At 40.3% G+C, this 1,153,433-nt stretch overlaps 8 protein-coding genes, 1 long non-coding RNA gene, 3 other non-coding genes and 1 pseudogene across 61 annotated transcripts; 8 read left to right on the top strand and 5 right to left on the bottom strand.

Annotated features, from left to right (window-relative positions):
* Positions 1 to 9,594: 9,594 nt before the first annotated feature.
* LOC702116 (large ribosomal subunit protein eL6 pseudogene) lies at positions 9,595 to 10,537 on the top strand (annotated as a pseudogene).
* Positions 10,538 to 36,640: 26,103 nt separating this feature from the next.
* Positions 36,641 to 160,220, bottom strand: USP46 (ubiquitin specific peptidase 46). Of its 8 annotated transcripts, XR_013417143.1 has the most exons (12): positions 159,427 to 160,220; positions 159,104 to 159,219; positions 157,232 to 157,509; positions 131,830 to 131,910; positions 128,729 to 128,942; positions 126,790 to 127,019; positions 105,054 to 105,130; positions 95,135 to 95,218; positions 92,414 to 92,611; positions 91,083 to 91,180; positions 88,935 to 89,013; positions 85,986 to 88,042 (listed from the first exon to the last, which is right to left on the bottom strand). XR_013417143.1 is itself a non-coding variant. In XM_028848003.2 (11 exons), exons 3-11 carry the CDS (start codon positions 157,244 to 157,246, stop codon positions 87,941 to 87,943), a joined length of 1,080 nt encoding a protein of 359 aa, XP_028703836.1. In that variant the 5' UTR covers positions 157,247 to 157,509; positions 159,104 to 159,219; positions 159,427 to 160,220; the 3' UTR covers positions 84,468 to 87,940.
* Positions 160,221 to 160,281: 61 nt separating this feature from the next.
* On the top strand, positions 160,282 to 165,188 carry LOC144340800 (uncharacterized). The gene is made up of 2 exons (XR_013417212.1): positions 160,282 to 161,138; positions 161,595 to 165,188. It is a non-coding gene; the product is annotated as an uncharacterized LOC144340800 (long non-coding RNA).
* Positions 165,189 to 205,621: 40,433 nt separating this feature from the next.
* Positions 205,622 to 214,210, top strand: LOC114678346 (uncharacterized). The gene is made up of 5 exons (XM_078002581.1): positions 205,622 to 205,670; positions 206,521 to 206,615; positions 212,180 to 212,598; positions 212,894 to 213,032; positions 213,561 to 214,210. The coding sequence occupies exons 1-5, from the start codon at positions 205,622 to 205,624 to the stop codon at positions 213,651 to 213,653; spliced, it is 795 nt and encodes a 264-aa protein (XP_077858707.1). The 3' UTR covers positions 213,654 to 214,210.
* Positions 213,314 to 213,435, top strand: LOC114678582 (small nucleolar RNA SNORA26). Its single transcript, XR_003730016.2, has one exon. It is a non-coding gene; the product is annotated as a small nucleolar RNA SNORA26 (small nucleolar RNA).
* A 24,184-nt stretch (positions 214,211 to 238,394) lies between the features above and the next one.
* Positions 238,395 to 246,882, bottom strand: ERVMER34-1 (endogenous retrovirus group MER34 member 1, envelope). Of its 3 annotated transcripts, none has more exons than XR_013417211.1 (3): positions 246,474 to 246,882; positions 245,806 to 245,945; positions 238,395 to 240,824 (listed from the first exon to the last, which is right to left on the bottom strand). XR_013417211.1 is itself a non-coding variant. In XM_078001955.1 (3 exons), the coding sequence occupies exon 3, from the start codon at positions 240,388 to 240,390 to the stop codon at positions 238,699 to 238,701; it is 1,692 nt and encodes a 563-aa protein (XP_077858081.1). In that variant the 5' UTR covers positions 240,391 to 240,824; positions 245,596 to 245,945; positions 246,474 to 246,882; the 3' UTR covers positions 238,395 to 238,698. The 3 variants fall into 3 exon arrangements, 2 of the variants coding, with proteins under 2 accessions (XP_077858081.1, XP_002804163.2); XM_078001955.1 differs by having other exon boundaries at positions 245,596 to 245,945; XM_002804117.4 differs by having other exon boundaries at positions 246,230 to 246,501.
* On the top strand, positions 243,007 to 243,130 carry LOC114678583 (small nucleolar RNA SNORA26). Its single transcript, XR_003730017.2, has one exon. It is a non-coding gene; the product is annotated as a small nucleolar RNA SNORA26 (small nucleolar RNA).
* Positions 246,883 to 359,143: 112,261 nt separating the features above from the next.
* Positions 359,144 to 363,586, top strand: RASL11B (RAS like family 11 member B). Its single transcript, XM_015138712.3, has 4 exons — positions 359,144 to 359,414; positions 360,030 to 360,086; positions 361,237 to 361,313; positions 362,100 to 363,586. Exons 1-4 carry the CDS (start codon positions 359,273 to 359,275, stop codon positions 362,568 to 362,570), a joined length of 747 nt encoding a protein of 248 aa, XP_014994198.1. The 5' UTR covers positions 359,144 to 359,272; the 3' UTR covers positions 362,571 to 363,586.
* A 5,702-nt stretch (positions 363,587 to 369,288) lies between these two features.
* On the bottom strand, positions 369,289 to 867,578 carry SCFD2 (sec1 family domain containing 2). Of its 6 annotated transcripts, XM_078001950.1 has the most exons (10): positions 866,615 to 867,578; positions 853,377 to 853,545; positions 802,437 to 802,564; positions 757,740 to 757,915; positions 646,671 to 646,920; positions 610,020 to 610,052; positions 411,980 to 412,125; positions 397,938 to 398,072; positions 382,372 to 382,491; positions 369,289 to 370,721 (listed from the first exon to the last, which is right to left on the bottom strand). In XM_078001950.1, the coding sequence occupies exons 1-10, from the start codon at positions 867,450 to 867,452 to the stop codon at positions 370,629 to 370,631; spliced, it is 2,088 nt and encodes a 695-aa protein (XP_077858076.1). In that variant the 5' UTR covers positions 867,453 to 867,578; the 3' UTR covers positions 369,289 to 370,628. The 6 variants fall into 6 exon arrangements, with proteins under 6 accessions (XP_077858076.1, XP_077858077.1, XP_001091758.3 ...); XM_078001951.1 differs by lacking the exon at positions 382,372 to 382,491; XM_001091758.5 differs by lacking the exon at positions 610,020 to 610,052.
* On the bottom strand, positions 750,476 to 750,582 carry LOC114678644 (U6 spliceosomal RNA). The gene has a single exon (XR_003730059.1). It is a non-coding gene; the product is annotated as a U6 spliceosomal RNA (small nuclear RNA).
* An 8,795-nt stretch (positions 867,579 to 876,373) lies between the features above and the next one.
* FIP1L1 (factor interacting with PAPOLA and CPSF1) lies at positions 876,374 to 949,800 on the top strand. Of its 32 annotated transcripts, XM_015138697.3 has the most exons (19): positions 876,374 to 876,658; positions 877,800 to 877,844; positions 877,952 to 877,991; positions 883,803 to 883,860; positions 885,302 to 885,405; positions 891,323 to 891,387; positions 892,038 to 892,145; positions 892,518 to 892,648; positions 892,938 to 893,006; positions 901,546 to 901,655; positions 910,165 to 910,272; positions 921,122 to 921,215; positions 923,244 to 923,400; positions 935,715 to 935,741; positions 937,779 to 937,833; positions 939,136 to 939,191; positions 942,860 to 943,073; positions 948,823 to 948,960; positions 949,481 to 949,800. In XM_015138697.3, the coding sequence occupies exons 1-19, from the start codon at positions 876,574 to 876,576 to the stop codon at positions 949,626 to 949,628; spliced, it is 1,812 nt and encodes a 603-aa protein (XP_014994183.1). In that variant the 5' UTR covers positions 876,374 to 876,573; the 3' UTR covers positions 949,629 to 949,800. The 32 variants fall into 32 exon arrangements, with proteins under 32 accessions (XP_014994183.1, XP_001090115.1, XP_077858055.1 ...); XM_001090115.5 differs by lacking the exon at positions 877,800 to 877,844; XM_078001929.1 differs by lacking the exon at positions 892,938 to 893,006 and having other exon boundaries at positions 901,552 to 901,655.
* Positions 949,801 to 950,435: 635 nt separating this feature from the next.
* Positions 950,436 to 1,146,012, bottom strand: LNX1 (ligand of numb-protein X 1). 5 transcript variants are annotated; one of them, XM_078001925.1, is made up of 13 exons: positions 1,145,566 to 1,146,012; positions 1,083,346 to 1,083,473; positions 1,078,590 to 1,078,751; positions 1,065,477 to 1,065,942; positions 1,005,892 to 1,006,133; positions 1,005,231 to 1,005,383; positions 996,264 to 996,466; positions 993,654 to 994,025; positions 972,499 to 972,630; positions 969,345 to 969,522; positions 967,258 to 967,486; positions 951,572 to 951,730; positions 950,436 to 951,183 (listed from the first exon to the last, which is right to left on the bottom strand). In XM_078001925.1, the coding sequence occupies exons 4-13, from the start codon at positions 1,065,854 to 1,065,856 to the stop codon at positions 951,048 to 951,050; spliced, it is 2,184 nt and encodes a 727-aa protein (XP_077858051.1). In that variant the 5' UTR covers positions 1,065,857 to 1,065,942; positions 1,078,590 to 1,078,751; positions 1,083,346 to 1,083,473; positions 1,145,566 to 1,146,012; the 3' UTR covers positions 950,436 to 951,047. The 5 variants fall into 5 exon arrangements, with proteins under 5 accessions (XP_077858051.1, XP_014994178.3, XP_077858052.1 ...); XM_015138692.3 differs by lacking the exon at positions 1,078,590 to 1,078,751; XM_078001926.1 differs by lacking the exon at positions 1,145,566 to 1,146,012 and having other exon boundaries at positions 1,078,590 to 1,078,737; positions 1,083,346 to 1,083,467.
* Positions 1,067,353 to 1,068,355, top strand: LOC700916 (COMM domain-containing protein 5). Its single transcript, XM_078001949.1, is given in 5 exon segments — positions 1,067,353 to 1,067,760; positions 1,067,762 to 1,067,803; positions 1,067,806 to 1,067,887; positions 1,067,890 to 1,067,966; positions 1,067,968 to 1,068,355. Coding segments are annotated over 5 exon segments (834 nt in total). The 5' UTR covers positions 1,067,353 to 1,067,430; the 3' UTR covers positions 1,068,271 to 1,068,355.
* Positions 1,146,013 to 1,153,433: the final 7,421 nt, after the last annotated feature.

Genomic DNA, 1,153,433 nt, shown 5'->3' with positions numbered 1-1,153,433 from the left:
CTCCTGGAAAATTAGATTTCCACTCAAGGGAAAAAGTCTGCATGCATTTCCTCAGCCGTAATTTACTTCTTTAAAAAAGATGGTATTAGACAAAATAATTAGACTTTAAAAAGAAAAACAAAATATGCTATGATGAAATAGAAAGAACTATCCAAAAATTTCTTTGAAGACCTTGTTCTTCCATAAGTGAGTTATGTAGCTTTGTGTGACCTGCCCTCTACCCAACTTTTCTGGGTCACAGATTCCTCGTTTGTGAAATGAAGGAGTTGAGTCTGATGATTTCTATCAGCCCTCCCTGCCCTAACACTAAGTTGTGTTTCATATTCTCTATTTAAAGAACCTGAAAAGGATGTGATAAAGTTTTAAAAAGAGTTTCGTCAAATATGCTTTGAAAAGGAAAGTTGGTGCTTAAAGGGGTTCACTTCACCAAAGTGACATTTTATGCCTCTGAGCACCTGCTCTCAGCTGATTTCATTTTGGTACTTTTTCTCTCTCTGTATACAACTCTTCCAAATGCCAGTTCCTCTATTAACATCAGCCTCGATTCAGAATACCACCCACCCTCCTGTACTGTCTCAGGAGCTCCAAATAGAATGTTACTAAAGGGACAATTGGTTTTTGTCTATTCTCAGAGATAGAGAAACGGATGAAGGCAATCATCAAAGCCTCAGCTCCCTTCCTTGAGCCCTGGAACATGCACCAGTTTTACTGGGAGCAAGGCTCTGGCTCAGCAGCCTAACCAGGATGTCTCCATTGAGAACCATTTATACAGGTTCACTGGCCTGAGCAAAATTGAGGGTTCACTGTTCAATTTCAACAGAAACCAAAAACAAACAAAAATAGAGCCCTCTAGAAAGCAAGTTGAAATGACCATAGCTTCAGTTCTATAATACAGGGCATAATTGTTTTCACGTGCTTTTCATGTGCCCTGTGCTACTACAGGTATGAATCACTGAGCCCTGCCAGGACTCCTTATAAAAATACACAACCTATGGGAAATTGAAGGATTTGAAATTGACAAGGCCCCCTCACCTGGGAATCTTGTCAAAATGCAGATTCTGATTCAGAGGGTCTACAGCGTGTCACAACCTCCTGTAGCTCTGACAAGCTCATGGTGCTGCTGGAGCTGCCGAGCCACAGTCCATACTGAGTAGAAGAGTATAGAGCCTTTCAGATTCATTCTGGATTCTGCATCTATCTCATAACTAATGGATCTAGTCTCTGGTATTCTATTAACCAAGACATCCTCTGATCAACAATCCTGCATCTGCAATATTCTGGTCATTGACTTGAGTCTGCATTTTCAGGTGCTAGTAGTATTCTAAAAACAGTGATTAGAGTTTAGAGGTTATAAGTTTGGTTTCATGTCCTATCTTCACCACTCATTTCCAGTGTATGACCTTGGGCAGAATAGTTAATAATCTGTGCCTCAGTCTCTTAGTTTCTTCATCTCTGCGGTCTCTAGAATTCAACAGAGCCATCACCTTGAGACAGGGCTTCAGTTTCCTCATCTGCACAATAGACCCATCTCAACGAGATGTTAAGAGAATTAAATAAGATAATGGGCCAGCACATAATTGATATTTGTTCAGTGTTATCTAAGACAATTTATATTATTTTCTTGTTTCACTACCCCAGGTATTTTAGTGCACTATAATATTTTGGTAGAAAATATGTGTAGAGCCTGTAATCCCAGCACTTTATGAGGCTGAGGCAGGAGGATTGCATGAGCCCAGGCTGGAGTTCCAGACAAGCCTGGGCAACAAAGTGAGGCCCTATCTCTACAAAAAATAAAATAAAATATCCAGGCATGGTGGCATGCACGTGTAGTCTCCGCTACTCATAAGGCTGAGGCAGGAGGACCCCTTGAGCTCAGGAGTTTGAGGTTGCAGTGAGCTATGATTGCACCACTGTACTCCAGACTGGATGACAGAGAGAGACCTTGAAAAAAAAAAAAGAAAGAAGGAAGGAAGGGAGAGAGAGAGAGAGAGAAAGAGAGAGAGAGAGAGAGAGAGAAGGAAGGAAGGAAGGAAGGAAGGAAGGAAGGAAGGAAGGAAGGAAGGAAGGAAGGAAGGAAGGAAGGAAGGAAGAAAGGAAGGAAGGAAGGAAGGAAGGAAGGAAGGAAGGAAGGAAGGAAGGAAGGAAGGGGAAGGAAGGAAGGAAGGAAGGAAGGAAGGAAGGAAGGAAGAAAGAAAGAAAGGAAGGAAGGAAGGAAGGAAGGAAGGAAGAAAGGAAGGAAGGAAGGAAAGAAAGAGAAGCAGGAAGGGAGGGAGGGAGAGGAAGGAAGGAAGGAAGGAAGGAAGGAAGGAAGGAAAGAAAGAAAGAGAAGCAGGAAGGGAGGGAGGGAGGGAGAGGAAGGAAGGAAAGAAAGAAAGAGAAGCAGGAAGGGAGGGAGGGAGGGAGAGGAAGGAAGGAAGAAAGGAAGGAAGGAAGGAAGGGAGGGAGGAAGGGAGGGAAGGAGTTCCAAGATGGCCAAATAGGAACAGCTCTGGTCTGCAGATCTCAGCATGATTGATGCAGAAGGTGATTTCTGCATTTCCAACTGAGGTATCTGGTTCTTCTCACTAGGACTGGTTGGACAGTGTGTGCAGCCCATGGAGGGCAAGCTGAAGTGGGGCAGGGCGTCACTCACCCAGGAAGCACAAGGGGTCAGGGGATTTCCCTTTCCTAGCCAAGGGAAGCCATGACTGACTACCTGGAAAAATGAGACATTCCCACCCAAATACTGTGCTTTTCACAAGGTCTTAGCAACTGGCAGACAAGGTGATTCTCTCCCGTGTGTGGCTCAGTGGCTCCCAAGCCCACAGAGGCTTGCTGACTGCTAGCGCAGTAGTCTGAGATTGATCTGCAAGAAGGCAGATTGCCTGGGGGAGGGGCGTCCACCGTTGCTGGGGCTTGAGTAGGTAAACAAAGCAGCTGGGAAGTTCAAACTGGGTTGTGGCCACCACAGCTCAACAAGGCCTACTGCCTGTAGACTCCACCTCTGTGGGCAGGGCATAGTTGAACAAAAGGCAGCAGAAACTTGTACAGACTTAAACATCCCTGTCTGACAGCTCTGAAGAGAGCAGTGGTTCTCCCAGCATGGAGTTTGAGCTCTGAGAATGGACAGACAGCCTCCTCAAGTGGGTCCCTGACCACCATGTAGCCTAACTGGGAGACATCTCCCAGTAGGGGCCGACAGACTCCTCATATAGGCGACTGCACCTCTGGGACAAAGCTTCCAGAGGAAAGATAAGGCAGCAATATTTGCTGTTCTGCAATATTTGCTGTTCTGCAATATTTGCTGTTCTGCAGCCTCCGCTGGTGATACCCAGGCAAACAGGGTCTGGAGTGGAACTCCAGCAAACTCCAACAGACCTACAGCTGAGGGACCTGACTGTTATAAGGAAAATTAACAAACAGAAAGGAATAGCATCAACATCAACAAAAAAGACATCCACACCAAAACCCCATCTGTAGGTCACCAACATCAAAGACCAAAGGTAGATAAAACCACAAAGATGGAGAGAAACCAGAACAGAAAAGCTGAAAATTCAAAAAATCAGTGCATCTCTTCACCTCCAAAGGGTCACAGCTCTTCACCAGCAATGGAAGAAACCTGGATGGAGGATGGCTTTCACAAGTTGACAAAAGCAGGCTTCAGTAGGTTGGTAATAACAAACTTCTCCAAGCTAAAGGATGATGTTCGAACCCATCACAAGGAAGCTAAAAACCTTGAAAAAGGTTAGAAGAAAGAATAACTAGAATAAACTGTGTAGAGAAGACCTTAAATGACCTGATGGAGCTGAAAACCACAGCACGAGAACTTCGTGATGCATGCACAAGCTTCAACAGCCAATTCAATGAAGTGGAAGAAAGGGTAACAGTGATTGAAGATCAAATTAATGAAATAAAGTGAGAAAACAAAGTTAGAGAAGAAAGAATAAAAAGAAATGAACAAAACCTCCAATAAATATGGGATGATGTGAAAAGACCAAATTTACGTTTGATTGGGGTAACTGAAAGTAATGGGCAGAATGGAACCAAGTTGGAAAACACTCTTCAGGATGTCATCCAGGAAAACTTCCCCAATCTAGCAAGGAGGCCAACATTCAAATTCAGGAAATACAGAGAATGCCACAAAGATACTCCTCGAGAAGAGCAACCCCAAGACACATAATTGTCAGATTCACCAAGGTTGAAATTAAGGAAAAAGTGTTAAGGGCAGCCAGAGAGAAAGGTCGAGGTACTCACAAAGGGAAGTTCTTCAGACTAACAGCGGATCTCTCAGCAGAAATCCTACAAACCAGAAGAGATTGGGGGCCAATATTCAACATTCTTAAAGAAAAGAATTTTTCACCCAGAATTTCATATTTAGCCAAACTAAGCTTCATAAGTGAAGGAGAAAAAATCCTTTACAGAGAAGCAAATGCTGAGAGATTTTGTCACCACCAGGTCTGCCTTACAAGAACTCCTGAAAGAAGCACTAAACATGGAAAGAAACAACCGGTACCAGCCACTGCAAAAACAGGCAAAATTGTAAAGACCATCAACACTATTAAGAAACTGCATTGGCCAGGCACGGTGGCTCGTGCCTGTAATCTCAGCACTTTGGGAGGCTGAGGAAGGTGGATCACAACGTCAGGAGATTGAGACAATCCTGGCTAACACGATGAAATCCCATCTCTACTAAAAATACAAAACATTAGCCGAGCGTGGTGACCAGTGCCTGTAGTCCGAGCTACTGGGGAAGCTGAGGCAGGAGAATGGCGTGAACCTGGGAGGCAGAACTTGCAGTGAGCTGAGATCATGCTACTGCACTCTAGCCTGGGCGACAGAGCGAGACTCCATCAAAAAAAAAAAGAAGAAAGAAACTGCATCAATTAAAAGGCAAAATAACCAGTGAACATCATAATGACAGGATCAAATTCACATATAACAATATTAACCTTAAATGTAAATGGGCTATGTGTCCCAATTAAAAGACACAGACCTGCAAATTGGATAAAGATTCAAGACCCATCAGTGTGCTGTAATCAGGAGACCTGTCTCACATGCAAAGACTCAGATAGGCTCAAAAAAAAGGGATGGAGGAAGATCTACCAAGCAAATGGAAAGCAAAAAAAAAAAGCAGGGTTTGCAATCCTAGTCTCTGAAAAACTGACTTTAAACAAACAGAGATCAAAAGAGACAAAGAATATCATTACATAATGGTAAAGGGATCAATTCAACAAGAAGAGCTAACTATCCTAAATATATATGCATCCAATACAGGAGCACCCAGATTCATAAAGCAAGTCCTTAGAGACCTACAAAGAGAATTAGACTCCCACACAATAATAATGGGAGACTTTAACACCCCACTGTTTGTATTAGACAGACCAAGACAGAAGGTTAACAAGGATATCCAAGACCTGAACTCAGCTCTGCAACAAGCAGACATAATAGACATTTACAGAACTCTCCACCCCAAATCAACAGAATATACATTCTTCTCAGCACCAAATCACACTTATTGTAAAATTGACCACATAATTGGAAGTAAAGCACTCTTCAGAAGATGTGAAAGAACAGAAATCACAACAAACTTTCTCTCAGACCACAGTGCAATCAAATTAGAACTCAGGATTAAGAAACTCATTCAAAACTGCTCAACTACATGGAAACTGAACAACTTGCTCCTGAATAAATAATGAAATGATGGCAGAAATAAAGATGTTCTTTGAAACCAATGAGAATGAAGACATAACATACCAGAATCTCTGAGACACATTTAAACCAGAGTGTAGAGGGAAATTTATAGTACTAAGTGCCCACAAGAGAAAGCAGGAAAGATCCAAAATTGACACCCTAACATCACAACTAAAAGAACTAGAGAAGCAAGAGCAAACACATTCAAAAGCTAGCAGAAGGCAAGAAATAACTAAGATCAGAGCAGAACTGAAAGAGAGAGGCAAAAAACCCTTCCAAAAATCAATGAATCCAGGAGATAGTTTTTTGAAAAGATCACCAAAATTGATAGACTGCTAGCAAGACTATTAAAGAAGAAAAGATAGAACAATCAAATAGACGCAATAAAAAATGGTAAAGGGGATATTACCACCGACCCCACAGAAATACAAACTACCATCAGAGAATAGTATAAACACCTCTATGCAAATAAACTAGAAAATCTAGAAGAAATGGATAAATTCCTGGACACATACACCCTCCCAAGACTAAACCAGGGAAAAGTTCAATCTCTGAATAGACTAACAACAGGCTCTGATGAGGCAATAATTCATAGCCTACCAACCAAAAAAGTCCAGGACCAGATGGATTCACAGCCGAATTCTACCAGAGGTACAAAGAGGGGCTGGTACCATTCCTTCTGAAATTATTCCAATCAATAGAAAAAGAACGAATCCTCCCTAACTCATTTTATGAGGCCAACATCATCCTGATACAAAAGCCTGACAGAGACACAATAAAAGAGAATTTTAGACCAATATCCCTGATGAACATCAATGCGAAAATCCTAAATAAAAAAATGGCAAACTGAATCCAGCAGCACCTCAAAAAGCTTATTCACCACAATCAAGTGGACTTCATCCCTGGGATGCAAGGCTGGTTCAACATATGCAAATCAATAAATGTAATCCATCATATAAACAGAACATATGACAAAAACCACATGATTATCTCAATAGATGCAGAAAAGGCCTTTGACAAAATTCAACAGCCCTTCATGCTAAAAACTCTCAATAAATTCGGTATTGATGCAACATATCTCAAAATAATAACAGCTATTTATGGTACATCAGCCAATATTATACTGAATGGGCAAAAACTGGAAGTATTCCCTTTGAAAACCAGCACAAGACACGGATGCCCTCTCGCACCACTCCTATTCAACATATTGTTTGGAAAAGGGCTAATATCCAGAACCTACAAAGAACTCAAACAAATTTAGAAGAAATAAACAAACAACTCCATCGAAAAGTGGGCAAAGGATATGAACAGATACTTCTCAAAAGAAGACATCTATGCAGCCAACAGACACATTAAAAAATGCTCATCATCACTGGTCATCAGAGAAATGCAAATCAAAACCACAATGAGATACCATCTCATGCCAGTTAGAATGGCAATCATTAAAAAATCAGGAAACAACAGATGCTAGAGAGGATGTAGAGACACAGGAACGCTTTTACACTGTTGGTGGGAGTGTAAACTAGTTTGACCATTGTGCAAGACAGTGTGGCGATTCCTCAAGGATCTAGAACTAGAAATACCATTTGACCCAGTAATCCCATTACTGGGTATATACCCAAAGAATTATAAATCATGCTACAATAAAGACACATGTACACGTATGCTTATTGTGGTACTATTCACAATAGCAAAGACTTGTAACCATCCCAACTGTCCATCAGTGACAGACTGGATTAAGAAAATGTGGCACATATACACCACGGAATACTATGCAGCCATAAAAAAGGGTGAGTTCATATTTTTTGCAAGGACGTGGATGAAGCTGAAAACTATCATCCTGAGCAAACTAGAAAACCAAACACCGTATGTTCTCACTCATAGGTAGGAATTGAACAATGAGATCACTTGGACACAGGGTGGGGAACATCACACATCAGGGCCTGTTGGGGAGTGGGGGGCTAGGGGAAGGATAGCATTAGGAGAAATACCTAATGTAAATGATCAGTTGATGGGGGCAGCAAATCAACATGGCACATGTATACCTATGTATCAAGCCTGCACATTATGCACATGTACCCTAGAACTTAAAGTAAAAGAGAAAAGAAAGAAAGAAAGAAAGAAAGAAAGAAAGAAAGAAAGAAAGAAAGAAAGAAAGAAAGAAAGAGAGAGAGAGAGAAAGAAAGAAAGAGAGAGAGAGAGAAAGAGAGAAAGAAAGAAAGAGAGAAAGAGAGAGAAACAAAGAAGGAAGGAAGGAAGGAAGGAAGGAAGGAAGGAAGGAAGGAAGGAAGGAAGGAAGGAAGGAAGGAAGGAAGGAAAGAAAATAGATATACATTCATTACTCAGATTAGTAAACCTTGGCTCCTAATATGACAACATTCCCTGAGTTTACCTAATGTTTGCACCTAGTTAAAATAGGAACCTGCTGAAAAAGATCATTAAGAAGGAATCAGTGGTCGGAGCTGGAGGCAGAAAGAGTGTGATGGGCTAAATTGCGTCCCCCCCTATCCCCGCCAAAATGTATATGTTAAAACCCTAACTCCCAAGACCTCAGAGTGTAACCATATTTGGAGATGAGGTCTTTAAAAAGTGATTCTGTTAAAATGATCTTTAGTGTAGGGCCCTAATCCAACAGGACTGGTGTCCTTGTAAGAGAAAAAGATACCAGGGGTGTGTGTGCACAGAGGCCATGTGAGGACAAAGCAGCAAGAATGTGGCCATGCACAAGCTGAGGAAAGAAGCCTCAGAAGAAACCAACCCTGCTGATACCTAGATCTTAGACTTCCAGGCTCCAGAAGTGTGAGAAAATAAATTGCCACTGTTTAAGCCACCCATTCTGTGGTAATTTGCTGTGGCAGCCCTAGCAGTGAAATACAGGAGAAAAAAGAAACCCTGAAGCAAGAGGATCTTTTTTCATGCATAAACCTTATTCCACAAATATGCTAACATTTTCCAGGAGAGCTTCCATTGCACATCATTTTTATTATGCTCAATAAAATTATTTAATTCACAGCTAAAAGTGCCATTTTCATACTTTCATATGAATAACTTTTTATAAATCAGGGGTGGAGGAAGCCCTTGTTGGGCTGCTGTATGAATTTTAATTCATTCTCTGGTCTTCTTTCCTGTAGCTGACAGGAAGACTTGCACATGAAGTTTGGGGCAGCCACACTTGGGATCAGCCCTTATCTGGCAGGCCTGAGGAACTAGGCAGTGGTAGGCAGAATAACAGCCCCCACCCCCACCCACCACCAGAGATTTCTACATCCTACTGCTTGGAACCTGTGAATATGGTCCACAGGACCTTGCAGATGTGACTGAATTAAGGATCTTGTGGCGGAGAGATTGTCCTGGATTTTCCAGGGAGGCCCAATGTAATCACAAAGGTACTTGTGAGAGTAAAACAGGGGAATCAGAGTGAGTAGTAGGAAATGTAATGATGGAAGCAAGAAGTAGGAATGGTGCGAAGAAGGCACCACGAGCCACAGAACGCTAGCAGCTTCCACAGACTGAGAAAGGCAAGGAAACAAATTCTTTCCTGAAGCCTCCGGAAAGGACAGAGCCCCACTGAAACCTTCATTTTAGACTTCTGACCTGTGTTGTTTTAAGTCTAAATTTGTGGCAGTTTGTTACAGCAGCCATAAGAAATGAGCGCACTGAATATTCTGGTTTCCAGGCAGTAGGCTGTGATGGGCTTCTCAATTTAATGCAGATTTAGGGTTTGATGCATTGTTTTTGTTTTTGTTTTTGTTTCTGTTTTTGTTTTTGAGACAAGATCTCACTCTGCCATCCTGGTGGTGGATAATACAATAATGCAATACCACATGTTGTACTATTATTCTTTACATTGTACAGAAATGCTTCATATACTCTAGTATAAAAAGTATGTTTTACAATAATGTTTTAAAAATAAAAAAATTGTTGCTCTTTCCCATCTTGCAAGATGGCGGGTGAAAAAGTTGAGAAGCCAAATACTAAAGAGAAGAAACCCGAAGCCAAGAAGGCTGATGCTGGTGGCAAGGTGGAAAAGGGTAACCTCAAGGCTAAGAAGCCCAAGAAGGGGAAGCCCCATTGCAGCCGCAACCCTGTCCTTGTCAGAGGAATTGGCAGGTATTCCCGATCTGCCATGTATTCCAGAAAGGCCATGTACAAGGGGAAGCACTCAGCCGCTAAATGCGAGGTTGAAAAGAAAAAGAAGGAGAAGGTTCTTGCAACTCTTACACAACCAGTTGGTGGTGACAAGAACGGCGGTACCCGGGTGGTTAAACTTCGCAAAATGCCTAGATATTATCCTACTGAAGATGTGCCTCGAAGGTGTTGAGCCACGGCAAAAAACCCTTCAGTCAGCATGTGAGAAAACTGCGAGCCAGCATTACCCCAGGACCATTCTGATCATCCTCACTGGACGCCACAGGGGCAAGAGGGTGGTTTTCCTGAAGCAGCTGGCTAGTGGCTTGTTACTTGTGACTGGACCTCTGGTCCTCAATCGAGTTCCTCTACGAAGAACACACCAGAAATTTGTCATTGCCACCTCAACCAAAATAGATATCAGCAATGTCAAAATCCCAAAACATCTTACTGATGCTTACTTCAAGAAGAAGCAGCTGCGGAAGCCCAGACACCAAGAAGGTGAGATCTTCGACACAGAAAAAGAGAAATACGAGATTACAGAGCAGCGCAAGATTGATCAGAAAGCTGTGGACTCACAAATTCTACCAAAAATCAAAGCTGTTCCTCAGCTCCAGGGCTACCTGCGATCTGTGTTTGTCCTGACGAATGGAATTTATCCTCACAAATTGGTGTTCTAAATGTCTTAAGAACCTCATTAAATAGCTAAGTACAAAAAAAAAAAAACCATAAAAAATAAAAAATAAAAAAACTGTTAAGAATTTTAAGACAAAGAAATCTATGAATTGGCTCAAGTCCCAGGTCTATGAAAGAAGCAAGAACAAAACTCAGTCTTCTGATGCATGTAGATTACAATTGTTATGGACAATTCTTCCCTAAATATGCCTAGATCAATATTAACCCATCAAATGAGGATTCCTAAGATTTGCAGAATACTCAGTGCACATAACCTTAATTCTGAAGATGCAAGGGCTTTGTATAACGGACCTGAAAATCACTCTTGTTTTTTAGGGTTAATGTATCTTAAAAATGATAATACATATAAAGTGCTAAAAGTGGTTCCTAGTACAAAATAAAGATTCAATAATTATTAATTGTTATTATTGACCTAGAGCTAAAGAATCATTTCAGAAAGTTTAAATTTCAGGGTGTTTAACGGAGTCGATGTTTTACACCTTTTAACACTTTTATGTTGAGAACTGGATAGGGACTATGGTTTTTCTGAAATAGGAAATTAATAAAAAGAGAAATCTAAATTCACAGCTATTGGAAGATTTGGCTGTGGTTATGAAGATTTCAAATGGTAGAATCTGGAAATCATTAGGTTTCAAGTGTTCAACTGTCAGAGGCTCTGGTGTATTTAACCTTCCACGTGCCTCCAGTCTCTTTTTGCACTTGAATATTCAGGGATTCTATTGCCCTCAAGTTCCTTCCCAAACTGAGATGTCTCTTGGGATCTTTTCACATTAGGGGTCTTTATCCTTTCACTCAACTACCCTGAGCCAGGGGTCTGCATAGTCTTGTTGATATTAACTTGGACAAGACAGAGTTGGACAAGAAAATCTGTTCCCCAACCGGGGCCTCCAGCACCTACCCCCTTACTTCTTAACCATAAAAATCCTAGAGGAAAACCTAGGTAATACCATTCAGGACATAGGCATGGGCAAAGACTTCATGTCTAAAACACCAAAAGCAACGGCAGCAAAAGCCAAAATTGACAAATGGGATCTCATTAAACTAAAGAGCTTCTGCACAGCAAAAGAAACTACCATCAGAGTGAACAGGCAACCTACAGAATGGGAGAACATTTTTGCAATCTACTCATCTGACAAAGGGCTAATATCCAGAACCTACAAAGAACTCCAACAAATTTACAAGAAAAAAACAAACAACCCCATCAAAAAGTGGGCAAAGTATATGAACAGACATTTCTCAAAAGAAGACATTCATACAGCCAACAGACACATGAAAAAATGCTCATCATCACTGGCCATCAGAGAAATGCAAATCAAAACCACAATGAGATACCATCTCACACCAGTTAGAATGGCGATCATTAAAAAGTCAGGAAACAACAGGTGCTGGAGAGGATGTGGAGAAATAGGAACACTTTTACACTGTTGGTGGGATTGTAAACTAGTTCAACCATTATGGAAAACAGTATGGCGATTCCTCAAGGATCTAGAACTAGATGTACCATATGACCCAGCCATCCCATTACTGGGTATACACTCAAAGGATTATAAATTATGCTGCTATAAAGACACATGCACACGTATGTTTATTGCAGCACTATTCACAATAGCAAAGACTTGGAATCAACCCAAATGTCCATCAGTGACAGATTGGATTAAGAAAATGTGGCACATATACACCATGGAATACTATGCAGCCATCAAAAAGAATGAGTTTGTGTCCTTTGTAGGGACATGGTTGCAGCTGGAAACCATCATTCTTAGCAAACTATCACAAGAACAGAAAACCAAACACCGCATGTTCTCACTCATAGGTGGGAACTGAACAATGAGATCACTTGGACTCAGGAAGGGGAACATCACAAACCGGGGCCTATCATGGGGAGAGGGGAGGGGGGAGGGATTGCATTGGGAGTTATACCTGATGTAAATGACGAGTTGATGGGTGCAGCACACCAACATGGCACAAGTATACATATGTAACAAACCTGCACGTTATGCACATGTACCCTACAACTTAAAGTATAATAATAATAAATAAATTAAAAAAAAAAAAAACTCCATCCTTATTTGGTTTCTCAGATGCCAAGAGAGCAAGCTAACCTGGGGTAAGAACAAAGACTCTGAAGTACGACAAATCTGGGTCCAAGTCCTGAATCTGCCATAGGCTAACAGCATGACCTTTGCTGAGTTACTTACTCTCTCTAAACTTCTATTTCCGTATCCATACAAAGAGCCTAATATCAATTTCATAACAATTCATGACAATTTCATTGTCATGAGCATCAAATCATATAATGCACGAGAAAGTATTTAGCACTAACAGGCAAATACTAAACACTCAATAAAATGTTAACTATTTCTATACTCTCTTACTTTCTATCCAGACCCTGCAACACCTCTGTTAGTTTCACTGCCTGGTTCCCCCTTCTCTACCTGCACCCTTAATGTTAGAGTTCCTTTTCTACCCCCACTTTGCACATCTGCCCAAGGGGACCTCACCCAGTCTCAGGACTTTCACTGCCACCTACTATGCACAAAACTCTGGGTGACAGCACCCAGAGCTATCTGTCGAACCCTGATCTTTTATCCAAGCTCTAGATTTGCATTTGCAATTATCTATTTATTGTGTCACCTTAGATACCCTATAGTTGCCCAAACAGAACCCACCATCATCCTCCTCTAACCCATTTCATTTCCTGTCTTCTCAAGCACACTTAATGGGGTCTCCCAGGGTAGAAATTGTGAAGACATTTACAACCCCTCATGCCCACTCACCAAGCCCTGGGATTAAAAAATGTCTCCTGACTCCAATGCTGTCCCAATTCCTCCACCCTGCCACTGCCTTGGTTCTGGTCTTCCTTATCACACACTAGATGAAGGAAATAGCCTTCTATTTGTGACCTGTCAGCCCTCACACAGTAACTCGCCCATATCCATTCATCCTCTAGTCCCCCACCCAAATCATCTTCTTCAATACATGCCAAGGACTACAAAGATACTCTGAATGTGGGGAAAAGGGAACATCTTAACAAATATTTCACAGTGAAATATAGGGGGCATAAACATTAAGTTGAAGAAACAATCAAAAAAGACACCCGGTGATATTATTATTATTTAACATGGTTCTAGTTTTTATTTTTTTTACCATATTATTCAACTACCACCCTGATAGAACTAGTTGCTCTGACTTCTGGGGCCCCACTATGTCTTCATTACACATTTGCTTTAGCCTTTAACATATGCGGTAATTCATCTGCCTTTCTCTGTTTAGCCTACATCATTTGCATCTTTTTACACCCAGAATCTGGTATCATGCCTAACACATAGTCAAAGCTTGCTAACCAGTAGAAAACAGTCTAATGATTGACTTTTCACGCTTCCCATTAGAAACTAAGAAAACTGACATTTTTCTTGAAATTGCAAAATGGTAGCATAAGTTTTGTTTTGAGATGAGGTTTTGCTCTTGTTGCCCAGGCTGGAGTGCAATGGCATGATCTCGGCTCACTGCAACCTCCACCTCTTGGGTTCAAGTGATTTTCCTGTCTCAGCCTCTGGAGTAGCTGGGATTACAGGCATGTGCCACTACGCCTGACTAATTTTGTATTTTTAGTAGAGACAGGGTTTCTCCATGTTGGTCAGGCTGGTCTCAAACTCCCAACCTCAGGTGATCCGCCAGCCTCAGCCTCCCAAAGTGCTGGAATTACGGGTGTGAGCTACCATACCCAACCAGTTTTTTGTTTTGTTTTGTTTTGTTTAATCAAAGTATTTTCCCTTCTTGAGAATTCAGGGTTTTTTATTTTGTCTTTATTTTGATCTCTTTTTCCCCTTCTAACATTAAGTCTAGGCCCCAGGAATAGAAGGCAGATTCCAGCTATAACTTTGAGTTTCAAACTAGACTTTTTATTAAAGTAATAGGAAGAAAGTCTCGAAGGAACCAGAGCTTGGAGGATTGACCGTGGAGTTATCACAGAAGGAGATACTTGAGGGAAGTTCCTGCCTCACTAGAAGGGGAAACCCTTTCCAGTGCTAAGAGGGAATCTGTTTTTCTCCTTTGCACACTCTAAACTTCAGCATTATCAGTGATCATGGAACATAGAAGCTTATGATATCAGGCTTCATCCTAACTAAATTCATAAAAGAGCAGTGTAGAAAGCACAATGTCACTTGTTTTATAACTGATACACCCATTTAACAAGGAAATGAGACACAAGATTAAGAATGCCACCTCTGGAGTCAACAGCAAGTGTGACAGGGGCCACATGACTCGGTCAGATTTTTTATTTAGTCCTTTAGCGCAAACCTAAGAATGTTCCCTCAAACCTATAGAGTCTTGATCCTCTGTTCTCTTTGTACATGTAAGATCCTTAGATTAGCACATGGAACATAGGAAGAGATCTAGAAATATCAGCCATACAAGCTGAGAGCCGAATCACATATGAACTCCCATTCACGACTGCCACAAAAAGAATAAAATACCTAGGAATACTGCTAACAAGGGAAGTGAAGGACCTCTTCAAGGAGAACTACAAACCATGGCTCAGAGAAATCAGAGATGACACAAACAAATAGAAAAACATTCCATGTTCATGGATAGGAAGAATCAATATGGTGAAAATGACCATACTGCCCAAAGCAATTTTTAGATTCAATGCTACTCCCATAAATTACCACTGACATTCTTCACAGAATATGAGAAAACCATTTTGAAATTTATATGGAACCAAAATAGAGCCTGAATAGCCAAGGCAATCCTAAGCAAAAAGACAAAGCTGGAGGCATCATGCTACCTGACTTCATACTATACTATAGGGCTACAGTAACCAAAACAGCATGGTACTGGTACAAAAACAGACACATACACCAATGGAACATAATAGAGAACCCAGAAATAAGACGACACACCTACAACCATCTGATCTTCAACAAACCTGACAAAAACAAGCAATGGGAAAAGGATTCCCTATTAAATAAATGGTGCTGGAAGAACTGGCTAGCCATATGCAGAAAATTGAAACTGTACCCCTTCCTTACACTATATGCAAAAATCAACTCAAGATGGATTGAAGATTTAAATGTAAAACCCAAAACTATAAAAACCCTATAAGAAAACCTAGGCAACACCATTTAGAACATAGGCACAGGCAAAGATTTCATGATGAAGACATCAAAAGCAACTGCAACAAAACAAAAATTGACAAATGGAATCTAATTAAACTAAAGAGCTTCTGCACAGCAAAAGAAACTATCAACAGAGTGAACAGACAACCCACAGAATGGGAAAAAAATGTTGCAATCTATGCATCTGACAAAGATCTAATATCCAGCATCTATAAGGGACTTAAACAAATTTACAAGAAAAAAACAAACAACCCCATTAAAAAGTGGGCAAAGCACATGAACAGACACTTCTCAAAAGAAGACAAAGATACATGCAGTCAACAAACATATGAAGAAAAGCTGAACATCACTGATCATTAGAGAAATGCAAATCAAAATCGCAATCATACATCATCTCACACCAGTGAGAATGGCTATTACTAAAAAGTCAAAAAATAGTAGATACTGGTGAGGTTGTGGAGAAAAAGAAACACTTATGCACTGTTGATGGGAGTGTAAATCAGTTCAGTCATTGTGTAAGAGAGTGTGGTGATTCCTCAAAGACCTAAAAACAGAACTAACATTCAACCTAGCAATCCCATTACTGGGTATATACCCAAAGGAATATAAATCATTCTATTATAAAGACACATGCACACATACTATTCACAACAGCAGAGACATGGAATCAACCTAAATGCTCATCAATGATAGACTAGATAAAGAAAATGTGGTACATATGCACCATGGAATATTATGCAGCCATAAAAAGGAATGAGATCATGTCCTTTGCAGGGACATGGATGGAGCTGGAAGCCGTTATCCTCAGCAAACTCATGCAGTAACAGAAAACCAAATACCGCATGTTTTCACTTGTAAGTGGGAGCTAAATGATGAGAATACATGGACACATGAGGGGAACAACACACACTGGGGCCTCTTGGAGGGTGGGGGTGAGAGGAGGGAGAGGATCAGGAAGAATAGCTAATGGATACTGGGCTTAATACCTAGGTGATGGGATGATTGGGCCAGGAGATGACCTAAAGTTGTGGACACCTGGTCCTTGTCCCCAATGTGCTTCCTGAAGGTTGAACTAGAGTTCTGCTGCTCTTAGGCAATGTGTTATTTCTCTTTGGGCAATCTGTGGAAGCCAAATCATTAGTTGCTATTTGCTTGGTAAACATCTTGGCAAATAAGATTAAAAGCCAGGATTTCTGTTGGCTCACTGAGTCCTCCTAATGGGCCAGTCTCAGGCTATCTTACTCTGAAGTATCCTCCACTCCTCAAAATCACAGATGAATGCTTCTGGCAAAAGTGGCATCTTGTTTATTTTCACAGAAGCTGCCATGTATGCATCAAACCCATTTTGCCTTCTGCCTGGGCACACACCTAACCTTGTCTCCCAGCTTCCTTTGCAGTTAGGCCACGTGACATGCATTAGCCAATGTCATTGGCGTGGAAGCGATGTGCACCCTTCCTGGTCTTGCTGATAAAGTCCCCCCACAGGCAACCCTCCGTGCTCTACAGGGACTTTGGAAGCCGCATGCCGAAGACATCAGAGCCACAGGTGAAAGAAATCTGGGTCTTCGCATATTACTTGGGTGAGGCATCCGCTCATCAGCAATGCCCATTATGAATTTCATGTGAGGAAAAACAAACTTCTATCACATTTGAACAATTACACATTCTTGAGTTTGTCTGTTACAAGTTCTAGGATTACCTTAACAAATACATCTGTCTCAATCATCATGAACCTATCATTCCTATGGCAGTGCCTGGTACACAATAAGAATTCATGTCTGTAGAAACTCTAGATTTTACTAGAAATCAGAGCCTGGTGTTTAAACAGAGTAAGAGTAATCATTGGCATGCAGGAGACAGACTCTGGAACTCTGCAGAAGACTTTAGTTATCTACATTTCTGAAAGATGAGGATGCCACCAGGAGAGGAAATATTAGATATTTTTTCCCAATTTCAGTTCTCCTCAGATTTCATCAGTCTGATCATCCAGACTGAGAATTATCTGAAGTTATTTCATTCAGAGACAATAGAAACTGGGGCATTTAAGTATGCAGAGAGCAATTACATTCTGAGAAGAAACCTCTGAATAGCACAATCACTGACAGCTATTTAAAGAGAATAGAAGATTGAGACTACATAGGTGGGGAAAAGATCTTAGGTTTGACTTAAAGGGCTGAATAAAAATCCTAAAGCACACTTATGGCTCCAGAGCTGGTGCCTTCCGGGGGTGTGAGGCCTGAACAGTTGGAGAACTGGCAGTAGTAACTAGAAAAGGATAGTATTTTGACAGATGCCTGAGGTTACATTCCAAATTCCTTCCACCTTACCCCACTTCTCATTCCCCAAATCATTATTCTCAAGGGAGGAGTCACAGTATATCAAATTTGCCACTGAGGCCATTAAGAGGTGTGTGTTGTTATACATCACCAGAAAGCATTTCCTTATTTCTCAAGGTCTTTTTTGATTAAAGAAGCAAAATCATACCAGCTCTTCCCAAACTCATCTTTCACTCTCCATTAAAGAGAAGAGCAAGACTATCAAGTAAGGCAAGCAGCAACCTACAAAATGCAATCTTGGACCACGTGAGCAAGAAGATGAACAATGGACAAGAGAATGGCATTGCAGGTGAAAATTGGAGGTAGTATATATATATGGGACAGAAAAAGCCTTGAAATCTACAACCCTCATTGACCCCTCATAAGGGGTTATACTCAAAGCACTTCACCAAGCTTCTGCTCCGTAAGCATAAATGGCCATGCCCTGCACCATGCGACCCCACCCCAGGCTATCACTAATTGAACCAGAGGTGGACACCCAACCCAAAGGCAGCCAATTTAGAATTGCCCAATAGCCTCCGAGATAGCCTGGTAAGAAATCTTTGTCATACACAAATAATGATGATAAAGGCATCAAATTATCTTTTTCTGGAATAGAAAATGAAGATGAAATACAGATATGATATAAAATGAAAATATGGGGAGATTCTCAGGAATACAAAGAAGAGATGGAGAGAATCCATCTTCATTAGCAAGAGAGAAAGAAACAAAAACAGAAAAGGCAGACAAGATTCTGAAGAATAATGAAAGGTCAAGAGAAAGCAGAAATTGTTATAGTAAGCAGAAGTTGTGAGGAGGCAGAAGTCCAAATATACGTTAAGTAGAGCACAAGGGAGATGTTTAGAACAGGTTCAAGATAAAGGCAAAAATGAGGTGGGCTCCATAATGCGAGACGTCTTGAAGATCAACAAATTCCAGCTTCTTGTATAAGCAGGGAGACAGGAGAGAGGGCTGACAGCAAGATCATCAGTCTCCAGGACATTTAACTGGACACTGAATGACCTTCTGCATGGGATGATTTATTCCGGGCTCTCTGGTGCTCTGCTGTCCTGTGGGTCTTGCTTTTCTTTGGACGTTATGTGGCTTTCCCCAGTTCCCAGGAGGCCTGGCAACAAGCTTGAGATTCCTGTTTTCTTTAGTCCCACAAATATGCTAGCAAACTGTCCCCTACTTTTGCTTGAAGTAACACAGGTAAGTGTATTCCTTGCTACCAAGCAGTGGGATATATTATTTGTACAGTGTGGATGTATGTGTTTGTCCAGTGTGTTGTATGCTGGGAGGATGAGGTGAGAGGCCAAACGCAGAGGGCAGAATTGCCTTGATAAGTTGGGAGGACACGGAGGTGATAAGGTAGGGAAGTCTGGGAATGGGAGTAATAGGAGTGAGCAAACTAATTTAGGCTTCTTCACGTATGTCTGGCACCTGGTCTGTGGCTTCCTGAGTCCATCAGATTCCCTTTCTCTTAAATATACTGCATATCAAGAGAAAAGGGTACATGTCCCTTCTATGGACATTCCTAATCTATTGTTATATTTATTCAGAAGGTCATCTCATCTTCCTCTAAAGAATGTGTTATAGACCTGGAGTGGTGGCGCATCCTTGTAATCCCAGTACTGTGCGAGGCTGAGGCAGGAGGTGTACTTGAGCCCAGGAGTTCATGATCAGCCTAGGCAACATAGTGGGACTCAGTTTCTACAAAAAAAAATACAAAAATTAGCCATGTGTGGTGGTGCATAGCTGTATTCCCAGCTACTCAGGAGGCTGAGGCAGATGATCACTTGAGCCTAAAAGGTTGAGACTACTGTGAGCTATGATCGCACCACTGCACTCCAGCCCGGGCAACTCTAGAAGAACCCCATCTTAAAACAAGAACAACAACAAATGCTTTATAGAGTGTACTGGTCAGGACTCTTGGTCAAAAGGGGAAAAAACTCAATTTGGACTAGCCTAAGCTAACACCCTCCTCTTTTTCTCGCCTGTCTCTCTCTCTTTCTCTCTCTCTCTCTGTGTGTGTGTGTGTGTGTGTGTGTGTGTGTGTGTGTGTGTGTCTGTCTGTCTTTGAGACGGGGTCTCCAGGTTGGAGTGCAGTGGTGCGATCACAGCTCACTACAACCTCCAAGTCCTGGACTCAAGCGATCCTCCCACCTCAGCCTCCCCCAAGAGCAGCATGGACCACAGGCCTGTTCCAACATGCCTAGCCCCTCCTCCTGAGTTTGCTCCTCCTGGCTTTTCCGGCACCTTCTCACAGCCTTGCTCTCTCCTTGAGGCTGAATCCTGAGAGTACAGATCCTGTGTTCACATCCTCGCAGCTTCACCTGCCTGTGTCCACACTCTTAGAGCAATTGCTATGACCAGAAGGGGACGGTCAGCTCCAATTTGAATCAAATGTTGAACTTTTGGCAAGAGATATGGGGCAGACTGAGCAAACCCACTAAAGGAGTTGTTGGGGTCCCCCACACTCACACTTCTCATCTGCTGCCAGAGCCGTTATTGCCCTCAGTGTCTCAGATTTGGCCAGCACTTAGACTGCGACTGCACAGGGACACTTCCCCTGTAGACCTGCTGCTCCCCTTTATCCCAGTAGGAGGCAGCATTGCCCCTCCTTGCCCTGCGCCTCGCCCGGCTGTTTGATTCCAGGCTTCCAGCTCAGCTAGGAAAAGGGTCCATTAAAAAGATTTTATCTTCGGAAAACCTTATCACCCCTCAAATGTCAAGACTTTCGGAAATTAATCTAGAGTTTTCTCCTTTTCAGACCTCAAGTTTTAAAACAGAATCGTAAAATCCTAGAGCCAGGAGGAGCCTCTGGAGTCCTGTCACATCCAGCCCTCTGTTTTAAAGATGAATAGATCGACCTAGGCAGAGACTCAATCACATATTCTAACATTTGGTACCAGATTGCGAAGTCATTGGAACCAAGCATAAAAAGCTATCGGGAGAGATAAAAGATCTGAAGGAAAGGTTGCTTATCAATTTCTGGAAAGCTGGACTAAACTTTTAATGGGAAAACAATTTATTAAAAAATACCCAAGTAACCTTTAAGAATAAACACTTGCAAATGATTTGAACAAGCACTGTGCAATCGAAATACATGTGAGTCACAAATGCAAGTCATAGGTGGAATTTTACAGTGGCTACTAGAAATTTTTAAAAAGGTAAAGAGAAAAGGTGAAATTTAAAAAACAAGTTAAGTAATACTTCAATAATATTTAACCTATATATTAAATATACTATTATTTCACCATGTAGTCAGTAAAGACTCCTGTGAATAAGATATTTTGCCAGTGGCTACCGTGTTGGACGTTGCAGAATTGAACAACAGGTTCATACAGAACCTTGTAGAGTCCTCAGGACAAGCTGCAGACATTTGAGCTCAACTAGGGCATTCTGGGGAAATGTATTATACCAACAGAATATAAGGGGCTGATATATTTTATCAAAAAGAGCTTCCTGTTTGAAAAAATATATACTTTTAACTCCATCTCCTTTCCTCAGATAAGCTCCAGAAGGATGCATGATTATTGCATCATTATTATTCTTAAACAATGAACTAAAGTGGACCAGTCAAGTGAATGCCAATGGGAGTTTGATGGAAGAGGCTGTCCTGTTCTCGCCTAGAGTGACCTCACAATCTGTGGCCCAGGAGGATTTTATAAGATATCAGCATGCCTGCCGAGAACAAATGAATAGTTTTTTCCTTAGTGCTAAAAACACCAGAGGCAATTTTCACATACCCACCCTTCGTTTTTACAGGATGTGGTGGGGGAGTCAGGCTGTAATCACAGTGTGTTAACTGAGGATAAAATAGAGAGCATCAGCCAGATTGCTCTTCTTGAAAACAACAGCCAAAAAAGAAAAACAGCTTTCAGGATTTTGAGTTGCTTCATATGCTCAGGAGAGGGTGGCAATTTCAAGCCCAGCATCAAGAAGAAGGACAAAGTTGAGCCCAACTGGGCACCAGCAAGGAGTGGGTGCACCCATCCCTGCCTCCACGCTCCTTCCTCCACAGTAAAAATGAGGGCTCCCATCATTTTGGGGTAGTGGGTGTTTCACAGTCTGTTCTCCTCAGCAGCTTTGAAATTCTGAGTTCTGAATTCTGGTATTGTAGCCTGGCACAGAGTTGCAGGGACAAGGTTTGTTCACACCCTAATCTCCTACCCCAGCCTGCTGTCTTCCTGACTGTGCCACTATCTGAAGTCGAGGGTTTCTCACTAAACACTGAGCAGAGCTGCAGGCAGACCTTGACCTTGCCTCATATGTCCAAGTGAAATAAGCAACCACCTTAAAAAAGAAGCCAAGTTTTCCCTTTGTTGATGGATTCCTCCTTCTATGGAAGTATCTGTGATAAGGATACTGTCACTCTGAACCACTGAGTCTTTTGTTCCAAAAATACTGATTGACAGTCATTGATCACTTATTACCGAGTCCCTATAGTAACTCATTTAAAGCTCTGCAAAATAATAGTCCTTTCACAGCTGGTTGTGGTGGCTCACGCCTGTAATCCCAGCACTTTGGGAGGCTGAAGTGGGCAGATCACTTGAGGTCAAGAGTTCAAGATCAACCTGGTCAACATGGCGAAACCTCTCTCTACTAAAAATACAAAAATTAGCTGGGCTTTGTGGTGGGTGCCTGTAATCCCAGCTACTCCAGAGGCTGAGGCACAAGAATTGCTTGAACCTGGGAGGCAGAAGTTGCAGTGCGCTGAGATCACACCACTGCACTCCAGCCTGGGCAACAAGAGCAAAACTCCATCTCAAAAAATAATAATAATAATAAAGAAAAATAAATTAGCCAGTTGTGGTGGCTCACACCTGTAGTCCCAGCTACTCAGGAGGCTGAGGCAGGAGAGTTGCTTGAGCCCAGGAGGCAGAGGTTGTAGTGAGCTGAGATTGTGCCATTGCAATCCAGCACAGGCAACAAAGAGAGATTCTGTCTAATAATAATAATAATAGTAATAGTCCCTCCAAACTATCCTAAGTCCTTTGTATACTGTATTAGAGTCCTAGGTCCTAGGTCCACCATAACAGAGTAACACAGACTGGGTGGCTTCAACAACAGAAATTGTATTTTTTCGCAGTTCTGGAGGCCAGGCGTCCAAGATTTAGGTGTCAACAGTTTTGGTTTATTCTGAAGCTGTGAAGGAGACCCTGTCCTACACCCCTCTCCCAGCTTCTGGGGGTTTGCTGGCAATCTTTGGTATTCCTTGGCTTGTAGATGCAACACCCTAGTCTCTACATTTGTCTTCACATGGCATTTTCCCTTCGTATGTCTGTATCCAAATCTCTCCTTTTCAAAAGGGCACTGGTCTTGCTGGATTAGGGTACACACTAGTGACTTCATTTTAAGTTGATTACTTCTGTGAAGACATAAGATCACCTTCTGAGGTCTTGGAGGTTAGGACTTCAGTGTAGGGGGACACAGTTCAAACCATAACACACATATTAACTCATTTATCTTTCCAACAGCCCTTCAAGGCAGCTTCCTGGATAATTTATCCCATTTGCATAAATTTATCCCATTTGCAGAAGAGGGCACCTGGGACACAGAGAAAGTAAAAGACTTGCCATGGTCACTGCATTAGTCAGTTTTCATGCTGCTGATAACGACATACCTGAGACTGGGTAATTTATAAAGAAAAAGAGGTTTACTGGACTCACAGTTCCACCTGGCTGGGGAGGCCTCACAATCATGGCAGAAGGTGAAAGGCACTTCTTACACAGTGGCAGCAAGAGAGAAAACTTGTGCAGGGAAACTCTCCTTTATGAAACCATCAGATCTTGTGAGACTTATTCACTATCGTGAGAACAGCACAGGAGAGATCTGCCCCATGATTCAATTACCTCCCACCAGGTCCCTCCCGAGACACGTGGGAATGGTGTGAACTATGATTCAAGATAAGATTTGGGTGAGGACACATCCAAACCATAGCAGTCACCAAGCTGGCAGTTAGTGGAGTCCCACAGGGTGTCTAGTTTGAGTGAGTCTGCTGTACAACCCCATAAGTATTGTTATTACTGTCTCAGACTTATGCCTGAGGAAACCAAGATATACAGTTCACAAAACCCACCAGTATTGCACAGTGAGTCATTGGCGGAGCTGGAGTTTGAACCCACTGCTGTTCGGCTTCAGCACCTGAGCTGGTAATCACTAAACTATGTGATTTCTCTTACATAAAAATGTCTTCCCAGAATTCAGGAAAGGCTAATTTGCCACTCCACACTTTCCAAGGACTGCACAATTCTTTGGTGGTGTTGGTTATGCATCACAGTCACCGTTGGAAGGGACTGGGGTTGGTCACTGGCATGGGGCAGCAGGGTGAGTTATCAGGAAATGGCAAAAGGACCCAGGGGGTCTGCAAGTGCTTGAGCCCCCACCCCTAGCACTGCCCTTAACCACCTCAGGCTCTGCCAGGGAACCAGGAAGAGGATAGGCAAATAGGAGGGCAATTCTGGGCTGCTTTGGGTAAAATAAAAAGGGGACAGGAAATGAAAGGATTCAGACTGTTGAAAGAAGGGACTCAACAGATCCTGCCTCATCCTTTCTTCGTAACTGGAAGGAAGTGGGTCTTACTGTTGCATGAGGAAATGGGGGAGCCCAGCTCCTGAGCATTCAGGCCAATCTTGGTTTGATTCATACTGTAATGATTTCTCTCTAATGTAGAGACACAAAAGCTGAGAGTTGAGAACTATGTCTCATGAAGGTCACAACTGGGGTCCACACCTACCCTCCTCAGGATTAGCTGTTCAATTCCTCCTGGAATTTTGGGAGAAATCCATTGAATCCCACCCCCCACTCCCTGTTACTAGTTGCTGGTGGTGGTTAAGAGAGCTTGCGTTGTTTTATTTTTTCACTTAGTTTGAGTCCTGTACACTCATTAAGTTATATCATTATCTTTCATTTCATTGAATCTAAACTATCTTCTCCCCATTTGCCCAATTTAATGAATTTCCTCAATTTTGTTCTCACTAATTAAACATCATACTCAGTATCTAAAATAAATCCACTTTTTTTTACACCCGTAGTGTAAAAGCTCCCTGAGGGTAGTGATTTCATCTTTTGTTTACTTCTATATCCTGAGCACCTAGCAATATTGATAATGAAGGAATGGCTATGTGTAATTTTTTTCTACCATTTTATATACATGGTAACTTGCTATACATACTGTTCTGCATATGCGTCTGCATATCTACTTATCAATATATCATGGAGATTGTCAACATTTAGTGGGTCAACAGGCAGGGGACAGGACTTTTACATTTATTAAAATTACCTGCTTAGAGTTCCAAGCAGAATAAAAGCAATTCTCCATCCATGCATGCATAGACTAATCCCAGGAAGTAGCCGTCACCCAGCATGAATTAAATTTGCTGTGCAAGGCATGCCTAGTATGCAATAGAGCTCTCTCACTTTTTTGTTGTTTTTAATCTACATGACCGACACCATAGCCACTGTTTCTTAGGACACACCATTCATGATACAGCTACATTTTAAAATATCTATTTCACTCCATGGAATCCTTTTATCTTGCAATCACACTAAACATGGGTGCCTTACACTTGATAGGTATTCAAGTGTGGGGAAGTGGTGTGAATGAAAAGTTAAGATATACTAAACCATAAAGTATATTAACTTTTTTTCCAAGTTAAGGTAGAAAAAGGGAGGAAATCAATACATTTTAATTTCTTTAAATGAGGTAAACTTTGAATAACCATGGAATTTAACCCAATAAACTATTGCAAAATCATTTTGGTGACTTGTGCCTGGTGCCTGCCCATCCATCTACTTCATGACTTAGCACCAAGTTTTTTGTCTGAATTTGAGGGTGTACCACTTCTGTAAGAAACAGCAAATGTAAGAGTGTCATCCCCAGATTGCAATGTCAAAGTTCTCATTTATGGCCTGCCGACAAAAACATTGTAGTATGAAAAGAGGAGCATAGGCAGAATGATTGGAGTTTCAAAATTTGAACAATGTGAGATAAATGGGTGATCAGGGGTCAAAAGGGCTATTTATAAGGATTACTCTTCTCCTAGACTTTAATTCTCCAGAACACTTATATCACCCAGTGGAAGTATCTTGCCTGTGAGTTTTTGTTTATTCTCTATCTCCTCCCACTGTAAAGTATGTTCCATGAGAGCAGAAACTTCATCTTTGTTCACTACTATATATCTAGTTGCTGACATATGGTACATGCTTATTATGTATTTGTTGAATAAATGAATACACAAGAGAAGGACGAAGGTGACTTTTGGCTTCATCCCATTCCTATTGCTTAGGGGTCATTCATTTTAAGAACACTTCTGGAAATTACCAAAGAAAGTTTTTTCATACAAACAAGTAGGAGTGAAGCAGGTTCACTGTGCACTGATTACCAATTTATCTGAGTACAGTGAGACAGAACACCCACACACAAGTTACATGAAACAGGTTTATTACTTACAGATAAGCAGCAATGGATAACAGAAGTCAAGGCTTCATCCTGAGCTGGTCTCCCAAGGCTCACAAAGCTGCTTGGGGAACACAGAGTCTCCAAGGCACATGCCGCACTTGCACTGCATCTGAGGGACCTGGAAAAGCAGTCTACCCTGGGCTTTACGCCCAGGGCCAAAGCACTGAAGGACATCCTATTTCTAGGGTGAGCTGGAACAGAGCCCAGGCTGTTCTGACCAGTCCCCTACTATCTCACGACATTACATTCCTAGCATATTCTACAGTTATTCTTAAGAATTACAAGTAAGAAAGTAGGGAGAATTGGGTCAGTCCAAGGCCACCTGAAGAACTGTCCTACAGGAGTCATTGAGAAGGGAGTGGCCATCTGGGGTTCAGTGGAAAATTTTCTCTTAAAATGTAGCTACAGCCTGGGGTCCGTGGAGCTTGACTTTAATCTCACCAGTAATCTTTAGTTTTCCACTAACACTCTTTCCAAATTCCTTCTGCCCACCACCCCATTCCAAAGCCACACCCACAATTTCAGGCTTCCATCGACTCTCCCAGGTACCTACGTCTGGTTAGTTATCAATTACTGATCGAAATATTACTTCAGAGTTAATGCCTTAAAATAAATACAGTATAATGGGAAATATATATCTGGTCTTTATCCCCAATTAGTGACCAACAGTTCTGAAACCCTTGGAATTCCCAGAGTGATAGGAGTGTTTTGGTATGTTGATGGTGATGACTCATGGCTGGGGGGCCCTAGATAGCTTCAGGATGGAGGCTGGTCACCCAAAAGACCAAGGCATGATTAGAGGGTTGGAACTTTTAGCCCACCTCAACCTGCAGGACTAACAGCTAATGACTTAATTAATCATACCTTCATAAACATCCCCTAACAATAGGGTTCAGGAAGCTTCCAGGCTGATGAACACATAAAGGTACTGGGAGGGTGGCATGCTAGAAAAAGGAATGGGAGCTCCGTGTACCCCTCCTTGTCCCTATACCTTGCCCTATGCATCTCTTTCATTTGGCTATGAGAATAAACCAGTAAAAGTGCTAAAGTGTGCTCTTGAGTTCTGTGAGCCATTCTAGCAAATTATCAAACCTGAGGAGGTAGCAGATATGTGGCTGGTTGGTCAAAAGCACAGGAGGCCTGGGACTGAAGACCAGCATCTGAAATAGGAAGGACTGAGTCCTTCACCTGTGGGGCCTGCACAGGTAGAGTCAGAATTGGATGGAATCGAACACTCAGCTGGTGTCCAGAGAATCAGAAAATAGGTTGTTGGTGTGGAAAACCCCCATACCTTTTGGGTCAGAAGTGTTGTGAGGAGGCACAGCTCAATAATAAACATTTATTATCTCCTCATTTATGTGAGAAAGAAATTTGGGAGCAGCTTATCTGGTTGGTTCTGGATTGGAGTCTTGCCAAGAAGTTGTAATCAAGATGTTGTCCTGGGCTGCAGTCATCTGAAGATTTGACTGGGCCTGGAAGATTTACATCTAAAGTGACTCACTCACATGACTGTCCAGTGGTCACAGGTGTAGGCAGGAGGCCTTGTTTCACCAGTTGGGCCTCTCCAGGGCGCTGCTCAGTCCATGACAGCTGGCCTCCTGCCCAGCAAGTGCCAAGAGAGCAAAGTAAAAGCTGTAATGTGTTTTATTCCTAGCCTCCTAAGTCACAGCCTGTCATTTTTACAATGTCCTATTGGTTACCCAAGTCAGCCCAACTGATTATAGAAGTGAATTACACAAGAACATGAAGACCAGGAGGCGAGGCTCTTCAAGGGCCATCTTGGAGGCTCCCAAACCACAGGGCTCAAATACATTTTTCAAATAAATGAACAAAGTATTTAGTCAACTCCAAGTCCTCTGTACTCAGTCCATTTGGATCTAACACGAGAGTTTAGGCTTCTGACAACATACAACGTTTTACTGGCTTTAGCATTTTCACTCTGGAAGACCTCAGACAAGTGATCTACTTTCATTGTGCCTCAAGTCTTAAAACAAGAACTGCGCTGATAAGCAACTTCAGCAAAGTCTCAGGATACAAAATTAATGTGCAAAAATCACAAGCATTCTTATACACCAGTAACAGACAAACAGAGAGCCAAATCAGGAATGAACTTCCATTCACAATTGCTTCAAAGAGAATCAAATACCTAGGAATTCAACTTACAAGGGATGTAAAGGACCTCTTCAAGGAGAACTACAAACCACTGCTCAGTGAAATCAAAGAGGACACAAACAAATGGAAGAACATACCATGCTCATGGATAGGAAGAATCAATATCGTGAAAATGGCCATACTGCCCAAGGTAATTTATAGATTCAATGCCATCCCCATCAAGCTACCAATGAGTTTCTTCACAGAATTGGAAAAAACTGCTTTAAAGTTCATATGGAATCAAAAAAGAGCACGCATCTCCAAGACAATCCTAAGTCAAAAGAACAAAGCTGGAGGCATCACGCTACCTGACTTCAAACTATACTACAAGGCTACAGTAACCAAAACAGCATGGTACTGGTACCAAAACAGAGATATAGACCAATGGAACAGAACAGAGCTCTCAGAAATAATACCACACATCTACAGCCATTTGATCTTTGACAAACCTGAGAGAAACAAGAAATGGGGAAAGGATTCCCTATTTAATAAATGGTGCTGGGAAAATTGGCTAGCCATAAGTAGAAAGCTGAAACTGGATCCTTTCCTTACTCCTTATACGAAAATTAATTCAAGATGGATTAGAGACTTAAATGTTAGACCTAATACCATAAAAACCCTAGAGGAAAACCTAGGTAGTACCATTCAGGACATAGGCATGGGCAAAGACTTCATGTCTAAAACACCAAAAGCAACGGCAGCAAAAGCCAAAATTGACAAATGGGATCTCATTAAATTAAAGAGCTTCTGCACAGCAAAAGAAACTACCATCAGAGTGAACAGGCAACCTACAGAATGGGAGAACATTTTTGCAATCTACTCATCTGACAAAGGGCTAATATCCAGAACCTACAAAGAACTCAAACAAATTTACAAGAAAAAAACAAACAACCCCATCAAAAAGTGGGCAAAGGATATGAACAGACATTTCTCAAAAGAAGACATTCATACAGCCAACAGACACATGAAAAAATGCTCAGCATCACTGGCCATCAGAGAAATGCAAATCAAAACCACAATGAGATACCATCTCACACCAGTTAGAATGGCGATCATTGAAAAGTCAGGAAACAACAGGTGCTGGAGAGGATGTGGAGAAATAGGAACACTTTTACACTGTTGGTGGGATTGTAAACTAGTTCAACCATTATGGAAAACAGTATGGCGATTCCTCAAGGATCTAGAACTAGATGTACCATATGACCCAGCCATCCCATTACTGGGGATATACCCAAAGGATTATAAATTATGCTGCTATAAAGACACATGCACACGTATGTTTATTGCAGCACTATTCACAATAGCAAAGACTTGGAATCAACCCAAAGGTCCATCAGTGACAGATTGGATTAAGAAAATGTGGCACATATACACCATGGAATACTATGCAGCCATCAAAAAGGATGAGTTTGCGTCCTTTGTAGGGACATGGATGCAGCTGGAAACCATCATTCTTAGCAAACTATCACAAGAACAGAAAACCAAACACCTCATGTTCTCACTCATAGGTGGGAACTGAACAATGAGATCACTTGGACTCAGGAAGGGGAACATCACACACAGGGGCCTATCATGGGGAGGGGGGAGGGGGGAGGGATTGCATTGGGAGTTATACCTGATGTAAATTATGAGTTGATGGGTGCAGCACACCAACATGGCACAAGTATACATATGTAACAAACCTGCACGTTATGCACATGTACCCTACAACTTAAAGTATAATAATAATAAATAAATAAATAAATAAATAAATAAATAAATAAATAAACAAGAACTGCAAGATCACCATGAAATTAAATAATTTTAGTGCCATGGAGAATCTTCATTAATGAAACCCTCCCACAGGATTGGCCCCATGCAAAATCATGAAGCTAAGGTAGCTTGCTTTTTCTAACGCATCTCCACAAATCTCCCCAATTTCTCCCACCCCTGCTCCCCGACCCTACACATGCAATATTCAGTTTAATGGACAGAGGCACGTATTTTGCAGGATTGGCTTCCACATGCCTTGAAAAAGTACCAGTTGGATATAGTAATTGTGTATACATGCATGTTTCAGTAAACTCAATAAGGCCAATTTTTCCTGTAGCTTTAAAACATGTCACTGAATCTCAGTTGAATACCTGATGAAAATGGCTTACAAACAGAAGTTGAAATGTATGAAAATCCTGAACACTGGAAACGTTTGTTGTAGAGAGATCATCAAGGAGTGAGATCTCACTGAGGGGCAGCAGATTCCTACTGCTCATCTCAGGCTCACCTGAAGGGTACATGAATTGAGTGGAAGGATGGATAGAGTTTGCTTGTTTGATCATTTAACACTTATTTTCCAAGCACCTCCTTTGTGCCAGGCACTGTTCTAGGTGTTAATCTACACTCACTTGGGGTTTTTGCTGAAATATCATCATTTCAAGAAAGCCTAGCCTGACTGCCATGTTTTAAATTGCAGTTTTAATTGCATCCTTCCCAATCCCTTATGCTGCTCTATATTTTCTTGTTTCATAACATGTGTTATGTTTTACTACATACTATGATTTCCTTCTCTATTGCCTTTTGTTGTCTTTCTCCCCCCCATCCAACTCCATGCCGGAATTTCAGCTCCAGAATGGCAGGAATCTCAATCTATTTTATTCATTGATACAGTACATGACTCATAATAGGAATTGAATTGAACACCCAGCTGGTGTCCAGAGAATCAGAAAATAGATGATTGGTGTGGAAAACCTCCATACCTTTGGGGTCAGAAGTGTTGTAAGGAGACACAATACAGCTCAACAATAAACATTTATTATCTCATCATTTCTGTGAGAAGGGAAGTTGGGAGCAGCTTTTCTGGTTGGTTGGTTGGTTGATATTGAACAGTTGGTGAATGAACTGATGAGTGCTGGCAGCATGAGAGTGAATTAAACATATCAAATTATCTGTCTTCTACAAATTCATTCATTCATTCATTCTCTCTCTCGATCTCTCTCTCCATGCGTATAGTTGCCATTCACTGGGTTAAGTCCAGCTCTGATGCTATCACATTGTTCTGACCTGCAAATATCATTTCCTACAAATGCCCCAGGCAATCTGTGGCTTCTTTACAGAGCAGTCTAAATGCCCTTGCTACAAAACCTAGATCCCTAGTGCACTGCATATTCTAATTTTCCATTTGTTTTTATGAAAATAAAGTTTGCCTTTCAAATGTAAATGCTCCAGGGCCCCCGTCTTGCTTCCTGAACTCTCTGCACAGCAGTACCTCTGGGTTTAGGGAAGAAAACAGATTTATTTTTACTTTCATATTGGTCTAACAAGGTTACAAAGCTATTACACACTTTTGTCAATAAAGTTAAGATTACCACCACCCCCCTTTCCAAACTATGAAAAAGACAAAACTCATTACTCTCCAAAAGCCACATAAAAGCAAAAACATTCCACTGACAGTTTAATAAAAAACAGGACATACCAAACAGGAAACATACAGAGAATGACAACTGGGATTAAGCAAGGGGGCTGGAGAGGACAGATTAAAGATTCTCAGTGAACACAATCAACAACAGGAATGTTTAAGGGACGGTTTCATTAAAGTGCATGAAAATGGTAACTGACTTCAGTAATATCTAAAGCCTTTCAACACGGATAATGGCATTAGTGTATGAGATACAGAATAGACATCAGGAACTATTTTTCCAGATAGAAGACAAAATGAGAACAAAAAGCCTTATATGTCAACACCCACTGGGTACAAAAACAGTGAAATGAAAACAGAATGTGAATAGAAGAGAAACATTGCTGAAACCAGCAATTAAGAGCTGTCTCAGGAATTTAAAGGAGTGTTTTGGTGGGAGGCATGGAGCAGGAAGGGACACAAAAAAATCTTTGTGGCTTTGTTTCTTTTGCTGAGGGATGAAAGGCCAGTCGTGGTTGGTCTTGCGAAGTAGGGAAAGAATTGTCAAACCTGCTTTTCAAGGGCTGAGCTGTTTAACAAGTTAGCCACTAGCCACATATGTGATTGAAAATTAAACGGAAATCAATTTTTTTATTATACTTTAAGTTCAAGGGTACATGTGCACAATGTGAAGGTTTGTTACATATGTATACATGTGCCATGTTGGTGTGCTGCACCCATTAACTCATCATTTACATTAGGTATATCTCCTAATGCTATGCCTCCCCCATCCTCCACCCACAACAGGCCCCAGTGTGTGATGTTCCCCTTCCTACGTCCAAGTGTTCTCATTGTTCAATTCCCACCTATGAGTGAGAACACGCGGTGTTTGGTTTTTTGTCCTTGCGATAGTTCACTCAGAATTATGGCTTCCAGCTTCATCCATGTCCCTACAAAGGACATGAACTCATCCTTTTTATGGCTGCATAGTATTCCATGGTGTATATGTGCCACATTTTCTTAATCCAGTCTATCATTGATGGCCATTTGGGTTGGTTCCAAGTCTTTGTTATTGTGAATAGTGCCGCAATAAACACACATGTGCATGTGTCTTTATAGCAGCATGATTTATAATCCTTTGAAATGAAATAAAGTGTAAAATTCAGTTTCTCAATCACATCAGTCACATTTCAAGTGCTCGGTAGCCACACATGACACACTGGACAGCACAGGGCCAGAACACTTGTTTCATCATTGCAGAAAGTCCTCCAGGACAGCATGCTCTAGGAGAATGGCAGGTAGGAAAGCAAGTCTTGGTCAGTATTGACTCCAGCTTTACCTGTGATTCTCTTACCCCCTAAAGAGCTGCAGACTCCTAATGTTAGAGTCTGCAAGGACCGTGCAACTGAAGTCAAAATTCTCATCACCCTTGAGGCTTCCCCCTCCACACACACAAATGAGGTTCAGAGCAGTTAGAATAAGGCATTTATTAAACATATCTTCATAAAGGTGCCAGAGATACTAAGGTGAATAAAACACAGACTAAAACCTCCAGGTGCTTGCACCTTTCAGCCAGTAGGGTAGACATGAAAGAGACTAATGACGTCAAGATGGTCAATACGAAAATAGAGATGCATATGAGGCACTGTAGCATACTGGATTTTCAAAAAAAAAAAAAAATGGCCATGGCAAAATTTCCATTTTCACATGCTTTTCTAGATGCTTCCCTCTCCATCAAGAGTGGGAATCTATTTCTTCTCCTTTTCCAGCTAGGGAGCCTCATGACTGCTTGGCCCTATACAGTAGAACAGAAGTGATGCTATGTGACTTCTGAGACTAGGTCATATAAAAGACACACCTTCCTCCTGGCTTGCTCTCTCTCTCTCTCTGTCTGCCATGTGAAGTGCACACCTTTGTAGCCCTCAGCCACCCAGTAAAAAGTCTATACTTTGAAGTTGTAATGCTAGAAAGATCATGTGGGAAAACAACAGAAATACAGAGAGAGATGCCCAAGGAGCCCCAGCTGTTCCATGCTCCAGAGGTTTGGCCCTTCCCAGCATCAGCCAAGCAAGTGAACATCCTCTCAAATGATTCCAGCCCAGGCTTTAAGTCTTCCAGGTGAGGTCCTGTTAACACTCAAGGATGGCTGGAGTGCAGGCAGGTATAGTAGAGGTAGGAGCTTCATTTATTCATTCTCATTCCTTTATCCAATAAATAAATATATTGAACCCCATTGTGCCAGGCACGTGGCTTGTGCATCAGTTAAGACTGCTTTTGACTGAAAACAGCTGCACTCCCAAAAAAGTGGTTTAAATGCTAAGGACAAGTTGTTTATTTAATTAGAAAATCAGAGGGGAGCAGACTCAGGAATATGTTGCTGTTTCCATCTAGCCTCTTGCTATCTTTCTCCTTCACTAACCTCAGAATGTTGGCTTTTTATCTGAATGCCTCATGGTCACAAGATGGCTGTAATAGCTCCAGGTATCACACCCTCCCAAGCTTCTCATGCCACATCCAAAAGGAGGAAGAAGAAGAACACCAAAGTTTCCTCTTGTGCGCTCTCCACTTTTATCAGAGAGAAAAACATTTATCTGAAGTTTCCACCAGCCAACTTCCCCTTATGTCAAATCAACCAGGAGCAAATCACACAGCCATCCTAGCACAGGGTAGATGAAACAGGGAGGGTGCTGGGAAAGTGAGTATCTGGCCTTTTCAGCTTCTATAGTGGAAAACAGACGAGGGAAAGGGGGATTGGAAAAATTAGGGGGAAGACAACCAGGAGGGCCTGCTACAGAGAGGCTCACCAAAGCAGTTGGGACATAATCCTGCCTTCAGAATGCCAGGGTAGGAAACATCCAATTATGCAATGCACAACCATGGAAAAGTATAGAAAGGCTGCAAGCAGCACACTTGCGATGTGGCACAATGGGAGGCAGAAGAGAGGAAAGGAAAGGAGATGGGAGTGACAGTTATCCACTGGTGGCAATACCTTTGCAACAGGCACTCCCTACACACACACACACACACACACACACAAACACACACACATCACACAATTACCATTTAATTCAATAAGAACAATAGGATGTATTAGAAAACTCTGCTGCCCTGTGGAGAGAGGTTGGGTGGGACCAGGTCAGAGGCAGAAGAAAGACTAGATTTTTCTCTTTTTTTGAGACAGAGTCTCACTCTGTCACCAGGCTGGAGTGCGGTGGCACAATCTTAGCTCACTGCAACCTCTGCCTCCCAGGTTCAAGACATTCTCCTGCCTCAGCCTCCCGAGTAGTTGGGACTACAGGCGTGCACTACCACACCCAGCTAGTTTTTGTATTTTTACTAGAGAGGGGGTTTACCATGGGGTTGCTGTAACAAAGTATCATTAACTGGGTGACTTTTAGGCAACAGACATTTATTTCTCACAGTTCTGGAGACTGGGAAGTCCAAGATCAAGGCATCAGCAGATTTGGTGCTTAGTGAGGGCCCTGTTTCTGTGTTCTCACGTGGTGGAAGGAGTGAGTGGTCTCTGTCTGGGTCTTTTATGAGGGTATTAATCCCACCCAAGAGGGTTCTTCTGCCCTTGTGGTTTAATCAATGCCCAAAGGCCTTGCTTCCTCATACCATCACCTTGGCAGTTAAGATTTCAATGTACAAATTTGGGGAGACACATTCAGTCTATAACAATATAATCTACAGAAACATTAAAAATACCCTCCCTGAAATTCCTTTAAATTCAAATGCTTTATTTAATCAGAGAAATAGAATAGAGGAGGAGAGGCAGAAATCAATTTCTTCAGATTAAAAAAGCTTTGAGCCGGGCGCAGTGGCTCAAGTCTGTAATCCCAGCACTTTGGGAGGCCAAGGCGGGCGGATCACGAGGTCAGGAGATCAAGACCATCCTAACTAACATGGTGAAATCCCATCTCTACTAAAAATACAAAAAAAATTAGCCGGGTGTGGTGGCGGGCACCTGTAGTCCCAGATACTGGGAAGGCTGAGGCAGGAGAATGGCGTGAACCCAGGAGGTGGAGCTTGCAGTGAGCCGAGATCGCGCCACTGCACTCCAGCCTGGGCCACAGAGCAAGACTCCATCTCAAAAATAAATAAATAAATAAATAAAGCTTTGCAGAGCATTAAGAGGGAACAAAGGAACTTACTAACACAAAGATAAGTGACAGTGGCAGACAATCCCCCAACCCTGACTCTCACACAAACAGTACACCCTTTCCCCATGCAGGAGGGGAAATGCTACTAATTTTTCACTGAACAATTTTCTCTTCTCCAGTCCAGGCTGGACTTAATGGATAGAAAATATTCAAACAAGAAATGACTCTGAGATATTGTAAAATAATAATTAAACCACATACACAATTACTCTAGCTGAAAAGGTCTCTAAGCATTTTTCTGTGGATAAGAAACGCACATGTTTACCTGGGGGCTTCTGTGTGTTCATAGGTTATGGAGAGTGTGATTAAACTGGAAGGTAGGCGAAATGTAAAAGTAAACTGGATTGTTCTACTAAGTTATTTTTTTGTTGAAAAATGAATCTACTACTAGGTCTTGCTTTTGTCTCAAATAAGTGTTCAACCAGGAGATCTGAAGCTTCCACAGGATAAAAAAGGAAAATACGAACATGCTATGCACATGGATTTTGAAAGGAGTTTGTGTATAGGTCATTAGTTGAGGCAGGGGAAGAGAGATGGAAGATTATATCTGAGATACTTACATCACTCTTTGGGCTTCTCTTCATCACTGAGTTACCCCAGCCAAGTGTAACCCTGGATAAACTGAGGAGACCTCCAGGTACAGTGACAGTGGGGCCTGAAAAAGACAAGCAAATGAGTGTTTATTCAATTGCCTGAGTTGCTTGGCACTGTGCAGAGGCCTGATGGATCCATACTCTACTCTTCCTGAGAACTCCGTGCCCCTGGAACCAGTTACCCAGTCCCAGCAGGGGCATGGTGCATATGAGAGTGACATGTTTGGTCATAAAATAGGAGACAGAAGAGTGACAATGAAACTGCTTCCTCCTACTGTCCCACAACCCAAATCCCCCCACCCCTCTCTAATATAAGCATTGATGGTTAATTTTATGTGTCAACTTGGCTAGGCCATGGTACCCAGATATTTGGTCAAACATTATTCTAGATGTATCTGTGAAGGTACTTTTTAGATGATATTAACATTTGAATCAACAGACTTTGAGTAAAGCAGTGTATCAGTCCATTGTCACACTACTATTAGGTTAGCATAAAATTAATTACCTTTAATTATTAATTTTAATGGACAAAAAACGCGATTACTTTTGCACCATCCTAATATAAAGATACTACCAGATACTGGATAATATAAATTACCCAGGAATTTATATTATATTAAAGGAAAGAGGTTTAATTGACTCACAGTTCCACATGGTTGGGGCAGCCTCAGGAAACTTACAATAATGGCAGAAGGCAAAGGGGAAGCAAACACCTTCTTTACAAGGTGACAGGAGAGAGAGTGAGCACGGGGGGAAAGCCCTTATAAAATTATCAGATCAAATGAGAACTCACCCACTGTCATGAGAACTGCATGGGGGAAACTGCCTCCATGAGCCAATCACTCACCTCCCTCCCTCAACATGTGGGGATTACAATTTGAGATAAGATTTGAGTGGGGCCACAGAGCCAAACCATATCAAGCAGATTATGCTTCCTAGTGTGGGTGTGGGTATGCCTCATCCAATCAGTGGAGGCATTAACAGAATAAAGTCTGACCTTCTCAAGAACAAGCAGGAATTCTGCCAGCACATGGCCTCAGGACCGTGACTCTTCCCTAGGTCTCCAGCCTGCCCGCCCACTCCGCAGATTCTGAACTTGCCAATCTTCACTATTGCTTGAGACAATGCCTTAATCTCTCTCCTCTCTCTCTTTCTCTCTCTCTGTACACACACACACACACAGGCACCCACACACATTCCGCTGGTTCTGTTTCCTTGGAGAACCCTGACTAATACACATACACACACACACACACACAGACACACACGCACACAGGCACCCACACGCACTCCTCCAAGGCATCAAATTCTTACTATTTAATTCAAAAAGACAAACTTGGGGTTTCTTAGATGTATCATCCACGGGTTTGACTGTGACTATCCTAATAGTCATGTTTCATCATTCATGACAAAGAATCCCTATTTCACAGTTTGCCTGTGATGATTAAACCAACCCCTCCATCCCCCACCACAGGAGGAAGTACTCCTTCCCATAGTGCCTGGGAGTGTTGGCTGTTGACCGCTCTCAGCAGAGTCTCTCACCAGAAACTGTCCTTGGCTGAAGAGAATTATCTCAGCCAAGGTCACACACCCTCCCTGAGGCAATCCCACACAAGGCTGGAATGATGTGTGGTAAAGGGGTGGGGTTACAGTTTACCCACTTTGCCTCAATTTGCGATAAATCTGAAAGGTCCTCCAGCCCCAGATCTCCCCTTGGAATCAGTTGTGGCCTTTGTTACATTGTGCCTTGGTTCAGCTTCTCTTTCTGCCCAAACTCGCTTCACTTACCACTGCCCTCAGCCACCACACTTGCTGATATTGAGACCACTCTCCACTATACCTCCTACATGCAAATCTCTGCCTCAGAGTCACTTCCAGAATCCCTGTGCTGTGGGTCCAGCCCACTTCCAAGCAGCCTTCTCACCATTAGTGGTATCCCATACGTAAGGATTTGCCAAGATCTCAGGCAGTGCCAATGGCTTGCTGTGTCAATTGCATACCCCCATATGGATAAAACCAAGAAGGTTATTGTGGGCAGCACTGTCCTTAGACCTGTGCCTTATAGAGGGCCCTGTACCTTGGAGTGCCTTATAGAGGGCCCTGTACCTTGGAGTGCCTTCATCAAAATTTTCTTTTTTTTTTCTTAGATGGAGTCTCACTCTTGTCACCCAGGCTGGAGTGCAGTGGCGTGATCTCGGCTCACTGCAACCTCTGCCTCCCGGGTTCAAGCAATTCTCTTGTCTCAGCCTCTCGAGTAGCTGGGATTATAGATGCCCACCACCACACCCGGCTAATTTTTGAACTTTTAGTAGAGATGGGGTTTTGCCATGTTGGCCAGGATGGTCTCGAACTCCTGACCTCAGGTGATCCACCCACCTCAGCCTCCTAAAGTGCTGGGATTATAGGCATGAGCCACCATGCCCAGCTGCCTTCATCAAAATTTTCTAAGTCCCCTTCTGATGCCCGAGGGCAGTCAGGGCCAGCAGTACCATCCAGGTGGGCCAACTCCTTCCTTGAGGTGGCTGCACCTGTATCTTCCAAGGGTATTCTAGCTACTAGGCCACATGATTAGGCTAATGGCAATTTTTACAGGATGCCTAACAAACATGATCTTATTTGTCTTCTGCTCTGAATAAAAAGTGAAAATATAGATTTTTGTTAGTATTAGGTTGGTGCAAAAGTAATCGCGATTTTTGCCATTACTTTGCATGGCCTGTAAGACTTAGACGTGGTCTCTGGGCACTCCCACTTTTCCCCTGCCACCACTTTGGCCAGGCTGTATTTTCTTCCTTTGGCTCTCAGCTTACAAGTAATCTTCTCTGTGAAGGCTTGCATACTCCACCCTAGCCCACTAATTCTCCTGCCACATGTCATACCATACCCCCAGCCCTGTGGAAATAATTCAATGATGCTTCATGTACTTCTACAGCATGTTGTATAAACCAATTTAACCAATTTGAAAGTATTGGCCAGGCATGGTGGCTCACGCCTATAATCCCAGTGCTTTGGGAGGTTGAGGTGGGAGCATTGCCTGAAGCATGGGTAACAAAAAAATTAAAAAGTTAGCTGGCCATGATCATGCATGGCTGTAATCCCAGGTACTTGGGAGGCTGAGGTAAGAAGATGCTTTGAGCCCAGGACTTGGAGACTATAGTGAGCCATCATCACACCACTGGACTCCAGCCTGGGTGACAGAGAGACAGAGACAGAAAGAGAAGAAGGAAAGAAAGAAAAAAGAAAGAGAGAGAGAAAGAGGAAAGAAGAAAGGAAGGAAAGAAGGAAGGAAGGAAGGAAGGAAGGAAGGAAGGAAGGAAGGAAGGAAGGAAGGAAGGAAGGAAGGAAGGAAGGAAGGGAAGGAAGGGAGAAAGGGAGGGAGGGAGGGAGGGAGGGAAGGAAAGAAGGAAGGAAGGAAGGAAGGAAGGAAGGAAGGAAGGAAGGAAGGAAGGAAGAAAGGAAAGAGGGAAGGAAGGAAAGAAGGAAAGGAGAAAGGGAGGGAGGGAAGGAAGGAAGGAAGGAAAGAGGGAAGGAAGAAAGGAAAGAAGGAAGAAAGAGAGAGAGAAAGAGAAGAAAAGAAAGAAAAAAAAAGAAAGAAAGAAAGAAAAAGAAAGAAAGAAAGAAAGAAAGAAAAGAAACAAAGAAAGGAAAGAAAGAAAGAAAGAGAAAAAAAAGAGAAAGCAAGAAAAAGAAAGAAAAGAAAGAAAGAAAACAAACCGATCAATGTGTGTTATTGTGAAGTGCTTATGTACATGTATGTTTCCCCTCTAGACTGGGAACCCCTTGAGGAGGGAAAGGTTTTCTTTGTTGTTGTATCACCAACACCTAGCACAATGCCTGGTACATGATAGGTACTCAATATATGTTCTGAGTATGTACAGAACTAAAAATACCTTATTTGTGTACACAATTCTTTGTCCTATCCATTTTTAATAAAGACATAAAGTTCTGCTTTGCTGGGCCATTTTGTAGCAAGACAAAATGTGCTACTGTACATATTGTACTGTTTAGATATTTGAGAAACATCAGACAGGAGTCTCCTCATGCTTTCAGAAGAAAATATATGTGCTTTATGCTTCCACATAGTCAATGTATAGTGCACAGGGTGTGCCCTGAGTTGAGCTGAATCACATCATTGCTTCAGTGAGAGCACTCTGAAGTTCCAAAACATGATTCCTAGAGAGTGCAAATCACCCTTGCTCCTTCATGGGAACTTCTGTGGCAAAACAGATATCTAAGTAATACTCCCCCTGGGGCAGGAAAGCTTTAGAAGTCAACACTTACAATGAAATTTTTTTCTTTTTAAAATCAACCTCCATCATCTCTTTAATCTTCTTTAGGGATCTAATGGATTGTAGGGTTAGAAGTCAAAACCCACGACAGAAGGTACCCAAGAGGTGTCTTCATCAGCTGTAATGGAAACAGAAATGTGTACGCTAATAGTAACAGACACAGCAGAGCAACATCAGTTAAAATAGAAGCACAGCTTACTGGAATTTTGTTGAGGTACCCCCAAGGCCAGACACTAAATCTGCAGAAGCGGAGTCCTGATGAAGATTCCATGGCAACCATCACTAGGGGAGATGGGCATAGTAAGAGCAAAGACTAACTGCCCTATTCCGTTTTAGAACTGTCCATTGAAAGAGTGAGCCAAATGCATGTTCCCCTTAGCCAGTGTGAGTTTACATTTTGTTTACATTTTGTCAGCCTGACTATTGTATCTTTATTTTTTTATTTTTTTGAGATGGGGTTTTGCTTTTCTTGCCCAGGCTGGAGTGCAATGGTGCAATCTCGGCTCACTGTAACCTCAGCCTCCCAAGTTGAAGCGATTCTCCTGCCTCAGCCTCCCGTGTAACTGGGATTACAGGCACGTGCCACCATGCCCAGCTAATGTTTTGTATTTTTAGTATAGATGGGGTTTCACCATGTTGGCCAGGCTGATCTCGAACTCCTGACCTCGGGTGATCTGCCCACCTTGGCCTCCCAAAGTGCTGGGATTACAGGTGCGAGCCACCACACCTGGCCTATTGTATCTTTATAAGTCCTCATAAATTAGTTTGGGAACAAAATGAGGAATAATGGAAATGGAGAGCACAGGGCTGTTGACTGGTGGGCTTCTCTGGTATGATATCGAGCTAGAGATCAATAATTGTTTGTATGATAGAGCTTGATACCACTAATTCTTTTCTCCTTGACTGATAGGTTTTGCCAGAGAGAAATACTCCAATTTCTGCCTGGGATAAAGATGGCTGTAAAGCCTCTTTTCTGTTTTCATGTGTTTTCAGAACCTAGTGGAGAAAGGAATTAGGAAAGAGGGCATTAACTATTCGGTTGGTGTCCTCCTGTGATTTTGCCTTTGGTTGTTCCTTTATTGTACACTGATGGTGGGAATGAAGTGGTCGACTGAGGTAAGTGAATGTTTTCAACCTGCCAGAATTAACTGTAAATCTTCCCATTGATGTCAGAGAGGGGTGGGTACCTATAAGTGATTGCATGAGCGAGAATATCTAGTGGCCATATGACATGGAGAAACACTCAACTGAACTTTCTCTATTGGAAGCAAGGCTGTTCTTCAGTTTACCTGCAATTTCTTGGGCCATATTAACCTAGTGGGGTTTTTTTTTTTTTTTTTAAATCATACTTTAAGTTCTAGGGTACATGTGCACAACATGCAGGTTTGTTACATATGTATACGTGTGCCATGTTGGTGTGCTGCACCCATTAACTCATCATTTACATTAGGTATATCTCCTAATGCTATCCCTTCCCCACTCCCCCACCCCATGACAGGTCCCGGTGTGTGATATTCCCCACTCTGTGTCCAAGTGTTCTCATTGTTCAATTCCCACCTTTGAGTGAGAACATGTGGTATTTGGTTTTCTGTTCTTGCAATAGTTTGCTGAGAATGATGGTTTCCAGCTGCATCCATGTCTCTACAAAGGACATGGACTCATCCTTTCTTATGGCTGCATAGTATTCCATGGTGTATATGTGCCAAATTTCTTAATCCAGTCTGTCACTGATGGACATTTGGGTTGGTTCCAAGTCTTTGCTATTGTGAATAGTGCCGCAATAAACATGCGTGTGCATGTGTCTTTATAGTAGCATGATTTATAATCCTTTGGGTATATACCCAGCAATGGGATGGCTGGGTCAAATGGTATTTCTAGTTTTAGATCCTTGAGGAATCACCACACTGTCTTCCACAATGGTTGAACTAGTTTACAGTCCCACCAACAGTATAAAAGTATTCCTATTTCTCCACATCCTCTCCAGCACCTGCTGTTTCCTGACTTCTTAATGATCGCCATTCTAACTGGTGTGAGATGGTATCTCATTGTGGTTTTGATTTGCATTTCTCTGATGGCCAGTGATGATGAGCATTTTTTCATATGTCTGTTGGCTGTATGAATGTCTTCTTTTGAGAAGTCTATTCATATCCTTTGCCCACTTTTTGATGGGGTTGATTTTTTTCTTGTAAATTTGTTTAAGTTCTTTGTAGAATCTGGATACTAGCCCTTTGTCAGATGTATAGATTGTAAAAATTTTCTCCCATTCTGTGGGTTGCCTGTTCACTCTGATGGTAGTTTCTTTTGCTGTGCAGAAGCTCTTTAGTTTAATTAGATTCCATTTGTCCATTTTGGCTTTTGTTGCCGTTGCTTTTGGTGTTTTAGTCATGAAGTCCTTGCCCATGCCTATGTCCTGAATGGTATTACCTATTAACCTAGTGTTTTTCTAGGACACTTAAAGAAGTCATCACTGAAAGGTCCAGAAAAGAGCCAGACTCTGTGTCTGCCATTGAGGCCCTAATCCACCTTCACTCGCTAGGGACTCCACATCTTTGAAACCACTGTTAGAGAGGTGTGGGTACATGCCAGGACAGTATGAGTTCACTTCCTTGAAAGGGCTCCTCCAGATTTCAGTACATGCTAGGGTCCTGCTGGTAGATGCCTTGTCTCCTTCTCTGTGACTGTCATCTCCAGAGTCCTCCCAGAGTCCTTCCCAGTGATGGCCCTCCAGGTTCAAACCCAAAAAGATTGGAGAAACTGGAGGATTTGGGGAGGCTGCCTATTTTATTCGAGGCCCTCTCTTTTCTACATACCAAGGATACAACAGGGAAGAAAATAGGAAAATTCCTTGTTTACACGGAGCTTACATTCTCATGGGAATGAAATTTAAAGGCAGCAAGACCAATTTTAGGAAAAACTTATCCACTCATTCTAACTGTAAGCGAAAGATGACACGTGATGCATTTAGGCTTCTAAATCTTAGGAAACACAAGGTCTTTATAAACTCAAAAAGAGTGAAGACAATGGCCATCCAGGAGCAGAGTGGCAGGCTGGTGAGTGGACAATGAGTCAATAAGGATCCCTGACTCCCAGTGGGTCCCTGGCCCATCCACAGAGGAGCTGGCAATCTCACATTCTCATTTCTATTGTCTGCATTTTTCTCTGTTGGGCATAGAAACACATCAGTGTGCTGAGCACACTGCCCAGGGACAAATGCTGATATTACAGCTGCTGGAGTCAACACCTGTTGTGGGAAGTCAGGGACCCTGAACAGAGGGACCGGCTGAAGCCATGGCAGAAGAACCTCAATTGTGAAGATTTCATGGACATTATTAGTTCCCCAAATTAATACTTTTATAATTTATTATGCCTGTCTTTACTGCAATCTCTGAACATAAATTGTGAAGATTTCATGGACACTTATCACTTCCCCAATCAATATCCTTGTGATTTCCTATGTCTGTCTTTACTTTAATCTCTTAATCCCATCATCTTCATAAGCTGAGGATGTATGTCAACTCAGGACCCTGTGATGATTGTGTTAACTGCACAAATTGTTTGTAGAGAATGTGTGTTTGAACAATATGAAATCTGGGCACCTTAACAACAGGGTAACAGTGATTTTCAGGGAACAAGGGAGATAACCTTAAAGTCTGGCTGCCTGTGGGCCGGGTGGAACAGAGCCATATTTCTCTTCTTTCAAAAGCAAATAGGAGAACTATCACTGAGTTTTCTCAGCAAGGAACATCCCTGAGAAAGAGAATGCGTTCCTAAGGGGAGGCCTCTGAATTGGCTGCTTTGGCAACGTCTGTCTTTTATGGTTGTAGATAAGGGATGAAATAAACCCAGGTCTCCCGTAGCACTCCCAGGCCTATTAGGATGAGGAAATTCCCACCTAATAAATTTTGGTCAGACCAGTTGTCTGCTCTCAAACCCTGTCCCCTGATAAGATGTTATCAATGACAATGCATGCCCAAAACTTCATTAGTAATTTTAATTCCACTCCAGTCCTGCGATCTCACCCTGCCTCCATTTGCTTTGTGATATTTTATTACCTTGTGAAGCATGTGATCTCTGTGACCCACACCCGATTCGTACACTCCCTCCCCTTTTGAAAATCACTAATAAAAATTTGCTGGTTTAGCGGCTTGGGGGGCATCACAGAACCTGCCGACATGTGATGTCTCCCCTGGACACCCAGCTTTAAAATTTCTCTCTTTTGTACTCTTTCCCTTTATTTCTCAGACCAGCCGACACTTAGGGAAAATAGAAAAGGACCCATGTTGAATACCAGGGGTGGGTTTCCCCCAATAAACACCTCTTCTTTCTACCCTTTTTTGTTCAAGGCTGTGAAGATAAATATAATGTAAAAGCCATTGGAGCCCCCAAAACACTTTAAGTCTTGAGAAAGATGTGACTCTGATCTGAGTCAAATGTGGTTACAACATCTGTTCTCAGATTATAGATTAACTGACCAGATGATAGAAAACTCATGACTATTACATCCTCTGTAAAAAAAAAAAAAAAAAAAAAAAAAAAAAAAAAAAAGTGAAATAGTTAAATGTACCCTTTCTAAATAGAAAAACTGCCTATAAGCAATTAAATTGCTGTAACTATGCAACAACCTTGGCTGAATAATGTTGTAATCCTGCTAAAAAACCCCTCTGGCTCTGCCAATATAAATAAATAAAACCTTAACTTTCCTATTTGTGAATCCTTACTCTATTCCTTTGGAGTTGATGTTTCTGGGTGGTCCATCCTCACACTTTGCACTTGAATAAATTTTCTTTAAATTTGATGCTGACCATTTTGATTATTTTTAAGTTGACAATACTGACAGCATATCTGTATTTCCAGAAACATCTTTCTTATCTGAAACTTTATTTCCCCAGGACACTTGGATTCACACTCTAGATAAAATTTCTCAAGCAAATTTTATCTAGAGTAAAACTATTGGGAAAATTGAGGTCTCCCTTTAATATTTAGGGGATTAAAGACTTCAGTTGTCTTAATGTAGAACACAGGTTTAGGTAGGAATGGCAATGGGCATTTGTTGATTTTGGGTCATCCAGTATCCATAATAGGTCCTGTTTTCATTTTTATTTTTTGGAAATCCACGCTCACCTATTCTTATGTCATGTGGTTCAGATGCACACCAGCCCTCCCGCTGCTCCCAAGACATCACCCCATGAAGCACAGAGATGAAGAAGCATGTGACTAAAGCCAAGTGGCTCATTCAAACTCCTCACCACAGTGATTAGTCTGAGGTAGCAATATTAGTTCTAAGCAGAGCTAGTGAAATGCAATGAGACCTTTTGTGGAAATGCCAGAAGAGAAGCAGGTGCTCCTTGATGAACTTGAACCTCAGATATTGGAAGACCTAGGACTACAGCCATCTTTTAACCAGTTGGGCACTTGAGCTAAAATTGAGGAAAGACAGCTGAAAGACAGAGAGAGAGAAAAGGAAACATAAGTGATACAAAAGAAAAGAGGGAAGATAGATTGGATCTTGGTGCCATTATTTGAGCCCTGAATCAAATTGTACTTGAAACTGGATATAGAGCTCAAGTTTTCATCCAGATGAATCAATAATCTCCCACTTTCACTTAAACTAGCTTGCAATACATTTACTGTCATAAAGAAGAAGCCTAGTTGATAAGTTAGTGAGAAAGCAGAGAAGGGACGCCTCACTGATGTGACTTGAATGAAAACAGTCCCAGGACCAGCAGACTTGATTAGAGAGATGTGCAAACAAAAGATCTTCTTGGTCCTCCTCCCAGAACTTAGGACTGCTGAGAGCTTGGGAAGAGGATGCCACTGTTTCTGTCAGGTAATACAGTGCCTATGTGTTTATAAATCTGGGGAGGGCAAGTGATTTGAGTGATTGCAATTAGGAACTAATGAACTGCCTAATAAAGTAGATTTCCTAGATCTCTCAGACCCCAGAAAGGAAAGTGATTCTCATAAAGTTCTACCATTTGGATTCACCAAAAAAATTCTGCAGCAAGAAAAAGAACCCAGTTCTTGCATGCTAAACCCAGAAACTCTTCTTAATCTGAAATATAAAGTAAACCACCATAATGCCGCAGAGATTCAGCGGGCTCATGCTATATTTCCACTCTTTAAATTTCACGCTATGACAAACCCCTTTCGGTTGTTTAGAGGTTGCTGCAGTGATTTTGATAGCTGAGATTCCTGACCCGCAGTTTTGTCTACCTCCCAAAACCTTGTTTTCATGGAGTGGGCAGGTTTCATTTTGTGTTTTTCTTCAATTCCAAATTTGAGCCTGGTGCCTAAAATAGATATGCTGCCCTTTGCTGCTGATCACAGTGACCTTCTAAAGGGTTTAGCCAAGAGAATAATCCCTGTTCATATGAAATACCCCTACTGCGAAAGCTTAACTTAAACCACATTCCACAAATCACACCCCTCCCCCCAGGAAAAACCTCCATCCTAAAGAGATGATTGCACTTTTTGTTTTCCAAATAGAGCTCCAGCCCCTGTAAATTGTATCAGGGATTCTCCATGGGATAACGAGATTTGGGAATAGGATTAATACCAGAGCATGTATCCCCAAAGTTTCAAAGAATTACTATTTTTTAAATCCTGTTTTTCATTTTGTTAGAAAGTGAAGTTAAAGTGACAGCAGATTATTTGTTGGCCTGTTTGCTAGTTAAAACAGTATGGAGCAAGAATTTCATCTCTGGTCAGCTTTTAAAAAAAAAACTATTCTCTACCCAACTGATGTACTCTTGAATTCTAGAATGTGATTGCTATTTGGTCTGGGCAAAAAAGTAAAATAAAAGAAAACAAAATAAAACTAGGTATATATTGTCATCTGCTCAATTAGGTATGCTCACAAATAACCCCACTCTCAGTGGCATCACAGAAGACAACTGTATTTCTTGCTCCTGTAAAGTTCATCTGACTGTTGGGGAGGCAGCCGAGGGGGCTGCCTTCTAGCTGAGCCTTGGGGTTACATAGAACTTCTGCATCTGATCAGCAGAAGAGGGAAGAAGGTAGAGCAAGGAGGAGCATATGGGAGGATTTAGGTGCAGGCTGGAAGAAGCGAGCATCACTTATACCCCTCTGACCAGAACTCAGTGAGGAGTCCCTACTAACTGCAAGGGAGGCTGGGAAATGCAATCTTCCTCTGTTCCCAGGAAGAAACAGACATGGGTTTCGTGAGCCTCCCCCTGTTCTCTGTCACCTCTGCTATGCCCATCACTCTAAGTCAGCATGCTGGCTTCTCTTTCTTCTGGATCTTCTCTGTTATCCACATCAAAATTATAATATTTGCATAATACTTTGCAGTTTTTAAAGCTTTTGCATGTCCATTATTTCAATTAATCCTCACAACCACTCTGAGAGATAGTAATCATTAATCTCCACTTTAAAGATGAGCAAACAGAAGCAGGAGTAAATGAACAGCAGAGCTCAGTCTTGAACCCAAGTCTTACTGCTCTGCTCTTCCAGGGAGGTGGTGTAGTGAGGTGGCCAAGGGAAGTGGCTCTGGTCCCAGATTGTTTGGTGTGAAACCCCAGCCCTGCCACTGGTTGACCACACAATCTGGGGCATGTTGTTAAGAAGACCCATCCCTGGGGACCTAGCCTGAGGTGGCCTTTGAACTGGATATTCACATGCACTTTAACTATTTCATTTCAACACCATGAAAAATCTCTAAGTATACCAACTCTACACCAGGTTTCTGTGGACTGTATAATTTACAAAGACATTTTCTCATTTGATCCTTGCCCCACATTCACCCCATGAGGGAGGCATGGAAGATATTATTCCCCATCTCTAAGGCTAAAGAAACTGAGTTCTCAATTAAATGATCTTTCCAAGGCTATATGGCTATTAAATAGTAGGGTCTACACTAGAAGGTGCTAGCATATGAAGTGTTACTGCCTTTCTTAGTATGGAGTCTCCCAGAAGCAGACCTGAGACAAGGACTTGAGGGCAAGTAGTTAATTTTAGAGGCAATCCCAGGAAGTGAAGAAATAAGAGAAGAAAGGGAAGGAAGGCAGTGAAGCATGCATTATTGAGCAGGTGACTCCTGTGGGCAACTGAGGCTCATCCTGCAGGGGAACTCTGGGAGATGGTGTAAGACATGCCCCTTGAGGATATTTATCCTCCAGCCCCATCTCTGCTCTCACTGGCTGAGACCTCCTCCCAGGAGTATTCCCTCCCTGGCCCATTCATGCTCCCTCTAGCCAGGCTGAGAGCAATCCTTTGTGTGGAGAATCCCCAGGACTTGCAGTAGGTGACTCTGACATGTGCCTGAATGGTGAGGGTGACAGGGATGTTATTGGGCACCAATGCCTCTGCCAGGTTCCTGTTTCTGAACAGAGACCCCCATCATGCCCCTTCCTTTACCTCTACCCTGTTCCTACTGCCTTCTCTACAGTGAGGCTCTTAGTAGAGATTGTGACTTTCCCAAGGGCTGCAAAGCATCCTGAGTGGGAAGGAATTCAAATTCTACATACCTAATAATGGAGTATAGATTAAATATTGAATCCAGGCCATTTCCTCGGGTAAATCAGCTTAACCTATTGGAGACTATTTCCCCACCTGTAAAATAGGGATAATACAGATTGTAATGGGTTGGTAGGAGGATTAAAAAAAAAAAAAAAAAAAAACTGAAGTGTAAGCCCCATGACAGCAGGAACCATGCAGGTCTCAATCATCAATGTATTCTCACCACTTAACACAGTGCTTAAGACATATAAATGAGTGAAGATGGCCGAATAGGAAAAGCTCCAGTCTCCAACTCCCAGCGCGAGCGACACAGAAGACCAGTGATTTCTGCATTTTCAACTGAGGTACTGGGTTCATCTCACTAGGGAGTGCCGGACAATCGGTGCTGGTCCACTGCTGCAGCCCGACCAGCGAGAGCTGAAGCAGGGCGAGGCATCGCTCACCTGGGAAGCACAAGGGGAAAGGGAATCCCTTTTCCTAGCCAGGGGAACTGAGACACACAACACCTGGAAAATCGGGTAACTCCCACCCCAATACTGCGCTTTAAGCAAACAGGCACACCTGGAGTTAATATCCCACACCTGGCCGGGAGGGTCCCATGCCCATGGAGCCTCCCTCATTGCTAGCACAGCAGTCTGCGATATCGCAGCAAGGCAGCACCGAGGCTGAGGGAGTGGGGTCCGCCATTGCTGAGGCTTAAGTAGGTAAACAAAGCAGCTGGGAAGCTCGAACTGGGTGGAGCTCACAGCAGCTCAAGGAAACCTGCCTGTCTCTGTAGACTCCACCTCTGGGGACAGGGCACAGATAACAACAAAAGCAGCAGAAACCTCTGCAGACGCAAAGGACTCTGTCTGACAGCTTTGAAGAGAGCAGTGGATCTCCCAACATGGAGGTTGAGATCTGAGAAGGGACAGACTCCCTGCTCAGGTGGGTCCCTGACCCCTGAGTAGCCTAACTGGGAGACATCCCCCACTAGGGGCAGTCTGACATCCCACACCTCACAGGCTGGAGTACACCCCTGAGAGATTTTGTCACCACTAGGCCTGCCTTACAAGAGACCCTGAAGGAAGCATTCAACATGGAAAGGAACTACCGGTACCAGCCATTGCAAAAACATGCCAAAATGTAAAGACCATAGAGGCTAGGAAGAAACTGCATCAACCAATGAGCAAAATAATCAGTTAATATCATAATGGCAGGATCAAGTTCACACATAACAATATTAACCTTAAATGTAAATGGACTAAATGCTCCAATTAAAAGACATAGACTGGCAAACTGGATAAAGAATCAAGACCCATCAATCTGCTGTATTTAGGAGACCCATCTCACACGCAGAGACATACATAGGCTCAAAATAAAGGGATGGAGGAAGATTTACCAAGCAAATGGAGAACAAAAGAAAGCAGCGGTTGCAATACTAGTCTCTGATAAAATAGACTTTAAACCATCAAAGATCAAAAGAGACAAAGAAGGCCATTACATAATGGTAAAGGGATCAATTCAACAGGAAGAACTAACTATCCTAAATATATATGCACCCAATACAGGAGCACCCAGATTCATAAAGCAAGTCCTTAGAGACTTACAAAGAGACTTAGACTCCCATACAATAATAATGGGAGACTTCAACACCCCACTGTCAACATTAGACAGATCAACGAGACAGAAAGTTAACAAGGATATCCAGGAATTGAACTCATCTCTGCAGCAAGCAGACCTAATAGACATCTATAGAACTCTCCACCCCAAATCAACAGAATATACATTCTTCTCAGCACCACATTGCACTTATTCCAAAATTGACCATATGATTGGAAGTAAAGCACTCCTCAGCAAATGTACAAGAACAGAAATTATAACAAACTGTCTCTCAGACCACAGTGCAATCAAACTAGAACTCAGGACTAAGAAACTCAATCAAAACCGTTAAACTACAAGGAAACTGAACAACCTGCTCCTGAATGACTACTGGGTACACAACGAAATGAAGGCAGAAATAAAGATGTTCTTTGAAACCAATGAGAACAAAGATACAACATACCAGAATCTCTGGGACACATTTAAAGCAGTGTGTAGAGGGAAATTTATAGCACTAAATGCCCACAAGAGAAAGCAGGAAAGATCTAAAATTGACACTCTAACATCACAATTAAAAGAACTAGAGAAGCAAGAGCAAACACATTCGACAGTTAGCAGGAGGCAAGAAATAACTAAGATCAGAGCAGAACTGAAGGAGATAGAGACACAAAAAACCCTCCAAAAAATCAACGAATCCAGGAGTTGGTTTTTTGAAAAGATCAACAAAATTGACAGACCGCTAGCAAGACTAATAAAGAAGAAAAGAGAGAAGAATCAAATAGATGCAATAAAAAATGATAAAGGGGATATCACCACCGACCCCACAGAAATACAAACTACCATCAGAGAATACTATAAACACCTCTACGCAAATAAACTAGAAAAGCTAGAAGAAATGGATAATTTCCTGGACACTTACACTCTTCCAAGACTAAACCAGGAAGAAGATGAATCCCTGAATAGACCAATAGCAGGCTCTGAAATGGAGGCAATAATTAATAGCCTACCAACCAAAAAAACTCCAGGACCAGATGGATTCACAGCTGAATTCTACCAGAGGTACAAGGAGGAGCTGGTACCATTCCTTCTGAAACTATTCCAATCAATTGAAAAAGAGGGAATCCTTCCTAACTCATTTTATGAGGCCAACATCATCCTGATACCAAAGCGTGGCAGAGACACAACAAAAAAAGAGAATTTTAGACCAATATCCCTGATGAACATCGATGCAAAAATCCTCAATAAAATACTGGCAAAACGGATTCAGCAGCTCATCAAAAAGCTTATCCACCATGATCAAGTGGGCTTCATCCCTGGGATGCAAGGCTGGTTCAACATTCACAAATCAATAAACATAATCCAGCATATAAACAGAACCAAAGACAAGAACCACATGATTATCTCAATAGATGCAGAAAAGGCTTTTGACAAAATTCAACAGCTCTTCATGCTAAAAACGCTCAATAAATTCAGTATTGATGGAACATATCTCAAAATAATAAGAGCTATTTTTGACAAACCCACAGCCAATATCATACTGAATGGGCAAAAACTGGAAAAATTCCCTTTGAAAACTGGCACAAGACAGGGATGCCCTCTCTCACCACTCCTATTCAACAAAGTGTTGGAAGTTCTGGCTAGGGCACTTAGGCAAGAGAAAGAAATCAAGGGTATTCAGTTAGGAAAAGAAGAAGTCAAATTGTCCCTGTTTGCAGATGACATGATTGTATATTTAGAAAACCCCATTGTCTCAGCACAAAATCTCCTTAAGCTGTTAAGCAACTTCAGCAAAGTCTCAGGATACAAAATTAATGTGCAAAAATCACAAGCATTCTTATACACCAGTAACAGACAAACACAGAGCCAAATCATGAATGAACTTCCATTCACAATTGCTTCAAAGAGAATAAAATACCTAGCAATCCAACTTACAAGGGATGTAAAGGACCTCTTCAAGGAGAACTACAAACCACTGCTCAGTGAAATCAAAGAGGACACAAACAAATGGAAGAACATACCATGCTCATGGATAGGAAGAATCAATATTGTGAAAATGGCCATACTGCCCAAGGTTATTTACAGATTCAATGCCATCCCCATCAAGCTACCAATGACTTTCTTCACAGAATTGGAAAGAACTGCTTTAAAGTTCATATGGAACCAAAAAAGAGCCCGCATCTCCAAGACAATCCTAAGTCAAAAGAACAAAGCTGGAGGCATCACACTACCTGACTTCAAACTATACTACAAGGCTACAGTAACCAAAACAGCATGGTACTGGTACCAAAACAGACATATAGACCAATGGAACAGGACAGAGTCCTCAGAAATAATACCACACATCTACAGCCATCTGATCTTTGACAAACCTGAGAAAAACAAGAAATGGGGAAAGGATTCCCTATTTAATAAATGGTGCTGGGAAAATTGGCTAGCCATAAGTAGAAAGCTGAAACTGGATCCTTTCCTTACTTCTTATACGAAAATTAATTCAAGATGGATTAGAGACTTAAATGTTAGACCTAATACCATAAAAACCCTAGAGGAAAACCTAGGTAGTACCATTCAGGACATAGGCATGGGCAAAGCCTTCATGTCTAAAACACCAAAAGCAACGGCAGCAAAAGCCAAAATTGACAAATGGGATCTCATTAAAGTAAAAAGCTTCTGCACAGCAAAAGAAACTACCATCAGAGTGAACAGGCAACCTACAGAATGGGAGAACATTTTTGCAATCTACTCATCTGACAAAGGGCTAATATCCAGAACCTACAAAGAACTCAAATAAATTTACAAGAAAAAACAAACAACCCCATCAAAAAGTGGGCAAATGATATGAACAGACATTTCTCAAAAGAAGACATTCATACAGCCAACAGACGCATGAAAAAATGCTCATCATCACTGGCCATCAGAGAAATGCAAATCAAAACCACAATGAGATATCATCTCACACCAGTTAGAATGGCAATCATTAAAAAGTCAGGAAACAGCAGGTGCTGGAGAGGATGTGGAGAAATAGGAACACTTTTACACTGTTGGTGGGATTGTAAACTAGTTCAACCATTATGGAAAACAGTATGGCGATTCCTCAAGGATCTAGAACTAGATGTACCATATGACCCAGCCATCCCATTACTGGGGATATACCCATAGGATTATAAATCATGCTGCTATAAAGACACATGCACACGTATGTTTATTGCAGCACTATTCACAATAGCAAAGACTTGGAATCAACCCAAATGTCCATCAGTGACAGATTGGATTAAGAAAATGTGGCACATATACACCATGGAATACTATGCAGCCATAAAAAAGGATGAGTTTGTGTCCTTTGTAGGGACATGGATGCAGGTGGAAACCATCATTCTTAGCAAACTATCACAAGAACAGAAAACCAAACACCGCATGTTCTCACTCATAGGTGGGAACTGAACAATGAGATCACTTGGACTCGGGAAGGGGGACATCACACACCGGGGCCTATTATGGGGAGAGGGGAGGGGGGAGGGATTGCATTGGGAGTTATACCTGATGTAAATGACGAGTAGTTGGGTGCTGACGAGTTGATGGGTGCAGCACAGCAACATGGCACCAGTATACGTATGTAACAAACCTGCACGTTATGCACAAGTACCCTAGAACTTAGAGTATAATAATAAAAAATAAAATAAAATAAAATAAAAAAATAAAAAAAGACATATAAATGAGTGAATGAGTGAGCAAAAGAAAGGAAGGGAGGGAGATAGGACAGACTGAGAATATGAAATTGTCTAGCACAGTACCTAGCCCATTGAAGGCGCTCACAAAGTGTTGATTCTCATCCTGCCTTCTGTTTTCTTGGCCTGCTGATATACAACATTATGATAGCTGAATCAGGGAGAAAATGGAAACTTTAAGCAACACTAAATATTGTTTTATTTCTCATGGAAACCATGAGGTACAGAGCTAGAAAAGCATTTCCCCAAAAAATGGGCTCCATGTCTCTACCCCTTGCAGCCTCTGAAGCATCACATGTCCCTGCCCTCTCTCCTTGCCCTGCCTCCATCCTGGTGTTCCTTCTCTGACTGGTAGTTTACCCGCCCAGGACTGTTAAGTGCAAAGTGCAGGGGAAGCCAAAAGCTCTACTTTTCTTGCTGCTTTTGCACCTTTCTCCTTAACATCCTGCCTGCCATGCACCACCTCTACCTGGTCTCCTTCTCTCCCAACCTCCACCATACCCCAGCTGTGTGCCCAGGGGAGAATACAGACTCCTCTACCCATCTTGGGTTTCAGTGAATGTTACTGTGAATGCCTAAAACCTAAATATCATCAACCTTAAAGCCAGGAATCTCCACGCTTTTTTTTTTCTTTTTTTACAAAACACGTTCTGCTTATTGATAGCCACAAAGCAATGCTGAGACACCACAGGGCAAATTCACTCATTCCACCATTATTAAGCAACTGTTATGTACCAGACAGTATGCTTGGCTCTGGGGACATAGTGGTGAATAAGTGGTGATCAAAGGAGCCTGTCACTCCTCTTCTGGAACCTGAAGTCTAGTAGGCATGGGAGAGAGTAAATAACTAATCACCAAATAAATGTATTATTACAAAGTCATATGCAATGTGAAGGAAATGTACAAAGTCTTATGGGAGCCTGTTATAGGAACATGCTACTTCATCTGTGAAGTTTCACTAGGTGTCCTCATAGTCTGTTTAGGTCCATAATAAATGCCACAGACCAAATGGCTTATAAACAACAGAAGTATATTTCTTACAGTTCCAGAGACTGGGAAGTTCAAGATCAAGACACCAGTAGATTCATGTATGGGGAGGGCCTGCTTTCTAGTTCGCAGACAGCACTTCTCACTAAGTCCTTACATGGCAGAAGAGGCAAGGCTCCCTTGGGCCTTGTTTATACCAGCACTAACCCCATTTATGAGGGTTCCACTCTCATGATTCAATTGCCTCCCAAGGACCCCACTTCCTAATAACATTACATTGGCAATTTGGAATCAACATACGAATTTTCAGGGAACACAAACTTTCAGACCATAGCACTGAGAAAGTGGCATTTTGGTGTGTAGATGCTAGGGGAGAAGATGTGAGAATGAAAAGGGAACTGCCTGGTAAAAACCCTTGAGAGAAAAAGGAACCACACAGATGCAAAGACCCTAAAGCCCAGTGTGGCTAACACACAGTAAATAGTCTAGAAGGAGTGGGACTCTGGATGAAGCCTGAGAATTTCAATGATTTTCCTAAAGTCACACAGCCAGTTCACTGGGAACTAGACTAGATCTTGAGGGAGATTATGCAGAGCATTGTAGTCGAAGTCATTTATTACAGTGTTTATTGAGCACCTGCTGTGTGCCACATTGCTTCAGGCACTGACATAGAGGAAAGAAGAAAACAAGGCCTCATCTCTCAAGGAGTTTGGATTTTGTCCAAGGAGCCCTAGGGGCCCCACCGAAAGAGAAAACACAATCAGACTTGTATTGTCAAGAGACTGTGCTGCACAGCGGTGCAGTGAATGGGATGGGGGACCATTTCAGAGACCACTGCAGCTGTCAGAGAGAGAACAAATGGTGGCTTGGACCCAAGAGAGGCAGAGGGGACAGAAAGAAGTGGATGAATTCAAGAGATATTTAGAAGGTAATGTATATAGAACTTGGTGATGTCAGGATGAGAATGATGAAGGCATCACAGGTGCTAGGATTTGAATGTGTCACCTCCAGAATCCAAGCGTTGCCAATATGACAGTATTAAGAGGTGGGGCCTTTAAGAGCTGATTCATGAGGGGTTCCTCCCTCATGAATGGGATTAAGACTCAAAAATCTGCATGCTCTCCCTTTCAGTGTGTGAGGAAATCATGTTCCTCCCCACTGGAGAATGCAGCAACAAGGTACCATCTTGAAAGCAGAGTGCAGCCTTCACCAGACACCAAACCTGCTGGCACCTTGATCTTGGAATTCCCAGCCTCCAGAACTGTGAGAAAATTAATTCTCGTTCTTTATAAATTACCCAGCCTGTAGGATTTTGTTACATCAGCAGGAAAAGACTCAGGCAGTAAGTAACTCCCTGATTTCTGAAGATGTGGAATGCCTTCTGAGTCATCTAAAAATGATTAGTTTATGTGCAATGCAGTTTAAATATTTGGATTCCTTGAAAGCATAGACATTGGTGTATGACATGGTAGCTAACTAGAACTTGTCCTTTTCCCAAATGCATTTAGTTCAGGGTAAACAAAAGATGTATGGGGGAGGTGAGTGTTTGTTCTGGCAGAAGTAGAATGTCTAGATTTGCCTCTAATTTCTTTAGTTTTGATTTATCTTAGATGTTCAGAGTATCCTTTATATCATGAAGGTTATATTGGCTTCCCAGGGCTGCCATGACAAACTACCACAAACCTGGCAGCTTCAAGCAACCGAAATGTATTCTCTCCCAGCTCTGGAAGCCAGAAGTCCAAAATCAAGGTGTTGGCAGGGTTGGCTCCTTCTGCGGGCTCTGCAGGAGAAGCCGCTCCGTGCCACTCTCCTGGCTTCTGGTGGTTGCCAGCCCCTCTTGTCATTCCTTGGCTTGTAGACATAACACTCTAATCTCTACCTGGTTTCACTGGCTTTCCTTCTGTGTCTCTCTGTGTCTGTTTCTCCCTTTCTGTCTCTTAGAAAGAAACCAGTCGTTAGATTTAGGATTCACCCTAAACACAGAATGATCTCATCTTGAGATCCTTAACTTTGTTGTACCCGCTAACACCCTATTTCTAAGTGAGTGCACCTTCCCACGTATCAGGGGTTAGGACTTGGATATATTGTTTTGGGGGATTCAATTCAACTCACTACAAGGGTATAACCACCTATATATTAGAAAATATAATTGCAGACTTAGGGAGAGAGATTTCCGGGTTTTAAAGATGTGCATAGAAATATATTTGCTTCCTCTTTGTTGCCAAATGTTAATTACTATGGTCTTTTTTTTTTTTTCTTCCTGAAATGCCTTAGAGCAGAGCAGTGGTTTCAGTAGTTACATTCCAAAGTTTATGTATAAACACAGGAAACAAAGGATTTGTTCCATTGTGCATGGCCTTGGAGATATTTACAAATTCTTTCAAGCTGGGACTAATTGTTTAGTTTAAAAGCTGATGATTTATTTGCCCAAGAGTCAGAAAATAGCCAGAGATTGAAGAACAGCTGTGGATGAATTAATTTTATCCTCATCACATGAATAAGAGCTGGAAATGTGCCAGGAGTAAAAGTGAATAAATGAATTGAAAATCCTGGGCATGTACATTAGACTGAAATTGATCATTTTGAATCTATTCTCCATTGCAAAGAATAGTAATGGAAGCTTAAAATATTAAGCATTTACTTTGTGCTTGCCAACTACTTTTCAAAGTATTTATTATATCATTTGCTCCTCTCAACAACCCTATGCCAATTATCACCTCCATATTACAGAAGAGAATATTGAGGCACCAAGAGGTTAAATAACTTGTCCAAGGTCACAAAGCCACTAAGAAAGGACAGGCCAGGATATAAACTCAGGCAGACCATCAGAGCACCTACTTTTCATCAGTAAGCTATTTTTTTTTTTTTTTTTTTTTTGAGACAGAGTCTAGCTCTGTCACCCAGGCTGGAGTGCAGTGGCTGGATCTCAGCTCACTGCAAGCTCCGCCTCCCAGGTTCACGGCATTCTCCTGCCTCAGCCTCCCGAGTAGTTGGGACTACAGGCGCACGCCACCTTGCCTGGCTAGATTTGTTTTGTATTTTTAGTAGAGATGGGGTTTCACCATGTTAGCCAGGATGGTCTCAATCTCCTGACCTCAAGATCCACCCGTCTCGGCCTCCCTCCCAGAGTGCTGGGATTACAGGCTTCAGCCAGCACGCCCGGCCAATTTTTTTTATTATACTTTAAGTTCTAGAGTACATGTGCACAACGTGCAGATTTGTTACATATGTATACGTGTGCCATGTTGGTGTGCTGCACCCATCAACTCGTCAGCACCCATCAACGCGTCATTTACATCAGGTATAACTCCCAGTGCCATCCCTCCCCACTAGCCCCTCCCCACAATAGGCCCTGGAGTGTGATGTTCCCCTTCCCATGCCCAAGGGATCTCATTGTTCAATTCCCACCTATGAGTGAAAACATGCAGTGTTTGGTTTTCTGTTCTTGCAATCATTTGCTGAGAATGATGGTTTTCAGCTGCATCCATGTAGCTGGAAAGGACACGAACTCATCCTTATTTATGGCTGCATTGTATTCCATGGTGTATATGTGCTACATTTTCTTAATCCAGTCTGTCACTGATGGACATTTGGGTTGATTCCAAGTCTTTGCTATTGTGAATAGTGCCGCAATAAACATACGTGTACATGTGTCTTTATAGCAGCATGATTTATAATCCTTTGGGTATATACCCGGTAATGGGATGGCTGGGTCAAATGGTATTTCTAGTTCTAGATCCTTGAAGAATCACCATACTGTTTTCCACAATAGTTGAACTACTTTACCATCCCACCAACAGTGTAAAAGTGTTCCTATTTCTTCACATCCTCTCCAGCACCTGCTGTTTCCTGACTTTTTAATGATCGCCATTCTAACTGGTGTGAGATGGTGTCTCATTGTGGTTTTGATTTGCACTTCTCTGATGGCCAGTGATGATGAGCATTTTTTCATGCATCTGTTGGCTGTATGAATGTCTTCTTTTGAGAAATGTCTGTTCATATTCTTGGCCCATTTTTTGATGGGGTTGTTTGTTTTTTTCTTGTAAATTTGTTTGAGTTCTTTGTAGGTTCTGGATATTAGCCCTTTGTCAGATGAGTAGATTGCAAAAATTGTCTCCCATTCTGTAGGTTGCCTGTTCACTCTGATGGTAGTTTCTTTTGCTGTGCAGAAGCTCTTTAGTTTCATTAGATCCCATTTGTCAATTTTGGCTTTTGTTGCCATTCCTTTTGGTGTTTCAGACGTGAAGTCTTTGTCCATGTCTATGTCCTGAATGGTATTACCTAGGTATTCTTCTAGGGTTTTTATGGTATTAGGTCTAACATTTAAGTCTCTAATCCATCTTGAATTAATTTTCGTATAAGAAGTAAGGAAAGGATCCAGTTTCAGCTTTCTACTTATGGCTAGCCAATTTTCCCAGCACCATTTATTCAATAGGGAATCCTTTCCCCATTTCTTGTTTCTCTCAGGTTTGTCAAAGATCAGATGGCTGTAGATGTGTGGTATTATTTCTGAGAGCTCTGTTCTGTTCCATTGGTCTATAACTCTCTTTTGGTACCAGTACCATGCTGTTTTGGTTACTGTAGCCTTGTAGTATAGTTTGAAGACAGGTAGCATGATGCCTCCAGCTTTGTTCTTTTGACTTAGGATTGTCTTGGCAATGCAGGCTCTTTTTTGGTTCCATGTGAACTCTAAAGCCGTTTTTTCCAATTCTGTGAAGAAAGTCATTGGTAGGCTTGCTGGGGATGGCATTGAATCTATAAATTACCTTGGGCAGTATGGCCATTTTCACAATATTGATTCTTCCTATCCATGAGCATGGTATGTTTTTCCATTTGCTTGAGTCCTCTTTTATTTCACTGAGCAGTGGTTTGTAGTTCTCCTTAAAGAGGTCCTTTACATCCCTTGTAAGTTGGATTGCTAGGTATTTTATTCTCTTTGAAGCTATTGCGAATGGGAGTTCATTCATGATTTGGCTCTCTGTCTGTTACTGGTGTATAAGAATGCTTGTGATTTTTGCACATTGATTTTGTATCCTGAGACTTTGCTGAAGTTGCTTATCAGCTTAAGGAGATTTTGGGCTGAGATGATGGGGTTTTCTAAATATACAATCATGTCATCTGCAAACAGGGACAATTTGACTTCTTCTTTTCCTAACTGAATACCCTTGATTTCTTTCTCTTGCCTGATTGCTCTAGCCAGAACTTCCAACACTATGCTGAATAGGAGTGGTGAGAGAGGGCATCCCTGTCTTGTGTCAGTTTTCAAAGGGAATTTTTCCAGTTTTTGCCCATTCAGTATGATATTGACTGTGGGTTTGTCATAAATAGCTCCTATTATTTTGAGATATGTTCCATCAATACCAAATTTATTGAGCGTTTTTAGCATGAAGGGCTGTTGAATTTTGTCAAAAGCCTTTTCTGCATCTATTGAGATAATCATGTGGTTTGTCTTTGGTTCTGTTTATATGCTGGATTACGTTTATTGATTTGCATATATTGACCCAGCCTTGCATCCCAGGGATGAAGCCCACTTGATCATGGTGGATAAGCTTTTTGATGTGCTGCTGAATCCGGTTTGCCAGTATTTTATTGAGGATTTTTGCACTGATGTTCATCAGGGATAGTGGTTTAAAATTCTCTTTTTTTGTTGTGTCTCTGCCAGGCTTTGGTATCAGGATGATGTTGGCCTCATAAAATGAGTTAGGGAGGATTCCCTCTTTTTCAATTGATTGGAATAGTTTCAGAAGGAATGGTATCAGCTCCATCTTGTACCTCTGGTAGAATTCAGCTGTGAATCTGTCTGGTCCTGGAGTCTTTTTGGTTGGTAGGCTATTAATTATTGCCTCCATTTCAGAGCCTACTATTGGTCTATTCAGGGATTCAACTTCTTCCTGGTTTAGTCTTGGAAGAGTGTTAAGTATCCAGGAAATTATCCATTTCTTCTAGGTTTTCTAGTTTATTTGCGTAGAGGTGTTTATAGTATTCTCTGATGGTAGTTTGTATTTCTGTGGGGCCGGTGGTGATATCCCCTTTATCATTTTTTATTGCGTCTATTTGATTCTTCTCTCTTTTCTTCTTTATTAGTCTTGCTAGCGGTCTATCAATTTTCTTGATCTTTTCAAAAAACCAGCTCCTGGATTCATTGATTTTTTGGAGGGTTTTTTGTGTCTCTATCTCCTTCAGTTCTGCTCTGATCTTAGTTACTTCTTGCCTTCTGCTAGCTTTTGAATGTGTTTGCTCTTGCTCCTCTAGTTCTTTTAATTGTGATGCTAGGGTGTCAATTTTAGATCTTTCCAGCTTTCTCTTGTGGTCATTTATTGCTATAAATTTCCCTCTACACACTGCTTTAAATAAGGTGTCCCAGAGATTCTGGTATATCTTTGTCCTCACTCGTTTCAAAGAACATCTTTATTTCTGCCTTCATTTCTTTATGTACCCAGTAGTCATTCAGGAGCAGGTTGTTCAGTTTCCATGTAGTTGAGTGGTTTTGATTGAGTTTCTTAGTCCTGAGTTCTAGTTTGATTGCACTGTGGTCTGAGAGACAGTTTGTTATAATTTCTGTTCTTTTACATTTGCTGAGGAGTGCTTTACTTCCAATCATATGGTCAATTTTGGAATAAGTGCGATGTGGTGCTGAGAAGAATGTATATTCTGTTGATTTGGGGTGGAGAGTTCTGTAGATGTCTATTAGGTCCACTTGGTGCAGAGTTGAGTTCAATTCCTGGATATCCTTGTTAACTTTCTGTCTCGTTGATCTGTCTAATGTTGACAGTGGGGTGTTGAAGTCTCCCATTATTATTGTATGGGAGTCTAAGTCTCTTTGTAAGTCTCTAAGGACTTGCTTTATGAATCTGGGTGCTCCCGTATTGCGTGCATATATATTTATTTAGCTATTCCTGATGAATTGATCCCTTTACCATTATGTAATGGTCTTCTTTGTCTCTTTTGATCCTTGATGGTTTAAAGTCTGTTTTGTCAGAGACTAGGACTGCAACCCCTGCTTTTGTTTGTTCTCCATTGGCTTGGTAGATCTTCCTCCATCCCTTTATTTTGAGCCTATGTATGTCTCTGCGTGTGAGATGGGTCTCCTGAATACAGCAAACTGATGGGTCTTGACTCTTAAACCAGTTTGCCAGTCTGTGTCTTTTAATTGGGCCATTTAGTCCATTTACATTTAAGGTTAATATTGTTATGTGTGAACTCAATCCTGTCATTGTGATATTAGCTGGTTATTTTGCTCATTAGTTGATGCAGTTTCTTCCTAGCATCGATCATCTTTACATTTTGGCATGTTTTTGCAATGGCTGGTACCGGTTGTTCCTTTCCATGTTTAGTGCTTCCTTCAGAGTCTCTTGTAGGGCAGGCCTGGTGGTGACAAAATCTCTCAGCATTTGCTTGTCTGTAAAGGATTTTATTTCTCCTTCATTTATGAAACTTAGTTTGGCTGGATATGAAATTCTGGGTTTAAAATTCTTTTCTTTAAGAATGTTGAATATTGGCCCCCTCTCTCTTCTGGCTTGGAGAGTTTCTGCCGAGTAATCTGCTGTTAGTCTGATGGGCTTCCATTTGTGGGTAACTAGACCTTTCTCTCTGGCTGCCCTTAACATTTTTTCCTTTATTTCAACTTTGGTGAATCTGACAATTATGTGTCTTGGAGTTGCTCTTCTCGAGGAGTATCTTTGTGGCGTTCTCTGTATTTCCTGAATTCGAATGTTGGCCTGCCTTAATAGGTTGGGGAAGTTCTCCTGGATGATATCCTGAAGAGTGTTTTCCAACTTGGTTCCATTTTCCCCCTCACTTTCAGGCACACCAATCAGACGTAGATTTGGTCTTTTCACATAGTTCCATATTTCTTGGAGGCTTTGTTCATTTCTTTTTCCTCTCTTTTCTCTAGTCTTCTCTTCTCACTTCATTTCATTCATTTGATCTTCAATCTTTGATACTCTTTCTTCCAGTTGATCGAGTCGATTACTGAAGCTTGTGCATTTGTCACGTAATTCTTGTGTCATGGTTTTTACCTCTACCAGTTCTTTTATGTCCTTCTCTGCATTGATTATTCTAGTTATCCATTCTTCCACTCTTTTTTCAAGATTTTTAGTTTCTTTGCGCTGGGTACGTAGTTCCTCCATTAGCTCTGAGAAGTTTGATCGACCAAAGCCTTCTTCTCTCAACTCATCAAAGTCATTCTCCGTCTGCCTTTGATCAGTTGCTGGTGATGAGCTGCATTCCTTTGGAGGGGGTGATGCGCTGTGATATTTTGAATTTCCAGCTTCTCTGGCCTGCTTTTTCCCCATCTTTGTGGTTTTATCTGCCTTTGGTCTTTGATGATGGTGACATACTGATGGGGTTTCGGTGTGGGTATCCTTTCTGTTTGTTAGTTTTCGTTCTAACACTCAGGACCCTCAGTTGCATATCTGTTGGAGTTTGCTTGATGTCCACTCCAGACCCTGTTTGCCTGGGTATCAACAGCGGTGGCTGCGGAAGATAGAATATTGCTGAACAGCGAGTGTTGCTGTCTGATTCTTGCTCTGGAAACTTCGTTTCAGAGGTGTGAGGTGTCAGTCTGCACCTAGTGGGGTATGTCTCCCAGTTAGGTTACTCAAGGGTCAGGGACCCACTTGAGCAGGCAGTCTGTCCGTTCTCAGATCTCAACCTCCATGCTGGGTGACCCACTGCTCTCTTCAAAGCTGTCAGACAGGGGTATTAACATCTGCTGAGGTTTCTGCTGCTTTTTGTTAGCTATGCCCTGTCCCCAGAGGTGGAGTCTATAGAGGCAGGCAGGCCTCCTTGAGCTGCAGTGGGCTCCACCCAGTTCGGGCTTCCAGGTGGCCATGTTTACCTACTTAAGCCTCAGCAATGGCGGGTGCCCCTCCCCCAGCCCCACTGCTACCTTGCAGTTAGATCTCAGACTGCTGTGCTAGCAATGAGGGAGGCTCCGTGCACGTGGGACCCTCCGGGCCAGGTGTGGGTTATAATCTCTGGGTTGCTGTTTGCTAATACCCTTGGTAAAGCGCAGTAGTAGGTTGGGAGTTACCCGATTTTCCAGGTGTTGTGTGTCTCAGTTTCCCTTGGCTAGGCAAAGGGATTACCTTCCCCCTTGCACTTCCCAGGTGAGGCGATGCCTCGCCCTGCTTCAGCTCTCACTGGTTGGGCTGCACCAGCTGACCAGCACCAATTGTCCGGCACTCCCCAGTGAGATGAACCTGGCACCTCAGTTGAAAATGCAGAAATCACTCACCTTCTGCGTTGCTCGTGCTGGGAGCTGGAGGCCGGAGCTGTTCCTATTCGGCCATCTTGCTCAGGATCTAGTAAGCTATTTTTAATGCCATCTTTGTTCAAAAACTAGATATAATATATATAAAATAGAGTTTTTCTGATAAAGGCAAAAAAATGAGGAAAATTCTGCCAACCACTACCAAGTACTTACACTTTTATTCAGCTTTCATCTTCCTGCCTTCCCAAAATGATTTGATTGTTTACAACATGTCTTTCTCCAAAAAATGAGAGGTGAAAATATAGGAAAGTAGAGTGATAGTTACCTGAGGCTGGGAAGAGTTGGCAGGGAAGGGGGAGGTATGGTTAATGGGTACTAAAATATAGAAAGAATAAGATCTAGTATTTGATAGCACAACAGGGTGACTATTGTCAATCATAATTTAATTGTACATTTTAAAACAATGTAAAAAGTACAATTGGATTGTTTGTAACACAAAGGATAAACGCTTGAGGTGATGAATGCCTCATTTACCCTTGTGTAATTATTATGCATCATATGCCTATATCAAAATATCTCATAACCCATAAATATATACACCTACTTACTATGTGCCCACAAACTTTTTTTATTAAAAAAAAAGAAAAAAATACATGTTTCTCAGGGTAGGCAATCTCTACTGGCCAATGTATAAAAGACTCTGGGCATTAGGACAAGGTCACATAAAGGATCTTTAAAGGATCTTCTCCAAGATTAACAGTAAGAATATTCAAACTGTGGATTTTGTAAAAGGAAGGGAAGGGGAGGGGAGGGGAGGAGAAGGGAGGGGAGGGGACTGTAAGGAAAAGAAAGGGATGGAGAAGAAATCTGCAGATTAAGAGACTTAAAAAATTAGCCAGACATGGTGGCATGTACCTGTAGTCCTAGGCTGCTTGGGAGGCTGAGGTGGGAGGATCACCTGAGCCTGGGAGGTCGAGGCTGCAGTGAGCTGTGATTGTGCTACTGCACTCGAGCTTGGGCAACAGAGACCCTGTCTCAAAAAATAATAACAACAATTTTTCAATGGTTAAACAAACCATAGTGCTCAACAACGTACACTGGGTAATAAAACTATTTTTAAAAATACAAGACAATTATAGCTATAAAAGTCAGGAGAGTGGTTACTTCTGATTAGAACAGGGCAGGTGGAGGGGCTACTAGGGTATTTGCCAACATTCTGTTTCTTGTCTTGGGTGGTGTTACAAAAGTGCACAACTCACAACATCCCATTAAATTATTCATTGGTTTTGTGTGGTGTTCTGCGTGTCTTATTTTACATCAAATGTATGTTTGCATTTTTAATAGTAACTTAATGTCAAAGTAATTTAATACAAATTAGGTAATTTGTATTATTTATAAATATAGAGGTAAACACCAGAAGTGGCCAAAACAGGCAAGGGTGGTTATTTCTGGGGTATTGCATAGATTATGGATAATGAACTCCTATTTTGCATTGTAAATCTTTTGGTGCCAGATGTATGTACCATGTTGATAAAAAATGACTTTTAAAATAAATTGTCCCAGACCAGGGAAGACTAAGGAGACATGATGAAAAAATGCAGTGTAGTAACCTGGATTGGATCTTCAGACTGAGAGAGAACATCAGTGGAAAACTAGTCAAATCTGAATAAAGTCTGAAGTTGTATTAGTCCGTTCTCACGCTGCTGATAAAGACATACCCGAAACTGGGTAATTATGAAATATAGAGGTTTAATTGACTCACAGTTCTACATGGCTGGGGAGGCTGCCACAGTCATGGCAGAAGGCAAAGAGGAGCAAGTCACATCCTCCATGGTGACAGGGAAGAAAGACAATGAGAGAGCCAAGCGAAAAGGGAAACCCCTTACAAAATCATCAGGTCTCATGAGACTTATTCACTACCACGAGAACAGTATGGGGGAAATTGCTCCCATGATTCCATTATCTCCCACCAGATCCCCTCACAATACATGGGAATTATGGGAGCTACAATTCAAGACAAGATTTGAGTGGGGACACCACCAAACCATATCAGAAGTTTAGTTAAAAATAATGTACCAATGTTGGTTTCCTAGTTTTGACAAATGTATCAAGGTAATGTAAGATATTAAAATTAGGGGAAGCTATGTGAAGAAAATGCAGGAACTCTCTGTAACTTCTCTGCAAACCTAAGTTATTCTAAAATTCAAAATGTATGTTTGCCCTTCTGCCATGTGAGGACACATAAAAGGCGCCATCTATGAGGAATCAGCCCTCACCAGACATGGAATCTGCTGGCACCTTGATCTAGGACTTCTCAATCTCTAGAATTGCATCTTTGTAAACATCTTCACCCCATGATACCCCCACACTGCTTCATCTCATAAAGCAACAGTAACACAAGGCTCTTCTGGGAAACAGACTTATGGTGATGATTTCGAATGGAATTTGAGAAGACCTATTAGGAATAATTGCTTATGATTTCCCCAAGAATTCTAAATGGAATTATTTAACCAGATTATCTAGCTTTATAAATATGAATACACTTACTTTTTATACCTAAGGTGCCAAAAATATTTCAAATAAAAACATAAAAAATATTTTTAAGTTATTTTTATGAGCTGCCTTTTAGATTGTCTTATTACAAAATTTTAGACACACACGTGCACACACACACACACACACACGACAACCAACTAAACCTGTCACATGGGAGATGGGTGAGTCATACATCTGAGTATGTCAAGTACTAGAATGGCTTACTCTGACTTTGGAGTAGTCCAAAAGCTGTAGGGGGGTAAAAGAAAAATTTTTTAGCAAAAATTCACCTTGCAGTTAGTTCCATTTCAAGGTAATGGCAATTTCTTACTCTATCTCTGTTTTGTAGCTGAACTCCTGGAACGTATGGGCCAACCAACTGGAAGCAGAACAGAGTGAGGAAAAAGTTTTAAAGGAGAGAGTCTGACCTGCTCAAGGAACTGAACAAAGCCCAGTGCAGCCAGAACTCAGTGCAAGGAAGAAGCATAGCAGGATAGAAACAGGGATTGGAGTGTGTAGGACCTTAATATGGAACAGCTGACTCCATGAGACGCGGCTGAAGGATGATATGCCCGATGGGAGCACAGTCTGACCCACTGGGTTCAAAGGTCCTTCTGCTCCTGATGTGATAACCTGAGAGGGACCCTACCAAACATGCATCACCTGGATTTACTCATGAGGAAATCTCAGACAAACCCAAATGGGGGAGTGTAGTATAAATTACTGGTCTGTACTCTTCAATGTCACAAAAGACAAAGAAAGCCTGAGATTAAAGAAGGCTGAAGACACATGACAACCAAGTATCTGCCCAGGATTGGATTCTGGAAGAAAATAACTTTTTAGATAGGACATTTTGGGGACACTTGGTAAAATTTGAACTTGGACTGTATAGTAGATAATAGTATTGAATCAGTGTCAAATTTACTGATCATTGTAACTGTGGTTATGGAAGAAAATGTCCTTGTTAAAGGATACAGACTAAAGTACTCAGGAGCAAAGGGTTATGATGTCTCCACCATACTCGTAAATGAATCAGCAACAATAATGTAATAACAGTAATTGTAATAATCAAAATATGCATATATAGAGATAAAACAAATTATTAAAATTGGTAAATCTAGATGAAGGATAGATAGTTGCTTGCTGTCTAGTCTTGCAACTTTTCTGTAGTTTTACAATTTTTCAAAATAAAAAGACAAAAGAAAGCCCTCAGGTTGCTGTGCCATGAATGGATTGAGGAAGCAAGACAGTATGGTGGCGTGGACTAGGGGGTTGGCAATAGACATGAAGCGATACCTCTGTAATTGATGTATACATTGGAGGTGAAGGAATTAACCTGGAGGAATGAAGGAAAGGAGGTGTTTTATTTATACTTGCCATCATCACAAATCTACCTGGTCAGTTTTGTTTTTTTTTTTTTTAATTGGTCTATCAATATAATATCTTTCAAGGTATGACAATAATCATTAAAATCACTATAAGCATAAATGTAAATAAGTATCATCATTCATGTGACTATCACAAACACCACACCAATAACTTATTTCCATTGATATAGTAAATGCTCATGGGTGAGCTGGAACCGTGCCAGAGTCTGGGATTTGGTAGGTGTTAAGGCCATCATCTATGTTCTGGGAGTTCAACTATGAAACAGAGATAGAGTAAGAAATTGCCATTACCTTGAAATGGAAGTAACTGAAAGGTGAAAAATTTGATCAGGTCATAATTTTTCATTCAATAGATGAGAAACTATGTTACTGTTCCTGGTGCTGGTGGTGTTGCTGGTGCTGCTGGTGCTGGTGGTGTTGCTGGTGCTGCTGGTGCTGGGGGTGTTGCTGGTGGTGCTGGTGGTGATGAAAGCGTCCTGCTGGCTCTGACACAGTCAGGCTGCAGAATTCCTGCTCTAGGCATAGTCTGGGTTTGGAATTCACATTCTACTCCTGCTGCACTTTGCCTCCCTCAGTATTTCAGCAGAAACCCACCCTCAGGCTAGAGTGAGTTTATTAATCATTGACGCAGGGATTGTCTGACAGATGAAGAAGATCATTCAAGAGACTTTCAAGTCAAAGCAAGGGGGTGATATAATCCCTTCACTAAGGATTTTGAAATGGTAGCTTCTTATATTCTCTTCTCAAGTCCTAGCCTTCAACTTTCAGATTTCCATGTTTTATCTCAAGAATAGCAGAATAAATTTTGTGGCATTTACAATTTATGTCATATGACTTTGGCAATAATTTCAAGAAAACCCAAATCAAGGAAAAACATTTCAGCAAAAAGACAAGTTTCACAATTAGACCAGTTGGAAATTCTAGACCCTGTTGAAAGGGCAACAGTGGAAAAACAACATTATCAACTTTCAAGCTTCTCTTGGGCCCGGAATACTCAAGAGGAAAGAATTTCAAACACCAGATGAGGACAGACATCAAGCCTATTACACTGTCTTCCAGTAATCTTAAAATTATATCTCAAATTACTATACTTAGATGATGGTTCCAGGCCCTGTGTTCATTAAACAAATGTGAAACTAAAAAAATCTCTTTTGGCATTCATAAAACCAAGTAGTTCTAGGGTTCAGTGTTAGCTCTTGGTCCAAAAGATTTAATGAGTTCCTCTAATTTCCCCAAGCACTTTCTCAGGACGAATTCAACACTTGCACATGGATACAGCTAAGCCTTCCAAGCCTACTGGTGTAAGTCCTTCCTGCCCTATAGGGAAAATTTTTAAGTTTAAAAATGCTGTTTACATGTGTGCAAAGATATTCACTCCAAGGTTTTTGTTGCTGTTGTTGTTGTTTGTGGGTTTTGTTTTCATTTTTGTTTTGAGACAAGGTCTCACCTGTCACTCTGTTGCCCAGGCTGGAGTGCAGTGGCTCAATCATGGCTAATTGCAGCCTCAACCTCCCCGGGCTCAAGTGATCCTCCTACCCCAGCCTCCTGAGTAGCAGAGCATGCACCATCACACCTGGCTAATTTTTATATTTTTTTGTAGAGATGGGGTTTCGCCATGTTGCCCAGGCTGGTCTTGAACTCTTGAGCTCAAGTGATCTACCCCCCTTGGCCTCCCAAAGTGCTGGAATTATACACATGAGCCAGCTTGCTTGGCCTTGCAAGGTTCTATGTATATATAAAAGTAGCTATGGTATATCTATATTATGGAATTATATGCAGTAATTTTTTTTGAGATGGAGTCTCACTCTGTCTCCCAGGCTGGACTGCAGTGGCATGATCCTGGCTCACTGCAACCTCTACCTCCCAGGTTCCAGTGATTCTCCCACCTCAGCCTCCTGAGTAGCTGGGATTACAGGCGCATGCCACAATGCTCATCTAATTTTTTGTATTTTTAGTAGAGATGGGGTTTCACCCTGTTGGCCAGGCTGGTCTTGAACTCCTGACCTCAAGTGATCTGCCCACCTTGGCCTCCCAAAGTGCTGGAATTACAGGCATGAGCCACTGCACCTGGCCCAGTAATTTATTTTAAATGAAGTCACTCTAGTATAGAAAAATCTTTAAGACTATTAAGTTGAAAGAAAGAGCAAGTTGCAGAATAAAACTTAATAATCTTTGTTTTAAAAATTAAAACTAAAAACATATTTATATATCTATGTGCAAATATACATGTGTTAATGCAAAAATGGGTCTGTAAGGGCCTACCACAAACTTTCATTAGTAGTTATCTTTGGGGAAAAAAATGGAACTGGAATAAAGGGGAACTATCGGTTTTCACTCTATTTAACTGGATATTTTTGGTGAATTTTTAAATATGATCATGATTTGTGTGTCAAAATTACTGCATATAATTTCATAATATAGATGTATCATTATTTATTTAAAGAACATTTAGGTCTTTTTGATATTATGTGCAACTTTGCAGTGACTATCTTCACACATATGTAAACAGCACTTTTAACACTTTTCTACATAGAGCAGGAAGGTCTTACACTAGTAGGCTCAGAGGCTTAGCTATCCACATGCAAGTGTTGAATGAGTCAAGTAACGTTATTTTTTTAAATGCATATAGAAGTCAAAATACAAAAATAATAAGAAAAAAAGCCTTGTGAAGATTCTTTTTTATTATGTTTTCCTACCTGTGGACAATAAGCATTTAGTACTTTCATCTTTTAAATAATACAAACATGTTTTAACAAAACCAAACATGTGATCTGACTGGAACTAGGGAAACTCAAGAATGTTTCTGTATAAGAAGTTTCCTGAATGGCTCAGGTAAGAGGTTGCCAAATTGCTATGATTTGGAGCCGTTGGTGTTGCCCAGGCCATCTTCAGTGGATGAGCAGGGGCAGAGAAGGCTGCCCTCACCATGGGCCCACGGACTTTGGGCTCTGAAGAGGTTCTAATAGCTGTGAATCTGGACCTCTGTGAGCACCCACTGCCCCTCTCTGAGTGGGTCCCTGGCACACATGTGAGGAAGGCTTGTGTCAGACAAGACCCTCTGTCCTTCAAGAAGTGCAGAAACGGCACTTGTGAATAAAATGCTGACTTCGTTGGACACCAGCAGCATAATTGGCTCCCGGGGGCAAAATTTGTCCCAAAGCTAGGAATAGAAAAAGTTTGCTCGAAGAACAAGAAGTATGACTTGATGATATCAGCTCTTTCTGCCCTCTCTTTCATTGGCTGACAAAAACAGCATCCATCTATGTGCAAGAGCCCAATCTGCAGGGTTCGTTGCCCTAAAAGAAAAGAAGATATTAGAGCTATTTTTGGAACCAGGCCACAGCAGACACTGTATATGATCCAAAGAGGTGATCATACCTTCAAAGAGTAGAGGAATTAAGCTAAATGGTGTTAGCGCAGTCTCATTTTGTTTCTTAAATTATTGCAGGTAACTTATACTTATTCCTATTTTAAACATGTGCTTCAGTGGAGTGGTTCTTCTATGTTCAGCTAGCTCAGGCCTAATAATGAGTTAATAATAACAAAATAACAGCTAAGACTTTCTAACCACTTACATTCCACCACTGAATGTACGGAATGCACTGAACATAGGCACAGGCATTTTGTTATGTGTTTGACACACTTTATCTCATTTAATCCTCACAACAACACTTAGACATAGGTACTGTTATTATTTCCCATTTTACAGATGAGGAAACTGAGTTTCATACAGTTGGTAAGTGGCTGAGCCAACATTCAAATGTGTGTTATTTTTACTTCAAAGACTGTGCTCTTAACTGCTGTGTTATTGGGGAAAGCTCTATTCTTTCAGATGAACAAAAGCTTGCTTCTAAACCACCTCATCATTTGTACCTGAAATTTGCATCAGGTAGCCTGGGTGGTCACCACAACAAAGGGTTCCAAAAGGACTCTCAGAAAGCTCTTTTAAATCCTGGCCTCAGTGTTCTCATCCCTAGATGGGAATGATAATGAGAGAGAGAACCTATCTCACAGGGTTGTTGGGAGAACCCAATGATCATGTAAAGTACTCAGCTTATTACTCATCGCAGAGTAATTGCTTAATAAATGTGTGAGAAAAATAAATAATATTTGCAAAAGCACACAAGTAAACATATTGGCTGGATTAGCTTGCTACTATAGCTAGAAAACACCTAGCAGAAAGCAGCATCTAAGTCATGGGACACTTCCCATTCTGTAAGTTTTGATAAGGCAGAAGAAAAAAATCTGGATCACAGCCCCCAGGGATCTCAGTGTGTGTTGGGGGCACAGGGAGCACAGAATGTCCAAATAGAGCAGCTTGCTATCATGTCTTCCTAAAGGGAAGGGGATGCCAAAAACAGTTCAGCTCCCGGACTGAAGAAGTCGTGAGAAAGAAGTCCACCTACTTCACGATTTTACTCAGTGCTGACTCGAACCCACCCCTTTATGCCATGGGATGGAGGGGAAAGAAGGGAGGTGGGAATGCTAGGTCCCAGGCAGAACAAGCAGCCACTTTACCCTTTTTTCCATCCTCCTACCAACCACAGTGCTAATTTAATGAAATTTAGTTAAAATGAGTTCAGCACCACTCCAAAGGGGAAAATAAGCCAAGAGAGGGCAGCGGGAAAGGCTGAAAAACGTTTGGGGTGAGGAAATAAAGGAGGCCTTACTTCTTCAATACCAGATTACTGGTTTTCAAACTATGTTCTATGGAACCCTGCTTCAGGGGTTCCACAAATGTTTTCATTAAAGTTTCACTTTTAAAATATAACTTGGCTTAATAACCAACAGATATATTCAACTGTGTTATAAATCAAATTTGAACTCTTTGGTGACTCTAACTGAGGTAATCTGAGAGGTTAACTTATTTTAATGAAAAATCTTAAAAATAAAAGTTTCCCCACTATTTTGATTTTATTGAAAAGATCTTGGAGATTGCAAGGCAGCTGTTTAAAAAACAAAATGAAACACAATATGCAACCATGTATCAGTGCAAACTTGAATTTTCATAATTCCATGTGAGTGAAATAAAAGTTCAGATGTAAATTGGGTGCTGAGACCAATAAAAGAATACTATTGTCACTGACAATCCTTAATTTCAAAATTTCATGTTCCTCAGATAGTTGCACTGTTCTCATTCTAAAAATAATTTATAAAAGGAATGTATACTAATAAAATGCCATATAAAACACCATATATATACAAGTGGTCAACAGATATATGAAAAGATGCTTAACATCACTAAGCATCAGACAAATGCAAGTCAAAATCACAATGAAACATCACTTCATGCCTGTCAGGGTGGTTATTTTCAAAAAGTTGAAAGATAATTGTTGGTAAGGATGTGGAGAAAAGAATCTGCTATGGTTTGAACCTGTCCCCGAAAAAGCATGTGTTAGTAACTTAACCCCCAATGCATCAGTGTTGGGAGGTAAGGCCTAATGGAAGGTGTTTAGGTTATGAGGGCTACACCCTCATGAATAGATTAATGCAGATAATAAAGTGCTTGAGGCCGTGATTTTGACCTCTTGTTCCCTCTCGCTTGCACTCTCTTCCCCTTCCACCTTCCACTGTGGGATGGCACAGCACTAAAGCCCAGGCCCAGAGGTGGGCCCCTTGATCTTGGACCTCTCATTACTTCAGAACTGTAAGAAGTGAATCTCTGTTCTTTACAGCTTACCCAGTCTCAGCTATTTTGTTACAAGCAGCACAAAATGGACTAAGACAGACACCTTATATACTGCTGGGGGGAAGGTAAAGTGGTACAGTCATTACACAGAAAAAAGAATGGAGGTTCCTCAAAAAATTAAAAACAGAAATACCATATGATCCAGCAGTCCCACTTCTGGGTATATATCCAAAGTATATAAACTCGGTAACTCTCAAGACATATCTGCATTACCACTTCACTGCAGCATTATTTACCGTAGCCAAGATGCAAAGCATCCTAAGTGCCCATTGACAGATGAATGGATAAATACATGTCATTCACACACACACACACACACACACACACACACACACACACACACACACATATATATATATATAACGAAATATTATTCAGCCTTCAAAAAGGAAGAAATCCTGTCATTTGCAAGAATATGAATGAACCTGGAGGACATTATGCTAAGTGAAGTAAGCCAGACATAGAAAGGCAAATACTGCATGATATCACTTATATGTGGAATCTAAAAAACTGGAACTCATAAAAACAGAGTAGAACGGTGGTTAATAGGGCTAGAGAAGGGGAAAATGAGGAGGTATTAGTCAAAGGTTACAAATTTCAGTTTAAGGTGAGTAAATTCTTAAAATCTAATATATAGCATGGTGACATAGTTAATAATAATGGATTATATGCATGAAATTTGCTGAGATCTCAAATGTTCTCATCACACATACACAAGAGTATTTGCTAATTAACTGTAGTCGTCTCACAATGTGCACATATGCCAAACCATCCTGTTGTACACTTTAAATATATACAATATTTATTTGCCTATCATACCTCAATAAAGCTGAGGAAAAATATGCCATATACACACAATTAGGTTCTACATTAGATTTTATTTTTCAAAAAGGTTGTGCTACTGAAACAAGAGCTTGAAAACAGCGCTAGATCATTTGGGTGATGGACTGGAGAGGGTGAAATTCTATATATAAGACCCTTTGGTTTCTGCTCTACCTCCTGATTGCTAAGACCAGCTCTTTCTCTTTCCTTGCCCCAACCCCTGCAGTTCAGGCCTCCACATGCTTCTTTGAGCAGGCACCAGGGAGAGCTGGAGATTTCAAGAGCTACAATTGAGCTTGCACTCCCTTCCTCCTGCAAGCGCCCACCACACAGAATAGTGACTCTGCTTCTACTCTGGGACAACGGTCACCAGTCCCTCCTTTTTTACTTTAGGTAAAACCAACTTGAAAAGTGATGCAAGCAAGTATTGATAAGATCTCAGGGCTTCTATTTCCTGTATTTTAAATCTATTTTAAAATACATTCTATTTCCTTATCTTGACTTTGAACTGTTTTCCAGGAACTGTCTTTCCACTCTAGCATTCTTTGATTTAATGCATTGATCAGTAAAATCTTCTAATGACATGCCACAAGAGAAAACATCAACAGGAAAGGGGCAAGACAAACAGAAACTTTGAGTCTGGCCCCATCCTTTTGGGAAAATTTCAGAAAAGTAAGGGTAGACGGAAAAGTGAAAACCTAGAAGGCGTGTAAAACAGCTGTGAGAGGTAGAAGTTGTCACTTTTGCATATGTATATTCATAGAACTATATTCTATAATCTATATTAGTTATAAAGTGCTATTGTTTCATTACAATTTTCCAAATAAATGTGGTTACTTCCTTATACTGTAGCTTCAGTCTCATTATTTTTTATATGATTTAGCCATTGTAAAAGTTAAGGACATTTCAACAATTAAATCTCTGCATCACAAAAAATGTTTTTGCATTTATGCTAATGATTATGTTACTTCAAGTTAGAGGATGACAAAATACATGGAAAATCCCTTAGAGTTGGTTGTCAATCTAAACCACATCAACACTTCATACATTTGTCCTTTATGGGTTTAGAGATCCTGAATAGTTGAGGGCCTGTTCATTTGATAACTTTCCAGTACCATCTGAAAATTCCAGCAGTCTGAAACAAGATTGGCTATAATTAACTGTTGAAGCTGAGTCGTGGGTTCACAGAGGTTCAGTATTCTATTCTCTCTACTTCTGTACATGTTTTAAATTCCCCATGATAAAGTTTTAAAAAGAAACTATATCTATTTTAAATCTATTTTAAAATACATTCTATCAGGAAGATTTCTTTAAATTTTAGTGTGACAGAAGTCACTCACTCACCAGCCATGCCTAAGAAGAATGCATTAAATCTCTGCTTCCTTCAGCTCTGCTTCGCCATTTTTCTCTCTTGAATATTCTCCTTACACTTCCATCACTCACTTATTCACAACACTTGTTCTCAGAATGTCACTATAGACTTTTTATTTTTTTGAGACAGGGTCTTGCTCTGTCACCCAGGCTGGAGTGCAGTGGCACAATCATGGCTCACTGCAACCTCTACCTCTCCAGGCTCAGGTGATCCTTCCACCTCAGCCTTCCAAGTAGCTGGAACTTCAGGTGCATGCCAAGAAGTCTGGCTAATTTTTCTAATTTTTGTAGAGATGGGGGTTTCACCATGTTGCCCAGCCTGGTCTCAAACTCATGGGCTTAAGCAATCTGCCTGCCTTGGCCTCCCAAAGTACTGGGATTACAGGTGTTAGCCACCATGCCCGGCCGACTTTCTGTCCAATACTCCATTCCTCCATATACGCAAATGGAGAAAAAAATCCTGTACCTAATGTAATTAAAGTTCTATTATGTAGCTTAGAGTCTGGGGTCAGCAGACATAATTACAAATAAATGCTTCTAGCAAAAATAATGAAAGCTTCAAAATGCAAAACTATTTTCCAGAAATTCTAAAACAGTAAATGAGTTCCTATCCCACATCACTTTTTCTAAAACGATAAATGAGTCCCTATCCCATATCACTTTTGAGAGGCCTCACAGTTTTTGCCTACAAAAATCAATAGCTTGCAAAAAATTGTAACCAAAACTTGAATAGCAGAAACAAAACAGGATATTTGTTCTCAGGTAGGGGAGGACTATAAGGATTAAAATTATGCTTTGCCACTTTAGTTGGCTTGCCATGGGGCTCTTTTCCTGTACCTCCCAAAATCAGAAAGTGGCTCTCAGATCTTTTATTTAAACGCTTACATTGATTTCTCCATTTTCTTTCTTTTCTTCTTCTGTTCTTCTGTGAAAAGAAAAGAAATTTTCAGGACCTTCCCTATTTATTATGCCGAGGTCAAAAGTTAAGCCGTGGAAACTGAGCCACAGTTGTTTTTCTTCTCTGGTGAATGACTGTTGCTTCTTGATCTTTGTGTTGAGATGTTATATATTAACCAGACTCCCTAATCTTTATTCAAACTTAGGCTACATGAGATAAAGACCCTCATGATTTGTACCTCTTTACAATGAGATGTTAAGCAATCCTTTGGAGTGTAATCAACAGTAGCCAATCAAATCTTATATCTCTGTGTTAGCCTTTGTATGGAGAATGTTGTGATTCTGTTCTACACCTATTTTTGCCTATATAAACAATCTTCACTTATCCCCACACTGGGAGCACCAATAATCATTCTCTGGTGTCCGGGTGTGCCTTGACAGCTACCCTCAATCTTTGCACTTAAACTATTTTAATTGGATCCTGACTCTTTTAAATTATTTCAGGTTGACCTTTCCTTTCCTGCTTTATAACATTAAAAAGCTAAATAGGAATAAGAATCACTTCTCCTCTCTTTTTAGATTTCTCCACATTAGCCCCACATCTCCTTGCCACACATTTGTTTTAACTGGACAACCCTTTCTAGGCACCAGCTTCAGAGAGGGACAGGACACTGTCTTCATGGAGAATGTCTTCTTCTCCCTTTTCATGATCTCTTGTTCCATTGCCCTGTCTTGCAGAAAGGTAAGGGCTTAACTTCAGCCTTGGTTTGGATTCAAGATCACTGTTGTCACATTTGGGATTTTTTTTTTTTTTTAAACAAAACACATAGACAAGTAATGTAAGTAAAGTAAGAGCAAGACTTGCACAACAGCTCTTTTGAGGACAATCAGGAGGTGTTAGTGGGCCCTTCAAACTAGAGGGCACCGGACCCTGTCCCTGCATCTTCAGTCATCTCTACTGCCACCTGCCCTATCCACACCAGGATCATCCCTCCCCACCCCAGCCCTATGATTCTGGAAAGCTCTTGAGCACATATAACAGGATCCAGACAGAACTTGGAATTTCTGTTGGAGCAAATTGGAATTCCTGAAATTGACTGAACCCTCCATACAGAGGGAGCTCAGTCCCCATCTCCTCTGTTTCAGGCCTTGCCTCAAATAGTGGTTCTGACCCCTCAGGAAAACAAGGGTTCGAGACACAGACACACCTGAGCCCGAGGGACTCTAAGGGGAGGTGTGAAGGTGCCAGGAACTATGAACAATGAGCAAAGCATGTCAGTCTTACCAGGCCATGCCCACCATCACACTACATGCTTTCCAGCATTTCTATTCATGACAAACCTGCTTTGACCTTGTTTTACAGGTTAGGAAAAACTGAAGTCCAGATTTCTCCAGTTACTTGTAAGAAGCCTCCTTTGGTGTCTGGGCCAACACCACCAACTCCGTGGGCAGGAGGAGTTGCTGCAGATCAATGAGGCGCCAGCATACCAGTAGCCATCCTATTTGTGTGTATGATGCTCCTTTCCCCCTTGCCCTCATGAGAACAGCAGACCTCAGGAAATGACTTCTCAGTCTAGCACTCTCCAGTCAGACCACTAGGAACACAACTGTGGTTGAACAAATGCTCAGTGCACTGAGAGACCACACACTCTGGGGGACTGTGGGGCATCTCGTAAGCGGCTGTCAGAAAGAACTCTGAGGATGGAGACCTTGCTTAGGTCATTCATGGGAGTGTTCCGCGGATAGGGGTGTGCTTTGTATTGGGTGCTGTCAGGAAGTGGGGGAGATGATCTGATTGAGATCGCAGTAAATCTCATGTAGCACAGATGAAAGCACAGCTAAAATGGGAACTGGTGATGAGGAGAGAGGGGGATGTTTGTGATTTCGTGGTTTATACAGTGACCTTGTGTTTGTCTATGCTGGGATGAAATTATGAAGTGGTCTTGTTTTTCGTCTCACTTCATCACAGTCACGGCATGACCTTGTCTAAGGCTGGTGTTCTGTGCGATTTACATCAAACAAGAAACACCACAGCCCAGCGATGAGCGCCAGGATGGCTCCGGACAACATCAGAGGGCGGCTGTCTCAGGCTAGCCCCTGGCTGTCAGGGGATGCTTGTTTTTCTCACGTCTTCAGCGTCGTATTTCATGCCTAGGAAATGTTAGGAAATGTTGTGGGGAATAAATGAAACAGTAGAGCCTATTTCCCAGAACTATTTATGACTTAAGTAGCTAATATTATATACTTTCCACTGTGTTGCCAATTGGTCTCTCCCCCTTGGGGACTGCTGGGGAAAATGGCCCCCTCCACCAACTACCACTCATTAGCATCCTACCCCAATACTATGTCCAACATCTGAGTTAGGCAAACCAGGAAGCAAAGGCTAGGACTGAACTAGGATCTCATGCCTCCTGATCCTTTGCTTTCCCATACGCTAGGGGGATTGCATCGGCTGGTGACCAACCCACACTGGAACCTGAACGCCATTGAATTGAATCTAAAATTCCATGGGAGAGCGAGGTCAGGGAAGCAACAGAGAGGGCAGAGAATGTGTAGGTTTCCTGTCAGCGAGGGACAAAGTGGGGTTTACCTGGGTCCCAGCTAACCTTGCAAAGCACACACACACGCACACACACACACGTGTTGGGCAGGTGTTGCGGCAAGACCCAAGGCTAGAAGCTAAGCAGTACTAGGAGCCTTAACCTTATTCCCCTCCTCTTACTCCCGAGACTCACAGCCCCTTATTCTTCTACATCGTGTATACATTTCCATCTGAGGGGAGGCTGTATGGTGAATTCATTCTTCATAAACCTTCACAGACTCCTCAGATGACATAATCAGTTAAAAGACCAAGTCAATCATTAGCCATGCAGGCAGAGAGTTTTCTCTCCATTCTACAGCCTTCACCCTTCTGCTGAAGTCTCATACATCTGTGAAAGGAAAAGAACATCTCGGGACCCCAAACTCACTATACCAAAGAAAAAAGTTAAGCTTGGAAGCTGAGTCACAGAAAACTGTCTTTCCTTTTGTTCCTAAACAGATAGCAAAAAGAGGCCATGTCTCCCCAGGTGGCCTCCTGCAATATGGGACAAGAGGAGAATAGAAATCATCCCCACTGCCCACCTTGAGATAAATGCATATTTGACTTTTCTATTGTTTATCTTTTGTAAAGTGCAGTTTTACTGAGTAGGAGACATACATAATTTACTGTTCCTCTACCTATTCCTTTCCACACGCAGCATGTGAATTCAGATTCAGCGAGTGTGAATTAAAGCCTCCTAAGAATATGACCATACTCTCCCTCTTTTTTTTTTCTTTCCTCTTTCCTCCTCCTGCCTACTTTTCCCCTTTAAATACTGAAGCCCTCAGACTCCTCTTTGTAAAAAGTAGGGGCCATAGATCATACTGTGGCTTTCGTCTCTTTTCCCTGGTGTATCTTCAACTTTGGCAAAATAACCTGTACATTAATTGAGACTTGGCTCAGTCCTTTTCTTTGGTTTACATGTCGAAGCTGGCACATATGACATACTTAGCCTAGCAATTTATACTTAATATTTCTTCTCCGGGCTTTGGGGTAGCACAGATAGAACAATATACCGAAGCCATTTCTCTTCAAAGAGTTTTCAAACAATTTATTTCACAGGAGAGGTGGAGGTCAGTCTTCTTCACACAAGTGTTATAACCCATTAAAAAATTATCTTTCTAATCTCCTCAGAGTGGAAAACAGGTAATTCTCAACCTGGAGACAAGCTCTAAAGTACAGAGATATCACCTGCTGCAGGAGACGTGAAGGCTCACTCTTAAAGTTTTCTCGCATTTATTTTCCATTTTCTTAGCATGGAATGTTCTTTCCAGCAAGGTCCATTAAGAGAGAGTGAAATATGAATACAGCTGTATTGGATTCCTGAGGAGGACTTGATCAAATACATAGAAATGGTGGCTTCAATGATCAAATTATTTTGCTTCTAGCCAAGTCGGATACAAGTCTCCGTTTTCTTTTCAAAGCTCCCTTATGCTGAGAGGAAGTAAGAACAGAATCAGACTGCAATCTAAACACAAGTGCCTGAACTCCTTTTCCATGAAGAGTTTCTGTAGAACTCCACACTGCCTTAAGCACGACCTCACTCTTTCTCTCACTCTTGGGAGAGAACAAAGTGAAAGATGCATCCGTGTAATTGACAACCTGAGTACGACCCCACCAAGGTTAATACATAGTTTATTATAATCATGTGGGAATTAAGCACACAATTAGAAGTCTTTTCTACACAATCTAACATCATTTCTGACTCTGTTATCTCATAGCCAAAATGAAGTTACTTTTCCTTTGTAAGCTCCTAATGTCTTTCGTTCAAATCACTTTAAAACATAAAGGAACCTTAAAAAGCAAACACAGGTTGATGCACCAATAAACCACTTATGTCCTATCTTATTTCGGTAAGTCTACATAGGCTCTAATTATCTGGTCATAATGTAAACAGATTGTTTAGAAATAACAGATACTTGATTCATAAAGCCCACTGTTGAGGCTTTCATGATACTGGCTCTTTTAACATGAGAAGAGGCAAAACGTGATTCATTGCTGCAACATAACCGATTTATACTTTGTTTTTCAAAATGTGTTGTCCCTGAGCTGGAAGGCAGGCTGGGAAGAGCGTGGGGCTCCCAGGAAAAAGGATGGGGTGGCTTCATCCAACAGTGCCACCTGCACCACCGGTGAGGCTGGGGCTGAATACCAAACTGTGCTGATTTGCAAGGAGTTTCCCCAACAAGTATTATTTCCACAACTTAATTTTAAATTTCTTTCTCACCCAGACTTTTCTGAGACAAAAAATGAGTCTGTAAGAGGGACCCAATCTGTGTCACCTTTTTATCCGCCAGCTCCTGTCACAATGCCTAGAATGTAATAGTTGCCAAACAAATGCCTAATTAAAAATCTCTCCACTTGGGGCATCTTCACAAAAAGTCTACATGGGCTATCTTTAGTACTAACCCCACAACCAAAATTTTCCCTCAGTAAAAGAAAAATGACTGATATGGTTTGGCTGTGTCTCCACCCAAATCTCATGTTGAATTGTAATCCCCAGTGTTGGAGGCGGGGCCTGGTGGGAGATGATTGAATCATAGGTGATTTAGCACCATCCCGCTAGTACTGCCTTGTGACTGAGTTCTCACGAGATCTGGCTGTTTAAAAGTGTGTAACTCCAGCCGAGCAAGGTGGCTCATGCCTGTAATCCCAGCACTTTGGGAGGCTGAGGCACCTGAATTCAGGAGTTCCAGACCAGCTTGGCCAATGTGGGGAAACTTTGTCTCTACTGAAAACACAAAAATTACCCGGGTATAGTGGCACATGCCTGTAGTCCCACCTACTTAGGAGGCTGAGACAGGAGAATCGCTTGAACTTGGGAGGCCGAGGTTGCAGTGAGCTGAGATCACAACACTGCACTCCAGCCTGGGTGACAGTGAGACTCCATCTTAAAAAAAAAATAAGAAAGAAAAGTGTGTAATCCCTCCCGCTTTGTTCTTTTCCTCTTGCTCCTGCCACATAAGATGGGCTTGCTTTCCCTTTGCTTTCTGCTGTGATTTTAAGTTTCCTGAGGCCTCCCCCAAAACAGAAGCCTGTACAGCCCATAGAACCATGAGTCAATTAAACCTCTTTTCTTCGTAAATGACCCAGTCTCAGGTATGTCTTTATAGCACTGCCAGAATGGACAAATACAATGACTTAGCAAATATTTTTATCTTCATGTAAATATAAGGCAATGGAAATGGAATGCTTCATTTTTTTTCAGTAAAGGTATTTTAAGTATCAATACAAAGAGAGGAAAGGAAATTTGAAGAAATGGGAAAATACGTTCTCTAGAATTTGTGTCACCTTGGTAGTGACAGGCCTATCCTATAAATCCCACTGACAAAGTGAGGCCTAGGAAAGAAAAACACATTCCCAAGAAGATCTTCTCTTCCTCTGGCCTTCATGGCAGACAGATGTGACTTTCCCAACAGTCTCTGTTTCAGCTCAGTCAGGTTCAACTGCACTGCCCTGAGAAGATGGACAGCAGTTGGGAGACTCAACACTTACTGGCACATTCCCTGCTCTTGGTCTGTGAGGTTTTATTCCCATAAATGGACCCAAGCATGTATTCAGATGACAATCTGTCCACCCACAGATGCCCTGAGTGACTGATGCGGAAAAGCAGCCCTACCCGTGATTACTGTAGGCTTCCCTGTGGCCACATGGCATGGACCTGTGCCTGCCCCCCTTTTGGGGCAGGGAGTGGTGTGAACTCACCTGAGGATTTCTGAAGCTGGGGGTTCCCCGTGGCTCAGAAACAGGCCCAGAAGTCAGCTGGCTATCAGGACACCAGGGACCAACCACACTCCTACTCCTTTCTAGAAACCAGATGCTGTAGGCTGCCTCCTTATTTGGGGAATGGATCTTTCATTTCATAACTGGTTAAGGGGATTTTATATGCAAAGTCCCCAAAAAGAAATTCACTGTGATGCCTAGTTAACTATCCCTAACTTCTTTTCACTGATATTCTCAATTTGCTATTCTCCAGATACTGTTCCCTGAATTAAATTCTGTTGATCTTTCTCACTCAAAAAAGTGATGAGTTATCTCCAGAACATTGATTTTTATCAACCTTGAGAGTAACGCTGCCTTTATATATTATAGTGACCAGAATGTTCTGTACATTTCCACTGCTTCAAAATTAAGTTTGTAATAATTACTTGGACATAAGACCTGCCACTGACTCACGCTTTATAAAAATGATTTTAAGTCCATGTGTGTAGCATTACCCGGATATAATTCTCTAGAAAGAGAATTTCCATTTTATTCATTTATTTAATTTTTGCAAACAATTTTAGAGGCAGGGTGTTAAACTGATTAAAATTTCACAAGATTGACATTATTGCTTAAAGTGCTTGAATTGGTTACATTTTTAAAAATTAAGGTACAGATTATTTTAAATAAAAACTACAATATTTTTAGCAACAAAATAATAGGAATGCCACACAAATACAGTAACTATTTTGGTTACACAGAAATGGAAGCCAAAAATAAATTAATGTAATACTGGAAAACAGAAATTTAATTAGGCAGAAAAGTAAGAAATAATTTTCCCTGACCCATGCCATTTACATGAGTTCATTACAATAGTGCTGATAAATGCCTTGACCATATAATAGCAAACAAGGGCAAAACATTTAGTGCACAATATTTTAATACACATGAATATACAAAGTTGATCAAAATGCAATGTTGAAAGATAAAATCCATCTGTAATAAAGCTACACTCCAATACCTAAAATAAGCCCTAAGCTCCAGTTAGAACATAGATCATTATTCGGCATGCCCATGAAATTAAGGGTATCCATGAAAATAATTGCATAGGGACCATTGCTGACATTTTTTCCCCATTTTATCTTAAATCCAAAATATACCAGGCCATAAAACCAAATATGACTGACTTCCTATTCAAACTAATGCCCTGCTTGTGTTGTGCCTCAGTCTCTTCAGACCAGTCCACTTCCTATGACCATAGAAGGGAAAATGCACCAACACAATAGGACTGGATGCCAGCATTTTACCAACATTTACTTTTAAACACATGATTTTTTAGCATTTTTTATGCCATAACCTAGAGGCTAAACTAGTAAGTAACCAATAAAGCAAATGTTCCTTCTGTTTTTTTTTAAGTGTAAAACACTGTAACTTATTTTATAACACCCAGCAGTTAAAAGAAATACAGCAGGCCTACTCACTTCTGCAGATGACACAGGAAATCCTTGGCCGTTGGAGGGAATACTGAGGAGCCTTTGGGCTATTGCTGACCTCAGAATGGTCTCACATCTCCCACACCATTTCCTGTTTTACACTATGAATGAGGGATGTAAACTAAAAGTGTTTGCATGTTACCGTCTTTACATAAAGAGACATGATTGGGAAAAACTTGTAGCTGCCTAGTGTTTGTTTCATTTATTGAGGAGGAAGAGTGAAAAAATTAGCAGATAGCTCTAAATTTTAAAAAGCTGATGGAGTGTTGCTGGAGAAGTGTGTTTTGGTCTTTTTCCAATCTTCTTTTTCTGCACCACACAATTGTTTTAATGTCTTTGCAATATTTTCTTAGACTTACCCTTTTTCGTTCCAAAAATCTATCCATGAATGCTGAATTTTAACTGACTCTTTCTATTAAAAGGAATTACTTTGATTAAATCACTGGGAAAAACATTTTGCACAACCAAATAGAAAAGAAATATCCTGAACTTATGACTGAGCATTTAAACATTACTTCTACAGGCTTCCAATTGAAATATTTTTTCTAATAAATTAGCTTCAACAGTTGTTTCAAAGATAATTTTAATAGCTTTTCTTATGAATCAGTTCCAATATATTAGAGGCCAACCATCATTTTCTTAAAACTTTGTAACTTGCAGTCAAATATATGGATTCTATGTAGTACAAACATTTTCCTACATTAATCACCTTCAGTCGGAAACTGCCTCTCCTTAAAAGGAGACAAAGACTCACCTTCCAGGTAGTGATTACTGCATAAGTTTCATGGAGAGAAAAACAATGCTTATAAATGTGAAATTGCCTCTAAACAAGGCAAGGTACATTTCCATCACTGTATAAAACAATAACATGAAGATCACCCTGTTTTGTCTTCTCCAGTGAAAAGTAAAACATTTCACTTCAAGCATAAACAAATGAAATGTTGGCATGCTTACTTAAGTTCTGAGCAATAAACAGTTCAAGATATTTCAAAGATAAGAAATCCAGTTTTCATCTAGATAAAGTGCTATCCTCTTCATTGTTGCAAAATGGCCACTAACATTTTCCATTTCAATTTTAGTTCACATTATGCCCAAAGTTTGCATGTTCATTAGCGGATGCATTAGGTAACAAAAATATGTTCACAGTTTATTATAGTGTATGGAAGTTACATGACTTCCAAAGGAAGCCAAGATCTAAGACTCAAAAACCAGCTCAACGGCAAAACACCAAACGACCCTTTTAATTAAAGGTACCAATATTCAAATGCTCTAATAAATACATATATAACAAAAGTGAAAAAAGTAACTATAGTGAGATGAGGTTCTTCCAAAAAAATTCTGTCTTGTCAAGCATTTTAGGAGTCTGAGCCAAAGAAACAGCGCCATTTTGTTCATTCCTCCCCCTGCCCACGGACACTTCCTTTGAGCCACCTTCATACCCAGCTAACTCTGGTATTCCCTCTAGGGAAGGTTCTGTATCAGCCCTGGGACTCGCCAGTGCCTCAGTAAACAGACGGACTATATTAAAAAGTTAAGTTGTACAATGTGCTGATGGCTGGAAAGATGCAGTACCTTTGTTATTCCTGATAAGGAACAATGCCGTGCTGACTAGCTAAGGTGAGGTTTGCCAGCCCTGCAGTCACTGACTGTGACACATCAGCAGGATTGGAAAGATACCTTGAAAAGCTTAGCAGTGTCGGATACAGGATAAATACAATTCACAGGGCCTCACAAAAGTGTCACTGAAAATAAACAACATAGAGTTATTTTCCTGAAACTTGGGTTTTGGTAGAAATGTACGAAAATAACTTTTCATTGTCCACAAAAACTTCCCCCTCTTGGCTTTGCCTGCCCTGAGCCTTCTTAGCCCCTGGAATTCTAATGGCTAGGTCAGCACAGCCTAGTGCCAATGCCAGCCAACACCAGCCACCGCGGACAGCTTCTCTTCACCCTGTTTCATGTGAAGGATGATTTTAGTATTGAGGTTACTCACTTTTCAACATTTTCACTTGCACAAACTTAAAGCTACAGTTGCACCCCTAAAAGGTGAATATCTACCCAATTCTTCTGTCCTTTTATCAGAAAAGAGGCAGAGAAGCTGAAAATGGGTAGCAATGCTTCCAGGGACAAGTTAAAGGAATGCACTGTAAGAAGATCCTGGAAGCCACAGAAGTTTAGCAAACACCTAAAATAGACCATAGACATTCATAGGAAATGTCATTCTAATACAGCCAGACATAATGAATGGCATAGCTTTCACCCAGTCCTAAAATTAGCAACTGTTATTCATACAAATCAGACTACAATCTGATTGCAGTTAACTCTACGTCAGACTGAAATAAAACCAAGAGTAGTGCTGCATGTAAAAACACAAAAGGAGAGAGTCTAACTCGGCCAGACCATTGAGACTCAGAGTGATACCATTAGTGGGCCACTGGGGAAGAAGAAAGACTGCAGAGAAACCAGGTAATAGTGCTTTGAACATTTTCCCCCACTTGACTCAGTTCCACAGTTCTTTAAGTTACTCTCTTGACTGATAGAATAAAATATATCCAGATTCTGAATTTTTTGATATATCTGATGTCAGGCCATAGAATTCTTCAATAGCTTGAGCATCTATTTTCTGCAATAAAGGAGAAAGAAAACAATACAATTATATAATATGATTCCTGGGGAAAGGAGATAAAAACTAATGGAATATATATTAAAATGCAAGGAGGACAATTTGTTATGAAATCATGATTAGGAACTTTCAATAGCAAATGGAGAATTCCACAGACTTGGCTGAAGGACATCATCACAGAAATTGTACATCTCTGGGAAAGTAGGCAACGCCTTCATGCATTAGCAACCCTGTGTGGGCACTCATTGAAGAACAAGACAAGACATCTCCCAGATGGTAAACTGATGGGTCCTGGAAATAGCCTTAAGTCTTTCCGGCCACCAGAGTTTAGTGTTATTCCACTTTTAGTGTTATTCCACTAAAACTGCTACCCTAGTGGGTTAAAATAGATCATGTCTTTGAGTGTAGAATTCATTCCAGCTAGTATTCTTTTATAACAAAGTCAATACATAGAATGTATTGGTGTAATATAAAGATTTCCAGATCCAACAGACTGAAAAAAATAAACAATAATCGATACAAGAAAAATTTGTTATAATAAAATAATTTTAATAGAACTTTGAAGTCTATTGTTTGCCCTGTATCAGAGGGGGCTTTAGTCATGATAGAAACAAGACTTATACTTAAGTATGATTTACGGTGGCACAGATAGAGAGACCCCGTGTCTATGGCTGAACCGTAGAGAACACTTGTCGGTAAGTCCGTGATCACACCCCTTCTCCCTTTCCATGGAGCATGGGGATTCGCAGAATTTGGTTTTGAATAGAAATTTAAGTTGTTTTCAAATTACATTATGGGGAAAGAGGCCTATTTTAGAAAACATCTATACGTATACGTTCCCTGAAATACTATTGATGCTCTATGACTACTGGAGAATAATCTGCAAACCAACCTCTACAATGTCATCATCAAATAAAAGCCAGAAGCCGTGACTTTTCACGATAGTGATATAATGCCCACGATTAGGACCACTGGAAAAGAACAATTAAAAGAAAGTCAGCAAGTTAACATTTATCTCTTTATAAAACTCTACTTAGCTCTTTATACGCAGTGATTCTCTGGGAAACAAACTATGTCATCAGCATAAAGAACTTGGAATACAGCTGATGTCTATGTTCACAACACTAAGCTGGACACGGGAATACAAAAGTGGACAGAAGAGATGTCTTCTGAGGACTCATAATCCAGCAGCAAAAACAGACACTCAAATTCAGTAAATATTAACAAAAAATTACTCTCTACCTATTCTGTGCCAGGCCCTATTCTATCTGTCAGGGGAAGAAGCAGTGAACAAAACAAAGACCTCACTTACTTAGGACTTGGGGTAGGGGCCAGATTGGCAATATACAAACTAAAGTTATAAATGTATGTCAAGCGGTGAGAAGTGTCACGGAGAAGGATGAAGCAGGGTAATGGGATATGAGTGATGGGAGGAGGTAATGTTTGATGGAAAGTGAAGGGAGGCCACTTTGATAATGTGAGCAGAAGGAAATTTCCCTGAAGGAAATGGCAGGGGTAGGGGTAGGGGTGGGGTTGGGGTCAGGGCATGGGGAGAAGCCATGTGACTCTGGGATGGAAGTTTCAGAAATAGGGAATAGCAAGTGCAAACACCTGGGGTGAGTGAGTAGCACTTGGTGTCTTCAGGAACAGCAGAGAGGCCAAAGGAGGCCAGAGCAGCAGAGTGAGCGAGGAGGGGAAGACCGGAGGGGGCTGAGGGGCAGGTGTAGGAATCGCAAGTAAGATTTTAGGCTTTGCTTCGAGCAAGCCAGGAAGAAATGGGAATTTTGAGGAGTTGCATGATCTGTGTTTTAGAAAGACATTAACAAACCAATAAGCATAGTAACAAGTGTTAAAAAGCCATATACTATGCTATACGGAAAAAAGCAGAAAGGACAACTAAGCAGCTGTCACTATGTAGTTAGGTTAGATTTGCACGAGTGAGGAGATTTTAATCCTAAACCTAAAACTGTTTTTTAACGCACTGTTAAAGTTGAAAAAGCCAAACTTTCCCCTTTGTTTACCCTCTTTCAACACAAGATGATGCCAATGATCTGTTCCTGCCCTTTCTCCAGCCTCCTCCAGCTACTGTCTCCCTTTCCCTCTGAGCTCCAGCCCATCGGGCTCCTCTCACACGCCACCCCCTTCACATTACGGGCCTTTGCATTGCTGTAAACTCTGCCAGAGATAATCCTCCCCCAACTGCATTCTTTTTAGCCCTCAGCTCAAATGTCACCTCCCCAGATAAATCTCTGCTGACCACCTCACCTGAAGAGGTATTTCCCATCACTCACTCATCTCCCTGTTTATTCCTGATAGCACTGATCAAAATCAAATTATCTTGCAATGGTTTGTTTTTGGAGGTAGCAGGGCAGTGTGTTTACTTGTTCATTATCAGTCTTTCCAGATAGATTATAAATTTTGTGAGGGCAGGGCCCCTGTGCTGTGTGTCTTTTCGTTACTCTATCTTCAGATCCTGGCATGGAACCCAGAAAATATGAGCTTAAAAAAAAACTTGCAGCAGAAATCAATGCATGAGGCTATGCACCTGTTGCAACTGTGGGCCTGCCTTCCTGGCATGGAAGGGAAGGCAGGCCCAGCTCCCTAACCTCAAAGCTTTCCAGTGCTACCTGGAAGCCACCCAATCCACATGCATAGGCCAACCCTGCTCCACACAGGAGAACAATGCTACTTCTGTGGGGAGGAGTTTGAAGAATCCTAGTTAGTGGCATGCATGACTTGGCACCAACTGATTTCTGCTACCAGGGCTCTTCTGACCTTGTGCTCACAGTACAGAAACTGACCTTAGAGAACCCAGCCTCCCGCTGGACGTCCAGTTCCCTCACCTGGGTCTCTGCCAGTCCTCCCAAGGATTTGAATTGGGCACCCACAGAGACCCACACTGAAAGTCCTGTGTACCCTGTGCAAGGGGCCCTCCTGTTCACACCACCCCTGCCACCCACTTTAGCCACAATGCCCACCAGGTCCCAGGCTCTGCCTGCCTTAAGACCTTCCTGAACCCTGCACCAATGTGAGGCCTCACCCAGTGCTCAAGGCTAGGTTCCAGGTCACTGAAACACTGTGTTCTTCAAAAGAATAACAGCTCTTCTTCAGGGAGAACACCACAAAACTGGCATATAACTAGCAAATAAATACCATTTTACTGAGAATACAAGAAAACATCCAGTGACTTAAAGTTAATACGTGCAGGATAAAATATGGGGTGCTTCACATGTAAAGTTACAGTTTCTGATGCCATCTACCCTAGTACACAATTAAAAATGTATCAGTCTATTCCTGTGCATGGCAATGGTAGTCTCCTGGTAATGGTGTGTTCACCATAATCCGATTTTAGCAGATGGCGGAGAAAGACTCTTACTCTGTGACACGCCCCAATCTAAAACCTACGAGGGCGGGGGAAAGCTGTGCCTACTCCCAAGACAGAACATACACCTGTCCCAGCTGAGCAAAGAATAACAAACAGGTAAATTTTCAATATATTTTTCTTCCCTTATACCAAATTATGGAATAAAAAATATCTGCTCACACTTTGGGAGGCCGAGGCGGGCGGATCACAAGGTCAGGAGATCGAGACCACGGTGAAACCCCGTCTCTACTAAAAATACAAAAAATTAGCCAGCGCGGTGGCAGGCGCCTGTAGTCCCAGCTACTCGGGAGGCTGAGGCAGGAGAATGGCCTGAACCCAGGAGACGGAGCTTGCAGTGAGCCGAGATCGTGCCACTGCACTCCAGCCTGGGGGACAGAGCGAGACTCTGTCTCAAAAAAAAAAAAAAAAAAAAAAAAAATCTGCTCAAAGGATTTCGGCAAAATGCTTTGCCTTTCCATATCTAGAGGCCTTCTCTCTCTTATCTTTTTTTCTGATTATATACTTATTACAGAATGTTGGGGAAAGAATAAAAATAACAAAGAATATTTTTGAGAATATATTTTTAATCACTCAAAGTGCCAAAAAAATACTAAACTTGATCCACTGCTTCCAGTCTTTATTTACACATCTTAAAATACTTTTGAGATCATACTATAAATGCAACTTGGCTTTTTAAAAATTAAAATAATAGCATAGACATTTCTCCATGTTATTTCAAATTCCTCATAACCATCATTTCCATGCAAAGGAGATTTATTAAGTGATTTCTCTCATGATAGAACACTTAGATTTTCATTATTGGAATGCTCTTTATTTTATGTGTCTGCAGGCATGTTTACATATTTTTTGTGATGATCAGTAAGAGTTTGGAAGATATCCCAAAAGTACTGAGTGCCACGGCCCAGGAAAGGTGCAGCTGGATATACTTCAGCGAAGGGGCAACCCTTACACTTACCCTGTATGTCTGCTTCCAGTCTTGCCCTTACCTGCCACAGTGAACGACCACAGCAACCAGGTCATACATGCGGTCCAAGTTCACCGCATCACTAGAGGTGTTGAAGAGCCGGAGTTCCAGAGGGAAGACCACACGGTAAGACAGCTTGGTGTATCTGTGCAGCTGCTCCATGTACTTGAACCGCTTTAGGTGCAGGGCCAAGATCATGGGCAGCTTTTTTACCCTCATCCTAAGAAACCATGAAATAGAAAATCAGTTGTACCCAACACCTGTTAGGGGAAGAGAATACACTGTCACCTGCCCAAACAGAATACGAGGAAGTTCTATCCAACTTCAAACCAGCAAACAACCAAACAGTTTGCAAGGATAAAAGTATGTTGGCTTATATAGAGCTGATTTAACCTACATTCCTGGCTCCCAGAAGCATCCCAGCAGGAGAAATGTACAACGGTGTGTGTCTATTTGTTGAAAGGAGATGTTTCAGAATTTTTGTACAAATAAAAATAGGTTGTGCAATTGTTCTCCACCACTGCCCTGTGCCTTCCAGAGAGAAATGATACTTGGACAGTCTACCCCCTCAGATGATGGAGAGGTGGGTTGAGAGCTTTTGAGAACAGGAAGATGGGAGGAGGACAAGGTAGACGGTGCCGACTGCTGGACTTACAGGTTCCGAGGACTGGCAGGAGATGGATGCTTCTGACACACACTCTTGGGCACTGGGACACCAAGCGTGCCAGGCTCACTCTCATTCCGACCCTTGTGATCTTGGGCAAGTCACTTCCCTTCTCTAGCTCTCAGTTTCCTCATTTATAAAATGCAGGGGTTGGTTTAGGGCTACATTTTGCAAACTGGGTGCATGAGAGCACTGGAGATGTTAACAGATGTGATGTTTCTGTGGCTAAGTTTGGACGATGCTACTTTCTGCTTTGAAGATCCTAAGTGTACATTACCACACTGAAGATTTTGAGAAATCCTGCAGTAAAGGAATTGTTCTGTTGTTTGATGTTGGACTTCCCAAACTTATATAAACATAGAAAGGTTTTTTACTAGGTGATCGTTCACCTAGTAACTGATCATTCCTCAGTAAAAAGTCACAAAAAAAAAGTAAAAAGTCACCTAGTAACTGATCATTCCTCAGTAAAAAGTCACAAAGATAACAGTTTATGCAGAGTATACTGCTAGAATAACGGGTCTTCCAGTTATCTTCCAGGCCCCCATTCCATGAATGTACTGAATTAAGTGTAAATGCCGTTTAGTTTGCATACATTTTTAATGCATAGTATGTGAAAAGGACAAATTTTAAAAGAATAGTTTTAAGGAATCTATTAAGGAAAAGCCCTGTTCATACAAATAAGCAAGTAAAACAACACTAGAGAAATAAGAATTATGGGGAACCCCATATTTTACAGGAACACATGACATTGTAATGTATAAACTCCCCAGGGCTGAACGAAAAACATCTTAATGCCACAAAGGAAGACCCAAGGCCAGTCTTAGGCAGACTGCGGTTATAAGGATGGGGGGCAGACGTGAGTGACCTTCTTTACTAACAAAAGATATCTACCTACCTCCTTGAGGCCTGCCTGCTACAGTGACTAACCATCTGTAAGTTTTGCAGCAAAGAAAAGTGTACATGTTTGGAGTGAACGCCTGGGAAGGCTGGGCAGAGAAATGATCTCAACCTCAGGTCTAAACCCCTGAGGGTTTTAGACAGCAGTACTGAGCATCTGCCAGCTGCCTTGAATACTCCAGACCACTGACGATAGATTTAACTCACGGAAGCCTTTGCAGGATGACTGAAATGGCAACTTTCCTGGCTTGTAGGAGCAGATTAATGGGGAACAACTGGTTATTCCAGATTTTCCAAGAGCTGTAACTGTCTGGTGTGCAGAAAAGATGGTGCAATAACTTACTTTCTTATCACCTGTTCTTTTTCTTTTTTTTTTTTTTTTTTTGATACGGAGTCTCACTCTGTCACTCAGGCTGCAGTGCAGTGGTGCGATCTCAGCTCACTGCAACCTCTGCCTCCTGGGTTCAAGTGATTCTCCTGCCTCAGCCTCCCGAGTAGCTAGGACGATAGGCGCCCATCACCACACCCACCTAATTTTTGTATTTTTAGTAGAGACGGGGTTTCGCCATGTTGACCAGGCTGGTCTCAAACTCCTGACCTCAAATGATTGGCCTTCCTCGGCCTCCCAAAATGCTGGGATTATGGGTGTGAGCCACTGCGCCCAGCCTCTAATCACCTATGCTTATAACTGATGTGTTAATAATTTCCTCATGCGTCCTTATGAAATGATATATATTTTTTAAACTTCTGTCTCTAAATAAGAGGTCCCAATGTTTAAGCAATACAAACAAAAATAATATTGGGTGTCTACTATGTGTTATATACTCTGCTAAGTATTTATATAATTTACCTTTAATCTCAAGAGAATAGTGATTACATTTAATCATTACTTGTTTATCTAGCATAGTATCTGGCACATGGCAGGGCTCAACAAATATTTGCTGAATGACTGAATGAATAAACAAATAAGTAAACAATCGGACAGACAACTCTCCAAGTTGTCCTCTCCAAGGTCAGCGTTCTTATCCCAGTTTCACTGGTGAGGAGGGTAATTGACTTCCCCAAGGTTCCACGGCTACAAGCCCAGGAAGCTGAGATTGATTCAAAGCCAACCCTACTGGGCCCCACAGTCTGGAACCTTCTCACCACACAAAGATAACCCTGAGCTAAATCTTTACCTACCTTTTCTGGGCTTCTTGTTTGCTGCAGCATGTTTCACAATAATATTTTTGTTCACTACACAGTGTTTCTGTGTTGCTGAAGTCTCTGTAGAGGAAAATATTTTCATCTTTAAAAAATGTCCAAATCTACTTGGTATATCATGTTTTAAATCCCTCAATTAACCTGTAGGGTAATTTTTAAATAAAAATGGGAGAAGTAATAAAAAAAAAAACCCTACTTAAAACTAGGATGGAAGAGAAACTACAGGATAAATAAAAAGAAGACTGGGTGCCATTATGATGGTAGACATGTTCTTTACATCAAATCATGAATTTACCATGAGAGATTCAAATATAGTTTTATTTATGGGATATATAAAGGCAGATACAAATTAGGGTTTCCAACTGGATTCAGAAAAAAACCTCATGATTTAATGGTGAATACCTATAAGCTAGAAACTAAAATCATAATAGAAAAATGCTGTTGAGTAAAAGCTCACCATAAACACTAAAACTTAGGTCGAAAAAGGAAATCAGGTAATATGCAAGGTGACATTATTGTGTAGTTAATGAAAAACAGTATTTCTCTGGTAGTCCATATTTTCAAAGAGCACGAAAGTAAAGATAATGAAATTTAAACCATATACAAAACTGCCCTCTTACTGAACTAAAGAAATCCTGAATTAATCAAATGACCACCTCCTACCAACCATTGCTCCCCACTGCTCCCCTGCCAGAGGATATGAACTTTTGCCTGCCCCCTTTGGAGAACAAAAGCCACTGTGTTTGTCATATGTGTATCTGCCTTATCTTGAGGTTCTACTCTGCTACTTATGGTTTTTATTTTTTAAATGTCATGGTTTTTCATTCTTTTCCAGCCATCGAGATTCTACTTAACATTTCTGTGGTACTGCTTCAAGGGCTGAAAAGAACATCTGGACTAACACCCTACAGTTTTGAAAAATTCTGGGACATTTCCTTGTTCACAGAGTGTCCTAGCACCACAATGACCAGATTTTATTAAACATAAAATGTTATTTAAAATGTGTTAGGTGATTCTACCACTTACACAGAACACATCAAAAGAAAACACGGATTCTTTCATTCATTAAGTCCCCAAATGTTTCCTGCCAGTCCTCTGGGCTAGATTCTGGGGATCCACAGAGAATAACTGCCCTCATACGGTTCACACTTCAACAGAGATGCGTGCAAATGAACCACTGACAACATGAAACGATCAGTGCAGCTTCAATAAAAAGTATTACATGATTCCCCTGCTGAAACCCTCCAGCAGTTTCCACTGCACTTATCCACCCTGCCTCCTCTCTGCTTCAGTCACACTGGCCCTGGGATATCCTCCTCTTACCTTAGGGTGTTTGCAGGTGCTATTTTCTCAGCACTGAGAGCTTCCTCCCAGAAGCTTCCATGGCTGGCTAACATGGTTGTTCAGCACTCAGCCTAAACATCCCCTCTTTGGAGAAAACTTCTCTGGCCACTTTGTCCAAGCCTATCCAGCCCCTATCACATTGCCGTCTTATTTCTTCCCAGCATCTGAAACCAATCTTCTGTTCATTTGATTACTTGCTTCCCCTCTATGTGGGCAGTGCGCTTGTCATTCCTATATCCCCAGCACGACACACAATGGAACGCATTAATATTTGTTGGTTGAATGAATGAACCAACAAAGACAGAAGCAGGTGTAAAATCCAGGAGAAAGCACAGAGAAAGAGGGAAAGTGTGCCAGGTGAACAAGCAAATAAGAGTCAATGACTCCAGAGAGAGAACACTGCAGTGCAGAGGCCTGGAGGTAGGGAATAGCAGCAGCGGTGTATTAGTCTGTTCTCATGCTGCTAACAAAGACACATCTGAGACTGGGTAATTTATAAAGAAAAAGAGGTTTAACGAACTCACAGTTTCACATAGCTGGGGAGGCCTCACAATCACGGCAGAAGGCAAAGGAGGAGCACAGTCATGTCTTACCTGGCAGCAGGCAAGAGAGAGCATGTGCAGGGGAACTCCCATTTATAAAACCATCAGATCTTGTGAGACTCATTCACTACCACGAGAACAGTATGGGAAAAACTGCTCCCATGATTCAATTATCTCTGCCTGGCCCCTCCTTTAACACGTGGGAATTATTACAATTCAATGAGATTTGGGTGCAGACACAGCCAAATCATATCAGGCAGCAAGTCACACAGCCTGGAATACGCCACCAAGACACCAGCATGAACACTAACCAACAGTCTCAACAAAGAAAAGACATAATCAGGTAGTGCTTTTTGGAAATTCCACTTTTGACAGCATGGTAGAGGGGGGATTGGAGAGGGCTAAAAGGCAAGAAAGCCATTAGAGTGCAAATGTACTAAACTTTCAGATTTCAAGTACGTGGTATATAAAACAAACTCATACTTAGCTGGTTGAATACTTCAATTGAGTAAGTGCTGTGGAATCTTGTTTTGGCTGCATGGGATTGACTGGAGTGGAACCAGGGAGCCAGAGGCAGGGAGGTGAGTATGGGCGTTATGGAGCTTCATATCCTCCCAATGTCTACTGTGGACAAGCTGTACTACCAAGCTAAAGGGTCACAATAGCCAAAGAAAGGCCAGCAACAAACAGGGAATCATTCATTCCTACTCATTCTTATTTTTTCCAAAAAGTTATTTGATTTGTACACCCAGACAGGTGGAAATATAGCAGAAGTTAATACCTAATGTAAAGACCCATTTTACAAAGAAGGTCGCTGACAGAGTAATGCTCTTAGGGCATCCATGAGTTGAGAATTAGAAAATGAAGGTAAATTAGAAGAAGGGAAGGACCCCAGCAGTAAATGCTGAGGCAGAGCAGCTGTCAGTTAATGCTCTATACCTGTTAGAACAAAAATGGGCAACAGTGGTGTAGGAAACTCTTCAATGAGAAAGACAGAGGGGCACTTGCTCTCTCCCACACTTGGGATAAATTATCAAAGCATAGAGCAGAGGTTGTGAGAAAAACACAAAATTCTTTGTATTGCTTTAAAAAGAGGCAGAGCAGCAATAAAATATTACTTAAAAATACACTTTGGGGCTTGATATAGTTTGGATCTGTGTCACCACCCAAATCTCATATTCAACTGTAGTCCCCGATGTTGGAGGTAGGACCTGGTAGAAGGTAACTGGATCATGGGGGCAGAATTCTCATGAACGGTTTAGCACCATCCTCCCAGTGATGTCCTCGCCATACATCGTGGTTGAGTTCTTGCGAGATCTGGCCATTTAAAAGTGTTTAGCCCCTCCTCCAACCCCTGGCTTCTGTTCCAGTTGTGTGATGTGTCTGTTCCCCCTTCACCTTCTGCCATAATTGTAAATTTCCTGAGGCTTCCCCAGAAGCCAAGCAGATGCCAACACCATGCAGAACGATGAGCCAATTAAACCTCTTTTCTTTATAAATTACCCAGTCTCAGGTATTTATTTATAGCAACGTGGGAATGGACTAATATAGGGCTGCTCCAAAAGTAGTGAGTTATCTCAATTGATGGTTCACAGTCAGTTATAGATCAAACTCCTTGTTCTACTTTTTCCTCCATTCTCAGGAAGGAAGGAAGGAGGGAAGGAGAGAAAGAAAAGAAAGAAAATACACTTTGGGAACAAATCTAATAAGAAATGCATGCTTTTACAAAAAAGGCACTAAAGCCTTATGCAAGTATTTTAAAACTTAAAAAATGGAGAAAGACTCTTTTTGGGGAAGGCTATCATTTATTGTAAACACAGCTATCGTGTCCAAGTTAATGTCTATCTTTGATATATTTTCAATTAAAATCTTTTTCACTCATCACAATAATTTAAAATCGATATTAAAAATCCTTAAGTAACACTTCCTGATAATTTCCATGTCATGATCACACAGAAATACTACCATGAGAAACACAGTAGGATATACTGACGAGGCTGCTCCTATGGCTGGCCATGGGGGTCTGGCACTGCCAGGCCCTCCTAGCCTCCCAGGAACCGAGATGAATACATCTAACCCATTTTCCCTGGCTCACCAGTTGGGAAGTTTTATTCTGGAATCTAGTGCAGTGATTCTCCTCCTGCTCGCCTGGCTGCTCATTAGAATCATCTGGGGAGCTTTAAACACAATCCCAATGCCCAATCCCACACCCCTCCACCCCTGACTCTCCCTCTATTCAATTACATCAGAATCTCTCCAGGTGGAACCCAGGCATTATTGTTCTTAAATCTTCCAATGTGCTGCCAAAATGCCAATGTAAAGGCAGAGAGTCATTACTCCAATGCTTCCCAATAACCTGGGGATATTGTCGGCACTGGGAGAATGGGAATTTAAAATGAGAGGAAGATAGAGGAAAGGGAAGGTGGTTTTAGAGCACTGAGCATTTGGAGGAGAAAGAGGAGATTCTGGGAAGGAGTCATGGGGAGGGTCTAAGGCACTCAAGTAGAAGACTAAAATAACCAAAAAGGTCATGCAAGGATAATTAAGATAAACTTCACATAGTTTAAGTTTTTGCCTGAGGTCAGTCCTGAACTTTTCACAAGGAAAAAACATCTTTCTTTCTCAGTATTCTCCTATGACACAAATGGCTTACTCTGCCTAAGACACAGTACTGAGGTTTGAAGTATTAGAATTATAGCTCAGCTACCACACAAACTTAATGGTTTCTCCAGATCTATATCCTGAATTTAAACACTATTTATATCATTTCTCTGGAACAAAAGTTCAGTGAAAATACATTATAATTCACCACCTAAAAACTTTCTGGAAGAAGGTGCCAGAGATCTTACATTCAAACCCCACCATTTTAGCTTAATTTTTTATTTTTTAAAGTTATCGAAATGAAAGAAACATATCAGAAGAGAAATGCAGACATAACATTAGAGAAGAAAATTCATAATTCTAGTTTAAAAAACAAATCCTCAAAAATGCAATCCAAATTAAACCATGAAAGGGGCCAAACAAGAGCCCACCCTTCCTTCTCTTTTGTCTCAGAGACAGAGAAAGCTAACGACTCCACTGGCATAATTTGCTCCCTGCATCTTTCTCCCGCAGGTCCTTCTCCCATCACGGAACTCTGAGTGGTGAGTGGCAACACCTGGCAGGCTTCTCTTTCTGCTGTAGAGGTGACATCTCACACGCATGTTAGGGCAGGTATAGCCGAGTTGGTCAAGGTCTAGTTTAGGTGTGATGTAAAACAAGGGAGTGGGAGGCACTTCAGAGATATCAGCCTGCACAGTGCAATAAGACAGAGTCGAATGTTTAAAAGGCATTCAGAGTCTACTTTATATTCACCCACCCTAGCCTGAACATTTCCAAGTGCCTCTAGCCTGACTTCACCAGGTATGAATAACCAATATACACATTTCTCCAGGAAAAAAAATTATGGAAACCTAAACTTCAGTTCTATTTCTTATAACAAGGTTTCCCAAAGGTTGAAATTATCACCAGTCACTTAACACTTCACCTGGCTGATCTCAAATCTACAGCCACTGCCACCTGCCCTTTTTGAACAGTTCAAGTAATTCCTGGAAAAGAGGGAATGTAGCCAACCTCCCTAACTCCAAATTCTCACCAAGGAGGAGAATGGGCATATAATGGCCTTCTCCCATTCCCTCATCAAAAACTAATGGTGGTACACCCTTAACGTTTTCCACGACCTGTGATCATAAAACCTTAGGAAATAAAAAATGGCTTCTTTTCACCGGAACATTAGGAACTGATAATTGTTTGGCTCTGTGTCCCCACCCAAATCCTATGTTGAATTATAATTCCTAATGTTGGGGGAGGGACCTGGTGGGAGGTGATTTGATCACAGGGGTGGATTTCCCCTTACTGTTCTTGTGATAGTAAGTTCTCACAAAATCTGGCTGTTTAAAAGTATGTAGCACTTCTCCCTTCACTCTCTCTCTCCTGCCACCATATGAAGATTATGCATTTCCTCTTCACCTTCTGCCACAATTATAAGTTTCCTCCTGTATAGCCTGTGTAATTGTGAGCCAATTAAACCTTTATTCTCCATAAATTTCCCAGTCTCCAGTATGTCTTTACTGCAGTGTGAGAACAGACTAATATAGAAAATTGGTACCAAGAGTGGAACATTGCTATAAAGATACCTGAAAATGTAGAAGCAACTTTGGTACTGGGTAACGGGGCAGAGGTTGGAACAGTTTGGAGGGCTCAGAAGAAGACAGGAAGATGTGGGAAAGTTTGGAACTTCCTAGAGACTTGAATAGTTGTGACCAAAATGCTGATAGTGACATGGACAGTGAATTCCAGGCTGAGGAAGTAACAGATGGAAATAAGGAAGTTATTGGGAATTGAAGTAAAAACAAATCCTCAAAAATGCAATCCAAATTAAACCATGAAAGGGGCCAAGCAAGAGCCCACCCTTCCTTCTCTTGCTATGCTTTAGCAGAGAGATTTGTAGCATTGTGCCCCTGCTCGAGAGATCTCTGGGACTTTGAATTTGAAAGACATGATTTAGGGTATCTGGTGGAAGAAATTTCTAAGTAGCAGAGTGTTTAAGATGTGTTCTTGCTGCTTCTAAGTCTATGCTCGTTTGCATAAACAAAGATATGACCTGAAACTAGAACTTATATTTAAAAGGGAAGCAGAGTATAAAAGTTTGGAAAATTTGCAGCCCAACCATGTGGTAGAAAAGAACAATCCATTTTTAGGGAGGAATTCAAGGCTGTAGAAATTTGCATAAGTAAAGAAGAGCCAAATGTTAATAGCCAAGACAATGGGAAAATGCCTCCAGGAAATTTCAGAGACCTTTACAGCAGCCCCTCTCATCACAGGCTTGGAGGCCTAACAGGTGTGAGAAACACACTCACCCATCCAAACCCAAAGAATGGACTTAGAGTCACAAAGAACAGTGGAAACAAGACTTTTAACGGTGGTCTTGCAAGATCGGATGTCTGGTAGGCAGGCACACCAGGGGCAAGTACAGCAGCTAATTTCAGTAGCTAATTTATCTCCTAGCACACAAGTCCCTCCCCCAGTTCCTCAATGGTTGAATACTATGGGGTTACAATCTTCCCGGACATTGCCTAAGTTTCATTATTCCCTGATAAGGTCATACCCCAGTCCCCTTCCCTGCTTAAGTTTCAATTTCCCAATAACAAAACTTTCTTCCCTTTTATGTGCTGACCCCTCCTCTATATCCTGTTCACTTACAGTGACTTTCTAGGTGCCATGAGCTGTGCAGTTTGTCACAACCGCAGGCTGGCTGACAGTACTTAGATTTACGATGCCTTGAAAACAAAACATTTAAAATGTTTTCTCACAGAGGGAAAAATGGTTTCACGGGTCAGGCCTAGGGCCTCCACTGCACCATGCAGCCTTAGGACATGGCAGCCTACACCCCAGCCACTCCAGCTCCAGCTATGGCTAAAAGGCACCAAGGTGCAGTTTGGGTTGTTGCTTCAGAGCATGCAAGCCCTAAGTCTTGGCAGCTTCCATGCGGTGTTGGGCCTGTGGGTGTGCAGAAAGCAAAAGCTAAAGTTTGGAAGCCTCCACCTAGATTTCAGAGAATGTATGGAAATGTCTGGCTGTCTAGACAGAAGTCTGCTGCAGGGGCGGAGCCCTCATGGAGAACCTCTACTAGGGCAGTGCAGAGGGGAAATATGGGGTTGAAGCCCCCACACAGAGTCCCCACTGGGGCACTGCCTAGTGGAGCTGTGAGAAAAGGGCCACTGCCCTTCAGACCCCAGAATGGTAGATCCACCAACAGCCCACCCTGTGCACCTGGAAAAGCTACAGGCACTCAATTCCCGCCTGTGAAAGCACCTGCAAGGGCTCCTCCAAAGCCACAGGGGTGAAGCTGCTTGAGGCCTTGGGAGCCCACCCCTTGTGTCAGTGTGCCCTGGTGTGAGACATGGAGTCAAAGGAGATTATTTTGGCACTTTAAGATTTAATGACTGCCCTGCTGGGTCTCAGACCTGCATGGGGCCTGTAGCCCCTTTGTTTAGGTCAATTTCTCCCTTTTGGAATGGGAGCACTTACTCAATGCCTATACCTCCCATTGTATCTTGGAAGTAGCTAGCTTGTTTTTTATTTTACAGGCTCATAGGTAGAAGGAACTTGCTTTGTCTCTGATGAGACTTTGGCCTTGGACTTTTGAGTTAATGCTGGAATGAGTTAAGACTTTGGGGGACTGCTGGGAAGACATGATTGGTTTTGAAATGTGAGAAGGACATGAGATTTGGGAGGGAACAGGGGCGGAATAATATGGTTTGGCTCTGTGTCCCCACCCAAATCTCATATTGAATTGTAATCTCCAATGTTGGGGGAGGTACCTGGTAGGAAGTGACTGGATCATGAGGGCAGATTTCCCCCTTGCTGTTCTCAAGATAGTCAGTGAGTTCTCATGAGATCTGGGGGTTTAAAAGTGTGTAGCACTTCCCCCTTTGCTCTCTCTCTGTCCTGTGGCTGCTTCCCCTTCACTTCCACCATGATTGTAAGTTTCCTGAGACCTCCCTAGCCAGGCCTCCTATACAGCCTGCAGAACTGTGAGTCAATCAAACCTCTTTTCTCCATAAATTACCCAGTCTCAGGTATGTCTTTATAGCAGTCTGAGAATGGACTAATACAGAAACTCATGCTGTAAACAGAAACATTCAGAAGAAAAAAGAGGCCATCATGGCCTATAAAACTCTTTGCAAACAAAGAAATTACAAACTTGTCCTAGACACCTGGACACAAGCAGAAAAGCCAAACCGATAAGAAGCACTCAGGTAACTATCAGTGCCAGGGTGGGGAACTCTCAGAGCCCTGGGAAATGGGAACGCAATCAGCCCCCAGCTCACACAATACATTACACCCAGATGAACCAAGAAGCTCTTCCAAGCTGTTGTTGGTGCCTTTTCCCTGAAAGATGGCTTTCTAACTGCAACCACCACAGCCAAATCCCTTTAATCTATTCTTCTAAAAGGTTCCAAGTAACCTGAGCTCCTGAAATAAAGGTTCTGTCATCTGGCCCTTACTCATAAAAATTATGATACTATAACAATGTCTCTGACACCCTGCTGGAACACCCCAAGCCTTGGGGAGGCCCATGCTGACCACCTGGTCTACACAGGCACCTCCACTACCAGCCACTCTTCAGACTTGTTTTATTTCCTTCAAAGCAATGATCACTGTCTATGCATTCCCACTAGAATGTAAGTGCTGTGAAAACACAGGCCTTGTCAGGTTCACTCCTCTATCCCCAGTGTCTACAACACAACCAGGCAAATTATAAGCACTCATGGCCTCCTGTTGAAAGGAAGAAAGGCAGAAGGGAGTGAGGGGCTCAAAGGGAATTACGTCTTTACAACAACTCTGAGCACATTTTCAATGCACAAGTCAATAAAAATGTCTACAGTAAACCTGGGCAAACATTACTGTTACACTCAGGGCTCCTTATCTTCTCTTCACTCTCATGAGAAAGAATTTCTTTCCATGGATGATCTCCATAGAATGCTTAAAAGATGGAGGAACAGGCAACTCCCTCATTAGTTCTCAGCCCAAAGTGCATAATATTTAAAATAATAAAATAGATTATCTTACAAAAAGAGTAATCGTAGGCATCTATAGCCTCTATTAACTTAATTGTATGAGAGAGAGAGACTGTGTATGTGTGTGTGTGTGTGTGTGTGTATGTGTGTGTGTGTGTGTAAGAAAGAGCAACACTGATTGATGAAGGCCAAAGCCTACATCTGCATTAAAGAGTAACATTTTATTTTTAAATTTAACAACCAATTACTTCTATTTTATGCTCTTTTTTCTCAGTGGGACTCTTCTCCAGACCACATAATCTCTCTTGGGAAAGGAGAGATAGAAAATAATACGATCATATTGGTTTAAGAGGAGGGAAGATTATGTCCTGAAGAAATACAGGATTTTCTCTCCCACTTAGCTACAAGCCTGATCAAAAGCTCACACTGCCTCAGAGTTCATAAGGTTACCTTAGACAGTGGGTAATGGATGTATTCTGCTCCACATCAACAGAAAGGTCAAGAAAATCTTCATCTTTGCTACTAACCTGAAACAAAAACAGGAAAAAATACATTAGGCATGAAATGTGTAGTAGATAACACTTTGAATATGTATAGGTAATCACTGACTGCAATAAAAACCATAACTGCAGTTAAAGTCCTGCATGGACATGTATACTCATTGGCACCCAATTACCACAAAAGCAACCCAATCTAGAGAAAATCCCAAATTCTCAATTTAACCTCATCCCTATCCCAGTTTTGACTCACAGCTTTTAATAGTTAAAACTCAACCAGATTTCTCTCCCTCTCCATTCATTTCTCCCATTGTTTCAAAGTAGGGAGTATTAAATATCCATATAGCCCAGATTGCAGAGTGATAAAAAATGGAAATGGAAAAAGGACAAGAGACTTACAAAATCTATCACCCAGATGACCATCCCTTGTTGAGCTGTTTCCACTTTTTGCCAGTCCCTTGAAATCACTCCCTTTCTCCCTTGCCCCATCATTCAAACCGTGTGGTGGGCCAGGGAGCCTGACAGGCAATGGGCTGCAGAATCACACTGACCACACATAAAGCTGTTCTTTGGCCAGGAAGTGGTCATCACATGCAGAGCCCTGTGCTGTCCATGACAATGACCAGACCTGGGGCTGGCCTGGAGCCTGGGCTCACACAGGCCCGCCATACTGTGGGCAGTTCTCAGCGGAGCTGGTTCAGTGGCCCCAGCTGTCTCTCAGCCTTCAACAGCTCACCCCACACTAATTCTGGATCTCATATATCTCAAAGCTCACTGAGTAAGTGCTTACTTTCCACTAATTCACTGACAACCCTGGGGTTTTACTACCTTGTTCCCGGAGTAGCAGGATCAGTTGGCAACAACCTTCAGGTGCTCAGTCAATTAGCAGCAAAATGAAAACAACATTCCTTTTAAAGTGTGACAACTACCCTATGACCCAAAATTCCAGAAGTTATCTGAAGAAATATTCAGAGATGTGGATGCTCTCTTTTATACTTTCAGAGGCACACACGGGAGCCAGGCATGGTGGCTCACGCCTGCAATCACGGCACTTTGGGAGGCTGAGGCAGGTGGATCACTTGAGGTCAGGAGTTCAAGACCATCCTGGCCAACATGGTGAAACCCCGTCTCTACTTAAAACACAAAAAATTAGCCAGGCATGGCAGCACGTGCCTGTAACCCTAGCTATTTGGGAGGATGAGGCAGGATAATTGCTTGAACCCGTGAGGCGGAGGTTGCAGTGAGCTGAAATTGCGCCACTGACTCCAGCTTGGGTGACAGAGTGAGACCCTGTCTCAAAAAAAAAAAAAAAAAGTACACACGGGAATGGATACTGAGACACAAGAATGGGTATCGCCCAGATCTGTATCCTGTCTCTGCCACTTATAAAGTCGATAGCTTCAGGCTAGTTACTCAGCCTCTGTTTCCTCATCTGTAAAGTGGGGACAGCAAGAGTGTCTATCTCATAAAACTGTTGTAAGGAGGAAATAAGATAGTACATGTGAAGTGCTTTAAAAAGTAAGGACTCAATAAATTAGGAAGCAGTAAAAAATTTTAAGTGGCCTAAAATGGTCAAAAAGTTGGGAATGGCTTTCTACATTGTGGTTATCATATGAAATGAAAAAGTAGGTTATACAACTATATATAATTTAATTCCAATTTTGTATTTAAAAAAAAAGGCATCTTTATACTTACACACATGCATCCCCTCCCTTGGCATTCTCTACCATCCTGTTTTAATTTTTTAATGCCATTTATTTCTGCCATGATAGAACGCATTAGTAGCCCCAAATCCTCACCATTGCCTCTATTGGCTTCTTTGTCATATGGCTTCACAGATACTCTCATCAAGAGGTGATTATGTTTTGCCACCCTTGAGTCTGAGTGCGACCATGTGACTTGCCTTGGCCAGTGGGATGCTAGAAGGCAAGTTACCAGCAGAAGCCAGAACAAGCATTTGTGAAACTGCTCTCTTGCATCACCATAAGAAGGATAATCCCAGGCTAGCCTGCTGCTCCCAGAAAGAGGAGAGATCCATGGAGGAAAGCTGTCCTAACTAAGGCAATCCAGCCAAGCCCAATCTAGAGTAAAACCCCTAATGATCTTGCAGACATGTGAGTGGGCTACCTGAACTACAAATACACAAGTTCAGCCGAGTCCAGCCTAGACCAGTCGACCACAAGCCAACCCACCATTGCATGAGTTATAATAATAAATGATAGTTTAAGGCTCAGAGTTTTGGGGTGGTTTGTGACAAAGCAATAGATTACTGATACAACTACTTATCCTTTTATATGTTTTACTTTTATATGTTTACTGTCCATCTCCCCCTCACTAAAATGAAAGTTCAAAAGACTGGCTTCCATAGTAACTAAGATCCTAGCACACCAATACTCTCCAGAAAACTAGAAACTATAAACTCACATAACCAAAAACTAAAAGCAGCTACCTGAAGGCACTGGAGAGTGAACACAAGCAAGCACATGGGGAGTCCACACTTGGAGAAGGATAGCCGTACACAACAAGTTCATGGTTTCATGGCCTTTAGCTGGGGGTGCTGAGGGGGAAACGCAGTCTTCCCGGTCTGCAAGCCGGAAGACTAAATCTGGGAAACCATGCCCACTGGAAAAAAAGGAAAGAGGGTATCTCCAACCCTGCCCACATGTGGCTGGCCCCTGATCCACCCATGCATGGAATACACACAAAGCAACTTGGCTATTAACAAAATGGCTGCCACCCAAAATTCAAGCTGTCACCCAAGAAACATAGTGAATAGTTTGGATCCAACCAAGATAAGTGCCTGTTAAACCTAAAGAAACTCAATATGCATTAAAGAAAATTAACAGAATCTGGCTGGGCGTAGTGACTCACACCTGTAATCCCAGCACTTTGGGAGGTGGAGGCAGGTGGATCACTAGGTCAGGAGTTCGAGGCCAGCCTGGCCAACACAGTGAAACCCCGTCTCTACTAAAAATACAAAAATTAGCTGGGCATGGTGACAGGCACCTGTAATCCTAGCTACTTGGGAGGCTGAGGCAAGGGAATCGCTTGAACCCGGGAGGTGGAGGTTGCAGTGAGCTGAGATCTTACCACTGCACTCTAGCCTGGGCGACAGAGCAAGACTCCATCTCAAAAAAAAAAAAAAGAAATCTAACAGAATCCAGTGTCTCTGCCATTTAACATTCTCAATGTTCTGAATAAGATCCAAAGTTACAATATGTGACAAATGACTTACCTAAGACATACTTCTTTTTTTTTTTTTTCAAATAATAACTGATTTTATTCATTTGGCACAAACAAGAATAAAGTGTTTACAATTCAAAATGAGGCAAAAAATACCCATAGGCAATTACTCCATCTTTTATTTCAGCATCATTACCAGTAACTGCTTTACTGAGCAATTCACCTGATTAGAATGGCAAACGCACAACTTTAAAGTTGATTGAATGGCAGTAGAATGTGATGTACCTGCTTGATACTTTTCTTTTTTTTTTTTTTAATTTATTTATTATTATTATACTTTAAGTTGTAGGGTACATGTGCATAACGTGCAGGTTTGTTACATATGTATACTTGTGCCATGGTGGTGTGCTGCACCCATCAACTCGTCATTTACATCAGATATAACTCCCAATGGAATCCCTCCCCCCTCCCCGCTCCCCATGATAGGCCCCTGTGTGTGATGTTCCCCTTCCTCAGTCCAAGTGATCTCATTGTTCAGTTCCCACCTATGAGTGAGAACATGCGGTGTTTGGTTTTCTGTTCTTGTGATAGTTTGCTAAGAATGATGGTTTCCAGCTGCATCCATGTCCCTACAAAGGACACAAACTCATCCGTTTTGATGGCTGCATAGTATTCCACGGTGTATATGTGCCACATTTTCTTAATCCAATCTGTCACTGATGGACATTTGGGTTGATTCCAAGTCTTTGCTATTGTGAATAGTGCTGCAATAAACATACGTGTGCATGTGTCTTTATAGCAGCATAATTTATAATCCTTTGGGTATATCCCCAGTAATGGGATGGCTGGGTCATATGGTACATCTAGTTCTAGATCCTTGAGGAATCGCCATACTGTTTTCCATAATGGTTGAACTAGTTTACAATCCCACCAACAGTGTAAAAGTGTTCCTATCTCTCCACATCCTCTCCAGCACCTGTTGTTTCCTGACTTTTTAATGATCACCATTCTAACTGGTGTGAGATGGTATCTCATTGTGGTTTTGATTTGCATTTCTCTGATGGCCAGTGATGATGAGCATTTTTTCATGTGTCTGTTGGCTGTATGAATGTCTTCTTTTGAGAAATGTCTGTTCATATCCTTGGCCCACTTTTTGATGTGGTTGTTTGTTTTTTTCTTGTAAATTTGTTGGAGTTCTTTGTAGGTTCTGGATATTAGCCCTTTGTCAGATGAGTAGATTGCAAAAATTTTCTCCCATTCTGTAGGTTGCCTGTTCACTCTGATGGTAGTTTCTTTTGCTGTGCAGAAGCTCTTTCGTTTAATGAGATCCCATTTGTCAATTTTGGCTTTTGCTGCCATTGCTTTTGGTGTTTTAGACATGAAGTCTTTGCCCATGCCTATGTCCTGAATGGTACTACCTAGGTTTTCCTCTAGGATTTTTATGGTATTAGGTCTAACATTTAAGTCTCTAATCCATCTTGAATTAATTTTCGTATAAGGAGTAAGGAAAGGATCCAGTTTCAGCTTTCTACTTATGGCTAGCCAATTTTCCCAGCACCATTTATTCAATAGGGAATCCTTTCCCCATTTCTTGTTTCTCTCAGGTTTGTCAAAGATCAGATGGCTGTAGATGTGTGGTATTATTTCTGAGGACTCTGTTCTGTTCCATTGGTCTGTATCTCTGTTTTGGTACCAGTACCATGCTGTTTTGGTTACTGTAGCCTTGTAGTATAGTTTGAAGTCAGGTAGCGTGATGCCTCCAGCTTTGTTCTTTTGACTTAGGATTGTCTTGGAGATGCGGGCTCTTTTTTGGTTCCATATGAACTTTAAAGCAGTTTTTTCCAATTCTGTGAAGAAACTCATTGGTAGCTTGATGGGATGGCATTGAATCTATAAATTACCTTGGGCAGTATGGCCATTTTCACGATATTGATTCTTCCTATCCATGAGCATGGTATGTTCTTCCATTTGTTTGTGTCCTCTTTGATTTCACTGAGCAGTGGTTTGTAGTTCTCCTTGAAGAGGTCCTTTACATCCCTTGTAAGTTGGATTCCTAGGTATTTTATTCTCTTTGAAGCAATTGTGAATGGAAGTTCATTCCTGATTTGGCTCTCTGTTTGTCTGTTACTGGTGTATAAGAATGCTTGTGATTTTTGCACATTAATTTTGTATCCTGAGACTTTGCTGAAGTTGCTTATCAGCTTAAGGAGATTTTGGGCTGAGATGATGGGGTTTTCTAAATATACAATCATGTCATCTGCAAACAGGGACAGTTTGACTTCTTCTTTTCCTAACTGAATACCCTTGATTTCTTTCTCTTGCCTGATTGCCCTAGCCAGAACTTCCAACACTATGTTGAATAGGAGTGGTGAGAGAGGGCATCCCTGTCTTGTGCCAGTTTTCAAAGGGAATTTTTCCAGTTTTTGCCCATTCAGTATGATATTGGCTGTGGGTTTGTCATAAATAGCTCTTATTATTTTGAGGTACGTTCCATCAATACCGAATTTATTGAGCGTTTTTAGCATGAAGGGCTGTTGAATTGTGTCAAAAGCCTTTTCTGCATCTATTGAGATAATCATGTGGTTCTTGTCTTTGGTTCTGTTTATATGCTGGATTATGTTTATTGATTTGCGAATGTTGAACCAGCCTTGCATCCCAGGGATGAAGCCCACTTGATCATGGTGGATAAGCTTTTTAATGTGTTGCTGAATCCGGTTTGCCAGTATTTTATTGAGGATTTTTACATCGATGTTCATCAGGGATATTGGTCTAAAATTCTCTTTTTTTGTTGTGTCTCTGCCAGGCTTTGGTATCAGGATGATGTTGGCCTCATAAAATGAGTTAGGGAGGATTCCCTCTTTTTCTATTGATTGGAATCGTTTCAGAAGGAATGGTACCAACTCCTCCTTGTATCTCTGGTAGAATTCAGCTGTGAATCCATCTGGTCCTGGACTTTTTTTGGTTGGTAGGCTATTAATTATTGCCTCAATTTCAGAGCCTGCTATTAGTCTATTCAGGGATTCAACTTCTTCCTGGTTTAGTCTTGGAAGAGTGTAAGTGTCCAGGAAATTATCCATTTCTTCTAGATTTTCCAGTTTATTTGCGTAGAGGTGTTTATAGTATTCTCTGATGGTAGTTTGTATTTCTGTGGGGTCGGTGGTGATATCCCCTTTATCATTTTTAATTGCGTCGAGTTGATTCTTCTCTCTTTTCTTCTTTATTAGTCTTGCTAGTGGTCTGTCAATTTTGTTGATCTTTTCAAAAAACCAACTCCTGGATTCATTGATTTTTTGGAGAGTTTTTTGTGTCTCTATCTCCTTCAGTTCTGCTCTGATCTTAGTTATTTCTAGCCTTCTGCTAGCTTTCGAATGTGTTTGCTCTTGCTTCTCTAGTTCTTTTAATTGCGATGTTAGAGTGTCAATTTTAGATCTTTCCTGCTTTCTCTTGTGGGCATTTAGTGCTATAAATTTCCCTCTACACACTGCTTTAAATGTGTCCCAGAGATTCTGGTATGTTGTATCTTTGTTCTCATTGGTTTCAAAGAACATCTTTATTTCTGCCTTCATTTCGTTATGTACCCAGTAGTCATTCAGGAGCAGGTTGTTCAGTTTCCATGTAGTTGAGCGGTTTTGATTGAGTTTCTTAGTCCTGAGTTCTAGTTTGATTGCACTGTGGTCTGAGAGACAGTTTGTTATAATTTCTGTTCTTGTACATTTGCTGAGGAGTGCTTTACTTCCAATTACGTGGTCGATTTTGGAGTAAGTACGATGTGGTGCTGAGAAGAATGTATATTCTGTTGATTTGGGGTGGAGACTTCTATAGATGTCTATTAGGTCTGCTTGCTGCAGAGTTGAGTTCAATTCCTGGATATCCTTGTTAACTTTCTGTCTCGTTGATCTGTCTAATGTTGACAGTGGAGTGTTGAAGTCTCCCATTATTATTGTATGGGAGTCTAAGTCTCTTTGTAAGTCTCTAAGGACTTGCTTTATGAATCTGGGTGCTCCTGTATTGGGTGCATATATATTTAGGATAGTTAGCTCTTCTTGTTGAATTGATCCCTTTACCATTATGTAATGGCCTTCTTTGTCTCTTTTGATCTTTGATGGTTTAAAGTCTGTTTTATCAGAGACTAGTATTGCAACCCCCGTTTTTTTTTTGTTCTCCATTTGCTTGGTAAATCTTCCTCCATCCCTTTATTTTGAGCCTATGTATGTCTCTGCGTGTGAGATGGGTCTCCTGAATACAGCAGACTGATGGGTCTTGACTCTTTATCCAGTTTGCCAGTCTGTGTCTTTTAATTGGAGCATTTAGTCCATTTACATTTAAGGTTAAGATTGTTATGTGTGAACTTGATCCTGCCATTATGATATTAACTGGTTATTTTGCTCGTTAGTTGATGCAGTTTCTTCCTAGCCTCGATGGTCTTTACATTTTGGCATGTTTTTGCAATGGCTGGTACTGGTTGTTCCTTTCCATGTTTAGTGCTTCCTTCAGGGTCTCTTGTAAGGCAGGCCTAGTGGTGACAAAATCTCTAAGCATTTGCTTATCTGTAAAGGATTTTATTTCTCCTTCACTTATGAAACTTAGTTTGGCTGGATATGAAATTCTGGGTTTAAAATTCTTTTCTTTAAGAATGTTGAATATTGGCCCCCACTCTCTTCTGGCTTGGAGAGTTTCTGCCGAGTAATCTGCTGTTAGTCTGATGGGCTTCCCTTTGTGGGTAACCCGACCTTTCTCTCTGGCTGCCCTTAAGATTTTTTCCTTCATTTCAACTTTGGTGAATCTGACAATTATGTGTCTTGGAGTTGCTCTTCTCGAGGAGTATCTTTGTGGCATTCTCTGTATTTCCTGGATTTGAATGTTGGCCTGCCCTACTAGGTTGGGGAAGTTCTCCTGGATGATATCCTGAAGAGTGTTTTCCAACTTGGTTCCATTTTCCCCCTCACTTTCAGGCACCCCAATCAGACGTAGATTTGGTCTTTTTACATAATCCCATACTTCTTGCAGGCTTTGTTCATTTCTTTTTCTTCTTTGTTCTTTTGGTTTCTCTTCTCGCTTCATTTCATTCATTTGATCCTCAATCACAGATACTCTTTCTTCCAGTTGATCGAGTCGGTTACTGAAGCTTGTGCATTTGTCACGTATTTCTCGTGTCATGGTTTTCATCTCTTTCATTTCGTTATGACCTTCTCTGCATTAATTACTCTAGCCATCAATTCTTCCACTTTTTTTTCAAGATTTTTAGTTTCTTTGCGCTGGGTACATAATTCCTCCTTTAGCTCTGAGAAATTTGATGGACTGAAGCCTTCTTCTCTCATCTCGTCAAAGTCATTCTCCGTCCAGCTTTGATCCCTTGCTGGCGATGAGCTGCGCTCCTTTGCCGGGGGAGATGCGCTCTTATTTTTTGAATTTCCAGCTTTTCTGCCCTGCTTTTTCCCCATCTTTGTGGTTTTATCTGCCTCTGGTCTTTGATGATGGTGACGTACTGATGGGGTTTTGGTGTAGGTGTCCTTCCTGTTTGATAGTTTTCCTTCTAACAGTCAGGACCCTCAGCTGTAGGTCTGTTGGAGATTGCTTGAGGTCCACTACAGATCCTGTTTGCCTGGGTATCAGCAGCAGAGGCTGCAGAAGATAGAATATTTCTGAACAGCGAGTGTACCTGTCTCATTCTTGCTTTGGAAGCTTCCTCTCAGGGGTGTACTCCACCCTGTGAGGTGTGGGGTGTCAGACTGCCCCTAGTGGGGGATGTCTCCCAGTTAGGCTACTCAGGGGTCAGGGACCCACTTGAGCAGGGAGTCTGTCCCTTCTCAGATCTCAACCTCCGTGTTGGGAGATCCACTGCTCTCTTCAAAGCTGTCAGACAGAGTCGTTTGCGTCTGCAGAGGTTTCGGCTGTGTTTGTTATTGCCCTGTCCCCAGAGGTGGAGTCTACAGAGACAGGCAGGTTTCCTTGAGCTGCTGTGAGCTCCACCCAGCTCGAGCTTCCCAGCAGCTTTGTTTACCTACTTAAGCCTCAGCAATGGCGGGCGCCCCTCCCCCAGCCTCACTGCTGCCTTGCCGGTAGATCACAGACTGCTGTGCTAGCAATGAGGGAGGCTCCGTGGGTGTGGGACCCTCCCGGCCAGGTGTGGGATATGATCTCCTGGTGTGCCTGTTTGCTTAAAGCGCAGTATTGGGGTGGGAGTTACCCGATTTTCCAGGTGTTGTGTGTCTCAGTTCCCCTGGCTAGGAAAAGGGATTCCCTTCCCCCTTGCGCTTCCCAGGTGAGGCAATGCCTCGCCCTGCTTCAGCTCTCGCTGGTCGGGCTGCAGCAGCTGACCAGCACCGATCGTCGGGCACTCCCCAGTGAGATGAACCCAGTACCTCAGTTGAAAATGCAGAAATCACTGGTCTTCTGTGTCGCTCGCGCTGGGAGTTGGAGACTGGAGCTGTTCCTATTGGGCCATCTTGCTCCGCCCCCCCAAGACATTCTTAAAAGAAAAAAAACTGAGACCAATCCTGGGATGACCCAGATGTTGGAATTAGCAGATAAGAATTTTAAAGAGGCCATTATAACTATCATCAATAAAATAAAATATACTCGCAATGGATCAAAAAACGTGAAACTCCAGTAGAGAAATAGAAACAATAAAAAAGAATCAAATAGAAATTCCGGAACTGAAAAACACAATACATTGAATGAATTTAACAGCAAAGTGGAGGTGACAGAGGAAAAAACAAGTGAGTATGAAGACAGATCAATGGAAATCACCCAATGAGGACTAAAGAAAAAAGACTGAAGTAAAAATTAACAGATACTTAGGAATCTTTTAGCTAATACTGTACATATAATCAGAGTCCTAAAAGGGGAGAAAAGGGAGAACAGGGCAGTAGAACTGAGAAAATAAAGGCTGAATATTTCCCAAATTTGGTGAAAGACATCCATTAATAGACTCAAGACATTCAACCAACACCAAGCAGGATAAATACAAAGAAGGTCAGCCAAGGTGCCTCACAGGCAAACTGTTGAAAACCAGAAATAAAAAGCAAATCTGAAACATCTAGACCAAAAAAAAAAAGATAAGAGGATGGTTCAATTGGCAGCTAACCTCTCATCAGAAACTATGGAGGCCAGAAGACAGTGAAACATCTTTCATGTGCTGAAAGAAAAAAGTGATCAGCCTGGATTTCTTATGTGCCATAAACAGATCATTCAAGAATGAAGGCAAAATGAAGAGAATTCATTGATATAACAGACCTGCATCACAAGGAAGGTGAAAGGAAATTCTTTAAGCCAAAGAGAAATGACACCAGTTTGAAATCCAGATCCTTGAGTATAAAATGCATCAATAATGATAAATATTTGTGCAAATAAAAAAGACTTTTTCTCGTTTAATTTTTGTGTAATATTCACACCTCTTTAAAGGAAAACGCATAACACTGTCCTGTGGGATTTATATTCTACATAAATGTAATACATATAACAACTACAGCATAAAGAACAAGGTAGGGTGGGAGCAGAGGGAATATACACCTATATATTTATATGCTTTCTAGATTTCAGGTGAAATAGTATCATTATCTGTAAGGATACTGTGAAAAGTGAAGAATGTCTATTGTAATCTCTAGCAAAATCACTAAAAATACACACAGGCATGCGAAAATATACTCAGAAAAGATCAAGAGGAAAATTAAAAGAAAATACAGAAGAGGAACAGAAGAACAAAAAATAGAGGAAATAATAGAAAACAAAATCCAACTATACCAGTAATTACCATAAACATTAATGGACTAATAATTACAAATAAGAGACAAATATTGAATGAAGGATTTTTTTTAAGACAATACCAATTTGTATGCCATCCACAAGAGGTAAACTTTATATATAAAGACACAGATTGAAAGTAAATGGTTGGAAAATGACATACTATGCAAAGAGTTAGCATAAGTTTGTAGAGGGCTAATATCAAATAAAATAGATTTTAAGATAAAGTTATTAAGAGAAATAAGAGAGGACATTTCCTAATGATAAGAATATCAACTTATCAGAAAAACACAACAATCGAATATGGAGAGTCCCCACCACAGAGTCTCAAAAACACATGAAGCTGGAACACTGTTTCACCAGTAAAAGGGAATAAACTCCTGATACATGCCACAACACCACTGAATCTCAAAAATGTTATGTAAGTGAAGGAAGTCATACATAAAAGACCACATATTGTATGATTCCATTTACATGAAACATCCAGAAAAGGCACAACTCTAAAGACAAAAAGTAGACTAGTAGTGACCTCAAACGGAACAGGAATTAACTGCCAGATATGAGGGATCTTACTGGTGTGATGAAAATTTTCTAAAACTAGGTTATAGTACTGGTTATACAACTCAGCAAATTACTTAAAGAAAAAAAAATCACTAACTAGATAGGTTTTATGGCATGTAAATTATACCTCACCAAAGTTGTTTTTAAAAAGTCAAAAAATTCATAAAACAAAAATTGACAGAATTAAAAGGAGAAATAGGACAATCCCACAAAAATATTTTAATGCTCCTTTCTCAGCAACTGACAGAAAAGCTAGCAGGAAAGTCAACAAAGACATAAAGGATCTGAATAACTTTATCAACCAACATATCTAACGATTATAGAATGCTGCACCCAACAACTGCCAAATATTCTTTTCAACTCAGTAGTTCTCAACAGGGGAAATTTGGCTTCCAGGAGACATCTGACAATGTCCGGAAACATTTTTCAATGTTGTATCTTGGGAGGTGCTACTGACATTTAGCAGGTAGAAGCCAGAGATGCTGCTTAATATCCTATAATGCACAGGGCTATCCCCAACAACAAAGAATTATCTGATCCAAAAATGTCAATAGTTCTAACACTAAGAGATCCTGTTTTCTTTTTCTTTCTTTTTTTTTTTTTTTTTTTTTTTTTGAGACAGAGTCTCACTTTGTCACCCAGGCTGGAGTGCAGTGGCGTAATCTTGGCTCACTGCAACCTCCGCCTCCCGAGTTCAAGTGATTTTTGTGCCTCAGCCTCCCAAGTAGCTGGAATTACAGGCGTGCGCCATGACACCCGTCTAATTTTTGTATTTTTAGTAGAGACAGGTTTCACCACGTTGGCTAGGCTGGTCTCAAACTCCCAACCTCAGGTGATCCGCCCACCTCAGCCTCCCAAAGTGCTGGGATTATAGGCGTGAGCCACCACGCCTGGCTGAGAGATCCTGTTTTCAAGGGCAGATGGTACATTTACCAGGACAGACCATGTGGAAGGACACAAGACATATCTCAATAAATTTAAAACTGAAATCATACAGAATACATTCCCTAACCACAACAAAATTAGAAATAAATACCATTAGGATATATAAGAAAATCCCAAATATTTGGAAATTAAACAGCATACTTCTAATTAGTGTACGGATCAAATAAAAAAGATCACAGGAGAAATCAGAAAATATTTTCAACTAATGCCAAAGAAAACATACCATCAAAATTTGTAGCATGCAGCTAAACCAGGGCTTACAGGGAAATTTATAGCTTTGTATTTGTATGTTAGTAAACAAAAGAAAAGGGACCATTTTTCTACTTTAACTGCTATATCCTTAGTACCTAAAATAATTCCCAGCATTTAACAGGAAATAAATATTTACTAAATAAATAATAGCTGAACAGAAGACTGAACAAATGGAAATATATCTAAATGACAGCAGTGGCATCCGAGTGGCAGAATTATGAGTTTTTATTAATTTCTGTTTCTAATTTTTAAAAATAATCCACAATATTTTCCTTAATTGGCAGAACATTTTTCTTAACCTAAATGGCCCTTCTCTGAAATAAGAAGATTATAGCCAACTGAAACCATAAATAAATTAGATAGCTAGGATCTCATTCTACTTAAGCTCTTAAACGAAGAAGGGAATAAAAACAAAAACATTTTGTCCTGTTGGATGCAAATCTTTTTCTGAACTTAATGGTTTTGGAGAGAGGGAGAAATGGAACAAATGTAATTCATTAACTGAAAAAAGTTTCTCTCAATTCCAAATGCAAACTGCTACTGGAATGAGAGTGTGTGAAAGTGCTGCGCAGAGGAATCACCCCTGCGGGGCCATCAAAACATGGCGCTAAGCCTTTCCGTTTGGATTTTTCTCTCTCCTTGCTCTAGATTGACACAGTCAAAAGCAATTAATGAACAAATAATGTGGGTTTTTTCTGGGGGGGCGGGGGGGGCGGAGGAAGGGTGTTGGTTTGGGGGTTCTGTGGGTTTTTTGTTGTTGTTGTTGTTGGGTTTTTTTGCTTCTCTCTCTTCCAAGAAAGCTGCCAGAAAAGAAAACCATTTTCTTCCCACACACAAGGATCTCATTCTGGTCTAACTGAAAATACAGCTTGTCTCCAAGGAAACATCTATCACTAAGAGACTCCAATACTCTTAGCAAGTGCAAGCTATATCTTATTCTCCTTTCTTCTCCCTCAATTTTGAGCATGGAAGTCTCTCAAAAACTCTTAGTTTAAAAGCATATAAGAGACCTCTCACTTAATATTCTTTTTAAAGTAATTAACTGCAAATCAATTAATAAAATTGATTACATATAGGGTATACATATAAATCACGAGCTTTGCTAAGTTCTTAAGAAATTAAAATCATATTCAGGCCAGGCGCAGAAGTAGCTCATGCCTATAATCCCAGTGCTTTGGAGGGCTACGGTGGGAGAATCACTTAAGGCCAGGAGTTCAAGACCAGCCTGGGCAACATAGTGAGGCCCAGACTACAAAAACGCCTGTAATCCCAGCACTTTGGGAGGCCACGGCGGGCAGATCACCTGAGGTCGGGAGTTTAAGACCAGTCTGGCCAACATGGTGAAACCCCGTCTCTACTAAAAAATACAAAAATTAACCAGGCGTGGTGGCAGGCACCTATAATTCCAGCTATTTGGGAGGCTGAGGCAGCAGAAGTGCTTGAACCCGGGAAGGGGAGGTTGCAGTGAGCCAAGATCACGTCACTACACTCCAGCCTGGGTGACAGAGTGAGACTCCATCTCAAAAAAAAATCTTATTGATCACCACCACTGTATTCCAGCCTGGGCAACAGAGGGAGACCCTAACTCTAAATAAATAAATAAAGTCAGCTTCTAAATCCCCATATTCTTTTCTTGAGCTTAGTAGAAAAGGTGATGAGGTGGCAGTTCTGCGCTGTTCAATCATGAGCCGAAACTGTGCTGGCTTTAAAAGGTACCCAGTGGTGGGCTTGGGAAAAGTGCAACTACAGCCAATTTGAATGAATCTCTGGGACTCAGAATCTCCACTGACTATCACACCTCCCTCCATTACCCAGCCCTACTCCTATCTGCAAAAGCCTCAGAAGCTCTACTAATCAATTTGAACCTCTGCAAACAAAGCAATGAGGAGCTGTAAAATTGGTACTTAATAAAGCAGTTCTTAAAACAACCTTTTGGCTCCAGTAGCAGATACAAATGTGTTAAAGCCACTGAGAAGCATGGGAAAACCAGAGATTTGTAGAGCAAAAGCTCAGCTTAAATGGAAAGAGGGAAAATTAAAATAAACAGTGGCAAAATTAAGCTCCAACTGGGCTAACAAATCTTATGAACCAAACAAAAGAATAACCAAGGGAACATGCAAGGCTACAGTGGAATATCCAAGCCCCAATTCTGAAGTGCCTTTATCAAGGTTATCCAGAAAAGTCAGCAATGAATTACCCCTTAAAATAGTCTCTCCAAGTCTATTGCAGAATGAAACTGTTTGTCTCCACAAATCCCTCAGTTGACATTTGCACTGCAAGCATAAGCAACATTTACAAAGGGTGAGACCCAGGAAAAAAAAAGAAAAAGAAAATCATTGTTTTCTGAAAGCATGAAGGCTGGCAAAAAGGTTTTCCACAATTGAAGGAACTAGCAGCTGAGGCAGCGACAATGGCAAGGTACCCCCAGGGGCTAATTTGCTGCTCAGGATCTAGTGCCATTTAATCCCACAGTTAGACTTCACAAACATGGGTCTTGGCAATTCTGACTGAAGCACCATCTAAAGGCTGTCTGCCCTAGGCAAAGGATGTTACTCAAAAGAGGCACCCTGTTTCTCATCCAGGTGAAGGAAATCTTTCCCATTAGGTCTTCTTGCACACCAAGTACTCAACATTTTATAGTAACAGAAAAAGCCTGCAAGCTATGTGTTTTCTTAGAAAGTACAGGGCTTTCTAACAATTAGAGCTTTCTAAAAATGGAATGCAACGCCTTGGGAGATTGATTCCCTGCCTCTGGACTGGGTCCATCAGATGCTGTTGACCAACTGGCTAGGATATCATAGAAGGGACTCAGCACTGGCAGAAAAAAAAAGATTAAATGACTGCTAGGATCCCATCCAGTTGAAGGAGCTAAGAAAATGGAGGTGATTATCCAAGTAACTCCAGAGAAAAAACACTCTTGCCTGAAATCATCTTATCATTTCAGGAGGAAGAAAAGTAGGTTTTACAGATTGCCCCATTTTCCAGAAAGACATACCGGCACACTCGCATCTACTTCTACAAAACAAGTATAAACAGTTGGAATCCATTATAACAAATACTACAGTATCATCCAAAAATTTCGAAGGCATTTTTGGGCACAGGTTTCCCACTCGTGATAACCCTCCAGGAGATAACAAGCTAGGTAAAAGCTTTTGCAATATAAATACTTGACAATGCAATATTTGCATTTATTGGGATCAGCTGACCTTTTCATAAGGGAAAAAAAAAAAAAACTACACATGTGTCTGAGTCCATCTTCTGAGTCTTCCTGAAAATCCACACTGAGTAAAGATGGATTTAGCAACAGTGTTACTGTAGAGTCTGGTACAGGTTCTCTGGCTACAAATGTAGGAACTGAAGCCCCCTTGTTCTGGTTCCCATATCATAAACTCATGCAGTACTCTGTTCTTCTTCACGGCATCTTGCAATTATAATTACTTAACTAATTACTCATTTTGTCATTAAAGACTGTGTCCATGCTGGAAGTTCCAGAAAGGCAGGGCTCTCACTGTACCCTCAAGTGCCTCAGGCTTTTACATAGCAAATGTGGAAAGAAAAAAAAAAAACCCACATATTTACTGAATAAAAGAATACTGTACAAAGCCACTAGATTAGCAAAAGTGAAGATATCTGAGAAGAGCAGGGATAGATGATGTAGAGAAATGAAAGCACTCACTCATATACTGAGTGTGTAAAGTGGTATAACCATTTTGGGAATTTGACACTTTCTAATGATGTTAATGAAAAGCATACAATATGACCTAACACATTTACTTGATGTGCATATCCTAAAGAAACTGGGTTCATGTGCACTACAGTATATGTATTAAAATGTTCATAGCTGCATTGTTCATATTGCCCCAAACTGGCAACAGCCAAATACCCATCAACAGTAAAATGAATTGGTAAACTGTGGCATATTCATGCAATAGAATACCATACATCAATAAAAATGAATAAACTAAAGCATCATGCAACAACACAAATGAATCTTACAAGGGACACTGAGCAAAAGGCAAAACACAAATGATACATATTTATGATATGTATCAAAATGTCAAAAACAAGCCAAACTGAACTATATATTTCAGATATGCAAAAATAGGTCATCAGTTCTATCAAACATTCAAAGAGATAAAAACTTATAGAAGCTCTTCCAAAGAAAAGAGAGAACCAATTTCACAAGAATGTTGATAGCAAAACCAGACAAGTACAGTGGAGAAAGGAAAAGTTCAAGCCAATCTCACTAATAAACATAGTGGCAAAAAATCCTAAAAATTTTAGATCTCACAATCCAACCATGTATATAAAAGATAAAGCCCCAATTCAGTTTCTCACAAAAATACAAAGTGGGGTCAACATTAGAAACTCTATTAATGTGGCCACACGCTGTGGCTCATGTATGTAATCCCAGCACTTTGTGAGGCTGAGGTGGGCAGATCACCTGAGGTCAGGTGTTCAAGACCAGCCTGACCAACATGGTAAAACCTCATCTCTACTAAAATTACAAAAATTAGCTGGGTGTGGTGGCATGCACCTGTAATCCTGGCTACTCCAGAGGCTGAGACAGGAGAATTGCTTGAACCTGGGAGGCAGAGGTTGCAGTGAGCCAAGACCGTGCCACTACACTCCAGCCTGTGTGACAGAGGAAGACTCTGTCTCACACACATACAAAACAAAACAAAACAAAAAAAAAACAAAACTCTACTAATGCAACTAACTTACCACCACTTTAGAAACATTTGGCACTACCTAGGAAATCTGAAGATGCACATGCCCTATGGCCAGCAATTCTGCTCCCAAAAGGATATCCCAGAGAGAATTTTGCCCATGTGGGCCAGCAGATAGTTTGTAGCAGCACTGTCTACAAGCCAAAACTAGACACACCATATAGAAGAATAGAAAAACAAACTGCAGTATATTCCTACAATGGTATACTATAAAATAACAATGAATGAACCACGCTACAAAGAAATGGCCAATTCTCAAAAATATTAATATAATCTTTAATGATAATAGCAAGTTTAGAATACATGTATATGATTTCATCTATATAAAAGCCATAAACATGCAGAACTAAGTAAATGTCTAGAAATACACATGCATATGTATGTAAAACTACAAAGAAAAGATAGCATTGACACACAAAATGGAAGACAATGGTTATTTCCTGGGCAAAGGATGAGATTGAGAGGAAAATTAAATTGCAAAGAAGTACACAGAGGGTTTCAAAGTTATTGCTAATGTTCCATTTTTTATAGGTGTATATGCCTATGGATTTTTTTAACTATTCTTTAAAATGTATACGTAGCCTATATATAAACATACACTATACACACATACACTTCTTTATAAACATGATGTATTTCCTAATTTAAAAAATAATTTCAATACTTACCAGTCTAGACCAGGCTTTACTATGAATCATTTCTCAATTCTAGCTCATGAAATAAATCAAAATATTTTCCCATAACATATAGTTTTCTTCTTCAAGAAACATGACATTTTCATTTATTTATTCACTCAACTATTTATTGAGTAATTATTATATGTCAACTACTCCTTGGGCACCAGAGAGAGAAACAAAACTGGCACTATCCCTGTCCTCATCAATCTTACAGTTTAGATGCTGCATACAAAATACATATAGATAAATACATAAATACAACAAAGTGCTATCACAGAAAAGTAGACTATTGTAAGATTATACAAGGTGACTTCATTAAGTTGGAAATTCAGAGAAGGCCTCTCTTGGGATTTAACACAAGTTGAAACCTGAAGAGGTTTTAGTCAAGCAATAGGGGCAGGTGGTGTGCATTCCAGACAGAAAGTGGCATGTGCAAAGGACCTGAAGCAGGAAGGGGTTTAAAACGCTTGAGAAGCTACACTAAAGCTACAGTAAGAAACAGAATAGCAAAGATGACCCTGTAGAGACAGACAGAGCCAGATTATGTAAGAATTTGTAGGCAGTGGTATTTTCAGTGAGACTGCAGGCCACTACTATACTTTAGGTAGGAGAGTAACATGGAGGAAGGCCAGAGGAAAAAACAGAGAATCCAGTAGGAGTTACTACAGTAGTTTAGTTGAGACTGCCAGCCAAGAGTTGACGGGTGCCTGAGCCAGGATGGTAGCAGGGAGGAAGAAAAGTATATTAAGGGAGATACAGCAGACAGGGAGTGGCAACAGAATAGATGTAAGAGGTGAGGTAAGGATGGTGTGAAGGAGTACACCCTTATTAAATGACAAATATTGAAAATCTGTCAATTGTCATATTTACAATATAGCCCTAGTTTTGATGTTTAAAAGTATACAAAATTATTCTGAAAATAAGCTGACTATCAAAAGGAATAAAAAACTATAATGGATTAAAACACACGAAATATATTAAAATTCATGAATTCATCACAAAATGGTAATACAAAAGACAGAGGGAGATAAAGTATATTAAAGGCTCTAACATTGTTGGAAAAGTGGGAAAAAAAATGAAAGAGGTCAAGGATGCATGTTGTAATCGCCAGAGTAACCTCTAAATGAATTTGGAAATGTAATATATTAAATGCCAAAAAATGAAAAATATTTCATTGACCCAAAAGAAGAGAGAAAAATGAATATAAAATAGATCAATTAAATAAAAACAAAGAGTAGGGGCCAGGTGCGGTGGCTCACGCCTGTAATCCCAGCACTTTGGGAGGCCAAGGCAGGGGATTACCTGAGGTCAGGAGTTCAAAACCAGCCTGGCCAACATGGTGAAATCCCGTCTCTACTAAAAATACAAGAGTTAGCCGGGCATGGTGGCGGGCACCTGTAATCCCAGCTACTCAGGAGGCTTAGGTAGGAGAATCACTTGAACCCGGGAGGCAGAGGTTGGAGTGAGCTGAGATCAAGCCACTGTACTCCAGCCTGGGCGACAGAGCGAGACTGTCTCAAAAAAATTTTTTTAATAAAATAAAAATAAAAACAAAGAGTAGGGTGGTAGAAACATACTGCCATTTTACCATACATGTTAAAGTACACCACAAGGATGTTTCCAGAATGTGGGAAATGCTATAGGACAAACACCCTGATTTCTTCAAAAAACAAATTGCAAGGAAAAAAGGGTGGGCGGGGGAAGGTTGCAGGTGAGGATCAGGATTGGCCAAAGTGTTACCAATCACTGATCCTGAACGATACACACATGGGAAACACCACACTACTGCCTCTACTTTTGTATTCATTTGAACTTTACTGGAATATAAAGTAGAAAGGAAGAGAGGGAAAATGGGAGGGAAGGAAGAAGAGAGAGAGACAGAGATGGTGGCAGGGAGGGAAGATCTCTGGATACTTATTGGCATATTTATATGCAGAAAATGTTTTGGCAGGATATATTTTTAAATGTTCAAGTGGTTATCTCTGGGCTAATTTTTAGAATGTTACAAATTCATCATCTCTAGGTGGGAAGATGACTGGTAACTTTTAGTCTCTTCTTGTTTAGCTATGTTTTCTAATTGCTTCTACAACGGGTAAAACAGAATGCTTGACTCAAAAATTGTTTAAAAGGATGGAAGAAAGACTGCCAAAACCCAAAAAGCTTCTCCCAACATAGATGTTGATGTGTAAATCTACATTTCTTAAACATTTCTGGGTTACAGCTCACAATGGACTGAATGTCTGTGTCCTCCCAAAATTCATCTGTTGAAACCCTCATCTCTAATGGGATGGTATTTGGAGATGGGCCTCTGAGAGGCAAACAGGTCATGAGGGTGGAGCCCTCATGATAAGATTTGTACCCTTATAAAAGGAGACCCGAGAGAGCTTGCTTTCTCTATCTCCACCAAGTGAGGACACAGCCAGAAGGCAGCTGTCTGCAAGGCAGAAAGAAGGTCCTCACCAAGAACGTGACCCTGCTAGCACCTTCATCTGGGACTTCCAGCCTCCGGAACTGTGAGAAATGATTTTCTGTTGTTTAAGCAATCCATGAAGGATTGCGTTGTAGGCAGACCAGACTAAGACACAGGCTCTTTGCAGAATCTGACAAAAGCTACTAACTCTCTTTCCAGAAAAATGCACAATCTTATAGAATTTTTCATACAATGTCAAGAAACTTTGAGATCCCTAATGAACCTATAGACTTTCTATGCTGTCAGTAGTAGCTAGAATAAAAAATTATAGCTGACATTTATTGTCCACTTGCCATGTGCCAAGCATGGCTCTAGGTGTCAACTCATTTAATCCTCCCACCAACCCTCCAAGATGGGCATTCTCATCATCCCCATTTTATAGATGAGGAAACTGAGGACAGAGAAGATTAATAATTTGCACAGGGTCCGCTAGTTATTAAGCAGAAAAGCTATCATACAAACTTGGGCAGCCTGGCTCCAGAGCTCAGCTCTTAAGTAGCAAAATATGAGGCCACCCACAGAGTTGAAGTTAAACATGCCAAGCAAATATGACATCCTGAATCATGCTCTGGAGAACATATCTTCAAATTCAATTAACATTAAGTACCTACCATGTGTCAGACCCATCCAAACACATAAGCTCATCCAACCCTCAAAACAGTGCTGTAAGTAACTCGCCCCAAATACGCAGTTAACTGCTATAAAAACAGGAGTCTAGCCTGTCTTCTGACTCCAAGTTCAACATACCACAGCTGATTGCCTCTAAATTGGGGTGATGGTCCTGTTCCACATTACACATGACCTCCCAATGACCAAAATCTTTGTAAGGTAACTGGTTGACATCCAATTCAATAGGTTAAATCTGTAGACCCCAAAATTTGCCCATGGTGTAAAGCAATTCAGCATTTGAGGAGATTTTTCTTCATTACTCAGCTTTGGCCTGCTGAGACATCCTGGATGGATATGTGCTTCCAAAAGTTTGCACTTGAGTTTCATATGCAAAAATAGGATCATTTACATACACTGCAGATAATTGCTAAATGCTATAATACCACATTGCAATCACATGCAACATAGCCTACATAAATATGAACACGCGAGTTACATGAGAGCTCCCCTAGTACTTACAGTTTCACAGTTCAAGCATCGAGTTTCATTGGTAAGCGTTCCCTGAAAAATCTCATGGACCCAGGTGAGTTCTGGTTTATTATTTTCTGCAGGTTCGTTCATGTTGCCATTTTTTAATTTTCCATTTTGTTTTTCCTGTTTCTTCTCCTCCTGCAGGATGTCCGCAATAGTGTTCAGCAAATAATTTAAAAATTCATGAGCATCCTGCTGCATGTAGTTATCAAAGAGATCTGGAAAGCAGAAGGTGGTTATTTCAGTCTCTGGTTCTTGAAAAGCAAATGGATGTAGTTAGTGTTACATGCCATACTTAATTTTTTTTTTTTTTTTTTTTTTTTTTTTTAAGAGACGGAGTCTTGCTCTGTCGCCAGACTGGAGTGTAGTGGTACGATCTCAGTTCACTGAAACCTCTGCCTCCCAGGTTCAAGAGATCCTACTGCCTCAGCCTCCTGAGTAGCTGGGGCTACAGGTGCGTGCCACCATGCCCAGCTAATTTTTGTATTTTTAGCAGAGACCAGGTTCACCATGTTGATCAGGATGTTCTCGATCTCTTGACCTCATGATCTGCCCACCTCGGCCTCCCAAAGTGCGGGGATTACAGGCGTGAGCCACCTTGCCCAGAGCCCATACTTCAATTTTTATACTGAAAGGGTGAACAGGTATGGAATATAAACATACTCATCTCTACCAAGCAGCTTCAATGAGTAAGTTTCCAAAGAATTTTTTTAATTCATTTCCATTTTCCACCACGTACCAAAAACAAAATTTCCCGTATCTGCCTAAAGTCATCACATTTATATAAAACTACCAAAAGTTCTATTTGTTCTACAAAAGAACAGAAGTTACTAGATAAGTTCCCTGATAAAATATGAATTTTTAATATGATGTAACTACCAATGATCAATTAAGTATTCATTGGGTAATTTATTCAGAACAACTAGGGTGTCTTCCCAAAGATCATATCAAACCCTGGACCAGCCTGGAAGCAGCCTAGATGAAACACAGAAGGGAGATGAGGGATATGTGTGAGCATGCATCTATCTGATAGTGTTCTGAAACCAAATACAAATGATTCCAGAAGCCTCCTGCTGCTCCCCGCCATAAGGACAAACAATCAAAAGATGAATGCAGCTGTGAACCTTCATTATTACTCACGTTCACAACTTGACAGAGTGCTCTGTTTCCTTCTCCACTCAAATTAGTTTTATTCTGGTATGTATAAACTGTAACTTCAAAACATAGCAATCAAATTAAAAGAGATTTTATAAAACAAATACCTGATTAACCATGCACATCTGATGAAGGAAGGCTGACTCTAAGATAAATAGTAATTGCCATAACAAATATCTTTATAGTCATAAAAACTGCCAATACAAAACTTCTGGAATACGCACCTAGTTTCTACTACCTACTCCCCAAAAGAAGAAGATAGAAAAATCAGGACTTCTAAACATCATATAAAGCAATCAATTTGATATCCTTCAATTACCTTAGGCAAATGAAAATCAGAGGTATATTTAAAACAGTAGAGGCTCTGATTAGATAATAGGCACTTATGTTAGTCACCTATGACAAGTGTATAAGACAGTACTATTTTATTCAATTATTACATCAACCAATTTAGGCCAATGAGTATCCCACTCAGAAGGCTGCCTGGGACACTTTTCTCTCTTACAATGATACTGCCCAGAATGGAGAAAATAAAAAGGTCATTCTAAATTGGAATAATAAACGTGCATTTTTAAGCATGTTTCTAACCCAGTTTTGTTTTATGTTTACTGGGCAGAGAAGAAATGTTGTTTCTTAAAAAATGACACCGAGTAGTTAACCATGCTTATTTTCCCTTTTCGAAAAAATCTCAGCTCTTCCTTTTGAGGAGATAGAGAACCATCAATTCTCCTTATTTCAGAGGCTTAAACACATTATACTGCTTACTACTCACCATTCTCTTTTCTCAGCCTTGAAATGAACTTCTTTGGTGGGATGACGCCAACCTTCTTCTTCTGCGTGGCAATGCTGTGGAAAAGGTCCGCCAGGCACGTCAGCAAGTTTTCCTTCTTCTTTTGCTGGGCCTTGTATGCCAACACATTCTCCCGGAATGGACGGCAGAAGTACAACGCCTGAAGCACGGAGTTACAGTAGCATGTGTTTCCAAACTGCCAAGGGACAACAGGGATGGTTCAAGTCATTGCCTGGGGATGAGCCACCTCTGGAATAAGTAGTGAGGGTGAGAAGGTCCCCACTCCATGAACTGGCCTGGATGTCCCTGTATTGGAGTCTAGTTCACCATATCAGAAAACTAGTTAACTACTGTAAATACCAGTGACCATCTGATCCACAGAGAAATGAAGAAAAATGCACATCATTCTGGTGCTTCTCTAGCCCATCAAAGTCTCGAGAATGATAACAAGCACTCTGCCTCAATAAAGAGTCTAATGAGGCCTGCTGGTGCTTAAAAAAAAGAGAGAGAGAAGAGAAAAAAATCTACATAATGCAGAGACTCAGGAAAGCAGCTGGCTAAATAAAAGATGCACATTGCAATACATCAAAACTCCTACGACAGGGAAAATAAAAATCTGAATAAAAAAGAAATCCAGTAATTAGGAACCACTTGCTCGGGTGAAACAGCCTAAACTGAACGGGGGCTGGTTTTCGTTTTTCAATATTCCAGGGCTCCTGCCCACTGGCTCAGACCACATTTCCTCACTTAACCCCAAGCAACACAGGCAAAAATATGCTGCCTCATGTCACTCTCCCAGCTTCCCACCCTCTGGACTTCTAAATGGCCCTTGATCTTGCCTCTGCCAAGGCAGCAATTGTGCCAATACCATACTACCCAAGTTCCTAGCCTGCAATCACATTAGGGCCCACCCAGTAACATTTTATACCTCTCACAAAGCATGGATACTGAGATTATTATTAAAGAGGGAAAACATCTCACTGATTTTCAACTGACTATAAGACCACCTCTGTAGAAGAACACAGCTGAGACTATCACTTTAGAATTTTTTGTGCACAATAAAATTTAAAGAAAAAAATTCTAAGGAAATAACTAACAAGATTAATAACAGATTACAAAATGCTATGTAGGATTGAAATAGAACATGAACACCTTCTCAAAACTGGTTGTTGGCTTGTGTGTCGTTTAGCCAAGAGCGAGACAGATGCTCTGCCATACTTAACATGACATTTCTACGTATGCTAAGATAGAAGGCTTCCTATTTTTATATTTTAATCTACTTTGACACAATTATGTAACAGGAGACAAACCTCTTTGTACAGAGACGCTGGAACTTTCATAAATTACCATTCAAAGGGAACATAAATGAAGCTATTAATAAACACAGATCCCACAATCCTTACACAAACTAGGAAATGGCCTTAATTCTTTCTTTCTTTCTTTCTTTCTTTTTTTTTTTTTCCCTTTCCACAATCTGCATTTGTTATTTTTCTTAGCCAGGGCAGAATTCCCATGCCTTGAATAACTTACTTCACAGGGCTAAGCAGAGGCTTGTGCACAATGGCTAAAAGGTTTGTTTTAAAATTTTAAGTCAGCATTTCACCAACACAATGCCCTATATTCCAGGACTTAGCTTTCCTCCTTCCATTCTTTTCTCTTCTACTCAGTATCTCACCTTTCCCCAGACACCCTTCAGTAACACTTGGCCCCAATTCAGTGGATAACTCCTGGGAAGGGAAAGGAACTAACATTTACCGAGCGTCCACAGTATGTCTCAGCTTCATGTCAGGGTTTTAAATAGGCGCTCTCATTTACCCTTCATTATCACCCAAAGGGTAGAAGCCATTATGACCCCCATTTTACAGATGGGGAAATGGAGGCTCAGAAAAAGCAAGTAATTGCCCAAGATCACACAAGCTAGGGAGTAGCACAGGCAGAATTCAAACCGAAGTCTGTATTACATTAAAGCCAATGTTCTTCCTATTATGTCATGGGCAGCATTTACTTGCAGAGAATATTTCCAGCTTTCCCAGTGGAAATTACTACTTACCACACCTGGGCACTGACAGACTATGTTCAGCATAATTATTCAGAGAACCAATTGTTTATGAGTTAGTATTTGATGTCACTTAACACCTATATCACAGAGAAAAAGGATCAAGTGAGGAAGAAAGCTCATGAGGATGGAGGCACACGACCTCTACCGTGTTACTACTCCATTATCATCAACCTACCAAGGAAGCAGAGCTGCTGGGTCCAGCCTTCTACAAAGGAGGTTACTGCTGAGCACAAAAAAAATGAGGCCAGGAATTCTGAGATAAAATGGTTCCAGTTTTCCCTCCCAACCTGTCCTGCTTCAGGTACACCACCAACTTACACTGTTAAAGAAAGACACTGGCAATGTGCTGGTAACGTTTTTAAAACGCTGGTTGTACTGATGCAAACTTAAAGAAAGACTGGCTGAACAGTTCATCCAGAGGACACAGGGAGAACATATAAGAGCAGATTTGGGGCCTGGTGCGGTGGCTCACGCCTGTAATCCCCGCACTTTGGGAGGCCAAAGCGGGTGGATCACCTGAGGTCCGGAGCTCGAGACCAGCCTGGCCAACATGGCAAAACCCCGTCTCTACTAAAAAATCAGCCGGGCATGGTAGCGCACGCCTGTAATCCCAGCTACTCGGGAGGCTGAGGTAGGAGGTGGAGGTTGCAGTGAGCTGAGATTGCGCCACTGCACTCCAACCTGGGTGACAGAGCAAGACTCTGTCTCAAAACAAAACAAAAAAAAAGCAGATTTGGCTACAAACACTAATGAAGTTATTATGAAAGTTATGTATGCAAAGGAAATTCCTTAAAGCATGGGGGGGAAATGTAAATTTGACCCAAAATGCAATAATTAAATGTTTTTTGCTGGGACAACTCATACTTTCAAAAATAGGTTAAGTTGCCTCCTCCCCAACGTTGGCATTCTACTAAGGAGCATGACCAATCATTTAAAAATTGGCAGTGATAAAAATGCACTTAGAGTAGAGTTGCTTCATATACCCTAAAACATTTGATGAAAATAAAACATTTTACATACTTACATTGACCAATCCGAAATAGTGTTCATTGATTGGAAACTGCTCTGGACCAATGTCTTTTTCCAGAGCAGAGGCATTGGTGCCCTAAAAGAGAAAAATAGCAAAAGTTCTGTTGCATGTAAAATAGATGAAAAGTAAAATCATACTTAGAAGAGTCTACTATTGAGACAAGCATCTCCCCCAGTCAATATGGTATTTGGTGATGTTTGCACTGAAGGAAAATGTGTCAGAAGTAAAGCAGAAGAGCAGTTAATAATGTCAGCCTTATTCTTCTCCTCATTGAACTTATTCATCCCCTCAAACCTACTCTACTTGACTTCAATTTTCTTCCAATTAGAAAAGAAAGTTTAAGATAGGAAAATGAACAAACAATCGCCAAGAACTTCTGAATAAGGAACATGGGCATTTCAAACAGCCACAGCAGCTTTTGTAATATTTGATGGCATACAGAATCATATTACCACTATCAAAGTCAATGTCTTCATTTTAATAAAGATTTACTGAGCACCCACTAAGCCAGACACTGTTCTCTACGTCTGGGCATGGATAACAGAACAGTGAACTAAACGCATGATGCCTGCTCTCATGGAGTTCGCACTTTAGCAGATGAAGACAGACTGAAAGGAAAAGTGTGTTGTAGAGTTTATTTAAAAATAATAGTGCAGGGGCTAGGTGCAGTGTCTCATGCCTGTCAAATCCTAGCACTTTGGGAGGCCGAGGCGAACGGATCACTTGAGGTCAGGAGTTCGAAACCAGCCCAGTCAACATGGTAAAATCGCATCTCTAGTAAAAATACAAAAATTAGCCAGGTGTGGTGGCAGGCATCTGTAATCCCAGCTACTCAGGAGGCTGAGACATAAGAACTGCTTGAACCCAAAGGCTGGAGGTTGCAGTGAGCCAAGATTGTGCCACTGCACTCCAGCCTGGGTACAGAATGAGACTCCATTGGAAGGGAAGGAGAAGGGGAATGGGAAGGGGAAGGGAGATGGATGGAGGGAGGGAGGGAGGGAGGGAGGGAGGGAGGGAGGAAGGAAGGAAGGAAGGAAGGAAGGAAGGAAGGAAGGAAGGAAGGAAGGAAAATACTGCAATGGAGAAAAATAAAGTAGGAAATGGCGATGGGGAAGACAAGGAGTAAGGATGGGGGAGAGGCATGCAGGCTGTAGAGGGTGGAGAGCAGCACCTTTATTTTTTTATTTCATTTTTTGAGACAGGTTGTTACTCTATCACCCAGGCTGCAGTGCAGTGGATTATGGCTTACTATAACCTCAAATTCCTGGGCTCAAGTGATCCTCCTACCTCAGCCTCCCAAGTAGCTGGGACTACATGTGCACACCACCATGACCAGCTAATTTTTTTTATTTTTGGTAGAGACACGGTCTCATTATGTTGTCCAGGCTGGTCTCAAACTCTTGGCTTCAAGCAGTCCTCCCACCTCATCCTCCCAAAGTGCTGAGATTATAGGTGTGAGCCACGACGCCCAGCCTGCACCTTTAAATAGAGTGGTCAGGGAAGGCCTTACTGAGAAGGCAAATGTCCAAAGAATATTGTAAATAGTGAAGAAATACAAGTTAAAACCTAACCTTTCCCAAATGCATCAAATTGGTAAGCCACATGACAATCCGACATGATAACAGCTACTGGGTACACTTTCTATGTGCCACGGACTGTGCTATTTATGCTCACAACAATCCTGTGAGGTAAGTACTATTACCATCCCCATTGCACGGACAAGGAACTTAAGACTCAGAAGCATTTAAGAATCCACCTAAGGTCCATTGTAAGTGGTAGAGCTAGGACTTGAACCCAAGAGGCAGACTTGAGAGTCCACAATCATAAGCAAATGCTGTACAGAGCAATTCTAATATTAAACCTTTTGTTGAGTCCCATTAAGGGTCAGTTACTGGCAAATGATTATCATCACTCCATAAGACCTGAATGAGTCTTCTAGGATTAGGAAAAATGACCCAAGTTCAGTACAATATGGTAAGTAGTTTGGGAAGCAGGTAAAATAAGACTCCATTTGTACCATGGACTCTATCATCATTCTAGAGAAGGCTCTGTCTACCTTCGCAGGCCATCATGGAAGACTAACAGCTCACAGAAACTCAAGACTTGAGAGACAGGTATTTTTAAATGAATAAGAAAAAAGTTTTGGCTGGACATGGTGGCCCACACCTGTAATTCCAGCACTTTGGGAGGCCAAGGTGGGCGGATCCCTTGAGCCCCAGTGGTTCGAGACCAGCCTGGGCAACATGGTGAAACCCTGTCTCTGCAAAAGATACAAAATTTAGCGGGACGTGGTGGCACAAACCTGTAGTTTCAGCTACTCAAGAGGCTGAGGTGGAAGGATCATCTGAGCCTGGGGAGGTAGAGGCTACAGTGAGCTGTGATGGCACCATTGCATTCCAGCCTGGGCAACAGAGTGATACCCTGCCTCAAAAAAGAAGAAAGAAAAGAAAAGAAGGAAAGGAAAGGGAAAGAAAGGGGAAAGGAAAAAGGAAAGGAAAAAGAAAAGGAAAAAGAAAACGAAAGAAGGAAGGAAGGAAGTTTCATCTTTAAAAATTGATCTGCTGTTACTATTTATTCTGGACTCACAACTGGCATCTCCTGTCACAGAAAGAAATGACCAAAACATAAGTGAGAACCAGTCAAAATGGCCACTTGTCCCTAAGTAAACACAAAATGCAAAATGACCCTCCTCAGACCACAGAACTACAGCAGAAATGGCACACAGCCTCCCCTCATCATAACATCCTTCAAATTCCACTTGTTTCCTAGGTCCTTAATATTGTTCCACCAAACTAATAACTCCCTTTACCTGTCATCTGAGACTTAGAGTTCAAGGATCATTTGTGTCTAGGATAGTTTCCATGTTTTTTCATTAGTCACTGCCTTCACAATAATGTGACACTATATACAAGGCTGAATTTTTGAAATAACACATCAAATTACGGTAGGACTTTATGGTATAGACAAAAATCACTAAAAATTTTCAATAAAGTTATATCTCAAGCATAAATCAATGTAAATAATGCATATTAAATATACCCCCATAGCCATTTTTCAAGCAAAATTAGGATATATGGCTTAGAGCCCAGGAGGAGTATCAGATATAAAAGTATAGCACATGGAGACAGATACCATTAAATCTTTCTTTATGAGGTAGGAACATATTCAAGTTAATCCATGATTTTTGCTATTTGGAAATTCTTAGGTTCGGTTTGCTTTTTCTACCTATCTTAATATTTTCCCATTTTGGGAGGCGGCAACCTGGAGGTGGAGGTCATGACTCATATAAAGGATGGCAACCCAGGGGCCAGTGTTCAAGAGAAATACGCTGGAGACAGAGGCCTGGCCCACTCAGGCAGGAAGCTGGGTGTACCACAGCACAGCACAGCACAGCACAGCACAGCACAGCACAGCACAGCAAAAAATCAAAGTGAGCTCTCTGTGCCTTCAGTGAAACCTTGCTCTACTCTGAGGTCAGCACTTCCTCACCACCCCTCAGGTTGAGCTTGCTTGGGTCTGGAAGGGTCATGAGGAGAAGTTTGCTGGGCCCTGATCCTTGGCGCTGCTTCTAGACCATGATACCCTCACCCTCTTGTAAAAACACTTCCCTTTCTTTTTTTTTCTCTTTTTTTCTTTTGAGACGCAGTCTTGCTCTGTCCCCAGGCTGAAGTGCACTGGCTTGACCTTAGCTCACTGCAACCTCCACCCCCCGGGTTCAAACAATTCTCCTGGGGCGGGCGCAGTGGCTCACGCCTGTAATCCCAGAGCTTTGGGATGCCAAGGTGGGCAGACTGCCTGAGATCAGGAGTTTGAGACCAGCTGGCCAACATGATGAAACCCTGTCTCTACTAAAAATGCAAAAATTGACCAGGTGTGGTGGTGGGCACCTATAATCCCAGCTACTCGGGAGGCTGAGGCAGGAGAATCACTTGAACCCAGGAGGCAGAGGTTGCAGTGAGCCGAGATCGTGCCATTGCACTCCGGCCTGGGCGACAAGAGCAAGACTTCGTCTCAAAAAACAAAAAACAAACAAACAAAAAAAATTCTCCTGCCTCAGCCTCCTGAGTAGCTGGGATTACAGGCACCCGCCACCATGCCCAGCTAATTTTTGTATTTTTACTAGAGATGGGGTTTCACCATGCTGGCCAGGCTGGTCTCAAACTCCTGACCTCAAGTGATCCACCTGCCTCGGCCTCCCAAAGTGCTAGAATTACAGGTGTGAGCCACTGTGCCCAGTCAAAACATCTCCCTTTCTGAGGTCTATAACTTCCACTACTGTGAAGCTCCCTCCTTGCCCCTCTTCTTGGCTGACCCAAGCTCGTGGAAGACCTACACTTATACTACAACTCTTACCATCCCAGGTGATTTCAACACCCATGTGGATGGATGAACCATCCCACACATGCTCTCGCAGCAACTTGATGTCCTATTTTTCAATTGTCTTATTTCACTCCACTTTTTAAAATTCCATTCCACTTCAGCTACCCCTCCCATAGACACCCTGGATCTGGTCATCACCCTGAAATCCTCAAATGCAGCTGCCCACAATCTACCCAAACTCAGCTGTCAGCTGGCTGCTTCTACTTCTTTTTTTTTTTTTTTTTTTTTTTTGCCTCCTTATACCCTCCAGGCAATGTTACCACTGGCTTCTTTTAAGCCCACAGTCCTAGCCACACCTACATCTCTCCAGAACCTCTAGTCCTCTACTTTCTCATTCAGCTTTGAGTCTGTGGATAACGAATCCAGCTGCTCTTCTAAATAGCCCTCACCCTGCCCTTTGGCCATACATCTGGTAAGAAAGCCAAGCCAGTGTAAACCAAACATTTTCCTCTCTGAACATACACCCAGACAAATGTGCAATGCTAGAGGGAAAAAAGTCAAACAACCAAGCTGACTAGATTCACTGGAATGCCCCCATTTCAAGTGGCCCACAACAGGTCCCACATTCCAGGGTTTCTCCAGTGCATTCACTTTCCACTCCACAGTGCTCATTTCCAACGGTCCCCAAGCTCCTCAAAACTTTGCCATCCCCTTGACCTTTCTCACTGGCCTTCCACTCAACAGAAAAAAGCAAAACAAAACATTAACTGTTAGACAGGGACTCCCCCAACTTCCTACATGCCTCTTTCTTGCTAATGACAGAGAGGAAGAAAATGATCAGATCCTTCCCATCAGCATTTAAACATGCTCCAGCTCCCATATCAAAAATATACATACCCACACTGCCCCAAACATCACCTCCAGTTATCAGCTCCTCCTCACTTCCCCCTCAGAGCTAAACTTTCTTAAACAACTGTTTATTCTGAAACATTTATGGATGAATCAGATGATTTCTGAGATGGGTCTCAAACAATCTGGTGGTGAGGTTGGGGAGAAGTGGGGGTTCAGGGGATAAAGCTATGTTGTTGAAGTTGAGTGATGGGTGTGTGGGGGCTCACTGTGCTTTCTGTTTATTTTTCACATATATGTATATAGGCAAAATAGTAGCCCCCTTAACCTCCATAACTAGAGAATACATGACCTGACATGGCAAAAGGAAATTCAGGCTGTAGATGGAATTAATTTGCTAACCCAGTGACCTTACAATAGGGAGACCTACGTATTCTCCAGGTAGGCCCAATGGGATCAATCATAAGGGTCCTTCCAAGTGAGAGACAAAAGCAGAAGAGATCAGAGTGAGGCAATGTGTGAGGTCTCCGCTCGCCCTCACTGGCTTTGAAGATGGAGGAAGAGGCCAGAGACCAGCAAGGCAGGCAGCCTTTGGAAAACAGGAAAGCCAAGAAAATGGGTCTCCTTTCAGCCTCCCGGAAGAGCACAGTCTGGCACCACCTTGATTTTAGCCCGGTGAGACCCATTTCAGACTTCTGACCTCCAGAACTGTAAGATCAAAAATGTATATTGTTTAAGACACTAAGTTGGCCAGGCGTGGTGGCTCACGCCCGTAATCCTAGCACTCTGGAGTCCAAGGCGGGCGAATCACAAGGTCAGCAGTTCAAGATCAGCCTGGCCAATATGGTGAAACCCCATCTCTAGTGAAAATACAAAAATTAGCCGGGCGTGGCAGCAGGCACCTGTAGTCCCAGCTACTCAGGAGGCTGAGGCAGGAGAATTACTTGAACCTGGGAGGCAGAGGTTGCAGTGAGCCGAGATGGTGCCACTGCACTCCAGCCTGGGCAACAGAACAAGACTCTATCTCAAAAAAAAAAAAAGACACTAAGTTAATGGTAATTTGTTACAGCAGTAATAGTAAATTAATACAAAATGTCTCAGGCGTTCCATAATAAAATCATTTTTTTCTTTTTTATGAGACAGGGTCTCACTCTATTGTCCAGACTGCAATGCACTGGTGTGATCTCGGCTCACTGCAGCCTTGACCTCCCAGGCTGAAGCGATCCTCCCACCTCAGCCTTTCAAGTAGCTGGGGCTACAGGTGCATACCCCCACACCCAGATAATTTTTGTATTTTCTGTAGAGACAGTTTTGCCATGTTGCCCAGGCTGGTCTCAAACTCCTGGGCCCAAGCGATCTGCCTACTTTGGCCTTCCAAAGTGCTGGGATAACAGGTATGAGCCACCGCACCCAGCCTCCTAATAAAATCTTAAGACTTGTCTCTACTTCCTCATCTCCAAATCACTCCTCAAAAAGCCCCTTCTGGGCTCTACCCTCACTTCATCACTGTTGAGTTTCAAATGTGGCAAACTCCATGGCACTTTTAGGTGGCTGACTTTTTCCAGGGGCTGTCTGGGGCCCTCCACCCTCTCCTGGGCCCAGGCAGGAACCACTCACATGGCTTTAATCAGCTGCTATGTGCCAACCATTTCCAACTCTTTCTCAGCAGCCCGAAAACCTCACTTGTGAGCTCCAGGCTGAATGAGTACTGGCAGGTCCACTTATTTGTCTCACAGGATCTCAAAATCAATTTACCTAAAACTAGATTTTTCACTTATCTGGTGTTTCCCTGCTCAGAAAAGGACAATATCCTCCTCTTCTTGGCTCATGCCAGAAACCTACGGGTCATGCCGACATCGTCCTCTGCACTCTTCGCCCATCCATCACTGTCCTATTGCCTCACCCTCATTAAATCTCTCGATCCCATGTGCTTCTCTTTTACTCTACTGCCACCAGCTAGGTCAGACTACCAGATCTCTCATCTGAATTACAACCACATGCTGAATGGCCTCTACCGCCCATCTTACCTACCTCTAACCCCACCATCAACGCTGCAAAAAGTGCTCTTGTAAAATATGACTCTGCTTAAAATCCTCCAGTGACCTTCACTGCTGTCTCCAACCTCATCTCCTGCCCCCATCCCCTGTCCCAATGGCCCTCCTGTTCTTTGGTACCTCAAATGCCCCTGCTTACTATCTGAGTACTCCTCCTTCCCTGCTTCTTCAGACGCCTGTGTCCCAGCATCCTGCAAGGCCAGCTTAAAGATCAGCTCCCAGGAGTATTCTACACTGGCACCCCTAAGTTAAGTCAGCCTCTGTGACAGAGAGAATACTGCCCCTCCCAAAGTTGTCCAGGCCCTAATCCCTAGAACCCATGATGATGTTACCTTATGTGGCAAAAGGCACTTTGCACACATGATTAAATAATTAAGAACCTAGAGATGGGGAGATTATCCTAGATTATCCAGGAGACCCAGTGTAATTACAAGTGACTTCAAGAGAGGGAGGCAGGAGGGTCAGAGTCAGTGAGGAGACTGACAACAGATGTAGAGGTCAGACGGAGAGACTGAAGATGCCATGCTGCTGGCCTTGAAGAGGGACGAAGGAACCATGAGCCAAGGGATGCAGGCAGCCTCTACAAAGTAGAAAAGGCAAGGAAATAGACTCTCCCCTAGAGCCTCTGGAAGGTGTACAGCCCTGCTGCACCTGGATTTTAAGGCTTGTGACCTCCAGAACTGTAAGATAATATATTTGTGTCTTTTTAACCTACTAAGTTTTCGGTAATTTTTACAGCAGCAACAGGAAAGTAATACACCCCTCCCCAAGCTCCACTTCCCACTCATAGCATCCTGTATGTCTCCCTTGTATATTCCAGTTATTATTTATATAATTATTAACATCTGTCCAATGCCCTAAATTATATATATAATTATATATATTATATATATTATATTATAATATATATATAGTCATATATATATAATTATATATATATAATTTTGTGTGAATATATATAGATATTGCTCATGGGAGCAAAGAACGTGTCTGACCTGCCCAATGCTGCGATCTCAGTGGCTGGCACATAGTAGTCCCACAATACCTGCTGCATGAACTGATGGCTGGATGAATGCATGCATGGACAGGGATGGGTAGGGCTGCCTGGGTAGTTTCCATGTGCATGATAATTTGGAAACATATGTTTGTGCACTCCCTATGTACTGTTCAGTGAGGCATAAGCAGTACCCTTCATCACTTCCCCATTCTCCCTTCCCTTTTATAGACACATACTCTAAGAATTGGTTTCCATGGATACAGAATGTCACTGATATTGACATTTGGAACCAAACTCTTACTTCACATGCTAGCATTTTTCATTGGTAACATGAATTTTTGTGCATCCTTAACAGACTTAGGGCTTAAATATGTTAAATGTAAATGTTTGCATGATAAAAGAACACAGACATGATGGGGAATGTTTCATGAGATGATGATGATAATTGCTTAAAGATAAATTAAGCAGTAGTATCAAAGTTTTAAATGACCACAACCTTCAACCCTGCAATTCGACTTTTTTTATTCTACTATATTTTCATACAGGTAGAAAAAGAGACAAAGGCTGTAAAAAGACTCAAATAATATAAGTGTGGCTTAAACAAGATGGAAATTTATTTTTCTCTCATGTAAGTATGCAAGAAGACGCAGCGTGGGCCTGATATAGCAGCTCTGCAGTGTTGAGGACTCAGGGTCCTTTTACCTTGTTGCGCTGTCATCCTGAAGAGCCAGTTTCTATCTTTGGAACCAATATGGCTACTCTAGCTCATACCATCAAATGACCTCTGCCAGGGGGAAGCAGAAAAAAAATGGGAAAGGACTGATCCTCTTCTTTCAAAGATGCTCCTGGAAGCTGCACAAGTTACTTTTGCTCACAATCCTGCTAGCCAGAATCTAATCTAGTCATACGGCCACACCTAGCTGCAAGGGAGCTTGGTAAAGGTGGTCTTTACCTGGGCAGCCATGACCAGGTAAAATGTCTCTAGAAATGAAAAATGCATTTTTTTTTTTTGAGACAGCTTCTTACTCTGTCGCCCAGGCTGGAGTGCAGTGGTGCCAACAGGGTTCGCTGCAGCCTCAACCTCTCAGGCTCAAGTGATCCTCCTACCTCAACCCCAAGAGTAGCTGGTACTACAGGCATGTGCTACTACCATGCCTGGCTTTTTTTTTTGTAGAGTCAGGGTCTTGCCATGTTGTCCAGGCTGGTCTCGAAATTCCTGGGCTCAAACAATCCTTTCCCCTTGACCTCCTAAAGTGCTGGGATTACTGGTGTGAGCCATTGTGCCTGGCTGAAAAATGGATACTGAGGGGACAATCAGCAGTCATATCCCTGCAGCAAGATTTGTATCAGGAAAAAAGAAAAAGAAAAAAGAAAGTAACTTGAACTGGTTAAGTAATTATAGTAATTCATATGATGGAATACCATGTAGCTAATTTAAAAAGTAAAGTTACCCTACAGGTACTGCTATGAACATTTGCCTAAGATACAATGATAAGTAAAAACATGTTACAGAGTAACAACGTGTTGTATAGGACAAAACTGTAAATGTGGTTCATTCCATCAACAGACACTGAGCCCTGCGGTGTGCCTGGCTCTATTCTACATCTGAGGGACACGAGGTGAACAAAGCAGACCAGGCCACTGTATTCAACATCTACATTTTAATGGAAATTTCTGAAAGAACACTTGAGAGATTATAACAGTGGTCCCCAGCATCAGGGAGTAGGCCTAGAAGAAGAGGAGGTTAAGAACGGGCTTTTCTTATTATCTTTTTAACTCTTTGAATTTGCACTATGAGCATATATTATTTTTTATTAAAATTTTAGGTCAGGCTCATGGCTGTAATCCCAGCAGTTTGGGAGGCCAAGACAAGTGGATCACCTGAGGTTGGGAGTTCAAGACCAGCCTGATCAACATGGAGAAACTCCGTCTCTACTTTAAAAAAAAACACAAAATTAGCCAGGCGTGGTGGCGCATGACTGTAGTCCCAGCTACTCAGGAGGCTGAGGTAGGAGAATTGCTTGAACCCGGGAGACAGAGGTTGCAATGAGCCAAGATCGCACCATTGCACTCCAGCCTGGGCAACAAGAGCAAAACTCCATCTTAAAAAAAAAAAAAAAATTAACAAATTTTTAAAAATGTAGTAAAAGTTTAGTAAATGAATGCCCTGCAGACCAGTTGCCTAAGGCCCTTGGCAAATACCTCAGAGTTGTATTTGGCCATTTTTTTTTTCACCACTATGAAATGCCTCTGATTTCAGTCACTTTACCTCTTTGTGGCCTTAGTTTCCTGGCTGAGAGGTTGGGCTGCTGATATCCAGTCTGACTATTCCTCAGGGCAGCAGAGAGAATGAAGCAAAAACTGGGAATGTTATCAGCACTGTATAAATCGTAAAGTATGTTACAAATCCAAGAGACTGCACTTCTATTGCTAGCACCCTGCACAAGACACAAAAGGCAATGAGGGGCACTGAAAAATAATTGCTATATGACCAGATGGTGAACAAAGTACCTATCTAGTGGGCTAAATCACAGGGTCTGGAAGCATAAGAAACATAGGGTTCTTATTTCCATCAGTAAAAAATGTGGTAACCTTTGAAAAACAATGCAGCCAACTTTATTAAAAATAGCATCTGAGCTGGGACAAGTTCCAACAAGACTATCATCTTAGCTCCTCAAAGCACCTCTGAAAGCAATTCTATGACTACCAAGGGGTGCTACTAAAACACAAACAACAATAACAAAATCCCAGGAAGGATGATTCATAAATGCATAAGATGGAAAAAGAAAGAAATGTTTTGAAGCAATTTACAAGGAAAACAAGTTAGAATTTCTTCCTCGGTTGGGGGTTAAAGGATGAAGATGGCCTTGCCCAGAAGGAGGAAATAATGAAAACAATGGCATTAAAAGGTCTGGAAAAACCAATGAGAACTCTGTCGAAATATGGAAGAGCCTAAAACAAAAACACAGGGACCAGGAAGGGTCCCTGGAGAAGAGCCAGACCATGCCACAGATTAAAAAATGAAGGCCCAGAGAAGCAAACGTACTTGCCCAAGATCTTTCCAAGGCAGCTCATTTATCTGCATCCTAGGACATGCAGCCTTTCTTTCAAGTTTCTACAAGGAAGGGACACAAGAAAGGCCAAAGATAACATGTAAGGATTTCTAAGTACATAGAGAATAAGTCATTAATTATACACCATAAATTAAAGTAGATGACAGGAGAGGTGAACATTGCTGCTAAAACCACATTTGTAGATCTATGGTTCAAAAGGCTACTCTACTTATCAACTATACTTTCAAAGTACAAAGCACATAAAGGACCTATTTTCAAAAGGACTAGTGTTCCCAGAAATCTGATGACAAAGATCATTCCTATAGTCTTATGGAGAAAGTGAAGCAAAAATGAAGTGACTCAGCCCAAGATCTCAGGATAAGTCAGAAGTCACCCGACAGAATTCAAGTGTGATCACAGAGGAATTATGGCCACTGATGCCTCTGATGTAATTAATAATAATAGAGAACTCATAAATAGCATAGACTGTGTACAGTCACATTCTAGGGATTTTACCTGTATTTCATTCATTTTAATCCTCATAAAAACTCTGAGGCAGATGCTGCTACTGGCCTTATTTTAAAGATAAGAAAACTAAGAGGGCAGGGAACTATTCAAGTTCACACAGGTGCTAAGTACTGGAATTGGGTTTGAACTTGAACAATCTGGCTCCAGTGTGTGTACCCCCAACTACTACATAATATGGACTCTCAGGGAGGCAGAGTCTCCTTGGAACCACAGAACTGAAAGAACTGAAGAAACCGAAGAGGTCACGAAGTTGTCAGGAGAACCCCCTTCCTTCTGAAGCACCCCTTGAAATTTTCCAGAATGAGAACACACAAGTCCTTTTCCATGAAATCTCTACAGAGTACTGGCAACCCGTTTAGAGGAAACATAAAATTGAGATTGGGAGTCAGGGGAGACATGAGATGTAGTCAAGAGGAAAGCAGATTTTTTTTCAAAATCATTTCAAAGACTGTGGACCTTTTATCTAGCCAAATAATAAAAACAAATAATGTCAACTTTTAAAAAGCTAAAAGAGAAAACCATATCAAAAAGCGAATTTGAATTCTAGGGAGTAAACCATTTTACACCTAATAATGAAATAATGTACAATCTTCTCTACTAAATACTTAGATAGATACTGACAATAACATAACGAAAACAATGGAAAAGGGAGAGAAAGTGCATATGTAGAACAAAATGTGTTAATATATTAATATAGCTTATCTCTTGGTAACATAGCTTATCTCTTGGATTACTGCAGGGAGAGGGGTGGGGAAGGAGAGAACTGGCAATGAATTAAATTGAGGAAAGAAATTGTTTATTTTAATCCAAAGAAAGTTGCAGAATATCTGTTATGCCTTTAAAAGATACAAACCCACAGACCAGCCAGGAGCACTATCCATCTCCTCCTCTAGCTGCCTCTCCTCATCATTTGTTTCAACGTCACTCTTCAAAGCTACCTTCCCTGACCCTTCCCACTCATAGAATCCTGTCTGTTCCTCCACAGCCCTTAGAACAATCTGTAACAACATAATTGTAATTATTTAACAACTGTCTTCCCACTAGACCACAGGTCTGCAACTAACAGCCCATGGGCAGATTATGCCAACTGTTGTCATAAATAAAGTTTTACTGCAACACAGCCATGATCATTCATTTACTTATGGCAACTGTTTTCACAATATTAACAGCAGAATTGCGTAGCTGTGATACAGACACTACGACCCACAAAGCCTAAAACATTTACTCTCCAGACATTTACAGAAAAGCTTACCAACCCCTGTACTAGGCCATAAACTTTATAAGGGCAGCAATTAGGTATGATTCATTTGCCAGCACCTAGTAGAATGTCTGGTGTATAGAAGGCACTTGATAAATTTGCTCATTGAATAAACTTGGGAAGCAGGGGGAACGTTAGCAGTAGGTGCCACTCATTCAGACAACTTCACATCTACATATTCGTTCAATCTTGCTTGCTAACCCAAGGCAGATTACTCTTAATATCCCCATTCTACACATGAAAAAAATGTACGGAACCTGCCCAAGCTCACTCAGCCAGTAAGAGCAGATCTGGGATTCAAACCTACGTCAATTCCATTCCTGAGTCTGAGCTCTGGACCACAAGTCAGGAGAGAAGATATTCTCATTCACATTTTCAGTAATTCTTTAGCTACAGATGTAAGGCTTGGGCAGACAGCCAGAACTGTCTCTGAGTATGTCCACTTTGACTGCTGGCTGTCACACATTACCTAACCACCGGGCACTTACCCAGAGTGGCTACGAATGCCTGACCTGTTTAGTTAGCAACATGTCACCACTGAGCCCCTGTCCCACTGAGCAATACTGAATGTGACTCTCTCTGCCAAATAAATCATTGATGGGAACTCATTATCCCCATGTCATAGCTGAAGGAAATGAGGTTAACTAACTTGCCAAGGTCAAATGTTAGCATAAGGCAGAGGTAAGTGGTGAATCTATGATCTTAACACCATTTTTCTACAACACTGGTTCCTGTTTCAACAGCCCATTCCTCTCCAGGCTTTAACAGGGAAAGCAATCATGAACAAGAAGGCAGTCAAGGGGCATTTTCATTCCACAGCATGACAGCGTGTCACTTCTATGTCTTATATCAGGGGTCCCCAAGCCCCAGGGACAGTTCTGTGACCTGTTAGGAACCAGGCAGCACAGCAGGCAAGCAGGCATTATCACCTGAGCTGTACCTCCTGTCGGATCAGCAATAGCGTTAAGATTCTCACAGGAGAGTGAACCCTATTGTGAACTGCGCAGCAGAGGGATCTAGGTTGCGTACTCCTTCTGAGAGTCTAATGCCTGATAATCTGAGGTGGAACGTTCATCCCAAAACCATCCCCAGCCCTGCCCAGGTTTGTGGAAAAGTTATCTTCCACAAAACTTGTCCCTGGTGCCAAAAAGTTTGGGGACCGCTATCTTACATGATACTGAATTAAAAAAAAACTCTGAAAAAAACCTTGGGGCAGGCGCAGTGGCTCACGCCTGTAATCCCAGCACTCTGGGAGGCCAAGGTGGGCGGATCACAAGGTCAGGAGTTTGAGATCAGCCTAACCAATATGATGACACCCCGTTTCTACTAAAAATACAAAAAATTAGCCGGGCGTGGTGGCATGCACCTATAAGCCAAGCTACTAAGGAGGCGGAGGCAGGAGAATCGCTTGAACCCAGGAGGCGGAGGTTGCAGTGAACTGACATCATGCCATTGCACTCCAGCCTGGGGGACAGAGAGGGTCTCCATCTCAAAACAAAAACAAAAATTAGCCAGACATGGTAGCATGTACCTGTAATCCCAGCCACTCGGGAGGCTGAGGCAGGAGAATCGCTTGAACCCGGGAGGCAGAAGTTGCAGTAAGCCGAGATCACACCACTCCAGCCTGGGAGGCGGAGAGAGACTACATCTCAAAAACAAACAAACAAAAACAAACAAACAAAAACCTCAACATGACTCCATTTAATAATTGTACACAGAGGCCAAAACATCTGCCACTGAAGAAAGCTGACCCTGGGATACTTGACTACATGACCATCCCAAGTCATTCTAGCAAGAACTGTTAAAAAATATCTAGAAAGAAGCTTTGGCTGGCAAAACAATTCTCCATATATTTAGAAATAACACAATGAAGTCCTTATGCAAAACTAAAACTTCAAGTCAAAAGCAGAACAAAGAATCTTGAGACCATGTCTGTTTTCTAGCTGCAGGTGGAAGACAAGGAAATAGCCACTCATGCCACTGAACTCAGTGAGCTAGAAGCAAGCATCTCATTTTCAATTCAATCTTTCTACAAAGCCACCAAGATGCTGCCTGAATTATCGTGTCCCTTAAGCTCCTACTTTACACAGAAATACACTTCCCATCTCTTCCCAGAAAGGCAGAGAGAAGGCTGGGGTCCTTGCAAAATCCCAGGTCAAAGAGGCCTTGATATGGTTTGGCTCTGTGTCTCCACCAAATCTCATCTAGAATTGTAATTCCCACAATTCTAGGGGCCTGGTGGGAGGTGACTGGATCATTGGGGTGGTCTTTCCCCTTGCTGTTCTCATGATAGTTCTCACAAGATCCAGTTGTTTGAAAGTATGTGGCACTTTCCCTTTCCCTCTCTCTTGCTCTCTCCTGCTCCACCATGGTAAGATGTGCCTGCTTCCCCTACAACTTCTGTCATGATTTTAAGTTTCCTGAAGCCTCCCAGTCATGCTTCCTGTTAAGCCTTTGGAACTGTGAGTCAATTAAACCTCTTTTCTTCATAAATTACCCAGTCTCACGTAGTTCTTTATAGCAGTGTGAGAATGCACTAACATAGGCCTGCTCTGCAAATTTTATTAATAGGGTGATTTCATCCTCCTTTCTTCTCATCCAAGCTCAAGGTCTTCATCAGTGAAAATCACAACTCCTGCATTCCCACCTCACAGCATGGGGAGCACTGCAGGCGTCAACATGCCTCAATGCACTTGTGCAGCAACCCTGCCCTCGGGAACCAGTCCCTCCTGGGTCAGTATTGCACCATCAGAGATATTTTCAACAAATGTAACAAAAAATCCTGAAATGTGCTGATTATGAAATATAAAATATAAAATTCTGAGCTCTCTCCTCCCACCCCCAATAGGGTAGCAATGGGAGAAAAAATATGAGCAAGTTGTTCTTTAGAGCAATGTTACTCAAAACGCTCTGTGGTGAGCTACATCCAGAAACTGAAAACATGGAGATAAAATGGGTGGATAGAGTAATTTTGTATCTGTCAAGTTTAGTAACAAAAAATTAAGGCTTGCATTTTATTTCTCTTTGGGTTTTTTTTATTCCATTTTGCTAGTTATTCCTTTTTATTGTATTTTACAAATATATTGGTCTGAGACAGACTGAAAATAACAATAAAACTAGTCCTTCCCTGCAGACTCTGAAAATAATTACCAACAGCAAGGCATTTAAATAAAATTGAGTTTATTTTCCTAAATGTGTGAATAGCTGCTGAAGCTCACTTCTAATAAGAGAAATGCAAACTACAAATTAAGACACCACCTTTCCCCTGACTGGCAAAGATCAAAAGGTTTCTGGGTAGCAAACTGCTTTGGCAAGGCTGCAGGCAGCCAGAGTCACACATATTGCTGATGGAGGGCAATTTGGCAAAATCCATCCCAGTTACAAATGCAAATCCATTTTTAGGAAGTCGGTCTACAGATATACTCCCACATATGGAGAAAGTTGTTCCTTACAGCCTTGTTTGTAAAAACCAAAGACTAGAAAACTACCTACAACATGTCCTGCTAGTCAGTGAGGGCCTGGTTCAGTGAATTCAATACACTCAAGCAACTGAATACTCTGCAGTGATAAAAAAAAGAATGAGGCGGCTGTTCCCACGGACCCTCCTATAAGACACAAACAGCAAGGGGCAGATCAGGACAGATCAGCGTATACTCTATGTACTGTTTGTGTTTTTAAAAACTAGGAGAGAAATATAAACACATTTGCTTGTATATGCACATAACTCTAAATGGAAGCATAAGAAACTATAACTATTGATAGATGCTAGAGATAAGAATTGGACAGTGGGTCTATTTTCAACATACAACCTTGTGCACATTTTGAAATGTCTGCCACATAAACTCAGAGTACCTATTCAGACACTTTACTTAAAAATTTAAAAAAGAAACTGCGCTTAGCTACTTCATGTATTTCTCAGTTAGGAAGGCTGTGTGCACCAAATGACACAAAAGAGTGTGGTATAAGCTCATTCAAAGACAACTTATCTTTTACTCACCACGTGTCCTCATTCTCAGGAAAAGGAAAAAATACTGTATCTTGACTAGTGACAACAAAAGCTTAGCCACACCCCACCAGCATGTGTCTTCCAATGGCATTTTGGTCAGAAATCATAGCTTCTTCCTCCCTTTGTCCTGCAGCCCTTCCCTAGTTCTCCTTGACTGAAAACCATAGCTGGTTTATAACACACATGCTCATCTTCTTGCCACTGCTCACCAGCAGGAGTGGTTCTTATTTTATAGACCCAGAGAGGCCTCAGTGACCTGTCCAACATCACTAAAGCTGGAAAGCAATCAGAGCCCAGGATTTCTGAGTCCTAGCTCAGGGCTCTGTCTACTACAGTGTTTCATGGACTCTTTCACTAGTGGAAACAGGAAGGGCACTGGAAGAAAGTGGTAATGCAATGCCCAGGCAACAGGCTAAGCACTAGACATCAATCTCTCTGGTTAAGCCCCACAATGACCCAGGAAGGTAAGTCCTCTCATCACCCACAGGCTATGGATAAGAAGTATGTCTTTACAAGGGTAGAGAACATCAAGCTCTCATACCCAATCAACAGTGGTATAGAAAGTCCAACCAGATCTCAGCCATGTGCTCACCTGCCTCCTGAGGAAGCTCACTGACCAGATTCATCATCTACAAAGCAGTTCAACAAATGGTGCTCCTCCAAGAGCCGGTTATTTGAGCCACTACAAAGAACCTCTCATCTGAGCCAATGTCACCCAAACTATGGGCCATGAATCCTGGAGGGAGGGGAATTACTCTTAGATGGCATCAGTATGAATAGTTTTAACTGTAGAAATAATGTTTTTGAAAAGGATTAGAAAAGCATAAAACTAGCTCATCAAACCCATCATTTTGCAGATGTTTCCGAATGAGGTCAAATTAGGGTGAACAGATTAAGGAAAACTAAGTAAATAAGTTCAAGTGATACACAGGTGTAGCAAAAACCATGAAGAATGATGACAAACTGACATTTGAGTATCACTGACCTAAGCAACTGGATCCATCCCACAGTTTTTCTCTAGAGTAAGAAAAATCTGGAAATAATAGGTTATTCACCCCTACCCTGCCAACCATACAATATGCATTCGTTCTGAATGTTATTTTTATTTATTTATTTGTATTTGCCTTCTCTCCATTACTATAGTACCCCTCTGATTCACGAGGCAGGGAAACCCAGTTCCCAAAGCATCCTGAAACTCTGCATTTAAATGGGAGTGTCCTGTGGTGGCTTAACCTTAGAGTGACCTACCTCGAGTTTGCCCTGAATGGCTCAGATCACACCTATAGATCAATTAATGTTTTATAATTACTCTGAGCATTCTTTTTCATTTTGAAAAGTATCTGACTTCGGAACCCAATTAGACAGTTTCCTGTTGTCCTGTCACCTGCTACAGCGCTGATTAGAAGAGTCCTGTGGGCCTCTCTCTACCTCTTTCTCCCAACACCACAGCTTTAAAGACGGTATCTCATTGACTACCTTTGTTGTAAAAAGATAAATAGGCTCTAAGATTTACCAAACAGGATTCTGAATTCCAAACTCCTCCACTTTACAAATATATAGAAAATAGAAGTTGTTTTGTTTTTCCCAAAGCCTTGCTGCTCTAAAAATGGTCCTGAAACCAGCATTATCTATATCACCAGAGAGCTTGTTAGAAGTGCAAAATCTCAGCCCTACCCCAGACCTGCTGAATCCAAATCTACATTTTAACTAGAGCTCCAGCTAATGCCTATGCATAATAAAATTGGAGGCATACTGCTGTACTGCAAGGCAATTCTTCCATTCTACCAAATTACATCCCTTCATTCATTTATCAATATTTATTTATTGAGCACTAACCACATATGTGCTAGGCACTGTGCTGACAGCTGGGAAATCAACAGTGAATAATACAAATAAATATAGTTCCTGCCCTCATAGAGTTGTCAGTCTAACATGGTGGTTTCTCAACCTTGGAAGCTCACATCGGAATCAACTGTGGCACGTAAAATACACACTCACACATACACACACAGGTGCCTAAAATTCACCCCAGACTACCTACATCTACATACTGTCGGAAACGCTTGAGACTGGGACCCTAGAAACTGCATGTTAAAAAAGCTCCAATTGGTGGAACCACTTCGGAGAGCAATTTGACACACCTAGCAAAGCTGCAGATGGGCGCATCCTAAAAGCAGCACATTGACTTCCAGGATTATATCCTAAAGAAATGAAGACACTTGAGCAAAGAAGACAGAAACAAGAACATTCACTGCAGCACTGTTTCCAGAGAGAATATTGTAGAAACTACCAAATTGCCCCTAAATAAGAGAATGAATAAGTAAACCATGGTTAAGTCAAAGAATCCTGTTACAGAGCAGTCAGAATGAATAAACTCGACCTCTATGTGTTGACATAATCTCAAACATACCTGTTGAGTAAAGACAGTTGCAAAAGGCTACACAGTTTTATCCATACACAAACGTTGCAATCCATTGCTTATGAATTCATAAATACGAAGTAAAGTATAAGACATGTTTGGTAAACACCATACCAACTTTAGGAAAATGATTTGCTCTGGGAGGAAGAGAAAGGAAAGAGATAGGGGTGAATGAGTGTCTATTTTTAAGGTAAAAGAGTCTAAAAAGAGTTAGTGCTATTTTTAAGGTAATGCGTCTAAAAATAAAAGTAACCAAATATGGCTACATTTTAATATCTGTTAAATCTGAAGGGTAGGTAAACATATATAACATTATTTTTTTCATGCTTTTTTGTATGTTAATGTTTTGTGATTCAATTATTATTTTTAAAATTTCTTTTAAAAGCTTCACAGGTGATGTGATACAAAACCAGTGCTGAAAATCTCCGTTCTGAGAACATATACTAATAAAAAACCTGGCTATTTAATATCAAGAAAAAGTTAACTTGTCCGGGTGCAGTGGCTCACGCCTGTAATCCCAGCACTTTGGGAGGCCGAGGTGGGCGGATCACGAGGTCAAGAGATCAAGACCATTCTGGCCAACACGGTGAAACCCTGTCTCTACTAAAAATACAAAAATTAGCTGGGCATGGGGGCACGTGCCTGTAGTACCCTACTCAGGAGGCTGAGGCAGGAGAATTGCTTGAACCTGGAAGCGGAGGTTGCAGTGAGCTGAGATGGCGCCACTGCACTCCAGCCTGGCATCAGAGTGAGACTCCATCTCAAAAAAAAAAAAAAAAAAGAAAAAGAAAAAAGAACAGAAAAAGTTAAGTTACTAGCTTAAATAATTTACATTCATTTTTAAAAAAACTTTCACATGGAGTAATTTATTAAGCAATATTTTTTAAGAGGCTAAGGTTATTACCCAAGGGAAGCAGTATTTCTCCAAGCATGGCCCTCAGCTCACCTAAAACAGAATGTGGAGGGAGTAGGAAGGAGGAGGGAACACTAATTTAAAAGGCAGATTCCAGAGCCCCAACTAAGACCTACTTAATCAAACTCTCTGGGTGTTGAACCCCAGAGTCTAAATTTTTAATAAGAGAATGCACATGTGGGCACCATTCTTTGGTACACCAAAGAACCTAAAACCATACATTTCTTTGTTTAATGAGGTAATACTCGTCATACTCTGAAAATTAAAATGAAGTGTAGAGAATACTTTCTAAATATTTGAGACAGTAATTCCACCAGTATATATTCAAGCAGATCCAGATAAAAATTTTCCTGCACTATGTACCTAACTTGAAGGACAAAGAAATGTATTTTAGGAAGACAACCATCATTTCACAATGCCTTTCTAAAAGAACTTGAAAGAGCAACTGGGTAAACAGGAAAACTCCACAAGTCCAGTTTTGCTGCTGTTCTCACCGGAACAGGCCCTAGACACAATTTTCACTAAAGCCAATTTCAATTAAACCAAGCAAATGTGGCTCGACCAAGGCCTGGCTGGCACAGGAAGGTCTCCTGAATTTACTATCAAAACTCAAGATATCTTCTCAGTGCTACTCTATTATTTTTTTGTTACTCGTTTTCACCCCTCCACAGTGATTATCTTGTCATCATTTTTTTCACCTGCATCTTCCAATTCATCCCTACCTTTCATGACTTTTGCTTTGGTCTCCTTGATTTTCCTCTTCATTGTCCCTGTTTTCGGACAAAACCAAAACTACAATCCTGACTTTCAAGCCCTGGAAAACTGCTCCCAAGCCCGAGTTGAAAACAAACCAGCATAACAAACACATGAAAAGATGTTCAACCTCCCCTAGCAAACAGAAAAAGTGCAAATTTTAAACCACAAAGGCACAATTTCACACCCATCAGACTGGCAAAACATCAAGTCTAGCAATATCAAATATCTGTAAACATGAGAAGCAATTGGAACCCCCAAATGCTGCTTGGTTGGAATGCAAATTGGTACAACTTCTTTGGAGAGCAATCTGGCAACTTATTAAAGAAGACGATCTAATTTCTTTGACCCAGCAATTCCCTTCCAGGTTTACACCACAGAGAAACTGTCAACTGTCAACTGTGTACACTATACACAGGGAGATGAGTTCACAACTGTTCATTGCACTAAAACAGCACTCACAAATTTGTAAGCCTGCTTACAACATTACAATGAATGTGTCATAGCATATTTATATAATAAAATGTTGTTATATAGCAGTTAAAATAAACCAGGATTATGTGTCTCTCAATAGCAAAATCACAATTTAAACAATAAAAGCAAACTGAGAAGAATGTTTAGTATTATAAAGCATGTTTAAAACATGAAAAAATACACTATATCTAGTTTATGAATGCACATAAATCTAGTAAAAATATAAAAATACACAATAAACAACAAATGCAGAATAGTGGTGGAGGGGCAACGAGATCAGGAAGGACTCATAGGTGGTTTTAAATGTATATATAGTATTTTATTTCTTCACGGGGTGGGGAGTACACGAGTATTCACTCTATTATTCTACATTTCTGTATGTCTAAAAATCACCCTCACTCAGAAAAAAAGCCAAAGTCTGAGCTAATTTAAAAGTATCTGAGGGTTCTGAAAGTGGCATTGGAACTTGAGGAAGAACAGGAAGGTTGGCCCTATGAGTGTAAAGTGAAGCTTTGGGGACCATGGAGTCCCACTACCATGATCTTAAAACCATCCATGACAAAGAATCATTCTCAGAATTGTGGTAAACTTCCATGTACAGCACTTAAAACATCCCTCAAACTTCAAGTCATAGTCCCAGAAGAGAAATATTCCAAAAACCCTTTACTGTTGGGGTTGGTTGGTAATCGAGTTTGTCTCAAGAATGTTTTTGCAGCAGGGCACAGTGGCTCATGCCTTTAATCCTAGTACTCTGAGAGGCTGAGGCAGGCAGATCAACTGAGATCAGGAGTTTGAGACCAGCCTGGCCAACATGGTGAAACCCTATCTCTACTAAAAATGCAAAATTAGCCAGGCATGGTAGCAGGCACCTGTAATCCCAGCTACTCGGGAGGCTGAGGCAGGAGAATCATTTCAATCCAGGAGGCAGAGGTTGCAGTGAGCCATCGCACTCCAGCCTGGGCACCAAGAACAAAACTCTATCTCAAAAAAAAAAAAAAAAAAAGATTTTGCTGGTTGATTTTTGGGTGGCCTTTTCTCTTAAAGACCACCAAGGCCTTTCAAACCCTTAGGCCAGCATTTGGTTGCACCACAACTGAAGGTTTGTTATAAGAAGCTGCATTAAAATAATTAGACCAGAAAAGTTAACTAGACTAAAAGACACCATCTTTTACATCTCTTCTAGTTAGTTAGCTTTGGGTGGCTTCATGGGTAGGCTAGAGATAGAGATAGGTGGCTACCAAATACCCTTCTGATGATACCACAGAATTTAATACCGTCATGGAACCCCAATCCATTCACACTAACTAGAAAGACTAGGAGGGGGGGAAAAAGACATCTGAGCTAGAGAAATTTCTCTTAATTGCTAAGAGAATAAAAATTGAAAATGTCTTTCAATTATAACATAAACATACCAAAATTCCACTTAGTGAAGAATAAATAAACAGGTTTTATGGTATGAGTGAACTGAAGCACATAAAGTTGCTATTCAGAAAAGGTATCATAATCTTTCATTCTAACTAAATACTGGCATTCAACTTCATTTTCTTGGAGGAGTCCAAGAAAAACAGAAAAATCCGCAGAACTAATTGTCAGGTCCCGACCTAACATAAACCTCTGCATATGAGACCAGTGGGGCCAGAAAAACAGAATTTCTTTTCTTTAAACATTAACTCACCTCACCTCACACTGTATTTTCTAACCCCAGCAACTATCAGAGTAGACCCTCACATGACTTTACACCTAGCTGATACATTAACTAAACTTACAGTTGCCAACTATCTTTGAGAATGGCAAGCATGAATAACAGTAACAGAGGAAAAGGCAAGATATCTGTTCCCCCAAATCATAAGACCAACATATTTTTTAATAATTAAAAAATTGTTTCCAACCATTCTCAAAATACTTGCCTTAGGTAAGTAGTTATCAAGATAAAACTATACAAATTCTCTAGTTTTCTTTCAAAATTTTAATGTTTACTTTCCCTTTATTTCAACATAACTTCATTTATTTATATGTATGTTTTTATTTACATGATTTTATTTGTTTGTTTGTTTTTGGTAGAGATGGGGTCTCACTATGTTGCCTAGGCTGATCTTGAACTCCTGGGCTCAAACAGTCCTCTTGCCTCAGCCTCCCAAGTACTGGTATTACCAGTGACACACCATGGCCAGCCTACTTCATTGATTTAAAAGAACTAAAATCTGGCACTCAAACTGGTGTCAAAAATTATCCTGAGGCTGCTCTACAGATGCTAAAATGCTAATATCTCATAAGTTTAATGCAGTTTTAAACAAGGCAGTTAGGTAACGAAGTGGTTGCTAACCAATTAAGAGGTGCAGATTTTCATAAAGGCTTTATCTAAGAAATTCTACTAAGAAGCTTTTCATGACCAAAACCAGAAAATCAGTTTTAGAAGATGAGAAAAACAAAGGTCCTCAGAAATACAACAATTTGTCCAAAAGCACCATTGGATTCATGCTTAACTGGAGAGACACCCAATGGTGCAGATTTCAATTCTAACTCACATTGACTATAATCATGTCCTCATATAAAATAAAAGCCAGAAGTAGAACATGTATCCAACTTTGGTCAAATGAGAATATATTTTTGAAATGTCCTGTTGTATTAATCAGTCTTTCCACTGTACAGCTGCTGGGAGTTTGTTCAACCTCTATCTGTGCTGGTATCACACTGTATTGAAATGGTTTCATCTTTACCAATGTTACACCCACAAGATAAGGAACGGTGGGACAGGGACCCACCTCATTCATTTATTAAGCAGTTGAATATAGTCTGTGCCAACACTAACATAGCAGGTCCTCAACAGATGGCCATTTATTGGAACAAAACTCGTAATCTATTTGATACACGGCATTCTCTCAGAGGTACATCTTACAGCATTATTAACAAATGAAATAAGATTAGAAGATCTGGACCAATTTGCATTGGTATGTCACATTTGGTTTCTTCTAACTAATGCTTCCTTTTTAGAAAATTCCTCAAGCTCTTCAAACAGGAAACTTTAAAAAAACCCAAAAACAAAAACCTTCCATTTGCAGGGCCATAAATATATATAGGAAGTTAAATCCATTGGTCTGGATAAAAATCAGAGGATTATCAACAGAAGACATTTCCTCATGCTTGGTAGCAGCTAGTGCATTATGAAAATTACAACACACCAGCCAAACAAGCTTTACTATATCTGAACCAGACACTGCTGTGTGGCCAAGCTGCCTTGCCCTGAGCAAGTTCATCAAGAATTACCATGGCAGGAATTCACACGGAAGAAAAATTAAAACAAATGGAAACTAGTACTAAACTTCCAGTGGACAATAAAAGTTCAGCAAGTGGGTGGGTAAGTGGAGGAATGAAGATATTTTCCAAGTTTCCTATATCTAAAACTGGCACAAGAAGTATGGGGAAAAGAGGGGATGTTTAGTTCTCAATCACACAAAGTATCTGCCACAAGTTTGGTTTCTACTCTGCCGGGTCCCTTCTTATCTGGTGGAGGAAACAAATCCACTTTCAATGATAGATCTTCATTTTTTCCTGTTACCCAGAAAAATGGTATCTTCTAACATCCTTTCTGGTCACATATCAGCCTGTTCAAAATATGTCAAACGATCTGCTTAAAAAAAAAAAATGCAATCCTCACTTGCTCTTACTACAACTACTCAAACCAGCTGGGACCAAACAAACTTAGGAGTGGGAAGGGTCAGTAAGAGGCCCACAGAGAAGCTAAGCAGTGAGAAGGGACCTGTAAGACACCTACCTGGAAACAATTCATTATTGAGCGAAGAATCAAGGTCCAGTGAATATTTACGTCTGATCCAGTGAAAAGACAGCAGTTTTCTCATATCCAGCCTTCTCCTCTGGGAAGGAAGACTGGGAGGGGCGGCAGGGGCGGTGGGGGCGGGGGGGGGGGGTGACCTGAGCAGGGGGCGGGGTTAAGGATTCCCACTCCAGCCTTCCTAAACGTGGGCGGTGTTTATATTAGTGGTTGTTTCCACCAGGTCTGAAATGGCATGATCTCCACTGTCCTTTAAACACCTGGTAGATGACATAACAATGAGAAAGATGATGTTGACAATGACACTGAGTTCTAGCCATGTACCAGGCCCTATGCCCGAGTAATACAATATTAACATCTCCTTTTGGTAGATAAGGAAAGTCTAAGACTGGGCAACTTGTTCAAGGACACAAAGCCAACATGTGTTAGAACCAGGACCTGCCGAGCATGGTGGCTCACAGCAGTAATTTGGCGCTTCGGAAGGCTGAGGTGGGAGGACCTCTTGAGCCCAAGAATTAGGGACCACCTTGGGGAACAAAGGGAGACCCAGTCTCTATGGAAAATTTAAAAATTAGCCAGGCATGGTGGCACGTGCCTGTAGTCCCAGCTACTCAGAAGGCAGAGGTGGGAGAATCGCTTGAGCCTGGGAGGTGGAGGCTGTAGTGAGCCACCATGTTCATGCCACTGCACTCCAGCCTGAGTGACAGTGTGAGACCCTGTCAAAAAAAAAAAAAAAAAAAAGGAACCAGGACCTGAACCCAGAAAGTCTGACATTAGAACCCAAACTCTGTCACTCTCTCTAGACACAGCGTCTAAATAGGCACATCGGACTCTTTAATTAATGAAATTACTCGTTCCTCACTTCATCTGGGTGATGGTCCTAAATTTGGTACCTTTTTAGGTCTCCACCCGAGATGTCAACTCTCAGGGCAGTATTGGCCTGCTCCTCTCAGGTCCTCCCCACACCCTGTCTCCCTAGCTGAGTTTCACTGAAACACATTGTGACATTCAGCCCAGGTGTGCCAGAAAGCCCCAACAGCACTGAGGGCGGGAGGGAGGCGGGTGGGGGGAGGTTGGGGGCTGGCTTCCTCTAGGGACATGCTAGCTCTCAAGTTTCCAGCCTGCTTCTACACAGAGAGGTGTAACCACACACAAGCTGGACAAGAACACCACCAAGGGCTGGGACGGAGCCTAACTACCCTGTAGTATCCTTAGGCCTGCGGCCACACCAACAGACATGAAAGAGTATTCAAGCTGCTCCTGATTCACAGTTCCCTCAGAAGCTGGTCGTAGGAGAGAGAAACTGAGAAGGCATCACCTCTATAACAAGCAGCCCCTCCACAGGAATAAGAGTAAACCTGTCTCCTCGCAGAGAAATGAAAAAAGAGAAAACAGAAAGGCTCCAGGATCCACTCCCTGTATGAATTCGCCCGGCACCAACCAATACCTGTGCAGCTATCACTCTGGGAGGCCCCAGCATTTGCTCTGCTGGCCGTGACAGTGGCACGTCCCACTGTGCTGAAAGCTGAAGCCAGCAGGTCTCAATTCCACCCCTGAGCTAACACAAGGTTTCTTAATGCTCCTTTGCCATGTGTTGATCTTGCAACAGAATGTGGGACAGAAGATTTAAAAAGCTATGTGATGAGGGAAGGACAGCCAGATCACCTTACACCAGGGCTTCTCCATCAAGCTTCCTTGGATTCCCTTTAGGGGCCAGTATTACTAGCTTCTAGGGAGGTTTTCCTCAAACTGGCACTGTAAGAGCACGTGTTGCCTCTGGGGACCAGTTTGGGAGGGGGCTGGAGGGGGGCGGGGTGCAGTCTAAAGAATGGAGCAAAGCACACATCATCTCACCCTGCAAGGGACAGCAATGCCTTACTCCAGTCTGAGCTCCCAAAGGCTCTGACGTGTGGAGGTGCCAGCAGGGTCCACCCTGGGGACCCTGGGGACCCAAGGGCTGGAGGTTCTTCCTACAGAAAAAGGGAAAGCAATGGGAGAAGCCCAAATTAAAGTGACCACCGCGTCATGGGCTCGGACTGCATCAGAACCCAGTGATGTCCCTGGCTGTATCCATGCCCGCCAGCCTCCCCTAGGTCTACAGCGGATAAGGTAGGATAACCCTGGAGACCTCCTCCAAGCCCACAGCCGGCCCCACCCTTAGGGCATGCAAATATTACCTCTACAGAGCCTTGTCCCTTTTTCACAGATGGGGAAACTGAGGCATGCGGAGCAAATTACGGTGCTTTTTCAAACCAGGCTGAAGTTCACTTCTCTAGCCACAATTTTGCACTTTTTTACAGCTTTATTACATTTCCAATTTCTCCATATACACAATTGGTGTTGCAAAGTGAATTCTAAACACCGCTGAAGGACTGAACTCAAAATGAGATGAGGGCAGTCTGGGCGTCCAACAAGGCCGACTTGACCGCAAGAAGAGGATGGGTGCCCCCACCTCCACCTTATCCCCCACCCCCTCCCTGGGGACGTTCAGGTTCGGTCGCTTCCCTTCCCTCAAGCCGCTTCCACCGCAACCCAAGGGCGGGGGCGCAGCAGCGGGGCCCCGGGATCGCCGGGCGGGCTCTGATGTACCGGGGCTGAGGCGGGCGCGGGGGGCTCGGGGACCCTCCCCGGCCGCTGAGGGGGCTGCGACCGCGCGCCCAGCTCGGCGGCCGGGAACTTCTGGCGGCGCGGACCCCGCCGCCCCAGCCGCCGGGCGAATGGTGCAGTTCGGGCTTCCCTTTCTTTGCCTCGCCGCGAGTCGGGCGCGACCCCGAGGCGGCTCGGCCACTCACCATATTACAGATGGAGGCGATGTTTCGGACAGTCATTAGTCTAAAGGTTGCAGCGATCCCTCACCGCCATCTTTACAAGGGGAAACCGGGACTGCCCATGGTGGCGCGCTGGCGGGGAGGCCGGGCGGCGGCGCGGCGGCCTGGGGTCCAGCTTTCAGTTTGGCTGGGAGAGGGAGGCCGGGAGGAGGAGGCGGCGGCGCGGGGAGGGCGGGGAGGGAGCGCGGAGGGGCGGGGAGTGGCGGAGCGAGGGAGCCTGGGCCGCGGCCGGCGGCGCGGGGAGGAGGGGCGGCCCGGGCGCGCCGCGTGAGTCCGAGCCGGCCGCTCCGAGCGCTCCGGGCTGGGTTCCCGGGCCCCGCCGCGCCGCCTCCCTCCCCGCCCGGCCTGGCCTCCTGCTTTTCCATTTGATTCCCTGCCTCTCTCTATTCGGACTGGAATGCCGGGCCAGGCTCCGGGGCGCGCCGCTGCGGCAGCCGCACCCCGCAGGTCCCCCTGGCCGACTCCGACGCGGAAGCAGCGGCCCTCCTCGCCGTCGGGAAGCCAGGGAGCCGGGGACGGCACGGGGTGCGGGGTGGGGAGGCGGGAGGCCCGGGCCGGGGCGAACCCGGGGCCGCCTTCCGTCCTCGCTTTTTCCTTGTCGCCTTCCTCCCGCAGCGCCTCGGCAGCCTCCGGTGTTTAGTTTTTGGCGAGGGGTAGGGGTGGCAACGTCCAACTTTTAGTTCTTCCCGAGGGTTCCAACCAGATGGCACCGGCGGGGACCCAAGAAGTAAAATGGGGCGAGGACACCGGAGCGGTCAGAGAGCCCTCGCCAGCCGCGGGCCGGGCGCCCGAGAAAGGGCGCCAGGAGGCGAGAGGAATCCGGGTCTGGGCGGAGGCCAGCAGCGGCGCGCTTGGGCGGCTTGTAACATTAGCGGGTCCAAAGGAGACGTCCCGGTTCCGCGCAAGCACTAAGGAGCGGAAGGAACGAAAACAAAACTTTTCCATATCTTCAAGGCAGGCATACCCCTCTCAGGGATGCCCAGCCTCCAATTGTTGAGATGGACGCTGTATGGGATCATGCACATTTCCCGCATTAAAGGTCGTGTCTGTGGGTTCAGAGGGTGAGTCTGTGCACCACTTAGCAGATAGGTCCACGCGAATTGAAGGGGCCGGTTTCTGAATGTGTGAAACAGTTACACATACAAAGTTGCAATTCGATGCTTTCATGGGAGAAGTTGTACAAGTGAGATGCGTGATAAATTCTTAAATCAATATATTTAATGACAAATTGAATCAGAAGAAAAATTAGTTGAAGATAAATTTTATCTAACCAAGAGTAAACATTTGAGAGCCCTTGATTGCTAATACCCCCTAGGATCTGGGGAGGAAACAGTAAGACAGACTCGTTGACTGAAGGTTTTGGGAGTCATGTCACTGTGTTTTCCAGTGCACATAAGAAGTAATATTCCTGCTTAAGTCTTTCAACCTAAATATTATTTCCAAATACATCCTGATGATAATTTCTTCCATTGTAAGTCATGACTGATTTTCTTCTCTCTCTCTCTTTGTTTTTTAAGAGACGGGGTCTCTATGTTGCCCAGCCTGATCTTGAACTCCTGGGCTCCAGTGATCATCCCACCTTGGCCTACCAAAGCGCTGGGACAACAGGCGTGAACCACTGCACCCAATGCTTACATTCATGATCTCCTTTAATCGCCACCATAACTATTAGCCGGTAGATGCTATTATCTCGTTTTTTGCAGATCAGTAACATAAGGCTTAGAGGATCAAGTATCCTGCCCAGATGCCTTACCGAAATGCTACAGATGAAGTTGGTGTGGTAACCTGGGCTGAGCACTCTGGGAGAGGAAGAGAAGAGAGAAGACAAAAAACAACTGAGCTATGACCAATCCCAACACAGAGGCCCAGAAAACTTTAAGATTTGAGGATTAATGTCTCAAGGTCAGGAGCAACCTCAAGACTAAAACTCAGATCTCAGGACTCAATTTCACAGAAGTTCCACTATAAAGGCATTAATCCAAATCTTTAAATGATATGAAAATTTTATAATAAGAGTTCAATATTTCTGCGAACATTGGATTGCAAAGTCCACAGGATTGAAAACACCATCAACATAATGGAAATTGAACATCATCTGATTACTGAGTGCTATATCAGCAAGTTAAACGGATCTTTTGTATACATTTTAATGGTGTATCTCCTAAAACTGAAGTGTTCAATATAAACATCCAGATTGAAACTCAGGCAGTGAATTACATACACAACAAATCAATTGAACATGGCAGAGCTTGTCAGACTCATGAAAGATTAAATACATTTTACATTTCCACAAGTGTAGTATTCACAGGTCTAAATTGGAAAATTCTTGGGTTGAAGAATAATAATCATAATCTTAGCTTCACTCATTGAGGAAACATTATTCAGGGATGATAAAAGGTAAAACCTTAAAAATATTGACAAGCTAATGAGAGAACTTTGAGATAAGCTGATATGCAGGTATCGTTAGGACTGGGAAAAGCAAGAAAATGGAAGGATGGCACTAAACGGCTGATATGGTTTAGATGTCTGTCCCCACCCAAATCTTATATTAAATTGGAATCCCCAATTCTGGAGGCAGGGCCTGGTGGAAGGTGTTTGGAACATGGGGGAGGATCCCTCATGGCTTGGTGCTGTCTTCACAATAATGAGTGAGTTCTCCCAAGATCTAGTCATTTAAAAGTGTGTGGCACCTCCCCACTACCCCCCTAACTCTCTCTTGCTCTTACTCTGCCATATGAGATGTCTGTTCCCCCTTTGCCTTCCGCCATGATTAGAAGCTTCATTTGCCCTCCTCAGAAGCAGATGTTTGTGCCATACTTCCTATATAGCCTGTAGTACCATGAATCTCTTTGCTTTATAAATTACCTGGTCTTGGGGATTTCTTTATAGCAATGCAAGAATGACCTATTACAGAAAACGTACCGAGAAGTGAGTCATTGCTGTAGAGATGCCTGAAAATGTGGAAGCAGCTTTGGAACTCAGTAACAGGCAGAGGTTAGAAGAGTTTGTAGGACTCAGAAGAAGATAGAAAGATGAGGGAAAGTTTGGAATTTCTTAGGGATTGGTTAAATGGTTGTGACCAAAATGCTGATGGCTAGGCCGTGAACAGAATGCACCCAAGCACTTTGCTAAGGCAAAACATGTGTGACCTTTGCTCTAGTTCCCCATAAGTTCCTTATTTCCATTCGAGACCTCAGAAGCCTGGACTTCAAACCAAAATGCTGACAGAGATGTGGACAGTGAAGTCCAGGCTGGTGAGGCCTCAGATGGAAATTAGGAACTTACTGGAAACTAAAGCAAAGGTCACGCAATGTTATGCCTTAGCAAAGAGCTTGACTGCATTCTGTTCATGCCTTAGGAATCTGTGGAAGTTTGAACTTGAGAGTGATGATTTAGGGTATCTGGCAGAACAAATGCCTAGGCAGCAAAGTGATCGAGAAGTGGTGTGACTGCTTCTGGCAATCTATGCTCAGATGTGGGAGCAAAGACAAAAGGTGGAACTTATGTTTAAAAGGGAAGCAGAGCAAAAAAATGTTTGGAAAATTTGCAGCCTGGCCATGTGGCAGAGAAAGAAAAAAGCTTTTTCAAGAGAGGAATTCAAGCAGGCTGTGGAACAATTGCTTGCTAGAGATGTTTGCAGGATTAAAGGGGAGCCAAGTGCTACTATCCAAGACAATAGGGAAAAAGCCTTGAAGGCGTTTCAAAGAACTTCAAAGTAGCTTCTCCCATCACAGGCCCAGAGGCCTAGGAGGAGAGAATAGATTCATGAACTGGGCCCAGGGCCCTGGTGCCTTGCACAGCCTTGGGACACTGCTCACCACATCCTAGCTGCTCTTGTTCCCACTCTTGCTGTGGCTCAAAAGGGCCTACATACAACTTGGACTGCCACTTTGGAGAATTCAAACAGTAAACCGTGGTAGCTTTCATGTGGTGTTAAGCCTGCAGGCACACAAAGTGCAAGAATCATGGATTCTTGGCAGCCTCTGCCTAGATTTCAGAGGATATATGGCAAAGTCTGTTTGTCCAGGCAGAAGCCTATTGCAGGGGTGGAGACCTTACAAAGAACCTCTACTAGGGCAGTGTAGAGGGGAAATGTGGGGTTGGAGGCTCCAACAGGGTCACCACTGGGGCACTGCCTAATGGAACTATAGGAAGTGGGCCACTGCCCTCCAGACCCAGGGATGATAGATCCACCAGCATCTTGTATTCTGTACTTGGAAAAGCCACAGACTGCAGCCCATGAGGACAGCCTTGGAGTCTCTACCCTGCAAAGCCATAGGAGCAGGACTGCTGAAGGCCTTGGGACCCCCACCCCCACCCCCCGCCCTTGTACCAGTGTGGCCTGGATGTGGGACATGGTGTCAAAGAAGATTATTTTGGAACTTTAAGATTTAGTGACTTCCCTCCTGGGTTTTGGACCTGTGTGGGGCCTGTAGCCCCTTTCTTTTGGCCAATTTCCCCCATTTTGGAATGGGAACGTTTACCCAATGCCTATACTCCCATTGTATCTTGGAAGTACATAATTTGTTTTTGATTTTACAGGCTTATAGGTGAAAGCGACTTCCCTTGTCTCAGATGAGGCTTTGGACTTTGGACTTTTGAGCTAATGCTAGAATGAGTGAAGATTTTGGGGGCCTATTGGAAAAGAATGATTGTAGTTTGCAATGTGAGAAGGACATGAGATTTGGAGGGGCCACGGGTGGAATGGTATAGTTTCTCTATCTCTCTTGCTCCCGCTCTGCTATATGAGATACCTGTTCCCCCTTTGCCTTTCACCATGATTGAAAGCTTTGTGAGGCCTCCTCAGAAGCCGAGCAGATGCCAGTGCCATGCTGCCTGTACAGCCTGCAGAACCATGAGCCAAGTAAACCTCTTTTCTTTATAAATCACTTAGTCTCAGATATTTCTTTACAGCAATGTAAGAATGGCCTAATACAATAGCCTAAACTAATTTGAGGGAGGTGATGTGTCTCTTGCTTCACAAAGTATGGTTCATGGACTAACAGCATTGGCATCACCAGGAGGTTGTCAGAAGTACAGACTTTCAGTTCCCATCCCAGACCTAATAAATCAGACTCTCCAAGAAGTTTGGGGAGCACTGCTCCAGCCAATGACTTGTGGTAGAATTCTGTTTTTGCCTCACCAGCATCCATTCTCCTTTCAGTAACAACTCCTAGCTTCTACTTTGGGGAACTTTCCATCTCCCACACTCAGACCTAGGGTTCAAATGTGGCTAACCTAGCCTCCTGTGACCAGAGGAAGGCACGTGATCCAGGCCTGGCCAATGACAGTGCCTCATGCCCCAGCCAAAGTGACTGGTTCAGCCAAGAGGATGTAATATGAGCTGAGCCAATGAGACTTAGCCCTGGTACTTTTGGGAAAGAAATACTCCCCTTCCTGAGTTTACTGAGCTGGTAAGATATTCATCTACAGCAGCCATCTTTCAATTACCTGAGAATGAAGCCAACACAGGAAAATGGAGCTAAGAAATGAAAGACATCCTAACAACTTTATTTATCCACTCGCTACCAGATCTGAATCCTGGGATTTTTAGAAACTCAAGCCAGTATAGTCTTCATTTTCTTTGGCCAGTTCAAACTGGATGTCTACTAGTTCCAACTGAAGGAATCCTAATACATCAGTCTCTTCCTGTCCCTGAAATTCGTTAGGCTCATTCTGAATCTTTGATGTTTCCTTTTCCTCTCTTCTTTGCCTGTGTTTAATCCATTTTGCATTGCTATAAAGGAATACCTGAGACTCAGTAATTTATAAAGAAAAGAGATTTATTTGGCTCACAGTTCTGCAGGCTACACAAGCATGGCACCAGTATCTGCTCAGCTTCTGGTGAGGCCACAAGAAGCTTTAACTCATGGCAGAAGGTGGAGGGAGAGCAAGTGTGTCATATGGCGAGAGAGGGAGCAAGAGAGGGGAGGGAGAATTCTCTCTCTTTTCTTGTTTTTTTGGCAATCAGATCTCGTGGTAACTAATAAAGCAAAAATTAATTCATTACCATGGCATGGACACCAAGCCATTCTGAAAAGATTCACCCCCATAACCCAAACACCTCCCACCAGGTCCCACCTTCAGTATTGGAGATCACATGGGGGACAAATATGCAAACTATGTCACTGCTCTCTAAACCAGTTTAGAAGGTTCAAAGTTCGCCTCCTCCAGATGTGCCTCTTGCCTGAGACCTTCCCATATAGCTTCCCACACATTCTGCTCTCCCCAGCCCATCAGTGAATTCCTGTGTCCAGGTGGCTAATGGTTCCATACTTACCCTTCAGCTGTGACCAGTTTTGTGTCCACCTCTGTCTTCCTCCCTCTTTTTGCTTAGATGACACCCACTTAACCTGTAGATGTCCCCCTGCTACAGGTGGGATACCCTTGTTATATGTTCTTATAGCACCACCTGTCTTCCCTTTGTGGCACTTATATTTGTAAATATATTCATGCCATAGAGTACTGCATGAAGGCAGTCGAGTGGGTGGTTCAAACGTAGACCCTGGTGTCAGCCTACCTGGACTAGCTATATGACCTTGGGCAAGTTTCTTAACCTCTCTATACCTCAATTTCCTTATTTATAAGGTGAAGATACTAAGAGTACCCCCTCAGAGAGTGATTTTGTTAATTTATGTAAAGTACTAAGAACATGCCTGGCACATAATAGTCACTGTATGAGTGATATCTATTATTGTTGTACATGGGATTATTTGATGTCTGTATCCCAACTCCCATCAGACATGAAAAAACAGGTCTGCTTTTGATCACCATTTTACACTTAAAGAAAAGGGCCAGGCTGGGCGTGGTGATTCACACTTGTAATTCCAGCCCTTTGGGAGGCTGAGGCAGGTGGATTGCTTGAGCCTAGGAGTTCGAGACCAGCCTGGGCAGCATGGCAAAACCCCATTTCTAAAAAAAAAAAAAAAAAAAAGAAAAGAAAAACCCCTAGCTGGGGGTGTGGTGGTGTGTGCCAGTGGTCCCAGCTACTCAGGAGGCTGAGATGGGAGAATTACTTGAGCCTGGGAGGTCAAGGCTACAGTAAGCCATAATTGTGCCACTGCACTCCAACTTAGGTGACAAAGTGAGACCCTATCTCAGAAAAAAAAAAAAAAAAAAGAGGGCAGCCAGGCATGGTGGCTCATTCCTGTAACCCTAGCACTTTAGGAGGCTGAAGCAGGAGGATTGTTCGAGGCCAGGAGTTCAAGACTAGCCTGGTCAACATAGGAAGATGCTATCTCTACAGAAAATTTTTAAAAATTTGCTGGAAATGGTGGTATGTGCCTGTAGTCCTAACTACTTGGCAGGCTGAAGTTGAAGGATTGCTTGACCCTGGGAGTTTGAGGCTGCAGTGAGCCATGATCATGCCACTGCATTCCATCCTTGGGCAACAGACCAAGACTCTGTCTCTATTAACTAAGTAAATAACTAAATAAAAAGGAAAGTAGAGTCCGGGCATGGTGGTTCATGTCTTTAATCCCAGCACTTTGGGGGACCCAGGCAGGCAGATCACCTAAAGCCAGGAGTTTGAGACCAGGCTAGGCAGTATGTTGAAACCCCATCTCTACAAAAAAAAAAAAAAAAAAAAAAAAAAAACAAGAACAGAAGTTAGCTGGGCATGGTAGTGCATGCCTCTAGTCCTAGGTACTCTAGAGGCTGAGGTGGGAGGATTGTCTGAGCCCAGGAGGTGGAGGTTGCAAAGACCCTGTGTCAGAAGAAGGAAGGAAGGAAGGGAGGGAGGGAGGGAAAGAAAGAGAAAGAGAAAAGGGAAGGAAGGAAGGAAGGAGGAAGGGTGGGGAAAGGAAAAGAAAAGAAGAAAAAGAAAGAGAGAGAAAGAAAGAAAGGGAAAGGAAAGGAAAGGAAAGAGGGAGGGAGGGAAGGAACAGAAAAAATGAAGGAAGTGAGGGAGGGAGGGAAGGGAAAGGAAGGGAAGAAGAGAGAAAGAGGAAGAAAAAGAAAAAAGGAAGGAAAGAAGGAAGCAGAAAAGAGAAAAATTTCCGTAGGAGTAGCCAATAAATTGAATACTGAATATTTGGACAATTGCTTTTCTCTAAGTGGTCTAGAAGCTTCTGGAGGGAAGGGATCTTGTCTTGTGCATTAAAAAAAAAAAAAAATCGTATCCAGTCTTAAGTACTGTGCCTGGCACATTAATTCCTTTCCTCTTTTCCCCTCACTGCCAAATGAGTTATTGCCACTCACTTGATATGCAAACACTGGCTGTCTGATATGGAAAAATATTTTTCTGGCTGTAGACTTGAGTTTGATTACCAAATTGATTTCTGTGAATTATATTTCAATTCTGTGCAGAACTTTTTGACAGCCCTTTTCTTTAATCACCATGTATCCAATAAATATTTATTAAAGACATATTCTGTGCCAGATACTGTGTGAGGCACTTGCCATCCTGGGATAAAAGAAGGTGGAACTGGCACTTACATAACTCAATTTCTAATGCAGCATTCATTGGCATTGTTAATGTCTTTGCTACTTTTTATGTGCTATTAGTATAAGGATAAGATAACTTTGGCGTGAGTATCAAATTAGAATTCCTACAATGGAAACTACATCTAAAACCATGGGTGTATTTATGGGTGGTTAAGATTCCCTAAGTTAGCCAGGAAGGGTGGCACACGCCTATAGTCCCGTGTACTTGGGAGGCTGTGACGAGAGGATCACTTGAGCCCAGAAGTTCGAGTTCAGCCTAGCTGACATGGTGAGACACCATCTCTGTTAAAAAATAATAATAATAAAAGTTGTTTAAGCCTTTGAAACAATTGGCATATTTTGAACTGCCAAGTGAAAGGCCACTGAAGGATTTTTAAGCTAAGTTGGAATGTGATTAGATTTTTATTTGATAATACCTTTTGATTAACTGAAAGAATGGATTACTCTAGCTGGCTACACTCTGGGGAAAAAGAGTTAAAAGATAGCAACATTTTTCTTGGTGAGACCAGTTAGAAATCTGTGGTGAGAGAGTCCCAGAGTTGTTAATAGTCTGAATTTAGGAGAGTGGCCGTGGAAAAAGAGAGGTAGGCATACTGAAGACTTTTTTTGGAGGTAGTCAGCTGAATTTGTGATTGACTGGGATGAAGGACAAGGGCCAGTCCCAGATTTCTGAGATTTCTGACTGGAATGAAAAGAAATGTCATTTTGGGTTTTTGTTTTGTTTTGTCTAACAATTGGGAATGCTGAAGGGGAAGGTTCAGGTGAGGTAATGAGGGAGAAATGAGTTTGGTTCAGAAATGTCGCCTTTGAGATAACCGTGAAACACCTGAATTGTTTTATCAAGTAAGCCCTTCGCTGTACACATGTAGAGCTCAGAAGAAAAGTCTGCACTGTAGAAATAAATCTAAGAGTGATTAACATATAGAAGATAATGGAGGACACACAATTATGGATTAAAATGCCCAGAGAGTGTCAAGTGAGATACAGACAAGCGTGTAGTTCATGAAGAGCTCCACCATGCAGAGAGCAGGTGGATAAAGAGTAGCCAATGAAAATCAAAAGAGAAATTCCAAAGTGGCAGAAGGAAAGCCAAATTGGCCTGGCACAGTTGTTCATGCCTATAATCCCAACATCTTGGGAGGCTGTGGCAGGAGAATCACTTGAGGCCAGTAGTTCAATACCAGCCTGGGCAACACAGTGAGATACCCATCTCTACCAAAAAAAAAAAAAAATTTAATTAGCCAGGCATGGTGGCCCATGCCAGGAGACCTAGTTCCTCAGGAGGCTGAGGGCAGAGTATTGCTTGAGCTCAGGAGTTTCAGGCTGCAGTGAGCTATGATCACACCACTGCACTCCAACCTGGGTGACAGAGTGAGACCCTGTCTCTAAAACTAAATAAATCAATTTTTTTAAAAAAGAAAATCCAAATTAACACACAACATCACAAAAACCAAAGAGTATTTCAAGATGGAGGGAGTAGTCAAATATATCAAATACAGCCAAGTGATCAAGGAAGCTAGATAATAATATTAACAATGGTCACTTCTTGAACAAGACTTTAAGCTGCATTTAATACTTTCGACGACCCTGTGAAGGAGGTAATATTAAAATTCCTATTGCGAGGATCACTTGAGGCCAGGAGTTCAAGGCCAGCCTGGGCAACATAGCAACACTCTGTCTCTTACAAAATAAAAAATAAAAAAAAATTAGCTAGGCATGGTGGCACACACCTGTAGTCCTAGCTACTCGGAAGACTAAGGCTGAAGGATTGCTTGAGCCCATGAGTTAGAGGTTGTAATTCATAGAGCTATGAACATACCACTGCACTACAGCCTGGATGACTGAATGACCAGAGTGAGACTCCATTTCTAAAAAAGACATTTTTTTAAAAACCCCCACTGCAGAGAAGAGGAAGCTGAAGCTGAGTACTTAAGTAACTTTCCAGAGTCCAGTGAGCATTGTCTCAGCAGAGCCTATTACTAAAGAGTTCTTTGAATTCTATCAAGGGCAGTCTGGGTGGAATGGTTGGGAGATAATACATACGGGAAGGGGTTGATCAGTGAAAAGCACATGAAAAGACAGACTCTAAAAGATGTTTGGCTGTGAAGGAAATGAGAGATAGGTAGTAGACAATTGGAGACCTCAAAAATGCCTTCAGTGGGTGATTCTCTGCCTGGTCTGCAAAGACCTCTTCTCATCTGGCTCTTCCCTGACTCTTCCAACTTTTAAGCCAAAGACAGCACTCACTTCATACTTCCAGGCCTACAGGCTCACAACGCCTCCTCTCATCTTCCTTTTGTTTCCGTTCCTCAAAACTCAGTTCAAACTTCACTTCCATAGGAAGTCTTCTCAGCCTCATCTTCCTCAGTAAGTTTTCATCAAAGGTCACTTTTTGTAATTCTTTAAAAACCTAAACTGCCCCGCACAGTGCTAGGCACCTGCACAGGTGGTTCTCAGATACTCAGCAGGTAATCAATGATTTTACCTGAAACACTTGGCTTACTTGATCAGAACCAGCATACTCACCACCCTGCTTTCCTGATGTTCTCTCCCTTCTCCACATTCTGGTCTGAATTATATGGAGCTGAGAGCCGTTGAGTGTACGGGAGGATGGAATTTAGAAGGTAAGTGCATGGGAAGGAAATTGAAGCCAAGAAGCTTCCATGGAAATGAGACTTCCTAGAGAGGTTTAGCCATAAAGAGAGATCTCAAACAGCAGCTTCAGGGAGACAAGGGAATAAATAGGTTTGTTGATTTATTTGTTCCTTTCATCAAAATAGTTCATGTGAAAAACACTGAGTATGTTTGTCATCAAAAGGTGAGAGGCTCATGAACAGGGGGGTTTGATGGGGGAAGTTATTAGAAGGAGTGGAGGGTGGGGCAGATCAAGTGCCCGGAAGCTTTAGAAAGGGGGAAGTCCTTTCATTAGGTTGAAAAAATTAATCTGAGATGCCCTCCCTCTTCTCCGTAGACAGAAATATCTTCTCCTTCATTACCCTCAAGGAGTTCCACTGCCTTGCTTATTGCTCAGTCCCCCAGAACAGCAGACACATAGTAGGGCTCAATAAATGTTTGCTGAATGAAGTTATGATCCAAAGAGGACAACACTGGAAGAGTGCTAAGCATAGACTCTAGGATAAGGTAAGTAATATAGAGTTCCACAGCGGGCAAGTCTATGCAAACCTACCCCAAAGTCTGAGGCAGCTGAGAGGGCGAAGAAAGAGGCTGCGAAATCTGGTTTCTTAGAAAGAAACATTTAATAGGTACTTATGAACAGTAGCCTTGTATGTGTCTCAGGTGGCATGAGGCAAAATGGTGGATTCCCCACCATTACCTCCATGACCCGGGGCTTAAATATTACAGGGAAAGCAGTGGCTCAGAAGGGATTTGTAGAACAATTGAAGTATTATAACATCAAGGTTATTTGACCTAAGGGCAGGACTGGGGGTCAGTATGTGCTCTTACACAGGGAACAATAGATAAATTGGAAATCTCAGAGGCCGTCCCAGCACTGGGGTTAATTAGAAGCTAACATGGTAAATTAGCACCCAAGATAGAGTTGCTTTGGCCTCCACATGTAGCCGGGTCTTATTTAGAACAGAATTTCTTTGGGAATATTTACACTCCTTCCATGGCCACAAACACTGTTTACAATAAAGGCAAAGCTATTTCTTCTATCCAGATTATTCCTCAGTGTCCTCCCAGCCCCTTACTATGGGTCACTTCCACAGCTTTAACTATCCCACCACCACCTGGTGGGAGGGCAAAGATTCCGAAGAGGCACCCTGAACGAGACTTCTCTCAGAGGGGCAGCACCCTATAATTTTCTTTGGTCCTGTCCTTCTAGAAAGCTGTAAGCCATGTGGCCCATTGAAAATAAGATAAGACTGTTCTAAATGCCCTTGCTGTACGTGGCCCATTGAAAACAAGGTAAGACCATTCTAAATGCCCTTGCTGTACAATTTTGTCCACAGTCAGGGGTGAGGGTTTCACTCTTCCACTTCTTCTCGGAAAATTAGGTAGACAGCCAGGTTAGGGTTTACAGTGGCAGGGCCATAGGCATAGCATCCTCCTAGTGGCAGCTGTGGTACTCTATACTTGGAAAGCACTAAGCAAATGCCAGACATTGCTTACTGTCACCAGTGGCCAAAAAGAGGTAAGCTGTAACTGACCAGCGCAAAATTCTTTACTCAATTGTTAAGCCTTTCAAGATCTACATGAACCAGGTAAATGAATTCAAAAGTCTCAAGGGTGCTAATGGATTCAAATGATCACAAATGTCTTGTGCTTTTTTTAAACGAAATTCTGGTTCAACTGAAACCTTTGAAAAACGTAGATGTTTCCATTTTCAGCATTGCATTCATTGCCATTTGGACTTTTTAAATAAAAAGGGAAACACAAGGATAGCTTAATTATCTTTGAGGGGCACATTGATTATGACCATTTGACAGAAATCACTGATAAAATAATGAGTTTCAATTATTTCCTATATTTCCTATATTCAATTTATTTCCTATAGGAGTAGATTCTTATAGGTTATTATGACTTTTTAAACAGTTGTTGTTTTTATGTCTCAACACAAAGCATCACAATTTCTGTAGGTTTTAATGTTTTTAGTTAAATCATAACATGCATACAGAAAAGTACATAAATCTTAAGTAAATTGTCACAAAGCAAATACACTTGTGTAATTACCAGACAGGGTGAAAGAACAGAACATTATCAGTATCACTAAACCCCCAACCTTCTCTGATTCTTCCAATCGCTATCCCCTCTTCCCCATGGGTAACCCCTATTCTGACTTCTAACACTATAGCTTACTTTTGCTTGGGTTTTTTGTTTGTGTATGTTTGTATAACTAAAACCATGTAGTGTGAGGTGGGTATCGTGTGGGCTCCTTTAATCTCAGCTACTTGGGAGGCTGGGGGAGGAGGATACACTTGAGCCCATGTTTGAGTCTGGCCTGGGCAGCAAACGAAATCCCATCTCTAAATATATAAATATATAAATATAAATAAATATAAATATATATATATATGCTGGGCGCAGTGGCTCATGCCTATAATCCCAGCACTTTGGGAGGCTGAGATGGGTGGATCACTTGAGGTCAGGAGTTCAAGACCAGACTGGCCAACATGGTGAAATCCCATCTCTACTAAAAATATAAAAATTAGCCAGGCATGGTAGCAGGCATCTGTAATCCCAGCTACTCAGGAGGCTGAAGCAGGAGAACCTGGGAGGCAGAAGTTACAGTGAGCTGAGATGGCACTACTGCACTCCAGTCTGGGCGACAGAGCAAGACTCTGTCTTAAAAGTAATAGTAATAGGGGCCAGACACAGTGGTTCATTCCTGTAACCCCAGCACTTCAGGAGGCCGAGGTGGGCCACTCACAAGGTCAGGTGTTCGAGACCAGCCTGGCCAACATGGTGAAACCCTGTCTCTATTACAAATATAAAAAATTAGCTGGGCATAGTGGCAGATGCCTGTAATCCCAGCTGCTCGGGCGGCTGAGACAGGAGAATCGCTTGAACCTGGGAGGCAGAGGTTGCAGTGAGACAAGATCTCACCACTGCACTCCAGCCCTGGTGACAGAGTGAAACTCTGTCTCAAATAATAATAATAAATAAATAAATAAATAGTAAAATCATGCAGTGTATACTCTTGTGTCTGGATTCTTTTGCTTAATATTATATTTATGAGATTCAGCCATGTTGCCCAGAAAAGCTGTAAGTCATTAGTTTTCATTGCTGTATAGTATTCTATTATATGAAGATGCCACAGTTTATTTACAGATTCAATATTGATGGATTTGGGCTTGTTTCTAGTTTGAGACTATTACCAAAAATGCTACTATGAACATTCTTCTGTGTATCCTTTGGTGTACATATGCACAGATATCTGATTGGTAGATACTTAGGTAAAATTGCTGAGTCATAGGATGTGCATATGTTCAACTTTATATGCCAAGCAGGTTTAAGGTATCATATTAACATTCCCACTAGCAGAGCGTCAGAATTCTGATTGTTTCACATGGTCCTCATGCTTAGTATTGTCATCCTTTTTTTTTTTTTTTTAAGACAGAGTCTCACTCTGTACTCCAGGCTGGAGTGCAATGGCATGGTCTCTTCTCACTGCAACCTCTGCCTCCCAGGTTCAAGCGATTCTCCCACCTCAGACTCCCAAGTAGCTGGGATTACAGGCACGCACCACCACGCCCGGCTAATTTTTTTTTTTTTTTTTTTTTTAGTAGAGATGGGGTTTCGCCATGTTGGCCAGGCTGGTCTCAAACTCCTGACCTCAGGTGATCTGCCCACCTCTGCCTCCCAAAGTGCTGGGATTACACGCATGAGCCACCACACCTGGCTGGCTTTTTAACTTTAGCCATTTTGGTGAGTATACAGCTGTATTTCATTGTGGTATTAATTTAAAATACTGTAATAAACAACCAATTGGGTTTCCTTTTTTAGCAGAAAAGAGGGAACCATTTATAACTTGGTAATGCTCATAAAAATATTTTTGGCAACGAGTCCACATCATCCTATTTCCTTTTAGGATGGTGTCGATGATCAGTCCATGTCCCAACTAATACAAAGATAACAACATATGATGTGACAGGGCCGTCCAAACCATCTGTTAAGCAGAAGGACTCATGTAATATCTCCTTGAAACAAAGAATGATAGAAAACTGAATAGCAGCCGGGTACAGTGGCTCATGTCTGTAATCCCAGCACTTTGGGAGTCCGAGGCAGGAGGATTGCTTGAGGCCAGGAGTTTGAGACCAGCCCTGGCAACATAGCCAGGCTAAAGTTTGCTAAAGTTAAAAAGTCTGACAATATTAATTATGAGGAGAATATGAAACATTGCTTAAACTCTCATCTCTATAAAAAATTTTTTTAATTAGCTGCCGCTTAGGAGGTGGGAGGATCACTTAAGCCCAGGAGATCAAGGCTATACTGCAGCCTGGGCAACAGAGCAAGACCTTGTCTCAAAAAAAAAAAAAAAAGAAAAGAAAAATGAATAGTCAAAAATTATAATCAATAACAGAGAACTACCTTTAAAAAAATTAAATGTAAAATGTAGAATATATAGTTCAATTTGGCTCTTCCAATACAACCAAATGAAAGCCAAGAGATTAGGTGATTAAGACCCACACCAGCTGTAGACAGCGCCAGAACTAGAAGTCTAGTCTATACACCCATGGCTTTTTATACCCTACCCAGAATTTTATTCAACATACTTAAGTCTAAAATTTCTCTTTAAACTCAATTTAATTGGCCAAAGTTCAGATTAATTCTGTAAATGCACTTAGCTAAGCGTGAAAAAGATCAGTATGTTCATATGCTGTAATTATATAGCCATGCTTTCTCTCCCTGACTAATTAGGAGACAACTCAACACTGAAATCCAGTCCCAACAGAACATGTTATCTGGCTATCACTCTGCAGAAAGACAAAAGCAGTCTATCTAAACTCCCACTACTTTATTCACCAGCAAGTCAAGGCTTAGAGTTTTATAAAGCAATCCATGTATATAATTAGCTTTCTTTTCCTCTGAGAACTCAAAGGGGCTAGCTCCGTAATGCGATAGCTTTCTTGTAGGAAGATGTCACCGTTGGCCAACCGTCAGTAAAGCATGGACTTTAAGTCATGGCTCTGCACCAATCAGATACATTCATCCAGAACTGCTAAGTAACAAAATAAAACTAATTTGTCCCTATAAGGTTTATGGTTTGAGTCTCTGCTAACAGCATCAGCAAATCAGCTACAAACTCTTTCACTAACCTTGATCTGGGAAATAGATGTTCTTTTCTATTTCACTGTGGCATTCAGGTACTATACCCCCTAAATCAAAGGCCCCACAATGGTGGCTCACAGACATATTTGGTTTTACTATCACTGGTTTAAATTTGAATTAGAGCCAACACTTGAAATCTAGCGAGTTTACACAAAAATTCAGATTATCATCCTCTCTTGAACCATGAAAAGCTTTAGCCATTCAGGGTCAAGAGTCCTGTTATGGGCCAGGTGTAACTGAAAGAGAGTGGCCTCCCTGAGTAGAGAAAGGTCTCCATAGTTCACCACAGTCTGCTGTCCAGGCCTCTTTACTGCTTTATTCTCCCTCTCCTGGCCTCCATAGGCATTTGAGTTTACAACCCCTTCCCTAATCAAATGGCCTCAAGGTCAGGTTTCTGCCTGGAGAAAACAATGGTTGCACATTGCCAGCAATTTTTTAAAGTCTAAAAATAGGCTGCATATGATTGTGATACCTGCGGGGCCCTGGTGGATTGCCCAACCCTGCCCTTATTCATTCCCTTTCTATGGATTGGATATTGGTATCACACAGAGCTCCACTCACATACAACCTAGCCAGAGAGATCTGGAACTTCTGTCATGCCCCATGAACCCGACTTTCATTCCTTCCTCCCAAGTACTGCACATGGGCAGAAAAGTGCTGAGAGATGTAGTTCAGTTTTCTCTAATCTGCAAGAAATTCAGTTGACAAAGAGATCTGTGCATCTGACTCTCCTTTTAAGCCTCTGTATGTTTCCCCTGTGAATCAGTGCATTCAACAATGCTATTTAAAATTCAATAAAGACAAATGAAATTATAAAAACGGATTATCACTTTTATGGAAAATCAACTAAACAAATGTTTTGCTCAGAATGTCAAGTATTAGGGGACTTGAAAAAAATATTGAAAGTGCATTCCCTAGGGGAGGTGAACAATTCAAAAAATAGGGCATATGGCAACAGTGCTAACTGATATTTCAAATACAAATGGCACTGCATGTCCTAATGGAAGAGGAGCTGTGTTACCTGATGAGATGACACAAATCGTGCAGTGGGGGTCTCAAGGGCCCAGTGGACAGCAGCTGTGCAGGATCTGAGGCTACGGATATGAGCAACACTGTGTCCCTAGCAATCCACAGGGGAAATTAGTTCACATATAGAACTATATTTTACAGGATTTACAGTGGTAAAAGCTTCTTAAGTTCCAGTAACAATAGATAGGCCAGGCACAGTGGCTCACACCTGTCATCCCAGCACTTTGGGAGGCTGAGGTGGGTGGATCACCTGAGGTCCAGAGTTCAAGACCTGCCTGGCCAACATGGTGAAACCCCGTCTCGACTAAAAATACAAAAATTAGCTGGGCGTGGTGGCAGGCACCTATAATCCCAGCTACTCAGGAGGCTGAGGCATGAGAATCGCTTGCACCCAGGAGGCGGAGGTTGCAGTGAGCCAAGATTGTGCCGCTGCACTCCAGCCTGGGCGACAGAGAAAGACTCTGTCTCAAAAAAAAACACACAAAAAAACAGATAGCCAGAACCCAGATGGTCTCAACAAAACTGCAGCACCACAAGGAGTTCAGCACTGCATAGCACTACTCCTGTCTGTTGGGCTCTTGTTGAAGGATCTAATTTATCCACCTTCCCTTCTCTTGAATCACCAGTAGTTGATCGTGTGGTCTCATTTTGGAGTAACTGCTCAGGCGTGCATCCACTTAGTCATTTATTCCCAAGCTCTTTTTTGTGGGGTTTTTTTTTTTCAACCTGTCTTATGGAGCTGACATTCCCAGGCTCTAATGAGGTTGCCCCATAAGGCTATCCATTCCACAGCCATTTTAGAAATCTCTGGAGAAGTGTGTTAGAAGTGAATATTCTTTTTCTTTTTCTTTCTTTCTTTCTTTCTTTTTTTTTTTTTTTTTTTTTTTTGAGACAGAGTGTCATTGAAGCTGGAGTGCAGTGGTATGATCTCGTCCTCACTGCAACCTCTGCCTCCTTGGTTCAAGCAATTCTCCTGCCTCAGCCTCCCAAGTAGTTGGGACTACAGGTGCATGCCACCATGCTTGGCTAATTTTTTGTATTTTTAGTAGAGAAGAGGTTTCACCATGTTGGCCAGGCTGGTTCTGAACTCCTGACCTCAAGTGATTCACTCACCTTGGCTTCCCAAAGTGCTGGGATTACAGATGTGAGCCACCATGCCTGGCCCAGAAATGCAGATGTTAGGGCTCTACTCCAAAAGATTCTCACCTAGTAGGTCCAGATGGAGACCAGGAATTTACATATGAACCAGTACCTCCAGAGGATTCTGGCTTACATGGTCTGTGGCCATACTTTGAGAAACACTATCTCAGAAAGCTGATGGCAACATTTCATAATTCTATCTCCAGCATCAATTTTTAAAACATGTTTTTAATACATTGTCAAATATATGTCTTGAATTCATAATAATACAAAACCTGTCCCATCATTATTGAAGGTTGTTTTCCTATGAAATTTGATAAATAAAGGAAAATAACGATATGAACTGTTTTTCAGAGTAACCAAATAGTGTACGAGGAAAAGTCCATCCTTATAGAAGCCCAGCTAACAAATACAGAAGGAATGACTTAAAATTTTTTAAATCACTATTTTACAATTACTAACATTAAAAAAAGTTGTATAAGGAATGAACATAAACGGATGTCAAGGCCATTTAGTGAAAGGGTGATGGCTAACTTTATTTTTTTGTTTGTTTGTTTGTTTGTTTTTTAGATGGAGTTTCACTCATCGGCCAGGCTGGAGTGCAACGTCGTGATCTCAGCTCACTGTAACCTCTGCCTCCTGGGTTCAAGCAATTCTCCTGCCTCAGCCTCCTGAGTAGCTGGGATTACAGGCACCCGCCACCATGTCCAGTTAATCTTTGTATTCTTAGTAGAGTCAAGGTTTCATCATGTTGGCCAGGCTGCTGTTGAATTCCTGACTTCAGGTGATCCACCCGCCTCAGCCTCCCACAGTGCTGGGATTACAGGCATGAGCCACAGTGCCTGGCCTGGGTGATGGCTAACTTTATACTGAAGGGATCAGATTTACACCACCTGAGCCCACTGATGAAGCTCAGAAAAATGGGGCAAATATAACAACATGTACCTCGTGATATGATGGTCCAGGAAGTATGAAGTTTTCATCTGCAAAAAAGTCAACCTGAATTTCATCAAGCCACTTTATAGAAAATATGGGAGAAAAATAAATAAGTTAAATTACACTAAAATGATGTAATAAGACAAATCTAGAATGTGGATCATGTCTAAAATTTGGACAATTAATCCAGTTTCTACAACAAATCACTGGTCAAATGAAGGAAGAGGGTTGTTACAAACTAAAAGAGACTTATGGACATAACTAAATGCCATGTGTAGGTCTTATTTGAATCCTGATTAAAAGAAACTGACTGTAAAAAGACAGCTCTGAGATGCTCAGAGGAATGAAGTATTTTTGCAAACACTTGAGCAAAAGTAAGGGTAGATGGACAGATAAAATGAGACTCACAAAATATTGCTAACTGCTGAAGCTTAATGTTGTGTATATGGTTTATTATACTGTCTAATTTTGGGTATGCTTGGCATTTCCCACAATAAAAAGTTTTTAAAATATGCTTTAGCTGTAGGCACCTTCCTCTTCCAAGTCAGGCTAATGAAGTCAAGAAGACTTAGCAAGAAGTTGAAGTTCTCAGGAATTAAACATTTCTTTCACGTAATAACTCCCCTATAAATGTCCTTCCAGAAAGTCAAAACTCAGTTTTCATATCCTGAAATCTATTATTTTTCTCAAAGCCCAAAAAAAGCCAGGCACGGTGGCTCATGCCTGTAATCCCAGAACTCTGGGAGGCTGAAGCTGGCCGATCACTTGAGGTCAAGAGTTCGAGACCAGCCAGGCTAACATGGTGAAACTCCGTCTCTACTCAAAATGCAAAAATTAGCCAGGTGTGGTGCCAGGTACCTGAAATTCCAGCTACTCGGGAGGCTTAGGCAGAAAATTGCTTAAGCCTTGGAGGCGGAGGTTGCAGTGAGCCAAGATCACACTACTGCACTCCAGCCTCGGCGACAAAGTGAGACTCTGTCTCAAAAAAAAAAAAAAAAGAAAAGAAAAAAAGAAAAGGAAAAGAAAAAGAAAAAATCCTTGAGTCAAAGCTTAAAAAAGCACTGGCGGTTGTTCCCTGTACTCCATTACTCCCTTATCTAAAAGCTTAATGAGATGTATGGAGTAACTGGAACTCCATTTATAGTGTTGGCTGCTCGAGAACCATTGAAAGACCCTAAAAAGCATCACATAGCTATTAAGTGAAAGCAAACTCTTTTCATTAAATAAGGAAAAAACAGCTGTCCAGACTCCGGAGTTTTTGGTGTTGTAAAATGCATTATTTAAATAATGATAAAATGTTGAAACAACAATGGTTGTACTTCACTGTCACATGTTTCTAGAATGAAAGGATAATTACCTTAGAATGCTGCATCTACAACTTACTTTGTCCTGTTCACCTTGAAGAAAATGGATTCAGAATTTAAATTTCCTGAATGAAAACTACTCTAATTAATTAATCTGAGTGCATTTGTAAATTTTGAAGTCACTACTGTAAAAATGTGTGCAGTAATTTAATTCTTAGAGACCATTTGGTTTTCATTGCCTTTAATGTTAAATTGGCTACTTCACTCACCCTCCGGTAGTTAATATTCACAACACAATTCTCTTGTCCAACATTCTTTCAAATGTCTGTTTCCACTCCAGAAGACATCAGCCAGGATACTTAGGTCTTTTTTAGTAATTCTGTAAGTAATATTTCTAACTTTATTTTTTAAAAAGTCTTCATCAAGGCTAGGTACAGGTCTCATGCCTGTAATACCAGCACTTTGGGAAGGTCAAGGTAGAAGGATTGCTTGAGTCAAGGAGTTCAAGACTAGCCTGGGCAACATAGTGAGACCTCGTCTCACAAAATATAAACAAAATTAGCTGGTGTGGTGGCAAATGCCTGTAGTCCTAGCTGCTCAGAAGGCTGAGATGGGAGACTCATTTGAGCCTGGGAGGTCAAGCCTATAGTAAGCTGCGATGGTGCACTGCACTGCAGCCTGGGCAACAGAGAGACCTGTCTCAAAAAAAAAAAAAAAAAAGTTTTAGTCAATAACCTTTTTGTGGCTTTCCTGTGAAATGCCAAGTGCCATTAAAATAAAAATGTTGGATACCTGCCAGTTTTTGCTCATACTGTGTTCTGGGAATACCTACATCAAAATCACGAGGTGTGTTAAAAATGGGCCAGGCAGTGGTGGCTCACATCTGTAATCCCAACAGTTTGGTAGGCCAAGGTGGGAGGATTGCTCGAGCCCAGGAGTTTGAGACTAGCCTGGACAAAATAAGCCCTGTTACTATAAAGAGTAAAGAAAATTAGTTGGGTGTGGTGGCATGCACTTGTGGCCCAGCTACTTGGGAGGCAGAGGGAGGACTGCTTGAGCCCAGAAGGTCAGAGCTGCAGTGAGCCGTGATCATGCCACTGCATTCCAGCCTGGGCAACAGAGTGAGACCATATCTTTAAAAAAAAAAAAAGCAGATTCTTGGGTCCCCTCTTGAGCCTATGAAATCGGATTTGTGATGGGGCCTGGAATTCTTTACCTTCAGCAAGTGTCAGGTGACTCACACACTAAAGTTTGACAACCAAGTTTCCAAGATCATGGAGTTTCTCTTGCATTTACAAGAAAAACAGAGGATAGAGAAGTTTAACAGTACCGTTAATAAAGCAATCAGCCAAATCTGGCATGTGGAAAACTCTGCAGGAAAACTGACCTGCTTACTTCAAAAAGTCCAAGGTATATTCATCAACTCATGAATAGAGAAACAAAATATGGTATGTCCATATTTTGCAAAAATGCAATATTATTCAGTCATGAAATAGAATGAAGTACTGATATCTCCTACAACATAGATAGACCTTGAAAACATTATGCTAAGTGAAAAAAGGCAGATACAAAAGGCTACATCTTGTGTGGATTTCATTTACATGAAATATCCAGAATGGGGCAAATCCATACACAGAAAGTAGGGTTGCTGAGGGGAAGAGAGATGGGGAAAAGTTAAACATAAAAATGTTCTGGAATTAGATCATGGTGAGTGATCACATAACTCTAGGAATATACTAAAAGCCACTGACTTGTGCATTTAAAAGGGTGACTTTTATGACACCTGAATTATATGTCACAAACTGTTATTAAAAAGTTAAAGGCATAAAAAAGGGTCATTTTTTCTAGACTAAAAAAGGCTTAAAAAACACAAAGGAAGTATAAGAACTAAACAAAATGAATAGACTTTGTTTGAATCCTAATTCAAGTAAACTTTAAAATGACATTTTTAGACAATGGGGGAATTTGAATGTGGACTTGGATTTACTTTTAAATTTCTTGGCAATCATCTGGCATTGTTGTCAGGTATGATTGTCTTTTTGTATTAGAGTTCTGTAGAAGGACAGGACTAATAGAATACATGTATATATGAAGGGGAGTTTGTTAAGGAGTATTGACTTACATGATCACAAGGTGAAGTCCCACAGTAGGCCGTTTGCAAGCTGAAGAGAAACGAATCCAGTCCAAGTCCCAAAACCTGAAAAGTAGTGCAGCCTTCAGTCTGTGGCCAAAGGCTCAAGAGCCCCTGGTGTAGGTCCAAGAGTCCAAAAGCTGAAGAACTTGGAGTCTGATGTTCAAGGACAGGAAGCATCCAGCATGGGAGAATGATGGAGGCCAGAAGACTTAGCCAGTCTAGTCCTTCCACGTTCCTCTGCCTCCTTTAATCCTAGCCATGCTAGCAGCTGATTAGATGGTGACCACGCAGATTGAGGGTGGGTCTGCTTCTCCCAGTCTGCTGACTCAAATGTTAATCTCTTTTGGCAACACCCTCACAGGCACACCCAGGATCAATACTTTTTATCCTTCAATTCAAGCAAGTTGACACTCAATATTAAGCATCACATTTTTCTTTTGAGATGAATACTAAAATGTTTAGGAGTGAAATAATGTAATAATATCTGGGATTTGCTTTAAAAATACTTTCACAAAAAGGGGTGATAGATGGGACAAATATGCAAAGTAAATGTTTTTGTTGATTTTGTTGGCTGGAAGATAAATATATAGGGGCTTATTGAACTTTATTTGTGTATGTTTGAAAATCTTTATAATAAAAAGTTCAGAATAGACCAGAAGTTCAAGACCAGCTTGGGCAACATGGTGAAACCCTGTTTCTACAAAAATTAATACAATTAGCCAGGTATGGTGATATGCATCTGTAGTCCCAGCTACTCGGGAGGCTAAGGCGGAACAATCACTTGACCCCTCTTGTGATCAAGGCTGCTTTGAGCTATGATTGCACCACTGCACTCTAGCCTGGGTGAGAGAGTGATACCCTGTCTAAAAATAAAAAAGTTAAGACTAAAGGAACTCAGGATTTCTTGATTGTCTTATTTTGCTGTGATTCAAAAAATTTCACTTGTACTACTGAACACCAAAGTGTTAGGGTGAGATTGAAGGAAAAATATTAGAAGTTAGTTCTTACTTTTTAGCTCTTCTGCAGGGAAGGGCCAGAGGGATGAATTTTGAATGTTGCCATTAACTGGGAGAAATTAATGGACAGAATAGAAAGGCACTGGGTTTAAAGTTTCTTGGTCATTTTTTTTTTAAAGAAAGATCACTTAAATTGAAATTCTAAGCCCCTTGAAATTCTAAGAGCATGAAACTATTGTTTACTAAATATTCTGTTGATACCATTCTAAATAATGCATTAATTTTGCATCAAAATAAAGTTGTGTTGGATTCAACATTTTATTTTGGAGGGTTTCCTATGGTGATATATTGCTTCTAGAATCTAGTTTTACTCTTACAATCTTGTTAAAGATATTTACCTGCCTTAAAAATGTAATACTATTTATATACATAGACACATAAACATATGCACTGAGAAAAGAAAATTAGTTTAGGGCAAGTAATCCCATTACTGAGGATAAACCCAAAGGAATATAAATCATTCTAGCATAAAGACACATGCACATGCATGTTCATTGCAGTACTTTTCACAATAGCAAAGACATGGAATCAACCCAAATGCCCATCAAAGATAGACTGGATAAAGAAAATGTATTACATATACACCATGGGATACTATGTAGCCATAAAAAGAAACAAGATCATGTCTTTTTCAGGGACATGGATCCTCAGCAAACTAACACAGGAACAGAAAAACAAACACTGCATGTTCTCACTTATAAGTGGGAGCGGAACAATGAGAACACATGGACACAGGGAGGGGAACAACACACACTGGTGCTTCTCTGTGGGAGTGGGGTGGTGGAAAGCATTAGGATAAATAGCTAATGCATGCAGGGCTTAATACCTAGGTGATGGGTTGATAGGTGCAGCAAACCATCACGGCACACGTTTACTTATGTAACAAGCCAACATGTCCTGCACATGTATCCCAGAATTTAAAATAAAATAAAACAAATTTTTTTTAAAAAAGAAAGAAAAATAGTTCAGGACAGTTTGAGCTATGTGAAGTATGCAAAAGTTATAATGCCCAGAGAGATATGAGTATGGAACTTCAGTCACATCCCCTGACCCAGTGCCTGTGCCTTGCGGACCATTGTTTAAAGTCATTTCGTTCATAGCTAGCTGCCTCACCCATTATCTTCATGTTCCTGGAATTTGTGACATAAAGAACTATTTGTAGCCAATCATTAGCTTATGTTGTTTTAATGTAAATTCTTGATAAACAAGTTATAAACTGCTTCTTTTTTCCTTTAAAAATCCACATGTAACTGCCACTAATCAGAGTGTATATTCAGGGCAACTTGAGGATGGCCTCCTCAAGCTCTGAGCTCAAATAAACTCTCTACTTAATTATATTTTCTGAATCTCATTATGTAAGGTTGGCATTTTGGCTATCCAGCTGGGACCTGAAGCACACCTCCAGTGATCCTCAGTATTTTGCCTACAGCCCTGGTATCGGCACAAGTGACTTTGTTCATCTGACCTTGCCAGAGTCACTAGGGTTCTCTGGTAAGGCCCTTGGTGGGTTTAAATCCTCTGTGACAGTTGAGGACTCAGAACTGATTCAAGCTACACACATTTCTACCCAATGGGGTTGGAATTGAAGCTCTACTTTAAGGTAGGTGGTACATTTGTTATTCTCTAGAGATTCTGCGGATTGCAGATTTGTGACTTTCATATTTCTCTGAGGTTAAGGGTTTGTTTTTAATTACTCCTTGGAGTTCTTCAACTTTTCTGTATTTGAAATTTTGTTCAGGGAGAAAACAGTTTCCCTCTGAAAAAAGAAAGGGAAATCTCTGTGACTGAAGCAAAAAATTTATAATTTGAAAAACTGACCAGATTCTGAAGCTCAGTTCAGTTGACAAATCTAAACTTTTTTCTTGAATGACCAAAATTTCTCCCAGTAGGTCTTTCAGAAGAAAAGTCTAAAATATAGACATTAGTATTATGATAACCAAGTTCTGTTAGTCCATTCTTGTGTTGCTATAAAGAAACCTCTGAAGCTGGGTAATTTATAAAGGAAAGAGGTTTATTTTGGTGCATGGTTCCGCAGGTTGTACAGTAAGTGTGGTAACAGCATTTGCTTCTGGTGAGGGCCTCAGGAACCTTACAATTACAGCAAAAGGTAAGGGGGAGTGGGCACATCACATGGCAAGGTGCGGGGGGAGGTGCTACATTTTTTTAAACAACCAGTATTCATGGAAACTACCAGAGTAAGAACTCACCCTTTACCATGAGAATGGCATCAAGCCATTCAGGAGGGATCTGCCCCATAACCCAAACACCTCTCACCGGGCCCCACCTCCAACATTGGGGATTACATTTCAACATGAGATTTGGAGGGGGCAAACATCCAAACTATATCATGAGATTTTCTCTTTAAAAAGAAATCTACCACTAGAAACTCCAGCTGAATTCATGTTTAATACTTACATTGCCTCTTCATGCAAGTATTTAGAAAAATATGGGTCTCACATAACTTGAGATGACCCTGAGTTACAATGATCAAAATGGGGATGCCTTTGAAATACCTAAACTAGTTTATCTGCATGTTCAATTAGAAAACCCCAGCTCTAAAATAAAACAAAATAACTGGGAGCGCTATTTTCAATGGAAAAGCTTCTAAAAATGTTTCTAGTAAAGGCATTTATTTGTAAGTGGAAAACAAAGGATTGTCTAAAACAATTTCTAAATTGAAAAAAACTGCTGAAATTTCTCCCCCTTTTTCAACTCTTCCTTCCGTTTTGTCAGAACTTCCTTGTCTGGACTTTATCTCCCCTTCCTCTTCTTCCTCTTTCTCCTGCTGTTCTGGTTCCATTTTGGCAATACCCTCTGTCCAGTACAGAAGAACCTGCCTTGGTTTATTAACCATGGTAAATGTAGAACTTAAAGGGATAACTAAAGAATTCCCAGATCCTTTTCAGAGCTCTGTTGGGTTTGCTAGAGGTTTTGAATTAAACATTCGAGCTTATGATCCAGGAATTTCTGATTTATATCAACAGGTTCACATTTTAGTGTCAGAAAATAAAGCCAAAGATTGGATAGCAAAGGCAAACTGGAGAAATCGTTTAAAGGACTTCCATAACTTTTTTGAAGCTGACTGTAAATGGGCTCACAATACTGTCAAAGTTTTACTAGACTCTATCCCCTTAGTTTTCCAAAAAGCAGTTGATTGGAACAAAATACAACATGCTGAAAAAATCCTGTTGATCACATAATGTCATACTATGGGAAATTTGAAAGAATGTTTAAACAATATTCAGGCCTATGAGAAGAAAGTTATGCTAATCATCAAAATGATATTCTCCTTAACTCAAACTTTATAAATGAATCAGATGAAGAAATGGCAACTATAACAAAGACACAATGACCCGGTTGGGCCACCTCTCAAACTCATAATCTAGTTAATCCATTGTTCTATACTGTAACCAAAGAAGAAAAGGAAAGGGAAGTTAAATCAAGAGGAAAAATAAATAAGTCATGAGTTTACAACTAAAACAATTGTCCAGGCTGGTGTAGGGGCTCATGCTTGTAATCCCAGCAATTTGGGAGGCCAAGGTAGGTGGATCACTTGAGTTCAGGGCTTCAAGATCAGCCTGTATGACATGGCAAAATCCCATTTCTACAAAATAAAAATACACAATTGTCCAATCAATTTACAACCCCTACACAACCTAGTAAGTTCCCAAAGTGACCCAAATCAGCCACTTTTCAATTACTAAAAAAAGCCTGAACATTTCAGGATTATATAATACTAGCATCTCTTTTCAAGAAGAGGGATATATATTTAGAATTAGAAGATAAAATATAATTATTATGTCCCAAAAAATTTTCAAAACCTGATCATTTTAAATCATAAATTGCAATTCATATTGTCACAGAGAAAACTAAATTGGTAAATGATTAAAAATTACAAAAGCTGTTAAAAGTAGTATCTGATCTCACAGGGCCAGGTGGCTCATTCCTATAATCCCAGCATTTTAGGAGCTCAAGGCAGGCAGATCACTGGAGGCTAGGAGTTCGAGACCAGCCTGGCCAACATGGCAAAACCCCATCTTTACTAAAAATGCAAAAACTAGCCAGGTGTGATGATGCATGCCTGTAATCCCAGCTACTTGGACAATTGAGGCACGAGAATCACTTGAACCTGGGAGGTCGAGGTTGCAATGAGCGGAGATCATGCCACTGCACTCCAGTCTGGGTGACAAAGTGAGACCCTGTCTCAAAAAAAAAAAAAAAAAAAAAAAAAGTAATATCTGATCTCTTTGGTTTTGGGGAACCAAGGATTACTTTGTGCTGTGAGAGAGAATTTGACTTTAGTGTATGTAGTGTCTGACAAGTCACTGCAAAAGCTGCAGTTTGGGGAGTGGCTAACAATGGTCTCAGTGAATGCTTGTTAATGAAGAGTGCTACTTATTTCTCTGAGCACTTAGGTAAAAAGGCGGGTTTGAACATTTGTGAGGACACTTGCCACCAAGAGATAAGATTCCTGACAGGGAAAGGCTGATCACAGAGGGGGCCGATTGGCATCATTTCACCTGCCAGTAACAAAGGAATGTCTTCATGGTGAAAGGCACTGTGGAAGCATTGCATGGCCCAGTTCCAGGGGATTTCCCCTTATTAGGGGACCTGGGATTGTAAAAGTGTAAAAGTGTAAATATTAGTATTTAAATATATGAAAACTGCATATATTGGTAACTGCAAAGTAACCCTGGTAACTGCAAAAGTTTTCTTTGTTTGCCTTGTTCATTAAAGGGCTCCACCTTGAAGTCAGTAATCTAGTCAAGAGACAAATTAAGTGGAAAAGAACACCTATCTAACCAGATTGGTATCCAAAATACAATGTTCTTAGCTGGCTATACTGAAACTCTTTGTAAAATAAATCTACATCTATAAAGGAAACCCCCATTTGTAAGGACATCTCCCTCACTGTACCTAAACCACTAGAAACTTTTGAGAAAACATTAGTCTAAAGTAAATGTGACAAATATTGCCTTTATTTAAGATACTTAACATAGGCCTTTACCTATAAATAATGGTGTTTACACTAACTTCTGTGTCTTTAAATAAAAATTATCACATAAGAGTCATGTCTTTAAAAGTACAAATTTAGGATTGCCTAGCTAATATTGTTTAGAGCTTGATTGTCTAAAGAGGGTAGAAAACTATTTGAAAATTGGCTTTAAAAGAACATTATGAAGCTGTAAAATACACTTCTGTGTGTATGTCTATATGTTTATGTGTCATGTATGTGATATTTCATTACAAAGATGTATGAAAAAGCTCTAATCATTGGTTTTTAAAAGTTAACACTTAAATATTTAATCAGAAAAATAGAAACAAACTCAAATGCCTTTAGTTTACATGACTTGGGTGAATGCTCGGTAAATAAGACTAGTTTAATATTGTTGGTTTAATGAAAACAGCTGTGTCTTCTACTCAACAAAATATGCATGTATTTAACTTTAGGGTTCCTGCTTAGGTAGCAACTACCTAACATTCACAGACTGTAAAAATGATTAATAAATAGCTTGAGATAATAGCTAGCTTTGTTTAATGAACTATTCAAGCATAATTGTTAAAAATGAATAAATTAGGGCAGGCGTGGTGGCTCACGCCTGTAATCCCAGCACTTTGGGAGGCCAAGGCAGGTGGATCACCTGAGGTCAGGAGTTTGAGATCAGCCTAGGCAACATGGTGAAACCCCATCTCTACTGAAAATACAAAATTAGCCAGGCATGGTGGCACATGCCTGTAATCACAGCTACTTGGGAGGCTGAGGCAGGCGAATCACTTGAACCTGGGAGCTGGAGGCTGTGGTGAGCTGAGATTGTGCCACTGCACTCCAGTCTGGGCAGTAGAGTGAGACTCCATCTCAAAAAAAAAAAATGAATAAATTACATGAATGTAAATGGGATACAAGTTTATAAATGAACTCCATAGTTCCAAAAATATTTTCAGAAACTTGATCTTAAAGTCATGTTGTGTTAAATTAAGTAATAGATAATCATAAAATGTCTGAGTCATTTATATGATATAGAAAAGCTATATCTAAATCTGTTAATTAGAAAATTGAGGAAACATCTTTCTAAAAATTATTAAATGGTTTAAACTTACAAATACAGGCATAAACTCTACACCAAAAATAAAATTCTAAGCCCCCACCAACCAACTGGACCCCTGCTTGGCTAAGGGCATTCTAAAGTAAACCTGGTTGAATAGGAGAATATTTAAGGGGAAAAATAGTGGGTCAGGTGTGGTGGCTCATGCCTGTAATCCCAGCACTTTGGGAGGCTGAGGCAGGCAGATCACCTGGGGTCAGGAGTTCGAGACTAGCCTGGCCAAAATGAAACCCCATCTCTACTAAAAATACAAAAATTAGCTGGGCGTGGTGGTGGGTACCTGTAATCCCAACTACTCGGGAGGCTGAGGCATGATAATTGCTTGAAGCCAGGAGGTGGAGGTTACAGTAAACTGATATCATGCCACTGCACTGCAGCCTGGGTGACAGAGCGAGATTCAGTCTCAAAAACAAAGGAAAAAAAAAAGGGGGGGGGGAGAAATATTAAGAAGAAAGAGAGAAAAGAAAAAAAAGAAAGGCAAGGCAAAGCAAAGCAAAGCAAAGCAAGGCAATTTGGAATTCAGGCACAGCTGACCAGGATTAACATAAAAACAGAGACTTTAAGACTGACAAAACAGACTTTTTGTAGCAATAAGACATCAGCATGACAGGTAGCAGGCCCTGAAAGAAATTGAAGTTTTTACCCCAAAATATAGTTCTTTTTTATTTTTTATTTTGATTATTTTTTTTGAGACAGGGTCTCACTCTGTCACCCAGGTTGGAGTGCAGTGGTGCAATCTTGGCTTACTACAACCTCCACCTTCCAGGCTCAAGCAATCCTCCCACCCCAGCCTCTCTAGTAGCTGGGATCAAAAGACATGCTCCACCACACCTGGATAATTTTTTTTTTTTTTTGTAGAGATGGGTTTTGCCATGTTGCCCAGGCTGGTCTTGAACTCCTGAGCTCAGGAGATCCACCTGCCTCAACCTCCCAAAGTACTGGAAGTACAGGCATGAACCACCATACACGACCTCCCAAAATATATTTCTTTGATATATTTTGAAATGGCACTGCAAAGCTATCTCTTGTACAAAAAAATATACCTTCTGTTGAGAACCCCTTTCCCTTTCCAGGTCTTCTTTCTGATCCAGGAGTGAATTAACAGAGTTTGGCACCTTTAAGAAACACAATCTATTTATTCTGAAGCATGCTACCTGGAGACTTCATCTGCATTATAAGATCCTTGGTCTGCACAACCCTTGACCTTAGCCCAGATACTCTCTTCTACTGATTTCAGGTCTTTCATTAAGATCTTTCAACCAATTGCCAGTCAGAAAACCTTTGAATCCACCTATGACCTGGAAACCTCTGCTTTGAGTTGCATAAGGGGGAACTTTATGTGTTCAAAATGACAATAGGAAAAAAAAGTAAATTTTTGTCCTAAGGTAAGATGCCAATATAAAAAGGAAACACAGGACAAAACTGATGCTTTAAGCAAATTTTAGAAAATTTGTGGAAAACTCATCTTAGGAAAGGAATTTTGTTTGTGATCAAGTTGGCTAAAATTAGAACGAAATTATATTTAAGTTATTTTTCTAAAAATTGAGCACTCATGGGCATAGAGACTGCCAGACCCGTACCCACCTGTGCCCTGTCCCCACACCAACATTGCCGCCAGTGCAAAACTGTGTGGGAGACCAGTAGACCCATCCTCACCCCCAGCAGCAGCTGCCGGCTGCACAGAGAGTGCACAGGGTTTCATGCCTACCAGCACCCCACCCTCATGCTAACACCAGCCCTGGAGCAAACACATGCACAGACACTGGGGGGACCCCTGGCTGGCCTCACTATCCTGCCACCATCACCACTGTGAACACCCACACAGAAGTTGGCACCCCTGAACCTGCCAGCACCTCACTGCAGCCAATGAGTGTGCACCCTGCCATGCTACCCATGCTGCTGGCACATGCAATCAAGGATGGATCCCACAGCCACTTCCCTACAAAGTTCTGTGGCTGGTACCACCCATCAGACTCTTGTGAACACTGCTTCAGAAACAACTTGGCTCTTCCAGCACGGCAGGTCCCTAACTTCCAGGGACCACAGAAAAAAAGCCAGGGGTCTGAAATCAACACCCCAGAGTTAGAACACACAGTCCAGGAGTTCTGAGCTGAGCCTTGGCTCCGTAAAATCCTCCAGAAACAAACCCAGTCAATTGAACCCACCTTATACCACAATTAAATCTCCAAGAACATAAAATGGAATAAAAGAAAAAAAAAACTTATCTAAAAGTCAGCAACTACAAAGATTGAAGGAATATTAGCCCACAAAGATGAGAAAGAACTAGTACAAAAACTCTGGCAACTCAAAAAACTATAGTGTCTTGTTACCTCCAAAGGATTGGACTAGTACCTAAACAGGCTGAGATGGCCAAAATTACAGAAATAGAATTCAGAATCTGGATAGAAAATGAAGATTATTGATATACAGGAGAAAGTTGAAATCTAATCAAAGGAATCTAAGGATTACAATAAAACGATACAGGAACTGATAGACAAAATAGCCATTAGAACAAAGAACCAAATTTATTTGATAGAGTTGTAAAACATTCTATGAGAATTTCATAATGCAATCCCAAGTATTAACAGCAGAACTGACCAAGCTGAGGAAAGAATCTCAGACCTTGAAGACCTCCTTGAAGACCTCTGAAATAACTCCATCAGAGAAAAAGAGAGAAAAAACAATAAACAAGAAGGAACAACCACTGAGTAATATAGAATTATGTAAAGAGACCCAATATATAACTCATTGATGTGCCTGAGAAACAGGGAGGGAAACCAAGCAACTTTGAAAACATATTTCAGGGCTGGGTGTGGTGGCTCACACCTGTAATTCCAGCACCTTTAGGAGGCTTGAGGTGGGTGGATCACTTGAGGTTAGGAGTTTGAGACCAGCCTGACCAACATGGTGAAACCTTATCTCTACTAAAAATACAAAAATTAGCTGGGCGTGGTAGTGCACGCCTGTAATCCCAGCTACTCGGGAGGCTGAGGCAGGCGAATTACTTGAACCCAGGAGGCGGAGGTTGCAGTGAGCCAAGATCATGCCACTGCACTCCAGTCTGGGCAACAGAGTGAAATTCCGTCTCAAAAAAAAAAAAAAAAAAATCAGGATATCGTCCATGAAAATGTCCCCAACCTCACTAGAGGCCAATATTCAAATTCAGGAAAGACAGAGAACCCCTGCAAAACACTACATAAAAAGACCATCCCCAAGAAACACAGCCATCAGATTCTCTAAGGTTGAAATGAAAGAAAAAAGGCAGCTGGAGAGAAGGAGCAGGTCGCCTACAAAGAGAACCCCATTAAGACTAACAGCACACCTGTTAGCAGAAACTCTACAAGCCAGAAGAGATTGGGGGTCCATATGCAGCATTCCCAAAGAAAAGAGTTTTCAACCAAGAATCTCATATGTGGCCAAACTAAGCTTTATAAGTGAAAGAGAAATAAGATCCTTTTCAGACAAGCAAATGCTAAGGGAATTCATTATCATCAGACTTGCCTTATAAAACATTTTGAAGGGTGTGCTAAATATGGAAAGGAAAGATTGTTACAAGCTGCTAAAAACCACATTTAAATACATAAACCAGTGACACTACAAAGCAACCACACAAACACCTCTGCATAATAACCATGATAACAGGACCAAATCCACACACATTAATACTAACCTTGAATGTAAACTGGCTAAATAACCCAATTAAAAGGCACAGAGTGGCAAGCTGGATAAAGAAGCAAAACCCAATTGTATGCTGTCTTCAAGAGACCCATCTCACATGCATGACGCCAATGACATCCCTTCAATGTAAAGGAATGGAGAAAAACTCTACCAAGCAAATGAAAAACAGAAAAAAAATGAGAGGTTGCTATTCTAATTTCAGACAAAATAGACTTTAAACTAACAAAGACAAAAAAAAAAAAGACAAAGAATGCATTACATAATGGTAAAGGGCTCAATTCAACAAGAAGATCTAACTATCTTAAATATATATACTCAACATAGGATTGCCCAGAAACATAAAGCAAGTTCTCAGAGACAAATGAAGAGATTTCAATAACCACACAATAATAGTGGAAGATATTAACATCCTACTGACAGTATTAGATGGATCATCAAGGCAGAAAACTAACAAATATATTCAGGACCTTAACACTTGACAACATGGACCAAATAGACCTCTACAGAACTCTCCACCTGAAAACAACAAAATATACATTCTTCTAATCTGTACATGGCACATACTATAAAATCAACCACACAACTGGGCATGAAACAACCTTCAGCAACTACAAAAATACCAAAGTCATACCAACCACACACTCAGACAATAGTTCAATAAAAATAGAAATCATTCAAAACCATATGATTAAACAAAAAATACACAACCTGCTCCTGAATGACTTTTGGGGAAATAATGAAATTAGAGCTGAAATCAAAAAATTCTTAGAAACTAGTAAGAACAAAGATGCAACGTACCAGAATCTCTGGGACACATCCAACACAGTGTTAAGAGAAATGTTTGTATAACTAAATGTCCACTTTGAAAAGTTAGATCTCAAATTAACAACCTGACATAAAGTCTACAGGAGTGAGAGAAACAAGAGCATACTAACCCCAAAGCTAGGAGAAAACAAGGAATAACCAAAATCGGAGCTGAACTGAAGGAAATTTAGATGCAAAAAAAACCATACAAAAAGATCAATGAATCCAGGAGCTTAATTGAAAGAATTAATAAGATTGATAGCTTGGTAGCTGGACTAATAATAAAGGAGAGAAGATCCAGATAAATACAATCAGAATTGACAAAGGGGATGTTATCACTGAACCCACAGAAATTACAAGAATACCCTCAGAGACTATTACAAACACCTGTATGCACACAAACTGGAAAACCTAGAAGAAATGGATAAATTCCTGGAAACATACAATTTCATAAGGTTAAACTAGAAAGAGACTGAATCTTTGAACAGACCAATAATGAGTTCCAAAAGTGAATTAGTATTAAAAGGCTAACAACCAGAAAAAGGCCAGGACCAGATGGATTCACAGCCTAATTCTACTAGATGTACAAAGAAGAACTGGTACTATTTCTACTGAAAGTATTCCAAAAAACTGAGGAGGATAGTCTCATTTCTAACTCATTCTATAAGGATAGCATCATCTGATACCAAAACCTGGCAGAGACACAACATAAAAAGGAAATTTCAGGCCAATATCCTTGATGAACATTGATGCCAAAATACTCAGCAAAATATGAGCAAAGTGAATCCAGCTGCACTTCAAAAAGCTAATCCACTACAATCAAGTAGGCTTTATCCATAGGATACAAGCTTGGTTCAACATACACAAATCAATAAATGTTATTCACCACATACACAGAACTAAAAACAAAACCACGGCTGGGTGCAGTGGCTTATGCCTGTAATTCAGCACTTTGGGAGACCAAGGGGGGAGGACCACTTGAGCCCAGGAGTTTGAGACCAGCCTGGGCAACATGGTGAAACTCCATCTCTACAAAAAATACAAAAGTTAGCAGGGCATGGTGGCATGCACCTGGAGCTGGAGAGAAGGTGCTCACCTACCAAGAGAACCTCATAAGGCTAACAGCCTGTTAGCAGAAACCCTACAAGCCTATTATCATTTCCCCAGAAGTCATTCCCCAGTCATCCCCCAGAATCATTTCCCCAGTTACTCAGCAGGCTGAGAGAGGAGGATTGACTGGGAAGTCAAGGCTGCAGTGAGCTGTGATCACATCACTGTACTCCAGTCTGGGCAACAGAGTGAGACCCTATCTCAAAAAAACAAAAACAGGCTGAGTACAATGGCTCACACTTGTAATCCCAACACTTTGGGAGGCCAAGGCAGGTGGATCACGAGGTCAGGAGTTTGAGACCAGCCTGGCCAACATAGTGAAAACCCGTCTCCAATAAAAATACAAAAAACTAGCAGAGGTTGCAGTGAGCCGAGATCGTGCCACTGCACTCCAGCCCAGTTCAAGACTCTGTCTCAAAAAACAAAACAAAACAAACAAACAAACAGCAGAAAAATAAAATCCATGATCATCTCAAGTGATACAGAAAAGGCTTTTGACAAAATTCAACATCCCTTCACGTTAAAAAATCATTGCTGGGCAGGGTGGCTGACGCCTGTAATCTCAGCACTTTGGGAGGCTGAGGCGGGCAGATCATGAGGTCAGGAGTTCAAGACCAGCCTGACCAACGTAGCGAAACCCTGCCTCTACTAAAAATATAAAAATTAGCCAGTCATGGTGGCGTGCACCTATAATCCCAGCTACTTGGGAGGCTGAGGCAGGAGAATTGCTTGAACCTGGGAGTGGAGGTTTCAGTGAAATGAGATTGCACCACTGCATTCCAGCCTAGGCAACAGAGCGAGACTCTGTCTCCAAAAAAAAAAAAAAAAAAAAAAAAAAACACCTCAACAAACCAGGCATTGAAAGAACATACTTCAAAATAATAACAGTCCTCCATGAAAAACCCACAATCAACATCATACTGGCAAAATATGGAAGCATTCCACTTGAAAACTGGAACAAGACAAGGATGCCCTCTCTCATTACTCCTATTCAACACAGTACTGGAAGTCCTAGCCAGAGCAATCACACAAGAGAAAGAAATAAAAGGCAGCCAAATAGGAAGAGAGAAGGTGAAACTATCTCTGTTTGCAGACAATATGATTCTATACTTAGAAAGCCGATAGTCTCTGCCCAAAAGCTCCTTGATCTGATACACAACTTTACCAAAATCTCAGGATACAAAATCAGTGTACAGAAATTGTTAGCATTCACATACACAAACTGGGAGCCAAATAATGAATGCAGTCCCATTCACAATCACCACATAAAAAATAAAATATCTAGGAATGGCTGGGTATGGTGGCTCACACCTGTAATCTCAGCACTTTGGGAGGCCGAGGTAGGCGGATCACCTGAAATCTGGAGTTCGAGACCAGCCTGGGCAACATGGTGAAACCCCATCTCTACTAAAAATACAAAAATTAGCCAGGCATGGTAGTGCACACCTGTAATCCCAGCTCCTTGGGAGGCTGAGGCAGGAGAATCGCTTGAACCTGGGAGGCAGAGGTTGCAGTGAGCTGAGATAGCACCACTGCACTCATCCTGGGTGACAGAGTGAGATTCTGTCACAAAAAAACAAACAAAAAAAACCACCTAGGAATACATCTAACCAAGGAGGTGAAAGACCTCTACAACAAGAATTACAAAACACTGCTCAAAGAAATCCGAGATGTCACAATCGAATGGAAAAACATTTCATGCTCATGGATAGGAAGAATCAATATTGTCAGAATGGTCATACTGCTCAGAGCTATTTATAGACTCGATGCTATTCCTATCAAACTACCAATGACATTGTTCACAGAATTAGACCAAAAAATTTAAAATTTCTTATGGAACCAAAAAAGAACTCAAATAGCCAAGGCCATACTAAGCAAAAAAAAAAAAAAGTGATATTCATATATTCATCACTTTACCCTACTTCAAACTATTCTACAAGGGTAGAGAGCCCAGGAATAATTCCACACACCTACAGTAATCTGATCTTTGACAAAATCAACAAAAACAAGCAATGAAGAAAGGACTTTCTATTCAATAAGTGGTGCTGAGGTAACTGGCTAGCCATATGGAGAAGACTGAAACTGGATCCCTTCCTTACACCATATACAAAAATTAACTCAGGATGAATTAAAGACTTTAATCTAGAACCCATAACTATAAAAACCCTGGAAGATAACCTAGGAAATATCATTCTGAACCTAGGACCTGGCAAAGATTTCATGATGAAGACATCAAAAGCAATTGCAACAAAAACAAAAATTGATAAATGAAACCTCATTAAACTAAAGACCTTCTGCACAGCAAAAGAACCTATCAAGAAAGGGTAAACAGACAACCTATACAATGGGAGAAAATATTTGCAAACTATCCATCCAACATAGGTGTTATATCTAAAATCTATAAAGAACTTAAATTTACAAGCAAAACTAACCCCATTAAAAAGTGGCCAAATGTCATTAACAGACGTTTTTCAAAAGACATTCATGCTGCCAACAATCATATAAAAAAAGGTTCAATTTCACTAATTATTAGAGAAATGCAAACCAAAACCACAATAAGATACCATCTCACACCAGTTATACTGGCTATTTTTAAAAAGTCAAAAAAATAAAAGATGCTGGTGAGGTTGTAGAGGAAAAAGAATGCTTATGCACTGCTGGTGGGAATGTAAACTTGTCCATCCACTGTTGAAAGCAGTTTGGCAATTTCTCAAAGAACTTAAAACAGAACTACCATTTGACCCAGCAATTCCATTCTTGGGTATATACCCAAAGAAATTACAAATCATTCTACCATAAAGACATAAGCATGTGTACGTTCAACTCAGCAGTATGCACAATAGCAAAGACATGGAATCAACCTAAATGCCCATCAATGGTACACTGAATTTTAAAAATGTGATACATACACACACACACACAAACACACACACACACACGGAATACTATGCATCCATAAAAAGAATGAGATCATGTCCTCTGTAGCAACATGGATGGAGCTAGAGGCTATTATCCTAAGCAAACTAATGCAGGAACAGAAAACTAAATATCACATGTTCTTATGTGTAAGTGGGAGCTAAACAGTGAGTACATATGGATGCAAGGAAGGGAACAAGAGACACTGGGGCCTACTTGATGGTGCAGGGTGGGAGGGGGGTGAGGACTGAAAAACTACCTCTAGGGTACTATGCTTATTACCTAGGTGGCAAAATAATGTGTACACCAAACCCCGTGACAGGCAATTTACCTATATAACAAACCTGCATATGTATCCCCAAACCTAAAATAAAAAATTTTTAAAAAGAAAACAGGAAAAAAATATTTATTTTACTGAGCCCTAACAAAAAATAAATAAAAGTCAGAAGGGTCATAAGTGTCTAATCACTCAACAAAACTAGCATCTCTATCTTCAGATCACAAAAAGATGATAAACTCAACACTGATTTTACTTTTCTGGAGAGTGTAAGTTCAGCTCCACTAGAAGGAATCTTTTTTCACCGTTGTGTATCTTCAATTATTATAAAAAGTTAGCTTCCCATTCCAGTAGACATAGCTAAAAAAAGATATTAGTTTTCCTATAACTTCTTCAATCCTATGGGACCCTCTGATATATAAAAGGATAATTTCCTTCTTCTGTGAAATAATATATCCACAAGTGTATATATATATATATATATATATATATATTCTTGTACACAGATCATGTTCATCAACACCACAAATGTTTAGTGTCATGGAAGAATTGGGCATCAAAATTTGTGTATGTTAATTTATTAAGAAAAATATTTTTAAATAAAAGAGAAATTCAGCATCCTAAATAGAGTATTCTAAATGTAATTTATATTTTGTTCTGTGGCTTTAGGTTATCACCATTATTGAAATAAATTTTTGTATTGTGCTCTCATTAAAAAATAATAAAATAAAAATTGAGCAAACTGATTCAAGACGAGTCTAGGACCCTATGTAAAACAACACAGTTTTCTTAGAGTATTGATCTGGTCTTTAATAGATATTAAGAGGTTATAAAATGTTTATAGAAATCTCATGTTGTGTGGCCAAAGCTGACTTAGATTGGATTAATTTGTTTATAAGACTTTATTAAAATTAGCTTTATTGTTACTAATATACTAACATGAAAGTAAAATTTGATTTTCTCCTTCGAACAAGAATTTCACATAGTATTAATAAGACATTATAACATATTTATTTACCTTTTGAGTAAACTGCAAAAATAAGTGGAGGAAGACTTTGCCTCATGCTGTCTTTTTTTTTGTTTTCTCTACTGGAAACAGTATCCTCTCTATCAAAGAGTAAAAGTCTTTGCTTTTTGAAATACGTTAATTATCATTTTGGGTAAATGAATGATTATTTTTTATAGTGACCTGTGATTGTGATTCTATTTTGATCATATGTTTTAAACTTTTCTTATTTTAATATCAAGTGTTTCAAACCTTTAATATTTGATATACTTCCCAAAATTAAATTTTGAATTCTAAAATTAAGTCTTTTTGACCTGAACTAACTTGCACATAACAAACAGGAACCCCTGAAAATCCTCAAGAGACATGTTAGGCTTATTTGGTATGTTAAACTCATACAGGAGGCATTGTTAAATAAGAAATTGTGTTGAACTTTTTCAAGTTATATTTGCATAAATGTGTTATTATTATGTGTTCCAAAATTATACGAGGTTCCTAAAATTCTGATACATCTTGATATATGTTATGTCTTATGTATGTATGTGTGTATGTATGTTTTTGAGATGGAGTCTTGCCCTGTCACCCAGGCTAGAGTACAATGGCATGATCTCAGCTCACTGCAACCTCCACCTCCCAGGTTCAAGCAATTCTCCTGCTTCAGCTTCCCAAGTAGCTGGGATTACAGGTGTGTGCCACCACGCCTGGCTAATTTTTTGTATCTTTAGTAGAGACCAGGTTTCACCATGTTGGCCAGGCTGATCTCGAACCCTTGACCTCAAGTGATCAGCCCACCTCAGCCTCCCAGTGTGCTGGGATTACAGGTGTGAGCCACCGCACCTAGCCTTTCAGTCATATTTATAATTATTATGTTAAATTGTTGTATGCCACAGAAACGATATAATTGCATTTTCAATTGCATCTTTAACCATGGCTACTCTAAGTCTTTTTTCATTCACAATCATTGGTTTACTTTTATTCTACTAAAAAAGTGGTTTATAATAGATTATAGTCTATATTTGCTTCTTCAAGTAAATTCACTTCTTTTTTTGCTTCTTCAAGTAAATTCACTGAAAAGAGCCCTGACAAGTACCCTTGAGAACAGGCTTCTGATAACTTTAGAGATCATACCATTAGACCAAGTTAAAATTTCCAGAACTCTAATAAAAAGCTTATGTGTTCATGAAATTGCTAAGAAAACATCAAGCAGAATAAGAATTATTACATGGTACGACTTGATAGAGGACTAAAAGTATGTTTTCACGAAAATTGTTAACAAAACATCAAGCAAAGTAAGAATTATTACACAAGACTGAATTGATAGAGGACTAAAATTACTTTTATGACATTTTTTGTTTGAAACATTCCTGGTTCTTTTTATACTTTGTTTTCTAGAGTCAAGAAAACATTTTTCTTTTCAGTTATTTACAGCTCACAGCAATTGTCTAAAGTATACATTTATAAGCAAAATTTAAATATTTACCTTTCTCTCTACCTGATTTTTCCAAAATTTGGAAACTATTGGTGACTATTCCTATTTTGTAATTATTTGCATAGGTTCAATAAGAATATGTTTTCTTCTGTAACAGGACATGTTAGATGAACTGGTAATTTTACTAAGGCTCGACAGGAATGGCATGTTTTACATATGACCAGACTGCTTTGAGGAATTGAAATTGATTTTATACAGCTGCTAAAACGCTGTTGGAAAGACTAGCCAGGTACCTTGTCTACATGGGTTCTGACTCTGTGGTAAATGAATAATATCACTTTCTGAAGATCGAGGAACCTCAAGATATTTTTGAGACCTTGAGAAGAGAGGAATTCACCCAATTCATACAGATACTACACGAACAGTCTCCTGGTGAATCCCTGGTTTGGTATCCTAACTTCAAGAAGCTTTTAAAAGTTTAATCTTAAGTGGCTGGGCATGGTGGCTCACACTTGTAATCCCAGCACTTTGGGAGACCCAGGCAAGCAGATCACCTGAGGTCAGGAGTTTGAGACCAGCCTGACCAACATGGAGAAACCCTGTCTCTATTAAAAATACAAAATTAGCCAGGCATGGCAGTGCACGCCTGTAATCCCAGCTACTTGGGAGGCTGAGGCAGGAGAATCACTTGAACTCAGAAGGCAGAGGTTGCGGTGAGCTGAGATTGCACCATTGCACTCCAGCCTGAGCAACAAGAGTGAAACTCCGTCTCAAAAAAAAAAACAAAAAACAAAAAACAAACTTAAATTCCTTATTAAAATGTTCCAACAAAGCAACTTAAAAGAGCCTATATGGCCATTCGCTATTCTTGCTGAGTTTTATGCAAATAATCAGGCCAAGTATAATACTAAAACTTATTTTGCAAGTACATTGGTGCTATTAAAATTTACCTTTGGTAGAAATGGGGAGCTGAAGAGGGAAAAAAAAAATGTTTCAGAAGAAAACTATAGCACACCTTTTCTTGTATACCAGTCCTGAACACTGTTTTTAACATTTTATTATTTCTCTATGATTTGAACTAAATCCAAAATTATTTCCTGGATATAAGAATTTTCTAAAGAAGGACCAGGTTTTCATTTTCTTTATAATCTTCATAGTTGACTCCTTTATGGAATAGGGTTTTCTTTTTGACATTTTGGTATTCAAATTCTCTTTTTTATTATAATCTTTATGTGTATTATATTTCTACTATGTATCCCTTGTTTTACTTCTGAGAAAACTAAACTCATGGTAATCTGAATACTAGAGATGATTCAACAAGTGATAGCAGCTATATAAATCAATGACTTGACTGAGGTCTCATTTTTGCCACCCTGTGATGCCATCCCATTTAGCCTTTGGGGACTCTTAAAATTCCTAACCGAGATGTATCCTGTTTCCTCCACCCCCCCATGTGGAACAGGACCACCTGGGAATGAGCCTTCCTAATGACATGGGACTAAGCTCCTGAACATAACTGAAGCCAGAACTGTTTGAGTTCACCTACAATGCTTTCTTTGAAAGGTCTTGATGAAAAGGGGGGAAATGAGAGAAAAAGAAAGGTCAGAACAGTCTGAGTCATATGAGATATGCAAAAATCTATTTGGCCCAGAGGGACATGAGTATGGAACTTGATCACATCCTACCCCTGCTCCCCACATCCATTCCCAGGGACAATTGTTTAAAGGCATTTTGTTCCTGTGTAGCCCCTTCCCCCATTATCTTTTTGTTTGCTTGCTTGTTTGTTTGTGACAGAGTCTCACTCTGTCGCCCAGACTGGAGTGCCGTGGAGTGATCTCAGCTCACTGCAATCTCCGCCTCCCGGGTTCAAGCAATTCTCCTGCCTCAGCCTCCTAAGTAACTGGGATTACAGGTGAGCACCAACACTCCTGGCAATTTTTTTTGTATTTTTAATAGAGATGGGGTTTCAGCATGTTGGCCAGGCTGGTCTTGAACTCCTGACCTCATGATCCGCCCACCTCAGCCTCCTAAAATGCTGGAATTACAGGCTTGAGCCACCGCACCCGGCCTAATTTTTGTATTTTTAGTAGAGATGGGGTTTTACCACGTTGGCCAGGCTGGTCTCAAACTCCTAACTTCAGGTGATCTGCCTGTCTCAGTCTCTCAAAATTCTGGGATTACAGGTATGAGCCACCACTCCCAGCCCCCATTATCTTCATGTTCCTGGAATTTGTGACACAAAGAACAATGTATAGCCAATAGCTTGTGTTACCTTAATGTAAATTATTGGTTTACATTACAATTTAGGAACTGCTCTTCTTTTTCCTTTAAAAACTCACTTTCAGAACAAGGATCACTGAACTACCAAAAAATAAAAATAGTAATAAACCCACTGTGGCCATAATCCCAGCACTTTGGGAGGCTGAGGCAGGATTGCTTGAGGCCAGAAGTTTGAGAACAGACTGGCCAACATAGGAAGACCCCATCTCCACAAAAAATTTTTGAAAAGTAGCTGGGCATGGTGGCACTTGCCTGTAATCCTGGCCATTCAGGAGGCTAAGGTAGGAGGATCACTTGAGCCCAGGAGTTCAAGGTTACAGTGAGCCATGATTATGCCACTGCACTCCAGCCTGGGAAGTACACTGTCTTTAAAAAAGCTAAAAATTAAAAATAAACCCACTTGTAACTGCTGCTAATCAGAGTGTATATTCAGGACAACTTGAATCTTTGCTCCCAGGGTGGCCACCCTCAAACTTTGAGCTCAAATAAACTCTATCTTAAAAATTTTCTGACTCTTGTTATTTAAAGTTGACAACTGCCCCCCCGCAAGACACACACACACGCGCGTGTATGTCTATGACTAAATGCCGAATCTTTGGCCAGGGAACTAACCCAAATTACCACATCTTTGTTATGGGAACGTGCCATCTGTTTTTAGCCATTGATTTTAGTATTACAGCAGAGTGTAGCCTATCTGCTTCATAATCAGTTAAAAGTCCAATTTTTTCCCCAAGTGTCATGTGCATGACAGACAACTCTCTTGCCAAATGATAATTGGGATGTGAAAAACATTTTGTTTTAATTGAATTCAAGCAAGTAAATCATCTTGGCTAGGCATCAAAAATCTTGGACACCCGAAAGCTGGAGAGATTAAAAACATTCTTTTTTTTTTTTTATCACACCTATTTTCCAAGTAAAAAACTATTCTCTTCAGATTATTGATATTGAGGAGGTTGGTTACAGTACCCTCTTTATAAAGATCCATGGAAGAAATTTCTTTCAGGAATATTTGTATTTCTCTTGAGTGTCAATTTTTTTTTCTATTTTTTGATGTTTTACATTGACTGCCAGGCAGCTCAGAGCAAAATCTTTGGCCTTCCTCCAGCAAGTATTCCCTATGGTTTTATTTTGTGTACTAGCCCTGGACTTTAATCATATTTTCCCTGCACTCCAACTTTCTCACTATTCTTTGAAAATCTCATTGTAATGTATTTGTGTAAATTACACTCAAATCCTTTTTGGACTAAACTGGGCTGTAAACAATGAATAAATGACCAGGTGCGATGGCTCACACCTGTAATCTCAGCACTTTGGGAGGCTGAGGCAGATGGATCACTTGAGGTTAGAAGTTCGAGACAAGCCTGATCAATATGGTGAAACCCCATCTCTATTAAAAATACAAAAATTAGCTGGGTGTGGGGGTTCCTCCCTGTAATCTCAGCTACTTGGGAGGCTGAGGCAGGAGACTGCGTAAACCCAGAAGGCAGAGTTTGCAGCGAGCTGAGATGGCACCACTGTTATTTTCGCAGATTAGTTACTGTGCAGAATATAGACCATGTCTTGGCTCCAGGCTATGTTGTCTCCTCTACTCATTCTGGTGGCTTTTTGGGCCTTACCCTACCACCAGAGCTCTATGCCCTATAACTGACTTCCACAGCTGAGCACACTAAGCACAGAGCAAGACTCTCACTCAAAAAAAAAAAAACAAAAAAAAAAGAATAAATAATAAATCACAAATAATCATCAATAAATACAAAGCAGTAGAAATTTTAAAAAGCACAAATAAATTGCAAATACAAGTTGTTTTCAAGTTCTTGGTTAACTCCATTTCACTCTTTACACGTACTACTTCCCTCTCCCTTTACACAGGGATATCTGAAGCTCTCTTCTGATATTTACCAACGATAAATATGCTGGGTTTTACCACGCAAATGAAATTAAAGAAGAGAGGATAGAACTAAGGGGGTTTTAGTTTTGTTATCAGGGCTTTCCAACATTGGGGGAAAAAAAGTGACTTTAACGCTAGTCTGAGGAAGACATTGGGATTAATGTATTTGTGTGCAAGACTAAAAAAGAGGAAGAACATGTGATGCATATTTATCCCAAAGAAGGTGGAGAAAGGTGGCATTAAACTGTTCCCAGATGACTTCTCAGCAGTTTTATTGTCCAGAGAGCTTCGTGGCTGCTCAGAGTATACAAGTGGCCATTTTTATTTTGAGTTTGTGGATGTCAGGAAACCTTTCTGCCCGTTGACCCATCATCTCTGAATCTCTAAAACCAATCTTATGTTATATAGTGGAGGTTCCTGGGGCTCAGAACCAAGATTCCCTATTCCAACTCCCCATATTTGGCTGAGACTTTCTGTCCAGTTCCAGAAACTGGATCTTTCTCCTAGTGACCTATCAGGTCACTTATAGTCCTGCCTGCTCTCACCAAGCTCACCCCACAGCAGAGGTCAGGTTGTTGAACCTCAGTTTGGTGGCCTAGGCCTCTCTTTCTGCTACTGTTCTTAGACAGCACTGCCCCAGGAATTCGACAGCTAGAAACCCATCCCCACCTCTGCCTGTTTTTCATCACTCAGCGGGTACCTCTTCTTGGGCAAGTTATTCAATATCTCTGGGTCTCAGTTTCCTATCTGTAAAATGGAGATTGTCTAGTACATGTATCTCAGTGTTAGTATGAGGACTCAAAAGAGACAATGCAAAAAAAAGGCTTAGAACAGTGCCTGGCACAAATAGTAGGGTAAACTGGACTATTGCTGATGATTAAGTAAGAAGCCCTTGTGTAAGCATGGAGTTTCCTCCTTAGCTGTGCTATGCTAAGGATGATATTAAAAAGTAGTCAACAATTCCCCTTTCTAGAGCATCTGAGCAGCCAAGGTAGATTTACCCTAAAACTGTTGAAGTAAAGTTTAGGTGTCAATTTCTTTATTTGCATGGGCCTCACCTAGGGCCCAAGAACAGCTCTAACAATGTGTCCATGGGGTGCATATTTTTGTAAAATTCATAAAAGTATGATGTTTTTGCATTGTTTCTTTTAAGGACCACCCAAATTGTATAAGCTTCACATCTCACAAAGTCTGGCTCCATCCTGGCATCCAAGTCACATGACACCTCTGGAGCCGCCAATACGTGAGGTGGGTGCCGCCAGTAGTAGATTGATAAATAGATATAGAATTATAAATATGATCATACATGTACAAAAGGATGATTTAAAACACTGAGTTTCGGAGCCAGGCGCCGTGGCTCATGTCTGTAATCCCAGCACTTTGGGAGGCCAAGGCGGGTGGATCACAAGGTCAAGAGAGTAAGACCATCTTGGCCAACTTGGTGAAACTCCATCTCTACTAAAAATACAAAAATTAGCCAGGCGTGGTGGCAGCCGCCCGTAATCCCAGCTACTCAGGAGGCTAAGATTACAGCTACTGAGGAGAATCACCGGAACCCGGGAGGCGGAGGTTGCAGTGAGCCGAGATCGCACCACTGCACTCCAGCTCTGGCGACAGAGCAAGACCATGTCTCAAAAGATAAATAAATTAATTAATTAAATAAAACACTGAGTTTGTTACTTATTTAGATAAGCCACCTTGTTTTAAAATAAAGAATACAAATTTCCTCCTATCTTTAGAATTGAATTAGAACTTGTACAATACCCTTAATAATAATTAGATCTAACTCCCCAAAATGCTTCCTTCACCTTGCTGCTTAATCAAATTTCAAAACATCCTGTTATTTTTGCAGATTAGTTACTGTGCAGAATATAAACCATGTCTTGGCTCCAGGCTACGTTGTCTCCTCTATTCACTCTGGTGGCTTTTTGGGCCTTACCCTACCACCAGAGCTCTATACCCTATAACTGACTTCCACAGCTGAGCACACTGAGATGTGCAGAAATTTCATCCCATAGCTCAGCAAAACACATTTTGCCATGAATTTAAAATAACCTCTCAGGTAACTGTCACGTTTTTTTCAGTAAAGAAAAAATTGCCAAAATTTAGAAAAGAAATATAATAGCCAATAAATGAAAACATTAGTTCTTAATAGAGTATTTGATAGAATAAATCCTTGATGCTAAGGGCCAAATAAGATGTCATCTGAGTCACCCAACATATCCATATACTTCTGCAGATGCTTCTAGTGACTCCAGGTGACCCTCTCTGTGCACCTAAGGCCCCTTTTCAGGCTCCAGCCCTAGCTAGGAGTCAGGCAAGGGACAGAGAAGAGGTGACTGTCGTGGTGCTAGGACCATGTCTGCTGTGGGGGTGGGAGGGTAGACACAGGAGACAGCAGTGGAGGCACCACAAGAGATCATTCTTTTGTTTTCAGGTCAGTTGTTGCTTATGCCATGGCTACTGCCCACTCTTCTGTTGTAGACAAGGGAGTATCTCTAATTGTGGAAGGCGGGGGGCTCTCCTTTTTTGTAAAACACTATACTTTATTCTGATATCATGTTCTTGCAGTTTCTTACAAAAGGCTAATATAGTCTTTATTTTGTTTTCTGTAATTAAAATTATATATCAGTAATACATGCTCATTGTAAAGAATTTGAATGATACCTCAAAAATATTTTTAGAAAGTAAGACACATGAAATCCCATCACCTTGAGAGAACTACCACTGACATTGTAGTAACCATATTTTTACACACAAACACACACACACAGACAAACTATACTTACACATGTATATACATAGAATACTATACATATATACATACTATACTATAAATATATACATAGTATATATGTGTATGTGTGTATTTATAACTACATACATATAGTTATTTAAGATTACAAGATACAAGCAGTTTTATCATAGATATTTTCTCTTTCCCTCTCACTCCTTTCCCCATATCCTTCATTCCCTACCCTCTAGATTACCATATTAACAGCAGGCTGTGAGTGTAGATGGGTCTCAAGGGATATGTAGGAGTTAAGGAAAAAAGAACAGGTGACAGACAGCCCAGACCAAGAGAACAGTACATGTAAAAGCCAAGGAAGCAAGAGCTTATTAGAGCTGTGGCTCTTGAAACTTTAATGTGCATACCGATCACCTGGGGATCTTGTGGAATGCAGATTCTGAATCAGCAGATCTGGGATGAGGCCTGAGATGCATTCCTACAAGTTTCCAGGGAATACCCATGCTGATGGATCACACTTTGAGAAGCAAGGATGTAAACTGTTGTGCAGTTCAATGTAGTATCTACCAGCCACATGTGACTTCTATTTTTATCTATTTATCTATCTTAGATGTCTTGCTCTGTCACCCAGGCTGTAGTGCAGTGGTGCCATCATAGGTCACTGCAGCCTTGAATCCTGATCTCAAGTGATCCTCTTGCCTCAGCTGCCTGAGTAGCTGGGACTACAGGCCTATTCTGCCATGCTTAGCTAATTTTTTTTTTCTTTAGAGATGGGGTCTTGCTATATTGCGGCAGCTGGAGTGCAGTGGCTATTCACAGGCACTGTCAGAGCACACTGCAGCCTCAAACTTCTGGCCTCAAGGGATCCTCCCACCTCAGACTTCTGCCCACATAGCTGGGATTATAGGCATACCACCACCAGGCCCAGCATGACTATTTAAATTTAAATTAGTTAAAAGTAAATAAAGTTTAAGATCCAGGTCTTGTGTTGTGCTATTCACATTTCAAGTACTCAATAGCCACATATGGCTCCCATACTGGACAGCAGAGATACAGAATATTTCCATCACTGCAGAAAGTTGTATGGGACAGTGCTGGACAGCATTCAGGGCTCTGCAGTTATTTCAGCATGGTTGGATCATAATGGGTATGTGGGAAGTGGGAGGAGGAGGTAGATAGGTGGGGGTCGGTTTTTTCCTGGTGGCAGCAAAGAACCATTTAATAATTTCCAATGGAGATGACAGCAGTGTGGAAGAATTCATAGGGAAGGAAACACTGGAGACAGGGAAGCTGAATGAAGGTGGAGGCTACTGCAGTGGATGATGCTGAAAGTAAATGATGGAGCTAGAACTAAAGTACAAGCAAGGGCTGGAAAGAAGAGGCAGACTCATGGATGGTCAATAGGAAGAACTGCCTGCATGGAAGAAGACGAGGAAGTAGGAGGCTGAGAAATGGAGGAGGAGGCTGAGAAAGGAAAGCATTTGCTCTAAGTCCTGGACAGCTGGGATAAGGAATTGTTATTCTTCAAGACAGAAGACACAAAAAGGAAGTAGACAGGTGGAAGAAGAGAATAAACTCTGGGCCAAAAGAGTGATTTTGTGGTGTCTCTGGGAAATCCAACTGAGAATATCTGGAGGGCTGGTGAGTATTCTTCTAGGTCCCTTTATTCAACTTCAGACAGATTAAAGTTGGACAGACTGAACTCCCTCAAATTGGACAGACTGGCCAGGCGTGGTGGCTCACACCTGTAATGCCAATGCTTTGGGAGGCTGAGGCGGGAGGATCACTTAAGCCTAGGAGTTGGAGCTAGACCCATGAGCTATGATCGTGCCACTGCACTCTAGCCTAAGTGATAAAGACCCTGTCAAAAGGAAAAGAAAGGGAGAGGGAGAGAGATGAGAGAGAGAGAGAGAGAGAGCAAGAAAGAGAGAGAGAGCAAGAGAGAAAAGAAAACGAAGGAAGGAAGGGAGGGAGCGAGGGAGGCAGGGAGGGAGGGAGAGAGATACAGAGAAAGAGAGAAAGAAGGAAGGAAGGAAGGAAGGAAGGAAGGAAGGAAGGAAGGAAGGAAGGAAGGAAGGAAGGAAGAAAGAAAGAAAGAAAGAAAGAAAGAAAGAAAGAAAGAAAGAAAGAAAGAAAGAAAGAAGAAAGAAAGAAAGAGAGAGAGAAAGAAAAAAGGAAGGAAGGAAGGATTGGACATATTAATTTCTCTCAAAAAATTAGGCCTAATAATGAACCCAATTGAAACAATTCTCTTTAAACTGTATTGTAAGCATTTTTAGTACCAAATACATATTATCTTGAACCTAACTTAAAAGCAATTATAAATCAGTTTATTTTGTTCTATCATCTCTGTATTTAATAGACATTTCTCCTCTAAGCCCAGTGAAGTTTTACTATTTCAAATGAACTGAGTTTTTCATGTTCATTGAATTGAGGTATTTGGTCAGAAATGTGAAGCCTTCAGATTAAGGTGAATTTCTCTTGAATCAAACACAAATGTAATTCTTTCATAATTCCTTCCCATTTTTATCTCCTGGTTGGGGGAGGGGAGAAGACATTCTGCACAACTACCCCCAGCCCCTGCTAGGTTGCTGCTGAATTCCTGCATTAGTCTCTTTACTAAGGAGATTTACTTCTCTTTTCCTATATTTTCCCATGTAGCCTGACCAAATTCATTGCCATAGTTAAAGGAAAGGTAATATCTCTCAGCTATCAAAAGGGACTATAAAAAGGACAGATTCCAACTAGAGATATGTTTGAAAGATTCCTGAGAAAGGTGAGGGGACAATAAACTGATACTCACTCTCCGGTTTCAACAAGATCCTCTGAATATCTGCAAGATGATGACTAGCTGTTAGGGTTTATTGGTAAATTTTACTCAACTTCGTCTTCTCACCAAAATCACCTTAATCACACCCGAAACCACACCCTACATCAGATCCTATCATTCCACTGTTTAAAAAAACACACACGAAAACAAACAAAAAAAGCACTTGAACAGCTTTCCATCATCTTTAGCACAAAATATAAACTCTTCCATAAATACAAAAATTAGCCAGGCATGGTGGTGTGTGTCTGTAATCCCAGCTACCCGGGAGGCCGAGGCAGGAGAATCGTTTGAACTTGGGAAGTGGAGGCTGCAGTGAGCCAAGATCACGCCACCACACTCCAGTCTGGGTAACAGAGCAAGACTCCATCTCAAAAACAAAACAAAACAAAACAAAACAAAACAACTCTTCCAGGGTTTCTGGCATGGTCTGGCCCCAAGCCATTCTCATCTCAGGCCATTCTGCTCCTTATGTTCCATTTCTGGGCGTTCTTAAACAGGTAAATCCCTTTCCTGTTTACCTTGGGGCTCTGGACGAGCTGTTCTTTCTGCTTGCAAAGCTACAACCCCACCAGAGCTGCCTGTCTTGATCAGTTAACCAGATGTAGGCTATTTTTTGGTTTCCCTTCCTGCTCCATCCTCAATACCTGGGGAAAGGCTAGGTAGCATGGTGTTTGAGGGGCTCTGCCTTCAGGCTGCTTGAGTTCAAATCCTGGATCTACCACTGGCTAGCTGCTCTGTGACTTTGGGCAAGTCACATAATTATTTCCCCATCTATAATTTGGAGATGACAAAATATATTTTGAGGATTAGATTTGTTAGCAGATGGTAAGTATGTGAAACAGTAATAGAAGTTCTTCTTTTGGCATATACTCCAATTTTATTCTACTTGTTTGCCACGTTTGAGCCTGTTACCTTGAGACTGCTATGGCTGCCTTCTCAACCTCCCCAACTCCCACCCTCCAACTGATTATGGTTTACTTATTGGACTCTGCAAATGAATAAAGAGGGAGCATGAGGAAAGGAAGCAGTCCTAGCTTTAGGAGAGGCCATGGGAGTGAGCTTGTCGAACAAGACATGGTCGTGGCTTCTCTTTAAGCTTACGGTTTAGGCGGACACAGATTATGAACACACATCGGATTAGTCTGGCTTTAGGAAAGGGAATCTCAAGGCCTTAGGCCAGCCGTAGAGTAACCTCGATGGACTCCCCACAAGAGAACCCGAGGAAGGGTCTAGGGCCTAAGAGCACCAGAATCACCAACGCTGGGGATTGGTGGGGAGCCTGAAGAATCTAATTCCGAGAATGCTCTGCGCGCAGACACGGCTTACCTCCGCGCCACTGCAAGAGCCAGACCTAGGTCGACCCCGGACACCGAGAGCCAATGGCCAGGCCCGTCCTGCCCCGTCCGGGATTGGCTGTGCGTGCCGCGGCCCTCCACCCCGCCCCGCTCAGGGTCTCCCCGGGATTGGCTGAGCTCCCCGACTTCTCCAGGGATCGGCTGCGAGCCCCGCCCTCGCCCAGAGTCTTCCCGGGATTGGCTGCGGGCCCCGCGACCCTCCTCCTCCCCTCCCCCGCCCCGCCCCGCCCCGCACCGCCTCTCTGGTTTGTTCGCCCGGCGCAGGTCGCCCACCTCTTTGTCAGCTGGAATCGCGCGGTAAGTGCGTCTTCAGCCTTCGGCTTTCGGTCTCTGGAGGGAGGGCGCCCGGCCGGCCCGCGGGCCGGATCAGGGCTGGGCTCGCCCCGTGTCCCCACGAGCTTTGCCCGCCCCGAGCTTCTCTGCTCCCGGCGGCCAGAACGGAGGGGTAGAGCAGCCCTCGGCTGCCCGGGGGGCGGGCGGCAGTGCTCGTCCCGGGGCCGCGCGAGGCACAGGCGCCGCGCCCAGAGGAACAGCCAGAGGTTCCCGGGGCAGGTCCCGGGCACCGTAACAATTTTGCCCTTTGCTTCGCCAGGGCGGACGCGCCACTACTTTGTAGCGGGTTTCGGGCGGGCCACGCGTGCGGCGACAGGAACCCAACCCCAGCTGACCTTGAGCTCAGGAGTTCATCTCTTACGTCTGCGGAAGTGCAGCTGCCTCAGTTCTTAGCACAGGTATGTTCGTAGCCTTGAGCAGGGGGAAATGACTCAACCCGGAGCACGTGGCCAGTGGTACCGGAGGGTTCCCCGGCGTCTGTTTGTCGCCAAGGTCCGAATCCGCCTCCCCTTAACTGGAAGGAAACATCCATGTAGATGCTCACCAAACAAAACAGCTGTTTCTAGTGGTGGTTTCAGACTTAGAGAAGCTGAGATCCACGAGGTATGGAGAGCAACGCAGGAAATAATAGTGAACCCTGTAAAATCAAAGAAAAAAAAATCCCAAAGCACCCTTTCCTGTGCCCTTTTAAGGTTGACCCAGTGCTTTAAGAGGCTAACACAGAAGGGTAAAGTAAGTCTCCATAAAACCCAGAGAAGAGACTGGAAATCTCCCCTTTGGATCCTGTCTGGAGTCACAGCTGAACCAGAAAAAATTTCGTTACAACCTGAGCGCCTTTGTGATTTTCTTCACACAGTTTGTAGAACAAGCGATACATTTCCGTTTTCTTTGTTTAAAACGTCATTTTAAAACTTTTCTTTCTATAGGTTGACAACTACAGGTACAAGCCATTGAAGCTGGAATGTCCTGTTGCTGGTATTTCAGTTGACTTAAGCCAACTATCCCTTCAGTTACAATAGGAAACTGCCTCTAATAAGGCCAAATATGCGTACTAACTTGTAGCAACCACGTGTCCGTGCAGTGCCACAGGAGCTAGAGCAGTGGGACAACGCTGGTGGCAACAGGGCAATGTAGCAGGTGCTTCATGTTCACCTTTTCAGCCTTTTTCATTTAATTGTCACAACTCAGAGGTGGATTCTGTTAGGTACAAGCTGCCCCAGGACCACCCCGCCCCCGCCAACTCAATGCAGCTGACCCTTAACCTGAATACTCTGCAGCTGCATTCCTGAACCCTTATATACGTGCCACAGCAAGGTCCCCAGACTTGCTACACCGAAGCCCTCCGGGTGGCACGGGGGAGGTCATGAGAAACGTGGATAAACCTAACTTACACCCCCTTGTAAATTCGTTTTCACAAGATAATATATTGTAAGCCGGCCACGAGATGAAATGTGGTAGTTAATCAACTAACAACCCCCCGGGTCTCTCTCCCCCATATAAACCCCTCATTTTGTAAGCTCAGGGCTGCCACCTCTGGTGGAGAAGCCCGGCAGGTTAATAAACTTACTTGCCTGACCTTGGGTCTCTTGTCTTTTCTCTCTGCTAACCTTACAGATTCTATTCTCCCGTTTCATAGGTAAAGAAATGGATTAGGGGTAACTCAAGTTTCATCACATGTGAGTATCTCTGAGAGGCTTCACGTGTATAACTTTTCAGCAGTGTGACTTCTGGAAAGTCACCTGTCTCTTGAGATTTGGTGTCCTGCTGTAACAGTTAAGAATTAAACTAGGAAAGGACCACAGTAGAGCTGTTAGGAATATGAACTCTTTGTATTATTTCATTGCATTGAGCCGAAGAAGTTTCACAAAATTTGGCACAAAATGAGTATCTGTCAGCACATTCTGGTTTTTTTGTGTATCTATGTAGCAAGTATTTAATATTTATCTTGGAGTCATTCTTAATTCATAGCACTGTTCTTACCTTTTTATCTAAACTTTTATGTTCCATATTGTAAAGTCTAGCCTCATAAGTTTAGGTAATTGCTCATAAGTTCAGATAATGTTGAATTGTAATCCCAATGTTGGAGGAGGGGCCTGGTGGGAGGTGATTGGATCAAAAGGGAGGATTTCCCTCTTACTGTTCCTTAGGATAGTGAGTTCTCATGAGATCTGGTTGTTTAGATGTGTAGTGTGGCTGGGGCAGTGGCTGCTGCCTGTAATCCCAGCACTTGGGAAGGCCAAGGCAGGGGGATCGCTTGAGGTCAGGAGTTAAGACTATCTTGGGCAACATAGTAACACCTCATCTCTACAAAAAATGAGGCAGAAGGATTGCTTGAGCCCAAGAGGTTGAGACTGCAGTGACCCATGATCTTGTCACTGTGCTCCAGCCTGAAAAGAAAAATTAAAAATAAAGGTTATGCAATTGTGCACGTTTTCTCAAGTCAGAGGCGGAAGAATGGCAGAGTTTAGATTAAAAGTGTGGCACCTCCCCTTCCTCCTACTTTGGCCATGTGCTTCCTTTTAGACATACCCCATGATTGTGAGTTTCCTGAAGCCTCAGCAGCCAAGCTCCCTGTGCAGCCTGCTGAGATGAGACAAATCTTTTCTTTATAAATTACCCAGTCTCAGTTCCTTATAGCAATGTGAGAATGGACTAGTACCAAAAATATTCAACTAATGCATTAGCTGGCTATAATTGCTAAGGAGGGAAGGAAAGGGAGATGACTTAACATGGCTGGCAAGGGAGGCCTCACTCAACATGAAAGAGCTGAGGGAGATGTCATGGCCTTATATATAGTTGAGGGGAGAGCATTCTAGGCAGAGGGAAAACTAGTGCAAAGGCCCTGAGGATAGTTGTGTTTAAAGGTTTGGAGAAGCAGTGAAGCTATAGAGAAGTGCCCTTGGAGGGGAGGACTTAATGTCTGTATATAGTAGTGGAGAGTTGGTTATTTTCAAACTCTTGTAAAATGGCAATGTGCTCTGGCCTTCTGGGCTCTGAATGTTTTAATTTAACTGGAATGCTCCCTATTGCCTTATACCTTACTGCTCTTAACCTAACTTTTCTCTGACCACCACCAGCCCTTCTATGTAATGGCCCTGTAGCATCAGAACTACATTGCACATTGTGTGTGAACTTGCCTAACTGCCTGTGTTTCTCTCCATTCTGTAAAGTCCCCCTTGGTTCCCAGCATGTTACAGAGGGTCTAGTCAGGTGCTTGACATTTTGTAGGTAAGTGGCTTATAGTCCCCTTCTAAGGGCAGCATAATGTTGAGCCTAGGTTCAGATCTCTATGTGTGATCTTAAACCACTTAGTGTTAGGTTTTATTAACGAGTAATATGTGATACATCAGACTACTTGGTAAGTAGTAAGTACTCAGCAAATGATATATTAGTTGGTAGTACTATTTAATCATTTTTATAATACCGTAGAGTCATAATGTTAGAACAAAATGACAATATTGATATTTAGTATTGTGCATGTTTCTGCCGCACATCTACTAAAACTGGAACTGATACTTAGTATTTACATATTACTGGAATAGCTCTAATGTTCTTTTAATGGAGCATTTAACTATGGATCAAGTAGTATTCTAGGTATCGTAAGAACCAGTGAGCAAGTATACAAAAATCAGTGGATATGGTTGGTTGTGATAACTCATTGGCCACATTTCAAATATTCAATAGCTGCATGTGGCTAGGGGCAGCACAGATAAAAAGGCTCTAGCAAATAGTTGTCAAGAATAACCACTGGTTTCACAAAGCACTCCACGGAGTCCTGGTGGTGGTCTTCTCCCCCTTGAGTTACTTGGGCAGAGGCCCTGTAACACATCCACGGATCAACAGCCACATGTGGTTAGGGGCAGCATAGATAAAAAACATTTCCATTACTGCAGGGTTTTATTAGCAGTACTGTTGTAGCATTGCATGATGCAGCCAACTTTTCAGAAGAGACAACCTGTCAGAACCTGGAAAGACAGTGTAGTCTGAATGACTGCCTCCAGAGATAATCAGGCCTAATCTCTGGAACCTGTAATTGTTACCTTATTTGCAGATATTATTATAATTAGATTAAGGATCTCAGGATGGGGAGATTACCTTGGATAATCCTAGTGGGCCCTAAATGCGATCACAAGTTCCCTCATGAGAGAGAGCCCGAGGGAGATCCACACACAGCAGATTAGAAGATGCTGGCCTTGAAGATCCGAGTGAGGCAGCCCCCAGGAGCTGGGAGATGCCAAGGAACATATTCCCCATCAGAGCCTCCTGAGAAGCATCATTTGATTTGGCTCAGTAAAACTAATTTCTGACTTCTGGCCTTCAGAACTGAGAATAAATTGCTGTTTTAAGCCACCAACTTGTAATTTGTTACAGCAACCTCTAAGATCACAAATATAGCTGGGGCAAGAACCCCACCACCTCAGCCTGCCTCCACTGTTTTTATTAGTGCCGTGTGGGTGGTTGGGAGTAGATCCTATATATATTCATTGGTCATTTTTTAAAGGTATGACCATGAATTTAAAATGTATTTAGACTTTAATCTTGAGATACATGAGCATATGGCTAAAATATGTGGGGTCAGCAGATACCTCCTAATAAAGCATTGTGAAAAGTAAGGAATCAATTTATGGTTTATTGGAAAGTCATTTATGCACACTTGTATTTATACAGTACAAGACACCACATTTTATAAATTCAGTAACTGAAGCAAATTAAGACAATAGAAAAAGCATTCTAATTATAATTTTTGCCCTGTGGGCTGTACAGCTTCAGCCAGTAGTGTCCTGGAGGTAATACAAACTGCTAAAGTGAGATAATGTTTTCATAAACTTCAGTTTCAGTTTGTGTTTTAAGAAATGTAAACTTGAATCTCTGGGCAAGAGAAGGTTCTCAATATTTGGCACAAAGGGAGCATCTGTCAGCCTATTAGGTGTTTTTGGTGTATGTAACATGTAAAAGAAGACTTAAAAGGACATAATGGTACTAGTGTCCTTTAAAAAAATATATATCGGCTAGGCACAGCCTGTAATCCCAGCTCTTTGGGAGGCTGAGGCAAGGGGACTGCTTGAGGCCTGGAATTCGAGACCAGCCTGAGCAACACAGCAAGACCCCATCCCTACAAAAAGTCAAAAACTTTGCTGGGCACGGTTGTCTAATCTACTTTGGAGGCTGAGGAGGGAGGATCACTTGAGCCCACAAGTTCAAGGTTGCAGTGAGACATGACTGTCACTGCACTCCAGCCTGGGCAACAGAGCAAGACTCTGACTCCAGAAAAGTAGTATCACTAATAAAACTAGTCTTCCCAGGGTCAGCTACCACAAGGCTCTGACTTAAGTCCTTGCCACTAGGTTGCAGTAATACTAATTCTGAATTATGGGATACACTTAAACAGCACTATACTAGAGACTGGGAAGGAAATTGGGGCAAAGAACCTAAGTGTTTTAATGAGAAGTTCATACTTAAATTTATTATGGGATGGAATAACACATGGTTCACCTAGCTCCCTAAACATGTTAATTGACAAAATACTACCTGAAATCCTTTACATTTTCTAGGTGTATCAAAATTTCTTGTGTGAAACCATTTTTCACCTATTCTCTGTAAGAATACCTTATATCAACTGACATGAATTACTAATGCTTTTTTATTACAGTGTTTCAGCAAAACCACCATTTGACTGGACCATGATGTACTTGAGGCTATTCGTGGGCTCATGAATATTCAAGTAATTCAAGCTTTCCTTTAATGAATGCTGTTAGAGCTGAAGCATAGGATATGAAGGTCAAACCTCAGTCACTTGAAAATATTGTATATATTATTGTTCATACCCTTTGAAACTTCTCAGAGAATGAAACTATAGAATCTCATTCTCATGATGAAAGTTAGGATCAAACTGAACCCTATTTGCCCTTTATTATAAATCCTAGAGATGAACAGTTTATATATAAAATTCCATTTAAAAGTGAAATTTAGATTCTATAAAGAACAAAGTATTGTGAGATTCTGAACGTAATCAGGTCCTCACTTTTTGGTGGGTGGGAAGAATGAAAGAGAACAGTATATTTTTATTTAATACTTAAACTGCCCACAATTCTTCAGTTTTTTCTTTCTTAATTGAATCCCTGTTTCCAACATCTGAGCTCCATCTCCCACTCTCAAAAGAAGTTTCATTATTACAAGTTAAATATTTCTGCCCAAGTATGGCCAATCCCAGACTACTTTTGAGATGTGTCCATACAGAATAACAATTGCTAGCGCTCTGTTGAAGGTTTAACTGCTTAGCCTGCAGGTAACCTGATGAGCTCACGTTGAAGAAATTAAGGTAGAAATTCTCCTACACTTAGTTCCTTACCGTGAGATAACAGTTTGTTCCTCCTAATAAACTTCTAGTTCCATCCTCTTTTTTTTTTTTTGGTCATATCCAGCTCTACAAGTTTCACGCTGTTTAAATCACATACCTACAAAAACCTGTTTAAAATGTTTGGATGCTCAGCTTGTTTCAGCCTGAAATTTCTCCAAGACCAATGAAACAAAACAGGATTGTGCCCTGAATACACACCCAAGCTGCAGGCTCCTGCTTAGCTCTATTTTGCTTTGGCCTCCATTAGATCTTCAGCCACAATAGCAGGAGATAACAGTCTTCCTAGAAGCTTTCATCAGCTGCAAGTTTTCTTACAGAATGAAACTTTTCTGCTATTTTCTCACAGTTAATTGGCTATTTGAGAAAACCGAATTTCTGGCTCTCAGCATTTAACTGGATTCTGTGGGTGACTGGATGACCGCTTTGCACATCACCATGGGTGTCATCCCTACCTTCTTTAAACCTTTTGTGCCAGTCAAAAATTCTTGCTCTTGATATGTCATCACCAGAAACTACTTTTTTTTTTTTTTCTCTTTTGCGACAGGGTCTTCCTCTGTCACCCAGGCTGGATGGAGTCTAGTGGAACAATCATAGTTCACTGCACCTTGATACCCTGTGCTCAAGTGATCCTCCCATCTCAGCCTCCTGAGTAGGTGGGACCACAGGTGTGCACCTGTGGCTAATGGCTAATTTAGTTATTGTTTTTTATAGAGATGGGGTGGTCTCCCTATGTTGTCCAGGCCTGTCTTGAACTCACGGGCTCAAGTGATCCTCTTGCCTCAGCCTCCCAAAGTTCTGGGATTACAGGTGTGAGCCACTGGACCCAGCCAGAAACTACTTTTAACAGTTCTAATTGCCACTTGTCTTGGCTGTATATTCAGAAAGAGCCCGTTTGGAATTAGGGTTTTTTGATTGCTATTGATAAGAAGGTTCAAATGCAATAGTCTGTTTCAAGTGTCTCACTGACATATTCAACTTTACACAAAGTTTAATATGAATTCTTTGCTCTAACAGTCACCAGTTTTAGGGTCAACAAAAAAATAATTCTATTCACATCTAAGAAACTTAACTGGTAACCTTAAAAGCTCTGTTGTAGCCAGCAGAAACAGAACCTATTCCAGCAATTTCACAAACTACACAAAGAAAAATTGGTAAATATTTCAACAGATGAGTACAAATAATCTTTGGAGAAGGTGATAAAGATTTCAGTGCTATATCATCTTAGCCTTCTGTTTTCCCACCTACAAAAGGGTCGAAAATAAATCAGTATTTTCTTGTCCAATTAATAGGAAAATGATATATGAAATACTTTAATTGTATGTCATCAGCACTGTCCCACTCTGAAAGAACCTAAGATTTTAAAAATACATCCTAATAACATGTATATTGCCACTTGTCTTGGCTGTATATTCAAAATGAGCTAGTTTAGAATTATGTTTTTGTTTTTTTTTTTTCAATTGCTGTTGATTGGTAGGGAGGCTCAAATGCAAGGTACCAAAATAGTTATTTCCAAATATAGAACAACCGAATAGATGCTGTTGTCTCCAGTCTGTATAATACAGTATGTGTGGTTGGGTTTCTAGGAATTCTAACACATAAGTATTGCTTCCCAAATTCATCCTGCAAATACTACGTAGTGGAGTCAATTTAAAATAAGCACACATACACTGAAAAATACCATCTTATAAGCTTTGAACACATATTTCATACATCTCTCAAATCAAATTTTGAAGAGGTTTTCACAAATTACAATTGTACAACGTGGATGCTGGAATTAAAATAGGTTTTCCACTTCAGAGCTTTTCCATCATCCCAAACAAATTTTATACCCATTAAATAGCAGCTCCTCATTCTCCCTTCTCCTAGCCCTTGAGAACCTCTATCCTGCTCTCTGTCTATGAATTTGACTATTCTCAGTGCTTCATATAATTGGAATCATACAGTATTTATCCTTGTGTCTGGCTTATTTCACTTAGCATAATGTTTTCCAGGTTCATCCATGTTATAGCAGGTGTCAGAATTTCATTTTTAAGGTTGAATAATACTTCATTGTGTGTGTGCCTGTGTGTGTGTGTCTACTACGTTTTGCTTACCCAGTCATCTGTTGATCAACATTTGGGTTGTTTCCTCTGTTTGGCTATTGTGAATGTTGTTATGAACATTGGTGTACAAGTATCTGAGTCCTTGTTCTTTCAGTTCTTTTGGGTATACACTGACAAGTGAAATCGCTGGATCATATGGTAATTCTATGTTTAATTTTTTGAGGAAGTACCATACTATTTTCTAGAGAGGTTGCACCATTTCACATTCCACCAGCAAAGCACAAAGGGTTCCAATTTCTCCATATCCTCACAAACATTTGTTATTTTTCTATGAACGGTCGTAATTATATGTGAAGACTCAGGTATCTACAATGTTACGTATTCTCTTTCCAATTGCACGATTTTTTCAGTGCTTTGCTTTCAGGGAAAACAGACTCAGGCTGGTCTTTCTTATGGTTTTAAGTACAGGGTACTTTAAGATAATTTTGTGGTGTTTGCTAAATTCAAGAATTCAATACAGGCCGGGCGTGGTAGCTCACACCTGTAATCCCAGCAATTTGGGAGCCCGATTCCGGCAGATCACCTGAGATCAGGAGTTCGAGACCAGCCTGGCCAACATGGTGAAACCCCGTCTCTCCAAAATATACAAAAATTAGCCGGGAGTGGTGGCTGGCGCCTGTAATTCCAGCTATTTGGGAGGCTGAGGTGGGAGGATCGCTTGAACTCGGGAGGCAGAGGTTGCAGTGAGCCGAGATTGCACCACTGTACTCCAGCCTGGGCGACAGAGCGGCACTGTCTCAAAAAAAAAAAAAAAAAGAATTTAACACATATTGCCATGTTCCTTTACTGGGGGAATCTCCGTTACTTTTTGGGGAGGCTGCTAGGGCTGCTTAAAGTATTTGTATTAGAAAGGCACTGCAAGATGTAAACGTGAAGATGTAAACAGGACCTTATCCTACTTAAATTCTCTTTAAATTAGCAGAAAGAGCAGCAGCTAGAAACGGGCTAGGAACAACTGGAATCCACCATTTAACTAAGGCGGTTAATCCCCTAAAGCATGGTAACATACTGTACTGCACCCCCAAAAGTGTGTTACCAATAGGACCACAAACAAGTTTGCCCACTTTTTAATGCAAATGTCCCTTTCAAGATCGCAAATCCTTCAATACACAGGGCCTAATCCAGTCGCGCTTTACTACTACGGGTTCCTCCCGCCAACTGGCAGGAGAGCCGCCCCAGGCACCGCGGAGAAGGCAGGTACGCGTGAGGGAAAGGAGAGCCCGGGCCGCGCCCACCTTGGCCCCTGGCACTGCAGGTCCTGCGGGTCCCGGATTCGAGGCGAAGCGGCCCACAGCCTGCGGCTGCTCAGACCTCCTCACCTCGCCCACCTCCCAGCCGCCTCCTGGCTCCAGGTCCGTAGCAGGAGGAGGCCTACGGAGGTCCCTGGCACGCGAGGAGCAGAAATACCTTGAGGGGCGGGACCAATTGGCCCAGCGCTGGACGAAGACCCGCACTCTCGCGGGAGTTCCGAGAGCCCCGGCAGGCCGCGACAACACTGGGAGACGTGTCTGCCAATCACTGCATGGGGGCGGTCCTGGGGGGGGGCATGCAGTTGGCTAAGCACGGAGAAGCTCGAGTTCCATTGGCCATTTTTCCGGTCCCAAGCCCACCCCTAGGCCTGAATCCCCGTCCAGTTCCGCCGGTCCACTCTCCGCCGAAAGGCTGGGGAGGAAGGGAGGAAACGCCCGGCTTAGTTTTGTTTCCTTCTGCTGGAGGCAGAAGGAAGAGTCCCAGACCTTCACCCATGGTCCCCTGGGCACGTTTCACGCCCAGGTTCTGACATGTCCTGTGGCATTCTGGACCTCTGCCTTCTACCCTATGTCCCACGCTGATCCATCCTAGGCAGGGAGAAGGCAGCGTCGCAGGGACAATGCCAAAATCAAGATATTTCTCTTAGAGCTTTATAATATTAATACCTTATGTCTAGGTCTGTATAGTATACAATGAGCATATATACTTTTTATAAATCTCTGAAACCACCCCCCTTCATTAAATCATCAAACTAGTCACAGTGAAGTAGGTACTGTTATTCCTTATTTTTCAAGCAAGGAAACATGAGTAGGATTTAGAGGTCAGCTCACGTCCTGTCATGTTTACTTCCTAAATATCAGCTGCACCCTGTCCTCATTCCTATTCCCTTGCTTTAATTCAGACCTTCATAGTTGCTTGCCTGGATTAGTTCTACAAATAGCTCCCAACTCCTTTTCCGGTCGTTCTCCAAGCCAAAGATTAATCTTCCTAATGCAAATCTGATCGTGTATCTTAAACCCTTCTCAAACGTCTCAAATGTCAACTCCTTCTGTGGCCCCTCATTGCCTGTAGGTTCTGGCAGAGACTGCTTTTTATTGAAATATAACATGCCCACAGATGAGTACACAAAAATGCACAGTCGGCTGAAATTTCACAAACTAATCACAGTCCTGCCACCAACAACTAATTTAAGAAACAGAACATGGCCCGGCGTGGTGGCTAACGCCTGTAATCCCAGCACTTTGGGAGGCCGAGGTGGGCAGATTGCTTGAGGTCAGGAGTTTGAGACCAGCCTGCCAACATGGTGAAACCCCAACTCTACTAAAAATACGAAAATTAGCTGGGTGTGGTGGTGCATGCCTGTAATCCCAGTTACTCGGGAGGCTGAGGCAGGGGAATCGCTTGAACCCGGGAGGTGGAGGCTGCAGTGAGCGAGATCATGCCACTGCACCTCCAGCCTGGGCGACAGAGCTAGACTACATCAGTCAAAAGAAAGAAAGGGGGGGGGGAGGGGAGGGGAGGGGAGGGGAGGAGGAGGAGAGAAGAGAGAGGAGGGGAGGGGAGGGGAGAGGAGAGGAGACAGCACACCAGAAGTATTTCCTTCCAGTCCACTCCTTTTCACCTAAAGGTAACCGCTCACCTGACTTCTAACAGCATAGAGTAGTATCCTTGCGTTTGTACATTATATACGTGGGACCATTTCAGCATGTGATTTTTTGTGTCTGGTTTCTTTAACTCACTATTACGGTCATAAGGTTCATCCATATTTTGAGTATAGTCACAGTTTGCTCATGAGGATGCTGCAGTGCATTCCATTTTGTGAATACACCACAATTTATATTCAACCAATTATTAATAGGCATTGGAGTAGTCTACATTTTGGAACTATTAAATATATTGCTGCTATGAACATTGTAATAAACATCTTTTGATGAACATGATGAAAGATTATTGCATTTCTGTGCGGTGTATACCTACCAATGGAATTCTTGGATTATAGGTTATACTATGTTCAAATTTAGTAGATATTAAATATTCTAAAACGGTTTTTCAAAGTGTTTGAGCCAATTTACACTTATCAGAAATGTATGAGTATTCCAGTTGTTCCACATTCTCATCAACACTTGGTATTTTCCATCTTTCTTCATTTTAGTCATTTTGGTGGGTGATAATTGTGCTTCAGGTGATTTTAATTTGCAGCTCCCTGATGATTAATGAAGTTGAGCACCTTTTCATCTTTTTATTGGCTATTAAGAAATAACTTCATGAAGTGTCTGTTAAAATTTGTGCCCATTTTTAGTGTCTTTTAAGTTTGTATTTTCCTAACATTTGATTATGAAAAATTTCAAATATTTAGCAAAGTTTAAAGAGTTTTACAATAGCGTCTGTAAGCCTACTACATAGATTATTCTACCATTAACATTATATAACACTCGCTTTAGGATATTTCTACCTTTCCCTATATCTATCTTAATGTTGTTGCATTTCAAAGTAAATTGCAAACAGCAATACATATTTGGCCATTTAAATATTAATATTTCAGCATGCATATCATGAACTGGAATTTAATACTTCAGGTTTCTTTTGATGTAAAATTTACATGAAATGAAATGCACAGATCTTTAGTGTATATATTTGCTGAGTTTTGACAAATGCATTCATTCGTATAACCCAAACTTCTATCAACTATAGAACATACTATCACCCCAGAAAGTCCTTCATGCTCCCTCCCATTTCCACTTTCCCAGGAACAACCAACGTTCTAATTTGTTTCCCCACTGTAGATTAGATTTGCCTGTTTCAGAAGATCATATAACTGGAATCACACAGTATGTTCTTCTGTATAAGGCTTCTTGCACTCAGCATGCTGTATTTGAGATTTATTCATAATGTTGCATGTGTCAATAACTTATTCCTCCTTATTTCTGAGTAATATTCCATTGGATGAATATATCACAACTTGTTTATCCATTGTAAGAAGATTTTTAAAAATCACTTTATTGAAGTATGATTGGCATGCTAAAAAGCTATACATATTCAATGTACACAACTTGATAAGTTTGTAGATAAGTGTACACCCTTAAAACCATCAGGACCATCTATGCCATGAACCTAATCCATCACCTCCAAAAGTTTTCTCCTGACCTCTTTATTATTATTATTGATAATAACACTTAACATGGGGGGAGGGAAAGAGAGGGAGAAAAGTTGGAAAAACTGTTGGATATGATGCTCAGTACCCGGCTGAAGGGATCATTTGTACCCCAAACCTCAGCATCACGCAATACACCCAGGTAACAAGCCTGTACATATACCCCGAATCTAAAATAAAAATTGAAAAAAAAAATTAATTTAAAATAACACAATGTAAGATATATCCTCTTAGCAAATTTTTAAGTATACAGTATTATGTTTTCGTTTTTAGAATTCTGAATATTCATCCTTTGTCAAGTATATATGTTGCAAATATTTTCCCCCATTTGGTTCCTTTTCATTCTTTTAATGGTATCTTTTGAGGAAAACTTTAATTTTGAAATATCCAATTCATTAGTTTTAACAGTTAGTATTTTCTGGTTTTATTTAAGAAATCTCTGCCCACTCCAGGTTATAAAGTTTCCTCCTTTTTTTTTTTTTTTTTTTTTTTTTAGACAGAGTCTCTCTCTGTCACCAAGCTGGAGTGCAGTGGTGCGATCTTGGCTCACTGCAATCCATGCAATTTCCCTGCCTCAGCCTCCCGAGTAGCTGGGACTACAGGCACCGCACCACCATGCCCGGCTAATTTTTGTATGTTAGTAGAAACAGGGTTTCACCATGTTGGCCAGGATGGTCTCCATCTTCTGACCTTGTTATCCACCAGTCTTGGCCTCCCAAAGTGCTAGGATTACAGGCATTAGCCACCATGCCTGGCCCCCAAAAAGCTTTAATGTTTTAGTTTGCTCATTTAGATCTGCAATCCATTTGGAATTGATTGTTGTGAATAGGAACATAGAGGTAGGTCCAGATGTCTTTTGTTTCTGTGTGGATAGCTAATTGATCCAGAATGTTTATTCAAAAAATCAATTTTCCCACTTGCAGTTGTCATAAGTGACCATGTATGTGTGGTCCTATCTCCTGACTCTGTTTTGTTCTATCAGTTGGTTTTTCTATCTTTACAACAATGCCAAACTGACTTCATTACTTAGCTTTATAGTAAGCCTTAATAGTGTATCAGTGAACCTAATTTTCAATGTAATTAAATTTAAATTTAAATAGCCACCTGGTTATTGGCTACTGTATTGGACAGCACAGATATAGAACATTTCTATCCTGGCAGAAAGTTCTACTGGATAACACTGTTCTAGAAAGCATCTAGAAGCCAATCCCAGATGCTTCATTTCATAGCTGCATCCTGGGCTGCTCTTCAAAAATGTATATGTAAAACCTTTTTTCGAAAACTCAGAACGCAGCCTCCTATAGTTATGACACCAATTCTTTTAACCTTGCACTTTTTGCAATACAAATATTCTGTCAGGTGTGGGAGAGCTTAGTGAGTTGGGAAACATTTTCTTTGATCAGACACCAAAAAATAGTAGCCTCAAATCATAGGAAAAAATTCCTGCTGAATTACCGTTATTTGTAGTTCATTACCTGCTCTCATCCAAGGTCACACTTAATTCTCTTACTGCTCCAGGAAAGCCCTGGCCTGTCACTAGCTGTGTTTGAGAGAGCTTGCCTTCAGACTTGCAATCAGGGGTCTGAGTCAGATCTGGCTCCTATAAGGGATTCCTCAAGCCATATGGTCCTAGTTTATCAGTGACACTGTAGACTTGTGACTGGAAAATGATGCATTGTACTTATTTTATCCTTGAGATGTTACTTTAAAAATTATGCGTATTTATTTCTCCCTATAATGTTTGTATTTGATAACTCTTTCTTTTCCAATGTTTTGTGTTTCACACTACTGTGATGGCTATTTTATCATCAATTTCCAGACTGCAGTCTAGCCCAGGGCTTTATTTTTATTTTTAGAGACTGGGTCTCCCTGCGCTCCACCCAGACTGGAGTGCAGTGGTGCAATCATAGCTCACTCCAACCTCAGCCTTCTGTAGCCGAGGGCTTTAGTCATGATCTAAATCTCCATTGGGCAACAAAATGTTTGTGGAGCACTTAGTCTGTGAGAGGCACTATGCAAGGCCCTGGGGAGATGATGACAAACAACAGATCACTGTTATCATTGAATAGCTACTATAGTCCAAGCTCTTGTATTTGTTATTTTACATGATCATAACAACTCTGCAAAGGTAAATGTTGCTGCTTCATTTTCAAGATGATAAAGCTAAGATTGTGGAGTTGGGGGAGTCAAACTCCTGTGGATAGTAAGTGCTGGAGCTGAGATTTAAGCTATGAATTCACCCTTACAGAAATGGGCCCTTTGAGAAGACCCTGAGTGTGAATGTGGTGGCTTGGATCTCTAGCTGCTACCCTGGGCCACAGGGATGAGGATCACATCCTACACATTATGGTCTGAGTTGCACCCCCCTCAGATTCATAGGTTGAAGTCCTAACTCCCAGTACCTCAGAATGTGATCTTATTTGGAATGTGGCCTTTCAGATGTAAATAGTTAAGATGAGGTCATACCGGAGTAGGGTATGACCAATTTGACTGGTGTCCTTATAAAAATGGGAAATGTAGACACAGAGAGATAAATACAGGAAGCATGTGATATGAACATGAACATGAAGACAGAGGTACTTCCACAAGCCAAGGAATGCCAAAGGTTCATAGCAAACCCCCGGAAGCTAGAGGGGAGTCAGGGAACAGATTGGTGCTCATAGCTCTAGGAGGAACCAACCCTATCAATAGCTGATCTCAGAATTCTAGCCCCTAGGACTGTGAGATGATACATTTCTGTTGTTGAAGACACCAGTTTGTGGTACATTGTATGGCAGGCTTAGAAAACTAACACACTAAGGGCCGGGCGCTGTGGCTTACACCTGTAATCCCAGCACTTTGGGAGGCTGAGGTGGGTGGATAACCTGAGGTCAGGAGTTTGAGACCAGCTTGACCAACATGGTGAAACCCCATCTCTACTAAAAATACAAAAAATTAGCTGGATGTGGTGGTACACGTCTGTAATCCTAGCTACTCAGGAGGCTGAGGCAGGAGAACAGCTTGAACCTGGGAGGCGGAGGTTGCAGTGAGCCGAGATCATGCCATTGCACTCCAGCCTGGGCCACAGGAGCAAAACTCTGTCTCAAAAAATAAAATAAATAAAAAGAAGAAAACTAACATACTAGGGATGGCTGAGAAACTCACACACTAGGATACCTGAAAAACTCTCACACTAGGGATGACTAAGAAACACACACACTAGGGATGAAGTAAAAGGAACTTGAGACCCTGAGGATGCTATGAAGCACAGTCTCCACATTAGCACTAGTCTGAACAAAAATGAATATTTTCTTATTTAAATGACTACTATTAGCGCCTCTGTTATTTGAATTCAAATCTAAATGACACTTAGGATAAAGACCAAACACCTAATTATGACATACTAGGCCCATCAAGAGTTGGCCCTTGCCTTCTTTTCTACCTTCCCCTTTCTGACCCCGCATATGCTTCAGTCATATAGGACTACTCTACTCCTAAAGCTGTCTCCCCACTGCTTTCATCTGTGCACACTTCTTCCTCTCCTATAAGTGATATCTTTCTTATCATTTTCCCTCTGCGTGTGTATTATTTATTTATTTTGTTGAGCCTTCTTAGCTTGGCCACATCTTAACATAGGTTTTATGTCCTCCAGAATTTCTTCCCTGACCTCATCAGGCTAGATCTCTTATCTCATGGTACCAGTGCTTCCTGTTACCATAATGTTTACCAATTACATTGTAGATTGTAAATTTCTTTTAGAGCTCAGTGCCTGTTTCATCATAAATACTCATTAAATCTTTGCTCAGTGGCTGAAAGAACACTACTGTTTTTCCTTGGCCTTCTATGGAAAGATATTCTCTGAATTTCTAAAAAATAAGATCTTATAGATATTTTTAATGAGCAGCTCAAAAACAAACCGAAGATAGCAATAAAATGAAGCATCTGGTCCTGGCTTCTAGATGTCTTCTAGAATAGTGCTGTCAATAGATTTTCTGTGAGGAGGGAAATGTTCTGTATTTGTACTGTTCAATATAGTAGCTCCTAGCCCTATGACTAATTACAATAAAATAAAGTTAAATTTAAAAATTTAGTTCTTTGGTATGAAAGACTGAATAATGGCCTCCAAATATATCCACATCCTAATCCTGGGAACCTGTGATTATTACTTCATATGGCAGAAGGGATTTTGCAGATGTAATTAAGCTAAGGATCTTGAGATGGGGAAATTATCCTGGGTTATTTGAGTGGGCACTAAATGTAATTGCAGGTGTCATTACATGAAGGACACAGAAGGAGATTTTATTACAGGCCAAAAGAAGGCAATGTGACAACTGAAGCAAGAGGCCATGCTGCAGGCTTTGAAGACAGAGCTGGAGTAAGGGGCCTCCAGTCAAGGAATGCATGCTTGTGCAAGACTAGGTTGAAAACAAAACAAAAAGAATGCATAAAATGCAACTCTAGAATCTGGAAAAGGTAAAACAAAACAAAACAAAACCAAAAAAAACCAAAAAAAAAAAACTAAAACAAAAACCAAGATTGTCCCCTAGAGCCTCCAGAGGGAGTGTGACCCTGCTGTCACCTTGATGATAGCCTAGCAAAATTGATTTTAAACTTCTGGCCTCCAGAACTGTAAAACAATAAATGTATGTTGCTTTGAGCCACCAGGTTTGTGGTAATTTATTATAGCAGCCATTAGAAATTAATAGATTCAGCAGAATTGACCACATTTCCAGAACACATCCTAGATAGTGCAGCTCTAGAGTTTTCTGCTTGCCACAGACACGTATGTGGGAGATCTCTGGGATGCTACATGTTTCAGACTTTAGACATTCTGAATATTAATTTGCTACATTCGTACATGAATTTATGGTATAACTGTTTTGCATATGGAAACCAAGGCTAGAAAGTTCACTTATCTTCTGCTAAATCAGAACATTAGGACTATAGTAAATCAAGGCCTTTCTTCGACACTGTAATCCATTACTTTTTACGACTCAAGGCCATTTATAAATGGCCTCCTTTTTCTCATGAAAAATGAGAGGTGTTTTTCACCAAAAGAGGTGTTTGTTTTGTTTTCACCAAAGAGAGGTGTTCCAGTTCAATTCATCTTTGGAACAGGTGAATTGAACCAGAAACATCATCAAGTCAGATACAAATCACATTTCTTTGATATATGTCTCATTTAATAAAAAAATGACTTTGATGTCTTAGGTTTGCTTGGTGTGTACATGTACAGTCCAGGCAGGAGCATATCTAAGGTGTGGAGGTAAAAGAGGCTCACCTCTAATCTCTGCTTTAAAAGGCTCCACACACAATAACCCTCACAGCAGTACAGCTGTTATAATTTGAGGCATTGCATTGCAGAGTTCAGCTTTGTGCCTCTACCTGTCTGCACACATGTGAAAGTTTTATAATGGGTAATAGTTGTTAGCAAAATGTAAGTCCTATTTTCCTTGGAGATGGTAAGAGGAAAAAGTAACCACTAAACAAATTCCATGAAAGCAATTACTACAATGCCTTGTATTATAATCCTTAACACTCTAGTTAATGTTAACTAGTTGGGAAAGGACGTTCATAGCCTACCCACTGCCATTAAAAGTTTTTTTTTCTTATCTTAAAATATACATAACACAAAATTTATCTTTTTAAACCATTTTCAAGCGTACATTTCCATGGCATTAAATAGACTCACAATGTTGTCCAACCACCACCACTTCCACTTCCAGAACTTTTTCATTATCCCAAACTGGAACTCTGTGCCTGTTAAATAATAACTCCCCATTTCCTGCTCCCCCCAGCCCTGGCAATCACTATTTCTACTTTCTGTTTCTATGAATTTGACTATTCTAGGTAACTTATATAAGTGGAACCATATAGTATGTGTCCTTTTATGTCTGGTTCATTTCACTCAGCATGATGTTTCCAAGGTTCATCCATGTTATAACATGTGTCAAAATTTTCTTTCTTTTTAAGGCTGAATTTTATTCCATTGTATGTATTGACCACATTTTGTTTATCCATTCATCTGTTGATGGACATTTGGGTTGTTTCCTCCTTTTGGCTGTTGTGAATAATGTTTCTTTGAACACTGGTGTACATGCTGGTGTATTTTATTAGTGAGCTACACAAACCTATTAACCAGAGTTTGCATAAAATGAGAAACAGATTTAAAGTCTCCCCTAAATAAGTGGTTATACAATTTGGTCATACATTAGAATTACTGGGGGTTTTTAAAGGTTCCCAGTATCTATGTTGCACCCCTGAAAAATCACGTGAGATTACCTGGGAGTGGGACCCAGGCATCAGTGCCTTTGGTAAATCTTACCTAGTGATTCCACTGGGCAACCAAGTTTGAGAACTAGTGCCCTAAACAATTGCCTCATAAATATTGTTTCAACTAAGGCTCTTTTCCTTTCCCTACAATCTTTAAATCACACTCAGATTTCCCATACTTATAAATCCAATTTAGCTGAATTAAATTCATTGTCATGTTTCCACCAAAGCAGTTACTCATAATTTAAGCTTAAGGGGGAAAATCTCAGCTCTGTATAAAATTATTAAGGAAATGTTTGCTCTTATCAGCAATAGGATGCATATAGTCAAATATGCTTTAAAAATTTAATCTACTAATGAAACTCTAAACACATTTTAATTGCAGGACTGAGAATTAACTTTTTATTTTTATTTATTTACTTTTTATTTTTTTGAGATGGAGTCTCGCTCTGTCACCCAGGATGGAATGCAGTGGCGCAATCTCAGCTCACTGCAACCTCTGCCTCCAGGGTTCAAGCAATTCTCCCTGCCTCAGCCTCCTGAGTAGCTGGGATTACAGGTGCCTGCCACCCCACCCGGCTAATTTTTGCATATTTATAGAGATGGGGTTTTGCCATGTTGGCCAGGCTGGTCTTGAACTCCTGACCTCAAGTGATCCAGCCGCCTTGGCCTCCCAAACTGCTGGGATTACAGGTGTGAGCCACCATGCCTGGCCACAAAATTAACTCTTACTAATACAATTATTAAATATTGCCTTGGGAATGTCATGCTAATGTAATTTTATAGGAAAGAAAGAAAACACCATTATTTGCGGGTGACACAATTGAAATGCTTAGAAAATTCAAAAGAATCAGCTTTTAAAAAGTCCTGAAGGCATACAAATAAGTTAATGGCAAGAAAAACAGATAATCCTTATGTAGGATCCTTGTATAACCTTGTATACCAGCTGAAAAATAAGAGATCCAATGTATAACAACCACAAAAATTAAAATACTTAAAAGATGCAGTACACATTTATTTGTTTAATTATAAACCATATTGGACAATGCTTCAGAAAGTGGCTTGTAGAACAGGCTGCTTAGGGGATTATCCTGGCTTCCAGCACTTAGTAGCTGTGAGAAGCTGGGGAGTTATTTAACCTCTCTGTGCCTGAGTGCATCTATCTATAACGTGGGAAAATAATAGTACCTACTGCATAGTATTAGAAGGATTAGATGAGTTTAAAATCTACAGTGCTTAGAACAGTCCCTGCTACAATAGCATCATTTCAGTGTTAGCTTTTAGGTTTATTATGAGGAGTCTTTTGAGAAAGGAATTAACTACATAGAGGGCTATGGCATATTGTTGAATAGAGTGAGTTTGTAGGTGTGAAAGGAGACAGAAAATAATACACAGTGGATGACTGGGTGCAAAAGAAACAAGTCTGAAGCTTGAGACTAAATATTTTATATATTTGTCCTCCCTATATAATATGAGATTGCGTGAATGAGTATAAGATTTCTACATCAATACAACTCCAGTTAAATACAGAGAATGCTAAATATTGTATAAAGGGAATTTATAAAAATTCACATGGAAAAATAAATGGATTTAAATATAAAATAATATTTGAACAAGAAGGCCTGTTATCAGCTTTTACAGCCTATTATGCAGCACTTACAAAACAGTAGTGGCATAGTAAATACTACTTCAAGAACTAAGAATCTAGAAACAACTCCAAGTTTAAAGAAAGCAAGAGGAAACATGGCTGTATAAGATTTTTCAAAACTCAAGGGGGTGTAAATATATATCCTATGTATACACAATATGTATGTATACACACATACACAATTAGTTTTCTATATATTATATATGTGTGTGTATATACACACACATATATACACTATATATACATATATATACACACACACATGACTGTGCCCAACTAATTTTTAAATTTTTAAAAATTTTCACTTTTTGTGGAGACAGAGTCTTGCTACCTTACCCAGGCTGGTCTTGAACTCTTGGCCTCAGGTGATCCTACCACTTTGGCCTCCCAAAATGCTGGGATTACAAGCATGAGCCACCATGGTTGGCCAATATACCCCTAATTGGATAGAAACTTGAAAAGTACTCCAAAGGCCTTAAACATTAAAAAAAAATAGGGAACCATTAGAAAACAATTTTTAAACCAAAGCTATGAAAGAAAAATTAATTTCTTTCTGCTTTGAAAACCTCGGTGGAAACAGACTGGAATATCTGAAACAGACTGGAATATCAGACTGGAATATATATTACAATTTTAAGTATCTGTAAAATGGGACACAAAAGCACAATAACAGAATAGGAAGCTTTAAAAATCAAGTATGACCAAAAAATTGATCCATCTCCACTTCCATCCTGAACATGGTGTGTCTTGCTTTAACTTCTGAAATAGCTCCTACTCGAATAGGTTTCTCTGCTTTTACCCTTGCCTTCCTAAAAGTCCGTGCTCCACATAGAAAGCCGGGTAATCGTTTTTAAAGAACTTAATAACACAGGGTCAAGTCTCACACTTAATACTCTCCATTGCCTTCCCAGTGCACTAAAATCCAAATCCCTACCCATGGTTCATAAGGTTTCACATGACCACTCACCTTATGCCAGCCTACTTCAGCCATTGATGGGTCCTGTGCTGGGTCCCAACTGAGTCTTTGTACCAGCTGTTTCTTTCTTTTTCATTCTTCTTCTTCTTTTTTTTTTTTTTGAGATGGAGTCTCACTCTTGTTGCCCAGGCTGGAGTGCAATGGTGCAATCTCGGCTTACCGCAACCCTCACCTCCCCGGTTCAAGCGATTCTCCTGCCTTAGCCTCCCGACTAGCTGGGATTACGGGCAGACACCGCCACGCCTGGCTAATTTTTTGTATTTTTAGTACAACATGGGGGTTTAGTACAACATGGGGTTTCTCCATGTTGGTCAGGCTGGTCTCGAACTCCTGACTTCAGGTGATCTGCCCACCTGGGCCTCCCAAAGTGCTAGGATTACAGGTGTGAGCTACTGCGCCCGGTCACGTTTTTTTTTTTTTTTCCTCAGGATGGAGTTTCGCTCTTTCCCCCGGGCTGGAGTGAAATGGCGACCTCAGCTCATTCCAACCTCCGCCGCACGGGTTGACGCGATTCTCCTGCCTCAGCCCCCTGAGTAGCTGGGATTATAGGTGCCCACCACCATGCCTGGCTAATTTTTTTGTATTTTTAGTAGAGATGGGGTTTTGCCATGTTGGCCAGACTGGTCTCGAACTCCTGACCTCAGGTCATCCACCCCCACTTGGCCTCCCAAAGTGCTGGGATTACAGGCGTGAGCCACCATGCCTGACCTCTACCAGCAGTTTCTTTTGTCTGGAATGCTCTTCACAATCCCCCATCTTTACAAGACAGGATTCTTCACATGCTTTAGATTCCAGCCTATATAGTTCTTTCTCTGAGAAGCTTTATCTGAGCCCTCAGTTTAAAGTAATAAAAACAAAACAAAACAAAGACTAGAGGCTGGATGTGGTGGCTCACACCTGTAATCCTAGCACTTTGGGAGGCCGAAGCAGGTGGATCACTCAAGCCCACAAGTTGAAGACTAGACTAGACTGGGCAACATGGTGAAACCCCATCTCTACCCACAAAAATACAAAAATTAGCTGGGCATGGTGGTGCACATCTGTAGTCCCAGCTACTTGGGAGGCTGAGGTGGGAAGACTGCTTGAGCCCAGGAGGCAGACGTCAGAGTGAGCCAGGGTTGCCACTGCACTCCAGACTGGGTGACAATGTGAGACCATGCCTAAAAACAACAACAAACCTAAAACAAAACCAAATGTATTCTCACAAGAACCCCATGAGAGAGATTCTATTATCATTTCCATCTTATAGCAAGAAAACTGAATCCCAGTAAAGTTGGGTAAAAATCTCAATATACAGCAAGAAAGTAGCTTGTAAGTGCCTTTATTTAATTGCTGTGCTCTGCTGCCTGTACAAGTAGCCTTCCTTCTACTCTCAATCATATCACTGTTTTTATTTTCACTATGGCACTTTTAAAAGTGTGATTTTTAAAATTTGTGACTTGTTTCTACTGATAGAATGTCTGTCTTGTTCACTGCTATATGTCCAATACCTAGAACAATGACTAGCAAATTGGAAATACTTAATACTCCCTCCCCCTCTCTCTCTCTCTCTATATATATATACACACACACACACATATATATATACATATAGTGTGTGTGTTTTTGTTAGATGGAGTTACACTCTTGTTGCCCAGGCTGGAGTGCAATGGCACAATCTCAGCTCACTGCAACCTCCTCCTCCCAGGTTCAAGCAATTCTCTCACCACAGCCTCCCGAGTAGTTGGGATTACAGGCACCCACCACCACACCCAGCTGATTTTTGTGTTTTTAGTAGACCTGGGGTTTCACAAATACCCAATACTGAAAGTTGCATTATCTTTTAATGGCTTTTCTAGTTTCAATGCATATTGCATAACAAGCACAGGAAGTCCTATATCTTTCAGTCTTTCTCTTGTGTCCTGTATTGCTGAAGTTTTTACCTTCTCTTGTGTGTGTGTGTTTTGAGACAGAGTTTCGCTCTTGTTGCCTAGGCTGGAGTGCAATGGTGTGATCTCGGCTCACTGCAATCTCTGCCTCTTGGGTTCAAGTGATTCTCTTGCCTCAGCCTCCTGAGTAGCCGGGATTACAGGCATGCACCACCACGTCTGGCTAATTTTGTATTTTTTTTTTTTTTTAGTAGAGATGGGGTTTCTCCACATTGGTCAGGCTGGTCTCAAACTCCCGACCTCAGGTGATCCACCTGCCTTGGCCTCCCAAAGTGCTGGCATTACAGGCATGAGCCACTGCACCCAGCCTACCTTCTTTTGATGTCAACATTACTATGAACAATAAACCCATCTATAAGTGCTCTATTGTTCCAGAGTATGAGTTTTCTTTTCTTTTTGAGACAGGAGCTCACCCCATCACCCAGGCTGGAGTGCAGTGGCACAATCTTGGCTCACAGCAGCCTAGACCTCCCAGCCTCACGTGATCCTCCCACCTCAGCCTCCTGGGTAGCTGGGACTGTAGGCACGTGCCACCATACCTGGCTAATTTTTTGTAGAAGCAGGGTTTCGCCATGTTGCCCAGACTGATCTCCAATTCCTGGGCTCAAGCGATCCACCTGCCTCAGCCTTGCAAAGTGCTGGAATTATAGGCATGAGCCACCACACCCAGTCTGTGCTTTTTTTTTTTTTTTTTTTTGCCACAGAATCTCACTCTGTTGCCAGGCTGGAATACAGTGGCATGATCTCGGCTCACTGCAACCTCCACTTCCTGGATTCAAGCGATCCTCCTGCCTCAGCCTCCTGAGTGGCTGGGACTACAGGTGACTGCCACCATGCCCAGCTAATTTTTGTATTTTTAGTAGAGATGGGGTTTCACCATGTTGGCCAGGATGGTCTTGATTTCTTGACCTCATGATCTGCCCACCTTGGCCTCCCAAAGTGCTGGGATTACAGGCGTGAGCCACTGTGCCTGACCATCTGTGTTTTCTTAATGTAACTTGAAATGATTATTCTGTTAATAAATTATCTGCTATATTCATAAATGTTTATATGCAACCTTAAAAAGGTGAGAATCTCACTGTCCATTCCTCTTACATGTAATTGCTTTCATTTGTGAATGGCTTTTCCTTTGTTTTATTTGCAAATACATACACATATACATATCATTTCCCCTTTTTTAAAATAAAAAATAACATACTAGGCTGGGCACGGTGACTCATGCCTGTAATCCCAGCACTTTGGGAGGCTGAGGTGGGCGGATCATGAGGTGAGGAGATTGAGATCATCCTGGCTAACACGGTGAAACCCGTCTCTACTAAAAACACAAAAAATTAGCTGGGTGTGGTGGCGGGCGCCTGTAGTCCCAGCTACTCGGGAGGCTGAGGCAGAAGAATGGCATGAACCCAGGAGGCAGAGGTTGCAGTGACCTGAGATCAAGCCACTGCACTCCAGCATGGGCGAAAGGGCCAGACTCTGTCTCAAAACAACAACAACAACAACAAAAAAACATACTAGGTACCCTGTTCTGCATCTTGCTATTTTTCAGTAATGGCATAATCTTTAGCAAGATATCTACCCTTTGAGTTGATTCATCTGTAAAATACGAACACTGTGAAGATTAACTAGAAAGATGCATGTAAGGAACTCACCAGAGGACTGGGCAGAGTGAAGCATTTGATATAATAGATGCCACCTCAACACTCCCTACATCCTACTTCCACCTGCAGTCCATGTCGTAAGATGGCTAAAATGCATATCAGACTAACATTCCATTAGACCACTAAAATGCCCATGGGAAGTCAGGAAAGCTCAGATCATACCAGCCTAAATTATTTGTGGCGCTCTCTCTAAAGTAAGTTTTCAGTCGATTCTGATGACTAACCAATATTTATATTCTTTGAGACAAATTTGACATAGTCTTGTATATGTGTACATTGGATTCTTCTACGACTTCAACCAAAATCAAGGGAACAAAATTCTCTTATCTATTCAAACACACTCTTTCATCTATCGAGAAGGCTACAAAGTGCTGTTGGGAGAAACTTTCCTGCTCCCAACTTAGTTCCAGTGTTTGGGGGCTTGCAAATTAACAGATTAATAGAAAACACGTTTATTATACATGCATGCAAGAACACTATACAAAGTAGCTCTCTGAACAGCAAGGGGTAAGGGTTTACAGATCAGCTTAATGGTATGTGTCTTAAGGCTTCAGAGTGAAACTATGAAAAGTTCTGATAAGGCTTATTTACAATACCTTGGGAGATCCTAGTGCCAAGTGCCCTTATAAGAGGAACACTCAGAGGAGGGTTTTGGCAGCTGAATTCTCAGTAAGGCCTGCTTTACTCATCAAAGTTTAGCTAAGGCTTTTTTTCTGCAGCTGCTGTTTGTTCAGATATTCTCAAAGTAGACTTGTGTCATACTGATGGGTTGTTAGTTCCTTCATTGCCCTATTTGAAACTTGACATGAAGTTTTATTGACAAGGAGCTGTGCTGATTGCTGTGGAGATAAGGCTGGGTTCAGAGGTTGGGAGTTAAGGGATCTGCGAGATTTGCGAAAGACACGAACATAGATTAGAACAAAGATGAATAAGCAGAAAAGAACAATTAAAAGCACATAGCCCCATGATCTGAACCAGTCTCCCACTTTTGCAAATAGGCCTTCCCAATCAAAAAACGGTCCATTCTTCAGGTTCTCGGATATTTCATATAGATGTTGTATATCAGACATTATTGCTTCCGAATTATTTATATAGAGGCAACACTGTTTGCCAACAGTTCTACAAGCCGTTTGTCGTTGAGTGGTTGGTATATCCAAGACATGATCCTTTTGGGATGCAGAGGCTAAACTGCTAACTTTTGATTGGTGTGCTTCCAAGGTCTGCTTAGTGGCACTGATTTCCTGTTCCATTGCTTTGGAAATGTTTAGAATTGCCTTTTCCAAATCATAAGTTCCCAAACTTGGAAAAAGGGCCCTTATTGTTGAATTGTCCTTGGGGTTGCAATACAGAGGTGGATTGTCTGTGTCTCGTTGGGTGCATCTATGTGGTGTTACTTTATGAATGAAGGATCTCAGGTTTGTAATTTGGCTAGCATTTAAGGTGAGGTATCTGGTGAGGGAAGGTACCAGATACCCAAGTCCACATCGTCCAGACCATTTAGGTGGAAACCCTTTGTACACCCCATTGCCGCATAAAAAAAAGAGGCCAGAGTTGTTCACAGACAAGGTCAGATTGGAACCTGTGAGCCACCAGGTGGGGGTCTGGTGTCCATCATGACCTTTGTCATTAGTTATGTTGGCATCTGCACATCTCCATTTCCCATGTGCCTCTGTCAGGCCATAAGAGCAAAATAGGTTGCGAAATAGCTGGTACAGAAGGCCTTTGGTTTGGTTTTGGCAGCTATAAAGACAGGTGCCATTACCTGACCAGGTCAATCCAGAATTTCGATCTACCCATTTGTAGTCTTGGGTATTGGGTAGACCAATCAAGGGAACAGCTGAGCTGTTCCAGGTCTGGTTAGTGCAACCTGCAAACCAGGAACATTGTCTAGTGCCTAGGCAAACACTTGTATCATCATAATCATTCCTGGATTCATCTGTAACATCTATAGAGGGCATGAAAGTGCCATCTGTAAAATCAAACCATAGTATTTGATTACAGTATTGTTTAGGTATATTACCTAGGAAGGGTCCAGTGCCATTTTTATTTTCTACACAAAGAGAAAAGTTTCCCTCCAATAACCTTACTTGAGCGAAGGATAGACCTTGAGCTTCCATGGAGGCTTCCCAGTGCTGAGTCACTTTACCATAGGAGGAAGTAGAGTGATTCTGTACTTCTGCTTGTGGATACCACACCCTTTCATACATCCATTGTCCAGAATGGGTCCACCAGGTGCTTGCACTGGCAGGAACAAAAACTAGTTCGGGTTGTTCTGCATTATCTAGATGCTCACATAGCCAGCAATTAGACTGATTAGTCAAGATAGATAGTGTTTTGAAAACTGGTGCAAGCAGGTGTTGAGCTTGTACTAGAATTGTCAAAAAAGCAGTAAGGGTTAATTGAAGCAGGGCATAGTTTGAAAGGGAGACCATAGTGGAGGAACAGAGGGAAAACAGGCTAGGTTAAGACAAGCAAACTCCAGACAACGGAGATTCAATGAAAGGGGAGAGTTTTGTTTAAATTTCTAAGACAGAGAATTTTCCAGGTCAGGGAGGGAAGATGTTTCAGCTAGTTGGAGATGGAGACAAAGTTCTTGGTCTGAGATACTGAGTAAAGCTGTCTACTTCATCTGCTCATGGAGCCTGTGAGTAGGTGCTGAAATTCCTCAATTTGAGGTAACCCATAGGCATGACCTTACAGTTGTCATGGGATGATCTTGATCTAGTTTGCTGTGGCTTGTACAAATTCAGGAATTTTATTTTGATGGCTGTGTAGGTGGGTAGCACTACTTCATAAGGTCTCTTCTTTTTCCAGGGAGGTTACAATACATCTTTTCTTCTAAAAACGTTGAGATATACTTGATCACCTGGTTGAAAAGATGGCAGGGTCTGTTAGAGAAAGTCACAGATTTTTACCTGTTGAAAATATGCTCCAAGTATACTAATTATTGTATATAATTAATCATAGTTTTGAATTGTTCACTGAAGTCCCCACAATGCTCATTCGATCTATGAAAGTTTTAGAGATGCCAGTAGGCACAGAGTAGCCAAAAACTATTTCAAAAGCAGTCAGTCCTCCTATTTGGAGTATTCGACCTTTTTTGTTTGTTTCTTATTTTTTGTAGAGATGGGGTCTCACTTTGTTGCCCAGGCTGGTCTTGAACCCCTGGCCTCAACTGATCATCCTGTCTCAGCCTCCCAAAGTGTTGGAATTACAGCCACTGTACCTGGCCAGTATTCCAGATCTTTATAAGGACCAAGGATAATGCTTCTGGCTGTCTGAGTCCAGTTTATTGACAGACTTTTTCCTAGAGTTCATTTTATGTTTAGATTTTTACGTTCTACTTGCCTTGAGGATTGAGGATAGTAGGGGGTATAAAATTTTAATGAATATCCAAGAGTTTTTTGCAAGGAAATGATTTAATTCTGCTGTAAAGTGAGTTCCTTTATCTGATTCAATTCATAAAGGAATGCCAAAACAAGAAATAATCTCAGTTGTTAGTTTCTTTTCCACTGTTATGGCCTTAGCACATCTAGTTGGATAGCACAGTCCATCCATTAAACATGCAGTGAGAACAGTCTAAGGCTGGAGACAAATCTATAAAGTCCATTTAGAGTACCATAAAAGGCAATGTGGGTCTCGGAAGACTCTTTGCAGTATGCTTACCATACTCCAGAGTCTTGGTGAGATTTATGAGTACTGCACTGGGAAATAATTTGATCAGAAATGCTATGGATGCCAAGAGCCAACTGTCTTTTGGCTCTTTTGATCATCCTATTCACGTATATGTAAATATCTTAAAATTTTCTGTATACTAATTATGTTCTGACGTTTAGAAAACCTTTCCAGCTGAGGGCCGGGCATGGTGGGACACACCTGTAATCCGAGCACTTTGGGAGGCTGAGCCGGATGGATCACTTGAGGCCAGGAGTTCAAGAACAGCCTGGCCAACATGGAGGAACCTCACCTCTACTAAAAATACAAAAATTAGCTGGTCATGGTGGTGTGCGCCTGTGGTCCTAGCTACTTGGGAGACTGAGGGAAGAAAATAGCTTGAACTCGGGAGGCGGAGATTCCAGTGACCCAAGATCGCGCCACTGCACTCCAGCCTGGGTGACAGAGTGAGACTCTGTCTAAAAAACAAAACTCAAAACAAACAAAACACCTTTCCAGCTGAGGAGAGACTACCTTTCTTGGGGGCTAGCCAATTCTCAGAGATAACAAGGGGCCAACCAGGAGCATGTCTTTGATATACAAACTAATTCAGAGCCATACCTCCTCTATCGGGCCCTTACACACATGTAAGCAATTATCTGTCTGCCTTAATCATCCCAGGGCCACGTGCTATGCAACTAGGGGACAACCTCTACAGTTTGAAATCCATTGAAATGATTCAAACTAACCAATCCTAAGCTGTTCACCCTGCCCTGTCTCTTCTTTCCCATGGAGGTTAACACACATCCCTGGCCTTGAGTGGAATGAAATGACCCAGGCCACAAGCATATGACCAGTGGGACTGGAGGGTTCCCTGATGCGTCTGTCACCAAGGCCCGAATCTGGCTATCTTAATAGAAAGGCAATTGACACTCATGGGCTCACTTAGCAAAACAGCTGCTTCTAATGGGGATTGCAGACTTCAAGAAACTGAGATGCAGCCGGGCACAGTGGCTCACGCCTGTAATCCCAGCACTTTGGGAGGCCAAGGTGGGCGGATCACCTGAGGTCGGGAGTTCGAGACCAGCCTGACCAACATGGAGAAATTCCATCTCTACTAAAAATACAAAATTAGCCAGCTGTGGTGGCACATGCAATCCCAGCTACTCAGGAAGCTAAGGCAGGAGAATTGCATGAACCTGGGAGATGTAGTGAGCCGAGATTAGGCATTGCACTCCAGCCTGGGCAAAAAGATGGAAACTCCATCTCAAAAAAGAAACTGAGATGCATGAGCTGTGGACCAGGGAGCACTGCAGGGAGTAGTAGCAAACCCTGTAAAAAAAAAAAAAAAAAAAAAAAAAAAAAAAAAAAAAAATCTTAAATCACCCTTTCTTGTGCCGCTTTTAAGGTTAACACAGTGCTTTAAGCAGAAGGGTAAAGTAAGTCTCCATAAAACCCAGAGAAGAGAATGTGAAGCTCCTCTTTGGAGGAGCTGGACTCCTGTCTGGAGTCACAGCTGAACAATTTCCTTACAGTTTAAGCACCTTTGTGATATTTTTACATATCACATATGATGCATTTAAACTTAACCCTAGCTTTGACAGTGCATTAAAACCAAGTGTTGGTGTTTGACACTGTAGGCAGTAATGGTCCAGCAAAATAGTGTAAAGACTGCTTTCACCTGAGAACATCTGAAGACTGGCTGACTCTGGTCACGCCTCCCAGAACCAGATTTCAATGGGTATGGACATTTGAACTGTTACCTACTTAGGCCATGGAATGTCTCAGGTTACTGAAACTCAGCCACAAATGCCTTGCATCACTTGCGTTCATCCTGATCTCAAAGGCAGGTGTGCACACTTACCAGCTGGCTATTGCTACCAATGGATTCCCAGTTGTGCTGCCTTTGCCTAACCTCTACGTGCTCTCCCAGGCACAACCACAGAAACCTTCACTGAGATACTGAAATTAGTATTATCCACCCCACACACCTGTTTTTATTTACTCAGTTTTGACAAGCTTTTCCATGTTTATTGCTGTGAAAACAATGAGATAGCTCTGGGTATTCTAGGACAACTTTCTTCCTCTCAGGTAAGTTCCATAGCATACATATATTTTTTTCTTTTCCCTCGGAGACAGGGTCTCACTCTGTTGCCCAAGCTGGAATGCAGTGGTGCAAGCATGGCTCCCTGCAGCCTTGAACGCCTGGGCTCAAGGGATCCTCCCACCTCAGCCTCCCCTGTAGCTGGGACTACAGGCATGCACCACCATACCTGGCTTTTTTTTTTTTTTTTTTTTAATTATTTTTAATAGAGACAAGGTCTGGCCATGTGGCCCAGGGTGGTCTCAAACTTCTAAGTTCAAGCGATCCTCTCATCTTGGCATCCCAAAGTGCTAGTATTACAGGTGTGAACCACCACGCCTGGCCTCATAGCATATTTTTCACATCAGTTGGATCCCGTGGCATCAGGCATGCTCCTATGTCCATGTAGTGACCTCAGTTGCCACCCTAATTGACAAAGCCATTAACCTTACAATAGGTTCTCTTATTTACCTTTGTTTCCCATTCTGTGTCAACTCTTACAATTCCATAAAAGAGTGCCTTTCTACTTGACAGACCAACCCTTCCTCATCCTGCAACTCTGTAATGCTCTAAACCTGTACTTCTCCCTGATGGAGAACCCCACTCCACATACACATGATTACAGTCACAGAGTTGGCTTCTAACCCCCAAGAAGACCTCTTAAGACACTCCCTTGAGTCATCCACACTTACTCTGGGCCAGGCGTGGTGGCTCACACCTGTAATCCCAACACTTTGGGGGGCCAAGGCAGGCAGATCACCTGAGGTTGGGAGTTTGAGACCAGCCTGGCCAACATGGTGAAACCCCATCTCTACTAAAAAATACAAAAATTAGCCAGCATGGTGGTTTGTGCTTGTCTTCCCAGCTACTCGGGGGATCACCTGAACTCAGGAGGTGGAGGTTGCAGTGAGCTGAGATAGTACCACTGCACTGTAGCCTAGGCAACAGAACAAGGCTTTGTCTTAAACAAACAAACAAAAAACAGACTTACTCTGTTCTGTGACAGCTCTTATAAACAAAATTTTCAGAAAGATAATAACTGGCTATAACATAGTGAGCTTGTACACTGGCGAAAGAGAAAACATACACTACTTACACTGACTAGATATACCCTGGGACTCTGCCATGTCCTTGGCAGTTTGAAAGCCCCATAGATGATGATGATTATTATTTGAGATGGAATTATTATTCTTACTATTATTAATTGAGATGGAATCTGTTCTTACTGTTGCTCAGGCTGGAGTGCAGTGGTGCCATCTCCGCTCACTGCAACCTCTGCTTCCCGTGTTCAATCTATTCTCCTGCCTCAGCCTCCCGAGTAGCTGAAATTACAGGCATGCACCACCACGCCTGGCTAATTTTTGTATTTTTAGTAGAGATGGGGTTTCACCATGTTGGCCAGACGGTTCTCGAACTCCTGACCTCAAGCGATCCGCCCGCCTCGGCCTCCCAAAGTGCTGAGATTACGGGAGTGGGCCACTGCGCCCTACTCCCCACAGATTCTCGACCCCAGCAGATACTCCCATCACCAATGGGCATATAATTGCTATCCGATTACAGCTATTTATTTTCCTATATAAATTGTTATTATTCATTGCGCAACACTTAGGAAACTGATAGAGTATCTTTATGGAATGGTAGGACTCAGAAAACTGCTAAATGGGCAGACAAAAATGGACTCCCTGTCTCTCCTCCACCCAGCTTGCGACCCTACCCTTATCTCTTACTCATGTTTATTGTCGGGCAAATGCCCCACAACCTAAAAAAGACATGGCTACCAAAGAGGGCCAAGCAATTATGCTATGGATGAGACATGGGACCAAATGGACTTCTTTAGCTAGTGTGCTCACAAAGGGCAGACATAGGAGAGGCTCAAGAAAAAATAAAGCATTATACTTACAAGACCTAAAGACAGGAACCATGCCAGCCATACAGGGAAAGACACCAGGATGGTCAGTAGGCAGTAGACCACCGTGAGGTAAAGGTTTGGAACACAGCCTCTATTGCCTTCCTGTTAAGCGAGCCGTATTCAGACACCAGGAACCCTCCGGTCCCACTGGCCAGGTGCTCGGGGCTGGGTAATTTCCTCCGCTCAAGGCTAGGTACATACCTGTGCTTAGAACTGAGGCTGCCGCACCTCCGCAGACGTAGAAGACGAATTCTTGGACCCCAGGGTCTGCCGGGGTTGGGTTCCTGCCGCCGCGCGCGCTACCCGCCCAAAACTCGCTACAAAGTAGCGGCGCGTCTGCCCTGGGGAGGCAAAGCGCAAACTTGTTACCGCGCCGGGCCTGCCCCGGGATCCGCCCCGGGATCCTCCCAGCTGCTCCGCAGGACGCAGCGCCTGTGCGTCCCGCGGCCCTGGGACTGGCACGGCCTTCCGCCCCCTGGGCCGCCGAGGGCTGCTCTACCCCTCCGTTCTGGCCGCGGGGAGCAGAGGAGCTTGGGGCGGGCAAAGCTCGAGGGGACACTGGGAGAGCCTAGCCCCTGCCTGGGAGCACTCCCAGCCAGAGTCCAAAGGGCAGAGACGCACTCACAGCGCAACTCCTCGGGACAAACTGGCCGACGATCCCCGCCCGGCCAGAAGACCAAGAAGAAGGCGCGCGGCGGGAACTGACGGGAGCGGGGACGCACGAGGACCGGGAAGATCCCGGGCTGGGGCGGGGCGGGGCGGGGCACCGCAGGGCGGACTGCCGGATTCAGGCACCAGGAACCCACTCGTCCAACAGGCCAGGTGCTCCGGGCTGGGTAATTTCCTCCCGCTCAAGACTAGTAACATACCTGCGCTTTGGGCGTAGGGAAGACTCCGGGCGGGACGGGATGGGGCGGGGCGGGGCGGGGCGGGGCGGGGCGGGGCTGGGAGGGGCCGCGGGGCCTGCAGCCAATCCCAGGAAACTTCGGGACGAGGGCAGGACCCGGGCAGGACCCGGGCTGGACCGGCCCGGCCGTTGGTCACCGGTGTCCTCGGCCTGCCTAGGTCTGGATCCTGCACGCCGGGTGAGAGACAAGGCCACCCTGCATGAAGCATCCTTCGAACCTCAGGCATCCTGGGCAGGAGAATCGGCTTCTTCAGGCACCCTGCTGGGCCTTGGCCCTCTTCGATCTGGTTCCCTTAACCCCTCGGTTTCTCCCCTGGGAAGCCTTGGCGATTACCCTCTCCTCCCCTTGGCGCCTAGGCTCTCAGTCACGCGACCGCCTAGAGCCCTGAGCTGTTATTTATGCCGCGTTATTACTCACTTAAGTATTCAGCACGGGTTCATCAGGTGTGTACTCTGTGCCAGGCAATCTTCTAATCCTTAAATGGAAGAAACAAAGGACTCCCTTGGACTGACATTTTTAATGGAGAATAAAAAATCAACATGAAATATAAAAATATTAAGGTTATAAGAGCTAAGGGAAAAAACATGTGTTAAAACTTGAAAATACAAAAATAGCAAATCATCTTTCCTGTGGACAAATGAAACCCCTCTTTGATTCTAAGAAACAAAGAAACAAAACCCATCATGACTGGTGTTCTGTAGTCTTTGGAAAATACGTTTTACTGTAGAAATGACTAAATACGATGAAAGACTCTTTACCACAAGTAGTGGCTGGTTGGCACCTCCACACCTGAGTAGCATCCTATTTTGGTTCATGTATGATAAAGCAGAAGAGACCTAAAGGGACAAGGGCCAGCAGGCGCGGTGGCTCATGCCTGTAATCCCAGCACTTGGGGAGGCCGAAGTGGGCAGATCACCTGAGGTCAAGAGTTCGAAACCAGTCTGACCAACATGGAGAAACCCTGTCTATACTAAAAATACAAAATTTGCCGGGCGTGGTGGCGCATGCCTGTAACGCCAGCTACTCGGGAGGCTGAGGCAGGAGAATCGCTTGAGGCAGAGGTTGCCGTGACCTGAGACTTCGCTATTGCAGTCCAGCCTGGGCAACAAGAGAGAAACTCTGTCTCAAAAAAAAAAAAAAAAAAGAAAAGAAAAGAAAAAAGAAAAGACAAGGGCCAAGGGCCATCGCTCTGGGGCGTGGGACACGTGGTCCGCAGTTGGGTTACTAACTGCTCTATGTGTGGGGGAGTGGTCCTCAAACCCTGGAGCTTCTCAGTCCCTGCCTCTTTCAACCTCTAAATGGGCCCACTGCTTTTCCCTTCCCACTGTTCTGCTGGCTGGAGCACCCTCACCACCAGCAGCACGGCTCTCACCCCTCTGGTCTGGGTTCTGCCAGCCGCACGGGTCTAAGCTCTCCCCAGGCCATTATTTTTTGTCTCTTCCTTCTTCATTGAGGTCCTCTCTCTGTCTTTTGCTCTTTTGCCTGGCTCAAGACATGGGTTTAACCACTGTTTATACTACCCCTTGCTAATGTTGACTCACTACCCCATATCTTTTTATTTTTTCTTTTTTCCCAAGTGGCACTCTTTGAGATGTCTGTTATTGATGTTTTTTACATGTTGTTTTTACATGCATTACAGTGTGATGAACACATCCATCCACAGAAATACCATTATTCTCAACCATGCAAAAGCAAGCAATACTCTTAGAATAATCCTTTCTGCATATGTCTTTAGACACTTTTACATTCATAACACTGCTGTCACCACCCCATTTCTATGTTTAAGTATCTTGACTTTTTCTCCTTCTCCCTTTCTCTATCAATTAAATTCGCATTTTATTTTACCCCAAGCTACTTTTACCTAATAGAATATCTATGTTTTTCACTGTAAGATTGAATAAGGCCAGAGATGAGGAGAATAGTGATTGTGAAATAAAATGAAAGAGATAAATACTCAATTCTTGGGAGCAATAGCCTTGTTGTTGGGATATGTTTATTCATTTATAAAACCAATGAGAACCTACCATATGTCAAGTACTGTAGTAGACCTGAGAGCAAATAGTGAAAAAAAACCCAAATCAAGGACCTTGCCCTTGTGGAACTTTTAGTATAGTAGATAAAACAGACATTGATACACAAATCATATAAAAATGTAAAATTACCACTTAACAAGAGCTGGAGTGGTGGTGTCAGGGACCTAGCTGTGAGTTTGAGGGAAGGATGAGTAAGCAGAAAATTGAAGATGAGTTTATAAAGCAAAAGAGTGGAGCCTGGGGTATAGGTAGAGGAAAGAGGATGTACAGTGTGTGTGCTCTAGGAAGGAGCTCAGTGTATCCATGGACATGTAGAAAGGCTGCCGTGACTTTCTACAAAAAAAAGCCAAGGGGTCAGGTGGGGTAGAGAGAGATATAGGATAAGGCGTGATATAATCTGGGCTATAGAGAGGATGTGGCTGGAGATGCTGGTGACTGCCAGACCATGCTGGACCTTGTAGACCATGTTTAAAATGCCCATCAATGATGCTCATTAATAATGTGTTGTACAAATGCAGGTCAATGAAAGTTGATGTTTGCAAGACCAGCATTGTTCAGGTCAGCATGTTCACAGCTAATAATAGCTAACCATTATTGCACACTTATTTCATTCTCTGCACTCCTTTAACTGCTCTATATAGATTACCTCATTTAAATTTTCCAGCTACTCTACCCAATAGGCATGATTAAATTCCTCATTTTAGGCAGAGCGTGGTGGCTCACACTGTAATCTCAGTGTTTAGGAGACCAATGTAGGAGGATCACTTGAGGCCAGGAGTTCAAGACCAGCCTGAGAAAAATTAGCCTGTTGCGGTGGCATGTGCCTGTAGTCCCAGCTACTCAGGAGGATGAGGTGAGAGGCAGTGAGCTATGATAGTACCACTGCATGACAGAGCAAGACCCCATCTCTAATTTTTTTTTTTTTTTTTTTTTGAGACCTAGTCTCGCTCTGTTGCCCAGGTTGGAGTGCAGTGCTGCAATCTCGGCTCACTGCAACCTCGTCTTCCTGGGTTTAAGTGATTCTCCAGGCTCAGCATCCTGAGTAGCTGGGATTACAGCTCAGCCACCATGCCTGGCTAATTTTTGTATTTTTAGTAGAGACAAGATTTCACCATATTGGTCAGGCTGGTCTCGAACTCCTGACCTCATGATCCACCCACCTCAGCCTCCCAAAGTGCTGGGATTACAAGTGTGAGTCACCATGCCTGACCTTTTGCCCTTGAGGATCCACATATTGCTTTTTTTTTTTTTTTTTTGAGAGCTAGTCTATTCCCAGTCCAATAGTGTAGATGGTTAGTGAACATATTAGGAGTTCTGAGCACATGTAATCAGTGTAGCAGCTCGAGACTCAAATGCCACTCTAACACTTGCACACGTGTGCACAAACACAAATTTAGAAAATTGAAATTATAGCTGCAATGGCAAGATGGTAGACACAGGATGGCAGCATGGAATTCTCAATTTCTGTAACTTTGAAGGTGTTTTCTTTAAAAATTTATGCGGCTTAATTTAGAATGCTTTAAAATACAGAATTATATTAAGGCAGTCATATTGGAAGATGCATGTTTACCTGCTGAACCTAAATACCACAGCTTCCTCTCCTGTAGAATTTGATGATACTGGATTTTAAATAGTGCTTTTTCTTTAAAAAAAAAAAATTCCTTAAAATGATTACATATTATCCATTATGCTTAACATCAAATGTATTCTATGAAATCACTATATAAATTAAAGTAATAATTTATACAGTATGGTCAGACTAATTAGCATAAGGCACTCAGTTGAAAGTAGAGCTGAAATAAATGATTGTATTCTATTAAAGAAAATTGAGTGACGAGACAGACCAGCTTCTTCTGTAGCATGATTTTAATGAGACTGCTGAGCTGAGTTCTGTTCTATATCAAAAAGGGAACGCAAATCTCTTGAGGTTCTATTTCTGGCTCTACCAAAGGCTTTGCTGTTATACCTAGAGCAAGATGGAACCTGTTACTTTTTTTCCATCTGCAAAATGAAGGCAACGTTTTTAGCTTTTTTTTCACAGGAGTAGCAGGATTAATGAGCACCACAAATGACTTTACCTATTTTGTAACTGCAAATGCATTCTTATTGCCATATTTTCATGAGAAATGAACATCTGCTGGTTTTTTCCGATGAGGCTAAAACTTTCAAATCTGTAGTATGTAGGTTATCAGCTCCGCTTTAAAATTCCAGTTCCAAGTTTAAACAAAAGGAGAATAAGATAAATATTTCAAGTACTAATCAAAACAGTAAACAGTAAGAAGGAAGTGAAAAAATAGACTATTTTCGGTAAGATTAGTAAGAGTATCTGAAATACATTATTAAAGCTTATGTTGAATGAGGGTGGTTTACTGGAAAAGATGATTTCAAAAGTAAATTGGTATGTCTGTGGGAATTAATATGGCAAACCTGTTAAGAAGTTTGTAGTTTGTATTTTATTTATTTAGAGACAGAGCCTTGCTACAGCCCTGCACTCCTGGGCTTGGATGGTGGGCATGTCTTGCCAGATAGCAGTAACTCAAGCAGACCCTGAGAATCACGCTATGTTGCTTGGTGAATGTTTGTTCAGTGTTCTGAGCTATGAACCTGAGGAATGGCAAAATCAGATGTTTACAGCATACCTATAAGAATATCTGGACCCTGGCTCGTTACTTGGAGTGCAAGTTGTACAAGGAAGTGAGGGCAACATGGTGAAACCCCATCTCTTCGAAAAATATGAAAAGTTAGCCTGGTGTGGTGGTGCACACCTGGGGTCCCAGCTACTCAGGAGACTGAGGTGAGAGCCTGGGTGGCAGAAGTTGCAGTGGGCCAAGATCATGCCACTACACTCCAGCCTGGACAACTGAACGAGACCCTGTCTCAAAAAAAAAAAAAAAAAAAAAAATCCCAGCATTGATGCTGAGGGTCTGATATTGATGATGTACATGAAATGAGAAACATTCTTAAACTTCGTGATTACACAGATTACCAGCTAGTCAAAGATACTTTTATCCATCCTAGGTGACTGTTACTGGCCTATACTACTGTGGGAGAGCTCAGTCCTTATTTCAACAATTGGATGAGGCACACACTGTGATTGTGCTTGTTTTTGAAAGACAGAGTCCAGGTCAGAATCACAGGGAAGGAAGTCAACTACTTCAAAATATTGAACTGGTTAATGGGAAGCGCTTAACTTCTCACTCAGAAATTCCAAGTGGAGGAATTTGCAGTAGAGTAATGTGCCTGGCTCGCCTGGGCTCCTTCCCTCACTTTTCCCCAGGGAAGGAGGAACATTTTTTTCTGATCGGTGAGTTTCAAGAAGTAACTGAACAGGGAATGGCAGCCTCTTCCTGCCTCCAGGCCTCTGAGATTGCTGACCTGTAAAAGCCAGTGTAAATTTAAAATATATACATTTTTTGTACATTTTTTATGCATATCTATAGAAGTCTTTTTTTTTTTTCCTTGAGATGGAGTCTTGCCCTGTCACCCAGGCTAGAGTGTAGTGGCACAATCGTGACTCACTGCAGCCTTGACCTCCTGGGCTCAAGAGATACTTCCCGCTTAATCTTCCAAGTAACTGAGGCTACAGGTGTGCACCACCATGCTTGGCTACTTTTAAAATTTTTTTGTAGAGATGGGGTCTTGCTATATCCCCCAGGCATCAAACTCCTGGACTCAAGCCATCCTCCTACCTGTGCCTCCCAAAGTGCTGGGATTATAGGTGTGAGCCACTGCACCTGGGTAGTATGAATTCTGTTTTCTGCAACTGAACCCATTGGATATACTTACTTGGTGATTCTGGCCAAGCTGTTATAAATGTTCATTATGTGAACTCCAGAATGGATTTTACAGAAAGAATGAAGACAAAATCTATTCATAAAATTCCCCCAAATCAACTATCATGTCATTTCAGTAACTTATAGGAGTAATTGCCCTCTTCATATAGGCTGATATTCAGATGAAATTGGACGTACTAAATATTCTGTTTTTTTTGTTTTGTTTTTGCTCACATTCTTCTATACCTTTGACGGCAGTGGCTGTGGACATGCAGAGTGAATGGAAAAAGTGTAACGTTTTTACATCAGACCTTTCCTACTATTATAGCACAGTAGCTAACACATATTTGAAACTCAGCAAATATTTGTTGACTGAATGAATTATTACATTCAGGGATCAACTGAAAATGTTTTATGTATTTATTTTTGAGACAGAGTTTCACTCTTGTTGCCCTTGCTGAAGTGCAATGGTGAGATCTTGGCTCACTGCAACCTCTGCCTCCTGGGTTCAAGCGATTCTCCTGCCTCAGCCTCCTGAGTAGCTGGGACAACAGGCATGTGCCACCATGGCTGGCTGATTTTTGTATTTTTAGTAGAGGCAGGGTTTCACCATGTTGGCCAGACTGGTCTTGAACTCCTGACCTCAGGTGATCTACCCTCCTCGGCCTCCCAAAGTCTTGGGATTACAGGCGTGAGCCACCGCGCCTGGCCAAAAATGTTTAAAAATCACTGTATTTTATAATGCCCTTAATCAGATTCTAGTAGCATGGTGGGTTACTTACTGGTGCAGCCCGGGGGGAGTCTTACCAAGCTAATTTTGGGACAGACCCATCATGGAGGCCATGGGTGTGCAGTACCGGGAAAGCTTTTAAGCATTTATTACATGAAAGAGGGCGCTACCGCATTAGCCCAGATCTCACGTTCACACATAAATACACGTTCTCAACCAATGTTTCCAGGTGCAAGTAGTTAAAAATGTTAGCGTTCATCCTGGACAGAATGCAAAGAAAATGATATCAGCTTTCTGCTCTCTGGGGTCTGAAGCTCTAGCTTGTATCCTATAATGGCTGTCATCTTGTCATTCACTTCACCATTCACTTCACCTTTAGCCTGTGTTTAATGAGCCCCTTTCTACTAAATATGCTGCCTGACTTCTTGGACCTTCTTATGTCACATATTCCAACTGCCTATCCTTGCTCTAGTTGACCTGTTTCCCAACTGTTCTCCCTCTTTCTTCCCAGACTGCTGAAGACTCTTGCTTTTAGTCACATGGGTAAAGGGTGATCTGCACATTCATTCATGCTCTTAACCAGACAACAGGTACTTGCGAGCTCCAACTGTGTGCTGGGCAGTGGGCTATGTGCTGGGGATACACAGATGATCAAAACAAGGTCCTAACTCTCAGAGAGCTCACAGATGATGATGATCGTACAATAAGTGATGAGGTCAAGGTAGCACTGGGCACTGTGAGGGACAGAGATGAGGCATCAAACCAGGCTGGGAAGGGTTCCAGGAGCAAAGCTGCCTTCCTCTGGTTGTCATGTCCCAGAAGAGCATCTGTTTATAAAGGTGAAATTGAGAATCCTGAATAAGTCCTAGAACCAGACCAGAAGGCTTTGTGCTTCTGGGAGAAAATGGATAGGTAGACATGGGCTCTGAAGAGGAAGGAAAGTTCTACACACATTAGAGAAAATGTTGAGTGTTTAGATTCCTGGGCTTAGAAACAGCATTTGTACATCTTTGTGATGGGGCCTTATTGGCATTCTTTTAAAATTAGTCTCCGGGCACAGGGTTAAGTGGGGGAAAATATATTAACTAAAATTTGTTTATAATGCATAGGAAAAAATTGTGTGTGTGTGCTGTAGGTATTTTTACTGCCATTTTGGAGGAGGTTTATGGTTTCCTAACAAGCTCCGATTATTATAAAGCATGCACTTGCATAGACAAGTTGAGGGAAAAGCCTGATTGACATTAATCTCAAACATGTTGCTGGGAAGAATTTTTTCTCCTGGTTGTCTTTGAAGTGAAGATCAGAGGTGATTCTTTGTTACCCAAAAAACTTTGATGTTCTCCTGCACTACTGCTGACAGCCAGGATGTAAACACTAACATCCACAATCATTTTATGATTAGGTGAGAATTTGTTAAGGAAAACAATAATAAATAATTTGTTATTGCTCAGTTGTGACTTTAAAATGTTCCTGGGTGTCTTGAAGGGAAACATAGTTCTAGAACAGAACCACTGACATCCATTAACGAAGTCTATTTAAAAACTTGTTTAGCTGAAAATGAATGCATCAAAGTGGCAACAAAAGAACTTGCTTTAGTACAGTTGGAGTGGGAGGGAATCAGGAGAGAGAGAAAATAATAGGGAATTGATGGAAGAGAGAAACGCCTTTCTGGCCCACCAGCACAACCAAATCCATCCCCCCAACCATTCATCCACTAGCATGTGCTCAGCAGTGGGGGACACAACGTGAAGCAGATGTCCACCCTCACAGAGTTGACAAGCCGTGGATCACAGGGCCGACCGATTTGTTAGACAGAATGCCTTCATACCGGGTGAGGAAAAGAACATTTCATCCCAAATATGCACTCATTATAGAAAACTTGTAGGAAAAAAAACCACAAATAAATGAAGAAAATGAGAATCACCTTTAACTTACTTCCTAGAGCTAATCATCATTAGCATTTTGGTGTAGTTCCTCCTTAAGGTCTTTTTTTTTTTTTTTTTTTTTTTTTTTTTTGAGATGGAGTCTTGCTCTGTCACCCAGGCTGGAGTACAGTGGCACAATCTTGGCTCACTGCAACCTCAACCTCCTGGGTTCAAGTAATTCTCCTGCCTCAGCCTCCCGAAGAGCTGGGACTACAGGTGCCTGCCACCATGCCCAGCTAAATTTTTTTTTTTTTTGTATTTTTAGTAGAGACGGGGTTTCACCGTGTTAACCAGGATGGTCTTGATCCTCTGACCTTGTGATCTGCCCACCTTGGCCTCACAAAGTGCTGGGATTACAGGCGTGAGCCACTGTGCCCAGCCTCCTCCTTAAGGTCTTTGTGTTTGTGTGTCTAGCATGCAATCCATATTTTCTGTCTTGTTTTATTATTCACTTAATATTATATCATGAGCAGTTTCCTATGCTGTTAAAAATCTTTAAAAATATGATTTTTAGTGGTTACTTGATGTACCATTTCATGGATCTACGAAATTAATTTTTACCATTTAGACTGTTTTTCTCCTTATTGTTTGCTACTGTAGTTAATAGTAAAATAACATCTTTAAACCACAAATTGTGCCCAAATCTCCAGTTCTTCTTTAAGGTATATTTCTAGAGGTATAAATTTTTGGATCGCTGGATATGAAAGATTTGCTGCTTTTGCCAAATTACTTTCCAGAATGGGAAATATTTGATTCTAGAACATCTGGATAATTTAAGCAGTGGTTTGGTTTAGTGCTTGCTGTCATGTAAATCAATCACAATGACATACTTAGCTGAATGATGGTGTTTTTTTTTCACAAGTGAGCATTTGGACAGAAGCTTTTTAAATTACAGGTTACAGAGGGTGGCTTTGAGGACCCATGCTGAAAACAATGGTCGTTTTTTAGTGTTTTTCTTTTTCTTTTCCCCCTTTCTCCTCACCTTTCTCATTCCCTCTTCCCCTTTTACTCACAGCAATTCAAACTTCCTCATCTCTAACCATGCTCTTCCACTTATGCTGATAACCCACATTCACAGTCTGGTATGTCTCCTTCCGTAATTTTCCTCTTGTACATGTAATTTTTTTTTTTTTTTTTTTTTTTTGAGGTGGAGTCTTGCTCTGTCACCCAGGCTGGAGTGCAGTGGCACGATCTTGGCTCACTGCAACCTCAACCTCCTGAGTTCAAGCAATTCTCCTGCCTCAGCCTCCTGAGTAGCTGGAACTACAGGTGTGTGCCACCACACCTGGGTAATTTTTGTATTTTTAGTAGAGATGGGGTTTCGCCATGTTGGCTAGGCTGTTCTCAAACTCCTGACCTCAGGTAATCTGCCCGCTTTGGCCTCCCAAATTGTGGGATTACAGGCATGAGCCACCACACCTGGCCATCGTACATGTAACTTTTATGCACATGCATATGCACACACATGCACACATAATGTCACTATTTTACAGAAATGATGTTTCATTATACTCTTCCATGTTTAAAAAAAAATGGTGAAAGGAAAGCAATGTCTGGTGGTGAGTTCAGCAGTGATTTTTCTGGAGGCCATTGCTGGAGGCACACCTTAGAGCCAACTGCTCCAGCCCTTTCAATAATAGGTGCTTAAAAATTATTTTGTATTTCAGGTTGGGTGGTTCATGTTTCCTGCACTGCACCCTGATGTATATACTTCATTTAATATGTCATTTACATTATAATTCCTGGTGTTCCATTCCTTTCTAATTACCTTAGTCTGTTTCAGCTGCTCTAATAATATACCATAGACTGAGTGGCTTATAAACAACAGAAATTTATTTCTCACAGTTCTGGAGGCTGAAAGTCCAAGATCAAGACTCTGGCCGATTCAGTGTTTTGTGAGGGCTGCTTCCTCACAAATGACAGCCTCCTTCTCACTCTAACCTAACATAGCAGAAGGGATGAGTGATATCTCTAGGGCCCCTTTCACAAGGGTGCTAATCCCATTCACAAGGACTCCACCCTTTCGATTTAATCGCCTCACAAAGGCCAGATCTTCTAATGCTATCGCCCTGGGGGTGAGAATTTCAACATAAAAATTTAGAGAGAACATAAACATTCAGACTGTAACACAAATTAAAACAGAATAATTTCTCTTTTTTAAACCTGAATCCTGACCTTATTCAATCACCCTTTTCCAACTCCCATCACTGATACATGTCATTGCTCTTTAAAACTTTTGCCAGTCTGATAGGTATAAACTAATATCTCAGTATTGTTTAATTTTGGTCTTCTCTGATAACTAGTGAGTTTAAACATATTTTCTTAAAAAATTGCCATTCATGTTTCTTTTTCTGTAAATGCCTGTTGATATCCTTGGCCATTTTTCAATTGCTTACTTTTTTCTTATCCATATTTAATAGCTCCTAATGTATTTTAAATTATATGTCTTTGTCTATCATCAGTGTGGAAGTTTCCAGCTCACAGCCCCCAAATGTGTTGCTTTTGAATGAACTTTGTTTGCTGGACATGATTTTGCCAGTTGATGTAGAGAAATCCTTGATACAGAACCCCTTCTATGTACTCTTTTGATCACAGGTGCTGGCAAGATAAAGACCACATTCACAGATTCTCCTGCACCTAGGAATATTACTATTATTATTATTATTATTATTATTTGAGACAGGGTCACAAAGGCTGTAGTGCAATGGTGCAATCATAGCTCACTGCAGCCTTGGGTTCCTGGCTCAAGCAACGCTCACTCCTCAGCCTCCTAAGTAGCAAAAACTACAGGTATGCAGCATCACTCCCAGCTAATTTCAAAAATATTCTTAATGAAATAAATAAAATAAAATCCTGTCTCATTATGTTTGCCGAGGCTGCAGCAAGGAATGTGGCATGAAGTAGGTTGTACCAAAGGGATGCATTCATGCAAGACCTGGAAGATGGAAGGGAGGCAGAAACCATTTTCTTCTGCTATTTCTGCTATAAAGCAAGTTTAAAGAATTATGAATATTTGTAAGCAGACTCTGCATTCCAGTGTCCAATCATCACCTTCCTGACTTTGAGAACTGAAGAAGCAGCAATGATAATAGCAATAGCTTTCTGACGTCTCATTGTAATTTTGTTGAGGTGTCCTTGAAATGGATCATACAGTGGCAGACACCTGACTTCTGGTTCTTGTTCTGTGGCCCTTCTAATACTTTTATAAACTCCTAATTTTCTGTATTAAACTCTGTACTTCTTGAAATACCTAGGGTGGTTCATGTTTCCGGCACTATCTTCTCACTGACGCGCTTTGTTTTGTTTAATGTATTTTTTACATTAAAGTTCAAAATTTTTATACAGTCAAGTATTTCTATTGTTTTTACTGCATGGTTTCTGAGATTCCTGACTTGGTTAAGAAACATCTGTGACCCTAGATTATACATACATGGAGTCCAGATTATCTTTTACATTTTTATAATTTAGCTTTTTATCTAAAATTTTTATTCACCCTGTAATTTAGTTTTAATATTATGTAAGATAAAGGCTGAATATTACTTCTTTAGGTGGTGGTGTGGACTGAATTGTGTCTCTGCAAAATTCCTACATTGAATACCTGATTCACAATGTGACTGTATTTGGGGATAGGGCCTTTAAAGAGGGAATTAAGGTAAAATGAGGTCATTAGGTGGGGTCCTAATCCAATATGACTGGGGTCCTTATAAGAAGAGGAAGAGAAACCAGGGATGTGCATGCACACATTAAAAAGGCCATGGAAAGCTGGGCACGGGAGCTCATGCCTGTAATCCCAATCTCTCTTTGGGAGACTGAGGCCCGCAGATCACTGGAGGTCAGGAGTTTGACACCAGCCTGACCAACATGATGAAACCCCATCTCTACTAAAAATACAAAAATTAGCTGGGGGTGGTGGCATACGACTGCAATCCCAGCTACTTGGGAGGCTGAGGCAGGAGAATTGCTTGAACCTGGGAGTTGGAGGTTGCAGTGAGCCAAGATCACGCCACTGCACTCCAGCCTGGGCAACAAAAGCAAAAAACTTTGTTAAAAAAAAGAAGAAAGAAGGAAGAAAGGAAGGAAGGGAGGGAGGGAGGGAGGGAGGGAGGGAGGAAGGGCCAAGGAAGATACAGTGAGAAAGTGTCCCATTGGCAAGCCATGGGGAATGGCCTCAGGGAGAATCAAACCTGGCAATGCCTTGATCTCAGGGCTTCTGGCTTCCAAAACTCTGAGAAAATCAATTCCTGTTGTATAAGCCACCCAGTCTGTGGTATTTTGTTAAGGCAGACATAACAAATTAATACAAATGCATAGACAATTGAATTGGCATTATTTATAACTTAATCATCTCTTTTGTTGAATTGAAATACCATTTGATCATGTAAAAATGTATATATGTATTAAGGATCAATTTCTACATTCTCTATTCTACTATTCTGTTTATTCATATGTGTATACCATCTAATTAGATTATTTATATTGGTTTTATGGTATGCTCTGATACTTGATAAGGCAAATCCTCTCTCTTTGTTTCTCTTTCTTCCCTCATCCCATGGGTTACTCCTTGGAAAATATTGTTTTCTCAGGTCATACACTCGCATAGTTTGAATACCCAAATAGTACAATAAAGCTTATAATTGAAACAGGAGTCCCTGTCCCACTCCAGTGGTATACTGGTATGTATAACAACTAACTCTCTGGAAAAAAAAAAGAGGCCTGACTTACAGTGTTTTTTGTTTCCATGGTCTAAATACCCCCATGTGCCTGATTTCAAGCTACCATTTTGATGTCCTTGAACAGGACGTTGGGAAGAAATGTGCCAGCTGGCTTTCCCAAGCTGGAACAAGTCAGCTCCAGGACACCTCTGCCCATTCCTGAGCCCTTCTTTTAACTCTTTTTAATCTGCTTTTCTGGTGTTTTTAGCCCTTTATTTATTTAATTGACTGATTGATTGAGGCAGGGTCTTGCTCTGTTGCCTGACCTGGAGTACAGTGGTATGACCATGGCTCACTGTAGCCTTGGCCACTGGGGCTCAAGCAATCCTTCCACCTCAGCCTCCTGAGTAGCTGGGACCACTTGGGGATGCACCACCATGCCCAATTATTTTTTTTCTTTTTTGTAGAGATGTGATCTTGCTATGTTGATTGGGCTGGTCTTGAACTCCTGGCCTTAAGCAATCCTCCTGCTCTCCAACCTCCCAAAGTGCTGGGATTACAGGTGTGAGCCACCCCACCTAGCTGAGGTTTTTTTTTTGTTGTTGTTGTTATTGTTGTTGTTTAATTTTTGTGGGTACATAATAGGTGTATGCATTCATGGGGTTCATGAGATATTTTGATGCAGGTGTGCAATATGTAATAATTGCATTATGGTAAATGGGGTATCCATGCCTCCAGCATTTGTCCTTTGTGTTACAAACAATCCAGTTACACTGTTTTAGTAATTTTTAAATGTATAATTAAATTATTATTGACTATAGTTACCCTGTTGTGCTATCAAATACTAGGTCTTATTCTTTCTAACTACTTTTTGTACTTATTAACCACCCCATTTCTCCCTCTGCCATTCCCCTGTCCTGCCCACTACTCTTCCCAGACTCTGGAAACCATCTTTTTACTCTGTTTCCATGAGTTTAATTGTTTTAATTTTTAGTTCCCACAAATAAGTGAGAACATGGGAAGTTTGTCTTTCTGTTTCCAGCTTATTTCACTTAATATAATGACCTCCAATTTAATCCATGTTGTTGCAAATGACAGGATCTCATTTTTCTTTTTTTATGACTGAATAGTAAGTACTTCATTGCGTATATGTACCATATTTTCTTTATCCATTCATTTGTTGGTGGACACCTGCATTAATTCCAAATCTTGGCTATTATAAACAGTGCTGCAACAAACATAGGAGTGTAGATATCCCTTTGACATCCTGATTTCCTTTTTTGGGGGTATATACCCAGCCGGCGGATTCTGCATCATATGGTAGCTATATTTTTAGTTTCTTGAAGAAATAACTGTTTTGCATAATGGTCATACTAATTTATATTGCCACAAACAGTGTATGAGGGTTTACTTTTCTCCAAATCATCGCTAGCACTTGTTATTGCCTGTCTTTTGGATGAAAGCCATTTTAAGTGGTGTGAGATGATAGCTCATTATAACGTTGAGCACTTTTTCATATGCCAGTTTTCCATTTGTATGTCTTCCTCTGAGAAGTGCCTGTTTAGATCTTTTGCCCTTTTAAAATCAGATTATTAGATTTTTTCCTATAGAGTTATTTGAGCTCCTTATACATGCTGATTATTAATCCCTTGTCAGATAGGTAGTTTGCAAATATTTTCTCCCATTCTGTGGATTCTCACTTCACTTTGTTGATTTTTTCCTTTGCTGTGCAGAAGCTTTTTAACTTGACATGATCCTATTTTTGTTTTGGTTGTCTGTGCTTGTGGAGAATTACTCAAACATTTTTTGCCCAGACCAATGTCCTGGAGAGTTTCCCCAATGTTTTCATTTAATATTTGATAGTTTCAGGTGTTAGATTTAAGTCTTAAATCAATTTTGATTTGGTTTTCATATATGATGAGAGATATGGGTATAGTTTTATTCCTTTACATGTGGATATCCTGTTTCCCCAGCACCATTATTGAAGAGATTGTCTTATCCCAAATGTATGTTCTTGGCATCTTGGTCAAAAATGAGTTCACTGCAGGTATATAGATTTGTTTCTGGGCTCTCTATTCTGTTCCACTGGTCTACATGTCTGCTTTTGGCAGTACCATGCTGTTTCGGGTACTACAGCTCTGCAGTGCAATTTGAAGTCAGGTAATATGATTTCTCCAATTGTTCTTTCTGCTTAGGGTAGCTTTGACTATTCTTGGTCTTTTGTGGTTCCATATAAATTTTAAGATTTCTATTACTGTGAAGAATATCATTGTCATTTTGATAGGGATTGCATTAAATCTGTAGATTCTTTTGAGTAGTATAGACATTTTAACAATACTGATTATTCCATCCATGAACATGAAATATCTTTTCATTTTTTTGTGTGTCCTCTTCAGTTTCTTTCGTCAGTGCTTTATAGTTTTCATTGTAGAGATCTTGCACTTCTTTGGTCAACTCCTAAGCGTTTGATTTTATTTGTGGGTATCGTAAATGGGTTACTTTTTAAATTTTTTTTCAGATTGTTCACTGTTGGCATATAGAAATGCTACTGATTTTTGTATGTTGATTTTGTATCCTGCAAATTTACTCAATTTGTTTATTAATTCTAATAGTTTTTTGGTGGAGTCTTTAGGTTTTCTAAATATAATATTATATCAGCTGCATATAAGGATAATTTGACTTCTTCCTTTCCATTTTGGATGCCTTTTAGTTTTTTCTTTTTTTTAAGGCTTTTTTTTTTTTTGAGACGGAGTCTCGCTCTGTCGCCCAGGCTGGAGTGCAGTGGCCGGATCTTGGCTCACTGCAAGCTCCGCCTCCCGGGTTCATGCCATTCTCCTGCCTCAGCCTCCTGAGTAGCTGGGACTACAGGCGCCCCCTGCCCGGCTAGTTTTTTTGTATTTTTTAGTAGAGACGGGGTTTCACCGTGTTAGCCAGGATGGTCTTGATCTCCTGACCTCGTGATCCGCCCGCCTTGGCCTCCCAAAGTGCTGGGATTACAGGCTTGAGCCACCATGCCCGGCCTTTTTAAGGCTTTTTAAAAAATTACACTTTAAGTTCTAGGGTACGTGTGCACAATGTGCAGGTTTGTTATATATGTATACATGTGCCGTGTTGGTGTGCTGCACCCATTAACTCGTCATTTACATTAGGTATATCTCCTAATGCTATCCCTCCCCACTCCACCCACCCCACAACAGTCCCCAGTGTGTGATGTTCCCCAACCTGTGTCCAAGTGTTCTCATTATTCAATTCCCACCTATGAGTGAGAACATGTGGTATTTGGTTTTCTGTCCTTGCAACAGTTTGCTCAGAATGATGGTTTCCAGCTTCAACCATGTTCCTACAAAGGACATGAATTCAACCTTTTTTACTGCTGCATAGTATTCCATGGTGTATATGAGCCGCATTTTCTTTTTTTTTTTTTTTTTTTTTAGATTTGCATCTGCCATTTACTTTTTATTTTCTTTTATTTATTTATTTATTTATTTATTTATTATTATACTTTAAGTTCTAGGGTACATGTGCATAATGTGCAGGTTTGTTACATACATATACTTGTGCCATGTTGCTGTGCTGCACCCATCAACTCGTCAGCATCCATCAACTCGTCATTTACATCAGGTATAACTCCCAGTGCAATCCCTCCCCCCTCCCCCCTCCCCATGATAGGCCCTGGTGTGTGATGTTCCCCTTCCCGACTCCAAGTGATCTCATTGTTCGGTTCCCACCTATGAGTGAGAACATGCGGTGTTTGGTTTTCTGTTCTTGTGAGAGTTTGCTGAGAATGATGGTTTCCAGCTGCATCCATGTCCCTACAAAGGACACAAACTCATCCTTTTTTATGGCTGCATAGTATTCCATGGTGTATATGTGCCACATTTTCTTAATCCAGTCTGTCACTGATAGACATTTGGGTTGATTCCAAGTCTTTGCTATTGTGAATAGTGCCGCAATAAACATACGTGTGCATGTGTCTTTATAGCAGCATGATTTATAATCCTTTGGGTATATACCCAGTAATGGGATGGCTGGGTGATATGGTACATCTAGTTCTAGATCCTTGAGGAATTGCCATACTGTTTTCCATAATGGTGGAACTAGTTTACAATCCCACCAACAGTGTAAAAGTGTTCCTATTTCTCCACATCCTCTCCAGCACCTGTTGTTTCCAGACTTTTTAATGATTGCCATTCTAACTGGTGTGAGATGGTATCTCATTGTGGTTTTGATTTGCATTTCTCTGATGGCCAGTGATGATGAGCATTTTTTCATGTGTCTGTTGGCTGTATGAATGTCTTCTTTTGAGAAATGTCTGTTCATATCCTTTGCCCACTTTTTGATGGGGTTGTTTGTTTTTTTCTTGTAAATTTGTTGGAGTTCTTTGTAGGTTCTGGATATTAGCCCTTTGTCAGATGAGTAGATTGCAAAAATTTTCTCCCATTCTGTAGGTTGCCTGTTCACTCTGATGGTAGTTTCTTTTGCTGTGCAGAAGCTCTTTAGTTTGATTAGATCCCATTTGTCAATTTTGGCTTTTGTTGCCGTTGCTTTTGGTGTTTTAGACATGAAGTCTTTGCCCATGCCTATGTCCTGAATGGTACTACCTAGGTTTTCTTCTAGGGTTTTTACGGTATTAGGTCTAACATTTAAGTCTCTAATCCATCTTGAATTAATTTTCATATAAGGAGTAAGGAAAGGATCCAGTTTCAGCTTTCTACTTATGGCTAGCCAATTTTCCCAGCACCATTTATTAAATAGGGAATCCTTTCCCCATTTCTTGTTTCTCTCAGGTTTGTCAAAGATCAGATGGTTGTAGATGTGTGGTATTATTTCTGAGGACTCTGTTCTGTTCCATTGGTCTATATCTCTGTTTTGGTACCAGTACCATGCTGTTTTGGTTACTGTAGCCTTGTAGTATAGTTTGAAGTCAGGTAGCGTGATGCCTCCAGCTTTGTTCTTTTGACTTAGGATTGTCTTGGAGATGCGGGCTCTTTTTTGGTTCCATATGAACTTTAAAGCAGTTTTTTCCAATTCTGTGAAGAAAGTCATTGGTAGCTTGATGGGGATGGCATTGAATCTATAAATAACCTTGGGCAGTATGGCCATTTTCACGATATTGATTCTTCCTATCCATGAGCATGGTATGTTCTTCCATTTGTTTGTGTCCTCTTTGATTTCACTGAGCAGTGGTTTGTAGTTCTCCTTGAAGAGGTCCTTTACATCCCTTGTAAGTTGGATTCCTAGGTATTTTATTCTCTTTGAAGCAATTGTGAATGGAAGTTCATTCATGATTTGGCTCTCTGTTTGTCTGTTACTGGTGTATAAGAATGCTTGTGATTTTTGCACATTGATTTTGTATCCTGAGACTTTGCTGAAGTTGCTTATCAGCTTAAGGAGATTTTGGGCTGAGACAATGGGATTTTCTAAATATACAATCATGTCATCTGCAAAGAGGGACAATTTGACTTCTTCTTTTCCTAACTGAGTACCCTTGATTTCTTTCTCTTGCCTGATTGCCCTAGCCAGAACTTCCAACACTATGTTGAATAGGAGTGGTGAGAGAGGGCATCCCTGTCTTGTGCCAGTTTTCAAAGGGAATTTTTCCAGTTTTTGCCCATTCGGTATGATATTGGCTGTGGATTTGTCAAAAATAGCTCTTATTATTTTGATATACATTCCATCAATACCGAATTTATTGAGCGTTTTTAGCATGAAGGGCTGTTGAATTTTGTCAAAAGCCTTTTCTGCATCTATTGAGATAATCATGTGGTTCTTCACTTTGGTTTGTTTATATGCTGGATTATGTTTATTGATTTGCAAATGTTGAACCAGCCTCGCATCCCAGGGATGAAGCCCGCTTGATCATGGTGGATAAGCTTTTTGATGTGCTGCTGGATCCGGTTTGCCAGTATTTTATTGAGGATTTTTGCATCGATGTTCATCAGGGATAGTGGTCTAAAATTCTCTTTTTTTTGTTGTGTCTCTGCAAGGCTTTGGTATCAGGATGATGTCAGCCTCACAAAACGAGTTAGGGAGGGTTCCCTCTTTTTCTATTGATTGGAATAGTTTCAGAAGGAATGGTACCAGCTCCTCCTTGTACCTCTGGTAGAATTCAGCTGTGAATCCATCTGGTCCTGGACTTTTTTTGGTTGGTAGGCTATTAATGATTGCCTCAATTTCAGAGCCTGCTATTGGTCTATTCAGGGATTCAACTTCTTCCTGGTTTAGTCTTGGAAGAGTGTAAGTGTCCAGGAAATTATCCATTTCTTCTAGATTTTCTAGTTTATTTGCGTAGAGGTGTTTATAGTATTCTCTGATAGTAGTTTGTATTTCTGTGGGGTCGGTGGTGATATCCCCTTTATCATTTTTTATTGCGTCTATTTGATTCTTCTCTCTTTTCTTCTTTATTAGTCTTGCTAGCGGTCTGTCAATTTTGTTGATCTTTTCAAAAAACCAACTCCTGGATTCATTGATTTTTTGGAGGGTTTTTTGTGTCTCTATCTCCTTCAGTTCTGCTCTGATCTTAGTTATTTCTTGCCTTCTGCTAGCTTTTGAATGCATTTGCTCTTGCTTCTCTAGTTCTTTTAATTGTGATGTTAGAGTGTCAATTTTAGATCTTTCCTGCTTTCTCTTGTGGGCATTTAGTGCTATAAATTTCCCTCTACACACTGCTTTAAATGTGTCCCAGAGATTCTGGTATGTTGTATCTTTGTTCTCATTGGTTTCAAAGAACATCTTTATTTCTGCCTTCATTCCGTTATGTACCCAGTAGTCATTCAGGAGCAAGTTGTTCAGTTTCCATGTAGTTGAGCAGTTTTGATTGAGTTTCTTAGTCCTGAGTTCTAGTTTGATTGCACTGTGGTCTGAGAGACAGTTTGTTACAATTTCTGTTCTTGTACATTTGCTGAGGAGTGCTTTCCTTCCAATTATGTGGTCAATTTTGGAATAAGTGCGATGTGGTGCTGAGAAGAATGTATATTCTGTTGATTTGGGGTGGAGAGTTCTATAGATGTCTATTAGGTCTGCTTGCTGCAGAGATGAGTTCAATTCCTGGATATCCTTGTTAACTTTCTGTCTCGTTGATCTGTCTAATGTTGACAGTGGAGTGTTGAAGTCTCCCATTATTATTGTATGGGAGTCTAAGTCTCTTTGTAAGTCTCTAAGGACTTGCTTTATGAATCTGGGTGCTCCTGTATTGGGTGCATATATATTTAGGATAGTTAGCTCTTCCTGTTGAATTGATCCTTTTACCATTATGTAATGGCCTTGTCTCTTTTGATCTTTGATGGTTTAAAGTCTGTTTTATCAGAGACTAGGATTGCAACCCCTGCTTTTTTTTGTTCTCCATTTGCTTGGTAAATCTTTCTCCATCCCTTTATTTTGAGCCTATGTATGTCTCTGCGTGTGAGATGGGTCTCCTGAATACAGCAGACTGATGGGTCTTGCCTCTTTATCCAGTTTGCCAGTCTGTGTCTTTTAATTGGAGCATTTAGTCCAATTACATTTAAGGTTAATATTGTATGTGTGAACTTGATCCTGCCATTATGATAATAACTGGTTATTATGCTCAATAGTTGATGCAGTTTCTTCCTAGCCTAAATGGTCTTTACATTTTGGCATGTTTTTGCAATGGCTGGTACCGGTTGTTCCTTTCCATGTTTAGTGCTTCCTTCAGGGTCTCTTGTAAGGCAGGCCTGGTGGTGACAAAATCTCTAATCATTTGCTTATCTGTAAAGGATTTTATTTCTCCTTCACTTATGAAACTTAGTTTGGCTGGATATGAAATTCTGGGTTGAAAATTCTTTTCTTTAAGAATGTTGAATATTGGCCCCCACTCTCTTCTGGCTTGGAGAGTTTCTGCCGAGAGATCTGCTGTTAGTCTGATGGGCTTCCCTTTGTGGGTAACCCGACCTTTCTCTCTGGCTGCCCTTAAGATTTTTTCCTTCATTTCAACTTTGGTGAATCTGGCAATTATGTGTCTTGGATTTGCTCTTCTCGAGGAGTATCTTTGTGGTGTTCTCTGTATTTCCTGGATTTGAATGTTGGCCTGCCCTACTAGGTTGGGGAAGTTCTCCTGGATGATATCCTGAAGAGTGTTTTCCACCTTGGTTCCATTTTCCCCCTCACTTTCAGGCACCCCAATCAGACGTAGATTTGGTCTTTTTACATAATCCCATACTTCTTGCAGGCTTTGTTCATTTCTTTTTCTTCTTTGTTCTTTTGGTTTCTCTTCTCGCTTCATTTCATTCATTTGATCCTCAATCACTGATACTCTTTCTTCCAGTTGATCGAGTTGGTTACTGAAGCTTGTGCATTTGTCACGTATTTCTCGTGTCATGGTTTTCATCTCTTTCATTTCGTTTATGACCTTCTCTGCATTAATTACTCTAGCCATCAATTATTCCACTTTTCTTTCAAGATTTTTAGTTTCTTTGCGCTGGGTACATAATTCCTCCTTTAGCTCTGAGAAGTTTGAGGGACTGGAGCCTTCTTCACTCATCTCGTCAAAGTCATTCTCCGTCAAGCTTTGATCCATTGCTGGTGATGAGCTGCGCTCCTTTGCCGGGGGAGATGTTTTCTTATTTTTTGAATTTCCAGCTTTTCTGCCCTGCTTTTTCCCCATCTTTGTGGTTTTATCTGCCTCTGGTCTTTGATGATGATGGTGACGTACTGATGGGGTTTTGGTGTAGGTGTCCTTCCTGTTTGATAGTTTTCCTTCTAACAGTCAGGACCCTCAGCTGTAGGTCTGTTGGAGATTGCTTGAGGTCCACTCCAGACCCTGTTTGCCTGGGTGTCAGCAGCAGAGCCTGCAGAAGATAGAATATTGCTGAACAGCGAGTGTACCTGTCTGATACTTGCTTTGGAGGCTTCCTCTCGGAGTGTACTCCACCCTGTGAGGTGTGGGGTGTCAGACTGCCCCTAGTGGGGGATGTCTCTCAGTTAGGCTACTCAGGGGTCAGGGACCCACTTGAGCAGGCAGTCTGTCCCTTCTCAGATCTCAACCTCCGTGTTGGGAGATCCACTGCTCTCTTCAAAGCTGTCAGACAGAGTCGTTTGCGTCTGCAGAGGTTTCTGCTGCTTTTGTTGTTGTTTACTGTGCCCTGTCCCCAGAGGTGGAGTCTACAGAGACAGGCAGGTTTCCTTGAGCTGCTGTGAGCTCCACCCAGTTCGAGCTTCCCAGCGGCTTTGTTTACCTATTTAAGCCTCAGCAATGGCACGTGCCCCTCCCCCAGCCTCGCTGCTGCCTTGCCGCGAGATCGCAGACTGCTGTGCTAGCAATGAGGGAGGCTCCGTGGGCGTGGGACCCTCCCGGCCAGGTGTGGGATATAATCTCCTGGTGTGCCTGTTTGCTTAAAGCGTAGTATTGGGGTGGGAGTTACCCAATTTTCCAGGTGTTGTGTGTCTCAGTTCCCCTGGCTAGGAAAAGGGATTCTCTTTCCCCTTGCACTTCCCAGGTGAGGCGATGCCTCGCCCTGCTTCAGCTCTCGCTGGTCGGGCTGCAGCAGCTGACCAGCACCGATTGTCCGGCACTCCCTAGTGAGATTAACTCAGTACCTCAGTTGAAAATGCAGAAATCACCGGTCTTCTGTGTCGCTTGCGCTGGGAGTTGGAGACTGTAGCCGTTCCTATTTGGCCATCATCCACATTTTCTTAATCCAGTCTATCATTGATGGACATTTGGGTTGGTTCCAAGTCTTTGCTATTGTGAATACCCCGCAATAAACATACGTGTGCATGTGTCTTTATAGCAGCATGATTTATAATTCTTTGGGTACATCCTTAGTAACGGGATGGCTGGGTCAAATGGTATTTCTAGTTCTAGATCCTTGAGGAATCGCCACACCATTTTCCACAATGGTTGAACTAGTTTACAGTCCCACCAACAGTGTAAAAGTGTTCCTATTTCTCCACATCCTCTCCAGCACCTGCTGTTTCCTGACTTTTTAAAGATCGCCATTCTAACTGGTGTGAGATGGTATCTCACTGTGGTTTTGATTTGTATTTCCCTGATGGCCAGTGATGATAAGCATTTTTTGTGTGTGTGTCTGTTGGCTGCATGTCTTCTTTTGAGAAGTGTCTGTTCATATCCTTTGCCCACTTTTTGATGGGGTTGTTTGATTTTTTTTCTTGTACATTTGTTTAAGTTCTTTGTAGGTTCTGGATATTAGCCCTTTGTCAGATGGGTAGATTATAAAAATTGTCTCCCATTCTGTGGGTTGCCTGTTCCCCCTGATGGTAGTTTGTTTTGCTGTGCAGAAAGTCTTTAGTTTAATTAGATCACATTTGTCCATTTTGGCTTTTGTTGCCATTGCTTTTGTTGTTTATCATGAAGTCCTTGCCCATGCCTATGTCCTGAATGGTACTACCTAGGTTTTCTTCTAGGGTTTTTATGGTTTTAGGTCTAACATTTAAGTCTTTAATCCATCTTGAATTAATTTTCGTGTAAGGTGTAAGGAAGGGATCCAGTTTCAGCTTTCTACATATGGCTAGCCAATTTTCCCAGCACCATTTATTAAATAGGGAATCCTTTCCCCTTTTCTTGTTTTCATCAGGTTTGTCAAAGATCAGATGGCTGTAGATGTGTGGTTTTATTTCTGAGGGCTCTGTTCTGTTTCATTTGTCTGTATGAATGTAGGAATATCTGTTTGGGTACCAGTACCATGCTGTTTTGGTTACTGTAGCCTTGTAGTATAGTTTGAAGCAGGTAGCGTGATGCCTCCACTTTGTTCTTTTGGCTTAGTATTGTCTTGGCAAGGTGGGCTCTTTTTTGATTCCATATGAACTTTAAAGCAGTTTTTTTCCAATTCTGTGAAGAAAGTCATTGATAGCTTGATGGGGATGGCATTGAATCTATAAATTACTTTGGACAGTATGACCATTTTCATGATATTGATTCTTCCTATGCATGAGCATGAAATGTTCTTCCATTTGTTTGTGTCCTCTTTTATTTCATTGAGCAGTGGTTTTTACTTCTCCTTGAAGAGGTCCTTCACATCCCTTGTAAGCTGGATTCCTAGGTATTTTATTCTCTTTGAAGCTATTGTGAATGGAAGTTCATTCATGGTTTGGCTCTCTGTTTGTCTGTTATTGGTGTATAGGAATGCTTATGATTTTTGCACATTGATTTTGTATCCTGAGACTTTGCTGAATTTGCTTATCAGCTTAAGGAGATTTCTGGCTGAGATGGTTGGGAGTTCTAAATATACAATTACGTCATCTGCAAACAGGGACAATTTGGCTTCCTCTTTTCCTAATTGAATACCCTTTATTTCTTTCTCCTGCCTGATTGCCCTGACCAGAACTTCTAACATTATGTTGAATAGGAGTGGTGAGAGAGGGCATCCCTGTCTTGTGCCAGTTTTCAAAGGAAATGCTTCCAGTTTTTGCCCATTCAATATGATATTGGCTGTGGGTTTGTCATAAATAGCTCTTATTATTTTGAGATATGTCCCATCAATACCTAGCTTATTGAGAGTTTTTAGCATGAAGGGCTGTTGAATTTTGTGAAAGGTCTTTTTTGCATCTATTGAGATAATAATGTGGTTTTTGTCTTTGGTTCTGTTTATATGATGGATTATGTATGTGGAACCAGTCTTACATCCCAGGGATGAAGCCAACTTGATCGTAGTGGATAAGCTTTTTGATGTGCTGCTGGATTCATTTTGCCAGTATTTTATTGAGGATTTTGGCACTGATGTTCATCAGGGGTATTGGTCTAAAATTCTCTTTTTTTGTTATGTCTCTGCCAGGCTTTGGTATCAGGATGATGCTGGCCTCATAAAATGAGTTTGTGAGGATTCCCTCTTTTTCTATTGATTGGAATTGTCTCAGAAGGAATGGTACCAGCTCCTCTTTGTACCTCTGGTAGAATTTGGCTGTAAATGCACCTGGTCCTGGACTTTTTTTGGTTGGTAGGCTATTAATGATTGCCTCAATTTCAGAGCCTGTTATTGGTCTATTCAGGGATTCAGCTTCTTCCTGGTTTAGTCTTCAGAGGGTTTATGTGTGCAGGAATTTATCCATTTCTTCTAGGTTTTCTAGTTTATTTGCGTAGAGGTATTTATAGTATTCTCTGATGGTAGTTTGTATTTCTGTGGGATCAGTGGTGGTATCCCCTTTATCATTTCTTACTGCGTCTATTTGATTCTTCTCTCTTTTCTTCTTTAATAGTCTTGTTAGCAGTCTATCAATTTTGTTGATCTTTTCAAAAAACCATCTCCTGGATTCATTGATTTTTGGAAGGTTTTTTTTAATGTCTCTATCTCCTTCATTTCTTTTCTGATCTTGATCGTTTCTTGCCTTCTGCTAGCTTTTGAATGTGTTTGCTCATTCTTTCAATTGTGATGTTAGGGTGTCAATTTTAGATCTTTCCAGCTTTCTCTTGTGGGCATTAGTGCTATAAATTTCCCTGTACACACTGCTTTAAATGTGTCCCAGAGATTCTGGTGTGTTGTGTCTTTGTTCTCATTGGTTTCAAAGAACATCTTTATTTCTGCCTTCATTTCTTTTTGTACCCAGTAGTCATTCAGGAGCAGATTGTTCAGTTTCCATGTAGTTGAGTGGTTTTGAGTGAATTTCTTAGTCCTGAGTTCTAGTTTGATTGCACTGTGGTCTGAGAGATAGTTTGTTATAATTTCTGTTCTTGTACATTTGCTGAGGAGTGCTTTACTTCCAACTATGTGGTCAATTTTGGAATAAGTGTGATGTGGTGCTGAGAAGAATGTATATTCTGTTGATTTGGGGTGGAGAGTTCTGTAGATGTCTATTAGGTCTGCTTGGTGCAGAGCTGAGTTCAATTTTTGGATATCCTTGTTAACTTTCTGTCTTGTTCATCTGTCTAATGTTGACAGTGGCATGTTAAAGTCTCCCATTATTATTGTGTAGGAGTGTAAGTCTCTTTGTAGGTCTCTAAGGACTTGCTTTATGAATCTGGGTGCTCCTATACTGGGTGCATATATATTTAGGATAGTTAGCTCTTCTTGTTGAATTGATCCCTTTACCATTATGTAATGGCCTTCTTTGTCTCTTTTGATCTTTGATGGTTTAAAGTCTGTTTTATCAGAGACTAGGATTGCAACCCCTGCTTTTTGTTTGTTTTTTTGTTTGTTTTCTATTTGCTTGGTAGATCTTCCTCCATCCCCTTATTTTGAGCCTATGTGTGTCTCTGTAAGTGAGATGGGTCTCCTGAATACAGCAAAGTGATGGGTCTTGACTCTTTATCCAATTTGCCAGTCTGTTTCTTTTAATTGGACCATTTAGCCCATTTACATTTAAGGTTAATAGTATTATGTGTGAATTTGATCCTGTTATTATGATGTTAGCTGGTTATTTTGCTCATTAGTTGATGCAGTTTCTTCCTAGCATCGATGGTCTTTACAATTTGGCATGTTTTTGCAATGGCTGCTACCGGTTTTTCCTTTCCATGTTTAGTGCTTCCTTCAGGAACTCTTGTAAGGCAGGCCTGGTGGTAACAAAATCTCTCAGCATTTGCTTGTCTGTAAAGAATTTTATTTCTCCTTCACTTATGAAACTTAGTTTGGCTGGATATGAAATTCTGGGTTGAAAATTCTTTTCTTTAACGATGTTGAATATTGTCCCCCACTCTCTCCTGGCTTGTAGAGTTTCTGCCAAGAGATCCACTGTTAGTCTGGTGGGCCTGCCTTTGTGGGTAACCCAACCTTTCTCTCTGGCTGCCCTTAACATTTTTTCCTTCATTTCAACTTTGGTGAATCTGATAATTATGTGCCTTGGAGTTGCTCTTCCCGAGGAGTATCTTTGTGGTGTTCTCTGTATTTCCTGAATTTGAATGTTGGCTTGCCCTGCTAGGTTGGGGAAATTCTCCTAGATAATATCCTGAAGAGTGTTTTCCCACTTGATTCCATTCTCCCCATCATTTTCAGCTACACCAATCAGACGTAGATTTGGTATTTTCACATAATCCCATATTTCTTGGAGGCTTTGTTCATTTCTTTTTACTATTTTTTCTCTAAACTTATCTTCTTGCTTCATTTTATTCATGTGTTCTTCAATCACTGATACCCTTTCTTTCACTTGATCGAATCAGCTGCTGAAGTTTGTGCATGCATCACGTAGTTCTCGTGCCATGGTTTCCCCTCCATTAGGTCATTTAAGGTCTTCTCTACACTGTTTATTTGAGTTTGCCATTTGTCTATTCTTTTTTCAAGGTTTTTAGCTTCTTCGCGATGGGTTTGAACATCCTCCTTTAGCTCGGAGAAGTTTATTATTACCGATCTTCTGAATCCTTCTTCTCTCAACTTGCCAAATTCATTCTCCGTCCAGCTTTGTTCCATTGCTGGAGAGGAGCTCTGTTCCTTTGGAGGAGAAGAGGCACTCTGATTTTTAGAATTTTCAGGTTTTCTGCTCTGGTTTCTCCCTATCTTTGTGGTTTTATCTACCTTTGGTCTTTGATGATGGTGACATACAGATGGGGTTTTGGTGTGGATGTCCTTTCTGTTTGTTAGTTTTCCTTCTAACAGTCAGGACCCTCAGTGGCAGGTCTGTTGGAGTTTGCTGGAGGTCCACTCCAGACCCTGCTTGCCTGGGTATCACCAGCAGAGGCTGCACAACAGCAAATATTGCAGAGCGGTAAATGTTGCTGCCTGGTTCTTCTTCTGGAAGCTTCGTCTTAGAGGGGCACCCAGCTGTACGAGCTGTCAGTCAGCCACTACTGGGAGGTGTCTTCCAGTCAGGCTACCTGGGGGTCAGGGACCCACTTGAGGAGGCAGTCTGTCCATTCTCAGATCTCAAACTCTGTGCTGGGAGAAGCACTACTCTCTTCAGAGCTGTCAGACAGGGACATTTACGCCTGCAGAAGTTTGTGCTGCCTTTTGTTCAGCTATACCCTGCCCCCAGAGTTGGAGTCTACAGAGGAAGGTAGGCCTCCTTGAGCTGTGGTGGGCTCCACCCAGTTTGAGCTTCCTGGCCTCTTTGTTTAACTACTCAAGCCTCAGCAATGGCAGACACCCCTCCCCCAGCCTCACTGCCACCTTGCAGTTTGATCTCAGATGGCTGTGCTAGCAGTGAGCGAGACTCCATGGGTGTGGGACCCTCTGAGCCAGGTGTGGGATATAATCTCCTGGTGTGCCTTTTGCTAAGACTGTTGGAAAAGCACAGTATTAGGGTGGGAGTGTCCTGATTTTCCAGGTAACATCTGTCATGGATTCCCTTGGCTAGTAAAGGGAATGCCCCGATCCCTTGCACTTCCCAGGTGAGGCGATGCCCTGCCCTGCTTCAGCTTACACTCCATGGGCTGCACCCACTGTCCAACAAGCCCCAGTGAGATGAACCCAGTACCTCAGTTGGAAATGCAGAAATCACCCGTCTTCTGTGTTGCTCATGCTGGGAGCTGTAGACTGGAGCTCTTCCTATTCGGCCATCTTGGAACCTCCTTTAATGTCAGTTTTTTTCTTTTGTCTCATTGTTCTAGCTAGAAATTTCAGTGTTATGTTGAATAACAGTGGTAAAAGTGGGGATCCTTGTTGTATTCCAGATCTTAGAGGAAAGACGTTCAGTTTTTCCCCATTCAGCATGATACTAGCTGTGAGTCTGTCATGTATGGCTTTTATTATGTTGACATATGTTCTTTCTCTACCCACCAGCTGAGATTTTTAAAATGTCTTTAATATTTATTGGTTCTGATGGATTTTTGTTTGTTTATTTATTTTTTGCTGTCTAACATCTAAACTACCTTCCTGTTTGAAGAATTTTCTGTTGTATTAGTCTTGGCCAAAGGCAGAGCCTGTCTTCCATTATAATAGCTGAAATGATCAAACATATGCATTCCTCTACCTATTAACATCTAGGACCTGGGAAAATGCTATGTTTTCAGCAAAGGAGGGCCTCTTGCCTAGTATTTTAAACCTAGAGCAAATTAGCAAAGAATCAAGGAAGTATATATAGAGTTTTGTTTTGTTTTTCTATATATGGCAATGGTACAAGAAAGAGCATCAAGTGTCTAGTGACTGCAATGTCTAGTGATAGCATGGTATCATCTCCAGTTAGAGCATCATTTTTATCTTTAAAGTTTTAAAAAATTCACTGCTGCATTCAGTGAGCTAATCTTTTATAGTTGACCCTTGAATAACGTAAGTTTGAACTGTGTACAGTTTTTTTCAACCAATCTCGGATTGAAAATACATTATTTGGCTGGTTACGGTGGCTCACACCTGTAATCCCAGCACTTTGGGAGGCCAAAGCAGGCAGATCACCTGAGATGAGGAGTTTGAAACCAGCCTGGCCAACGTGGTGAAACCAGTCTCTACTAAAAATGCAAAAATTAGCTGGGCATGGTGGCAGGTGCCTGTAATCCCAGCTACTCAGGAGGCTCAGGTAGGAGAATTGCTTGAACCCAGGAGACCGAGGTTACAGTGAGCTGAGATTGCGCCACTGCACTCCAGCCTGCACAGAGTGAGACTTGGTCTCAAAAACAAAAACAAACAAACAAAAAAGAAAATACATTATTTGTGGGATGTGTAACCTGTGTATATGGAGAACATTTTCTTATATGTGAGTTCAGTAGAGCCCACTGCTGGACCTGAGTATGCAAGAATTTGAGTATATGCAGGAGGTCCTGGAACCAATCCCCACGTATACTGAGGGGTAACTGTATTTTGGCTATTTGCATATATATGCATAAGTGAGATTGGCTGGTAACTCTTTTCTTGCCCTATGGTTTTTTTTCAGTTTTTGTAACTGAAATTTCAGTTTTTATAACTGATTTTGTAAGGTAAGCCAAAATCATTTTCTGTTGCTTGAGCAAAGGAACCCTGGCTGACAAAGTGTTCTCTTCAGATCTTGTTTTTCATGTAATTTTGGTAATTCCTAATTTTCTATTTGTTTTAAGTAGAAACAAGATTCTGTTTTTTTTTTTAAATCTGTCATCTTGACTAGAGGTCACCTGTTTCATAGCATGTGCGTGTGTGTGTGTGTGTGTGTGTGTTGCCAATACACTAAGTTCCTACCTTTGTTTTCATTTTTCAAAATTAATTTGTTATAAAAATGTATTCTTGACTTATTCCTGAAGAGCGGATAGATATTCATAGGTGGTTAGCATTATCTCTAACTGTCCCATAATTACTCTCTGGGCAGAGATCCTTATCTCAGTGTTGAGAAAGCACCCACGCCCTAGAAGAGTGCTTCTGTGCAGCATCTTCACTAATTCAGAGAGGTCCATGGCGATCTCCTCTGGGAGAAGACTGGGAGTTTCTGTGTGGACAAATGTCCCTAATGACCATATGACTCAAGAGAGATTGTCGCAGACAGGATTTCACAAAGCGGGACTGTTCCCACCCATTCCCTGTTTCCTTCTTCTGTCCTTGTCTTGCCTTTTTTCTGGTCAACTTCTCCCCATCCCCAACTCCAAGTCCTGTCTTGGCTTGCTGATTTCTGGGAATTTGGGATCCAAAGTAGAGAAAATGATGCCCAGAGTTTCGGCCCAGGCCAAGACCTACTACTCAGGAGACTGAAACAGGAGGATCCCTTGAGCCCCGGAGTTCAAGTCCAGCCTGGGCAACATGGTAGGACCCATCTCAGAAACAGAGAAAGAGAGAGAAAGAGAGAGACAGAGAAAGAGAGAAGAAAGAGAGAAAGAGATAGAGAATGGATATGAATGACAGAGTAAAAAAGAAGGTAGGAAAGAGAAAAGAGAAAATAAGGCTTCTGAGAAAGGGAGGAGCATCAAGATTTAGAATAGGACCACTAGGTTCCAAGGCAGTGTTAGAATGCAAGCAAGAATGCCCTGCTGAGATGATGGGGAATTATTGTTGTGGGATATGAACTGGATTTCTTAACTGTTCTTCTAAAATACAATCAATGACTATAATTACCTTTTAATGACCTGATTTCTTCACTTTTTTCTTTAAATGTGCTTAATGTGTAATTCAGCAATATGAGCCCCAGGCTCACTTTTAAGCAGCTGAGCGTAGATTGGCTTCTCCTTGGTTGGCACTTTTCATCTCTCACTTGTGCTAGACTTTACAGTGAGGCTCAAGAATTCCAAATACTATGCATCAAGTACTGTTGAAAAAAATCTTCTTGTTGTTATTGTTATTGAAATAGGGTCTTGCTTTATTCCCCAGACTGGAGTGCAATGGTAAGAACACAGGTCACTGCAGCCTCAACCTTCTGCGCTCAAGCAATCCTCCCACCTTACTCTCCCAAAGTGCTAGGATTACAGGCATGAGCCACCATGCCAGGCTGTTCAGTAATTCTTGAAATATATTTTTTCAGTGGTCATGGAGATTTTCAGAACTTGTATTTCATTGTTTCTTTATTGATGTATATGTGGCATTGTTTCCTAGCTACCCCCAATATCCTTTTCCCCTTTCTTCCTTACTAATAAAATTCCCAATGTTTAGGTTGTATCAATGGTGCAGAATAAGGATTACATTTTCTAGCTTCCCTTACAGCTAGGTGTAGCCATGTGAGTAAGTTTCAGCAATGGGATCTACATGGAAGTTGTATGTGGTCCTTCCAGGAAATGTCTTTCAAAGGAGTATCCACCCTTCTTTAGGTCTTCCCATCTTTCTGTTGGTTGAAATGTAGGCACAATGATTGGAGCTGAGCAGCAAACTTGGACCACAGAGTAAGGAGCCTAATTTTGAGGATGGTGGAAGAACAAAGCAGAAGAATTCTGAATCCTTAATCATTGTGGAGTCACCCTATCAGCTGGGCCTATTTTTCTATGGCCTTGTTACATGTATAAGAAAATAAATTTTTGTCTTTTAAACCACTGTTTCTTGGGTCTTCTGTTACATGCAGCCAAATCTAGCTCTAAATTGTATATATATAAAATCAGGTATGCAACCATATATTGTTTAATATGACAAAAAAACACACTTCATTTCTGTTTGTTTGTTATGCATATTGTCTAGTCCTTGGAAACCCCAAAGAATGTGGCATCACAGTTGCAGACTGAATAACTGGAGAACTATTTAAGAGTATAAATGACCAACATGGAGAAACCCTGTCTCTACTAAAAATACAAAAAATTAGCCGGGCATGGTGGTGCATGCCTGTAATCCCAGCTACTCAGGAGGCTGAGGCAGGAGAATCACTTGCATCTGGGAGGCGGCGGTTGTGATGAGCCGAGATTGCCCCATTATACTCCAACCTGGGCAACAAGAGCGAAACTCCATCTCAAAAAAAAAAAAAAAAAAAAAGAGAGGGAGAGTGTAAGTGGCAAATGATGCAAGATGATTATTGTTAACACTGATGGGGGCCTAACCAGCAGCAGGAGGGTCCATTCTTCTTATAGAAACTTGATATTTTTCAGATATTCACCCACCCCTGTCAACACAGTGCAGGGAAAGCTGACTGTGTTAGTCTGTACTTGCATCGCTATAAAGAAATATCTGAGACTAGATAATTTACAAGAAAAGAGGTAGAAGTTAACCTGCAGAGGCTATATAGGTAGCATAGCACTGGCATCTGCTTCTGGGAAGACTTCAGGATGCTTTTACTCATGGCAGAGGGTGAAGTGGGAGCAGACACAACACATGGCTAGAACAGGTCAAGAGAGAGTGAGGGCGGAGGTGCCACACATTTTTTTGTTGTTGTTTTTTTGAGACGGAGTTTTGCTCTTGTTGCCCAAACTGGAGTGCAATGGCACGATCTTGGTTCACTGCAACCTCTGCCCCCGGGTTCAAGTGATTCTCCTGCCTCAGCATCCTGAGTAGCTGGGATTACAGGTACGCACTACCTTGCCTGGCTAATTTTTTGTATTTTTAGTAGACACGGGGTTTCAACATGTTTGCCAGGCTGGTCTCGAACCCTGCCCACCTTGGCCTCCCAAAGTGCTGGAATTACAGGCATGACCCACTGCGCCTGGCCACCACACACTTTTAAAGACCAGATCTCATGAGACTCACTATTGTGAAGACAGCATCAAGTCGTGAGGGATCTGCCCTCATGACCCAAACACCTCCCACCAGGCCCCCCACCTCCTGCATTGGGGATTACAATTCAACATGAGATCTGGGCAGGGACAAGTGTCCAAACTATGTTACTCACCTCATCCCAGCTCTTGGGATGATCTAAGTGTTATCTCATATTTCTGGCAAGAATTTGGTTCATGAATGGCTACATAACCCAAGGTGGGCTACTTAGACTCGAGAAGCAGTTTTCTGGATCTTCTAGGAAAGTTACTTCTCATTTCCTTGGAGAGTTTCTGAAAGCGACCCTTTCTCCCTTTGCTTGGCTATTGCTGTTCAGATCCAAGGCCCGACACTGCTGTAACCATCAGCACAAGCTTGAAGATGATGCTGACACAGACGACAGCAAAGCCAGTCAAGTCACAAGCACATGGAGTCACAGGCACTGGATTTAATACTTTTGAAGCAGGTTCTACCTCAGGGCCTTCAGTGAGGTGAATCGATCAATTTCCAGGTAAGTGATATTGAATTGGATTCTCTACTACTTGCAGTTAAAAACATTCTAAGCTGACATGACCATATGGTGGAAACAAGCCCTCAACTTTGAGCTGAATACTTGGATTCTGCTCCCAGCCCCACCACCAACTGGCTGTGTGCCCATAAGCAAGTCACTCCACCTCTCTGGGCCTTACCTTCCTTATCTGAAAAGGTGAAGCTTTGGGGCTAGATGAGTGGTTCTCAATCATGGGTAATTCTATTCCCGTAAGATATTTGGAAAAATATGGGATATTTTTCATTTTGACAATTATGTTTGACAAATGTCACTACTGACATTTAGTGGGCAGGACACAGCAGTGCAGAATTTCTTCAATGCTTGGAATGATCGCACGTGATGAGAATTTGTCACACCTAACAAACCTCTTGAGACACGGCATTAGACGTTCCTTTTATCTCTTTCTTCACTTATGAATCTGGGGGGTCCTTTATTAATCTCTCTTGATTTGCTGTCTTGCTTTTCTCAATCTGTTGGCCTCTATTTGGCTGTCTAAATAGAAGCTACAGAACAGGGTTTCCTGGTTTTGGTCCCTAGGATAATATGCAACAGACCCTGAAGAATTGCTAAGAATTCGGATTCCTGGGCCCAATCTGAAACCTACTGAATCAGCATCAAGATCTCTAGGGTGGGGCACAGTGGGATGTGCCTATAGTCCAAGATACTTGGAAGGCTGAGTGAGGAGGATCTCTTAAGCCCAGGAGTTCAAGTCCAGCCTGGGTAATATAATGAGACCCTGTCCTTAAAAAAACCAAAAACCAAAAAAATGTCCCTAGGTTACCTTTATGTAAGCTGTAATTCACTTTATATATTGTCTACCTAGGCCACAATGCCAACAATGTAAGTTTTTTTTTTTAAATAAAAGTCACTTACAACATTTAAAAAATAAAGTATCATTTATCTTGGTAGTATTTGAGTTCTTTACATAAATTATTTTACTTAGCCTCACAGCAACTTCATTTAAATAAGCTGCTATCCCCATTTTACAGAAAAGAAGAACTAAAGAACCAAAGTTCTTATCTTCATTTCATAGGTTAAGGAAAGAGCTGCTCTGTCTTTACAAGCTAGCAAATGTTAAGGGCTTGGACTTGAGCCCAGATTTGCTTGAGCCCAAAGCCTGACTCATGCCATTATACTCTGCCAGTCCATGCTGTTCCCTGTCTTTGATAATAGCTAGCAAAGACACACACCGGAGAAATGCCCCAGCTGCTATTTGCAGCCACACCGTTCACACAAATGATGTACATTAAAATATATGTGACATATGTGATTCAATATACTGAGTATGAATAATATTCAGTTAATAAAACAACATGTAGAGTATGATACCATTTGTTAGCTATATACCAAAATGTTAACAGTAGGAGGGATTACAGAATATATATTTTTAATGTACTGACATAACTCAAGCATGACAGAGATGGATGGCTGAAACTCATGTTTCCCTCTTCCTTAGTTTAGAGTTATCACTTGGACACAGATGTCCAATCAGGGACTACATTTCCCAGCCTCCTTTGCATTCAGATCAGAACATATGACTAATTCTCACCAGTGCAATGTGAGCAAAAGTGATGTATCATTTCCGGGGTGGGGCTTTGTTTTGTGCTCCCCTCCACCCTCTGTTAGCTAGGTGCAGAGGACTCCAAGGAAACAGAAGCTATTAGACCCTCAACTTGGAAGGAGTCTAGGTTCCTAAATGACAATGTGGAGGAACAGCCACTGTCTGAACTCAACCATTCAGTTACCAAACTGAACTGTTCAGTTTAGTTACCCACCTGAACTGTTACATGAGCAAGAAATAAACTGTTACCTGAACTGTTACATGAATAAGAAATAGACTGTTGTGCTATGTCATGGAAATTTGGGGTTTATTTGTTATAGCAGCTAGTGTTACCCTACCTAATATGAGTAATACATACTGACAATTACACTTTTAATTTTCTTCTTTTTATATGTGTGTGATTTTAAAAATAGTAATAAACAACATTTTTGGGATTCAAAGTTGTAGTTACAGCAAGGAGTATCCTTACTGGTTTTAACTCTCAAAACTCGCATCATCTAAAGAAAACTGGAGGGATCTACGAAGTAAGGAATAAAAGGCTGGCAGATTGACTAGCTGCCTCTCAACATTTCTTTTTACATGGAAGCTGACCATATATAGAAAGTCATCTAAATAGCCTTGAGTTATTACTGCACCAAAGGGACAAATCAGTGTCAAAAATTTGGGAACTTGCTGCCCAAAATTTTGCTTTTCCTTCAGTCGAATGGCATTTTCCACATAATAAGTACATATGAACATGGGGCGACAGATCGCAAAGTGCTCCTAAGGGTATAAAGAAGAATAGATAAAAGATTTTCCTGTCCTTTGTCATGGTACCTTGCATGGATGAAGCTTACTGTAATACCTAATTGGCTACAAAGAATCACAGGGTTTTAGAAAAACTGAATGAAATGGTTATGCTGCAGCATCTTATCCAACAACTCATAATGAATTGCAGTAACATAATCCAAAGGCATTGAACATGAAGCTGACTTCACCATGGGGCTGCATGAGAACCCTGAAGAGTGTACGACAGCCACATTGTGGACAGGTTTTAATAAGTTTAAGATTTCATCAAAAATGAAAAAGAAGATGAAAGAAAAATTTGTAATTACTTCAACAGAAGAAACCAGAATAGCTTAATTACTTAGAATGAGAATTAAAGTACAAAATAAATATTTGGCGAGAGTTTAGCTATAAATACAGGGGAATATTTATTTTCATGGGCAAGATAAAGGTAAAATTATCATATTTTATTTCTCATGGTTCAGTGATTACTGTGTTCTTTGCTTTTAATGTCTGTGTGATGACAGAGATAGATCTTTGTGGACAGAGGCTTTATTTCAAATGGATCATTCCTGCTTCCTGGCTGTGTCCACACAAAACCAAAATATCTAGATAAGTGGTATCCAGTTGTAAAAATGCCAAATGATGCCAAGGTTTCTGGTATTTCTAAATATCTGACTGTTGGTACAAATGTTTCCAAATATGTAGATGTAGGCATTGGTAGTTTAGTTGACAAAACTCAGATAAGTACTGGACTTTCTACTTTTAGCATACTTATTTTTAGCACAAGATTCTACCTATGCTTAGTAATGGATGATAGAGTAACTGCTTCAAATTCTTGACCCCAGGAAAGGCCCACATATTCAGGGAGGTCTGAGACAAGCCACTATCCCTTCAGCCTTCTATGGGTACTATTTCCCTGTCACATGAAATCTAGTAAGTCCTGCAAACAGTACTGAGTTATTACTGTCCTAGAGAGGCAAAGGCACAACAAAGATGTTGTGATGACCTAATGGCCATCCTAGTGCTGAGCACCCAGTAAGTACACGAGAAAATCTGGCAATACAGAGAATGTTCACAGATTGCCTTTACCACTTCTGTCCACTTATCAGCATCTGAAGCTACATCTTCATATGGATGAATTTCCTGTGTTCCTATCTAAAACCCATCCTTCCACTTTGCACTAGACCGCTTTCCCTCTTGCCTACCCAAGATATTGTTCCAACAGTTCTTCTCTCTCCTACATTGGAACGTTTTCTCTCCTTCTACAGGATCCTTCCTATCTGCAGACACACACGCTGTTGTTTCTCCTGTTCTTCAGCATGCACAGGCACGCAGGCACCGGCACACACTGCACTTTCCTTTGATGAATACTTCCCCAGCTAGCTACTGTCGTACTTGTTTGAGAGCAAAACGCTTTCCAGATATGTCTGTACTCACTGTCTCTAAGCTTTATCCCCTCACTTTCTCTTAAACCCACTCTTATCCACCTTTTAGTTCTACCCATTCCATCAAATCTGCCCTCCTTGGCTGAGGCTGCTGGATCCACCCAACAGTTCTCAGCCCTCCTTTTAACTTAATCCCTTAGTAGCATTTGATACTTTGGGTCACTCCCTTCTTTTTTTTTTTTTTTTTGAGACAGAGTCTCGCTCTGTCACCCAGGCTGGAGTGAGTGGCACGATCTCGGCTCACTGCAAGCTCGGCCTCCTGGGTTCACGCCATTCTCCTGCCTCAGCCTCCCGAGTAGCTGGGACCACAGGCGCCCACCACTGCGCCCGGCTAATTTTTTGTATTTTTGTAGAGACGGGGTTTCACCGTGTTAGCCAGGATGGTCTCGATCTCCTGACCTCGTGATCCGCCCGTCTTGGCTTCCCAAAGTGGTGGGATTACAGGCTTGAGCCACCGTGCCCGGCCAGGGTCACTCCCTTCTTGATCTTCTTTCTGTTTCACTTGTTTTCCAGGACACCAGACCCTTCTAGTTTTCTGCCTATAGTGCTTGCTTCTTCTCAGTCTCCTTTGCTGTTTCTTCCTTCCCCTCCAACCTTATTTTATATTTTGCTTTTATAGATGAGGTCTCGCTTTGTTACCTAGGCTGGAGTGCAGTAGTGCAATCATAGCTCACTGCAGCTTTGAACTCCTAGGCTCAAGCAATCCTCCTGCCTCAGCCTCCCTGATAATTGGGACTACAGGAGCACACCCACTCCCAGCTAAGTTTTTTATTTTTTTGTAGAGATGGAGTCTTGTTTTGTTACCCAGACTGGGCTTGAACTTCTGGCTTCAAGTGATCCTCCTAATTCAGGCTCTCAAAGTACTGAGATTATAGGTGTGAACCACTGCACCTGGCACACACAACCTAGCTGGAGTATCTGAGAGTATAGACGTCGGAACTTTTCTTTGCTTGATCTAACTACAGTTTTTTGGAGATTTTATTTAGTCTTATCGTATATTTTGAATGTTTGTATCCCCCTCAAATTTAAATGTTAAAAACGTAATCATCGGCTGAGCGCAGTGGCTCAAGCCTGTAATCACAGCACTTTGGGAGGCTGAGGTGGGCAGATCACCTGAGGTCAGTAGTTCGAGACCAGCCTGACCAACATGGTGAAACCCCGTCTCTACTAAAAATACAAAAATTAGCTGGGCGTGGTGGTATGCACCTGTAATCCCAGCTACTCAGAAGTCTGAGGCTGGAGAATCACTTGAACCTGGGAGGCAGAGGTTGCAGTAAGCCAAGATTGCACCACTGCACTACAGCCTAGGCGACAGAGTGAGACTCCATCTCAAAAAAAAAAAAAAAAAGTAATAATCAATTCGATGGTATTATGTGGGGGCATCATGAGACCAAAGCTCTCACTAATGGGATCAGTACCCTTTAAAAAGAGGCCCTGGAATGCTGCCTGGCCCCTTTTGCCATGTGAGGACACAGTGAGAAGACATATGTCCATGAAGAAAATGGGTTCTCACCAGACCCTGAATCTGCTGGCACCTTGATCTTGGACTTCCCAGCTTTCAGAACCATGAGAAATAAATTTCTCTTGTTTAGTCATATTGTGAGGTATTTTGTAACAGCAACCTGAATGAAGTAGCTTTAAAAACACCATGCTGATGACAATGACTCCTGAATTTATTTCATAATTCCAGCCCTTTCTCCCACACTCCAGAAGTACATCTATTAATATCTCCACTTGGATGTCTAATAGACAAGCTCAACTCCTGATCCCCCATCTCAGTTAAAGGCAACTCCACCCCCCAGGTGGTTTCATCAAAAGCCGTGGAGCGAATCCTGTACTCCTATTCTTCTCACAGCCTACATCAAATTCTGGCTCTGTAAAAATCCCATTGGTGCTACCTTCAAAACATATCCAGTGTCTAACTACTTTTGGCTACCTTCACTACTTCCACCCCGGCTGGTGTCACCATAACTGTGCGTGCGTGCGTGTGTGTGTGTGTGTGTGTGTGTGTGTGTGTTTTCAGATGATCTCTTGCTCTGTCACCCAGGCTGGAGTGCAGTGGCTCCATCATAGCTTACTGCAACCTTGAACTCCTGGTCTCGAGTGATCCTCCCGCCTTGGCCTCCCAAAGCACTAGGATCACAGGCATGAACCACCATGGCCAGCTCAATTACTTGATTTTGATGCTCATAATCTATTGTTTGTCTTCTCTCTCCCCTGACTGGAATGTGAGTTCCATGAGGGCCAGAGTCTTCATCTGTTTTGTTCACTGATGTACCACAGGTGGAGAGAACAGAGCCTGACATACAGAGGACCCTCAATAAATATTTGTCGAATGCATTAAATCAGTAAGTAGAAAAATCAGGTTGTAAGATTCTCCTGGTAATGATGATGATGATGATCATGATGATGCTGATGATAGCTATCTTTTATTGAGCACCTACAATGTGCCATTGACAGGCTATGCACTTAATCTCATTCCATCTGCAAAACCACCACCTGGCATAGATACCTTTATTTACCCTATTTTTCAGATGGAGTCTGAGGCACAGAAAATTTCTGTAATGAGGCTGGTCCAAGTGCAGTGGTGTTTACAACTAATAGATCACAACCAGTTAGATATCTCTTTGTTCCTTCTCCATTCCCACTGCTTCACTTGACTAGCCTTTAAAAACTTTAAAAAATATTTGAAAAACAGAGCAGTTTTGTAATTTGCCCTAGGTCACCATCACTGGAGGAGGCAGAGCCAAGATTAAACCCAGAGCTGCGTGCTCAACTTCCCCACTATTCTTACGCATTTCTGGAGTGAGTATTAATTGGTGCAGCTTTTCTGGAGGGTAATTTGACCTCAGCTTTAAAAAGGATATGTTCATACCTTTTATTGCAGAGAACTACTGACAGATATGCACAAAAGTCTATGCACACCACTGTTAACACAAACAACCAACTAAACAAATAAAAAATCAGGAAGAACCCAAGTTATTCATAGCAGGTACATTCATACAATAGAAAACTATGTAGCTAATGATACAACACTTTAAAAGAATGTAATGACGTGGAAAAACCTTCACACCATGTGGTAAGCAGAAACAAAAGAATAACAAGAAACCAGGACATAAAACTGCATACATGTCATGATCTCCTAATTTAAAAAATGTATGCATAAAAAAACTGGAAGGATGACACCAAAATGTTAATAATGGTTCTCATCATACTGCGATTATGGGTGCCTTTTATATTCTTCTGAATAAATTTATGTGTAGCTTTTTATAGAAAAAATAATAATAATTATTATTATTTTAGAGATGGAGTCTGGCTCTGTTGCCCAGGGCTGCAGTGCAGTGGTATGATCATAGCTCATGGCAGCCTCCAAACTCCTGGGCTCAAGCAATCCTCCCACCTCAGCCTCCTGGGCAGCTGGGACTGCAGGTGTGTGCCACCACACCTGATTTTTAATTTTTTTTTGTAGAGATAGGGTATCACTTTGTTGCCCAGGCTGGTCTCAAACTTCTGGCTTCAAGCGATCCTCCTGCCTTGGCCTCCCAAAGTGCTGGGATTATAGGCATGAGCTACCATGCCCAGCCAAAAAACGTTATTTTTAAAAGGAGTCTCTGCTTCAACATTAAAATGTGCTTTTCCATTTATAAAATATGTTAATAAAATTTATTACAAAATTACACATACCTGAATAGCTGAAATAAAAGATTAGATATCCATGAAATATCAAAGGGATCCTAACAAGTTAGAATGCAACAACTATATTTCATATATCCAATTTTTTCCAATATATATATCCATATATCAATTTTTCCACATATCAAATTTTTGTGTTGCATATCCTCATCTGGATAAAACATACTGAACCATTTCATTTAAGCACACTAGGTTTTCAATGTACTAGTGAGGTTTAGCTTCTCTTTCCCTTTCTTTTGGAGATATATGCCTTAAAAAGATGTTAAGTTCTCTTTAGAGCACTTGGTTCTCTTAACCAGGAGAGAAGTATCTCATTCCATAGCAGAGTGCCTCCATAAGTTGTTTCAAGGACATTGCAAATAAAATGTATTTACACTGTATCATCACATTAAGAAATTACTGTATCAAACACATTCCTAGGCAATACTTACATATAATCTCTCTTTTAACTCCATTCCTGGAGAATTACCTTCTTTACTTGCAAAACATCACTTTTTTTCTCCTGATTACAAGTCCTTCTGAGAGCCAGCAGAAACCTATATGGTGCAAGTGAGTACTGTGGGTTTTCTTAACATCAAAAATAAGATCAATGCCTGAATGATTAGTTAACTTACTAAACAAAGAAAGAAAAGGATACCTTTGAATTCGCTCACAGAACAACTTGAAAGATTAAAAAATGTTAATGTTTCTAGGTTAATAGTTATGTGACTTAAGTGACTTTTAAAATATATAATTCCTGAAGCCCAGATAGAATCTTAACATTCTTGTGGGTTTAAAGATGAAATGTTTCAAAGGATTGGGAGTGAATGTATTAACAGAGAGGCTATGAAGAGAATGAAAGAGCTGACTGAAGGTGCCACGCTGCGGGGGAACACACACACACCAGTGTGCACACATGTGCATAGCCACACACATGTGCACGCATGCATACACACACACACACACGCACACCTGTTCATACAGCTCCTACAGCAAATTGGGCTCAGTTTTGAGAACCTGAATATGAGCCTGCTCAAGGGAATTAGTCCAGCCTAGGTCAGCATAGCCCAAGAGACAGCACCAGCTATCGAAGAAAGAACACAGGAGCCATCAACATGGAAACCAGAAACAATGACTGGAGACCTGAATTCCAAACCTGGAATGTAGAATATACAGGAATGGAGAAGCACATTGTTTTCAGAGAATCCCAGAGCTGAAACATAGGGAATAAGAGGAGAAGAATAATTAACATGTATGAAATCCAGAAATCCTGTGGACCAGTGATGACCAGCAAAATGGCTGGCCAGGGCTGGAATCCCCGAGGGCCACTGCCTGTGGCTAGTTTTCCCAGCATACCCTAACCTCTTTCAGTGCTGCTGGGACCTTTGCCCTTCTTGTCTCAGGCCCACCCTCCTGCAACCCTTCAGTAGGGAAGAAATGTCTTCCTGGGAGATCCCTCTCCTAGGGTCACGACCTTCAGGGAGCCGTCAGGCCAGACTATCAGGTTTTCTGAGGCCATAAGGAAGGGAAGGCCACCATGCCCTCTCAGAGGCCCCTGCGTGGAGCCCGTGGTGTCTGGCATCTTCACCTTTCTAGTTGGGTATTATCATATCCACTTTTATTCATGAGGAAATTGAAGCTTACTCTGGGTTATTCAGTTCAAAATTAGCAATATCAGGTTTTAAAATTTCTTCTACTGTTCTTCAAAACTCAGATTCCTATTTTTTTTTTTTTTTTAGACTGAGTCTCACTCTGTCGCCAGGCTGGAATGCAGTGGTGCAATCTTGGCTCACTGCAACCTCCACCTCCAGGGTTCAAGCGATTCTCCTGCCTCAGCCTCCTGAGTAGCTGGGACTACCGGTGTGTGACACTATGCCTAGCTAATTTTTGTATTTTTAGTAGAGACTGGGTTTCACCATATTGGCCAGGATGGTCTTGATCTCTTGACTTCGTGATCTGCTCGCCTTGGCCTCCCAAAGTGCTGAGATTACAGGCATGAGCCACTGCGCCTGGCCCAAAATTCAGATTCTTTTACTTATGGCATCAGCATCATCAAAAGCACATCAGAGTTCTGCTCCTAATAATAAATGTTTAATTTTTAATGAAATGTGGGTGTTAGACCTTTACTAAGTGCTGGCAGGAATTTCTGACAGAAGCTGATTTTAGAAACCCTGGTTCTTACGTGTCCTCCCTCTCTCTCTTGCTCTGTCCATTCATTCATTCATTCATTCATTCATTCATTCATTATTTATTTATTTATTTATTTATTTATTTATTTATTTTTGAGACAGGGTCTCACTCTTTTCACCCAGGCTGGAGTGCAGTGGTGTGATCACAGCTCACTGTAGCCTCGACCTCCCAGGCTCAGGTGATCCTCCTTCCACAGCCTCCCGAGTAGCTGGGACCATAAAAATAAAAGGGCTGGGGTTGAGGAAAGCCCACCTAGCCATTCTTACCAATGGTGATTGGATTTATGTTCATAAACAGATTAGGAGGATCAGTCACACTGATGGATCAGAAGGTCATACTTATATAGCAGTAATGTCTGTGTGGATATGAAGAACATATGCTGTTCATGTCTGTATTAAAGTGATTGTGGATCAGATGTCAGACCTGGCTCAGGGGTTGTCTCCTCAGGAAACCTTCCTTGACTGCTCTTGGCAAGGCCTCCAGGATAGATGGGACTTTCCTCATGCAGCAATCCCTCTGGATACCCAGCAGCACATTTACCTGGGATACTCACTCTGTTCATCCATCTCTCTTCTCACCAGCCTATGATCTCCTTGACGATGAAAACTGTGTCCTTCTTGGCTCTCCAACACCAGCACTCAGACTAGGGTCTGGCACACAGTAGGGCTTCAAGACCTATGTCTTGAGACACCGTAAGGCTTTAGGTAGTTGGAGACAGGATAATTAGTGATTTATGTTCAGGGGCCATGGACCCAGTCCTCCTAGGACTGAATCCTGCTATCAGCTCATAATAACTGTGGGTTCTTAGGCCTCAATTTCCTCATCTGTAAAATGGAACTGTGATTGGTACCCACCTCTTTAGATTGTTGAGTGCTGAATGAGATAATTATTTTAAAAGTTTAGGCCGGGCGCAGTGGCTCATGCCTGTAATCCCAGCACTTTGGGAGGTTGAGGTGGGCAGATCACGAGGTCAGATCGAGACCATCCTGGCTAACATGGTGAAACCCCGTCTTTACTAAAAAATAGAAAAAACAGCCGGGTGTGGTGGTGGGCGCCCTGTGGTCCCAGCTACTCGGGAGGCTGAGGCAGGAGAACGATGTGAACCCGGGCGGCGGAGCTTGCAGTGAGCTGAGATAGCACCACTGCACTCCAGCCTGGGTGCAGGCTCCATCTCAAAAATAATAATAATAGCAATAATAATAAATAATAATAAAACATTTAGCCCAGGGCCTGCCTAGTAGCAGTTCTGTAGTGATTCATTAACAATAGCTAATCTTACTACATCATTAGGCAGAGAGCTTTTCCAAGCAAGAACAAATGGAGTCGTTGAATCTGGGTAGGTCCTCTGACAGCTGCACTCACAGAATATGGAAGAAGTGACTCTCCACCTGTTCCTGGTGTGACCCTTTATTGTCCCTTCCTTTGCCTTGAATCCAGGTTTCAGAGAGTGATTCATCCTAAATCCTGCTTCTCCTTGTATGGCATGTAAACCCTTCCAGATTCCTGGAAACTACATCTTGGTTGTTTATCTCGGCAAGCTGAGCCTTGACCAAAGGCTCGTGACCACTCTCTTGAAAAGCATGTCAGTTTAACTTTGGTATTTCTGAGGAAGCTGATGATATCAGTCCATTTCTAGCTATTTGATGATTTCCTTCTGGTTGCTGTATGTCTTAGTCTATTTTCTGTTGCAATAACAGAATACAATAGACTGGGTAATTTATAATGAACAGAAATTTATTTCTCATAGTTCCAGAGGCTTGGAAGTCCAAGATCAAGGTGCTGGGATCTGGTGGGGCTTTTGTGCTACATCAGCTCATGGCAGAAGGTGGAAGGGCAAGTGAGTACATGAGATAGAGAAAATTGGACCAAAGGCATCATTTTATCAGGAGCCCTGTCCTACGACAACTCACCAGCTCTGGTGACAATGGCATTAATCCATACATGAGGACAGAGCCCTCGCCACCTAATCAGCTTTTGAAGGTCCCACCTTTTAACACCATCACAATGACAACTAAGTTTAATGTGGGTTTTGAAGGCCACATTCAAACCACAGCACTGGGTTACAGGAGGAATACTGGAAAGATGGAACCATGTTTAGTTCCTTGGTACTTCCAAATATTTAAATAGCTCACAGATTGGGTATTTCTCAAAATTAACACCCTCCTTAAAAATGAATACTCACTCTCACCCTCTGCCAAGTCCTTTTATTACCATAACCTCACCAATTGTCATAACGCTTCTATGAGAAGGGCCAGATAGCCTCCCTTTTACAAATGAGGAATTAAAGTCCTAGAGAAGTTAAGTGAATTGTCAGGGTCACACAAAGAACAGCAATGTGTGTGTTGACGGAACACTATAGAACTCAGGACTCTTGACAATGAGACCAGTTGACCCAGTTTGGATACCTGTCCTCCCCAAATCTCATGTTGAAATTTGATCGCCAGTGTTGGAGTTGGGGCCTGCCTGCTAGGAGGTGTTTGGACAGTGGGAGTGTATCCCTCATGACAGGCTGCAGACTTGCCACTCTCCCATCAAGAGTACAGTCTATTTCTCCACCTCGTTGAATCTGGGTAGGTCCTGTGACAGCTGCACTCACAGAATATGGAAGAAGTGACTCTCCACCTGTTCCTGGTGTGACCCTTTATTGTCCCATACTTGTCATAACACTTTGGCGTGGCAGCTTCTGTTTCCACCTTTGGAAGCCAGTTGTCATGTAAGAAGCAGATATACTGAAGCCACCATGCTGCACGAAGCCCAGGTGAAGGGCGGAAGGCCTGGGGGGCAAAGCACTACATGAAAAGAGGAAGTCCAGAAGGCACTGAGGCACCAGCCATATGAGGGAGCCATCTTAAGTGTCCCGCCTGGATGAGCCTTTGGATGACTGCAACCCCGGCTGCGATATGATTGTGATCTTGACACTCTAGACAAGAATCTCGTGGCTGATCCCAGCCAAAGCACAACTTTGTGAGCAGTAATAATACATTCTGGTTTAAATTCATTTGGTTTTGAAGTGGTTTGTTATGCAGCAATACATAATGTGAACACTGGCACAGAATAGGCAGTTGGTAAATACTTATCAAATGAATAATTAATAGATTTTGTTCCTTTCATTCTTTGATTGCTGGAAGCTAAAGGCCCACAGTAATTCTTAGTCAGACCCAGGATCAGAATGTCTTCCACGTGGAAGTCTGTCCCTTTATCACAACATCCTTACCGGAGGCCTGTGATTTAATCTTGCAAGATTAAAGCAAGAAGAAGACAACTTCTGCAAGACTGGATCTGGAAACTGAGGGTGCAGCATGGGAGACAAGACCAGGGCAGTTGGCAGGTTGTCCCTGGCCTCTTTGCTTATTGTGGCACATGCCATCTTTATTTTTTGTTTTTGTTTATTTTTTTTGAGACGTAGTTTTGCTCTCGTTGCCCAGGCTGGAGTGCAATGCTGTGATCTTGGCTCACTGCAACCTCCACCTCCGGGTTCAAGTGATTCTCCTGCCTTAGCCTCCCTAGTAGATGGGATTACGGGCATGTGCCGCCATGCCCAGCTGATTTTGTATTTTTCGTAGAGACAGGGTTTCTCCATATTGGTCAGGCTGGTCTTGAACTCCTGACTGAGGCAGGTAATCCACCTGCCTTGGCCTCACAAAGTGCTGGGATTACAGGCATGAGCCACTGCGCCCAGCCAACATGCCATCTTTAAATCATCATACACACAGTTGAGTGAGACAGGCAGAAGGCAAGGAAGTCCATGACTTGCAAAAGATAGAGAGGTGAGCAGTGGCTGTGACTGTCTCTGGGCAGTGGAGTTACAGGCAATTTAAAATATGTCCTTCTTTTTGTTCATTTGTATTTTCTAAACAACCTTCAAAATATGTCTTACTGTTTTACTAAAAATGATAAATAATGTTGTTTTGTTTTTGTTTTTGTTTTTTTTGAGATGGAGTCTCTCTCTGCTGCCCAGGCTGGAATGCAGTGGTGTGATCTCGGCTCACTGCAACCTCCACCTCTGGGGTTCAAGCAATTATCCTGCCTCAGCCTCCCAGGTAGCTGGGATTACAGATGTGTGCCACCATACCTGCCTAATTTTTGTATTTTTAGTAGAGACAGGGTTTCACCATGTTGCCCAGGCTGGTCTCAAACTCCTGACCTCAAGTGATTCACCTGCCTTGGCCTCCCAAAGTGCTGGGATTACAAGTGTGAGCCACTGCACCTGGCCAATAAACTTTTATTTAACAATTTCACTTGTGCTGTGAACTTTGCAGAAGGCCAAAACAACCAAACCAAAATTGTAACAAGACAAAACAACCAAATAGAAACTCAGTCTCCAAAATTACATTCTCTTCCTCAAAAAGATTAAAGCAAGAACTACCATATGATTCAGCAATCTCACTACTGGGTATACATCCAAAGCAAATGAAATCTGTATGTCCAAGAGATTTTTACAGTCCCATGTTCACTGCAGCATTCTTCAAAATAGCCAAGATATAAAATCAACCTGATGTTCATAGATGGATGAATAAATAAAATGTGATGTATATACACACACACTATTCAGACTTAAAAAAGGAGGCTAGGCGTGGTGGCTCACACCTGTACTCCCAGCATTTTGACAGGCTGAGGTGGGAGGATCACTTGAGGTCAGGAGTTCAACCAACCTGGGCAACAGAGTGAGACACTATTTCTTGAAAAAAAATTTTTTTAAGTTAGCCAGGTGTGGTGGTAAGCATCTGTAGTCCTAGTTACTTGGGAGGCTGAAGCAGGAAGATCACTTGAGCCCAGAAGCTCGAGGTTACGGTGAGCCATGATCATGCCGCTGCATTCCAGCCTGGGCCTCACAGCAAGACAGGAAGGAAGGAAGGAAGGAAGGAAGGAAGGAAGGAAGGAAGGAAGGAAGGAGGGAAGGAAGGGAGGGAGGGAGGGAGGGAGGGAGGGAGGGAAAAGAAAGAAAGAAAGAATGAAAGAAAGAAAGAAAGAAAGAGTCAGCTGGATGTGATGGCATGCACCTATAGTCCCAGCTACTTGAGGAGAAGCTGAAGCAGGAGAAGGAAGGAAGGGAGAAAGAGAGAAAGAAAGAAAGAGAGAGAAGAAAGAAAGAAAGAAAGGAGAAACAAAGAGAGAAGAAAGAAAGAAAGGATAAAGAAAGACAGAAAGAAAGAAGAAAGGAAAGAAAGAAGAAAGAAAAGAAAGAAAGAAAGAAAGAAAGAAAGAAAGAAAGAAAGAAAGAAAGAAAGAAAGAAAGAAAGAAAGAAAGAAAGAAAGAAAGAGAAAAACAGATTCAGCTGGGCATGGTGGAGTGCACCTATAGTACCAGCTACTCTAGGAGAGGCTGAAGCAGGACAATGACTTGAGTTTATAAGTTCAAGTCCAGAGGATCAAATGAATGAAATGAAGCGAGAAGAGAAATCTAAAGAAAAAAGAAGAAAAAGAAATGAACAAAGCCTGCAAGAAGTATGGGATTATGTAAAAAGACCAAATCTACGTCTGATTGGGGTGCCTGAAAGTGAGGGGGAAAATGGAACCAAGTTGGAAAACACTCTTCAGGATATCATCCAGGAGAACTTCCCCAACCTAGTAGGGCAGGCCAACATTCAAATTCAGGAAATACAGAGAACGCCACAAAGATACTCCTTGAGAAGAGCAACTCCAAGACACATAATTGCCAGATTCACCAAAGTTGAAATGAAGGAAAAAATCTTAAGGGCAGCCAGAGAGAAAAGTCAGGTTACCCACAAAGGGAAGCCCATCAGACTAACAGCAGATCTCTCGGCAGAAACTCTCCAAGCCAGAAGAGAGTGGGGGCCAATATTCAACATACTTAAAGAAAAGAATTTTGAACCCAGAAATTCATATCCACCCAAACTAAGTTTCATAAGTGAAGGAGAAATAAAATCCTTTACAGACAAGCAAATGATAAGAGATTTTGTCAACACCAGGCCTGCCTTACAAGAGACCCTGAAGGAAGCACTAAACATGGAAAGGAACAACCGGTACCAGCCATTGCAAAAACATGCCAAAATGTAAAGACCATTTAGGCTAGGAAGAAACTGCATCAACTATTGAGCAAAATAACCAGTTAATATCATAATGGCAGGATCAAGTTCACACATAACAATATTAACCTTAAATGTAAATGGACTAAATGGTCCAATTAAAAGACACAGACTGGCAAACTGGATAAAGAGTCAAGACCCATCAGTTTGCTGTATTCAGGAGATGCATCTCACATGCAGAGACATACATAGGCTCAAAATAAAGGGATGGAGGAAGATCTACCAAGCAAATGGAGAACAAAAAAAAGCAGGGGTTGCAATCCTAGTCTCTGATAAAACAGACTTTAAACCATCAAAGATCAAAAGAGACAAAGAAGGCCATTACATAATGGTAAAGGGATCAATTCAACAAGAAGAGCTAACTATCCTAAATATATATGCACCCAGTATAGGAGCACCGAGATTCATAAAGCAAGTCCTTAGAGACCTACAAAGAGACTTACCCTCCTACACAATAATAATGGGAGACTTTAACACGCCACTGTCAACATCAGACAGATGAACAAGACAGAAAGTTAACAAGGATATCCAAGAATTGAACTCAGCTCTGCACCAAGCAGACCTAATAGACATCTACAGAACTCTCCACCCCAAATCAACAGAATATACATTCTTCTCAGCACCACATCACACTTATTCCAAAATTGATCACATAATTGGAAGTAAAGCACTCCTCAGCAAATGTAAAAGAACAGAAATTATAACAAACTGTCTCTCAGACCACAGTGCAATCAAACTAGAACTCAGGACTAAGAAACTCAATCAAAACCACTCACCTACTTGGAAACTGAATAACCTGCTCCTGAATGACTACTGGGTACATAATGGAATGAAGGCAGAAATAAAGATGTTCTTTGAAACCAATGAGAACAAAGGTACAACATACCAGAATCTCTGGGACACACTTAAAGCAGTGTGTAGAGGGAAATTTATAGCACTAAATGCCCACAAGAGAAAGCAGGAAAGATCTAAAATTGACACTCTAACATCACAATTAAAAGAACTAGAGAAGCAAGAGCAAACACATTCAAAAGCTAGCAGAAGGTGAGAAATAACTAAGATCAGAGCAGAACTGAAGGAGATGGAGACACAAAAAACCCTCCAAAAAATCAATGAATCCAGGAGTTGGTTTTTTGAAAAGATCAACAAAATTGATAGACCGCTAGCAAGACTATTATAGAAGAAAAGAGAGAAAAATCAAATAGATGCAATAAAAAATGATAAAGGGGATATCACCACTGACCCCACAGAAATACAAACTACCATCAGAGAATACTATAAACACCTTTACACAAATAAACTAGAAAATCTAGAAGAAATGGATAATTTCCTGGACACTTACACTCTCCCAAGACTAAACCAGGAAGAAGCTGAATCCCTGAATAGACCAATAGCAGGCTCTGAAATTGAGGCAATCATTAATAGCCTACCAACCAAAAAAAGTCCATGACCAGATGGATTCACAGCTGAATTCTACCAGAGGTACAAGGAGGAGCTGATACCATTCCTTCTGAAACTATTCCAATCAATAGAAAAAGAGGGAATCCTCCCTAACTCATTTTATGAGGCCGACATCATCCTGATACCAAAGCCTGGCAGAGACACAACAAAAAAAGAGAATTTTAGACCACTATCCCTGATGAACATCGATGCAAAAATCCTCAATAAAATACTGGCAAACCGGATCCAGCAGCACATCAAAAAGCTTATCCACCATGATCAAGTGGGCTTCATCCCTGGGATGCGAGGCTGGTTCAACATACACAAATCAATAAACGTAATCCAGCATATAAACAGAACCAAAGACAAAAACCACATGATTATCTCAATAGATACTGAAAAGGCCTTTGACAAAATTCAACAGCTCTTCATGCTAAAAACGCTCAATAAATTCGGTATTGATGGAACGTATCTCAAAATAATAAGAGCTATTTTTGACAAACCCGCAGCCAATATCATACTGAATGGGCAAAAACTGGAAAAATTCCCTTTGAAAACTGGCACAAGACAGGGATGCCCTCTCTTACCACTCCTATTCAACATAGTGTTGGAAGTTCTGGCTAGGGCAATCAGGCAAGAGAAAGAAATCAAGGGTATTCAGTTAGGAAAAGAAGAAGTCAAATTGTCCCTGTTTGCAGACGACATGATTGTATATTTAGAAAACCCCATCATCTCAGCCCAAAATCTCCTTAAGCTATAAGAAACTTCAGCAAAGTCTCAGGATACAAAATTAATGTGCAAAAATCACAAGCATTCTTATACACCAGTAACAGACAAACATAGAGCCAAATCATGAATGAACTTCCATTCACAATTGCTTCAAAGAGAATAAAATACCTAGGAATCCAACTTACAAGGGATGTAAAGGACCTCTTCAAGGAGAACTACACACCACTGCTCCGTGAAATCAAAGAGGACACAAACAAATGGAAGAACATACCATGCTCATGGATAGGAAGAATCAATATTGTGAAAATGGCCATACTGCCCAAGGTATTTTATAGATTCAATGCCATCCCCATCAAGCTACCAATGAGTTTCTTCACAGAATTGGAAAAAACTGCTTTAAAGTTCATATGGAACCAAAAAAGAGCCTGCATTGCCAAGACAATCCTCAGTCAAAAGAACAAAGCTGGAGGCATCACGCTACCTGACTTCAAACTATACTACAAGGCTACAGTAACCAAAACAGCATGGTACTGGTACTAAAACAGAGATATAGACCAATGGAACAGAACAGAGTCCTCAGAAATAATACCACACATCTACAACCATCTGATCTTTGACAAACCTGAGAGAAACAAGAAATGGGGAAAGGATTCCCTATTGAATAAATGGTGCTGGGAAAATTGGCTAGCCATAAGTAGAAAGCTGAAACTGGATCCTTTCCTTACTCCTTATATGAAAATTAATTCAAGATGGATTAGAGACTTAAATGTTAGACCTAATACCATAAAAACCCTAGAAGAAAACCTAGGTAATACCACTCAGGACATAGGCATGGGCAAGGACTTCATGTCTAAAACACCAAAAGCAACAGCAAGAAAAGCCAAAATTGACAAATGGGATCTAATCAAACTAAAGAGCTTCTGCACAGCAAAAGAAACTACCATCAGAGTGAACAGGCAACCTACAGAATGGGAGAACATTTTTGCAATCTACTCATCTGACAAAGGGCTGATATCTAGACTCTACAAAGAACTCAAACAAATTTACAGGAAAAAACAAACAACCCATCAAAAAGTGGGCAAAGGATATGAACAGACATTTCTCAAAAGAAGACATTCATACAGCCAACCGACACATGAAAAAATGCTCATCATCACTGGCCATCAGAGAAATGCAAATCAAAACCACAATGAGATACCATCTCACACCAGTTAGAATGGCAATCATTAAAAAGTCAGGAAACAACAGGTGCTGGAGAGGATGTGGAGAAATAGGAACACTTTTACACTGTTGGTGGGATTGTAAACTAGTTCAACCATTATGGAAAACAGTATGGTGATTCCTCAAGGATCTAGAACTAGAAGTACCATATGACCCAGCCATCCCATTACTGGATATATACCCAAAGGATTATAAATCATGCTGCTATAAAGACACATGCACACATATGTTTATTGCGGCACTATTCACAATAGCAAAGACTTGGAATCAACCCAAATGTCCATCAGTGACAGACTGGATTAAGAAAATGTGGCACATATACACCATGGAATACTATGCAGCTATAAAAAAGGATGAGTTTGTGTCCTTTGTAGGGACATGGATGCAGCTGGAAACCATCATTCTCAGCAAACTCTCACAAGAACAGAAAACCAAACACTGCATGTTCTCACTCATAGGTGGGAACTGAACAATGAGATCACTTGGACTCAGGAAGGGGAACATCACACACCGGGGCCTTTCATTGGGAGGGGGGAGGGGGAAGGGATTGCATTGGGAGTTATATCTGATGTAAATGACGAGTTGATGGGTGCTGATGAGTTGATGGGTGCAGCACACCAACATGGCACAAGTATACATATTTAACAAACCTGCACGTTATGCACATGTACCCTAGAACTTAAAGTATGATAATAATAAAAAATAAAATAAAATAGAATAAATATACCAAAAAAAAAAAAGTTCATTCCAGCCTGGGCAACATAGTGAAAGCCCATCTCTCAAACAAAATGAAACAGAAAAAAGGAAGAAATTTTGTCATTTTTGACAACACAGGTGAACCTAGAGTCAGATACAGAAAGTTACATACATAAGCCAGGTACAGAAAGATACATATATAAGCCATGTATAGAAAGATACATACTGCCTAATCTCACATGTGGACTCTAAAGAAAGTCTCAAACTCACAGAATCAGAGAGTAAAATGATGGTTACCAGGGGCTAGGGGAGGTGGGAGTGGATGGGGAAAGGGGAAATTGGTCAAATGGTATGAAGTTTCAGTTAAACAGGAGGAATAAGTTCTAGTGATCTATTGTATAACATGATGACTATAGTTAATAATAACGAATTATATATTTCAAAATTGCTAGAAGAGTAGATTTTAAATGTTCTCACTACAGAGAAATGATAAGTATTTGAGGTGATGGGTATGTTGATATGCTTGACTTAATCATGCTGCATATGTATGAACATATATCATAACATCACATTCTATCCCATAAATGTATAAAATTATTTGTTAATTAAAAATAAAAATAAAAATTAAGTAAATATCATGAAGAATTACATTCTCACCAGCTAATCATTTTTTTTTCAGTCTTCAAGGCCATTATTTCAGGAAATAAAGAAATATGCCATGCTAAAGTAGCTTATAAAGGGCAAATGAGAGTGAGCCTTGGGTGGGGTGTGGCAAGGGGGTGGCAACTGTTTGGAAGCCAGGTGCAGAGGACTCTCTCATGTTTATTTTTCCATGGAATATTTGGTTTCCTCAGCTTGGTCCCTTAGTGTCCCATCTAGCAGCATTTTGGACTCACCAAACACTCTAATTTATAATTATCCAGCATTAAGTTGCTCTTTGGCAACTATTTTTGGTGATTCTGCTCATTGATGTGATTAATTACACCCTATTAAGAGACCAGTATATATTCTGTGGGAGTGTAACCTCGTCTAATTTGTGGGGAGCAGTTTTCAGCTCAGCCAGCTCAGGAACCATTTAATACTGAATCACCAGCAAAGAATCATTGCTTCTAAAGCAGGCAGCTCAGGATTTGGAAATCTGATGAGGAAAAAATAAAATAAAACTAGAAAAATTAGTTTGGGAGGGGAGCAACTCCACCTCTCCAGTTAGGTTCTCCTAGGGTTCTCCTGAGGGTAGGTTCACAATTATTTAATGTCATTTGATTCAACTGACACTTATTGACTCCTGCTTTATGTCAGGAGCTGTTTGGGCCACTGGCTCCACATAACACATGGCATTCATTTAGTAAGAATTTGGTGAGCATCTATTATGTTCCAAGCATATTCTAGGTCTAGATTCTTTTCTTACATCACACCAGAGTAGGAATTTCTGTCTGTTTTGTGCATTGATATAACACAGGAAGCTAGACCTACAACAATGCTTGGCACATAATAGATTCCCACTAAATTCTTACACACACACATACACACACACACACTCCCCCTGATGCTTTTTACCCTGTTCTAGTAGAAAGGAAAAATAACAATAAACCTTATACATAAGCAAATAATCTAGTATATCAGCTGGTGGCAAGTGCTACAGAAAAGAAGAAAGACAGGCATAGACACAGACAGAGGGATGAGGGAAGTGAGGAGGCCAGAGCATTCAGGGCCTCTCAGAGTGTTGTAAAACCTTGGGTGCAATAGCACATGTAGAATTCATCATAAAAGCACCATTACTGAGCACCTATTGCATGTCTAATACTGTACATAGTTACTTTTTCACCTACACCTACACATCTCAGCTATTCCTCACAAGGGCCATGTAAGGAAGATTTCCTCCCCTTAACTTCATGTACCGGAAACCCTATTATTTAACACGGTTGTATAACTAGTGAGTGTTTGAGTTGGGACCCAGAGCCAGTCTTTCTGCCCCAAAGCCCACACTCTTTCTACCCCATCACACAACCTTGCAAGAAGTGCAATAAAAATGCAATGACCTGGGCAATACTTAGAATAACATGAATATACCTGCAGCTCCAAATCATCATAACGAGAGCAAACACTTTTCCAGAGCTTCATACATATCAACTCATCTCATCTCCACAACCTTATGAGGGGCCATCAGGATGTTCCCCATTTTGTAGATGAAGAATCTGAGAGGTCAAGTGGCCCGTGTGTCATGCAACTAGTAAATGGTGGATCCAAGCTCTGAGTCAAAGTGGCTGGCTCTGTGTTCATAACAACCACACTCTGTTGATTCATTCATTTATTCAGCATCATTTGTTGAACACTGTGATAGGAAGGATAATTGTTCCCTCAAAATGTTCATATTTTAATCCTGGAACCTGTGAATATGCTATTTATATAGCATGTCTATGAATCTTCTGAGACCATCTCCTCATCTGCAAAATGGGGGTATTGATATATGCTTTACAACTACATATGTATGTTGTATTATGTATCTGTTCTCATACTGCTATAAAGAATACCTGAGACTGGGTAATTTATAAAGAAAAGAAGTTTAATTGGCTCACAGTTCTGCAGGCTGTACAGGCAGCATGATGCTGGTATCTACTTGGCTTCTGAGGAGGCCTGAGGAAACTTACAAACATGGCAGAAGGCAAAGGGGAAGCAGGCATGTCTTACATGGCCAGAGCAGGAAGAAGAGAGAGAGAGGGCAAAGGTGCTGCATGCTTTTAAACAACCAGATCTTAACAGAACTTGCTCACTCTCATCAGAACAGCACCAGGAGATGGTGCTAAACCATTCCTAAAGGACCACCCCATGATCCAATCACCTCCCACAAGGACCCACCTCCAACACTGGGGATTACATTTGGACATGAGATTTGGTGGGGACATAGATACAAACCATATCATATGCCTATAGAGTTTTGTAAAAAAAAAAAAAAAAAAAAAAAAAAATCTGTGTCCATAGCTATAATTTAAATGACACTTGTGGGGTTGCTGTATCAACCTGCTATATCTGGTTTTAGATTTCATGCTACAGAAAAGAGTTAAAAAAAATCTTATTTAAGGACCACACACCAAATCAGAATAATATACATATCAACCTCTTACCTTTGGGTATAAAATTATAGGACATTTCCATTTTCTACTTTTTATATTTTGTTAATTAAAATAAAAAATCTTTAATATTTTTGTACGCAGGAAAAAATAAAGACAAAATGAAAATGATAGTAAAGACCCAAATTACATACCTGTCAGGCTTCTTGGGAGCATTAAATAAGCTCTTGGTGCTTGAGAAAGAGCATTAAGGGAGGACGTGGGAAGAGATGCAGCACTTGAGCCATAAAGTTCAATGCTAATCAATATTATGGTCATGAACCTGAGATCCTGTAGGATTCTGAAGCAGAGTCTGTTCAGGGTTGGATACTTTCTGGAGTAGTATATTTAATTTTATTCTAACTATTTGAAGGATGGCAAATTCTTTGTAGATAGAATCGGAGTTTTATTTCTCTTGAATCCCTGACAGCTCCTAGGGTAATGCCTAACTACATCATAGTTGCTGAATAAATACTTATTAACTAATTGATTAATTGAATTTATATTTCATGTACATTACATATAGTAACTTATTGTTGAGTGAACTAGAATACTCCATAACAGAAGTGGACTAGAATGTACTATATTTTACCCTGGTGTTAAAGAACAAGTGCCACTTGGGGCTCATAAAGAACTATTTGAAAAAATTCATTACATGTAAAGATAAACTTGGTGGAAACTCTGCAAATAACTTATGAGGCCATCAATACCTTGATTGCAAACCAGAAATAGCAGACAGTTTGAGAAAATAAAATTATACATCAATTCTATTCATGAACATAGACACAAAAAATTTAAACAAAATATTGGTTAACTTAATCCAGCAATTTATAAAAAAGAATAATAAAACAGCTGTTTGAGACTACTGATTTAATATTCAAAAATCAAATCATGTGTTACATTGTACTAACAGTCGAAAGAAGAAAAACCACATGATCATATCAATTGATGTAAAAAATGCACTTGACAAAATTCAACATCCACTCATAAAAACATTCAGAAAACTAAGAATAGAAACCAATCCAAATTTTGATATCTAATTTTACTAGCTTTAATTATAAACACTCAGCAAACTAGAAAGAGAAGGAAACTTCCTCAATCTGATAAAGGATAGCTACAAAAACCTATGACTGGCATCATACTTAATGTACTTAATGGTGAAAGACAGAATGCTTTCCCTTCAGGATTGGGAACAAGATAAGGTTTTCCATTCTCAATGTTCTTGTTCATCATTATGTTGAAAGGTTCTAGCCAGTGCAACAAGGCAAGAAAAAAAAATAGCCATACAGATTGAAAAGGAAAAAAAAAAGACTGTTTGCAGATGACATGACTGTTTACATAGACAGTTCAAGGAATCTGTGGGTTGCTGGCAAGATGGCCAAATAGGAAGACATCCAGTCTGCAGCTCCCAATGAGACCAATGCAGAAGGCGGGTGATTTCTACATCTCCAAGTGAGGTACCCTGTTCATCTCAATGGGACTGGTTAGGCAGTGGGTGCACCCCACAGAGGGCAAGCAGAAGCAGGGTGGGGTGTTGCCTCACGTGGGAAGTGCAAGGAGTGGGGGAACCTCCCTTTCCCAGCCAAGGGAAGCCATGAAGGACTGTACTATCCAGCCCAGATACTATGCTTCTCCCACATTTTTTGCAATCCACAGACCAGGAGATTCTCTTGTGTGCCTACACCACCAGGGCCCTGGGTTTCAAGCACAAAACTGGGCAGCTGTTTGGGCAGACATCAAGCTAGCTGCAGGAGGTTATTTTTTTTTCTTATTTTTATTTTATTTTTTTACCCAAGTGGTGCCTGGAACCCCAGCAAAACAGAACTGTTCACTCCCCTAGAAAGGGGACTGAAGGTAGGGAACCAAGTGGTCTCACCCAGCGGGTCCCACTCCCACAGAGCCCAGCAAGCTAATAACCACTGGCTTGAAATTCTCACAGCCAGCACAGCAGTCTGAAGTCAACCTGGGACGATCAAGTTTGGTCGGGGGAGGGGCCTCTGCCATTACTGAGGCTTGAGTAGGTGGTTTTCCCTTGACCATGCTCAAAAGGCCTGGAAGTTCAGACTGGGCAGAACTCAACACAGTGTGGCAAAGTGGCTGTGGCCAGACTGCTGCTCTAGATTCCTCTTCACTGGGCAGGGCATCTCTGAAAGAAAGGCAGCAGCCTCTGTCAGGGGCTTATAGATAAAACTTCCGTCTTACTGGGACAGAGCACCTGGGGGAAGGAGATGCTGTGGGCATAGCTTCAGTGGACTTAAACATACCTGCTTGCCAGCTCTGAAGAGAGCAGTAAATCCTGACAAGGAGAGTTCTCCCAGCACAGTGCTCAAGCTCTGCTAAGGGACAGACTGCCTCCTCAGGTGGGTCCTTGACCCCCATTCCTCCTGACTGGGAGAGACCTCCCAACAGGGATTGACAGACACCTCATACAGGAGAGCTCCAGTTGGCATCAGGCCAGTGCTCCTGTGGGATGAAGCTTCCAGAGGAAGGAGCAGGCAACAATCTTTGCTATTCTGCAGCCTCGACTGGTGATACACAGGCAAATAGAGTCTGGAGTGACCTCCAGCAAACTGTGGCAGACCTGCAGAAGAGGGGCCTGACTGCTAGAAGAAAAACTAACAAACAGAAAGCAATAACATAAACATCAACAAAAGGAATCCCCAAAGAGAAACTCCATCCAAAGGTCATCAACCTTAAAGATCAAAGGTAGATAAATCCTCAAAGATGAGGAAAAACCAGCACAAAAAGGCCAAAAATTCCAAAAACCAGAATACCTCTTCTCCTCCATATGATTGCAACTCCTCTCCAGCAAGGGCACAAAACTGGAGAGAGAATGAGTTTGACAAGTTGACAGAAGTAGGCTTCAGAAGGTGGGTAATAACAAACTTCTCTGAGCTAAAGGAGCATGTTCTAACCCAATGCAAGGAAGTTAAGAATCTTGACAAAGGGTTAGATGAACTGCTAACTAGAATAACCAGTTTAAAGAAGAACATAAATTACCTGATGGAGCTGAAAAACACAGCATGAGAACTTTGTGAAGCATACACAAGTATCAACAGCTGAATTGATCAAGCAAAAGAAAGGATATCAGAGATTGTAGATAAGCTTACTAAAATGAGGCATGAAGACAAGATTAGAGAAAACAGATTGAAAAGAAATGGACAAAGCCTCCAAGAAATATGGGACTATGTGAAAAGACCACACCTACGATTGATTGGGGTCACTGAAAGTGATGGGGACAATGGAACCAAGTTGGAAAACACACTTCAGGATATTATCCAGGAGAACTTCCCCAACCTAGCAAGACAGGCCAACATTTAAATTCAGGATGTACAGAGAACACCACTAAGATACTGCTCAAGAAGAGTAACCCCAAGACACATAATTTTCAGATTCTCCAAGGTTGAAATGAAGGAAAAAATGTTAAGGGCAGCCAGAGATAAATGTCAGGTTACCTATAAAGGGAAGCCCATCACACTAATGGTGAATATCTCTGCAGAAACCCTACAAGCCAGAAGAGAGTGGGGGCCAATATTCAACATTCTTAAAGAAAAGAATTTTCAGACCAGAACTTCATATCCAGCCAAACTAAGTTTCATAAGTGAAGGAGAAATAAAACTCTTTACAGACAAGCAAATGCTGAGGGATTTTGGCACCACCAGGCCTGCCTTACAAGAACTCCTGAAGGAAACAGTAAATATGGAAAAGAAAAACCGGTACCAGCCACTGCAAAAACACACCAAAATATAAAGACCAAGGACACTATGAAGAAACTGCATCAACTAATGTGCAAAATAACCAGCTAGCATTATGATGACAGGATCAAATTCACACATAGCAATATTAATCTTAAATGTAAATGAGCTAAATGCCCCAATTAAAAGACACGGACTGGCAAATTAAGCTCAAAATATAGGGATGGAGGAATATTTACCAAACAAATGGAAAGAAAAAAAAAAAGCAGGGATTTCAATCCTAGTCTCTGATAAAACAGACTTTAAACCAACAGAGATCAAAAAAGATAAAGAAGGGCATTACATAATGGTAAAGGGATCAATGCAACAAGAAGAGCTAACTTTCCTAAATACATATGCAACCAATACAGAAGCACCCAGATTCATAAAGCAAGTTCCTAGAGACCTAAAAAGAGACTTAGACTTCCATACAATAATAGTGGGAGACTTTAACACTCCACTGTCAATATTAGACAGATCAACAAGACAGAAAATTAACAAGGATATTCAGAACTTGAACTCAGCACTGGACCAAGTGGACCTAATACATATCTACAGAACTCTCCACCCCAAATCAACAGAATATACATTCTTTTCAGCACCACATAGCAGTTATTCTAAAAATTGACTACATAATTGGAAGTAAAACACTCCTCAGCAAATGCAAAAGAATGGAAATAATAACAAACAGCCTCTCCAACCACAGTGCAATCAAATTAAAACTCAGGATTAAAAAACTCACTCAAAACCACACAACTACACGGAAATTTAACAACCTGCTCCTGAATGACTACTGGGTAAATAACGAAGTGAAGGCAGAAATAAAGATGTTCTTTGAAACCAATGAGAACAAAGATACAACATACCAGAATCTCTGGGACACAGCTAAAGCAGTGTTTAGAAGGAAACTTATAGCATTAAATGCCCACATCAGAAAGTAGGAAAGATCTAAAATCGACACCCTACCATCACAATTAAAAGAACTAGAGAAGCAAGAGCAAACACATTCAAAAGCTAGCAGAAGGTGAGAAATAACTAAGATCAGAGCAGAACTGAAAGATATAGAGACATGAAAAACCTTTCAAAAAATCAATAAATCCAGGAGCTGGTTTCTTTGAAAAGATTAACAAAACAGATAGACAGCTAGCCAGACTAATAAAGAAGAAAAGAGAGAAGAATCAAATAGACACAATAAAAAATGATAAAGGGGATAGCACTAACGATCCCACAGAAATACAAACTACCATCAGAGAATACTATAAACACCTTTACACAAATACACTAGAAAATCCAGAAGAAATGGATAAATTCCTGGATAAATTCCTAGGCACATATACCCTCCAAGACTAAACCAGGCAAAAGTTGAATCCCTGAATAGACCAATAACAACTTCTGAAATTGAGGCAGCAATTAATAGCCTACCAACCAAAAAAAAAAAAAATCCCAGGACCAGATGGATTAACAGCGGAATTCTACCAGAGGTACAGAGAGGAGCTACTACCATTCCTTCTGAAACTATTACTAACAATAAAAAAAGAGGGATTCTACCAAATTCATTTTATAAGGCCAGCATCATCCTGATTCCAAAACCTGGCAGAGACACAAAATAAAAAGAAAATTTCAGGCCAATATCGCTGATGTACATTGATGCGAAAATCCTCAATAAAATACTGGCAAACTGAATCCAGCAGCACATCAAAAAACTTATCCACCACGATCAAGTCAGCTTTATGCCCAGGATGCAAGGCTGGTTCTACATACACAAATCAATAAACATAATCCATCACATAAACAGAACTAATGACAAAAATCACATGATTATCTCAATAGATGCAGAAAAGGCCTTCAATAAAATTCAACACTCCTTCATGCTAAAAAGGCTCAATAAATTAGGTATTAATGGAACATACATCAAAATAATAAGAGCTATTTATGACAAACCCTTAGCCAATATTATACTAAATGGGCAAAAACTGGAAGCATTCCCTTTGAAAACAAGCACAAGGCAAGGATGCCCTCTCTCACCACTCCTATTCAACATAGTATTGGAAGTTCTGGCCTGAGCAGTCAGGCAAAAAGAAATAAAGCGTATTCAAATAGGAAGAGAGGAAATCAAATTGCCTCTCTTTGCAGATGACATGATTATATACTTAGAAAACCCATTGTCTCAGCCCCAAAACTCTTTAAGCTGATAAACAACTTCAGCAAAGTATCAGGATGCAAAATCAACATGCAAAAATCACAAGCATTCCTATACACCAATAATAGACAAGCAGAGAGCCAAATTATGAGAGAACTCCCATTCATAATTGCTACAAAGAAAATAAAATACCTAGGAACACAACTTATAAGGGACTTGAAGGACCTCTTCAAGGAGAACTACAAACCACTGCTCAAGGAAATAAGAGAGGAAACAAACAAATGGAAAAACATTCCATGCTCATGGATAACAAAAATCAATATGATGAAAATGGCCATACTGCCTAAAGTAATCTATAGATTCAACGATATTCCCATCAAGCTACTATTGACTTTCTTCACAGAATAAGAAAAAACTACTTCAAATTTCATATGGAACGAAAAAAGAGCCCATATAGCCAAGGCAATCCTAAGCAAAAGGAACAAAGCTGGAGGCATCATGCTACCTGACTTCTAACTATACTACAAGGCTACAGTTACCAAAACAGCATGGTATTGTTACCAAAACAGAGATATAGACCAATGGAATAGAACAGAGCCTCAGAAATAACACCACACATCTACAACCATCTGATCTTCGACAAACCTGACAAAGACAAGCAATGGGGAAAGGATTCCCTATATAATAAATGGTACTGGGAAAACTGACTAGCCATATACAGAAAACTGAAACTGAACCCCTTCCTTACGCCTTATACAAAAAATTAACTCACGATGAATTAAACACTTAAACATAAAACCTAAAACTATAAAAACCCCAGGAGAAAACCTAGGCAATACCATTGAGGACATAGGCATGGCAAAGACTTCACGACTAAAACACCAAAAGCAATTGCAACAAAAGCCAAAATTGACAAATGGGATCTCATTAAACTAAAGAGCTTCTGCACAGCAAAAGCAACTATCATCAGAGTGAACAGGCAATCTACAGAATGGGAGAAAATTTGTGCAATCTACCCATCTGACAAAGGGCTAATATCCAGAATCTACAAGGAACTTAAACAAATTTACAAGAAAAAAAGCAAACCCATCAAAAAGTGGGCAAAGGATATGAACAGACACTTCTCAAAAGAAGACATTTATGAGGCCAACTAACATATTTAAAAAAGCTTATCATTATCACTTAACATTAGAGAAATGCAAATCAAAACCACAATGAGATACCACCTCACGTCAGTTACAATGGCAATCATTAAAAAGTCTGGAAACAACAGATGCTGGTGAGGATGTAGAGAAATAAGAAGACTTTTACATTGTTGGTGGGAGTGTAAATTAGTTTATTCATTGTGGAAGACAGTGTGGTGATTCTTCAAGGATATAGAACCAGAAATACCATTTGACCCAGCAATCCCATTACTGGGTATATACCCAAAGGAGTATAAATCACTCTACTATAAAGACACATGCACACGCATGTTTATTGCAGCACTATTTACAATAGCAAAGACTTGGAACCAACCCAAATGTCTATCAGTGATAGACTGGATAAAGAAAATGTGGCACACATACACCATGATACTATGCAGCCAAAAAAAGGATGAGTTCATGTCCTTTGCAGGGTCACTGATGACGCTGGAAATGATCATCCTGAGCAAACTAACACAGGAACGGAAAACCAAACACTGCATGTTCTCACTCATAAGTGGGAGCTGAACAAAGAGAACACATGGACATAGGGAGGGGAACATCACACACTGGGGCCTATTCGGGGGTGGGGATAAGGGGGAGGGCAAGCATTAGGACAAATACCTAATGCATGCGGAGCTTAAAACCGAGATGATTGGTTGATAGGTGCAGCAAACCACCATGGCACATGTATGCCTATGTAACAAACCTGCACTTTAAGCACATGTATCCCAGAACTTAAAGTAAAATTAAAAATAAAAAAGAAAGTTCAAGGATTCTGATAACAACAACAACAACAAAATCCAAGGACTAATAAGTGAGTTTGGCAAGTTTGCAGGATGCAAAATAAACACACAAAAGTCAACTCTATTTCTTTATTTTAGCAATGAACAACTGGAAATCAAAACTTTAAAAAAATGCCATTGACAGTAGTTACTCCCAAAATAAAACACCTAGGTATAAATCTAACATCACAGGACATGTATGATGATCACTACAAAACACAGATAAAAAAGAAATCAAAGAAGACCTAAATAAACAGAAAGACATACCATGCTCATAGATTGGAAGACTCAATATAGTAAAGATGTCAGTTGTCTCCAATTGATGTACAGATTTAATGTCATTTCAATCAAAATTGTAACAGAATTATTAAAAAGATAGAGACAAGCTGATGCTAAATTTTATATGGGGGGGCAAAAAAGTAAGATAACCAAAACAATTCTGACAAAGCAGAAAATGTTTAGGGAAATCATACTATCCAATTTTAATACTTACTCCAAAGCTATAGTCATCAAAGCAGTGAAGCAATTGTGAGTACTAGCAAAGAGAGACACATAGCTCAATAGAAAAGAAATGAGAGTTTAGAATTAGACTCACACAAATATATCTAACTGATTTTTCACAAAGGCAATTCAAAGGAGAAAGGACAGCCTTTTAACAAATGCAGTTTGGACAAGTGAATATCCATAGGCAGAAAGAAAGAAAGAAAGAAAGAAAAGAAAGAAAAGAAAGAAAAGAAAGAAAAGAAAGAAAAGCAAGAAAAGCAAGAAAAGCAAGAAAAGCAAGAAAAGCAAGAAAAGCAAGAAAAGCAAGAAAAGCAAGAAAAGCAAGAAAAGAAGAAAGGAAAGAAAGGAAAGAAAGGAAAGAAAGGAAAGAAAGGAAAGAAAGGAAAGAAAGGAAGAAAGGAAGAAAGAAAGAAAGAAAGAAAGAAAGAAAGAAAGAAAGAAAGAAAGAAAGAAAGAAAGAAAGAAAGAAAAAGAAAGAAAGAAAGAAAGAAAGAAAGAAAGAAAGAAAGAAAGAAAGAAAAAGAAAGAAAGAAAGAAAGAAAGAAAGAAAGAAAGAAAGAAAGAAAGAAAGAAAGAAAGAAAGAAAGGAAGGAAGGAAGGAAGGAAGGAAGGAAGGAAGGAAGGAAGGAAGGAAGGAAAGAAAGAAAGAAAGAAAGAAAGAAAGAAAGAAAGAAAGAAAGAAAGGAAGAAAGGAAGAAAGGAAGAAAGAAAGGAAGAGAAAGAAAGAAAGGAAGAGAAAGAAAGGAAGAGAAAGAGAGAGAGAGAAAGGAAAGAAAGGAGAAAGAGATAAAGAAAAAAGAAAGAAAAAGAAAAAACTTTAACCCAACCATCACAGCTTACATAAAAGTTAAAAATATTCATAAATCTAAATGTAAAACTTAAAACTATAAAGTTAGCCTTCAGTGGAATAGATCTAAAAAGTTAGATCCTTTCAGTTCATTACATTTTCAAGAAAAGTAATTAAATTAGCTAGGCATGGTGGCACACGCCTGTAATCCCAGCTACTTGGGAGGCTGAGGCTGGAGAATTGCTCGAACCTGGGAGGCAGAGGTTGCAGTGAGCCAAGATTGCGCCACTGCACTCCAGCATGCACAGCAGAGCGAGACTCTGTCTCAAAAAAAAGAAAAGAAAAGAAAAGAAAATTTAGCAAAAAGGCAATCTCCCCTTTAATTTAGTGCAACAATCAGAAGTAAAAAGGAAAGAAAACACTGGGAAAACAAAATTGGTGAATCACATGGAGAAATGTGGCCTGGGATATCTACCTGGGAACACGAATCCCCAGAAATAGCAGTGTCTTGACAGCCTTTGAACTCATTTATTCATTCACCAAATATTTACTGAGCCCTCTATATCTGAGATGCTAAGTACACAACAGTAAACAAAAAAGAATCCATCTTGTTCTGTACCTATGGAGATTACACTGAAGCAGGGAAAATAGGCTTTAGACAAATACTAATAAGCACATAGTAACAACGTGTGATAAGTGCTATGAGAGAAACAACAGGGTAAAAAAGTAACTAGGTGAGGTGATGGATGTGTTAGTTTGCTTGCTTGTAGTCATCATTTCACTTTGTGTATGTATATAAAAGTATCATGTATACCTTAAATACGCACAATACAAACTTTTTAAAAAGAGAATGGGAAAGGGGGAAAAACAGGAAATAATAGGTTATCATGCTAGGAAAGACCAAAAGGCAGGCCCGCTTTAAGTTGGAATGGAGATCCTGAGGACAGGTCAGAGCAGATGAGCAGGAAAACATCAGAGAAAGACTGATAGGGAGAGGGTTCCAGGCAGGGGGTGGGCTTCACATCAGACCTCAGCTGGAAAAGTACTGAGGAAATATGAGAAATGGAAATATGAAAGACAAATTGCCTGTGTGGATGGGGAGGGGTGGCGCGAGACAGGGCTGAAGAAGACACCAAGGGCTCTTATGCAAGGGAGTGACATGATTCAATGCAAGCTGTCAACAATTTGCACTGTCTACGTATGAAAAGTGGCCTCTTCAGAAAGCAAGGTAAGTGGTTGGAAAGTCTTGACAGAGGTCTATGGTGGCCTTATTGGTGACATGTCAGTGAAGATGAGAAAAGTGAACAGATTTGAGAGGTGTTTTGAAAGTATTAGTTTGAGGCTGGGGCACAGTGGCTCACACCTGTAATACTAGCACTTTGGGAGGCTGAGGTGGGCAGATCATGTGAGACCAAGAGTTCACGAGACCAGCCTGGCCAACATGATGAAACCCCGTCTCTACTAAACGTATAAAAAAAATTCGCTGGGTGTGGTGGCAGGCACCTGTAATCCCAGCTACCCAGCCACTTGGGAGGCAGAGGCAGGAGGATCACTTGAACCAGGGAGGCAGAGGTTGCAGCGAGCCGAGATTGTGCCATTGCACTGCAGCCTGGGTAACAGAGTGAGAGTCTGTCTCAAAAAAAGGAAAAATAAAGTGTTAGTGAACACTATGAAATTGTCCATATTTGGCCTTTTTTTTTTTTTTTTTGAGATGGAGTCTCTCTCTGTCACCCAGGCTGGAGTGCAGTGGCGCTATCTTGGCTCACTGCAACCTCCGCCTCCCGGGTTCAGGCGATTCTCTGCCTCAACCTCCCTAACAGCTGGAATTACAGGCACGTGACACCACACCCAGTATAGTTTTAATAGAGATGGGGTTTGCCATGTTTGCCAGGCTGGTCTCGAACTCCTGACCCACCTCAGCCTCCCAAAGTGCTGGGATTACAGGTGTGAGCCACCATGCCCAGCTGACTTTTTTTTTTTTTTCCTACAAAGATGGAAATTTCATATTATTTGGTCTAACAGATTTGGCAGGACGGGTGAAGGAGTTGGAGGGAGGTGTTAGGAATAAGAATGACCCCCATGTTTCCGGCTTTAGCAGCAGAGCATGTGGAAGTGCCTTTATTGAGATGGGGAAGACTGGGAGAGGGACAGGTGCTGGGGTGTGGGGATTGGTAGAAGAAGCTCAGTTGGCAGATGTGAGGTTTGTGATATCTGTGTGATGTCCAAGTAGAGATGTCCATGAGGCAGTTGGTATAGGATTTGGGAGCTCAGCGGAGAGTTCTAGCTAAGACACACATTTGGGAATTTTAGCATATTAGATGATACTGAAATATGTGGGAATGGATACATGCATCTATAAGAGAGTTCAAAATGAGGAGGGAAGAGGGCCCAGCAGCTCCTCCAATGTCTGGAGACTAGGTATAGGAGGAGGAGCAGCAAGAAACTGGAGAATGTGTCAGAGCTGTAGGAGGAAAACCACGAGAGTGCAGCATATGAAGGCCAAAAGAAGAGCATGAATCAACAAAAAAGAACGGTAGACTGTGTTGGATGCTCCTGAGGGGTCTAGCAAGAGGAGACATTGATTATTTGTTGTTTAAACTCCAGGTTAAGGCCAGGCATGATGGCTCACACCTGTAATCCCAGCACTTTGGGAGGTTGAGGCGAGTGGATCACTTGAGCTCCGGAATTTGAGACCTGCCTGGGCAACATGGTGAAACCCCATCACTATAAAAAAGTACAAAAATTAACTGGGTGTGGTTGCACACACCTCTAGACCCAGCTACTCGGGAGGCTGAGGTGAGAGGAATTACTTGAGTGCAGGAGGTGGAGGTTGCAGTGAGCCGAGATTGTGCCACTGGATTCCAGCCTGGGCAACAGAGCAAGACTATGTCTCAAAATAAATAAATAAATAAAGTAAAACAAAATGCAAGTTGAGAAAACATACCTGCTACTCTATAAAACACAGATTTGGTAACACCACAGAAAAGAAACCTACTATTGCTGTGAATGGATATAACGATATAAACATACATTGTGTTTGCTCTGTGCCAGGCACTGCTCTGAGTATTTCTTATATATCCACTCATTTAATCCTCACCACTCCCGGTTTACAAACAGGACAAAAGTAAATAACTTGTCCCATGTCAAAGGGCTAAATGTAATGAAGCTGGAATTAAATCCGGGCATTCTAGCTCTGGGGTTAGTGCTATTAACAGTCTCATGAATGATTGACAGAGATTCCTTAACAAACTTGAAAGTTGTCATTTGAAATATAGAATATCACTGTTGAAGCATTCAGACAGCTGCCAAAGGTGAAACAGTTTTCAGTTTAGAATTTTAATGGATTTGCTATAATGACATGTTTGTGTGTGTCCATGTGTTTTAACTTCTCTAATCCTGGGCAGACCTATTGCCGTATGTGGTAGATTGTTTCAGAGATGCTTACAACAGTCTCTCCCATCCGGCATGCCCTTAGCCTCTCCTCCATCAAGAGGAAGGGCCTATTCCTTTCCCCTTAAATCTGGGCTGCCCTTTGTGACTTGCATCAGTTGATTTAAACAGGGTGGAAATGATGTTCTTGGACTGCCAAGGCCTGACCTCAAGAAGCTTTTAGTTAGTTAGTTTGTTTGTTTTTTGTGTTCTGTTTGAGACACAGTCTCGCTCTGTTGCCCAGGCTGGAGTGCAGTGGCGCGATCTTGGCTCACTGCAACAACCTCCTCCCAGGTTCAAGTGATTCTTGTGCCTCAGTCCCCCTAGTAGCTGAGTAGCTGGGATTGCAGGTGCCTGCCACCATGCCCAGCTAATTCTTGTATTTTTAGTAGAGATGGGGTTTCACCATATTGTCCAGGCTGGTCTTGAACTCCTGACCTCAAGTGATCTGCCCACCTTGGCCTCCTAAAGTGCTGGAATTATAAGGATGAGCCACCATGCCCAGCCAAGAAGTTTTTAGTTTCTGTTTTCATTTAGGAAAAGCAGCCACCATGTAAAGAACTCAAGGCTCTTCTGCTGGAGGGAAAAACATCTGAAAAGGAAGGCCCTGGAGGATGAGACAAAATGAATCCAGAGAGGTCACAGGAAGAAAAACCGAGGCGTCTCAGTTGAAAGTCAACACCACAGCCCAGGATAGATGAGTGAGGTTGTCTTGGATCTCCAGCCCAGTGAAATGCCAGCTGAGGACAGCTGTGTGAGTGAACCAGCAAACACCATGTAAAGCAGTCTGTATGCTGAGCCTGGCACAACCTCCTGACTCACACAATCCTGAACAATAAGAAATGGTTGTTGTTTCAGCCACTAAGTTTTAGGGTGGTTTGTCTTGCCACAATGTGTAACAGATAAATTTGATCTCAATCCTCTCTCTATGTTCCTGAGAAGAAAAATGTTAAAGTCAAGGAAGAGCCTTTTACTTTGACTCACAAGTCTACAAGACCTTCAAGGCCTGGGTTAGATCCTCTTTCCTCTGTCTCCACTTGGCTTCATGTACCCAATAAAAAAAAATTTGGTGTCCTCAGACACCAAAATGTCAGTGGATTTCTTTGGGTCATGTAGTTATAGGTAATTTCCTGTATTTTTCAATTTTTCTAGAGTTAGCAAAAATTATTTTAATAATGAGGAAAGATATACCAAAACTCCTTTTCACAACCATGGCAGCACGGCAACCACTGTTTGTGGGTTGCACAGCAGCCACTCCCAGACTTTGTCTTTCTTCCCAAAGAGCCTGAAAGAACCAGGTGCTCATCTTCCCAGTCTCCTTTGGTGCTAGAGGCAGTCATGCAATCAAATCCCAACAAGATGCCAGTAGATACGAAGGTAAGTCTGCTGAGAGGCTTCTGACCAAGAGTTTTCCTTCTTGGGAAGGAAACAAGGAAGGAAGGAGACCTCTCTCTTGTTTTGCTCCTTCTGTGCCCTGCATTTGGTTGTGGACACATAAGATTGTGATGTTTGGAGCTCTGTAGCCATTTTGCAACCATAAGGCAATGGGTTTACAGTTGAAAAAACTAACAATCTACTCAAAAATAAAAAGGAGGAAAGAAACAGAGATTGAAAAGCACTTGGCTTCTTGATATCATCACTGGTTGCTGAACCAACCCTGAAACTTCCTGTCTAATTGACTACCTGTTAACTAATTGACGAACGTCCATATAGTTTAAACCAGCGTTCGATTTTTTTTTTTTTTTTAACTCACAGCTGAAAGCATCCTAGCTAATACAGCAACTCTCTGGGTATTGAACATTCTCTTACTGGTACAATTGTCCCTTCAGTATACATGAGGGATTGATTTTAGGACCACTGCATATACCAAAATCTGTATATACTCAAGTCCTTCCGTCAGCCCTGTGGAACCTGTGCATGCCAAAAGGCAGCCCTCCATATACACAGCTTTCGCATCCTGCCAGTACTGTATTTTTGGCCAATGTTTGGATGAAAAAAAAAAAAAAAACCTATGTCTATGTGGACGTATATAGTTCAAATCTGTGTTGTTCAGGGATCAACTGCACTCAGTTTTCCCATGCAGCTAAATTCAATTCTTCCCGCTGTAAATTAATCCTTTTCCCTCTTTTTTGTCTCAGTGGAGACAAGACTTGCTGCTTATCAATCTTTGCAGTAGAGGGAATTCTGTGGCAGGCAGCCATCAGACTTGAACTGCAATATCGGGTCTTTCTGGCTTTCCAGCTTGTGGGCCCGACTCTGTAATCATGTGAACCATTTCCTTAAAATCAATCACCCCCCGTGACATATATATATATATATTTTTTTATATGATCTTTTTATATATATATTTTTTTTTATATGATCTTTTTCTCTGGGGAACCCTGACTAATACAATGATCTAAACCAATTTTCTGTTTTGATTTTAGCTTTGTATTACGGCAATTTGTTATCTATACACAAATCGACAAAATAGAATTAAAAACTCCCATGCACCGAGCACTCAGCTTCAACAACGGTTAATTTGCAACTTTCTCATGCTATACTCCCTCCCACTTAACTACCTCCCGTATTATTTCCAGGTCAACCCCAGACATTGTATCATTTCACCTATATACCTTTCTGTATGCATCACTAGAAACTAATGACTTTTAAAAATATAACCACAATACCATTTGCACACTTAAAAATAATTCCTTTGTATCATCAAATATTCCATCATGTTTAAATTTCCACCAATTATCTATCTTTTAAAAATTGGGGCTGAGAGTGGTGGCTCACGCTTGTAATCCCAGCACTTTGGGAAGCCAAGGTGTGTGGATCCCTTGAGCCCAGGAGTTCTAGACCAGCCTGTGCAACATGGTGAAACCCCATCTCTACTGAAAATACAAAACATTTAGCTGGGAGAGTAGTGGTGTGCACCAGCTATTTGGGAGGCTGAGGTGGGAGGATCACCTGAGCCCAGGAGGTCAAAGCTGCAGTAAGCTGAGATTGTGGCACTCCAGCCTGGGCGACCAGAGTGAGACCCTGTCTCAAAAAAAAAAAAAAAAAAAAGTTATACTATGTATTGTTTTTTAAAGTTAATACAGAAGTAGGACATACTCATTGAAGAAGTTTTGGAAAACATGAGAAAGCACATAGAATAAAAATGAAAATCACCTGCAGTCCCCACTAGCCTATAAGGTGCCATTGTATGATTAGAAAAAGATGGACCTTTCCAGCAGGAACAGCCTGTGCCAAGATGCCAGCCACTGCTTATTGTCTCAAGTGGTACCCTTGCGTCCTGCACAAACTGGGCCATTGTACACTCATGGCCCTGAGTATTCCACCAGCATTTACATTTTGAAGTAGAGCCTTCCAGATTGTTTATGGATATAGGCATAATTTTTGTATAATCGGTTCCATACTATGCATTCTGTTTTGTAAACAGCTTTTTTTTCACTTAATAACAGACCATAAACATTTTCCCATGTCACGAAATTTCTTCCCAAGCATGACTTTCTGTGGCTACACAGGTTGCCGTGTATGACTATACTATAATTGGTGTAGCCAGTGACCAGCTGTTTAAACCTATTGCCCTTGGAGTGCAACGCTTATCTTAATACACAGGCAAGAACATTATGTTCTTTTTGGCAGGAACATTAAAGCATGCAGGGGAGTTTCTGCACATGGATTGCATGATTATGAGGTTTTAAATTGGTTCCACGCATTGGTTTGGGAAGACAGAGAAAGTATGCTTCCACTTAGTGCAACTCATGCCTTGTGGGGTGGAGAGAACTGTCTCTTGATGCATTTAGATTCTTGGCTCTTCCATGGTAAACAAGAAGCTTCAGCGAGGGGCAGTGAGGCACAAATATTGAACATATTTATTTGTATGGTTATTCCCAAAGTGATGCAACCAGGAGACCCAGGGCTTGGGGAGCCAACCTCAGCTGATGTGTGAGGCTGGCAGAAGGCCACAGGCATGAGGGTTCTCTTGGATTGGCATTGCTGGGTGTCAGGGCATGAACACAGCTCTCCCTGGATGCAAAAACCTGCTAATTGTCTTGTAAGAAACATCATCACAGGCTCAAGGAGTTGACTAATGGATTCTCGGAAAATTGCCAGCTCATAATCTCTGTGTCTTGAGAATTGGGATAAACATTGAGGTCAATTGCAAAGCCCTATTTGCCCAAACCCACAGCCCACAGTCAGTCCAAAACCAGATCCCTAGTGTTTTCTATGCCAGTTCTTATCATTTTTTCTGAATCCACAAGACTAAATGGCTCAGTTTAATGAAGGCATTTAGACTGGGGGAGGTTACAGGGCAGATGAAAAGCAGGAATTCCTAACCCCAGAGGCCACTCCTAAGGGTCACGGTATTTGGTAAGTGTGTTGAAATCCCTCAGATGGGAAGGCTACCTACATGAAATCATCAGAAGGATGATTTCACATTAATTCACAAATTATACTTTAGGAGGAGAGGAGTCCATATCACTGGGCCTAGAGGGAAGGCTTTTCTCAGGTAACAGGAGGCACAGAACATCAAGTTCTTCTCAGAGATGACTCACATATTAAACATGACCTGGTAGATACTCTTGAATCTGAAACCCACAATGAGCTATCTCTCATCACTTCCAAGGAACCGCATTTTCTAGAATTTCACCCAGTTCTTGTATCAGAGATGCTGTTGGATGGTATGAGTTTTCTAGGACTGCTGTAACAAAATGCCACAAACTGGGTGGCATAAAACAACAGAAATTCCTTCTCTCACAGTTCTGGATGTTAGAAGTCTAAAATCAAGATGGTGGGCAGGGCCATACTCCCTCCAAGACCTCTAGGGGAGGATCCTTCCTTGCCTCTTCCAGTTCATGGAGGCTTCATCTGGGTGTTCCCTGGCTTCTGGTTGCATAGCCCTAATCTCTGCCTCCTTCTTCATATGGGCTGTCTTCCCTCTGTGTATGTCTGTGTCCAAATTTCCCTCTCATTATAAGGAAACCAGTCATACTAGGTTAGGGTCCGCTCTAATGACTGCATTTCAACTTGATTGCATCTGCAAATACCTTATTTCCGAATAAGGTCATATTCACAAGTACCAGGAGTTGGGATTTCAATGTGCCTTTTTAGAAGACACAATGTAACCCACGGCAGCTGGAAAGTCAAAGGTCCAGAATTATAGATACAGCTGCATCACCAACTGCTGTGTGATCCTAAGCAAACTGCTTTTCATCCCTGGACCCAGGTATCCTCGTCTGTCCCCACAACTACTCTCATGACTTGCAGATTAAATTTCTTTCAGATCAGTCAAAGGAAATAGACTCATTGTAGAAAGGGTCTATCAGGCGGGAGCAGCATCACAATGCTGGCAGGCAATGCCAGGACTGGTGTGGAGGAGTCTGCGTGATGGCCTGGGTGTGCCAAGTGGAGAATGAAGGGCACCAGGATACCCCCAGCAGTCTCTGGCAAGGCCTTTTGTGGTGCCAGCAGCCATGCCATACACTAAAGAGCAACCAGCCCAATTGCCATGCTCCTTCCCCCTGGCCCTGTAGGCAGCCAGCCCCTGGGACAGCAGTCATGATACTCAGTTCTAAGGCCCAAAGAGCACAGCCAACAGCCTTTGGTTTCCAGAGCTCATTATGAAACTGGCACTAGCAGGTGAGACCCGGTTGGCTTGAACAACTAGTGTAATCAATCCAGACTAAATATACCTCCCCTTGGTCCAGCTTAAATATTTAGACAGCCACAATGCCTGTGTGCAGAGGCAGTGAGTGGGTGAGAAGGTTTTAGCTCTGGTGAGGCTGAAGGGACTTGACATGTTATTGAATCAAGGGCTGTAGAAGGTGAAGCTGGGGCCGCCACACATTCCAGGAATGCGGATGTAGCACTCTCAGTGTGTATCTGAGGTTGACAGGGTTTGACAGTCTCCATCTGGGAACAATAACTGCGAGCAGCAGGCCAGGCCATACTAAGGGCTGCTCTGCCTCCCTCCTGGCTCTGCCCCTTGTCTCTGGCCCTGTGCTGTGCACTCTGAGATGGATAGTGGAGGGGAAGTCTGTGTCCCATGGTCCCCTGCAGCACTGGGCTGCATGCAGGAGCCCTGGAGAAGCCAGGGGTGGGGGCCAGCCTCACTGAATGCTTGCAATTCCAGGAGCAGCGGGCTGAGGACAGAATCCACTTCCCCCCTCTGGGAGACCTGAGTGGAATGCCACAGGGGAAGGCAATTTGGGATGCTGACTGATCACGCAGCCAGCTGCAAGGTCTCCTAGCATCGGGGGGAGAGGCCAGGGGGTGGCAATGTGTTTACGTCACATTTAATACCTTGGGCTGTCTTTGTGTGAATGGGGGAAGGGAGGAGACTTTCATCTGTGAAGTTCAAAGTACTGTTCACGAACTACTTCTGCTAATCCTCACTCTGATCTGAATTTTGTTGTGTAGTTAAACTGATTACAAGAATTTGGTGGATGGGGCTAGGTTGGGCCTCTGGGACAGACTTCCCCATGCTTGGTTCCCACGTGGCCATGCAGTGAGGTGGGGGGAGAGGGTTTATGGTGCAGAGAGTGCTGGAGCAGGAAGGAAGACCTCAAGACCACATCACACAGCCCAGCAGTATCCTGCTCTATACGGGTGACACTGACTGCAGGGAATGTGATGAGACATACTTTCCTGAGCTCCGGAATGACGATCTCTGACTACTTTCTGGACATGTCCACAGGTCTTTCAAGCACAGCCTGTCCAGAACTTAACTCAGTGTCTTTCCCTATCTGGCTTTCTCCCTGCAGTATTGCCCTTAGCCTGGGCTTCTGGGACCCTGTCCTGGGGGACATTGAGGCCCCTATTCTGCTCTCTTCTGGCTGTGCCCCTTTCCACAGGGACATCCCATCACAGCCCACACCAACCCCTCAACTATGCTTGTGCTCCAGGACCCCAGAATTTCCTGCCCAAACAGCTCCAGGCTTCTTCCAGAGCCTATGCAGGCCTCTGGCACTGGTGTGTCCTCTGGAGGGTGCCATCTGCTGCAGGAACAGTTCTTAGTTTGGATGGGCATTGGCGGAGCTTGGCTGTGCAGACTGGAGTGTCACTTGTTGGTCTCCTCATGGTGCAGGAAGAGGGGCAGGCTTTGGGTCACTGGCCTCCATGGGTAGTGTGGTCCCAGGTCCTGGCCTGTCCCCCTGTGTTATCCAGCTCTGTGACATATCATCATCATGTTTAAACCCCTCCTGCCATCTTGACCAGATCATCCTGATTAGCCAGTTACTAACTTCTCTTGGTGCCACCTCCACAACAGCTTTTGGGCACACTCCCTTCTCTCCACCCACGCTGCCTCGGCCTCTCCTCTGTTCTCCTGGGTGAAGCAAAATAACAGCCTCCTCCCTGGCCTCCCTGCCTCTACACCTGTCCCTCCCCAGTTCATTCTCTGCACTGTGGCCAGATGATCTTTTGTCCCCTAATCTTGTGACTTCATTGTTATTCACAATCGGAATAACTTCTACTTGACCTTCAGCTCCCAACTTGGAGGTCAAAGACCTACCAGTGAGGTACTGGGGAGCTTCACACCCCACCCCTCAGCACCCTACACCATGCATGTGCATTGTCTATGACCCCCACTGGACTGTGAGCATCACGAGGGCAGTGTCGTTGCTTGTGTTGGTTCTTGGGATCACAGTGTCCCATGTAATGCCTTGGGTAGGTTAGATGTTGTGATGGTTATTGTAGACATTGACTTGACTGAATTAAGCAATATCTACAAACTTGGTAAAGCATAGTTTTGGGTGTGTCTGTGGGGATGCTTCCAGAGGAGATTAGCGTGACAGTCTGAGCGGACTGAGTGGGGAAGATTTGCCCTCAGTGTGGTGTGCACCATCAATTGTCTGGGGACCCAGACAGAACAAAAACAGAGACGAGGCTAATGTGTCCATCCAGCTGCTGGAGCTGGTTACACCCTCCTTCTCCTGTCCTGGGTTACACCCTCCTTCTCCTGTCCTGGGTTACACCCTCCTTCTCCTGTCCTGGGTTACACCCTCCTTCTCCTGTCCTGGGTTACACCCTCCTTCTCCTGTCCTGGGTTACACCCTCCTTCTCCTGTCCTGGGTTACACTCTTCTTCTTCTGTCCTTGGACAACAACTCCAGGCTCTCCAGCCTTTGGACTCCAGGACTTACATCAGTGAACCCCTGAGTTCTCATTCGTTTAGCCTCAAACTGAGAATTACACCACCTACTTCCCTGGTTCTGAGGCCTTCGAACTTGAGCTGAGCCATAAGGTCAGCTTCCCAGCATCCAGTGTCTTCAGCTTACAGATGGCCTGTTATGGAGTTTCTCAGCTTCCATAATTATGTGAGCCAATTCCCCTAATAAATTCCCTCTTAGCCAAGCGCAGTGACTCATGCCTGTAATCCCAACACTTTGGGATGCCAAGGCAGGGTGATCACTTGAGGCCAGGAGTTTGAGACCAGCCAGGGCAACAAAGGGAACTCCATCTCTAGAAAAAATTTAAAAATTAGTTGGGTGTGGTGGTGCATGCCTGTAGCTCTAGCCACTTGGGAGGTTGAGGTGGGAGGATTGCTCGAGCCCGGGAGTTCGAGGCTATGGTGAGCTATGATTATGCCACTGCACTCCAGCCTAGGCAGCAGAATGAGATCAGTCTCTAAATAAATACAAATGAACTGGATGCAGTGGCTCACACCTGCAAGCCCAACATTTTGGGAGGCCAAGGTGGGCAGATTGCTTGAACCCACCTGGGCAACATAGGTTGTTGCCTATGTTGATAGATAAATAAATAAATGTTTTAAAAGCTCATCTCAGATATCTATATATTTTTACTATTGGTTCTGTCTTTCTGGAGAAAACTGACCAATACAGATGTTTGACAAACGTTTGTTGAATGCATAAAGGATCCAGACAGACAGTACCATTGCAAGAACTAGAATCTGCCGGGCGTGGTGGCTCATGCCTGTAATTCCAACACTTTGAGAGGCCGAGGTGGGCGATCATGAGGTCAGCAGATTAAGACCATCCTGGCCAACATAGTGAAACCCCATCTCTACTAAAAATACAAAAATTAGCTGAGCATGATGGTGCGTGCCTGTAATCCCAGCTACTCGGGAGGCTGAGATAGGAGAATTGCTTGAACTCGGGAGGCGGAGATTGCAGTGAGCAGACATCATGCCACTGCACTCCAGCCTGGCAACAGAGTAAGACTCCATCTAAAAAAAATAAAAATAAAGATAAAAAATAAAAAAAAAAAGAACTAGACTCTAGGTCTGCTAGTCAGTGTCAGACTTATAAGTGTATCAGCCAGGTAACTTCACAGGCCACCAATCCTTTTTTCTTCCAAATTTATTTACCTTATTAACAGCAATAATAATAATGAGAATTTATGTATGTAATATAAATTATTATTGATAACTGAATGACTAGGTGGGATTTCCAAGATAACTTAGACTGTTAAGATTCTAAAACTGTGAAACTTCTCCTTATCTGAAAATGGAAGAATTCAGATGAGGGCTAACTTTGTGCAGACCTATTATTAAAGGGCTGGAAATTTGAAAGTGTTGAAAATCTATGGTTTTTTTTTATTGATACATAATAATTGTACATATTTATGGGATACATGTAATATTTTGATATATGCATACAATGTGTAACAATCAGGCCAGGTAATTAGGATATCTGTCATCTCAAACTTTTTTTGTTGTTGTTGTTATACTTTAAGTTCTAGGGTACGTATGCACAATGTGCAGGTTTGTTACATGTGCCATGTTGGTGTGCTGCACCCATTAACTCATCATTTACATTAGGTATTTCTCCTAAAGCTATCCCTCCCCTCTCGCCCTACCCCACGACATGCTCCAGTATGTGCTGTTCCCCACCCTGTGTCCAAGTGTTCTCACTGTTCAATTCCCACCTATGAGTGAGAACAGCGTCACATCAAACTTTCATCATTTCTTTGCGTTAGAAACATTTCACATCTCCTAGCTATTTTGAAATATGCAATAAATCTTGTTAACTATAGTCACCCTACTGTGCTATCCAACACTAGAACTTATTCCTTCTAACAGTATGTTTGTACCTATTAACCATGCTTGCTTCATTCCCCTCTTCACCCTTCACAACCTCTAGTAATGATCATTCTACTCAAGAGATCCATATTTTTAGCTTTCACATACGAGTGAGAACATGTGACATTTCTCTTTCTGTACCTGAACTACCAGTCTTTGAAGGGAGTTTAAACATTGCTGTGAAGCTAAATTATCTTTGGAAATGTGTCAACATGGAACCAACTCTATATACTAGAATTTCTCTCTAGGAGAATATAGTATAATATATATGGAAAAAATGTTCTGACATTTTCTGGGAAGTATTTGAGTAACAAGAGGTAGTAAATATGGTGCCTTACAAAGTGTTTCTTTTTTTGCTAGGCAGGTATGCAAGTTGGGGGCCAGAACAAAATTGTTGAGGACAATAAAATGGAAGCTGAGTTACTACGAATAGTCCCCATTCTTTGTATTTCCATCAAATTACTGTCATTGTCTCCTTACATAGCACAGTCTCCTCTGTAGCTAGGTGTGCTTGTACATCTGAGCTCTCACCACTGAGATTTAAGCAGAAATTTTGTATAGACTTCTGGGAAGGCTTTAAAAACGTACAGGATGTGAATAGTTTTTTTGCCCTTCCTTGGTTCCTCCTTCATGCTGCCTGGAATGTGAATGTAATGGCTGGAGCTACCAGCAGCTATATTGGATCACGAGGCAACCTTCAAGAAGGAAAGCAATGAACGAGGCTGGTGAACCAGAAAACTAAAAGGAACCTCAGTCTCTTTTGAGTTTACAGAAACCCTCCAGATTCCTTTTATGTAGGAGAGGATTAAGCCTCTTCCTGAAGGTACCACACTCAGATTTCTGATAATAGCAACTAAATCCAATTTCTAATTGAGCCAGGGGCCAAATGATTAGTTTGCCCTGGGGTCCTACATGCCTCAGGCAAGTTCATTCTAATCCTGGCCCCTAATCAAGGACTCCCCTTCCTCTCCCTTTCTCCTTTTTCTCTTCCCACATTGGCAAGGCCCCAGGCACCTGATGTCTCCCATGAGCAACCCATGAACAATTCCCTTCCAACTTGGTAAGATGCACCCAGTCTTGCCAAAACAGTGATCAGTAGGGGGACTCAAACATAAGCAAGACTCTACAAATGTTGTAACAAGAAAAACTCTTTCTCAGAAGTTTGGACCTTTTCATTGATTATGGAATCTGTTTCCTGGAATAAAGTTGATGAAATGTGGTAGTTATCTTGAAATTTTAGACACAGACAACACCAGTCTAGGATGTTCGGAGCACTTTGTACAGCTCTTCCAGGAATCCAGGGTGCAAGGGAGAACTGTGGGGAAGCAGAAGAGATATTGTTCTTCCAGTGGGAAAAGGCAGACAGAGAGTAGGAGGTACAATGGCAGACCTTTCCCATGGCAGTCGTCTCCCTTCTGATGGTACCATTGTATTTCCCATATGTATGACTTCCTGAATGTCCACTGGTGGGGTTGTGCTCCATCCTGGAGCCTGGAATGGAGCTATTCACTGACTTCCATGGGAAGAGTAATTTAAAAATTTTTAACTTTTATTCTTTTTTTAAAAAAATTTTATTTCCATAGGTTTTTGGGGAACAGGTGGTATTTGGCCACATGAGTAAGTTGTACATGCATGTTTGTAGCAGTACAATTCTTAATTGTAAAAATATGAAACCAGCCCAAATGCCCATCAATCAATGAGTAGATAAAGAAATTGTGGTATTGATGGATAGATAGATGGATGGATAGATAGATAGATAGATAGATAGATAGATAGATAGATAGATATGTTGGAATACTATACAGAGTCATTTTTGCAAGGGCACTTCTCTTTAGTGTCTTCTTGGGATAGTGCATCTCCATCTGCACGTGACCAGGTTTCAGTGACAGGCTGGAGTCACACCCAGGGTTGGGGAACAGGATTCCAGAAGCAGAGGAAGCTCACTTTCTTCCTCTCTGCTCTGTCTTTGTCTTCCTCACAGTCAGGGACGGCCTTGATGGACAACTTAGCAAATGACATTCCCTGGGGGAGGTCTGAGTAGATGACCATTGAGTATTTAAACCTGGGGACAGGACAACTTTTAAACAACAGGTGTAGTGATAAAAAGCTGGTGTCTTATTTTTGTAAACAGGAAGGATAAGAAGGATGTATGTGGAGCTTGTCTGTTAGCACGTCTGTGGTGACTCATTTACAAAAGCTATTATCAACTATCACCCTCTACTTGATCTTTCTTGAAAATGTAGGGTTTTGATATAGGTATTATTTAAATATCTCTATATTTATTATTCTGAAATATAATCTGATGCTCCAAGGGTGGAGCTTCTGGGAATTATGACACACCCTGTGACCCCACCATAGGTGAGTGCTCTGGGGACATAAAAGTGGACCTCATGTGGGTCATTGGGAAGACACCCCTGTGGCTGGTGGGGTACCTCAAGCCCAGCCATGCTTCATTGGACAAATAGTTTTGGATCTCTTTTCTCTCTTTTTAAAAAATCTCTACTCACTCCCTATACAATCTCATATTTTTGAGTGACATCTTTTCACTTATGACTCTCATATTTTTATTAAAGTGTCTACTTGGCAGTTTCTCTTGGATATCCAATGGACATCTCGAACTCAACATGTCTAAAACTGACTTCTAACCAATCCCTTGAAGATGGTTCAGTCCCAGCTTTCCCATCTCAGTAGATGAAAACTGTCTTCTTAGAGGTCAGGTCCAAAACCTTGGAACCATTCTTGACTTTTCTCTTCCTCTCAGACCCAACATTCAGACTCTCAAAAAAACTCTTCTTGGCTCACTTATCAAAATACTTCCAGAATTTGACCACCCTTCACCACCACTACCTTGGTTCAAGTGCTAACTTCTCTCACTTGGATTATTGCAATCACTTCATAATTGGCCTCCCACTTCCACTCTTGGCCTCTTTGGTCTACTGTCAACATGGCAGCCAGAATAAACCTGCTAGGTAAAAGTGAAATCATGTCAACCCTCTGCTCAGAATCTTCCAGTGGCTTCTTAACTCTCAGAAGGAATGTACAGTGCAGGCTCTGATCTACAAGTGCCATAAGCTTTTCTTGCCTTCTTCATTACATTGCACACTGCATCTTCTTTGCCTGTCTCTCATTTCTACACTCCAGTCTCCTTGCTTTTTCTTTAGCATGCCAAGACCACGGCCACGCCAGAGCCTTTGTACCTGCCATTCCCGCTTCTGGACCACCCCCACCCCGCAACACACAACCTCTCCCCATTGGCCACACAATCGGTGCTCTCACTTCCTTTAGGCATTTCTTGAAGCCACCTTCTCAGTGAGGTCCCCTGTCCATCCTATGTAAAATGTTACCTCCTACTTGTATGTTGTATCCCCTCCTCCTGAGGTAGACATGGCAGTTGCTCCATCCAGAATCTTTTCCTCCCAGTGCACCCACCCTGAGTTGCTGTGAATATCAGCTGCCAAAAGCTCCCAGATGTCCTGCTTCCCTCAACTAACGGTTACTGCGTTGATGGGAAATCACATTCTCTTCTCCACCCATGCTAGCGCAGCCTGCAGCCAGTGATGGAAAAATATGGGAACACAAAAGGCTGCTTCCTTCGCCTTAAGGGGAAGAGGGAGAATTCTGCAGTGTTCTGTGAATATTCCAGAGTCCCTGTGGATCAGACCTAAGACCACATCTTGTCTGGCTTTTTTCTATTCACTACTGGATTCCTTCCTTGACTTTCTTTCGTCTGAGAGCTCTCCCTCAAAACTAAATCAGGGCTGGGTATGGTGACTCATGCCTGTAACCCCAGAGTTTTGGGAGGCCGAGACAGGCTGATCACCTGAGGTCAGGAGTTTGAAACCAGCCTGACCAACATGGTGAAACCCCGTCTCTACTAAAAATACAAAAAAAAAATTAGCCTGGCATGGTGGCAGGTGCCTGTAATCCCAGCTACTTGGGAAACTGAGGCAGGAGAATCACTTGAACCCAGAGGTGGGCGTTGCAGTGAGCTGAGATTGTGCCATTGCACTCCAGCCTGGGCAACAAGAGTGAAACTGTGTCTCAAAAAAGCAACAACAAAAACAAGAACAAAACAAACACACACCCTAAAAACTAAATCAGCTGCACTGAACCCCTGTCTCAGGCTCTGTTTCTAGGGTACTTGACCTAAGACATTTTTGTTATTCTTTTCTTCTTAGTGATCACCTAACAAGCTATATATTTAACTTTATCCATCTCTACCACTAAAATGTCACTCTGTGAGGACAGTCACTTTGCTTTGTTCAGAGGCATCCTCAGAACCCAGCAAAGTACCTGGTACATAGTAGATGCTCAGTAAATATATGTGGAAAGAAGGAATGAGTCCTCATATCCCTGTGAATCCTGGAACTTACAAAAATCCTGCTCTTGTTAATCAAGTGGGGGGGTCCGGACTCTTAATTCTGTTACCCACACACTCTTCCCACTTTCTCATGCATTTTCTCTGGCCTATTAAGGTCGCTTTGGATTCCAGTGGTCTACTCTGCCTTATCTTGGCTGACTTCCCAGTAACCTATATCACTTGTTTGTTGTCCAAAGGCACCTGTCAGCTCCTCTTTGGACTACTTTCCTCATTCAATCTGCCCATCCACTCCCAGTAAAATAACAAGATAAGCAAGAGAAATCTATTCATCGGCATGCAGGTGTGGTATGAAAACTAGCTAGATGAGGAAAGGTAAGAGGTAGAAGACAGCCAGGGGCTGTTCTTCACAGTTGGAGTGAGAGATCAGAATGTGTGGTAGAGACGGGAATGGCCACAGGCAAGGGGAGAAGCTCCCTTTTTTGGAGGGGGTGGGGAGGATTGGGTATAACCCTGCTAAAGCAAGCTGAGAGCCACTGCCTGACTCATGTTAAAAGTGAATTTTGACCCAACCATCCCATTACTGGGGATAAACCCAAAGGATTTTAAGTCATGCTGATATAAAGACATATGCACACGTATGTTTATTGCAGCACTATTCACAATAGCAAAGACTTGGAATCAACCCAAATGTCCATCAGTGACAGACTGGATTAAGAAAATATGGCACATATACACCATGGAATACTATGCAGCCATAAAAAAGGATGAGTTTGTGTCCTTTGTAGGGACATGGATGCAGCTGGAAACCATCATTCTCAGCAAACTATCGCAAGAACAGAAAACCAAATACCACATGTTCTCACTCATAGGTGGGAATCTAACAATGAGATCACTTGGACACAGGAAGGGGGACATCACACACCGGGGCCTATTGTGGGGAGGGGGGCCAGGGATAGCATTAGGAGATATACCTAATGTAAATGACGAGTTAATGGGTGCAGCACACCAACATGACACATGTATACATATGTAACAAACCTGCACGTTGTTCACATGTACCCTAGAACTTAAAGTATTAAAAAAAAAAAAAGTGAATTTTGGCATAATTACAAGAGTATACCTTAGCACTGTGCTCCAGCCAGGCTGGGCTTCTATTATTGAGGAGTGGTTAAAGGTCTAGAGACATGAAATCAGGCAATCCAGGTGGGGCTCAAATCTTGGAGGTTCTGCACTCTTGACTAGTCAGTGACCTAGGTGCCTTCCCGGGCTGTTTCTGATGAGTAGTATGTTCACTGGTTTCGATAACAGCAAATGCTTCCTGCTGCTCTTTATGTGATAGGCCCTGTTCTGAGTGCTTGCTAACTACTAACTTATTTTTCCTTCTGATAACCCTGTGAGCCACATACCCATATGTCTTATTATTATGCACACTTGTCAAAGAGGAGGCAATGGAAGTACAAAGAGCTCAAGCAACTTGTCCGAGACTGCAGTCAGTGGTGGAACTGGGATTTGAACCCAGTTTTCTCACTCCACTGCTTGTGCTTAATTGAAGCAAAAGGAAATGCATTGAAGGATATTGGGTGCTTGCAGAATTAATGGGAAGCCAGGAGGACCAGCTCCAAATGGGCAGGTGTGAAGGTATTCTAGAGAACTAGGAGGCAAGAGCAATAAGGAAAAGTCTTTAACAGAAAAGTCTCATCAGGATGAATAAGCCCCAGCCATTCTTACTCTGCTGAAATTCTAACAGGAAACAGTGGGCTTGGTCTAGCTCAGGTCATGCACCTCCTCTTTGGATCAAATGAAGAAAATAACTCCTTTAATGGGTACAAAAAATAGAATGAATGAATAAGGCCTAGTATTTGATAGCCCAACAGGGTGACTATAGACAATGATACTTTAATTGTACATTTAAGAATAACTAAGAGAGGCTGGGCATAGTGGCTCAAGCTTATAATCCTAGTACCTTGGGAGGCCGAGGTGGGCCGATCACCCGAGGTCAGGAGTTTGAGACCAGTCTGGCCAAGAGCAAAACCCTGTCTCTACTCAAAATATAAAAATTAGCTGGCTGTGGTGGCACGTGCCTGTAATCCCAGCTACCCAGGAGGCTGAGGCAGGAGAATCCCTGGAACCCAGGATGCGGAGACTGGAGTGAGCCAAGATCACGCCGCTGCATTTCAGCCTGGGTAACAAAGTGGGACTCTGTCTCAATAAAATAAAATAAAAAGAAATAAAATAACTAAAATAATATAATTAGATTGGTTGTAACTCAAAGGATAAATCCTTGAGGGGATGGATACCCCATTCTCCACAATTATTTCACATTGCAAGCCTGTATCAAAACATCTCATGCACCCCAGAAATATATACACCTAATGTGTACCCACAAAAATTAAAAATAAAATTATATATAAGAAAAGAAAATAACACCTTTTTAAAAAATCTGTTGCTATATAACAAATTACTCCAAAACTCAGCAATCAAAGAAAACAGCAAACGCTTCTTATCTCACAGTTTGTGTTTGGGAATGCAGGAGCAGTTTGGCCGGGTGATTTTGGATTAGGGTCTCTCATGAGGTGGTAGTCAAACTGTCAGTGGGGGGCTGCAGCCATCTGAGAGTTGGACTGGGGGCAGAAGGTCTGCTTCATAAGTGTCTCCCTCACATGGCTGGCAAGCTGGTGCTGGCTGTTGCAGGAGGCCTCAGCTCCTCAGCGCTTGGGCCTCCCTGTGGGATTTCTTGAGTTCCCCATGACACAGCAGCTAGTTCCCAGGGTGAGGGATCCAAAAGAGCAAGGTGGATGCAATCTTGTCTTTTATGACATATACCACTCTTTCTACAGTCTCTTTTTGATTACACAGATCAGCCCCATTCATTGTGGGTGGGGACTGTAAAGAGTGTGAATATCAGAAAGTGAAGTTCAGTGGCCATTTTAGAAACCAGTTACCACTTTCCTCAAAAAGAATACAGAGCACCATTAGGAATGGGGAGCAGATGTTACTAAACCAAAACAAAATCACACACAGACACACACACACACACACACACACACACACACACAGATATCTTCTAGTTTCCCTCAAGCGAAATGAGAAAATAATAGTATCCACTTTACATGGTTGTCCGGAGAATTGGTGGATTAGCTGGCTACATGGCACATTGTCAGCAATAAACAGATGCTAGTTATTATTACTGTGGTTGTTTGTTAGAGTCATCAACTTGTTAGTCACCTTCTGGTTTAATAAAACTCTTCCAGTCAAGTTTCAATGGTACTTTTGCCCTAACTGGCATTTGCTTTATTCACTTCTTACTGATTTCTGATCACACAGCTCTCAGCATCCACTGCAACTGTGGTTTCTACGTCATTCCATTCCTTGCACCACCTTTGCTCCTCTTTTCCTGAAACGTATAAGCTCCTCCATGCTGCCTTTTCTTTTCTCTATTTGAATATTTATCTCTACACAGTTTCTCATCTTATGCTTCATTCTTTCTTCCTGTGACTAAACGGCTTAAATTGTCACCTGGAAATTCTATCTGTGCCCCAGTGTTAGCAGGTCTTAAAAAGGAAAAACTCTAAAATTCTTCCCTGCCATTTTAAGCAGATACAGAATGTGCGCTTACCCATGCAAAGAGTAATAATTATTACTATAATCTCTAACATTAAAGCATCATTTTACAGTTTATAAAATGTGATAGTTATCAAGTAGTATTAAGTACCAGTAACTTCTGGTAATGGAGTTAAATCTATTTACATTCTAAGATCTTTTGCTGAAGTTGCATGCAGTTGAGCTCTCAGGAGTGCCACCCCAGGGGCTGGGTGATCTGGTACTTTCAGAGCTTGTGGTGAGTGTAAGTGCTACTTCCACTATATCTAAAATCCCACAAGCCTACTCTAAGAATCAATTGTTTGCAAGATGGACAGTACACAACGATTCATTAACAACATCGTAAATGAAGCTACCAGGGACCACTTACTGTGCTAGATGCTGGGGATCCAACAATGAATAAAGCTGACTCCATCCCTGTCCTCGTGGAGCTGAGTTTGCAGGACTAGGGCAAGGTGGCAGAGACATTCAACTAATAATGGCACAAATATTTTGTTTTGTGGTTTAGTTCTGCTTGTTGCAGAGGGAAAAGCAGCAGATGCCAGGAGAGTATTCTACAGAATCCCCAACTCACTTACTCTATCTCACTTGCCCCAACTTGCCCATGCCCTGGTCTGCCCTGGAAAGCTGTTTCCCAGGCTCCATGATGGCACAATTCCTGCTTGGTTCAGCCAGCGGGAGGCACTGTCAGGAGACTGGAGGACAGGGCAGAGGGAGAAAAGCCAAGATAGTTCTGTTCCCTTTCTTGCCTTGGATGGTGTCTTCCCCATTGCTCCTCAGCATCCCCAGCTGCCGGTGAGGTGCTTCTCCTTTGGTTGTGATTTCTTTCTGGGCCTCCTGCCTCGGTTCTGGTTACACCATCTCCTCGCTTTGTCCCTTAAGCCGTGGGGTAGCCACAGCTTCCTTCTGTTGCCTACTTCAGGTGGTTTCACCATCCCATTTGGCTGCTTGGCTCTTCCCTCACCCGTGTGACAAATTCCCTGGAATCAATTTCCTGTTTTAAATACAGAGTAGTTTCTGCCTTCCTAGTGGGACTAGACTGATATAATTGCTCTCTATTTTTTAACCCCAACGACTGCATTTGCTGCAATGTCTGTTCCTGTCATGGAGCTGGGCTGTGGCTTTCTCACAGACGGTGCCTATCTTAGGTCATGGCAAAAGAATGTGACCCAGGGCTGCAGGCAGTAATGGTTGATAGCACTGAGCAGAAAGAACTCAGGTGGGATCGGAGCAGCACTAGCTTTATTAATTTTTCCACCTTTGAGATGAGAAACCTATCCTAAAATCTCAAGTCTCTGATTCTCAGCCCATTTCCTTATGGAACCCACCTATTACCTCCAGAGTCCTACCCATTGCCCGAGCCCATGGGATCATTCCACACCTACTCCCAATTTCATTTGGCTTCATGGCCACCCAAGCAGAAATTATTTGTTTGCCCACCCTGTAACTTCCACCCTGAAAGTGCTGAGGTTTCCATAATGCCCTGGGGCGGGGGCGGGGGAGTGGCTGGGAGAGGTGAGGGGACAAAAGATGGGCTGTTATTTAAGCAGAACAGAGGTCTCAAGTCCAGGGGATCAGCTAGCAGCATGATCAGAAAGCAAATTGGGACTGGAGATCAAAGGGCATGAAGCAGGGGCAGGAGTGGAGAGACATTTCTGGAACTGTGTCCTCCAGCAGCGGTTCTCATCTATCTCCAAGCCCCAGACCCTCCCAGGCAACTGCCCATTGTGCCAAGCAGTGGCAGCAGGTTTCAATCTAGTAATATATTTTCTTGGTCTGGAATTGCTCCTGGAGCCCAAGGGAGGATAAGGACCAGTCAGCATTTTCTACCGAATACAAATGTTTCTCTCACCTACCTCTTTGTGCAGAAAGCCTGACCTCCTCAGAAATGTCAGCCAGAAAAAATCCACACTCCTTATAATCCTACAATTTCCCACTAATCAGATGTCTAGACAAGAACGGTCTCTGCCCCCTTTCCTGTTTGCAAATCTGCCTCGAAAAGTTGTATCCTCCTGACAATACCATTAAAATGTTCTTTATTTGCTCCGTGGGCCTTCTGAGACTTGGTTGCTGGAAATGCTATCAGTTCCCGGACCAATGCAATTCTCTTGAAATCACACTTTGATATTCCTCTGCTTAAATTTCATTCTCATGAGAGGAGCTCTGTTAACAAGGCAATTAGTACTGCTTTGAATATAAGTAGAGTACTGTGGGGTTTGCAGCCAGATGGCCCATGAGCCAAACTTGATTCAGGGTTACTGTAACTTTGGAGAGAAAGCTATTCTCACTGTAGCTTGAATTCATTTAGAGAACACAATGTACTTCTTTAATTTTGTAAGAAAACTGTGGTGACCGGTTTCAATTTCTATCCATCCATTAGAGATCAAGAGAAGCTATCATTTGATTTCTCCTCCTTGGTATGCTACCCATATCTAACAAGGGTTGCAAAATCACATAATGGAGGCTTAAAGCTAATTTATGTAGAGTACATTGTTTAAAACTTAGCAATAAGATAATGAGGATCAAAGGCTGTCAGAGAATGAAACTCCCAGCTTCTTCATCGAGGAGCTGGGGAACAGGGCATTGGTTTAAGTGATGGATCACCCTCACCTTCCCCACAAAATCTCACCCAAACCACTTCTTACTTGGCATCACTGGGGACCACACTGGCAATCACTGAGCCAGGGATAGTGCCACCCTCAGTGTCAAGGGTGGCTGCAAGTACTCCCTTCCACATTGAGAAAAAATAGTGACTTCATTCTTTAAAAGCAGTACATTCATGTGGTATTGGATTTTGGAACCTCTCTACTTGGGTTCAGATGCTAGAAGTATAAGCTCTGCACCTCAGTTTTCTCATGTATAGAATGGTATCCTAATAGTTACTAACTCTTAGGTGTGTTGAGGATTAAATGCGTCTATAAATGTGAAGTTATTAATGTGAAGCAATACTGGGTATGTAATATGTGCTAAACCAATGTTAGCTATAGTAAAGATATTTTTTAAGTTTTAAAATTCAAACATTATGAATGGGTATCCAGTGAAAAGTAAATGTTCTTTTTAACTCTGATCTACAGGCCCCTCATTTTCCTCCCCAGAAACAACCACTGTTTCCAGTTTATTATGTATCATTCTAGAGATATTCAAAGTATATTTATTTATACATTTAGATACTGAAATAGATAAACAAATGGAGAAAGAAAGCTATAGATACAGATAACTCCCAATTTAAAACAACAAATATCATACCCTGGCCTGCATTAAAAAAATTTACATTGAAAAAATGTGCTGTAGGCCGGGCGCGGTGGCTCACGCCTGTAATCCCAGCACTTGGGGAGGCCGAGGCGGGCGGATCACAAGGTCAGGAGATCGAGACCACGGTGAAACCCCGTCTCTACTAAAAATACAAAAAAAAATTAGCCGGGCGCTGTGGCGGGCGCCTGTAGTCCCAGCTACTCAGGAGGCTGAGGCAGGAGAATGGCGTAAACCCAGGAGGCGGAGCTTGCAGTGAGCCGAGATCGCGCCACTGCACTCCAGCCTGGGCGACAGAGCGAGACTCCGTCTCAAAAAACAACAACAACAAAAAACAAAAACAAAAAAAGAAAAAATGTGATGTAAATAAAAAATATTTACAATAAAAGATTGTTCCTTATCAATCCCTACAGATGCAGCCAATCTTCTCACCAGCTGTACAACACCCACTTCATCTGGATGTGCATGTGGAGCGATTCGTTTAGCCAGACCCCTGCTGATGGGCAATTCGGGGGTTTTCACTCTCTTTCCTTTAATCACTCTGGCCCCTACCCCTTCCTTTCCTTCATCCCAGATAAGTGGGTGAGGCCTTCATGTGTCTCTTCATGAGGACATTGATACAGATCCTCATTTCTTCTAAAATGATCAGGGCCAAAGTTATTTCCAGAAGTGACCAGGCAGCTTCTAGCAGAGGGTTCCATTTCCAGCCTACTGCCCATACTATCCATAAGAGAGGAATTCAGAGCACCTGGGTCCTGCCAGACTTACAAAAGTTTATCAAGTTTTAAAATGTCTTTAAAATATCTTCAGGATATTTTTCAGAAGCCATGTCACGAAGATATAGAATCGATGTATATGTAATTGTAAATTACATACAGATTATAGTCTGCAGGTGTATTTGCATACCAAGCTTGTTTTTCCAGTCTTAAGAACAAGTCATTATTCTTGCACAGCCATTGATCTCACGTTCTGATTTTTTTTAAGTTGCCTTAAAAGAGCATTTAATTTTAGCACCACAATAATGATGGCTCTGGAAAATAGTCTCCCTCCACACCCAACAGACTTTGAAATGCAGGAATTTCAGGTATAAATAACAATTGGCATGTTACAGTATTGTCCAAAGATTCAATAACAAGTCATGAAAAAAAAGGTATATGTCGATTTCTTTCTAGAACAGGAAACATCTTTTTTTTTTTTTTTTTTTTTCTGAAAGCTAAGCCCTGAAGCAAAATTTTGAATGTCGGTAAATTTGTCTGAAATAATCAAAAGGTCATCTGGGAGGTAGCTCTGTAACAATCAAAGGTCAAGGTTTTGAGCCAGATGGGTCTGCATTTGAACCCCAGCTGGTTGCTCCACCATTTTTTATGTGGAACCTGGGCTATGGGACATCCAGAAACTGCAGCGACCTCCTTTTGGAAATGAGACGAAGGTCTACCATGAAGATCAAGTGAGGACTGAAAAGCACTGTGAATGGGCCTAGCCGGTAACAACACCCTGTGTTCATCACTCAAAGTGCGTGACGTTACTCTGTTTCTAAGCCTTTGGAAGCATGTGGATGAGAGAAAAGAGACTGGCTGCCTTGCTTGTTTCCTTTTGAATTCTGTCTTAGTAGAATGGGAGTGAGGGAGCCAGGCCCCGACCTCACAAAGGGCCAGTGTCTGTGGGCTCGGTGATGTCTGGGAGGCCCATTAGTCTGAAATGGGACCCCGCCAAGTTTTCATATGGTTTTCATATCACCAGGCTTGTTTTGACTTCTGCGAGCTTTCTTGTCACAATCCCGCTGGAAGCAAGGAAGTGCAGGTGGTATGAAGCAAAGCTACATGCACAGCGGTAGGGGTACCAGGGGTGCAGAGACAGAGAAACACCTCCAGGGCCTTGCAGAATCCCTGAGAACTGTCTTCCCCAGTGACTGTCTTCCCCCCGATTGTCTCCTCGCTCCCCTTCCAAGGCTCTCAGCCTCTGGCATGCATAGGCCTCTGAAGGACTCCTTCCGTCCGGTCTGCTCTTTCTTCCCAGAGGAGGATGGGCGGGAGAATTGGCAGACCAACAAAAGCCATTAGCAGCGTCTGGTCTGGCGGAAGCGCAGCATTTGGGGCAGTCCTGGGCTCCACTGGGCTGACGTGGGTTCAGCCCTCCATCAGCTGCCTTTTGACAATTGCACCCCAGGTCCCTTCCAGCTCAACTGGTTGTCCAGAAATAAAGTTGGGTTAAATTAGGCTCTTACTAGGTGCTATGTAAATGGAGTGGGTTCTTGATGTCGTTTGTGGGTCTTTTATGGCAACAATAATAATGATAATAATAACTGATTTGCAATTATTTATTGAGCTCCAACTGTATGCCTGGCATTGTACAAGTCCTGAACAAAACAAATAAAAACAGCCGAGGCTTGCTGTGTTGACACTTTTGCAAAGAACTTTCCAGGTATTATTTTAATTAATCCGCTCATTATCCTTGTAAAATGGGTATTGCAATTACTTTTCTTCTTCAGATGAGGAAACTGAGTGTTAGAAAGATTAAGCAACTTGCCCCAAATAACATCACTAGAAAGGGGGCCACAGGTAAGGTTGTGGGCAAGAAAATGAAGCCAGGACCCCGACAACATTGTGCAACTATTGTAACTGTCTACCGGGGCAGCCTGAGAGTGCTCCTCTAAGACCTTGGTTCCAACCTGCTGCATCTAACCTTAACTGATGCACTGTAAAGATCTTTCCAGTTGGGAAATCCTGACTGTGTAAGCACAATGTCCTGCTTGACTCTCAGCCCTTTGCCCTCTAACCTTTATGGCTTTCACTTCCACCTCAAAATGGGGGCTTTCTCCAGGCTAAACAAAGGAGAGGGGTTCTTAGCCCCAGAGCATGAGAGCCAGTCTCCCCTGCTCTTGCGACCACTACCTACTTGTTTTGAGAGTAAGCTGCCATTTCCACCACACCTCCTCCTGCCATCCCTCCTCCCCCAAGGCCCTGTCTCGCTTCTCTGTCTGTTGCTGAGTTCCTCTTGAACAGGGCTCCAGCTTGTAGTTTGCTAACTGGGACAGGAGGGAAGGAGAGAGGTTTGGAAACTCTGGCGGGTCCTATTGTCTGCTACATGGAGACAAGCTTCCAATGAATGGCTCAAACCAGTCAGTTTTGTGGGAGATGGGAGGATAACACTTTCACGTTTTCAGGCCTTAGGTCTGTTATCTAAATTCAAGGAAGTGGCAGAGCACAATCTCTTTGACCCTCATTTTCTACTCCAGACGCTGCACCTTTATCATAATCCAGATGTGACTAAAGCTGTGTCTCCTCCTTAATCTCAGTTTCAAACATCCCCCATGTCCCGCATCTTCTACTCCCCCAGCTGACTTCCTCCAGTAGCTCAACACAAATCATTCTTTGGCCCTAGTGGGTAGAAGGTCCTATTAAGTTTACTGCCCTCACCTCCCTCCTTTCCTCATTTCTCCAGCTGAGCGTCCACTATCCATGTCTGGAGTCACTTTCTTGCAAAGACCCTCAGCCTCTTTACCTCTCTCTCTTCATTGTATTATCCTGGCAGAACATGATCTAGTCAAATCCTATTCTGTGCCTGCATGCAGGCCAAAGGACAAGACCTGAGAAAAATACTCAGCCATGCTGGCTAGTCTCATTTTATGTTCCTGACCACTAATTTCAAGTCGGTCTTGAGTTTGCCCAATAATCCCACCATGTATCCCTAGTTGATTTACCTCCTTCTACTCCACTCTGTGACTGTTCCACACTTTCTCCTCCTTCCTCAACTCCACAACACCTCCTTCCCCATCTCCATCTCAGTTGCTGGCCTTGCTTTCAGCTTCACTGAGAGGATGAAGTAGTCAGAGGAGAAATTCCACACTCTCTCACCATTCCCATCAACCCTCCTTCCGGCTTCAGCGTCCACATCCTGACTTCCTCCTGAAAGGGGCAGTGCCAGCTGCATCAAAGATAAAGGTTTTCCTGAAACTGTCAACAAACTTCCACTTCCTCTATTTCATTGACCAGGACTGTGTTATAGCCTTCCTCACTAAGATGGAGATTGGGAAATGGAAGTTTACTTTTCTTTGCTTCTGTAACATAACCTGTAAGGGCCCAGGAGTTGGGATTAGCTGTTGGATTAGACAGGTAATCCTGTCTGCCACAAATAGTCTTATTCCCCAAGACTCATTCATGACAGCAACGTGGTTTCCTGTATTTAATACATTCTTTTTCCTGGAGGTTCCCTCCCTCATCAAAGTGTGGGGCCCTCACAGACACTGTTGTCCTAAGTGAAGAAATGTTTTTCAGCTAAGCTAAGAGGGAGATAGCTATTCCAAGCCTTTTGACTTCCTAACTCTAACTCTTAACCTTAATCAACACTTTTATTACATTGATCAGACTCAATTCACAACCAAAACATGAGTGTGTGGTTTATGTTTATATTCCTTTCTTTGGGATGTGTAGGTATTTTCTTTTCACTTCTTCAACTACTCATTTATGATGGGAATTGAGATTCATTTCTATAAAAAACACAGATGCAATGAAACTATATACTAAGCAATGAGAAAAGAACAAAGGCTTAACTAAAGGCTTAGCAATGAAGGTGTGAACGAGTCATATCAGAATATTCAAGATGAGGAATATGGATCCAGTTAAGCATGACTCTTAGGTCTGAGATTCCTGGGAATTGTAATGAATAGTGCATGATTGTCTTGTACAATGAAAGAATGGTTTTATGAAGCATCGACTTGGGTCATAAAATAAGTAAGTTTTGGTCAGGTGCAGTGCCTCAGGCCTGTAATCCCAGCACTTTGGAAGGCCAAGGCATGAGAATTGCTTGAGCCGAGGATTGTGAGACCAGCCTGGGCAACATAGTGAGACTTTGTGTCTACTAAAGTTAAAAAAAAATTACTGGGTGTGGTGGCATGTGCCTGTAGTCCCAGCTACTTGGGAGGCTGAAGTGGGAGGATTGCTTGAGCCTGGGAGGTTGAGGCTGCAGTGAGCCGTGACTGCACCACTGCACTCCAGCCTGGGTGACAAAGCAATATGCTGCTTCAAAAATTAAAAAGTTAAGCTTTGGCATCTGTGTCTCGTGTCATAAATGCCTGTCGGGAAGGGTCATGGCAATGCGTGTATCTGCTGCTGTTGCGTAGAAATCAGTCAGTTGCAGAGGCTCCTCATTGGGGATGAGCTTGGAGATGACCAAAGGAAGCCCTATGAACTATTTTTAACATTGGTTCATGCTTACCAGGTATGAGGTGTTGGGAGAGGCAAACACCCAACATACCAGGGACATTGCATTTGTCACATATACTACTGTGGAACTATTTCTTTTTATCTAACTAGAAGATGCTTTTCAAAAGCTCCTTCATAAGAATTCCAATTACATCTCATTGGCCACTTCTGTGGTGAGGGATGCTGGAAAAGGAAATATCTAACAATGGGAAATGGAATAGCTATGGTAGGCTTAGACCAATCATGACGCATCCTTTAGGGCTGACACATTTCTGACCAGAACAAAATAGAATGAGAAAATCAACAAGAATTGGTTAGGAAGAAATGATGTTTGGGGGAGGGGCTGGCTCCTGGAGGCCACCTACAGTGTCTGCCACAGAGGCTGTTTAGCATTGTGGAGGGAATGCAGGCTTTGGAGCTAAAAAGATCTGGGTTCAAATCCTAGCGCTCCTTTTTTCCAGCCAGGCAACTGTGGCTAAGCTCTCTGGTCTCTCTAGGACTCATTTTTCTTAGCTCTAAAATGTAAGTGATATGAATGAATAATCTATGTATTGCCTGGCACATAGTAGGGGCTCAGCAAATTGTCACCAATATTATTACTACTAAAAATCTGTCAAGTTCTTTCTTGAAAGTTTTCACAGCCTCACCGCAGTCACTGAGGTGGGAAGTATACAGTAATTCCCATCTTGGCAAGAGTCTCGAACCTCAGAAGAGTTAGAACTAACCTAAGATCACATGGGAAGCTGGTGGCAGAGCTGGAACTCAGATCTGGAGGTGCAGATTTCCACCTTTCCCACCTTCTGCCTCCCCATGAAATTTTGATCTTCCAGTGCATGTGGACCAACCACTGGGGATGAAAACCCTTTTAGAAATGCCTTCTGAATTCCATTTTTCTGTATCCTAGAGAGACGCACTAAATGTCAGCAAGAGAAGCAGAAAGCTTCGGAGGGCACCAGGACAGCATAGCCTGGTCCGTGCAGGGCCCCTTCCATTTCAAAATGTGAGCCAGGGCCCCATACAAATCAGTGAAGATCCCAGAAGAGATGACTTATTTACACACGGAGGGGCGCGCACATTGGAGGGCTGCTCTTTCACCTGCCTGGTGTTCATTTCTCATTCATACCCATCCTGTTCCCATTCCTAATCCAAGTGGTTCAGTGTAGCTGACCTCAAATTCTCTGCTCCAGGGCTGGGCATGTGGTCAAGGCTTGGCCAATCAGCAATTTCTACCCTCTTGGCCAGGACACTTGATTCTGGAATGGACCTGTGACCCAAGCCAGCCAACTCAGGCTCAACTCTGGAACTTTTGCCAGGAGACAGGTCTTTTCTTTCAGCTGGGAGCTGCTAGCTGTGAGGTTGATATAAGCTTGGAGCTTCCAAGGACAACTGCCTGGCCAGAGACTGCTTAAGAATAAAGACAGGCAAGAGATGAGTAGCAGGCCTGAGACCTATGGACCTGTGGAGATTGTTGGAGACTATAAAATCCAGCCATGCCTAAACCTACCAAATCCAACTTTAGATTTTCCCATTAAAAAAGCCTATACATTTTATTTTGATCCCTAAGACAGCTTAAGTTGGGTTTCTGCTATTTTTTTTCCAAGGAGTATCCTGACTAATTTGCAAAGAAAGATTCTTTTCCTATCCTCCCTATAAATCCATTAATCTACACGATAAAATGAAAACCATTCCAGCCAGCGTTGTTACTCCTCTGCTACTTAGCTAAGACAGGTCCTTCTCTCTTACTTAGCTAAAGGCATCATGAATTATTCTTTAGCATCAAAGGATGACACCTTGTCTGACACTATCTGGAACAATAACCCAAAGATCAAGAGATTTAAGTTTGAGTGGGAGACAGTTATGAGAAGGGAGTCATTGCTGACTCTGCTTTTCTACAGAAATTTCATATTTTTAAGCAATTAGACATCTGCTGTAACATTATGGCCAGCTTAATACCAGATAAGCCACCAATGTGACATTAGTATTGACTTCCTTAAAACATTCTTGTACTCACCAAGTGCCAGGCTTGTGACTATTAGCACATATTCAGTAAATCATGCAGCCAATGAGAAGGAAAAGTCAAAGTTTTGCAGAAATTAGGACAAGACAGTCCATAAATTTTTACTGACTTCACCTTTCTCACTCAAGTAAGTGTGTAATGAGATAGAGAGAAAGGTGTGATCACAGATTGGAAATTATTCCCTACTATTAACCTCCCGGAGGGAATAAAGAAAGCCATTTATCCATCTATTCCATAGCACAGGCTTGAGAATTCTATCTCCAGCCATTTCAGATGTCCAGCCTGTCTCCTAAAGGGCTGACCTTTCATCACCAAAGGAAGGCAACTCGCCCAGGGGCTTTGTAGAGGATGCTTTATAAATCTAGCATCTGTCTATAAATGCACTTTCGTTTTCACCTCTCTTTCTACGGGAAAAGCTGCCTTCGGCTCTCTTTGCACCTGTTCTAAATGTGAGGACTAGAACGGGTGGGCACGAAGAGCTGGCCCAGGCCCTGGTGTCTGGCAGGATTTGTTTTGGGGCCTTGTGCATACATCTCTTGCTCTTCTTTCTGTGCTCTTTCAACTTCCAGCCTTGATTGGTTGGCTGCTTCCTAGTCTTGGACTCTCCCCTGAACCTACATTCATCTGCATCTACAACAGTGCCTGGGGCACATAGTAGGCATCCAATCTGGGCCATCCTGATGCATAGCTCCAAAAACACTGTTCATATTTACCATACATGGCACTCCAGCAATGCCCTTTATATACAAAACAGTGTATGCGGGGCCCCCTGTGATTGGGTAACTCAATGACTGCACTTAACATATTTTGTTGATAAATAGATGGAAGAATGAATGAATGAATGAGATCCTGGCTGGACATGCTTTGACTTCTTTCCTTGGGTATTGAAGGTTTTCCTTTTCACTAAGTTCTAGCTTGCATTTTCCTAACATGCATCTGACACACAGTTAGCACCTTGTAAATATTAACTAGATGGCATCAGCTTCAAAATTAATTCTGTTCCCATGTCTACCTGCTTTCCACTTAGGTGATTTGACTGGTTATCCTAGCTTCTGGACAAGTTCTGTTCAAGCAGCCAATTATTTTTTATTTATTTTTTTCTTTTTTTTTGGAAACCGGATCTTGCTCTGTCACTCAGCCTGGAGTGCTGTGGTGTGTTCTTGGCTCACTGCAACCTCTGCCTTCTGAGCTCACGCAATCTCCCTGCCTCAGCCTCCAGAGTAGGTGGGAATACAGGTGCATGCCACCATGCCTGGCTAATTTCTTTTATTTTTGGTAGAGACAGGACTTTACTATGTTGCCCAGGCTGGTCGATCTCAAACTCCTGAGTTCAACTGATCTGCTCCCCTCAGCCTCCCAAAGTGCTGGGATTAAAGGTGTGAGTCACCGTGTCCAGCCTCAAGCAGCCAATTTTTTATCTCATGGCTCTCACCATCCTCCTCCAGGTTGGTGGCTCCCTAGGGTTGGCTTTCACCCCCTCACCCCATCTCTCCTTCACTCCTGTTCTTCTTCTTCTTCTTTTTTTTTTTTAAATACTTTAAGTTCTAGGGTACATGTGCACTATGTGTAGGTTTGTTACATATGTATACATGTGCCATGTTGGTGTGCTGCACCCATTAACTGGTCATTTACATTAGGTATATCTCCTAATGCTATCCCTGCCCCCCCGCCCACTCCCCACAACAGGCCCCATTGTGTGATGTTCCTCTTCTTGTGTCCAAGTGTTCTTATTGTTCAATTCCCACCTGTGAGTCCTTCACTCCTCTTCATTCCACATGTGACTTCTGCCCCTGGAACGTCAAGGCACTGGGGCAGTGGTTGTAGCTTAATTTTCACAGAAAAACAAAGGTAAGAAATGGACCATAGTTCAATGATGAACTTGAATTGTGGCCTATTGTTGACAGTAGCCATAGTCACAATGTTTCAAATGCTTTGGTTTTGGCAGGTTCTGGAGTGCACCTCTCCTGCCAATAGGCTCTAGCAGGGGTGGCTGGCTACTGTGAGAGCCTCTGTTGAAACCTTGGGGTCCCCCACTCAGTTTGGGTACTAGCAAGTATCAAGACTAAAGCCTAAATGTCCTGCCTTTCAGTTTCCAAGTCCTTCCACAATCTGGTAACATCTTACTCATTCAATCTGAGTTCCCATTCCATCCTAACACAATTTCATCAATCAGTGCAGCCTCTTCCACTTCCTCCACAAGGTCACTTCCATTCCCCCTCAAATGCACCCTCTTATCCAAATCTCATCCATCCTTCAAATTGCTGCCCAATTTCCAGCTCCTCCAAGAAGCTTCCTACAGTCACTCCAGCACTTACTCATCCTCCACTTTCTTCTTAGATACTATTTGACATTATTTTTATAGATTATAGTATATCATTCCCTCTTTCCTGTGTGGATCTTGCCTTTCTCAGCAGACTATAAATTCCTTGAAGGCAGGGATCATGTCAAAGTCTTTCAGTGACCTTCACATCGAACTCACATGCACCTGATGATTTAAACAAATAAACCTGACTGACCCTGCATCATAAACACTTAGTATTTTTGAGATATCTTTCCTGGGAAAATTTCATTATTTTAACATTTGAAACAAGATCAGTTTTTCAACTTTTCAGCATCATGTTAATGAGGACAATTGAAGGTAAGCATGTTTGCTGCGAAAGTAGAAGGAACTTTCTGTCCAAGATGGAAATAGAATCCTTTCTTTGAGACCTCTGCTGGAGCCTGTTACATATACATAGCTGTCACATTGGCAAGGCATACAAAATAATCAAAGGTTCTGTTGATTATTATAAACTCAAGTGGAGCTGTGGCATTTGTCAACAGCCACCAGTGTTCAGCAAATGTGCTCCTCGTCATTGAATGCTGGCCCTGTTTTGAAGCATTATTCCTTTTCTGAATGGGGCTAGCATTATGTAATAGGACAGAAGGTAGAAAAAGCAAAACATCAAGAAATAGACAAATGCCACTTTTCCTTCTTCAAGCACCTTGCAGAGGCCTTGCTTATGATTGGAGTTAAATTCTACTGCACCGATTCAATTTTGAGGGGCTTCTTTTTCAGGCCTTGGGACTTCTGGGTAAAATGAAGAGGTGTTTGATCGAATGCTTAAGTTAAATTCAATAAGTCATGCTCTTTCCCCCTTTTTCATGGGGAACAGGCTGAAAATCTTGGTTGGGTGTTGCTTTTCTGGGGAACCAGTCCTAAATTTTCTGTGCTCTGACTCTACATTGGAAGAGGTAACATCATGGTCAAATCACTTTTCTGTAGCTGTGATCCATGCAGCTCTAGAGGGGAATATATGAGATGTCATTTTTAGCAACCGCAGTCCCTGTCACAATACACACACACACACACACACACACGCATGTGTGCACACACGCACACACGTGCTTCGGACTCTGGTCTTCTGCTCTCTCTTCATCTTAGCATTTCACATATTCCATTCCAAATACAAACCTCCTTCACCTGTGAGTCACAAAAAGATAAAAAGGGGAGACAAAACCTGAGAATAAAGGGGACTTTGCCCTGGGTAACTAGGCAGTAGAGCCTACTGAGAAGTGAGCAGCAGATTTAGAGTCGTGGGTCTCTGGAGCCAGACTGTCTGGCTCAAATGTTGCCTTTCCCACTTTCTAACGGTGTCATATTGAGCAAACTGCCTAACTTTCTTGGGTGTGAATTCTATGTCTGTAAACAGATGCCAATAGTACTGGCCTTGTCTCATGGGTATGTCGTGACAATTAAAAGAGTCAATACATACGGAGCACTCAGAACAGTGCCTGGGACATGGTATGTGCTTAATTCATATTAGGGAAAGTGGTGTAAGTCCCTTAAGTAACAGTGCCTGGGACACGGTACATGCTTAATTCATTGTAGGGAAAGGGGTGTAAGTCCCTAAGGTCCAGGAAAAGACAGAAAACAATAGAAAACTGTATCTGCGCCTGGGCACGGTGGCTCATGTCTGTAATCCCAGCACTTTGGAAGGCTGAGGTGGGCAGATCATGAGGTCAGGAGATTGAGACCATCCTGGCTAACATGGTGAAATCCCGTCTCTACTAAAAATACAAAAAATTAGCTGGGCATGGTGGTGGATGCCTGTAGTCCCAGCTGCTCAGGAGGCTGAGGCAGAAGAATTGCTTGAACCCAGGAGACAGAGGTTGCAGCGAGCCGAGATTGCACCACTGCACTCCAGCCTGGGCCACAGGGTGAGACTCCCTCTCAAAAAAAAAAGAAAGAAAGAAAGAAAGAGAAAGAAAATCGTATCTGCCAGTTCTTGCATAGAACCTGCTCTTGCTCATTATTTTATTCACAACTATTTGCTGAGTGCTTAGTATATACCAGACACATGCTAGGTGCAGAGAAGGAAGAAGTAGAAAAAAAATCACAGTCCTTGCCTTGTACAGTCAAACACATGTGTCCATTCACAGGCACTCTTGGCATGAGATGCTGTGCCACTAGACAATTTGTGTGCAGCTCAGTGCCTGGCCCACAGGAAGGTTCCAGAATTATTCACCATTATAGGCTCCTGATGGACATCCCTGATTCACTTCCCACTTGGATTTCAGAATCAGCCATTCACCAAAATTCCAAAGAAACTCACTTTCTTGGCTCTCGGAGATGCCTGCCCACCCCACCTCTCTGCTTCTCCTTCCCTACAGAGAATGCTGCTGCCCAAACCACACCCTGCACACTCCTGTTTTCTCATTTCAGCTGGTCCTTTGGTTCTTGCCAAAGCATTTTCAGTGGATGTCGCCTGCCTGGCCTGCTCTTCCTCTGACTTCCCCACCACCAGCCTGCCATTCCTAGTCTTGTCCCTCACCCTGTTCTGGGCCAATGACCCAAATTCTACTTCCTTGAGACCTCAGTTGGCCACAGCAGCATCCTCTCACCCTCTCCATCCTCTCCTCTTCAGTCACCTCACCCTTCAAGCCCTTCCCTTTCATCTTTCCACTGGTGCCAGTGGAAAAATGAGCCAAGATTAAGCTTATGTCTGGAGCATCCTGAGAGCTTGCCCCATCTCCAAAGCCAGCCTCTGCTTCTGTGTTCTCATCCCACCACTCCCTCCCCACTCCAGCCCCGGCTCCCCACATCCACTTCCACAATTCCAGCTTCCTCAGGCTCTTCCCACTGCCTCCTTTCTCATTGCATATAAAACGCATAGTATTCATTCATTCATTCATTCATTCATTCATTTACAAATACCCATTAAGTGCTAGCATGTGCTGTGTGTTAAGCACTCTTTTAGGTTTTGGGGATAGACCAGTGAACAAAACAAAATCTTTATCCTTACAGAGCTTACACTCTAGTGTGGAGAGTTGGACAATAAACAGCCCCCCAAATAACGCAGGAAGTCAAATGGCGAAGAATACAAGCTTGAACCAAGCGTCCAGGCAGTGCTGGGCCTGCATGTGAACTGGAGAGAAAGGATGGAGGAAGAGAGAGAGGTCGGTCATGACTTGAAAGGGCTCTCCTTATGGGTCAAACTATTTCATAGTGGTGGGAGAGGAGCTGCTAAGGGTTGTATTGCTTTGCTGGTTTGCTGAGAAACTTCTGGAGCCTGCTGCTGGACAGGACCACAGTCTAGATATTGTTCTCTACAAGGTTGTGGGGCTTGGCATGCACTGAAACCACAAGGAGCCTGCCGTCTTCTGCCCTAAAATCATAGTAGGTCTCAGATTGATAACAGTGTGCCAGCTTGTCCAAGAGGAATCATTCCATCTCTTGCCTGGGGATAGAGAGCAGAGGAATGCCTTGGCTCTTGGCTGTACTGTGTGTTTTGGCAAATGAATATAAGAAAGACTTTAGCGTGTTTTTTCTATCTATCTCCTCATCTAAGTCCAGTTGATGAGGAATTTGGGAGAAGATTTGACAAGGTTATGAATGTACTACTTCCCAACCACTAATTAAAGGACAATCCAGGCTGGAAAAAGAGCTCTTTGTTTCACTTTCATCATGAACATATGAAAGTATTAAATTTTTATAATTTACCAGGCTATTTTATATGACAAATTTTGTTGGGTATTCAACATATTGTATGGCACAAAATCTGTTGTAATTTACTTGTCATTGAGCTGAATATATTTCCTAGTTAGCATGGGGGTACACATACTTTGCAAAACAATATTTTGTTGTTGTTTTTTGCTTTTAGAGTTAGTTAAAATCATCTCAAATGACACTAGAGCTTTTCTATCTTGCAACACTTTGGAGTGGATAGCCTTACATTCCAGCTGAATTAATAATAGTTAATTATGGACTTCACACAACATTCCCAGCAGAGATGTCCCAGCATACCAGCCTTCATACTCCTGATGCTTGGAATGTGCAGTTCCTCTATCAGTTACAATCTGCTGTGCACAACTTCTATTTTGGGGCTAAGTTGTTTCTTTACACAGAAACCAGTACCCTTGTCAAATCAAGTGAGTGCATGAGTCATTTGTGCATTTCCTAAAAACCATCACATCAAATTTTCCTCATCTGTTATCCATTTTCTTTTTTAATTAGAAGGAAAAAGCATTAACAATGCATATATCTTGGTAAAAATCCTAAATGTTCATAAACTACTGTTACAGTAAAAATGTTTCTTGGCCGGGAACGGTAGCTCATGCTTATAATTCCAGCACTTTGTGAGGCTGAGGTCGGTGGATCACTGAGGTCAGGAGTTCAAGACCAGCCTGGTCAACATGGTGAAACCCTGCCTCTACTAAAAAATACGAAAATTAGCTGGGTGTGGTGGCACACGCCTGTAGTCCCAGCTACTTGGGAGGCTGAGGCAGGAGAATTGCTTGAACCCAGGAGGAGGAGGTTGCAGTGGGCCGAGATCACACCACTGTACTCCAGCCTGGGTGACACAGCAAGGCTTCGTCTCAAAAAAAAAAAAAAAAAAAAAAAAAAAATTAAAAAAAAAAGTTCCTTTGGTGGCGACTGAATTTTGTACTTGTTTAAGAAATGATCAGTTTCCATTTGCATTTTCATCAATTATGTAACTTAAACACCTCTGCTAACTTGGGGCTCAACTTCAATCGTTCATACCGTGATCTGTGATATTTTAGACACTATTGGATGGCTGGAGATGGTGGCACTAATTAATTACAGTTTAGAAAGTATTTGATGGCTACTCTGATTTTTGAGAGTCCGATAAAGCAATGAGAACCAGTGTGGCCCCAGACAAGACTTAATTTCTCACTTTCAGGTGACTTGAAGTGTGGGGGGAAGTGAAGCTTGTTCTTTCCCCATATCATGAATGGATATTTTTGAAAAGCTTTGATTTCATTTAGGTGTTAGTACATTATGCTAAGGAGCTGGTGCTTTGGGGAGAGGATACTGCCTTCTATGCGAAGACAAACAAGGACGCCTAAAATGTCCTTAGGTAGCCCTTTCTGCACTCCAGGGGCAGTTAGAGGGCAAATATTAGGTGTGTCTAATCTACTTAGGAATTTGAACCCAAAGGGGTCTGTTAAACAATTGGCCCATTTGTCTGAATCTTTCTGAACTTTTTCTGCTTGTGCATATCTTCTGATCACAAAATCTTGTCAAGTATCCCAAGAGTACTCACTCCTGTGAGGCCAAGGCCAATGCTCATTTCTTTTGCTCTCTTATCTTCTGAACGAACAACGAGTTAGAAGGAGAAGAGGCAGAGGGACATTCTAGTAAGATTTGTACCGCTGGAGAAGAGAATGATCCCAAAGAACATTGCCACTGTCTATCTGCAATATTATTAGACCTTACATTTAACTGAGGGAACTTCTACCAATGGCTTTATTAATAATGTAGTAATGTCCGTTTCTAGTGTCATTCAATGTTCCAAAGGCTTTGTGAAATTGGGCACTGAGACTTTTCCTATTTCCAATTAAAACAGTGGAAATTTACCAGTTGTTTCGTGGACTGCTTAATATTTGAATTTATTCTGACCTATTGTCATAAGATTGCTTATCAAATAGGTGTTCTATGTTCCCAGAAAAATGACTGAGGCTATTAAGATTCAAATCATTGAGAGAAGAAGAAAATCTCAGATTTTAACCTAAATGAGAAAGAACTAATTTAACCTTTCATTTTATCTTTCTTTCATATATTACATTGAAATAGAGAAAGAGGGTGGAAGAAATCTTCCAGAATAAGGAAGATAAAATCTGACTGAGTAGCAGGGGAATATAATCCTAGAATACTAGTTCTTCTTTCCTCCCGGGTGTGGAAAGGGGGACATGTGGGCCGTTTTGCTACCATGGAAACCAACCAAGGTATGTGGGAGGGGGAGGGAAGGCCCCTTTGAGGCCCATCCTCCCCTTCTTGGAACTTAAAGATCTTACTTTTCTCAGTTAAAGTGTTCTAGTCAGGAGGTGATCTTTCTAATGGCAAGAGGTGTGTGTGTGTGTGTGTGTGTGTGTGTGTGTGTGTGTGTTTATTTTATTTGAGTTCCAATTTGCCTTCTTTCCTACTTTGCCTTTTAAATCTAGTGATTCTGGCTGTCTTTAGTCTAGACTCACCCAGAAGGAAAGTTGACAGTTAAAGACAAAACAATTGTTGAGTACACATTGGGTATCAGCACAGCCTTCTGTTGTGGGGATGCATGGACTGCAAGATATCTAACACATCGCATAGAGTCACTAGATACAAACTCACTATTATGCTAAGATATATCTGTCCTGTTCCTATTTCCATACTCAGAGATCTCTTAGAAAATAAGCAGCTCAAAATGAATTTCCTCTCCTCTTTAATTCAGAGGAATTTCTGAGCCACAGTTCTCTTTAATTTTTAAAACTGATTATTAAAAACTGTCATCCTCAACACAGATACAGAAGCCAGTCCTCCTGGGTTTGCTGTTTCTTTACAATCCTGTCACAGGCATCCACCTTTCCGCTTCTTCCTTCCCAGTCCTTTCTAAGCTGCAGTGGAAGGCGAATGAGCAAGGAACCAGGTATTTGGAAGGCTGGTGAGCATGCCAGTCTGTCTTTCTGGAAGGATGTTATAGGAGAGAAGAGATCAGCTTGGTAGAAATGTGCCACTGTGGATGGTAGGAAGTTCTCATCACAGGAAGCATCCTAGACTAGGTTGGAAAATCTCAGAGGAGGAGTTGGATTAGATGCCCAGTAATCTCATTTTTAAAAAAATAAGCATTCTATTTTTTAAAGCAGTTTAAGGTTCACAGCAAAACTGAGCAAAAGGTGCAAAGATTAGCCCTCTCCCCACCAATCTCTCCATTATCAACATCCCACACCAGAATGGTGCATTTATTACAACCCATGAATCTACATTGACATGTCATGATCACTCAAAGGCCACTCTACATGAGGGCTCACTCTTGCTGTACATTCTATGGGGTTGGATAAATGTATGACAAGTATTCACCATTGTTGTATCATACAGAGTATTTTCACTGTCCTAAAAATCCTCTGTGCCCTGCCTGTTCACCCCACCCTCCCCAGATTTCCCGGCAACCACTGATCCTTTTACCACAGTTTTACCTTTTCCAGAATGTCATAAAGTTGGAATTATACAGTATGTAACCTTTTCAGATTGGCTTTTCTCACTTAGTGATACGCACTTAAGGTTCCTCCCTGTCTTTTCATAGCTTGATAGCTCATTTCTTTTTAGTGCTAAATAATATTCCATTGTCTGGATATACTAATATCCTTATGTTAGTTTCTAGAGATTGCAGGATAGCACTGCTAGGGTATCCACAGAGATGAAATAAAAAGGATATAACAGTCTGATATCTGTGATTTCTACTGAGAATGAATGGCTGAGTTTCAGAGTTCTGAATGAGGGAACATTGCTAGTGCTCGGGAGTCAACCTCAGCGTGGCTTGTGTGGAGCTCCTGACTCTGTGCAAACAGGATGTGGGAGGGCTTATGCAGTCCAAGTGACAGAGATGCAGCACACACCAGCTGAATCTAAACAGGGACCGTATTGACTCCTGTAACTGGGGGTAAGTCTGCATTTTCAGGCATGGCTGAATGTAGTGTGGGAAAAGGTGCTATCAGGGTCCTGGCTGTCTCTGCCTCTCAATTGTCTTTTCTTCTGGGTTGGCTTCAATTCTCAGCTGACTCTCCACGAGGTAGCCAAGATGGAGCTCCAGGCTCACTTTCTACCAGCTGGTTGACACCAGTGCAAACGAAGAACCTCTTTCCTAGCAAAACTCTCAGGGATGGATTTAATTGGCCCAGCCATGAAGGAATCCCGGGGGTGGACGCCCCTTATTCCACAGAATTAGGGACTGGGATCATCATACCACCACCTCCTGGACAACATGAAAGTGGGGCAGGAGAGGTTTCTAAAGGAAAATTGGGAGTGCTCTTATCAAAAGAATGGAAAATGATTCTGAGCAAGGGAGGTCAACAGATGTTCTTTGTAGCCAGACTACAGGAAACGTCCAAAAGAGTGGAGATGGGTGTTGATACGGTTTGGATATCTCACTCAAATCTCATGTTGAATTGTATTCCTCAGTATCAAAGGCAGGTCCTTGTGGGAAGTGTTTGGATCAATAGGACAGATCCGTTATGAATGGTTTGGACCACTGCCTTGGTGGTAAGTGATCGCTTGCTCTGAGTTCATATGAGATCTGTTTGTTTAAAACTGTGTGGCAGCTCCCCTCTCACTCTCTCTCTCTGTGGCTCCTGCTTTTGCCATGTGATGTGCCTGCTCCCCATTCACCTTCTGCCATGATTGTAAGCTTCCTGAGATCTCCCTGGAAGCCAAAAAGATGCCAGCACTGTTTCCTGTAAAGCCTGTGGAATCATGAGCCAAGTAAACCTTTTTCTTTATAAATTACCCAGTTTCAGGTATTTCTTCAGAGTAATGCAAGAACAGCCTAACACAGCTGTCAATACATACTACATAAAAGTAATGAAAACAGTGGTCTTGAATATGGTCTCAAAGCAATCAATTCAAAAAGAACCTCATTATACCTTTTTATAATTGAAAGTTAAATGTCTACTGGGACACGATCTCTCCTTTTCTGGGCCTTTGTGTTGTTTGGGCTGCTAGAGAAGAGTAGAAGCAATGGTGAATTCACACTGAGTTCCTGTCTATCTGTTTCCAGTGTGTCTTCATGTACTGCCAGGACTAGAAAGGTAAACATGACATTTCCTAGACTCCCTTGCAGCTAGGGTAACAGATACAAATGAATTTAATTAATCAGATGTGCTCAGAGATTTGAAAGGCAGAAGCAAGGAGGAAAGATTATTTCTGCTGCTTGGTTGCTTTCTGCTACCATGCACAATTGAGATATTGGGCTTCTCTGCAGCAACTTTCCAATGTCTGGTCTCTAGCTTTGTGAGTTTTGAGAGAGAACAACAGAGGCAGCCACTGTGTTCCCCTGATTATGGAAGAGGCAGCAGGTTCCTGCATGGGCCAGTTCTGCAGTGCTGCTCTAGGAGCCATTTCTGTAGGTCCAGCCTAGAGCCCGCTACTCTAGCCCTTCCAATGACATTGAAAGCAGGTAATTTCCTGTATTAAATCATCTTCGAGTTAAAACCGCTAAAGAGTGTCTGTTTACTGGATCCAAACAAGCCAAGTTGACAAAAGTCTCAAGAAAAAATAAAGTCTGGTTCTTGCGCAACGCCTGGATGTTCAGAGAGGGCTGATTTGGGAGCAACTCCTGGTGACGTGGGCAGAGGAGCAGCTCATTTGGCTTCCATGGGGGCATGTTCCTATGGAAGAAGGGAGCACCAAGGCAACTTCTGGAGATTTTCTCATCAATATAAGGGCTCGTCCTTAGAAATCACTAGGGCTCTTCTCTCTGTTCACCCAACAGGAACTATCCACTGTTCTTTCAATTCATTTTCTCAATGTGAGGCCTTTGCTATATTCACTAATGCTTTCATTTATAATCCACAACTATTTACTGAGCACCTACTGGAAAGTGTTATTCTCTTTGCGAACTAACCCATCTCGCCCCCTCCTGACTCCCTGCTCCATACTCCCACGTACATGCACACACACATGCACGCTGTACACAACACACAAACTTCTCAACTCCTTTACCACCCCCTCCTTGACTGCCACAGCCCAGGTTTTTAGTACTAGTTTGTGCTCCTGTAATTCCTGAATTTTCCCTATCAAAGCGTTTTCTCACATTATATTGAAATTGCTCATTCACTTCTGTCTCTCATGCTGAATGTACCTGCAGGGATGGCAAAGGTTGCATTTCTTGTTTGCCACTGTAGACTCAATACCTAGCATAATGTCTGGCATCATACATTATGATAGCCCAGACATCCAACAAATATTTATTGAATTTATATTCTGGCATTCTAAGGGCTTCCAGGGACTGAATTGTCTGGGCTAAATCTCTTAAGATCAAAGGAAGTGCTAGAAACTCCAGATGCTGAGATAAAATTGAACCTTGGCAAAATACTTTTTTCTTTTCTTCCCAAACCCCTCATGTTTCAATTCCCTATCCTTGTCTCTTTTGGCTTGACCAAAAAAAAAAAAAAAAAAAAAAAAAAAAGGTGGAGGAGTTTTTAACCCGAGACTTTTTGCTTTCTCACTTGTAAAATGGAAGCATAGTGAATTAAAGATGGCCACACATTCTTTGACACCATTCCCATTTAAAGATAGGATTGATGTTCCTGCTCCTTGATCTTTAATCTCGGTGGGCTCTGTGACACTTGACCAATAGAACAGAGCAGAAGTGATGCTGTGCCAATTTCCAAGTGCAGGTCTTAAGAGACTGGCAGCTTCTACTTGGTTTCTTAGAATGTTCACTCAAAGGGAAGCCCGTCGTCATGCTGTGAGAGAGCCTGAGCTAGTCCCAGCTGTTCTGCCCATTCCAGCTGACACGCAGACATATGAACGAAGATACCATCTTGGATGTCCTGCCTAGTTGAGCCTTCAGGTGATACCAACCCCAGCTGCCATCTGACTGCAACAACGTGAGAGATCCTAGGTAAACACCCCCCAGCTAAGCCTAGTCAACACACAGAACTGTGAGCCACTGAAGTTTGGGGTGGTTTACTAAGCAGCAATAGATAATGGCAACTAGGAGTAATGGTAATACCTACCTCATAGGACTGTTATGAAGGTAAAATGAGATTTTTAAATGCAAAACTCCTGTGTACAACCTAGAATGAAATAAGCACTCATTATGTATCATCATTTCTCTTGCCTTGCCTCCTTCCTCTTTTTAACTCTATAAATGTCTCAGAAGGAGAGGTAGGTGGAGTGGAGATAGGCGATATGCTAGGTATTTGGAATTTGAAGAGCTCTCTTTTCTTTTTTCCATCTTTCTCTTGCTTCTTTCTTTTCTGTGTTCTTTAACACATAGCCAGATCGTTTAGATCTAAAATAAGAACACCAAATCAAGCCTTTGCGTTGCAGACAGAAAAATCATAGGTTTTGTATGGGCTTATGGTAATGAAAATCAAGCCCAAGAAGCTAAATGATTCAAAGCAAAATTCCCCTTGACAGTTTTTGTCATCTCTCTCTCTCTCTGTGTGTGTGTGTGTGTGTAGAGAGAAAGCAGTTAAACAAATACTTTAGCCTACATAATTATTTTACCATGTAAGCATGATAGAATTGCAGGCTTTCTGGAGGGGAAGGATTTTAAAAGCACATGGTTACCTGTAATTACAGTCTTGCAAAGTTTGATTTTATAGAAGTGACACTCAAGTCTGATTTAAACCATGCAGAAAGACATGCTGCATATTGGAAATGCTCTTTTTCTTTCTGACTCAAATGGCTATTTTGTTCTGGTGATCTCCCTAGAAGTCAACATTTTATTATGCTTATTGTAAGGTTGTGTGTCTTTCTAATTATGTGGCCCATCCTAGAAAACTTGCTACCTTGAGATTACCTTTCTATTTCTCCTTGCATTCCTGCAAACACCTAAACCTCTGTAGACAAGAGGTTCATCTCAGAGTCTGAACTGGCTGAGGTTCATAAATTCTGTCAAATACCTGGTCAATTAAGTTCAGGTTGGAAGAGAGGGTCAAATTAGATGCGTGACATATGTGGATAAGGGCATTGGTTTATTTCACATTTCAGACTTTAATGTGGGTGGGTACACAAAGTCACAGAGTTTGTTGTCATACCCCAGCATAAAAGCCTCTGGGACAAGGTTGAAAGGGTAGCGGGGAGAGGGCCTTGCATGGGGGATGGGGTGGTTAACCCGCGACTCTAGTGACATCTTGCCATCAGCTGCAGCTACAGACTGTAGCTTGCAAGAGGAATTTGGCCTGCCATTGAAGATGTGTTTCTCAGATGAGACTGTAAGGGGCCAGAGCTTGGGATTTTAGGAGTGCAGGGCCCACCTCTTCCTTGGCATCAAGCCACTTAACTAAACTCTTGCGGTGTCTTATGACCAGGGACGAAGTGCGGGGCCCCTTCAGACGTCGCAGCTGGGCTGTTTTCTTTCCATTTCACAGTTCCTGGAGAAGGTGTGACTGAGTGAGGCGTTGGAAAGCTTGTTCTATAATTACTTCTTGATCCGCTTCTGGGCGTGCTGTGCATGCGTCCGACCATGTGTGTTCGCGTTAGCTTGTGTTGTCGACAAGAGCCAGAGAATGTGGGTCTAGGATAAAATGTGGATGATATTTTTGCTTCAAATGTCACATTTTAGGGGGTTCTAAAGGTCTTAGGCTGGGGGCTTTGTGGATGACTGCAACTGTAGCCGAATCTATGAGCCGGGATGTACCCAAGCCAGTGCAATCGCTCCAAATTAGGGCATGCGGCACTAAGCCGGGCAGCAGACACAGCTCCCGGCCCGTCGCGAGCCGGCGCCCCAGGTGGGGGCTGCAGCGAATGCGCGCGTGGGCTGTGGAGCCGTCGGAGGCAGCGGTCCGGAATGGCTCTGTGGGGGCTGGGCTCTCTCCCGGGTCCGGCAGCCACAGCATCTGCCCCGTGCTCGCGCGGCGGGACCTACCAGGCGCCCGCCCTGGGCTGCGCCACCTCTGCCCACCCGCCGCTCCCCTCCACCCGCGGCCCCTTCCCCACAGGCCTCACGGGGCTCCTCACTGACTCCACGCGCCTCGGGGGCAGTCGCGCGCCCGGAGCGGCGCTGGGGGCGCGGCCTCGTTCAGGGCGCCCCGGGATTGGCCGCGGGGGAAGGGGGCGGGGCCGGGCGCGGAGAAAACAACTTGCGCGCCGCCCGAGTACAGTCTCTGTCCGGAGCCTGAGCCCTGCTGAGCCTTGGCGCCCGCCCCCAGCCCCGCCCGTACCTGCACTTATTTATCGTTGTTGTTATTTTATATATATATATATATATTTTACATATATATATATATATATATATATTTTTTTTTTTTTTTTTTTTTTACTGCGGAGCCCCGCATTCGGGTTCTCCCGCCGGCTCCCGTGCAGCGCTAGCCTTCTCCAGTTCCTCAGTCCCCTCCCGCGCGGTGCTCCGCAGCCGAGGCGATGCGCCTCATTCAGAACATGTGCACCATCGCCGAGTACCCCGCGCAGGGAAGCGCCGCCGCCTCCGACTGCTGCGTGGGCGCCGCCGGCCGCCGCCTGGTCAAGATCGCGGTGGTGGGCGCCAGCGGCGTGGGCAAGACCGGTGAGTCCTCGCGCTTAACCCCGGGGCTGGTCGTGGGCGACCCCTGACGGGAGTTGAGGCTGAGCGAGGCATGGGGAGCGGCGGGAGCTGCAGTCCGACCGCTCGCCGTCCCCTGCAGGGAGCCGCTGCCCCTTGGGAGTGGGCTTAGCGGTTGTCGACGCCACCCGCCTGCTTCCACAGAGGAGGGAAACAGGGATCAAGAATGGCCAGGCGGCTTTCTGGGGACCACCGGCACCGCCGCCATCAGAACTTTGGGGTGTTTTAGTCTCTGGTAATGCCTGGCACAGAAAGGGGAGTTAGTGAAGCTAGCACCCCTGGGAGGTCTTGAAGGTTAGGAAGACGTGGTCTAGTGGAAGGCTTAGGTGTGGCTCAGCCGGGCTCAGAGAAGGGGATGGGCTCAGTGAGCCTTCCAGCTGCACAGAGCCATAATTCACGATGCCTTCTACCCCCCTTCTTTTTGTCTGCAAGAAAGGTCAAGGAGCTACAGGGTAGGAATTTCACTTGGTGGCCATCTATGGCTTTCTTTGGGAGAGCTGTTTTCCAGGCTGGGGGTGGGGTGGAGAACAATCTAACTTCCAAGGTTAACATTTTGACTTTCTTTTTTGTGACCTGCAGCACTGGTGGTCCGGTTCCTCACCAAGCGATTCATCGGTGACTATGAAAGAAATGCAGGTGAGACAATGCATTTGAGAAAAATTCTGTCCCATTGCAGGAGGGCTGTGGTTCCCATTTTCCAGCACTTCCCAGGCAGGTTCTTTCAGTGACAGTCCGAGCCTGAGGATCTTGCCACTTAAAACTTTCTCCAGCCCTCCATGCCCCCCCTCCCAATAACTACCATCTGGCCTCATTCCATTCCAAGCCCATTCATCATTTTATCAAGTGCCTGAAAGTATTCCCCTTGGTATGTTTTAACTATAGTGACCCCAGTTGGAAGCACCCTTTGTAGTCAAGAACCTTTCCCTTCAAAATACTCCGGCAAAAGTCGTAAAAAAAAAAAAAAAAAAAAAAAAAAAAAAAAGATGGTCAGCTCCTTCCCCCACCCCTCTCCTCTGCTGGCTGCCTTTCAGAGGTGACCTTTTAAAGCAAAGGCCAAAGGAGAGCAGTTGTAAACCTAAAGTTCTTCCTTCTTAACAAACAACTGGATGGTAGAATTTTAGGAGGAGAATTCCTGAATAAATGAGAGGACACATTTTTCAATCCCTATGATTAAGAATAGCCACTGGGAGGCTTAAGAGCTTTCTACCTATGCTCTGTTAGCAAATTGCTGAAATCTGTAGACCATATGAGTACATATAGGGGATTATTTGAAACGAGCTGTATAAGCTATCCCAAGATAAGACGTGGCAGCCTTCTGCTTTGATGTAGAGTTGATTATCATTATGTCACATTTTTATTCCAACTGATAACATTGGCTGTGTGTTTACTAACAGTATTTGTCTAGCAAGCCATTCTATCTAACGGCCAAAATACAAAGTTACAGTCAAAGAATGATCAAGTACTCAAGAAAACAGAAACCTCACATAGGCTGAGCAAGATAATTTGCATCAAGGGAGTATTCTAAAAATGGAAACTTTGTTTAAAATTAGATAAATACGTTTTCAAAAACTTGCAAACTTTGCCCTGGTTTTAATACATCTAACATAAGGTTAAAATTGCTGTTTGTTTGTTTTTTTTTAATCTGAAGTAAGCCCACTAAATAGAAATAAACTATAGCTTTTTTGTGTGCATTTGTGCATTGTGCATTTTTTTTCTAGCTTAAAACTCAATGTTTTAAAAGTTGTACAAGAAGGAAGAACATCATCTTTTTTATTTGCCTTCATAGGTAATCTGTATACTAGACAAGTTCAGATAGAAGGTGAAACCCTGGCTATTCAGGTTCAAGACACTCCAGGTATTCAGGTGAGAAGCTCTGAGACTCTGGGTGAAAGGGGAGCCTACTTGGCTGTGGAATCATTCACTTTTTCTCAAGTCCCTCATGCTGCAGGAGCAGAGAAATTTGCGGAGTTACATGTAGACTTACATATTGTCTGACAACTCAGTTGTATCTGGCTGTTGGTCAATCTTAGCATGGCTTAGTTTGGGAGATTTGGCTAAGGGGCAGAAATCTTCCTTTAGAAGGATTCAACACAGCCGGAAAGCCCAAACCAAATGCAGTAGGAATTGGTGTTTTCCTTGCTATGGTTAAAAAGTCCAGTTTTAATATATGTGTCTTTGGCATGAAAAACCAAGCTTCTGGGTATAGTCTGCAAATACTTGGAATCTCTTTTGTACTGTGGAAAGTTGCTCTATAGACAAAAGCGCCATGCTAGGGTTTTTTTTTTTCCCCGCCTCCTGAACTGGGCAGTTATCCAGGTTTAAATGCTTCCAGCTCCTATCTTTACTTCGCCAGACTTACTGTCTAGCCAGTTAATTTCCCATTTTGTGCAACTACAAAGTCTCTCTGCATGGAGTTCTCTGCAGGTCAATTTTCCACTGGAGTGTGGTGAGCTGCACTGTTATTTATTCCAACTCTGTGCAGCTGGATCAACATATTGTCAAGAAAGCTGAAGTGTGTGCGATTTAACTTGTTTATGGCCCGCAACTTGGCATTACTATGAAGGGCTCCTTTGAATTTGAAATCTACCCAAGCCCAGGCTCTTTGCACCACTGACCAGCATTCACCTTGCCGTCACCCCTCTCTTTCAGGTCCATGAGAACAGCCTGAGCTGCAGTGAACAGCTGAATAGGTGCATTCGCTGGGCAGATGCTGTGGTGATAGTTTTCTCCATCACTGACTACAAGAGCTATGAACTCATCAGCCAGCTTCACCAGCACGTGCAGCAGCTACACCTGGGCACCCGGCTGCCTGTGGTGGTCGTGGCCAACAAAGCTGACCTGTTGCACATCAAACAGGTTGACCCTCAGCTTGGACTGCAGCTGGCCAGCATGCTAGGCTGCTCATTCTATGAAGTGTCTGTCAGTGAAAATTATAGTGACGTCTACAGCGCCTTCCATGTTCTCTGTAAAGAGGTCAGTCACAAACAACAGCCTAGCAGCACACCTGAGAAGCGAAGAACCTCCCTCATTCCCAGGCCCAAGTCACCCAACATGCAGGACCTGAAGAGGAGGTTTAAGCAAGCTCTCTCTGCCAAAGTGAGGACTGTCACCTCTGTCTGAAGCAGGAGGAGCACTCAAGGGGGTTTGGTCTTCCCAGGAAGAGGGCCTGAGTGCAGGAATGTTGAATACTGGCAGTGATTCCTGGTTCCAGAAAGGGCTGGAGCAGAAGGGCCAAGAGGGCCTATGGAACTGCTACAGAAAAGGAAGTGTTGTTCTGAGAAGGGGGACAGGATTGATGAGGCTTGAAAGAGCCCACTGAGCCACTCTCTGAATATGTGAAATGTACTCTGTGTCTTTTCCTTTAGAGTGGGGAGGGGGCATAATCGTTTTGGTTTCTGCATTTAGCTACCTTGTAAATGGTGGTTCGTTGCAGTTTCACCAAATGTATTGGTGTGATTTACAGTGGGAATGACAGAACAGATTAAGCATTGATAGGCTTTCTTTTTTCCCCGTTTTCTTTTTCCTTCTTTCTTTTTGTCTTTTTTTCCCCCAAGAGGAAGAATTGCTTTTCTCTTGTCAGTATGATTTGTAACTCTGGAACACTATTCTTACAGAATGCCTTTCTAACCTGAAGGATACCCAGATTTCTTTCTTTATGAAAAAGATGGAAAATCCCCTACCCCTCAAAAATGGATTGAGTTTATGGGCCAGAATATTCTGTATACCAGACATCGGTAAGCTTGCACAGTTTGCAGGAAGGCGCTGGTTCCCCCTCACAGGATGTGCATGCTCAGTGGGCTGTGTGTTGAGGAGTCGTGAACTTCACACTCTTCGGCCCCAGACTTTGCCTGTATAGTTTTTTGTTTTTGGTTTTAACTGTTCCATCAGGAAAAAAAATGTGTCAGTTGATTTTGGTGTGATTTGTGTAAATGGTTCATGGCAATGGCATTGGAGTGCTTCCGAGGCCTGGCTGAGTCGTGCCTAAGGGTGGCTGAAATACGAAAACACTATTTTACAGCAAGTGAACAGGGGCTACCTGCCAAATCCCCTCTACAGATGCACTTTAAAAAGCCACTCATGCTTTGGCTTAAACTGTAATTAATTTATTTTATGTACAATAAATCTCACTTGAAAAAGAGCAGACGTCTAACTTGGTCTCTATTGAAACGTTAACTTTCTGCCCTTTAGACAAAGTATGACCTGGTATCCTGTGATTATTGGGCACATTGAATCTGGCATTGTGCCTTTCAGGGGTTATCTCTCAAGGATTACAGCAATCCAAGGAGGTACATGCTAATATTATCCCCATAACACAGATGAGGAAGCAGGCTTATAGAACAAGATCAGTAACCTGTCAAAGGCCACAGCCTGTAGCATTGTAAATTGTAATTTGCTGCTTTATATTCAAGACTAGCTTATCTCCTATTCACTAACTTCATGTCTTAGGTATACTAAGGCAGATGTCTGGCTCCCCATATTCAGCACAGCCTCGAGGGTATTCTTTCTTGGACACTAAGATGACTGCTTCTTTACACATGCTTTGTTTGGCAGACCTCTTTTTTGGGTATGCTGCTTTCAGGAGATTCACTTTATTCTCACTGTAGAAGCTTGCAGTCATTGATCTGGGGCTGTGAAATCAGGAGCCAGTCCCATGGACCTTTGCCACACGTGTCTCACTAAAGCTGCCAGCTCTCTCGTCTGTGCCACTTGGGCCTAGAAGATCTTTCCTGCAAGCTAAGTGAGCCACCATCTATAGGGGCAAATAATCACAGCTGACATTTCTTTGAGTAGTGCTTTCACATACCTGATGTCATTTAAGGCCAGGAGAACCCAAGAGAATACTGTGGGGTATTGACACCATTTTACAGATCCTGAAGACAGGCTCTAAGTTTTGGGTGATGTCTTCAAATTCACACAAAGGAGCTGAATCAATGCCACCTCACTGTATTTCCTGTTCTTAGTCTTTTGGAGGATTTCATAGCTAAGACACTCCTGCATGCGTGGGGCGATGGGGCCACAGTGAATAGCAGTTGAGGGGCTACTGTGGGGTGGTGCCAGGATTTCCAATCAGTGTTCCCACAGGGTACAGATCCTGATGGCTGACAGGGTTTCCAGGGATGCCTCAAACCTTCCTAATAAGCAAGGTAACTTTCTGTGCTTCCAGCCTAACCTCATCTCTGAGAAGGGTGTGTGTGTTGGTGGTGGGCAGGGAAATGGTGCTAACATGGGACTGAAAACATCTCAGTTCAAGGGCAGTGACAAGTATCTCCAACTGGATTCTATTCGCTTTTATTTCTATTCAGCCTACGTGGTTGTGTTAACAATGTCCACTGAGCAAGAGGTTGATCTTTATATAATTACTAAATGTCCCTTCCCCACATTCTGGAATTAAGAGTTTGCCTGCAGGTGGCTGGCTTTATGCTCCCGAGGCGCTGAGCGGTGCTGCATTTTAGTGATCACTGCCACGCCACTGCCCCCTTTCCTTCCCACCAACTTACAGGCTGCAGGGCTCTGGCAGGCCTTGTCTGCTCCCTTGCTGAGCTGTGAGCTCTGCCTTCTCCCTTTCTGGCCCCCCAGTTAGCGATTGCCCCTTACTTCCTCACCCCTGCACTGGACTCAGTCTCTCCTACTGCACCTTAGACAGGCTGGAAGGGAGCTCAGAGCTCTGGTGCACCCAGAGGGATAAAGTGGCTTGTGTAAGGGCACTCTAGGAGAGAGAGGACAGGGAAAGAGACAGAGACAGACAGAGACACACACCCAGGGACAGAGACAGAGTCGCAGCTGGAAACCACCCACGTCCCCATTCTGTCCACTCTCTCAGGCAGATTTGTCTATTTATAGTTCTAGAACACATTTTTCTCTCTTCTAATAAGTCTAGATTTATGTTTTATTACTTTTGCTCATCTCTTGTTGGTTAACTCTTCACTTAATCCCTGTTTTTTTTTTTTGTTTTGTTTTAAAATTTATGATCTACCACCACCTGGCCCTGAGAAACGACCCTCTCCATCTAGACAGGGGAATACCTCCTTTGCCATCTGGGAAGGGGAAGGCAGGGATGTGTATGTGTCTGGGGTACAGGGGAGCAGAGAAAGGGAAGGAGTTAGAATTTACTGAACATTTACAACATGCTAGATTCTATGTTACCCCCATTAAGCTTTTGAAAAATCCTATAAGGAAGGGTAGTAATATCGCTTCTATTTTAAAGATAAAGAAACTGAGGCACAGACAGATGAAATTTACCTTAGGGCCACATCAGTTATAACAATTAATGTTTCTATTTATGGAAAATCTGCGTGCCAGGCCCCACAGGAGGGTTTTTGAAATAACTGATGTTTGCTGTGATATCTCTACAATCCATCTTTAGTCTCTTCTTCAGAAAAGCAAAAGGGAGGCTGAGCATTAAGTGGCTGGCCCAGGCCCTAGGTGGCCTCCAGGACTCCACCCCAGGTCTGTCTGATGCCACTGCCTAAGCCCTGGGCTGATGGCTCAGCAGAGCCCCACCTAGGAGCCCTCCTCTTCCCTCCCCTGGCCGGGTCTCCTGTCCTGCTGTTCTCATCTCCCCTTTGCTGCTATAGGCTCCTGGATCCTGCTGGGCTCCAGGCCCCCCTGGCTGCCACACCACATCTGCTGTTGCCATCAGCCAGCTGCTTACTGGCTTCCAGCCCTGCTCAGTCATAAAGACGTCCAGGCTGGGAGCGGGAGGGGCGTGCAGTCCGGCTGTCTCAGAACCGAATCCACTTCTGTCATGATGTCTGCCTTTTGAGTTTCCTCCCTTGCCTCAAATCAAAAACATTCAAAACACTCTGCAGCCCGCCTGACGCTGCGTGGTGTGCAGAGAGGGCTCAACCCTCAAAGTCTTCCTGGCTGCTCCCGGCTCCAGCACTCACCAGGCGCCGCAGACCCCGGGTTTGCCTGCCCAGCCAGCTCCTAACCCCAGGTTTAGGAGCCATGGGTGTATTTATGGTAAGCCCCTCGCTTTGGTGAAAAATGAGATTTTGACATTCATCTTACACTCCAAGAGGGAGAAAACAAATGTGTTTTCTAGGCAAATGAACAAGTTTGTAGGCACATCCCTCAAAAATGAGCTAGCTGATAATCTCTGGTGCTACCTGTGCACCCAGGGGAAATGAGCACTGTCCAGTCGTCTGTGTGGATAACTCATGACAGGTCCCTTGGGAAGTGGCCCAGGATGAATTAGAGAGCTTGTCTGGTTATAATAACCAGGAAAACTGGTGTTGCACATATTCCCTTTCAAGTCTAAAGAGAGATGGTTCCAGAAAGTTCTTACTACCCTCATTGCTCTCCTGAATTTGCAATGAGAACGGGATTAGGGTTATTACTGACTGTGGCAAGATCCCAGCCACCACCCTCCAAGCTTTCCTCTCAAATAGTTTGCAAACCTTCTATCATCTGGTTTTGTCTTTTTAAATTCCTTTTAAGACAGAGATGGAGTCTCTTGATGTTTGTTGGGCTGGACAGCAGACATTTGTAATACTGGATTATTTGTTGTTGAGATTCTGTTTCTGGTAACCAGGGTAAGATAAATAATAGTGGTCTTGTGGGGAGTTTGATGGAATTCTTTGTTATTGGGATCCCATTGTAATGGAGGGGTGGCATAAACAGAGCCATCTGCATAGGCCCCTGCCCACTGGGGACAACTCTTGGCTGATGCAGCCTGGAGTGCTTCCAACCATTTGGCTGTGCCTGCCATGTCTGCTCTGAGGTAGACTCCAGAAGAGGGTTTACAAAGGCAGAAGTCAATTGCTACAAAGTATTTACACTTCTGTCAATTGTGTTTATAAGGAGTGTGGCCAGTGAGGTTGCTGGCAGAAGGTTTGGATTTGTAAGTGCTTGTTTAGGTGATAAACACTCAGACCCAGGCCCCAGACAGGGGAAACCAGTCTTACCACTCCTGTCAGCCTTTTAAGTCACCTTCAGGTGGCTGACAGCTGCTAGATTCCTTTAGAATGGATACATTTGGAGAGGTTGAAATGGGAAATCGGCTAGCATTAGTGATGGAGAAAGTTCTATTAGAGATATATGGCCTTGCATGAGCAATAATCAGACATTTATTACCGATAAATGCTTATGTGCTCTGAATGAATATGCATTACACGTATTCACTCTTTTAATTCTTCCCCAACCCAATGTTGCAGGTCCTATTGTTATACAACTGCATGGTCAGCGAAGACCAGGAGAGGTGGACTACGATGTGGAAGAGGTGGGACTGGAATCCAGCCATCGGATTGGGCTCTTGACCTCTGGGCTACGCTATCCTGGACCAAGTTGTTATTCCTCCTCCACTTTCTCACCTCCTTGTAGACCCCATGAGTGCCTCCAAATTTCCTCTTCATTACTATTATTCTCCTGTTGATGTTTTATTGTTTTGAGAGGTAACTTCCTTGGCATCCTCAGTGTGAAAACTCACATTCCTTGAAATTCACATGCTGGCCATTGTGTTAGGGATGGCTCCACAGCAACCGCCCCCATGAGGCAGGTGCCACAGTTACCATTTCTTACAGACGCAGACATTGAGGCTTGGAGAGATCCACAGTGTTTGGCGTGGCAGAACTGGGACTTAGGCCCAGAGAAGCCTTCAGAGCCCTTTTCTGCCAGCTGCTCCTTTGGGGTTGGAGGGTGTGACTTGCTTCTCCTCCAGCCCCTCCCATGCTGAGAAGTGTGCCCAAGAGCCCAGCAGCAGCAGGGAGGTTCTGCCATGGCGACAATTCTCTTTCCCCCAAACCCCCCTCTTTTTCCTTATTTGTTGGAGGCCCTTTGCAGGATTTATACCAAATGTCTATCGTGTTCCTGCTTTTTAATCAAGGAGCAGTGAACGTCCTGTGCCTCCTGCTTCATCTTCACTCAAACTCTGGTTACCAAGAAATTCTTCCAGCTTACCTTTCCTCCAAAGCCTCCCACCACCTACCGCCTGCCTGGCTCAGCTCCTCAAGCCGGCCTCCGGACAAGAAAAAGATGACCATAAGCCACACTCTGACACTTCTCCCACCACTCACAGACTGCCCCTGACCATACTAATTACAGTATGGAGAGCATTTTCAAGACATAAGAACTGCCGAGTAACGTTTGTAATCAATACCTTCCTCATTTTATCATTTCAGATTAGAAGTTTTTGAATTTTTTTTTTTTTTTTTTTGAAATGGAGTTTCACTCTTGTTGCCCAGGCCGGAGTGCAGTGGTGTGATCTCGGCTCACCGCAACCTGTGCCTCCCAGGTTCAAGCGATTCTCTTGCTTCAGCCTCCCTACCTGGGATTACAGGCATGCGCTACCACACTCGGCTAATTTTGTAATTTTTTAAGTAGAGACGGGGTTTCTCCATGTTGGTCAGGCTGGTCTAGGACTACCGACTTCAGGTGATCCACCTGCCTCAACCTCCCAAAGTTGAATATTTTTTAAAATAAAAAATTAATTTGTAAAAATACAGTTTTCTGCTATGGCTGATTAAAGTCACAAAAGTAATATACAAATACACGTTTGCTATAAAAAAAAATACAAAAGTATACTGAGGGTGAGACTCTCCCTTCTCTTAGCCTTCCCATTCGATATTCGTTCCCAGAAGTAACCATTATATATGTATTTCCAGAAAGTTTCCTTTGCATATAGACATGTGATTTACAACTTCATCTTCAGTAGATGCTCATGTCAGGCCTGAGCATCAGAAAAGTGCCAGCTACTCATTCTGAGTGCCACAGAGTCAGGGACACATCTTGTTCATTTACCACATGGCCCAGAACCTAGCACTGTGCCTGGAACATGGCAGGTGCCCAGTCAATCTTTAGGAATGAATGAAGGGAGTACAGATTTGAGTCACATAACAGGTTACTTTTCATTTTTTTATTTTAGAAAAGTCATCTCTGCTTTAACATTTCTTATGGATGGTTACCATTTCCTTCCTTATTCAAATTCAATACTTTAGGATTAGTAGAATGAAAAAGGCACCTGAGGTCTCCTCTATTTCATGAAAGAATTGATATTATGTGGAAAACATACTTGGGCAAGAAAAAGAGTGTCTGTGTCTACAAAAACCCTGCTTTGGTTACATCTTAAAATAATCTCCAACTTGACGGTTCTTTCAAAAATGACAGTGTTTCGTAAAGAACTAAAATCAGAGACATGTGAGTGTTTTGGTTTACATGTTATTTCCTTCACCTGTTTAATCCACAATAAAAACCTTTTCAGTTTTATCTGTTTATTACCAACATGGATGCCAGAAACTTCCATTAACCATACACCTACAAACATGTGGGTTGCAAGTGGTTCATTTTTGCCCTGGAGTTCTTACAAAATTTCACTAGGTGGGTCTAGGTTTTTCTGCTAATGGTCAGATGGAAAACTTACGCTTATAGAAAAGAAAGCTTTATATTTCAATCAAAACTCATACCCACAAAGTCCACAAGGGTTGCTGTTACAATTTAGACTCCCTGGGACCAGATATCTCATATTGGGGTCTTTCTTTGGAGGGGAGGAAAACTTTTATACGCAGATAACCCTCCAATCAACCACCTTCCCACTACAGTTCCAAGTAGCCTGGCAGACCTGCCCAGTGGGCCAGCTAGAACAATGCAGTTCTTTGTTATGGCAGGATGATTTACAACACACGCAGGCTACCAGCACTGCCCTAGACACTACCCCTCCCTTCTTTGCCTTTTCAGAAATGTTTCAGAGCAAGAGAGAAACAAAGCCTCAGACCCTATTTGCAATGTTCTCTCCTCAGTTATATAATCCTAAGTTTATATAAATCAAACTTTCCCAACACTCATAATTCTAAAGCATGTCTAACTTCTCGAGCAACTTCAAATTAAAAGAGTTGTAACCTACCAACACTTGCCAACAGGCTTCTCTTTAGAATTAATGAACTTGTAGGTGGAATCAGGAAGCTCACAGAGGGTTAAGGATAAATGGAAACAATCACTAATTGGACTAGCCAAAAGACAGATTATCGCCTTCAGGAAAATAAGAAAAACTTTTTTTTTTTTTTAAGAATCACAGCAATTCAAGCAAAGTACCTCACTGCGAAGGTATCAAGACCCTTCAGGCAGAATTCTGTCATGCTTGCAATTACTGACAGGGATGTTGGTTGTGGAGGAGTATTTGGAGTGGTGGCAGAAAATTGTATCAGCATTTCCAGCATGAGTAGGTCTTATCTTCTTAGCGGATGCTCAGAAGCCAAGGTCTGGATGCAGTCGGTCAGTTGCAAATAACAGCTCAGGAATATTAAATGGCTTCAGGAGTCGAGTGGACAGCACGATTACCTAACAACGGGAGAGGGCAAACACACCGCAGGGAATTAGGGGGGCCAATCTCAGGGTACTGGATGATGAGAAATAGAATGGAACAAATGTCTTTAGGGGAGGGTATGAAGTGAAGTTCTATGAAGGAAAGGTAGAAGGCAGCCAGTTCAATGGCGCTAGTGCCCTGCCTGGAAGGAGGGGGACACAGTCTGGGAGAGATGGCCTGTAGGACAGCTGGGCTGTGTCTACTGAACCTTTAGCCAATGGGGCACTCAGGATGGCTGAGACTGGCACTAGGTACATTTGAGAGGCAGAGACCAGCCACTGCCTTGCGGCTAAATTGGACTGGATCATACTCTCGCTTTGTAATGCAGTAATTTGACCTCAATATCAAGGTTTCTCCCCATTTCAGGGAGCCTTTGCTCCTCCAGGGAGCATGAGAAGGCACATCCAGGAGGCGGATGTTGTTAGTGATGATGGTGATTGTTAGTTTCCTAGTACCACAAACTGGGTGGCTTAAACAATGGAAACTTACTGTCTCACAGTTCTGGAGCCTAGAAGTCCAAGATCACGGTGTTGGCAGGGTTGGCACCTTCTAAGGGCTGCGAGGGAATCTGTTCCACGCCTTTCTCCTAGCTACCCTGCGCCTTCACATTGTCTCTCCCTAGGCATGTCTGTTGCTGTGTCCAAATTTCCCCTTCTTATATACACACAGTCACACTGGATTAGAGCCCACACTAAAGACCCCATTTGAACTTGATGATCTGCAAAGATCCTATTTCCAAGTAAGGTCATATTCACAGGTACCAGTGGGGAGGTTAGGACTGTAAGATATTTTAAAGGGGACACATTTCAACTCATAACAATGATGATGGTGATGATAAGGATAACGAATACTTGTTAATTTTTATGATGTGCCAGGTTCTGAGGATTATCTCATTGAATATCCATTTGATCCTGATATCGAGCTTATGAAATAGGTACATTTATTATTCCTGCTTTGTAGATGAAGAAAATAAAGTACAGAAAGGCTCAGGAACTTGTACAAGGACACACATACAGTCAGCGGCTGAGTCAGGATCCCAGCGCAGACAGCCTGGCTCCAGTGCCCCCGTGCCTCCCTTCCCTGTCATCAAGGGCTCTGGACCCTTTATTCCCTTACTCCACATGCACCTTTGGGCTCCTCTGGCTTCTTTCATGGTGACCCTGTCTGCTTCCCTCAGTCTGGATTTTATTCCGGGATAGATTTGTCTCTGCAACAGTGGGAGAGCCTGTTCCCTGGGTCTGGGCTGGGGGCATGATGTGCTTTATAAGGGCCTGGTTAGGTTTTGCACAAGCAGTATTGTATGCACCCTAGAAGAATAGGTGACTATGAGGAAAGCTATCCGGGAGCCTGAATTCCACAGCCCACAATCCCTTGGAAGGGGATTCCAAGGCCCACAGCATGACTACCTGGCTGCGCTCCTTTGGAGTGGTGCAAGTGGGCCTGCACACTTTACCATCCTCCTTTCCCACTCCCCACATTGTCCCAGGTATAATTAAATGAGTGAATTAACCAATCCATGTCAACGAGCTCATTGGTGGAACACAAAAAGTCTGTACTCCAATGAAGAGAAAAAGTAGAAGAGGAAGAGAGAAGGAAGCATTTTCTTGTTGTTAAAGAAATAATTTTTCAACAACCTTATGAGAAAGTTTTCTGTTTAAAAACTTAGTTTTTGGAAGCATCTATGTTACTTCTTCTTGAAAGAGGATTATCTTAAAAATATATATATAGTTAATGTCAGCCAAGTCATATTTTTGGCAGAAACAAATTCACTGAAATCTGTGTTTCATGATTTTCCTCGAAAATCATGCAAGGAGCCTTTGAGGACAGTGGGTGAAGATTGGCCTTCTCTATCATCTGCATGCATGGTTTAGACACCATTTGAATGTGTGTCTCCCAAGAGGGTCTCTACTTATTTCAGGTCTTCCTCACCAAACCCAGTAGGTAATTGAGCCTGGCGGCTTCCAGGCGAGTGCCATCAGCAGACCCTGAGTAGATCCCAGCTCCACACTGACTGGCCAGAAGCCCTCCAGAAAGTCACAACTTACAGCCCTGCTTACCTCATCTCTCTCAGAAGGAAAATAACAGTGCCAAGCTTGAAGCAGTATGGCAAGGATTACGTAAGATCATGTATGTGGAACACAGGAAGTGCTCAGCAACTGTGAGCTGCTATTGTATTGTGGTTTTGTGATTCAGTCCTAGATCTCCTTCTGAATCTTATGAAAGCTAAGAACTTTCTAGAAAAATATACAGACATTCATACAAGATTTTGTGTTATAGTTTTAGCGGTGGTTAATGAACTCCTAGGAATTCACAGACCACAATTAAGAAGCTCTTTTTCAAGCTGGGTGCGGTGGCTCACGCCTGTAATCCCAGCACTTTGGGAGGCCGATTTAGGCAGAACACCTGAGGTCAGGAGTTCAAGACCAGCCTGGGCAACATGGTGAAACACCATCTCTACTAAAAATACAAAAATTAGCTGGGCGTGGCGGTGCACGCCTGCAGTCCTAGCTACTTGGTAGGCTGAGGCAGGAGAATTGCTTGAACCCCAGAGGCGGAAGTTGCAGTGAGCCGAGATTGTGCCACTGCACTCCAGCCTAGGTAACAGAGTGAAACTCCGTCTCAAAAAAAGAAAAAAAGAAGCCCTTCTTCAGAAATCTTTTTAAATGCACACATAAAGACAAACATTGCGCACTCTTTGGAAGTAGGTTCTTCAAAGGAGGTAGAGGCCAGTAGTCGTTCATGCAAAGGGCCCTCCCCTCCTGCTGTGACTTGGCAGTCTCTAGCACACTGCCAGCCCTTGGGGTCTTTAATTCTAAAGCAAAGATGGTGGATTCGTCTCCGGCTGGGGTGAGGGTGGGCCTGAGGGCTAGGGTACATCTCCATCCCCATGGATGCTAAGTCTTCTTGGCAGGTTTGAGGAACTTGGAGTGATAAGGCTAAAAGTGTTGACTTCCAGAGCAGCAATAACTGAGCCCAAAGAATCTGTCACTCTCGGGTAGTGTGCTGGGCTTCCAGCCATGGCTGACAGAGACCGTGGATTTGGCTACTGCACTGAGCTGAAACAGTAAGGCCAGTCCTCACATCTGAACAAGCAGGTATTTAACAGTAATCAGTCTACAGCTTTGTGAAGGCTCAGCCAGAGGCTGTCTGGGGTCTGCTCTGTGGAGGGGTGAAAAGAAACAGATGGAAAACAGGGGTTTCTCAAGCAGTAAGTTAGGGGGCCTTCGTGGAGGGGAGACAGCAGGACTGAGGCCAGGAGGCTTTGGGATAGCACAGTGGTTAAGAGCACAGGTTTAGGAGGGTCCAGTCTGCGTTGGACCCTGGCTGGGCCACTTGCCAGATGAATGACCCTGGAGAAGTTGCTTAACCACATGGAGCCTCAATTTCTTCATCTGTAAAGTGGGAATGATACCCACCCCACATGATTATGTGAGGATCAATGTGAACATCTTCTAAAATATCTGACACAATGACAGGCTCCAGAGGGGCTCAGAATGGCAGCTGCCATGACTGCTTTGTCACCATCACTGTCCTCATTATGTGCATCCCCAGCTACATCCTTCCACCCAGCTCACAGCAGTCATGGGGTGGATGCAGGGGAGTGGAATTGCCAGAGCCAGTGACCCTAAGTGTGAATCTGATCGTATTACTACCAGGCTTAAAATCCCTGCAGCTTCCTCACTGCCCTCTGGTAAGCCCAGCCCTCCCGGAGAGCATCAAAGGACTTCAGAACCTGAACGCTGCCAGCACTCCACATCCGGCCCTTGCCTCCACACCCCCAAATCAGTCCCACATTCCAGCCTCCCTAACTCCTCGCAGTTTTGCACCTGGCACTTTGGGGATGCTTCTTGGTCCGGGAGAGGAGCTCCCCACTCTAGCCAAAGACCTGTCCTCCATTGTCCTTCAGCAATCAGTTCAGGCATCACTCCCTCCAGAAAGCCTTCCCAGACCACCCCTCCCCAAAGCCTGAGTGTGTCCCCTGGCTGTTGGTATCTCACTGTATTCCCTGTCAACTTAACTGAGTCTTTTTATTGTTTCTTAGCACAGTGCCTGATACACAGCAGGTCTTTGAGTCAGTTGGCGCCTGATTGAGTGAACAAAAACCATAAAGCAGTGAAGGAGGCAGGGAGTGTAGCCATGGTCAGCGGGAAGTCTTCGCTCAGGGCAGCTCTAGTGGAAGATGCTCAGACAGCTCCAGGTAAATGTGTTTCCTCTCCATTCGATGAAAACCTTACTTGTCTCTAATTCCTATTTTGAAGAGCAAGCAGGATCATACTGCTGACATTTCACATAGAGCATGAAATATAAGAGTTGGTGGTCTTTGAGTATGTTTGCATCTTAGGCATCTTTCAGTATTGGCTACTTTTGAGCATTTTCAGAATTTTTAAAGCACATTCTACTAGAACATTTCTACATTATTTGGCTAAGACCACCCTAAAATTCTAAAAAGTGGGCCCTAAACAGGAACAAAGATGCTCAAAAATGAAAAAGAAAATAGTCAAAAGAGTTTGAAATTAGCTGATCAGATATGACATTTAATTGTTTTTAAACATGATCATCAACCATGTGATAGTGGACAAGTTAAGCACTAGAGAATTCCTTTCAGAGAACTGGTCTTTTCTCAGGCAGCCAAGGGCACTGAAGAAAATTCCCATGGGTGATGCTCAGTCCTTGCCCACCATATGGCCACTTTCCTCTGCATTTTCTAAAATGCTTCTTTTGATTCTCAGTATTAGAAATCAGAGGTACATAGAACCTAAACCTGGTCTTCCCTGCTTCCTCTCCCTCTCCCCTTTTCAGGGTCCCTGCCATCTCTTCTTCTCCTCCTTCTCCTTCCCCTCCCTCTCTCACCTCCTGTTTCTTTCTGGGGGTAGTTTTTGTTACTTCTTCTCAACTCAGACCTGAGTGTCATTCAGGGCTGAAGAGTCAGCTGACTTTACCCCTGAACCATCAACTCCTAGCCACCCCACTTTCACCTGCTAATAGCCAAGTGGGCTGGTGGCAGTGGCCAGCCTCCTTCTCAAGCCAGAGGTGTCCAGGATGCTCAAGAGCGCCCTGCAGTGCTCAGAGCTTGGCCCAGCCACCATATCTGCCCTGCACCATCCACCCACTGGAACACCTCCCACAAAAACAGCCAGTGGGGAGAGAATCTTTGCTGATTAAAAATAAATTTCACAGTCAAATATGAGAGACGGGGTTTTTAATGGAAACAAAAAATTGTTTTCGAAGAGCCTGAACGACACTGCAAGCTGCAGGGTAGTTATGACTTAGGTGTGAGCACGTGTTGCTAACTGCAGGCAGTTCTATCAAGGAATGTTTGAAGATCCTGCTCATTCATCAACAACAAGCCTCTGTGTCAAAGCAGATACTTGACATCAAAAAAATATACCGGCTGACTGTGAGACGGGGTGGAGGACATCAGCCAGGGAACCAAGTCCCTCCAGCAGCTTTCGGCCGGCACTGGCTCTCTACTCCAGCTAGAAGGGGGATGTTCAGTCTTTGTTCTCAGGCCTGCCTTGAACTCCACGTGGGCAGCCCAGCCCTTAGGAGTGACCCAGCCCTCTGGGCTTTCTGCTGCTCCAGACCATGGCTATAATTTGTAGGTGCCAGCATCTTCCTGTTCTATTTCTGCTGAACACATAGGAAGCAGGGAAGTCCAGGATTTACATTCCATATCCCCCTGATTTCTAACACTCAGTATCAAAAGGAGCAAGGAGTACATTTTTTGTCCCCTTTTCTTTTAAATTTGGGAGATTCTTCCCCAAAGTGACCCGCATATGCACAGGCACCAACATGCATATTCATTCGATAGGCAGCTTTTGGAGCATATATTGTATTCACGCTGTACAGGCACATGCACACATACACACTCACACACCTGTGCTAAACCCAGAAGGCTTGTATCATTAAGCCAGTGACACAGTGGATTAGCCTTACCGAAAAACTTGGGAACCATCTGACCTGACTACCACTGCCACAGAGTCACTGTGCTGTGCTTATAAGGCTCTCAGAAGACCTGAAGTATGAGATTCAGATCTTTTCGCTGTTGTCTCCCCGGGGCTTCCCATCAATTTTAGAATAACCTGGAGGCAGGTTTGTGGAGCCAGGATTAGGGATCCTTGAACCTCTTAAGTTGTGTGCAAAACTGTGTGTGAGCATATTTCTGGGTCTACTATTGTTTTAAAAAAATTATTATGTCTTCACTAAACATTCAACTCTGGGTTGGGCATGGTGGCTCATGCCTGTAATCCCAGCACTTTGGGAGGGCAAGGCGGGCAGATCACTTGAGGTAGGAGTTCAAGACCAGCCTGGCCAACACGGTAAAACCCCGTCTCTACTAAAAATGCAAAAAATTAACCGGAAGTGGTGGTGGGCACCTGTAATCCCAGCTACTCAGGAGGCTGAGGAAGGAGAATCACTTGAACCCGGGAGGTGGAGGTTGCTGTGAGCCGAGATCGTGCCACTGCACTCCAACCTGGGCGACAGGGCGAGACCGTCTCAAAAAAAAAAAGAAAAAAAAATATTGAACTCTGTAAATGCAGAACTACAGGAAAGTGTGGGTGCGGCATGCCTCACTATGAAAAGCAGTGGATGGGTGTCATCTTGCCCACTGGCCTTCCTCTTGTTCCTGAGCTGGCTGTTCCCTGTATTTTCTCAGAGGTTCCCTCCCTGTTATTTTCTTCTTACAATCACAGGCTTCTGCTAGTCTCTCGGCTACCATCCAGCTGCAAAGTTCAGCCAGCCAGAGCTGTCTGGCCGTGGAGTCCCACAGTAGGCATTGAGTGAGTGAGGAGAGAGGCTGGTGTCGGGCATATGCGGATCAGAGCAGGGGAAACCTGGAATTTCCCACTTGGTGTCTGTGGCAGTTTGGGATGGGGGAGGTTGCCCTCTTGATCCCTTTTCAGTAGACAGGAAAGAGGACCTTCTCCAATGCACACATTTTCACTCATCAGTACATCTCCCAACAACCACAGGCAGGAGAGTGGAGAAAACATGTCCCTTTTAGAGCAGAGAAGTCTTCAGAGGCTAGCAGGTGGGCATGTGGTTTCTGGTTTCCTATGTTTCATGCTATTCTTGCCACTTTTTGTGAAAGAGAATTCATTTCTGGAGGTGCTGTGAATGGATTCTATTCATTTCCTTTGAACAGCTGATCCCCGAATGCTTTTCAAATCTCAGATCCAAAGCCTTCTCCATGGGAGTCTTGCTATCTAAAAGAAGCTCGTCCTCCTGGTTTTTTCTACACTAGCACCTATCTATGTCTGCTGTCCACTTGCCACGAGCTGGCGCTTCCATGTTTATTGTCAGTTACTACCCAGTAGAATGGAAGTTCCATGAAAGTAGGAATGTGTCTAGCTTGGTCACTGTTCTGTCCTTAGCATAAAGGACAATGCCTGGCACAGAGCAGATCATCTTTTTGCTTTTTAGATACTCTATAAACGCCTGTTGAATCACTAGTTAATCCAGCTTAATAGGAATGATTGTAAGTTCCTGCACGTGGATCCAAAAAGCACCCACACAGCAGTAGAATAGGGAAGATTTGGAATAATAGCAATAGATACAAAAGACAAGGTGGTTTTAATTGTCTATAATGTCAGTGTCAGTCAATAGGTTGGTGTGGTTTGTGTGGTCTTTTCCAGAAAAGCTGCTTTTCTGTTATGTCGGAATGACATAAGTAGAGTCTCTAATGTTCAGTATTGGACATTCAATTAACATTCATGAATATCCAATAAGTGGCAGACTCTGCGGTGCTGAGAATATAATAGTTGAAAAATGCAAAGTCCTGAGGCTGGAGGGGCATAAGCAAGGACAAGAATGGTAGGAAAAGAAGCCCCAGATGTAGGCAGGGGTGAGATCATGTGGGCGTTGTAGGCCATGGTAGAGAGGAGGAGGAGATGACCCCAATTTTCTCTGAGCTGATCAGTCCACACCAAGGTTTGGCTTTTGGTTCCAATCAAGTGCTAGAGAGGGAGACAAACTGGGGTTGAGGAGAACTGCCACATCATCAGGGAATTCAAGTCCACGTCACAGGGTAAGAGGGGGGTGGCTACAGGAACTGATGATATTCAGTTTGGAGAAGAGAAGACCTGGTGGAGGACATGGGAGCTATCTTCATATGTCTGCAGAATCGTCGTGTGGAAGAGGGATGAACCTCATTTTCTTTTAAATTCTGTGTGGCTTAAGAGCTAGAACCAGCACTGATGAGTGACAGTACCAAAGAGGCAGATTTGGGCTTCATCTAGAGGAGATATTAGAACCAAGAATGAAGCCCTCTGTGGTGGTTAGTAGTGAGTGTCAACTTGATTAGATTAAAGGATGCAAAGCATTGTTCCTGGGTGTGTCTGTGAGGGTGTTGCCAAAGGAGATTAACATTTGAGTCACTGGACTGGGAAAGGCAGACCCACCCTCAATCTGGGTGGCCACAATCTAATCAGCTGCCAGTGGAGCCAGAATAAACACAAGCAGAAGAACATGGAAAGATTAGATTGGCTTAGCCTCCCAGCCTACATCTTTCTCATATGCTGGATGCTTCCTGCCCTCGAACACTGGACTCCAAGTTCTTCAGCTTTTGGACTTGGACTGGCTTCCTTGCTCCTTAGCTTGCAGATGGCCTATTGTGAGACCTCACCTTCTGACTGTGTGAGTCAATACTCCTTAATAAACTCCCCTTTACATCTACATTTATCCTATTAGTTTTGTCCCTCTAGAGAACCCTGACTAATATACCCTCCAAGCCTCAAATAGGCTGCAGTGGGAGGTGACAAATCCTCATCCTGGGAGATGGTCAAGTAAAGGCTGGATAGTAAAGCCAGAATGGAAGCACTAGCTATGTCTATTATTGCTGTTTACATCAATGATCAAGTGAGGGTTACTCCCTTGCTCGCCCAAAGGTCTTAGACGGTCTATTGGGTATAGATTCTGTAGAACCTATCCCCTTCAATTAGGTCACATGTGTTCTTGAACAGAAGTCAGAGTCTGAGCAGACACTGGAACTAGCACGCATGCCACTTCGTGTATTGCTAGGGCAGCAAGGCATGATTTCCGCTGCACTCTAAAAAGCAGGAAGCTGGTCCTGTCTCATATCTGCAGAGTTTGCTGTAGGGCCAGGGCAGCTGTGTGTCCATCAAGGTCTAAGAAAGGGAGACCTGCAACAGCAGGTGTCACTCTGCAAACATCCAGGTAATTCACCTCCTTCAAAAATGTGGAGTGAAGGACTTCAGGATAAAGAATGCCTCTTCTGTTTCCCCTGCTGCCTGAGGAATCTTCCTAGGGCCTGCTAACTCTTCAGAGGAGCTTTTTGCACAAAGGACAAGTAGCAGTCAAGGTTGATCCTTAAGCTCAAAATTCTTTGAGAAGCTCTCTCTGCAGATGACTGAGCACAGGGTCAGATTGCAGCAAAGTCACTGTAGATTCTGGGGCTCTGCTGTCAAACTCAGGTCACAGGGCTTTGAAAACGTCTGCATTTTATCCTTTTAGAGTAGGGATTAACATGTCTTTCAGGCTATTACAATGCATCACTGTTCTGAAGAGCTAAGAATTTGGTTCACTATGTTAGAGGGGCAGCAAGAAGTGTGGTTTCTGATGAAAAAAAAAAAAAAAAAGAGGTCTTGCTCAAAAAGGCAATCATTCATTAAACAGAACCATATCACTGCTGGCAAGGAGGGTGTTAAATGAAGCAGAATTTGCAAATTTTTCAGAAATCTTACCAGCTATGACCATAACAGGTGATAGTAACAGAAGAATGATCATAGTCAAAAACTGGTCACTGCCCTGCTCAAGAGCCTGCTGCAGCTCTCTGGGTATCCAGGTCCCATTCCTCAGTTGGGTGTCTGGAGACCAGCAGGGACCAGACCTTCTTGACTTAACCTGGTAGCTCAGCGAATCTAACAACACAGACTGCTCCTACCAGGCCAGTTCCCTTGGAGTCAATAAACCCCTCAAACTACAAGGGTTACTGAGTCACTGCCATTTGCTCAGGCCTGGAAAGCCCCAGCCTTTGTCCTCAAGGAATTTATATTTGATTGGGGAGACTAGACCAGCAAATATGAAGTAGTCAGGGAGAAGTCCAGATCTGCATTTCCCAGTATAGATGGTGGAGGTGGGTAGAGATGTGGAAAGAGCCCGGAGCAACAGGTAGGATGTCACAAAAGGGAAGGATGCAGCTCCTGGAGCTGGCTGTGTGGATATGTACAGTAGTGGGTGGAGGTAGGAGGTGGCACAAAGCTGTAACCCCAAAGCACTGGGAAGATAACACCCCCAGAGTCAAGTCTCAACCTGGGGGGATGAGAGTGGAAGGGAAGACATCCCAGGTTCTCTGACCTCTGGCGTGACAATTCTGAGCCGTGTAACACCAGCTCCTCAGAGGCCCCTGGAGGACCGCGCACCCAGAGCATACCCAGCTTGGCAGTGTGTTGTTTTGTGGCTTTTCTTCTTCACTGTCTTTTTTTTTCTGAGTTCTTCACTTCTGCTTCTTGGGATCATCTGCCAAGTAAACTACCTGCTCTCTCATCCCTGGCTTTGGGGCTGCTTTGGGGAACACACTAAGGCAAGCGTTTTACATCTTACCAATTTAACAGGCTGTGCACCCCCAGTCACAGGAGAACTTCCAGAGGCAGGGGTTCTCCTCTTCCAGAAGCCTCTCTCCCTGGGCTCCTGCTGCCTCATTCTGTGAGCCTCAAATCCTCCAGCACAGCAGTGTGGTGACTGCTCAAAAACGGCCGGGAATAACCGCAGCCATCATTGACTGAGAGTTCTGAGCCAGGCACAGTGCTAAGGAGCATATTCTCAAGCCTCTTCTGATTTAAGATTCACAGCCACCTTGGCCCATTTCCTAAATGAGGAAACTGAGGGCTTTTTCCTCCCAGATCACCTGCTTAGTCAAAGGCAGAGATAGGATTGGAACTTGGGCCCATAAAATAGAAAGGTCTACGTTCTTCACTACTGGGCCACAGAGCCAGTTTTCTTGTTTAGGGGATGGGATGGGGCCTGGCAAGAGGTATAGAGAAGACAGCTACAACACTAGTCATTGTCTGGACAATGCTCCTTCCCGCACTCCTCTGACTCTGCTCTCTAATTGCCACAGTTGGGAGGTGGTTCTTGGAGTCATCCCTCCATTATCTGGAGCCTAGAGAGCAGTGAAAACTCCTGAGATATTCAACACTGATTGGACACCAGAGAATATAGGACCCTAAGGAATCAGGAATAGGGATAACAGTACCTTAGCCCCAGAAGCCCAGAGCTACAAAAGAAGAGCTCTCCTCCCTCACTTCACCCCACCAGACTCCACCCTACCCCAGTTTATTTTGCAAACAACAGAGTTTCCATTTAGGGCTAATTTGCCTGGTGTCATAGCATTTAATCTGTCATGATAGACTTTATCAAAATGACCCAGTCCTGCACCTCTGGGAACAAAGGAACTTGTTTGTTCCTGTATGGGCATGTAGGGCTGGTTCTGGCTGCAGGAAGACATTGTGACACAGGTGGCAGCAGGAGGGAAGAAACAAAGCCAGGAGGGTGATAGGCAGGCAGGCTAGGAGATGGGCACTGGGACCCCTGGGTGGAGGGCCCTCACCCACCCTTCACACCCCTGCCTCTGAGCTCTTGTTCAAATCATGGAAGACTCAGTACCTGGGTTCCTGGTTGCAATGATGCCACAAGATCTTTGACCATTTTCACTTCAGAGACTGTGACCCCACCTACCACAAAGAGGATCAGGACAGGGTAGTCACTAGGATGAGGGCGGCTCACCTGCAAAACAAAACACCAGCAATATCAGATGGATGGCAGTGATGCAGGTGCGATGCAGCTGGGTGCCATCTTCATTGTCCCTCTGTAGAAACCTCAAGACTACTACTGATAGTGGCAGGAGGCAGATAAATCCTAGGGAGATAGGGGTGGGACCCTGGTGAAACCTGATGACAGTTTAAAGCCTAGCTACAAGTCCCAGGTAAATCCATGGATTGGATTGAGAACCTGTCTTCCTATTTGGTGTGTTTTCCTCTGATTGATCCCTACCCTTCCCCTATTTTACATATACCTACCCTTCCCTAATTGGTTTTTTACACTGTCATGTCTATCTTTCAGTGGTGACTTTGTTTTAGCCTTTTTTTGCATACTTGCAAACCAATCAGCATGCACTTCCCATTCTGAGCCCATAAAAGCCCCGGACACAGCCACACACAGAGCAAAACCACCTGACTTCAGTTGGGGACCACCCTTGCATCCCCTCTCTGCTGAGAGCTGTTCTGTTGCTCAATAAAATACTTCTCCACCCTCCTCACTTTTCAATTGTCAGTGTGACCTTGTTCTTCTTGGGCATGGGACAAGAACTCGGGAACCGCTGAATGCAGGTACAAGCTATAACATGGGTGAGCTGGGGCATGCCTGCCTAGCCACAGGCTGAGCCACTGCACAAGCCATGTATGGCCCAGTGGGCCGAGTAGGTGGGGCATCTCCTGTGGCAAGCCTGGGGTCTAGCAAGGCCTGGGAGTGGGGCATTGCTGGCTGTGGAGGTCCCTGGTTGGCAAAGTGGGTGAGAAAAATCCTGTGTCACTACCTTCATTATGCAGGTGTGATAAACAGCCCTTAGAGAGATGATGATTTCTTAGCTATCAGATGTCCCAGTGGTCTGTGAACTCATTGACTGGGAAAATGTATAACACAACTCCTTATTATGTCTCTTTCGATAAAGATTTCGTTGAAAGAAAAGTTAAAGGAGCAGGAGCTACTAAAAACAAGAGAAGGCTGAGGGACAACTTCTTTCTTTCTTGTTAATCTCAGTATAAATGTGCCCCCTTCTTTGTTGCATGGCTCTGTTTATTTCCTTCAAAGCATGTAAAACAGCTTGTCGTTACTCTATTTGTTTAGTTATTTGTGTACTTGTTGGCCATCTTCTCTACTAGAACATAAATTCCATGAAGCAAGAGCCTCATCCTCCTGGTTTATGCTATTCCCAGCTTACCTAGTACAATTTCTGGTACATAATAGGTGCTCAATAAATGTTTGTGGAAATAATAAATAGTTAAAGCCTTAGGTAGGTGGAGGCAGAGGGTGTACAAAGATGAAAAAGCACAGGGCCCACCCCTCAAGGTGCTTACAGTACAGACTTATAGCCCTTAACTTCTTCAAGGTAGCCTGAGCTGAGGGTCCATGTTGCATGGAACCTACACAAGATGCTGTGGAGAATTCCACCTGATTCCCTATGATTTCATCAATGAGGTAAAAATATTCTTATATACTAAAATGAGAATAACTCAAAGTAACCACTCAGGAAATGCAAAATGACCAATAACTAGACTCAGTGATGGGGATACTGAGGGGACAAGAAGGAATTTCTGAAGACAGTATGTTTTGAGCTGAATCTGGAAGCCACAGTTGGTTTGATGAGGAGTGGGCAGGAGAAATAGTGTGAGCCAAGTTCCAGAGACAATCAGTCACCGGAAGGGTGGAGCTGGACAGGGAGGCCCAGCCAGAATGGAGCATGCATGGAGTCCTTGCAGGAAAAAGTCTGCCAGTTGCCTGCGTGGCCACCAAAGCCAGAAGGTGGGTAACAGGCTTCACCTCCAGCAAGGAGAAGGGGAATGAAGGTATAAGTGTACATGTCCATCACAGTGCATCTGTGGGTCACAGGCAGTCCAGAGGAGTGCCTGGGGGAGGAGCAGGGCAAGAGGAAGCCCTTTCTCTTACCAACCCCCAACTCCTTTCTCAGCTGAGATCTCTGGCTCCCTTGCCTGATTACACCCATGTCTCAACATCTTATTCTAAAAGCACTTGAAAGGATGATGCATTAAGTGTTCCCAGTTATGTCATTATTCCTTGGCTTCTGAAGAGGAAATTCAGAATGCAAAGGCAGCAGGCAGGAGGAAAGGAAGGACAGAGAGAAGAGAGAGGACTAGGGGACTATCTAATGGCCTCAAAATAGGTGGTGGTGAATACTGGAAAAAATTTCAAAACACTCTCATCTTTAGAAAAAGACTCAAGTCCGCATCCTGCTCTGTACCTCTGTTTCTCCCTGACCACGTTTGTCAACTGCTTTCTTCCAATCTGCATATCAGACACCATAGCAACCCTGCTTTTGTCCTACTGTACCCTGGAACTGCTCTCACAGGAGTCACCAGTGGTTATCATATTGTAGGAGTCAGTGGACACTCCTTTGTTGTCATCTAACCTGACATTTCTGTGGCATTTGTCACAGCTGATGACACCCTCCTTAAGAACCATGATAGCACTTTCTCTAGGTGGTTCCTTCTACCCTTCTAATTATTCTCAGATTTCTTAATAGGTTCCCTTTCTCGGTATGCCCATTTAAATGTTGTTACTTATGGCTCCATCCTTGGCTCCTTGCCCTTTGCACTCAATGAAACATCCCTGAAGGACCTCATCTTCTCATGCGCCATTTTTTATGTACATCTCAAACCTATGCCTTTTGCTCAGTCACCTCTGTTGAGCTCCCGTGGACAGCACCACCCAGCTCCTGCGGACGATACCTCCCGAGATTTCTGAACTCAACAGGTTTCAAATGTGATCCGTGATCTTTTCCCCAAAACCTTTCCTTCTCTTGAATTTTTAACAGCATCACCACCTTCACAGTCACCTGAGCCAGGTACATGAGGGGCATCTTAGACTTTGCTGTCTCTTTCATCTCCCAGATGACGTTCTGTTCATTCTACCTACTTAAAGTTATCAACAGCTCCTTGGTTACTTCCACACTAGATCACTGCTACAGTCTTCTAGTTTGTCTCCCCTGCGCAGTTTGGCCATACCCCATCCATTCTCCTCATTTTTGCCAAGTACGTTTTCTAAAATACAAATATTTATTATTGAATATAGCAGACATTGCACTTTTTTTGGTATTATCTCATTTAATTTTCAAAATATCCTTAGAAAGCAAACACAATTATTAGTGTGTTTTGCAAATGCAGAGATTGAGGTTCAGGCACAGTAATGGATCCAGGAGCAAAATGCCAGAGGCCACACTCTTAAACACCTCTCGGCTCCATCACATGCTCAGATTCTCTGCATAGAATCTCATAACTTTTAGGATAGAGTTCGAACTCTGTAGTTTAGCATATAAGGCTTTTACAATGTGGCTCTGGTTTATGACTCTGTTTTCATCTCCTCCACACACACTATTTGCTGGAGCCATTCACGGCGGCTTGTGCCATACCTGAACACCTGGTATTTGTTTTTTGGAACATCTGTTAAACATATGATAATTTACTGAGTGTATGCATATCACCAGTGTGCTGCTCCATTAATTTTGAAAGTAAACAAACCAGTGTAACCAGCACCCAGACCAAGAAACAGAAAACCAGCACCCTGAAGAGACCCCCTCATGACCTACTCCTGTCACTACCTCCCCACAGGTAATCATCATCTTGACCTTAACAGTCTACCTTATACTTACTCAACTATACACCTTGGGGATTTTCCATATCAGTAAGAAAGGCCTGCAGGCTATAGACACGGTGTGGACCACACCAGTGGGTTTTGGCCTGTTTGTGCTTAGTACTTAGCACCTGGTAAGCTTTCAGTAAATGTTGCATGAATGAAACAGTTACATGAAGGAATGAATCATATCCGCAGGTTAACAGGAAAGGCCCTTCTTTTCTTAGAAACTCTCCCTTTACTTTATGCAGAGTTCTCCTGCCTGAGTAAGTAACCCGGATCTTCCTTCCAGCCCTACAAACAATTGTTGTTTCTCACTTAATCCTGGGACAGAAATAAATTGGCTCCAGAACTTGAACGTGGTACAATACGTTCCCAAAGACATATGCTTTCTATAAGAGAGTCTGGAATCCAAAGTACATTGGGAGAATCCTGGAAGGATGTATTGACAGACGAAAAGGGAAAAAAAAGAAACAAACTGCGACAACAAAGAACAATACCCTGGGGCTAAGGAGTGGGGGGAATGTTGGTTTTGGTACAAATAAATGGGTCCAATTAATGCATGTTGGTGTTTGCTATTTTGGTTTCTGTTTAGATTCATGTTTTGATACCAGACTTTTCTTGTGGAGCTGTTCAAGTCAGCAGACTGTTGGGAAGTGGAGTCTTTTCAGTCTTTTCCATCAGAATAACACATTCCTTACAATAGGCCATACATGACTAAGCCCTGTTTGCATGTTAGGTCATGGTATAAGGCACTTTGAAGATGAAAGACTGAAGCATAACTACTGCAATTGCAAATGCACAGATTAATAAAGTAAGTCCGAGTCACTGTTCTTTCCTTCATTTTCTAAATCTTTGCTGGCTGTGATTTTAAGACATCAGTTCTGGTGAGAGAAGACAGTTTCCTTACACCATTCCATCTCAGCCTTTGCAGCAGAGGCTGCTGAGACCCCTTTGGAGGAGTGCACCCCTGGGAGAGCTCTTTGACGTGTTGTGATTGTCTTCTATCACTGGGGTTGCCAAAAGAAGGGTTTCTGCTGCTGCTTCCAGTTTCCAGGTGCCCTCTAAGAGTTTGGGATCCTGATTCCTCCTCCACATGGTGCTCCTCCACTCAGTTTCTCTTTATTTGTGATTCATTTGTCCCTACAACAGGCAAGGGGCAGGTCATTCTACAACAATGGACAGGGCCTTGTAGAAGGAAGACAGTTCAATAGGAGCTTTGGCCTTAAGGGGGTACTAAGCCTCGGAAGCACCCAGGCTGACACTGAAGTTGGCCCTTGGTAATGGCTTTTCTCCCCCCAGGAATTAGTAACAGCACTGCCACTCCCTCTGAACACTTCATGTTTCATGTTTTATTCACTTATTCATCCATTCAACAAATATTTATTGACTAACTACTGTGGGGCCAGACACCATTCTAAGCATCAGGGATTCATCAGTGAACCAAAGAGAGAAGAACCCTTGCTGTCACAGAGCTGATATTTTAGCAGAGGGAGAGCGACAGTCAATAAAATCAGTAAGTCAGTGGGTAAGTAAGGAAGGTGGTGAGCGCTATGGAGGAAAATCAGGTGGGAGAGGATAAGCGACAAGCATCACTTTATGCAAGCCTTGGAATCTATGAAGTAGGCAGAAGCCCCATTTCACACAGAGACACAGAGGCTTAACGAGGTGGAATAACTTGTCCAAAGCGGCGGAACTAGTAAGCTGTAGGGTTGAGGTTGAAATCAAAGTCCCTCTCGCTGCAGAGCTGTAACCGTTGTACCTTTCATTCCACATACTGCCTTTTCTCAACAAAGTCTTCAAACGAAAAGCATTTTTATCAGCATTCATCTCTTAAAACTCTGTACTTTTGGTTCTTCAGAAACATCAGCCAGTCACCAGAGCCTGTGGGACTTACTTTTACTTACAGTTAATCCCATTGCAAAAGGTTTCCATGCTGCTAGAGCCCGTCGGCTGTTCAGCTTGACCTCTCTGCCTCATTTGCTGCAGTTGATGGCTTCCTTTTTCCTGAAACTTCCCCCCTGCCCTCTACTTTCTAAGCCCTCTTAGCTTCTCTCCCTCCTTGGAGGGCTCCTCTTGCTCGACTTGCTCCATGACAAGCTGTGTTCCTGACTGCTCTGGCCTCTGGCCCCTGATCTTCTCCCAAACATCCTCCCTGGGTGGCCCTGTCCCTGTCCATAGTTCAATGCCTCACACATGCCAGTGTCCCCAGATTGCTAACACTGGCCCAGGCTCTGCTGAGCTATCAGGCTGTCTCTCAGGCTCCTACATTCAACAAGTCTAAAGTGCAAGTTTTCTTCTTTTCCAGTTCTGCTTCCCAATGGAAACAATGTTAACACTGTCCATCCAGTCACTCCAAACTAAATGAATGGCCCTAGACAGCCTCCACTCATTTACAGCTGCATCCCGTCAATCCCCGTCCTGTGGAATCCACCAGGCTTCATCCCCGTCCCCTCGTCCCTTGGCCCTACTTGACCTTAGACTTTCATCCTCTCACCTTCCCTCCCCAGTCAGTCTGCTCTTGTTTCTATCTCATGCACTGCTGCCAGGGTGAACTTCATAAAATGTAAACTGGTTATATATTCCTAGCAAACATCCAATGGCACTTCAGTGTTTCTGGTCAAATGTCAAAACTCCAGCCCTCTGGGATCGAGTTTCTGCTTATCTGTGTCTTCATATTCTTCTACTCCCTGCATGTCACCCTTAGCTCCAGTCATTTGGAACTGCCTGTACTCACCTCAATGTATGATGGCATTTCATTACTTCGGAGTTCCTAACTCCTGCTGGTCTGGCAAAATCCAACTCCCCTGGGAAGCTTTCTCTGACTCCCTGACTGAGCTATTCTTCTGTGCCCTCACATTCCGTCCACCACACCACTTATCTCTTCTCTCCGTAATCCTCAATTTTCTCATCCATCTCCTTAAAAAACTTTAAGCTACGTGATATAGCTGTGCTTTGGCAGGTAGGGAACCTGGTTTGTCTCTATATCTTCCTTAACCGCAACAATGACTAGCATACAAAAGAGCCTCTCAATCATTGCACACTGTCAGATGCAATATACAGACTGCCAAAATCAAGTTTGTGTTTTTGCTTTACAGTTCATACCAAAATCTATCTCACTTGAACTTATGGATCATGTTTAGCTAATGTTATGCAAAATATTGAACTGTATTTCACAGCATGGAGTATGATTGAGAAAAAGAAAATATAAACAATGGTTTCAAATAGTGTTGCAAAGAGGAATTCCAGGATTTGTATTCATTTAATCAACAAATGTGAACACTGAGATATTTTCCTCTTGTCAGAAATGTCCTTAAGTCCAATGGACCTAATCCAATAGTTCAGCCCTCTGAGTCTTGCTTCTTTTCTTTTCTTTTTTCTTTTCTTTTCTTTTCTCTCCCTCCCTTCCTCCCTCCCTCCCTCCCCCCTCCCTCCCTTCTTTCTTTCTTTCTTTCTTTCTTTCTTTCTTTCTTTCTTTCTTTCTTTCTTTCTTTCTTTTTCTCTTTCTTTCTTTCCTTCCTTCCTTCCTTCCTTCCTTCCTTCCTTCCTTCCTTCCTTCCTTCCTTCTTTCTTTCTTTCTTTCTCTTTCTTTCCTTCTTTCTTTCTTTCTTCTTTCTTTTTTTCTCTCTCTTTCTTTTCTTTTCTTTCTTTCCTTTCTTTCTCTCTCTCTCTCTTTCTTTCCCTCCCTCCCTCCCTCCCTCCCTCCCTCCCTTCCTTCCAGTCTTTCTTTTTTCTCTTTCTTTTTTCAGGGTCTTGCTATGTTGCCCAAGCTATTCTCAAACTTCTGGGCTCAAGCGATCCTCCTGCCTCACCCTCCCCAGCAGCTGGAATTACAGGAGGACTACTGCACCCTGTCTTGTTTTTCTTATACGAACAATGTGTAACTGGATTACATGACCTCCAAGGCATGTTCAGCTCTCACCATCCAAGGACCTGACATCAATCTTTACTGACAGCCCATGATTTTTGTTCTGCATTCCAAAGCATCCTTTACCCCTGTTATAGATTCTTCTGCAGGTATCTGTCCAATCCACAAGCCAACAATCTCTCCTGTCCACATGGTCATACGAAAGGGTCCCAGCATCCATGCAGTCACAGTGTGACCCCGTCCTTCAGTCACAGTTGATTGGTTCTGGAATGGCCCCCTGACCCAGGGTGGGCCAACTAGAGGCCCTTCCCTGGGAATTGAAGCTTAACCTCAAAAGCTTGAAGATAAATGAGGTTCAGTCAAAGCTGTGGCATAGCTACTCTACTCAACCATTCATTTATACTATTTATTGAGAATCTACAAAATGCAGGGCACTGTTCTCATTCAGGGCAGAATGGGTCTCATAGAACTGTCTGGTTTCCTGATGGCTTTCCAGTTCTTAGTCTCAATCCTCCCTGAGGTCTCTTGCATCGCTGCCCTTGGGTTCCCCAGGACATCCCATGGGCCTCATAATAAATTTTCCTTTAGTTAAGTTATTACAATTTGTTGGCATCTTACTTCCAATGGAAAGAGTTTTAACTCTTACCCCTCAACACCAGCAGCTTTTCAAAGCCTACCTGAGCAGTTGCTCTAGTTCTCCTTGTGGTCCTCTTTTTGTTGCCACTTAAGGCAATGGGAGACTCATATCCACTTAGATAAGGGACCCAGAGGTAAGCACTGGGCTTTCTGTGAGTCTTTTTCATAGTTAAAAAAATTTTTTCCAATTAAGCATGGCCACATAAGAAATGAAAGAACAAAGAAAGAACATCTTAAAAAGCACACTTAAAAGGAGGTAAAAGGGCCTCATGCAGTTTCATTAGATAAAACCCAACCTCCTCATGTCAATTTTATCAGAGAAAACATCTTGACAAATCATGTCCTTTAGTCAAAACAAGCTGAGGTCCAAACATATGGAGTAGATAGAAAATAAATTATTTTCAGGAGATTGAGATCCAAACCACAAATTCCAGAAATGCACTTTAAAAGTGCTGCCTATTAGACATGCTAGTTTTAAATTAAATTAATGTTGTAGGGAGAGGGGTAAGGTATGTTTTGATTTATTTATTAGATCATTATCAAGCTTTTCTCTAAGGAGCTCAAGGTATTCCATGCACAAGGATTTTGGAGAAAAGGCTGTTTTAAGAATGTCAGGTTCTGCCAAAGCTATTTCTCCCTAGTTTGCTAGAACCACCCCCTAGTGGGCTTCACACACTGCCCTTTGAAGCTGACAGCTCTGTGTGGCTAACCGCAAGTCTATCCTCTGGTTGAGAAGTACATCAAGTTACTTCAAACACTTCTCAGAACTGCTGGAAAAATGATCTAGTGGGTATACTTGCTCTTCTCCCCAGCTCATCTGGCTTACTTTATGGGACTTGATGGAGCAAACTTGGGAGAGGAAAGTTCCCCAGCTCAGTTTCTTATCAGGAAGTATTTTTAAAAATATTATATTGTTAAAAAACATATGGAAGAATAGCAAACAGGCCTTTCATTGACAAAGCCTTTCTGGGCTCACTTATTTTGAAACCAGCTTAGAAGCATGAGTGATTTTTCCATCCTCTAGATTGGAGGGAAAACTCCTAGGATTAGCCAAACACTGCCTTGCTCAGCTTGACAGCCAAACATATTTAGGTGGAGTACAGATTGTATTTTCCAAAAGTGCCCATGACAATATTTTCTGTTCCTCATGCTCTTGATCCATTTTCAAGAGGAAAAGTGCGTGTCCCCTCCTCTTGAACCTGGGTGGGCATTTGTGATAGCCTTGACAAATAGAGTACAGTGCTGTGGAAGTGATGTTATGTGGCATTTGAGGCTAGGTCATAAAATACAATACATCTGAATCCTGGCTCTCTCCTAGGATGCCTGCCCTTGGAATGCAGCTGCCATGCTGTGAGAAATCTTGGCCACATGAAAAGGCCCACATGGAGAGAAACTGAGGCCCCTCGATGCCAGCTACCACTCGGCGTCTACTTTCTGACTATATGAATGAGCCATCTTGCAGGTGAATCCTTCCCTACTGAGCTCTACCCAGAGTGTAGATTATGAGTAAAATGAATGATCAGTACTATTTTAAATCAATGATTTGGGATGACTTGGTATGTAGCAATAGATAACCAGGACAGGTGGAGATGAAAGACTTCTCTGGACAATCTGATTTCAACAGGAATGCATGCTAAACACTGCAAAGAAAGGAAGTTCAAGCAGTTGCAATATGACGCAGATGAAATTCTGACTCTAGTAAAGGCAAAATCCAGCTACCCTGACTTTCCTATCATAGAGGATTTGTTTGATGCAGATAATCTTAGACACACAGGTATTTTTCTTAACTTTCGCTGCCTGCAAAAATGTACATAAATAAGATTGAGTTCTGTGAGCCATTTCCAAGTACCTGGAATGGAGGTCTCCATTTCCCTGCAGTGCTGAGGTTGCCCGAGGAGCAGCAGCAAACCTTTGCAGAGCAGAGCTCTTGCTCAGTTCCTGTACGTGAAGACTGCACTGCTGAAGTACTCCTGGGAGAGTTGTGGGCCTGAGTTGCCTGGGGCTTCTGCCTCTGTGTTGGCCAGGGTCTAGCCCTGCTGGCCTCCATTCCTGTGAAACAGCTTGTGACGGCATGTGTCCAGATTTTCACTGGCTCCCTACAGTTTGCCCCAAGAAGGACAGTCGATGTCTCCCAAGACTGAGGAGCTCAACAAGTTACAGTGGAAAAGGAAAAGAGGAGTCTGGAAAAACACATTACTGCCTTATGAACACGGCTTCCCACAGGCACAGCAAAAGAAGAGCACTCAGCACTCCATGCCTTTCTGACAAAAGCAAATCAGTAGTGAAATATGAAATGTTTGTGACTTTTTGGGGGGGCAGCATATCTATTCTATTCTATTTAATTCACTTGTTCACCCAACAGTTAGGCTTTGTGCCCCAAATACTTGAGCACTGGCTACGTACAGGCATACAAGGGTATTAAAGGTGGCTCTTTTCAGACGTCACAGTGTGGCAGGGATACAAACCCATAAAAATAATAATAGCAAATACTTATGTAGTACTTACTACGGGCCAGACATTGTTCTGAGTGCTTTATATGCATTCATTTATTTAATTATCATAATAGCCCCCAAAAGTAGATGCTATTATCATCCCTGATCTATAGATGATGAAACTTAGGCACAAAGAGGTTAAGAGATGTGCCCAAGGTCACATAGCTAGTAAATGGTGGAGCTCGGGTTCTAACCCAAATAATGTGACTCCAGATGTGTTACCACTACTCTCTGTTGGCTGTTGTAAACAAACACAGTAGAATGAAGTGATTGCTATTAGCATAGCTTATAGTAGATGGCATGAGGAAGGAATGCATGAAAGAGACAGCTGTCTATCATTTATAAAATGTAACTTAAAAAATAAAGCTGTTAAATAGGAAAGAGCCTCAAATCTCCCTTGGTGTCACTCATTCTCCTATGTGACCACTCTGTGAGGACATTTCTCCTCTTGATTCCTTGAATTTCTCAGTCTACAAAATACACTCGTTTACTTCTGTTCTGTTCTGTTCTCTAGAGAAACAAAGAAGTTGGAAGAAACAGATTTGCACACTGTCAGTGTGGAAAGGAGAAGAGAGCATCAGATTTCTTTGACAGAGGTGGAGGCAGGCTTCCTTCCCCTTGTGCACATCAACACATGGTGGGCGAGGCAAGAGCGAGTGGGCTGCTGCTTGTTTGGGGTTACCTACAGATGAAGCAATGACCAGCTTTGCCTTGCTTAGTAGCTGCTGGAAAGGAGGGTCAGGGCCTCCTCTGAGGGTCACTGGAGTTGAGTGATTGGGGCTGCTACCTTGCAACCCCTGTGAAACTGAGATAGAAGCTTTTGGCTTAAGGGCAGTAGTTGGAAAGAGGAACCAGTGCCTTGGAGCTGTGCTGCTTTCTGAATAAGGACTAAAACAGGTCCACCCTGACCACCCTCCCAACTTTTGGTGAGACTCTGCTGTTTGTAAGGCCTATACAGGTACCGACCACTGAGGATGCAGAAAAGAAAAGAATCAGCTTTCTGATTCTCACAGTGATAGCGTTCACATTCTTTTGATAAGAAAACATTTAAATAATGCATGTGTATCTATGTGCGACTGGGTTGTGTTATTTTATCTTGCTAGATGCAGTGAACTCTGATCTAGTCTGTTCTGTTCTTTTTCAGTAAAACATGCTGTTCAAAACCATTGGACTGATATCTTGATCCACTAATGTGCAGTGAATCAAGTTGTGCAGTTAGGAAAACACTAGTCTGAAGAAAAACAGTCTGGAGAAAGGTACCTAATATGTATAGATACAAAACAGTATATGACTGCAGCTACAAAAGTATGAACAAAATGTATAGAGCCCTGAAGAAGCCACGTGGGGCCTGGACAATGTTCTCCTGTGTTCCTTCCATCACCTGCTGTGAGGGCACACACTCTACACCCCACGGGAGTAACTGCTGGCTCTGTTACCCAGCGCATCTCTCACCAGCCTCTCAATCTGCCCTCATCCCCGTACAGTCTATAGACCCTGTTTCTGGGTGTCCCTGTGTCAGCACCATCACGAAACCATCTTTGAGTTCAGAGATAGGGAAGGGATGGATGAGCAGCTCAGCTAGAGCCTTTCAGGCTCTAGAATTCTCCCATTTCTACAGCAGCACCCTGAGCACGGGAAGGATTCCACATTGATAACTTTATTCAGCAGAATTTGCCTTTTCGTGTCTTTCTGGCTCAGCACTGGTGGGTCCTGAGTGAGAAGGGGAGGAGGGAGCAGATTCCAGAAGAACAAAGCAGGGCAGCAAGTGACAAGAAAGAAATGAGCAATAACTGTTGGTAGCTAATACACAATGAAGATGCAATGTGTAGAGGCAACTCAACTCCAATGCACACACTTATTCTCCTGGGGAGTGCTGCCAATGAGTCCCAGGGCCAAGTCCCAGAGATGCAGATGAGGTAGCAGCAGATGACCCTCGAGGGAGCTCATTCACACTGGCTGTCTCGATGACCAGCCCAGGCATAGATTTTATTCATGAGCTGGATAGATGCTGAAAAGGGAGAGCAGTTGTGCTAATGAGTAACCACGAAGGAAACCAGAATGAATGACATATGAGTACATGAATACTTAACTTCCAAGAAAATGCCTGGCAGCCTCCTGGAGCCAAGAAATGTGGTTAAGAGCTAGGCTTTGGAATACGAGTGACCTTGGGACAAATTCTGGTGTCACTATTTCCTGTGTGCTCTTAGGAAAATGCCTGAGAACAGGGGAGAGTAAGACCCCATCTCAGCCTTCTGGAGGTTCACATCTACTGCGTAACCTTTCTGGGCCTCAGTTTCCTCACTGGTAAACAGGGATAATGATAGGACCTACATTCTAAGGCTGTCATGAGGATCAATATCAGAATGAATGGTAAGAGCCTGGCTGAACCATGGTACACACTGATCACAGGTTCTCTGTATAACTTGGGAGAGTAAGAGGTGATGGAAAACAACACGAAGGAGGCTGGTGAACGGTTATAGCCATGTTAGACTCCATCTGCATCTTGCATCCTCCTCTGGAGGGCCTTCAAGCAGAGTGGTAGACATCTTCTCTTGATGGCTTCACTTCTATCTCAAAGACGTAGCTCTTTGGGAAATTACAGTCAGTGTCTCAAAGCCCTCCTGGGTGTTCCTCTTTAAGTTCATTCCAATTTTGTTCAAACCCTAACACATACACCAGAGGTAACTCTTTGCTGTACCATGTGGAGTGGTAGGAGGGTTCAGCCACGGAGAAGGCCCATTTAGAAAACAAACAAAATGACTCTCCTTTGGGGGCTGGAGTGGAGAGGGCTTTGTTGCCAGCCCACCAGGACTCTCCCCACCCCCTATAGACAGATGAGATGCCCTGGCAACTGAGAGCTGGGGCCTCACAGCTAAAGGCTGAGGAATGGATCCTGACAGCTGCTGGGGGGAACTGGGGGAACACAAATTCCTTTTTCTTAAATCCATTACTTGGAAACCTCCCTCTGAGATCAGTCTTAAGCTGGCGGAGCATTTCGTCATGAGCCCTAACACTGGGGGTTTGAAATGGAGAGAAACACAATAGCCCAGTGCTGGCCCAGGACGGTTCTAAACATCTTCCTAGGTGGAGCCTGCTTGAGGACAGTGGAGCAGGAAGCGATGTAGAAAACACTCTGCAGTGTTTGAAAGGGTCATTAAAAAATAAACTCCAAAATAAACATGATCAACAACAACAAGAACAACAAGTGACACTCTTGTTTCATGAAACAGTGACAGAAAATGCAGGTGGATACTCCTTACACAACACAACTATGTTCTATAATCTATTCTATATTCTCCTCAGGAAGGATTGTAAAGTCCATTAGTGTATTAAAGGCACTGTGATGTTGGACTACAAAGAAACAACCAAATTTGTTGTTTAAGCCAGTGTTTCTGGAACATATTTGATCAAAGATCCCTTTGGCTAATAAACAGTTATTTTTGTGGAACATCTGTGGACAAAGAGCAGAGTTAGGGCCTCCTGTCACCTACACTGCAACTCTCCGAGTGCAGGTGGGGTGGAGCCTTCATTTGTACCCTTGGTCAGACCCCCCTCTGTACCACAGACACAGCAGCCTGTCTGGGAGAGGGCACATGGGAATTGGGCCATCCTCAGACCTTACTAACCAGGCTCTGAAAGTCCAGACTTGTTATTTTAGTCTCTCTTCAGGGTAAAGCCACACCTGTGAATGAAGGAAGAGAATGCTCAAGTGGAAAAGGTTGGAAACTGTGTCTACTCTGGGAGTTTCTATACCAACTAGCCACCATGAAGGGCTACTCAGGATAGGGAGACACTGACCAATTCTGGGCCTACTTATACCAACTCAGAAGTCCCTAAACACTTTGAAGAAGCTGACTGCACTGCTTTATTAAAAAATATAGAAGGAAAATGCACCAACCAGGCGCTGCAACAGAAGTTGCTGAAAATTGGGAAGAGCAGGAAGGAGACCTGCAGGTCCGCTCCAGCAGGTTCACTGCTTGGTTTAGAGTCTGATTGTCTGGCATCTGTCCTCTGGCTTTTGGAGTGGAACAGTTTTCCTGGAATATGCATTTATTGAACTCTGAAAGGCCAGATCTCTTAGGTAGATTAATTCATGATTTCAAAGATGCTTTGATGCTGGCAAAACATTCTGTTACTTCCAAGAGTTATTACAAGTGAAATCCTGGCGTGGACTGAGAGGTCAGCCTGTAATCTTATTGAAATCTTTTTAGATTTAGAAACTCTACAGTAGGTTAAAAATAGATCACATTTGTGTACTTTTTCCTCCTTTCATCCCCACTTCAAGGGCTGGTCAGTCATTTTGACCCACCCCAGATATGAGCCAGAAAAATTCTGGCACTTGTCACCTAGGAGTCTGCCAGTCCAAAAGTCATTTCCAAGTGGGTTTTGACGTGATGCTAGCCATAGGACTGAGCAGAGCCACTCATCATCCTATATAATCAGTTCTAGAATTAAGAGCAAAGGGCTGTCACTAAGACCGGTGTGTGCTATGTGGATTCATTTTAAGTGAAAACATAGACTGCAAGGAGGAGAGTTTCAATAGTGCTGTCCCAGAGAGCTTGTGTCCTCCACCTTAGACCACACGTGCTGACCAGAAAAGACCATAGTGCTCAGGTCAGAAGAAGCAGTATGAGGCTAGCAGGTCAGGCTGCTTGTAATCAAAAGATAAAGATTGCCCTTGATTTTAGAAGAGCCAAAATACCAAATGTTATCTGTGTGGTGCTGGCTAGGGTTAACAGGGTGCCAGCATTTTCATGCCCAGCAAAGAGAACATTTCTATATTCAGGATTACATCTTCATGGTTACTTTACCTTCATGAACATGCTAAATCCAGTTTTAAGGAGATCAGTGAGACCTGAAGACATGTGTTCAATATCAATGGAATCTGGCCTCTCGGGATGAAATATTTCCTCCACAACTTGCTTCAACAATGGCTTATAAGATGCCTGGAAAGACAAAATACTGTGAGTAAAGGGATTGTTTGGTTTGTCTGGAGAGAGTACAGCTTTATCTGTAATGAAGAAAGCAAAGCAAGTTTATTTTGATACTCAGCAATAGCTATGATGTGTGTGTGTGTGTGTGTGTGTGTGTGTGTGTGTGTGTGTGTGTGTGTGTATCAGAGAAAAGACAATATGACAACATTGGGTTTTAAAATAAACTTTCACCTAATGCTTTAGCATGCTTTTCTGCTTCTCATGTTCCCTTCTACAAGCAAATACATCTTACCAGAGCTACAATCATACTATGACTAATTTTTCTATTTAAAGTGACAATTTTATGCGTGAAGTATACTGAGAAACAAAGTACTGTCATTTGATACAGACATGAAGATGGTCTCCAGTTTTTCCTGAATATTCTTAGAATTATGCTGTCTTCTGCTAGGAACTCCAATGTTACTTACAATGTGCTGTCAATAACCAAGCTTAAAGCAATCCCTCTTCCTTCCACAGAGCTCAACTCCCAAGTATGACCTGGCCAGGAAAAGAAGCTAAGATGACATAAAGGAATCTGACAAAGGTCAGAAAGCAGACTACATGGTATCATAAGAATTTCAATAGAATTAGGGAGATGTTAGTTTGCAACAACTTCTACAGTTTGATAAGTGCTGCTAAATGCCTTCCTTTTCTGTGACCTGAATAACCCATCCATGTTTAGGTTATATTGGGAGCCAGCTGCCTTATTGACCCGGCACTTTCTGAGCTGTTTTTCTCCACCTCTTTCCTTAGCTCTTGTTACCAAGTTCTTCCTGTTTTCTTTTCCCACTTGGTGCACCACCTTCCTCCCAATCCTCCAGTCAGATATGGCACGAAGTCTGGGGCATGAAGGGCAAAGGAGGAAGGAATATCTTCTCTCAATGCACTCTCTGATCTATTATAGCTTCAGTAAAGCCAGTTTCTAACAAGGCACAGTTGAGGCATATCCTGTATTAAACTCTCTCTTTGACTGGACAAATATGTGACTTGTCTGTAGCAACTGTCTAGAATACTTAGTGTACTGACCTCATTCCTGGCTTCATATTGCTTTTCTTCCAGTCATTTTTTTTACTCAAATTTTCCCTTTCCAATTTTCTTATTTAAAATAGCTTAGAAATAAAGCAAGGTATAAACCATCAAAATCATAACCATTCAGCAGGAATATAGCCGGCATCTTTCCCAGGGATGAGATGCAGGGAAAACTAGCATCTTCTCACTTGGGGATACCAACTCTTTTATGTTTATTAGTCAAACAGAGCATTGTTTGTCCAGAGATCTCATGGTTAAATGATCATGAAGGGCAAGGCAATGAACAGAAACACTGGTCAGACAGGAATATTTTGAAAACTATGGATCCACCTTGCTCATAAAGAAATTGCAACTAAAGCTATGCCAAGATGGAATTTTTTTTTTTTTAATCAGACTATCAAAACTCCAAAAGTTTGAAAATACACTCTTTTGATGAGGCCATGGGGTCACAGGCCCTCTAACACATTGCTGGTGGGAGGGTTAATTGTTACAATCAATGCAGAGAGCAAGTCGATAATACCTATTAATATCACAGATGCATTTGACATAGCAATCCCACTCCTAGTCATTTATTCTTTGCATATGCTCTTGTATGCAAATGAGATCCAAAAAGGCTGTTTATTGTTTGTAGTACCAAGATTAGAAGTCACCCAAGCGCCATCAGTAGGGAGCTGTTTAATAAATGGGGTGCATCCACAGGGAGAAATGCCATGAAAGAGAAGAGGAAAGCTCTGTGCTTGTGAGGCAGAAACAAGGCACAGAATAGTGTGTGAATGAAAAAAGCAAGGTGAGGAACACGGTGTATGATGGGCTAGAATCTGTGTAAAAAGTGGCAGGGGGAATATGGAAGTTTATGTTTGCTGAAATATGCAAAAATAAACTCTGGTGTGAAACATAGTAACTATCAGCAGCAACGATTATGGGGTGGCACACCAAGCAAGGGAGAAAGGTGAGAGGAAGACTTTGTATTGTTTATTTATTTATTTATTTATTTATTTACAGCACAGTTTAAAACACCACTACAGACAGCAAGAATGATCTCATTTTAATTGTTAAAAATTAATAAATTCTTTATGCATGAAAAAGAGATTGAGGTAAAGCACACCAAAATGTTATTTAGGGTTATCTCTAGGTTCAGGAAGTAGGAGACATTTATTTTATTTTTCCAAATTTTCCAAAATTAAGAGGTCCACTTCCAGAATCATAAGAAAATTTAATAAATATTATTTTAAATGTAAAAAAAGGGCCATGGAGTGGCCTCTGAATCCTGCAAATACTCTTCCCTGAGTAAATTGTTTTGAATCCTCTTCTATTACCTTAGCCTTTCTGGACATTGACTCTCTTAAACTTTCATCTCTTTAAAGCTTCTCCACAAGAAGTTGTTTGGCCAATAATCTGATACCTTATCAGCACTATCATCAAATAATAATTGATCTCTTCCTTGGTAATAGACTTCAATCTTTAGCCATGCACATTACCAGCTGGCTAAAAGACTACATTCTCTAGCCTTCCTTACAGCTGAGTATAGCCATGCAATTAAGGTCTGGGCAAATAGGGTAATGTGAGAATTTCAAAAGTCTCCTTTTTAAAATGGAAGGATATGCTTTTCTCCTTTCCTCTGCTCTGCTGGCTAGAATGTAGAAGTGAAGCCTGGAGCTCCAGCAGCCATCTTGGAAGACAGGGCATTCGTTAGAGATGGTGAAGCAAAGAGCTAGAGAAAACTTGGTAAGGGATGATTTATGGAGTCACTATCACCATAACATGGACAGGCTAAATTAGTGCCTACTTTACATGTCACCATAAAACCTTGTATGTTTAAGCCACTATTTTTCAGATCTCTGTTACTTGTAACTGAATGGAATTTTGATAGAAAGCATGAAGGGAATATAAAGATATAAAAGGACATTTCCTCCTTCCAGAAGCTTACAGTTATTTATTAATCTATTAAAACTCATTATATAAAATAACTTTAAGCAGAATCACAGAGAAATACACATAGGCTTTCATATTTAAGAGAGAAGAAAATATACCCCTGATATGGTTTGGCTGTGTCCCTACCCAAATCTCATTTTGAATTATAGCTCCCATAATCCCCACATGTAGCAGGAGCGACCTGGTGGGAGGTGGTTTAGTCATGGGGGGCAGTTACACTTATGCTGTTCTCATGATAGTGGGAGAGTTCTTATCAGATCCAATGGTTTTACAAGGGGCTTTTCCCCCTTTTGCTCAGCACTTCTCCTTGATGCTGCTGTGAAGAAGAGCATGTTTGCTTCCCCTTCTGCCATGATTGTAAGTTTCCTGAGGCCTCCCCAGCCCTGTGGAACTGTGAGTCAATTAAACCTCTTTTCTTTATAAATTACCCAGTCTTGGGAATGTCTTTATTAGCAGCATGAGAACGGACTAATGCAACCACTTAACCTACAAAAAAATAAAAAAGATTGTTATTCTCCATAAGATGCACTGTACAAAAAGGAAGAGTAGTGATTCTGGAAAACAGATCATACACAGCACAAAGGTGGCTCTGTAATTAAGCAAAAACACTATACTCTGTACCTCCTCTGTCCAAGGCACAGTGTACCTGGGGTGATAGGATTTGTTCTCAGGGGTTCTGTGACCCCAGTGTAGACTGGGAGACAGGGGAAGGCAGGAGTTATGGAGGGATTGGGGAAAGTAGGGACACTAGGATCACTCTCTCTCTTTCCCTTGCTCCACTTTTGACTAAATTTTGGGGAATGAAACATCCAGGAGAAAAATGCCCACTGAGCTGGGTTCTCCTTGGGGGTAGTAAGCAGAGATTCAGAAGTGCTGTTTTCTTAACCTCTTCATTCTTAAGACTTTGTGATTGCTCTGTGCTACATTGGGAATGTTGAAAATCTTTTCTTTTTTATTTTTTAAGGTATGTAGGTGAACATTTATTTAGCAGAAGAAAGGAAACTATGATTTAAAATACAGAAAAGTAACAGCAAACACATCACATAATCCAGAAAAAGAACATAAATGCTTTTATTAATTAATTGCCTGACCTACCTCTTTGATACTCATTTCTTACATTTTTTGGTTGCATTCTCTCTCATCATCTTTTCATATAACAATAATTTTGAAATAACATTTTCTATGAAAATGTGGTTGTTATTAAGCTATTGTCTCTCAACTCCAAACCCTCTCTTCTAGACTCAGTTCTGTGATGCTGGGCTGAGATTCTGAAAACCACTTTTGTGCTTTGTCAGCTGGGTCTGTTAGACTCTGCCGATAGGAGGCACTAGAGGGAGACTGGAACGCAGGAAAAACAAGCAGGAACTTGCTTCTCCTGTTTATTTGCAATTCCTGCCACCATTACCCTGGCAATGGCCTCTCACCACTTGAAGCTACCCCTCCTCTAGACTTTTAAGTCATAGGATTTCATAAATTACCTTTCTTTTTTTTTTTTTCAAGCTAAAAGTGGCATTTTATTTAGTAAACAATCAGATTGTTTATATACAATCAGTATTGTTTGTAATACTGATTGTATATGCTATAATATACTATTATAGCATAATGCTATAATAGTAACAGAAGCTGATTAAGTCTACAAACAAAACAAAACACAACAAATCTTGAACACTGACAAAAACAGGTACAGATATTAACAGAAAAGATGAGATAATGAACATTGTAAAAATTTATTCTAAAATGTATTTATTCCATTAAAACAATGCCGTAGAGGATGAGAGGGACACTCTGGTTTAATATTTTACCTAAAAGCATTAAGATTTTAAAAAAATACATAAATGGGAAAAAAGGAGAGGGGCAAGAATCAGGGGCTAGAAAGGCAGAAAAAAATTACCTATCTTGTTTCAGCTTTTTAGAACTTTTTTCTTTACCTATTTTTAATTGTAACCAAAAGCATAGTAAATGATGTAAATATTAATTTATAGAGAAGTTGATAGGTTTTCCTACTTGAATGGGAATATGCGGGGAAAAAACCCTCTAAATTTTCTACTGAAAGAACTAAGTACAGAACAACTGGATAACATTGTGTATTCAGAGAGCACAATTTGGTAATGACTTTCTCAGGCACGAAACAGTACTTGTGTCTTCTTAACGAAAAAAATTTCCAGTTAAGTTTTTAATGAGGAGAACCTTTGGTTTCTGTCTCTCAGCCACTTAGTTTGGACCATTTTGTGCCCTAAATCATGTCACTGAAATCTGGTTAGAATGAACTGCTTGGCAATGATTTCTTAGATGGGAACCCTCTGACTTCCACGAAATCTTCTACTCAGCCAGGAATGAATCACTTCTCAGCACAGGACCCTGTAGAAGGTGGTGATAATGGAGACAGATGTGGTTTCTCTGGTGCCGTACTCAAAGATTCTCTCATGTGCTAGGAAGGGCCAGAGGAGAGATTAGCCATATAGTTTGTCTCCATATTAAGAGGGTAAACTATAGAAATTTAGTTTTTCTGATCAAACACTCTCTGCCAGTTCACCTTTTTGGGAGATTGGGAGAGGAATGAAAAACTCAGAAAAATTTGTTCTTTCCTTTTCTTGCTGGTCATTGATTTATTGCTTATATCACATCCAGTGTGGGCTGGCAGTAGGAGATCTGTGCCCTGCCCAATCATTCAGAGACCCAGGTTCCTGCTACACCAGGAGTCCCCAACCCCAGGCCATGGACCGCTACTGGTTCGTGGCCTGTTAGGAACCGGGCCACACAGCAGGAGGAATGGGTGTGGGTGAATGAGCGGAGCTTCATCAGTATTTACAGCTGCTTCCCGTCACTTAAATTACCACCTGAGTTCTGCCTCCTGTCATGTCAGTGATGGCACTAGATTCTCCTAGGAGCACAAACCCTATTGTGAACTGCACATGTGAGGGTTCTAGGTTGCATGCTCCTTATGAAAATCTAACGTCTGATGGCCTGTCACTGTCTCTGACTCCCATCACCCATAGACAGGACTGTCTAGTTTCAGTAAAACAAGCTAACCTCTCCCACTGATTCTATATTATGGTGAGTTATATAATTATTTCATTATATATCACAATGTAATAACAGAAATAAAGTGCACAATAAAAGCAATGTGCTTGAATCATCCTGAAACCACAACCCCCCACCCTGCACCGCCTGGTGCCTTCCACGAAACAGGTCCCTGGTGACAGAAAGGTTGGGCACCACTGTGCTACACCATTTCTTAGAGCATTCGAATCCTACACTGAAGACTTTGCCTCTTATCAGCAGATGATGAATGAGAGAGAGAGTATGAAGGATTTCCAGAGATTTTATGGGTCCAGTCCTAAAGTGATATGTATCACTTCCACCACAGTTCATTGGGAACCTGGATTCTACAATTCTACAAGGGAACCTGGAAAAAGTAGTCTATTTGCCCCAGAAGAAAAGGCAATGGAGTTTTGGGAATACACAGCATGGTCTCTGCCATAGACACCCTGTTAAGTTTTGATTGGAACATTAGTGTAAATATTTCTTTAACAACTGGCAAGCTGCAGGTTGTAGGTAATAGATTATTAAACCCTTTTCCCTTCTACATAAGAATTTAACCTTTGGTTAACTTTTTCTCTCTGTTTCCCTGGAAACCTGATAAAGGAAGAATGTCGAACTATGTAGCCAGGCAAGATTGCTTATGACAAAAATGACCCCTGGTTGGTAAATTGCATTAAACTGGAAGAACTATAAATATTTGATAGAAAGCCAGAGCTTTAGGCTTCTCTGAGTATAACGACTCTTGAATAATAATTGGACATGTCCCTTGGAAGAGTGCTGGAAGCTGTGTCTGTGGAGTTTTTTTTTTTTTTTTTTTTGAGACGGAGTCTTTCTCTGCCGCCCGGGCTGGAGTGCAGTGGCCAGATCTTAGCTCACTGCAAGCTCCGCCTCCCGGGTTCACGCCATTCTCCTGCCTCAGCCTCCCGAGTAGCTGGGACTACAGGCGCCCGCCACCACGCCCAGCTAGTTTTTTTTTGTATTTTTTTTTTTAGTAGAGACGGGGTTTCACCGTGTTAGCCAGGATGGTCTCGATCTCCTGACCTCGTGATCCGCCCATCTCGGCCTCCCAAAGTCCTGGGATTACAGGCTTGAGCCACCGCGCCCGGCCCGTCTGTGGAGTTCTTACAGAGAAATTAGCTCCTACAGGATACGAGGATTTTAAGTCAGGGGACTTGTGTATTCATCCCCTGTGAATCTAGCTCTCTCACTCCTGAGCTGTCACCTTGAAACCAGCCCAAGTAACTCCTCAGTAGCTGTGTGGACTGCTTCAAGCTTCATGGATGGTCACAAGGACGACTCCAAGGAAGAATGCCTGAAGCTCCCCTGATGGGGAGCTACGTTCCCGTCTTGGGCACACTTGTGTCAAGTGGGAGCCATGACTACAGAGCTGACTTATTTGTTAGATACAAACATATAGTGCCTTGGGCCCACATTCCTTTTGAGGGCCCATGAAAATGCATTTTTTTTTAATCAGAAGAAAAAATACTTTAAGGTGAAAGTGATGTTTTCATATGTAATATTAATGCATTTATTTTTACACCAATGCAATTGTACCATATACTTTTTACTACTTTTTTATTTTTACAAAAAACGGGGCCCATGAAGGTCATATCATGGCCCTGTATGAGGGCCTCATGAGGCTGGCCTGATAGCTTGGTAGATCGTAAAGAGACCCCCTGATGGCTGATACACATGGAATAGTTGAAGTTTCAAAAAATGAATCTTTAAAAAATATCACATTTAAGTAAAATGCGATAACTAAAATACTTGTGTCAATGTCTCTGTTACTCTTTTGGGGTGAACATACTGTGTGGTGAGTCTGGAAGATTCTTTTGTTGACTTAAATGTTAGCTCTTGAGGAAAAGCAGTGAGTATAGCAGCAGTTCCTGACATAATATATAATAAGTCAGATACAATCTTGAGAAAGTAGTGTAACTACAACATCTTGAATTTGGTGCACCTTAAAAATGACCTAGGATAGCAGTTTCCAAGAAAACCCAGTTGTAGCCACAGTCACATCTCTGTCAGCCGGGGCTGCTGACCTTGTTTTTGCTCGTTGCTGGGGCCTCCTCAGTTCTGCTAGTGAAGATGCTTGCTTCTCCCTTTTCTGCAAAATTGACTCTAAACAACCAGCCTCTCAGAAAAACCAGGCTTACTGGGAGGGTGTTCATTTTGTTTCAACTCAAGACAGCACAGAAAACATCTGTTCGAAATTGCTCATGGCTTTGACTAATCCATGGCTCATTTATTTTTATTTTTTGCTATACGATGACTGTTTTTTCTCCTTTCATCTTCTTAAAGCAAACAATGTATTTGTCGATTTTAAAATGGTTCATTTGTCTGTCTATTCATCCATCCATCCATCCATCCATCCACCCATCCATCCATCCATGCTTCAATCCAGGAGCAAATTCGTTTTTAAAAATTTGAGTATAGCCCCTTCAACTCAATATGAGGAAGGCGAAGCCCAAACACATTAACACGTTTGCCTGAGTTCACACAGCCAATTAGAAGTAGACTCAGGACAGAGCCTAGTTTCCTGGCCCTCAGTTTAGTCCTATGCCACGCTGATTCCTTCAGAAAGGATGCTAGCAGGTCTATTAGAAAGAATCAGGAGGAGGAACAGAACTTAGCACTTGGAAAAGAACAGCTGGAGGCCAGGGCTGGGGATTGCTGACAAAAGAGGCCAGGCCTAAAGCCTGTTCAGAGAGCCATATTTCACTGGGCACAAGATTAATCAAGCCTTCTTAGGCACTGCTGGTTCGAAATGCTCTTGTTCAACATGCTGGAGGCATAAAGTACAGTATGCGTCTGTGGAAGGTTTTCTGCAGCTCAGCCCTGCTCTTTGAGATGCATGCCAAGGTAAGCCATGTGAAAGCCATATAGTATTTTGTCTGAAAGCCCCGTATAAGCTCCCTGCCCTGAGACATCTGCCTAATACCCTCCTGGTGTTGCAGCTGAGGAATGGCATCGCATCACACACTGTGGCATTTAGTGGGGAGATTAAACCTTTCATTAAACTGAGCATTTGCAGTAAGAAATGGAAGGGCAAGAAGACTTTCTGTGGCCAGGCACAGTGGCTCATGCCTGTAATCCCAGCACTTTGGGAGGCCGAGGTGGGCAGATCACCTGAGGTCAGGAGTTCAAGACCAGCCTGGCCAACATGGCGAAACCCTGTCTCTACTAAAAATACAAAAAAAAAAAAAAAAAAAAAAAAAAAAAAAAAAAAAAAAAAAATTAGCCAGGCATGATGGCATGCACCTGTAGTCCCAGCTACTTGGGAGGCTGAGGCATGAGAATTGCTTGAATCTGGGAAGCTGAGGTTGCAGTCAGTTGAGATTGCGCCTCTGCACTCCAGCCTGGGCGACAGAGTAAGACTCCGTCTCAAAGAGAGAAACAAAAGACTTTCTGTACAGGCACAGTTGGGGGCTTAGGTTTCCAGTCTACATAAGTGACCAACAAACCCAACCTTTTAAAATAAATAGGTGTCAGCAATAAACCTTCTGCCCCACAGCAGCTAACAGGACACTTAGCTTTTGAAAGACACCCTTTCTGTGTAGCCCATGTCCTAACAAAGGAAAAGCTAAAATGTTGCAAAAGAGGATGAAGAAAGCGTCTCTTTTGTTCTTTACTGTGACAATGGCTATGATAGCAAATACTTACATAGTTCTGTCTGGATGTCAGATACTATGCTAAGAAGTTTTGTCTTTTTTGTTTTTGAGAAGGGGTATCACTCTTGCCCAGGCTAGAGTACAGTAGCACAATAATAGCTCACTGCAGCCTAGAACTCCTGGGCTTAAGTGATCCTTTTGCCTTAGCCTCCCTAGTAGCTGGGATTACAGGTGCCTGCCACCACACCCAGCTAATTTTTTATTTTATTTATTTATTTTTTTTTGAGACGGAGTCTCGCTCTGTCACCCAGGCTGGAGTACAGTGGCCAGATCTCAGCTCACTGCAAGCTCTGTCTCCCAGGTTTATGCCATTCTCCTGCCTCAGCCTCCCGAGTAGCCGGGACTACAGGCGCCCGCCACCTCGCCCGGCTAGTTTTTTTGTATTTTGTAGTAGAGACGGGGTTTCACCGTGTTAGCCAGGATGGTCTCGATCTCCTGACCTCGTGATCCGCCCGTCTCGGCCTCCCAAAGTGCTGGGATTACAGGCTTGAGCCACCGCGCCCGGCTAATTTTTTAAAATTTAAGAATGTTTTTAGAGATAGAGTCTTGCTGTGTTTCCCAGGCTAGTCTTGAACTCCTAGCCTCAAGTTACTCTTTCACCTCAGCCTCCCCAGTAGCTGGGATTACAGGTGTGAACCACTGCACTCAGCGTGTTCTAAGAGTTTTGCATGTATTAATTCACCAAATCGTTAGAGCATTTTTATGAGAGAGCTACTATTATTAGCTCCTTCTTAGAGAGTAGGAACCAGGCACAGAGAAGTGAAGTCGCTTGCCTAAGGTCACACAGTTAGCAGAGGGGACAGCTGGGCTGTGAACCCCGATGCTCTGGCTTGAAAATCTGTTCTGTTATCCTCTGTGCTAAGTTCCCTCTCACTAAGAATTAAAAATGTAAGAAATGCCATTCTAGATAGCATGTACAGTCTAGGATCCATCTAGCCATCCATCTACTCACCTACTAGGTGGCAAGCACTGAGCTAGCCCATGCAGATACCATGGTGATCAAAGACAGGCGCTGTCTCCAGTCTTGGTGACATGTTCCTTAAGGCAAGAGCTTCTGTGGTTGCCTCTTGATCCCATTGCCCCCACTCTCCAGGCTGTGAAAAGGTCCTGGCTGCCCGGGAGGGCCAGGCCTGTGGTGATGTTCTGGGATTTATTTCTGGAGGTCTAGTACAGATCCCACTCCTCTGACCCCTCTAGAGATTTTATATGCTCGATGTAACACAGTTGGGACACCTTCTCCTTAAAATGACTAGATGGTGTCTGTTTTGTGCATCTGAACTGTGACTGACACATTTTCCTAAAGGGGTAATGGATAAAGATTAAAATAAGGGGTGCCTCTAGTCCTAGCAAGGGAAACAGGAGTGGCTCTGAGACTAGTGCATGTGCATCACAGCAGGAGCGAGGGCCACTGGGAGGGAAGGTGGGGCCAGTGGGGGCCCAAGGCCTAGAGCCTAATGTGCAGCATAGGTCAGACCTGGAACAGAAACCCAGGGCCAGGTCAGCTAGTGCTCTCCCATGTGACCGGGGAGCCCAGGACATCTCAATCAGATTCTGTCTGGAGATAGCATGGAGCTGGGTAGAAAGCACAGATTTCTTCTGGAGCCACAGGGCTGAGGACCAAATTGGGAGACGGGATAAACAGAAGATTGTTCAGCCAAGGACTATTTTTTAAAAACCGGACACACAGCTGGACTCTGAGTCTAATCTGGACACTTGTACTTTCCTATGTATGCATATTTTGTGTCCCAATAAATCCCCTGATCTGTAATAAAGATATATATATATTGTACTTAAGATGCACCTAACAAATATTTATTAAGCATCCACTATGTGACAGATGCCACTCTAGGTACTGAGGATATGGCAGTGAACAAAACCCATAAAAATATCCCTGTTCTCACAAGGCTTACATCTGTAATTTAAAAATATTTTAAATTTGAAAAACACTGAAAAACCCAGAGAGGTAAAAATTACCCATAACCCCATTAAAAAATGTCATGTATATAGAATATGTAAAAATAAAGCAAGAAATCAGTGTTTCTCCTTACCCATCCAACCCTACACATCCACCATAAGGTAACCATTATAAATTTTTCCTAAATTTTAAAGACATTAAATATATATACCTATGAAATATTTATTTTATTCTATTTTTATAAAAATAGAATAATGCTTTACAGAATGACCTACATGTCCCCCCACTGCCACCCAATTGATCATTTTGTTTCAGTTTCAGCTCTGTTTCAGTTTGAGCTCCTCAAGAAGTGGACCCTGAGCCAAGGATTCAAACACACACCCTGCTCAGCAGATCTAGGTCTATTCCATTTGTCGTAATGGTTGCACAGCATTTCACCATGTGTCTGCATCATTACTTATGTAATCCCCCCCAATGTACACACATTACCCTACCTCCACCTCACTTCCCACTCACTGATGCTTAGGATTGTTGGGAGGGTGCTGACGTTATTGACTCTTGTAACGGGGGACATATAGAACAAAGGGAAACTCCATTTTCCAAAGGCCACTGCCGCAGGACAGGGTTTTGAGGCCTGGAGACACGGCAGCGTTGGCAGCAAGGAGATGAGGTCTAAGAAACTCATCATTGTCCTTATCGTGCGAAGATACAGAGCTAATCCATGTTTACGTGAAGTTGGCCAATCAGTCACCCGGATGACATAAAATGGAAAATACCTCATTCATTCAGTGGTTTATTTTCTCTTTGCCAACTACACCAGCCACTTGCTTCTTGACATTTTTGGTCTCAATGCATCATATATCACTAGTTCTAGCATGTCTTTTGGAACTAGGCCACATTATAGTATTTAAGATCGCTGATTTTTTAAAATGACAAAACTACATATGATTATTGGAGTGATTTTATCTGTATTTTGTGGCCGTGGCATTCTCAGATCTTTGAGTAAAGGGTGAAAATCTTTATGTTTCTAAGCAGAGTGACAGTTTCTAAGGTCTTCAGTATCTTGGTAGGTGACTTCAGATGACCATCGGCACCATCAATCAACACTTCTAGAATCTCCATGAGAACCATATTATAGTCGGGGAAGAGGTTTTGGGCTGGCAGCAAAGATCTGGCATCCGCCCCTGGCCATCTGCATGCCTGTGGCACGTTACTTGGCCTTCCTGGATCTTGGAATAATAATGCCTCCCTGGCATAACTTTTGGCAATCAAAGTAAAAATCCAATGTAGAAGCGCTCTTCAGGTATCAGCTCCCAAACACATACAGGATACTGGAGGAAGAATCTGGATTGTGCTAGGCTGCAGTGGGTAACATTAGCTCAAGTCTCCCTTAAAGAATCGGCACCCTGAAGCTGAACTCCTCCCCACTAACAGCACATGCAGCTCTCCAAAAAGCCTTAACGAATAAAGTTGATTTTACTAAAGGTTTTATTTATTTATTTATATAAAATAGATGGATGGATATCTATTTATATAAAATAGTTATCTTTTCCATCAGAAACATTTGTTCTTCTCTGAGAGCTCATCTTTGACCACCAGGAACCTTAGTTCTGTCTCCTACCTTGTCCAACAAAGACTCCCAGCCTCAATGGCTCTAACCTTTCCTTATTGCTTAAGCTTCCCTTTGGATCTTCTATGTACTTTCCCCCTCTGAGTTTTTACACAACAATTACCCCTTAATCTTGATAACATCTTCTTACTCAATGGTCAAAAAACATTCTTTTCAGGTCCTCCTGCGCTCCTTTGAAAGCAGTGGAGGAATTTTAAATAACACATGTTTTCATCACAAACTTTTTCCCTTGTTGTAACATTATTAGGTGTTTTTCATTATTCTACTTGTTCAAAATATTTATGGACTGGTTAGATCCAGAAACTTGGGAATCCTCTAAGGCCAGCCCCTCATTTGGTACTTGTAGTCACTGGGTCCCAGAGGAGAGAAGGGACTTGCAGAAGGCTATAGAATCAGTCTACGACAGACCCACAGTTAGAAAGCCGTGGCTGACTCCCAACTCAGTCCTCATCCCACCGTATCAAGCCTGGGACATAAATGAATTGAGAGGCTTTCAGATTCCATGGGACCCGAAACTCTGAACTAAAAGACAACTTGGAGTTTATCTGGAACAAACCTTTGATTTTAGGGAGGTTAAAAGGGAACCTTTTCTTGTAGTTATAGTCTCTGAATCCTAGAAGTACAACAGATTAGAAGGTTACTTTAAAGCGTATATACTTGCCTGGTGGGTATGATTTCCAGGAACATATACAGACTTAAACTGTTTCATGAGATTCCGAGCTCCAGCAATATCCCGAAGTGAAGTAAAGAGTTTATCCACAGCAATTCTGGATTTGTGAAATGTTAGGTTAATTGAAGAGTCCCAGTCTGAAAAAATCCAGAGATATTTTCTTGAGTGAGTAAATCTTTTAAGTTTTCATCATGATAGCTTGAGCTCGATGTAATGCAGTTGGGAGGTTTTATTTTTTTCATTATTATTATTATTATTATTTACCCTGTTTTCCCCTGGCTGTTTACCAACTGGCCTGTTGCAATCGTCCACGAGCAATGAAGCAAACTGAGTATAAATGCCTTTGACAGAAGTGGAACTCAAAATTGCCTGGGATTGCAGCCACTGGCTTCCATCCCTAGACTGCAGACATTTCACAGAAAGCAAGCTCCCAGGGCCCATAATCCCCGGAACACAACTTTGGGAAAATACGAGGAGATGCAAAGGAAAGTACAAGAGACTGTTATGATCAAACTCGCTTGCTTGAATCCCACCAACAGTTCCCATAAAGCAGGACAGCAAGAATGAGGAAGATCACAGTGTTGCTCCAGGGACAGAACTCACTGCAACGGGCATCTGTCTAATGTGTTAACAAAGCACGCGGCACATTTCAGACGGCAGCCATTCAAAGCTGATCAAACGCAGGGGGACTTAACAAGACGGTTTTCTGCAACCTTCTGTTTCTTTTTCAAACTTAGAAGAACGTATTCTCTGCTTTGTTAGAAGCTCATTCAGAAGAGACACGATCATGGATAAGTTAAAAAAAAAACAGGAAAATATTAAAAATACGTCTTCTTACCTCTCCCAAATACATCAGCTACATTAACTCATTAATCGTCACATCATCCGTATGCGGCAGGAACTATTGTCTTCTCCATTTTCAGAATAAGGGGACTGAGGTGCAGGTTAAGTAACACCCCTGAAAGCAGGTGTGTGAAGGACTGACAAGGCCCTGCCCATACCCGCTCAGTCACCCTGGGTATCCCCTGCAGGAGTGGTAAAGTTTCCGTGTATTCTGATGCTTCCTACCTCAGTACCTGCATGTCAGGCAGTCAGTCCGTCTGTCTGTCTCTCTCTGCCTCTGCCTCTTCTTGTCTAAGGGCTTTCTCTGACGTAGGAGCATGTTTGGCTTGTATATGTGGCAGGCTGGGAGTGCCGGGGAGTCCACACTCATAGAAATAATCCCATTTTCTTTTCCCGTGGAGGAGTAATTCTGAGCTGTGGTCTGCACAGCCTTTCTGAGGGGCCCCAGAAGGATGGAGCACCCACTGCCCACAACATCAACTCACCGATTAATACCCCCATTAGTGGCTTTCCCTCCTCCCCCGTCTCACTTCCCTACCTCCTGACTGTGCTTTGGGATATCTTTCCAAATTCAGTATTCGCACCCAAATCCTTGTCTCAAGACACTAGTGATTTGAAGACAGGTCTGGCTTTATTTTTTTAGTAATGGCTTTATTGAGATATAATTCATATACTATACAGTTACCCATTTAAAGTGTATAATTCAAAGCTTTTAGTATATTCACAGAGTTTAACCACCACCATCACCACCACAATTTTAGAACACTGTGTCACCCCAACAAGAAACCCCATACTTGTTAGCAGTCACCCCCAATTTCTCCCCTCTCCAGCCCCTGGCAATCCCTAATGTGCTTTGTCTCTATGGATTTACCTATTCTGGACATTTCATACAAATAGAATGACAGAATGTGTAGTCTTTTGTGACTGTCTTCTTTCACTTACCATAATGTTTTCAGGGTTCATCCAAGTTGTAACATTAGTACTTCATTTCTTATTGCCTACTAATATTTCACTGTATATAGGATATTCATGTATATGGAATATGGAAATAGCATATTTTACACATCGACTCATTGGTTAATGGACATTTGGGTTGTTTTTGCCTTTTGGTTATCATGAGTAATGCTGCTAGTTTTACATGTACATGTTTTTGTGTGGACATACATTTTCATTTCTCTTGGGTATATACCTAGGAGTAGAACAGCTGGTCATATGGTAACTTTGTGTTTACCCTTTGGAGAAGTGCTAGGCTGTTTTCCAAAATGATTGCACTATTTTACATTCCCACCAGCAGTGTAAGAGGGTTTCAATTTCTCTACACCTAACCAATGCTTATTATTAGCTATCTTCTTAATTATAGCTATCCTAGTAGATGTAAAGTGAGGACACGTGTTGATTTTGACAATAAGAGAAACAGTTTTTAGGGAGTAGAGGTAGATTCAAACAAGCTTAAACTAAAATAGAATGAATCTAACATACATAGAAGCATCCAAAAGAATCCAGCTGCATCAGACACAGCGAGGTGGCACATGAGAAGCTGAGCTTGTACTCTCAGTTACGGTGTGACATTGTATGTAATAACTCTTAAAGGATGGGCAAAAGCCTCTGATTAGTCTTCATCTCCTGGTTTCCAGAAAAGTCCAACCCATTACCATTAAAAAAAATCAGGCTGTACGTGGTGGCTCACACCTGTAATCCCAGCACTTTGGAAGGCCGGGGTGAGTGGATCACTTGAGGTCAGGAGTTCAAGATGAGCCTGGCCAACACGGTGAAACCCTGTCTCTACAAAAAATACAGAAATGGCCGGGCGCGGTGGCTCAAGCCTGTAATCCCAGCACTTTGGGAGGCCGAGACGGGCGGATCACGAGGTCAGGAAATCGAGACCATCCTGGCTAACATGGTGAAACCCCGTCTCTACTAAAAAATACAAAAAAAACTAGCCGGGCGAGGTGGCGGGCGCCTGTAGTCCCAGCTACTCGGGAGGCTGAGGCAGGAGAATGGCATAAACCCGGGAGGCGGAGCTTGCAGTGCGCTGAGATCTGGCCACTGCACTCCAGCCTGGGAGACAGAGCGAAACTCCGCCTCAAAAAAAAAAAAAAAAAAAAAAAATACAGAAATTAGCTGGGCATAGTGACAGGCCGCATATAATCCCAGCTACTTGGGAGGCTGAGGAATGAGAATTGCTTGAGCCTGAGAGGTGGACGTTGCAGTGAGCTGAGATCGTGCCACAGCACTCCAGCCTGGGTGACCACAGCGAGACTGAATCTCACATAAATAAATAAATAAACAAACAAACAAATAAATAAATAAATAAAAGTGTGGTCAAGCTCAGTGAGAGGATGCCTCCTCACGTCAGTGGACCCTACACACATGGGATTCATAGACTGCAGGGGACTAGGGGGAAAGGGGAGAAAGAAGGGATTCAGGAAGTTCATGGGAGCCTCCTGGAATTCTGTGCCAAGCTTTGAGGAAAGAAGAAAATGTGTAGTTTTATGGGAAGCATGTCTATAATTCCCTCTTGATTCTTAAAGAGTTCATAACCAAGGCAAGTTTAGAGCTACAGGTACAGAGCATTGATTGATACCATACCGTGCTTGCTGTTGGCATCACACTTCAGTTGAAATGCACTAGCTTATGCTTTAGGCAATCACCAGTCAGAATAAACCCTGGGAGGTTATGGCTTCTCACTCAACATGTGGCTTCTTTCCTTCAATCCCTAGGCTCAGCCATTTAAGATGTGAGAAACTGAATCAATTATATCTAGGAGTTGTGTACTATGTACTACTTTTTCAAATTTAAAAAGGCACAAAAACAAGAAGAAAAAAACGCTACTAGTTGTAATATCATGCAAAGTTTTTCAGTTTCTCTAAAAGTCAATCCAGCTAAATAGACTAATTTTTTTATTTAAAGTAATTCATTTTCTATAGAACAGAAAGAGCCATCCATTTTCCATATGGTCTATTGCAATTTTTTGGAATATGAGAAGTATGATATTCATTCATTAGGCTAGGTGGAATAGAATCATCTACTAGATTATACAGCATTTACTTAAAATTCTAGATTATACATGAAAATTTTGGATTATACCTTGACATTAATTAATCATAGGCTGTGTAATTGCAGAGATTTAGATCAACTGTGGAGCAGGTTGTCTGACAGAAGTGTTTACAGGTTACTACTGGTAAATTGAACTCAAATGAACCCAACAGAAAAATAAGACTGTTAAGAAACTGCTGGAAGGAAAATGTAAAGTCTTAAATTCACAAATATAGTCAACCTTGCTGAAAAATAGTCAATTATGTCTATTTTTCAAGCCAACTGTACATGGGCAATTTCTGTCCAAACCATTAACCCTCTCCAATTTGTCTATCATCCTCAAAGTTCTATGATATATATGTTTTATGATATAACATATATGTTATATGATACTGAGCCAAAGGTGACTCATTTTTATCAGTCTTTAAGCATTTTTCATAATCACATCAATCTTCACCAAAAGAGGGATTTACATTTATTTTTCCAAACCCTATAATGAAAGTTACATACACACACCTTTTAGAAATATGGATCAGTCAGGATAAATGACTTATACAAGAATATCACATCACTATTCCCAACAGAGCCAGGGTTCAAATATCCCTGATTGCAGACCTGAACTTCTCCATGTATGCTGCCTCCCACAATTCCAGATCTCATCTGTGAATGCAGCTCATTCCAAATATATGCTGAATTGATAGATAAGATGGAATACGGGTACAAAAGCTGTTAAATGAGATGAATTATTTTCTGTGATAATAGTAGTATATAAGCACCAGTTGCTCATACTATGCTAGAAACTATTCTAAGAAGTTTATACATATTAGCTCATTTAATCTCCACAGCACGTAATGTGCTAGGTACTATTATCATTCTCATTTTGCAGATGGAGAAACTGAGCCGCAGAGAAGTAACACAAACTCACTCAGTCAGTATGTGGTAAAACTAAGATTCAAACTCTTGCAGTCTAACTCCAAAGTTCGTCTTGTCAAAGACTACATTTTGCTTTCTTTTATTATTATTATTATACTTTAAGTTCTAGGGTACATGTGCACAATGGGCAGGTTTGTTACATATGTATACATGTGCCATGTTGTGTGCTGCACCCATTAACTCGTCATTTATATTAGGTATATCTCCGAATGCTATCGCTCCCCCCTGCCCCCTCCCCACAATAGGCCCCAGTGTGTGATGCCCCCCTTCCTGAATCCAAGTGATCTCATTGTTCAATAGACTAATTTTTTAGTCTATTGAACTCACCCACCTATGAGTGAGAACATGAGGTGTTTGGTTTTCTGTTCTTGTGGTAGTTTGCTGAGAATGATGGTTTCGAGTTGCATCCATGTCCCTACAAAGGACACAAACTCATCCTTTTTTATGGCTGCATAGTATTCCATGGTGTATATCTGCCACATTTTCTTAATCCAGTCTGTCACTGATGGACATTTGGGTTGAATCCAAGTCTTTGCTATTGTGAATAGTGCTGCAATAAACATACGTGTGCATGTGTCTTTATAGCAGCATGATTTATAATCCTTTGGGTATATACCCAGTAACAGGATGGCTGGGTCAAACGGTATATCTAGTTCTAGATCCTTGAGGAACTGCCACACTGTTTTCTACAATGGTTGAACCAGTTTACAGTCCCACCAACAGTGTAAAAATGTTCCTATTTCTCCACATCCTCTCCAGCACCTGTTGTTTCCTGATTTTTTAAAGATTGCCATTCTAACTGGTGTGAGATGGTATCTCATTGTGGTTTTGATTTGCATCTCTCTGATGGCGAGTGATGATGAGCATTTTTTCATGTGTCTGTTGGCTGTATGAATGTCTTCTTTTGAGAAGTGTCTGTTCATATCCTTTGCCCACTTTTTGATGGGGATGTTTGTTTTTTTTCTTGTAAATTTGTTTGAGTTCTTTGTAGGTTCTGGATATTAGCCCTTTGTCAGATGAGTAGATTGAAAAAATGTTCTCCCATTCTGTAGGTTGCCTGTTCACTCTGATTTCTGTTGCTGTGCAGAAGCTCTTTAGTTTAATTAGATGCCATTTGTCAATTTTGGCTTTTGTTGCTGTTGCTTTTGGTGTTTTAGACATGAAGTCCTTGCCCATGCCTATGTCCTGAATGGTATTGCCTAGGTTTTCTTCTAGGGTTTTTATGGTTTTCGGTCTAACATTTAAGTCTCTAATCCATCTAGAATTAATATTCATATAAAGAATAAGGAAAGGATCCAGTTTCAGCTTTCTACTTATGGCTAGCCAATTTTCCCAGCACCATTTATTAAATAGGGAATCCTTTCCCCATTTCTTGTTTCTCTCAGGTTTGTCAAAGATCAGATGGCTGTAGATGTGTGGTATTATTTCTGAGGGCTCTGTTCTGTTCCATTGGTCTATATCTCTGTTTTGGTACCAGTACCATGCTATTTTGGTTACTGTAGCCTTGTAGTATAGTTTGAAGTCAAATAGCGTGATGCCTCGAGCTTTGTTCTTTTGGCTTAGGATTGTCTTGGCAATGCGGGGTCTTTTTTGGTTCCATATGAACTTTAAAGCAGTTTTTTCCAATTCTGTAAAGAAAGTCATTGGTAGCTTAATGGGGATGGCATTGAATCTATAAATTACCTTGGGCAGTATGGCCATTTTCAAAATATTGATTCTTCCTATCCATGAGCATGGTATGTTCTTCCATTTGTTTGTGTCCTCTTTTATTTCACTGAGCAGTGGTTTGTAGTTCTCCTTGAAGAGGTCCTTTACATCCCTTGTAAGCTGGATTCCTGGGTATTTTATTCTCTTTGAAGCTATTGTGAATGGGAGTTCATTCATGATTTGGCTCTCTGTTTGTCTGTTACTGGTGTATAAGAATGCTTGTGATTTTTGCACATTGATTTTGTATTCTGAGACTTTGCTGAAGTTGCTTATCAGCTTAAGGAGATTTTGGGGTTTTCTAAATATACAATCATGTCATCTGCAAACAGGGACAATTTGACTTCTTCTTTTCCTAATTGAATACCCTTTATTTCTTTCTCTTGCCTGATTGCCCTAGCCAGAACTTCCAACACTATGTTGAATAGGAGTGGTGAGAGAGGACATCCCTGTCTTGTGCCAGTTTTCAAAGGGAATGCTTCCAGTTTTTGCCCATTCAGTATGATATTGGCTGTGGGTTAGTCATAAATAGCTCTTAATATTTTGAGATACATTCCATCAATACCGAATTTATTGAGAGTTTTTAGCATGAAGGGCTGTTGAATTTTGTCAAAGACCTTTTCCGCATCTGTTAAGATAATCATGTGGTTTTTGTCTTTGGTTCTGTTTATATGCTGGATTACATTTATTGATTTGCGTATGTTGAACCAGCCTTGCATTCCAGGGATGAAGCCCACTTGATCATGGTGGATAAGCTTTTTGATGTGCTGCTGGATTCGGTTTGCCAGTATTTTATTGAGAATTTTTGCATCAATGTTCATCTTTTTTTTGTTGTCTCTGCCAGGCTTTGGTATCAGGATGATGTTGGCCTCGTAAAATGAGTTAGGGAGCATTCCCTCTTTTTCTATTGATTGGAATAATTTCAGAAGGAATGGTACCAGCTCCTCCTTGTACCTCTGGTAGAATTCGCTTGTGAATCCATCTGGTCCTGAACTTTTTTTGGTTGGTAGACTATTAATTATTGCCTCAATTTCAGAGCCTGCTATTAGTCTATTCATAGATTCAACTTCTTCCTGGTTTAGTCTTCGGAGAGTGTAAGTGTCCAGGAAATTATCCATTTCTTCTAGGTTTTCTAGTTTATTTGCGTAGAGGTGTTTATAGTATTCTCTGATGGTAGTTTGTATTTCTGTGGGGTCGGTGGTGATATCCCCTTTATCATTTTTTATTGCTTCTATTTGATTCTTCTCTCTTTTCTTCTTTATACGTCTTGCTAGTGGTCTATCAATTTTGTTGATCTTTTCAAAAAACCAACTCCTGGATTCATTGATTTTTTGGAGGGTTTTTTGTGTCTCTATCTCCTTCAGTTCTGCTCTGATCTTAGTTATTTCTTACCTTCTGCCAGCTTTTGAATGTGTTTGCTCTTGCTTCTCTAATTCTTTTAATTGTGAAGTTAGGGTGTCAATTTTAGATCTTTCCTGCTTTCTCTTGTGGTCATTTAGTGCTATAAATTTCCCTCTACACGCTGCTTTAAATGTGTCCCAGAGATTCTGGTATGTTGTATCTTTGTTCTCATTGGTTTCAAAAAACATCTTTATTTCTGCCTTCATTTTGTTTTGTACCCAGTAGTCATTCAGGAGCAGGTTGTTCAGTTTCCATGTAGTTCAGCGGTTTTGATTGAGTTTCTTAGTTCTAGGTTCTAGTTTGATTGTACATGGTCTGAGAGACAGTTTGTTATAATTTCTGTTCTTTTACATTTGCTGAGGAGTGCTTTACTTCCAACTATGTGGTCAATTTTGGAATAAGTGCGATGTGGTGCTGAGAAGAATGTATATTCTGTTGATTTGGGGTGGAGAGTTCTGTAGATGTCTATTAGGTCCTCTTGGTGCAGAGTTGAATTCAATTGCTGGATATCCTTGTTAACTTTCTGTCTCCTTGATCTGTCTAATGTTGACAGTGGGGTGTTAAAGTCTCCCATTATTATTGTATGGGAGCCTAAGTCTCTTTGTAAGTCTCTAAGGACTTGCTTTATGAATCCAGGTACTCCTGTATTGGGTGCATATATATTTAGGATAGTTAGCTCGTCCTGATGAATTGATCCCTTTATCATTTTGTAATGGTCTTCTTTGTCTCTTTTGATCTTTGATGGTTTAACATCTGTTTTATCAGAGACTAGGTTTGCAACCCCCGCTGTTTTTTGCTTTCCATTTGCTTGACAGATCTTCCTCCATCCCTTTATTTTGAGCCTATGTGTGTCTCTGCATGTGAGATGGGTCTCCTGAATACAGCAAACTGATGGGTCTTGACTCTTTATTCAATTTGCCAGTCTGTGTCTTTTAATTGGACCATTTAGTCCATTTACATTTAAGGTTATTATTGTTATGTGTGAACTTCATCCTGTCATGATAATATTAGGTCATTATTTTGCTCATTAGTTGATGCAGTTTCTTCCTAGCATCGATGGTCTTTACATTTTGGCATGTTTTTGCAATGGCTGGTACCGGTTGTTCCTTTCCATGTTTAGTGCTTCCTTCAGGATCTCTTGTAGGGCAGGCCTGGTGGTGACAAAATCTCTAAGCATTTGCTTGTCTCTAAAGGATTTTATTTCTCCTTCACTTATGAAACTTAGTTTGGGTGGATATGAAATTCTGGGTTCAAAATTCTTTTCTTTAAGTATGTTGAATATTGGCCCCCACTCTCTTCTGGCTTGTAGAGTTTCTGCCGAGAGATCTGCTGTTAGTTTGATGGGCTTCCCTTTGTGGGTAACCCGACCTTTCTCTCTGGCTGCCCTTAACATTTTTTCCTTCATTTCAACTTTGCTGAATCTGACAATTATGTGTCTTGGAGTTGCTCTTCTCGAGGAATATCTCTGTGGCATTCTCTGTATTTCCTGAATTTGAATGTTGGCCTGCCTTACTAGGTTGGGGAAGTTCTCCTGGATGATATCTTGCAGAGTGTTTTCCAACTTGGTTCCATTTTCCCCATCACTTTCAGGCACACCACTCAGATGTAGATTTGGTCTTTTCACATAATCCCATATTTCTTGGAGGCTTTGTTCATTTTTTTTACTCTTTTTTCCTCCACACTTCTCTTCTCGCTTCATTTCATTCATTTGATCTTCAATCACTGATACTCTTTCTTCCAGTTGATCAAGTCAGTTACCGAAGCTTATGCATTTGTCACGTAGTTCTTGTTTCACGGTTTTCATCTCTATCAGTTCTTTTATGGTCTTCTCTGCCTTGATTATTCTAGTTATCCATTAATCCATTCTTTTTTCAAGGTTTTTAGTTTCTTTGCGCTGGGTATGTAGTTCCTCCTTTAGCTCTGAGAAGTTTGATAGACTGAAGCCTTCCTCTCTCAACTCCTCAAAGTCATTCTCCATCCAGCTTTGTTTTGTTACTGGCGATGAGCTGTGTTCCTTTGGCGGGGCAGATGCGCTCTGATTTTTTGAATTTCCAGCTTTTCTGCACTGCTTTTTCCCCATCTTTGTGGTTTTATCTGCCTTTGGTCTTTGATGATGGTGACGTACTGATGGGGTTTTGGTGTGGGTGTCCTTCCTGTTTGTTAGTTTTCCTTCTAACAGTCAGGACCCTCAGCTGCAGGTCTGTTGGAGTTTGCTTGAGGTCCACTCCAGACCCTGTTTGCCTGGGTATCAGCAGCGTAGGCTGTAGAAGATAGAATATTGCTGAACAGCGAGAGTTGCTGTCTGATTCTTTCTCTGGAAGCTTCATCTTAGAGGTGTTCCCAGCCATATGAGGTGTGAGGTGTCGGTCTGCACCTAGTGGGGGATATCTCCCAGTTAGGCTACTCAGGGGTCAGGGACCAACTTGAGCAGGCAGTCTGTCTGTTCTCAGATCTCAACCTCCATGCTGTAGAACTACTGCTCTCTTCAAAGCTGTCAGACAGGGACATTTACATCTGCAGAGGTGTCTGCTGTTTTTTTTTTTTTAGCTATGCCCTGTCCCCAGAGGTGAAGTCTACACAGGCAGGCAGGCTTCCTTGAGTTGAGGTGGGCTCCACCCAATTCGAGCTTCCCGGCAGCTTTGTTTACCTACTTAAGCCTCAGCAATGATGGGCGCCCCTCTCCCAGTCTCACTGTCACCTTGCAGTTAGATCTCAGACTGCTGTGCTAGCAATGAGGGAGGCTCCGTGGGCGTGGGACCCTCCAGGCTAGGTGTGGGATATAATCTCCTGGTGTGCCGTTTGCTAAGACCCTGGTGGAGCACAGTATTAGGGTGGGAGTTACCCGATTTTCCAGGTGTTGTGTGTCGCAGTTTCCTTTGGCTAGGAAAAGGAATTCCCTTCCCCATTGTGCTACCCAGGTGAGGCAATGCCTCGTCCTGCTTCAGCTCTCACTGGTCGGGCTGCCCCGCTCACCAGCACTGACTGTCCAACACGCCCCCGTGAGATGAACCCGGTACCTCAGCTGAAAATGCAGAAATCACCCGTCTTCTGTGTCGTTCATGCTGGGAGCTGGAGGTTGGAGCTGTTCCTGTTCAGCCATCTTGGGCGCCCCCTCTGCTGTCTTTCATACCTGCTAAGGCCACATACATATGTATGCTAATGTGCTATTTTATATATATGTGCTGTATGTGCTATTTCATATCTGCTAAGGCCATATATGATCAACAAAACACTTAATTCACATTTAAACAAAAGAGATGCTAAAATGGAGGGAGTTGCAAATACCTTTCTTTTTGGGAATACCTGGGTCTGTCTCTGGGTTAGATGCTAACAATGTGGTTGGTAGCTAGACCTTAGATCCTTCTTTTTTGGCCACACGAAGTGTGAGGTATCCCGGGCCTGGTTGCACAGCCTCCTTTGAATCTCTGCTCTGTAAGGTGCTGTATTCAGTTACTTCTTATAAGCCCCTGACAGGCTGTTCCATTAAGCCAGCTTATGAGATAACGGCCTTTTGTAAGGAAACTTTAAGTGTCCAATTCCAGTCAATTCTCATTTGATCCACTTAGTTAAACAGATAATAAACCAGAAGCTGATTGTAACCTTTAGCCAAGCACAGTCTGTGTACTTCAGTTGCCCACTTCTTGATAGGGGAGGCCCTCAATCCCCTAGAGTGCCCTATGTTCTTACATAACTGGGGGATGACTCAGGCCCCTGTAATTTCTTTCTCTAGAGGGCTTGAGGACCTCCCGGGCAGGGGTCTAGTTACCCCTCAGATCAACAAAATAGGGCTCCTGTGTCAGCACCTATACTTCCTCCATTCCCCCCTCACCCTTCTCCACTTACTGAAGCCTCTTTCCTTCAGCAGAGTGACAGGAATGGTTTCCATGGCTCTGTACACCGCAGGGACACACAGTGGGGTCCATTTCCAGACCCAACATAATTAAAATAGAGAGAAAACAGAACAGCTTAATGATCCTTCTGGGATGGCTGAAATGAAGCTCTACTCCATATTCCAGTCTACCTAGTTCTCTTCTGTTTGGTTCTCTCAGGAAACAGTCTTGAAGCTTGCTGGTGCTTGGGGCACCTTTTCATAAGAATCTGGTTTCCATAAGTTTGGTTTCATTACTTAGGTATTTAGGAAAATAAAACATCTTTCATCAGAAGGGTACTTCAGTCTGGATTCGAGCTGAAGTAGCCCTTACCTGAGGCCTTCAAACACACACACACACACACACACACACACACACACACACACACACACACACGTGCGCATGTGCCTGTACACATATGCATTTATGCAGGTCAAGCATAAAGTATGCACATGTGTGGCTTGATAAGCTGGGAGTAGGAGGGCATAGCTAGAGTAGGATTTGAAATGTCTCCCTATTTACTGATATCATTATCTGCACAGTTCTAAAGGCCCCTCAGGCCCCTCACATCTGTTTGGGAAAAGCCAGGGTCAAAAAATATACTTTAACTCTGGTCAAGAGGCTATTTTCTCATCTGGTCTAAGGCTAGTCTCATTTCTCTACTGGCCTGAGTTTGAGAAGCTCAGGCCCATTTTCTAGTTTGCACTCCTGCCTGCCTGCCTGCCTTCCTCTCAGCAAGCCCCAATGCAGCAGGGGCCACCTCCATGAGCTCCTGGGGCAGTTAGAGAAAGGGTTGGCTTGGAGGTGTGACACAGCCAGAGAGGGCACAGCACAGGGGGTCACGACCTCCCCCATCCATCCAGCAGTCTGACAACGCCTTTTCTCTCTTTTCAAATGATTGTTTTCAAAATGGAGTCTTTTCTCATGGCTTTCAATAAATGTTTGGTAAATGAAAACAAAACTAAATGAAGTAAAAACCAAATAAACCTTAGCAAGTGGCATCATATCTGAAATTTTCTAGTGATGCTGACTATATAAAACCCCTCTTGAGTAGGACAGTCCTGGGAAGTGCATAAGGCAAATAAACAATAGAAGCCCTCTTTCCAAATATGCTTGGAATATTTGTGATTGGAAAAGTCATTAAAAATCAATTTTTAAAATTGATTTTTGGATCATGGAAAATCAATCTTTCTCTTACAAACATTTCTAAATTACTCTATCCACACCTCCATATGTATAAGTATATATACATACATGTAATCTTTAAATTAAAATATAAATGTGTTTTCACTTACTAATCCTTTGATGACAGACCAAGGTAATTTTTTTTTTTTTTTTTTTTTTTTTGTTAGTATTGTCTGCTGATTAGAGTTCTTTTTAAAAAACCATTATTTACCATGTAGGATTTCTGACATACCATATGCAATCCCATTTAAAGTGGAATCAGAAATTAAAGACACCTGCAGCACAATCTGAAGACAGAATTCTTCTAGATTTTAAATTGTTTTCTTCAATCGTTTACATTTGCCTTGTTCACACCTAATTCAAAAGCATTTTTATTAATGACCCATTTTTACTGAGTCTTTCACAAACACCCAATTTGGTTTTCACTGAGACAATTTTCTTTTAGAGTTCACACTTCATCAGTATGTGAGAACATTTAATTAAATCTTGCAACTTAATAACAAGTACGACTGGCACACACAGGTTTGAGAACAAACACAGTTGACTTTCGGAAACACACAACTCAGCTGGGAGGAGCAGGTGTGTACAGGACATGGAAACAGCTTTAGAGCTGTGATTGGTCAGGGTTTTGGTGTTAGTCCTATTTTTATAAAAGGATTGTGAAGTGTGAGTGATTCCATTCACCTGACTGGGTCAAGTGGAGGCTGGTTTAGAATGTATAAATTATATCTATTATATATACATATATTTATTAGATGTATTACATATAATTTATATAAATCAAAACCATATAAGTACATATTTCTGAGGTTCTATATTTATACTACCCAGGCAGTTGTATCTGTCATCAATTTCATGTTTAATAACCTAATGTGGCTTTAAGTTCTAACATAAACAAGTTATAGTCTAGGTGCAGTGGCTCATGCCTGTAATCCCAGAACTTTGGGAGACCGAGGTGGGAGGAACACTTGAGGCTAGGAGTGTGAGACCAGCCTGGGCAACATAGGAAGACTCTGTCTCTACAAAAAATTTAAAAAAAAAAAATAGCCAATGTGGCGGTGCACACCTGTAGTCTCAGCTGCTTGGGAGGCTGAGGTGGGAGGATCACTTCAGCCCAGGAGTTTGAGGCTACAGTGAGCTATGATCACCACTGTCCTCCAGCCTGGGTGACAGAGTGAGACTCTGTCTCAAGAAAATTATAATCTAGGTTGTCAGACATCAGGTTTTATAGGGACAATTTCCCCCTTCATTGTAGAGTTCTTGAGTTACGTACCACACAGCAGGGTGCCTCAGCAGGTGCAGAGGTAATGATATAAAGATGCCTGGATTAGTGAGGAAGGCAGACTAACAAAATTAGAGCTGTAACTATCTAGGTGAGGTCACAAAAGGCCAAAGACAAATAGGCATGCACAGAGGAGGACTCCTTCTTCAAGTCCTCCCAGAAGTCTCCCCTCTGGATCCCGCTTGGTGTCTTGGAGTCTCCTAGCCTATAGTTTTTGCTCCCATAGTTATTGCAGTCTGAAGCCTATAGTTATTGCTCAAATGACAAAGGAAGACAGGTGAGAGGAAGTGTGAGGACATGCTCCAGTGGGAGCAGAGACTCTGGACTCTCCTTGCATGCCTAGCACAGTACTTAGCTCACAGAAGACATTCACTGCATAGTTTTTAAATAAGTGAGTGGGGGAAATAGAGAGGTTATAGAAAAAATAGTTAAATCAGACCAAAAATTGACATAAAGCAGCAGCACTGATTTTCTTGAGTGGCTGATAAACTGTCTCTGCATGAAATTTCAAACAAAGAGCTCCCAGATTGTTTTGAGCAATTGCAGCCTACATGGGTAAGTGGATAAACTCCCAAAAAGGCTACTTGAGAAGAGCAACCTCAATTGGCTGATAAATTCTGTTTGTCTATTTAACAAGCAAAACTAAACTATACATGGTTTAGGTATACACACATCTGTGAAAACTCTGAAGTTTGTGTTTATCATTCTCCTTCTCTGTTTTAAAGAGAAAGATGGGTGAGGAAGGCAGATTTATCTGGAGGCAGGTAAGCAAAGTGCCAGGATAGGGTGGTGGATTCACAGGTGTTTATTATATAAGTATGTTTTATACCACACAGATCACGTAATTTTTATATGTATCAGCTATTACCTTAAAAATATAACAAAACAAAAACCAGCTGCACTACTTTCTAAAGCCTCCAGCAAATTCGGCTTTTTAAAACAGCTGATTAAAGGGAAAAATGACAGGTGAAATCTATTATTATTAGGCAGGTTTGGGATGTGTGATGGATATGGAAAGACTTGTGCATTCAAAAGAGAATGTGACATGGTTGCAAGAGGCTGCCCAGCTAGAATGCTGAGGCTTTTTGTGAGAAATCAAGCGGTGGGAAGCCTGAAGGAAGGAAAACCATTGGGAATACGCTTCAGAACCTGCATAGTCTTAAATGCAGGTTTGCCTGGCAGGGTGTAAAGTTGCCAGAGAGGCCCAGAAAGCGGGAATTCTGTTGGGGATGCAGGCACTGGGACAAGCAGCCCTTTGATCCTGAACATCTGTACTGCTCCAGGAAGCATTGCTACAAAAAGAATAAAATACCTAGGAATCCAACTTACAAGGGATGTGCTGTACCTCTTCAGGGAGAACTGCAAACTACTGCTTAAGGAAATAAGAGAGGACACAAACAAATGGAAGAACATTCCATGCTCGTGGATAGAATCAATATTGTGAAAATGGCCATACTTTCCAAAGTAATTTATAGATTCACTGCTATTTCCATTAAACTACCATTGACATTCTTCACAGAATTAGAAGAAACTACTTTAAAATGCATATGGAAACAAAAAAGAGCCTGTATAGCCAAGATGATCCTAAGCAAAAAGAACAAAGCTGGAGGCATCACACTACCTGACTTGGAACTATACTACAAGGCTACAGTAACCAAAACAGCATGGTACTGGTACAAAAACAGACACATAGACCAATGGAACAGAATAGAGATCTCAGAAATAAGACCACACATCTACAACCATCTGATCTTTGACAAACCTGTCAAAAACAAGCAATAGGGAAAAGATTCCCTATTTAATAAATGGTGCTGGGAAAACTGGCTAGCCATATGCAGAAAATTGAAACTGGACCCCTTCTTTATGCCTTATACAAAAATTAACTCAAGATGGATTAAATACTTAAATGTAAAACCTAAAACTAGGAGAAACACTTGGAGAAAATCTAGGCAATACCATTCAGGATATAGGCATGGGCAAAGATTTCATGACAAAAACATCAAAAGCAATTGCAACGAAAGCAAAAATTGACAAATGGGAAGCATCGAGGAGGCAGAAAAATAGACGATCCTAGATAATCACGAAAACAAACTATTTCTAAAAATTTTCTCTAAGCTGCCTATGTGAAAAATCTCTCTAAAATGGCTCTCTTCTGACTACCATGATTGTAAAATAACAGTTTATCCATAGGTTTTATGTGTTAAATAAGGGAAGTGTGGAGGACTATAAAAAATATCATGATACTGTATCACAGTAATTAATACAATTTCATATGTTGGTTATTAGGTTGTCTATTAAATCAATCTAAATACACTGTAGACAAAGAGATTCTGAAGTTCAGCATTCAGCGTAAACTGAAATACAATGTTTGAGGTTATTTCTTTAAAAAGGTAGGCATCAGATTTTTGATCAGTTACCTAATGTTCTATTATCAGCTGTCACCATGGGAAATCAGATCTCTTATAGCATTTTGACATTGGGCCCTTTTTCTAGCAATTAAACCTACTGTAAGTGGGGGAAATGCCCATATACAGCCACTTATGCCAGGCTAAGGTTCATCAATCTTCCCATTCCCAAGGAAGGCAGCACATAGTCTCCTACTAGGAATTGCAGCCAAGTTCTCAAACAGGCATATCTCACTAGGAGTGCTTCCTAAAAGGTGGATTGTTTTTAGTCCATTGAATTAATTCTATTGAATAACAAACTTGCCATTTTCACTACAATAAGTTCCCTTTCAAAGTGTGTTGACATTTCTGGTGGTTCTGAATAGCTTAAAATGGTTTGCTGGACTCTCAGAGCTGACTTGAGAGACTATCTGGATCTGGTTGTTTTCAAAAGCTGTGTGGCAGTAGAGCCCGGGGAGCTACGCTGCACCTGATAGAAGAACACTACGACATTATTACCACTGCCTTCATCTTCTGAGCTAGGAGAAAACAAGGTACACAAAAGAGTTACCACAACATGCCCATGAGTTAAGCACAGCTGGTAGTTTTCCTGTTAATATTTGCTTACTTCTTTTTTTTTTTTTTTTTCAGAGTAGGGAGTGCAGGGTGCTACAAAAGATGAAGCAGCAATGAAGTTAAGAAAACACAGGATAGATGAAAACTCATGGTGAGGAAATTTTGATCTGCTTACTTTATTTTTCTTTGAATTGGGAAAAGACTGCCATAATTTGATTTTAGCAGGAAATATTCCCTCAGTGTATAGTTTCAGAATGAATGGGCCAGTCCAGCATCTCAGAGAGAGTGACATGGAAGCCCAGATGCATCTTCTGTGGATGGTCCTGCTGGAGGCTGATCCCTCCTGCCCTCCAGGAAGCATATCTGATGTGCCACTCCCTGCAACAAGTCCTGTACCTTCTTATCCTCCACACTGTCTACCCCTATATTTCATCACGAAGATATGTGGCTATATGTGTGGAAGGAGGATTCTACCTGATGCAGCTGCAGCAGAGGCCCCAGGGCTCCCCTGAGAAGACCACCTGGAAGGTTTCCTGGAGGTGCAGGCCAAGAAGGAAGCTGTGAAGGATGACATCAGGTATACTATTTCTGCTCTTTTCTGAATCTTAGCCCAAGACCAGTCTTGTTGCTGGTTTAAAAAATAGTACCAAAGGCCCACCCCACATGGTGATTTGTTTAAAGAGACAAGCTTATACTTTATTTTAGAAATGCCAATAAAATTGGAGTACAGTGTGGGAGTCACATGGTGACACTTCTGGCTGTGATGTGCCCCTGGAAAATGCTTTTCTTATTCGGTTACAAAGAATACTTCTTCAGAGTTTAGCTTGTCTGCTAATTACGCAAATCTCTGTCACAACTAATTGTCCATTTGCAGAAAAGGATGGAATCAGAAGACCAAGTCATGGCATACTTAAAAGCCTTTCAGACTACTGTCTGCCTTCCCCACCTCTTGTTCTCACTGTTATTTGGAAGAGTTCTTTAAAAATCTTTTTTTTCCCATTATGTTTCTTGAGGTCCAGCCTTACCATGTTATCATAAGATTCTGTAAGTATTGGGGGAATAGTAGTGTCTTTTTTTTTTCATATTTTTGGGGAAGGCAATAATATGGGATTATTTTGTGATCTGTTTGAGAAAGAGGCAAGAATAAAAGGGAAGGTTAGTGGCCTAACGTTTCTTTCATCCCTTTGTTTGTTAGAAGAGAAGGGCAATTTGAGTTTATTTCTCTTCCAGTAGCAGACAGATCAAATGAGGCCCCCACTTTCTCCCCTCCCCCAACACACACACAAATCACTCTCTGCCCCAATCTAAGGTTCCACTGCACCTGTTGTTGTAAATCTCCATTGAACCGAGCCAGCATCACTATGCCTGAAATTTAAGCCCCCACTAAATGAGGCCCCTTATCTATCACTTTTCTCTATTTTCTTTTGGAGGCAGCATGAATTAGTGTATAGGTTAGGCATGCTTGATTCAGAGTTGGGACGCAGTCCAGAGAAGGTTGCCAGTGGGCCGTGGTGAGGAGAAGGGTAGAAATATTCCCCTTCTTCTCATCCCTTTCTGAAGCAAGGCTGAGCCTTGAAAGTGGATTCCAGAAACAAATGGAGAAAAATCAGGGAAGCTTACAGAAAGATGTCTCCCTCTTGAAACTCACTTAGGCTCAAAGCACATTCAAGTAGCATTGCAAGAAGGGTTAGGATCTGGAAGAAGTAGGACAGAAAGCAGCAGCTCTCTCTGTTTCCCTGACCCTGAGGACAGGGCTAGACTTCCTGCTGGGGTACAGAGGCTGCTATCTGCAGCCTTCTAGGTGCTCCTTACCTGGCCCAACCCCAGTCCAGACTTAAGCCCCCATGGAGATACTCACTCATTTCCTTCAGCCTCTGGCAGAGATAACTAAGATGAATCTCATTGTCTACAGGACTATTTAAACTCTTAACAAAACTGAGTTATCGCAAAGATTTAGGGCTTCTAGGTTTTCACTTTTTTCTGTGCAGGGACAATTTCAAAAGGGTTGGAGAAATGCACAAGGATGTAAGTTCCAAGGATGTTCATGGCAATATTGTTTGTAATAGTGAAAAACTGGAATTAAATATCCATTAATAGGAGGATACAAATCAATGTGTTTGATTTATTTATTGATAAAAGAAGATGACCATGCTAGATTAAGCAACAAGAGTTGGTTGCTGAAGAGTATGAATGGACATTATTGTCCCATAGAACTTTCTGCAATGATGAATAGTCTATACCTGCGTGGTTCCATACAGTAGCCGCTAGCTACATATGGCCAGTGAGTACTTGAAATGTGGCCAGTGTGACACGGGATCTCAATTTTAAATTGTATTTAACTTTACTAAATCTAAATAGCCACATGTGGCTAGTGGTTACTGTATTGCATTGCACAGCAGTAGAATGTAAGTCCAGTGGGAACGAAGATCTCTAATTACAATGAATAGGAACTTCCCAAAACAGTGCTTGTGCTTGGCATATAGAAGAAGCTCAATAAATAGTTGCTGAATGAAACAATTGCCTGTTAAGTGTTGTTGTGTCAGGAATTATGGGAGATTTCTATTTTCCACTTTATATGCTTCTGTTTTGATTTTTAAATAATTTAAGTGTTTAATTAACAAGAACAACAACAAAATTCTGTTTGGAGACTGAAGCAATTCCACCTTGAAAGCTAATCTACCATGTTGGCTCCTGATCAACACCTGTTCCAGGAAGACATCTAAGATTTCCAGTTTATTGATTGTTCCTTGTGTAAGAGCACATACTCACTGTAAATCCTGCCCTTAGGTCAAATATCCTTGATGTTGTAATATTTTGATTGTTCTACATATACCTTCTGAACCAGCCCTCCCCTATGGTATGTAAACCCTGGGTCTGGGGGTTAATGGCATGGGGATCCACCATTGTATCTCACCACTGCCTGAGACAGAGACATGGCTTCTGTTAAACATTTAAAGTCCCTATTAAATGTTTCTTTCTAAGAAGTTGGACACATCAGCCTCTTTCTTTGGCATCTCAGCTTCCTCAGACTTTGGGGCAGGTTTGCATAGACCTGCCCAATGCAAAACAAATTCAAGTTCTGAGAAGCAACACATATCTATCTCATTCTTTCCTTTTTCTTTTCTCTTCTTTTCTTTTCTTTAGACAGAGTTTTGCTCTGTTGCCCAGGTTGGAGTGCAATGGCATGATCTCGGCTCACCACAACCTCTGCCTCCTGGGTTCAAGTGATTCTCCTGCCTCAGCCTCCCAAGTAACTGGGATTACAGGCGTGCACCACCACGCCCAGCTAATTTTGTATTTTTAGTAGAGATAGGGTTTCTCCATGTTGTTCAGGCTGGTCTCAAACTCCTGACCTCAGATGATCAGCCTGCCTCAGCCTCCCAAAGTGCTGGGATTACAGGTGTGAGCCACCGCGCCCAGCCTTCCTTTCCTTTTTCATGGCTGTCTAAATGACTGCTCACTTTGGCTGGTGGGAGGAAGGCTGACTCCTGGGTAGTGATGTAATTTATTGCTGGGTACCTGGATTAACTTTCCCTAATAAACATTACTGGGTGCCACAGCTCCACCCGCTTAAACTTACCCTCCTTTCCTTGATGCCTGGAAAAAATCACAGCCTCCATTTCATTTTTCATTAGTCAGTGCAGTCGTCAGGATTTCCATATGTCTGAACAAGGTTAACAGCAGTGGGGAAAAAACCTGATATATTGTCTCTGCCATTGAAATATGGGGTCAGGTACATATAGTTTTGTAATTTACAAGGTCAGCCACAGTACTGATTTATAGCCTTTCTAAGTCAATAAGTGTCTTAGTAATAAAACTCTAAAATACCTCTTCACTTCTCCTGAGCACCCATCAAGTCTGTCTGCCAACTCAGTTTTCAGTTCTCTCCTCAAGCCTTGGTGAACACCAGTTAGACTTCCAATGTCAGGCTGGTCCCTCTAGCTCTGACTTACCTGCTCTTCTCCTCTTCTCCTTCAAAGCCTGACTCTAGAAGCCAACTCCAGAGCACTCCTCTCCACTCCTCTGCCTCCTTCAGCTCACGGACGTTGTACCTGCTAGATCCATGTTTCCCAAACTTCAATCATTCATTTATCACCTTCACTTCTGCAACTTCTTTGTACTGCCTACTCCATTATTTACTCAGCGTTCTCCTGTAAGTTGACTTTAAATCAACTCGTGTATGTTTTAGCTATAAGCTGATCTTCCTTCCTTTCAATAAATATTTATTGAGTGCTGACTACCGCTAGGCACTGAAGGTATACTGTCTGTGCTCACGGAGCCTACACTTCAGTGGTAGGAAACAGACATATACACATAAATAAATCATGTGATATTAGAGGTAAGTGCTTAGAAGAAAAATGGAGGTAGGGGATATTTTACATGTGGCCAAAAAGGGCCTCTTGGAGGAGTTTGCATTTTAGCAGAGACTTTTTGAAGTGAGTAGGTAAACACTACAGATACCTGGGGGAAAACTTTCTGGGCAGAAGGACAGCAAGCGCAAAGGCCCTGAGGCAGGAATGTGCTTAAGTTCTAGAAGAGCAAGGGGACCAAGTGGCTGGCTGAGGGGTAGGGAATGCATAACAGGTGAGAGAGGCAGGGAGGGCCAGATCACATGGGGGCATGTACAGAGTCACAGACAAAGGAGCAAGAGAGAAAAGAGCATGCACATGGATGAAGGCTGGAAAGGAAGGCACATTCACAAGCCTGAACACCTTATTAGGCTGATGAGTGGACTTATGTGGGGGCATCAGGAGAGAAGCAGACCATCTGCAAGGGGCTCCTGTAGAGAGCATACAAGCTCTGCACTTCACATGTCCATTTTCAATGTCTCCTCCATCCCTTCCTGGCAGTGAGAACACGATGAAATTCAATGGGACAGAAAGCCACATTATGAAACACAGTAATCATCCGAATTGTTATAGGAGGAAGCTATAGCATGGCTTCATTGTCACCAGCCTCTGTTGTGAGAGGCTCAATATTGTAATGCCAGAGTCACCAACTGAGGGTGTGAAGAGAAGGGAGGAGAGTGCCAGTCTCAGAAGCTTGACATTGGCACCTCTGCCGGATTTAATTGAAAGTGAGCTGGCAAGTGAAGGAAAAACTGAAAATCCTTGGCCAGTGAGGTTAGTTACTGGTTCATTCTGGATCCTGAAAATTCAAGGTTGGTCAAGGTAGCTTTAAGAAAAGGAAATTTTCTTATTATTCCAATAAAGTAGTTAAGAATTAAGCCGACGTTTAAATTTCACAAAGGTAGTGCTCATACACTGATTCACTCAACAAATATTTACTAAGTGCCTGCTATGTGACACTGTCCTAAACAAGGATCTGAACAGCAAGCAAAACATAAAAACCTCTGCCTGTATCATACTTCCTCTGCATTTCTCCACTGTGCCTAAAAATGATGAAAATAGTTACATTTATTGAGCACTTACTATGTGCCAAATACTGTTGTAAGTACTTTACATGTATTAATTCATTTGTTCCTCAGAGCTGTTCTATGAAGTAGGTACTAGCATTATCCCCATTTCACAGATGAGAAAAATAAGGCAGAGAGGTTGAGTAACTTGCCTAAGGCCACACAGCCAGTCAATGACAGAACAATTATTTGAACCCAGGCAGTCTGAGTCCAGAGCCCAGACTCCTAAATGTTATGTTTCTACTATTGCAGGAAATCAATACAAACGACTATGATAAAAAGTATAGTACAAACACAGTAAAATAGTCCAAATTTAAATAAATGCTAGGAGAAAGATCAGTTTAAATTATGACAAACCTATGAGTTACTTAGAAACTGCACTTTTATTACCTGCAAATACATACTGATACTAGGGTTAATCTGTAATATTAGAGGTCTCTACTGCTTGTTGTGATGAACACTTAAAATTAGATTCCAACTCAAGTGCCCTATAGCTAATAACTAACACTTAATGTCCTTAAAATAATTTTTTATTCTCTTAAGCAGGCTAAGCAGTTGCCATTACAATTTTATTGATGCTACTCTTTTGTTCAATAATCCTCATTCTCAATCTAGATCAAAGTAACCTAAATGAATAAGGTTTCATTGTGTTTCAAAGTCAACTCATCTTAAATATTGCTGGACTCGTCATCGGTGTTCAACAATATCCCAGTTCTCCTCTTCTGGTGTGTGGTAGGATTTTACTCTTCTCTGAATGACATAGGGATTGAGCAGTAAAACATGAGTGGCAGAGACATGTGCCATTTCTGAGCTGAAGCCTTTAAAAGCCAGTGTCTAATTTACCACTTCCCCTTTCACCTGCCTCAGTAACATGGAAGCCAGGGGACTTCTGGACGTCTGGCAGAGCCCTCACAGACCTGAGGTGGACCCACAGCACAGTGAAGAAACCAGCCATTGTTTTAAACTACTGAGATTCTGGGGTTGTTTGTTACTAGCACAACCTAATAGACACAAATGCCAACCCTCCACATTCTAGGTGAAAAAAACAATGAATAAAGGATCTATGCAGCCAATTAGAAAGAAAATAGAAACAAACATTAATTGGCCATTATGATATTTTAGATATGTACATGTTATCACACCTAATCTTCTTGGTATTGGTAATACTGAGAAGTAGGTATTATTTCTATTTTATTTCGGTGGAAACTGATGTTCAGAATTGCTAGTAAGTGACAGAGATGAGTTTCCAGTCCAGGCTTGTCTGAATCTTGTGATTATGCTATGTTGTCTATAAAAAGCGTATGTAACTAGATTACTCTAAGGGCTAAACATAGAAACACTAGGAGGGAAAGACATTCAGTCACAGTCATTCTCTAAAAGGGATAGGATGCTTACTATGTGTCAGGCATTGTGCTGGGAATCTCAGAGTGAACAAGACAGTTCCGTTGATGAGCTGACAATCTAGTGTGGGCAACAGACAAGTAAAGTGGCAGTTTCAGTATGGTGTGATAAGAGCTATTTGACTAGGGTAAGGATGGGGTTGGACTTAAGAGTACACTCAAAGGAATGGAAGAAAGAAAAAATGAAAAAAAAAAAGCAGAGAAAGGAAAGCTAGGAAATAAATGAGGAATAACAGCCAAACAGAGAAGCACCATCAATGTCATCATCTCTTCCTGTCCAGATTTGCACACATTTGGTAAGAATATGCCATATGTTTCACCCTGGCACACATAACTATGGTACCATGCTGCCACTGGCTGGTGACATCAAAGTCACCTGTGAAAATCAAGGGAAGAAGCTCTGCTCTGCTGTTAACAGAAGTCCCCAGCCCAGCTGGCTTAGGAATTCAAACCCAAGCAGGGAGCCTACATTCCCTCTAGGGCAGCTGACACGCCCCAACTCAGAAGGACAGAAGGGCAATTTGCTTGCTAGTCTTCCCTGCTGGACTACGACTCTTGGTCACATATATCAGAACTTTACTGTGTCTGACCTGCGAGCCACTCAATAAATGTTGATTGGTCGCCTGACAGAATGGACAGCCGTGAGGGTGGAAAGGTGTGTAAGGAACCTCAGGTGCTGTAAAGCATCAAGAGGACTGAGCCCCTTTAAAGCCCAGCCAAGGACCCCAGAATGGCTGGGGCTAGTTCTGAATACACTCAGCGTGTATTAAGAGATCTGTATTCTCAGTTTCACAGGGAGATCCCTCCCACTTGGAAATGAAGAAAGAAATGGCTCTCCTGAGTGGAAATGTCAGAGTAGGGGCTGCTAGGTCACAATGTAGGACCATGTGATCTAGAGAGGAAATAAGTCCCACATTAGAAATTAAAGGCACGGTCCATATCTGGGCAGTTTAACAATCTACCTATAGAAGGGTTAATGCATAAGGTAGATTAGAAGATGACCTGGGAGGACTCTTGTAATCTAAGGATTCCAATTGCAGCTAGAAAGAGGAATGTAGCTGAAATGACAGGAAACATGAACCACTGCTCCTGAGTGCAGATTTCAGAAGGGCACCCCTGTGTCCCTATTAAACTGATTTTTCTGAGGGCTCAGCCAGGGAACAATCTGTTTTGTGGTAATAGGCAAAGGGACTTCTTATTGTAGGACTAAGCACTTATAGGAGAAGACACAAACTGATAGAAAGTGCGGAAGGGACGAGCATTTTAAGGTAGAAACAGTAGACACCACCCTATGGGAGTAGGAATGAGCATGTTCTTTTGGGGAGGACTGGTTAAGACCCTTGGGCACACTCTTTCCACTGTTAGAAATGCCCTTCTGATCCTGTGCCTGCAAAACTCTCCTTCTCTCTGATATAGCAGCTTAGGTGGCCCCCTTCCCACAACACCTCCCTTGATTCCCCCTGGTCCTAGATAGCAGTTTTACAGCCTAGGTTCTGAGCCCCTCTATCCAAGCCATAAAAAAACATGCTAAATCCCGGCACTTTTTTTTTCCCGCAGAAGAGAGGGTAGCCTCACACCCCTTTTCAACACAGTTCCAGAAAGATCTTTTCAGCTGACAAAATTAATTAAGCACATATTAATTGAATACCTACTACGCAGCAGGTAGTTTCTAGGGGATGTAATGGTGAACAAGACAATATACATACCTGTTTCATGGCTCTTACATTCTAGCTGAGGAGGCAGATAATGAACAAATAGACATGTAAGTAAATGTTAGAACGTAATAAGTACTAAAAATATAAACAAATCAGTGCATGGCAGAGAGGATGGATAGCTTTTCTAACATTTATTTCTGCTTCTTTTGGTGGGTCTTTCTATATAACAGAGGGTGGAAAACGAAACACTCAACTTCTTGGACTCCTTGCCCAGGAGCTGAGATGCTCCCTTGGTAGTCTTAAGAAGATCCCAGAAATATGTTGAATCATCACCCCACTGTGTTAAACCTAACTGTCTTCATCACTGGACAGGGAGTATTGGGAAGCCAGACACTCACACTGGTCCACTTATCCGGCACATAGAAGGCACATGCCAAATGCTTGTTGAATGAATGGCTCCATCTGAAACAGACTGCCTAGCTTAAACAGAGGGCCTGCCCTGATAGGGATGAGAGAAATTTACAAAGTTAGGATGTGGGCACAAGTTACCCACTGCACAGTGGATGCTAAAAGGCCATGTTAATACTCCAGGTTGAGTATCCCTTATCCAAAATGCTTGGAACCAGAAGTGCTTCAGATTTAAGATGTTTTGATTTGGGTTTTGGAATGTTTGCATGATACTTACTGGTTGAGCATCCTTAATCTGAAACTCTGAAATCTGAAATGCTCCAATGAGCATTTCCTTTGAGTATCATGCCAGAGCTCAAAATGTTTCAGATTTTGGAGCATATTGAATTTAGGTTTGGGATGTTCAACCTGCGTATACTAATTAAAGAGAAGCTACTGCTGATTCTTTCCCAGGGCCAAGAGTTTGATGAAAATGGTATATGAAAGGAAAGATTTTTCTAGTGTCTATGTGTTGTAGGACTAGAGTATACAGAAAGTGGAGGAAAAGAACTAAAATCTTGACTCTAGGTGGTAGAAAGTTGATTGCCAAAGAAAAAGGAAGAGTGAGCAGAAGCTACAGAATATTTGGCAAAAGATTAGCTTCTTTTAGCCAAGGCACAAAGGGGAGAGTGGGTTGTGGGACATAACAGAGAAGCTGGAAAGCGTGTGCTAGTTTGAAAGAAGTTGAGAGTTCTGATTCCGGTGCCAATGTCATGCTAGAGGAACTGGGAGCTGATCTGGAGAGATGTGACTATCTTAGCTGGAAGTGCTGACTTAGGAGAGGTAGAATCATGTGGCTGTTAGGAGCAAGGCCTCCAGAGCCAGGGAGACTGTTATGAGTCCTGTTCTGCCATTCATTAGTTATGGGGGCCTGAGCAAGTTACCTGACTTCCCTGGGCTTCATAAATTCAATATGAGTGATAAAAGTACCTCCTTCATAGGGTTGTTGGGGGAATAAACGAGTTACTATATGTAAAGCCCTTGAAACAGTGCCTGACACTAAGAGAAAGGCAACTTTGTTAAAGTTACCTTTAGGTAGCACTCTCAATGAATGACATCTCAGGAGAAGAAGTACAGAAGGGAGACGGACTAAGGTCCAGGGAGAAAGCATTTCACTCTACTTAATATAACTCAAAACAAGTGGGCTAGTGGCTTGGCCTTGGAAATATTCTGAGCATTTTGATATGAGAATCTTCCTCATCAAAATGGGATTTGCCTATATATGAAAGCTGATAGATAACTATGGATATGACCTATATAAATCTGCCATGGAAAGTAAAAGCAAAAAAAAAAAAAAAGTCATTAAGCACAAGGGAATTTGGTACTACCTGAATTTGACTTGACCTTGATACTGCTAAATAAAATCTTCTAAAATGGCAAAAAATACTTTAAACAAAACAAAGGTGTGGGAGTAGCCCAATGATTCAAGATGGCATGCCTGACACAAGAAGGCCAGCTACAGCCCCCAGCTTCTCTGGCACTAGTGTCAAGAGTATGCCTTACGGAATGTCCTGAATTCCAAACATCCCATATGAAAGAAACTGTTAGTAACTCATGCCTTAAAACAAAACAAAACAAAAGAAAAACCCTGTTGAAGATAGGCATTAAACTTATGCTAGGTATATGTTTTAGTTTGTTTTGTGCTGCTATAACAGAATATTTCAGACTGGGTAATTAATAAAGAACATCAATTGACTTCCTCATGGTTCTGGATGTTGGAAAGTCAATGTCAAAGTGCCAGGTGAGGGCCTTCTTGCTGCATCTTCAGATGCAGAACCAACTGTAGCTTCTCTTTAATTGATATATAGTATTAATCTGGCCTTCAAGCACTTACCATGTAGTTAGTAACTTGTGCCCATATCCTAACTTTGTGAATTTCCCTTATCCCTAACAGGAAGGGCAAGAGAAAACCAGCTCCCTCCATAGAGCTCCTTTATAAGGGCACTTAATCCTTATTCATAGGGGAGGAGCTTTGTTGGTCTAATCACATCTTAAAGACCCCACCTCTTAATACTATTTTATTGGCAAAACTTGAATTTTGGAGGGGACACATTCAAACCAAACACTAACATATTGGGCTGACATGAAGAGAGACCCTGAGCTCATCATGCAATGGCTCTGTATCACCCATCTTGGCTTCCTTGTTCTTCTCCCAACCCTTCAATGTGCCTAAAATAGAACCATGTGGGAGGGCTGAATTCGGACACATGGTATACCTTTATTTTTAGTCCATTGAAAACATTTGTTTACCAAACAATCACATGAAATGAAAGCCTAACTACAAGAGCTCCAGGATGTCAAAATGTTAAAAGTGCAAACAATTATTTAGCAGTCTTAGAAACTGACAAGGATAATAAGCACTAAAAATATTCTCAATGGGCTTTATTGAATGATAGATAATACTTGTAATTTTAAACACATTCTGTCTCTTTTGGTTGTATCTGGATTAATATAATTATATCATAAGACTTCTCAATATTTATTTTATGTCAATGTGGACTAAGACTGAGAATTCTCTTGTTTCTTTATTCACACAAATTATGTATTACTGCTTATCTCATTTGACAAAAGATTTCCATACTGCAACATTGTTATTGAGTTCTATATCAAAAGGTCTGTGGTTGTGGGAGAAGACATTGAAATTATATTGCTTTTATAACAACCATGTCTTAGAAATGTTAAGTTCCTTCTTATGCCCAAATATCTGGGACTTAAGAGAAGAACCATAACAAGTAGGGTTAAGGACTAAAGGAAGAGACCATAAGACAGAAAAGGATAATAGCTAACTATATTATTCAGTTCTTTAGAGCCCATGCCAGAGAACTGTGCAACACTGTAAAGAGACAGATGTCATGACTCTTTTATTTAAAAGATTGAATTCCCTATGCCTGTTGTTCTAATGACAAATTTATCATCTGAATTTTGCTTTCCAGGACAAAACTGCCTGGTCTCTCTTTTCACATGTTTAACATCATAGATCAACCATTTCAACTTCCTAATTTAGTTTTAAATATATTTCAGTAAAGTGCCTGGGCACTGTTGCCTAATGCTTGATCAGAGACATCCCTCTGAGCAGAGCTATAGGTAGGTGAAGTAACCTCCAAGTCAACTGGTAGAAGGAGAAGGTGGCCTCCTTCTGATGTCCACTCCGTGCAGTCATTCAATGACTTTGAGCTACTCAGAGATAACCAAACCTTCCGTGTCCACCTAGCTGCAGATATTTCTTGACCAACTCCTGTATCAATAAGTAATGACTAAATTAATAATATGGAATAATATGTGGTCACTAAAAAAGGTCTATAGAGTTATCTGAAAATAAGACATACTAAGTGGAAGAAGCAAGCTGTGGAACAATATGCAGAATATTACGTCATAATGCTTTAAAAAGCTCTACATACTTCTAAGCATTTCTTTGCAGATAAATTTGTATGTGAATACTTACAAAACAATGTAGAAGACTACATCAAAACTGATGAAAGGGGTTACATACGGAAAGGGGTGAAATTAGAAAAAGAGACCTCAAGAGGGACTTGTACTTTTATCTCTATTGTTTAAATTTCATGAGATCACATTCGTATGCTATAAGCATTATGAATCTTATTTAATTATATATTTAAATTATTTTTCTTTAGAGAACTAAAGGCATAGCCCAGAAAATCTGGTTGGGATGCCTTGTTTTTATATCCCCAGCCCACATCTCTCCCCCTCAACACATATATTTTAACTTAGTCTGGTAAAATAATTCCATATCCTTGTCATGGCAATGAGTATGAGGATGTTAACACTGACCTTTTCACAGATGTGTCTTTTTACATCAATACTTAGTGTTCACCCATGGGAAAATGAGATGTACTTCTGCTAATGTCAAGGGCAAGACTCAAATTCAAAAAACATCACCACTACCAATAAACAAAACCAAAGGGACAGGATTCCTTATCAACAGAGAGTTACAGCTCCCACTAGGACACTGCCTTCTCAGAGGCTTCAGTTATCAGATATTCCTGGGCATACTTTCCAAGTCATGAAAAATAACGTAAGTTTCAAATGGGATGATTATTTTACTGACTTTAAATTTAATTCTCTTTTTCTTTCTCCAACCTTTCTCATGAGAAAGACTCATGAGAATTTTAACATTCCTTTCTCTTTTTTCAAGAAGGAATAATGAGTTTGGAATTTATACATCAAACATTTTGGGGGGTTATATTCTTTTCTTTTCCCTAAATTAACTGATTTTAAAAAGCAAATGCTGCATCCTTTTAAAATAATCTTCTAACTTTTTTAGTTTTAGAAGAAAATAAAAGCACGTGAATTTGGAATAAGTAACTATCATGGAAAAATGAAATAGGTCATTTGCAAAATATTGAGACAATAAGACTCTTGCTTCAAAAGCATAGAAAATTATCACAGGTGGCTAATGAATCTCTTGGCATGGTACCAGGGATCTGCATTTTTAATACCACAGTTAGTTCTGATGGTTTGCCAGCTATGTTTTCCTTCTTGGTATAAAATGCATTTTCTAAAGCTGTGATTATCAGCCGTGAACATCACAGGTTTATCTCAGAATGCCAAAAAGATCCTCAAGATCTCATAGGAAAAGATTCTAAAATTTTCCACTTAAAAAATAAACATATTCCATTGAGTACTTTCAGAAGGATAGGAAATGGCATGTTTCAAAATTACCAAAGTATTCTAACTCTAAAAAGGTTAGGAATATTTGCCCTTTACTTCTAAAAAAAAACCAGTTTGATGAAAATACCTAAAATTCAGAGTTCCTTCTTAAGCAAAGAGAAATGACCACCATCATAACAACTATGATTATGGTCACAAACAATCACTATATTTTTATCTCCTTAACCAAAAATATTAATTATGTTTCTATAGTTTACCATAATAAAGCCACTTATTTTAATTTCTAGAAAATCTTAAGAGTTAAAAGAAATAGGCTCTCATCTTTAAAAAATCCTCATTTACCAGGATTGGAAGCTACTAGAACAAAGGATTAGCGTTATTACTATTCAGGACTCAGGGATTGTTTTTCTTTGAGTCTTAGGTACTTATGGCTGGAAAGCTGGGAGGATCAGGAAAGTAGACATCAGAAGAAAAGGGTAATAATCTTTGGAATGAAATTGGCTGGGCATATCAACCTCAGCAGGCTCGAAGGCACTGTCCTATTCTATTTTTGCATCCCTGTCCTGCTGACAGTTTCCAGCCCATGCAGGCTGCTCACTGTGCCCTGGTGTATGTGAGCGCTTTCATTCAGGCCATCTCAGGGACTCAGTTGTCAGAGCTGAGTTGGCTCTTGCACTGTTCTTACAGGCTTTCTTCTCCCTAATTACATATATTTGATCACTCAGCTAGAAAAAAGTCTTGGCAAATTGCACTACAATAATCATTTCTCCCTTCAGCTCACCATCAAGAAAAATATCTGCTGTAATGAACTCAAGATTCAGTGAAGGATGGCCATTCAGAAAGAGCTTTCCATTCACAGCGAAACTGACAGACAGAAGCCAGAAGTCATTTCATTATTAAGAGTGAGCTCCAGCCTTCATAGGCTTATGGCAGGTGAAACTCAGGTTCCATCAGGCATTAGTACTGTAAAAATACCAATTCTCTACAAATTAATCTAGTAATTCAGTACAATTTCAATGAAAATCACAAAGTGAAATGTGTATGTATAATTTTACAAATTGATTCCAAGACACCTATGCGAGAGCATACGGTTAAGAATAATCACGAAAAATGTGAAGAACAGACTCATTATACACATATAATTATTAAGACAGGGTGGTATTGGCACAGGGATAGACATATTTAGATGAATGAAACAAAGCAGAGGGTCCACGAACAGTTCCACGCACATATGGAAACTTGATACACTACCAAGATGGCACTGAAATTCAGTAGAGGCAAGGATGAACTACTTAGCAAACGGTGTTTGCAAAATAAAATTTCATCCCTAGATTACAGATTTCATGGAAAATAATCCACGTGTGTTTAATACCTAAATGTGAAAAGGCCAAAACTTTAAAATAAAAAAAAAAAATTGAAAGATACCATGAACACAGTGAAAAGGTAAGCCTTAAGCTAGTATAAGGTATTTGTAACACACAACCAACAAAGGATTACATAAGCAAACAAGGAAATCAATAAGAAAATCAATTGGAAAAATGCAAACAACCAAGTAGAAAAATAGACCCAAGAAGAAAACAAAAACAAAAACAAAAACAAAAGCAGCAGGCAAATCCTAGAAGAAATCATGTGAATCACAAAAAAATCACGTACAAAAAATTCTTTACACAGGATCAGGGAAGAGAGAATAACACGGATTTAAAGGTCTGATACTACCCAAGTCTATAAGGGATACAGCAGAGGCTGGAACCCTGAGGTGGGAGAGTGCAGTGTTGTAAATAAAATAGAGGGATTAAACGAGATAAAGGCTTTTACATGCCTGGAACACAGCAAGTGCTCTGTTAACGCGCTTTCTCTTCCCTCTTTTGTCCCCCTGGCGCATGGCTCTTAATCAGCAGAGCCACAGCTTTCCCAGCACTCTGACAAATGTCCATGAGCCCCCCAAAGACTGGGAAGTCATGACAATGCAGCTGCGGCACCATAGAAGAAACAAGTGACTTCAGTTAAAGGGACTGGACTCACAAGCTTGCAACTTTGGACAGATTCTTGAACTCTCAGCCTCAGTTTCCGCTTCTGTAAAGGGAGATAACTACAGTGACCTTAAGGTTATCTTGAAGATACCAATGAGCTGGTGAAAATGCAATTTAATCTGTACAGAACTAAACGAATGTAAGTCAGTGCTAACATTCTGTTCCTAGTGGGGACATGCCAAGTCTCTTTACTGCAACCAATGGTTCACACATGGAAATATTGTGCTAATTTTCAACTCCTACTTATATATATGACTTGTTAACTCCAGAGGATGCAGCCATCAGCATAAGCAACCAACAGAAGAACACGCTGGATCCTCTCCTTTTCCTGGCAGTGTGTAGTCTTCATGGGGGTGGACAGGCTAGATTTAAAACGATGGGTGGATTGATTATTTTTCTGCATCTATTTCCAGGGTTGTACTGTATATTCTCTTTCTCCCACATCCTGCCTTCTATTTTCTTCTCCCTACACAGGCTCTTTTAATACAAATTAATTAAAAGCAGGCATCTTAAGAGGTAGCTTAAGACTCCTGCATCATCATAGGGAGTTAAAATTCTGAGCAAAAAGCCTTTTGGAGGAGAAGCATAGGACAGGCAGCCCCAAGACTGGACTGGATAGATGTTGCCAAGCCACCAACTCTCTGAGGGACCTGAGGCAAAGCCAGGTGACCTCACCAGTGCTCCACATTCTCACCATAAGTTCTTATAGGACACTCAAATAATCTGAAGACACCAGTTTACTATACACATGCACACACACATATTTTACATTTCATTCAAAGGGTAAAACATAGACTCCCTTTGTTCTATAAACCTACAAACATGTCTGAGCATTTTTTACATAAATATTTCACATAAATATTTTACATGAATACTTCTACTTAAAAGTCCATATTTTAACAGTGGCATCTTTTCCAATATGTACATTATGGAAGTGTGGTTGGGGTGCAGAGCCTAAGAGCTCAGGGACTGCATAGTCCTGTTCTTAATGGATGCATCACATTCATCTCCCACAGCCATTTGTAGCTTCAGCTGTTTCTGAAGCTTCAACTTTCCCTTTTGATGTCTGAGGTTCATTATTTTCATTTTTGACTTAACCAACAGGTGTTCTCTCTTGAACTCTTTCCTATATGGGCTGTCTTCCCTCAGGGTTCCCACGGACAGGAGAGTTTTTCCTACAGTGTTACTGAGAGGCACAGAGAAATCAGCTCCTCCTGGTCCACCGGCTCTGCTGTCAGCACTGCAGTCTCTTGTGACCATGCTGAAGTCTCAACGTTTCCCCCTTTTGAGAACACGCAGGGACAGAACGGTGAACCACAAGGGCCAGACCTAATGCTCCAGGAAAACAATGAAAGAACAATCTTCCATCCTTTTATTTAGGGCTTCAGTAAGCGAGGCCTGTAACACCAAATTGTGAGAGGGCACAAGATGTTTCTGAACCTCCGTGCAGAATCCAGAAAGAAGTGCAGCCTCTGGGGAGAGGGTCTTGGGCTAGCCATGTGAAGCCTGGCTTTATGTCAGGCCTCTCAAATGTGCTGTGTGAAGCTACCTGCAGGTCTACTCTAGGCAGAAGGGGTGGACTGACGGCACCAACAAACACATCTGTACACACAACAGGGCAGCAGACACTTGTGGACGGGGTATGAGACAAGATGAAGATGACTTCAATTAAATCTGAGGACAAAAGAAGACTGCCCAGAGAGTCACACTAGCATGGCAACAAAATACTTCAAAATATTAATGGATTTTACATAAATGCATAAAATCACATTTTTCTTACCTTATAACCCATTTCAGTCACTTAGGTATTGAGTTTTTAATGCTTGTGGATACTTGAAAAATTGAAAGAGGCAAAGTTAGACTTCTTGTCCCCAAGACTGGAAATATGTCCCTTGGTTAGGAGTTGGGTAGTGTTGAGTGCAGTTGGGGCGGAAGGAGAGGAGAGCTAATGGGAAAACAAAGTATAAGCAAATAGACTACATTCCTGAGAAAAGGGGCCCTGCTCGGTAGCCATCTCTGCAGCAAAGCCTTGGGGGAGAGAGAGAGAATGCTCAGACATGTTTGTAGGTTTATAGAACAAAAGGAATCTATGTTTCACCTTTTGAATGAAATACAGGAAAGCAAAATACCTAGAGCAAAAATGGCTGTGTGATATGTCAGACAAAGTCATAGAGTTTTCTCTGGCCCTGCACTGTCTGTGGCTTATGTGGCGTGGCTATAGGTGAAACCCAGAATGGACTCTCAAGGTGCCCTGGGCTCCCTTCCTCAATGGCTGAAGAAGGCTTCTCTTGACCTAATGGAGTTCAAAGAGACTTGGGGATATAATGAACTGGACCCCAAAAGCCTTTCAAACAGGAACTAGGGGGCACCCACCAGGACCTTGTGGACTGACAGTGGAGGATCAATGAGACAAGATGTGTCATGGAGATACCTTCAGGACAGACAGCATTGGGGAACAGATACCAGCTCCTTATAGTCTTGGCCTCCAGATTAGACATGGCCCTGGAAAAAGGCGATGGGGGACCTGGAATTACATTACAGGTCAGCAATTACAGACAGTAATTCCTTCCCCCTACCTAGTGGAATGGGAGCACAACATGTAAATTAAAGGAATTAGAGAAAAACATTTAAAGTTGCATTTGTTATACACTCAAACATTTATCCTGAGACTGATACCCACTACACTGGTAAAATCAACCCATAATAGATGTGTTTAGTTTGGGACTAACACACTCTAAGAGGTGGCTTTGATTGATCGATTGATTGATTCATTAATTCTCTCCCTCCCTTTCTTCCTTCCTGACTCACCAAAGAGCCAGCCATTCTGCTGAGTATTAGCAATGTTTTTCTTTAAAAAAACTCCAAACACCTGTTTTCTGCCCTCAAGATTTAGAAGTTTGGCTAAGACATGGAGAAGCATAGAGAGACAGAAACAGAAACACTGACAACTAAATCTAATGCAATATGGTAAGGTCTATAACCAACATGCATACTACATTGTCTAAGAGCACAGAGGAAGGCTTGTTAACCTGAGACTGGGAAGTCTTTGAAAACTGACAACTCCAATCCTGCCAACCAGTACCCTCAGAAAGACTAACTTACAATTGGAAAGCTGTAATTGACTCAATTATATTGAAAATCTGGGGGGATGTGTTGTGGCAGAAGCATTATCTGCATACTGACTACCTGTAGGATCCACCTCATTTTCCAGCCCCCCTAGCAGTCAGGAGGAGTCATGTGATTAGTTCTTGCCAAGAGTCTGTAAGAAGTGATACTCCAAAAGCTAACACGAGACCCTCCAGCTCAGCTCTTCTTTTCCCACCATAGTGTCTGTGGAGACCTCAAGATGGTGCAGCTTTGAGCTGTCTGAGCCTCCATCAGCCTGGATCTTTCAGAAAATCTGTGAAACACAAACCTCACTGAGCCTCAATGAACATGTAAAATCAGCAAGAAATAAGGTCTTAATTGAATTAAGTCCTTGAACTTTCTGGGTGAATTTGTTACTGCAGCAAAACTTAGACTATCCCAACTAAGGATGGTGTTGGAGGATATAAAAGGGAACTGGATTACAAAAATGCATTTCAACACTGCAGAGGAGAAGGCACTCTGCCCCCAGGTGACCAGTATCTTAAGAACAAACTCCTGAAAGAGATGGTGGAGTGGCAGGTCACAGAGTGATATCTGTACATGGAGACAGTACCTAGAAATGGGCTCAGGTGCCAGGTTGGTAAGAGAAGCCTGGACTAGGGGTAGAAGACAGGAGGAAAGCAGAAAAGCCACATTTCTACTTTCGCTCTGTTTGTCTGTCTGAGTAGTAGCCCAAAACCACTCCCTACCCTATCCCCTCTCACACCCCCTATCCCCTCTCACACCTCTGGCCCAAATGGTCCCACGTGAGGCCCAGACAGTAACACACCACCGTCAGGCATCTTTCTGGGGGGCAGTCTAAAGGCAGCTGTCCTCCTCTCTGCAGGCACCTGTGGTCTGCTCCAAGGGAATGAATAGCTTCAGACTTGGCACCTCAGAAAGGCTGACAGCTCCTGAGAGAGAAAGCAAGTAAGTTCAACAAGGCCAGTTTAATGTTACTCCGGAAAAAAGTTTATCTTCTCTCCCAGAAATCGTAAACATAAGCTTTAAAATGTTTCCATTATTACTGCAATAGTTAATTTTAAAATTTTAATTTCTTTTGAAATAGGCAGTAATCACACATGGGCAACATCTAGGCGACCCCAGGAGCATGAAGCTGCTGCGTGGATTGCTGAAGGCCCCTTTCTTTCCTGATATGTAACTCATGATTTACTATGGAACAGAAAAGTTTATAGCATTACAATCTGTTAGAGATAAGGGGACACATGTTAGAAACAGGTCCATTAGAAGAATGATGATCTTTTCATTCCCTAAATATCACTTACCTTCTGCCCCACCTTTTCCCAGATAAAATATAGAAATCTTCACGTGACTGAACTATTCCCTGGGAAAGTCATCAAACAGAAGGGAACCAGTGATACAATGAATGCTAACATCTTGAAATCTAGTAAAAGTATGTTTTTAGTAGCCACAGACAGCAGAAGAGTGTTTATAACTTTAAAAGGTCCCATAGGGCTAGCAACTTTCTCTGCTGGGTAGGGTGAATCTAAAGGCTTGTTGGAAAAGTAACAACAAACAAATAGCAGTAACAACAACTGCAACATCTAGATGGCTCCGTTATCAGAGTATTTACAGAGGGCCTGGTAGTACTCGGTAGGTGACCTTCCTCAGTCCTCACAGGGAGCCCTTGGGGGAGTTACTATCATTGCTTCCACATGGCAAATGAAACACTCTAAAAGCAGCCATTTAACTACAGTAGTTTCCAACTATAGAGCAAAGAATGTGTATCTAGGTTAGTTTGCTTTATACCCTATAGACCTGGTGTCAGTTTATGCCAATGACTGTGACTTGGACTAACATGGGATAGCAGGTCTCAAGCAGAACAAAAAGGGAAAAGGCCTCTACTATGTCTACAAGATAGACAAGTTCACAGACAGTGCCAGATACCAACCCTGCCAGCTATGAATATTCCCCATCTAGGAACAAAGAAAACAGCTCAGGGAGGTTAGATCGCTCTCTAAAGTCATGCAGCCCCTAAAGGTGGAGCAGGGAGTCAAGGCGTCTTTTTAGCAATGCCCTGTGAATTCAGCTGCCTTCTTCAGGAGACAGGGATTGTGAGGAATGAATGAGAAGATGAATCTGAAACTGCTTTGTCAAGTGTCAAGGGCTGCACAAGTATGAAGAGGATGGTGGTAAAATCCCAGGAAAATTAATCATCAAGAAGATAATTACCGATGGACTTATATTAGAGTTTATCCAGAAAAACTACTTCATCCAGGCCAACAACAGTGCCAGGACAGCATTGAAATGAAAAGGCTGGGCAGGAATATTTGATAAATAATAAGATTAGCAGTGTACAATAAAGGACAGATGGGCACTTGTTGATTCTTGTTTGGTCAAACACCATTTTGTAGTGGAGTGGCTGAGACCATGGACTCCTGAGCCAGGCTACCTGGGTTCAAATCCTGGTTCTGCCATCTACTAGCTATGTACCTTTCTGTGCCTCTGCTCCCTCATGGCAGATGGGGACATTCCAAGTACCCACGGCACGGGGTTGTTGTGACATTCACGGGCAGCACTGGCAGCAGTGCCTGGCATAGAGAGCTGCCATCTAAGCATGAGCTCCCATATCCATTTTCCATTCTTGACAGTTAACTCGCTTTCTGTCACCACAACCTCCTCTTCAGTGGCAGGTTGTCCCCAAGTCTTTGGTCTCTCACCCGCCTGTGGAGGACCGGGCTCGATGGGTGGGAAGCAGGCCCCATACCAGGCCAGTCTGAGTGCCTGTATTCTTCTATCAAGTATGTCTTTAGCCTCATCTTCCCATCTTCCTCAAATCTGTGGAAGGTGAGGAAGATGAGAGAAGATTACAGGCACTCAGTTCCAAAGATGGAATGCCTCTGGAAGGTGAGGAAGTCGGGCGGGTGGCTACAATCCAGCTCCCCTGGGAATTCACAGTTGTAATCTTAACTTGAAAATATTCAGTTGGGCCATATGAAATTGCTGTTTTGGTAGGTTGAAAATGGCTGAAAAGCAAGAATTTCATATTCCTCCACCTAACCCACATGGGCAAACAGATCAAAAGCTCAGAGAAGCAGCAAGAGAAAGGAACAAGCAGTCTAGCAAAAATCATAAAGGGAGAGTCCAGAGAAAAGTAAATAAAATAACCATGGCTTACACAGCTGCATCAGAATCAAAGAAATGCATAAATTAAGTCCAGGATATAATCATGTCCTTTAGCACAAACATTAGCTCAAGGGGCTGGCGGATTTGCAGATGCACACATCTGACTAAGAAGTGGGAAGAGGACGGATTCTTCCAGGCCATAAAAGAGACATGGAAGGGGCTCTGTCCTCCCTCAAGAAGCGGCTCCTATCTGCACGAGTGCACGCTCCTCTTTCATCTGCTGCTTTTCCTTCCTGTCCTTTTGATCCACAAAAGAGAACCTCCACCCACCCCTCCTGCTCCTGACGTCAGGCCTTCTCCCACACAGTATCCCATTCTTGAGACTTTCCTCACTCCATCTGGTGGCTACTTTCCTCCCACCTTCGAGCTTCACCTTTGTCCTCTCTCCCACAAGGGCAGCCCTGTTTAGGAGGAAATAGAGAGCAGACAGGGGCTCGGCTGTCCACAGTGGGCAGCTGGGGTTCCAGGATGCTCCCTTTATACTTGCATTGGACACGAGGGCTTAGGGCAGTGGGCTTTCAGCACTGTTTTCTGTTCAGCGCTAACAGCAAGAGGTCACCCCAGCAACTTTCTCTTCCAGCACACCTTTGGTCTTCTTGCTACTAATTTTGCTGAGTCCCATTTCCCAGAAGAAAGAGAAAGACCATAATATAAGAAACAGATCTCACAGCCTCCATGTGAAACAATGATTATCATTGCTAGTATTTATTAAATGAGTAGTAATGTGGTAGAACCTATGGTAAGCCTTTCATGTCTTCTATAACATTTAACTTTTCACAATGGCTCTATGAAATAGGTACTGTGACTAGCCTCAGTTTCCATGTGTGGGAACTGAGGCACACAGGGGTTAAGTGATTTTTTTCAGGGAACACCACTGGTAACTGACAGATCTAGAAGTCCAACCAAACAGTTGAACACCAGAGCCTCTGTTCTTAGCCTTACTCTAAATACCCCTGAAAATTGGCTTTGTGTTTCCATAACCTGGTAGGACATTCATAAAAGACCCCGGCAGCAGATTCCACCTCAGCAACGTGGAACAGAAAAAATAATGTATTTATACACAGAGAAATAAAAAAACCCAGCTTTTCCATGATGACTACGGGACAAAGGCAGTGGTCAGTAATAATGATTTGGGGCTGAGAAAAATATCCCATGTGTGCCCAAGTTAGCAGGCTCTAATTGAAGGAAAGGCAGCTACTTGACTATGGGAATACTTCCTAAGGACAGAAGATTATCCCTTACATTAACCTGGTGTCCCACAGTAGACTGAGATACCTATTGCTGTGGTCAGCAACACCATGGAGGCTTCACTATGGGACTTCAGATTTGTTGGTGAAGAGAAAGCTATGGGGGTCCCACTCTTCCTCTCAGCTTGAGGTCTCTGAGATGCAACATGAGGGGCCTTGGAATGAATTTCTCTACAGCCAGAGCTCTAAATCTGGAAGAAGCCCAAGACTACTGCTGGAGCTACCAGAATGGTCACCCCTGGAGCAGCAGCCGTCTCCCCTACATCCTACCTGCCTCCCCATCGCACTTGGAAGGCAAACCTCCTTCCCCTTGGAGACTGGAAGGGGAGCTGTGGCTGAGGAACCAGAGGAAAGTGAAGTGGCTTCATAACAGAGGTCAAGGGGACTACATTAGATAGGGCTCTTGATGGCAAGTGACAGAAATCCAGCTTAAATTATCTTAAGGAAAAGAGGAAAATTTATTGGCTCAAGTAACGAGGCTGAGGGAAGGGCAGGTGGCCAGCAGGGTCCTGGGACAGTGCAATGAGGACTTGGAACCCACCAGGCCCTTTCTGTCTCTCATCTCTTCTCTCTAAGGCTCAGTTTAATTCTCCTGCAGATTGGTGGCTTCCTTGCAGTATAAAAACACGGCTGCCGGCTGTTCTCATGAGCACCTCTTCCCAGTTCATGGTTAAGAAGGAACGCTTTTCCTTTCATTCCAGTTAGTAAAGTCCTAGACAAGAAAGCCAAATGGCCCAGTCCTGTGGGCAAAAAGGTGAAGCACTATGAAAGACAGTCCCTGTTAACATCAAGTGGGGGAAGAGGAAGAGAGGATTCTCAGAAGGAGGGCTGGGTGCCCGGTAGGCAACAGCACAGATGTCCACCAGATAAGGATCTTCCAGTTCTGGGCCCCCAAGCCTCTGCAGTATGGTGGGAGCTGCCCTGAGTGAGCAGCAGGGGAAGAGAAAACAGGGATGAGACAACGGGGCTGGAGTTGCTGAAATCCTAGCGAAATTCGATTGGCGGTCAGAATGAAACATGCCTTCGTAACTCAGGTCTTCAACGTTCTGGGGAACTCATGTGGCTTGGGAGACTGAAGGCACACAAGCAAGGAGAGCAAGGGAATCAGAGATACCACACAATTCCAGAAACCACCCTGGGCTTCAAATGCAAATGTTGCTGCCTTGTGGAAGGAGTGGGGTTGTAAACATAAGGGTTGGAAAAAAACAACGAACGCAGTCTGGGTGCACATTTCCACCTGAGCCCCGCAGGGCTGTTCTGCCAGATAGTCTACAAAGCACGCACCTGGGTCTGCAAGTGCTGGGTGTGTGCTTCTATTTAATAAATAACCCTGGCACACTGTATAAACATCAGACGAACATGAAAGCTGCAACATCTGGAGAACTGTCACCATCTGCCACTCTGAGGGGAGGGGCATTTAAGGAATCAGCAGGATAGGAGCAATATGTGGCCTGAGTTAAAAAAAAAAAAAAAATGTTGGCAGCTGCTGCTGCCAGCTATCAGTTGCTGAGAATAGCAGTGGTTCCTCCTGACGTGGCAGTTTATGGACTTTCACAAATCCCTGGTGACCCCTCACAAAGGCGGAGGCCAACATACCAACCAGCTCGAATGGCCATCACTCACCAAGTGTGTTTACAAGGCTTTGTTCCTGTCTCTTCCGTGGCCTCACAATGGCAGACGCACACCAGGTTCCACAACCAGAGAAAAAGAGAGGGAGGAGATATCAGAAAAAGTACTCCCCTTGTGCCTGACTTCTTCGATTACACCCTTGTTTGATTTTTGTCCAGAGAGGCAAGACTTCAACACATAGCTCTAAGTGCTGGGCCAGGCACCCCAGGTTTAGACGAAAAACTAACGCTGATAGAGGTATGTGTTTACATCAGACCGAGGTTATACTTACGTTTTTCATTTGTTAATATAAATCTCAGTTAACCACCTCAAGCGGGACTCAGCAAGGGCTGCTCTTTATTAATGGGCTGGTCGTTGCTGCTTTTAAGAGGGCACCGTTAACCCTGACATACGGGCTCCTTGTATAATTGAACAGTAAACGTGATTATGATCCCAACTGCCATCTCCAGGCACTCCTCGGAACACAAGTTCTTTGTACAGGAGAAATAAAATCAGACACAAAGGAAAAAAGGTTCATTTTCTCTTATTGTATCAAAATTGTTCCTTTAGACTAAGCAGGGTTATTCTTACACCCCAAGGTGAGAAGCAAAAACAAAGACACTAAGTCCAATTAGAAAATACACTCATGCGTAAACATTTGATCCCAGTCTTTATTACAAGGTTATGAACTTGTGCTTACATATTAAAATCTGACTGAGCTGTGAGGCCCTTTTGTTAATACTATAAGGCAGGCTCCACGTGTTTGTTTATTTCTGGGAAGGAAAGAATTAACTGGGCTCTTATCCCAGCTCTGTCTCAAATCAGGTACTTTTCTCACTTATTAATGGAGGAGGGGAGAGTGCCGGACAAGATGTTTTCTGAGGTTCTTTCAGCAGTAACATTCTATAACATGGTGGCATTTTTTATGTGCTTAAGGAGTTGTCATGACGGACCTTTCATTATGGTTTCACCCCCAACCTCAACAAGTGACGTTTGTCGGCTTACCGTCAGATCCAACATCCCTATGTCTACAGATCTCACAGCCACTACAGGCACAAGGACAAAGGAACAGCTCTCGGAGAAGCAGCTCTAACTTGGGAGTAGTTGAGTCCCACATCAGCCATCCATGGCCAGAAACACGGGAGGAAATGTGTGGCTAGAGCAGAGGAAAGGTGTCTCTGTACAGCTCTGCTGTTCCCCAGGGATGCCCTGCCATTCCATCTCAAATGGCTCTTATACTTTTTGGAAAGCTCTACAGGTAAATATAGTTCAAGCATGGAGATAATTTACCATAAATGAGAACAATAAGCTGATAATCACTGATGACCATATTTAAACATTAACCTGAACTCATTATATGTTAGGCATTATGCAAAGTCCTTAATGTGTATTATCATGTGTAATCCTTCCAATAACTCTTGAAAATTTGTGTTATTACACCTACCTCACTGAGTAAGAAACTAAGGCTTAGAGAGGAAAAGTAATTTGCAGAGTGTCTAATGGTTCAGAGGTGTTTATATTGGCATTTGAACCCAGACAGTCTGACTCTTGAGTCCATATGTGTAATCACTATGCTATGATGCCTCTTACAAGACAGGCAGACAGGCAAAGCTCTGGACAGGGTATCAAGAGGCTTTGGTTCTAGTCTCAATCTGTAATGGAGTGATGTTCAACAGGTCACTTTGCAACGAACGGCTGCAGTTTCTTTCTGCCTGATAATAGGAGGTTGGGCTGGGTCAGTGCTCCTCAAAGCGGGGTGTATGGGCTGCTCTACCCAGAATCACCTGGGGTGCTTATCTGGGCTCCACTGCAGATGTACAAAATCAGAATCCCCGGGGATTCTGTTGAACCAGAACCCCAGGTGATTCTTAAGCATATTAAAGTCTGAGAACCCCGTGTACGTGATTCCTAAATCTCATCTGGGCTCTATTATTAAATGGCCCATGGTTTCCTTTTGCTAGAGACTCTTCAAGAATGCAAGTCATTCTCTTTCCGTGGGGCCCAAAGTTAACCCCCAAATATCCAGAACATCTTTAGATCAGCTTTATACGACACAAGCTCTTGCTTCATATACAACACAGGCGCATTCCTCCTCCTCTAAAATGTTTAAACCACGCCAAATGAATTCTGCTCACTTAAGAGGAATGCAAATACAAGATGACACGGCCTTAGCTAAAATAATTTTCTTAAAGTTGTTTTGCAAATAGATGTGAATACACATATGGAAGTAGTTACTGTGGAAAGGTCGCTGGATCACAGAACGCTGACAGTACACATGAGGGAGGGAGGCACGGAGGAAGAGAGAGACCAAATTGAAACACACACACACATACACACACACACACACACTTGAATCACCTATAGAGAAGAAAACAGGTAAAATTAGGCTGTAAGTGAACAATGTGAGAGAAAATGGGCTTCATTTCTACTGAGAATAAGTAAGGTTTGTCACCTTGTCTACATTCTTAACTTTTTCTCTGAATTTATGTTCCTATTTTCCCCTAAAAATATCCCTCTAACCCCATTATTTTCATTCTTTCCCCTAACTTACCTTTTGGCCTATTTATGTTTGTCCCTTCCTGCTGAAAGTGAGGTTAGAGTTACAAAATAACCCACACCCAGTACCTTATAATTTCATCATTTTACTGCCCAACAGGTAAGGATGCAAACCCTCCTCAACTGAGGCCTCAACTCTGGCTACCAAGATGGCCAATTACTGGCATTAGTCATGTGGCCATCAGGCCCATGGGCTGCTTGCTGATATGTTTTCGCAGAGAGGCACATCTTCTTCTTCTTCTTCTTCTTCTCCTTCTCCTTCTCCTTCTCCTTCTCCTTCTCCTTCTCCTTCTCCTTCTCCTTCTTCTTCTTCTTTTTTTGAGACAGTTTCGCTCTTGTTGCCCCGGCTGGAGTGCAATAGCATGATCTTGGCTCACCACAACCTCTGCCTCCCAGGTTCAAGTGATTCTCCTGCCTCAGTCTCCTGAGTAGCTGGGATTACAGACATGTACCACCTTGCCCAGCTAATTTTGTATTTTTTAGTAGAAATGGGGTTTCTCCATGTTGGTCAGGCTGGTCTCGAACGCCCGACTGCAGGTGATCCACCTGCCTCAGCCTCCCAAGTTTTGGGATTACAGGCGTGAGCCACCACGCCTGGCTGAAGCACATCTTCTTTTCTATGCACCTCATTTCTTTCTCTGACACACACACACACACACACACACCACATGCTAATAGTAGCAAAAGTCACTCACAAGAACAAAAATTTATTATACATCAACTATGCAAAGTACAGTTCCAGTTGTTATGAGGAAAACAAAGATGCAAAGATGTGTCAGATGTGGTCTGTGCCTTTAAGGACCTTAGTGCCTAATCTGAGAGACTAGGAATGCTACAAAGAAGTGAGTACAGTAAGAGTTCATGGTCATAGTGGGAAGTCTAGCTACAAAATGGCCTCCTGGGTGAAGTGGGACCTGAGAGAGACCTTGCAGGAGAGGCTGAGGAGAGTTGGCAGAACATTCTGGGCACAGAGAATGACTGCAGTCTCCCCTCCCACTTCTCTTGATTCTGGCATGATGATTTTCCTTACCTTTTACCCTCAGCTCCCGTGTTTCATAACTTTACCTTGCTCACCAAAGCACTCTATCCATCTGGCCACTGTGAGGGCTCAGCATGGCCCACAATCCAGATCAGTCTGAGACATGATCTTGAGATTTCTGCTGGAACCATAGGAAAGGGAAGTTCTCCTTTTCTGGGGGCTGCTTGCTCAGAGGATGTAATCCTGGAGCTACTAGTGGCCATTTTGCTACTACCCAGAGAGGGGTGAACTAAGAATAAAGTCAACACCGAGAGAGGCAGAGCCAAGATAGAGGCAGACTCCTGAGGACAAAGATTGAGGAAACCAGACCTATCCCTGGCCTTTTGGTTCATATGAGCTGTTTACTTTATTCCACTTTTTAAAAGCTAGCTTGAGTTGATTAGCTGTCATTTGTAAGCTGGAAGGAGAAATGTCAGGGTGTTCATGGAATAGTGGGAAACCAGCCTCCCTGGTTGATGTTGAGCAGCCGAAAGGGTAAAGTGTGGCCAGACTTGGCAGAGGATGGGAGGGGAGGCATGAAGGCAAAGCAATGGAATAAGAACTTTATATCTTATTAGCAAGAGATGCCACTGACAACTTATGAGTGAGAAAGTACTGATGACAGAGGTAATGTTTTAGTAAGAGTTCATGCACAAGATAGGAGGGAGGGCAAGATGAGCTCTTAGGTTATTTTCAGCCTGCAGATTCTGTGTAGATGGTAGTAGCTGGTGACAGTCATGGCTTAGAAGTGGTGAGACTGGAATCCGGGATAAGCAGAAAGCAGTTATAGACAGGCTGAAGGCAATACTACAGTGGTGATTACAGGAGTGCAGAAAGGAGGCTTGGAAAGACATTGTGAAAGAACTGACCCCATGTTGGTAACTGCTTGTGAGAGGCAAAGAGAAGAGAAGACGTTGAGTCCCTGCACCTCTGAATTGACAGGATAGTGGTTCCACTGATGGAAATTACAGGTGGAGTGGGGATGATTCTCACCTAAGACTTTTGAAGGAATGTGACTGGAGCTTAAAGGTGGCTATGGTAATCTAATCTCCCTCCATATGGGTTGGACAAGACAAGCTTTGAGGTTCCAGGCAATTCTATGGCTCTCTGATTCCAGGAAGTAGGTCGAGGTTGCAAATGCAGATTTGGCACTGAGGGGAGCTCTCTGTTCTAAGCAGCTTCAGAGGGTACCTCACAGAAGCTCCAACTCAAAGCAGGAATCTCTTTTCCAGAAAGTCTGTTAGTTGGGCCTTCAACCTGAACCCATTTTACTCCTGGTAACTTACAAACTCTTGAGCCCATCAACTTTGCTGCCAGATAGCTTTAACAAAAAATGATACCTTTTATCGAGTTGAAATAGTCTTCCCTATAAATGTGGTCTGTAGGTTGTAGTATTTTCTCCTGAAGGTAGCACATTTAAGAAGAAGCATAGCTGGGCTGGGAGTAGGGTGGCAGAGGTCATTCTCATTGGCCACATTCTCAAAATATGGTTGTCTTCCTATTTTTTTCTTTTTGAAGTAATATGTTAAAATGAGCATTGTGTTAATGCTATGATGAAAATACTTTAGGGAAGGCAGCATGACTGTGAAACAGGCTAAGAAAGTAGACAAAAGTTGTAACTTCTTACCTCCCTGTCCGTCTGCCTTAATCAGCAGTAGAAAACCTGCCTTACCCCCAGACTGGCTCTCCTAGATGATGGAATCTGACTTTCTTTGAAATGAAGTCTAATCCCTTTTTCCCAAGACAGCTTATCTATCATGGTCATTGTGAATCTTTCTTTTCCAAATGAATTATCTCTGTGGATGACACAAGTTTTTAGCTTGGATGAGATCCCAAAAGGAGAGGGAATAGAAAGAAGGGCCAAGGCCTCACAAATCCACACAGAAGTGACTTACTTGTATATAAGCTCATTGATTTCCTTATTTCTCCTCCCCCAGCACAACACACACAAACCTGGCTTTGTTTAAATCAATAATTACTAAACAAACAACAAAGTTCTACCAAGTTTAAGTCTCCAGAAGTACTCCATTCCTATGAAGGCACTTTAATTATCCTCTATCGAAAAAAACCGTATCTTCCCAAGTTTGCAACTTATTTTCAGAATGTCCTGATGAATTATTAGTGAGATTACTATGGGGACTATTTAGGATCATCTGTTTTCTGATTAAAAAACCAAAATCTTTCTGTTGTCATTTTTTCTGTTGTTTTCTCCTGATGCAGGTTGGAGGAGAAGTGAGAATCCTGGGGTCACTCACCCTACTGCTTTAAAAATGTTCACATATACTTCATTCTTTTGCATTAAGAATTTGCTGTAAGGTCCTTGGACTGTCTTCTCTTTCCCATTTCTTGGAGCCGGGTTCTAAAAAGCAATCTGTCTTTCTAAGAGTACCCATGTCTGTAAAGAAAATATTTTTAACTTGACATTTTGTTTTTTAATCTGCCCACCCTGCCCCGTTCCTTATCTTAAATTGAACTACTCCAAATATGAGTATATAGATACAGTTACCAACTCAACTGTCTGCAAAAGTCTCTCCATCAAATGAACTCAAATGCCCCTTTTCTAGCCCTGATTATCTACTTATTTTTTCTCAGGAATGGGGAAAAATAGCTCCTTTGAGACAGGAGTCTTTTCTGGAAATCTGATGAGCAACAGCCTCCATCTCACTCTCAGACTCAGTTTCACACTCCAAAAGATATACTATTGGTAAAAACAGAGGTGAGGGGAGGATAAAATGTTGCCTTTTGGTTTCATAGGTTGGACAAGAAGCAATGGCTGTGCAACATTAAAAGTTCCATATTGTGTCGTTATCTGAATAGTTAATTAAGTACCTGAAAATCAAGAGATGCCTAAGAAAAATTAGACATGAGAATGAAGGACTAGTCATACACTTGTCCTTGTCAAATTACATTTTTCTCTTGTCATTAATTGGGAAAAAAGAATAATATAAAGATTGTATTCAATTATTTCCATGGAAAACTCAATGATGGATTAATTAAGACCAACACATCTTTCCCTGAAGCAGGCCACTTAGCAATGTTCTGGGCACCGATTTTAGAAATGGAAAGCCTCCAAGCGGTTGTGTTCCAAGATTTTATAGCTAATTAGTAGAGAGAAATTATTTTCATCTATGCATCATGTAAAGATACAAAAACTAGGTCAGGAATTTTTCTGCCTATTCTTAGTTGCTTAGGTTCTGGACTGGTTGAAGGCGCAGGAGCTTGGCAGAAGGGTAGAGATGCATATACCACAGGTTAAATCCAATCCAGTGTTAAGTCATCAGTAGTAACTGCTAATTGCTTTAGCCAACAGGTCTAACTTTTCCAAAATAGGAAAAGGACATTTTACTATACCAAAAGGGGGTTCACATATTCCCAAAACCAATGTCTTTTCCAACGGCCCTGTCAGCACTGAAGTAATCTCCACCCATGTTTCCAGGCACATTCTAGGAGTTGCAGGCTAAGTGTCTTGAATTTTGATTTCACTGAATTAATGGTTCAAGGTAAAGTGGGTTTGCAATGTCAAAACAATATAGTCAACTACTACAATCCACCTCAGATTGCCAAAGTAATATCGATGTTGTGAAATGTGAGGGACACACACACACACACACACACACACACACACGGACTTAGAAGGGATCCTTGAATCTTTTGGTCTCAAACACCCATCAAGTGTAGTTTGTTGTCCAGCCCTCACTTGAGTACTCCTAAGGGTGAGCCAGCATAAAATAGGATGCTCTAAGATAAGCATCTGAGATAAAATAACACCATGTTAACTTAGTTGGTAATTTAGAAAATGGTGTCAGTTGAAATCCCATCTTGCAATGGAAAAAGCCTCGCAAAAATGACATTAATTACATGATTCCTAATCTGAAAGGCACAATGCATGGTGGTGACAAAGTGAATAAAACAAAAGACACATACACACACACAGTGCTGTTGCTATCTATTTCATAATGCTCATTCACTCAGAAAGCATTTCTTGAACACCTACATGCCATAACCAGCATGATAGGTGGAGGCCAGGCTGGAAAATATCAGGTTTCATGTCATTTCTGCATTCTGTTGCACATATTTCCTTTTCTAATAACCATATTGAAAACACGCCCGTAAATTAAGTAGACTATAAAAGCCAAAAACAAAACAAAACAAAAAAACACAAAAAACAAAAGGTGGGCCTAATAGTGACATCTTTCATGGCATATTATTGGATTTCTTTGATTCCTCACTTCATGCCACAGACACTATTTACTGGTTTCCAGCCTCAGCCCAGAGCCCTCAGTTCCTCTGGCACTCCTAACCAATGCCCGTTTCCCCCAGCAGCCGAGCACATGCTTCTTTTATTCTGCCCCTGCCATGCTAGTGTTCATTCTACCCACAGAGTGGTGTCCCATCACTTCCTTACTCTTCCCATGTTGATTGGTCAGAATCTGTGCATGCCCAATATCCACAGCACTGTGCAGTATTCAAAATGATGCCAATACTGCTGCCATTTCAGCTCCCAGATGGTGTGGAGCAGAGCACCCACGGAGGCTGTGCAGTGCCCACTTCTGATCTTCCATGCCTCCTCTAGCACCTGCTATGACTTGGTTTCATTTGGTTCGACAGTTGTTATAGAAGGAGCCTAGGAACTCACAATTCTTTCTTTCATAGTCACAATAGGAAGATCATGGTTGTGGTCCTTTTTCTATTATTTATTACTCAAAAAACTTGATTCTAGTGTCTGCAAATAATACTCTACGGTAATAATGCTACCAGTTATTATGATAATTCAAACAACATGGGTAAACATGCCAAATACAGACTTCATGGGTGCTAAAACTGTGCTGAACTTGGATTTGATTCATAAAGACTTTCTTGGTACAAGAATTAAAAATGGCATGATCCTATGAAAACGACATCTGATTTATAGGATCAACCCTTGACAGCCCAGTCCTGACACGCTGAAGTGCCCTCATTTATGGAGACACACCAGGCCACCTGGTGATGGGCCCACGCCTCATGCCCTGCCCTGCACCATTCTTTTTGTTCATAATTGCCAGGATTTTATTTTGCTTTAAGGGAACATACCAAGGATGCATGTTTAGCAATCTTCCATATCTGGAATCTGAAATACTCTCAACTGATTATACGTGTGTTTTTATGACATTCTCCTATGCATGTGCAAAGTAGATGAATGCGAGCACAGGTCGCTTGATGACCTGAGTCCTTTCCCAGGCAATGCTCATGGTCGTCTGCTCATCGGCTGCTGTGGTCAATCTTATGATTCCTCAGATTCTTTAGATCCCTTTCCTCCTTCCCACAATATCTTCCAAATCACCTTTTTGATCTCTGTTTTCAGGCTCATAACAATCTCTCCCCAGATCTCAACCATTCCTTACTCAACCAAGGGAGCTCTTACTCAAGCAAGCAGCTCTTTATCTGGTTCTTCCCATCTTCTGCATCTATTTTTTAAAAATATACTTTATTTATTTGGTAAGACAGTTTTAGATTTATAAAAAAAGTGACAATAGTACAAAGATTTCTTATATAATTTATTGCTATCTGAAGCCAGTTTCTACTATTATTGACATCTAACATAAGTCTGGTACATTTTTTACTATTAGTGAACCAATATTAATACATTATCATAACTAAAGTATAAACTTTATAAAGACTTCCTTTGTTTTTTAAAAAAAATTGTGGTAAAGCTCACGTATATAACATAAAATTTACCATTTTAGCAATTTTAAGTGTAGAGTTCAGTGGCATTAATGACATTCACATTGTGCAGCCAACACCACCATCCATCTCTGGAACTCCTTTTATTTTGCAAAGCTGAATTCCTGGTCTGTTAAACAGTAACCACATTCTCCCTTCCCTCCAGGCCTTGGCAAACACCATCCATTTTACTTTCTGTCTCTATGAATTTGACTATTGGAGATGCTTCATATAAGTAAAATCATACAATATTTGTCCTATTATTTTTGGGTTACTTCAGTTAGTACAACATCTTCTAGGTTCACCCATGTTGTCCATCACCGGCACCTTTAACTAACCTCAAGGACATGTTGCTGCACATTCTAGATCTTTCTACCATGGTTCCACTCTTACTTCTGGTTCTCCACCCTGGACTTGGCCATCTTCCACATGGAATCCCAGCTCGCTTCTCTTTCTGGGACCTTGCCCTAAATCCCAGTTTGCCTCTGAGACCCGAGAACCCCTCCTAGATCTTACATTTTCAAATCACTTACTACATGGCAGTCCTTGTTGTCCCTAAGTAACTTTACACCTGTTATTTTGCTTAATTATCACAACATCCCCATGAAGTAGGTACTATTATTAACCCCATTTTACAGATGAGGAAACTCAAGTATAACTTGCCAAAGGAATACAATTAACAAATGGCAGTACGAGAATTAGAATCTAGGCAGTCCCAAATGTCCTGTAATGTCTCTCAGTTCTGGCCAGTCCTGGTGTTCCTTCCATGGGGGAAGTGGTCCAGTTCTCTGTACTCCTGATAAGGCCACAAAAGCACACATTTCCTCATGAGACTACAGCTGGTGCTGATTCCTTTTGGAATCTCTCCCCATCGCCCTGTTTGCTGGTTTGGGTCTGGTGGTACCAGTGTTTCCTGAGCCACGCCTGAGCTTGTGAGACCCTTTGTCTACCCTCCAGGCTCTGGAGCCTGTGTCTGATGCCCTGCTCTGCACCTTCCTCTTTCCCCTTCCCTATGTCATTCCTATCAGTGTTGAGTTGTTTCCCAGTTTCAATATAACTTCAGCCGGAGTCCTCTCAGCCATTCATTTTTTTGTTAAATTTAATTCTACAATTACAGGGAAGATAGCTCTAGTGACCCACTAACATTTTATGTTATCAGCTGGAAGGCTGGTAATACATTATAATTCAATTCAAAAGCCACAACAGTCCTTTGGCCTGTATTAATAGAGGCCATTTCATAGCTGGGAAATGCCGCCACCCTTGCAGGGTAAACACAGCCATCAATGTTTCCTCATTCCATTTCTAAAGTCATCTCTGTTCTCATTTAGACTGGGGCTACTGTGTGCCAGGCACTGTGCTAGGGCTAATGATATAGGTTGCTGTTGCTCAGCTATGCAAAGAGCATTGTTGCTTGACATTTTACATGCTGGGCACAAAAGATATTCTTAGTAAAAGGCACAAAGTCAGAGGCTGCATCAGGGGAGGAGATAAGGTACTTAAAATGCCACCTTGAGTTTAAATGGGAGTAGGTCAGAACATGCAGGCATACTTGGTTCTGTTTCACGGCAGGGCTTTGTTAGTATCCGGTCTTCCAATCTGGCCATGGGGCAAAGAGGTGATCGGGTGTAGGAGTGTGTGTGTGCGTGCATATATGTGTGTTCAGCATTTATGTAGCCGTAGTTGGCTGACATGGAAGACAGATACTATTATGAATTCTTTACTGTAAGAAGGGAAGATTACATAGGGGTTGTCAAGAACCTAGCCACAGGGAAATGGGTGTGACAAAATCTCTGATTTATACTTCTATCAGTGCAAGACAGAACTGGACAGGTACGAGGGGGATGCTATTAGTGTGGGGATTGGCAGCCAACTGTGTGTGTGTCTGGGTGCTTGTGTGTGTGCGTATGTGTACATGTGTGTGTTGTGCTCAAGGGATCTCATGTGGGGGCAGCCAATGTTACCTGGGGATGGGGCCATAAAAGACATTCAAATATATGACAAAGATTCTCTGCTTGGCCAAATGCTAGTTAGGCTTCTGAATCCTCTGCTAGGCCCATACGTTCACTTCCTTGTAAAACCAAGTTTTGGCAAAGAATTCTGCTACATCAGTTTAGCAAGAACCCCCATCCTCAATATCTGACCATCCTTGATATCTGATTAGATTTCTCACCCTCCACCATTCCCCAGGTGATGTCCAATCACCTCGGCCTGTCTTTGGCAAGAATCCTGTTAGGTAGGTTTAGCCAGACTTCCTCACCCCTGATGTCTCTCCTTAGTAATTTTCTATCCACTGACTCCCACACTCCTCCTCGGCTATAAATTCCCACTTGCTTATGATGTGTTTGGAGTTGAGCTCAATCTCTTTTCCTGACTGCAAGACCCTGTTGTGGCGGTCTCTATAGCTATCTTTACGGTTCTGAATAAAATCTTCCTTACCGTGCTTTAATAAGTATCATTGAATAATTTTTCATAACATGTTTTAAAATCATACATAAATATAAATCTTTGCTCTTGGCCCAAATATCCATTGGTAGGAAAATGGTTTAGAAAATTATGGTTCATGACAGAATAGAATATACTTATGGAACTCATAAGGGCCCTCCTCAAACATTCCATCTTTTGTTCTTCCAGGCACACAGTGGATGTACAATTAATTCTCCCTGAAGTTGGCCTGGCCATGTAATTTGTGTTGGCTGGTGGAAAGTTAGCTGGGGTGATGGGTGTTACTTCCAGGCAGGACTCTTAAAAGGCTGTCTGTAATCTGTCATTTCTCCTTCCTCTGCCTCAGTGCTTGTGGAGGTGTGTGGCCTGATGAGGTCTGACCCCTTGGCCTGAGGAGGAGTAACTATGATAAGCAGAGCCTTCTGCAAACCTGAGGCAGTGATGCAGAGGGGGTGAGATATGAATGTGAGTTGTGTTTAGCCCCTGAGATTTGGGGATTATGTTAATTGGGCAAAACCTAGCCTCTACTGCCTAAGATGACCTGCAAGGACCATTATGGAAAACATGAATAGTGTGAGCCTGAACTGGAAGACAACATGCAAAAATGAAAATCACTGTTAGTTTTTTGAAAATGGGCAGTTTTCTTCAATATAGTTGCATTTTTTTCACTTATAAAAATGTTTAAAGAGGGTAAAAAGCTCAAGGAGTATAAAAGAAAACAATTGGTTGTTTTTAACATTCTATTCATGTACAAATTTGAAGGCTTTGTAAAAAGAAAGCGATAGGAGTAAATTTTAGCTACTGTTGCTGAAGGCTGCTATTGTATTCAAATCAATACCTATCTGGCAGGTGAAATGTTACTTTGATAAAGGGAATTGTTAGGGGAGGCATTTCCCTTGTCTTCCAGAGTAAAGCAGAAAATTATTTCCTCTTTCAAAGTCTTAGGAAATTGTGGCTCTCCTCCTATCAGCTTTCTCTTTAACCAGACGTATCATCTCCAAAATCAGAAATCTACCTCACAGGGCTTCACCTCCTCCTGAAATAGTAAAAATTCTGGTGGAGAGGAAGGGGGGCGGCAGCCCAAACTAGAAATACTAGGCTGGATGAACTATAGCCACAGGTGGGCTTGGTAAAGTCAGAATGCCAGCAGACCCTGACACTGAAGGAGCGGATGTTCCCAGTGACCCAGACACCTATGACATGGGACAATCTGCCACTTCACTGAGGCACTGATTCGAATGCTCCACTGTGGAAGACAGGTGTGGGAGCACCATTATAGGTGAGTGAGCCCTACCATGTGCCCAGCACACCTCATCACAGCTTTTCATTCACTCATAGTGAGAAGGATGACAGAGCTGAGATTTTGACATTGGCTCTGAGGACAGGCAGCCTTGACAGGAGACCTGGTTCCACCATTTACTAGCTGGATAATGTTAGGCAAGTTATTTTACCTCTCTCTACTTCAGTTTTCTCATCTGAAAAATGAGGACAATAACAGCACTTACTTTGCAAGGTTGTTGGAGGATTTAAAGAGTCACACATGTAGAGCTGTCAGCATGGAGCCTCACAGACAGTGAGCTCTGTGTCAGGCCAGCTCATATTCCTGTTATTATTGTTACCCAAATCACTCTCACTTCCTTGAGATGGAAAATTCTACTTTGAACAATTGCTCCCACGGCAGAGTTGACTCCTTGTGCTGTCACTGGAGGTGGAGAGAATCTTAAGAAGTTGTACATAACTGATGATTTTTTATAAGAAATTCAATTATTTTTATTTAGTATGGAATCATTAAGGTTCTGAAGAGGTCACTTACACTTGACTGCACTTTATGGGACAAATTACATGTTCAGCACCATTTCTAAATCTGAATAGTTGCTAAGAGCTTAGGACATCCTTTCTAAGAATATTAAAGGTCTACCTTATTCCACTCTAACTAAGGTCGAGGTTGTCAGGGCTGGCAGTCATACTCCTTTCCTGTAGGCGAGGACTTCATGGGAAGAGTGACAAAACAGTATTATCAGAGACTGGCTACAGCAGGCCGTTGGGATCCTCTGAGCTCAAGGGGCCAGACTATAGACCAGAAGAAAGATATAGGCATCTGGCAAGGAATGACTAAAAAAGAGGGTATTAAGTTTCCTTCTAGATTATTCTATTCAGTTAAAAATGGAAGTATCTGAGGCAGACAGTATTCAGGAACAAAGACTGAATGGAATGGCCGGCTAGATTCTCTGGTGCTGTAGTTATCGGGAATATGAACATATAATAAAGAGGAAAATTGTTACAGAGGAGCTAGCAGTTCCTACAGCCCTGCTCATTATTCAGGTATATGAGTAAGGAACATAGAGGCCAGGGCTCTTTTTTCAGTGAATTCTTACAGCCTAAGAAGGATGAATGGCATCCTATGGCATCTCATCCTATGGCAGATGAGAAAGAGCCCATCCACGTTTTTGACATGTGTTTGGTTAGAAGCCTGGAGTCAAGTATGAGATTGAAAGGGTAAGATTCAGGGTGATTTTATTACTTGTTTATTTTCCGTCTGTGCCCAACAGCTCCCCAGAACAGAGATTTACACAAAATAGACTGTTTTGTTCACTGCTGTGTCTCCAGTCCTTGGAGCAGCTGCTGGCATGTAGAAAGTGCTTGATAATTACTTATGGAGAGGGTGAAGCATGGAATGAAAGGAGAATTGTGGAGAAGGCAGCAGGGTAAGCAAACAGTCATCGTAAGTGAGGAAGATACAGAATCTGGAGCTTCTGTGAACACTGAAAGTCACCCCCGGAGCAAGAGAGTGTGCTCACAGGCCTAAACGGAATTCTTAAGGATGCTGGCCCTGCTCTCCCAGTGTTTGATGCTACTCTCTGATGACCCCCTAAGCATGTCCAACAAGCATTCTAATTAGCATCTGCTAGTAAGGCCTGAATTACGTATATCTGAGCCCAACCTCCTCATCTATAAAATTGAAATAATATATCTTTCAGGGTTGTTGTGACGATTACATTTCAGTAATACATGTGAATATGCAGGACTTGGCAATGATTAAGACTCAGCAAATAGTAGTTATTATTGTTATTATAAAATAATACAGATGGTTTATTTCCTTAAGGTTTGTTTTTAGATTGTTTTCCTAATTATTGGATGTTCATTGTGATTAGTTGTTTTGGAAAAATAAAAAGGCATGTTTTGCTTTAAAGAAATGGAAAAAAAAAGAAAGGAACAGTAGATAAACTTACTTGTGATATTGATCTTAGGTAAAATGTATGCTTTACAGAGCAAGCTGCGGAATATAGAATCAAGACATTGATAGCTCTGGCCCCCTAAGAGTGAAGCAATAAAAATGTGGCATATTTGATAAGTATCACACATAAGGTAAAGCAGGGAAAAAAATTAAATCCCTAAGAAAAATGTGTTTAGCCAGTGTAACCTGTTGGACTGGGTTTGTTATTGTTGTTTTGTAGAGATGGGGTCTCACCATCTTGTTCAGGGGTCTTGAACTCCTGGCTTCAAGTGACCCCCTCTCTTCAGCCTCCCAAGGTGTTGGGATTATAAGCGTGAGCCAATACATCAGGCCTGTTGTTTTTTTTTTTTTTGACAGTAGTTAATAGCAAGATAAAATAGAAAATACATAATTGGACCCAATGGACCCAAAACAGGCTAAGAAAATGATCCTGCAATACTCTAACTGCCTGTTCCTGGGAGGTGTTTCCCAAGGGACTCCCAAGACTCCTAAGAGACCTCTACAAACAGATGGGTGTGAATAATACACCAGCAGTGTAGGCTTTCTAGGGGCTGATGCAATGACACAACCCACACTCTTTCCTGTCTCTTCCATTTGAGGGTGCTCTGGGCTTGTCTTTACAAAAAGATGCATATACAAGTATTTTTTCTTCTGTGTCATTAAAAGTTCACACTTACATGCCCTGTGATGAGTATTGCAAACATATATTAATAAAATGAAGTGCTTTTTCACAACTATTAGGAGACTCCATTTTTATGTACCATATCTCACTGAAAAGGTGTCTTGGGTGATTGAAATTATTAATTCAGAAATAACAAGGTCAATCTTGCCAGACAGAAGACTGCAATAACACAAGATCAACACAGGATTCTGACATTTATCCTGGCACTGAACTGCATTGGGCTATGTTGTTAGGAACACAGTTTGAGTTAATTGGGATTAACTCAGTAAATCCCAATTATTTATACTCATAAAAGTATGAAACACACTTAATAAAACAAAATCACTAATCTGAAATCATGTTTATTTTCCCTTTGGAAAGCAGTCAGAGATACATATTGAGAGACATAAAATAATCCGAGTTGATTCCCCACCCCTCTTATTTCCCCTCTGCACACCTACCCAGGCCAGAAACCTACAGTTAATCAAGTCCCTCTTTATCGTCTTTACCCATGAGATCTCTTGTTCCCCAGTATCTGTCACCACTGTTTCTTCTCTGTTCCCCTCATTTAGGTTCTCATCACCTCTGGATTACCTCTTGTCTTGTTCTGCTCAGAGCCATTGCACAGCACGGGTCCAAGGGGGCACTGTGTCATTTACGCTGACTACAAAGTGAATGGTGTCCCTTGGGGTTGTCAATATAATGGCCTCACCACCCGCCTTCCTTCATTTGCCCTCTTAGTCATCTTTTAATGCAAACATGGTAATGGTGTTCCATTTCTTAAAATCTTAAAAATTAATGGAAATGATAATGCTGAAGATGATAATAGATAATAGTAACAACAGTTAATGCCACGTGCCATGCACAATGCTAACCAAGCATTTTACATTTGTTAATTTGTTTAGTCCTTACAGCAATTCTATGAGGCAGGCACTACGATTATTCCTGGTTTAGAGATGATGAAAGGATTACTCATCAGTGTTGAGTAATTTGCCCAAGGTCATACAATTTCTATGGCTCCTTTTCACTTGGAGGTGGAATAACCGTGGTTCAGAGCATGACTCAAACAGTGGCTTACCTGGGCTGAAACCTCATCAGCTGTTGAACATTATATGAGTTAGATCATGTAAAGTGGGTTTAGTGAGGCCCCCAAGTTAGCTCATGTTGTTATTATTAGTATTTCAGGACACAGCTCAACTTTTTTGGAGAGAATACGAGACATACAAAGTCCTTCATGACATGGTGCCTGCGTCTCCTTCCAGCTTTGTCTCTGGCCACAGATACCTTAGTATTTCACCTGTTTCCCCAAAGGACACTGCTGTTGCACTTCCGGTTTCTCTGCATACCTGAATCCCCTTCCTAGGACACTGTTTTCTTCTTTGACAGGTAAATAGTGTTTACTCATGACACTTTGTCTGATCCCTCCATGGTGACAGAAGTGCTTTGTTACCCCAAAGCACACAGCGCCTTCTTCTATTACCTCGCCAGGTTTCTGACATGATATTTTTGCATATAGGTCTTCCTGCTGAACTGCGAGTTCTTAGAGAGCTGGGCCCAGCATTTGCTTATTACATAGCCTATATTGGTGTGGTGCCTGGCATCTGGAAGACACTCAGCAAAATGCACAGAACCAGATTGAACTGGCATGGGGTTGGTTCAGTTTATAAATAAACTGAATTTAAAAAATTCACCTTCATTTTCTGTGGTCCACTAATTTAAGAGCATCTAATTATTTATTATCTGCTACAGGCAATGGAACAATTCTGGTTTGGATGTCTGACAATCTGAAATTAAAAACTTGACAACAATGTTCTACTGATGAGAATAGTATAAACCTTGAAAATGCACTTATAATAAAGGATGGTTACAATGTCAATTAACATACAAACTCACATGGAGCTGGTACATTCAGATGGAAACTAGTGAGAGAACAGTAAATTTGCTTTCTAAGAAAGATGAAGTCTCCTGCCCTGCTTTAATTGTAGGCTTTAAGCCTTCTCACAGGGTATACACATCCCTCTATTAATTGAAAACATTGCTGGCTAACATATATGTCTCAATTTCAAAGCATTTTATAGTTCTATACTATACTTGGAAAATATTTTCCAATGGGCCTGTGGCTAACCTCTCATATTATGTCAGGGTCAGTGCTGAGTAGAGGGTTATTAGAAGATAAATTCAAGAGAACTGCTATTTTTTTCTAAGAAAACAGGAAGGGCATTGCTAGAAAGGACCAAGGCCCTTAGTTTAGAGGAGAAAATCAAGACCCAGAAGGTTAAATGACTTCCTCAAATCACACAGCCTTCAGGCAGGGGCAACACCACACAGGAAAGCCCTGAATCAAAAAGAATTTGGAAGGGGTACAGGGTGAGCCAGGAGAGATGGTCAGGGCTTGGAGAGCCACTACCAGGGATTTAGATTATATTCTAAAATGAATGGGCAGCAGTTGAAGGATGTCACGCAGGGAAATGCTAGGATCTGGTCTGTGTTATCAAATATAAATACCCTACTACTGTTGGGAGGAGAAGGACCAGCTGGAGGTTCTTACAATGTGCAGACATGTGATGATGGGGGCCCAGGTGAGAATGTGACAGTGGAACTGGAAAGAAGGAAATGGATTTGGGATGTATTTTAGAATTAGAATCAAGAGGACTTACGGATGGTAAGGAAGAGGAATGGATCAAGGATGACTCTTATGTTTCTGGTGTGGGTGGATAATGGTACTGTTTATGAGCTGGAAAGATATGAGAACAAGGAACCAAGATTCTGACTTTGGACATGTGGTTATGGGAGGCCAAAAGTGGAAGCCATACAATGGAGGCTGCACTGCATGCTGTCTGTCACAGCATAAGCATAATGGTTGGTGGTTACTGTCACTGTAACTATCTCCATCACCCAAGTAGAATTACTATGGCCAAGGGGAAACAGGTCAGAATTGTGATGTAGTTTGTACAAGGATTGTAGTAGTTTGTACAGAATTGTGATGTAGTTTGTATGTAGTTTGACTACATAATGAATGGTAGACACATTTATTGGTAAATTGATGCAGATGTCTTGAATATTGGGTATAAATAGGCATTCATTGAAATGACACTGATTTTGATGACTCTTCTATTACTGATGACCTAAATCTCATGCAGAATTTGTTACCAAATTTTTCTACTCCAAAGTAAGCAGTTTTGACTTATAATAAACTTCTTATCAGTATAAATACTAGCATTCCTATTGATAGCTTATTGTTTGGATGTTATTTATCCAATCTCTAAAAATTGATTCATTTATAAGATAGTTCAAATTGTCTTCCACTGTCAGTGGAAACTGAATATCACTTAAGAGAATATGCCTGATATTGTTTTGAAGCATGTTGATTTTCAGCCAGCGATGTGCTCAGACACTCCTCTACTGCTCCCTACTGTCCATAATTACTCAGCAGATCTTTAAGTTTGCACATGTAGCAATCCACTGGGGAAGACATAAAAACCTTTACCTTATCTATACTTCATCCCAATTTATTTTGGGAGATGTACATGCCATAAGTAGTCAAAATAATAATCCATCTGGAGCAGTAAATATTTTCAGAAAATCCATCCTCAAGGATTTCCAGTGGGCATTATTTACAATCATGATTCTCTAACCTCTCAGAGAGGTTATTTTTATTGAGTTCCAGTGTGAACTACTTGATCCCTTGCTTTGTTGTGCTGGCTTTTGACAGTGTTATGGTTCAACCTATACAAGGTATTGTTTCAGTGCTTTCACAGTAAGACCTGGATGCTTACCAGATAACATAATCTACAAAGTGCACAAATAAAGGAATGATAACTCCTTGCCTAGCCACATGAGAGCACCAGATCTGATAACACCAAATTCAATGTTCAATGTATACATTTGTCATTTCCAACACCCATAGAATCAGATTTTTAAGGATGGATACAAATAAAAATCACAGTACAGCAGAGAATTGCAGTGATATTTATGACTCTTGTGTTAAGTGTTTCCAAGAGAAGGAAAGCCACATTTTAAAGCAGTCAAAATAATTTAAAAGCTGTAACTGTGTGTGTATATGTGTATGCACAAATGTTCAAAGGAGATATATTTACCTTAGTTTAGTGGGGATTTATCTCAAATACCAATATCTAAATCAAGCTGTGTGTTGGAGTGGGTCTTACAATATACTTAAATAAATAAATAAACTGCATGAACAGCCTACATTTTCTAGACAAGGGCTATTTTTCTTTATTTACAGAATAAAGTGGTCTGTTCCTAGTTCCAGGAGCTGAGAACTCAGTTTCCAGGGTCTCTTCAGTAATTTGCCTATTCTAATTTATAGAACCTAACAATTCCCATGTTTAAGACTTTGAAACCCATCTAGATAATGAAAATGGTGCCCTCTGCTGGAAAAAATCAAGAAGAACTAGAGTCACAAACCTTTCTTGTTTTGGTTTCATTACCTGGAATATGGAAAAGAAACATTTGTATTTGTTTTAGGAGTTAACCTTGCCTACAGCCTTATTAAGACAGATGCTCCATCAATCTCTTCTATCCTGGAGAATTTAGGATGTTTTGCTGAACATTTCTTTTCCAAAGAGAAAGCCTCACCCCAAATATTGACCCCACATAGTTTTTGACTGAGTAAATAGGGTTATTAGTTTGCCACTTCTCTGCAAAGCAGCTGGAGTACCTGTGTACATGAAGGAGAATGTAAGAGAATAGTGGATTGTTCAAAAACTTCTCAGGTCTACTCATTGCCCCTGCCTGGTTCCCAAACAGGAAGCCACTAGTAAATGTAACCCCAGTGGGTGAGTTACTCCAAGGGCACCTTTTGTAAAACTCTAACTTTGGGAGAGGTGGAGGCTACATTGGATATATTAACAGTGAAACAAAAGGGTTGAAGTTGAAGAACATTTACAATATTAAAATCATTGACATAACAAGGTAAAGATTTGAGTGTTGTCTTTAATAGGAATGTTTTCTGCTGCTCTATAAAGTAATGACCTCAACACTGTGCCACAAAGCCACCATTGTCAAGGGTGCTCTATAAACACTACTATGAGGATCCAACCCAATTTTAATTCTTTATCAGGGAAACAAAAGAGTCACAAGGTGACTGACAGTGGAATCAAATGCTTTCCAATAGGACTAGACTCATAAAAGAGCTTACAAAGATTTAAGTTCCTCTGAAACCAGGGCCCCTTTGGTGTATATATGACCTAAGAGTGACCATTATATAATAGAATGAATGGGAAACTGTCTGATCACCATGAATCCTAAACAAGTCTAAGTAGTTCTTCTTGTTGAATCATCAATGACAAATCCTTAGGTCAGCAGAGGCCTGAAGTCATCTGTCGTCCAAATATAAGGGGAGAGAGGCACATAAAGCCATATGCAATGTTTAACCTCAGGTTCCAAGTATTTAATTTTGAGTCCTCTTTTCCTCATGGGCTGTCTTCAACTTTCCAAAACAAATTTAATGAAATGCAGCTGGATTCTGTACCCTTTCAAATAATGCAGGAGAAGGGAAAAATGATTTTGCTTACTTGTCTACACTTTTTTTATACGCTAAAGTGTGAATGAACTATCAAAATCTACTGAAACTTATTAAGCTGAATTCTGTCGCCAGTAACACATTTTATAGCGTTTAAAAGAAAAGCTATGGGGAATTTTGAGTAGGACATGGGTATTTAAAAACACAGTGCACCCATTTAATTGGGAGCTGTACCCCTAAGCCTCAGACAATTTAAGTTTTAAAATTTCTCTTGGGGTTTGAAGGGTATTGATCGCAAAATACTTATTTGATATTGTTGGACCGTGTGACTGCTCCTTGGCAGTAAGGGTCATCCTTGTCCCGCTGCCTTCCAGGTATGAAGAGTGGGACATGGTATTCAGCATGTGTTAGTGAAAACACAGAAACAGCGAGCATTCTTCTGAGTACAGTTTTAGGACCTTTCTGCTGCAGTGAAGTCATTTTGGTTATTTCCAGTAAATATTTCTTTCATTTAGCACCATGCTTAGCTCCTTATTTTATTAATTAGCATTATGTTTAATTCCAAATACTAAAATAGAAGTCTTTCAAGTTATTGAGGATCCCAAATGCATTTATAATAAAATGCTATCATCTTTGTAACTTTGGGGATTTTGGTGTTGATAAATTTGAGGGTGTTTTGGAGAGGTTTCTAGCACCATATAGCAGCATATTATAAAACCATGGCAGTTTTATTCTATTAAGAAATCACACCCCCAGAGGTATCTGAAAAATTTCCTTTGGAAGATTGCAAAAGGCCAGATGCAAATTTTTTGCTTAAAAAATTAATACAGGAATATAAATATCAATTGTTTATGATTTTAGAAGGTCCAAATATCTGTCTGGAATTCTGGGTCGAAGTTAGCAGGTTAGGGTCAAGTTTTTTTGAAAGTTTCTCCAAATATGCAACAGGTGACACTTTGCAATTCCAGCTGTGTTCACCTACTCTAGAACAAAGCCCTACATGTACTAGGAAATTTCCAATCAGATAAGAAAAACACCAAAGAGAATGGGTAGATGGGTGAGGTGCGAGTATGTGGACATTTTTTTTTAAAGTGCTGAACAAATCACCAAGAAATAATTTCATCGAAGACACTGAGAGGATAGAATTAGTGTACAATCCCTCTATATATTCTGTTTTTGCACCTGTCCCCCTGTAACGTCGGAGTCAAGTAGATCTCATGTTAACTGGTTCCCTGGCTTTAGTAGGTGCCTGGAGCTGGAGGCTGGCTTCCACCTCTTCCCCCCAGAGCTGACCCTCTTTGAACCATGATAATTACCTCCCCACCTTTCTTCCCTCTGTCCGTTCCCTGAGCAATTTAGAGAGGAAAAAAAGTGTAAAGTATTTTTTTTTTTTTTTAGTCACTGATTGTATGTAAAATTTAAAAACTTCTTGTATCCTCCACTTTGGTATTAAGGGAAAGGTCAATGATAAGAATCTAATTCTGCAACGTTTGTGGCTAATAATGATGGTGCAAGTTCAAAAGTACTCTGAGCGTGTGATAGAGGTCAATAAGTATTCTCTCAGCAACTACTGTGGGCTGGGTGTTACAGGGGATGAAGAGAGAAGAAAGACACTACCTTCATCTCAAGCTTAGGATCTTCGTGAAATTCTTTTTTTTGAGACGGAGTCTCGCTCTGTTGCCTAGGCTGGAGTGCAGTGGTGCAATCTTGGCTCACTGCAAGGCTCCCGGGTTCACACCATTCTCCTGCCTCAGCCTCCCGAGTAGCTGGGACTACAGGCGCCCACCACCACGCCTGGCTAATTTTTTTGTATTTTTAGTGGAGATGAGGTTTCACTGAGTTAGCCAGGATGGTCTCGATCTCCTGACCTCGTGATCCGCCTGCCTCGGCCTCGCAAAGTGCTGGGATTACAGGCGTGAACCATTGAGCCCGACATGGGATTCTTAAAGTACCTAATTTAAGTTCTTAAATTTCTAGACTACAAGAAAGAATTCAGTAGTTGTGATAAATGAGGTTAAGATTCTAGGCCATATGATATTGACAATATTTGAACATTTTTATCTATAAAATGGAGTTTCATGTGGCTCAGCCTAATACTTGGTGAGAATTTAGAGCTTGATACATAATGTTCTGTAATTTTTAGTTGCAAAATAAATGTAGTTTGAAAGGATTTTTAAAATAAATGACCTATGTATCACTCCCTTTCCCCTTTTGTTGTAGTTATTTAATATCATTTGTTTTTCTAAAATATAAATGAGCAAACTTTCATTTTCAAATGGCCATTCCTTTCTTCACAAACTTTCCACCTCAGAACAATGCTTTTCTAGATCTTGCTCTCCTTTTCATCTCCTTTTCCTTGACGTCTCCAGAGTACAAGTTCCTCTGGAGTGTCTCTTTAAACAGAGTTCATGGAAAGGTGAGCCATTTCACCAAAGAAAGGGGAGAGTAGAGGACTGGCAATGTGCCATTATCATCAGAGCCTCTTGTAAATCAGAATATGTGATAAGTTCTTCACTGAACTAACTCCAAGCAGTAGTATCTCTGTTCAGATTCATTTATCTCGATTTTTTTCATTTACTTGAATTATTTTTGTGCTTTTTACATTGTTAACTGAGATGGCAATGGTACACACAACTATTCTGCTATCCACAAAAATAAAACGACACATAAAACGCCGCAATGCAATTCCCTCTCATCGAACTGATCAACTGTAATAGCTAGGGTGTCATTTCCCCCATGCAGAGGAACTGCAGGTGAGACAGCACAAGCAATGGGTGTCTCAGAAGATCCTACCAAAGTGCATATTAACAGAAAGTGCCAGGTTGAAACATCTGCCAAGATCAGAGAGTGTGACGCCAGCTCATTACAGTGTCAGACAAGTAAAGACTTTCCGGTGCTTCCCTAAACTTTAACCTTGCAAGGGTCAGAACCTACAATTCATCACCTGTGGGAGGAGAAGGAGAATCCTTATGTGAGGGAGAGAGAAGGAGCCAGACACGCCTCCCGTCATCAACTGCAGCACGTAGAAGCTGGGAGACAGAAAATGCGTTAACTGTAAATCACACTCTGAGTTTTGACTATGACATGGAGTCTGACTTACAAATTAGCAAATTAAGACCGTTTGTATTTCTTAAAGATGAACAGAAAAGTTATGGCCTCACCCAAATATTCATCCTGGGGTAGGGGAAGAACTGGGTCCCATTGAATAATTTAAAGAAATAGTGAAAAACAAAATAACATTGCTTTAGGACCTGATCTTATGAACCACATTTGTCCAATGTCCTGGTTATACAGCTTAGAGGTCTCTGTGTCCTTGGGCTGCAGAATGGCTTTAAGTTTGAGGGATGAAGTCTGAGGGAGAATGACCGCTGCTGATTGTTGGGTTTTTGAATGTCAAAAAATCAGGTTTCAACCTTCGCGACCTTTCTTTTTATAGTCTGGATCCCCCTTAATTCGTTACCTCAACCATCAGGTACAGATGAAGACATCTTCTGAGGGGCACCAAACCTCCATTTTAATAGTACTTCATGAGGCTGCAGTTGAATTTATTCCATTTCTGTACTTGTTTTCACTGAGGTATACTGACTCAGAGGCAATACAGGAATACATTCCCATTTTACTATAGGATACAACCACTCTAGCAAGCTTTTCTGTTGATTATTTTCCTTTCTTGCTCTAATTTAATCTTGCTGTCTCCCCCACCTTTTCAATGAATACAACGATATTAATACTTCTTCGTTACTATAAAGATATGTATGACTAGTTGCTGTTGCATGAAAATGATAATTGCTGCAATGTGTTGACTATCTACCTGTTTCAAATACTTTATATATTTTATCCCTAATAGTTATAATAGTCCTGGGGGAAAAAAGTGGCAGTATCTCCATTTTATAGAAAGAGAAACCTCAACAAAGAACATCAGAGTTGCTCCAGTTTATGAAGTTATAACATCAGGTAGTCCGAACTCTCACCAGGGTGTGTTTAATCCCTGGTTCATTTGTTTCTGTAGGATGAACAGAGGGGGCAATCATTGTACAAATGGAACAAGAAACTTGGATGATGTCCCTAGTTATGTGACTAATTTGTGGATTATTTTATTAGTCCTTTAACCATGTTTGGTGAAATAAAAACCGTGCTATGCCCATCAATTTCTCCTAAAGGGATGTTATAAGACTGACATCCTAAGGAAAGATGATGGATAAAGCATCCTAAGGAAAGATGATGGAAATAGTCTTATTAACAGAATAACTTCAGTTTTGTCTCTATTCATACTATAATTTCCTTTAATATTATATTATAGTGTTTCAGTATTTGAAATGTTATAGCTTAGGAGTTCAACTTATGATAAAGACACTCTAATTTTCCCTAGTGTGCCCATTTCAAATATAATGCAAAGAAAGAATAGAATGCCAGTGGAATGCTTATGGTGGTGACTTCAAAGGAGTTCAGAAATTTCTATCAGACAAAACCTTTGCTCCCTCATTTACATAAAATAGATATCATCTAATAATGTATGTTTCCCACTTTGGCATTGGATTCCATTCACCTTGATTCCTGTTTTCATTTCTTTCATTCTACTTTCTTCCCAATCTGCCCTATATATTTTGTTTTCTCAAAATTCTGCCTGTTCTGTTGGTTGCTAATGAGTTTTCTCCCTCTGTTCCCTTCTTTCCTTTTACCTCCTAATGCCCCCTCCCACCATCTCTGCTTACGTGTTTCTAGTCCTGCTGTTCACCTCCCTTTATTTTTCCTTCTTTGACTCTCTTCCTCTGTCTACACTCTACACATTCTGGCATCATCTCTCTCCTTCCTTCTCTCCCATCCTTCATGCCTCCTTCAATTTTTCCTCATTACTGCTGCATGTATAAATAGGCTTGAGGCAATCTATCACTTACGCACATGCTCTCAGATAATCTCCTGCTGCATCCCACAGACAGTAGTTAACTGCAGCAGCAAATGTAACATGCTCATTTATTACTTCTTAGAAGGAGTGCTGAAGCAGGGGTCAACAATGAAAGAGACATCTCACATGATTCAGTGGCTTCTGAAGAATGAGCCGGTGATAAGAAGAAAGCTGTTTTCTTACATTTAAGATCGACTGAAAACATGTTTCTAATGAGACAAAGCTGCTGCAAAATACATAAGGCTCTGAATGATATTAATCTCTGTCTTCCAAATGTGTTCTCATTAGTCTCATTCCACTATTACAATTAATAATAAGTTATTGCTAGAAATTTACAATGTGCCAGCCTTTCAGTGTTACCTTTTAGTATTTAAAGTGAATTATCTAATTCAGGGATCTTCCTATGGCTGTACCATTTGTGTACTAAATTAAGGAGACCAGTCAATGGGGAGAGCTGAGGCTGCTTGCTAAGCCATAGGTGAAGGCTAGCATTATTCTCATTTTTCAGGTGAAGAAAATGAGGTGCAGATGGTTTAAGCAACTTGCCCAAGTGGAAGAACCATGTAAATACAAAACTGGGTATTTTGGGGCTTGAAATGACAAATGTATAATATACTGTCCAGTATAGATTCTCTTACTAAAGCACACACAAATTGAGGGCAGGTACTATGTCTATCTTGTTCCTCCTGGTTGCTACCAGTTTTAGAATAAAGAAAAAAAAAATAAGGATAAAAGTCATGAAACATTTAAAGAATTGGTCTTTCCAACAAAAAAGAAATGCAGTAACTCTTACGCATCAGTTTAATCTTCACTTCCACCAGACCCTGGGCTGAGGTCGTGGTGGAGAATGTGGGAAAGTCTGGACTGACCCACCTGGACATGGAGCACACCTGGCTGTGGGTGGACAATGCGAGGCAGGCCCTTTGGTGTGCAAATTCAGATCCTGTGATGAGGAGTAGAGAGCAGGACAGGGACGGGGAAGGAAGTCCGCTGAGAGGTACTAGAGGGTATTCTGCGGGCAGAAAGGGGGTTGAGTAGATCCGGCCTGCAGGGAAGCTTGTTTTCAAGTTAATATGGTGAGACATGGGAGATAGATGTTGGTGTTGGTGTTCAGTATGCTTGGGGAGAGGTAATAACAATATTGACATGCATTAAATATCATACCTGTCTGAAGCACTTTGTGTTACCTCATTTCATCCTCACCAGAATCTCTGGGATTGGTATTATTATTCCTCCTATCTAAGTTGGAATAAGTTGTCAAAGTTTTAATAACAGTAAAAAGGCACACTTTAGAGTCACTCCCAGTTATGTTGATTTCAAAGTCCACATTTTTGCCCTTCCACCTTAGGAGGAGGGATTGGGGTTCAGGGGAGAACTCCTACCACCAACTGGGCTAGGGGGAGGATGGAAGGTTTCCAAACCTGGAGGATCAGGGAAATTACACAGGTTTTGAGGATGGGCTTGGCCTTGGGGGACACGACTGGCACCCAGAGACAAAGTTCAGTGAAGGCTCAGGGAGAGGAGTTGGATTACTGATGCACCACATCTGAGCAGAACAGCCTCAACATGACTTGACATTGCTCCACCCAACTCCCAAATGATGCAAGTGGCTTGAATTCTCTCTGGATAAGAAGAGTATTGGTTCTGAAACTGGGGTTGTAGCTGTAGCTGTGGAAATGGGAGGCTGTGTAGCAAGGAAGTCATTCTGCCATTGCAATTTGAGTTCAGATTGTTTTATCTGCCACTATCTGTCTCAAAGCGATCTTGGATCATTTTGGAATGAGGTAGGGTATAAACTTAAAAAATGTGCATGTCTATATAGTGGATACATTTCCCCCAAGCAGCCTTAAAATGTGTGTGTATATTTTTCTTAAGTATTTTTTTAATTGAATTGGATATTTTATTTATGTGCGGCAACTAAATCATCAGAATACTTTCAGTGGCTCACTAGGACGCATACCTAGAAGCAGCTCCGTGTTTTAGTCTCAGGTGTGTTTGGAGCTTCCATATAATTTTCTACTTATATTGTTTATCTCTTCAAAATGACCGCTTCAAGAAAACTGAAGAAACAAAGACAGTGGCAAGGCGCTGGCATACAGGGTGAAGTAAAAATGCTACTCCACTCATACCAGGCAAAAGGTGGCAATATTGCTGGATTTTCACCCCAAGTTTCCAAACTCCGATGATAAAAATGGTGATAAAATTAATTGGAATCACCGTAACTCTCTAGCACAGGTACTTTTATTTTGACACAAAAATTATTTATAGATTGTTTTGTACTTAGTAATAAATAGCCTCAGAAAAAGGTTCTGGAGACAGACGGAAGTGTGGGAGATACTGGGGTTGTCAAAACGATGACTGGGGGCGTGAACTGCAGGTCTTGGCAGTGCCATGGTGAGGGGAACGAGGTGCAGACCGCCTTGCTTGGCCCCCAGCCTTCCTCCCAGCCCTAAGGCTGGTCCCACTCTAGACAGCTGGGTTTGAAGCTGCTCCTGTTCAGGGGCAACTCTCCACAGGCCAGGAGTGGGGCTGTTTCTGGGGCATCCTCAGGCCAGCAGTTCCTCTGAATGTTTGGGGACGAAATGAAGACACCTGAAGGGCTGTGGATCACAGCTGGGTGTTCCTGAGGGAGCCCAAGCATTCTGGGCAAGTCCTGGATGAACTCTGACCACACCTAGAGGATCCCTTGTTTTTCTTAACACTGCCTTGCTACTTCAGTTTTCTTCAAAACCCTAACATTTCACTAGCCTCTTATACTGCCTCTGACCACCCTGAAATTATGAGAGGGGAAGTGGCAAAAGCAGGGGACTTGGTGCCAGAGAACTGGATTCTACTTCTAGCTATGCTGATCTTGACTTTGAGCAAGTCAATTTAACATTGCCCAAGTCAGTGCCATCAGTGCCCTCACCTGTCAAATAGAGGGTGGATGGCAAGCCCCACTGGTCAGTGAGGGATCTGGAGATCATATGGCCCATTTGACACAGGGACCTTGTTTTAGAGATGAGTAAATCAAGGTATCAAACAGCCTCATGCTCCCCTGGACTCTCAGGTGGTGTGGGGACTATGCTTGACCTCCAGGGCTCTCACCCTTCCTCTACTCCACTCGACAGATATACCACACTGTCGGTGATTAAAGTCCTGTCTGTTGTGAGGCTCCATGGAGCAATTTAGACTGACAATGACATAGTTTCTGTCCTCCCTGTTTGCAATACAAAAACATTCCCTCATTAACAACATGAAAGAATGAGAGTATCTGTATGTGCATAAAATCATACACTATATTTATCATCATCATCACCATCATCATCATCATAAAAAAAAGCCTTACAAACACCTACTGTGTTAATGATACCAACCAACATCTGTTGCTAGAGAGGAAATTAATTTCCTTATAAATAATAGCTATGTAGGAAGGAAAGCAAACTGATACCACAGAGCAGCAGGGATCGGTTTCATGGAAGACAATTTTTCCATGAACCGGGGGGTGAGGTAGGGATGGTTTCAGGATGATTCAAGTGCATTACATTTACTGTGTACTTGATTTCTATTATTATTACATTTTAATACATAAGGAAATAACTATATAACTTACTAGAATGTAGAATCAGTGGGAACCCTGAGCTTCTTTTCCTGCAACTAGATGGTCCCATCTGGGAGTGATGGGAGATAGTGAAAGATCATCAGGCATTAGATTCTCACAAGGAGTGTGGAACCTAGATCCCTCGCATAGGCAGTTCACAATAGGGTTCGCTATGAGAATTCTCCTATGAGACTCTAATGCTGCTGCTGATCTGACAGGAGGCGGAGCTCAGGTGGTAATGCTCCCTTGTCCACTGCTTACCTCCTGCTGTGCAGCCTGGTTCCAAACAGGCCGTGGACCAGTGTTAGTCTGTGACCCAGGAACTGGGGACCCTTGCCCTAGAGCAATATTGTGTTTACTCGTGTCTTCTATTTTAGATTCAGTTTCTTAAGAGCAAGAACTGAGTCATTTCTGTTTGACCAGCATGTAGCATCATGCCTGGTCTGAGTAAGAGGAATGAAGATTATGGATAATCCAAAAGCTTTCAATCTCCTTTCATGTCTTTCACAATAAACCTTTGTTGAAGATTTCTGTAGAAGTAATGCCTGCTTTGAGGAACTAAAATCTTTCTTGACACCATCACAAGGAAAGGGGCAAACGGCAAAGAAAGAGTGGCAGAAGGAAAAGGAGATGGGGAGGGGTTGAAAATTCTAAATAGCAGGGTGGTTATAAGTAGATCATCATGGTATTCCATGTGCATTCCACTGCTGTGTTACGTCCCACATATGAGGTCTGAGGGTGCCCTATTACCTCCTGGTCTAAAACCCAGTAAAGAACAAGAGTCCCATATTAGCTTGTGAATCCTCAGTGGTGGCAAAGAGGAAGACTGGTCCTGCTGATGGCAGTAAAACTGGGCTCTCGGTCAATGTGAGATCTATCCAGAGTGTCACTCTCTGCCTATTCAACATTAAACAAATGATTAAAATCTTGATACTGCCTTTTGAGTCACTTTCTTCTTCAATCTCTAGTTCAAAGAGAATAAAGCCTAAACAAAAAGTCATCTCAATTATGGAAGTTTTTTCCTCACAAATTTACACCCCTTGAGTCAGTCAGGGACAAGACTTACTTGAAATCCTACACGCTGAAAGAGACAGGGGGATGCACAAGCTCATGCCTTTCCAAGTCTCTCTAGCCATAGGGACCCCACTGCCTCCCAGAGCTTGAGCAAGGAGATCTTGGTGACTGTATGTGCAGACGATAACAGAGCAATGATCAAAACCCTCCAGCTGGAGTGGAGTCGCCTGACCGCCACTGGAGCCTCCAGCCCTGTTGACTGTGCGGGGCACATTGGAAACACACTGATGTTATTTTCCCTTTTTAAATGCTGTTTTATGTTTCAGCTTTCAAGTTGTCCCAGTTACTGTGTCATGGCATCATCACATACCAACTCAATGTGTTTCATGTTCATTTGGAGAGAACATTCCCTCCCTTCCCCTTCTGAGAAATAAAAAGGAAGATGCTGGTGTTGTGGATAAGCAGCTATAGGAGTATATGGGGCTTGGGGTGAGAAGAGGGAGAACAAAATGAAATTCTAACTAATCTGGCCCATCTCATCTCAGAAAACCAGAACTCTATGAATGATTTATGATTCTCCTGACCCTCACAGCAATGCAGATTGTGGCTCTTGCCAAGAACAAATTAGGCTGTCTGCATCTGTTACTTTTCCCAACCGAGAAAATCTCCTTGTGTGAGGAAGGAGCGAGGTCAGCAGCCAGGACAAAGGATCAGCCCCAGAGAAGGAAAAGATAAGGCTGCATTCCAGTGCTTCTATCGGAAACACTACTCATTGGAAGCAAAATCAAGTCTTTCAAAACTCAGAATGAGCACTTGATTGCATGTGTGCATCTAAAATACTCAGAATAAAAAACAAAATAGAATACTCAGAATAGCAGTGCCATCAGACACATTCCAACTGTTGAACTCTTATCTTGCTTCAGGGGCATGCATGACTCCAGGCCAGCTATTGATTAGGTTTGGCTCAGGTAACATTGACCTTATTCCCCCAGACTAAGGGTACCTCTCCATGCCACAGCCCTGGACATCTTTAGGACTGAACCTCTCTGCACCCACTTCAGAACTTTTCCCGCAGGCTCCTGCTATGTCCAATGAGTGGTTATTGTTGGCTCCATCTGTAGCTTTTGAAAGGAGCTTGAGGTTTCCCTCCTCCCACTCAAGCCCCAAAAGGAAGGCCCTCTGCACTTGGATCAAGGGATCAAAGAGCTCTCGGGAAAACACAGGAGGACCCTGGTGTTAGGGGCAACTGGAACTTTCCGTGGCAGGAATAAAAAGGCGAAAAAGCCTATTGTAGTGTGTCCTCTCATCCTTCCCAGGAGCAGGTGCAGAAAGACAAGCCTCCTACTTGTAGGGGGCCCACTTTGGAGTAGAACCAGGGGATGGGAGGTCTGGAGTGGATAAGGCCATCAGGTGTGGTCTAGTGTTCAGAGAAAGGCTTTCTAAGATTGCCTTTTCATTTTGTTGCTGGCCTAGGCAATGGTAAAGCATCAAAAAGGCCAACCTCAGGGTTTAGGCCTGGGGAAAACAGGTCTCTTCACCTCAGAGAAAATAGATTTTAGGCAAAAACAGACCCAGAGGCTTCTATATTGTGTAACCCCCCCCACCAATCTAAACAGTCAGATAAGGAATTAGGGCCAAACCCCAGCTATTTGATGAGGAGTCTGTCTTTGCCCAGAGGGTCTTCTATGCCTAGATCCCTGGCAGCCCTTGGACTCTGGGATTTGGCATGGTGGTAAAAATATCTTCTCAAGAGACACACAATTGAAAGTTAAGATAGTCTGGCTTGGTCTGACTACTAATCAAGAGTAGTAACATTATTTTTTGTATATTCCTCCTTATTAGATGATCTAATTCTTTCAAATACCTGGTAGAATATTGGTATAAATGCAAGGGACTTTTGAGTGGATGAAACCCAACCCCTGCATTTTACAGATGGTTAAGTTAGGATCCAGTGAGATTATTTCTCTAGGCTAGGTCACCCTGCTAGTTAGTGGTGAAACTGAGACTAGTGCACAGGAAAGCCGCAGTCATTGGCAAGGCCTGGGATGATAATAATAATAATAATAATAATAATAATAATAATAATAAAAACACGTAACACTGAAGGGGTAAAATCTTAGCAATCAACTCTCAGATACTCAGTAAGGTCCTACTATGTGCCAGGCACTGCAAGGCTGAAGTGTGAGGTCAGACAGACACAGTCACTGACCTCACAGGAGATAAAAAATACTGTAAGTACCAAACAACAAGAAATGGAAGCAAGGCTAGTTTTACTTCAAAGAAGAATGGGTGCTTTGCATCATGAGAAATTTGTAGGTACCTTGGCCAACTGTGTATTCAGCCATCAGAGTACCTCAGTGATAAGAGATTAAATCTTTCCTATTCATATATATGAATATATTACTTCCACATTCATGAAAATGAAAGGGAAAGTTAATTTCAAAAGAAGTATCTCAACTGTGCTAATGCCAGCCCCTTTAGCTCCAGCTGGAGAAACAATTGTAGGTGTGGAGCCACACTTCTCCATAGTCAGGAGGAACTCTTTCTTGGTAAGATCACCCAAAAAGAAGACTGATGCTCAACCACAGCTGACATGAACGACAGAGTCACAAGCGGACTGTGCATTTACTCCTGACTCTGCAAAAATGAAAAACAAGAGTGATGCTTCAAAATACTAAAGGAAATACTTTTGTGTAATAATCAATAATAATAATAATGATAATATTAACAATAATGACATGGTATGCCATTAAAATACTATTTAGACTAAAACATATTTTGGGGTATTATGATCCATTCCAACAGTCCCTGAGCTATAGGGTTGGAGAACAAACTTCCATGAAAATAAACCCTCATCTGGGGCAAAACCCACCTTATCCTTTTCAGTAAATCCAGCCAAATGTATGTTTCCTACTATCTCCCTTTGAAATTTAATTTGAGGGCATTTTGAATGAGCAACAAGAGTTAATACATGGAGTTGACTTTTAAAGAATTGGATGACTATTCCTTTCAATAACATAAGATGAGCCTTCAAGAGTGTCGGCAAGTAAAATCCCTGGGGACCTGCTTTAACTGATTGACAAAGACTACATATAATTAGCACCCTGATTGCCTATACCCTAAAACCTTGTTTACACCAGTCAATTGCTTTGACTCCCTAATTTTACAGGACAAAAGAGGCTTCAGTCCAATACCAGTGTGAATGACCATGAGTCTACTCAAAATTAGTAGACTGTGAATGAATTCATTTGTATTCCATTTAATAACTCTCATCAGACTGCAGTTCTGTTCCTCTTGGCCAGAGGTAGTGTGTTACTAAAATGCTTGGGGGCAGGAAGGAGGTGACACAAATCAGAGGGAACTGTGGGAGGTCTCAACATGAGAGGGGCATTTATTTTTCTTTGTTTTGGTTTTTGCCTTGATGAAACAGTTGTAAAAACAAATTAGACTATGATATTTCACATTCAACCCAGCTATTGTGTGTCTGACAGGACCTGGTATGTGTGGAGGGCAGGGGCATCAAGGTAAAATGTGCGAAGGGTCATGTTTCCCCTGCCAACCCCTATTAAATACTGTTTGGCATTCTCATCCATTTGACTATCAGCTTTACATTTCATGCCTGCTTCTATAATGTTTTTGGGTAAACCACGACTTTTTTGAAATCACCAAAAGAGAAGACCACCTGTTGCATTATGATCATCACGGTTCAAGGTCAGGTCACTGTAAGAGTCTAAAGAGGTGTCAGAGACGAGTTCCCTGTTGTCCTCTCTGATCCTCCTGGGTTGTTCTGTGCAGTGGGAAGGATGGCAGTTGCTGAGCTGCTGGGACACTGGGCAGCCTCCTCGGGTTGGCCTTTCTCCTGTGGTCTATTTATTTACCTGTGTGTTCCACACAAGCCGGGGAGCTCCTCAGGGACTGCATTTTCCTAATCTTTGCACTCCTGTCCAGCAAGCCCCCAGAACAGTGCCTGGGGCATAGCAGATGCTCACTAAATAGTGGGACTGGATGATGGGATGTTGTGGGAGGCAGTGACTGCAAACTCAAGTGCTTTCACAGGGTGCTGTCTTTGCTCCCGTTGGTATCCAGTCTGAGGAGAGCACAGGTTGAGAAAGGCCAGAAGAGCCTCGTACCTGGAACACCCATTAAGTGGCCAGGTGATAGCAGACATTTGAGTTCTGTTGGAGGCCCCAAACAGATTTTGCTCCCTATATCTAAAAATCAAAAGATTTCATATACAAATAGAGACTTCCAGCTTCTCTTGAAAAACTAGATACTACAAAATTCGGCCCACATTCCAAGTCAGCAACAAGTGGCTGGAGCTGCTCCCTTTAGATGGGACACAGTCTCCAACCATCCACCATTCATGTTTATACTATCTGTGTGGCTCCTTGAGGCATCTGACTTTGCACCTATTCTACTGGAGGACAGGTTAGAAATCCAGCCAGATTGTGTACAGAGGAGCCAGGGGAACCATAAGCTGAGTCCTGAGTTCCAAAGTTCCCAGGCCATAGCACCAAGCATCACGTCACCCAGAGTCTTGGCCTATCTTTCAGGCCAGCCTGCTGTCCCTGGTCCTTGCTGTGGGTATCCTTTGAACAGGTTTGGTAGATTTGTACCAGTAGAGAGAAGCAAGAGTTCCTCATGGGAAGGGCAACCAGTTGTTGAGGACCTGTTATACTAACATAGCAACCACTCAACATGTGCTTGTTGATTGACAGGAGGCGGAGGTCAGGCAGTAAAAAAGGGTCTTTGCCTACCACTCACCTCCTGCTGTACGGCCTGGTTCCTAACAGGCCACAGACCTATACCAGTCCATGGCCTGGGAGTTGGGGACCCTTGCTCTAGAAGGATCTAGCATTCTTCTAGCATTGAAGTCATTAATCAAGAACAATGAATTAGATTAGAGTAAACACTATGACACTGGCTGCTTTCTTTGTAAAACAACACTAGCAATTTTGATACTTCTCAAATATAACTTTGCAATATAGTAATCAAAGCTAACTGCAGTTACGTAGTACAGTGTAGCTGCCTCCTTAGAACTAAGTTTGCTGAAGGGCTGTTTAGTGCTCATGTTGTCTTTGGGGAGGGAGCATACAGTGGCTGCAGGGAACTAAAGATGTCTCCCACAAAGGGAAGTTTTACGGTGAGAATTTACATTTGTAAATTATTGTCCTTTCTACCATGACAGTCAAGAGAGCGCACAGCAGCATGGGAATTAACCCTAATTACACTGAAGAATTTACACTGGAGGCACAGTACTTTCCTTTTAGTGTTACTGATTTGCCTTTTACTGAATTGTTTTTCCATTATTTTGTTTCTCTTTGTTTATTTGGCTTGATTAAGTGGTTTACTTGATTCGCAATGCAAAAAATATAAAAATTCGGCTTTTATTTACTTGTAAAAGGAATTTCTAATTATGTTGCATGGGGACCCTGCTTAGCTTTATTAATAATTAAAACAAACTAGTTTTCCACATGAAAGGTAGATAGTAAGATTACTATTTTAGTAGTTTAATCTTTTAACAGTGAAATAGGTGTATAGGACAATACAAAAGGGTGAAGTGTAATTAAAACTTGAACACTCAAAATTGACTTTAAATTCCTATGTATATGTTTGGGAATATGTATATATAGGTATATTCAAGGAGAGAAGAACGCTTACATTTATTGCACACCAAGCATTATGCTAGATACTTTACCTACAACGTATCACTTAATCCTTAGAGTAAATTTATAAGAGATGCATTATTATGCCATTTTACAGATGAGGACACTGAGGGTTTGAGAGTTTACATAATTGGCCCAAATTAATCTAAGTAGTAAGCTGTAAAGCTAAGACTTGAATCCAAGGTGTCTACCTACAAAGCTAACATTTTTTCCACTATGTGCTATTCAGCGATCTTGTGGTTTACTGAATAATAAATAATTATTCAATAATTATAGGATGTCCTGTAATAATCTGACAGCTTGGTCATGGTTGTCAAGGAGTACGGAAGAGGAAGGTCAGAATGATGTGGTTCAAAAAAGGAAGCATCAGAACAGAGAGAGGCACCGAGAGAGGCCCCTCATGAGAAACACATGAATAAGGGGATGATGGGGACAGGGCTTAAAGGCAGAATAAATAATTATGACTATCTCCCTTTCTCTTTATAAAGGATTTTAGTGGTAAGTAGCAGGATTTCCAAGCCAAACAGGGAGCAAGAGGTGAGGATATGTCAGAGAAGTCAGATTTGCTTGATAGACTTAGAAGGCCTGGAGAGGATACCACCACCAGACAGCACCAACATTGCTTGTCTGATATACAGCACTGGGCGGGGGTATTTTTCTTCCTCCTATTAACAACAGCGACCTTGCTTAATATCACTGGGGAAGGCTAAGTTTTCTTCCTATTAAAAACAAACACTACTAGGATTACTATCCCCACCACTACCAATCTTGCATTTATTCAGCATTGGTTTCAACACAACTAACATTTCTTGAGCCCCTCCTATGAGCCTTGATATAGTTTTAGGCAATGGGTATAAGGATATGGGCAAAGAAAAGACAATCCCTGTCTTCTGGAACTTAAAGATCTGTAAACAAATATATAAACAAATGGGTCTCTACTACATTTAAGCTCTACAAGGTCAGAGACCTGTTGTACTAGTCTGTTCTCACACTGCTATAAAGAAATATCTGAGCCTGGACAATTTATAAGGAAAAGAGGTTTAATTGACTCATGGTTCCGCAGGCTGTACAGGAACCATGGTGGAATTTGCTTCTAGGGAGACCTCAAGGAGCTTTTACTCATGGTGGAACGCAAAATGGGAGCAGACGTCTTACATGGTGGGAGCAGGAGGAAGAGAGAGAGGTGGGAGGTGCTACACACTTTTAAATAACCAGATCTCATGACAATTCACTTGCTTACTATCAGGAGAACAGCACTGAGGGGATGGTGCTAACCCAATCACAAGAACTCTGCCCCCATGATCCAGTCCCCTCCCATCGGGCCCCACCACCAACACTGTGGATTACAATTCAACATGAGATTTGGGTGGGGACACAGATCCAAATCAAATCACACGTCTCTCTCTTTTCCCTCTCTCCCTTCCTTTTGTCCTTCTTTCTTTCATTCATGCCAAATGGCAGACACTGTTCTTGGTCCTGGGAGTAGAGTGATAAACAAAAGACAGGGATCTCTGTCCTCATCAGGCTTATGTTCTAGAGCTGTGCTGTTCAATACAGTAATCAGTAACCACATGTAGCTATTTACATGCACTTATAAAGTAATAAAATTACACATTTGGTTCCTCTGTTGTACTAGCCACAATTCAAGTGCTCAATAGCCATCTACGGGTAGCAGCTATCATACTAGGTAATGCAGATATAGGACATATCCATCTTCACAGAAAGTTCTACTAGATAGCACTGTCTTCAAGTTTTATTTGCAGTTAGATTTTTAGAATCTACCACTGTGCCTAGCACATAGAAAGCAGTATTAAACTGTCATTAAATGTTAAAGTAGAGTGATAAGGACAATGATAAAGTTATGTCCCTGTACAGAAATTGCACAGAGGGGGAAGAACTTAATGGGATGGGGTCAAAGAGTATCTCCCAGAGGAGAGAGAAACAGGTGATAGGATTCGAACTATGATAAAAAGTTATGATGTACATTTGGTCAATGAAGGCAGCTTGCTACAACTCTAAGGAGGACAATAGAAAAGGATTCCTTTCAAAGTTAAATCGCAACCTTCATGATAGCATTGGTGAGATGCTTCTTAGATGGGTAGGCTGAAACGTGGAGGAAGATGTAAAGGGCACAATAACAGTTTTCAAACCCCTGAGGAATTCTTATTAGGAGGATGCAAACAAAAAGCATGCCCTCCTTATTTTAGGAAATAAACAGTTTGCAATAAATGTCTGAAATAGTCCTGGTTCTTAAGTATTACTATGCTCTTCAAAATGAATGCTCTGTGAGGCCTTCCTTTTAATCAGCAAATATGCTAGTCAGAGCCTTCTATAAAAAGAAGCAGTACTTAGGTGCCCATTCCTTAGCCACAAAAGGAAACTGAATAACAACATGCACACGATATGTGGTCAGTGATGGAGACCTCTGAGGCCTGATTCAGAATAGCTGTAGTCTAGAGCTGCCCTATTCAGTGGGTATCTCGGCTACAGGAAAACCAGAAGATTGGAGAGCATGGAAAGGAACGTAAATGTGGGCCACACAGAGGCCATGGTAGGTCAACTTCAATTACCCATGTCTGCTTACCAGAGAAATAGAAAGGCAATTATCTTGCATAAAGGTGATATGGTGGCTGCAGACACCCACCGCCATTGTAATCAGAATAAGTGCCATAGCTAACATTCAGATAGCCCTTACACATGTCCGGCATTTACTACATTTAATTCCTACAATGACCCTATGAGATAGGTACTATTATGATTCCTTTTGACAGAGGAAGGAACTAAGGCATGTAGATGTTAAGTAGCTTGCTCAAAGTCACACAGCTAAGTAGTAAGTGGTAGAGCTAGAATTTGAAAGCATTGATTATATGCCAAGTGTGGCTAAGGACAGATGGGCCAAAGGAGGTTAGGTGGTGAGAGGGTTCGACACCTGCATATACTGTCAGAGGCATTCTAGAAACTTCCTGTGGCAAATTCCCACCCTGACACCTTGAACTTGAAGACAGGTGGCGCACCACTGGAAGTAAGGAAGACAGTCAGGGAAACTGCTTAGGGTTGGGGGTATTTTTAGGGGTAAACTATCATTCCCCCAGCACCCATGAAACCTCACTGCTCTCAGGACAAACAGGAATTTCTATTCTTTTTTATGAGACAGAGTCTCGCTCTGTCGCCCAGGCTGGAGTGCCACTAGTGGCGTGATCTTGGCTCACTTCAACCTCTGCCTTCTGGGTTTAGTAATTCTCCTGCCTCAGCCTCTCCAGTAGCTGGGACTACAGGCATGTGTCACCACACCCGGATAATTTTTGTATTTTTAGTAGAGATGGGGTTTCACTATGTTGGCCAGGCCGGTCTCGAACTCCTGACCTTAAGTGATCCACTCATTGTTGGCCCCCTCAAAGTGTTGGGATTATAGGTGTGAGCCATTGTGCCCGGCCAGGATTTCTATTCTTAACTTTGGTCATGACTCCACTCCCCAAGTCGATAGAGACCAAGGTAATAGATGTTGGAGAGAGCTGCAAATTCTGTACTTTTCCATAAAGTTGTAAGGGGAGTAAACAGCAGTAACCCACCACTGCTGATCTCTGCTGATAGGAAAGCCCCTGGCTTGCCTCCCGGAGGTCAGGCATCTGACCCTGCTCAGCAAAGAACAAGAGCCCCAAGTCTTGGCCAATTCTGCACCCTCAACCACTTCCACTTTTTCATAAGGAGAAGTTTGTGAGGTTTCCCTCTCCTCATACATTAAACTAAAGAGACAGCTATAAGCACTATAAGATCTTCATGTTCCTTCATCGATAAGTAAGGCTGATTATTCCATGAAAACAGACTGCTGTTTTGGGAAAGATGATTCATTTTTTTAAATTTGTATCTATTTCCTGAAGTCCTTTGGCCCCTTAAAGAAGAGTCAAGCTATAATAAGATGGAACAACAAAACATTCAATCAGAGAGACACAAAGAGTATCACATTAAAAAAAGGATTATATGCTCTTACCCTGACTGAAGCATGCTTCATAGTTGTGCTTTAGAATAACATCCAGATTCTGCTGAACCCTTCTACCTTGAGTGTGCATTCACAAAAGTAAAGCCATCACTCATCAACAGGGCTTTCTGCCACATACTTCATTGTACTAACTGGAGAACTTGCCCCTTAATAAGCCCTACTGAGTGTTATGCACTCCACTCCACACTCCAGGAGAAAAGAGGAAGGAGGGGGACCCAGCACTGTGTGTGCTCCTGGCAGAACCTCTCCCTCCCCCACTCCTGCCTCTCCTTCAACCCTCACTGCCTCATGACCACAATCTGCTTTGGGAACCATCAGGACCATCACCAGCATGTCCTGCATCCCTTTGTACATCTGTCACCAGAGGGTCTCAGTCATTCCTCATCACTCCTGTTCCCAATATGGGCTCTGCAAATTCCTGCTCTGCCTCCATTTCCCCTTGCCCAGCCCCCAATCACTGTGCCTTCTGGGACTCATGTCCATCACCAGCAAAAGCCTCTATGTTCTCAAGTTCTTTGAAACTTCCCTTCACCTTGCTCCACCTAAAATTGGCTCTCCCCTCTCCCATAGCTCCCTGAAGCAGCAGTTGTTTTCTCTCCTACAAACTGCATACCATTGGACCTGGGGGTGAAGTAGATATTCGCCTTTCATCAAAAATAGGGGCAACATTGCCAACAACAGCTAGGCTTCAGGAATACCAAGAGATTTTACTTGTTTGGCTTTAGAAGCAAACTGCTTGAAGGGATGAACTCCAGTCCGAGAATAAGGATGCCTCTCCTGTCCTTGATGAGTTACCTAAGTTATTGACTGTCCTCCCTAAACCTAATCTAGCTGGGGAAACAGAAGTTCATGTGGGAAATGACAAAAGGCATGCAAGTGGTTTCCAAAGACCACATGTAAAAGTCATTTTCATGCAGAGCTCCCAGACTCAAGGCCTCTGGAAGTCAGGAAGGGGCATGGATTCAGGAACAGGCTGGGTAGAGGCCCTCACATGTGAAGGGCATGGACCCCACCTGAACAGGGTAGCTCCTGCTTGCTCTGGCCAACTGTTGCTGTGGCCCATGGGTCCGAACAGCCAGATCTTCCATTTTTTTCAAGAGACACCAGAAATGCAGGTTTTAAAATGAAATAAGGGCTGGGCATGGTGGCTCATGCCTATAATCCTAGCACTTTGGGAGGCCGAGGTGGGAGGATTGCCTGAGGCCAGGAGTTTGAGACCAACCTGGACAATGTAATGAGATCCTGTCTCTACAAAAAAAAATTAAAAATCAGTTGGGCATGGTGGTATGTGCCTGTAGTCCCAGCTACTCAGAAGGCTGAGGTGGGAGGATTGCTTGAGCCCCGGAGTTTAAGGTTACAGTGAGCCATGATTGTGCCACTGTACTGACAGAGTAAGACCTTCTCTTAAAAAAAAAAAAAAAAAAAAAAAAAAAAAAAAAAAAGAGAGAGAGAGAGAGAGAGAGAAAGAAAGAAATATGAATTTTTAATGGCAATTGTTAATTTGAAATTTAAAAGCACCGTGAGAGGTAGCTTACTACAGAGTTAAGAGCACGGATTCTGGAGCTAGACTGCCTAGGTTCAAATCCTAGCTCGAGCACTTATTATAGGTATGTTCTGGGGCAATCTACCTCACTTCTCTATGTGTCAGCATCTGTACCTGTAAAATGGAGGTAATAATCGTATTCAACTCTAAGTGTGGCTTAACAGCACCTGGAAGTACTCTATAAAAGTTTGATAACACTGTTTGTCTGCCAAAAGTCAGGCTACCAATTGGCAACCTCTACTCACTAGCCACCCTCCCTACATATCCATGAAACATCATTTATAAGCATGAGGAGCAATGGTCTTAGTACATTTAAGTCAGCATATGAGAGAGCATTTTTAAGTGCTTATGAGTGTGGCAGACGGTAAGAGCTAGGAGATCTTAAGAAGCGCTTCATGCTGAACAGAGAGGCTTCCTTAAGAAGATGAACATGAGCTGGGCTCTAATGATGTTCCTGGCTGGAGAGCAAAAAGGAGAAGGTTCCAGGAAGGTGGGTATATCAGTCAAAGTCTCTGCAGGAAAGAGATGACTCACTCAAACTAGGTAATTTGAGGAGAGTTGAATAAAAGGACTATGTACAAACATGTGGGCAAGGTTAAAGGAAGTTAATGAGTGGAGGACTAGTAGTCCAGGGCCATGCGTAGGCCCAAGGAGCCCAGAAAGGAAGCACTAGAATACAGAGAAAAGAGCTCCATGGACAGGGTGGTCTCATTCTCCTCCTAAAACCTACAGCTGAGGCCTCTGCATTAGCCAATCCCAGCCAGAAACCACAGGGCAAGAGAGCCCACTGGTGCAGTCCATGTAGAACGACACCCTCCCTTCCCCTCTCCCTCCCCACCCTGGCACAGAGCATTATGGAGAAGCGTGAAGGCGGCAGAATAATGAGCACAATGGGAAAGATGAAGCAAAAGGAGAAGAAACTAAAATGTGCTGGAGAGAAAGAAAACTATTCTGAGACTTAGTTTTTAAACATATCATATTCATTTGCTCTCCCTAATGTCCAACAAATAACAACAACAACAACAACAACAACAAAACACTTTACAATGTTGGAAGGACATTGAACCTATGTAAACTTGCTCAGTGAGGTGGGGAAGAGAAAGGGTAAAAAGTCAGCCAGGGTCAGGGAATGGAGAGGTGCACGTATGAAACACTCTTCAAAATAATGAAAGGTTTCTAGAGGAAAAAATAAAGCACAAGTCTACAAAACTGTTGAACTTGAATGCTTAGCCAGGTTTTCAGAGAAAAGCTATAGAATCCAGCTGACATTGTTTTAATGGGCATGAACTGAAACTTAATAGAATGTGACTGGCCTCAAAGTTCAAGAGAAGTACTTTCCAATTGTCTATAATCTCACTATCATGCAGAACGATCTGCTTGATTCAGCCAAAACTTAAATGAGTTTCTTCTACGTACTTTTCTCTTTTGGTGGTGCAGAAGAGATGTGTAATCCCGATAGAACAATCTAAACCCTGATGTGGAGATCTGGGTCTTAACAACCCCTCTAAAAGCACTGTGGGGACTCTAATGGCTTTCCTTTGGATGGTCAGCCACACCTCCCAACTTCTTTTGACGAACTTGCCATCTTCCATAAATGACTGTAAATTCCTGCTACTTGCAAGCTATTAGTCCTCTCTCACTATCAGCCCCTTTATTATTTTCGTCCAGTATTGACTGGTCCGAGAAGTAATAAATTTCACAGTGTTGGTAGCGCTTCCTCTGTCATGGATTAACTTCCTTCCAGGGACCTTAATAATCTTAGAGTCCCATCTTCCCAGAAGCACTTTCCGAAGTCCTCATAGGCACTACATGAACAGAGGATTACATGGTCAAATGAGTTTGGTAAATACTGGTTGAGATCCACAAAGTTAAATAAGTTTTCCTTAAGAATGACCTTTTGAGATTTTTTAATATCAAATGTAAACGGAGAATCTACTGGAAGAACACATGGTATGTAGAGATTTTCAAACTTACTTGGCTAAAGAAAACCTTTTTTTTAGCAAGCATCTTGTAGGACAGATGTGCTGCTGAACATAATCTGGAACAAAAGAAGAAACTGGAGTCGAACGAAGTGACATGCCTTGCTCAAGCCTTCACAAATGATTATGGCTTTCCCTTGGTTCTTGTAATTCTGAGACTTAGTGCTCAGAATTATATATATAATTCTTATATATAACCTCCATTTATAGACACACATAGTCTCAACCTCCATTTCTACAGACTGAAGAATCCTAACCTTCTTGTTTTTTCCTGTTACGGCATCTGTGCTCTCCCAATATCACCCCCTGCTTCCCTTTATCATTTTAATTGCATTTCTCAGAACCCTGTCCAATTTGAAGCTATCTTTCTGGAGGAACAAGTTTGGAAGCAGCACACACATTCCAGGTGGGAATATGGATGGCCCTTTAAACACCTTTAGTCTGGTTTCCTGCAGCTTTCCCAAAACCCCTTGCATTTCACTGGCCCACTGGCCTGCCGGAGCTCTGTGCTCACTATACTTTCTCGGGCTGCACTGAGAGCTTGGAGCACATCACCTTCTAAGTCAAGGGCTTATATTTCATTTCCTCTCTGAGATTAGATTAGAGACCATCTTATCCTACCTCATATGCTCCAGAGCATCCAGCCTCCCACATGATAACTGAGTCCTCAAAAGTCTTACATTTGTTTTGCGGAGTTGATGTTTTAGAAGTTTCTTTCTTAGTTATTATCTTGCTCTGGCCTCAAAGAAAACATATTCAATACATTTCTATAGCTTTACAAGACCTTGTTTATTCCTGACAGCTTCACAATTACCCTACATTTACAGGTACTTTCTTCAAATTACTTAAAACTATTTTCTAGGAACTGTTTCTTAGGGCTTTGTACCGCTTCTTCAAGATATGACAAAAATTTATATTCAAAACAAATGACTTTTACACAATAGTAAATATGCTGGCAATTACAAGAACAGTCTAGCCAACAGGTTTGTGCTTTTAGATGCAGACACGCTGAGTTCTGCTGAATGTCAAGGCTGACTTGGGAATCCAGCTGCTTCTTACACTATAGCAATGAGGACAGAACATTCTTGGCGGAAATCCCTGTCCTTGTGGGCAAGCTGTCTTTAAACTAGACCTCCCAGTACCTGGCACAGTTCTGGGCTCACAGTAAATACTCCATAAACTTTTCTGAAATGAATAAATCATTGAATAAAGGAATGAACAAATGAACAAAGAAATATTCTGGAAGAGAAACATCTTAGGTGTGGTATTGGTCACCTCTCTCACGTGAAAGTTTTCGTTCCTTTTGCTTCTTTTCCCGTTTTGGGGAGGTCCAGCCTCTTCAACATATGTCTAAATACTCTCAGTACATTCCTCAGATCCCAAATACAGCAGCAGGTAGTCTAATCAGTCATGTACTTAGAATGGTGACAATTTAAAATTTCTGTACCTCTTTTGTTCCAGAAAATTCATGCCTTAAAAGGCCAATGGCAAACTCTTGAAAATGCTTTCAGGAAATAAAGGTGACATTTGTTTCTATAGCATACCTTGAAAAACCATCTGGTTCAAACACTGTTCCAAAGCACTAGCTATGTCTGATTTCATATTTCACATTTGGACTTTATTTTCCCCCTAGAAAAGGCAGACATCAGAATATTATGTTTGCCAATTCACGAAACAATTGTTACTATTCTGTATTATTTCTATGAGGATATTATTATGAGGCTGTGCTCATAATAAAACCTTCATCCTAAATCTCTGTGCACCTTATGAATTTCACTGCATCTTTGCTTTTTTCCCCCCCCAAAGAAGTCATTCAGGTTCCTTTAATAACACCAGTAAATAGCTCCAGCCTTCCACAGCTGCAGAGGTTTACTGTCCTGAGAGATTTTCAGTGTTACAATTCATGCTTCCAATCAAAACAGTGACAGAGTTGACATGATTTAGTGAGAAGAAGGACTTGATTAGGAACCAGGACACTACTGAGCAAATATTAAACAACAACAGGGAATTTTTAATATGCAATGGTCTCTCTGTTCACAACAAAAACAAGCCAGAAACAATTTCCTGTGCTACAGCTAAGTGAAATGGAAGTTTGTTTTTAAGGTTCCTTGTAGTGTGTTGTGTACATTTCAGCAAAGCTGACTTCGCCTATGAGAGGCACTGGCTCCTTAAATAATTCCATCCTTCTCATTTCAAATAGAAACCAGCTGCACTTCTGAACTGTAACAAGAACACCTATCCAGGAGGTCAAAGCTGGAAGACACCTCACTGTGAAATGCTTCAAGTTTCTCTATCTGGGTTACAAGTTTGGTCAGCAGTGAATTGTCAGTGACAACCTGTGGCCTGGAATTTAATTCCTTGATGCCTTCACAACATTATTATTTCACCCTCTCTAGAGGATAAACAAGCACATAATATACTATGAATTGGAGGCTGAAACAGACGTTGATTTTAGGGAGAGGAAAAGGTTCTGGGAAGACAAATCTGGGGATTTTTCATTGGGAATAAGTAATTTTGAAAAACCAGGTTTTAGGCTTTTTTTTTTTTTTTTTTTTTTTTTTTTTAAAATAGCTTAACTCCTTCTACGGGATATTTGAGAGGACTCCATCCCCCTACTCTCTGCCCCACAAATTTCCAAAAACAACAGCAAGAAAGATCCTGGCAGAAGTCAAAGGGTCAATGGATCCTAAATAGTTTTCAGGTTCAAGTATGCACCATCAACAACGAGAAAAGCCCAACTGTGTTATAACGACTCACCCCTTGACAAGATATTCCAAACCGTGAAACTGAACAACTGCATATTTAGCCCTATGAATTGCACGCCTTACAAGTCACAGAGGGGTAAATTTGAATTAGGGAAAGGCTGGGATATCTTATTAGCATAAAATCTCTCTCTCTCTCTCTCTCACACACACACACACACACACACACACACACACACACCACACCCCCCAAACACACACACACAGCAAAGGCAGGGAAGCGGATGCAGAGGCTGCACTGTGATCCTGGTCAAATAGGTTGGTCCTCTGTGAAGTGCCTATAATTCCAGAAGAACCCAGGGCTGGCTATTTGGTCTCAGGGGCCACTCTCATGGCCTGTTTGAAATAGTTCTCCTAAAAGCAAGATTCAAAAGAGATATTCTTTTCTTTCTCTCTTTATTTTTCTTTCATTCCTTTGTTCATGTAGGATAAAATTTTTACCTTTCTCTCCCCCATTTCATTTCATTTTCTTAGCATTTCAGGAGAGATGAACCAGGGCTTTTCTGGTACTGCTTATCAGTATGTTCTAGCCAGCCAGCAAAAAAGGCATCTGCATTTATGGAGTTAATTGACATCTTATTAATTTTGCTCAGATTCTTTCTTTCACCTCCCTCTCCTTCTCCCCTCCTGTTTTCTTTCTTTTTTTTTTTTTTAAGAGAGAGAAAGCTAATGAAAACCATGTTTATGTGCTCAAAGGCACAGAGGAAATTCATTACTCTGAGGAATAGCACACTCCACAAGTGAAATGAAAGTAATCTTATTTATGACAGGAAGGGGCCCTAGCTAGACTGAACTCCACCATACTTCCACTGTTACATAGAAAAGAAGCTGCAGAGCTCCTGCGCCAATTCCAAATGGCGGCCTCACTGACAACAAACACATTTGCACTCTGTGTTTGAAAACTGTTAGAAGCTCCGGAAAAACAGCCATCTAATAGAGACAAGGAAAGAAAATCTGCTTAGAACAGGCCATTCTTCCTTCATACCTATAGTACTTTCCCAGGACTCCTTGTTACTTAATGTTACAAAGATATCTCATCAAATCATTAGGTGATGACATTTATCAAGTACTGGTAAATACAGCTATGTTAGTTTCATAGCCTTAATTCCTTTATTAGAAAAGTTTTTCACTGTAAATTCATGGTCCCTTTCCTGTGTAAATAAATAATGGAAGAACTTAAATAATTCCTTTCACTATAAATGTCAACTTGTGCCCTTGCAGACAATTCTCCCTTTCCTTCTTGAAAATTCCATCAACTGTGAGAATATTTCCCTTTTTATTACTTGGGTTTTTGCTATGTGGGTTTTTTTCCTCATTCATTCAATTAGTCAACAAAAATCATTTAGCTGTTACGTTCTAGAGGCTGGTGGGGAGATAGTCTCTACAATTTCTGTCAAAACTACTCATGAGTACTCTTCAAAATCTTAACATTATGCGAAATTTTGGCAGTAATAAGATGATTTTATAACATTTATTATATGGCTTCTGAGAAAATCTTTTGCTGGAAGGTTCTCTGAGATTATTAGGCCCATCTCCTCATTTATAGACGAGAAATCAGGCTTAAGGGCAGGGCCCAGACTGTGTATCTCCTTGTTAAAAAATACTTTTTTAAATTCCAAGAAGTTTCATGTGTATCACTGAAGGAAAGGTATTATTGCTTGGATTCTGTGCCGTGGAGGGATTTTATAGTCCTCCCAACTTATGAAAGGCTTCAGTATAAAATTAAAAGGGTCAACTAAAAAATTTCTGGTATTTTGAAGTCCCATACAGAGATGCTATAGGAGAGAGCAACTTGGAATTAAATTAACTAATTTGAGTTAACTCATCTTTATGAAGCCTGAGGTGCTGAGCATGTGCTGGGTCCTGGAGAAAAACAGACACACACCCTTTGCCATGTGTCGGGGATGCAGGGAGGTGAATGGGTGGACCTGTTTACATTACGGTATGGTAGGTGCTATGATGTGGAAGTGCAGAGTGCTATGAGACAGACGAGGCTTCCTCCAGGGTGAAAGGAGCCGGTATGGAGATGGGGTGGCAGTGATTATTCTAGGCAGAAGAAACAACTTGTATAAAAGCCTGGAAAAGAAAGTTCCAGAGTTTTTGTAAAGACAGTGCAGTTATGCACTGAAAGGGAGGTTAGAAAGGGATTATAGTCAGAGTCTCTGATTTTCGCTGGCCACACCTAAAATCCAAGTGTTCCTTACTTGCCTTCTCCAAGTTGACATTTTTAAGTGTGGTATGTAACAGTTATTTGTGCAGTTATTCTTCCCTGTTATCCAAGACACTATTCTTAGTTCTCCTTTGCAATACACAAAGGTGATCCACTCACCTTGAGAAGGCCCTGAATTCAGCTTATTCAGCATTTATCAAGAACCTCATATGCACGACCCTCTCCAGGTGCTGCCTCAGCCCTCTGTGTTTATAGTCCTTGTTACAGCACAGATCACATGACATTAGGGCTCATTGGGCTCCCCCTGAGCTCCAGGAAGGACTGTCTTAGCCACCTCCATAACTCCAGCACAATGCCAAGCATATAGAAGGAGATAAATGCTTCTTGAATAAATACATTAGTTTGGTGGAATATACCTCACTGGCGTAGTACTTAGTAGCAGTTGTTTTGAATAGAAAGTAGCAATTACAAGGTAATGATTTAGCAAAACAACCCAAAAGTCAGCAAGTCAGGAGGAGAAAAGGCACTGTGTTAAAACGGCCAGCTATATTACAGGGTTTGCTATTTGCTACCTCAGTTTCTCATTAAGCAAAGCTCAGTATATTTAAGGTAATTTTAACAGAGTAAATACAGAAAAACACAGTGATAAAGACTAACCATATATTTGGATGGTCAGGACACAGGCCAGGATTATGGATATTATTCCTCTGATCCACCATGGTTGGTCCTAAAACACCTGTCATTCATCTAGCGTTTACTGGGGACCTGCTATGTGCCAGGCACTGTGCTGTGCATTGAAAATACAAAGGTAAGACAGCAGCTCTGCCCTGAAGAATTTTTAGGAAGGAGTACAGGAAAACAAGTAAAAAAACAAACACAAAACCCAAAAAACAAAATGAACCTTCGAAAGAAGCAGCAGGAGAGTCAGGGCAAGCTTCCCAGGAGAGGCAAAATCTCTCAAACGCATGCTGTCAATTATCAGGTGGTTCAGACAAGACTTTGAAAACTGATCAGCACAGGTCTTTCACCACTATTAGAAAAATAACTTGAGTGTACCCAACGCTGGCTTATCTTCCAAGTTGGTAACACATCTCTATGTGTTCCTGGAAGCTTTGTATTCATATGGCATGGTCAAATAATATATTTATTAAAATATATTCTACCTTTAAAACTGATTAAGCTTGGGGAGGAGAGGAATAGAGAGCAAATTGAAAAACGGTCTTCTCCCAGCCATCGCATTACTGGGTATATACCCAAAGGATTATAAATCATGCTGCTATAAAGACACATGCACACGTATGTTCATTGAGGCACTATTCACAATAGCAAAGACTTGGAATCAACCCAAATGTCCATCAGTGACAGACTGGATTAAGAAAATGTGGCACATGTACACCATGGAATACTATGCAGCCATAAAAAAGGATGAGTTTGTGTCCTTTGTAGGGACATGGATGCAGCTGGGAACCATCATTCTCAGCACACTATCGCAAGAACAGAAAACCAAACACCGCATGTTCTCACTCATAGATGGGAATTGAACAATGAGATCACTTGGACTCGGGAAGGGGAACATCACACACCGGGGCCTATCATGGGGAGGGGGGAGTGGGGAGGGATTGCATTGGGAGTGATACCTGATGTAAATGACGAGGTGATGGGTGCTGACAAGTTGATGTGTGCAGCACACCAACATGGCACAAGTATACATATGTAACAAACCTGCATGTTATGCATATGTACCCTAGAACTTGAAGTATAATTAAAAAACACCAAAAACAAAAACAAAAACAAAAACAACCAAAAAAACGGTCTTCTGTAGTAACATGTTTGGGCCACAAAGAGGCGCTCTGGATTCAAGAATGAGTGGGCTTCTCTTTAGACTGTACAGTCTCTTCTCTATGAGAGGTTTTCAAAGAACAAAATGCATTTATCTAACATCAGGAAGGCCAAAAGCTTTTGTAGGAAGGCAGATGTTCGTCCTGTACAAAGTACAAATGTTTTTGACTGAAGTTCCAAAATAAATCTTATTTGTGGAAGAAGAATTAAATGAAGGCAGAAACTGCTTCTTAACAGAGGGGCTTCTAACATCTAAAATAACCGTTTTCCTACCCGGTCACCTGGGGTGGAGGAATAAATAAAACAAACAACCACACAAAATTAAAATATTAAGCAACAACAACAAATGATAAAAACCCTCACAGAATAAAACAAAGCTCTCAGTATAATGAGAACATTTTTGAAAGGTCACACTGCTGGAAGCAGCTCTGATAATATTCCCCTTGGTGTTGGTTTTGGAGAGCCTATCCAAGGAGGAATCTTCCTTCACCTTCATGCTGAACTAGCCAGTAATCTCAGGTTTGTAATATTACAATCAGTAGCCATGGAAATACAACCGATGTCGCAAATTTTGCTTTTTGGTTAACACTCCTGGATTGTACAGGAGCAGAAAGCAAGAAAATCACATCTGACCTATGCTATTTCGTGTTTAGTAGATTAAGAAAAACTGGACCAACAGTATACTGTTACAATATGAATCTTTAAAAAATTTTCAAAATCTTTATGCAGATTTTCAAAACTCCAATGCTTCAAGATTCTTATTTAGCTAGAACTCCTGAGCTCTTTAGTCATGAGTATTCGAAATATTCTTTGTACTAGACAAAATAAATGACTCGTGCTAGAGATGAGTAAGAGGTTCTAATTAGAAGACAACCTACACTTCTCACTGTTTACAATATTTAGTTTTAACTGAGCTTGTAGGGATTTTTTTAAAAAACTGCTCAGAGATCTTGAAAAAATACGAATCTTTCAAGATTTCCCAAGTATTTCATTTAAAAGTGATCACGATCTGGCCGGGCACAGTGGCTCATGCCTGTAATCCCAGCACTTTGGGAGGCCAAGGCAGGCAGATTATGAGGTCAGGAGTTCGAGACCATCCTGGCTAACACAGTGAAACCCCATTTGTACTAAAATTACAAAAAATTTGCTGGGTGTGGTGGCGCACACCTATAATCGCAGCTACTTGGGAGGCTGAGGCAGGAGAATCACTTGAACCCAGGAGGCGGAGGTTGCAGTGAGCCGAGACTGCACCACTGCACTCCAGCCTGAGTGACAGAGCGAGACTCCATCTCAAAAAAACAAAAACAAAAACAAAAAAAATCACAATTTATCCTTCTTCCTGCTCTTGCCCTTGTTCCCTCCCCTAAAAAAGAAAAGAAGAGCTTGAACCTGGGAGGTGGAAGTTGCAGTGAGACGAGACTGCACCACTGTACTCCAGCCTGGGCAACAGAGCGAGACTCTGTTTCACAAAAAAAAAAAAAAAAAAGAAGCAAAAGTTCTTGCCATAGTAATCATATTTGGGTGGGCACCAGTGGCTAATTATAACACAATAAGCTATTTTCTGCTTCCTAAAAATAAGGAGGACAATTATCCAGGGGTGGAGGTAGTTATGCAATGGTACCACGTATTTCTTCAGCCACTAGAAACAAACGTGAAAACATTCAAATCACATATGAAAAACAAGAAGAGAGAAGATGAATAAAAACAAGTTAAATGAAAACATACTGTGTGAAATAGTGAAGTAACTCACCCAAAGTTCTGATGCTGCTGCTATCTGTTTTATATCTGTAGTAAAGATGACAGATGAAATAGTAGGTGCAATATGCGTTTTATAAATCTAAGGAAAACATCTTAAAGTATTTGACCCAACTATGTTTTATCTTTTAAGTTTCAATTTCCATCTAGATTCCATGAGAATATGGACTTTAAAATATCCCACATTAGTAAGATTAAGTTCTTTTAAAATTAATATTTGGGAAAAATAATGACCAATTTGTTGTAGTATAAAGACCGCTGTGTTGGGTCTGCCCAAAATCCTCTGTGACACACTTCTCACGCAGAGCCAAAAGCCCAGTGAAGGCAAACTAGGTCCTGCCTGTGCTGAGCTCTGCCACCTCTCCTTCTCCTCCTACTTGCTCATTCCACCCTCCTGGGTATTGTTCCTTGAAGAAACCCAGCAAGCCACCACTTCAGGACCTTTGCATTTGCTATTCTCTCTACCTGGTAGGTCATTCTACAAAGTATCCAAACAGCTTACAGCCCAGTTCTCTGTAGGTCTGTACAAATGGCTCCTTAAAGTAGGGCTTCTCTTGATCATCCTATATAGAACAGCACACTGCTAAACCCCTCTGTATCCATCCTGCTCTCTTTGCTCACTCTATTTTTCTCCAGAGCTATCGTCAGCATATGACATACTGTGTGTTTGTGTGTTGTCTTTCCATACCAGAAGGTAAGCTCCAAGATGGCTTACATTAGAGCTTTGTTGGTTTTATTTACTGTTTCAACTCCAGGGCCCATGATAGGGCCTGACACTCATATTTATTTAATGATTTAATTGATTTCTGTAACATGGTTGAGCATTTAAGAAAAAGTTGAGGAAAATGTGATATTGTTACAGAATAAACCAAGCATTATAAACCATAACTATGATAAATCTATTATTTATAGATTACTAAAATGGAAAAGGAATTGAAAGAACATGTACACCCAGAAAAAGATAGCTCTAAATCATACGGCAAATCCAATATTGCTCCAAATAACATGATATCAGAAATAAGGCAAAAATGCAACGTTCCTGACAAGCATTGCTCCTGACGGCAATAATCCAATGTCTCACACTTCAGAGACCAATTTCCTTCTGGTGATTTCTCTCCAATTCATCCTGAGTGGACAGAATCACTCAAGTCAGAGTGATTTATATTTAGTCAATCAATTCTATGTCAGCAGGAAAACTCCACTGGGCCCATGAAGTGCAATTTTCACGCTTGGAGTTTCCTTTATTGCTAGACCAGACATTTCTGGGAAAGAGACCCAGCATATCAACCCTGAAGACCAAACACAACCCTCCCAAAGGATGCTTAGGACATCTAAATATAACAAAACTTACGCCAGCCTGACCTTGCTCATTAAGAACAAGGCAGTGCACGTGTTCATGCAGGATGCATCTTCGATGGTGTGCACGCTCTTGTTCACCTTTAGACTAAGGATAGCCATAATAAGGTTTGTTGTGATAGCCTCTCACGGTGTATACTCAAGATGGCCAGTTAGGAAGCAAAGCAGCCCATAATGCTATAGAGGCCCTAACATGTCCAATTTCTACTTGATGAGTGAAGAATAATAGTGTTGGAATGATTTTGGTCAGATGGGCCCTCTCATACCCAGATGATAGGAATAAACTGCAGCAAATTTCCCAGGGTGCAATGTGTTCCATAGATACTAGAAGCCTTAAAAAGGATTATAACCTTGGACCTAATAATTCCATTTCTAAGACTTTCTCCTAAGGAAGTAATCAAAGATAAGGACAAAGATTTATGCACAAGGATATTCAAAAGCTGGAAACAGCTGAAATGTACAAAAATAGGAAAATGCTTAAATAAAAAATAGTAAATCTTACAATACAACATTAAAAACAAATTTTTGGGGGGCGGAGCAAGATGGCCGAATAGGAGCAGCTCCAGTCTCCAACTCCCAGCGCGAGCGACACAGAAGACCGGTGATTTCTGCATTTTCAACTGAGGTACTGGGTTCATCTCACTGGGGAGTGCCAGACGATCAGTGCTGGTCAGCTGCTGCAGCCCGACCAGCGAGAGCTGAAGCAGGGCGAGGCATTGCCTCACCTGGGAAGCGCAAGGGGGAAGGGAGTCCCTTTTCCCAACCAGGGGAACTGAGACACACAACACCTGGAAAATCGGGTAACTCCCACCCCAATACTGCGCTTTAGGAAACAGGCACACCAGGAGATCATATCCCACACCTGGCCGGGAGGGTCCCACACCCACGGAGCCTCCCTCATTGCTAGCACAGCAGTCTGTGATCTACCGGCAAGGCAGCAGCAAGGCTGGGGGAGGGGCGCCCGCCATTGCTGAGGCTTAAGTAGGTAAACAAAGCTGCTGGGAAGCTCGAACTGGGTGGAGCTCACAGCAGCTCAAGGAAACCTGCCTGTCTCTGTAGACTCCACCTCTGGGGACAGGGCACAGTAAACTAAGACACACAGACACCTCTGCACAGACGCAAACGACTCTGTCTGACAGCTTTGAAGAGAGCAGTGGATCTCCCAACACGGAGGTTGAGATCTGAGAAGGGACAGACTCCCTGCTCAAGTGGGTCCCTGACCCCTGAGTAGCCTAACTGGGAGACATCCCCCACTAGGGGCAGTCTGACACCCCACACCTCACAGGGAGGAGTACACCCCTGAGAGGAAGCTTCCAAAGCAAGAATCAGACAGGTACACTCGCTGTTCAGAAATATTCTATCTTCTGCAGCCTCTGCTGCTGATACCCAGGCAAACAGGGTCTGGAGTGGACCTCAAGCAATCTCTAACAGACCTACAGCTGAGGGTCCTGACTGTTAGAAGGAAAACTATCAAACAGGAAGGACACCTACACCAAAACCCCATCAGTACATCACCATCATCAAAGACCAGAGGCAGATAAAACCACAAAGATGGGGAAAAAGCAGGGCAGAAAAGCTGGAAATTCCAAAAATAAGAGCGCATCTCCCCCGGCAAAGGAGCGCAGCTCATCGCCAGCAACGGATCAAAGCTGGACGGAGAATGACTTTGACGAGATGAGAGAAGAAGGCTTCAGTCCATCAAATTTCTCAGAGCTAAAGGAGGAATTACGTACCCAGCGCAAAGAAACTAAAAATCTTGAAAAAAAAGTGGAAGAATTGATGGCTAGAGTAATTAATGCAGAGAAGGTCCTAAACGAAATGAAAGAGATGAAAACCATGACACGAGAAATACGTGACAAATGCACAAGTTTCAGTAACCGACTCGATCAACTGGAAGAAAGAGTATCAGCGATTGAGGATCAAATGAATGAAATGAAGCGAGAAGAGAAACCAAAAGAAAAAAGAAGAAAAAGAAATGAACAAAGCCTGCAAGAAGTATGGGATTATGTAAAAAGACCAAATCTACGTCTGATTGGGGTGCCTGAAAGTGAGGGGGAAAATGGAACCAAGTTGGAAAACACTCTTCAGGATATCATCCAGGAGAACTTCCCCAACCTAGTAGGGCAGGCCAACATTCAAATCCAGGAAATACAGAGAACGCCACAAAGATACTCCTCGAGAAGAGCAACTCCAAGACACATAATTGCCAGATTCACCAAAGTTGAAATGAAGGAAAAAATCTTAAGGGCAGCCAGAGAGAAAGGTCGGGTTACCCACAAAGGGAAGCCCATCAGACTAACAGCAGATCTCTCAGCAGAAACTCTACAAGCCAGAAGAGAGTGGGGGCCAATATTCAACATTCTTAAAGAAAAGAATTTTAAACCCAGAATTTCATATCCAGCCAAACTAAGTTTCATAAGTGAAGGAGAAATAAAATCCTTTACAGATAAGCAAATGCTTAGAGATTTTGTCACCACTAGGCCTGCCTTACAAGAGACCCTGAAGGAAGCACTAAACATGGAAAGGAACAACTGGTACCAGCCATTGCAAAAACATGCCAAAATGTAAAGACCATTGAGGCTAGGAAGAAACTGCATCAACTAATGAGCAAAATAACCAGTTAATATCATAATGGCAGGATCAAGTTCACACATAACAATATTAACCTTAAATGTAAATGGACTAAATGCTCCAATTAAAAGACACAGACTGGCAAACTGGATAAAGAGTCAAGACCCATCAGTCTGCTGTATTCAGGAGACCCATCTCACACGCAGAGACATACATAGGCTCAAAATAAAGGGATGGAGGAAGATTTACCAAGCAAATGGAGAACAAAAAAAAGCAGGGGTTGCAATACTAGTCTCTGATAAAACAGACTTTAAACCATCAAAGATCAAAAGAGACAAAGAAGGCCATTACATAATGGTAAAGGGATCAATTCAACAGGAAGAGCTAACTATCCTAAATATATATGCACCCAATACAGGAGCACCCAGATTCATAAAGCAAGTCCTTAGAGACTTACAAAGAGACTTAGACTCCCATACAATAATAATGGGAGACTTCAACACTCCACTGTCAACATTAGACAGATCAACGAGACAGAAAGTTAACAAGGATATCCAGGAATTGAACTCATCTCTGCAGCAAGCAGACCTAATAGACATCTATAGAACTCTCCACCCCAAATCAACAGAATATACATTCTTCTCAGCACCACATCATACTTACTCCAAAATTGACCACGTAATTGGAAGTAAAGCACTCCTCAGCAAATGTACAAGAACAGAAATTATAACAAACTGTCTCTCAGACCACAGTGCAATCAAACTAGAACTCAGGACTAAGAAACTCACTCAAAACCGCTCAACTACATGGAAACTGAACAACCTGCTCCTGAATGACTACTGGGTACATAACGAAATGAAGGCAGAAATAAAGATGTTCTTTGAAACCAATGAGAACAAAGATACAACATACCAGAATCTCTGGGACACATTTAAAGCAGTGTGTAGAGGGAAATTTATAGCACTAAATGCCCACAAGAGAAAGCAGGAAAGATGCAAAATTGACACTCTAACATCGCAATTAAAAGAACTAGAGAAGCAAGAGCAAACACATTCGAAAGCTAGCAGAAGGCAAGAAATAACTAAGATCAGAGCAGAACTGAAGGAGATAGAGACACAAAAAACCCTCCAAAAAATCAATGAATCCAGGAGTTGGTTTTTTGAAAAGATCAACAAAATTGACAGACCACTAGCCAGACTAATAAAGAAGAAAAGAGAGAAGAATCAAATCGACGCAATTAAAAATGTTAAAGGGGATATCACCACCGACCCCACAGAAATACAAACTACCATCAGAGAATACTATAAACACCTCTACGCAAATAAACTGGAAAATCTAGAAGAAATGGATAATTTCCTGGACACTTACACTCTTCCAAGACTAAACCAGGAAGAAGTTGAATCCCTGAATAGACCAATAGCAGGCTCTGAAATTGAGGCAACAATTAATAGCCTACCAACCAAAAAAAGTCCAGGACCAGATGGATTCACAGCTGAATTCTACCAGAGGTACAAGGAGGAGTTGGTACCATTCCTTCTGAAACTATTCCAATCAATAGAAAAAGAGGGAATCCTCCCTAACTCATTTTATGAGGCCAATATCATCCTGATACCAAAGCCTGGCAAGGACACAACAAAAAAAGAGAATTTTAGACCAATATCTCTGATGAACATCGATGCAAAAATCCTCAATAAAATACTGGCAAACCGGATTCAGCAACACATCAAAAAGCTTATCCACCATGATCAAGTGGGCTTCATCCCTGGGATGCAAGGCTGGTTCAACATTCGCAAATCAATAAACATAATCCAGCATATAAACAGAACCAAAGACAAGAACCACATGATTATCTCAATAGATGCAGAAAAGGCTTTTGACAAAATTCAACAGCCCTTCATGCTAAAAACGCTCAATAAATTCGGTATTGATGGAACGTACCTCAAAATAATAAGAGCTATTTATGACAAACCCACAGCCAATATCATACTGAATGGGCAAAAACTGGAAAAATTCCCTTTGAAAACTGGCACAAGACAGGGATGCCCTCTCTCACCACTCCTATTCAACATAGTGTTGGAAGTTCTGGCTAGGGCAATCAGGCAAGAGAAAGAAATCAAGGGTATTCAGTTAGGAAAAGAAGAAGTCAAACTGTCCCTGTTTGCAGATGACATGATTGTATATTTAGAAAACCCCATTGTCTCAGCCCAAAATCTCCTTAAGCTGATAAGCAACTTCAGCACAGTCTCAGGATACAAAATTAATGTGCAAAAATCACAAGCATTCTTATACACCAGTAACAGACAAACAGAGAGCCAAATCAGGAATGAACTTCCATTCACAATTGCTTCAAAGAGAATCAAATACCTAGGAATCCAACTTACAAGGGATGTAAAGGACCTCTTCAAGGAGAACTACAAACCACTGCTCAGTGAAATCAAAGAGGACACAAACAAATGGAAGAACATACCATGCTCATGGATAGGAAGAATCAATATCGTGAAAATGGCCATACTGCCCAAGGTAATTTATAGATTCAATGCCATCCCCATCAAGCTACCAATGAGTTTCTTCACAGAATTGGAAAAAACTGCTTTAAAGTTCATATGGAACCAAAAAAGAGCCCGCATCTCCAAGACAATCCTAAGTCAAAAGAACAAAGCTGGAGGCATCACGCTACCTGACTTCAAACTATACTACAAGGCTACAGTAACCAAAACAGCATGGTACTGGTACCAAAACAGAGATATAGACCAATGGAACAGAACAGAGTCCTCAGAAATAATACCACACATCTACAGCCATTTGATCTTTGACAAACCTGAGAGAAACAAGAAATGGGGAAAGGATTCCCTATTTAATAAATGGTGCTGGGAAAATTGGCTAGCCATAAGTAGAAAGCTGAAACTGGATCCTTTCCTTACTCCTTATACGAAAATTAATTCAAGATGGATTAGAGACTTAAATGTTAGACCTAATACCATAAAAATCCTAGAGGAAAACCTAGGTAGTACCATTCAGGACATAGGCATGGGCAAAGATTTCATGTCTAAAACACCAAAAGCAACGGCAGCAAAAGCCAAAATTGACAAATGGGATCTCATTAAACTAAAGAGCTTCTGCACAGCAAAAGACACTACCATCAGAGTGAACAGGCAACCTACAGAATGGGAGAAAATTTTTGCAATCTACTCATCTGACAAAGGGCTAATATCCAGAACCTACAAAGAACTCAAACAAATTTACAAGAAAAAAACAAACAACCCCATCAAAAAGTGGGCAAAGGACATGAACAGACATTTCTCAAAAGAAGACATTCATACAGCCAACAGACACATGAAAAAATGCTCATCATCACTGGCCATCAGAGAAATGCAAATCAAAACCACAATGAGATACCATCTCACACCAGTTAGAATGGCAATCATTAAAAAGTCAGGAAACAACAGGTGCTGGAGAGGATGTGGAGAAATAGGAACACTTTTACACTGTTGGTGGGATTGTAAGCTAGTTCAACCATTATGGAAAACAGTATGGCGATTCCTCAAGGATCTAGAACTAGATGTACCATATGACCCAGCCATCCCATTACTGGGTATATACCCAAAGGATTATAAATTATGCTGCTATAAAGACACATGCACACGTATGTTTATTGCAGCACTATTCACAATAGCAAAGACTTGGAATCAACCCAAATGTCCATCAGTGACAGACTGGATTAAGAAAATGTGGCACATATACACCATGGAATACTATGCAGCCATAAAAAAGGATGAGTTTGAGTCCTTTGTAGGGACTTGGATGCAGCTGGAATCCATCATTCTTAGCAAACTATCACAAGAACAGAAAACCAAACACCGCATGTTCTCACTCATAGGTGGGAACTGAACAATGAGATCACTCGGACTCAGGAAGGGGAACATCACACACCGGGGCCTATCATGGGGAGGGGGGAGGGGGGAGGGATTGCATTGGGAGTTATACCTGATGTAAATGACGAGTTGATGGGTGCAGCACAGCAACATGGCACAAGTATACATATGTAACAAAACTGCACGTTATGCACATGTACCCTACAACTTAAAGTATAATAATAATAAATAAATTAAAAAAAAAAAAAAAAAAAAAAAAAAACAAATTTTTGAAAATGAATAATTTGGGAAGTACCTTTCATATAAAGGTTAACTTGTATTTAAAGCCCTGTTTATGTGGGTATATATATAGATAGATAGATACTTATACATACATGCTTATGAATTGAAAGAAATTTATCAAAATATTGACAGTGATTATCTCTAGATGGTGAGAATAAAGTCTATTTAAAATGTTTACCTTCATAGTTTTCTACCATAAATAGATATCACTAAGTTAAAAAAATACCATTGGCCTGATTATAAAAGGACACTTATTACTTCAACATCAGGAGGAGAAATAAGGAGTAAAAGGTCCCCTTGGATTCAAAGGGGTTGGACAACCCTGACACTTGTAAATGTGTGATTGTATCAATGTTGCTGAAATTCTTTCCTTCTGTTAGACATATCACTTTAAAAAATCACCTCCAAACAGACTTACAAACAAACAATACACAAAGTTAAGCAGCTGAGCTTCTCAGCTTCCCACCTTCATTTTCCCAGTGGGTTCTCTGGTGGTAACTTATTGATTTAATTTAGATTAATATGGTAGGTCTTAGGTGATTACTCTGCTCTAGATTCCAAGCAATGTTAATTATTATCATAAAGGATACGCTACTCAGAGGTTTAAAGTTCAGGCACAGAGACCTTGTCTACATTTCTGTTATTTGGCTCACCAAATTACAAGCGTCTGGTGAGTCAATATGAAAGATTCCAAACACAAAGGTCAACGCTGGGCTACTGATCTTCCTGACCCTAACTCAGAGCCAAGAATTGCAATGCAGTTTTCTCCTCCCACGCTAAAACCATTAGCAACCAGCTTGTCTTGGCTGATTCTTTTCTTTTACAACTATTTTTGAATAGGTAGTAGCTCTTCTGGTGCCCACATACTAAATTAGCATGTCATTTCATGACTTTTCTTCTCTGTAAAAGCCTTTAATGTGTCTGTAACAGTACTGTACTTGCTAATGTTAATTCACATTAATTAGATGATGCTCTTTCAGATCACACTATGGTCCCTCTGAAAATTCACATGATCTAGAGTGGATGTGGAAAGCCTGTTTATATCCATCTTGTGAGTTAATCGGTTACTGTTTCAGAACAACTTTGCAATAGACAACTATCCACAGCCTTGTCCAGTTGTTTTTTAGAAATAATTTTCAGAGAGCCTCAAAAGGACAGAGATAGGGAAAGGTTAAGAAACTGTCAGTCCTATCATCTGTCTTTCTACATCCCCATCCAGTCAGTCACTAAATCCTAATCATTCAAATAGCTCTGGTGTTGGTATACCCTCGTTGACTCCCATGACTCTGTGCCTGAAACAAGGTATCCTGTGAGATGCTTTCAAATTTCAGAGACTAGATAGCTGTTCAGCACAGTCCTTTCCTTCCTGAGTACACAGTAGCCCACATTTCCCAGCCTCCCCTGCAAATAGGACTGACTGAGGGTCATGTGACTGACTGAGGGTACAAGTGAAATGCACCACCGCCACACATGGCAAATAAAGACTTCCCATATATAGTTCTAGGAACCATGGATTAAAGAAGATGGAGCTAGGGTCCCTAGGTTGTGTTTAAATGAGAGCAAACCATGAATACCTCTTCCTGCCCTTTGATGAAAATCTGGTGTGAAGGGTCTTAATGCTAGGGTGGGTGGTTTTGGCTTCTGTTGAAGCCAAATTTTTGTCCCCAACATTCCTTCTTCCAGAATTGCTCCTGTGGTCACCTCATCATGTAACCCTAAACTGTGCAAGCCATCACTGAAGTGGTAGATTTTTTAAAAAGTCTTACATTCTTTTAGAAATGATTTCTACCTTGACTAAGCATGTGCATCTTTTAGATAACAATATACTGATAATGTGAAATTTTCAAGTAAAGCAGGAACCCATTTTAGAATGATAAGCACAAACTTATTGGGCCTTTTAACTCATGACAGAGTTGTCAAATGTCTGAGGTCAAATCTAAATGACCTGAATAATTTTACATATCCTGTGAGTTTCAACAACACAAAATTGCAATTGTTTTTAAAAATTTACCTTTAAAAGGATAGCTTGAAACCCCAAACAATAAACTTCCTATTTCTAACATTTTACAGAAGGAAAAACATTTTAAAGTACTTCATTTTTAATAATAGCAACTTTCAACATAATTTATTCCTGTAGGTTTAGTTTAAAACTAACAGGCATTACTAATTTTTTCTAAACTTGCAAATCATTTCCTCAACAGAAACATACTGTATGTTATGAACTTTAAAAGACACAGTGGCTACTCTCCTTTGAAGAGTTTACAGTCTAGTGGGAGGGAGGAAAATACAAATAAATAATGGCAATGCAATGCGGTATGAATTAAGTTCTCCAGGGGCACAGGGGCAAGTCAAGGGTGAAGGTGTTGGGAAAATCTACTTAGAGGTGACATTCGAGATCTATCAGGATTTGAAGATGTGGGAGAGAAGAAATGAAGAGAGATGGTAGAAAAAAGCATTTCTGAACTCTTTGACTAAACCTTTTTTCCTCCAGTAAATTTCTTTTAGATACTTCAGCAAAATCTTGTTTTGTTGACAGTGCCAACAGAATATGTAGTTGTTCTTCTGTAGTGTCTCTAACCTTGGCCCAGGAAACCGTAAGACAGAACCCAGATGACAATCTATGATGACTGGGGCCAAGCCAGCAGATGGAAAACATTACTGAGCCAGTTCTACCCCAATGACTGGATACCAGCATCCTGGTGTGAAAAATGAGGAGGGGGTCACAGGTCCATGTATCATACAGCATGAAGGTAAACGCCACTGGGGATGTTGTCAGGTGATTTGTGGTGTTGTCAGAAACCCTTCCACTATAGTTTCCTGTTCTTCAAGCTTTGGGAATAGGGAAAATATTATCCCTGGTAGGTTGGGAAAGGAGGCTGGACTGCAAAAGGATGTCAAATGTTAACTATTGAGAGATGCGTGTAAAAAGGAACAAACATGGAAAAATGTTATTTTCTCTTACTGGGGGACTTAATTTATTTTTAAATTGATAGTGACAAAGAATAAGAACACAGTATCTTTCTATTCCCCTCCACCTATAAGTCAGCCCTGAAAATACGCCTAAGCCCACATCTAGGGTCTCTAAGGTCATGGAAGGCTCACATTAAATCAGGCAGTAGTCTAAAAATAACCTGTGTTCTGATTATTCCTTTTTACTTGCTTGGTTTTCTGAGAAATCTGTAGATCTGTATTTATAGTGTCATAAAGAGCTGCTTATCCTTTTCCATCTAGCAAATTGGAAGTCAGGAAATGAAGGGAAAATGCCTAATTGGGAGAATAGTCTAAGAGAGAAAGTTTAGGCCTTAGAGTTGGGAGAACTGGTTTGGATCCCTGCTCTGTGTGACCCTGGCAAGTTTTACACTTTCTTCTAATCTCTAAAGTGGGGATTAATTCCTGCCAGACTACCTCACATAGTAATTTAGAGATCAAAATAAAAATGAGATAATACTGAAGAGGCTGGTTGGTTGGCTAGAAGAAAATGCAACAAGAGTTAAGTATTTTTCTGAATGTTCAGTAACAAAAACAAAATAATCATTATAACTGCAGGGTGTGGAGATTTTTTATCCTCAGTGCTTGGCACAGTGCCTGGCACACAGTTAGAGTGTGAGGATTATTTATTGTGTAAATGAATGAATGGGGCCAAGGTAAATCTATAAAGCAGTGCTTCTACAGGCATTCTGAAAACTATCCAAAAGGCTAAAAGAGCCACATTAAACCTCTTTAGTGCATCACAGGCAATTGATTTAATTTATGGTGATTATGAGTGATTGTTATCTTCTTGAGACCTTTGTGCGTAGAGAGCTTAGTAAATACTTAGACTCATGGGTACATGGGTCTAAATGTAAAACTAGACTCCAGGGAGGAAAAGTCCTTTCCTGTGATACTATATGTAATTTTGGAGCTACATTTCATTCCTTCATTCTGATTTGAATTTACTCCCCAAAAGATGAATACTGCTAAGATGAGGAGTTGACACCTGCAATGGGTTGTGACTCGAATTCAATGGATTCTCTACTCCAAAACTGCACTTTGGAAAACTTGGATATCAGTTTCAAAGGCATACTTTGGAAAAAGGAATAATGAACCCATGTGAACCTGGCCCTAAAAATATTGGTATGGTTGTAGGAGGTACCAAGAATTCAGGAGGCTTAGCCCCTACTCACAGAGTGGAGTCTAGGTGGGCAGACTGCTGTGCCATTACACTCCTTCCTCTCTTCACAATCCCAAATTCTAACTAATCTTAGTTCTCACTTTTCTTTGTCTGCTAGGAAGCTGTGTCAAATATAGATCAATCTCATCTATATAGGACCTATGAATTTTATTTCATGAATTAAAGTCCATGATTTTCTTTATCGTACCTTTAGCTTCATTTTTTTCTATTCTCTTTTGCCCTGGTATTATCACCATTTTTGTAGTCTGTTTCTCTGCAAACTGCTTTGGACCTCTTTTGGAATGAGGCATAGTATTAATGAGTGCAACTGCGAGCGCTAGTCTCAGAGGTTTCTAGAGTGAAACCTGAAGATGGATGGTAGCTCTCCTCCGTATGAGCTCTGTCACCACTGGATGACATACTCCTACCATGTGCAGTTAATCATTTGAGGGAAAACTTCATCTCGACATTGAGAATGTAGGAGATTGGGGGTGGTGGTGGAGGGAAACCCCACTGATGACAAGCCAGAGTTCTAGAGACACTGTAATTCAAATGTATCTGAGGCTGGCTTGGAACATAAACTCAGTAGTCAGCAGCAGACTTATTCTTGGGCATCTAGAAACAACCAACCAATGGAAACCTGCTGGTTTCAAGATGTCTGCTTTCATTAAATACTTGTGGTTGTGCTTCTAAAACCCTGACGGCAAGTCCTAGCCATCACAAGGAAATCTGAAGACTTGAAGATTCACTTACGTCCCCAATAAGAAGGATTTTAGGCTAATATTTGGCCCCAGAGAAATCTTCCAAAGAGGTGGTGGCTGGCACAATCTTTTCTTATTTAACTCAAACTGGCTAACAAACACTGAAGACCAAAGGCTTTTCATCCAGCTTGTCCCAGGTAATAGGTTGACAGATAAGATTTAAAGCCCTGTTTTTAAAATGGCATAATCAACTTGGAGGAGGATATCGAAGAAATGGTTGTAGAGATGAAAAGAAGGTTGAGGGGAAGTGACATAACGTAGGCAAGCTATAAATAGTTGAAGAATGAATAGTTGCATGAATAAATGGTAAGCTAAGACATTATTGGTTCTTTCTAGATATTTGGTTTCACTTGTTTTGAAGACTGGCCATCCAGTGCCAAATTGAGACCACTACTTTCTGCCAGAATTCCAAAAAATAAAAATAAAATATTCCATGTTTTTTGCAGCAATCATTAGGGATAGTACTTTTATTAAGAACGCAGCTCATCGCCAGCAACGGAGCAAAGCTAGATGGAGAATGACTTTGACGAGTTGAGAGAAGAAGGCTTCAGTCGATCAAACTTCTCAGAGCTACAGGAGGAACTACGTAACCAGTGCAAAGAAATTAAAAACCTTGAAAAAAAGAATGGATGAATGGATAACTAGAATAATCAATGCAGAGAAGACCTTAAAAGAACTGATTGAGATGAAAACCATAACAAGAGAAATTTGTGACAAATGCACAAGCTTCAGTAACCAACTCGATCAACTGGAAGAAAGAGTATCAGTGATTGAAGATCAAATGAATGAAATGAAGTGAGAAGAGAAGTGTGGAGAAAAAAGAGTAAAAAGAAATGAACAAAGCCTCCGAGAAGTATGGGATTATGTGAAAAGACCGAAACTACGTCTGATTAGTGTACCTGAAAGTGAGGGGGAAAATGGAACCAAGTTGGAAAACACTCTGCAGGATATCATCCAGGAGAACTTCCCCAACCTAGTAAGGCAGGCCAACATTCAAATTCAGGAAATACAGAGAGTGGGGGCCAATATTCAACATTCTTAAAGAAAAGAATTTTCAACCCAGAATTTCATATCCAGCCAAACTAAGTTTCAAAAGTGAAGGAGAAATAAAATCCTTTACAGACAAGCAAATGCTTAGAGATTTTGTCACCACCAGGCCTGCCTTAGTTATCCTGAAGGAAGCACTAAACATGGAAAGGAACAACCGGTACCAGCCATTGTAAAAACAATATCAAAATGTAAAGTCCATCGATGCTAGGAAGAAACTGCATCAATTAGCAAGCAAAATAACCAGCTAATATCATAATGACAGGATCAAGTTCACACATAACAATATAAACCTTAAATGTAAATGGATGAAATGGTCCAATTAAAAGACACAGACTGGCAAACTGGATAAAGAGCCAAGACTCATCAGTTTATTGTATTCAGGAGACCCATCTCACATGCAGAGACACACATAGGCTCAAAATAAAGGGATGGAGGAAGATTTACCAAGCAAATGGAAAACAAAAAAAGCAGGGGTTGCAATCCTAGTCTCTGATAAAACAGACTTTAAATCATCAAAGATCAAAAGAGACAAAGAAGGCCATTACATAATGGTAAAGGAATCAATTCATCAGGAAGAGCTAATTATCCTAAATATATATCCACCCAATACAGGAGCACCCAGATTCATAAAGCAAGTTCTTAGAGACTTACAAAGAGACTTAGACTCCCATACAATAATAATGGGAGACTTTAACACCCCACTGTCAACATTAGACAGATCAAGGAGACAGAAAGTTAATAAGGATATCCAGGAATTGAACACAACTCTGCACCAAGCGGACCTAATAGACATCTACAGAACTCTCCACCCCAAATCAACAGAATATACACTCTTCTCAGCACCACATCACACTTATTCTAAAATTGACCACATAGGTGGAAGTAAAGCACTCCTCAGCAAATGTAAAAGAACAGAAATTATAACAAACTGTCTCTCAGACCACAGTACAATCAAACTAGAACTCAGGACTAAGAAACTCAATCAAAACCGCTTAACTACATGGAAACAGAACAACCTGCTCCTGAATCACTACTGGGTACATAATGAAATGAAGGCCGAAATAAAGATGTTCTTTGAAACCAATGAGAACAAACATACAACATACCAGAATCTCTGGGACACATTTAAAGCAGTGTGTAGAGGGAAATTTATAGCACTAAATACCCATAAGAGAAAGCAGGAAAGATCTAAAATTGACACCCTCACATCCCAATTAAAAGAACTAGAGAAGCAAGAGCAAACACATTCAAAAGCTAGCAGAAGGTGAGAAATAACTAAGATCAGAGCAGAACTGAAGGAGAGAGAGACAGAAAAACTCTCCAAAAAATCAATGAATCCAGGAGTTGGTTTTTTGAAAAGATCAACAAAATTGATAGACCGCTAGCAAAACTAATAAAGAAGAAAAGAGAGAAGAATGAAATACATACAATAAAAAATGATAAAGGGGATATCACCACTGACCCCACAGAAATACAAACTACCATCAGAGAATACTGTAAACACCTCTATGCAAATAAACTAGAAAACATAGAAGAAATGGATAATTTCCTGGACACTTACACTCTTCCAAGACTAAACCAGGAAGAAGTTGAATCCCTGAAGAGAACAATAGCAGGCTCTGAAATGGAGGCAATAATTAACAGTCTACCAACCAAATAAAGTCCAGGACCAGATGGATTCACAGCCGAATTCTACCAGAGGTACAAGGAGGAGTTGGTACCATTCCTTCTGAAACTATTCCAATCAATAGGAAAAGAAGGAATCCTCCCTAACTCATTTTGCGAGGCCAACATCATCCTGATACCAAAGCCTGGCAGAGACACAACAAAAAAAGAGAATTTTAGATGAATATCCCTGATGAACATCGATGCAAAAATCCTCAATAAAATACTGGCAAACCGAATCCAGCAGCATATCAAAAAGCTTATCCACCATGATCAAGTGGGCTTCATCCCTGGGATGCAAGGCTGGTTCAACATATGCAAATCAATAAACGTAATCCAGCATATAAACAGAACCAAAGACAAAAACCACATGATTATCTCAATAGATGCAGAAAAGGCCTTTGACAAAATTCAACAGCCCTTCATGCTAAAAACTCTCAATAAATTCGGTATTGATAGAACGTATCTCAAAATAATAAGAGCTATTTATGAAAAACCCACAGCCAATATCATACTGAATGGGCAAAAACTGGAAAAATTCCCTTTGAAAACTGGCACAAGACAGGGATGCCCTCTCTCACCACTCCTATTCAACATAGTGTTGGAAGTTCTGGCCAGGGCAATCAGGCAAGAGAAAGAAATAAAGAGTATTCAGTTAGGAAAAGAAGAAGTCAAATTGTCCCTGTTTGCAGATGACATGATTGTGTATTTAGAAAACCCCATTGTCTCAGTCCAAAATCTCCTTAAGCTGATAAGCAACTTCAGCAAAGTCTCAGGATACAAAAATCAATGAGCAAAAATCACAAGCATTTTTATACACCAGTAACAGACAAACAGAGAGCCAAATCATGAATGAACTTCCATTCACAATAAATTCAAAGAGAATAAAATACCTAGGAATCCAACTTACAAGGGATGTAAAGGACCTCTTCAAGGAGAACTACAAACCACTGCTCAGTGAAATAAAAGAGGACACAAACAAATGGAAGAACATACCATGCTCATGGATAGAAAAAATCAATACTGTGAAAATGGCCATACTGCCCAAGGTAATTTATAGATTCAATGCCATCCCCATCAAGCTACCAATGAGTTTCTTCACAGAATTGGAAAAAACTGCTTTAAAGTTCATATGGAACCAAAAAAGACCCCGCATTGCCAAGACAATCCTAAGCCAAAAGAACAAAGCTGGAGGCATCATGCTACCTGACTTCAAACTATACTACAAGGCTACAGTAACCAAAACAGCATGGTACTGGTACCAAAACAGAGATATAGACCAATGGAACAGAACAGAGCCCTCAGAAATAATACCACACATCTACAGCCATTTGATCTTTGACAAACCTGACAAAAACAAGAAATGGGGAAAGGATTCCCTGTTTAATAAGTGGTGTTGGGAAAATTGGCTAGCCATAAGTAGAAAGCTGAAACTGGATCCTTTCCTTACTCCTTATACGAAAATTAATTCAAGATGGATTAGAGACCTAAATGTTAGACCTAATACCATAAAAACCCTAGAAGAAAGCCTAGGTGATGCCATTCAGGACATAGGCATGGGCAAGGACTTCATGTCTAAAATACCAAAAGCAACGGCAACAAAAGCCAAAATTGACAAATGGGATCTAATTAAACTAAAGAGCTTCTGCACTGCAAAAGAAACTACCATCAGAGTAAACAGGCAACCTACAGAATGGGAGACAATTTTGCAATCTAATCATCTGACAAAGGGCTAATATCCAGAACCTACAAAGAACTCAATCAAATTTACAAGAAAAAAACAAACAACCCCATCAAAAAGTGGGCAAAAGATATGAACAGACACTTCTCAAAAGAAGACATTCATACAGCCAACAGACACATGAAAAAATGCTCATCATCACTCACCATCAGAGAAATGCAAATCAAAACCTCAATAAGATACCATCTCACACCAGTTAGAATGGCAATCATTAAAAAATCAGGAAACAACAGGTGCTGGAGAGGATGTGGAGAAATAGGAACACTTTTACACTGTTGGTGGGACTGTAAACTAGTTCAACCATTGTGGAAAACAGTGTGGCGATTCCTCAAGGACCTAGAACTAGAAATACCATTTGACCCAGCCATCCCATTACTGGAGATATACCCAAAGGATTGTAAATCATGCTGCTATAAAGACACATGCACACGTATGTTTATTGCGGCACTATTCACAATATCAAAGACTTGGAATCAACCCAAATGTCCATCAGTGACAGACTGGATTAAGAAAATGTGGCACATATATACCATGGAATACTATGCAGCCATAAAAAAGGATGAGTTTGTGTCCTTTGTAGGGACATGGATGCAGCTGGAAACCATCATTCTCAGCAAACTATCAGAAGAACCGATAACCAAATACCACATGTTCCCATTCATAGATGGGAATTGAACAATGAGATCACTTGGACACAGGAAGGGGAGCATCACACACTGGGTCCTATTGTGGGGAGTGGGGGGTGGGTGGGGAGGGATAGCATTAGGAGATATACCTAATGTAAATGACGAGTTAATGGGTGTAACACACCAAGATGGCACATGTATACATATGTAACAAACCTGCCCGTTGTGCACATGTACCCTAGAACTTAAAGTATAAAAAAAAAAATGACTACATTTGTGAAGCAAAATTCTAAGATTTAGGTTTTAAATCTAATTAAAATAATTTTTATAGGTTTTGCTTACTATTATATCTACCTGTATAAAGATGTGGGATTTACAAGAACATAGTGTTTTCATTAAAAGTACTATATTAATGACTTAAAAAAAAAAGGTGTTTATGTCTCAGACCACTTTTTTTTTTTTTTTTCTTCAGCCACTCCAAATGTTTTCAGCTAACCCATGGAATGATATTACTCTGAAGGGGTTCCAGAGTCCCTTTAACTCTGGTCCTGTCACCACCTCAGTCATCACAGATTGGCTCAGATTATCCCAGGGCCCAAGCATTTTGAAGAAAGCAGTCTGGGAATCTGAAGACACTGACACAGCTTCTAAACTCCTCTTGACTCTCCCTAGCATATTAGCTTAGGCTCTGTGAGTATCCACTGCATTTGTCCCACTGGTTACACTCTACCTTATCTATTCACAGATAAACAGGGCACATGTGATTAATCCAACCTGTGAGCATCTCCACAGCCCCTCTGTTTGGCTCTGCTGAAAGCTTCCGTTACTACAGTTAGGAATAAAAGGAATGGAATGAACAGAAGAAGACAGAGGGGAAGGTGGCTTAGCCCTTCTGGGTGGCCACATCTGAAACAGAAATCTATACTTGGTTATATAATACCACACTCAGTTTTTCAAACTCTCAAATAGCACTTATACAAATAAAAATGTCTTTATTTCCAAGTTACCATGAGTGAAGCACAGATGGGGATATCCTTCTTACAATGACATTAAAAAAATCAACAGTAAAATAAACATTCCTGTTAATCCATGAAAACATCTTTTAGTTTAATTGATGCCAAACAACATAGATACTTAAAAAACCAAAAAATGCATCAAAGAAAACTTATATTCTCTATGCTGCTGATGGAGAATGCCCAGTAAGTACAATTTAAAGATCACACAGTAGGCAGACAGTTCTTTCCCAATCTCTATCAGTTTATCAAAGCACAACTTTTCACTGCCAAAGCAGGACTCTTATGCTAACTTTTCACTCTTATGCCATCTCAGCATGTTCTGTTGTGATCTACTCACTATCCAAGGGCAGAATATTTCCATTATAAATGCTAAAATTTTGAGTTAAAAAAAGAGATTTTGAAAAAGCTGTTCAATTCATGTGGGAAAAACTAGCACAGTGTGAGTTCCCAGAGGATGAGGCCCCTGCGGCCTGCTGCTGCGCACCACAGCATACACATTTATTTAACTGGAGTCACCTCATGGATCTTAGGGACTGAATGTTTAAATAAAAGTTTGTCAAAATGTAACCTCTGTTAAATACACGTGTAAAATGAACACACTTGATTTCCACAGGGATAATTTCATATGTTAAAAGTTTCAGGAAATCTTTTTACTTAGACTGAATTATGTTCTTATCATGTACTTTCATGAACATGTATGTGTAAATGACTAAAGTTTCTCATTTTTTTTCTTTCCCCTTCTCAGGAAAAATTTTATACAATTTTCCAGAAAAGTAAGCTATGATCACCAGAAAAACAACAGCAACAAAACAAGACACAAAAAAACGAAAATTCTTTTTGTTAAACTGTGATTACAGAGTCTCTTCCACACTGTTGTCCCTCAGTTCCACTCAGAGATTCTAGGAAACTGGCTGCTTTCAGGAATAGAATATTCCCATTGTAAAAGATGTTTCAAGAACATCCAGTCCAAGTCCTGCATTTAGAAAGGAAAACTTGCTCAGAGTCCACTGCTAATTAGAGGCATAACTGAAGTTCCACCAGGGCAGGAGTTATCACTGCGCTTCCGATGCCTAGCGTAATGCCTGGTACATGGTTGACATTCTATAGATATTTGTTGGCTAAACAGATGACTTAACATGAGCTAAGAATGCTGCCTCCAATTTCCTAGTCCAGTCTTGCTACAGCAACATAGCCACAAGGCCAGTTTTTAAATGATGCACTAAATGGGAAACAAGGATATGAGTCATGTTTGAAGATTAGAATTTTCAGGGCTGAATTAATCTTGCCAGCTAGGAACATGTGGATAAAGTTACAGTGAGAACCCTGCAAATCTATACTGGCTTATCATCATGTAGTGTTTTAGGCAATCACTCTAGGAGCCAGACCCTTTTGGGTGTCTGAAATACTCCATAACTTCTAGACAACTAGAGTAGTAGTACTGCCATTACTTGAAGGTCACTCTAATAGGGTACAGTGCAGGGCAAGCAGAAAAAAACATAAAATGCAAACTTTTAAATTCAAACCATCCTTTTTTTTTAAAAGGAAAAGGCAAGAAATGAATGACAATTTCCAAAGTTGACAATCGTTATGAAACTCTTCCAATTTTTTCCCTGCTAGTGAAAGTGTAAAAGTTATAAATTAACTTCTCTGGCCAAATGATCTGTATACAAATTACTGTTTTGAAACAGCAATGAATTGCCTGTCACCCTAGTGACCTGATAGAGTTAATATACACCAAGGTAACAATCTCTTTAAGTTTCTAATTGACTACATTATCAGTGAGCAGACCTGTCTTTAGTGGAGCTAGCCTCTTACAGAACCATGGGCTTGTTTCCCTGAAGGGTTCTAAACTCCAGAGTTCTGCAAAAACATCCTCTCAGCTTACCCTGTTCTTCCCATCCTTCCAGGCCTTGTTTGTCCACCTCCTTCATGAGGTCTGCTCAGTTCCCCAGCCCCACATACTTTTTTTTTTTTTTTTTTTTTTTTTTTTGCCACAGTCTGAGGTACTTTCAGGAAAGAACTGGTCCAGCTCCGAAGTGTCCTGAGCAGTGATGTAGGTAAAGTGGGCTGACCTGCCCAGTGTTGGTTTTCCAACATGGTTGGATAGGGTGATTAGAGAAATCCCTCCCAGCCCCAAGAGTCTATAACTTCACCTACTCTTTGCATTTGTTATTTTGGCAATTCTTTAAGTTCTTCACCTGGAAGTCTGGGAGTGATCTACAGAAGAGTATGAGCAGTTAATATACATATATTTAATAAAAAGTAGGCTGGTAGTGGTGGCTCATGCCTGTAATTCCAGCATGTTGGGAGGCCAAGGCAGGCAGATCACTTGGGACCAGGAGTTCGAGACCAGCCTGGCCAACATGGCAAAACCCCACCTTTACAGAAAATACAAAAATTTGCCAGGTGTGGTGGCACCCAACTGTAGTCCCAGCTACTCGGGAGGCTGAGGTGGGAGGATCGCTTGAGCCCAGAAGGCTGAGGCTACAGTGAGCTGCATTCAAACCACTGCACTCCAGCCTGGGTGACAGAGTGAGACCCTATCTCTAAATAAATAAATGAAAACAATAAAGAACAAAAGTAAAGTGAGTACATTTTTGTACTAATTAAGATTCTATTATTTTTTTCTTTATGAGATAGACTACGGTAGCAATATTAAAGTTTTAAGAAAAATGTATGTGGGCAGGCATGGTGGCTCATGCCTGTAATCCCAGCACTTTGGGAGGCTGAGGCGGGCCGATCACTTGAGGTCAGAAGTTTGAGACCAGCCTGGACAATATGGTGAAACCTTGTCTCTACTAAAAATACAAAAACTAGCTGGGCATGGTGCGGGTTCCTGTAGTCCCAGCTACTCAGGAGGCTGAGGCAGGAGAGTCACTTGAACCTGGGAGGTGGAGTTTGCAGTGAGCAGAGAATGTGCCACTGTACTCCAGCCTGGGTGACAGAGCGAGACCCTGTCTCAAATAAATAAATAAATAAATAAATAAATAAATAAATAAATGAGAAAAAGAAAAATACATGAGAGGAATGCTTAAAGTTTTATTCTTTAAATTCTTTTTGTTGTCAAATTAGACAAAAGACTACCAGGATTTTATTTTATTGATAACAAATATAAATACACCTTGAAAAAACTAGGTAAAATTATTTGTAGGTTAATTATTTGTGAATCATACTACAGTACTCCTTCTCTGTCTCATGGATATATGTTCTTTGTTCAACACAATCAGAGAGGAACTATGTCGTGTTTTTTCTGTGATTTCCTCATATTATGGCTCAATGCTACTTATTCAATAGAGTTGGAAGAAAAGGGAGAGAGGGAAGGATAGAGGGACAGAGTAAGAGGAAAAAAAGAAGAGGAAGAAAGCTCTTACCCGGAATTTTAAGTTTTCCCTGGGGAAGCATTTTATGAGTTAAGTATAACTTTTTTTGGGCTTGAACAAATATCGACATGTAAAATTTTCCCTGTGATGTGTGGTATGTGTATATATTTAAGAGGAAATTATTCTGTAATTTCACACTTCCCCTTTGAGAAAGAATCTGGAAAAGCTTATGCCAATCTTCATCTTTGGAAAAATTTTACCAAAAAAAAAATTTAAACAAAGGTGTGTAAAAATTGCTTTTCCTTAACTTTGTTCTTCCATCCCATCCAACCCTGGTGAGTTTCACTTCCTACTAAACTGCTCCAAGAGGCAAGAGGGGAATGAGGCAAGGCCTTCTGGTAAACAGGTGGTCAGAGGCCCAGAAAGGAGGATAGAAGCTCTAATATTTTCTTTCTTTTCTGTCTTTAGATCATATTGTACATGCACTCCACCTTGAAGACCTGTGCCTTAAACAATTCAAGTTTTTATAACTTGAATTTAACTATAAGATGTGTTCATTGTGACTTCATTAAGCTGTAAACAAGAACATGGTCTAAAGGGGTTGATAACTTCATTTCTTGGGTAAATTTAGAAGCACTGTGGTAGATCTTTAAAATTCGTAACTCTGGAACAGAATACAGTGTTTAGAAACATATCCACACACATATGATCAACTGATTTTGATAAATGTGCAAAGGCAGTTTGATGGGGAAAAATACTCTTTTCAATAAATGGTGCTGAAACTACTGGATATCTGTAATCCAAAAAATGAAACTCAACTAACACTTTGTACCTTATATGAAAATTAATTCAAAATAGATCATAGATCTGAATGTAAAAGGTAAAACTATAAAACTTCTAGAAGAAATCATACAAGAGACTCTTTACGGTTTTAGGTTAGGCAAAGATTTCTTAGACATGACACCAAAATCATAATCCCTTTTAAACTGGTAAATTGAATATAATAAAAATTTAAAACTTCTGATCTATTAAAGACACAGTTGAGTGAACAAAATGAAAAACACAGTCTAGGAGAAAATATTTGCAAAATAATATCTGTTAAAGGAATTATATCTAGAAAACACAAAGAACTCTCAAAACTCAATAATGGAGAACAACCCAATGAAAAAACAGGAAAAGATTTGAACTGATACTTTACCTAAGAAGATATATGAATGGCAAATAGGCACATGAAAAGATAGTATCATTAGTTATTAGGGAAATGAAAATAAAAACCACAATGAGTGGTAGCTACACACCTACTGGAATGGTTCAAAAACAGAAATGAAAAAGGAAATCCTGACAATACTAAGTGCTGGTAAGGATATGCAGAACTGGAATCTTATATTGCTGATGAGAATGCAACATGGTCCAGACACTTTGGGAAAAAAATCTAGCCTTTTCTTTTTTTTTTTTTTTCGAGACAGAGTCTCACTCTGTAACCCAGGCTGGAGTGCAGTGGTGCAATCTCGGCTCACTGCAACCTCCACCTCCTGGGTTCCAGCAATTCTCCTACCTCCACCTCCTGGGTTCCAGTGATTCTCCTGTATCTGCTTCCTGGGTATCTGGGACTACAGACACATGCCACCATGCCCAGCTAATTTTGTATTTTTAGTAGAGATGGGGTTCACCATGTTAGCCAGGCTGGTCTCAAACTCCTGACCTCAGATGATCTGCCTGCTTCAGCCTCCCAAAGTGCTGGGATCACAGGCATAAGTCACTGCACCCAGGCAATCTAGTAGTTTTTTATTAAGATAAACACATACTTACCTATAGGACCCTGTAATTCCAATCCTGAACATTCACCCAAGTGAAATTAAAGTTGATGGACATATAAAAGCCAATACATGAATATTTACAAGGGCTTAATTCATAATTTCAAAAACTGGAAATAATTCAAGTATTCATCTGGCTAATGAATAAACAAGCACATTGATATTTCCACATAGCAGAAGAGTTCTCTTCTATAAAAATAATTAAACTCTTGACACACATAACATTATTGGGTCTCAAATGCATTACGCAAAGTGAAAGAAGCTATATTTAAAAGGCTACATCCAGGAGAGCTCTGGCTGGCATCTGGCAGGTGCCCCTGTGGGATGAAGCTTCCAGAGGAAAGATCAGTCAGCAATCTTTGCTGTTCTGCAGGCTCCACTGGTGATACCCAGTCAAACAGGGTCGGGAATGAACCTCCAGCAAACTCCAGCAGACCGGCAGCAGAGGGGCCTGACTGTGAGAAAGGAAACTAATAAGCAGAAAGGAAGAGCATATCCACTCAAAGACCCCATCGGAAGGTTACCAACATCAAATACCAAAGGTTGATAAATCCACAAAGATGGGGAGAAACCAGCGCAAAAAGGATGAAAATTCCAAAAACCAGAAGGCCTCTTCTCCTCCAAAGGATCACAACTCCTTGCCAGCAAGGGAACAAAACTTGATGCAAAATAAGTTTGACGAACTAACAGAAATAGGCTTCAGAAGATGAGTAATAACAAACTCCTCTGAGCTAAAGGAGCATGTTCTAACATGGTGCAAGGAAGCTAAGAACCGTGACAAAAGGTTAGACAAACTGTCAACCAGAATAACCAGTTTAGAGAAGAACATAAATGACCTGATGGAGATGAAAAACACAGCACGAGAACTTTGTGAACCATACACAAGTTTCAACAGCCAAATAGATCAAGAGGAAGAAAGGATATCAGTGATTGAAGATCAACTTAATGAAATAAACAGTGAAGACAAGATTAGAGAAAAAAAGAACAAAAATGAATGGGAACAAAGCCTCCAAGAACTATGGGACTAGGTGAAAAGACCAAATCTATGTTTGATTGGTGTATCTGAAAGTGACGAGGAGAATGGAACCAAGTTGGAAAACACACTCTTCAGGATATTATCCAGAAGAACTTCCCCAACCTAGCAAGACAGGCCAACATTCAAATTCAGAAAATACAGAGAACACCACAAAGATACACCTCGAGAAGAGCAACTCCAAGACACAAAATCGTCAGATTCACCAAGGTTGAAATGAAGGAAAAAATGTTAAGGGCAGCCAGAGAGAAAAGTTGGGTTACCCACAAAGCGAAGCCCATCAGAGTAACAGTGGATCTCTTGGCAGAAACCCTACAAGCCAGAAGAGAGTGGGGGACAATATTCAACATTCTTAAAAAGAATTTTCAATCCAGAATTTCACATCCAGCCAAACTAAGCTTCAGAAGTGAAGGAGAAATAAAATCCTTTACAGATAAGCAAAAGCTGAGAGATTTTGTCACCACCAGGCCTGCCTTACAAAAGAGCTCCTGAAGGAAGCACTAAACATGGAAAGGAACAACCAGTACCAGTCACTGCAAAAACATACCAAATTGTAAAGAACATCAACACTATGAAGAAACTGCATCAAGTAATGGGCAAAATAACCAGCTAGCATCATAATGACAGGATCAAATTCACACATAATGATATTAACCTTAAATGTAAACAGGCTAAATGCCCCAGTTAAAAGACACTGACTAGCAAATTGGATAAAAAGTTAAGATCCATCAGTTTGCTGTATTCAGGAGACTCATCTCGCCTGCAAAGACACACATAGGCTCAAAATAAAGGGATGGAGGAATATTTACCAAGCGAATGTAAAGCAAAGCAGCAACAACAACAACAACAACAACAACAACAAAAAACAGGGGTTGCAATCCTAAACTCTGATAAAACAGACTGACTTTAAATCAACAAAGATCAAAAGAGACAAAGAAGGGTATCACAAAACAGTAAAGGGATCAATGCAGCAAGAACAGCTAACTATCCTAAATATATATGCACCCAATACAGGAGCACCCAGATTCATAAAGCAAGTTCTTAGACCTACAAAGAGACTTAGACTCCCACACAATAATAGTGGGAGACTTTAACACCCCACTGTCAATATTAGACAGATCAACAAGACAGAAAATTAACAAGGATATTCAGGACTTGAACTCAGCTATGGACCAAGCAGACCTAATAGACATCTACAGAACTCTCCACTCCAAATCAATAGAATATACATTCTTCTCAGCACCTCATTGCACATATTCTAAAACTGACTACATAATTGAAAGTAAAACACTCCTCAGGAAATGCAAAAGAATGGAAATCATGACAAACAGTCTCTCAGACCACAGTGCCACCAAATTAGAACTCAGGATTAAGAAACTCACTCAAAACTGCATAACTACATGGAAACTGAACAACCTGCTTCTGAATGACTACTGGGTAAATAACGAAATGAAGGCAGAAATAAAGATATTCTTTGAAGCCACTGAGAAAGAAGACACAACTTACCAGAATCTCTGGGACACATTTAAAGCAGTGTGTAGAGGGAAATTTATAGCACCAAATGCCCACAAGAGAAAACAGATCTAAAGATCTAAAATTGACACCTTAACATCACAATTAAAAGAACTAGAGAAACAAGAGCAAACAAATTCAAAAGCTAGCAGAAAACAAGAAATAACGAAGATCAGAGCAGAACTGAAGGAAATAGAGACACGAAAAACCTTTCAAAAAAATCAATGAATCCAGGACCTAGTTTTTTGAAAAGATCAACAAAATAGACACCCGCTAGCCAGAATAATAAAGAAGAAAGAAGAATCAAATAGATGCAATAAAAAATGATATAGGGGATATCACCACTGATCCCACAGAAACACAAACTACTCTCAGAAAATACTATAAACACCTCTATGCAAATAAACTAGAAAATCTAGAAGAAATTGATAAATTCCTGGACACAACACCCTCCCAAGTCTAAACGAGGAAGAAATTGAATCCTTGAATAAACCATAACAAGTTCTGAAATTGAGGCAATAATTAATAGCCTACCAACCAAAAAAAGTCCAGGACGAGACAGATTCACAGCTGAATTCTACTAGAGGTACAAAGAGGAGCTTTGTTAGAAAAATGATACCTTTTTCAGAAGGTATCATTCCTTCTGAAACTATTCCAAACAATAGAAAAAGAGGGACTCCCCACTAACTCATTTTATGAGGCTAGCATCATCCTGATACCAAAACCTGGCAGAGACACAACAAAAAAAGAAAATTTCAGGTCAATATCCCTGATGAACATCAATGTAAAAATCCTCAATAAAATACTGGTAAACTGAATCCAGCAGCTTATCTACCATGATCAAGTTGGCATCATCCCTGGGATGCAAGGCTAGTTCAACATATGCAAATCAATAAATGTAATCCATCACATAAACAGAACCATAACCAATCACATAAACAATCACCATATGATTATCTCAATAGATACAGAAAAGGCCTTAGACAAAATTCAACACCCCTTCATGCTAAAAACTCTCAATAAACTAGGTGTTGATGGAATGTATCTTAAAATAATAAGAGCTATTTATGACAAACCCATTGCCAATATCATACTGAATGGGCAAAACCTGTAAGCACTGCCTTTGAAAACCAGCATAAGACAAGGATGCCCACTCTCACCACTCCTATTCAACATAGTGTTGGAAATTCTGGCCAGGGCCATCAGGCAAGAGAATGAAATAAAGAGTATTCATATAGGAAGAGAGGAAGTCAAATTCTCTCTGTTTGCAGATGACATGATTGTATATTTAGAAAACCCCATCCTCTCAGACCAAGAACTCCTTAAGCTGATAAGCAACTTCAGCAATGTCTCAGGATACAAAATCATTGTGCAAAGATCACAAGCATTCCTACACACCAATAACAGACAAACAGAGAGCCAAATCATGAGTGAACTCCCATTTACAACTGCTACAAAGAAAATAAAATACCTAGGAATACAATTTACAAGGGATGTGAAGGACCTTTCCAAGGATAACTACAAACCACTGCTCAAGGAAATAAGAGAGAACACAAACAAATGGAAAAACATTCTATGCTCATGGATAGGAAGAATCAATACCGCGAAAATGGCCATACTGCCCAAAGTAATTTATAGATTCAATGCTATCCCCATCAAGCTACCACTGACTTTCTTCACAGAATTGGGAAAAAGCACTTTAAACTTCATATGGAACCAAAAAGAGGCCACATAGCCAAGACAATTCTGGGCAAGAAGAACAAAGCTGGAGGCATCACACTACATGACTTCAAACTAGACTGCATGGTCACAGTAACCAAAACAGCATAGTACTGGTACCAAAACTGATATATAGACCAATGGAACAGAACAGAGGCCTCAGAAATAACACCACACATCTACAACCATCTGATCTTTGACAAACCTGACACAAAAAAGCAATGGCAAAAAGATTCCCTATTTAATAAATGGTGTTGGGAAAACTGGCAGCAAACCAACATGGCACATGTATATATATATAACAAACCTGCACATTGTGCACATGTACCATAGAACTTAAAGTATAATAATAATAAAATAAATAAATAAAATAAAATAAAACAAAAAACATATGTGTGCATGTGCCTTTTTAGTAGATTGATTTATAATCCTTTGCATATATACCCAGTAATGGGATGGCTGGGTCAAAGGTATTTCTAGTTCTAGATCACTGAGGAATTGCCACACTGTCTCCCACAATGGTTGAACTAATTTACACTCCCACTAACAGTGTAAAAGTGTTCCTATTTCTCCACATCGTCTCTAGCATCTGTTGTTTCCTGACTTTTTAATGATTGCTATTCTAACTGGCATGAGATGGTATCTCAATGTGGTTTTGATTTGCATTTCTCTAATGACCAGTGATGATAAGCATTTTTTCATGTGTCTGTTGGCTGCATAAATGTCTTCTTTTGAGAAGTGTCTGTTCACATCCTTTGCCCACTTTTTGATGGGGTCTTTTTTTGTTGTTGTAAATTTGTTGAAGGTCTTTGTAGATTCTGAATATTAGCCCTTTGTCAGATGGATAGATTGCAAAATTTTTCTCCCATTCTGTAGGTTGCCTGTTCACTCTGATGATAGTTTCTTTTGCTGTGCAGAAGCTTTTTAGTTTAATTAGATCCCATTTGTCAATTTTGGCTTTTGTTGCCATTGCTTTTGGTGTTTTAGACATGAAGTCTTTGCCCATGCCTATGTCCTGAGTGGTATTGCCCAGGTTTTATTCTAGGATTTTTATGGTCCCAGGTCTTACATTTAGGTCTTTGATCCATCTTGAGTTAATTTTTGTATAAGGTGTAGGGAAGGGGTCCAGTTTTAGTTTTCTGCATACGGCTAGCCATATGGTTTCCACCTTCACCCGTGTCCCTGCAAAGGACATGAATGTACACGTATGTTTATTGTGGCACTGTTCACAATAGCAGACTTGGAACCAACCCAAATGTTCGTCAATAGTAGACTGGATAAAGAAAATGTGGCACATATACACCATATAATACTATGCATCCATAAAAGAGGATGAGTTCATGTCCTTTGCAGGGACATGGATGAAGCTGGAAACCATCATTGTCAGCAAACTATCACGAGAACAGAAAACCAAACACCACACTTTCTCACTCAAAAGTGGGAGTTGAACAATGAGAACACATGGACATAGGAAGGGGACCACCACACACCAGGGCCTGTCAGGGTGTGTGGGGTAGGGGAGGGATAACATTAGGAGAAATACCTAATGTAGGTGACGGGTTGATGGGTGCAGCAAACCACCATGGCACATGTATACCTATGTAACAAAACTGCATTCTCTGCACATGTACCCCAGAACTTAGAGTATAATAATAATAAAAAAGTTTACATCCTATACGATTCCATTTTTATGATATTCTGGAAAAGGCAAGATTATAAGAACAGGAAACAGCTCAGTGATTGCCAAGGGCTGGTGGTAGGGGAAAGGGTTGATTACAAAGGAGCAGTAAGGGGTGGGTGATGTACAGTTCTGTATCAGAACTGTGGTGGTTATATGACTGCATTCATTTGTCAAAACTCACAGCAGTTCACTTTAAAAAGCTAATATCCCTGTATATAAGTTTAAGAAGTAAATAAAAATTAACACCTTATGTAAATGTCTATCAACTGAGGACTGTTCAAATAAATTATGGGCCACTTCCCAAAGGAATATAATATTCCTGTCAAAAATGAATAAAGTAGATTTATATGTAATAGCAAGAAAAGCAAGTTGTGGAAGTTTAGGCATATGGTGATTCCATTTTAAGGACTATATGCACAAGCATGTTAGGAAGTATAAAGGAAAAATTATGGAGAAATATTTCCCAAATAGTAAGAGAAGTTGGATAAGAGACTTTCATTTTCTGTGATTTGCATATTAAAATAATGTATGGAGTTTTTAAACAGAATTTTTTTGTAATAAAAATTTTAAAGTTATAAAATCTTATGTCTCAAGCTGAAGACATGAATGTATTTTCCCAATAAAGCACAGAATTTAAGTGGTTTCATGACAGGTTCTTAAAAATAAGTTTTAGCAATAACTTGAAATGGAAACTTGATTCTGAGTACATTATAGAAGCATTTGTGTTGCCAATCAGTAACTGTCTGCCAGCTTAGAACATTTTATGTAACCAGTGAAAACAGCCAACCAATATGACACACATCCTGTAAGCACAGGTGCATGTAAAAGCAAAGCTTTTACAGCCTCCCAGCCTTAACTCTTTTTGAATACTATGTTGTCTCAGATCTGAAGTTGTCTTTTCACAAAAAAATGTCTAATCTCTTTAAAACCACATATATCTGTTATATTTATGAGACCCAAGAACTCATCCTGGCAAAGCAAGGCCAAGGAAAAAAATCTATGATAAACATGACAACAATCCAAAAATGAACATAATGTCACAGTTCAACCAAATCCTGGGGAATATAGATCTTGAATATCTGCTTGGAACATGACACTTCATTGTAAGCCAGAATGTGAAAATTTTTATTAAGTCTGCATTCAGTGAAAAGAAAATAGTGATGCTCTGGATCTTTCTAAGAGGGCCGGACAATGTTAGGCTGTAAGTGTAATACTTTTTGAATATTAATTGGTAACACAAATTGACTCTTGAAATACCACATGGCTCCCAGAATTTTCCTTAATAAGACCAGCATGTTAGAAAGATAATTCTGAAAAGAAAAACGAATACAACTCTAGAAGAAGTCGTGTTTTCTGATTTACTGAGCTCTTTACTGGCATTTACTGGAATCCAATAGAACTCCAGCTTCCTGGAGTTGGCAAATCCTTTCATGAGTCTGAAGAGGGTTCCATGAAACAGGAAGTCTGCCAAAATGAAATCACCTTCCTTTGGCCCGTCCTCAACTGTAAAGACAACTGGATTGTCTTGGATACAACACTTCAGATTGATAATTGGGCTCCTGCATATTTCCTTACAGATGTTCAAATGTTCACAGAAGAGTTTGTTTTAAACTCTTTAAACAAGTTTTCATTGTAAGACAGTTTGGTTTTAATTAAAACAGACTTGCATGGAGAGTTTTATGAACAAATCATGCCTTATATCTGAAGCCTCTGAGCCTTGTCCATTATGAATTTTACTCTAAGTACAAAAGGATAGGGAGGAAGAACATGGAAAATAAAATGCCAGGTTGTTAACAGAAAAAAGAAGACATTTAAAGGTTTTGTTTTGTTTTGTTTTGTTTTTAAGACAGGGTGTTGTTCTGCATTCATAGTGGAATACAGTGGTGTGATCACATCTCACTGTAGCCTCAATCTCCTGGGCTCAAGCAATCCTCCCACCTTCGCCTCCCGAGTAGCTGGGACTATAGGCATGTACCACCATGCCCAGCTAATTTGTTTTTTTTTTTTCTTTTAGAGATGGGGGATCTCACTTTGCTGCCCAGGCTGGTCTCGAACTTTTGACTCAAGTGATTCTCCTGCCTCAGTCTCTCAAAGTGTTAGAATTATAGGTGCAAGTCACCATGTCTAGCCTTAAGTATTTTAATACTGACAAAAATATTTCCTTAAACAGGATTTGAATTCTAAGCTTTCCTTCTGCCAGCACTATATATTCTCTTTCCAGGTAGCAGTTTGCTACCTTCAGAATTCTGAAAAGCTCTTCTAGGCTTTCACTTTCCATTTCATCAAAGAGAAAAAGAGATTCAGTCTTTCTTTATAGGAAGTCCATTTGGGATCAGAGTTTGGCTCTTAGGCCATGGTCTAAAACATATACATACCATATGTGTTCAATAAATGTTCATTTTTTTCCTTCTCATTCTTTGTTCTCGACTTTCTCATTTCCAATCCAGTTTGCATGTCCAATTATCAGGTCTGTCAGAATAAGCCTTAAAATATCAATTTCATTGGTGACTTTCTTGCTCAGATCTTCCAGTGACTCCCAACTGCCCATAGAATGTAGCCTAAACTACTCTTCCTGGTATTCAAGGCCCTCTGTAATCTGACTACAATACACTTTGAAATTCTCTAACACACTTTAAGACAAATTTCTATTGGGCCAATCTTCTCATCATTTCCTGCCTTTAAGTGCCAGGCCCTAACCAAATCTTTCACTGGGTCTGAGTTTCAGCATATCTTTTGCAAGAGGACTGGCTGCTCCACTCCTGCCCCGATAGATCACAATAGCCATAGTATAGCAACCAGGTAATGGGTGCCTCCTGTACATTATGCACTTTTCATACATTATCTATTGTCATCATCATAACAACTTGTAAAGAGGACATTCTGATTCCGTTTTACAAATAAGGAAGTTGGAGACATTAAGTGACATAAGACCGTGTTGCTGTTATATGAACTGGTGAAAACAGGATTCTCTCCTAAGAGAGTTGCTAGAGCCATTGCTCTGTCCCTGCTTCTATGCTGACTTCATCTCTTCTGCTCTGAACCTTATCCAGTTTTATCTTTGGAATCACTTATTTGACACTTAGACTCCTTCTGTCTTGAACTGGTAATTACATGATCCACTTGTGCTTATCTTCCCAACATGGCTGTTAGAGGGCAGTGGCTTCATGCTATTAACAAACCACCTCCATCAGCATTGAGCACAGTACTATTGGCATAGTACGAATGCAGTGGTGAGTACGTTCTGAAATCCTACTTATAAACTTCTTTTTGAGTTGAATTCTCCCTCAGACCTCCTGTTTTTGTTTAGAGCGCTATTGCTGTTGGCTGAGTTAATGTTATCAAATTAAGCAATATATCTTTATCTGAGTCCATGTAACTACCGCAGCATGTAACTCGATATGAAAGAGGGAGGTGAGCTTGACTCAAATGTCAATTTTCTAAAATTAACAAAGTATTTATGAATGAATGAAGTTACATGAGTCATCTGAAGAAGGACTTTTATTTATAAATAATCCACATTGGAATTTGATTTTTTTTATCTAACCATACCGCAATTTCATAAGATGGGGTTCATTCAAACCAAAATTTAATTTCCTACAATGCAATAAAAATGAAACAATGTGAGATTCCACATGTTTCATCATGGAAGCTTGCTAGTGTATAAAATGGAAGGTACCTAGCCATTTTTAACACAGATACTTTGCTTTGCTCTATTTGTCTAAAAATCTCTGAGGAATGCCCTGAATTATGCAACTATAAATATCTCTATTCTTTGGGTTTCCTATCTTTTCTGCAAACTCCAACCACATTAAGTTCTTCCAATGCATGCTTCTTACTCATTGCCTTTTAGTAGTGGGTTCATTCTAGAACTTCCAGCATTGTCGATAAGAACTGTACTTTTTTGATAGTTCATGCCTTACTGAAAAATTTGTGAAAGACCTTTACCAAGAGTGAAAATGATAACTAATTTTGAAAGCAAAGGTTAAAAGATTTTAAACTTGTTGATACAAAACCTTTCATGAATGGGATAAAACCTCTGTTGAACTTAAATAATTGCCTAGGTTTTAGAAGTTTATTCATTTCCCTTATTTGGTGAAAGAAAAAAAAAAGAAAACCACAGGGACTATTCAGTCTACAAATCTGATACTAGACATATGCTATGCATATTTTCATAAAGACTTTTATTATGTGGTCCTTAAGTAGCATATCCGTGCCATATGGGTAGACTGGAATATAAAACACATCTCTCAGAAGAAGCTATTATTGGGTCAGTAATATGCTAATTAAAAGGGTTTATGCAACCATCTGTGGGATCCCCAATGGCAGAGGTTTGTTTCTAGAACTGATAGTGCTTCTGCATCTTATGGTGCCTCCTACAGTGTTATCGATGATTGAGACAGTTTCACTGACGGTGATGGGAACAAAGGTGTTGGTAAACCTGGTGAATTCATAAGGTATGTTTTACACTTAACAGAGATTTACAATCGCTGCACATAATTTGGTAGATTTAAAGGGTTTCTGTGGAGCCAAGTTCCTCTAAGTACCATTCTATTCAAAATAAATCAACATTACATTTACGTATTTACTTGCACACAGTAAAACAGCATTTAAATCAGGAGATTAGATGTCCAATGAGAGTAACTAAGTGAATAACTGTGCACTCCAGTTACCAGCTTTTGGGAAGGGTAAAAATTTAGTTTTGTAAAAGTACTGGGTAAGGATGAGAGGAAGAGAGAATGAGCCACATTGTTTCTTCAAAATGCCTTTGAAAATGGAAGTGTTCACCTTGCACATGTGGTTTAAGGATGTTTTGATGTAGCCCTTAAGAAATTAACACATTATTGCTTCAAAAATGATGCTTCACTATTTAAATGGTAATATAATTACTTGTAACTGTTGGTGTTAAAATACTTGAGTTTTATTCTTTTCATGCATTCCACAGCACAGCTCTATTTCCCAGAGCGTATCCATTTCTTCCATTATTTGCTACCCTCAAGAGTTTCCTTATTTTTATATTCATCCTCTTTTCAGTAGTAATAGCACGGAGCATAAATGTTCCACTTTGTTAAAACAAGCGGAGGGACAAATAAGCTATGTCAAAAGAATAAAACATATTTCAAATATACCTAAGAGCCAAGACCTGGTCTCATGGGTCTAACAAAGGGGCACACACACTTCTCTCAGCAGAGCTGGATAATGCTTCTGATGTCTTCCGGGCCCTTTAGCAATCAACAACTCTGATGTGGTTTACAAGCTGGTCTCGTTGGAGACTGTTACAGGGTTTTCTCTTATGCTCTACACACCATGGTTACAGGGTGTAACTCTATACCAGGGTTACACGGTTTTCTCTCATTCTCTACACACCACGGTGGTGAATTTGCTATCTATTCCTCAATCCAAATCTGGAAATGCATAAAATCATTTCACTGTTTTCAACCACCTGCTATTATAGACATTTATTTCTATGTAAGTAGTATAAAGCTTCTCCTAAATATATATATATATAAAGATCCAAGAACACAAGGCCTTCATTCCCACATGGCCACAATCAGCTAAAGCTGAGCAAAGGTGTCCCTTCCCTGTGGTATAATTTAGCATGGTTCAACACACCATGTTCTTTGCCTTTCTCAATCCAGTAGAGAAAAAGGAAATATGTACTGAACGTCCTGGAAACTGGAACTTTAAGGCTGGATCTAAATATTACAATAAATAAATAAATAAATAAAATATACATTTTCTTGTGACACATCCGGAAAATGTATATGGAGGATCTGGTGTAAGATAAAATATTCTAAAAAACAAAAAACAAAACAAAACCAAAAAAAAACCTCTACATATTAATTTCCTCCTTTTCTTCCCCAACCTATTTTTTTGTTTTTTGTTTTTCAGTGAATTCAGCCATTTTATCCTAATGTCTTCCACTTACACATGTTAGATTTCCAAGTGAGGTAACAAAACATAGCCTCAGAACCCCCTGGAGCTGACCACCTTTCCCCCTTGTAGTTTCTTCTTGGGACTATGGATTGTCATCTAAATGCTATCCCTGGTTTGTCTTGGGGCAAGGTTGGGCTGAATCTTCACAGCTGGAGGTATTAGGACTTACTCTACTTATTCTGTTTTTTGGGAAAGTGAAACCAGAAAGTACATGAAACTGTATAAGTTAGAAAAATAACAAGGGCACAGACACTACTTCTAAAAATAAATACCATCTCACCATTTCTGACCATGGCAGTGGGTTTAGCTACCAATAAAATCCAATTATATCATGTATTAATTGAGTGGCTTTCTATTAAGGGAAGCAGGGGTGAGAGGGAAGGAGGTTAGGAAAACATCTCAATAAAGCTCAGCTTCACAATGCTGAAGGCAACAGCAAATCAGATGAAACCAGGAAAGGCACTGTGGGGAATGTGATGAAGCCCACATCAGTGACAAGTGAAAGAAAAGGGATGGCTTCCAGCCAAAAGGAGGAAGAAAACAGATGGCAGCAAAATTAAAGCATCTGATTAGGCTGGAGATCTTAGATAACTGTCAACGAACAAATATAAATAAATTAGGGAGACTTGACATATAAAAAACAGTGTTGAGAAAAGAAACCAGCCATGCTTAATTTTAAATAATTGGTGACCATGTTGCTGTGAAATCCATGCATTTGTCAACAAAGATTAGTTAAATTGAAGAAATATAAAGTGAAAAAATAATAATTATCTGGAACAAAATTTTTAGATAATTATAACAAAACACGAGGGTCAGAGCAGTGGAAGGTGATAAAGTGTGCTAAAAATCCTATCTTGTTGAATAAAAAAAGCAATTTGCAAAACAGTATTACTTTTAATATTGTTCCACTTTTTATGTACTATGAGAAAAGGCTTTGTGAGGATACATACCAGATTTTTCAAGTGGTAACTGGAAATAGAGGGAAAATATTTGGGTACTTTTGTATTATTTAAATATTTTTTAAAATGAACTTTTAAAAAATATTCTTTTAAAATAAACACTTAAAAACCTTTAAAAATAATATATTTCCCAAAGTATATTTTCAAAATATGAAATCTCTCTTATTTTTTGACATTGATATACTGATTATTTGCTTCTTGTGTTTCAATAGTAAAACATGTCACAGTTAATGTTAGACACTGTAGTAGCCCCGGAGTTCACTGTTCAAACTCTTTCAAGAAAGAACTTGCCTTTGAGCTGCAAGGAGTGCAATTAGTAGACAGCTGCCAGCTGTCACCCCATTGGCATCCTCTTTAGCTTTTGAGACCAGGCCACAGTCCTCCTGGTCAGTACCAGCCAATAACTGAAGATGGTGAGGGCACTAGGACCTGGCCATTTCCTCCTAATGAAGTCTCCTCTAATAGTCAATCTTTACTCCCCAATTCCCCCTGGGGTTGGTACACTTGTCAGACCTGCATCAGAGTCTGAGGCTCTCCCTCCCCAACCCTGCTTCCCCTTCTGTCCTTTCACAGTTGTCAGATTTACATCATAGCCCAAGGCTTTCCTTGCTCAATCTGCAATCCTGCTCCCTCTACCTTTTGTTTTTCAAAGATTTTATCCCCTCCTCTCACCTCCCATAAAGCTCTTGCACTTCTAACTCTGTCTCAGTTCCTGGTTTCTGCAGAACCCCATCAACCGACACCTTTTGGGGTTCCGCATACTTTACAGGAACTTCTTTCCTTCCTTCCTTCCTTCCTTCCTTCCTTCCTTCCTTCCTTCCTTCCTTCCTTCCTTCCTTCCTTCCTTCCTTCCTTCCTTCCTTCCTTCCTTCCCTCCTTTCCTTCCTTCCTTCCTTCTTTCCTTCTTTCCTCACTTCCTCCCTCCCTCCCTCCCTCTCTCCCTTTCTCCTTCTGTATACTTTACAGGACTTCCTTTCCTTTCCCTTTCACTTTCCTTTTCCCTTTCCCCTTCCCCTTCCCCTTCCCCTTCTTCTTTCTTCCTCCCTCCCTCCTTCCATCCCTCTCTCCCTCCTTTCTTTTTCCCTTTTTCCTCCTCCTCCTTGAAGGGAAAATTCCTCTCTCCACCCTAACCCTGAAATTCCTTGCCAAGCCTTTAAAAAAAAAAAAAATCATATAACTCTGTCCTAAGATTATTGGCAGTGTAGGAAGCAGATACATAATCTGTCTCCATCTTTACATAGTGAGTCCATTAGGAGGCAAGAGTATTTCTGTTTTTTTTTTTTTTTTCCTTTTTGTCGGCAAATAAACTGTATCCACTTACCTCCCCACCCCAATTCCCACCTCCACCCCCAACCCTCGCCACCAACAAAAAACTTGCTTTGAGTGTGGGGTGAGCCGTGGTAACTTATAGTCACTTAGTAGCTACTAAAAATATTCTAAAAATAAGCAATGCTACTGCAATCGAAAATTCAACTAACAAATCTGCCATCTGCATTCAGTGGACAATAGTAGGAGAATAGCAATGTTGCCCTGATGACAAAGTGTTACCCCCAATACATCACAGCAAAGAGGTGAGTTTCACAAATATTCAGGTAACCCGGAGGAGAATTCAGGTACATTAGGGTTTTACTGTTTCCTTTGTACGAGGTTTTACTAACATTGTTGCTTTGATTGCATACGTTCTACTGGAATTCATTTATTATTTGTTTTATAGTGTGGATTTTTAGTTACTAGTATTCAACAAAATGTAGTACTGGTATTTGCTTTTCTAACCCCATAAGTATGGTGTAGGCACTTAATTTGTAAATGCAATTTGTGTTTTATTGCCTGCTGGGTTCTGGTATTCTACGGCCAATGTATTTCTTTTTGGATATGTAATTTAGCTTTAAAAGCATAATTCTAAAGGTTTGAATACTACTATATATCCAGAACTTATGATTTCATATACTATACAAATAAATTTATAAATAAAAATAGCTTTTCTTATTCTCTGTACAATAAAACATACTTAAATTTTTAATTTTCCCCAAAATTTCCTTATAAAATTAGATTGCATCTTACATATCTGAGTATATCTTATATTCTGCCAAATAAGGGATTTTGTGTGTGTGCTTAGCATATAATTCTTGGTAGATAGATAGATAGATAGACAGATAGATAGAGTGGGTGTTCAAAAATGCTTATTTGATGACTGAATGAATTAATCTACCAATTATTTACATATTTTGGAAAACAGAAAATAGTCTGTGGCTATCTCAACTTAAGTTCCTGTCAACTAAGAAAAATTTTAATATGCCATAAAATGTTCTTCATACGCTAATTTTCTCATAGTTATAATCTAACTTCTTAAAATATAAATATTTACTATTTGTGAAATGAAAAAAAAAACAAAAAACCCTATAGCTTTGTAGAGCTGGAAGGAGATCAGTTAGCTAACTATCCCATCTTGAAGATGGGGAAACTAAAGATCAGAGGTCACTTAACTATCCAGAGGCTACATACAGCTATGAAGGTGCAGAAGTGGGCCCAGAATGTGGCTCTCTAATATTTTCAGCTTAGTTTTCATTTCTCTTCTACCATGAGGTTGAAATATCCATACTAAAAAATCTTTTCAAAACAAATATTCAGTACCTATGAGAATGGAGTCAGCAGTGGCATAAATTAAAGTATATTCATTTTAAGTTTTATTTTTATTTTTTTTTTTAGAGATGGGGTCTCACTCTGTCACTCAGGCTAGAGTGCAGTGGTGTGAACATGGCTCACTGCAGCGTTGATCTTCAAGCAATCCTACCCTTTTAGCCCCCCAGGTAGCTAGGACTACAGGTGTGTGCCACCACACTCAGCTGATTTCTGTACTTTTGTAGAGACAGGGTCTCATTATGTTGCCCAGGCTGGTCTCAGACTCCTGAGCACAAACAATCTAACTGCCTGGGCCTCCCAAAGTGTTGGAATTATAGGTGTGAGCCACTGCACCTGACCTATACCATTTTTTAAAGAGCACAGATTTTTTTTTTTTTTTTTTTTTTTTGGTGATATCCAGAAAATTATATGCTCTGGAAAATATTTCAAAAGTAAGTAGAAAGTTCTGGCTTAATGGTACCTGACACTCCCACTTCAACAAAACTATGTGTTTTTGTTGCTTTTTCTTTGAGACAGATACTCGCTCCGTCACCCAGGCTGGAGTGCAATGGCACAATCTTGGCTCACTGCAACCTATGCCTCCCAGGTTCAAGCAATTTTCCTGCCTCAGCCTCCCAAGTAGCTGGGATTACAGGCACGTGCCACCACACCCAGCTAATTTTCTTTTGTATTTTTAGTAGAGACGGGGTTTTGCCATATTGGTCAGCCTGGTCTCGAACTCCTGACCCCAGGTGATCCACCCTCCTCAGTCTCCCAAAGTGCTGGATTACAGGAGTGAGCCACTGTGCCCAGCCAAAGCTATGTGTTTTTGTGATGTGTGTAGTAATTATTTTCCCAAGTTTTGACTTCTTTTCATATTTCAATAACAAATATTTACTGAATGCCTACTATATTTCAAAAATTGTTCTACAACTTGAAGATAATAGATTTTAAAAACACAAATTTCCTGCTCCCCTGCCATTCTCAAAAGTGTGAAATCACAATTCTCACAGAGCACAGTGGCTGATAACCTATAATTCCAGCACTTTGAGAGGCTGAGGCAGGAGGACTGCTTGAAGCCAGGAGTTCAAAATCAGCTTGGGCAACATAGTAACACTCAGACTCTACAAAAAATTAAAAAATTAGGCAGGCATAGTGGCATGTGCCATAGTCCCCAGCCACTTGAGAGGCTGAGGTGGGAGGATCACTTGAGCCTGCGAGGTTGAGGTGGCAGTGAGCCATGATCACACCACTGCACTCCAGCCTTGACAAGAGAGTGAGACCCTGTCTCTAAAACAAAAAGCAAACAAACAAAAAGCACCAGAATTATCTTCCAAGTATTTTCTTTGTAGGTTGTGTCTTCTTGACCCCTTAATTATCTGTTCCTCACGATATCTTCCTCTCACCTGTACCACGCACACTAATGCACACACGTACACACAAACAGGTGACTGACATGTTACACAGTCTTACAATTTTGAAATTCAGATGACTTTACTCTTTTCCCATTTTTGGCTCTGTCGTTCCACTTAGGTTGTTTCTGTCCAAAGAAAGTCATGAATGGCATATTTATTTCTTCTCCCAATTTTCAAGGTGTGCTTTGCTATTTTGTTTTCCTTAGAGAAATGAGGTTTAAACTGTCTCAGAAATGGGCATCTCCAGTAGGTAACCTTCTGGACTTCGACTGATATTTTGCAGGGGTATCTAATTCTTCTGAAAATGTGACAGCTGTCAGACCTGACAGGTCTTCTGTCCTGACTGGCCACATGTGAGGGAATGTGTGTACTGTCTGGTGACTGCTCAAGGTGGCCCAGGCATTCATTTACCCAGTGCACAAGACCCAGCAGCATCAACAGCAAGGTAACTTGAAAAATCCTTTAATTAAATATTCCAGGCTACGCACGTTTGCTCACACCTGTAATCCCAGCACTTTAGGAGGCTGAAGTGGGTGGGTCACCTGAGGTCAGGAGTGCGAGACCACCCTGGGCAATATGGGGAAACCCTGTCTCTACTAAAAATACAAAAATTAGCTCGGCGTGGTGGTACGCGCCTGTAGTCCCAGCTTCTTGGGAGGTTGAGGCATGAGAACCACTTGAACCTGGAGGCAGAGAATGCAGTGAACCGAGATTGTGCCACCACATTCCAGCCTGGGTGACAGAGAAAGACTCTGTCTCAACATGAATAAATAAGTACATACATACATATACACATATACTCTAAAACGTAGTGAGTCGCTTTGCAGTATTGTCTTGACCTAAAAAAATGAAGAGACTAGGTATAGTGGCTCATGCCTGTAATCCCAGCATTTGGGGAAGCTGAGGCAGGAAGATCCCTTGAGCCCAGGAGTTTGAGATCAGCCTGGGAAACACAGGGAGACCCTGTTTCTACAGAAAATAAAAATAAAAAAATTAGCCATGGGTGGTGGTGCACATCTGTGGTCCCAGCTACTCAGTAGGTTGAAGTGGGCAGATTGCTCGAGCCTGAAAGGTCAGGGCTGCAGGGAGCTGTGTACCTCGATGTTTTATTTCGATGGCCCTCTAGGCCCTGGGTCATCTGGCTCCTGTCTCTCTTCTCTTTGGGCTTCAGTCATGCTGCCTGCATTCCTCCAACTCCCAGTGCCCCTTCTTGCTTCCTCTAAAGCTGCTCACACCCTCTGTCTCCCCATTTCCTGTCATCTGTCAGATGGAAGCTTAGGGAGGCCTTCCCTGGACTCCCACGCACCACTACACTCCAACCTGGGTGACAGAGTGAGACCTAGTCTCAAATAAATAAATAAATAATAAAAATAAACCACCAAAACATTAATCTTAGGAATCTTTTTCAGCTTGCAGAGTAAATCAGATGAGCAGTGTGTGAGAATTAGAAAACATTTCCCAAAGAATAAGCACAACAGAATGGCGTACCTTCTTTCACCCCAGTTCAGTTTAACACAAGAGATTTCACATGGTTAATTCCACGTGGGAAGGACATTTTCTTGCTGGAAACATTTTTTAATCTTTGTGAGTCTGGAATTCACTAGGAAGAACACAAGATATGATACCAAGAATGTCTGCCCAGACTTGCCATTAGAAGTCGGGTGACATGGAAGTCTGTCTGGCACACTCATAACCTTAATGAAAGCAGATGGTGAAGAGGAAAGTTTAGTGACCTGAGTGCAGATTATTGCTACTAATAGTAACAATCACAGTAACAACAAACACTGGTATAGTGCATACCATGTGCTATTCACTGTGCTATGCACTCTTCATAACCTATATTAACTTATTTAATCCTCACAACAGATCTGAGGGTCAGTCTACAGAGGTTAAATCACTTGTGCAAGCTTACACAGCAGAAGTAGGATTCAAACCCAGGCAGTCTGGGTTTCTGGTGCTCTAAACCACATGTTTCACTGCCATTAGCTGTCGTCTCCTCCTCGTTTTGTTCCCAAATGACAGAATAATGTTGAAGAGTGAGCAGAGAGGCAGCAGGGCATAGGGAATGGAAGGCATACCTCAGCTGGAACCGTGAATCTTGCCTGGTTCAGCCTCCTGCACCAAGCTGCCTAATCTGAGTCTGAGTATATCTCTTTAAAAAATTTTCTGATAATGATAATGACTACTTTATGTCAGAAAATTAGATAAAATGCACAGACAAAATGCTCTCTCTCAGTGGAGGGGTTAGAGGTCATTTTGTTGATGTTTTTGTTTTATTTGAGGTCATTTTACTTTTCTTCTTTTGGCTTTTCAACATTTTAAAAAGTTCTTTGATTGGCATGTATTCATTCATATATTCAGCATTCAGCAAATGTTTATTTACTCCTGTTACAGGCTATAGAGGTGAAACAGGAAAAAATAAAACACAATAGAAAATATTTTGATATGTGTACATCAGTCCACAAACACTGTAATGTCATATGCAAAGGTAGTCCTATAATGGAGGTAAGGAATTTCTTTCTCTAAAATTCTATCTTTAATGTTTCTATGGCCACTTTTGACATCAGCAAGTAAAAACAAGTCTTAAAAACACCTTTAAGTAGAGAAGCAAGACCTTACCAGAATACCTTATTCCCCCAATAATGGTGGACAAATGAGGTGTTGATTAGACATTTTCAAAATGGCACAGAAGGCAGTCATGAGCACTGCTTTCTAACAGCTCCAGATTAAGTGGCGGCAAACCTCACCAGCAACAGTCTGGCTAAATAGCTGCCGTGATTAAACAAATCAAGATAGGTTGTAGAGGAGGCCATGAGGAATATTTCAAGATGACAAAGAGCTCAGAATTGGATTAGATTATTCTAGTCCAATAAAACAGATAACATCTCTATGTCTGGAACTGAAAATTACAGCCCTCCCCTTGAAGCCGGAGAGTGTTGCACACAGTGGTGGGAGGCTATGAAGAAAGAACACAAACCAGGAAAAAGCCAGGCAGACAATGCACCTGATTGCTGACACCATCTCTGGCCTCACTCCAACCCATTCCCCACATTGAGGTCAGTGTTTTATAAAACACAGATATGATCAAGTTACTCATAGGTTGAAAACCCTTTCATGGCTTCTCACTGCTTTGTTACCTCAAATGTTTTATTTCAATGGTCCTCTAGGCCCTGGGTCATCTGGCTCCTGTCTCTCTTCTCTTTGGGCTTCAGCCATGCTGCCTGCATTCCTCCAACTCCCAGTGCCCCTTCTTGCTTCCTCTAAAGCTGCTCACATCTTCTGTCTCCCCATTTCCTGTCGTCTGTCAGGTGGAAACTTAGGGAGGCCTTCCCTGGACACATCTTGATTAGGTCAGATCTCTTGATATATGCTCCTCAAAACATCAGGTTATTTTCCTTCATAGCTTTTATTACAATTTCATAATTAACATTGTGTGATTGTTTTATTTCTGTCCATCTCCTGGCTAAACTGTAAGCTCCGTAAAGGCAGACACCACATCTAATTTGTTCCTCACTGTATTCCTAGTGCCTGGCACAGTGTAGGCATTTGTGAAGACATATTGAATACAAAGAACTCAAACAAATTTAGAAGAAAAAAACAAACAACCCCATCGAAAAGTGGGCAAAGGATATGAACAGACAGTTCTCAAAAGAAGACATTCATACAGCCAACAGACACATGAAAAAATGCTCATCATCACTGGCCATCAGAGAAATGCAAATCAAAACAATGAGATACCATCTCATACCAGTTAGAATGGCGATCATTAAAAAGTCAGGAAACAACAGATGCTGGAGAGGATGTGGAGAAATAGGAACACTTTTACACTGTTGGTGGGATTGTAAACTAGTTCAACCATTATGGAAAATAGTATGGCGATTCCTCAAGGATCTAGAACTAGAAGTACCATATGACCCAGCCATCCCATTACTGTGTATACACCCAAAGGATTATAAATCATGCTGCTATAAAGACACATGCACACGTATGTTCATTGCAGCACTATTCACAATAGTAAAGACTTGGAATCAACCCAAATGTCCATCAGTGACAGACTGGATTAAGAAAATGTGGCACATATACACCATGGAATACTATGCAGCCATAAAAAAGGATGAGTTTGTGTCCTTTGTAGGGACATGGATGCAGCTGGAAACCATCATTCTCAGCAAACTATCGCAAGAACAGAAAACCAAACACCGCATGTTCTCACTCATAGGTGGGAACTGAACAATGAGATCACTTGGACTCGGGAAGGGGAACATCACACACTGGGGCCTATCACGAGGAGGGGGGAGGGGGGAGGGATTGCATTGGGAGTTATACCTGATGTAAATGACGAGTTGATGGGTGCAGCACGCCAACATGGCACAGGTATACATATGTAACAAACCTGCACGTTATCCACATGTACCCTAGAACTTAAAGTATAATTAAAAAAAAAAATAATAATGAATAAATATAATTTACAAAAAGCAACAAAGGTTTGAGAACAACTTCTGTCACTATGGCAGACTGGTTAGACTCTGATCCCTTAAATTTTTTTCTTCCTGGTACTCTGGGAGACATCAGTCAGCCTCCCTTTCAGCCAGGTTCTGGGGGCATGCAACTGTGCCCTGGCCTGTATGCAGAAGTGACATGAGCCCCTTCCAGGACCAGCAACAGAGTATCTCCAATCTTCTATACCACTCTTTTCCCCAGGAGTATGGTCAGAAGTTAAAGATCCCAAGGTGTGGAACCACCAAGCGGAAGCAGCCCAAGCCCCTGCGTTACCTGTTGGTTAAGTGGGCCACTTGAACCACACTATGCTTGGCTTGAGTGAGAAAATAAAATTTTATTAGGTAAAGCCACTTTATAATTTGAAATTTTTATTACAGTGGCTAGAGTTAATTACGTTGGTTAATACAACTGCTTATTTCACCAACTTGTTTCTCCATCAGGATATAAAGTGACGCTAACTGCACTGAGGTAGACTAGCAATGCTGTCACTCATCGGAAGTTAAAGTCCAGAAGTTTACCATCAATAAAAGAAGGCTCTGATTAAAGAAGAAAGTAAGGATTTTAAAATTAGTTCTACTGAGTATTTCTCCTCATCTTTTAGTCAAAGAGAAGGAATTTCTAAAAGTCAAAGATGTAAGAAAGAAAGAAGAAACAGAAAAGATCTGAACATATTAAAAAATGAGATGAGACCATTAAAGAATAATGACTGGTCCCTCAATTTGATCTAATTTTTCAAAAGAGCCCAAACCTACGTCAGACATTCAGCACCAGACCTCCTTTCTTGTAAGAAAAGCACAATAGGGAATCTAATTATTTTTAAAATGCAAAAATATGACATTATTCCCCTTCTTAAAACCTTTCAGAGGCTTTCCATTGCTTTTACTAATAAAATCTAAGTTCCTTTGTGCTGCCGGCCCGCACATGATTAGGTCACTGCCCACAACTCCAGCTTCAATTCTGCCTCTCTCATCTCTTACTCTCTTCACTCCAGATACACTAATATTCTTTTAGTGTCTGGAACTTTGACGGTTTCCTCTGCCTTATGACCTCTGCACATGCTGTTCTCCCTACTTAATTCCTGCTCATCTTTTAGTTCTCAGCTCAACAAGAAAGAAAAACTAAAAACAAAATCTTTCCCAGTCCTCTAAATTAGGGCAGAATCTTGATTGCTCAATACAAACTTCTTGTCACATGTCCCAGTGACTGGTATCTAGTACATTATCAATAATCATGTATTCATTGATGAGTCAAAAGGCCATGGGAGACTAAAGAATAACAACAAAATAAAGACTGTGCATTATCAACTGGAATACTCTTGAATTGATCTTCCCTTCAGATGTTCGTGATCTTAAATTTTCCAGCTACTGACAGATCCTTGATCCATTAGGTAGGACAGTGGAGCAGTCTTCAACTTAAAGCCCACATGGTAATTGAGACTTATACAATGAGCATTTTGTAAAGATGGCTAAAATGAGAGTGGAGAAGTCTGTTGGTCCACTTTCAGGTGATTTTAGGTCAACAATTGAAATAAAATTAGTTACAAGTGACCACAAAGGTATCTCCATACAATGCAATACTACACAACAAACAAAGCTTCTGCTACATGCAACAACATGATGGTTCTGACAGACAAAATGTGGAATGAAAGAAGCCAGACACAAAAGAGCATACACTGTATGATTCCAGTTATACAAAGCTCAGACCTGGCAAAACAGGCCAGGTGCCGTGGCTCATGCCTGTAATCCCAGCACTTTGGGAAGCCAAGGTGGGAGGATCACTTGAGGTTAGGAGTTTGAGACTAGACTGTTCACCAACATGGTGAAAACCCGTTTCCACTAAAAATACAAAAATTAGTCAAGTGTGGTGGCACACCCTTGTAATACCAGCTACTTGGGAGGTTGAGGCGGGAGGATTGTTTGAACCCAGGAGGCGGAGGTTGCAGTGAGCCAAGATCATGCCACTGAACTCCAGCCTGAGCAACAGAGAGACACCATCTCAAAAACAAAAACAAAAAAACAAAACAACAACAACAACAACAACAAAACTGGCAAAACAATAGTAATAGAGGTTGGAATGCTGGTTACCTCTAGGTATGCACTGGGTCCAGACATAGGAAAATTTCATTAGGCTGTAAACTTATGATTTGTCCCCCTTAGTAGATAGGTGATACCTTAATGGAAAATAAAACAGGGATTCCACTGGTCAACACCCTGCAATGATTCTATCACAGCCTATAGGATAAGCTCTAAATGCTCAGCAAGGCATACAAAGCTCTTTGCAATCTACTCCCCAGCCAGATGCTCTCATCTCAACTCCCAATGCTCAGCACTTGCACACTGTGCTCCAATCACATGGCTCTCCCTGAAGTTCTCTAGAAATGCCATTCCATTGCTCACCTCCATGCTTCTGCATCCACTTTTCCTCTGCCTAGAGAGGACTCGGCCTGCTCTCCACCCGACACCCTCCTGTTCCTCAGGGAATGGCTCCACTGTGCCCCCTTGGTGAAGACTGCCTCACTTCTCTGGGGCTGAGTCAGGAGCATCTTCCCCTTGTTTCCCTATTTTTTTTAAAAAAAATTTTAAATTAATACATAATAGATGTATATATTTTCAGGGTACATGTGATAATTTAATGCATTCTGATAATTTTTAAAGATCAAATCAGTAAAATTGGAATATTCACTACCTTAAATATTTGTCTAATTCTTTCAAAGAATTAGAATTATTCTTTGTAGCTATTTTGAAACATACAATAGAATATAATAAACTATAGTCACCCTCTGGTCTATCAAACACTAAGTCTTATTTCTTCTATCAAACTGTATATTGGTATCCATCAACAGTGTCTCTTCATCCTCCCCTCCTCACTACCTTTTCCGGCCTCTGGTAACCACCCATCTATTCTCTGTCTTCATGAGATTCACATAAGCCCCCACGTATGAGTGAGAACATGTGCTATTGGTCTTTCTGTACTTGGCTTATTTCATTTAGTAACCTGTAGTTCCATCCATGCAAATGACAGGATTTCATTCTCTTTTATGACTGAATAATATTACCCTGTGTACTTTTCATACCTCTTATAATTTATGACCAGAATTAGCATTCTGCATTTTAGTTGGCTTTTTACATGTCCGCTTCTCCCCCTAGACTTAAGGCTTCTAGAGGGCAGAATTTTGTATTAATCAGCTCTATACCCTTAGGTCCTCTCATGGTGCCTATCACACAGAAGGTACGTGATAAATATTTGCTAAGTTCGAATCGAAAAATATGCAGTAAGACATACAACAGGTAGCAAAGAACAAGAGGACATTTTAACTAATGTTTCATTTAAAGAAACTAAATCCTTTTAGAATATAAGAAACCAGAGAATGATGAAGTAAACAAAGAAAATGATTAGCTTAGTAACAAAATAAAAAAGTTTGATCATGGTGGATAAGCTTTTTGATGTGTTGCTGAATCCGGTTTGCCAGTATTTTATTGAGGATTTTTGCATCGATGTTCATCAGGGATATTGGTCTAAAATTCTCTTTTTTTGTTGTGTCTCTGCCAGGCTTTGGTATCAGGATGATGTTGGCCTCATAAAATGAGTTAGGGAGGATTCCCTCTTCTTCTATTGATTGGAATAGTTTCAGAAGGAATGGTACCAACTCCTCCTTGTACCTCTGGTAGAATTCAGCTGTGAATCCATCTGGTCCTGGACTTTTAGTGGGCTTCATCCCTGGGATGCAAGGCTGGTTCAACATTCGCAAATCAATAAACATAATCCAGCATATAAACAGAACCAAAGACAAGAACCACATGATTATCTCAATAGATGCAGAAAAGGCTTTTGACAAAATTCAACAGCCCTTCATGCTAAAAACGCTCAATAAATTCGGTATTGATGGAACGTACCTCAAAATAATAAGAGCTATTTATGACAAACCCACAGCCAATATCATACTGAATGGGCAAAAACTGGAAAAATGCCCTTTGAAAACTGGCACAAGACAGGGATGCCCTCTCTCACCACTCCTATTCAACATAGTGTTGGAAGTTCTGGCTAGGGCAATTAGGCAAGAGAAAGAAATCAAGGGTATTCAGTTAGGAAAAGAAGAAGTCAAACTGTCCCTGTTTGCAGATGACATGATTGTATATTTAGAAAACCCCATTGTCTCAGCCCAAAATCTCCTTAAGCTGATAAGCAACTTCAGCAAAGTCTCAGGATACAAAATTAATGTGCAAAAATCACAAGCATTCTTATACACCAGTAACAGACAAACAGAGAGCCAAATCAGGAATGAACTTCCATTCACAATTGCTTCAAAGAGAATCAAATACCTAGGAATCCAACTTACAAGGGATGTAAAGGACCTCTTCAAGGAGAACTACAAACCACTGCTCAGTGAAATCAAAGAGGACACAAACAAATGGAAGAACATACCATGCTCATGGATAGGAAGAATCAATATCGTGAAAATGGCCATACTGCCCAAGGTTATTTATAGATTCAATGCCATCCCCATCAAGCTACCAATGAGTTTCTTCACAGAATTGGAAAAAACTGCTTTAAAGTTCATATGGAACCAAAAAAGAGCCCGCATCTCCAAGACAATCCTAAGTCAAAAGAACAAAGCTGGAGGCATCACGCTACCTGACTTCAAACTATACTACAAGGCTACAGTAACCAAAACAGCATGGTACTGGTACCAAAACAGAGATATAGACCAATGGAACAGAACAGAGTCCTCAGAAATAATACCACACATCTACAGCCATTTGATCTTTGACAAACCTGAGAGAAACAAGAAATGGGGAAAGGATTCCCTATTTAATAAATGGTGCTGGGAAAATTGGCTAGCCATAAGTAGAGGGCTGAAACTGGATCCTTTCCTTACTCCTTATACGAAAATTAATTCAAGATGGATTAGAGACTTAAATGTTAGACCTAATACCATAAAAATCCTAGAGGAAAACCTAGGTAGTACCATTCAGGACATAGGCATGGGCAAAGACTTCATGTCTAAAACACCAAAAGCAACGGCAGCAAAAGCCAAAATTGACAAATGGGATCTCATTAAACTAAACAGCTTCTGCACAGCAAAAGACACTACCATCAGAGTGAACAGGCAACCTACAGAATGGGAGAAAATTTTTGCAATCTAATCATCTGACAAAGGGCTAATATCCAGAACCTACAAAGAACTCCAACAAATTTACAAGAAAAAAACAAACAACCCCATCAAAAAGTGGGCAAAGGATATGAACAGACATTTCTCAAAAGAAGACATTCATACAGCCAACAGACACATGAAAAAATGCTCATCATCACTGGCCATCAGAAAAATGCAAATCAAAACCACAATGAGATATCATCTCACACCAGTTAGAATGGCGATCATTAAAAAGTCAGGAAACAACAGGTGCTGGAGAGGATGTGGAGAAATAGGAACACTTTTACACTGTTGGTGGGATTGTAAACTAGTTCAACCATTATGGAAAACAGTATGGCGATTCCTCAAGGATCTAGAACTAGATGTACCATATGACCCAGCCATCCCATTACTGGGTATATACCCAAAGGATTATAAATTATGCTGCTATAAAGACACATGCACACGTATGTTTATTGCAGCACTATTCACAATAGCAAAGACTTGGAATCAACCCAAATGTCCATCAGTGACAGACTGGATTAAGAAAATGTGGCACATATACACCATGGAATACTATGCAGCCATCAAAAAGGATGAGTTTGCGGCCTTTGTAGGGACATGGATGCAGCTGGAAACCATCATTCTTAGCAAACTATCACAAGAACAGAAAACCAAACACCGCATGTTCTCACTCATAGGTGGGAACTGAACAATAAGATCACTTGGACTCAGGAAGGGGAACATCACACACAGGGGCCTATCATGGGGAGGGGGGAGGGGGGAGGGATTGCATTGGGAGTTATACCTGATGTAAATGATGAGTTGATGGGTGCAGCACACCAATATGGCAGAAGTATACATATGTAACAAACCTGCACGTTATGCACATGTACCCTACAACTTAAAGTATAATAATAATAAATAAATTAAAAAAAAATAAAAAATAAAAAAATAAAAAAGTTTTTTTTTTTTCAGTCTGATTTTTTTTTTTCTTTTTTTTTTTTTTTTGAGACAGAGTCTCACTCTGTCACCCAGGCTGGAGTGCAGTGGCACAATCACAGCTGCTCAGCAGACTTGACCTCCTGGGCTTAAGCGATCCTTCTATCTCAGCCTACCCAGTAGCTGGGACTTCAGGCATGCAACACCATGGCTGGCTAATTTTTGCATTTTTTGTAGAGACAAGGTTTCCCTATGTTGCCTGGGCTGGTTTCAAACTCCCGGGTTCAAGAAATCTGTCCACTTCAGCCTCCACAGGTGCTGGGATTACAGATGTGAGCGATTGCCCCTGGCCTGCAGTCCAACTTTTAAAAGTTAACAGATCAAGGGGAGAGAAGCAGCAATAATAATAATGAAGGGGTTTGTGTTTGTGGTTGTAAGGCATGAGCTAGACCAGGATATTCACCATAATATCAGTAATAACACCTAATTGAGGTACCTAATATTTATTGGATGCTTCCTATCTACTAGGCCATTTGCATTCATTATTAGATTTAATCTTTACGGCAACCCTTTGAAAGTCTGTCATTATTCTCCATTTTATGTATCAGGAAACTGATGTTCCAAAAGGGTAACTTGCTAGGGGTCACACAGACAGGATGTGGCTCAGCTCAGATTTTAATTCAGGCCCGTGAGATTCCAGTGGGACTGTGATCAGTGACACTCTCCAAAGAGCACCTTGGAAGCCCACATAATGGTGGACGGCAGGCAGAAAAGTGGCAAGGCTCTCTCCCCTGTGTCCACTTATAGCATTTAAACGTTCACAGCTGGAGAGCTACCCTTGGGAAATGATGCCTGGGAGTCCTGAGGGTTTGGAAAGTTGCCTAAAAACAGGCCCATTACAAAACCACATATGAAGCTGTGTGGTGATTTCCTGTAAGGTACTCATCCCAGCACCTACTAGGATGAAAAAGAACCACTCTGGAGGAACCCACAGGTTGACAGATCTGAGGGAACAGCTACCAATGTCTACATGCCAAAAATAAAAATACAAAGGAGAGAGAAAAAGAATAAAACAGGACTCACCAGTCTTATGATGGACACATGGCTCCCTCTGCAACCCACAACAAACATTAGAGTAAACATCCTGGCACACCAAATGCCATCTGGTTTATTTTAGGCAATCTTGGGCACAGTATATTTAGTGTGGCTTGCTAGGGTCTGGGTATTGGAGTGTGCGCCCATTTGCTTAGCCTCTCTCCTGACTGGCTGCAGTGAAAATGAGCTCGCTGGCCAGAGCAGACCACCATCAGAAGAGCCACCCGCCTCTTAGAGATGCTTCATGTGGTTCTCTCCTAGCCCCAGCACTTAACTGCAAAGGAAGGAAAATAAAGTACCCCAAAATGAACATGTGTATCCTGGGCACTTTTACCAAATTATGCTGCCAGATTTTTTCTATGTTATTCCTCAAGATAGCTTCCAAAACCAACATTTCCAGGGTGTCCTGTGACTTTGTAACGTAGCTTTTTTTTTTTTTTTCAAGGTCATAGGGGAAGGCAAACAGACACATTTTTTACATTGACAGGCCTAGAAAAATAACAATGACTGCCTGTATTATACAATGGGGCCTTGTATTTTTACAGCTAAGCTGCATTAAAATACAGCCAGTGGACCTAGACTAAATCAATTTAATGACCTCAGGTGAGGACCCGGGGGATCCATTCTCATAGTAAATCCCAACCATTCAGCCTTAGCCTCAGCCACAGTTTAGGACTGGGCCTCATCAAGTCTCAAAAATGGTAATGTGAAATGTATATGTTTTGCTTCTCAAAGAACGGACCACTCCTGGAATTAAGGAAATAGTAGTAGGGAAATGCTAATTATGTTTTATCCACAACAAAATCATTTATATATCTTTTTTTTCTAAGTATTATTCAATCAGACTGCAAAATCATACATGAAAATTAGTTTGGACAAAACTAGTAGAGTAGGGTGAATGGTCATGATTTCATTCTAGAGAGATTTTTTCCAGAATATATTGTACGTTTCTTTCTAATTGTTCAGTTTCTCTAGTAAAGCACCACTTTTAGCCACCAATAACTTATGTTTCGACATCTCACTCCCCTTCAGTTTTAGATCCTTGTATAAACTGGAACACAGGGATGAAAGAGGAAGAGGGATAGGGGCACTGAGTGGGGAGACCAAAGGATGAAGGAGGAAGAGTAATAATGAGGACACGGAAGGAGATGCTGGGAAAAGGAGGAAAGAAGTCTGACAAAGACAAAAATATCACAGGCTGGGAACCGTGGCTCATGCCTGTAATCCCAGCATTTTGGGAAGCCAAGGTGGTGGATCACTTAAGGTCAGGAGTTGGAGACTAACCTGGCCACCATGGTGAAACCCCGTCCCTACTAAAAAAATACAAAAATTAGCCAGGTGTGGTAGTGCAGGTCTGTAATCCCAGCTACTCTGGAGGCTGAGGCAGGAGAATCACTTGAACCCAGGAGGTGGAGACTGCACTGAGCTGAGATTGCACCACTGCACTGCAGCCTGGGTGTATACCCAAAGGAATATAAATCATTCTATTATAAAGACACATGAACACATATGTTTATTGCAGGACTCTTTACACTAGCAAAGACATGGAACCAACCCAAATGCCTATCAAAGATAAACTGGATAAAAAAAAAATGTGGTACATATACACCATGGAATACTATGCAGCCATTAAAAGGAATGAGATCATGTCCTTTGCAGGGACATGGATAAAGCTGGAAGCCGTTATCCTCAGCAAACTAACACAGGAACAGAAAACCAAACACTGCATGTTCTCACTCATAAGTGGGAGTTGAACATCGAGAACACATGGACACAGAGAGGGGAACATTACACACTACGGCCTGTTGAGGGGTGGGGCGTGAGGGGAGGGAACTTAGAGGATGGGTCAATAGGTGCAGCAAACCACCATGGCACACATATACCTATGTAACAACCCTGTACATTCTGCACATGTATCCCATTTTTTTTAAGATGTAATAAAGAAAAAAAAAAGACAATTATCAGGAACAGGGTGCTTGCTTATAAAAGAAAGAAGTAGGTATGTGCCATTCAAGATAGGGAGGGAGAATAATCAGAGGCCTCTCATTACTTTTCCAAATGTGGTAGAGCATAAAAATAAAGCCATGCATATGTGTAGCAGTCAAAATGTAATGTTACCAACACCAACATCTGGCAGGGAAAGGGCAATGCAGAGATCATCAGGAACTTGATGCCAGCTTACAAGTGGAGATTGCTTAGAGGGTAGAAAAGTACTGAGCACTCTCAATAAAAGTCATCTGAGAAAGTCAAGCAGAAGGGAATCTCCCCTTCATCCTCGGCAACTTCCAGTGTAAATAAAGCTATCAGATAAAATCTGACCGTTCAGTAGACAGCTGCATTTATTACTAACTTAGCTAATTATAAATCTAATTACAAATATGGTTAATTTTAACACTCTATCTTAAATAATGTTAAGGCAGAGGTGATAATTTTATGATGTGCTATTATAGAGACTATTATTGTTTTGCTAAATATAACATTAATTCAAATATTTTCTTTTTTTATACCTATAAGTTAGGGAATTAATGTTATATCCCAACTCATATAGGCATAAAAAAAGATTTGAATTAATGTTATATTTAGTAAAACAAAAATAAGATATGTTTTTAATATATCAGACAGACAACTACACAGTTAACTGTATATTCAGCTTCAAATACATATAATGTATCAGGGAAAGTAGCCATTTTAAGTATATGCAGAATTTTAGGACCAAAGTCCATAGAGCAGTGGGTTGGCTGCACATTGGTTATCACCTGGAAAGCTTTAAAAATTGCTATTTTCTAGACCAACCCCTGTCCACTGACACCAGAATCTCTGAAGGTGGGACCAGGCACTGATAGTTTTAAAGATTGATAGGAAATTCCAATTTTCAGTCATAGTTCAAATTTATTGTTAAAAAGGAAAGCAAAATTGCCCCTAACAATCTGCCTCTTAACTGAATCTTTTGGTTTCGATCTCTGGGCTTGGGTCCTTTATCAATTGCTTAAGACACAATGGTTGAGAACTCTCAGATAAGTGCGGAAGACTGAATATACAAGTTTATGTCTGCTTATCCCCAGAACCCCTGGAAAACTGACAGCAAAGCAGTAAAAATAGGTACCACAAAGAAAATATGACACAAGATATACTTGATGTAAGATAAAATGAGCCTTTTGGAAGATGGAAAGCACACAGACAAGTGGCAAGTAACTTGGAGCTGAGAAAACCATCAAGTAGCACTCCACTCAGTGCCACAGCATCTCAGAATTGCTCAGGAATTGGGGTACCAGGAGCTGATGGCAAGGGTGTAGAGTAGAGCTAAGTGAGAGAAATGATTTAAAGTTTCTACTAGAAGCAGTTCAGAATATCAGATTTCTTCCCCTGATGAACTCCAGCCAGGTGACTGATCTCTCCCTTGCCTCAAAGGAAATACGAAATTAATCCTGGGTAAAATAAAACAGAGACCTCAGAACTACGCTCCATTTTACAGATGAAGATCTGTAGTGAGGGGCAAAGCCAGCATTTACAACTACCATGGGCCTGGCATGATAACAACTTGCCTCATTCGATCTTCAAAGCAACCATAAGAAGTAGATACTTTTAGCTCCATGTTAGAGATGAAGAAATCATCGTTTAGGTATGTTATGTATCCAAGGCCCTGTATGTACCAAATAGCACAACCAGAACATGGGTCTTGGCTGTGTCTGACTTCAGAGCCTGAGTATTTAAACACAAATGTAAAAGTATAAAGCAGAGCCTGGTTTAGTGATACAGTATTTATTTTGCAAATGTCTTTTGATAAACACTCCTTTCTCTCTCTCTTTTTTTTTTTTCCTGACTATGGCTAGGAAGAGGTAATCTGCATTCCCCTTCTTCCATATAGCCAACTTTCAAATACTTTAATTAGTGCAATTTACCTCAATACAAGCCTCCTTGATATGTCAGGAGGCTGACTGAGATGGACTTCAGTAATTCTCAGAACAAAAATATAAGTGTATTATATTTTTGTTAAAAGCATTAACCAAGTACTTTTCTACAAACAGCAATATAACATGCATTACATTACTTCTCCTTGCAATTTTGGAGTCTGAAATTTTATGTAGTAAGAAATCTCTAGTGCTACAGTAACTAGATACATAAAGCAAGTTCTTCCTTCTCTTTTAATGATATTCCTCTCACTCTAAGTGGGAAGAAGAGAATCTCACATTGAAAAGATTCTTGGGCTCATTGGTCCAACTTTCTCATGTGCTTACTATTGGGAACGCTTGGTTCCAGAAAAATGATTCTCTCAAATGAGCAAATAATTTTCCATAATACTTAGGCCAAGACAATATGTCTTGCTCATTGAGTGTAGAATGAATAAAGAACAGTCAGGGTTTAAAAAGAAAAGAAAAAAGTTGTAGCATTAGGTCAGAGTGCTAAGGAACTAGAGGCCCCATTAATTCTACTTTCTCTGTGAAAAAAGTACTGTTCTTCATGTTACTCTGATCACGAAGGTAACTGGGCTGGGATGGGTTGCGGGATGGAGATTTGGCCCAAGCCTCTGATCCATGAAGGACCTCAAAATGTGGATATGTGGCATCATCTCCAAGTGAGGTTTACATGTAAGTTGACACAGAAATGTCCTCAAGAGGTTGAAAGATGCTTATTATACACATGAAACTTAGATTTCTGTACTGCAAAGGTTCTCAAAGTGTGGTCTGGCTGTCCACAAGGTTAATACTATTTTCATTAGAATACTAATATGTTATTTGCCTTTTTCATTCTCATTTTCTCATAAATACATAATGGCTAACTTTGGTGTGATATCTCAACATACTGAATGCAAAACGAGATAAGATAATCTAACTTCTATTTAGTGAGACATTAAAGAAATCTGGAAAAATAGAGAAAAATGTCGCTCATTCTATATATATGTACTTTTGTTGTTTTTGAAAGCATAATTTAAAAAATATAAAGATATGTGACTTCGTTAACATGTAATGAGTTTATTATTTTCAGGTTTAATTTCTAATAGATAAACAGCAATAGATAAAATCCGTATAAACAAAAGCTTTGGGGAGTTTATTACTATTTATAAAAGTATAAAGAGGTCTAGATGATCATAAAGTCATAAAACTGCTGCTTTACTGGGTCATAACACCTACAGTGAATTATAAATTTATAATTCATCCTGTAATTTTCCTGTGAATTGCAAAAATACAGTGCATTATATTTTTGTTAAAAGCATTAACCAAGTACTTTTCTATAAATAGCAATATAATATATATATAAATAACAGAAATATAACTCTTTAAAATATGCCACCATTTTTACAAACCTACTTTGACATCTCTTTAATTAAAATATGCTAAGAGCTTAAAAAACATCAGGTCTTTCTTGAGTTCTGAACAGCCATTAGTGAAGAAAATGCAAGATTGAACTTATATTTTGGTATGGCAAATACTAATGCTCATATTCATGGAGTTCTTACTCTGTGCCAGATGCATTTCTAAGTGCTTTCCACTGGCTGTCCTCACGGAGTCCTCACAACAATGCTCAAGGATGGTATTGAAACACAGAGAAGTTCAACAACTTGTCCAAGGTCAGACTGCTGGTAAATAGGAAAGCTAGGATTTGGACCCAGGTAGCCTGTCTCCAGAGCTCCTGCTCTAAATCATATGGACCACTATCCAGTCCATTCCTGTCTTAGGAATCTTCCTCTCTTACTTGCCAAAAGGCACTTTAGTACAAATGAGGAGAGGGGGACTACAAATCAGAAGGGCTTTTAAGAGTATAGCAGGCCCTTAATGTAGATGGAGGTCCATGGTTCTGCCTTCTGTTGCACTTACGTTGTGAGTTCCTTTAGGGCAGAGTTCTGCTTACTCTGTGTTATTTATTCATTTGGGAAACATCACCCTATGTGTGAAGTGCTTCAGGGCTGGGAGATCAGATGGTAGTTTTAAAGGACTTTTTCCCTGGGGAGTTGTGTCACAAGAAATTCTCATAACGGCAATATGTCCCCCTATTTCCATTATGCAAATCTGATTGCCTTAATCATTCCTCCTTCAGCACCTGAAAAAGAAATGTGATACTAGGACACAAACTGGTGCAAGAGAAACAATAAGTGTTTTTTCCCAAGTCCACGATTAGACAGAGGGTGAGAGAGCTAGCTGGCCTGACGTTATCACATCCAGATGTGATGGCAGCCTTTAGTCTAGGGAGGTAACAAGATGCTATTAGGTAACTTAAAATATATATAATTATTATTGTAATTATGTAACATAATATGTAACATAATAATAGTAATAATAGGCCGGGTGTGGGGGCTCACGCCTGTAATCCCAGCAATTTGGGAGCCTGAGGTGGGCAGATCACTTGAGGTCAGGAGTTTGAGATTAGCCTGGCCAACAGGGCAAAACCCCGTCTCTACTAAAAATATAAAAATTAGCCAGGCAAGGTGGTGGGCACCTGTAATCCCTGCTACTTGGGAGGCTGAAGCAGGAGAATCATTTGACACTGGGAGGCTCAGGTTGAAATGAGCTGAGATTGTGCCACTGCACTCCAGCCTGGGCAACAGAGACTCCATCTCAAAGAAAAAAATATGTATGATAATAATAATAATAATAATAGTCTCTCATTAAAGAGTTTTGTTTGCTTTCATTAGATCCCATACTTCCTTGTAGACAACAGCTGATTTACAAATTTTCCTCTGCATTTCTGTTCAAATGCAAATTCTAGTTATCAAAGAACCAAACAAAGCATGACAGGCATTTTTGTTTAAGTATCATGACTTACATACCTACTAGCAGAAACATTATTTCTTGTCAGTTGGGGAGCCTGCAAGTGCAGAGAACAGTGCTCTGATGGACAACTCAAATCAGGTGTTCTTCCTACCTGTGTAAATGTTTAACAATTTACTCAGCTCTTACAACTTTTATCCCATTGTGATATAAATGTAACACCAGGATAAAATTATGTCTGAATAGTGACACACACACAGAGTATTTTCATTTCAAGTGAGAGGAGATGCAAATCACATCTGTGATTAGACATTTAAAAAACTGTTTTTTTGAGCACCATCCAGGGATTTAGTCTCTTGAGTAACAAAGCTGGCTTTATTACACGGAACCCATATAATTTAATAGGTGCACAGTGATACAAAAACACTATTACAAATGTGAAATGACCTGGCCCTACCAAAATAAAAACCATTCATCTAGTAATTTCTTGAGTTCTTTTCACATTCAGAGACAAAACAGAAGCTTCAATTATAAATATAGGTACATTTAAAATACCTAAGGCAAGGTCTTGCATATAAGAATAGGAGCTTAGCATATGCTTGTTAATACATGGCAAAGATTAATTTAGCAATTTCATCTTCTTCACAATTGGAAACAGTATTTGGAATAATGCCTTTGTCAGACTTTATTCAAAATTTATTTACGAACAGTGATCTTATGACTTTCACCTTTCAACATGTAAAACTGGGTAATCAATCTTTATATTAGAAAATTTAATTTTAAAAATCCATAGTAATGATTCTGTATACAGCTTATGCCCCAATGTAACAATTCTCCAAAGCTAATAACAGAAGCATAGTTCTTTAAAGGAAAGGTATCATAAACATATTTAACATAATAATTCCCATTTTAAAAGGAGATAAAAAGGGGAGGAAGGAGAAAGGCCTGATTTCACTTTCATAAATTCATTTAATGATCCTAATGAACAAATAAATACTATCATCCCCTTTAAGAGATAAGGAAAGTGAAGCTCAGATGCTGCTGCTGTTTGCCCAGTCTCAAGTCAGATAAACAGGGAAGTTAGCATTCAAACCCAATTCTGTCTGACTCTAGGACGACAGGGCTTATCCCTACTAAATGAGAAGAGTGAAAAAGACTACTATATAACTTGAATAAGCTTCACTGTTATTTGATGAAGGTCCCCAGAATTTATTCAAGCTCTCTCCATGCTAAATGACGTTAATCACTAAAAGTAGATTAACTTAATTGAAGTATCCCTCTAGAAACACTTCAGATGAACATGACCAGTTCTTGGAAGAGGGTACCAGTGGCAGAATCTATGCTTACCAGAATTTTTTTCTAGCTAAGCTCAAGGCATCAACTGTCTAGCCTGGATTTACTATCATGTGTGGCTAATTTTGAGGCAAAAAATTGTAGTCTCCTCCCTCCCTCCCTCTCTCCTTCCCTTCCTTCTTTCTTTCCTTCCTTTTTATATAAAATATCAGTATTACCTTGAATTTACCTTCCTTTTTTTTTGGTAATGGCTCCCAACACATCCATTTTCTAAAAATGTTCTTTTCTTTTTAATTTATCTTTTATTTCAACTTTTACTTTAGATTCAAGGGGTACATGTGCAGGTTTGTTACATGGGTATGTTGCATGATGCTGAGGTTTGGGGTACAAGTGATCCCCTCACCCAGGTAGTAAGCATGGCGACCAGTAGGTAGTCTTTTAACCCTTGTTCCCCTTCCACCCTCCCCCTCTAGTAGTCCCCAGTGTCTATTGTCCCCATCTGTATGTCCACCAACCCATACCATTTTGATTAAATACTTGAATGCAATAGACTGCCATTTAAAGGAATGTCTAACAATATCCTATAATGGAAATGACCTTTAGGCAATTGGAAATGGAGGGGGGATTTATTACTTGGGTAACTGTCCTTAAGACATGATAGAGCCCAATTATTCCTCATTTTCAAAACTACAGGCAGCATTACTTACTTTCAATACCAATCTCTTGGAAACTCTGAGGACAATCCAAGTAACAGTCCTAGATCACTGAAGGTGTTTAAAAGAGAAGAGACAGTAAGACACAATGGTTGAGGGGAAAGACTCTCTTATTGAATAAGCTCACTTTCAGAGGTACCCTAAGCAATTAAGTGTGACGTTATTTATCTTAAACAATCACAGTCTTAAAATATTTCCTTATGAGGTCTGAATTCCAGCTCCACCAATTTATAACACTTGGGACAAGTTTCTTAACTTACTTGAGCTTCAATTTCCTCACTGAAAAAACAGGCATAAAAAGGCAGTGACTTCATAGGGTTCCATGAGATAATACACGTAAAGTACTTAGCTCAGTGCCTGGCATGTAGAAAGTACTCAATCAATTATGATTTATAATTAATCATGTTCTTAATATTTTCTTTTGGGACATCTATAGTTTTTCACTAGAATGTGTGCTTCCAGGAGTTTATTTTTGAAAGCATGTTGCTTTTTAGAAAAGAGCCAAAGTTTTTCCAATAGTTATAGAAGTCAAAAAAAATTTAATCAGAAAAATATAGAAAATAGACAGGAAAGAACTCCAGTCATGGCAGCAGATACCTTGAGAGTGGCAGGAAAACTTTCAGCAGGTCATCTCAGTAGAATAATAACTGCACAAATGACACGCATATAACTAGCAGTGATCATAGATCATAGATCACTTATAGCAGTTAGCACAATAAATTCAATATGACTTATGAGTTAAGAATATTTATATCACATATAAATTACTTCAAGGATATAGACAAGGAAGTAGCCTGGGGGAAAGGATAACAGAGACAAACTTTAGTTTAAATATGAAAGGAAATCTGGAAAGAAAATGAATACTTCTACTGTAAGAACACTTACAATACAAATAATAAGTCAGATGTCAGATTAGGAGAAAGCAAGGAAAATCTCTGAAATCCTGCTGAGAAACAAGCAGAGCAAACCATAGCAAACCACTCTGGTTCACTGAAAAGAATTTATTATTTTTCTTAAACTGTAGTCACAGTTAAAGACATTAATTGTTATTCTGTTTTAATATTAATAACATCACACTTCAAAGTATGTCATAGTATCTTTTAGGTCAACATTATTCAAGAGCATTACTATTCTATTCCAAAAGTTTTATCTTATAAAAAAATTTATAATTTTTTCCCATTTGGTTTCTGTTACCATATCTTATCAAAATAAGAGTTTGGCTTTTTTAACTTAAAAAATTAAATACACATAGTGCTTCCTGATGCCATTCCACTACCATACTATGTATTTGTCATTTTTCAACAGTTTTAACACATGCACAGTACAATCCCCTATTTTGGAGAAATAAGTAAGACTGAGGTTTAAAAAAGAAAATGATCAACTGAGCCCTTAAATAAAAATACCACATGTTTTTCATCCATTTTTCTCACTACTGTATTCACTGAACAGCTCTTATAAGAATAAAACTTTAAGGAATTGAACTTGTGGCAAGACCAGAAAGAATATTCTGGAACTACGCTTTGAAGTAAAATGATTCCCTTAACATCGGGAGACTTAATACTATAATTTCACCATGAAAATAATCACAGATGAATGTTCTGACCAGGACTAATTGTCTTTGAAGTTCTCTAAATTCAAGTATTAAAAACAGTGCTTGACAAAACTCTTTACCTTATCAAAAAGTTACAAAGAAAACAACTTGTGGGCAAGGCTCAATCTACTTTGGCTTGCATATAAAATCAAACCTGTAACATTAAGTGAAATTAAAACGTGTACAAGAATCATGTTACTAAGGCAATGTAAATTTGAGAACCCGACCTTTGGTCTTTATTTCATAGTTACCAAGGTGACAAAATAACTGCTGGGTGACAGTAGCCACTTAGCAATCAAAATCAGAACAGTCAGTGTATGTGCTCTTTCCTTGTGATCGTTTTATGATACGTGTTCAAATTCTGTACCAAAAAGTACAGCTGTAAAAACAGATTTTATGGTGAAACAAAACATACAAAAAATAAACATTGTAGGTCCAACAGAACATTCACTTGCACCTGTATAGGTCCTATGAGGTGTCTGGGAGTTGGAATGTTAAAAACTGAAGGCTTTTTTCAGTGATCTGGGCCCCTACCCAAACAACATTATTAGTTAGAGCTTGGCACATTCTGTTCCATCTGCCTAGAAAACCTTTCACTTTCCCTGCCTATTTCACGCCAACTCATCCTTCAGATCTCAGCTGAAGTGTTATTTCCCTGGGGAGGTCTTTCCTGACCCCCTAGATTCAAACCCTCTCTGTAATATGTGGAGATGTGTTCTTTCCTCTCCTCTGTAGCACTTGTCACAGCTGCAACTTTACATTTTTATGCATAGCAGTTATTCAATCCGTGCTCTCCCATTAGAATGTAGCCCTCATGAGGAAAAGGGGCTGATGATGCTCATTCCTGCCATTAAAGCCCTAGAACCTAACACAGAGCTGGGCATGCACTTATGCTTCTTTATGGAGAGAGGAGAGGAAGAGGAAAAGTATAGTTAATTGGTTAGCTAGTTACTACTGGTTGGTTAGGTAATGATGACTAGCATTCTACTTCAGGCCAAACACACTACCTCCTCCACTAATCTTACTTGGTTTCCTTCTACCTTTTCTCTTCTTTCTCCCTGTAGCCTCCTGCTATAGGGACCATGGAGCAAAATGTACAGCGTTGGGATGAAGATCTCAATCCTGTGTATCATGGCCTTGTAGCTCAATCCTGTGTATCATGAGTACACTCATTTCAAACATGCTTTAACTCATCCTGGGCCTCACACCTTTCTTTTGGGGAATGTGGTTAGTACTCACACATACATTTCAATCAGGGCTCTCTGGGGTCAAGATCATAACCAAAAGAGTGGCTGTGATGTCACTGTGGCAGCCTTTCAGAATGGGCATGTGCATTTGATACGGTTTGGCTCTGTGTCCCCATCCAAATCTCACCTTGAAGTGTAATAATCTCCACTTGTCAAGCGTGGGACTAGGTGGAGATAATTGAATCATGCGGGTGGTATCCCCCATGTTGTTCTTGTAATAGTGAGTAATTTCTCATGATATCTGATGGTTTTATAAGGGACTTCCCCCTTCTCTTGGTTTCATTCTTCTCTCACCTGCTGCCATGTGAAGAAGGACATGTTTGCTTCCCCTTCCACCATGATTGTAAGTTTCCTGAGACCTCCCAACCATGCTGAACTGTAAGTCAATTAAACCTCTTTTCTTTCTTGGGTATGTCTTTATTAGCAGCATGAGAACAGAATAATACAGTGTTGAACACAACAAAGGCTCTGAGAACAGAGGTCATAGCCAGCAAATACAGGAATCTAGAGGGTGAATAGTCTGCCTGGTCTATGACTAGGAGAGAGGTGAAGATTGACAGAGTTTGGGGTTCAAGAGGCCAGGAGGAGTCAGCCAGAAGGAGATATCTATAATACCAGATACAACAGAGTTCAGAGTTCTTAGCAAGTCCTTGCTTCTTTTCAGACTACAGAGAGAATCATCTTGCTCATAAGCACCGCCCTTATGACTTATTAAAACTCAAGTGTTAATATAACTGACATCTGACATCACCTGTAATCAAGAGACAATAAAAGATGGCCAATTAGTGCAAATGTAAAGGGTCTTTCAAAGTTTTCATAGATATTTTTAGAGATTTAGGTTTACAGAAATATTAAGAAGAAAGCACAGAGTTCCTCTATACCATCACCCTGACCCACTCCACAGTTTCTAAAGAGTCTGTTTAAAATATACATAAATTTAACTGTCAGAAATAAAATGCTCCAAAATCTGTTCCTCTTGTTTCAAATTAATTGGCAAATTTTCTATTTTAGATAAGCATTAGCACCAGTTAACTTATTTAAATGACTTAATGTTTAGCTTATTTTGAAAGAAAATTTAGTACTGATGAAGGAAAGAGAAAGAGAGAATAAGACAGAAACGAAAATTCAGACCTAGTCTTTGTACTCAAAGGCAACTACAAAAATGTGTTGGTGTATACCTTTCAATACATTTTCCTGTGTATATATTTTTAATTTTTAATATTCTACATAGTAACCAAATATTCTGCATATTATTTTGGTTAGATTATAATTATCCATATAATAGAATATGCTGGCCATATTTGTACTTTATTAAGTATTCTTCAGCCTTATTTTTAAAGGCAGCATAATATTCCATTTTATGAATAGCCATACTTTATTTAGCCAATGTCTCCTAGCTTTGGACATTCAGTATTTACTTGTAAAATTTCAAGCATCTATCTTCCCCAATTTGTTCTTTTACATATATTTAAAGAACAGTACTTTGTAGGGATGGAAAACCCTGCAGTGAAACATCAGATAATTTATTTTAATATTTATACAAGATACTAGTGTTAGTAAGGCAGGAGAGAAGAAAAGCTCTTCCTATGACCCTTGTTTAACTTTAGACGGATATACACAGTCCAAGGCCAGCAAAGTGATAGATGGGTTTTGGCAGCTCATTCTCCCTACCTTAAGTAGTATTACAGTGTGTCATTGGAGTGGGTCATTTAGAACAGGAAGCCAGGGACATTCTGTGGTATTCTCCCAGGGTAAATTCACAGACACCTCATAGAAGGCTTTGGCAGGATTCTCAGTATGCACAGAGAGGCATAGAAAGTGGCTTTATTTTTAAGGCTCAGATTCAGCTGAAGGATCCGCTAGGGAATCCAGAGGAGGGAATGCCCGGGCTTGGGTTAAAATAGCTGGTTTATTCTTGCCTTCACAGTGCACAAAAGCTTTACTGATTTGCCCAGCAGTCATCTGCTAATCTTACACCTTGGGATAAGTAACACACACACATCCTCATTATGAGTGAGTCCACGATTCTGAAGGGAAGGATATTCAGGAGACTGCAATGCTAATTCACATTAATTTACTACATTTTCATATCTTATTGGAATTCAGTGTAGATATTGCACTTGAGCCCACCACGGGCTGCATGAAAACTTCATCAGCAAAAGCAGCAAAATTTCAAATTTCCTGTGAAATTTCCTAAATGCTATGCTTCAAAATCACAGTAGTCAGTCATGGGGTATACAGTTTTACTTTCGAAGTGACTCTCTTATTTTTAGATGATAGAACTCTGTGGTGGAAAAAAGAATGAATGTTACTTTTGTTTATCAATTTTCTTATAACTTGTCTCCAAAATGGAAAAATGTGCCAGTTTGCTTTTCCCATCGGTAATATAAGTAATGCAACATGGTACTATAAAAATCTATACAATATAGAAAAGAAACTCTAGACAGTAAAAATCACCTTTAATACCATCATCCCAAAATAGCTGCTACTATTCAGTTGAATAACTGGTGTATATTGTTAGAGACTGTTTTCGCCCTGACACTTAAATATTTTAAAAACCATATTAGACATTCCTGCTTTGTAACCTTCCTTCCACTTTAATAATATACATATATATCTTTCCGTATCAATTGATATTTTTATAGTTTCATAATTAACTATTTTAAATATTTTTTAAAGTCCTGGCATATTTTTATGTTGACAATTAAATTAGTAAGACCATTTTGGAGGAAGGGGTCATGTGTTTCAATGTTGACATCTGGCTTTCTTCCAAAGAGAGAAACTTCTTAGTAGTCATTAATTAAAATAAATAACCCAACCATTTATAGCTACAAATTTCTGCATCAGCAAAGAAAACTATGCACAATAAAAACAAAAATAAGACCATTAAAATGTCTAAAAACAACTTGCTTTCTTAGAGTTGGTTTTATCAGTTGTTGACTTTTGAAATGAATTAAATTAGGGTTTTTGACATTTTATGTGTTGTTCAACATGTGCTACTTAAAACTAGGTAAAAATTAAAAGATCAGATGATCTGTACAAAGCAAAAGCATTATGGCAAAAGTTCAATTAAACTAAAAAAGATGTTCACTAGGTTTTATTAAATTGAAATTAAATTAATTATGAAAAGCAAAAGTTAATTTTTAATTACCAAAAAGAATCTTAGGCTGGGTGCAGTGGCTCATGCCTATAAATCCCAGCACTTTGGGAGGCCGAGACAGGCGGATCATGAGGTCAGGAGATCGAGACCATCCTGGCTAACATGGTGAAACCCCGTCTCCACTAAAAATACAAAAAAAAAAAAAAAAAAAAAAATTAGCCAGGCGTGGTGATGGGAGCCTGTAGTCCCAGCTACTCGGGAGGCTGAGGCAGGAGAATGGTGTGAACCCGGGAGGCGGAGCTTGCAGTGAGCTGAGATCAGTCCACTGCACTCCAGCCTGGCCGACAGAGTGAGACTCCATCTCAAAAAAACAAAAAACAAAAAACAAAAAAAACCAAAAGAGAATCTTAATTAGTATCCAAAATGATGAAAGAAAAGGGTAGATTGTTTAGGAATCATTTAATTAACAGATCATAAGTAGATGCATAAGAAGTCATTGACTTATGATGTGTAAAGTCATTGATTTAAGAGAGCAAATTAAGATGATAAATAATCATTATCAACTGGTGTCTATGCTGTGTACATAATAGTTCCAAATCTGCACTTACTGGTTGGCTGATTATTTACTTTTCTGTTCACAGCACAGGTAGAAGATGATCTAGAAAGATGCTTTAGTCTATAGGTTTACGGAATAAAATGCCTGATTCCACTTTGAAACAGTGTTTTCTTAGGTTTATACATTAAAATACATCTCTTTGGGATTCTGATGAAAGCCATAGATTCCTTCTCTCTATAAAAATATATATCCATATTTTACAGACATAGAACACTCTCCCATTAGGCACTCTTCCTTCTTGCTTACTAATGTGACGGTGAGAATAAAGACTATGTTTCCTAGTTGCTCTGTTAGTTACATGTGCCATGTGACTAAGTTTTGGCCAATGAGGTATAAGCATAAGTGTCATATTCAACTTCTAAAGAGTGTCCTTAAAAGTCAGTAGCATGGCCTTCTTTCACTGTCTCCTCCACTTCATCTTTATTGTTGGCTCGAATGTAGATATGACAAGTTGGAGCTTGAGTTGTCATGCTGAACTATGAGAAGGAAGCCATAGGCTTAGTGAAGCAAAACAGCGAGAGAGGAGGAGCTTCAGTCCTTGATGATTATGGAATTATCGTACCCATCCTGGATGAATTTTCTCTGGAGTCTGTATATTTGAGAGGGAAATGAACTTATATTTTGTTAAGCCACAGTTCCTTGTAGGTGTTCTGTCACTCACAGCTGAGCCTAATATTAGCTGATACAGGTATAAACACATACAAGGTTACATATAATTTTTTTGGAGGGAGGTGGTCCATGAACCCCAAATTAAGAATATCACTTTAGAAATATTTGTAAAAGGATATCCACTTAATGTTTGTACTCTGTAATTAACAAATTTTTCTTCACATCCATTATCTTTCTTAATCTTTATAATCATCAGTGAAATAAATATCATTTTAATCCCATCTGTTTATTAAGAAACAAACAAACAAAAAATCCTGAGGCTCAAGGTATATATCTTGCCCAAAGTTAACAATGCAGTAAAAATTATAACCAATGTGAATGATTCTAAATCCCATGCTCTTATCACTATTCCAATGACTACAGTACATGTACAGGCATCCCCCAGTTTTGTTAAAAAAAAAAATCATTCTTAAAAAACATGTAAGAAAGGCAAATGTATGCAACTTAAATGTAAGAATTATATTCTAAAAGGGGGATTATATTTCCATATAACTAGAAACATTTTAGATATTATAAAATCTTCATTTTACTAAAATTGCTTCTCCTTCTTGATACCAGATAGTAATATAATTTGCACATAATTATTTAAAATACAGAAGGCAAAAACAGTCCTTGTTTAATGTGCAATGCTTCATCACCACCACCACCCTTTATTCTAGTGACAGATCCTATTATACCTTCAGTGGTGTATACTACACATGCTTCCATAACAACTTTACAACTAGAGCTGGTGGTACAAAATTGCTTTTCTGGTGGATGATGAGTCCAGAATCTCAGATACTTAAAGAAAATCTCATGTGCAACAGATCATCACCTACACCTAAGAAGAGGCCCAGATGAGAGACAGAGATGGAGAGAGAAAGGGTACTGTTGGCCGGGCGCAGTGGCTCAAGCCTGTAATCCCAGCACTTTGGGAGGCCGAGACGGGCGGATCACGAGGTCAGGAGATCGAGACCATCCTGGCTGACACTGTGAAACCCCGTCTCTACTAAAAACTACAAAAAACTAGCCGGGCGAGGTGGCAGGCGCCTGTAGTCCCAGCTACTCGGGAGGCTGAGGCAGGAGAATGGCGTGAACCCGGGAGGCGGAGCTTGCAGTGAGCTGAGATCCGGCCACTGCACTCCAGCCTGGGTGGCAGAGCGAGACTCCGTCTCAAAAAAAAAAAAAAAAAAAAAAAAAGAAAGGGTACTGTTAGCAATCCAGGCTCTGGTGTCAGTGATACAGGAGCTAGAAAGAAATTATTTAGGCAGATAGGATAAAAGAGTTCTCAGCAGAATTTCCCTTTTAACAAAAAGCAGCCCCAAATCATTGCTTTTCTGGCAAAGAACAGCCTGAAATATCCAGCTGAAGACATACATAAGCAAGCTGGTAGCTTGCACAGGTGAAGGTTGGCAGCTGTGCCAATAGAAAAGGGCTACCTGGGGTTCAAGTGTTTTCAACATTGAGGCTCCATCTTCCCTTTTCTTTGTCACTCCGTGTACAGTGAAGAAACAGGCAACATGGCACCAACCAGGCAAAGAACTCAGAGAATAATAAAAGATTAGGGTGGGGAAAGCCAGGTTTTCATGCCCTATGCAAACAGCACACCTAGCCCTAACTAGTTTTTCGTGCCCTATGCAAATGACATACTTGGTCCAACCAATCTTTTGCACCCTATGTAAATCAGACACCACCTCCTCAACCTCATCTGTAAAACTCACTGCATTTCACCATGGAAGTGGCAACCCATTTCTCTGCGACCCCTCTTTGTAGCAAGAGAGCTCTTCTCTTTCCTTCACCTATTAAACTCCTGCTCCTAAACTCACTCCTTGTGTGTCCGCATCCTAGTTTTCTGTGGCCATGAGACAATGAATCTCAGGTATTTACCCTAGACAGTGACGCCACTTCATTAGTCCCTGAGATGTCCAGGGCTACCCTCACTTTTATATCCTTTGATTAGACTCAGTCTTCTTCTAATTAAACCACTATTCATGGGTTCTGCATCTATGGATTCAAACAACTGCAGAACAAAAATATTTTTTAAAAAGTAGTGTCTGTACTGAACATGTACACACTTTTTTTCCTTGCTATTCCCCAAACCATATAGTATAACTATTTATATAGCATTTTCATTATACTAGGTATTATAAGTAACCTAGAGATGATTTAAAGTATACAGGAGGATGTGCATGGGTTGTATGCTAATACTATGCCACTTTATGTAAGGAACTTGAGCATCGACAAATTTTGGTATCCATAGAAGGCCCTGGAACCAATGCCTGAGGGATGATTGTATGTGTTATTTTTCCCTCTGGAAATGCACAAGGCTTTGAAACTTTTTCACTTTCTATTGCTTGGATAAAGCTATTTTTATGAGCAAAATACAGTTGATCTGGTACCTATAATTTACCTGAACCATGTTTAGCCCCCAGCAGTAACCACCACCTGAATGTGGCTAGCATACCAAGCATTCCAAGCCCTGCCGACCCTCTCAGTACTGCATGTGGACTGTCCTCTGAAAATAAGATCAAGATGCTGAAAAGAAAAGGTGGAAGACTTTAGTTTCCCTGCCAAAAGATCTGTAGACATGAGTCGGCCTAATGACATACAGACATACTTCAGAGATACTGTGGGTTTGATTCCAGACCACTGCAATAAAGTGAATATTGTAATAAAGTAAGTTGCATGAATTTTCTTGATATAAAAGTTATATTCATAGTATGTTTTAGTGTATTACATGTGCAATAGAATTATGTCTAAAAACAACGTACATACCTTAATTTAAAATATTTATTGCTAAAAAATGCTAATGATTATCTGAGCTTTCAGTGAGTTGTAATTTTTTTGTTGGGAGAGACTTGCCTTGATGTTGATGGCTGCTGACTGAGCAGGGTAGTGGCTGCTGAAAATTGGGATAGTTGTGGCAATTTCTTAAAATAAGACAATAAAGTCTGCCTTATTACTGACTTCCTTTCATAAAATATTTCTCTGTAGCATGTAAGCACCACAGTAGAACTTTCAAAATTGGAGCCAATCCTCTCAAACACTGCTGCTACTTTATCAACTAAGTTTATGTGGTATTCTAAATTCTTTGTTGTCATTTCAACAATGTTCATAACATCTTTGCCAGAAGTAGATTCCATCTCAAGAAACAACTTTCTTAGCTTATCCATAAAAAGCAGCTCCTTATTTGTTCAAGTTTTATGGAACTGTAACAATTCAGTCACATCTTCAGGCTCCGCTTCTAATTCTAGTTCTCTTGCTGTTTCTACCACATCTGCAGTTACTTCCTCTGCTGAAGTCTTGAACTCTTCAGTCATCGATGAGGCTTGGAATGAACGTCTTCCAAACTGCTGTTAATGATATTTTCACCTCCTCCCATGAATCACAAATGTTCTTAATGGCATCTAGAATAGTGAATCCTTTCCAGAAGGTTTGTAACGTAGTTTGACCAGATCCATCAGAGAAATCACTACCTCGGGGAGCTATAGTCTTATAAAATGTATTTCTTAAATAATATGACTTAAAAATCAAAATTACTCCTCAATCCATGAGCGACAGAATGGATGTTGTGATAGCAGGCATAAGAACAACATTCATCTCCTTGTACATCTCTGTCCGAGCTCTTGAGTTACTAGGTGCACTGTTAATAAGCAGAAAAAAAAGGAAGTTTTTTTCTGAGCAGAGGGTCTCAACAGTAGGCTTAAAATATTCAGTAAGCCATGCTGTAAACAAATGTGCTGCCATCCAGGCTTTGTTGTTCCACTGATACAACACAGGCAGAAAAGATTTAGCATAATTCTTAAGGGCCCTAAAATTTTCAGAATGGTAAATGAGCATTTGCTTCAACTGAAAGTCACAAGCTGCATTAGCCCCTAGAAAGACAGTCATCCTGTCCTCAAAAGCTTTGAGGCCAGGCATTGATTTCTCTCTACCTATGAAAAGTCCTAGATGGCATCTTCTTCCAATAGAAAGCTGTATCAACTGAACATCTGTTGTTTAGTGTAGTCACCTTTATCAATGATCTTAGCTAGATCTTCTGGATAACTTGCTGCAGCTTCTACAACAGTATTTGCTGTTTCACCTTGCACTTCTATGTTAGAGAGACAGCTTCTTTCCTTAAACCTCATGAAACAATCTCTGCTAGCTTCCAACCTGTCTTCTGCAGCTTCCTCACCTCTCTCAGCCTTCATAGAATTGAAAAGATTTAGGGCTTACTCTGGATTAAGTTTTGGCCTAAGGGAATGTTGTGGCTGATTTGATTTTCTATCCAGACCACTCAAACTTTCTCCATATTAGCAATAGGGCTGTTTCACTTTCTTATTGTTTGTGTGTTCACTGGAGAAGCACTTTCAATTTCCTTCAAGAACTTTTCTTTTGCATTCATAACTTGGCTAACTATTTGGTGCAAAAGGCCTAGCTTTCAGCCTATCTGTTTTTGACATGCGTTCTTCACTAAGCTTAATCATCATTTCTATCTTTTGATTTAAAGTAAGAGACTTGTCATCTTTTCACTTGAACACTTAGAGGCCACTGTAAGGCTGTTAATTAGGTTAGTGTCAATATTATTGTGTCTCAGGGAAGAGGAAAGTCTAAGGAGAGGGAGAGAGATACACGAACAGCCAGTTGGTGGAGCAGTCAGAACACTCACATTTATTGATTAAATCTGCTGTCTTACATGGGGGTAGTTCATGGTGCCCCCAAACAATTATAATAGTAACAAAAAAGATCACTGATCACAGATCGCAATGACAGATATAAAAATAATGACTAAGTTGGAAATATTGTGAGAGTTACCAAAATGTGACACAGACATGAAGTAAGCATATGCTGTGGGAAAAATGGTGCTGATAGACTTGCTAGATACATGGTTGCCAGAAATCTTTAATTTGCAAAACCAAAACCATACAAAAAAATTCAACATGTGCACAGTGCAATAAAGTGAAGCTCAATACAAACAAAGTGTACCTGTATATGTGTAGGGATTATTTGCCAAAAAAAGTAGTTTTATAGCAAAAGGTATAATTTTTTACTGACATTTAATGAAATCTGAGCCTAGAAAGGATTGTTCTCCTCAGTCCTAATTTTCATACATTACAAGAAAAAATTTCTATCACAGTTACAACTTTTCATTTGGACATCTGGGCTGGTTATTCCATCTCCTTTTGGTCTTTTCTAAAGAAACTTTTTATATACAAAAACATTCAGTTATTTTCTTTTGGCTAAAAAAAAAAATCCAATTTTATAAAGTAGGTGTTCTCTACAGCATCAAGGTTGATGAAAACCATACCCTTGAACAGGAAGTTCAAAAGACAGAATGGCAGGCAAGAGCCGACCCATCTGCTATGGAAACATGTTACCATCCTGCAAGGTCCGAATCCCTGACAAGAGCACACCGTTATTTATGAAAAGCCTCTGCTCCCTGGCTCTTGTCAGACTCATTCCCAAGCCACTCTGGGGCTGAGCAAATGCGCTGATATCTAGTTGGCCTTGTGTCCTCGTAACTGTCAGGAGCAGAGGTGTTGGTGAAATATTAAGAGGAAAATGAGGTGGATGGACCAATCAGTGGCAAAAGAAGTAATTTTAAAAGCTGTGAGGAAAAAAGGACCTGCCAGGTCTGAGCATTGAAATATAATTCTCCATCAAATTTAATGAACCTTTAAATGGTGATGAGCAGGAGCTCCCCAGCAGCCTTTCTCTACACTGGCTCAGAGTAGGCTGCCAGCCACACTTGCATTTATCCAACACGGGCTCCTTCCCCTTCCCTCTTCTTTGAGAACAAATTATTTCTTCATTCAACAGCAGAGTAGAACTTGGAGAAAATATGCTTGGTAATTGCCTTAATTTAAACATAACAGAGGTCATTTTATATATTGCTCACTCAAAGTATGCCAAGTAAAGGTCTAGGAATACAGTTCAGTTATAAGATATATATCTTGTATATCCTTTAAGCACCCAATGGTATCATCATAGAACTTACATTGTATTTTCTTCCTCTAAGGAAGAACACTCCTTGTTCTCTGGAGAAAATCTAGCTTTGGGGGATACACATGTAGGTTATGAGCCTAAGTGTGATCACATTTAATTTTAAGATCTCACATTGTGACAGGAAAAATAACAACATAAAAATAGAAGTTCTCCATTTGATCAGTGCATTCAAAACTTGATTAATAGAATTCCTTTAAGTGCTTGTGTTTTTGTGGGTCATATTTCAGTTTTAAGATCTAATTTTTACTACTCATTTTTGTATATACACAAGTTTTCTGGAAAAATCATGGGAAATTCCAGTAATAGTTGTACCCTAGTTTGACAAATGCTCAATCGTCTTTACTATATTAAAAGTTTATTCTATCTTTCCTGGACTCATGAACATTTATTTTTTATTTATTATTTTTTGAGACAGAGTCTCACTCTGTTGCTCAGGCTGGAGTGCAGTGGCACGATCTTGGCTCACTGCAACCTCTGCCTCCTGGGTTCAAGCGATTCTCCTGTCTCAGTCTCCCAAGTAGCTAGAATTACAGGTGTGTGCCACTGCACCCAGCTAATTTTTGTATTTTTAGTAGAGATGGGGTTTTACCATGTCAGCCAGGCTGATCTCGAACTCCCGATCTCAGGTGATCCACCCGTCTTGGTCCCCGAAAGTGCTAGGATTACAGGCGTGACCCATGGTGCCCGGCCTCGTGAACACTTATTTCTAATAATAATAAATGAACATTATATTCGGTCATCTCGTCCAATCCTCCTATATCAAGAATGAGCCACAGAACAATTCAGTAACTTGCAGTAGATCACATAAACTGTTGCTATTCGTTTACTGGATTTTATGTCTAAAATACATAGCACTTTTCTTGGTGATACACTGTCAAGTTTTTCTCTTTAGGCCAAAATTCTACATGACAGCTTGGTGTAGTGTGATTAATGTTAAGCTCCAGCATATTTTGGAGCACTGTAAGATCAAGACCACTGGAACCATCATAAGACTTTGTTGATTTTTCGAAATCCTCTGGCATAGTTAACAGGAACTAGTTATTGGTTAAATTACAGGAGCAATTTTTTAGCACCATCATTTGCCTTATACTGTGATAGATCAATTTGCTTATTAATCTTACTTTGTAGACAAGGAACTGAGACGCAGGGAAGTGAAGTACTTGCCTGGGATCAGAAAGCAGCAGACAATGGGATAAAATTAAAAAACCCAGTCTATATCTCCCAAGCTCATATTCTTTCTACTATACCAAATTGACTTTAATCTCCATTTGTTGTAGCAAATATTCAAATTACTAAAGCATTCTTAGACAAGAAATCCATTTTAGTTCTAAAAATGTTAAGAGCACAGCCATAATTAATAAGTAATTTGTGGCAAAGTTCAATTTTAAAGATTTCATTTCGACAAAGACACAATCCATAATTTAAAAACCGTGTGATGTGTGCCTTTCTAAACAATAGGGGCTAAATTAGAAGTCTTACCTTCTATAACAAATCGAGGCATTTCCTCGGGCATTGACTCTATGTGCTGGTAATGTTCTAAGTGGTTCAAAAATATAATTTCACTTATAATGCTAATAAGGCAGGTGCTATTGCTAGTCACACATTACAGGTAAGAACCCTAAGGTACAGAGGAGTTAAATAACTTGCCCAGTCACACAGCTAGTAAATCACAGAATTAGAAATGAACCCATGTGATCTGATTCCAATATCCATGGTCTTATCCACAATGCTGTAGTTACTAATATAATTTTAAAAATCTATTAAGTGGTTATGTCTTCTTCTTTAATTGCACTTACTCAGTATATTAGTCAGGGTTCCCAGAGGAACAAAACCAATAGTCTATACAAAATGTTCATTTTATCCCTAAACACAGAGTGATCCTGGTAATTACAAATGGTGATATTTTAGAAAAATCCAAACCAAGAGGTTTAGATTACCTCTGGTTCGTACAAGAACCAAGAGGAGATCTATTATAGGAAGTGGCTCACATAACTATAGAGGCTGAGAGGTCCCATGATCTTCCCTCTACAAACTGGAGAACCAGGAAAGCTGGTGATGTCATTCAGTTTGAGTCTGAAGGCCTGAGAATTGAGGTTGGAAGGGGAGCGGAGACAATGGTGGGCAGGGCTAATGGTGTAAGTACCAATCTGAGCTCGAAAGCCCAAGATCCAGGAGCACTGATGTCTGGGGGACAGAAGATGGATGTCCCAGCTCAAGCAGACAGCTATTCAGCTCTATTCAGTACCCTTGAAAGACAATGCCCACTCCCATTGGTGAGGGTGATTACACAGTCTGTCAATTCAAATGCTAATTCCTTCTGCAAACAAGTTCACGGACAAACCCAGAAATAATGCTTTCCCAGCTTGCTGGGCATCCCTTAGCCCAGTCAAGTTGACACATAACATTAATCATTACACGGAGTTAAGATGAAACAGAATGAGATGTAAATCAAAGAAGAACATAGCATTCTCTTGGATCCAAATTTTTTTTCATAGAATATTCTGCAATTACTCTGTGTGTGCTATCACTGGCTACAATATGTAGGCAGAGGGAACTAGGTAGATATAGCACTGAGTTTACTGACTTCTTGTGGCTGTCCAAACTAAAAAGTAACAGTGTTCAAAGCAACCAATAATTACCATTATATGGTTCCTGGCACAGTGACTAGATTCTTGATAAATACTTACATTCCCCTTACATTGTGCTTTATAATCTGAACATACCATCCAATTGCAAATCCTCAACCAAAGCATGAGAAAGTCACTCTCTCCATTATAAATCACCATTGAGCTAAGACCCTAGGGGATGTTTGATGACTATATGGCATATACAGATACATATCTGTGTGATATAGAAAACATATATAAGATTTATGTGCATGTGCATAAATATACATTTTAATATATACATGAAGAAATTCCTTTCTTCACTATGGGAAGAGTTAGGTATTCCTGTTGTGCAACACATATAGACAGATGGTAAGGATTCATATATTTGTTTAAAAGTAATTCCAGTGAAGTTTTGCCTGATAAAACGATATCAACATACAGAACCAAGTGTTCTAACAACGAAACATTACCCTCTGCTTCTACTCCCCTAAACAATTGCATCTTAGCCTAAGAAGGATGAGTTCTCATCTCATGTTTAGATTTTTACAAAATCTCACCATTTATAATTACCAGGATCACTCTGTGTTTAGGGGTAAAATGCATATTTTGTAAGTTATGGCTTAATAATATCATTCCAATCTCCACTCAGTAATCTAAGACTTTCTGGTTTAAAAGGCCTTAGAAGAGATACTTGGGCAAAACTTTAACTTTATTGTTTTACAGAATATTTTGGTATAATTAGAATGGGTCATAGCAATAAAAAACTATTAAATTATGTCCTGTAATATAAACATTGAAGACTTTATACTAAAAGTTTGAAGTGAAAATAACATATATAGAAACAGGATTTTTAAAATGTCTAATTATTTACAGGTTCCACTTACTCCTTAAAACGACCCAGAGTGACAGAAGGGGATAAGCGGGGAGAACACCTTGATAGGCCTTTCTCTCTCTGGCCCAAAAAGAAGTAAAGAAAAGCAATTATTCTTATATTCACAATACAACAAACAGGGAAGGGTTGTGGGAAATCGTCATCTAACCTCCAACAACTATTTTTCATGCAATTAGGAGATATGTCAACAACCAGGTTTCAAAACCTCGAAATAAACATAGCACTGAGGGTGCATTAGAAATGATGTTTTAATATAAATAGTTGTTTAGAGAATAGTAAAATTAATTTTACATGGCTAACCACTGTAGAAAGACATCTAAAGCAAACACATATGATACAAAATTGCCATATTTCATCAAATCTAAGACATCATTAATTGTGAAATATACCTCAAAGATGTTAAAATTAAATTGGAAAAAATGTATATCTTAAAGTAGATGAAATACATTAAGTATATAATAATTCTGACTTCAAGAACTATCCAGTACATTATTTCAATTACTTGTTGCAAACTATGATCCACCTCCTAATGCCCCGTAAATGCAACACATGATTAAATCTATACTTGAGCACATGTGAAGCAGAATTTCAGGCAATTATCTCAGTGTGTGTTTGCAAAATCTAGATAATTGTTGTATAATCTATCCTTTATATCCTGGGAGAAACATTTGCTGTCATAAACAACTCATCTTCTTCAAAAATTTTTTATTTCAACTTTTATTTTAGATACAAGGGGTACGTGTACAGGTCTGTTGCATGGGAATACTGCATGATGCTGAGGTTTGGAGAATGGATCCCATCACCCAGACAGTGAGTATAATACCCAATAGAGAGTTTTTCAACCCATCTCCCTCCACCTTCTAGTAGTCCATAATGTCCATTATTCCCACATTTATGTACATGTGTGCTCAATGTTTAGTTCCCACTTATAAGTAAGAACATGTGGTATTTGGTTTTCTGTTCCTATGAACAACTCATATGCTTAAGTACTTTTACCTTTTAATAATAACTTAGGGGGGAAATCAGAACTCTGGATAATTATTACATTGCTTTATCAGGATGACTTTTAATTTGTTCATTGATTTTTATTAGGTTCTCTGTGTTGATTCTTAAAACTTGACACATAATTCAAATATCATAAAATTTATCACTTTAAAGTGTGCAACTCAGTGGATTATATTACATTGACAAGGTTGTATGAGTGTCATGACTATCTAATTCCAGAACACTGAAATCACACCTTAAAGAAACCCAGACCAATTAGTTCGTCATTCCCCATGTCCCTCCCTTCTTCTCTACTGACCACTCCAGTCCTCCCCACTCTATCGTCAGCCCTAGGCAATATTAATCTTCTTTCTAATCTGTATAGATTTGACTATTTTGGACATTTCATATAAATGGAATCATAGAATAAGTGGCCTTTTGTGTGTGGCTTCTTTAATGTAGCATAATGTTTTTAAGGTTCTTCCATGTTGTAGCATGTGTCAGTGCTTCACCTATTTTCATAACTGAATATTCTATGGATATAACACATTTTGTTAAACCATTCATCAGTTGCTGAACATCTGGGTTGCTTCTACTGAGTTACTATGAATAATATTGCTATGAACATTCATATACAAGGTTTTGTGTTTAAAAACAGAATCTTATTTCTCTTAGGTATAAGAATGGAATCGCTGGGTCATATGGCAACTCTTATGTTCAACTTTCTGAGGAACTGTCAAACCATTTTCCAGTCTGGCTCCACTATTTTAAATTCCTATCAGCAATGTATGAAGGTTCCAATTTTCCCAAATCCTCATCAGTATTTGTTATTGCCCTTCTTAGATGATTACTATTATTATAGCCATACTAATGGGTATAAAGTGGTATCTCATTGTGGATTGGATTTGCATCTCCCTAGTGGCTAATGAATCTGAGCATCTTTTCATATGCCTACTGGTTATCTTCTATGGAAAATGGCTAGTTAATTCAAATATCAACTTGACTAGGCTAAGGGATGTCCAGAGAGTTAGTAAAACATTATCTTTATGTTTGTCTGTGAGGGTGTTTGCAGAAAAGATTCACATTTGAATTGGTAGCCTGAGTAAAGAAGATCTACCCTCACATATAGGGGTGACCAAGATTTAATCCACTGAGGTCCCAAACAGAACAAAAGGCAGAAGAGGACCAAATTTGCAGGTCTCAGAGAGCAGAGAGGAAATTTGAGATATCCATCTTCTTGGGCCCACAGACATCAGTGCTCCTGATTCTCAGGCCTTCAAACTCAAACTAGAACTTACACCATTGACTTTCCCAGTTCTAGAGTCTTCAGGTTTTGACTAGAATTATACCACTAGCTTTCATGGGCCTTTGGTTTAAGATAATAGATTATGATATTTCTCAGCCTCTATAATCACATAAGCCAATATATTATAATAAATATCTGTCTCTCTTTCTTAATATATATCCTATTGGTTCTATTTATCTGGAGAACCCTGACTAATATAGATTTTGGTACTGGGAGTACCAGTACCTAAACATGTAGGAACAGCCTTGAAACTGGGTAATAGGTGAAGGCTGGAAAAGTTTTGAGGTGCGTGCTAGAAAAAAACTACATTGCTTTGAACAATATTTCAAAGGCAGCTCTGGTGAGGACACAGAAAGAAAGAAGAAGAACTGTAGAGAAAGCCTCAATCATCTTGAGAATACTTAATTATAAACAGAATCTTGGTAGCAACATGGATGGTAAGGGACATTCTGATGAGGTCTCATATGGAAATGAGAAACATCTTATTAAAAATTGGAGGACAAACATTTAAAGGAAAACTAATACCAGTCCTACTCAAACTATTTTTTTTTTAAAAGAAGGAGGGAATACTTCCAACCTTATTCTGTGAGGTCACTATTACCCTGATACCAAAACCAGACAAAGACACATCCAAAAAGGAAAACTACAGGCCAGTATCTCTGATGAATATTGATGCAAAAATCTTCAACAACATACTAGCAAACCAAATTCAACAATATATTAAAATGATCATTCATCATTATTGGGGGAACCCACCCCCAATATTTCAATGTACATTCTATTTTCCATAAGTGTTGGCCAGTTGAGAAATAAAGAGAGACAGTACGAAGAGAGGAATTTTACAGCTGGGCCGCCTGGGGTGACATCACATATCAGTAGGACCATGATGCCCGCCTGAGTCTCAGAGCAGCAAGTTTTTATTAAGGGTTTCAAAAGAGGAGGGGGTGTAAGAACAGAGAGTAGGGACAAAGATCACATGCTTCAAAGAGCAAAAAGCAGAACCACTAATAAGGGTCTAACAAATATCACATGCTTCTGAGGGGACAGGACAAAGAGCAAAAGCAGAACCACTGATAAGGATCCAACAAAGATCACAGGGCAAGGGCAAAAGCAGAACCACTGATAAGGGCCTATGTTCAGCAGTGCACGTACTGTCTTGATAAACATCTTAAACAACAGAAAACAGGGCTCAAGAGCAGGGAATCGGTCTGACAACAAATTTACCAGGGGGGAGTTTTTCCCCACCCTAGTAAGCCTGAGGGTTCTGCAGGAGACCAGAATGTATCTCAGTCTTTATCTCAACTGCAGAAAACAGACATTCCCAGAGTGGCCATTTATAGACCTCCCCCCAGGAATGCATTCCTGTCCCAGGGTATTAATATTAATATTCCTTGCTAGGAAAAGAATTTAGTGATATCTTTCATACTTGCATGTCTGTTTATAGGCTCTCTGCAAGAAGAAAAATATGGCTCTTTTTGCCTGACCCTGCAGGCAGTCAGACCTTATGGTTGTCTTCCCTTGTTCCATAAAAATCACTGTTACTCTGTTCTATTTCAAGGTGCACTGATTTCATATTGTCCAAACACACATGTTTTACAATCAATTTGTACACTTAACACAATTATCACAGTGGTCCTGAGGTGATGTACATCCTCAGCTTACGAAGATAACAGGATTAAGAGATTAAAGTAAAGACAGGCATAAGAAATTATAGAAGTATTATTTGGGAACTGACAAATGTCCATATTAATATTAAATCTTCACAATTTATGTTCCTCTGCTGTGGCTCCAGCTGGTCCCTCCGTTTGGGATCCCTGACTTCCCACAACACATCATGATCAAATGGGATTTATTCCAGGGATGCAAGGATGGTTCAGCATATGCAAATTAATCAATGTGATGTGTCATATCAACAGAATGAAGAAAAAAACCCATATGATCATTTCAATTAATGCTGAAAAAGCATTTGATAAAGTTCAACATTCCTTCATGATAAGATACCTCAAAAAACTGTGTATAGAAGGAACATACCTTGACATAATAAAAGCCATATATGACAAACCTACAGCTGGTATCATGCTGGATGGGAAAAAACTGAAAGCCTTTCCTCTAAGGTCTGGAACACTACAAGGATATCCACTTTCACCACTGTTATTCAACATAGTATTAGAAGTCCTTGCTAGAGCAATCAGACTAGAGAAAGAAATAAAGGGCATCCAAAATGGAAAGAAAGAAGTCAAATTATCCTTGTTTACCGATGATATAATCTTATATTTGGAAAAACCCAAAGACTCCACAAAAACTATTAGGACCGATAAACAAATTCAGTAAAATTTCAGGATGCAAAACCAATATACAAATATCAGTAGCATTTCCACATATCAACAGTGAACAATCTGAAAAAGAAATCGAAAAGTAATCTCATTTACAAAGGCCACAAATAAATTTAAATAATTAGGAATTAACTTAACCAAAGAAGTGAAAAATCTCTGCAATGAAAACTATAAAGCACTGATGAAGGAAATTGAAGAAGAAACATAAAAATGGAAAGATATTTCCTATTCATGGACTAGAAGAATCAATATTGTTAGTATGTCCATACTACCAAAAGCAATCTACAGATTCAGTGCAATCTCTATCACAATACCAATCACATTCTTCACAGAAATATAAAAAACAATTCTAAAATTTATATGAAACCACAAAAGACCCAGAATAGCCAAAACTGTCCTGTGCAAAAATAACAAAATTGGAGGAATCACATTACCTGACTTCAAATTATATTGCAGAGCTATAGTAACCAAAATAGCATGGTGCTGGCATAAAAACAGATACACAGACCAATGAAACAGAATAGAGAATCCAGAAACAAATCCATATACCTACAGTGAACTCATTTTCGACAAAGGTGCCAAAAATATATACTGGAGAAAAGGCAATCACTTCAACAAATGGTGCTGAGAAAACTGGATATCCATAGGCAGAAGAATGAAACTTGACCCCTCCTATCTCTCGTCATATGCAAAAATCAAATCAAAATGGATTAAAGACATAAATATAAGACCTACAACTATGAAACCATTACAAGAAAGTACCGTGGCAACTCTCCAGGAACTTGATTTGGGCCAAAATTTCTAGAGTAAAATATCCCACAAGCACAGGCAACCAAAGCAAAAATGGACAAATAGAATTGCATCAAGTTTAAAAGCCTACGCACAGCAAAGGAAACAATCAACAAAGTAAAGAGACAACCTACAGAATGGGAGAAAATATTTGTAAACTACCCATCTGTCAAGGGATTAATAATCAGAATATATGAGGAGCTCGAACAACTTTATAGGAAAAAAATCTAATAATCTGATTTAAAAAGTGGGCAAAAGATCTGAATAGACATTTCCTAAAAGAAGACATACAAACGGCAAACAGGCACATGAAAAGGTGCTCAACGTCATTGATCATCAGAGAAATAAAAATCAAAACTACAATGAGATATCAGCTCACCTCAGGTAAAATGACTTTTATCCAAAAGACAGGCAATAACAAATGCTGACAAAGATGTGGAGGGAAAAAACCCTCATACACTGTTGGTGGGAATGTAAATTAGCACAACCACTATGGAGAACAACTTGGAGGTTCCTCAAAAGACTAAAAATAGAGCTACCAAATGATCTAGCAATCTCACTGTTGGATATACACCCAAAAGAAAGAAAATCAGTATGTCGAAGAAATATCTGCACTCACATGTTTGTTGTAGCACTATTCACAGTATCCAAGATTTGGAAGCAACCTAAATGTCTATCAACAGATAATTGGATAAAGCAAATGTGGTACATATATACAATGGAGAACTATTCAGCCATAAAAAAAAATGAGATTCTGTCATTTGCAACAACATGGATGGAATTGGAGGTCATTATGTCAAGTGAAATAAGTCAGACAGAAAAACAAACTTTGTAGATTCTCACTTATTTGTGGGTGCTAAAAATCAAAACAATTGAACTCATGGAGATAGAAAGTAGATGGATAGTCACCAGAGTCTGAGAAGGGCAACGGGTGGTTGTGGGGTGGTGGAGATGGTTAGTATGTATGAAAAAAAAGATAGTTGGAAAGAATAAGACTTGGTGCTTGGTACTACAACCAGATGACTATAATTAGATAGTTGGAAAAGTATGACTGGATTGTTTGTAACACAAAGAATAAATGCTTGAGGAGATGGATATCCCATTTCCCATGATGTAATTATTGCTTATTGCATGTATAGCAGTATCTCATGTACTTCATAAACATATATACCAACAATTACTCGCAAAAATAAAATTCTTTTTAAAGTTGAGGGAAAAGCTATCTTTGCTATAAAGAGGCAAAGAACCTGGCTGAATTGTGTTCATGTTTTAGCAAAACACTAAAACATAGAAGGTAGAACTTCTACAAAACATAGAAAGTAGATCTTGTGAGCAAATAAATTGAATATTTAACTAAAGCTATTTCTTTTTCTTTTCTTTTTTTCTTGAGATGAAATCTCACTCTGTCATGCAGGCTGGAGTGTAGTGGCACAATCTCAGCTCACTGCAACTTCACCTCCCAGGTTCAAGTGATTCTCCTGCCTCAGCCTTCCAAGTAGCTGAGATTACAAATTTGCATTTTTAGTAGAGAAGGAGTTTCTCCATGTTGGTCAGACTGGTCTCGAACTCCTGACCTTGGGTGATCTGCCTGCCTTGGCCTCCCAAAAGTGCTGGGATTATAGGCGTGAGCCACTGTGCCTGGCCAAAGCTATTTCTTTTTTTTTTTTTTTTTTTTTTTTGAGACAAAGTCTCGCTCTGTTGCCCAGGCTGGAGTACATTTTTGGTGCGATCTCAGCTCACTGCAACCTCCACGGGCAACCTTGAAACCTGCGCCTCCCAGGTTTCAAGCGATTTTCCTGCCTCAGCCTCCGGAGTAGCTGGGATGACAGGCACCCACCACCGTGCCCAGCTAATTTTTGTATCTTTAGTAGAGATGGGGCTTCACCATCTTGGCCAGGCTGGTCTCAAACTCCTGACCTCATGATCCACCCACCTCGGCCTCCCAAAATTCTGGGATTATAGACGTGAGCCACCATGCCCGGCCCCAAAGCTATTTCTAAGAGAAGTGTTGAAAGTGAGGCTTGGCTCCTTCTGACTGCTTATAGTAAAATAACAGAAGAGAAAAATGACTTAAATATGAAATTGTTAGGTTAAAAAGGAAGCAGAACGTAAAGATTTAGAAAATTCTTAGCCTTTCCATATTGCAAAACAAGATAACAGTAAAGGTGTGACCAAGCAACCATTTGCTAATGAAATTTGTATGGATCAGCCATCTCAACAGAAGCCAGGTATGATCCTCTAAGACAATGGAAAAATGACCCCAAACATGATTCCAGAGATTATCAGGGCTGCCCTCCTTGGTTTCAAAAGGCAAGACCATCATTGCATAATCAGCCAGATTGCCTCCACCCAAAATAGTGAGAGCAGGACTGCCAAAAGGCTTGGAGCCCAAGCCCTGCCTGACAGAGCCGCGGGAGCACAACCTCCAACCCAGCAGTTCTTGAAGGCAAGAGTCCCACTGTAGTGGGCCTAGAAGGAGCATCAGGCCAAAAAAGATTTTTCTCAAGCCATAAGATCTCATGGAGTTTGGCTTGTAGTCTGGACTTACATGGGATTTGTTACCCCTTTCTTCTTTGCTATTTCTCCCTTTTGGAATGGATATGTCTATTCTATCCCTGCCCCACCACTGTATTTTGGAAGCATATGGCTTATTTGGTTTCACAGTGTCACGGCTAGAGAGCAATTTGCCTCAAGATGAATCATACTTGAGTCTCACCCATATCTGATTTAGGTGATATTTAGGTGAGACTGTGGGTTTTAAATTTAGGTTGATGCTGGAATGAATCAAGATTTTGAGGACTGTTGGGATGCAATGTCTTTTGCTTGTGAGAAAAACATAAATTTTTGGAGGCAAGGGGTGGCAGGCTATGGATTGAATATGTATCCCCCAAAATTCAAGTGTTGAGATACTAATCTCCAATGTGCTAGCATTAGGAAGTGGGCACTTTGGTAGGTGATAAGGTCATGAGGGCAGAGTCCTTATAAATGGAATTAGTGCTGTTATAAAAGAGACTCTGGATAGCACCCCTACTTCTTCTGTCATGTGAGAACTTAGCAAGAAGACACTGTCTGTGAATCTGGAAGAAGGCCCTTACCAGACACCAAATCTGCTGGCACTTTGATCTAGGAATTCCCAGTCTCCAGAACTGTGAGAAATAAATTTGTTATTACAAGCTACCTAGCCTATGGTAGTTTGTAATAGCAGTTCCAACAGACTAAGGCAAGTGTCTATTAAATTCTTTGTTCATTTTTTAAATGGTTTATCTTTTTATTGTTGAGTTGTAAGAGGTCCTTATCTATTCTGAATACTAGACTGTTACCTGATATGTGGTTTACAAATATTTTTCCAGTTCTTTTAATTGCATTTTCGCTTATTGCTAGTGTCCTTTGAAGCAAAAAAGTTTCTAATTTTGATGAAGTCCAATTGTGCTGAACTGTTTTTAACCACAAAATTTCTTTATGAAAATTTTCATTACGATACAAGTAACTAAAATTAAAATGCAGGGCTTTTTACAATTATTCATTTGACAAATAACTGAATATGGAATCAGCTTACAATTCCTCTGCTGCTACAAAAGTCAAATTTCTTTAATTTGTAAAAGAGACAAATAACTATAAAGTAGGCAAATTAAATATTTAATAGTCAAAAGATACCAAATTAATTTTGTCATGAGGCATTCATAACAAAAGATTTTTTTCTATACAGGTTAGGAAAAAATTGCTTGAAAAGGGATCAAAACAAATACAATCAATTTCTTGCCAACGGTTAGAGGTTAAGGCCATTTCTAGATGTCCTGTTTGTAGAATTTCTATATTCTTAAATTAGTTCTGGAATCTACCTCTGGACTAAATGCTAATATTATTAATTCACAGAACATGTTTGCTTGCCATCATTTCTTAAGATGTGAAGTTACACAAATATATTTCCCCTGCAGCATTTCAAAACATACTCAACCATTAAAAGGAAATAAATTTTGAAGACATCTGTGCCAATATGTATGATATATTTGCTGCTTCTGCAGAGAGCTACAAAAGACAGAACTTTGCTTTGGTAATAATAATAAAATATGTTGACTTCCAAGCATTGTATAGTTTTGCAATGGAAAACAAGCTGGAGAAACTTTTGAAGGTTTGCCAGAAACTACGGTGTCTGGGTGGCAAGTGGGATTTCACTAGTCCCGAGGGACATTGCAAAACTGTCTTCCCAACCATCTGTTGCCTGTTGCTTGTATCTGCAGTTCTACTGGACTCTAGTCAAAAAGAGGATGACAACTGATAACTATTTTGGCAACAGAACAGAACAAAAAATTAGAAACCCAAAACAAATATCTCACAAACAGTTGGGCTTTCTATTATATTCAAATCATACATGACCACATTTTTAGAAAATACCAAAGGAGATAGAATGGAAAAGGAAAGGTAACCAGGAGGGGACACCTCTTCTGGAAGAAACTTGTCTATTAATACTTGTTCAGGCCGGGCGCGGTGGCTCAAGCCTGTAATCCCAGCACTTTGGGAGGCCGAGACGGGTGGATCACGAGGTCAGGAGATCGAGACCATCCTGGTGAACATGGTGAAACCCCGTCTCTACTAAAAAATACAAAAAACTAGCCGGGCGAGGTGGCGGCGCCTGTAGTCCCAGCTACTCGGGAGGCTGAGGCAGGAGAATGGCGGGAACCCGGGAGGCGGAGCTTGCAGTGAGCTGAGATCCGGCCACTGCAACTCCAGCCCGGGAGACAGAGCGAGACTCCGTCTCAAAAAAAAAAAAAAAAAAAAAAAATACTTGTTCATATGACAGAAAAGTTTCTTCAGGGCAGAGATTGTATTCTTAGAATGTCAGTGTTGGCTAAATGAATATGTGTAGAGAGAGTACAAGAAAGGATCATAAGATCCAGATAGGAAAGAAATGAGCTTGAAAATATCCACAGTATGTGACTTGGAATAAGGAAAGAATACTGAGCATAGCAGTGGTATTCTCAAGTGGAATCTTTAGTAACCATTCACTTATTCAACAAATATTTGTGAAACTACAATGGGTACCATCTTAGACACTAGGGATGCAGCTATAAACAAAACAGACCAGATCCCTGCCCTCATGGAGCTTACAATTAAAAGCTAATAATTATGGAGCACAGAAGTGTGCTAAGCACTGTGTTCAGAGCTTCATATATATATTCTCTTCTTTGATCTTCACACCAACCCTATGGGATAAGCACTATCATCATTCCTATTTTACAGAGGAGACAATTGAAGTTTACATAAAGGGACTTGTTTAGGTCCAAGAATTGATGACAAATGTAGGTCTGCCTAACCACTGAAACTCTAATCTTCACCACTGCACAACTCCCCTCACAGATTCATCATATGACTCTAAGATCATACTTCCATATTAATAACTGCTATGCCATGTTGTTTATTTCTGGATGGCAATTATGCAAATGGGTGTTATACCATTTCATACTATGTTATACTATTATAGTAATTCACAGATGAGAGAAAAATCTTCCAGATTGGTAAAGTTTAAATCCATGGGCTCAAGTAAGGAAATTTTTTGTCTCTGAAGATTGCTGAAAGAGGAGACAGTGAGGAGATACAAAGTTAAAAGAGATGCACACTGCAGAAAGGAATAATGCTATGAGTTTTTCTAAGATGGAAGAGAGCTGTCTTCCACTAGAGATAAAGAATTAACTCTCAGCACCCAGGCAAAAGATGAAAATAGGTTAAAAAAAAAAAAAAAAGAACTCTGGCAACTCTGTGCTAGGATGGTGTGTAAGTCTTAAAGTAAATATTAATGAGATTCAGAATATTAAAAAACTAAGAACATCATTTGAGTATACATTGTCTCTGATCAGATTTTCCAGTAATTCAGAATCTAGAAAATAGCATATAAAATATTAATATGACCCTCCAGGGATATCTACATAAATCTTATTGCCAAATAAGTAGTTATGACTTATTATTCCATAAAATGCCAATTTAGCTCAACTTTCAACTGTTCCAATTCAGAACACCTAAAGTCTCTCCAGAGTCCTGTAGATACAACTTTCATAGAAACTGCTTAGGTGACCTGTGATATAACACAGGCAGACATGAAGATTGCTGGGAGAAGAGATGCACTCTGAAAAATAGGGCTATGGACTCTGGTCCTTTTACATTCATTTTAGCAATGTTACATCTTCACTATTAGACACTCTAGATCATGCTCACTTCCCACTTACAATAATTTATAGCTTGTCCTTTAAAAATAATTTTATTAATTTATATACTGCTGGAATATCAAAACTCTTAAAAGATTCAATTACTAAACACTTAAAGAAACATAAATCTTTCAGAGTCAATATCAGTATCACTGTGAGTTTTTAGGCAGATGTGACAGAAAAGAAGATGTCAAAATTACAACAGGATGTTATACATGCAAAATAATCTCATTAAATCAAAGCTATATTAGAAGTTGTCATATGACATATTGTGCAAATTACAGTGCATATTTGTGCTTCATTTCATTCAATAAATATTTTTAGAATACAATAGGCCAAGCATTGTGCTAGAAGCATATAAACAGGACAAAATGACACAGTCTAAGCTTTTGATAGATTTACATTATAATTTGCCTGATAAAACATGTCATATGACACATAACAGGTCATATTTTTTAACATCTCGTAGGAAAAATATTTTAAGGTCTAAAAGAGGAAATAACCTCAAAATTGTTAGTTGAAACGTAAAATGGTATAGCCACTCTGAAAAACAGTTTAGCAATTTCTTTAAAAAATAAACACACACTTACCATACAAACCAGCAATTACACTCTCATGCATTTAACTCAGAGAAGTAAAAATTTACAACTCCACAAAAACTTGTACATGAATATTCATAGTAGGTTTATTTTTAAAGCCCCCAAACTGGAAACAACCTACATGTTCAATAATAGACAAATGATTAAACAAACTGTGGTATATATATACCATGGAATACTACTCAACAATATAAAGGAACTGATTGATATATGATATAAAAAGAACTATGGATACATGAAACAACCTTGATAGATCTCAAGGGTATTTAAGGGGAAAAATGCCAACCTCAAAAGGTCACTTAATGTATGATTCCATTTATATAACAATCTTGAAATGGCAAAATTATTAAGACAGAAAACAGATTAATGGTTTCCATGAGGTAGGTAGGGATGATAAAAATACAGTATGTCAGATGGTAATAAGCGTTATCAAAAAAATAAAACAGTCTAAAAAAATAAAACAGAGGGCCCAATTGGGGAAGGAGATTATTGCTATTTTACATAGGTTGGTGAGAAAGGCTGCTCTGAAGGAGGTATAAGAGTGAGCCAAGTGGATATCTGAAGCAGAGAGGACAGAAGAGTAAGCTCCGTGGCTGGAGTGTGCACAGTGCATTTCAGAGGGCTCAGTGTGGCTTAATGAGGGAGAATAGAGGAGCAGGAGATACTGTTAAAACATTGGGAAAAAGAGGAGAGTTGATCATAAGTGGTCTTCTAGGCAACTGTATGGATTTTGACTTTTTTGCTGACTGACCTAGGGAAGTCGCTGAAAAGTTTGCAGCACAGGGTTTATACCAGTGCCCAAAACAGTGACTGCAAATAGTAGGTGTTCAGCAAATAGTTGTTCAAAGGATGGCATGTTTTGGCTTATATTTTTAAAAAAGGATCACCGTGGCTGCTGAAAGAAGAATAAAATGTGTTAAGGCAGGAGTCTGAAGAAACAGTATTGATGTGAGAGCAAATCAGTACAATTTCCATTAAGAGCAATTTGGCAATAATTTGGCAATATCTGTCAAAATTATCAATATGTATAACTTTTGATTCAGGAATTCTACTTCTATGAATACATCCTACAGATATAATCACACATGTGCGAAATAATGTATCTGGAAGGCTTCTGTGTAATAGCAATAGATTTTAAACAACTTCAATGGCCACTGAGAGATGAGTTAGAGAAACTATAGAACACCCTTACAATAGAATACCATGCAACCATAAAAATTTAATAGAAAGTTCTTTACATGCTGATATAAAACAGTCTCCAAGATTATATTAAATGCAAAACCAAGGCAGATTCCAGTGCTATGATTTGTATTTTAAAAGGTAATAGGAAAAAATATGTATTTGTGTGTGTGTGGATATGTATATCTTTGTAGGAGCACTCAAGAAACAGTAGCATCAGTCATCTCCAGGAAGAATAGCAGGGTGAAGGGGCTAGGGATGAGTTGGGGCCAGGATGGAGGGAAAACATTTCACTGTATGTAATTTTGAAACTTTTGGATTTTGAACTATGTGACTAAAAAATGAATAACATTGAAATTTTCTTTAATATTTTAAAAATAGATTATTTATATACCTTAGTTAGGAAGGGGGAAAGAAACATGAGACTCAAAGTTACAAAGATGTAGGTTTAAGACCACTTCCAGCATTAGTAGGGGTATAACATTAGAAAAGCCACATAACCTTTTGAGCCTCAGTTTCTTAACTGGTGAATGGAATTGTTGTAGAGTAGGCTAACTCTTAATCAAAGTTCATCTTTCCACTGTGCATCACATTCCATCCTTTCTCCTCTACTCAATTATGTGGCTCATATTAGTTCGCTACAGATGCCATAACAAACATCACAGATAGGTGCCCTAAACAACAGAAATTTATTTCCTTACAATTCTGGAGTCTAGAAGTCCGAGATCAAGGTATCAACAGGGGTGTTTTTCTAAGTCTCTGTCTCCTTGGCCTGTAGGTGGCCATGTGTCTCCCCATGATCTTTCCTCTGTGTATATCTGTGCCCTTATCTCATAAGGATGGTAATGAGACACCAATCTCATTGAATTATGGCCCACCTAATGACCTCATGTAGCCATCATTAACCTCCTTAATGACCCTATCTCCAAATACAGTTCCATTTTGAGGTACTGGGGGTTAGGACTTCAACATATGACATCAGGAGGATCACAATTCAGCCCATAACAAAGTATCGGCAACTCTGCTCTTTTTTCCCAATGTCATCAATTTCTTTAATCTCTGTTGGACCATTTTCATCAGCGTACAAATTTGCTTTTATTTCTTTTATCTTAAAAAAAAAAAAAAATCTCTGACTCTACTTCTCCCTTCAGCAACCATCCTATTTTCTGGGTCTCCTTTACAACGTAAGTATTCCAAAGAGTTGTCCATATTCACTGTCTCAAATTCCTCTTTTATTCTCTTACACTCACTCCAACAAAGCTTTTGCCCCTTCACTCCACTGAAGCTGCTATTGCATTTGTCACCAGTAAACTCTATGTCACAAATACAGTGGTCAAAACTCAGTCGTCATCTTAACTTGTCCTATTAGCATTATTGATACACTTTTACTTGGCTTTAAAGACACATATTCTATTAGTTTTCCTCCTAATTCATTGGTTGCTCTTTCTCAATTTCCATTTCTGGGTTCTTTCTTCTTCCCCTCTATGGAACACCAGTTCTTGATCTTGTTTCCTTCTCTACCTATACTCAATCCCTTAGTGATATCATTGTCTCATAGCTTTGAATAGTGTCTACATTCCAATAGCTCTTGCATTTTTGCCTTTGATGTTCAATAGATGTGTTAAATTCAGCATGCCCCAAAGTGAACTTATGTTCTTCCCTTAAAAACTGGCTCACACATAGCCTCCCCTATTCCAGCTGACTTTAACTCCAATCCCTCTAGCTGCTGAAGTCAAGTAATCTTTGACACCGTTTTTTTCCTTATATCTCACATCTAATCCTCCAGAGAATCCCTAGGCATAATCTGCTACATATATATACACACACACACACACATATGCATGTGTGTATGTGTATATATATATACACATGCATATGTGTGTGTGTATATATGAGTGTGTGTATATATATATACATACACACATACATATATACATACATATTCTGATCTCTTTTTACCTCCTTCACCACTACCATCCTGGTTCAAGCTTTCATCACCTCTCACTTAGATTACTCTAAAAGCCTCCTAACAGGCGTCCATGCTCCCAGTCTTGCTCCCTTCTTCAGTATCTTCTTGATAGGATAGACAGTGTGATCCTTTAAAAATGTATGATAGATCATTTCACTCCTCTGCTGAACACACTCCAATGGCTCTACATTTCATTCAGGGTTAAAACCTAAGTGCTTAAAATACCCTAAGACTCTTCAGGACCTACTACTACATTTTCCTCTCTTGCTCATTTTGTTCTTTAAACATTCCAGACTCACTCCTCCTTTAGAGACTGCTCTAACTCTTCCCTCTCTCTGGAAAGCTCTTCCCCCAGATAGCCACTTGGTTATCTCCTCACTACTTTAGGATCAATGAGCCTCTTCCCTGACATCTCTATTTAATACTTCTTACATGCACATGTGTGTGCACATACATACACACACTCTATCTGACTCCCTTAACGACTGTATGGTTACTTACACACACACACACACACACACGTGCATGCACGCATGCACACAATCTGACTCACTTAACCACTATATGATTATTTTTTTTTCAGTCTCATCGACTCCCTTAAACTACTGTAATATTACTTGTTTCCATAGACCTAGTCTTCTAACATACTCTATCATTCATCTAGCTTTGTATGTACCTATCTATCAATCATGTGTACTATTTATTGGCTGTCTCCTCCAGCTAAACTGTAAGCTCTGTAAGGGAAATGAATCATTGTCTGCTTTGTTCACTGGTATATGTCAAACACTCAGAACAGTGTCTGGCACTCAGTAAGTATTCAAAAACTATTTGTTAAGTGAATGAATACAAGCACCAGTACTATTGTTTCTATCACTTCTACCACCACCATTCGTATTAGAAATATACAAACAGTAAACAGTTACAAGTCTTCACCAGTTTTCCAAATCACTAACGACATCTATAAGACTACTTCTACAATCTCCTTTTATCACATGAGGTCACAAAATTTCACAAGCAGAGAGTTGAAAGAGAAAAGAGTAAGTTATCATTACATTCCTTTTAACTTGTGCCCACCAAACGCACAATTATCAGCCCATTTCCTCATTAAGTATCTTCTAATTGGTAGTAATCTTTTCAGGGCATCTTAGTCTACCTTGTGTTGTTATGAAGGAATATCTGAGGCTGGGAAATTCATCAAGAAAAGAGGTTTATTTTGCTCATGGTTCTGCAGGTTGTACAAGATGCATGGCGCCAGCATCTGCTTGGCTTCTGGTGAGGGCCTCATGCTGCTTCCACTCATGGTGGAAGGTGAAGGGGAGCCAGTGTGTGCAGAGATCACATTGTGAGAGAGGAAGCAAGAGAGTCTGAGGAGAGGTGTCGGCCTGTTTTTAACAAGCAGCTCTAGAAGGACCTATTAGAGCAAGTACTTACTGCCCTTACCCACTTAGGGAGGGCATTAGTCTTATTCATGAGGTATCTGCCCTCATGCCTCAAACAAACACCTTCCATTAGGGACCACTTTCAACACTGGGGATCAAATTTCATCATGAGGTTTGGAGGGGTCAAACATCCAAACCATAGCAGAGGGTTTTTGTCCTTAATTTTTTAAAGATTATTTATGGGTAAGAGGTATGTGAAAGTTTATAAAATACTGGAAAAGACACTGAATTGAACCTCATTCCAGTTCAGTGGACATGGAAAATATGAAGGAAAAACTGATTTAGAATTCTCATAAATACCAATAAATAATGGTATAAGCAAACTAAAAGGAAATCAGAACAGACATCAGGAAACTGATGAAGAAACAATAATAATAATAGCACTCTGTTGCTTATCATGTTAGTAATCTTAGCCTTCACTTCTGCTAATTGTTACTCATGTGTTAGTTAAGAGCTCAGGAATTAAATTGCCAATATTTACTACCTGGTTGAACTTGGGCAACTTGCCTCAGTTCCCCCATCTCTTCAATGTAGGATAATAATAGCAACTACTTACTAGGGCTTCTAAGAAGAATAAATACCTTGTTTATAATAGTGTCTGGCACCTGGTGATGGTCCTGAGGACATTAATCAGAAGTACCATCATAGTTATGAAATGCTAAATAAATTATACAAACAAAAAATAAATGTGTACACATACATGTGTGCATATGTGAATGAAGGGATAGAAATGGTTTCATAATGTGATTATTTAATTAGCCATAAGAACCACTTCCTATTCATGCTAGCTAGCAAAATTACATTACCTTTATTAAATTAGGTGTTGAAAGGTCACTAGGACTATATTACAAATTCTTATTATTAAAAAGTTGCTTTTATAACTATTCCAACAAAGCATATTGTGAGAATAAAATCTAGATGAGGAAAGAATGAACAGACACATAAGGCTCCCTATGGAATCAGCCCAAACCCAGTAAGTGTTCAAGATTATAGAAACTGAATTTCTGGCTTTACTTCAGCATTATTCTGTGTCCTGAAAATTTGCTTTCTTTTTAAGTATTTTTCAGTATCTCTTTTGTAGTGAATATAAGATATAACCAATGCTACAAGTAAATTGTAAAAAATGGTTTGCAAGTTTTCATTAAAATCTCATGACTATGTAAATACTCAGAACTTTTGCATAAATAATCACCACTACCCCTGAACGATGTTTTCAAATGAATCATGCAAATCCACAGCTGAGAGATTAAGTGTAAAAAAGACAGATATCCACCTCTGGCACAACTTCAAATGCGTCGATGGAGACAGAAAAATGTCAAACACAAAGATTACATGAAGGACTGCAGCTCGCATGGACAGGGAAGAAACTACCAATACTTTCTGTATGGTAAAATATTTAACACACTCCAGCTTTCATGCACTTTAAAGAGGACTGTCCTGTAGAAAGTCAGGACTAGTGGCTTTATGGATCTGCAACGGGGACTCCTATGCTGTTAACAAACCTAGTCAAAGAGCTGTACTTCCAAATGCTGATGTACTGCTAAGGAGATTGGGGCTTCTCTCTGGTCTTATTCCTCTTTTTGACTCTTTGACTCTCTTTGATTCAAAGAGCAACTCAGAGTTTTCAGAATGATATTCTCGTTTGATAATAGTTGATCTTTTAAATTCTAGATAGTGAAGGGTTCCAGTAGATTCTAGTTAACAGTACATGTGTGAAGTTTAAAATGTATCTACTGATATAGAGGAAATTACTCATGGAAGAAATATCTTTGAGGCATAACACACAGTCTGGCTGTACTGAGATAGTTGTTTCAAATGGAAAATAATGCAGTAGGTAGTGCTTTTAATCAGAACTTTAAAAACCACTGGGTGAAGTTAAAAGATATAATGGTAGAGAAAAACCTCATTTGCAACAACAATGGAAAAAAGAGATAATACTTGGAAATAAACTCCAAATGTTTCAAACTATAGGAGCAAAACTTTAATAAAACACTCTTGCAAAACACAAATGTAGACTTGAACAAATGGAAAGACATTCCTGGTTCTTGATTAGGATGTCTCAACATCATCAAAAGATGTTTGTACTCACTAAGTCAATCTATAAATTTTGTGACATCCCAATAAAAAAAGCCAATAAGCTTTTTCTCCCCTGGGAAATAAACAAATGAACTTTACTACACATGAATTTTCACATGAAACAATAGCCAAACCAGAATATCAAGAAAAACAATGAAAAGAAAGAGTTGTAAGGAGATGACAGCCACATCAGATATTAAAACATACCACAAAATCTGCATAAGTAAAATGGTGTGGTCCTGGAACATGAATACACATGTAAATCAATGAAACAGAACAGCAAGTCCAGCAAAAGACCTGACCATAGGTGGAAATCATTCTAGTATATGATACAGACGGAACTCAAAATGCTGGGGCAGCAAAGAACATTTTAATAAATGCTGTTGGGACAATTGGAAAGCCATTTCCAAAAGATAAATTTTGATCCATTCCTCATGTCATCCATAAGCACTAACTTCAAATAGATCAGATTTTTAATAAGTAAAAGTATACAATTAATTTTTGATGGATAAATTCCTCTATAATTCCTCTATAATCTGGGTGTAGAAAAGACCTTCTATGACTAAAAATCTAGATGCAATTTTTAAATATTGACATATTTGACTAAAAAAAATTGAATGGCAAAAACACCATAAGCAAAATGATAGGACAAATAAATTAGAAGAAAATATTTGCAAATAATATAAAGAACTAATATTCATAATTTATAAAGAACTTTTAAAAGTTGATGAAAGGAGACCAAAAGTACTCTAGAAAATGGGCAAAAGACATGAATAGAAAATGCAAAAGATATAAAATTACATTAAAATATGATAATATGTTCAATTTTACTTAAAAGGAAAATTCATATTAAAATTATATTGAAAACAATTTCTCATCCATCAGTTTGACAAAAAAGGACAAAAGCTGTTGGTGAGGCTGAAGGAAAACAGGCCAATTTTTATACATGATTTTCAGGAAGGCAAAAGGGTGTAGATCTTATGTAGGGGAATTTCACAATGTCTAACAAAAATATAGGAACCGGCTTGAAGGAGCTCTTACTTGACAAAGGTAAAATGATAGGGTACCCAAATTAATTGATTACAATTCATTGAATTAAGAATCCATGAGTCTATACTGATAATAAATAAATACATACATACATAGGCAGACAGCTGGGGAGAAGGAAAGGCTCTTCCTTCTAGTAAAATGTCAACTGATGAGTGCAGGGAGTAATGGAATTGAAAATCACCCTTTACAACCATCACTGTAAGATTGTTTGAGGCAAGAATCAATGGGGAAAGGTTTGATGAGGAGCAGGATATTTGTATGGTCTCAAAGAAAATGACCATACATTGCTTATTTCTTGCAAGGAAGAACATAATAACTATATTGTAAGTCAATGTCTTGACTGGGTGATCAAAATTAACATAACTGAAGGGAGATGATTAGCAAAGCACTCTGGATATAATACCCCAAGAAGGCTACAACCTCACTTATGTAGTATTATGGGTGAGTAGGGGTTGGGAGTATGAACTGAATCTAAACAAATAAATGGATGGAGAATTATGGGAGCCAAGTTTTTCACTGTTGGTGTGGAAGTGTGCAGATAAACAAGGACATAAGGCTATAATCCATCTATTCATGCAGAATGCTCCACCTGGTAATGGATTAGAGTTGGAGACATTAGTATAAACAAATGTTTAGCTTAATCTGGATATAGAATGTTTCATAAAAATATTTATAGATATCTATATTTTCATGGTTTATATATATATAATATATAAATATATATGTTTTCTTGCTCTGTCAACTAAGAGGATGTAGAAGGACAATGACATTCCAGTAGCAATGAGCATATCTAGTACCAGATCTTGATTTTCAATATCCTCCAGTGAAAGGAAGCAGGGTTCCCTGAAGAAATAGCTGATTCTAGGACTAAAGTAGGAAATATACAAGATGAGTCTGGGTCTTGTAGTTCCACAAAGTAAGGAAGTAAAAAAACCAAAACCAAACAAACAAAAAAGGCACAGCGTAGGGGATGGGAGAAAAGAAAAAAAAAAAAATCCCATAAGGGCTGACAACACAGATGCCACTGAAAGAGCTCACAATGGCCAAAGCTAGAACAATATGAGCAAAAAAAAAAAAAAGACATATTGGATTATAAGCCAAAATACAAAATAAGTATGTGTCAGTCCATACTGATATAAATAAATAATTGATTAAGTAAATAAAGGGAGAAGAGAAAAATATCTTGTGCAGAAGAATTCCTAATAATTCTGCCGAGGTTTTATATATGTTAGGTATGTATATTACCTTCAAGGAGGTGAAGCATAACTCCTTATTTATTAAGTGTGGGCTACTTCCTGAAGAGTTCAGTATGGAAGCGGGCGTAGCGGGGAAGAGTAATTGTACAGTAGAGAAACCTGAAAAATGCTTCTTTAGCCAGGTGATAAAGGTCAACATCATGTCAATGGTATATACTCTTGATACGATCTAATGAAAATGACACTTTACCTCTGCAGTCTTCCTCCCCAAAATTTATACCACCAATCTAATAATGAGAAAAACATCAGACTCATCCCAGCTAAGAGCATACAAAATGTTAAATAGTGTTCCTCAATACTGTCACGGTCACCAAAAATAAGGAAAGTCTAAGAAACTGCCATAGCCAAGAGAAGCCATGATGAGTGAATGTAATATGGGATCCTGGATGGAATCCTGGAACAATATAAGGATATTAGGTAGAAACTAAGGAAATCTTTAAAAAGTCCACACTTTAGTTAATAATACTTTATTGTTACTTGTAAATGTACCATACTAACGTAAGATGTAAATAATAAGAAAAACTGGATACAGGGTATATGGAAACTCTGTATTAGCTTTGAATTATTCTGTACTTTTAAAACCATTCTAAAACAAAAAAAGTTTATTTAAACCAAAAACAAAATCCATGTCAGCTGAACAGCATGTGCTAATCATTGCTGCACAATATCATCACAAACCACAGATGACCTGACATTTCCTCACAGTTCAATTCTCCACGGCTCATGGGGTCATATCGCACAGCCTAATTAAGAGATTTTGTAGTAAAAAAAGAATTAGAGAGTAGCTGGCAAGATAGCTGAATAGGAACAGCTCCCATCTGCAGGTCCCAGTGAGATCAATGCAAAAGGAAGGTGATTTTTGCATTTCCAACTAAGGTACCCGGCTCATGTCACTGGGACTGGTCAGACAGTGGGTGCAGCTCACAAAGGGTGAGCTGAAGCAGAGTGGGGCGTCGCTTCACCCCAGCAGTGCAAGAGGTCAGGGAACTCCCTCTCCTAGCCAAAGGAAGCCATGAGGGACTGTGCCGTGAGGCATGGTGCACTCCGGTCCAGATACTATGCTTTTCCCACATTCTTCACAACCTGAAGACCAGGAGATTCCCTCTGGTGCCTATGCCACCAGTGCCCTGGGTTTGAAGCACAAAACTGGGTGGCTGTTTGGGCAGACACTGAGTTAGCTGCATACCCCAGTGGCACCTGGAATGCCAGCAAGACAGAGTCGTTCACTCCCCTGGAAAGTGAGCTGAAGCTAGTGAGCCAAGTGGTCTAGCTCAGTGGATCCCACGCCCATGGAGCCCAGCAAGCTAAGATCCACTGACTTGAAATTCTTGCTGCCAGCATAGCAGTCTGAAGTCAACCTGGGATGCTCGGGTTTGGTGGGGGGAGGGGCGGCCACCATTTCTAAGGCTTGAAGAGGTGGTTTTCCCCTAACAGTGTAAACAAAGCTGCTGGGAAGTTCAAACAAGGTGGCACCCACCACAGCTCCGCGAAGCCACTGTAATCAGATTGCATCTCTAGATTTCCTCCTCTCTGGGCATGGCATGTCTGAAAGAAAGGCAGCAGCCCCAGTCAGGGGCTTATAGACAGTGCACCTAGGGGAAGCAGCGGCTGTGGACGCAGCTTCAGCAGACTTAAATGTCCCTGCCGGCAGGCTCTGAAGAGAGCAGCAGATGTCCCAGCCAGTGCTTGTGCTCTGCTAAGGGACAAACTGCCTCCTTAATTGGGTCCCGGACCCCCCACCTCCCGCCTCCTGACTGGGAGATACCTCTCAGCAGAGGTCGACAGACACCTCATACAGGAGAGCTCTGGCTGGCATCTGGCTGGTGCCCCTCTGGGACGAAGCTTCTAGAGGAAGGAACAGGCAGCAATATTTGCTGTTCTGCAGCCTGCACTGGTGACACCTAGTCAAACAGGGTCTGGAGTGGACCTCTAGCAAACACCAGCAGACCTGCAGCAGAGGGGCCTGACTGGTAGAAGGAAAACAAACAAACAGAAAGGAATAGCATCAACATCAACAAAAAGGATGTCCACACAAAAACCCCATCTGAAGGTCACCAACATCAAAGACCAAAGGTAGATAAATCCATGAAGATGAGGAAAAAACAGCACAAACAGGCTGAAAATTCCAAAAACTAGGACACCTCTTCACCTCTAAAGAGTCAGAACTGCTTGCCAGCAAGGGAACAAAAATGGACGGAGAATGAGTTTGACGAATTGACAGAAGCTGGCTTCAGAAGGTGAGTAATAAGAAACTCCTCTGAGCTAAAGGAGCATGTTCTAACCCAATGCAAGGAACCTAAGAACCTTGAAAAAAGGTTAGAGGAATTGCTAACTAGAATAACTAGTTTAGAATGAACATAAATGACCTGATAGAGCTGAAAAACACAGCACGAGAACTTCGTGAAGCATACACAAGTATCAATAGCCAAACTGATCAAGTGGAAGAAAGGATATCAGAGATTGAAGATCAACTTAATGAAATAAACAGTGAAGACAAGATTAGAGAGAAGAGAATGAAAAGAAATAAACAAAGCCTCCAAGGAATACAGGACTATGTGCAAAGACCAAACCTACATTTGATTGGTGTACCTGAAAGTGATGGAGAGAATGGAACCAAGTTGGAAAACATTCTTCAGAATACAAGCCAGAGAAGAGAGTGGGGGCCAATATTCAACATTCTTAAAGAAAAGAATTTTCAACCCAGAGTTTCATATTCAGCCAAACTAAGCTTTATAAGCAAAGGAGAAATAAAATCCTTTACAGACAAGCAAATGCTGAGAGATTTTGTCACCACCAGGCCTGCCTTACAAGAGCTCCTGAAGTAAGCACTAAACATGGAAAGGAAAAACTGGTACCATCCACTGCAAAAACATACCAAATTGTAAATACCATTGACACTATGAAGAAATTGCATCAAGTAACGGGCAAAATAACCAGCTAGCATCAATAATGACAGGATTAAATTCCCACATAACCATATTAACCTTAAAACATAAATGGGCTAAATGCCCCAATTAAAAGACACAGACTAGCAAATTGGATAAAGAGTCAAGACCCATCGGTGTGCTGTATTCAGGAGATCCATCTCATGTGCAAAGATACTCATAGGCTCAAAATAAAGAGATGGAGGAATATTTACTAAGCAAATGGAAAGCAAAAAAAAAAGCAAGGTTTGCAATCCTAGCCCTTGATTAAACAGACTTTAAACCAACAAAAATCAAAAAAGAAAAGAAAGGCATTACATAATGGTAAAGGGATCAATGAAATAAGAAGAGTTAACTATCCTAAATATATATGCACCCAATACAGAAGCACCCAGATTCATAAAACAAGTTCTTAGAGACTTACAAAGAGACTTAGATGCCCACACAATAATAGTGGGAGACTTTAATACCCCACTGTCAATATTACATAGATGAATGAGACAGAAAATTAACTAGAATATTCAGGTCTTGAACTCAGTTCTGGACCAAGTGGACCTAATAGATATCTACAGAACTCTCCATCCCAAATCAACAGAATACACATTCTTCACAGCACCGCGTCGCACTTATTCTAAAATTGACCACATAATTGGAAGTAAAATATTCCTCAGCAAATGCAAAAGAATGGAAATCATAACAAACAGTCTTTCAGACCACAGTGCAATCAAACTAGAACTCAGGATTAAGAAACTCACTCAAAACCACACAATTATATGGAAGCTGAACAACCTGCTCCTGAATGACTACTGGGTAAATTATGAAATTAAGGCAGAAATAAATAAGTTACTTGAAACCAATGAGAACAAAGACACAATGTACCAGAATCAATGGGACACAACTAAAGCAGTGTTTAGAGTGAAATTTATAACACTATATGCCCACAGGAGAAAGTGGGAAAGATCTAAAATCGACATCCTAACATCACCATTAAAAGAACTAAAGAAGCAAGAGCAAACAAATTCAAAAGCTAAAAGAAGACAAGAAATAACTAAGATTAGAGCAGAAGTGAAGGAGATATAGTACATGAAAAACCCTTCAAAAAAATCAATGAATCCAGGAGATGGTTTTTTAAAAAGATTAACAAAATAGATAGGTGACTAGCCAGACAAATAAAGAAGAGAGAAGAATCAAATAGACACAATAAAAATGATAAAGGGAATATCACCACTGATCCCACAGAAATACAAACTACCATCAGAGAATACTATAAACACCTCTATGCAAATAAACTAGAAAATCTAGAAGAAATGGATAAATTCCTGGACACATACACCCTCCCAAGACTAAATCAGGAAGAAGGTGAATCCCTGAATAGACCAATAACAAGTTCTGAAATTGAGGCAGTAATTAATAGCCTACCAAACAAAAAAAGCCCAGGACAAGAAGGATTCACAGCCGAATTCTATCAGATACAAAGAGGAGCTGGTACCAGTCCTTCTGAAATTATTCCAAACAACAGAAAAGAGGGACTCCCCTCTAACTCACTTGATGAGGTCAGCATCATCCTGATACCAAAACCTGGCAGAGACACAAGAAAAAAAGAAAATTTCAGGCCAATATCCCTGATGTACATTGATGAGAAAATCCTCAATAAAACACTGACAAAGCAAATCCAGCAGCATATTGAAAAGCTATATGATCAAGCCATGATCAAGTTGGCTTCATACCTGGGATGCAAGGTTGGTTCAATATATGCAAAGCAATAAATGTAATCCATCACATAAACAGAACCAATGACAAAAACCACAATTCAACACCCCTTCATGCTAAAAACTCTCCATAAACTAGGTAACAATGGAACGTATCTCAAAATAATAAGAGCTATTTATGACAAACCCACAGCCAATATCATACTGAATGGCCAAAAACTGGAAGCATTCCCTTTGAAAACTGGCACAAGACAGGGATGCCTTCTCTCACCACTCCTATTCAACATAGTGGTGGAAGTTCTGGCCAGGGCAATCAGGCAAGAGAAATAGATAAATAGGAAGAGAGGAAGTCAAATTGTCCCTGTTTGCAGATGTCATGATTGTATATTTAGAAAACCCCATTGTCTCAGCCCAAAATCTCCTTAAGCTGATAAGGAACTTCAGCAAAGTCTCAGGATATAAAATCAATGTGCAAAAATCACAAGCATTCCTATACAACATAATAAGACAAACAGAGAACCAAATCATGAGTGAACTCCCATTCACAACTGCTACAAAGAGAATAAAATACCTAGGAATCCAACTCACAAAGGATGTGAAGGACCTCTTCAAGGAGAACTACAAACCACTGCTCAAGGAAGTAAGAGAGGACACAAACAAATGGGAAAACATTCCATGCTTATGAATAGGAAGAATCAATATCGCGAAAATGGCCATACTGTCCAAAGTAATTTATAGCTTCAATGCTATACCCATCAAGCTATCAATGACTTTCTTCACAGATTTAGAAAAAAATACTGTAAATCTCACATGGAACCATAAAAGAGCCTGTACAGCCAAGACAATCCTAAGCAAAGAAAAACAAATTTGGAGGCATCACGCTACCTGACTTCAAACTATACTACAAGGCTACAGTAACCAAAACAGCAAGGTACAGGTACCAAAACAGATATATAGACCAATGGAACAGAACAGAACAGAGGCCTCAGAAATAATGCCACACATTTACAACCATCTGATCTTTAACAAATCTGACAAAAACAAGCATTGGGGAAAGAATTCCATATTTAATAAATGGTGTTGGGAAAACTGGCTAGCCATGTGTAGAAAACTGAAACTGGATTCCTTCCTTACACCTTATACAAAAATTAACTCAAGATGGATTAAAAAATTAAATGTAAGACCTAACACCATAAAAACCCTAGAGGAAAACCTAGGCAATAGTATTCAGGACATAGGCACGGGCAAAGACTTCATGACTAAAACACAAAAAGCAATGGCAACAAAAGCCAAAATTGACAAATGGGATCTAATTAAACTAAAGAGCTTCTGCAAAGCAAAAGAAACTATCAACAGAGTGAACAAGCAACGTACAGAATGGGAGAGAATTTTTGCAATCTGTCCATCTGACAAAGGGCTAATATCCAGAATCTACAAGGAACTTAAACAAATTTACAAGAAAAAACCCCATCAAAAAGTGGGCAAAGGATATGAACGAACACTTCTCAAAAGAAGACATTTATGCAGCCAACAAACACATGAAAAAAAAAAAACTCATCACCACTGGTCGTTAGAGAAATACAAATCAAAACCACAATGAGATACCATCTCATGCCAGTTAGAATGGCTATCATTAAAAAGTCAGGAAACAACAGATGCTGGTGAGGATGTGGAGAAATAGGAAAGCTTTTTGTTGGTGGGAATGTAAATTAGTTCATCCATTGTGGAAGACAGTGTGGCAATTCCTCATGGATCTAGAACCAGAAATACCATTTGGTCTAGCAATCCCATTACTGGGTATACACCCAAAGGATTAGAAATCATTCTATGATAAAGACACATGCACATGTATGTTTACTGCAGCACTATTCACAATAGCAAAGACTTGGAACCAACCCAAATGCTCATCAATGATAGACTGGATAAAGAAAATGTGGCACATATACACCATGGAATACTATGCAGCCATAAAAAAGGATGAATTCATGTCTTTTGCAGGGTCATGGATGAAGCTGGAAACCATCATTCTCAGAAAACTAACGCAGGAACAGAAAAACACCGCATGTTCTCACTCATAAGTGGGAGCTGAACAATGAGAACACATGGACACAGGGAGGGGCACATCATACACTTGGGCCTATTGGGGGGTAGGGGACTAGGGGAGGGATAGCATTAGGAGAAATACATAATGTAGATGACGGGTTGATGGGTGCAGCAAACCACCATGGCACATGTATACCTATGTAACAAACCTGCACATTCTGCACATGTATCCCAGAACTTAAAGTATAATAATAAAAAAAAAGAAGAATTAGAATGAAATGCTAGTAATAAGACATACTGTTATAGAACTTTCTGGTACATATAATTTCACTTATTTCAATGTCATAACTTTGTTTTGAATTATTCTGCTTTATATTTATCTTCAAGTCGGTCATCTTTCAAGCAAAACGTTGTGAAGCTTTGGTAAAAATTAGAACAAACCAGAGCCTAAATATTACTTGATTAGGAAAGCTACTCTGGATCACATATTCCTGGAAACTAAGACAGTCTCTGGACATATACTTGAGGACTGAAAGGGCAATTAATTGCGTAAGCTGAATTTTTGCATTTCTTCTTCCCAAAGCCCACAGCAACATTGCTAATTTTACCATTTAACATTTTTCATATTTGAATATACTGAGTTTCTGATTGTATTATCTGAAAATTTTATTACTAACTATATCTCAAGAGCACTTGTGATTTATAGTTTATGCTGAAATATCAATGCTATACAAAGCTTAAGATAAAACATCATTCATTCTTCTATTAGTGAGTGTATTAGGGAGTAAGTGCATGCTTGGCACCATGATAAATAAATGCATTTGGAAACAGTGAAAGTAGTATGAAGAATGAGTTATTCATCCTCAAGGAGGACAGACTGCAAAGAGGAGCAGGAATTAGTCAAAGATAAATGTGCTTAAAACAACAACAACAAATGAAGATCATTTAGGACTGATAGACAAGTGGTGAGAAGTTTCACGGACCTGTGGATACAGAGCTAGCCCTGGAATTTTTATGTCAATAGATGGAATGGAAGAGAGTTTTACAGGACTTTGTAGTCCACATATTGAATCACTCTGCTACATTGCTTGAAATAAATGTCACTCAAATGAAGCTTGACCAAATGAATGTCTGAAGGAAATCAAAGGGAAAAGAGAATGAAAGGTGGAGTTTTTTGAGGAAGGAATCAGGATAAACTAAGACACCTTAACTAAATCTAAACATCTGATATTACAAAATACTCTAGCCTTAATGCATAAATTAATGCTTTAATTTAAATGAAAGCATTTACATACAATTTTGAACTTTGACTTTAACACCTCACCAATATAAACTCAACTGGAATTTATTGTGTAGCTGGTATGGCTCTAAGGTGAGCAGAGAACAGTAAGTCATGACGTCTGCCATCAAAGGGTCTATCTGCAAGATGCATTTGCACCAAGTAGAAGCCCTAAAATTTTGCCTCCTTTCTCCATTACAGGACATAAAATAATGCTTCTCAAAACATTTGACTGAAGTAGTGTGACATGGTAGTTAAGAGCACAGGTTTTAGAACCAGGCTCAGGTTTGAATCACTGGTTTGCCACTCAATAGCTGAGCTCTATTATTTCTCCAAGCCCTACTTTCCTCACTGAGAAAATGGGGATAATAATAATACATTCCTCAAAGGATCTTGGAGGATTATCCCACCAATCTCGAAACCCTGTTTCTCCAGTCTACCCACTTCTCTCAACTGTTGCTGCCTAAATCAAGCCTCCATCTTCTCCAGCCTACATTAGGACAGTGGCTTCCTCACTGGCTTTTCCTTATGCATTCCCCACTCCTATTCCCACCCCATCTGTTCTCCACACTAGCCATAGGATCCCAGATAAAATATAAATCTTATCATGATTCCCTCTTAAAATCTCTTACTGGCTTCTCATAGCTCTTAGGATGAATACTAGATCCTTAAATTGGCATACAAGGCCTTGAGTTACTCTGTTTACTCTTGCACGTTAGTCACATTTTGTGATTCCATCTACTCTCCACCCCAATCCCTTTCCCTTTTGCATCAGAATTCAACTCAGATATTGCCTCCTAAGGAACTCCTTCCTGACCTCAAGACCAGACTGGCAGATCTTAGTGCCACTCCTCAAACATTTCTGGTTTTCTTCTTTCAGGCACACGATAGGACTGCACTTTTCCTAGCCCCTGTAAGTTAGGAGAGACCATAACCCTTACTTTGGCCAGTGAAATATGAGCAGAAGCTACTGTGTTACTTCTTTTCCTGTCCTGAAAATGGCCATGTGCTTGTTAGTGGCGGCTCTGGCTGTGTCCTGGAGTAAGGGGGACAAAAATACAGATGGAGAACAGAACTCTCAGCCAACTTCTCACAGACATGTAGCATAAGCAAGAAATACGTTTTCATTGTTTTAAGCCACTGAAACGTCGAGGTTGTTATTTCAAAATAATCTGTCTTAACCTGACTGGTAGACTTAAGTTAGAAACCCCACTAGAATGTTCTCCCGACTAACAGTCTCCTCTATGACAGTTTTCACAACTGCAATCACATAGGTATATGTGAATCATTTGTTTCATGACCTCCTCCTACTAGAATGTAGCCTCCACCAGGGCAGGTTTGTCTTGTTCACTTCTGGAACCTCAGAACCCAGCGCAGTACCTGACATAATTCTCGATAAAAATTGGACAAATGAACACATTTATTATTGAATAATGTGTATAAAGTGGCTGGAATAAGACAAAGATATAGGAAGTGGTCAATAACAAATGAGGCATTATTTCTTCTCACTGTTTTAGTATCATTATTACATAATCATAGTTAATTAAAGACAGCTTAGTGTAATGGATAGGAGCCAAACTCTGAAACCAGATTCCCTGAGGATTTGAATCCTGGCTCCACCACTTACTAGCTGTGTGACCTTGGTCAAATTACTTAAACTTTCATTCCTTTAATTTCTTCATTTGTAAAGTATGGGACAATAATTGTACATATCTCATGGGACTGTCATGAGGATTAAATGAGTTAACTTGCACCTAAAACATGCTTGGCACATAGTAAGGACTATGTTACTTTTGTTAAATACACACAAATATGCACACATACCACACATAGTATTAACATAAAAGGGGCGTTAGCAGCTTCTGTTGAACTATATATCTCCAAAACAGATGCACAGGGAAGTTCCTGGTAAGGTGAAGTTACCACACTCCATCTTTTCTCCCCCACTGAATGCAAGTAGAAAACCTGGGCGGAGCACATGACCCCAGAATGCCAAAAAAACTGTACTTTGAAGTCTCAGTAAACTAGTGGTGAGTATATCATTCTTCTTGTTTTCCTCCCAGCTTGTACTCAATCCAGCCCAAAAGCCAGAAATTTGATTTGAATAATTGTGGATTTCTCATCAGAACCTCTTGGAGGCCAGAAGGAAGTAGAACATTTTTTAAAGGCTGAAAGTAAAGAAATACATTCAGTGAAAACAGTTTTCAGGATTGAAGGTGATGTAGCTATTTTCAGTTGAAAGAAAATTAAGAGAATTGCTACAGAAGGGAAATAATATCAGAAGGAAAAGTGGAACATCAGAAATAAAGGAAGAAAAACAGAAATAGTTTTGAAAATTAAAATGGAAAATTATCACATTATCTAATAGAGTTTTTAATGTATGTAAATGTAGTATATGAAAGAATTACAATATAAAGAGATTTAGAGATATCTGAGTAATGTTTCCATGTTCCACTTGAAGTAGCAAAATATTGATTGTAAATAGACCATGTGTATGTGTATTCTAATCCCTAGAGCAACCTCTAACAACACTATACAAACAGAAATAGGCAAACGTGATATTTTTAAAATGGAGTATTAAAAAATGTTTAAATAACCCCAAAGAACACAGGAAAGGGAAAACAGAAGAATGAAAATTAGAAGGAATAATCAGAAAACAAATTATAAAATGGTAGACCTAAATCCAAACAGTTCAATAGTTATAAAAATATAAGTGGTCTATACACACAAAAGACAGAGATTATACACTGAATTTTTTTAAATGAAAGCAAATCGTATACATAGACAAGTTGAAGCACAAGAAGGAGAAAACAGTACAGTTAGGAGATTTAGAAACATTAATTCAAGAAAAAACTGAAAGAACATGATAAGATTAACCCAAAGAAGAAAAGACTGGGTCAGGGTATCTTTAAGTTTTAAAAAATATACAGTGAGAACCTGTTCTTTACTCAGTGCCAGGTCCATCCTAGAAGCTTCCACACACATGGAAGTGGTACAACAGTTGCTTTCATCCTGAATCCTAAAAGGCAGAATTAATGAATGTCAGTCAGAGGTAGACAGATCAATTGCTGTAAGAATCCAAAGAGAGAGAGACGACAGACCTGTCATCTCATTGGAGGTATCTTCCCTAAAGCTGAATAAAGGCTGAAATTTGGGTGGCACTGTGGAAGAAACCTGAGAAAAGGAAAGGCAGTCACATGATTATTTTAATCTTTTACTTTATTACTGACAATTGGATATGGGCTGACATGGTATTTCTACTTTAGGCTTCAAATTTATAATCTTTTCCTGACAGATCTATTTATAGTATGGCAATAAAGGAGACGATAAAACTCTTTTCAATAGATTTAGACACTGACCTTCTAAAAGGTCTAACAATGTGATGCCCTGCTGCAGAATAAAAATAAAATGCTGCAGAAATTTTTCCTTTCTTATCATAAAGAAGACATACGCTGTTTTAATTTGCCTAGCACTCATCCTCCATTTTTGTTATATCACTATTTCTTTTGGGTCCCTACATCTCTTTCACTCTGTCCATGAGCATTGGATGGCTGATTTCCCCTCTGATTCAAGGATAAACATGTGACCTTGACCTGGCCAATCAGAACACAAGATTGGTTCAGAGATGGGAACATCACTAACTGTAGCTATTCAGAGTTATTACAGGACACATTTTTGAGCAACCAGAAGAGAAATTCCTTTTGTTTTCATTTGAATATGAACGTGGAGGATGTATGTTAGTCAGGATAGAAAGGATTATGTTATAATAAAATGTTAAAACCTCAGTGACTTAGTAAAACAAAAATTCTCCCTCACACCAAATGTCCATAATAGACAAGCAGGGAAGTTCTGCTTGTTGAAGTCACCCATGTATCTAAGCTGATGAAGGCCCACCCCATCTCTATACATGCTTCAATGTTTGCCATAGTAGGAAGAGGGGGACATGATACATAATGTACTGGCTGTTAAAAGCTTTTTGCCCAGAAGTGCCACATGCCTCTTATGTTCACACTTTATTGGTAAAAGTAAATCACATTGCCAAACCCAATTTCAGGGGACAGAGAAGCACAATCCTACCATGTACCCAAAAGGAAGAAAGCTGGAAATATCTGGTGAACAGCTAACAATTACACAAGACATAACAGGATATACTACATAGAAGAACACTTGCAGCGATAAAGGAAGATGGAGTCCTGATAACACTGTTTCAGCTTCTGAATCCAATTATACCTGAAGCTGGATGGCCTTGGAGAGATGGGTTTGTGAATCAATAAATATGATTAATTCAGTTGGATTTTCTTTCATATCTGACAATTAAAAGAACCCCGAGTCACATACTTCTCAACAAATAACAGAGCCAGCACAGTGATTTGGGGTTTTGAGGGACGTGGTAGAAGGCTGATGGACGTTAACATATCCTTTGGATGCCAACAGGTCTTTAAGCAACCAGAGAGCCTCTAGGTACCATCACTTTGTCACAGATATCCTGGAATTCTGAATGCAATGAAAGTTGAAGAAGCTGATGAAGAAAGAAAACCAAAGATGCACGATTTCTAACTAGACCTAGACAAAACTTCTGCATCTTATCTAACAGATCTTGAGAAAGAGACTCAGGAGAGGAGTGTTTCTCATTTTCTACAGGAGGAGAGTAGCACTCTGTGTACTAGAACTGAAACCATGGAACTTTGAGGGAATCCCAGACCACACTGACTCCCATTAAGGCTGATTCCTATCAAGCTGCTGTGCCCCACCCCAGGAGAGCTGAACACAAGAGGGGCCATGTTTTAACCTACCACTTCCTGTGATCTGTCTCACCTGGCCCAGAGCAGCTTGGAGTAAGAGAATTTTCACTCTTGCAAGACTTAGCCAAGAATATCTATTAGATAGAGAAAAGAGGTACATTCTTGTTCCCATATACTGCAGCTTGGGGTTGGCAAACCTGGGCTCAAATCCTAACTCTGCTACCTCTCTACTGAGTGTTCTTGAGAAAGTTTCTTAACCTCTGTATAGGTTCCTCATCTGTACAGGTGATCAACACTATCTACCTCAAAGGTAAGAGGTGAGAGGTGATTTTAAAAAACAAAAAACACATACAGTGTTCCATAAAAGCCAAGCACCTAATATGTCTTCGTCTCGCCACCTCCTTCCCATCCCACCACCCGCTCACTGTCTTTCTTCCTTATGTGGAGATGTAGAAGGGAAGGCTGCTGGTTTGTGGGCCGGCCAGGAGTTTTGTGCACACTAGAGAAGGAACTCATCATGCTGCAAAGTATAGTAAAGTTCAAGAGTAAGTCCCCAACCTTGGTTTGTATTTTGGAAAAACCTTTTAAACATGTCTTGATATACCAAAACACCACATGCAATTTTATATAAATAGAGTCACAGCAAAGGGCTTCTTTAAAAAGCAAGAAAACAGTAATCAGTTAGATTCATTTTCCCATCCAATCAGATTGATGGAGATTGTTAATAAATAAAACATAAAGATAAGGTGGTCTTTTCAAGGAAATATCTTATTTTTTTAAAGAAAAACTCCAGAAAGGGCACTGGACTTCCATTTCAGTTAAGCTGCACTCAATTCACCCAAAACAACCCCACATTGATTGAGCATTAGTATTGTATGCCAGGTCCTGTGCATGTGAGATGGACACAAACATGAGTAAGAAGTAATGTTGCCATTAAACCACAGGCTCTTTGAGGGCAGGGGATTTTTTCTTATTTGCCATTGTTTTCCCAGAACCCATTCCTGCCTGGCACATAGCAGGTGCTCAGTAAATAAGGGACAACTGATGAAATGACCAGCTCAAGCAGTTCATGGTCTCCTGGTAGTTAAAAGTAAGTGAAATAAGTCATATTGATGACTGCATTTCTCCATCTTGAGTAGTTATTGATTAAATAAAGAGGTTGTGGTGGTCAATAAAATTTGAAATGAGACACAATCACAAAGAGAGATAAATCAAATACTTCTATCACAAAAAAAAAAAGTATTTTGAAAATCCTTTGAAAACATGACATCTCATAATTGCAATAAGTGGAATTTTCTTCCAGGTTAAGTTTAGAGCAAGGTACAATAACAGTAAAGCAGTAATAAAGGTAGCATATTAGTGGCTGAGTGCTTACTATGGGTGGGCTGAGCAATGGTCCTACCCACCACCCAAAGGGCGGGACACAAATGACTCCTGATTTACAAAGGACAAAACTGAGAAGTAAGAACTTGCCAAGGTCACAGGCATAATTAGCAGGAATACATTCAATTCTGTCTCTAGAAGACTTCCTTCCCCGCTTCTGCCTTTTAACTGCCACACTATATCTATTCCCTCTTATAATCTACAAGTCATCTACGTAAAAAAATAAAATAAAATAAAAGGCTTTTGTTTCAGTGGTATCCATATCACATGGGGGAAAAAAAGCCACTTTGGGAAACAGCTCTGATAGAATTCACTGTTACTTGGTAGAGACTTGAAATGCATTTTTAAGTAATTGGAAATAAGAGGCCCAACATAAACATTTATAATCTTGCTACTAAAATCAAGTTTTTGGCTGGGCACAGTGGCTCATGCCTGTAATCCCAGCACTTTGGGAAGCCAAGGTGGGTAAACCACCTGAAGTCAGGGGTTCGAGACTAGCCCGGCCAACATAGTGAAACCCTGTCTCTACTAAAAATACAAAAATTAGCCAGGCATGATGGTGCATGCTTGTAATCCCAGCTACTCAGGAGGCTGAGGCAGGAGAATCACTTGAACCCGGGAGACAGAGGTTGCAGTGAGCCAAGATTGCACCATTGCACTCCAGCTTGGGCAACAGAGCAAGACTCCATCTCAAAAAAAAAAAAAAAAAAAAAAAAAAAATAGCTAGGTGTGATGGTGGGTGCCTATGGTCCCAGCTACTTGGGAGGCTGAAGCACAAGAATCGTTTGAACCCAGGAGGCAGAAGCTGCAGTGAGCTGAGATTGCACCACTGCACTCCAGCCTGGGCGACAAAACAAGACTGTTTCAAAAAATAAAATAAAATAAAATAAAATAAAATAAAACAAAATAAAATAAAGTTTCTGCCCAAAGTAAGTAAGGGAGTGGATTAGAGGAAGAGATGGTAATAAAGCTAGCTTGAAACCCCTCTGGTTTGATGGTTAAGAAAAAAATAAAGTCTGCATAAGGTTAGCATATACTGTTAGCCCTGTGAGGACTGCCAGTGTTTGATATAGGCATGTGTTACCCCTGAAGTATGCTTTCATTTCAGAACTTTCCAAACCCCTGAAGAGTGCTGTAATCCCCTGTAGAAGACAGATAAATTGAGGTATTCCAATAACACAGATGAAACCCAGAACCCCGGGGCCAATCAGCAGTGACATCACACCACATTCCAACGCTGGCCTCTCACTACAAGGAGCTCACACAGAAACCAGAGCTTTGTTTTCCTTCAGTAATCAGGGGTGAGAGAGTGTTGGATTTTTATAGAAAAGTAATTACTGCAGGAAGATAATTACCTTCCCTCAAATAGGCCTCCTCTGCCTTTTGTAACCAGGAAAGCAAGGGGTCCCTTCTATGCATACCTGAAGGGTTCTTGTTTCACCAAATCCAACTCAATCATACACTAACGGGAAAATGTAATATTTTTACAGTCTAGTGACAAAAGGGCTGTACAATTCTCAAAGTAACAAATGCATTTGACAAAAACTATACCTTAAATATATACAGTTTTATTTGTCAATTATATTTCAATAAAGCTGGGGGAGAGAAGACAAAAAAACTAAATTAAAAAAAAGTTCTTAGTGCACATTTTTGTAATTTAAGACAGATATCACTTCTGCTATCAATACTACCATCAGAGTGGCAGCTGTCATTTACTTAGAGTTTAAGGCATTGTTCTAGCGATGCTGTGATCTTACTACTAGGATATTCATTTTGCAGATGAGAAAATTAAGGTACAGCAATGAGATATAACTTGCTTAGGGCCACATGATGAACAAATAGTAGAACGCAGATTCAAACCCTGTCAATCTGTGAAGCCCTAGTCCTAAATCACTTTAATAGAAGCATTAATAACTTGTAGTTTTCCTTGTAGGACAGGACCTAAATGTTATTAACAGTATAAGGGTTCATGGTTAATACCAAGTGTCTCTGGGGCACAAAGACACAGAGGTCCCTGTTTCACAGCCCACACTGGGAGAAATACAGTATCAGGTTAGAGAGACTGTCAGGTGTCACACCCAACTGAACCCAAGAGGACATTTTGCTTGGATGAGAAGAAGAAAATTTATTGAAATTTTATAAGGTCACCAAAATTTAATGTCCCCCAGAAGGGTGTTGGTATAATGTGGCTAAGGTATCCCATCACAAAATAAAAATAAAATCCTGTATTTTGTGGAAATGAAAAAAATTGCTAGCTGTCATCCAAACTCCTTGTGTATTTAAAGAGTGTCATTAATATTCCCAAACTGCCCTGTAAGGTCTCTTCTTCCAGCCAAACAAATGACCCCGAATCCCCATACACTCAGGAGTTCTATTCAGAGATTCACTCAGCAGATGCTTGCCAAGTGGCTACTACGTGCCATATCCGGTCCTTGATACATTTCTGAGCCCCTAAGGACACTTATAACTGTGTGGATCTTGAGTTCCTGTTTACAAAAAATTGACACAATGATAAGTGAACTATTTCCAATTTGATCTGAACTGTGGCTCATTATAATCTTTTATTCCACCAACAGGGAGGTGGAGGGAAAACATAACAGTGAAGAGAAAGCAGAGGCCATAAACTCCACTGTACCTAAGGGCCCACATGTAATACAAGAGAATGAAGAAAGGTACTGATTCTGGGGTAGGCTGGGAACACAGGCCACTTCTAAGGGGCAACCATGATTCAACTCCAACCAATTCTTACCATTCCTTGCATTTTTCAAAAAGAAACACATAAATAAAATCCAGCTATTCATGTGAAGTCTCTATTGTTCAAGTTTAGGCTCCAAATGAAAGTTATCACAAACACTGAGTAGGCCAAACAAAACAGGGCTCCAGAACAGCTAGGGCTTGCTGGTTATGAGTCTGCCATTCAGTTTCTTTTCTGAGGCGTAGAAGGATAGAGGCTGATTGAATTGGGAGAATGCTGTTATGGACAGTTCTTTCAGGTCCCTTCCACATCCACAAAAGAAGTAACTTTGTGAATTACTGGCAGAGCAGACTGAGTGCGGTGCTTACATAACATTACATAGCAGACTTGGTCTCAATCAGAATAGTGTCCTGCAAAGGCAAGGCACAGACAGAAGTGGCAAGTCTTGTGATCTTGACTCCCTTTGTGGAAGAAAGTGGGATTCCAGGCAGCCCTGCCTGCATATCGTTTCATATTACATAAACATAACTAACTGGTTATGACTGGTACAATGATTACAGCTGCATTACCAGTGTGATTTTTTAAAAGCAGACATTAATCAAGAATGCTAATATAAGCAACTACCAAGGTCACTCTTATTTTTCCTGTCTTCTTTTTTTTTTTTTAACCAAAAGTGAGTTCTTACTTTTAATTTCACCTGCCATCATCACATCACATAATCCATTTTGAACCCAATTCTGACCTGATGGAATCACCTAAGGAATAAACTTCCCAAGACTCACTCACTTTGGTGCCAAGTAAAAAAAAAATCCTGAACTCTAGTCTGGGCACCGTGGCTCATGTCTGTAATCCCAGCACTTCGGGAGGATGAGGCGGGTGGATTACCTGAGGTCAGCAGTTTGAGACCAGCCTGGCCAACAAGGCAAAGCCCCATCTCTACTAAAAATACAAAAATTAGCTGTGCATGGTGGTGGGCACATGTAATCCCAATTACTCAGGAGGCTGGGAAAGGAGAATTGCTTGAACTCAGGAGGCGAAGTTTGCAGTGAGCTGAGATCGTGCCACTGCACTTCAGCCTGGGTGACAGAGCAAGACTCCATCTAAAAAAAAAAAAAAAAAAAAAAAAATTCCTGAACTCTGACCTCTGAACCCTGACATGCTGACAAGCCCCAGCTCACTCACCATGAAAGGGAAGGAAGAGCCTCAGCATAAACCCTGTCCTGCCAAGAACTTCAGCCACTAAATGGCACAGCTGTGTGACAATAAACAAGGAGAAATAAGCAGAATAAACAGGTGGGGAGGGAATGCCGGAGCCTCTGGGTCCAGAATTAGTAGGCAATAATACATGCAGACATAAAGAATTCAGACTTTGACTCCAGATGGGCCTACATTTGAATTGTAATTCTTTCACCTAATAGTTTTGTGATGTTACATAAGTCAATTTATCTCTCTAAGCCCAGTCTTCCTCATCTGTAAAACTGGGTGGTAACACCTACTTAACAGGATTGCTATGAGGTATAATGAGGGAGAGTATACAAGGCATTGTATAGGCACTCAGTAAATGGCAGCTGTACTTACTCTAAATGTTTTCTTTTTTTTTATTTTTTATTATTATTATACTTTAAGTTCTAGGGTACATCTGCATAACGTGCAGGTTTGTTACATATGTATACTTGTGCCATGTTGCTGTGCTGCACACATCAACTCGTCAGCACCCATCAACTCGTCATTTACATCAGGTATAACTCCCAATGCAATCCCTCCCCCCTCCCCCCTCCCCATGATAGGCCCCGGTGTGTGATGTTCCCCTTCCCGAGTCCAAGTGATCTCATTGTTCAGTTCCCACCTATGAGTGAGAACATGCGGTGTTTGGTTTTCTGTTCTTGTGATAGTTTGCTAAGAATGATGGTTCAAAAAAGAGCCCACATCTCCAAGACAATCCTAAGTCAAAAGAACAAGCTGGAGGCATCACGCTACCTGACTTCAAACTATACTACAAGGCTACAGTAACCAAAACAGCATGGTACTGGTACCAAAACAGAGATATAGACCAATGGAACAGAACAGAGCTCTCAGAAATAATACCACACATCTACAGCCATCTGATCTTTGACAAACCTGAGAGAAACAAGAAATGGGGAAAGGATTCTCTATTTAATAAATGGTGCTGGGAAAATTGGCTAGCCATAAGTAGAAAGCTGAAACTGGATCCTTTCCTTACTCCTTATACGAAAATTAATTCAAGATGAATTAGAGACTTAAATCTTAGACCTAATACCATAAAAACCCTAGAGGAAAACCTAGGTAGTACCATTCAGGACATAGGCATGGGCAAGGACTTCATGTCTAAAACACCAAAAGCAACGGCAGCAAAAGCCAAAATTGACAAATGGGATCTCATTAAACTAAAGAGCTTCTGCACAGCAAAAGACACTACCATCAGAGTGAACAGGCAACCTACAGAATGGGAGAAACTTTTTGCAATCTACTCATCTGACAAAGGGCTAATATCCAGAACCTACAAAGAACTCAAACAAATTTACAAGAAAAAAACAAACAACCCCATCAAAAAGTGGGCAAAGGATACGAACAGACATTTCTCAAAAGAAGACATTCATACAGCCAACAGACACATGAAAAAATGCTCATCATCACTGGCCATCAGAGAAATGCAAATCAAAACCACAATGAGACACCATCTCACACCAGTTAGAATGGCAATCATTAAAAAGTCAGGAAACAACAGGTGCTGGAGAGGATGTGGAGAAATAGGAACACTTTTACACTGTTGGTGGGATTGTAAACTAGTTCAACCATTATGGAAAACAGTATGGCGATTCCTCAAGGATCTAGAACTAGATGTACCATATGACCCAGCCATCCCATTACTGGGTATATACCCAAAGGATTATAAATCATGCTGCTATAAAGACACATGCACACGTATGTTTATTGCGGCACTATTCACAATAGCAAAGACTTGGAATCAACCGAAATGTCCATCAGTGACAGACTGGATTAAGAAAATGTGGCACATATATACCATAGAATACTATGCAGCTATAAAAAAGGATGAGTTTGTGTCCTTTGTAGGGACATGGATGCAGCTGGAATGTTTTCATTTTTAATATTATTATGGTAAACTTATTTTTATATTATTTTTCATGTTTTTTATTTTTAATTTTATATTTTTAATGATAAACTTAAATTAAATTTTTCTTGTCTTTTTTTTCCTAAACGTGAGTTCTTGCTTTTAATTTCAGCTGCCATCATCACATCACATTATCCATTTGAATCCAATTCTGATCTGATGGAATCACCTAAGGAATAAACTTCCCAAGGCTTACTCACTTTGATGCCAAGTAAAAAAAATCCTGGACCCTAGTCTGGGCACGGTGGCTCACGCCTGTAATCCCAGCACTTCGGGAGGCTGAGGTGGGTGGATTACCTGAGGTCAGCAGTTTGAGACCAGCCTGGCCAACAAGGTGAAACTCCATCTCTACTAAAAATACAAAAATTAGCTGGGCATGGTGGTGGGCACATGTAATCCCAGTTACTTATTCATACAAAAAATTAGGGCTTATTTCTGAACTGTGAGATTATTTGGAATATACCTACAATTCCTGTCCAATATGCCCTTACTGCTCCTATTAAATGGCTATTGAAGGACTACTTTGCTGACCCACTCTCTCCAGACAGAATTTTCATTACAGATTCACATTTTCAATGAAGAATAGCATGCTGGATATTTACATTTTTCATTTTCATTTCTCCAACTTCTATTGCAAAGTATGTTTCTGTCACTCCATTTTCACCCTATCCTAGTCTGATAGCTAGACATGAATCATTTTCTGCAGAAACAGAAAGCAAGATTTGCAAATACTTGAACATTAAGTTTAAACAACATTAGTGTAAGCAAAAGGCAAAAAGATTAGCCTGTGTACATATAGAGCTTTCTCACTCCCAGGCGAGGTTTTTAAATGTTTCCAGTTTGGCCAAGGAAATGGGAAGAGAGAGGGAATACATGGATAGGTGACTGTGAGACCATGGAAATCCACAGTGGGGACTGTCCAGTGCCAGAGACAGCTGAGGGAGCAGCCAAACCAGTGCCATAAGGGTTACCTTGCTGCTAACATGAGATGGGGGTGGGGGTGGGGCACTAACAAACATTGCTAGCAAGCTGCCAGTTATGTACCTATAAGAGGAGATGCTCATTGATGACCAAAATGGTACTAAAACCCAAAACTTCAACTGGTCCCCTCCAAGAACACAACTCTCACCCCATGCAATGGCCTAGGACCTTAATTGCTCCAGAAGAAAGGGCAAGGTCCTGGGTAGCTCAAGTGAGATGATGTCTCAAACAAAAGCCATTCCTCATGCTTGATCAAGGGAGCTCCAGACAGAACATACTGCTCCAGTTCCACACAGATGTTCAGACAGGCCTCCTCAGCTTTCTGATTCAGTAGGTCTAGGGTAGGACCTGCAAAGCTGTATTTTTAACAACCATCTCAGGTGATTCTGGCTTGCAGAACGGTGCTTGGAAACCACTCTATCTAGAGAATTGAAATGGATTTTCATAGGTACCTCTGTGGTAACAACAGTCTATACTAGGAAGCAAGAGTCCAAAGGCTTTGTGTATTCTAGTGATGAGTCTATAGAAATAGAATATTTGGGGGGCAGGGCTTCGTCCTATTAGAGGGTCCAATATATTGCTTTCCTGCTTAGGCTATGAGACCAGTGAGCTAGGTCATCCCACAGGGTGGTTTGGTGCTGTATCTGGTCATTTTTGGTGTAAAATAAATATTAACTCCTATTAGTGTTGTTTGGTATGCTAGCAACACAGGACCAAGTATTTGGGAAACAGACATCAAATCTTCCTCTTATATAGGCAAATTAATAGTGTCTGACAGCCAAACTTCACATGGTTGGGCCAGAGAAAGCTGAGGGTCAACCTATAAAATTTTCTTCTGAGAAAAGAAGCATAAGTAAGTTCATCTTAACTATGCATACATAGGTTGTGTCCTTCTCTTATGAAGTTATTATTAGAGAAAATCAATTCCAAATATGTAGGTGTGAAAGAAAAATAGGAGACTCAATTCTAGATGAACAAAGTGGTTTAGGGGAAGAATAACTAGACTCGCTGTCAAGAAGATGATATATTGTTATGATATTTGGCTTATCAGGATTAGAGAAGAAAGTCCATGATAGTATAAGCAAAGTTTTAAAAAGAAAGAAGATTTTTCTAGAAAGTATTGGTCATTATCAAATACTTCCCTCATTAGCTAACATCCTAGAACCAGGTCTAGACTCCAAAGGATCAGCTATAAATCTAGCCTTCATGGAGTTTAAACCAAATCAGAAGAGAAAAGTGAAGAACATCATAAAAATGTCAAAACCCAATATTTGTTCATTCCTTCATTCAGCACCACCATTTTCAGATGGGAGCTAGAAATGCAAAGGTGGAGAACACAGTCACTGCTCTCAAGGAACTTAATTAATAGAAGAGAGAACAAACAACAATAATAACTATATTCTGCAATCCCATGAGATAGGTACTATTATATCCCCATTTTAGACATGGGGTAACGGAGGTAAAGAGAGATTAAGTGATTTGCCCAAGATCACCCAGGGAGAAGGAACACATGTTTATAAATTTCAACCCTATGTGGCAATACAAATGTAAGTCCCTGGGATACTCACAAATCAATACTGAGGCACAGGGGTCATTTTGAGCTGGGATGATTAGGGAAGGAATAAGAAAGGCAGTGACATATGAGTTGCATCTTAAAGAATGAGTGGGAGTTTTATAGGTAAGAATAGGGAGCAGGGAATGTATTTTAGGAACAGGAAATGGTATTAAAATATAGTACAGTTGGGGAAAATAACTTATGATAGAGATGGTCTAAAATTATTTAAATCCTGAGGAGAGAATACAGAAGGGATCTTCTTCTTCCAGCATATTATAACATGTCAGATAAGATCATTTCAGTTATAATATTATAAGAGTAACATTATATTTAACTTGATCTAAAGCCTTTTTCATTTTTATTCTCTTTTACTAGCATTTTGAAATTTTCCCATTTATCATAGTCAACAATATTCTCCTGTATGTAGGAAAAAAAGCAGCAAGTGCTCACACAAGTCAGTCAGCTTTCTGCTGTTGAGTAGCTAACCTCAAAAGCTGGGACACACACTCATGTTTCTGTCAATGGGCACACATGCCTGATGGCAGGGCCCAGGTTACAAATACACAGGCAAACAGATACCTGGGGCTAGGAGCAAACACACTCCTGCCACTTCATATTAAACATTATATATTCTTAGTTTATCCGTTATGATGGAAGACTACCCAATAGGATGCTGTAACTTAGAACTGCCAATTTCATGACTGACTGGCAGGGTTTAGGGCCTGATCACTAAAGGGAGGGGGCAGATATGATGTAAATATAAGCTGTTTTAGACAATGTTTCAGGAGTGATGGTTCCATCTAGGTTGGGAAGAGTATGGGACAGCATCCAGAAAGGGCTACAGAAGCTGGCTGAGGACAGATTTGTCAAGGAACATTTGCAAAGAGGCTGCAGCTGGATACTACCAACAGGCACTTCTCCCATGGAGGACAAAGGGAAGCAGACCATGCTGAGGGGGTTCAAGGGAAAACCAGAGAGCTGAAGTTGAACTAAAACTAATATGAAGTTTAGCTAAAACTAAGGGATATTTGTGGCATTAATGAGAGACACTTTCCCCTTAAAAATCGCTCCATGGCCGCACACACCTTGCCTACTCTACCATTGACCCTTTGCCAGTACCACCTTAGATACACGGTTGTTCTTGCATAATAATCAGTTGAAAGGAGAAGAAAAAAAGAAGATGAAAGAACAGACACTTTTGCCACTTTAAAATGGCAGACTGTGTTAAGTTACATTACACTGTTTTTTGTTTGTTTGTTTGCTTGTTTGTTTTGAGACAGAGTCTTGCTCGGTCACCCAGGCTGAAAGTGCAGTGGCGTGATCTCGGCTCACTGCAAACTCTGCCTCCAGGGTTCAAGTAATTCTCCTGCCTCAGCTTCCTGAGTGGCTGGGATTACAGGCATGTGCTACCATGCCCAGCTAATTTTTGTATTTTTAGTAGAGACGGGGTTTTGCCATGTTGGCCAGGCTGGCCTCCAACTCCTAGCTTCAAGTGATCTGCCCGCTTCCGCCTTCCAAAGTGCTGGGATTACAAGTGTGAGCCACTGTGCCTGTCCTTACACTGGTTTTTAAATGATGGTGTACACATGGAATTTACCTTCCTTCTTAAAACTAGCACCTTGCAGGTCCCTCACATGTGGGACAAATAATTTGCCCACTTAACTACACAGTACAAGTTCTGTGGGTGAGCCATACCTGAAGGGAAAGCAGGATTCCCAAGAATAACCGTCTTGGCAGAAAGCACTCCTCTTTCTCCCTGAGTTCCTCCCAAAAATGTACTTGGCCTGTTTCATTCCCATTATAATCAGGTTGGGAAAAAACCTTCAGAGGACCAGAGGATTAAAAGATAGGTTTAAAAAAAAAATTGTGCATTCCATGTATTGGCTGAATGGAGTGCTCAGTACCTGACCAGGAAAACAAGATGCGGGGACAAAAGGAAAGAAGAGAAAAGCAATGAAGAAGAAAACAATCTGAAGAAGTAGAGAAAGAAACAGCTAATTTAACCAAAAACTTGAGAATTTAAAAATCTGGTCATGTAAAAATATTAAAACACAAAGCAACAGTTCCACTAACAGCTGATGTGATTTGTTTTCATTTCATGAAAGATTTTCTTCACAATATTTCAAACAATGGGATTTAAAAACTCTCATTCAAAACTCATGGTTTCCTTTGACGTTCCATTTCCCTCTTCAACCAAATTTTCTATTCCCCAAAGCTAAGTTCATCTGGTAAACTTGCAACATATTTGCCCTGTTGCACAGCATCAGAGGAAACTCTGAAACACAATCAGCTTTTCTTATTCCTACATTCATGCAATAAATATTTATTAAGAGTCTTATATGTGCCCCCAAGCACAACTGGTGCTTGAGATACAATGTTGAGCAAAACTCACAGGGTTTATGATCCTGGTGGGAAGGGAGACACTAATCAAAGTAACACACAAATATGTAATAAACTGCGTTCACTTTACAACACACAATGGGGTTGGGAGGCATTGAGCTGGTCTGTCAGAGAAGGCTGATCTCAGGAGTTGTCTGAGCTGAGCTCGGAAACAGTTAGCTGGGCTGGGCTGCGGAATCAGTTGGAACGAACTGCTCTTGCAAGCACTTAGTATCTCAGTCAGTATAATATATTTAAGGAACTGCAAGGCCTCTGTCTGGGACAGAGGGAATGAAAGAAAAAAAATGGCCTCCGAACTAAGAAACTGGCCACGGAAAAATGACCTTCTGCTGCTCTGAGAAGTCCAGTGTGGAGGGGTGTGTCACTTTGGTCCAGACAGAGAGGACATGGTGGGTGTAGCACACTATTTGGTAACCATTTCTAGCTCCTCCCTACCCTGGAGAGTAATAACCCAGATTTTTTTTTTTTTTAGCTCAATCATGTGCATTTTTGCTATTCTGTTATTTTAAGCAAAACACTGATTTTTTTCACCATAAAATTGCAGAACAAGGGCCATGTCCTAAAAAAAAAAAAAAAAAAAGCTATAAAAAATCCAATATATGCATGTTCCCAGAATTGTTTTCACTTGTTGAGTCTGACAGTAAAATAAATTTAGACATAAATTGGCTCAAGAAAAAACTGTAAAGATAATAACAATAAGGAAGTAATTAAGAATTTGGTATTTTGATTTTTATTTGCACATACTTCATCAAAAAATTCCAACAAATATATACTGATGGCTTTTGTTCTGTTCTAAATTCTGTATGTAGCTGATCTGATGTATAACAGCTTCAACACTTCCATTCTAATATCTGGAAGGGCTGCTACTCTGAAATGCTATAATCACCTCAAAGTCAAAAGCCATTAAATGTTCATTTCTAAAATAAAAGGCATGTACTCATCTCAAATGATGTCATTTTGTCTGGGCTTCTGTGTGTCCAAGGAGAACAACTTGAAATAATCAAGAATATAATGTGCAGACTCCCAAGGTGACCAGTTATAAGATATAATATGTGCATGTTTTCTGATTTCTGTCGGAGAGCTGTGAGGTTAGGAGGGGAGGAAGGTTGAAGGGGAACGGTAAGCAAGAGATTAAAGTTTAAAAAAATAATAGAGATACAATTACCAAATAAACTGGTGCCTTGAAATATGTTTCTGAAACAAAATTTAAAGCATCCTACATTTTTAAAATATATGAAAATATGTGCTTCACTTCTTGTCCATGAAAGAGATGACTAAAATACTATGAACTATAACTACAGTGTTATTGTTTACATGGTGCACTGTTTCTGTGATTTCACAGAAAGGCTGTGCATCCTCAGTTAGCATGTATACAATCACATTTTAACTCTGAAGAAAACTTTCTTGGCCAAAGATTGAATTCTTTGCAAGCTGGTGATTTGTATGGAAAAGAACCCCCAAATTGTACATCACTATGTGAAAAAAACAGTACAGATTTAACTGTTTTTCTTAACTACCACAACACAAATAAGGAAATAAAGAGTTTAGTCATTTTACAGTATAATTTGGCTTTAAAAAAGTTTCAAAAATTAAAACTCTAAAGCATTTTGCATGTTGGGAAATGTAAATTGCTAATGAACACTGCACCACATCAGTTTCCTCTGCCAGTTGGCTCTCTGTCAGGTTGGCAACAACTCAAGAGCCAGACAGGAAAGTTCAGGCGTATATCTTGGAGGGAAAAAAAAAAAAATGAAAAGAAAAAAATAGAGAAAGGGGCTTCATTTTGTAAACACTTCAGTGAAAATTAACACTCCATTTGGGACCAATTCAGTCAGGTGCTAAGGATAGAATAAACAGGCAACACATGAAGGCAGAAAAAGTCGGGCTTCTATGGGAATTACATTCTTGGTTACATTTAAAACTAAATTTTAAAATACGAATCAGTATCAGCATGGTTGCATGCATACATTCTCCTTCTGGCTTTAAAAATGTTAATCTTGCATTCTCACATCGTAAAATAATGTAAGTCAAAGCCTAGGGCCTGTTGCATCTCTTTTAGTATTTTTTCTGCTGCAATTTTAGGCTGAAATGGTTGTAACTAAATGTTTTTCCTCCCATTCAAGATCCTAATGAACCTCATTTGGAAATTAGAGGATCCTTTTTACATTCTGATTAAGGATAAATTTACTTTTATGCAATAATGTCTCCTAGAATGTGGGACATAAACTCAGCACCAACATTGTCAACAACTTCCTTTCCAATGTTAGTTTTAATATCTTAATGTTGACAATATATCCATGTCTTCTTTATTCTAGGCACTATGAACTTAATACACCAACTGCAAAACATATGCAAAACAAAATCGTACCTGATATCTTCACCTGGAAAGCATATATGGGATCAGGCTTTCTATTTATCAATAGACTTTGCACTAAATACATATCAAAATACTAACTGGTTTTCTCTGCGTAGTGAGTTTTATTTTAAATTTTATTCTGTGTTTATTAAAGAGGAAAAGATCACGCTGGAAATCCTGACTTCACCACTATATGATATATCCATGTATCAAAATTAGACTTGTATCCCATACATTTATAAAAATGTTTAAAAAGAACTAAAAGATCTTTCAAGCATTCTAAAATAAAAAAGAATGACTTCTGTAACAAGGAAAAATCCAATTATAAATAACCCATTGTAAAGGAAATTATAAACATAAAGAGAGATATAAATTTCATTCAAATGACAATCCCTGCCCTTCTAAAGCTTATACTTAAAGAATTGTATATAATTACACAGCCACACATGACAGGCACAATTACCATTATTTGAGAGTTGAAGGGCAATCACATGGTGAAAGCAGCTAAGAGTTCTAAGAATTATTTTAGTCAATAGTTGCTCTGAGGCTGTTTTTAAGACACTAGAGGAAATTCCATACAATTATTGTTAGGCATACAAAAAATCTTGAAGCAACTGTTCAGATGTCAGTGACATTTTTATCTCTTTATAAGTAAAATATCAAACTCACTGTGAGAGAAGACAAGATACCTCTATTTTTAAAATACAGAGATATAAACCTGGTTCTTTAACGAATGCTCTTATGGTAGACATATCTAGTTTTTGTATATTGGTATCCCTTCCTTTGTGGAATCACTCCAACTCTCAATCTAAGTGGCAGTTGTGGGACCAGCAATTGCAGTGCTACCCCACTGACCATTTCTTCGAATCCCTTCCACCATTTCCCCTCTCCCTCTACACACACACAATTATGGCCACATGACTTTGGTTTGGCCAAAGGGTACCCCATCCCCCTGGCAAGTGACTGAAGGCCAGTCAGCTTCCTTTCCTGGGACTGATCTACAACCTCTGGAAGAAAAAACCCTCTTTTTTCATGGGTTGCTATTCTAGAATGACATAAACCAAAACTGGCTGGGGGTGATGAGGGGTTACACAGAGGCAATTGTGATAGGAAAGGATGACGCCAATAACTAAAAGGAAGAACATCTTAGAAGATGCAGAGAATACTGATCATGTTGTTGGGTGCCTGCCCCAACTCTCCTAAATATAGCTCTATCTCTGGCAAATATCTCTATCTAAACCCAAATATAAAAGGCAAACACCAACCAGAAAAAACATATTAGCAAAATATATGACTAAGAATTAATAATTGTAATAATCCAAGTGCTCTGATTTTAAATCATTAAGCATAAAATGAATGATTCAGCAGAAAAAAAGGAAAAAGGCAGTATCAACAAAATGAAATTTATATGTGGACTCTACTTTGCTCTTTATGATTCCAAATTTTCTACAATGAGAATTCATTACTGTAATAATAGATTTAAAAAAAGCTTAAAGGCATTAAAATATAAAATTAAATGTAAGAATGTTCCCTGGGATCAGTATGCAGGATGAATGGCTGGGTATGCAAGGAGTCAGAGATGTCAGACAGAAGGCATCTTTGGAGAGATCTAAACAGCACATCAAAGGAAAGAGAAATGGGTTGCAGGGAGGTGCTGCCTACCATGGGGGTGAAGGTGAGTCAATGACTCCACTGCTTCCCTCCTGAGATGACGGTGTGACCCTGAAAAAGACAGATAGTACTGAGGAAGAGCTAATTTGGAAGCGGATGAGGGAGTATATTGATTCAGATAAAAATAAAAAGCATATGAAGCTAGAACCATAGAATGGCAGAGGAAGAAGAGATCTTAGATTTGCATAAAACAAGATTCTCATTTTCTGATGAGTACACTGAGTCTGGAGCAAGCAAAGTGACTTGCAGGTTATACAACTATGGGCATAATTAGGAGTGAAAATTCAGCCTCCTCCCCACTGTGCTCTTTTCAACCACATCACATCATCTCTCCAATTTGATCCATAGCTTTGTGTTCAAGAAAACTACTCTTGTGTTCCATGCATTCCATCTCTTCTCTCTAATGGAGAGTTAACAAGAATCAGTAATAGCTAATCTCTTACACAATTCATTGTGTAATTACAAACACAATTATTACTGCCAGCATTGTCATAAAAATTGGTGACATGGACAATATGTGTCATGCATTTGTACACAAATAAATACTAGTACAAGAAGATTCATTCCAGTGTCTCAGATAAGAATAATCATTTTTGTGATGTGGCATGGAAAAATTAAGTACTTGAGAAAGCACTTTGTAGTGATCCTTTAATATGTTAGCAAAATTACTTAACTAGTTAGCTACCTCAATAGGAAGCTCTAAGTATCTATCTACATAGCTTGTGATATATATAAAAATGTATTAAACATCTTAAACTTCACTGACATAGTGTCTAGGAATATGTGCTATGGGTAACTATTTTAATATGTTGGATAGTAAAACTAAATGTAACGGTTCCAACATTTCTCCTGGGAGTGATTTTGGCAGACATACGTTCTTCGTCAGAGTTTCCAGCAGAAATCTTAGAAATCAAGAGAAAAAATAGATCCTATTATACCAAACAACCTTGCAAAATACAATAGAAAACAAATATTTAAAGCTGTTTTTTTGTTTTGTTTTGTTTTGGCAGCCTTGAAATAACAAATCTGAAACACTAGAAATGAAGGTATATTTTGTAATGGAAAAGTCTAATACTGGCATGACACAATAAATGAGAATATTTAAATTAGAAACAAGAGATTAGGTAAAATCCTTTCTGAAATGAGTGTTCCCCCTACTCCTGAGGTTTTCCTTTAGCTGAGCGGGTGAATTTGACAGTCATTGTTTTATACACTTTCACTTACTGTAATGAGCTAAAGTTTTCATTCAAGTGTGGGTGACATGAAAGCTGGTGATGGACGTGTAGAATCATTCTTCTAGTTACCATAGCAACATCCTTGTCATCACCAAGCCAGGAGGTATGCTCAAGGTTTAAGGGACAATTCTTCAAGGAAAAGATTTTTGAAATCCTCAAAACTGTCTTTCAATTGGAATAGTGTCCTGGGGAGCAGAAATATGCAGCTATACATATTCTGAAATTTGATGAATTACTGAGGAAAAACTGTGGGATGAGAGAAGAATGCAGAGGTGATAGTAAGGGAAGCATAAGAAGAAAAATTGTTATTAGCTCCTTGTCTTTTACAATTCTCTGTTGGAGGCCGGACACGGTGGCTCATGCCTGTAATCCCAGCACTTTGGGAGGCCGAGGCGGGTGGATCACGAGGTCAGGAGATCGAGACCATCCTGGCTAACACGGTGAACCCTGTCTCTACTGAAAACACAAGAAATTAGCCAGGCGTGGTGGCGGGTGCCTGTAGTCCCAGTTACGCAGGAGGCTGAGGCAGGAGAATGGCATGAACCCAGGAGGTGGAGCTTGCAGTGAGCCCAGATCGCGCCACTGCACTCCAGCCTTGGCGACAGTGCGAGACTCTGTCTCAAAAGCAAACCAAAACAAAACAAAACAAAAAATTCTCTTTTGGGAAGTACTTCATATGTTATAAAGAAGACTCACTTTCTACAAGGTTAGAGAAAATTACTTGGCTAAGTATGAAAAGTGCTTTGTTTGAAAGACAACTTCTCAAACATAATAAACAAAAGATCCATGCCTTGTGCTAATGGAGATGCAAGCTTTTATAATTAAGTGGTAGCCATGAGGAACAATAATAATTTTATATGGTCTACATTAGACCCAGACTTTTCCAACGAAGAGAGATAACATAAACAAATCATTGCAAATAGATTTTTACTACGGATTGTAGAATGTGACCTTGTTTTACTATGGATAAGAATACATACATGCTTTCCTTTGGAAACTAGAGCTGAAGGCAGTACCATGAGCTGCCTTCCATAACCCAAGGAAAAACAAATCCTCAACTCCTTCCTCATTCACAGTTGATAAGACTCTGCTCTGTTAGATTTCTAGTGGGGAATGTAAGAGAACCCCAGTTGAGAGCTCACTAGACTATGCCTACCTTCCCAGTGTCTTTAAGAACACTGCTTTCCATTTGTCTGTCAGTGAACATTTAGGTTGTTTCCATAGCTTGACTATTATGAACAGTGTGCTTCAGGGAATACCAGAATGCTAATATCTCTTTGAAACAATGGACTATTATTCAACTTTAAAAAAGAAGAAAATTCTGTAATATGTGACAACATGGATGAACCTTGAGGACATTACACTAAGTGAAATAAGCCAGTCACAGATGGACACCAACTGTGTGATTCCATTTATATGAGGTATAGGCAAATTCATAGAATCAAAGAGTGAAATGATGGTTACCCAGGGCTGGGGTAAGGTGAACTGGGGAGTTGCTTGCTAATCAACGGGCATAAATTTTCAGTTATGCAAGGTGAAAGAGTAGAACTTATTCTACTTATTCTGCTGTGCAACATGGTACCTATGGTTAACGATACTGTATTGTACACTTCAAAACTTGTTAAGAGGGTAGTTCTCATGTTAAGTGTTCTTATCACAATAAAATAAAATTAAAAAAAATAAGAGTGCTTTTTAAACCAGACCTGTCTCTCCTCATTTAACATGGTTGATTTTAAACAAGGTAATGAACAGGTGAGAAAAACAGAGAAGAAAAAATTTAGGAAAGACCTAAAATCAAAACTTTTAAAAAGCTGAAGATAATTTTTAAAAAGTATGGTTCGTTATAAAGGTAATTTATACATTTTATATAAAGCAATGTGAAGCTTTTGATTATTCCAATTTGAATAACAGGAATCTCTATACCATTATTTTATGTCAAAGTTTTGGGAATTAAATAGCAAAGGAAGCATAGATATAGATGTAGCTAGAAAAAATACTATCTTGACAGAACATGAGGAGAGCCTCGCAGCTTTCCATAAAACTTACTTTTCACATTCTAGTGTCTTAAAGTCCAAGAACTCAATTAGTGCAATTCCTACCAATGCAGAAGTTCCAGCGTCAGTTCCTCATGCTGGGAAGCTCTTCTCATGGAGTAAATCAGACTTTCTGGCTGGCTTTAGTTTCCAGAGATGTCTGCCTTGTATTTAACCCAAAACTGCCTCTTAGCCTTTTCTGTTCAATAGACAGAGTTCTAATGAGAAGTCTACTTCCATTTAAATGGTAACTTTATAGAATGTATTTGAAAGAAAAATCTATTCTATATCACTAGTAAACTTAAGCCAGATTAAAATATAAACAAATGTAATTTTTTTTGTTTTAGTTAAAAGTAATCAAAAAAGGAGATCATAGGGTACTCTCCCTTGCTTTCTGATAAAAGTGCAGCACATCATTTTATCCATCTGGAGATCTTTTAGATTTCTAATAATTTCTAGAGTTAGAGATTCAAAAGCATTCTTCTGTAATCAATGCCTAAGGCCAGGGCTCTAGAATAAAGACTGGAAATTGTTAAGTCCACAAGCTGAATTCTGTCCACCAGTAAGATTTCTTTGATTCATGTAATGTTTTGAATTTAAACCACTTTCTTAAACTTTGGTGATCTCAATTTTTCAAAAATCCAGATTCCTGGTTTCTTGAGAGATTGGAAATATCAGACTCATGCTTCCCTGGCAAAAATAAGAGGATCTCAGGCCAGGCGCGGTGGCTCACCCCTATAATGCCAGCACTTTGGGAGGCCGAGGCGGGTGGATCACAAGAGGTCGAGATCGAGACCATCCTGGCCAACATGGTGAAACCCCATCTCTACTAAAAATACAAAAAATTAGCTGAGCAAGGTGGTGCGTGCCTGTAGTCTCAGCTACTTGGGAGGCTGAGGCAGGAGAATCACTGGAACCGGGGAGGCAGAGGTTGCAGTGAGCCAAGATCGTGCCACTGCACTGCAGCCTGGCAACAGAGAAAGACTCTGTCTCAAAAAAAAAAAAAAGAAAAGAAAAGAAAAAAAGAGGATCTCTAGTTTGACACAGTCTCCACCGCTCCCTATTGCCCATTTTAGTAAGACTATACATCCCTGCCATTTATCATTGCATTTTCACTGTTGTTTTTCCCGAAACCTAACCTACTTTAGTTATTTATATTTCTTGCTAGCCTCTGTAAACATCTGAGTTTGAGATTCCTGTGCTAACCCATGGTTTCAACCATTTTTAAAGTATGAAGACACAATATAATCATGCTTTTGATATCTGTTAATTGAAAAATGGGAAAAAATTATGTAACTTCAGCACTATCTTTAAATAAATTTTATCTTTTATAAATCACAACTGTATTACAAATATTTGTATATTTATATGTGAAGAGTAATATCTAGTTCATGGATGATACATAAAGCACACATGAAGCAGTGACCCTTTGCACTAAGTCTTATGTTTTCCCAGGGATCCGTGAGCCAAAGGTTGGGAATCACTGGTCTAGTAAAAGGAATTCTGGACTGGGAATTGGAAGACACAAACCTTAGTCCTATCCCCTCATTGAACAGGCTATGATTGGTGATGCGAGGCAAGTCAAATAACCTTTTGTGACTTCAATTAACTTTGATGTCCTCATGAACAAAGTGAATAGACTAGATAATTGTTGAGAACATTTCCATCAATAAAACACAATAATATTGTGCCTTATGACTCCTTTTACCTACCATAAAAACCCAGATATCTACAAAACTCCCAAAAAGTATACTTTGATGGATTAAAGGAAAGAATAAATGGAAAACCTGAAAACACAATGAAAACTAACTCTACCATTTCCAGATTTAGACACAATACCATATTTTCTGTACCAAACCATGTTTGAAAAACTAGTAGTATATCTGCAAATAAATTCTGCCAAAGAGAAGTTTGTATTACAGATACATTTCACTTGAATTCAGATATTTGGGCTACATTATTAGACATGCAAGTTTATGGAAATGAGCACACAACTACTAAGAGTCAGAGTCAAAACCAGAACCTAGATCCAATTGACTCCAAATTCTGTGTGTTCTATTACCACTGCCCAGGGTTTCGATGCTGAGAGAGCTTAGACTAATTCTAGGTACATAAATGTGGTCAATAAATACTGATAATCTGAGAATATTTATGATATAAGTCCAGTGATACAGCACACAATAGATCATTATTTCAGTATATACTGTAAAAAATTTTAATATTATAACTGTAATATTAAAACACTGGACATCACTCCAACTCACAGTATCTTGCCTTAGAATTTCCTCTGTCGGAGAAGTCTGTAATTGTAGCAAATACAATTTTCCTACCTAATGTACATTCTCACCTTCTATCTTCTAACAGAATCCTTACTTTGTTTATGACAAATATACACCCAGTTAAAATATGCACTCACCATATTATCTTGCAGTCAGAGGTTGCCATGAAACCCAGATCTAGCCAAGGATGCAAGTCTTCTGAGTGGGGCTTTCAAGAAAGCTATTGCTTTCCTAATAAAAAAGGACAGATTTGGCTAGTATATGCCTTTTACCTTCATCCTTCCTCACTTCTTGCCCAAAGCATGGATACTTCTCCCAGGAGGAGAAGTGCCCAGCTCATGACCATGATGATAAAAACCATACCTAGGACAGTGAAGAAGGAAGTCAGAAAGAGCATGAATTCTGCCTGGACTTCTTGCTTAGAAAAATAAACCCCAGTCGTTATGCTAATATGGTAAATTTTTCATTGCATACAACTGGGTATCCTAATGCATACAAAGGTATTGTAATTGATAATCAAATCAAATTATCAACAGTAAAATAAGAGTTTGATAAATGTAAATTACAGTTATTAGGGTATTATCATGCCTCTGTCATGAACCACTGCATTTTTAGATACTTTGAGTTATTCATTCTCTAGTTTTACACTAAGCCTAAACAGATCTAGCCCTTGTTGACCTGGACTTTAAAGATACTATAGAAATACACGGAAAATCAATGAATAATAATGTGAGTAAATCAATGAGTAATAACAAAACATGTTTAGCAAAACAAATTTTTCCAAAGTAGTTTTTTGTGTCAAAAAATAATATTAAAGTCTTGTTTTCCTTTGTTTCCTGATTCAGAGCCTTCTGATCAATATACCCTAAAGCACTGGTTTGCTCCTAATAGGTCAGAGGTGTGCCAAGCTGCTGCTTCACCTCAGTCCACAGGTCAACTGGGTAGGACCTAGACTGGCCAGAGCCCCCAGGGCTGGTTGCCTTTGATCACAAGAGTCTCGTCCACTTACCTCAATATATTATGCAAACATTCTCATTGTCTATGTGCACATGATGAGAAAAGGCTAGGGAAGCACTACCCTATATGACAGCTAGATGCTATCAAAATCATAATGGTGGTGGGAGAAAAATAGCCTATTTATAATACTAGATGGACCAAACATTAGTTAACACACATAACATCATTTTATTCTCAGCAAAATCAAGAATGGTCAATAGGGCAGTTATGTTTATATCAAGGTTCAAGGATGGATGATTTGCCCACTAACACTCACTGCTGAAAAACAGCAGAGCCCAGACTTTCAAATCAAGAATTCTACATCAAAACACTATATTTTTTTTGATATACCTCTCATATGATGACATTCCAAGTTTACACAGATCTTTAAAAATAGTGTTTTGATTTCATTCTGTGAAGAAAATTCAAACAGTTTTCTTTGTTTTCTCTTATGACTGCCATGCAAACACTAATGTATATGGAAACTGATACTCTCCTTGAACTTAGCAGGACTGAGAAAGCATAACACTAATCAACATACTTGGCTGTACTGATTTTCTTTTTACAGTTTCCTACCCTCGAAAAGCAGAGAGCCAACCCTTGTTATTTTGTGTGAGTAGAAAAGTGAATTTTTGCCCATCACTCTAGAAATCTCTCCAAAAGTATCTATTAAAAAGTGAACAGAATAAAAGTAAAATAGTATGCTACCATTGAGCATGCTTAAATTTTTGTTTTGTTTTGCTTCGTTTTGTCAGATATTTTTATTGCCTTTCCATACAAGGGAAGAATATAGAGAAATGAAAGAAACTGTCGAAAGTAAACTACATATTTAACAGATAAAAGAAAACATAAATTTTAATCCACAGGGCAATCACTGTCAAGAGATATTATCGAAATAAACAAAGTTTAAGTTTCTTAGCCTTGTTTTAGAAAGCTGGGCAACCAACAGATTTCAAAGGCTAGAAGTAATACTTTAATTTATTTATAACAACGCAGAAACAAAGAGGATACATTCATAAAAATAGGGAGGTATGGCAAGATCTATAAGTAGCTAATATAGACAGATTAAAAGGCATAGGCAATATCTAACGTATTAACCAGAATATTAATTCTCTGTTCAAAAAACAAGAACATAATGGGATGGTTGAGCATGCATGGTATAAAATGATATATGTAAGCAAACATGAGTTACAGAATATAATACATGAAACGGTAACCAGAGGTGAGCAGGTTTAGAATATCACGTTTAAAGACGTGGGCTACAGATCCAGAATACCTGGGCTCAATTCCAGGCTCTATTGTTTATCAGTTGGGTGACGTTAGCACGCTTAAATTTTTAGTATACAAAAATGGTTACTTTCTTGATCCTATGAACAGTTAAGATGATAATGCAGGGTAGATAATCATACACCCAAAAGATGCAATCCTGAACTCCCTAATACTTAATGTTGAAATCCTAAAAGATCAGAACCTCTAAAGCTAAAATCCTAAACACTGCAATCCTAAAAGTATAATTCTGGAAAAAAAAGTTTTTAATCTTTAAAGATATTTACATTTTTAAAAGGTGATTTATTTGATAAACAACATGACAGAACACTCCAAAAGCCACTTTACACAATAAAACAGCCAATAATAATATCTATTTTTGCAAGCATAAACACTCAGGTATAATAATAACAGTCAGAGGGGTATAACAGTTAAGATGAGAGGAACTATATTTATAGAGAAATAGGGTCAAAAAGGGAAATGTATAAACATATATCTCTCTAATTGGTAATTGCACACACCCAGCTTTATATAATTGCAATCATCTGAATTACCATGATGAACAACCCATGTCTTTTGACAAGATTGATTAAAAGCCATGATGGCTCAGACAGGAAAAAAAAAAAAAAAAAAAAACGAGTCACCACCCACAAGAGCCAAGATTTCGAGAAAATTTGTCTTTCACAAGTGCAGATGTATGAAAAGGACACCTCTTCATTTATTGAGGAAGTTTCGATGTTTTTATATACATGCACAATGCTTACACACAAAGTCAATGTTGTGATAATGTAGTTCTGTGGAGTCAAATGTGAAAACAAACAAACAAACATTAAATGAGTTAGAATTCTTTGAAAGTCTCTACACATTTTATATCTCCAATTTATACTGGATGTTGGTAACACGGCTCAGGCTGAAGAAGCCTCAGGATTCTGGGGATCAATGATGTAAGTTCTGGAGTCTGAAGTCCAGAAAGCCTGGAGTTCTGATGTCTAAGGCAGCAAAAGAAAAGTATGTCCTAGCTCTCAGAGACAGACCATTTTGCTTTCTGTATTATTATAGTTCTATCCCGGCCCCAGTTGCTTGGATGGTGCCCACCAACACTGAGGGGCAGCTCTTCACCTAATCCACTCAGGCTCACACACTAATTTCCTCTGTAAACACCTTCACAGACACACCCAAAATAATGTCTTACCAGATGTCTAGGTATTCTTTAATACAGTCAAGTTGACAAGTAAAATTAAGTCCACAAGTCCAACCCATGTCAACTTGGCAACCATGCACATCTTCTTAAACCATACTTAATTTCCAAATAAAGACAATAACAAGATAATAGTTCCACCATACATGATTCAACTATCCTGTGTTTGTGATTTTCAGGATTTTAGGTGTTAGGAACTTAGGCTTTAGGGATTTTGATCTTTCAGATATCAACACTTGGAATTGGTGTTCAGAAATGCGTCTTTTAGGATTATCCAAATCTGTAAAACTAAAGCACTGTATGTAGAACTGTCATTCGATTGTTAATCGATTCCTTATTTTCAATAATTCTTTTTAACCAAATTTTCATCAACCACAAAATGTGCATGAGGCAAAAAATAAATTTAGACACTCAGTAACAAGAAAACCAAAACTATACATCAGAATAACATGAGTGCAAACCTTATGCCAACTTGCCAATAGCAAACTGTAGGCAAGTTCACTGTAAAAGCCAGGTTAACCTAGTTCCACCACACACAAAGCACATTTGGAAGGCAATTCAGTTCTTTCAATGTGTACTGGGATATCCTTTCCTAATCTACAAGACCAAGTCAGAGTCACCACTGCCCCAACACTATGCTATTACTTTTTATCCTGAGATGTAAATCAATAATCATTTCAGCAGCTAACTGAAAACATAAACCCTTCTTTTTAGTACATTTTTGATTTCTTGACATACTTAGTAAGAGATATATCTATACTGGCCAAGAAATAAAGTCCTGCTTGTCTTCACAAAGGCTGAAAAAATGTGTGTGTGTGTTCCAGTGGTAAGTTTGAATATGTCAAATTTAAGTAATACCTTCTTTATCCTGTTTAAAGTGTATATCCAAAGTTAATCTAAGCAGCAATTTGTACTTAGTATTATGTCTCTAAAATTTAAAAATATGCTAAAATTTCCATAAACTCTTATTTTTTAATCTTTAATCTCTGAGTTTACAAATTTTCCTAATATTAGTATGAATGCACAGAAGTATTTTAAAAGCAAGAACATGCATATTCTAAGCAACCATAAATAGAGAAACTAATTAAAAAATGAAGTGCTGGGCCAATGAACACCTTGAGTGAATATCAAATGAATACTCTTACTGCATGATTTCAGTTCCAAAAGTACCATAGCAACATACAAATGTTAGAAAAAGCTATCCAAATAACCTCGGTTAAAACATGTCATCTCGTTAACCTGTTTCTGAAATTATGCTTCTTAGGAATAATTTTAATTAAATTCTCCTAGCATTCAAATTTACTTTGAATCCCAGCACGCTTCCAAGCACTGTATAAATCATATTAAAACTTTCTAAGTTGAAATTTATTTATGGCCAAACAAACACATGCAATCACATACAGTGTTATACTTAATGAAACGGCATTAAGTTTTTCTTAAATGGATTTTAAGTTGGCAAACAGGTTTTATACTAAGCAAGAAAACATTTCGTTTCTGTGGCAACTTCATTCAATTTCCGTCTTGACAGGGTTTCATTTTCTATAACCAACCAAAAGAAAGGTCAGCAGTGGGCACAAAGCAAAATTCACATGCACGGGAGACTAATGCTTAACAGCGGCACATCCTGCTCCCGAGAAGTCTGGACACTCCTCCCAGAGAGGCCCAACAGAGGACAAGAGGAAAAGATGGAGGATATATAAGCTGCCTCCGCTGCAACTTCCTGAATGAAGAAGTCTTCAAACACCTAAACACACCCACACATGCACACACACACACACCAGCAAATGAATGGAAATTTGGTACATTTTTAAAGTACTCACATTTCATACGGAACTTTTAATAACTTCTTACTTTCAGATAGACACAGGTTCAATCCATACTCATGAAAATTAGCTTTACACAAAATATAAATAATAATATTGAATTTGATACAAAATAACACGAATGCCTTCATGAGTTATATTGCAGTTATTATTGGAAGTGAAGGTAGTTAGATTTTATGATGTTTAATCATATTTCCCTAAAATTAGCAGAACCTACTTTACTGGGATGTTTAGGTATTATTCTGGATAATACTAATTAATTCAAATTCAAAATAAAATAAGAAAAGTTAAAATATAAGGCTGGGCATGGTGGTTCACAGTCATAATCTCAGCACTTTGAGAGGCCAAGGAGAGAGGATTGCTTGAGCCCAGGAGTTTGAGACCAGCCTGGGCAACATAGTGAGACTCCATCTCTATTTAATTTTAAAAAAAACCACACACACACGTAATATATGTGTGTATATATATGTGTGTGTATATAAGTATATATGCTATATATACACACACCTGTTTATACATGGACTTATATATTATATATATACACACATATATATATATACTGGACTTATATGTATATATATACACAGGTATATATAAATTGGAAATTGGAATATATATATATTATATATATATATAAAACACTACTGAAAATGGCCATTTCCAATCCTATAATACTATGTAACATCTCAAATAAACAGTTTTTAAAGTCTGAAATGACAATCTCACAGAGAATATATCAATAAAAACTCTTTGAATAGGATGTACTACATTGTATTTTTCCTTACAGATTATACGCTCTGTATTTTGCTATTTTAACAAGGTCTTGGCTCTAAGGAATATTAATTCTGACAAGCAATTAGAAGGGAGGCCATGTCACTACCATGCCATTGCGGAAAAATACTGCAGTGGAAACCTCTAACCCTATAGGCCAGGGGTCCCCAACCCCGGGCTGCAGACAGGTACCCGTCCGTGGCCTGTTAGGAATCGGGCACAGCAGGAGGTGTGCAGTGGGCAAGCAAGTATTACTGTCTGAGCTCTGCCTTCTGTCAGATCAGTAGCAGCATTCGATTCTCATAGGAGTATGAACCCTACTGTGAACTGCACATGTGAGGGATCTAGGTTGCATGCTCCTTATGAGACTCCAACTAATGCCCGATGATGTGAGGTGGAACAGTTTCATCGTGACACCATGCACCTCCATCCCTGTCCCCTGATGGCTGCCCTTGGTGCCAAAAATGTTGGGGACTGTTGCTATAGGCTGGCTAGCATTCATCAGGCCTCATGAAATTCCAAACAACTCCAGTGAAGATGGTTACCTCCTCTTCCCAAAACAGTATTTATTTTGAAACCTGTTTTGTGTATTAGTGATGTTTATGTCCCATATCTTTGTTAGACACTTACCTGTAATTTTTTGCAGCAAAGGTGACAATTCAGATTCCTCACAGAAGACCTGAGCCAATGCTTTCTTGACTTTTTCTTCTGCTTCATCCAGGTCTTTGTCTACTGTGAGCTCTCCAGTGACAGAATAAATATATATGAGAAGGATCAGCAGTTCCTCAGGGCTGTAGTCCTCATTGGTTCTCTGGGTTACAGGCTTAATCATGGGCAACAGCTGATTTAACACAACGGACATTGTTGACTCCCCAATACTCTAAAATAAAAAATGACATGAAAATATGTCAATCTTCTACAAAGATATAATTTATGGACTACATTAGTCTAATGATAGCTTTCAAACAAGTCTGTATGTGATATTTACTGGCTGCATTGCTTTTTATTTGCGTGTTTCTTGTCCTGAAGAGAATACTACAAGTAGTTTGGCATTAGAGTTTTTGTTTTGAAAGTCCTAATTTATAAAATGCCTTGTCACGTTGTAGGTTCCATTAAATCATCTTAATATTGCTTAAACAAATAGGAGTCCATTAATTTTAAAGAAAAAAAAAATGTAAGTACTTCAGATACTTGAAATTTTTTTAAAGAGATGTGGTATATTTGTAAGATAATATTACTTAACAAAAAAACAAACATGACAACATCTATATATCCAAATGAATGCTGACACTGCTTCAAAGGAATCACCTCGGATTTTCCAGCATATTCTTTATAATAGTCTCTATATCAGCAAATATTAGCCAGAATACTTTTTAAAACAACAAAAAGTCACTTTCTGCTAAATCTGATGAATAAAATATGGAATCAAACAGGGTAATGTCACTTAGGATTCAACATTTCTCTGAGTAAGTCAGTAGATAACTCGCATTAAATTTTTAAAAATGCCTTTAGCTCTTCCACAACTTCTTGAGCGATATTTAGCAGAGGATTTCAAAATTCTTTGAATGTGATAATAGCACTGTATTACTGGAGAAACTGTATTATGTACAGAAACTGTACATATTTCTATCATAAATTCTGAGATTTTCGGTGAATACAGAAATCTTCATCTTAAATAATACGATTTAATTCTTCTTAAAATATAAAATAAACCTATAAAATAAAACTCTACACTTTGTATTTACATTCAAATCAGGGGCCAAATTAACACAACTTGCAACTTTCATTAACCATTCATTGAGCACCTACTATGTTGTAGGCACTAGTCTAGGAATACAGCAGTGCACAGAACAAATTCCCTGCTTTCATAGAGTTTACATTGTAGTTAGAGAAAACAATTAAAAAGCAAAAGAAGTAAAACATAAACGGCAGCCCACCCTTATCTATGGTTTTGCTTTCCATGGTTTCACTTACCTGTGGTCCAAAAATATTACATACAATAAGATGTTTTGAGAGAGAGAGAGAGAGAGAGAGACCCCATTCCTATAACTTTTAGTATTGTATATTATTAGAACTGTTCTAATTTTTATTAGTTATTGTTAATCTCTTACTGTGCCTAATTTACAAATTAAACTTTATCATAGGTATGTATAGAAAAAAACACAGTATATACAGGATTCAGGACTATGCATAGTTTCAGGAATCTACTGACAGTCTTGGGTCTTGGAACATATCCCATGCAGATAAGCAAGCAGGGACTACTGTAGTATATTAGAGTGGTAAGTGCTATAAAGAAAAATAAAGCAGGAAGGGAAACACATCTTAGGATGTGCGTCTGTGTGTATGAATATGCACACACAGTTTGGGGCTGCAGTGAGCTATGATTGTGTCAGTGCACTCTAGCCTGCGCAACAGAGCAAGACCCTGTCTCTAAAAAAAGTTCTTTTTAATGCTCAAAGAAGAAAAGCTTTATTGTGGATACAGTTTATGTAGGAAAAGTCGTGTTAAAAGGAAATATTAGAATAAAGAAATACCAGTAGAAACTCTTTCTCTTTTTGAAGAGAAAGTTAACAGCAAACAGCTCAATGTTGTTCTGTGCTGAAATGATTACCCAAAATGGGCTTTTCTAGTCAAGCCATTTCCACACCTGGAAAAATTTGGATAGATCATCTCAAGGTTAAGGTTCATGATTATATTTCATACACAAAAAACAGCTGTTACCATTTATTTCCACTAAAAATCTTGGATGTTCACAATGTACCATAGAAAAATAAAATGTTCAGTCCTTGGAATGGATGAGGTAAAAATGGAAAAGAACAGAATAGAGATTTTATTGTCACATGGTGACAAGACACAATTTACCAAGTGTGAACACACACATGCTTCCAAAGGACCAGGGGGCCGAAAGTTTTGAAGACATCCTACGGCTGCCCTACAGCTTCAGGACTCTCTAGAGCAGGGGTGTCCAACCTTTTGGCTTCCCTAGGCCACACTGGAAGAAGAAGAACTGTCTTGAGCCACACATAAAATACACTACCACTAACGATAGCTGATGAGTTTTTTTAAAATTGCAAAACAATTTCATAATGTTTTTAAGAAAGTTTATCAATTCCTTTTGGGCTGCCGCATTCAAAGCCATCCTGGGCCACATGCAGCCCATGGATCATGGGTTGGGCAAACTCGCTCTAGAGGAACCTTCAAGTGTTTCTTTGCTTTATAAGCTGCCCAAAGTAATTTAAAAGAGTCCTGTGGTTGGCCTGTTAAAAGAAGGTCATGAAGGTTGCAGCTTTCATTTTTGCTGTTTACTCTATCACTAACTCCTTGGATGACAATAAACAGATTCTTTCATTGCTTTATGTCCCATTTCTAGAAACCAGGTGTATACATAAAGCATCTATTCTATAGGAGCCCTCTGGGTCTCCCCCCAGAGCAACATGATTTTTTAAAATATAGTTACAAAAAGTTTATATAGTTACAAAACAGAATAGAATAATCATCATGATCAGTTGTAAAGATTCATTCACTAACATCTGGCCTTCAGAGCTTAATTTTCAAGTCATTGGTCTATGATATGTGCAAGAGAATAAAATCTCTCATTAGTTATACCCTATCAGTATTCTGTTGTACATACCAATTTCTAAAATTACATTCTAAATCTGTTTCATGCATCCCAAGAAGCCTATAACTGATCTGAATACAAAGTCAGGAATATTGACCAATCTTAAAGAGCCATCAGAGATGGTGGAATAAAGAGATTCTAGTTCAAAGAAGCTAGATTCCAACACCGATTGTTCCTCTAATTCCTTAACTTCTCAGGATCTCTTCTTTCTAAACTGACATGATCTGACCAGAGGATGGCTGGGCAATAAGTCATGTTATGCCCAGGTCTCCATTTTCACTTTCTTCCCCTTTTCCTTTTTTAAAAACTCTACCATTGTTGTGAAGGCAGGAATTCATACTCTTACTGCTGGCTACTTAGCAAAACGTAAATGCTCAAAAAAGACCAGGTGTGGTGGCGCATGCCTATAATTCCAGTACTTTGGGACGCCAATAGGGGAGGACCACTTGAGGCCAGGAGTTTGAGAACAGCCTGGGCAACATAGCAAGACTCCAGTCTCTACATAAAATAAAAAACTAGCTGAGCATGGTGGCATGTGCCTGCAGTCCCAGCTACTCAAGAGGCTGAGGCAGAAGGATCCGCTTGAACCCAGAAGTTTGGGGCTGCAGTGAGTTATGATTGTGCCAGTGCACTCTGGCCTGTGCAACAGAGCAAGACTGAATGCAATTGTAGTATCCTGGATGGGCTCTTGGAATAGAAAAAGGACTTTAGGGAAAAATTAATGAAATCTGAATGAAGTCTGGAGTTTATAGTTAATATACCCATGCTAGTTTCTTTTTTTTTTTTTTTTTCTTTTTTTTTTTTGAGACGGAGTCTCGCTCTGTCGCCCAGGCTGGAGTGCAGTGGCCGGATCTCAGCTCACTGCAAGCTCTGCCTCCCGGGTTCCCGCCATTCTCCTGCCTCAGCCTCCCGAGTAGCTGGGACCACAGGCGCCGCCACCTCGCCCGGCTAATTTTTTGTGTTTTTAGTAGAGACGGGGTTTCGCCGTGTTAGCCAGGATGGTCTCCATCTCCTGACCTTGTGATCCGCCCGTCTCGGCCTCCCAAAGTGCTGGGATTACAGGCTTGAGCCACCGCGCCCGGCGCTAGTTTCTTATATTTGATAAATGCACCACAGTAATATAAGATTCTAACAATAAGGTGAAGAATATATGGAAACTCTCTGTACTATCTTGGGAACTTTTCTGTAAATCTAAGCTATTCTAAAATAAAATGCTTAGGGAAGGTAAAGGAGGGAGAAGGAAGGGGAAAAGAAGAAAGGAAGGGGAAGGGAGGGCAGGGATGAGAAATAAAGACTTCATGGTCAGGAAGAACTCCTCACAACCTGAGCCATCAGCCAAGATAAGGGACTGACCCAAGAAGCCGTAAAGTCTCCATCAATGGCAAAGACAGGCAGGGTGGTCATCTGCCGAAGATGAAGCAATGAGAACCCTCTGCCGCTCTGGCTTGGAAGGTAAGCTAGACTAGACCCTCTTAGTGCTATCCATAAAAGCATGGTTCTAAACTGAATGTTTATACATTTTCTGCTCTTCTCTATTCTTAGAATGGAACTTTGATAATAAGGAAGAAAAAAAATCAGTGACTCCATAGATTGAAAATGTTTTAAAGGCAGAAGACAGAATCTCAAGAGGATTAATAATAAGGATGTGGGAATAAGATAATACGCTTGGGTTTCAATCCAGGTTGTACCACTTACTAGCTGTATGACCTTGGGCAAATTATTTACCTTCTCCAAGTCTCAATTTCCTCATTTGTAAAATGGAAACAACACCATAAATGCCTGAATATTAGGCAATCCTATATCACAGCCATCCGTGTGCATAACATTGGGACAATTGGTTAAACTACTTTGTGGTTTCAAATGACATAATCCCCACAATAGGGTAGTCCTCGTAAAGACTCAAATATAAAGTGATGCCCTATTTTCTGAGGGCTAATTTGGGGAAAGTACTTTACCTGATTTAGGAATATATAATCATAGCTTTTGCCTCATTAGGTTGTTCTGAAGATGTAACATTAGAAATGAATTACACAACACAATGCCTGGCACACAGCCTCCAGTAAATACAAATTATTACTACCACGACTCCCACCTACTACCCCACAGGCTCCTTTCTTAGAACTGATTAAGATGGTTGGAAAGAGAATTAGACCTTCTAAGAAGAGGAAATTGGTAGTCTCAAAGGAGGGAGGGGAAGCCTGCAAATACTGGGTTTGAAATCACATCTTGGAACTTAACTGCAACAGTCAGTGAAAGGTCAAAGGCAATATAAACATTATTAAACACTCCCATTTAAAAAGGACACGCACAGCAAACCAAATCCAAGACCGAAAGAAAAAAGGCTTCCTTACAAAGTACTGAGATTAAGTTTCTCATTTGTTTTGATATAAATGGGCTTACTAGTAGGAGGTAGAAGACTGAAGCTGTGTCTACAGTGACAAAACCTTTTGTTTATCTGAAGTCTGGGGCTCCTGTTATTCTTGAATGAGTCCTCAGTCACTATGTGCAAAAGGCCCTCTGTAAAATATGTGTTTTCTTTAAAAAAGCTGATCTTTTTGGTTCAATTAAAATGCCACTGCAAAGTCAGAGTTTGTCTCTGTACTGGCTACCTTGGCAGGCATGAGGAGCAAACAGGCTTTATTCCATGTGGCTACAGAGCAGGCCAGGCTGGCTGTACACCTGCTCTTCTGTGGTGCACAGCTTGAAGACACTCAGTAAAACTCCAAATCATGCTAAGCTTCTGCTGGAGAACCCATCTCTGCAACTCATTGTGTTAGTTCATTTGTGTTGCTATGAAGGAATACCTGAGGCTTGGTACTTTATGAGGAAAAGAGATTTATTTGACTCACAGTTCTGCAGGTTGTACAAGCATGGTGTTAGTATCTGCTTGGCTTCTGGTAAGGCCCCAGGAATCTCCAATCACAAAGGAAGGTAAAGGGGGTACTCAGCACATCACATGATGAGAGAGAGCAAGAAAGAAGTGGGAAGGTACCACACTCTTTTAAACAACCAGATCTTTTATGAACTCAAAGCAAGAACTCACGTGTTACCATGAAGAGGGCACCAAGCTATTCATAATGGATCTACCCCCATAACCCAGACATCTCCCACCAGGCCCCACCTCCAACACTGGGGATCACATTTCGGTTTTTTTGTTATTATTATTTTTGACAAACCAGACTTTACTAAAATTTCTGTTCATCAGATGTAACTAATAAGGCAGTAAAAGGTAACTCCAGTCTCCAACATACACAAAAAACTTCAAAAAATCAGTACAAAGTATACCAAAGCTTGAGACTTCATGAGAGAGGATATCCAAATACCATTAGGCACATATACATGTAATCAGCATCATTAATCAACAGGAAAATGCGAGCTAAATTCACAGTAAATCCATATCATACTAACTGGAATGGCTAAGTGAAAAAAAGAATTAAAAAAGAACCTTCCAATATCAAATGTAGGCAAGGATGTGGAGTCACTAAACCCCTCATACATTGCTACAAGGAGTGAATACTGACATAAACACTATTAAACCTGTTTTGTGACATCATTAAAGCTGAACACAAGAATTTCTGATGAAGCCGAAACTTCACTCTTAGGTACAAGGGTTTCAACATGAGGTTTGGAGAGGGCAAATATCCAAATATCATTCCATCCATGGCCTTCTCAAATCTCATGTCCTTCTCACAATAAAAAATCAGTCATCCCCTCCCAATAGTCCCCCATGGTCTTGACTCATTCCAGAATCAACTCAAAAGTCCAAAGTCTCATCATAGACTCAGAGTAAGTTCCTTTCACTTACAAGCCTGAAAAATCAAAAAAAGCTATTTACTTCCAAGATACAATGATGGTATAGAAATTAGGTAGACGTTCCCATTCCAAAAGGGAGGAATCAGCCAAAAAAAAGGGGCAACAGACCCTACACAACTCTAAAATCCAGCAGGGCAGACATTAAATGTTAATGCCCCCCCCAAAAAAATCTTTGACTCTATGTCTCACATCCTGGGCACACTGGTGTGAGAAGTAGGCTCCCAAGGCTTTGGACAGCCCTGCCCTTGTGGCTTTGAAGGGTGCAACCACCAAGGTTGCTCTCATGGGTCAGAGCTCAGTGTCTGCAGCTTTTCCAAGCTCAGGATGCAAGCTGCCAGTGGCTCTACCATTCTGGGGTCTGGAGGATGGTGGCCTCCTTCCCACAAAGCTCATCTCGAAAGTGTCTCAGTGTGGAATCTGTGTGGGGGCACCACACTCACATTTCCCCTCCACACTGCCTTAGTAGAGTCTCTCTTCAGGGGCTCCACCTCTTCAACAGGTTTCTACCTGGACATCCAGGCTTTCCAATACATCTTCTGAAATCTAAGGGGAAGCTGCCCAGCCTGCTTCACTCATGCACTCTGAGTGCCTACAGTCTTAAAACCATGTAAAACCTGGCAAAGCTTATGGATTGTGCCCTCCAGAGCAGCAACTAGAATAGTATCTGGGGCCCTTTACAGCTGGAGTCACAGCTGGAGCTGGAGTGGCCAGGATCCTGGGAGCAGTGTCCTGAGGCTGCATAGGGCAGTAGGGCCTCAGATCTGGCCCCTGAAACTATTGTTTCCTCCTACACCTCTGGGCCTGTAATGGGAGGGGCTGCAAAGGAGATTTCAGAAATGCTTTCAAGGCCATTTTCTCATTGTTTTGGATATTAGCACTTGGATTCCTTTTAGTCATGTAAAATCTCCCTAGTAAGTTGTTGCTCCACAGTCTGCTTGTATTCCTCTCCTGAAAATGATCTTTCCATCTCTACTACATGGCCAGATTGTGACTTTTCCAAATTTTTATGCTTTGCTTCCCTTTTAAATATAAATTCCAATTTTAAGGAATTTTTTTGCTCCTATATCTGGTCATAGGTTGTTAGAAGCAGCCATATCACATCATGAATGTTTTGCTGCTTAGAAATTTCTTCTGCCGGCCGGGCGCGGTGGCTCAAGCCTGTAATCCCAGCACTTTGGGAGGCCGAGACGGGTGGATCACGAGGTCAGGAGATCAAGACCATCCTGGCTAACACGGTGAAACCCCGTCTCTACTAAAAAATACAAAAAACTAGCCGGGCGAGGTGGCGGGCACCTATAGTCCCAGCTACACAGGAGGCTAAGGCAGGAGAATGGCGTAAACCCGGGAGGCAGAGCTTGCAGTGAGCTGAGATCCGGCCACTGCACTCCAGCCCGGCGACAGAGCGAGACTCCGTCTCAAAAAAAAAAAAAAAAAAAAAAAAAAAAAAAAAAAAGAAATTTCTTCTGCCAGAAACTCTAAGTCATCTTGCATAACATGAGTGACCATCACTCCAATTCAAAATAACTTTCTCATTTCCAATTGAGACCTCATCAGCCTGGGCCATCACTGTCCATATTTCTATCAGCATTTTGGTCACAACTATTGAACCACTCTCTAATAAGCTCCAAACTTTCCCTCATCTTCCTCTTTTCTTCTGAGCTCTCCAAACTCTTCCAGCCTCTGCCCATTCCCAAGTTCCAAATCCACTTCCACATTCTCAAGTATTTTTATAGCAATACCCCATTCCTGGTGCCAATTTTCTGTGTTAGGTTGTTTGCATTGCTATAAAGGAATACCTGAGACTGGGTAATTTATAAAGAAAAGAGGTTAATTTTGCTCACAGTTCTGCAGGCTGTACAAGCATGGCACAAGCATCTGCTCAGCTTCTGGTAAGGTCTCAGGAAGCTTTACAATCATGGTAGAAGGCAAAGCGTGAGCTGGCATATCACATGGTGAAAGAGAATGGAGGTCAGGGGAGCAGGTAGCATACTCTTTTAAACAACCAGATCTCACATAAACTCTGAGCAAGAACTCACTCACTACTGTGAGGAGGGCCCCTAGCAATCAAGAGAGATCTGCCCTCATGATCAAAATATCTCCCACCAGGCCCCACCTCCAACACTGAGAATCACATTTCAACATGAGATTTGGAGGGGACAAATATCCAAACTATATCATCCTCCCAACATCAGCCAAGTCATGGTGTGTGCAGGAGCATAGGATGTTGCCAGTGGGAGCCTGACAGAGTGCCCAAAGGAGCCCACATCCTAGTCCCTGGAATCTGTGACTGTGGTACTTTACACAGCAAAAGGGACTTTGCAGATGTGACGAAGGTTGCAGATCTTCAGATGGGAAGATTACCTACATTATCTGGGTGGGGCCAATCTAATTATATGAGTGCTTAAAAGTTGAGGACTTTTCCTGGCTGTGCTGAAAGAGAGATGTAATGATGAAGAATCAGAGAGATTCAATATTGCTGGCTTTGAAGATGGAAGAAGGAGGTCATGAGCCATGGAATGCTGGGGGCCTGTGGAAGCTGGAAAGAGCAAGGAAACAAATTATCTCCTAGAGCCTCCAGAAAGAGAGGCAACCCTGATGATACCTTGATGTTAATCCAGTAAGACCTGCTGAACAGTAAGAGAACAAATCCGTGTTGTGTTAAGCCACTAAACTTGTGGTAATTTGCTACAGCAGCAATAGAAAATTAATACGAGTGGTTGATGTAAGGTAGGGCCTGAGAAGTTCTGCATCAGGGAACACAACTCAGGCAGAGAATCTGGTACATGGCGGTAGGATGCTGTGGTTTGAATGTTTGTCCCCTCCAAAACTCAAGCTGAAATTTAACTGCTATTGTTACAGTATTAAGAAGTGGGACCTTTAAGAGATAATTAGGCCATAAGGGCTCTACCCTCATGGGTGGGATTGGTGCAGTTACAAAGCAGCAATTTCAGCCGTCTCTTGCTCTCTCAACCTTTCCACCTTTCTGTAAGAGATAATGCAACGAAAAGGCCTCACCAAACACCAGCACCTTGATATTGGACTTCCCAGCCTCCAGAACAATGAGCCAATAAATTTCTAGTTGTTATAAAGTACCCAGTCTCAGGTATTGTTGTAGCAGCACAAAACAGGCTAAGACACAGGGCTCAATACACACTTGCTGAATGATTAAATGAACAAGCAATAACATGCATGAATAGGCAATTCAGCTGTATCCATTCCATCTGTACCACTAGGGATCCAGTGCACGTCTTCAGGGACGTGATAGAGAGGAAAGGCACAGAGACACACTGAATTTAAAGCTTATTACTTAATAATTTTACCTAGAACTAGTCAGTTAAAAACTATGTAAGCTCATAATCCAATATTTATCAGATCCAGAATAATTATATAAGAGGACAGTAGTTTTCTAAGTTTGGTCCACAGGCTCCTGAGATCCCAGAGATTCTGTCAAGAGGTCCATGAGGTCAAAATTATTTTTGTAATAATAGTAATGCATTCTTTACCTTTTTCACTGTATTGACATTTGCACTAATAGTGCAAAAGTATGGTGGGTAAATTTGCTGGTAACAACACAGATAAAGGCAGTGGCTCCAAACTAATACTCGTTGAATTCTTTACCACTAGGCTATATACTCACAGCTGAATTTTGTAAAAGCCAGTTTCACTTAAGAGCTCTTGACATGGCCAGGTACAGTGGCTCATGCCTGTAATCCTTGCACTTTGGGAGGCTGAGGTGGGCGGATCACGAGGTCAGGAGTTCCAGACCAGCCTGGCCAAGAGACCAGCCTAGCCAATATGGTGAAACCCCGTCTCTACTAAAAATACAGAAATTAGCCAGATATGGTGGCACCTGTAATCCCAACTACTCACGAGGCTGAGGCAGGAGAATTGCTAGAACCCGGGAGGCAGAGGTTGTAGTAAGCCGAAGATCACGCCATTGCACTCCAGCCTGGGTGACAGAGTGAGACTCCAACTCAAAAAAAAAAAAAAAAAGAAAAAGAAAAGAAAAAAGAGCTCCTGGCTGGGCACAGTGGCTCACATCTGTAATCCCAGCACTTTGGGAGGCCAAGGCGGGCAGATCATGATGTCAGGAGATCGAGACCATCCTGGCTGACAAGGTGAAATCTCATCTCTACTAAAAATACAGAAAAATTAGGCTGGCATAGTGGCAGCCGCCTGTAGTCCCAGCTACTCGGGAGGCTGAGGCAGGAGAATGGCATGAACCCAGGAGGCGGAGCTTGCAGTGAGCCGAGATCGCGCCACTGCACTCCAGCCTGGGTGACAGAGTGAGACTCTGTCTCAAAACAAACAAACAAACAAAAAGACCTCATAACAAAGTGGTCAAAATTATTAATCTTATTGACTTTCAATCCTAAATGTCTCTTTAATATTGTGCATGACAAAATGGGAATATGTATGAAGCACTTCTGCTATATACTAACGACAATGGTTATCCCTAGAAAAAGCACTTGTGCAATTGTTTTGAGTTGTGCGCTGAAGTAATTGCTTCTTTCATGCAATAGCATTGTTACTTGAAAGAATGACATAGAAGTTACAATTTTTCAGACTTGGCTATTTCGTACATATTTTCTCCAAAATGAACAAAGTGAGACTGTTCCTTCAAGGAAAACAACTGACATACTCACTGTCAATGTCAAAATTCTGGCAAAAATTGCAATTCTGGGAAACTTATATATGCCACTGCCAGATGATCTATTCTTAAAAACTCGTCTAATGAGATCAGTGGTGACATTAAATGTGATTTTTTGAATTGCATAATAAAATGTGTCAACATTTGGAACATCTGTATAATTTGGTGAATCAATGCTTTCCAAATGACCAATGCATTATGTAAGACAATCAGGCATAGGCTAAAGATTCATCCAAAATACAAGGTAGACCAGTGAATTTTAATCTAAAAGGGTACAAAAAGCTCATTGATAGGGTTTCAAATGCCACATTACAAGTTACCTTCCAGAAATCACTACTTGTAGAGTTTAGATATAGCATCAAACTAGCATATCCACAAACATCTAAAAAAGCCATCACAATATTCCTCGCTTTTCCAACTATATGTCTGCATGAGGCTTGATTTTTTTCATATTTTTCAACCAAAACAATATATAGCAGCCTACTGAATGAGGAAGCAAACCTAAGAATCCAGCTGTTTTCTATTCAGCAAAACACTAAAAATATTTTCAAAACTATAAACAAATGTCATCCTCGTTTTGGAAATATGGTTACTCTTCATAAAATATGTTATTTATATGATGAATCAATGGATTTATTATTTTTTAAATAGATACTTTTCAATTTTCTCAGTACTAATTTCTAACACAGTAAATATCAATATTTACCAGTTTAAGAATGTCAAATCCTCAAAAGAAAGCTCATTATTTTCTACTCTCTTATCCTCTCTCCACAGCTAAAATACAGATAAAGTGGTTGTAATCCAGTTTTGTCTACGTTGCTAGAGAGGAAGGCTGAGAAACAAGATAGAAGAAAGATTAGTTCCCTGGAACAGAGCTTCTCAAAACTTAATGTTCATGTAAATTATCTGTGCTCAGTTAAATTCATTAGGTCTGGGATGGGGCCTAAAGATTCTGCACTTCTAAAACACTTCCAGGTTGATGTCAATGCTTCTGATCTTGTAGCTCCTTCGAGTTCCCTAGTAAGGTACATGACTGGCCCCAGAACCTCAGCCCAGGTTAAAACCTCCAGTGAAGGGATATGTAGTTCCAGCACAAATAATGTAGACCACATTTTGAATGGCATGTGAACTGGGCCATCCAACTATTTCTAGACTGCAATGTCAAAGTGAAATAAGCTATCCTGTTTGAGTCTCTATAACACTTATTTTGGTATAGCACTTTAATCTGCATAATAATATAACACGTAAATACATATCTCCAGCCAAATTTCTCTCCTTTGCTCCAAACCCAGCCAACTGCCTATTGGACTTCTCCACTTGTATATCTCACCTGTAAATTTGATTCAATGTGTCTAAAGCTGAAATCACTATTTATGCCCCCAAATTTGCTCTTCATCTTCTACATCCTATACTATTGTGTGGTACCATCACTCTTCCAGTTGACCAAGTCAGAAACTTGGACTCTACCAGAATTCTCCCTTGCCCCTGACACATCAAATCAGCCAAGTCCTGATGATTTTTATATATCCATCCCTTCTTATCCATTCCTTCCCCTACCACTTAAGTTGTAACTACCATCATTTCTAGCCACAATATATCTCATTCTAAAACAAAACACTGATCCACTTAAAATTATTTAATGTTAAATAAAGTCCTCAAGACAAAGCCCATAACATTACATATGCATTCCTTTTATCTTCTTGGCCCCAATTAACTGCTTAGCCTCGACAGTCATGACTTCTTTTCTCACAGATTACAATTAAACTTTGCTGAACTACTTGCATTTGCCTCTGTGCTTTTGTGCATGCAAATCTCCCTGCCTAGAATGTTCTTTTCCCTCTTCACTTTGTCTCAGGATTCAACCTAAGCATTATCTTCTTTGACCTTCCCTAAATGGGTTAAATGTGCCTATTTTGCAATCCCAAAGAAGCCTCTATTTCTGTCTACCATGGCTCTTATCACCCTAAATTTAATTATCTATTCATATCTAGCTCTCTTCTAAGACTGAAAAATCCTTGATAGCGAGAACCACATCTTATCTCATTTCTAGGACCTACCTCCGCCCTTTGAATACAGTTGGTATTGAAATCATACTTGTCTCTAAAATGAAATAGCTGACATTAGAAAAAGAGAAAAAATAAACATTTATAAAGATATAATTGTAGATTATCTCATTTAATCCTCCTAATTACCCTGTAATATGTGTATTATTATTACAGAGAAGGAAATAGAGTTTGAAAAAGATTACTTGTCAAAGATACCAGCTGGTGAATGTTTGAGCTGGAATCCAACCCAATGCCATCTTTCTTCAAAATATACATCGAGTCTACTACACATTTTCATCTCCAGTGCTTCCCAGTCAGAGGAAAGCTAGAGTTTGCAGGGAAGGGGAATCCAAATCCTTGGGACAAGGATAATTATGACAAGGATTCTGACTAGGACAAATAATTAAGGGACCCAGCTTATAAGACAATAGATAAATTACATGAGAGCAGAGGCAGTAGCAGGGAAACTTTAGACATCAGAGGTAATCTACTGACTTGTGGCTCCTTAGAGTTCTCTGGTAAGGTACATACATGAAAGGCCCAAAGTCTCAGTCAAAGTTAAAACCTCCAGTGGAGGGAAACCAGATTTCCCCCACCCCCTTGGCACATAAATACCACGTGCCACAAATATTAAGGAAGATATTCCCATCCAGGATGTCACCATGCCCTAGTGACATCTGGCTGGGGCCTAGGACAGACAGTGCCCCTGGGCCGGTGACCATAAGTTCTGTGAACTCAGTATATGCTGTGCAAATGCAGTATTTTGTATGTATATCTACAACTATATGAAAAAGGATGGGATGCACTTAAGAGATATGCACAAAAAATGCACGAAAGAGAATCAGATTCTGAAGTCATCTAACAGGGTAGAAATGGTCTCCATGAGCAGCTGATTTAAAGATGATAGACTGGAACTATGGCATGGGCTTCAGATGCAAAGAAGGGAGAGGGTGCTAGATCAATGTTATGGAAATTGTCAAGATAGATTTAGTTCCCTTAGCGATGGAAAAAGAAGAGTGGTAAGACAAGGCAGAGAATCATTTAGGGTGGTGTAGCCGGTCCATTGTTAGAACTTCTGCATTTCTTCTGACATAGAAGTCAGAGAGGTTTTGAGAGAACTGGTATGATCTTGTTTTAAAGGGTTTCTCATTTGGGCCATGGTGAAGAGAATAAACTAGAGGGACAAGGGGATAGGCAGGGAGACAGGAAGTAATTTCAATAAACCAAGTGAGAAACAATGGGGGCTTGGATCAAGGAAGGAGCATTGAATGTAATGTTAACTGGTGGAATTTGCAAAGATTTTGAAGTTAAATGCAGTGGTTTGTTGATGGACAGAATATGGAGTATAAGAAAAAGAGTCTAGAATTATTCCAAGATTTTTAGAGGAGGCTGAGAAAAGGAAGGGGTGTTTCAAAGGAGAAAGCATAGAGCACAGAATTGGTGTAAAATGTAAGAATGGGACAGATATAAATATTTCAGAAAGTAGGATGTCTAAGCTCAGGACAATAAAAGAGAACAGAATTAACTGAAGGATTCTGGAGTGAGGAGCAAAATAATGGCAAGAGTGAGAGGCAGGAAAGGTAGAAGAATGCAACAAGAAGACGTAATAGACAGGATAAGCAGATGAAAATAAACACAGAAAGGTTAATATCAAAGTATCAACGTGTTTCCCAAAATGTATTCCTATAAGGGGCACTAGCTGACAATCTGTGTCTGTGGAGCGTACAATTCTGATAGTGAGAAATAGTGAAGTCCCTGAGGAAGTGAAAACAGTCTGCAAACTTTCTCTTCTATTAAAAATGCCACAGGAGAAAAAAAATATGGTATATTCACACAATGGAATATTACATATCAATGAGAATGAATGTTCTGTAATTTCATAAAACAATAATACAGATGAAACTCACAAACAATATATAATGGAAAAAGCCAGAAAAAATATATAATTATATCCACGTAAAATACAAAAGCCAGGGGAAATGTATCCAGATTTTCAGAAGTCCCTACTCCTTAGAGGGAGGGAGTAACCGGGAGAGAGCAAAAGAGGGGCTTCCAGGGTTGTTGGTAATCTTCCAGGTTGAGCTGAGTGCTGATTACACAGCTGTCTTCAGTTAGTAAAAATTCATTGAGCTGTACTTTTCTATATTATATTAACTTCAATAAAAAGTTTTTAAAATGACATTAAACCGGCCATATTTCCTGAGTCCTGGGAAGAACAGAGCTATCTACTTAGAGTTCTTATTACAGATTAGCATTTATCCAAAGTAAGAGCAGGAAAACATAAGAAGCTTACAGGATTCATCAAATAATCTAATTCAGCTACAAGTACCTTTGGCTAGGAAGATAGGAAAAGGACTTGATTTCAGAGGATGGAAAGAACAACTTTCAATGGATGCTCAGTTTAAAACACGCATATGTTTTAAGGGAGATATAAATTTTTTGTAATGTTTTTTCTCCCATCTCTCGGGAGATGATGTTATGCTGTGCTTCAAACAGAACTGCCAAGTTTAAGAGGCTGTTTTCTGTAAACAGGCCAGCTGAGCCGTAAGTTGCATGAAACGACGGACAAGCGACTTCTTCAGAGAGCAGAACAGAACACTACGGGGAATTGGGAACTATGCATCCAACAAAACCGCCAGCCGTTAGAAGTCTCGTTGTCATGTTATCATCAATCAATTACAATGATTGAGCAGCCTCTAAAAACCCAAGGTTTTTAAAATGCAACAATCCGTGACCTAAATTTCCTGCTGATTCTGTTGGCCCCAGGTTAGGCCTGTTTGTCTATCATCAAGGGAGCCAATAGAAATAATAAAAACAGGTCAATACTGGGCTTTCCAAAGCCTTTATAAAAATATGCACACTTCTCCAACCAGTGCCAACTCAGCATGTCCACTCTTTGCTTGACCTCTTGGTAAATTCTGCCCCTAATTACAAATATTTCACAGAATGTATACATTATCTAAAAACCTGTTTTTTGTTGTTGTTGTTTTCCTTGCTTGCTTATTTTTTAGTCTGGCTAAGCAACCATTTTGCAACTCTGATCAGGCAACATAAATGATGTCATTTTGCTGTATTCAGCAAAGGAGCTACATCTTGGCAAATGAGGGGATATATGAGAAGATGAGAATCTAAATTTTAGCTCTCTGAAAGGAGAATGTGAAACTGCACTCCCAAGGCTGTGCTAGAATCTGACTTCCACGATCCACAGAACAAAGCAAAGACTACTGAATGTTTAAGAAGGAGGAAGAAAATGGCCAGTAAAAAAGGCCAGTTTAAAAGCTGTCTGTAGAAATGAGGGCAGTAAGTGCTTCTTCAACCTATTTCCTATCACTTGTTTGGGAAGGAGAAGGGTATTTCAATGGCTGAGGCCTCCAGCTACCTTAGGAGAGTAACCAGCAACAGAGAAATTCTATTGGGTAATGACCTCCCTGAAGAAACCTGCAGGCTCAGTGGAGCCGGGACAAAGCCCTGGAGTCCTTTCCTACAAGAATCCCAGCCAGAAGCTCTGCAAGTTAGACCAGCATATTTACAAGCAATTCTGGAATGTTCTCTGCTCCAATGGAGAAGTCTGGACAAACTCCAGAAAAGGCTTGAATGCTGGAATCAGGGCCCAAAGTCAAAATCGTGAACATAGCAAATTGCCCTTAGGGGTTTCTATTTTCCTTTCTCTCACTTTGGTCCTCCTGCGTCTCCACCTAGAACTCACTGGCTTCTTCTGAGCATCAGCAAATGAACCATCCCTCCTCTAAGAAATGAATGACCGGATGGCTGCATTTAAAAAGGGGAGAAGAGGCCAGGAGCAGGGGCTCACATCTATAATCCCAGCACTTAAGGAGGCCGAGGTGGGCAGATCACTTGAGGTCAAGAGTTTGAGACCAGTGATTGAGCCAACATGGCAAACCCCGTCTGTAGTAAAAATACAAACAAATTAGCTGGGCATGATGGCAGACACCTGTAATCGCAGCAACTCAGGATGAGGCAGGAGAATTGCTTGAATCCAGGAGGTGGAGGGTGGAGGGAGCCAGGATCACACCACTGCACTCCAACCTGGGTAACAGAGACTCCGTCTTGGCGGGGGTCAGAGGGGAGAGGAAAGGAGAAAAGAGAACCAAAGGGGAAGTGGGATGACTCTTTAATGGTTAAATTTCTGGCCTGACGGTAGTTTGGCAGAATTTGGCATTGGAAGCCTTTCTGGATCTCTTGAAATAACATTTTACAGAAATTAACTGAAGGATACTTCATCTTCTCCTCCTCTTTTAAACATGTACTAGTATATATTCAAAAGGAACATCTCATTTCCTTAAAGGAATAATATGAAAGGCTATAATGAAGATTGCCATATCTCTTAACAGTAGCAAGGCATTTAGCATCTCTAGGTCTGAAGTTCTTGGTAAAAGGGAAGATAATACCACACACCTCACCAGGCTTTCATCGAAGAGAAATGAGATGAACACTCTATAAAGTACTGTATATTTGTTTTACTACTACATGTATTACTATTTTATTACCTTCTCCAAAAGGAGGCTTCTATTTATTTAGAGAGAGGCTTGGTGTGCAAGGTGTATTCACGTTCCTCTAAAGATTCACCTGCCCACTGCCCCCAACTGCTGAGTCTTTACCACTTGTTCTGTGGAGCCCCTAAGCGACTGCTGTACTGTCTCACCCTTACACTGCCAACTGTTTCAGACTTCCCTCAGGACAACCTTGACATGGTTACATCACATCCACACGGTGTGAGCCACATTAGCTCCACGTGCCTAAGTCCAGCCAGCTAGTCCCACAGAGGCTCTGGCTTCCAGTATAGCCACCTAGAAGACCCAGAGAACACCATCTAGAAGTAAGGGCAGTATCGGCAGAATGCGGTGACTCATGCCTGTAATCCCAGCACTGTGGGAGGCCAAGGCGGGCAGATCATTGGAGGTCAGGAGTTCAAAACCAGACTGGCCAACATGGCAAAACCCCATTTCCACTAAAAATACAAAAATTAGCCAGGTGTGGTGGCATGCCTGTAGTTCCAGCTACTCAGGAGGCTGAGGCAGGAGAATTGCTTGAACCTGGAGGTGGAGGTTGCAGTGAGCTGAGATCACGCCATTGCAGCCCGGGCGACAAAGCAAGACTCCAGAGTCTCAAAAAAAAAAGGGGGGGGGCAGTGTAGTCATTCCTTATGAGAAACTTGAAGACCAATGAGAAAGAAGAAGAGTAGAAAGAACTAACAAATAAATTCCTCACCAGCTTCTCCCTTACAAATGATTCTAAGCAGCAACAATGCTATAACAAGTCTCTTCAGATTTGAACCCATGACTGAAAAAGTTGTGTTTTGTGGAGCACTGGCCAGCTTGGCAGTGCAGCCCCTGGAATGTGCTTTTCTCCTTCCCTAACTCACTCTCCTTGTTCCCTTACTCTTGCTGCTCCTGGGTTCCAACTACCTTTCCTTTTAAATGTTACCATGAAAATTTTGCCTCAACTCTGTTTCCTAGGAAAACAGGATGAAGATACTTAGAGGATGGCACAAAGGTGAATTAAGCAAATAGAAGCTTCCTAATGCCACTGAACTGTTTGAGTTTGCGTGGGTTTGTGTGTGCATGCACTGTCTCTTCAACTGTATACTTGCATAAATTTTGGAATAGAAAATCCTTGAAGGGTAAGAAAATCCTTGCCTATCTTTATATGATTAATGAAAACCAAACACTAACCAGCCTGATTTTTAAAAAAAGAATCTCCTTATGGTTTTATAGATCATGGAGCTGTAATCTCAGAGAGCCATGGCGTGCAATGGAATCTCCACTCCTTGCACTGACTTGCACGGCCCTGCATGAACAGCTCTGCCTTCCTCTACTTTTATCCAGTACCACTCTTGCTCCCACCCCCACTCTTCCCTTCTGTTTGCTGTAGCCACATTGGCCTCCATTCACCCAATTACCCTTCCCTGCTTTATATTTCTCTATAGACCTTTTCACTATCTTACTTACTATAGGTTTTACTTATTTACTTTGTTTATTATCTGTCTAATTTCACTAAAATAGTCAGGGAGACCAGGATTGTTGAGTGTTTGAGTGTTTTGCTCACTGCTCTAGCCCTAGTGTCTAAAACATATTTGATATATAGCAGAAAATCAAAATTTATTGGATGAATGGATGACTGAATAAATGAAGTCTCTAAATACTGACCCCTACAAGATACGATTTTCTCCATCTCTTCTCAGAAGTACTTTTTAAAATTGTTGCAGTAAAATATAAATAACAGAGAATTTGCCATCTTTATTATTTTAAGTGTACTTTCTGTCTGTATAAATTTGATTATTCTAGGTACCACATGTAAGTGGTAACATACAATATTTGTTCTTTAGCATCTGGCTTATGTTATTTAGCATGTCTTAAAAATTCATCCATGTTGTAGCATGTGTCAGAATTTCACTCCTGTTTAAGACTGAATAATATTCCACTGTATGTATACACTGCATTTTGTTTATTGATTCATTTGTCAATGAATATTTAAATTGTCTCTACTTTTCAGATATTGTGAATAATGCTGCTATAAACACTGATGTATCAGATATGTTTATAAAGAGGTAAAGATGTATCTGTGTATCTTTTTGATATAAAGAAAAAAACAGGAGGAGACCTCAGAGGTCATGACATCTAACCTTTGTAAATACACAATCTTTCTTTTCTTTTGTGGCAAAAAGAAAAAAAATCTGTGAAACAAACCAGCTGCTTGCTAGGTAGAAATCATTCACTCTGCATTGGTAATGGCTGGTATACCTTCACTTCATGTGTTTGAAATGGACCTGCCTTATAAGGAGGTACATAGAGAGACTGGAGGGCTGAAAGACATAACAAAAAGAGACAAAATTTGAAGTTACAAGAAAAAAAATGAGACATACATTGATTCTCTAGATTAAAAATGGTAAAATTAGTAAAAATGAGGATGAAAGATTATGGTAACCTGAAATAAAATATTTTCCCTACTCCATGTGCAAGTGGTAATATACAAACACAGAAAGCAAAGTGGTATCCATCCACAACCAAGGCAGCCAGCAATCAACACTTGGATTAAAGATAACACAAGGACCAGAGATCATTCTGAGGATCGAAAGATGGTCTAATATCAAAAATGCCCACCAAGGGATCCACACCAAGATGGCCGAATAGGAACAGCTCCAGCCTCCAGCTCCCAGCATGAGTGACACAGAAGATGGGTGATTTCTGCATTTCCAACTGAGGTACTGGGTTCATCTCACTGGGGCATGAAGGACAGTGGGTGCAGGACAGTGGGTGCAGCCCAACGAGTGAGAGCCAAAGCAGGGAGAGGCATTGCCTCTCCCGGGAAGCGCAAAGGGGAAGGGAATTCCCTTTCCTAGCCAAGGGAAACCATGACACACAACACCCGGAAAATGGGGTCCACTCTCACCCTAATACTGTGCTTTACCAAGGGTCTTATCAAATGGCACACCAGGAGATTATATGTGGTGCCTGGCTCAGAGGGTCCCACGCCCAGGGAGCCTCCCTCATTGCTAGCACAGCAGTCTGAGATCTAACTGCAAGGCAGCAGCGAGGCTGGGGGAGGGGTGCCCGCCATTGCTGAGGCTTAAGGAGGTAAACAAAGCTGCTGGGAAGCTCGAACTGGGTGGAGCCCACCACAGCTCAAGGAAGCCTGTCTGCCTCTGTTGACTCCACCTCTGGAGACAGGGCATAGACAAACCAAAGGCAGCAGAAAGCTCTGCAGATGTAAATGTCCCTGTCTGACAGCTTTGAAAAGAGTAGTGGTTTTCTCAGCACGCAGTTTGAGATCGGAGAATGGATAGACTGTCTGCTCAAGTGGATCCCTGACCCCCAAGTAGCCTAACTAGGAAACATCCCCCACTAGGTCAGACTGACACCTCACACCTCACATGGCCGGGTACACCTCTGAGACGAAGCTTCCAGAGGAATGATCAGACAGCAACATTTGCTGTTCGGCAATATTTACTCTTCTGCAGGCTCCGCTGCTGATACGCAGGCAAACAGGGTCTGGAGTGGACCTCGAGCAAACACCAACAGACCTGCAGCTGAGGGTCCTTACTATTAGAAGGAAAAATAACAAACACAAAGGACATCCACAACAAAACCCCATCTGTACGTCACCACCATCAAAGACCAAAGGTAGATAAAACCACAAAGATGGGGAAAAAGCAGTACAGAAAAGCTGGAAATTCTAAAAATCAGAGCGCCTAACACCCTACAAAGGAATGCAGCTCCTCGCCAGCAATGGAACAAAGCTGGGCAGAGAATGACTTTGAGGAGTTGAGCGAAGAAGACTTAAGACAATCAAACTTCTCTGAGCTAAAAGAGGAATTATAAACCCAGCACAAAGAAACTAAAAACCTTGAAAAAAGATTTGATGAATGGCTAACTAGAATAACCAATGCAGAGAAGTCCTTAAATGACCTGATAGAGATGAAAACCACGACACGAGAACTATGTGACAAATGCACAAGCTTCAGTAACCGACTCGATCAACTGGAAGATAGGGTATCAGTGACTGATGATCAAATGAATGAAATGAAGTGAGAAGAGCAGTTTAGAGAAAAAAGAGGAAAAAGAAATGAACAAAGCCTCCAAGAAATATGGGATTATGGAAAAGACCAAATCTACGTCTGATTGGTGTACCTAAACGTGACAGGGAGAATGGAATCAAGTTGGAAAACATTCTACAGGATATTATCCATGAGAACTTCCCCAACCTAGCAAGGCAGGCCAACATTCAAATTCAGGAAATACAGAGAATGCCACAAAGATAATCCTCGAGAACAGCAACTCCAAGACACATAATTGTCACATTCACCAAAGTTGAAATGAAGGGAAAAATGTTAAGGACAGGCAGAGAGAAAGGGCGGGTTACCCACAAAGGGAAGCCCATCAGATTAACAGTGGATCTCTCAGCACAAACTCTCCAAGCCAGAAGAGAGTGGGGGCCAATATTCAACATTCTTAAAGAAAAGAATTTTCAACCCAGAATTTCATATCCAGCCAAACTAAGCTTCATAAGTGAAGGAGAAATAAAAGCCTTTATAAACAAGCAAATGCTGAGAGATTCTGTCATCACCAGGCCTGCGCTACAAGAGATCCTGAAGGAAGCACTAAACATGGAAAGGAACAACCAGTACGAGCCACTGCAAAAACATGCCAAAATGTAAAGACCATTGATGCTAGGAAGAAACTGCATCAACTAACGAGCAAAATAACCAGCTAAAATCATAATGACAGGATCAAGTTCACACATAACAACATTAACCTTAAATGTAAATGGGCTAAATGTAAATGGCCAATTAAAAGACACAGACTGGCAAATTGCATAAAAAGTCAAGACCCATCAGTTTGCTGTATCCAGGAGACCCATCTCACACGCAGAGACACACAAAGACTCAAAATAAAGGAATGCAAGAAGATCTACCAAGCAAATGGAAAACAAAAAAAGGCAAGGGTTGCAATCCTAGTCTCTGATAAAACAGACTTTAAACCATAAAAGATCAAAAGAGACAAAGAAGGCCATTACATAATGGTAAAGGGATCAATTCAACAAGAAGAGCTAACTATCCTAAATACATATGCATCCAATACAGGGGCACCCAGATTCATGAAGCAAGTCCTTAGAGACTTACAAAGAGACTTAGACTCCCACACAATAATAATGGGAGACTTTAACTACCCACTGTCAACATTAGACAGATCAGTGAGACAGAAAGTTAACAAGGATATCCAGGAATTGAACTCAACTCTGCACCAAGAAGACCTAATAGACATCTACAGAACTCTCTACCCCAGATCAACAGATTATACATTCTTCTCAACACCACATCACGTTTATTCCAAATTGACCACATAGTTGGAAATACAGCACTCCTCAGCAAATGTAAAAGAACAGAAATTATAACAAACTGTCTCTCAGACCACAGTACAATCAAACTAGAACTCAGGACTAAGAAACTCAATCAAAACCGCTCAACTACATGGAAACTGAATAACCTGCTCCTAAATGACTACTGGGTGCGTAGCGAAATGAAGACAGAAATAAAGATGTTCTTTGAAACCAATGAGAACAAAGATACAACATACCAGAATCTCTGGGACACATTTAAAGCAGTGTGTAGAGGGAAATTTATAGCACTAAATGCCCACAAGAGAAAGCAGGAAAGATCTAAAATTGGCACCCTAATATCACAATTAAAAGAACTAGAGAAGCAAGAGCAAACAAATTCAAAAGCTAGCAGAAGGCAAGAAATAACTAAGATTAGAGCAGAACTGAAGGAGATAGAGAAACAAAGAAACCCTTCAAAAAATCAATGAATCCAGGAGCTGGTTTTTTTAAAAGATCAACAAAATTGATAGACCGCTAGCAAGACTAGTAAAGAAGAAAAGAGAGAAGAATCAAATACATGCAATAAAAAATGACAAAGGGGATATCACCACCGACTCCACAGAAATACAAACTACCATCAGAGAATATTATAAACAACTCTACGCAAATAAACTAGAAAACCTAGAAGAAATGGATAAATTCCTGGACACATGCACTCTCCCAAAACTAAACCAGGAAGAAGTTGAATCCCTAAATAGACCAATAACAGGCTCTGAAATTGAGGCAATAATTAATAGTCTACCAACCAAAAAAAGTCCAGGACCAGAAGGATTCACAGCTGAATTCTACCAGAGGTACAAGGAGGAGCTGGTACCATTCCTTCTGAAATTATTCCAATCAATAGAAAAAGAGGGAATCCTCACTAATTTATTTTATGAGGCCAACATCATCCTGATACAAAAGCCTAGCAGAGACACAATAAAAAAAGAGAATTTTAGATCAATATCCCTGATGAACATCGATGCAAAAATCCTCAATAAAATACTGGCAAACCAAATCCAGAAGCACCTCCAAAAGCTTATCCACCATGATTAAGTGGGCTTATTCCTCGGATGCAAGGCTAGTTCAACACACGCAAAGCAACAAACATAATCCAGCATATGAACAGAACCAAAGACAAAAACCACATGATTATCTCAATAGAGGCACAAAAGGCCTTTGACAAAATTCAACAGTCCTTCATGAAAAAAACTCTCAATAAATTCAGTATTGATGCAATATATCTCAAAATCATAAGAGCTATTTATGACAAACCCACAGCCAATATCATACTGAATGGGCAAAAACTGGAAGCATTCCCTTTGAAAACTGGCACAAGACAGGGATGCCCTCTCTCACCACTCCTATTCAATACAGTGCTGGAAGTTCTGGCCAGGGCATCGGGCAAGAGAAAGAAATAAAGGGTATTCAATTAGAAAAAGAAGAAGTCAAATTGTCCCTGTTTGCAGATGACATGATTGTATATTTAGAAAACCCCATCTCAGCCCAAAATCTCCTTAAGCTGATAAGCAACTTCAGCAAAGTCTCAGGATACAAAATTAATGTGCAAAAATCACAAGCATTCTTATACACCAGTAACAGACAAACAGAGAGCCAAATCATGAATGAACTCCCATTCACAATTGCTTCCAAGAGAATAAAATACCTAGGAATCCAACTTACAAGGGATGTGAAGGACATCTTCAAGGAGAACTACAAACCACTGCTCAATGAAATAAAAGAAGACACAAACAAATGGAAGAACATTCCATGCTCATGGATAGGAAGAATCAATATTGTGAAAAGGGCCATACTGCCCAAGGTAATTTATAGATTCAATGCCATCCCCATCAAGCTACCAATGACTTTCCTCACAGAATTGGAAAAAACTACGTTCAAGATCATATGGAATCAAAAAAGAGCCCGCATTGCCAAGACAGCTTAAGTCAAAAGAGCAAAGCTGGAGGCATCACGGACTTCAAACTATACCACAAGGCTACAGTAACCAAAACAGCATGGTACTGGTACCAAAATAGAGATGTAGACCAGGAACAGAACAGAGCCCTCAGAAATAATACCACACATCTACAGTCATCTGATCTTTGACAAACCTGAGAGAAACAAGAAATGGGGAAAGGATTCCCTATTTAATAAATGGTGCTGGGAAAACTGGCTAGCCATAAGTAGAAAGCTGAAACTGGACACCTTCCTTACACCTTATACAAAAATTAATTCAAGATGGATTAGAGACTTAAATGTTAGACTTAAAATAATAAAAACCCTAGGAGAAAACCTAGGCAATACCATTCAGGACATAGGCAGGGGAAAGGACTTCATATCTAAAACACCAAAAGCAATGGTAACGAAAGCCAAAATTGACAAATGGGGTCTAATTAAACTACATAGTTCCTGCACAGCAAAAGAAACTACCGTCAGAGTAAACAGGCAACCTACAGAATGGGAGAAAATTTTTGCAATCTACTAATCTGACAAAGGGCTAATATCCAGAACCTACAAAGAACCCAAACAAATTTACAAGAAAAAAACAAACAACCCCATCAAAAAAGTGGGCAAAGGATATGAATAGACACTTCTCAAAAGAAGACATTTATGCAGCCAACCGACACATGAAAAAATGCTCCTCATCACTAGCCATCAGAGAAATGCAAATCAAAACCACAATAAGATACCATCTCTCACTGGTTAGAATGGCAATCATTAAAAAGTCAGGAAACAACAGGTTCTGGAGAGGAGAAATAGGAACACTTTTACATTGTTGGTGGGACTGTAAACTAGTTCAACCATTGTAGACGACACTGTGGCGATTCCTCAAGCATCTAGACCTAGAAATACCATTTGACCCAGCCATCCCATTACTGGGTATATACCCAAAGGATTATAAATCATGCTGCTATAAAGACACATGCACACGTATGTTTATTGCAGCACTATTCACAATAGCAAAGACTTGGAACCAACCCAAATGTCCATCAATGACAGACCTCATCAAGAAAATGTGGCACATATACACCATGGAATACTATGCAGCCATAAAAAAGGATGAGCTCATGTCCTTTGTAGGGACACGGATGCAGCTGGAAACCATCATTCTCAGCAAACTATCGCAATAACGGAAATCCAAACACTGAATGTTCTCACTCATAGGTGGGAATTGAACAATGAGATCACTTGGACACAGGAAGGGGAGCATCACACAGCGGGGCCTGTCGTGGGGTAGGGGGGAATGGGGAGGGATAGCATTAGGACATATGCCTAAATGACGAGTTAATGGGTGCAACACATCAACATGGCTCATGTTTACATATGTAACAAACCTGTAAGTTGTGCACACGTACCCTAGAACTTAAAGTATATAAAAAAAAAAAAAGCTAGGTGTGGTGGCATGTGCCTGTATTCCTAGCTACAGGCTTGACTTGGTTGGAGCTCTTAATGTTTTTAAGGAAGAGCACCCTGGTCTGGTATTTGATTTTTGGAATCTGAATAAAAAGTGAATTTGTCATTAAAAAAAAAAAAAAAAAAGCCCACAAAAAAAAAAAAAAAAAAAAAAAAAAGACAGCACGTACTGAATTATTTGTAACTCGGTCCACATGACAAGATAAAGCATTTGGTAGCATCTGGTAATAAGAGGATAGGGTTGTGAATAGGAGGGATAGAGGAGCTGTGATTTCATTAACTAAGTCAGGGGCCTTTACCTCCTATGAGAAGATGAGTATGTGATACTGCTAATCATCTCGTCTTCAGATAAACCTTTCTAACCTGCTCCATCTAACAACAGCCCCTTTGCCTAGACTTCCTCATCTCCCTTTTTCTTTACGTGATAATTCCTACTTACTCTTTAATATCCAATTCATATGTCCCTTCCTTTGTGAAGTCTTCCCAGACTGGTCAGATCCTCAGCATCACAGACACAGATGCTCCCTCCTGCGTACACCCAGAATACTCCGTAGCCTTTTCTACTCTAGGACTTAGCCCACTGCCTTATAATGATTTCCAGACATTTATTTTCTCATTAGGCTAATGTGTCCAAAGCACATGACTTATTTATTTGAAGGTTATAATCTTGTGGTAACTGACCCAACAGAATTTGAAGAATGATGCAAAGGACAAATCTGACTTATGGAGAATACTGAATATTGAGCATGAACACTGATAATAACCAAAGTACAAATAATGGGTCCAAAATTCCAACTCTAAATCATAGTTACATTTTAAGATATCTAGCTCCTAGGCTTTTTCTGATGCTACTTAATGAGATAGTCCATATATATAATCTAACAGGTGAATCAAAACGCTTGATTTAGGTTTTAATTTTGTTTAAAAATGATCTAAAAATACACGAGAACCTAGGATAAAGGCAATGACAAATGTTAAATTTTACAATGATTATACTGTTCACCAAAACCAAGAGGAAAGAGGAACAGTTCTTTCTTCATATAAGATTAATCTCTGTACTTGCAATGTTTCTGCCCATGAAAGCACTTCATTATTCAAATTTTTAAGGTTAATTATGCTATATATTTTATTTTCTGAAAAACACAGATTATTAGGGAGCCATATGCAAAATGAATAATTAAAGGTAGACTTCAGTGTCTTGGAGTAATATGAGGTTGGATATTATGACGGACCTTCTTGCTACAGTAACATATAGCTCACACAATACAATAATATATAAATGATAGTAAATGTACTTTTTAATTCACTGCTGACTTGTAAGAAAGTAAGGAAAATCTGCATAGCCCAAATAAGTAAAACAAAAACCAACTAGTGAGCTGAAATCAGACTTTAGATAACAAGTCAACAAAAAGCTGGCATTGCCTTGGGGAGACTATTGGCTTCCTTGTAGGAATCCAGAAATTTGGACTTTGGCTGCCTTATAGGTGGGAGAACTGAACCTGCAATTCATCTGTTCATTCAGGACCCCAAAGTGAGCTAAAGCAGTGGCAGATTGGTAGTGTCCCTAGTGACCCCTTAGCTTCAAAGGAGAAGCCAAGCCAAATGCTCTTTGAAGGAAATCACCCCTGATTTAGGCCTGCAGAAGTACCAAAGATTATTCTTCCAGATATGAGCTCATAACCCAAACCTACAAAACACAAAAAAGCAAGTCATGAATGAGTCAATAGACACATCATAGAGCAGATTCAAATTCCACTGACTTCAATAGTGGAATTATTGATGAATATAAACTATATATAAAAGGTTACACAAAATAAAAAATGAAAGCAAAATAATTAAGTTGGAAATAGGACACTATCAAAAGTAACCTGAAGATTTTTTATTATATATAGATTGATATGTTATAGTTGTACATATTTATTTGGTACAAAGTGATGTTATGATATATGTATAGAATGTGAAATTATTAAATCAAGTTAGTTAACATATTCATGATCTCACATACTTATAATTTTTTTGTGGTGAGAATATTTGAAATTTACTCTCAGCAATTTTGAAATATATAGTATGTTAGTATTACTATAGTCACCATACTGTGCAATAGATCTCAAAAAAAAATTCTTCCTGTCTAACTGAAACCTTGTATCTTTTGACCAATATCTCTTCATTCTCTCCATGCCTCAGTCTCTGATAGCTACCATTTTATTCTCTGCTTTTATGAGTTCAGTTATTTTAGATTCCACATATAAGTAAGATGATGTGGTATTTGTTTCTGTGCTTGGCTTATTTCACTTGGCATAATGTACTCCAGGTTCATTCATGTTGTCACAAATGAAGGATTCCCTTTTTTTTTTTAAGAATGCATAGGCCGGGCATGGTGGCTCACGTCTGCAATCCCAGCACTTTGGGAGGCCGAGGCAGGCAGATCACCTGAGGTCAGGGGTTCGAGACCAGCCTGGCCAACATGGCAAAACCCCATCTCTACTAAAAATACAATAATTAGCCTGGCACCTGTAATCCCAGCTACTCAGGAGGCTGAGCCAACAGAATCTCTTGAACCTGGGAGGCAGAGTTTGCAGTGAGCCGAGATGGCACCACTGTATTCCAGCCTGGGTGACAGAGCAAGACTCTGACTCAAAAAATTAAAAAACGAAAAATAAAAAAAGAATGAATAGTATTTCCTTGTATACATATATACCATGTTTTCTTTATTTGTCCATCTATTGATGAACATGAAGGCTGATTCCATAACTTGGCTACTGTGAATAACCCCGCAATGAACATGAGAGTGCAGATATCTCTTCACCATGGCAATTTCATTTCCTTTGGATATATACCCAAAGTGGTAGTGCTGGATAATATGGTAATTCATAGTATTTTGAGGAGCCTTTGTATAGTTTTCTATAACAGCTGTATGAATTTACATTCCCATCAACAGTGTGTATGGATTCCCTTTTCTCCACATCCTTGCCCACACATCTTTTTTTGTTGTTTTAATAATAGCTGTATAGTGTAAAATAATGTATGTTTTAATGATATCTCATTATGGTTTTAACTTGTATTTTCCTAATGATTAGTGATTTGGGGCATGTTTTTCATTTTCTTTGTTGGTCATTTGTCTATCTTCTTTTGAGAAATATCTGTTCAGGTCCCATTCCCATTTGTTAATTGGATTAATTGTTTCTTACCATTGAGATGTTTCAGTTCCTTAAATATTCTGGATGTTATAGATGTATCCAATGTATGGCTTGCAAGTATTTTCTCCTAATCTCTCCAGGTTGCTTCTTTACTCTGTTAATTGTTCCCTTTACTATGTAGGAGCTTTTTAAATTTGATGTAATCCTATTTATCCATTTTGTTGCTGGAGCTTTTGGGGTCAAATACAGAAATTCATTGCACAGACAAATGTATAGTGGTTTTTCTTGCAGGTTTCCTTCTAGTCGTTTTATGGTTTCAGGTCTAACATTTAGTGTTAACTCATTTTCAGTTGATTTTTGTATATGGTGTGAGATATACAAAAGTGTTCAGTTTCATTCTTTTGCATGAGATACACAGTTTTCCCAACACCTTTTTCTGAAGATACCATCCTTTTCCCACTGTGTGGATTGGGCATCTTTGGCAAAAATCAATTTTTTGGGTTCATTCTATATTCTCTATTTTGTTTCATCTATCAATGTATCTATTTTTAGGCCAGTATCATGCTATTGTAATTACTGTATATTTGTGAAATAGTTTGAAAGCAAGTAGTGCAGTGCCTCCAGCTTTGTTCTTTTTTACTCAAGACTGCCTTGGCTATTTGAGGTTTTATGTTGTTTCATATCAATTTTAGAACTGTTTTTGCTATTTCTGTGAAAAATGCCATTGGCAATTTGATAGAAATTGTATTGAATCTGTAGATTGCCTTGGGTCATATGAACATTTTAACAATGTTAATTCTTCCAATACATGAGTGTGAAATATTTTTCCATTTATTTGAGTCTTCTTCAGTTATTTTCATCAATGTTTTATTCTTTTCAGTGTATAGATCTTTCACATTCTTGGATAAAATTATTCCTAGGTTTTTTTAAATAGCTATTGTAAATAGGATTGTCTTCCTGATTTCCTTTTCCGATACTTAGTTGTTGGTGTATAGAAATGCTACTCATTTTTCTATGTTGATTTTGTAACCTGCAACTTTACTGAATTCATGTATCAGTTCTAACAGCTTTTAGTGAAATCTTTAGGGTTTTCTATACATGAGATGTCATCAACAATCAGTGATAATTTCACTTTTTTTCCTATTTTGATGCCTTCTATTTCTTTCTCTTCTCTAACTGATCTGGTAAGGACTTCCAGTACTATGTTAAATAGAAGTGGTGAATGTGCATATCCTTGTCTTATTCCTGACCTTAGAAGAAAAGCTTTCAACTTTTCACCACTGAGTATAATGTTAGCTGTGAGCTTGCCTTTCTTGTGTTGAGGTACCCTTCTACTAGACCTAGTTTGTTGAGAGTTCTTATTATAAAAGGATGTCGGATTTGTCAAATGCTTTTTCTGCATCTAATAAGATGATCATATGGTTTTTAACCTTCATTCTGTTAATGTGTTATTTCACATTTTTCGATTTGCATATGTTGAACCATGCTTGCATCCCAGGGATAAATCCAACTCGTTCGTTGTGAATTATCCTTTTGGTATGTTGTTGAATTCAGTTTGCTACTACTGCATTTTGTTAAGAATGATTGTGTCCATGTTCAGCAGAGATATTAACCTATTATTCTCTTTCCTGGTAATTTCCTTCTCTGGCTTTGGTATCAAGATAGGAGTTTGGAAGTATTCCCTTCTCTACAATTTTTTCAGAGTCTGGGAAGGATTGGCATTAGTTCTTTTTTAAATGTTTGGTAGAATTCAGCAGTGAAGCCATCAGGTCCTGGGCTTTTCTTTGATGGGAGACATTTAATTACTGATTCAATTTTCTTACTTGTTATTAATTTGTTCAGATTTTTTATTTCTCCATGATAGTAGGTTGTATGTGTCTAGGAATGTATCAGTGTCTTCTAGGTTATCCCATTTGTTGCTGTATAATTGTTCATGGTAATCTCTTATGATTCTTTGTATTTCTGTGGTATCACCTGCAATGTCTTCTCTTTCATTTCTGAGTTTATTTTAATCTTCTCTCTCATTTTCTTAGTCTACCTAGGGGTTTGCCAGTTTCAGCTATCTTTTCAAACAATCTGCTCTTAATGTAATTGATTTTATTATTTATTTATTTATTTATTTATTGAGACGGAGTCTCACTCTGTTGACAGGCTGGAGTGCAGTGATGTGATCTTCGGCTCACTGCAACCTCCATCTCCCGTGTTCAATTGATTCTCCTGCCGCAGTCTCCCACATAGCTGGGACTACAGGGACGCACCACCACACCCAGCTAATTTTTGTATTTTTAGTAAAGACAGGGTCTCACCATGTTGGCCAGGATGGTCTCAATCTCCTGACCTTGTGATCTACCTGTCTCGGCCTCCCAAAGTGCTGGGATTACAGGCGTGAGCCACTACGCCTGGCCTTGTAATTGATTTTATGGCTTGTTTAGTCTCCATTCCATTTATTTATGCTGTAATCTTTGTTAATTCCTTTCTTCTGCTAACTTTTGGCTTAGTTTGTTCTTTTCTAGTTCCTTGAGATGAAACATTAGGTGATTTCAGATCTTTCTTCTTTTTTTTTGATACTTATGTTTATTGCTATAAACTTCCCTCTTAGAGCTACTTTTACTGTATCCATTAAGTTTTGGTATATTGTTTGTCCACTTTCATTTTTCTCAGGACATTTTTCCATTTTTGTTTTGATTTCTTCTTTGCCCACTGGTTGGTCAGGAGCATGTTGTTTAACTTCCACATATTTGTAAATTTCCCAAGACTTTTCCTGCTACTGATTTCTAGTTTCATATCATCATAATCAGAAAAGATACTTAATATAATTTCAGTCCCCTAAGTTTATTCAGACTTGTTTAGTGACCCAATATATGACCTATCCTGAATAATATTTCATGTGCAGTTGAAAAGAATGTGCATTCTGTTGCTGCTGCATGTAATGTCCTATATCAATTTGTTAGGTCTATTTGGTCTGAAGTGTAGGTCAAGACCAATGTTTCCTTATTAATTTCCACTCTGGATAATCTGTTCCTTGTTGAAAGTCAGGTATTAAGGTCTTCTACTATTACTGAATTGCAATTTATTATATCTCTCCCTTCATATCCTTTAATATTTAATATTTACTTTATATTTAGGTGCTTCAATGTTAGGTACAATATATTTATAACAGTTATATTCTCTTGTTGAATCTACCTTTTTATCACTGTATAATGTACTTCTTTGTCTCTTTGCAGTGTTTGACTTAAAGTCTATTTTGTCTAATATAAGTACAGATGTCCCTTAACGTATAATAGGGTTATATCCTTATAAATCCATCATAAGTTGAAAATATTATAAACAATGTAAATCAAAAGCACATTTTTGACTGAAAATATTTTCAACTTACCATAGATTTATCAGGATGTGCCCCATCATAAGTCAAGAAGTTTACTGAACATGCATTGCTTTTGCATCCTGATAAAGTCAAAAAATCATAAGTCAATCATAAGTCAGGAACCATTTGAAGAACTACCTTTGCTTTTTTTCAATTTTAATTTGTGTGGAATACCTTTTTCCATCCCTTCACTATCAGTCTATGTGTGCCCTTAAAAGTGAGGTAAGTCTCTTATAGGCAGCATACAGTTGGGTCTTATTTCTTAATCCATTCAACTATTCTGTTTCTTTTTATTGGAAAATCTAATCAATTTACATTCAAAGTAATTATTGATAGGTAAGGACTTAATATTGCCACTTTATAATTTGTTGTCTAGTTGTTTTGTGGATATTTTATTTCTTTCTTTTCCTGTTCCTGTCTTCCTTTCTGATAGTTTCCTCTAGTGGTATGCTTTGAATCCTATTTTGATTTCGTGCTTCTTTTATACTTTTTGCTTTGTGGTTACCATGAGGCTTATGTAAAATATAACAAGCTATTTGAAGCTGAAAACTGCTTAACTCTGATCACATACAACTCTACACTTTTACTGCCCATGCTCATACCATATAGACATACACACATCATACAGCAGATTCAGATCTTAGTGTCTTCAATAGTAGAATTATCAACTAAAGAATATAAGTTATATAAAAAATGTTTACAGAAATAAAAGATGAAAGCAAAATAATTAAGGTATGAATAAGGAACTACCAAAAACTACCTGATTTTTTAAAAAGGAGAGTTTTTAAAAATGAAAACCATATTTGAAATTAAAAACTCAAACACTGACTTCAAATACTAAAGAGGAAAATAGTAAAATAAGGATAAATCTGAAGATATCAACAAAACCATGGCAAAGAAATAAAAGACAAAAATGTGAAAATAATATTGAATGCAAAGGTCTAAACATGTTTAGAGTTCCTAAATTAGCTAACACAGTGAAACCCCGTCTCTACTAAAAAATACAAAAAACTAGCCGGGCGCGGTGGCGGGCGCCTGTAGTCCCAACTACTCGGGAGGCTGAGGCAGGAGAATGGCGTGAACCCGGGAGGCGGAGCTTGCAGTGAGCTGAGATCCGGCCACTGCACTCTAGCCTGGGCGGCAGAGCGAGACTCCGTCTCAAAAAAAAAAAAAAAAAAAAAAAAAAAAAAAAAAAAATGAAGAGGAGACATAATACTAAATGAAATAATATATGAGAATTTTCTAAAACTGAAGAAAAACATAAAACCACAGACACAGGAAATACAATGTATACTAAGCAGGGAAAATGTAAAGATATCCAGAATTAGACATTATAACATTATAATGAAATTGTAAAAAATATATATACATACACATCTGAAAAGCAGCCAAAGAAAAATGGATCACATACAAAGAAACTGACATTACAGTGGCTACAGATGTATCAATAGCAACAATAGAAGCTGAAAATAGTAAAATAAATAATGTTAGCCACCTTTGTGCATTTAGCTCCTATTATAGCGCAAGTACACCCCAAAATGCTCCAAAACTGCTGGTCTAATCAATCAACCACTTCAATAAAATGATTAAATTAGGCACAGGGAAGAACAGAATGAGACTTACATTAATGAAATCTGAAATTGGCTTATTTCCTCATTTGTTAGAGTCCTGGAGTGGGGTAGGGTGCAAAAGTAAATTCATGACAAAGTGGGAAACATCTGCTAATATGAAACAGTAAGTCTTCATACCCACACCTCACCCCTTGTCTTCAGTTAAAATAAATGTCATTTATTCAGTATAGTTAGCATGGGATGTTTTTCTTTATAATAAAGATTTGTATCATCCATATAAATGCTCTGCCTATGCAGTACAGCACAGATGACTGTTTTGTATGTTTGTGACAGACCACGGCTCCCCACTGACTATAGAAAGTCTTACTCAGCTCTAATTTCAGTTTACTCTGGGGTTTCAGATTCTGCTGACTACAGACAAAATTTTTCTTCCCCAACAATGGCTGCATACTTTAACCATCCCCATAGAATTCCACAAGAGTCTGAATTGAAATACAGAACTACTAACGTACCCTAACAAATAGAAAAACTTCAAATCACTTTTAGAGTGAATAACTTCTCCACAGAATTAAAAAGCAAATATTAGTACAGAAATAAGTTTTATTTCTTAAAACAAAGCCATGTAATGTGATATATTTTAGCTTGGTTTAAATTTTTGAATTTCCTGTTTTCAGGGACTAGGAAATTGGATGCTCAAATTCACTTGAGACAAATTGTAATGTTTTCCAAATAATTAAAATGTAACCAAAAAACCCACTAAATTTAAAATTTTATTTGTACATGGACCGAGGCTAAAAATTATTTTAATCTGCAAGTAATTCAATGAATTCATATGATTACTTCTGAAATTTTTTCATTTCTTTAGCATTCATTATAGACTGAAATTAGTTCCTAATTGAAAATTGAAACTCCTAATTGAAATATTACCATGAATCAGATTTATATCTGTTATTAGTTTATTTATGCCTTATCTTTTTTCAGGAAAGATTTAAAGCACAAAGACAATGACTAGTTTAGGACACTTTGGCATCTTTAAATTTGTCTCCATGAATATTTTATTAGACCTCATGACTATAAGCCATGACATTTTCAAAAATGGAAAAGCACACCAGCAGATGAGACAACTGCCACTTTCAGTGACCCTGGATATACCACTTAGGCCCTCTCCTCATCTGTAAAATTGGAACACTGAACAAGAGGATTCCAAAGATCCCTGGTTCTAGCTTTACAATCCCATAACACATAAGGAATCTTTATATCTTCCTGGTCCCTGACTCCCTTAATTATTCATCAAGGCTCTAAACCCAAGACTGTGAATTTATAACCATTGTAATGGTTCTCCCATTCCATTCTTCACACCTTTCTACTTGCCACATACTTGCCCATTTTCTGTTATTTTCTATCTATTCAAATGATATTTTTTACTTTATTTTACAGAACAGTCTTATTCAATTAAGAAAGGTTCTCAATGTTGAAGATAATAATGGAATGTATTATGATAAAAATGTGTCATTGAATACTTAGATTTCAATTAAACAACAAACTAGATACATTGTAGTCTACCTATAAACAACTTCTTTCAAAAGTCTGCAAATTAAAATATAAGTAAAATATATTTTGCCAAGCCTAAAAACACTGGATAGATTTTGAAGTTAGTAATAGAAACAATACTCAAAGGAAATTTATTTTTGTGAACTGGTAGAATATAACCACAGTTGAAACACATAACTGAAACCCTCCTTAAGCCTCTTAGAGCTCTTTGGAAGTGAACTGATGAGATACCTTGGGGAGAAAATGGAACTGTTACCTTGCCCAGACAACTTAGCCAACACAGAAACACTCTCACTACACCCTAAATTGTCTCTGCTTTCCACCATGAGCTTAGAGAAGGGACCTGAATAGAGAGAAAGGAATAACTACCATGCTAAGCAAGTGGCAGCTGAGAGAAAAAGCCTTCTAGACCACTGTTCTGACTGCACTGTGAGAAAACTGACAGTTGGGTGGGTCAGACAGAAACAGGTCTTGGATGGGTGCAGTGGCTCATGCCTGTAATCCCAGCACTTTGGGAGGCCAAGGTGGGTGAATCATCTGAGTTCAGGAGTTCCAGACCAGCCTGGCCAACATGGTGAAATCACGTCTCTCTAAAAAATACCAAAATCAGCTGGGCGAGGTGGCGGGTGCGTGTGATCCCAGCTATTTGGGAGGCTGAGGCAGGAGAATCACTTGAACCTGGAAGGCAGAGGTTGCAGTCAGCTGAGATCGTGCCACTGTACACTGCCTGGGCAATAGAGTGAGAATCAATCTCAAAAAAAAAAAAAAAAAAAGAAAGAAAGAGACAAGTTTTAAACAGGTAGACATCATGAAAACAAATGTACTTCTTCCTTCTTCCTTATCTGTTTCCTGTTCCCTTTTTGTTAGCTTTTCCTTCTATCTGTTCCTTTTCTTCACCCACTCATTTCTACATTTGTTTAACAAATGTGTGTTCAGGCACTGAGTGCCAGATAGAAGAGATACATTGGTGAATAAACAACATAGTTCATCCCCTTATAAAGCTTAGAGTCTAGTGGGGGATAGAATCATATAAGCAGACAATGACAAAACAGAGAGTTAGTTGAAGAATGTAAACCACACCCCTGGTATTACAGTAATACATGCTTGAGGCACCCAATCCACAATTGAGATATCAGGTAAAGAAAGCTTCCTGGAGGAAGTAAAGACCATGCCGAATCTGAAGGAGAGAGGGCCAAGGAGTGGGCTAGCAGAAGGGAGAGGGTATTAAAGTTTATTTATTTATTTGTTTGTTTGTTTGCTTTGTAATTCAAAGAAAATTGAACAAAAAATTAAAAATAAAAAACAATAAGAAATGAAAACTAACATTTAACAGTATTAAAATACGAACATGCCTAAACAGCCTCTTTGAAAAGTCGGCAAATCAAAATATAAGTAAAATATATCTTCCATCTTTCTTACATTTTGGCTACTAGGATGATGGAAACTGCTTAACACTTATAAAGCAACATCTTTCAGAACAAAGTTGTACTAGCTTCCATTTCTTCATTCAAAAGTGGCCTGAACATATAACAGGCTGCATGTTCTTGGCTTCATATCTGCATAACAATGACACACAGAACAGTTAATCTGAGCAAGCACATACAACAGTTAATCCAAGCAAAGACGATGAAGTAGCCAGTTTCATCAGCATTACCTAATATAACAAATGCCTTTCAGAGACTACAAAATTAACTAGAAAACATAACCTACTCCTAGAAAAATATCCTATTTAAAAATGTAATTTATGTCACTGACTTTCAGTACCGTAACTAGTAAAGGCCATTTTATTGGAGATTGTTTCTTGTGCCCAAATATTCAACTTTCCTTACATCATTTAGTAACATAACCACCCGTTTAGCTTGGCACATGGCTACCTAGAGAAAAAGATTACATTTCCCACCAGTCCTTGTGGTCATGGAAGTGACATCTAGCCAATGGGAGGGTGGGAGATGTAGTGAAATGTACAATTTCTGGGTCATCACCTTAAAGGGAACATACTCTGTTCCTTCCTGTTTCTGTCTTTGATCTCTGGAATCAGGAAATAATTGCATGAGCTAAAACAGCTATTTGGGACCACAAAATGGAAATAGTATAGACAGCAGAACAACAGTAACTGGAACCCTCGTACCAAGAAATTGCATTGCCAGCTCTAGACCACTGATGGAGATTTTTACATGAGAAAGAATAAAATTTCTATCTTACGTCTATCTACTGTATTTTAGGGTCAATTTATTAGATAAGCATAAGATACATCGCAGGAAATTTAACTAATATCTACACTATTTGTCCAAAGGCCTTTTGAGATGGCTGGTGAACCACTCTTAAGCAAGCTGTAGGCAATAGGGAACTCAACTCATCAATCCCTCACTTATTGTTTACTTCATGTCAAATATCAATAGTGCTATGCAAAAAGAACTACTCTTGTTTGTTATCATGAGGCTTTGTGGAAGCTTGGGAACTTTTTACTTGCTCTAATATACCCCGGCTGCCCATGAAATAATCTTTTTATCAGTGATAAGAGATTAACTTTCCTGGTGAGCAAGCATTCTCTTTGTAGATGGATTTGTTGTGATGAATTTGATGCATCTCTTTGCTAGGGGGAAAAAGCATTTAGAAAAAAACAAATAAAATATAAATATACTCTCCCTAAATAGGAGCCAGTGAACATTACCAATAGCTAATTGACTCTCACACATTATAGACAGATAAGAGAGAAAAAATATTCTTCATCTAATTCAGGCTACAGGGGCTGACTCAGTGGAACATGCAATCCAAAGAGAAATATAGACAGTAACAAAAGTCTTTTGAAATGATAATCCTTTGTGATATTAAATTTATGATAAGTAAACTGTATAACTACCATAATCATAAAACACCTTATCTTACGCCCTTAGGTTGTAGTAAACCATGGCAATTTTAATCTAAAATAATACTTGGCACCAGCAAACCAAGAATGGTATCCTTGAAAATGCTGCTCTGAACAGGAAACTGACATTTTAGGTATATTATAATGCATTTGTTTCATTTCAAGTGGCACTCCATTATGCAAATACTTTCACAAATTAAAATATGTTTTTGAGATTTAAAAAATTCAGTTAACCTTGTAGAGAAAGGGGAGAAAAGCTTCCCAGGAAGATCCAGGGATTGTGTTAGACTCTATGGATACCAGGAAGATATCATTATCCTCAACCTCAAAGAGTTCAAAGTCTAATGGGGGAAGGGAGGACAGAGGGCCTCTTCCAGGGCAGTACCATATTGACTGTACATTCTACATCTAAGGGAGCAGAATTCAAATAATAGATATCATAGATTTGTATATTTATTATGACAATTTTCTAGCAGAAGCCATGGGGTATCTTGAGGAAGGGGAGTTTTTTCTTATTGCTATAAAGGTGCCATATGAACTAAAGTAGTCCTGTGTGCTTTCTAACTCCTAAACTATACAAGAAAAACTGGTTCTAGTGAGGGAGGAAGTGGTGGTTCTGATGGATATGGATAGAAAGAAGAGAAGAATGGGGGAGATGGTTGGTCTCATGTCTCATTGTGTCCCACTCCAGTTTATAGCAAGTGCTAAAGATCATGAAGAGCTGCAAGTAGTCTTTAGTCCACCAACATTGATCCGCATGGACATGCTCTCTCCCAAGCCTTGGGGATTGGCTTCTGTTCTCAAGGTTAAATGGAGAAGGGCACAGCAGTCATCATCTATTGGACCTAGTCCTGGTCCCAGGTTCCAGACAGCTATATAGTGCTGCTCTTAAAATTCTATTGTAGGTGCCAAGCTTCCTGCTTCCTAGTCTCTCATGTTGACTGTTGTTCCCTGGCAGGGTCCTACCCCCAACTAAAAGAAACTTGCAAGTCCCCAAAATAGCAAAGGTATCAAATATAATTTTATTATCTAAATTAAGCTGGAATTACTATAATATATTAAGGTAATATATTATCCTTAATATAATAATTAATATAATTATTAATTAATATAATGTTAATATAATTAATATATTAAGTTAATATACTAGAGTAATAAGTAATAAAAGGCATACCCATATACATATATATCACTGTTTGAAGATATTTAAATTTAACTGTGATTACAATCTATAACTAAGGCTCTCAGACTTTCTTAAACCTCTTTCTAAGGTTAATTAGTAACCAATGAACAATTTTCAAAATAAAAGCATAATATATAAAAGTTAATAAAACTGGCTCCAAGTTAATTAAATTTATTTTCCTTCAGAAATATCTTGCCTTCCTTCAGATGCAACATGGATAACTTTGTGAAAACAGTGAAATGTACAATTCAGCAACTACTAACGCAAAAAAATCAGAGGGATATTCTGCTTTGTAAGTAAAAATCTACAAGGTAGGCTTTATTCTACAGTCAGCACTTTTCTAACTTTTGTTCAAGTTGTGATCATGAAAACAGTGCTTAACACTGACTTAGCTCTTGACTGCGTGCCAGGTATTGTCTCACACGCTTCACATGTATGAACTCATTTGATCTTTATGACAGTTCTATAAGATGGTGCTATTATTGTCCCAGTTTCATAGTCTGAGTCTTTCCCACTTTTCAAGATTTGGTTTAAATTTCACTTCCTCACAAATCTTTCCTTAATTATTTCCCCAATTCATGTTATTTTCTACCTCCCCCTTTTCCCACTATATTACGTGTATCTCTTACAGGACTTAAAGCTCTTAAAGGACTTAGAGCTTTCTCCTTAAAGGTCTTTATGAATGCTTCTCTTTCTTGTCATTACATCACAAGTTTCTGGGGAGGCAGACTCTGTCTTATTCATTTTTATATCCCTACAATGCCTAGCAGAGATTCTTGCACAAAGAACATGCCCAGAAAATGTTTGTTGAACTTACTTATACTAGCATTAATATGGGATAAAAGGAAGAAAGGAATTTAGCAGCAGCTCTGAAAACAAAGAGTCATGAATAAAAAGCAACAAGCAGTTATTCTGTTTCTGCAGATGAGAGAACAAAAGAGATCCCAGAGATCATGAGATAAAACATTTAAATATTAGGTAAACATTAAACCATAATTATACCGAAAGAAAATACAGGTGAATGGTTACAAAATCTTTAGAGGTAGAAGGCCTAAACAGGACACCAAGAGCAAAATCAAGCAAGAGAAGAATTAAATAAATGTTCAAGGGAGCCAGCTCTGAGTCATGCTACATGGTTTCAGTTCCCAATTTGCTGTTTGTAGAGTCAGTTTATTCATCAGTAAAATAGGGATGATGACAATATCCAACTTACAGCATTGTACAGTGGAATGAAGGAGTTAATGACTATCAGGCTCTCAACACAGTGCATGACACAATGTCTTCCATAAACATTTCAAAACAAACCAATTAAAGAAAAGATAGACTGTAAAAAAAAAAAAAAAAAAAAGCATTTATGCTATAAAAGTATCAATCAAGTCAATCAGTATCAAATGACAGAAAAAAAGATTACTAGCATAAATATATGAAAAGCTTGTACAAATTAACTAGAAGATTGAAATTCAATAGAAAAAAAAAGGAAAGCCGAGTTCAGCATTTCACAAAACATTAATATATACAAATGAGATAACAAACATGAAAAAAAAAATGCCTTATTTAAGAAATTAGAAAGTGTTCATTAAGTTTTTCTTCTTATTAAATCAGCAATATTGACAATGCTGTGAAGCAATGGGCAGCATATAGAGGCTTGTGGAGAGCTTAAATTGGCATATTTCTGAGGGCACTTTGCCAATAACCATCAAAAGCCTTAAAATGTGCATACCTTCCTAGAAATGTATAACTATTATACATCCATAAAAATCTAAAAAAAGAAAAAAGTACATATTTTATGACCTAGGAAATTGAGGCATTTATACCAAGGAAATAATCATTGATACGCACAAAGATGTAAACTGCAGCCTTGTTTATAAGAGTGAAAAACTAGACATAACCTAGTGATCTAACAATGAGACTAGTTAGTGAACTAAACCCCTTTACAAAACTGTGACTGCTGTGATCTCATGGGAGATACTTACTGCCATAAATGCCATTTTCATTAAAAAAACGACGACGAAATGTGTGTAGGTATGGGTGTGTGTATACACACGCATAAGAAAGATCTGAAAGGAAACATGCCAAAATGTTAACATTGATTATCTCTAGGTAATAAAATTATAGATGACTTTGGAAAACCATAACACTTTCTAAATTCTTTATGATAAACATATCTTCATAATTAAGAAAATAAAAATTATCTTTCCAAAAGGAAAAATTAAGCATTAAGAGATATTCTTGCCCATTGTTCAAGTATCCCTGTCACTAGAATATATATCTTTAATTGTGGCTGCACTGTGCTCCTTAGAAAAGTCATACAGTAATGAGCTTCAGCCCACAGGTTCTATTGGTATAAAAGTAGCTCAAGCAGTTTAGCAGAAAAGTTCAACCAAATACAAAAACAACTCAAGGGAACATCATATGCTTAATGGTTAAATGGCAATAGAAAAAAAGACATCTAAGCAGTACTGGATAAAGCTAAAGCCTTACTCTCATGCTTACTCAGCAGCAAAAAGAAAAAGCAAAGCAAACATTAATTATGGAAGATTTAGTGATCTGTATGGTTATAGTCGTAGAAACACTTCCAATCTGTGTTTACCCACGCTGTAACTCATTGCTTTCTGTAAATTTATAGAAACTTTTTGCCTGACAGTTCAAATGCTTGGTTACAGCTAAGGGAACAATAGTTCAACTACTTTGAAAATAGGCTAGAGGACAAAGTCCTCACACTTCAAAACTGGTGTGTGTGTCTGTGTGTGTGTTTAGTGGCTTTCCAACTTCATAATAAATCTATGAAAAGGCCAACTTCATAAGCCAGTCTGAATATAAATATATTTAGCCCCATCCTCCCCACATGGCAAGGAAGGAGTAGGCACATCACTATGTAACTAGGTTGCACATTCATTCATTCTTAGGACTGTTACCAAAGATTCCCAAAGTAAACAACAGTGAAAGCCATGGTATTATAGTATTGAAAGCAATCTATTAACTCATGCCTTTTCAAAACCAATGAGAGAAAAGATCTAGTTGAAAATTCTTAATTCCATCTAGTAAGATAAATCTTGAACACAAAATGCTAGAAAAAAGCGGGGGGAGGTGTAAGTACATAACTGTTTAAATTGTCTATCCAATCTATCCCTAATGTAGTACTCACTTGCTTTTTCCTGCCCAGCATCCACTGCGCCTTCTCTGAATAATAGCACCCAGTTTTTATTTAGGGGACTACTTCTCACATTTTGGTTCATATGATCACCTTTATTTCCTAACTTCAGGAATTGACAGGTAGTTCAGGAATGATCATACAATGTATTCATTCCCCTAGACAGAATAAATATTCATCACGCACATAGTCCAAGATAGTCCCACTGGTGACAAGAATTATCAGCCTTAAAACTTTTCTCTAAGCTCCTGGGAAAGAAGTACATTCCTTCTGCCCAAGTTTCATGCTGAAAGAATGTAAGCTATTGCTGTTGGGCACAGCTTTGCCATCACTTGGAAAGAGTATATCTATAAGTGAACCATGTGGTATGTGAACTGAATCTTAATAAAGCTATTTTTTTAAAATTGATAAATAAATAAATAAAAATGAAACAGTAAAAAAGTGAGTAGGATTAAAAAACAAAGAAAAACAGATTCCTGATAAACTATTTTTAAAAGCTGGATCCAACCATGCCTGAAGTTATTTATCACCATTTGATTTAGATTCTGTCACATGAGACTAAAAGGAGACAATAAATATGGGGGAAAGGAAAGTTAAATGGTCGTCTCCTCCCTCCCCAATTGATCTACCTGTCTTGGTCAGCATGGGTTACTATAACAAAATACCATGGACTGGGTAGCTTAAACAAGACATTTCTTAGCTTGCAAACTTTGCTTCCTTCTTGCCATATCCTCGCATGGCAAAGCCTGAGAGAGCAGTAAGGGGGGAATTCTCTAATTTCTTCTTATAAGGGTACTAATCCCATTATGAGGACCCCACCCACATGACCTCATCCAAACTTAATTACCTCTCAAAGGCCCCACCTCCAAATACCATCACATTGGAGCTTAGGGCTTCAACACAGGAATTTGGAGGAGACACAAACATTCAGTGCATAGCACTACCTAAATTGCTTTTAGACACAAACAAAACAGACTGGAGGAGGTTACTCCATGCTACCTCCAAGCAGATCTGTGCGACTGTCATTGTACTAGAATACATCACCAGAATATTGGCTACATCCTTAAGTGTATATCACTGCTTACTCCAAAGCCTAGTGCCTAGAACACAACATCACTCAATAAATTTTTGCTGAAAAATGAATACATGAATTAACTAATCTTTTGGGACTTATTGTCAATACAAACTAAACAATAACATGAATGCTATAATAAAGATACCAGTAACTCAATATGAAAATACACAGAAAGGCCTAACTGTATATTGGAAACCAGATAACCTGAAGTCACATTCCAATATTCAACGGATCTGAATCCCTCCTGAAACAGTCAACCTATCTCCTCATCTTCTCTTTAGCCTTATCTTCAACAGGCACAAAATACTTTAATAATGAAAAATAATCCCCAAGGACTGGCATCTTCTACTTGACTAGCTCTGAAACTGTAGCATAGACAGATGTTTGCATGTGTGTTTTGTGTATGTGTCCTTATCATGGTCTACAAGGCCCTAAAGGCTCTGTTTGAACTTGGCTGCTCTCCTTGCCTGCTTTGCTCCAGCCACACGGGCCTCCTTGTTCTTTGAAAACACCTGGCACTTCTCACCTCAAGACTTTTGTTTTTGCTAAAACCTCTGCCCACAGATGATGTAAGCGGCTATCTCTTTTAGGGTCTTTGTCCAAATGACACCTCAGAAGTGAGGACTTCTTGACCCTCCTTTTTACAATTGCAAACTTCTCCACCTCTAATACTTCCTATTCCGTGGCATTTACCCATGGCATTATACCTTCTAATATATGATTCACTTATTTATATTCATCATCTGTCTGTCTTCCCATACTAAAAGATAAACTCCATGAAGGCAGAGATTTCAGTCTGTTTTTTGTTCTCTGTTGAATCCTCAATGCCAGGGAAATAATAGATGCTGAATAAATGAGCATAGAAATATAACACAAGAGAACTACAACTAGATCATTAACTGCTCTGATTCAAATTAAATATGAAGATTTTCCAATCCGATAAACTGCAGAAGGTTATGTCTGTGAACTCCTTCAGAAGTTAAAACCAGAGAATTGCTATAAATACATTTAAAACCATAATCACTATAAAACATTCCCTTATATTACAGAAATTAAGACATAAAAATTATTTAAGAAATGAAATATGTTATCACAAAAAACTAAACCAATAACCAGAAAGTATAAGGTTTGCATTTACTTTGCTTTAGATCTAAAACAGTATTAAATATAAAATTTGAGGGCAGGGTGCTGTGGCTCACACCTGTAATCCCAACACTTTGGGAGGCCAAAAAGGGCAGATCACCTGAGGTCAGGAGTTCAAGATGAGCCTGGCCAACATGGTAAAACCCCATCTCTACTAAAAATACAAAAAATTGGCTGGACCTGGTGGCAGGTGGCTGTAATCCCAGCTACTTGGAAGGCAGCTGAAATTGTGCCACTGTACTCCAGCCTGGGCAACAGAGCGAGATTCGATTTCAAAATAAATAAATAAATAAACAAAGAAACATAACATTTGAGAGACATTCATTAGCAAAAAAAACAAGCATGAAAATATTCATAAATTATAGTTATATGGGGTTTGATTTTTGTTTTTTTGAGAGAATCTCACTCTATCACCCAGGCTGGAGTGCAGTGGCATGATCTCTGCTCACTGCAACCTCTGCCACCTGGGTTCAAGTGATTCTCTTGCCTCACACTCCTGAGTAGCTGGGATTACAGGTGTGTGCCACCATGCCCAGCTAATTTTTGTATTTTTAGTAGAGACGGGGTTTCACCATCTTGGCCAGGCTGGTCTTGAACTCCAGACCTCGTGATCGACCTGCCTCGGCCTCCCAAAGTGCTGGGATTATAGGTGTGAGCCACTGCGCCTGGCTGATTATATGATCTCTTATAGAAATTAAATAAGGAACTGTCACAGGAAACAATAGGAACACACTTTGTGACTCCAAAAAGGTTTGTCTATTGGAAAAACAGAAAGCACCAATTCGAAAGGGGCTGCCTGGATGCAAAAAGTCCTACTTCTACTGTTTATAACAGTCCCTGTCCCTGGAGCACTCTTTTCCTGATTCCCTTTCCAGTAGAGACCACCCTAGATAAATGGAAAGTTAAGTTTAGCCCTGGCTGCCCCCACATGCCTAAACAGGGAAACAGTAATATTAACATTTAATGTCAGGAATCCCCAGCTCTAGACTCTGGGAGTCTAATGTTTTGTTTAGCAAAAAGAGTGTCTTGAAAATTAACAAATTTCCCATTACAAATTCGAACTTCTGACTTCCCTTAAAAATCTGCAACTTTCAGCAACACCGAGGTTGAACTGCTTAATAAAAAGAGGAACTAAAGAGTAGTTGCCCCTTGACACTAGTCACCTGTTTTCAGGTTCACCACTGTCCCGACGGCTCCCTATTGTCTTACATCTTGTTTCTACTGACTGCTTGGCCAGGGAAGAGTTGAAAGTCCCGCTCTATATAGTCCAGTACCTTTCCTTATTGTTTGTAAGCATGAACCCTGAACTCCCTGCATTCTGTTGTTTGATTCATTAAACTCTTAGCCCCTTCTGCAGTAGATTTAAACCCTACTGCAGAGTAACATGAAATCAAGGTCAGAACCGAATTTTCTAGGGGAAACTGAGTAAGGGGTATATAGGAACTCTCTGTACTATCTATGCAACTTTTCTGCAAACACAAACTACTGTATCCTACATAAAATGTTTATTTAAAAAAATTGAGGAAAGCATAAACTATTCAATAAATGGCAAAAATACGAAACAAAACCCCACGAATTGCCATTCTTCACCCACTCAGTGTATGACTGCATGCAAGTCACTCATCCTCTCTTATTTACAAAATGGGGACGGTAATTCCTCCTCTGCCTTCCTCACAGTTTTGCTGTGATGATTAAATGGGATAACAGATGTAAAAGGTCATGGAGGAGCTGCCACTATATAGTAAATGCTAATCTTACTATAGTAAGTGTACTAATAGGATATTAGTAATATATAATAAATGTGCTAATAGGATAGCACATTTTAAAATACTACAAAACAACAGCACGTTATAAGAATCTTTAAGGATGTTACACCAAGAAGGTTTGATTATCTATACATGGTTAATGGCACAAAAGAAACTATGAAACCTAAGATTACATACTCAGGAAATGTAAAAATACATATATTAAAAACAACCTCCTTATTGTAAATGAGTTGTAAGCATAAATTATGTCTAACTTGTCAGACTGCTAAACTGAGAAATGACTAAATTTCCTGAAAACTAAGGATAACTTTAAGGTCAACCAAATAAGGTTTTCAGGAATAATATATATGACCAAAACAAGTCCATCTAGGAATGATAATGTTAAGAAGTGAACAAAAATCATCTGCAAAGGAAACTAAGACAAATGTTGATATTAAAATGTATGTAATGAGCTAAGGTTACCGCTACCTCCAAGGCGAATATAACAGGATTTCTTAAGTGGTTAACCAGCCTTAAGATTCTAGACAGTCAAGGTTGCTGTGATTATCTGTTTCAAAGAAACAGGCCTACAGAATACAAGCATATTCTGGTAACAGTAACCAAAAGACAAAAAATAATTTAAGAAGTCCTTGAGGCATCGTGTCACTACATCCATCACTTAAATCTATGGACTTCAGTAATTTGCTATTGAAAATTAATCAAAATGGTCCGCAGGTCATTGGTCAGGTTCACTCAGTCATCAAAAAACCTGGCCTAATTAACCAAACAGATTATGAAAAATGTCTTCTCTGGAAACCTTCACCTTCCCAACAAAGGGAACTTTGGAGACTAAACAAAACCAAGAGCAGTTACTTATATGCCAAATTAAAACCTCTGTTTAAGCAGGAAAAGGAAAGTACAATGCGGTACATGAAGGAGTAGTTTTTCTTGTCTTTTTTAAAAATATAGAACTTAAAGTATTTTTTGTTTCTATCACCATTGTTTTTAAAATATTTTATACTTATCAAAGTAAAATATAAGCATGGTTCACAAGATTCTATTCAAATAGTACAGAATAATTTACAATGAAAAGCAGCAGCCTCCTACCTCACCCCTTCCCAAGTCTGAGCCTGCTTCTCAGAGAAAATCACTTTGGGTGGATTTTTGGTTTGGGTTACTCTGGCGATCAGCATCGAGTCATAAAATAGAGTGTTATAATTACACCACTTCTTTTAAAAATCACTTTTTTTTAACACTTTCTATTGGCTTCCTACTATGACAGGTTAGAATTTAGCTTACTTGCATCCCCACCCTACACATACAACCGACACATACACAGACAACGTACATTTACATAACAACTTTGGTTTCTCTATTGATTTCCTTCTTCATTTAAAATACTATAGCTATACTTTTGTTTCTTCTTCCATCAACTATAGAGCATCCTTTTTGTCTCGTGTGTAAACATACTAACGAATGCAGTTTTCTTTTCCTTTTCGCTCCTCCTATCACTACTACTACCACTACGTTAGCTTATACCTCTGAGATTCTCTTTCTTTTGGTCAATGCTTTTTCCAATTACGTAAAGAAAAAATTCACTATTATTTATTAAAGTCTTTTTAGAACCTATAATTATATAAGCTATTGCTAGCAGTACATTTGTGCCTCACTTTTGAAGACTATTATTCACAATGAAAATCCATTCTAGTAACACATACATTCTTTTATTCATATTACAGATGAATGTAGATCAAATTTCTTAAAGAACTAAGTTTTACTCAACCAAGGAAGTACCAGTAGTTTCAATTTACTGTTTAAACTAGAGGTTTTCCACAGTAGAAATCCAACATTAGAAGATAATATAGATTCAGGATAACTTAATGATTTGAAGGAAATCATAGACTAGCTGAGATGAACACAAACCATCTTTTATCTTAATCCTTCTCTACAAAGTACTAGCCTCCTAAACTAAAGATTTCTTTCCATCACTACCTGATGACCTCTGGCACAAATCACCCTGTATCCCTTCTGTCTCCAACTGAGTACACACGAGTAAGACTCCGTCTCAAAAAATAAAAAAAGATTTTATTTTTTCGTTCAGGGCCACACATCTGAGCATCATGGCTGTAGGTACAGATATAGCTGCTGATAAAAAGTCAACGGATCTGAACTGGATGGATTAGACATTAACAGGATTGCAGGTTACAGATGTCATGTAAAAACCCCAAGTGGCTTTAAAAACAGAAAAATCAGTATGTATCATGTAGTGGTAAAGCAGTCTAAGGGAATGCGCTCTACAGTCAGAATGGCTGGTTACAAGGACCAGCTCTGCCACTGCCAGTGGTGTGACCTGAGCATATTACTCAAGCCTCTGTATCCCAGCTTCCCCATTTTAAAAATCAAGTGCTGTAAGAATTAAAAATAATGGTATATGTAAGAACTTAGCATTGGCATGGCATACAAGAACTTAACAAATGAGACCCACTAAAATTATGATAGTAGTAGTACTAATAGTATGTTATTGGTCAGAGAGACAACTTCACCGATTTTTACGTTGGACCTAATCATATCTTTCACTTCTGCACATCTGGTGAAGTCAAATAAATGACTTTCCTTTTCAGAAACCTGCCTTTACCTCTAATTGTAGTCAAGGCAAATAGTCCTGATAGGCAAATAGCTCCCAGGTGACCCTTCTGATCTGGGCTCACTGTGATATTAACCCCACATTCCTACAGATTCTGGTTTCACATTGTGTCCTTCAAATGCTTTCACCATGCCACTTCTTATAGTCAGCTCCAGTTTTTAAGGTGCATTTAAAATAAGCTTACATTTGGAACCAGCTAAGAATGCTAAAAACAGATGTGCTACTTTCCAGACAGACTGAAGAAATCGTACGAACAACTGATTCAGTACTACTTGGATTGTGACTAAAACCTACCAAATTATAGCTCCTGATAACAAGCCTGAAGAAAAAAAGTTAATTTATTGATAGTGCCCTGTTAGACACATTTAGGGCAAAGAAAAGTACATTTCTATGGCAATTTCCAAGATATTAAAAATGAGATAAAACCAAATGAGAGAAAAACAGAAATCTAGCTCATGACTTAATATCACCATATGTGAAATATCAAATAAATAGCTACTCTAATCTCAAATAGTAATCTTTCCTTTCAGCCTGTCTCATTTTATTGAACCAAATATTTCAAGCCTCATCTGTGTTCTATTACAATCCTAAAGACAACATGATATTTAGGATAGTGTTTATATATAAAAATCATTTTAAATCAGGAGGTGACAGAAACTGATGTCCAGATTCCATTACCCTAAGACTTCGTGTAATTACATTGTCTTTTTAAAAATCCTTAAATGATCATTTTCTCCTTTGGCACAGAATCTTTTGACTCCACTTTTGATGCCAACATAGTCTCATCATGAAAATAAATTGAAAGTAGGTGGTCTGGTTAGTCTTCACAATGCTACATTTTAATCAGGCAAAGCAGTGAAAAACATGATTGTCGAAATGCTGGCGTGTCTTCAAACAACAGTGCATGCTGTCCATTTTACTCTCAATGAAAAAGCTCTTCAAGAGATTTTGATAAAGGTTTCCTTCCTACTTGCAGTCCACATTTGTAATGTTTATATAAGTGGAGGATATAAATCTTTCTCCAATGAACCCCATGGTTTTTAAAGCAGACTTCTTGTTATAAACTGCCTGTTTCCGTTTTGCCTGCCTAAGCAAGCCAGGCAAAGACCATTCACGAGAGACTGGAACTAATTTAATGTGCTCCAGGTTTAAGCCCCTAGCCTCTGCGCCTTTGCAGGGAGATTTTACACAGTGGATTACTGCTGACTTTAACAATGATTCATATGATAAGTGGCTTTTGATTTATTTTTTAGTGTCAGAAAATATGCATTGGCAAAAGAAATGTCATTGAAATCATTTTGTTAAAGCAATATCCATAAAAAGGGGTGGAGGAAGGAGAATTCAACTTTTCATCAAAAAAAAAAAGTCTAAATCATGCCAACGTCTTGTTCACATAAATTTATAGTTTTACTCAATGCAAAAGAATACAAAACTGTTTAGAGACAATTAGATTTAAGACTGGATGAACTGTAAGATATGATGGGTTGAATCGATATACTTTACTGCAAAATTGGTTCTTATTATTAAAATACCAAAGCCACGCGGAAGATAGACAAAAGCATCATTCTTTATCCAGTCTCAAAGACACCCTGTGTGCTTTTTTCAAAGATGCACAATTCCTTGAAACCAACACTAATTAAAACAGAAACACATTCACAAAACCTGGAGTAAGATCCATCATCCCAAAGCATGTCAGGGGAGGAAAATTTCCTCTGTTTAACTCAAAGGAACAGAACAGCAACAACATTAATTCAAAAGAAAACAAACTGAGAAACAAAAGAATGTATTATACTATTATTCTAGAGTTCTTCATTTAAGAGGCCTGAACTATTCATCAAAACATGCTTTTTAAAATGCCAAATGTAACAAGATATGCTTGTCCCAGTCATCTGTTAGTTTCTTCTGGTTTTTCTTAAAGTTCCTTTGAAAGGATCAACCAAAGTCTTACAGTAGGGGGCAGTATTGTAACATCACGCTCACACTTAAAAGGACTTCAGGTTAGACCAAAGAGGAAAAAGGGTCATTATTCTTCATAAAGACTTAACTATGTTGGCATAAGTACCCAAATTTATTACAAAATTGCATATTTTTTCCCCGAAGCCCAACCTGCTTTCTTACAACCTATCTATAATATTAATACGTCTTAAACAATAGAAAAAGCAAATGCTTTTCATTGAAAAAGTCTCTCCAACAATCTGATAAATGCTGATTGCTGCTTAGCAGTGAAAGAACTATTTATTGAATGTCATATTTCAAAAGCATGAAGACTTCTCCAGTTGCAAATATCCAGATGTTCTTTATTGTAAATATGACATTACAGGATGGCAAAAAAAAAAAAAAGTGAATATTTCATCTTGCTCTAAAATGAAATGCAGAGCTGGTTTATAAACACAAGTCAATGTAACCTATGCTAATGAGATGTTAATTTCAAAAATATGGGGTAAAAAAATATTTACAAGTATAAGAATGTCTTCATATTTTCCAGAAATAAACCTTTTCTTTCCATCTGCCTAGGATGGCTCTTGGCTAGCCTGCTAGGAAATATGGAAACTGAAACTGTTTGTACTGAACGCTTGGCTTCCAATGACTTACAAAATTCTGGGAGTTTGCAGAGAGTAAAATGCAAAGTCCTCACCATGTCCCAAGATAAAGCACATAGATATATAATGGCAATTTTTTTCCATGCATAATGGTGATCCATATGGATTTCTCTTAATTCTGTAAATACGAGTGATTGCAACTTTTATTTAATACTTGAAAGCCTTAAGGTCACTAAACAAAACAATAATTACTGTATTTGACTTTAAAAGAATCAAACCTCATATAGTCTTTAGGCAAGTATTTTTGTTTATCTTTGTCTTCAATTTCAACTCAAACTGAGTTGCCTGTTTGCTTGCTTGCTCGCTTTAAGGGGATGGGCTGTTATAAATTCAAACAGGATTTTTTTAAATCCAATAATTCTAACAAAAAATTATATTAAAAGTATTGTTTTATAGACATATAATCTAATATTTTTAAATGTAAAAAATGAGATCCTAAGAATACTAAAACCTATGAAATATCATAAGAAGCCAGCAATTATTGTAATCATGTTTAAATGCTATAAATTTTCAGTTTCAGTACTTCAAGTAATAGTTTATTCTAGTCTTATTATTATACATTATACTCTCTCTACTTGTCCATTTTTGTTTAAGTTGTTTTGGAGTTGGGGATGTTTTGGTTTTATGCTGTGTGAGTGAATGTGTGTGTGTGTGTGTGTGTGCGTGCACGTGCGTGTGTGTGTGTGTATGCATGTGTTCATTTAAAGATCCTACAAGAAACCTCATATGTATACTTCTTGGAGAATATGGACTGCTCCTATGCCTTATCGTCCAGGTTTTCTCAATTGTTGTGATAGGTTCCTTTTCAAGACTTAACAGAAAAACTGTGCCTATAATTACCATCAAATTTCCCTCAAATTGAGCTAAACAGTACATTTGAGCTGCCAGATGGGACATAATTCTTCATAATTACTGTCCAAAAGAGCTTGTGACAGTTACAACAAAGTAATTCGCTAATGGAAGAGCACCAGGTATGCATTTTCCTGAAACATCTGTTTGAAATGCTGGGTCATTTGAAGAGTACGTAAAATGCTCCCATCTTCTAATTAGTTTCTCACCAATCAAAATATCACTGCCAAAGTTAAGTAGTTTGAGGGGCCAAGGTTCTTCTGTAGCAAAGCCAATATAACCACTCCGTCCCTCTTAAGGCAAGCACTTGTTTCATCTCTGAGTGATGGCATTTGTGATGGAAAAGAAGGCAGCATTTCCTTCTAATAATAATATTTTTCCTTATTATTTCATTTCTCCATCACCTGTAGTCAAAAAGCATTCTGACATACTATGTAAAATGTTTGCTTACTTTCTTGCCTCTCTCCCTTCTTTATCTACCTGATCAAATGAGTGGGGAGATGATCACAAACAACAGAGTATGAGCTTTGGGTTGTGTGGTATAAGAAGAAACACGTTTGGTTTTTGTTTCTGGTTCCTGGCAAAGAGCGCCAAAAACCTTTAGAATTTCCTGAGTGATAAGAGTATCATTGTTTATTCATAACTAGTTTTTGATTCATAACTAGTTGAGTTTATGCTAATAAGGTAACTTAGGGTAGGATCTCTAGATAGCCTCAGGATGGGGCTGATCATCAGAAAGATCAAGTAATTAGAGCGTTGAAGGCGGTGGGACTTCAGGTTGAGCGCTACAAAAACTCCTTAGCAACAAGACTTGATGAACTTCCCAGCTGGCGAACACATCAACATGCTGGAAAGGTGGCATGACCAGAAAGGGCATGGAAGCTACCTGTCCCCATACAAAATAAGTAGCACTGGGTAGCTTAAACAAGAGAAATTTATTTTCTCACAGTTTTAGAGGCTGGAAGTTTGACATCAGGGTGTCAGTATGACCAGGTTCTGGTAAAGGCACTCTTCCTGGCTTGCAGATGGCTTTTTTCATGTGTACTCACATGGCAAAGAGAAGGAGAGAGGCAGGAAGAAGAGTGAGAGAGAGTGAGAGTGAGAGCAAGAGAGAGAGAGAATGCAAGTTCTCTTGTGTCTCTTTTAATAAAGGCATTAATCCTATCAGAAGGTCGCACCCCCATGACCTCATGTAAATCTAATTATGTCCCAAAGGCCTCATCTCTAATTACTATCACAATCACATTGGAGGTTAGGACTTCGACATATGGGTTTTGGCAGAACACAATTCAGTCCATAGCACTGAGGTCATTGGCCAAAATCAGATATACAGCTTCCACTCATATAATAATACTTCTTCCTAGGAGTGAGTGATTATTCTGCACGTGATCCTTTAAACCAGGATATAAGAAACTGAGTCAATCCTAGAGTCATTACAATAGAAGTGTGTCTTAAACAACAGCCTCTCCTATTCTTTTTCCCGTCCCTCTACCTCCAAACTCACCCTCAACAACAACAAAACCCACTGTAGAATGTAAGTAGCACTATGAAAGTGAATCTCCGAAAACTTTGAATTGTTAAAGTAGATTTCAAATGAAAACAATTACCATAGCATCCTGATATAATCAGATTTGAAAGGAAAATGTAAGCACTGCATCTATGACTAATTACAGAGTTTTTCCTCTACTTAAGGTAAAAGCAATAATCTGTTTCTGGAAAGAAGACTGGGCTTCCTGTTTGAAAAGTCAGGAGATAGGACAAGCACTTGTCTAGTAACTGAAAAAAGTTTTCCTCTATGAGGTAGAGTCTCCGGTTTAGAAAAGAAACATGTTCAAATTAAATCCTGACTATTTATTGTTGAAGGATAAATGTAGATTAAAGTACATTCTGTCTTAATGACATGACTTTAACCTACATTGTGACCTATGTAGCTTCTAGAAGACTCAACCTCATGACACATATACACATGCATTCAATAGATTCATTTCAGTCATTCATCTCTGTGCACATTAAATTTTTCACTAATTCTCAGAAATACATAAATTCATTCTAAAAATCAAAAGTTTAAAAGTTTAGCAAAGTTCATATAGTTCATGGAAAATAAAGTTGATATAATTTATAATACAAACATGAATTTTAAAAAGAGAAAGTATAATCAGACTTTTTTTTTAACTTGTATTTGATTCTACTAAGATCATGAGGCATAACTGAAGATCTCTAAGTTGGATTTTCGATTTTAGATCAAAGAAAGAAAGATCAAATGGAATGTAGATGAATAAATACACTCCCTCACAAAACCCAATTAAATTACTTAAAAAGAAAAACAAAACAAAAAAAAAGTTTTGTTCTTTTTTTTAATATAAACCCACAATGCAAAAAAACAAAACAAAACAAAACTTGAAGGAGATAGTAACAACATTTTAGGAGCTTGAAAGCCAATGAATAAGGGTTAAAGGATTTATGAAAGTCAAGTCAGAAAAGTCAAATCCCAACTGGTGGAAGAGGTGAGAAACAAACCTATTTATATTATAGAATCCTTGAAAGGCTCAGCAAATGGCAGCAAGAGGTTATTCTAAAATTGGGAGGAAATTGGGTACATTAATAACACATGGGATAAAGTTCTTCAAGAAGTAGTTGGATCCCTAAGTGTCCCCACCAACACTCCATCCAGATCACTCAGCAGGAGGTTTAGTCTTTGGAGAGAGTAAAATAGCATTTTGGTCTAGGAATTAACTGGCAAAACTTGAGAATTATTAACTGAATGTACACCAAAAGCTGGTTGCTGGCACTACGTACCCTTTCTTCTATGTGTCTCCTGGAAGATGCATCCAGACCTTTTCTATTCCATGCAGGAAACTGGAAAGGTACTCTTTGTGGGAATATGTCTATTTCAAGAAGAAAGATCTAATACTGATTCTGATGGCTCTCCAACAAACCCACCTGATCATTCTATAGCAAACCTCAACGCCACAAACCCACCATAAGCTCAGCCTGACAATTGATTTTTTAGATCTCCACTCTTAATCCTTACAACCTGGGACTATCCAATATCTGCAGAAAGATTCTAACATGGAAAATGGAGGATAAAACAACTTTTTTTAAAAAAGCAATTTGGAAAATCCATGCAGGGAGAAAGAAATGTCCAAAAAAGATTATGTCCTTGAAAAACTAAGAGAAAATACTGTATCCATAAAAAAGAACACTATTTAAAACAATAGTATTTAGAATACAGACATGTACACATATAAACACACTCACAAAGACTGAAATTAAAAATATGAGCAAAAATAAAAATTCAATAAAAAGCTTTGAAGATAAAGTTGAGAATATCTTCCAGAAGAAGAAAAAAAGAAGACAAAAGAAATAAGAAACAAGAGGAAAAAGGTTCAAAAACTTTTTGAACCTTCTCAAAAATAGAATAGGGATTTCAGAAAGGGAAAATAGAGAAAATGGAAAAAGAAAATTTTTTAAAAATCAAGAAAATTTTCCAGAGTTGAGGCTATGTGATTCCACACTAAGATTATCCAGCAAACTAGATGAAAATAGACCCACAGCATGGCTCACAATTATGAAATTTCAGAATACTGGCAACAAGGTAAGATCCTATAAGCTTCCATAGTAAGGAAAAGCGTGTATTACATATATTACAAAGGATTAGGAATCAGAACAGGTTCACACATCTCAAAAGGAATGCTGGAAGCAAGAAAACAGTGAAGAAATGCCTTCAAAATTCCAAAAGAAAATTATTTCTAAATTGGAATGGTATATTCAGCCATATTACTAATAGGAAGATAACATATAGGCATTTTCAGCTTGTCAAGGTATCAAAGGATATATCCCTATATCCTTTTTGTCTGGAAATTACTAGACAATGTCCTCTAAAAAACAGGAGGGAAAAATGTTGTAAGAGAGGAAGATATAGCATGAAGAAAACAGGGGATCCAACACAGGGTAGAAGAAAAGGGAATCTGCAGAATGACAGTGAAAACAACTCTGGATCACAACTGTGCACTACACATATAAGATAAGCAGTGCAGACTGCACCAGTGTCCAACTCAGGAGATAAGCACATTGAAGGCTATCATTGCCGCTGTCCCATTTACCTCTGTACCACCTTTTTTACCTAGATGTACTCCATCAAATCAAGGAAGTAAACCAGGAAGGATAAAAATAAAGAGATCCAAGAAAAACTGACTCTATCCCAGGAAAAAGTCAAATGAAATTTGAAGAATGACAGCAAAGAATGATGATGCCTACCATGAGAACTGGAATTCCTAAGATAAAAAGAGAATAGAACAGAGGTTAAAGCAAACAAACAGTAAAAACAACAACAATAAACCACAGAACTGCTTGAAACCCTTACACCAACATTATACATCTTATGAAGTCAACAACCAAAGAAGAAAAAGGCTCTTAAAAGATGGGCAAAAAGATAGTAAAGAGCACAAAATAAGCTTAACGAATTAAAAAAAAAAAAAAACACACACACACACACAGTTATCAACCCAAAGAAAAGAGTAAATATAATCATAGAACTTTACAACTCTCAGCTGTGAAAAATTTTTGCCTGGGCATTATCAGCACTAATTATTATTATTGGGTTTTTTTTCTTTTTTTTATTATTATTATATTTTAAGTTCTAGGGTACATGTGCATAACATGGAGGTTTGTTACATATGTATACTTGTGCCATGTTGCTGTGCTGCACCCATCAACTCGTCAGCACCCATCAACTCGTCATTTACATCGGGTATAACTCCCAATGCAATCCCTTCCCCCTCCCCCCTCCCCGTGATAGGCCCCGGTGTATGATGTTCCCCTTCCCGAGTCCAAGAGATCTCATTGTTCAGTTCACACCTATGAGTGAGAACATGCGGTGTTTGGTTTTCTGTTCTTGCGATAATTTGCTGAGAATGATGGTTTCCAGCTGCATCCATGTCTCTACAAAGGACACAAACTCATCCTTTTTTATGGCTGCATAGTATTCCATGTTGTATATGTGTCACATTTTCTTAATCCAATCTGTCACTGATGGACATTTGGGTTGATTCCAAGTCTTTGCTATTGTGAATAGTGCTGCAATAAACATACATGTGCATGTGTCTTTATACCAGCATGATTTATAATCCTTTGGGTATATACCCAGTAATGGGATGGCTGGGTCATATGGTACTTCTAGTTCAAGATCCTTGAGGAATCGCCATACTGTTTTCCATAATGGTTGAACTAGTTTACAATCCCACCAACAGTGTAAAAGTGTTCCTATTTCTCCACATCCTCTCCAGCACCTGTTGTTTCCTGACTTTTTAATGATTCCCATTCTAACTGGTGTGAGATGGTATCTCATTGTGGTTTTGATTTGCATTTCTCTGATGGCCAGTGATGATGAGCATTTTTTCATGTGTCTGTTGGCTGTATGAATGTCTTCTTTTGAGAACTGTCTGTTCATATCCTTTGCCCACTTTTTGATGGGGTTGTTTGTTTTTTTCTTGTAAATTTGTTTGGCTTCTTTGTAGGTTCTGGATATTAGCCCTGTGTCAGATGAGTAGATTGCAAAAATGTTCTCCCATTCTGTCGGTTGCCTGTTCACTGTGATGGTAGTTTCTTTTGCTGTGCAGAAGCTCTTTAGTTTAATTAGATCCCATTTGTAAATTTTGACTTTTGCTGCCATTGCTTTTGGTGTTTTAGACATGAAGTCCTTGCCCATGCCTATGTCCTGAATGGTATTACCTAGGTTTTCTTCTAGGGTTTTTATGGTATTAGGTCTAACATTTAAGTCTCTAATCCATCTTGAATTAATTTTCGTATAAGGAGTAAGGAAAGGATCCAGTTTCAGCTGTCTACTTATGGCTAGCCAATTTTCCCAGCACCATTTATTCAATAGGGAATCCTTTCCCCATTTCTTGTTTCTCTCAGGTTTGTCAAAGATCAGATGGCTGTAGATGTGTGCTATTATTTCTGAGGACTCTGTTCTGTTCCATTGGTCTATATCTCTGTTTTGGTACCAGTACCATGCTGTTTTGGTTACTGTAGCCTGGTAGTATAGTTTGAAGTCAGGTAGCGTGATGCCTCCAGCTTTGTTCTTTTGACTTAGGATTGTCTTGACAATGCAGGCTCTTTTTGGTTCCATATGAACTTTAAAGCAGTTTTTTCCAATTCTGTGAAGAAAGTCATTGGTAGCTTGATGGGGATGGCATTGAATCTATAAATAACCTTGGGCAGTATGGCCATTTTCATGATATTGATTCTTCCTATCCATGAGCATGGTATGTTCTTCATTTGTTTGTGTTCTCTTTTATTTCACTGAGCAGTGGTTTGTAGTTCTCCTTGAAGAGGTCCTTTACATCCCTTGTAAGCTGGATTCCTAGGTAGTTCATTCTCTTTGAAGCAATTGTGAATGGAAGTTCATTCATGATTTGGCTCTCTGTTTGTCTGTTGGTGGTGTATAAGAATGCTTGTGATTTTTGCACATTAACTTTGTATCCTGAGACTTTGCTGAAGTTGCTTATCAGCTTAAGGAGATTTTGGGCTGAGACAATGGGGTTTTCTAAATATACAATCATGTCATCTGCAAACAGGGACAATTTGACTTCTTCTTTTCCTAACTGAATACCCTTGATTTCTTTCTCTTGCCTGATTGCCCTAGCCAGAACTTCCACCACTATGTTGAATAGGAGTGGTGAGAGAGGGCATCCCTGTCTTGTGCCAGTTTTCAAAGGGAATTTTTCCAGTTTTTGCCCATTCAGTATGATATTGGCTGTGGGTTTGTCATAAATAGTTCTTATTATTTTGAGATACGTTCCATCAATACCAAATTTATTGAGCATCTTTAGCATGAAGGGCTGTTGAATTTTGTGAAAGGCCTTTTGTGCATCTATTGAGATAATCATGTGGTTTTTGTCTTTGGTTCTGTTTATATGCTGGATTACGTTTATTGATTTGCATGTGTTGAACCAGCCTTGCATCCCAGGGATGAAACCCACCTGATCATGGTGGATAAGCTTTTTGATGTGCTGCTGGATCCAGTTTGCCAGTATTTTATTGAGGATTTTTGCATCAATGTTCATCAGGGATATTGGTCTAAAATTCTCTTTTTTTGTTGTGTCTCTGCCAGGCTTTGGTATCAGGATGATGTTGGCCTCATAAAATGAGTTAGGGAGGATTCCCTCTTTTTCTATTGATTGGAATAGTTTCAGAAGGAATGGTACCAGCTCCTCCTTGTACCTCTGGTAGAATTCAGCTGTGAATCCATCTGGTCCTGGACTTTTTTTCGTTGGTAGGCTATTAATTATTGCCTCAATTTCAGAGCCTGCTGTTGGTCTATTCAGGGATTCAGCTTCTTCCTGGTTTAGTCTTGGGAGAGTGTAAGTGTCCAGGAAATTATCTATTTCTTCTAGATTTTCTAGTTTATTTGCATAGAGGTGTTTATAGTATTCTCTGATGGCAGTTTCTATTTCTGTGGGGTCAGTGGTGATATCCCCGTTATCATTTTTTATTGCGTGTATTTGATTCTTCTCTCTTTTCTTCTTTATTAGTCTTGCTAGCGGTCTGTCAATTTTGTTGATCTTTTCAAAAAAAACAACTCCTGGATTCATTGATTTTTTGGAGGGTTTTTTGTGTTTCTATCTCATTCAGTTTTGCTCTGATCTTAGTTATTTCTTGCCTTCTGCTAGCTTTTGAATGTGTTTGCTCTTGCTTCTCTAGTTCTTTTAATTGTGATGTTAGAGTGTCAATTTTAGATCTTTCCTGCTTTCTCTTGTGGTCATTTAGTGCTATAAATTTCCCTCTACACACTGCTTTAAATGTGTCCCAGAGATTCTGGTATGTTGTATCTTTGTTCTCATTGGTTTCAAAGAACATCTTTATTTCTGCCTTCATTTCGCTACGCACTCAGTAGTCATTTAGGAGCAGGTTATTCAGTTTCCATGTAGTTGAGCGGTTTTGATTGAGTTTCTTAGTCCTGAGTTCTAGTTTGATTGCACTGTGGTCTGAGAGACAATTTGTTATAATTTCTGTTCTTTTACATTTGCTGAGGAGTGCTTTACTTCCAACTATGTGGTCAATTTGGAATAAGTGTGATGTGGTGCTGAGTAGAATGTATATTCTGTTGATTTGGGGTGGAGAGTTCTGTAGATGTCTATTAGGTCTGCTTGCTGCAGAGATGAGTTCAATTCCTGGATATCCTTGTTAACTTTCTGTCTCCTTGATCTGTCTAATGTTGACAGGGGGGTGTTGAAGTCTCCCATTATTATTGTATGGGAGTCTAAGTCTCTTTGTAAGTCTCTAAGGACTTGCTTTATGAATCTGGGTGCTCCTGTATTGGGTGGATATATATTTAGGATAGTTAGCTCTTCCTGTTGAATTGATCCCTTTACCATTATGTAACGGCCTTCTTTGTCTCTTTTGATCTTTGATGGTTTAAAGTCTGTTTTATCAGAGACTAGTATTGCAACCCCTGCTTTTTTTTGTTCTCCATTTGCTTGGTAGATCTTCCTCCATCCCTTTATTTTGAGTCTATGTATGTCTCTGCATGTGAGATGGGTCTCCTGAATACAGCAAACTGATGGGTCTTGACTTTTTATCCCGTTTGCCAGTCTGTGTCTTTTAATTGGAGCATTTAGTCCATTTACATTTAAGGTTAAGATTGTTATGTGTGAACTTGATCCTGCCATTATGATATTAACTGGTTATTTTGCTCGTTAGTTGATGCAGTTTCTTCCTAGCATTGATGGTCTTTACAGTTTGGCATGTTTTTGCAATGGCTGGTACCAGTTGTTCCTTTCCATGTTTAGTGCTTCCTTCAGGGTCTCTTGTAAGGCAGCCCTGGTGGTGACAAAATCTCTAAGCATTTGCTTATCTGAAAGGATTTTATTTCTCCTTCACTTATGAAACTTAGTTTGGCTGGATATGAAATTCTGGGTTGAAAATTCTTTTCTTTAAGAATGTTGAATATTGGCCCCCACTCTCTTCTGGCTTGCAGAGTTTCTGCCGAGAGATCTGCTGTTAGTCTGATGGGCTTCCCTTTGTGGGTAACCCGACCTTTCTCTCTGGCTGCCCTTAAGATTTTCTCCTTCATTTCAACTTTGGTGAATCTGGCAATTATGTGTCTTGGAGTTGCCCTTCTCGAGGAGTATCTTTGTGGCATTCTCTGTATTTCCTGAATTTGAATGTTGGCCTGCCCTACTAGACGGGGAAGTTCTCCTGGATGATATCCTGAAGAGTGTTTTCCAACTTGGTTCCGTTTTCCCCCTCACTTTCAGGCACCCCAATCAGACGTAGATTTGGTCTTTTTACATAATCCCATACTTCTTGCAGGCTTTGTTCATTTCTTTTTCTTCTTTTTTCTTTAGGTTTCTCTTCTCATTTCATTTCATTCATTTGATCCTCAATCGCTATTACTCTTTCTTCCAGTTGATCGAGTTGGTTACTGAAGCTTGTGCATTTGTCACGTATTTCTCGTGTCATGGTTTTCATCTCTGTCCATTCGTTTATGGCCTTCTCTGCATTAATTATTCTAGTTATCAATTCTTCCACTCTTTTTTCAAGATTTTTAGTTTCTTTGCATTGGGTACATAATTCCTCCTTTAGCTCTGAGAAGTTTGATGGACTGGAGCCTTCTTCTCTCATCTCGTCAAAGTCATTCTCTGTCCAGCTTTGATCCGTTGCTGGCGATGAGCTGCATTCCTTTGCAGGGGGCGATGCGCTCTTATTTTTTGAATTTCCAGCTTTTCTGCCCTGCTTTTTCCCCATCTCTGTGGTTTTATCTGCCTCTGGTCTTTGATGATGGTGACGTACTGATGGGGTTTTGTTGTGGGTGTCCTTCCTGTTTGTTAGTTTTCCTCCTAACAGTCAGGACCCTCAGCTGTAGGTCTGTTGGAGATTGCTTGAGGTCCACTCCAGACCCTGTTTGCCTGGATATCAGCAGCAGAGGCTGCAGAAGATAGAATATTGCTGAACAGTGAGTGTACCTGTCTGATTCTTGCTTTGGAAGCTTCCTCTCAGGGGTGTACTCCACCGTGTGAGGTGTGAGGCGTCGGTCTGCCCCTAGTGGGGGATGTCTCCCAGTTAGGCTACTCAGGGGTCAGGGACCCACTTGAGCAGGCAGTCTGTCCCTTCTCAGATCTCAATCTCCGTGTTGGGAGATCCACTGCTCTCTTCAAAGCTGTCAGACAGAGTCGTTTGTGTCTGCAGAGGTTTCAGCTGCTGTTGTTGTTGTTGTTTAGCTGTGCCCTGTCCCCAGAAGTGGAGTCTACAGAGACAGGCAGGACTCCTTGAGCTGCTGTGAGCTCCACCCAGTTCCAGCTTCCCAGCCGCTTTGTTTATCTACTTTCGCCTCAGCAATGGCAGGCACCCCTCCCCCAGCCTCACTGCGAGATCGAGATCGCAGACTGCTGTGCTAGCAATTAGGGAGGCTCCGTGGGCGTGGGACCCTCCCGGCCAGGTGTGGGATATAATCTCCTGGTGTGCCCGTTTGCTAAGATCCTTGGTAGAGCGCAGTATTGGCGTGGGAGTTACCCGATTTTCCAGGTGTTGTGTGTCTCAGTTTCCCTGGCTAGGAAAAGGGATTCCTTTCCCCCTTGTGCTTCCCAGGTGAGGCGATGCCTCGCCCTGCTTCAGCTCTCGCTGGTCGGGCTGCAGCAGCTGACCAGCAGTGATTGTCCCACAGTCCCTAGTGAGATGAACCCAGTACCTCAGTTGAAAATGCAGAAATCACCTGTCTTCTGTGTCGCTCGTGCTGGGAGTTGAAGACTGGAGCTGTTCCTATTCGGCCATCTTGCTCCGCCCCTCCCGCTAATTATTATTACACTAGTTCCCCAAAATGCAGCAAAAATTTTAGTTAACTCAGTATATTAGCTGTGAGTAGTTTTATAGAGTACAAATTTCACTGTTAGCTCTTTAGTCCACAAATTACTACGCAAGTAACAGATGTGCATCTTGATCAATGACTAATAATGTCACTTCTTTCAAAGTCTGTAGGCAACTAGTTACTGCCTATCTCTTATTTGGGTCACACACAGACAACAAAGTGTGTAGTGGTGTTGCCTCCTTGTCTCCCAATAATAAGCCCATACGACATTTAATTTAAAAAATAAATAACTAAAAGTACAAATTAGTCAACAAGAAGATGAAGATGTTCCAGAGGAAGTGATGCAAGCAAAAAATCTTCACATTAAAGGAACTCTCGGAGATATGCATGACTTTGAAAGTACAAAGCTTAAAATGCTGTAAGTTAACCCAAATTTAGAAAGAACTATGACTGTTTACCAAAGCACAGAAAACATGTTTGCTCCATATTGTAAGTTATACAAGAAGAAGGTGAGAAATCTTCAAACTACTCAAGTTTTTTTTTTCATAAAAACTCCACTGTAATTCTCAATGTTGCCACTGCTTTAAATTACAATATACTAAATAAATACTAATTACCCTATACATGTATCAGCGAGAGTAAATGAGTTTGTAATGTTCTGACTAAAATAATTTAATGATCATGGAACAATTATAATTTTTCATTGATTATTAGATCACTTTGCATGGCCTCAATTCTGAAGAGTCATTTTTACCATCCCACACGACTGTGCAAAGTGAGGAATGTATTTGATTTTTAAAGCTATTAGCATTAATTTTTTTGCTAAAAATTAAATGAACAGTACCTGGTTGTCTTAGTCCATTTTCTGTTGCTATAAGAGAATACAAAGACTAAGTAATTTATAAAGACATGAAGTTTATTTAGCTCACAAATCTGGACCCTGAGAAGTCCAAGAGCATGGTGCCAACATCTGGTGAGGGCCTCCTTTCTGCATCATAACATGGTGGAAGGTATGGCATGGCAAGAGGGCAAGAGAGCCTATGCAAAAGAGAGGCACCAGGGACCAGACTCACTTTATAACAACCTACTCTCTAGATAACTAACCTGCTCCCATGATAATGACATTAATCCATTCATGAAAGTTTTGCCCTTATGACTCTTATGACCTCTTATTAAACCCCACCTCCCAACAATGATGCATTGAGGATTAAGTTTCCAACTATGAACTTTTGGGGGACACATTCAAATCACAGCACTGACAAAACCTAGGAATGTAATAATTCTTGCTAAAAAAAAAATGTATGATGGCAAGAGGGGAGAATTATTTTTTTAAATAGTGCTCACATTTTTCAAACTGCTATACTGACAAAACCAACAATCCTTAGTGTCTGGAAAAGGTTAAACTTGAAAAGATCATAAACCAACAAAACATGGCTGAGTAGTTTGAAAAGTCGATATTAGAAACTGTTAAGTAGTTATATCAGGAAAAAATCACTCTCTCTATATGCACATACACACACACACACACACATATCTATGTGTGTGTGTATGTGTGTGTGTATATGTATATATATAATATTCTACATGAAAAGCCTGACTAATATGGTTTGGGTCTGTATCTCCACCCAAATCTCATGTCAAAATATAATCCCCAGGGTTGGATGTGGGGCCTGGTGGGAGGTGATTGAATCATGAGGGCGGATTTCCCCTTTGGTACTATGAGTGAGTTGTCATGAGATTTGGTTGTTTAAAAGTTTGTAGCACCTCCCCCTTCTCTCTTCTTCTTTCTCTGGCCATGTGAAAACACGTCTGCTTCCCCTTTGCCTTCCGCCATGATTGTAAGTTTCTTGAGGTCTCATGAAACTTACATGGCCTCAGTCACGCTTCCTGTACAGCCAGCAGAACCATCAGTCAATTAAACCTCTTTTCTATAAAGATCACTCAGTCTCAGGTATTTTTCTCTCTCTCTCTTTTTTTTTTCACACACAGTCTGACTCTGTCACTAGGCTGAAGTACAGTGGCAAGATCTCAACTCACTGCAACCTCCACCTCCCAGGCTCAAGCCATCCTCCCACCTCAGCCTCCTGAGTAGATGGGACTACAGGTGTGCACCAACATGCCCAGCAATTGTTTTCTTCTTTTTTTCTTTTTTTATATATATAGAGACAGGGTTTGCCATATTTCCCAGGCTGGTCTCAAATTCATGAGCTCATGCAATCCACTTTGGCCTCCCAAAGTGCTGGGCCAGACACAAGCCACCACACCTGGCCAGGTACTTCTTTATAGCAGTGCAAGAACAGACTAATACACTAACATTGAAAACAATAAGCAAGTTTATTGAGCGAGGTAACAACCGAGTAATGCAGATACATCAACAATGATCTATAAACATTTACTAAATAATTCTGTACATGTCACACACACTTTCCTGCAATGTTATCTCTTAATACTCAGAACAATCTGTGACAATGTTACTATAGTTTCTCCTATTTTGTAGAGAAAGAACTCATAGTTCAGCAAAGCTAGGTTCTATCCAAGGTCCCCATAGCTGGGTTTGTGGCAAAGCTGGTGTGCATACCCAATCTCCTGACTCCTAGTCATGTGTGTTCTATGCTGCACCACAGCGGTGAAGGCTAACGCAGTGGCCTCGCTTCCCAATCAGAGCCATGTACACCTCTCATAATTCCAAAGCAATGGAAGCATATACATTTTTAGAATTAGGCAAAGAAGGAACTAGAAAAATCTTATAAGTTAAATATCTTGTCAAAAGTACGTCTCACATTAAACGATAAATTGATAAACTAAGTGGGCAATGTTACTGTGATTTTTAGCAAAAATAAAAATATTCCAGTGAAAGAGAGTAATCTCAAGAAGCTTGGCCCTTTGAAAGTTTGCCTGCCTGCCTTTAGGCAACTAAGGGACTCTTGGCCACAGGAATGTACCCAATATTTGCATTCCTAACAAACCCTAATTTGAATTCCCTGCTCCTGTGCTTAGGGTGGAGAATTAGGATGAACCCTCTCAGTTTGCCTGAGTTTGAGGAAGTTACCAGGACTTGGGACATTCAGTGCTAAAACCAGGAAAGTTCCAGGCAAATTGAAATGAGTTGGTCATCCTATGGAAGTTGTATGACAGTAAGGGATATACGGCAACACTGTGCTGCCTTCCTGCTCTCACTCTCCAAGGTCAAAGTCTATACAGATATTAACATAATATCAACCATCGAAAACCGTAGTGCTTAATGCGTCCTACCATGCCCTTGATAAAGCTAAATAAAATGATACTCTAGATGAGGGAGCGGCAGCCAGGAAAGCTTCGCCTTTGAGTAACAGTCAGACATTTGGTTAATATTTGTGCTCAATGTATCCTTGGGGAATTGGACGCTGAGGTTGGAAAAATGTGATGACTCTCTTCAAAGACCAAGTGGAAGCTCAGCACTAATGATCAGTTCCTCTTTGAATATAAGAATGTCCATTTGGGTATTCCTTCCTATAGTGCTAATAGTGGGTCAGAAATTATTTACAATGAACATAATTTCATTATACAGTACAGCTTCTGCTTCATTCTTTCATGGATACATGCCCTCACTGTGTATTCAACTAAAAAGCCACTCAGGGAATATCAACTATTGCTAGACACTGTGTTAAGAGTAGAAAAATGATGACATGGTCTCTGTCCTCAAGAAACTACAGTATAAAGAAGTGACATACCAGTGTTCGTACAGTCCTTAGATTGTTTTGCTAGTAACTTTAAGGTTTTGTAAGTTAAAAAAAAGTTGATGTATGTATGAATCTTTCTATGATTCTCTCTTTTGAACGGCTTTTTCAATTAACTAATCATCTTCTGGCCCTTATCACCATGGATAAGAAGACTTCAACTATAGTTTTAATTTCAGAAAGTAGGTTCACTCATTCTCAATGAATCCTTTTGATATTTTCATGATACCTTGAGTCAAAGAACCCTCCCATAATAGATATCTGTACTGGATAGACTCTACTTGACTCTAATGCTTAAGATTCTGGGCTCTGAACTATGGGCAGCTAGGAGAATCGGTGGGTAGGGGTGGGAAAAGGAGCAGGCTGAAGTGTTGACACAAAAGAGGCTCAGAGGGGCTTAACACAAGAGTGTGGCTGGAAAGATTTCTGTAGGCCAATAGTTCTCAAACTGTGGTCAGTTAAGTCCTGAGGGACCTTTCCAGGGGTTCCACGGGGTCAAAATTATTTTCATAATAATACTAAGTAATTATTTGCCTTTTTCACTCTCATTCTCTCAGGAGCATAGAGTGAAGTTTTCCAGAAGCTGTGTGATGTGTGATATGACAACAGATTGAACGCAGAAGCAGAAATGAGAATCTAGCTGTCTTCTATTAAACCAGACATTAAAGAGATTTGCAGAATGTAAAACAATACCACTCATCTCACTATTTCTGTTCTGAAAAATGTATTATATTTATGTTATCATACATATTTATTTTTATTTTAATTAATAACAGGAATTATATTCTTTTTAATAAATTAATAAACATGGTATTATGACAGATATTGATTTTTGTCCATGGTTCCTGGCTCATAACTCCCACAGCCTTTGTTACAGTCATTTGTTATAATGTGGAATGTGTTAGACCTCAGGAGCAGGCTTCTGACCTCCTGCCCTCCTTTCACCTGCCCTGAGGCAGCACTCTAATCTTCCCCTGCCTTTCTGTTGTGGGTCTTAAGACCCTCCCAGAGATGGTCCACCCCGAACCCTGAAGGAAGGAATGCTGACGTCAAGAAGCCTCCATAAAAACCCAAGAGGGGCCAGGCACGGTGGCTCACTCCTGTAATCCCAGCACTTTGGGAGGCTGAGGTGGGCAGATCATGAGGTCAGGAGATCAAGACCATCCTGACCAACACAATGAAACCCCGTGTCTACTAAAATACAAAAAATTAGCCGGGCATGGTGGCACGAGCCCGTAGTCCCAGCTACTCTGCAACCTGAGACAGGGGAATCTTTTGAACCCGGGAGGCAGAGGTTGCAATGAGCCGAGATTGCACCACTGCCCTCCAGCCTGATGACAGAGAAAGACTCCGTCTAAAAAAAAAAACCCAAGAGAACTGTGTTCAGGGAGGGTCCAGACAGCTGAACCCTTGGAGGTTCCTGGAGGGTGCACACCTAGGGCGGGCATGGAAGCTCCATGCCCCTTCCCCCATACCTTATACGTCTCTTCATCTGTATCCTTTGTAGTATCTTTTATAATAAATTGGTAAATGTGAGTGTTTTCTTGAGTTCTGTGAGCTGCTCCAGCAAATTAATCAAATTCAAAGGGGAGTCGTGGGAACCCCAACTTGAAGCTGGTCAGTTAGAAGTTGTGCAGGCTAAGACTTGAGACTGATGTGTTCGGGATGGGGGTCAGTCTTGGGGACTGAGCCCTCAACCTGTGGGATCTGATGCTATATCTCTGCGTAGATAGTGTTGGCACCAAATGGGAGGATGCACAGGTGGTGTCCACTGCTTTGTGTGGGGGGAAAAATCCCTACACATTTGGTCACAAATGTCTTCTTCTGTGTTGACGATTGTTGTAGTGTGAAAGTAGAGGAAAAGTATGGTTTGAGAGAGTTTTCCTCCATACAGTCAGTAGTTTTAAAATTTTCCGTTTTATTTCTAAGATGGTGGATACCAATAAATATAATCCATTTAAACAAAACCTCTTTGGAGCCCACAGTAACATTCAAGAATGTAAAAGGGTCCTATGACCAAAAAGTTTGAAAACCACTGGCTTAGACCATATACTAGAAAACCAAAACTGCCAGCTAAAGAGTTTGAATTTTAGGCTTAACAAGACTAATTTCTGCCTAGCATTTTACTACTTCTCCTTCCCTTCTTCCCTTCTTCAGTTACCTTATAATATTGGATGGATAGTATAGCTCCCAACCTAAATTTCCTCCAGCTGAATGTTAAATTACTCAGGCATGGCACCTCTATTCCTTCTGCTGGGGAAAAATAAATCAGAACTTAATAGAATTCACTGTTGGGAAAGCATTCTTCACCCCTCAAAACCAAACGCTCCTTTCCTACCCCAAAGTTGGTAAAGTTAACCATACATTATAGCTTATAAAGGACCAGGACTTCCAAAAGTCAAAACAATACCAAATGTGGAAAGTACGTTTAGCTTAATGTAACCTTCAGAGCACCCAAAGTGACATACTCACAATGAAATCAATTACCTAATCAGCAGGTATTTGTCCATGTCACTTCCCAAACCAATAACACAGTCCAGGAAAAGCTGGAAAGAATATCCAAATTAAAAGAAAGCCAAAAAAACAAAAAACAAAAAAACAATTTGCCCATGAACAAAGAACCCACACAATATAGTATTAAGGAGATGGTGAGAGAGAGAGGAAGAAAGTGAGCACGTGTGTGTGTGGTGTGTGTGTGTGTGCATGCATGTGGTATCTGTGTGTGTTGATGTGGAAGGGATAAATAATTATAAACAAATGACTAATATTAAGGTACAAGGAACACTGTTCATATTATAAATAAAATTTTAGAGTAGTTGTTTCTATATAATTGTCATACGGGATCATTTTTTCTCTGCATGTGAATGGTAGTTTTAAAAAGGAAATCAAATGAAATATTCAAACTCTGCTTCACAAGTGAACCTTAACTCATCACAATGATTACACTGTTAATTTTTTTTAACCAGTACACTTTGTTTGTTCTATCTTGTTAACAAATATAGTTGATTTTTAAAAATTCTACACACGAGAGAAAAGCCAGTTAACTAGGTGCAGATAGACAGGTGGCCAAGGAAAATATTCAGCCTGTATATATCAGTAAGGCTGTTCTAGATGTTAAAATATGGAAACGCTTCTGTAATAATGATAAATGAAGTGTGTGTAAATGCATCTAGTACACATAAACACTTTCTAGCAATGAGAATTACGCTAAAATTATTTAGTAGGCATAATGTGAAAAGCACTACCTTTTTACAAAGTTTAATGCCTAAAGACAGTCCAGTTGCATATGACTTTAAATATGATTGTCTCTAGTATAAGCAAAAAGAGATGATGAGTAAAGACAGGACTCAAAATCACAATCCCTTTATGTTTTATTGTTGCAGGTGTATAGAAAAAACAAATTCCTCTTGGAGATGCATAGTGCCAAAACAAGAACTCCAAAACCTTCTTTGCAATAGAGCAGAAAAAAATGCCTCTGACTTGATTCATTTCTCATCAGGGACCTGACTTTTGATACAAAAAGGGGTCTGAAATTAAAACCAGAGTGAGTATGATCTCCAAAGTCTACCTGCTTTCAGTCATGCTCTGTAAAAAGACTCTTTTGTAAAAACTCTTAAGAGTTCATACAAAAAACTTCACGCTAGTTCAAGCTAAAAGTAAATTCAGGAATTAAGATGTGCAGGCAAATACAGGATATAAAAGTATCGGTGGAATTCTGCTTCCAAGAGTTCTTCAAATTTTCTCATTCGTTTAACTAATAATGCCATATGGTTCTTTTAATGCTTAACATTATTTTAAGACACACTAAGATAAAAAATATATAAATGAGAATAATAATAATGGTTACTACTACCACCGCCATGACTGCCAAGGTCTACAAGGCCTAAGAATCTGCCCAGTCATCCTCCCCTCCACATCTCTGAGTTCATCTCCTCCACTTCCAAACACTCACACCCCAGCAGTGGCCTCCAACCTGCTGGAGTGTAAGCATTGGGTAGTGGAGGTGTTTTTGCCCTTCCTCCTACCTCTACCTAAAACACTGTCTCCCCAGATGGCCTCATGGTTCACTCCCTCTCTTCATTCAAGTCTCCACTCAAATATCACTTCTTCAGAAATGCGCAACCCTCATCATACTGTATCTGATAGCTTTTTCAATTCTTGCTGCTTTTTAGCCCATGACCCAGTTTCATTTTTCATCATAGCACTGATCAAAAGCGATATTCAAATTATTGAAGAGCCAGTACAGCAAGGACACCAACCAAAGGAACACATGCTATAGAAAACCTGATCAGCTTATAAGCTCATTATCATATATACCCATTACTCCTGACATGCTTTATACATTTTTTGATTTCTTTACTGTCTGTTTTCTTAACTAGAATGTAAGTTTTGTGAAAGCAGGGACTCTGTAATATTAACCGCTCTATTTCTACCACATGGAACAATTGACTATTAATCATATAATAGGTACCCAATAATTTTTTGAAATAAGTAACTAAGTAATTTCTGTGTGTCTATGTGTCAATATATTTAACAACTTATCAGAAATGCAAAGAATATTCTCATATAAAATGCAGTCAGGTATTCAGTTACTCAAAGACCGTATAAATGTACACATACACATACACACACAGCACACATGAGTTTTATAGCATTAGATACAATAAAGCAGTTAATAATGACATCTTAATATCTGTAACAATACCCTTGATGATTCAGAAGTCACATGCAAGGCTTCACACATACAACAAGAGTCCCAAAGACTCCATCCAGTTATCACTGATTCTGCTGGTAATGGTTTGGGGAAGAATTCCTCTAAGAAAATAAATACACTTTACTGAAATAAAAATGTGAAGCCCTAATTCAAATTACATGCAGGGATATTTGAAATGCTATCTTCTCTTTCCTTCCAATAAAGCTAAACAAAATTTGCTATGCAAGAAGTGGAAGAAATTAATCTCACCTGCATCGTTATGTTTATTTTAATCATAGAACAAAATAGGTATTTACAAAATACTGGCAGATAAGAAGGTAATAAGCAGCAGAGTAGCAGGAGTATCAGGAGCAACTGCAATGGTCAAATCTATATTTTAAGTACCCACAACTGGCCAGGCACTGTGCTAGTGCAGTATACACATTATCACTAATGCCCAGAACCACCCAACAGCCACCTTACCTACACAAATGAGGAAAATAGGGTTCAAAGCCAAACAACTCTTCTTGGAGATTTGAAAGTAAGATAATGTTGATCATTACAGAATCTCCTCAAAGAAAGGAATAATAATAATATCTCATTTGGCTGATGAGGAAACCAAGGAGCAAAAGATCTAAAGACTGAAAATCAAATCCTTTGACTCCCATTCACAAACATCCTTGTCTATCGATGCTAAATTAGTCCATGTGTTTTTAATTTCACCAAGATCCTGCCTTGTAATAAAAATTGCAATATTAAATTAAAATCCCACTCAGGTCACATTTATAAAGTTAAGTCTTGCTAATAATTATTTATCCTTGACAATACTACAACAGTTTGGAATGATGCCTCTCCATCTGTAACTTCCTCCCCAATAGTGATTTGTGATATGAATTCCCATCTAATTGATATTGCCCAGATTTTGGATATAATTTTTAGAATATGATTGCTTGCTTACTTTTTAACTGATTACCTATAAAAATTTCAAATTAAGGCAACCATAGTAGAAAAGAAAAATCAGGTTAAAATTAAAATGTCATTGACAGGAGACAAATGGCAAATTGGAGGAAAGCAGAACAAGATTAATATTGCTGGAAAATGGAGATTGGAAAATGAGAAATAGGGAGAACCAGTAGCTCTGCTACAGCTGGTGACATTTCCAGTCCTTGAACACCATCAAGCACCATGGGAGGCTACAAGAAGAGGCAACAGAGGAACCACAACAACAAAATACTATGTTAGCAACACATAGGACTGATTCTGTTAACTGTGTCCCTTGGTTTCCAGTGTATCTGACATTACTTTGAATGAGTCAAATATCAGTACTAGACAGGTTCCTGGCCACATTGTTTTTCCATTAGGCTTATTACTAAAACAGCTTTTCACAATGTCACCTAACACTTTGAAAATCTGTCCCTATATAACCATCTCATCTGAATTATGTCTTTCCTTTTCACCCGCCCACTCTCACCTTTGTTTTTTTAACACAAGAAAAGAGTACAAATTTTAATCATGTTCTAAAGCAGTGAGAGAAGCTACAATGACTCAATGAGTTAAGAAGAGAATAAAAATCTCAGTTTTGAAACACGGAATCCTGGTGTGTCACCATCATAGTATTTAACCTGGAGAAAACCACTACACATGTGCTGTATGTGCTGTGACATTCTTCCTGAAGCTTGAAGCTTTGATAGAAGTAATTATTTTTACATGACTGCAAAAGCTTAACTGTCATTTATATACACGGGACAGTGGATAGCTGTGTATGATAAATTTAGAAAACATTAAGTGATAAATATTTGCTAATAATATCCTGAACTTACTTTTTATTTGAATTTTTTATTGGTTTATCATGATAACTATTTTAATGACAGTTCTAGGGAAAAAAAGACTTGGGACTTCAACACCAATTAAATTCATTACAAGTGGAAGAACTACTCCAAATAGCATTTTTTTTTTCACTATAATATTGATTCCAAATAATTTGCCCAGAATAAGTCAGTACTAGTTCTGGTTACCATATTTAATCATGATTTCAGAGATATGTCAAAACATCAAAGGGATATCATTGCAAGCAATATGTCGGAAGAAAGAACTGGTACCAGAAAGTTTAAAGCCCTAATTTGTATTGTTTCCTATCTGGTTACTGCTATCTTTGAAAAGTAATATAACTTCAGCTTTATGCATTTAATTTGGTACCCAGATATTTGCAGGCATAGGCAGTAGCAGATTCTACAGAACTGTATTTCAGGTGTCCCTCCAAGGAAGTTTTGTTTTCTTTCCCCCAAAAGAGCACGGACTGCTCACCAGATGTGGAACCCATATGGCACACAAACACAAGAGCCCTGGGACAGCAAGAATGGAGCTCAATAGGCAGGAGCACCCATTCTGAGATGATGGACAAATGTTCAGTTCTATTGGCTTTCTGAAAAAAATATATAAATCACTTTATTTTTAAACTGAAAATAGGGCTTGGCCTGTCATTTTCTCCAATTCTTCACTTTTTTTAGTTTGAAAGGAAATTTACCCATATGTAATTTATTACTTAGTCTGAATTCTGTCCTTTTCACATATAATTCATGTTGAGGTTTAAAGAAAGAAAACTAAATCAGGAATAGATAGTCAGATTGCTTTAACTAGTGAAAAGTTAAATTTTGTTTGCTGTAACTCTGAAGGAACTGTTATAGTTCATCAGTCACTAGGACCCATATATTCTGTTTCTTGGTTATCTCTTGAATGTAATTCTTCCCCTCCAGGTGTCAGCCCTTTCTCCACAAACACATGCCTTACAGTCACAGCCTGCCACATGAGATCCTGTAACATGCTATGCACTATCAGAACTCTGTGTCTTTGCATATACAGTTCCCATCGTCTTGCATGTCTTTCCCGTCCTTCCCTAACTGGCAATTCCCTTTCATCCTTCAAAATATAGTCTCATGGAACATTTTCTCATGGAAATCTTGTTTGGCTTGCCTAGACAAAATTATGACTTTTTAATGCCTTTTAAAATGAGCCACTGCAAATAAATCCACCAATGTGTTTATTTTCTAAAGTAAAAGAACTAAAGATAATACTGATGGCAGTTGACATTTATAGAGTTCTATTTATGCCAGACACAATGTTAACTACTTTATGCAAATCTCATGGAAGGTTATAAACTTAATATATAAAAAGCTCTTACAAATTACAAAAATAATACTTCTGCATTATAGATACTACAGAAATACAAAGAAAATAAAATTCTCACAATCCACCTGAGAGAGGATAAAGATGGTCATAAATTATTTGCTTCTCCTCCCCTTGGGAGGTACAGTCTAATTCTTTTCCCTTCATTCTGGGCTAGTCAATTAAGTTCTAGAACTTTCAAGGCTGGGTGATAAAAAGTCTTACATTTGGCTGGGCGCAGTAGCTCACGCCTGTAATCCCAACACTTTGGGAGGCCGAGGCGGGTGGATCATGAGGGCAGGAGTTCAAGACCAGCCTAACCAACATGATGAACCCCATCTCTACTAAAAATACAAAAATTAGCCAGGCGTTGTGGCATGTGCCTGTAATCTCAGCTACTCAGGAGGCTAAGGTAGGAGAATCGCTTGAACCTGCGAAGTGGAGGTTGCAGTGAGCCGAGATTGCGCCACTGCACTCCAGCCTGGGTGACAGAGCAAGATTCTGTCTCAAAAAAGAGTCTTACATTTTCTGCCAGTTCCCCCAGAACAATTTCTCTGGGTACCTTAACCTCCGTGTAAGAAGTCTGACTACCCTGAGACTGCCATGATGGAGAGGCCATGCGCAGGCACTGCAGCTGAGTCCATCCTTCTACCTAGTCCCTACAAAGCCCAGACACGTGACTGAAATCATCTTGGATCCTCCCTCTATAAGCTGAATATCCCCAAATAACCTTAGTAGGTGCCATGTAGAGCCAAAGAATTGCTCAGCTCAGCTCTGCCTGAATTCCTGACTCCACAAACCTGTGAGTTCTAATAAAATGCAGGCTTTAAGCCACTAAGTTTTGGGGTAATTTGCTATGCAGTAATAGATAACTGAAAAACCTACTACTTAGAAAACTATGATAATAATTGTGATGTATTTTCCAGTATTTCTTCTACTTTATATATCTAATCTCCCTCTACTTTCTTCACCCTTTTTTTATTACTTAACAGAGTTAGTTTCATGGTATATATGTAGTTTTGTTTTTCATGTGAATAAACTCTCTTCTATTAACATTACACGAATAACATTTCCACACCTCATTAAAAATACTCTTCAATAACTTAATTTTTAACAACTATATCATGCATTACATCAATCTCACTGTAAAACATCTAGATTGTTCCTAATTTGTCATTATTATAAATAAAAACCAAAACAAAAATATTACAACATAAATCATATCACCATATTTGATTATATTCTTAATTATCTTAATTACTCTGAAATGAAATTACCAGAAAAAATATAAACCTTTTCAAGGTTTATTGCCAAAATTCTTTGACAAAATTCACTCTTCCAATAGTAATGTTTCTGAAGGAACATGTTACTGAGTTACACCCATCACTACTTACTATTTGATAATCTTTGATAATTTAAAGTGGTAAATTATATCTCAGCATTGTTTGGGGTTTTCTTATTACTAGGAAAAGTGAACATTTTTTTCACATGCTTATTAGCCAATACTATTTCTTCATCTGTAAAATGGCTGGCCACATTTTAAAAAACATTTTTTCTGTTGAATGATATTTTCCTTATCCATATGAACAAATTCTTCACATGTAATATATCTTTGTCTTATGGCAAATACTTTTCCTATTTTGTTTGCTTTTATCAAGGTGACTTGTTAATACACTATATAAAATTTTTAGAGCTAATAATAATGGCTAAAATTTGTTGTGTTTTCTATATTATTGCCAAAGGGCAACTACCTGATATAAATTTTTGTATTCTAAAGACTTAATGAATTTCCTATTATGATTATCCCCTCTAATTTACAAATGAGGAAACTGTGCCTTAATGAGGTAGATAATTTCTACCAAGATCACTCAGTATCAGCAGAATTTAGTTCTAGAATCCTCTAATCTTAAGGTCCTTTCTCTAAACCACTAAGCCATACTATTATCAAATCTGGTGGCTTTCCAAATCCTTTGTGATTAATGTCATGGCTTTTAGGTTCTTCCTGGTTCCAAAATAAACCCAATGTTTACCAAGTTTACCAATATTTTCTGGTAGTTTACTTTTGATTTTGGGTATTTTTAATTTTTTTTTAATTTAAGAATATAGAAATTTGATCTTACTGTATTGCCCAGGTTGGTCTCAAACTCCAAGCCTCAAGAGGTCATCCTGCCTTGGCCTCCCGAAGTGCTGGGATTACAGATATGAGCCACTGCACCCAGTCTGGTTTTGGTTTTCTGATTTACCTTTTAATATAGCAATAATCACTCCCCCCATCAATTGTTCTTGGCCACATATTAAATATTATTTCTTTTCCCACTGGTTTGTGATACTGCCTTTATCAAACAAAAAAGTCACTAAAATACTCTTGCATCTGTTCCTAAACTATCTTGCAGCAATACAACATTATTGGTAATTATTTTTATGGGGGGAGGGGACTAGTTGCTGAATTAAAATGTAAGAACCAAAACCCAAAAAGACTACTAGAAAATACTGATAAACATTATTGATGTATAATTGTATATATTGATATATAATATTGATAAGTATTATCATATGGGCTGACACAAGTCTTTTTCCCAACATTAATGTTTTTTAGGCTTTTTTGGCTGTTTTCAAGAATAACTTAATCAAATTATTTAAAAAATTATTCACTCACATTCTGATGAGCAATGAAGTTCATAAAATAAATTGAGAGGAAATTTTTAATGAACACCTACTATCTGCCAGGTGGAAAAATAACAATAAACAAAACATGGGATCCCTGCCTTCAGAGAGCTAAGGAGACAGATAAGTTAGGCAACATTTAAATTAATTGAATTATTTAAATTAGGGTGATCAGTGCAAGAGGATGGGCAGCACCAAAAAAAGACAGCTTACTTGGACTTGAAGGATGAGGTAACGCATACAGGTAGAGAAATGACCCAGTAAAAGAAAAGATCACTGTGGCCGCCTCCTTCTCCAGAAACCAACCAACCTCCAAACCCCTGTCTATCACTAACTAAATTATTTTTAACACTCTTGTATAGTTATCAGGGGATTACATTTTTTCTGTGGGTTATTTACCCCTGATCTAAAACAGGTATCCCTAACGAGGGTGCATTTCAGCAAACTCCTTGCTGTTGAGGATGCCCTGAACCTTCTCATCCTTTCCTGTCATGCTGTGTTCCTGCGAAAGAAGATGGAGCATGTGGCTGACAGATGGAAAGATGGCCAGTACATATGACCTCTGTGAGTGTCTCCTCTGGCCTCTTATCTGAGCATCGCCTGACATTCTTCAGTGATGAAAATCCTTCCTATCACCACTCTATAATTGTGTATAAAAGGACACCAATTATAATTTCAGCCATAGAAAGGTGACAAAATTAAGTATAATGTAAGAAAAGGATATTGCATATGAGAGATGTGAAAATAAATTTTAAAGTAAAGAGAACAAAATGGCCATTTCCTTGATTATTTTTCCTGTCACAGCAAACAGTGAAATTCTCCTGTGTAGCCAATGTTTAGAAAGAAATCTAGATCTTAAATAAACCCATACAAGCCATCTATAGAAGGGTGTGCCATAGAGGGGATTCTTGTAAAGATGACACTGAAGTTCTTCCAAAAATGAGAATCTTGGTATAAACAGGGCTAAGATTTTGAAGTAAATACAAACAACAATACAAAGTCTTTGCATGAATTTAAAAACTATATTTGTTGTTTGGATCAAGCCTCACTAGAGCAGAATATTTTTGCCTTTGGGGCTGAGCCCTGGGGAGTCTAAACATTTTATTCCTACATGAATCATCCATCAGTCATAATATATGGCTGGAAAATGGCAAATAAGATGAACTACATGTACTGGAGGGGAGTGCTCCAAAAGAAATTCCAGGGTATATTATTTATTCATAAAACAAAAACAAAGAATTATTTCTGCAAAAAATCAAAAATTATGAATCCAACTTTATGTGTATTTTCTGATAAATGTATGTACAGATGATTTGCTTTTAAACAGGCAGAGCTGCACTTCTCATTCTAGAAGTGTAGTTTGACAACTACATTCTTTAATTTATATTTTCAAATAAGCCCTTCAATGTAGTGTGGTACAGTTGTTGAAAGCACAGACTCTGGAGTCAGGCAGAGCCAGGATAGAATCCAGGCTCCACTACTTATTAGTTATGTAACCCAGGCCAATACTTAACTTCTCTAAGCTTCTGTTCCTTCCTTTGTAAAACAGGAGCAAGGATAGTTCCTAGAACTGTAAGGTTTGAATGAGACAATGCATGTGAAGCATTTAAGCCTAGTTCTTGTCACTGGGCAAGAGCTCAATGGTGGTAGATAGAGTAGTAGTGGGGATCAATTATCTCATAATTTCAGTATAAACATCTTCTAAAGACTTCAGAATGATTTTACAAAGAACAGGGTAAAAATGGGAGTGGTGTGGTGAAACAAAAGTGATAAGGGTTTCTAGCAAGCTTCATACATTTTTGACAAGATTAGAACAAGTTATAGACATGAGCAGCTATAGTCATCCTTCTTCTATGACTCTTGGCAAAAACTCTTATGTACAAGTTGTCACTCAAACTCTGTTGTCTTTGTTGCTTCAACAATAACATTACCTCTTCTATGAGTCTGATGAAGATAAAATAGATGCAAATGTTAAGATATTTTCTATATCGCAGATATTGAAATCAGATATGCAATATCTGAATCAGGTATTGAAATCAGATATTCAATATCTCAGATCTCTGAGGTATAAATTTGAAATAAAATTAAATGAAAATGCCTCACTAACTATAAAGAATTATACATACATCAAACCAATATGTACACTGTATTGTGTGTTTCTTATAGGTCAACCATATTTCAAGTGAAGAGAAAGCACGAATAAATAAGTTATAAAATGCCAGTCTAACAGTATGGGTATAGTTGTGGCAGAGTGAGATGGACACAAATAAGCCATGCTACAACTGATATGTCTTATTATAGGTGTATGTATAAGGGACTCTGGCATACTAAGAAACAAACCATTCACGTGTTAAGTAGGATATATATCCCTCATAAATTGAAAACTAGTTTTAAACAAAACTCTTCTTAACACTGAACAAAGTGTTTCAGACCCAACAGATGCTCAATATCTTTGCTGACTATAATTCTTATTATTTAACTTGCTTGTCCCTACTAACTAGATAATGCAAGCCACACAACAGCACAGACCTGGTTTATCTTGTTCGCAGATTCAGCCTTGCTGCCAAAGCATGGCATCTGTTGTCCAACAGGTGGCTAGATAAGTACTGATTGAATGAATGGATTTTATGTTCTGGTTACATAAGAAATCATCTCCATTTGGAGGTCATTTCATTAGCTCTCCTACAAAAGCAAAATGTCTTCGCTTCTAAACATTAGTCTATATTTTCTCTTTTTTCACTGAATGATTTTATCATGCTAATCAGAAATACACTCAATTATTCCTATACCCAATCAATATATGAATTATTCTTAAGGAATATTTAAATCAGGTGGATGCCATTAAAAACTATCCTGGTCAGTAGAGAAGAGTGCTGATGATGTATGCCTTGGTTGATAAATTCATCATATTTAAATAGGCAGCTTTCCTCTAAAATGTTTTGTTTATGAGATTACTGCTAATACACTTTTTTCTTTTCTTTTTCTCACTAAAGCTATAATCTCTTTAAAAAAGTAGGACCAAGAAGAAAACAAATCCATCAAATAGAAGTGACCTAAAAAAATTAAACAAAAATGTTACATACATATTAAAGTTTCATGTAATTATCTTCCTTCTAGTCTCAAAACACCTTGATGTACTCTACATGTACAGATTTTGTCTTTGTACTTTATGATGATTTTTCTATCAAAACCAAAGTTAAACAATACAAAACAAAAAATAGTGGGTATCATATATTCAATGAGACGGAAGACAAATTCTATATTTTTCAATAAAAATTAGTAACAAGAAATGCCAAACCCAAATTTTTCCAATTTAATTCCCTACTTTTTTCTATTTAAAAATTATGAATCCAGAATGTTGCAAGGAAAACAAATTTTAAATACTTACTAATATATAAAACAAAACAGCAACACCAACCAAAACAGTTCCCTTACAAAAAGAAAAAGGCTACACCATCCCTACGGGGACAAACTACTCAAAGGAATCTTTTGTATTCTCTAGTAAAACTACAATAAAGATTTTTTTTAATCACATGCGTGGATAACAATAGAAAGCTCCACATGGAAGGGTGATAATCTATTAATTTTTAACACATATTTTTCCCCTGGAATAAGCTTTTTGGCAATTTTGTTTTGCTTATTTACAAAATCAGGAGATAAAAAAACAAGACTAGTATTCTTGCATTTTATGTTAGGAAAGACACCTGTTAAAAACATACAGTACAACCACTATGTAATTGCCCAGCTGTAGATTTCTTTTTCTGCACAGGACATGAAACGACATAAATTACTCTAGAAGAAATAGTTCCAGAATGTTTGTAAAATTACACTGCAACACAACACTGCAAGTCATAAGCTAGTACTGCTCCCACTGGACAGCCCTGAGTAAAGAAAGCGCTGAGGAGAGCCACATATTCCTCCTAAAGTATGTCTTTCTTTAGGAGACTTGGATCATTCAACTTTCATCACTTCAAGTATCAACACATTCTGGAGAAAAAAAACAGACAGACTTCTCAGCTTCTACTCAGTACTCTTCCACTTCTTCCACCTGTCCACTTCTGCTGTGAGTCCTTTACCTCAAAAGTAAAGAATGATAAGAACAGAGGAAGATAACAAGGCACAGACCTTCCAGAGATCATGAAGAAATCCACGCACTAGCCCAACACTCCTGTCTAGTCTCAGGCACCCACTGATGTTAAGCTAACCTCTAGTACTCTCAGAATCCTTAAGTCAGAAATACTCTTAGGTATTCTGCCAGCCGTAGCATAGGCTTCCTTCAGAAAAGCACACCTTTAAGCACATTAGACCTAAACGCCCTGTGAATGGACATACGCAAGATTGGTTTCTCCAAGGCTAATGCTAAAAATAAAAAAAAAATCAATTAGACAGTGTTATTTCCTTTTACTCTTAGGAACCCAGATGTTTAACAAAGAAAAAAAATCCTAGCACCACTGGGGTGGTTGCCACGGTACAAACAGCTAGAGGGAGTGGCTCAGGATGGAAGATTCAGTTAGTGTAGGGAAGCACAAACCATTCTTATTTCCCTTTTGGTCATTCAAGAATAACCAGAATGGTTGTATCCTCCTTGTTTTTCACAAAATGAAGACCCACCCGGTATGCGCCTTCAATCACTGGTATAAGGTCTGTATTTGAAACTTTTTTGGTAAACCCATGAAATGGTAAGAACCAAAATTGTTAGCCTTAAACTTACTTTGCCTGATTACTAACTCTGGTTTCCAGCTGGAATAACATATTATATAATTGCTTCTAAGGCAAGGCCAGTTAAAAAGCACTGGTTTACATAGCCTATATATTCGACTCTCATTTTCTGATCAGATGCTTGGCACAGATTCACCTAATTCCAAATCTGGTGATGTGCCCACCCTGGGCAAAGGAACAAAAGTTCATGGTGTTATTTTCTTTTTTCTATTTGTCTCTCTTTCATTATTCAAAAATACAATACTTTAATGTGACTGGGAGAAGAACAACATTAAAATAGCTATTCTGCAAGAAGAAATGAAACTGAGATGATATATCCTTATGGAGAACTGTGTAGGTCTCATAAGGGTCCAATTAAAAGCTTACTGAGGAGTAAAACTCAAGATAAAAGTCTAACGTGAATGCCAAATTTATAGATATATCAAAGAAAAACAAATTAATGGGAAACACTGCATTTCAGTAATCCCAGTACTCATTAAAAAAAAAAAAAAAGTTATCAATTAAATGCAGAATCTAGGACTTACTTTTCTCACAGAGGCAATACTAAAAAAGCAGGACTCAGATACTCATACCAGCCTATAAAATCCTACTTGGTCCTGTATCCCTGAAAATGGCACAGTAGTAGTAGTGTACTGATAAATCCACATTACAAAAGAAATTGTATGCACATACAAAAAACCATATTTGTTTCAGTTTGGCAACTTACTGTCTAGCAGACAGCATGTGCTCAATACATTGTTGTTACATAGACTGAAACAGAATACTTAGGAAAAGGCTTTTCGGCTTTTCCCCTCCACTATTTGGAAGTGACACCTCTCTTGGCAAAGAACTTGAGGGCAGGAGCTTCCCTGGAGAGGAGAGAAGGTGATGGAGAGAAGATTTATATTTCTTGGAACTGGTAAAGTTTATTCATTCTCGCTGTATATAAATAATACAGCATCCCCCAGGTATTCTGAATAATTTTTAAAAATGGGGGTTGGGGGACAGAGGTTTTGTCAATTAAATAAAAGTGTCTAATCATATGAATGTCTGAGGACCCAACATGTTAGGCAGCTCAGATCTCTTTAATTCCTAATGTTCTTTATCTGGGACTTTTTTGATAAATTTCTTCGGAAAATTTAAAAATTCTAAAAATTTAGGGTTGTACTAAAATAAGTGAAATCTTCATACACTACTTCCAAATACCCAGAATCTGGTGATGTTTAAGAGCACAAGCATCAAGATAATTCATTATTTTGATCACTTCCTTAGCAGTCACAAAATGATCAGAATTACAAGGCTCACAACACGAACTCCTGTGATAAATAATGCAGCAAAAGGTGACCATAGTAATTGGAGTGCAGTTCGGCTACTGTCACAGAGACCCAAAATTACAGTGGCTTAAGCAAGATAGGAATGTATGTCTTACTTACACAAAGTGAAAATAGGTGGTCCTGGGCTGGTATGGTCTTTCCACCATCATGAGAGAAGCCATCTTTTGTTCAAACATCCCCAACACACAGCTTCCTCTATGATCCAAGATGGCCACTCCTGCTCCTGCCATTCTGGCTGCATTTTAGCATGCAGGAAGAAAGAGGATAAGGGAAGACATGTGCCTCCCTTTAAATGCACAGCCTGAACCTGGCCCACATCACATCTACATAGGTCTCATTTGCCAGAACCTGGTCTCGTCTAGTTGGAAGGGTAACTGGGAAGCACATTCCTTACTTGGGGTGGCAATGTGCTATGTAAAAAGGTGAGAACAGGTGGTAAGCGCATAAAGAAGCCTCTCTGTCTTAATAGCCACAACAAGATACTCTCTGGACTCTTGTAACCCATGTAAACATTTAACAATTTATTGCAGGTACCAATCTGTGGCAAGTAAATTCCACGTTTATAACAAACTTCTCCAATTCCCACGAGCGGGAAGTTATGCCTGCAACTGCAAGTGTGAAAATGAAGATTCTACATTTGAGGACATACTCATGAATAAAGTATACAAGGTCCCTAGTCTCACTTATCTTATATTCTAGCAGAGAGAGATAAGTAAACAAAATAATGTCAATAAATGAGAAGTAAATATAAAACAAAAGTGGCTCCAAGCTGTTCAGGGAAGTTTTCCTTGAGGAGCCCACAACTGAGTTTTGATCTAAGCAAGCTAGGTGAAGAGAAAGTAGCAATTGTAAATGCTCTGAGATTCCCCATTTGTCAAGATCAAAGTTACCTCAGCTCTAGTTTTCTTTATGTAAGTCTTTTATGTGTGGAAGAGGGAATGAAAGTATGAGCATGCATGTGTGTGCATACATGTGTGTGTATAAGGACACAAAGGGAAATCTATAACACTAACTCTGGAGTTAATACTGAACTACCAAGAATAATGTAGAACACTCTAAAGCCTGGGGCAATCTATGGACTGAGGACGATAAAAAAGCTAATGGTTAGAGAAGTTGAGAGGCACAGTAGAACCTTTGTATTCTGTGATAGTTAATACTGAGTGTCAACTTGATTGGATTGAAGGATGCAAAGTATTGATTCCAGGTGTGTCGGTGAGGATATTGCCAAAAGAGGTTAACATTTGAGTCAGTGAGTTGGGGAAGGCAGATCCACCCTTAATCTGGTGGCCACAATCTAATCAGCTGCCAGCGAATATAAAGCAAGCAGAAAAACATTAAAAAGAGAGACGGGCCTAGCCTCTCAGCCTACATCTTTCTCCCATGCTGGAAGCTTCCTGCCCTCAAACACTGAACTCCAAGTTCTTCAGCTTTGGGACTCAGACTGGCTCTCCTTGCTCCTCCGCTTACAGACAGCCTATTGTGGGACCTTGTGATCGTGTAAGTTAATACTAAAGTGGAGTTTATTAAGTATATATAAGGGTATATATATATATACACGCATATATGATATATTTATTAGGATATATACCACACATATATAGATCCCATTCGTTCTGTCCCTGTAAGAGAACCTTGACTAATACATATTCAAAAGCTATTTTTCTTAGTTGTTTTAAAGTGCTTCTTGTTATATAAAGTTAACTAACTTTGAGTATACTGTTCTAACTAAATTGCAGTTCAAAATGAATAATCAGCAGTTATGAATCAAATGTCTGGCTTTTTTTATCAAAATGAGTTCCATGCCAAACAAGTTTAAAACTAAGCAAATACAGTAATTAAATATTTATATATTTATATTGCTTTAAAAATAGTAATTATGGGGTTATTTTAACTAGGATAATCTGTCATGATTTCTAACTATTGAAAGTCACTATTTTAATACTTCTTAGTTTTTGAGATGGAGTTTCGCTCTTGTTGCCCAGGCTGGAGTGCAATAGCGAGATCTTGGCTCACGGCAACCTCTGTCTCCCGGGTTCAAGTGATTTTCCTGCCTCGGCCTCCCAGGTAGCTGCGATTACAGGCATGTGCCACCATGCCCAGCTAATTTTGCATTTTTTAGTAGAGACATGATTTCTCCATGTTGGTCAGGCTGGTCTCGAACTCCCGACCTCAGGTGATCCCAGCCTCCCAAAGTGCTGGGATTATAGGCATGAGGCACCATGCTCAGCCTTCATTTTAACACTTGAAATATTATGCTACTTATATTTCACTATATAGACCCAAGCTAAATTAAGACATTCTTGAGCTATTCAGCAATCCACTCATAAAAATCTTCCTAACTTAAGATCTCATAGTGTCAGCCTAAAAGGTCATTCCCAAAGCATACCTCAGTCCTAGGCTAGATTGGGGGAAAGTTCAGTGTTGCTGAAATAATCATGATATATTGTCAGGATATTCAAGTAGTCACAAAGGTATCTGATAAAAGATCACCCTCTTTAACTTATGAAAGGTGCTACAATGGGTTGACTACAACAACTCAACAACTTTTTGTCATACTCACGGCCAGCGAAGGCAAACTGCCGCTTAGGTACCATGTTTTTGCTCCAATGGTTTTGCCAACACAGCAGAACCGGAAAGATATGAAGTCAGACCCAGGTCTGCGGGAATTTTCATCTACCTCTTACCTTCAAAAATCCCATTTCATTGATCTAAGACTCTATGATTGATCATAACACACACCATTATTTTATGTGCTCCCAAGCTAGAAAAAAACAGTTTCAACTAAAATATGCTACCAATTTCAGGATGTACCCAAATTTCAGAAATGTGAAAAAATGAACATATCAGAATCAATGAAAAATGGTAGGTAGTATTCTTCTAGCCAAATCTGCCCCTTTTGTTTACAGAATGGAAAGTGACCTTGACTATTTTCAACTTAATCCTCAAAAAAGGAAGGTTGCCTGTATTATATCACCATTTCATTGATTCCAACCTCTTTTTGCATACAACTATTAAATACAAATGACCAAAGGGGCAACTAATACTTTCCCATTTGATGTTTGTCCAAAAATATTTAAAACATTTCATTCAAAACAACTTCTGATTACTGTTTGGATCTCCAAAATATCTACAGAAAACAAAACAAAACAAAAACCTCTTCCCAGCTCTGGTTCTGAACAAGTTAAGAAATAAAGCAAAGCTTGAAAAAGACATGCAATCAGGCATCCAGAAGTGGCTGCCTATGCCACAGGGCAGTGGTCGATGGCTTCTGCTATCCAGTGCCTTGAGTTCGATTTCTTAGAAACAGTTTGAGGTGAAGAAAAGAACATTGGATGGACCTCTCCAAGATGGTCAACTAGACACAACCAGGAGGAACATCTCCCACCAAGGGACTAGGACATCAAGAAGACTGGCACACTTCTAGCAGATCTTCAGAGGGAAAGCACTGAGAGCAGAAAGATGGAAGACACAGATGCTAGACTAAAGGGGAAGGAAGCTTGGAATGCTGTACAGTACTACCATGCACCAGGACTTATTTCTAGACCCCAACAACTCCTGCAGAAGGGGTGAGTTGAATAGGCAAGGAGCAACCTGCTCTCACCATAGGCTTCTGGAATCTTGGCAGGAGGAGACCCCTCAACCACCAAAGACAAATGAGTTGGCAGAGAGAGATGCTCAGAGAAGTACTAGGGGCAGAATTCCAGCCAGTGCAAAGCCGAGAGGGTTTGGTGTGGTGGCAACTCTAGTGGAGCATGGACAGAGATACCCATCCCCTAGACTCAAGTTGCTGCCATAGGAGACTTTAGCCCTCAAGAGAACTGTCAGACCTGAACTCTACAAGGCAGTCTTCCCTATGAGACAGGGCCAGTTCAATCCAAGCACCCCTCAGCGTGCTGGCCTCTCCCAGCCCGGCTGTGCCTGTTTGCAGTGCAGCCCCCAGGTACCTCCTGGGGGCCCACATCATAGCTCCTATGCTGGTGGACCATACCTGACCAGCAGAGTGCTCCAGTAGAGTAGCCCTGTGGACATACACCAGCCCGTTCATATCCTCCCACCACTGCAGCCTCCCACGTACCACTTTGCTGGCACACACCTAGCCAGGACCACCCCACGTTGCTTTGCCAGCACATGTGTATACAGGCAAACCTTGCCTTCCCTCCCATGCCAGCATGGATGTGTGTGTGCACCCTGTCATGCCATTGCTGCCAGTGAAAGTTCACTCCCTCCCCCTCCCCATGCTGCACCACCATTGTTGTCTGAGCATTAGTGGACACTGAACTTACCATCCCCACTTCTGCCAGCACCCCACTCCTGTGCCAACACTGTGGTGGCTTTGAAACGAGACATGGAAAACAGTGGACATGCCTCCACTCTGAGTGGCACCACCACCTGCATGGACATGCACAGAGGACATACACAGTCCTATGCCCACCAGTACCCCAACCCCATGATAACACCATCACTAGTGCAAAAGGGCACAATTGCTGGACAGGGGCTCCCAGCCCCCACGAGCTGTGCTGCCATTGCTGCAGTTGTGAATGCCGAAACAGAGGCTGGCACCCCAGCACCCACTAGCATCCTGCCACAGCCGACAAGCATGCAGTCTGCTGCACTGCTGCTGCCAGTGCTGGTACTATGTACAAACAAAAATGAATCCTGCTGCACCAGCCTATGAAGTGCTTTGGCTGGCACCAACCATCAGAGTGTTGTGACCAGCAGTATGGGAGCACCTGAGTCCCCTAAGTGCAACAGGTTCCTAACCTTGAGGAGCCAGAGAACAAAGCCAGTGCCAATACCAGTCACCCAGTATTAGAGCACACAGGTTTGGACTCCTGAGTGGAGTCCTGGCTCCCTAAAAATCTTCCAGAAATGAAGCCAGTTGACTGAACTCACCTTATACCAAAAATAAACCCCCAAGGTCATCAAATAGGATAAAAGAGGAAAAAAACATCCAAAGGACAGCAACTTCAAGACTGAAGGAACATCAGCCCACAAAGATGAGAAAGAACCAGTGCAAGAACTCTGACAACTCAAAAAGCCAGTGTCTTCTTTCCTCCAAATGACTGCACTAGCTGGAGAGCAAACGTTCTTCACTAGAGTGAGATGGCTGAAATAAAAGAAATGGAATTCAGAATATGAATAGAAATAAAGATCAGCAAGATTCAAGAGAACGCTGAAACTCAATCTAAAGAAGCTAAGAATCACAATAAAATGATACAGGAGCTGACAGACAAAATAGCCAGTATAAAAAAGAATGTAGTCAATCTGGTAGAGCTGAAAAGCCTACTACAAGAATTTCATAATGTAATATCACAAGTACTAACAGAAGAATATAACAAGTTGAGGAAATAATCTCAAAGCTTGAAGACAGGCTTTCTGAAATAAGCCAGCCAGACAAGGATAAAGAAAAAAGAATGAAGAAACATAAATAAAACCTCTGAGAAATATGGAACTATGTAAAGAGGCCAAATCTATGACTCATTGGTGGTGTAGAGATGGGGATAATGGAAGCAACTTGAAAAACATATTTTAGGATATCCTCCATGAGAACTTCCTCAACCTTGCTAGAGAGGCCAATGTTCAAATTCAGGAACTGCAGAGAGCCCCAGGAAAATACTTTACAAGAAGATCATCCCCAAAACACATAATTATCAGATTCTCCAAGTCAAAATGAAAGACAAAATATTAAGGCAGCTAGAGAGAAAGTACAGGTCACCTATACAGGGAAGCCCAACAGACTAACAGCAGACCTCTCAGCAGAAATCCTACAAGCTAAAAGAGATTGGAGGCCTATATTCAACATTTGTAAAGAAAAGAAATTCCAACCAAGAGTTTCATATCTGGCCAAATTAAGTTTCATAAGCAAAGGTGAAATAACATCCTTTTCAGATAAGCAAATGCTGAGACAATTAGTAATTACCAGACCTGCCTTACAAGAACATCTGAAAGAAATACTAAATATGAAAAGGAAAGACTGTTACCCACCACTACAAAAACACAGTTAAGTACACAGACTAGTGATGCTGTAAAGCAACTATACAAACAAGTTGGCATAATGACCACCTATCAACATGAAGACAGGATTAAATCCATACATATCAATTTTAACCTTGCGAGTACATGAGCTAAATGTCTCAATCAAAAGGCACAAAGTGGCAAGCTGGGAAAAAAAAAAAAAAAAAAAAAAAGAACCAATGGTATGCTGTCTTCAAGAGACTCATCTCACATGCAATGACACCCATAGGCACCAAATAAAGGGATGGGGAAAAATCTACCAAGCAAATGGAAAGCAGAAAAAAGCAAAAGTTTCAATCCTAATTTCAGACACAACAGACTTCATTTGTTTGTTTGTTTTTAGTATTTTCTGTTTTTTCATTTTTAAATTTATTTACAACTTCACTCAATGAAGAGACATAACAGACTTTAAACCAACAAAGATCAAAAAAGACAAAGAAGGACACTACGTAATAGAAAAGGGTTGAACTCAACGAGAAAATCTAACTATCCTAAATATATATGCACCCAACACAGGAGCACTCAGATTCCTAAAACAACATCTTAAAGACCTTCAAAGAGCCTTAGACTCCCACACAATAATAGTGGGAGACTTCGACACTCCACTGACAGTATTAGACCAATGATTGAGGCAGGAAATTAACAAAGATATTCAGGACCTGAACTCAACACTGGACCAAATGAACCTGATTGACATATACAGAACTCTCCTCCCCAAAACAACAGAATATACATTCTACTCATCACCACATGGCACATACACTAAAACTGACCACATGATCAAATATAAAACAATCCTGAGTAAATGCAAAAGAACTAAACTCATATCAACCACTCTCTTGGACCACAGTATAACAAAAGTAGAATTCAAGACCAAGAAAATCACTGGAAACCATAATTACATGGAAATTACATGGAAATTAAACAACATGCTCCTGAAAGACTTTGGGATAATTAATGAAATTAAGGCAGAAATCAAGAAGTTCTTTGAAACTAATGAGAATAAAGATACAACATACCAGAATCTCTGGGACACAGCTAAAGAAGTGTTAAGAGGGAAATTTATAGCACTAAATGTCCACATCAAAAAGTTAGAAAGATCTCAAATGAACAACCTAACATCACAACTAAAAGAACTAGAGAAGCAAGAGCAAACCAACCCCAAAGCTAGCAGAAGACAAGAAATAAGCAAAATCAGAGCTGAACTGAAGAAGACTGAGATGTGAAAAACCATTCAAAAGATCAACCAACCCAAGAGTTAGGGTTTTTTTGAAAAAAATAATAAGATAGATAGACCAATAGCTAGACTAATAAAGAAAAAAAGAGAGACATACAAATACACACAGTTAGAAAGAACAAAGGGGATATTACCACTCACCCCACAGAAATTCGAATAACAATCAGAGAATACTATGAACACCTCTATGTACACAAACTAGAAAATCTAGAAGAAATGGAAAAACTCCTGGACACATACACCCTCCCAAGACTCAATCAGGAAGAAACTGAATCCCTGAATAGACCAATTACAAGCTCCAAAATGGAATCAGTAACAAATAGCCTACCAACCAAACAAAAGCCCAGGACCAGATGAATTCACAGCTGAATTCTACCAGATGTACAAGAAGAGCTCTTACAATTGCTACTGAAACTATGCAAAAAAATGAAAACGAGGGACTCTTCCCCATCTCAATCCATGAGGCCGGCATTATCCTGATACAAAAACCTGGTAGAGACATCAAAAAAGGGGAAAACTTCAGGCCAATATCCTTCATGAACATCGATGCAAAAATGCTCAACAAAATACTAGCAAACTGAATCCAGAATCACATCAAAAAGCTAATACACCATGATCAAGTAAACTTTATCCATGGAGAACAAGGTTGGTTTAACATATGTAAATCAATAAACATGATTCATTGTGTAAACAGAACCAAAGGAAAAAAACCACATGATCATCTCAATAGATGTAGAAAAGGCTTTCAAAAAATTCAACATCCCTTCACATTAAAAACACTCAACAAACTAGGTATTGAAGGAATATACCTCACACAAACTAGGTATTGCAGGAATATACCTCACACAAACTAGGTATTGAAGGAACATACCTCAAAATAGTAAGGACCATCTATGACAAATCACAGCTAACATCATACTGAATGTGAAAACTGCCACAAGACAAGGGAGCCCTCTCTCACAACTCCTATTCAACATAGTATTGGAAGTCCTGGCCAGAGCAATTAGGCAAGAGAAAGAAATAAAAGACATCCAAATAGGAAGACAGGAAGTCAAAATATCTCTGTTTGCAGATAACATAATCCTGTATCTGGAAAACTCTATAGTCTTGGCCTCCAAAGCTCCTCACGCTGATAAACTTCAGCAAAGTCTCAGAATTCAAAATCAGTGTACAAAAATCACTATCATTCCTATACACCAACAATAGCCAAGTGGAGAACCGAATCAGAAATGTAATCCTATTTACCATTGCCACAAAAAGTATAAAACAGCTAGAAATATAGCTAACTAGGGAGGGGAAAGATCTCTACAGTGAAAATTACAAAACACTGCTCAAAAAAAAAAAAACAATCAGAGATGGCACTATGAAAAAAAAAATGCTCATGGATAGGAAGAATCAGTATCATTAAAACAGCTATACTGCCCAAAGCAATGTACAGATTCAATGCTATTTCTACCAAAATAGCAAGGACATTCTTCCCAAAACTAGAAAACACTATTTTAAAATTCATACGGAACAACAACAAAAAAACCCGAATAGCCAAGGGAATCCTAAGCAAAAAGAACAAAGCTGGACACATCACACTATCCAACTTTAAACTATATTATAAGGCTACAGTAACCAAAACAGCATGGTACTAGTACAAAAACAGACACATAGACCAATGAAACAGAATAGAGAGCCCAGAAATAAGGCTGCACACCGTGACCACCTAATCTTTGACAAAGCTGACAAAAACAAGCAATGGAGAAAGAACTCTCTATTCAATAGATGGTGCTGGAATAACAGGCTAGCAGAAGATTGAAAGTGGACCTTTTCCTTATACCATACATAAAAATCAACTCAAGGTGGATTAAGAACTTCATTAAGTAAATGTAAAACCTAAAAGTATAAAAACCCTGGAAAATAACCTAGGCAACATCAGCCTGGTCATAGGAACTGGCAAAGACTTCATGATGAAGTTGCCAAAAGCAAGTTTAACAAAATAAAAAATTGATAAATGGGATCTAACTAAACAAAAGAGCTCTGCACAGTAGAAGAAACTATCAACAGAGCAAACATACAACCTATAGAATGGAAAAAAAAGTTTGCAAACTATACATCTGACAAAGGTCCAACATCTATAAGGCACTTAAAAAATTTACAAACAAAAAACAAAAAACAAAAACCACCACCATTAAAAAGTAAGTGGGCAAAGGTTGAATACTAAGAATGAGAAATTTTTTAAATTGAATAAAGGACATGAACAGACACTTTTCAGAAGAAGACATACATGTGGTCAAAAAGCATATAAAAAATGAGCTCAAAATCAGTGATCATTAGAGAAATGCAAATCAAAACCACAGTGAGATAATCTCACAACAGTCAAAATGGCTATTACTAAAATGTCAAAAAATAGGTGCTAGTGAGTTTGTGCAGAAAACGGAACACTTAAAAACTGTAGGTGGGAGTGTAAATTAGTTCACGCAGTGTGGAGATTCCTCAAAGAGCTAAAAACAGAATTACCATTCCACCTAGGAATCCCATTACTAGGTATCTACCCCCAAAAATATAAATTGTTCTATCATAAAGACACATGCACATGTATGTTCACTGCAGCACTATTCACAATAGCAAAGACATGGAATCAACCTAAAGCCCATCAATGAAAGACTGGATAAAGAAAATGTGATACATATGCACCATGGAATACTACACAGCCATAAAAAAATAACAAGATTGTATCCTTTGCAGGAACGTGGATGGAGCCGGAGGTCATTATCCTTGACAAATTAACATAGAAACAGAAAACCAAATACCACATGTTCTCACTTATAAGTTGGAGCTAAATGATGAGAACACATGGACAAATAGAGGGGGACAACACACACTGGGGGCCTACCTGAGGGTGGAGGTGGGAGGAGGGAAAGGATCAGAAAAAATAACTGTTGGGTACCAGGTTGAATGACTGATATGGTTTGGCTCTGTGTCCTCATCCAAATCTCACCTTGAATTGTAATCCCCATAATCCTCATGTGTCAAAAGCAGGACCAGGTGGAGGTAATTGGATCATGGGGCTGGTTTCCCCCATGCTGTTCTCAGGATAATTAGTGAATCTCACAAGATCTGATGGTTTTATAAGTGCCTGGCATTTCCCCTGACTGCACTCACTCCATTCTGCCACCCTGCGAAGAAAGTGCCTGCTTCTCCTTTGCCTTCCGCCATGATTGTAAGTTGCCTGAGGCCTCCCCAGCAATGTGGAAGAACTGTTAGTCAATTAAACCTTTTTCCTTTATAAATTTATCCAGTCTCAAGTATTTCTTCATAGCAGTGTGAGAAGGGACTAATACTCTGATGATATAATCTGTAAAACAAACCTCCATGACATGAGTTTCTCTATGTAACAAACCTACACATGTATCCCTGAACCTAAAAGTTTAACACACACACACACACACGAGGTCAAATACCACCTTTAATCCAGATAGAGAGGCAGAGTTGAGCCTCTTCTTATTCAATCATTCCAAATTTACCGATCAGATAAAACATCCCTCTCACTAAAAGAGGGTCAGAGAAAGGTGAAGACCATGGCTAGGAAAACTCTTCTTAATGGAAATCAGGAGTGGGAGAATGTTGTTTTATTCTAATAAAAAAGAGTTTTGATGTTGGGTTTTTGTGTGTGTGTGTGTGTGTGTGTGTGTGTGTGTGTGTGTGTGTGTGTGTGTTGGATACATATTGCAAAAAAACATGCTCTGCAATTTTTCTTCCCAGGAAAAACTTTATCAAAATATCTCCCTAATCTGTAAAGAGTACCCAACTCTGCCTTTGGAGATTACAATTTTTGCCTCTTTCCTTACTCTTCATTCAAATGATATCATAGTGGGTTTTTTTGTTTTTGTTTTTTTTTAGATTTAAAAATCTCTTCATGTCTGGAATTTATTAGTCCAATACAATCTTTTCTGCATTATGCATGTTCTCTTCTTTAAAAAAAAAAAATACTCATGGGTACAGCTTATTATAGCAAAAAAGATACAAAACAGGATCAATAAAGAAAAAATAATCCCTCCCTACATGTTACAAGATAGGGTTGGCTGCAAGAGAAACTTAGTAAGATTTAGGAAGTAGAAGGAAGGCTGAGCAGATGATGTTCATCATTGATCAAGGGCCATAAACGAAAGACTTGAAGGTGTTAGTGGTTTCCAAGTCATCCTCACTTGTTCTCGCTCCACCTCCAGCCCATCTTCCTGACTGCCAACATTGATAGCATCAAGTCTTCTCAATGACTTTTATAGAATTTATTTTTTATTTCAATAGGTTTTGGGGAAACAAATGGTATTTGGTTACATTAATAAGTTATTTGCCAGTGATTTCTGAGATTTTGGTGTACCCATCACCTGAGCAGTGTAACTGTAACCAATGTGTAGTCTTTTATCCCCCATCACACACACATTCCCCCAAGTCCCCAAAGTCCACTGTATCATTCTTATGTCTTTGTGTCTTCACAGCCCAGCTCCCACTTTCGAGTGAGAACATAAGACGTTTGGTTTTCCATTCCTGAGTTACTTCACTTGGAATCAATGTCTCTAATTCCATCAAGGTTGCTGCAAATGCCATTATTTCATTTCTTTTTATGGCTAAGTAGTATTCCATGGTATGTATGTGTATATGTGTGTGTGTGTGTGTGTATATATATATGTGTATATATATATATCACATTTGCTTTATTCACCCATTGATTGATGGGCATTTGGGCTGGTTCCATACTTTTACAATTGCAAATTGTGCTGCTATAAACATGCATGTGTGTGCAAGTATGTTTTTTATATAATGACTTACTTTCCTCTGGGTAGACACCTAACAGTGGGATTGCTGGATCAAATGATAGATCTACTTTTAGTTCTTTAAGGAATCTCCACGCTGTTTTCTATACTGGTTGTACTAGTTTACGTTCTCAATAACAGTATAAAACTGTTCCCTTTTCACCACATCCACACCAATATCTATTTTTTAAAATTTTTTTGTTATGGCCATTCTTGCAGGAGTAAGATGGTGTCACATTGTGGTTTTCATAGGCATTTCCCTGATAATTAGTGATGTTGAGCATTTTTCCATATGCTTGTCAGCCATTTGTATATCTTCTTTTGAGAATTGTCTATTCATGTCCTTAGCCCACTTTTTGGTGGAATTGTTTGTTTTCTTCCACTGATTTGTTTCAGTTCCGTGTAGATTCTGGATACTAGTCCTTGGTCAGATGTATAGATTGTAAAGATTTTCTCCCACTCTGTGGGTTGTCTATTAACCCTGCTGATTATTTGTTTTTTTTTTTTTTTGAGACGGAGTCTGGCTCTGTCGCCCGGGCTGGAGTGCAGTGGCCGGATCTCAGCTCACTGCAAGCTCCGCCCCCCGGGTTTACGCCATTCTCCTGCCTCAGCCTCCCGAGTAGCTGGGACTACAGGCGCCCGCCGCCTCACCCGGCTAGTTTTTTGTATTTTTTAGTAGAGACGGGGTTTCACCGTGTTCGCCAGGATGGTCTCGATCTCCTGACCTAGTGATCCGCCCGTCTCGGCCTCCCAAAGTGCTGGGATTACAGGCTTGAGCCACCGCGCCCGGCCCTGATTATTTCTTTTGTTGTGCAGAAGCTTTTTAGTTTAATTATGTCCCATCTATTTATCTTTGTTTTTGTTGCATTTGATTTTGGATTCTTGGTCATGAAGTCTTTGCCTAAGCCAATGTCTAGAAGGTTTTTCCAATGTTATCTTCTAGAATCTTTATGGTTTCAGGTCATAGATGTAAGTCTTTGACCCATCTTGAGTTGATTTTTGTATAAGCTGAGAAATGAGGATCCAGTTTCATTCTTCTACCTGTGGCTTTCCAATTATCCCAGCACCATTTGTTGAATAGGGTGTCTTTTCCCCACTTTGTGTTTCTGTTTGCATTTTCAAAGATCAGTTGGCTGTAAGTATTCTGGCTTTCTTTCTGGGTTCTCTACTCTGTTCCATTGGTCTATGTACCTATTTTTATACCAGAATCATGCTGTTTTGGTGGCTATGGACTTATAGTATAGTTCAAATTCGGGTAATGTGATGCCCCCAGATTTGCTCTTTTTGCTTAGTCTTGCTTTGGCTATGCGGACTCTTTTTTGGTTCCATATGAATTTTAGAATTGTTTTTTCCAGTTCTGTGAAGAATGATAGTGGTATTTTGACAGAAATTGCACTGAATTTGTAAATTGGTTTTGGCAGTATGGTCATTTTCACAATATTGATTCTACTCATCCATGAGCATGGGATGTCTTTCCATTTGTTTGTATCGTCTATTTAGTGTTTTGTAGTTTACCTTATAGAGGTCTTTCACCTCCTTGGTTAGGTATATAACCAAGTATTTTATTTTTTTGCAGCTATTATTAAGGGGTTGAGTTCTTGATTTGATTCTCAGCTTGGTCGCTGCTGGTGTATAGCAGAATATATAGTGCTGTGTAGATTTGTGTGCATTAATTTCATATCCTGAAACTTTGCTGAATTCATTTACCAGTTTTAGGAGTTTTTTGGATGAATCTTTAGGGTTTTCTAGGTATATGATCATATCATCAGCAAACAACAAGAGTTCAACTTCCTCTTTACTGATTTGGATGCCCTTTATTTCCTTCTCTTGGGGGAGTGCTCTGGCTAGGACTCCCAGTACTATGTTGAACAAAAGTGATGAGAGTGGGCATCCTTGTCTTGTTCCAGTTCTCAGGAGGAATGCTTTCAACTTTTCCCCATTAAGTATAATGTTAGCAGTGAGTTTATCATGGACAACTTTTATTACCTTAAGGTATGTCCCTTCTATGCTGATTTTGCGGAGGGTTTTAATCATAAAGGGATGTTGGATTTTGTCCAATGCTTTTTCTGCATCTATTGAGATGATCATGTGATTTTTGTTTTTAATTCTGTTTTTGTGGTGTATCACATTTATTGACCTGTGAAAGTTAAACCATCCCTCCATCCCTGGTATGACACCCAACTGATCATGGTGGATGATCTTTCTGACATGCTGGTTGACTCAGTCCACTAGTATCTTGTTGAGGATTTTTGCATGTACGTTCATCAGGGATATTGGTCTGTAGTTTTCTTTTTTGGTTATATCTTTTCCTGGTTTTGACATCACGGTGATACTGGCTTCACAGAACGATTTAGCGGGGATTCCTGCTTTCCTTATTGTGTGGAATAGCATCAATAGGATTGATACCAATTCTTCTTTGAATGTCTGATAAAATTCAGCTATGAATCCATCTGGTCCTGGACTTCTTTCAGTTGGCAATTTTTTATTGCCATTTCAATCTTTCTGCTTGTTGTTGGTCTGTTCAGAGTTTCTATATCTTCCTGGTTTAATCTAGAAGGGCTGTATATTTCCAAGATATCCATCTCCTCTATGTTTTCTAGTTTATGCATGTAAAGGTGTTCACAGCAGCCTTGAACGATCTTTTGTATTTCTGTGCTATCAGTAGTAATATCTCCCATTTCATTTCTAATTGAACTTATTTGGATCTTCTCTCTTCTTTTCTTGGTTAATGTCGCTAATATTCTATCGATTTTGTTTATCTTTCCAAAGAACCAGCTTTTTGTTTCATTTATCTTTTGTGTTTTTGTTTGTTTGCTTGTTGGCTTCAATTTCATTTAGTTCTGCTCTGATCTTTGTTGTCTTTTCCTCTGCTGGGTTTGGGTTTGGTGTGTTCTTGTTTCTGTAGTTTCTTGAGATGTGACCTTAGGTTATCTATTTGTGCTATTTCAAACTTTTTGATGTGGGCATTTAATGCTATGAACTTTACTCTTAGCACCTTTTGCTGTATCCCAGAGTTTTTGATAGGTTATGTCACCATTATTGTTCAGTTTAAAGACTTTTAATTAGCATCTTGATTTCGTTGTTGACCCAAAGATTGATTATTCAGGAGCAGGTTATTTAATTTCCATATATTTAAATGGTTTTGAGGTTCCTTGTGGAGTTGATTTCCAATTTTATTCCACTGCGGTCTGAGAGAGTATTTACTATAATTTATATTTTCTTACATTTACTGAGACTTGTTTTGTGGCCTATCATATAGTCTATCTTGGAGAACATTCCATGTGCTGATGAATAGAATGCATATTCTGCAGTTGTTGGATAGAATGTTCTGTAAATATCTCTTAAGTCCATTTGGTGTAGGGTACAATTTAAGTCCATTGTTTCTTTGTTGACTTTCTGTCTTGATGATCTATCTACTGCTGTCAGTGGAGTATTAAAAGTCCCCCACTCTTGCTGTGTTGCCATCTGTCTGATTTCTTAGGTCTAGCAGTAACTGTTTTATAAATTTGGGAGCTCCAGTGTTAGGTGCATATATATTCAGGATTGTGATATTTTCCTTTTAGATTAGTCCTTTTATCATTATATAATGTTCCTCTTTGTTTTTTTAACTGCTATTGCTTTAAGGTTTGTTTTGTCTGATATAAGAATAGCTATTCCTGCTCACTTTTGGTGTCCATTTGCATGGAATATCTTTTATCTTTTTCCACCCCTTTACCTTAAGTTTATGTGAGTCCTTATGTGTTAGGTGAGTCTCCTGAAGACAGCAGAAATTTGGTTGGTGAATTTTTTTTTTTTTTTTTTTTTTTTGGTTGGTGAATTCTTATCCATTCTGCCATTCTGTATCTTTTAAGTGGAGCACTTAGGCCATTTTCATTCAAAGTTAGTATTAAGGTGTGAGGTACTATTCTATTCATCACGCTATTTGTTGCCTGAATGTCTTTTTTTGTTTTGTTTTGTTCTTTGTTTTTTGTTTTTTTCATTGTGTTATTGTTATATAGGTCCTGTGAGATTTATGCTTTAAGGAGGTTCTATTTTGGTGTATTGCAAGAATTTGTTTCAAGAGTTAGAGCTTCTTTCAGCAGTCTTGTAGTGCTGGCTTGCTAGTGGTGAATTCTCTCAGCATTTGTTTGTCTGGAAAAGACTATATCTTTCCTTCATTTATGAAGCTTAGTTTTGCTGGATACAAAATTCTTGGCTGATAATTATTATTTTTTTTTATGTGGGCTAAAAATAGAACCCCAATCCCTTCTAGCTTGTTGGATTTCTGCTGAGAAATCTGCTGTTCCTCTGATAGGTTTTCCTTTATACGTTACCTGATGCTTTTGCTTCAGAGCTCTTAAGATTCTTTCCTTTGTCTTGATTTTAGATAACCTAATGACTATGTGCCTAGGCAATTATCTTTTTGTGATGAATTTCCCAGATGTTCTTTAAGCTTCTGGTGTTTGGATGTCTAGATCTCTAGCAAGGCTGGGAAGTTTTCCTCAATTATTCCCTCAAATATGTTTTCCAAACTTTTAGATTTTTCTTCTTCCTTAGGAAAAACAATTATCTTAGGTTTCGATGCTTAACATACTCCCAAGTTTCTTGGAGGCTTTGTTCATTTTTTTAAAATTCTCTTTTATTTGTCTTTGATGGATTGGGTTAATTAGAAAGCCTTGTCCTCAAGCTCTGAAGTTCTTTCTTCTGCTTGTTCAATTTTATTGCTGAGACTTTCCAGTGCATTTTTCATTTCTCTAAGTGTGTCTTTGATTTCCAGAAGTTGTGGTTGTTTTTTATTTATGCTGTCTATTTCACTGAATATTTTTCCTTTCATATCCTGTATCAATGTTTTTAATTTCTTTAAGTTAGACTTCACCTTTCTCTGGCATCTCCTTGATTAGCTTAATAATCGACCTTCTCAATTCTTTTTCTGGAAATTCAGAGATTTCATCTTGGTTTGGATTGCTGGTAAGCTAATGTGATCTTTTGGGGGTGTTAAAGAACCTTGTTTTGTCATATTACCAGAATTGTTTTTCTGGTTTCTTCTCATTTGGGTAAACTATGTCAGAGGGAAGATCTGGGACTCAGGGCTGCTGTTCAGATTCTTTCATCTCATGGGATGCTCCCTTGATGAAGTATTCTCCCTCTTCCCCTAGGAATGGGGCTTCCTGAGAGCTGCACTGCAGTGATCATTTTTGCTCTTGTGGGTCTAGCCAACCAGTGGAGCTACCAAGCTTCAGGCTGGTACTGGGCAGTGTCTGCAGAGTCCTGTGATGTGATCCATCTTCAGGTCTTTCAGTCATGGATACCAGCACCTGCTCCAGTGAAGGTAGTGGGGGAGTGAAGTGGACTCTGTGAGGGTCCTTGATTGTATTTTTGTTTAGTGCACTGGTTTTTTGTTGGTTGGCCTCCAGCCAGGAGGTGACGCTTTCAAGAGTGCATCAGCTGCAGTACTATAGGAGGATGCAAACTTGCCCTAGGGTTGCCTGGTTAAGTATTCAGGTTTTTCAGACAGTAAACAGGGACATAGAGCTCCCAAGAGATTATATCCTTTGTCTTTGGCAACCAGGGCTGGTAGAGAAAGACCACCAGGTGGGAGCAGGAATAGGTGTGTCTGAGCTCAGACTCTCCTTGGGCAAGGCTTGCTGCAGCTACTGTGGGCAGGCCAATGGAATTATGTTCCCAGGGGGATTATGGCTGCCTCTGCTGAATCACATAGATCACCAGGGAAAAGGGGTAAAGTCAGCAGTCACAGGCTTCACCCTGCTCCCATGTAGACCACAGTCCTAAAGGTTGGTCTCAAGAAAGCAAGCAGACTCAGTTTTTCAGCATCTCAGGGAGCCTGCAGTGGTGATCCAGTTCCTCCAAATGGTCTGTGCATTCTCTCAGCTTTTCTGGCATGTTCCTGCAGTAGTTCTTGGAGCAGAAGTTCATGATGTGAATCTCCACACACTGCTCTGTCTGAGTGGGAGCTGCAAGCTAGTCCTGCCTCCTATCTGCCATTTTAATCCAAATCTCCATAGATGCTTTTGCAAGTGACAATACACCATGCTGCCAAATGACTCTGAATAGCAAGGCCCACAGAGAAGCAGAGTGGTGGAAACTTCTTCCCAGAAAAATTCAATCCTAATTATAAATGGCTAAAAAGAAGGTATTATAAAACAGAACCTGCCAGGGTGTTGGTGAAGTCAGGAACAGCAATAAAATGAGCCATCATATTTCCAAGCCAAGCCATATGGCGTGAGAGCTAGTAGAGGCACTAGAGGACTTAGAAAGTAAAATCTGCCAATTTATTATAAAATTAGCAGATATACTATTACTTAGCTTAGGTAAACTTGACTGGCTATAGAAAGATACTGTCTAACATTCAACATATTTTTATAAAACAATCCTACCTATTAAAAACTACTTTGGCAGCCAATAAAATAGATGCCTATTTTTTATTGCAAAGAGATAAAATTTTAAACTAAAGCTATATTTTACCTCAATTATCTTGAATGGCTTTATAACTCATTTATATTTTATTTAAAAACCATTTTCTAAGCTGGATTGTTTTAATTTAAAGTATACATTCTACCTAAAGAAATAACTGGAGATGGATATATTACATACATATTTTTATAAAGTATACGTTTAGGAAGTAGGAAGCTTAAACACAGCTGCTTCCTTAATACACAGTTTGCTATCATTTTATTGCCACAATAAGTTATAGTCAATAAAAGGTTTTTTTCCTTGTATTACTCTTCAGTGATTTTATAGAGAGGAAATCAGATGTTGGGCAGTGTTCAAGAATACATATTACTTTCAATGTTCTCACTTTATGATACCTTGATTTTATCCCATAAAATCTTTTCTGGGGTTTCAAAGTTCTCTGAATCCAATGAGGATTATATTTATTATTATTATTATTACCACTCACACCAATACACCATGCCATTTTTTAAGACAAGCAGAAAAAGTATAAGGCTTAAAAAATCATAATGGGTTTGTTAATGCACTATTTTTCTTTAATTTTTACTTTTATTCTAGATTTTAAAAATGTGAAATGCTTCACGAATTTGCATGTCATCCTTGTGCAGGAGCCATGCTAATCTTTTCTGTATCATTCCAATTTTAGTATATGTGCTGCCAAAGAAAGCACCTAAGGCACAATTTAAAGGGTCATTTATTTGCTATGTAATTTTGACAAAAAGGTCAATTGTTTCATTCTCTTTGAAGTTCAAGCACTAGTTATTGTTATAGTTTTATAATAAGTGGTATAAACATACCTATAAAATAACTGTTTTCTTTTTCCTTTTCCCTTTTTTTTTTTTTTTTGAGACAGGGTCACCGAGGCTGGAATGCAGTGGTGCAATTACGGCTCGCTGCAGCTTTGACCTCTTGGGCTCAAGTGATCCTCCTGCCTCAGCCTCCTGAGTACCTGGGACCACAGGCATGCACCACCACACCAAGCTATATATTTTTTTTTTTCATTTTTAGTACAGACAAAGTCTCACTATGTTGCCCAGACTGGTCTTGAACTCCTGGTCTCAAGTAATCCTCCTGCCTCAGGATTGCAGGTGTGAGCCACTAGGTCTGGCCAATAAATTTTTAATGGGAAAAAAAGCTTTTTTCTTGTGATGACTAGCATAAAAACTTCAGTCATCCACTGCAGAAAAAGTGGGCTTTAAATCAAGATTTAAAGAAAAATACTGTCAAACATTATCAAACAGTAAATATAAAAAGATAGTAACATTTTTCTAAGTGACAAACTCATTCTTCCTTAATAAATTTTAATTTAGGAAACCAAAATCTAGGTGAGAATATATTAAAGGCATTCTTCACATAAAATAAGACAGCATTTGTAATATTTTTGACCCAGCTGAAAGAATAAATAATCACTATTTATTGAGGATTTACTGTACTTAGTTATGTATTAATACACATATAGTCTCACTCAATCCTGACAATAACACTACGAGATAGATACTTTATTCTTAGCTATGTATTAATTAGTTATGTATTAATACACATATAATCTCAGTCAATCCTGACAATAACACTATGAGGTAGATATTTTATTTATCTTTAGATGAGGAAACTAAGCCAAACTCTCTTGCTATACGACAAGAAAGGAATTCTTCATACTTTATACCCTTTCACCAAATTAAATGAATTTGTACTTTAATTAAAAGAAGGCAAAGCTACTTTGTGAAAACACTACTTGAATCATAAACATATCCATGATCAGTTTAAACTTGTTCTTTTCTACACTTTAAATTTGAAGCAAAATCAGAGTTATTTTATAACTAGCACACATGTATTCAATGCCTAAAACACTGTCTGTGATATTGGACCCAGCAAGAGAAAAAAGGAGTCATGAAGATGTTTTATCTCCTTCGGCTTTTCAAATTGTACTCACTGCTAACAAATACTAGATTTTCCCCAACAATACTCAAAAAGGTTTCTCTTTTGAGCATATAATATTATCTTTAGAAATTAAATGTATAAATCTATTGTTTCCAGGAGTGTAAGTCCAACATAAATCTTACAAATAGTCCTCAGGTCTCTTGCTGACTAGTCGTTAGATCACCAAAACCACTGTAAGTAGAATAAATGCAGTAACCTATTTTTAATTATAGATTTCTAAGACCGATTTCTTTTTTTTAAGTAAGGTTGTCTATAACGTTACTTAAAGTAACGTTACCATAAAGTAAACATTGACATTTCAGTGTTGGAGGCCTGGTAGAAAGTGGTGGAAATGAGTCTCCCAAAAAATAAACAATTCTCAACATTAGCTGAAATTTCTTGGTGGCTCTCAAGCCCTTGGGGAAAAACGAAAGGTTGTCCTCACGCTCAAAATAAACACAAATGCCCTATTTTCAAACCAAAGTCTGTAAAAGGGGCAGCTGCCCATATATTATTACTTGTTAAACTAATGGATGAGTATATACTACGTAAAGTAAGCACGTTCATAAACCAAGAGCATTCCGATGATCAGTTTATACATTCGCCTATGCTAAAACCCTAACTTGTAAGGACCCAGAAGTGACTGAGAACACAGTACTGGTCAGGGTGATATGTAATTATGCTAGGAGTAGGATTTTAGTATTTTAAATGTTTACTTCTTTTCCCCAATCTTACTCATTTATTTATTTAAGAGATTGGGCAGAGGCAAGGGGGTCTCTCTATATTGCCAGGCTGGAGCGCAGTGGCTATTCACAGGCCACTGCAGCCTCAAATTCCTGACTTCGAGTCATCCTCCTACTTCAGCCTCCTGAGTACCTGAAACTACAGATGTGTACCACTATGCCTGGGGTTCCTCAGTGTTTCAACTCTTTCTTTAGTTGTTGAAAGAACCACACCAATTACCATGATCACATCTAATAGTCTAATAAGAGTCTAATATGGAACAAAAGATTCCAAATATTAATTACAAATAAAAAGCAGCTTAGAATTAATATGTCAAGTTTCTTCAGAAACCTTTAGTAAGCTTATCTAGAAAGATTATCATTCTCAGGAGAAAATCTCTGCATAGCCTTGTTTTGAACCAATTTTATGAGATTTTGTAGTGGGGCTCACTTTAGAGGACATGTGATATAGACAGCAGCAGGGTGAAGAGATTGTCCATACGGTAGGGCAGGGGGAATGAAGGAGGTCACAATAGTGGCTTTGGGCAGGTTATCAGAGCCCATGAGTATAAAGAGGGTGTCCACAGGGGAGACAATGGTAGCCCAGGGCATGGTGTCAGAGCCAGAGCCAGGTGAGGCGGGCATTAGTGCATGGGGGTGGGAGAGTCTCGCAGGGGTTGCTGGAATCCAAGGGGATGGAAAGGGCATCCAGGTGGAAGGTGGTGGAAGTGAGGATCCATGGCAGGGGATCAGAACCTGAGCAAGGTAAGGATGGTGTCCACACGACTACCAGGACCCAAGTGGAGTAAAGAGGACATCTCGAAGGGATAGGGAGGCTGGAGGACAGGGGAGAATGCAGCAGCAGCCCTGCATGGGTTGTCAGAACCAAAGCAGGTGAGAAAGGTATCCAGGTGGAGGTTGAGGGATAACAACATCCCAGGATGCAGTGTAGGTCACTAAGCAGGTGAGGGTGGCCAAAGAGGGCAGTAGCAATGGTAGTGACTCGGCACAAAGTGTCAGAGCCTGCAGAATGAGGAGGGCATCTGTGCCTTAGGAGCCACAGTGTGGGCTTAGTGTGGGGTGCTGGAACCTGAGAGGCCTGAGGAGGGCCTCTATGAAGAAGGCAGAGGTAGGGGCAGCACAGAGATGTCAGAGCTCAATAGAGGTAGAAGAGCATCCCTATGGGGAGGTTTCCACAAGGGTACCTCTGTATGAAGTGAGAGAGAACATCCGTGTGGGCTTGGCCATGACCTGGAGCAGGAAGAGAGAGCCCAGGTGAGGTGAGGAGGCATCCACGCCACGGGGCAGCAGCTCTACTGGAAGATTAGTTACACACAGTGGGGACTGATAAAGTAATTAAATATGTCGAGGATAATGGGAGATAAGTTCCTCACTGTCAGAGAAGGGAGGTACAACTATGGAAAGGGGGAAAACTAGAATGAAACATGTGCTATTAGGTTAGAGCTATGATATTAAACCAGATGCAGTGGCTCACGCCTGTAATCCCAACATTTTGGTAGGCTGAGGTGGGAGGAGCACTTGAGTCTAGGAGTTTGAGACCAGCCTGGGCAACATAGAAAGATCCCATTTCTACAAAAAATAAAAAATAAAAATGAGCCAGGAGTGCTAGTGCACTCCTGTATTCAGGAGGCTAAGGTGGGAGGATCACTTGAGTCCAGGATGTCAAGGCTACACTGAGTGGTGATCATGCCACTGCACTCAATCTGGGTGACAGAGTGAGACCCTGTCTCAGAAAAAGAAGAAAAAGAACTATGAAAGCAATATGAGCTCATAGTTTTTAATGAAGACAGACATAATGACAGTGATTGAGATAGAAATGTTTTAAAATGGTATAATTGGTAAATTCACAATCATTGTGAGTAATTTAAAATCATCTCTGACAGAAGATAAATCAAAGTGATAAAGAACTGAAGAAATTATAGTTTTGAATCACTTGATTATTATTACTTATATTATTATTATTATAATTATAAATATCAACAACAAAGCGATAGGTCCAGGTTATTTTTTGGAAATATTTTACTTTTAAGTAACTGATAATTCCTTTTTTAAACAAATAGAGAATAGATAAAGAAAACTCACCCTAATCGACTTTACCAAACTGTTATAATCTTTTTTGGAAAACAAGACCATGGCAGAACAATAAAGAAAAAAATATAGGCCAGGTGCAGTGGCTCATGCCTATAATCCCAACACTTTGAGAGGCCAAGGCAGACAGATCACTTGAGGTCAGAAGTTTGAGACCAGCATGGCCAACGTGGCGAAATCCCATCTCTACATACAAAAATTAGCTAGACGTGGCGGCACACACCTGTAATTCCAGCTATTCAGGAGGCTGACATGGGAAAATCACTTGAACCCGGGAGGTGGAGGTTGCAGTCAACTGAGATCACGCCACTGCACTCCAACCTGGGTGACAGAGCAAGATCTGTCTCAAAAAAAGAAAGAAAAAAAAATCCTAATTTCACCTATGACCATAAATGCAAATTTCTATGGAAAATATTAGTAAACTAAATCCAGCAATTTGTATGTGTGTGTGTGCATATGTTTACATGTGTGAGTGTATGTGTGTGTGAGAACAAGTTGAATTAATCCCAGGAATGCAATGAAGATTATTTAGCATTAAAAAAGTTATAAACACAATTCACCACGTTAACAGATTAAGGGAGAAAAACTATATAGTCATTTAAAAAATTAGTAATCTGCATTAAACAAAATGCAACACTAATGCATCACTAAAAAAAAAAAAAAAAAAAAAAAAAAAAAAAAAAAAAAAAAAACAGCGAACTAGGATTAGGAAGAAACTTCCTCAGTCTGATTAAAAACAAAACAAAACCTTTTTGGAATATTTTCTTTAAAGTCAGGAATAAGATGAAGATGCGTGTTAGCATGACTCTTACTGAAAAAGGGCCTAGTATGCCTGGTCAATGCACTATGAAAGACACTTGGTATCAAGTGTGGAAACGAAGAAACAAAACTGACTTTATTCACAGATAATATTCTTGCCCACACAGAAGACCCAGGACAATCAATGAATAACAACCAGAAATAAGAAAACAAGTATCATCACAAAATGCAAAGTGTTGGATCCATGATCACTATTCACAAGTCAATATATTCCTACATGCCAACAATAAACTGGAAAATTAAATTTTAAAAATTCAATTCATAATGGCATTAAAATCCTTAAAATACTCATGAATAAAAGCATAAAACTGAATATATGATTTAAAAGCACTGGGATGGATAAACTGACAACTAGAACAAACCAAAAACTGGGAATAAACCACTTTTATTTGGGATCTTAGTATATTACATATTAACGGGAAAAAGATGAGTGTATTTTGGCTCCAAATAACAGAAAACCAATCACCTTAAACAAAAATTATCATCTCACAAAACAAGATATTTTGAGGTAAGGCTCATAGCCATCACTAAGGATTCAGAAAGTTTTTTTTTTTCTTTTTGCCTTGATAGGAAAAATACATAATGAAGAAATAAGCTCCTTCTTCTGCCTCTTGATGTATGTTTGTGACATTTTAGACATTCTGGGATAATGAAGGGAGCTCATTGACATCCTGAAGAGGACACAGCTTTTAGCCTTACCTGGTTCAACATTTTTGGCAATCTTTGGTAAACTCAACAATATATAACAGGAGACATATTCCAGAGTATTCACTGCATAATTCTTCCTAATCTCACATACATACACACCACACACACACACACACACACACACACACACACACACACGGGCACAAATGCAACAGCCTAACTAAACAACAGTACAGATTGCATAAATAAATTGTATATTTATGATGTGGTTTAAAGGAATGAGCTAGATCTACATACATCACTTTATTTATTTATTTATTTATTTATTTATTTATTTATTTTTGAGATGGAGTCTCCCTCTGTCACCCAGGTTTAAGTGCAGTGGCACAATCTCAGCTCAATACAACCTCCACCTCCCGGGTTCAAGAAGTTCTCCTGCCTAAGCCTCCCGAGTAGCTTCCTGAGTATAGATGACCACGACCACACCCAGCTAATTTTTATATTTTCAGCAGACACAGGATTTTGCCATGTTGGCCAGGCTGGTCTCGAACTCCTGACCTCAAGTGATCCGCCCATCTCAGCCTCCCAAAGTGCTGGGATTATAGGCGTGAGCCACTGCACCTAGCCCATCACTTTGGATTATCTTAAAAATAGAACCTTGAGAGAAAAAAGCAAGCTATTTAGGGATATTTATAGTATAACATCACTTATGTAAAATTAAAACCTATAGCATAAATGCTCTATATTATTTATGAAAAAGTAAATATTTAATAAAAATGTAAAAACAACGAATTGAGCTTGTAATTATCTCTAGGGAAAGAAAAAGGAAAATCAAATTAGAGATGGTTATATAGTATCAAGAATGCTTCAACTTTATCTCTAGTTTTATTTCTTTAATGAAAAAGGATCCATGACAGATATGAAAATAATGATAAATCATATTGAGTCTATGTGGAAAGTTTACAGATACTCATCGTTTTAGTACATTTATGCTTTATAATCCTCTATCCCTTTTTAAAGTACTGTATAATTTTAAAAACTACTTTATAATTTTAAAAAATACATACTACATATTTTTTGAAAAGTTTCCCATGAAAATATTTCATCAGTCATGAAAAGTTCCTATCCCACATACAAATATCTGTATAAACACTACAAATGGAGATCACTTCCTTCATTTTTTACTAAACGCCATTTTAAGGCACATGCTATGTGTTGCTTAAGGACTAGAAACTAGGTAATGTCAGAGGAAATGTGAATAGTAGTAATATGCTACAGAAAAAGTAGCAAGGATCAAATAAAGACACCATGAAGAGCGAGAAAGGTCCAAATGGCATAAAATTGAAAGAGGTTTCCAGAGGTTAGTTCAATGCTCAAAAAACATCCTTAGTATTGAATAAGAAGCCAAAGACATTACTGTCGAAATATTTTTTTAAACAGGTGTGAAAAAAGTTTCTACTTGAACTTTAACTCGGGGGCACTTAGAGAATATGAAGCAGGGCACATGTCAACAATATGATTTATTACTAAGGCTATAATAAATGTCAAAGTTTTTCCCTGGAAATCAAAACATTAATTATTAAGATCCCACGAAGTACCCACAGCAACATACCTGAAGAAGGAGTCTTTCAAAAGCGAGAAAGTTGTCCCACTTGGCAGTCTGTGGGTGTTTCAACGTTTGAGCTGTGGCCAGCCCAAGCTGGAGGAGCCCACAGTGATTCATTAGAGCTTTGAGGTTGTTCTTGAAGAGCTGAATATAGGACATGAGCTGTCCTGGTGTGACTCTCCCTGGAAAAACATAAGAATTTATCAGTGTACCCCTTTCTGGGAATAGTACAAATAATGAGAAGGATTCCATTAATAATACCACTGTTTTGTATTTGGGCAGAACATCAGAGTTGACTACAAGCTTTCCTAAGCTATTGTGATTCTTACAACTATATAGTGAAAAGAGCAATATTGGTACTATTATTAATAGTTGCATTTTGCAAGTAAAGAAACCGGGATGTTAGTTAAGGATCTGGTCAAGGTCATATTGCTAGTAGAATTCATTTTATCATTATGTAATACTCTGTAAATAAGTTTTCAAATAAAGTCATATAAATAAATATTTGTTGAGCTCAACTTGGAGTACCTCTTTATGACATATGACATAGCAACCTAAGAGGGAAAAAGGTATGATTTCTAATTGTGTGTGTATATACATAAAAGAAGATGAGAAATAGGTTATGACTGTACCTAAAACTTTGCCACTGATATCAGTGACTTCATGACAATATTCATGAGGATAAAAGCAGTTACACGGAACAAAAATGTATCAAGAACTAGGGCGGCAAAACCACTGGAAGAGGAGGTATCAGAAGAAAAGTTTGGTGTGGGTAACAGCACATTTGCTACAATGGTCACCTACATTTAGAACAAGAGAGTCCACTTCATAAAAGGACAGAGACTGTATAAAACACATGTACATCTACAAACACACAAACTGTTGAGGATTCACTCCTTCAGAGCCCCTAACTCCAAGTTTTGCCGGTAGCAGTCTTTCCACTGAGTCTCCTCCCACTCTCCAGTCTATGAAATTTCATTCCTGCCATTCCTCCATGCTATGTGCAAAGCTCCTGGACACCAGATTCTCCCCACCAGGCAAGAAGGCACTGGGGCCAAACATAGATGTAAGCCAAGTAATTCATTCCTATGTTTCACCCACGCCATGTTTGTGGGTTGTTCTTTGATACTGAAATCCAAGTTTATTTGCTTGTTATTCCGAGGTTTTTAAATATTTGGCAATGAAACCACCTGCATTTATTTAGCAATTTACACAGTGCTTACACAAACACACCCTTTACTGATTCTCATGGCAACTCCTTGAGGTAGCAAACGAGGCTTGTGCTGCGTCTACTAGCCCTGCCCGACATGCTAAGAACACAATGTCTTACCCAGTGCTAAATGGCAGATATTACTTAATAAATGGTTTTTGCTAAAAGTAAAGACCTCGCCACATGAAACTCAAATGCCTACAACATATCTTTCTATCTTTTCATTAATTTTTTGAAGAGATTAAGAATGTTTAAGTTCTTCATTACCAGTTTATCAGGGTAAGCATTTAAAGAAAAAGAACAGTGGGAATGATAAGTAGGAGAGTGAGTCTCACGAGTATCTTTAGTCCCTTGGTAAAGCATGGGTTTGCTCCTGATTCTCAAAGCAGCAAGCTAACAATTTGCTTGCTCAAGTACTCATAGAAAAAAGACCTCATAAATACTTTGATTTCTTTATCAGGTTTATTAAGGTATTTTCTACATACAGGAACATTCACCCTTTTCTAGTGTACAGTTCTATGAATATTGACAAATGGATATGGTTGGATACTACTGTCACAGTACAGAACATTCCCATCATTCCAAACAGCTCCCCTTCTTGGTAGTCCATTCACTTTCCCCAATTCCAGCCCTGTTGGTTGACGAACCCTTACCTGTGTTTATCTGATTTCCATCTCAGTTTTGCCTTTCTAGAGTGTCATATAAATGGAATCACATAGTATGTAGCCATTTGAGTTTGGTTTCTTTCGATGAATCATAATGTATTTGAGATTCATCCATGTTGCTGCTTTTTCTTTTTCTTGCTGAATGATATTTCATTGTGTGGATGTATCATAGTTTAGCCATTTATTTATCTATTCACTAGTTAATGAGTATTTGGGTTGTTTTCAATTTTTTAGAAATTATGAATAAAGGCTTCACAAACATCTGTGTACAGGTTTTTGTGTGTGTATACATATGTCTCATTTTCCTGTAGGCAAATTTCTAGGAGTAGGTTTCTAGGTCAGATGCTAAGTATCTGCTTACTTTTAATTCTTTTTCAGTTTTTAAGCTTTATTTTATCACTCTTCTCAAATATATCAGAAAGCAAATCAACAGTGCATCTTATGTTAAGTTTACAACAAAACTGAACAATGTAATTGTGTTTGATGAAAAAGTTTTTTAGCAAAAAAGCATATGATACAGTCCATTGAAATGCAGGGTTCATGCTTTTTAGGTACATTAAAAAGTGGAAAATAAAAGACCTCTGCTACGCAGCAACATAAAACAAGTTTAAAAGACTTGAGTGGAAATCAGACACTTAGGGGTTTGTGGAAAAAAAAAAAAAAACTTCTTGGTACTGATCCACATCTACATTTATAGTCCCATTTAGTTACTTTTTTAATTTTTATTTTAGGTTTAGAGGTACCTGTGCAGGTTTGTTATATAGGTAAACTCATGTCATGGGGATTTGTGGTACAGAATATTTTGTCACCCAGGTACTATGTCTAGTACCTACTAGTTATTTTTTCTGATCCTCTCCTTCCTCCTACCCTCCACCCTCAAGTAAGCTCCAATATCAGCCGTTCCTCTCTTTGTGTCCATGTGTTCCCATCATTTATCTCCCACTTGTAAGTGAGAACATGCAGTATTTAGTTTAAGTGCATGTTTAATTTTATAAGAATTTGGCAAACTGATTTCCAAAGTGGGCTGTACCACCAGCAACATATGAGAGTTTTAGTTGTTTTACAACTTCACCAACACTTGGTTTTGTCAGCTATTTTTATTTTAGCCATTCTAACAGATGTGTAGCAGTATCTCATTGTGGTTTTAAATTTCATTTTCCTAATGACTAATGATGTTAAGCACCTTTTCACGTGTGTTTTTTGCCATCCTATATCTATTTTGCTGAAGTGGCTGGTCAAATCTTTTGCTCATTTTTTAATTAGGTTATTTGTTTTCTTATTACTGAGTTGTGAACGTCATGCACTTTTATTGATTCATTGATTCAATATATATTTCTGTAACAGGCACTATTCCTGTTTCCAGGAATAAATCCGTGAACAAATCCAGACAAAAATCCCTACATTTGTAGCCAACAAATAAAGATGATCTCCTAATTAATTCAGCATCTTACGTGTCATTCTCTCTTAAGGGATGGGGACCTTTTGTGCAAATGATTAACATTTTTAAGAAATGATATTCTCTGACACCTATTATATTAAACAAATTTTCAGACAAAATGGTTTCAAACTTAAGAAACTTAAGAAATTGCCATGAGCTCCATTTATTTATATAAACACTGTACTGCAGGTGATGGCAGTGTGGCTCCTAAACACACAGAACTTAGTCTGTCAAGACAAACATTCATTTATTGACCATACAAAGAGTTACCTAATCATGATAAGCACTGCTAAAGAAAAATACAAAATATCTTGAAGGTGTGAAAGGCTCTACATGATATGAAAACTGCCTACCTCTCTAACTCCATCTCCTCAACTGAAAGAAGAGGAATTAAATAGATTCAAAATATATACAGTTCATTTGTACTGTAACTATGTTTTAGAGAGACTCCAGGAAATGGGAATCACCAGAGGAAGCCATCAGAGGATCGGCTTAGATTTCTGTTGTAATAACCATACGTTCATTTTAAAGATAAAAGTGTCTTCGATTAAAAAACACAGTCCAGGCCTGGCACGGTGGCTCATGCCTGTAATCCCAACACTTTGGGTTTGGGAGGCCAAGGCGGGCGGATCACGAGGTCAGGAGATCGAGACCATCCTAGCTAACACGGTGAAACCCCATCTGTACTAAAAATACAAAAAAATTAGCCGGGCTTGATGGTAGGCACCTGTAGTCCCAGCTACTCGGGAGGCTGAGGCAGGAGAATGGCGTGAACCTGGGAGGTGAAGCTTGCAGTGAGCCGAGATCGGGCCACTGCACTCCAGCCTGAGTGACAGAAGCAGACTCCATCTCAAAAAACAAACAAACAAAAAAAAACACAGTCCTCGCCAGGCGCAGTGGCTCACGCCTGTAATCCCAGCACTTTGGGAGGCTGAGGCGGGTGGATCACTTGAGGTCCAGAGTTGGAGACCAGCCTGACCAACATGGTGAAATCCCGACTCTACTAAAAATTCAAAAATTAGCCAGGCATGGTGGTGGGTGCCTGTAGTCCCAACTACTGGGGAGGCTGAGGCAGGAGAATCACTTCAACCCGGGGGGTGGAGGTTGCAGTGAGCCGAGTTCGCACCACTACACTCCAGCCTGGCAGGCAGAGTGAGACTCCGTCTCAAAAAAAATAAATAAATAATAAATAAATAGAAAAGAAAGAAATAGAAAAGTTAGCTGGGCATGGTGGTGCTCACTTGTAGTCCCAGCTACCCAGGAGGCTGAGGCAGAAGAATCACTTGAACCTGGGAAGTGGCAGTTGCAGTGAGCCGAGATCGTGTCACCGCACCCCAGCCTGGGTGACAGAGCGAGCCTCCATCTCAAAAAAAATAAAATAAAATAAAAGTCAAATTTTTTATCCAATCAGCATTTCCTAGCTGAGACCCAGACTCAGCTACCATCTTTATGTAACGTCACCTTCTCATATAAGGCATGTGATCTAAAGGAACAAATGAGTATATCTCCTAATAGAAAATATCAACACCACACTACCTCGTATTCCTTGTGGATTTAGTAGTTATTCACCTTTTCTACTCTGTTCTATTCCCCTTTGTATGTCCGTTTTTACACACTCATGCCACTAATCCTTTGTTAGGTATAAATCATGACAGCAGATTTTCTTTTTCCTAAAAATCCCTGAGAGGCTAACTGGAACTTAACAAAAAAAGTAATTCACACAGATGCTCCAAAAAAAAAAAGGCCAGTGACATTTTAAAAAATTTTAAATTTACCATAACCTTACCAAAAGCAAATGGAAATCAACTAATTGACTAACCACTGAAGTAAAATTTCTTGGTTTATATAAACTAAAACAGCAAGCAACTAGACAAGTGTTGAAAAATAATGGACAGTAGGGCCGGGCGCGGTGGCTCAAGCCTGTAATCCCAGCACTTTGGGAGGCCGAGGCGGGCGGATCACAAGGTCAGGAGATCGAGACCACAGTGAAACCCCGTCTCTACTAAAAATACAAAAAATTAGCCGGGCGCGGTGGCGGGCGCCTGTAGTCCCAGCTACTCAGGAGGCTGAGGCAGGAGAATGGCGGGAACCCGGGAGGCGGAGCTTGCAGTGAGCCGAGATCGCGCCACTGCACTCCAGCCTGGGCAACAGCGTGAGACTCCGTCTCAAAAAAAAAAAAAAAAAAAAAAAGAAAAATAATGGACAGAACATTTATTCATACTTCACCTTACAAAAACAACAAAACCCTTGACAGACAGATATACATGGTTATCTAAAAATGTCAACCCACAAGGCTTTACAACACATTTTAAAAGCCATAAAACAAAGGTTATTTCATATTAAGACTGTATAAATATATAGCAACTTTTTGAAATGTGATTTTCAGTTAGGCTTTCTTTTTCTTCTTCTTTTTTTTCTTTACAGATGCAAGGTCTCGTTATGTTGCCCAGGTTAGTATCAAACTCCTGGCCTCAAGCAATCCTCCCACCTCCCAAAGTGCTGGGATTACAGGTGTAAGCCACCATACCTAGCCCTTATTTCACTTTTAAGAAAGAGAAACAAGCTTTTGGTTTCAATTTAGCCAAGAGAAAAACACAAAACTTCATCAAACATCAATTCTATACATTTTCAAAACTGTTATTAAAATATCAATTTATCTCGGGTAAAAGGTTACAGATTTAGAAAACAAAAGGATTTAATATTATGTCAATATTCTCTGTGATTCTTACAATATTGAATTCAACTGAATTCAAATGCATTATGAAGCTGTATTAGTCCATTCTCACACTGCTATAAAGAAATACCCGAGACTAGGTAATTTATAAAGGAAAGAGGTTTAATGGTCTCACAGTTCTGCATGACTGAGGAGGGCTCAGGAAACTTACAATCATGGCAGAAGAAAAGCAAACATGTCCACCTTCACAAGGTGGGAGGAGAGAGGAAAATGAGTAGCAAAGAGGCAACAGCCCCTTATAAAACCATATCTTGTGAGAACTCACTCACTATCACCAGTACAGCATTGGGAAAACTGCCCCCATGATACAATTACCTCCACCTGGTCTCTCCCTGGGGATTATGGGGATTACAATTTAAAATGAGATTTGGGTGGGGACACAAAGCCTAACCACATCAGAAGCTATTCTTCCAATTACTGCACATATTTGCCAAATTATAGATTTCTCAATCTGTTTTCTGGCAGGTAAAATATATTTAAAATATTTACACATATATAATTCTTTATTGGCACTCTTAAAACAATGACTATTTTATCATAGTCATTCTGTCAGACTTGATTTAATGGCAAAACTGTTATGATGGGAAAAAGCAACCAACATAAAATTTTGTCTAGAGGCCGGGCGCGGTGGCTCACCCCTGTAATCCCAGCACTTTGGGAGGTTGAGGCAGGCATATTACTTGAGGCCAGGAGTTTGAGACAAGTCTGGCCAACATGGTGAAACCCCATCTCTACTGGAAGTCCAAAAATTAGCCAGACACAGTATCATATGCCTGTAATCCCAGCTACTCAGGAGACTAAGGCACGAGAATTGTCTGAGCCCAGGAGAAAGAGGTTGCAGTGAGCCAAGATTGTACCATTGCACTCCAGCCTGGGCGACAGAGGAAAACTCTGTCTAAAAAAAAAAAAAAAAAAAAAAAAAAAAAAAAAAAAAAAAAAAGAATGAAATTTTGTCTAGAATAGCATATTTAGCAAATAAAAAATTGTAAAACCCTTGACATAAGAAACAGTCATATCGTCATTGCCTGTTTTTTATTCATTCAATTCTGCAAAGATGAATGCAAATCCAGTGGGTAGAATTTGAATAAACAGATGTATATGTTTTAAGACATGCATTCTTAGAAATCTAACGTCAGCATTTCATTTTTCTCCTTTTCAATCATTTTCTAATATAATAAAGGCAATGTATATTAGAATACTTAAATATAATATATTCTGCTAAAACTCTGGTTTATTAGATCATACACAACTGGCAAACAGGAATTATGTCAATATTATTCAAAACTCACATCTGTTCATGTGAGATTTTTTCCCCATTATTTTAATATTTTGTGCTACCAAAGATGGCAGCTAAACACAAAGTAAATGAGCACAACTGAACACACCAAGCTACAAGAGGAATTGAGTACCCTATGAAGCACCCATTCATCATCTTGGCTCTGCTGGCCATGCGCCCTGTTTTGAAAGTGATTCCTGTTTGATTCGACCTGATCTCCAATGCATTTTGCTTTTGACTTCCTAAACAACCTCAACTCCTCTTACACCTTCCAATGAGCTACTGTAAACTCTTTTGCTCACATAAAGTTCCATATATGCTGTAACACTGATTTATAGAAATTTAGCATGTCTTTTTAACTGTGCTAATATTTTTATCAAGAGTCTTAATGTTTTTGTAAGTGCTCTGATTACAAGGTTGCATAGATTTTTGAATGGGCTCCTGCTGATACCACGAGCCCTGATTCCTAGTATGTGATGCAAAACCCAAGTTTTTCAGAAATGCATATATATCATAGCAAAAAATACCCCTGCTGATATATAGACAGGGGTGGAACTTTACTAAGATTAAACTATTGGTTAGTACAGCACCATGAAAGAAAACTTCAAATGTTAATTCAACAGCTGACACAAGAGAAACAGAATCTTGAGTATGCCAGATGGCTTACGAGTTCCGTAAATAATGTGCAAAAGACAAGAGGCTACCCTGAGCACATGTGTTTATATTGGCTCCGCAGGAGATGCATCAGAATGATAAAAAGGAATAAAAAGGGGTAGAAATGCACTCAAGAAGATCACTGAAATAGTCTATAAGCAGACAAAAGATTTCAACACCTTTTCCCCTCACCTGTTGGTTATCTCTGGAACTCACATTATCTATTTTAGCTTTCTGTTTTGTTCTGTCAACTCAGCAAGATCTTATAGCTGTCCATGTTCTTAGCAGAGGATATTAAGTCCCTTGCCCTTCTCTTTATTTCTTCTTTCCCTCTTTCACCTTTTAAATTATCAGTATTTGTATTTTTCCTGGTCAAGATTGATAGCATTTCTATTTCATTCCATAACCATAATAAATTATGGTTTTACTAAAGTATTTGGTGCTTTTTCTGTAGTTTGATTCTAAAAGTTCAAAATCAATCAGTAGTGTTTATAACACAATAAACTGTATAACAATTCCATTCTCCTGTACTTTGAAGATTCACAGTGATTGTGTCTAATTTAGAGCTTTTTCAAACTTTTATTTTAGGTTCAGGGTAGAGGTACAGGTTTGTTATGAGGTTTTTTAATTCTTTCTACTTGCTTCTCAGTAAACCTATTTAATTTGAATACAGTTTCCTTCTGTATTTTGGGAAAGTTTCACATTCTTTCATGCTAATTGCTCTCTGTCTTTTGAAACTATTAATAGTTCATGGGCCTTCTAGATTGCTTCTGTATGCTTGTCTTTTCTCTGATCTTTTCTTCTACATTTCTTTCTATATTCTCTTCTCTCTCCATTGTTCCTACATTTTAGGAGATTTTCTTGATTTATCTTTAAACTACTGGCTGAAGTTTTTGGCTAAATATTTTATTTTCACAATGATATCTTTAATATCCAAGGGCCTTTTTTAAAACAGCTTTATTGAGAGATAACTTACATACTATAAAATTCCCCCCTTAAAGTATACAATTCAGTGATTTTTGGTATATTCATAGAGTTGTACAACCATCAGTGTGATATAATTTCAAAACATTTTTATTAGCCTAAAAAGAAATCCCATACCCAAATAAAAAAGATTTTATATATCTATACATATTAGAATTTCAGCTGAACAAAATTTCCAGCTAAAAGACATAACGGTGCTTAGCTATACCAGGAAATGAAAAAACAACAGAAATGATAATATTCAAGTAAATTCAGCAATAATTGAACTCTGTTTTTTTAAATATAGTAAAACTATCATCATGTGTGGTTTTTTTTTTAATTTAATGAAGTACAAATTTCTAGATAGTGAAAGAGTGATGGATGAGTATGAATTTATGGAGGAAAACAAACAACAAAAATCATCTCCCACCTCCATAAGAGGCTTTGCTTGGAATATGTGAAAGGGCTCTGACCACAGAAGGAGCTACCTGCCCAGAAGAAAAAGCATGAGCTACTCCAGCCTCAGAAGCCTCAGGGATAATAGAGGTGAATAGTGAGGAGTATAACCTACATAAAGCACATGAACCTTAAGTATACGGTTCAAATAATTTTTACGTATGTATATATCCATGTACTCACCAACCAGAGCAAGGTATAGAATATGTCAAGCACTCTAGAAGACTCCCTTGTATACTTACCCAGTTGATAATCTCCTCCTAAAGGTAAACACAACAGACCATTTTTTGTCTAGTTTTAAACTTAATATAAATGGAATCCTACATAATGTATTTTTTCTTGTCTGGCTTCTTTTGTTTCAAAATCTCATTTTTTTTGTTTGTTTGTTTGTTTCTGTGTTTTACTACTCTATATGACCATAACAGGTTTTTTTTAATCAATTCTACTGTTAAAACATATTTAGGTTTTAGAGTCTGGGGCCATCATAAATACTGATGCTATGAACATTCTAAGACATGCCTTTCAGTGGACATAATCATTTGTTTCTATTGGATATATACACAGGTATGGAACTATTGGGTGGGTGAATATCAGTTTTCCTTGATACTGTCAGTTTTCCATGGTTGTACCAATATCCTCACACATTTTACTTTTTTTTTTTTAAGGCAGAGTCTCAGTTTGTAGCCAGGCTGGAGTGCAATGGTGCAATCTCAGCTCACTGCAACCTCCGCCTCCCAGGTTCAAGTGATTCTCATGCCTCAGCCTCCCAAGAAGCTGGGATTACAGGTGCCCACCACCACACCCAGCTAATTTTTGTATTTTTTTTTTTTTAGTAGAGACAGGGTTTCACCATGTTGGCCAGTTACATTTGCTTTAACATAACTTAAAATAATTTTAAAATATGCATGTAATGACGCATTACATGCATAATGTAATGTATGACTGAGAAGTTTCCTTCATGGTATTTTATGCTGGGTAGACAAAAGTCTAATGAGTGAAAGAAAAAAAAAATCACAAGAGAAACCACATTGCCACATTGCCATACTATTAATATGCACCTTTTTTTATTGTTTGTTTATTTGTTTATCTACTTATTTTCTTACCTTATTATATAGAAAAAAGTTGGAAAGGCAAGACACTAATTTAAGAAAAAAGGTTACTTTGAAGAACAGGATGGTGGGGGCAGGGAAGAGAGGAAGTGTACATTCATTTTTTATTTTATATATGTTGTCATCTGAATTTTCTAGAAGCTTGTGCTAGTATAACTTTTGAAATATTGTCTATGTTCTGACACAAAACAATATGTCTCATGTACAACAGACGGATGTATCTTTTTCTCTGGGAAATTTGACTTTATTACTATCACTATTTGTACAACGCACAAAGCATTGTCTTTCAACAGATAAAGAAATAGAAGAGAAATAATAACTCTTTACTTCTTACCTCAATGGGGTTTAAATGAGAAAGAAATATGGTTAACATGCATATTTAAGTCAGCCATAAGAAAAAAAATCCTGCTCATAATGACTATCAGATACTGAAACAACTTATTAAAGGGGGAAGAGGGAAGGAATTATAAATCTTCTCCCACAGGGATTTGGAGGACTATATATACAGCCAACTGTAGAGTGAAAGTTGGATAAAGCCCAGCTGGGAATTGATGTCCATTTTAATAGCACCATAAATATTGAAGGTTTTCCGGGACATCCTTTCAGTAGTATAGGTTTCTTGTTACACAATTTTTTTAGCTCTACAGCATTACAAAGGTAGAATAAGAAATTAATGTGAAAAGAGCACTTTAATTATATGAATCAATTCAATCAAATGGGTTTAAAATTCAGAAATCTGCTGAAAAATCTATTTCAAGGCCACTATGGAATAAGGTACAACTGCTGCAGGATCCGGAGTCATGAACAGAAAATAAATAGCTCTCTCCGAAGTTATACAAAACAGTGAAATATAAAACCACCAGAAACATTTACAGTTTAGCTTTCTTTGGAAATGCAGCCTTCTTGAGGCTAATTTAAACAGTGCCTCAACATTTATAAACTCAGCAGATAGCACGGCAGATAATAGGTAGATTACCTCTGTTTTGCAGGGGCAAATTACCAGGCCGCCAGGGAAACCATTTTCTTGGTGGATCCACTCTGACTTGGAAAGGAATTTCTGCTCTTAAGGGTACCTCTAAATAAATTCCCACCTACAGCCATGGGCCTTCTCCCCATATCATTCTCTCAGGATTTAAAAGCTGCTAGCCATGTTATCATGTTGAGAATCCCTTATATTGAGAAAATTTAAGAAACTGATAAGCAAGATGGCTGACTAGAGTTGCCTAATGTTCATCTCCCCGACAAAAAAGAACCAAAACGATTAAAAAAAAAAAAAAAAACAACTAAAATTCAAGCAGAATGACTAAAGGAGAATGCTGAAGTACAGTACAGCAAGGGAGTGGTGGAAACCATGTGGGGCACAAAAACTCAGAGGATGGCACATAAAGAAACACCTTGCCTTCACCTCCCCATTCCCCTGGCTGGGATCTGCTCAGAACCAGAATGGTCTTTTCCTTGAGGGGAAAGGGTAAGCTGGAGGCCTCCAGCAGCCCCTATCACCACTGTAGATACCTGCAATCTTTGCTACCAGAGAACACTGCAGTCCTCACAGGTCATGAACCCAGTTAGGGAGCTTCCTGGAGGTCACATGGCTGTACTACTTCAGAAAAAGAACCCACATTCTGTCCCGCCACCCACCACCTCCCCACAACCCTGTGGCCCAAGATGCTTTGCACAGTACCATCTTGAAACTAGAGCCTCTACTAGAGTGCATCCTTCTCTGGGGGAAGAGTAGCCACTGCATCCCATCATCCCTGAGGCTTTGCCATCACTGTACCATATTCACATACACAGAAGCAGAGCATTCCCTAGCCAAACCACTGAAGCTTGCACCCCGCTGAAGTAAAGCTCCCTAAGGGGCACTCCATCTCCTGGATCCCAGCTCCTGCGGTGTGTGCCCCATTCCCAGGCTACTAAGAGCCTCGCCCAGGGGAATACCCACACTCCTGGCACCTGAGCCAATCTGGTGCCTTGACCCCCAGAAATCTGAGCTTCAGCCTAGTGGAGCAGCCATGTACCCTGGTGCCTAAGCTGATACAGCACCCAGCCTCTCAGGGACACAAAATCCTAGTCCAGCAGAGTAGGTATATGTTCTAACCCCCAAGGACTGGAATCCAGACTTCAGCAAAACCACAGGGCCCCCCAGCATCCCACCCTTTGGGACCTAGAACCTGGTCCCACTAGAGGTCCACCATCTCCCAGTACCTCACTCCCCAAGGACCTGGAGCTCCCGCACAGCAGAGCAGTCATATACCCCATGCTCCCTAGCTGATAAAGGAAACCAAGGCCCTGGACCAGCAGAGCAGCTATGCTCCCAGGCACCTGAGAAAATGTGGTACCCTGTCCCAAGGGAAATAGAGCTTTGGCTGAGCTGTGGCACCCCCCTCTGGGCCAAACAGTCACAGCACCCTGCCTCCCTGGATGTGGACTAGCCCTTTGAAGTCTGAGCTGTTGAAGTACCCTGCCTCTCTGTGAAGTTGAGTCATTGTTGCCCTGCTCCTTGAACTCTGAAACACAGCCACGGTTGTGTGCCCCCATTCCTGGGCCCTTGGTGCTACTGCACTTGGCCTCACAGAGCCGATGTCACTACCACGTCCCAGCATCCCAGAGTCCAGAGTCACCACTATGTGGTATTCTCTCTCTCCTAGTGCCTGGGTAGCTACTGTGCCCTGTTGGCTCTGGAATCCAAATTTCAGATGTGCTCTGCTCCCCAGGGTCTGACCTTCTAGAACACCCCTTCTTCCCTGGTGCCATGCCAGCTCTGTGCCCTGATCCCTAGGACCAGAGTCACAGACATAAACCTGTCCCCTAGGTCTAAGCTACTGGGGAGTGCCTCAGACTCAATCCCCAACTTTGTGGGAGAGCTTCATCTAACTGTGCTTCAGTTAGTGAACCTGTGCCCACATCACAGGTGTCACAGTAGTTCAGCAAAACACTGAGCTCTGAACCCCAGCTCGATAGCCACTCCAACCACCTGTGCCCTAGAACGCAGTACTATTATCACTGCCTGTGGACCATGTCAGACCTGGCACCAAGAAGGATACGCTCAGCTAACTCTCCGAACTGTGGGAAAAAAAGGAACAGAAAAACCCCTACCCTTACCACTGGGAATCCTAACCTACAGTGCCACCACTGTTGCCAAAAACTCCTGCAGCCTAGGCCACTGAGACACCTATAATCATCACTGACACACTGATCACAGCTGAAGAAGCTACACAGAGAGTCTGTACCCACCCAGAACCAGAGTCAATGCACCCTGCACAAGTAACACCCTAAAACTAACCCGCAGGTGAAAGTCTTTCCCTACAAAAGCCACTTATAAATTGGGAAGAGACAACCATTCTACCAGATACACAGACATCACCATAGGGACACAAAAACATTTAAAAAGCAAGTAAACATGACACCACCAAAGGAACACAATTGTTCTCCAATAATTGACTTCCAAAAACAATGGAAATTTATGAATTGCCTAAAAAGAAATTCAAAATAATAATCTTAAAGAGACTTAGCAAGATAAAAGAGAATACAAATAGACAATTCAATTAAACCAGAAAATAATTCATGATCTGAATTAGAAATTCAACAGAGATAAAAATCATAAAAAAGGACCAAACAGAAATCTTGGAGCTGCAGAGAATTAAAAAAATATAATTGGGCTGGGCATGGTAAGTCATGCCTGCAATCCCACCACTTTGGGAGGCCAAGGCAGGAGGATTGCTTTAGCCCAAGAGTTCAAGACCAGCCTGGGCAACACAGCAAGACCCTGTCTCTAAAATAATAATAAAATATAAAAAATGTAAAGAAATAATTGAGAACTTCAATAGCAGACCAGATCAAGCAGAAGAAAGAATCTGTGAGCTTGAAGACAGTTCTTTTGAAATAAATCAGTCAGAGGAAACAAAAGAAAAAATATTGAAAAAGAATTTAGAAAGCCTGTGGGTAGAGTAGCATGCAGCATATAAATATTCTCATTATGGTAATTCCAGAAGGATAAGCAATGGAGAAAAGCATAGAAGCTTATTTGATGAAATAATTACTGAAAATCTCTGAAGTATTAGCAAAGATTTGCTCATCTAGATCCATGATACAAAGTCCCCAAAAAGGTTCAGTCTGAAAAGGACCTAAACAAGGCACACTACGAAAACAAAAACAATTGTAAAAGCAACAAAAGAAAAGAATCAAGTGACATATAAGGGAATCCCCGTTAGATTACCAGTGAATTTCTAAACAGAAACCTTGCAGGCAAGAAGCTAATGGGATGATATGTTCAAAGTGCTGAAAGGAAAGAAATGGAAAAAAAAAAAAACCTGTTAGCAAAGAATACTATACCCAGCAAAGCTTTCCTTCAGCAATGAAGGAGAAATAAAATTTTCCCCAGATAAGCAAAAGCTGAGGGAATTCATCATTACTAAACCAGCCTCACAAGAAATGCTTAGGAAAGTTCTTCAACTGGAAGTAAAAGGACAATTACTATCACAAAAACATATCAAAGTATAAAACTCACTGGTAGAGGTAAATAATTCAAATTCAAAATATGCCATTACTATAATGGTGGTGTGTAAATATTTCAAATTTCTACTATGAAAGTTAAAAGTCAAAATATTCAAAAACAAAAATAGTTACACCAACTTGTTAAGAAATACACAACATTAAAAGATGCAAATTCTGACATCAAAAATATAAATTGTGGGGGGTGGGGAGTAAAAGTCCAGATTACTTTTATGTGACCAAAGTTAAACTGTTATCAAGTTAAAACAAATGGTCTGACTGGGCGTAGTCACTCATGCCTGTAATCCCAGCACTTTGGGAGGCCAAGGCAGGTGGATCCCCTGAGGTCAGGAGTTGAAGACCAGTCTGACCAATGTGGTGAAATCCTGTCTCTAATAAAAATACAAAAACTTAGCCAGGTGTGGTGGCAGGCACTTGTAATCCCAGCTACTCAGGAGGCTGAGGCAGGAGAATTGCTTGAACCTGGGAGACAGAGGCTGCAGTGAGCTGAGATGGCACCATTGTACTCCAGCCTGGGCAACAAGAGTGAAACTCTTCTCAAAAAAAAAAACAAAAACAAAAATGGTCTATTATGACAGCAAGATGTTTTATGTAAGCCTCAAGATAAAAGATAACCACAGAGCAGAAAACTATGACAGATACACAAATGAGAAAAAGAAAAGGAATCAAAGCTTAGTACTAAAGAAAACTACTAAATCACAGAAGCAAACAATAAGAGAGGAAAAAAGGAAAAATGATCTAAAAAACAACCAGAAAACAATTAACAGAATGGCAATAGTAAACCCTTGCCTATCAATAATAATCTTAAATATAAATATAAACGGATTAAAGTCACCAATCAGAAGATATAGAGTGGCTGAATGGAAAACAACAACTACAACAAGATCAAACTCTATGCTCCCCATAAAAGACCCATTTTAGCTTTAAGGACACAGGCTGAAAGCAAAGGGAAGGAAGAAGATATTTTCTGTAAAAAGCAACCAAAAAAAAAAAAAAAAACGCAAGGAGAGCTATACTTAGATAAAATAGACTTCAAGTCAAAAACTGTTACAAGAGACAAAGGTTAATATTTAATGTTAAAGAGGTCAATTCATCAAGAGGATATAACAATTGTAAATATATATGCACCCAACATTGGAGCACCTAAATATATAAAACAAATATTAACAGTCATGAAGAATAAATAGATAGCAATACAATAATTAGAGTTCAATACTCCCGTTTGTACAATGGGTAAGTCAACCACCCCAAAAATTAATAAGGAAATATTGGACTTGAACTGCTCTTTAGACCAAATGGACCTAATAGATTTATATAGAACTTTCCATCTAACGGCAACAGAATAATATTCTTTAGCACACATAAAACATGCTCCAAGATACACTATATGTGAGGCCACAATATAGGTCTTAAGAAATTTAAGAAGATCACAATCATATCAAGTATTGTTTCTAACCACAATGGTGAGAAACCAGAAATCAGTAATAGGAGAAATATTGAAAAAAAATCACAAATATGTGAAAATTACACAATATGCTCCTACACAAACATGGGTCAAGAAAGAAATCAAAAGAAAAATTTAAAAATATCTTGAGACAAACAACAATGGAAACAAAATATATCTTACCCTATAGGTGAAGCAATAGCAGTTCTAAGGGGAGAGTTTATAGCAATAAACACCTATCTCAAAAAGAAGATCCCAAATAAAGAGCCTAACATTACACCTCAAGTAACTAAAGAACAAACTAAATCCAAAGTTAGCAGAAAGAAGGAAATAATAAAGATCAGAATAGAAATAAATACAGAATAGAAAAACCATGGAAAATAATTTTTAAAAAGATGGAAAAATAAACAAAATTGACAAATGCCTAGCTAGATTAATTCAGAAAAAAAAGAGAAGACAAAAATAAACAAAATCACAAATGAAAGTAGAGACATTACTACAGACACTTCAGAAAATAAAGGAATCATAAGGTACTATTATGAACAATCATATGCCAACGAGTTGGATAACCTAGAGGAAACTGATAAATTTCTTCAGACATGTAACATAGCAAAATTGAATAATAAGCAATTGAAAGTTTGAACAGACCAATAACAAATAAAGAGACTGAAACGAAATTTAAAACCTTCCAACAAAGAAAAGCCCAGAACTAGATGGCTTCATGGCTGAATTCTATGAGTCAAGGAAGAATTATTACCAATACCTCTTAAGCCCACACAAAATAATTAGAGCTAAAGGGAATACTTCCCAACATATTTTATAAGGACAGTATCTCCTTAATATCTAAACTAAAGACACTGCAAGAAAACAGAACTGCAGGTCAATATCTCTGATACACATTGATGTAAAAATCCTTAATAAAATATTAGCAAACGAATTCAAGAAAACATCATAAAGATTATACATCATGAAAAAGTGAAATTTATCCCTGGCATGTAAGGTTACCTTAACATATGCAAATCAAAACTCACAAGCATTCTTTTACACTCACAACAGACAAGCAGAAAGCCAAATCATAAGTGAACTCCCATTTACAACTGCTACAAAGAGAATAAAATAAATAGAAATATAGCTAACAAGGGAAGTGAAGGACCTCTTCAAGGAGAACTACAAATCACTGCTCAAGGAAATCAGAGGACACAAACGAATGGAAAAACATTCCATGCTCATGGATAGGAAGAATCAATATCATGAAAATGACTATACTATGCAAAGTAATCTACAGATTCAGTGCTATTCCCATTAAACTACCATTGATATTCTTCATAGAATTAGAAAAAAAAAACTATTTTAAAATTCATATGGAACCAAGAAAGAGCCCATATAGCCAAGACAATCTTGAGCAAAAAGAACAAAGCTGGAGGCATCACGCTACCCAACTTCAAACTATACTACAAGCCTACAGTAACCAAAACAGCATGGTACTGGTACCAAAACAGACACATAGACCAGTAGAAAAGAATAGACAACTCAGAAATAAGACCACACATCTGCAACCAGCTGATGTTTGACAAACCTGACAAAACCAAGCAATGGGAAAAGGATTCCCTATTTAACAAATGGTGCTGGGAAAACTGGCTAGCCATATGGGGAAAACTGGCTAGCCATATGCAGAAAACTGAAACCGGACCACTTCCTTATGCCTTATATAAAAATTAACTCTAAATGAATTAAAGACCCAAAACTATAAAAACCATAGAAGAAAATCTAGGCAATACCATTCAGCACATAGGCATGGGCAAAGATTTCATGATGAAAACGTCAAAAGCAATTGCAACAAAAGCAAAAATAGACAAATGGGATCTAATTAAACTAAAGAGCTTCTGCACAGCAAAAGTAACTATCATCAGAGCAAACAGACAATCTACAGAATGAGAGAAAATTTTTGCAATCTATCTATCTGGCAAAGGTCTAATGCATAGAGTCTACAAGGAAATTAAACAAATTTACAAGAAAAAAACAAACAACCACATTAAAAACAGGGCAAAACACATTAACAGACATTTCTCAAAAGAAGACATACGTGCAGCCAACAAACATGAATAAAAGGTCATCATCACTGATTATTAGAGAAATGCAAATCAAAACCACAATGAGATACAATCTCATGCCAGTAGAATGGCAATTATTAAAAAGTCAAGAAACAACAGATGTTGGTGAGGCTGCAGAGAAAAAGGAACACTTTTACACTCTTGGTGGGAGTGTAATTTAGTTCAACCATTGTGGAAGGCAGTGTGGCAATTCCTCAAAGACCTAGAACCAGAAATACCATTTGACCCAGCAATCACATTACTGGGTATATACCCAAAGGAATATAAATCATTCTATTGTAAAGATACATGCATGTGTATGTTCATTGCAGCACTATTCACAAGAGCAAAGACATGGAATCAACCAAATGTCCATCAATGATAGACTGGATAAAGAAAATGTTGTGGGGAACATCATACACCGGGGCCTGTCAGGGGTTGGTGGGGAGGGGAGGGAGAGCATTAGGACAAATACATAATATATGTGGGGCTTAAAACCTAGAAGACAAGTTGATAGGTGCAGAAAACCACCATGGCACATGAATACCTATGTAACAAACCTGCACGTTCTGCACATGTATCCCAGAACTTAAAGTAAAATAAAAAATAAAAAAGCAAATATAAATTTACTAATCAAAAAAAAAAAAAAGAAAAAAGAAAATGTGGTACATACACACCATGGAATATTATGCAGCCATAAAAAGGAATAAGATCATGTCTTTTGCATGGACATGGATGGAGCTGGAAGACATTATCCTCAGAAAACCAAACACTGCATGTTCCCACTTATAAGTGGGAGCAGAACAATGAGAACACATGGACACAGCAAGGGGAACCACACACACTGGGGTTAGTAGGGGGAGGGGAAGCAGGGGAAGGAAGAACATCAAGAAAAATAGCTAATGCACGCTGGGCATAATACCTAAGTGATAAGTTGATAGGTGCAGCAAACCACCATGGCACAAGTTTACCTATGTAACAAACCTGCATTCCTGCAAATGTACCCCAGACGTTAAAGTAAAATAAAATAAAATGACATATGCAAATCATATACTATAATATATCACAATAACAGAATGAAAGATAAAAACCTCATGATCATCTCAAATGATGCGGAAAAAGCATTTGCTAAAGTTCAACATCCTTTCTTGATAAAACCTCTTAATGGTTTACATACAGAAAGATCGATCCTCAACCCAACAAAGAGCACTTATGAAAAATTCAGTGCTAACATCATAAGCAATGGCGAACAACTAAAAGCTTTTTCCCTAAAATCTGGTATACGGCAGGAATGCTCACTCTTTAAAAAAAATTATACTTTGAGTTTTGGGGTATATGTGCAGAACGTGCAGGTTTGTTACACAGGGATACACGTGTCATAGTGGTTTGCTGCACCCATCAACCCATCATCTACATTAGTATTTCTCCTAATGCTATCCCTCCCCCAGCCCCCAACTCCTCGACAGGCCCCAGTGTGTGATGGTCCCCTCCCTGTGTCCATGTGTTTTAATTGTTCAACTCCCACTTATGACTGAGAATGTGTGGTGTTCGGTTTTCTGTTTTTGTGTTAGTTTGCTAGTTAGAATTATGGTTTTCTTTATCCAGTGTATAACTGATGGGCATTTGGTTTGTTTCCAAGTGTTTGCTATTGTCAACAGTGCCACAATACACATACATGTGCATGTATCTTTATAGTAGAATAATTTATAATCCTTTGGGTATATACCCAATAATGGTAATCCTTGGTCAAATGGTATTTCTAGTTCTAGATCCTTGAGGAATCGCCACACTGTCTTCCACAATGATTGAACTAATTTACACTCCCACCAACAGTGTAAAAGCGTTCCTATTTCTCCACATCCTCTCCAGCATCTGTTGTTTCCTGACTTTTTAATGATTGCCTTCTAATTGGCGTGAGATGGTACATCATTGTAGTTTTGATTTGCATTTCTCTGATGACCAGTGATGATGAGCATTTTGTCATATGTTTGTTGGCTGCATAAATGTCTTCTTTTGAGAAGTGTCTATTAATATCATTTGCCCACTTTTTGATGCGGTTGTTTGCTTTTTCTAGTAAATTTGTTTAAGTTCTTTGTAGATTATTTATATTAGCCCTTTGTCAGATAGATAGATTGCAAAAATTTCCTCCCATTCTGTAGGTTGCCTGTTAACTCTGATGATAGTTTTTCTTTGCTGTGCAGAAGCTCTTTAGTTTAATTGGATCCCGTTTCTCTATTTGGGCTTTTGTTGCCATTGCTTTTGGAGTTTTAGTCATGAAGTCTTTGCCCATGCCTATATCCTGAATGATGTTGCCTAGGTTTTCTTCTATGGTTTTTATGGCTTTAGGTATTAGGTTTAAGTCTTTAATCCATCGTGAGTTGATTTTCGTATAAGGTATAAGGAAGGAGTCCAGTTTCTGCTTTCTGCATACGGCTAATCAGTTTTCCCAATACCATTTATTAAATAGAGAATCCTTTCCCCATTGCTTTTTTTGTCAGGTTTGTTAAAGATCAGATGGTTGTAGATGTGTGGTGTTATATCTGAGGCCTCTGTTCTATTCCGCTGGTCTATATATCTGTTTTGGTACTAGTACCATGCTGTTTTGATTACTGTAGCCTTGTAGTATAGTTTGAAGTCAGTAGTGTGATGCCTCCAGCTTTGTTCTTTTTGCTTAGGATTGTCTTGGCTATGCACACTTTTTTGGTTCCATATGAAATTTAAAGTAGTTTCTTTCCAATTCTGTGAAGAAAGTCAATGGTAGCTTGATGGGGATAGCACTCAATCTATAAATTACTTTGAGCAGTATGATCATTTTCACAGTATTAATTCATCCTATCCATAAGCATGGAATGTTTTTCCATTTGTTTGTGTCCTGTCTGATTTCCTTGAGCCATGGTTTTTGTTCTCCTTGAAGAGGTCCTTCATATCCCTTGTAAGTTGAATTCCTAGTTATTGTATTCTCTTTGTAACTATTGTGAATGGGAGTTCATTCATGATTTGGCTCTGTTTGTCATATAGGAATGCTTGTGATTTTGCTTTGACTTTGTATCGTGAGACTTTGCTGAAGTTGCTTATCTGCTTAAGGAGATTTTGGGCTGAGACGATGGGGTTTTCTAAATATACAATCATGTCATCTGCAGACAGAGACAATTTGACTTCCTCTCTTCCTAACTGAATACACTTTATTTCTTTCTCTTGCCTGATTACCCTGGCCAGAACTTCCAATACTATGTTGAACAGGAGTGGTGAAACAGGGCATACTTGGCTTGCGCCAGTTTTGAAAGGAAATGCTTCCAGTTTCTGCCCATTCAGTATGATATTGGCTGTCGGTTTGTCATCAATAACTCTTATTATTTTGAGATACATTCCATCAATACCTAGTTTATTGAGAGTTTTTATCATGAAGTGCTGCTGAATTTTGTCAAAGGCATTTTCTGCATCTATTGAGATGATCATGTAGCTTTTGTCATTGGTTATGTTTATGTGATGGATTATGTTTATTCATTTGCATACGTTGAACTAGCCTTGCATTCCTCGGATGAAGCTGACTTGATCATGGTGGATAAGCTTTTGGATGTGCTACTGGATACAGTTTCCCAGTATTTTACTGAGGATTTTCACATCAATGTTCATCAGGGATATTGGCTTAAAATTTTTTGTGTCTCTGCCAGGTTTTGGTATCAGGATGATGCTGGCCTCATAAAATGAGTTGGGGGAAGATTCCCTCTTTTTTTATTGATTGCAATAGTTTCAGAAGGAATGGTACCAGCTCTTCTTTGTACCTCTGGTAGAAGTCGGCTGTGAATCTGTCTGGTCCTGGACTTTTTTTAGTTGGTAGGCTATTAATTGCTGACTCAATTTCAGGACTTGTTATTGGTCTATTCAGGGATTCTACTTCTTCCTGGTTTAGTCTTGGAAGCAGGTATGTTTCCAGGAACATATCCATTTCTTCTAGATTTTCTAGTTTATTTATTTGCATAGAGGTGTTTATAGTGTTATCCGATGGTAGTTTGTATTTCTGTGGGATCAGTGGTGATATCCCCTTTATCATTTTTTATTGCATCTATTTGATTCTTCTCTCTTTTCTTCTTTATTAGTCTGGCTAGCGGTCTATCTGCTTTGTTAATCTTTTCAAAAAACCATCTCCTGGATTCATTGATTTTTTTTGAAGGGTTTTTCTTGTCTCTGTCTCCTTCAGTTCTGCTCTAATCTTAGTTATTTCTTGCCTTCTGCTAGATTTTTAATTTGTTAGCTGCTGCTTCTCCAGTTCTTTTGAATGTGATGTTAGGGTGTCGATTTTAGATCTTTCCTGCTTTCTCTTGTGGGCATTTAGTGCTATAAATTTCCCTCTACACACCACTTTAAATGTGACCCAGAGATTCTGGTACATTGTATATTTGCTTTCATTGGTTTCAAAGAACATCATTATTTCTGCCTTTATTTCCTTATTTACCCAGCAGTCGTTCAGGAGGAGGTTGTTCAATTTCCATGTAGTTGTGTGGTCATGAGCGAGTTTCTTAGTCCTGAGTTCCAATTTGATCATACTGTGGTCTGAGAGATTGTTTCTTATTATTTCTGTTCTTTTGCATTTTTTGAGGAATGTTTTACTTACAATTATGTGGTCAATTTTAGAATAAGTGTGATGTAGTGCTAAGAAGAAAGTATATTCTGTTGATTTGGGGTGGAGAGTTCTGTAGATGTCTATTAGGTTCACTTGGTCCAGAGCTGATTTCAACTCCAGAATATCCTTGTTAATTTTCTGTCTTGTTGATGTGTGTAATATTGAAAGTGCCATGTTAAAGTCTCCCACTATTATTGTGTGGGAGTCTAAGTCTCTTTGTGGGTCTCTAAGAACTTGCTTTATGAATCTGGGTGCTCCTGTATTGGGTACATATATATTTAGGATAGTTAGCTCTTCCTGTTGCATTGATCCCTCTACCATTATGCAATGCCCTTCTTTGTCTCTTTTGATCATTGCTGGTTTAAAGTCTGTTTTTTTCAGAGAATAGAATTGCAATGTCTGACGTTTTGCTTGCCAATTGCTTGGTAAATATTCCTCTATCCCATTATTTTGGGCCTATGCGTGTTTTTGCATGTGAGATGGGTCTCCTGAATACTGCACACCAATGGGTACTGACCCTTTATCCAATTTGCCAGTCTATGTCTTTTAATTGGGGCATTTAGTGTATTTACATTTAAGGTTAACATTGTTATGTGTCAAACTGATCCTGCCATTATGATGCTAGCTGGTTATTTTGCCCATTACTGGATGCAGTTTCTTCAAAATGTCGATGGTCTTTACAATTTGGCATGTTTTTATGGTGGATGGTACCAGTTGATCCTTTCCATGTTTAGTGTTTCCTTCACAAGCTCTTGTAAGGCAGGCCTGTTGGTAACAAAATCTCTGAGCATTTCCTTCTCTGTGAAGAATTTTATTTCTCCTTCTCTTATGAAGCATTTTTGGCTGGATATGAAATTCTGGGTTGAAAAGAAGGGAGAGCGCCAAGATGGCCGAATGGGAACTGCTCCAGCCTCCAGCTCCCAGTCTGAGCGACACAGAAGATGGCTGATTTCTGCATTTTCAACTGAGGTACCAGGTTCATCTCACTGGGACATGTCAGACAGTCGGTGCAGGACACTGGGTGCAGCCCAATGAGCAAGAGCCAAAGCAGGGCAAGATATCGCCTCAGATGGGAAGCACAAGGGGGAAGGGAATTCCTTTTCCTAGCCAAGGGAAACCGTGACAGACAACACCTGGAAAATTGGGTCACTCTCACCCTAATACTGAGCTTTACCAGGGGTCTTAGCAAACGGCACACCAGGAGACTATATCCCGCACCTGGCTCGGAGGGTCCCATGCCCATGGAGCCTCCCTCATTGCTAGCACAGCAGACTGCGATCTAACTGCAAGGATCAAGTTCACACATAACAATATTAACCTTAAAGTTAAATGGGCTAAATGCTCCAATTAAAAGACACGGACTGGCAAATTGGATAACGAGTCAAGACCCATAAGTGTGCTATATTCAAGAGACCCATCTCACGTGCAGAGACACACAGAGGCTCAAAATAAAGGGATGGAGGAAGATCTACCAAGCAAATGGAAAACAAAAAAAGGCAGGGGTTGCAATCCTAGTCTCTGATAAAACAGACTTTAAACCAAAAAAGATCAAAAGAGACAAAGAAGGCCATTACATAATAGTAAAGGGATTGATTCAACAAGAAGAGCTAACTATCCTAAATACATATGAACCCAATACAGGAGCACCCAGATTCATAAGCAAGTCCTTAGAGATCTACAAAGAGACTTAGACTCCCACACAATAATACTGGGAGACTTTAACACCCCACTGTCAACATTAGAGAGATCGAGACAGAAAGTTAACAAGAATATCCAGGAATTGAACTCAACTCTGCACCAAGTGGACCTAATAGGCATCTACAGAACTTTCCACCCCAAATCAACAGAATATACATTCTTCTCAGCACCACATCGCACTTATTCCAAAATTGACCACACACGTGGAAGTAAAGCACTCCTCAGCAAATATAAAAGAACAGAAATTATAACAAACTGTCTCTCAGACCACAGTGCAATCAAACTAGAACTCAGGACTAAGAAACTCAATCAAAACCACTCAACTACATGGAAACTGAACAACCTGCTCCTGAATGACTACTGGGTACATAACGAAATAAAGGCAGAAATAAGGATGTGCTTTGAAACCAATGAGAATAAAGATACAACATACCAGAATCTCTGGGACACATTTAAAGTAGTGTGTAGAGGGAAATTTATAGCACTAAAGGCCCACAAGAGAAAGCAGGAAAGATCTAAAACTGACACCTTAGCATCACAATTAAGAGAACTAGAGAAGCAAGAGCAAACACTTTCAAAAGCTAGCAGAAGGTAAGAAATAACTAAGATTAGAGCAGAACTGAAGGAGATAGAGACACAAAAAACCCCTTTAAAAAATCAATGAATCCAGGAGATGGTTTTTTGAAAAAATCAACAAAATTGATAGACTGCTAGCAAGACCAGTAAAGAAGAAAAGAGAGAAGAATCAAATAGACACAATAAAAAATGATAAAGAGGATATCACCACCGACCCCACAGAAAAACAAACTACCATCAGAGAATACTATAAACACCTCTACACAAATAAACTAGAAAACCTAGAAGAAATGGGTGAATTCCTGGACACCTACACTCTCCGAAGACTAAACAAGGAAGAAGTTGAATACCTGAACACACCAATAACAGGCTCTGAAATTGAGGCAATAATTAATAGTCTACCAACCAAAAAAAGTCCAGGACCGGATGGATTCACACCTGAATTCTACCAGAGATACACGGAGGAGCTGGTACCACAACATCATCCTGATACAAAAGCCTGGCAGAGACACAACAAAAAAAGAGAATTTTAGACAATATCCCTGATGAACATCGATGCAAAAATCCTCAATAAAATACTGGCAAACCAAATCTAGCTGCACATTAAAAAGCTCATCCACCAAGATCAAGTGGGCTACATCCCTGGGATGCAAGGCTGGTTCAACATTCACAAATCAATAAATGTAATCCAGCATATAAACAGAATCAAAGACAAAAACCACATGATTATCTCAATAGATGCAGAAAAAAAGGCCTTTGACAAAATTCAACAGCCCTTCATGCTAAAAACGCTCAATAAATTCGGCATTGATGGAACATATCTCAAAATAATAAGAGCTATTTAACACAGACCCACAGCCAATATCATACTGAATGGCCAAAAACTGGAAGCATTCTCTTTGAAAACTGGCACAAGACAGGGATGCCCTCTCTCACCACTCCTATTCAACAGTGTTGGAAGTTCTGGCCACGGCAATCAGGCAAGAGAAAGAACTAAGGAGTATTCAATTAGGAAAAGAAGAAGTCAAATTGTCCCTGTTTGCAGATGACATGATTGTATATTTAGAAAATCCCATCATCTCAGCCCAAAATTTCCTCAAGCTGATAAGCAACTTCAGCAAAGTCTCAGGATACAAAATCAATGTGCAAAAATCACAAGCATTCTCATACACCAGTAACAAACAGAGAGCCAAATCATGAATGAACTCCCATTCAAAATTGCTTCCAAGAGAATAAAATACCTAGGAATCCAACTTACAAGGGATGTGAAGGACCTGCTCAAGGAGAACTACAAACCACTACTCAATGAAATAAAAGAGGACACAAATGGAAGAATATTCCATGCTCATGGATAGGAAGAATCAATATCGTGCAAATGGTCATACTGCCCAAGGTAATTTATAGATTCAATGCCATCCCCATTAAGTTTCCAATGACTTTCCTCACAGAATTGGAAAAAACTACTTTAAAATTCATATGGAACCAAAAAAGAGCCCGCATTGCCAAGACAATCCTAAGCAAAAAGAACAAAGCTGGAGGCATCACGTTACCTGACTTCAAACTATACCACAAGGCTACAGTAACCAAAACAGCATGGTACTGGTACCCAAACAGATATACAGACCAATGGAACAGAACAGAGGCCTCAGAAGTAACACCACACATCTACAACCATCTGATCTTTGACACACCTGAAAAAAACAAGAAATGGGGAAAGGATTCCCTGTTTAATAAATGGTGCTGGGAAAACTGGCTAGCCATAAGTAGAAAGTTGAAACTGGATCCTTTCCTTACTCCTTATACAAAAATTAATTCAAGATGGATTAGAGACTTAAATGTTAGACCTAAAACCATAAAAACCTTAGAAGAAAACCTAGGTAATACCATTCAGGACATAGGCATGGGCAAGGACTTCATGTCTAAAACACCAAAAGCAATGGCAACAAAAGCCAGAAATGACAAATGGGATCTAATTAAACTAAAGAGTTTCTGCACAGCAAAAGAAACTACCATCAGAGTGAACAGGCAACCTACAGAATGGGAGAACATTTTTGCAATCTACTCCTGACAAAGGACTGATATCCAGAACCTACAAAGAACTCAAACAAATTTACAAGAAAAAAACAAACAACCCCATCAAAAAGTGGGCAAAGGATATGAACAGACACTTTTCAAAAGAAGACATTTATGCAGCCAACAGACACATGAAAAAATGCTCATCATCACTGGCCATCAGAGAAATGCAAATCAAAACCACAATGAGATACCATCTCACACCAGTTAGAATGGCAATCATTAAAAAGTCAGGAAACAACAGGTGCCGGAGGGGATGTGGAGAAATAGGAACACTTTTACACTGTTGGTGGGACTGTAAACTAGTTCAACCATTGTGGAAGACAGTGTGGCGATTCCTCAAGGATCTAGAACTAGAAATACCATTTGACCTAGCCATCCCATTACTGGGGATATACTCAAAGGATTATAAATCATGCTGTTATAAAGACACATGCACATGTATGTTTATTGCGGCACTATTCGCAATAGCAAAGACTTGGAATCAACCCAAATGTCCATCAGTGACAGACTGGATTAAGAAAATGTGGCACATATACACCATGGAATACTATGCAGCCATAAAAAAGGATGAGTTTGTGTCCTTTGTACGGACATGGATGCAGCTGGAAACCATCATTCTCAGCAAAATATCGCAAGAACAGAAAACCAAACACTGAATGTTCTCACTCATAGGTGGGAAATGAACAATGAGATCACCTGGACACAGGAAGGGGAACATCACACACCGGGGCCTGTTGTGGGGTGGGGGGAGATATACCTAATGTAAATGACGAGTTAATGGGTGCATCACACCAACATGGCACATGTATACATATGTAAGAAATCTGCACGTTGTGCACATGTACCCTGGAAGATAAAGTATAATTTTTTTAAAAAGAAAATAAAAGAGAATTTTGAATAAAAAAAAGAAATTCTGGGTTGAAAATTCTTTTCTTTAAGTATGTTAAATATTGGCCCCTACTCTCTTCTAGCTTATAGGGATTCTGCTGAGAGATCCACCGTTAGTCTGATGGGCCTCCCTTTGTGGGTAACCTGACCCTTCTCTCTGGCTGCCCTTAACAATTTTTCCTTCATTTCAACCTTGGTGAATCTGATGATTTTGTGTCTTGGGATTTCTATTCTCAAGGAGTATCTTTGTGGTGTTCTCTGTATTTCCTGAATTTGAATGTTGGCCTGTCTTGCTAGATTGGGAAAATTCTCCTGGATAATATCCTGAAGAGTGTTTTCCAACTTGGTTCCATTCTCCCCGTCACTTTCAGGTACACCAATCAAATGTAGATTTGGTCTTTTCACATAGTCCTGTATTCCTTGGAGGCTTTGTTTATTTCTTTTCATTCTCTTCTCTCTAATCTTGTCTTCACTGTTTATTTCATTAAGTTGATCTTCAATCTCTGATATCCTTTCTTCTGCTTGATCGATTCAGCTATTGATACTTGTGCATGTTTCATGAAGTTCCTATGCTGTGTTTTTCAGCTCCATGAGGTCGTTTATGTTCTTCTCTAAACTGGTTATTCTAGTTAGCTATTCATCTAACCTTTTTTCAAGATTCTTAGCTTTCTTGCATTGGGTTAGAACATGCTCCTTTAGTTCGGAGGAGTTTGTTATTACCCACCTTCTGAAGCCTACTTCTGTCAATCTGTCAAACTCACTGTCCATCCAGTTTTGTTCCCTTGCTAACAAGGATTTGTGATCCTTTGGGGGAGAAGAGATGTTCTCGTTTTTGGAATCTTCAGGCTTTTTGCTCTGGTTTCTCTCCATCTTCATGGATTTATCTACCGTTGGTCTTTGAAGGTGGTGACCTTCAGCTGGGGTCTTTGAGCGGACGTCCTTTTTGTTGATGTTGATACTATTCCCTTCTGTTTGTTAGTTTTCCTTCTAACAGTCAGGAACCATGTCTGATTCCCTGCTTTTCACTCCCTCAGCAGGCTGAATTAATTGCTGCAGGTCTGCTTAAAGTCCATCCATGTTGTGGCAAATGGCAGGATTTCCTTTTTAAAGGCTGAATAATATTTCATTACATATTAATCCATTATATATACATATATATATATGTGTGTGTATTTTTTGAATTTTTTTATTTTTTAAAAAAATCGTTGCCAAGGCCACTGGCAGAGAGTCTTTTCCCTATGTTCTCTTCCAAGAGTGTTATGGTTTCACATCTTACATTTGGGTCTTTTATCCATTTTGAGTTTATTTTTGTGTATGGTGTAAGATAAGGGTCCAATTTCATTCCTTGTATGTGGATATCCAATTTTCCCAGCAGCATTTATTGAGACTATTCTTTCCCATTGTGTCATCTTGATGCCCTTGTCAAATATTTTATGTATAGGATCTAATACATAATAAGCACACATACTATCTTTTAAATACAAAATACCAGTTGTTTCGTATGAAGTCAGACATTAGACATGTGCAAAGAAGTAAAATAATGCCACTCCTTTAACTACCTTATTTTGTTTTAGAAAATATAGTTTAGGGGGCAGAGCAAGATGGACGAATAGGAACAGCTCCAGTCTCCAAATGCCAGCGCGAGTGACACAGAAGACCGGTGATTTCTGCATTTTCAACTGAGGTACTGGGTTCATCTCACTAGGGAGTGCCTGACAATCGGTGCTGGTCAGCTGCTGCAGCCCGACCAGCGAGAGCTGAAGCAGGGCAAGGCATCGCCTCACCTGGGAAGTGCAAGGGGAAAGGGAATCCCTTTTCCTAGCCAGGGGAACTGAGACACACAACACCTAGAAAATAGGGTAACTCCCACCCCAATACTGCGCTTTAAGCAAACAGGCACATCAAGAGATTATATCCCACACCTGGCCGGGAGGGTCCCACGCCCACGGAGCTTCCCTCATTGCTAGCACAGCAGTCCGCGATCTCGCGGCAAGGCGGCAGCGAGGCTGGGGGAGGGGCGCCCACCATTGCTGAGGCTTAAGTAGGTAAACAAAGCCGCTGGGAAGCTTGAAATGGGTGGAGCTCACAGCAGCTCAAGGAAACCTGCCTGTCTCTGTAGACTCCACCTCTGGGGACAGGGCACAGTAAACCACCACAAAAGCAGCAGAAACCTCTGCAGACGCAAACGACTCTGTCTGACAGCTTTGAAGAGAGCAGTGGATCTCCCAACACGGAGGCTGAGATCTGAGAAGGGACAGACTGCCTGCTCAAGTGGGTCCCTGACCCCTGAGTAGCCTAACTGGGAGACATCCCCCACTAGGGGCAGTCTGACACCCCACACCTCACAGGGTGGAGTACACCCCTGAGAGGAAGCCTCCAAAGCAAGAATCAGACAGGTATACTCGCTGTTCAGCAATATTCTACCTTCTGCAGCCTCTGCTGCTGACACCCAGACAAACAGGGTCTGGAGTGGACCTCAAGCAATCTCCAACAGACCTACAGCTGAGGGTCCTGACTGTTAGAAGGAAAACTATCAAACAGGAAGGACACCTACACCAAAACCCCATCAGTACATCACCATCATCATCAAAGACCAGAGGCAGATAAAACCACAAAGATGGGGAAAAAGCAGAGCAGAAAAGCTGGAAATTCAAAAAATAAGACCGCATCTCCCCCGGCAAAGGAGCACAGCTCATCGCCATCAACGGATCAAAGCTTGACGGAGAATGACTTTGACGAGATGAGAGAAGAAGGCTTCAGTCCATCAAACTTCTCAGAGCTAAAGGAGGAATTACGTACCAAGCGCAAAGAAACTAAAAATCTTGAAAAAAAAGTGGAAGAATTGATGGCTAGAGTAATTAATGCAGAGAAGGTCATAAATGAAATGAAAGAGATGAAAACCATGACATGAGAAATAAGTGACAAATGCACAAGCTTCAGTAACCGACTCGATCAACTGGAAGAAAGAGTATCAGCGAATGAGGATCAAATGAATGAAATGAAGCGAGAAGAGAAACCTAAAGAAAAAAAAAGAAAAAGAAATGAACAAAGCCTGCAAGAAGTATGCGATTATGTAAAAAGACCAAATCTACGTCTGATTGGGGTGCCTGAAAGTGAGGGGGAAAATGGAACCAAGTTGGAAAATACTTTTCAGGATATCATCCAGGAGAACTTCCCCAACCTAGTAGGGCAGGCCAACATTCAAATCCAGGAAATACAGAGAACGCCACAAAGATACTCCTCGAGAAGAGCAACTCCAAGACACATAATTGCCAGATTCACCAAAGTTGAAATGAAGGAAAAAATCTTAAGGGCAGCCAGAGAGAAAGGTCAGGTTACCCACAAAGGGAAGCCCATCAGACTAACAGCAGATCTCTCGGCGGAAACTCTGCAAGCCAGAAGAGAGTGGGGGCCAATATTCAACATTCTTAAAGAAAAGAATTTTAAACCCAGAATTTCATATCCAGCCAAACTAAGTTTCATAAGTGAAGGGGAAATAAAATCCTTTACAGATAAGCAAATGCTTAGAGATCTTGTCACAACTAGGCCTGCCTTACAAGAGACCCTGAAGGAAGCACTCAACATGGAAAGGAACAACCGGTACCAGCCATTGCAAAACCATGCCAAAATGTAAAGACCATTTAGGCTAGGAAGAAACTGCATCAACTAATGAGCAAAATAACCAGTTAATATCATAATGGCAGGATCAAGTTCACACATAACAATCTTAACCTTAAATGTAAATGGACTAAATGGTCCAATTAAAAGACACAGACTGGCAAACTGGATAAAGAGTCAAGACCCATCAGTCTGCTGTATTCAGGAGACCCATCTCACATGCAGAGACACACATAGGCTAAAAATAAAGGGATGGAAGAAGATTTTCCAAGCAAATAGAGAACAAAAGAAAGCAGGGGTTGCAATACTAGTCTCTGATAAAACAGACTTTAAACCATCAAAGATCAAAAGAGACAAAGAAGGCCATTACATAATGGTAAAGGGATCAATTCAACAGGAAGAGCTAACTATCCTAAATATATATCCACCCAATACAGGAGCACCCAGATTCATAAAGCAAGTCCTTAGAGACTTACAAAGAGACTTAGACTCCCATACAATAATAATGGGAGACTTCAACACTCCACTGTCAACATTAGACAGATCAACGAGACAGAAAGTTAACAAGGATATTCAGTAATTGAACTCATCTCTGCAGCAAGCAGACCTAATAGACATCTATAGAACTCTCCACCCCAAATCAACAGAATATACATTCTTCTCAGCACCACATTGCACTTATTCCAAAATTGACCACATAATTGGAAGTAAAGCACTCCTCAGCAAATGGACAAGAACAGAAATTATAACAAACTGTCTCTCAGACCACAGTGCAATCAAACTAGAACTCAGGACTAAGAAACTCAATCAAAACCACTCAACTACATGGAAACTGAACAACCTGCTCCTGAATGACTACTGGGTACATAACAAAATGAAGGCAGAAATCAACATGTTCTTTGAAACCAATGAGAACAAAGATACAACATACCAGAATCTCTGGGACACATTTAAAGCAGTGTGTAGAGGGAAATTTATAGCAATAAATGCCCACAAGAGAAAGCTGGAAAGATCTAAAATTGACACTCTAACATCACAATTAAAAGAACTAGAGAAGCAAGAGCAAACGCATTCAAAAGCTAGCAGAAGGCAAGAAATAACAAAGATCAGAGCAGAACTGAAGGAGATAGAGACACAAAAAACCCTCCAAAAAATCAATGAATCCAGGAGTTGGTTTTTTGAAAAGATCAACAAAATTGACAGACTGCTAGCAAGACTAATAAAGAAGAAAAGAGAGAAGAATCAAATAGACGCATTAAAAAATGATAAAGGGGATATCACCACCGACCCCACAGAAATACAAACTACCATCAGAGAATACTATAAACACCTCTACGCAAATAAACTAGAAAATCTAGAAGAAATGGATAATTTCCTGGACACTTACACTCCTCCAAGACTAAACCAGGAAGAAGTTGAATTCCTGAATAGACCAATAGCAGGCTCTGAAATTGAGGCAAAAATTAATAGCCTACCAACGAAAAAAAGTCCAGGACCAGATGGATTCACAGCTGAATTCTACCAGAGGTACAAGGAGGAGCTAATACCATTCCTTCTGAAACTATTCCAATCAATGGAAAAAGAGGGAAACCTCCCTAACTCATTTTATGAGGCCAACATCATCCTGATACCAAAGCCTGGCAGAGACACAACAAAAAAAAAGAATTTTAGACCAATATCCCTGATGAACATTGATGCAAAAATCCTCAGTAAAATACTGGCAAACCGGATTCAGCAGCACATCAAAAAGCTTATCCACTGTGATCAAGTGGGCTTCATCCCTGGGATGCAAGGCTGGTTCAACATTCGCAAATCAATAAACATAATCCAGCATATAAACAGAACCAAAGACAAGAACCACATGATTATCTCAATAGATGCAGAAAAGGCTTTTGACAAAATTCAACAGCCCTTCATGCTAAAAACGCTCAATAAATTCGGTATTGATGGAACGTACCTCAAAATAATAAGAGCTATTTATGACAAACCCACAGCCAATATCATACTGAATGGGCAAAAACTGGAAAAATGCCCTTTGAAAACTGGCACAAGACAGGGATGCCCTCTCTCACCACTCCTATTCAACATAGTGTTGGTAGTTCTGGCTAGGGCAATCAGGCAAGAGAAAGAAATCAAGGGTATTCAGTTAGGAAAAGAAGAAGTCAAATTGTCCCTCTTTGCAGATGACATGATTGTATAGTTAGAAAACCCCATGATCTCAGCCCAAAATCTCCTTAAGCTGATAAGCAACTTCAGCAAAGTCTCAAGATACAAAATTAATGTGCAAAAATCACAAGCATTCTTATACACCAGTAACAGACAAACAGAGAGCCAAATCATGAATGAACTTCCATTCACAATTGCTTCAAAGAGAATAAAATACCTAGGAATCCAACTTACAAGGGATGTAAAGGACCTCTTCAAGGAGAACTACAAACCACTGCTCAGTGAAATCAAAGAGGACACAAACAAATGGAAGAACATACCATGCTCATGGATAGGAAGAATCAATATCGTGAAAATGGCCATACTGCCCAAGGTTATTTATAGATTCAATGCCATCCCCATCAAGCTACCAATGACTTTCTGCACAGAATTGGAAAAAATTGCTTTAAAGTTCATATGGAACCAAAAAAGAGCCCGTATCTCCAAGACAATCCTAAGTCAAAAGAACAAAGCTGGAGGCATCATGCTACCTGACTTCAAACTATACTACAAGGCTACAGTAACCAAAACAGCATGGTACTGGTACCAAAACAGAGATATAGACCAATGGAACAGAACAGACTCCTCAGAAATAATACTACACATCTACAGCCATCTCATCTTTGACAAACCTGAGAGAAACAAGAAATGGGGAAAGGATTCCCTATTGAATAAATGGTGCTGGGAAAATTGGCTAGCTGTAAGTAGAAAGCTGAAACTGGATCCTTTCCTTACTCCTTATACGAAAATTAATTCAACATGGATTAGAGACTTAAATGTTAGACCTAAAACCATAAAAACCCTAGAAGAAAACCTAGGTAGTACCATTCAGGACATAGGCATGGGCAAAGACTTCATGTCTAAAACACCAAAAGCAACGGCAGCAAAAGCCAAAATTGACAAATGGGATCTCATTAAACTAAAGAGCTTCTGCACAGCAAAAGACACTACCATCAGAGTGAACAGGCAACCTACAGAATGGGAGAACATTTTTGCAATCTACTCATCTGACAAAGGACTAATATCCAGAACCTACAAAGAACTCAACCAAATTTGCAAGAAAAAAACAAACAACCCCATCAAAAAGTGGGCAAAGGATATGAACAGACACTTCTCAAAAGAAGACATTCATACAGCCAACAGACACATGAAAAAATGCTCATCATCACTGGCCATCAGAGAAATGCAAATCAAAACCACAATGAGATACCATCTCACACCAGTTAGAATGGCAATCATTAAAAAGTCAGGAAACAACAGGTGCCGGAGGGGATGTGGAGAAATAGGAACACTTTTACACTGTTGGTGGGATTGTAAACTAGTTCAACCATTGTGGAAGACAGTGTGGCAATTCCTCAAGGATCTAGAACTAGATGTACCATATGACCCAGCCATCCCATTACTGGGTATATACCCAAAGGATTATAAATCATGCTGCTATAAAGACACATGCACACGTATGTTTATTGCAGCACTATTCACAATAGCAAAGACTTGGAATCAACCCAAATGTCCATCAGTGACAGACTGGATTAAGAAAATGTGGCACATATACACCATGGAATACTATGCAGCCATAAAAAAGGATGAGTTTGTGTCCTTTGTAGGGACATGGATGCAGCTGGAAACCATCATTCTTAGCAAACTATCACAAGAACAGAAAACCAAGTACCGCATGTTCTCACTCATAGGTGGGAACTGAACAATGAGATCACTTGGACTCGGGAAGGGGAACATCACACACCGGGGCCTATCATGGGGAGGGGGGAGGGGGGAGGGATTGCATTGGGAGTTATAACTGATGTAAATGACGAGTTGATGGGTGCTGACGAGTTGATGGGTGCAGCACAGCAACATGGCACAAGTATACATATGTAACAAACCTGCACGTTATGCACATGTACCCTAGAACTTAAAGTATAATAATAATAATAAATTAATAAATAAATAAAAAGAAAATACAGTTTAGTTATTTTTTGTTAAAATGTTACTTTTGTTAACATATAATGGGTTTATTATTATCTCAATATGAATTAATAAATATTTTCAAATACCCCTTGCTTTCTTTTCTAATGTCTTGTTTTCTATCTATCCATCTATCCGTTCATCTATCTCACATGTATCAATGGATGTAATCCATATAAACAAAAATTATTGAGGAACTCCTTGGGTTTTTAAGACTGTAAACGGGTTCTAAGACCAAGATGTTTGAGAACTGATGTTCTAAATCAGTGTTACTTTCGGATTCCACAAGAGAGTGATAGAAAAGCAATTCATTAAAGAAATATGTAACAAATACCAACTGACACTATTAATTCAAGAATTTATTTATTAATTCCATAAACATTTCTTGGGTATACAGTAAGTTCAAGTTCCTGTGTTAGGTGCAAAGAATACTAAGAAGCATAGGTAAGAGTTCTCAGCCCCAACTACTCTGAGTCTGGTGGTAATTGCTGTGATATAATAATAGTACAAACAAAGAGATGAGAGCTATGATAGAGAAAATGTTGGGAGAGAACTGGAAAGCCCAGGATACTGAATGATAAGAAATGGGCTTTTATGTATTTATTTATTTTGGAGTGGAGAGTAGAGTAGAATAAGGCTCTAACATTGGTGGCAGTCATTAAGTAGCATCTATGTGCAAGGCACAACAGGAGATACAAAGATATCTACATCCTTCTAGGAAACTAGAAATAACAGAAGGCATAAAACAATTATCAGAAAGAGGGAGAGATCAGAAGAGCAGAGTGATATGAAGACAAAGGGAAAAGAACCCAAGAAAGAAGACGTAATCAGATGCTAGAGAGACATCAAAAGGAACAATAAGTATCAGAAAGGAAATTTGTAAATAGAAATAATAATTATTAATTATTAATTCAATGAAAACTATTTCTGCCTCTTTCTATTGAAAATAGAAATACTCATTGTCTCTCTGTTACTCACCCAAACTCATCAGGCAATCTATTCATTCAAACTGCAAGCACTAAGCCACCCACCATGTACCAAGCCAATGGCCAAGGAAGGACATGACATGTACACTGTCTAGCACGGTTTTTCATCCACACAAACTTAACTATATCACATCATTGTAAATGCTAAAAAGGCATCCAGAAAAAGAGCTGTGTGTCCTTAGAAGCCAGAGCAATTAATTCAGCGTGCTGAGGGAGTGAAAAGCAGGGAATCAAACATGGTTCCACAGAGAAAGTGACATCTGTATTTAGTCATGAAGAATCAGATGGGTTTTGACAGGAAAGATGTGCATTTTTGTGTGCGAATGAGTGTATTGGAAGGTGATAGGTTATATTAGTCAAGGTCTTGGCGGGAAAAAGATGGCACGCCAACTGCATCTGGGCAGGAAGAAGCCAGGCAAACAATATCCTAACTATACTTTCCTCTGACCCTCTAAATCTCCTGCCTATGCCTTTCATAGGCCAAACTCAAATGAGAGGCACAGTCCATGAAGGTCAGTCTCCAGAGGCACAGATATAGAGGGGTGGAGAGTGATCTGGAAGAACAACCAAATGACAGTATTTCAGACAGACAACAAACACCTGGATCTGCAAAAGTTCATGGAGGAAAATAAGTAATAGAGAGGGAAAGCAATGAGAATAGGTGAGTGACGCATGAGGCTAGAAGGCAGAACCATCTTTATAAATAGCATGCTTAGACATTTGGATACTATCCTGAGGCAATGGGGACCCACCAAAGGGTTTTAAACAGGGGCATGGCATAATCATATCTGAGCTTGTAGCTCTGTAGATGCTACCTCCCCCAATCCCTAGTTGTTTGATTCCTGTCTCTAAAAAGAGGCCTGATAATAGAAGTCAGACAGATCCAGCTTTGTATTCTGGCTTACTTGCTATGTAACCCATCAGTCAGGACCCAGTCAGAAGACATTAAACACACCAGCGACATGAACAGAGAAAACTTAACATACAGAAGCGTTAACTGGGTAATTGAAAGGATAAAAAGAGAACTCCAAGGTACCAGGGAGGTAGCAACTACACGAAGGTAGCTACCACCACTAGTGTGGAGGAAACAGAAGCAGGAGATTGAAATTATTAAAACTTACAAACATAGGGACTGAAATGCAAACCTCTGACAATGGAGCACTACTTGGCTGGGGTGGTACCTCTGAGGAGAGGGTGCCCTGAAGCTAGTTCTTCAGGTGTTAGAAGAACTGTACACTGGATTCAGCTGCTACCACAGGAAAAACTTGCCACTGCTGTGGTGAAGGAATATATTGTTGGCAAGACACTCACAAGCAGAAAGAAAGTCCACAGAAAGCAGAAAGGAAGAAAGCTGCTTCTTCCCCTCTAGGCTTGCAATTTCCCTCTAGTTCCACTTATTAGCATAGCCTGACAGGTATCCAGCTGGGCAAGCTGAAGTGTATTCTGAAAGTCCCAGCCCCAGCATCATGAAGTGGGAGTTTAGATCTGAGAGGCGGAATTTAACAATTGGCACAGTAATCCTGGAAAAGAAACCTCAGCTTTGTGGTCTCAGTTTTCCTTCTCTGTGAAATGGGAGTTTTAAAAAATTACCAAATTTATACTATTGGGAGCATTAAATGAAACAAACTATGCAAATCTTCTGTTATAGTACCTGAAACAAAGTAGCTATTCAATAAAAGTTAATTCCATTCCCCTTTCTCCAAATTGTGATATCAACTAACATATGAAAACAAAGATGTGTGTGAGTAAAAATAATCAGTATACATCTCTTATGAGGCAGTCAGATGTTCTCATCTTTTATAAGTGACCATATATCACATGGTATGTTAGTCTTACTAGGTTTTAACTTATCCTTTTTGCAAAGCTGGGCAATCTCCCCATCTGCCCACCCATTTCTCACTCTTTCTCCCTGGCCTCTCTCTCTCTCTCTCTCTCTCTCACACACACACACACACACACACAACAAAGAGATTTACATGCACACATGCTCCTCTTAATTTCAGAGAAAATTGTTCCCGTGAAGGCAAAAAATATAAATGTGATCAAAACACAGCTGTTATTCAGCCAGAACTGGATGAACTCAAGTATCAAAAACAGGAAGTAGAACACTTCAATGCTGTTTTTAAAAAACACATATCAAATAAAATTTTAAAGTATTTTGATGTATTGCTGTTTTTCAAAGTCAATACTGCTAAATGTTGAAATTCAGAAATGAAAGTGTGTGGAATTGGTGGAAAACAAAAATCACAAATCTTTTCTGGGGCTTTATTAAGAGAAGCAAAGGCCAGGCACGGTGGCTCACGCCTATAATCCCAGCACTTTGGAAGGCCGAGGCGGGCGGATCATGAGTTTGAGAACAGCCTGGCCAACATGGTGAAACCCCATCTAAATAAAAACACAGGCCGGGCGCGGTGGCTCAAGCCTGTAATCCCAGCACTTTGGGAGGCCGAGACGGGCGGATCACGAGGTCAGAAGATCGAGACCATCCTGGCTAACAAGGTGAAACCCCGTCTCTACTAAAAAAATACAAAAAAATAGCCGGGCGCGGTGGCGGGCGCCTGTAGTTCCAGCTACTTGGGAGGCTGAGACAGGAGAATCGCTTGAGCCCGGGAGGCGGAGGTTGCAGTGAGCTGAGATCCGGCCACTGCACTCCAGCCTGGGCCCCAGAGCAAGACTTCATCTCAAAAAAAAAAAAAAAAAAAAAGAGAGAAGCACAGTGAAGTGTTCAAAATAGGGGAAAAACAAGACAACATCTTTGTTCAGTTCTGGAATTCACATTTTAGGAGGGATGTTAACAAACTAGAGCTCTGCCAGTGACTTAAAACTAGAAGTAAAAGGTGGGAAAGGCTAAAAAAAAAATAAAAATAAAAATAAAAAAATAAAAATAAAAACACAAAAGTTAGGTGGGCATTGTGGCGTGGGCCCGTAATCCCAGCTACTCGGAAGGCTAAGGCAGGAGAATCGCTTGAGCCCAGGAGGCGGAGGTTGCAGTGAGCTGAGATCATGCCACTGCACTCCAGTCTGGGCGACAGAGCAAGACTTCATCTCAAAAAAAAAAAAAAAAAAAAAAAGAGAGAAGCACAGTGAAGTGTTCAAAATAGGGGAAAAACAAGACAACATCTTTGTTCAGTTCTGGAATTCACATTTTAGGAGGGATGTTAACAAACTAGAGCTCTGCCAGTGACTTAAAACTAGAAGTAAAAGGTGGGAAAGGCTTGTCTTTTCCCAAATGGTTAAAAGAACTCATCATATTTAATTTGGAAAAGAGACAACGGTGGTGAGTTTATAGGACTGACACTAAGATGTCCCAGAACTAGGAGAGCAATTAAGAAGTATCACACTGTAATGGATCAGATTATCATCTATAAATGTAACTCTAAAGATTTTTTCCATAAAAGTGTGACCACAGAGGATTAGGAATCCCAAATACAGTCAAGGGGATGTTGGTGGTGCAGGGAGGAGTCAAGGAGGAATGAACAGAGTCAGGAAAGAGGGAATGCAATGGAATTATAACGAAGCCGAACATGGAAAAGCTATTTAGAATTCTGCTTAAAAAAAGACAGGTTTATCAGAAGGGAGATATTTAGCATAAAGCCTAGAAAAAGATGAGTGAAGTGGAAAGAATGAATGAGTACATTTCCGAGAAAGAAAGGGGAAATCATCTAACTTGATCTGTTTGCTTTGCTTTCACTCTCACCAAACAACCTTCTTATAATTTAGTTTCCCATGTAGATTTTCCCATAGACAGAGACTGTAACTATAGCTTACTCATTCCAGTTTGCTTGATAGTCATAACTTCACTCTACTCAGAGCTTTTATTCTCCTTTAAAATTCCAGAAAATAGCTATTTCCCCCATTTTATGGACAGAGGAATTGAAGTTTGGCTAATAAGTGGCAGAACTGTGATTCACCCTCAGATATAATTGACTTTGTACTGCATCACAATCAGAAGAGGCTAAAGTCACAGAAAACACAGAGAGACATATAAGAAAGCGGCAAAGTCTAGTAGTGAATACTGCAAAGAAGTCGAGAAGGATGGTGACTGGTAAAAATGTACTTATATTCAGTGGTCTGGGAGACTTTCCAGTAAAAAAGTGTCATGAGCCAGACTACACTACATTAGTAAGAAAATAATAAAGAAACAGAGGCATCAAGTATAGAACACTCTTTCAAGAACTCTAGCTACAAAGAAAAGACAGTATCATAAAGATATCTGTTTCACTTCAGCTCTAATATAATAGAATACTTCTGCCACCCATTAAACACTGGGGAATATGTCCACTTTGTAGAGAACTATAGGACAAATACATGAAGTTCCTCAACCACTATCATATTCCAGTGAAAGATTCTCCGTAAAATGTACCAGAGTTTGAGATGGACTCATTTCTTCTGTGAGTAGCCATTTTAGACTTAAACAAATGGATTTCTTATGGTCTGTTTGTTTTGTTACTTTCAGAGTACATTTTTCATTATGGAAGCCAGTGGGAAAAATACAATTCCATTTCAATGTTTTAAAAGTCACTTTTCTGGAACATATCTATTTAGTTAACTGACAATTTAATAACAAGCTCTCAGAAAGATGACATGTTTATATGTGCAATGATAAAATGAATTTTTTTCTGTCTTTTAGCAATTAAACATTTTTCCTTTAAGTGGATGATGTTTATTTCTCTTGGTACTCATAGTGTTTTAACATGAATTTACCTTGTACTGAGAAATTTTATATTTAAGATCTGAGGTTTCAATCATGGGATCCCTCCCCATAAATTTAAATACAAGAGAATCCTGAGTCTATAATTAAAATCTGTTTAACATCTTAAAAATACTAGAAGCCTTTATCACAGTCAGAAAAATTTATACTTCAGTAGAAACTACAGCAAAGATGGGAGAATTGTGCATAGTTTAAAATATATTTTATAGTTTTAAACACTATATGATAAGCTATATGATAGGCAGTTTTCAAAAGTCAATGTTTTGTTATGTTTACAAGTTCTAGTTTTTTCCTTACTGTTCATAGTTATGAATCTATTTACATATGAAAATGAGACACAAGAAATTCTGGCTAGGGATATGAAGCAAAAATGGGCAACCATACTGTGCTATCTGTTACTAAAGAGCAGTTAGCACATGGATAGAGTATGCTTTGAATCAATCTTTTTGGTCCTTCTTACAACAGAAGTTTGCTAACAATCCTCTGCTTTTTCCCTTCTTTCTTCCTCCCACTCCCACCCCAACCCCTATCTAGAGTTGTGGGATGAAGCAAACAATTCTATCTTCAAAAAAAATCTTTTTTTTTGGTTGACAGAAAACTCAAACATTTAAATGTGAATTCCTTATGGGATTACCTGGCCTTTTTAAAAATTTCTGGCTCTGATTATTTTTCAAAGATACAGCCCTTTAGAAAAGTAGTTTATTGCTCTTTCAAGAGTCCTGAATTGAGCAATAAAAATTGATTTATGCTCTGTAATAGTATCATAATGTTGTATCTCTGAAACACATATAAATTAACCTTAAATCAAGACCCTTTGTGCATTCCTACTTTCCTTGATTCACAATTTTTTTTTTTTTCCTTTGTTGCCAGGCTGGAGTGCAGTGGTGCAATCTCAGCTTACTGCAACCTCTGCCTTCCAGGTTCAAGTGATTCTCCTGCCTCAGCCTCCTGAGTAGCTGGGACTAAGCGCCACCATTCCCAGCTAATTTTTGTATTTTTAGTAGAGACAGGGTTTCATCATGTTGGCCAGGATCGTCTCAATCTCTTGACCTGGTGATCCGCCCGCCTTGGCATCCCAAAGTGCTGGGATTACAGGCGTGAGCCACCGCGTCCAGTCAATTCACAATATTAATTAGTTCTTGTTTCAACATACTTAAGAATAAGACACTCAATAAGGTAAATATACTTGTTACTAATGTGTACCTAGGGCTATGGAAAGGAAAGGAGAGGGGGGAATGGGAGATGGAGGGAGAGAAGGAAGGAAAAAAGGAGGAAGAAAAGAAAGAGAATTAATAGTCAAATGCCAGGATGTTTCAGTGCAGCAACTTTGAGACCCACTCTAAGGGTGAGGGGCCAGGCTAGGGCATGTCTGTCTGCTAAATTGTTTTTAGTATAATAGTTCATTTATTAATTCAAAACTATTAAAAGAGCTCTCACCCTTCAAAACCACTTCTGGCATTGGGTATATGAATTAGAATAATTTTATAAATAAAGTGCAATTATGTGGCATCAAAATTCTTGGACTTGAATTCCAGTCCTACCACTTATCAGATATATAGCCTTGGGCAACTTATTTTTCTCTGTTTCAGTTTCCTTATCTGAAAAAATGAGATACTAATAGTATATGCCTCATAGAATTACTCTAAGAATGAAATAAGATAACACATGTAAAGAGTCCAAAGACCTAGCATACTATAAGTTCTCAATAATGGTTAGTTATTTCACTTTTCTTATCATCATTATATTCCTCGAAGCCCTCAAATATAGTCACCTAATGCACTTTTTTTTCATGTTATAACCCTGTAACATTTTTCTTCCTAGATTCATCCATATTCTGCTACTTCCAAATTTTGTTCTGTTTCAACTTAGTTTGATTTTTGCCCTCACGTGTAATCAAGAACTTGGGCTATGAATCTCAGCAAAGAAAAATGTTCCCATCCAGTAAAATGTACTAATATTTACTGAATACCTAAGAACAGATTATAAGAGAGAAATCTTATTTTTAAAAGAGAAAAATAAAATTTTACAAGCTTCCAGAAACAAATTCTACCTATTAACCAGATTCAATATCCGTATTTAAATATTTCTGTATCAATAAAATTATTTAATATTTCTTAAAACAAAAAAAATGAAAAGCCAAATTTTTTTCTAAAATCAACACATTAGTTCTGTGGTTCTCTGACTTTTTGATCAAAAGAAAAAAGGCCACTTAAAACTTAAATTCCATTGCAGTCATATTCATCTAATACCAAAGACAAAGGTGGATGTGAAAAAAAATGAGAAATAGAAAAGTTAAGTATGTAATCCCTGGTGAAGAAGAAATAACACTGATGTGACTTGACAATTAGCACTCCAAGGGTGAGGGACTAGGCCAGACCATGTCTGTCTGCTCAATTGTCTTCTCAGTACCATTTCATTCACTAATTCAAAAGTAATAAGAGAACTTTTACCCACCATAAGTGGGGGAATAGGGGAAGAATGGGGAAAAAAGGGAGTAGGGGTAGAATAGAATTAAGGAGAGGCAGCCCAGACCAATTTTGATAGTTCTAGAATAGATGAATAAGAAACTAAAATAATCAGTCTTTGTAAGCAAAAACTCTCCTGGAGTTCCCAAAGCTGAATCTAAGAAAAGTGGTCACTGCTGAGCCCAAGGGCAGTGTGCACATATTCCCTCCCTATTCTTTCAACAGTATACAAAAGTTGTTACTACTTTAACCTAGATTCCATGTTGTCTAGGTTGGCCCACAATTCAGAGCAGGTTTAAATAAGCTTCCCCAGAGACTGCCTGTGTCCTAGGTTTAGGCTTACCCATACTCATCTTGATTGGCAGGTTTTCTCTGCTTGCTGCTTCCACTAGATGTCTCCGAACCTCCATCACTGCCTCTTTGTGCTTAGTGTTGAGTAAAGCTTCCCACAGGGCTTTGGCTGTGGTGTCACTGCAGGAAAACCACAAAAAGAGCTTCAGATTAAATTTCTACTGGATACTGGAAAGGATTGAGAGCAAAATACTTTTTAAAATAGATTTTTGAGCATTAATGTAGTCTTTCCTACTGATAGACTCTAAGTATTAGGATTAAAGCATGCCTAATTCACATAATTGGCAGAAAATATTGAGAAATTAAGGAAACAATAAAATCAAGTGAATAAAGGGAAGAAAAGCTGTACTGTGTGATGAGAAGTGTGGGAAAACTATGGATAAATTTTTTTTAAAGATTTTGCACTTAAATCTTTCGGAATGCAACTCAACGTCACTAGAGTAACATAAATGTTATATAAGCCAAAATTAAATGCATGTCTCAAAATGATTTATCAGTGATTATAAGCACTATATCAATTCGAGATTAAATACCTGTGTGAGAAACAAAGCAATCAGCAATAGCAGTTCATTCAAAAATTACTCAATAGACTTCCTAATTAGTAGACTTCCTACTAAATGAAAATCAGGAATTATACTAAGTAACCATGGACTGAAGTATCCCACTTTGGGCCTTAGGTTGGAAGGATGGTACTTACTAAAACCTTTACAATTAACCGTTGATAACAGCACGAAGCACTGCATTATATGCAAGGCCTCATCTGGGCTCACTTCCCCAATAGCCCTCTGTCTCACCCAACATGCTATGTCCAAATTATAAATGAGGGCAGTGTTCCTTCCGGAAGATCTCTGCCATGTAGCCAAGTATACACATTTGTAGTAATGTTTTAAAAACTGAATACAAAGAAACAAGGATGACTTCTGTCCCTTTATAAAGACTTTTTCCTCCAATCAAAGCCCCAGTTACTCTCCTACTATTCACTTAGTAATAGTTAAAAACTAAATACATTTTAATTTAGTTTTAAAGTTATATCTATTAAGATTTTAATTTAGTTTTAAAGCCATACCTAATAAGACATATCTTCCAAGTTTGAATTTGATCTTGAATAATAGAATAATATATTTTTACACTGAGTTTAATGCCTGACACATTATAATCTTTCATTGAATAGTTTTTATTATCATCTATTTTTCCATAATGAACACATATTACTGCTCAACATACTCCACTTGTTTTAATCTGATCGAATCTGTCATCATTATAACTCTGCATCTAATATTCTTAAGTTTAATTTAAGTAAGCAGGTAAACTACATGCCAGGCCCTATATTTGGTTGGGATATAGATTTTTAAAAAGCTTTGAATGGCATAGTTTAGAAGACAAGGCAGATACAAAAGCAAAGAAATTACTTTAAAAGTGTGGTAATAAAATCCATGGTCAATGCTTCCATAGGTTTTTAGGCAAGCGTATTCCTAGCTGGGAGGATAGGGACTGAAGGAATGATTTCTACTGGAAATGATGAGCAAGTACAAAGATATATAAGCTCTAAAACCAGCCTGGGAAGAAGTCAAAACTCAATCTGGGAAGGAAAATGGCAAAAAAAAAAAAAAAAGGCTTCAAGAAAGATATAAAATCTTGGTTACAAAATAAGAGAAAGAAGGACATTTCAGAATGCAAAAAATCCTAGGAACATGACCCTGAGGAGCACCGTTCTGTTGCATGCCAAGGTGCATGGGGAGGGGGCAGTGGGAGGAGGGCATAAAAGAAGGTGCAGCCACACTCTGGGGGTTCTGCATTCCTTGCCAAGTCATGTCAACTTTGATATGTAGGTGACAGGAAGCCAAGGAGCATGTGATTGATTTCACACTTTGAGAAGAACAGCATAGCTCAGCAGTTATGAATATAGTCTTTATCGTAATTCAAAAGCAGGTCTGTTTGCTATGAGGCTTTCAGAAAGTTACTTAATTTCTCTAAAGCTCTGCAGGCAATTGAAGAACCATGGAAGAATTCTGAGCATGGGAGCTACAATCCCAGTTTCCCAAACGTAGGCTTCATAATTGTTCTCTGCTTTTAGTCTCAAAAACACCCCTCCACAAACCACAGGGATTTCTCACATAGCCTCAATGCAACCCAGAACTTTCAGAGTAGAATGTCACTACCCTCCTCTTTTCCATGAGAATATGTATCTGGCTAATATGTCTCTAAGATCACAGTAGGTTAGGTAACGTTGTGGTTACCCTATCAGATTGGTGTAGTGGTTTATGGACTCTGGAGTCAGATAAATCTGGGTTCAAACTCCAACCATGCTTCTCCTCACCCACTCCAAATACATGGCCTCCTAGACCATTCTTCCCCTGTATTCCAAGCACAGGAACACTCTTCCTACAAATCTCTCTCTCCCTCCAGGTATCTGCTAAAATGTCACCTTATCAGAGAGGTCTCCCCTTACTGCCCTGCATAAAAAAGTGACAACGCCTATCACAGTACCTTATGCTAGCACTCTCTTGTCTACTTACTGGGCTTTACTGTTCTACATAATTCTAATTACCAGCTGACTTATTATGTTTCCATGTTTATTTGTTTGTTGTCTGTCTCTCTCATAAAAGGTGGGGTCCTTCTATGAAGGCAGGGACTTTGTTTTACTCATTTTTAATTCTTCACTACCTGGAACAGTACAGATCTCTGGTGGGTATACTCAGTAAATATTGAATAAATGATACTTGTTAATTGTGTAACTGTGCACATAATTAATGCTCTCTTTTTCTTATCTGTGGAGTTGGAAGTTATAATAGTGAATTCACAGGGTTGTTGTAGGATTAAATAATATAATTCATTTAAAGCACTTTCCTGATTCACAATAAATGTAAGTTGTGTGGTGGTGGTTGTAGTTGTTACTAGTATTACTGTAGTTATAAGTGGTATTGTCTTATATCCATGGTCTTTAATTCACTATGTTCAAGAGTTTGTGATATATCGGATGAATTCACTTACTTAATTACACTGAGTATGCTTATTCATACAATTTTGATTAGTACAGATGTACTAAAGTCACTCGAAGCTTGTACCATCTGGCTCTTGTCTATTAAAACATTTTAGAAAAAATACACAGTTTCCATGATCTCTAACAGTGATGCATACTCAGGTCATGTTTTCTTGAAAATTGTTTTGCCAATAAACAATTCTGGGCTGGGCATGGTAGTTCACACCTGTAGTTCCAGCACTTTGAGAGGCCAAGGCAGGCAGATCACAAAGTCAGGAGTTCAAAACCAGCCTGACCAACATGGAAAAACCTCACCCCTAATAAAATTCAAAAATTAACTGGGCGTGGTGGTGTTTGCCTGTAATCCCAGCTACTCAGGAGGTTGAGGCAGTAGAATCGTTTGAACCCGGGAGGTGGAGGTTGCAGTGAGCCGAGATCACGCCACTGCACTCCAGCTCGGGCAACAGAACAGACTCTGTCTCAAAAAAAAAAAAAAAATCTGAAAGTCTAGAAATATGTGAGAGTTCCTAATGCCTACTTCCTGTCCTAAACAGTTTTCTAAACACGTAATACTAACTTCACATTACACATGGTCATTTTAAGTCTATCAAGGGAACATTTACAAGTTAAATAAGGTTCTCTGAATAATTGGCACTGAAGAAGGTCAAAGTCATACTTACTGGTATCTCTTTTATCTCCTGCACCCACTTCTTCACCAAGTCATTATATTACTGCAATGTGGTAATTCACACATGTACACCTATATCAGCATCTGAGTTGAGCATGGGAGTTAAGTCACTGCCTTTCTCTAATATGCTCATTGATCCAATAAGCGACATTTCATATAACTGAATTTTCACATGAAATCAATTCCTGATATTAAATTTTATGTCAAGAAAAGTTAATTGAAATCCACACTGTAATTGCAATAGCGGATTGTATGTAATTCTTTATCATCTCCAACTGTGTAAAACTTTCTGTTTTCCTACTGGGGAAATAAGCAAAAAAGAGAGGACTATATACAATGGCCAATGTGGTAGATTAGTAGTAGGCAAGACTGCAGAGTGGCAGGGGCATAGGTTCTGGACCAAACAACACAAGGTGCCATTTTGCCACTTACTAGCTCTATGTCCCTAAGAGGACTTCTTCTCTCTGTACATGTTTTCTCCTCTCTTAAAGGGGGACGGTAATAGTACATATTCAGTAAGCTGTTATATGAATCAAATGGGCTAATACATCTAAAGCACCTAGAACAAATCCTGGCACATAAGTACTACAGCAGTAGTAGCAGCAGTAGCAGCAGTAATAAAGAAAAATCAAAGGGCAGAATTTTCTTGTAAGATATAGAAGGAAGCCTTTTGTAGAACTGCAGTAGTCTTCCCCCCGACTTGTGTACATATATGTACAATCACTGTCAGCAGCTTCATTTTCTAATATGAAAAGGTCAACAATAATGTAGAATTCATACACACTGAAAACTCCAACTCAAGCAATCTCCTGTAGATGACAAGTTGATATAAATAATTTTTATTTTTCAGGAATAAAATTAAGAAGTTTACTATAGCTTACTTCAAAACTGACAGCTATAGGAAGTGTTTTTCTTACAAAGATTTTTAAGCAATGATTTTTGTTTCAGCTTATCTCTTCAATTTAATTATTGTAAAATTCTGTAGGACCTTTTAAAGCTACAGTTATTACTTTTACAAGGAGTTCAGATTCTCTATTCTATTTCCAGACTGGCTTATTAAATGGTTGTACAACTCTTGGGTCAGAAGAAAACATTAGAGGTAATATTAATCAACTTTATATCCTCAGCAGGACTCTACCTAACCCAATACAGACAGATGAAACATCTATTTTTAGTTTTTAAAAGCACCTAAAGAAAAATTTATAATATTCCTGAGAAAAACATTACAGCTTCAAACAAATCAAAACTGTGATTAGACTCTATTTATACCTAAACCCTTTGTGTTCTACTATAAATCTCATTCATCTAGCTTAATCTTTTGTCTTAAGTTCAGGAACAGCTGGTCAACATCTTTTTAATAATCAGGCCCACCCTAAAATAGTTGGGTTTTTTTTCCTGATGGCCAAATTAAGGAAAATTTTTGAAAGATAAATAAAATATAATGTTAAATATAGTTTCAAATACCATCACTCCATTCTATTTCAAAAGCAATTCAGAATTTACAAAACTTCTTATATCTCATTTGATCCTCACCTCCTGAGCTAAACTATTATCTGAGGCTTCTTAAATCCAATTTAAAGAGCCTCAGAGAGGCAACTGACTGATTTAAGTACCCTCAATCTGTAAATGGCAAAATCACAACTGAGGCAAATGGCTTCTAAACCCGGTAATCTTAATACTATACCATGCCATGCTTATATTATGCAAATCATCAAAGAGAATCAATTATGCAGAATGTCAATTGTTTTTCACTTTTCATGTTGGTTTTCTTTTCGAACCCATAATATCGTTTAAGTTCACACGTGGGTCCCATAAAGGACAGGATGGAATGGAGTGAAGAGTAAAGTAGATCCACATTAATTCCTAAAGCAGGTAAAGCTCTAAGAATTCTGCACACTTTTGTTGTAAGCAATATCATACTATTCCCTTTGTGGGTCACCATCAGCCATTGACAGTCACTTGGCTACACAGTGCTAATTTTCCACTTTTATTCAGCCTTTTTCCTTAAATGTTTCCCTCCAAGAAGACTTTGATGAATTTTAATCATTCTACATATATATCATTCATATAACTCAAAAGGCAAAAAACTAGTCTAAATTGCCTTACAGGTATTATTTCCAATCTAGCTCTAACTCTATGTACAACATGTCCTTGGGAAAGAAAGAAGGGGAAAGCCTCTACTTTTTTTTTTTTCTTCTTTTTTTGAGACGGAGTCTCGCTCTGTCACCCAGGCTTAAGTGCAGTGGCATGATCTCACCTCACTGCAGCCTCCACCTTCTGGGTTCCAGTGATTCTCCTGCCTTAGCTTCCTGTGTAGCTGGGATTACAGACACACATCACCTCGCCTGGTTAATTTTTGTATTTTTAGTAGAGATGGGGTTTCACCATGTTAGCCAGGCTGGTCTCAAACTCCTGACCTCAGGTGATCCACCCGACTTGGCCTCCCAAAGTGCTGGGATTATAGGCATGAGCCACCAGGCCCAGCCGTCTCTACTTATTTTGACACTGATAAAAATGAGACAAAATGAAATGACTTTATTACAAAAATTAAAAAGGAGGGTTAGAGCTCAGGTCCACTACTAGAAGTGCCAATGGGCTGCTTCTGTAACTTGGTTAATTAGTCTTTTTGGTGCTTTATATCCCCTTACAGGTATTACTAATGTTATCATTTTCACTTATTGAAAACTCACTATGTCATAGGCAGCATGACTATATTATCTCATTTAATAACAACAGCCTTTCAGGATAAGTATCATTGACCCCATTTCATAAGTGAAAAAACTGATTCTAAATGAGATAAAATAGTTTACCCAAACTACATGCCTAGTAAATTAGGGTTTGAACTCAGGTTCCTGCGAACTCCAAAATCCATCTGTTTACCATAATTCTACACTATTCTGTAAAATAAAAGGTTTGAACTAAAATGCCAATTTCTGAGATTCCTTGAGTCCCCAACAAGCTATATTTATAAGGTTTCCAGGCAGGGTGTGGTGACTCATGCCTGTAAACGCGGTCTGCTAGGAGGCCAAGGCAGGCAGATCACCTGAAGTCAAGAGTTCAAGACCAGCCTGGCCATTATGGTGAAACCCCATCTCTACCAAAAATACAAAAATTAGCTGAGCGTGGTGGCACATGCCTGCAATCCCAGCTATTCAGAAGGCCGAGGTAGGAAAATCACTTAAACCTGGGAGGCAGAGGTTGCAATGACCTGAGATTGCGCCACTGCACTCCAACGTGGGAGACAAGAGTAAAACTCTGTCTCAAAAAAAATCAATAAAAAGTAAAAATAAGGTTTCCATTATGCCATGGTACTCAAACTTCACATGTACAAATTTGATTAACTTTCCAAAGGTCAGCAAAAGATGAGTGAATATCCCATGCTGCTATTTCTTTTATTAAACCTCTTTTTCTTTTTCACAAGTCCAGTGATAGCAATAAAAAGAATTAACAACAACAAAAAAATTACCAACAGTTTGTGGAATATAAATTAAACAATTTATTCCCTTTTTCTGCTTTTAATATCATGGTTTCAAAAGAGATAAACTGAATCCACTGTAGCTACTAGAATACAATTTAATTTGTTAAAATAAATTCCTTGAAATTTACAACATGAAAGTAGAAAATTTATTCTGTGAAATATAAGTAGTTTCTATATTTTCAGTAACCATTTAAAATGCCAATACATACTAATTGTCATTTTTTGATAAATTGTTCTGAATCCTTAAAAATCAAACTATTTTTATAAATTGTCATGTTTGAAGAAGATCAATGACATGCACATAATAATAATCTGCTACAAATAGCTCTTTAAGGTCTTTCAAGAAACTTCTGTACATGAAAATATGGTCATTTCAGTTCATTCCTGGCTCTTTATTCACCAGAATTACTCAACCCTGAATGAAATCTTAGAAGCTGCCTTGGGTTCGCATGTATGAAATGTCAAATGCAGTCTGCTAGAAACTAACAGGAAATATTCATCACCAAATAAAATAAATAGAAGACAGCAAAATTTTTAAAAGATGGCCGAATGTTGAATCGTGGTGACACTTCAATCAAGTAGAAGGCATGCAATTAAGAGATGAGGGTGAAATGTGAATGCACACCATTATCTTGTGACTAAACTTAGAGAGTTTCTTCATGGCGTGCACAGGAGGTTAAGCTAAATCACAGGATATGCAATAATAGTCACAGTATTCCAATAGAAATACAATGACAACAAAAACCCCAAACAATTTCAACTAATTTTAAATGAGGACAAGCTGAGTCAGTTTTTCACAGCAGGGAATAATGGCTTCCATGAGGGGTGAGCTTAATGAGCTCTGAAGGTAGGTTTTCTAATTATTCACAGAGGCTTCAATAGTCATCTTTCCTTTTGACTACCTTTTAAAACAATTATCTCATCTTTAACAAATGTACCAATTAATCTTCATCTCAATAGAAACAAAAACAGCTAAGTGCAAGATATGTGACAAAGTCCCTTGGCACTGGAAAGCAGCTCTTTGTTCATTCTTTCTTTCAAAATATAAGCACTTTCCGTGAGTTGGGCATGGATGCTGGAAACATGGGTGTGAGCAGCCTCCCACACCCTGCCTGCATGGAGCTAGCCATCTAGCAGGGAAGGTGAAACTGAGCACACTCCAAAACAGAGACTGGGAACTCTGGGAAAGTGCAACACCTAACCTGGGCTTGTCAGAGGCGTTTGAACTAAAGCAAGTCCATCTTGAATAAGGACTGGGTAAAATAAGGCTAAGACCTGCTGGGCTGCATTCCCAAATGGCTCAGCATTCTAAGTCACAGGATGAGATAGGAGGTCAGCACAAGATACAGATCATAAAGACCTTACTGCAGGCTGTTTTAGCTTACAGTAAAGAAGCCGACCAAAACCCGCCAAAACCAAGATGGCAATGAAAGTGACCTCTGGTTGTCCCCACTGCTCACTATATGCTAACTATAAGGCATTAGTATGCTAAAAGACACCCCCACCAGCACCATGACAGTTTACATATGGCATGGCAACATCAAAAAGTTACCCTATATGATCTACAAAGGGGAGGCACAGATAATCCACCCTTAAAAAACAGACTAGATAACAACATATTAACTGTTTAACCATCATATAAAATACAGAGTATTTGAGCTTCATCTCAGTGTAAACATTTTTTATTCCTACTCTCTATCAGTTCATTAATGATAATATTATAATCAACACAAACTTAATAATTTCCTCTTAAAAAACAGTAAAGCATAAGAAAGACTGTTTTTCATATGGATTTCTAATGCATAAATGGATTAACTCAGTATGAGGATTTTAAATCAATAACATAATTAGATTACTTAAAAACCAAACACATATCCTTTCTCTGCCACATTTTTCTGACTCTAAAAGATATACTTTGAGTTCCTATAGGTTAGTACATGACCCAGTACACAGAACAGCACTTGCTCCACTGGGGAACTCCAGGCTGGATTGATTACATCTGTGTGTTCTGGCTCAAATTCAAGCCATGGAAAGTTAAGGATTAATTCATGTGTCAAGAAACTCTAAGACAAAGAGTTAGTGACAGTTTTATAGAGGCTCTTAGAAGCAAAGGTATCTGCCTGCTTCACCCTTCTGTCACTCACCTCCATGAAGAAGGTTCATTTCAATCAGCATAATCTTATATGCAATGATTCTACAGTGACTCCGGTATCTATCACTTTGGTAGGTGACACCATTGTGTTTACATGCACATTTGTATGAAGCTTCAAAGCTTTGGAAAAACTTGATGTGTGGAAAATTATTATAGCTTGTTTTCTCTTCATTGGTAATAACCAATTGATTAAAAACCAGCTTGAGTTTTGGCTCAGGTGAAATAGGAATTTGCATTGCTCCTATTATTAACTATCTTAACTCCCATAGATTTTGTTAAGATGTTTTGTACCATCTCCTTTGATACTCTAGAAATATAGAACAGTGTTGAAGTGTTACAACTCTGAGGAGAGAATATACAGTAGTTCTTTCTTTAGAGACAGGGTCTCCCTGTGTAGCCCAGGTTGGATTATAGTGGCACAATCACAGCTCACTACAGCCTAGACTTCCCGGCCCAAGTGATCCTCCCACCTGAGTAGCCAGGACTACAGGTGCATGCCACCATGCCCAGGTAATTTTTTTTTTTTTTTTTTTTTTTACTTTCTGCAGAGATGAGTTTTCACTATGTTGCCCAGGCTCGTCTCTAACTGGGCTCAAGCCATCCTCCTACCTCACCCTCCCGAAATACTGGGATAACAGGCATAAGCCAACGTGCCTGGTCTTTCTTTTTGCATTATAGTCAACCCATAAAACACATTCTATTTAAAGCATTTTCCATATAGTAAGATAAATAATTCTGTGTGTGTGTATGTGTGTGTATTGTGTGACAAAAGTAGAGGGCTCTATGTTGTCGCTTAATTTCTGTGTTCCATGATTTCCAAAAACCTGGGAAACCACTTCAAAAGGTTCCAGGCCTAAGGAACAGAGAAAAGAGGAATCTTCAGGCTTCCTTCTAAATTTTTGCAGCCACAATTACCCTATTAAAAAAGAAGACAGGAATTCTTAGTAAAAACCCCAAATAAAGGGATAACAAGCACACAGGCCTTGAATACTTCTCACAAGGAATAGCAAAGTTAGGAAGGCATTGAACAACTTACACTGACATTCAACCTGTGGACTAGGAGCACACCATCCCCTAATAAATGTCTTCAGTACTATTTAAAAATGTACCCGGGGCCAGGCACAATGGCTCACACCTATAATCCCAGCACTTTGGGAGGTCAAGGCGGGAGGATCGCTCGAGGCCAGAAGTTCAAGACCAGCCTAGGAAACCTAGGAAGACCCCCCATCTCTACAAAAAAATTTAAAAATCAGCTGGGCATGGTAGCACACACTTGTAGTCCTAGCTACTTACAAGGCTGAAACAAGGGGATCACTTGAGCCCAGGAATTTGAGGCTACGATGAGCTCTGATCATACCAGTTCACTCCAGCCTAGGTGACAGAGTGAGATCCTGTCTCTTAAAAAAAAAAAAAATATATATATATATATATATATATATATATATATATACACACACATATCCAGGATACACAGGGACAGAAATGACTGTCAAAAAGGAAGAAGTTCTTATACTCACAGACCCCTTGAAACAGGAGGCATGGCATGCCAGGCAGGGCCACATGGGGAAGCACCAGGGTTGGTCAGGAGGCAGAGGGAACAAGGGAAAAACATAGGCACATGCCTTTATTGTGGATTCTGTGGGAAGGAATGGCCAAGGCAGGGTAAGCAGGCTGTGGGAGCTTAGGATTTGCTGCTTTAAATCGTTTCTGTGGGCTTTGGTTATCTGGTACCTGGCGCTGGGGTGACAAGGAGGGGAATATTGGCTTGGAGCATAAGAGTCCAGCAGAGGGAAGAGGGGTGAGGTCTGATTGATAAGTTTGCATATGAGAGGCTCATTTCCTGGCTAGTTGTTTGCTATTACTAGACTCCAGGTGCCAGAGCATCAAAGAAACAGAAAACAAGAAAATATTGTTAATACAAATATTGATATTAGTTAACTATGTCTTAGTCAAATAAGGCCTAGGAAAGTAGAGAAAATAAAATTGTGACACGTGGGAAAGGTTCTTGAAGCTTGCCTCACCAAGAGAAGATACAACAACAATCAGGCCTTCTATCTCCAACCCTAACCCACCTTGCAATACTCCTTTTCTCACCACAAAAACTCTAACTTCCCTCTTACTTTTGTTTCTGTATTCACTCTCCTTAAGAACGTAATATAACCTAGAAAATTACTACAGATGTGCCTGTGTGTATGCACACGCTTACATGTTTGTGACAGTTAAAAAAAGAGAGAGAAGACTCGCTGCCTTTCTAGGTGACATAGATGACAATAATTCTAACAACACTTTCCTAGAAGCTCTCCCATTCTTGAAGGTAAAATGCACTTGAGAGCCATGACCAACCGAAACATAAATGATTAACAAAAATAAGGATTGCACCATTCAATCAAATCACAAAGAATTAGCCAGAAAAAAAAAGAAGAAGAAGAAGAAAGATGAAGGAGTAAAAACTAGAAGAAAAGACACAGGACTGAGCTTCAAGTACAATCTAGACCAGCAATAAACAAAGAAGGTTCTAGATACCACATTTTATCAATTGCAAATGATCTGAATAAGTAAATGAATTGAAAGGCATCATTGGAATGTATTTTGTGAGATTTACTGATAGCAGCTTTCTACAAAAAATAAAAATAAAAATAAGTAGGTAAATCTGAAATCCCAAAGGGAAGTCACTATACAAGACTTTTGACTTATTTTTATCTTGTTTGAGTCTTACAAGCATATATGGTAGGCATTATTATAACCAAATTTTCAGACGAGGGGGCTAAGGTTCAGAAAGTATAAGTAACATTAACCCTTCAGTTCAAACAATGTTTAACAGGAAGCTTTTTGTTTAAGTCACTTTGTCCAGATTTTTTTTAGGATACTAAAGGGGCATGAAAGAAGAAAACACCAATACATGGAAAAGTATATGAAAAAATGGCAAACCATGACAAAGTAGCTGAGTTTATGCAAAATATGCTAGAGTCAGACTTAGACTATCTATAAATACAACTTGCCACATTAACAGATGACAAGAAAACATACTATCTTTTAAATAAATTCAGGAGAAACATTTCACAGATTTCAACACCAATTCATGATTTAAAATTTTATTTATTTTTATTTTTATTTTATTTTATTTTTTTGAGACAGGATCTCACTCTGTCACCCAGGCCAGAGTGCAGTGGCATGATCACAATTCACTGCAGCCTCGACCTCCTAGGCTCAAGCAATCCTCCTACCTCAGCCTTCTGAACACCTGGGACAACATGTGTTCCCATGCCCAAGCCCCCACATCTAGCTAATTTTTGTATTTTTTGTAGTGACAGTGTTTTCAGCGTGTTGCCTAGATGGGTCTCGAACTCCCAGGCTCAAGTGATCCACCTGCCTCAGCCTCCCAAAGTGTTGGGATCACAGGCATGAGCCACTGTGCCCAGCCCATGATTAAAACATTTTGTACAATCTTAGTAAATTAGAATGAGAGCTTCCTTAACCTGATTCAAAAAAAAAAAAATCTACAAAAAGTCTACTGTGAACATCATTATAAATGGGGAAACATTAGAAATATTCCCCTTAAAATCAGAAATAAGGCAAGGATAGTCACCATCACCTCTCCTATTTAAAACCATGTACCAGACAAAAAGAAAAAAATATCTTCTCATTCCTAGAACATATGCAGTCTTGCTATCAGTTTTGTCAAGTACCAAGATCAAAAGAATGAAAACACAAACCAACCTAGACTGTCATTCAATGAATAATCTAAACCACAGTGTCCTAAAGATGTGGTTAGCAACCTGATCTTCATAGGTCCACAGATGAACATCTTTAGTTGTCATTAATCTGTATTTATTTTAATGTAAATCACAGAAAATTTAACTAACAAATTAAACCCATGACTATTCAAGTATACAGGCATTATTTTAGAATGAGGCTTTAAGTAGGTACTGATCACTTAAGTTCAGAAACAAACAAGCAAAACCTGTCTTTATAATGAAGTTCAAATAAGAAAAAAACAAACAAACAACAACAAAAAACTTCATAATTTAATCCAAATGCCATTAGTTGGTGCCTAGAAGGGAGTTGTCTTGATACAGCAGCAGAGTTCATGTAATGAGCAGGCTGGAAACATGTTCCCACAGAGTGTCAGAGCCTGAGAGGGTTGAGGGGGTACCATCTTGGGGAGGGTTGGTAGCTGAATACAGGGTGTTGGGATCCAAGCAAGAAGAGGAAGATGTCTGCACAAAGGGCCCAAGAGGGCGGGTGGGAGCATCAGATTGCAACCAGAATGAGGGGACATCCACATGGGATGGAGGGTGGCAGCAGTCTGACCCAGGGTGGCAGAGCCAAAGTGGGATGAGAAAGGTGTCTGTGTAGGGGTGGGCAGCTGCAGCCTGGCTCAGGATGTCAAAGGCCAAGTGGAGTGAGAAGGATACCCACACCAAGAGTATGATGCACTATGGCAGTGGCAGCCCAAAGCAAGTGAGCAAACTGAGAGGTGTGAAGAAGAGTCCAGTGCAGAAGCAGGCCAAACCAAAATATCAGAGCCTAAATGGTATGAACTCTCCATGCAGAGCATGGGGCAGGATGCGTTTATGTTGGAGACCAGGAGTGATGGAGGCAGCATCCACATAGAGGAGGAGGAAAAGGCAGGAATGTTGACACTATATTGGTTAAATACAGGAGACCGAGCAAACTAAGTAAACCTATTGAGGGATAAGAGGGCCAGGTTACTCACTGTTCAAGAAGTAGTTACAAATATGCAAAGAGAAAAACTTAAAATGAATCCTTGAGATGCTTGCTTAGAATTGGAAGTATTGCTGGGAACTCATAGTTCCCAATATACAGAGATTAGCATAGAAATAAAGATCGGCCGGGCGCAGTGGCTCATGCCTGTAATGCCAGCACTTTGGGAGGCCAAGGTGGGTGGATCACGAGATCAGGAGTTCGAGACCATCCTGGCTAACACAGTGAAACCGTGTCTCTACTAAAAATACAAAAAAAAAAAAAAAAAAAGTAGCAGAGCATGGTGGCACATGCCTGTAGTCCCAGCTACTCGGGATGCTGAGGCAGGAAAATTGCTTGAACCCAGGAGGCAGAGGTTGCAGTGAGCCAAGATAGTGCCACTGCAATCCAGCCTGGGTGAAAGAGCAAGACTCTGTCTCAAAAAAAAAAAAAAAAAAAAGATCAACATAAATACAAGCGCATGTGTAAGTGTGTGTGTGTGTGTGTGTGTGTGTGTGTGTGTGTATAAATTCCTTAGCTGTGTCCACTGTGAGGCCCTGGGAACAGTGACACCTCAAAAGCAGCAAGCACACTGAGAGCCCAGATCTTGGTATCTAAATACAATTTTCCACAAAAAAGAATCAGTGCTCTTAGAGAAATGACTGATTCCAGGACTAGTTAGGATAGGTACAAGATGAATTTAAAATATACCAGAAAGTATTAAAATGCTCAAAGAATTTTGGTTATATATCAAAAAGACATGGAAGTCAGGGGATCTCATTGACCAAATATGGGATAAAATTAACATCAAAGCAAATAATAAAAAATGAGTTATAACCCATTGAATAAAATATGAATCTATTAGTTTATGCTAGTATATACAAATAAAAAATACATACATACATACACGTGGAGAACAGAGAGCTTTATCTTACCATAAAACATGAAGAAATGTAAAGAAAATGATAGAATTGGAAAAATCATGATTTTCAGCCATCACAGAAATAATTCAGCCAAGACACATTAATAGATGCTAAAGCAGTGGATTAAAATTTGACAAGGAAGAGACTATTTACATAATCTTAAAATGCCTCCTTTATTCAAGTGACCAAAGCTAACATCACCATAAGTGGACGAATTTAAATTACGTTCCACCTGATGGGATGCAATAAGCAGGCCGGGTGCAGTGGCTCACACCTGCAATCTCAGAACTTTGGGAGGCCAAGGCAGGTGGATCACTTGAGGCCAGGAGTTCAAGACCAGCCTAGCCAACATGGCAAAACCCATCTCTACTAAAAATACAAAAATTAGTCAGGCATGGTGGCAGATGCCTGTAATCCCAGTTACTCAATGGCTGAGGCACAAGAATCGCTCAAACCTGGGATGCAGAGGTTGCAGTGAGCCGAGATCGCGCCACTGCACACCAGCCTGGCGACAGAATGAGACTCCGTCTAAAAAAAAAACCCACAGCATCACTTCTGTGATATTCCTGTCAGAAATACATAACCTGAATCTAATTGTGAGGAAACATTAGACAAACATAAACTGAAGAACATTCTCCAAAATTACTGGTCTGTATTCTTCAAAACTTTCAAGATCATGAATGTTATGGGAAGACTGAAGACTAAGAGGGCATGATAAGTGAATGCAGCATGTGCTTCTGACTGACATCCTTTCACTTTTACAAAGGACATTATTGAGACAAATGGTGGAACTTGTCTAATCTACAATCTATATCTATACTGTAACGAGGGTAGTAATGTACCTGTTAATTTTTTATTATGATTATGTTGGAAAATATCCCTTTGAGACAAATAAATACTAAAATATTTGGGAGTGATGGCCATGATGTTGGCAAATTACTCTCAAATGGTTCAGGGGAGAGAAAAGTTTCTTATACTATTTCTGCAACTTTTTTGTATGTTTAGAATTATTAATAAATTTTTATAACGGAATCAATCAATTAAAAAAAAATACCAAGCAGCTAAAATATAAAAGTTGAGTATGTGAATGAGGTGTTCTCCAACTAAGTCTGGAAATACTACTCTAAGTAAGTGTAAAGAGAAAACACAGCCATACCAAGCATCTAAATGCTCACAACCCTTCTCCTAGGGTAAAAATTATGCTGGTTATTGCTAAAACAATTTAAATTAAAAATGCTCTGAGTAATCTCCTTATATAAAATATAAGCTCTGAGGACCTGAGATTTCTTACTTTGGGAACTTAATGTATTTAAAGCACAGGAATCCCTGAAAGAAACAAAATTCTAAATAAGAGTAAAGCCACATTCTAGATTGTATAAAACCCTTAGAGACTCTTAGATTGTACTCACAGAAATAGAGCAATATAGTCATGGACTAGTGTTGGATAATACAGGTCTTGGCTATATTCTAAAACTCACTTTTCTCCTTTTACAATTAATATGGTTCATAAAACAATTACCAAAATCGAGCTCTAATATTGGAAAAGTCATAATTGAAATAGTTATGCTATAGTACCCAGTGAAAAATCCCACAGAAAACAAAAACAGAAACAAAAAGTAAAGATAATCCTGACAGAAAAAGAAAGGATATTATTCTATTTATCGAATGATGGCATTCTATAAATAAAGTACAAATACAGAGACTGCTTTTAGAGTAAAAGAAAAAAACATGAATTCTGTAGTCAGAATTGAGCTCAAAATCAATTTTGATAGCTCTATCACCTTCAACAAGGTAAACTAACTTCTATAAACCCCAGTTTTCTCATTTCTTTTTTCCTTTTATCTTTCTTCCTTTATTGCATTATTTATTTATTCATTTATTTATTTATTTATTTATTTACTTGAGTTGGAGTTTTGCTCCGTTGCCCAGACTAGAATATAGTGGTGCAATCATGGCTCACTGTAGCTTCAAACTCCTGGGCCCAAACAATCCTCCCACCTTAGCCTTCTGAGCAGCTAGGACTACAAGCACTACATCCAGTTAACTTTCTTCTTTTTTAGAAATGGAGTCTTGTTATGTTGCCCAGGCTAGTCTCGAACTCCTGGCCTCAAGAGATCCTCCTGTCTTTGCCTCCCAAAGTTCTGGAATTACAGACATGAGCCACTGCACCCAGCCAGTTTTCTGATTTCTAAAAGCAGAAATAAATGAGGGCTCTGGTTTCTCCATACAGTAAGCACATGAAAATGTTCTTAGTATCCTTGAAGCCTGTGTATTTGGAGGAAAAAAAAAAGAGACAAAATGTGCTCAGCATCATTAGCCATGAGGGAAATGCAAATTCAAACCACAATGAGATACCACTTCACACTCACAAGAAGGACTAAAATTTAAATGATGGATGTATTAGTATTCTCGGGTTGCCATAAAATTTACCACAAACAGGGTGGCTTAAACAATAGAAATTTATTTTCTCACAGTTCTGGAGACTAGAAGTCCAAGATCAAAGTTTTAGCAGGTCTGGTTTCTCCCAAGGCCTCTTTCTTTGGCTTGCAGATGGCCCACTTCTTGTGTGTTCACCTGGTCATCCTCTGTGCATGCATGTGTCTGGTGTCTCTGTATGTGTCCAAAGTTAATCTTCTTGTAAAGACACCAGTCAGAATTGGATTAGGGCCTACCATAAGAGCCTCATTTTAACTTAATTACCTCTTTAATGGGCTTTTCTCAAAATATAGTTACACTCTGAGGTACAGGCATTAAATCTTCAACATATGAACTTGGGAGGAGGACATTCGTCCATAACCATGGAAATTATCAAATGTTGGCAAGAATGAGGATCAATCAGAACTCATATGTATTGCTGGTGGAAGTAAAATGACATGTTATCAACCCATGTCTACTGAAATTAAACTATAGCCCATAAATTACATGGAAAGGAAAGAGAGGTAAGCCATAGTATAGCTCCCCCAAGACACTTGTTTAAGAATGTTCATAACAGTAAAAAACTGGACACAGCTCAGTGTTGTGGGAAGTCAGCGACCCCGAATGGAGGGACCAACTGAAGCCAGGGCAGAACATAAATTGTGAAGGTTTCATGGACATTTATTAGTTCTCCAAATTAATACTTTTATAATTTCTTACGCTTATCTTTACTGCAATCTCTGCACATAAATTGTGAAGATTTCATGGACATTTATCACTTCCCTAATCAATACTCTTGTGATTTCCTATGCCTGTCTCTAATCTCTTAATCCCGTCATCGTCATAAGCTGTGGATGTATGTCAACTCAGGACCCTGTGATGATTGTGTTAACTGTACAAATTGTTCATAAAACATGTGTGTTTAAATAATACGAAATCTGGGCACCTTGAAAAAAGAACAGGATAATAGTGATGTTCAGGGAACAAGGGAGATAACCATTAGGTCTGACTGCCTGAGAGCTGGGCAGAACAGAGCCATATTTCTCTTCTTACAAAAGTGAATAGGAGAAATATAGCTGAATTCTTTTTCTCAGCAAGGAATAGCCCTGAGAAAGAGAATGCGTTCCTAGGGGGAGGTCTCTAAAATGGCCGCGCTGGGAATGTCTGTCTTATACAGTTGCAGATTAGGGATGAAATAAGCCCCGGTCTCCCATAGGGCTCACAGGCCTATTAGGACAAGGAAATTCCTGCCTAGTAAATTTTAGTCAGACTGGTTGTCTGCTCTCAAACCCTTCTCCTGATAAGATGTTATCAATGACAATGCATGCCCAGCAGACATGAAACTTCATTAGCAATTTTAATTTCAACCTGGTCCTGGGATCTCACTCTGCCCCCATGTGTCTTGTGATATTTTATTGCCTTGTGAAGCATATGATCTCTGTGACCCACACCCTATTGATACACTCCCTCCCCTTTGAAAATCACTAATAAAAACTTGCTGGTTTTGTGGTTTTGGGAGCATCACAGAACCTGCCAACATGTGATGTCTACCCTGGACACACAATTTTAAAATTTCTCTCTTTTTTACTCTTTCCCTTTATTTCTCAGACTGGCTGACACTTAGGGAAATAGAAAACAACCTATGTTGAAATAGCCCAGTTTTCCATCAACAGGAAAATGGTAAGGTAAATTAAGGTAGATTTATGCAACAAAATACTATTACATAGCAGTACAGATCAAAGCAATGTGCAAAAATTTCAAAACATTTATGCCTAGTGAAAGAATCCCGACCCAATAGTATATGCTAAATGATTCAATCTGTGCATTTCACAATTTTATAAATATTATAAATTTTGCTTCAGTTAAAAAAATACATAAATGGACTATATAATAATATGCCTTTCAGATTATCCAGATAGGTCCAACGTAATTACAACAGTCCTTATAGGAGGGATACAAGAGGATTTAGAATTGGAGGAAAAGGCAATGTGAACATGGAAATTCAGATTGAAATGATGTGGCTATAAGCAAAGGAATGCCAAGTTAGCCCCAAGAATCTAGAAGAGGCAAAGAATAGATTCTACCCTGGAGTCCAGAATGAACCAGCCCTGCTGATACTTTGATTTTAGGGCTATATGACTGATTTCAGATTTCTGACCTCCAGAACACTAAAATAATAAATTTGTACTGTTTTAAGCCACTAAAACTTCATAGTAATTTGGCATAGCAGCAATGAGAAACTCATACACCTATCACTGGCATCCCAGAAGAAGACAAGAAAGAGGATACTAAAAAAGTACTGGAAGAAATAATAGCTGAAAACTTCTCAAATTTGCAAATTATAAACCTACAGATGCAATATGCCAAATAAACCCCAAACAGAATAAACACAAGGAAATATATGCCAACACACGTTACAATTCAGCTTCTGAAAACTAAAGGCCAAGGAAAAATTCTGAAAGCACTAAGAGAGAAATGATACCTTAACTACAAGAGAAAAACAATTTAAATGACAGCAGGTTTCTCATAAAAAAGATGGAAGCCAAAAGAAAGTAGTACATTTTTCAAGTGCTGAAAGAGAAAAACTGCCAACCCAGACTCCTATACCCAGTGAAAATATCAAAATATTCTCAGATGAATGAAAACTAAAAGATATTGTTGCCAGGAGATCTACTCTAAAAGAATGGCTAAAGGAAGTTCTCTAAACGGAAAAAAAAGAAATCTTTAAAAGTGGGGAAAAAAGAACACAGTGAGCCAAAATATAGGTAAATACAATGAACTTTTCTTCTTCGCTTGAGGTTTCTAAACGGTTTGATGGTGGAAACAAAACTTGTAACATATTCTAATGTGATTATAAATGTAAGTAGCAGAAATATTAAGATGATTATATTACATGTATGGGAGGGTAAAGGGAAGTTACGGGAGCTAATGTTTCCATATTTCACTCAAATAGTTAAAATTACATCAGTAGATTGAGATAAGTTATTACATGTTATTACATATAAATGTGTACATATGATATGTAAATGTATATTACATCTATAACATGTATTACATAATACATGTATACAACATATTATATATCAGTTGTTATATGTAATATCTAGTGTAACTACTGAAAAAACTATATAAAAAGATACATTTAAAAACACTGTAAGGGCTGGGAGCAGTGGCTCATGTCTGTAATCCCAGCACTTTGGGAGGCCGAAGTAGGCGGATCACCTGAGGCCAGCAGTTCAAGACCAGCCTGGCCAACATGGAGAAAGCTGTCTCTACTAAAAAATATAAAAATTAGCCAGGCATGGTGGTGCACACCTGTTGTAACAGCTACTCAGGAGGCTGAGACAGGAGAATTGCTCAAACCTGGAAGGCAGAGATTGCAGTGGGCCAAGATCACACCACTGCACTCCAACCTGGACAACAGAGTAAGACTCCATCTCAAAAAAGAAAAAAAAAAGTGCTATTAAATAAATCAAATGGAATTCTAAAAAAAAGTTCAAGTAACTCACAGAAAGGCCGGATAAAAGAAACAGATAAATGAAAAACGGAGTCTACAAACAGAAAACAAAAACTAAAATAGCAGGCTTGTGTCCTAATATATAAAAAGTTTTGTTAAATGGTCTAAATATACCAATTAAAAACAAAGTGGCAGACTGGATTAAAATATATGACCCAACCACATGAGTTTTATAACAAACTGGATCAAATATAATGACATTGACAAGTTGAAAATAAAAGGAAGAAAAAAGATATATTATGCAAACATTAATTAAAAGAAAGCAGAAGTAGCAATCAATATTGGATAAACTAGACTTCAAAGCAAAGAAAACTAACAGAGATAGGAAGAGACATTTTATAATGATAAAAGGGTCACTACACCAAGAAAACATAGTGATCCTAACGTGTATGCACCAGACAACAGATCTGAAAAATATAAGAAACAAAAACTGATAGAAATGAAAGGAAAAATAGATTCACAAATATACTTAGAGATTTCATTATCCCTCTCTCAACAATTGAGAGAAAAACTAGACAGAAAATCAACAACGATACATAAGAACTCAAAAACACCATCAACAATAATATTACATATTCTTTTCAAGTGTCTGTGGAACATATATCAAGATAGACTATATCATTATCCATAAAACAAATCTCAACAAATTTAAAATACCTAAAATCATATAGTGTGTATTCTTCAACCATAGTGGAAATAAAGTCAAAATCAGTAACAGAAATATAACAAGAAATAATCTCCAAACACTTGGAAACTAAATAACTCACTTATAAATAATCTATCAATGAGAAAGTCTCAAGAAATATCATAAAATAGAACAGAATAAAAATGAAACTAAAACATATAAAATTTGTGAGACACAGTTAAAGCAGTACTGAGAGGAAATTTTATAGCACTAAATGCATACTTTAGAAAAGAGGAAAAATCTCAAACCAACTATCTAACCTTCTGTCAATAACCTAGAAAAAGACAAGCAAAATAAACTCAAAACAAGCATAGGGAAGAAATTAAAAATAAAAGTAAAAACCAATGAAACTGAAAACAGAAAACAATATAGAAAATCAAAGAATTGCTTCCTTGAAAAAAAATCAAGAAAATTAACAAACTTCTAGCAAGACTGACAAAGAAAATAGAATACATAAATTACTGATATCAAGAATAAAACAGGAGAGATCAATACAAAACCTACATACATCAAAGGGGTAATAAAGGAATACTAGGAACAACTCTACGTATATAAATATGCTGTTAGCTTAAGTGGACCAATTCCTTGAAATTGACCAATTCTTTGAAAAATATATATAGGGTGAATCACAATTTGCCCAATATGAAATAGATCATTAGAAGAGTCTTATAACTATTGAAGAAATTAAATTCATAATTTGAAACTCCCAAAATAGACATTTCCAATCCTAGGTAGTTTCCCTAAATAATTATACCAAGTACTTAAAAAGAATTAACATCTTTCCACACAACATCTTCCAGAAAATAGAAGAGAAGGAAATGCTTCTAAATTCATTTCATGAAAATAGTATTACTGTAAAACAAAAACCAGGCAAAGACAGTTTAAAAAAAAGAAAAAAGAGAACCACAGAAAAATTTCCCTCTTAATTATGGATCCAAAAACGCTTTAAAAAATATTAGCAAATAGAATTCACAAACACACACAAAGAAACTGTATACCACACCAACAGGGTTTTATTCCAGAGATGCAAAACTGGTTAATTTTTTTTTCTTTGCCTACTGCTTTGTTTTTTTGTTTGTTTTTTATTATTGTACTTTAAGTTCTAGGGTACATGTGCACAATGTGCAGGTTTGTTACATATGTATACACGTGCCATGTTGGTGTGCTGCACCCATTAACTCGTCATTTACATTAGGTATATCTCCTAATGCTATCCCTCCCCACCTCCACTCCCCACAATAGGCCCCAGTGTGTGATGTTCCCCTTCCTGTGTCCAAGTGATCTCATTGTTCAATTCCCACCTATGAGTGAGAACATGCGGTGTTTGGTTTTCTGTTCTTGCAACAGTTTGCAAGCTGCATCCATGTCCATACAAAGGACACAAACTCATCCATTTTTATGGCTGCATAGTATTCCATGGTGTACATGTGCCACATTTTCTTAATCCAGTCTGTCACTGATGGACATTTGGGTTGATTCCAAGTCTTTGCTATTGTGAATAGTGCCGCAATAAACATATCTGTGCATGTGTCTTTATAGCAGCATGACCTATAATCCTTATAGTATATCCCCAGTAATGGGATGGCTGGGTCAAATGGATCTACTTCTAGATCCCTGAGGAATCGCCACACTGTCTACCACAATGGTTGAACTAGTTTACAGCCCCAGCAACAGTGTAAAAGTGTTCCTATTTCTCCACATCCTCTGCAGCACCTGTTGTTTCCTGATTTTTTAATGATTGCCATTCTAACTGGTGTGGGATGGTATCTCATTGTGGTTTTGATTTGCATCTCTCTGATGGTGAGTGATCATGAGCATTTTTTCATGTGTCTTTTGGCTGTATGAAAGTCTTCTTTTGAGAAGTGTCTGTTCATATCCTTTGCCCACTTTTTGATGGGGTTGTTTGTTTTTTGTTATAAATTTGATTGAGTTCTTTGTAGGTTCTGGATATTAGCCCTTTGTCAGCTGAGTAGATTGCAAAAATGTTCTCCCATTCTGTAGGTTGCCTGTTCACTCTGATGGTAGTTTCTTTTGCTGTGCAGAAACTCTTTAGTTTAATTAGCTCCTATTTGTCAATTTTGACTTTTGTTGCCATTGCTTTTGGTGTTTTAGACATGAAGTCCTTGCCCATGTCTATGTCCTGGATGGTATTACCTAGGTTTTCTTATAGAGTTTTTATGGTTTTAGGTCTAACATTTAAGTCTCTAATCCATCTTGAATTAATTTTCATATAAGGAGTAAGGAAAGGATCCAGTTTCAGCTTTCTACTTATGGCTAGCCAATTTTCCCAGCACCATTTATTCAATAGGGAATTCTTTCCCCATTTCCTGTTTTTGTCAGGTTTGTCAAAGATCAGATGGCTGTAGATGTGTGGTATTATTTCTGAGGGCTCTGTTCTGTTCCATTGGTCTATATCTCTGTTTTGGTACCAGTACCATGCTGTTTTGGTTACTGTAGCCTTGTAGTATAGTTTGAAGTCAGGTAGCGAGATGCCTCCAGCTTTGTTCTTTTGGCTTGGGATTCTCTTGGCAATGTGGGGTCTTCTTTGGTTCCATATGAACTTTAAAGCAGTTTTTTCCATTTCTGTGAAGAAAGTCATTGGTAGCTTAATGGGGATGGCACTGAATTTATAAATAACCTTGGGCAGTATGACCATTTTCACAATATTGATTCTTCCTATCCATGAGCATGGTATGTCCTTCCATTTTTTGTGTCCTCTTTTTTTTCACTGAGCAGTGGTTTGTAGTTCTCCTTGAAGAGGTCCTTTACATCCCTTGTAAGTTGGATTCCTAGGTATTTTATTCTCTTTGAAGCAATTGTGAATGGGAGTTCATTCATGATTTGGCTCTCTGTTTGTCTGTTACTAGTGTATAAGAATGCTTGTGATTTTTGCACATTGATTTTGTATCCTGAGACTTTGCTGAAGTTGCTTATCAGCTTAAGGAGATTTTGGGCTGAGATCATGGGGTTTTCTAAATATACAATCATGTTATCTGCAAATAGGGACAATTTGACTTCTTCTTTTCCTAATTGAATACCCTTTATTTCTTTCTCTTGCCTGATTGCCCTAGCCAGAACTTCCAACACCATGTTGAATAGGAGCAGTGAGAGAGGGCATCCCTGTCTTGTGCCAGTTTTCAAAGAGAATGCTTCCAGTTTTTGCCCATTCAGTATGATATTGGCTGTGGGTTTTTCATAAATAGCTCATTATTTTGAGATACGTTCCACCAATACCGAATTTATTGAGAGTTTTTAGCTTGAAGGGCTGTTGAATTTTGTCAAAGGCCTTTTCTGCATCTGTTGAGATAATCAAGTGGTTTTTGTCTTTGGTTCTCTTATATGCCAGATTACATTTATTGATTTGCATATGTTGAACCAGGCTTGCATCCCAGGGATGAAGCCCACTTGATCATGGTGGATAAGCTTTTTGATGTGTTGCTGGATTCGGTTTGCCAGCATTTTATTGAGGATTTTTGCATCAATGTTCATCAGGGATATTTGTCTAAAATTCTCTTTTTATGTTGTATCTCTGTCAGGCTTTGGTATCAGGATGATGTTGGCCTCATAAAATGAATTAGGGAGGATTCCCACTTTTTCTATTGATTTGGAATAGTTTCAGAAGGAATAGTACCAACTCCTCCTTGTACCTCTGGTAGAATTCAGCTGTGAATCCGTCTGGTTCTAGACTTTTTTTGGTTGGTAGGCTATTAATTATTGCCTCAATTTCAGAGCCTGCTATTTGTCTATTCAGGGATTCACCTTCTTCCTGGTTCAGTCTTGGGAGAGTGTAAGCATCCAGGAAATTATCCACTTCTTCTAGATTTTCCAGTTTATTTGCATAGAGGTGTTTACAGTATTCTCTGATGGTAGTTTGTATTTCTGTGGGGTCGGTGGTGATATCCCCTTTATCATTTTTTATTGCGTCTATTTGATTCTTCTCTCTTTTCTTCTTTAATAGTCTTGCTAGTGGTCTATCAATTTTGTTGATATTTTCAAGAAACCAGCTCCTGGATTCATTGATTTTTTGGAGGGTTTTGTGTGTCTCTATCTCTTTCAGTTCTGCTTTAATCTTAGTTATTTCTTGCCTTCTGCTAGCTTTTGAATGTGTTTGCTCTTGCTTCTCTAGTTCTTTTAATTGTGATGTGAGTGTGTCAATTTTAGATCTTTTCTGCTTTCTTTGCACTGGTTGCGTAGTTCCTCCTTTAGCTCTGAGAAGTTTGATCGACTGAAACCTTCTTCTCTCAACTTGTCAAAGTCATTCTCTGTCCAGCTTTGTTCCATTGCTGATGATGAACTGTGTTCCTTTGGAGGGGGAGATGCGCTCTGATTTTTTTAATTTCCAGCTTTTCTGCACTGCTTTTTCCCCATCTTTGTGGTTTTTTCTGTCTTTGGTCTTTGATGATGGTGACATACTGATGGGGTTTTGGTGTGAGTGTCCTTTCTGTTTATTAGTTTTCCTTCTAACAGTCAGGACCCTTAACTGTAAGTCTGTTGGAGTTTGCTTGAAGTCCACTCCAGACCCTGTTTGCCTGGGTATCAGCAGCAGATGCTGCAGAAGATAGAATATTGCTGAACAGCGAGTGTTGCTGTCTGATTCTTGCTCTGGAAGCTTCGTCTCAGGGGTGTACCCCGCCATGTGAGGTGTGAGGTGTCAGTCTGCACCTAGTCGGGGATGTCTCCCAGTTAGGCTACTCAGGGGTCAGTGACCCACTTGAGCAGGCAGTCTGTCCGTTCTCAGATCTCAACCTCTGTGCAGGGAGATCCACTGCTCTCTTCAAAGCTGTCAGACAGGGGCATTTACCTCTGCCAAGGTTTCTGCTGCTTTTTGTTTAGCTATGCCCTGTCCCCAGAGGAGGAGTCTACAGAAGCAGGCCGGCCTCCTTGAGCTGTGGTGGGCTCCACCCAATTCGAGCATCCCGGTGTCTTTGTTTACCTACTTAAGCCTCAGTAATGGTGGGCACGCCTCCCCCAGCCTCGCTGCCACCCTGTAGCCAGACCCCAGACCGCTGCACTAGCAATGAGGGAGGCCCCGTGAGTGTGGAACCCTCCGGGCCAGGTGTGGGACATAATCTCCCGGTGTGCCGTCAGCCAAGATCCCTGGCAAAGTGCAGCACTAGGGTGGGAGTCACCCGATTCTCCAGGTGCTGCGTGCCCCAACCTCCCCTGGCCAGGAAAAAGTGGTTAATATTTTTAAATCCATCAATGTATCCCACCATATTAGCAGGTTAAAGAAAAACAATCACATGATCATATAAATGAATGTTTAAAAAAGCATTTCACAAAATTCATGATAAAAACTCTCCAAGCAATAGAAATAGAGGGACACTTACTCCATCTGACAAAAAGCATCTTCAAAAAACTCTCACAGCTAGCATTATACCTGATGGGGAAACACTGAATGCTTTCCCCTTGACATCATGAACAAGTCTAGGATGTTCACACTTACTATTCTTATTAAACAGAATTCTAATCAGGGCAATAAGGCACAAAAGGAAACATAACATATACAGGTCATAAAACAACAAATAAAACTGTGTCTATTTGCAGATGACATGATTATCTAACAGTAAATTCATAGTTAGGGTTAGGATATATGAAGAGATTCTGTTAAGAGGATAAAAAGATAAGCTAGAGACTAGGAGCAAATATTTCCATACTACTTATCTGACAAAAGGTTATATAAAGAACTCTCAGGCTGGGCGCAGTGGCTCACACCTGTAATACTAGCACTTTGGAAGGCCAAGGCAGGTCAGGAGTTGGAGACCAGCCTCGGTAATAATGGCAAAATCCTGTCTCTACAAAAAATACAAAAATTAGCCAGGCATAGTGGCACGCGCCTATAGTACCAGCTACTCAGGAAGCTGAGGCAGGAGAATCACTTGAACCCGGGAGGCGGAGATTGCAGTGAGCCAGGATCTCACCATTGCACTCCAGCCTGGACCACAGAGCAACACCTTGCCTCAAAGAAAAACAAAAAAAAAAAAAAACTCTCAAAGCTCAAGAGTAAAAACAAAATCCAATTAGAAAATGGCCCAAAGATGTGAAAAGACATTTTATCAACAGTATAGGCAGATGGAAAACAAACACATGTAGAATGTTCAACATCATTAGCCAGTAGGAAAATGCAAATCAACACCAAAATGAGTCATCTTTGAATAACTAATCCTTTCCTTGGGCTGCAGTGTTCTAGCCCCAGATATCCAGAAGAATTTCAACTTACTTTACTAAGGTCTATGCTTGAAAAACATCTCAGAAAGGCATTTTCTATCTCTCCACACTCCACCTCAACACCCCATATCCCTAGTCACTCTTGATTCCCTTACCTGGTTTTATTTGCTTATCTCCAGCTGACGTTAGATTATATATGCACTTGTTTATCTGTTATCTGTCTCCTCTATTAGAATAAGTTCCATGAGAGTAGAGATCTTGTCTTCATCAAGTGCCTGACACAGAGTAGTCAATTAATAAATGTTTTGAAAAACAAATTATAACACACATTTCCATGCTTGGAGGGTTTGCTTCTGTATTTCCATCCATGATGCTTCACCTAAATAGGCTTCCTGGGTTTCTAACTTTGCCTGCCTTGGGCCCCAAAGATGCCTCCTTTCATTGCTAAAACTCTTTGAATTACACTGTTCTCCTTCCAGCTTTGCTAAAAGGGCACCTACTTGTACCCTGTTGATCCCATCCACCCCACTGACAGCCATTGTCCCAGTGTGACACCATTATTAAAAGGCAGAGGTAAAAGAAAAATAAGAAATGGGCCCTCTGGCAAGAATAGCAACTGATGTTAGAGGAGAGCCAGAGTTGTGGGGACAATCTGGGCAATCCTGTTGAATATACTCTGGTCTATATAACATAAGATTTAGAAACATTACCATAAGGTTGTGATCGGTTAACTCACCAGGAGTTACCATTTTGGACTTGTTACTGACTTTTACTAGGCTGTAAAGATCAACCTAATTAGGAACTGCAATCAGTTACTATACTTGTCATTCAAATGTAATGAGCCTTTCCATTCCTCCTTTTCCATTTTAACTAACTTCAGAGGGTTAAAGAAGCCATAGTTTCCATTTAGATTATGAATCCCCAAGCCACAGTGACCCGAGTTCAGTTTTCTTACAACATAGATAGCACATTTTAAAGTTTTAAAACCATTTTAAAACCATTTTAAAGTTTTCAATATGAAAAAGATTCAGTGGTTTGAATGCACATTCCTTACCTAACAAATACCATGACAGAGTATCAATGTCAGCAATTATAGAACAAGAATTTCTACCTTCAAAGTTTCTTTCCTTAATATGCATTTTAAAAGGGAGAATTCTGGAAGATATATCTATTAAACATAATTATTTATCAAGAAATATAACTTAAAATGTCTCTGGTACGTTAAAGTATTTAAATATTTCTTAGTAGACGTGTTTATCTCTTCATTTTCATTTTCAGAAAATAACCCTGCTTTACTTCACCACACCATTCACAAATTATTTGTGAATTCTATTGTTTAAACCTATAACTGAGCCGAGATGGTCTTTAGGAGGAAAAGGTAATCATAGCAAGCTTCATGCTGAGAAGAACTAGGCCTTTCTTCTTCCCAATTTGCAATGTTCACTTGAAAAGTACGAAAACAAAAAAAAGTCATTTTTGCAGGAAAGCCAGGTGGGGAAGAAGAGATGCCCACAGCTTGTACCAACAGCACCATCATAACACTGCTACGTGAAGATACACCCTCTGTGTGCTGGTTGTCCAACTTAAAGCCAACATTTAATATATAGTTACTTAACACGGGCATCCAAGTTCAATAATTCTATCCATCAGAGGTGTTTGAACCAGACAAATTCCATCTTAAATAGGGGCTAAGATAAGGCTAAAATCTACTGGGCTGCAGTACCAGATGGTTAAGGCATTGGTCACAGGACCAGATAGGAGGTTGTCAAGAGACACAGGTCATAAAGACTTTGCTGATAAAACAGAAGAAGCCGGCCAAATCCCACCAAAACCAAGATGGGAGGAGAGTGACCTCTGGTTGTCCTCACTGCTACACTCCCACCAGCACCATGACAGTTTATAACCATGAAGAAGTTACCTTATATGGTCTAAAAAGGGAAGGCATGAATAATCCACCCCTTGTTTAGCATATCATCAAGAAATAACCATAAAAATCGGCAACCAGCAGCCCTTGGGGCTGCTCTGGCTATGGAATAGCCACTCTTTTATTCCTCTACTTTCCTAATAAACTTGCTTTCACCTTATGGACTCACCCTGAATTCTTTCTTGCATGAGATCCAGGAACCCTCTCTTGGGGTCTGGATCAGGATCCCTTTTTTGTAACACCATCTCTACAAAAATATGTTTTAAAAAAATTAGCCAGATGTGGTGGTGCATGCCTATAGTAACAGCTACTTGGGAGGCTGAAGTAGGATGATTGCTTGAGCACAGGAGGTCAAGGCTGCAGTGTCAGCTGTGATTATGTTGCTGCACTCCAGCCTGTCTCAAAAATAAAAGGAAAAAAAAAGGAAAATGGGAATCCATCAGAATCATGAAAAACACAGGCAAACAGCTCCCAGGACAGCATTCAGCTGATAAGAGTGAAGCGCCATACGTGAGAGTGGCAGAGAGCTTCCCTCTGTGACTCACTTTTCCCCTGGGATCCACGTACCCCATGCCAAGGGACAGTACTTCATTTCTCCCAAGCCCTGGAGTTAACTTGAGAAGAGGCATGGAGACACTGTGAGACAAAGACATCAGGAAAAGCTGTGGGCATTTTCCCAGACTTGGGACTGAGAGCAGGAGGTGATTTTTAAATATTTATCTATCTATTTTTATTGGAGACACGGTCTTGCTTTGTCACCCAGGCTGCAGAGCAGTGCATTAACACAGCTCACTGTAGCCTCAGCCTCCTGGGTTCAAATGATCCTCCCACCTCAGCCTCTTGAGTAGCTGGGACCGTAGGCATGCACCACTACACTCAGTTAATTTTTTATTTTTTGTACAGACAGTGTCTCACATATTGCTCAGGATGGTCTCGAACTCCTGGGCTCACGTAATCCTCCCACCTTGTCCTCCCAAAGTGTCAGAATTATAGGCATATGCCACCATACCCAGCCAATGACACCATTTTAAATTGAGGTGCATACAAAGTCAGCCATTCTTTGGTGACCCAGTAGCATGGCCATGCAGGCATCCTAGCCTTGGGACAGAGATTGGAGTCCTTACTCTAGAGATCTTGCTCCAGTGGAGTAGGGGCCTCCACAGTCAGAACTGTGGAAAGTGTAAGCACTGGAATTATGCTCTCCCTCATTTTAGGCCCGGGGTCAGAGGAGAGCTGCCCTAGCTACAGTTTGTCCTGGGCAACGAGACTTGTGACCACGGTCACCTTGGCAACCTGGAATTGGTCAGTATATGCCATTGCTAGGTGCCCCAGCCTGCTCCCCTGAAATCACAGTGCAGCAGGCCTTCTCCACTCTATTTCCAGGCAAAAATCCAGGTATTTGGAGTACCCCCTTGCCTAGATTAGCAGCCTGAGCCACTCCACCCCTCCTGTGCATAGGTCAAGGTACAATGGAGAACTCTCTACTCCTCATGTAGGCGGATCTCCTGGCACGTGGAGCACTTGCTCATATGGACTAGCAGTGTGAGTTGCCCCACCCCTTCTATGCAGAGATCCTGGCACAGGGAGAGCCTATCTGCTCCACATCCAGGCAGATCTCCAGGCATTCAGAGCACATTTTTGTTTGGATTAGCAGCCTGAGTCACTCCACCCTTCCTGTGCAGAGATTGCAGTAAAGTAGGGCCCTGTCTGCTATGCACCCAGGCAGATCTTCAGGCATTTGGAGCACCCATTCACCTGGATTAGCTGCCTGAGTTGCCCACCTATGCAGAGACTATGCAGAGACTATGGTGCAGTGGGGCCCTATACAGTCCATGCCCAGGCAGATCTCCAGGCATCTGGGGCACCAACTCTTCCAGATTAGGAGTCTGGTCTGTCCCTAACCTTGTGCAAAGAACTTGCGGCTGAGGAAGTTTCCCAGCTCCATGCCTAGGCACACCTCTGGAGGATTGGTGGGCACCCACTGGATTCTCCCTCAGTGCAGGTGCTTGTGCCTTCCATCAGGGGACCTACAGGCAGGCCTGCCCAGTCTGGCCCTGTTCATCTTTCCCTTTTCCCCCCAGGCTGAGCAGGGAGCTCAGACCACTGCACATTTCCAGGAATCAGCCTATTACCTGAGGCAACAGAAAGCTTCCCCCAGTAAACAAGGATCAAGTATTTACCCAGCTGTGTTGGCCACAGCCAGTTCTTACCTATAAGTGCCACCTACCAGCTTACTGGTTGAACTCCACAGCCTAATATAAAACCTGCCAACAGAAGTGGATAGGGCTATAGAAGCAAGGCCAAAAGACCCTACCAAGAACTCTCTACAGTCGCACCCCTAGGGAGGAGGGGAAAGGGAAAGAAAATAATAATATTACAGAAAAAGAAAAATTCTTACCTGCAAAAAATAATTACAAAAATTATAAGTACCAGTGTCTCCAAATGACGAGGAACCAACACAAGATTCCTGGCATTTTAAAAAAATTTAACGCTGTGAACCACCAAAGGATTAGATTAACTCTCTCGCAATGGTCCCTAACCAAAATGGAAACTAAGAAATGACAGATAAAGAATTCAAAGCATAGATTACAAGAAAGGTCAACAAAATCCAAAATAAGATTAAAAATCAATATTAGAGAAATAAAGAAAGAGATAAACATTGAAAAGAAATCAATTAGAACTTCTGGAATCAAAAAGATCACTTAAGGAATTTCAAAATACAATTTAAAGCTTTGTCAATAGACTGGACCAAACAGAATAAAGAATTTCAGATCTTGAACGTCAATCTTTTCAACTAAATCAGACAAAAATAAAGAAAAAAGAATTTTAAAAAGCGAACAAGAGAAATACGACATTGTGTAAAGTGAACAAGCCTATGAATTATTGACATTCCTGAGAGAGGAGGAGAAAAAGTAAACAACCTGGAAAACATTTTAGGGAATTATTCAAGAAAACTTCCCTAATCTTGCTAGAAAGGTAGACATCAAGATATAAGAAATCTAGAGAACACCTGTGAGATAGTATACAAAATGAACATCACCAAAGCACAGAGTCACCAGACTATGCAAGGTCAAAGCTAAAGTAAAAAAACTTAAAGGCAGCTAGAGAAAAAGGTCAGCTCATGTACAAAGGCAATCCTATCAGGCTAACAGCTGACTCCTCCACAGAAACCTTATAAACCAGGGGAGCCTATTTTCAGCACTCTAAAAGAAAAGAAAAGCCAACCAAGAATTTCATTTCCCACCAAACTATGCTTCCTAAGTGAAGGAGTAATAAAATCTTTTCCAGACAAGCAAGCACTAAGAGAATTTGTTAGCAAGCACCAAGAGAATTTGTTACCACTAGATCAGCCTTACAAGATATCCTTAAGAGAGTTCTAAGCATGGAAATGTAAAATAATATCTGCTACCAGAAAAACATACCTAATGACATAGCCCATATACCCAATAATGCAACCATACCATAGAAACTACAAAGCAACTAGCTAGCAGCTTCACGACAGGATCAAAACCTCGCATATCAATATTAATCTTGAAGGCCAGCACAGTGGCTCATGCCTCTAATCCTGACACTTTGGGAGGCTGAGGCAGGTGGACTGCTTGAACCCAGGAGTCTGAGACCAGCCTGGGCAACATGGCGAAAGCCCATTTCTACTAAAACTATGAAAACTGATGTGGGACGATGACACGAGCCTGGGGAGGTTGAGGCTGTAGTAAGCCATGATCACACCACTGCACTCTAGCCTCGGTGAAAGAGTGAGACCCTGTCTCAAAACAAACAAACAAAAATTAACCTTGAATGTAAACAGTCTAAACACTCCCACTTAAACAGCACAGAGTGGCAAATTAGATTAAAAACAAAAAACAAGAAGACCCATCCATCTGTTCATTCAAGAGACCCATCTAACATGTAACAACACTCATAGGCTCAAAGTAAAGAGTTGGAGAAAGATCTATCACACAAATGGAAAACAAAAAAGAGCAGAGGACACTATAATTATAGCAGCTAAAACAGACTTTAAACCAACAACAGTAAAAAGGACAAAGAAGGGCATTACATAATGATAAAGGTTCAATTCAACAAGAAGACTTAATAATCCTAAATATGTATATACCCAAAATTGCAGCACCCAGATTCATATAACAAGTACTTCTAGACCTATGAAAAGACTTAGCCACATAATTATAGGGGGATATTTCAACACCCACTGACAGAGTAAGATCATCAAGGCACAAAAAAATCTGAAATGAAATTTGATATTTGACCAATTGGACCTAATAAACATCTACTGAATACTCCATCTATCAACCACAGAATATACATTATTCTCAACTGCACATGGAACATACAACAAGATTAACCACATGCTAGGCCAAAAAGCAAACTTCAATAAATTTTAAAAAAATCAAAATCAGACCAACTATACTCTTCGACCACAGTGGAATAAAAACAGAATTCAACACCATGAGGAGCTCTCAAAACCAGACAATTACATGAAAAGTAAACAACTTGCTCCTGAATGACTTTTGGGTAAACAACAAAATTAAGGCAGATATCAAAGAATTTTTTCAAATAAATGAAAACAGACAAATAACATACCAAAATCTCTGAGATGCAGCAAAAACAGTACTAACATAAAAGTTTAGAGTGCTAAACATCTACCTCAAATAGTTAGAAACATCTCAATTTAACAATCTAACATCACACCTAAAGAAACTAGAAAAACAAGAACTGACTCAAAGCTACCAGAAGAAAATAAATAACTAAAATCAGGGCAGAACAGAATGAAAGTGACACCCAAAAATCTATACAAAGAACCCATGAAACCAAAAGTTGGTTCTTTGAAAGGATAAGCAAGATCAACAGACTATTGGCTAGATTAACAAAGAAGAAAACAAGAGAAGATCCAAATAAACAAAATCAGAAACAACAAAGGTAACATCACAACAGATCCCATAGAAATACAAAAGATTTTCAGGGACTATTATGAACACCTCTATGTACATAGAAACTAGAAAACCTAGAGAAAATGAATAAATTCCTGGAAATACACAACCTCCCAAGATTGAATCAGGAAGAAATTAAAACCTTGAACAGACTAATATTGACTTTTGAAAAGGAATCAGTAATTTAAAAAAATAATAAACCTACCAACCAAAAAAGAGCCCTGGACCAGACAGATTCACAGCCAAATTCTGTCAGACATACAAAGAAGAGCTGGTACCAATTCTCTTGAAACTATTTTGAAAAACCAAGGAAAGACTCCTCCCTAATGCATTCTACATAGCCAGCATCATGTTGATAATAGAACCCAGGAAAGGCACAACTGAAAAAAAAACAAACTACAGGCCAATATCCCTGATGAACACAGATGCAAAAATCGTTAACAAAATGCTAGCAAAACAAATCCAACAGTACATCAAAAAGTTAATTCACCATGATCAAGTAGGCTTCATCCTTGGAAAGCAAGATTGTTTTAACATATGCAAAGTAATAAATGTGATTCACCACATAGATAGAATTAGAAACAAAAACCATATAATCATCTCAATAGACACAGGAGAAGCTTTCAATGAAATCGAATATCCCAGCCGGGCGTGGTGGCTCACGCCTGTAATCCCAGCACTTTGGGAGGCCGAGACAGGCGAATCATGATGTCAGGAGATCAAGACCATCCTGGCAAACACGGTGAAATCCCATCTCTACTAAAAATACAAAAAATTTGCCAGGCATGGTGGAACATGCCTGTAGTCCCAACTACTCAGGACGCGGAGGCAGGAGAAGTGCTTGCTTGAACCTGGGAGACGGAGGTTGCAGTGAGCCGAGATCACGCCACTGTACTCCAGCCTGGGCGACAGAGCGAGACTCCATCTCAAAAAAAAAAAAAAAAAAATCTAACATCCCTTCATGATAAAAACCCTGAAAAAGCAAGGCATCAAAGGAACATACCTCAAAATAATAAAAGTCAACTATGACAAACCCACAGCCAACATCATACTGAATGGGCAGAAAGCATTCCTCTTTAGAACTGGAACAAGACAAGGAAGCCCACTCTCATAATTCCTATTAAACATAGCACTGGGATTCTTAGCCAGAGCAATTTGGCAAGAGAAAGAAAGAAAAGGCATCCAAATAGGAAGGAAAGAAGTCAAACTATCTCTCTTCACTGATGATATGATTCTGTACCTAGAAAATCCTAGAGACTCCACCAAAAGGCTCCTGGAACTGGTAAATGACTTTAGTGAAATTTCAGAATACAAAATCAATGTACAAAAATCAGTAGCATTTCTATATATCAATAATGTTCAAGTCAAGAGTAAAATCAAGAATGCAGTTCCATCTACAATATCCACAAATTAAAATATCTATGAATACACATAACCAAGGAAGTAAAAGATCTCCGTGAGAAAAACTACAAAACACTGCTGAAAGTAATCATAGATGACACAAGAAATGGAAAAACATTCCACACTCTCAGATTGGAAGAATATGGTTTAAATGACCATACTACCCAAAGCAATTCCAGTGTTGATAGGAATTCAACACTATTCCTATCAAACTGCAAACATCATTTTTCACAGAACTATGAAAAACTATTCGAAAATTCACTTGGAACCAAAAAAGAATCCAAAAAGCCAAAGCAATTCTAAGCAAAAAGAACAAAGCTGAAGGCATCACATTACCCAACTTCAAACTATACTAACCAAAACAGCATGTTACTGGTACAAAAACAGACTCACAGACCAATGGAAAAGCATACAGAACCCAGAAATAAAGCCACGCACCAATATCCATGTGATCTTTGACAAAGTTAACAAATAAGCAATGGGAAAAGCATTCCCTATTCAATAAATGGTGGTGGCATAGCTGGCTAGCCATATGCAGAAGAATGAAACTGGATCCCTACCTTTTACCATATACTAAAATTAACTTAAGATAGATTAAAGACTGACATGTAGACCTCAAACTGTAAGACTCCTGGAAGAAAGCATAGGAAATAGCATTCAGGACACTGGATTTGGGAAAAAATTTGTGACTAAGTCCACAAAAGCAATTGTAACAAAAACAAAAATTGACAAAGTGAGGCCTAATTAAACAAAAGAGCTTCTGCAAATTAACACAGGAACAGAAAACCAAATACCACAGATTCTTGCTTATAAGTGATAGCTAAACATTGAGTACTCACGGACATAAAGATGGCAACAGTAGACACTGGTGACTATCAAAGAAAGAAGAGAGGGAGGGGAGCAACAGTTGAAAAACTAATTATTGGGTACTATGCTCAGTACCTGGGTGATGGGATAAATCTTATCATAAACCTTAGCATCATGCAATATAGCCAGGTAACAAACCTACAGTTGTACACCCTGAATCTAAAATAAAAGTTGGAAAGACAATATATTATAATAAATCAAAATAATCCAAACTAATAATATACTCTACCAAAAGCTAAACATCCAGAAAAAAAGAAAATTGGTCTTAAAATATGATTTTTTACAAATCAGAGTATCCACAATTTCTGAATTTATTGATTTAATTGTACATGTTGTATAATTAAATAATTTAAATTTAAGCTGTGGAAGTTTAAATTATTTTGAGCCTTGAAAGGAATGTGGCTATGTAGCCTGAGTCGTGTAGCATGCAGCTACAACTTCTGCTTTCTTCTATAAATGAATAGGAAGACCAAATGGCCCCAGAGATAAGATCCCTCAAGACCATTACTCCTCTTTATGGAATGTTATGGCAATCGTCCTGCATGTAGCAATCAAACAACTATAACATGTGTACTGACCTTGGACAGAAAATGTTGTAACCCTACTAAATGTCCCTGTCTCTGCCTATATAAGTGAAACTTTAACTTCTCCCCTTTGAAGCATGAATTCTATTCCTTTGGAGCCTATATTTCCCAGGTGGTACTCTCACAGCTTGTGCTCAAATAAACTCTATATTTAATCATATTTTCTGTATCTCATTATTTAAAGTTGACAATGCATTCAACTAAGAATGTGTCACAGAGTTGAATTTATAAATAATGTTTATTCAAAAAATGAAAGAATTGATTCAATTATATAAAAAAATCTGGCTTGGGACAAATTACTTAAGTCTCTTTCTCTAAACTTCTATAGAAACAAAACAAACAGTATTATCCAACTTGTAGAGTTGTTTTTAAAATTATGTATATAATAATACATTTTAAAATACCTAGCACAATGCTTAACAAAATTCAGGTACTTGATATTAACTTGCTTCTTTCACACTGACCTAGAAAATGAGGTGCATTTGGGAAAAAGTACATACAAAGAAATAAATAAATAAGGAGTCCATTCTGAGATGGCCAAATAGAAACTGGAGTGGAGCTCCAGTCTGCAGCTCCCAGTATGATAGATGCAGAAGATGGGTGATTTCTGCATTTCCAACTGAAGTACCTGGTTCATCTCAATGAAACTGGTTGGACAGTGGGTGCAGCACACGGAGAGCGAGCCGAAGCAGGGCGGGGCATCCCCTCACCCAGGAAGCACAAGGGGTCGGGGGACTTCCCTTTCCTAGCCAAGGGAAGCCGTGACACACCATACCTAGAAGAACGGGACACTCCCGCCCAAATACTATACTTTTCCCATGGTCTTAGCAACCGGTAGACCAGGAGATTCTCTCCCATGCCTGGCTCAGTGGTCCCATGCCCATGGAGCCTTGCTCACTGCTAGCCCAGCGGTCTGAGATCGACCTGTGAGGCAGCAGCCTGGTGGGTGGAGGGACGTCGGCCATTGCTGAGGCTTGAATAGGTAAACAAAGCAGCCAGGAAGCTTGAACTGGGCAGAACCCACCTCAACTCAGCAAGGCGTACTGCCTCTATAGACTCCACCTCTGTGGGCAGGGCATAGCTGAATAAAAGGCAGCAGAAACTTCTGCAGACTTAAATGTCCATGTCTGACAGCTCTGAAGAGGGCACTGGTTCTCTCAGCACACTGTTTGAGATCTGAGAATGGACAGACTGCCTCCTAAAGTGGTCTCTGAGCCCCATGTAGCCTAACTGGGAACACTTCCCAGTAGGGGCTGACAGACACCTCATACAAGCGGGTGACCCTCTGGGAAGAAGCTTCCAGAGGAAGGATCAGGCAGCAATATTTGCTGTTCTGCAATGTTCGCTGTTCTGCAGGTTCCACAAGTGATACCCAGGCAAACAAGGTTTGGAGTGGACCTCCAGCAAACTCCAACAGACCTGCAGCTTAGGGACTTGACTGATAGGAGGAAAACTAACAAACAGAAAGGAATAGAACCAACATCAACAAAAAAGACATCTACATCAAAACTTCATCTGTAGGTCACCAACATCAAAGACCAAAGATAGATAAAATCACAAAGATGGGGAGAAACCAGACCAGAAAAGTTGAAAATTCTAAAAACCAGAGCACCTCTTACCCTACAAAGGATCGCAGCTCGTCACCAGCAATGCAACAAAGCTGGACAGAGAAAAGTTGACAAAAGTAAGCTTCAAAAGCTCGGTAATAACAAACTTCTCCAAGCTAAAGGAGCATGTTCTAACTCACGGCAAGGAAACTAAAAACCTTGAAAAAAGGTTAGATGAATGGCTAACTAGAACAAACAGTGTAGAGAAGACCTTAAATGACCTGATGAAGCTGAAAACCATGGCACAAGACCTTCGTGACACATGCACAAGCTTCAGTAGCCAATTTGATGAAGTGGAAGAAATGGTATCAGTGATTGAAGATCAAATTAATGAAATAAAGTGAGAAGACAAGATTAGAGAAAAAAATAGTAAAAAGAAATGTGAAAAGACCAAATTAACGTTTGATTGGTGTACCTGAAAGTGACAGGGAGAATGGAACCAAGTTGGAAAACACTCTTCAGGATATTATCCGGGAGAACTTCCCCAACCTAGAAAGACAGGCCAACATTCAAATTCAGGAAGTACACAAGACACCACAAAGAGACTCCTCAAGAAGAGCAACCCCAAGACACATAATAATCAGATTCACCAAGGTTGAAATGAAAGAAAAAATGTTAAGGGCAGCCAGAGAGAAAGGTCGGGTTACCCACAAAGGGAAGCCCATCAGACTAACAACAGATCTCTCAGCAGAAACCCCACAAGCCAGAAGAGAGTGGGGGCCAATATTCAACATTCTTAAAGAAAAGAAATTTCAACCCAGAATTTCATATCCAGCCAAACTAAGCTCCATAAGTGAAGGAGAAATAAAATCCTTTACACACAAGCAAATGCTGATAGATTTTGTCACCACCAGGCCTGCCTTACAACAGCTCCTGAAGAAAGCACTAAACATGGAAAGGAACAACTAGTAACAGCCACTGCAAAAACATGCCAAATTGTAAAGACCATAGATGCTATGAAGAAACTGCATCAATTAACAGGAAAAACAACCAACTAACAACATAATGACAGGATCAAATTCACACATAACAATATTAACCTTAAATGTAAATGGGCTAAATGTTCCAATTAAAAGACACAGACTGGCAAATTGGATAAAGAGTCAAGACCCATCAATGTGTTATATTCAGGAGACACATCTCACATGCACAGACACACATAAGCTCAAAATAAAGGGATGGAGGAAGATCTACCAACCAAATGGAAAGCAAAAAAAAAGCAGGTGTTGCAATCCTAGTCTCTGATAGAACGGACTTTAAAACCAACAAAGATCAAAAGAGACAAAGAAGGCCATTACATAATGCAAAACGGATCAATTCAGTAAGAACAGATAACTATCCTAAATATATATGCACCCAATACCGGAGCACCCAAATTCATAAAGCAAGTCCTTAGAGACCTACAAAGAGACTTAGACTCCCACACAATAATAATGGGAGGCTTTAACATCCCACTATCAATATTAGACAGATCAACGAGACAGAAAAAGATCAACCTTTTGACAGAAGGTTAAAAGGATATCCAGGACTTGAACTCAGCTCTGCACCAAGCAGACCTAATAGACATCTACTGAACTCTCCACCCCAAATCAACAGAATATACATTCTTCTCAGCACCACATAGCACTTATTCTAAAATTGACCACATAATTGGAAGTAAAGCACTCCTCAGCAAATGTAAAAGAACAGAAATCACAACAAACTGTCTCTCAGACTACAGTGCAATTAAACTAGAACTCAGGACTAAGAAACTCACTTAAAACCGCACAACTACACGGAAACTGAACAACTTGCTTCTGAATGACTACTGGATACATAACACAATGAAGGCAGAAATAGAGATGTTCTTTGAAACCAATGAGAACAAAGACGTAACATACCAGAATCTCTGGGACACATTTAAAGCAGTGTGTAGAGGGAAATTTATAGCACTAAATGCCCACAAGAGAAAGCAGGAAAGATCTAAAATTGACACACTCACATCACAATTAAAAGAACTAGAGAAGCAAGAGCAAACGCATTCAAAAGCTAGCAAAAGGCAAGAAATAACTAAGATTAAAGCAGAACTGAAGGAGATAGAGACACAGAAAACCCTCCAAAAAATCAACGAATCCAGGAGATGGTTTCTTGAAAATATCAACAAAATTGATAGACCACTAGCAAGACTAACAAAGAAGAAAAGAGAGAAGAATCAAATAGACGCAATAAAAAATGATAAAGGGGATATCACCACCGACCCCACAGAAATACAAACTACCATCAGAGAATACTATAAACACCTCTACGCAAATAAACTGGAAAATCTAGAAGAAGTGGATAAATCCCCAGAAACATACACCCTCCCAAGACTGAGCCAGGAAGAAGTTGAATCCTTGAATAGACCAACAACAGGCTCTGAAATTGAGGCAATAATTAATAGCCTACCAACCACAAAAAATCCAGGACCAGATGGATTAACAGCCAAATTCTACCAGAGGTACAAAGAGGAGCTGGTACCATTCCTTCTGAAACTATTCCCATCATTAAAAACGGGGGAATTCTCCCTAACTCATTTTATGAGGCCAGCATCATCCTGATACCAAAGCCTGGCAGAGACATAACAAAAAAAGAGAAATTTAGACCAATATCCCTGATGAACATTGATGCGAAGATCCTCAATAAAATACTGGCAAACAGAATCCAACAGCACATCAAAAAGCTTATCCACCACGATCAAGTCAGCCTCATCCCTGGGATGAAAGGCTGGTTCAACATACGCAAATCAATAAATGTAATCCATCACATAAACAGAACTGATGACAAAAACCACATGATTATCTCAATAGAGGCAGAAAACGCCTTTGACAAAATTCAACTGCCCTTCATGCTAAAAACTCTCAATAAACTAGGTATTGATGGAATGTATCTCAAAATAATAAGAGCTATTTATGACAAACCCACAGCCAATATCATACTGAATGGCCAAAAACTGGAAGCATTCCCTTTGAAAATCGGCACAGGACAAGGATGCCCTCTCTCACCACTCTCATTCAACATAGTGTTAGAAGTTCTGGCTAGGAGCCGGGCGCGGTGGCTCAAGCCTGTAATCCCAGCACTTTGGGAGGCTGAGACGGGCGGATCACGAGGTCAGGAGATCGAGACCATCCTGGCTAACACGGTGAAACCCCGTCTCTACTAAAAAATACAAAAAACTAGCCGGGCGAGGTGGCGGGCGCCTGTGGTCCCAGCTACTCCGGAGGCTGAGGCAGGAGAATGTCATAAACCCGGGAGGCGGAGCTTGCAGTGAGCTGAGATCCGGCCACTGCACTCCGCCTGGGCGACAGAGCCAGACTCAGTCTCAAAAAAAAAAAAAAAAAAAAAAAAAAAAAAAAAAAAAAAAAGAAGTTCTGGCTAGGGCAATCAGGCTAGAAAAAGAAATAAATGGTATTCAATTAGGAAAAGAGGAAGTCAAATTGTCCCTGTTTGCAGATGTCATGATTGTATATTTAGAAAACCCCATCTCAGCCCAAAATTTCCTCAAGCTGATAAGCAACTTCAGCAAAGTCTCAGGATACAAAATCAATGTGCAAAAATCACAAGCATTCCTATGCACCAGTAACAGACAAACAGAGAGCCAAATCATCAGTAAACTCCCATTCACAATTGCTACAAAAAGAATAAAATACCTAGGAATCCAACTTACGAAAAATGTGAAGGACCTCTTCAAAGAGAACTCCAAATCACTGCTCAAGTAAGTAAGAGTACACAAACAAACAAATGGAAGAACATTCCATGCTCATGGATAGGAAGAATCGATATCTTGAAAATGGCCATACTGCCCAAGGTAATTTATAGATTCAATGCCATCCCCATCAAGCTACCAATGACTTTCTGCACAGAATTGGAAAAAACTGCTTTAAAGTTCATATGGAACCAGAAAAAGAGCCTGCATAGCCAAGACAATCCTGAGCAAAAAGAACGAAGCTGGAGACATCATGCTACCTGACTTCAAACTATACTGCAAAGCTACGGTAACCAAAACAGCATGGTACTGGTACCAAAACAGATATACAGACCAATGGAACAGAAGAGAGGCCTCAGAAGTAACACCACACATCTACAACCATCTGACCTTTGACAAACCTAACAAAAACAAGAAATGTGGAAAGGACTCCCTATTTAATAAATGGTGCTGGGATAACTGGCTAGCCATATGTAGAAAGCTGAAACTGGATCCCTTCCTTACACCTTATACAAAAATTAATTCAAGATGGATTAAGGACTTAAATGTTAGACCTAAAACCATAAAAAACCCAGAAGAAAATCTAGGCAATACCATTCAGGACATAGGCATGGGCAAAGACTTCATAACTAAAACATCAAAAGTAATGGCAACAAAAGCCAACATTGACAAACAGAATCTACTTAAACTAAAGAGCTTCTGCTCAGCAAAAGAAACTACCATCAGAGTGAACAGGCAACCTACAGAATGGGAGAAAAATTTTGCAATCTACCCATCTGACAAAGGGCTAATATCCAGAATCTACAAAGAACTAAAACAAATTTACAAGAGAAAAAAAAAAACATCAAAAAGTGGGCAAAGGATATGAACAGACACTTCTCAAAAGAAGACATTTATGCAGCCAACAGACACATGAAAAAATGCTTATCATCGCTTGTCATCAGAGAAATGCAAATCAAAACCACAATGAGATACCATCTCACACCAGTTAGAATGGCGATCATTAAAAAATCATCAAACAATAGATGCTGGAGAGTATGTGGAGAAATAGGAATGCTTTTACGCTGTTGGTGGGAGTGTAAATTAGTTCAACCATTGTGGAAAACAGTATGGCAATTCCTCAAGGATCTAGAACTAGAAATACTATTTGACCCAGCAATCCCATTACTGAGTATATACCCAAAGGACTATAAATCATGCTGCTATAAAGACATATGCACAAATATGTTTATTGCGGCACTATTCACAATATTAAAGACTTGGAACCAACCCAAATGTCCATCAATTTTCGACTGGATTAAGACAATGTGGCACATATACACCATGGAATACTACGCAGCCATGAAAAAGGGTAAGTTCATGTCCTTTTCAGGGACATGGATGAAGCTGGAAACCATTATTCTCAGCAAACAATCACAAGGACAGAAAACCACACATGGCATGTTTTCACTCATAGGTGGGAATTGAACAATGAGAACACTTGGACACAGGGTGGGGAACATTATACACCAGGGCCTGTGAGGGGATGGGGTGCTCAGGGAGGGACAGCATTGGGAGAAATACCTAATGTAAATGACAAGTTGATGGGTGCAGCAAACCAACAGGACACATGTGTACCTGTAACACATGTATACATGTAACAAACCTGCACATTGTGCACATGTATCCTAGAACTCAAAGAATAATAATTTTAAAAAGTTTAAAAAATAAATAAATGAAAGAAGATTTATATTTATATATGTTCATATATATATAGTATATAAAAACCAATCAACAATACTAGACAATGATTTAAGTACTAAAATGAAGTAGATAAGCCTTTTCATGGATTTATGTCATCATTTCTATACCTGGCCTCAAATCTTTTTTTTTTTTTTTTTTTTTTTTTTTTTTTTTTTTTTTTGTGATGGAGTTTCTCTTGTTGCCCAGGCTGGAGTGCAATGGAGCGATCTCTGCTCACTGCAACCTCCACCTCCTGGGTTCAAGCGATTCTCCTGCCTCAGCCTCCCAAGTAGCTGAGATTACAGGTGTGCACCACCATGTCTGGCTAATTTTGTATTTTCAGTAGAGACAGGGTTTTACCATGTTGGTCAGGCTGGTCTCGAAATCCTGACCTCAAGTGATCCACGCATCTCAGCCTCCCAAAGTGTTGGGATTATAGGCATGAGCCACCACCCCAGCCTTGGCCTCAAATCTAATGTTACAACTTTATTCAATCATTTATTGATTGCTGTACTCAGTTCACTAGTACATCTTAAAAGTGTCAGGGCACATCTCTTACTCTCAAGGAATTTACAGTCTAGTAGAGGAGAGAAACATATAAACAATTATAGTATAGCGTTCTGGCATTTTAATAGAAGTTGTAAAGTGAAGAGTAGTTCAGTGAGGATGGAGGATGATATAGGGGAGAGAAGCTTTGTAGAGGTCCCAAAGTAAGAGACAGCAACTTTCTTTCCTAGATGTGAGAAGGCTGCCTTAGGCTAGCTTAAGAAGGAAGACATGTTTTTATTTAAACCCAATGCCTATTTATTTTAAATAACAGATAACATTCACATGATTGAAAATTCAAAACACTCAAACTGATATTTGTAGTAAGAAATCTCCCTCCTGCCTCCATCCTCATTCATTTGACTAACTTCTCATTGTGTCTCCAGTCACCCAGCACTCCACTACAGAGGCAGCTAATGCCATCAGTGTAAGAGATAGCTAATGTCATCAGTGTCTTAAACATTCTCCAGATATTTAATGTATCATAAGGAAATGTGAATATAGTTCCCCCTCTTTTGCAAATATTTTTACTAACCCAATGACAGTGTTCAGAATATTTCACAGAGTCTAGAGATCCCCATGCTCTTATCCGGCTTCACCTTCTCTGTCTTAGTCAAGTAGGCTCGCTTCACTCACTGATCCTGCCCTGGCAGCATCCATCGCCATGTGTTCATTCAACAAATATCTCTTGAATGCCAGGTGTGCCTGGCAATGGGGACACAGCAGTGAATAAATCAGACAAATATCCCTGCTCTCATGGAACTTGCTAGTGGAGTTCTCTCCATAGCTCTCTAGTAGAGGAAGAAACCAAAATACAACATAAATATCAATATATTAGAAAGTGATAAGTGCCATGGAGGGAAAAAAATGAAATAGGGAAGGAAGACATGAAATGCTAAGATGGACAGCAAAGGTCTCACTAAGAAGGAAAAAGGGAAATGGGCTTAAGTGTATATCTGTAGGAAGAATGATCTGGGTGGGGTATAAGAGCCAAAGCCCTGAGGCAGGATCTAGCCCGTCCTATAGGAAGAACAGCAAGGAAGCTTATGTGGCTGGAAAGAAGAAAAGAAAGGATGCAGTCAGAGAGCACCAGGAAGCTAGATGGCACATAATATTGTAGGCCATTGTGAGGTCTTGGCTTTCACAGGGAGGCATGCAGGGAGCAATGGGAGAGGCAGATACTGAACCCAACAGAACCAGCAGCACTGCAGGTGCAGGGTTAGCGCAGAGCCAGGAGCGCCAAGCGCAGATGTAGTAAATGCAAGTAGCTCATCAGGTGAAGGTTGTTTAAGGACCTAAAAACGGTTAGAGATAGTGGAGCCGGGGCACAGAATAAAAACCCATTTCAACAGGAGGAAAACATAAAAGCAGAAAAGATTCTGCCTACTTCTTGTTGAAATATTCCACATAATCCAGAGAATAAGGACTGGAAGTCCATGTTAAAATGCATTTTAAATTCTCCGTTTCTCATTTGCATTGGCAGTAACTTCTATTGCTATAATTCTAAACAGCCTTTTATAAAAATTATCTTAGCAAATAAATTTTGACTATCAAAGCTCATTGCTTTTTAAAGATTTTTCCATTGTAGGCATATTTGTTGCCAAGCACCCATTTGTTTTGCCTTTCAGTACTAACTTTTTTATCCTTACTCTCATTTCATTGAGAAGTTTCTGGTAGGTGTGGTCGAAGGTAGTAGTTATTATTGTTTTGATAGACATATAAATTATGCTAGGAAAGCTGTGATTTATTTCAGTTCTTCTTTTGCAGATAAATTAATCAACATAATTCCCTCAGTCTTCCAAGCAATTGAAAAAAAACTACTATTTTTCTCCCAATTATTGCTTTAGACCTCTATTTGTTTATAATTTTCTTACCACCTATTGCTTTATCTTTTACAACCTGACTTCCAGTTTCACTACTTCACCGAACTTGCTGTCTCTAAAGCTTTCTTCTTTGTTTATATCCCTCTAGACTTATCTTTGACACTTAAGACCATACTCCTTTTTTTTTTTTTTTTTGAGATAGGGTCTCACTCTATTGCCCAGGCTGCAGTGCTATGGCCCAATCTTGGCTCAGTGCAACCTCCACCTCCCAGATTCATGTGATTCTTCTGCCTCAGCTTCCTGAGTAGCTGGGATTACAGGCATGCGCCACCATGCCTGGCTAATTTTTTTTTTTTTTTTTTTTTTAAGTAGAGATGGGGTTTCACCATGTTGACCAGGCTGGTCTCAAACTCCTGACCTCAAGTGTTCCACCAACCTTGGCCTCCCAGAGTGCTGGGATTACAGGTGCGATTTTTGAATGGCACACTCAAATTCTATGATATTCTATGATAACATTCATTCATAGTCTAATGAGAAGAAAAGGACAACCAATGAAGGCAAAGACCATGGAGACAAAATATGTATACACGAACATAGCCTAAGTGAGAGGCAGAGCTGAGTCACAGCAGGGGCTCAGTTAGGAAGGAATTTTATTTTAAACCCAAGAAAAGCCTTAGGAGTCATTTAGGCCAATGCCCTCATTTTATAAGATGAAATAATGAGGTGTAAAAAATGTGTCATGAAGACTTTGTCTACAAGTGATAGAAAACAGCAACTAAATTTGGCTTAAACAATAGGAAATATATTCTCCCATACAACATGATGTCCAAACATCGTGCATCAAGGAGCTTATAGCTGCTCCTCTCTGTAGTTCTCTTGGCAAGGCCACCTTTCACGTGTTAGCATTAACTTGCAGATGTGAGCAAGATAGCTGCAGCAGTTATCAGACTCAATATGTCTGACATATTGGTCACATCTGGAAGAATAAAAATGGACACGTTTCTATTGAGTCTCTTGTCAGTAGCAAAGAAATCTGACCAAGAAGCCCTAAGACTTTCTCTCTTATCACTTGCCCATTTCTAAAGCATCACTGCCAAGGGAAATGAGATTCCAAGATTGGCTTAGCTTTGGTCTCAGCTTGTAATAGAATCAGTGCTGGGGAGTCAAGGTTAAACAGAGTGACTATAATCAAAACATTACTTATAGGACTGAGATACTTTTATGCCTATGTTTGTTCTACTACACTTCTAAGAATTTGCTTCTTTACCTGCTGTCCAATGACGGACTCAACTCTTCTTTCTTTTTGCAAACTCCTCTGGGGAGCTTACTTATTCTTTTTGTAATTACTTAAGGTTTCTGTGGAAGTGGCATAGGGTAACGGTAAACACTAATTTTAGAGCCATGCTGCCTGGGTTCAAATATAGGCCTCCACCACGTCTAACTGCATGCGTTACCTTAGGCATGTTATTTAAGTCCCTTCCTCTTCTATAAAGGGGGACACTAAGAGAATCCACCTCGTAGAGATACCGTGAGAAGTACATAAGTTAATACATACTAAGTGCTCAGAATGATGCCTGTTATACAAAAAGTCCTCTATAAGTGTGTGCTAGTATTAAGGGGCATCTACTACTTTTGCATGTCCAGTATCTGTTCCCCCATCTTCTGATAAGTGTTTCCATTTTCCTTTGAAGAACCACCCTTCTGCCATGCCATATGATATTAGCGTAATTCTAGTCAGTATAAAGAGCTCCCAACCCACACTGAGCAAAAGGTGGGCACAAAGGCCAAGAAAATCCAATCTTACCATTTCCCCCAGAATCTGAATCTTATGAAGGACTTGAAGAAAACAGTTAAAATTCAGTCTCTCTAATGTCAATGCCTTAAAGAGGCTTTTCCTGAGCCTCTGCTTCCTACATTCCTGGAACTATTTTGTCCTTTCGAAAATCTGATTAATAATCCTTCCTTTCACTCTTTTAGCTACCCAATACCCTTTAATAACCCTTTATTGCTTAAATTAGCCAAAATTGATTTCCATTGTTTGTATAATCACTATGTTGAAAACATAGGACTCCCAAATTAACTCAAAGAGTAACTTTATTTTTGTCTCTCATCTCTTTGAATCTATTCAAGAGCCTAGCTCTTCTCTGGATCCTTCACATAGATAGCATAGAAGTTAAGACAGTGGCTCTAAAGTCAAACTTTTTTTCTTTTTTCCTGAGATAGAGTCTCATTCTGTTGCCCAGGCTCAAGTGCTATGGCACGATCTCGGCTCACTGCAACCTCCGCCTCCCGAGTTCAAGATATTCTTGTGCCTCAGCCTCCTGAGTAGCTGGGATTACAGGTGCCTGCCACCATGCCCGGCTAATTTTTGTATTTTTAGTAGAGACAGGGTTTCACCACGTTGACCATGTTGGTCTCAAACTCCTGACCTCAGGTGATCCACCAGCCTCGGCCTCCCAAAGTGCTGGGATTACAGGCATGAGCCATTGCGCCTGGCCTAAAATCAAACATTCTGGACTCATTTCTAGCTCTACCTCCCACTAACTCTGTTACTTAGTATATCTTTGCCTCAGTTTCCTTACCTATAAAATAGGGGAATAATAAAATCTACCTCATTAGGATACTGTAAAACTTAAAATGATTTCCCAAATGTAAAATGCTTGGAAGTGTACCTAGCTCCTCATAACCCAAAAAATGTGAACAGAGCAGATGACAGAAGTGGTCCAATGAGGTCATCTCTCATTGACATCGGGCCCTGACCATTTTTTGTTTATATCCTTTGGTTCACATCAACCCCCTCCTCTTTTCTAAGTCATTCAAGACTTAAAGCACTGCCACTTCCTCAAGGTCTACATTGATCTACAAAGACCATATTAACTTGATACTTTACTTGTAGACATTATACTCCATAACAGATACATTAATCTTGACTTCAAATCATTTCTATTGTTTTCAAATTATGATCGGGTATAAATCATGACTCCCCAACAAAAAGAGTGTTCGAAGAATAATATATTATTTTATGTCCTTCTTGTTAGTTAACCTAGAGTAAGGCTCACAGTAAATCCTTAATAATTAACTTCTGAATGGCTCTCTGAACAGCTAAATGTGTTTCCAATCACATTACTTCTGGGTTTGTAGAGCTGCAAGTCTTTAGGCCTATGTTTTTATTGTATGTGTAAATACACAAAATAGACAAAAGTCTAGAATGTCCCATTTTCTTCCCACATTGACCCACAAACATTGGGTATCCAATAAGTACTGTTAACTATTACAAAAAGACTAAAAACTTCAGGAGCTACATATACTAATTATATTAATAAATATGGGAGGAAATTCCAAATGCATCTGCTACTGTGAAGATTTAAAACTATAATACTGAAAGATATTGTTTTATTTAAAAATATAGAACATGAAAATAAAAGAAACAGATACACTTACATACTTTATTCCCTTCTAATACTTTTATTTTTTCAAATGAGAGTAATTCCCATAAGAATTGTTAATGAAGGACAAAGTTGAGAAGGTGACTACCATATATTTTTATTGTCATTTCTGGAGAAATTTTTATTTTTTAAATTCTGCATAACAACGTACATAATCTTCTCTCTTTGATTTCTCTAAGCGTGAGAAAAAAATGTATTTAGAAATAAAAACTTCTGTTGATATCCACAGGCATATCATCTAATATAAAAAGATGGCACGGTTGAGTTGTTTGAGTTGCTTTTTAGTGATGTGAAAAAGTCATTCGGGAAAAAGAAACTGAGGAAGACTAGACTCAATTCCATGTGAAACTATCTGTGAAATGCAGATACATAAACTGACTCACTTAACCAACCCTGGGAACAAGCTAACATGTAAATGACACTTCTATAAAATTCCATACTTTCTGGGTTATTGTTATGTTTAGTGGATATGGTTATTTCAAAATTAAGAAAAAATGCTTTTTGCTAAATGCTACCAACTGTGAAATTTTCAACCAGACCAACTCTTCATTTTTTTTCTATGGGAATATTCAATCTAGGAGAAAAAGAAAGGGGAAGATAGAGAAAGATAAAAGGACAAAAACTACATATCTTACTTGGATTGTGCAAGACAGCCTGGTGCAACCACATTACAATTTTCCTCCTCAGTTTGGAGTGCAGTGAGCTCTATCATGTTAACCATCACATCATTTGTGTGGCCTGGGAGCTGGGGAAGTGCTGAAATGATCTTCTCTACTAAGTTGTCTCCATGATGTCCAACTGCTCCTGTTTAAGCAGACAAGAAGATGTAAACTCATAAAATAGTAGGAAAAAGCAAGCTGGATAAATGTTTTATCACATGCTTTCTATCAAAAATAACAAACATTTTTAGTTTCTGTTCAACAAAACTCACATTTTGCCCTTTATACAACTAATCACATTCACAATCACCTAGTCAACATGTACCTCACAGGTTGTAATTAATGCTCCATGAGGGCAGACCTCATGTCTGCTCTGGCTAGTACTGTATCCCTAGCACCTAGCACAGTGCCTACACATAGCAGGCATCAACAAGCATTTGCTGAGTGAATGAATAAATAAACAAATAATGTGCATCTAGTCAGTCAAGTAAATAGTATCATAAGATGATACTATCCTGAAATTTTAAAGCTTAATTTTTTTTACATTGTTTTCTTTTCTTCTTTCTTTTCTTTCTTTTTTTTTTTTTTTTTTTTTTTTTTTTTTTTATTTAGAGACAGAGTGTCACTCTGTTGCCCATGCTGGAGTGCAATCATAACTCACTGCAGCCTTGAACTCCTGAGCTCAAGCAATTCTCCCACCTTAGTTTCCCAGATAGTTGGAACTATTCCCAGATAGTTGGAAAATTAGCCACTATACCTGGCTAATTTTTTTGTTTTTAAGTCTCTCACTATGTTGCCCAGGCTGGTCTTGAACTCCTGGCTTCAAGAGATCCTCCTGCCTTGGTCTCCCAGCTGAAATTATAGTTGTAAGCTACTACGCTTGGCCTGAATTTCGCTTTTATTTTACTGATGAAGATATTAAAACCCCAAAGGGCTTAGGGACCTGGCCAAGAATAGCAGATCTCCCCTCCACTAGAACTATGTCTTCATAGTGGCAAAGGCCCTGTTTATCTAGTTCACCCTGTACCCACCAAGTCTACCATGGAAACTGGCAGCTAGTGGGCTCTCACCAAATATGTGTTGGATGAAGAAAAGAATAAATGAATGAATGGTAATGGCCTGCAATGACAGAAACATTTATTGAGTGCTTTCTGTGTACTAGGCACTGTTTTAGGTGTTTTACTTTAATTAATGAACTCGAATTAAAATTCAAGACTAATGACACAGTTCAAGGCTTTTTCCATGAAACCAACTTATCTCTATAAAAGTCATGATTGCTTGGAAGACATCATGCCAACAATGGGTAGGACTTGCCACATCTATTTGCTATAAGTCCATCGACTTCAAATCAATTAACATTTTGCTTCTAATGCCTCCCTAACTCTATCTCTCTGTTGTTTTTGCCACGTCATATTAATGGGAAAGAAGAATCAGGAAGGAAAGGCCAAACCAGGAACCCAAGGAATCATCATTATCACCACCATCATTTTCACCAAAACAGCTAATATTCATTGAGGGCTTATGCTACATCAGGTCCTCAGTTCCACACTGTACATTCATTATCTACTTAATTCTTACAGCAACCCTAATATGTAGGTATTATTATGCTCAGCTTGCTCAAGAACAAGTAAATAATTAACTTATACATTACAGAGTAAGAATTCAAATCCAGGAGCCAGATAACTCCAAAAACCATACTCTTAGTTTAAAAAAAAAAAAAAAAAAAAAAGGCACACTAAAGTGACTTATTACAGAACCAGCATGGGTGCTTCCAAGGTGACTTCTAAGGTTAAAAAAAGGGGTTCTTGTTCTACCAGTACAATCTTCATTTATTAGGTCTAGAAGGAACTATGTCTTATTTATGTTGTCTATGAAGTATAGTTGTCTCTCCAGCACTCAGGCTAGAAGTTGCTTGGTAAATACTTGCTGAATTAATGCCTATTGATTATAAATGGTCCTGGTATCCAGAGAGGGATCAGAAATCTCTAAGTGAATTATGTCTTTAAACTAAGGCTGAAATGGAGATATTAGGACTACCTCAGAGCATCAAGAATTTCTTTGTTTCTCAACTATTTCCTTCCTCAATTACTAAAAATTTTTAAAATCTTCATTTATCATCAAAATAACTTTTCTTTGAACTTGATGCCCAAATTCTTCCGATCCTTACCCCAAGCTATTCCCGTATTTCATCTGCCTTCCATAGACACAAGGCACAAACAAGTGTTCTATGTGTGCTGTCTTTCTTCCCTAACTTCTATAGCCTCTGCAATCTGGCTGTTGCTCATTCCTCCTTCCGACCCCAAACTCCCCAACCCCAAACTCAGGGATGTTCAGCAAGTCTCAGTTCATTAAACCCTCTGCAAATTGAAACTGTTAACAGTCCTCTTGAAATTTTCTGAATATGAGAAATCAAGACATAAAATATTTATTTTTAAGATGTAATGGCTAAGTTATTTTTATAGAACCAAAGTATAATTTATGTGACTAAAATATTGTATACTAACATTCTAAATGTTCAAAAGCAGATGAATCATTTTCTTTAAATTATAGTATATTTATTAAAGCAGTTCTCAAACTGAGATTTTTATTTTCTGCTATTTATATGCACTTCTAAACTTACTATGGTGAACATACATCCCTGTTGTAATAAGAATAAACACACACACAAAGTTTTATGAAAGGTTATCTTTGGATAGTAGGATTATGGTTGATGTTAACTCTACGAAAACTTCACTTTTCCCCAATGTTTGCTACAAAAGCACATGAGACTTATCCAATTAGTAAAACTATTCACATTTCATCAGAAACTGTTTAGAATATTACATTAGAGAAATAACAAAATGCCAATTTTTCATGACCATGATTATTCGGCTTCTCAGATTTTATAAAAAGAATACATATTCTAATTAATGTACTCTTCTGTGAATACATTTTATCCCATATCCAGCTTCAGAGAATTCAATATTCATTTTTTAAATTTAATTAGTGCCATTTACATAATTCAAATACAGACTTAAGAATTTAGGGTCTATCGATGTCACAGTAACTTCAGATTCTCCTTTTATAAAATGAATAAAATGCCAAGATTTGTATCACATTTTAGTTTTCAAAGAGCTTAATTTTTATTTTATTAAAGAAAATGTAAAATATTATTTGAGATGCTCTAGGGTGCAAGTCAATCAGAACCCAGTCATTTCGTCCCTGCCCAACTTTTAACCTGACCAACAGCAATGTGGTCGTTAGTCTGGGCAAAGAATGGCTTCATTCCCAATGACATCTCTTCCAAAGAGGTGTAGGAAAAACAAAATGGAGACGAGGGTTCTAGTGGTCCCTTCCTCTACTAGTTTCTTGTGTAATTTGAGACAACTTCGATAAATGTGGTGCTGTTCTACCAATCTAAAAACTCAAGTTGGTCCAACTGACATCTAAGTATCCTTCAACCTCAGGATTTTTTATCCTAAATTAAGCCAATTGCTTCAAGGGCTAAACTTTTCAAATTACCAGGACCAGAAAATACCAATTCTGTATGATCCTGTGGATTATATGTGTGTTAGTGTCATTATCATAAGCCATGTAACATCTTCACTTGTCTCTAAGTCTTACATGGAATAAAATGAGAAGCAAGCATTGAGAAGTCTTCATAAGAGCTCAATCCATATATTCCGTTAGCTCTGTCCCTCTAGAGAATCCTGATTAATACACTTATGAAATGAACAGAGATCATCCATACCATTTTTAACACTGTCTTGAGTAACTAGAATTGTACTGATCTTGCAGAATCATGCAGGGGGAACCTTTCACTTACTCTACTTCATTTTTTTTCTCTAGCTGTTCTAGAAGATAGACATGTTAACTTATTTTACCCTCTCAATTACCCTCTGAGGTCCTTATTTTACAGATCAGGAAACTGAGAGGCAGAAGTTAGGTAACTTGCCCAAGGACTTTTGACTAGGAAAGGGCAGAGCTAAGATTGCTATAACTAAGCTCTCATAATCTCTTTAGTAATAGTAGTTACTATATATTGAGGATCTACCTCAATCCCCATACTCCTTACTTAAATGATCCTATAAATCTGATCATGTCACATCACAGCTCAAAACTCTCCAACTGATTCCCATTATACCTTGGCTATTATTCTAAATCCTTATTTTAACATACAAAGGATTCCCTCTACCTACCCCACCAACTGATCTCCTATCGGTGTTCCCTCTTGCTCACAACACTTTAGCCAAACTAGCCTCCTACTGGTCCTCAAGCATGACACACATGCTCCCACCTTAGGCCCAATGCACTTGCCATTCCCTGGGTCTTATATGTTCTATCCTTAGGTAGCCACAGGGCATGCTTCCTCCCTTCTTTCAGTCTCTGCTCAAATGCCACAACCTCACAGAGGTCTTCCCTAGCTATTCTATTTAAAGTGGAAACTACATCACTTTTTTAGTATCTATCTAATCTTTTACCCAGTATATTAGTTGTATGTTGCTGCTAACAAATTATCTCAAAACTTACCGTCTTAAAATCATATGTATTAATCTCACGGTTTCTATGCATCCAGGAATTCAGAGTGGCTTAACTGGGTCTGACTCAGAGACTCTCATAAAATTGCAGTCAGTATGTCAGCTGGGGCTGCAGTCATCTGAATGTTTGACTGGGCTGGAGGATCCATTTCTCAGATGGCTCACTCACAAAGCTATTGACAGGAGGCCTCAGTTCCTCATTGGCTGTTGGAAGGAATCCTATTTCCTCACTACATGGGCTTCCCACAGGGCTGCTTAAGTCTCTTCATGACATGGTAGCTAACTTCCGTCAGAGCCAGTGATCCAAAAGAACAAAGCAAGGAAAAAGACGCAATGCCTTTTAGGACCTGGTCTTGAAAATTACACTCTTGCGTTTCTGCCATATGCTATTTTAGGGATAAAGGGATAAGTGAGTCACTTAACCTAGCCCACACTCAAGGGGAAGGGAATTTAAACTCTATTTCTTGAAGGAAGATGTATCAAAGAATTTGTAGACATATGTATATAGAGAGAGACAAGGTCTTGCTCTGTTGCCCAGGCAAGGGTGCAGTGGCTCAATCATGGCTCACTGCAGCCTAGATTTCCCAGACTCAGGTGATCCTCCCACCTCAGCCTCCTGAAGAGCTGGCACTAGAGCATGCAACACCATGCCTAGCTAATGGGGTTTCACCATATTGCCAAGGCTGGGCTCGAACTTCTGGGCTCAAGAGATCCACCGCTTTGGCCTCCCAAAGTGCTGGGGTTACAGGTGTGAGCCACCACATCCAGCTTGTAGACATATCTTTAAACCACCATACCTACCTTCATTAATATTAATAGCCCATATTATTATACTGATATTAGTAATTTGTTGACTGTCTTCATTTCCAAACAAAATTTAAACTTCTTAACTGGAAGGATTTGGATATTTTTAGCACTGTTTCCCCTATTCCTTGAGTAATAGATAATATGTATTTTTGAATGAAGGAATTATTTCAGGCCAGGCTCCATGGCTGATGCCTGTAATCCCAGCACTTTGGGAGGCTGAGGTGGGAGGGTCACTTGAAGTCAGGAGTTCGAGACCAGTCTGGCCAACATGGTAAAGCCCCATCTCTACTTAAATATATATAGATATAGATATAGATATAGACATAGACATAGACATAGACATAGACATAGATATAGATATAGATATAGATATAGATATAAATTAGCCAGTTGTAGTGGTATGTGCCTGTAATCCCAGCCACTCAGGAGGCTGAGGCACACGAATTGCTTGAACCCAAGAGGCGGAGGTTGCATTGAGCTGAGATTGAGCCACTGCACACCAGCCTGGGCAACACAGCAAGACTCTGTCTCAAAAAAAAAAAAAAAAAGGAATTATTTCATATTCTTCCCACAGGTTAGAATGCAGAAATATTATCTTTACAAATGAGAAAACCCTCAACAGCTCAATGCGGGTTAAATAGCACAAAAAATCACTAAGCCAGGATGTGAGGTTATCCTGGCATGGATCTAACATCAAAAATCTAGTCAGCCCTTTATATGGCTTCCCAATTGTGTCTCATACCCATTTATTTTAAATAGTATCTTCTGAACCCTGAAATAAAGATATAAGTTAGTTAGTTTGCATGTTTTGGAAAAGCAGATGGGGGAGAAAAAAAATCAGACACCTTTCTGAGCACTAACGCAGCACTGGAGTCCAACTATGTTTAGTCTCTGAAGCTGCTAACTTCTGGACACGCCATATAATGATCATCTCTACTGTATAGGACAACAGTTCTCAAACTTTTCCCACACCCACACATGAGTAGTCACTGGAGCAAACTGCTAAGGTTCAAATCCTAGCTCTGCCACTTAATACCTGTGTAATCTGAGGCAAGTTATTTAACTCCTCTATGCTTCAGTTTCATCTGTAAAATGGGGATAATTATAATACTTATCTCACAAATTATTGTGAAAATTAAAGGAATTTACATATGCAGAGTACGGAGATGAACAGTTCATTTTCAAATGTTAGCCATTAATAGTGGACTCAAATTTTAATACTTTGACAAGTGATATATAATCATACTTTAAAGCAAATATAAACACTTCAGTGTATCATAATCCCAGGATTAAGAACCATCCACTGGATTGAGAGTTAATCTTTAATCAAAAGGATTTTAATTTAAAAGTTTGCACGAAGCTGCTTGTAATCACAGAAGTTTGGAAGGCTGAGGTGGGCAGATTACTTGAGGTCAGGAGATCAAGACCAGCCCCGCCAACATGGTGAAACCCTATCTCTACTAAAAAACAAAACAAAACAAAACAAATACAAAAATTAGCTGGGCATGGTGGTGGCTTTCCTGCCTGTAATTCCAGCTATTTGGGAGGCTGAGGCACAAGAATCATTTGCACCTGGGAGGTGAAGGTTACAGTGAGCCGAGATGGCTCTACTGCACTCCAGCCTGGGCAATAGAGTGAGACTCTGTCTCAGAAAAAAAACAAAAGTTTACATGAAGCTAAAATTCAGAATTGAACTAAGAGAGTAAATTTAATTCCCAGCGTTACCACCATCTCCTACCTTTTAATTTTGAACTTGAAAACTATTAGCAAAACACTCTAGCCAATCTCAAGAGCCAGAACATGAAAGGAAACCAAACTCAAATATTTTAGGAATTCATGAATCAAGTCTCTTTTTAAATTGTCCCTGGAAACAAATCAGAAGCCAGAATAGCCCACAGAATGCTGTACTGAAATCCTCGGTACAAACATGCCCGACCCATAGGTGTCCAAACCCTGGGTAGTCTAGACATGGTCAAAGCAAGCCAGAATGAAAGATATGAGCATCAGTGGCCATTTACTTCTCAAACAATTATAACTTTTTATATTTAAGCCCTGAGTACTTATCAACTGGATAACCAGGAGAGAAAGGAACTTGACTATCTTGTTTACCACTGTTTCCCTATTACCTGGAACAGTGCTTAGCACAAAATAGGCACTCAATAAATATTTGTTTTAAAAAAAAGTACATTTAGACAAAGAAATACTACTTTTAGCAAAGATGATGACTGAAAGATGAGAAAGAAACTTGTCTACATTGTGAACATCATGATGTTAACAATGTTAAGTACTTATGAATTATTTGAGGTTATTTTTGATACTGCCAATTTCACATCTAAGAAGAAATACAAATATATACATTTTCTAATAGTAAATTATCAAGGCTAGCATCCAAAATAGCATCTAATAACATAAATTAATATATAAATTAATATCTAAATCAAATACTGAAAAATGTATTTCCTTTTGGTCTCTATATTAAAATGACTGTCAAGTCTCTTAAATTGAAATTCAAATCATTTAAGTCATTCTAATAATTTTCAAATCACCTCTCACGCCTGTAATCCCAGCACTTTGGGATGCCAAGTCAGGAGAATTGCTTGAAGCCAGGTGTTTGAGACCAGCCTGGGAACAAAGTGAAATCTCAGTCTTTACAAAAAATAAAAAGTAAAACCCTTCTGATTTTTACAAGTTGTTGGTATAATCTTTTGTTTGCTTCAGTTGTCACTGGTTAAACAATGCCACAACGTAAGCCACAATTTGATGTAAGAAACCTCACCAAACTCTTATAACAACTACTCCATTAAACTGATAGTCATGAGCTTCCCAGCCCCCTAAGCTTGCTGCATCCAGAAGGGCAAATCCGTAAAAAATGTGAGCATCATGACCATGTATTCTCCAGAATGCCAGGGCCAGGAGCACCCTTACCACAATAATGCCACTAACATCATCTACCCTACTACCTCATTCAACGTGGGGCCACTCTGAAGCAGTAGGTAGGTGCTGCATTTTCTCATTCACTACTACCATGGAGCCACCATGACCTCCACTGCCTCAGTTCTCTCAGTGCCCCTAGGGGGCCAGCTGCATCCGCACTAGCATGCTCCTAGGCCCTATCTATTGCCTCCACTGGACAACAGGATTTGGTGACTTGTGGTCTTAATAGGTAGAGGGCTTATTTTTACTCACTAATACAGAACTACTTAAACATTTAAACAAAAGATTTGACAATACAGCTATGTACCCACTGAAAATGAACCCTGTATATTACTAATATGGGATGTAACACTATGTGGAAACATCTTTGAAGCAAATGAGACTTTAAGCTGATCATCTGGAAGATAATCTGGATGATTATCCAAAAGTTATCTATTAAAAAGACATCAATTTATCAGTTATTAGGATCACAGTAACAAACTAGTCCTGATTAAAATCTATCTTCCAAAGTCTACCTTCCACAAGCCAGCAGTAATTTTAATCCTTCTAAAAGTGAGGAGGTGATAATTTTTAAATGGGATGTAGATCATGGACACTTCTTGAGTATCCTATGCTCAAAGCTGATTGGTTTCAGAGAGGACCACAAATCAAAACTTGGTTCCATAAACCAGTAGATAGGCAAATACACTGGGCCCTGGCCATTCTGGCTTTATCACCCTACCAGGCCATTGCTGCTGTCACCTACCACCACTAAGCAGGTGACCTCACTCTACTCAGGAGATCTCACCCCATTTGGGATCCAACACCCAGGCCCAGCCAAGGTCTTCCTCCCTGCCAGACACCTACCTCACTGAGTCCTACCTAAATGTTTTTGAACTGAATTATTCAAGAAGATAAGAAGGAAGTAGAGTCTTTATAATTTTTAATGTATTTGGGAAATACCTCAAGGAACTTTTGGGGGTTCAATGTCATTGCTTTATCATCATATCTTGTGTTAGAATGCCCATAGCATCCCATTGAAACTAATATTTTCATGGTTCCTCTCAGGCTCTTGACAGAGTGGCTGAATTTTTCTTACTCTTTTTATATGTTGCCTTGAATCTACCCACAGAAATCTTCTATTTGTTCCCTTTAAGCAATGCCCCTTTCAACATTAAACATTGTTTCACTGACCTCATGTACCTAAAATGCCCCCTCCCACACAAACCTGCTACTGAGTACCTTTGCTAACTTAACCATTCACCTTGGAAGACCACCTACTGGCAGAGGGATTCTTAACAAATGTAAAGAAAGTAAGGACTTTACACTAACAATACAACACTAACTCTCTCTTTGACAATTCAAAAAACAAAAGATGCTGAACTTTGACATTTATAGAAATAAATGTCAAATGTGACACAATACTATCACACCTGGCTACCTAACTCTTATGCTTTTTTCAGTAAGGAACAACTTTTGAGCCTCAATATCTTAATTCTTAAAATGATAAAGAACACTCAATTTGTTGAGATCAAATAAGGTAATGTAAGAGTGGGATTTTTATTTTTATTTATTTATTTGAGACAAGGTCTCGCTCTGTCACCCAGACTGGAGTGCAATGGCGCGATCACAGCTTAATGCAGCTTCAAACTCCCAGGTTCAAGCAATCCGCACACCTCAGCCTCACGAGTAACTGAGACCACAGGCATAAGTCACTATACCTGGCTAATTTTTGTATTTTTTGTAGAGACAGGGTCTTGCTCTGTTGCCCAGGCTGTTTTTGAACTCCTAGGCTCCCATGATTCACCAGCCTCAGCCTGGAATGACAGGCATGAGCCACCACACCCAGTGTTGGGATTACAGGTATGAGCCATCACAAAGAAGTGGTTTTTATCTATAAAATATTCATATAAATATTACTAGCTAATATCATTATTTTCTTTCTTAAGTTTTGCGGTGAGCCCAAGCTGCCAAATCTTACATCATCCAGAAAAGTATGCATCATTTTTTCTGCATTTGTGTATTACTAACGATATGATTCAAGAATCTCAGAAACATTTTCAATTAGAAAAAATAAGTGTGTTAACCTCAATTAATGTCTGGTATCTACAACCTATAATCCACTCATTTATCTATTCATTCAATAAATATATATTGAATACCTACTGTTTTCAAGGTACTCTTGCTGGTTAATAAACAGTAAACAAAACAGAGTCCCTTCAAGAACTTCCATTCAAGTGGGAGGAGACAGGTAATAAATAATCAATTAGTAGTGTCAGGGAATAGTAAAGGCTATGACAAATAAAGCCAGGTAAGGGGTAAGAGAGTGTCAAAGAAGGTCACTGAGGAAGGACTCTCTGAGGAGCAGGAATGATGTGAGGGAGAAAGCCACGTGGATACCTCAAGTAAGAACATCCCAAGCAGAGCTGCAGAGGAATTGCAAAGGCGCTGGGGCTGGAACACGGTTAGCATGTCTGGCTATGGCAAGGTAGCCAATGTTGTAAGAGGGGAGATCATGTATGGCCTTGAAAACAACAGTAAGGAACTTGACAGGAGGTATGATAAGAGGCCACTGGAATACTGAGAAAGTAAATGGTATGTCATAGTTATGCTTTGAGGGATTATATAAGAAGCTGGGCTAAGTGGTTGCTTGCCTGTATATGTTTCACACTTCTTTAATTGTTTTTTAACTATTTGCACACTTTACTGTGTCAAATGCTGCTTTGAAGTTCAGTAGAATGAATGTGGTAATAAAACAAAGGAAGTTTCTGGGAAGTATTGGAAAATAAAAGTCTGATTGAAGTGGAGTCAAGAGAAAATTGGAGTAGATGTTTGTGGAGACAAGTATAGACAACTCTTTCAAGTTTGCTATAAAATAAAGCAAAAAAAAAAAAAAAAAGGAATTGAAGTTGGGAGAGCATGGGAGATCAAGAAAGAAGATGTTCCCTGGGGGAAAATACAGGGAAAAGGAAAAAATGATGATCTAAGAAAGGGAGAGGGTATTTGAAAAACAGTAAATCTATGAGAGAAGTGAAAAGACAGGATTTAGTCTACATAGGTGAAAAAGGTGGCATTAGATAGTGGCAGGGACAGTAGCGCTCTCTTCAATATGAAGGAAGGAAAAAGACATGGGTACAGATGTAGAAAGGGTGGTAGATTTGGTGATGGGAAAATATGGATTTTTCTAGTGGCTTATGTTTTCTCAGTGATATTAGAAGTGAGAAAGGTGAGTATGGGGAAGGAGATCTGGACGCTTGATGAGAGAGAATCTATAAAATGATTGCTGCCAAATGGCAACTTTGTCTTTCTATGTGTCTTTATTTTGTAAATCTTTTTTTTTTTTTTTTTTGAGACAGAATCTGACTCTCACCCAAGCTGGAGTGCAGTGATGTGATGGCGGTTCACTGCAACCTCTGCCTTCTGGGCTTAAGTTATCCTCCACCTCAGCCTTCTGAGTGGCTGGGACTACAGATCACCACACCTGGCTAATTTTTTCATTTTTTTATTTAATTTTTAAATTTTTTGTAGAGATTGAGTTTTGCTGTGTTGCCCAGGTTGATCTCAAACTCCTGAGCTCAAGCAGTCTGCCTGCCTCAGCCTCCCAAAGTGCTGGGATTACAGGTATGAGCCTCCATGCCGGGCTCTAAATCATACTTGACTACATTATATTGCAAACTTTTAGAAGGCAGAAGTTATGCTCGCCTTATTTATTCTGTATGTTTAAAAACAAAGTATTAGCTACCGAAGATGTAAAGAGCTGTTACTATGATGCTGGACAGTGGGACATTAAGTTTTGCCTAACTGAAGTCTTAGGGGAGGGTACAAAATTATGTGAATTTCCCAGTTGATTATGAAACAACTTTGTTACATTTTTGGCATAAAGAGAAGTAAAAGTAATATATAGCATCCACTAAAAAACTCAACAAGCATCTGCTTACTGAGTTTTACCTTTTAATCCCCTATGGACTCTGTGATGCTACAGTTATTACTTATATATTTAAATCACAGACTGGACATCTGGTTTTTCCAGTCACATAATTAAGTTTACATCTCAGTATTACCATTTAGCCTACTTTCTATTTTTTATCTGAAAATTAATCTTAAGATCAAAAACTCAAATATACATATTTTGTTTTTTATAACTTTATTCAACTTTTTTCTTACCGATTAAAGGAAATGCCTACCAATGTCAGTTTTCTGATTATTCTCCCTGGATGCAGAAGGGGCTAGGCTACATTACTAACCGTTTTTATACAACCTAATTAGAGAACAATAAAGTTGACCTTTGAAAATAACATATCAAACATCAGAAAGTGTCTTTTCTTCATCTGCTTTAAGGATTACATTTGTTTCTTTTGTGTAAATAATACATTATTACAATTTGAGATTATTTAATCGTTAATATGAGAGCTAAAAATCAATAAACATTTGAAAATATTTTCTACAATTCTATTTAATCTCATTTACTAGTGACATTTAAGTTCAGCCTCACTTTTTAACACTCATTTCCTAAACCTCAATTGTCTGTGATAATTTTATGTTTTATTATACAGTAGTTTTCCTTCCGATGGGTCATCTGTTAACACTTCTCCAACAAACCAGAGTGGTCTTATGAAGGACTGTTGTGAGTACTGGCATTCGTAAATTTCTAAAAATAAAATTTCCCTGGTGCACAGTTTTCCTCCATGTCAGCATAATCTTGGGCTAAAGTTGTTGTTTAACAAGGCAATGCTCATTTATGATATTTCTACCCATTACAGCATTTAACAAATGTTATTGTAATTGCTAATTCACTTGTCTATACTATATTCCACTTTAGACAATAAACCCTGTGAGATTAGAGACTGTGTCCCTCTAGTTCATCTTTATATCCTCAATCTGATATATAATAAAAGGTCAATAAAAGATATGCTGAATCAATGAAAGTCCCAGAAATGTGGGGAATGGTAATGACGAACTCCGAAGCAATGCACTTACCTGTGAGATCCAAGGTTCTGTCCATAAAAACCACTGATGCCCTGCCTGCAGCAGTCTTCTTCCTGTTCTTTGCAGGGGCATAATTGGCCAGATCCGCAGCGATGACCCGACTTAAGGAACCTACAGCAAAACACTCCTCCCGTACTCCTAAATGTTCACACAGAGAACTGAGGCCTGACACTAGGCACCTGATCTGCAGCAGCAGCTCTGGGGTTAGGGCAGTGGCGTCCACATCACCCAGGCTTCCCAGCTTCCTCTTGTCCGGTCGGGTGCTATTAAGGAGATGCACATCCTGGGGTAGCAGTGGGAAAAGGGATGCAAAGGCTGGAGTCAAGGCAAAGTGGGGAGCAACAGGGGCAAGCAACAACGGGACATGGAACACCTCGGCCGTGTAGTTCATGTTGCCCATCCATTCACACAGCTTCTCCTCCAGCTGCTCAAACACTGGCTGCTGCCCCTCCATCTCGGCCGCTGCCGCCGCTGGGACATGATTAGCTGTGAGGTGGACAGCGTGGCTCACGGCTGTGACCACCACACAATACTGGAAGTGACTGCGGCAGATGATGTCCCGTAGGATCTCCACAGTCCGGCCTTTCAGCAGGCAGCTCAGCACAAACACCACCTTGGGCTGCTTGGCTCCACCACCAACTGCGTCGGGTTCGAACTCTCGCAGGTGACAGTCAGGACCCCCTACCGCCTCCAGGAGACGGGTGGATCCGCAGCCCCAGTGCAGGCTCTCGGCGCAGGCGGAGTCCAGGTAAACCACAGCCCGTTTCACTTTGGCCAGCACCTGCTCCCATCCTTGCTGGGTAAAGGACAGTACGCCTGAGGCGCTCATGGTTGGGGATTCGCAGGCTTGGGGAACTACGGTGCAGGAACTTCTTTCTGAACTCACCGCTTCCGGAAATTGGGCTCCCAGAGACTTTGACAGTCAACACAGTACACGTGGTCCGGCCTCCGACACGCTACCTGATGGCGCTCGGTGATGACGTTGAACTGAGCGGTGATTGGTTAGGGAGGAGGCCGGAATTGAGGAAGGATGGTGTGGTCTGGAAAGAAGTGGGTGGGGCTCTGTGGCTCTGGGCTTCCTCAAAAACTTCGCGGAGGTGAGGTGTTCCCCGGGGTGGAGCTGAACTGAGTTCTTTCCGTCGCTCGGCCTGTCTGCGCGGATAATCTTTTCATGTTCCTTGAAAAGTCTCCGAAATAAAAGCCTAATCCGAAATTTGATATCTTCCTTAGATATGAACACGTCTCTAAAAGCACAGCCACATTCTCAATCTAAACTCAGAGCAACTAGAAAAAGATAATAAAAACAACCGTGTGCAGTATTTTGGGTTTATAGATTGCTGCCACATACGTTATTGCCCACAAACCTCATAACAAACCCTGTGTTCTCATTTTCACTTTCCCCATCTTTCCTCCCTCATCTCATCGTCACTACATCTTGATAGGCTTCAAAACTCTTAGAATTCAGCCTTCCTCTGCATTCTTGCTGTCACAAAAACCCAACAGCATCGCTCACCCGGACAATGATCTCCCAACATTTTCTGGCTTTCGATCTCTTCCCCCTCCGATTCTATTTTCTTCCTAATAAACAAAGTTGGTCCTACAACTTTCCTGCTTAAAAACCTCTCCTAGCCCAGTTGCCTACAGTCAGGTATACTCTTTAAAAAGCATCAACATCCTTCATGATTTCTCAATTTCTCTCCAGCTATTCCCAACCTGGAGAAAAATAGTACCAATACAAGGAAGTCAACAGGCTGAACCCCAAATGTTTTATGGATTGTTTGTTCCACCAATATACTTATATTACTAAGTATAATCTCTGTGCTAAGCTTCAAAGATGAATGGTTAATAAAATTAATCACCTAATCCACAAAGAATTTACCTGGTAAACTTACCAAAAATAATCATTCCAACAGTACTGCCTATAATAGACTTTTTCTAACTCACCACCACTATCACCCTATTGCCTCTCTCTTCCCCTACCTACCAAACCTCTCAACTGATACATTTGCTAAGTACATGCCATATCATGGGGTAAGTATTAACACCTAGTTTCTTTAAACTATCTGTTTTACTAAATTATGCACTAGATGCTTGTTATCCCCAACACTTATAACAGGTGTTCAATAAATGTTTGTTGAATGAATGTTCAATTAATATCCATGGCCAGGCGCGGTGGCTCATGCCTGTAATCCCAACACTTTGGGAGGCCGAGGTGGGCAGATCACCTAGCTTGGCCAAACTGATGAAGCTCTGTCTCTACTAAAAATATGGGCATGGTGGCAGGTACTTGTAATCCCAGCTACTCGGGAGGCTGAGGCAGGAGAATCACTTGAACCCGGGAGGCAGAGGTTGCAGTGAGCCAAGATCACACCACTGCCCTCCAGCCTGGGTGACACAGCAAGACACCATAAAAAATAAATAAATAAAAATAAATAATTAATATCCACATAATAATATATCCAGTCAATTTTTAATAAATATGTACAATATTCCAAACACTGTCTGGGTATTAAGGACATAAAGAAAACTAAGCCACAGCCCATATTTCAAAATAATTATAATGAAATAAAGGGACCCACACACGGAAAACAAGTGCAATAAAATGTTACAGAAGCAAATATTTTTTTAAAATGTTTGCACAGGAATTACGAAGGAGGAAAAATAAATTCTGACTAAGAGAAAAGGGAAGTAGTCAGAAAAAGCTTCATATAGGGCATGAGTTTTGACTTGCCTTCAGAGAAACCCAGGTGTTCACCAGGTGGACAGGATGGGGAGGAGGATTCTTAGCAGTCCAGGCACAGAGTGCAGCATAAACAAAGTTGTAGAGGCATAAGACAGTACAACATGTTCTCTGGAACTACAAACGGTTTCCTATAGCTGGAGTGCATTGTATGAAAACAAGGCGCAAGAAGTAATAAGAGCAAGGAATTAGAAAAGAAAGAAATGGACTAGATCAGCAAGACCCTTATTTTCCATTCTAAAGAGTAGCAGCCAGTGGGGAACTATTAATGTATTTTGCGGTATGGAAATAACTTGTTCACATCTGGATTTTAGAAAAAAAAATGATTCTAGTCAAAACATGGAAAATAACTTGAAATGGAGCAATTTAGGGCAGAGGGAGCAGTTAAGAAAATGATAGTAACAGCAGCAACTCTGGGTGAGAGAGTTGAAAAGCATAACAAGCAGATGGACAGAGTGGGGAGTGTGAAGAGACATTAAGAATATAGTGTCAAAGAGTTTGCTTATTAATTTGGCTGAGAGGGTGACATGGAAGGAGAATTTCAGGTTAGCACCCAGCTTTCTGTCTGGATGACTGGTAAATGCCGGTCACTGAGATTTGAAAAACCATTAAGAGAAGCAGATTGTGGAATAAACACAGAGTTTAGTGGGGACATATTTTTGTTTATTTGTTTCCTTATGGCAAGATAAGTGTAACAGAAAAGTTACCATCTTAACCATTGTAAAATGTACATTTTGATGGCATTAAGTACATTCACATTGTTGTATAACCAATCTCTGAACTTTCTGTCTCACAAAACTGAAATCCTGTACCCATTAAACAACAATTCCCCATTTCCCCTCTCCACAGCCCTTGGCGACTTCCACTCTACTTTCTGTTTCTATGAGTTGACTACTCTAGTTGTTGGCAAGGTAGTAGTTGACTACTCTGGCTACCTCACGTAAGTGGAACAATACAGTATTTATTTTGTTGTGATTGACTTGTTTCACTTTATGCTAAGTCCTCCAAGTTAATCTATATTGTAACATGCATCAGATTTTTCTTTCTTTTTGAGGCTGAATAACATTCCATTGGATGTTACACCATTTTGTTTATCCATTCATCTGCCTCTGGACATTTGGTCTGCTTCCACCTTTAGCTACTGTGAATAATGCCACCTTGAATATGCAGCAGAAGAGTCATATACCTGGTAGAACCCAGTAGGTAAAAGGGCCAATGATAGACCAAAGTCCATGTGTTGAACCAGCAAACAAGAAGATATTCCTCCATGTTTGTATCCTTGTCAGCATGAAAATTATTTTAAGAAGGTTAAGTTGAGTAAGTTGTTAGATGACAGCCCTTGCTCTTCAATTTAAACCCAAGTCAGTGCCTAGTTACTAGCACCTGCATTAATCCTGATCTCAAGCTCACTTTTTGTTTCTATTCCTTGTATCTCATGCTGAATCATACATTCATTAGATAAGTTTGAGTGAATTAATACTTCATCTTCTCTGAAATACTTCAAGGCACTCATAAAGTCAGGATTGAATATTGTGCCAGCAACTGCTAGTGGTTGCCTCAATATGTATTTGTCTCTTCTTCTGTAGTAATAGGTTTATTCTGAACACATAAACACACAGCTAAAGACTACTTTTCCAAGCCTCTTGCAGCTAGCTATGGACAAATGATGAAGCACGGGTGAATAAGATAGTTGGAAGTGACACATACACATTTCAAATCACTCCCTAAAGGTGTATGGTTTTCTTTCCTTACAAATCCTGCTTTCAGTTCTTTTGTACTTGCACCCAGAGTGGAACTGCTGGATCATATGGTAATTCTATTTTTAACTTCTAGACAGACCTCTGTTTTTGTTTTGTTTTGTCTTTTTCTTTTTTTACAGAGGCTGCAACCTTTTATATTCCTACTAATACTGCACAAGGGTTCGGATTTCTACACATCCTTGCCAACACTTGATATTTCCTGGGTTTTTTGATAATGGCCATCCTAGTGGGCGTGGGGACATGTTGTTTTCGATATACTTATGGGACATCCAGGCAGAAATGTCTAGCATGCTGTTGGATGTATGATTCCGGAATACAGAAGAGAAATAAGGCAATTGGGATCATTAGTAAATGGATGTGCTTCAGAGTGCCTTAAGAGCACAAAAAAGAAAGAAGACAATGTTGGTGATGGAGAGAACTCTGAGCAACTTTTCTTGATGGGCAGAAGTCAAGCCAGTGAATGAAGTAATGAGAGGTACAAGTTTTAAGAATAGACTGGCCAACAGTGGCAAGTGTCAGAAAAGGGAAAAGAGATGGAATATGAGAAGACTCTACAGGATTTGACCTATGCAGAAAGAAAGTGCAGTCATGACAAGGGAGTGCTGGGGGTGCAGTGCAGAATGAGTCAATGGATTGGGGAAAATGCAGCTTCTAGAAATTATCTACACATTTTCTAGAAAACAAGGTGATAGGGGAATGAGAAGTTTAAAAAGTTGGAAGAATATGAAGTTAGGATTAAAGAAAGTAACTTGGCCTCTACAATTCAGGGAGGGAACACTTTTTTTTTTCAGAGACAGAATCTCACTGTGTCTCACAGGCTGGAGTGCAGTGGCACAATCATAGCTCACTGCAGGCTCAAACTCCTGACTTCAAGCAATCCTCCTGCCTCAGCTTCTTGAGTAGCTAGGACTACAGGTGCACACAACTACACATGGCGAATTTTTTTCTTTCTTTTTTTTTTTTTTTTTATATAGAGACAGGGTCTTGCTGTGTTGCCCAAGCTGGCTTGAACTCCTGGACTGAAACCATATTCTGACCTTGGCTTCCCAAAGCACTGGGATTACAATTTATCATGGAAGTACATAAAGAGGAAGGAAAGCTCTACACATGTACAATTACTTTGCTTGTTCAAAGAAGAGAAGGCCTAAACAACACATTACCTGCTTGTCAATAACTTGTCAAATGCTTTGACTTTTCTTTTTTTTTTTTTTTTTTTTTTTTTTTGAGACCGAGTCTTGCTGTGTCACCCAGGCTGGAATACAATTGCGTGATCTTGGTTCGCTGCAACTTCCTCCTCCCGGGTTCAAGTGATTCTTCTGCCTCAGCCTCCTGAGTAGTTAGAATCACAGGTGCATGCCACCATGCCCAGCTAATTTTTGTGTTTTTAGTAGAAACAGTGTTTCACTATGTTGATCAGGTTGGTCTCAAACTCCTGACCTCAGGTGATCCACCTGCCTCAGCCTTCCAAAGTGCTGGGATTACAGGCGTGAGCCACCGTGCCTGGCCAGATGCTTCGGCATTTGAAGCCTCAATTTAGCTTTGTTATTCTTCCCCAAAATGGGTACAAATGTTATTTTAATGTATCAATTTACTACTGAGGAAACTTAAGAACACTGAGAATTTAGGAACATTGAAATGTACATGACAGCAAAGAGCACAGTTGGGCATAAACGTCATATGAATGCCAAACACAGTTATGTGTACTCGCAATATATACTGGATAGTGAGCAAGACATTTTTATTTGACCTCCAATTCTTGTCATCATTTAATTCATCATCATCTACTAAACACTCTCGTACTTCTCAGAGATAAGTACATTAAAACTTATCTTTTAATTTTTCTTGCCAGAAACCAACAGACCACAAAACAACAATAAAATGGAAAACAAACAGAATATATGGAGCATTGTAGATTGATAAGGTCATAATATAAGAAATAGAAGGAGGAATATATAATATCTTCAAACTACCTACCTTTGATGTCTCCCTTGGTAAGTAGGGAGAGAAAGACACCTTTAACTAAGAAAGCATATTCAGGCAAGAAACTCAGCTTAGAAGTAAGGAGGAAGAGGTGCTTTCAGAGTAGTTATTAGTGATTTATATGCTTCTCTTCTCATGGAAATCTTCATTTTCAAAGCTTAGCTCAAATGCTACCTCTACCACAAAAGATATTCATCAAGTATTCATCATTTCTTCAGTTATATTTAAGCAATGCCTTGAAAGACAGCTGAAAAGAGAAAAAGATCCCTTAACAAAAGGCAACTGGTTTTCTCATGAAACCAATTAAATAAACAGAAAGATAAATACACAGGACTGTGAGTGATTGCCTTACAATACTCACAAACAGTCTGTAAAACTTCATTCTATTACTTTCAACAGTGACCAGAAAGATTTACCCAGCGTTAAGCACTGTACTAGGAATGGAAGTGATGGCTATGGGATGCCCTGTTTGGAGGTGGACTTGGTCTAGTGAAGAGCCTGAGGCAAACAGAAATGTAGTCAAATAATTACTACACAGTGTGATAGGCACATGGCATAGAAGCGGCATGGTGTCTAGAAGGAATGAGTTTCTCTGTCCCACTCACGCCCCTAATACCTCTGAACTCATCTGCATTCTCTCTCACTCACTATACTTGAGCTACATTTTGAGTTTCTTGAACATGCCAAGTATGCTTCTGCCTCAGGGCCTTTGCACTTCTTATTCCTCCGTCTGATAGCCTGCCAGCCCGAAATCCACGGGGCTTACCTCCTGTCTCCATTCAAGTCTCTTATATCACTTCATCAGAGTAGCTTTCCCTGACCACTCCATACAAAATTGCACCCCATCCCTTCATTTTATATTGCTTACTCTTTTCATAATTCTTATCATCATGAAATATCATACATTCATATGTTTATTATCTGACTCTCTTATTAGAATCAAAGTTCCACAAAAGAAAGAACTTTGTTTTATTCACTGTTGAATTTACATAGCTGGAAGAGTTCCTGGCAAAACAAATGGGAAGAGATAAAATGGGATTCAGGAAAGATTTCACAAAGGTGATTATACCCCCAGAGTTTAGAAGGATGCAAGAGATTATCATAAAAAGATAAGGGAGCTGGGAATAGCAGGTAGAAGTGTGTTCAAAGGTAGGAAAGATTAAAATCACATGGTTTGTTTAAATAATGTGAGATGGTGCAGTGTTGGTTGGGCATAACCTTTCACTTGTGCTTCTATTACAACACAGTCACCTTTTCTTTTGTAGGAGAGTTGTTTACCACCCCTGTCTTTCTCAATAACTTGAGAGCTCTTTAAGGGCTGGGACTCTTTCACTCCTGTTTTCATTTTCCAAGTTCTTAAACAGAGCAGATATTCTGTAATTGCTAAATAAATAAATGATAAAACAATATTTATTCATTGAGGAGCAAGAAAACTCATTTATTTGTTCAATTAAAATGGATTTCTCTCTGTTGACAAGTGAATGCCCTGTTTGTAAACTTTATAAATGAAAGAGACCTCAGAGGTAATTTAATTTAGCCTTTCCATTTTATAGATGAGGAAACTGAAGCATAGAAAGGTTGATTGCCTGACTATACAACCTGCTAAGTATAATGAAGAACTGAGGCCAGGCCTGGTGGCTCATACCTGTAATCCCAGCACTTTGGGAGGCCTAGGTGGAAGGATTGCTAGAGATCACGTGTTCCAGACCAGCCTAGGCAACATGGTGAGACATTGTCTCTAAGAAAAATAAAAAATTAGCCAGGTGTGGTGGCATCTGCTTGTCTGTAGTCCCAGGTACTCAGGAGGCTGAAGTGGGAGGACTGTTTGAGTCTGGGAGGTAGAGGCTGCAGTGAGCAGTGACCCTGCCACTGCATTTCAGCCTGGGTTACAGAGCAAGATGGTTGTTGTTGTTTTTTTAAAAAACAAAACAAAACAAAACAAAAATCAAACAGGCCAGGCGTGGTGGCTCATCCCTGTAAGCCCAGCACTTTGGGAGACCAAGGCGGGCAGATCACCTGAGGTGAGAAGTTCAAAACTAACCTGGCCAAAATGGTGAAACCCCTCTCTACTATAAATAGAAAAATTGGCTAGGCGTGGTGGCGCGTGCCTGTAATCCCAGCTACTTGGGAGGCTGAGGAAGAAGAATCACTTGAGCCCAGGAAGTGGAGGTTGCAGTCAGCAGAGATGGCACCACTGTACTCCAGCCTAGGTAACAGAGCGAGACTCCACCTCAAATGAATAAACAAACAAACAAACAAAAAACCTGGCGCTCCAGTTTGAAGCACAGTATGTCATCTTTTCACTTAAAGATGTGCTTTCAGAAGTGGCCTGAACATTTGGTTTACCTATTAAAATAAAAACTGTACATACTTTATGATCTATCTTCGAGAAACAGACAAATCTCAAGAAGCCACGAGGATCTTCATTGTCGTTTTTTGTTGCAGTTAAAAGTGTAAAGTCGAAAGCAATCTGGGTGTACATCAATGGAGAAATAGCCATATTCACTGTGATAGCCATACTATGCAATTTTATGAAGCACTTAAAATGGATATAGTTTGACTCATACAAAAATGCAAAACAGCTCCAAGACACGGATGCTAACCAAAAAAAAGGAAGTCGCCGGATGATACTATACTATACTGTACTATTTAAGACTTGTCAGTCTCAGGTTTTCCCACCAAAACAGTACAACACAGGAAGTAAGTGTATAGGAAATTTCAGAATGATGAACTCCAAACAGGATATGCATCTGTAACAAGGGCTACCTCTGGAGAGAAGGGTAGGGGAACGAGGCGGTCTTTGACCTTGACAGTAATTTATGGTTTTTAACAAGGAGGGTGCATTCTTCATCTATTAGTTTTGCTTTTGTTGGCTGTGAAAATTAATTTTTCAAGAAATAGTACTGTGATTTCTTCTCCATTCAGTGAGGAAAGGGAGTGACAGGTAATGATTCTGTATCAAGGCTGATTAAAGAATAAAAGGTGGCCTTTCGGAAGATTAAAAAGCAAAGAAAAGGTTGAGAAGAAAGAGCACGAAGAGTGGAAGGGAACAATGGTGTACTCGCTAGCAATGGCAATACGGGTTATTAAAGGGAAGGGTGGGGGCGGGGAACCCTGGACTACTCAGGATGCAACGAGAGGAAGCCACGCTAAACAGCAAAGCGGGATCCTAGAGGGGCAGGGCCCACCTCAGCGCGCAGGCGCAACCAGGCCCAGGTGGCCGCCGCCGCGGAAGCGAAGCCACCTATAGACGCCGCGCCGCTTGGGTCTGCTGCGCATGCGCAGGCGGATCCGCGCTGGAGTCTTCATCTTTACCACCGCTGCTGCCGCCTTCCTGGGATTTGAGTCTCGAGCTTTCTTCGTTCGCTCGCCGGCGGGTTCGCGCCCTTCTCGCGCCCCGGGGCTGAGAGGCTGGGAAGGGGTTGGAGGGGGCTGTTGATCGCCGCGTTTAAGTTGCGCTCGGGGCGGCCATGTCGGCCGGCGAGGTCGAGCGCCTAGTGTCGGAGCTGAGCGGCGGGACCGGAGGGGATGAGGAGGAAGAGTGGCTCTATGGCGGTACGAAACTTCCTGTCCCTGTCTCTTTCTCGGGTTCTCTTAGGCCTCCCCTCTTGGCCCTCAAACGGCCGGCGTTCCGGCCCCTCGCGCCGCCCCTTCGGGCCTCTGGTTGGGAGTCCTGTCCGGCCTGACTTAGGCCGAGCGCAGCGTGCGCGTGCCCCCCGCTCCCGCGGCGGTCTCCCGCCTGGCCCAAGCCCACTATACGCACCCACCCTGCGGCGGCCGGGCAGGGCTGGGGGGCTGTGACTGGTCCCGGCCCCCGGCTTCGCCGTGCTTTCCCTGGGGCGTCTCGGTCGCCTCGCTGCTGCGCTCTTTACCCTTGTTTTTTTCTGTCGATTCTGAGGTGGTGGTTTTTTGTGTCTGTTTTTGCCCCGTGGCCTTAGGGTGCCCTTCCTGTCCCTTCTTTCAGAAACAGTCATTCTGTAATAATAGCGAAATAAAGTTAATGCTGTACAACTAACGTCTTGTTTCTTGATGGTCAGTTTGTATGGAATGCACCTGCAAGGGTACCTCCTTGTCTGAAAGTCGTGCTTTAAAAATAATTAATTAAGAGAGAGAGAAAGATGGCCCATAAAGAAAACCCTGAATGTCTCCTGTATTAAGGTGAAGTTTTTCTTTTTTAAGAGACTGCCGTTTAACCTACATCATGGAGGTATCTCATGACCCTTCGGCTTATAGTTTTCAGTGTCATCTCATATATTTCTTTTTCTCAAAATAAATTTAATGCATCATGTACTTCTCTCTAGAAGGGACATCTGGTTTTTAACTTTCGTTAATTCACAATCCCTTCTTGCCTGTTACACCAGATTTGAAACTTAATGTTTGTTCCTTGCCTAAAACATACATTCTTGATTGTCTTTAGAATAGAACAGTAAAAGTGCACATTGGGCACCACGCAGGTCCTTGATGATGTAACTTTGATAAACTTGTAAAAAAAAAAAAATTATCTTTGGTGGCAAGATTTAGCATTAGTCTTTGAAATGTGAATGTGTAGGATTTCTTTTACAAAGATCTGGAAATCTTCAGTACCTCTTAAGTTTAAGCTTATTTTTATACCAGTAAAGTCTGATTTTTTTTTTTCCATAAAATACGTATCTTGTTAAGTAATTATAAGGTGATCTAACTTTGGATGTGCTTATAGGCCCATGGGACGTGCATGTGCACAGTGATTTGACAAAGGACCTAGGTTAGTGCTTGTGATGATCACTTCAGATTTTCATAATACTAGTTTCTTTAAGAGTGGTTTCTTTATTTTGTTTGCTTATTTATTTATTTGTTTATTTTACTTGGTAGATGAAAATGAAGTTGAAAGGCCAGAAGAAGAAAATGCCAGGTTAGTGAAATTTTCTGTTGATGCCTATTACATAGATTGTGTGATACAATGGTTCTGTCAGTTGTCAAAATTATTTTCTTACAATCATTGGCGTCATTACAACACTTACAACATTTTGGAGGACATCGAATCCTTTAAAGGTTTTTCCAGTTTCAGGACCTAATCTTATGCCAATTCTGTTTGTTGATAGTTTAAAGGACAAAGTTTTTGAACTTAGGATTGGACTGATTTTACACTGTTAAGTAACTTGTTACTCTTAAGTGACTTCAGTAGTGAAGTATACAGTATAATCATTAAGCTACCGATAAAAATATTTTAACTTAATTGAAAATGTTTTTAAGTAAATCAGGAACACTCCAAACTACTGCTTTTCCAGTTTATTAACATTTTTGATGGTATAATGGCACTTTGGTTGTAATTTCAATGCTATGTATTATTTACATTCAAAATGTAATTAGCTGATTTGTTATAAGATTGATTTCTTTGTTAGATTATAAGAAAGATGTAAGTATTTGATTATAGAACATATACAGGGAGTCAGAATTTTACCCCGAATTTCAGAAAACAACCCATGCAAAGAAGTACATGGAGATGTCGGCTTTACCCTGACCACTTGCATTAGTGTCAGTAATGGAGAGGTAGGTAGAAGATTTTAAAGAATATTTGGGTTTAAAAAGTGGAAGATATACCACTTCATACCGAGTAAGCTGCAATCAGAAAGATAAAACAGGTGTTGGTGAGGATATGGAGAAATAAAACCCTCATACACTTCTGGTGGGATTGTAAAATGGTGCAGCTGCTTTGAAGAACAGCCTGACCATTTTCTCAAATGGTGAAACATGGAGTTACCATATGAGCCCTCCACCTTAGAGAAATGAAAAACATTCACACAAAAACTTGTACGTGAATATTCATAGCAGCATTGTTAATAGAAAATGGAAAAAAAAAAAACCTCGCAGCTGCATCAACTGATGAATGGGTAGATTAAGTGTGTTATATCCATACAGTGGAATGTTATTTGGCAGGGAAAATAAAATGAAGTACTGGTAGATGTTACAATATGGACGAACCTTGCAAATATGCAAGTGAAGCCGGTCCATAGAGACAGATTACTGGTTGCTAAGAGTTGGGTGAGTGATTGCTAATGTATACAGAGTTCCTTTTGGGAGTGATGCATATATTCTGGAATTAGATAGTTGTGATGGTTGGACTATGTGAACATATTAAAACTCAGTGGTCCTGTTTGAATGGATAGATTGTGTAATATGTGAATTGCATCTCAAAGCTGTTAACAACAAAAAATGAATAGAGGGAAAAAGTGAGAAATGGAAGTAGAAATAGCTTAGGAGGATCTGAAACTACAGTTCAACTTCCTTACCCAAAAAATCCCCTATAGTCTTTTCACTCATTGATATATTATCTGAAATGTTATTTCATTTTAAAATTTATGTGTTCAACTCATTTCCTAATTCAGATCTCAACCACAAAGTTGAGATTAGTTTTAATTTATGTTATGAATGTGATTGAATATTTCTTTATATCCATTCCTTCAGTTGGTCAAGAAATTAATTACAGGGTATAGTTTTACAATCAAATATATTTCTCTCTATGATCATCTTTATCCCATTGATTTTTATTTTTTTATTTTTTATTTATTTTATTTATTTATTATTATTATACTTTAAGTTCTAGGCTACATGTGCATAACGTGCAGGTTTGTTACATATGTATACTTGTGCCATGTTGGTGTGCTGCACCCATGAACTCGTCATTTACATCAGGTGTAACTCCCAATGCAATCCCTCCCCCTTCCCCCCTCCCCATGATAGGCCCCGGTGTGTGATGTCCCCCTTCCCGAGTCCAAGTGATCTCATTGTTCAGTTCCCACCTATGAGTGAGAACATGCCGTGTTTGGTTTTCTGTTCTTGTGATAGTTTTCTAAGAATGATGGTTTCCAGCTGCATCCATGTCCCTACAAAGGACACAAACTCATTCTTTTTTATGGCTGCATAGTATTCCATGGTGTATATGTGCCACATTTTCTTAATCCAGTCTGTCACTGATGGACATTTGGGTTGATTCCAAGTCTTTGCTATTGTGAATATTGCTGCAATAAACATACGTGTGCCTGTGTCTTTATAGCAGCATGATTTATAATCCTTTGGGTATATACCCAGTAATGGGATGGCTGGGTCATATGGTACATCTAGTTCTAGATCCTTGAGGAATCGCCATACTGTTTTCCATAATGGTTGAACTAGTTTACAATCCCACCAACAATGTAAAAGTGTTCCTATTTCTCCACATCCTCTCCAGCACCTGTTGTTTCCTGACTTTTTAATGATCGCCATTCTAACTGGTGTGAGATGGTATCTCATTGTGGTTTTGATTTGCATTTCTCTGATGGCCAGTGATGATGAGCATTTTTTCATGTGTCTGTTGGCTGTATGAATGTCTTCTTTTGAGAAGTGTCTGTTCATATCCTTTGCCCACTTTTTGATGGGGTTGTTTGTTTTTTTCTTGTAAATTTGTTTGAGTTCTTTGTAGGTTCTGGATATTAGCCCTTTGTCAGATGAGTAGATTGCAAAAATGTTCTCCCATTCTGTAGGTTGCCTGTTTACTCTGATGGTAGTTTCTTTTGCTGTGCAGAAGCTCTTTAGTTTAATGAGATCCCATTTGTCAATTTTGGCTTTTGCTGCCGTTGCTTTTGATGTTTTAGACATGAAGTCTTTGCCCATGCCTATGTCCTGAATGGTACTACCTAGGTTTTCCTCTAGGGTTTTTATGGTATTAGGTCTAACATTTAAGTCTCTAATCCATCTTGAATTAATTTTCGTATAAAGAGTAAGGAAAGGATCCAGTTTCAGCTTTCTACTTATGGTTAGCCAATTTTCCCAGCACCATTTATTAAATAGGGAATCCTTTCCCCATTTCTTGTTTCTCTCAGGTTTGTCAAAGATCAGATGGCTGTAGATGTGTGGTATTATTTCTGAGGCCTCTGTTCTGTTCCATTGGTCTATATCTCTGTTTTGGTACCAGTACCATGCTGTTTTGGTTACTGTAGCCTTGTAGTATAGTTTGAAGTCAGGTAGTGTGATGCCTCCAGCTTTGTTCTTTTGACTTAGGATTGTCTTGGAGATGCGGGCTCTTTTTTGGTTCCATATGCACTTTAAAGCAGTTTTTTCCAATTCTGTGAAGAAAGTCATTGGTAGCTTGATGGGGATGGCATTGAATCTATAAATAACCTTGGGCAGTATGGCCATTTTCATGATATTGATTCTTCCTATCCATGAGCATGGTATGTTCTTCCATTTGTTTGTGTCCTCTGATTTCACTGAGCAGTGGTTTGTAGTTCTCCTTGAAGAGGTCCTTTACATCCCTTGTAAGTTGGATTCCTAGGTATTTTATTCTCTTTGAAGCAATTGTGAATGGAAGTTTATTCATGATTTGGCTCTCTGTTTGTCTGTTACTGGTGTATAAGAATGCTTGTGATTTTTGCACATTGATTTTGTATCCTGAGACTTTGCTGAAGTTGCTTATCAGCTTAAGGAGATTTTGGGCTGAGACAATGGGATTTTCTAAATATACAATCATGTCATCTGCAAAGAGGGACAATTTGACTTCTTTTCCTAACTGAATACCCTTGATTTCTTTCTCTTGCCTGATTACCCTAGCCAGAAATTCCAACACTATGTTGAATAGGAGTGGTGAGAGAGGGCATCCCTGTCTTGTGCCAGTTTTCAAAGGGAATTTTTCCAGTATGATATTGGCTGTGAGTTTGTCATAAATAGCTCTTATTATTTTGAGGTACGTTATTTTAAAATCTTATTTTCTGATCAAACGTTCTTTAATTTTAATTCTGCAATACGCAACTTGCTGAAATTTATTGGAGGGAACCTTCTACTTTCCCTGAGTCTCACTGTCAACATAGCTTTATATTTCTTTCTACAACTTCATTTGGGGAGCCATTGAGTTGATTTCATCCTATGGGGGAGAAAACAAATTCCTTTACAGTGTTATTTTTCTAGAAAAAGCTTAAAATTTTATCATGTTTCTAACATTCTCATGGTGATAGAAAATTAAAACTTCTAAAAGAGTAGGCCTATTGAAGAAAGGAACTCTGCCAAACATACTGCTATCTGGCTTGGTACATCACTGCATTGCTCTACCTAAGTTCCTGCTGTTAGAATTTGCCCCAGTTTCCTACTGACAGGCTTATTGCTGAAGCCCCTGTTTTTCTTAAACATTGCATTACAGTCTCCAATTGTGTTATATCTACCCAAGTTTTGAGTAAAGAAAGGATACTGTTTTGTGACATAGAAAGCAAATGGGACTTGTTTCTGGCTACCGAGAAGCTTATTTCAGCAGGAGGTAAATGTACTGAACAATTACAGCTGTATATTTGTTTTCTTGAAGCAAGCAGTGGAACAATGAAAATTTAACAGTTAGGTTTTGACTTTTCATCTTTCATTTTGCTTTATTTGGTGATTGTGGTATAAAATGCCCCTGTAAAGATCAAATTGATTTACATAGAAACTACCCAACAGAAAGTGCAGTTTAGAAGAGATTAGCAGAAATCTAATGAAAAGTGCTCTGAACTGTGTCAATATCTGGACATTTTTGTTAAGAATGCTACTAAATAATTTAGAAAGTTGGGCCAAATCAGCTACTTGCTTTGTACTTCAATTTTCTTATCTGTGAAATGAGGTGATGGTTAATTCCCACTGTTGAAATTTTAATTACTAAAAAATGTAAGAAACCAATTACGTTATGGTACTGGAAGTGTTATTTGCTGGTAAATGACCATATGCTTGAGTTTCATGGGAATGTGAATGTTTTATTGTTGCATACCAGTTTTGTTGTGAAAAGACAAGTTCAAGTATTAACTGGTCTTAAAGTAATTACTTTTAACATTCATGAGAATTAGCTCCTTATTAATATCGAATTGGAGAACAGCCTTGAATGAAGATACTTTTTTTTAATCTTAAAATTTTATTTTTTATTCAATGAAGGACGTATCTTCAATAAGATTGATAACACAGAGAACCAAGAAGAAGCATGTATGTTAACTGAATACTGAAAGAGTTAATGTGATTATACCACAAATCTGAGTTCTTGAACACCAAGGAAAAGAGGAAACTGTATTACGTAGGTCTGGGTAGTGATAGTAGTAGTACATGGTACACAGTGGATGTTCAGTAAAGATTTAGGATAATTAAAATTGATTAAGTTTGTCATATAGTTTTAAAATGTGTAAAAAGCTTGAATTTCAGCCCACCATCAAATTATAAATCATTAATTGCGTTCTTTTTTTTTTTTTTTGAGACAGCCTCTCACTCTTGCCCAGGCTAGAGTACAGTGGCATGATCACAGCAACCTCCACCTCCCAGGTTCAAGCCATTGTCTGCCTCACCCTCCGAGTAGCTGGTTTTACAGGCGCCCACCACAATGCCTGGCTAATTTTTTTTTATGTTTTTAGTAGAGGTGGGGGTTTTATCATCTTGGCTAGGCTGGTCTTGAACTCCTGACCTCATGATCCACCCGCCTCAGCCTCCCAAAGTGCTGGGAGTACAGGTGTGAGCTCCCGCGCCCAGCCTGGCATTTGCATTCTACTTACAATGTTGAGTACTTGTTTTATGCAAGTTACTAGAAATAACAGGGAATACGACAGTCAGATTTTACCATTACTGTCTCCAGTGGAGACAATAATTTTAGGGACTTTATTAGATGTAGCTTAGAAATACTAATATAACCTATCTGCACTTCGGAAGAGTAATGCCTGATGTGTATACTTATTTTTGTTGTTTGTAGTGCTAATCCTCCATCTGGAATTGAAGATGAAACTGCCGAAAATGGTGTACCAAAACCGGTAACATAAGGCTTTGAAATCCAGTTACTTTCCAGATACAAATCTTTATCAATAGCTTCACAGTTTACGTAGAAAACAAGCTGACATTTTACATTACCTTCAGTATCCTGTGTTATGTGACCCTTTCTTATGTCTCCTACTGCATCTGGTGCTATCAAAAACATATATAGGAATTAGCAAGGAGGAAAAGAAATAGTAGAAAGACGTCAGAGGAAAATAGTATGTGCAAAGGCTTGATGTTTATTGCTTTCAAGGAACTGAATGGTTATAAATCTACTGAATATAGTGTGCCTGGTTTTCAGAGCAAGTTTTGAGTCCCACAGCCTTTGAACGTTGTGATTTTTTAGCAGTACTTTTTAATGTATGTGACAGTCCCTGACTGCATGCCTGCATGCCTTTGATACTTTGTGAGGTGAACGTATCACTGGTCCTATGAATATTTGTACATTTTAATCCTATAAAAAGAAGGAAGTTACTGTTCTGCAAGTTTGTAGTTGTGTACAAAAAGTATTTTGCATATGTCATCTGGTTATTTACTATGATGTGATTAAGCACAAAATAGCCTTTAAGAGCCAAAGTAAAATCTTCACAAATGTAGAATTTGCATGTAGGGCCTCTTCTAGGTATACAAGAATACCAAGAATAATTGAGCGTCTACTTAACTATTTGGTACTTCTTATGTTTTGGGTTTTTTTAAATTCTTTAATTGATTTGGTACTTTTTATTTGTGACATTGTGAATCTTAAAATTGTTTTCCTCTTAGATTCTTTTTTTGCCAAGAATTCTCAAATATGTATTTTTTATAGTTTTATTTTGTAGATATCTTAGTAAGTTGCTTTATATCCTTTTTGCAAGAGGGGCAGATATAATAGTAAAAAAGAAATATGAGTTGTTGTTTACCAAAAGGAGATGATGCCAAAAAAGATTTCATTTCTTTATTCATAGTCTTATCCTTTTTATTATGTAGAACATCAAAATTATGAGTTGAAATAGGTGGCAGCATTATAAGCTTGTAACTTTTAAATTATATCTCAAAAAAATACAGAGTGGGGCCGGGCGCAGTGGCTCACACCTGTAATTCCAGCACTTTGGGAGGCCAAGACGGGTGGATCACCTGAGGTCAGGAGTTTGAGGCCAGTCTGGCCAACATGGTGAAACCCTGTCTCTGCTAAAAATACAAAAATTAGTTGGGCATGGTGGTGGGCATCTGTAATCCTAGTTACTCTAGAGGCTGAGGCGGGAGAATTGCTTGAACCTGGGAGGCGGAGGTTGCAGTGAGCTGAGATCACACCACTGCACTCAAGCCTGGGTGACAAAGTGAGACTCTGTCTCAAGAAAGAAGAAAGAAAAAAAACCAGGGTGGTTACTTTTTTTAGTTATTAGTATTAGATGTTGAAATGGATTATTGAATGTATGTTATAATTTGTTTATGTTCATGTAGAAAGTGACTGAGACTGAAGATGATAGTGATAGTGACAGCGATGATGATGAAGATGATGTTCATGTCACTATAGGAGACATTAAAACGGGAGCACCACAGTATGGGTATGTTATTTTTTAGTAAGTAACAATTGTGTAAATGCTATATAGCAAAGAGAGTGTGCCTATATTAATCTCTCAGTGGTTGATTCCATTGTTTTTACGTTTTTCTATTTTAACATAAAAGAACTCTTGTTAAAGTTTCATCATGAAGATACTTCTTTCCTAAAATAAAGTTAACTGATTAGGCAAAGGTATATGGAAGCAGCAGTTTTTGATCCTGAATTTAAAGTGCTTTTATAAAAGAATTGAGTACTAGGCCAGTCATGGAGGTTCATGCCTATAATCCCAGGACTTTGGGAGGCTGAGGTGGGTGAATCACCTGAGGTCAAGAGTTCAAGACCAGCCTGACCAGCATGGGGAAACCTCATCTCTACTAAAAATACAAAAATTAGCCAGGCGTGGTGGTGGGTGCCTGTAATCCCAGCTACTCGGGGGCTAAGGCAGGAGAATCACTTGAACCTGGTAGGTGGAGGTTGTAGTGAGCCCAGATCGAGCCACTGCACTCCAGCCTGGATAACAGTGAGACTCTGTCTCAAGGGAAAAAAAAAATACTATAAATTCTTTGTTTTGAATTAGAAATCCTTAAATTGTAATTTGTATCTGTGCTTATTGTTTCACTTTATTACTTATCCAGACCTGAGTTTAGGTTTTTAATTTTTTTGTCCAATAAAAACAATATCAAAAGTATTTCTTTTTGTTGTTAATAGTGTTTTCAGGTTTTTAATTCTCCTGTAGGCCTTTTAGGCCAATGTTTGTCTCAAATTTTGTGTTCTATAAACTGGACCAAGTGAATGGACTGTCATTGACGCATTGAGCACATAAAGAATCTTACAGAAAGATTGGAAGGGAAATGCGTTGAAGTACGAATTGTGATTTAGTTACAATAGGAGAATAAGAGTTAATGTGTTTTGTTTCAGATTGGATAGCTTATGCATTGGAAACATAAAATACATTAATTTCACTGTAGTTCATTAAGCAACCTCATCTGGAATCAACCAGTATATACAAAAATATTGTTAAAATATTTTATTAGTAGAGTCATTTATTTTCAAAAGTCATTTCAGGAAGCTTAAAGCCAGTTCAGTTATTGTCATAGTCAGTTTTGTATTATAGTAATGATACATGTACCCATGTAATTTTAAAATCCTAGTACCTTTTTAGGGAACAGAGTAAAGAGGCTAGTTTTTCATGTTAGGGGTGCATATTCTAAATGTGCTCCTCATTCTCATTTGGGAAAGTAAATAATTACTTAATGAGAAAGTTGGGCTTATACTGTAGTACTAGTAGGGCTTTCTGCTAATAATAGGCCTTTACTGTCTGTATTATGCAAAAAAAACACTTATTAAAATTGTAATAATTGCATGTTCATTAAATATTATATAAAATTATTTGTACTTGCAAGTTATAGAACAATTTGAAGCAAATGACAATTTTTTGGATTGTGAATGGTACCTTTTTTTGGTAGAAATTGCACTCAAATATTAAATATATGTGGACTTTCGTAGTACCTTACTAAACTTTATTTCTTACAGCAGTTTTTAGTTTTATGCATTGTAATTATGTTTATACATATTTATTACCTTTAGACATTTTAGATTTCTATAGAGTAGAAACCATTGTATTCAAAACTCTTCAAAAAAACAGGAAACTGATTTATGAATTTTTCTCTTCCTCACATTGCCTTAAATATAGTAAGTGTGCCGTAAATGGTTATTGACTAAATAAACTGAATGTTATTTAGTTACAGTTGTCTCTGAAGGTTTTTTCCCCTTAGACATTTGATTATGAAAATTTTCCAATACTCACAAAAGTTGAAGGAATTGACCTGTGACTGCTCATTTACCCATCACCTAGATTATACAATCCGCATTTTGCTTTGTTTGCTTGAACTCATATCCCTCTCTCTATGCCTTTACCCATTTATCAGTTGATTTATTTTTTATTCATTTTATGAATTTCCAAAGTAAAGTACAAGTATTTGTGAAGAGTGTAAAGTTGCTTAACCTCTGTATTTCAGGGTATATCCCTTGAAAACAAAGTACGTGAGAAAATGAAATTTGATAAACATTTACTTCTGTGCAGCGTTTTCAGAAGCAAATTTAAAGAACAAACTGTGTTAAAGGAATAGTACTGAATTGATTTATTGTAAATTGTTACAGGTTGTTTTTTTAGGTAACATACCTTTGTTACAAGTTCATTTTATATGTGTGTAAGGTATGAAGAAAACCAAGTCTTAAAGTAGGAATAATTTATCTTGGAAAGTAGTTTGTTACCTATCTCTGTGAGATTCATCCATTTATATACTCAATAAATACTTTTTAAAGGCATAATTTATTTGGCACTGTGTTAAGTAGCAAAGATAATGTGCCTTTATTAAACCATCTATGATCATTCCATTATTATATTTTTTTTACATTTACCGTGCTACAAAAGAACTCTTGGTAAAATCATGATGAAATTTCCTGGAGTCAACAAATTAGATAGAGTTACATGAAAGCAGCAATTTTTTTATTTGTGAATGTATTAATTGATGAGAATACAAGAAGTTATTATTTTCCAGAGGTAGTGAGGAAAACAGACATGTGAGTAAATATTTTCAGTGCAACATAAGTGCTACAATAGAAACATGTACAAAGTGATTAGAAAAGTTTGAGAGGAGAGTTGCTGAAAGCCTACAGGTATTGAAGAGAAGATCCCAGAGGTGACATTTGAATTTGAATAGTTTTTGAGATGGGAGACAGTGGTTTTTAGGTGGAGGACACTGCTTAAAAATAAATGTAGTAGATGCATGGCTTGGAGGAAGTACATGGCTGGAGGATAAGGTAGATGAAAAGAGATGGTTGAAATCACTTATGAAAGGAGTTAGGATGCATTTGCTATGTCTTTGTAGACCTTGCAGGGTTGTCCAACCAGCCGACGTTATGTTGTTGTTGTTGTTGTTGTTGTTGTTGTTCTGTTTTGGTTTGTTTTAGGCTTTTAGCTGCCCAAAGCCGTGGTTTTTAGTTTCTGTCTCCAGTGATAAGTGGAAAAGAGGGTTGATGAAGGGGCTTTACTGGCCTAACCAGAACAGAAACTGAGGACCTATGACTGTATTCTCTCACTTAGACACCCCGATTAGGTTTTTAGATAGATTATATTATTTGAAAAGGTATTACCTTTAGACACTTTAGATTTCTATAGAGTAGAAACTATTGTAGCATCAGTAGTTGAGATGGGTTAGATGGAGAGACATTGACTAATAGATGTGAAGTAGTTGTCCAGGTGAGATGATAATCTAGACTAAGGCAGCAGTAGTAGAGAGATGAATGGGAAAATAGTATATTTGAATATTTGAGAAACAAATATAGTCAGGCATGTGGTATACACCTGTAGTCCCATGGACTTGGGAGGCTGAGGTAGGAGGATCGCTTGAGCCTTGGAGTTTCAGGGCAGCCTGGGCCATATAGTAAGATCTTGTCTCAAAGAATAAAAAGAAAGAAATAACAAATAACATGGGTAACTGGTTGGTTGTGGATGGAGGAGGAGATAAAGGGACTTAAAGATTTCTAGAGCAGTTAATTGGGTCCAGGTGGGCGCTACTGCTCCCACCTCCCACAAAATAGATTCATTTGATATGTTTATTTTGAAATTCCTATAGAAAATCCAAGTATAGGATCTAGCATTTAGAGTGGTCTGAGAGTTCATGGGGATCTATTGGACATTATATCAAATTTGCCTCTGCAAATTTTCATACCACTAAGCTTCTCTACGCAGAATGAATACAAAGGCTTGTGGCTTGAAAAAGAAAAATGATGTTTTAAAAGGCAGAATGGGGAATAGAAAGTAGCTAGATGGAAAGCAAAGAAGCTCATCTATTGAAGACTTAGGGCTAAGCCTTTTATAAAAATGCCATTTTATTCTATAGCAGTCCTGTAAGAGAACAGTTTAGAGAAAATCCTTGATTTTTCTACATTTGTAGAAAAATCATGTACATCATATGTAGATAGCACTAAGTCACTTTTGCTGAATTTGGATTGTTAAAATGTAAACATCGTGAAGGCAGGGACCAAATTTGTCCAGCTCCTCATACTTTTTCCTTAGCCTAGAATCATACCTGACATGGTTTTGGTGCTCAGTAAGCATTACATGAATTAATCAGTCTATAAAGTGATTATTTCAAGTTGGTGATGATAGTACTGCTTGACAGTAATATTTGGTCCACTTTGTAATTCTTGCATTTCTAGCTGTGAAGCTACAATTATTTGATACAATTACTTAAACATTTTATTGCATTTACATTTTTCTTTTTTAAGTGGAAAAGAAAAATGACAGTGCAAATGTAACTCAACCTAAGTCTTATATTTAGTACATTAGAGACAAAAGATGGAAGTAATTATTATTAGACCCAAAGCAGTGAATCTAAAGTCCAGATGGCTGAACTTCTGAGAGAAAAGAACCAAATATGCCACATGAATGTAATGTGAGAAATATATCATTGAAAATACCTATGACTTGAGGTCTTACTGGTATCTTTTTTTTTTTGAGACGGAGTCTCGCTCTGTGGCCCAGGCTGGAGTGCAGTGGCGTGTTCTCGGCTCACTGCAAGCTCTGCCTCCTGGGTTCATGCCATTGCCCTGCCTCAGCCTCCTGAGTAGCTGGGACTACAGGTGCCCGCCACCACGCCTGGCTAATTTTTTCTATTTTTTAGTAGAGGGGGGGTTTCACCGTATTAGCCAGGATGGTCTCGATCTCCTGACCTCGTGATTTGCCCGTCTCAGCCTCCCAAAGTGCTGGGATTACAGGTGTGAGCCATCGCCTGCCGTCTTACTGATATCTTTTTGTTCAGTGGGAGTTGGTCCTTCTTTGCCCATTCCTGTTTTCTTCTAATTTCCCTAGTAACAGAAAAGTCTATTTTAATTAGTATATTTGATAATACTACGCATATATAAGAATCCATTATATAAAAAAAGTAAAGAACTATCTGTAACCCCTTACAGAAAATTTATATGAGGCTCATTTATACAAGTATAAATGCAATGAAATATTCAAATAATTATATACGAGTCTTAGATGTCTTGGCCAAGATTACACTAACAACTGACAAAACATTTGAATGTGGATTGGTCCAACTTCAGAAATTTTTTTCTTTATCACTGTGTATTATATTACATCTAAAAAGGTGCAGCTTAATACTTTTTTCAAATATATGCATTCATGTAACTACAACCAGATCAAGATACGAAACATAATTGGCATCCTAGAAGTTTCTCTCATTTTTCCTCTTGGTCATTAACCACCCACCACCGGTAAACACTGTTCTGCTTTCATGCTAGACTTATTTTTGAATTTCATGACAATAAATTTCTATTATGAACTCCATGAATGGTTGAAAAAGGATTTATTAACAATATCAACTGTGGTAAGAACTGAAAGGCCACTGGATTTAACAACAAGTTGGAGGAATTTTACTTATGCTTAAGATTGCTGTATGTGTAATAACTGGCAGGCAAGGAAATGAAGAAAAGGGGTATAAACTATGTTTCCCTTCTTAGCCTTATTTCTTGTGAAGTTTGTTACAGTAGAATGTTGAGTTAGTGGCAAAGAGATTTTTGAAATGGAAACAAGTCAGTTTTTTTTTTAATGTTTTTGCCTTTTATTGAGCAGGTGACTTTAGAAACTAGTTTAAAATGTTTTTTAAAATGTGTATTAGCTGGGCACGGTGACTCACTCTTGTAATCTCAGCATTTTGGGAAGCCAAGGCGGGAGGATTGCTTGAGCTCAGGAGTTCGAGACCAGCCTGGATGACATGCTGTGAGATCTCATCTATCCAAAATTTAAAAAATAAAAATAGAAATTATAAAAAATAGAAAAATAAAAATAGAAATATTACTGCTTTGTTTAAGCTTTTCAGGATAATTTTTGGTTTTTTGTTTGTTTTTAGGAGTTATGGTACAGCACCTGTAAATCTTAACATCAAGACAGGAGGAAGAGTTTATGGAACTACAGGTAAAGTTTGTATTTTCTGTTGCATCAGTAGAGAAATAAGGCACATATCTTAAATAGGTCTTAATCACTCTTTTTTTAGTGGGACACAGAGTCTGACTTTGTCACCCAGACTGGAGTACAGTGGCGCAATCTTAGTTCACTGCACCCTCCATCTTCCAGGCTCAAACCATCCTCCCACTTCACCTTCTCAAATAGCTGGGACTGTGGGCGTGCACCACCATGCTTGGCCAATTTTTGTGTTTTTATGTAGAGACCGGGTCTCGCCATGTTGTTCAGGCTGGTTTTGAACTTTTGAGCTTAAGTGATCTGCCTGCCTTGGCCTCCCAGACTGTTGGGATTCCAAGTGTGCGCTGCTGCGCCTGGCCAAGGTGATAATATAATAGCTCTTTTTAAAGGTAATTTTTGACCATACATCACAGGGACTGGTAAATTTTTTCTGTAAATAGTCCAGTAGCACATATTTTAGGCTCTGCTTTGTTTGGAATGCTTGCCAGGTTTTTTGCCAGGGATAGTAAAAAAATGTTTGTTTTCTGTTTGTGTGTGTATGTGTGCCAGGAATAGTAAAAAGGTGTTTATATCTTCTGTTTGTCTATGGTATGTCCCAGCTTCTTGCAAGTGTAGCTCCTTCATTTTGTAATTTTATAAAACAGGAACAAAAGTCAAAGGAGTAGACCTTGATGCACCTGGAAGCATTAATGGAGTTCCACTTTTAGAGGTAGATTTGGATTCTTTTGAAGATAAACCATGGCGTAAACCTGGTAAGACTGTTGTGGATTATATTAATTTCAATATTTTTAGTGTGAAGTCATCAGAAAATTTTTTGAGCATCAATTTAGAATTTTATTTTTTCATTATAATTTTAATTGTCTTAAGCAAATGATGAGTAATAGTGACTTGGATTATTAAATCTTACTGGCGGCCTCATATTACTTAAAATGTAGACTTTATTATAATGACATTTCTAAAGGAAATAATTTGATCAAAAATTTTATGGTCTTTTTGCCACCATAAATGATAGAGTGATAACTGATAGAAGTCTAAATTTATATTTTTATAGTTTAGTATATTTTTGATGCTGCATAAAAATAGAGCTGAAATATTTGTACACTAAAGATGTGTTTTATCTTTAGGTGCTGATCTTTCTGATTATTTTAATTATGGGTTTAATGAAGATACCTGGAAAGCTTACTGTGAAAAACAAAAAAGGATACGAATGGGACTTGAAGTTATACCAGTAACTTCTACTACAAATAAAATTACGGTAATTAAGAAATACTCCGGAATACCCTTGGCTTGTCTACCGTCCCACTTTTACTCCCCAAATAAATCACTTCCCTATAAAAGTGGTTAAATGATATACGATAGTTTAAAAATTCCATTTTGTTTACCATGTTTGTTTTTCCCTTCCCTCCCTTTTAGAGTTTTGTATTAATGATTATCTGATGTTCTTACTTTCAAATCACAGACTAGCCACAGCTAGTTTGTCTTTATATGGCCTATTAATTAAATATTATGTGGTATCTTAATGGGGAATATGTTATTTAACTTAGGCCGAAGACTGTACTATGGAAGTTACACCAGGTGCAGAGATCCAAGATGGCAGATTCAATCTTTTTAAGGTGAATTTTAGTAAATTATCCTTGGTTGCTCTCATTTTTTGTTCTTGAGTCTGCTCCCATACCACTACTCAAGGGACAAGATTAAAGTGGAAATAGCTACCTTTTTTCCAAACCTTCAGCTTCCTGGTGACTTACAAATTTGCTGATTGTTGTTTTATCTCCACTTTTGCAAGCATGTGAATTTATAGCCTATTATACTAACAAATGCCAAGTAAAACTGTTCTTTGCTATATGTTGTGATTTCATTTTGAGTTGTAATACGTGTTTGTAGGATAGAAAAGTTAGTGGCAACAGATTAAGCTCTCATTGTAGATAATACTCTAATCTTTATCAACAGAATTGGAGACTTTTTTGTTTTCTTTAAAAAAAACGGTAAGGAAGTGGCATACTGTTTATCTCTATGATACTGGTAACACTGATACCATTGGTGTAATGCCCCGATAGCTCAAGATATCTTCAAAAATCTTAGACATTCTCTGAGAGGCTTTAAGAACTCAACAGAATGAGATAAAGCCATTGATTTTAAAAATTGGTACTTGAAAGGAGTAGGTTTATGTGAGAGACTTTGAGGTTGATACTACAACTTGTGTATCAAGTCTCGTTTCTGGCTTCTCCATTGCATGGTATGATCACAGACCCAGTCCAAAGAATAATACTATATTGTCATAGTTCTTTTATGGAAAACTGGTTGTGTACTCTTTTTTCTTTACCTTGATGGTTGATTATTGTATTGAATGACACTGAGATGAAGATTGGGAGTGGCTTTTAGATTGGGTTATATACTCAGGGAACTTTAGTGGACTGGAAAAAGACCTCTGCTCCCCTTTTGGGTTTGCAGCCCTGTCCACCAGAATACTGCCTTATGCAGTGTGTGTGCTGTGTCTGCAGATAAACCACTCTACTGTACACAGTTCTATATAGATAATTTTATTTTTAATTTACATTCTACTTTGCATATTTGGTTCTTTTGCAAATATTTTGAAAGTGTGTGGTGATGTCTGTTGTATTTTAAAGGGTCATCAGGTTTTTTTGTGTTATATTGTCTATAATGGCATTGAATATATTAAACTTAACTACAATGGGTAGAAAAGTTGTCTTAATGAACTAGTTCATTAGCAGCAGTGCATTTTATTTTATTTTTTAATAGAAACGAGAACTGCCATCATAAACTGTTAGCTTCTGTATACTTTATTTTTTGTAGTAGACTTTTAAAAAGAGAATAAAAAGAAACTCCTAGGGGTCAGTCTTATTGAAGGTAGCCATTATGAATGTGTATTTTATATACATACTGTGTACTGAAAAACTTATTTTGAAGTTTCTTTTGGTTATGTGAGAGGAGGTCAGAGTGTTCCATTCTGATTGGATTCTGAATGAAAGATTTGAATTTGATGGGTACAGTCTTCATGGTTTTCTTGCCTTGACAGTGTGTTTAAATACTAATATGTTTGGTAGAAATACTGATTTGGGAAGAGGGTGTGTATTAAGACTATGTGTGGCAAACATTTTTTCTTTATGTATATTGTGGTCTGTAAGAAATGTTGGAAATAGGGCCATAATGAGCAGGACATTGATTTTAAACTAGCCTGCAAACATTTGTGTGGCCAATAGGAAGCTGTTTGAAAGTTCCTGAGCAGTAGAATGAAGTGCAGATCTGGTTTTTAGAAAAGGAACTGGCAGCAGGATGGGCTGTAGAATGAAAGGGATATGAAATAGATAGGGTTATGTTGCCATACTATAGGAATGAAATGAACTAGGGCCTGAACTCACTTACGAGGGTGAATGGGCAAAGGAGTGGATTTAAGAATTAAAATTTATTTTCATATCTACTGCAAATAGAATTTTTTCATCCTTAAGTGTGAGACAACCCATCAGCCTCTTTAAGATAACTTTATTTACTATTCATTAAATAATTTTCAAACCCAGTAACAAGTAGAATAGTACACATGAACCCTTAGGTGCTTATGCAGCTTCAACACTTAACGGTGTTTTGACATTCTTGAGGTAACAGCCTTTTATATACTTCAATATGATTAAAGTTTTACTAAAAAGCAAAATAAAGGAAAAAATTTAACAGGTGTAAAAATAAAGCCACTCATTTGGGTGCAAAAACAATTGTGTAATAATTTAATTAGAGTGAGGGGCAAGAGAGAAGTGACTAGTGGGAATAGATAATATGTATGCATGAGAAAACACTGACTACAACGATTTCTTAAAATATTTTTTATTCATTTGTGCGCACACGCATAGCTCTTTCCCCCCCCCCCCCGCCCCCAACTGTGAATCTATGAGCTTTGTCACCAGTTTTCTGAAAATTTACAGTTACGTGTCTTGGTCTGTTTTCATCCATTGTACCAAGCACTCAGTTACGCCGTCTCGATTTGGAAGCACTTATGCTTCACTTGTGGAACACTTTCTCTTTTACTTTTTTCTCTGCTTTCTGTTCTATTCTAGATAAATATTGGATATCTTCGAATGGTCTTCTAAATTTTTTTTATTGTTTTTTTCGTCTTTTCCATTATCTGGGAGAATTTTTTATTCTTAAAATGTTTCCACTTAGTTTTCATTTCTGCTGTTAATTTCCAAGAAAAGTTTTCTTTATTATTTAGTTGTGGCATCTTATTGTTCATGCCTACAGTAATGCAATATCTTTTTCCCCCCTCTTTCAAAGGATATTAATGATAGGCTGTTTTGTTTCTGTTAGATTTTCTTTTCCTGCATAGTCTGTTTTCAACTTGATTATTTTAGTTAGTACTTTTAGCTTCTGACTTTGACTTTCCTGAGATGTTTGTTGATTGTTGGCCATACACTTATGTAAGGGTGGACTGCTAAAATTGATTGGAAGCTCTGTGCATCTGAATAGAACTTGCTTGACTGCAGGCTTCACGAGAGGGCTGTTTTTTCACATTCCCTGCTGTAGTTTTAGGTGTTTTTCTTTTTGTGGTAATCAGATTTGTTTCAGATAAAATATTCCAGTATTCTATCTAGAGGGTATATACTTGGCTAATGCAAATGTTCTGGTAACTGGAGCTTCTAATTTCTGAATTTTTGAGGGTCCCAACATGATAATCATTGTCTTTGCTTTCTCATTGCTGACTTAGGATTCAGTTTTCTTTGGTCTGCTCAGTCAGTTACTATTTTTTAATCTAATTTCAAAGTTCTAAATTTTGTTGCCTTCTTAATTTTTTTCCTGTGGGTTGAAACAAAATTGTGATAATTCATTTATGGTTGTCTATTTTTCCTTTTTTTGACTTTTAACATGTAGTAATGTTTTCATAAGTTCTTAAAATTTTTTTATAAATATAATTTAAAATGGCTACATAGTTTGTTATTTGGATACATCTTAGTTTACTTAACAAGGTTTTTTTTTTTTTTTAAGATATTGTTTGTAAAGTTAAACTTTTATAAATGAAGCTATGATAGGCAGCCAAAGGAAATTTCAAAAATAATTTTAAAACTTAGTACAGTGGTAGCATAATTTGGGTGAGTATTTAGCTTCTCAAGGTTGTAGACTTAAGTTTTGTTTGGATTTGTCAGTTCTGATGTAAATTTGTTTTCAGAAAATTAGTTACAATGTCTTATGGTCATTAAGATATTAGGTCATATGAAATCATCTCATTATGTTCTGATTAGACAAATTTTGAGTCTGTAATCTTGAGTGTAACATCTGAAGACAAACAAATGGAAAATCAAGTTGATTAGAAAGGTTGCTAGAATAGTGAGGATTTTCAGAGTTGTTTAATAGAATGAGGATATTATGAAGAAATTAAGGAAAAAAGAAAAGCTGGGAAACACAGGCAATTTTTGTGTGTTTAAAAATCTGTGCCATTTTCCTAATATCTTCTCTTACCTCATCTCTCTCTTTCTGTTTTAATATCTCTTCCACATCTCTTCTCCAGTCCTTCCTGGTTCCTCCTTCCCAGTTTTTAACTGAGCATTGACTGTGCCAGGAAGTATCTTAGGCTTTGTGGGGAAGGGGAGGTCACCATAATAGACATGGAGCCTATAGTCTGGACATTTATTGTGCTTAATGGGAAAATTTAGGTATTAATTAAATAATCATGCTAAAGATGATACAAACACATGTTCTATGGAGTTTGAAGGAGTGACATTTAAGTTGATTCCCAAAGTCAGTCAAGTAACAAATATTTATTGAGTACTTATTGCGTGCCAGGTACTGTTTTAGGATGAGACATAATAATAAGGTGATGGAATTTTGTGTGTGTGTGTGTGTGTATATGTGTATATCTGTATTAATTTTTTTGATTTCTTATTTATATATCTCAGCATCACAGGGTTGAAAAGCACCTCAACAAATCCTATTAGAATAATGAGCACTCATCTTGTGGATATAGATATCACCCTGAGTAGGATTTCATTGGCATAACTGTGTTTTATGATTTTTTTTTTGTCTTGAGACAGAATTTTGCTCTTGTTGCCCATGCTGGAGTGCAATGGTGCGATCTTGGCTCACTGCAACCTCCACCTCCTGGGTTCAAGTGATTCTTCTGCCTCAGCCTCCCGAGTAGCTGGGATTACAGATGTATACCACCACATCTGGATGTTTTTGTATTTTTAGTAGAGACGGGGTTTCACCGTGTTGGCAAGGCTGGTCTTGAACTCCTGACCTCAGGTGATCCACCTGCCTCGGCCTCCTGAAGTGCTGGGATTATAGGTGTGAGCCACTGCACCCTGCCATAACTGTATTTTAGATGTTAACTTTAAGTAGGCCTTTTAAAGGAATTATCTATACAAAATAATCATTGATACAACAGAACCTCAAAGGAAATAAAACATCGGCTTCTTATAATTAGAATTACATGGTGAGGAAAAGATTCAAAAACAAATGTTTCTATGTTGAGACAAAATGAACTATAATTTGAATCTTTTTTTTCCCAAGACAGAGTCTTGCTGTCACCCAAGCTAGATAAAGTGCAGTGGCGTGATCTTGACTCACTGCAACCTCTGCCTCCCGGGTTCAAGCAGTTCTCCTGCCTCAGCCTCCCGAGTAGCTGGATTACAGGTGCCTGCCACCACTCCCAGTTAATTTTTTTAGTTTTAGTAGAGACAGTTTCACCATGTTGGCCAGGCTGGTCTCAAACCCCTGACCTCATGATCCGCCCACCTCGGCCTCCCAGAGTGCTGCGATTACAGGCGTGAGCCACCATGCTCGGCCTACAGTTAGAATCGTATGCTTTCTTTTACAACCTCAAATGGATATTGCTCATAGAATTAAAAAATCATGCTTTCATAAACATTAAAGCCTGTCATAAAATTAGTGGCAATTAATAGCTTCTTTCTTAGTCTCTCTGTATAAATAACCAGTGAACCATTTATTTTCTCCCTGTCGTGCAAAGCCAGATGGTCAATGCAGTTGATTTCAGATTGAGCATTTTTTTTTTTTTTTTTTTTTGAGACGGAGTCTCACGCTGTTGCCCAGGCTGGAGTGCAGTGGCGCGATCTCGGCTCACTGCAAGCTCCGCCTCCCGGGTTCCCGCCATTCTCCTGCCTCAGCCTCCTGAGTAGCTGGGACTACAGGCGCCCGCCACCGCGCCCGGCTAATTTTTTGTATTTTTAGTAGAGACGGGGTTTCACTGTGGTCTCCATCTCCTGACCTTGTGATCCGCCCGCCTCGGCCTCCCAAAGTGCTGGGATTACAGGCTTGAGCCACCGCGCCCGGCCCTCCAGATTGAGCATTTTTTAAACTAAATTATTGAAGCATACACAGACTTAATACTTTCGGAGAATTATAGGAATATGAAAGGAAAATTTTGAAATCTGCAGTTTTTACCACCAGAGAGTTCTAAGACATTAAAGGGTGTTTTTCTTTTTAACCAATGAAAGAATATTTATGTGCCGAAAAAGATGAGATATTTTTGTTATGGAAGCAAGTGATTGTGCCTCAGACTGGAATCCTTTTGAATTCATATTTTTTTTCCCTGTGAAGAGAAACCAGGAAGAAAAAAATCCTGTGACACTAACGCATCATCCCAGGTGCTTCGAAAGGATTCCTTTTTGTATGGGAACTTGCAAGCAATCACACTATTGCCGTAATGAGATTCTTTTGGGTGTGGTTGAGTAACTTTCCTTCATTCTTCTTCTTCTGGTAGAATCTGTAAAGTTAGCTAGAGAGATCAGTGATCACCAGAGAGTGAGCTGTGTGGTAGAGCTTGAATCCAAGTGGTCCAAACACAGTTTTTATTCTTATCCTCCCTCAGGGGAAGGGTGCTTATGAATGGAGTGGCATGCATCTTCACTGAAGGCAGTGTGTCTGTGCTGTTTTCTTCTCATGCCCAAATTAGGTAGTCTCTATCTGTTGATAAAAAGGCTCGTAATAAAAATAAAAAATGCAAAAAGGAATTGTTGAAATCTCATTTCTCTGTCACACACAAGTGAAGCGATAGCTTTCAGTGTAAACCAAACAATCTGTAAATAGTCTGGAATATCTGTGTGACTCTCTTTACAAATGACAAACCTCACAGTACTGCCAGCTGTGTTTTCTAGGAAGGTTACTGATCGCAGATTGGAATTTGGCATATATATTGTAAAGGTAAAGTTGGCATATTGGGTGTTGATATGTATTAGATAATTTCTATGGTTTTTTTCCTTGAGCAGCTCAGTAGATGATGGTGCTATTTATTTATATGGGGAAGACTTGTAGAGGATCAGATTAGGGGAAATTAGTAGTTTTGTTTTGGCCATGGTAACTTTGAGATGTCCGTTAGACGTGAAAGAAGTTACACAGAAATTACTGGTGGTCAGGGGAGCAGTTGGGACAATAGTGTCAACTCTGAATATTCCTTGACATCCCCAGGCAGAACAATGCATTTCTTTTTGTGTTATTATAACATCTTTTATCTCTTAGATTTTTGTCATGATATTTATTATATTGCTCTGATTGTTGGTGTGTTTGTTTTTTCCTAAGGTCCAGGATCCTGTTGTGTTTCTCTCTATCAGCTTCTGGTACATAATAGATATTCAATAAATGATGAATGAATAATGTTTACATTCTCTCACCAGATCCTGTCAGTTTTACCTGTCAGGTATCTGTCAAGTCCATTTCTTTCTGTTCCCATTGCCTTAGTGCTGATTCTCATCATCTCATTAGAATCAGGGCATTTAAAAAAATTTTTTTTAAGTGGTAGAACTCATTTTCAAATAAACTAAATGTAAAATCCTCATTATATGAGGGTATCAATTAGGGATTGGTTTGGACACTATTAATAAGAGATCTGACTATAATGGCTTAAGTGTAAAAGAGTTTCTTTTTCTCACACAATGATTAGTTGGGAGGTAGATGATTTTGGAACTGAATTGGTAGTTCAGATATATCAGTCAAAATGTCTTAAGATTGTCTTGGCCTTTGCCTCATGGGAAAGGAGAGCAATGCTGAATTTAAGTGGAGCAGGGAATTTAAATAGAATTTAAATAGAACATAAAATATGCTGTGATACTATTTAAGTGTAAGGAAACTTGAATTTAGTTTGTTTAAATTGAATAGTTTGATGATAATTTTAAGATAAAAAGATGAGTATAAAAGCAGAAGAGCATAAAGAAGTCATTTCAGCAGTCTAGAGGAATGTGACTGGGCCACAATCAAAGTCTCTACTAAGAGCAGAAAGGATAGGCAAATCTTGGAGAAATTATGGAGTAAGTAGATAACTGGTTTTGAAATTAATATTAAGAGGGAGAAGGCTGGGCGTGATGGCTCACACCTATAATCCTAGCACGTTGGGAGGCAGAGGTGGGCAGATCACTTGAGGACAGGAGTTTGAGACCAGCCTGGCCAACATGGTGAAATCCTGTCTCTGCTAAAAATACAAAACTTAGCCAGGCATCGTGGTGCACACCTGTAATCCCAGCTACTTGGGAGGCTGAGGCAAGAGAATCACTTTAACCTGGGAGGTAGAGGCTTCAGTGAGCCGTGATTACACCACTGTACTCCAGCCTGGGCAACAGAGTGAGGAGAGGTATTAAGACAAGTGATTGACTTCAAGCTTTTAAGCCTACTGAACTGGCAGGATGATGGTACTTTTAATGGTGATGGGAGAAATTGTATGGATGTACAGTAGCAGATTATTCACATTTGTGTTACAGGAAATCACAGTCTGAATAGAAAATGGTCAGAATGGGTAAAATGGTCACCTGTTGTTTTCTTAGAATAAGGGTGGTGAACACAGAATGGGAAAATTCTTCAAGGCCTTTCTTGAATTCAAAACATGAAGTCATAACCAAGTATCTGGGACCTATTTGTGGTGATCTGCGAGAATTTATAAAAGTGCCAAAGAATTACAGTTTATTCTGCTTCTAAGTGTTATTAATGTGAACTTTTTGATAGTTGGAACATTTTGATCCCATGCTCTGTTTGGTGCCTTTCACCTAATACTATTCTAAAATAGGCTATTTTTAATAAATATTCAGCAAAAAAAATTCTTAATGTTTAACTTCAAATTAAATGTTATAAACTTATTTTAACATGTAAAGTCCATTATGTTTGAGTTTTCTATTAAATTAAACAAGCTAATAACCTTTTTTTTTTAAGGTACAGCAGGGAAGAACTGGAAATTCAGAGAAAGAAACAGCCCTCCCATCTACAAAAGCTGAGTTTACTTCTCCTCCCTCTTTATTCAAGACTGGGCTCCCACCGAGCAGGTTAGTTACGTAGTTGTAACTCAATTATTGTATGACATTGGTATCTTTACATTGTGTTTGTGTTATATTAAGTATAAAAGCTCTGAATGTTCTACCAAAAAACTGGAACATTCTACTTTGTTTTAGTACAAAATGAATTCTTCACAAGAAACTTCTTGATGTTTTTCCATCTAAAAAGCCTAGGTAAGCAAGAAGTGAAGTGTGGTATATAGTTATGTATATGTATAAAGAAACAATCTTACATTCAAGAGAGGTGGTAACAATAGTATTCGCTGTTTCCTGTGCTCACTATTCTTACATAAAGAATTATTGGACTTCTAAGTCTAGATCTATTGGCCTGAAGGTCTTTTGCTAATTTTAGTGAAAGAGGCTATTGAAATTTCAGCTTGGAAGATCTTTAAAATTGGAACCATTTTTTGTTGTGGTTTGGTTTGATACGATAATACCTCATATGTTCCAGAAGGTATCAGATGTAAGAGGCAAACATGCTAAAAAATGTCTTTTTTACTTAAATGTGACAAATGGTTACCCTATTATGCCATTACCAGGAAACTGGTAAAGGATAGTAGGCTAAGACTGGCGAAGTTTGAGGTTAGTAGTTTAATCTTGCACTAGATGACTAAAGTCTGGGCCTGAAACAAATTAATAACCCAAGTATTACTAGTTCTCAGCCAGATCACTTACCTTTTGTGTTACTTGTTTAAATTTATTTTATATAGTTTTCTGTTTTTGTTATTCTGCAGTTTTGTATTGTTATGAGAGATATTTTAGAATAATCTAATGCAGGAAGAGACCTTACAGTGGCATCTAGTCTAGCTCTAAGATAAAGATTCTTGAAGCTTTCAGCCAAAATTAAATGTTATAAAGTAATCCAGGATTTTTGTGAATTGTCATAGACATAATGAAATGTGATTATTTAAACTAAATATAATCTCAAAATGTTTGGTTAAAGAATTTATGATAGCTAAGCTTTTAATATGTAGTAATATGTAATATTTTAATATGTAGTATTCTTTTGGCTTGTACATTTTTTAAGAGGTTAATTTTCATTCATTGAGTTTATGATGTTCTGCAATATAGAGTGTTGGTAACAGCTTGGTCTCTGGAGTGTCAGATTTCTGGAGTTCAGATGCTGGCTCTGCAACTTACTAGCTGTGCTGTCATTGGGCAAATTCCCTGATCATCTTATGCCTTGATTTTTTAATCTGTAAAATGTAGTAATAGTACTTCCCTCACAGTGGAGTTATATACATTCAGCGGATTCATTTATGTAGTGTTTTAGAACAGTGCCTGGTACCTAGAAAGTACTCTAGATGTTTGCTATTATACTTAAACTATTTAAAAATCAGTAACTTTTCTGTATTTTGCCTTTTTTTGTTGTTGTTATTGATTGGCTTTTCAAAATTTGGGCCAGACTACATAGGGCTGTTTGCCATTATAAAGGCTTTGGCTTTTCCTATAAATTAAGTAAATGGGGACTCACTGGCAGATTTTGAGCAGAGCAATGAAATCTTACTTAGATGTTTAAAGTTTCGATTTAGTCGCTTTACTAAAAACAGACTATAGAGTTACTTAGGATGGGTGAAAACAGGGAGGCCAGTTAGGAGGTTGCAGCAATTATCTAGGCAAGAGGTAATAGTAACTTAGACCAAGATGATGGTGTGGAGATACTGAGAAGTCGGATACCAGATATATTTCAGAAGGTAAGCCTATAGCCTATCTTGATGGATTGGATGTAGATTGTAGAGGAAAAAGCAGTTAAGGGTGAATCCAAGGTTTTTGTTCTGATCAACTGAACCAGAATGATGGTTTTGTCATTTACAGAGGTGGAAAAGACCATAAGGAGGAGTGGTTATTGGAGGAAGAAGACCAAGAGTTCAGTGTAGAACATAATAAAAATGAGATGCCTATTGGACATGCAAGTGGGAAATTTGAGTAGGAAGTTGGCTGTATGGATCTGGAGTAGAAGGGAAGAGTATGGTTTGGAGATAATGAATTTAGGATAATCAGTGTTTACATATTATTTAAATGAAACTACAAAATGGAATAAAGAGGTAAGTATTGATGGAGAAGTGGTAAGAGACAGCCTTGGGGCACTCCCTTGTATGTCAGGAAAATAAGCATTAACTAGTAAGAGGAGACCAATAAGGAGGAATGATGAATGAAGTAGGAAAAAAACCCACTGTATGTCTTGAAAACTATGTGTTTCAAGAAGGAGAAATATCAGCTGTCAAATATCAAATCCAATTGATTGGTAAAGAAAATAAAGACTAAGAATGACCATTGGATTTTATTCGTGGTCTTTGGTGATCCTGACCAGGATCATTTTCATTTGTATAAAATGAAGTTAAAAGACTTTGTAATGGATTCAAGAAAGAGTGGGAGGAAAAGAATTAGAAAATATGGGCACTTTTTGGAAAACTATTTTCTTTCTTTGGGGGCCAGAGAAATGGGACAGTATCTGGAGGGAAATGTGGGATCAGGAGAAGTTTTTTTTCAAAACAAAAAAACCCAGTATATTGGCTGGCCACTGTGGCTCATGCCTGTAATCTGAGCACTTTGGGAGGCCGAGATGGGCAGATCTGTTGAGGTCAGGAGTTTGATACCAGCCCGGCCAATGTGGCGAAACACCATCTCTACTAAAAATATAAAAATACAAAAATTGCAACGCACACCTGTAGTTCAGGCTACTCAGGAGGCTGAGGCAGGAGAGTCACTTGAACCGAGGAGGTAGAGGTTGCAGTGAGCCAAGATCCGCGCCACTGCACTCCAGTCTTGGCGACAGAGTGAGACACTGTCTAAAAAATAATAATACTTACAGCATTTTGTGTATTTATGGGAATGAGTTACTGCATGAGAAATTGATGATGTAAGACAGGGAAGTTGTAGAGCAATGTCATTTAAGAAAGCCAAAGGAATGAGATGTAATACGCAAGTGGAGGAGTTGCCCTTAAGTAGAAGCATGGACCATTCATTCGTAAGAACAGGAGGGAAGGCAGGATACAGAGCACCAGTGCAGATGGGTAGGTGGATAATGGAGTGGGAATAATTGAAAGTTCTCTTCTGTTTGCTTTCATTTTTCGCAGCAAAATAATATGCAAACTTATCTGGTGAGAGTGAGGCTGTTGGAAATAAGAGACCATTGGAAGGTAGCATTGAGTGAGAAGAAAAGAGGTCTGAAATAGGTTTTTGGAGCTCTGTGAATAAACTAGGTGAAGGGAGTAGCTGGGCAGCTGGAGTGAAGTGTGGGGTCAAGAGAAGCCTTTTTTTCAAGATGAGAGAATTACAGTATTTTTATATGCTGATGGGAATGAGTGACACAGAGAAACTGTACAGTACTACTTCCTTATCTGGGTTTCGCTTTCCTTGGTTTCAATTACCTGTAGTATGTTACAATAAGATATTTTGAGAGAGACCACATTCATATAACTTTTATTATAGTAGATTGTTTTTAGATTGGTGCAAAAGTAATTGCGGTTTGGGACCGTGAAATTTAAATCATAACTAGGCTCAAACACATCTTTATTAATCAAAATAGGAACTATTACAATCATATTTTTTGCCAATGAGAAATAAGTTTCTTTATTCCTGTAGTGTAAAAATCCGTGCTTTGGGATTTGACAAAACTCTTGGAAAGCATTTTCTGTATCCCACTGATTGTGAAAGCGTTTTCCCTGCAAAAAGATGCTGTTGAGATGCTTGAAGAAGTGGTAGTTGGTTGGCAGGAGGTCAGATGAATATGGTGGATGAGGCAAAACTTTGTTGTCCAATTCATTCAACTTTTGAAGCATTGGTTGTGCAACATGTGGTTGGGTATTGTTGTGGAGGAGAATTGGGCTCTTTCTATTGACCAATGCCAGCTGCAGGCATTGCAGTTTTTGGTGCTTCTCATCGATTTGCTGAGCATACTTCTTAGATGAAGTGGTTGTGCCGGTATTCAGAAAGCTGTAGTGGATTAGACTGTCAGCAGACCACCAAACAGTGACCATGATTCTTTTCTGGTGCAAGTTTGGCTTTGGGAAGTGCTTTGGAGCTGCTTCTCTGTCTAGCCACTGAACTAGTCATCTCCAGTCATTGTATAAAATCCACTTTTCATTGCATATCACAATCCGATAGAGAAATGGTTCATCGTTGTTGCGTAGAGTAAGACAACACTTCATGAGGATGATTTTTTTGATTTTCGGTTAGCTTATGAGGCACCCACTTACTGAGCTTTTTAACCTTTCTGATTTGCTTAAAATGCCAAAGGACCACAGAATGGTTGTTGAGTTCTTCGACAGCTTCTTGTGTAGTTGTAAGAGGATCAGCTTCGATGATTGTTCTCAGTTGATCGTTGTCAACTTCCAATGGCCAGCCAAGGTTCTCGTCTCCTTTGTAAAACTTGTGGAACTACCACTGCACTGTATGTTCATTAGCAATTCCTGGGCCAAGTGTGTTGTTGATGTTGTGAGTTGTCTCCGCTGCTTTATGACCCATTTTGAACTTGAATAAGAAAGTTACTCGAATTTGCTTTTTGTCTAACATCATTTCCATAGTCTAAACGTAAAATAAACAGCAAGTAATAAGTCATTAGCAGAAAAATAAATAAATAAATAAAGCGAGAAATGCCCATTAAAATGATGTGTAACATAGCCACTTATTTAAGAATGTATTCCAGTACCAAACTGCAGATCCCAACAGTTCAAAAACCGCAATTACTTTTTCACTCACCTAATATAATTGTTCTCTTTTATTATTCTTGTTAATTTCTTACTGTGTTTAATTATAAATTAAATTTTATAGGCATGTATTTATAGAAAAAACATTGTACATATTGAGTTCAGTACCATCTTCAGTTTCAGGTATCCACTGGAAGTCTTAGGATATATCCTCCACTGAGCGTCTTAGAATATATCCCCCAAGAATAAGGGGGGGACTGCTGTATATTTTCAACTTTTCTCGAGATTAATGGCCATGGGTTTAAAATAAGACAAGCCAGCTGCTTTTTGGATGTTTCGGTTACTCTTTTCAGGTATATGAGTGTTCATGCAGATTAGCTAGAGTTGGATTTAACAGAAGTTATGTATCAGGCAATTATAAAAAAGGAATAAAGGAGACAGGTACATGAGCGTTTACTTGAGAGAGTTACTGTAATGATGGGCCATTGGCTAAGAAGAGATGGAGGGCAAATATAGGTAAGGGAAAGCTGAAAGGAGGTAAAGAAAGGATGGAAAAATTAGCAGGGCTTTCACTAGTAAACCAAAAATGAATAATTACCACTGCTACCTATAGAAGTTACCTACGTTGTCCATACTGTCACTTTTGTACGTAAAGGCCAGTAGCCACAACTCATTAGGGAAGTTTGTTTTCTGGACTCCATTTGATAAAAAGGATACTTTTCAGTCATTGTGAAATATTTCCCATAACAATATTTGTTTTTGTTTTATTCATTATATTTATGGAGATTGGATAGACATCTTTGAAAGTAAAATTGTATTGACTTTAGGGAGAAAACAGTAAATGTTATTCATTAAGACATAATACAGGACGCACAGTAGATGTTTAAGACTAACAAGCTGTACTAGTGACCTAAGCACTGTATTTCCATTGTTCAAAATCTTAGATTGCCTTATTAGTGTATAGATGAGTATTGATATGCTTGCACAGAACTTTTAAAAATATTTTTTCATGCTTTATCAATAGAAATGCTGGGTTTCCAACTTTTTGTACTACCCAGCAAATTGGCATTAAGTAAAATTTTATATTTAATATATCGGAATACTTTGCTTAATCTTTAGAAGTTTTCATCTTTTTGTGAAATAAATACAGAAAAGTGGCATATCAGAAATGTACATCTTGGTTAAATTTTTATAAACTAAACATACTTTTGTAAATCAGGATGTAGACTGATACGTTTTCATTACCCCCAAAAGTCCCCATTATGCCTCCTTCATTTGTTGTTGTCATTTAAAAAAAAGTTTTATTTTGACAAAAATTTAAACTTAACAAAGAATTGCAAAAAAAGTACAAATAACTTCCATATACTGTTATCCAGATTTTCCAGTTAATAACATTTTGTCATATTTGCATCATAATTTCTCAAAAACATTGTTCTTACTGAGCCATTTGAATGTTAATTGTAGGCATCATGCCCCTTTACTCTTAAGTACTTAAGCATGTATTTCCTGAGAACCAGGACATTCTGTTAGATAATCATATGGCACAGTTATCAAAGGCAGAAAATCTAATAGTGAATCAGTACTTTCATCTAATTGCAGGCTATAAATTTTGCAAGTTATCCCAATATGCTTTATGGCAATCTTTCTTCCTGGATTTAGGACTTAATCCAGTTTCTCGCATTAAATTTAACTATTTTATCATTTTGTTGTTCTTAAATCTGGATTAGCTTCTTAGCTTTTCTTTGTATTTCTTAACACTGAATTTTAGAAGAGTACAATCTAGTTGTTGAGTAGATTGTTCTTGGGTTTGCCTGATATTTTCTCATGATTAGATTCAGGTTTTGCTTTTTGGGCAGGAATACTATGTAAGTGATGATGTACTCTTCTCAGTGTATTGGCTTGGAGATACATGATGTCGGTTTGTCATGTTATTTTATTAGTAATGATAATTCTGACTTCGTTGTGGTGGTGTCCTTTGGGTTTCTGCACTGCAAAGTTACTATTTTTTCCTTTGTATTTAATAAGTAATTTATGGAAAGACTAAACTTGTTCCTCTTCAAACTTTTTAGGGATTTTAGCTCCAGTGATAATATTTTCTTTAGTCAGTTATTACTGTAATGGCTGCAAAATAGTGATTATGTAACTCTTATTTCTCTTAACATTTATTAGTTGGCATTCTACTTTAAAAATGAGCTTTCCCACTCCACCACTTATCACTTAGACTCATAAATTCTTATTTTATGTGTGAGAAAGTATGTATGTGTGGCTTACAAATATAGCTTATTTGTATACATGGTGTTTAAACCATATGTATGATTTATATATACTGAAATTCATTTTGATGTTCAAATTGTTCCTCTTCAAAGTTGCTCCGTGACCTTTTGATACGTCTCCACCGTTTTTTTTTTTTTTAAGGTTGTTTTTATAGTTTGGCATTACCAGGATGTTCCAGGCTTATCTTGTAGTTTCCCTGTTTCTTCCTTAGAAGCAGCCATTTTCAAAGGCACTCTGATTCCTTTTAGTGGGGAATGGTAATTAAAAAACAAGTTCAGGGTGCTAGCTGTGCCCATTAAACTAGGGCATCCTTATTTCCAGGCCTTTTCAGCACTCAGAGCTAGGAAAGAATTAGCATTTTCAAGATGAAATGGCCATGTGTGTTTTTTAAAATACATTTTAGTCATGAAACCATCATGTTTCTTTTACTTCCATTTGAACATCACAGGATTCTTATTCCTGTTTCCCTTTCCCTATTCCATGTTGCATCTCCTTCCCCCCCCACCAAAGAACCTGGCTCCCAGAATCTTGAAATACACATATAACAGATTCAGAACTTTTACTGTTATAAGAAAACCTATTCAGTAGAGTTTAGGATTTGTTTACAGTTTTTTCTTTGTCTCTTTTTAAGCTAAGGGTATATAGTTCGAATATTGGGTTCAGAAGTTTCCTACAGAGTTGTTTTGTTAATAATTTAAAATATATAATTTGGTTCACTGTATCTGTTTGTATGCAGTTTTAGCATTTGTTTTTCCTTCCACATTCACTGATTTATTTTTTGCATACGTTAAAACATCTGACAGTTCCAAAGGCAAGAGTATCCAAAGATATATAGAAACTTGTCACCTTTCTCTGTTTCTTTTATTCCTGTCAGAACAGATTTCATTTAGTTTCTGGTTTATTTTTCCTGTTTCTTTTTACATAAACAAGCAGATGCATAAACATGTATATCTGTCCTTTTGCTTTGAAAGAGCATCTTATTAGTTCTGTAAAGTATTGGCAGTAGTGCACATATCTGAACTTTTTATGAAGTATGTCAACAGGGATAAAATTAACTTTTTTGGGAACTTTGAAAGAGTTATTTTGAAATGGATTTTTTATAAAAATAGTACAGGTTTTTATGAAACACGTCAGAGTGTTGCTGTTAACTGGTCGCACTAACAATACTTATATTCATTGTTGAAGAATATAGGGAAAGAAATACCAAAATTTTGAATAAGATTTTGTAAAACTGCAAAAATTAATGTTAAGAATTCATAGAGGCACAGAAATGTATTTTTTAAATAATGTATTGTAACCTGATGTAAATCCTTAGTTCTTTTCTCATTTCTACATTGACATCATACTATGTTGAAGAATATTTCTAAAAATATTCTAGAGTTATTAAAGTGTTGATAGCACATCTATATTTAAATACTTAGTACCACAGCAAGTAGTTTATATGACTTGAGAATGATATTGTAGGAACATACTAAAAGACTTTAGAAAAAGCATGTCAAGAAAAAAAAAAAAAACAGAACAAGGGGGGTCAGAGACAACAATATGTAAGAAAAAACATAGAAAATTTATCTCACCAGAAACAGCACCTCTTCTCAGTCTCAGACAAGTACTGCCTCCAGAAAAGCCAATTCAAGCGTTGGGAAGTGGCAGGATCGATATGGGAGGGCCGAATCACCTGATCTAAGGTAAGGCTATTTTTAAACATTGGATACTCCCTGATGTGTAGATCATCAATGTTGTTTTGCCTTAATAGTAAGATAATAAATTTTGACTGTACCATATTTTTACCCTCCAAATTACGCTTTTTCAGGGTACAGTTGTAGGTTTTTTAGTTATCTTATAAATCAAGACCCAGCACTTGTCTTGCCACCCATCTTTCTGGCCGTTTATAATATTTAATGAATTACATTGAACCATGCTAATGGATGCTCAGTAATTTTTTTTTTCCTCCTCCTTGCTGCAGGTTAATTCTTTCTCACACCACATCCCATTTTTTAAAAATTCCCAGGTGCTTTTCACTACTTACCGAATAAAACCTAACATTCTGAGCCAGTATTTACATTCGGACCCGTAAAATTTGACTACTGAATCTTTCCAATCTATACCCTACTATGGTGCAAAAACCTGTGATATCATTAAGTGGACATAGTAGCTGCCCTGGAATATGCTATTTCCTTTATTGTTGTTACGGTTTTGTTAATGATCTACCCTCCATTGAATTTTGGTTTGTGTTCTGAATCTTAAATTTACAAAGCATACAACCTTGAATGGATATTATAATTTCTCCGAGCCTGAAAATTGAAATAATAACTTCATCTTTAAGGGATGCAATGAGAAGCAACTATGTTCCAATATGAAAGTACATTACCTACAGTGATCAATCTGAGAGATTGCTTTCATAACCTGACTTCAAAATGCAGACCAGAATACTTCCCTAATTTATCATTTGAGGTTTTAAATAATTATGGTATACAAGGGGTAATTTTGTTTTTGTTTTGCTTTTGTTAGAGAATTTTAAGCAATTTACCTAGTTAGCTCAATGCTATATAAATATATTTACAATTGTTTTAATTTAAAAACTTAAAAAATACAAATGTAAATTGTGATCAGATACCTTTGATCATAGCACCTAAAAGAAAAGGGAGGAAACACTACCAAAATTTGATTTTCTTACGTTTCGTTTTCTATACAGTCCTAATTATATATTCCACATGAGTTGTAAGTATTTCCTATTAGGAAAGAAGCTTAGTCATTCTTAAAAGTGGATATACATCTCAAAGTAAGAATATCTACATTGTAAGTCTAGTAACTAATGTAGATAAAAATATATTACCTGCATTCTTAGAATATTGTCAGTTGCATTTGTTGCTTTAGTAGGTTAAGGAAAGTTTTCATCTTATTATTTTGAAAGTACTCATTGATTTTTTTATCTATATATTATGTAATACTGATTTGTCTTTGAACACTAAAAATCTACTTGAAAAACCAATAGAAATTTCAAGAGTTATTTTAAATAACGGTTAGATCTGACAAGTGTAGAATGAAGTGTATGAGTCTTTTCACATTCAACATCTCCGTGGAACCTAAAAGTTCATAATCGTACTAATACAATTTCTGTATAAAAACTAACTCGGTTATTGCATAGAGAAACACTTGGATTTATATTTAACCTGGCAGTGTGCACGGCCTATTTACTGAACCTAAAAGGGCCAGACAACAAGATCTTATAAACTTATCATGCTTTTGATAAAGAAATTTAAACTTACAACTGTTTTATTGCATAAGTATTGGACTTGGATTTTAGGTTTCGTTTTGTCAGTAACTACCTGTGTGAATTAAGGAAAGTTTCCTAACATGCCTATGCCTCCATTAAATTGTAACATAGTAGAGTTATACGGTATAATTTGGAAAGCCTCTTCAAACCTGAAATTCTTTATTTTTTGACTAGTCCCTGGTTTACAAGGGAAACTAGTCCTTGGTTTACAATGGAAAAAGAGATTTGAGAAATTAGAGAATTTGCCCAAATTCACAGCTAGTTAAGAGGCAAAACCAGAACTAGAATACCTGCTTTTCTGGCTTGTAGTACTGATAGTTCAGGCAAGTCCACTTTCATAGACAAAGGCATAGAAATACTTAAAATAGGCCAGGCATGGTGACTCACACATGTAATTCCAGCACTTTGGGAGACCGAGGCAGGTGGACCACTTGAGGTCAGGAGTTCAAGACCAGCCTGTCCAACATGGTGAAACCCTGTCTCTACTAAAAATACAAAAATTAGCCAGACGTGGTGGTGGGCACCTGTAATCCCAGATACTCAGGAGGTTGAGGCGGGATAATCACTTGAACCCCAGAGGTGGAGGTTGCGTGAGCCGAGATCACACCCCTGCACACCAGCCTGGATGACAGAGTGAGACCCTGTCTCAAAAAAGAAAAAAAACAAATACTTAAAATATGTTATTTTCAATGTAATTTTAAACTTTTTTTTTGTTTCTTTGGCTTTGTTGTTTTAACATCTGAAATTCCTTTTATATCAGCTATTTGACTTAGAATGTTTTATTTTAAATTGTTTTACTTTAGATATAATACTTTATTTTTGGACATCAGATGGCTAATTTATAGCGAAAATATCGGTTCCCATATCTGAAAGAGATACATCTCAGTGCTTTATCTTTAGCAACTCCATCTATACCTACTTCTCTCTAAAAAAGATGCTTTGGAAACAAAAAAAACTCCTCACTTTGACTTTGTAATTAGTCTCAAGGAATATATGTGGAAGGAAATTTGAGGCTGTATTTTCATTATGTGTTTTGTGCTTTAGAAAATTCCAAAAATAGGCTGGGTGTGGTGACTTATGCCTGTAATCCCAGCACTTTGGGAGGCCAAGGCAGACGGATCACCTGAGGTCGGGAGTTGGAGACCAGCCTGACCAACATGGAGAAACCTCGTCTCTACTAAAAATACAAAAATTAGCTGGGCCTGGTGGCACTTGCCTGTAATCCCAGCTACTCGAGAGGCTGAGGCAGGAGAATCACTTGAACCTGGGAGGCAGAGGTTGCAGTGAGCTGAGACTGCGCCATTGCACTCCAGCCTGGGCAACAAGAGTGAAACTCTGTCTCGAAAAGAAAAAATAAAATTCCAAAAACAGATAACCTGGATAAAAGCTACTTTTTCTGTTTTTAAACACACACACACACACACACACGCACGCACACACACGCGCGTGCTCTCTCTCTTTCTCTCTCTCTCCCCCCCCGCTCTCCCCCTCCCTCCCCCTCTCTCTGTACCCCCCTCTCTCTCTTTCTCAGCAGGCTACTTTTCCTCTTAAAATACACACACACATTCTCTCACTCTCACTCTCTGGTAGTGTAAGAAAAACTAGATTCCAGCTCTTGTAGTTAATGTAACTGACAAGTGTAGAGTTTGAGGCATTGCTTAAATGTTTGTAAAGAGCAAGTAAATAATGATTAAGATCTTTTTTGTAAGTTATTATATTTGGGCTGGGTGCTGTGGCTCATTGCGTGTAATCTTGGCACTTTGGGAGGCTGAGGTGGGTGGATCACTTGAGCTCAGGAGTTTGAGAGCAGCATAGGCAACATGGCAAAACCCCGACTCTACCAAAAACACAAAAATTAGTTGGGCATGGTGGTGTGCACCTGTGGACCCAGCTACTTGGGAGTATAAGGTGGGAGGATTACTGGACAGGTGAGGCTGCAGTGAGCTGTGATCGTGCCACTGCATTCCAGCCTGGGTGACGGAGCAAGACCTGGTCTCTAAATAAAAAAATATATAAATAACAGTTACTGTATTTTAAGTTGTGGCCTTATCATATGCTAGTGACTATTAATTTGCATAATATGGTGTTTTTCCAACTTTAACAGTATTCTTCAAGCCAAATCTATAAGTGTTTTTCAAACTATAACAGTATTCTTCAAGCTAAATCTGTCTGTATTAACAATGGCATTTTATTGGTATAAGTTTGCTTTATAAATTCAAATTTTAACTCTTGGAAAACTAATTAGAAGAATGAAGCAGTTTTAGTGAGTGTAGGAAATTGAAACTGGTAGTATGGATAATTGCTGTAAACATATCCTAATGCACAGTTTGTTTTTTTATTTTGTTTCTATTTTTTGTTACCAAGTTCTGTTCCTCTTAATTTTCAAGTGATAGTTTATTTTTCTTAAGCTTATGTTCCTATATTAGAATGCTTTTTAACTGATTCATACTCTTGAATGAATAGTAAAAATTGCTTTTCAGCGTTAAATCACAAATACAAAATGCACGTATTTCTTATATTAAACACAATACTTACAATAAAACTGAATGTTAAATGAACATTGTATCTAAGAATGACCTCTTCCTCTGACTATCTCCTTTTATGTCTTGATGAGACACTGTACTGAAAAGATGTGCCTGTACCTCGGGGCATTTGGTCAAGTGCTCTGAATGCATGGTGCTATAGTGTGTAGTTTGTAAGATTTTATGTTATTGGACATATGAAGGCCTTTGTGGTTGTTAGTTTGTTTTTTTAAGTTTCTTGTAGAGCTGTGTCTTTTCCTATCATTGATACATTTAAAAGCATGAAATTAAGCATAAATATGGAAGATAGAGCTTTATTCCAAGCTCTATACAAAAGTGAGTAAACTTGTTTGCACTTTTAAACACATTCGTGTCCTCCAGTGAGTAAAATTTGGGCTTATTTCACCTTTAAACATTCAAGGTTTTTTGTTGTTTTAAATAGGGCTTAAAAATTGACATTTTAAAAATTCAGACCCCAGGAAATTAGTATGCTAAGCACTGTTGAAGAAGAAAGGAAGGGGTTTGAAGTTGGTTATGCTAAGCATGAATCCTGGTGCTGCCACTTTATAATGCAAAAGAGCCTCTTTCCACATATATGAAAATGAAACTAATTGGACGTGTACTTTATTTTTTCAAGACAGAGTCTCACTCTGTTTCCCAGGTTGAGTGTAGCGGTGGGATCGTGGCTCCCTGCAAACTCGAACTACCAGGCTCAAGCAGTCCTCCCACCTCAGCCTCCCGAGTAGCTGGGACTACAGGCATGCACACCATGCTCGGCTAATTTTTTATTTTTTGTAGAGATGAGGTCTCACTATGTTGCTCAGACTGATCTCTCCTGAACTGAAGTGATTCTTCTGCCTCGGCCTCCCAAACCCCCAGATCCCCAAATCACACCTGAGATTACAGGTGTGAGCCACTATGCCGGCCCATATACCTTAAATGTGATGTACTTATAAGGATTAAATCAGTTCTAAGCTGTGAAAGCACCTATTTCAGGGCTTGAAAGATAAATCGGCCTGGCGTGATGGCTCATGCCCATAATCCCAGCACTTTGGGAGGCTGAGGCAGGCGGATCACCTGAGGTCAGGAGTTCAAGACCAGCCTGACCAACATGGAGAAACTCCGTCTCTACTAAAAAAAAATAAAAAAAATAGCTGGGCATGGTGGCATGTGCCTGTAATCCCAGCTACTCGGGAGGCTGAGGTAGGAGAATCACTTGAACCCAGGAGGAGGAGGTTGCGGTGAGCCGAGATCGTGCCATTGCACTCCAAGCTGGACAACAATAGTGAAACTCCATCTCAAAAAAAAAAAAAAAAAAGATAAATCAGACACTTAGTGAGTGTCAGATCTCCTCTTTTATCAAGGGCTTTATCAGTCTCTTTAAATATAGTACCGATAGAAAATAAATTGTATGTCTAGAAAAGTGTTTTGAATTCTGTGATTTTTATTTTAGACTGGGTTCTTTTTCTGGACGGGATTTTTCATTAATAAATTGTTACTCGAACATTAGAATATATTTTCTTTATAAATCATGTATATACTATAGAGAAAATTATTCTTGTGCTTGTGAAAGTAAAACGTACACACAGGTATAGAAACAGTACCATGTCAGACCAGTCATGTTGCCCAGGCTGATCTTGAATTCCTGGGCTCAAGTACCACAAAACTAAAAGATCAGTAGAAAAATATGTAATCAATGATATTCTTACCTTGGTGGATGTGACTTTAAATTTTTTGTGAAATAAATAAATATTAATTTAACTACTTTAAAAGTTCTTTCTGGAGGGAACAAAATGTCTAGCAGTCTCTTGAACATGCCCTTAAATGTGTAGTCTTCAACTTTGACTATATTGGAATTACCTAGGAAGCTTCAAAAAAGTGTTGATGCTTGGGTCCCAGAAATGTTATTTTAAATAGTTTGGTGTACACCCTGAGCATCAGGATTTTGATATGCAGGCACGGTTGAGAACCACTGATTTAGAGACTTGATTCTGGGTTGGCATAAAGATTAAAATCAAATGATAGCTAGGCACCTACAGTTTTGAAGTAAAATGATAGATGTAGTTAATGGGAACTGATATTTGCATAGCATTTTACAGCCTCATAGTCTTTTTCTTTATGTGCTTCTCATTTGATTTACATTTTCTGCCTCTTTGAATGTCTTTTGGTTGGTAACCACTATCAAAGGTGCATGATGCTTCTGTTGCAAGCAGTTGGATAGGTAATATATTTGCTAAGTAGAAATTGTGCACATATCTGCCCCCCCTCCATCTTTTCTCTCTGCTCATAGTTGTCCCTCCATCTGAAATGTTTTACCTTCCCATCCTGTGTGCCTAAATCCATCCTATATGTCTTTTAAGGCTCATCTCTTTCCTAAAGTTGCTTAAAAGATGCTACACAATTTCCATGCAGAATTGTTTACAGCAATCTATTTGCTTATGTGACCTGAATTAAATGTCATAACAAGTGCACCTCTTTTCAAGTTGGGAATATGAGGTAGCCACATTCTAGGCTTTTTCTCAGAGAATGGACCCTTGAACTGTTTGCTGCGCAGCTCTTACTAGAAGCCCTTCTGTGAGAAAACATTCATAGATGTCTACATTGATACGTGATTCATCCATTCTTTTACAATATGGTTATGAACTTTCAAGCAATATTTCAAGCAAAATAATTTGAAAATTTGCTATAAACTCTGGACTTTTGCCTGAAAATTACATGTATACATATGTATTTATTTAGAAATCAGGGACGTCTTGATTCTTTAGAGAACCATGTAGCTAGTTAAGAACTTGAACTATTCTCAAAAGCACAGATTATTAGATCAAGCCTGACTATTAAGAGGGCTAGATATGCAGACCACGTTGTTTTGCTTCCCCTAATTAAATTGCTCTTCTTGAATTGGGCATTGTTGTGCTTTACTCCGCGTTAAAGAGCATTTTGAGAAACAGCTCTGTAAAATTCCATTTTTTTTGGTAGGAATATTGGAGAGTTTATTTCCGTATTTTTGAAAACATGAGATTGCAGTCCATTAGTGGGTTGTGAAACAATTTGGTGGTCCCAACTATTATTTCTTGTTTTTGTATTATTTTGCTTTTTTCCTATGCTATATTTAAATATTAATAAAATCACATTTTGTCATAATGTCACTGTTTTTCCTTTTTTAAGTATTGTTTCATGAACCTTTTTTAGTTTTTAATGTAATGTGGGTACTGGTACTGTATTGCTGTGTAAAATGTACTTCTTACTGTGTTTTGGAGTCTTGTACTCATTTTCTCTTAGACTCAGAGGAGAATTTTTTTCGTTTGTTCTCGTTTGTAAAATGACAGTAATGAGAGTTGCTACCTTATGGGTTTATCATGAAGACTAAAAATATATAAAGTCTTTAAAACAGTGCTTACCTTGCACATAGTAAGTGCTCCATAAATACTAGCTGTCATTACCGGGAAAAACAATCTTAGAGGAAAAGCTTTGTTTTAATCTTATGCACATTAAAGACATTTGTTATTAATGATGTCCTTTGCTTTGGCTGCCAAGAAAAAGCAGCTGAGATTTTTTTTTTTTTTTTTTTTTTTTTGAGACAGGCTCTTGTTTTGTTGCCCAGTCTGGAGTGCAGTGGCACAATCAACAGTTTACTGCATCCTTCATCTCCTGGGCTCAAGCAGTCCTCTCACCTAAGCCCTCTGAACAGCTGGGACCACAGGCATGTGCTCCTATGCCTGGCTAAAATTTTAAATTATTTGTAGACACAGAGTCTCGCCATGTTGCCCAGGCTGGTCTTGAATTCCTGGACTCAAGTAATCCTCCCGCCTCAGACTCCCAAAGTGTTGAGATTACATGCATGAGCCTGACCTTCAGAGATCAATTTATGGCCTTTTGTCTATCTTCTATTAGCCCTGATTTGTCATCTCAAACTTTCTGTTGCATCTCTGCAGGGAGCCCTTGGATTCTTTCTTGGACATCAGAATCATCAAAACATGATAATTTTTTTAATTTCAGAGTTATTTTTATATTCGTTTCCTGAAGTTCCGTTGTAACTTCAGAGATATTTTTATATTCATTTACTGTGCCAGGAGGAGGGTAGAGGTCTTGGAAACATTTACTGCCTGTTTAAACTGTACATCAACTCAGACACCCAGAGTGGTTAATTTCTTAGCTTTTTACTAGATGATTGAGTCTAATATGGAAAAGAGATTTTGATAATAGCATTAGCTGTCTACCTTACCGAACAAGTTTGTTGGCCTAATTAAACCTACGCTTTGTGGAACTCCTATGTTACAGTAGATTTCCTCATAGGGAAACTCTATTGAATCTTCTTAAGCAATGAAAGAAAAAGCTGTCCATTAAGAACTTTCATGGAATAATATGGTTCAATATTTTTTTCCAAAATGTGGCATCAGAATAATAATATATTTTTAAATTATTTGTCAGTGTTAGATATTATGTGCTTTTTGTTACTCTGGTACATACTGTGTGTCTATCATAAAACATTTCTGAACAAAACAGTAAGCTTCATTTATATGATTAAGTCAGTTGATGTGGTTAAAAAATACAGGCACAAGGAGATGTTTTGAAAATGTAGAGAATTGTAATTTTCTGAACTCCCTTTAGGGATATACTTGTTAAGGCTGATTTCTCAGTTATATGTTTTTAGAAACATAGTATTTGCCATTTTGAATCTTTAGTGATTCAAAAAAATCAATTTAAAGCTGAAAAAAACTAATTAGACTTCTGACCATATTTAAGGGTACATTTTAGTAGATGAATACTTCCACGTGTCCCAGACTTTTTGAAAACTGGAGATCCTCGGAAATAAATGGTAAAAGACAGGCTATAGAAAATTTTCCCCTCAACAGGAAAGTTAGTCTTATATCTGGATCTAATTTTTAACACTTTTAACAGTTTGGAGAATTTGCTATCTGACTTTCAAGTCCAAACAAATACCTCCTTTGTTTTTGATGGGAATAAATTTAAAAATGCGAAGGAGAGAGTCCAGTGATTGGCAATAGAAAATAGTATAAAAGGAAATAGAGTGAAAGTAAAAATTTTGACAATGGAGGGCAGCAATTAACGGAGAGGAAATTATGGCCTCAGAATGCACACATGTATTTGGTAGGATGTTGGAATATGAAATGTTTGTATATCAGAGGGCTGATGGCTTGTGCTTTGATAATGCAGTTATGGTGGGCATAGCTTTGCAATTTTAATTATAGGGAAGAAATTGAAGCAATATTTGTTTTATCATAGAGATACTTGGATTTTTGTAACGTGAATATTAAGATCTTTCCTCAGCTGTATTGGAGGATATGTTAATCCTCCAATGAAATCATTCTTTATCTTTGGGATCATGAGGAAATCTAGGAAGTCAGTGACTCAGGCATAAAATCAGAAAGGCTTGAACATTTTTAAATTGTACTAAAATTATAGAGAAGGGAAGTCTTAAATGGTCAAGAAATGGTAAGTGGGAACTATGTACTTGAAAACATTTCAGCATGATACACTTTTTATAGGGCTGTCTTTGTTAGCACAAAATAATTAGTGGAGTGTTTCAAGGTCTACTTGAGATAAACTCTTCCTAACTCAAGATTTCCAGAAAAGTCTTAAATTTCTCAAAGGTGAATTGTATTGCTGGAAGGAAACCTAGCTCAAGGGGAGGGGAGGTCTGTAGTCTTTGGGATCAGAAAGACTCAGGTTTGAAAGTTAGTTTTGCCTTTTAATTCATGCTTAGGTCAGTGATTTCACCTTGGACCATGGCTTGTCTCTAACAGGTATACAGTAATTTTTAAGTTTTTGTGAGGTTTAGATACAATGAAGGTTTGGCATCCAACCAATGGTAGCTGCTGTTATTTGTCATTTTAGGAGCCTAATCTAGTGACTGTCGAAGAATCTATGATGTTTTAATTGTTTTCCTTCTATAAAGTTTTAAAGGCAGTATTGTTCAGAAGTGAAATCTAGATGAAGAGAAATCCATCTAATTTGCATCTGTTTTTCATTGCCTATTTCTCCAAGTGATTTCTATATCGTCTTAGGCATGCATACTTTTATAAAGTCCTTCATCTGCATAATAGCTTTTAACATTATTTTAATTATTTAAAATCACAACTTACTAGGTTTTTCTCTTAAATTTGTAACATTGTTTTGTGATAGACTGTTTTTTCCATATCCTAATAAACTTTAAAAAGATTGTAAATAGAGGTAAGGCAAGTATTTAAATATTTGAATTTTTCTATCTAAATGCAAGTTATGAGAAATGGCAAACTGGTTCCTTTTGTATATTTTTTAACACTTGGAATATATCCTGTGTGTGTTAAAATGAGCAATATTTTCAGTCCTTTTTGGGGAATATTTAAGGTTTCTGTAACTGAGCTGTAGTATGTGCTACAATTGTAGTGGCCCCAAAATTTCCATTTGTCTAGCATTTGCTGTCTTATTTAATTTCACAAAGATAAATTTATTTGGAGACTACTAAAACTAGTAAGTTTAGAAGAAGAGCTCTACAGAGACTTAAAACTTAACATTATGATCATTGTTGGGTATGTTGGTTCTGGCTTATTAATAAAAATGTTTATGACAGTGCAAAGTAGTGAGCTTAAACTCAGGGATATTTTCCAGTGTGTATTGTGATCTGATTTTATTTTAAAATTTATTGCAAACACATTTTGTTTTTCTCTCTTACTGCTTTTATTATTTTTTAAGCATGTAATTAGGTGAAACTGAATTGATTCAATTTTTGTGTTACAGGAGATTACCTGGAGCAATTGATGTTATTGGTCAGACTATAACTATCAGCCGAGTAGAAGGAAGGCGACGGGCAAATGAGAACAGCAACATACAGGTTTAGTATTTTCTTAAATTGAAGGATGATATCAGCATTCTAATTTAATTTATTCAAGTCATAGTGCTGTGCTGTGTTTTAGGTGATACAAAGAGATTTAAAATGTGGAACGAGTCCTCCTTTATTATAAAGGCATTTCCAGTGAGAATTTGTAATTTCTGAATCTCTTTTTAATAGGGTTTTTTCCTTTTCTTTGATAGAAACGTAATACAGTTTGAATATCTGTTATCTAAAATGCTTGGTACCAGAAGTGTATCAGATTCTGGAAATTTTCAGATTTTGAAATGTTTGTATGTATGTAATCTTAGGGATGAGACCCAAGTCTAAACATGAAATTTATGTTTCATAAATAAGTTATTTAATTTATTATAATGATTTGTTAATTTATGATCATCTTTTTTCCTTTGGCAACTCTGAATAAACTCTGTCGTGGGCCTGAGTTTTGATTGTGACCCGTCACATATGAGTTTGTGTGTGGAATTTTCCACTTGGAATAAAATATTGGTGCTCAAAATGTTTTGGATTTTAGAGCATTTCAGATTTCAGATTTTTGGAGTAGGAATATTCAACTTGTATATAGGTTCACTGATTGAAAAATAAAAGACCACCAGTGATTTTACCACCTAAAGATAACCACAGCTGGTACATCTCTTGTTAGTAAGCAAAATTGGGATACTATTATATTTCTGTGTATACTTTTTTCCCCCATCAAAAATTACTTGCATGTTTTCATATTCTTAAAATATGATTAAAATATCTTCCTGATAGCTTCACTGGATGAATATACCATAATTTATTTAATGTGACATTTCCGGGGGAGGTGTAGAGTTCCTTTGTTTTTAAGTGAAAAAATGAGGGGAGGTGAATTATCAGTAAGCTGGATAATTGATGTTAGAACTTTAATAACTGAGACTTCCAGCTATTCAGTTTGGCCATACTTTTTTCATTATTTATTCTGTTTTCTGAGTCCTTTTGAAAATGTCCAGAGCACTTTATTCTCACCTTCGATAAGTTGATCATGTAAAAATATTCCTTTTAGCATCTTTAAAGGCAAATCATTTCTATAGTGGAAGATGTTAGTCCATTTTTCCTTTCCTCTTACCATTAAAATGCCATGATTTCTCAAAATAAATACTTAAAGAAATAGCTTATCAGCGTAAGCCCTACAAAAAACACTGCACTTAAATATAGGAAACATTAATAGAGGGATTGTATGTTTAAAAGATTGCTTTAGTCAGCAAGGATCTGAGAAGTATAAATTAAATATACAACATTATGTTGGCTGTCTTTCCCAAATTTATTTACACATCCTTGGGGACCTTACCAAAAATCCAGATTTTGAGGTGCCAGTTTGCTTGTTTTATTTCAGTAGGTTTGGGGTGCTGCTTATGGTGTCTGTCCCTTAACCTGTTCACACAAATAAGCATTTTGCAAACATTACTTTATTTTTCAAGAAAAAACCCTGTTCTTAAACTTACAAGGCTCACATGATAAAGTTATTTACATATCTTGCTGCCTATTGCTTGCAGTCTGTTGATGCATGCCTGACAGTCTCTTATTTTGCAACCTGTTGATGACAGGCCCTCGTACAGTGAATGACTGACCTGCTGCCATGTTAATTTCTTAAGGCTAGTGTCTGATTAATGATTACATTGCCTTAATTGAATACTTTAACTTTGGTTGGGTGACAACGATAATACTTGTTAAATGATCTTTATGAAGTACTTTTTTCTTGTGTGGGGTGTTTTTATTACTTACTTTTTATTAAGAAATTTTTGGTAATGAGCCAGTTGTTTTTTCTTAAGATTTGAATATGCACATTTTAAAAAGTATATGTGTGTGTATGCTCACATAGGCATATGTATGCACATATCACACATATAGAACTATTACTCTCCCTGCAAAAATACATATATGTGAATTAAACTACCATTTACTTTGTTTCTTAGATTAAATGAAGTTAATTTACTAAGATTAATCTTACATAGTATTTATGCATCTGTTTATTTAACTGTGTTCTAATTTTAGGTCCTTTCTGAAAGATCTGCTACTGAAGTAGACAACAATTTTAGCAAACCACCTCCGTTTTTCCCTCCAGGAGCTCCTCCCACTCACCTTCCACCTCCTCCATTTCTTCCACCTCCTCCGACTGTCAGCACTGCTCCACCTCTGATTCCACCACCGGGTAAATAGTAAATAAGACATTTGACTTTGAAAGAAAAATAGCTTGCGAGTGTTTTTTTAAATTTTTGACAATTAAAATAATATCTTGATCGCATTACATTAAAAGTAATAGATATTATGTTTATCTTTAACAGATTCACACTGAAACAGATATATATGTGTCTTGCTTTTTCACAGTATAGGAAAGAGACAGTGTTCTAAAATTGAGAAGAATATACAGATACCAATCTTGTGATTCAAAAATATGATAATGATCCCCAAACTTAAGTTGCTAATAGGATATGTATAAATCCATACTCAGTTATAAACTTTACCAGTGTTAATTTGTTTTAAAAGAAGCATTAAAGATACTTTTAGGATGGGAGTAGATAAAAACATTTTATCTTGTGAAGAGATTGAAATTAATATTTCAGTCTGGTCTTCTGTATACTGGTTTCCTTTTTGGAGACTGCTAGTGGGTGCCTGGTATTTACTTCTTTTAAACAAAAGTGATATAAATGTTTATCATATTTATAGCTACTTTTGATTACTAATTAAAAACCAGGTTAGTGGTGATAGAGAATAAACTCACAAATAATTCCCAAATTTTATTTTTATTTGAATTTTTCATCTGGTTGCCTCTCTTACTTTGTTTTTAATCTTTATCTGCCTTAACCAAGTTTTTATGAAACTAGCAAGATTGATTAAGAATAATAACTTCTTCCCAGGGAGAAAGCTAGTAGTAAATGATGAAAAAATAGCTGCTTATCCTCATCAGGGCAACATGAAAGACATGTATTAGGCTTTACTTCCTATTAATAAAATCAGTTTATACTGGAGAGCCATGTACTCTCACTCACTTTTATTTGCAAGAGAGCTGTCTTTGTTTTAAGGTGCCAGTTGTGATCGGAGTACAGAACCAAATACAGGGTCTGAATAGTCCTTCCCTAACATATTCATCCTTGGCCTCTAAATGTCAGCCACTGCTTCTGTCTTTCATCCTCAGTGCCTTTGATTTCCTTCCACTGTCACCTCTACTCTCAAAAAGTATGGAAAAATATGAAAAAATGACTTGTGGCTTTAGAGGGTCTGTTGTCTCAAAAATAGAGGGAGGAGGAGGTTGTAATATAGGTTTGAGGTCCTTATTCTAGACAACATTAGTATTTCTAAATTCAGTGAATTTCTTGTTCCAACAAATAGATTGAGCAGAAACCACTCATTAGTTGGGGCTGACTTGTGGTTCTTGTGTCTTTAATATGCTGAGTAATAACCAAATGAAAGGGGACTTAGGTGATTCAAAATGAGGACTTCTGTGATTTCTATATGAATCCTTTGTCCTCTGAAAAAGAATTAGATAAATAAAAGAAATAATGTTTTAACATATTTGATTAATGATACTAAAAAATTATTAATGTTTGTGTTAATAATCCTGCTGGATTCCTTTGTAATATTACTTTACTAGGTAGTAAGTGATTTGAAATAATTTTCTTTTTTATTCTTAAAAATCTTTTTAAAAATTTTATTTTTAATTGACGGTATTACTTGTATATGTTTAATGGGGTACAGTGTGATATTTTGATCATGTCTATGTTGTAGAATGATTAAATCAAGTTAATATATTCATTGGCTGACATACTTACCATTTTCTTGTGGAGAGAACATTCTGAAATCTACTCTCCTAGCAGTTTTGAAATATACAGTTATTAATTATAGTTGCCATGCTGTACAGTAGAGCTCCAAAACTTTTTTTCCCATTTTACTGAAACTTTTGTGTCCTTTGAAAATCATCTCCCCTCCCTCACCCATGGCCCCCAGCCTCTGGTAACCACCATTTTACTCTCTGCTTCTATGAGTTGGATCATATGAATGAGATTGTACAGTAATTGTCTTTCTGTGTCTGGCTTATTTCACTTAGCACAGTGTCCTCCAGGTTCATGCATGTTGTCACAAATGACAAAATGAAAGGATTTCCTTATTTACTAATATAGTATATCCCCAGATGGCTAACATTTTATATGTTTAGTACTAATTATTAAAGTAACTAGGACAGAATTGGTATGAATTAATAACAACAAATACTTAGCTGGTATAAGAATATTCAGAAACTCTGTAGAATATTGCTACAGAGGTAATTGCTATAGATAGGCAGTGGCATTATCTGGGAGTTTACTTTTTTTCAAAGTGATAAAATTACTGTTTTGTTTTTTTTTTTTTTTGAGAGAGGGTCTCACTCTTTCGCCGAGGCTGGAGTGCAGTGGTGCGGTTTCGGCTCACTGCAACCTCCACCTCCCAGGGTCAAGTGATCCTCTTGGCTCAGAGTAGCTGGTACTACAGGCATGTGCCACCATACCGGCCTTTTTTGTATTTTTTGTAGAGATGGTGTTTTCGCCATCTTGTCCAGGCTGGTCTTGAACTCCTGACCTCAAGCTATCTGCCCTCCTCGGCCTCCCAAAGTACTGGGATTACAGGCATGAACCACTACCCCTGACCATTTCTTTTTCATGTAACCTTTGTTCATAAGTATAACAAATCTTTGAACAGTGTTTAGGTTATTAATGACATTATACTATAGAGTGCGGCTAATTATTTTTCTTTTGCCTAATCTGTTTTTCTACTTAATTCTCAGCTACATGCTTTCTGTATTTTAAAATCCAGATTTCCTTTGATGCTTATTCTTGGTTTATATTTCAATGCTGTTCTATGAGTATTTAATGAGTACAGACTCAAATGAATTCTAATGCTGGTATATATGCTGAGCAGGATACCAGTTGTTTAAAACCAAATATTTGAAGTTGAGACTCTCTGAATTGCTCCTTCTTTTCAGTAGAATGTGAGCTGTTGGGGAGCATACAGGCTGTGTATTTCTATGTTTCCCTACAGTTTTAGTCACAATAGTCTTGTATGTACTTGGCATTCCCTAATGTGTTTGCTAATTGAGTTAACGACATATGTGTGTATCCATAACAGCAAAGATGATTTTCGGATTCATACCTGGTACATTCGATCAGGATGGGCACTAGCTCTGAATAACAGTACGGCTGCATAGATATATGCCAGCTGCCATGCTTAAAGCTGTAGTTTTCAGTTGCCATTTACCACAGAACCACATGATTACACTATGTTCCGTAGTTTGTTGTAATTTAAATCACCTTAAGAATCATAAGCAGCTAATGAAAGAAAGCTATGATTCAGGAGTCTTTTTAAAGTATTGCCTTAAAAGATACTCCGTTTTTCTTAGATAAACTGTCTTGTTTTTTTGCTTTCTTCAGAAATAATCAAAAGAAAATGGAAAAAATATTTTTTAAAGAATCAATTTCAGTGTATTTTAATGTTGCCTTTTTAACATTAGACGTCTAATGTTTTTAAAACTAAAGTCCAAAATGTGATAAGTATAGTAATGATATTTTATTCCCGTATTTTAGGATGCTACTAGTTTTGTTTTGTTTTGTTTTAATAAGTAGGGTGACCATACATCCTGATTTGCCTGGAAGAGTCCTACTTTATACTTTCTATTCCAGCATAATTATTATTATTCATTCTTAGAAAGAAATTCCCTGGTTTAGATGATACAATTTGTGATTGACTCTTGCAAATTTACAGAGGGCTTATTGCATAAGTAGATAGTTACTGTTTAACAATTATAAGGTGTTAGAGATAACTCTCATTTGAAGAACTTTCACTGTCAAATAGTTCACAGAAGAGGAGAAATATATTGCCTCCTCTCCCCCTTAAACACACACCTACAAACATATATGAAACTTTGTTAGTAACACAGAGAGCGCAAAGTATTTCTGGCCATAATAGATTTGTATGAAGAGTAGAGGAGATTTATATATTAGAATACAATAAAGAAAGAAGAGATGTCTGGAAGCGCAAAAGTATTTATCGTGGTTCCCTGCAGCCATACTAATAGTAGCTTGAAAACAAATACTGGGCCAGGCGTGATGGCTCATACCTGTAATTTCAGCACTTTGGGAGGCTGAGGCGAGAGGATCACCTGAGGTCAGGTGATCTTTACTAAAAATACAAAAAAATTAACTGGGCATGGTGGCGCACACCTGTAGTCCTAGCTACTTAGGAGGCTGAGGCAGGAGAATCACTTGAACACAGGAGACAGAGGTGCAGTGAGCTGAGCTCACACCATTGCACTCCAGCCTGGGTGACAAGATCGAAACTCCATCTCACCAAAAAAAAAAAAAAGAAAAAGAAAAAAAAAATACTGGCTAATTTGGTTCTTTTATAATTTTCAGAAAATTTGTTATTTCATTTTCTTGTGAATCAGAAAATAGTTTCCATTGTACTAAGTTTTTTCAGAAATACATTAGAGTGGTTTCATACTGTTTCTGAGTAATAATAGATATAATAGCTAACACTTATTGGATGCTAACTTTTCAGGGTACTATCTGAGCACATTGCATGTATTCACTCATTTGATTCTTGAACAATATCTGAAGTAGATATTATTCTAATTTTGCACTGAGGAAGCGGGGACATAAGCCATCTAAATAATAGCTAGAAAATAGTAAAACCAGAATTCTAACCAAGGCAGTTTTGCTTGAAAGCCTGTTTTCTTTATTAACTATGTTGAAATGAATCAGTACCTATATCCAGAAAATTGTATTATGGGATTACGTGTATTTGTCACAGTAACATGTCTTAGAAACTTTTTTTTTAAAGCATTTCTCTCATGTTGAAGTACATGCATACGTATTGGTGGGTAGGGAAGTTAAGGAGATTATAAGGAACAGTCATCAGATTTTTGAAAATCTGAATAAGGTTTTTACTGTTTGCCTGAGTTGTGTTAAGATGTCTGTGTTTAGCTGAAGAAGTCAGTTTTGAAATACTTGTGTATTGGAAGAAAAACTGTAAAATTGGAAGTATTGTTATAGGGTAGGTGATTTGGTGTGTTTGTTTGTTGTGGTAAAATACAATATATTTGTCATTTTAGCCATTTATTAATGTGTAGTTCATTGGCATTAAATACATTCACAATGTTATGTAACCATCACCATGATCTGTACCTAAAACTTTTTCATCATCTCCAGCAAAAACTCTGTGCCCTCTAAGCTCCTTCCCTCCTAAGGATAGCCCCTGTACCCTCTATTCTACTTTTTGTCTCTATGAGTTTCCTTATTCTAGGTACCTCATATAAGTGGAATCATGCATTTGTCTATCTGTGACTGACTGACTTTGTTTGTTTCTAAAATAATAGAATTTAATGATTACGAGCTAACTTTATGGTAGGCTTTTAATTTAGGCTTTTAAATGTTAATTTACTTTAGTGTCATCATATTTGATGTTCTTTTTTTTTGTAGTAGAGTTTGCTGAAGAATAGAAGGCAAATTCAGTTAAACTCATTTGTTTTTGTATGAACTCTTATAAGCCTCAAATGACTAGTTCTGTGGGTCTTGGGAACAATTGAAATGTAGCCCAGTAGTGGAATTCTGCTGAGTTGAAGAAGGGTCTTTGCTTTACTGAGATATAGCCCAACTACTCTGGACCACAAACCAGGCATCCCTGCTTTTAAAGTTAGCTGTAGGGTTTAACTGTTTATCTAGATATGAGATATGTAGGATTCTGCATTTTAGAAAGAAGTAGATTTCTTCCTAAAAGACTGTTGTCTTGTATCAGTGTCTGACTAGTCATCTAGTACTACTAATTTCATGAACTTTAAAATAAACATTTCTTAAATATGTTAATTTTGGGTTAGGAATGATATATAGGAATTGGGTCAGAGGGTGGGGGCGGGCGGCGAGTTGCTCATATCTAGGGTCATTCTGCATTTGCTCTAAGTCCTGCATTCTCATTAGATTATTTTTCCGTTAGCAGTCTGGTTTTTTAGCACAGCAGTTCTCAAACTTTTTAGTTACAGTCTTCTTTAAACTCTTTAAAATTGATGCAGATCCCAAAGAGTTTCTACTTACGTATGTTTTATCTGTTTTTTAATATTAGAAATTAAAACTGAGAAATTAAAATACTAGTTTAGAGATATGCATAATACACTCATTACATGTTAACATTTTAAAATTTCTTATGAAAAATAACTGTGCTTTTCCTAGAATAATTTTAAAAATTTAGTGGGAAGTCATCTTATTTTACGCTTTTGGTGTGGCTTAGTAGAAAAAAGCTGGTTTCTCCTGTGTGTTTTCACATTAAATCTATTGTGATATCACAAGTCATGTGGCCCCTGGAAACTCCACTGTAAGAGAATGAGCATGAAAAAGGCAAATAACATCTTAGTAAATTTTTTTTTTGTTTTTTGAGATGGAGTTTTGCTCTTGTTGCCCAGGCTGGAGTGCAATGGCACGATCTCAGGTCACTGCAACCTCTGCCTCCCAGGTTCAAGCGATTCTCCTGCCTCAGCCTCCCGAGTAGCTGGGATTACAGGCATGCACTGCCACACCTGGCTAATTTCATAATTTTGTTAGAGATGGGGTTTCTCCATGTTGGTCAGACTGGTCTCGAACTCCAACCTCAAGCGATCTGCCTGCCTCGGCTTCCCAAAGTGCTGGGATTACAGGCATGAGTCGCTTCGCCCAGCCACAGCTTAGTAAATTTATGAAAGTAGTTTTGACCTGGCAGATTCAGTAGGGTCTCAAGGACCCCCAGGAATTCCTGGACAAAACGTTGAGAATACTGCTTTGGCAGAAGCTTGGCCTATATTGGATGAATATTATCAGTGCCCTTGAGGAAGTACACTTTTATCCCTTTAATTGAGAAACTATTTTATGACTGTAACGTTTATTAAGCTAATTTTATAATACCATGGATTTTTTGTTTTACTCAACAGATTACCTCAAATTAACTGGCACTGTTTGCCAGAAATGTAAGCATTTTCCAGAGCTACCTTTAAAAAAGAATTCCTTAAAGTTTTTGAAAACTGTATTTACTCTTGTGTTTTTCTATATTTAATTATAAAAGCCTGCCTATCAGTGTTTTCAGTAAATTCAAAACAGAGCAATACTAATTATAATAAATAGAATTTTCTGGCACAATTAAAATTTATTTAAATGTAATGGAGATTAAAAGCTTTCTTAGGATGTTGATTTTTAAATGTGCTTTCTCCTCCACGATGCACCCTTTATAATGGTTACATTTTTAATACATCATTGACACCACATTTTGTCGAATCTAATTAGTTTTATTTCTGCCTTCTGCTTACACTGCTCTTTTGATCGTCTCATGATTATGTGGAAGCTGGTAGAGATAATTTCTTTACAAGTTCTCTATTAAAAAACATTGATACTTCTATCATAAATGTTTTGTGTAAGAAGTTTATTTTCTGTAGGCTTTAGATTTTATAAAATAGAAGAGTAAGAGATCCTAATAAAGGTAACATAGTTTGTCCATTTTATAATTTATGTAAAATTATCTTTTTTACCTTTTAGACATGAAGTATGCTGGTAAATTTTTGGTTACTTTGTTGTGTGAACATACCACTTTTTAACACTTTTCTTAAAAATAGCTTAAATCTTTTTTTGCACCTTGTAATTGTTTTAATTATGAAATACTGGTTTTGCCATATTCTTTCTACATTCTGGTTTGTATTTAAGGGTGGATGGTAGATGAGATGATACACATGTGTGTGCGTATGTTTTTGTTTGTGTTTAGTTTTTAAAATCCTGTTACATAGAGAAGCATTTTTGGTAGAAGGTGATATTTAAAGGTTTTTGTAAACCTTGGCCTTTTCTACTCTTTTTGAGTCAAACTTCTGAGTTTGATCAAGGCTTTGAAATACAAATCATGAGACTTAAGGAAAGTGATCAAGTTTATTTCTTAAATAACACTGCCGATGGAATTTGCAATTTACTAGTGAGAAATACGAAGTGTAGTTTACATATTTTGCCATTTTTTTCTTTCATTTGAATTTGAATAGAGAAAAGATAAATGGTTATTGCATGTATTGGTTTTCTACTGCTGTATAACAAATTATTCCAGAATGTAGTAACTTAAAACAACATACATTTATTATTGAACAGTTTTCATGGGTGAAGAATCTGGGATAGATTAGCTGGATCCTCTACTTTAAGGTCTCTCTCAGACCTTACAGTCTTCTTTAAAGGCCTGACTAAGGAAGTATTTGTCTCCAAGCTCACTCACCTCTTTGTTAAAAGGATTTTGTGTTTTTCTAGGCTGTTGGATTGACAGGGCTTCAGTTCCTCACTGGTGTAGGCATCTAATAATGTCAGCTTGCTTAATCAAAGCACATAAGCCAAGAAGGCAACAGAGAGGGTGCCAGTAAAATAGAAATCACTTTTTTGTAACCTAGTCATGGAAGTAACAGTCTTTGGGTTTTTTTGTGTGTGTGGTAGAAATAAGTCACAATGTCCAGCCCCTACATGGGACAGGACATAAGTACCAGCAGACAGGGATCATTGAGACCCATGTCAGAAACTGTTTTGCCTTAGTTATAATAAAATGATGACAGACTACATTGAGAATGAGTTTATAGACAATCTTTGTTTAGTTTTTTGTGAGTACAAAGCCCACTATTAATTTTGTGGGAATTTTTAGTGTGGGTAAATTCTTTTTAATATGATGTTTAACAGGGATGCTGCGTTTCTATTTCTTTGCCTCAGTTTCTTCAATCTCCCAAATAGGATTTCAGGTCTTACCCCCACCCACTTTTACATTTAAGTGTATGTGTTATATACTGGAAAAATTAAGCTGGGTGTGGTGGCTCACTGCTGTAATCCCAGCACTTTGAGAGGCCAAGGCGGGTAGATTGCTTGAGTTCAGGAGTTCAAGACCAGCCTGGGCAACATGAAGAAACCCCATCTTTATTAAAAAATGCAAAAATTAAGGCTAGCCATGGTTGCTCACACCTGTACTCACAGCACTTTGGGAGGCTGAGGCAGGTGGATCGCTTGAGCCCAGGAATTTGAGACCGGCCTGGGCAACATAGCGAAACCCTGTCTCCACAAAAAATGTAAAAAATTAACTGAGCATGGTGTGGTACACACCTGTGGTCCCAGCTACTTGGGAGGCTGAGGTGGGAGAATTGCTTTGAGCCCGGGAAGCAGAGGTTGCAGTGATCCGTGATCATGCCACTCACCCTGGGCAACAGAGTGAGACCCTGTCTCAACCAGAAATAAATCATCTTCTCTTTTGAGAATGCCGTATGGTATAGGCTCTCATAGTACTTTTAAGTGTCACAGGTAGATGCTTTTGTTTCATAAAAGTTTGGAATGGGATTTATTTAGTCTGTATTAAATTGCTCAGCAGTGAAATTAGGAGAGAAGCTTAGAATCAGATCCAGTGATCCTCATAGTATAGTCCTGGGCCAGCAACATCATCTGGGAAATTTAGGGGAATGTAGGTTTTCTGGTCCCACCCCAGACTTACTGAATCAGAAATACTAGGGGAAGGGCCCAGCAATCTGTGTGTTTTAAGAGACTCTCCAGGTGATTCTGATGCATGTTCAAGGTGGTTTGTTTTTATTTTTTTACTTATTTATTTTTTTTGAGACGGAGTCTTGCTCTGTTGCCCAGGCTGAGTACAGTGGCACGACGGCTCACTGCAGCCTCTGCCTCCTGGGTTCAAGCGATTCTCCAGCCTCAGCCTCCTGAGTTGCTGGGACTACAGGCACATGCCACCATGCCCGGCTAATTTTTTGTGTTTTTAATAGAGACAGGGTTTCACCATGTTAGCCAGGATGGTCTCCATCTCCTGACTTTGTGATCCACCCACGTTGGTATCCCAAAGTACTGGGATTATAGGCGTGAGCCACCGCACCCGGCCTATGTTCAAGTTTTAATACCACTAATCTATTCAGTCTGTTAGAGCTTGAGTATTACTTTTCCAAAAGGTTTTGGCCAGCACTAGAAATCTACTTTTACTACTGTTACGTATAGCTTTCCAGGAAAATTAACATTTTTAAAACTAATTTTTCAGATAAAGGATATAGAAAAGAAACAAAATATTTTCCTTATTTAAGTCTGTTGTCTAGGTTAGGCAGCATGTGTTTGCCAGGAAGATGGAGGTGTTGGGAGGGGAAAGGAGAGGGACTTTTGAGATGAATTTTGTTTTCCCTTATACTGTTTCTCTTTTATTAAGAAGAGTCAAATACTAAATAGTGATTTTTAAGTGAGAATAGTGTTGGCCTTACATGATATTTCAGTTTGAAAATACATTCAATAATTGTCAGAGAATTGGTTATATAGTGTTTCGTCAACTTTATAGTCTTGTTTTAATGAACATTTACTTACAAAGATTTGCATTGAAATAACATCTTAGATGAAATGGAGGTCTCACAAGAAGGGCCCTTCCTAGTTGCCATGCCAACTTTCTGGTGTGTAGGTATTGATTGGAAAGACCTATGAATGAGATAGTTTTTTCTTTGATTATGTCTTTAATTCCAGTAGATTATTTTTGTCTATCCAATGATACTACTGTAGTAAGATTAACATTAAAGGCAGACAGTAATTTTAACTACGCTTGTAACGTACTTGATTCTTTGGTCATATGTCTTTTATCTTTTTTTATGTTTTGTGGAAGTTTAACAACTTAAATGTTTTTGAGGACTAAAGTTTGAAGGGGCTGACTAGAAATTTTTTAGTTTTTTGCATGAATTTACATTTTAACATTAAGCATTAGCATTAATGCTAATGTTAATTAATGCTAATGCTAGTTAATGCTAAGTAAGCATTAGCTAAAGTGATACATCTGGCTCACATTCGTTTAGGTAAAGTTATTAGGATGATAGTATATAGAGTGGGTGGATGATTTTGGTGTATTCCTTTATCTTATGAATCTTATCTTACAAATCTGTATCTTACAAATCTAAGAAAATAATCATATATTTACATATGAAAACTAGATCAAATAGTGAAGTAGTGTCCGTATTGTTCTAAAGAAAATTAGGTTATAGTGTATATTAAAAACATTTAATGTTCTGCCTTCCTTACTTTTCTCATCTACTTTGGAGTCTGGGACTCTGCTAGCTTGTATGGTTTGCTGGATTCTTTTAGTTTAGTAATTTGGGAAACAGGAAGGTAACCTCAGGATGAATGAGAATTGCTATTAGCTATGGGTCAGTTTAGTAGACTTGTGGATTCATAAAGAAACTTGATGGCTGCCTTATGTATCTTCTTTAGTCTTGTTGGTTTTGTAAGTTTGGAATATGTTTTTATTGTGTGGGTGGTTAAAATCAGGTGCTTTGGTCTCTTTTTCAAGGCCATTTGCTACCTTAAGATCTTTTTAATCTAAATCTCTTACTCTGATAAAACATGCACATCAGAACATTTTTAGATAGTGTTAGAATATGTTTCCTTTGACAAGAAAACATTTGAAAACAATTGTTTCATTTTTTTGCATACATTTAGCTAATGAATTAAGATTATTTTTTAGACTAATTTTGATGCAGTTTTTAAGATAGGATTTAGGAACCCATGCCAACTCTTTTAGTTATTATATAAAACTTTCCATGAAAAAGTTACTTTAAATTGTCTTACTTTTTTAAAATTTTCCTGCTTAGAAATCTCTCATTTTTCCTCCACTGAAAAATAGTTAAAATTTGCATGCCATATAAATTGCCTTTCATGTATCTCTTAAATTTAAAATGCTGAATTTAATTTTAGTATTTAGTAAATGCATTTTACATTAGGCTTTAAGGGCACATTTGATCCCTGTGAAATTGAGAATGTACATAGTTTATTCCTCAGAGTTTATAATGTATACAAATAATGAGTGAGAGTCACTCAAATTAATATTTGCTAGCACCCATAGAAGTAAATCATTCACATTTATGTTAATGTGCCCTGGGGGTGTATATATATGAATTGGTTATTCCCCCCTTTCTCTCCTCCTACAAATCAAAGGAAATGTTAGCCTTTTACTACTTCTGCCAATACTAAAACAGTCAACACTTGAATGAACCACAACATATTGAGCTTTACAAAAGTCAGTAATATCCATCATCTTGAGTTATCCTTGTACTACCTGCAGTATTAGAGAAAGAACCCACAGATCAGTTTTTCTGTTAAAATGTTAAAATAACAACCTCAGGCATTGATTATCATATTTAGTTAGGATTAACTTCATGGCATTTGATAATTGTGTGTGCATAAGTGTGCTTTTTAACTGATGTCTAACTTTGTGATTACTAGTGGGGGAAACCTTGTTATCAAGTTGTTAGACTGGGTTTTCATCAAGGAAGTTGGATGTTATACTCGAATTGTTAGTCCTTTACGAGAAAACAGAATGCTTCTCTTGAGTGAATAAGCCAGGATAATGAGGCGAGGGGTTTTATTTCAAAGTTTGTTTTGGTGATGGCATAAATACATAACAGGTTCTGAAATCCAATTACTATATTAAATTTCATCACTTGTTTTTTAGGTATTCCAATAACTGTACCACCTCCAGGTAAAACTTTTTTCATGTTTTCTCCATCATTGTTAATAAACATGAAATTTCAAGCTTATAGTTACAGGAGAGATGGTGTTGATGTGGTTAGAATATGGAATAGGCTATTGGGATTTCAAGGTCCTATTTTCAGCTCTGCCTTTGCTTCATTCCAGTTTTGATTAAGATATAGTTTTCTTATACCTGTCTTACCCATTTCTGTAGAAATAGAGATTCTGAGAAAATTCTTACCTATTCAATTTGTGAAGAAAACAGTATAGGATATAAAATAAAATTTTTCTTAAAAATGTCTTTACAGACCAATGAATTTTTTATGTCATATAGTGACTATAAGAGAAGAGAAAGATACTTTATTTTGACTTTATTATTATTTCTGATTTTTAAATTTTAATCCTGCTGGCTTAGTATCATGAGAAAATGTGTTCTAAACCCCACATAGCAACTAGACAGACAGCTGGTCAGGTGGCTGTTCTTAGAGTGGTGATTGTTTATTGTTGTAATAGTATGATCAATAGGAGTTTATATGTGGCCCAGTGTTCTATTTATTTATTTATTTATTTTTACATTTTTGTCAGTTATTTCTTTTTATAGTGTGATATCACACCTGGTAGCAAGTGTGTCTTACTGAGTTCAGTGTTAAAAGCCAAGGTGTATGAAGAGAATGAGAGGTGATAATGCTTGCAAGGGTGGGTCTGAATTCAAAATGACTTTGATAAACTGAGTGAAGTTTAGGTAGCATAGGACAGTATACATATTTAGATGTGGAATAGAGACATTGATTATATGTGAATGTGTCTGAAATAGACTCATCAGGGAAAGTCAAAGGAATCATTTATGTGTCTTTTTAGTTTAAAAAACAATGTGGTTGTGAGGCTGTATGAAATAGGATTGTGGACTTTAGGACTAATGTGGTAATTGCTAATTTTGTACTTTTAAGATGTTTAATAGAGGAGTTATAGATCCTAAAACTGGATACAGTGAAGAACATGGTAAACATGAAAACAATTTGGAGTGGGGCTAAAAATCGATTTAAGTGGACCTTTGAGAAGGATTCAGAGAACTGATTTATTTTTTCATAGAATTACTAAAACGGAGGCTTAGTGGAAGTGTTTTCACATAACTGCAAGGTGACAGGCAATATGACAGTGGAATACTCTTGTTCTCATTTAGGACAGTGTCTGAATTGTAGTGTGAGAGACTTAAGTTAGATAATTTAGTGCATTTCCTAGTAGTGAGAGTTGTTCATTGTTAACACTTGGAAGGAATTGGTATCATAAGGAATTGACATCATAAGTTTTGGAATCTTTTTCTGCTGGGATGCTTTATAGCCTATCTGAATTTGAAAGTATAGTGTAGATTAACTGTTTTTCAGCCATATTATTCTGTGGTATTCCGTTTAGGTATTGTGAATTATTGAGAATGCAGACCCCATGATATAGAGGTACAAATTATATTCCTTCCAAACTGATCCACAAACTATATTATGTGCTTTTCTTTGTAAAGTAGTTTGTTAGGGTTGTGCTATTTGAACATATTTTATGGTGGATATTCTCAGCTTTGAGCACTATGCATTTACTGGTAAGATTTTATTTATAAATTACACATTTTAAGGAAATTTCTATACTTCTAAAACTCTCGAAATATTTTTTGAAAGAGGTGATTGCTATATATCTACTTTTCTTCTAAAATATTTCAAATATATCTGGTGGCTACTGTTTTATGTATGGAGAAGGTAAGGCATTGAGATTAACTTTCTCATACTTACAAAATGGGCTGTGTGTGGTGCTGAAAATAAGACCAATGTCCTGACTCCCAGTTTGTTCTCTGTGTATTAGACCAGACTGCTTACTTAAAGTTTTATTGCACTAAAAATCTGTTTATAAGTTTGAGCTCCATTTTTTTCTGTCCATTATTACAACATAGAGAAGCACATTCATATCCCCAGAGAAATTTAGTGATACACAGCAACTTTGTTTCACTCTTGACATTAAGTGTACATTCTGTTAACATTTTTTATCTTATGGTTGAATGTTTCAGGTTTTCCTCCTCCACCAGGAGCTCCACCTCCATCTCTTATACCAACAATAGAAAGGTAAATCAGTATGGATACTGATTTTTGATCATTGATAGCCTTTTGACAGAAGAACCATATACTTATCTTGGAAATATTTTCAAAGATTTAATTTTATAAACACAGCACCTGTCTTTTAATTTATAAATCTACGTCTATGTTAGTTTTATATAAGATGTTGGACCTGTAGCCTGAAATCAAAACAGGGCAAAGAAAACTAAAATTATAATATTTTGAAATAATCTCTTGCTTTGATTTATGACACACTTGATTAAAGAAACTCCTAGACTGTTAAAAACCCAGCAAGTCAGTTTTAATGGGAAATACAAACATAAATTACTGGAAATGATGAATAATACATGTCTCTTTTGGGATGAAGTAGGGAAAACTATTATGGGACCATAGTCAAGAAAAGTTGTCTTATTCCTTGATACTCCATCTCAGCTTCCACAAAGAAGGATTAGAGCCATTCTGTGTGGTAGCAGCCTTATTTTTATGGCTTATGTTAACTAGAATGCTGTACAAAGAGAATATTTCCCTCATGGGTGGCAGTATGGTGTTTAACAACATAGAAATCAAACAGTGTTGCGAGGCAAGGTTCGTAAGCCCTTTGAGACTCAGTTTTCCTTTTTACCAAAAAGGTTGATAGAGTTTTAAAGATTTTAAAAGCTACTGAATATAAAGTACAAGTATAATTCTTGGCAGGTAGAAATCACTAATAAGAGTTATTGCTATTTTATCTTAAGTGGCAAATAAACTATTAAAAATAGTGTGTTTCTGAAAAAATGATTCAAATGATATAAAAAGACAAAATATGTGAGAACTTTACATCAGTAAAGTTCTGCATATGATTTTATAAACCCTGCATAAAATCAAGAAAGCATGAATTGTGAGAACATAAGGATTTAGTTTTGTTAAGTGACTATTAGGCACATTATTTTTCTCAGTCAAAATGTTAAGAAGTATTATTTGTTAATCCTGTCAGTGGGGCTGAATTAAAATTAAGACTAAATTTTTAATCTGAAATATTCTGATAGCCTGAAAGTTTCTGTTACTTTACTTGTGACTCAAGCCAAGTTGATTGGATTATTTATGTTAAATAGTACTAGCACATCCTATTTTTCTGTAAAATTAGGTATTTAATATTTTAATATTTTTTAAGTCAAAAATCGTGTTTTATTAATAAAATTATACAACTAAATTATTAAATTGGTGGTTGGATAAAAGTTGTAATTTTGCCTTAAGTTTTTCCTTTTGCACTGCATTACTAAAATTTAGAACTTCTTTGTACCAGACATAAAAATATATCTTTTTCTTCAACAGTGGACATTCCTCTGGTTATGATAGTCGTTCTGCACGTGCATTTCCCTATGGCAATGGTAAGTAGTAGTATTTAGATGCCTAGATTCAGTTTGGATCAGTGAAGTACTTAAATATTTTTAAAGCAATAAAAACGTGTTGCATCTTACAGAGCAATTAAAAAATATTAACTAAAGGAGTGAGTGGTCTATGTATCTGCCAGGTTAGCAAACAATACATTTCATGTATTTAATCAACTATACTTTTAAAAATTAGTTCATGGTGACACAACAGGGATATTTGTACTTTGTGTTTTCTAAAAGGATTTAGGATTTGTCACCAAAAAAAGATTACAAAGAACAGAAATCAAGTACATAGAAAACTACCATATAATGGAAAAAACCTGAAAGTTGGTTTTTGAAGACAACAAATAAAAGATGACAATTTTATGACAAGATTAAGAAAAAGGAACACATAAACAGTATCAGAAGCAAAAAGGGATTACAACCGTAGACAACGCAGATTAAACAATAAAAGAGAGGCCGGCTCAAGCCTGTAATCCCAGCACTTTGGGAGGCCGAGACGGGCGGATCACGAGGTCAGGAGATCGAGACCATCCTGGCTAACACGGTGAAACCCTGTCTCTACTAAAAAATACAAAAAACTAGCTGGGCGAGGTGGCGGGCGCCTATAGTCCCAGCTACTTGGGAGGCGGAGGCAGGAGAATGGCATAAACCCGGGAGGCGGAGCTTGCAATGAGCTGAGATCCGGCCACTGCACTCCAGCCTGGGCAACAGAGTGAGACGCCGTCTAAAAAAAAAAAAGAGAGAGAATATGCTGCACCGTATACCAACGCACTTAAAAACTTAGCTGAAATGAATTAACTCCTAAAAACAAAAACAAAAACTTACCAAACAAAACTGACTCGAAATGAAAAAGAAACCTTGAAGAGTCGTCTTTATTATCCTTTTTTGTTGGATTATTCTGGTTTTTTTTTTTTTTTTTTTTTTTTTGCGTTCTTATATTGGGAGACTTAGCTCATTAATTTTTACTTTTTTCTAATATAGTATTTTAAGACTAAATTTTCTTCTGGAACAACTTGTATCCCTAAACTTTTGATGTGTCTTATGTTTGTCTGTGTTTATTTCTTAATTATTTAAATTTATGATATTTTTGACCCATGAATTATCAGAAGTATGTTTTTAATTTGAAATGGTTAGGGATTATTTTCTCATAACTTTTAAATTTGACTTCTAACTTAAATTGCTTGGTGGTCAGAGAACAAACCTATTATACTCATCCTTTGAAAGTATATGTACCTTTTCATACATGTTGTGCTTGAGAAGAAGAATATCCTTTGTTATGGGCAGTATCCTATGTGATGTCCATTACATCAACCATGCTAAGAACATGTAGCTCAAGTCTTTATCTGCATGGTGACTTGTGCCTGTAATCCTAGCTATTTGGGAGGCTGAGGCGGGAAGATCACTTGAGCCTTAGAGTTCAAGGCTGCAGTGAGCTATGATCATACCACTTGTTGTCTAGCCTGGATGACAGCAAGACCTCATCTCTCAAAACAAAAACCGCTTCTATGTTTGTACTGATTTTTCCATCTGCTTAATCCACCAATAATTGAGAGAATTATGTTAATCTCCCATGAACATGGTGAATTTTCTTTTTCTACCTGTGTTTTTATTAGCTTTTACTTTCTAAAACTTAAGGTGATGTTGTTAGCTACTTGGAAGTTTAAATTTGTTCTGTTTCCTTGGTAAATTACATCATCCATCTTCATGTGATCATTCTTTCTTTCCTAAGTAATGCTTTTTGTATAAGTCTGTTGTGTCATTAATAAAGCTACTCTTTATTTTTTTTTGAGACGGAGTCAAACTCTGTCGTCCAGTCTGGAGTGCAGTAGTATGATCTCTGCTCACTGCAAGCTCCACCTTCCTGGTTCAAGCAATTCCCCTGCCTCAGCCTTCCGAATAGCTGGGATTATAGGCATGTGCCACCAAGCCCGGCTAATTTTTTTTGTATTTTTAGTAGAGACAGGGTTTCACCATGTTGGCCAGACTGGTCTGGAACTCCTGACCTCAGGCAATCCGCCGTCCTCGGCCTCCCAAAGTGCTGGGATTGCAGGCGTGAGCCACCTCGCCGGCCTAAAGCTACTCATTTTCGATCAGGGGTTGTATTTTTTTTTCTCATCTTTTTTCTTTCAACTTTCTGTTTTTATGTTGTTTATATTAAGGTTATAGTTAGGTTTTTTAAAAGTACAAATCAACAGTCTTTGTTTTGTAACTGATGAGTCAGTCCCTTTTTATTACTGAGAATATTTAGCTATTTGAACTTAACTCTCCACCTACATCTTTGTCAAGTCGTCTTGAATTGACTGAGTTTCGCATTGATTTTCAAAAAATCCTTTTTTCTTCATTGTTTTGAAACTATACGTTTTCTTTTTTTTTTTTTTAAAGTGGTTACTCGACATTTGTTATTCATACTTAACAATGTGTAGTTACATACAATTTGAACATCTTTCTCCATCAATACAGAGACTTTAGGATAATCTTTCTCTTCTAACTTATATCCTGTTATGGTTCACTATTTTAGTTTTATTCTTTTTAAAAAAACTCTACTGTTGAATAGCATATATTGTTTTTTTGGATTTGCATATATGATTACCATTTATTTGTTCAGCCATTACTTCTTTTCATGTTAGATCCTCTAGGATAATTTTTCTTTTTCTCTAGGTATATCTGATAGATGTTCCTTTTTTCTTTTTTTTTTTTTTTTTTTTTTTGAGATGGAGCCTCACTTTGTTGCCCAGGCTGGAGTGCAGTGGTACCATCTCGGCTCACTGCAAGCTCCATCTCCCGGGTTCATGCCATCTTCCTGCCTCAGCCTCCCAAGTAGCCGGGATTACAGGCACCTGCCACCGCGCCCTGCTAATTTTTGTATTTTTAGTAGAGATGGGGTTTCACCATGTTGGCCAGGCTGGTCGTGAACTCCTGACCTCACAATCCGCCCACCTTGGCCTCCAAAAGTGTTGGGATTACAGGCTTGAGCCACTGCACCCGGCCTGATAGACATTCTTTTGGTGAAGTCTGTTGGTTGTAAGTTTTGCTTATTTTTTTGTTGATGTTTACAAAGGCAGTTTGAATCTTGAAATAAAATGTTGTTGAGTACACTTTTCTAGGTTGATATTTTTTCTCAACACTGTTTTTTTTTTCTTTTTTTGAGATAGAGTCTCACTCTGACGCCCAGGCTGGAGTGCAGTGACATGATCTCTGCTCACTGTAACCTCTGCCTCCTGGGTTCAAGTGATTCTCCTGCCTCAGCCTCCCAAATAGCTGGGATTACAGGCACGCACCACCATGCCCAGCAAACGTTTGTATTTTTAGTAGAGACGAGGTTTCACCATGTTGACTAGGCTGGTCTTGAACTCCTGGCCTCCTCTCAACACTTTGAAGATGTCCCAATGTATTCTGGTTTCCATTTTTTATATTGGGGAGTTTGTGGTCAACCTAATTCTGATTGCTGTTCACCTTGTATAATGAAGGGTCTTTATATGTTAGGTTTTTAAGATTCGTTTCCGGATCTTCCCCTGATACTGTGGGTATTCATTCACCATGTGATAGTTCTCTTTTCTATTTATAAAGTGAATTTCTATTACAATCTAATGACATATTTTTGGTGGGCATTTTGTTTTTTTAAAGTACCATAATGTTTGTTTTTAATTGTGTTTTTTCTTCAGTTGCCTTTCCCCATCTTCCTGGTTCTGCGCCTTCATGGCCTAGTCTTGTGGACACCAGCAAGCAGTGGGACTATTATGCCAGAAGAGAGAAAGACCGAGATAGAGAGAGAGACAGAGACAGAGAGCGAGACCGTGATCGGGACAGAGAAAGAGAACGCACCAGAGAGAGAGAGAGGGAGCGTGATCACAGTCCTACACCAAGTGTTTTCAACAGGTTTGTTGGGTGTGCAGGAGTTTATACTATGTATTTTATAACCGCTTTCAAATTTATTTTTGTTATGAGGAAGTGAATTTCAATTCACTTGGAAAAGAGATGCTCAGGGAGTACTTAGGAAAGCCATCTTAAAATGATAAAGGATTAGAGGCTTCCCATTACCTTGAACAGCCGTCCTTTAATTTGTTTACTTATTTCTTAAAAGAATTTTCTACCCCTTCATTTATTTTTATCTTGCCATCTAAGTTTTTCATCTTAAGCTTAAATTAGTTGACCATATAGATATTTCCAGTGTATTATAAATATTAATATTCAAAAATAAAATTATCACCACTTTTATTCTGTTTTTAGAGACAGGGTCTTGCTTTGTCACCCAGGCTGGCTGGAGTGCAGTGGCATGATCATAGCTCACTGCAGTCTTACATTGGAAGAAGATGCCATCTAAGACTTTCATAGCTAGAGAAGAGAACTCAATGCCTGGCTTCAGAGTTTGAAAGGACAGGCTGACTCTCTTGTTTCCTAATGCATTGTTCCCTAATGTAGGAAGTCCTGGGCTCAAGTGATCTTCCTGGCTTAGCCTCTCAAGTAGCTAAGACTACAGTCATGCATCACCATGCTTGGCTCATTTTAAAAATTTTTTGTAGAGACAGGGTCATGCTGTGTTGCCCAAGGTCACTCTTAAAGTATATCCAGTGGATTAAAAACATTATAGTGATTTTCCAAACACCATTATCCATTTTTTAAAGAAAATGCACAAATAGGCTACCTTTAAGAATTGGAAATTTTACTTAAAACTTTTTTTTTTTTTTTTTTTTTTGAGACAGAGTCTTGCTCTGTCGCCCAGGCTGGAGTGCAGTGGCTGGATCTCGGCTCACTGCAAGCTCTGCCTCCCGGGTTCACGCCATTCTCCTGCCTCAGCCTCCCGAGTAGCTGGGACTACAGGCGCCCGCCACCTCGCCCGGCTAGTTTTTTGTACTTTTTAGTAGAGACGGGGTTTCACCGGGTTAGCCAGGATGGTCTCGATCTCCTGACCTCGTGATCCGCCCGTCTCGGCCTCCCAAAGTGCTGGGATTACAGGCTTGAGCCACCGCGCCCGGCCAAAACTTTTTAAAAGGGTTTTCCTATTAGTCTTTCCTGCCGCACACTTACATATTAAGTTTTAATATTTAAGAAAATTTGTCTTACATATGTTTTAAAAGGTTTTCCTCCTGATTTTAGTTATTATTTTTATATTCTGTCAGTGCAAACCACATGTATAACAGTGGTCTCATAAGATTACAATACTATTTATACTGTATCTTTTGTTTAGATACACAAATACTTACCATTGTGTTAAAATTTTCTACAGAATTCAGTGCAGTAATATGCTGTACAGATTTGAAGCCCAGGAGCAATAGTCTATAATATGTAACCTAGTGTATAATAGGCTGTACCATCAAAGTTTGTGTAAGTACACTGTGTGGGGTTTGCACAACAATGAGATCACCTAATAGTGCATTTCTCAGAACATATCCCTGTCATTAATTGACACTTGACTGTATACATACACATTTCAAAATGTATACATTTTGAAAATAATGTAATGGAACCGCATCATTTAATGAGAAGGAGGAGCTTTCCTCTATCCCCAGTGAGTATTACTATTGTTAGGAAAAAACAGAGTTTGTTCAGAATACTTATAATATTTAGTAAACCATCCTGTAAACAGATGTGCTGCCATTCAGGCTTCGGTGTTCCATTGTTAGAGCACAGGCAGAGTCGATTTACCATAATTCTAAGGACTCCAGGATTTTCAGGGTGGTAAATGAGCACCAACTTTAACTTAAAATCACCAGCTACATTAAGGAACAATGCATTAGGAAACAAGAGAGTGAGCCTGTCCTTTGAAACTTGAAGCCTGGCATTGCCTTCTCTCTAGCTGTGAAAGTCTTCATGGCTTCTTCTTTCAGTATAAAGCTATTTGATCTACATTAAAAATGCGTTGTTTAATGGAGCTACCTCCATCAGATGATCAGATTAGCTAGATCATCTGGATAACTTGCTGTAGCTTCTACCTCAGCACTTACTGCCTCACCTTGTACTTTTATGTTATATAGATCACGTCTTTGCTTAATCCTTACAAACCAACTAACTTCTGCTAGCTTCTGTTTCTTCTGCAGCTTCCTCACCTATCTCTGCCTTCATAGAATTGAAAATAATTGGGCCTTGCTCTGGATTAGGCTTTGGTTTAAGGGAATGTTGTGTGGCTGGTTTGTTCTTCTACCCGGACACTAAAACTTTCTCCATATCAGCAATAATGCTGTTGTCAGTTTCTTAACCATTCATATGTTCACTGGAGTAGCACTTTTAATTTTCTTCAACAACTTTTTCTTTGGCTTGACAACTTGTCTTTTTGGCACATGAGGGATAGACTTTAGCCTGTCATGACTTTTGACATGCCTTCCTCTCCAGGCTTCCTCATTTTTAGCTTAATCATTTTTAGCTTTTGATTTAAAATGAGAGATGTGCGATTCTTCCTTTCACTTGAACGCACAGAGGCCATTGTAGGGTTATTAATTAGCCTCATTTCAACATTATTGTTTCTCAGGGAATAGGGAGACCCAAGGAGAGGAAAGAGATGAGCTGAACAGTGGATCAGTCAAGAACACGCACATTTATTAAGCTTGCTGACTTATATGGGTGTGGCTTATGGTACCCCTAAACAGTTACACTAGTACCTCAAACTAGATCCTGTTCAGCGATGTTGTAACAAATTACTGAGTTTATTTTGGTGCAGAAAAATGTTGAAATCCATGCATAATTTTTTCATAGTATGCATTTTCCATGAACTTTTTGAAGACCCCTCATATTGTCAAGCTGACTAGGACTGGTCAGTAGCTTAAAACTTTACCTAAAAAAATGCACAAGAAGGAACTGATAAGGATTTATTCATCTTTTTTCCTTCCTTTGGCTCCTACTAATATGACTTATACATCGTAGGCACTTAATAAAATTTTATTGACCAAATGAGTAAACACCATGATACGTGTGTGTGTGTGTGTGTGTGTGTGTGCGCGCGCGCGCGCGCATGAGTATATGATTTGTGTTTGCTTGGTGGGAAATGTGCTGTTGACTTTAGCCAATTTAAGTGCATGATTCTTTTAAGTTCGAGGGCATTACTTTCCAGAAAGTCAAATTGTTTCTAATGTGGAAATGAATATGTTTGAGATAGCATTGCTATCTCTAGATTGTACATGTTTATAAGTAAGGCGCTTAATGCAAAATTTGATAGGAAATAAGAATAAAATAAATTGCTTTACCAGGCAGGGCTTATAAATTTTCTTTGCATAAATAACACATTGTTTATAGAAGATTTGGCTAAATCCTCTAATTCTTCTGCTTCAAATACATGCACAGATATTACTGAGTTTTTATTGCAACTTAAAAGCATTAATGGTTAAACCACATTTGATATTCAAGTTGCTGAACTGTAGGGCATTAGGAGTCAAAGTTTACCTAAATTTGACTGAAATGTTTAAGGTCAGAGAGGCAAAAAGTAGAGGAATTTTGAGTTCTGAATTATCCCAGGAAAACATTATGCTCTGGAAAATCCAAGTGAAGTATAAGTAAAGGTGTCTGAAGGCTGATATTTTAGCAGTATGGCATGTAGTATATGTTGCTTTACAAATTACAGGGCCATTGTTTTGAAAAGTACAGACTAGTTTCAACTTCTGCTTTTTAGGCAGCTTAATTATGGGCCAAAAAGAAGGCTGGTCATTTGAGGATGTTTGAAATGAACTCTAATGTAATTTCCAGGTTCAGAGAAACCTTTCTGGTTCAGCCATTTATCAGAAAAGGGGATGGAAGGAGGAGGGTCTTTCTATTTTGTGTGTAGGACCCAATCTTCTACCATCTGTTTTAAGGTTCCCATCACAGGGCTGCTTTTAGAATCTAAAGGCTTCGAGTTCAACAAGAGTTGGTTTTAGGGTAAGAGGAAAAAGAGAGTTACAAATGACACATTATGAGATAATTGACTTTAATTATTTTTATGTAAATCTAGTTGCAGTCATTGAAAAGCCTCATTTTTTGAGAGAAGTTAACTATATTTCTTATGGTGCTAGTTTATTCTACTTCAAGACATGGTACTAAAAAGTTCTGCTTCTGAAAAAATTAAGCATTAAATTCACCAAAGACTGCCATTTATTGAGTGCCTGCTTTCATACCAAGCACTTTATAAATGTTGTCAGTTCTGTAAAAAGCCTTGAAAAATACTCTTGGCAGTTTTACAGTGAGAAAACCGAGGCTGAGAGAGGTTAAGTAACAGCCTGGGTCACTCATTTAGTAAGTGGCAAAATCAGGATGTGATCCTGTGTGTACTCACTCCACTTGTACTCTTTCTGCTGTTCTCCACTGACTGGCATGGCATGTTCCCTTTCAGGTGACATGCCTCCACACTCCAAGTACAAAGTACATATTTATGGATAGGAAAAAAATAGTGGAAATAACATATACAAATATGTGCAAAAGTATATATTAATACATTTTTCTGTTTTTTAAATGAGATTCTAAAATTTTAATGTATCACAGATAATAATTTGGTCAGCAGTACAATTGGGCATTAAGCATAGCATTACTGAATCATTACTTTTGCTAGAACATAGGCTGACATGTCTTTTAAAACATGGCTTATAGTTGTCACCGGACTATGTTAAACCCTGAGATTCCTTACCATCTTGATGTTTCATACAAATTACTACTTTAATAATTCATATTAAACATTTCTAGAAGTCAAAGCTCTTCAGCATACTCTTCTAAAAGATTATTTTATTCTAAGGGAATTTACTGATGTAGAAAGTGTTGACTTCTGTGCTAAACAAAAAAAAGAAAAAGGAAGAAATGAGACATGAAGGATAAAGAGAAAGATGGAAAGAGAATGTCAGTTAAAGGACATGAAAGGAAAGGAGGTCTAGGGAGGTAAAGAAAAACCACCCTCTAACTCTAGCCATTCGTCTCAGTTTCACCAGTCTGTATAATTCAATCCAAAATTAGAAAATGGAGATGCAACTTATATGTATGCAGTTGAAGTTATTAGCCATGTAGTTCCCCCTCCCGCGCGCGCACACACACACACACACACACGTAATTAGGATGGCAGAATGCAGGTATGTCCAATCTGCATTTTGTATGGATACTGTAGAAGTTGCTTTAATGTTTCTGTTCTTTATGTTTATACTTCTGTATTTGATGAATATTTAATGATAAACCTAAAGTTTAAAAACATAACTTGCTTTCTGTTTTGTAGTCATTGTGAGTTGTGTATTTTTATAATGTTAAATATGTGTCCAACACTTTCCAAGAATATTGATTAGAAATCTGAGATATACAGATATTATTTTAATTCTAAAAGGAGCAAAAATTTTAAAAGCTGGTAACAATGTAAATCAGTTGCAGATCTCACCTTTTCAAGAAATGAAAAAACCAAAGCATTTTTATATTAAATCTTTTTAACAGCTATGAAAGCACAGAACAAAATTGGTCATGTAACCTATGTAATTATTATATATTTATATTCTTAGCTCTAGTGCTATTTTGAGAACAACCATTGTTTTCCTCTCAATTCAACAAATATTTATTCCTCACTAATGTTATAAAAGATGCTAATGTGAGGATTTGGGGTTTGGACTGCAGATCACATCTCCTCTTTTACAGTTTGAATCCATTCAGAATTAACGGTCCAGTTGTCAAGAAAACATTTCTATTTCAATTTCAGCGATGAAGAACGATACAGATACAGGGAATATGCAGAAAGAGGTTATGAGCGTCACAGAGCAAGTCGAGAGAAAGAAGAACGACATAGAGAAAGACGACACAGGGAAAAAGAGGAAACCAGACATAAGTCTTCTCGAAGGTTTGCTCTTTAATAAAATAGTGAGCCAACAGTATGGGAGAGATTTTGACTTACTATATTATCGCATTGGAAGAGGGGAAATTTTGGCCTATGAACCAGTCTTTCGTAAGTTATGAAACGAAGCAGTGCTTGGTTTCATTAAAGAAAAATTCAGGGCCTTGTCTCAAATTTTTTTAAAAAAATTAAACAAAATACCTATTGTTTGCCAAAAATCAACCCTTTACAGTATTTCCAGTTTTGAGTTAGTGCTTGTTTCTAATTTGTTACTGTATATTATAATATGCATTTCAGAAGCTGTATAGGCACTGGGAATCTGAGATAATATCAGTGAAGATGGCCCTATAAAATAAATACAATCCCTGCATAAAAGTCACATAAAACTGATTATTCCCCACACTATATTGATGAGAAAATGCATTAGATTATTTTAAACCCAGTGTTATATTGAGAATTTCCTTAGAGTGATTGGATTTTTGTCACTGATTGTGTATTTAAACAGAACACACCTTTTTTATTTCAGTAATAGTAGACGTCGCCATGAAAGTGAAGAAGGAGATAGTCACAGGAGACACAAACACAAAAAATCTAAAAGAAGCAAAGAAGGAAAAGAAGCAGGCAGTGAGCCTGCCCCTGAACAGGAGAGCACCGAAGCTACACCTGCAGAATAGGCATGGTTTTGGCCTTTTGTGTATATTAGTACCAGAAGTAGATACTATAAATCTTGTTATTTTTCTGGATAATGTTTAAGAAATTTACCTTAAATCTTGTTCTGTTTGTTAGTATGAAAAGTTAACTTTTTTTCGAAAATAAAAGAGTGAATTTTTCATGTTAAGTTAAAAATCTTTGTCTTGTAATATTTCAAAAATAAAGACAGCAATGACTTTATATCCAAGAAAGGAATGTGAATGAGTCACTTAACAGGGACTCTGAAGAGCTGTGTTAGCTGTGTACATAAACAAATTATCTGAGAAAAGGTCAAGGTTCCACTTGGGCCACAGTTTTGTTAATCAAACAAACAAAACACCAGTCTCGTAAGAGGCTGCACCACAAAAGGCAACAAAGGGCCCCTCTAAGGCTTGAGACTAAAACTAGTCTTTATCATTACTGCTGTGACACTCTTGCTTAGTATATTAAGAGACTTACACATTTTTGATATCACAACTTTTTGATAGCTTTTCAGTGTTCTAAATTTGGGTTCCTGGTGAAACCAAATGGGGTACACTTTCATATCCAAATTAATAAAACCTATAAGGCATTTGGGTGGGCTCTATGAAATAAATTACCCTTAGTGTAGTTTCTAGGAGGCACGTGTACAAACACTCTTCATTGTGGCACAAATTTAAATAGCCTCATGACCATGTCTATGAGCCAGGGTCAAGCTGGTTTGGCCTTGATGCATTTCCCAAGGCCCACTGGTGGAGCAGCGCAAGTTTTTATACAGTCGCTAACGATTGTGGAAAAAAGAGCTTTAGCCATTACTAAAACAAAACAAGTTTATATTCTCTGAGCATTTTTAGGGATAGCCCTAGAACACATTTGTCAGTGATGGTAACAAATAACATGGTATTTGCAAGGATAAATTACTAGGATCTTTTAAATGGTAATAATACAAGTAATCTTAATTAGTATCACATACTAAAAGACAACTATAATTTCTGAAAAATATTTATTTCTTGTTTGATGAAAGCATTGTTTCTCAGCAATGCATTTAAAAAAATCTTTTAGCTGTAAATTAAAAATGGTCATAATGTACCCTTGGCAGATTTCAGCATATACCAAATTTTAAATTTAAATCAACTTGAATTCAGTGGGGTATACAAATCATTTTAGCTGTTTAGGGCTTTTTACTGAATAGAAAAAATATAAACAAAGTTGTAGAGTAATGAGAAATCCTCCACACTGAAAAAGAACTAGTAGTTTTAATATTTTTGGAATCATATTTTCTGAGGTGTAACTGACTTTCATTAGATCATACTTTTCCTGACATTTTAACAGTGTATTTACATATAAAAACTGACAAGATAAATACAGTGTTTCAACTTAGCCTATTTGTGATTTTTATGTTTTTCTCTGACCCATCATTGATTCTATAAAAAAGTGCCAGGCCAAGAAACAATAGTTAGAGTAATTCTTCCTTTAAGTTCTTTCAGCAGTCTTGCCAAGCAAGCATGTATCATTCCTGATGTACTTCTACCATTGACAGCAAGAAGAATATCACCACATCTAAAAAAAAAACCAAGATATGATTAGTATTTTAATTCATTGCTGAAGTTAATGCAAGTTTATCTTAGTGGTCCTAATTTTTGCTGCATCTGATCATTTTAATTATGTTGCTTTTAATTTAGATATTTCTTGCCTCTTATTTACATTCTCCAAACTCACTATCCACTCAGCTTGTGTTAGAAGGAATGCTAAAAGTATGGGGAGTTGTAGTATGGGACTAAGAATATGTGTAATTATTTTGGATTTCTCAGAAGTTGAATGCTACATAAATACTTTAACTCCCCACAAAGTATAATAAATACATGCCTTATCTCAAATGAGGCCAAGCTTTGGCATTTATTAAACAACATTTAATACAAGTTTTTTTGGTTAGTCATTATTTTATTACCTAATTCTTCCATCATTGTATGCTGGTGTTCCTTCAACAATGGATTTGATGAAAAAAGGTTTGTTTCCATTGTATTCTTCATAACCTCCTACAATGCAGAAGCCCAGACTTCCAGCTGTGTTTCTTCGTAATATAATGTCTTTACAGTTATACAAGCACCTGAAATAGAATGTAGTCAGTGTACATGCACATTTAAGTGTTACAGTTAAGGGAATACTTAACTGTGATTCATCCCCCATTCCTTTTGTTGGCATTTTTAATGGCTAAGTAGCACTGCATAGGTCCCACTCAAAATTGTATCGTACCTTGGTGACCTTTGTGCCGTTAGCTGGCTTTTTGTAATTGAACCTCTGTTTTCCATAATTTTGAATATCCTTAAAAAACTGACACCCCCTATTGTGTTCTGTTATACATCTACTGGGAACGATAATCATATTTTTAACTTAAGACAATGCTTGAATTTGTATTAGCAAAAAGTTGGATAAACCTAAATCCTTATTGGTGAACAAACATGGATGTCATATAATATTTACTTGATATAATTTTTAATGAAGGCAAAAATCCTTTGAATAATCTCAATGAAAGCAATTTAAACCTAATCCTAATAAATGAATTTGTATACTTTTTTTGACCTTGGAAAAATACCACTTTACACCCAGTTCTACATGTTTGGCAAGTCATAGAGAAGCATGCAGGCATAAAGTGAACGGAAACAGATACATTTAAAGATTATAAGAACAATTCATATAGGAGGAAAAATAAACTGCAGGAAACTGGATAGGAAGTTATAAAAGGAATGGGAGAAGGAAAGGCCCAGCTCTTCTGTAAATTAGTAGAATCCTCAACTAAAATAGCAAATGAGATTGAAGAAATTTTTATTCACTGGCCCCTAATGAATCAGTGTTCATATAGGTACAGGCCAAGTGTTAACTATGTTACAGTTGCCATAGAAGTGTGTGTCAGGAGTTGAATTTTACTCTATATGACGTTGTTCACCACATTTGTAGCTGTAGTCCAGGAATTGTTTTGAAAGGAAATTGGCCTTTTCATGTTGCCAAAAATCAAGATATGGCTATTTTGTTTATATACCGTACCTTTAAAATATTAATTGCTTTTTAGAACCAATAAAAAGTCTTGTGAAATGTTAAGTGATAAAGTTGATCATTACATTTGTTACCAACCTTGTTAGTCAATGTGACATGACTTTTTTTCATGATGGTGTTTTCACTTGAAATAAAATGAGCTTTAGGGTTTGTTTGGCAAATACCTTTAAGATGTATTGCTGAAATTCAACTCTAACCAGTTCTGAATCTATTGTCATACATATACATCATAACAATTTCTTTTACTGAAATGATTGCTTAAAAGTATGAATTTCATTAAATTTCATATTTTGTAAAATATGTATCTGCTGCATTTCACAGTAAACCTTGATGTCAGTGGTAAATTCATTCTTTGGGAGCTGTGGTGTGTCAGATACACATTTTACATAATGGTTCACTGACTCCTCATGTACAAAGCAGGTAACTGACTATTCTGTAAATACCAAAGCATTAACATTCCCACCTGGGAGGATGTGTGCCCAATTTTTTGGAGAAAGGTAAGAATTAGATGATTGTTATCCAAGGTCATGATCAAATACCAGTTTTAACATTGCCCAGTTTGATATATAAATGAGTATACTCTTACTGAATATTTCATATGGAGAAGCTGTAAACATAACCATCTAAAACATTACATGTTCTAGTTCAAAGCTTTGAACCCAGTAAGTCACAGTGTGTCCATTTTCTTACCTCTTGATACTGGAGAGAACACCCTGCTTTGATCATCTTTCTGCAGATGTTTAAACAAAACACAAAATCCCCTGCCCTCCTGAAGCATCCATTCAAGTTGATACCAGTGTTACTTGTTTTATTTCCTTAAAAAGTAAATGCTTTCTTTTATTGGTGTTGTGTATTTAACTTTATTGCAGCAGTGAGACCTCCTTATGTTAACCCGTTGCAAAGTCAGACCTTGATCTGACTTTGTGGGCATTTTTTTCTTAAGTTGGGTTATTTTACTTCCCACTGGGAAATGGGCAGCTGTTTTTGATCAGTGACCTCAGATACTAGGTGGCTTTAAACTTTGAATGTAAATGTGGACTTCTTTCCTATTCTGCACTCATTCTCTAAATTTAGGCCTATCGAAAAAGATTCGGCATAGTATAAAGAGTTTGGTAGTTTTTCCCAATGAGAAAATTATGGTTACCTCAAGAACAAATTTAATGAAATGAGTTAATGAGTGTGGTGACTCATTTGATTTCCACTGAAATGAGTTAATGAGAATGGTGAAGTCTTGAGCTGCTCAAGAAGCTAAGTTTTTTCCTAAATTTTTATATATCCCCTTATACTACTAATTTAGTCAATACATATTTGAGAACACTGACTTTGAACTAAGTCTGCAGACTACAAAGAACACTAAGGCAGAGCCTCTTTCCTAAGAAAAACACTGTTTAGAAAATAAGTGCATCAGCCAAAGCCAGTTGAGATCTTGTTTCTTCCTGATTTAAATTATTGTAAATTTTTCATTGCTAAGTGGCGTTAGAATAGCAGAGGTTGGAAAGAGGTGGGATGTAGGATGTTTTGAGCTCTTTGTGAGAGCAGAAAATTGGAAATTGAATCTATAGAAACAGTCCTTTCACAAAATGTTGCTTTATTATTTTGCTAGCCCTGTGTTCAGAAAGGTTTAACTTCTTGGCCCCAATTTATATGTAACTATGACCATCAACTTAATAGATTCCAGTGAGTAATGTAGAGCCTCCTACTATGATTAACCTAGCATTTATTCCGTCTTCTGGATCAGGTACCTTTCAGTCTGCGGTGAAGGGACCACCTTCGCCGCCCCCCCCCCTAGTTTATTGTAGACTAATACTTTGGTTAAATAAAAAATGAATTTCTAGAAAAATGAAATCTTTAACCCCAAATTGTGTTGTACATAACAAATATAAAATGTTATAATCAACATAAAAGGAAAAAGAATTATAAAAACTATGCATTGCTCATTTATTTATGGGAATTTAATATGGACAATCACTGTTACACTCATAATTTTGCGTTCCTCAATTATTTTTCTAAAATCATGAGAGAAATGCTGAGTCCCTATATTAAATATCTATATGCATACTTTGAACAAACAGGTATAGCAATGTTTAATGTAAGTGAGGTTGCTTACTACAATAAGTTGACACTGCTACTTGCAGAGGATAAGGGATAGCTAAACCATTTTCTACTCACTATTAGCAGAAAAGACAGTGTCACATATATATGTTCAGGAGAACAGAAGATTTTAAAGCAATTTTAGTAAGCTCAGGCACGTGATAATTTAACTTCAAAATTTGTCTTTATTCCTCAATGATAGCCAATTACAACAATTTATACTATAGAGTCCAATTTAAATTTTATCTCAATGACATGAACTCTGAATTCATGAATTCTGTGTTGGTTTCTTCTGAAAATCAGAACATTCTATAAAATATGTAAGATGTTTGATAACTTTTTGCAGCTGTGCAATATCAAATGTATCATCTACTTCATTGATAATTGTTATCAAGTTACATCATAACAACTTATGGAAGCTATTCTTCCAAGCGTCTTTCATTTTGCCCTTTGATGTTATTGGCCATTGGAAAACATCTTGCATTTTTTTCCTTGCAGGAAATATTAAGCTCAGTAAAAATATTGAAGATAATCTGGCAAATAAACAAGTTTGGCTATCCAGTTTACATCTTTAAAAAGTTGGGACCAAACTGGCTTCCTATCTTGCAGAAAAAAATAAGGGTTTGATCTATGGTTCAAACATTTTTGACAGAACTTCTCTTTACTCGTTACTCAGCATGCAATAATAGTTCGTTATGATTGGCTTCCTTATTATCACATAATAAAGAGAATAAACTAGTAAACTAGTATCTAATGCACTAGCCTTTATGTAGCCAGAACTTTTACTATGTCACTAAACACATTATTTAGTTTGGCTGACATCACAGCAAAATTTTCTGAAGGAGCCACTGTATTAAGTTACATTCATTCTCCAGCAGCTTCTTTAATCTGCGGAGTCAGTACTCCAGAAAGTTTTACAATCAATGCAACCGCACCAGCAAAACATACCCCTACCTAAAACTTAAACTTCCAATTCACCAACAATGTAAACTTCCTTAGTTGTATATGGTTCAGAGCTAGTTGTGTTTATTGCCAAAGAACTTTTTAAAAATTCTGATATCATGTTTAAGTTGTGCATACACTAAAAAGATTTGCCTGTGTATTCAAGTTAAAATAAAAAATATGTTGCTGGCTTTTCTTGAAGTTGGTTTTCATATCATTAGTTATGAAACATAGTACCCTTTTTACCACAGATTCACCCAATGTTTCTAAGCAAATTTTAGTTTTCACAAATACCTTGGCGATGTGTATATACATTTTTAATCTTACTTAAAATGCTACTTTATTATAGGAAGTCCACAAAGTATATAGTTTGTGCGTGGTATATTGGCATCTACTTCTGGTGACTTTTTAATTAAATACTCTTTCAAAAAATTATTTTGGCTTTTTGTTTGTAAGAGGCATTTATGATTCCATTGTTTTATTAGCCAACACCTCCACAAGTGGTTTTACTACTTCACCAACAATGACAGCTGCAAACCCAAGCTGCACAGAGGAGTAAAAGCAGCATAAACTTTTTGTCTTAAGAAAAAAAATCACATATTATTTGGAATCACTTCTATTGTACTGTTTTCAGAAAAAGTATGTCTGTCTTGTCCAGTGAAGCTTAACTCACCAACTATAAATAGGCGACTTCTCTAATTTGGCCAGTAATGTTGAACTACATACTTAAAGCAGCTTTGATTAAAATGTAAATGATCGTAAAAATATGTTTAAAAAGAAACCTGACAGTCTCTCAGATTTTTATACATATTTTGGTGACAGCTAAGAAACCTTAAAATACAGGTTTTAATGTGGGGTCCTACTGTGCATGATGCAGTGATCCCCTACTGGGATGCAGATTGCACAACATAAAACACCTCGCAAGTTCAACAACATCCCCTTCAACAAGAGTTTACTGATTATATTTGAATGATGTAGCAATGTCGAATTGCTATAAAAGTTTCTAAACAATTTCTGTCCTTCTTGCAGACCAATAATACAGTTTGTGGATTAGCACTGGTCTATTGCCCATTGCTCTGAATAATTTTTAAAGAAGTAAAACATACAAAAGAAATATTACAGGTTTCTTTTAAAAGTTATTAAGGAAGAAAGCTTTAGACTATGATGCGCCTAAACAGGAGTATAGAATTAAAAATTCTTGGCCAGGCAAGGTGGCTCACACCTTTAATCTCAGCACTTTGGGAGGCTGAGGCAGGCAGATCACTTGAGCCTAGGAGTTCCAGACTAGACTGACCAACATGGCAAAACCCTGTCTCTACCAAAAACACAAAAACTAGCCGGGTGTGGTGGCGGGCACCTGTAATCCCAGCTACATTGGGGGCTGAGACTGGAGGATGACTTGAGCCTGGGAGGTTGAGGCTGCAGTGAGCCAAGACTGTGCCACTGCACTTCAGCCTGGGCAATAGAGTGAGACCCTGTCTCAAAAAAGAAGGAAAAGGAAAGGGAAAGGGAAAGAGAGGGAAGGGAAGGGAGAAAGAAATGAAAAGAAAGAAGAAATAAAAACTAAAAATTCTCTCAGGTAAATTTGAGCATTTTTCTCATCCATATGGTGCTTATCTATATCATTACCATGAGTTAACTATCCCCAAAGTCTCCTTTTCTAGCACTCCACTCTGATCCTCACCTCTCATGGACTCAGTGCCCCCTTCCAACAGATTTTTGACTCCATCTGGACTGGATGCCTACTTTTCCTAGATGGTTGGGAAAGACCTCTAAAGAGGTAACATTTAGTCCATGACCTGAATAACAAGAGGTAGCCAGAAAATGTGAAGCACCGAGTATTTCAAGCAGAGAGAGCCTGGACTTTTGAAATTTAATAGAAAACAGAATACTACAAGGGACTTATCACAAGAAGCAGCACTATAGGAGGATGAAATAATGTGTGCTTTCAGCTAACTGGTGACAGGGCCAGGTGTCTCATGAACCTAAGTCATGACAGAAAAGCAGTGAGTAAGGAAACCAGGACAAGATGTCCTGGGATCCACTCCCGGACTTGTCTATGCTGTCCCTCCTGTGCTACAGTGTTTGAAACATGCAGGGAAAACACCTCCAGTTGTGTATTCTGTATTATTGAAAGTTACAGTTGACATTTCCTTGGCAAGTTTTCCTATTGTATTAATTCTAGGTGACAACTGAGCCTTAATAGTTTTAAAAGATTGAGCCAGAGGCCGGGTGCGGTGGCTCAAGCCTGTAATCCCAGCACTTTGGGAGGCCAAGGCGGGCGGATCACAAGGTCAGGAGATCAAGACCACAGTGAAACCCCGTCTCTACTAAAAATACAAAAAAATTAGCCGGGCGCGGTGGCGGGCGCCTGTAGTCCCAGCTACTCAGGAGGCTGAGGCAGGAGAATGGCGGGAACCTGGGAGGCGGAGCTTGCAGTGAGCCGAGATCGCGCCACTGCACTCCAGCCTGGGCAACAGCGTGAGACTCCGTCTCAAAAAAAAAAAAAAAAAAAAAAAAAAAAGATTGAGCCAGTCAGTGCCCAAGGACATGGTGGCTATTCTTCAGTAAGTCAATCAGAGGAAAGATCCAGAATTTATTATTTTATAAAACAGAACTAGAGACCATAATAAGGGCATGGAAAACATTCCAAACTGAACTCCAAAGTAACACAATCATGAAGTTCAATGCTGCTACAAGGTCGCAGTGTCCAGCTTCACCTGGCAATACTGTGAGACCCCTGTTGGCTTCTTCCCCTAGACACTTCTCTCTCTACCCAGCCAGGTCCCTCTCTACTCTGATCTCTCAGACCTCTCCCCCAACCACAGGTTCTGGACACACAGTCCTTTTTGCTATTCCCGGACCATGCCACATTCACTCCCACCTGTGGGCTTTTGTTTAACTGCTCTGCCAGAATTCTCTGCTGTGCTTCCACTGCCAGCTACTTCCTGTTACTCAGGTCATGAACTAAATGTCATCTCTTTAGAGGTCTTTCCCAACCACCTAGACCAAAGTGGACATCCAGTCCAGATGGAATGAAAAGTCTTGCAAAGGAGATTTTGGGGTAGTAACTATGGGTAACGATACAGATAAGAACCAGGAGGACAAGAAAATCCCACAAAGAAACACAGCAAGAGAAGGTCTGTAACATGTCCTTCTCACGTAGGAAGTGCAGGTATTTGCTGGGGGGAAAGGGGTCGGTAGAGCTGCTGGAGGTTTAAGTTGCTCAGAGTATGTGGGACACTGCTGCTGTAGAGAATGACAGAAGACAGCTGATAAACAATGTCAAAGGATACGGGCGCGGCACTCTGGGCCCACCTGAAGGTGGTGACCACAGGTTTAAAGGGTATCTGTTGTTTGATTTTCCCCAGCAGTGTTCTGAGACTGAGTTGTAGGCTTGGAGAAAATGTACATAATTGGACAATCCAGGGGGTTGTAATTTTGCCAGATAGTCCAGAAGGGTGATGGAGTAAGAAAGTAGAAAATAATGACTCCAAAAAAAAGAAAAAGATGGTTGATGCGATTGTCCGTGGACCCCAACAGCGCTGGGATGGAGGTGAAGACAGAAGGAAGAGGTTGAGGGAAAAGGTAAAGGGGTCTATGAACCCCGAAGGGTCTATGGACTAGATGGCAGAAGTCTGTATTCACAACATCTGACTTTATGATTTCAAAGGGGGAGTGGTTCTAGCAGATGACAAGTTTGGGTGGAGGCCATGGAAGAGGGTGACTGAAATACTGACTTTTTAAAAAACAGTGCCCTTCTCTGCCTTCCTGGCCCATGTGTCACCCTCTGCACTAAGGATTTACCCTTTCTTTTTTCTCTGAAAAGTTCCATCTGCATCCACTCCTTTACTGCTCAATATCTTCTTAAAACTTCTCCTGCTTAAGCCTCTGACTATACCCCCTTAGGCCAAATCTAGCGAATATTATTCTGTTCTTTCATTGGTGATTTCTTCTCAGTCTCCTTCAAGGGCTCTCCTTTCCTCAATCCTCTTCTCAATGGGCCCCAATATTTTACGGAGCCCCTACACTGTACTACCTACATATTGATCCTGCCCAAATCTATCTTTAAAAATAAAATATGTTTTAGCAGATATAGGGTCTCATTATGTTGCCCAGGCACTGGTCTCAAACTCCTGGGCTCAAGCGATTCTCCCACTTCAGCCTCCCAAAGTCCTAGGATTACAAGCATGAGCCACTGCACCCAGCCCCAAATCAATCTTTAGCTTATACTTTTCTCCAAAGTGTGGTTTCCAAAGGATGTGCCTTTCAGGGTGTCTGAAGGTAAAAAAACATTTTTGTAATAACACTAAGACATTAGTGGCCTTTTTTATTCTTGTTTTTTTTTTTTTTTTTTTTTTTGAGACGGAGTCTCGCTCTGTCGCCCAGGCTGGAGTGCAGTGGCGCGATCTCGGCTCACTGCAAGCTCCGCCTCCCGGGTTCACGCCATTCTCCTGCCTCAGCCTCCCGAGTAGCTGGGACTACAGGCGCCCACAACCGCGCCCGGCTAATTTTTTGTATTTTTAGTAGAGACGGGGTTTCACCGTGGTCTCGATCTCCTGACCTTGTGATCCGCCCGCCTCGGCCTCCCAAAGTGCTGGGATTACAGGCGTGAGCCACCGCGCCCGGCCTATTCTTGTTTTCTTATGAGCATACAGTGGCATTTTCCAGAGGCCACGTGATAGGTGATATAGCAACAGACGGAATGCAGGAGCAAATAAGAGCATCTAGTTATCTTCTCTTAAGCCAAACATTAAGAAACTTTGCAAAAAATGTAAAATAATGCCATTCCTCTGAGTTTTTTTAAAAACATTTTCTCATAAAAGATGATTTATGCTAACATAAAATAGGTTTATTTTAAATGACAATAAATTTCTCAGATTAATTTATGATAGGGTAATTTTATTAGATATAACCTACATAAACAAAAGCTCTTTGGGATTATCAGTATCTTTTAAAAAATGTATAACAATCTTGAGACAAAAGGCTTTAGGAATTGCCGTCCCAGATATGTTTATTAAACTTGGACATCCCACTGGTATCTAAAACTCAACATGTCCAGAACAACAAATATATCTTCATTCTTCCTTAATATTGCAAAATAATTGCATTAATGGCTCTAATTCCTCACTCACTCTTGGCATCTATGTTCTTTATCACACAACTTTGCACGCCCTCCTACTCTGATTCTGGCCTCATCCATGAGCTCATCAGTCGAATGCTTGCCATGGCCAGTCAAACCCTAGACATGCAAGCATGACCAACCAAGATTAGCAGCCACCTAAATGCAGAGCAGAGTGCAAATGCATGAGTGAGCCAGCCAAGATCCATCAACTCTAGCCTGGATCAGCTGAACCCCACAGACTCGTGAGCAAAATATATTCTTATTGTCACATGCTATTGAGGTTTTGTGGTTGTTATGGAGCACAACTGTGAAAATAATTGGTATTCCTACTCCCCTATTTTGACTATATCCTCCAGCCAGATGAAGATATCATCATTTACTCCATTACTCCAACATCTTTTCTTTTCTTTTTTTTTTAGACAGAGTCTCACTCTGTCACCCAGGCTAGAGTGCAGTGACATGATCTCGGCTCACTGCCTCTACCTACTGGGCTCAAGCAATTCTCCTGCCTCAACATCCTGAGTAGCTGTAACTACAGACATGCACCACCACTCCTGGCTAATTTTTTGTATTTTTAGTAGAGATAGGGATTCACCATGTTGGCCAGGTTGGTCTTGAACTCCTGAACTCAGGTGATCTGCCTGCCTTGGCTTCCCAAAGTGCTAAGATTATAGGAGTGATCCACCACACCTGGCCTCCAACAAATTTCTAAATTCCCAAACCAACCCAGTGAATGACAAAAGTCTGCTTCATTCAGACTCCTAAACTTGCTTTACAGTAGAGAGAAAACAAATTATATAGCTCACATTATTAAAGCCAAGTGTAGGCTTAGCATCCTCTTGAGGGTGCTCACAAAACTTCCATTGCATCACGGTAAAATCATAGACTCTAAGGCCAGAGAGCCTGGTTCAAATTTCAGCTCTGCCTATTAACTGGCCATGTAACCTTGGACAAGAGAACCACTCTGTGCTTTAGTTTTCTGCCTTTAATGTGAGGATGCCATTAGTACCAAAATCACAGAGTTGATGTGAGTTTTAAATGAGTGAGAAATGCAAAGAACACATAAAGCTCTCACAAAAATGCCTGACACATAGAAAGGGCTTTATAAGTATTAGCCACAGCTGCCTCTTTTATTATTACTGCATAATGTGAATGCACCTGATAGTGTCCCTGTCTTATAGTTAAAATATGAAAGCTCTTTGACTTTAAAAGGAGAAGACATGAGATCTGTTTCCTTGCTATTCAATATAAACAATCTTCATTAAGATGTTTTATGAGTTTCAGGAGAGTAAAAGGTTAAAATTCTTAGGCAAGAGGAGAAATGAGTTAATGTGTATTACTATCATACTAGTCCAGATGAGAGCATGTTTGGAAAGACTTCCAGATGTGGAATGTGGGCCCTGAGAGCCAACAAAGAATGAAGCAGAAAGCCTTCAGTGTTTCCTGAATCACTTCCAACTGAATGGCAGCTGATAATTTGTATAGCTGAGAGACAATGTCTGGAGCTGTTACCCAGGGGTCACTCTTGGCACACAATGCACACAACAATGCACATTTGCATTGTCCTTCATAGCCTACTTTTACTGTCTCCTCAATTAGTTCAGAACAAGCACAGCTTACCAATGCTACCCTCTTCATATATATTCTGTGTTGTACCACACTTAAGGACATAATTACAATGGATTTCCTGTTTCTAGACCTGCTGACATGTTATATCATTTTTCTTCATCGGTAGAGCACCTTAGCTAATTGGCTGGATCATACATTAGGGCAAAGAATTTCCTCGAAATTTGTTAAGTGAAAGGGAAAAATGTTTGGCCAAGTAGATTTGTAACTTGGAGGGAAATTTCTGTGGATTCAAAAATATCCATTTGCAGCTTAACTCTATGAATTCAAGTAACACGATTTTGCTGAGATACGACAAATGGCCTGAAATCCTTAGAGTGAATGATATTCATGCTAAATGGCTAGAGACATTTAAGCCAGTGGTATTGCATCAGTCAGGGAGAACTGGTGTCCTCGAGGCTCTGAGGAGTCGAGATTAGAGATGGGAGCAGATGCCTCCTCCCACGAAAACTGAAAGGGGCTCATACCCTGGGACTATCTGAAGCCTGATCTAGGGGCATGACCGATTATTGATGACTTCTGAGAAATACCAGGAGGACACACTTCTAGTTTCAAAATGGCAGAGTGAAGCCTGTGTTTCCTCTTCTGCTTTAAAACATTACTATAAAAGCAAGTAGGAGACTTGGAAACAGAAATACAAATTCCATCTTAAACAAAACGAAGTGTCACCATAGATGAGGGAGAGGTGCCAAAGGCAGTCAAAGAGGAAAAGATGGAAGAGAAGACACCCACAGCTGGAGAAGATAGACCAAGCCAGCAGAGCCTTGAGGTCTTAGCAAATGGCCACTCTGATGGGCAAAACACCCATTCTACATGGGAACGCCAGACACAAGAGGGCTGGCTGCTAGCAGGCTTCCCTGGGCCCAGATTGGCAGAAAATAAAGGCATGGGTAAGCCAATGAGAATCCGAGATAACGCACAGGTATGGGCTGCAGTTGGCCAGTGTGTGAGTGGAGGAAGAGAGACTATGGATTGTGCCCAGCCAGGCTGGGCTTAGTCAGCTGGGGACAAATAAACACACTCATTGCCTGGTGCCATAAGGAGAAATTTCTACTATCTGGAATATGGCGCTGTTCTTTCCCCATGTTATAAACCTCCAGCAGATAGCACTCACCAGAAAAATGCTGCCACAGAAATGAAGTGCTACTATAGAAAATAAAATTTATAACCAACCATATTACTATGAATTTAAAATATTTCTGAAGCAACTGCTCTATGAACAAGAGCTCAATGCAGAGATAGGACTTCAAGGAAGATGAGACAACAGGAGACATGAGCCAATGGAACAGAATAAAAAAGTAGAAGAGAAAAATAAAAACACCACAGCAATGAAAGTGGTTGCAAAGGAACAGAAATAATATTGAAAACACAGTGAGCACTGAAGGACAGATGCAAATAAGCCGGGAAAACATGCAGCACTATTTACAATCGCAAAGACACAGAATCAACCTAAATGCCCATCAATGGTAGACTGGATAAAGGAAATGTGGTACATATACACCATGGAATACTATGAAGTCATAAAGAAGAACAAGATCATGTCTTTTGTGGGAATATGGTTGGATCTGGAGGCCATTATCCTTAGCAAACTAACTCAGGAACAGAAAACCAAATATCTCATGTTCTCACTTACAAGTGGGAACTAAATGATAAGAACTCATGGACACAATGAGGGGGACAAGAGACACCAAGGCCTACTTGAGGGTGGAGGATGGAAGGAGGAAGAGGATCGGAAAAAATAACTAATGAGTACTAGGCTTAGTACCTGGGTGCTGAACTCATCTGTATAACAAACCCCTGTGACATGAATTTACCTATATAACAAACCAGCACATGTACCCCTGAACCTAAAATAAAAATTAAAAGTCAAAAAAATAAAATGGAGAAAAAAGAGTTGAAAAGGATCCTAGAACATTAAATATATGAAATATAAAATATATCAAAGAAACAAATATCTAGAGTTCCTAAAAAGCAGCAACAAAATAATAGAAGTTATTTTGAACGTTAAGTAAAAAGACCAAGCCACATATGGAGGGAAAGAAATGACATGAGCCCCACACTTCACACCATTCAGTGCTACTTAGCAGTGATGCAATGCCTATGTAGTCCTATAGGAATGAAGTGTGATATAATAACATGATACCCAGGCAACCCGGTGCATGGCTGTTTAGATGTACCATAACGTATTTAACCAGTTCCTAATTGGCAGTGGATATGACGATGGTGCAATGCCTATCATGATACCCAAGAACATCAGATTTGTTTTTAAATAAAATGCATGGTCTATAGGAGTGTGTATGCTACCATTGTGTTTGTGTGTATGTGTGTACATATAAACACAGGCCAGGGGTGAGCAAATTACAGCCCAGCCCAGCCCAACACCTGGTTTTATAAGTAAAATTTTATTGGAATGAATGGAACACAGCCTTCCTCATTCATTCACATATTGCCTATGGCTGTCTCATACCACAACAGCAGAAATGAGTAATTGCCACAGAGAGTGTGTGGCCCTCAAAGCCTAAACTATCAGGCCCTTTTCAGAAAAAGCTTGCCAGCCTCTGACTTACAGTACACAAAAAATTGATAATGGTGATCACCTTTATTGAATGGATCTGAAGGGAAGGAGACTTACTTTTTGTTCTCTTTATACTCTTTGGTGCACTTTGAATTTTCTACCATGTTTATTCTATTACTATAGGGAGAGGATGGAATGAAAGAAACTAGGAATCTCCAGGGTTCCGAAAAGCAGTGCTGTCTATGCCAAGATATCATGCTTCCTTACCACTGTCCATTTAGAGGAAATGAGCAAAGTGCAGATTCTACTTCTTCTTCTTCTTCGTCTTCTTCTTTTTTTTTTTTCAGACAGAGTCTCACTCTGTCACCCAGGTTGGAGTGCAGTGGCACAATCTCAGCTCACTGCAACCTCTGGCTCCTGGCTTCAAGCAATTCTCATGCCTCAGCCTCCTGAGGAGCTGGGACTACAGGCGTGTGCCACCATGCCTGGTTAATTTTTTGAATTTTTAGTAGAGACAGGGTATTGCCATGTTGGCCAGGCTGGTCTTGAACTCCTGGTCTCAACTGATCCATCCACCTCAGCCTCCCAAACTGCTGGGATTATAGGCATGAGCCACCATACCCAGCCCAGACTCTACTTCTAGCAAAAGCAGAGAAGCACCACGCCCAAGGGCAAATGACAAAAGGTAGAGGGGAAGAAAGACATTCACTTGGTTGTATTTGGAGCAAAAAGCACCTCACATTATCCTCTCTTACATAAATGAATAATGAGGGACTTTGATTCTATGACAGAATAGCTTTCAAACACAAAAAACAAAACAATTTTAATAGATCTTAGTTTCAGAAAGATTTTTAAAAATAAAACTTTAAAGTAATACTCTCTACTTTCACTCAGGCTCAGTTCTAAAATGTCCAAAGGGTTTTAAACTGACTCAATGCTCAGATTTTAACTGTTTAAGGACTTTTGAAAATGTACTGCTTTAGAAAACAATTTATCAACTAGTGAAGGCTCAAAAAGCAATCTAGTTCATTTTGCATTTGAGGCAGGGTTTTGTTTTTCTTAAAAAACTCATTTGAAATGTAAAAAGAGAGAGAGAATTATCCCCACCCTCAAGAAAAATGTACTAAAACTAAATATATCACTTTCATTTTTCCATATTTAGTTCTACGCTAGTATCTCTTCAGTGATGCTAATATTTAGCATTATTCACACATTGGAATTAACAAGATGATCATCTGAAGGCCAATAGTTTATGCTCTAATGCAGGTGAGCAAACACGAACTTGTCTGTTCTTTGAATAGTTCTGTATCTAGCCATTTTGTAAGGCTAACCCCAAATTCTTCCTTGAAGTAATTAAGCGAGACAAGTAAATGACAATCCAGCTACTTCCTGAAGTTTTACACAAGAACTTCTCAGGAGCAGGCACTAAGGAGAGACGATCTAAGAAATGTCTCCAAATAAAAGGCACTTAAACATCTTAGCAAAGGCAAAGTGTTCTGGGGCATGGTTTTATGTGCAGCCAAGGCCACTCAAAAGACAAAACTGGCCGGACATGGTGGCTCACACCTGTAATCCCAGCACTTTGCGAGGCCGAGGCAGGCAGATTGCTTGAGGTCAGGAGTTTGAGACCAGCCTGGGCAACGTGGTAAAACCCCATCCCTATTAAAAATACAAAAATGAGCTGGGTGTGGTGGTGTGTGCCTATAATCCCAGCTACTCGGGGAGGCTGAGGCAGGAGAATCGTTTGAACCCAGGAGGCTTAGGTTGCAGTGAGCCGAGATCGCACCACGGCACTCTAGCCTGGGTGACAGAGTAAGACTCTATATAAAAATGAAATAAAATAAGATAAAAGAAAGCCACAGAAGGCAGTCAGCCTCTCTGCAAGGTCCCAGGGCTGCCACTAGCAGATTAGGCAAAGGTGAACCTTCTCCTAGGTGGTGCAGCTCAGCTCCAGGGGGTGTAAACACAGGCTGGGTCTCTGCCCCCTCTGTGGAGCTCCTTGCTGCATGAACAACCTACACAGCTGTACGTGGCAGTCCTGTGAGCTCCTCAACCTGAACGCCAAACGGTGTTTCCACATTCAGGCTTTCATCCTTGCCCCAGAATGCCCGCATGCATTTTCAGTTACAAATGGGAAGAGAGAATTATTTCACAGTCCCACCACCAAGACTGGGTCTCATTAAGATTCTAGTGCCATGAATCAGCCCTAGAGAGTGAAAGAGTGGTTTAAGAAATGTAATCATTTCCTCCCACACCCCTACAGGGATGTTGCGTTGGGACTTACCGTGGTAATTCCAGCCACATGACCCAGGATGGGGACCAGTCACTGGGTGGGGCCATGTTATGGTTGGAGTCCAGTGCTGCTGGGCTGCTGCAGTCTTCCTGGGGCTCATACTCCTTAACTTCCAAAGCTTTGAGTACTATCGAGGACGATGTTCTTTTCAATAATGCCACTGCCTCACTCCGGCTAACCTCTGTCAGTTCGACCCCATCCACATTCAACAAAATGTCACCTGATGGCCAGAGAAGCAGAAGCTATCTTGAGTGAGAGCACAAACATGACTTCTGCTTAAAGTGCAAGGGGGTAGGGGCTGATGGGATGCAGACAAAGGTTTCTTTGTTGACGGGAGGCTGGGTGCTCACAAAGCAAATGGTAAACAGTGTGTGCATTCCAAGGTGCTGTTAAGACTTGTTTGGGGTTTTCTAAAGCACACCTATTGGTGTTTGGCTCTTGCTGAAGGAAGGAAGGAAGGAAGAGAGAGAGGAAAATTAGTCTTGTTCACTATTTAATCAAAGAAAACCTACTTTTTCACTCTTTTGTTTCTTGTGTTTAGCATAAAGTAGGAGGATTTGGCAAAAGCTCCAGCATTTGCACAGACCCAGGCATGTAGTAGGCATCCAGTAAATATGGATTGAATGAAAGGAAACTACCCATGAGAGTGTCTGGCAGAGGAGTCGTGGAGCTGCACTTTTTTTTTTTTTTTGAAGCGGAGTCTCGCTGTCTTGCCCAGGCTGGAGTGCAGCGGCCGGATCTCAGCTCACTGCAAGCTCCGCCTCCTGGGTTCACACCATTCTCCTGCCTCAGCCTCCCGAGTAGGTGGGACTACAGGCACCCGCCACCTCACCCGGCTAGTTTTTTGTATTTTTTAGTAGAGACGGGGTTTCACTGTGTTAGCCAGGATGATCTCGATCTCCTGACCTCATGATCCGCCCGTCTCGGCCTCCCAAAGTGCTGGGATTACAGGCGTGAGCCACTGCGCCCGGCCAGAGCTGCACTCTTAAAGAAGCAGAAAGAACAACATTTTCATTGCCAAGGTGAAAATAGCTACTACTGGTTAAGCACCTACAATGTGCAAGATCATTTCCATACAGATCATATAATCCTCTAGCTCATGTTCTGTTAAGAAGTCATTTGTTAACAAGCCACTTTGTTTGGCCTCATCATTCTCCACCCAGGTGTTTTGCAGAAAAGAGAAATTAAAACATACATCTCTCCTATTTCCATTTTCTATTCTTTTATCTTCATCCTGTTTCTTTCTGTCCTCTTTTGCTTATCTTTCTTATGCAGAATAACCACAGCAAGAGCAAAAAAGATAGGAGGAGAAAAAAGAGAAGGGCCCTGAGTCCTTTCTGACCCAAAAGAAGCATCTTTCAGCCAGCTGACTAAATCTCTTAATATACCATCCCCCTATGGCTCCTCAGGCTCAGCAACTGTACTTGGGAAACTTCAATATATCTCTTGAATCTGGACTTTTAAATGGCATAAATCCTCATCCATCCGAGCTACCCTCTTGTATGAACTGACAATATTATTAAGGATACATATTTGTAGAGGCAAATTTGATATCACCTTCCTTTATTTATTCAAAGTAGCCCAGAACATATGAGCTTAAAGTAGTGAAATACTTTTCACCCTGGGAAAGTATCTAGCATGATACTTTCACTTAATGAGTATTCATGGAATCAAATCTATCAAATGAGTTTTTCTATCTAATTCACATAATGGAATAATTCATGAATTAGTTTCACCACTGGATCAACCCACCAAAGAACCATGTAGAATGAATGGAACTAAATTATGCCATTTAATAGAGGTAACTTGCTCATAACTTTAGCAGTTCTCTATTAATTCCTGGAACTGTTTGGAGATTCCAGCTTTACTTGCAGGCAAGTTGGCCTGCAACTAAGAAGAGTGGAACCTGGTCTAGTATCTATACTCAAACCAGTCAAGGGCAATGGGTAACAAAAGTCCTGGCTGATCACTCCCACATTCTCTCATTAATTTTGAAAATAGTCACCTAACACAACAAGCTACTAATTTCTCATAATACTCTGCCACCCCAGTGCCTTTAACATCCCTTTACTTTTTACCTGTTTTTATTCTTCCATCTCTGCTTATGACTCCTCCGGGCTCAACACTGATGACATAGATAGGCAAATCCCATTCTCTATGTGACGCTCCCCCTGCGACGGTCATGCCGAGAGATTCGCCGGGGTCTTTTTGGATATTTACCACCTTCTCATGACAAGTAATTTTAGGATGGAGGGGCTGAAAGCACAGACAGAAAAACATGGCACATGAATTTACAACTCTGGTAGTTTTTGAATGTAGAAAATGCAAAGTGGGTTTCCGTTTTCTAAATGCAAAAACTACCAAAACTGCATAAATTATGAAAAGTGCATAAATACAATGGTGGTTCTTGAAATCACAGAGAAAGACACGTGGAAAGAACCCTCAACTTATTCACCCCAACCATAATAGGGTTACATTGTCCCAAATTCTATAGGTTAACTCAGATAAAGTTTACATTTCAAAAGGAAAGAGTAAAAATGGAGGAAGGAACAGATTAGAGACCATTAGAAAAATACATTTCTAAAATATTTTTGGTGGAGACAAAGCCTTGCTTTATTGCTCAGGCTGGTCTCGAACTCCTGGCTCCAAGTGCCTTGGCCTCCCAAAGTGCTGGGATTACAAGCATGAGCCACTGCGTCTGGCCATGGAAGAATCTTAAGTACACAGACTGCACTCAAAATTTCGCAAGTGAGTCATTTATTCCTGATAGTAGTGAGTCAGCATTTCAGAAACACTGTCATTTATGAGTATCAGAAACTTTTCTAAGTTAAAAAAAGTAACCACATTTTATAGAGTCTTCTTTCACACCTGCTCAGTACTTACCAGACAGCCTTGCCTGCGGTGAGCAAGCGATGTTTAGTTGTGCACTGAGGGGCTGGATGCAATGGCTGAAATACCACAAATACGACATGTATGCATGTGTTCTGTGTCTCATGAACCAATGTTCATGACCATTTCCTTTCTCAACCAGAAAGAGACCAATGTCAGCAATGGGGAAAAAAAAAAAAAGAAATAATCTGTGAAAGCTTCATACCCGGGGTTACCTGACTTTGGCTGGAGAGGAGGATAGTTATGTATGATAGAGATGACTTTTCTATCTATCTTTTCTCTCCATTCTCCTCACCCTACTTTGGACACCTTAAAATGTTCCTTGATGTTTAAAAACATAATTTATGATAAAATAGTTTAAGCTAATTAAAAACACGATGGGTACCTGAGTATTTCTCAAACTATAAGACGTATTTCTATTTTAGAATATTTGCTTTGGATATTTAGAATAAAACATTTTAGACAAGTAACAAAGCATAAAGAATAACAGAATGACCTACCCATGTACCTCAAAACCCTACATCAGAAATAAACATTCCATGTGCACTTAGTCCCTCTGTCACTCTTTCTGCTCATAGTCCTTTCCTCCCCACAGAGGGAAACCATGCAAAATTTGATGCCTATCATTCCTTGACTTTTTTAATTGGCTAAAAGTTTTCTGTCCCACAAATCCTGCTTTGTCTTCTTTGGTATTTCTTTGAATTGTTTAAGCTCTTATTTTTAAAAAGCTACCTAGTTTCCTAAACCAAACAAAATTTTAGTAAGAATACAAAAATTGAAATCGTCAAAGAATCATATATGTCTTAGTTTTATTTTAAATATGTTACTTTTTTGTGAGGATATTTCAGAAGGCAGATAGAATATAAGTTAAAATGGAAATAATTACAATTCCCACTAAGTCAATTTGTATGTTTCCAGGAATTAAGACACATGACAGAGGGTTGCAGCAGAAATGTGATCAGATCCTCCCAGCTCTTTCATGATGAGGAGGTGGAAGGAATTATAAAACCACAGTGCAGACGGAGGCTACCTTCTCCATAATTTGATGACTTAGAATATGACATATTCTAGTTAATTCAACTAAAATTAGTTAATTGGATAAAAACTTCAATTAAGTTAATAAACTAGTTTTCCATTAGTAAAGATGATCAGTTAAATTTAAACATTAAGCATTTACTAGCAAAAAGACATCAGGGAGTCTCCTTATCCGTAAAATGTTTGAGTGGAATATATTTGGTCTGTCTAGACTCCTTATTGTAAATAAACATGTAATTTATGGATTTATGAGGCTTGGCTGGCTGGAGAACCCGGAAGGGTATATAACCTTGTAGGCTCTGTAATTAACACAGCATACAGCAGAGACGTTCCAAAATAAAAAAATTTGATATTGTTTCTCTATGTATTACTCAAAAACTCAATTTGTAAGCTATTCCAACCAACATATAGATTGACGTGGAAAGAAAAGGGCATTCCCTACTCTCTGTTGCAAGAAGAATGAGCTACCGTTAAGAATTTTTTTTAGTTACAAGTGATGCCATGAAACCAGAACTCAGGAGAAATGACTGAAAGAAGCTCATTAGCATCACAACAGGATGCCAAGCTAAAGTCATAGGACGCTTAATTTGGACTAAACAAGGTTTGTGTTGCTTAAACACGCATCTAAATGAAGAGGTTAAGGCATTGCATCTAACAGAAGCCACAGAGAGAAGTACAAATTGGGCTGCGTCACTTCATTTAAAGAGAGGCTGCAAACTGGTGGCCTGAAGAAGGAATTCCACCCACAGATCCGCAGTGTTTTAGAGTTTTCTGGATTGAATGCCATATAACATGTGCTCTCTGGTTTGCCCCAATCCCCAACACTCCCTAATGTTACATGAGCTGCAAGTGTTTAAATTATCTTCCTGGGCCCTTCAGCAAACACACACAAAAAACTAAAAGTAGCCGGGAAATCATTGATTTCTAGGCAGACCAAAAAATTCAAAAGCCAGAAACCAAGCGAAGTGTTTGCTTCATTTCAAAGTGAATAAAATACAGTCCTTAAAAAAGATGACTCTTGGTAAAAACATGACATGTATTTGGCTTAGGCTAGAAATCAGGTTCCTGTATGAGGTCTGCATGATCAGGTTTCAAAACCCTCCTGCACCTTCCTCCCTCCTGCTTGGATGGGAGACACCTGTTATCTCTTCAAGTCTTAAATATGGGACTTTGGGCTTTTAGTTTTACAAGTCAAAGTGTCTGTTTAAGTAAAAAAGTCCTGAGATGACACTTAGAAATGTTAAAGCAAGCAGCCTTCCCAAGAAATAGCTCCTTGCAGGAGCAGGGGACCTGCCCTAGAGGCCTCACCTTGGGAGTGTTGCTCCTCTCCCCTGGCCCTGGGGACCAGCTGCCATTGCTGTTCCAGCTGGCTTCCTGAAAGATGTCAGGGCTCCGCCGAACCTGGCGGGACACGATGAGGTGAACACGTCTTTCACTGGCCTGGGCAAGAAGACACAGGTATTAGCCACTGTCAGTTTCCATCCACTGCATCCAGCACCAGGGGCTTACAAAGACATCACTTTGATTATACCATTTTTTTTTATGGCAAAACATGGTTTCTAGTTTGTGGCGTTTTTTTGTTAATACCCATCTTGTAATTTGGCAACAGCATGAGAGCTCTTTCCTTTATCCTTAAACCAGGTAGTGAACGTTGCTCAAAGGGAAAATCTAAGGAAGGTTTGGTTCCTTCCAGTCTTTGAAAAGGCATCATTAGATATTGCTAATTCGTTTTTAATTAATGGTTCTACCACACACAAGCCATGTCCTAAGTTCTTCCTAGAAAGAATTAGGTTCACAGTGTAAAGTAGCAGCCCAAAGCAAAGGTCTGAGATCAATGGTACACAGTAAAGAAAAAGAGATAGAGTTAATGGCAGTTACCTGCCACTATAGGAAGAGAAATCCTGAGTCTGACACTTGCAAATATTTGGGCATAGGAAAGGTTTAGCACTTTAGAAATATGGGGATGACTTCATACATTAATATGTACAGCCTAATCAAAATTCTTTACCTTCAATTCACAATCACAAAGACATGGAATCAACTTAAGTGCCCATCAACTGATGGGTGGATAAAGAAAACATGGTATGTATATACCATGGAATACTACTCAGCCACAAAAAAGGATGAAATGTCTTTTGCAGCAACTTGGATGGAACTGGAGGCCATTATTTTAAGTGAAGTAACACAGGAATGGAAAATCAAATACTGCATGTTCTGACTTGTAAGTGGGAGCTAATCTCTGGGTATGCAGAGGCATACAGAGTAATATAATGGACTTTGGAGACTCAGAAAAGGGGAGGGTGAATGGGGTGAGGGATGAAAAACTGCCTATTGGGTACAGTGTACACTATTCAGGTGACAGGTGCACTAAAATCTCAGACTTCACCACCACACAATGCATCCATGTAACCAAAAACCACGCATATCCCTAATGCTATTGAAATACTAAATGTTTAAAAGACTGCAAAAGAGTAATTTGCCTTGATTCTTTATTTCTTATGGAACTACCACTTACTCTGACTGCTAATTCTCTCTGCTATGTACATCGATATTTGGACAGGCATTCAGAATAGCAAATATAGTACTTATTGGAAAGGTCTACTCCACATGATTGATACGGTTTGACTGTGTCCCCAGTCAAACCTCACCTTGAATCATCACTCCCATAATTCCCATATGTCATCGGAGCGACCTGGCAGGAGGTAATTGATTCATGGGGGCGGGTCCTTCCCATGCTGCTCTAGTGATAGTAAGTCTCATGAGATCTGATGATTTTATAAATGGGAGTTCCCCTGCACAAGCTCTCATGTCTGCCACCATGTAAGATATCCCTTTGCTCTTCCCTCCTCTTCCACCATGATTGTGAGGCCTCCCCAGATATGTAAAACTGTGAGTTCATTAAACCTTTATAAATTACCCACTCTCAGGTATGTCTTTATTAGCAGCACGAGAACAGACTAATACAATGATACATTTACAATTTGTCTTTCTGCCACAGATTAGCTTCACATGTGTCGGGTAGTATGGGTCATTATTCCAGAATTGCTGACCATTGAGATTTCAGAGCTGCAGGTCATTCAGACTGAATCTTAGACCTATGAAACTCACATAAATGGAGCTCTCTGGTGGCCTATGCTGAAGTAGCCAGCTGACCTCATTTATCTCTTTAGTAAAAGCTGAAAATGAATGAGATATGGAAGATTTGATTAGAAAGGTTCCCAAGACAGACCTGGTTTAGGGACAAGGGAGATGGAAGAGAGAGGAGTAAGGTTTGGTGGTTTCTGTCTTCATTCCATCCCTTGCCCACTCACCACCACAGCAGAGAAGAGGCAGTGACCTGCCAGCCTTCTTCCTATACAGGGATGGTTATTGCGCTAGGGGAGAAAGTCAGGTCATGAAAGGAGGGCATTGAAATTCCATGCTCTTTTCCATTGACTCAGACAATGGGGGTGGAGATATTTGCTTCCTGTCTGCTATGGTCTGCACATGTTTCCTCAAAATTCAGATGTTAAAATCCTAATCCACAACATGGTGGCATTTGGAGGTAGGGCCTTTGGGAGGTGATTTGGTCATGAAGGCAGGTCCCTCCTAAGGGGATTAGTGCCCTTATGAAAGGGGCTGGAGGAAGTTTGTTTGCCCCTCTACCATGTAAGGATAAAGTGAGATGGTGCCATCTGTGAGGAAGTAGCCATCCCCAGACACCAAACCTGCTGGTGTCTTGATCTTTGACTTCTTGACCTCCAGAACTGTGAGAAATAAATTTATGTTGTTTATAAGCCACCTAGGATAGTGTGTTTTGTTACAGCATCATGATGGACTAAGACACTGCCTTTTCTGCATCTTCCTTCCCAGAGCACACAACTCACTCTCAGGAACTAGGACCTTGTTTTAAAAATCTCAAGTAAACACACTTTGGGAGGCTGAAGCGGGCAGATCACTTAAGGTCAGGAGTCCAAGACCAGCCTGGCCAACATGGTGAAACTCCTTCTCTACTAAAATACAAGAATCAGCCAATCATGGTGGCAGGCACCTGTAATCCCAGCTATTTGGGAGGTTGCAGCAGGAGAACTGCTTGAACCCAGAGGGTGGAGGTTGCAGTGAGCCGAGATTGTGGCACTGCACTCGCGCCTAGGTGACAAAGCAAGACTCTGTCCCCCCCACCAAAAAAAAAAATTCTTAAGTAAAAACCACCCACTAGTGAAACCATATTCCTATGGTTGTCTGACACTAACCAGTCCAAATCTTCACGACTTTGCGTTCTTATAACACTTCTTCTCAGGGCTCTCTTGAAACTTAGGGGTCATGATTTGGGTGGCTGTAAATTAAATGAACTTTTAGGGACAACTGCCTGGGTACAGTAAGAGTGTCTATTGTAACATCAAAATGGATGATCAGCCAGGTGAGTTGACTTATTTCACAAAAATTAGAAAATCCATCTGAAAAGGGCCCAAAAAAGAAGTTGGAGTCCTCTGCCCCATGCCCTTCACACAAACCCCGGCCATCACTTCTGATCTCCCCAGCCAAGGCTAATGTGCCCTTCCTTTGTTCACCTATCTTGAATTCCCTGGTGTTTCTCATCACATATAAAGCTTGTGTCTGAACATAACAAAAATAAAAAGCCCAGGAAACAATTGTGAAGAAAGCTGACATGAAGAACGATGGAATTAGCCAACTAAATCCAATTCTTGGAAGAGTATTTTGTAAGAGCTGTGTCTTTCTTTGTACTGTAAGCCTCCCTTCTTCTAAATAAGATTATCTTTGGGAACTCTCTAAAGCAAAACTTACTAAAAGAGAAGAAGTGGTGAACATTCAGGTCAAAACCCCAATTACTGAGCTTGAATTTGCTCTCTTTGGGGAAACTCTGATGTTTTGAAGGATCCCAGCAGTGTGTCCGTAGGCCTGCAAATTGCATCATGTTCATTTTGGACGAGGAGCAGCCACATGATCTAAGCACCTCAAAAGAACTTAGAAACTTTTAGACTTACACATCGAATCAACTTGCCAGGCAAAATCCAAATTGCCGAGGAGAAGCCTGCAAGAACTATTTAATTCACATTTTCAAGGACAAATTTCTCACTGGATTTTCAAATGCTGGCTTTGGTATTAAGTTGTTGGCAGGAATAACACTACAATAAATAACTCTGGTATCAATTTACTTGGAAAGAAATTCTCTGCAAGACTGGATCTGTGGCTCTTACCAACCACCTTGTAAACTCACAGGAAGACTTTGTTTGATGCACTTTTGTGGTGTTTGAAGATATAAGGTGGAAAATGGGCTAATATGCTTGTCCTGGCTTTAACTCCTATCAGGAGCTGGATTCAGTGTAAAGAAACATCCCCTAGCACTACAGAATCTTTCTTTCCACTGGTATGAATGTGGTGTGAGTGTGAGGAGGGGGAATATGGGGGAGACACAGAAAGACTGAATGAGAAAATGGCAGAAACTTGTTTATTTCACACCTACATGATATGTGCCAAGAAAGTGGATACAGCAGATCTGTCATTCCAGCAAGCAAAGAATAGCTTGCTGCAAGAAAGAGGTAAGACAGCTTCTCTCTTGCATCTCTTGGGATGTTGCAATTTGGGCAAAAGGATGGTTTAACAACGGTGGCTACCTTAATTAGAAGGCGTGACTTAAAGTTTCCTCTCCTCTCTCCCTTAAGAATCCTAGATTGTGATCTAGGCAAATTCGGGACACACTGGTTACAACCTGCATAGCTTGACTGCTGTACCATATTCTTTCTCTCCCAAGAGTGCAAGCATTAGACTCCCTCTCTCTTTTCCGCCCTGGGCCAGTTCCCTCCTTAGGAAACTTGGTGGTCCTCCGCTCCTGGGAGGGCACCATATTGATGCCAAACTTAATGAAGACACCCAATCGGCAGAGTGCACTACCGCCCAGAGCTCCTGGGCTCAAACGACCCTCCAGCCTCAGCATCTGGAGTAGCCGGGGCTACTTCACCCGGCATCCCTCTCTCTTTCTACAGGCAAAGAGGAAGGGGTTCTGATGCCATCCATATTCTCCCCTGTGGACTTTAGTTTGTTGGCAGCCTCCTGACAAGCACTCTGTCCCCAAGGCTGATCTATGCCTACCCTGGGCCAGACACCACACTGGGAACCTTGAGGACATGGTTCCTGCCCTCCTGGATTGTTTCCTACTGCAGGGATAGTCAGATGGGAGTGTCATGAAAGAGAAATAGCAAATATACTTAAGGGTTTCCAGAGATGGGACCGATTACTTCTGGCTGAGGAAATAGGAACCATCTAATATTCAGAAAAAAAAGAGGGTTAAAACTAAGTAGCATTTGTATGGAAGGACTTGCTTTCTGTCGTTTTGTTTAACGACTGCTTTTCTCTGTTGAGATTTGACTCAAAACTGCCAGTCATATTTATATGATGGAACCAAGCATTTTGCAGAGCTGTACACTGGAGCACAGGGCATCTTTCTACTTTCTTGGCATTGCATGAATCCATACAGTGGCTAAGAGAAGAAAAACATAGTCCAGAAGCCTCATTTATATGTACCCATCTTTAAATAACAAAGCCTATCTCTTATAGCTGGAAGGAGTCTGGGAGCATTGCACTGTGATCTCTTGCTGATCAAGCATCTTCCTTTGTGTTCAGCCTGCAATTGACTCTTTCCCTTCCAAAATCCACTATGGCTGATGAAAACTGCTCACACTGTCAGGGCGTAACATAGATTTGCAACTTCCCTGAACAGAGAGATGGGAGCCAAACATGCCACCACACAAGGAGCAGCACTTTGTAGAGCTGTACACTGGAGCACAGGGCATCTTTCTACTGCCTTGGCATTGTGTGGGTCCATACAGTGACTATGAGAGCCAGTGATAACGTCCAGGGAGAGCAAGAACTGGTCAAGTACCTGTTCTCATCCAGCCAAAGGCTTCACCTGCTCATTGGCAGAGAAGGATTGGAGTTAAGCCAAATGCATGACAACATTTGCTGCCTTTTTGACATATAGGTAGCTTAAGTAAAATGTATAATAAACTATATAAAATGCACTGGGTTCATTTGTTATTGTGCTTCTCGTATGAGTTTTATAAAGTTTCAAGTTAAGAAAGTTAAGAGTTGCCACCCTTTCCCCACAATGCCCCAGGGTATTATTCTATACACACACTTGAAAGGAGACTCTAAACCCACTGCTGGGCATCAGGACTGTGTTGTTCATAGTAGGCAGACCATGTACATAGCTCCCTTTATAGAATAGCCTTGGTCCACAGGAGACTCATGCTTGATTGTGTGGGCCCCTTGTTACAGAGACAAGTGAGAGCTGTAATGCGACTGATAACTATATAAGCTACTTAAAGAGTTCCTCCTCGAGAGAGGGTGGGGGAGCAAGATGGCTGAATAGGAACAGCTCCAGTCTCCAACTCCCAGCACGAACGACACAGAAGACCGGTGATTTCTGCATTTTCAACTGAGGTACTGGGTTCATCTCACTAGGGAGTGCCAGACAATTGGTGCTGGTCAGCTGTTGCAGACCGACCAGGGAGAGCTGAAGCAGGGCAAGGCATCACCTCACCTGGTAAGTGCAAGGGGGAAGGGAATCCCTTTTCCTAGCCAGGGGAACTGAGACACACAACACCTGGAAAATCGGGTAACTCTCACCCCAATACTGCGCTTTAAGCAAACGGGCACACCAGGAGATTATATCCCAAACCTGGCCGGGAGGGTCCCACGCCCACGGAGCCTCCCGCACTGCTAGCACAGCAGTCTGCGATCTAACCTCAAGGCAGCAGCGAGGCTGGGGGAGGGGCGCCCGCCATTGCTGAGGCTTAAGTAGGTAAACAAAGCCGCTGGGAAGCTCGAACTGGGTGGAGCTCACAGCAGCTCAAGGAAACCTGCCTGTCTCTGTAGACTCCACCTCTGGGGACAGGGCACAGCTAAACAACAGCAGCAACAACAACAACAAAAAAGCAGCAGAAACCTCTGCAGATGCAAATGACTCTGTCTAACAGCTTTGAAGAGAGCAGTGGATCTCCCAACACAGAGGTTGAGATCTGAGAAGGGACAGACTGCCTGCTCAAGTGGGTCCCTGACCCCTGAGTAGCCTAACTGGGAGACATCCCCCACTAGGGGCAGTCTGACACCCCACACCTCACAGGGTGGAGTACACACCTGAGAGGAAGTTTCCAAAGTAAGAATCAGACAGCTACACTCGCTGTTCACCAATATTCTATGTTCTGCAGCCTCTGCTGCTGATACCCAGGCAAACAGGATCTGGAATGGACCTCAAGCAATCTCCAACAGACCTATAGCTGATGGTCCTGACTGTTAGAAGGAAAACTATCAAACAGGAAGGACACCTACACCAAAACCCCATCAGTACGTCACCATCATCAAAGACCAGAGGCAGATAAAACCACAAAGATGGGGAAAAAGCAGGGCAGAAAAGCTGGAAATTCAAAAAATAAGAGCACATCTCCCCCTGCAAAGGAGCGCGGCTCATCGCCAGCAATGGACCAAAGCTGGACAGAGAATGACTTTGACGAGATGAGAGAAGAAGGCTTCAGTCCATCAAACTTCTCAGAGCTAAAGGAGGAATTACGTACCCAGCGCAAAGAAACTAAAAATCTTGAAAAAAAAGTGGAAGAATTGATGGCTAGAGTAATTAATGCAGAGAAGGTCCTAAACGAAATGAAAGAGATGAAAACCATGACACGAGAAATACGTGACAAATGCACAAGCTTCAGTAACCGACTCGATCAACTGGAAGAAAGAGTATCAGCGATTGAGGATCAAATGAATGAAATGAAGCGAGAAGAGAAACCAAAAGAAAAAAGAAGAAAAAGAAATGAACAAAGCCTGCAAGAAGTATGGGATTATGTAAAAAGACCAAATCTACGTCTGATTGGGGTGCCTGAAAGTGAGGGGAAAAATGGAACCAAGTTGGAAAACACTCTTTAGGATATCATCCAGGAGAACTTCCCCAACCTAGTAGGGCAGGCCAACATTCAAATCCAGGAAATACAGAGAATGCCACAAAGATACTCCTCGAGAAGAGTAACTCCAAGACACATAATTGCCAGATTCACCAAAGTTGAAATGAAGGAAAAAATCTTAAGGGCAGCCAGAGAGAAAGGTCGGGTTACCCACAAAGGGAAGCCCATCAGATTAACAGCAGATCTCTCAGCAGAAACTCCACAAGCCAGAAGAGAGCGGGGGCCGATATTCAACATTCTTAAAGAAAAGAATTTTCAACCCAGAATTTCATATCCAGCCAAACTAAGTTTCATAAGTGAAGGAGAAATAAAATCCTTGACAGATAAGCAAATGCTTAGAGATTTTGTCACCACCAGGCCTGCCTTACAAGAGACCCTGAAGGAAGCACTCAACATGGAAAGGAACAACCGGTACCAGCCATTGCAAAAACATGCTAAAATGTAAAGACCATTTAGGCTACGAAGAAACTGCATCAACTAAGGAGCAAAATAACCAGTTAATATCATAATGGCAGGATCAAGTTCACACATAACAATGTTAACCTTAAATGTAAATGGACTAAATGCTCCAATTAAAAGACACAGACTGGCAAACTGGATAAAGAGTCAAGACCCATCAGTCTGCTGTATTCAGGAGACCCATCTCACACACAGAGACATACATAGGCTCAAAATAAAGGGATGGAGGAAGATCTACCAAGCAAATGGAGAACAAAAAAAAAGCAGGGGTTGCAATACTAGTCTCTGATAAAACAGACTTTAAACCATCAAAGATCAAAAGAGACAAAGAAGGCCATTACATAATGGTAAAGGGATCAATTCAACAGGAAGAGCTAACTATCCTAAATATATATGCACCCAATACAGGAGCACCCAGATTCATAAAGCAAGTCCTGAGAGACTTACAAAGAGACTTAGACTCCCATACAATAATAATGGGAGACTTCAACACTCCACTGTCAACATTAGACAGATCAACGAGACAGAAAGTTAACAAGGATATCCAGGAATTGAACTCATCTCTGCAGCAAGCAGACCTAATAGACATCTATAGAACTCTCCACCCCAAATCAACAGAATATACATTCTTCTCAGCACCACATTGCACTTATTCCAAAATTGACCACATAATTGGAAGTAAAGCACTCCTCAGCAAATGTAAAAGAACAGAAATTATAACAGACTGTCTCTCAGACCACAGTGCAATCAAACTAGAACTCAGGACTAAGAAACTCAATCAAAACAGCTCAACTACATGGAAACTGAACAACCTGCTCCTGAATGACTACTGGGTACATAACAAAATGAAGGCAGAAATAAAGATGTTCTTTGAAACCAATGAGAACAAAGATACAACATACCAGAATCTCTGGGACACATTTAAAGCAGTGTGTAGAGGGAAATTTATAGCAATAAATGTCCACAAGAGAAAGATGGAAAGATTTAACATTGACACTCTAACATCACAATTAAAAGAACTAGAGAAGCAAGAGCAAACACATTCAAAAGCTAGCAGAAGGCAAGAAATAACTAAGATCAGAGCAGAACTGAAGGAGATAGAGACACAAAAACCCTCGAAAAAATCAATGAATTCAGGAGTTGGGTTTTTGAAAAGATCAACAAAATTGACAGACCGCTAGCAAGACTAATAAAGAAGAAAAGAGAGAAGAATCAAATAGATGCAATAAAAAATGATAAAGGAGATATCACCACGGACCCCACAGAAATACAAACTACCATCAGAGAATACTATAAACACCTCTACGCAAATAAACTAGAAAATCTAGAAGAAGTGGATAATTTCCTGGACACTTACACTCTTCCAAGACTAAACCAGGAAGAAGTTGATTCCCTGAATAGACCAATAGCAGGCTCTGAAATTGAGGCAATAATTCGCCTACCAACGAAAAAAAGTCCAGGACCAGATGGATTCACAGCTGAATTCTACCAGAGGTACAAGGAGGAGCTGGTACCATTCCTTCTGAAACTATTCCAATCAATAGAAAAAGAGGGAATCCTCCCTAACTGATTTTATGAGGCCAACATCATCCTGATACCAAAGCCTGGCAGAGACACAACAAAAAAAGAGAATTTTAGACCAATATCCCTGATGAACATTGATGCAAAAATCCTCAATAAAATACTGGCAAACTGGATTCAGCAGCACATCAAAAAGCTTATCCACTATGATCAAGTGGGCTTCATCCCTGGGATGCAAGGCTGGTTCAACATTTGCAAATCAATAAACATAATCCAGCATATAAACAGAACCAAAGACAAGAACCACATGATTATCTCAATAGATGCAGAAAAGGCCTTTGACAAAATTCAACAGCCCTTCATGCTAAAAACGCTCAATAAATTCGGTATTGATGGAATGTACCTCAAAATAATAAGAGCTATTTATGACAAACCCACAGCCAATATCATACTGAATGGGCAAAAACTGGAAAAATTCCCTTTGAAAACTGGCACAAGACAGGGATGCCCTCTCTCACCACTCCTATTCAACATAGTGTTGGAAGTTCTGGCTAGGGTAATCAGGCAAGAGAAAGAAATCAAGGGTATTCAGTTAGGAAAAGAAGAAGTCAAACTGTCCCTCTTTGCAGATGACATGATTGTATAGTTAGAAAACCCTGTTGTCTCAGCCCAAAATCTCCTTAAGCTGATAAGCAACTTCAGCAAAGTCTCAGGATACAAAATTAATGTGCAAAAATCACAAGCATTCTTATACACCAGTAACAGACAAACAGAGAGCCAAATCATGGATGAACTTCCATTCACAATTGCTTCAAAGAGAATAAAATACCTAGGAATCCAACTTACAAGGGATGTAAAGGACCTCTTCAAGGAGAACTACAAACCACTGCTCAGTGAAAAAAAAGAGGACACAAACAAATGGAAGAACATACCATGCTCATGGATAGGAAGAATCAATATCATGAAAATGGCCATACTGCCCAAGGTAATTTATAGATTCAATGCCATCCCCATCAAGCTACCAACGAGTTTCTTCACAGAATTGGAAAAAACTGCTTTAAAGTTCATATGGAACCAAAAAAGAGCCCGCATCTCCAAGACAATCTTAAGTCAAAAGAACAAAGCTGGAGGCATCACGCTACTTGACTTCAAACTATACTACAAGGCTACAGTAACCAAAACAGCATGGTACTGGTACCAAAACAGAGATATAGACCAATGGAACAGAACAGAGTCCTCAGAAATAATACCACACATCTACAGCCATCTGATCTTTGACAAACCTGAGAGAAACAAGAAATGGGGAAAGGATTCCCTATTTAATAAATGGTGCTGGGAAAATTGGCTAGCCATAAGTAGAAAGCTGAAACTGGATCCTTTCCTTACTCCTTATATGAAAATAATTCAAGATGGATTAGAGACTTAAATGTTAGACCTAATACCATAAAAACCCTAGAAGAAAACCTAGGTAGTACCATTCAGGACATAGGCGTGGGCAAAGACTTCATGTCTAAAACACCAAAAGCAATGGCAGCAAAAGCCAAAATTGACAAATGGGATCTAATTAAACTAAAGAGCTTCTGCACAGCAAAAGAAACTACCATCAGAGTGAACAGGCAACCTACAGAATGGGAGAACATTTTTGCAATCTACTCATCTGACAAAGGGCTAATATCCAGAATCTACAAAGAACTCAAACAAATTTACAAGAAAAAAACAAACAACCCCATCAAAAAGTGGGCAAAGGATATGAACAGACATTTCTCAAAAGAAGACATTCATACAGCCAACAGACACATGAAAAAATGCTCATCATCACTGGCCATCAGAGAAATGCAAATCAAAACCACAATGAGATACCATCTCACACCAGTTAGAATGGCGATCATTGAAAAGTCAGGAAACAACAGGTGCTGGAGAGGATGTGGAGAAATAGGAACACTTTTACACTGTTGGTGGGATGGTAAACTAGTTCAACCATTATGGAAAACAGTATGGCGATTCCTCAAGGATCTAGAACTAGAAGTACCATATGACCCAGCCGTCCCATTACTGGGGATATACCCAAAGGATTATAAATCATGCTGCTATAAAGTCACATGCACACGTATGTTTATTGCGGCACTATTCACAACAGCAAAGACTTGGAGTCAACCCAAATGTCCATCAGTGGCAGACTGGATTAAGAAAATGTGGCACATATACACCATGGAATACTATGCAGCCACAGAAAAGGATGAGTTTGAGTCCTTTGTAGGGACATGGATGCAGCTGGAAACCATCATTCTTAGCAAACTATCACAAGAACAGAAAACCAAACACCGCATGTTCTCACTCATAGGTGGGAACTGAACAATGAGATCACTTGGACTTGGGAAGGGGAACATCACACACCGGGGCCTATCATGGGGAGGGGGGAGGGGGGAGGGATTGCATTGGGAGTTATACCTGATGTAAATGACGAGTTGATGGGTGCAGCACACCAACATGGCACAAATATACATATGTAACAAACCTGCACGTTATGCACATGTACCCTAGAACTTAATGTATAATAATAAAAAAAAAAAGAGTTCGTCCTCTAGGGTTTCATCATCAACATGTTTTACATATTTTACCTGATATTTTAATAATCACTTCTTTAAGAAAATTTATCCTGCATTCCTCATTGGTTTCTTTTCCAAGTGTCTCAGAATGAGACACTTTGGCTTTAAATGATTTTTCAACATATACTTGTGGGGATAGCTCTTTCTACACTGTCTGTGTTGCCCCATTTTAGAATGTCTTCCAGCAAGTGTTCAAGTATCATTCTCAGTGAATCCATCTTGTGCTCACAAAGCCCTGGGAAATTGTGAAGGCACTGATTCCATAAAATTAGAAAGTCAAAGACACACAAGAAATGTCAGACATCATCTCATCCAACATTTTCTCTATAGCCTGTAATTCAATTTCCCTAAAAATTCCTCGTCATGTTGTCACCCAGCTCATGCTTCGGTACCCCCAATGACAGGGAGCTCACCGTATCCCAAGGCAGCACTGGCCATTTTTAGACAGTGCTAGTTAGAATGTTTGTCCTTAGGTTGAACTTAAATTTGCCATCCTATTGCTTCCTATTGGTCTAGTTGTGTTCAGTAGGGCAATCCCGCATCATTTTCCCTGTGACAATCCTATTTGAAGATCACTCTCATTGCCCCCTCTTAGCTCTTTCCCTTTCCAGGTCAACTATTCCTAGTTTTTTCCACATTGAATATCTTTTCAAGTCATCTCAAAAATGTAGTAAGTTCTGGACTCTCTGTAATAAAGTTATGTGTGTGCACATGCAGAATAGAACCCAGAAGATGAGTTCTGGTCTGTCCAGTTACAGAGTAGGGTCTTTTTGTTGATGAACCAGTTGCATGGAGGATCTCATTAATGGTGTTTCAATTTTGTCATTTGTACAAGCATAGGGGATTGTCTCTATGTTCTATGAATCCAAAAATTCAATAGATTCCTGTCTTTACCTATGGATTAATTGAAAGGTGACAAGGAGATATTCAGGACTGCACTATAGGGCAAATTATAGCAGAGCAGCCTACCCCTGAGACCACATGATGCCATACAGACCTTTCATGACAATATAGACAACTGGAAGCATCAGAACCAAATGATATGCTAGAAAAAATCAAAGGCATCAGTCATTCCTGTTGATATGTCAGTGTATTTCCCAACAAGGTATGGAAACAGAATCCTTCCCCTTTCCTTCTTTCCAGTAAACAAAAGAACTTCCAGGGAAAAAAAATCCTTCCATTGAGCAACGAGTTGGAGGCTCCAGAAATATAACTCTAGAATGAATTAGTGGTGTACTATAAGTTGATATTCCCTATAAAATGAGTTTGGCAGAGCAAATCTGGTCTGTGTTGATTTGTTTGCCATTGAAACTTTGGACCCCCAGCAAAGCGCCTGATATATTATTAAAAAGTTTATGAGTATCTCATGCTGAAGAGGTGGTAGCTCCTTCAATAAGCTAAAAGCAATCAGTCTGGTCAAGGAGAGAGGAAATTAAGGAGGCTTTGAAGAAACATAGTAAATAGGATCTTAAGATTCGATCGGGGTGGAAAAGGAGAATTAGGGCAGCAATATGGTTTATTTTTCCCAGTAGACTATAGCTCCATGTTCATCCTTATGTTCCCAGAAGCATATATCTTTAGATTCAAAGACATTAATGATAATACAGATGGTGACTTATATGGGGTCATACAGATGACAGTGACAAGGACAAGACACAAAGATTTAGTTCTTGAGTCCCTGAATCTGCTGGTGGCTGAGTCAGTAAAATGACTCAGCATCCTTGCCTCATACACCACTTCTTTTACGATATCTAAAAGTTACTCTCATGATTATGTTCTATAAAAAATATGTATTTGGGGGGATATGTGGGTTAGAGGAAGGGTAGTGAAGTTTCAAGATCCCCTAATATTTGTAGTGTATAGCTGCACATAATGTTCACTCATGGAATTCTAAGTTGAAAAGCTATACAGTTTACCAAGTCACACCCTGTATCAAGAATGCATAAAATTTGGAGCCCTATACAAAAATCATTTGGACTGAGAATTCAGCTCAAGGAGATTAAAAAATAATCTCTAATCACGTCTATGTGCATTAAATTTACCACAAAACCATGGTAAGACAATTTATTTAAGTAGGGATTTAATTCCAGATTAAGTGTACTGATCTGTTAAAAAAAATACAGATCTATCAGGTTTTATTTCACTGGTGATTCTCACTGGCTCCAGGGGACTTGAATGTTTACAGTACCACAAAAGTTCTACCCTTTTTTGCAGGTATACAGCAGAATTCATGAGCTGGAATCATGTATTTAAAATGCGTGTAGGTAATGCAAGTAGTCCATTATGGGTTTTGTGGCTCTGTCTGAAGGTCTATCTCATTAAAAAAAAAAAAAAAAAAAAAGTTTGAAGAGCCTGTTGTCAAATATTCTTTGATGAAATGAATTCTCATTTAAATATTGATTCATATAAGGAAAAAACAATTACACATATGTCAGTATTGATGAAAGCCCATATTATCATCAGCTCTGCAAATGGCTTTGAGTATTTTCAGTTTCTTCATCAAGTCTGGAATTGCCTGGGAAAAAAAGGCTTAAGAGGGACATTCAAATTTGAATCTTTGGTCTATTATTTCTTTGTTCTCTTATCTTAGCTATGACATATGACAGTTCCAAACAGTTACCTCTTTCATACAGTTATTCCAGTCATTATGCCCAAAACACTTGAGAAATTGACGATGGAGAAAAATAAAATTGTACTTAGTTGCTACATAAGTCATCAGCACCATATTTGAGGCTTCTATATCCATAAGGACTTTCTTCTTAAAAGGACCTGGCAAACCCAGGCTGCTGCTGAGTAAGCTGAGGTTAGAGCTCAACATATGTAAAAATTGGTCAAACATAAAATGGTTGTGGCCTCTCTGTAATAACTCTTCCCTGAAATAATGCAGAAAAAAAGCTGAATGTGGGGTACTGTGGGAGAGAACATGACCAAAAAACATGTTGTCTGGGAATTTCTTTGTAAGACAAATGTGATTCATGGAGTAGACATACAAAGGCAACATAGTCAAGGATTGGTTAGAAATTTGAGTCTCAACCTTTGAAGGATATTTAGTTTAATCCCCTCAGCCTGGTGTGTGTTACAAATAACACATAAATAAAATCCACTCTTCAGAAATGGCATGTGATTGCTTAGCTACGTTTTTCCAGCATTCCGTGTTTTCCATTTCTTTTTCAACTAGCTTTGATCCCATTTTTTTAAAAAGGTTCTTCCTGCTTATAAAGCATGTTGGCTTTGTTTAGTAAGCAAAAGAATCTTTTAGGAAGTCCCAGTGTTAGGCAAGATTTTATTTTATAAATTAACTTTCTCAGGGAAGAAACGGTTTTTGCTCTTCTGTTATTAATCTACAAAAGCAAAATGCCATATGTAGTCAAGATTTTTCCAAATGACATGATGAGTAAGAGTTTTTCTTTTGTTTATTGCGAAGTATAGTTGGCAAACATTATCTCCAGAATGTGAGTTGCACCAATTGACCTGCAGAGGGAGTTAACAAGTGTAACATGATAAAATACTGGTGGTCACCTAAAAGGCTAGTTTTCAAAGTGAGGAAAAAAAAAAAATCATGCTAAGAACACAGTTTCTTCATAAAGAAATACAATGGACTCTCCCTTTTCCATGTGTGAAGGTTTTCATAAACATAGTATATTTTCTCTTCGCATTCACTGACCAGCTAATGCCACCTGCCTGATGCTGACTTGGTTGTTTTGAGATCAAAGGTAGGAATACATTCCAAGCTCTATGAAGCCAGGAACTGTACCAACCTAGTTCACAATGGTACCACACACCTCTAGGCACAAAGAATTGCTCAGCCAATAATCACTGAACAAATTCAAGGGGACAAAAGTAGATACGATATCTTGGGGACAAATAGCATGTGAAAGCAGATTTGGTGCTTCTTTGGTAAATGGTTTGATAACCAATCCCTAGGAGATAAAGTTAATGTATAAAATATATTTTATATACACATAGATGTTGATAATTTGACTCCACTTACTCATTTGGCAAACACATATTGAATGCCTGCTATTGCCAGCCATTGCTTTAAGTGCTGAGGATACAATAATAATTTTTTTTTCTTTTGAGACAGAGTTTCACTCTTTTTGCCCAGGCTGGAGTACAATGGCACCATCTTGGCTCACTGCAACCTTCGCCTCCCAAGTTCAAGTGATTCTTCTGCCTCAGCCTCCCAAGTAGCTGGGATTACAGGGGTGCGCCACCACCCCTGGCTAATTTTGTATTTTTAGTAGAGATGGGATTTCACCCTGTTGGCCAGACTGGTCTCGAACTACTGACCTCAGGTGACCCACTCGCCTCGGCCTCCCAAAGTGCTCAGATTATAGGCACGAACCACTGCGCTTGGCTGCAGATACAATACTTTACTGTTCTGTCTGGCAGGTAATATTAGTTGGTAGGAGTTGAAGCGTATTGTAGGATAAAGTGTCTATGAGCAGAAATTGACACAATTCTAAGTAGAACTGACAGTGAAGAGCTCTCTGACAGTTGAGGGGAGACCTGAATGAACTGTAGGAATGTGGCAAATGGATATTTAGAAGATTCTTCCAGGTAGAGGAACAGCAAGAATGCCAGGCCTGAGGCAGAAACGCTTGAAGAGCAGCAAGAAGGCAACGTGGCACATGGTTAAACATGGGGAGAATACTAGACATCTCTTCTGTAAGAAATGAGGTTGGAGAGAGAACAGAAGGCTAGGAGACATATGGCACTGCAGGCCATGGTAAGGATCTGCAACTTTAACCGAAGTGTCTCAGGAAGCCACAGAGGGCTGAGAGGGAGAGAGCGGCATCCTGACTGGAGTGGTTTGGTAAACAGCTCGTTCTCTCTGCTGTGCGTAGAGTAGGAGAGAGATGATTAAGTGTGGAAGGCAGGAGGCCAGCAGAGGCTCTGGCTGTCACTCAGACCAGGTCAAAATGGGGTGGGGGAGGGAGATGTTGAGGAGAGTCAAAGTTCTTTTTGGCTCAAGTCACTGGGTAAACAGAGGTGCCATTTTTATAGACTGGGAATGGCCTAGGGCAGAGCATGTTGGGCAAGCGGTGGAATGGGAGGAGCCAAGGGTTCCATTTTGGACATTAAATTTGAGATGCCTTTGCCATATCCACAGGAAGATATGAAGCAGACCTCTGGAGGTGTAAGTGTGGTCAGAGGAGAAGCTGAGGTGGGCACATGAATTTGGGAATAGATGGTGTACACCTCAGAAAGAAAGTGTCCCTTTTTTGTTTGTTTGTTTGTTTTTGGAGACGGAGTCTTGCTCTGTCCCCAGGCTGGAGTGCAGTGGTGCGATCTTGGCTCACTGAAACCTCTGCCTCCTGGGTTCAAGCAATTCTCCTACCTCAGCCTCCCAAGTAGCTGGAATTACAGGTGCCTGCCACCACACCTGGCTAATTTTGTATTTTTAGTAGACATGGGGTTTTACCATGTTGGCCAGGCTGATCTCGAACTACTGACCTCGCGATCTGCCCGCCTTGGCCTCCCAAAGTGCTGGAATTAAAGGCGTGAGTCACCGCACCCAGCCAGAAAATGCCTCTTCTAACTCTGGTTTTGTTCCCCACCTGATCTACTGGGCACGAGCTTGGGCCCTCTAGGGCAGATGAGCATCCATGGGGGCCGAGAGCCACCTTGGAACTGGGACACCACCAAGCAGCACAGCTCAGCAGCTAAGGTACTTACCATGTGTGTTTTCTGCCCTGGTGGGCAGAGGGAGAAGGCTAAGTCCCCTTGTACCCTCTGCCTCAGGCTGCCCAGGTCTACAATGACAGTAATACCATCTAACACTTGGTCCTCTTCCAAGAAGAGGGATAAGCTACTGTACAGGACAGTGAAGAGAGTTGCCAGCACCTGGAAGAATCACATAACGAGATCTCAGGTGCAGGCAAATTTATTTGTGTTTAAATAACCAAGTCCTTGAGAGCAAGCAGTCTTTTGATGATCACCCTTTGTGGAACTTGGTGCAGGGCTCCGTCAGTTACTGCTGCTGACTTACTGCCTATTCTCAAAGTATGAAGACTTCAGTCACTAAATGGAAGTTGACATAGACTTGCTGGATAGTTGAGAATACTTTTTAAGATAAGGCCTCTGGATCTTGCCCTTCTCCTTTCAGCTCTCCACTGACTTTAGAGAGATCATTCTAGAAGATCATGCCATTTCCTTTCCTAAACCCTTCCAACAATGCCCCTATGGCTTTGCAGATAAAGTCCGAGGTCCTTAGCATGGCTCGCAATATTTCACAAGATCTGTCTCTTGCCTCGTCTATGGCTGCTTTTTAAAATACACACCCCAGGCTCCAGGTGCTATTTATCATTTCCCTAAAATACACACCCCAGGCTCCAGGTGCTATTTATCATTTCCCTAACAGGCTGATATGGTTTGGCTGTGTCCCCACCCAAGTCTCATCTTGACTTGTAGCTCCCATCATTCCCACGTGTTGTGGGAGGGACCCGGTGGGAGATAATTGAATCACGGGGATGGTTTCCCCCATACCATTCTTGTGGTAGTAAGTCTCACAAGATCCAATGGTTTTATAAAGGTTTCCCTTTTTGCTTGACCCTCATTCTCTCTTGCCTGCTGCCATGTAAGACTCGCCTTTCACCTTCTGCCATGATTGTGAGGCCTCCTGAGCCATGTGGAACTGTGGTTCCATTAAACCTCTTCTTCTTTTTAAATTACCCAGCCTTGGGTATGTCTTTATCAGCAGCATGAGAATGGACTAACACATGGGCTATTAAGTAAATGTTCTTTTGTCCTGTGTCTCCTTAGAATGACCCTTGCTGACTTATACACTGGAGAACTTCAGCTCATTCCTCAAGCCCCACGTTCAAGATCTTCCTCCTCTGAGGAATTCATAGACCTGGCCAAGCAAAAACCTCCCCTGTGCCTGCAGCAGCATCATACTTAATTTTTCCATTGCAGTAGTGTTAGACTGCATGGGCAGTCATTTAGATAAAGTCCAGCTTTCCTGCTACAGTGGTGGATCCTTTGGAAGAATAATCTAAGTGGTCCTCCAATTTCTGCATCTAACCCACGGGCACGTAAGCAGCAGAACTTAACAGATATTTACTGGATGAAGTGAATGAATGGGTTAGAACATAAGAGCCCAGAACAAAGTCTGTTCTTCTAAGAATAAAGCTCACAGCTTATGAAACGTCGCTGAGACACAGAACTATCAGAGCATTATATTGGGTGAAAAAAGCCGGTCCCCCAAGTCTATATATGATTTCATTTATATAACATTCTTGAAATTCAAAATTATAGGAACAGAAAACAGATTAGTGATTTCCAAGGGTTAAGGAGGACATGGGGTGGGAGGGAAATGGATGTGGCAATAGGAGGCAACTTTTATAGGGATCTTTGTGGTGACGGAAATATTCTGTTATGACTGTTAATGTCAATAGCATGCTTGTGACGCCATACTATGGTTTTGCAAGATGTTAACACTAGGAAAAACAGTAACTCTTTACTGTTTTTGGGATCTCTGTGTATTATTTCTTACAATCACATATTAATTGATAATTATCTTAAAATAAAAAAGTTAAAGAAAAAAAATTTCAACAGTGACCCTGACAAAGTCAACAAAACACATGCGGGTGCTTGATGACATTATACTGGTCAGAAAAGTGGATTAGTTGGAACAGTCATGAACTCTACTTGCCTGAGAGATCAAGAATTTGTGTCCCTCTCTTATTAGAGGGCTTCCTCTCAGGTTCATACTTGGGTTTCCATGTGCTTTCCAAGTCACCTGGACTTAGCCATGGAGACTAAGACTTATCCTGTCCATAGGATCCCTGGAGGATGCATGGCATAGCCTTTTTTTTTTTTTTTTTTTTCCTCCTGCCTCAGTCTCTCAAGTAGCTGGGATTACGGGCCCCTGCCACCACGCCTGGCTAATTTTTTGTATTTTTAGTAGAGACAGGGTTTTACTATGTTGGCCAGGCTGACCTTGAATTCTTGACCTCAGGTGATCCACTCGCCTTGGCCTCTCGAGTAGCTGGGACTACAGGTGCATGTCATGATGCCTGACTAATTTCTTGAATTTTGTAAAGACGAGATCTCACTATGCTGTCCAGGCTGGTCTCAAACTCCTGAGCTCAAGTCACCTTCCTGCTTTGGCTTCCCAAACTGTTGGGATTACAGGTGTGAGCCCCCACACCTGGCTGAGCTACTACGTCCCACATGGCACAGCTTCTTACGGGAGTAAATACAACTAGATGTCTTAGATGTGTCCTGAATGTATGTAACTGACCCCTGGGTCTACACTGGACATACTGGGTACAGGGATGACACGACCCTGCTGACCCTGAGTGATCCTAATTCTGTGAGATTGTAGCATACAACCCAACGTGTTTATCTGCAGTCAGACTGGATGGCTGACAACACAACAACTAGGGAATGTCCATGGCCTTGAAGCCCATCATTTGCTCGTGTAATGTTCTTTTTTTTTTTTTTCTGAGATGGGTCTCGCTCTTGTTGCCCAGGCTGGAGTGCAATGGTGCGATCTCAGCTTACTGCAACCTCTCTGCCTCCTGGTTTCAAGCGATTCTCCTGCCTCAGCCCCCTGAATAGCTGGGATTACAGGAATCTGCCACCATGCCTGGCTAATTTTTTGTATTTTTAGTAGAGATGGGGTTTCACCCTGTTGGCCAGGCTGGCCTTGAACTGCTGACCTCAGGTGATCCACCCGCCTCGGCCTCCCAAAGTGCTGGGATTCCAGGCGTGGGCCACCACGCTCAGCCGAGTAATGTTCTTACCTGGGCAGAAGCTTTCTAAATGTTGGTCTTTCCATCCTGACTCCTTGAAAGGGAGGCACTGCATGACACATGTGGTAGTGACAGGGTGCCTGGTTCAGGGGGATTTGCATTCTTGCTCATGTATGGGGTTTCTGACTGGGATCCTGGAATGATCTGTGACTCACCTGAATCAGATGAGCCGCACTTTCTGGGCTGCCATATCGAAGGTCATGTCCGTTGATGGCTAACACGCGGTCGTTCTCCTCGAGCTGACCATGTCGATCTGCCACACCGCCATCCAGGACATTGAAGATGAAAACCCCAGGCTCATCCACCTTGCGCACCAGTTTTATTCCAAGCTGCTCCTCGGGGCTACTTTTGTTGAGAATCACATGGAAGCTGTCATCCCGGGATCCGTAGGCATCCAGGGCCTGTCCATTGTTCCTGCTGCGGAACTTCTGTTCACGCAGCACAGTCAGCCACAGCACCTGGCAGGGCTGCCGCAGGAGACGCACGGCATAGTTGTGAGGGACGTTGCTGATGTCCATCCCGTTGACCTGGGGGCAGGTGGAACAATCATGTGGTCAGCTCCACCTGCCACAACCCTTCCTGAAAGATCCAGGCCTGCAGAATAGCCACGATCCTGTCTTTAAAGACTGCTATGCTCTCCCACCTCATCCTGTGTCCAATAACTGCACCTTCCAACAGCGTTTCTAACCCTGTTCTCTCCAAGCGTGGCCTGCAGCACCTCTCCAGGCCTCTGTGAGTAGACACCGTCTTTCTCCACCTTGTTCTTACCCAAGCCCACATATTTATTCCCAGAATCCTGGCCTTCATTTCTGTTGTCATTATTTTTTAGCTGGCAGGAAGAGAGGAAAGGAAGATAAGGTAGGAAAAGGCAAAAGAAAAGCATTTTTCCAATTTGCCTCAGTCAAATGATTGCATTAAACAGCTGTTCAAGCCGAGTTGACATTTTCTTCCCAAAAATCTCCAACTGAATTTTTCTCCCTGGGTCAACTTATACCCGAACTTCCAGTCCTCACCACTGTGTGTGTATGCAGATGTTCTAGTGTGTGACTGAGGGTCTGTGAGTATGTGAGCATGAAGGAGCGTATGTGTGTATGATACTGTGTATGTGTGCATGGGAACGTGTCAGGTCTCAGGGTGGTCCCCTGCAAGATTTTTTTTGCCCGTGTTCTCAGCAAAAGGAAGAAATCCTTGCACAGTTTCAAACAAACTGATATGAAAGGAAGTGTCTAGACTCTTTTATTGAAAGGCTAGATCTCTTTATAAAGTTACTTAAACAAGCTTAAGCTCGGCCCTCTCATTTGTGCCTCACTAATGATGTGTAGAGCTGATACTGCATGGGGCTTTCTGGTTTTAATTTCTCTGGCTACACAGGCCCAGCCTGGAGGCTGTAGCCCCCATGTTGGAAGAAAACAATTTCACAGCAAGCGCTGCACTCTGTGCTTGAGGAAAGAGGCCCCATGGAGGAGAAATAACTTTCTTGAATTTCTGTAGTTTGATAAGATTTCTTGTATTTGCAGCCAATTGTTAGAGAAGGCTTGGAACAGGCTTTGCAAAGGCCTTTCTTGAGGATACAGTCACCTGTTCTCTGGTGCAGCTCCAGAGGCTCCCTCATGCAAAGGCAAAGCTCACCACCCTTGTCCAAGCACAGGTGAGGAGAGCACCTGAGGTGGCAGGACCCGGTTCCCCCATCACCTCTGGGCCCAGAGAAGGTCAGGGGAGTCAGGGTTGCCTGCTAAATAGTCCTGGCAGCCCTTTTGCTTGTAAGTGCCAGTTGAAGGCCACAGGAATCAAAATGTTTTATTATGCAACCCTCCCAGGCAGCATAGTTTCCACTAGAACTGGGAGGCAGCCATGCACAGTGTCACTGATTGTACTGTGAACTGCCCCGAGGGCCCTGTCTTATGCTCCACCTCAGAGGCCAGCAGGAATTTCAGCATTTCTGTGAAAACTGCTTTAGGTTATTTCTCCTCTTATTCCAATCAGTTTGCCAAAGAAACAGCTCATAATGTGACAGGAGCCGGTCCCTCAGCAACCTAGAAGGGATGGGATAGAACTGTTATCTGAGTGTCAGATAGAAAATATATGAGCAGGGAGGGGTTTCTTGTCACTTTTGGCAAACACTGGACTTCTGTCTGATAAACAGCTCTTTATCCTTTCTGTTCTGAAAATTCCTCCTTAAAGTCCTTCCCTTTAACCAAGCCTCTGAGGACAGTAACACCCAAAGCATTCTATTCCAACACCTGTCTCCCCTGGAATCTCTCTGGGTTGGTGAAACTAGCATAGAGATTATTTTTATTTTCAGGGAGGGCCATAAGACTATAGGAAATTGACTTTCAAAGAGTAGGTGATTGTGATTAAATAAAATACAAAATGTTCTACTAATCTACTCTAAAAACAATTTAAGAAAATATTGTCCCCATTTTATTTTATATTAATGCCCTTTACAAAAAGAGATAAAAGAAGAAAGAGGAGGTGGAGAAAGGGAACGAAGAGGAAGATGGAAAAAGCTAGAAGGGAGAAGAGGGGACAGATAAAATGATATATAGACAGATAAATATTTATGTCCAGAGAGAAAGGGTGGAGAGAGTGAAAGAGCAAGACAGAGAGAAACAAAGATCTCAATTAAATGACAAATCTCAGAGTCATAAAATGATAGAAAGTGACTATCCACATTTTTTTTTTTACCATTTTGCTCATTCATCTATGCATCTACCAATTATTTGCTCAGAAGCCCCTTGCTGCAGCCCCACAGCCATAGTCTCTACCTTTAGAATGATGTCTCCTGGAAGTAGCCGGCCGTCTCTGGCAATCACCCCATCACGATAAATGTGTTGGATAATGATATGGACCAGTGGGGTTTCGCTACCTCCCACCAGCCTAATGGAGAGGCTTTCACTGGGATCTACTCGATTGATCTTGATGCTGGTAATTTCGCCATCTGGAATCAGGTGGTACAACCTCGGAAAGACTGAAATGGACAAAGAGTGTTTATTTAAGACACCCACCCAATGGACCTTTCCAACTACTCTTCTTGCCAAACTTCAGTGTCAGCCAAACTAAACTATTCATTTTTCCTCATACATGTTTTCCATTTTCCTGCCTCTGTGCCAGTGCAAATTTCTCTGCTTGGAATGTTTTTCATCCCAAGCTTAAACCCAATTTTTCCTTCAAGGCCCTTCCAATTAAACTCTACCCTGATTCCTCCTTCTCTTGCTCTAAACAGTCCATTTCCTGTAAAGCTTTCTAGCTATTTCTCACAGCACTCAATCCTTTATGGTTATTTTTACCTTTTTTTTTTTTTTTTTTTTGAGACAGGGTCTCCCTCTGTTGCTTAGGTTGGAGTGCAGTATCTCACTACAACCTCTGCCTCCTGAGCTCAAGTGATCTTCCCACCTCAGTCTAGCAAGTAGCTAAGACTACAGGCACATGCCACCATTCCTGGCAAATTTTGGTATTTTTTGTAGAGACGGAGTTTTGTCATGTTGTCCAGGCCAGTCCTGAACTCCTGAGCTCAGGTGATCCACCCACCTCAGCCTCCCAAAGTGCTGGGATTACAGGTGTGAGCCACCGCGCCCAGCTTATACTCATTTCTTATATACCTCATATCATGTCCATAAAACCTGAGGGCACAACCTCTAGCTGTTCCATGGTTCTCTACACATATCTCTGCATGCAGGGGCCTCTAGCTGAAGTTTATTGAATTAATAGAAGTGAATGAACGATTTTTAATGGAATGAATTACAGTTTTATCACTTGCTTATTGAGAGGTAAAAAACAGAACCCATCTGCCATTTTGCCCTCTCAGATAATTTTGAAAATTTCTTCCTTAAAGATTCTGCTTTTCAGGCTTGGGGGAACATCATTTCTTTCTACCAGACATTGTTGTCAACAAATGGAAGAGGCCCGATTCATGATCAAGAAGAGGCCAAGGCCTAGTTGGTGGCCTTGGGCGGTTCATCCCTGGTTTGCCTGAAATCACTGAATTCAGAGCAAGGAGATTCAAAGATCATCTAGGCTGGTGTTTTCAAACTGTATTTTTAAACTGATGAATCTGCTTTCCCCAAGAAATCTCTGCTAGCTCTCTGCTCATCTCTCATCCCACTGTGACCACACAGAAAACAGCTGCTCTAATTGTTCTGCTGCTTGACAGTGATAGTCAAACCCTACAAGTGAGGAGGTTTAAGGCTGAGAGAAGGGGAGTGAAGCAACTGGCTGGACATCCCAAAGTTAGGTGGCCCTGAGAGCCAGGTCAGAACCCAGAGCTCTGGTGACCGGTACTCTCTGCCAGGTATCCCTGGAACCAGGGATTCACAGCCAGGCCAGAGCCCATGAGGGACTTGCTCTATGGACCTACGAGTCAGCAGCACTGACTGGCATTGTTTTTCTTCACTTCAGTTTGAATAGAAGTGTTCAGAGGGGACACCAACAAGTGGTGGGAACAAGCCACACCTAGCCTGGTGGAAAAACTAGCTCCTCCAAGTGACTAAAGGCTCAAGTTTCAATGGTAAGGGCTGAGATGCTTGTGTCTTCTGTAGGTGCTGACAGCTGCCTCTCCTTAAGAGTCTCCTTTCGTTATGGCATCTGGAAAGATCTCACATGGCAGGCCTGCTTCTGGATAGTCTGTTCCTTGTGAGCATTTGCAAAATCTGTGACCTTAGTCCATTTTCCCTAATGAATTAATGAGTACTGAATTCCCTAAGAACAATAAAGAATTAAAATTATTTCTAAGTATGTTAGAGTAAAGTAACTTAGTAGGTAGAGGAAACCCGAGATGTTGCAAATGTGGGTCCTTAATCTCTATACTGATTGAACTGAAGTGACTGCATAAGGCAGGGGTAGCTGGCTTCATCAGTCAGTTCCTGGTACTACCAGTACTCGGGTGATTGAGTTCAATTAATGTTTAAACTACCTTGGTTATATTAAGTAGGCTATATCACAGGCACTTGCTAGAGCATGTCTGGTATAACAAGGGAATGGAAAAAAAATTCATTCTGAGCAAAGAAAGATTTGGAAATAATCACAAAAGCCAATTTTCCCTCCCTCATTCCCCTTCCTTTGTTACCATCTTTTCCAACAGATTTACAAAAACCATACTACCAAACCTAAACCTCTAGAGAATTTTTGATATGATAGCTTGAAAGGACATACCATTCACACTTATAAATGATATTAGAGCAACACCAATGAGATCCTAGTGACCTTAAAGAGATAAAGGAATTTTTAAACTGCAAAACTTGTGTTGGTCTGGAAAGAAAAGAATTTGCTCAATATTATATCCTTACTCAAGGACTAAAGGATATAATCTTATTAGCTGAGAGTTTGTTATATGCTGACATTGAGTTAAGGTATTTGGATGCATTTTTTGTTTAGTCTTCACAATAACTCTATGAAATAGATGATAATTATCTTTTTTTTTTTTTTTTTTTTGAGAGACAGGGTCTCACTCTGTCACCCAGGCTGGAGTATAGTGGTACGATCTTGGCTCAAAGCAGCCTTGACCTCATGGGCTCAGGCAATCCTCCCACCTCAGCCCAAGAAGCTGGGAGTACAGGTGTGTGCCACCACGTCCCATTAATTTCATTTTTTGTAGGGACAAAGTCTCACTATGTTGCCCAGGCTGGTCTCCAACTCCTGGGCTCAAGGGATCCTCTTGCCTTGGCCTCCAAGTGCTAGGATTTCAGGTGTGAGCCACCATGCCCAGACCCATCTCTGTCTTTTCAGATGAAGAAATGCTGAAGCTTAGAGCATTAAGCAACCCAGCCAGGGTCACACAGTTGATAAACAGTGGTGCCAGTACCTTTACTGACGTTAAAAGAATGGATACACCATGCCAGGAGGCCAACTGTAGGTTGCTGAAGCAATGAGGTCCTCTGACCATTTTTGAAAGCATTGTTGCCTCACAAATTCTGTGACGACATTGATACCAACCTAGCTGAGTCTTAACACCTCACTCCATTCTGGAGTTACAGCTTCTTAGTGTGTTTGAGGAAATCCAATCTCTCCCACTCCAGCCCGCCTACGTATGGAACATGGCTGCTATCTCTGTCTTCTGGAAACATGGCTCCAATCTTGCAATAACTCTACACAAGAGCTCCCAGGTGTGTTCACTGCCCCCAAATCAAGTACAGACTCCTAAATAATCATCAGGACACACTATGATCTGACCTTCACCTCATCTCCTGTATTGGTCTGGAAAGAAAATAATTTATTCAATATTATGTCCTCACTCAAGGACTAAAGGATATAATAATAATTATTAACTGAGTTTATGCTGGCATTGAGCTAAGCTACTTGAATGCATTTTCCAACACACAGCATCCCAACATCCATCTAAGTCATAAGCCATTCCTTAAACATGGATTACACTGTCCCCTATGGCTGCTATGGTCATTAATTTATACCTCATTCTTCATAGTACAGGCATACCTCTGAGATATTGTGGGTTTGGTTCCAGACTGCCATAATAAAGTGAGTCTTTTGGTTTCTCTGTGGTTATAAGAGTTATGTTTACACTGTAGTCTATTAAGTATACAACAGCGTATTTTAAAAAATGTACATACCTCAATTTAAAAATACTTTATTGCTAAAACATGCTGTTTAATGATCATCTGAGCCTTCAGTTGTAATCTTTTCCTGGTAGAGGGTTTTGCCTTGATGTTGATGGCTGCTGACTGATCACAATGGTGGTTGCTGAAAGTTGGGAGTGGCTTTGGCAATTTCTTAAAATAAGATGACCATGAAGTTTGCCACATCAGCTGACTCTCGTGAAAGATTTTTATGCAGATTCTCTGTAGAATGCAGTGCTGTTTGATAGCATTTAAACTTCAGTAGAACTTCTTTCAAAATTGGAGTCAATTCTCTACTAACCTTGCTGTTTTATCAACTATGTTTATGTAATATTCCCAATCCTTTCTTGTAGTTTCAACAATGTTCACAGCATCTTCAGCAGTAGTTTCCATCTCAGGAAACCACTTTCTTTGCTCATCCATAAGAAGCAACTCTACACACGTTCAAGTTTCATTATGAGATTGCAACAATTTGGTCATATCTTTTTTTTTTTTTTTTTTTTGAGACGGAGTCTTGCTCTGTTGCCCGGACTGGAGTGCAGTGGCGTGATCTCAGCTCACTGCAAGCTCCACCTCCCGGGTTCATGCCATTCTCCTGCCTCAGCCTCCTGGAATTTGGTCATATCTTCAAGCTCCACTTCCAATTCTAGTTCTCTTGCTATTTCCACCACATCTATAGTTACTTTTCTCCACTAAAGTCTTGAACCCCGGAAAGTCATCCATGAGAATTAGAATCAACTTCCTCCAATCTCCTGTTAATGTTGATATTTTGACTCTCTCCCATGAATCACTAATGTTCTTAATGGCATGTAGAAGGGTGAATCCTTTCCAGGATTTCAATTTTCCTTGCCCAGATCCATCAGAGGAATCACTATCTATGGCAGCTATAGCCTTTCGAAATTTATTTCTTAAATAATGAGACTTAAAAGTAGAAATTACTGGCCAGGCGTGGTGGCTCACGCCTGTAATCCCAGCACTTTGGGAGGCCGAGGCAGGCAGATCACAAGGCCAGGAGATCGAGACTGTCCTGGCTAACACGGTGAAACTTCGTCTCTACTGAAAATACAAAAAATTAGCTGGGCGTGGTGGAAGGTGCCTGTAGTCCCAGCCTCTCAGGAGGCTGAGGCGGGAGAATGGCGTGAACCTGGGAGGTGAAGCTTGCAGTGAGCTGAGATCACGCCACTGCACTCTAGCCTGGGCAACAGAGCGAGACTCTGTCTTAAAAAAAAAAAAAGTAGAAATTCCTCTTTGATCCATGGGCTGCAGAATGGATATTGTGTTAGCAGGCATGAAAACAACATTACTCTTGTGCGTCTCCATTGAAGTACTTGGGTTAGTAACCAGGATGCATTATCAATGATCAGCAATATTTTGAAAGGAATCTTTCTTTCTGAGCAGTAGGCCTCAACAGTGGAATTAAAATATCGAGTAAACCATGCTGTAAAAAGATGTGCTGCCATCAGGCTTTGTTGTTCCGTGGATAGAGCACAGGTAGAATAGATTTAGCATAATTCTTAAGGGCTCTAGGAGTTTTGAAATGATAAATGAGCACTGGACTCCACCTTAAAGTCACCAGCTGTATTAGCCCCGAACACGAGAGTCAGCCTGTCCTTTGAAGCTTTGAAGCCAGGCATTGACTTCTCTCTAGTTAAGAAAGTCCTAGATAGCATATTCTCCCAATATAAGGCTGTATCATCTACATTGAAAATCTGTTGGCTGAGTGCGGTGGCTCATGTCTGTAATCCTAGCACTTTGGGAGGCCAAGGCGGGTGGATCACCTGAGGTCAGGAGTTCAAGACCAGCCTGGCCAACATGGTGAAACCCTGTCTCTACTAAAAATACAAAAAATTAGCTGGACATGAGATCCAAGTAGCCTGTAATCTCAGCTACTTGGGAGGCTGAGACAGGAGAATCACTTGAACCCAGGAGGCAGTGGTTGCAGTGAGCTGTGATCATGCCATTGCACTCCAGCCTGGGCTACAGAGCGAGCGAGACTCCATCTCAAAAAAAAAAAAAAAAAAAAAAGAAAAGAAAATCTGCTTAGTGAAGCCATCTTCAATGATCTTAGCAAGATCTTCTGGATAACCTGCTGCAGCTTCTAACATCAGCATTTGCTGCTTTGTTACAATCAGCATTTGATGCTTCCCTATAATCAGGATTTGCTGCTTTACCTTGCACTGTAATGTTATGGAGATGGCTTCTTTCCTTAAACCTCATTAACCAATCTCTGCTAGCTTCCAACTTTTCTCCTTTAGCTTCTTCACCTCTGTCAGCCTTCACAGAATCAAAGAGAGTTAGGGCCTTCCTTTGGATTAGGCTTTGGTTTAAGGGAATATTGTGGCTATTTTGTTCTTCTATCCAGTTCACTCAAACTTTCTCCATATCAGCAATAAGGCTGTTTTGCTTTGTTAGTCATGTGTTCACTGGAAGTAGCACTTTTAATTTCCTTCAAGAACTTTTCCTTTGCATTAATAACTAGGCTGTCTGGCACAAGAGACCTAGCTTGAAGCCTACCTTAGCTTTCAATATGCCTTCCTTACTAAGGCTCATTTCTAGTTTTTGATTTAAAGTGAGAGACATGTGGCTCTTCCTTTCACTTGAATACTCAAAAGCTATCGTATGGTTACTAATTGGCTTCATTTCAATACTGTTACGTATCAGGGAATAGGGAGGCCCAAGAAGAGAGACATGGGGAAATGGCCAGTGAAGCAGTCAGAACACACAATTATTAACTTTACTGACCCATAAGGGCGTGGTTCATTGCAAGCTAAAACAATTACAATAGTAACGCCAAAGATCACTGATCACCTATCACCATAACACATATAATAATAATGAAAAAGTTTGAGATGCTTCAAGAATTACCTAAATGTGACACAGAGACATGAAGTGAGCACATGCTTTCGGAAAAATGGAGCCAACAGACTTGTTCGCTATAGGGTGACCACAAGCTTTCAATTTGTAAAAATAAAAATGAGGTATGCTTTTATTTTATTTTAGTCTTGAATAAACCCCCTGATGCCAGGAACTACATTTTATATTCTTTATATAAAATGACAGCACCTAGGCCGGTGCCTTACATATAATAATCTCTTTTATAAATGTTTTTGTAATAAATATGCAAATATATCTTTTTCAAGATAACTTTTTTTTTTTTTTTGAGATGGAGTCACCCAGGCTGGAGTGCAGTGACACAATCTCAGCTCACTGCAGCCTCAGCCTCCCAAGTAGCTGGAATTACAGGTGCCCATCACCACGCCCTGGCTAATTTTTGTATTTTTAATAGAGATGGGGTTTCACTATGTTGTCCAGGCTGGTCTCAAACTCCCACCCTCAGGTGATATGGCTGCCTCAGCCTCCCAAAGTGCTGGTATTACAGGAGTAAGCCACCACGCCTGGCCCAAGTACTAGAGAACTTTACATGGAGTGGAATTGAGGAGTCTTTAATAAGAGGAAGAGACTGGTGGAAAGGAAGTTCTAATCTTTTCATTTAGTCATTGCACAGACATTTAGTGGACACTTATGTGCCAGACACTGTACTAGGCCTTAAAACAAGGACTCAGAAAAATAATAATAAACCCTACACTTTGAGGTACAGTTACATGAAATATGATAATCACTGCTACAGGTGCTTCAAAAACACCTAAAAAGAGGGCTGAAGGAGTCAGTGAGGTTTCCAGGAGGAGGCAAAGGCTTACAATAAACCTGAAAGAAGGAATGTCAATGCCAGCTGAAAGGAGAGTGGGAATGCAGGCTGGACAATAGAAGGGAGGCGAGAGAAAGACATACAGCATTTACAGGACTGTAATCAGCTGAGAGCTCTTAGAGCATGCAGCATGTATGTACAGGGTGAGAGGCAATCATGAATAAGTATACAAGAAAAGGTCTGATAAGGCTGCTCATGAATTTTGAGGGCATAATACATACAGTGGTTTAGGCTCTGCCTCCCAACTCCCAAGAGTAGAGGGCAGTATAACCCAGGAGCTAAGAGAGTAGGCTCTGGAATGAGAGGACCTTAGTTAAAATCTTGGTTCTGCCATTTTCTAGCCGGGTGACTGGACTAATTACCTAATCCCTCTGGGTCTCCGTTTTCCCATCTGTAAAATGGGAATGAGAGTCCTATCCCCTTAACATTATTGTCACAGCTAAATGACTGAAAACACTATGTGCATACAGAAAGAGCTCAATTTTTAAAAAATGTTATTATTACTAAAGTTCTAACATAAAAAGCAAAGATAGTAGGACAGTATTTCCTCAGCTCCATTTATACTGGAGAAAACATATGGGATCTAAGACTCAACAGCTTGCTTTGCATGAATTCTACAGCCATGTTACCTGGATTCAAAGTTTAGCAAGGTAATTTGGAACAACCTAAGGAGCCTCTCTGTGCCACAGTTTCCTCATCTATAAAACAGAAATAGTAGTAGCACCAGGTGCGGTGGCTCATGCCTGTAATCCCAGCACTTCGAGAGGCCGAGGTGGGTGGATCGCCTGAGGTCAGGAGTTCAAGACCAGCCTGACCAACATGCAGAAACTCCGTTTCTACTAAAAAATACAAAAAAATAGCTGGCTGTTTTGGCAGGTGCTTGTAATCCCACCTATTTGGGAGGCTGAAGCAGGAGAATCGCTTGACCCCAGGAGGCAGAGGTTGCACCGTTGCACTCCAGCCTGGGCGATAAGAGTAAGACTCTGTCTCGAAACACACACAAACACACACACACACACATACACACACATACACATGGAGTATGGGGTTGTTGTGAGGCTTAAATGACAAAATGCATGTAAAACACTCAGCACCACACCTCACATGTAGTTGAAAGAGTAAGGAGAGCAAATATATATATTGCATTTATTGTATGTGCCAGTCATTGTTTTAAATGTTTTTCACTCTTTAACTATAATTCTTCTTCTTCAAATGCATAATGGCACTAGCACCTGAAGGTAAGGGTTTCAACACTTTTTCTTCAATCTATGTAAAAAGATGATAATACTTTCTGCCTTTAGCTACTTATGTGAGAAGCAGGCTAATCAAAGTAAAAAACATTGTATACCCTCGGGAAGAGAGGGGTCACAGAAGGTGGATGGTGATCAGATTGCATCATCCCTGAAGTCCCCCTGGAAGCCTAGCCCATGTCCATCCTGCCTTGTGGGGAGGTCATTTACCTTCAGGGGCAGTGGTGTTTTCAGAATTTTCCCTGCCCTGGTCAGCGTGGTTGGCAACCGCACTCCCGCTCTTTGTCCTTCGAAGAACACTCAAAGCTCTATTTATTTTTTTAAAAGATCTGCTTCTAATAGTGGATCTCTCAAAGGGCCGTGCTGAGGAAAAGCAACAAGAGGAACAGTAGTTATGATTTAATAGAAATCATCATTTATGTACATATCTGATAAAATATATATAATAAGACATTAACAGTGACTACCTCTAGGTGGTAGGATTGTAGAATTTGCTTACCTGTATTTTCTAAGTTTTCTACAGTGAAATATGTATGACGTGCTCTGCTTTTCTTTTCTGTTTCTGGGCTGAACTGAATACAATAGCACTTTTCTTGAACAGTATGGCTGAAAAATTACTGACACTGCAGGAGTGATGAATCATTAGGTCTAGTTTCAGCCCCTTTCACCAAGTCAGATTACACACAGTTTAATGATCGGAGGTACTTGTGGTTTCACTTCACTTTGGAGAATTGGACATTGGGTTCCTGCCAAAACTGCCAGAATGATTTCCCCTTAAAAAACATTTCTAGAACTTTCCACAGTAAGTATTCCACAGAGAGCAATCCCAAGCCAAGGAACCCAATCCTGGACAACCACCCATTTGACTCACCCCTAGTTCGGTTGCTCCGTCCAGAGTCCACTGGGCTGACTGCTGGCTGCCCGTCTTCCGCCGAGGACACGTAGGCAGGGTTGTCTAGGCCAGGCTCGTCTGTCATTAAGGAGATGGTGGCAGCTGCAGAAACCTCTGGGGAGGGAGCCATGGCTGTGAGGCTTGCACAGCCATCTGGACAGCCATCTTGTGAGCGCCTCTTCCTGTCTTTGGTCAGGCCGTAGTGGGAGGCACCTTTACAGCTGTAACAGAACCAGTGGGGAGGTGAAGAAGAGCATTGGCTCTGCTGCCATTCCTCAGTCAGACCTCTTCAAATACAATTGAAGAATGTATAATAGGCTTGTTGAACTTGGAATCTGATTTGCCTTCCCCTATATTCTCTCTTCCCTTTTCACATGTTGGTACTCAATATACATTTGCCAACCAAGTGAATTAATAATTTGAGATGTTTTAAAAGATGCCCACTGCATTCTCTTAAAGCAATCTCTACATTGGCTCCTAGAATGCAAATTTATTCAGGTTGCCATGGTGTCTACATGACCAGGCTTTGAGGCTGGCAATGTTCAACTGTTTGGTAATTCCTGCTTGCTGGTGTTTATTTTGACCATGAAAGCCCTTAGTCACACTGTCACTCATTTCTTTTGGATTTTGTTCCCACAGCACTGAACGTAAATATAAAGCTCCTCCCAGATTCCATATTTAACTGTCCATGGAAAGAGAATCACCTTCACCACAAAGCCACAGGAGTGAGCTCAGCATTGCTATCCTCTAGTGGCAGCTTGGTGGCTTCCATTCTCTTTCTCTGGGCTGGTCTGGGAGGGCCTCCCTGGTGCTGGGGGCTCCCATGATCTGAAAAGTGTCATTCATCGCCATGTTGTCTAGCATTAAGAGAGTAAAACAGCTTTTGTGGATTTTAGCAAAAACATATTTGTCTCTACCCATTCACTGTCCATGCTATAAAAAAAATCCAAAAAATTCCACAAAAACCAAACTTTGTGAGAAAGGCAAGTTACTGGTGCAATAGAGAGAAGTTGAAAAAGAACATTCTTGAGGCTCAGGAGACCAGGGTTTGAGCTGATCTAGGTCCATATTTTGCCACGAACACGAACACTGCCACTGGGCAAGTCATTGCAGCGCACAGGCTAGGTTTTGATCAGGAAATGGTGATTTAACTATCTCACTGCACTGTCGGGAGGGTAGCTACAGGTAGCCACTCCAGTTTCCGTAGTTGTGAAGGCAGAAATCACATCATGAGCCCCTTTAAGAAGTGTCCATTTACATATAATGGATGTGTTAATTATAAATTATTATCAGTTCAATACACAAAACCCTATATGATTGAACTATTTTAAATAGCCCTTTGAGATCCTACTTTAGGGATGCTTCATGTTTTTGAAAGTAGATGAAATCAAAGGTCAGTCTACAGTGATATGCACACATGATTTGTACTGCCCATAGAGTCACAGAAATGGCAGGATGGAAGGTCCTATTGTCTAGATCCAAATCCTTGCTCTGAAATTTACTTAGCTGGGTGATCTGGGGAAATTTTATTTAGCTGGCTAAACTTCCCAATTTGCATATACTTTCTGGATTGCTGTGAGGTTTGATTGACATTAAGTCTTATTAGGGGTTTAGTGCTTTTCGCCAAAAGTACTAGAATGCGAATTCATTAAAGTCGTCATGGTATCCACATGACTACAATCAGTTCTTGTGAGACTGTAGCTATTTCCATATTTGATCCATCCTAAGATGCTCTTTTCATGCTTTAACATGTCTAAAATCAGGATGCATGTGTGATTGATGGGGTTGTGAAGTTTCTGTTGCCAGGTGGCACTCATGATGCAGATGCCACCATCCCAGCATGGCAAACCTAGTCACATGGGTGCCCCTTATCACTTCCATTGAGTTGCCTACACGCTTGGTATTACACCATTGAGTGTAATTGCCATTTGAATGTAATGATTCAGTACTAAAACGAAAAGTTACAGAAAACCTCAAAAACCGAACGATTGGATATTGATTAAGTACATATTCATTGTTAGAAGCAGAATCATAATTCCATGTTTTCTTGCAAAGGGATAAGCAAAAGTTGTATATGCTTAGAAAGAAAGATGCACCCAAGGGAATTAAAAGTGGTGTTACATTTTGTTATTGAGAACATTCAAAAAGGATTGCCTGTTTCATGCCAAGCAACACAACCAAGGGCAGGAGAAGCTGCCAAATTCATCTGAATGGATTTCAAAGCCACAAGAGTCTAGTGTCACCAATCTATACATCACGGGGATATCTTTGGTGTTTGGGGATTATTTAACTAATGGCACATTTTAAAATGTCATTTTCTTTGCTGTTATATGAACATGATATCTCTTCTAGTCAGTGGCATCTTAGATTAGATGAAATGTGGTTTTAATATTAGTAGAAAAGGAGTTTGGTTATACGACCGTATGTCCTCATCTTCCAGATGAGAAAACAGGCCTCCAACTTACACTGCTAGTGCTTGTCCTCAGCTGGAAGAGTTCAATCTCTTGGCTTGAATTCGCGAGGTTTTACTGTACTGATTAGCTGCATTGGCTTGAAATAGTTCTGCTTAAAAATAGTGAAGAGGTTGATCTGGGAAACTCAAAAATTGGTGAAATACTGTGTGATGGAAAAAATAAAAGCCAACTTGCATTTGAGCAGCTCCAGAGTAACAAATACTTGAATGAAACACTTCCAGGAAGGCTGGCAGTATTTGATTAGCAGTGCATGGAAAGGAAGTTCCGAGCTGGTCTGAAAACGGTCTTTTCTGAGGAGGCAGCAATGCTCTTGACCATGTGCCCTGCCAGAGTAGTAATGTTATTTTCCAGTTGGACAAATGGCTGGCAAAGGCATAAGCCATGGCTTTGTTGGGAGGACACAGTATGTCCTAGTAAAAGAAAGTGGCACCTTTCTCTGCTGCCCCATCAATGGAGGGTTAAGGTATTTTAAAAATATCTGAATCCTAAGATTATGCCATTAAGAAACCATTGCACTTTCAAATTCTTGGGGTTCTAAAGATAAGTTTTTGAGTCAAGGAAAGGAAAACCTCATAAAGTAGGTAAGTAGCCTTTCCTTTGGTCTCATATCACAGCTGTTCTTACAACAGCTGGGGAGGGTGCAGAGTCTTGATTTAGGTATTCGGACTCATATGTTTTGAGTAATAAAGGTTCTACTAATGCAACTCATACTGTGTAATGTTAGCTTTCTCCAGTCTCTTGGCTTAGCTTGAACCAGAGACAGAGTGATCTATGAAGGTAGCAGCTTGTACTTACTAATTATCTCCTTTGTGGTGACTAATACTGGGGCAGCTTGATTTACAAGCATGAAAGAGGGAAGAAGCGGGGAAAAGCTGATTAGCATTGGCTAGGACAAGAATATACGGTGAACCCTGGGTTGTGTTCAAAGCAAGCAGGATTTATGCTTCCTTTCAGTTGCTCTGAGCACTAAGTACTCTCAGGTGGTGATGGGCGATGGCCATGAACTTGAAGGATGAATACAAGGAACACAGAAAACCCCTTTTCAACCAAACCACAAGCTTTGGATGTGCTGTCCATTCAAATGAGCAACTCTGAAAAATCAGTTTTCTTGGGAGATCCTGAGCTCTTTTGTCAAAGTGAGTAGAGGTAAATCTGTCTTAATATAAGAATTCTAATACTCAATGCCAGAAATTTTGTCTCTTTTGAGGTTGGAGGGGGTATAAGAAAAGAAAATGAATCTCCTTCTTGCAAAACTTCTAAGTCTGAGTTCACTGCTAATGAGAGTTGGAGACGAGACACAGGAGGGACCTCAGACATGATTCACAGAGGTTCTGATAGGGTATCCCCTGCAAAGGTCACCCAACAGGGCAGCATGATCTGGGTTCCCGTGAAGAGCTCCTTTCTGATGCTGAACTTACCCACTTATAATAGAATAAGAGTTGTTCACAAAGCGAGCCTTGATACTCATCATCATCATCCAGCCATACAACCTCCCTTTGATCTCTCCAACTTTCTGTAAATTCTTTCTCTCGGTTCACTGTTGCATTAGCAAACATTGAGTCAACTCTCACTTTGGGTTCATTAATTGCCCAGTCTGATCTGACTTCAAACAAGAGCTTGCAAATTCACATGCTCGTCAGGTGAGACAACGAGGGAAGGAAGGCCATTGGGGACCATGGTGAGCAGTGCTGCTTGACTAAAGGACACAGTGGCTGCTCCACCCTTCTCTGTTAAAAAGGCTAGCCCAGTGGCCCCCGAAAAATATGGAAGCAGAAATCTAGTTTTCAATGTAAAATCTCTTGATTTTTTAAATGGTAGCAACACATTCGAAAATCTTAAAAACACTGTGTGGTCCAAACAAAACACATCTGCAAGCCAGCTCTAGCTCCAGAGATGGCACATTCTAATCTCTGGTAATAAAAAAAACTGCCAACATGAGTAGATGGGAACCATTTTTCTTTTCTTAGTCCCCCAGAAAGCAACACTACCCTCTCCTCTTTCTCCAGTCTTCCTCCCTACCCACTATTTGTGTGTGTGTGTGTGTGTGTGTGTGTGTGTGCATGCAGAGGGGAGATGACCCCTAAAGGGGGCTTTCCTATAATTATGTGCCCTGGCCCCATTTCTGATCCAAGTCCAAAAATGAGACTAATTTTTCAACTGTATTTCTTTCACTCATGAGAGTACTAATGTCTGGCCCATAGATATTATTTAATAAGAAAGGGAGACACTCAGTCCTAATGTATGTATTCTTTCTTTCAGGCAGAGAGAATCAAGATTAGGGGACTCTGTAGGGAAGTGAGTCTCCTTGCCAACAGCTGGGTTTTAGGAATTAGTTGCTCCAATGAATGGGATGAGTGATTCTGAAACTTTGCTCAAGGTGGGGTTGCTGGAGCCAGGCGGGGAGACTGTGCTGCCAGAAAGGAGATGGTCACTGGGAGACAGAAATGGGCTCTCCCTGAGCAATGAGGTGAGTATGGGCCTCAGTAATGTGTGCTCAGCCCCTAACTCCATCTCCATGGCCAAACCCTGGCGCTGGTCCTCCTGACACCCCATCTCCATGGCTTTGCAACCAACCCCCGCCTATCCCTCTGCCCCTGACTTAGCCCTCCAGCCTCTACCCCACTGCATCTTAACCATAGCAACAATTTTTTTTTAACTCAAAAACTTCCCAGGGAAATGTTCCCATCGCTTCAGGATCGAGTCCCAACTCTGTATGCTGACATTCCGGGCCTTCCCTGATCCATATTATCGATCATGGTCTCTTGCCTACAAATCTATGGCAGCCCAGAAGGCAGTCTGGCAGAAGACAGCTCATATCTATTGATCTTTTTAAATGTATTATGCTTCAAGGATGTGGTCTCATTTTAGCCTCCCACTTGTCATATTAGTTATACCACCTAACTTCACAGATGAATATATGGACACTAGAAGGGAGAAATGCCTTGTCCAAGTTCAGAGTGGAGCTAGACTCTGAAGCCAGGCTGTGGATTCCATGCTTTCTCACCTTACATGGCTTCCTTGGTCCCTAGACTCATATCAAACTGCCCATTCCATGTCATTACTTAGATGTCTAATGGGCAGCTCAAACTTAACAGTTTCATCCTCCCTGCCAAACCAGCTCTTCCCACGTGTTCCCATGTTATTAAATAGCTCCTTATCTGTCATTCAGGCCAAAAATCTCAGACTCATCCTTGATTTCTTTCTTTCTCTAGATACCTGAAATACAATCCAGCATGAAATATTCAGAATGCAACTACTTTTCATCATGGCCACTGCCACCATACTGGTCCAAGCCATCATCATCAGTGCCTGGATTATCCCAACAGTCTCCCAAGAGAGGTCTTGCTTCCACACTGGTGTTGCCTGCCCATCTATTCTCAACAGAGCAGCCATGGTGATCTTTTCATAATGACTCTCCACTTTACTAAAGCATAAGGTCCTTACAACGGTCTATAGGGCCCTATATTTTCTGTCTGTTGTGACTTCTGACTTCCTCTCCATCCCTTGCTCATACAGCCCTCCTGCTAGTTCTTAAACTTGCCCACCATGTTCCTACTTCTTCAGGGTCTCTGCACTTTGCTGCTGCCCCTGCTGCCTCAGATATGCCTTCCCCAGATTCCCATCCAGTTTGTTCCCGCATCTCCTTCAGGCCTCTGATTAAAATCCCTCTTCTCTGACCACCTGATTTAAACAGCGGCTTCTTTTCTGATACATCCTACACCTGCTTATATTCTCTCTATGGAATGCAAGCTCCAAAGGGCAGAGATTTAGGTTCTGCTTTGTTAATTGTTTCATCTCCAGTGCCAAAGGAACTCTCTCTCCAGGACTGAGATGGCATATAGAAGGTGCTCAGTATATTACTTTTAAATGAAAAAATGACTTTTGCTAATGAAAGAGCATGTTCCTAAATCATGGGGTTGTATTAGTCCATTTTTACGCCAATAAAGACATACCCAAGACTGGGTAATTTATAAAGAAAAAGAGGTTTAATGGACTCACAGTCCCACCTGGCTGGGGAGGCCTCACAATCATGATGGAAGGCAAGGAGGAGACAGTGACATCTCACATGGCAGCAGGCAAGAGGGACTGTGTGCGGGAACTCGCCTTTATAAAACCATCAGATCTTGTGAGACTTATTCACTACCATGATTCAGTGATCTCCACCTGGGATCCTCCCATAACATGTGGGAATCAGGAGAGCTACAATTCAACACGAGATGCGGGTGAGGACACAGTCAAATTGTATCAGGGTGAATTATCTAAACTGGCTATCTACACTAATCAGATGACTCAGTCAGGTCATCTGTGTTTCTGCCCAGGGAAAGTACCCCCTTGGACTATAGGGTCTCAGTGTAAAGATCACACCATCTCAGTACTCAGGCTTTTCAAGCTAAGGGCCCTGAACCATGAACAAGGCATAGAACGATATGTTTAATGAGTTTTGGGATATTGACCTCAAGAGAACATTTAACTGACCAATTGGGCTAAACATTTTAATTTTAAAAATTATTTAACTGAGGGACAATATTTTAAAACCTAAATACCCCATCCAAACAACATATTTAATGAATCTAAATCCAAATGCAGCAATATTTCCTATACCAGAAAACTATGATTCAAGGATATTTCACAGAGATGGAAATTAACTGCTTGGGGGAAAAAAAAAGTCTAGTTCCACAATTACAGCAATAGAACCAAACTTTGAAAATGTAGGAACTCTCTCTCCAGGACTGAGATGGCTTCCTCATATTAGTGCCTGAGAAGTGTTGGCTCATGGAGTCCCACATCATTTATGGCAGCCAGTCAAGACACACCAGCTCTGCCTTGGCTAACTGGTTAGCTGCGGGCAAGTTGTGGCCACAGAGCTATATAGTAAACATTTCTTGAATTGATCTGAGCAACCATCACCCTTTTGGTGTTCTGTTGATTGAAATTACTGCATTGGGAATTGTGGGATTCACTCACACCACCCTGATAATGCATAATTACTTGTGGTCGATTGTGATACTAATACTAGTCTCTCTTTTCTCCTAGCAAGCTCATGATTTCCCTTTCCATTTCCTTGCACTTCAATTTAAGCCCAACGGAAAAAAAAATGACAAGAAGGAAAGAACAACTTAAGAAATTGATCTTTTTTTCGTGTATTTCCCTGGTAATTTTGATATGATTTTATTTGCTTTGAGTTGAAGAAGCATTATGCATGTAATACAACTGAAGGGTAATGACCATAACCTTCATTTGATGGTTTATGCTATTACAGTGGGTTTTTAATCATAATGTTGAAATACATTTTTCAATAAACACTCATGGGAGGGTCTTCTAAGAAAGATGGCACAGTACGGAGGAAAAAACACATGCTTTCACTTTTTAAGCATCTGGATGTGAATCCTAATCCATGTGCCTTATGGAAGGGCCTCCTAAGAAGGCAACTCTACTGGCTCTGCAACTCTGGACAAGTTCCTTAATTCCTCTGAGCCTTGTTTCTCATAGATAAAATGGGCACAATGTTTATTTACCATGAGGTTTAAAGGTTCACACAAAAGGCTGAGTGTGGTGGCTCACACTTATAATCCCAGAGCTTTGATAGGCTGGGATGGAAAGATCACTTGAAGCCAGGACTTAGAGACCCATAGCAGGACCCATATTCTACAAAACAATTTAAAAAATTAGCTGGGCATGGTGGTACATGCATGTAGTGTCAGCTACTCAGGAGGCGGAGGCAGGAGTACTGCTTGAGCCCAGAAGTTCAAGCCTGCAGTAGGCCATGATTGGGCCACTGCACTCCAGCCTGGACAATAGAGCAACGCCCTATCTATCTCTTTTAAAAAAAGAATCATGCAAAATGCTGAACAGTACCTGGAATATATAGTAACTCAGTAACCAGTAACTAGCATAATTATTGTCTAACATCAAGGCATAATGTTAGACACTGTGGATGCAAAGAAAATGACAGTGTATGCACTTGGTTCATGAAAACAGAAAAACATGCCACATTATCAGAGAGAGAGAGAGGGAGGTAAGAGCCAAGTGTCAGGAAAGCTCAGAGGAAGGGGCCTGGGGTAATTGGAGAAGGCTTCTTAGAAGAGATGAAATCTGAGCTGAGTCTAGAATAATGAGTGACATTGGTCTAGCAGACTAGGTATGAATGGTATATTCAAAAGCTCCAAGGATGCAGGTGCATGGCAGGTGCCAGGAATGGTAGATTCAGGGCAGGCTTTGTCCTATGTGACACAAATTGGGAAAGAACAGACCTGAAGTGAGATCCAAGAGGGGCAGCATGTTGGTGGCGGTGCTGGGGATAAAACCCAGGACACCTGATGGCCAGTCCATCTACCTACTTCTGGGGTTCAGTAAGCCTAAACCATGCCCGTGGGGGTAAGAGACAAGTGGGTGTTTCTAAGTCTGATGCCAAGACAGGAGAGGGGAGGAGGTTTCAGGAGGAACAAAGTTGACAACAGAGGGCTCGAAGTCAGCTCATTGCAGAGACTCCCTGACCATTGATCCAAAGTGAACTGCTGCCCCTGCCTGCCAGTCACCTTCTTTGGAAATTACATTGTTGGTTTGTTTTCTCCCGACAGAATATAGAGAGCTTCCATAGGAGTAAACATCCTGCTTTTCTTGCTCACCACTAAAGCATCAGCATTATGCAAAGAGCACTGGTGGACAGGGTCTGGCGGGGTGGGGGTGGTGGGGTGTGCTAAAGGAGCCTGAGAGATTCTAAAAGCAGCGAATTGTTTTCTTGCTCCTTTTATTAGAGTCTGTTTATGCTTCCGATTGTGTTAGCCTAGATATGTTTTAATAGTTATGTGCCACCTTGATCCTTTTTTTTGAAAGAAAGCAGATACATAGTTTAAATATATAACTAATTATTTCATGACTCCTTTAATGAAAAGCACTATAAATCTTTACTGTGTGAGACAAAAATAAATGCATCAGTCAATGCCTTCCAAAACAGTTCCACTTGCGCTCCCTGAGCCCACCCTCGAATAGGTCCTATCCCTGCTAATTGAGTCCTGATCACGCTACTTGGAGGATACTCAACTGACAATAATACAACTTCTATTCATAGGATTCCTCTAGTCCTCAGGCATCCTGGTCTTCAGCACAGACCTCCTGTAAGGAACTTTCTGAGTTCAGTTTGGGTAATTATGTTCTACATGTCACCTCAACTCACCGTACCTGCATTTTTTTAAATAATAGCTCTTTGGCCTAAAGACATTAGGTAAAGTCATTCTTCCTTGTTTGGATTACTCTTTCTCCCCCTCTAAGTTAAAACCCATGTTGCCTGGCACTGAATTATATGGCCACTCACATAGCTACCAGAAACTGTACATGGAAAAAAGTCACGAGCAATTTTGTGTAGTCAGAAGTGAAGTGAATGTCAGTTGAGAAGTAAAAGAGGTCATCAGCTGGGCACGTCCACTGTCCGGTAGTCAGTGTAGATCCGAGTATGAACTTGAGGCTGAATGGCCCTCACCCCAGAGGACGGATGAATTTCTGACATCACTTACCACCAACCACACACGGCTTCCCCTCATTAGCCCGTTTCTTCTGCCTCCAAACTGCTGGGAAAATGTCCTTAGTACTTCCAACCACCCCGATTTCTCTTGCTAATGAACACCAGACAAGAAAAATTCAAAACAAGCTGGAAATCGATGTGAAATGCAGGCCACCATCATGGGCACCTGGAATCCGTCTTGGCTTGTCAGGGTGGGGCCAGGAGAGGCGTGGTGTGCCCTCAAGGTAGCGTCTGCTCAGGCGACAGTGGTCCAATCCCAACCTAAGCAAGCACACTGACTTGGTTTACCAAAGATGCTGACATGTTCCTATGGCATGGATCGCCTGGTGCTGAACAGGCGTGAGACACACTGGCCAGTCTGCACAGTTGCAATTTCAGGGTGGGAGGGAGGCAGGGAAGAAGTAGACATTCTTCCATTTAATGACTCTCCTTTAATGCCGATGTTTTTCCTATTGGTTTACAGAGTTAGTGTCTGTAAGAATCTGTGGCTGCATCTTTTTATCCTTCAAATCTCACTCACAAATTAATAGTAACATAATTACAACCAACACTTATAGTGCCCTCACTAGAGACCACATACTGTTTTACACGCTTCCTGTTAACCCATTCAATCCTCACATCAACCCTATGAAGAGGGTCGTATGATACCCCCACTTTATTGATTAGAAATTAAAGCACAGAAAGATTAAATTTCCAAAAGTCACACAGCTGGTAAGTGGAAGGGCTAGGATTTAAACTGAAGGCAGAGAGAACTTTAATTGAAGTGTGCACCTTAGGACTGTAATATGCCACACGCCCTGGTGGCTGATTATTTGGGGGGGGTGACTGCAATATGGGACGTAGGGAAAAGCATGGAAAATTAGAAGCAGGTTTTTCATAACCTTATATTCTTTATAGATCTATAAATGCCAGCTACTGAGTAACTGCTATGAGGAATATGAATGGCACAGGCTGGCAAACGAGTCTGTCGTAATGGGGTTGGCATCTTCAGCCTGCAGCTGACAGGCAGAAGCGGTGAGCGTCACACTGCTGGGTCTCTGTCCTGCCTTGTCATCAGGGCCACTTGTCAGTGCCACATGCCTCATAGGTCAGTGTATGGGGGATGTGGTTGCAGTGGTCCCCACATGCCCTCAGGCTGGCTGTCTCACTGCCCCTCTTCCTCTCCAAAAATAATTAGCTCCGAGCACAGGCGGCAAGCATCGTAGAAAAAGAGGCCTAAAAGGATATTGTCTGGGTGTGCGGACGCCTCCAGGTGATTTATTTCATCCTTTTCTACAGAAAGCACCTTAGTCCAGGCACTCATATATATCCATATTCATGATCTGACACACATAGCATTTGAGGTGGGAAACAGGAGGCCGACTTACCCATCCCCCACTGGGTGGGGAGGTACCCTTTCTCTCCTGTTAATAACAGCAGTCATAACAGTAACCACCTGAGCTATCACCTGTTCAGTTTTGTTCAGTTTTTGTTTGTTTTTTTTTAATCACAAGGCATGGTACCAGGACTTATTTTATTAAAACATCCCCCCACTGGTTGTATTAGGCCCATCATATAGATGGGGAAAATGAAGCTCAAAGAGGTTAAGTAATTTATGCAAGCTGACAAAACATTAAAGCAAAAGAGCTGAAAGAGTAGCTTTGTGTGGGATCTTGTTGTTGATTTAAGCCCTGTGTCTGTCAAGATATCTGACACACTTTGACACACACACACTTGCGCATGCACACAGACACTTACACACTCCTTAACAGGTGTCAGGCTGTTCTGAGCACTCTACCCTTTACTCATTTAATCCTCACAACAACCTCATGAGATGGGCAGGATTATTATCCCCAGTTTGCAAACACGGGAACTTAATACAAAGATTCACTTGCCCAGGTTTGCACAGTTTGCATCCAGGGTGACCAACAATGTCACTTTGCCCAGGGCTGAGGGGTTCTTGAGACGTGGGATTTTCAGCTTTAAAATTGGTCAGCCTAAGGCAAACCAGATGTGCTGGTAGTCACCCTATAAGTGACAAAGACAGAATTTAAAGTCAATAGCTGTGAATGCTCATAACCATGACACATACTGCATCTTTTTCCTTTGCATATATTTTGTCTCCACATTTAGTAGAAACAGAAGCTAGTTTTGAGGGGCTTTGTGGTTTCAGGTACCTCCCAGTGTGTGATCATCTGATGCTAAGATGAGGGTCCAGAATGTCACCCCCAAACTGCTGCTGAAGCACAGTCTCTCACAGCAACCCCTGCGGGTCCAAACCTTATGCAATCGCAGGGCTTCCCAGGGACTGAAAGAACTGATTCCATTGTTTAGTTTAGGAAGAGCTGAGCTGATAGCCTGGAGTGCCTGATGAATACCAGTGCTGTTCCCTGGGGTGACACCTCAGAATTCCAAAGCCACAACCAGATGTGGAGTTGACAGTAGTTAATGAGGGATGGTCGAGGGCTTGGGCACAGTCTACATGCCAGGTCAATTCTTCAGAGACGCCAGAATCGTTTATTCATTCTGTGAGTCTCTGGCATCTTTGGGGTCACTGAGTTCTTTTCCTCCATACTTTGGGGAGGGGGAGCAGGCAATTCCCATGTGACAGATGATTTGAGTTTTCTGTTATCTGTCCATGGATTCGAGTGTGTATGTGATGGGGTGGAGGTCAGGTTCTTTTTAGTTAACTTTTGTCCCTGCAATTCTTGGTTCAAAATTATTCTATTTACTTTTGGCTGGGCACGGAGGCTAATGCCTGTAATCCCAACACTTTGGGAGGCTAAGGTGGGCAGTCACTTGAAGTCAGGAGTTGGAGACCAGCCTGGCCAACATGGTGAAACCCTGTCCCTACTAAAAATACAAAAATTAGTCAGGCGTGGTGGTGAGTGCCTATAATCCCAGCTACTTGGGAGGCTGAGGCAGGGAATCACTTGAACCTGGGAAACGGAGGCTGCAGTGAGCCAAGATTGTGCCACTGCACTCCAGCCTGGGCAATGGTTCGCGACTCCATCTCAAAAACAAAATAAAAAACCCAAATTATTCTATTTACTTTTAAAACACTTGGAGACAACCAAAGTCTAGCTTTTCGTTTTCGGGAAACGGGCTATGGATCAATGGTGCTTTCTATTTCAGGGCTGACTAGGAAGTGTTTTTAGAATAACTGGAAAGGGTGGGTTTTGTGGTGGTGAGGGTTTCTAGAAGTCAGAACTGACTGCCCAGTGAAGTTTTATGATCAGTTTTGAAAGCAGCCTAGGTTTTCAGCTGCCTGTGATGAGCTCTTTTTGAGTCCTCGAGTTTTTGTGAAGTCTTTGCAACCCCAAGGGCTGTGTAGAGGTTTTCAGAGCTTGATATGGAGATGGAGGAGTGGGGGAAGGTGAAAATCATTCCCAGACATTTAAAAACATTTCCTCCATTCCTCAAAGTGCATTCCATCGCATTCTCAGGATAACCACGATATGTCCAAATTTGTCCAAGCCCCTTCTGGGCTGGTTGTCACAGGCCCTCCTGGATGTGCTGTATGACACTCAGTGGAAAATTGTGTTCTTCCTTGCTCTGTGTTTGGAAATGTGTCATGCAAAGACAGCTGGTTCCTCACACCAAATATTTTTACATGAAACAAAAATCCTATTTTTCCAGCCATTTTCTGTATTTGCTAAATGAGCTTCCCCCTTCCCTCCCAATATATTTAAAAGAAACAACCTTACTCCTTCTATAAAACATATTTCCCCAAAATTGTGTTATGCAAACGAAGGGGGAACAGAGTGGATGCTTTCCTGTTTGCAGGAAATGCTATTATATTAAAATACTTATTGGATAACTGAAAGCTCTTCTTCTATCACTCTTGGGCCAGGCGTACTCTTTGGTTACTGCTCTACTGGATTCCTCTGTCCCCTAGGCTGGAGTGCAGTGGCATCATCATAGCTTACCACAGCCTCAACCTCCTGGGCTCAAGGGATCCTCCCTCCTCAGTCTCCTGAGTAGCTAGGACTACAGGTGTATACCATCACAACTGGCTAACTTTTTCATTAGTTTTTTTGTAGAGACTATGTTGCCCAGGCTGGTCTTGAATTTCTAAGTACAATAAATCCTTCCATCTCAATCTCCTAACTAGCTGGACTGCCAGAGAGACCCACCACACCCAACTCTGCTCAGTTCTTTTTGTTTGGCAGACAAGGCTTCTTGGGCTAGACAAGGCTTTTTGCAGTCAGACACATTGACAAACTGTCCCTCTTCACATCAAACCCATTTCTACCACAGGTCTTTGTCCAATCTGTCTTCTCTCCTGGAGTGGCCACCACTCAAACAAATCCTACTCATTTTTCCTAAGGCTTGCCTCTCATCTCACTTTCTCCACTGATGCTTCATAGTGCTCTCTCCCCTCTCAATGCATTCATTTATTCCACAAATATTGAAGTGATTACTAAAGTCTACCAAATGTAAGGCACCAGGCTTGGTGCTCCTATGACTCTATGCCAGTTAGCAATCCAACACAGAAATAAAGCAGACAGGCAAACAAGTCCAATATGTCTATACTTGCTTAGTGCTGGGACCTTAGGGTTTTATTACATATTGACACAGAGAGTTGCATGGATGTTGGTCGGGCCAGTTTGACTAGACTACAAACTCCCTGAGGCCATATCTTGTGTCTTTTGTACCCTCCATTGTTCATACAGGGTTGATGACACAATAGACATTCATGAAATACTTGTTTTGTTTTTTTTTTTTTGGAAGGAGTCTCGCTCTGTTGCCCAGGCTGGAGTGCAGTGGCCAGATCTCAACTCACTGCAAGCTCCGCCTCCCGGGTTCACGCCATTCTCCTGCCTCAGCCTCCCGAGTAGCTGGGACTACAGGCACCCGCCACCTCGCCCGGCTAGTTTTTTGTATTTTTTAGTAGAGACGGGGTTTCACCGTGTTAGCCAGGATGGTCTCGATCTCCTGACCTCGTGATCTACCCTTCTTGGCCTCCCAAAGTGCTGGGATTACAGGCTTGAGCCACCGCACCCAGCCAGACATTCCTGAAATACTTCTTTACTTGTATTAGGATCAAATAGGAATTGTTCTTTTTCTGATTTCAAAAGTAATTGAGGTTCAGAGAAGAAACTGTTTAGAATATGGAAAATAAATAAAATATTATCCAGCCTGGGCAACAGAGCAGGGCCCTGTCTCAAAAACACAAAATCAAAACCAAAACCAAAACCAAACCAAACCAAACCAAACCAAACCAAACCAAACCAAAACGCTGTAATTACACCCCCAGAAAAAACTGCTGCTAAGGTGTTTTATTTATTCTTTCAATCAGTTTTCTATGCATAGACATATATACTTCTGTATGTTTATGTTTTTGTGTTGATTGTGCTATCAATCTTTTAACATGCTTGTTCTCCTATCCAGTGGTTCTTAACCTTGGCTGAGCAATAGACTCATTTGGGAAGATTTAAAAAAATCTAGTTTATGAGGTACCTCAGATCAATCAATCTCTGGCAGTGGGTCTGCTAAACATCAGAAACAAACAAACAACTGCACAGATCTCCAACTAGACTGAAGAACAGGACCCTCGAGAGAGCTTCCAAGAAGACACCAACCTAGGCATGGGTTTATGTTCCTGACAAAGAATAAGGATTGTTATAAAGTATGTTCTATTTTGAACTGTGAAAATAATTATCTAAAGCTGTATGATTTTTTTTTTTTTGCTTTTTTTTGGGGGGGGACAAGGTCTCATTCCGAAGACAAGGTCACCCAGGCTGAAGTAATGTGGTGTGGTATCAGCTCACTGCAACCTCTGCCTCCTGAGTTCAGGTAATTCTCCTGCCTCAGCCTCCTGAGTAGCTGGGACTACAGGCATGGACCACCATGCCTAGCTAATTTTTGTATTTTTAGTAGAGATGAGGTTTTGCCATGTTGGCCAGGTAAGTCTCGAACTCCTGACCTCAAGTGATCCCCCTGCCTTGGCCTCCCAAAGTAATAGGATTATATGCATGAGTCACTGCGCCCGGCCTCAAGCTGTATGATTTTATATGATATGCACATCTCATGAAATCAGATAGTGGCCTATTAGTAGGAGACTAGGGATTTTTCTGCTTCTTAGGTAAATCTGGAAATACAGTTTTTGCATCTCCAGATGAAGACAGACCCAGATGCATTGTAGCAATCACTCTGCATTTAGGTAGTTTTAGACACTTGAAACACTTAGTGGCCCTCTTTACTTTGCTATTTATCCTAAAATACTCAATGAAGGCTCCGTTCACACTGCCCCACTATCTTCCTGCTTCCCCTGGCAGTAATAGAGGATTTGGTTATTTATAGTAATGGAATAAGTTGATCAGGATGCTGAGAACTTACATTCAGAAGACATCTTCCTTTTCTCTTCACTTAATTATAGTCTGGCTGGTCAGCCTAGTCTTAAATTGATCATCAATTGGATGACATAAAACTTACATTTTAGGTAAGGGTCTTTGTTCTTCTGGAAAACCAGAAGATTTGGTTCACTGCTGTCTTACTGTTAATAGTATTAATATGTTTTGAGGAGATACAGTTTGATAATAAATAGTCCTATGGTTTAAATTATACATATTTTTCTCTTCTAAAATGAGTGAAAGCTTTCACAAGACCTTGATGGCACTATGGACATTATCTTGTCAAAACTGTGGTGGATTTGAAGGGCTAGTGATGAAGAATGGAGGTTTCCTGTCCTAGAAATAACCAAAGGCCCAGGTGTGGAGGTGGCAGAAAAAGTGTCACTTAAGGTAACAGATGTTTGTTGAGACCTGTACTACCATTCCACACATAGCATCTATCACATTTAATACTCACCTCCAAATCTGAGGACCAAGGTGGTACTTTCTCCATTTTACAGATAAGAAATAGATTCAGAGAAATAAGTCACACACCCAAGTTCACACAGCAAGAAGGCCCAGATGATTTTTCTTAAAGTTCATTCAATTCTAACACAACCAGTAAAATGACAGATCAAGAAATGAAAAACAGGTCTGTAATGCTTTAAGCCTATACTCTTTCTAGTACCAGTCAATATTACCTACAGGGCAGACTCAATTTCTAGAAAGTGAATTGGGTTTCTGAAGAGACTACAAGGTTTAGGGGAAATAAACACCTGGGTCCTGCACAAAGATGCCCAGCTGAGGAATTGAAGGAATTGAGGAACTGAACATCCAGCTGCTGCTCTGCTTTCCAAGAGGCATGCTAGCAGGAGATGCATCTGTCAAGAGGAAGGAACTCTTTCTTTGCAAAAAAAAAAAGCTCTGTCTGCTTGCCCAAGGGGGTGTTTTCCTCTGATTTTCACATGATCTGGGGGTGCTTTCTTATAGTTTACACATGATCTAAGACTTACCCTTGTGGAGGGAGTCTTAGAGTCTTAGATGGGAATTTGTGCTAGATTTGGAAGCTTTCAGAAAGTTCTGTGTATTGGATAAACAGTAGTGGTCTACATCAGATAGCCTTTTGCAGCCACAGGGCCTCACATGTGTCATGCTCCTCTTTCACTCTCATTTAGAACTCCCCAAACTACTCATGGTGGGCTATAATCCCCTTTCGTCACACATTAAAAAAAAATTAATTAAAACCTCTGGCCAGGCTGGGAGCAGAGGCTCACACCTGTAATCCCAGCACTTTGGGAGGGTGAGGAGGGAAGATCATTTGAGGTCAAGAGTTTGAGACCAGCCTGGCCAACATGAAGAAACTTGGACTCTGCTGAAAATACAGAAGTTAGCTGAGTGTGTGGTGCACGCCTGAAATCCCAGCTACTTGGGAGGCTGAGGCAGGAGAATTGCCTGAACCTGGGAGATGAAGGTTACAATGACAAGATCACACTGCTTCACTGCAGAGTGGGCGACAGCATTCCGTGTGTATCTAGCTAACCAAACAGCTCAAAGACACTTGGTTTCCTGCCTGGAATACCAGCTCTATTTTGACCTCAGCAGAGCTTAGAAGTATTTCTGTGCCTCAGTCAAAGTTCACTGGCCACCATCCCCCAAATAGAGGGAACTGTCAGGCCAGTCGATGAAAATATTAATAGCAAAAACCACAATTACTTTTGCACCAACCTAACAACTTGAGGGTTCAAAAGTGCTTACAGGCAGTCTCAGTTAGGGAAGGTTCTTCTTGGATCAATGCCAGGTAGGCAATCCTGTTATCCTGTGGCCAAAACAGTATCTCCCTTTCGGGGAGGGCACTCTGAAGGCCAGGAAAGGGTTGTGTTGGGGGCTGGCATGGGGAGGCACTGGCAAGCTAGGCTGGGCTGGTTAAGACAATGAAATTCTTTGTTAGGTCAGTCACATCTTTAGGAAATACCACCCTGCAATTTAATAAAATGGGCAAATAGGTAATTTGCAAATTGGACTCTGCAAATTTCTAGTATCTAATTACTATTTAATCAAAATAATCACTTGGTTATTGACATTCAATTTTTTAAAATGCAAGCCATTGTGTGGAAGACTTTGCTTAAAGGAAAAGCATCCACAGTATGTTTTGGGGACTTTCTAGAAAAGAAAAAAAAATATTTAATAAAGGTAACATACGCCACATTCAGCAGGAAACGTCTTCCAATCAACAATGATATGAACAAACAAAACCCCATCACTGGGCATGGCACACTGCTCCCTGAACACATTCCTGTGTCCATCCTCATGTTGATATCAGAAATTCAATTTGAGGAGCTTATAAATGTTGATGTAAAATGATGAGTACTAGTTACTCTATTAGTGAGACACAATAGCTACTTCTGAATCATTTTCATAATCTTGAATTCTCACATCTGAATTACCAACTGATCAAGCCACCAAACCCTGGCACAAAGTGGGGAAATCAACAAGTGCAACTTAGTATCAGAATGCCTACTTTTTGGAAGAAATTTTAAAGCCCAACGAAAACCCTTGGCCAACCAGCTGGTAAAGATAAGTAAGAACTAAGGCACAGCTTTTCACAATAACAGTGATGAGAGGCTTTTCTCTCCAGATTCCTGTGCTACTCTGGACGCAAATAGACCCTATCTCAACGCCTTTCCAACTAATCTAGTATCTGCTTGAAATTCTTTTTCTGCTCAACATTACCCTATTCCATCTTTCTGCCTTCACAATCCAGTTTAAAGGCATCTTTTAAGAGCCTTTCCTTCAGGCTGATGGTAAAATTATTCTCTTTCCTCTTGAACTTCTGTAATCTCTGTAACTTATCAGTTGTGAATTCCTTCGACCTTTTCTGTTACATTGTGAGGACCTTAACGGTAGAAACTCTGTCTTAAAATCTTTGAATCTCCAGCAGCTGGCTCCAAAGAAGGCTCATGATGTTTATAAAATTATGGAGCTAATTCCTCTTTGTAAGAGACACAATCATCATGCTAAAACAATAGAAATGAAACCTAAATGAAGGGTGAGGAACACATAAGAGGCTAAATATATGCTGGATCAAATAAGGTTTTAGACTCTTCCCCGCTCCCTCCCCCCCAAAAAAATGAGAACAAAACCTGACCCAAGCTTGTGTGTATAAACATTACTTACAACTGAAATATACTATTAGGAACTAAAATATTCAGTTTTATGTTCTCAGTACCAACGTCACTTTCTTCAATTCACATTTATAAACAGATATGAATTTCCATGAACAGATATTGTTTTATGTTCTACATGTTCAGTGAACTAGCAGATTCAAGGTATAAGCTATTTTTCTAAGACAAGGATTATTTATTCATTATAACTGACTTTCTTCTATTTTAGGCATTTATCTGCTTAGCTGTACAGCACTTTCATAATGTGGTGTGGTGCTCCCTATATGATGGCTTCAAAATCCTTTTGAGAGTGAGTTTGCATGAATCCCCCACACCCAGAATTAGTCTCTATGAGCCTGGTGCTGACTTCTGGTGCTGACTCTGTTATTACAATTTTTAGCCCCAGGGCACTTCTTGGCTCCACTGGTTCTGGAGGGCAGGCTCCAGCCTCCTTTCAAGCACTTCATTCATGCATAGGAAATGCTTTGACTCTTCTGTACATTTCCAGTGCTTCTCTTTACATTCTTTGGCATTGTCACCTTCGCTCAGCAAAAGCCTGAACTTTGCAGCCTCACTGCATGGGTGGTGAAGCTCATACACATCCAAATTACAGGTGGACAGTGCAATAGTGAGCCTCAGCAGTGGAAAGGGGGCTACAAGGGCTGTCATCTACTGGACTTTGCGAGGACAATGACTTTGTGAAAGTTGCCTCCTCCCTGACAGATTCAGTATCTTCTCCAATAAATAAGGGAAGAATTACAGGAATTCTAGTTCTATTACAAAGGCAAAATGCCACCAGCAATTAGGTGATGTTTATGGTTTAATAAAGTTTACTTTTTCTTTATTCACCCACAAACTAATATTTTTGAGCTTAGTATGTGCCAGGTTAATGTTTTCTAAGTTTATTTAATACTCAGAATTCAGGATTGCCCATGTTTAAGTGTTTTCCAGTCTGTCTCCTAAAATTCTTCATAATAACATGCAGGTCGTTGCCTAACCCTTTGTGTCCGCTAAGTGTATTTTCCCTTTGAAAACTGCTCATTTGCCAGTTGGAAGAACTGTCAATCACTGGGGGTCATCCAGAGATGACAGCCAAAATGTTTAAGAAATACATAGTCCTCCCTTATCCATAGTTTTGCTTTCCGCAGTTTCAGTTACATGTGGTCAACTGTAGCTTCAAATTATTAAGTAGAAAATTCCAGAAACAATTCATAAGTTACAGTTCAATAGTAGCCATATGCTATGTCACAATGCTGTGTCATTCACCTCTCTTCATCTCATGTGGGCATTTTATCACCTCATATTATCACACGTAGAAGGATGAGTACTGTACAATAAGACATTCTGCGAGAGACCACATTTGCATAATTATTACAATATATTGCTGTAATTATTTTATAGCATTGTTAATCTCTTCCTGTGCCTAATTTATTAATTAAGCTTCATCACAGTTATGTACATGTAGGAGAAAACAGTGTATACCGGGTTCAATACTATGGTGGTTTCACTGAGGGTCTTAGAACACATTCCCTGTGGATAAGGGGGTACTACCGTATAGCCTAGACAGCAACTAATGAGAACAGATCATTGACCAAAGTTGGCCTAAACAAACTGGCTAAGTTTACCTACCCTGGCATCATCTCCCTGGAAGGTGGGGACTAGCTGGGAGAAGCATATAATCAAACCTAGTCAATTAGGACATCCATGGCCAAAGGTATTGGCTCTGGGATGGACATGTGACTCAAACATCAGATCAATCAGAGCTGAGACGACACATGTCTGGTTGGTGGTAAGAGCCTACCCATAAAAAAAAGCCATCACAGAGGAAAGCAGAACAGCCCGATACAGAGAGAATGCATATTGATATGGTTCTAAGATACAGGGATGTCTGGAGTTTTCAGTTCATGAACCATTCTGGTCTTGCTGGCTTATTGGCAGTTACAGCTTAAGAGTCCTCACCAACACACACACACGCGCGCGCACACACACACACACACACACAGAAAACAACACGAGAAAACTTAGAAAACCAAAACTTAGGCACTGAACTGACACAATCTAGGAGATAAGGGCACTGGAGCTGGACTGGGAAACACAATAGCTACCTTCCCCCAGGCATTAACTTCAGAGACAGGAGGACAGAATCTGTGGAGCAGGAGCAGGCAGTGGGGATGGCAGCATAGTTGAGGAGACAAGGTACTTCTAAATTTCCCCAGTCCAGAGACCTAGAGGCCATTGCAACAGAAAAACTGGGTAATGTGGGTGCTGATTTTTAAGGCAACCAAGCTACTGCTTTATATTCACATATTTCTACATTCATGTAGAGACTGCAATGCGTAGGAAATGAGAACAAAAGTCTAGAAGAGAAGAGATATTGGTGGTACACTGCATCCTGGAAGAAACAGTCTACCCAGTAAAACATGAAGCTCTATTGGCAGGGACAGATGCAGGGAGACCCTGGGAACAGAGCAAGCATGGCGTTTGACAGCTCCATGTACATTGTGAGCTCCCAGAGTATGAGAGAGTCAGGAGGAGGTGTACTAGCTACCATCATAGTAGGATAGAGCCACACTGGAAAGAACTTATTACACAGTGCAGGTAAGGCTGGGCTGAACTTACTCTGCATCTGTGGGCCAGAGACAGCATTTGCCTGGTTCCCAGATGCATGACAATCAGAGCCACAGGAAATGAACACACACCATCCAAGGGCAAACACAGACCTGAAAAAGCTTCTCTATTCCAAGACAGGTACAGAGAACACATTAACATGGGGCCTGTGGACAAAAATGCTACAGAGACTAGAAAAAATGTAGGTGAATACTTTTCAGACCTCAATATGGAAAAAAAACTTTCACACTTTCTACCATTTAAAGAAACAAGTTTGATATGTTTAACCAAGTAAAAATTAAATACTTTCTCCATCAAAAAGTATTCTAAAGTGATGGCAATTATGTAAAAATGTTTGCCTTCACATACAAGCCTAGCAAATAACAGCTGTGTTAGAGCAATTTGATTATAGAGTTGTGCTCTCTACTTTCCCAAACATTCCTTAAGATTATTTTTAAGTACTGCTTTAAAATATACAGAAAGAATCATAAGTAAAAAAGACTAATGATAATAGAAAAAATAATTGCAACATATGTAATCAAAGATTATCTTTAACATATAAAAGGTATACAAAAGTCACCCAAAAAAGCCACCAAAAATGACTAATATTGAAGAAATATATATGACAAATTAAACATAAGAAAATTGTTCATCCTTATTTATAAAGAAGTGCAACATTATAATTAAAGAATACTGAGATTATATTTTCATGTATCAAATCAGTAATGATAACATCCATTGCATATAAAGATCTTAAGTGAAACACTTCATAAAAGCTGAGAGTAGGAGTATAAAATTTTTAGAAAGCAATTTGGCATATGTATCAAATATTTTTAAAATTTCTTACCTTGAATCAGTAATTTTACTTCTAAGAATTCAGAGTAAAAAAAGTAGTAAAAAAAAGTAACATTTTTATTAAAGAATGTTCATCACAAATTATTTAGGATAGTGAAAACTTAAACTTAAGCATGTATCTAAGTAAAATGTCCCTATGTCTAGGGGATAGTTTCATTGACTATGGCATACCAAAGACAAGACTATGCAGCCAGTTAAAACCATAATTTTTGTTTAAGTATTTCAGGGTCAAATTACATAGTGTCTAGAATTTGCTTTAAAATGCTCCAGAAAAATGGAGGGGGGACAGGGAATTAAAATTGTAAAATGAGGTCAGGTAAGTGACTCACACCTGTAATCCCAGCACCTTGGGAGGCTTAGGCAGGAAGTATTGCTTGACCTCAGGGGTTTGAGACCAGCCTGGCCAACATGGTAAAATCCCGTCTCTACAAAAAAATACAAAAAATTAGCCGGTGTGGTGGTGTGTGCCTATGGTCCCAGCTACTCAGGAGGCTGAGGTGGGAGGATGGCTTGAGCCTGGGGGGGCAGAGGTTGCAGTGAGCCAAATGCACACACAGACACACTGCTTTAGTCTCATACTTTCTTGCTTCCAGTAAGTTAAACTCAGCTGAGAGGTTTCTTCCCCCCACCGCTTTGTCTAGCAGGAAGTGCTATGAACATGAGGTGGGGAAAGAACACTTTATGGACAACAGAATTCTGTGATTAGCAGAAAACAGTCAGAAAAGGAGAGGCCACCTGTTCTTTTCCTGCACCAGCTCACTGCATTCTCTTAAGTAAACCACTTATTTTCCAGGGCTGCATTCCTCTCATCTATAAAGTGAGACGCTTGGATTGGACAATCTCTAAGACCCCTAATAATCTTGAAATTCGATGGCTCAGCCATTACCCATCTCATTCTATACCCACAGCTCCCTGGATGAGACACACAGAAACAGACAGTAGTTGGGACAATATTTGGTTTTCAAAATGTTTTTGGTATAAATGATTTCAGCTTGAAACTAGTTATTATGTTTTTTTCTGCTCTGATGCTTCTCCACCATGTAAACATATAAGCCTGGGGTGAATGTAAAGGGAGGTGGATGAACTCATAATCGTGTAAACTGTGAACAAGGATTCAATGTGAGAGTGAAATGCCCCACGTTTGTAATACGTTTGAACCAAGCTGCTGGTAAGCCACAATTTCTGCACTTCATTTTTCTTGACATTGGATCATAATTGCTGATCAGAGTTCTAAGAGAGATCTTAGGACAAGCTCTTCAGGCTCGGGTGTTGTTGCTCTTTGTTCTATCGCAACAACATCCTGGTGATGTATTTATTTCTCTCTCTAGAGGAATGTTTAGGGAACACAGCGTGGCCTCTTTGAGGACTGGAAACCACTTGCTACTTCTGTTGTTCTTTCTGTGAGAAATGAGTTAACAGGCTCTGGTGCAGCTGTAAGAAATATACAAGACAAAAGCTGACACCCCAAGCATCTATTCAGTCTTGCAATGAGAAACAAGGACGACGTTATTTCTAAATACAACTGTGCAATGGTTTAAGTTCTTAAGAAAGGGATGGACCAAGGACACAAATACCACCACAATATATTGAGTGTTCCCTTCAAGAAAGCAGCAGGTAGCTGGGCACGGTGGCTCATGCATATAATCCCACGCCTTGGTGGGGCCAAGGCAGGCAGATCACCTGAGGTCAGGAGTTTGAGACCAGCCTGGTCAATATGGTAAAGCCCCATCTCTACTAAAAATACAAAAATTAGCCGGGCGTGGTGGCGTGCACTGTAGTCCCAGCTACTCGGGAGACAGACGCAGGAGAATCACTTGAATCTGGGAGGCAGAGGTTGTAGTGAGCCGAGATAGACTCCGTCCCAAATAAATAAATAAAATGAAAAAAAAAAAAAAAGAAAGAAAGAAAGCACCTGGTGACACAAGACCATCAGCTACAAAATGTTTGCTTTCCAGAAAGACCTTGCAAAAGGCCATTCCCTCTTGAATGGAGCAGCTCATCCAGAGCACTGCATTTTGACAGTCCCCATAGGAAATTCTCCTCATGCCAGTTGGAAAATAACAACCCCTATGTGACCGTTTGGAGAGGAAGTTCCAACCACAGGAGACAGACTAAACAGAATTCCTGAGAGCATTCAAATCATCGTGCTAGAAACAAAGACATCAGACCATACTTTGCTAGTGCTCAGCTCCTGCGGGGCAGCAGGGTGACGGGTTTCCGCTAAAGGCTGCCTCACCTGAGGGTGAATTCAGGTTCAGCCTTCCCTCAAAGAATATGGCAGGCTGCCCAGGAAGTTGCTGCCAGCATCATCTGTTCCAAATGTTTCCTCTTCCGGGAGCCTGCCAGGCTGACACTCTGTCCCCATTTGGGTGCAAAGATCCCGTCAGGGGAGCCCATATATTGTTTTCCTGGGGTTACACAACAGCAGAGACATTACCTCCAAAAGGACCCCATTGTTAAGCACATATGCTCCCTAGATGCAGAGACAGGGCCACATATCAACACATGGCATGATTTTGTTTATTTGGTTAATTCCCTTCTGGACAGCACAGTGGGCCTGGCCTGAGAATAACTGAGCTTTACCTTTTAAGACTGCTGTAAATCCTCTAGGCAGCCATGGAAGCAGGGACTGAGGCACACAGGATCTTGAAAACGAACAGAGGTCCAATAGAACATACAAAGGAAGCAGATTTGCCTACAGAGGAACCAGATTTGTCCGAGGAGCTTGTTAAAAATAGAATCCTGGGCCCTATTCTCCCTTTAGGAATTAGAATCGCTAAGACAGTCGTTCTCAATGAGGGGCAATTTTATCCCCAAGAGACATCTGACAATATCTGGAGACTTTTTATTTGAGATGGAGTCTCCCGCTGTCACCCAGGCTGGAGTGCAGTGGTGTGTTCTCAGCTCACTGCAACCTCTGCCTCCCAGGTTCAAGCAATTCTCCTGCCTCAGCCTCCTGAGTAGCTGGTACTACAGGCACATGCCATCACACCTGGCTAATTTTTGTACCTTTTGGTAGGGATGGGGTTTCACTGTGTTGACCAGACTGGTCTCGAACTCCTGTCCTCGAGTGATCTGCCCGCCTCGGCCTCCCAAAAGTGCTGGGATTACAGGCATGAAACACCGCACCCAGCCTGAAGACATTTTTGATTGCCACAATTTGGGAGGGTGCTCCTGGCATGTAGTGGGTAGAGGACAGGGATGATGCTAAACATCCTACAATACCCAGGACAGCCCCCACAACCAAGAATTATCTGGTCCAAAATATCAGTAGTGCTAGGGATGACTGCTTGATGTGAGAGAGGGGTGCCAAGCATCTGTGTTGTTGACAAACTCTCCAGGCAATTCCAGTGCATGCTAAGGTTTGAGAACCTCTGCCCATGCCCTGGCAGCCAACTGACACATCAAGGTGCCAGGGCAGTGAGGGTGGGCAGAGATAGATGGGAGTGGACACACCAAAAGCATGAGCACTGACAGTCACAGCCTACTTTACAGTGTATCCAAGTAAGACTTGTGGAAGACTTTCATAATATGACCCATCAGAAAGGGATGGTTCTCAGGAAAAGCCTAGGGCCCAGTTACCCCAAGCAAAAGGGGGCAGGGCAGGCTGAACAAGTGCACCTCAGAAATAGCAATTTCACTGCGAATTATTCCAGCAGGACCTTCACGGCTTTGTTGATTTGGTTCTTAAAGGGTCTCTGTGAATCCTCTTTTCAAGGGCATATGTTTCTGGGCAGGGGCCCATCTCCAACCCTGAATGTCATAAGTTGATATGAGGAGAGCAGGAATTAGTGGTGGGGTGCAGTGGCTCACACCTGTAATCCCAACACTTTGGGAGGCTGAGACAGGAGGATCTCTTGAGCCTAGGAGATCCAGAGCAGCCTGGGCAACATAGCAAGACCTTGTCTCTGAAAAGAAAAAATAACAAAAAATTAGCCAAGCATTGAGGGCATGCTTGTAGTCCCAGCTATTCAGAAGGCTGAAGTGGGAGGATCACTTAAACCCAGGAGTTTGAGGTTGCAAAGAGCTATGGTCACACCACTGTACTCTCGTCTGGGTAATAGAGCAACACCCTGTCTCTAAAAAAACGTAAGAATTCTAGGCCTGTATTTTGGTCACTTGGTATAAAACATAACCTATTTGTCTTTGGGAGAGGATGTAAATATTTTCATGAGAAGTATCTCAACTGTCTATTCAAGAGAGTACCAAATGAAGAGTCAATGATTTGTGCTCTTTCTCATTTCTATTCAGCCATATACATTGTCCAGGCTGCTATGTCTGGGGACCTCGACATCCTTGCCCATAGTAATGGTTGACCTGTATTAACAGCCTTGTTGTAAAAATCATCGAGTGAGGACCTGTAAAACAATTACAACAGAAAGAAATGACTGCTCATGGGTACAAAGAAACCGGTAGCGTTAAATGTTTTTCTATTAAGTCATGAAGCTGATGGGAGATGTTTGTCATTTTGCAGGGAATAATTATGAATCCTCTTTGCTATAAGGAGAGAGAGGAGAAATAGCACCAATGTTTTCTCTCTGCATCATAATTTAAAGGTTTAGACTTTTTTAAGGAACACAAAGGATGTAATCAAAGTCATATGAGACTCACCAATATTGCTGTTTCCATTACAAACTAAGTCTGTTTAATTAGGTTACGTAGACCCCGTAAACCACGGAGACCAGGCTTTGTTGTTTTGGATGCTTAAGCCATGACTCTTTTAGTCCTTTTTGCAAATTTTACCATAGTCATTATCTTTCTCCTTGAAATGGTATTATTTCCATGACACAAAACCTACATTTTGATGTTGTCACAAATGGAATCTCTCCCCTCCATCAAGAATAGCAAACTTTATTTCACTGTGCTTACCTGCAAGAGTACATGAGAAATCAATCCAACAAAACAAATTGGCTCATTATGTTGTAATGAAATTGAACATACATTATCTTTCTTGGCTAGATTTTATCATTCTATTCTGTTAGTGAGTACTTTAAAACTCTGCATTAATGTTCTAGAGGTAAATGTTATTATCAATTATAAAAATCATTACAATTCATTGTTACAGATGGGAATAAGATGTGGAAGGATGACAGCCAGGGAAATGAGTTGGGTTTCTTGGTTCTATAGCCAGCACCTTACATATGCCATGTACTTCCTAGTAAATTCCCTGCCTTTATGCCATCTCTCTTTCACTTCCTCATTCATAGTAATTCAAGAGATGAATTACTTCTCATTCATCTATTGGCACAGTTTATGAGCATGTTGGGCTGGGACTAACTGTATGTCTACATTTGATATGACACCTGATAACTACTGATAAAAGCACCATCACCCCCATTTTACCAATGGGGAAGTTCAAATACCAAAGATTGGACTTAGTCAACGTCAGTACTTCCAAGAGGTATTCAGGGACCACACTGATAGAAGCCTTGTGGGTTAATTACCTGCTCCTGCCCCCAGGTCTTCCTACCTGTTTTTAATAAGCATTTTACAGTACCCTGGAGCTGCTTTGCCATTGTTTTGTTCATTATTCCATGTAACAAGGTTGCCTGGTTTTCCAGGAAGAACTGGGTAGACACTAAGACCATTTCTACATAAACACAATGCTCTCCATCTGTGAATACACCTCCCATATTCTCAGGTCAGTCTCTTAGTGGAAATCCCATGGGAAATGCCTAACGATTTCTTCCAGTGCCCAAAGTCACCTACCTCGCAGTGCGAATGAACAGATTCTCACTCCATATCTTCTTCAAGAGGGGACTTTTATACAAAGACCACACACAGTCAAAGTCATTCCCTAAGGAACTCTTATAAAAATCGTCCCAATAAAATATCTAGAAATGTGTCTAGGAATGGTGCCTAGATCACCAGCAACTGCTGACCTGAAAAAGTTTCCTCTTCCTCCCTGACCTTTATCCTAGAACACAGTGTGTTCCATGAAAGCATGTTACAAAAAAATGATTTTGGCAGTACTGATTTACCAGCTCTGGACCAGATCTCAGATCCTCTGTGTCCCTGGTTTGGTGCTTCCATTTCCATATTGCTTCGTCATAAAGAGTTTTGCAAATACTGATGTGACACAGCTTCCTTAAATGAATGCTTTCAATGCCTCTAAAGAGACTTTGATTACACTAAGAAGCAGAAAATGTTCTTGACAAACCACTCCTTTGCTTTTCTATAATTAGTTGGGTTCTCTTCCTCTTCTCAATTCTACACCTAATGATGCATCTTGTGTTATTATTTAAATAACACAAAAGACATGGCAGATTGCATTTATTACACTATGATATAAATATTTTAGCATAGATGTAGAATTTCTGCTCCAACCCCAGAACTTTATTTTCTGTTTTTAGCAAAATCCAAATATCTCTGACTTGGTGTTAACAGTGATGATTTCTAATTACTTAGGAAAATTTACCTTTTTGTTCACTGCTTTTTTATAACCTGAGCCACTAGGCATGGCATTAGGTGAGAAGGCTCACCTCTAGGTTTGTTTTCTTTGCATTTTAGAGTGGTAGTGGGGATGGTATGAGTACTAATTTTCCTGTCAAAGTTAATTTGCCTTAAGACATATAATAAAAGCGCATGTATTAATAAACAAAAAAGGCAGCTAACTTGCACGAACATCTGACGCTTCTCATGGAGTCAAACACCAAACAAGTCATAAAGGAATTAAAAGCATTCCTGTAAATGCTTTGAAATGGTAAACAACACCCTTGAAGTCCTATGTGCACAATAGCCTTGGGTCCACCCTTTCTTAATTGACAATGTTTTGTCTGAGAGTCAAGTTCTAGTCTTCCCTCTGTCTAATCTAGTTCATGAGTGGAGAAGGGAGGAAGGCTATTGGGTTTCTTCCACCAACAGGTGGCCAGATGCAGGTTCTTTGGAAAACATTGATTAGCTTTATTCCTTTTATAGCAATACACAATGAGTAGTTTCAAAGGATCAGAAAGTGCTCATTTTTTATGTTCCTTTAGTATTTTCTCATTCTCTCCATCTCTCCACTTACTTTAGTGTGACTTTGCATCAAACACGGGGCTCTCATGCCAGGCTTGTGAGACTCAGTACTGCCAGGAGCCCCAAACAGGTAGACAGCCCTGGGCACCTTCTTTGTACCATTTCCCCATTTGTCATTAGGCTGTGCCCTGAGTTCCACAGGAGCCTACCCAAACCACACCCTGTAACACAGTCAAGGAAGAGAATGTGTTTGTCACTGACAAGAAAAGAACAGCTTTCAGTGAGCAGCACTCCTTCCTCATGAAACACACTCTGGTCCAGCGAGTTTGCTTCCTTTCAGGAGATGGTGTGGGGAGGTCAGTGACCTGAGTGAGTCGCATCTGTACCTCTCTGAGAATGGAATATCCTAAGGCTGGGGGAGAGAGCCTTGGCTACTGTCAATAATTGCTTTTCTAATTATTCTCTCTCATTCTGAATACCAAAGATTAGTGGACATAAAGTATGTGATGAAATTTACATAGCAATTGGTTTCAGCCAACCATTGGCTAGATATGTCTCATTAAAACAAAACAAAACAAAAAAAATCACAAACTCACTCCCAAGCACAGAATCCAGAGGAAAGGAGCACATGAAACACACATGGCTTGAAGGATGGGCATGTGGATTGCTCCTGTGGATGGGACACCATGGCATCCAGGTTTTATCTACACCCCTTTCCATTAGACTGCCTACAGAACAGTTGGGCAAGACCCTCTTCTTTCAGGTTAAGAGCCAGGATCAGCAGCCATAGAAAAATGCCTTCTGGCAGCAGGGTCTTCTACTACCTAGAACCGCTTTCCCTGTGAAGTCTTGCTGCATTTGGGGCTCCCACTAAATCCAAGGAAAATTAGTGGAGGAGGCAGGCGTATAACACGAAGAGGGCATGAGACTAGGACCCCTGCTTTTTTGAATGCATGAGGGTTCATCATTGAAAAACCACTCCGTTGCACTTCAGGTACAATTAATCTGAAGAAGCCCTACATTTGAAAAAGTCAGAGTCAATCCACTTGCTCTGTTAGATTGCTTAAACCTAGTATCATGGCATGAATTTGGTTAAAAACTCTTCCCCGTGTAGCCTGAGTCTCACTTGATTCATCTGTTATTCAAAAGCTGTGATTGAAAGAGCCTTCAAACTCACAGGTGTTTAGGTCACTGGGGATGCTGCACAAAAATTTGAAAAGCAGCAGCCATTAGTGTCCAGTCTCATTATTTTCATGGCCAGGAAAGGCTAAACATGAACATGCTGGAACAAGAGCGCTTTTGGGGAGAAAAAAATAAAAGGTAACCGAAGACCCTCAATAGGGACAACATGTTCTGTAACTTCTGGAAGTAATCAGAGGGAACAAGCTGAATGGCCTATTAACAGTCATGCACAGACAGTCTTCCCTGGCCAAGTCCAGGAGATCTGACGAGTTGAAGGGGATCCAGAAAGAAGACTGAATCAACTTGGTCCCACTGAAATTGAAGTCAGTTCCAAGGGCTGAATGTGTTTTAAAGGTTTGTTTTTGTTTTTTCCTTTAGGTTAAATTTTCTGGATAAAATCAGATCAGCTGTGTAATCACCCTGCTACAATAGAAGGAGCTCAGTGTGCTTTACGGTAACCATACCAGTCAAGGGCTCTTTCTGGCACCAAAGGTGCCACATGGGTCCCCTGCCAAATGGAGCTGAGGGATGCTCGAGGCCAGGGTCCAGGGTCCAGATCTTCTCACTTATAAAAAGAATAGTGAAGTATACAGATATTTACCTACTGAGTTATGTTTGGACTGATAAAATGCTCAGATGTCCTTTAGTTTCTCTTTTTTATATTAGTTTATTTTTTGAGACAGGGTCTCACTCTGTCGTCCAGCTTGGAGTCCAGTGGTGTAATCTCGTCTCAATGCAGCCTCAACCTCCCAGGGCTCAAGCAATCCTCCCACCTCAGCCTTCCCAGTAGCCGGGACTACAGGCATGTGCCACCATGCCCAGCTAATTTTTTTTAGTTTCTCCTTTAAATGACTGTTTGTGTAAGAATTTTAGGACTTTGAAAAGATTTGAGCTTTGAAATTTCTCTAGGATAATGTGAGCATATGATTCATATGAATATTCAGTTGCAGAAAATGTTTTTGTTTTAACTTGTTTACTGCCTGCTCTGATCTCCTTAAAATGATCTCCTTAACATGTATGTATACACAAGTCTCTAAATACCAGGACTGCTGTTACCCAAAACGCACACTATCAAAGATATTGCTTGCTTCATATTTTCAAAGTCAGCTTTTGGAGGACAGGGACAATGGCTTCTTGTCATCTGCTGAGGGAGCCGACCCCAGTGAGGCTGTTCCTTCTCTGTAACCAGCTGCAATTAGGATTTCTACTATCCTTGCATGGGGCATCCATGGCAAAGGTTGACTTGGCCATGTGGTTAGAATTGGAAACTCAGTATTTTCAGTTGCTCCAGTTGTTTTTGCTCAGGCTACTAATCAATACCAAATCCAGTGCTATCTGAATAACATAAAATGGCACAGCAACTACCCCATTCTTGGTAACAACTCCAAATGACAACGAGGGCCGGCATGGTGGCTCACACCTGTAATCCCAGCACTTTGCGAGTCTGAGGCTGGCAGATTACTTGAGCTCAGGAGTTCAAGACCAGCCTAGGTAACATGGCAAAACCCTGTCTCTACAAAAAATACAAAAATTAGCTGGGCATGGGGGCATGCACCTGTAGTCCCAGCAACTCGGGAGGTTTAGGAGAAAGGATGGCTTGAGCCCAAGTGGTTGAGTCCACTGCACTCCACCACTGCACTCCAGCCTGGGTGACAGAGTGAGACCATGTCCCTGCCCCCCAAGAAAAGATAGTGAGGCTTTACTTGAGTGTGCTCCAACTCAACCTCAAAGCCAAGTGCCATGCCACCTTGTAAAAAAGCTTGTTAAAAATAAGTGTTATTAGCCTGGCTGACATGGTGAAACCCCGTCTCTACTAAAAATACAAAAAATTAGCTGGGCATGGTGATAGATGCCTGTAATCCCAGCTACCTGGGAGGCTGAGGCAGAAGAATTGCTTGAACTCAGGAGGTGGACGTTGCAGTGAGCCAAGATTGTACCACTGCACTCCAGCCTGGGCAATAAACAAAGCTCCGTCTCAAAAAAAAAAAAAAGCCCTGCTATTATTATAAATAGAGCTACAGACTCTGTAGACATTGACACAGTGCTGATTTAAGTATCCTTACTTATTGGGGTCAAACATCTGTCTTTAGTAAAATAAGGGCACTGGATTCGATTCTAAAAATAAATGGCAGGAGGGCTGGGAATGGTGGCTGACGCCTATAATCCCAGCACTTTGCAAGGCTGAGACGGGCAGATCACTTGAGGTCAGGAGCTCAAGACTAGCCTTGCCAACATGATGAAACCCCGTCTCTTCTAAAAATACAAAAATTAGTCAGGTATGGTGGCACTTGACTGTAATCCCAGTTACCTGGGAGGCTGAGGCAGAAGAATCCCTTGAACCTGGGCGGTGGAGATTGTAGTGAGCTGAGACCGCGCCACTGCACTCCAGCATGGGTGACACAGCAAGACTCTATCTAAAAAACAAAAAAAACAAAAACAAAAACAAAAACAAAAGAAAGAAATGGCAGGAATGCATTCTGTGATTTCAGGATTCTCTAGTGAGTGGGTGGAGGTAACAACCAAGTTAGGATACCATTAGCAACTGAATCAACTTCTGCTAATGGCTCTCTAAAACCACACTGACTTGGCACGGTCATGTCAAAAAAAAGAGGTTGGGCTGAAAAAAATTATTTCTCTAAGGAAAAGTGTGAACAATTAGTGCCAAACTATTCACATAGTGGAAAGTTCCATGCTTTTGGAAGATGACACACTTGGTAGTTTCTAAGAAGCTGATTTAATCAGCACATTTCATATATTTATTTTTTCTAAAAGAGATTTAGAGTTTATGATTCTTTAAGTGTAGATTCTAACCACTTATATCAAATGGAAAAAGCAGGGATCTATTCAGTTGTGTGTCAAATTCTTAGGATCACTGAATAGTTCTGATTTGAGACAAGAACAATACAAGGCCAAGAAAACGAACTGTTTCAATTAAGCTCAGCAGAAAAAAATACACATGAGCCGAAACAGAACGACTTAACACTTAGCAATCACTTAAAAATCTGTAAGCTCAATCTGAGTCATAAAAAAAAAGTAGGCCAAGAAGCTTGAAGGAACACAGATTTACAAGTAAAAGAGGCAAACACTGAAATAAAAATGTTAAAACCCTGCAATGCTAAACTACTTTCAGATAGCTTTATAATAAGTGAAATTTGGAGAATTATATAAACCCCACACAGATAAGCTTGGACAAAAAATAGATGAAGGAATATTTGGCAAACATGAGCATGCATAAATCAGCTGCTCCAGATGACACAAGGCCCTGGGGAATAGAATTTGACTAACATGCTTACTGAACAATGGTGCAGTAAAAATGAATCATTATTTCTGAAAAATTACCTTGCACTCAGGGGGATGTCAGAAGACTGGAACAAGGCCAACAACATGTGATAGTGATGCAGAGAGAAAACAGAAGGAAAGGGTAGTGAAAAATTAGTGTATGAGATATGCAATTTTCAGCTTGAAAAATTGGGAATAACTATTAGGAAAGTAAAATTGAGGGTCCAGAAAACCAGGGGTAAATAAACAAAGGACAGTTTGCATTTAAATGATCACGGACAAGTTCGTGAGATTATCTTAAAGGTTGTAATACTGTTGTTGTAGTTAAGAACATAAAGGGATGGGGTAAGGGGTGGATTGAGCTGAATACCCCGTGTCTTGGGATTTTATGTTCACTATTAGTCCAAAGAAAGCTGAAAATGATCAGAAATCACAAACTAAAGGGGTGTTAAGCCCAGCCATGGGAAGGTGTTTCAGAGAGTGTCCTAACAATCCGCCATCACATTGATCTAATTCAGTACCCTGGCTGATGACTTATGAGCAAGTGTCACAAAATTTACGGATGACACTGAGGTGGGGAATGCCACAGAGGACAGAGGCAAGAGGAGGGAAAAAAAGTAGGTTAGACATGGGTACATCTGCAATTAGAGAATATCCATGACAAAGACACGAACAGGCTGGAGTAATTTATAAGGCAACACAATTTCGGAATGAGAAAATGCAACATGAATTGACATTGAGTAAGAATATGGGGCGAGGTGGAGAAGGCCATTGGCATTTGCAATTGCTTTTAAATCTATATTCGGAGCACATGGTCCAGAGTGATGTTTGACCAGGTAAGAACCCCCCTCTCCCATCAGGAATAAATCAGGGGAAAGCAAGTGGAAGTAGAGGGAACTGATGGTCATGAGCCCACCCAGGTGTCAGCTCCTCTTAGGTGGTTCTCACCCGCTACTCAGGAATCCTGTGCTGCAGGAATCGTTAGCACTTCATAGGTGTGGATTTGGAGTCCGATTGTCCTGTCTGCTACTTTTTTTTTTTTTTAATAGAGATGAGGGTCTCATTATGTTGCCCAGGCTTGTCTCAAACTCCTGAGCTCAAGCAATTCTTCTGCCTCAGCCCCCCCCAAGTGTCAGAATTACAGAAATGAGCCACCACACCTGTCCTGTCTGCCACTGTTATCCGAAGGTCAGTTGCCTTCATGGCTCCCTCCCTCACTTCTTTCTGGGTTCCGCTGCTTTCTTGGCAAGGCCTGCTTATGTAGAACAGTATCTCCTTACCTGCTTTATTTATTTCATGCCACTTATTTCCATCTGATATATGATGTGTGTGCTTATTTACCGCCCTCTCACTGGAATATAAGTTTACTGCAGAATCCCCACAGCCTAGAACATGCCTGATACGTCATAGGCATTTGACAAGTATTTGTTATTCAATTATACTCTTCCCAGGAATGAATGTTTTCTTTTTGCTACCTAAGTGTAAACTCTTAATTCATCTACCAGGAGGCTACCTAGCTTGGAAAATAAGAAAAAAAATCACACTTATATAAAGAAAATGCTGAACAGAGAAGACCTTCCAAGAAGCAGGAAATGTCTTGCTCAATTTTTTTTTTTTTCAGAACATTAATTTACTTCCACTGGACAAGGCAAATCTGTTCCTGTAAACCAGTATTTTTATTAATAGAAATTCCCTGCCTTTGCTAAATGGTAAACAAATGTTAAGAATTTGACGGAGAATCACATCACTGGGCTCCTTTGAGATCCATATGCCTCAATTTAACCCTGTCAACCATGCCAAGAAAGAGGAGAGCAGCTCATGTCCAAAGAAACTGGGAAAGAAAAAAAAAATCTCCCTGATGCTTTCTTTAGATGACACTAAGCAACTGAATGGGGGATTAAAAAACAAAAACAAACAAACAAAAAATAAAAACACTACCACAATAAACAAAGAGAAAAAACCAAACACACATTGACCTCATCTCTGGGTCTTTTGTAACTGAAGAAAAAATGCCTGAGTTATATGGAACACTTTATCTTAGTCTTTTTCACCTTCGCTGTCCTATTTTTGAACCCTAGACACCACACCTGCCTAGCTGTCATTGGGCTTTTAAAGTCTCTGAAATAGACTATATAGGTGTTTGAGAGCAGTACATGGAGATTAGTAAGCACCTGAGAGGTGCTGATTTCTCTCTCTCTCTCTTTTTTATTTTTGAGACAGTCTCACTCTGTTGCCCAGGCTGGAGTGCAGTCGTGCCATCTCGGCTCACTGCAGCCTTTGCCTTCCAGTAGTCAAGTGAAGTGACAAGTCAAGTGATTTTTGTGCCTCAGCCTCCCGAGTAGCTGGGACTACAGGCGCATGCCACCACGCCTGGTTAATTTTCTGTATTTTTAATAGAGACAGGGTTTCACTGTGTTGGCCAGGCTAGTCTCAAACTACTGCCTTCAGGTGATCCACCCACCTCGGCCTCCCAAAGTGCTGGGATTACAGATGTGAGCCACCATGCCAGGCCCAAGAGGTGCTGATTTCTTTTGTGATGTTAAAGGAATTAGTTTCCTGATGAGGTTCAGCTGCCATCTGAGTAGAACCCAAGGAGGCCAAAAGGTGGGTACTTCCAGGAAGACCTGGAGTGATAAGACACCAGCACTGCTGCCCAGTACCATGCGAGTATCTTTTCTAAAGAGAAAAATGTGCAGGGAGTGAAGAAAGGAAGCTGGCTTGTACAGTAGCAGAGATGGACACGTAAGTAGCTGACACTGATCGATAATGCCCATGTGCCAGGCATTGTACTGGGGCTGCATATGCATGATAGAGCCTGTTAGTCCTCACAGTAGCTCCATGAGGTTGATGCAATGATTATCATAACACAGAGAAGTTAAGGCAATTGCCCAAAGACACGCAGACAGCAAGTGGCAGGGCCAAGCTCTAACTCTGGATCATAATGCTTGTGATCATAATGCACTCGACCAGCACATCCCTGATGACACCTCAGACCTATGCAGGGTTTGTATCACAGGAAGGCGGAGGGAGTGGTGCCCAGATGCTTCTTTCTACTAAAGACTGCACCAGCATCTAACAGGGAAGGATTATTCCAGATGTGTTTGCAAAAGATCCCTTTGATCCTTTGTAATCTTTCACCAATTAGCTCATGCAGCCAAAAATATTTCTGACTAATCACTTTAAATAATGACTTTGGGAACTCCTGTAGTCTGCTCTCTTATGCCTACTTCAGTGGGAAAATCATTGTACAAATCAGGAACTGTCATCTTCAGCATAATTTTAACTGGCCAGAGAAACTCCCCAAACATTACCCAGAAAAGTTTAATCTATAAAGCAATTACTTTTCTGTTTCAGAATCCATCTCAGCCCCCCAACCTGGCCCCAGTGAATTATAAAGGTGTGAAACAACCTAACACATCTAAGCAAATCTGTCTCCATGACAACACAATAGCGATGCAGTCCTGGAATCAGGATGCCTGTGTTCCAGGCTGGCTGGATTACCTAGGGAAGTTTCCTCAGCCTCAACAAATCAGAGTTTTCTCATCAATGAGATGGGGAGCCACTGCATTTGCTGCAAGGTTCCTAGGAGATCATTTATTTCTCATCACCATTAATTTCTCATCTCTGATGTTTATAATGCACTTAAAATGTTCCAGGCATCTAATGCTTCCTGTATGTTGCATTTAATTCTTACCCGCAGGAGATAGGTGCTATCATTAAAACCTGATTTAAGGATAAGAGGCTTGAAGCTTAGCTGAGGTTACATAGCTAGTCAGTGATAAGCCAGGATTTGTACTCAGATTTGAATGACTTCAGATGTCACATTTCTTTTTTTCTTTTTTTTGAGACAGGGTCTACTCTGTCACCCAGGCTGGAGTACAATGGTGCTATCTTGGCTCACTACAACCTCTGCCTCCCAGGTTCAAGCAATTCTCCCGCCTCTGCCTCCAGAGTAGCTGGGAGTACAGTGCACGACACCATGCCCAGCTAATGTTTGTATTTTTAGTAGAGACAGGGTTTCACCATGTTGGCCAGGCTGGTCTCAAACTCCTGACCACAAGTGAACCACCCACTTCGGCCTCCCAAAGTACTGAGATTACAGGCATGAGCCACTGCACCTAGCCAGAGGCCATATTTTTAATCAATACAAGCTAAAGTTTATTAATGTTTCATGACTGAACTCTGCCCTGCCTCCCTGCTGCCATCCTTTGTATAGGAAACTCTTAGAATTAGATAAAAATCCTTGGAATAGCATATTCAAACATAAAGCCTTATTGCTGTCAAATGGCCCCAGGCTGCACGTGTTCAAAATTGGTCGAGGAAGTCCCATGTTACCATTCTGAGCAGGCCCAGGTGGTCAGACTCCATCAGAGGATGCTCCATTCATGATGGGTGCTCTGCAGGGTCACTTGCCACACTGTGTCACCTCTATGTCATTGCTCTGCCTAGAGCTGGTAGTTTAAAATTTTAACCATTAGCTCCAATTTTATTGCTTCCTGAGGACACATTTCATAAAACGATGAATGCTTTAATATTGTTTCCAAAAAAAATGTCATAACTTGTTCAAGGTCACATAGTTTGCTACTGGCAGGGCTGAGTCATTTGGGCAAATTATTAGCCCTTACTTTCTTCATCTATAAAATAGGGGGATTAGACTAAATCATCTCCAAGCTCTCCTTCAGCTCTCAAAAATTTATGGTTCTGGGCCACAGACACCACTAGCCAGGCAACAAGCTGGATCAGTCTCCTCTTCAAAGCGGGGAAGGAGGAAAATAGGAAAGAGGAGCTGCAGTGTGAGGGCAGCAAGGAGCTAAATGGCTGAGGAATGACAGCTGGGGAGGGAGCTGGGGGCAGAGTCAAGAGACTGGCAGATGTGGTAAAGACTGACCCTTGGGGAGGCAGAGCTGCGTAGGAGGTGAGGCCTCAGCCACTGATAAGTAGCTCAGGCCTCTCTCCATGGACTTTCCCCTAAGCTAGTTACCCCTTTCTCAGTTCAAGTCAGCCATTTCCCTGCCTCTTCAGTGAGAGAGAAGAAGAGACTGTATGGTTGCAGCAACTCCAGTTTCTTGATCTCAGTCCACCTGTGCTCACTGGGGATAAAATTAGTTGTTACCAAATTACATCAAATCGAAGACTACATCTATTGTAAGGCGCACCATTATTTTTATAGATAACCAAGAAAGATAGACACTGCCAATTACCTTTGCACGGTGTTGTCAATTCCAAGATGGAATCTGCTTTCAGGAGACATTAAGAAGTATGTCTTAGAATCGATGAAATATATTCTAACTCCCTCCATTACTCATGATAAAATCCACAATTTAAGGGTTTCTTATGTACCAGGCACTATATTAAATGCTTTACATAATCTCATGACAGCCTGTGAGGTAAGTGTTATTCCCATTTATAGGTGAGAAAAGCTCAGAGAAGCTAAGTAACTCACCCAAGGTTGCCCAGCTGGCAGAGACTATATAGGAACTGGGGTCAGTCTGACTCCAGAGCATGTGCCTTGAATCACTAGGTCATCTCACCTTCGGCTGAGAGCCACTGGATGACCATCCTTGGGATGACAAGTGGACTTGTTTCTGGGGTCCCTGGCCTCTTCCTCTCTTACTGTTCTGGGTAGAGCTGCTAATGAAGGGTGAAATGGGGAAGGGTTCACAGGTACATTCTTGGCTCATGGGGCAACAAGGAAGACAGCTCCAGCTCTGGGTATGCAAGAGTTAAACATGGAAGAAATGGGCTTAGAAGGGCACCAGAATTCCCAGAGCTGGCTCTACAGGAAAATATAGGAGAATAGGAAAGAGGGAGTCAGAAAGAAAGGAAGGTGAATTTGGTACCTCAGAGCTCCCGTGGGAGGGAAGATGACTGTGAGGCTGATGAAGATGGTTCGAGGTTCCTGGTATGCATGTGCCTTTCCAACAACCTGACGGGGACCCACCAGCTGTGAATTCACAATTTTATCTTCCTTTTTAAAAAGAGGAATGTTTGAAATTCTGAACATTTCAAGTTTCACAAACCTGGATCCTCCAATTCCACTCTTGGTGTTAATGAAAGTAGGTGTGGTTGGGGGTGGTGGGCCTCGGAGAAGGCTGGAAGAGATTGGGGCCACATGGGCACACAGAAGGAGTGATGGTTTAAAAAAAAAAAAAAGGTCGGGGGAAGTATGACTATGAGAAAAACGATGTCTGCTTCCTTGGCCTGCCAAGTTTTATTTGGCCTGCAGAAGTAGACCATTTCCTGCCCCATTCCTTCCAAGACCAACCCCACAGACTGGCAGTGAGCAACTTTCTTCCTTTGACTTTGAAGAAGTTGTTTTACCAGTGAGCCCTGAAAGTGGGCAGATTGTCATAGAACTCTTAGGTATATATTTTTTATTCTTTAACAATGTTTTTGTGCCTGTTTTATCATGGACATATTAATATAGTAGTATATATGTATAATTTTATATAGATAACTATACAAATGACAGGCAATGGAGAAATTTATTGATTGAAAGAGGTCTGTGATCAAGAAGCTGTGAGATTATTGCCCTATGGAGATATTTTTCCATTCTCTTAAAGCTGTCCCATTAGAACACTTATACTCTGTTGGCAGAAGTGTTAATTAAGTCAACCATTCTGGAAAGCAGTATGGCAATTCCTCAAAGAGCTAAAAGAAGAACTACCATCCCACCCAGCAATCCCATTACTGGGTATAAACCCAGAGGAATATAATTCATTGTACTATAAAGACATATGCACGCAAATGTTCATTGCAGCACTATTCACAATAGCAAAGATATGGAATCAAACTAAATGTCCATAAATGACAGACTGGGTAATGAAAATGTGGCACAGATATACCAAAGAATACTATACAGCCATAAAAATGAACAAGATCATGTCTTTTGCAGGAACATGGATGGAGCTGGAGGCTATTATCCTTAGCAAACTAACACAGGAACAGAAAACCAAATGCTGCATATCTAAGTGGGAGCTGAATGGTAAGAACTTCTGAACACAAAGAAGGAAATGACTGACACTGGAGTCTACTTGAAGGTGCAGGGTAGGAGGAAGGAGAGGAACAGAAAGGATAACTACTGGGTACTGGGCTTAATATCTACATGATGAAATAATATGTACAAACCCCGTGACATGTTTTTACCTATGTAACAAACCTTGACAAGTACCCCCTAAACCTAAAGTAAAAATAAACAAAAAAAGTCCTCCCCTTAAAGCTTCTGGGCAACAAGGTCATGAAAGACACTCATCCTGAGTAAAACTGTAGTTACATTCATAGACTTCAATGCTCAATGTTTTGGAACTTTGCTTTTTTACATTTCTTTCAACTTGGACAGTAAATTAAAATCACTGTTTTATTTTTCTCTTTTTCAGTTACTAGCCCAATATTTGGAATTTGCCAAAGCTATATTCCTCAGAATTTACCTCAAGAACTCCTTTGTATCAGCAGAGGATGAAGAACGGAGAAGACGAGGAGGAGGAGGAAAGAAACTTAAGAGATGTGGTGACTAATTGCAATGTGTAGATTGTATTTAGCTCATGATTCAAACAAACCAGATATTTGTTATTAAGGAATTATGGTTGTTTTTCGTGTGATATTAGTATGGTGGTCCCATTTCTTAAGAATCTATCTTTAGAGATAGGTGCCGAAATGTTTGCAGATGAAATGACATGTCATCTGTGATTTGCTTCGAAACAGTTAAAGGAGATATAGATGAGATGGCCTTGAACTCATAATTGCTGAAGATGGGTATAGGGCACATGGAGTTTCATTATAACCTTTTCTCTCCTTTTGTATTGTTTGTAGTTTTCCATTATAAGTTAAAATGAAGAAAATAAGTCAACCAAGCATGAAGGAGTCAGTGAGATTCTTACGGACATCCCAACGTTGCCTCTTATCCACCTGACATAGTCATGGAACTAGAAAGACAAGCACAATTTGCCAAGCATCAGAGTGGCGTCTTGAAACTGCTGGGTTTGGTGTAGGGTGACCTCCCTAGAAGGAGAACACTTTGGACCAGGGAGTGAACAGCTTGGAACTGGAGTGACTTTACTGCTGGCAAAAAAGAATTTGCTAATACTCAAAGGGGGGAAAAAATAAGACCATGAAACAGGATTACAATGCTCTTTGGACATCAAAGAATCATTACAAAACAAGATTTTGGTGAGTTCAGTGTAAATGAATGAGGGCCATGCAGCTTCAATTTCCTTCAAAATACACAAGTCTAAAAATTCAAGGAAAAATGCCCTGTTAAACATGTGCTGAACTGAAATGCTTCGACAGTCATTGAGCCCAAATGGGCCCTGGCTTTGCCCCAAGACTGGATCTTGTTCCTTTTGAATATGATTTCTCTACCTTACCCCATTTCCTCTATAAACTCTGCCTCCTTCCTTCCAGGTCCTCGTCCAAATTCTACTTCAGATGCTCAAAACACAGGACAAGACAAATCCAGAGATCAGCAACATTTTTTTTTCCCCTTTTCAATTTCAATGAGAAAGAAACAAATTCTTGGAGACTCAATTTGGAAAACATTTGCTGGCAAATCCATAAAGCTCACCCTGTTGGTTTGAACTTTGAAAGTGTTGGGAATGCCTAACACAGTGAAAATGAAGTGGGGAGGAAATGGAATCTAAGGCAATCCACTGTATTCCACTCACCCCCGACTCATTCACCCCAGAAAGAATCCAGCCACAATCATCTGGACCTTCCTGTGTGAATCTCCATTAGTACAAAACTTTCTAAAAAAGATACTTATCCAGGTCATGGAGTTCATGGCCCAATACCTGGCCCAGGTCTGACTGAAGTCAGCAGGCAGGAAAAGGAGCTACTAAGGATGGTCTTGCCACACAGCTTTGACGTAGAGAAGGGGATACTGAAAAGCCAGACCAGGGTGTAATGGGTAAATGGAAATAGATAAAGAAAATGGAAGCAAGCAACCTCCCCACTTAAAAGCCTGGAACGCCCAGCTGGGTTTGATTCAAAACTCTCTTTGGGCCTGTGAGCCTAAAAATGAATGTTCTTGTTGCATGAAGTCTGTGCAGTTTGTCAGAGGTGTATGTTGCAGGTTAGGTTTAAGTCAGTTAACCTAGGAGGTGGTTGGTGGTTGGAATCCTTGGTTCTAAGAGCTTGGTGTGTTCTGTGGTTCTGACTCCTGGGGCCTACCACATTTTGCTGGAAGGGCATACATAAGGCTGCCCATAACTCTTACTGCTCTTGGCAGTTTCTCCGGGAGACCTCATCCTTCTGTTACAGTAGGTACTTACACAGTCATGAGCAGGGAAGGCCACCCTCCCCACAATCAGGAATGTCAGGCAACCATCAGGTGATGGTCACAGGGGAGTTGGGGGAGTAGACTCAAGCATGCACACTAAGAGGCAAAATGGCAGCGTTTAACTGGTGTATGAATCCTCAACTGACAAGGAGAAAAACCCGTCAAGTGAGCACACACACAACTTCAGTAAACACAATGCGCATGCTCATCCCCCAAGTGCCTGAAGGCCACTGTGCATGCAGACAGCCCACTCTAAGGGAAGAATCAGGGGAGAAAGGATGCAACCCCCCTGGAAGCATGCCAATATATGAAACCCCAAGTCAAAGGTCAAACCACCCAGCTGATCTCAAGTCACCCGTTTGGCCCTCTTCTAAGTGTACTTCCTTTTGTTCCTGCTCTAAAGCTTTTTAATATACTTTTCACTTCTGCTCTAAAACTTACCTTGGCCTCTCACCCTGCCTTATGCCCCTTGGTTAAAAATTATTTCTTCTGAGGTGTTAAGAATTGAGGTTGCTACAGATTTGCTACCGGTAACACTTCCATAGCCTTAGATGATTTGGGTTTCAAAATTGGAATTGCTCATTTTAATCTCTGGAGTACAAAACTCCAGTGGAAATAAGCTATCCCTACTTAGTACTACTACTATAGGGATAAGAAAATAAAGTATAATTTTCTCTCTAGATTCTAGCATGAATATTGTTCCTAGTGATTCCACTTACAAACCAAAAATATTTGACTCAAACTAGAAAGAGCACAGCATTTCCTGGCTTCTTGGGAAGTCAGTCGCACAGCTAGTGGCACTAGTTTCCAGGACCTGTCATCCTCCAGCAACCAAGCCTAGCTGTTTTGTTGATCACTGTGTTCCTAAAACGAAGGGCAGGTACTTTGAAAAGCGAGTCCCAAACTAACTGTGCATCTGCTCCAAGCTCACTCAGACTTTGTACCACAGGCAAGAGCAGGTCATACCATCAGAATATGGCATAAACATGAGAAAAATTTTCAAGGATGATAGGAACTAAAAGTTTTTAAAGTGGGAAGGAGACGAAAAAACTCTACTTTTCTGTAACTAGCTCATGAAGGTTTGGTGTGTGGAGAACCAAATGCACCACGAGTACTAGCACCACTCCACCAAATTCTAAGTCTTTTTCCTTGGATTTTTGTTAAACTTAAAAATTTAGGCTGGGCGCAGTGGCTCATGCCTGTAATCCCAGCACTTTGGGAGGCTGAGGTGGGTAGATTACCTGAGGTCAGGAGTTCGCGACCCGCCTGACCAATATGGTGAAACCCCATCTCTACTAAAATACAAAAATTAGCCCGACGTAGTAGCAGGTGCCTGCAGTCCCAGCTACTCGGGAGGCTGAGACAAGAGAATTGCTTGAACCTGGGAGGTGGAGGTTGCAGTGAGCCGAGATGATGCCACTGTATTCCAGCCTGGGCAACTGAGCGAGACTCCATCTTAAAAAAAAAAAAAGACTTAAATATTTAAAGAAATGTTACAAAAGCCACAGGTGATGACCAACCAGCTCAATGACAATCCCAGTGACGAGCCTAGCTTGTATCATTATGAGCAAGGTCAATATTCCCTTCCAAAGAAACCAACCAGGGTCTTCTTTATCACAGATTGAAACATTTAGGAGTTGGCCAAGATATGAGGCAAATTCACTTAATTTGGTTTAACTTAATTCTGCCCCAAGCTGTGCAGAAGCTGGGCATATGAACATTACTGCATCCCCAAATCTCCTCAGAACTCACAGAACTCACAGGGTAAAAGTTCCTAATGCATATAGCACTGAGTGGGGACACAGAGAGGAGTGATAATTTTCAACAGGGGAAGTCAAGGTAAATTGGCTTTGCAGCTGGAGTGAAGAGTTCTTAAACTGTAGTGCCCATACGGATCCCCTGGGGAGCTTGTCAAGCATGAAAATGGGGAGGCCGCATGAGAATCACCTGGAAGGCTTAAGCATGAAAATGTATGGGCCCCACTCCCAAAGATTGTAATTTTAGTAGGTTTGATTTAGAGCCCTCCAAATCTTCATTTTGAAAACAAACTCTGTCCCTACTTCTGAAATGGGTGATCCTCAGAACCTACACTGTTCTAAGGTTTTCATCTACAAGTCTCTCCATGTGTAGGGCTGTAAATATAGACCCAGAAAGATGAGAAGGCTGTTTCTATGCTCATGCCCATGATGCTGAAAGTTATTTTCCCAGATTCCCTTTGGGGTCTAGGACATTCAAAAAGAATGGTCATGGAGGTCTGCGAGTGAGGGAATGTGGGGAAGGAAAGCGCTGTCATTCATCCTTAGGGCCTGCTCTTTGTAGACCTGAGGGCTGTCCTAGATTCTCCGCGCCCTGATCTATGGATTGGGATTCCACACCAAATACTCTGGTTTTAGGGTTCTTCTGTCAAATTCACTGTCCTCTAGGTCAAGGCATCAGGTGACAATAGACATATTTAAAGAAGGAAAGGCCCTGGTATAAACACACCTGATAGCAATAACTTAAGCATACCTTGAGACTGACCCTGTAGAGCAGACACACCTGCATGTGGTTCGGAGTTTCAAGCTAAGGAATCCGGGAATGGCCAACCCAGAGGGTCATTCCTTATCTATGAGAAACAGCTTAGCCCCTAGCCCATCCCAGGAAACATGGGCTGTATGACGTCCTTTGTTTTGGGTTAAGGTTGCTAGGTGGAGATTGTTAGGGAGAGGGTCCTAAGTGAATATAAAATGCATGTCTTTGCAAGCGTTTGCAGTTCTGTCCAGCTCTTGCCATTGGACTACACGCAAAGGGGTTCTCCTGTCCAGCCCGCTGCCACTGGACTCTCCCCTATATGTAAGTCCCCAGTAAAACCCAGTGTCTCATTTGTCAGTTCTGGGTCTGCTCTTCATCCTTCTGAAACTGGTGTCTTTCCCATTGGAGTCAATAAGTGTTTGGCCCAACATTCCGAATCGGTTTGGCCAAGTTGTTATAAACTATTGGCCCTCAAGGCCAAACCAGGCATGCCTAAGTGATCTGCTAAATTGGACACAGGGTTTTTGTTTTGTTTTAAATTGAATTTGAATGCTTTTGGGCATTATATATTCATTCTGCAGTTGGCCAGAGGCCTCACCACCTCCTTTTGTGTTATGCCTGTATGATGCACATTTTAAAATAATTCCTGGCTGGGCACGGTGGCTCACACTTGTAATCCCAGCACTTTGGGAGGCCAAGGTGGGTAGATCACAAGGTCAGGAGTTCAAGACCAGCCCGGCCAATATAGTGAAACCCCATCTCTACTAAAAATACAAAAATTAGGCAGGCGTGGTGGCGGGCACCTGTAATCCCAGCTACTCAGGAGGCTGAGGCAGGAGAATCACTTGAACCCGGGAGGCGGAGGTTGCAGCTAGCTGAAATTGTGCCACTGCACTCCAGCCTAGGCAACAGAGTGAGATTCTGTCTCAAAACAACAGCAACAACAACAAAAAAAACAACAAAAAAATATTCCTGCTTTGCTCCTGTAGGCATTTGACTTTGAGAAACCTGGGCCACATGCTAAATTTGAATCCATGTACTGGATTAGTTCCAGTGTCTGAGCTAGGCATGAACTCAGGAAGACAAGAGTGCATTGGTGTTAGAGAGAAAGGAAAATCCAGGAGGGTCTGTGCATCTGGAAGCACAAGGAATACAGGGCAAGCTTCCCCTAGTGCCAGGAGTCCAAGGCTAAGATAAAGGGTGGAGGAAGCCCAGCAGATCCCCCGAGCTCTGCCTGCTTTTGGGATCCTATGACCCAGAGTAGGAAAGAGAAGGCCTCCATCTTGGACATGCAGCCATCACCCATCATTCCTGCTCCTAAGGGTGCTAAACTGGCCCAGCAGCCTTATTTACTGTTCCAAATGATAGTTTTTCAAGCTTTGGTGACAATCACAGCTAGCTCCTAACCTTTTTGCTTGTGCCACTTACCATCCCTGAAATACTTCCTCTTTCTACCCGTTTCTACCTCATTCCTCTAAGCACTTCAAGATCCAGCTTAAACCCCCAACTCCTCTGGAAGCTTTCCCTGATCAATTTCACCAGTGTAGACAATCTCTCCCTCCTCTCAATTTACTACCTACTCTACTTATAAATGACTTATTTCCATCTGCCTTGAATCATTCCTTATATCTCTTATGTGTATAAATTTCAGCTTCTCAATCAGACTGTCAACTCCTAGAGAGAAGGTACCATGCTTCAATTCTTATTGCCTGGATTCCTTAGAGAACACTACAGTACCTGAAATGTGTCACTAATTCACTGAGTAATTATCCCCAGTAGCATCAGGGAACAGCTGCACAGAACTCTCTCACAAAGCATACACAGCAACTGGAAGCTTCTAAGAAAGTCAGATAAATGTGGAAACACCATCCTGGCAATTCCCTAGCATCATACTTTCATAGATTCCCTGTGTCCATTCAGTTATTCAGTAAAAATGTTGCCTTTGATTCATGTACTTGTAGAAGAGAAAATTATTAAGTAATATAAGGGCCTTCCTTCAATTAGGCTATAAAACCGAAAGTAAACAAATGGAAAGATTCCTCAATAGCAGGAATCTTTGTGTAGGAACAGCAGGAATCCGTAGTCAGTGGAGTGGTGGCCCCCAAAAGATGTCTACCCAGAACCTGTAAACGTGACCGTATTTGGAATAAGGGTCTTATAGATGCAATTAAAGATCTCAAGATAAGATTACCATGGAGTATCCAAGTAGGCCCTAAATCCAATGATAAGTATCCTTATAAGAAGAGGAGAAGGCAAAGAGAATTGAAGAGGACACTGAGGAGAAGGCCATGTGCAGACAGTTGGAGGCAGAGGTAGAGTTATGCAGCCACAAGCCAAGGAACACCTGCAGCGCCACCCCCACCCCCTACAAAACTAGAAGAATGCAAGAAAGCATTCTCCCCTTTAGCCTTCATAGGGAGCATGACCTTGCTGACACCTTGAGTTCAAGCTTCTGGATGCCAGAACTGTGGGAGAATAAATTTCTGTTGTTTTAAGATACCCAACTTGGGTTGATTCATGACAGCAGCCCTAGGAAAACAACATAGCAATGAAGAAGGATCGCGGATGGGAATGGGTGGGCAGGGAAGAATATCATTGCACTGAATTTCAAAGATCCCAACCTCAGCATCCATTGAGAGAGGAATGAGCCTTTTCATAATCTCTGCCATTGTCTGTTTGTCTAGAAAAGCTTCTGCAAGGTCATTATTTCCTCAGAGATGCTCATGATTCAGATTTAAGCTAGATACTTTCTCTTGGATCCTGGGGTTACATTCCAGTAAGATGGGACCAGATAATCCTGAAATGCAGAACAAATGATCTGCTTCCAAGAACCTAGCTCTATTTATCAAAGAGCACCTGCTGTGTTAAACAAATTGGCTGGTCCAGCTAATTACAAAGGAGGCAGGGGCTACCACCACAGAGTCATGGGTGGTAGCACTATCTAAATGTGACCAGACAAGCTTTTTTGATCTGGGCTCTAGGAACTCTATTTAAAGTCTCTGTTTTCATTTGCTCACTGACTGTAATTTACACATAAGTCAACTCTTGCTATTTTTCCTGTCTAGTTAGGTTCGTAAGGAGGAATACATTTGCAAATGTTCCAAACACGAGGCACACACAGCAACACTTTTCATATGATTGTTAGAAGCCGTTCACATCAGTCTGTAATCCTTATTCAAAGCTTACTAACAAAAGGAGCTGGAAAAAATCACTAGAGGTTGGTGACACGAGGCATTTGCTTGCATAAAATGGACATGGGTCATGTAGGAAATTGTGTTTATTTTTCAGAGATGCACAATCATGTATTTAGGGGTGATATGTCATGATGGCTACAATTTGCTCTGGACCATTGCAGCAAAAAATATATGAAGCAAATGTGGCAAAATATTAACCATTAAATCAAGGCAATGGAAATATGGGTGCTCAAGGCATATTTCTTTGTATCCCATAGGTTTAAAAAGCATCAAAAAAAAAATAACATGGATATAAATGTTTTATACATAGGGTTTTGTTTTTGGGGTTTTTTTTTTTTTGCTGATACTATACCTGTTTTCAGGTATAGAGACTGTCTCAATAAAGGGACGATGCCTGCTTGCAATTATAAATACCCAACAGAGGCAGCAGATCTATGCGTACAAATTCTATTCTTAACTGCTCTTCAGTTCTATTTACAGAAGGAAGAGAAGTTACATCTATTGAGGAAAAAGAGTACCCCAAAAAAAGCAGCACTGGCACTGAAGCAGGAAAAAAATGCCTTGTTGAGAAAGCACTGCATCTGTTAATATGGGGCTTTTTTGTCAAGTCACAGACAGCTAAGCATGCCGCTTTAAACTGCTGGCAGGGCGCTTTGTCCAAGTGCATCTAGTGTGTGTAGAATTTATTCCTCTAAATGGATATATCAGCTAGGGAATGGACTTGGGTCCCACCCCCAACGTACTAGGCACATAAACAGACACAGGCACGGACAGAGAGGGGACTCACAGTTCCGAATACAGGAAGTGCAGGTTGCCCACATTGTCAATGTAGTTAGCAGGACTGAGCCAAGGCAAGACCAGCAACAGAAGCGCCTTCATTCTCCGAGCAGGGTGCTGCCTTCTCCCTGGCCACCTTCTGTCAGCTACAAGGGCCCAAACCAGCCAAGCTCCTTCAAGCAAACCTTGCCATGCCCCCACAATCAGTAGATCATAAAGAATTTGACTGAGAACCTTTAGATTAAGCCACGTTAATAAATCACGGGCCCGTAAGAAGATTATGCTCTCTGATTCTCAGATAAGAGGATGTAGGAATGCAAGGAGCCACCATGGTTGGCGAGAGAGCTTAGGCTGAGAGCAGGCAGGCTGATGCCCAGGAAAGGAACCAGCCCCTCCTGCAGGATGCGGACTGGTTCTTAGGAAGCAGCTGGTACATTTACATCACCGGCTGGGAGCAGACAGGCTGGGAGTTAAAGTGTGTTGGAAGAGGGCATGAGCATGGCACATTCAGACCCCACGTGTGAATAATTAAACAATGAAAAGCTGCCCTCCAGTTTGCTAGAGCGACACTGTAAGAAATTCCCATCTTTGGAGCAGCCTGGAGATCTGAGCTTAAAGCAAGCATTCAGATATTATAATACAGGAGCGGCTGAAACATGAACCAACCCCACCTTCCTCCAGCACTGTATGTATATTTAGAGTACGATTTAAAACATTTCACCGATCACCGTCTTGACTACACTGACATATGAAAGAGATGCGACAGTGACAGCTTCCTTGCTAATTTTGAAAATTGGCTCTAGAGAAGAATAGGCTGTGCCATTCTCTGTCAGAATAACAAAGAGCCTGGATAGACATAAAGTTCTGTCAAAACAACGTACAGGTTCCTGTTTGGTGAGGAAATGAGTCACTCCATTCTTCCTTCTCCCTGGGGGGATTGAATTGAGCTCTGAAACCAGCTGTATGACCCTTGCTGTTTCATTTAAGCTCCCAAGCCTCAGTCACCTTCCCTTTGAAATGGCGCTAATTATGCCTTACCTGCCTGGTTTGTCAGGGACTAGGCCACCTCCCCTCTTCCAGCTTTAAGACCTGGGATTTGAGACTGCGCTACCGGCCTCAACACTAAGACTTCTTTGCAGGCCTAAGCTCTGGAATGCCACAGAAGCCCCCAGGACGCTCTCTTACCCCATATTCAAGAAGATTAAATTCCATTTTGCCAACTCAAGACCAGAATCTTAATAGAAATGGCTCAAAGGGATAATTACATTCATCACATTAATGACAGCCAAGCCATGATAGCAAACTCCACTCCACAAGAAGAAGACCAGAGAAAAGTCTACAGGGTGAGGCCAATTGCGATGAACTGTGTAGTCATTAGGAATTTGGCATCAGTGGCAGGGCTAAAAGAGTTTAAATACAGAAGACTCTCAGAATGTGCAGATTTAATTTCTACAGTTTACAGTGGAGGTGAACAACCTTGATAAAACATGGGATGTAATCATTCATAATTTTGTTGAGGTCCAAATTGGAATTCTATTCTCTGTAAGGCTGCTCTGCAAGAGTGAGTCAGAGCTCATGGAAAGCAGTAGAAAGGAAGTTAGGTTTGATATTTAGGTGCTGGGGTTAGAGAAGCTTGAGATTAGAGTTCTAGCTCTGCTGTATACTAGCTGTATGACACTGGGCATGTTTGCTTAACCTTTCTGAACCTTCATGTCCTCCCCTGTAAAAGAAAGACAATAGTAATAGTGCTTAACTCAGAGTGCTGGTAAGAAGGTGAAATGAGGCAATGCCCATAAACAACAAAGGGCTTAATGAGTATTAGCTTAAGGTTATTGTATTTTATTTTTTTCAGAGATGGGGGTCTTGCTCTGTCACCCAGGCTGTAGTGCTATAGCACAATTATACCTCACTGCAGTGGTGAACTCCTGAGCTCAAGCAATCCTCCTGCCTCAGCCTCCCAAGTAGCTGGGACTACAAGTGCATGCCACCACGCCTGGCTGAAAAAAAAAAAAAAATAAATAAATCTTTTTCAGAGATGAGGGTCCCTCTATGTTACCCAGGCTGGTCTTGAACTTTTGGTCTCAAGCGATATTCCTGCCTCAACCTTCAAGTAGCTAGGATTATAGGTGTGAGCCGCTGCACCTGGTCCACTGTTGCTAACAACTATTAGCGATAGTGAATGAACCTACCGGGAAGCTTAACGTCTATCTCCAAGAGGCTTTGTTATTCTTTTCTTATCCCTTCTTTCCTCCTATACTATTAGGGAAGTGACATGTTATAGTCTTATCCTAAATATGGAGTTTCACAAAGTCCTGAAACATACTCTTCTTGGATGTCTAAGACCTCCTGTATAGATCAGAATTCTTAAGTAGCATGATGTATTATAAAGGTCGTGGACTTCATATTGGTATTGGATTGTATTTCTGACGATCTTGGACATGTCAGATTGCTTCTGACATTTGATACATCTTTTATTAAAAAAGGATGCCTGCCCACTCACCACCTTGCATTTAAAGGGGATGAAATTAATTAATGTGACTGCAATATAAACATTAACGTAAGGTTTTCTGTTGTTTTTTTATGTCACTATTGCAATCGCTGCTGGTTGCCTATGAAATATTTAATCTCCCCTTCTTCCTTGTAACAGAACCCAGGTTTTGTTTATTCTGGTACTACACATAGACTGTCTCACAGATGGGCAGCAGTATAACACAATAGTGACTAATGAGGTGTAAGTAGAAATTACTGTGTAAGGCATCGCAGAAAGCTCTTTAAAGGGAGGTGTCTCCATTGGCACATCGTATTTTTCCCTGCCTGCCTAATTCTTTCTGCCTGGAACTTGTACATGACACTGAAACATGCAGCCATTTTGAGACTGTGAGGTGACAAACTTGAGGATGAAAGCTAAACCGATTCCTGCTGGCATCATGTCATGGCAAAATCATAGTAATCCTTGGCTTCCCACCCCTAGGCTTTGTGCTACACAAGAAAAACAAAACTTCTACCTGGTTAAACCAATATAACATAATTTTCTATTACCTGCCATCCAATGTAATCCTAATTAATACAATCCCTTGGGGCTAAAACCCTATCTCAAATGGACAGAGATTGCTCCATGGCTTCCTTGCCAGTAAACAGCCCTAACTCTAATCCTTGCCCTATTCTTTGCCTGGCTGTCCTATTTATCCTTAAATGTTATCTCAGATATCACTGATCATCTCCTATTTTCTTGTTTCTTTTCTCTTCACTAAACAGGGTTTATTTAGGGGCCAGGAAAATGTTGGGTTCAGAGTTAGAAGGTCGCAGTAAGGTTGTATGTCAAAGCACAATTATTATGAGATGTTTAGTCCGGCTGAAATGACCAGCAAGACTAGTACATGCCTACTTTTCATAGGTAGTCCCCTGTATTTCTTTTCTTTTCTTTCTTTTTTTTTTGAGATGGAGTCTCACTCTGTCACCAGGCTGGAGTGCAATGGGGCGATCTTGGCTCACTGCAACCTCTGCCTCCCGGGTTCAAGCGATTCTCCTGCCTTAGCCTCCTGAGTAGCTGGGACTACAGGCACGCACCATGATGCCCAGCTAATTTTTGTATTTTTAGTAGAGATGAGGTTTCACCATGTTGGCCAGGATGGTCTTGATGTCTTGATCTTATGATCTGCCCACCGCAGCCTCCCAAAGTGTTGGGATTACAAGCCACTCTGCCTGGCCCTCCCTGTACTTCTTCTTTCAATAAAGTCTTCCCCACTTTGTAGACAGCTAGCTGTGTGGTCCTGAACACACTACCCTGGATGGAAGTAAAGGTCAACAGAGGTTCCAGGGTAGACCTTTGGAGAAGAAACTCCCAGGGCATTGGATGCAAAGTTAATCAGGAAAATATTCCCGGCCAGCCTTCAGCCACGTGTGTCTTAGGCCAATTGCATCACGTTTTTATTCATGGCTCTTTTCAAATTATTGAACAATGAACTCTGTATTCATACTAGTAAATACTTGAGGAGGGTCAGTTTTATTATCTTCCATTTTTAGAAAATAAAAGAGTAGGTGCAGCAAACCACCATGGCACACATACACCTATGTAACAAACCTGCACGTTCTGTACGTGTATCCCAGAACTTAAAAAAAAAAAAGAAAAAGAAAAGGAAAAAGGAGAGAAAGTAAAGGGCAAAGTGACTTGTCCTATGAAACTATTCACGTGTGTTTTCAACTTCTTTCTTTTACCTTTCAAAGGTCATTTCCTTAGAGGCAGAAATCACAACTTATTTTTCTTTAATTTAGGGTCTGACCCTATTGTGAATCCTTGCTAAATACTGTGTATGCAGATGATGAAATTACACAATGAAAATGTGGTCTTGAGCCTAAAATAAGTCTCGTTCAGGATCAAGAAGTAAAAGCTTGGCTTCCACACATACTGTCATTGAAAGTCTGGGTCAAGAGAGATGAGCAGATGGGCCGTCTGCAGGGGCCCCACTACATACTGGTAATGGCCTCCAGTTAGGAAGGCTGCCATTCAACTCAATAAGTCCATCTCCCCCCTGGGAATTCTCTACAGTAGACCCACGTGATGGGAGTCTGTAAGCATCTAAGAGGGCAGAAATCAACAGAATTAGCCAGAAGGTTCCAACTGCTAGCTCCAAACTCAGATTTATTCCCATACAAGAGCTCTCTAGTCTGAAAGCAGAAACAGTTGTCCAAGTAATCAATGATCTAGCCAGTCATGCATACCTACAGCCAGTCCTAAATGTTTTACTCAAGTATTTATATTTAGTAGACAAATATTATTTACAAATGAAACGCATTCTGGAGAAAACAGGCAGCAGTTGTTTAAAGATGTGATGCTGTTTGCCTGTACCCTGACTTAAGTCTCCTGTTGGGTAACAGGTGCAGAATTTTCAGTTAGACAGAAAGCATAAATTCAGGGGATTATTGTACAGCAAGGTGATTATAGTTAATAACAATGTATTGTGCAGTAGAAAATTACTGAGTACATTTTAAGTGTTTTCATCACAAAAATGGTACATATATGAGGTAATGCATGTCGATTGGCTTGCTTTAGCCATTTCACAATCTATACATATTTTAAAACATCATATTGTACACCATAAATATATATAATATGTACATGTCAATTGAAAAAATAAAATTTGGGCCTGGTGCAGTGACTCAAGCCTGTAATCCCAGAACTTTGAGAGGCCAAGGCAGATCACGAGGTCAGGAGATCGAGACCATCCTGGCTAACATGGTAAAAACCTGTCCCTACTTAAAATACAAAAAATTAGCCAGGCATGGTGGCAGGCACCTGTATTCCCAGCTACTCGGGAGGCTGAGGCAGGAGAATGGCATGAATCCGGGAGGCGGAGCTTGCAGTGAACCGAGATCACGCCACTGCACTCCAGCCTGGGTGACAGAGTGAGATTCCATCTCAAAATAAATAAATAAAAAAAAAGTAAAACAATTATATTTAGATGCATATTTATTGAATAAAGTAATGTTAAAGATCAAGCAAACCAATGCAAAATTTATAAACAAAAGCTATGACAAGACTCCCGTACAAGCGGCCACCAGCTTGGAGGCCTCACAGAGAAAGGTAAACACTTGCCTCTTAGTTTTCTAAATTCAAGAGACTCCAGAGGTATTAACTACTTCTTAGGTATTCTTCTTAATATTCCTTCTAAGGGGAGGAAGAGGGGGCCTACTGGCCCATTACAGGCCCAAAGCCCAAGAGAGATCCACAGTCTGGTTATAGGTTAGCTTCAAATTCTTCTTTTTTTTTTTTTTTTGAGACAGAGTCTCACTCTGTCACCCAGGCTGGAGTATAGTGGCATGACCTCAGCTCACTGCAACCTCCACCTCCCAGGTTCCAGCGATTCTCCTGCCTCAGCCTCCTGAGTAGTTGGGATTATAGGCGCCCGTCACCACGCCTGGTTAATTTTTGAATTTTTGGTAGAGACGGGGTTCACCATTTTGGTCAGGCTGGTCTTGAACTCCTGACCTCGTGATCCGCCCGCCTTGGCCTCCCAAAATGCTGGGATTACAGGCATGGGCCACCGCGCCCAGGCAGGTTAGCTTCAAATTCTTAATCCTTGCCAATAAAACGTCCAGGGGGTGGGAGGCGAAGGACTGTATATATTAGGCATATGGTGACTAATACATACAACATATTTTTGGAAATGTTTTCAACCTACTTAGGAAGCAGAAGTGTGGAGTCTTGAGAGCATGTGTTGAGGCCCACGCCTCCCTGATGTGGGGGCGTCCTCTCCAGAGAGCTGCTGTGGGCGCCTGTGAAGGACTCACTCAGAGGGTGCAACTTAAAAAGGTGACTCACTTTCAGTTTTGGGTTCTCTCCTCACTGCCGTTTTCCAAACATGCATCTCATTATCAGCTGAGTGTTCTTCAAGACTCTATCTCGGCCTTCCTTGAGGTGTGTGTGGGTCACACAGGCTGCATGGGCTAAGGGTGAATGAAATTCCCAGTCTGCTTCAGGCAGCTGAGGGGTACCTGTATCATCTTTCTCCTGAAGACCTCACAGATTTCCGACAGTCTCCTCCTAGCCCTTCCCCTTCCCCACCTCCCTTCTGGCCTAACCCTCGGATCCATCTTCTCCCTATTTTTAGAAGCACTCTCAGCCCCAAAACAGTCCTGGATGAGGGAATGAGGAGGAGTGGCTGGGTTTTGACTTTCTCCCCAGAGGATGCCTCCAATACTGTCTTCTCTCTCCCCACTCTTACTCCTGGGGTGGGCAGAATAATTATTCCCCAAAGATGTCCATCTCCTAATCTTCAGAACCTCTGAGTATATCACTTCATATGGCAAAAGGGACTTTGCAGATGTAATTAAGAATCTTTTTTTTTTCTTTTTTTTTTGAGATGGAGTCTTGCTCTGTTGCCCAGGCTGGAGTGCAGTGGTGCAATCTTGGCTTACGGCAGCCTCTGCCTCCCGGGTTCAAGTGATTCTCATGCCTCAGCCTCCCAAGTAGCTGGGATTGTAGGCTTAGGCCACCATGCCTAGCTAATTTTTATATTTTTAGTAGAGACAGGGTTTCACTATGTTAGCCAAATTGGTCTCAAACTCCTGATCTCAAGTGATCTGCCCGCCTCCACCTCCCAAAGTGCTGGGATTACAGGTGTGAGCCTCCATGCCCCACATAAATGAAGAATCTTGAGATGAAGGAGCCATCTTGGATTATCCAGGTTGGCCCAAGGTAATCACATGAGTTCTTATAGGAGGGAGGCAGGAGGCTCAGAGTCACAGAAGGAGATGTGAGGATGGAAGCAGAAGCCAGAGAGAGCCTGGAAGATGCTATGCGGCTGGCTCTGAAGATGGAAGAAGGGGCCATGAGCCAAGGAAGATAGGCAGCACTAGAAGCTGGAAGAGGCAAGGAAAGGGATTCTGCCCTGAAGCCAACAGGAATGCCACCCTGCTGACACCTCAATGTTAGTCCACCGAGACATATGTTAGACTTCTGACCCTCAAAACTGTATGATAACAAATTTGTTTTTTCTTTTTTTGAGACAGTCTCTCTTTGTCACTTAGGCTGGAGTGCAGTGGCACATCACAGCTCACTTCAACCTCAACTCCCAGGCTCAAGCAATCCTCCCACCTTAGCCTCCTGAATCACTAAAACTGCAGGCACACACCACCAGGTCTAATTTTTAAATTTTTTATAGAGATGGGGTCTTGCTATGTTTTCCAGGCTGGTCTCAAGATCCTGGACTCAAGTGATCCTCCTGCCTCAGCCTCTCAAAGTGCTAGGATTACAGGTGTGAGCCAGTGCACCCAGTAATTTGGTTTGTTTTAAGTCACTAAGTTTGTGATTTGTTACAGCAGCAACAAGAAATGAACACAGCTCCCCAGCACAAATGTACAGCTGCAACATACCAGGAACACGGGACCATGGTGAGGGTGGAGGGAGCTCTACTGGGCTCTTTCTCCTCCTTGTTCCCCTCATCCCCCTGCCCAGTGTGGCCCCACTCTTGAACATGGCTCTGTGCCAACTCCTGTTGGCATCTACCTCGCCTTTGACTCCAGACCTACTTCTTTCCCACCAACGTCTCTCATACCTAGGCAAAACTTTCAGCAAAGGTCACAAATAGACTACCCTACCTATTCCTCCTTTAACCACATCTACTTCTGAGGAATGAGGGAGGCAGGGCATCCTAGTTTAAACACCAGCAATAACAGCTGCAACCCAAAAACCTGAGGTAGAAGCATCTGGCTCAATATCTTGGGGAGAAAAATGAATTCACTGACATAATGAGTATGGCAAACACATGCTAAGCATTACACCCAGGCCATTGCTTTTGATGCAAACTTCCATGTTAGAGAATACATGCAAGTCCCAAAAGACAAAGACTCAGATTCATGACCTAAGGTATGTAACCTTTAAAAAAAAAAATACCTGCACCTGCCTCCTGCCCTTGTCAAGACAGGAACCAGGATAAACACCAGCTTCCAAATTTCCTGTTACAAAATAATTGTGGTATGATCGTTCACCCTTTATTAAGCACTTTAAATGTTCTCATACCCAGGGACATGACAATGTAAGTGGACAAAATAAGAGGCAGCCAGATGGAACAGGTGATGTTAGCCATCAGCAGCGGCAATCACACCAGAATTCTGCCACCAGTGTGGGTGCGGTGTGTGGGTGGGTGTGTGCGTGCATGCACAACTTAGCAACTTGGCCACAAAGTTAGCAGAACAAATTGCTTGGAGGACAAAAATTTCCTAAATTTCTCCTTTTAAAACTTAATTGAGAACACCTCACACCTTCTCAAAGGACAGTTGTGCCTTGTCAATTCCAATATAGAGGAAATTCTAATAATCAAGGGTCAAACTGGGGCACCTTTTTTTCCGTAAGTGAAAAAGCAAGCAGCGCCTATCAGGAAATACTTCTGGGACCCATGAGCCTCAGAGAAAGCTGCTCATATGCCCTCTCTGGCATATTTCACATTTCACAACATACACACATGAGATGAGCTGGTCGCAAGAAGACAAATACCATATGATGTCATTGACATGAAGCACTTAGAGCATATTCATGGAGACAAAAAGTGGAATGGTGGCTGCCAGGGACTGGGGGAAGGTGGAATGGGGAGTTTGTGTTTAATGAATATGGAGTTTCCATTATGGAAGATGAAAAATTTCTAGAGATGGATGGTGGTGATAGTTGCACAATACATGAAAGTACTTAATACCACTGAACTGTATACTCATAGTGGTTAAAAATGGTAAACTTTATGTTACATTTTATTACAATTAAAAAAAAAATCCCATAAACACACACACACAACACAACTCCACCAAATGCTATTTCCTCACACTGAACCATGACCATAAACACCTATGTGTTTTTGTATTTTGAATGGATCATTTTGTTGGTTGCAACCCCTCAGGAGACTGGGGGGTGGAGGGGTCCAGCTGTCCCCCTTGGGGGCGGGGCTTCCCAGCTCACTGGTGAGGGACCTACCTGGTTTGAAAGTGATGCTCGAGGTCGCAGCGCTGCAATACCTGGGCGCAGTGCTCCCTAAATGGGCAGGTCACCAGCAGCTTGTTGAGGAGTTTGTTGACCAGGATGCTGGACTTCTTGCAGTGCTGCAGAACCAGAGACTTGCGGTCCATGGGGCAGAAGTCCTTCTCCACCAGGAAGTTGGTGAGGCAGAGGGTGCAGTAGGTGTGTCCACATGGAGTGTCCAGGGGGTCCAGCAAAGCCTGCAGGCAGATGTGGCAGATGAGGTCATCATCCACATCCTCCGGGTAGCTGTAGAAGTGGTTTTCCTCCAGGGAGTGGGCTTGGCCGCACACGGCACACAGGGCTTCAGGGTCATTGGCAGACTCTGGCTGGTTCATGGTCGATTGGAGAGCAGTATAACAGGAAACTCAGTCACACAGTATTTCCTCAGGAGCAAGTCGAGATCTAGGAGCCATCCACACACCTAAAAGAGAACAAGAAGGCTCACTTTTGCCTCCCAGCACATGAAAGACTTATGCTTATGGTAGACATGAGACAGTGCTGCCAGTGCATGGCGAATTGAGCTACGATTCAGAAAGCCATGGTTTAATGTCCACTCTGGAGTAACTGACAGGACCTTGGGCAAGCCCCACGGCCTCCTCGTGCCTCTGTTTTTCCACACATGCCAGTAGGAATAATGTTCACCTTTAACATCCTCACATTGGTGTGGTAAGAATCATTTGGAAAGTATCTGGGAAATGCCTAAAGTAACCCCAAAAAATGTAATTTGTTAAGAAAATTAAATAGATCAGTGATGTATAAAATTCTTGTCAGATCAAGACAAGAAAAAAACAAAACAAAACAGTTAATACTGTGATGGCTCTTATCTTTCTTCCCCATCTTTCTCCCAAACTCAGAAAATGTAGGAGATCAGAGCTTTCAACTAAGTCATCTGAGAGGAAATAGTGTCGTTGAGCCTTTCATATTTTCACTATGATAAATGCACTGTTGTCTCCTGTACGCATTTTACTCAGTTGGTCATTAGTGGCTAAGTGGGCTCTGGACACATTGTCTGGGTTCAAATCCCACCACTACGGGCCAGTGATTTCAGACTCTGTTTTCACATCTGTAAAATGGGGATAATCACAGGCTACTTCATAGAACTCTTGTGGGGATGAAATGAGATATGATACATAAAGCTCTTAGATTTGCATTTACTACATACTAGGCACTCAATAATTCTTACATGTATTTGTTACTGAATTCATTGTCTCTGGTCTAGCTCTGTTAGCTCAGAAACTGAAAGCTAGAGCTCCTATAAGGTGCCTTTAGGCTTTGTTCTAATAGGATTCTTTTATTCCATTAGATATTTCTTTCTTTTTTTTTTTAGATGGACTCTTGCTCTGTTGCCCAGGCTAGAGCACAGTGGCACGATCTCTGCTCACTGCAACCGCTGCCTCCCAGATTCAAGTGATTCTCCTGCCTCAGCCTCCCGAGTAGCTGGGATTTACAGGCGCATGCCACCATGCCTGGCTAATTTTTGTATTTTAGTAGAGACAGGGTTTCGCCATGTTGACCAGGCTGGTCTTGAACTCCTGGCCTCAAGAGATCCACATGCCTTGGCCTCTCAAAGTGCTGGGTTTACAGGTGTGAGACCCCATGCCCAGCCTAGATATTTCTTTTAAACAGTAGAATACTATTGCAATACATATTTTCCTTTAACATAGATAGGAGTCAACAATAATCAAGTTTTTCAACATGCTTGCTTTGCATCTAGGAAGTCTCTTGGGTGAACAGTCAATAAATAGTTTTCAAGCACCAGCTCTGAGCTAGGTTGTGAGTTGGATATGCAGACCTTTGAGAGAGACTTAAAGGATATGCTTCTGCCCTCAGGGAGTCCCCATTCCAGAGGTGACATGGAGACGCACACAAGTAGGACCCCAGTGCAAACTAGGGCCGTGGGTCAACTTTCATGGTGATTAAGAATCTCGCCTCGGGACCAGGCCTGCTTTTGGCTGCATCGACTGGGGATCGTTGGCACCAGGTATGTGCATCTGGGACCGACCCCCTGGGCTGGCTAATCAAGGAGGAAGCAGCAGCAGTATCTGCTGTGGGGGCTGCAGCTCTGTACCTGCATCATCCTGGTGATAGTCACAGTAGCCAAGTGGGTTTCTTGGGGGCCCAGCTTCCTCCAGAGGTGGCAGCAATGGCCCAGCTACTAGGGGACCTAAACAGGAGCACGTTCAGAAAATTGCTGAAGTTTGTGGTCAGCAGCCTGCAAGGGGAGGACTGCCGAGAGGCTGTGCAGTGTCTTGGGGTCAGCGCCAACCTGCCAGAGGAGTGGCTGGGTGTCCTGCTGGCAGGCATGCACACGCTGCTCCAGCAGGCCCTCCATCTGCGCTCCACCAGCCTGAAGCCCAACACCTTCAGGGACCAGCTCCAGGAGCTCTGCATCCCCTAAGACCTGGTCGGGGACTTGGCCAGCATCGTATTTGGGAGCCAGCGACCCATCCTTTATTCTGTGGCCCAGCAGCCAGGGGCATGGCTGCCCCATGTTGCTGACTTTCAGTGGTGGGTGGATGTGACAATCTCCACCAGTGCCCTGGCTCACTCCCTGCAGCTGAGCGTCCTGATGCAGCCGAAGCTTTCAGATGGGTTAGCATACCGCTTCGAGGTCCCCATAGACCGCTTCCCCATAGACCGCTTCGAGGTCCCCATAGCCAAGTTCCAGGAGCTGTGGTACAGCATGGCCCTGGTCCTAAAGGAGATGGCAGATCTGGAGAAGAAGTGTGAGTGTGGCCTGCAGGACTGACCCCTCACATGACCAGTCCCATTCAGGTCAGGCTTGGACAGGCACCTCAGAAGGTACCAAAGTGCAGCTGATTCTTCCCAGGACAGTCCTGCCCTTCCCATGAGGCAGGCTCTTCATCCAGGTGCTTTTGTAGATCTTGTATTTTAGGTTGGGCATTTTCATTCTTCTGCCTTAAATCCCTGACCTCACAGAGCTGACATTCTAGTGGGGCTGAGGGGAGGAGAAATATTATAAAATAAATAATAAAATTTTTTTTTGAAAAAGAAACTTGCCTCTTCCCTTAGCCCCAACTCAACTTTCCTCTTTTCCAAAAGTAAAAGACCTTATGCTTTCCACAAGAACATAAAGACACGTGAATAACCTAACAGGAAATTAGCCACATTTGGAAAGAGCCCAGCAGTCATAAACTGTAGTATATCTCTTTTCTTTTCCAAATAAAGTCAGAGGTTGTTTGTACAAACATAGACTTATCTCAAAAAGAAAATACATTGACTTCAGGCTTTCATTGAGTCAGCTTTGTTGTTTACATTTCTGTACTGCAGAATGCCTGAGAGGACACTCTAGTGAAGAGGTTGCTGGTAAATGCCCTTAATATAAAAACATTTAGAAATTGTAGCATTTTATTTAGCATCGATAGGACCACAGAAGGCAAAAAAAGAGGGTACAGGAGGGGGCGAAGTTGTTTCAAGGAAATCTATGCAGCTGCTAATTGTCCTCAAGGCTGTTAGAAAGTACTGGAATCTCACAGGATATACTTTAAGTGACACCAGAAACAGTTGAAAAACAAACATGAAAATGGAAATGGGCCATGCGAAAGATTATCATCTACCATCTATAGAGGAAAACAAGGCGCACACAGGATGAACTAAAGCTCTCGGTCTTTTAAAGCTTCTCTGTAGTGTTTGGCCATATAGTCCCACATGCTACGGTCTTGGTTATTCTTTCTCATGATGCTATAGGGGAAGATAAATTCGGGCTGCAGTGTGGTCATACCACTGAAAATACAACTTCATGTTTCTGGGCCATTCCCTTATTGGTGAAATAGTGGCATTGGACCAGATTTTCGTTTTTCAAACTGTGCTGTAGAAGTCATCAGATGCTTCCAGATCTTCCAAGGGAATGGAGATACGAGGAAACCAAGGGGGAGCTTTGCCTACTCCTCCAGCTCTGCCATTATTATTATTATTATTTTTAAATGGGGTCTCACTATGTTGACCAGGCTGGTCTTGAACTCCTGGCCTCAAGCAATCCTCCCATCTTGGCCTCACAAAGTTCTAGGGTTACAGACATGAGCCACCACACCCAGCCTGCCATTATTTCCTTAATGCATCAGGTTCCTCTTAATATTCTGTTCAAAGAATACTAGCTTTTAAAAAAACTTGCAAACTGCCAGACTAGATCGTGTGCAACAGTCCCTTCTAGAAATAGAGTTCTATGATTCTGTGCTAATCAAGTGGGGTTTTTATGTTTTGTTTTGTTTTTGATGATTAGATGTTTGGGGGAAATCCTTTTTTCATCTAACAGTTCTTTGAACATTTACCATGTGCCAGGCACTGTGCTAGGGGCCTTATATTACAGTATATTACGTTCTTCAATCCTCACAAATGTCCACAGTTTTAGTTAGTTAGTTTTTTGTTTGTTTTGTTTTGTTATGTTTTCAACAGATGAGGAAACTGAAATGCGGAGGGTACATAATTTGTCAATCACACCAAAAAAAGAAACAAAATGGGCAGGGGCTGTCTGACTCCAAGTTTCTGCTCCTACTTCCCTACTTTGTCTCCCAGCATCTTTCTTGATTATGGCTAGTCAGAATCCCAATAATGTAACTCATTAAATACAAGACACCCAGGAAATTAGAAGGCTTTAAATCTCTTCAGGCTCCATTGCAAGTAGAATCATGTGTCGCTTAATGATGGTGGTATGTTCTGAGAGGTGCATTGTTAGGTGATTCGGTCCTTGGGTGAACATCAGAGAGTGTATTTGCACACACCTTCATGGTATAGCTGACTATACATCATATAAATGTGTAGTCTATGGCTGTTACTGCAAACCTGTACAGTATGTAACTATACCGAATACTGTAGGCAACTGTAACACAATGGTAAGTATTTATATATCTAAACATAGAAAAGGTACAGTAAAAACAGTATTTAAATCTTATGGGATCACCATCATATGTGGAGTCTGTCATCGACCAAAACGTCATTATGGGGTCCAGGACTGTAGATATGTCAAAGATCTCTGAAGAAAAAGATTCCTTGATTTCACTGAGTGCTGAAGCAGAATGAATGGAGGGGGTAAGCAAAAAGGGCAGATTTAGCTCCAACTCCAATTTTCTTTTATCTTTTCCCTTCCTTTCTTTTTCTTTCTGAGAGCAATTTGAATTCCCTGGCACTTACCCATGTGGATAAACCAAATTCTTAATATAATGTTAATGTAAACACTGCTGTAAATATTTTCTGACTTTATTTTAGACTAAATAAAGCCTACATGAATAGAAACAGATTATGAGATAATTGACTGAACAAGCAGTTTTGGCTCTAAGGGAAAGAACCAGGTAGACTTAAAAAATATGATTAATAGCTCCCTGCTAGTTCTTATTTGCAGTGTATAGCTTATAAACATGTTTGATGTATCATGTTTTCAGACATATCAGAGCCTTGCTGGTGAGTGGAGAAGAAATTATCAAAACTCATTAAGCCTTAAAAGGTAAACTAGTTTCTCCCACCAAAAGTAAGAGAGAGGGCCTGTCAGCTTTGTGTCCATGTAAATTTACTGAATGTATCAGCCATCAGCATCTCTGGCCCTGGATGAAGTAAGTAGACAGAGCTGTGATACGGTGTTTTGGCAGTTTAGAGTAAGAAAGAGTAGTGGAACGGATTGATTCCCTCCTTATGTACGTGTATCATGGGTAGGGTGGAAATCTTACACTTTTTTGGTATAACCCTGTTGTGCCTTAGGAATCACCCTTTCCTTCTTCCTTCTGATCTGGAATGGGATAGAAACCAGAGGTGACTTTTAGAGATATATGTAGCCAAAACCACCAATCTAGTGCTGAAAAGCACCCAGAAAAATAAAAAACCCCTTCTCTCTTTGCTCCTAATCCCTGCTTCCTTTCCTACCATTTTATTGACTAGCCTAAAACCTGTATAGAAGCTTCCCTGCCTAATTCTCAAATTTTGAACTTCCTGGATGACAACAAAGACACATACCAGAGCAAAAGCCAGTCGGTGCTGCCCGTAACCAAGAGGGTCGTTCAAGATCGTATGTCTACTGTCATCGCACTAGACAGATTTAAGAACAGCCTTTGGAATACAGCCTGTTTGGAAGTGGAAACATTTCTGCATCAGGTAACTCATCAGAACAACGGGATCCTTGGTGTGCTATTGTCCTGCTAATTCTCCTTTCAATGTACCCCGGCTGTATAGAAAATGGTTATAAGATACAGTTGCCAGAATAAACCACACACTCCACTAGAAAGACAATTGGATAAACATAACATTTGGCATGTGGCACTGATAATTTTACATGTTCTTCCCATTGAAAGGACAAGATTTGACCCTAAAGCATCTCTGAAATTGTTGCCTGAGTCAGTTTTCTAGTAATAGGCAGAGGATTCCGTATTATGAAAAAGAATCCTTCTTTATAGTCGCATGGTGGTGTGTCCTGCATTGGCACTTCAACCTTGTCAAAGATGAAACATTGTAGCCACAGACTCTGAGTCAAAAGGAAGGCTGACAGATGAGAAAGGCCTTTATTACTTTATAAAATAAATGATTCTGCCTTTGGATAGCTTTGATTTTAGAGGAAAAAGTCCACATAATGAGCAAAATTTTCCTTTCCTATACCTCACCTGCCCTTTCCACAAGTGCCACTGTTACTAGGAGCTCCTTAGAATATGTCTAACTTTTTAAGTCCTTTAATTATTTGAAGACAGATCTCATGTTCTCCCCCCGGGTGAGTAGCCTCAGGTTCAGTCAATATTTCTTCCACATTCAAATCTCTTCTGCAAGCTGCCCAATTGATCAGTGTCTCTCCTACAATGTACGGGTAGAATGAACTCCAAAACTCCAGGCCAGAGTGAAGTGAGGGAATCTGTTCCCTTGATGTGACTGCCAGACAGCCTGAGACTGCATCCACCTTCTTGTAGCAACAGCACACACTACTGCTGTTACTCGAGTGGGTAGAGCAGGAGACACTGCCCTGAGGCCTGGAGAAAACAATTCTTAGAGGTGGTGGAGGAGGTATATATCTTAAGAGTAAAAAGGTAGAAATGTAGAAGCTTTTAAAAACAAAAGCAATGGCTATGAATGCAGCTTAGAAAATGCAAAAATATGTAGTGGCATTAGGTGGATTTATATAAACAGAAGATAGTCTTCAGTGGCTAAACAGTTTGGTACTGGAACTCACAATGTATATCCAATCCTTAGAACCATTGCTATCTGGGGAATGTGGGGCTCTCTTATTTGTTTGTAAACATTCCTTTACTTTGATAAATCTCATTCCAAACTTCACCGACATAGTAAATAACACAAGAAAAGGGAAATGAAAACCATTTAAACAAATGATAAATCAGACATAATTTTTCCTACCCAGAAGTACAAATACTAAAGAATTTCCACTGAAATTCACAATAAATGAAAAAGTTAAAACAGTGACAGGCCACAAGCAACTGATGGAGAGGCAGTGGGAGGAAACGAAGCCTGCAGCTCCAGGTGCTCCGTGTCCCCACCCCAACCCCAAAAGATGCACAAGTACTTGAAAAAGGAAAGTATCAAAGAGTTATACTGGTCACCCAGGACCATAACAGTCCCCTTATCCAGGGAAGGGTATCTGCTGAAGAATCTTGCTCATGAAAAATTCCTACTTTGCCATAGCATATGCAGAGAAATCCACTGAATACATTCCTAAGTAACAGATCTAGTGCTGCACTAAGCCATGTTGAGCCTGAGGCCAAAGGAAAAATGTATGTCCTGATATGTACATTTTTGTTTATTTTTCAATGGCTATTTTTAAAAAAATCATTAAGGAAGTTGAAAAATGTAGAAAACATGAAGAGTAGGTATATCAAAACTTAAAACATCAATTTACGTTTAAATATTTTATTTATTTTCCAAACAATTTTAGAAATAGTTTTGCTTTCCTGGCTTTAAAGGAAACACACTCATCAATGTTTTCAAAAACCTTCCTCTTTGCTCACTATATTAGTCCATTTTCATACTGCTATGAAGAAATACCCAAGACTGGGTAATTTATATAGAAAAAGAGGTTTAATGGACTAATAGTTCCACATGGCTGAGGAGGCCTCACAATCATGGTGGAAGGTGAAGGAGGAGCAAAATCATGTCTTACATGGTGGCAGGCAAGAGAACATGTACAAGGGAACTGCCCTTTATAAAACCAACATATCTCATGAGACTTATTCACTGTCACAATAATAGCATGGGAAAAACCCACCCCCATGATTCAATTACCTCCCATTGCATCCTTCACACAACATGTGGGGATTATGGGAGCTACAAATCAGGATGAAATTTGGGTGAGGATGCAGCCAAACCATGTCACTCATCTTGTTTTTGATTGAGGAAATGTTTGATCACTTCCTTTAACTCAGTGATGATCTTAAATAATTTCTAAATAACTTTAGCTTATTGATCTTGTCTTTATTCGAATACATTTTGATCTTTTTTTCATCATGGATTTTTTGCATTCATTTTGCATTGTTTTAAATATTTCATTCACATTACGATTACTGAATTTTTCCGGCACCTTAAATTTTGCACCTGAAGGTGAGTGTCTCACTTGCCTCACCTTAGTTATGACCTTGTCACTGTTATTTTAAAAACCTAAGCAGGGAGAGTAGAATATCAAAACTGTGGTTTGGATGCAGCTCTACTACCAACTACCTTTTTGGTCTTGATATTTTCCTTTTACTTGACCTGGTGGCCAGCCAGCTACAACGACAAAACAGTAGAATTACAAACTCTTTCCAGGTGTGCCACTAAACTTCACCCAAGGTCAGAATTGATTGTTGCTTCAGCCGATTGTTACACTTGACAGGTGTCACACACAGGTGAACAGTTTGCTGAAAGGTTCACAATGCAAGAGAAATGACTTGCTTCAACAAAGAGAAAGCCAGGTCTCACAAAATGACTGGATCCTGTAAGAGCTTTGTTTCATGAATACATAAGTGAGCCCAGTCAAGTAATAAAGAGTTCTCTCCAGCAAGGACACTACATGGAATGTGACATTTTACAAACGGTGTGAAGCTCTGCCCTACTGTATTCATGTTTGCTTTGCAATTTTTGCTCATTTAAAAGTTGTTCAAAATCTTTTACTCCCTTCAGCCAACCCTCTTGTTTTACAGCATGTTTCAAACACACAAAGGCTAACTCTATATCAGATGATTTCCAAGGTTACTTTTAGCTTCAAGAAAATTAGCTTATGGTTTTTGTTTTTATTATTATTATTGTTGATGATGCTTTAAAATTCGGATGAAGCTCCATGTGGCAGAATGGTTGCTTAGTTTCAAACTGGTCACTGGGGTGACAGCCCAGTGCAAAAATCACAATCACAGTCAGAAATGCCATCCTGGACCATGAAGAGCAGAAATATACCCACAGAGGAACCAAATGGACCAGCACCTGCCATTTCTTCAAATGGTGGCCTCATCTATCTTTCTAAAATAATTCACCCAGCAAGCATGTTTGCCTAACTACTGCCCTAGCCCTAGCTGTAACTCCTAAATCAGGTTACTGGGGGGAAAATAATTGCCAAAGTTAGGGCAAAGTCTATCTTTCTGTATTAAACAAAATAAATGTACAATTACATTTTAAATTTTAGATGAATTTAGTAAGACTTGACAGTATCAATAATGTGCCATCAATCATTTTTATAAATGCCAATTTTAAATGAACATACACAGAGAATGGGCAGTGTTCTGTGGGCTATTCCTTAGCTTACAGACTCTTATGTAATAGAGAAGAATTAGGAGCATCAATGACCTGGATAAAAATGGTCACACATGGAATAAAAATTATCTTCAAACTAAGAAACTGGGTTGGAAGTGGGGGGGTGATGTGTCTGTGTGTGCACGATGGGGGGCAGGTACACTACAGAGGAGAGAGTGGGGAGGCAGGTGCTTACAGGCTGCTGCCAAGGTCGTGGTTAGCTCCGCTTCTGCTTAACTTCTAAATCAGTGATCTCAAAGAGGGACTAAGCCACTCATTAATGAATCTGTGAATGCCATTAGCCTGTATAGTACCGCAAACACCCACAAATGCAGGAAAAAAAAAAACCCTTTTAAATGGTCTTTAAAGAGGTCAGAAACATGTCAAGAAATTACAGGAGAATTGAACTAAAGGGAGACCATGTAACACATCTGGAGTCAATAAGGGAGGACATAGATGTTCAGAATGTGGGAAAAACAAGGGAAGTGGTTAAGCGAAAAGAGTCCCAAGTGGCTAGCCAATTAGACACAAGTTTTAGAAGTCAGGGAATGCCTTTCATAAGCAGGTTAGAGAAGAGTGTTTCTTCTCTTGATGAGATTTTACCACCTTTCCCCTGGGGTGTCATACTTGGGTTTGTTTGTAAAAACTCTGTAACAGAAAAGACGTCCTTCAATTTCCTAGTCCATAAACATGATGAAATAGAACTGACCCCCTGCAAACAACAACAACAACAACAAATGAAGGCAGAGTATTTTTGCATTGATTCAGATTGGTTCCCTCTGATCACCAAGGATCCCAGGAAGAGCCGATATCAGAGGGGTATGGAAAAGAAACAAACTATCATTCTTTCATCCAAAGCTGAAAAACAATTTCAAAAAGTGTTTATGTTTGTGTGTGTGTGTGTGTGTGTGTGTGTGTGTGTTTAATAGATAACCAAGTTTTATAGAGGGAAGGACAAGATTAGGAAGATATTTGAATTCTCAACATTTTCCTGGTGTGTTTCAATTCTACAGGGGTCATGGATTTGCCTAGTCCATGCCTGGGATTGGCCTTAAACTCTGTGGGAGTTCCCATAGGGAATTCCATTTCATCTCCAATACATTTAAGTCTAATTATGAAAATAGGGTTTATCCATAGGAAAAAATGTGAAAACACTGCAAGAGAATATACAATAAATGGCAATGTATAATGCCCCAAGACAGAAGCCATGGACAAATTTTGGAGGAGAGACAAGAGAGAGTATGTGTGGCCCAGAATAATCAAGGAAAGTTAATGGGATAGATGGTCCTTGGGAAGGATCACGAATGATAAATGGGATCTGGACAAGTGGGAAGTAATCCAGGTGAGAAGAACCTGAGCAAATGTGTCAATCAAAGAAGAGTAGTGATCTCTTGATGTGACCCACATGACGACCTCTATGTGAGGTTTTAAAATGATTTCTTTAGAAGTCATAGGATTTTGGTTGGGAAAGGAACTTAGATTTCCACCATGTAGAAAAATCCTCTTTTCAAGATCCCTACAGGACCTACCAGCTTCTACTTGAAACACTTCCACTGATGGAGAACTGGTCAGGTTTTCAAATAGCTGAATGCTTCCCACATTACTTTGACCTTTGGCCTTTTTCTGCCTTTTAGTGTAACATATATCACATTTGCCTCCTCAAAATATGACACACACATCCCCAAATTAAAGACGGCATTGGTGGTTTCTCCCTTGTTTTTCTCTTTGTCTTTGGTTCTTCCAACTGTCTTCCTGGGTAGTCCAGGTGGTGGTAAAAGATCTACCTAGGATACCTTATAGTTTGTTAAGATCCCTTTGAAAACATGGACCTGGAAGTGAAGTTGTTCTGTTTTGGTTTGGTGGACTCGGGATTCCCTGGAGTGATCACTTCCTTAGCCTGTGTTACTACTATGTGTCTACTAATGCAATCTATGATGGTTTTTACTGGCTTGTCTTATTAGATATATCACACTATTGACTGGAAGAACTCAGTAGGCCTTTAGAGTACAAAACACTTATTACTGTGGCATGAACATAGAAATAAATGAAGGTAGTGGTAATGGCTGCCAATTCTGACTCTCCTTGCCTGTACTTTGCTCAGTATTTCAGCCTACAAGTGGACAAGAAATCTCTCCACAAGTAGTTGGAAGAGCTTGTGTATATGGTTGTCAGCTGGGGATACAGTGGGTAGAATGATGGTCCTGGCAAAAGATATATCCATGTCTTAACCCCAGAACCTGTGACTATGACCTTACAGGAAAACGATCTAAGAAGATGTCATGAGGTTTAGGATCTTGAGATGAGATCATCCTGGATTATCTGAGTGGGTCCTAAATCCAATGACAGATGTCCTTAGACACTTATTAGACAGGAGGAGAAGACACAAACACAGAGGAGAAGCTGATGTGAGGACAGAGGCAGAGATTGGAATGATGCACTCATAAGCCAAGGAAAGTCTAGAGCCACCAGAAACTGAAAGAGAACAGGGAAGACCCTCTCCTGGAGCCTTCGGAGAAGTGTGGCCCTGCTGTTACCTTGATTTCAAACTTCCAGCCTCCAGAACTGTGAGAGAATAAATGGGAGTTGTTTTAAGCTGCCAAGTTTATGGGGATTTGTTATGGCAGCTACATATTTCCAGGGGTATTCCTGCAGGAATGTGGTGAACACTCCCAATGATCCTTTCCAACACTTCTCTATAGGGCTCAGAAATAGGGAAAAATATTTGGAGATGGCAGCCACTTAGATTGCTACATATTTAGCAACTCTACCCTAGTAGAAAATGTATTAATTTCCCTTTAATCCATTAATAAGTTAGAACACAGACGCCTTCAGAGATGACTGTTAGATAAATTTGCGAAGGGTCTCAAGGGAAAAAAAAAGGCCACAGATAGAATGACTGAGTGTGTATCTGTTGTGGAAGACATAATATAAGTCTGACGATCACATTTAATGAGGAGTCTGAAAACATACGGTGACTCATGTATTAATGCGAGTATGCAGGAGCCTAAACATGCCGCGCTCTATTCAGAAAAGGGCACGTGACTGTCAAAAGCAGTCATAAACAAATTATGCAAATCATCTCAGCAGATAGCAATGACATATTTAGACCTCCCCATCATGCATGTGCTGTTGTGCCAAGAGGCTATTAAAGAAAATTCTTGGAGAGTTTCGACTCTGCTGCCGGTGAAGTCTTTTGTGTGCCTGTGACAAATGCATCAAACACAAGAAGCAAATAAGAGTCACTTGAAAAAAATGGTGGAGTCTAAGTCCACACATTCCAAGTCACAAATTAGTGATGTTACCAAAAAGGTCCCTGGTTAATTGGGATAGAATTTACTCCCACTGTTAGAAGTGTTCTAGTCAACTTACCATGTCAAGGAACTTGGCTTTCTAGAGCAGAGAGAAGTTCTTTCAGATGGGTAGATGAAGAAGGCCAGAGGCGAAGAGAACAAGACTAAACAGATGACTGTAAAAACTGGAAATCTCAAATTGGTGGATCATCTTGTCTACCTTCCACCTGAGGCAGAAATTCTTTTTAGAATATAAAATAAAAAATAATGATTATTACTATTTAATGAGTAGTTTGCAATATGCAAGATATTGTGCTGGGTATTCAACTTGTTTTTTCATTTAATCTAAAATAAGCCTATTCGAGATCATTAAGGTAATCTTCACTTTACAGATGAGTGTATGTGCAGCTGAAAAACGCAAATCCTCTTTGTCATTCATTTATTAATTCATTCACTCATCCAGCAAACATACACCGTGCACTAAATATGGCAAAAAAAATGATCACCTTTAGTGACAAGAAACTCAGTATCCCAAAAGGCAACCTACTACATTTTCGGACAACTCTAATTCATACAAAGTTCTTCCTCTTACTGATCTGAAGTGTGTATCTGTGTAACTAACCAAATAGGTCACTCTGGTGTCCTTATGTCACACAGAACAAAATGGAGGAAACGGTAAACATATAAAGTTTACGGGAGACAACCAACATTTTCTGTTCCTGATTTCAGCTCCGTGTAGTTTTCCACATTTTATGGTTTTTTATGGTTTTCATGTCAACCCTATTCTCTGGGGATAGTTGATGATTAAATCCTATTAACCCAGGAACAGTGACACAGTCTTCCTTCCAAATAGTTTTGAAAAGCCTTTGATACTTTGGAGGCATTGTCAGAGGACAACAAATTTGCCAACCACATAAAAGGGAGTCTATGTAATGTCAGCACATAAATATCAGGAGTAGTTATATGCTACTGGGAAGTCCATGAAGACTGAGGCTATGAGGAGGACACACTTTAGAGCACCTCTTATCTGTCCTCACCTTGCCAGCATCTTACAGATGGCATTTCGAGTAGTCAAGATCGTATCCTGGTCAACAGGGTGAAAGGAAAAAAAAAGTAGTCAGGATCCCACCAGACCCTATTTTCTTCACTTTAAGTGAGGAATTCAAATATAGAAAGGAAGTCTTAGCCAAGGTCATGGAGACAAGGAGACAGTGACAGGTGAAGCCAGGAAATCACTGCTCCAGGAAGACCCACTGTTTACTTACATCACAGAAGCCCACTCCCCACAGGTTTATGAAAGACAAGGCATTTCCACTGCCAGCCACTCTACCCTGGAACTCCAAGAGAAACAACACAATCTTTGTGAACAGGATTTCCTCCTCTGTCTTTGGGAGCCTTTCGGGAAATCTTTTTTGCTCAGTCTTTGGCCCTCTACTACCGTTTCCATCATTATTATATCCAGATAGTAGCATGATCTAAGATGTCTAACTCTAAGCAATATAACAATGTTTAAAATAATGTAACAATAGTTAACACTCACTGAACATTTACAATATACCAGGCACTTTTCATGTAATTATTTCAATTATTCCTCCCAACAGCACTGAGTCTGGGAAGTATTTCATTTCCCAGATGATGAAACCAAAGCAAAGAAATATTAAGGAACTTATTTAGGCTAGCAACTACATGGTAGAACTGGGTCTGATACACAGACCTGTCTGATACTATCAACTATGCCTTCCTTTCAAGAAAATAATATTAGTAACAACTAACACTGTGGCAGGTACCATTCCAAGCAGTTTACACATTTCAACCCATTTCATCTTCATGATAACCCTATTACACAGCTGGTGAAAGCACGTTAAAGAATCTGTCCCGGGTCACAGAGGTAGCACATGGTAGATCTGGGTTTTGAAAACCGAGGTAGGCAGCCTCATGCCAGAGACAAGACCACTATTCTAAAGCAGTAGCATTGCCCCACCTAGAATGGAATGAATAAGATTGATATTTTCTAGTGAGGCACTACCCAGTCCCCCCAGTCAGTCTGACCTACCCACCTAGGCATGCAGCCCACCTTGCTTCAGTAGTAAGGACTGAGGGGGCCTGTGAAGTACACCATTTTAGCATCCTTTGGGGAAAAATGTCGCTAAGGAAACTGACATGCAGGGAGGTTGGGGTTCTCCCTTAGGGTTCTGTAGGCAAGCTGACCTCAGTCCACTAATCCCCTACTCTTGAATGATGAAAACTTGTGGTATCTCTGAAGGGCAAGACCCAGAGAAGTGACCAGGGCTCTGGGCACACAACTGTTTATATGCAATGACTCAAGGTCATCCAAGGGCACAGGGTATTCCATGACAAGACCAATCACATCCAATGGGTCATGAACCTCCCTTCTATGGTACAATGCAGGCTCCAAACCAGGGGCTTCCTCCTGCCAGTGGCTCGGCATGAACCCTCACTCTGGCTAGGGAGAAGGGGGTTTATCTGTGAGACCGGAGGAGACCAAACGCCTGGTCTGCCCTGGAGATAGCACGACTGACAGCAAAAAGAACTCTCTGCCAAGTCAGATTACAGCAATGACAACAGGACATTTCCCCCAAAAGGCGATGGAAGAATGTGGAGAATCACATTTTGTGGGTCTGAGGTAGGATGAGAGCCTTAGGGTGGGAAAAGGAAGAAATCACAGCCGGCCAGCAACTCCTAAAAGCTTTGCCTGGGAGGCTAGTAGAGACAAATCTGCCCACCTTGTTTAATGACATCGTTTAAGCATTCTCCTCCTGTTTTCTTTTTCCAAACTGTTAACATTGAAGTTAATTACCTACAATTAATTACAATAACAAGAACTATCAAGGTTCCTACAATTGCAACCACATAAGATCTTTATCTTGATAGTGTCAGACTCTGTCCTCCAAGCAACCCAGGAAAATTCCTTCCAAAGGAAGAACCTAGCCTCAGTTTGGCACCAGTTAGCACCAGGCATCGGTTGCTGGATGCTAACATACATTAGCTACCTCATTTACTTCTTACAACCACGTTAGATCATGGGGATTATTATCTCCCATCTTACCGATGAAGAAACTGAAAGAGAAGTAACTTGCTCAAGGATATAAATGAAGGAGATTGTACATTTTTCCATCAGGCCTATGTCCACTTGAACAATGGGTGGAGTTACCACAGGAACTCTGGACAGAACTTGTGTGTAAATTACCCAATAGACCAACTGCATTCTAGACAATCTGACTTTGAATTTCAGTCTTTGTCACTTCTTTCCCTTCTTCTCCCTGTGGGTACAGTGTCTACAGCTTTGCTCCTTTAATACTCAGACATGCTGACATACAGTGATGAAATGATTTATTTAGTCGTAAATTAACTACTATGAAAAGCACTAATCAACCATGGTAAACCAGAGACAATGTAATCTTGAGGAGAGGTTTAGATGCACTTTTATCCAGAAGGTCCTCGCTTTGAATCAAGTGAGAACCTTAGTAAGAGACAAGTGGTAGCCAAACCCCACCCCCTAAACTCACAAGCTTGGGGAAAATAATAAACAAAGGTCAGTTAAGAAAGAACAATACGGGCCTCCAAACAGTAAGACAGAAATTGGCAACAAGAACTGGGCAGATTCTTAGTGGTGAAAAACGTCTGTCTGTCTAAGGCAAAAATGATCTCAGCTTGTTTCAATTCATACTTTTGGAGAATTTACATGCACTTTGTATTTCTGGGTGGATGAATAGGAGCATAATTCCTAACAGATTATTCCCTTGCAAACATATCTGCTAACTTAAATCTCAGAAAAACAGCTGATGATGGAATCTAGAATGAAGCATCTCACAGATTTATTTCTTCTTCCAATTTTTCCAGCTCATCCCAGCAGGGAGTTGGGCTTAAAAATGGTTTCCTTTCTCTGACAATAATATTGGGTAAAGAGTTTGACTATTGGGCTGTCAAGAACAGAAGTAGTACAGGCTGTGTGATCAGGATTAAGAAAACAAAAATGGATCCTAGAGGTAAAATTACTTTAAAAGTCAGGTCATGGCAGAACAATTTCCTCAGTATATTTGCTATTAAAAGAAAAAGAGACAGAAAAAGCCAAAGAGGTCCAAAAAATTAAAAATCAGACCTGAAGTCACATTCTTGCGGCAAACAGGGAATTAATCCTTACTGTAACCAAAGGTCAGCAGGCAGCCAGTCCAGGTCTAAATGTAAACAAATTCTAAATGCACACTGCAAAGTCGTATTTAAAAGAGTGCTCAAGAAAGAGCAAAGAAAATGGTAGACTTTTTCAGAGAAGAAAGGAAGGAAAACTGGAACGGACAGCTTCTGAATAGGGCAACAGAACTTGCCCTGAGGAATAGGTTTTCAGGGGGAAAGAAAAAAAAAATCTAGGGACACCTCACAGGTTTAGATCAAAATATGGGGGGGGAAACGGTAAAAATAAGAGCTCCGAATCCAGTCTGCACTGGCCTCCTAGCCCCCTTAAAAGAGTGAACAGATCTGCACCTTCGAGCTAAGTTTCAAAACAAAAGCCTTCATTCTACTTCTCTCTAGGTGGTGGTTGTTGTTTTAATCAGATCAAGCACGAGGACGAGCACAGGCTGGATTAATGATCAGAGAAACAAAAAGGATTAAATATCTGGCCCGGGAGAAGTTTATTGTGCAACTAGAATGTCAAAGGCATCTCTCTACTATTCTCTCTCAAAAAACCTTCTCCCTCTAGGGCAAACACTAGAGACAAGCCATTCAGCTTGTATTTTTTCATTCAAATTCCCTGTTCAGAGCCCTCAGGGGCCAGTGGTCTCAATGCCAAGAAAGAAAAATGGAGGGTTTCAACTCACCTCTTCAAGCGACTGCCTGGGGCTCTCCAAGCAGCAGCGGGCAGGCAGCTCTCATCCCTTGTGGGTGAACAGAGCAGCTCCTTGGGCCGCCGGAGTTGTGACCGGCCTCAACTTTGGTGAACAGGTGCCTGGAGGAAGGAGGACGGCATTGGTCGGTCCAGAGCAGGAAATGGGTGACATCACGGAAGCCCGGACAGATAAAGCATTGCTGAGACCTTAGGGATTGAAACAGGAGGCCCCGCCTACCTGTCATTTACCTGAATACCTGCAAGCAGGTGGGTGGCGTCTCTTTGTGGACAAATGAATCAGTTAGAGCAATTTGCCAGGTGGAATTTACTTTCTTTCCTGAGCAAAGCACGTGTCCAGCCCCGTGTTCAGATCTGAAGTCAAATGCCAGGTTGTTTCCCAGGCCCTCCCCTTTCCCCATATCTGCCCACAAAGGAGTTAAAAGGGAAGTTTAAACACCAAAATGAGACAGTAATTTAGCAGACACAAAAAGGAAGAGTGTGAAGCTCAATTGCTTAGAAATATCTGAGGTGCCTTTTTGAATGGCATCCATTTGAACACCAAGTGTCTCTCTCATTCCAATAAAATGACAAATTTAAGGTGACATTTCCAATTCATCTTTTAAACAATTCTAAATAGGATACCTGTCGGCAGCTTCAAAGTGGTTTTCAAACACTTTTGCCCTACCCCTCCACCGCCCAGCATTTTTAATTCCATATTCAGGAATTCGCAAAACTTCAGTCATTCCTATCTCGGCTGCCTTGGCAGTTACAGTCATACGGCAGTTACAGTGCACTGCAGGCCTGCAATTAGGAGCAATTTAAATGATTCAGATTGGAATGGTAGTACACTCATCAGGCGATGTTGTCTGCTGTTATAGCCAGGAAAGAGGCGTCAGAGTTATTTCTGTCCCAAGCGTGGTGTGTGACCCTGGACAAGTCACTGGTTGCTTCACCTTTTCCAGCAGGAAAGGAAGCATAAACTCATCCAGTACCACAGCAGGCAGCTGGGAGGTATCCCAGGACTGTTAAACCCTCTGGCATCTTCCCAGGAAGGCTGTAAACATCTCCCATCATCCCACTGAAACGCTGTGTATTTTTACCACCTGCATCCAGCATTCCTGGAACTTACTACCTAAGGAAACTGTGGATTCCCCCTCCGGGAGGATGGCCTGCCTGCCCAGAGAGAATTTTTTTCCCCTTCAGGAAAATAAATATTGACATTCCTCTTTTCCTCCTACTTTTGCCTCCCTCATCTTCTTCTTTCCCTCCTCCTGATTTTGGGAATGCTTTGGTTCCACCGGTTTTAATATTGGACTACCTAGAGGTTTTGGGGTTTGGTTGGTGGGAGGAGGGAGAGAGAAGGAAAAATGGGAGAGGGAAGAAAAGGAAGTCTGGATTCCTACAGCCTGGGCCTCGGCTGGCTGCAGCCAGTCAATAGCTCGCAAAGCAAGCGGGAGGGGAAGGAAGAGAAATTGTAGTCGAGGGCGGGGGCTGGGGGCCTGCTCTGGTGCTTGACCTCAGAGGAGCTGGCTCCTGTCCCCGAGCCGCTCCAGACAGGTCTAAGCTACCTCTTTGCACCTGGGAACTCTGTGCCTTTTGAGAGTTGAAGGCTTAAGAAAACAAACAACAACAACAACAACACTATTCAGTTTTTATCCAGTAGAAACTAAGGTAGGTGTGGCTATTCCTTTATTATTTAAAAGAAAAAAAGGGAGGTAACAAAACCTTTTACACGCAGGTGTTTCAGGAAAAGGTTTCACGCCACTAGTTTGATAATTGAGAAACATCACTCACACAAAGGCACCCCTTCACGCGGACAGCGTGTCCCCTGGGCAAGGGGGAGGGGAGGGCGAGCCCGCCCACCTGATGAATCATCTAGAAGGCCACACCTTCAGCAGTCTTGCCTTTGGCGAAGGGCAGGATCCGACTTGAGAGGGGATCACAGGCTTGGGTTCAAGGCCATGGGTGGGCAGGGGAAGGGGTGCAGGTGAAATGAATTCGCATAAAGCTTCACTGAACAGCCTGGAGATTGTGAGGTTTCACTTGCCATATTCACATACACACAGTCATCTACATCCATGGTGTGATGAGTTGTTGTAAAACAGAAAGAAAATAGAGAAGTAAAGTTAATTCAGGAGTGAAGCTAATTCTCAGGTATAGTGTATAAAGGAAGAGAAAAAACTGTTTTACACAATTAGCCTTCTCAGGTGAGATCTTTCTTGATACTCCTGGATTCTGAATAATATGCATGGGTTTAAAAATAATAATATGGGCTTTTTTTTGGGGGGGGGCCATTAGGGCGATTACATTATCATGGAAATGATATTTCTAAACTACTAGAAAAAAATGTAATCATAAAAACGAACATTGTGTTTAACAGGTGCTACTTATTGTTCTGAGCACTTTGTACAAGAACGCTGTGTCAAGTATTATTGCTATTTGCATTCTACAGCTGGGAAAACCAAGACATAGTGAAACTGAGAAGCTGCCTAAGGACAAGCTCATCAGCAAGTGGCAGAGCAGTTTTTAATCAAGGCCCACTTTTTAACCACTGGAAAGAAAGGAAGGAAGGTTCTGATTTCATGCTCACTGGGACACTTCCTGGACACATTCAACTTCTTACCCATTATTCAGAAGGAGAAACCTGTAGAAGTAGCCCTGGGGAGTGTAGTTTCTGATAAAGGATGTCTCCGTTTGGAAATTAATTAGTAATCTGGTCTATACACTGAAAGTGTTTGTATTAAAAAATATATATGTATATACACACACACACACATATATATTCATAAATTCATGCATATATTTATGAGAAAACATACCAGGAAATCCATCACCCCGGGTGCACACTTGAAATAATCTTTGAGAGCTTATCAAACCAACGCCAAGATAGAAGGCCAGCTTGAGGGACCCCTCAAGAATGACCAGTTGTAACTCTCTATGACATCTTTTATGGTCATTTTTCTCTGTAACTTTTGCAGTCTATCACTTTAAAATCTGAAAAGTTAATCCGAATGGCCATGAGAACATGGAACTGCATACGTTTGAATAATATGAGAGAATAAAAAATTGAGTTTCATTATAAACCACTACCAAGAAGAATGGTTTAGACTAGGCTTGGCAAATCCTGGACATATAGTGCTCCATTCCCTCCTCCCATACCCTTCTCACTGTCGTTGCTAAAGACTATGACGCTTTTCAACTCAGAAGGAGCTTTGGAATATTGAAGGTATTACTCCAGGCACACTAGCAGTTGGTTTTAACCCCCAAGATCAAACCCTTTTCTTTTACTTTCTTACTTTCTTTTCTTTCTTTCTTTTATATACATATTTTTTAGAGAAAACTCTCCCTTTGTCATCCAAGCTGTAGTGCCGTGGTGCCATCATGGCTCACTGCAGCCCCAACCTCCTGGGCTCAAGTGCTCCTCCCACCTTAGCCTCCCAAGTAGCTGGGACCACAGGCACGTGCCACCATGCCTAGCTAGTTTTTAAATTTTTTCTGGAGATGAGGTCTCACTATGTTGCCCAGGCTGTTCTCAAACTCCTGACCTCAAGTGATCCTCCCACCTCAGCCTCCCAAAGTGCTGGGATTACAGGTGTGAGCCACTTGGTCCCCTTTTCTATCTCTAGTTGGACAATAAGTGAGACAGAAAAGAGGGCTGATCAGGAAGCAAAAATATTGGTGTTGGCTGGTGCCATTGGGGAGTATTTCATGAAGAAAGGAACATGAATTGGGCCTTGAAGGATTTGGAGAGGTGGTGAGAGGGCACAGACCATTCCAGACAAAGCAGTGGCCTGGGTGGAACAGGAATGATCATAGCCGATATCTGTTGGGGAGGAACATGTATGTGGTGAGGGAGAAGAGGAATATGAGACAATGAAATATGCACCTTGCTGGGGCGCAGAGGATCCACTGATTGCTAACTTTAGATGGGGTGAGACTGTAAAGAGCCTTGGGAACCTCAAGGGCTAACTGCTTCATGTCCTCACATGCCTGTTGACTACTTTTCTCATGATGATTAAACAGCTTAAGAAAAAGAAACTCAGTATCTTGGGCATGGGGTAATTTCTTACGCATGACAATGGTTTTCAGCATTGAGCTAAGCTTCCAGGATACGCCATTTTAGCAACCATATGATCTTTCTATCTAGGAACAAGCCTCCTTTGCAGTCAACATATCCTGCAAACTTTGTTCTTTGCATAGGCAGGTGGAAAGCATTAGAAAGCTTTCTGAACTCAAAGTTGGGCCTGTCCTAGTTAACCAGCTGGCTCACTTGGGCTTTTTGATTAGTTTTAATTCCTTTATATATCTTGACAGGGAAATCTAAGCGGGGGAAGGAGGTCTGTCTTCAAAGCTCTTTTCTTGTAGATCCCCACAGTGAAGTCTGGTGTTCTCAAGGACTCTTCCTGGCAATGAACCTACGGCAAAGACCATGACTTGTGATTCAGCAGAATTACTTTGCCCCTGTTTTGCTTCCTATTTTTTTTCCCACAACATATTTCTAGAGTTGTCTAAGATGACTGAATGCCACAACTAAAATGGACATATTCCATTTGACTTTAATAAAAGTCATCTCTATAAAAAGGCTTTTTGGCTGTCTTCTGAAGGTATTTAACATTATGATTTGGACTTGCTTGTTACATTATATACCATCATATTGGTTGTAATTACTTTTTTAAATGGGCTCAGCTCCATATCTTTTATTGGGTAATTATATGTGCTTAGCATAACGCCGACGAGCAGATCTCAGAGGGGCAATTATGGGAAATAATAGTAATAGTCACAAACATCAGCTGATGTGATAGAATGCCATCTGGTTTTGTGTATATGGAAGATAATTCCATTTCTCTCACAAACTCACAACCTGTGTGTCACCTAGTTTGCAGATGAGTTTCTAGGGTAATCTATGGCTCTACAGTTTAGGAGGAAACACTTCTCTGGTTTGTGTGCTTTTGGGGAGAGAGAGAGAATCTCAGGAAAATGAGCATTAAATCAATTATTGAAGTTGGCGCATATTTTGTGAAAGTTTACCACACTGATTTGTGGTCAGCACGTTCTTCTTTAGTAGGAGAAAAAACAAAAAAAAAAACTTCATTGTTACTGTCTTTATAATGGTCACGAGACCTATATCTTATGACAATTATACATATTTTTATGTTTCTGTGATCTCCATTCTTGCATAAACAAGGTAGATTATTCCCAGGGAATTTTTTGGTGGTGACTGTTGCTATTTTGAAGGTTGCCATGTCTTTGTTTCTTTCTTGGATCCTTCATACATGGCAACTTAGTTGACCCAGTTCCACACACCAGATTTAAAATGTCTCTTCTCCTTGTTAACTTTGACTTCATCCTGAAGGCTTCCACATTCTTGTAGACGACCCTTCCAGCATCCCTGACTTCCCTCTACTATAATGACAATGACATTCCCCTCTACTTCCATTGAGTTACCCATTCTCTGGGCCACCCCTTAGATCTTGTTATCACCCCAAAATCTCCCATTTCAAAAGAAATATGAGAATGCAACTCTCTACTGTATTTTCTTATCCATTCAGATTTTTCATTCCCTTCCTCAAATTTTACCTTCTTTCTGAATGGACTGTACTGTCTGGTTCCTGGACTCCGGGAGGCTGCCCAAGAATATCTGTTCCTTACTAGTTTCACTTTAGGTCCATCTAGCCCAGATCCTACTTCCTTGCCAGCATCTTTAGCTTCCTAAGGACCTGGCAAAACCACATTGCTAGCCTTCTTTTTCTACAAGCCTGGAAATGAGTGCCTCTACCCATGGATGCTTTGCAATGCACTTGTCACTCTCCTTGTCAATCTATCAATTGATATTCCTGATCAGTCCCTCTTCCTGTCTTTTCAGTAGTCATGCACCCTCAGCTCCTTTGCCTTGCCTGGGCTGTGAGGCATTTTGTGATCTGGCCCCTGCCTGCCTTCAAACTTTATCCATATCTCTGATCCTTTGCAAGCACAGAATGCCACCACCTGCCAGCCCCATGCCCTAGTAACACTGTTTTAGAGGGGTGCACTGCCCCACCCCCATTTCCACAGGGAACTGGTTTTCTAAGCACATTCTGGCCATGTTCCACCCTTCACTCCCTCTGTCCCTGGGAGTCCTTGGCTGGTAAAATGGAAATGAACGGCAGGGCAAACGCGGGTTTGCACCTCCCTTTCCTCTCTTGAAAGTGAGCCAGAGCTTTCCTCTGTGGCTCCACACTCTGAGTCTCTCCAGGGCAGGCTTCTGTCTAGGAGGCTGCCATGCCCACATCTGCTCAGTCTGAGTGCCTTCTAGCTCTGTTTCCCTTGTTCTAACCTTATTCTCCAATTTAGCTGTTGCCATTTCAAAGGTGATATTTTGGCCTCCATAATTATTCATTTAAAATTTTCTCAAATTGTCCTGAACCTAGATGAGAAAAAAGGGTCCCCCTTGGATACTCCCCAAACCTGACTGCCTGTGGTTCCCATAACAACCAGGCTGGATATTTTTATGGTTATTTCTAACATTTGTTGTACCATTGTTGCGCCATCCTAACATTTGTTGAACCGTTGCCTAGATCGATATTATGCTCTTTGCCCATGTTCTGAATCCTAGCAAAAAAATCCCATGAGCTAACTACAAACAGGTGAACAGACTGAGTCTCTGCGAGGTAAAGTAACTTGTCCAACATGCCTGGTTGGTTATGGGCAGACTTGAGACTCGGTCTCAGGCAGGATTATTCCTCCATCTACAGGGCTCAGCTCAGATGCCATCTCCTTTACAGGACCTTCCTGACTTCCCCAAGCAGATATTGATGCCCGTTCTGCACTTGTGACACACTCTGCTTCAGCAATTATTTTACTGACCGTGATTTTTTTGTTTTTTTTTTTGAGACAGGGTCTTGCTTTGTTGTCCAGGCTGGAGTGCAGTGGCACAATCACGGTTTACTCTAGCCTTGACCTCCTTGTGATCAAGGGATTCTCCACCTCAGCCTCCCAAGTACCCGGGACTACAGGCATGCACCACCGTGTCCAGCAAATTTTTGTATTTTTTGTAGAGATGGGGTCTCACCAAGTTGCCCAGGCTGGTCTCAAACTCCTGGGCCCAAGTGATCCTCCTGCCTTGGCCTCCCAAAATGGTAGGACTAGAGGTGTGAGCCACTGCACCTGGCCCTGACTGCAATTTTTAAAGACTGTTTCCTCTCTAGACAGTGAGGAAAGGAATGTGACTTTCCATATAATCTCAGACTTAGCCTGGTATTTGGAAGAAACACAGGAGGCCTTTGATAAATATTAGTTAAGAGAACTAAAGGTGAGTATAAGTCAAGGGAAGGAGTGGAGGAAGGGAGGGATTACTCATTGTTAAGTTACATCTTGAGTCATCTCTTCGTTTTCTTGAGAGTCAAAGCCTGTATACTTTGGGAAGGGAGCTAACGTTATAACATTTAATTTTCAGAATCCCATTCACAATAATGAAGACGTTAATTAATTCACTCATTTATATACCAAATTTATTAAGCACCTTCAATATGACAAAGATGGAAAGAATCTCTGCATTTGAGGAACTTAGAGTCAATAAGGAAGCGGAGTTAAGGACAAACAATTAAAGTGCAAGATAGAAATTGCTGAACAGAGGAGTGTTACAGATGCAGTTACATGAGACAGCAGGCCAGCTTGTTTCTTCTAATTTTAAGGCTCCAAGTTATTATAAAGTACTTGCCTGAGTTTGCAGAGCTAACATTTGAGTGGCATGTGAACCAGGGCAATTCATCTTGAATAGGGGGTCGTAAAATAAGGCTGAGACCTACTGGGCATTCTAAATCACAGGATGAGATAAAAGATTGGCACAAGACACAGGTCAGAAAGACTTTGCTGATAAAACAGGTTGCAGTAAAGAAGCCAGCTAAAACCAAGATGGCTATGTGAGTAATCTCTGGTCGTCCTCACTGCTACACTCCCATTAGCGCCATGATGGTTTATAAATGCCATGGCAACGTCAGGAAGTTACTCTATATGGTCTAAAAAGGGGAGGCCTGAATAATCCACCCCTTATTTAGCATATAATCAAGAAATAACCATAAAAATGGGCAACCAGCAGCCCTTGGGCCTGCCTGTCTATGGAGTAGCTATTCTTTTATTCCTCTACTTTCTTAATAAACTTGCTTTCACTTTACTCTATGGACTCACCCTGAATTCTTTCTTGCAGAAGATCCAAGAACCCTCTCTTGGGGTCTGGATCGGGACCCCTTTCCTATAACAGTGCCAGTTGACTATAGAGCCCATGATCTTCCCAGGTCCCCCACAACCTTATCTTAGCTCTTACCCATGAAGGGCCAGGCAGAGAAGGAGGCTCATGGGAACGGAAACTGAAGCACACTTTCATATTCTATGTATGTCACCCGAGAAAACCTAAACCTCTTATAGCTTTAGAATTTGCACAAATGTAGAGGCAGCTGCTCTGAGTGGGTAGAAAGACTATGTATATTTCAGATATGGTCTCAGTTTCATGCCCACAGTCAGGGCTGGCTGGCATGCACCTTGGGAAGAACTTGAAAAAGATCTGTGCTCTGCAGGTGACAGTAACATCTGTAGATGTTTAGATGAATTTAAGATTCCTTTAAGGTAGAGTTGGCAGTTCAGTAACCTTTTTAAAAAGGCCCCCTTCCCCAATACCATATGCTTTTTAAGTGTTGTATTATTTAAATCCCTGTTAATTCTATTTTTATATATTCAGTGCTCAGTGGATAGGAGCAAACTACTATTTTCCTCACATCAAGCCTCCACATACTTGCTGTTTTTTATGCTGTCCAACAGAGTATTGTGTCCTCTAAGAGCCCAAATTCTTCAAACTTTTTCCCAAAGGGGTTGAAAATTCATAATAACTAGTAACACAAAGTGACTTGAGGACACATGCACACACAAAAAATGTCCTAGTAGGGAATGGAGTGGGAAAGGCCAAAGCAAGAGGGGAATTGTTTTGCTGGCCAACTCGGGTACAAGAAGAGCAGGAGAAGCCAACTTGCTAGGTGGGGAAGTGTTTTCCTTCCCATGAACTTTTGCTTCCAAGAAAGGGCAGGCCCTCAAAAACGCAGACTATGGCCAAGGAGCTCATCCCTTTAGTTGTCCTAAATTAAAGAATACAAGAAAGAGCATATCATGAAAACCACTCACTATTACCAGAGAGAAGTACTCTTGGTCAGATTCTAACTAATAAGGTCTCAGTGAAGGGAAGTTCTTTTGACTTTTCTCAAATCAAGAGCATGTGAAGACACCCCTTTTTAACTTGGACATGAACCTGGATGGGTGGCCTCTTTTTTTTTCTTTTCTTTTTTTTTTCTTTTTTGTTTTTTTTTTGAGACAGAGTCTTACTCTGTTGCCCAGGGTGGAGTGCAGTGGTGCAATCTCGGCTCACTGCAACCTCTGGCTCCTGGGCTCAAGTGATTATCCTGCCTCAGCCTCCTGAGTAGCTGGGATTACAGGTGCCCGCCACCACACCTGGCTAATTTTTGTATTTTTAGTAGGGATGGGGTTTTACCATGTTGGCCAGGCTGATCTCAAACTCCTGACCTTGTGACCCACCCACCTTGGCCTCCCAAAGTGCTGGAATTACAGGTGTGAGCCACCGTGCCTGGCTGACCTCTCTTTTTAGAGATGGAATTCAGCTCTAAAAAGTGGGTGCTTGTCTCATGGACACTTGTTACCAATCTGTGATGAGTTGCCTGGAATAAACAAGATTAGACTTCTTGTGGCCATTAAGCCACTGTGAGGTGGAGCAGCAGATATGGATTCGGCTGAGGTAGAGGGAGGGCTTGTCCATGTCCGTAGCAGGTAACTCTGGTCCCAGAGGCAGCTGTCTCCTGCCAGGGTCAGTGTGGACCCTGAACTTCCAGTCCAAAGTTTAGATTGTCACAGAGTAATGAATGTTTTCCCTGCTACTCTCCCCTGAGTATTATGAGAGCGTGGGGAGTTATGATCATTAACCATCTCTGGAGTGCACCATCTCTGAATAGCTCAACTAATCCGGATTTGGAAATGTTGTCTTCAACTGCAATCACAGGACCAAAGTAAATCTGAGGGAGCAGGGATATAATCATGTCTGAGAAGTTTGAGGAAAGCCTGGCCAACGTAGCAAAATCCCATCTCTACTAAAAATACAAAATTTAGCCAGGCATGGTGGTGGGCGCCTGTAATCCCAGCTACTAGAGAGGCTGAAGCAGGAGAATCGCTTGAACCCAGGAGGCTGAGGTTGCAGTGAGCCAAGATGGCACCACTGCACTCCAGCCTGGGGGACAGAGCAAGATTCTGCAAGAAAGAAAGAAAGAGAGAGAGGGAGGGAGGGAAGGAAAAATCTGAGAAGAGGCTGGTGTTTCGTATTTAAATCTATTCTACTCAGTTTTATGAAGATGGAGGTTTAGGAGTTAGGAGAAGTGTTATTAACCAGACCGGAAATCCCTAAGTTCCTTGTTTGTGATGTCTTAATTTGAGTCTTTGCCCATATCAGTGCCAGCCATCAGCCCAGAGTGGCCAGACTGGTCCTTCCAGTTGTGGCTGTCCCCCTAAAGTGGCATGGTCCACCCCTCTCCCACTTTCGCTAAGTCTGCCCAGGAGGTGGACTGGAAATGCAGCTTTGACAAGTTCTGCCATGGGTATACTCGCACCCCCACATTGGGCGACTCTCACTAAGTGTCTTGCCAGGGTGGCCAGTCCTTCTAAGTGATTAGGCTGCACCTGGACCAACACTGTTTGCGTTCTGGCCACCTGCCCATAAACTCGCAGCAGCTGTGATGACTGCATGAGCCTGGCAGTAAGCCCATTGTCCCCTGGGATGCTTACTCCTCAATGCCATGTGGCTGCAGGGGGTTTGGCAGAGACAGCAGCTGTGCTAGGTATGTCCCCTCCTCATCTGTGCCCCCTAGAGGCAGCTGCACACACCGACTCCTCTGAATTTGAAGCTAGGAGATCTATAAGGCTCCTGCTCTACTTTCAACTTGTCTCAAGATGGCATCTTCTCCACGATAAAGGCATAAGGGACCACATGTCAGGGGTCACCGCAGGTCAGTCTGAAGCTGCCAGTCATCTCAAAGTCAAACTCTCCAAACTGGTTACTGCTAGTTCTTCCTGCCCTGCATCCCCTCTCCTGCAAACCACCCCATTCTGTAGAATCTGAATACTACCGACCCTCATCACCCCTGCTCACGTGGCTGACTTCTCTGGTTAGCACCGTTGTCCTCCCCTGGAAATGATCCCATGAAATTCATAAAACATCAAAAATGGCTCCTCATCAGATAGCCTTATGGTTCTACTGGTATGATAGAAATAGGGACAGAGTGAGAAATAGAAACTAGGATCTGTCTGTGCAGAAACCTAAGGTAATGAAAATTAAGTTACTCTCTGAAGCGATAAGGGGATGGATCCAAATCTGTGACCTTGACATCACCATCTATTCTAGGTCCTGCAAGCAACAGAGGCCAAGACCAAATTAAATATGCAAGGACTTGATTAGGGAAAATACCTGTGGGCTCAACAGGGGATAGGGGCTGAGAAAGGCTGGGAGAGCTATCCGACCACCATCCAATCTGACGCCAGTGAAGGAGAGGAGGGAAGGTTCGGTGGAAATGTACCTGGGCCAACATCAGCTGTCAGAGTAATCCCAACTCTCAGGAACAAGCCTGTCTTAGGGTCCTGCAGCACTCAGTCACTCCATCACTGGCCAGGAGCTGCACCTGGAAGGGTGGCTTGCTGCAAATGCAGGGGTGGCTTTCAGAGTGCAGCCACTTAAGTCCTTTGTCAGTGACACCTTCTATAATGGGGAATATGTGAGGGCATTCGAATGGCCTTTATACGTGGTAACTAAACTAATGAAGTAGCTGAGGAGATGGGGAATGGAGTCCACGGGACCCAAGTCAAGGGAAGGCGATCAGGATATTGTTTCAAGGAATGAAAAACACGTGTTGAGTGAGAATTCACAAGGCTTCAGCCTGATCACCTGGACTGGGCTCAGTGTGAAGGAAACAAAGTCTGTACATCCATGACATATCATTTTACTCTATTTTAAAACAGACCAACTATACCTGAAAGCCTAGAAATTTCAAAGCCTTGAAAAAATTCGTCTCTTTTCAAGTTTCTCTTAGCACTGACAGTAGATATGAAGCTCTGAGACCACTTTTGAAGCTGGAAAAGTCAAGGACAAAAGTACAGAGACAATGAGTTTCGTGGACATCTTATGACCTTTCTGGGCCTCAGGTTTTTCATCCATAAAAAGATCCCTTTCAAGTCTAAACTTCTAAAATCAAATAATGCTCAGATTGGCAAAGTTTCTAATAATCAAGGAAAACAGTTTTCCAGGATCTGGAGCACCACAGTATCACTGTGTTAAGGCAGCAAATAAATCAGCCCTGGTTGTGCTGGCCATGGGGCCGTGGAGGACTCCAGGGTGGTTGCAGGACTTCCTTGGGAGCCAATTCCTGACTGCATTTGAGGACCTACTCATTTTCGTACTCATGGTTCCTAGCTCATGGGGAAACTCAATAATATCTTCATTAAATGAACACACAAATGAACAAAATACAATTTGGGAAGAGAAAGAGAAAAGGATTGGGTAAAAAGTGATGTGAATTAGCAGAGCTGGGTTATAGGCAGGGTGGATACGCAGCTGGTGTCCACCATGGAGCTTGTGTTAGGCCGTTCTTGCATTGGTATAAGGAAATACTTATGACTGCTTAATTAATAAAGAAAAGAGGTTCAATTGCTTCATGATTCTGCAGGCTGTAAAGGATGATGCCCAGTACCTGCTCGGCTTCTGATGAGGGCCAACAATCCCATTTTGGGTATATACCAGAAGGAATATAAAGTTTTCTACCACAAAGACATGCACATGTATGTTAATTGCAGCACTGTTCACAGTAGCAAAGACATGGAAACAACCTAAATGCCCATCAGTGGTAGACTGGATAAAGAAAATGTGGTGCATATTCACTGCAGAATACCATGTAGCCATAAAAAGAATGAGATCATGTTCTTTGCAACAACATGGAGAGAGCTGGAGGCCATTATCCTAAGTGAACTAATACAGGAACAGAAAACCAAATACCACACGTTCTCACTTATAAGTGGAAGCTAAATATTGTGTACATGTGTACACAAAGAAGGGAATAACATACACCAAGGCCTATGTGAGGGTGGAGAAAGGAAGGAGGGTGAGAATCGGAATATCCAACTTCAAACTATACTACAAGGCTACAGTATCCAAAACAGCATGGTACTGGTATAAAAACAGACACGTAGACCAACAGAACAGAACAGAGAGCCAGAAATAATGCTGCACACCTACAACCATCTGATGCTCAACAAAGTTGACAAAAACAAGCAATGGAGAAAGGACTCTCTATGTTTATTACCTGGCTGGAAAAATAATCTGTATACAAAACGCCTGTGACATGCAATTTACCTATATAACAGATATGCACATGTACCCGTGAACCTAAACTAAAAGTAAAAAAAAAAGAAATCTAAAGAGAGAAAAGTGTTTAAGAACTACATTTTAAAATACATCACTTTAATAATTTAAAATTTAATTAAAAAGAAAATAGTACCAGAACAATATGTTTTAACCCATAAGCCATTTCCAAAAACACCAAAAAACTTACATTAGCTAAATATATCTCTTTGAACTGTATTGGAAAGTTCTGTAGAAAGAAATAAGGAATTGACATATTTTGATTTATACAGAAATGTTATAGCATTTAAAATTCATAAATTTATAATTTACTTATAAATAATATATAAAATAAAATAAAATGTTATAATTAGTATAATTTATAATTATATTATTTATAATACTATTTATAGTGCTCTTATACTTTTACAGTACTATTATAGTACTATTTATAGTACTATTTATAATATATAGTATATTATTTAAATATATAATATAAATAACCTCAATATAAAATTTATACATAATGCTATATAAATAAATCAAGTAATTTAGATAGCATTATATATAAATATATGGCATATAATTTTTATTCTAAATACTTTATGAATAGTAAATCATTTGATGCTCACAACCATCCTATGAGTTAGACACTGTTATCATTCACATTTTACAAGTGTGCTCAAGGTGAAATGGTAAAGTCAAGATTTGAAAATGGACATTTTCTCTGAAGTCTTTACTTTTGACCTCTGTGTCGCGCTGCTTCCCAACACAGTAAATAAATAAACCTCCATATTCCTGATCTAAAGTATTTTTATTGTTTTTCATATGTCTGCAGAACATTTATAGAGACTGATCAGGTATCTGACTACAAAGAAAACTTGAGCAAATTCAGAGTAATAATTTTATAGTTAACATTATCTGATCATAATTCAAAAAAAAGAAAAAATTTTCAAAAGGTAACAAAAAATTGACTACTTGAAAATTTAAAAATACTTATAAAATAATTGGTTCCAAAAGTTGAAAGGGAAATTATTGACCATCTTAAAAGCCATGAAAGGTCGAACTTTATAACATGCTCTAGGACTCTGAAAACTATATATGAAAATTTTTGTAGTTAAAATGCTTTTCATGTGAAAAAAAACTGTATTAGAAATAAAGAAACCAAATCTTCATTCTAAGAAATTAGAATAAGAATAAAGAGAGATTAGTAAAGGCAAAAGCTTAAATTACTGAAATAGAAAGCAAAAATTAAGTAATAGGATATATAAATAAATTTAAACTTGTTGTATAAAACATCTAAACTCTATACATGTCTATAACAAGTTTGATTTTTAAAAAGGAGGAAATGCAAAATTATAAAAGATCAGAAAGCAAAAGGAAGACTACAGTGACTGAAAGTATTACAAGAGAATACAATATGAAACTTGATGGTAGCAAATTTAAAAACTGGAATAAACATTGGAAAAAAGAGGTAAAACTGTCTATTTTTGCAAATGATATGATTGTAAACCTAGAAAACCAAAAGGAATCTAATAAAAATCTTCTAGAATTAAGAATAGAATTTGGTAAAATAGGTAGACCTACAAATAGGCAAAAATATCATTAGCTTTTTTGTACTCTAGGAATAAGAACAGGAATGAAAAAAAAAAAAGTAAAATAGTGAAAAACCAACCCCTAAGAAATACTTAGGATAACAAAAAAAGAAAATGCACAACGAAGTTATACTAAAATATGCAAAAGGAGAAATGAAGAAATGGAAAGATGTGCCATTTTCTTGGATGGGAAAACTCAATGCCATAAAGATATTAAATTCTACAAATTGATTGTGTGCGTGGTGTGTTTTACTAAAAATCACAACAAAGTGGGTGTTTCGGGTTTGTTTGTTGTTTTTGGTAATTAGATAAAGTGATCTTAAAGTTTCTAAAGAAAAATGAATATCAAAGAAGGGACAAGTAATTTAGAAAAAATAAGGAGAGATGGAGTAAGGGACATCCTAACTAGTTACTAGAACGCTCTATAAACCCATTGTATTCGGTTGAGGCAAAAGTAATTGTGTTTTTTGCCACTAAAATTGCAAAACTGCAATTACTTTTGCACCAACCTAATGTTCAAATCAGTGTCCTATTGGATCTCAATTTTATTGCACCCTCAAGGATACACTACAAATACATGAATGAAAAATATAAAAGGTGAAGTAAACCAAAGCTCTCACCAAAAAATCTAGTGGATTATATGTACTGGTATATAATGGGGGCAGGAAAAACCCTCCCAATAAAAACTGAGAAGCCAAAAGCTCTGAGAGAAAAGATAGCTGTATTTGACTGAAATTAGTATAACTCTTTAGGCAAAGATAATATAAAAATACAATAGACCATGGTAGATTTGAAGAAATCTATATAGTGTATATACTAGTTATAATTTTTATAACGTTCAAAGATTTGTTATGATTTGGCAAGAAAAACAAGAACAAACCAATAGGAAAATGGACAAAAGATATGAATGGGCAATATACAGAAAAGCACATCCAAAGTGTTGAGAAATTCGGAAATATCCTCAAATATACCAAAAGTGAGGGGAGTACAAATTGAACAAACAATAAGATATGACTTGGTACCCACCAGATTGTCTAAAATTGTAAAGATTTGTAGCACTTATTGCTGGCAGGATTGTAGGTAAGGGAGAACTTTCATACAGCTTAGGTAGAACGGAAACACGGTAACCTCTTGCAGGAGCAGCGTGGCACTATCTATTACAATTTAAAATACAGCTAGTCGTCAGGCCAGCAATCCCTTCCTCAGACTCTAATAGAAGCAAAGTCACCAGAATATAAAGATTCATATACAAGGTTGTTTTAGCTTGCTTGTTTTACTTTGTTTTGTTTTTGCAAATTATAAAAGCTAAGTGTTTTCCATAATGGGGGATGGCTGAATAAATTATGGCATATCCACCTGATGGAAAAATACAGTCATTAAGAGTAAATTAACGCTTGTAATCCCAGCACTTTGGGAGGCTGAGGCAGGAGAATTGCTTGAGCCTAGGAGTTCAAAACTGGCCTGCGCAATATAGCGAGACCCTGTCTCTACAAAAAAATTCAAACATCAGCTGGGTATGGTACGTCAGCTAATGTTTGCACTTTTTTTGTAGAGATGGGGTCTTGCTATATTGGGTATGGTGGTGCTAGCCTGTACTCCCAGCTACTCAGGAGACTGAGTTGGGAGGATTGCCTGAGTCCAGGAGTTTGAGGCTGCAGTGAGCTGTGATCGCATCACTGCACTCCAGCCTGGTTGACAGAGTGAGACCCCATTTCAAAAAAATAAAAAAGAAGAAATTAGTTGCGCTAGCTGACGGGAAGAATTTTAAAGGATATCGTTGAGTGAGTAAAGCACAATGCAGTGAAAAGTATATGCTATGGTTTTATTTTTGTAAAACAAAAGTCCCTATGTGTGTATGTGCATGTGTAGGTCTACCTATGATTATACAGCCGTGAGTAAAATTAGGAAAGACACATACTAGATTATTAATATGGGCTTTCTGGCTAAGTGGGTAGGCTGAGAATTTATATGTGTGGAAGAGAAGAGGAAGCACCAAGCCAAAAAAGGAAAAGGAATAAAAAGACCCCCTACACATAACTGTACACATGAACATGTTTAAATTGATCCCACACATGCATTTATGAAAATGTATGAATGTGTGTTTCCATACATGACGAAATCACCTTGCCAGTTTGAGGGATTCTGTTTCACAGATAACTTCCTGCTTTCCAGGAATTTTTTTTTCAACTTTTAAATTCCGGGGTAACTGTGCAGGATGTGCAGTTTCGTTACATAGTAAACATGCGTCAAGGGGTTTAGTTGTACAGATTATTTCATCACCCAGGTATTAAGCCTAGTATCCATATTTGTTATTTTTCCTGATCCTCTCCCTCCTCCACCCCCCACCCTGCAGTAAGCCCCAGTGTGCATTGTTCCAATGCAGTATTTGGTTTTCTGTTCCTGTGTTACCTTGCTAAGGATAATGGCCTCCAGCTCCATACATATTCCCATAAAAGACAGCTCTCATTCTTTTTTATGGCTGCATAGTATTCCATGGTGTATATGTGCCACATTTTCTTTATCCAGTCTATGATTGATGGGTATTTAGGTAGATTCCTTGTCTTTCCTATTGTTAATAGTGCTGCACTGAACATATGGGTGTATGTGTCTTTATAATAGAATGATTTATATTCCTTTGGGTATATACCCAGTAATGGGATTGCTGGGTTTAATGGTATTTCTGTCTCTAGGTCTTTGAGCAATCGCCACACTGTCTTCCACAATGGTTGAACTAATTTACATTCCCACCAATGGGGTGTTAAAAAGCATTCCTTTTTCTCCACAAGCCAGCATGTGTTATTTTTTGACTTTTTGATAATAGCCATTCTGACTGGCGTGCGATAGTATCTTACTGTGGTTTTGATTTGCATTTCTCTAATGATCAGTGATTATGAGCTTCTTTTCACACGATTGTTGGCTGCATGCGTGTCTTCTTTTGAGAAGTGTCTGTTCATGTCCTTTGCTTACTTTTTAATGGGGTTGTTTTTTGTTTGTTGATTTAAGTCCCTTGTAGATGCTTTTTCAGGAAACTTTGCTGTTCCATTTGCAACCCTGTCCCTACATATTCTCCAGGAAAGAATTACTGACTCTGGGACTTCCAGATTTACTTCCAGAATTACTGAATTACTGACTCTGGGGCTTATTCTAAGACTTCCCCTCGCATGACACACCATTTCATCTCACAAACAGCACTCAGAAAGGCTCCAAGATTCTTCTGGAAATGGATATCCCTTTGGGATCTCTACCTCTATCCCTTCTCATCCATACTTCCTTTTGTGAAGTGACCCCCACACTAACCTTCCTAGGCAAAGCAAATCAGGCCTGTTAGGTAGATTTTCTAGGGGTGTCAGTTTCCCCCTGCACCCACACCAGAAAAGCCAGAAGGTGAAGAGTTCCATCACAGGTACCCAGGAAAATGACTAATTGCTCTTCAGGTCATAGGTCTTAGAATTTTAGAGTTGCCTAAGTTGTGAAATTCTTTAGGGTCTAATAAAAGTAATAAGCAGCCAAGAATGCTAATTTGAGATACCTTTGGTCAGCCTATGCTGTTTATGGCTCACGAGTTCATCTCCTCCTTGATGTTGACTAAATGTTTGCTAGTTTTACATTCCATGCTCACATCTGTCTGCCTCCTTCAGCATCCTTGTGGTGGAGCAATTTCCTTCACTTCAAAGGAGGCTCCAGGTGCAGGGAAGACTCCAGAGGTGTGGCCTGACCTCAGAATCTGGCTCCCTTTTCTTTTACTAAAACTTGTATTCTCTTCATCTTATCCCAAGTTGACTTTTGGAGCTATTCCGAAATTTGTTCATCTGTCTTTGAACACTGAGAGCGAGAATCAAATATATTTCTCCTTTTCCCTCAAATCATTGACTCTAGTTTTGTCATGACACCTCAATGAATTAACTGCTGAAAGAAACAGGAGAGAAGATTACACATGCCCTACAGGAGAAAAGTGCCACTGTTGAAAGAGCAGAAGATAGGCTGTGAGAGATTTAGTATAATAATGGCCTCTGATAAATCATGGAGAAGCAAGAAGTCATTGTAAGCCATTCACTTTTAGGGTGGTTTCTTATGCAGCAGTAGTTGGTGAATGCTGCGTGTAACTCCTTCAGCGAGGTGAGGCTGCTTCTCCCAACAGGAGGCAGGGAGTATTTCTTACTCCCATGAATCTACCTGGGTTGGCTTTGGGGCACTGTGGGAGTTCCAGAGCCTAGGCATTCAAGAGGCTTTGCAGCTTCCACCCTTGCCCTCTTGGAAGCTTGAGACTGCCATGCTGTAGAGAAGGTTAGCCTAGCTCCCTCATGTATGAGAAGCTTAAGGAAGAGGACTGAGGCTCTAGCTAATGTCCAGAGCCAACTCCCAGACATGAGTGAGGCCATTCTGTACCTTCTAGCTAAAGGAAGCTAAAGGAAAACCCCTAGAGGAAGAGCTTAGCCAACCCACAGAATTGTGAACAATAATAAAGGTTGTTGTTTAAGGTATTGAGTTTTGAAGTGGTTTGTAATACAACCATGCCTGATTAAAACAGAGCCTTGGATTTTTTTTTTTTTTACCACCTTAACATAAAATTATTTATTCATTTATTTATAGATTTAAAAAAATTTTAGTGGGCCTATAGTAGGTGTATATTTTTCTGGGGTACATGAGATATTTTGATACAAGCATGCAATGTGTAATAATCACATCATGGAGAATGGGGTATCCATCACCTCAAGCGTTTCTCCTTTTAATTGTAAACAATTCAATCATACTATTTTAGTTATATTAAAATGTACAGTGATTATTGACTACAGTCACCCTGTTGTGCTATCAAATAGCAGGTCTTACTAATTCTTTCTATTTTTTGTATTCATTAACCCTCCCTGCTCCTCACCACCCCCATCCTTCCAAGACTCTTGTAACCATCCTTCTGCTCTCTGTGTTCATGAATTCAATTGTTTGGATTTTTAGATCCCACAAGTAAGTGAGAACATGTGGTGTTTGCCTTTCTGTGGGCTTGGATATTTTAATTCAATATCTGTCTTTTTTCTAGCTTTCTATCTATAATGAGACATCTTTTTTACTTTTTTTCTTGGAAGCCAGGAAGACACGTTCCCTACGTAGACACAAATAACTCCTATATACCATACACTTAAAAGCTCACAGGAGAGAAAGGTGCAGAGACAGGCACTACATCGTATTTCTACTCTTCAATGTCCTGCACCTGGGCAGCAGCATATGATTGGTGGGAGGTCAGCCTATGTTGACCAGATTATCTCATGTGATACCTGCTGCTGCTTTTATCTCATTTTGTTAGTACTTGGATTTGTCACAGAATGAGTGGTCTGATTCATTTGGCCTACCTGGCCAGCTCTGCTTATGTCCCCTTGTTCTCTTACTTTTCCATGTAGATAGTTCTCAAGGGTCCCAGCCTAGAGGAAGAGAATCTCTTTCCAGTTGTTGGTTGACTGAGCTTATTGGTCAAGAGCACCGTAGTTGTAGTAATAATAGTAGTAACAGCAGCAGCAGTAGCAGCAGTAGCAGCAGCAGCTAATATTTAGTGAAACCTTATCAATATGCCAGTCATTCACTTTAATGAATTAGTTAATTTAGTTAATTAGTTATTTTGATTTCCATAAAGGAAATGGAGGCAATGATGGGTTACTTGATTCTCCCAAGAAAACATAGGTAAATGACAGAGTATTATCTTTTAGCAAACACCCTGGCTCGAAATGTAGCTAGCTGTGTGGTTACTGATGTTTAAGAAGTATTAAGCATAGTCATTTATAAAAGTTCCCTGACTACAAACACCCATAAGCTACAATCGCCAAAGCTTTTAAATATCATTTGTACTTCTCATTAGCCAAGAAACAAGTATTACTGAGTGTGTCATATAAGTCTGTGCTTGTGCCAGTTACTATAGAAAGTTATAAAACATATAAACTATAATACAAAAGCATCATATAAGAATCTTGGCTCTAAAGGGGCTTACACTATTTTGAAGAGACCAGACTTATGCAGTAAAATGACCAAAAATTAAGACCCAGTCTAATAATAATAATTTCAAAAAGAGAGCAAAGGAGTTTTGAGACCTCGCCTTTTGCAGGGAACAATCTGAGTCATATTTCAAATCTCCTTTTCTCCTTCTCAGGGCAAAACCACAGCTTTCATTTTTGAAGGTCACCGCAGTAAAAGATGGTTCAATAGGCCAGACTAACCTGTGTTCGCAACTGGAATAATATCCAGAAAAGAAAATTTACTTTGGGATTTAAGATGATCAAAACTGATTACTTCTCAAGAGGCTTAGAAACCCAAAGCTGTAAACACAGCTGGGGAAACACTTGAATGTGGGACCATAAAAACTCCAGTGAATAATCCATCCTTCTGCTTCATGAGACGAATACTACACCACATACATGAAGCTATAGGAAAGCAGTAAATATTTTCATACAACGTTGTTGGTGAAGAGGAAAGAAAAGTGTGTAGAGACATGCCCACCCACATCATCTATGTGTGCAATGTAAATGTCTCTCTTGCTTTGTTGAAGTTAAGGCAAAAGGACTACATTCAGTCCAGCCACTAAATTGTAATACAGAGATGTTATATAACTAAACCTGTAACAACTGGGTTTATCTTCTCAAAATTGAGAGAACCAATAGAATTATTTCTGATTGGATGATAAGTAAATGCTGTGTTATTTGTTGGCCAATAGTCAACAACAGAAATTGAGCCAGTTTTCTCCATATAGAAAATTTTTGACTTATCAAGACCTCTTTATTCCCTGGAAAGATAGATATCTATATATTAACAATTATTTTCTCTAGTAGTGTGGTTAAGAGTTTGATTATTTATTTTTCTTTTTGGTGTTTTTGAAATTTTTCAAAATAACATCTATTGTTTTTATAATCAAAAGATATTGTGATTTTTAAAAGCAAACAACCTACTTTCTTACTGATAGATGTTCTTATACCATTTAAACAAATTGCCCTTAACTACTTTGCCTACCAAATAAATCCTTATCTTTGGTTTATTTTAAAGCGATTTTTCCTTTCAACAGAGTTCTTATGATCAGCTTTCTCTGATATCTAGGAATAAATGTCAAGGTTAAGAATGTTATGATGCAGGACTGGAGCCTTGGGAAAAAAGTATTCTGAAGAGGACAAAAATTATGCCTCAAAAATTCATTTTTCAGATGACTTGCTGTGTAGTTCATTAGGCAGAGACACAAAAAGTACTTTCTAAAATAATAATGGCCCAGAACCTTGCTCTTTGAGATAACAAAGCTCTGTTTTTGCAGGTGGCTTTCTACTCAAAGAACAAAAACTGGAAAGATCCATTGAATTGGCCTGTTTACAAGTGCTGAGTCTAGCTAATAGAACAGAGCTAATCAAGCCCTGGGTACAGAGCCCTCTATGTAAAGGAAAACACCCATCTCACTAACCCTCAGATGTGCACAATTTTCATGTTTTTACAAAGACACTCACCCTATTGGGGAGGGCCTTGAAGGCAGTGCTGGCCAGTGGGATGACAATGCAAGCCACATACAGAGGTTTAAATTTTCCAGGAGCCACATTTGAAAAGTAAAAATCAGCAAATCAGTTCATTTTAATACTGTATTTTAGCTAGCTAAATATATCTAAAATACTGTCATTTCAATATTAAACATATATGCACATATTTATGTCCCTTAAAAAAATTAAGTCTTTAATTTCCACGGTGTGTTTTACCGGCACAGCACAGCTCCCTTTGTTTTTTTATATGTGTATATATATATATTTTATTTTTATAGATACAGAGTCTCACTATGTTACCCAGGGTAGTCTCTAACTCCTGGGCTCAAGTAATCCTCCTGCCTTGGCTCCCAAAGTGCTGGGATTACAGGTGTGAGCCACTGCACTCGACCTCATTTTGGACTAGTCACATTTCAAGAGCTCAAGAGCCACATGTGGCTAGTGGCTACCTTATCAGATAGTATAACTCTAAAATGAAAATGTTATCACCACCAAATGGGACTAGAGAGCCTTACTTTTTTTTTACATTGAGATATAATTTATGTACTATAAAATTCATGCTTTAAAATATGCACTTCAGGGCTTTTTGGTTTATTCACAAAACTATACTAAAATAGATACGAACACTATTTCATTTCAGAGCACTTTCATTATCCCCCAAAGAAATCCCATACCTTTATCAGTCATACCCCATTCCCTCATTCCCTTCTTTCCCCAGCCCTGGCAATCACTAACCTGCTTTCTGTTTTGTGGATTTGCCTGTTTGGGACATTTTATATAAATGGACTCATGCAATATGTGGCCTTTGTGTCAGACTTCTTTCTTAGCATCATGTTTTTAAGTTTCATGCATGTTGGGGCATTCTTATCCATGTTAGAAAAAAGTACTGCCTTCCTTTTTATTGTTGAGTGACAGTCCATTGCAAGGGTATACAGCATATGTTATTTAGCTATTTATTACTTGATGGGCCTTTGAGTTCTTTCCAATTTTTGGCTACTATGAACAATGCTTCTGATATTCATGTGAAAGTTTTCACAAGAACCAGTGTTTTCAATTCTATTGGACATAAACTTAGGAGTGAATGTGCTGGGTTACATGGTAATTCTATGTTTAATTTTTTGATGAACTGTCAAACTGTTTTCCAAAGTGGTTGCACCATTTTACACACCCACCAGCAATGCATGCAGTTTCCATTTTCTCCACATCCTTGCCAGTGCTTGTTATTATGTCTCTTTTTAATTATAACCATCCCAGTGGGTATGACAAGTCAGCTAGTGTTCTCGCCAATTACGAAAAAATAAAAACTGTGATTACAAAAATGCAACAGCAGTTTTAATATTCTTATAGATTTAAAAGATTAAGGGTTAAACTCACATTTGCCTGGTATGTTTGTAATGAAACACATTGTGGCTTTTGTTAAACAACTGTTTTATGCTGTCTGTGCCAGCAGCAAGTGAGGCGAGTTCCTTTACTACAAATAATTGATATTTATTTGCAGTTACTGGGTGTTTTATCTATCTGTCATCTATCTGTCTATCTGTCTATTCTCAAAATGTGGTCCCCACACCTACAGAGTTTGCATTTCTAATATGTTCACAGGTTACAATTTTGCATTATGTAATTTTGCAGTATAACCTGTGAACACATTAGAAATGCAAACTCTCAAGCCCCGATCCAGATGTAGTGAATTACAAACTCTGGGAGTGGGATCCAGCAATCTGTGTTTTAGCAAGCCCTGCAGGTGATTCTGATGCAGGCTAACATTTGAGAACCACTAATCTAGAGCAAACATAAAATGTGACCAAAGTTTATGGAAAAAACTATGGGTCAGACACAGTGTTAGGTGTTGGGTACGTTCGGGTTGAGGATTCAAAACTAAAAGACATGACTGAAGAGTGTGGACCAGAGGCAGTTGCTTGATAGGTGCAATGTGCATTGCTCCACTGATGGATGCACTGAAGTCCTGGATTTCACCACAATGCAATACATCAGTGTAGTGGAATTGCACTTGTACCCCAAGTACAATTATATATAAAAATAAAAATAATAAGAAAAGAAAAATTAGATTAAATGTATGAAGGAAAAAAAAGACATAACTTTCCTTCCAGTGCTTAGAGTCCAGTGGATTTGATGAGTAGGTGAATCAGTGTTAATTCACAGTGCAGCATCAAGGTATGCATGTGTTTGCCTCTGAGGGAAGGCTGAGAAAGCTTCCCTGCAAAAATAACTTTTGAGCTTCCAATAAACTTAGAAAGCCAACATCAGTTTAAAGAAATTCAATTATATTTGTTACTCCTGTTACTTTCAAAGAGAATCCCAATTCGACAGCATGGCGTTCAAAACACTTTATTAATTGGCTCTTGCTGAGGCTTCCACCTTCACCTCCCAGGGAACATTACTCAGAGTGTGGTGCACGGGGCACAGTGACATCACCTGGGAGCTTGTTAGTGCAGCAGAATTTCAGAGCTCACTCCTGACCTACGGCATCCACATTTCACCAAGGTCCGCAGGTGACTTGTATGCATATGCAAGTTTCAGAAGACCTGCCCTAGCTGCAGTGAAGGAATTGCAGTTCTCCAAATCAAATTACATTCCCTGTGCAGCGCCCTCTGCCTGGGATGCTCTCTCCTGACCCTGGAGAAGTTGCACGTCCCTTTATGGCATCATGCTCACTGTGGGATTCTAGTTGCCTGTCCATCTTCAGTACTAGAAGGTGAGCATCTCCAGGATAGGGAGACTGTTTTATTTTTCTCTGTAATTTGCAGGATTCAAAACCTACTTGCTGCCTTGCATATATTGGATGCTCGGTCAATGTTCATTTAATGAAACAATGGATAGATGAATGAGATGTGCCAAATACCCAATGTGGACACTGCCTTTGCAGTGAATTGTACCTAAGAATTTACAGTCCACTCTGTCACGCTCATATAACTCTAGTCAGTTGTCTGGTTTGCTAGAGTTAGACAGAATCAGACAATCAGACAGAAAGTTAAGGTATGAGGAGACTGGGAAGTGGCTAGGGGTCAAAATCTAGTTTCTACTTTTGAAACTTTACATTATGGTTTCTCATTATGTTTTCGCTTCTCAGACCCCACCTCAAATGACAGAGGCAGGGACATGAAATGGGCACCGATTTGAGAGTTGGATTCTAAGTCTGGTGCCAGCCAGTGGTAAATTGCTTTAGGCCTTTCATTTCACCTCCACCGGATTTGTTGCCTCATTTGTAAGTGAAGAAGTTGTAATAGGCAATCCTGTAGGTCTCCCCCACTACCCACCCCACCACCTGCCAATAGGTCTTTTTAAGCACGAACAATTCATATATGTTAGTACAGAGGCCCCTTTGGAAATTAAGGTTTTATTTAAAAAGGACTCTGAAGGTTAATAATCAATTTTCTTGACCTTTTTTTATTGGCAAGTTACACTAAGTTATATGCTTATTTCCCTAGATATTTTTAAAAACATGATTTATCATATATTTAGTGTTTCCTAAGAAGGAAACTGTTGAGTGGAATCTGCTTTGGAAAGATGTAGGTATGTCATATGCCAGGAAGAGTGGATTTTGATTAAGAAATTTGGCATTTGCAATAAATCCAACTTTGTTCTGAGTGATTAAGTTCTTTAGAAAACCTATTGACTTTTCAAAGTGCGTGGATTAGAAATACTGACAATTTTCAAACCACTAGCCTTGCATTTTAATGCCCCGGTGTCGCAGGAGTGAACAGTAAACCTCTGTTGACACACACTGGGCCACTCAGCACACATGAAGTGTGTCGACCTGATTGGCGTGGCGAGACCACAGCTCCCCTTGTTCCCTCCCTCACTGTCTCACCCCAGGGCTAGCAATGGACCATTATCTCCAATTTTGACATCTGAAGAGAAAATCTGGATGCCAGGAAGGAAGTTTTTCCAAATTGGTATGAAAAACCCCCAAATCCTCTTAGTACAACAGGATACAGTAAATATAACCAAGGAGGAAGTTCATGAGCGTGAAAAGGTTTAAAAGTGTACATGAAAAATACTTCTGAGAAAAACAAGATAGCCCTAATACAGTGCAGTTGCTTGTGTTTATTGGGAAAACACTCACTGCTGAAGAGATGAGAATAAGAGAGGGAGGCTGACCCGTGTGTTAACAGAAAGATTGCACATCATTGTCTGCCACAGGACTTGGAAATCAGACCTATGTAACTGGAAGTCCATAGCATTTTCTTTCACAATGTTATTTTTCTTAGAAGTAAAATATTATTCTTCTGGAGGAGAGTTTTAATAAGTGAATACAGTTGCACAAGAAAGGTGGAAACAGTTTGTCTTTTACATTAGCCAGAGATTAGGAAAAATGAGTCATAAAGAGCTTTAATAACTTAACCTAGCTTGGGGCTGGAAGAGATTTCAAAATGGTGATGTCATCATTCAGGATTCATAATCCTAGACTGATCACTTGAATACATTGTATGGCTGGACTATATGTGGGCTAACTAAGGGCTAACGTCTTCTTAGTTATACCTGAGGATGAGAGCGTTTGACTCCAGATGAGTTGAGAGCAATTCTTTTTTTTTTTTCAGGATGGAGTCTCACTCTGTTGCCCAGGCTGGAGTACAGTGACATGATTTCGGCTCACTGTAACCTCTTCCTCCCAGGCTCAAGTGGCTGGGACTCACCTCAGCTTCCCAAGTAACTGGGACCACAGGTGCATGCTACCATGCCTGTCTAATTTTTTTGTATTTTTTGGTAGAGACAGGATTTTACCATGTTGCCCAGGCTGGTCTTGAACACCTGAGCTCAGGTGATCCACCTGCCTTGGCCTCCCAAAATGTTGGGATTACAGGTGTGAGCCACCACACCTGGACTCAAGAACAATTCTTATACAAACCATAAGTTCTTCCCAGATTTTTATCAAGAGTATTGTGACTTAGTGGTAGGAAGAGGGTTATGATGGTGTAAAATGTAATTTCAGCCAACCAAATTATCAATTTGAAGTTATATGGCTATGTTTTATTTTTGTTAAAACCACCAAGAATTTATAACTATCAAGAGATGTATATGTAGTCCTCATATAACCCTCACACTAACAATCTGATGAAGTAGGTCTATTATTGCTGCTCTTTTATAGAAGAGGAAATTGAAGCCTAGAACAATTAAATAGCTTGCTCAAGGTTGTACAGTAAGTGAGTAGCAAAGCTGGAATTTAAAGCCAGGTGTGTCTGTACCTGAGCTCAAGTTCTAGGTTTTGAACCTCTTTTAGCTTGAATACAAACTTGCATTGAAAGATCCATAAAAGGGTAGCTATTCCTCAAAGGAATATAGGTTTTTGTGATGTCGGATTTTCATGTAACCCAAGCTCTTAACTCCATCCTTTTGCTTGCCTTTGAGAGCTGGGCCCTCAACGACTCCTTTTCTTGAGCTCTTTTGTCTGTCCTCCTTACTTGCTTCCTCTTCTCATCACCTACATGCATAGGCTTTCTTTATTCAGAGTAACTCTTTACATGACTCTTTTGTACCTTTCCAATCGTTAGCCTATTTCTCTCTGGTATGATTTGGCTGTATCCCCACCCAAATCTCACCTTGAATTGAAGCTCCCATAATTCCCACATGTGGTGGGAGGGACCCGGTGGGAGATAATTGGATCATGGGGGCAATTTCCCCCATACTGTTCTAGTGGTAGTGAAAAAGTCTCATGAGATCTGATGGTTTTATAAGGGTAAACACCTTTCACTTGGTTCTTATCCTCTCTCTTGCCTGCCGCCATGTAAGATATGTCTTTCGCCATCCACCATGATTGTGAGTCCCCCCAGCCATGTGGAACTATGAGTCCATTAAGCTTCTTTTTCATTATAAATTACCCAGTCTCAGGTGTGTCTTTATCAGCAGCATGAAAATGGACTAATACATCTCCTTTTCACAAAAAATAGTCTCTTTGGTGCAACTTCATGGCCCTCACTGCCTACCCTCTCACCATGCTGAAATTATGCTCTCCTAGGGTTCTCAGGACCTGAGAAACCCAAGGCCTTTCCCTGGGGGTCTTTCACCTTGACCTTTCTGCAGCATTTGGCCCTGCAGACCATCTACCTCCTGGAGCACTGTATGTGCACAGTAGGCACACAAAAATTTATTCAATGATTTATTAACTAAAATATCCAAACATTTTCTGGATTCTTCAATACAATGTATTGTATTGAAGATCACAGAATTTTTTTTACATGTAAACATCCTCGTATATTTTAAAATAATTCATTAGAAAATGATTTCAGTTAAGGAAATGGTCAACATTGCAACAATAATATTCTTTTGCAGAGTGAAGAATAAATTCAATTATTTTAAAAAGATTTATATATTTTTAAGGTAGATATTTTTAAAACTTGCAGGCACATCGTATACACAGATTAACTTGAAAGGGATTATCGACCTAAATGTAAGAGCAAAAGCTGTAAAACTCTTGGGAAAAAAAAAAAAAACAGTAAATCTTCGTGACCTTGGATTAGGCAACAGTTTCTCAGCTATGACACCAAAAGCACAAACAAAAGAAAAAATAAATTGGTTTTCATCACAATTAAAAATTTTTGAGCCTCCAAGGACACCATCAATAAAATAAAAAGACAACCTGTGAAATGTGAGAACATATTTGCAAATCAATATCAGATGAGGGACTTATGTTCACAATATATACAGAACTCTTGTAACTCAACAATAAAAAGACGAGCCAGTTAAAAAATAAGCAAAGGGTTGGAATAGATATTAATCCAAAGAAAGTGCACAAGGGGTCAATAAGCACATGAAAAATGTTTAACATCATTAGTAATTTGGGAAATGTAGATTAAAACCCAAAAGAGGCTAGGAGTGGTGGCTCACGCCTGTAATCCCAGCACTTTAGGAGGCCAAAGCAGAAGGATTGCTTGGGCCCAGGAATTTGACACAATCTAGGCAACATAGTGACACCCTGTGTCTACAAAATAGAAAAGTAAAAAGTAAAAATATCTGGGTGTGATGGCATGCACTTGTGGTCCCAGCAACTTGGGAGGCTGAGGCTGGAGGATTGCTTGAGCATGAGAGGTCGAGGCTGTAGTAAGCCATGACTGCATCACTGCACTCCAGCCTAGGTAACAGAGCAAGGTGTCAAAATGTTAGTTACCATATGACCCAGCAATTCCACCCCTGTGTGTGTGTGTGTGCGTGTGTATCCAAGAAAACTGAAAATACATGTCTACACATGTGTACACAAGATGTGTACACAAACATTCATAGTAACATTCTTCACAATAGGCAAGAAATGGAAACGGCCAAATTGCCGCCAACTGGTGAATTAATAAATAAAATGTTGAATATTCATGTAATAGAATGTTATTCACCATTAAAAAGGAATGAATATTGACATATGTTGCAACATGGATGAACCTTGACACTATTATGCTAAGTGAAAGAAGTCTGACACAAAAGGCCACATGTCACATGATTCCATTTAAAAGAAACGTCCAGAATAGGAAAATCTATGGAGATAGAAAATATGCTAGTTTTCAAGTACTGAACAGAAGTGGGGTGGGAATAGAAAAAGATCGCAAATTGGTCCAGGGTTTCTTTTTGGGGTCATAAAAATGTTCTGAAACTTGATGGTGGTGATGGTTGCATTACCCTCATATAATAAATATACTAAAAAACAGTGAATTGTACACTTTAAAAGGGTAAATTTTATGGTATGTGAATTATAACTCAATAAAACTCTTTTTAAAAAAGTAGACATTAGCTATCTGCAAACTAGTGTTCATTTACTCATTTGTTCATTTACCGAGTCTTTGCTGAGCATGCATTAAGTGAGGGACTGTGCTAGTGTTAGGCATAACAGCATTTTGAAAAGGTCACCTGGCTTTAGTGTAGAGAACAGCTTAGCAGGGCATCAGAAGCCTTATGAATGCTGACAAAATGGGGAGCTAGCCAATACAGAAAGTTATATCTCTTATTCAAAAGTTATTTCTTTACGTTGTTCTTTTTGCCATAAATAGGCAAACCAAAAAAAAAAAAAAAAAAAGAAGGAAATGAGCTCTTCTTCAGCTCTTTTGTGATCCAAGGGAAGCTCCAGGTTTCTTATGGGTTTCAGAAAAGAGCTTTATAACCATAAAAACCAAATTATTGAGTATTAAGTTTACTTTTGAAATCTAATAAAAACCATACCATGCACCCATCTGTGCCAAGAGTCTGAAATGGAAATTGAAGCTAGAAGCATTGCTATGCAGCCTGGGAAGCCTGGGAAGACTGAACCTTTACTCATCATACGCCTTTGACAAAACGTATCATAAAGATTGGCCGAGGATCCCAGTTCGGTTTGGTTGGACAGGAGTGGAGTGTGGGAGCACCACACGCTTCTGCAGGAGTTCTTCTTGTCCTCTGCAGCTTCCTTTGCCCCAGGTACACTTACTAGGTTTTCATAGAACATTAAGCTTTGTAGCCAGCCTTTGTCTCACAGGATAATGGTGGTTTCAGGGAGAAGGAAAGCGTAGCTGGCTTAATGAGTCTTCCCTAGATTGTGTGATGGGAACAGAGTTTAGAGTTTTTGATGACCTTGGAGGTTCCCTATTCACTTAATCTCTTTTCATGGCCTTTGAAGGTACAGGGTGGTCCTCAGTATGTGTTTATCATCCTTCCCAATGTAAACTACTCATTAACATTTGTAACAAAATCCCAGTCAAGTGTTGGTAAACTGATTCTAACAGGGTTGAGCAATCTTGAAAGTTTAATTCCCTTCCAAATAACTTGGGTTGATTCTCACATTATTTCAATGAGAATTCCTACTAATGGTGAACTCTTATGTTGGAAGTAACTCAACCACAGATCAACAAAACAAGATTTTCCGCTCTGAATTGATGCCCCCTAACTCTAATAAAGTGAAATAATCCCAAACTTGAATTCAAATTAGAAAAATCATTTTTAAATAAATGCACAGAGGTGAGTAATTTTTCTACTTTACATGTGCTTAGAGGTAGGCCAGTCTTGAGTCAGCACACCTCTGAGGATGCATGCCATATCTGTTCAGATTTAACTAACACAGTGCATTGAATCAGCACCTGCTAAGCCTCTGTTGACTTTACTGCTTCTCAAAGAAGGTCTAGAAGTGCTTGGGTTAGAGCAGAAACCCTCCTCATTAGCCAGTTCTCCTTTTGCATGCCCCTTTGGGAGATTTGAGGATGAGGGTTTCAATGGGATGAATGCTAAGCTCTGGGTCAAGTGGACCCTGGATTTACATCATTCTGACTTCACAAGTCTCTGAGGAAAACTGCATTTAGGAAAGAACCAAAGGAGTAAATCATGGGTATCAGTTTACAACACTCCAACTTGAAGGCATTTTTCTTTAGTGCCTCTTCAGATTTTCAGGTGGGAGTGAAAATTAAATTCACTGAACACCAAATCATCTGGAGAATTTCTACTGGGCAGAGTCTGGCAGCAGACATTTGGTTGGAAGGGTAGAGGCAGGTAAGACTCTTCTTGAAAATAATCATCAGGAGAAACAGACAACCCACAGAATAGGAGAAAATATTTGCAAACTATGCATCCAACAAAGTATTAGTATTCAGAATCTACGAGGAACTTAAACAAATTAGCAAGAAAAAGCAATCCCATCAAAAAGTGGGCAAATGACATGAATAGACATTTCTCAAAAGAAGTTATACAAATAGCCAAGAAACATGGAAAAACATTCAACATCACTAATCATCAGAGAAATGCAAATTAAAACCACGATGAGATACCATATTACTCCTGCAAGAATGGCATTATTAAAAGGTCAAAAAAACAGTAGAAGCTATTGTGGATGTGGCAAAAGGGGAACGTTGGCTGGAATGTAAAGCACAACCTCTATAGAAAACAGTATGGTGATTCCTTAAATAACAAAAAGTAGACCTACCATTTGACCCAGCAGTCCCACTATTGGATATCTACCCAAATCCAATAGACACATGCACATGTATGTTTACAGCAGCACAATTCACAATTGCAGAGATATGGAACCAACTTAAGTGCCCGTTGACCAATGAGTGGATTTAAAAACCGTGGTACATACATACCCTGGAACACTACTCAGCCTTAAAAAGAAATGAAATAATGTCTTTTACAATGACTTGGATGAAGCAGGAGGCCATTATTCTAAGTGAAGTAACTCAGGAATGGAAAACCAGATACTATATGGTCTCACTTATAAGTTGGAGCTAAGCTATGGATACACAAGGGCCTACAGAGTGAGATAATGGACTATGGAGGCTCAGAACGGAAAGGGTGAGAGGTGAATATGAGATTAAAAACTACACATCAGGTACAACATACACTACTTGGGTGATGGGTGCACTGAAATCTCAGAATTTATCACTACATAATTAATCCATGTAACCATAAACCACTTGTACCCCCAAAGCTATTGAAATAAATATGAAAAACAGACCACAAACAAAAAGACTATTCTTGAGACACTGTCCACGGCAAATACACAGGTTTAGATGTTTGTCTGGGTTGATTAGGGTGCTACTGAAATAGAGGGGTGGCTAAAGGTCCCTCCTCCCTGTCTCCAGCCATCCCTGGGTGCATCCAGGAACTGGAAACAGGACTGGAAACTGTCCCCAGCAGAAACCAGAATAATGGCTGCAAGGCCCCAACCACCAAGAAACAGACCAGGTTTAGACTGACTCTGGCAAAGAGGCAGACTTGCAGTGCTAAGAGCTCACTCTGGATCTTTCTGTCCTTGCTTTGGCCCATTCTTTTCAAAATGTCCCAGGCCCTGCCAAAGCTTGGGTTCATCCCAAGACCTGGAAAGAAAGTGTGTTGAGATGCAGTCTGCCTTCCAAATGGCTTGTCTGCACCACAAACTGCAGCCCTGCCCAAAGCCGCTCGAAACCAGCGGCAAAGCCATTTGCGCCGTGGATGAAGCAACAGAGTTGAACGAGAGGTAAGGGACAGGCTCAGACCTGGAGGATGGGAAAAAAGACACTCCTGCTCTGTGTTTGTTCAACTTTTAGAGTAATCAGAGGTGGTAGGGTGGATGGACTGCAGCTCTTCCCAGCTGATGTCACCTGGAAAATGCGGAAGCCAACACCCCGGACTTGGGATAGAACCCTTTGGTTTGGTTTTATTTTTAAAAAATATTGCAGGTATGCCTTGGTTTGGTTTTTTAAAATGAGTGATGCTGCTTTATCCTCTATATGTATGCGCAATTAAGACAACAATACATCGATTTTTCTCATTCACCCAAAATACTTTCCATTGAAAAGCCAAAATCTCCACCTTGTACCTATACTAATATTTTCTATTACGTTTTACTGGTCCAGCAAAAAACAAGACACTGAATCATGTTGAAAACATGAATATTTTCCCATGAAAATAGTTTCTTGGTTAAAAAACAGTGGTGGGGGAATGGGGGTGGGAATAACAACCATGTAAGTTTTCCCTTTACCCTGTGCTAGAGAGTATTCCAGGAGCTCATGCTTAAAACAGAGACTTTCAAATTAACAGCAAGTCATTAAAATGTTTTGTTACTCAGAATTGAGTATACGGTCGAACCTATTATTTGTGGATTTCACTGTTATGAATTTACTTACTTGCTAAAATTTTTTTGTAACCCCCGGATCAGGATTCATGGTGTTTTCACAGTCATTTGTGAACATATTCAGAGCAGCAAAAATTGAAGTGAAAGGACACACACATTCCCAGCAGAGTTCAGACAAGGTGGCCTTCTTGTTTCAGCCCACATTCTGGAAGTAAGTGTCCTTTTTGCGGTCTACTAGTGCCACTTTTTTGATATTTTTGTGCTTTTTCTTGGTGATTTCGCTGTTTAAAATGGCCCCAAGCATGGTGCTGAAGTGCTGCCTGGTGTTCCGAAGTGCAAGAAGGCTGTGATGTAGCTTCCAGAGAAAATACATGCATTACAGAAACTTCCTTCAGGCACACATCACAGTGCTATTGGCTATGAGTTTGATGTTAGTGAACCAACAACATATATTAGATAAGGTGTGTTTAAATAGGAACACATAAAACAAGCTTATGTATTGATTGACTGATAAAAATGTCACCAGAGGATCATAGGAAGCTAACATGGTAGTTCCCCTAGGAGCAATGATTCAGAATTTGCTAATGCAGTGTTTGCAGTGATTTTAAAGAACTGAATTACCTCAAATATCAAGAAATGATTGCATCAGCTTTTAGAATTTGGGAAAGCGAACCAGGATAGGGCATGGGAACCATCCGCCAGGGTGGATCAGGGCTTACCTGGTTGCAGAGGTCAACCTGGGCAAGCCGGTCAGGTAAACCAACAGGGGAAATGAGCTGAAACTTTGCAGTAAGTGCTCCTGGGCCAGAGTGCAGTTCTGTGGACCGCTGGGTCAATACAGAGAAGTGTGTGTGAGGGGTAGAGGAGGTAGTAGCCCATGGAGTTAAGGAATGCAGCTACTTGGAGACAGTTTTAGTACCCAGTGATTTGTCTTCCTCACTACCTGGTGAGAGTGAAGGAGATTGGGAGTGGGGTGGGATAATGCAGGAGCCTGGCTTCTTTGGACTGAATAAATTAATTCTGGGCTTAATTTCAAGTACAACAAAATACCTTTTTCCACCCACTATTTCCGGGAGAAGAAGGGAGCTTCCCTGTGGGCCTTCAGCAGAAAGAAACCTGCTAAAGAAGACCTGAAGAAACAAATGATTCCTGAAAATCTAGTTCCACTTTACATTTGATAGGAAATGTGATCAAGTTGGCTGTTCCTTGCCTATTGTCCATAGAGGCCCCCTTTCCTCTTCCTAGGACACGGATCCCAATATAATTCCAAATCTCCATAACCTGATGTGCCTCCCCATGGCATAGTTTAAAAAATCCTGAAGCCAGTGGTTTTTCATGTTGGCTACACGTTACAAGTATCTGAGAGACTTAAGAAGTCCTTGATGTCAGACCACAACTTAAGACCATCGGATCAGAATTTCCAGGGGATGAGACCCAAGCATGGATATATTTTTAAATGCCCTAGGTGATTCTAATACATAGGCCCAAAGTGACTGAGGAAGGCTTGGTGCAGTGGTTCTCAAACCTGGCTTCAAACAGAGTCACCCCAGGGACATGAAAGAAATCCCAAGCTAATCAATTCAGAGTCTCTTTAGAGGTGGAGCCTGAGCTTTTTTTTTTTTTTTTTTTTTTAAGTCCTTGAGAATCCTTGACTCGGTGTAATTCCATAGTTGTTAGATGTTTGAAAATTTTAAAGAAAATCTGCTGAAGAAAAGCAAAGAAAAGAGAGTGGAGAAAGAGTTGGGGATTAATGTATGAATGTGGAGAAGGAGAGGCCAAAGCTCCTGGGTCCTCTGGTTCTTCTAATCCATTGAATCTTGACCTGGAGTGGAGGGAGGTGGGTCATTGAGGGGAGCAGAGTTGTATTAAGGGCAGACCTAGGGCTGCACTATCAGGAGACCTGCCTGAGGCTAGCCGCTGCGTTGGCCGGGCCTTTGGAACTGATATCAGCACTTAGAGTGGGATTTTCAGGGACCACCAGGACAGTGGTGCTTTCTCTTCTGGGCTCCCATCCTCCCTTTTCTCTCACAGTGGGAAGCTGACAGCAGAATGTGTAGTGGCTGCTGTTGCCTTGCCCAGACTCCCATCTCCTAGCTTCTGTGAGTGTGGCTGCTGATGGCTTACGGCTGCCTCCCTTCTCAGATGCCTGCCTTCTGCTAAATAGCTGCTCCCTTGAGATGTTACCCCTACACTCTCGCTTCAGCCAAGAGGGTCAGCCCACAGACAATGATTGACTGACTGGGGTACAAAAGTCCCGTTCCTTTGCCTTATGGCAGGGTGAATTCTGGGGCGCAATTCATGTTCCCTGTCAGATCAGGCCAAAGCTAGGTACTTGAGGCTATATCTTTGCTTAGAATTTTCCCTGCTCTATCTTGCTGCCCTCCTCCTAAGAACAATTCCCTGTTGAAAAAACACTGGCTTCAGGATTTTTAAAACTATGCCATGGGGAACCATATCAGGTTAGGGAGATTTGGAATTATATTGGGATCCGTATCCTAGGAAGAGGAAAAGAAGCCTCTATGGACAATAGACAAGGAACAGCCAACTTGGTCACATTTCCTATCAAATGTAAAGTAGAACTAGATTTTCAGGAATCATTTGTTTCTTCAGGTCTTCTTTGGCAGGTTTCTTTCTTACTCCCTTCCTCCTGAGAACACTTCCTCAAGATATATCCTATGTACAAGGATCCTTTTGTAGGTTCTAGTTCTAGACAACCTGTCCTAAGACAAGATGTCATTAGATAGTGTGTGAGTGGTGGGAAGTTCGGGGTGGAAAGAACATAAACTTTGGGATTGGAAATGTCTGGGTTCAGCCCCAACAACATCACTTCTTAGCTGCATAAATCCATCAAGTTATATGGACTCTATGTTCCTCTATTGCCTTCTCTATATAATGCAGGATGGCCACATATCCCTTGCAAGGATATTGTGATGATCACATTAAATTCAATGAGAAAATGGATGTGAAAACCTATGGCACATAACAGGGATACAGTAATGGCAGCTTCCCTTGCCTGCTGGAACTTGACCACCACCCCCATCCACGCATGGTTCTGCACTATCCTCTTTGGTTCCCCATGCACAATAATTTTCTTACTCTCTATTCTCTTTCTCTTTTCCCTTTTGTATCTTCCTCATATTATCTCTTCTTCCCAGGATTTCTTCATCTCATTTTTTACAGTGCTTTTCACGTCTTCCGGCCATGATAAACTAAGAAAAATGCATGGCAATACTCAGAAATACTGATCCTTGTTCTGTGGGCTATGGCCAGGGAAGCTGCCTTGAGTTTATCAGTTTTTGCCAGCTAGGCTGAGTTAGCTTGGGTTCATTTTCGTAAACAGGACTCAGGGGGCTGGTTTGTGGCTTTTCCTGAACTAGTGTTTACCCAGGGAAGGCTATGCTATTTTCCTCACGAGATGAAAATAAAGGTCATTAAAAATGGATTAGGCTTATGCTTGACATAAGTGCCCTCATCCATCTTCCTCCTCTGGGCCAAGTGGTGGCCCAGAAGAGAGCTGATTGCCACAGTCAGGCCCTAAGATGAGAGTCTACAGGCTCAGTCACAAACCAGCTGTGGGACTTCGGGGAGATTGCATAACCTCCTTAGGGTCCTGTTTCTCCATCACCAGAAAAGCCCGACAGTGAAATGTGTGCCAGCTACTTCACAAAGGGCCCCCTAGAGTTCCTAAAATGTGATCTGGAAAGCACCAGAACACAGTGCAGAAACTGACGGAAAACAATGTATTTTGTTCCTAATATTCTTGTTAATAACACTCTGAAACCATTGCAAATCAGCACAGTAGGGCAGGAAGTATGCGATAAATCACGTACTCCATAATAACACTCTACAATGAAGAAGACAGGAAATCTGAAAGTCACACATTAGCCTTGTGCACCCAATACCACCTGCTCAATTGGATTTGTATTGTAATTATAATTTTCACAAGCCCAGTGGAATGAGCTGAGATAACATGTTTTTATCTGTCCAGCTTGGCTTTTTTTGTTGTTTTTTTGAGATGGAGTCTCTGTTGTCCAAGCTGGAGTACAGTGGTATGATCTCAGCTCATTGCAACCTCCACCTCCCGGGTTCAAGCAATTCTCCTGCCTCAGTCTCCCAAGTAGCTGGGACTACAAGTGCACACTGCCAGGCCTGGCTAATTTTTTGTATTTTAGTAGAGACGGGGTTTCACCATGTTGGCCAGGCTGGTCTCGAAGTCCTGAGCTCAGGCAATCTGCCCGCCTCAGTCTCCCAAAGTGCTGGGATTACAGGTGTGAGCCACCGCCCCCGGCCCCAGCTTGGTTTTCTGTTCTTCTTCTTGCATGAGTACTCCCTTTCCTCTGGGAGTACCATCTCTCCTGGTGGAGCTGCAATCACAGTGGGGTGTTGGCCAACCTACTTACCACCTCTCATGCAGGAAGGGTGGGCATATGACCCAGCCTCACAGTTGACTATAGTCCACTTCTCTCTGATCACAGGGACTGCTCCAAGGGGTGTTGGTTTACTAAGTCAATCAGGATTCTTCCCTGGCATGTTTGTCATAGGAAGTATCCCTCTCTGTTTTTTTTATTATTATTATTATTATTATACTTTAAGTTCTAGGGTACATGTGCATAACGTGCAGGTTTGTTACATATGTATACTTGTGCCATGTTGGTGTGCTGCACCCATCAACTCGTCAGCACCCATCAACTCGTCATTTACATCAGGTATAACTCCCAATGCAATCCCTCCTCCTTCCCCCCTCCCCGTGATAGGCCCCAGTGTGTGATGTTCCCCTTCCCGAGTCCAAGTGATCTCATTGTTCAGTTCCCACCTATGAGTGAGAACATGCGGTACTTGGTTTTCTTTTCTTGTGATAGTTTGCTAAGAATGATGGTTTCCAGCTGCATCCATGTCCCTACAAAGGACACAAACTCATCCTTTTTGATGGCTGCATAGTATTCCATGGTGTATATGTGCCACATTTTCTTAATCCAGTCTGTCACTGATGGACATTTGGGTTGATTCCAAGACTTTGCTATTGTGAATAGTCCGCAATAAACATACGTGTGCATGTGTCTTTATAGCAGCATGATTTATAATCCTTTGGGTATATACCCAGTAATGGGATGGCTGAGTCATATGGTACATCTAGTTCTAGATCCTTGAGGAATCGCCATACTGTTTTCCATTATGGTTGAACTAGTTTACAATCCCACCAACAGTGTAAAAGTGTTCCTATTTCTCCACATCCTCTCCAGCACCTGTTGTTTCCTGACTTTTTAATGATTGCCATTCTAACTGGTGTGAGATGGTATCTCATTGTGGTTTTAATTTGCATTTCTCTGATGGCCAGTGATGATGAGCATTTTTTCGTGTGTCTGTTGGCTGTATGAATGTCTTCTTTTGAAAAATGTCTGTTCATATCCTTTGCCCACTTTTTGATGGGGTTGTTTGTTTTTTTTCTTGTAAATTTGTTTGAGTTCTTTGTAGGTTCTGGATATTAGCCCTTTGTCAGATGAGTAGATTGCAAAAATGTTCTCCCATTCTGTAGGTTGCCTGTTCACTCTGATGGTAGTTTCTTTTGCTGTGCAGAAGCTCTTTAGTTTAATTAGATCCCATTTGCAATTTTGGCTTTTGCTGCTGTTGCTTTTGGTGTTTTAGACATGAAGTCCTTGCCCATGCCTATGTCCTGAATGGTACTACCTAGGTTTTCTTCTAGGGTTTTTGTGGTATCAGGTCTAACATTTAAGTCTGTAATCCATCTTGAATTAATTTTCGTATAAGGAGTAAGGAAAGGATCCAGTTTCAGCTTTCTACTTATGGCTAGCCAATTTTCCCAGCACCATTTATTCAATAGGGAATCCTTTCCCCATTTCTTGTTTCTCTCAGGTTTGTTAAAGATCAGATGGCTGTAGATGTGTGGTATTATTTCTGAGGACTCTGTTCTGTTCCGTTGGTCTATATCTCTGTTTTGGTACCAGTACCATGCTGTTTTGGTTACTGTAGCCTTGTAGTATAGTTTGAAGTCAGGTAGCGTGATGCCTCCAGCTTTGTTCTTTTGACTTAGGATTGTCTTGGAGATGTGGGCTCTTTTTTGGTTCCATATGAACTTTAAAGCAGTTTTTTCCAATTCTGTGAAGAAACTCATTGGTAGCTTGATGGGGATGGCATTGAATCTATAAATAACCTTGGGCAGTATGGCCATTTTTACAATCTTGATTCTTCCTATCCATGAGCATGGTATGTTCTTCCATTTGTTTGTGTCCTCTTTTATTTCACTGAGCAGTGGTTTGTAGTTCTCCTTGAAGAGGTCCTTTACATCCCTTGTAAGTTGGATTCCTAGGTATTTTATTCTCTTTGAAGCAATTGTGAATGGAAGTTCATTCATGATTTGGCTCTGTGTTTGTCTGTTACTGGTGTATAGGAATGCTTGTGATTATTGCACATTGATTTTGTGTCCTGAGACTTTGCTGAAGTTGCTTATCAGCTTAAGGAGATTTTGGGCTAAGACAATGGGGTTTTCCAACTATACAATCATGTCATCTGCAAAGAGGGACAATTTGACTTCTTCTTTTCCTAACTGAATACCCTTGATTTCTTTCTCTTGCCTGATTGCCCTGGCCAGAACTTCCAACACTATGTTGAATAGGAGTGGTGAGAGAGGGCATCCCTGTCTTGTGCCAGTTTTCAAAGGGAATTTTTCCAGTTTTTGCCCATTCAGTATGATGTTGGCTGTGGGTTTGTCATAAATAGATCTTATTATTTTGAGGTACGTTCCATCAATACCGAATTTATTGAGCGTTTTTAGCATGAAGGGCTGTTGAATTTTGTCAAAAGCCTTTTCTGCATCTATTGAGATAATCATGTGGTTCTTGTCTTTGGTTCTGTTTATATGCTGGATTACGTTTATTGATTTGCGTACATTGAACCAGCCTTGCATCCCAGGTGGGCTTGATCATGGTGGATAAGCTTTCTGATGTGCTGCTGAATCCGGTTTGCCAGTATTTTATTGAGGATTTTTGCATAGATGTTCATCATGGATATTGGTCTAAAATTCTCTTTTTTTGTTGTGTCTCTGCCAGGCTTTGGTATCAGGATGATGTTGGCCTCATAAAATGAGTTAGGGAGGTTTCCCTCTTTTTCTATTGATTGGAATAGTTTCAGAAGGAATGGTACCAGCTCCTCCTTGTACCTCTGGTAGAATTCAGCTGTGAATCCATCTGGTCCTGGACTTTTTTTGGTTGGTAGGCTATTAATTATTGCCTCAATTTCAGAGCCTGCTATTGGTCTGTTCAGGGATTCAACTTCTTCCTGGTTTAGTCTTGGAAGAGTGTATGTGTCCAGGAAATTATCTATTTCTTCTAGATTTTCTAGTTTATTTGCGTAGAGGTGTTTATAGTATTCTCTGATGGTAGTTTGTATTTCTGTGGGGTCGGTGGTGATATCCCCTTTATCATTTTTTATTGTGTCTATTTGATTCTTCTCTCTTTTCTTCTTTATTAATCTTGCTAGTGGTCTGTCAATTTTGTTGGTCTTTTCAAAAAACCAACTCCTGAATTCATTGATTTTTTGGAGAGTTTTTTGTGTCTCTTCCTCCTTCAGTTCTGCTCTGATCTTAGTTATTTCTTGCCTTCTGCTAGCTTTTGAATGTGTTTGCTCTTGCTTCTCTAGTTCTTTTAATTGTGATGTTAGAGTGTCAATTTTAGATCTTTCCAGCTTTCCCTTGTGGGCATTTAGTGCTATAAATTTCCCTCTACACACTGCTTTAAATGTGTCCCAGAGATTCTGGTATGTTGTATCTTTGTTCTCATTGGTTTCAAAGAACATCTTTATTTCTGCCTTCATTTTGTTATGTACCCAGTAGTCATTCAGGAGCAAGTTGTTCAGTTTCCATGTAGTTGAATGGTTTTGAGTGAGTTTCTTAGTCCTGAGTTGTAGTTTGATTGCACTGTGGTCTGAGAGACAGTTTGTTATAATTTCTGTTCTTGTACATTTGCTGAGGAGTGCTTTACTTCCAATTATGTGGTCAATTTTGGAATAAGTGTGATGTGGTGCTGAGAAGAATGTATATTCTGTTGATTTGGGATGGAGAGTTCTATAGATGTCTATTAGGTCTGCTTGCTGCAGAGATGAGTTCAATTCCTGGATATCCTTGTTAACTTTCTGTCTCGTTGATCTGTCTAATGTTGACAGTGGAGTGTTGAAGTCTCCCATTATTATTGTGTGGGAGTCTAAGTCTCTTTGTAAGTCTCTAAGGACTTGCTTTATGAATCTGGGTGCTCCTGTATTGGGTGCATATATATTTAGGATAGTTAGCTCTTCCTGTTGAATTGATCATTTTACCATTATGGCCTTCTTTGTCTCTTTTGATCTTTGATGGTTTAAAGTCTGTTTTATCAGAGACTAGTTTTGCAATCCCTGCTTTTTTTTGTTCTCCATTTGCTTGGTAAATCTTCCTCCATCCCTTTATTTTGAGCCTATGTATGTCTCTGCATGTGAGATGGGTCTCCTGAATACAGCAGACTGATGGATCTTGACTCTTTTTCCAGTTTGCCAGTCTGTGTCTTTTAATTGGAGCATTTAGTCCATTTACATTTAAGGTTAAGATTGTTATGTGTGAACTTGATCCTGCCATTATGATATTAACTGGTTATTTTGCTCGTTAGTTGATGCGGTTTCTTCCTAGCCTAAATGGTCTTTACATTTTGGCATGTTTTTGCAATGGCTGGTACCGGTTGTTCCTTTCCATGTTTAGTGCTTCCTTCAGGGTCTCTTGTAAGGCAGGCCTAGTGGTGACAAAATCTCTAAGCATTTGCTTATCTGTAAAGGATTTTATTTCTCCTTCACTTATGAAACTTAGTTTGGCTGGATATGAAATTCTGGGTTTAAAATTCTTTTCTTTAAGAATGTTGAATATTGGCCCCCACTCTCTTCTGGCTTGCAGAGTTTCTGCCGAGAGATCTGCTGTTAGTCTGATGGGCTTCCCTTTGTTGGTAACCCGACCTTTCTCTCTGGCTGCCCTTAAGATTTTTTCCTTCATTTCAACTTTGGTGAATCTGGCAATTATGTGTCTTGGAGTTGCTCTTCTCGAGGAGTATCTTTGTGGCGTTCTCTGTATTTCCTGGATTTGAATGTTGGCCTGCCCTACTAGGTTGGGGAAGTTCTCCTGGATGATATCCTGAAGAGTGTTTTCCAACTTGGTTCCGTTTTCCCCCTCACTTTCAGGCACCCCAATCAGACGTAGATTTGGTCTTTTTACATAATTCCATACTTCTTGCAGGCTTTGTTCATTTCTTTTTCTTCTTTGTTCTTTTGGTTTCTCTTCTCGCTTCATTTCGTTCATTTGATCCTCAATTGCTGATACTCTTTCTTCCAGTTGATTGAGTCGGTTACTGAAGCTTGTGCATTTGTCACGTATTTCTCGTGTCATGGTTTTCATCTCTTTCATTTCGTTTATGACCTTCTCTGCATTAATTACTCTAGCCATCAATTCTTCCACTTTTTTTTCAAGATTTTTAGTTTCTTTGCGCTTGGTACGTAATTCCTCCTTTAGCTCTGAGAAGTTTGATGGACTGAAGCCTTCTTCTCTCATCTCGTCAAAGTCATTCTCCATCAAGCTTTGATCCGTTGCTGGTGATGAGCTGCGCTCCTTTGCCGGGGGAAATGCGCTCTTATTTTTTGAATTTCCAGCTTTTCTGCCCTGCTTTTTCCCCATCTTTGTGGTTTTATCGGCCTCTGGTCTTTGATGATGATGGTGACATACTGATGGGGTTTTGGTGTAGGTGTCCTTCCTGTTTGATAGTTTTCCTTCTAACAGTCAGGACCATCAGCTGTAGGTCTGTTGGAGATTGCTTGAGGTCCACTCCGGACCCTGTTTGCCTGGGTGTCAGCAGCAGAGTCTGCAGAATATAGAATATTGCTGAACAGCGAGTGTACCTGTCTGATTCTTGCTTTGGAGGCTTCCTCTCAGGGGTGTACTCCACCCTGTGAGGTGTGGGGTGTCAGACTGCCCCTAGTGGGGGATGTCTCCCAGTTAGGCTACTCAGGGGTCAGGGACCCACTTGAGCAGGCAATCTGTCCCTTCTCAGATCTCAACCTCTGTGTTGGGAGATCCACTGCACTCTTCAAAGCTGTCAGACAGAGTCGTTTGGGTCTGCAGAGGTTTCTGCTGCTTTTGTTGTTTACTGTGCCCTGTCCCCAGAGGTGGTGTCTACAGAGACAGGCAGGTTTCCTTGAGCTGCTGTGAGCTCCACCCAGTTCGAGCTTCCCAGCGGCTTTGTTTACCTACTTAAGCCTCAGCAATGGCGGGCACCCCTCCCCCAGCCTCACTGCTGCCTTGCTGCGAGATCGCAGACTGCTGTGCCAGCAATGAGGGAGGCTCCGTGGGTGTGGGACCCTCCCGGCCAGGTGTGGGGTATAATCTCCTGGTGTGCCCATTTGCTTAAAGCGCAGTATTGGGGTGGGAGTTACCCGATTTTCCAGGTGTTGTGTGTCTCAGTTTCCCTGGCTAGGAAAAGGGATTCCCTTCCCCCTTGCGCTTCCCAGGTGAGGCGATGCCTCGCCCTGCTTCAACTCTCGCTGGTCGGACTGCAGCAGCTGACCAGCACCGATTGTCCGGCACTCCCTAGTGAGATGACCCCAGTACCTCAGTTGAAAATGCAGAAATCACCGGTCTTCTGTGTTGCTCGCGCTGGGAGTTGGAGACTGGAGCTGTTCCTATTCGGCCATCTTGCTCCGCCCCTCTGTTTTTTTTTTTAAATTTATTACTATTATTATTTTTTTAGAGAGACAGGGTCTCACTCTGTTATCCAGGCTGGAGTGCAATCATGTGACCATAGCTCACTGCATGGGCTTAAGTGATCCTCCTGCCTCAGCTTCCCATGTAGCTGGTACTACAGGTGCATTCTACCACATACAGCTAATTTTTAGTTTTATTTTTTGTACTGATGAAGTCTCGCTATGTTGCCCAGGCTGGTCTCAAATTTCTGGGCTCAAGCAGTCCTCCTGCCTCAGTCTTCCAAAGTGCTGGAATAGCAGGCGTGAGCCATGGTGCCCAGTCCCTCTCTGCCTTTTTGAAAACAAGCAGTTCAGATAAGCCCCCACCCCCACACCTCTTATCTTTCTTGTCACATGGGGTGAGGATGGGCAGAATGATACCATTAGACTCTAAAGCTGAATAGTGCAGAGGCCAGATGTGGAGAGAGAAGGAAAGCACTGACATTGTTTGAACCAGATCCCCCCTTCTGGACGTGCCTGTTTTGTGAGCCAACAAAATTCCTCTTTCTTTAATTAATTTGAATTAGGGTTGTCTCACATAACTCACTACAAAGTTTAAAAGAATCACATTTTAAAAAATATAAATTTTCATTTAGATTGATGTTCTTATTCCTCAAGTATTTTATACTAATGAATATTTATAATTAGAATAGAATGAGCCCATTTGGTATTAATATATTGCAATTATTTCAATATTATTATGAAGAAAAATAGGGCTAATCTGTTATTAGCCCTGTTTTATGCTTTAATGTAAAAAATGTCTATTGGGAAGTAGAGGTATGATTTGATAAATTAAATCAGTTTAATGATTCTATGCAACTCATGAAAAACAAGCCATCTTATATACAAAATAGGAAGAAATAACCAAGAGATTGAAAAGGACAAAATATTAGCCTATAATCTTGGCTCTCCCAGCTTTTAACCTAGTGCTTTTAATATGAGGGAGACCGTGCCCAGTAATTCAGGTTTATGTTTTCTCGCATCTGTTTTACAAATGCATACAAATATATGAGAGTACTTCTTGTCCTAACTGCAGCTGGGAAGATATTTCAAGTTGTAAATATTTACTAAGTATGCATAAAATAGCAGTGTAGGCTGATATGGCCAATGATGGGGAACTAGAAGCATTAGGCCCCACTCCTGGCCCCTTTGCTAATTTCTGTGTGACCTTGGGCAGGTCAGTTAAAATCTCTGTGTTGCAGTGCTACATTTACATGAAGGAGATGCTGACCTTTATTGGTTGGCACTCCAAAGATAATAACTACTGAGGACAATGCCTGCTATTCAGAGTGGAAATCAAAGAGGGATCTCATAGAGACCGCACATCTATTACTCTTTTTTCTTTCTCTTTCTTTCTTTCTTTCTTTCTTTCTTTCTTTCTTTCTTTCTTTCTTTCTTTCTTTCTTTCTTTCAGGGGAGAAGGAGTGGTGGAGAAAGAGGGATGGATGCATGCTTGCCTGGGTCGAGGGAAACAAAACTTAATTGTTTCAAAAAAATTAGCATGCACTTCCTTCCACACGTCACTGTGGTAAGAAGAACATAATGAGGATAAAGTGGCCAGGGTTGAAAAGCCCTTCAGAGAAGATCACAGGAGAAACGCCGGCAGAGAAATTGTGAGGTGTCTTTGGGACTCTGGTGAGACATTCTTGTCCCTTAGAGTAGAAAAAGGAGGTCTCTGAGGCAGAAGGGCTTGAGTGACCTAAAGCAAATCATTTCACCTTCAAGTATCAGGTCCTTGAACTATAAAATGGAGATGATAATGCCCTTATTGAGGTGTGTCAAAACAGTTATACAAAATGACCAGCACATAGAAGCAGCCTGATAGACCCTGGGTTTCTACCTGCTTCCATTTATTCACTTACTTTGATAGTAATTTGACAATAGGACAGCAAATAAAGCAGCCTCCACATTTTCCTGTCAGGGAGCAAACCCTCAGCTGCCGTTTCATCTTATACATCCAATTAGCCGATTCCATCCTATGTCCGTATTTTGACTCTAGTGAAATTTCTTGGATTCATATTCTCCCTTTACATCAAAAAGCAAACAAATATGAACAAGGATACAGGGTTGTGTTCTGTAGTTTAACAAATCTGTTTGGAGTGAAGGTGTTATAAATTTATTTTGTACAACAGAACCCAGGTTCCCTCCCTCCCTCCCCAAGAAAGGAAAAACGGCAACTGAGATGGTGATCTAGATGACACAGATGGAAGAATCTTGGGTTACATTAATAATTTAGGACTGAACCACTGCCTCAGTTGTTTCACTCTCCTGTTACTGCTAAGAGAATAGAGCATAGACAGAAGCAGTTTGACGAGAGGAAACCCAATTTGCACTGGCCAAAAAAATCTCATAATATAAGAGGATCCCAGTAATCGGACCAAAACACAACCTCATGATTGCAGCATTATGGTCATGAAGAAAGGGCTGCCTTGGCCCCCTAAGAAACTTGTGTTTTACTTTCTTCACAGCTGTAGTTCTCAAACACTTGGGGATCTCTTTCCAATGACACAAGATTTTACGACCCACTAAATGAATCTCTTTGTACCAACCATTGCTTGAAAAAAATCTAATTAGAATCATAGGGGTCCCTGGTGCAGCTCTTATGATATTTCCTAGTAATGTCAAAAGTGAAAGATTCACTGATTCTAGGAGTAAGAAAATACAGTCATGATAATAATTCCTTAATTCCAAATGCTTTGCACTGCACCTGTCATTTCACATGTTATTTACTTTTTCACAACAACCCTGTGAAGTTGTAGCATTGCTCAATCCCCACAACACTGTAAGGTAGGCTTGTTTCATTACTACAGAATTTCATCACTTCAAAGACGCCAAAGGGTAGAATGTGCACTCTTATTTTATGTGCCCACCCAGAAAGAAAGCAGAATACTGTCAATTAGTCCACAACACACCATCAATTGCATAAAACAAAACTTAGCTGGTTTCTGAGATATTAAAACGTGAAAGAAGGAGTGTCTTAGAATTAATGAAACACGGACTTTCCCTTTTGCAGATGAGGAAATTTCTGCTGTGTTAAAGACTAGGCTGCTGATGGAGATTAGACCATCACTCAGAGTGATCACTTCTAACTTTTAACTTCAACTTCTAACTTCAACCCAATGGACTCCACCCAACCAGACCTAATGATTTTGAAGTTGATCCTGGAAGCAAGAGAGAAGACTCCCACTGTATATTCTTGAAACTACCACTTTAGAAGAAATGATTTATCACTGATAGATGGCAGCCACGATGGTGGCATTTTAACATGAAACAACAAACTAGTTTCAGAGGGAAATGAATGACCACTTGCTTCCTGTCATCATGATATACTGCATTAATACAATATAGGTACAGATCTTGTCATTGGGTACACTTTGTGTCTAATTAATATGTTTACATCTATATAACTCTTGATTATTTTTCTGACTTGGCTTCTCTGCTGGGTTTGCAGTCATGAGACATGAATGGCGGGTAAGTTGACAGCAGAAGAAATAGATCTTTTGATACTTTAACAAAATAGTCAATTGTAGTTAGCAAGACTATACAATAGAGGTATAGTCAATTGGTCAACCCTTATTATTTGCAGATTCCATAGTTGTGAATAGTTTGCCTCCTTGATAAAATTGAATTGTAATCCCCAACTTGATGCTCATGGTGCTTTTGTGGTTATTTGTGGACATGCTCAAAGCAGCGAAACTTTAAGTCATGGGATGCACACGTTCCCAGCTGAGGTCAAACAGTGACGCTCTGGCTTCTTGTGTCAGCTTTCCTACTATCAGCAAGTGTTCCCTTTGCAGACTACTTAGTGCCCCATTTTTCCTCATTTTTGTGCTCTTCATTGGTGATTTTGCTGTAAAAATGGCCCCGAAGCATAATGCTGAAGTGCTGCCTAATGTTCCTAAGCTCCAGAAAGCTGTGATGTACCTTACAGAGAAAGTAGCTATGTTAGAGAAGCGTCATTCAGGCATGAGTTATAGTGCTATTGGCCATGAGCTCAAAATTGATGTATTAAATAAGGTGCCCCAGTCAGAATGGCTATTATTAAAAAGCCAAAAACAACAGATGTTAGCAAAGTTGCAGAGAAAAGGGAACACTTATACACCATTGGTGGGAAGGCAAATTAGTTCAGCCACTGTGCAAAGCAGTTTGGAGATTTCTCAGAGAACTTGAAACAGAACTACCACTTGACCCAGCAATTCCATTACAGGTATATATCCAAAAGAAAATAAACTGTTCTACCAAAAAGACACATACTTGCATGTTCACTGCAGCACTATTCACAATAACAAAGACATGGAACCAACCTAGGTGCCGATCAATGGTGATTGGATAAAGAAAATATGGTACATATACACCATGAAATACTACGCATGCATGAAAAAGAACAAAATCATGTCCTTTGCAGCGACATGCATGCAGCTGGAGGCCATTCTTCTAAGCGAATTATCACAGGAACAGAAAACCAAGTACTGCATGTTCTCACTTGTAAGTGGGAGCTAAACATTCGGTACTCATGGACATAAAGATGGCAACAATAGACGCTGGTACTACTACAGCAGGGAGGATTGAGTAGGGGGTAAAGATTGAAAGACTATTGGGTGCTATGCTCAGTGACTGGATGACAGGATCATTTGTACCCCAAACCTAAAAAAAAATTCTTCCTTATATTTATTTAAAATCTGTTTCCTAATAAATTTTCTTTAATTAAAAAGGTTAATATCCCTGAAAAAATAAGGCATCTTGAAACAGAAACATACATTAAACAAGGTTATTTATTGATTGGCTGATGAAAATGGTGCAAACAGAGGCTCACAGGAATGCAACTTCATTCTTAAGTAGAATGGACTGTTTTGGGGTCCTAAAGTATCAAAAGGACTGTTTCTTCTGTTGCCCACTTACCGGCTGTTCATATCTCATGACTGCAAACCCAGTGAAGAAGCCAAGTCAGAGGCATAATCAAGAGTTATTTAGGTCGAGTGTGGTGGCTCATGCCTGTAATTCCAGCACTTTGGGAGGCCAAGGCGGGTAGATTGCCTGAGGTCAGGGGTTCGAGAACAGCCTGGGCAACATGGTGTAACCCTCTCTCTACTAAAAGTAAAAAATTAGCCAGGTATGGTGGCGCATGCCTGTAATCCCAGCTACTTGGGAGGCTGAGGCACAAAAATTGTTTGAACCCAGGAGGCAGAGGTTGCAGTGAGCTGAGATTGCAACACTGCACTGCACTCCAGCCTGGGCAACAGAGTAAGACTCTGTCTCAAATAAAAATAAAAATAAAAAATTATTTATATACATATACATATACTAAGTAGACACAAAGTATGCCCTATGATCTGGAAGGAAACAGAAAAATAGAATGACGGTGGTGGTGGGAATATGGGTTTTTAACATTCTTTTGTTCACATTTCCAATTGTTGGCATTTCTTTGTAGATTTCCGTGTTAAAAACAAAACGACTGTCAGGAAGGCGAGGAAGCACTGCCTAACAGAGCATGGCAGTGGTGGAAAAGCAGACCAGGGAGCCCACAAGGAGACAACGATAGAGAAGTCTTTCTTCGGGAGCACATCCTTAGCTGTGGAACAGGCTGAGATGCTTATAGAGGAAGCATGTACCTCTGTATAAGCTCTGCAGCATTCTCGGTGAAAAGTAAACAGAAAAAAAAGGGGGGAGAGAAGGAATGAAGAAAGTGAGTCTATGGCCTTAGTGCTTCTCTGCTTAGGATAGAGCACTGACACGCACATGAAAACACATACATTTCATTGCTAAAAATAAAGAATCAAAAGTGCTTTTGTTTAAGCCTTGATGTGATATTAACAATAAAGAGCCATCAGTTGCAGGAGAACAACAATGCATCCATAACCCCCAAACTGTATTAGTTTAGGGGAATTGTTGTCAACGGTAGAAACAACTAAGACTGTGTTGTTACAGAAATACATGCCTAGCTGGTTCGCCACAGAAAACTGCCTCTGGTGACTTATGGAGGGTCTGGAGGGCCTTTGAAAGCAGTTTGTTTCCTGTGGCCAGTAACTGATTTTTCACAAAATTGTGCATTGACTAATTCTCACAAGAGGTTTTGAAAATGAAGCCGGGTTTCAGGTTCGACTCACATGAGCTACTTTTATTTGGACAGTCTTTGTTTTTCTCAGTCTCGTCGCCAGTCCTTCCGGGGCCTTCCTCAATCCCTGGCTGGGGCTGAGGCCTGGCCGTTGTTTGGGATGAAAAGGTATTGGAAGGCCGGCTGCTAATTGGAGCTTGCACCTGCAGACCCCAGTCTTGGAGGCGACTCGGCACAGGCTACTGCTCTATGTGTGTGTGCTTGTGTGTGTGTGCATTTTATTTCCTCAATGAACACTGGGATGTGGCATGATTTTTTGGCCTGGGTATGCTGGAGGAGATCCAAGCTGCTTGGCCACTTTCTCTGTTCTGGGGAAGGGCGGGGCGGGGGGGGCACCCTCTTTACTCTCTAAGAAGGAGGGATTTCTAGCCATGCAAATATATCCAGTGTATTCTGATCTAATCTCTTCTGGCCCCAAGAGGGGACTTACCCAGATAAGAGGTGCTCTTCAGAGACAGTGAGAGGGTGCCACAGCAGGGCTTTCACCCACCAATAAGCTGATGAATTTCTTATGAGTTTCTCACACTTCACTCTAGAACATTATCCAGGCAGTGCTGAAGAGGAATGGCTACAACCTCTGTGCTCAGCCAAAGACGAGAAAAATGGACAAACTACCCAAGTGGACCTAGCCACCATGCCTCTGTTTCCCCCACCCCACAATACCCAGGGGTTCATCCTAATGCACATATTTAATTTTGTGCATCTGATCAGTTTTGGCATACATATATGCCCATGAAATCATCACTATAATCAAGGAACAAATTAATCTTCTCTCTCTTTGTGATTTCTCCCTCTCACTCCCCATTCACCAGGTCCCCAGGCAAATATTGATCTGCTTTCTATAACTAGACTGCTTGCACATTCCAGAATTCCAATAAATGAAATCAAACAGGGTGTATTCTTTTGGTGTGTGGCTTACTTCACTCAGTATGATAATTTTGGGATTTATTCATATTGTATGTATCAATAGTTCATTCCTTTTTTTCTGCTTAGTATTGCATTGTGTGGACATAGCACAGTCTGTTTATTCATTCAGCCGTTGATGGGCATTGGGTTGTTTCCAGTTTGAGGCTATTACCAAGAGACCTGCCATGAAACCTGCCACGAAACCAAGACAGGAGGATTGCTTGAGGCCAGGAGTTAGAGACCAGTTTGGGCAACGTAGTAGAGACCTCGTCTCTACAAAAAAATAAAAACGTCAGCCAGGTTTGGTGGTACACGCCTGTGATCCCAGCTCCTTGGGAGGCTAAGATGGGAGGATTGCTTGAGCTCAGAAGGTTGAGGCTGCAGTGAGCCATGATCACATTACTGCACTCCAGCCTGGCCAATGTAGAGCAAAATCCTATCTCAAAACAAAAACAAAAACAAAAACGTCAAAGCAGGCCCAGGCCACTTCCAGTTTTTGAAGCCCTTGGGATATTAAAAATGAAAGAAGGAATCCCAAAATAGACCTATAAAATATGCTATATTTAAAACGTATATATGCTTTTGAACATATTAAGAATTCAACATATAGATAACATTGGAAACCATATCAAGATTTTGAACTTGAAGCTCCATGTGGGACCTAGGACAAAGGGTCTCCTGGCCATTGACCACTTTGTGATGGGTTATGAGGGGCCAGCGCCAGCTAGAGGTCCTTCCCACATACCCTGTACACTCTAAAGTCATATCTGGCATGGTTATTATTTATATGCTTGGGGTCAAATGAATGCTACAGAGATAGCTCTGGAAAGAAAGAGCATTTTCTAGGTGTACACAGATTTTCTGCCAGAACTAGGAAGGGCAGTCACAACCATTGGCCTTTTGGAGAGATCTCTTGCTCTACCCAACAACACCAGCAAGCCTGTGGGGCCTGAGGTTTCCTTTGGGTTGACCATAGTCTTGGACGTCTCTGCTTACTTTGAGGTCAGAATGGTACCATGACCATGAGACGGGTTGCTCCACTTGAAGAATCCCCAGATCCCTCCCAGCCATGGCACAGAAGCTCCCACCCTCTGAGGACAGTTACCATCGCCTTGGTGGAACTTTAGTCTCCCTTTGCCTTTGGGTGTGTCTAGTGTAATGGTTCTCTGTGTGGGGTGATTTTGCCCTCCGGAGGCCACTTAACATTGACTGGAAACATTTTTGATTGTTACAACTCGGGGAGTGTTATGGGCATCTAATAGGTCAAACCTAGGGGTGTTGCTGAACATTCTATAATGCACAAGGCAGCTGCCCACAACAAAGAATTATTCAGTCCCACATGCCAGTATTGTTGAGTCAAGAAACCTTGGTCTTTTTTTTTTTTTTTCTTTTTCTCTTTTAAGACAGGATCTTGCTCTGTTGTCCAAGCTGGAATGCAATGGCACAATCATGGTTCACTACAGCCTCAAATTCCAGGCTCAAGCGATCTTCCCATCTCAGCCTCCTGGGCAGCTGGGACCACAGACACATGCCACCATGCCAGCTAATTTTTAAGTTTTTTTGTAGAGACAGGGTCTCCCTCTGTTGTTCAGGCTGATCTCAAACTCCTGGGCTTAAGCGATCCTCCTACCTCAGCCTTCCAAAGTGCTGGGATTACAGGGGTGAGCCACCACCCCTGGTTAAGAAACCTTGGTCTTTATGATCTAATCAGGTGTCAAGCAGAGTGGACAGAAGGTGGCTGATGTAGAGTCTGAGAAAGGGGTTCTTTGTTCATTAATCCAAGGAGGCCGTGATATAGACATAGAGATAGGGTAACAAAATTCAGGGGACTGAAGAACTGGCTGCCCAAGGCCTCTTGCCCTCTCTCTTCCCTTTCTCCTCATTTTCCTTCTCCCTTCTGTTAAGAGCTTTGGAGTATAACAGACCTGGTTTCAAACCCAGGTCCTGCTGCCTGGTAACCTTGGGCAACTTGCTAAAGCTTTTTGAACCTCAGTTTCTTCACCCGAAACATGGAAATAACAATAGTACTTTTCAGAATTATGAAAATTAAACAAGAGAAGTCAAACCATGTAAAAAGTTTGTTGGGGCCTAGCAGACGGGAAGAATTCAGTAAGTGACAGTGATTATTATTATTCCATGAATGGAGCACGTCCTGACACAAAGCACTTTGCCAGCTGCGTTCTCTCGCCACTCAGCAACAGTTGGTGTCAAATTTTTATTAGTCTACAAAATCATTTACTCTAAAAGTCTTTTTAACGGTAACCCCTGCTCCTCAAAAGCAAAACCCAGTGGATAGATTGCACTTACTATGTTTTGTACTTCAGTCTAGTGATTAAAAAAAGTAAGTGGAGGCCAGGCACGGTGGCTCACATCTATAATCCATCCCAGCACTTTGGGATGGGGAGGCGGGTGAATCACTTGTGAATCACTTGAGGAGTTTGAGACCAGCCCGGCCAGCATGACGAAACTCTGTCTCCACTAAAAACACAAAAATTAGATGGGTGTGGTGGCATACTCCTGTAGCCCTAGCTACTTGGGAGGCTGAGGCATGAGAATTGCTTGAACCTGGGAGGCAGAGGGTTGCAGTGAGCCGAGATCATGCCACTGCACTCCAGCCTGGGCAACAGAGTGAGAGTCTATCTCAAAAAATAAAAAATAAAACAAAATAAAATAAAAACACCCCAAAACAAGAAATAAATGGAAGGTGACTTAAGCTAGACTGATGTATTCTATACTGAAGTATTTATGTACCTGTGTTGACATATGCCTATATGTTAGTTTACGGTCCATGATGAGAAATTTACACAATGAAGTTTATCAGAAAACAAACCACTGGCTGGGATTCTCATAGCAAATACCTGGGAACTCATGGGCTGCCCTATTCCAGGAGGGAACAGGATTCCATGTCAAGTGATTTGGATAGTGTCCCAGGTTGGGTAGGTTACCCTGGCACCAGCAGGGCCTCCTTGCCAGATGGCCAGGCAGAGACTGGGAGGTTCCTGCTAGAGGGAGCTCAGAGTATTTATGGAAGGTCATTGTTACCAACTCAGAGAACCAGTTCTGTGAGGTTGGCTCAAAGGGCATGTTTAACCAGAGTAACAGAGAAGTGTGGTAACGGGGAGGAGGAAGTCTGTGTAAGGATTACAAGTAGCACAGTCAAAGTGTGCTTCTCAGTTTTCAACAGAGTGAGGGAGAAGTAGTGCGGTGGCCCCAGCCCTGAGACCTAACTCTCTGATTCTTGCCAACAGCAGGAGAGTGAGCCCAGGCATCTCCAGAAAGCCAAAAGATGATCCAGGTGATAAGGGCACAGCCAGGCAGTATCCACGCCAAAAAAGAACAGAAAGTTTGGCTTAACTCTATTTTTGCCCATGTTTTTCTCCTGGGGCAGGAGTGTACCTAAAAACACTCTGGGATACACAGTGGCACTTACACAAATTAAGAATCCAGGGGAAGGGCTCCTTTGGCAAGGGAACTCTCAGGAGGATTAGGAGACTGGAGCCATGACAGAGCTCCCCAGGAACATTCTAGAAGACAGGCTAGGTTTCCTGGCCTTTGGTCACCAGCCTGGAATTCGGCAGAGCCCTCTGGTGCAGAGGGTGAATGAAGATATTTGGTCACTGCCTTCCCTCCGGTGGGCTGTTCTCAGCATTAAGGTGTCAGTGTGCACTACCATTAGGGTTACCCAGTGAAGGCTATTCCAGAAAAGGGAAGGAAGATTTGCCTACTCAAGCCCAAAGAGCAAGGGCTACTGAAATTGCCTTCCGAGTAATAGGAGTGGCAGACATTGAGGAATGTTGCAAAGAACTGTTAATTATAATCTTTACTTTCTCTCTAACCAGCTCAGAAAAGAGCTTTATGGGAGGAATATAGTTTGAATGAGAGGCATTCTGTTCATTCTCCTAAATACTCTGTGGATTGAGATCAGCAGGAACAAGAAGGGGTCTACATGGGGTCTACATGGCATTATCTTGGCCTCTCACATGACTGCCTTTCCTGAGTTTAGTTTAGGTGAAGTATGTCACTAGAAAAAAATATCAGGCATGTTTGCATCTGTAGGACTTGTGTCTCAATAACGATGTTTTGAATGAATACCTGAAACCATGTGAAATACCAGACTCCTGGGCATGCATTGGTGAGGATATTGATTACTATTTCATACTGATTACTATTTCACTCAGAGTTCCCTTATAAAGCTGATATACTCAATTTCTACTCCAAGTCAGATGAGGAAAGCTTGGTACTTATAAAGGAATTGCTTTATTTATTCCTTTCTGAAAAATGAGAATGATGTAATTGGGGATATTTCCCTTTTGCTTTGGTTGCCAGGAAGCTCAGTTGAATCTGATGTCCAACTATACCAATCATGAAGGCTCTTACGACATACATACCTGGTTTCTATTTCCATTGGTCTTATCATCCTATTCTCATATTTCCCTTGTTCTTGATTTAAATTCTTGTTTATATTTCCCATGATTTTATGGCAGAGCTCCAACCCTGAGGTGCCTCCAATGTCAGTAAATGCCTGGAGTGGAGTAATAGCGCATGGTGCGGACTGTGGCAAATGGAGAGAGCTCTTCCTTGGCCACTCTGATAAACTAACACGGCTCCCCTACCCCACTCTGTCTCTATCCTCTAACCCTGCTTTATTCATATCCTCTAACCCTGCTGTATTCATAGCACTTACAATTTCCTGTAATTATCTTACTTACCTGTCTACTTGGTTATTATCAGTCTCACTTCTGCTCTATTCCCAGAATCCAGAACAGTGCCTGGCAAGAACTGTCACCCAATCTATATTTGTTTGCTGAGGGAATGAACAAATATAGGACCAACATGGCCAGAGTTTCCTATGTTTTAAAAAACTTGAAATTTGAATTTTTACATGAAATCTCCTGATTGTTAGATGTTTAGTAGCTAATATAAAAAATTAAAAACACTATGCTGGCCAGAAATGAGCCATGCTAATGTGGGGCCATTGTTCAACTTTCTATTCTCCAGTTGGAGCAACCAGAGTTTCTTTGTAGAATAAAGTGGTATATAAATAAATGAAAACACACATCTGTTTCACATTTTACAAAGCATTGCCACCCACTGTTAATTTTTCACTATTATTTCATTATTGTTCCAATTTAACATGAGTAAATAAACCACTCCCACCCCTTTGCCCTGGAGTTGAAATGAACCTGCCCATTTAGAAGTGGAGGAAGCTGTAAAAGGCAGGAAGTGTCCCGGCAGCCAGAGCTGGCCTCCTGGTCAGGCGTTCAGGAAAGAGGAAGGAAAGGTTCTCCGTGCTCCATTTTTTCTCTTATTCCTGTCCCAGCACCAGAGGTTAGGCTGATGCTTCATCTGACAGAGGCTGTGACCTCGAATTCACATGCAGCCTCACGCTGGGTCTGTTTCTATAAATTTTGTGTGCAGAACTAGACTATCAGTGTGCGTGTTTCTTACAATCCTTTCACATACAACCTTTGGCTCACCCGCCCCCTGTCAAGAACTGCAATCCTAAATGTTTTAGTAATGTGCACACGCAAACACACACACAATGAATAATTAAGCATAATGCAGAGTGTCTCTTTTATTTCTGCATAGTTAGTGTAATATTAATCTTATTTGTTTTAGGAAGCAATCTCTCTCTCTCTTTTTCTCCCTTTCTCTATAATTGGTAGACTTGTCAGTTCTTTGTGATTTAACAATGTCTCAGCCAATGATAGAGAATATAACCAAGTTCTAACCAAGAGATATTTTTCTGTATATATTTATTTTCTCAGAGAAGAAGTCTGCTGTTTTCCCAAGAATCATTGGTACACATTGTTAAGAAAAAAAAAGCCGGGATTCATTGGCATTTTTTACTTATGGTAAAATACACTAACATGAAACTTGCCATCTTAACAATTTTTAAGAGTACAGTTCAGTAGTGTTAAGTACATTCACAATGTTGCATAACCGTCACCACCATCCATCTCTAGATCTTGCAAAACTGAAACTCTTCACCCATTAAACAGTAACTCTCCATTCACCCTTTCCCTCACCCCCCGGCTACTGCCATTCAACTTTCTGTCTCTATGAATTTGACTACTATAAGTACCTCATATAAGTGGAATTATACAGTATTTGTCCTTCTGAAACTGGCTTTATTTCATTCAGTATAACATCCTCAAGTTTCAACCATGATGTGGCATGTGCCAGAGTTTCCTTCCTTTTTAAGGCTGAATTTATCCCATTGTTTGTGTATACTACATTTTGTTATCCACTCACTGGACACTTGGGTTGCATATACCTTTGGGCTATTGTGAATAACGCTGCCATAAATATGGGAGTACAAATATCTGTTTGAGTCCCTACTTTCAATTCTTTTGGCTATATACCCAGAAATTGAATTGCTGGGCCATTGACAATTCTATTTTTCATTTTTTGGTGAACCACCATACCATGTTACACAATAGCTGTACCAGTCTACATTTCCATCAACAGTGCACAGGCGTTCCAGTTTCTCCATGGCCTTCACAACATTGGGTATTTTGCAATTTTATTTTTTAACTTGATAGTAGCCATGCTAATGGGTGGGAGGTGGTATCTCATTGTGATTTTTGATTTGCTTTTTCCTAACCATTAGTGATGAGGATCTTTTCCTGTGCTTATTAGCCATTTATATATCTTCTTTGGAGAAATGTCTATGCAAGTCATTTGCCCATTTTTGAATTGGGTTGTTTTGTGTTGTTGTTGAACTGTAGGGGCTCCTTACATATTCTGGATATTAACCCCTTCTCAGATAGATGACTTGCAAATGTTTTCTCTCATTCTGTGGCCTGTCTTTTCACTCTGTTGTTTGTGTCCCTTGGTGCCCAGACATTTTTTATTTTGATGTATCATTGGTATTTTTGTGCTTCCATTTTTGTCTCCTCTGGCTCTAAGGGAGGTGGACTGTGGGGGAAGGAGAACTGCCTCACAGCTCCAACAACGGGGGCTGAAAGGCCACTGGAGAAAGGTCACTAAGTCCTATGGCAAATAGACTTTCAGAACAGTTTCAAAAACTCCCTCACTCCTGCCCTTCTATCCCCTTGAACACATTCAGGGTGCAGAATTGCTTTAGTGATAATTGAATTTCAAGATGGTTTCCCTCCAGCTTTGGGGTTATCAGGACAATCATGACAATTACTACTGGCCTGAAACCCACTGAGTGTGTACAATGGCCACTCCTAACAGATCATGGTGAATGAAAAACCAATAGAAGAGAGGAGGTCTCCTTAGCATACAGGGCAATGCTGGGACCTTTGGAGGCTGAAATGATAAAAAAATTATAGTGCCTCTAACCCAAAATATGTCAAAAGATAAGCAACAGTAAGGCATAAAATGAATCCAAAAGGTTCTAATTTTGCTCAGGATAACAACATCAGAGTTTCTTTTACGATGCCAAAATCTATTCTTTTAAATTTCTGTCTTTTAATTAATTCATTATATTTTGGGGTGCTTCTGGTTCGCCAGTGCCCTAACACCTTTTTGATCTACCTGCTGGAAAATAACAGTTTTGTTATTATTGTTTTCCATATGCTATGCATTTTTGTGTACACTATGTAAAAGAATAATTTAATCATGTCAATCCCACGAGGTGACTACTATTACAGTCTCTAGCTTTACAGTGAAGGAAACCGAGGCAGAGTATTACCTTGCCGAAGATTCAACAGCTATAGATCAACAAATCCTGGGTCACAGAACCAGGATTTAAACTCTGGAAGTCTGGCTCCAGAGCTCTTGTCCTAAAGTCTAAAATCCAGCACCACTGGCTCACCTCCACAGCCTGCACCTGCCTGGACAGCTCCTCCTCTTGCCTCTGGCCTTGCACCAGCCACCCTGAGGTAGCTCCTGAAATTCTCTATCCGTTACACTCTTTCATCCTTCCTGCACATCATTCCCTTACCCCCCTTCTAGTCAGTCTTTACCTTGTTAATCTCTGCCCATTTAGGATTCCCCTTGGGTATCTCCTCTGTGCCCACCCAGTCTGAGCTAGGTGCCCTCTGATGGCAGGCTGTGTAGGCTCTCATTGCACTTGGCCACATGGAATGGAAATTTATGGCTTGTCTGCTTCCCACAGTGGACTGGGAGTTCCTTGAGGGTGGTGACTAAGGTTTTAAATCTCTATGTCCCACCCTAACCAAGCACCAGTTACCTTGTAAGTGCTTCATATCTGTTGTTAAGTAAATGAATAATGGAGAACCTAGACAAGGACTTGACAGAGAAGCAAAAGGAACAGTGACTGCCCAAATAGTACTTTTCACCCCTGGAAATGTTGTTACTACCCCGAGCATACAGTGAGCAGCCCACATCCATATAGATCAGCAGACCAAGTGGAATAGAATGAATGGAATGAGCCTGGCTTCTTCAGGCCTGATGCTGAGGACATGTGCCCTACCTGTATGGAGGAGATAGCTCTATCCCCCTCCAAAGACAGTGACAACACAGGTACATACACAAATGTATAGCATGTGTCACAGTCCTTAAAGACATTACATAGGGCTGAGCAAAGTAGGCACCTGTGCGGGTGTGGAGGACATATGGTAGCTCCAGAATTCCAGGAGCCAGCTCAGGGCAGCCCAGAACAAAGCGTCAGGGCCTAAGCAGGGTGCGGAGGGCGTCTGCATGGGGCAAGGGACAGTGTCATGATGGCAGTTGATGACATTTGGGGGATTGAGTGAATAAGCATATAATATATTAAGGATAATGGGAGCCAGCTTCTGATGAATGTTAGAGAAGGGAGTTACAAATGTAGAAAGGGAGTGTTGGATTGGAATTGGAAGTATGAATTGGCAGTATGAATTTATGGCTTTCAATACATATAGATTAATATAGAAATAAATAGATACGTAAATAGAGGAGGAAACTGGGATTCAAAATTAGATCTGTCTAGCTCTTTTCACTGATCTATACTACCGCCCTACACATAGGGCCTCTGCTGTGAAACCTCTGCCCCCTTCCCTGTCCCCCCAGAACCCCAACCCTAGCTCACACAGACTTAAAAGATTCCACCCTCCTGGTTCCAGAGCATGCATCACACCTCATGTCATTAGCTGCACACAACTATCTCATGACGTTTTGATTACACTGAGGGTAGGCCTCCTCTTATCTGTATTCCCTGCATCTCCCTTGGAGCCAGGCACATGGTCATCACACTAGTTAGTATTAATATTTATTGTGCAGTTGTTATGCATCAGGAAAGACTTCCCATACATAATCATTCACAGCTGAAGACAACCTTATGAGGGATGTATTACCATCGTTCTCATTTTACATATTGGCAAGGTAAGGTTAGCGGTGTTAACTGAGGTACTCCAAGATGCAGAGCTAGTGGGAAGTAGAACCAAGAGTCAAGGCCAGACAGTCTAATTCCTCAGGCTGTGCTCCTTGCCCCTCAGCTCTGCCACCATGGACTTGGTGTAAGTAAATGTTCACTCAACAAATTCCTCCCGGGGGATTTGTGTATCTGAATGCTCTCCCTCAATCCAAGTCCACTCTTTATGCTGAGCTTACTTGAAGCTCACCTCTTTAGGGAAGCCCCCCACCCCGCCATCCTACTCTGCACTGCCTCAGCATTCCTTGGGCACAGGACTTGCACCACGCCCTGACATATGAGCCAGTCAGTGTTGGAGCAGGGAACATAGTTTATCGACATTTGTTGAACTGAATTCAATGCCCAGGAATGGAAGTAAACAGGAATACATGACAAGGTGGTGTATTGTACAGGATACTGTGGCTATCTATTTCTGGATTTTCCTGAGAGTTCCAATTTCTAAAATTCCATCCTCTCATCAGACCATTTGTCAGAATACATGGCCAAGAATGTAGTCTGGAATTTTCTGTAAAGAGTAGGGTCACCATTCTACTGAAAAGAGATAGGAATGAAGACAGGATGTGCTGCTGGTCACCCACAACTCTACACATCCATGAGCAGGTCACAGCTTCTCTCAACCTCTTTATCCATGGGTAAAACTACAATGCAACACCTACTCCTACTGTGGAATGAAACAAAGTCTGTGTGTGAATGTGTTTTAAATACCGATAAAGAATATTGTCGCATAAACCCAGTTACTGTTAGTGGGATTACTTATATTTTTACTGATCTGTCTGGCAAGTCGTTTTCATTTGTCAAAGTAAATAAGCTTTGAATGAAGGCCACTGCAGAAAAAAATAGGGTATAAAAAGAGGAAATGCCAAGGCGTTTCTAGTGTTTTCAAAAAGACACACCTAGATATTTCCATCTTTTAGACTCTCCTCAGTTTGGGGTGTGTGTGTGTGTGTGTGTGTGTGTGTGTGTGTGTGTGTGTGTGAGAGAGAGAGAGAGAGAGAGAGGTGAGAACTGGGGGCTGAGTGGGCAGAGGTGACGTTTTTAAGAAATGGTATGAGATTCTACCTTGTAGAGGAACTAGGCCATCTTACCTTTGCTGTATTGCGGATCAGTTCCCAGCTGTGTGAAGTCTCAGGTGATAGTCCGTTTGAGAGATGAGTTCTGCTGGCTTAGCAGTAGCTCAGGAAATTTTTCTTTCTCTTTCCAGTATTCTGTGTCCCAGCTATGCATGAAAACTGCTCCACCATTGTACATGCAGGGGTTAACCAGGACATCCCCTGTCCCTTCTGCAAGGCTTTGGGTAGAGCAGATTCATAAAACTGAGAGCAGCTATGGAGAGCTTAGCGGGAGAGTGGTCCCCTGCAGAGCAGCATGCATTAGCATCAGTGACAAATCTATTCTGGTTTGGATGGGGCTGAGACGCCCCTGAACTTCCTTCTGCTTTTGCCAAAAGCCAAGATCCTTTTGTTCACCTTTAGGGTTGCCAAGTCAGGCCTACCTCGCCCCTAGATGTTGTTTCCTGTGGGCAATGGGAAAATGATCTTGGAGCCAGAGAAGGGAAATCAACAAGGAAATAAACACAGGGTCACCACACCTTCAGGCCATCATTAGGTCTGGAACATTATCATGCTAATAGGCAGGGGCTGCTGACTGGACAGGCCCTAGAATCCTGGGCATCTTTTATTTTTGAATATGAAAAGGGACATGCACCAAAATCTATATCAGGCAAATAAGTAGTTCTGACTTGTTCCAATACCTTGCCAAAACTTTCAAAGATTTTCTCTCGGCAGTATTGCTCATAACTGAACACTGGCTAATGTTTGTGGACAAAGAAGAAGACTGAGCAAGTTTGTGGCTGATACTACTTAAGACTCTTAACTCTAAAGATACAGAATGATTGTTTAAATAAGGATTTCTTCTGCTCATTCTTCAGCATTACCATCGCCATCACTGTCAGCCGCTGCAACATCTTTGCTAACATTTATTAAGTGCTTACTGCCTACCAGGTTCTGTAGTAATTACCTGACCTGCATTATTTAATTTAATTCTCAACAGAATCTATAATTATCACTCCCATTATATAGATAAAGAAACTGAGGATTAGAGAGATTAAGTCGTTCCTGCAAAGTGACCCAGCTAGTTAAAAATGTAAACGTTGCGCTTCTGGAAGTGTGCTTTTCTGAGTTTTGCTTTTCCCACTGGTTTGCTTAAGCACTTCTGTGGGATGACAGCTCCAGTGATGGCCAAAGATTTTGCTTAAATAAGCGATAAGCTCTGGGAATTCGATTCTAAGTAGAAATGTGAATAATTAGTGAATTAAGTAGTCTCTTTCCAGAGATGTGAATCGGGAGCTCGGTGTTATCTTATGTATGTGCAACATGCAAGAAAGACACATGGAGTGCAGGTACTTGTGGCTCCCTAATTACAGGTGGTGCCGCTGGCTGCGGTGCCTTCAGCTCTCCACTGTGACTCTGATTTACAAACAAGGAAGTACACTGCAAATTCCTTGGCCTCTGTGTGCATTTTGGTCATGGCCTGATTGCCACTTTGTCCCTTTGACTTTCGGAGCCAGCTGCTACAAGTTTCTTTTAATCAATAATCCACGGAGTGAATGAGGCAAAATTGCCAACCTGGAAAATTCTGCCTGGTGAGATGAAGTCAGCACATGTATTTTCAGTCCTAAGGTCACACTTCTGACTCTTTTTGGTTCTACCCCTAATCTTTATTTTCAATTGCTAGCACTTAGCTCTCTTGTGTCATGGCGGTTACCCAGGGCAGCTGGCATCTGGTCAAACAAAAGTAAAACAGTTCATTAGGAACCAAAAGGATGCCCTCCAGTGGGCTCAAGTTTTCTGTTTTCATAAACATAAGAGTTGTGACATCAGGGCAGTTGCACATTCTTATCACCCTTGGATTTATTTGGTGATGCTTTGGGGGTATTTTGCCCTAAGGCTGCATGAGCCTTTACACTTGAGGTTGGTCAGCTTTTTGTTCTTAATAGAGACTAAAGACTTATTTACTGGAGTGATGGTAATAAAGAGAAAAAAGTCTGGGCATTTAGTTATCATTTCATTTTTTCTCCCAGAGGTTTATAACTAAGTTCAGTTTTTAGATATGTTTATGGACTCTGGTCTTGGAGTTCTTTGATGAGGAAGGGTAATTTATAACAGTCAAATGGGCCTTTTCAACCTTATCACATGAAATGAAAAACCACAATGTTGGAAAGGAGCTGATGTAATAGAGACTTTCAAGCTCCTCATCTGCTTCATGGCTTTTCACCAACAGGAAATAATGATGGCAGATTTGGGGACTGTCGTAAGCATTGGGGTTTTCTATTCAGAAAGGTAAGGTAGATGGATTTTATTTCTCCTTTCTCATCTGCAAGCAACCGGATTAGCACTGATTGATTTGGTTCCAAGAATTGAATCCATTCCGAGATTGACAACACACACACATACCTCCCAAATCTGGTTTTTTGCACGGTCATGTAACCAAGGCAGCTGACAGTTTAAAACTGGAAACAAAGAGAAGTCATGAATGAAAAGCACGGCGTATTAATGTAGCTTTACAAGTGTGCCCTTTCCAAAGCCAGGATTACTCATTCCCTGGCAGCCCACAGCATGAAGACCTGAGTCTGCTCAAACTCCATGGATTTAGAGTGTCACTTCCATTTGGTGTGGGATTTTCCGGAGAGAGGCTCCAACTCAGCAGAAATGTCCAGCTATAATTAAAATCTTTGTCATTATGAAGCAAATATACACCACAGAGGGGAGAATGGCTCATTTTTAGTGTCCCAGAAAAGTCACAAGTATCATACCCAGTTCCATGCAGAGAAAACTTCCTCATTATTGGTGCATTTTGAGGATGCATTAAAGGGACATTAAATCTCAGAAATGTGAAATGACAGTGGAGACATTTCCATCTTCTAATTGTGATAAAGAAATCAGAACCTGAGCTAGCTTTCTCTCATGTCCATTTTCACTCTTATGAGATGCTCAGGGTGAAAATGAGTTTATGTTAACAGGAGGGAGAAAATGGTTTCTTTGAACCATTATGACCTGGTTGCTTTCCTTTCTCTCCTCTAATGGTAAACCTTAGTGTACTCACGTGTACCTACAAGTGGGGAAGGCAGTGAGGAGCCCAAAGCCTCACCCCAAGGCTTCAGATATCGTTTTTCTGCCAACGATCCCCATATTTGTATCTCAAGCTCAGACTCTCTTCTGAGCTTCCAACTGCATTCTCAGTGTCTCATAGCCACCTCAAACTCCACACAGCCAAAGCCAATGCATCATCTTCTCTTCCTGCCTCGCCTCATGTTTCCCCATCTCATCCATCCAAATGCTGCAGACTGGGAGTCACCTCTACAGGGCCCATCCCTCAAGTCCCACATCCAATCCATGAAGTACGTTCCATCAGTTGCACCTTCAAAATTATATCCATTTCAATAACTGCCCTCTGTTTCCACTCCCACAACAGTCTGAGCCTCTGTCGCTCTTATCTGAATTTCTGCAGTGGTCTCTTCATAAATCTTCCTGCTTCCCTTCTTGCCCCTCGTCCCTTTATCAAATCTGCACTCCACATTCCAGCTGAATTAGACTTTTAAAATAAAAGTAGGTCAGCTCATGCCATTAGCCTATCTAGAGGCATCAACGTTCTCCACTGCACTCAGGAGGAAACACAAAACCCCTGGCGTGGCCACTAGGTTTGGCTTAACATGCTGCCTGCTCACTTCTCCAGCATTATCTCAGCACGCTCCCTTCTCAGTGTACTTGGACCACAGAATGCACCACTGCTGGCAGTGTCTTTAACACACCCGGATCTTCTCCATCTCGCAGGCTTTCCTGTTCCTGGACTGGTCTTTACCCTTTCTCTCTCACACACAGACTATCTCTTACTGCCTAACTAACTCTTTCTCATCTTTCAGGTCACAGCTCAAAAGTCATTTCCTAGAGATACCCCACAACCCCATCTCTTGCCCTCATTTCCTTTGTAGCACTTGATACTACATGTATTTATTTGCCTATTTTGCCTAATATTTATTTAACTTATAATTTACCCACTTACAGAGACCCCTCCCTCCAAAACAAGGTTTCCTTCCATGAAGTCAGGAGCTAGGTCTATTTTGTCCACAACTATATGTCCAAGGCCTGCCTGCTGCACAATACATTCTAAATAAAACAAAAATGCTGAATGAAGACATGCGTAATTGAATGAGATAATCTTTTTTCTCTCAATTCAGGTCAGTTAAGGAACCTGAGTTTCTTAAATAGTTGTTGAGAGGTACTCACATGTTTTTATTCACATACAGATCTAGTTTTCCCTGTGCAGATGTAGAGAATTAGCAAATAATTGTGGTCTAGAGAATCTACCAGAGTCCTCCTTTCAAAGGAACCACTTTCTGTTGCCTCTGGGAGCGCTGTTCTACAGCGCGGGGAAGAGATGGGGAAGAATCAGAAAATAAAGGCTTCTGGCTTTTCAAGTTAGATTTTGTAATTCATTTTCCGTGAAAACGATAGGGCCAAGTGGAAACTGTACTGTTAGAAAAGTTTCTGGTGGCCAGCTCTGGGAAACCAAACACCATTTAGATTTAGAACATCAGTTTACGGGAAGAAATGTGTTCCAAATTCTAACAATCAACATATCCTCCAAAAATGACTCGGAACAAAAACTCTAAGTGGGGAGTTTGCCTGTTTTGTGTTTTAGATGAATTTGCAAAAATACTGTGACTCATCACCAGCCACACCCTCCCCGGCTCTCATCTTAATTTGGGTTCTGGTTAGCATGTATTGGACAACATTGGGATTGCCTCCGAGATAATTTATTCACACAGGGATTGTATTTATTTGCATTGAGGCAGAGCCAGGAAGCACTTATTTTCTTGTCCATATTAGGAAGTAGCTTCCGATCCACCAAGAAAGTGCAAAATTGAACCATTCTCCTGGCCTCCCCCAAGGTGCCGAGTTAATCCTCGTATTAGGAGTAAAAGCCAATCCGATTGGTGAGATCAGGAGTTCCTGACTAATCTGACTGGCGATATCAGGAGTCCCTGACCAATCAGATTGGTGAGACAGGGTGGCGGACATCCCTTCCCAGGCCCCTCACCTGAGCACTGGAGGATTGCACTGAAAAAGCGAAAGGGCCTCCTCTCGCCTACTGGATTCTGTGTGATGAGACTTGGAGGACATGAAGAGGGTGGCCGTTCAGCCTCTAGTCACCTTGGTGGTTTGTTTGTTTGATGGAGTTTCGCGCTTGTTGCCCAAGCTGGAGTGCAATGGTGGGATCTGGGCTCACTGCAGCCTCTGCCTCCGGGATTCAAGTGATTCTCCTGCCTCAGCCTCCTGAGTAGCTGGGATTACACACGCCTGCTACCATGCCTTTTTTTTTTTTTTTGTATTTTTATTAGAGACGGGGTTTCACCATGTTGGCCAGGCTGGTCTCAAACTCCTGACCTCAGGTGATCCACCCGCCTCGGTCTCCCAAAGTGCTGCAATTACAGGTGTGAGCCACTGCCCCCGGCCATCACCCTGTTTTAAACAGGCTGCGCATGCACAGGGATGCCAGCCGACCCGAGACTGGTCTCGGCTCTCTTGCGTTTGTCTTCTTCCCTGTCACTCTTTGATTGGTGTAGTCGGACTCTTGCATACCATAGTTCAGAGAGGACGAGAGACACCTTGGAGTCATTTGTAATCCAGCTCCTCAGAAACCTGATACAATCTTTAATATCCCCTATTGGCTTTTTATTTCTGTCCTCAGCCAGAATGGAACTCTCCATCCTCAACCTCCAATTTTCAGTCATTTGGATTGTACTTTACATTGTTTTTTCCATAAACTTTGCTATACCTATGTATAAAATTCTTGTGAAAATAAATCTAGTGCTCGTATTAGAAAGTGTATATATCAAGTGTTTGCCTAGTCTGCAAAACCAGTGTTAAAACAAAATATTCCTGCTTTCTAGATTTTTCAAGGAAACAGGCAAATTCCCTGAGGAATTTTATATTAAGGGGCTTTGCCAAGGAGTCAATCCAATCAAGTGTGCACCCATGTATCTTATCTCTGTAGCTAGCATTTCTGCTCTATACTTTTGTCATCATTTAAATAGTTTTGCAGTGCTTTGTTGACATAGAATTATTCCATCATGTCATTGAAGAGAACCAGGCCTAGAAAGATGTGGTGGCTTGCCCAAAATCACAGTGAGTCTTGGAGCTGGGCACACAAATCCAACATCCAGCTCTCAAATCTGCCCTCTACAAATCCCAGATTGCTTGCAGAGGCTGCAGTTTCCTTCTAAAAACAGTTCTTAGGAAAATTCAGCTTGCTGTTTTGGGGGAAGTGTCATCTTTTTCCTATCTTTATGCCGAAGGTATGTCACTTGATCTTGTCTTGAAGGAGATTTTTGGGCAGAGATTGGGCTAACAGCCTTGAGGATAAATGAAATGAATTGTTGCATCAAGAAAATCAGATTTTCTTTGCAATGCCTCCAAGTTTTTCATCAGGGTAGGAAGAACATACAGATTTGAACTTTTCACTAAGTTATAAATTTTAGCCATTTTGAGCAATCTGGTTCCTAGGGGTCAGGAAGATGTCACCTTTATGACACATTTCTTTATTTCATGCCTTTTTAAAAGAATTAAGGACATTTCACTTTGAAGTAAAACTACCTCCTCCGAGGCTCTGTGTAATGTGGAGTATTGTACATTCTGGCACAGTCATGGTGAAGAGAACCAAGCTGTCATTTATTAGGCAAAGGCTGTAGCCTCCTCTAGGATTTTGTTTCCAGCCCTGAGGACACTGTCAACGCTTAATAAATGAAGAAAAACAGCAATAATAAGTATCATGAATGGAAAGAACAATGTGGAAGGCACTCCAGACTTCTTTTCTCCACGAAGAAATTTCTGAAGTTATCTTAGACTTTGGAAAAAAATCCCAAGATACTATTAATATAATGACACTTACCTCTATTTTCAGGGGACAAAATCCTTTAGACTTCTTATTTTGAGAAGACCTGGTTGATTGTACTGATTAATTAATTGGGTTGGCTGATTTTCAAAACTTCATTGCCATGAAAAAGCAACTGGAAAACATTTTCTTTTTAAATGTGGAGTTCTCTAAACTGGTTCAGACAGCTGGACCCCATTTTGTGTTTGTTTTTTCAAACAGATTCTTCGTGCTCTAAACCAGATCCAGCTGTAAGTACTAATTGCATTTCAGTGACTAGGTTGGATGTTGTCTTTTTGAGAAAATTTCATTTAGAAGGAAAACGGATGCTTTAGCCTCACTGTGGTGCATTATTGCTTTTGTCTCAATGTTATACTTTGAGAGCATTCGTCTTGCTAAACCGAGCCTGTGCTGGTGTTCTGAGCATGTCGTACTGCTATAGGCAGACAATTATGCCAGATGGCCTCTAAAGGCCCTCAAATGTGTTTGTACCTCTTTCCTCACACTACTTCCTCATATGCATGTGTACACACAAATGCTTTGAGATAGCAAGAGAAATTACTTTTTAATTTAAAAAATTATAGAAGTCAAACATTCTCAGTGAAAAAGCCAAAAGTATGAAGAAAAAATACCTCAAGTGAATAGAATAAATTTACCTGCTCCTTTAGTACCCAATAACAACAACACACACATATACACTCAAACGTTCACACATACAAACCCTTATCCCCAGTCTCTAGGGCTAATCTTTTTCTGTCTATGCCACAGATTATTTGCACCTTGTATTTATTATCTAAGGTTGCATAACAAATCACTCTAAAACTCAGTGGCTAAAAATAATGCTAATTTTTTACTATCTCTCACAGTATTCTGTGGATCAGGAGTCAGGGAGTGGCTTTACTAAGTGGTTCTGGCTTGGGGACTCTCATGAGGTTGTAGCCAGATGTTGGCTGAGGATGCAGTCATTTGAAGACATGACTGGGGCTGGAGGACCTGCTTCCAAGATGGCTCACTCCTATGGCTG

This window comes from Macaca mulatta, chromosome 5, assembly GCF_049350105.2.
Source record: "Macaca mulatta isolate MMU2019108-1 chromosome 5, T2T-MMU8v2.0, whole genome shotgun sequence".
In the NCBI taxonomy this organism is placed as follows: domain Eukaryota; kingdom Metazoa; phylum Chordata; class Mammalia; order Primates; family Cercopithecidae; genus Macaca; species Macaca mulatta.
The sequence above is the reverse complement of the archived record's forward strand: the minus strand, read 5'-3'. Positions and strand labels throughout refer to the sequence as shown.

Coding starts and splice junctions, on each gene's coding strand:
- LNX1 (XM_078001925.1), bottom strand. CDS start 1,065,856: ATGAACCAGCCAGAGTCTGCCAATGACCCTGAAGCCCTGTGTGCCGTG. Junction 967,487..969,344: donor AGATGGAAGAATAAAAACAG/GTAAAAAGTAAA, acceptor TCTGGCCATCAG/GTGACATTTTGTTGAATGTG. Junction 951,184..951,571: donor TACAATGATGGAAGAATTAG/GTAATAAAATAA, acceptor TTTTTTTTTTAG/ATGTGGTGATATTCTTCTTG.
- LOC114678346 (XM_078002581.1), top strand. CDS start 205,622: ATGACTTCTCAGCAGTTTTATTGTCCAGAGAGCTTCGTGGCTGCTCAG. Junction 212,599..212,893: donor TTGTCAGCTGGAATCGCGCG/GTAAGTGCGTCT, acceptor TTGCTTCGCCAG/GGCGGACGCGCCACTACTTT. Junction 213,033..213,560: donor TGCCTCAGTTCTTAGCACAG/GTATGTTCGTAG, acceptor TTCTTTCTATAG/GTTGACAACTACAGGTACAA.
- SCFD2 (XM_078001950.1), bottom strand. CDS start 867,452: ATGAGCGCCTCAGGCGTACTGTCCTTTACCCAGCAAGGATGGGAGCAG. Junction 412,126..610,019: donor GATGATGCTGACCTCATCAA/GTGAGTTAGAGG, acceptor GGATTTTTTCAG/ACTGGGACTCTTCAATTAAC. Junction 398,073..411,979: donor CTGGAAATCATACCCACCAG/GCAAGTATATAC, acceptor TTGTCTTTCCAG/GCATCTTATAAGCCATTGTT.
- FIP1L1 (XM_015138697.3), top strand. CDS start 876,574: ATGTCGGCCGGCGAGGTCGAGCGCCTAGTGTCGGAGCTGAGCGGCGGG. Junction 921,216..923,243: donor ATGAGAACAGCAACATACAG/GTTTAGTATTTT, acceptor TTCTAATTTTAG/GTCCTTTCTGAAAGATCTGC. Junction 937,834..939,135: donor CTTATACCAACAATAGAAAG/GTAAATCAGTAT, acceptor TTTCTTCAACAG/TGGACATTCCTCTGGTTATG.
- USP46 (XM_028848003.2), bottom strand. Junction 105,131..126,789: donor GATGCTTGAACTGTGAAACT/GTAAGTACTAGG, acceptor TTTTTGTTTCAG/GTTAGTAGCAAAGATGAAGA. Junction 88,043..88,934: donor TTGATGATGACATTGTAGAG/GTTGGTTTGCAG, acceptor CCTTTATTGCAG/AAAATAGATGCTCAAGCTAT.
- ERVMER34-1 (XM_078001955.1), bottom strand. CDS start 240,390: ATGGTCTCCCTTTCAAACTATGCCCTGCTTCAATTAACCCTTACTGCT.
- RASL11B (XM_015138712.3), top strand. CDS start 359,273: ATGCGCCTCATTCAGAACATGTGCACCATCGCCGAGTACCCCGCGCAG. Junction 359,415..360,029: donor CAGCGGCGTGGGCAAGACCG/GTGAGTCCTCGC, acceptor TGTGACCTGCAG/CACTGGTGGTCCGGTTCCTC. Junction 360,087..361,236: donor TGACTATGAAAGAAATGCAG/GTGAGACAATGC, acceptor TTGCCTTCATAG/GTAATCTGTATACTAGACAA.